This window comes from Ranitomeya variabilis, chromosome 1 (assembly GCF_051348905.1).
Source record: "Ranitomeya variabilis isolate aRanVar5 chromosome 1, aRanVar5.hap1, whole genome shotgun sequence".
In the NCBI taxonomy this organism is placed as follows: Eukaryota; Metazoa; Chordata; class Amphibia; order Anura; family Dendrobatidae; genus Ranitomeya; species Ranitomeya variabilis.
In genome coordinates this window covers 141,037,249-141,973,320 of record NC_135232.1, presented here as the reverse complement: position 1 = coordinate 141,973,320, position 936,072 = coordinate 141,037,249, and the positions used below count along the sequence as shown (strand labels likewise).

At 44.4% G+C, this 936,072-nt stretch overlaps 5 protein-coding genes and 1 long non-coding RNA gene across 13 annotated transcripts; 3 read left to right on the top strand and 3 right to left on the bottom strand.

The window, feature by feature from the left end:
- Positions 1-22,777: 22,777 nt before the first annotated feature.
- Positions 22,778-52,600, bottom strand: RFESD (Rieske Fe-S domain containing). 3 transcript variants are annotated; one of them, XM_077280772.1, is made up of 5 exons: positions 52,423-52,600; positions 50,830-51,019; positions 50,710-50,744; positions 40,131-40,181; positions 22,778-23,405 (listed from the first exon to the last, which is right to left on the bottom strand). In XM_077280772.1, the coding sequence occupies exons 2-5, from the start codon at positions 51,005-51,007 to the stop codon at positions 23,136-23,138; spliced, it is 534 nt and encodes a 177-aa protein (XP_077136887.1). In that variant the 5' UTR covers positions 51,008-51,019; positions 52,423-52,600; the 3' UTR covers positions 22,778-23,135. The 3 variants fall into 3 exon arrangements, with proteins under 3 accessions (XP_077136887.1, XP_077136888.1, XP_077136889.1); XM_077280774.1 differs by lacking the exon at positions 22,778-23,405 and adding an exon at positions 38,996-39,019; XM_077280773.1 differs by lacking the exon at positions 40,131-40,181.
- Positions 52,601-86,357: 33,757 nt separating this feature from the next.
- On the top strand, positions 86,358-90,511 carry GPR150 (G protein-coupled receptor 150). The gene has a single exon (XM_077280771.1). It carries the CDS (start codon positions 86,399-86,401, stop codon positions 87,656-87,658), a length of 1,260 nt encoding a protein of 419 aa, XP_077136886.1. The 5' UTR covers positions 86,358-86,398; the 3' UTR covers positions 87,659-90,511.
- Positions 90,512-257,724: 167,213 nt separating this feature from the next.
- On the bottom strand, positions 257,725-451,912 carry ARSK (arylsulfatase family member K). Its single transcript, XM_077289375.1, has 8 exons — positions 451,663-451,912; positions 437,509-437,638; positions 431,097-431,256; positions 401,834-402,116; positions 382,787-382,958; positions 335,797-336,021; positions 332,234-332,461; positions 257,725-261,669 (listed from the first exon to the last, which is right to left on the bottom strand). Exons 1-8 carry the CDS (start codon positions 451,798-451,800, stop codon positions 261,401-261,403), a joined length of 1,605 nt encoding a protein of 534 aa, XP_077145490.1. The 5' UTR covers positions 451,801-451,912; the 3' UTR covers positions 257,725-261,400.
- LOC143807623 (uncharacterized) lies at positions 363,798-448,985 on the top strand. The gene is made up of 4 exons (XR_013221773.1): positions 363,798-363,901; positions 366,345-366,434; positions 416,841-416,955; positions 448,275-448,985. It is a non-coding gene; the product is annotated as an uncharacterized LOC143807623 (long non-coding RNA).
- A 7,381-nt stretch (positions 451,913-459,293) lies between the features above and the next one.
- Positions 459,294-627,957, top strand: SKIC3 (SKI3 subunit of superkiller complex). Of its 4 annotated transcripts, none has more exons than XM_077289343.1 (41): positions 459,294-459,403; positions 472,147-472,247; positions 474,099-474,242; positions 477,604-477,695; positions 489,650-489,725; positions 491,693-491,833; positions 492,967-493,065; positions 494,539-494,647; positions 508,493-508,633; positions 514,817-514,918; positions 515,000-515,139; positions 516,632-516,718; positions 518,315-518,418; positions 519,795-519,921; positions 522,718-522,897; positions 525,189-525,313; positions 527,525-527,778; positions 529,091-529,193; positions 529,677-529,853; positions 530,153-530,297; positions 534,444-534,522; positions 537,196-537,254; positions 538,048-538,104; positions 541,983-542,051; positions 545,190-545,264; positions 547,092-547,233; positions 547,401-547,494; positions 549,468-549,545; positions 550,623-550,747; positions 561,165-561,288; positions 572,456-572,677; positions 576,770-576,842; positions 578,337-578,390; positions 578,473-578,584; positions 582,464-582,592; positions 588,653-588,771; positions 591,101-591,259; positions 610,752-610,904; positions 611,589-611,716; positions 625,508-625,631; positions 627,755-627,957. In XM_077289343.1, the coding sequence occupies exons 2-41, from the start codon at positions 472,158-472,160 to the stop codon at positions 627,830-627,832; spliced, it is 4,689 nt and encodes a 1,562-aa protein (XP_077145458.1). In that variant the 5' UTR covers positions 459,294-459,403; positions 472,147-472,157; the 3' UTR covers positions 627,833-627,957. The 4 variants fall into 4 exon arrangements, with proteins under 4 accessions (XP_077145458.1, XP_077145448.1, XP_077145467.1 ...); XM_077289333.1 differs by having other exon boundaries at positions 459,295-459,375; positions 627,755-627,949; XM_077289352.1 differs by having other exon boundaries at positions 459,319-459,366; positions 627,755-627,949.
- Positions 627,958-631,816: 3,859 nt separating this feature from the next.
- FAM81B (family with sequence similarity 81 member B) lies at positions 631,817-791,159 on the bottom strand. Of its 3 annotated transcripts, none has more exons than XM_077289303.1 (9): positions 791,020-791,159; positions 784,804-784,869; positions 778,439-778,676; positions 776,255-776,373; positions 742,311-742,440; positions 646,564-646,670; positions 644,945-645,080; positions 640,536-640,731; positions 631,817-633,145 (listed from the first exon to the last, which is right to left on the bottom strand). In XM_077289303.1, exons 2-9 carry the CDS (start codon positions 784,845-784,847, stop codon positions 633,012-633,014), a joined length of 1,104 nt encoding a protein of 367 aa, XP_077145418.1. In that variant the 5' UTR covers positions 784,848-784,869; positions 791,020-791,159; the 3' UTR covers positions 631,817-633,011. The 3 variants fall into 3 exon arrangements, with proteins under 3 accessions (XP_077145418.1, XP_077145428.1, XP_077145436.1); XM_077289313.1 differs by lacking the exon at positions 791,020-791,159 and adding an exon at positions 790,790-790,852; XM_077289321.1 differs by lacking the exon at positions 791,020-791,159 and adding an exon at positions 785,475-785,539 and having other exon boundaries at positions 632,872-633,145.
- Positions 791,160-936,072: the final 144,913 nt, after the last annotated feature.

Sequence of the window (936,072 nt, the reverse complement as noted above, 5' to 3'; positions counted from 1 at the left end):
AAAGTTCTTTTTCTTCTCTTGCAGGTCGGATCGGGAGCTTATCTACAGCACTATAGAATGCTGTATATCAGCCCTGAAAGGCAGTGGCCGTAACTTGTATCGGCCAAACCTAGTGACAGGTGCACTTTAAACTTCAGTTTTGTAACTTTTTGTCTAGTGACATTAAACCAGCATATGATTTTTGGATGTGCTTTCCATGTCTTTTTCTACAGTTCAGTATACACCGTGTGCATCTCTGTAATGAGGAGGGGTGTTGTCTAATGACATCAAAACCCTATATAAGGTGTGCTTAGTTATTAGGCAACTTCCTTTCCTTTGGCAAAATGGGTCAGAAGAGAGGTTTGACGGGCTCTGGAAAGTCCAAAATTGTGAGATGTCTTGCAGAGGGATGCAGCAGTCTTGAAATTGCCAAACTTTTGAAGCATGATCACCGAACAATCAAACGTTTCATGGCAAATAGCCAACAGGGTCGCAAAAAGCGTGTTGGGCAAAAAAGGCGAAAAATAACTGCCCATGAATTGAGAAAAATCAAGCATGAAGCTGCCAAGATGCCATTTGCCACCAGTTTTGCCATATTTCAGAGCTGCAACATTACTGGAGTAACAAAAAGCACAAGGTGTGCGATACTCAGGGACATGGCCGAGGTAAGGAAGGCTGAAAAACTACCACCTTTGAACAAGAAACATAAGAAAACGTCAAGACTGGGCCAAGAAATATCTTAAGACTGACTTTTCAAAGGTTTTATGGACTGATGAAATGAGAGTGACTCTTGATGGGCCAGATGGATGGGCCAGAAGCTGGATCAGTAAAGGGCAGAGAGCTCCACTCCGACTCAGACACCAGAAAGGTGGAGGTGGGGTACTGGTATGGGCTGATATCATCAAAGATGATCTTGTGGGACCTTTTCGGGTTGAGGATGGAGTGAAGCTCAACTCCCAGACCTACTGCCAGTTTATGGAAGACAACTTCTTCAAACAATGGTACAGGAAGAAGTCGGTATCGTTCAAGAAAAACATGATTTTCATGCAGGACAATGCTCCATCACATTCCTCCAACTACTCCACAGCGTGGCTGGCCAGAAAAGGTCTCAAAGAAGAAAAAATAATGACATGGCCCCCTTGTTCACCTGATCTGAACCCTATAGAGAACCTGTGGTCCCTCCTACAGGGAGGGAAAACAGTACACCTCTCGGAACAGTGTCTGGGAGGCTGTGGTGGCTGCTGCACGCAATGTTGATCGTGAAAAGATCAAGCCACTGACAGAATCTATGGATGTAAGGCTGTTGAGTGTCATCATAAAGAAAGGTGGCTATATTGCTCACTAATTTTTTTTTGGGGGGGTTGTTTTTGCATTTCAGAAATGTTTATTTCTAAATTTTGTGCAGTGATATTGATTTACCTGGTGAAAATAAACAAGTGAGATGGGAATATATTTGTTTTTTATTAAGTTGCTTAATAATTCTGCACAGTAATAGTTACCTGCACAAACAGATGTCCTCCTAAGATAGCAAAATCTAAAAAAAAAAACACTCCAACTTCCAAAAATATCAAGCTTTGATATTTTTTGGGTTGATTGAGAACATAGTTGTTGATCAATAATAAAAATAATCCTCTAAAATACAACTTGCCTAATAATTCTGCACATGGTGTACATTTATTCACCATACACACTTTATTATACACACTTTTTATTATTATTATTATTGTTATTATTATTATTATTATTATTATTATTATTTAAGGAAATCTAAAGTAAAATCTAGAACAAACCAAGAAAAATGAAGTTTTTAAAGTTTAGCGCATAAAGAACAATATATGCATCTCCACAGGCTATTTTCTAATACAATGGCTGTGACCTGACAGAAGAACAAATAATAACATAGTTATCAATCATAACAAGAAATGAACAAAAATTTCTGCCAACAGCCGCAGCAGCAGGCACATTACAGAAGTGGGCAGAACACCACAGCTAGGAGCCAATACACATATTTTACTGTAGACCAAGCTTTACCCTTAACAATCCCTTTTAAAGCATATTTAAATACTTTGTCTGACTACATGTTCCTTGTAAATTATTTTTTACCAAGGTATTGAAGTATGTAGGTAAGTCCTTAGTGTTCTGTAAAGCTTTTCCTTCCCAACAGTTATCAAGCCACAATAGTCTACTATTTATAGATAGTAAATCTAATGGCAAAAAATTACCAATACTAATGCAAAAAATGTGACTTTTGTAGGGGTTCAGTGGGGGTCAGTCTTGCAGCATGGGTGCTATGAGTCACCAGGTCGCCCGCCCTGCTGGTGCATTGTTTCTGCAGCAGTGGTTAGCGCACAGCACCACTCCTTTAAGGCAATTGAAGCTAGGACCCGCTGAGAAGTTCACTGTGACGTGGCACTGGACTTCATGCTGTTTGATCAGAATGTTAAACTAAGAACGTCATGTTCAGTTATATGTATTTTTGCCTGGCGGCATTAGATTAGTGTATGATTTTTGGAGGTGGGGTCCATTCTCTTTTTTAGCACTTTGTAGTGGTTCACACTGTGTTCCCACTGGTTCATACCTGTTAGCCATTATCCCCGCTATAGTTGAGAATCGACAGTAAAACACAGGCGACTCCTGCACATCTACGATGCGCCACTATAACTGGGATGTACAATTAGTGTAGTTTGCATTAAAGGATTCTTTGATGAAAACAAGTTATCACTGATCCACAGGTTAGGTAGGTGATAACTTATTGATCGGTGGAATCCAACAATTGGAAACCACACCGATAGGAAGAATGGAGAACTTTTATCCTCATTTATCCCCATTTTAAAATGGGCGGCAGGTGGGATGTGCGACCGCAGGGCCATTCATCCTCTTTGGTGGTTCCAGAAAATGCCCAGTGAAGGAATGTATGGATCAGTCATTGAGTCATACATGCAGGGGCGGACACTGACAACTTGGGGACCCTGTGCAAGAAATGTGTCTGGGCCCCCCTCCTTTTATGGAGACAAAGCTACAATATATATATGTATATATATTGCCGTCCCTTATTACACATTGCCCTCTCATTATGTGCAGCACCACCCCTTATATATCGGATTATATAGCCCCCCTCTATTTTCAGAGAATATGAATGATAACACCAAAACTTTTTCTCCACTCATGGTTAGTGGTTGTGTGAAGCCATTTATTGTTGAACTAATTTGTTTTCTCTTTTTAAATCATAATGGCAACCCAAAACATCCAAATGACCCTGATCAAAAGTTCATATACCCTTGTGCTTTTTGCCTGATAACATGCGCAGAAGTTAACACAAATGGGTTTGAATGGCAACTGAAGGTAACATCCTCACCTCTGACCTGTTTGCTTGTATCAGTGTGCCTGCATAAAAGCTGAGTGAGTTTCTGGGATCCAGACAGACTCTTGCATCTTTAATTCAGCCACTGACATTTCTGGATTGTGATTCATGGGGAAAGCAAAAGAATTGTCAACGAATCTACCGGAAAAGGTAGTTGAACTGTATAAAACAGGAAAGGAATACAAAAAGATATCCAAGGAATTGATAATGCCACTCAGCAGCGTTCAAACTGTGATTAACAAATGGAAAATCAGGGGCTCTGTAAAAACAAAACCACGGTCAGGTAGATCAGCAAAAATTTTGTCCACAACTGCCAGGAAAATAGTTTGGGATGCAAAGAAAAACAACATCAGCTGAAATACTGGACTCTCTGAAAACTAGTGGTGTGGCTGTTTCAAGATGCACAAAAAGGAAGCACTTGAAGAAAAATGGGCAACATGGTCGAGTCGGCAGAAAAAAGCCATTACTGCGCAAATGCCACAAGGTATCTCACCTACAATATGCAAAACAGCACAGAGACAAGCCTCAAAACTTCTGGAGCAAGGTCATTTAGAGTGATGAGAGCAAAATTGAACTTTTTGTCCATAAGCGTTACATTTGGAGAGAGGTTAACACGACCTATGATGAAAGGAAGATCATTCCTACTGGAAAGCACAGAGGTAGATCGCTGATTAGAGTTGAGCGACTTTTACTTTTTTCGGATCAAGTCGGGTTTCGCGATTCATATATTGGATATTGGATAATATATATTGGATTTTCACCCAATGGGTGAAATCGGCCGATTATTGCAAAAAGTCGGGGGCCGACTGAAACACGAAACCCAATGCAAGTCAATGGGGAATCAAAGTCGGCAGTGAGTGGAGGACAGGAAAACACCTACAGTGCCCATTTTAATGCCAAAAACATCAATTCTTATTACTGAAGCTTGTTAATCTTAATTTACTTTATAATAATAGTTAGGCATTGAAAACTGGGGGTCATTTGGCTAAAGTTGTTGGGGGGTAGGGCTGGCTCAAGATTTTCGTGGGCCCAGGAAACGCGGAATACGTCACGGCGGTGGAGCAGGGAGAGGTAAGTATTTCAACTTTGCAAGTGCTGTGATCCTGAGCAAGCAGGGGGGGCCCACTCGTTGGCATTGGCACTGGCACAGGGCCCCTCATAGTACGGCGGTGTGTTTGACGGCGGGTGGTGCCTCCCACCGGCAGAGACACTTTTGCGTACTATGAGGGGCCCTGTGCCAGTGACGCCGCCAACGAGTATGCCCCTCCACCTGATGATGGAACCTGCACTTTCATCTGCACCTTCCTCTTTGTCCCCGTGGGAGGTGGTATAGTATGCGGGAAGGGGAACCTGACTTTCAGCAGGGTCAGATTCTGGCTGTGTAGAGTGCAAGGGGAATGTAGTGGTCTGGGTCAGTGTACCAGCAGACTCATCTAGCAGTGGCTGGGCAATGGGCAGGATAAGGAGGAAACACAGTTAGTAGGCCCAAATATTAAAGTAGGCTAAATGCAGTTCAAAATTGGTAACAGGACTAAACAGGCGGCATTGCTCTGTTCAGCGGAGGACAACTGTAAGGAGTGGCAGACACAGTTAGTAGGCCCAAATAATTAAGTAGGCTAAATGCAGTTCAAAATTGGTAACAGGACTAAACTGGCGGCATTGCTTTGTTCAGCGGAGGACAACTGTAAGGAGTGGCAGAGACAGTTAGTAGGCCAAAATAATAAAGTGGGCTAAATGCAGTTGAAAATTGGTAACAGGACTAAACAGGCGGCATAGCTTTCTTCAGCGGAGGACAACTGTAAGGAGTGGCAGACACAGTTAGTAGGCCCAAATAATAAAGTGGGCTAAATGTCTGCCAAAAAATTGTTCATAAACAGGTGGCATAGCTAGGTACACTACCTACTCAGACAGTCTGCTACTCAGACAGTCTGCTACTCAGACTGCCTGCTACTCAGCAGAGGAGCCCACCGGCTCCTTTGCTGAGTAGCAGACACTGGTAGTAGGCGCAAAGTATTAACTGGTCTAAATGGAGGCTAGGGCCCCTGTATATTTTAACTATCATCTATCATTTCAACAAATTTGTATTGGCAGTGCCATTGAAGGATTTAACAGCCCAGACGACACAGTGGTGGAGCAGGGAGAAGTAAGTATTGCAAGTGGTAGAGCACTGTTCGAGCTGGGGGGGAACACTCTCTCATGGGCGGCGGTACTGCCACAGGGCCCCTCATATTACGACGGTGTGTCTGACGTTGGTTGTGCACCACCACTGCCAGAGACACTTCATTGTACTATGAGGGACCCTGTGCCAGTGCCATCGCCCAAGAGTGGGCACACCCATCAGTCCAGGCAAACGCCACTCGCACGGATGCTTGCGCCAGGTGGTGACCACGGCCCTGTGGGGGGAGTCAGCCCATTTAGGGAGCTATAAAAATGGCCTATGGTGGACATTCAGCAGCTGCAAATGGAGGAATTGGAGCAGTCAGTAAGAGGAGGCCAAAAGCAAGACATTTTTCAGGCAAGCTACGTGTCAGCAGGGGAAGGTAGGGCCAAATAATTTGAAATCCATGATAGGTTCATTTTAATGAAGGTTAGATCATCAACATTTTGGGTAGCCAGACGTGTCCTTTTTTCGGTCAGTATTGAACCAGCAGCACTGAAGACTCTTTCTGATAGCACACTAGCAGCAGGGCAAGCGAACTCCTGTAATGCATATTCTGCCAATTCAGGCCAGGTGTCTATTTTAGATGCCCAGTAATCAAAGGGGAATGACCTGTGAGGGAGAACATCGATAAGGGAGGAAAAGTAGTTCGTAACCATACTGGAGAAATGCTGTCTCCTGTCACTTTGAATCGATGCAGCAGTACCTGTCGTGTCAGCAGTCATTGTGAAATCACTCCACAACCTGGTCATAAAACCCCTCTGTCCAACGCCACTTCGGATTTGTGCACCTCTAACACCTCTGCCATGTTGCCCCCTACGGCTCTTGTGAGAACCATCACCTCCGCTGTGTGCTGGAAATGCCTGAACCAAACGGTCTACACCTTTCTCACACACCCTGCCCCAGCAGCAAGCATGGCGGAGGAGTTGGTTTTCTCCTGTCAGATGACTGCTCCTTCACCCCAATCCCACTGCCACCCTCTGTTACCCTCCCTTCCTTTGAGGTGCACTCTGTGCGCATCTACTCCCCCTCCAACCTCCAACTGGCTGTCATTTACCGCCCCCCAGGGCCAGCCACCATCTTCTTTGACCACTTCACCACCTGGCTACTTCATTTCCTTTCTGCAGACATCCCCACTATCATCATGGGCGATTTCAACATCCCCATTGACACCTCCCTCTCAGCTGCCACTAAACTTCTATCTCTCTCTTCCTCCTTCGGCCTCACTCAATGGTCTTCTGCAGCCACTCACAAAGATGGTCACACACTGGACCTCATCTTCACCCGCCTCTGCTCCCTATCTAACCTCTCTAACTCACCTCTTCCACTCTCTGACCACAACCTTCTCACATTCTCATCTCTCTCCACTCCATGTCTAGAGTCCCCACCCCACAAACTTTCACACCCTCGCAGAAATATTAAACATCTTGACCTACATTCATTCTCTGAATCCCTCCTCCCTCTCACAGACATAAGTTCCATACACAATGCGGATGACGCTGCCGCTCTATATAACACCACAATAGCTGTAGCTTTGGAATCTGCTGCCCCACTTACACATACCAAAGCTCGCAAAATCAACAGACAGCCCTGGCACACCAGCCTGACCAAAGAACTGAGGCGAGCTTCCAGGGCTGCTGAGCGCAGATGGAAAAGATCCCACTCCAACGACCACTTCATCGCATTCAAACAGTCCCTCACTACTTTCAAGGCCACACTCGCCACAGCTAAACAAACCTACTTCTCATCTCTCATATCCTCCCTGTCTCACAACCCTAAACAGTTATTCAACACCTTCAATTCTCTCCTCCGTCCCCCAGCACCTCCCCCCTCCCCACTTATCTCTGCTGAAGACTTTGCCTCATTCTTCAAGCAGAAGATTGATAACATCAGAGACAGTTTTGGTCAACAACCCCCAGAGCCCTTCCTCCCAACTTCCCTACCCTCCCCCTCCAAAACCAACTTCCCCACCATTACAGAAGATCAACTCTCCACTCTGCTCTCAAGATCGCATCTCACCACCTGTGCACTTGACCCGCTCCCATCCCACCTCATCCCAAACCTCACCACAATCTTCATCCCAACCCTAACCCATCTCTTCAACCTATCACTAACAACTGGTGTTTTCCCCTCAAGCTTTAAACATGCCTCCATCACACCTATCCTCAAAAAGCCCTCTCTTGACCCATCCTCTGTATCTAGCTATCGCCCTATATCACTTCTCCCCTATGCCTCAAAACTACTGGAACAACACGTCTACCTTGAACTGTCCTCCCATCTCTCTTCTTGCTCCCTCTTTGACCGCTTACAATCTGGCTTCCGGTCACACCACTCCACTGAAACTGCCCTAACTAAGGTCACCAATGACCTCTTAACCGCCAAGAGCAAGCGACACTACTCTGTTCTCCTCCTCCTCGACCTGTCGGCTGCTTTTGACACAGTGGACCATTCCCTATTATTACAGACCCTCTCATCCCTTGGCATCACAGACTTGGCCCTATCCTGGATCTCATCATACCTAACAGACCGGACATTCAGCGTCTCCCACTCACACACCACCTCCTCACCTCGCCCCCTATCTGTCGGAGTCCCACAAGGTTCAGTCCTTGGGCCCCTGCTCTTCTCCATTTACACCTTTGGCCTGGGACAGCTCATAGAATCTCATGGCTTTCAGTATCACCTTTATGCTGATGACACACAGATCTACATCTCTGGACCAGATATCACCTCCCTACTAACCAGAATCCCTCAATGTCTGTCCACTATTTCATCCTTCTTCTCCGCTAGATTTCTGAAACTTAACATGGACAAAACAGAATTCATCATCTTTCCCCCATCTCACGTGACCCCCCCAACGAACCTATCCATTACAGTACACGGCTGCCCACTCTCCCCAGTCCCACAAGCTCGCTGCCTCGGTGTTATCCTTGACGCTGATCTCTCCTTCAAACCACATATCCAAGCCCTTTCCACTTCCTGCCGACTTCAACTCAAAAATATTGCATGAATCCGTTCATTCCTCAACCAAGAATCTGCAAAAACCCTAGTCCATGCCCTCATCATCTCTCGCCTTGACTACTGCAACCTCCTGCTCTGTGGCCTCCCCTCAAACACTCTCGCACCCCTCCAATCTATTCTAAACTCTGCTGCCCGACTAATCCACCTGTCCCCCCGCTATTCTCCGGCCTCTCCCCTCTGTCAATCCCTTCACTGGCTCCCCATTGCCCAGAGACTCCAGTACAAAACCCTAACCATGACGTACAAAGCCATCCACAACCTGTCTCCTCCTTACATCTGTGACCTCATCTCCCGGTACTTTCCTACACGCAACCTCCGATCCTCACAAGATCTCCTTCTCTACTCCCCTCTTATCTCCTCTTCCCACAATCGTATACAAGATTTCTCTCGCGTATCGCCCCTACTCTGGAACTCTCTACCGCAACATATCAGACTCTCACCTACCATCGAAACCTTCAAAAAGAACCTGAAGACCCACCTCTTCCGACAAGCCTACAACCTGCAGTAACCACCGATCGACCAAACCGCTGCATGACCAGCTCTATCCTCACCTACTGTATCCTCACCCATCCCTTGTAGATTGTGAGCCTTCACGGGCAGGGTCCTCTCTCCTACTGTACCAGTTATGACTTGTATTGTTCAAGATTATTGTACTTGTTTTTATTATGTATACCCCTCCTCACTTGTAAAGCGCCATGGAATAAATGGCGCTATAACAATAACTAATAATAATAATAATAATAATAATACAAGAGTTGCTTGTTTGGTAGCCAATATTTGCTCAAGGTTCTCATGTGGCATGATATTTTGTAATTTTCCTTTATATCGTGGATCCAGGAGGCAGGCCAACCAGTAATCGTCATCGGTCATCATTTTGATAATGCGGGGGTACCTTTTTAGGATACGCAAGGCATACTCAGCCATGTGGGCCAATGTTCCAGGTGTCAATTCACTGCTTGTGCTGGGTTGAGGAGCACTTTCTTGCAAATCACCATCACTTGTGTCCCGCAAAAACCCTGTACCTGACCTTGCAACGCCACCAGTTTCTATTGCCCCCTGAGAAGCATCCTCCTCCTATAAATATTCATCCCCATACTCCTCCTCCTCCTCTTCGTCCGCCACCTCGTCCAGGAGAGTTCCCTGAGGTGACAATGGCTGACTGTCATCAAGGCTTCCCTCCTCCTCAGCTGCAGACGCCTGCTCCTTAATGTGCATCAAACTTTGCATCAGCAGAAGCATAAGTGGGATGCTCATGCTTATGATGGCATCGTCTGCACTTACCAGCCGTGTGCATTCCTCAAAACACTGAAGGACTTGACAGAGGCCTTGTAGCTTCGACCACTGCACACCAGACAACTCCATGTCTGCCATCCAAGTGCCTGCCCGTGTATGTGTATCCTCCCACAAATTAATTACAGCACGCCTCTTTTCGCACAGCCTCTGAACCATGTGCAGTGTGGAGTTCCACCTTGTTGCAACGTCGATTATTAGGCAGTGCTGGGGAAGATTCAGCGATCGCTGATGTTTCTGCATACAGCTGGAGTGTACGGGCGACCGGCGGATGTGCGAGCAAAGTCTTCGCACCTTCAGGAGCAGGGCTGGTAACTCCGGATAATTTTTGAGGAAGCACTGCACCACCAGGTTCAAGGTGTGAGCCAGGCAAGGTATGTGTTTCAGTTCTGAAAGGGCTATGGCAGCCATAAAATTCCTTCCGTTATCACTGACTACCTTGCCTGCCTCAAGATGTACACTGCCCAGCCATGACTGCGTTTGTTGCTGCAAGTACTCGGCCAGTACTTCCGCGGTGTGTCTGTTGTCGCACAAACACTTCATTTGTAACACAGCCTGCTGACGCTTACCACTAGCTGTTCAATAATGGGACACCTCGTGTGCAACACTGGCAGCTGCAGATGGAGTGGTCGTGCTACTGCGCTCTGTGGACGAGCTTTTGCTTCTGTAGGAGGAGGAGGGGTGGCAAACGCCTACAGCCAACTGTTTCCTAGACCGTGGGCTAGGCAGAACTGTCCCACTATGGCTGTCCCCTGTGGACCCTGCATCCACCACATTAACCCAGTGCGCCGTGATGGACATGTAACATCCCTGGCCATGCCTACTGGTCCATGCATCTGTTGTGAGGTGCACCTTTCCACTGACTGATTGCCTCAGTGCATGGACAATGCGGTCTTTGACATGCTGGTGGAGGGCTGGGATGGCTTTTCTCGCAAAGAAGTGCCGACTGGGTAGGTCATAGCATGGTACTGCGTAGGCCATCAGGTCTTTGAAAGCTTCGATTTCAACCAACCGGTAGGGCATCATCTGTAACGAGATTAGTCCAGCAATGTGGGCGTTCAAACCCTGTGTATGCAGATGAGAGGATGAGTACTTTCTTTTCCTAATGAGAGTCTCTTGTAGGGTGAGCTGGACTGGAGAGCTGCATATGGTGGAACTTGCGGTGGTGGTGGTGGTGGTGGTCAGGGCCGTATTTGCCACTAGGCACTTGAGGGCACGTGCCTAGGGCGGGGACAGGCGGGGGGGCGGCACCTGAGCAAGTGTATTTTTTTTTTTTTCGTTTTTTTTTTTTTTTTTTGAATACTAGTTCTGTGGGTCCCTTCCTGAAGACAGGGGGCGGCAGAGCGGCAGCCAGAACACGTGGTGCTGGTGCCGACTCTCCCTACTCCCCCTCACAGTGACCTCACTGACCCCATGCTCACAGCCTCACTGGTGGTGCCGGCCGGAATGTGACTGCTGAGGTGGAGCGGCGGCGCCCTGTGTGCCGACCCTGTGTCCTGTCCTGGACTCGCACATTGCTGGCCAGGAGCTGGAGGACTCGCAGACAGTAGAGCAGTACATGCACAGTAAGTAGTGTACTGTCTCTGTGACTGTCTGTAACGATCTCCCTCCTTGCTCCTGCCCGCGCGCTGCCTGCTGCACGGCTGTCTGTGACTCACCTCACGGTGCTCACTTCTTCCCTCACATTCCTCCTCAGCCTCATTTCTTCCTGTAGTGCCTGAGGCTGGAGGAGCCGTGCAAACACAGCAGCCCTGAATGTATGATATCTGTTTGATCTTTCCTCCCGGCAGACGGACCCAGAGAGTGAGTGGTGGGGGTGGGGTATAATACACCCTCACTCACTATCTGGGTCCTGGGAGCAATCATTGCCACTGCTGGTGTGCAGAGCTGTGTGTGTGTGTGTGTAGCTCTGTGTGTGTGTAGCTCTGTGTGTGCGGAGCTCTGTGTGTGCGGAGCTCTGTGTGTGCGGAGCTGTCTGTGTGTGCGGAGCTGTCTGTGTGTGCGGAGCTCTGTGTGCGCGGAGCTGTATGTGTGTGTCTGTGTGTGCGGAGCTCTGTGTGCGCGGAGCTGTATGTATGTGTCTGTGTGTGCGGAGCTCTGTGTGCGCGGAGCTGTATGTGTGTGTCTCTGTGTGCGGAGCTCTGTGTGCGCGGAGCTGTATGTATGTGTCTGTGTGCGCGGAGCTGTATGTGTGTGTCTGTGTGTGCGGAGCTCTGTGTGCGCGGAGCTGTATGTGTGTGTCTGTGTGTGCGGAGCTGTATGTGTGTGTCTGTGTGTGCGGAGCTCTGTGTGCGCGGAGCTGTATGTGTGTGTCTGTGTGTGCGGAGCTGTATGTGTGTGTCTGTGTGTGCGGAGCTCTGTGTGCGCGGAGCTGTATGTGTGTGTCTGTGTGTGCGGAGCTCTGTGTGTGCGGAGCTGTATGTGTGTGTCTGTGTGTGCGGAGCTCTGTGTGTGCGGAGCTGTATGTGTGTGTCTGTGTGCGGAGCTCTGTGTGCGGAGCTGTATGTATGTGTGTCTGTGCGGTGCTGTATGTGTGTGTGTGCGGAGCTCTGTGTGTGCGGAGCTGTATGTGTGTGTCTGTGTGTGCGGAGCTCTGTGTGTGCGGAGCTGTATGTATGTGTCTGTGTGTGCGGAGCTCTGTGTGCGCGGAGCTGTATGTGTGTGTCTGTGTGTGCGGAGCTCTGTGTGCGCGGAGCTGTATGTATGTGTCTGTGTGTGCGGAGCTCTGTGTGCGCGGAGCTGTATGTGTGTGTCTGTGTGTGCGGAGCTCTGTGTGCGCGGAGCTGTATGTATGTGTCTGTGTGCGCGGAGCTGTATGTGTGTGTCTGTGTGTGCGGAGCTCTGTGTGCGCGGAGCTGTATGTGTGTGTCTGTGTGTGCGGAGCTGTATGTGTGTGTCTGTGTGTGCGGAGCTCTGTGTGCGCGGAGCTGTATGTGTGTGTCTGTGTGCGGAGCTCTGTGTGTGCGGAGCTGTATGTGTGTGTCTGTGTGTGCGGAGCTGTATGTGTGTGTCTGTGTGTGCGGAGCTCTGTGTGTGCGGAGCTGTATGTGTGTGTCTGTGTGCGGAGCTGTATGTATGTGTGTCTGTGCGGTGCTGTATGTGTGTGTGTGCGGAGCTCTGTGTGTGCGGAGCTGTATGTGTGTGTCTGTGTGTGCGGAGCTCTGTGTGTGCGGAGCTGTCTGTGTGTGCGGAGCTCTGTGTGTGCGGAGCTGTATGTATGTGTCTGTGTGTGCGGAGCTCTGTGTGCGCGGAGCTGTATGTGTGTGTCTGTGTGTGCGGAGCTCTGTGTGCGCGGAGCTGTATGTATGTGTCTGTGTGTGCGGAGCTCTGTGTGTGTGTCTGTGTGTGCGGAGCTCTGTGTGCGCGGAGCTGTATGTGTGTGTCTGTGTGTGCAGAGCTCTGTGTGCGCGGAGCTGTATGTGTGTGTCTGTGTGTGCGGAGCTCTGTGTGTGCGGAGCTGTATGTGTGTGTCTGTGTGTGCGGAGCTCTGTGTGCGCGGAGCTGTATGTGTGTGTCTGTGTGTGCGGAGCTCTGTGTGTGCGGAGCTGTATGTGTGTGTCTGTGTGTGCGGAGCTGTATGTGTGTGTCTGTGTGTGCGGAGCTCTGTGTGCGGAGCTGTATGTATGTGTGTCTGTGCGGTGCTGTATGTGTGTGTGTGTGCGGAGCTCTGTGTGTGCGGAGCTGTATGTGTGTGTCTGTGTGTGCGGAGCTCTGTGTGTGCGGAACTCTGTGTGTGCGGAGCTGTATGTATGTGTCTGTGCGGAGCTGTATGTATGTGTGTGTGTGTGCGGAGCTCTGTGTGCGCGGAGCTGTCTGTGTATGCGGAGCTCTGTGTGTGCGGAGCTGTATGTATGTGTCTGTGTGCGGAGCTGTATGTATGTCTGTGTATGCGGAGCTCTGTGTGCGCGGAGCTGTCTGTGTATGCGGAGCTCTGTGTGTGCAGAGCTGTCTGTGTGTGCGGAGCTCTGTGTGTGTGGAGCTCTGTGTGTGCGGAGCTGTATGTATGTGTGTCTGCGGTGCTGTATGTGTGTGCGGAGCTGTATGTATGTGTGTCTGCGCTGCTGTATGTGTGTGCGGAGCTGTATGTGTGTGTGCGGAGCTGTATGTGTGTGTGCGGAGCTGTGTGTGTGTGCGGAGCTGTATGTATGTGTGTGTCTGTGCGGTGCTGTATGTGTGTGTGGTGCTGTATGTGTGTGTGTGCGGGCAGCAGAGCTTTATGTGTGTGTTGGCTGGCAGCGGAGCTGGCTGTGTGTCTGTGCGGTGCTGTATGTATGTGGGGCTGTATGTGTGTGTGTGCAAGCAGCGAAGCTGTATGTGTGTGTGGGGCTGTGTGTGTGGAGCTGTATGTGTGTGTCTGTGCGGTGCTGTGTGTGTCTGTGTGGTGCTGTATGTGTGTGGGGCTGTATGTGTGTGTGCAAGGAGCGGAGCTGTATGTGTGTGTGCGCAGAGCTGTATGTGTGTGTGGGGCTGTGTGTGTGTGCGGAGCTGTATGTATGTGTGTGTCTGTGTGGAGCTGTACGTATGTGCGGAGCTGTCAGTGCCAGTGTGTCGCCCCATCCCGGACCAACTTTTTACTATTGATGCTGCCTATGCAGCGTCAATAATAAAAAGATATAATGTTAAAAATAAGTAAAAAATTTAAAAATTGTGCTATTCTCACCTTCCGCCGTCCACCGATGCGCACGATGCTGCCGCCAGCTTCCGTTCCCAGTGATGCATTGCAAAATTACCCAGATGACTAAGTCATCTGGGTAATTTCGCAATGCATCACTGGGAACAGAAGCTGGCGGCAGCATCACGCGCATCGGGACAGCTTCGGTGGACGCCGGAGGGTGAGTATATAACTTTTTTATTTTAATTATTTTTTTAACAGGGATATGGTGCCTATACTGCTATATATTACGTGGGCTGTTATATTCTACGTGGGCTGTTATATGCTACGTGGGCTGTGTTATACACTGCGTGGGCTGTGTTATACACTGCGTGGGCTGTGTTATACACTGCGTGGGCTGTGTTATACACTGCGTGGGCTGTGTTATACACTGCGTGGGCTGTGTTATACACTGCGTGGGCTGTGTTATACACTGCGTGGGCTGTGCTATACACTGCGTGGGCTGTGCTATACACTGCGTGGGCTGTGCTATACACTACGTGGCTCTTATATACTATGTGGCTGTGTTATATACTATATAATACAGCACTGAGGGGGTATAGAGCTGGAGTAACAGATCTACTCCCTCATTTGCATATGTATGCAAACTGATTTCAGATGAATGGACTGAACATGTAAAAATATTGCTGGAATTGTCTTTGAAAGAGCTACATGGGCATATACATAGATTTGGACCCCTTACTGATTCCCTATGGGACTTGCGAACATGTGCAGCACTTGCGGTTTTACACTTACGATGAGACAAAAAAACACTGCTAGCAGCGTTTTTTTCCGTTGCTGCAAGTACCGCATTTATCGGATCGCGGCAAAACTGCAAGTGCGGCACATGTCCGCAAGTCCCACAGGGAATGAATGAGACCGAACGCAGTGTTGCCGTAAGTGATGCGTTACGTGGCAGATGCAGAAAAACTGCCGGATCGGCCACGAATGGTAAAAATCGCTGATGTGAAAGTAGCCCAAGTCACTGCCGACAGTGTCTGCATTAGTCATACTGACCAGTGGGGGAGGCAGCACGAAAAGTGCCTAGGGCAGCAGAAACTCTAAATACGGCCCTGGTGGTGGTGGACATGGCGGATTGAGAGAGGGTTGGTGATGGTATTCTTGATGTTGGCCTACATACAGTGTTTCCTACCAATAATCTTGCGATTCCCTGACTGCTTTGGCCTTGCGATGATACCTCCACATTTGCTGCTGGTGGTGTCCTAACCGGTGGGCTTACAGTGAGGGAAGCAATGTAGCATTGCTGACTACCTTCATTCTGAGCAGGTGCACCAACGGTACGTGACGTTTGGTAGTTAGTCCAGGCTTGCAAGTGCATGCTGGTTAAATGTCTACGCATGCACATTGTATTTCAATTTTGAAGATTCTTCCCTCTGCTAAAGGTCTTTGAGCATTTCTTACAGATAACTTTGCACTGATCATTCGGATCTTGGTTAAAAAATTGCCACACTGCACTCTTCCTACTATCGAATACCTTTTCAGGCATTGCACGCTGTGCTATTTTGCTTTTCCCACTACCACCAGATGCTCCACCACCACCACCACCATAAGTACCAGCTGGCAACGACCGCCCACGGCCTCTTCCACCAGACTTCCTCATTTTTGGGAAAATCTAACCAAAATAACAACCGTTATATGGTACTGTAAAACAAGGTAGAAGGTGTATATAAACTTGTTGAGAATTTAAATCTCCCTTTTTTTGGGAGACTGCACCAAAACTCAGGCCCAGCGTATAACACAACACAATGTAAGTGGCAGAACGTGGCTGGCTGATATACAACAAACTAACAGACCTGACGTATATCCACTTTGTGACAATTTGAATCTCCCTTTTTTGGGGGGGGGAGACTGCACCAAAACTCAGGGACAGTGTATAACACAACACAATGTAAGTGGCAGAACGTGGCTGGCTGATATACAACAAACTTACAGACCTGACGTATATCCACTTTGTGACAATTTGAATCTTCCTTTTTTGGGGGGGAGACTGCACCAAAACTGAGGCCCAGTGTATAACACAACACAATGTAAGTGGCAGAACGTGGCTGGCTGATATACGACAAACTAACAGACCTGATGTATATCCACTTTGTGACAATTTGAATCTCCCTTTTTTGGGGGGAGACTGCACCAAAACTCAGGGCCAGTGTATAACACAACACAATGTAAGTGGCAGAACGTGGCTGGCTGATATACGATAAACTAACAGACCTGACGTATATCCACTTTGTGACAATTTGAATCTCCCTTTTTTTGGGGGGAGACTGCACCAAAACTCAGGCAGCCCAGTGTATAACACAACACAATGTAAGTGGCAGAAAGTGGCTGGAAGATATATGACAAAATACAAGGACTGTAGTACAATTTCAATCTCCCTACAACGATCTCAGGACAAGTATGGCAGCAATACAAAAGACTGCTGCACACAAAAGTGTGGACAAATAAACAAGATAACTGTGCAGAAAGGAGCAACAGGATTTTTGCTTTTAAAAAAGCAGTTGGTTTGCACAGCAGCGTGCAAACAGCAATGCAGCTATCAGGGAGCCTTATAAGGCAGCCTAATAAGCTACAGAGCTGATGCACAAAAATATACCCTCCACTGTCCCTGCAAAAAAAAGGTGGTGTTGGACAGTGGAAATCTCTACAGCCCAAGCGGTTTGGGGGTTAATCTTCCCTCCCTAACTATGTCCCTTCTTCTGATGAAGCTGCAGCAACCTCTCCCTATGCTTCGATCGGCAGAAGTGAGATGGCGGTCGGCGTGCACGCGCCTTTATAGCCCCTGTGACGCCGCAGAAAGCAAGCCAATCACTGTCATGCCCTTCTCTAAGATGGTGGGGACCGAGACCTATGTCATCACGCTGCCCACACTCTGCATCCTCCTTTATTGGCTGAGAAATGGCGCTGAACGCGTCATATGAAACGCGACTTTGGCGCGAAGATCGCCGACCGCATGGCCGATCCCACACTAGGATCAGGTCTTGTTTCATGAAACCCGACTTTGCCGAAAGTCGGCGATTTTTGAATTTGTCCGATCCGTTTAGCTCAACCCTATTGCTGATGTTTTGGGGATGTGTGAGCTACAAAGGCACAGGAAACATGGTCAAAGTTGAAGGAAAGATGAATGCAGCACATTATCAGCCACTCCTGGAAACAAATTTGCAATCATCAGCCCAGAAGCTGCGCATGGGACGTACTTGGACATTCCAACATGACAATGATCCAAAACACAAGGCCAAGTCGACCAGTCATTGTCTACAGTAGAACAAAGTGAAGGTTCTGGAGTGGTTATCTCAGTCTCCTGACCTCAATATCATTAAGCCACTCTGGGGAAATCTCAAGCGCGCAGTTCATGCTAGACAACCCAGGAATTTACAGGAACTGGAGGCTTTTTGCCAAGAAGAGTGGGCAGCTTTACCATCTGAGAAAATAAAGAACCTCATCCACAACTACCACAAAAGACTTCAAGCTGTCATTGATGTTAGAGGGGGCAATACACGGTATTAAAAAAAAAGGGCTATGTGCACTTTTTATCAGGGTCATTTGGCTTTCTTCTGGCGACTCAACGTGCCTCCTTAGGGTATGTGTCCACGTTCAGGATTGCATCAGGATTTGGTCAGGATTTTTCATCAGTATTTGTAAGCCAAAACCAAGAGTGGGTGATAAATGCAAAAGTGGTGCATATGTTTCTATTATACATTTCCTCTAATTGTTCCAGTCCTGGTTTTGGCTTACAAATACTGATGAAAAATCCTGACCAAATTCTGATGCAATCCTGAACGTGGACACATACCCTTATTGTGCATCTTGAAACAACCACACCGCTAGTTTTCAGAGAGTCCAGTATTTCAGCTGATGTTATTTGTGGATTAAAGAGAAAACACTGTAGTTTGACAATAAATGGCTTCACCCAACCATTAACCATGAATAGAGAAAAAGTTTTGGTGTTTTCATTCATATTCAATGAAAAAAGGCTAAGAAAGCAAATTCTGCCGGGGTATGTACTTTTGAGCACAATTGTACATTGATTGGCCCCTACAGTAATTATATCCACACTTTCCACCATGAACCAATAATGTATGTTCCTCATCCTGACCCCCACATAGTAATTATGTCACCCCTTTATTTAATAAGGTCCCAGATCCTGAGCCCCTATATTACTCCCATCCTGGTCCTCTATGTCCACTTTAATTTTGTCCACATCCTGAGCCCTATGTGCACTTCCCTGCCCAATCACAGGGGGGGGGGGGGAGTCTTCTTACCTTCACTCACTCCCCAGCGTCCTCTTGCGGCATGATTCATGGCCTTTTGAACAGTATCCTGACACCCAAGAAAACGAGGCAGCAAGTACAAGTCAAGTACCATCAGTAACAGCTGACCATTAGGGTGAGGATTTGGCCCAGAGACAGGCAATATCAGAAGGTATATTATCAGAATCAGAAGAACTACAGGATTTAGACAGTGACACATCTTATGTTACTAGAGCTGGCAGAATTATCCGAAAGCCGGCGCACCTCAAGGATTATATCTAACTGACTTATTATTTTGGATATCTAACTTGGTCATGTTATCCATTGTTTTATTATTTTTCATTGTTCTTAGATATCTAACTTGGTCATATTATCCATTGTTTTATTATTTTTCATTGTTCTTAGATATCTAACTTGGTCATGTTATCCATTGTTTTATTATCTTTCATTGTTCTTAGATATCTAACTTGGTCATGTTATCCATTGTTTTATTATTTTTCATTGTTCTTAGATATCTAACTTGGTCATGTTATCCATTGTTTTATTATTTTTCATTGTTCTTCCAGTTAAAAAAGAAAAAGGATGCAGCAATCTAATATATAAAGCTGAATGTGTGTGTGTGTGTATGTATGTATGTATGTATGTATGTCCGGGATTGGCATCTGAACCGTAGCAGCTACAGCCACAAAATTTTGCACAGTCACACGTCTGGACCCCGAGAGCGTCATAGGCTATGTTGTGAGGTGAAATTTTAACCCCGCGCTTTCCAATTCACCAAACAATTTTGCCCCTATCTACATAATGGGGAAAAAGTGAAAGGAAAAGTGTTGGAGGCGTCGCAGCTACAGGCACAAAATTTTGCACAGTCACACGTCTGGACCCTGAGAGCGTCAAAGCTATATTGTGAGGTGAAATTTTAACCCCGCGCTTTCCAAGTCACCAAACAATTTTGCCCCTATCTACATAATGGGGAAAAAATGAAAGGAAAAGTGTTGGAGGCAAATTAACAGCTGCCAGATGTGAACAAGGGGGACTTAAAGAATGACAGCGATGGCACCAAAGAGTATATACTGTACAGTTGCTAAGGTGGGGCCCCAACATGGGATAATCACACCACCACGGGGATATGAACACACACACAAAATGCGCCACACACTACCACGTGCTCGAACACATATACCACCCTCAGTGCACATTTCACCACACATACACCAACCTCGCCACATAAAAGTAGAAACACAAAAGTCGCCGCTCAAAACTCGCCACGCGCAAAACTCTCCACATGCAAAACTCGCCACACGTGCAAAACTCGCCACACGCAAAACTTGCACACGCAGAAAAATTGCCACACGCAGAAAAATTGCCACATGCACAAAAGTTGCAACACATGCAAAAGTTGCCTCACACAAAACTTGCACATACTCAAAAGGCACCACACATAAAACTCGCCACGCGCAAAACTCGCCATGCGCAAAACTTGCTGCACACAACTTGCTACACTAACCTGTCACATGCAACTCGACACACAAAAAGTTGCTACACGCATGTCGCCACACAAAACTCATCTCACAAAAGTCCCTACATGCATGTCGCCACACGCAACTCAACACACACAACTTGACACACGAAACTCGCCCTAAAACACACACAAGTCTGGTATCCTTCAAAAATAAAAATCTGATTAATAAGCAGACAAACTACAAGAGCAACAAATGTACCATATAGGAATCCGGCAGCTGTCAGTCACATGACCAGTCTATTATGTGTATGTGTGAGCTAATATATACTGCCAGGGGGTGGGCTTACTGTTGGCTGGGGATTTATCAGGCTGCCATTTTAGCTTACAAATACTGAGGTAAAAATACTGACCAAATAACGTGTGAACGAGGGCTAATACAGGAGGAGATGGCATACAGCTATATACTATATACAGGAGATGACACACAGGTATATACTATTTACAGGGGAGATGACACACAGGTATATACTATATACAGGAGGAGATGACACACAGATATATACTATATACAGGAGAGATGACACACAGGTATATACTATATAGAGGAGGAGATGACATACAGGTACATACTACATACAGGAGGAGATGACATACAGGTATATACTATATACAGGAGGAGATGACACACAGGTATATACTATATACAGGAGCAGATTACCTACAGGTATATAGTATATACAGGAGGAGATGACACAGGTATATGCTATGTATAGGAGGAGATGACATACAGGTATATACTATATACAGGAGATGACACACAGATATATACTATATATAGGTGAGATGACACACAGGTATATACTATATACAGGAGATTACATACAGGTATATCTAATATATAAAGCTGAATGTGTGTATGTATGTATGTGTGTATGTCCGGGATTGGCATCTGTACCGTCGCAGCTACAGCCACAAAATTTTGCACAGTCACACGTCTGGACCCCGAGAGCGTCATAGGCTATGTTGTGAGGTGAAATTTTAACCCCGCGCGTTCCAATTCACCAAACAATTTTGCTCCTATCTACATAATGGGGAAAAAGTGAAGGGAAAAGTGTTGGAGGAAAATTGACAGCTGCCAGATGTGAACAATGAGGACTTAAAGAATGAGAGCGATGGCGACAAAGAGTATATACCGTACAGTTGCTAAGGTGGGGCCCCGACATGGGATACTCACCACACACGGGGATATGAACACAAACACAAAATGCGCCACACACTACCACGTGCTTGAACACATATACCACCCTCAGCACACATTTCACCACACACACACACCAACCTCGCCACATAAAAGTCGAAACACAAAAGTCACCACTCAAAACTCGCTACATGCAAAACTCGCCATATGCAAAACTAGGCTCACGCAAAACTCGCCACACGTGCAAAACTCACCTCATGGAAAACTCACCTCATGCAAAACTTGCACACACAGAAAAATTGCCACATGTACAAAAGTTGCACCACATGCAAAAGTTGCCTCACACAAAACTTGCACATACTCAAAATGCACCACACATAAAACTCGCCACGCGCAAAACTCGCCATGCACAAATCTTGCTGCACACAACTTGCTACACTAACCTGTCACATGCAACTCAACACACAAAATGTTGCTACACGCATGTCGCCACACAAAACTCATCTCACAAAAGTCGCTACATGCATGTCGCCACACGCAACTCAACACACACAACTTGACACATAAAACTCGCCGTAAAACACACACAAGTCTGGTATTGTCCTTCAAAAATAAAAATCTGATTAATAAGCAAACTACAAGAGCAACAAATGTACCATATAGGAAATACGGCAGCTGTCAGTCACATGACCTGTCTATTATGTGTATGTGTGAGCTAATATATACTGCCAGGGGGGAGGGCTTCCTGTTGGCTGGGGATTTATCAGGCTGCCAATAGCAACCAATCACAGCTCAGCTTCTATTTTGCTACAGTTAATTAACCTGAGCTCTGATTGGTTAATATAGGCAACAAAGACATTCTCAGTATAACAAAGCTAATATATGTTGTGAAATGCTTCTATTTGCTTAGTTTTTGCCTTTTAATAATTACATTTCTATCTATTTGTTTTGTGGTTTTTGTGTGCAGAATAAATTTTTGTTAACACATTCTATTTTGCTAACAGCAGTCATTAACCCGGGCGAAGCCGGGTAGTACAGCTAGTATGTTATATATAATTTGGCCTCTAGGGGTCTTACTATGTTTATGTGTGTACTATAGTGTTGTTGGAACTTGTTGGTCAGTGGTGGAGAAGGCTTATGTAATGGAGGATTACACCGCATGTAATAAACAGCCTGTTAATACCAACAGAGTGTGATCCCTGACAGGAAACAACTAACAGAACAATCAGCATATCCTCTTTAGACTAGACAGCCTGGCGCGATAGCAGCCATTGATGCCGACAGGCAGCTCACAGGGTTCCTGTCCAGTGGCCATGGAATACTGATGTGAGCAGTGGACTAGGGTCTGGCAAATTTATGCGCTCATCTCTAAAATGTAACAAGTCACTGTGAGATCCATGGCTGTATAGTACAACTTTATTCCAAAAAAAGCCCAAAAACACCCACTACTTTTTTTTAATAAAAATTAATGACTTTACATTATGCATTGCAAGTGTCCTTTTATACAGGTAGATGAACAGCCCATAAGGCAATCAGCACTCGGTAACTTTCATTTTATTGTAACAATGAAAGTGAAGAGTTTGAGCTTACAGCGGATAATTCCTTGGATTTATTCCACTGAAATCATCTGTGGATGTGAATCTTCTCTGATTTATGGCTGCCTTCTGTACCAATTCTTTTGAATGAATGATTGCTGATATTACAGACTCATAATTCAGTATAATAGATGACACTGTTAGTTGCTAGTATACATTTAAACAGGATTAGGACACTGTTCGTCATTGAACTTTTCTTTTGCAAAGAAATCAGAGTCAAATTCTTCATTTATATCTGAGAGTGCTACATAAATGTCCCCATTTTTCACAGTCACTTTGTGAGTCCTTTGTTTCTTTCCTTTAGAGAACCACTTTTTTGATTGTTTTGGGTCTTGAGGGTTAACTCCTTGGTAGAGGCCTTCACCAGTTTCCAGAACGATTTTATATTTGTGCCAAGGACAAACAACACATGCTTGACCATTAATATCCTGCACAGAAAAGAACATTTGTTAATATAAGCACTAATTCAACTGACATTCCCCTGCATAGTTGAAAAGAACCTGTCAGGGCTGATAATGCTATTACCTTTCAGATTTATCTTATGCAGGGTTTGATATGATATATCTCCAGGGTAATAGCATTTTGAATATGATAAAAATACTCTTTTTCAGAATTAAGAATAAAACATGGACAATGCTAAACTAAGGACGGTTTCACATTTGCGGTTGTGTCCGCAGCATTTCTGACGCATTCAGCCGAATGTGTCTTGATTTCATATCTTTTACATTGTGGACGCAGGTACATGCGTTTGCATGCGTTCGTCTGCGTTCGCTTACGCGTGCGTATTTTCGCGGTGTGCGGCTGGGCACGGCTAACACACCATGTTGCAATTTTTGAGGCTGCAAATTTCCACCGCCATATGCATGCGGACGCTTGCGGAAGGAGTGCGCCAAAACAATGCATTACAGTCTATGGGAACGCATAGGAACACAAGGACATGCGTTTGCGTACGCATGTGTTTTCTGAGTAAACAAGAAATCCCATGAGACACGCCCATTTGGCGTGGCTTGTGTCAGGGAAATTCTCCTGGAAAATCTTTTCCTATCGAACGCATGCGCGTAAAAACCGCAAATGCATGCAAAAACGCACACAAATGCATTCAAAGGCAGTGTTTTTTCTGTTTTGTGTAAGCTGATGCAGATAAAACACGCTGTGTTATCATGCATTTGCATGCATTTTTGCATGCGGTTGCGGTTGCAGACAAGACGCTGCGGACTCAATAGGAAATGTGAAACTAGCCTAAGTGGTAATAAGATGCAAGGTGGAGAGCTGAAAAAACATTATAAAGTGGCACCACTGGAAGGCAGGCAAGGATGCAACAATAAGTTCCAATATAGATACATGAATAACAGTCCAAAGAATCACTAATAAAATTAGGATGAAATATTGGTATGTCCACAAAAATGTGAAGACTACATTGGCCAGCAAACACATATTACTCAAATGAAGGTGCAAGTGTATATAATGCTAATCAGAACGCTGGAGCCTCAATACACAGGACTGTACAATGATACATTATTATTTAAGGAATACAAACATACCTTACCTAACCTTGCGATGGTGCCACTTCCCCAACGCACGTTTCGGCAGCGTGACTTCGTCAGGGGGGACAATGTATCATTGTGCAGTCCTGTGTATTGAGGCTCCAGCGTTGAGCCCATAACACTGTAAGGAGGACTATATGGGCCCATAATGATGTACTTGGACTATATGGGACCCATAATAATAGATGTAGAACTATATGGGGCACATAATACTGTATGGAGGACTATATGAGACCCAAAATGATGTATGTAGGACTATATGGGGCCCATAATGATGTATGTAGGACTATATGGAGCCCACAATAATGCATGTAGGACTATATAGGGCCCACAATAATGCATGTAGGACTATATGGGCCCATGATACTGTATAGAGGACTATAAGGGACACATAATAATGTATAGAGGACTATATGGGCCCATAATACTTTATGGAGGACTATTTGGTACCCATAATAGTGTATGGAGGACTGTATGGAGCCCCCAAGACTGTATGGAAGACTATGTGGGGCCCATAATAATGTATGTACGATTATATGGGACCCATAATAATGTGTGTAGGACTATAATAATGTATAGTCGACCTCATAAGGCCCCAAAACTATATGGGTCACTATATGGGCCATAATAACCTATGTGGGACTATATGGGACCCATAATAATGTAGTATGTAGGACTACATGGAGCCCATAATACTGTATGGAGGACTATATGGGGCCCATAATAATGTATGCAAAACTAAATGGGACCTATAATAATGTATGTAGAATTTTATGGAGCCAATAATGTATGTAGGACTATATGAGGCCCTTAATAATGTATGGTGGACTATGTTGGGCCCTTAATAAAGTAGGTAAGATTATATGGGGCCAATAATAATGTATGTAGGACTATATGGGGCTCATAATAATGTATAGTCGACTTTATAAGGCCCAAAAACTATATGGGTCACTATATGGGGCCATAATAATGTATGTTAGACTCTTTGGGACCCATAATAATGTAGGTAGGACTATATGGAGCCCATAATACTGTATGGAGGACTATATGGGGCCCATAATAATGTATGCAAAACTAAATGGGACCTATAGTAATGTATGTAGAATTTTATGGAGCCAATATGGTGTGTAGGACCATTATAATGTATGGAGGACTACACTGCCGATTTTGCAAGTTTTCCCACCTACAAAGAATGGAAACGTCTTTAATTTTTTTTTTATCATAGGTACAGTTCAACTTTGAGAGACAGAATCTAATAATAAGAGCCAGAAAATCACATGATTTTTAAATAATTAAATTGGATTTTCTTGCATGAAATAAGTATTTGATCACCTACCAACCAGAAAGAATTCTGCCTCTCACAGACCTGTTAGTTTTTCTTTAAGAAGCCCTCCTACTCTGCACTCAATACCTGTATTAATTGCATCTGTTTGAACGTGTTACCTGTATAAAAGACACCTGTCCACACACTTAATTAATAACATGTCAATATTTCCACCATGGTCAAGATCAAAGAGCTGCCTAAGGACACCTGCACTTGCCGTGTTTGGAGGAAGAAGAAGCATGACTACAACCCCAAGAACAACGTCCCAACTGTAAAGCATAGTGGGGGAAACATCATACTTTGGGGTACTTTTCTGCAAAGGGGACAGGACGACTGCACCGTTTTGAAGGGAGGATTGATGGGGTCATGTATCGCGAGATTATGGCCAACAACCTCTTCTGGAGCTACGCTACTGTAACTGTATCGGCGTGCGCCGATACAGTTACATTCTGTGGCAGAGCAGGGAGAATCGATCTCCCTGCTCTGCCGCCTGGCCGCTATGGGGCCCCTGAGCAGGCCGGGGGGCTCTGTACCAGCAGTGGGCCCCCCACCCATCATCGCAGGGTCAGCTGTTTTGGCTGGATGCCGATACAGCTGACCGCATTGATGAGAGAGGGAGCTTATGCTCCCTCTCCCATCATCCCCCTGTCAGCATCTGACGTCACTGACGCCGACACTGACGGCGGGCATGATGACGTCAGTACTCGGTGCCTGCAGTCGGAGATTAGCCGGAGCTGGGAGCAGCGCACAAACCAGGAGGAAGAGAGGTGAGTATGTAGTTTATGGGGCTACATTACACTCTAGATAGGAGGTCTCAAGCTGCATTCCTCAAGGGCAGCAAACAGGTCATATTTTCAGGATTTTTCAGGATTTTGTACTGCAAAAGTGGTAATTTAATCACCTACACACAAAATGATTACAGCACCTTGTGCAATGCTAAGGAAATCTTGAAAACATTCATGGTTTGAGGCCCTTGAGGAATGCAGTTTGAGACCCCTGCTATAGAGGGTGGCTATGGGGGTACATTATACTACAGAGGGTGGCTATGGGGGTGCATTATACTACAGGGGGTGGCTATGGGGGTGCATTATACTACAGAGGGTGGCTATGAGGGTGCATTATACTACAGAGGGTGGCTATGGGGGTGCATTATACTATAGAGGATAGCTATGGGGGTGCATTATACTACAGAGGGTGCCTACGGGGGTGCATTACACTACAGAGGCTGCCTATGGGTGTGCATTACGCTACAGAAGATGGCTATGGGGCTGCATTACACTACAGAGGCTGCCTATGGGGTGCATTACACTACGGAGGGTGCCTATGAGGGTGCATTACATTATAGAGGATGCTTATGGGGGTGCAATACACTATAGAGGCTGCCTGTGGGGGAGCATTACATTATAGAGGATGCCTATGGGGGTGTATTACATTATAGAGGCTGCCTATGGGGAAGCATTACACTACAGAGGCTGCCTATAGGGGTGCATTATACTGTAGAATCTGCCTGTTGGGAGTGCATTATACAATATAGAGTCTGCCTATGTGGAGTGTATTATACTATATGGAGACCTATGTGGAGTGCATTATACTATATGGAGGCCTATGGGGAGTGCATTATATTTTATGGAGCCCTATGAAGAGTGCATTATACTTTATATAATGTAGAGTCTGCAACAACTAATCTCACATATACATATATGTGGGAATAAGAAGAGATTCCAAAATTTTAATAAAAGCAGTTTTTATTGGTAAATCATTAAAAACACATACAAATTTGAATAAGTAAAAAAGCAAAAATACCGTAGGGGACACCTCAAACACCAAAACACCTATGTGCTAATACAGAGGTAGGATGTGTCTACAGCCACAACGGGTGATAAATAAGTAGTCAAAAGCTACCGCCACCATTTGATCAATATCTAAAGTGCCTAGCTAAATACAATAGCAACATATGGCGGGTATAAAATACGGTAGGTGGCGACAAGAACCTGGATATAATAACAAATACAAATATATCACTAAATTTATGACTAACAATCAAAATGCATCATAGAGCACAGAGGCTCATGGACTATGTAATATACCTTGTAAAATCTCCATATATGCTAACACGTCTCCATATACCATAATATGACCACCTTATCCCATAGCAAGCGGTATGACACAACCATGTGGTAAAAACTCGTTACCTTGTGCAGATGCTGGTGCTCGTGGTGTCCCCTCACCCCGATGCACATATCGCCTCCTGCTTCTTCCGGAAGGGGTGTACATTAAACTATATGGAGACAGTGGACCTATGGGGAGTGAATTATACAATATGGAGACCTATGGGGAGTACATTATGCTATGTGGAGACCCATGAGAAGTACAGTATATTTTACTATATTCCCATGAGAAGTGTATTTTACTATATTGAGGATTATCTGGTGTATTATCCTATATGGAAGCTTTCTAGGGGGCCATCATACAGTGTGGAGATTACAGTGAGGAGGCCATCATACAGCGTTGGAGACATTAAACAGTTTGGGGGCCACTATGGTGTCAGTATATATACAGTGAGGGGGCATTGTACTGTGTATAAGAGAGCATCAGATTGTGTATAGAGGATCTGTACAGGGAGGAGACTCAGGACATTATTAAATGTAAAGTGGGCACTTATTGTTATAGGGGAATTCAGGTTACTGTGACTGTCAAAGGGGCACACAGGGCAATATTACTTTTTAGGGGACAAATGTGGGCACTGTTTTCTAGAGCACTTGCACCCATTATTACTATATTATAGAGGGTTGCTTTAGAATTTAGAGGGCACAGAGAACCACACAGCAGGTGCAGTAATAGGGACACATACAACAGCAGAATTAGGGTACCAGAAGGATGAGGAGTTTGTGCAGGTTGGGAATAGATGGTGACATGCTAAAAATGTGAGATGTGAAATGTGTCTTTGTTGTAATCTCTGTAGCCGAGTCGTGGCTGGAGGAGTTGTCATGTCGGCCTGGGCCAGATGGAAAAGGTGTGAAAAGTGAATGATTCCATCTGAAAGAACGTCAGCTGTAAGTCACCATCTATAACTGTGCTGTGATCTCTTATATGTTCTGTAGGACTGGCGTCTACCACTGACCATATAGCCGTAACATCCATGATGGTCTTCACATAGGTTATTTTCAGCAACAGCACAATCATCTGCTGAGGTTCTCCTCCACTATTAGGGTGCGCCACCCAGTTATGGTCAAGGTTACCTGCTTATGGGCCCACTCAGAAGTGTGAAAGCCCCCCCCCCCCCCCCCCCCCCCCCCCGGAACCAAAACCCTAGCCATGCCTCTGTCAAAACCAAAAAGATCTGGAGAAGATCTGTATGGAGGAGTGGGCCATAATCCCTTCTGCTGTGTGTGTAAACTTGCTCAAGAACTGCAGGAAAAGTCTGACCTCTAATTGCAAACAAAGGGATATTTACCAAATATTAAGTTCTGTTTTTCTACTGTACAAATACTTATTTCACATTTATTAAAAGAAAAATAGTCTGACAGCACTGCTAATGGGCAAGATTACCATCAGCTAGGTTAATGCCCTATGAATTTAGGCCGCACCTGTGGACTCTGGGTGCTTATCCAGAAAACAGTACTTAGTTTGTGCAGTGAAGAAATTGCAGATAGCACTCACCAGTCCTTAAAACTTCTTCCTTTATTCAAATACTTAAAACGTCATGGCTAGAGGAACAGGTTACTGGGATGTGCGAGCCAGTGCTGACGACGGCCGTTTCGCACTGCACGGCGCATCAACAGGTCAGTATGTCAGAGGATATGATGATGAGAGAAATATCTTTGTTCAAATAGACTCCTCCCCTCATATCCTCCTCCCAACCAAAAGACAAAATGCATAATAAATATTAACAGTAAAAAACATTGCAACATTATGTGTACTTAAATCTCTGTACAATAAGGGAAACAATCTTTATATATTATGTTATTACACTTAACAATATCCACTTTACTGCAATAATGACAAGAGAGTATCGCTCCGCTAGGCTTTACCTCTAAAGGAAGGAAGGACTCTATATAATCCTCAGATCACATGATAGTCCCCAATTCACCTATTTGTTATGTACTAACCCCTTTTTATTACAGGAATATAGACATCTATTCTATCATTTAGCCAATCTTTAGTCGCACCTGTGCGTATAATCCATTTAGCCTCTCGTTGCAGCAGTAATTTATGCAAATTACCGCCTCTAGGTGGCAGCACCACTCTTTCTAAACCTGCGAACATCAGGACATCAGGATCTCCCCCATGTTTCTCCTTAACATGGTTAATCAGTCGTTGGACACCCTTTCCTGTCGTGATAGACTTGTAGTGCTCTCTAAATCGTATGTATAAGGAGCATATTGTCTTTCCTATGTAAAAAGACCCGCATGTGCACAAGACTACATACACCACGAAATCTGTTTTGCACAATATAAATTGCATTACTGTATGTTTAATTGCCCCCATGCAGATCTCACGGTCAGTCATATGAAATCTGCAACAAGGGCAATGCCCACATTTATGGTTGCCCTTGGGAATACCTCTGGTTAGCCAATTTTTATTTGGTTCACCTAAACGGTTATGAACCAAAACATCTCTAAGTCTCGTGCTACGCTTGTATGAAATAAGGGGCCCTCTTGCTACAATCTCTGCTAAATCTTTGTCCCTCTCCAGGATGTGCCAGTTTCTTCTTATTGAGGAGCATGTTTTTTGGTCCAAGGGGCCGTACTGAAAACAGAATGCCAGTCTTTTTTCGTACTTCTTTCCCGCTACATTACAATCTATTAAATAGATCTTTAGCCTGCTGTTCCCATCCTTCCTGTGTATTGTTCATTCGTTTTACCCTTAAAACTGACTATATGATAGTGATTGTTTAGTATACCCCGGATGGTAGCTATTGTAGTGCATCATGGAATTGGTGGCCGTGGGTTTACAGTAGACGGAAGTGCAGATGGACCCCTCCCTTACCTCAACCAATACGTCAAGGAACTCCATACGTGTCCCCCCATAATTTGATGTGAACGACATATTCATATCATTAACCTGATTCAAGTATGATACAAACTCCTGAAATAATTGTTCCGTACCATCCCATATTATGAACACGTCATCGACGTATCGAAAGTATGTCTTAATGTACCTCAAATAGGGGTTTTGAATAGCATACACATATTTCTCCTCAAAATAACTGAGGAATAAATTTGCGAAGGTACATCCTGCCAGAGTCCCCATCGCGGTCCCAATAGATGTAGAAAATCTTTACACAAAAATACCACAGCAGCTGGGTGTGAAAGTCATAAGAGAAATTCTCAATAATACTGACAGAAGCCAGGCATTTATTGATTTTGCTTGCAAGAGTATGTATTACATCCTCACGCACAATGCATTCATGTTCATGGACACATGGTATCTACAAAAAGTTGGGACAGCGATGGGGACTCCGCCAGCATGTACCTTCGCAAATTTATTCCTCAGTTATTTTGAGGAGAAATATGTGTATGCTATTCAAAACCCTTATTTGAGGGGGTGAGATCTGCATGGGGGCAATTAAACATACAGTAATGCAATTTATATCGTGCAAAACAGATTTCATGGTATATGTAGTCTCGTGCATATGCGGGTCTTTTTACATAGGCCTCTTATAAGTACAATTTAGAGAGCACTACAAGTCTATCACGACAGGAAAGGGTGTCCAACGACTGATTAACCACATTAAGGAGAAACATGGGGGAGATCCTGATGTCCTGATGTTCGCAGGTTTAGAAAGAGTGGTGCTGCCACCTAGAGGCGGTAATTTGCATAAATTACTGCTGCAACGAGAGGCTAAATGGATTATACGCACAGGTGCGACTAAAGATTGGACTAAATGATAGAGTAGGCGTCTATATTCCTGTAATAAAAAGGGCTTAGTACATAACAAATAGGTGAAATGGGGACTATCATGTGATCTGAGGATTATATAGAGTCCTTCCTTCCTTTAGAGGTAAAGCCTAGCGGAGCGATACTCTCTTGTCATTATTGCAGTAAAGTGGATATTGTTAAGTGTAATAACATAATATATAAAGATTGCTTCCCTTATTGTACAGAGATTTAAGTACACATAATGTTGCAATGTTTTTACTGTTAATATTTTTTATGCATTTTGTCTTTTGGTTGGGAGGAGGATATGAGGGGAGGAGTCTTGAACAAAGATATTTCTCTCACCATCATATCCTCTGACATACTGACCCGTTGAAGCGCCGTGCAGCGCGAAACGGCCGTCGTCAGCACTGGCTCGCACATCCCAGTAACCTGTTCCTCTAGCCATGACATTTTAAGTATTTGAATAAAGGAAGAAGTTTTAAGGATCGGTGAGTGCTATGTGCAATTTCTTTTTTCTTCACTGCACAAATACATATTTCATACAATAAAATGCAAATTATTATGTAAGCACCATACAATGTGATTTTCTAGATTTTTCTAAAAGATTCTTTCTCCCACAGTTGAAGTGTACCTACAATAAAAATTACAGACCTCTCTATTCTTTGTAGGTGTAAAAACCTGAAAAAATCAGCAGTGTATTGAATACTTATTTTCCCCACTGTACGGGGTCCATAATACTGTTTAGAGGACTATGTGGAGCCCATTATACTGCATGCAGGACTATGTGGGGCCCATTATACTGCATGGAGAACTATGTGGGCTCCATAATGCTGTGTGGAGGACTATTTGGGGCCCATAATACTGTATGGAGGACTGTCTGGGGCACATTATATGATATGGAGCAATATGTGGGGCCCATTTTACTGTATGGAGGAAAATGTGGTGTCATAATACTGTATGGAGGAATATGTGGATATTTTTACTGTATGGAGGACTATGTGGGGTCCATAATACTGTATGTAGGACTATATGCGCCCACTATACTGTATGAAGACCATGTGGGGCCCATTATACTGTTTGAAGGACTATCAAATACGGGATCTCAGATACAGATACCATCATCAATAGTAGTCCTGCGGAGACCACCCACAACTACTTGGGATAATACCCTGTGAAGCTTCCAACTAACATATAAACCAAAGAACTGAAGCATATTAATCACAAAGAATGTATAAGAAAAAAGGGATATACTTTATTTACAATTGAATTACAATATAAAATGCGGTCATTTATATTTCAAACCTAAGTATCAAGTATGCTAAACGTGTGATATCATTTTGGCCCCCCGAGGAAGCCGAAAGCGAAACGCGCGTAGCGGCGCATGTGTGCACCAATGGATACAGATGTGGGTAAGAGCATATAATTGGAACACTTGTTCCCTTTACATAAGGTTGTTACTATGTGGTCATTGACTGTTTTTGAAGTGAGGGATAGTTGTATCCCTATACCTATGTAATAGTAGGGGAGCTTAACCGCCTTGATATCTATTCATGCACTGGCACTTTATAATCTTGTAATAGGTGGTTATATCAACCCCCGTTGTGGTACTTCTGTGCCTATACCCTATTCCTATGGTGCAGCTCACGTTTCTATGGGTGCAACCGTACTGTATTCTCAAATAGCTCTGTTCATGATACTTAGGTTTGAAATCTAATTGACCGCATTTTATATTGTAATTCTATTGTAAATAAAGTATACCCCTTTTTCTTATACATTCTTTGTGATTAATATGCTTCAGTTCTTTGCTTTCTATGTTTGAAGGACTATGTGGGGCACATTATACCATTTGGAGGGCTATGTGGGGGCATCCTACTTTATGGAGAGCTATGTAGGGGCTACTATACTATTTGGAGGGCTATATGGGGTCATTATACTATTTGGAGAGGTATGTGGACACAATTATACTATTTGGAGAGCTATGTGGGGCCATTATACCGTTTTTAGGGCTATGTTAGGGCCATTATACTATTTTGATGGCTATTTGGTGGCTATTATACTATTTGGAGGGCTATGTGAGGGCCATTATACAGTGTAGTGTATGGAGGCACATTATACTACATGGAGGGCTGTGTTGTATTCACAGTTGGGGCATCATATTGTGTTTCGGTCACCATACTTTGCAGAGGAGGGGAGTAGAATAGGGTAATCATACCGTGTGTGTGGAGGGTAGTGTGGAAGAATTCACTGTGGGGGTATCATATTGTGTTTTGGTGGGGATACTATTGTTGACATCATACTTTATGGGGGCAATGAAAGGACAATCTAGGGGCTTCAATATGAGAAAAATTACTTTGTAACAGTTGAATAGTCGTGAGATGTTTTTTCTGTGACCCCACCCAATATAAAAATGTTTTTTAAGGGAGCGCCCAATTAGAACTTCTGGTATAGTACCCCATGATTTCTAGGTATAGTCCTGTGTAATACCATATATTGACTTTACACATCTGGGTTCAATTTAGTGTAATTTACAATGGAATGATAGTAATGTCGAAGAGCAGTAAATGTTATAGTAGCATACAAAAGAAAGAAAAAAGTTACCAAATGGGCTAAAAGCACCATTAGTGCACTAATGTATTCCCAACAGGCTTGTTAATGTTCTCGATATTCATTCAAAGGAGAAAAAACACCTCAAACAGAGTAATTGGGTCAAAAAAGAAATGTTACTTAAAGTACCACTCCAGTGTTTTTTTTTATTGCAGCGCTGGAGTAGTGGCACTAATGTAAGATCCCTGCCCTTAGTAATATACTTACCGGTCACAAGCTCTCAATGTAAGTCTATGAGAACCTTCTACTGTCCTTGTTCTGGCTCTTATAGAGTAATATTGAATACTGCCCTCTGACTTGACCAACAAACATTGGAGGTCACAAACTACAGAAGACTACCAAAGCGGCGTCTTTAATAGTGGTCAGCGAGTATACTCATTGCTCGGGTGGTCTCCGAGTATTTATGACTGCTCGGATATTTAGTTTTCCTTGCCGCAGCTGCATGATTTGCGGCTACTAGCTTGATTACATGTGGGGATTTTCTAACAACCAGGCAACCCCCACATGCACTCAGGCTGGCTAGCAGCTGTAAATCATGCAGCTGAGGCAAGGAAAACTAAATCTCCAAACAGTAAGGCCGGCGTCACACTCGGCGTAAGACAATACGGTCCGTATTTTACGGCCGTAACACGGCCGTAATACGGAGAAATGTTCCCAAAATAGTGATCCGTAGGCAGGGTGTGTCAGCGTATTTTGCGCATGGCATCCTCCGTATGTAATCCGTATGGCATCCGTACTGCGATATTTTTTCGCAGGCTTGCAAAACCGACATCTAATGGATTTATGTGCTCAAATGTTCAGGAAAACATATATACAGTATATATATATATATATATATATATATATATATATATATATATATATATATATATATATACACTCACTGGCCACTTTATTAGGTACACCTGTCCAACTTCTTGTTAACACTTAATTTCTAATCAGCCAATCACATGGCGGCAACTCAGTGCATTTAGGCATGTAGACATGGTCAAGACAATCTCCTGCAGTTCAAACCGAGCATCAGTATGGGGAAAAAAGGTGATTTGAGTGCCTTTGAACGTGGCATGGTTGTTGGTGCCAGAAGGGCTGGTCTGAGTATTTCAGAAACTGCTGATCTACTGGGATTTTCACACACAACCATCTCTAGGGTTTACAGAGAATGGTCCGAAAAAGAAAAAAAATCCAGTGAGCGGCAGTTCTGTGGGCGGAAATGCCTTGTTGATGCCAGGGGTCAGAGGAGAATGGGCAAACTGGTTCGAGCTGATAGAAAGGCAACAGTGACTCAAATCGCCACCCGTTACAACCAAGGTAGGCCTAAGAGCATCTCTGAACGCACAGTGCGTCGAACTTTGAGGCAAATGGGCTACAGCAGCAGAAGACCACACCGGGTACCACTCCTTTCAGCTAAGAACAGGAAACTGAGGCTACAATTTGTACAAGCTCATCGAAATTGGACAGTAGAAGATTGGAAAAACGTTGCTTGGTCTGATGAGTCTCGATTTCTGCTGCGACATTCGGATGGTAGGGTCAGAATTTGGCGTAAACAACATGAAAGCATGGATCCATCCTGCCTTGTATGGAGCATCTTTGGGATGTGCAGCCGACAAATCTGCGGCAACTGTGTGATGCCATCATGTCAATATGGACCAAAATCTCTGAGGAATGCTTCCAGCACCTTGTTGAATCTATGCCACGAAGAATTGAGGCAGTTCTGAAGGCAAAAGGGGGTCCAACCCGTTACTAGCATGGTGTACCTAATAAAGTGGCCGGTGAGTGTATATATATGTCATTGAGACACATATATATATATAGTCTGTATTTATATTTACTACAGCGCGATATCTGTGAAAAGCCGGTAATTCAATTGCCGGCTTTTCATTTCTCCTTCCCAAACCCGACAGGATATGAGACATGGTTTACATACAGTAAACCATCTCATATCCCCCTGTTTTTTGCATATTCCACACTACTAATGTTAGTAGTGTATATGTGCAAAATTTTGGCGCTGTAGCTATTAAATTTAAGGGTTAAATCGCGGAAAAAATTGGCTTGGGCTCCCGCGCAATTTTCTCCGCCAGAGCGGTAAAGCCAGTGACTGACGGCAGATATTAATAGCCAGGAGAGGGTCCATTTTAACTATTTTAACCCCTTCAGATGGATTACCTCGTGGGACGTGACGGGTCAGCAGAAGGTATGTATATTGTGTGTTTATTGTTTTGCCAAGTGAGGGTCTGCAAATGGATTGAGAGAGCAATAAAATATTAAAACAACCACTGTGTTTATTTCATTAAAATACTTTTAAATCATGTGTGTGTGTGTTTTTTAACCCTTTCAAACAATTGGATTAATAATGGATAGGTGTCATAATTGACACCTCGCCATTATTAATCTGGCTTAATGTCACCTTACAATAGCAAGGTGGCATTAACCCATCATTACCCCATATCCCACCGCTACACGGGAATGGGAAGAGAGTGACCAAGTGCCAGAATAGGCGCATCTTCCAGATGTGCCTTTTCTGGGGTGGCTGGGGGCAGATGTTTTTAGCCACGGGGGGGCCAATAACCATGGACCCTCTCCTGGCTATTAATATCTGCCGTCAGTCACTGGCTTTACCACTCTGGCGGAGAAAATTGCGCGGGAGCCCACGCCAATTTTTTCCGCCATTTAACCCTTTATTTTAGCAGCTACAGCGCTGAAATTTTGCACATACACACTACTAACATTAGTAGTGTGGAATATGCAAAAAAAAGGGGATATGAGATGGTTTACTGTATGTAAACCATGTCTCATATCCTGTCGGGTTTAGGCAGGAGAAATGAAAAGCCGGCAATTGAATTACCGACTTTTCACTAACACCGCTGCGTATTTCTCGCAAGTCACACTGCTGGTCCGTGTAGAATCTGTATTTTTCTCGCCCCCATAGACTTTCATTGGCGATTTTTTTGCGCAATACGCTGACAAACGCAGCATGCTGCGATTTTGTACGGCCGTAGAACGCCGTATATTACGGATCCGTAATATACGGCTGATAGGACGAGACCCATTGAGAAGCATTGTGCCGTATGTTATGCGAGTTTTACGCACGTAGTTTCTGCGCTCTTACGTCCGTAAAACTCGCATGTGTGACGGCGGCCTTACAAATACTCGGAGACCACCCGAGCGTGCTCAGGAAAACCCGAGGTAATGAGTATACTCGCTCATGACTAGTCTTTAACAGAAGAAGACAGCGACTTGTAGGTATATTACTAGGGACAGGTAACTTACCTTAGTGATACAACTCCAGTGACTAAATAAAAAGAAAAAATGCTGGAGTGGTTCATTAACCACAGTATCTTGCTCTACGTATGATTCCAGCCCTATTCTATTAGTATTTTATAATGTGTTTAGATTTCATACACTAGTATACAAGTCCATTAGAATTTGATCATCTAAAAGTCTGGATCATCAGTTCCTATAATTGCTTAAAGCATTTAAAAAAATAATGAAAGGTTCCTACCAGGACCCCACAACATGTTTCACCACACAGTGCAGCATCATCAGGGGTATTGGGGCTGTGACCAGTCAAACATGTTGGGGGCACAGTTTAAAATCTTTAATTGTTTTTAACATCTAAACCTTTTATTTAGCCCAAATATTGAAATTGATGAACCAGACATCAAATCCCTATGGAGTTGTGTAATAACCTGTGAAATATAAACATGTTATAAAATACTAATAGAATAGGGCTGAAATCATTCATAGAGTGTGACACTGTTTTTAATTCAAATTTCTTTTTTTGAGACAATTTCACCTTTTGAGAGCTGTTTTTTCCTCCTTTTAATGCAATTCAGTAAGAGATGAGCAAATATATTTTAATGAATTGAAATATATTTGAATATTTAAAAAAATCCACATTCGCAAAAATGCTGATTTTTGTGTAATTCACTTCCGTGCAGATTCAGCAAAATCGTGGCCACTATGAGCTTATTTTCTGAACCATAAGGGGTCATCAATAGTCAGTAAATACTTATGCTCACCTTACTGCTCATCTCTCCTGCCCCTTCACTCCTCACCATCTCCCGTCTGGTCTTTGTTGCATCTTCTGAACGAGCTCTGAATTGTAAAGGATGGTACTGTGCATGCACATGTAAAGTCACGGCGCACATAGTGATATTATGATGTCGTGACTAGAGATAGGCGGATTACTTTGCGCAAAACGTATCCACATTTTTGCCAGTTTCACTTTAGTTTTACTGAATGGTGGCAAGGATCGTCTAATTCATGACGAGCTGCGGAATTCCTTACGTCTGTAATCTTACTCTAGTCACTAACTGGAGTAGGATTTGTGGTTAGGCACACTTAACTTGTCAGGCGCTCCTGAATCATTAAGAGGCTTGTGCCTCTTAATGATTCAGGAGCTTCTGACTTCAACACACCCCTTCATCAAGACCGACATGAACATCGCTAGTTTTGATGAATCGGGGCCTAAATTTATGGAGAAAAATTTATCTGCAAATTGAATTTCCGGGGAACTTCTATGTAAATAAGTGAATTTGATTTTTGCCTGTACTGCTTATCTCTAATATCAATAAAAAAATGTAATTTTAGCAAGCCTATTAGGAATAAGTTAGGCTGGGGCTTTTAGCTCTTTTGCTCACTTTATTTTCTATAGTATTTGCCGCTGTTCTCAGGCATTGTTTTTCTCCTAGGAGACATAATTAAGATTATTAGTAGCTTTTAAAAATTAAATGTGCATAAACAATTACATTTTTATAGAGGTTCTCGGAACTGGAGTAGTGATATAGCCTTTACTTGACAGTCACCCACCCTGGCCCAAAGCTTCGCTAGCAACAGTAGATGAATGAACAAGCACAAGAACTTAAAGGAGGTACCGTACTTTCAAGTAACTTTACAGAATAAGCGGTCATATGTCTACATGAGAAATAACACGATTTCTGGTCACTATATGACTTATCACCTTCAATTGTAAAAAGTTTTCTCCTCTGCAGTGTCTATGATTTTCAATTGAGCGCCTGTGTGTATACTGGCTAAAATCATGTCCCCCATATGCTAAACAAACAGAAAGGGGATTCCTGCTATTCTTCCACTTTGTGGCCCACAGACAGAAGCAGCAGAGGCATCGAGGAAATTATACAACAATACTAAGCAGAATTGCTGTGAATCCAGCACTGAAACAGGCTATTTAGAAACTGTACAATATCTCTCGCTCTGCTCCTTGATCATCCTCCTCCCTTCTCCATAGAGTATAACAAGAAATTGAACCTGAAATATTATTATGCGGCCAGTCTGTCCTGTCTTGAGCAAGACGGATTTGAGCTTATTTTTCAGTGTAAATACTGGGAGGGAGAAATGTCTCATAAGTGGGGAAAGAAACTGATTTCTCTGCTATGTTACAAAGTTTCTTATATTTGCTGGTATTATTAACATTATGAAGTTAGAGCACTAAGATCTAATGTGTCAGCTTTTAAACAACTGTAGTCAGCAATGAAGCAAATTTCACACACATTTACTAAGCAGAAAATCTCATGTCTAAGATTCAGATGATACATGCATACTTGGCAGGGACAGTCAGTCTATGTCTGCTAGTAGAGATAACACCCAGAAGCAAATGTTCCCCTCTGTATAAAGAGATAAGACAATACTGTGAAAAACCATAACGTGTCTACACAGAACATATATTTCCAGTGTGATATTCCACTTTAGGACTTCTCGCTAATACTGGGAACATACACTACTGCAATGAATGTATAGATCTAAGAAATATTCAAGTTACATATTGGGACACAAAACATTACCGAAAGCGCAAAGTGTCCACAGCAGAAAAGCTTCTTGATGTGACACATTTTCTAGAAATAACAACAAAACCCATATGGACATAAATATGGGAAAAAGAAGAGATTCACTGATAACATTAAAATATTAAATTTTATTAAAGGTAAATGATAAAAACACACAATGTAGAAAAGCACATAATATAAAGCAGTAATACCGTAGGGGACGTTGGGCAAAAATAAGAGGCAGAAAAATATGTTATGGATATATAAGGAGAGTTTTAGGAAGGATACTGTTGGATTAAAAAACAAAAATACACAGTAGTGTGGTAACTCCCTTCCTTACAAATTAATCTCAATGTCCAAATTACCACCCTGGAGGCAGACCAGGTAAAAATAATAACAACAAAGGTAATATCCACCATATGCTGACTTGTTAATGGGTAAATGTGGCAATAGCCGCTAAACTAATCCTGTTAGTCAGACATAAGATAGGGTAAAAAGCAATAGTCATTACCTGAGTGGTGCTGCCATGTAATGGATGCCCAGGCCTCCCCTCACATGGCAATACTATGTCGGGTCGGTTTTTACCATCCCCAGTCTTGTGATCACCGTTATTTACCAAACAACAGCGATGGCAAAAAAAGTCAGATTTCCCATTCATTTCTCTCTCCTCTGATATGATCTAGCATACCAGAGGAAAGAGAAATGGCGTCCCCCGAGCCCCCCCCTCAGTACTTCCTGTGTCCCTGGACTCTCTGGTTCTGTCCCCCGGCCCTCTGGGTCTCCTTCTTGGAAGAAAATGGTGGGCGCATGCGTAGTGCGCCCGCCGAGATCTGCCGGTTGACACCCAGCAACAATAGGAGATTTTTCCTATTGGTTCATTTTGATAGATCCTATCACAGTGATTAAAATAAAAAAAGTAAATCAAATTCCCCTTTATCACCCCCTCAGTTAGGTAGAAATAATACAATTAAAAAAGTGTTTTTCCATTCTTTGAAGTTAGGGTTGAGGTTGGGGTCAGGGTTAGAGCTAGGGTTTGTGTTGAGGCTAGGGTTAGGGTTGGGGCTAGGGCTAGGGTTGTGGTTAGAGCTATGTTTAGGGTTGGGCTAGGGTTAGGGTGGGGCCTAGGAATAAGGTTGAGGCTAAGGTTAGGGTTGTGTTGAGGTTACAGTTGGGGTTAAGGTTGTGGTATTGGGGTTACGGTTGTGGTGTTGGGGTTAAGGGTCAAGGTTGTGTTGGGGTTAGGGTTGTGTTGGGGTTAGGGTTGTGTTGGGGTTACGGTTGTGTTGGGGATACGGTTGTGTTGGGGGTTACGGTTGGGGTGTTGGGGTTAGGGTGGTGTTAGGGTTGTGGTTAGGGTTGGGATTAGGGTCAGGGGTAGGGCTGTTTTAGGTTAAAAGTTGACCGTCGATTTCTCAATTTTCCAACAAAATTTGCAAAACCTTTTATAGGAACCACATCACATTTGAAGTGACTTTGAGGGGTCTATATGACAGAAAATGCCCCAAAATGACACCATTCGAACATCTGCACCACCCAATGGGCTCAAAACGACATTCAAGAAGTTTATTAACTCTTTGGATGCTTCACAGGAATTAATGGAATGCGGAAGGAAAAAATGAACATTTAATGTTTATTCACAAAAATTTTACTTTAGATCCATTTTTTTTATTTTCGCAAGGGTAACAGGAAAAAATGGATGCCAAAATGTTTTGGGCAATTTCTCCTGAGCATGCTGATATCCCATATGTGGAGGAAAACCACTGTTCAGATGCACAGCAGTGTTTGGAAGGGAAGGTGCGCCATTTGACTTTTTGATTGTAATATTTGTTGAAATAATATAATTGGTGGATGCCTTGCTGCGTTTCAAGAGCCCCTGGTGTGCCTAAACAGTAGAAACCGCCCACAAGTGACCCCATTTTGGAAACTAGACCCCTCAGGGAACTTATCTTAATGTGTGGTGAGCACCTTGAATGTGCTTCACAGAAGTTTATAACGTTGAGCCATGAAAAGAAAAAAAAAATCACATTTTTTGCACAAAAATGTTTTTAGCCCCAAATTTTTTATTTTCGCAAGGGTAACAAGAGAAACTACAATTTGTTGTACAATTTCTTCTGAGTATGCAGATACCCAATATCTGGGTAAGCTAATGTTTGAGCACACAGCAGGGCTCAGAAATCGATTGTCATATATAGGGGGTTAAAGTGCTGGGTGTCAGCTGTCAGAATTGCTGAATACCCGGCGGTGATCAAGCACGCACAGCCCCTGTATGTGCAAAATCGCCTGTATGTATCTATAAAGTCCAAGTTCAGTAAGTGCCTTTCGACCTAAACGTATGGATATGTCCAAGGTCGTGAAGGGGTTAAAGGGAAAATGTCACCTCCTATTAACTCCTTCATGCCACGGCCAATTTCTGTTTTTGTTTTTTTTTCTCCCCTTCTTCTAAGAACCATATCTTTTTTGTGGGGCAAGTTGTACTTCTGAATGACATCATTAATTTTATCATGTGATGCACTAGAAAGTGGGGAAAAAAATTCCAAGTGCATTGAAATTGACCCGACATATGATGTAACTGTGTATCACATGTTGGGAGGGGTTGACCAGAAGTGAAGTCGGTGCCCTTAGTAAGGCAAAGCAAAGATAACCTACGCAGGCCTGCGCTACAACTATGCAAGCACAAGATTCGCAGGGACATGAGGATGACATAGGGTGCATCATCCACAGCAAGGCAGGTGGACGGTGATTCTGCTGATAAGAGAAGGTATAGATCCCAGACCATTGATGCCTATCAGATCAGACTGTGCTGATTAGCATATGGCGCAGGAGACTTACGCTGCCGTCACACTAGCAGTATTTGGTCAGTATTTTACATCAGTATTTGTAAGCCAAAACCAGGAGTGGAACAAATAGAGGAAAAGTATAATAGAAACATATGCACCACTTCTGCATTTATCACCCACTCCTGGTTTTGGCTTACAAATATTGATGTAAAATACTGACCAAATACTGCTAGTGTGACGCCGGCCTAATAAAGAGTATTTTTTATTATATGCAGGGGGCAGTTGGGGCACTTATGTACAGATTTATGGGCTATGGTCATGGACCAGATTAAAGTGGTGGCTTTAATTTATGTTGGAAAATTTGGTGAAAGATTTCCTTTAATTCTCGGAACTGTAAAATTAGCCTGAGACATTCATTAAAGAAAAAGAGATTCAGATATCAATTTAGGAAAGTGTTCTTTACAGTTAGGCCGGCGTCACACTAGCGAGTTTTACGGACGTATGAGAGGTGCAGAAAATACAGATTGCATATGGTACAATGATTCTCTATGTCCCAGCTCCTATCTGCCATATTTTACTGATCCATATTATACGGTCTTGTACGGCCGTAGAAAATCGCAGCATGCTGCGTTTGTCACTGTATTGCGCAAAAAAAATTGCCTATAAAAGTCTATGGGGGTGAGAAAAATACGGATTACACACGGACCATGCGTGTGTCTTGCGAGAAATACGCACCGGAGTTATAGAGAAAAACCGGCAATTCAGTGCGGTGTACAGTAAAATCACACTGACAGAATAGAATAGAATAGGTAGAATAAATGTCTACACATAGAATAGATATATATACATATATATATACATATGTCAGTGAGACACACATATATATATATATATATATATATATATATATATATATATATATACAGTGCCTACAAGTAGTATTCAACCCCCTGCAGATTTAGCAGGTTTAATAAGATGCAAATAAGTTAGAGCCTTCAAACTTCAAACAAGAGCAGGATTTATTAACAGATGCATAAATCTTACAAACCAAAAAGTTTTGTTGCTCAGTTAAATTTTTATAAATTTTAAACATAAAAGTGTGGGTCAATTATTATTCAACCCCTAGGTTTAATATTTTGTGGAATAACCTTTGTTTGCAATTACAGCTAATAATCGTCTTTTCTAAGAACTAATCAGGCCGGCACAGGTCTCTGGAGTTATCTTGGCCCACTCCTCCATGCAGATCTTCTCCAAGTTATCTAGGTTCTTTGGGTGTCTCATGTGGACTTTAATCGAGCTCCTTCCACAAGTTTTCAATTGGGTTAAGGTCAGGAGACTGACTAGGCCACTGCAACACCTTGATTTTTTGCCTCTTGAACCAGGCCTTGGTTTTCTTGGCTGTGTGCTTTGGGTCGTTGTCTTGTTGGAAGATGAAATGACGACCCATCTTAAGATCCTTGATGGAGGAGCGGAGGTTCTTGGCCAAAATCTCCAGGTAGGCTGTGCTATCCATCTTCCCATGGATGCAGACCAGATGGCCAGGCCCCTTGGCTGAGAAACAGCCCCACAGCATGATGCTGCCACCACCATGCTTGACTGTAGGGATGGTATTCTTGGGGTCGTATGCAGTGCCATCCAGTCTCCAAACGTCACGTGTGTGGTTGGCACCAAAGATCTCGATCTTGGTCTCATCAGACCAGAGAACCTTGAACCAGTCAGTCTCAGAGTCCTCCAAGTGATCATGAGCAAACTGTAGACGAGCCTTGACATGACGCTTTGAAAGTAAAGGTACCTTACGGGCTCGTCTGGAACGGAGACCATTGCGGTGGAGTACGTTACTTATGGTATTGACTGAAACCAATGTCCCCACTGCCATGAGATCTTCCCGGAGCTCCTTCCTTGTTGTCCTTGGGTTAGCCTTGACTCTTCGGACAAGCCTGGCCTCGGCACGGGAGGAAACTTTCAAAGGCTGTCCAGGCCGTGGAAGGCTCAGTAGTTCCATAAGCCTTCCACTTCCGGATGATGCTCCCAACAGTGGAGACAGGTAGGCCCAACTCCTTGGAAAGGGTTTTGTACCCCTTGCCAGCCTTGTGACCCTCCACGATCTTGTCTCTGATGGCCTTGGAATGCTCCTTTGTCTTTCCCATGTTGACCATGTTTGAGTGCTGTTCACAAGTTTGGGGAGGGTCTTAAGGCCCCGTCTCACTTAGCGATTTACCAACGATCACGACCAGCGATATGACCTGGCCGTGATCGTTGGTAAGTCGCTGTGTGGTCGCTGGGGAGCTGTCACACAGACCGCTCTCCCCAGCGACCAACGATCAGGGGAACGAGTTCGGCATCGTTGAAACTGTCTTCAACGATGCCGAAGTCCCCCTGCAGCACCCGGGTAACCAGGGTAAACATCGGGTTACTAAGCGCAGAGCCGCGCTTAGTAACCCGATGTTTACCCTGGTTACCAAAAAAAACAAACACTACATACTCGCCTTTCGGTGTCCAGGTCCCTTGCCGTCTGCTTCCTGCTCTGACTGACTGAGCCGCCGTACAGTGAGAGCAGAGCGCAGCGGTGACGTCACTGCTGTGCTCTCACTTCTCACTGTACGGCCGGGAGTCAGTGAGAGCAGGAAGCAGACGGCAAGGGACCTGGACACCGAAAGGCGAGTATGTACTGTTTGTTTTTTTTTACATTTACGCTGGTAACCAGGGTAAACATCGGGTTACTAAGCGCGGCCCTGCGCTTAGTAACCCGATGTTTACCCTGGTTACCAGTGAAGACATCGCTGGATCGGTGTCACACACACCGATTCAGCAATGTCAGCGGGGCCTCAACGACCAAAAAAAGGTCCAGGCCATTCCGACACGACCAGCGATCTCGCAGCAGGGGCCTGATCGCTGGTACGTGTCACACATAGCGAGATCGCTATGGAGGTCGCTGTTGCGTCACAAAACTTGTGACTCAGCAGCGATCTCGCTAGCGATCTCGCTATGTGAGACGGGGCCTTTACATAGTCAGAAAAGGCTGGAAAAAGTGATAATTAATCCAAACATGTGAAGCTCATTGTTCTTTGTGCCTGAACTACTTCTTAATACTTTAGGGGAACCAAACAGAATTCTGGTGGGTTGAGGGGTTGAATAATAAATGACCCTCTGAAAAAACTTTTCCCAATTAAAAAAAAAAAATAAACAAAGAAATAACATTCTTTTTTGCTGCAGTGCATTTCACACTTCCAGGCTGATCTACAGTCCAAATGTCACAATGCCAAGTTAATTCCAAATGTGTAAACCTGCTAAATCTGCAGGGGGTTGAATACTACTTGTAGGCACTGTATATATATATATATATTTCATACAGTGCTAGATATCATAAAAGCCGGTAATTCAATTGCCGGCTTTTGCTATCTCCTTCCCAAACCCGACATGTTATGAGACATGGTTTACATACAGTAAACCATCTCATATCCCTTTTTTTTTTGCATATTCCACACTACTAATGTTAGTAGTGTGTATGTGCAAAATTTGGGCGCTCTAGCTATTAAATTAAAGGGTTAAATCGCGGGAAAAATTGGCGTGGGCTCCCGTGCAATTTTCTCCGCCAGAGTGGTAAAGCCAGTGACTGAGGGCAGATATTAATAGCCTAGAGAGGGTCCATGGTTATTGGCCCCCCCTGGCTAAAAACATCTGCCCCCAGCCACCCCAGAAAAGGCACATCTGGAAGATGCGCCTATTCTGGCACTTGGCCACTCTCTTCCCACTCCCGTGTAGCGGTAGGATATGGGGTAATGAAGGGTTAATGTCACCTTGCTATTGTAAGGTGACATTAAGCCAGATTAATAATGGAGAGGCGTCAATTATGACACCTATCCATTATTAATCCAATAGTACGAAATGGTTAATAAAACACACACACATTATTACAAAGTACTTTAATGAAATAAAGACACAGGGTGTTTTAATATTTTATTAGACTCTTAATCCACCTGAAGACCCTTGTTCTGTAAAAAAGGAAAAATAAGAAAAACAACAATATCCCTTACCTTCCGGTGTTCAGGTCACGTCCCACGATGTAAATCCATCTGAAGGGGTTAAATCATTTTACACCCAGGAGCTCTGCTAATGCAGTGCTCATGGCTGTAAAACCCCAGGGAATGAATGGAGTGCAGGGGAATGTCCTGTAGTTACCTTGAGTCGCGGTGATGCGCCCTCTGCTGGGACATCGTGGGACATGACCTGAACAACGGAAGGTATGGGATATTGTTGTTTTTTTATTTTTCCTTTTTTACAGAACGAGGGTCTTCAGGTGGATTAAGAGTCTAATAAAATATTAAAACACCCTGTGTCTTTATTTCATTAAGGTACTTTGTAATAATGTGTATGTGTTTTATTAACCATTTCATACTATTGGATTAATTATGGATAGGTGTCATAATTGATGCCTCTCCATTATTAATCTGGCTTAATGTCACCTTACAATAGCAAGGTGACATTAACCCTTCATTACCCCATATCCCACCGCTACATGGGAGTGGGAAGAGAGTGGCCAAGTGCCAGAATAGGCGCATCTTCCAGATGTGCCTTTTCTGGGGTGGCTGGGGGCAGATGTTTTTAGCCAGGGGGGGGGGCAATAACCATGGACCCTCTCTAGGCTATTAATATCTGCCCTCAGTCACTGGCTTTACCACTCTGGCGGAGAAAATTGCACGGGAGCCCACGCCAATTTTTTCCGCGATTTAACCCTTTAATTTAATAGCTAGAGCACCCAAATTTTGCACATACACACTACTAACATTAGTAGTGTGGAATATGCAAAAAAAAAAGGGATATTAGATGGTTTACTGTATGTAAACCGTGTCTCATATCCTGTGGGGTTTGGAAGGAGATAGCAAAAGCCGGCAATTGAATTAGCGGCTTTTATGCTATCTAGCGCTGAATTAAATATAAATATATATATACTAGCTATTGAACCCGTTCTACGCCCGGGTGGCGAGCATTTATATTGGTATATGGCCTCCATCCTGGTATGTGCTGCTCTCATCTTGCTCTCCCATCCTGTCATGTGCTGCTCCATCCTGCGCCCCCATCCTGTCATGTGCTGCTCCATCCTGCATCCCCATCCTGTCATGTGCTGCTCCATCCTGCATCCCCATCCTGTCATGTGCTGCTCCATCCTGCATCCCCATCCTGTCATGTGCTGCTCCATCCTGCATCCCCATCCTGTCATGTGCTGCTCCATCCTGCATCCCCATCCTGGCATGTGCTGCTCCATCCTGCATCCCCATCCTGTCATGTGCTCCCATCCTGCGCCCCCATCCTGTCATATGCTGCTCCATCCTACACCCCCATCCTGTCATGTGTGTGCCCCCATCCTGTCATGTGCTGCTCCCATCCTGCGCCCCATCCTGTCATGTGCTCCCATCCTGCACCCCCATCCTGTCATGTGCTGCTCCCATCGTGCGCAATCATTCTGTCATGTGCTGCTCGCATCCTGTGCCCCCATTCTGTCATGTGCTGCTCCCATCCTGTGCCCCCATTCTGTTGTAATGTGCTGCACCCATTCTGCCTGTTCCTATTTCCATTCTGCCATATGTTGCTCCCATCTTTCTCTCTCCGGCTCTACTGCCCGAGTGCGGCTGTGGTGAGTGCGGGCGGCTGTGGTGAGTGCGGGCGGCTGTGGTGAGTGCGGGTGGCTGTGCGTGGCGGTGGTGAGTGCGGGCGGCTGTGCGTGGCGGTGGTGCGTGCCGGCGGCTGTGCGTGGCGGTGGTGAGTGCGGGCGGCTGTGCGTGGCGGTGGTGAGTGCGGGCGGCTGTGCGTGGCGGTGGTGAGTGCGGGCGGCTGTGCTCAGTGCGGGCGGCTGTGCTCAGTGCAGGCGGCTGTGCTCAGTGCGGGCGGCTGTGCTCAGTGCGGGCGGCTGTGCGTGGCGGTGGTGAGTGCGGGCGGCTGTGCGCGGCGATGGTGAGTGCGGGCGGCTGTGCGCGGCGGTGGTGAGTGCGGGCGGCTGTGCGCGGCGGTGGTGAGTGCGGGCGGCTGTGCGCGGCGGTGGTGAGTGCGGGCGGCTGTGCGCGGCGGTGGTGACTGCGGGCGGCTGTGCGCGGCGGTGGTGAGTGCGGGCGGCTGTGCGTGGCGGTGGTGAGTGCGGGCGGCTGTGCTCAGTGCGGGCGGCTGTGCTCAGTGCGGGCGGCTGTGCTCAGTGCAGGCGGCTGTGCGTGGCGGTGGTGAGTGCGGGCGGCTGTGCTCAGTGCGGGCGGCTGTGCTCAGTTCGGGCGGCTGTGCTCAGTGCAGGCGGCTGTGCGTGGCGGTGGTGAGTGTGGGCGGCTGTGCGTGGCGGTGGTGAGTGCGGGCGGCTGTGCGCGGCGGTGGTGAGTGCGGGCGGCTGTGCGTGGCGGTGGTGAGTGCGGGCGGCTGTGCGTGGCGGTGGTGAGTGCGGGCGGCTGTGCGCGGCGGTGGTGACTGCGGGCGGCTGTGCGTGGCGGTGGTGAGTGCGGGCGGCTGTGCGTGGCGGTGGTGAGTGCGGGCGGCTGTGCGTGGCGGTGGTGAGTGCGGGCGGCTGTGCGTGGCGGTGGTGAGTGCGGGCGGCTGTGCGTGGCGGTGGTGAGTGCGGGCGGCTGTGCGTGGCGGTGGTGAGTGCGGGCGGCTGTGCGCGGCGGTGGTGAGTGCGGGTGGCTGTGCGTGGCTGTGGTGACTGGGGGTGGCTGTGCGTGGCTGTGGTGACTGCGGGCGGCTGTGCGTGGCGGTGGTGACTGCGGGCGGCTGTGCTGGGGGCCTGAGCAGGCGGGGACACCGGCACGCTGTGGGGGTCAGGTGCCGGAGTCGCCGCTAGCTCAGGCCCCCGGCACTTGCTATATTTACCTGTCCCCCATTCCACCGCTCTGTCTTCCGGGTCCTCTGGCTGTGACTGTTCAGTCAGAGGGCGGCGCGCATTAAGCGCGTCATCGCGCCCTCTGAACTGAACGTCACAGGCGTCCGCGCTTTCCGGCGCCATTTTCTTGAAGACACACAGCGTGTCTTCAAGAAAATGGCGCCGGAAAGCGCGGACTGCGCAGGCGCCGATTCCGGGAGCAGGGGGACATTCACGGCCCAGAATCGCGTCGGTGGAACGGGACAGGTAAGTATTGCATACTCACCCTCCTGGCTCGTCCCTGCTTCTCTGTTGGAGATCGCGGTGTGCGTTCAGCGCTTACGCATACCGCAATCTCCTGGGAGCGTCACTCTGTGGGGTCCAGACTGCGCTGGCGCTTGCGCTTGCGCAGTCTATAAAGGCTTCGGACAGAGTGACGCTCCCAGCGTTATATTATAGATATATATGTGTGTCTCAATGACATATATATATATATATATAGAGAGAGAGAGAGAGATACTGTATATATGTTTTAACGAACATTTGAGCACATAAATCCATTAGATGTCGGTTTTGCAATGCCTGCGAGAAAATATCACAGTACGGATGCCATACGGATTACATACGGAGGATGCCATGCGCAAAATACGCTGCCACACCCTGCCTACGGATGACATACGGATCACTATTTTGGGAACATTTCTGCGTATTACGGCTGTAAAAAACGGACCGTATTTTCATACGCTGAGTGTGACGCCGGCCTTAAAGTGTAAAATTCCCTATGATGTAGCATTGGCAGATACTATGCCAACATTTATAAGAGCACTGCATGATAATCTCATGACAGTGAGAGTTATAGTTAAGCAATAAATGAAATATAAGACTTGATCTAGGAAACGTGATGGACGTTTCATTTTTCAGCCTTAGTGACTACTATATTCTTTTTTGCACCTTAGCAATCTATAGTTATGTTTGTAAATGAACTAACCTCAATTTCTCCCAGATGAAGAGGTCCACCAGCATCTATAACAGAGACACATTCATGCGAGGTTAGCCGGGCTTTACTTTATCAGTCTGAATGTTGCTGTAGTTTCTAGGATTCACTTACGATAGCAGCGAAGGTCCAGGGCGTGGAAATACCCCAGATGATGAAATATCACTATTTCTCTATCTTTCACTGTGGTTCTGATCCGCCTGGATGCTTTAAAGTCTTCCACCTTCCCCACAAGGACCGCAGATTCATCCAATTCTACTGGCTCTGCGTCAATAGTTTGCTTTTGGCCCATGTTCTTTATTCACTAGTGAATGGCAAAAAAAAAATCAGTAAATTACACCTGTTTTTAAGTAACAGCTGGAATACTTATCAAAGACTGTTCCTAATTTAATGAGTACCTTTCATCACCTCTTTGGGGTTGCGCTTTTAATGGAAAACTGACAGTGAGCAGTTGCAGATAAGGTGATTTTGATAAATAAAATTAATTTGTAAAAATGGCCAAAAGAGCCACTAAAGCCACCGCTTACCCAACATTATAGCTGTCACTGATCGAAAACTGTTTTTTTTATCAATGTTTTAGTTAAAAGATCTCACGTTAACAAGCGAGATCTCAATATTTGCAAATGAGTGGGGAATGGAGCAAGCAGAACGCCTGAGCCTTCTTCATAGAGGCCTTAGCAATCTATGACAAAAATGTAATGGGTTAAATAGAAAAGGGCAGCGACAGACAGGTGAAAAGCACTTTTTAAACATTTCATTAATAGTATGTTCACAAAAGAAATTTCTTTATTTTTTTTATCAGGTGCATGTATTTCAGACTTTCAGATGAATCAGTCATCGAAATTTCTAGAATAAATCTGCTGCATGAGATAATATTCTTATCAGAGCCTGAAAGCTAAGAACACAAAATAAGCAGCAGTGCAGTGTCAATCCGGGCCATCAGTTCATCTGAAGTAACTGCTGGTTGTTTGAGGGCAGCTTTGCCAAGCTCTGGAACTGTATACTGACACTTTCGTCTTGCTCAATGGGTGCCAAAACCAAATTGGATATGACTTAAGTCCAGTTTATCACAGGGCCATTTAATGCAGGCTTTTTAGCCACAGCCAGGAATGGGAAAAATTGCAACTAAACTAACAGATATAGGCGGCACTTGGACTATTTTAGTAACTGGCTCTTGGGCACAGTGGTCAGTCTGGTGGATCAACATCTGTAAATGACTGTTGAACTTTTTGACCATTAAAATGTCCTTACATAAGCTTTTGCAATTCACTGCAAAATTATCCAAATGGTGTGAATTGAGGAGGCATAGTTACTTTGTAAATGAATGATGAGCACCTACAACGTGCCTGGCATACTCTAGCCATATCTGCAATACTTAATTTCCCCATTTCTTGGCTTTACTAAACTTTATATTGACAGAAAATGTACTTTATTCTATTCTTACCTATATGATTTCTTCTTTATATGATTATGGATTAATACAAAATTAAGATAAAACTCAATAACAAACAACAAGCACAGGTAGAAGAACACATGAAGATTTGCTTCCAATCTCTAAATTTCTACTTATGCTTTTTAATTAGTAAGTTAAATTAAACCTGCATGCTAGCACTACGTCACCCTCCACGTATGCCTTATTATACAGCTGATGCACCCCCTATATATTTCCATAAATATGATTTTCAATGTAACATTTACACCACTCACCAAAATCCTGATCAATGTCCCGTACTCCTGTGTGAATGGTAGTGACAAAAGTAAGTGACTCACGTCATTCAGTCTTGCTGGTAAAGGTTCCGCCCTTCTGATAACAAGGGCAAAGCATTGAAACCTGCTTTCAGAGGGTTTTTTTTTTTTTTGCTTATTGGACAGTTATAAAATGTTACAAAATTACAAGTTGTATCTAAAATAAGGATACAATATGGATTACTTTTAGCAACTCTAAAATAAATGAACTCAATAAGGCATTCATGGGAGAAATTAAAAAAAAATGTAAGAGGCATAGCATAACATGAAACTTCTGAAATAACATAATGTATAGCGCAGAACACAATTAAATCTAGCATGAATTGAATTGAATGAATGTTGCATAAAAGAACGTATTTTTCCACGTGTGCCGAATCAACCAGTGCAGTATATATCCATATACAGTACAGTCTATTTATTACATGAAAGTCATTTTGTTGTTTTATTATTGTTTTTATATTTTTTTTATTTATTATGTTACCAAATTATATATTTACTAAATGGTGGCCCGATTCTAACGCATCGGGTATTCTAGAATATGTATGACAGAACTGTTCAGTAAATGTAAACGTAGCATATAACAGCCCACATAGCATATAGCACAGCCAATGTGGCATATAGCACAGCCACGGAGCATATAACACAGCCCACGTGGTATATAACACAGCCATATAGCATATAGCACAGCCACAGAGCATATAACAGCCCACGTAGTATATAGCATAGCCACGTAGTATATAACACAGCCACATAGTATGTAGCACAGCCATGTAGCATATAACACAGCCCACATAGCATATAGCACAGCCATGTAGTATATAACACAGCCACGTAGCATATAACACAATCACATAGCATATAGCACAGCCACATAGCATATAACAGCCCACGTAGTATATAGCACAGCCACGTAGTATATAACACAGCCACATAGTATATAGCACAGCCAAGTAGCATATAGCACAGCCACGTATCATATATCACAGCCACGTAGTATATAGCACAGCCCACGAAGTATATAGCACAGCCTCATAGCATATAGCACAGCCACATAGCATACAACAGCCCATGTAGTATATAGCACAGCCACATAGGATATAACACAGCCCATGTAGCATATAGCACAGTCACGTAGCATATAGCACAGCCACGTAGTATCTAACACAGCCCACATAGCATATAACACAGCCCACGTAGTATATAGTACAGTCCACATAGTATATAGCACAATCCATGTAATTTATAGTACAGTCGACGTAGTATATAGTACAGTCCACGTAGTATATAACACAGCCACGTAGTATATAGCACAGTACACGTAGTATATAGCACAATCCATGTAGTATATAGCACAGTCCACATAGTATATAGCACAGTCACATAGTATATAGCACAGCCACGTAGTATATAGCACAGCCATGTAGTACATACCGCAGGCACAGCCCACGTAGTGTATAGCACAGCCACGTAGTATATAGCAGCCACGTAGTATATAACACAGCCCACATAGTATATAGCACAGTCCACATAGTGTATAGCACAGTCCACGTAGTATATAGCACAATCCACGTAGTATATAGTACAGTCCACGTAGTATATAGTACAGTCCATGTAGTATATAACACACCCCACATAGTATATAGCACAGTCCACATAGTATATAGCACAGCCCATGCCCACATAGTATATAGCACAGTCCACATAGTATATAGCACAGCCACATAGTACATAGCACAGGCACAGCCCACGTAGTGTATAGCACAGCCACGTAGTATATAGCACAGTGCATGTAGTATATAGCACAGCCACATAGTATATAGCACAGCCACGTAGTATATATCACAGACACAGCCCACGTAGTGTATAGCACAGCCACGTAGTATATAGCAGCCACGTAGTATATAGCACAGCCACAGAGTATATAACACAGCCCGCTTAGTATATAGCACAGTGCGCGTAGTATATAACACAGCCCACATAGTATATAGCACAATCCACATAGTATATAGTACAGTCCATATAGTATATCACACAGTCCACGTAGTATATAGCACAGTTCACGTAGTATATAGCACAGCCCATGTAGTATATAGCACAGTCCACATAGTATATAGCACAGCCATGTAGTACATAGCACAGGCACAGCCCACATAGTGTATAGCACAGCCACGTAGTATATAGCAGCCACATAGTATATAGCACAGCCACGGAGTATATAACACAGCTCACGTAGTATATAGAACAGCCCACGTAGTATATAGCAGTGTGGGCACCCTATCCCTATCAAAAAAATAATTAAAATAAAAAATAGTTATATACTCACATTCCGGCGGCCCCCGATCCAGCCCAGGAGTTAGCGATGCTCTAGCCAGGTCCGTTCCCAGTGATGCTTTGCAGCAATAACCCGTGATGACGTGATCCTACGTCATCTGGGGTCATTTTGCAAAGCATTACTGGGAACGGAGCTGCCGAGAGCATCGCAAGGATGGGGAAGGCTTCGGGGGCCGCCGGAAGGTGAGAATAGCATGATTTTTTATTCTTTTTAATTATTTTTAACATTATATCTTTTTACTATTGATGCTGCATAGGCAGCATTAATAGGAAAGCCTGTCGCTGATTGGTCGCAGCCGGCCGGGCGACCAATCAGCGACGCGGGATTTCCGTTACAGACAAACAGATGGAAATGGACCTTAGACAATTATATATATATAGATTTATTACATGCTCTGCAGCTTTATATCAGTGTATTATTAATCACTTAATTAAATGGGTATTCCCATATTCAAGATTCTATCGCAATATGTAGTAGATGTAATAATATTAGCAAATGCTTCCAATTAGAAGCATAGTGTATCAAAAAAATTCCCAATAATTAACCACAAGGCACTCCAACAATACATACTCACAGAAAAGACCTACAATAAAGTAGTCAAAATGAAGCGAACCAAATTATAAAAATAACCATATTTATTGAAAGCACATTTTGTATATAAAAAAGACAGACAAAAAACATAATCCAAGATATTCAACAGAAGGGACTCCGGACAGTGTGCCCAATTCAATACTAAAGATGGTAAATATATAGCTCCGACCAAAATATCATATGCTGTAATACTCCCTAAGCCATGATATGTGCATATGAGACATTCTCAGGGATAAATTTAGTACCCAGACTTGATGAACAGGGACCTAGAGCTTGAAAGGGAAGGGTAAAACCGCAGGCACAGAGCACAATACAGCGCTATACCCAAATTGGTAAATAACACTTGACACGTACAAGGAATTGTTCCTGTCCACACAAAGGGCCCGGATCACCATGGACCAATGTGCTGAAAACCAACAGTGTCAGTAAAATGGCATAAATTCAAGGTTCCATTACCTGTCAACAGCGCTGTAATAAAGTGCCGATGTCTGAGGGAATACCCAGGACTGCCACGGAGACCCTCCTCACCCCAACGCACGTTTCGCCCTGGCTTCTTCCGGGGGCGTCCCCGTCACACGCCCCCGGAAGAAGCCAGGGCGAAACGTGACAGGTAATGGAACCTTGAATTTATGCTATTTTACTGACACTGTTGGTTTTCAGCACATTGGTCCATGGTGATCCGGGCCCTTTGTGTGGACAGGAACAATTCCTTGTACGTGTCAAGTGTCATTTACCAATTGGGGTATAGCGTTGTATTGTGCTCTGTGCCTGCGGTTTTACCCTTCCCTTTCAAGCTCTAGGTCCCTGTTCATCAAGTCTGGGTACTAAATTTATCCCTGAGAATGTCTCATATGCACATATCATGGCTTAGGGAGTATTACAGCATATGATATTTTGGTCGGAGCTATATATTTACCATCTTTAGTATTGAATTGGGCACACTGTCAGGAGTCCCTTCTGTTGAATATCTTGGATTATGTTTTTTGTCTGTCTTTTTTATATACAAAATGTGCTTTCAATAAATATGGTTATTTTTATAATTTGGTTCGCTTCATTTTGACAATTAGAAGCATAGTATAGTTCTTCCAATTCTCTATGTTTACCCCATTTGCAAGGCATTGCATAAGCTTAGGCAACCATGGTTACGACCACTCATATAGTGACAGTCAGATAGCTGTTAGTGGTCACAACCATGGATACCTAAACTACTGCAATGTCCTGCACATGGGGTAAGCAACATAGCAAATCAGAAGAAGTATACTATATTTCTAATTGGAGCTATTTGATAATATTATTATTTTTACACCTACTACATTTTGAGATAGGATTTTGGAGATGGGAATACCCCTCTAAGTACTGCGCACATTGGTTCTATGATATTCTATGACATTGGTTCTATGTTATTTCGCAGTATCAGAATTCAAAAGTTTAAATATCTTCATGCAAGTGTCTTTAACCGCTACCGGACTGTCCATAGACTTTAACAGTCTGGGTGGTCCCACTCCTACTCTGCATTGATGCTCTAAAATGTCACTGTATAGGAGTGAAGAAGTGGGTATCTGGCTGTCAGAGATGGCCGAAGTCCCCAAAGAGAAGGCACAGATGCTGAAGAAGAGCGGTGTGTGGACTAAGGCTATGTGCACACGTTGCAGATTGGGGTGCAGAATTTTCCGCACAAAATCCGCATCTCCTGGCAGAAACCGCAGGTGCAGATTTGCCGCGGATTTTGTGCGGAATTGATGCGGATTTTGTGCTGATTTTCTGCGGTTTTTACCCCTGCGGATTTCTATTTTGGAAGGGGTCAGAAACGCTGCAGTTCCGCACAAAAGAAGTAGCATGCTACTTCTTTTGTTCCGCAGCGGTTTTCATGCATATTTTTCCGTACCATTAGCACAGCTTTTTTTTTCCAATTGATTTACATTGTACTGTAAATCACTGTGCGGAACTGCAGCGTTTCTGCACGGAAAAATCCGCTGCGGATCCGCACAAATTCCGCATCATGTGCACACAGCCTTATAGGATTTTTGGCCTTTGTTTTCATTTACAAAACATGCAAAGTCTGTCAGTGCACTATGTTATTAAATGGACTGTTGATTACTACTAGTTATCATCCGTTTCTATGGTGAGGTCACTTTCACATTACTAAGGCAGTGTTCTGCGTTAAAGAGCTTAAAGGGGATTGTTATACACATTTTTCAGGGCAATTGGATGCTATGCAGTATTGCAATTTATGGTAAATCAATTTGCTGCAAATCACATTTATGTGAAAAATTCGACAAACTTGGTGAATTTGAATTTCAAAAGATTTGATCATCCTTAGTATCCATTATTTGTGCAAAGACAGAGTATGAATAAGACATATATCCATCACAACTGTCCCTTCTACAGCTTTGTATAAAGGCTCAAGCACATGGCCGTATTTTCGGTCCAAGTGTGATCCGACAAAACATTGGATCGAACTCGAAGCAATGCTAGCCTATGGGCCCATGCACATGTCAGATATTGGTCCAAGAAAAAAATTGCTACATGATCGAGTTTGATTTTCAGATTGCACTTGAACTTGCAAGTCGATGAGTATGTGGAAACCATTGGACAGCACTCAGATGACATCTGAGTGCAGTCTGATTTTCACCGCCTTTCAGACTGGAGGAGATGGAGACATTTTCTCCTCACTGGAAAGACTCAGATCACACTATAATCACACTCTGATCAAGTTCTATTCAGACTTTGATCAGCATAATCGGCTCGATTCTTTCAGATGAGAGAATATATGATCATCTGCACTTGCCCTTGGGATGATTAGGCTGCATTTACACAGCACGATAATCACAATGTACCGTATGTTCTTGGAAACTCATTTCCAAATTATTGTGCTCTGCAAACAGGCTACAGACCACCTGATGAACAAGCAAAGGTTCGTCAGGTGAAATGACTGTTAAGCTAAAAGGGGTTCTCCACTATTTAGGACAACCTCCTCTTGATCTAAATGTTTGACCCCGATAAAATACAAAAGCTTATACTCACCTCCTGTTCCAGCGGCGTTTCAGTGGTGTCGGCACTCCCTGTCCTAGGCCTCCCGTGCAGTTGTTTGACATGTTAACCCGGCGCCCAATCAGCTCTGGTGCCACTGTTGAATTGAGCATGAAGAGGAGGTTCAGGCTGCAGCTGATCTCTGACTTCCTCTTCATCTTCAATTCTACAGAAGGTGATTGGGCGCCGGGCTCACTTGTCGCAACAACAGCAGGAGAGCCCCGGGGATAGCAAGTGCCATCATCGCAGGAACGACATAGGCGCGGGAGGTGAATATAAGTTTTTTTATTTTATTGGGGCCAACTGTTGGGTATGACAAGGGGAAAAAATAAAGAGTAGCGGCCACCACCAAATATAAATGGGATCACCTAATGAACTGATTTTTATTTAACATATAACAAGCCAAAAAGAAGATTAAAATTTTTTTAAAAGCCCATGGCTATAAGACCAAACCAAACAACCCATAATGGTGTTGTATTAATCCCCTGTTAACCAAAAATATATTAAAATACAGAGGTAAAGTATTAAATTACCATTCAAGAAGCCACCCTATTATGTATAGAATTAATACTATCCGTAAAACCATACAAGATTAAGTAGAGTGCACCCAACGGCAGAAAATGCTAAATGCAGAAAATGTGTTCCCAGCACAATACACATAAATGGTGTGATAAAGTGAAAAAAGATGATTCATAAAAATTATATATAGGAATCTCTATAGATTGATAATTCAAATAGAGCTGCAAGCAAAAAAAATCTGCATAGCAAAAAATACTTAGCAGTCCATGATATTAGTAGACCCCTGTGTACGAAAGGCTAGCTAGACAAGGGAAATGGACTCCACACGTATCATAAATGTGTCTTCCTCAGGGGCAAGTATCCCTGAGGGGTCTTCTATCATGAGCGGGATTGTGGGTAGGGTCTTCGGCTTTGCCATGGCCCCTCTGCATTCTATCTTTTTCCTTATTAAATCTGTATACCAGCATCATTATGGCTATGGCTTTAGGTTAATATGTATAACCCTGATGATAGACGTTACCAGGACTTTGATGTTCTGCGCATGTATCAGCTCCTCTGCCGTTCTGTAGACCGCGGGTTTAAAGTGACATGCTGCCTATAGAACAGGGAGAGCAGTAGTGTAGGGAAATCATATCTCCCGTATCTCCCACAATGCTTAGCAGTATCGGTAGCTTGATACAGTTAAGGGTAGCATAGCTCCAAGTGGGCCCCCTGAGCGTGGGGCCCAGGGCAACCGCACCCTCTGCCCCTTGCCCGGTAGCTACACTATTGATAGCCTCCATATATTATTACTGATCCTTGAAAATGTGCTGTGATAAATGTTTACGGCTCCATTATGTGGTGGTTCCTTTCCAGGTCAAGACATGCCTTTGGGTGAATTACAGTAGGGCATTCTTTTGCTTCTAAACTAACGTCTCAATTAGTAATTTAGTAGTATCTTTACACTATTACCTATAATCTATGGTATCAATATCTATGCAAGATAACACGATTGCAGCAGTTATTCATGGAACCTCTACAGGATATCACAGCTCTGATTTTCAGCAGTATTTTCAGTGGTAACACTTCCCCCCCCCCATGGCTTACAGAACAAGCATATAGTTCTAGATATCTTCCCTACTGCAAGCAACTATTTGCTATAATTTTGGAAATCACCATTTCTGATCACCATTCATTACCTAAAATATGAGTAATTTAAAACAATTCTGGCATAAAGGAAATTACGCTGAATAAGAAATCTTTTTTTTTTTTACAGCAATAATCAAAAGACTAAAAATTATTTCATTTTTCCATTTAATAGAAATGCACTTTATCAAATTACTGATTTAGAATAATTTATTAAGTTTTGAGAAAAGGAGAAAACTTTTCACCTGTGTTAGTGCATTGAGACCATTTTTTTCCCTTTTTTATCTGTTCCTGACAGGGCAATTTTCTGTCTCTGCATTTTTACTTTTTCCTCTTCTTTTTCTTCCAAGAGCCATAACTTTTTTAATTTTTCCATTAACATAGCCATATGAGGGCTTGTTTTTTGCGGGATGAGTTGTACTTTTGAATGACACCATTCATTTTATCATGTGATGAACTGGAAAGTGAGGAAAAATTGTGCTTGTGTCGCCATTTTCTGAGATCCATAATGTTTTACATTTTTAAACAAAGGGGCTACGCGAGGGCTATGGTTTTGCTCCCTGGCCTCACGTTTGTATCGATATCATTTTGGGATAGGTTTTTATTGCCTCTTATTTCACATTTCAATGCAAGGTTGCATAAGCCGAAAAACTATAATTCTGGTGTTTAGATTTTGTTTCTCATTACACCGTTTATCGATTTAGTTAACTTATTTTATATTTTGATAGATTGAACTTTTACAGATGTAATGATACCACATGGGTATGCTTTTATTTTATTTTTTATTTCTTTATTTTAAAACTTTTTACCTTATTATTAAAAACATGTTTTTTACTATTCACTGTATTTGTTAGTCCTCTTGGGGGACCTGAACCTGTGATCATTTAATTGCTTGTACTGTACACAGCGCTGTGTGAACACTGGGCTAGAAGCTGACGTTCACAGGAGAACCATCATGATAAGAACAGCGAAATTCAGCAGACCCCCTCCAGTCATGGCGACCCATCGACGTCCTGGTGATGGAATAGCGCACTGTAAATGCTGCTGTTAGAGATTGACAACAGCATTTAAGAGGTTAACAGTCACGGCTGTTAGAGGCAGATGATGGCTGAGTATCATAGCTATCATCTGCCGTGAAAGATGCAGGCTCGGGAGAGGTCAGGGGGCCGGCATGTGATGTATCTATAAGTCATATGTCTATAAGGGGCTAAGGACCATTTATACTGGAAGATTATCAGGAGCAAGCATTTGTAGGATTGCCCGTTTCAAAATATTATTGCAGACTTAACAGGCTGCCGATCACCTGATGAATGAGCAAGACACGTTTCTCGGGTGAAATGATCGTTTCTGCTACACAAAAGCAGGGCTGATTTTAAATAAAAATTAAAGTGGGGCCCCAAATTCTGCACTCATATTAACAGTATATCCACTAACCCATAGCTTATGTAATAAGACACGTGGATGATACCTGGCGATCATACATACCACCAGGGATGTGTAAGTGTGAGTAAAAAAATAAAAGTAAGCGCTAAGCGCCAAACACTAACATCAGTGTGAAAATAAGATCTGCCAGATGACATGAGCTGATGGCATCACATCTACACATAATAATAGAGAAGAAATTATGCCACTCACCAAGCTGCATTAAAAACCTCTGCTATTTCCAATATAAGGGCATATCATGGGAAAGTTACATGGGGTACAATTGGGTACTTTTTATTTGTTTTTTTAATGCAGCTTGGTGAGTGGCTTAATTTCTTCTCTATTATTATTATGTGTAGATGTGATATCATCAGCTCATGTCACCTCCCGATGCAACAATGAGTAATGGTGGTTAAGCACTTTAAGTTTAAGTCAAGTTTTTCACTTAAAGGGGTTATACGATGAATCCACATGATAGATGATAACCTATTGATCGTGGGGGTCCGACCACTTGGCCCTGCACCTATCCCAGAATAGGGCACTGTTATTCTTGATAGAATGAAACAGTAGTGTGCATATGCAACTTGGGCTCCATTCATCTCCTATGGGACTGCAGACCTCTGTGCTCGGCTTTTTCTGGCAGCCTCACAGAGATTGAAAGGATCGGCAATCAAGCTTTCACCATTCAAACTATTGGTTGCGGGTTCCAGAAGTCGGACACTCACCGATCAGTAAATTATCACCTATCCTGAGCAGGTATTCCTGATTTTGTTATTTTTATCACTTTACGTTTGGGATTTTTCTTTAATTATTTTTTTTAATTTTTTTTTTTACATTTATTACATTAGGGGTTACTGCCTATTGTGTTTTTTGTGTGTGTGACTGGTGTTGGTGCAGTATAAACGTTATCAGTCCTTTGGTGCTGGCTAAAGGCAGACTTCTCCTGGTTGGCAAAACAGCAGCTGTATTGTGTCCTGACAGGCGCTGCTGTGTAACTTGAGGACTATGTCTCCAGGAGTAGAGATGAGCGAACCTTTCAAGGTTTAGTTTGGATCGGCAAACTTCCCAATGTTTGCAAACAGTATTGAACTCCATTGAATTCAATGAGAGGCAAAACTAAACGCACAGACAACACCTTCAGGGGGGTCCAAAAGCTGCCAAAACAGCTCAAATTATTGACAGACACCAGGAAAAGTGGCATCAGTTTGACCCAGAGTTCAAATAGTATAATTGCAAAACACGGATGCATCGGGCAGGGTTTGGACCAGCATTTCTACCTTACACATTGATTAGTAACAGGTGGATGAGTGACAGGTGTAGACCTGGTGTTCTGAGACCCCTGACAAATTCAGGCAACACACATGAAAGAGACCCAACTTGGAGTTCAAATATTTCCAAAAAATTAGAGTCAGATACCAGGAAAAGTGTCATCAATTGGCCCACACTAGAAATGTTATAATGACGCAGCAGTCAGGCATGGGCCATACATGAGACAGGGTCTGGGCCAGCATTTACAGCTTTGAATTTAAGTTCAAATTAAAAGGTGGGTGAGAGACTTGTGTAAGCCTGCTGTGCTGGGAGCTCTGATACCTCATGCAATAGCTCAAACTACTTTTCTGCTCAGCCACGCTTAGGTGGCACAAATATCATCTTCGTAGACTACTATTGTTAGAAACATTTAAGGATAGTATCACAGGTAGTTGACTGAAAGTAAGTGCAGGCCAGGCGGTTTGGGAGTCCTACTGCTACAGGCAAGACATATGAAGGAGACCCAACTTGGAGTCCAAACATATCCAAAAATTAGGGGCAGACACCAGGAAAAGTGGCAGCAATTTCTGCACAGTAGAAATACTATAATTGGGCTCTGATAAACCTTCCACTACAGGAAACTCACCAGATAGAGACCCACCTTGGAGTCTCCACATTTCAAAAATTTGATAGTAACATCAGCAGCAGTAGCAACAGCAGCCACAGCACACTTAAAACTACACGATCTCCTTGTATGCCCAGTCTGCGGCTGGGTTGTAATAGTCATTGGCAATCCATGACTTGTTAATTTTGATGAAAGTTAGGCAGTCTATACTTTCAGCAGACAGCCTCATTCACTTATCGGTCAGGACACCACTAGAAGCGCAGAAGGCACATTCTGAGAGAACGCTGGCTGCAGGGCATGAGAAAATCTCCAAGGTGTGACAGGCGACGCTTCCATTTTTGAAGACCAAAATGCAAAAGGGTCCAACTTCCCCCCAATGGCATTGATATTGAGCTCGAGATGCTCCTACACCATCCTCTCCATTAGTTCACTATGTGTGGGTCTTGGTCTAAAAAATGTGCAAAACGACTCACAGAAATTGCTTCTGCCACTTACACTGCTGCTGATGCCAATGTTTTTCCGTTCCTTGACTCGACGTTCCCAGGGTTAGATAAAACTGTGATGCACACTGTGTGCCTCGCAGCTGTCTTGGGAAAAACCACTCCTAAGATTGTCTACAAGTGTGTTTTGATACTCCAGCATGCAGAGGTGTATCTAGGGTTTCTGGCACCCGGGGCAAGAATTCATTTTGGCGCCCCCCCCAGGACTTATGTAATTTGCACACTTAGTCATGTACCCACGAGCTCCTCTCCCTAATGCTCTCAATATTTAGTGAAAAACTGAGAGAAGCAGAAGAGAAGCTCGGTGTCACAGGACTATAAGTATGAAAGTCGCATGTGAGTGAAGTGTCCATGTGATGACTACTGGAACCTGCAGAGCTGAATCCTGACATTGCAGCCTTCTTAATTCTCACAACTAATGCACTGCACACTTTTAGGATTCTCCCTTGCCAGTGGACGGTCATGTCAGCACAAGCATGCGATTTGTATACTTCTGACCACATTCCGACTAGATGTGCCTGGCCTCGCTCAGTTCATTTTCATTGAGTGAGGCCACACATGTCTAGTCAGCATGTGACCATATGTATGTAAATCGCCGGCACAAGAGAATCCTGACAGCGTGCAGGGCGCACTGTGAGAATTCAGAAGTCTGCAGTCACAAAGAATGACTGCAGACTCATTACAAACCTGGACATCCCCTATAATGCTCCTAACATAAATAAAAACATGAGAATTAGTATCACACATAACATTTACATCCAGGTACCTTATAGATGACGTAGTCTCTGGAGTTGTTCTGCTTCTTTTCTTCATCTTGTCCAGACCCCATGATGAGTTTTCTCATCCACAGCTCGTCTCTGCAGACTTCCATCTTCTTCGCTCTTTTGCAGAAAATTTCCACATGACGCCCTTAAAGATATAAGTGTCATTATAATGCTACTGAATAAAAAAATGCCCCTCATTATATTGTCTGCACAAAATATGACCCCCACACTGTCCCTCTTATGGTACATGCTCTTCACACTGACCTCTCCTTTCAATACCGGCCCCCTCTTCACACTGTCCTCTCATACTGTGTCCCGTTATAGGGACCAGTATTTATACTGTACAGTTTTTCATCACAGTCAACCTCCTTGGTATACTGTTCCCTCCTGGCAGTGCCCTTACAATGTCCCTTCATGCTACGCCCCACTACTCAGTTTCTATTCTGTGCCCACTCACTTTTCCCCTCCCTCCTCATACTGTCTCCTCTCACATCCCCCTGTTCACCATACTGTCTCCTCATATATTTACCCCCTCACTTTCTATACTGCCTGCTCACCTGACTCCCCATATTGTGTCTGCACACATCCCATCACCCTCACTCCCCGTACTCTGCCCACATATATATTTCACATTGCTGTACATACTGTGTCCGCATACATTCCCCCGTGCGCTCCCCATACTGTCTGCACACATCCCCCCATACTGCTTCCTCATATATGCCCCCCATTCCCGGATACTGTTTCCTCATACATGCCCCACATTCCCCAGTACTGTTTCCTCATACATGCCCTCATTCTCCCATATTGTTTCCTCATACATGCCCCCCATCCCGCATACTGTTTCCTCATACATGCCCCCATTCCCCTATACTATTTCCTCATACATGCCCCTAATTTCCCAGTACTTTTTCCTCATACATGCCCCCATTCCCCTGTACGGTTTAATCATATATGCCCCCATCTCCCCCTTTGCTTTTCATTTTGTGTCCTCAAATCTCCTCCACACATTAAATCCCCCATCCCCACTTCAAATCTCCCCACACACAATAAATAACCCCATCTCCACTCCAAATCTCCCCACACACATTAAATCCCCCATCCCCACTACAAATCTCACCCCACACATAATAAATCCCCCCATCCCCACTCAAATTCTACCCACACATAATAAATCCCCCTATCCTCACTCAAAGTGTCCCCACACATTATAAGTCCCCCTGTAAGAGACAGCACTGTACATAAGAACAGAGGAAGCTATATAATAAGGGATGGCACCGTATATAACTAGAGAGAATGGTCCGTAATAGGGGATGATGTAATACATAATAAAAGAGGAAACTATGTAACTAAGGATGGTGTTATACAGAATTAGTGAATACACTTTATACTAAGGGACTGTGCTATATATTAGTGAGTACACTATATACTAAGGGACTGTGTTATACATAATAAGTACGTACACTCTATACTAAGGGATTGTGTTAGACATAGTAAACAATAATATTGTCTTCCTCCCCCTATTCCTAAGTCAGTTATAAGTCCTCCTTCCTCCCATCCCAATCCCCAACACCCCTCATTGTCCTCCTCCCCCGAATCCCATTATTGTCCTCTACCCAACCCCATCATTGCCCTCTTCACCACCTCCATCATTGCCTTCTCCACCACCACTATCATTGTTTTCTCCCGCACCTCATATAATTGCCCATTCCACAACCTCCATCATTCCCTCCTTCCCCAACACTCTCATCATTGCCCATTCCACCACCTCCATCATTTCCTCCTCCCTCACTACCCCATTATTGCCCTTTCTACCACCACCATCATTGTCCTTTCCACTATGTCAGGACGATGGTCTATGTCTCAGATTAATCTAGCAGAGGACACCGCTGGACCTTGGCCAGGTAAGGAGAAACATTTTTTCTTTTTTTTACTAAGAGGGCACATTATACTACTATGGGGGTGCACTATACTGCTACATATGACTACTGGGTGCATTATACTACTATGGGGTGCATTATACTACTATATATAACTATGGGGTGCATTATGCTACTATATACTGTATGACTATGGGGTACATTATACTACTATATATGACTATGGGATGGCATTATACTAATATAAATCACTGTATTACATGTACACTAAAAAAAATTTAGATTTGAGAGTACTCAATGGTTGATACCTTGTAATGGCAAACTGAAAAGTTGGTAATAAACTGTAAGCTTTCGAGACTAATCAGACATAGACTAATACAAAATCTGAAGATTATTCTTCAGTGACAGGTGTAGGCCAAACAGTTGTTAGCCATTAAAAGGTATCAAGCACTGAGGACTGTCAAATCTAAATATTTTTCTATCTACTGGGTAACAGTGTGCAAAGATATATATCTTTTGTGTATTACATGTACACTGGCTCTATATACAGAGCTCCTGTGTATAATGTCACTGGTGATCCCTTAATACCTGTACACTGTACACTATGTATAGAGCTTCTAAGTATAATGTCCCTGGTGATCCCTGTATTACCTGTACACTGACACTATATACAGAGCTCCAGTGTATAATGTCACTGGTAATACCTGTATTACCTGTACACTATACACTATATACAGAGCTCCTGTGTATAATATCATTGGTGAACATTGTATTACTTGTACGCTATATGCTACATACAGACCTCCTGTGTATAATGTCACCAGTGATCACTGTATTACATGTACACTGACACTATTTACAAAGCTCCTGTGTATAATAGCATTTATGGTAAAATTAGTATTGTGGTTTTTTTTTTTAATAATGATCAGTATTGTAGTGTACGGTCACTATGTGGTGGTAATATGTGGTCTGGTCATGGTGTGGTGGTATTTGTGCCTTGTATGTGGTATTATTGGTCACTATGTGGAAGTAATATATGGTCTAGCCTTGATGTGTTGGTATTTGTTCCTTGTGTGTGGTATTATTCGGTCACTGTTTGGTGGTAATATGTGGTCCAGCCATGGAGTGGCCGTATTTGTCCCTTGTATGTGGTATTATTGTAATGTATGTGACATATTCCCTTAAAGAAAGGATAAAAATATATCTAAAAAGAGTATAGGATATGTTAAGAAAGGTTTAATAGGTTAGAGTAGAGTAGGTTAAATCATAAAGTTCTCAAAACAATGCACACAAAAAATAGGTATAATATTTGACATTAAGTGTAAAAAAATATATAATGAGCGAATTCAAATTGTTATATGTGTGCCACGGATATGTAGTGGGGTATATTGGTATTAATAATTCATAAACAGAGAGCAAACCAACTTTGAACCCATATAAATTAAAACCACTATTTTATTGATAAATGATAATCAAATATAAAATTGGTGCAGGTGGGAACAAAAACACGGTGAAGAGGGAGGCTTACAACTGAGGACCAGCTGGACATACTGTAGATTACTCATATGATAGCAACAGCATAGTGTATGCAAATAAATAAATATTGCTGCAAAAAATAATTTACAGAAAAAAAATATATTAAATATCAAATCAGTACAATTATGGCAGAATTAACAGACATGTATACAATATAAACCCCTTAAAAGCAAGTAAAAGGTGATGACAAGGATGCCTTAAATCTAGATAAAAGGTAGCTGTATACTACAAGGTGACAGTGCATATGTGGCAGTACTACTGGAAATATAGATGATCACATAGTGTGCACATACGATCTCAAAATAAAGGTGATAAAATTATCAAAATACAGCCAATAAGCTGAAGTCATGGATTATCTGTAAAATGGGTGATAAGTGACAAGCAGTCCGGATGATGCGTCCACCCCGACGGTCATTTCGGCAATTGCCTGCGTCCCTCTTCCCTGTGTTTTTGTTCCCACCTGCACCAATTTTATATTTGATTATCAATAAAATAGTGGTTTTATTGGTTCAAAGTCGGTTTGCGCTCTGTTTATAGAGTAGAGTAGGGCCCGGCTGAAAGATCCTACCTTGTCATGTGTCGGCTTAAAAAAAATCTTTTGGCCAAGACAAAAACTGCAGCTATGTATGTGATCTGGTGTTAGATGGCAACTGTTAATGTGTGATTGGTGAGAACATGGGGCAGATGTGGAGTTTTTCTGTGAGTGGGTGGTGGGACTGTGGAATGTTCGAGGGTTGGAGGGGGAGCTGGAGTGGAGCCTGGGCAGAGTCTCAAAGGGGACGGAAAAAAAAAAAAATTTATATTCGTTTATTGATTCCAGAATAAATCAAACATTACACAAAGTTGCATTCGTTATTATCAATTATAACATGAAACACAAATAATTACAGTGCATCATCATATCCAAAGTTTTACAGAAATAGCAAACTGTGCATGTTAAATCATTAGTATCTTATAAATCATAAATACGTAGTGTATGTAGTGTACTGTCCATGCGGGCGATTCTATATAGGTAAAACCATACGCTGCCTCTATGTGTGGTTTCACGAACACTTTAAGTTAAGTATCAGTTGCTACAGGTAAAGGAGTACCCAGATTGATCAGCCATATTTGCGATATGGAGGAGACACTAACGTCATGAGATTTGCAGGGATAGAGAAAGTGACCTTGCCTATTCAGGGAGGTGACCTGCATAATATGTTGTTAAAAAAGGAGGCAAGATGGATCATGCAGACAAGTGCCATGGGCCCGCAAGGTTTCAATGATCGGGTTGACATGTCCATTTTTTTATGAGACAGTCGGTATATTTTTGGTAGGTTTGCCTAAGTGTAGTTATATTCCGGGCTCGTCAAGTCTAGTTCTGTCACACATAATGATAATGGATGCACTCTGTAATGGGTAGATACTGAATGGAGAGTTGATCCGGCTTTTTCGCTATTAGATACATGTAATAGGTGGGGATTTTAAATAATAAGCTCCGCCCGTTTGCTTTAAGATCTGCCAGTTAAAGGACGACTCAAGTTGGGAAATGGTCAACAATACAAGCTGAGTTATCATGGTATAGTGTTTGTTCGATATAGCGATTTGTGTATATTGTTGTTTTTAACTTGATTTTATGTATTTTGGCTGTGGGTTGGGCGTTCCGTGGGACGGGAGGAGTTGGTGAGGGGAGGTGTTTCGCCTCCGGACATCTACTTCCCCCAGCACGGGGAGCGCTCACTCACTGACCCGTAGAAGCGCTAGACAGGCGCGAAACGGCCGTCGTCAGGCTTGCCGCACTCTGTGCATCTGTACCCCCGGCCATGAAGATTTTATTGTGAGGAAATAAAAGATACCTGTCTCGGAGGATCGGTGAGTGCTGCCTCTTTCTTTCTTCATTGTGGATTTATCTTATAAATCACCTATTGTATAACATTAACTACTTTAACTACCAATAGTGAGTCGCCAAAAGGAAATTATACATAAGTCCCGCCCTGTAAGTGATGCCCCCCGAAACCTTATACCCAGCTTCTTGCATAAGTGTCCAGTTAGTGTAGACTACAGAGTATGATAAGAGGAGTTCCATCTACCCCAAATCTTCTCAAATTTACCAGGACATCCTCTATTTTGGTACAGTGTTCTTTCATACGGGATAATCGAGTTCACTAAATCAATCCAAGCTCTGAGAGACAGGTGAGAACCACCCATCCACCTTAACGCTAACACCTTCCGTGCCATAAAGAGCGTCTCTCGTAGAAAGATCCCAGTGTAATGATCCCAGGTTTCGGCATCCCATACCCCGAACAAGCAGGTCAGTGGCTCAAGTGGGACAGGGATCGACAATAAAGATGTTCGTAATGTTGTCACCTCCTTCCAATAATGAAGAACTACAGGGCACCTCCAAATCATATGAATAAAATCTGCATCACGTGTATGACACCGCAAGCAATCTGATGAGTGGAGGCGACCCATTTTAAAGAGTCTTGTCAGGGTCAGATAAGATTGATCTATAATATATAACTAGGTCATCCTATTATTAACTGAAGGGGAGACTTTAGTTGGAGATTCCAGAGTATGTTCCCATTCCTCTCCCAATACATCAGGAAGAAGTCCCTCCCACTTCCCTTTGATGGAGTCTATGGTAGACCCAAGTCCTAAGGACAGCAAATATGTATATAAAGATGAAATGAGTCCTTGAGGACCCTGTAAGTTGAGGATGCCTATCAAAGGAAAAGATGAGATCGCTCGACCTGTACCCATATTCCGCATATGCGATTGGAAAGCTGACCTTAGCTGCAGATAACGGAAGAATTGAGATCTCTGGATATTGTAAATATTCTGTAGTTGTTCGAAGGATATAAAAACCCCTTGATCATGTACGTCGCCCACCGAGAGAACACCACACGAAATCCATAAATCGGTAGATGGGTGGTTCAGCAGCCTCGGGAAATAACTATTGTTCCACAATGGCATTTCAGCTGCTATATCTACAAATCTAATGACTCTTTTAATTTGCCTCCATGTTAATCTTGCCAGCCGGAGTAAAGGCAGCAGACGAGGAGCACTAACTTTCTCCATCTCCAAAAACCCCAGTGGACAATCAATCTGGGCAGAGTAGAGCAGATGACTCTCAGAATTAGATAGGGAATTATTGGGCATCCATTTGTTTATCGCCTTAGCCTACCCGGCAAGATAGTACAAATAAAAGTCTGGCAAGGCCGCCACGTCCCCCTGTTTCGGTCTCTGCAAAGCAGACAACTTAAGTTTAGGCCTGTTCTTCCCCCATATAAAGGATATGATTAGGGAGTTTAAATTCGCAAAGAAAGACTAAGGTATTGGCATAGCACTGTGTTGAGAGCAGTAGCTAAGTTTGGGAAGCAATATCATTTTTATTAGGTTAATATGGCCAGCAACAGAGAGAGGGAGTTTGTTCTAGGTTGCAAATTTAGATTTGACCAAATCCAATAATGGATAGATATTAAGTTGTAGGTCAAGTCGACTATGTTGAGACATATGGATACCTAAATATTTGAAATTAGTGACGATAGGTAATCGGGGTATGAGAAAGAGGCAACAGAGTAGATTTATCCCAATTTATATAGAGACCGGAGAATTTACTAAATTTATCTATGGTCGCTATTACTTGTGGTAACGTTTCCTCTACTTTATCCATAAATATTATCATATCGTCAGCATAAAGACCGATGGTATCCACAAGACCCGCAATATTTATTCCCTTAATATCTGTGGAGGACCTTATGCGTATTGCCAAGGCCTCTATCGCAAGGGCAAAAAGAGCCGGGGACAGAGGACATCCTTGACGAGTACCCCTATGTAAGGCCAAAGGTTCAGAGATGGAGTTATTCACAATTATACGCGCCCTGGGATTCCTATATAGTGTACCTATACCTCTCAAAAACTTGTCCCCAAAACCGTATTTCCGTAAACATGTGGAAAGGAAGGGCCATTCAAGAGAATCAAAAGCCTTGGCCGTGTCTAGCGATGCTAGTGCCCAACTATTATCTGACTCTAGAGAACTATATTGAATCACTGACTGGACCCACCTGATGTTGATAGAAGTACTTTTTCCAGGCATGAAACCAGTTTGGTCTGGCGGTATAAGGTCTAGTATGATCGTGTTCAGTCTAGTAGCCAAAATTTTGATGAAAATTTTATAATCTACGTTTACCAGTGATATGGGACGATACGATCCACATTCCAAGGAGTCCTTCCCCTCTTTCTTAAGCATAATAATATTTGCATCGTAAAATGTTTCAGGCACGGATTCTCCCTCCCATATTCCCCGGAGCACCTTCAACAAAAGTGGTGCCAGTTTGTCACAATATTTTCTATATAGCTCAATGGGAAACCCGTCAGGTCCAGTAGCCATATCTGCTATAGCATGTCCTACATCCTCCAAAGTGAACTCAGCATCCATAAAGGCCTGTTGGGTTGGGCTTAGTAAGGGGAACTGTTGTGAACTCTATTTTTGGGCTCCCTCTAGTGGTCACAAGCGGTACTGTGTAGTGTTGTCTTTCTGCAGGTTGGCAGCATCAGCTGGTTCGTTATCCTTGGTTGGTTTCCTATTTAGCTCACCTGGATACTCAGTTCCTTGCCTGCTCTCAATGTATTCAGTGCTCTTCAGATTCCTTGTGACTACCTTGCTCCCAGTCTCTCCAAGACAAGCTAAGTTTTTGTTTGTTTATTTTTTGATTATCAGCATTCATCATGTTTCTTGTCCAGCTTGCTAAAATGTGATTTCCTTGCTTGCTGGTTGCTCTAGGGGACTGAGTTTCTCCCCCCACACCGTTAGTTGGTGCGGGGGTTCTTGAAATCTCAGTGTGGATATTTTGTAAGGGTTTTTTACTGATCGCACAGACCCCTTTTCTATTTTCTGCTATCTAGTATTAGTGGGCCTCATTTGCTGAATCTGCTTTCACCCCTGTGTATGTGCCTTCCTTTTACCTCACCGTTATTATTTGTTGGGGGCTTCTATATCTTTGGGGATTATTTCTCTGGAGGCAAGTGAGGTCTTTCTTTCTCTCTAGGGGTAGTTAGTTCCTCAGGCTGGCTCGAGACGTCTAGGATTTTAGTCACGTTCACCGGCTACCTCTAGTGTGTTGGATAGGTTCAGATTTGCGGTCAGTCCAGTTTACCACCTCCCTAAAGCTTGTCCTATGTTTTGTTACTTAGCTGGAGTATTTTGTGATCCTCAACCACTAAGGATCATAACAGTAGAGCAGGCCAAAAAGTGTTTAATGCATCACAGAAGTGGGATAAAAAGAATACCTGAGTACATTTTTTTTTTTTCCTCCCGCTTTTCATTTGCTGCAGTCTGTTTAGCTTCTTTCATCCCCTTGAACTCTGGGTGGTTTTGAGCTCAGCTGCAGACATGAATGTTCAGACTCTGACTTCTAGTGTGGATCATCTTACTGCACGGGTGCAAAGTATTCAGGATTTTGTTATTCATAGCCCTATGTCAGAACCAAAGATACCCATTCCTGAGTTGTTTTCTGGAGATAGATCTAGGTTTCTAAATTTTAAGAATAATTGTATTGTAAGTTATTTCTATCTCTGAGACCTCATTCCTCTGGTGATTCCACTCAGCAAGTTAAAATTGTTATCTCCTTGTTGCGTGGCGACCCTCAAGATTGGGCTTTCTCTCTGGCGCCAGGAGATCCTGCATTGCTTAATGTAGATGCATTTTTTCTGGCTCTTGGACTGCTTTATGAGGAGCCTAATCTTGAGAATCAGGCAGAAAAAGTGTTGCTGGCTATCTCTCAAGGTCAGGATGAAGCAGAGGTGTATTGTCAAAAATTTCGGAAATGGTCGGTGCTTACTCAATGGAATGAGTGTGCCCTGGCTGCAAATTTCAGAGAAGGTCTTTCTGAGGCCGTTAAGAATGTTATGGTGGGGTTTCCCACCCCTACAAGTCTGAGTGATTCTATGGCTTTAGCCATTCAGGTTGATCGGCGTTTGCGGGAGCGCAAATCTGCTCATCCATTGGCGGTATTTTCTGAACAGAGACCTGAGTCTATGCAATGTGACCGAACTCTGACCAGAATTGAGCGACAAAGTCATAGACGTCAAAATGGGTTGTGCTTTTACTGTAGTGATTCTACTCGTGTTATCTCAGCATGCTCTAAACGCTTAAAAAAAATCGCTAAACCTGTCACCATTGGTACTATGCAGCCTAAATTTATTTTGTCTGTTACTTTGATTTGTTCTTTGTCGTCCTACCCGGTTATGGCTTTTGTGGATTCAGGTGCTGCCCTGAATCTGATGGATTTGTCGTTTGCCAGGCGCTGTGGTTTTGTCCTGGAGCCTTTGGAATTTCCTATTCCTCTGAGGGGAATTGATGCTACGCCATTGGCTGAGAATAAGCCTCAGTATTGGACGCAAATGACCATGTGCATGACTCCCATACATCAGGAGGTGATTCGCTTTCTTGTTCTGCATAATTTGCATGATGTTGTCGTTTTGGGTCTGCCATGGCTGCAGGCTCATAATCCAGTTTTAGATTGGAAAGCTATGTCTGTGTCAAGTTGGGGTTGTCAGGGAATTCATGGCGATGCTCCGTTGGTGTCTATTGCTTCTTCCACTCCTTCTGAGGTCCCTGAGTTTTTGCCTGACTACCAGGATGTATTTGATGAGCCCAGGTCCAGTGCCCTGCCCCCTCATAGGGATTGTGACTGTGCTATAAATTTAATTCCTGGTAGTAAATTCCCTAAGGGACGACTTTTTAATCTGTCTATACCAGAGCATGCCGCGATGCGGAGTTATATAAAGGAGTCTTTGGAGAAGGGACATATTCGCCCATCCTCTTCCCCTCTTGGTGCAGGATTTTTTTTTGTGGCCAAGAAGGACGGTTCTTTGAGACCTTGTATAGATTATCGTCTTCTGAATAAAATCACAGTCAAATTTCAGTATCCTTTACCACTATTGTCTGATTTGTTTGCTCGGATTAAGGGTGCCAGTTGGTTCACCAAGATAGATCTCCGTGGTGCGTATAACCTTGTGCGCATTAAGCAGGGAGATGAATGGAAAACAGCATTTAATACGCCTGAAGGCCATTTTGAGTACTTGGTGATGCCTTTTGGACTCTCTAATGCTCCTTCTGTGTTTCAGTCCTTCATGCATGACATCTTCCGAGAATATCTGGATAAATTTATGATTGTTTATCTGGATGACATTTTGGTCTTTTCTGATGATTGGGGAGTCCCATGTGAAGCAGGTCAGGATGGTGTTTCAGGTCCTGCGTGCTAATGCTTTATTTGTGAAGGGCTCAAAATGCCTCTTCGGAGTACAGAAGGTCTCCTTTTTGGGTTTTATTTTTTCTCCTTCTACTGTGGAGATGGACCCAGTCAAGGTCCAGGCTATTCATGACTGGACTCAGCCCACGTCTGTTAAGAGTCTTCAGAAGTTCTTGGGTTTTGCTAATTTTTACCGTCGTTTCATCGCTAATTTTTCTAGCGTGGTTAAACCTTTGACGGATTTGACCAAGAAGGGTTCTGATGTGACTAATTGGTCTCCTGCGGCCGTGGAGGCCTTTCGGGAGCTGAAGCACCGGTTTTCTTCAGCTCCAGTCTTATGTCAGCCAGATGTCTCTCTCCCCTTCCAGGTCGAGGTTGATGCTTCTGAGATTGGAGCAGGGGCTGTTTTGTCGCAGAGAAGCTCTGATGGCTCTGTGATGAAGCCATGTGCTTTCTTTTCAAGAAAGTTTTCACCTGCCGAGCGGAATTATGATGTTGGTAATCGGGAGTTGTTGGCTATGAAGTGGGCATTTGAGGAGTGGCGACATTGGTTCGAAGGAGCTAAACATCGTGTGGTGGTCTTGACTGATCACAAAAATCTGATTTACCTTGAATCTGCCAAGCGCCTGAATCCTAGACAGGCTCGTTGGTCGTTGTTTTTCTCCCGTTTCAACTTCGTGGTCTCATACCTGCCTGGTTCGAAGAACATGAAAGCTGATGCACTTTCTAAGAGTTTTGTGCCTGACTCTCCGGGAGTTTCTGAGCCGGCTGGTATTCTCAGAGAGGGAGTGATTTTGTCTGCCATTTCCCCAGATTTGCGACGAGTGCTGCAGAAATTTCAGGCGGATAGACCTGACCGTTGTCCACCAGAGAGACTGTTTGTCCCGGATAGATGGACCAGCAGAGTTATTTCCGAGGTTCATTCTTCGGTGTTGGTGGGTCATCCTGGGATTTTTGGTACCAGAGATTTGGTGGCTAGGTCCTTCTGGTGGCCTTCCTTGTCGCGGGATGTGCGTTCCTTTGTGCAGTCTTGTGGGATTTGTGCTCGGGCTAAGCCTTGCTGTTCTCGTGCCAGCGGTTTGCTTTTGCCTTTGCCTATTCCGAAAAGGCCTTGGACGCACATTTCCATGGATTTTATTTCGGATCTTCCAGTATCTCAGAAAATGTCTGTCATCTGGGTGGTGTGTGATCGTTTTTCCAAGATGGTCCATTTGGTGCCCTTGCCTAAGTTGCCTTCTTCCTCCGATTTGGTTCCTCTATTTTTTCAGAATGTGGTTCGCTTGCACGGCATTCTTGAAAATATTGTGTCTGATAGAGGATCCCAGTTTGTGTCCAGGTTTTGGCGGACTTTTTGTGCTAAGATGGGCATTGATTTGTCTTTTTCGTCGGCCTTCCATCCTCAGACTAATGGCCAAACCGAGCGAACTAATCAGACGTTGGAAACTTATTTGAGATGTTTTGTTTCTGCTGATCAGGATGATTGGGTGACTTTTTTGCCTTTGGCCGAGTTTGCCCTTAATAATCGGGCTAGTTCTGCTACTTTGGTTTCACCTTTTTTCTGCAATTCTGGTTTCCATCCTCGTTTTTCCTCGGGTCAGGTTGAGTCTTCTGACTGTCCTGGGGTGGATTCTGTGGTGGATAGGTTGCAGCAGATTTGGAACCATGTGGTGGACAATTTGAGGTTGTCACAGGAGAAGGCTCAGCGCTTTGCCAACCGCCGCCGTGGTGTGGGTCCCCGACTTCGTGTTGGGGATTTGGTGTGGCTGTCTTCTCGGTATGTTCCTATGAAGGTCTCCTCTCCTAAATTCAAGCCTCGCTTCATCGGTCCTTATAAGATCTTGGAAATCCTTAACCCGGTGTCTTTTCGTTTGGATCTCCCAGCATCGTTTGCCATTCATAATGTGTTCCATAGGTCTTTGTTGCAGAGGTATGTGGTACCTGTGGTTCCTTCTGTTGAGCCTCCTGCTCCGGTGCTGGTCGAGGGCGAATTGGAGTACGTGGTGGAGAAGATTTTGGATTCTCGTATCTCTAGACGGCGGCTTCAGTATTTGGTTAAGTGGAAGGGCTATGGTCAGGAGGATAATTCCTGGGTTGTCGCTTCTGATGTTCATGCGGCCGATTTGGTTCGTGCCTTCCACGCGGCTCATCCTGATCGCCCTGGGGGTCTTGATGAGGGTTCGGTGACCCCTCCTCAAGGGGGGGGTACTGTTGTGAACTCTATTTTGGGCTCCCTCTAGTGGTCACAAGCGGTACTGTGTAGTGTTGTCTTTCTGCAGGTTGGCAGCATCAGCTGGTTCGTTATCCTTGGTTGGTTTCCTATTTAGCTCACCTGGATACTCAGTTCCTTGCCTGCTCTCAATGTATTCAGTGCTCTTCAGATTCCTTGTGACTACCTTGCTCCCAGTCTTTCCAAGACAAGCTAAGTTTTTGTTTGTTTATTTTTTGATTATCAGCATTCATCATGTTTCTTGTCCAGCTTGCTAAAATGTGATTTCCTCGCTTGCTGGTTGCTCTAGGGGACTGAGTTTCTCCCCCCACACCGTTAGTTGGTGCGGGGGTTCTTGAAATCTCAGTGTGGATATTTTGTAAGGGTTTTTTACTGACCGCACAGACCCCTTTTCTATTTTCTGCTATCTAGTATTAGTGGGCCTCATTTGCTGAATCTGCTTTCACCCCTGTGTATGTGCCTTCCTCTTACCTCACCGTTATTATTTGTTGAGGGCTTCTATATCTTTGGGGATTATTTCTCTGGAGGCAAGTGAGGTCTTTCTTTCTCTCTAGGGGTAGTTAGTTCCTCAGGCTGGCTCGAGACGTCTAGGATTTTAGTCACGTTCACCGGCTACCTCTAGTGTGTTGGATAGGTTCAGATTTGCGGTCAGTCCAGTTTACCACCTCCCTAAAGCTTGTCCTATGTTTTGTTACTTAGCTGGAGTATTTTGTGATCCTCAACCACTAAGGATCATAACAGGGAACGCTACATCCGATAAATAGTCTATACATTCAGAAACATCAAGACCACTACTAGACCGATACAATGATTTATAGTAATCATAAAAACACTGAAGTATTTCATTAGTAGAAGATACCAATGAACCATCAAGTGCCCGAATCTGTAGTATTGTATTAGAAGCGTTATGTTGGCGCACTAAAAATGCTAGAAATGTACTGGCCTGATTCCCCAATTCAAAGTAGGATTGACGGGTAAAGAATAATTTGCGTTTCGATTTAGTGTCTATATGTTGAGCATACAACCTCTGGGAGGTAAGCCATTCAACCCTATTACCACTGGTTTGATTAGTTACATAAGCGGCCTCCGAATCCTTCAGCCGCCGCTTCATCTCATCATCCTCTCTCGCCGTTATCCTTTTGATATAAGAAATTGTGGAGGACAAACACCCCCTTAGGTATGCTTTTAGAGTATCCCAAAACAGACTAAGATTTGGAGGATCCGGATGGGTTGAGATAAAGCAGTTCAGCTGATCAATCGATCTATCACTAGAATCTATTAGTTTCAACCAGAAAGGGTTTAATTTCCAGGGCATATCATTATTTGATTGACCGTATTTAAGTTTAAGAATAACTGGACTGTGGTCCGATATCCCCCTATTGCCATGCTCAACACTATCCACCCACAATGCCAGGTCACTAGATCCGAATATATAGTCTATAAGAGATAGAGATCGCCTGACTTATGAGTGGCAGGTATACCCCTTTGTCTCAGGGTGACGCATTCTCCACAGGTCCAGCCATCCGCTACCACCCATAAACAGTGCCAGTTGGGGGGGGGGGGACTGAGGAAGGAGCCCCCCAGATATCATGTCGTCCAGGGGCCCGAAAATTTTGCCAGTATGGGGCCTCAAAATTCCTGGTGGCAGCCCTGTGTCTATTCATCCACTGCCCGCAGTAATGGTGCATGCATTCACAGCACAAGTGGGGTCCCAAGAGGGGTCCCTCTGTGGATAGGGGGCTGGGCCAGTACAGTATAAGGAGATGGACATACTGCCCATGTTCTCGCTTGAAGAAACAACTGTTATTGTAATGTGAACTGTTAAGTGCATTAATGATGTTGATATTGTGAATTGAGTTAATGTTTGGGACTACCCCAGAGTGGTACCTGTGAGGACCTTATTTGAAGCCATAGGCAGTAAGGGACTACAACACCACAGTTCTAGAGGAAGGCTTTGATTTCCACCTGGATAAGGAGACTCCTAACTTGCCTCCAAGCCAGCCGGACCCTGCCTGTCCTGTGATCTGGTGCTCTGGACTGTGGATGCTGAAGTCTTCAGTAAACAAGGTAAAGAGACTGCAAACCTCATCCTCGTTCTTCACTGCACCTCTCACCATCTTCCATCTACACACCGGGAGCCCTGGGGATACACTTCACCCGTGGGAAGGTATACCATCTAGCTGCCATAACATCACCCCAGAGGACCCCTTAAAGCAGCATCGGTCCCCACTGACCAAATACCACAGGTGGCGTCACGAACATAAACTTTAATTCCCTTTAAAGACCTCTCCCTTTAACGTTGATGCCCAGGGAGGGCCACGGACTGGGTTGCAGTCACCATGACATCCCCCTTTGTGACCGAACTCGGTACCGAGTACCCTACTGCCCTGTGGGTGCGTCACATAAGGTAACGCATGCGGTAAAGAAAATACAATGTTTACATACTTTTTCGTGCGTTTTGCATGCGTTTGCGTTTCCTGTGCGCATGGTGGAAAATTTAACGGGAGAAAAATCTCGATAAACAGACACCAACAATGGGACAACAGTGGGCGTGTATTATGGGATATCTCTATATAGACCCTTGGACTGCTGAAATCTTAAGATTTTGCTACTGTATCCTGTGTCATGATGGATCTTTGCAAGGAGAGCTTTTATTTCAACCTGGATTTAAGTATAAAGCTGTTTCTTGCCTATGCGTTTGCTTGGGAGCAACAAAGAAATCGAGAAAAACAGAGACGGACACGGCGTTGGCGTTTTTGGAGACACCCCATTATTGAACTCCGGGAGAGCCATGGAGCCTACCACACCCTATATGGCGAGCTTAATGCTAACCAAGACAAATTCCCTGAATATACCAGGATATCTCAAGAGACTTTTCAGGATTTACTTGGTTGTGTCCAAGGAGCCATCCGGAGACAGGACACCCATCTCCGTAGAGTGATTCCTGAAGAGGAACATCTCCTGGTCACACTAAGGTACGTAATAATTCTAAACAAATGCCAGTCATAATTATTATTGTTCTGCCATGTATTATTTGTATTTTCCTTTATGTGTTTAGCAAAACTCCACCATAAATAGAATTGTTCGTAATTTTTTTTTTCTTTCAGATTCCTGGCTACCAAAGAGAGCTTATCATCGCTCCATATTCAGTACCGGCTTGGAATTTCCACCTTGTCTGGAATAGTTGCAGACACTTGCCGTGCTTTGTGGAATGTTTTCTGGGATGAATTTATCCCCCTACCCACCGCGGACATGTGGATGGAAATTGCCCCAAAATTCTGGAGAGTGTGTAATTTCCCCAACTGTTTGGGAGCAGTGGATGGAAAGCACATACGGATTATCAAACCTGCCAGATCTGGATCGGAGTACTTTAACTACAAGAAATATTTTTCTGTAGTGCTCATGGCAATAGCAGATGCGGACTGTCGCTTTATCGTCATGGACATTGGAGCTTTTGGCCGTGGCAATGACTCCCAGACTTTCAAGAACTCGGATATGGGCCAACTTTGTATGGCAAAAATTTTAATTTTCCCCTGCCACGACCTCTCCCCAACACTTAAGGCCCACCGATGCCATTTGTTATGGCTGGGGATGAGGCCTTTCAGATGTGTGAAAACCTACTGAAGCCATATTCCAGTCAGGACTTGAACTACACTAAAAGGATTTATAACTATAGACTGACCAGGGCCTGAAGAACAGATGAGTGTATCTTTGGGATTCTTGTCTCAAAATGGCTCATTCTTGGGACAGCCATTAATCTTAAAATGGAGACAATCGATGAGGTTGTCAAAGCCTGTGTGGTTCTCCACAATTACACAATGGCTAAGGAGCGACCCAACATTGAACTGGATGAACCAGTTGCAAACCCATTGCCAGATTACCAACATCACCCTCTGCGGTCAACTGTTGAAGTTGCCCACATGTGGAACCAATTGTCTGTCTATTTTGTTTCTGACATCGGACGTGTGGCGTGGCAAGATAATATTGTGTAAAATGTGCTGTTGGGTTTGGGTCTGTACCAGTTATGTTTTAAATGTTACTAATATTTGTTGTTAATAAACAACGTGTTTTGATACCTGTACCGAGTCTCCTATCTCTTTCCACTAAAAACCACTTATGTTGTTAGTGGTAAGGTAGTTGACGTCATTACATCCTGAATCTCTTCTGCAGTATCTATTGGACGCAGACTGAAGAGACGATGGAGGTATAATACAAAGTAGATCTATACTCACCAGTTCATGTGTGAGAAATAATGACTTCATGATGCACAAAACCCAGTCTCATGAATTCACTATTTCTGACACCTTTCCAGGTGAGTATAGATATGCCTTGTATGTCCTCCATTGTCTCTTCAGTTTGTGTGAAATAGATTACGTACACTGAAAGAAAATGGAGGTTATACAACTTTGAACCCCCAAGTGTTTCACTACAGTTTATAGCGCAGAGCCGTGAAAATAAAAAATCCTTTTTTTCCACAAAAATTATTTTTTAGCCCCCAGTTTTGTATTTTCCCAAGGGTAACAGGAGAAATTGGACCCCAAAAGTTGTTGTCCAATGTGTCCTGAGTACGCTGATACCCCATATGCGCACGGTAGAGCTCTGAAGGGAAGGAGCACTGTTTTAATTTTTCAACGCAGAATTGGCTGGAATTGAGATTGGACGCCATGTCGCGTTTGGAGAGCCCCTGATGTGCCTAAACAGTGGAAACCCCCCAATTATAACTGAAACCCTAATCCAAACACACCCCTAACCCTAATCCCAACAGTAACCTTAACCACACCCCTATCCCTGACACACCGCTAACCCTAATCCCAACCCCATTCCCAACCGTAAATCTAATCCAAACCCTAACACTAACTTTAGCCCCAACCCTATCCCTAACTTTAGCCCCAACCCTAACTGTGTTTCATCAAGGAACAAATAGGACACAGGGAACTATTTGTCAACCGCAGGGATATGGAATCACATCTCCTAAGAGGACACCCTGACCGTGACTCATACCCTGGTGACAAAGTGACATACCCCGCACCATGGAGAAAGGGGATATTATGCCCTACTTGTTAAAAGGTGCCAAACCCCACATGCCTATAACTATGTAGCCACTGCGAGTGGACAGCAAACCCGGGCTACACAGACCTCTATTGGACATTTTTCTAAGGAGTCACCTGCTGACCCCCATGTTAACGAACTTCCCCAGTCAGGAAGCTGTACATGCCAGGACCTGCCCTGGAAGAAACAGAATTAAAGAGACGTTCACCTGCGTGAAACTGATGCTGTGAATATGTAGTTTATGTTTTTCTTTGCAGTTCGTATGGACAATTGATACTTGAGGACTGTTCCATAAATAGTTTGGCACCTGTTCCGGTGCCCTTAAGCTTTGATGTTGCCATACGCTGGTAACGTGAGCAGGACTGCATGGCGCAGCGGAGACCAGGACTGGTCAATGCGTCTTGCTATCCTTAAAGTTTGCACTTTAACCTGTGTGTACTTGTAATAAAAAGTTATGTTAATGTTATTTATGCAACAGTCAATAACCGTACCTCCCATAAACGGATGCTTATGTTTTCACCTGTTCAACCTGTTGACATGCATGTCTCAAAATTGTCTTAACCTGTAATGCCTGTTTCTCTTTTCCCAGTCCGGGAGTACTGGAGTTAACGGGGGGAGTGTAACACCCCAGGTAACTGGTTGTTACAGTGATGTTGCTTTCCGTTCGGGGAGGGTAATATCATGCTTAGAGGCAATGGAGTTCTCTTCACCAGGTAAGGCACCCGCATGCAACACATTCCGAATCCAGGCCAGGAGGGGGAGCTCAAGACGCGGATTCAGGGGAGCTTCCCTCGAATATGGACATATGTCCTGGTCTGGAGGAGTTAGCCAGTCTGATAGAGACACTGAAGGAGAAGGAAGTCTGAGAGAGCAGTGAGGCCTAGCAGCCACAAGGGAGCTGCAGCCTCTGGAAGGAGAAAGACCCGAAGGGTTGTATGTGATGGAGCTTCAGAGGGAAGGAGCAGAGGGGAGGAACAGGGCTCAGAGGGGAACTGTGACCGGGCACCCTCAGAGTCGAAGCGCAGTACTGGGTACCGGAAGCCTGAGGCCTTAATGGAACTGTAGGACACTTGGCAGAACCGGAGGGCTGAGAACTTTATAGTATTGGCCCACACCACACCTGAAATGCAGCAGCACCTGAGGAGCCCGGGGCATGATAGAGTCCCTATAAAAAGGCTCAAGCTGCCCGTCATGCAGGTACCTGTCTCAGGACAGGGGGAATAGAGGACTCTGCAGAAAGCTTTAGGCAGCAGGGACTTCATATACAGCAAGCTCTAGTTGGAAAGGCTCACAGACCTCGACTGGAAAAAGGGAATCTTCCATTGCCTCCGAACCGGCCGGGCCATACCATCACCCTTGCCTGGTACCCTGGACTGTGGCCTACTAAATACAGTAAATCAGGTAAAGACTTACAACTTGTGTTCTTTACTCATTTTACCGGCCTACACCATTATCTCCATACACTTCAGGACCTCTGGGGACCCTGCTTTAGCTGTGGGAAGCGTTACCATAATTGACCAAACACCACAGGTGGCGTCACAACAGACTTATTTACAATTTCCCTTTAAAGACTGTTCCCCATTTATTGAATGCCCAGGGCCACGGACCGGGTCGCAGCTGACATGTCATCCCCTTTAAGAGAGTCAGGACCCGGTGCCGAGTACCCCACGGCCCTGGTAGGGTGCTCCAAAGCGTCTCAGGAATCCCCCTAACCCGGTGGAGTTGGAAGCCTTCCTTCTAGCGCTGTGTTGTAGTCCCTTGCTGCCTTAGGCCTCACACAAGGTCCTCATGTTCTCTCTGTCCCCCTTTAGGTAGGACACTAACCCGTACGACAGGTAACTCGTCCATGCAGTCTTTCTAAAGACAGCGGGGCCAGCAGATGAGAGCACCCATTAACCTTGTATCTCTACACATTTTAATGCCTTTAATGCTGGTAGGGAATTTAGATTGAGAGACCTGATGGAGAAGATGTCTGTAAAGCACTGTGGAAATGAATAGTGCTGTGTAAGTGAAAAAAATAAATAAAACGCTAATATATGCTAATATATACTTGTAATAACTACGAATGACCAGAGGATGGCCCCTATATTCTTACTGTTTGATCTCAACCTCACACTGTACCATTTTATACTGTTTTATTGATGTATCGTAAATAAATCGGAATTATATTTTTTATTAATTGTGAATAGTGTTGAGCATTCCGATACTGCAAGTATCGGGTATCGGCCGATATTTGCTGTATCGGAATTTCCGATACCGAGATCCGATACTTTTGTGGTATCGGGTATCGGGTATCACAACAACATTAATGTAATAATGTGTAAAAGAGAGAATTAAAATAAAAAATATTGCTATACTCACCTCTCCGACGCAGCCTGGACCTCAGCGAGGGAACCGGCAGCGTTGTTTGTTTAAATTTCGCGCTTTTACTTGGTTACGTGAAGTCCCGGCTTGTGATTGGTCAGGGCGGCCATGTTGCCGGGACGCGGACCAATCACAGCAAGCCGTGACGAAATTACGTCACGGCTTGCTGTGATTGGTCCACGTCCCGGCAACATGGCCGCCATTAACCAATCACAAGCCGTGACGTCACGGGAGGCTGGACATGCGCGTATTTTAAAAAGCGCGCGTGTCCAGCCTCCAGTGACGTCCCGGCTTATGATTGGTCACGGCGCCATGTTGCCGGGACGCGGACCAATCACAGCAAGCCGTGACGAAATTACGTCACGGCTTGCTGTGATTGGTCCGCGTCCCGGCAACATGGCCGCCATTAACCAATCACAAGCCGTGACGTCACGGGAGGCTGGACATGCGCGTATTTTAAAAAGCGCGCGTGTCCAGCCTCCCGTGATGTCACGGCTTGTGATTGGTTAATGGCGGCCATGTTGCCGGGACGCGGACCAATCACAGCAAGCCGTGACGTAATTTTGTCACGGCTTGCTGTGATTGGTCCGCGTCCCGGCAACATGGCCGCCCTGACCAATCACAAGCCGGGACTTCACGTAACCAAGTAAAAGCGCGAATTTTAAACAAACAACGCTGCCGGTTCCCTCGCTGAGGTCCAGGCTGCGTCGGACAGGTGAGTATAGCAATATTTTTTATTTTAATTCTTTATTTTACACATTTATATGGATCCCAGGGTCTGAAGGAGAGTTTCCTCTCCTTCAGACCCTGGGAACCATCAGGAATACCGTCCGATACTTGAGTCCCATTGACTTGTATTGGTATCGGGTATCGGTATCGGATTGGATCCGATACTTTGCCGGTATCGGCCGATACTTTCCGATACCGATACTTTCAAGTATCGGACGGTATCGCTCAACACTAATTGTGAATAATTAATAGCTGTCTCTTGTTTAAATAATTGAATCAGTCAAGCCCTTGTGTCCTCCATAGATTTGAGTCCCACATTATGTGATTTTTTTTATCTTTTACTATAATCTAATATATTTCATGGAAACCTAAATGGCTTAAGCTAAAATACAATAAGTAGCCTATAAAGATCATTAACATATAACCCTCTAGCTATCAGACACATACAGATGTATTCCTTCTGTGCTAATTATTATAATTAAGAACTGTGCATCACGAGATGAACAGCAAGCAACAGGTTGCTTCAGTGTATAAACGAAAAGGAAATTTCTACTAGATGAAAAGCTCTGCACGGCGGATGCTCGCCCCCACCACATTTAATGAGCAGTGTAGTACAGGGGCATGGCCGAAGACCACTCATACATGAGCGTCATATGACAGGCACACATGAAAACTCTAATTGTACACTGTGTTCCTTGAGTCTGCTCCTGGAAATTTCAGCACCAGGGTGACTCAGAACAGCTCCTGCAGGCACTTACTATAAGACTATGGATGAATTATTCCTCTATGGGAGCTTTTCCCAAAACAAAAACGAGTCTCTGGTTGGCAGTAATGCGCTCTCAACTCATTCACTTCTGAACAGCTCTTCATCGGACCAGAACAAAGTCATGGAAGCCCCTCGTTATAACAGGCAGCTGCGGATCATCACTATGACCATCATCTTTACACTGGCACTGTTGGGGAACTGTGCAGTGTTGTACAAGATCTACCGTGGCAAAGACAAAAAGAGGAAAATTAACTTTTTAATCACCCACTTGGCATTAGCTGACTTGTATGTGTCAGTTATGACTCTCTTCTCTCAGATTGTGTGGGAGCTGCTGGAGGACGAGTGGCTAGCTGGTGATGTCTCTTGCCGGATTTTCAAAGTATTTCAAGTTTCTGGACTCATTGCATCCTCAAATATAATCGCCATAGTTGCCCTGGAAAGGCATCATGTCATTATGAACCCTTTAAGCAGCCCTTTGCCTACCAGGTTCATCGTACCTTTGGGCTGGTTCTTAGCACTTCTTCTCTCCGTGCCACAAGCATTTGTCTTCAGAGCAGTCTGTACAGAAGAGGGTAGCAGGTGTCACAACATTTTTGGGCAGCTACCTAGGTGGCATTTCCAGGTCTATATTATATACAGCTCAGTTACAGTTTTTTTCTTTCCCTTCTGTATCTTGGCTGTAGCATACATTCGCATACTCTGGATCCTCTGGAAGGGAAAGCTGTCCAAAATTCCTAAAAACCTTAATGGAGGTCTGGAGCTTCAGTTCACGAAGAAACCCTTAAAACTGATTGCTACCAATAGTTGCATTCCAAAAGCTAAGATTAAGACATTGAAAATGACACTGGTAATTATTATCTTATTCATTGTGTGTGGGCTTCCCTACTTTATTGTAGAGATGAAAGTGGCATTTGGCACCATCACTGGTTTGGATGAAGAAGTGATGGCAGTGCTGGGTATTTTTATTGTGACTAATAGCGCCGTTAACCCTTATGTATATCTCTTCTTTAAAACCAACAATGTTTTTCTCCGTAAACTAGAGCAGAAGGTGTGTTTTTCCTGTTGCCTCCAAGAGCACAAAGAGATCACCTTCCAGAGGGAACTCTTCCCATCCTTCAAATCTTCACAAAAAAAAGAGGTATCCAGCACCACCACCTCCGAAGTACAGACATCTTCTGTCCTACGCCGATCAGTCTCTTTCTTGCATTCTGTTGCTCCTTTAAACAAAGAGCTTAGTGCTCCATCTGAGACTTGTATGTGATGAGGGTTGATTTTAGGAGTGGACAAAACTATTCACAAATGCGCAGATCCCATACAGACATAAAGAGGTTAAAGTCAGTGCAGTGTCCTATTATTGTCTTAGAATATAGTCTATAATTTTTGTGTCAAAGATTGAACAGTACAGAACTTTAAACCTAACCTTAAGTAAATGTTGAATTACTGTATTATTTCACTGTTGGTTCCTCCACCAGGTGTTAAGAATCCAACACATGGAAACCCCTTTCATTTAGATACAAATGTCCTTGTTTCTGTGTCCATGATTATGACATACAATACAAATTATATTCTGGTACCGTTTTACTGATGTAAATACTTTTATGACCAAAAAAGACAAAAGTTTTCTAGGAGTGAAACCTTTATTGGCGAAACAGAGAAATATATTTGGAAGCTATCAGGCAGGTTTACATATGAATTACTGAGACAAGAACAGAACATTTAGGAGAGGTTATAATAGGACATTTGTGCTTTGGAAAGATGAGATGATGTCTCCTAAATATAAGCAAGTAAATAAAATTAAGGTTTTCCTTACAAATGGAGAGGTGGGGGTAGTGATGGCTTGGTGATCTGAAGTCAGTCTGGTTGGGTGTGAAAAGTGTCAATGTATTGAGTTATAGATCTAGGTGTTAGATTGAGTCCTTTTGTCAAAGTCCTGGACATCCTTAATTCCCAGATTTCTCATGTGCCCCCCCCCCCCCTCTCGCTCTCTCGCTCTCATTCTTAAAATGGCATACTATAAGGAATGAGCTGGACATGCATTTGGCAAAACATTTATGATAGATTTAAAAGTTTTAATATTGAAAGGCCATTTTAAGAATGACAAAGCGAGAGAAAAATCTGGGAATTTAAGCTTAATTAATTTTATTACTTTGGTTTATCTTTACAAGGCATTGGAGGCATCGCCCCGTCCACCCCATGCACAAATGTCCTGTTGTAACATCTTTTAAATGTGCTCTTGTGTAGGTAATTCACTTGGAAACTTGCTTGATGAAGGACCCTGTTTAGCAAATAAAGGCATCACTATTAGAATTATTTTGGCTTTTTTGGGTATAAAAGTATTCACATCAATTTGTTTGTCCATGAAATTATTAAATGCATTATAAAATTATTAAAAAATTATTAAATACATTACTCTCGGTAGTACAGTGAGATATAGTAGTACAAGGATACTTTCCAATATAGAACACCTATTAATCCTTAACCTCTTTCAGCATTCAAGTAATAAGAATAACGGCAATTCATGCCATGGCTGCAACTAGAGTCACAAGTTTATCTTCATTAGCGCCTTTTCCTTGCAGAGAATTGAGCAGCCACACCGTCCTCCTACAAGCTATAAATGCTGGATGATTGCCCAGTTTACTTGATCTTAAGAAAGGGAAATCCAGTTGGGATTTAGGCTAGCCCACAATAAATGAGCAACACAACATACCAGCCCCACAGTCTGTGGCTAATTAAAGGGAACCTGGCAAGTTTCTCATACCCCCAAATCACAATCATTTGTATCTTTCTGTATAAGTTCCCTTTCTAACAGTCCCATTATTACATTTGACACATAAATAAACTTTTGTAAAAAGTCTTTTTACAGTCTGTCTATCATATGCAAATGAACCATTTGACTAGCCACAGGGGCGTAATAACATGCCGAGAGGGACGACTAGTCTAGAGAAATTAACGCCCCATCAACTAGTCAAAAGGTTCATTTGCATACTGTATAATAAATAGACTTTAGAAATACTTTTTCTAATGATCTGTTTGTGTCACACGTACTAAGGGTCTATTAGGCAGGAAAGTTATACAGGAAGATACAAATGCTGGTGATTGTGAGGCATGGGGGACCTGTCAGGTTTCTTTTAAAAATTTGCGTGAAAGATAGGTCAGACAGTGTAGGACCACAAGAGCCAGAAGTAGAAGAGAAGGAGTCCAGCACAGCAATGTTTCTTGGAAAAATTGCCTGTGTCTTTTATTCCATAGGAACAGAGACATACACAAAATACTTGGCTGACATGTTCATGCCTCAAATTGACAGCTCTTAGCTCTCATTCACAGCCATAACTAAGAACTGTTGTAACTTGACTGTGTCAGATGAATTTTCTGTGCATGTCCCTACCTGTGGAACAAAAGACATTTAGGGTATGTTATTCACAAGTGGCATTTTTGCTGTGTATTTGGTGTGTTAAATATGCATTTTTTACACTACCAGAATGATTAATTTGATTTTTGAAATCTTTTGCACACTGTCTTTTTCCCTCTGTGCAAGTTTTGAGCCTGCTTGCTTTTTTTTTCCCAAGACACAGCTTGTCATTTCTATCAGTGTTTTGCAGTGCTTTTCACCCATTCAAATGAATGGGTAAAAAATGCTGCAAAACATGAACGTAAAAACATGACAAAAATGCGTGTATTGTACCTGCCACGACGCTACAAAACTGAGTGTTTGCACATACCCTAATGGTTTTGCTATAATGATCTATTGTGACTTTTGTTCATGTTTCGAGATGAAAGGTCATTTGCAATCATGTCAGAATTCCTGCATTGTCTGACAACTTTTTCCATGAAAAGAAGAGGATGGCATGACAGACACAGTAATCTATCATTTTACCTGGAGAGACGCCAGTGAGCCATGTATAAAACTAATAACCATGTCATAAAGAGCTTGCATATTCAACAAGGTATTATACCGTTTGTAACATATACGTAAAACCTGTTAATGCTTATTGTTCTATCAATATTTGTGCATGATAAACAGTGGTGCTTGAAAGTTTGTTACCCCTTCAGAATTTTACATATTTCTACATAAATTTGACCTAAAACTACATCAGATTTTCATGCAAGTGCTAAATGTAAATTGAGAGCATCAAGTAAAACAAATAAGTACAAAATATTAGACTTTGTCACTTTTTTATTTAGGAAAATGATCCAATATCACATGTCTGCAATTGGCAAAAGTATGGGAACCTTTACTTTCAGTATTTGGTGTGACATCCCTGTGTAATAACTATAACTAACTTTGCAAAAATTGTTGATCAGTCGTACATTGACTTAGAGGAATTTTTTACCATTTCTCCCTACAAAACAGCTTCAACTCTGTTATATTGGTGGGTTTTCTCCTATGAACTGCTAGATTCAAGTCCTTCCACAACATTTCTATAGGAGTAAGGTGTGGACTTTGATTTGGCCTTAAAACTACTTTATTTATTTTTTAGCCACTCTTTTGTGGAACGACTTTTGTGCTTTGGGTTGTTGTTAGTGATGGGCGTGCACTAAAATGCTTGGGTGCTTGTTGCTCAGGTTGAACAAATTGGAATACTCGGGTGCTCAACCCGAGCAACGAGCCCAATGTAAGTCTATGGGAAACGCGAGCATTTTTCTGGCGGGAAACAGCATGGGGAAGACCCTTGGAAGCATTTCTGACTCTCAGGTAACTGCTGTGAACAACGTTGTCTGAGTCTTACGCCACTTTTACCGACTCACAATAAAACATACAAAAACGAAACCAAAATGGATTTTCTGGGAAGTATGCTAAGGAACATCCTTTCCAGGGTAATGACTTGTATATAAGGCAAAATAAATAACCAAAAAATAAAAATGCTCCTCTACACTTTGGGCTACGTTCACATGTAGTGTTTTTGATGCGTTTTTGAACTTTAGCATTGCTTTCAACCAAGACACATGCATTCACTGGGAAATGTCATTTTAACATTTTACAACCTTATCAGGCCATGTGGTGTGTGACACATCATCAGACACACCATGTAATTTATGAAGGAGGGACTCTGAAAGTCACAAAGCCTATTTTTATAGGGCCATCAGGCAGCTTTACTATTCTTAAAGGACCAGCAGTCGGCCCTCACTATTCTTAGATAGCCATCAGCTGGGTATGCTCTTTTGTTCCCATTATTAAACAGTGGGTCTCCTATACTGTTATTGCGTATACAGTGAGTGGCAGGGCTGCCCAAAATTTAGACGCACCCCAATACCCCTTTGAAGAGACATACAGGAGGGCCACCTGAAAACAATGTTCCCCTTATTAGGAAGTGGGTCTCCCATACTGTTTGCCTATGCTGTGAATGCAAGAGCTGCCAAAAATTTGGACCTACTCCAATTCCCCTTGCAAGAGACATAGAGGAGGGCCTCATAAAAAAAATGTTCCCATTATTAGGAAGTGGGTCTCCCATTGTGTTTGCTTATGCAGTGAAGCAACGGCTGCCAAAAATCTGGAGGCACTCCAATGCCCCTTGGAAGAGACGTAGAGGTCAGATGGCCTCCTGAAAACAATGTTCCCATTATTAGGAAGCGGGTCTGCCATAGTGTTTTCCTATAAAGTGAATGCAAGCGCTGCCAAAAATTTGGACCTACTCCAATGCCCCTTAGAAGAGACGTAGAGGAGGGCCTCATGAACAAAAATGTTCCCATTATTAGGAAGTGGGTCTCCCATAGTGTTTGCCTATGCAGTGAAGCAATGGCTGCCAAAAATTTGGAGGAACTCCAATGCCCCTTGAAAGAGACTTAGAGGTCATAGGGCCTCCTCAAAACAATGCTCCCATTATTAGGCCGGAGTCACACTCAATGTATAAAAAAAAATCGGTACGATTTTATCAGCCGAGAAGCGCACCAATGTTCTCCGTGTGGTGATCCGTGTGTAATCCATGTGTAATCCGTTCAGAGTTCAGCGCAGGTCAGGCTGTGAGGCAGCGCAGCATCAGTGATGGCACCACTAATCACTGAAGCCGCTGCTCGCAGCCGTGCTGAACTGGGATGAATTCTGGAGCTGGGGGAAATAAAATGGCATTTTCCCACGCTCCAGAGGTCAGCGCAGGTCAGGCTGTGAGGGAGTGCAGCATCAGTGACGTCACCGCTAGTCACTGATGCTGCATCGGCAGCATCTCATTAATTCACCAGTGGTTTACAGCTGGGCGGTCGCATCTTAGCGCTGTCCTGGTTGTAAACTGTATATTCCCCAGATATGGATTACGGCGTGGTACACAACAATGGAAAGGTATGGTATATTGTTGTTTTTTTTATTATTTTTATTACAGGAGGACATGGGCGTCGTAGGAATTAGGAGTATAATAAAGATGGTAAACTGTGTAGTGTTTTATTTCATTAAAAGACTTTATTCTAGCTGTGCCTTTATTTAACCTGTAACAATAGGATTAGTAATGGATAGGTGTCTTATTGACACCTCTCCATTACTAAGCTGTGGACTTGATGTCACCAGACAAAACAAAGGTGACATCAACCCCACAACTATTACCCCACTTGCCACCGCTACAGGGCAAGTGGGAAGAGAGAGGCTAAGTGCTGGAATTGGGGCATCTTAGAGATGCGCCATTTCTGGTGTGACTGAGAGCTGGTGTTTGTAGCCAGTAGGCCAATATCCGTGGCCCCTTCCTAGGCTATGAATATCAGTCCACAGCTGTCTGCATAGCCTTTTACTGGCTATTAATTATAGGGGGACCCTACGTCATTATTTTGGGGGGTTCCCCCTATTTTAATAGCCAATAAAGACTAAATATATAGCTGTGAGCTGATATTAATAGCCTGGGAAGCTCCATGGGTATTACTCCCTTCCCAGGCTATAAACATCTGCCCCAGTCGCTGGCTTTCCCCCTCTGGTTTGGAAAATTGCATCGAAGACCACGCCATTTTTTCCCCAAAAAGAATAATTTATTGATTAAATACATGTCCCCTAATTTGCACACACACTACTAATTGTATTGGTCACTGACATCTATATATCTACCTATTCTGCATCTATTACTGTATGTAAACCATGTCTTCTATCCTGTCGGCTCCTGCAGAGATTTTAGAGAAACTGACAAATGAATTATTGGCTAATCTTCTATCTATCTCTCTATGAAATATAAATACATATATATGTGTGTGTGTGTCACTGACGTGCATATATACAGTATATGTATTCTATGTGTATATATCTATTTTATCTTTTCTATTATAACCTGTCAGTGTGATTTTACAGTAGCCGCATATGAATGGCCGCTTTTCAAAGGACACCAGTGCGTAAATATCTGACAGCACTCGCATGGTGCGAGTGCTGTGCAATTTTTTTTCTCGCATCCATTGCCTTGCATTGGTGAGTCTTAGCCAATATACGCAGCAAATCGCAGCATGCTACGATTTCACTCGCACGTATAATACGGCCAAGAAAAAAAATAGTTATTGGAGCTGCCCCATAGATTAACAGCGGTCCGAGTGCTATGCGATTTTTTCTCGCATAATACTCGTCCGTATTCCTCGCTAGTGTGACTCCGGCCTTAGGAAGTGGATCTCCCATAGTGTTTTCGTATGCAGTGAATGCAAGGGCTGCAAAAAATTTGGAGACACTCCAATGCCCCTTTGAAGAGATGTAGAGGAGTGCCTCATGAAAAAATGTTCCCATTATTAGGAAGTGGGTCTCCTATAGTGTTTGCCTATGCAGTGAATGCAAGGGCTGCCAAAAATTTGGAGTCACTCCAATGCCCCTTGGAAGAGACATGGAGGAGAGCCTCGTAAAAATATGCTCCCATTAGAAAGGAGCAGGTCTCCAATACTTGTAATGCCCATGCTCTAAGTGTATGGGCTGACAAACATTTACCCCTGGAGGGTATACATGAACATACTGTATAATAAATTTTTTTATGGTCACCCAGGGGATATGGTAGTGGAGGATGAGGATGAGGAGAAGGAGGAGGACAACTGCAAATAGCCAAAATCAGGAAGCGTATACCCATGTGTGGGTCTGAAGAAGTGCATGGGAATAGACCTCCCCAAAAAAAGTCACTGGATTTGAGTTTATGTTACGCTGATATATTCAGTGATGTCGAGAAGTCTGGCCCAATCCAGCCCTTGTTCATTATAAGAGTAAGCCTTTCAGCATTTTCAGTTGACAGGCAGATTCGCTTATCAGTTGTAATTCCACCAGCGGCACTAACAACCCGCTCTGACAAAACGCTAGCGGCAGGGCAGGCCAGGACCTCCAAGGCATAGAGAGCCAGTTCATGCCACATGTCCAGCTTGGATACCCAATAATTATAAGGCACAGAGGAATCATAGAGGATGTTGGTTCGGTCAGCAAAGTACTCCCTCAGCAACTTCCCAAACTTTGCACTCCATGTGAGAGTACCCTGCGCTTCAGGGCCTGTGCAGTGGGAGGGTCTGAGAAAAGTCTCCCAGAACTTTGACAGTGTTCCCCTGCCTCTGCTGGATTGCTCTTGTGTCTCTTTCGCCTGTACTCCTTGGTTGTTCAACAAACTGTGACCTCTGCTGCCCGCGTTTTCAGATGGGAATTTTTATAATAATTCTGCAACAAGGGCCTTCTGGTACTACCCCATTTTAATAGACATATCCACCTCATGAATAAGAGATAGAAAGTTCTCTTTTCTCTCTAGCATGGGTCTAGAAGTGTCACCAACCAGTAATTTTGAGAACACGAGGGTCACGGGAAAGGCAGCGTAACATAGATTCAGACATGCATGCCAGACTGCTAACAGGCAAGACTTCCATGTCCTCACCAAGAGGATGACTGACCATGCTCTCCTCCTCGTCCTCAGGCCATCCATGGTATGACAGTTGTGCAGGTAGTACCGTCTATAGCGCATGAAACTAGCTCCTGTTTTTCCTCCTCTTCCTCATTGTCACCGAATCCATGTTGGGATGAGATGAGGCTGGGCTGTGTGTAATCATCCTGTATGGTTCCTTGATCCATCTCATCATGCTCAGCCTGCAATGCATCTTCTTTGTGAGCAGAGAGTGATTCAGAACACAGAGAAGCAGGATGGTGATGCTAATAATGGCATCATCGCCGCTCACCATCTTGGTGGAGTCCTCAAAGTTTTGGATGATGGTAGATATGTCTGGCATCCATGTCCACTCCTGAGGTCTTATGTGTGTTGTTATGGCCTTGTTGATGCTGGTAGTCAACAATGGCCCTCTTCTGCTCATAAATCCTTCCCAACTTCTGCAGTGTAGAGTTCCATCACATGGGGACATCACACACCAGTTGGTGAGCCGGAAGCTGCAAATGCTGCCGAAGCATGGCAAGGGCTGCAGAAGCTGTGGCTGACTTTCTAAAATGGGCAGACAGGTGGCGTACTTTGACTAGCAGTTCCAGGTAGGTTTTGAGAAACCACTGAACCACGAGATTAAGCACATGGGCCAGGCATGGTACGTGTGTGAGCTCGCCTCGCCTCAGAGCCGCCACCAGGTTCATGCCATTGTCACACATGATAATGCCTGACTGTAGGTTCAGCGGTGTCAGCAACAGATCTGCCTGCTCTTTCAGAGCTGTCCACAACTCTTCATCATTGTGCAGTTTGTTACCTAAGCATATTAGCTTCAGCACAGCCTGTTGCCGCTTGTCTGAGACAGTGCTGCAGTGCTTCCAGCTTGTGACTGATGTGGTTATTTTGGAGACGGAGGCTGAAGAGGAGTAGGAGGAGGAGGAGCTTCAGGAGCTGTAGACTGTGGGGGCAACCATGATTGACCTAGGGCCCACAATCCTCGGCGTCAGGAGGATGTGTTCCATCCCAAAGTCCAACTGGGTCCCGGCTTCCACAATGTTAACCCATGGTGTCGTCAGCAAGATGTACCATCCCTGCACACAAGCACTTGTCCACGTGTCCATGGTTGGTGGACTTTCCCAGTAACTGCATTGTTGAGGGTACGGCTAATGTTGTGGGACACGTGCTTGTGTAATGCGGGGATGGCACACAGGGAGAAATAGTGGAGGCTGGGGACCGAGTACCGAGGAAAGGCTGTCACCATCAGATTGCGGAAAGCTTCCATCTCCACAAGCCTAAAAGGCAACATTTCACGCAAGCTGTCGTGAAATGTGGGAATTTGGTAGTGTGGCCTGTGGGGTGTTGGCTGCGTATTTGCGCTTGCATTCCAAGGACTGGGGTATGGACAACTGAACGCTGCGCTGGGACATGGACGAGGATGTGCTTGCTGATGGTGCTATTTGAGTGTGTGCAATGACAGGTGCAGAGCAAGAGGCATGTTCACATGCACCATGGACAGGGGATTGGCTTTCACACACAACAGCGGAAGAAGCAGTGGTGTCACCTTCAAACACTGTTACTGGACCCTGGGGTTCGGCTCACAAAGTCGGGTGCATTGCTGCCATGTGCCTGATCATGGTAGTGGTGGTCAGGCTGGTAGTTTTGCTACCCCTGCTGATACTGGCCTGGCAGGTTGTGCAAATGACCTTTTTAAGGTTATTGGCAAATTCTTTAAAAAACAACCAGACTTAGGAAGACCTAACAGTTGGACTGGCAACTTCCATTGTGTACTGCTGTCCTTGCTCTGCATGTCCCGTTTCTGGCAGGTTGGGTCAGTTACTATAACATCCACCACCTTGTCTTCCTCTTCTGCACCCTGGTCCTCCTCCTGACTTTCTGGCAATTGTGTTCCTGACTTTCTGGCAATTCTGTCTCATCATCATCCACCTCTTATGACACTTTCCCATAATCACCTTTGTGTGATTTCTGTTGCTCAAATATTTGGGCATTGCTACATGTGACCTCCTCTTGCCCCGCTTCAAGTGGAGGCGAGAGGTCTGAATCTATAAATTGAAAAGTAAACAGCTCTTCGGAGTGTCCAAGTGTGGGATCAGTTATCTCCGGGCACTCGTCATGGTGGAAGGAAGGATGATCAGGGTGAGAAATATGCGGTCCAGACTCACGGCTACTGACATTTGACCGTGTGGAAGACAGGGTGGTGGTGGCAAAGTGACTGGAAGCATTATCCGCTATCCAACCAACAACCTTTTGACGCTGTTCTGGGTTGTGCTGCGGTCCCCTAGTAATTGGAACATGAAGGTCGGATGAGAAGATGTGGGGGTTTGTTGTGGCACAATTTCAACTTTCCCATGGCCTCGGGTTTGTCCTCTGCATGCGCCATCACCATCGCGTCCAGTTCCCCATCCCTTGCCACACACCTTGCCCATTTTAAATGGAGGTCAATATTTTCCACGTTCACTACAAATGGCTGAATTTGGAGCGAACGTATATGTGATCTGTGTGAAGGACAAACCACAGTTTTAAATAGCTGGCCTGTAGGAACTATTTTTACCAGCAAACTGGTGTCAATAACTTCACTAATACACTGCAACAAAATTTAAATGGAGGCCAGAAATGGAAGAATTTTTAGCGCAATTATTTGTGATCCATGTGACGGACAAACCACAGTTTCAAATAGATGGATTTTTAGCGCTGTAATATGGAAAGGATTTGACTGTATTCTGCAGTGCAAACAAGGAAATGGAGCAGAAAAACGGTGTTCTCTGGATTGCTTTTAGTCAAATAATCAGGATTAAGATCCAAAAAAAAAATTCCTGGCTCCTGATACCTGTGGCTATGTCTATAACTATATGTCAAAGCAGCAGCAGCAGACAGAACTGGAATGGACCCTCTTGCTATATGCACTGCAGTCTGCCACATACACTGCCTGCCTGCCTAGCCTAGCATGTTCATTTTCTCTCTAAAGAGCGCCAAACCAATGGTGTCGGTCAAAAGTACAATTTGTCCCTCAAAAGGGGAGCAAAAAATGAAGATGCAAAAATTGAAATACCTCTGGTTGTGAAGGGGTTAATAATATGAGTTCTCCCTCATAAGTACAGAAACAGCACCAAAACCCTCATCCAGGTACCTTACAGATAAAGTTGTCTCTGATTGGAGTTGTTTTCTTTCTTTTCTTCATCTTGTGCAGATGCCATGATGACTTTCACAGCCACAGCGGTGTCATTATAATGCTCCTGAACAATAATATCTGCCCTACACTGTGCCCCTGAATAAATAATTGCTTCTCATTGTGCTCTATGCACAAAATGTGAGCTACAAAATGTCCCTGTTATGCCCTGCACATTGCCCTCTCCTTTACATGCTGGCCCCATCTTCACACTGTCCTCTCACATTGTGTACCCTGCCTAGTCTCTATACTGTGTTCCCTCATTACATTCTGCCCTCCTTAGCACCCAGTCTCTATTCTGTGCCCCTCCCATACTGTCTCCTCACACTATTTCACACAATAATATTCTGACACATCCCCCATTCCCCATACTGTTTCCGCACTTGTCCCACCTTGCTCCCCATACTGTCTCCGCACCCATTCCCCCTCACACCTTATACTGTGTCGGCATACATTCACCCCTCGCTACCAATACTGTGTCTTCAAAGTTACCTCCTTGCTCCCCATAGTTTCATCTAATTTAACTCCCCATACTGTGTCTGTACTCATTGGCCCTCGCTCCATGTACTGTGTTCGCACCCATCTCGCCCCTTGGATCCCCATACTGTGTCCTCAAATTTCCTCCCTATTTGCTCCACTTACTGTGTCCACATACAATCTCCCCTCACTCCCCACACTGTGTTTGTACCATCCCCCATCTTTCTCCATACTGTGCCCACATACATTCCCCCAACCTCTCTCCCCATACTGTGTACTCAAATTTCTTCAACATTCCCCTAATGAAAATAAATCTTTGATGTCTGTTATGATCCCTAGTGGCGGAGGATCACAAATAGATCAGCAAGTGATTAAACTAAGGACGAGCTCTAGGGAGATGGTAACTGGACTGATCGCAAATCTGAACCTATCCAAAACAACTAGAGGTAGCCGGTGAACGTGCCTAAAAAATTCTTAGACGTCTCGAGCCAGCCTGAGGAACTAGCTACCCCTAAAGAGAAAGAAAGACCTCGCTTGCCTCCAGAGAAATAATCCCCAAAGATATAGAAGCCCCCAACAAATATTAACGGTGAAGTAAGAAGAAGGCACATACATAGGGATGAAATCAGATTCAGCAAAAGAGGCCCACTAGTACTAGAAAGCAGAAAATAGAGCAGGGGTCTATGCGATCAATAAAAAACCCTTACAAAATATCCATCCTGAGATTTCAAGAACCCACACACCAACTAACGGTGTGTGGGGAGAAACTCAGCCAACTAGAGCAACCAGCAAGCGAGGGAATTACATTTTAGCAAGCTGGAACAGAAAACATGATAAACACTGCTGATCAAAAAATGAGCAAACAAAACTTAGCTTATCCTGGATGGACTGGGAGCAAGGTAGTCAGAAGGAATCTGAGTAGCACTGATTACATCAACAGCCGGCAACAAGTGGAAGTAAAACAGAGCTATATAGGAACCTCCCAGAGGATAACAAACCAGCTGATAGCCAGAGACCAGCAGGATAACAGGCAAAGCCACCAGGGGGAGCCCAAAGCAAAAGTCACACCATACCACCAGTGACCACAAGAGGGAGCCTGAACACAGAGTTCACAACAGTACCCCCCCCTTGAGGAGGGGTCACCGAACCCTCATGAAAACCACCAGGGCGATCAGGATGAGCCACATGGAAGGCACGAACCAAATCGGCTGCATGAACATCAGAGGCGACAACCCAAGAATTATCCTCCTGACCATAGCCCTTCCATTTAACCAAATACTGGAGCCTCCGTCTAGAAATACGAGAATCCAAGATCTTCTCCACCACGTATTCCAATTCTCCCTCAACCAGCACCGGGGCAGGAGGCTCAACCGGAGGAACCACAGGCACCACATACCTCCGCAACAACGAGCGATGGAACACATTATGAATAGCAAATGATGCTGGGAGGTCCAGACGAAATGACACAGGGCCAAGGACTTCCAGAATCTTATAAGGACCGATAAACCGAGGCTTGAACTTAGGAGAGGAGACCTTCATAGGACGAAGCGAGAAGACAACCACACCAAGTCCCCAACGCAAAGTCGGGGACCCACACAGCGACGGCGGTTGGCAAAGAGCTGAGCCTTCTCTTGAGACAGCTTCAAATTGTCCACCACATGATTCCAAATCTGATACAACCTATCAATCACAACATCCACTCCAGGACAGTCAGAAGGCTCCACCTGACCCGAGGAAAAACGAGGATGAAACCCCGAATTACAAAAGAAAGGAGAAACCAAAGTAGCAGAACTAACCCGATTATTAAGGGCAAACTCGGCCAACGGCAAAAAAGTAACCCAGTCGTCCTGATCAGCAGAAACAAAACATCTTAAATAAGTCTCCAAGGTCTGATTAGTTCGCTCGGTTTGGCCATTCGTCTGAGGATGGAAGGCCGACGAAAAAGACAAATCAATGCCCAATTTAGCACAAAAGGTCCGCCAAAATCTAGACACAAACTGGGATCCTCTGTCAGAAACAATGTTCTCAGGAATCCCGTGCAAACGAACCACATCTTGAAAAAACAGTGGAACCAACTCAGAGGAGGAAGGCAACTTAGGCAAGGGCACCAAATGGACCATCTTAGAAAAAGATCACACACCACCCAGATGACAGACATTCTCTGAGAGACAGGGAGATCTGAAATAAAATCCATGGAAATGTGCGTCCAAGGCCTCTTCGGGACAGGCAAAGGTAACAGCAAACCACTGGCTCGAGAACAGCAAGGCTTAGCCCGAGCACAAATTCCACAAGACTGCACAAAGGAACGCACATCCCGCGACAATGAAGGCCACCAAAAAGACCTGGCCACCAAGTCTCTGGTACCAAATATTCCAGGATGGCCCGCCAACACCGAAGAATGAACCTCGGAGATGACTCTGTTGGTCCATCTATCCGGGACAAACAGTCTCTCCGGTGGACAGCGATCAGGTCTATCCGCCTGAAACTCTTACAGCACACGTCGCAAATCTGGGGAGATGGCAGACAAAATCACCCCTTCTCTAAGAATACCAGCCGGATCTGAATCTCCAGGAGAGTCAGGCACAAAACTCCTAGAAAGAGCATCAGCCTTCACATTCTTCGAACCAGGCAGGTACGAAACCACGAAATCAAAACGAGAGAAAAACAACGACCAACGCTCCGAGCCTGTCTGGGATTCAGCCGCTTGGCCGACTCGAGATAAATCAAATTCTTGTGATCAGTCAAGACCACCACACGATGCTTAGCTCCCTCGAGCCAATGTCGCCACTCCTCAAATGCCCACTTCATAGCCAACAACTCCCGATTACCGACATCATAATTCCGCTCGGCAGGCGAAAACTTTCTTGAAAAGAAAGCACATGGCTTCATCACAGAGTCATCGGAGCTTCTCTGCGACAAAACAGCTCCCGCTCCAATCTCGGAAGCATCAACCTCCACCTGGAAGGGAAGTGAGACATCTGGCTGACATAAGACCGGAGCCGAAGAAAACCGGCGCTTCAGCTCCCGAAAGGCCTCCACAGCCGCAGAGGACCAATTAGTCACATCAGAACCTTTCTTGGTCAAATCCGTCAAAGGCTTAACAACACCAGAAAAATTAGCTATGAAGCGACGGTAAAAATTAGCAAAACCCAAGAACTTCTGAAGACTCTTAACCGATGTAGGCTGCGTCCAGTCATGAATAGCCTGAACCTTGACTGGGTCCATCTCAATAGTAGAAGGAGAAAAAATGAAACCCAAAAAAGAAATCTTCTGGACTCCGAAAAGACATTTTGAGCCCTTCACAAATAAAGCATTGTCACGCAGGACCTGAAAGACCATCCTGACCTGCTTAACATGAGACTCCCAATCATCCGAAAAAAACAAAATATCATCCAGATACACAATCATAAACTTATCCAGATATTCACGGAAGATGTCGTGCATAAAGGACTGAAAGACTGAAGGAGCATTAGAAAGTCCAAAAGGCATCACCAGGTACTCAAAATGGCCTTCAGGCGTATTAAATGCAGTTTTCCATTCATCACCCTGTTTTATACGCACAAGGTTACACGCACCATGAAGATCTATCTTGGTGAACCAACTAGACCCCCTAATGCGAGCAAACAAATCAGTTAACAATGGCAAAGGATACTGAAATTTGACCGTGATTTTATTCAAAAGGCAATAATCAATACAAGGTCTCAGGGAACCATCCTTCTTAGCCACAAAAAAGAATCCCGCACCAAGAGGGGAAGAGGACGGGCGAATATGTCCCTTCTCCAAAGACTCCTTTATATAACTCCGCATGGCAGCATGCTCCGGCACAGATAAATTGAAAAGTCGTCCCTTAGGAAACTTACTACCAGGAATCAAATTTATAGCACAATCACAGTCCCTATGAGGAGGTAGAGAATTGAGTTTGGGCTCCTCAAATACATCCTGGTAGTCTGACAAAAACGTAGGGACTTCAGAAGGAGTGGACGAAGCAATTGACACCACAGGAGCGTCACCATGAATTCTCTGACAACCTCAACTTGACACAGACATAGCTTTCCAATCCAGGACTGGATTATGAGTCTGCAACCATGGTAGACCCAACACGACAACATCATGCAAATTATGCAATACAAGAAAGCGAATCACCTCCTGATGAACAGGAGTCATGCACATGGTCACTTGTGTCCAGTACTGAGGTCTATTCGTAGCCAATGGAGTAGAGTCAATTCCCCTTAGTGGAATAGGGAATTTTAAAGGCTCCAAATCAAAACCACAGCGCCTGGCAAATGACCAATCCATCAGACTCAGGGCAGCACCTGAATCTACAAAGGCATTAACCGGGTAAGATGACAGGGAACAAATCAGGGTAACAGACAAAATGAACTTAGGCTGTAAAGTACCAATGGTGACAGATTTATCAACTTTTTTTTGCGCTTAGAGCATGCTGAGATAACATGAGCTGAGTCACCACAGTAAAAGCACAACCCATTTTGCCGTCTATAATTTTGCCGTTCACTTCTGGTCAGAATTCTGTCACATTGCATAGATTCAGGTGTCTGTTCAGAAGACACCGCCAAATGGTGCACAGGATTGCGCTCCCGCAACCGCTGATCAATCTGAATGGCCAGAGTCATTGACTCATTCAGACCTGCAGGCGTAGGGAACCCCACCATGACATTCTTAATGGCTTCAGAAAGACCTTCTCTGAAATTTGCAGCCAGGGCACACTCATTCCACTGAGTAAGCACCGACCATTTCCGAAATTTCTGGCAGTACACCTCTGCTTCATCTTGCCCCTGCGAGAGGGCCAATAATGCTTTTTCAGCCTGGTTCTCAAGATTAGGTTCCTCATAGAGCAATCCAAGGGCCAGAAAAAAACGCATCCACACTGAGCAATGCAGGATCCCCTGGCGCCAATGCGAAGGCCCAATCTTGAGGGTCACCACGCAAAAAGGAAATAATAATCCTAACTTGCTGAACGGCATCACCAGAGGAACGAGGTTTCAAAGAAAGAAACAACTTACAATTGTTCTTAAAATTTAGGAACCTAGATCTATCTCCAGAAAACAACTCCGGAATAGGTATCCTAGGGTCAGACATAGGACTGTGAACAACAAAATCCTGAATACTCTGAACTCTAGCAGCAAGATGATCCAGACTGGAAGCCAAGCTCTGGACATCCATGTCAGCAGCTGAACTCAGAGCCACACCAAGATTAAGAGGAGGAGAGAAGCTAGCACAGCAGCTAGACACACAGCAACAACAAGGAAAAAAAAAAAAATTTCTCAAGGCTTCTTTTCTCCTGCTTCTGCCATGCAATTAACACTTTGCGGGCCGGCTGTACTGTTATGATCCCTAGTGGCGGAGGATCACAAATAGATCAGCAAGTGATTAAACTAAGGACGAGCTCTAGGGAGATGGTAACTGGACTGATCGCAAATCTGAACCTATCCAAAACAACTAGAGGTAGCCGGTGAACGTGCCTAAAAAATTCTTAGACGTCTCGAGCCAGCCTGAGGAACTAGCTACCCCTAAAGAGAAAGAAAGACCTCGCTTGCCTCCAGAGAAATAATCCCCAAAGATATAGAAGCCCCCAACAAATATTAACGGTGAAGTAAGAAGAAGGCACATACATAGGGATGAAATCAGATTCAGCAAAAGAGGCCCACTAGTACTAGAAAGCAGAAAATAGAGCAGGGGTCTATGCGATCAATAAAAAACCCTTACAAAATATCCATCCTGAGATTTCAAGAACCCACACACCAACTAACGGTGTGTGGGGAGAAACTCAGCCAACTAGAGCAACCAGCAAGCGAGGGAATTACATTTTAGCAAGCTGGAACAGAAAACATGATAAACACTGCTGATCAAAAAATGAGCAAACAAAACTTAGCTTATCCTGGATGGACTGGGAGCAAGGTAGTCAGAAGGAATCTGAGTAGCACTGATTACATCGACAGCCGGCAACAAGTGGAAGTAAAACAGAGCTATATAGGAACCTCCCAGAGGATAACGAACCAGCTGATAGCCAGAGACCAGCAGGATAACAGGCAAAGCCACCAGGGGGAGCCCAAAGCAAAAGTCACACCATACCACCAGTGACCACAAGAGGGAGCCTGAACACAGAGTTCACAACAGATGTCTTCAGCTCCGTTGGAGCACTTATTACAAAAAAACTTCTCCTGCCTATGCGGCACTGAAGAATAATGTCAGCATTCTGATCACATGACCTCATCACTCTGCTGTAAAGGCACAGATGATTGGCCTCGGGGAGACCAAAACATCCAACACCACGGAGACACCATCACGTGTTTCTCAACGCAGTGATCCAGAACACTGCCCCCATCCCTTATGGGAAATATGCAAACGCATGTAGGATAGCTGCGGAGACACCATCACGTGTTTCTCAATGCAAGCAGTGAATAACCAGACCTTTCCCCGGGAAGGAACAACCACGGGAAGGGCAGCATCCAATAAAGGAAAACATCCAATACAGGAAAACCACCTATGCCAAGCATGGTATCCATCCACAGACAGCTGTTTCGGGGTGTTTGCCCCTCATCAGTGTGGAGTAGGAATCTGGCTATTAGGAGCAGTGCCTAGTAAAAGGCTGTAAAGGCACAGATGATTGGCCTTGGGGAGACCAAAACATCCAACACCGCGGAGACACCATCAGGTGTTTCTCAACGCAGTGATCCAGAACACTGCCCCCATCCCTTATGGGAAATATGCAAACGCATGTAGGATAGCTGCGGAGACACCATCACGTGTTTCTCAATGCAAGCAGTGAATAGCCAGACCTTTCCCCGGGAAGGAACAACCACGGGAAGGGCAGCATCCAATAAAGGAAAACATCCAATACAGGAAAACCACCTATGCCAAGCATGGTATCCATCCACAGACAGCTGTTTCGGGGTGTTTGCCCCTCATCAGTGTGGAGTAGGAATCTGGCTATTAGGAGCAGTGCCTAGTAAAAGGCTGTAAAGGCACAGATGATTGGCCTCGGGGAGACCAAAACATCCAACACCGCGGAGACACCATCACGTGTTTCTCAACGCAGTGATCCAGAACACTGCCCCCATCCCTTATGGGAAATAAAACACCCCGAAACAGCTGTCTGTGGATGGATACCATGCTTGGCATAGGTGGTTTTCCAATATTGGATGTTTTCCTTTATTGGATGCTGCCCTTCCCGTGGTTGTTCCTTCCTGGGGAAAGGTCTGGTTATTCACTGCTTGCGTTGAGAAACAAGTGATGGTGTCTCCGCAGCTATCCTACATGCGTTTGCATATTTCCCATAAGGGATGGGGGCAGTGTTCTGGATCACTGCGTTGAGAAACTCGTGATGGTGTCTCCGCGGTGTTGGATGTTTTGGTCTCCCCGAGGCCAATCATCTGTGCCTTTACAGCCTTTTACTAGGCACTGCTCCTAATAGCCAGATTCCTACTCCACACTGATGAGGGGCAAACACCCCGAAACAGCTGTCTGTGGATGGATACCATGCTTGGCATAGGTGGTTTTCCTGTATTGGATGTTTTCCTTTATTGGAAGCTGCCCTTCCCGTGGTTGTTCCTTCCCGGGGAAAGGTCTGGCTATTCACTGCTTGCGCTGAGAAACACGTGATGGTGTCTCCGCAGCTATCCTACATGCGTTTGCATATTTCCCATAAGGGATGGGGGCAGTGTTCTGGATCACTGCGTTGAGAAACACGTGATGGTGTCTCCGTGGTGTTGGATGTTTTGGTCTCCCCGAGGCCAATCATCTGTGCCTTTACAGCCTTTTACTAGGCACTGCTCCTAATAGCCAGATTCCTACTCCACACTGATGAGGGGCAAACACCCCGAAACAGCTGTCTGTGGATGGATACCATGCTTGGCATAGGTGGTTTTCCTGTATTGGATGTTTTCCTTTATTGGATGCTGCCCTTCCCGTGGTTGTTCCTTCCCGGGGAAAGGTTTGGCTATTCACTGCTTGCGTTGAGAAACACGTGATGGTGTCTCCGCAGCTATCCTACATGCGTTTGCATATTTCCATAAGGGATGGGGGCAGTGTTCTGGATCACTGCGTTGAGAAACACGTGATGGTGTCTGTTATGATCCTTAGTGGTTGAGGATCACAAATTACTCCAGCTAAGTAACAAACATAGGACAAGCTCTAGGGAGGTGGCAAACTGGACTGACCGCAAATCTGAACCTATCCAAACACACTAGAAGTAGCCGGTGAACGTGCCTAAAAATCCTAGACGTCTCGAGCCAGCCTGAGGAACTAACTACCCCTAGAGAGAAAGAAAGACCTCTCTTGCCTCCAGAGAAATAATCCCCAAAGATATAGAAGCCCCCAACAAATAATAACGGTGAGGTAAGAGGAAGGCACATACACAGGGGTGAAAGCAGATTCAGCAAATGAGGCCCACTAATACTAGATAGCAGAAAATAGAAAAGGGAATCTATGCGGTCAGTAAAAAACCCTTACAAAATATCCACTCTGAGATTTCAAGAACCCCCACACCAACTAACGGTGTGGAGGGAGAAACTCAGTCTCCTAGAGCAACCAGCAAGCGAGGAAATCACATTTTAGCGAGCTGGACTAAAAACATAATGAACGCTGATAATCAAAAAATGGTCAAACAAAAACTTAGCTTGTCTTGGAGAGACTGGGAGCAAGGTAGACACAAGGAATCTGAAGAGCACTGAATACATGATAGCAGGCAAGGAACTGAGTATCCAGGTGGGCTAAATAGGAAACCAACCAAGGATAACGAACCAGCTGATGCTGCAACCTGCAGAAAGACAACACTACACAGTACCGCTTGTGACCACTAGAGGGAGCCCAAAAATAGAGTTCACAACAGTACCCCCCCCTTGAGGAGGGGTCACCGAACCCTCATCAAGACCCCCAGGGCGATCAGGATGAGCCGCGTGGAAGGCACGAACCAAATCGGCCGCATGAACATCAGAGACGACAACCCAGGAATTATCCTCCTGACCATAGCCCTTCCACTTAACCAAATACTGAAGCCTCCGTCTAGAGATACGAGAATCCAAAATCTTCTCCACCACGTACTCCAATTCGCCCTCGACCAGCACCGGAGCAGGAGGCTCAACAGAAGGAACCACAGGTACCACATACCTCCGCAACAAAGACCTATGGAACACATTATGAATGGCAAACGATGCTGGGAGATCCAAATGAAAAGACACCGGGTTAAGGATTTCCAAGATCTTATAAAGACCGATGAAGCGAGGCTTGAATTTAGGAGAGGAGACCTTCATAGGAACATACCGAGAAGACAGCCACACCAAATCCCCAACACGAAGTCGGGGACCCACACCGCGGCGGCGGTTGGCAAAGCACTGAGCCTTCTCCTGTGACAACCTCAAATTGTCCACCACATGGTTCCAAATCTGCTGCAACCTATCCACCACAGAATCCACCCCAGGACAGTCAGAAGGCTCAACTTGACCCGAGGAAAAACGAGGATGGAAAACAAAATTGCAGAAAAAAGGCGAAACCAAAGTAGCAGAACTAGCCCGATTATTAAGGGCAAACTCGGCCAAAGGCAAAAAAGTCACCCAATCATCCTGATCAGCAGAAACAAAACATCTCAAATAAGTTTCCAACGTCTGATTAGTTCGCTCGGTTTGGCCATTAGTCTGAGGATGGAAGGCCGACGAAAAAGACAAATCAATGCCAATCTTAGCACAAAAAGTCCGCCCAAAACCTGGACACAAACTGGGATCCTCTATCAGACACAATATTTTCAGGAATGCCGTGCAAGCGAACCACTTTCTGAAAAAATAGAGGAACCAAATCGGAGGAAGAAGGCAACTTAGGCAAGGGCACCAAATGGACCATCTTGGAAAAACGATCACACACCACCCAGATGACAGACATTTTCTGAGATACTGGAAGATCCGAAATAAAATCCATGGAAATGTGCGTCCAAGGCCTTTTCGGAACAGGCAAAGGCAAAAGCAAACCGCTGGCACGAGAACAGCAAGGCTTAGCCCGAGCACAAATCCCACAAGACTGCACAAAGGAACGCACATCCCGCGACAAGGAAGGCCACCAGAAGGACCTAGCCACCAAATCTCTGGTACCAAAAATCCCAGGATGACTCGCCAAAACCGAAGAATGAACCTCGGAAATAACTCTGCTGGTCCATCTATCCGGGACAAACAGTCTCTCTGGTGGACAATGGTCAGGTCTATCCGCCTGAAATTTCTAAAGCACTCGTCGCAAATCTGGGGAAATGGCAGACAAAATAACTCCCTCTCTGAGAATACCAGCCGGCTCAGAAACTCCCGGAGAGTCAAGCACAAAACTCCTAGAAAGTGCATCAGCTTTCACGTTCTTCGAACCAGGCAGGTATGAGACCACGAAGTTGAAACGGGAGAAAAACAACGACCAACGAGCCTGTCTAGGACTCAGGCGCTTGGCAGATTCAAGGTAAATCAGATTTTTGTGATCCGTCAAGACCACCACACGATGTTTCGCTCCTTCGAGCCAATGTCGCCACTCCTCAAATGCCCACTTCATAGCCAACAACTCCCGATTACCAACATCATAATTCCGCTCGGCAGGCGAAAACTTTCTTGAAAAGAAAGCACATGGCTTCATCACAGAGCCATCAGAGCTTCTCTGCGACAAAACAGCCCCTGCTCCAATCTCAGAAGCATCAACCTCGACCTGGAAGGGGAGAGAGACATCTGGCTGACATAAGACTGGAGCTGAAGAAAACCGGTGCTTCAGCTCCCGAAAGGCCTCCACGGCCGCAGGAGACCAATTAGTCACATCAGAACCCTTCTTGGTCAAATCCGTCAAAGGTTTAACCACGCTAGAAAAATTAGCGATGAAACGATGGTAAAAATTAGCAAAACCCAAGAACTTCTGAAGACTCTTAACAGACGTGGGCTGAGTCCAGTCATGAATAGCCTGGACCTTGACTGGGTCCATCCATCTCCACAGTAGAAGGAGAAAAAATAAAACCCAAAAAGGAGACCTTCTGTACTCCGAAGAGGCATTTTGAGCCCTTCACAAATAAAGCATTAGCACGCAGGACCTGAAACACCATCCTGACCTGCTTCACATGGGACTCCCAATCATCAGAAAAGACCAAAATGTCATCCAGATAAACAATCATAAATTTATCCAGATATTCTCGGAAGATGTCATGCATGAAGGACTGAAACACAGAAGGAGCATTAGAGAGTCCAAAAGGCATCACTAAGTACTCAAAATGGCCTTCGGGCGTATTAAATGCTGTTTTCCATTCATCTCCCTGCTTAATGCGCACAAGGTTATATGCACCACGGAGATCTATCTTGGTGAACCAACTGGCACCCTTAATCCAAGCAAACAAATCAGACAATAGTGGCAAAGGATACTGAAATTTGACTGTAATTTTATTCAGAAGACGATAATCTATACAAGGTCTCAAAGAACCGTCCTTCTTGGCCACAAAAAAAAATCCTGCACCAAGAGGGGAAGAGGATGGGCGAATATGTCCCTTCTCCAAAGACTCCTTTATTTAACTCCGCATCGTGGCATGCTCTGGTATAGACAAATTAAAAAGTCGTCCCTTAGGGAATTTACTACCAGGAATTAAATTTATAGCACAGTCACAATCCCTATGAGGGGGCAGGGCACTGGACCTGGGCTCATCAAATACATCCTGGTAGTTAGACAAAAACTCAGGGACCTCAGAAGGAGTGGAAGAAGCAATAGACACCAACGGAGCATCGCCATGAATTCCCTGACAACCCCAACTTGACACAGACATAGCTTTCCAATCTAAAACTGGATTATGAGCTTGCAGCCATGGCAGACCCAAAACGACAACATCATGCAAATTATGCAGAACAAGAAAGCGAATCACCTCCTGATGTACGGGAGTCATGCACATGGTCATTTGCGTCCAATACTGAGGCTTATTCTCAGCCAATGGCGTAGCATCAATTCCCCTCAGAGGAATAGGAAATTCCAAAGGCTCCAGGACAAAACCACAGCGCCTGGCAAACGACAAATCCATCAGATTCAGGGCAGCACCCGAATCCACAAAAGCCATAACCGGGTAGGATGACAAAGAACAAATCAAAGTAACAGACAAAATAAATTTAGGCTGTATAGTACCAATGGTGACAGGTTTAGCGATTTTTTTTAAGCGTTTAGAGCATGCTGAGATAACATGAGTAGAATCACCACAGTAAAAGCACAACCCATTTTGACGTCTATAACTTTGTCGCTCAATTCTGGTCAGAGTTCGGTCACATTGCATAGACTCAGGTCTCTGTCCAGAAAATACCGCCAAAGGATGAGCAGATTTGCGCTCCCGCAAACGCCGATCAACCTGAATGGCTAAAGCCATAGAATCACTCAGACTTGTAGGGGTGGGAAACCCCACCATAACATTCTTAACGGCCTCAGAAAGACCTTCTCTGAAATTTGCAGCCAGGGCACACTCATTCCATTGAGTAAGCACCGACCATTTCCGAAATTTTTGACAATACACCTCTGCTTCATCCTGACCTTGAGAGATAGCCAGCAACGTTTTTTCTGCCTGATTCTCAAGATTAGGCTCCTCATAAAGCAGTCCAAGAGCCAGAAAAAATGCATCTACATTAAGCAATGCAGGATCTCCTGGCGCCAGAGAGAAAGCCCAATCTTGAGGGTCGCCACGCAACAAGGAGATAACAATTTTAACTTGCTGAGCGGAATCACCAGAGGAACGAGGTCTCAGAGATAGAAATAACTTACAATTATTCTTAAAATTTAGAAACCTAGATCTATCTCCAGAAAACAACTCAGGAATGGGTATCTTAGGTTCTGACATAGGGCTATGAATAACAAAATCCTGAATACTTTGCACCCGTGCAGTAAGATGATCCACACTAGAAGTCAGAGTCTGAACATTCATGTCTGCAGCTGAGCTCAAAACCACCCAGAGTTCAAGGGGATGAAAGAAGCTAAACAGACTGCAGCAAAGGAAAAGCGGGAGGAAAAAAAAAAAAAATGTACTCAGGTCTTCTTTTTATCCCACTTCTGCGATGCATTAAACACTTTATGGCTTGCTATACTGTTATGATCCTTAGTGGTTGAGGATCACAAATTACTCCAGCTAAGTAACAAACATAGGACAAGCTCTAGGGAGGTGGCAAACTGGACTGACCGCAATTCTGAACCTATCCAAACACACTAGAAGTAGCCGGTGAACGTGCCTAAAAATCCTAGACGTCTCGAGCCAGCCTGAGGAACTAACTACCCCTAGAGAGAAAGAAAGACCTCTCTTGCCTCCAGAGAAATAATCCCCAAAGATATAGAAGCCCCCAACAAATAATAACGGTGAGGTAAGAGGAAGGCACATACACAGGGGTGAAAGCAGATTCAGCAAATGAGGCCCACTAATACTAGATAGCAGAAAATAGAAAAGGGAATCTATGCGGTCAGTAAAAAACCCTTACAAAATATCCACTCTGAGATTTCAAGAACCCCCACACCAACTAACGGTGTGGGGGGAGAAACTCAGTCTCCTAGAGCAACCAGCAAGCGAGGAAATCACATTTTAGCGAGCTGGACTAAAAACATAATGAACGCTGATAATCAAAAAATGGTCAAACAAAAACTTAGCTTGTCTTGGAGAGACTGGGAGCAAGGTAGACAAGAGGAATCTGAAGAGCACTGAATACATTGATAGCAGGCAAGGAACTGAGTATCCAGGTGGGCTAAATAGGAAACCAACCAAGGATAACGAACCAGCTGATGCTGCAACCTGCAGAAAGACAACACTACACAGTACCGCTTGTGACCACTAGAGGGAGCCCAAAAATAGAGTTCACAACAGGTGTCTCCGCGGTGTTGGATGTTTTGGTCTCCCCGAGGCCAATCATCTGTGCCTTTACAACCTTTTACTAGGCCAGTGATGGGCAACCTTTTGAGCTCGGTGTGTCAAAATTCGCCAAAAAACCGAGCATAACTTGGGTGGTGTGTCACCTTGATAAAAAAACATAATTTTGCGACATGTATAGTTTAAATAACAAATATGTATAATTAGAATTAACTTACCTGCTTAGTGACTTCTTTGTTCATCTGTCAGTTGGTTTCTTTTGTTGGTCTTGCTATTATTTAACTTGTGTGGGGTGCCGTGAACTAAGATAAGTGAGGGGGAGGGGGAATTCTTACAGTGATGGCGAACCTGTGGCACTCCAGCTGTTGCAAAACTACAATTCCCATCATGTCTTCACAGCCAAAGCCTTTGCTTTGAATGGCCAGCCATCATGGGAATTGTAGTTTTGCAACAGCTGGACTGCCACAGGTTCGCCATCACTGATGCCTCCCTCTCACTTATCTCAGTAATGGCCAATGACACCCCACAGTTCACTGGATGATGGTTGCTGTAGTAGTCACAGGGCCTCCAGACAGCAATCACAGGGCCTGAGTCCAGACAGCAATCACAGGGCCTGAGTCCAGACAGCAATCACAGGGCCTGAGTCCAGACAGCTATCACAGGGCCTGAGTCCAGACAGCTATCACAGGGCCTGAGTCCAGACAGCAATCACAGGGCCTGAGTCCAGACAGCTATCACAGGGCCTGAGTCCAGACAGCTATCACAGGGCCTGAGTCCAGACAGCAATCACAGGGCCTGAGTCCAGACAGCTATCACAGGGCCTGAGTCCAGACAGCTATCACAGGGCCTGAGTCCAGACAGCTATCACAGGGCCTGAGTCCAGACAGCTATCACAGGGCCTGAGTCCAGACAGCTATCACAGGGCCTGAGTCCAGACAGCTATCACAGGGCCTCCAGACAGCTATCACAGGGCCTCCAGACAGCTATCTCCTCAGGCCTCAGAAGTGCAGCCTGGGACTTCTGGTCGGTGCAGCCTGGGACTTCTGGTCGGCGCAGCAGGGAGCAGCTCAATGTCGCCCAAACAACACAGATCCGACGCAGAGGCCTGGGACTTCCGGGAGCTGCGCCTGGCCTACCGGAAGTCCCAGGCCTAGACGCTCTGCACCGGAGCTCTGTTGTTTGGACCCACAGACCTCCTGCATGGCATCCGATCCGATAAAAAATCGGATCGGATGCCATTGTTTAGCATTCCGATACCGCAAGTATCGGGTATCGGCCGATATTTGCTGTATCGGAATTCCGATACCGAGATCCGATACTTTTGTGGTATCGGGTATCGGTATCGAAACAACATTAATGTGTGTAAAATAAAGAATTAAAATAAAAAATATTGCTATACTCACCTCTCCGACGCAGCCTGGACGTCCGCGAGGGAACCGGCAGCGTTGTTTGCTTAAAAATCGCGGTTTTCCTTCCTTACTTGAAGTCCCGGCTTGTGATTGGTTGCGTGCCGCCCATGTGACCGAGACGCGACCAATCACAGCAAGCCGTGACGTAATTTTAGGTCCTTCAGGATTTTAAAATTACGTTCCGGCGTTGTGATTGGTTGCGTGCGGTCACATGGGCGACGCAACCAATCACAACGCCGGAACGTAATTTTAAAATCCTGAAGGACCTAAAATTACGTCACGGCTTGCTGTGATTGGTCGCGTCTCGGTCACATGGGCGGCACGCAACCAATCACAAGCTGGGACTTCAAGTAAGGAAGGAAAACCGCGATTTTTAAGCAAACAACGCTGCCGGTTCCCTCGCGGACGTCCAGGCTGCGTCGGAGAGGTGAGTATAGCAATATTTTTTATTTTAATTCTTTATTTTACATATTAATATGGTTCCCAGGGCCTGAAGGAGAGTTTCCTCTCCTTCAGACCCTGGGAAAGAAGCAATTTCTATGGGGCCGCGGCCGGCGGCCGGCGTGTCACTGAAAATGACTACGCGTGTCAGCACTGACACGCGTGTCATAGGTTCGCCATCACTGTACTAGGCACTGCTCCTAATAGCCAGATTCCTACTCCACACTGATGAGGGGCAAACACCCCGAAACAGCTGTCTGTGGATGGATACCATGCTTGGCATAGGTGGTTTTCCTGTATTGGATGTTTTCCTTTATTGGATGCTGCCCTTCCCGTGGTTGTTCCTTCCTGGGGAAAGGTCTGGCTATTCACTGCTTGCGTTGAGAAACACGTGATGGTGTCTCTGCAGCTATCCTACATGCTCATCACTCTGCTGACGTCACCCTGACCTAGAAGTGATGGTGGTCAGGGCTTCAATTGTACTTGTGCCTGAAAGACCCTGGAAGCTGGCATGCTGCACCTTCTCTGAACTGGTTGTCAGCTTGCAGCAAATTGCAGCTGCCGAGCTGACCACTCGGACCGCCCTGGGCAAATCCCCTCAGATACTCCCCTGTATAGAAGACCTAATCCTCAGTGGTGACAAAAAAAGGAGCTGTGATGCAGAATCTAAGCCCATGTTATTAATAAGTCTGAGTTATTGATAGGACCCTGAAGAGTCTGGTCTAAAAGTGAAAAGGCAACATCCTAAGGGTAGTGACTTTAAAAAAAAAAAAGACACATGAAAAGTGTCGGGAACAAAGAGTGTGTGACACTGCGTGACAGTATAATTGTTTTCTGGGTGAAAGTAAAAGAGATCTGAACCAGAGAATTGTTTTTTTTAAAGGGAATCTGCCAGTATTATTATTATTATTATTATTATTATTTATTTATATAGCACCATTCATTCCATGGTGCTGATTATCAACCCTCCAGACAGGGCCGGCCCGAACGTATAGGCGAACTAGGCGGCTACCTAGGGCGCCGACCCTAAGGGGGCGCCAGAGAAAAAATAGAAAAAATTATAAAAAATCTTTTCAAAAGGTGTATGGAGCGGAGCTGAATGTGTATGAGGTGTATGGTGCAGAGCCGTGTGTATATGAGGTGTACGGAGTGGAATCGTGTGTACGAGGTGTACGGAGCGGAGCCGCGTGTGTACGAGGTGTATGGAGCGGAGCGCATGTGTACGGAGCGCAGCCACGTGTGTAGGAGTAGCTATGTGTGTCCATTATACGGTACGAAGTATCATGTGCGGCCAATATACAGTATGGAGCATCATGTGTGGTCATTATACAGTATGGAGCATCATGTGTGGCCATTATACAGTACAGTATGGAGCATCATGTGTGGCCATTATACAGTATGGAGCATCATGTGTGGCCATTATACAGTATGGAGCACTGTGTGGCCATATTTTTTTGTTTATAATTATTCTTTATGAAACAGTGTGATCAGTAGTGCTAAATGGGTGTGGTTGGGACGTGGATATGGGTGTGGCTAGTTATGAATGGGTGTGGTCAGAGGCGTTGCCGCCTAGGGCACCGTAATCTCTCGGGCCAGCCCTGCCTCCAGAGCATCTATACGGGCATGAAAATCATAGGAAGTAGAATTCATGATACTTGTTATCTATGATCAAATGTTTTATTATAGAGGAATTCACATTTTTTAAATATCTAAATGAGCTGTTGTCATCAATGTGCCAGACGCAAATCTCACTGAGAATCTGCCTTCATTATTATCCAGCTTATAATAAACAAAAGGGGTTATTACCAGTGGGAGACATGTAATGATTGACAGCCCTCTCGTACATGTCTCACACTGGTAATGCCCTCTTTAACTTAAAATAAGTCCTGGAGGCAGAATCTCATGGAGATCAGTGTTTGGCCCATAGACCTCAACAGCTCATTTACATATTTAAAAAATGTGGATTTCCCTGGAATAAGACATTGGATCTCAGATATCACTATCTCATTTATTCAGCTTCCTATCACATGCATGCACAAATATACGGCCTAACACAGGGGTGGGGCATCTTTTATCTGCCAAGGGCCATTTGGACATATATACCATCCTTCGGGCCATACAAATTGCGAGCTAACTCTGCCCACAAGTACGTCCTGATGCTGGCATTGGTGTCAGAACTTAATCTTCCATTGCATGCACCTCAGCATTCTGTAATGAACATTGCGTGTGTGTGCTCACAGAGCAACAACAAATTAATGGGCCGGTGGCCATCAAAATACAGCTGCCAGCCCAAGCACTGCTGTCCCTGGGAGTCCACAAAAGAGCCAGATAAAAGGTCATCGAAGACCATAAACGGCCCACAGGCCTGAGGTTTCCTGCCCCCGGCCTGGGAGGATTGATCCTACTGACAGCTTCCCTGTAATAGTCGTGTTTGAGCTTGTAATATTTAAGAATGACTTTTCATTTGAGTGTTAAAACTCCTATTCATAACTGAACTGACAGATCCATCATGGAGACAAATAAAAAATTTAAATCATGACAGCATTGTGATACTAACATAGTCATAAGCCATAAGCCATATCAAGTGACAAGAATGGAAAGAAATTAACCGAATGAGTCAGGGAAATAATAAGCTCTGATCACACTGACAGTTCTACACTACAATAGTCATCAGAGCTGTTTTTGCCATCAAAAACAAATAGAATCAGACAGACCTATTCTACGTAAGTGAGATCTGTAAGGATTCATTTGATTACGGATCTATGAAAGTTGTCATGGCTCCATAGAGAGTAGAAGCCAAGTTTTTAGTGAGGACTGTGCCGATGATTTTCTACAATAAACTGAAATCAGTGTTATATATTGTATGTGTTTTGAGAAACTATATTTTATAATGTTATTTGTTCTATAACTGGATATATTCCGTACATCGTATTTATTGCTAAATAATGCAGCCATCACATATAAACTTCATCAATGCAGACTGTTCTGTCAGACAATCTCTTCATGTATCACCTGGAGACTACTAGAGTTTGTAAAAGGTGGATTTAGATTTAGAAGAGTGAGTCTATTAGTATGCACAGGGATAAAATGTGTCCATTCTCAATAAAATTTACAGAATGCAATCATACCTAAGATTAAAATGAACATGAAGCATTAGAGAGTCTGGAAAGGATGATGACAAATAGCGATCTTCTGAGACTACTTAGGCTTCTTCATAAAGTTTTGAGGAAATGTGTCATCAGGAAATGACCTATTGTCTAAATCAGATTTCTATTTAAAAAATTACATATACCGTATTTTCCGGCGTATAAGACGACTGGGGGTATAAGACGACCCCCAACTTTTCCAGTTAAAATATAAAATCTTCTTAAAAATTCAGAGTCTTCTTATACGCCATGTGTCATCTTACAGGACGGGTGCGGACCAATCTGCACATGGTGGGGGGGAGTGGGCCCGATGATGAAGAGAGGGGGTGTCTCACAGGGAAGGTGTAAGTGGAGTATCCCCCTATTACCTCATTGTGGCAGCGGTGCTCTCTGCGGGTCTTTGTGTGGGGGGCGGCTCCCCACATTGGTCCGTGACTCCCCACATTGGTCCGCACTCGCCCTATAAGACGACATCGAGCGTATAAGACGACCCCCGACTTTTTAGAAGATTTTCAGGGGTTAAAAGGTCATCTTATACGACGGAAAATATAGTATATTATTTTTTCCCTTTATCACCATCTTTATAAAAAAAATATTCAGAAATCTTTACATTTTTTCACAGTCCTTTAAGCCTAGTATTAGACTTATATGTTCTGTTTTCAGCGTCTTACTGCAGTTTCTTTATTGTCACAGACATGATTACAATGAAAGGTGATTCCTCTACACACATGATCCACTAGTCACAATAAGGGATGTCACAGCTCACCTTCTCCCTCTTCCTAAACAATGACCTTTACCCAAATCAGAGCATGAGCAGTAAGTAAACATGTCTACTGTAGCTTATGTCAATGTGGCTTGCTGTATGGAAGAGGAAGTATGAGTCTAAGTCCACGTTCACACATTCAGTATTTTTTGAGTTTTTTACATCAGTATTTGTAAGAAAGTGGTGACGTGTTTCTATTATTCTTTTCCTTTGATTGTTCCATACTTGATTTTGGCTTACAAATAATGATGTAAAATACTGACCAAATGCTGAACGTCTAACGTGGCACATGACGGTAGCTGTGGGCGAGGTACTCGTCTTCTGCACCCTGGCACGTTACATGAAAGTGGGGGTCCTGGCTGGGTGTGTGGACTTGTGTCATAGTGGCGGTATGCCTGTGCAGGCCGCATGTAACCGATGACGCTGATTTGCCAGGACCCGATGTTAACTAGTTCAAGAAATTAAACCACCGTTTGAAATTAAACTTCTTTTTACTGAAAAATAACTTCACATGAACCATATACAGCAGATAATAGACATTTATCTTCAAGGATGTCTCTTTAACCACAAGCGACATGAACACACACATCTCCTTCTTCTCTGAAAACCTTCCCTTACTTCCTCAGTCCTTGCACAGTCCAGCAAACTACCTTCAGAGCTTCAGTTTTCCTCTGTAGGGACCGCACAGGTCAACATGTAACGCTACGGCCATTCACAACTACTCTCAGTTTCCAGTCCACAAGAGTCATAGACTCCATCCTATAGCAACGCTTCCTGGGATGTGTCCCAACATGACGACACTTGACTTTATTTACTGTAGATGCTTAGTAGCTACAATGATATACATATTCTCTTCCTTTTGCTTCCCTTTATTTTTGCCTTCCGTCACCTCTCTGATGAAGACTCCATACCATCCTGCTAGGCATCCTGCCCCAGGCCCCAATATTTTCTCTCTCTCACGATTCCGGACTGCAAATGCTTTTCTTACTATCTGCGCAGTAGTTCATCTCCTGACACAGGGACACCCATTGCATGGCACCGCTCACACCAGACCTGGGGTCTTTGCACACTCTGGGCTCTTTCTGACTACTAGGCAGTCCTTTCTGATCCTACTGCATATCACTTCCCTGTCAGGGCTAAACTCTGGACTTAACTCTATTTTACCTTAATCTCTGGTGCTGGGCAGACTATAACAATATATCACACAGTACACACTACATGTTACACTGTACAATATTACATGAAGACTTCTCAAGGGGCATGGGCAACATGCCCACCCCCTACAAACATGTGAATGTGCCTTTAGATTAAGCCTGATGACCAATGTGCAAATTTCAATATTACTAATTTTTTTTATTCACACTCTTGAGAAATCTAACCTTTTACACATCAGGACCTAATAAAAAAATTCAGTCCTTAGAATGTCTTCAAAATAAGTAAATAAGAATGTGGACTGAAAGCGCAGGAAGATAGAAGCACTCTGCTGAAGTTCTGATGATATGGAGGCTGAAATGACTCTATAAAGCTACACTAGAAAACCTGGACTCATTTCTGTGACTGAAACCTTCAAGACCATTCGTGGGCACTTTTGAACCAATTGGATGTAAGAGTGTGAACTGTAATGGCATCAGGAATGCACTAGGGCCCTGCGGTGTTTGCCTGATTGAGCTGAGAGCAGGTGCAGCCTGGGAATCTGAGTATGCTGGTGGGTGGGGTCTAGTGTCTGCTGTCACTGTGTGACACAGGAAGGGAATGATGGAGGAAGGTCTTGAGACTAAACTTTAAGAGGACTGTGCTCTGCCAGCGTTTGGTGAGGGGTTGCTAATCCCTGGCTCTGAGAGCCTGTTTCTCTCCTGAGGGGACAAGTGCAGACAGCATCGGACTGGAGCACCTTGGGCCCACCAGAGAAAATCATTCTTGGGGCCCACTATGTACTGTAGCTACATAGAAATATATACAAGACCACCAATTGTGCGGTAAAAAGTGCTAATATCAGGGTATAATATATGGTAGTTCACGTCTTAATTATGTAGCAAGGGTTGGGGTAGCCCCCTCACAGAATATAATTTAGCCCCCTCATAAAATAGAATGCAGTCCCCTCTCATAGAATATAATGCAGCACCCCACAAAATATAATGCAGTCCCCACCATAGAATATAATGTAGCACGCTCATAGGGTATAATGCAGCCCCCTCATATAATGCAGCCACCACAGAATATAATGTAGTCAACTGAGAGAATGCAGCCCCACCACAGAATATAATGCAGCCCCCCATAGAGTATACTGTAACCCCCTCACATAGTATGATGCAGCCCCCCATAATATAATGCAGTCCTGAGAATAATGCAGTCCCCCCACAGAATATAATGTAGCCCCCTTATAAAGTATAATGCAGCCCCTTTTCACCCCCATCATTGTCCTCATCACCACCTCCATCATTGCCTTCTCCCCCACCACCCCTATCATTCTCCCCCACCACCTCCATCACTGCCTCCTCCCCCACCATCATTGTCCAATTCATCACCTCCATCATCACCTCCATCATTGCCTCCCCCACCACCATCATTGCCCATCACCTCCATCATTGCCTCCCCCCACCACCATCATTGCCCATTTCACCATCTCCATCACTGCCTCCCACCGCCACCATTGCCTCTCCCCCACCACCATCATTGCCCATCACCTCCATCATTGCCTTCCCCACCACCATTGCCCATCACCTCCATCATTGCCTCCCCACCATCAATGCCTATCACCTCCATCATTGCCTCCCATACCATCATTACCTATCACCTCCATCATTGCCTCCCCGCCATCATTGCCTCCCCTCACCCTCATTGCCCATCACCTCCATCATTCCCTCCCTCATCATGATTGCCCATTGCCTCCATCATTGTCTCCCCACCACCATTGCCCATCACCTCCATCATTGCCTCTGTCCCACCACCATCATTGCCCATCACCTCCATCATTGCCTCCCACCACCACCATTGCCCATCACTCCATCATTGCCTCCCCACCATCAATGCCTATCACCTCCATCATTGCCTCCCATACCATCATTACCTATCACCTCCATCATTGCCTCCCCCACCATCATTGCCTCCCCTCACCCTCATTGCCCATCACCTCCATCATTCCCTCCCTCATCATGATTGCCCATTGCCTCCATCATTGTCTCCCCCACCATCATTGCCCATCACTTCCATCATTGCCTCCCCTCACCTCCATCATTGCCCTTCACCTCCATCGTTGTCTTCCCTCCCACCATCATTGCCCATCACCTCCATCATTGTCTCCCACCACCATCATTTCCCATCACCTCCATCATTGTCTCCCCCCACCAATATCATTGTCCTTCACCACACACACAGCTCACCGCAGCAGCTCATCACACACACACGCACACACACGCATGCACACACACACACAGGCACACACACACACAGCTCACCACAGCAGCAGCTCATCACACACACACAGCTCACTGCAGCAGCAGCTCATCACACACACACACACAGACACATTTACACACTCAGTCTCACACACACACAGGCACACACACACACAGCTCACCGCAGCAGCAGCTCATCACACACACACACTCACACACACAGACACACACACACTCTCAAACACACTCTCACACACACACACGCAGGCACGCAGCACAGCTCACCTCCCCGCAGCAGCAGCTCATTCCAGCAGCCTCTTCCTCGCTGGATTCCTGGAAGCTTTCTGACTGAGACAGCAGCACGCTGATGATGTCATCCAGCTGGGCTGTCTCAGACAGGAAGCAGGACGCCGGGAGGGGAGCTGCTCTGTGTGAGTCTGTGTGCCTGCGTGTGTATGTGTGCGGTGCGGTGCTGTGTGTGTGTGTGGGTGTGCGGTACTTTGTGAGTGTGTGTGTGGTGCGGTTTTACATGCGGGCAGTGTTAGTTGCACCCTGCGGCTAACGCTGCCCGCTATTACAGAGAAATGGTATTCATGCCTCTTTACGCCCATAGGGGCGTGGGGAAGCGTGAATATTCATTTGGCTTTAGCAGCGGGGACAGGATCCTGTCTCCAGCTGCTGCTACTGGCACAGGGCGGGCCCACTTGACTCAGGGGCCCTATAGCCACTGGCAAGGGGCCCCTGGAGCAGTGAGGGCCCTAGGCAGCTGCTGGCCAGTATGCCAGCAGGTGTCAGTGCCTGGGCCCACTGGAGAATCCTCCGGTTCTCCGGTGGGCCAGTCCCAGCCTGAGTGCAGAGCATATGAAGAGATGTGTGACTCTGGGGCTCTGTGAAGTCCATGCTGGGTTAGGCTAGAGACCTCATGTGGAACGGACCATGTGGCCAGTATCTGGGAAGTGAGAACAGACATCTTTCCTGTGCAGATTCAGACAGTCTGCTCCTGCGCGAAATTGTGAGTGACTGCTGGAGAAGAGATGGTATCCTGTACCATCCATATTGAGAGGGATTCTGACAAGCCCCATTGAATTGCTATCCCGGACTGTACCCTGAGGCTTCAGAACTGTATATCCCCGGCGTGTGGGCTCGGCATCGGCCAACAATGCGCAGAGCCTTGTTTTGCTGTAGTTGTTTTGGCGCCAAAGATTTTTTTGGGGACTGGCTGCAGCCAATGCAAATCATATGCCTGAGTGGGGACCCACCTCAGGTTAGGCTACGTTCACATTAGCGTTGTGCGACGCAGTGTCGGGCGCCGCTGCGGCGACGCTGTGTCGGGCGCCGCTGCGGCGACGCTTGCGTCATGAGCCCCTATATTTAACATGGGGGCGCATGGACATGCCTTGCACTTGCGTTTTGTGACGCATGCGTCACTGCGGCGCACGCGTCAGGGCGCAGAGGACGCAGCAAGTTGCATTTTTTGTGCGTCCAAAATCAAGCAAAAGAAGGACGTATGCGTCACAAAACAATGTGTTTTGCATGCGTTTTGCATGCGTTGTGCGTTGTGTCGCCGATGCGTCACCGACGCAACACACAACGCAAATGTGAACGTAGCCTTAAAGGGCCACTGTCACCCCCTCCAGCCATTATAAACTAAAAGAGCCACCTTGTGCAGCAGTAATGCTGCAGTCTAACAAGGTGGCTCTTTTAGTTTTTGATTCAGTTATTCCCTCAATAAAGCGTTTTAAAATTTGTACAAAATAACCTGTCTTTAGACCTGGAGGCGGTCTGAAGCTTCCTCGGTGAATCTCCCAACGGCCGTCACTCTTCTCTTCTGGGGATGTGGTCGCCGCCCCCTGAGCGCTGTTTCTTCTTAAATCCGGCGCTTGCGCTGTGCGTGCCTGCCTGGGGCAGGCGCAGTCTTCATTGTCCGTCATAGGTCAGATGCAGGGTGCCTGACTGCTCCTGTGCGGGCAGTGCGGCCACCCTGTTGCTGAATCCCCGCCCCGCACTGTGTTATTCATTATGCACAGTGCGGGGCTGGGGTTCCTGGGCATGCGCACTGCGCTGTTCAGACTCTCCCCCAGCTCCCCCGCCTTCCAGCGTTGTTATTTGCGGCTGCTTCATTCCAAACGCTGGCAAGGAAACCTGTATATTACGGCAACGCTGGAAGGCGGGGGACCGGGGGAGCGTCTGAACAGCGCAGTGCGCATGCCCAGGGTGTTGTTATTTCTGCCTCCGTCTCGGTTTGTGACTCACTGGATCTTCTTCGGACCTCTGGTCATTACATGAACACCTGTTGGATTTAAAATGCCTTTCATCAAAAAGAAGGAAAACAAGCCCGTTTCCCTCACAGCATTGCCACATAAACCCTCCTCTCATGTAAACACCATTTCCCACACAAGCCAGCGGCACCTTCAAGGAGTGATCCGGACCTTCAAACATCTCCTGAGATCCTTCAACCTTCAAGCAACAATGGGACTCTCACCAGTGGCAAGAAGAAAGGAGCAATCTTAATGGAAAAAAGATCCAGCACTGACTTTGGTGACACGGAGCGCCATGCTGGTATTAAAACAGGTAGCTCCGAGGTCACTCAAAAGCAGGGCTACTTACGAACACCAGTAGTGTCCCTGCTCTCTGGAAATCTTGCTTTAACTGACACGAGCAGCACTCCACAACTGCGCTATACCATAGCTGTGGCGCCAGCTTATTCCTTAAGTAATACAGAGTACTGTGCTAGCAATAGAGTAAGCAGGACCAATGTTACCCAGAAGCAGGAATACTCCCCAGCCCTGGAGGAGTCTCTGCACTTGGGGAAACCCCCTCAGCTCAGCACAACAGCATGTCGCAAGCACAGTATATAGTCTGGGCTTCAGTAATTGAAACTACCACACACCCTCATAGTGATAATAAAGTGACCTCATCTGCCAGGACACAAATAGTGGATCTGGACATAACATTTCTTCACTGTCAAGAAATAAAAGGGTAAGAGCTTGCCAGTGGGAAAAATGATAAGAAAAATCCCTCTGACACGCCTTCAGTTAAAACAGATAAGGATTCAGAGGGCATTCCATTCAATCACAGACAACATAAAATTGGACTATTCATGGATAGAGATGGGTGAACCCAAACAGTAAAGTATGGAGTCTGTACCGAACACCTACTGTTCAAACACAGACACCGAACACGGACTTCACCAGGAAGTCTGTGTTACTGTTCGAGTGCATCCACCCAATCACTGGGTGTTTGTCGCGCGGTCATGCACAAGACAGCACGACAAACACTGCTTCTGATTGGCGGTAAAATCATTACCTCCAGTCACACAGCCGCAGTTCTCACGCAGTCAGATGACAGCGTGAGCCTGCAGCTGTGAGCAGAGGTAGGTTTACCTCAGGTCACTAGCATTGGATGAAGGGACTACTTCTCCCATCAGCCTACGCCTGCTGCTGCTGCTAATAACAGTGAGAGCAGGCGGTGGCTGATGGGAGTATTCATCAGCCAGCTCCTGCTATCTAAATAAATAATTTTGTAAAAAAACCAGCGTGGGTTCCCCTTTATTTTTGATAACCAGCCAGGTAAAACTGATAGCTGGGGGCTGCAACCCTCAGCTGTCAGTCTTAGGCTACGTTCACATTTGCGTTGTTGTGTGCTGCATCGGTGACGCAACGCACAACGCACGCAAAACGCAGCGTTTTGTGACGCATGTGCGGCGCGCCCCCACACCGCCGCAGGGCCGAGGGGTACCCGGAGCCGGGCCTCTAGGTCTCAGTCCTGGGGTTGTCACGGTGGCTAGACCCGGTCCGTGGCCCTGTCCGTCAGTGGGGGACGTCCGGTGAAATAAGTGGTGCTAATGGTGGTGTAGCGGTGCAGTTGTGGGGTGCAGGTCGCGGTAAATAACGAGGACACCAGGTTGCAGTCTCTTTACCTCTTTACTGGAGATCTCTGAGTCCTCAGTCCAGAATACGGTTCACCAGGCTGCGCAAGTCCGGCCGGTCCAATGGCACCTCCAGAGTCCTCCTCTCAGGTGGAAATCTGTGCCTTCCTTCTAGCGCTATGTGTTGTAGTCCTTCCCTGCTGTGCTCACGGAAAGTGACCCCACAACGGTTGTGTCTGTTTCTTAAGTTCCCTCACAACTCGATTTGATGTTCCTCTGTAATCCACCCCTCCCTGTATTCAGGTTGGAATGGCACCCGTTTGTCAGGTAGGCCTGGAGTTCTTCCGGGACCCTAGAGACGCCCCTCTCCCGCAATTGCCCCCCAAGACTTCATAGGTGATATGTGGTAGACAGCCCGCCTGAGACCGACTGTCCTGCCGCTGTTTGGAGTATGGCTTGAAGCTGTATTCTAATCCACTCCCTCGGCGTTCCGGCCACCGGTATTGCGCCTCAGCAGGGTGCTGCCTCTTTCAACAAAACCCCTGCTGGTATTCTCCTTCTGCTTGATCTCGTTTCTCACTCAGCACAATCTGCCTCGCTTCTAGTCCTTTCTTGGGCACCGCCGCTAAGCTGAGCAGGCACGGTCCCGTTACGTTCTCTCAATGCCAAGCCTCTGCCAGGGTCCCACCCCTGGCAGAGACCCTACAGTCTCTCCCTTCACAACACCCTCTGCCACAAGGTGTTGCTCCGTTCAATCCCGTCAGCGTTCTCTCTAACTTCCTGCCTGACCCCCAGTTTACCCACTATGGTGGGGAGTGGCCTAATGAATAGCACCCTTAGCTCCCCCCGGAGGCCCTGCTGTGAAACATATTGGTGTCTGTGATACCTGATTGGAGGAACTCCTTCAGTGCCATCGAACGTACCATGGCTCCCCTTAGTGGCGGAGCCACAGTACTGCAACGACCAGGACTCTGGGGCGCTGCACTCCCCCCTGGTTAAACACAGTACTCCGGGACTGGGAAGAAAAACAACAATACAGATTAGTAAACAGACATACAATTTTGTTGAGTGCAAAACAATAAGTATACTTGAACAGGCTTCCCTTTATGGGAGGTGAGGACACTTTTAACGTTACAAACATAGTCAACTTTATAAATTACAGGCTATACATAACTCCTGTTACCCAACCGGGTATTCTACTTAGTGCAAATTCTGGAACAATAAATTAACATTGCCTTTAAGAGACATACACTCTTAGTTTACCAAAGGCCTTCCTATAATCACATTACAGGGTAGGGTAACTTCACATTCTCCTACTTTGAACCTGCAGGACCGCCTGTCCCTATGGCACCAGACCTACTGCCTCTCCTTTCTTTTACAGGACCGCCCCGTTCAGCCAGGGCCTACTGCCTTTCGCTACTATACATAGTATAGACATAACATTCCTTTCGTTTAAAGAACTCTGAGCCAGCTCTACTCGGCTCCTTTAAGGACTCACTCTCTAACCCCTACGGGTTCGCTTTCTGTCCTTAGTAACAAAGTAACTTTCTATGGGGACGCAGGGTTTACCTTCTATCCTCACCTTCATCATTACTTCTTTACTTTCAACTATGCAGATCTCTACTTCTACCCCTGCGGGCTCTCTGCATCTTTTCCTTTCACAAAACATTATTTTCAGATTTCACAATTCAAACAATTTAAACACATATAACTTTTCATGTAAAACAGTTACATTTCTTTTCAAAGCATCATCATGGCATTACTGTTCTGCAACAGTATCTTTCTCAAGTTCAATTCTTCACATCCCCTTTAAGAGGGGACCAAGTCTTTCTGAGGTAGCTCGTCTTCTCAGCCTACCAGTCCATGCAAAGGTTCCAGCATTGATATCTTCGCAAAGTGTCTTTTAGCTAAAACCAGTAGGAAAGGTATCTTCGCAAAGTGTCTTTTAACTAAAACCAGTAGGAGGCACCCTTAAGAAGGTGCAACTATTTACAAGGAAGTTCGAATCATGCACAGTCCATGATTTCTGCAGTTCTTTAAACTTGTGCAAAATTTTTAGGAAAACTCAGAACAAACACAGGGATCCCGGGTCAACAAAGGGATCCATTAACCCTGGACGGGTTTTAGCAGCAAACAATCAGGAATAGTTAAAACAATAAAATAGCAACTATTTACATTTTCTGACAGCAATGTCTTACTGAGGTTCTGCGGAAGGTGATCTCTTTTCTGGCCTCACCAGACCAACAGATCGGCCCGGTGAGCCAGGACGCCGTTCTGGTCCCAGTAAGGATAAGATTCCCCTCCGGGGGGTCCTCCTTGTTGGCAGGTGCACACGTCCCTCTGGAGTGCGGCGAGGCTGGGCTCCTTGCGGTTCCGCGGGGCCGGGTTCTGCTGCCTTTCCTCCGGGACTATCCCCTTCTGGTGTCCCCGCCGCAGCCTGGAGGGCGATGCATCGCTGGACCCCTCGAGCGAACCAGCCCGTCTCACTGGCATCCCTCTTCCACCTCGTATAGGTGACGGCATCTCCTGGCTCCAGGTCACGATCAAACCCCCCGCGGCAAGGTTCCACCTCTTCTCGGTCTACCCGAACTTGTACTGGCTCTCCAATTTCTTGGATCACTCCTCTCCCATATCGGGGATTAAAGGCCACCACCACACCCCAGTGCGAGGTCGGAATCTCCGGCGCGCCAATCGAATCAATCTGCTCCGCCGGCTGGGGTCGGCTCCGCCAGGCGGCCATCAGACGCCGGAAGTGTTCGGCGTCCGGAATTATTTTCAGGTCCGGAGTCGGTAGCGTACCTTCAGACGCGGCCAGGTGGGACGGAGCGGGGGATACTGGGGACAAGCGGATCTCCGTTGGTTGACCCATCCGAGCAAGCACACGGGCATCCTCTTTCAGCCGGCGTGCTAACTGTCGGGCCTCGGCTGCAGCCGCGCACTCCGCGGACATCGGTACAGGGGGTCGTCCCATCTGTGGTCCTGCGAGGGTCAGACCCCGCAGTGTTGGTATCTCTGGGGCTACCCCAGGCTGCGCAGCCTCAGGCCGGGCCGGGTCAGCTCCGCATGGTGCTCCGGGTGTCGCCATCTTTTTCTCCTCTCCCGCGTCTTCTTCCCGCGGTCTCTTCCGTGGGCGGCCCCGTCCCCATGGTCTCCACCCTCCGACCAAGATCAGGAGGCGTACCTCAGCTGTTGACGGGCACGTCCTCAGGACACAGAAATACTTAGACTGGGCGGCCATTGTTGTTCGCGCTCTCCAGCTTGTCTACGCCCACTCCACGCCCCTCTTCTCTTCCTGCGCTCTCCTCAGCGCTGCAATGGCGGCGGATTTTGGCGGCAACTGGCGCAGCACAGTCTTTTCAATAAAGTACAGTTCAAGCACAGTAAATCACAGTCTCTAGGCACACATGACCTGATTCTTCAGGCTTAAGTAGATCCTGTTCGTGATGCCAAGTCTGCGGCGCGCCCCCACACCGCCGCAGGGCCGAGGGGTACCCGGAGCCGGGCCTCTAGGTCTCAGTCCTGGGGTTGTCACGGTGGCTAGACCCGGTCCGTGGCCCTGTCCGTCAGTGGGGGACGTCCGGTGAAATAAGTGGTGCTAATGGTGGTGTAGCGGTGCAGTTGTGGGGTGCAGGTCGCGGTAAATAACGAGGACACCAGGTTGCAGTCTCTTTACCTCTTTACTGGAGATCTCTGAGTCCTCAGTCCAGAATACGGTTCACCAGGCTGCGCAAGTCCGGCCGGTCCAATGGCACCTCCAGAGTCCTCCTCTCAGGTGGAAATCTGTGCCTTCCTTCTAGCGCTATGTGTTGTAGTCCTTCCCTGCTGTGCTCACGGAAAGTGACCCCACAACGGTTGTGTCTGTTTCTTAAGTTCCCTCACAACTCGATTTGATGTTCCTCTGTAATCCACCCCTCCCTGTATTCAGGTTGGAATGGCACCCGTTTGTCAGGTAGGCCTGGAGTTCTTCCGGGACCCTAGAGACGCCCCTCTCCCGCAATTGCCCCCCAAGACTTCATAGGTGATATGTGGTAGACAGCCCGCCTGAGACCGACTGTCCTGCCGCTGTTTGGAGTATGGCTTGAAGCTGTATTCTAATCCACTCCCTCGGCGTTCCGGCCACCGGTATTGCGCCTCAGCAGGGTGCTGCCTCTTTCAACAAAACCCCTGCTGGTATTCTCCTTCTGCTTGATCTCGTTTCTCACTCAGCACAATCTGCCTCGCTTCTAGTCCTTTCTTGGGCACCGCCGCTAAGCTGAGCAGGCACGGTCCCGTTACGTTCTCTCAATGCCAAGCCTCTGCCAGGGTCCCACCCCTGGCAGAGACCCTACAGTCTCTCCCTTCACAACACCCTCTGCCACAAGGTGTTGCTCCGTTCAATCCCGTCAGCGTTCTCTCTAACTTCCTGCCTGACCCCCAGTTTACCCACTATGGTGGGGAGTGGCCTAATGAATAGCACCCTTAGCTCCCCCCGGAGGCCCTGCTGTGAAACATATTGGTGTCTGTGATACCTGATTGGAGGAACTCCTTCAGTGCCATCGAACGTACCATGGCTCCCCTTAGTGGCGGAGCCACAGTACTGCAACGACCAGGACTCTGGGGCGCTGCACATGCGTTCATTTTTTTAGTGCAAAAAAATGCAACATGCTGCGTCCTCTGCACCCTGACGCTTGCGCCAAAAAAACGCATGCGTCACAAAACGCAACACAACGCATGTTCATGCGCCCCCCATGTTAAATATAGGGGCGCATGACGCATGCGTCGCCGCAGCTGCGCCCGACACAACGCAAATGTGAACGTAGCCTTAGCAAGGCTCGTCATTAAGAATAGAGGGATCCCCACGCTGTTTTTTTAAATTATTTCAATAAATAATTTTAAAAAAGTCTTTGGGTCTCCTCCATTTTTTACAACCAGCCTTACTAAAGCAGACAACTGGGGCTGGTATTCTCAGGCTGGTAAAAAGCCATGGATATTGCCCTCCCAGCCTAAATATAGCAGTCCGCAGCTGCCCAGAAAAGATGTATCTATTAGATGCGCCAACTCTTTCGCTTTGCTCGGCTCTTCCCACTTGCTCTGTAGTGGTGGCAAGTGGGGTTCATATTTGTGGAGCAAATGTCACCTTTGTATTGTCCAGTGACATCAAGCCAATGGATTAGTAATGAGAGGCGTCTATAAGACACCTATCCATTACTAATCCTATAGTTGTATTGTAAGTAAAGACAAGGCCAGTATAAAGTCCTTTATTTGGAATAAAAACAAAGCGCACTTCTCCTTTTTTTTATTTAAAAATAACAAACACAGTTATACTCACCTAATGCCCATTACATTGAATCCCTCGTCTCCTGCAATAAAACAAAAATAAAAAACAACAATATCCCTCACCTGTCCGATGTTCTGTCTCATGCTGTAATCCATGTCTGGGGATAAATAGTTTACAACCTGGACGGTGCCAACATGCGACCGTTCAGGATGAGAATCACTGATCAATGAGCGTCTGAGAACGCAGTATCAGTGAGCAGCGGTGACCTCATCGGGAGAATTTCACTGCAGTGAATTTGAACTGTGGTGAACTCGCCTCTGCACCGTGAGACTTTTTCTCACTGTGCTAGTGGTGATCTCACAGGAGGGAGGTCACTGGAGTTCACTGCCCGGCTGAGAATGCAGCCTCAGTGACCTGGGGTAACCTCGAAGAGGTTCCCTCTACTCACTGATGCTGTCCTCGCAGCAGTTCATTCTCCCAGTGGAAACCAAAGGAATAGAGCGCACTACCAATACAGGTTATAATAAAATATCCCACCGGGGTGCAACCAAGCAGCCAAGCATGAGAAATACACAAGGAAAAGACGCTGCTCCAAAGGATGCACACCACAGAAAATAAAACAAAGATATATATATGTATAATATAAACAAGGGATTTTTATTGACACACAGCAACTTCAATACATATAAAACATAATTAAAAACAATGCAAAGTACAATTGGCACATAGATAGATAACATGTGCAAAATACAGAGTGCAAGTCTGCAAAAACCAGCATGTAAATAGCAGGAGTAACCCTCTGGCTCATGGAGCTGATAATGAATGACCAGACAAGTGCACCACCTTTATGAACAGCCAAAAGAAACTATCCTCCAACCTGGGAAAACTGCTGAAGTGTGGACGCCCAACGTGCGGGGCAAGACCACCCAAATTCAGTGATACCTATGATAACTTATGCAGTCCCAGTAAATCCCATATCTCTAATAAGATGGGTGGGCTGAACATACCCAAGGTGGAGAAGGCAGGCACGCCAGCTCCAGACGCAGACGAAGTATGTGCCAAAACGAGAGACCGCCCAACGCGTGTCGCCCTTCTCAAGAGGGCTTCGTCAGGGGAAGGCCCCTGACGAAGCCCTCTTGAGAAGGGCGACACGCGTTGGGCGGTCTCTCGTTTTGGCACATACTTCGTCTGCGTCTGGAGCTGGCGTGCCTGCCTTCTCCACCTTGGGTATGTTCAGCCCACCCATCTTATTAGAGATATGGGATTTACTGGGACTGCATAAGTTATCATAGGTATCACTGAATTTGGGTGGTCTTGCCCCGCACGTTGGGCGTCCACACTTCAGCAGTTTTCCCAGGTTGGAGGATAGTTTCTTTTGGCTGTTCATAAAGGTGGTGCACTTGTCTGGTCATTCATTATCAGCTCCATGAGCCAGAGGGTTACTCCTGCTATTTACATGCTGGTTTTTGCAGACTTGCACTCTGTATTTTGCACATGTTATCTATCTATGTGCCAATTGTACTTTGCATTGTTTTTAATTATGTTTTATATGTATTGAAGTTGCTGTGTGTCAATAAAAATCCCTTGTTTATATTATACATATATATATCTTTGTTTTATTTTCTGTGGTGTGCATCCTTTGGAGCAGCGTCTTTTCCTTGTGTATTTCTCATTCTCCCAGTGGTTCTCAGCCTGGACGGTTTCTTCATGGCACTGTCCAGGTTGAAAACTAGTAATCCCCAGACATGGATTGCAGCATGGGACAGAAGAATGGACAGGGATACCCAAGGTCTTGCAATGCCTGCACATGAGGAAAAAGACATAGTGAACCAGAAAAATTATACTGCATTTCTAATTGGAGGTGTTTGATAACATTATTATTATTACACTTTCTACATATTGGGATAGGATCTTGAAGATGGGAATACTCCTTTAACCTCGCGAGTCTCCCAATTGATGGTAGGATTGTGTTTCACCAACTAGGGAATACCCTATACCACAACTTTAGCTGGTAAGGAAGGAAACATCATGAATTAACTAGATTTTGTGTGTAACACTACCACTGTAATGCACACATACTTAACTTTAGAAGTAACATGACTTTAGGTAAGAGGAAAATTATCAATTGTTGATACTTTTATAGGATGACCCAAGGGTTGAAACTGTATACCCACACTTGATAGCCAAATCACTGTTAATGAGATCTAAGGCAGAACCTGAGTCAACAAATGCAGAGGTAAGTATAACTCCAGATTTGAGAACCAAAGACATTTGTTAAAAAAACACCCAGTAGTATGCATGAGAAATAACTACAAACTTTTAGAACCAGTGTCCTTAAAAATTAATGATTTCTTATTTTTCTCTTTACCTTTATGAAATTCATCTTTGTATCTGAAACACTGAATCATTGTTATCAGTAACTCCTTCAAGATTGTTGGAAGACCATCCCCGGTGACTACCTCTTGAAGCTCATCAAGAGAATGCCAAGAGTGTGCAAAGCAGTCATCAAAGCAAAAGGTGGCTACTTTGAAGAACCTAGAATATAAGACATAACAAAAAAGTGTGAAACAATTGAAATTAAGTATATAATTCCACATATGTTAATTCATAATTTTGATGCCTTCAGTGTGAATATACAATTTTCAAAATACAGAAAAATCTTTAAAGGAGAAGATGTGTCCAAACTTTTGGTCTGTACTGTACATAACTTGGGTAAAAGAAGGTTAAATACTTTGGGTACAACCCAAAAAGTACATAACTTGGGTAAAAGAAGGTTAAAGGTTAAATACTTTGGTTCAACACAAACAGGTACACAACTTGGTTACAATAAGGTAAAATACTAAGGGTTACAAGGTCCAAGACAAATTTTTCAAACTCTCTCATCCTGCCAGTCTATTCTTCCTTCAGGTGAAATAAAGTATTCTGCAAATTGGTCCCTCGTTCGGGAAACTGACACAGAACTTCTATACATAATGTTGTGATAATCAGCCAAGGTGGTTTCTTCTGAGTGGCCTTCAATGGAAATATGTTCCTTGCATATCACATAATTGTGCAGGACAACACACGCTTTCACCACCTCATCAACAGTGTCAGTCTTCAAGTCTTCAAGTTTATAGCTGTCAATAGAACTCGCCATTTGGCGGTCAAAATCCCAAAAGCGCACTCCACCATTCTCCGTTCTCGTGTAAGGTGGTAGTTAAAAATTCTTTTAGTTTGCGTTAATCCACTACTTGAGTAGGGTTTCAGCAGGTGTTCCGACAGCTGGAAAGCTTCATCCCCAACACAAACAAAAGGCATTGGTGGCCCAGAGGTTTGAGGCAGTGGTCTTCGGGGGGGGGGGGGGAATTGGAAGGTGTTTGCATACAGATGACGCCCCATTGCAGACAATTTGAAAACTTCTGAATTATTGGAGCGCCCATACGCTCCCCAATATCCACCTCTATAAATATGTATTCCGCATTGGCGATGGCCATCAAGTATTTTTCATAGTTGAAATATACAGTACAGATCCAGAACCAGATGGTTTCACGATGCGGATATGTTTCCCGTCCACTGCACCCAAGCAATTGGGAAACTGACACACTTACTGGAATTTCTCGGCTACTTCCAACCAACTTTCCATTGAGGGATGTGGCATAAATTCCCCGTGCAAAGAGTCCCACAATGCACGGCAGGTGTGCTTGACAATTCCGGAGATGGCGGAAATCCCTAGTCTGAACTGGAAATGGAGTGACGAAAGGGATTCTCCAGTTGCAAAAAATCTCTGAATAAAAGCAAGGCAAAAATTAGTACAAAATACCTTCAATAATCAGCTTTAACAGTAGGAGATACAATAAAAATTATTCCTAAAAAAGATCACTAAAAACTATTGTAAAAAAAAAAAATTACAACATTAAAGTGTGCTTTACAGGATGAGATACAATAAAAATGACTTACCGAAGAGTGACCATCAGATGCTCCGCCGGTGAAATGGAGAATCGGCAATACGTATCACTCTTTCGAATGAGATGTCCAATTCGGTCCACCAATAGATCGAAGTTCTCCGCTTTCATCCGCACATAGCTGAAAAACTTCTCTGGGTCTCCTCGTAGCTCCATGTATAAAGTTGAAAAGACTCCCCGCGTCATTCTCTGTGCAGTGATGGGGTGGATCCACAAACGCCTTCGGCGCAGAATTCGCTGTCTCTCTCGCTCCTTTCCCCAGAACAACAGTTTTCAAGCAATTCGCCTCCACAGTGAAATCCACATTGATCTTCAGAATATTCACAATAACTTCATCCATCTTACTCAAAACACTTGCTCCTCTACAATCTGTCACAGATAAGCTGTAGGAACACTGTATATATAGTTTTCAGGGGGCCAATCACATTTTGGAGCCTCCCATGGGCGTTTTTAAAAAATGGATCCGTCAAAAACCGGATAAAAAAAACGGAAGAAATGGATGCAAACCGGATGGAACGGATCCGGTTTACCGTTCCATCCGGTTTTCACAAATTACGCCGGATCCAGCTCTGCGGCGCAATGCTGGAATCGGCATAGCGCAAAAAACCTGATGTGTGAAAGTAGCTTAAGCAGCCTGGTTTACAAAGATATCGTGAGCTACCACTAGCAGGTACATCATGTATAATGAGTATGGAAACAACTACAATTACATGAAACAGAAGTGAAAAGCAAATTGAACACATTAAAAAGCATACTAAAGAAGGGGGAGTCTAGCAAAACTTACACATTTTATAAACAATGCTACATAGTCCCTACAATAAAAAAGAATGTGATTATGAAACAGTAAAATTCAACTCATCATTCAATCCATTGGGGAAAGACATGTTATTGAGGTGGAAAATCCACCTTGCTTCTCTATGTAGGATCAACTCATCCCAACTGCCTCCTCTTGGTGGTTTCCCCACCTTGTCAATGCCCATTAATTCTTACATATGCACTGTTGCCCCATGTACAGTACAGACCAAAAGTTTGGACACACCTTCTCATTTAAAGATTTTTCTGTATTTTCATGACTATGAAAATTGTAAATTCACGCTGAAGGCATCAAAACTATGAACTAACACGTGAAATTATATACTTAACAAAAAAGTGTGAAACAACTGAAAATATGTCTTATATTCTAGGTTCTTCAAAGTAGCCACCTTTTGCTTTGATGACTGCTTTGCACACTCTTGTCATTCTCTTGATGAGCTTCAAGAGGTAGTCACCGGAAATGGTCTTCCAACAATCTTGAAGGAGTTCCCAGAGATGCTTAGCACTTGTTGGCCTTTTTGCCTTCACGCTGCGGTCCAGCTCATCCCAAATCATCTCGATTGGGTTCAGGTCTGGTGACTGTGGAGGCCAGGTCATCTGGCGTAGCACCCCATCACTCTCCTTCTTGGTGAAATAGCCCGAACACAGCCTGGAGGTATGTTTGGGGTCATTGTCCTGTCGAAAAATAAATGATGGTCCAACTAAACACAAACCGGATGGAATAGCATGCCGCTGCAAGATGCTGTGGTAGCCATGCTGGTTCAGTATGCCTTTAATTTTGAATAAATCCCCAAAAGTGTCACCGGCAAAGCACCCCCACACCATCAAACCTCCTCCTCCATGCTTCACGGTGGGAACCAGGCATGTAGAGTCCATCGGTTCACCTTTTCTGCGTCGCACAAAGACACTGTGGTTGGAACCAAAGATCTCAAATTTGGACTCATCAGACCAAAGCACAGATTTCCACTTGTCTAATGTCTATTCCTTGTGTTCTTTAGCCCAAACAAGTCTCTTCTGCTTGTTGCCTGTCCTTAGCAGTGGTTTCCTAGCAGCTATTTTACCATGAAGGCCTGCTGCACAAAGTCTCCTCTTAACAGTTGTTGTAGAGATGTGTCTGCAGCAAGAACTCTATGTGGCATTGTCCTGGTCTCTAATCTGAACAGCTGTTAACCTGCGATTTCTGAGGCTGGTGACTTGGATAAACTTATCCTCAGAAGCAGAGGTGACTCTTGGTCTTTCTTTCCTGGAGCGGTCCTCATGTGAACCAGTTTCTTTGTAGTGCTTGATGGTTTTTGCAACTGCACTTGGGGAAACTTTCAAAGTTTTCCCAATTTTTCGGACTGACTGACCTTCATTTCTTAAAGTAATGATGGCCACTCGTTTTTCTTTACCAAGCTGCTTTTTTCGTGCCATAATAAAAATTCTAACAGTCTATTCAGTAGGACTATCAGCTGTGTATCCACCAGACTTCTGCACAACACAACTGATGGTCCCAACCCCATTTATAAGGCAAGAAATCCCACTTATTAAACCTGACAGGGCACACCTGTGAAGTGAAAACCATTTCCGGTGACTACCTCTTGAAGCTCATCAAGAGAATGCCAAGAGTGTGCAAAGCAGTCATCAAAGCAAAAGGTGGCTACTGTGAAGAACCTAGAATATAAGACATATTTTCAGTTGTTTCACACTTTTTTGTTAAGTATATAATTCCACATGTGTTAATTCATAGTTTTGATGCCTTCAGTGTGAATTTACAATTTTCATAGTCATGAAAATACAGAACAATCTTGAAATGAGAAGGTGTGTCCAAACCTTTGGTCTGTACTGTACCTGTTTAGGTTGTACCCAAAGTATTTAGCCTTCTTTTACCCAAGTTATGCACCTGTTTGGGTTGTACCCAAAGTATTTAACCTACCGTATTTTCCGGCGTATAAGACGACTGGGCGTATAAGACGACCCCCCAACTTTACCAGTTAAAATATAAAATCTTCTTAAAAGTCGGGGGTCTTCTTATACACCCTATGTCGTCTTATAGGGCCGGTGAATATGTGCCTTTTGGGGGGGGGGGGAGTGATCCTGATGCCGAGGGGGCGTCTCACAGGAAAGTGAGTATCCCCCATTACCTTATCGTAGCGGTGCAGCGTGGGGGTCTCAGTGCTGGGAGTGGCGGCGGCGGCTGCTGTGCTCTGGTGCGGCGGCTGCTGTGTTCTGGTGCGGCGGCTCCTCTTCTGTGTGGGGCCTCTGTGCTGTGAGGTGGCGGTGGCGGCGGCATATCTTTATCCAGTTGGGGCTCCTCCGGCATCTCCTTAGCCCTGGAGGCCCCGCCGCAACTCCATCGGTGCAATGCAGCGGCCATTTTCCCGGAGGCAGCTCAATAGGTGCGATGCGGTGGCCTCCGGGAAAATGGCCGCTGCTCAGATTCAGATCTCGTCCCGAAATCTCGGGACACGAGATCTGAATCTGAGCAGCGGCCATTTTCCCGGAGGCCACCACATTGCACCGATGGAGTTGCGGCGGGGCCTCCAGGGCTAAGGAGATGCCGGAGGAGCCCCAACTGGATAAAGATACGCCGCTGCCGCCGCCGCCGCCACCTCACAGCACAGAGGCCCCACACAGAAGAGGAGCCGCCGCACCAGAACACAGCAGCCGCCGCCGCTCCCAGCACTGACACCCCCACGCTGCACCGCTAGGATAAGGTAATGGGGATTACTCACTTTCCTGTGAGACGCCCCCTCGTCATCAGGATCACTCCCCCTCCCCACCCACCATATACACCGGCGTACACGACGATTCCCGGCGTATAAGACGACCCCCGACTTTTAAGAAGATTTTCGGGGGTTAAAAAGTCGTCTTATACGCCGGAAAATACGGTATATCCACATTATTAAACCTTTTTTTACCCAACGTATTTAACCTTATACCTTCTAAATAAAATACAAGTTGTGTAAAAAAAACAGTTTTATTAAACTAAATTTTTTAACAAATATAACTTTATAAGTTAAAAAAGTTCGGGGTGGAGATACTGCTGGAGGGGCTGTCAGATTGGGACACTTCGACAGTGGGAGTGTGGAGAGAGGAATGTGGTGGTGGTGGTGGTGGTGAAGGATCAGTAGGTAGCGGTGAAGGGGTGGAGACAGAAAGGGAATGGGTGGACATGAAACTGGGAGTTGTATTTGGAATTTGGAAGGTTGGAGGGGTGTAGTTGATGGATTTTGAGGCAGAAGAGGTGATGGGTGGAGAAGAGGGTTGGGATAGTGACATGATGGGTGAAGGAGACTGGTGGTAGTGGGCAGGGAGAGTAGGCACGGAAGATGTTAGTGGGAACTGGCATGGGGCAGGATGCTGGTACGGGTCAGGATGCTGGGACAGGGCATGGGCAGGATGCTGGTACGGGTCAGGATGCTGGGATGGGGCACGGGCAGGATGCTGGTATGGGGCAGGGGCAGGATGCTGGTACGGGGCAGGATGCTGGTAGTGGCTGGAGGGAGGGACAATGGCTGAAGGGGCAGGTTCAGGAAGGGGGGCAGATGTGGTGGCTTGGGAGGTAACAAGCGCTAGAGTAGACTGGCACAATTGCTTTACTTGCATCTGCTGATCAGGAGATAGCTTATCCATGCGCTCGAGTACCGACTGGAAAAAAGTGTGGTTCGGTGATTGACTTGCATCTGAATGCATCCGTAGCAGAAGTGTATGCAACTCGAGAATGCTTTTATTTACCAAATTGAAACCTGCGGCCATTTGCTCCGACAAAAGTCTCAGACAGTTCTGGAAGGATACATTCAGGTGCAAGAACTTGGGCGCATAGCTCTGTACTTGACCCCTCTGGCACTGCCGCCCCGAAGCCACAGGTGTAGTAGAGGTGGAAGCATCAGAGGGGTGGGGTAAAGGAAAAGCTATATCCTCACCAGCAGATTCATGCAATGCAGCCGGCCAGGATGCTCTAGCGCTGGTGGATGGTACCGAGGGATCAGATGTGAGGGAAAGCTGGGAAGGGGCAGAGGGGCCGGGACTGTCGAAGTGTCCCGCGGTGGCGGACTCCTGAGGGATCGCCCCAGAAGGGTTCAACTCTGCTGCAGGCTCCCAAGTGCTGCCGATGGTGCTGTGGAACAAAGAGAAAAAAATATATAATTAATATATTGATATTGCATGGCTCTGGCTGAAACCGCAAAAGAGGGTTAAACATGTAAACATTGGTAAATGTGGTGGGTAATATTTACCTTCGGCTCACCATCGTTAACCTGAGGAACGACAGGGCTTGTACATATTTATATCTGCTCCTGCATCCTCCAGATCCACTTGGGGCCCGCATCTCTTTGTTGAACTCCTTCTTGAAGCGATCCCTGATTGACCGCCACCACATGACAATCCTCTCACCTGAAAAAAAGTGAAAGCACAAATTGGTTAGTATAGAACACTTTAAATCCAGCAACATAACTAAACTGTGTATACTTACGTGCTTGAGTCTGGGCCCGAACATCGAGGTCCTCCCAGTTGTCTACAAGCTGTTGGCAGACTTGCTCCCAGAGTTGAAGGGTCACAATTACATCTGCGTGGTGGCGGTCACCCATATTCCATAGCGGCTCCCTCTCTCGGATCAGATCGGTGAGGAGATCGATATTTAGCCCGATCTCCTCACCGTCCGACTCAGAAGCACGCTATGAAGCCTGTTAAAAAAGAAGAAAAAAAATTACATTCAAAACAATATTAAGTTCAATTTTTTTAAAAAAACGGAGATGCTTACACGATGACGGCAGCCTGCACTATCACTCCGACGACCCTGGGAGCCGCTCTGAGGACCTCTGGATCGAGCACCAGAATCAGAAGACTATAGGAATTTTTTTTTTTTAATTTTGTGCTTGTATGTTGCCTTTTTATGTGTTGCATGCAGTGTGATGTCTATAATGATCATTTTGTATGTGTTGTATGTTGTGTGATGTCTGTAATGATCAGTTTGTATGTGTTGTGTGCAGTGTTCTTTCAGTAATGAACTTTGGTTTTTATGTGCTGGGTATAGTGTGAGATTGTGTTTCTGTGATGCATGCAAGAAACTTACCAATTGCAATCCCACTCCAGGTCTCTCTCCACCCCTTTGTTCTTCTTCTGGAAGCACCTCTTCTGCTGCAGCTTCCTGTTATACAAAAATGATAGATTGATAAATGCATTAATTAAGAAAATATCTACCGTATTTTCCGGCGTATAAGACGACTGGGCGTATAAGACGACCCCCCAACTTTTCCAGTTAAAATATAAAATCTTCTTAAAAGTCGGGGGTCTTCTTATACGCCGTATGTCGTCTTATAGGGCCGGTGACTAATGTGCCTTTTGGGTGGGAGTGGTCCCGATGACGACGAGGGGGCATCTCACAGGAAAGTGTGAGTGGACTATCCCCCATTACCTCATCGTAGCGCTGAAGCATGGGGTCTCTGCTGGGAGCGGTGGCTCCTCTTTGTGCCGCGTGGGTGCTGTGGGGCGGCGGCTCCTCTTCTGCAGTGTGGGGCCTCTGTGCTGTGGGGCGGCGGCGGCGTATTTTCATGCGGTCAGTCAGGGCTCCTCCGGCATCTTCTTAAAGCCCGGAGGCCCTGCCGGCAGCTCCATTGCTACGATGCGGTGGCCTCCGGGAAAATGGCCGCTAGGGGCGGCGCATGCTCAGATTCAGATCTCGTCCCGAGATCTCGGGAGACGAGATCTGAATCTGAGCAGCGGCCATTTTCCCGGAGGCCACCGCATCTTAGCAATGGAGCTGCCAGCGGGGCCTCCGGGCTTTAAGGAGATGCCGGAGGAGCCCCGACTGACTGCATGAAAATACGCCGCCGCCGCCCCACAGCACAGAGGCCCCACACTGCAGAAGAGGAGCCGCCGCCCCACAGCACCCACGCGGCACAAAGAGGAGCAGCAGCCGCCGCTCCCAGCACAGAGACCCCACGCTGCAGCGCTACGATGAGGTAATGGGGGATACTCCACGCACTTTTTGGTTATGCACCAGTTCAGACTAGATGGCTGTTCAGTCAGTTTTTCTATATTTACTATGTATTGCTTTTTCTGACTTGAACGCCCCGCCCTTCACCATGCTGTGATTTTAACTACATCCAAACACAGTTGGTTCTAACCTCCTCTATAAATACAGGCTTTACCATGTTATTAGCCATAGGTAAGTGTTCACACTAGGCAGACAGGTTAGTTACCCATTCGATCTGAGATTACCTTGACGTTTGGTGAATGGGCTCACAATATTTGGCCAAATTTTGTGCTAAAAATCTCATGTGTTTTTTCATAAATTTCACAAGCCATTATGCTGTTCACATTTCATGTATTGCACATTTCCTTGCTTTAGCACAATAAACTTGAGTGCAGCCATTATCTATTTGCTATGTAAGACTTTTTGGTTATGCACCAGTTCAGACTAGATGGCTGTTCAGTCAGTTTTTCTATATTTACTATGTATTGCTTTTTCTGACTTGAACGCCCCGCCCTTCACCATGCTGTGATTTTAACTACATCCAAACACAGTTGGTTCTAACCTCCTCTATAAATACAGGCTTTACCATGTTATTAGCCATAGGTAAGTGTTCACACTAGGCAGACAGGTTAGTTACCCATTCGATCTGAGATTACCTTGACGTTTGGTGAATGGGCTCACAATATTTGGCCAAATTTTGTGCTAAAAATCTCATGTGTTTTTTCATAAATTTCACAAGCCATTATGCTGTTCACATTTCATGTATTGCACATTTCCTTGCTTTAGCACAATAAACTTGAGTGCAGCCATTATCTATTTGCTATGTAAGACTTTTTGGTTATGCACCAGTTCAGACTAGATGGCTGTTCAGTCAGTTTTTCTATATTTACTATGTATTGCTTTTTCTGACTTGAACGCCCCGCCCTTCACCATGCTGTGATTTTAACTACATCCAAACACAGTTGGTTCTAACCTCCTCTATAAATACAGGCTTTACCATGTTATTAGCCATAGGTAAGTGTTCACACTAGGCAGACAGGTTAGTTACCCATTCGATCTGAGATTACCTTGACGTTTGGTGAATGGGCTCACAATATTTGGCCAAATTTTGTGCTAAAAATCTCATGTGTTTTTTCATAAATTTCACAAGCCATTATGCTGTTCACATTTCATGTATTGCACATTTCCTTGCTTTAGCACAATAAACTTGAGTGCAGCCATTATCTATTTGCTATGTAAGACTTTTTGGTTATGCACCAGTTCAGACTAGATGGCTGTTCAGTCAGTTTTTCTATATTTACTATGTATTGCTTTTTCTGACTTGAACGCCCCGCCCTTCACCATGCTGTGATTTTAACTACATCCAAACACAGTTGGTTCTAACCTCCTCTATAAATACAGGCTTTACCATGTTATTAGCCATAGGTAAGTGTTCACACTAGGCAGACAGGTTAGTTACCCATTCGATCTGAGATTACCTTGACGTTTGGTGAATGGGCTCACAATATTTGGCCAAATTTTGTGCTAAAAATCTCATGTGTTTTTTCATAAATTTCACAAGCCATTATGCTGTTCACATTTCATGTATTGCACATTTCCTTGCTTTAGCACAATAAACTTGAGTGCAGCCATTATCTATTTGCTATGTAAGACTTTTTGGTTATGCACCAGTTCAGACTAGATGGCTGTTCAGTCAGTTTTTCTATATTTACTATGTATTGCTTTTTCTGACTTGAACGCCCCGCCCTTCACCATGCTGTGATTTTAACTACATCCAAACACAGTTGGTTCTAACCTCCTCTATAAATACAGGCTTTACCATGTTATTAGCCATAGGTAAGTGTTCACACTAGGCAGACAGGTTAGTTACCCATTCGATCTGAGATTACCTTGACGTTTGGTGAATGGGCTCACAATATTATCTTAGCAATGGAGCTGCCAGCGGGGCCTCCGGGCTTTAAGGAGATGCCGGAGGAGCCCCGACTGACTGCATGAAAATACGCCGCCGCCGCCCCACAGCACAGAGGCCCCACACTGCAGAAGAGGAGCCGCCGCCCCACAGCACCCACGCGGCACAAAGAGGAGCAGCAGCCGCCGCTCCCAGCACAGAGACCCCACGCTGCAGCGCTACGATGAGGTAATGGGGGATACTCCACGCACTTTCCTGTGAGACGCCCCCTCGTCGTCATCAGGACCACTCCCCCCCCCACCCACCATATACACCCGGCGTACAAGACGATACCCGGCGTATAAGACGACCCCCGACTTTTACGAAGATTTTCAGGGGTTAAAAAGTCGTCTTATACGCCGGAAAATACGGTATATAAATAGATAGATATGGGATAGATAGATAGATATGGAACAGATAGATAGATATGGGACTGATAGATAGATATGGGACTGATAGGGTAAAAAAAAGTCAATAAAAACAAAACATACATTTACCTCAGTGCGCTGCTGACGCGAGGGAGGGCTCTCAGAAGAAGACATGGCTGAGGCTCTCTTGCTGGCAGGCAGGCTCTCCTTGCTGGCAGGCAGGCTCTTTGCTGGCAGGCAGGCTCTTTGCTGGCAGGCAAGCTCTCCTTGCTGTTAGGCAGGCAGGCTCTCCTTGGTGGCAGACAGGCTCTTTGCTGGCAGGCAGGCTCTCCTTGCTGGCAGGCAGGGTTTTTGCTAGCAGGCAGGCAGGCTCTCCTTGCGGTCAGCCAGGCTCTTTGCTGGCAGGCAGGCACTCCTTGCTGTCAGGCAGGCTCTTTGCTGGCAGGCAGGCTCTCCTTGCTGGCAGGCAGGTTCTCCCTGGTGGCAGGCAGGCTCTCCATGGTGGCAGGCAGGCTCTCTTGATGGCTGGTATGAGTGAGGGCCTCACTGGCATTGTTTATATATGTGTCCTGGGGGCAGGCCAATTGGTTCTGAGCATGCTCAGATTAAAAAACCGCATCAGGTCACCGGATCCGGCTTTTTCTGGATCCGGCGCATTCCGGCGTCCATAGACTTGCATTGTAGAAAAAAGCCGGAAGCACCGGATCTGGCCTTTCCGGCTTTTTCGCCGCAGGCAAAAAACATTACTGTAGACGTTTTTTCCAGACACCGGAATGGAAATTTTCGCCGGATCTGGAAAAAAACGGAAGGAACGGTGGGCAATGCAGCGCAATCCGACGCTAATACAAGTCAATGGGGAAAAACCGGTTCCGTTTTTTTCTTTGTTGCCGGTTCCGGTTTTTCTAAAAAGAGCCGGAATGGGCTGGAATGAAAAAACCTGATGTGTGAAAGTAGCCTTAGACAGTCTCTTTATTTCTACTGTTGTTGTTATTATTATTATTTATTGTTATAGCGCCATTTATTCCATGGCGCTTTACATGTGAGGAGGGGTATACATAATAAAAACAAGTACAATAATCTTAAACAATACAAGTCATAACTGGTACAGGAGGAGATAGGACCCTGCCCGCGAAGGCTCACAATCTACAAGGGATGGGTGAGAATACAGTAGGCGAGGATAGAGCTGGTCACGCAGCGGTTTGGTCGATCGGTGGTTACTGCAGGTTGTAGGCTTGTCAGAAGAGGTGGGTCTTCAGGCTTTTTTTGAAGGTTTCGATGGTAGGCGAGAGTCTGATGTGTTGTGGTAGAGGGTTCCAGAGTAGGGGTGATACGCGAGAGAAATCTTGTATACGATTGTGGGAAGAGGAGATAAGAGGGGAGTAGAGAAGGAGATCTTGTGAGGATCAGAGGTTGCGTGTAGGTAAGTACCGGGAGACGAGGTCACAGATGTATGGAGGAGACAGGTTGTGGATGGCTTCCCTCTATGTCTAAGTGTGGAGGGCTGAATAATGAAAAGGAGCCACATCCTAGTCCTTGTAAGTGCAGCGCCCCAGAGTCCTGGTCGTTGCATTACTGATGCTCCGCCACTAAGGGGAGTAATGGTACGTCTGAATGGCACTGAAGGAGTTCACCTGACCTGGTATCACAGACACCAATACACTTCATAGTCTGGCCTCCAGGGGGAGCTAAGGGCGCTATGTATTAGGCCACTCCTCACAATTTGGTAAAACTGGGGGTTGGATAGAAAGTTAGTTAGAAGCTGACTGGGTTGGAACCAGGCAACATCCTGTGGCAGAGGGTGTTGCGGGGGGAAGATTCAGGGGGGGCCCTGTCAGGGGTGGGATCCTGACAGAGGCCTAGCGAACAGGAAAGAACGTTAAGGAACCGCGCCTGCACTACATCGCGGCGGTATCTCAAGAAAGAACAAGAAGCGAGGTTTATTGTGGAGAGTGAGAAACGAGATCAAAGCAAAAAAGGAGATAACACCAGTAGGAGTCGTGCTGTAAGATCGAGGCAACATCCTACTGAGGCGCGTAGCCGGTGGCTGGAACGCCGAGGAAGTATTAAGTTCCAAGCATTACTTCAAACCAATGGCAGGACAGTTAATTATAGGTTGGCTGTCTCACCTAAATCACCTAAGCAGACATAGGGGGCAACTGTGGGAGAGGGGTGTCACTAGGGTCCCGGAAGAACTCCAGGCCTACCCGTCATACGGGTGCGTCCTATCCATATCATCTGGGGGACGGAGAAGAACATCAGAATAGACATAAGTTGTGGGAAAGAACATCAGAAACAGACACAACAGTTGTGAGGACTATCCCGTGGTGCTCAGCAGGGAAGGACTACAACACACAGGCGCTAGAAGGTAGGCACAGATTTCCACCTGCAAAGGGAACTCTGGAGGTGCCTTCAGACCGGCCGGTCTCACACAGCCCTGTTAACCGTACTCTGGATTGAGGACCCTGAAGCCTTCAGTAAAGAGGTAAAGAGACTGCAACCCTGTGTCCTCATTATTCATCGCGACCTGCACCACGCACCACCATCATCACATCTTCCATTGGACGCCCCTTAGCAGGGTCACGGACCGGGCCACAGTGACAACCCCAGAACTGAGACCGAGAGGCCCGGTACTGAGTACCCCACGGCCCTGCGTCTGGGGGTGCTCCATAAGCTGTATCTATCATGATGCAGCTGCTTACATGCCACCAAAACTGGAAGTGATGAAGATATTGCATTCGAGGTGAACCAGAAGTGACACTATCATGTTTTAACACCAGAAGTTAAACAAATTATTGAGATCTGTATCTTTACACATCAGACACCAAGTAGTAAGTATACTCTCACGTTTAATTTATCACTGCTAGAGCTCATTGATTGGTGGGAGCTTAAGTTAACAGCTGTTATATAGCCTAAACATGAATGGCTTGGGGAATGCCATTTTTGACTATATGTTCTATAGTCAACATCTCGGCATCTAAGCTCTAGTTTCCCTACAAATGAAAATGTGCATTAGACTCCCTTGAGGAATCAAAGTGGAAGAAATGCATTGAAAGGCACAGACGGAGAGTTTAAGGTAACTTATTTGAAGGAATAACTGTAGACTGACCTTGTTAGGACAGGAGTCATTATGGAACCTAAGGCCTGCTCAGCTCTCATAATTATTAATAGGGCATACTCCTAGTAGCCGCATGAATGTGATTAGAAGGAATGGAAGTGCCAATGCGAACACTGAGACCTCAGAGTCCAGATCCATGATCAATTTCTTTTTCATACATCCTTTACATGGATTGTTACAAATATTACATATGGGTAGGAATGTTACTCTAGGAATTATCTGAAGATATATTCCATTTCCCATTTCTGCTCTGACCTGTTGTGTTCTGACCATTGTCTGTGCCACCTTACAATTTAATTATTAACTCATACATCTTATGCTTACAATACTACATTGATGTTGAGTACTGTTTTACATTGGTGTCTTATTCAAGTTGATGTGAACCCAACAATAGGACTAAATGATTCTTTTTGACCTGATCACCTGTTCTTGGCTGTGTGAGGTGGCCAGTGTGGTAGTCATGGCGAGGGACTGTTCTGTTTCCACACCCTGGCTCCCCGCAAAGAAAACATAATGTCCCGTCTGATGTGTGATGTGGAAGTATTGCACAAAACTCACGTTTGCGTTTCCAAATCCTGCTGATCCCATAGTCCCATCTCTGGACGATATCACACACCCAGGAACCGCCTCTGTATTCTGTTTTAACAGTGTAACTTTACTTAATAGCAAATAATCCATGGCAGTTTCAGTACATAAGTATTTTCAGCCTGAGATTTCCCTCTCAATGCTGGCTCCTCTAGCCACTGAGATGCTCTTCCTGGCTCTGCAGTCCCATACTCAGCCTGAGCTTTCCTTCTCAATGCTGGCTCCTCTAACCACTGAGATGCTCTTCCTGGCTCTGCAGTCCCATACTCAGCCTGAGCTTTCCTTCTCAATGCTGGCTCCTCTAACCACTGAGATGCTCTTCCTGGCTCTGCAGTCCCATACTCAGCCTGAGCTTTCCTTCTCAATGCTGGTTCCTCTAGCCTCTGAGATGCTCATCCTGGCTCTAGGGTCCCCATATTCATGCTCCCATTTTCCCGTACTGGTTCCTACTCTGGCTCCCACTCACTGGGAGATAAAAAAGTTCCTCTGTCCTGATTCAACTTAGCTATTCCTATACTGGCACTCTAGTTTTCCTGACTCTATTGTGCCCCACTATACTAAACCGAATCCTATCTTAATTTATAGCTACCCTCTTATCCTATCCATCTTTCCCTAACCACTATGCATAAATTACATTTAATCACTATATAATAACATTAAGCAAATACAGTAATGTTCATAAAAGTTTATGCAGCAGCACACAGCACATAGTATAACAGTGACTATCAGCACACATTTTATACCCACACTGTTTAGAGCGGAAGAGGCATATGACAGCCTCTGTCACACACTTGTATACCTACCTCCTAAAATATGGTTGTCCCCGACCATATTATACTGGTAAGACACAAATTTACACTTAAAACATATGGCAACTACTTTTAATACACATAAAATCAATACTTTCTTTGTTAGCCTGGCCCTTTAGCCAACAATACATATTTGCTCGCAGACATATGGATACAGTCGATTATAACCCGGCATGACCCTCGGGTTGTCTGTTTAGTGGTATGGATCCATTTGACCCTTGTCTCTCTGCCACAGAGATCATGAAACAGCGTGTCTAAGTACCTTTGCCAGCACAAGTTTGCATGACTCTGGTCCCTTTTCCCAGGGACACCGATACAGAGTGTCCAAGTTTCTTTTTCCTTAAACATGGGTCTGACTGACCCCCGACCTCTTTCTCCTGGGACCCGAACACACATTGTGCTCACTTACAACATTCTAGGCCCATTGGTCAGTCCTTTCCTGTCCTGGGTGTCCAAATACAGGAAGTCAATGTAAACAAACACAATGGCCCAGTGGCAAACTCACTACAACAGTCCAGGAGCATTCAAAGTCATGTGGTCCTGACCCGGCTCGCTCCTCGAGTTATCCTGTTCAAGTTTTTCCCCTCCCGTCCGTCCTTTTTGCAGAGTATGGCCCTTTAATAACAAGTGTGTTGTTATTAAACTCCTAGGGAGAAAATTCAAGTTAAAAGCAAAGGCAGTTTGTGGGTAATAGAGCACAGTCCATACAGCAGCTGCACACAGTATGTTTTTATCACAAAGGGTGGTCGACCCCATTAGGGTCTCAGTCCTGTAATCCAGCAGCGAATGCGCAAAAGAACTTGGGGGGACAATATAACTCATTTTAATAAAACTGCAACCACTCTGGCCAACACCGGCTGTTGCCGGTTACTCAGGGGTTACTGCCCTTAGGGATGCAGAACAAACCCAATTTTTTCCCGTGCAACCAGCACAACATCTAAAATTTAAAGGGACCACCTTCACTTGACAGTGTCCTTGCGACCCGAGTAGTGGGCTGCATTCTGGCCCTGCACAATAATGAAAGTATAGCCTGAAGATCCGCTGGAGGAGGGCTCTCCACTGCTTCTCCTACTCCTCCCTACAGCATACAGTTGGCCCAGCAACCCTGGAGCCACCTGTTCCTGTGGCCCTGCTGCAGCCACCGATTCATTTGGATGCGTCGCCACTCTCGGGGTTGTGAGGTCCTCAGGTATTGGGGTAGTCACTTGAGCTGCAGACATAGCCCACCGCTGGAGATCATAATGACAACGAGGGCACATGGTCCCCTGGGCCTCTCATTATAAAGGCCACCCTTTCTAATGAGATTTCTTTTATGGAGCCAGTGTCGCAAGATGCCGGTCTGTGGAGACGTCACATCTGGCCCAGGACGACAGAAGTGCCGCAAACATGCCGCTGCCACCACTGAAACAACTGGCATAAAAATGACCCTCAATCCTTCCCCCCTCAAACAACCCACCCCCTGAAGAAGCTTACGCGAAACGTGCTTCGGATCTCTGTGTTGCACCCACAGGTCATGTATTGCCTAATCTATTAAGCCTCCCTCTTTGTTTGTTCTATCTGTTCCTCAACACTGTGCAGTACCCACTGGCTTTTATATTAACCTGCTATATGAGCACTTGGCACTTTAGAAACTCTGATTAAGCTGGTGTGTACTGGTTATCTGCACCTTGGCAGTATTCGTTATATGTTCTCAGGCTGGGTTATTTAACTTTAAACGTGGCACCATCTGTATACTTAGTATATTTGGTGTATACTATTATCTGCACTCTTTAGTATTTATTATTTATTGTTCTCAGGCTGGGGTATTTAACCCTAATATAGCACCATCTGCATATTTAGTTCAAATTTGGAATTTAGCCTTAGTGCTTATATATTTGTATTATTAGCCCTAGCGCTTTACAATTTTCTTACTGATGTTATTGAACCTATGTTAAACACTAGGCACTTTAATAGGTTATGTATTTATGATTGATAGTACCCTATATTTGCACTTGGCAATTTTACTTTTTTAACCATGGTAATTAACCTACCTCATGCACTTTGACATTATGCACTATTTAGCTAATTGGAGCATTTTTTGTTCTACTAGATGAATAACTGTGATTATTTAGGTTGGCTTAAGAATTAGTCCAGGGTCCTCTTTGGGTTTGATCACTTTGATAAATGGCTATTAGCTAATATACTTCCCTAGGAATACCCTGAGTGTACATTACTGATCTTTTTTTAGAATTGAGAATCCTCAGTGGTTGATACCTTTTAATGGCTAACTGAAAAGATGGTAACAAATTGCAAGCTTTTGAGACTACACAGGTCTCTTCATCAGGCAAGACCTGTGTAGTCTCGAAAGCTTGCAATTTGTTACCATCTTTTCAGTTAGCCATTAAAAGGTATCAACCACTGAGGACTCTCAATTCTAAACATTTTTCTATCTACTGGCTAACACGGTACCAAGATGTATATCTTTCCTGTATCATTACTGATCTTGTGATACATAATTTCATTTATATATGAACTATTTGATTAGAGTGCTATACTCTGTGTGTACATCTTTTCTCTACTTGTATCACCTTCATTTTAAGTGCATTGAATTTTTGATGTTTAATAAAATATGTTGAGATTTTTCTGAATATTTGGTTTGTCAAAAAGTCTGAATATTGCTATCTTCTGATGAAAATATAGAACAGATGACATTTTCCAACTAATGCTTTCTTGAGCTTCCAGAAGCTTGTACAATTAGGCCACACTATTTGAGACCAATTAAAATAAAACCAGCTTTGTGATTGTTTCCTCATATTACAACATATCCCATATAGCCTCCTATATTAACCCAGTGTACATTAATAGAGCAAAGCATTGTATCATACAGAGTATAGAGCAAGAACAGATCTATCAAGCTTTCATCTCAAAGAAACAAATAATTACAAAAATTGTTCCTGGAATACTAAAATGCACTCCAAGGGATGTTTTTCTGATTGTAACTGTACCGGCTTTTTTCAATATGTTCATCCTTGACCTCTAAATGAAAAGAGTGAGCTACACTACAGAGAACACCAAATAATAATGTCACTGACAAATCAAATCACTAATTATTCTTCATTTAAGTACAGGAAAGCTTCACTTTTTGGCAACACTTACAATGAGGAGCGTAAAAATAAATTGACATAATTATATCACATCAATGCCTTCCTTTGTTGCCCGACCTTTATTTCTGTACCATACTGATAGAAGGCATGTATTAGCTCCTTTTAGGTACTGCTTAGTTCAAATGTGTAGAGAATGAAATGCCTTAAAATGAATCTTCAGTAGGATCAATTCTCCTAAGGCGTCTATATGGGCACTTAGGTCATAGGAAGCTGAGAAAATTGATATCTACATTCCAATATCTTATTCCAGAGAAATCCATGTTTTTCTTGACCTGCATCAAAATCTGCCTTCAGAGATTATTTTTAATAAAAACAGATGTCATCAATATGTGACATGAAACTAACACATAACAGTAGAACTGAACTTTGCTTACAAACACATTTATTGCAGCTCTCACCGCTCTGCTGTATTGCAGCACTAGCAGCTTTTGAGATGGAAGCTGAAGCTGAGAGGAACCTGGAGATGTGTCAGTTACACACAGCTCTGCAGTGAGATCAGTAAAGCAGCAAGTGGCCATTACACTTCACACTGGTAACCATTATACATCACACTGGTAAACATTTACCATTCTAGATTACACTGGTAACACCCCCTTTAATTAAAATTGAGCTATCAGGGAGAGAGATTCTCAGGAAGATCTCTGTCCAGCCTATGGGTCTTAACACCTCATTTGTACAGTATATATATTATATAATTGTCTAAGGGTCACTTCCGTCTTTCTGTCTGTCTGTCTGTCTTTCTGTCTGTCTGTAACGGAAATCCCAAGTCGCTGATTGGTCGCGGCAAAACGGCCATGACCAATCAGCGATGAGCACAGCATAGGGGGTTTATCCAGGGTTCCAGGCAGCTGGTCACTCTCACCATGGGTAAGGTACTTTGCTAAATATGCACCTTGTATGCACCTTAATTGTTGTAGTTTCCTTTCCGTGTGGGTGACACTTGTCCTGTATGGAAACTGTTGCTATTTACTATGGGAATATGGTGGTTTATACTATATTATCATGTTAATCAAAGCCAGCTACATATGGGCTTACACCATACTTCTTCGTATTAGTATTGGTGCTGTTTACTAATACCATGGTGACATTATGAATATTTTCTTCCGTGCCTGGGATTAGGGTGTTTTTACTAGGGTCTCCTTCCTTCTTGATATACATTTGTATTAATTGTAAATTATTTGTGCAATAAAATATTTTTGTTACTATTATATTATTTTGTATGGAACTCCATTTTTTCGTTGTTTTCTAAATTATTGGGAGTATACTTTACTGTCCTAATACCTACATGAGTAAGATTAGATATTCATTTGAATTTAAATATCTTTCATGTGGGACTCATGTTATCTCTGTGAGTTTTCTTGTAAGACTTAGAGGAGGGCCTCATGAAAAAAAGTTCCCATTATTAGGAAGTGAGTCTCCCATAGTGTTTTCCTATGCAGTGAAGCAACGGCTGCCAAAAATTTGGAGGAACTCCAATGCCCCTTGGAAGAGACATAGAGGTCAGGGCCCAGGGGCCTCCTGAAAACAATGTTCCCATTATAAAGAAGTGGGTCTCTCATAGTATTTTCCTACGCAGTGAATGCAAGGGCTGTCAAAAATATGGAGGCACTCCAATGCCCCTTTGAAAAGATACAGAGGAGGGCCTCATGAAAAAATGTTCCCATTATTAGGAAGTGAGTCTCCCATAGTGTTTTCCTATGCAGGGAAGCAAAGGCTGCCAAAAATTTGGAGGAACTCCAATGCCCCTTGGAAGAGACATAGAGGTCAGAGGGCCTTCTGAAAACAATGTTCCCATTATAAGGAAGTGGGTCTCATAGTATTTTCCTACACAGTGAATGCAAGGGCTGTCAAAAATTTTGAGGCATTCCAATGCCCCTTGGAAGAGACATGGAGGAGGGCTTCATAAAAAATGTTCCCATTAGAAAGGAGAAGGTCTCCTATACTTGTAATGCCCATGCACTAAGTGTATGGGCTGACAAACATTTACCCCTGGGTGGTATACATGAACATACTGTATAACGATTATTTTTTATGGGCATCATAAACACCCTTTAAAAAAAATTATGTGGGTGTTGCATCACAGACCACAGTCACCGTGGTGATATGGTGGTGGAGGATAAGGAGAAGGAGGAGGACAACAGCAAATAGCCAAAATCAGGAAGTGAATGTGTGGGTGTGAAGAGGTGCATGGGAATAGACCTCCCCAAAAAAAAGACACTGGATTTGAGTTTGTTACGCTGCTATCATTCGGTGGTGTTGAGAAGTCTGGCCCAATCCAGCCCTTGTTCATTTTTATAAGAGTCAGCCTATCAGCATTTTCAGTTGACAGGCGGACGCGCTTATCAGTTATAATTTCACCAGCGGCAATAAAAACCCACGCTGACAAAATGCTAGGGGCAGGGCAGGCCAGGAACTCCAAGGCATAGAGAGCCAGTTCATGCCACGTGTCCAGCTTGGATACCCAATAATTATAAGGCACAGAGCAATCATGGAGGACGTTGGTACAGTGAGCAAGGTACTCCCTCAGCATCTTCCCAAACTTTGCACTCCATGTGAGAGTACCCTGCACCTCAGGGCCTGTGCGATGGGAGGGACTGAGAAGAGAAGACTCTCCCAGAATTTTGACAGTGTTCCCCTGCCTCTGCTGGATTTGAGTTGTGTCTCTCTTGCCTGTACTCCTTGGTTGTCCAATGAACTGTGACCTCTGCCGCCAGCATTTTCAGATGGGAATTTTTTAAATAAGTCCGCAACAAGGGCCTTCTGGTACTACACCATTTCAGTAGACCTGTCCACCTTGGGAATAAGAGATAGAAAGTTCTCTGTGTAGCATGGGTCTAGAAGTGTCACCAACCAGTAATGACTTCCACCCAAAATTTTGAGAACACGAAGGTCACGGGAAAGGCAGCGTAACAAACTCACCCATGCATGCCAGACTTCCATGTCCTCCTCAAGAGGATGACTGACCATTCTCTCCTCCCTGTCCTCAGGCCATACACACTGAACAGACGGTATCACAGTTGTGGAGGTAGTACCGTCTATAGCGAATGGAACTTACCTCCTGTTCTTCCTCCTTCTCTTCCTCCTCTTCCTCATTGTCAACCAATCCACGTTGGGATGTGATGAGGCTGGGCTGTGTGTAATCATCCTGTATGGTTCCTTGCTCCATCTCATCATGCTCAGCCTGCAATGCATCCTCTTTGATTGTGAGCAGAGAGCGTTTCAGAACACAGAGAAGCGGGATGGTGATGCTAATTATGGCATCATCGCCGCTCACCATCTTGGTGGAGTCCTCAATGTTTTGGAGGATGGTACATATGTCTGACATCCATGTCCACTCCTGAAGTCTTATGTGTGGAGTCTGAAATGAATACTGATGGCCTTGTTGATGCTGGTAGTCAACAACTGCCCTTTTGTGCTCACAAATACTTCCCAACATCTCCAGTGTAGAGTTCCAACGCGTGCGGACATCACACACCAGTCGGTGAGCCAGAAGCTGCAAATGCTGCTGAAGCACGGCAAATGCAGCGGAAGCAGACTTTCTAAAATGGACATGCAGCGCCCCAGAGTCCTGGTCGTTGCAGTACTGTGGCTCCGCCACTATGGGGAGCCATGGTGCGTCCGATGGCACTGAAGGGGTTCATCTGATCAGGTATCACAGACACCAATACATTTCACAGCTGGGCCTCCGGGGGGAGCTAAGGGTTCTATTCATTAGGCCACTCCCCACCATAGTGGGTAAACTGGGGGTCAGGCAGGAAGTTAGATCAGAAAGCTGACTGGATTGGACGAAGCAACACCTGGTGGCAGAGGGTGTTGTGGAGGAAGAGACAGTAGGGTCTCTGTCAGGGGTGGGATCATGACAGAGGCTTGGCAACTTGAAAGAACGTAACGGGTCCGCGCCAGCTCCGGAAAGCGGCGGGACCCAAGAAAGGACTAGAAGCGAGATAGATTGTGCTGAGTGAGAAACGAGATCAAGCGATAGGAGAAAACCAGTAGGGGTCATGCTGTAAGACCGGAGCAACACCCTACTGAGGCGCATTACCGGTGGCCGGAACGCCGAGGGAGTATTATAACAATCAGCTTCAAGCAGTACTCTAAACAGCGGCAGGGCAGTCAGTTTAAGGCGGGCTGTCTAACACATATCACCTATGAAGTCTTGGGGGGCAACCTGTGGAGAGGGGCGACTCTAGGGTCCCGGAAGAGCTCCGAGCCTACCCGTCAAACGGGTGCCGTTCCAACCAGAATATCAGGGAGGGACGGAGGATTAGAAGAACATCATTTAATCGAGTTGTGAGGGAACTTAAGAAACAGACATGACAGTTGTGGGGACTTTCCGTAAGCACAGCAGGGAAGGACCGCAACACATAGCGCTAGAAGGAAGGCACCGATTTCCACCTGTGAAGAGAACTCTGGAGGTGCCATTGGACCGGCCGGACTTGCGCAGCCTGGTGAACCGTATTCTGGACTGAGGACCCAGAGATCTTCAGTAAAGAGGTAAAGAGACTGCAAACTGGTGTCCTCGTTATTTACTGCACCGCACCACTATTACCATCATCCGTCATCCACTCCTATCATTTACTGTGCGCCCCACGGCAGGGTCACGGAACCGGGGCCTAGCCGCCGTGACAACCCCAGAGCAGAGACTCGTAGGCCCGGTACCGGGTACCCCTCGGCCCTGCGGCGGTGGGGGCGCTACAAACTTGGCGTCACGAACAGGATCTACTTAAGCCTGAAGAATCAGGTCATGTGTGCCTTGGAACTGTGATTTGTTGTACTTGGACTGTACTTTATTACAAAGACTGTGCTGCGCCATTTACCGCCAAAATCCGCCGCCATTATAGCGCTGAGGAGAGCGCGGGAGAAGAAGAGGGGCGTGGAGTGGGCGTAGACAAGCTCAAGAGCGCGAAGGGTAATGGCCGCCCAGTCTAAATATTGCTGCATTCTAAGGGCGGGCCCGTCGACAGGAGAGATCCGCCTCTTAATCTTTTATGGTGGGCGAAGACCGAAGAAACGAAACTATGACTCAGATGAGGTGGAACTGGAGACCAGGACAGGCCTACATAAAAGGATGGCTCCGCATCGACCCCCGTCACCAGCGGATTATTCTGACATGCCTCCGCTGGAGGATTTGGATCCTTGGGAGCTGCCGCTGGAGCATCCCGGGCCTGGACGGTCCCCGACTCATACGCCTTCCCCAGGAGGGGCTACCGCAAGTGGAGGTACCCAGTGCCGTGATCCCCGGGATGGCCACCTCACTTCTGCACACGACCCGGTCACTGCTGCGACCGGTGGCGCCCCGATGTCCCCGCCATCTAGCACCAATGCACCGGGGGGGCATGACCTCGGGCCCTTCCCCTGGGGGGAATATCGGAACCATCTAATCGCAGAGTTCCAATGTGAAGTGGAGCGGGAGGCGCGAGGTGAGCTGCTGGAGGGCTCCTTGCCGAAGTGGGGCGTGGTGGTTGTATACCTGCCCCAGACGGGAAAGGGCTTCGTGCAGGAGATCGGGACCGCCCTAAGAGTCCGCATCACCCGGGAGGAAGTGGAGCCCTGCCTGAGTGGAGACGGCGCCAAGTCCTTCCTGAAGCCGGGGGATGTAGTCACCTACCGTCGGCACCTAAAGGGGAGCGGATGGTGGGCTCGGGACATGCAGCGCTGCACCGCCGTTCTGGCGGTATCCCGCACCGAGGGGGAGGAGCTTGCCGCTGAAGCCGCCGCTGCCGCTGCTGCTGCTGCCAGCCGCATCCATCGGCCCACGCAGACCATCATTGCGGCGCACGACCTGGTCGTGCAGAAGACCCGAACCCACGAGGTATCCCTGGCCGCAGGGGTAAGCTTGGAGTCCAGTGAATCCGGCCAGCAGAAAGCCACCTGCCAGGTAAAGCCTCGGTGGGGGCTGCCTCCTGAGTAAGATTTTAAGACGCTGCTTGGAATGTAAATAGTTAACTGTTTCTCTCCTGTTTTGCTACTGAACCCGTCCAGGGTTAACTCTTAAGGGGATCCTTCTATGGACCTGGGATCCCTATTGTTTTGTTTTCTTGTTTGTCTTCCAAGTTTTTGCACAACGTTTACAGAACTGCTGAAATCATGAACAGTGCATGATCCGAACTTCTTGTACATAGTTTGCACCTTCTTAAAGGCGCTCCCTACTGGTTTTACTTAAAGAAGGACTCTTTGCGAAGATACCGCACTGGAACCTTTGCTGAGTATGGACTGGTAGCTTGAGAAGATATGCTACCTCACAGAGACTTGGTCCCCTCTTAAAGGGGATGTTCATTTGCCGCATTTCAATAGTAATATTGCTTAAGACAAGTAGCAATAATGTGGATGAGAGAAAAGTGATGATAATGTTTGTACGAGGAAGTTATATGTGTTTAATTAGTTAAATGTGAAGAAATACTGATGATGTGCTCTGAGAAGTAAAAGGTGAAAGAAAGAAGAAGGATGCAGTGGACCCGTAGGGATAGACGTGGTGTCCAGCATGCATGAAAGGAAGAAAGATAATGAGAAGGCTTAATGTTCGATAGAAAATGTTTTGATAATGCTGATAGATAGTTAGGTAGAAGGTAAACCCTGAGTCCTCCTAGGAGTCATGTAAAGATGACTTAGTGCTCTTAAACTGAAAGTAATGTTATGTTCTATACTGTGTATAGTAGTTGAAAAGGCAGTAGGCCCTGGCTGAACGGGGCGGTCCTGTAACGGAAAGGAGAGGCAGTAGGTCTGGTGCCGATAGGACAGGCGGTCCTGCAGATTTAAAGAAGGAGAATGAGAAAGTTAAAGTGCCTTATAATGTGATTATAGGAAGGTCTTTAGTGGATTTAGAGTGTGAATCCTTAAAGGCAATGTTAAATTATTGTTCAACAATTTTGCACTTAGTAGAATACCCGGTTGGGTAACAGGAGTTATTTATAGCCTGTAATTTATAATGTTAACCGTGTTTGTAACGTTCAAGTGTTCTTACCTCCCATAAAGGGAAGCCTGTTCAAGTATACTTATTGTTATTACACTCAACGAAACTGTATGTCTTTTTGCTAACTTGTATTGTTGTTTTCTTCCCAGTCCCGGAGTACTGTGTTTAACCAGGGGGGAGTGCAGCGCCCCAGAGTCCTGGTCGTTGCAGTACTGTGGCTCCGCCACTATGGGGAGCCATGGTGCGTCCGATGGCACTGAAGGGGTTCATCTGATCAGGTATCACAGACACCAATACATTTCACAGCTGGGCCTCCGGGGGGAGCTAAGGGTTCTATTCATTAGGCCACTCCCCACCATAGTGGGTAAACTGGGGGTCAGGCAGGAAGTTAGATCAGAAAGCTGACTGGATTGGACGAAGCAACACCTGGTGGCAGAGGGTGTTGTGGAGGAAGAGACAGTAGGGTCTCTGTCAGGGGTGGGATCCTGACAGAGGCTTGGCAACTTGAAAGAACGTAACGGGTCCGCGCCAGCTCCGGGAAGCGGCGGGACCCAAGAAAAGACTAGAAGCGAGATAGATTGTGCTGAGTGAGAAACGAGATCAAGCGATAGGAGAAAACCAGTAGGGGTCATGCTGTAAGACCGGAGCAACACCCTACTGAGGCGCATTACCGGTGGCCGGAACGCCGAGGGAGTATTATAACAATCAGCTTCAAGCAATACTCTAAACAGCGGCAGGGCAGTCAGTTTAAGGCGGGCTGTCTAACACATATCACCTATGAAGTCTTGGGGGGCAACCTGTGGAGAGGGGCGACTCTAGGGTCCCGGAAGAGCTCCGAGCCTACCCGTCAAACGGGTGCCGTTCCAACCAGAATATCAGGGAGGGACGGAGGATTAGAAGAACATCATTTAATCGAGTTGTGAGGGAACTTAAGAAACAGACACGACGGTTGTGGGGACTTTCCGTAAGCACAGCAGGGAAGGACCGCAACACATAGCGCTAGAAGGAAGGCACCGATTTCCACCTGTGAAGAGAACTCTGGAGGTGCCATTGGACTGGCCGGACTTGCGCAGCCTGGTGAACCGTATTCTGGACTGAGGACCCAGAGATCTTCAGTAAAGAGGTAAAGAGACTGCAAACTGGTGTCCTCGTTATTTACTGCACCGCACCACTATTACCATCATCCGTCATCCACACCTATCATTTACTGTGCACCCCATGGCAGGGTCACGGAACCGGGGCCTAGCCGCCGTGACAACCCCAGAGCAGAGACTCGTAGGCCCGGTACTGGGTACCCCTCGGCCCTGCGGCGGTGGGGGCGCTACAGACACACAAGTGGCGCACTTTGACAAGCAGATTCAGCAGCTCCGGGTAGGTTTTGAGAAACCGCTGAACCACAAGGTTAAGTACATGGGCCAGGCATGGTACATTTGTGAGCTCGCCTTGCCTCAGAGCCACCATCAGGTTCCAGCCATTGTCACACACAACCATGCCTAGCTGTAGGTTCAGCGGTGTCAGCCACAGACCTGCCTGCTCTTTCAGAGCTGTCCACAACTCTTCAGCATTGTGTGGTTTGTCACCTAAGCAAATGGTTGCTTCCCTGAGGCAGTGCTGCAGGGCTTCCAGCTTCTGACTGATGTGGTCATTTTCGAGATGGAGGCTGATGAGGAGGAGGAGAATGAGGTGCAAGAGCTGTAGACTATTGGGGCAACCCTGATTGACCTAGGGCCCATAATCCTCGGCATCGGGAGAACGTGTTCCATCCCAAGGTCTGACTGGGTCCCAGCTTCCACTATGTTAACCCAGTGTGCCATCAGCGAGATGTACCTTCCCTGCCCACAAGCACTTGTACACGTGTCTGTGGTTAGGTGGACTTTCCCAGTAACTGCATTGTTGAGGGCACTGCTAATGTTGTGGGACACGTGCTTGTGTAACGCCGGAATGGCATACCCGGAGAAATAGTGGTGGCTTGGGACTGAGCACCGAGGGACGGCCACCGCCATCAGATTGTGGAAAGCTTCCGTCTCCACGAGCCTAAAAGGTAACATTTCGACCACAAGCAGTCACGAAAAGTGGGAATTTAGTAGTGTGGCCTGTGGGACGTTGACTGCATATTTGCGCTTGCGTTCTAAGGACTGGAGTATGGACAACTGAACGCTGCATTGGGACAAGGACGTGGACGTGCTTGCTGATGGTGCTAGTTGAGTGTGTGCAACGACAGGTGCAGAGCAGGAGGCATCTTTGCATGCACTATGGACAGGGGATTGGCTTGCACGCACAATAGCAGAAGTAGCAATGGTGTCACCCGCAGACACTGTTTCTGGACTCTGGGGTTTGGCCCACAAAGTCGGGTGCTTTGCTGCCATGTGCCTTATCATGCTGGTGGTGTTCAGGATGGTAGTTTTGCTACTCCTGCTAATGCTGACCTGGCAGGTGGTGCAAATGCCTTTTTAGGGTTATCGGCAGAGTCTTTAAAAAACAACCAGACTCGGGAAGACCTAACAGTTGTACTGGCAACTTCCGTCATGTTGGTGTTACGGGGAACGGTTGCTCACCTTCTCTCTGCGGCCACCACACTGCTTCTTCCTGCCTGCTGTGGTGTTGCACCTCCCTTCCTGTGTGCTGCTGTCCTTGTTCTACTTGTCCTCCTGCCAGGTTGGGTCAGTTACTATATCATCCACCACCTCGTCTTCCACTTCTGCACCCTGGTCCTCCTTCTGATTTTCTGACAATTGTGTTGCATCATCGTCCATCTATTTTGACACTTTCCAACCATTGCCTTCGTGTGACCATGGCTGCTCAAATATTTGGGCATCGCTACATGCGATCTCCTCTTACCCCACTTCAAGTGGACCGGGTGAGAGGCCCGAATCTATAACTGGAAAAATGAACAGCTCTTCGGAGTGTCCAAGTGTGGGATTAGTTGTCTCCGGGCACTCATCATGGTGGGAGGAAAGAGGATCAGGGTGAGGAATATGCGGTCCAGGCTCACGGCTACTGAGACTTGACCGTGTGGAAGACAGGGTGGTGGTGGTGGCAAAGTGACAGAAAGCATTAGCCGCTATCCAACCAACAACCTTTTGACACTGCTCTGGGTTCAATAGTGGTGTGCTGCGGTCCCCTAGTAATTGGGACAGGAAGGTCTGGTGAGAAGATGTGGGTGTTTGCCTCTGCATGCACCATCACCATCATGTTTAGTTCCCCGTCCCTTGCCACGTGCCTTGCCCATTTTAAATGGAAGACAATATTTTCCACGTTCACTACAAATGGCTGAATTTGGAGTGAACTTATATGTGATACGTGTGATGGTCAAACCAGTGTTTTAAATAGCTGGCCTGTAGGTAACTATTTTTACCAGCAAACTGGTGTCAATAACTTCGCTAATACACTGCAACAAAATTTAAATGGAGGCCAGAAATGGCAGAATATTGAGGGCAATTATATGTGATCCATGTGACGGACAAACCACAGTTTTAAATAGATGGATTTTTAGCGCTGTAATATGGAAAGGATCTGGCTTTATTCTGCGGTGCCAACAAGCAAATCGAGCAGAAAAACAGTGTTCTCTGGATAGCCATTTAAGTAAATAATCAGGATTAAGATCCCAAAAAAATTATTCCTGGCCCCTGATATCTGGAGCTATGTCTAGAAATATCTGTCAAAGCAGCAGACACAACTGGAATGGACCCTCTTGCTATATGCACTGCAGTCTGCCACATACACTGCCTGCCTAGCACTGATACCTATGCAGCTGGATCAGTCCTCAGAAGGACCGTTAGTTGAAATGGATATGTGTCTAATATATTGTGATATCCCTACACTAACTAAGACACAAGCAAATCTCTCCCTAGCTCAGCAGCAACTCTCCCTACACTGCCTGATTCAGGAGTAGACTATGACGAGTATGGAGTTGTCAGGTCTGATGTAGACCTGATGACGCTGTTGGCCAGTCAATCACTGTAATACCACAACCAACATAGCTGCGGCATTACAGTGTGCAGCAGACAATCCCTGTATGTTCATTGGCTCTTAAAGAGCGCCAAACATGCAGGGCGGGGACCCGAGCTTCCGCCGAGCAACCCCGGAAGTACTCGGCGAGCTCTGAGCATCTCAAGCAGTGAGATGCTCGGGCGAGTACCAAATAATGGTGAGCATGTGTGCCGCCCCCGAGGTCTAGTCGCCACAGAGGTACTGCACCTCATCCAGAGGTGTGGGACTCCGCTCTCGGGTAAGGAGGGGGCACTAACCGGGACTCCACTCCAGCATCCAACACCACATCACTCCAGTCAGGGCATCTGGGTGTACCCTAAGGGAGGATGGCCTCATCCCAGTCTGGAGAGGGTTACTAGGTAGAAGGTGTGGGTGGAGAGAGTAGAGATGTCATGTAAGTGCAGCGCCCCAGAGTCCTGGTCGTTGCAGTACTGTGGCTCCGCCACTATGGGGAGCTATGGTGCGTCTGATGGCACTGAAGGAGTTCATCTGATCAGGTATCACAGACACCAATACATTTCATAGCCGGGCCTCCGGGGGGAGCTAAGGGTGCTATTCATTAGGCCACTCCCCACCATAGTGGGTAAACTGGGGGTCAGGCAGGAAGTTAGATCAGAAAGCTGACTGGGTTGGAACCAGGCAACACCTTGTGGCAGAGGGTGTTGTGGGGGAAGATACAGTAGGGTCTCTGTCAGGGGTGGGATCCTGACAGAGGCTTGGCAACTTGAACGAACGTAACGGGGCCGTGCCTGCTCCGGGTAGCGGCGGTGCCCAAGGAAGGACTAGAAGAGAGATAGATTGTGCTGAGTGAGAAACGAGATCACGCAAAGGAGAAATACCAGTAGGAGTCGTGCTGTAAGACCGAAGCAATATCCTATTGAGGCGCACTACCGGTGGCCGGAACGCCGAGGGAGTATCATAACATTCAGCTTCAAGCAATACTCCAAACAGCGGCAGGACAGTCAGTCTAAGGCGGGCTGTCTAACTTATATCACCTATGCAGTCTTGGGGGGCAACTTGTGGAGAGGGGCGACTCTAGGGTCCCGGAAGAGCTCCGAGCCTACCCGTCAAACGGGTGCCGTCCCAACCAGAACATCAGGGAGGGACGGGGGATTAGCAGAACATCATCTAATCGAGTTGTGAGGGAACTTAAGAAACAGACACAACAGTTGTGGGGGACTTTCCGTAAGCACAGCAGGGAAGGACCACAACACATAGCGCTAGTAGGAAGGCACCGATTTCCACCTGTGAAGAGAACTCTGGAGGTGCCATTGGACCGGCCGGACTTGCGCAGCCTGGTGAACCGTGTTCCGGACTGAGGACTCAGAGATCTTCAGTAAAGAGGTAAAGAGACTGCAACCTGGTGTCCTCGTTATTTACTGCACTGCACCACTACAGCGTCACCACCATCATCCATATCTATTATTCACTGTACGCCCCACGGCAGGGTCACGGACCGGGGCCTAGCCGCCGTGACAACCCCAGAGCAGAGACTCAGAGGCCCGGTACCGGGTACCCCTCGGCCCTGCGGCGGTGGGGGCGCTACATAAACAGTAGGAGGAGTCAGAAAAGATCTAGAAAGAAATTCAGTCTGAGTGAGGAAAGAGATGGAGTGAGACATGCAGAAGGGAGCTCCCTGTCAGAAGGAGCTAGAGAAAGAAGAAAGAGAGAAGCTCCTGCAGAAAGAAGAGAGAGAAGGGGTCCTAGGGGCACAGGTAGAAAGCAATCCACCTGTGGGGCCAGCATCCTCGCTGACCATTGCCAGGTGGAGGGACCAGGTCGCAGTGGGGGAACCGGTCCCTCAAGACTAGTGGAGGACTACAAGACTCAGCTAACAAGCCAGAGGGTGCAGCATCAGCATGTGCTGCAGGCACATTCGCTGAAAAGGCAGCCATATAGGATCCAGGGGACCAACAGAGAGTGTCGCCCGACAAGATCTGAAGCTGCTGGATTGGGACACTGTGTGTGAAGGCGCAGGACAGGAGGGTGGGAGCCAGCGCAGCCAGACGGCCAGGAAAGGAACATAGAAAGGGGGTTCTGGAAGGTGCACCCAATTTACTTGAGAGCTGGCTGGACCACAGACCTGGAGAACACAGCACCCCGGCTGGGGACTACATCTAAGAACTGTGAGTAAAGCATTGAAAACTTCACCCAGCTGTGTCCTCTGAATTGTTCCTGCATTACTTGCCCTGCACTTCAACTACTACAACCACCAACATCTCCTTTAACACCATCACTGCCCTGGGGTGTAGCTCTGCATGTGAAGAGCTTTATCAACACTGCTGCATCACCATCTGCCCTAGAGGATCTGAACTGCATCATCGGCTAACATCTCCTATTTGACGAATACCACAGGTGGCATCACGAACAATTCCCCTTTCCCCTATAAACTTTATTTCCCATTTTAATTGCCCTTTTATTGGATGCCCAGGGCCACGGACTGGGTCACTGCTGCCATGACACAACTCCTTTAAGAACTGCCGACCCGGTACCGAGTATCCCCACGGCCCTGGCGGGCGCTCCACATGCTCGCTCATCACTAGACATTACAGAAGCTTGCTATCGAAAAAGAAACAGCAGCTGCCATAGCGGAAGCAGAAGCCTTAGAAGCTGCCGAATATTCTGACGAGGAACACAGCAGACGCAGCAGTGTGCTAGGCCTACAGCAAATTACTCACGATCCATTGCAATGTACTGCAGAGTACGTCCATCAACATTCCAAATCAACCCAATGACCCAAGTCAACAAGTCAAGCCAACCAGATTATTCGGACCTCCAAAATGCAAACTACAGTGGGTACGGAAAGTATTCAGACCCCTTTAAATTTATTTCACTCTTTGTTTCTTTGCAGCCATTTGGTAAATTCAAAAGAGTTAATCTTTTTCACATTAATGTACACTCTGCACCCCATCTTGACTGGAAAAAATCAGAATTGTAGAAATTTTTGCAAATTTATTAAAAAAGAAAAACTGAAATATCACATGGTCATAGGTATTCAGACCCTTTGCTCAGTATTGAGTAGGAGCACCCTTTTGAGCAAGTACAGCCATGAGTCTTCTTGGGAATGATGGTACAATTTTTCCCACCTGGATTTGGGAATCCTCTGCCATTCTTCCTTGCAGATCCTCTCCAGTTCCGTCAGGTTGATGGGGAACGTTGGTGGACACTCATTTTCAGGTCTCTCCAGAGATACTCAATTGGGTTTAGGTCAGGGCTTTGGATGGGTTAATCAAGAATGGTCACAGAGTTGTTCTGAAGCCACTTCTTTTTTATTTTAGCTGTGTGCTTAGGGTCATTGTCTTGTTGGAAGGTGAACCTTCAGCCGAGTCTGAGGTCCAGAGCACTCTGGAAGAGGTTTTCATCCAGGATATCTCTATACTTGGCCGCTTTCATGTTTCCTTCAATGGCAACCAGTCGTCCTGTCCCTGTAGCTGAAAAACACCCCCATAGCATGATGCTGCCACCACCACGTTTCACTGTTGGGATTGCATTGGGCAGGTGATGAGCAGTGCCTGGTTTTCTCCACACACACCGCTTAGAATTATCACCAAAAAGGTCTATCTTCATCTCATCAGACCAGAAAATGTAATTTCTCATAGTCTGGGAGTCCTATATGTGTTTTTTTAGGAAACTCTATGCGGGCTTTCATAAGTAATAACAGAAAATCCGAAAACATAATAAGCAAAGCCCGGGAAACGGCACTAAGTGTGAGTAAAATGATAACCCGGTTGCTCAAATCATCGCTCCAAAACAGCATATCAAAAAGGAGGAACAGGAGCCCAGAGTACAAATATATGAAAATCTTTATTTATACAAGAAGTTAAAAAATCAGGACAAAGACTATAATAGCGAGTGTACCACAACAATACATGAAGGGGAAAGAAAGGGACAACCCTTGCCCTCCAACCCCAGCGCTATAAGGAATGATCGAACCAATAAGTAATAAATGAAAAATAAATACTAATATAGCGCAAAAGGGTTTATGCAATGGGGAGCAAAATAATCAATGCAAAAAGCTGCTAACTAGATATATAGTCCACGGTCTACAGCAAGTGCCCTATACCATTGTATACGAGGACCTGGAACGCAGCAGCGGTAACAATAAGAAACATGCTTACCCATGCAATAAGGGGGGACAGAGGAGAAGGGGTCCCGCCGATGGTAGAGCCCCGACGCACGTTTCGCAGCGCTCACACACTGCTTCCTCAAGGGGCTTTCATAAGTCTAGCACTGAGGAGAGATTTCCGTCTGGCCACTCTGCAATAAAGGCCTGACTGGTTGAGGGCTGCAATGATAGTCGATTTTGCGGAACTTTCTTCCATCTCCCTACTACATCTCTGGAGCTCAGCCGCCATGATCTTGGGGTTCTTCTTTACCTCTCTCACCAAGGCTCTTCTCCCATGATTGCTCAGTTTGGCTGGATGGCCAGGTCTTGGAAGACCTCTGTTGGTCCCAAAGTTCTCCCATTTAAGGATTATGGAGGCCACTGTGCTCTTAGGAACCTTGAGTACTGCAGAAATTCTGTTGAAACCTTGGCCAGATCTATGCCTTGCCACAATTCTGTCTCTGAGCTCCTTGGCCAGTTCCTTTGACCTCATGATTCTCATTTGGTCTGACATGCACTGTGAGCTGTGAGATCTTATATAGACAGGTGTGTGCCTTTCCAAATCAAGTCCTATCAGTTTAATTAAACACAGCTGGACTCCAATGAAGGAGTAGAACCATCTCAAGGAGGATTACAAGCAAATGGACAGCGTGTGACTTAAATATGAGTGTCTCAGCAAAGGGTCTGAATACTTATGACCATGTAATATTTCAGTTTTTCTTTTTTAATAAATATGCAAAAAAATTTACATTGCTGTTTTTTTCAGTCAAGATGGGGTGCCGAGTGTACATTAATGAGAAAAAATGAACTATTTTGAATTTACCAAATTGCTGCAATGAAACAAAGAGTGAAAAAGTGAAAGGGTCTGAATGCTTTCCGTACCCTTTGTATCAATCTCCCTGCTGCAAGCAAGTAAATACACATTGAGACTGACTTCAATAATCTTTCTCCAGAACAGAAAATCTTAAAGAGACTCCCTTCGCTTCAGAAAGGTATCAGCGCCAATCAAACCACAATGGACTTTGCCAAGTTCCTTGGTTGACGTGAGTTCATCACTAAGGGACTTGTAAAGTTCTGCAATCGCACTGTAAACTACAGAGCTTGGTAAGCCTCCTTCAAAAATGCCATAAGAGACATAGGTCTACCATGTAGTGAAGAAGTGGATCTCCTGGTAAAATGGCTAGGAAGCGAGTCTGCCGAACATGAAAAAGCGAATCAGAGACATTAATGCAGACCTGGGCAAGATGCGGCCCACGGGCCGCATCCGGCCCGATTGATGATTTTAAACGGCCCGCCAGCTAGCTGCCACTTCTGACAGCCGCCCCCGGCACCGCTCGGCCAGTCGCCAGATGCTTCTGAGGAGGATCGCTGGCGGCTGGAGTGAAGGCCCCGAGCTCATCCACATGCTGTCGGAACTGTATGCGCTTGCAGCGCATACAGTTCCTCCAGAGTCCAGGGTCAGGATGTGATTGACACAGCATCAGGAGCCATTGGCTCCCGGCAGGGCCGGTTTTAGGCAAAGTGGGTCCCTAGGCAAAATTTTAAATGGGGCCCCAAATGCTAAGATATTGCACATCATACAGAAGCATTTTGGTTGAATTTACAGGCGCTGATCTTAGGCCGCTAAACGAGTGTGATCGACAATACTGAAGTCGTTGGACGCTTGTTTCACGGCCTCTTTCCACCATATGAGAAAGAATGAAGGGGACAGAACAATCACTAATAGATCACTAACAGATCACCATACAGTATCATGTTATCAGCAGCACATTTACAGTTTACACCGGCGATGTGCTGCTGAGAACAATGATTTTTATTCCGGCATAAACAATCCAATCACCCAATGAATATGCAGCATTTTGCTTGTTTAGTATAATACACCCCATAGTCCTCCATATATTATAATGTGCACCATAGTCCTCCATATTGTAAAATGCACACCCCATAGTCCTTCATATAATATAATGTGCCCCATAGACCTCCATATAGTATAATACACTCCTCATAGTCCTCCATATAGTATTATACACTTCCCATAGTCCTCCATATAGTATAATACACTCCTCATAGTCCTCCATATATTAAAATATATACTCCTCAGTCCTCCATATAGCATAATACACTCCTCACAGTGCTCCATATAGTATAATGCACCGCCATAGTCATCCATGTAGTACAATTCACTTCCCATAGTATAATGCACCCCATAGTTCTTCATATAGTATAATGTATTCCCCAGTCTTCGATACAGTATAATTCAGCCCACATATAGTATAATGCAGCCACCCCAGAGTATAATGTAACCCCCCAGAGTATAATGTAACCTCCCCATAGAATATAATGCAGCCCCCCATATAGTATAATGTAGCCCCCTCATAGAGTATGATGCCATCACCCCTCATAGAATATAAATATAATACAGCCTCCCCCATAGAATATAATATACCCCCATAGTATATAGCACAGCCCACATAGTAGTATATAACACAGCCCACATAGTAGTATATAGCACAGCCACTTAGTATATAGCACAGCCCATACAGTAGCATATAGAACAGCCCACACAGTAGTATAAAGCACTGCCCACACAGTAGTATACAGCACAGCCCACAGTAGTATACAGCACTTCCCACAGTAGTATACAGCACAGCCCACACAGTAGTATACAGCACTGCCCACAGCAGTATACAGCACAGCCCACAGTAGTATACAGCACAGCCCACAGTAGTATACAGCACTGCCCACAGTAGTATACAGCACAGCCCACAGTAGTATACAGCACTGCCCACAGTAGTATACAGCACTGCCCACAGTAGTATACAGCACAGCCCACAGTAGTATACAGCGCTGCCCACAGTAGTATACAGCACAGCCCACACAGTAGTATACAGCACTGCCCACAGTAGTATACAGCACAGCCCACAGTAGTATACAGCACAGCCCACAGTAGTATACAGCACAGCCCACAGTAGTATACAGCACTGCCCACAGTAGTATACAGCACTGCCCACAGTAGTATACAGCACAGCCCACAGTAGTATACAGCACTGCCCACAGTAGTATACAGCACAGCCCACAGTAGTATACAGCAAAGCCCACAGTAGTATACAGAACAGCCCACAGTAGTATACAGCACTGCCCACAGTAGTATACAGCACAGCCCACAGTAGTATACAGATTTAGATCTCGGCTTCAGGAAAATGGCCGCCGCGATCTCCATCTGCGCACGCGCGGCCTCCCGCAGCCATTTTCCTGAAGCCCCGTGAAGCAGAGCACTCCATCTGCGCACGCGCCGCCTCGGGAAGATGGCCGCCGCCACCGATATTCAACCCGGCTCTGCTGCTCACATTGCATTCCGGGCCGCTGCGTCACCTCACCGGTGGAAAGGGACCCTGCGCACGCCATACCGCACCTCTGCCGCCGCACCTCTGACGTCGCCACACCACTGCTGCAACCCCCCCATTGACACCAGGCCATGGCATCGCCCACCTAAGCAGGAAGGGACCCTGCTCAGGTGCACGCCACACCGCATCACCCCACCTCTGCCGACACCATGCCTCCTGTGACCCTGCTCTGCCACCGCCAGCCCTCAGGTAAGATACTGTAAATTCGGACAATAAGACGTACCCCCATCTAATAAAAAATCTTTTTTTCTGCAATTTTCACCCCAAATTTGGGGTGCGCCTTATGGTCCGGTGTGTCTTATAGTCCGAAAAATACGGTAATTATATTAGTCCGGCCCTCTAAAACCATCCCAATTTCTCATGCAGCCCCATGGCAAAATTAATTGCCCACCCCCGCATTAATGTAAATTATCCAGATGTCGGCCTCAAAAGAATTTGGAATAGACTTTATGAATGCTATGGTTCTGTAGAGGTTATAGAAAGTGCCTTGTTTAAAAGAATAGAAGGCTTACCTAGAATAACGAACAAGGACTATTCAAAGCTCAGAGAGTTTACTGACTTGTTAATGGAGTTGTGTGTAGCAAAAGCAGAAGGAGATCTTGAGGGGTTGATATAACCTTGACACTGCTAGAGGTGTGAACCCCATAGTTCAAAAACTCCCTTACAACCTGCAAGACAAGTGGGTTACACATGGTTCTAGATATAAACAGGCTTACTGTCACGCTGTGATACTGAGGGTTAAACAGAGAACACAAACTCCTCTAGATGGCAGCAGAGAAGAGAGTGAATGGATATCCTGCTTTCAAGCAAAGTAGTAACACTGTGAGCAACCACTAGGTGGCAGCAGAATACTCAGAGAACCAAGTCATTACCAGAGAATAATGCAGTACAGAGTGAAATCCAAAACCCAGAGTCAGGAAAGCGCAACCGGTCAGTGCTGGTCAGTAGCAGCGATATCAGATGGGAGAGACAGATCAAGTCAGGGACGAGCCAAAGTTAAATATTAGGGAATCCAAACACACAGGGAGATAAGGAGCAGGGGCAGGAAGCCAAAAGGTTAACAGACACGGGTAAGGTCAGGTGTAAGCAGCATGGCCAAATTAGGAACTTACCAGAGCCAGCTACACATGCCGAAGGCAAGCAATATAACTGGCACTGCATACAGGTAACAGCACAGCTAAATAGCAGACCAGAAGCAGGAAAGAGGTAGGAAAAATTAACCTCTGACATGACAAGACCGGGAAAGTCTTCAAGGGGGGCCACCGGACCCCCAGATTTCCCAGGAAACCGTGTATGAAAAGCATGAACCAACCGATCAGCATGGACTGATCGCGCCGGGACCCAAGATCGATCCTCTGGACCGTAACCCCTCCAACATACCAAGTACTGAAGCGAGCTGCGAACCATCTGAAAGTCAACAATACGTTCAACTTCATATTCAGTTTGACCTTCCACATACACAAGAGGAGGTGGAGACTCAGTAGAGGAAGGTACAAACGATTTAAGAAGGGACCTATGAAATATATTGGAGATCCGAAGTGATGGAGGCAAGCGTAAGCGAAAGGCAACTGGGTTGACAACCTCAATGATCTCATACAGACCAATGAACTCGTGACCCAGCTTAATGGAGGGAAGTTTTAGACATATGTTCTTGGTAGACAACCGTACAATGTGCTCAATAAACAATTTAGATAGTGTCTTAGCATTAGGTAGTCCTGCTAAGGGAACAAAATGCGCTTGTTTGCTAAATCTGTCAACCACTACCCAGACCACTGTCTTGCCATTGGATAGAAGGAGATCAGTGACAAAATCCATGGACAAATGAGTCCAGGGTCTATCTGGAATTGGTAATGGCACCAACTTCCCGGCCGGCTATGGGAGACTTTAGCCCGGGCACATGTATCACAAGTAGTGTTGAGCGATACCTTCCGATATTTGAAAGTATCGGTATCGGATGGTATCGGCCGATATCCGAAAAATATCGGATATCGCCGATACCCGATACCAATACAAGTCAATGGGACACAAGTATCGGAAGGTATCCTGGATGGCTCCCAGGGTCTGAAGGAGAGGAAACTCTCCTTCAGGCCCTGGGATCCATATTCATGTGTAAAATAAAGAATAAAAATAAAAAATAGGGATATACTCACCCTCTGACGCGCCCTGGTAGTAACCGCTGTAACCGGCAGCCTCCGTTCCTAAGAATGAGCGAGTGAAAGACCTGCGATGACGTCGCGGCTTGTGATTGGTCGCGTAACCGCTCATGTGACCGCTCACGCGACCAATCACAAGCCGCGACGTCATCGCAGGTCCTTCACTCGCTCATTCTTAGGAACGGAGGCTGCCGGTTGCACGTCTGAGGTCCAGGCTCCGTCGGAGGGGTGAGTATATCCATATTTTTTATTTTTATTCTTTATTTTTTACATGAATATGGATCCCAGGGCCTGAAGGACAGTCTCCTTTCCTCCAGACCCTGGGAACCATACACTGGGAACTTCCAATTTCCGATATCACAAAAATATCGGAACTCGGTATCGGAATTCCGATACCGCAAATATCGGCCGATACCCGATACTTGCGGTATCGGAATGCTCAACACTAATCACAAGCAGACACAAACACGCCAATTTCAGAAGACGTGGAGGACCACCAAAACAGTCTTGCAATAGCTCTCCGGGTGGCCAAGACTCCAGGGTGCCCACCAAGAGCAGTCATGGAACTCCCGAAGAACCCTCAACTGATACTGAACAGGACAAAGAGCTTTTTATCAGGCAATGACGGTGGAGCAAGGGACTGAGCCTCACGACTTTCAAGCTTCAATTCGGAGGACACCCCAGCAATGACCTGAAGATGGAGAAAGGAGGTTTGGGAGGTGATATCGGATCCAAGCTGCGAGATAAGGCATCGGCCTTGACATTCTTGGAACCGGGACGAAAAGTTATAAAAAAATGAAAACGTGGAAAAAAAAAGCGACCACTTAGCCTGTCTAGGAGTTAATCGTTTGGCAGACTCGATGTAAGACAGGTTCTTGTGGTCCATAATCACTGTGATCCGATAGCAGCCCCCTCCAAAAAGTGCTTCCATTCTTCAAAAGCCAATTTTAGGGCCAACAACTCCCGAATACCAACATTGTAATTTCTCTAAACAGGAGCAAAATTTTTTGAGAAAAATGCACATGGTCTTAAATTAGTCCTAGTCATGGGTTCCTGAGACAGCACCACCCCCACTCCCATCTCTGATGCGTCAACCTCTACAATGAATAATTCTGACAGATCGGGCTGAACCAACACAGGAGCAGACATAAAACATTTCTTTCATGCTGTAAACGCTTCAACTGCCACAGATGATCAGACTTTAAGATCAGCCCCCTTTATGAGTGAGATCGGTGAGTGGCTTGACCACCTGAGAAAATCCCTTGATAAATTTACGATGATAATTGGCAAAACCCAGAAACCGCTGAAGACTAGGGTTGAGCGAAACGGGTCGGCAATTTTCAGAAGTCGCCGACTTTTGGCAAAGTCGGGTTTCATGAAACCCGACCCGACCCCTGTGTGGGGTCGGCCATGAAGTCGGCGATCTTCTGAATCTGGAATCGGAATTCCGATACCGATTCCCGATATGTTTAAGATATTGGGAATTGGTATCGGAATTCAGATTTAAGTGTAAAATAAAGAATTAAAATAAAAAATATCGCTATACTTACCCTCTGACGGGCCCTGGTACTAACCGGGAACCTTCCTTCCTTAGAATCAGCCTTCCAGGACCTTGCGGTGACGTCGCGGTGACGTCGCGGCTTGTGATTGGTCACGCGGCCGCCCATGTGACCGCTCGCCTATTAGGTATATACCTATTAGGTATATACTCACCCTCGGACACGCCCTGCTTCTTTCCAGTATCCTCAGTTGCTAACTTCCGGTTCCTGCTAGCATGCGCTTCTGTTTCTGAAGTCTCTGTCAGTGCTTCGCTTATACTGTCTCCACAAACTATCTGCTACCCGTTACCTGGCTTTCCTTGACGATCTCCAATCTGCTTACTCCAGTTCCGTCTTATCCATCCATTCAATGACCGGAACCTCAACATCAGTACCGCTGGAACGAGCTTTTATCCATACCCCCGAAACCCACCGGTTAGCTCTACATCACCCGCTAACGCTGCTTGTCCATCTGTCCCACTGGGTCAGCTACCACGAGTCCGGGGTCTAACTGGAGATAGCACCCGTGTAAACCAGGTATCCCATTCTGACCCTGTTCGAGGGGTCTTTCCATGGGTGTCTGGGGCTCACATAGTCACACCCCCTTTGGAGCCCCCTGGACCATGATCAAGAGGGTCAACATTTAATTACAATAAAAACAAATGTGAACTTTACCATCTGTGCTTCCGTTTCCATTCGTTACAATATCCTGCTTTCAAGCTGAATAGCAGTAATACAGCAAGCAACCACTAGGTGGCAGCAGAATTGTCAGAGAGCCAAGTCGTTACCAGACAATAACGCAGTACAGAGTGAAATCCAAAACACAGAGTCAGTGCCGGTCAGTAGCAGCGGTATCAGAAGGGAGACACAGATCAAGTCAGGGACAAGCCAAAGTCAAATACCAGGGAATCCAAACACACAGGGAGATAAGGAGCAGGGGCGGGTAGGAAGAAGGTTAACAGACATGGGTAAGGTCAGGTGTAAGCAGCAGGACAAATCAGGAACTCACCAGAGCCAGCTACACACGTCGAAGGCAAGTAATATAACTGGCACTTCATACAGGTAACAGCACAGCTAAATAGCAGACCGGAAACAGTAATGAGGCAGGGAAAATTAACCCCTGACATGACCAGACCGGGAAAGGAGAGACAAGACAAAACTCAGCCTGGATCATGACATTTACAATGTACCATTTCCTCCATTCAATGTGTTGTAGATTTTTTTCTCAGAACAAGCAAAAGTTAGAAGTGATCCTAGCTTTGATGTCACGTTGTCATGTGCCAATAGCTCTGTTAGTAAACCTTGTAGAACCACTGTAGGGGTCCACAAAACTAACGTTTCCTCCACAGGTTCAGTTCACAAAGAGTTTAGCTCCCATCAAGGAGAAGACAAATCTTAGCACCCAAGCAGACAGTGTCCCTTACACAACAGGCCACATTCCTTACTTAAGCGCAGAGCTTTCAGAGAAAAGTAATTGAAAGAACGTAAGGCCTTCCTTAAAGAGAACCACATTTGCTACAAATGCTGCTCTTCAACATCCCACTTCGCCAGGGACTATGAGGATAGTGCAAAGTGTGCCAAATGTGACAGCACTGAACATAACTCAGCTCTACACCTTGGACCACCATCGGAGACTCTGCCCCAAGTCCAAGAGCATAGTGAAGAGCTGAAGGACTCACATACTGACGCTACAGCAATTACTTCTAAGTGTACAGAAGTTTGTGGAAACCTCATAGGAGGCAAGTCCTGCTCTAAAATTTCACTAGTGAGAGTCTACCCAGCAGACGAAAAGGACAAATCCATCAAAGTATATGCAATTTTAGATGATCAGAGTAACAGGCTATTAGCCAAGTCTGCCTTCTTTGATAGCTTTAACGTTAGGGGATCCTGTGCCCCCTACTCTTTAAAAATTTGTGCCGGTATTGTAGAGCCAGCTGGTAGGAGAGCAACAAGCTACGTAGTCGAGTCTATAGATGGCCAAATGTGTCTGCCCTTACCAACCATATTGAAATGTAATCAGATTCCTGACAACAGGTCAAAGATACCTATGCCTGAAGTGGCATCCCATCATTCTCATCTGAAGCCTATAGAACGCCTGATTCCCAGCCTTGACCTAGAGGCTCAAATAGTCTTGCTCCTTGTGAGAGATATTCTTCAAGTCCACAAGGTTAGACGACAGATCAATGGTTCATACAATGCTCCATATGCCCAGAGACTCGACCTTCGGTGGGTCATTGTAGGAGAGGTCTGTTTAGAAGGTGCACACAAACTGACAACGGTTAACAACATTCTTACCAGTGCACTCAATAATGGATGCCCATCTCTCCTTCAACCATGTGAAAGTCACTACTTCATAAAGGAATTGCCACATAGCACTTTAGCACCAAGTATATAAACAAGTCGTACCTACAATGATTGCATTAAGAATTATGACCAAGTTCACATTGGGTGTACAGTCTTCCACAAGACAAAAGAAGATCATTGTACAGCAATGTCATTTGAAGATAGACTGTTCCTAGAGATGATGGAGCAAGGAATGGTGCAAGACAAAATGAAGAGCTGGATTGCATCTTTACCCTTCAAACCGCAAAGACAACGCTTGTCTAACAACAGAGAACAAGTTTACAAACTATTTGTCTCCCTCGGCCATAGCTTCCGTAATAAACCAGAGATGAAAGATCATTTCTTTACCTACACTTCAAGACTCTGAAGAGCACTGGCACCAGCAGAGGTAAGGCCGATGGCTGGGGGCTTATGTTGATAGCTTGGGAAGGGGGTAATACCCATGGAGCTTCCCAGGCTATTGATATCAGCTCACAACTGTATACTTAGCATTAACTGGCTATTAAAATGGAGGACCCCCCAAAAAAGACGTAGGGTCCCCCTATAATTAATAACCAGCAAAGTCTATTCAGACAGCTGTGGGCTGATATTAATAGCCTAGGAAGGGGCCATGGATACTGCCCCCCAGGCTGAAAACATCAGTCCTCAGCCGCGCCAGAAAAGGTACATCCCTAAGATGCGCCAATTCTGGCACTTAGCCTCGCTCTTCCCACTTGCCCTGTAGCGATGGCAAGGGGGTGATAGTTTTGGTGGGTTGATGTCACCTTTGTATTGTCAGACCCAAGGTTAGTAATGTAGAGGCATCAATAAGATGCCCCCATTACTAACCCCATAGTCACAATGTAAGAAAACACAGACACCAAGAAAAAATTCCTTTAATTGAAAGAATGACACAAACTCCTTTAATATTCTTAATTAAATGATAATTACAACCTCGCCCATTCCCCAAATGCTCTCATCATCTTCAAAAGACTTTAAAAAAACAACAATTTTCCTCACCTTTCCGCAGAGATGCTTTTAATCCATTTGTCCCACGACGTGTCCAGCACTGCTACATCCAGATGGCAAGCTGCATGGTGCGACCATGCAGCCTGTTATCCAGCAGAGAAATTGAGCACCATGTGCTCAGTGTCTCTGTGTGAACTGCTATTCCCTGTCTGAGGGCACTGCGAGCGTGAGAAAGTTCTCCTGCTTGTGGTGCCGTCTGACAGGTCCTGCGAGTTCATAGCCAATGAAGTCGCTTCACCTATGTGACGTCGGCGCAAGTGCCGTGGGAAATTTTTCCACATTACCAGTGCTGATGTCAGAAAAGTGAAGTGAGTTAATTGGCCATGAACTCACAGGACCTGTCAAACGGCACCGTGAGCAGAAGAACTTTCTCACGCTCGTGGTGCCTCTGTGGGAGCCCATATGTACAATAAGCTCCACACATACTGCACTAATTGTATTTGTCACAAACATCTATATATCTACCTATTCTATTTGTATTTACTGTATGTAATAATAAAAATGAGTGGATAAGGAATCTGATTTCTCTGTTAAAGATATATTACAAAGTTTTTTTAAATCACCTGTACTATTGATTTGTGTAGAGTTTGTTTAAAGTACAATTCCATTTTAAGCAACTGAGATTATGTTGCTACATACATGGGCTCACAACTGAAGTGGGTGACAGATGGTTTATATGCAAATGAGAATACTGTGGTATGAGATCCAATTTGATATCATTGAATATGATTACAACATAAACTCCTACGGGAGAAAAAGATGGTTTTCAAAACAACCTGGAAAAACATTCTCAATCATGTTGTGTCATGTAAAAGTTTGGACACCCCTCGTTAAAATTATTGTCATTGTCAACAATTACGCAAGATGAAGATAAAATGATCTAAAAAGGGCTAAAGTTAAAGATGACACATTTCCTTTGTATTCTAGGGGGGGAAATTTTTTTATTTTTTACATTTTAAAAAATACAAAAAGGAAGATGGGCCTATGCAAACGTTTGGGCACCCTTGTAGATCTGTGTGCTCAGATAAGTTTGACCAAGTTTTTAAACCTTAATTAAATAATAATAATCTTTATTTATATAGCGCCAACTTATTCAACAGCGCTTTACAGTTTAACAGTTCATACACAAGTCATAAGTAACAACGTTAAAAATAATACAATAATTAAAGAAAACTCAGATGACCCTGCTCGTGAGAGCTTACAGTCTACAATGATGAGGGGGGAGACACAAAGTACAGATGCGTATTGACAATGATGGTAATTAATTCATTACCAATTAATTAATAAGCCTGTTAGGGTTATAGCTAGTTCACTGTCATCATTAAGAAAGGCTTTCCAGCTTTATAAAAAAAAAATTTCCTTTAAACTTGGACCAAAAAATTGCACCCATGGGCAGGGGCGGACTGGGCCGGGTTGCAAAGATGCAAATGCCCCCCGGGCCGCTCCCCCTGCAGCTGATCAGGGCCGGCCGCCTGGTGGTGGCTGTAAAGCTGCACATCAAATTGTGCGCGGGCGTGTGCGCTGCACTGTGACGCGGCCGCTGCACTGTGACGCGGCCGCTGCACTGTGAAGCGGCCGGCAGCAGTCACAGTCGGCGCACACGTCCGCGCCGGGTCCGGGAGCTTTGTGCGCGGCTGTCAGCTTGACGGCTGCACAGCTCCTGCTCCCTCCATGATATCTCTCTATGCTTCCGGGTCAGGTGTCGGGCGTGCGCGATGACGTCATCGCGCACGTGCCGACATGTCCCGGCCAGGACGCTAGCAGAGAGGCGCTGCAAGGGAGCGAGTGGTGATGTAAGTATTAAAAAAACCTTTTTTTTTTTTTTTTTTTTTTTAAATTAAATGGTGGGTAACTGCAAATGAAGAAGTGGGGAGGGGTGAAAGGAGGCTTCACATGATGGAATTTTTTCGGGGTTAAAGGAGGCTGCACATGACGGAATTTGGGGGGGTTAAAGGAGGTTGCACATGATGGAATTTGGGGGGATAAAGGAGGCTGCACATGACGGAATTTGGGTGGTTAAAGGAGGCTGCACATGATGGAATTTGGGGGGATTAAAGGAGGCAGCACATGATGGAATTTGGGGGGGTTAAGGAGGCTGCACATGATGGAATTTGGGGGGTTAAAGGAGGCTGTACATGACGGAATTTGGGGGGTTAAAGGAGGCTGCACATGATGGAATTTGGGGGGATAAAGAAGGCTGCACATGATGGAATTTGGGGGTGTTAAAGCAGGCTGCACATGATGGAGTTTGGGGGGATTAAAGGAGGCAGCACATGATGGAACTTGGGGGGGTTAAAGGAGGCTGCACATGATGGAATTTGGGGGGTTAAAGGAGGCTGCACATGATGGAATTTGGAGGGGTTAAAGGAGGCTGCACATGATGGAATTTGGGAGGTTAAAGGAGGCTGCACATGACGGAATTTTGGGGGGTTAAAGGAGGCTGCACATGATGGAATTTTGGGGGGTTAAAGGAGGCTTCACATGATGGAATTTGGGGGGGTTAAAGGAGGCTGCACATGACGGAATTTGGGGAGTTAAAGGAGGCTGCACATGATGGAATTTGGGGGGATAAAGGAGGCTGCACATGATGGAATTTGGGGGGGTTAAAGGAGGCTGCACATGATGGAATTTGGGGGGGTTAAAGGAGGCTGCACATGATGGAATTTGGGGGTTAAAGGAGGCTGCACATGATGGAATTTGGGGGTAAAGGAGGCTGCACATGATGGAATTTGGGGGGTTAAAGGAGGCTGCACATGATGGAATTTGGGGGGTTAAAGGAGGCTGCACATGACGGAATTTGGGGGGTTAAAGGAGGCTGCACATGATGGAATTTTGGGGGTTAAAGGAGGATGCACATGGTGGAATTTGGGGGGGGAATAAAGGAGGCTGCACATGATGGAATTTGGGGGGTTAAAGGAGGCTGCACATGATGGAATTTGGGGTGTTATAGGAGGCTGCACATGACGGAATTTTGGGGGGTTAAAGGAGGCTTCACATGATGGAATTTGGAGGGGTTAAAGGAGGCTGCACATGATGGAATTTGGGGGGTTAAAGGAGGCTGCACATGACGGAATTTTGGGGGGTTAAAGGAGGCTTCACATGATGGAATTTGGGGGGGGTTAAAAGGGGCTGCACATGATGGAATTTGGGGGGTTAAAGGAGGCTGCACATGACGGAATTTGGGGAGTTAAAGGAGGCTGCACATGATGGAATTTGGGGGGTAAAGGAGGCTGCACATGATGGAATTTGGGGGGGTAAAGGAGGCTGCACATAATGGAATTAGGGGGTTAAAGGAGGCTGCACATGATGGAATTAGGGGGTTAAAGGAGGCTGCACATGATGGAATTTGGGGGTTAAGGAGGACTGCACATGATGAAGGAGGAGTTGGGCTGCACATGATGAAGTGGGGGAGTTGGGCCGAACTGTTGTGAACTATACTTTTTGGCTCCCTCTTGTGGTCACTAGTGATTTGGCACTTGGATTGTCTTTTACCAGGTTTGTGCTCACCTGCTTCGTTAGGCCTGGGGTGTTGCTATTTAAACTTCCTGGATTCTCAGTCCAGTGCCTGGCTTCGTTGTAATCAGTTCACTTCTGTTTGCTCCTGTCTTCAGGTCCTGGTTCTTTGCAAGATAAGCTAAGTCCTGCTTTCGTACTCTTGATCATTTGCATTGTTCATATTTTTTGTCCAGCTTGTACAATATGTGATTCCTGTTATTGCTGGAAGCTCTAGGGGGGCTGATATTCTCCCCCCACACCGTCAGTCGGTTTGGGGTTTCTTGGATATTCAGCGTGGATATTTTGCAGGGTTTTTTGCTGACCATATAAGTCTTCTTACTATATTCTGCTATTAGTCAGTGGGCCTCTCTTTGCTAAATCTAGTTCATTCTTACGTTTGTCTTTTCTTCTTACCTCACCGTTATTATTTGTTGGGGGCTTGTATTACTTTGGGGTCTTTTCTCTGGAGGCAAGAGAGGTCTTATTTTCCCTGATAGGGGTAGTTAGTTCTCCGGCTGGCGCGAGACGTCTAGAATCAACGTAGGCACGTTCCCCGGCTGCTGTTAGTGTTTGCGCTAGGATCAGGTATATGGTCAGCCTAGTTACCACTTCCCTATGAGCTGGTATTTATGTTTTGCAGACTTTGCTGTAATCTTTGAGGTCCCCTGCCATTGGGATCATAACAGTAAGCCAGGCCAATAAATAGTTAATGCATTGCTGAAGTGGGATTAAAAGAAAAGAAGTTCTGAGTTTTTTTTTTTTTTTCTTCCTCCCCTTTATCTCTGAGTGGCTTGAAGCTTTGCTGCAGACATGAATGTTCAGACCTTGATTACTAGTGTGGATCAGCTTGCTGCACGCGTGCAGGGCATTCAGGATTTTGTTGTTAGCAGTCCTATGTCAGAGCCTAAGATACCTATTCCTGAGCTGTTCTCTGGAGATCGATTTAAATTTAGGAATTTTAGGAATAATTGTAAATTGTTTCTATCTTTGAAACCTCGTTCGTCTGGAGATTCAGCTCAGCAAGTTAAAATTATTATCTCCTTCTTGCGTGGCGACCCTCAGGATTGGGCTTTCTCGTTAGCGCCAGGAGATCCTGCATTGGCGGATGTTGATGCGTTTTTTCTGGCGCTCGGATTGCTTTATGAGGAGCCTAATCTTGAAATTCAGGCAGAAAAAGCTCTACTGGCCATCTCTCAGGGCCAGGATGAAGCTGAGGTGTACTGCCAAAAATTTCGGAAATGGTCCGTGCTTACTCAATGGAATGAATGTGCTCTGGCCGCAAATTTCAGAAATGGCCTTTCTGAAGCCATTAAGAATGTGATGGTGGGTTTTACAATTCCTACAAGTCTGAATGATTCTATGGCGCTGGCTATTCAGATTGATCGGCGTTTGCGGGAGCGCAAATCCGCTAAACCTCTGGCGGTGTTGTCTGAACAGACACCTGTCTCAATGCAATGCGATAGAATCCTGACTAGAACCGAACGACAAATCATAGATGTCAGAATGGGCTGTGTTTTTACTGTGGTGATTCTACACATGTTATATCAGCATGCTCTAAACGCCTAACCAAGGTTGTCAGCCCTGCCACCATTGGTAATTTGCAGCCTAAATTTATTTTGTCTGTGACTTTAATTTGTTCATTGTCTTCCTACCCTATTATGGCATTTGTGGATTCAGGTGCTGCCCTGAGTCTTATGGACTTGTCGTTTGCCAAGCGCTGCGGTTTTGTCCTGGAGCCTTTAAAGGTTCCGATTCCTCTCAGAGGAATTGATGCTACGCCACTGGCGGAAAATAAACCGCAGTATTGGACACAAGTGACCATGTGCATGACTCCTGAACATCGGGAGGTGATTCGTTTTCTTGTTCTGCATAAAATGAATGATTTGGTCATTTTAGGTCTGCCATGGTTACAGACCCATAATCCTGTTTTGGATTGGAAGGCTATGTCTGTCTCAAGTTGGGGTTGTCAGGGAATTCATTGCGATTCTTCGCCGGTGTCTATTGCTACTTCTACTCCTTCAGAAGTTTCTGAGTATTTGTGTGACTATCAGGATGTATTCAGTGAGTCCAGGTCCAGTGCTCTTCCTCCTCATAGGGACTGTGACTGCGCTATAGATTTGATTCCTGGCAGTAAATTTCCTAAGGGACGATTATTTAATTTGTCTGTACCCGAGCATGCCGCGATGCGTTCTTATGTCAAGGAGTCTTTGGAGAAGGGGCATATTCGTCCATCCTCTTCCCCTCTCGGTGCGGGATTCTTTTTTGTGGCCAAGAAAGACGGGTCTTTGAGACCTTGTATAGACTATCGGCTTCTGAATAAAATCACTGTTAAGTTTCAGTATCCGTTGCCGCTATTGTCAGACTTGTTTGCTCGGATTAAGGGCGCCAAGTGGTTCACCAAGATAGATCTTCGTGGTGCGTACAACCTTGTGCGCATTAGGCAGGGAGATGAATGGAAAACTGCATTCAATACGCCCGAAGGTCATTTTGAATACTTGGTGATGCCCTTTGGGCTCTCTAATGCCCCTTCAGTGTTTCAGTCCTTTATGCATGATATCTTCCGGAAGTATCTGGATAAATTTTTGATTGTGTATCTTGATGATATTCTAGTTTTCTCGGATGATTGGGATTCTCATGTAAAGCAGGTCAGGATGGTGTTTCAGGTTTTGCGTGATAACGCTTTGTTTGTGAAGGGCTCAAAGTGTCTCTTTGGAGTGCAGAAGGTTTCCTTTTTGGGTTTTATTTTCTCCCCTTCTGCCGTGGAGATGGACCCAGTCAAGGTCCGAGCTATTCATGATTGGACTCAGCCCACGTCTGTTAAGAGTCTTCAGAAGTTCTTGGGGTTCGCTAATTTCTACCGTCGCTTTATCGCTAATTTTTCTAGCGTTGTTAAACCTTTGACGGATATGACCAAGAAAGGTTCTGATGTGGCTAATTGGGCTCCTGCAGCCGTGGAGGCCTTCCAGGAGCTGAAGCGCCGGTTTACTTCGGCGCCTGTTTTGTGCCAGCCTGATGTCTCACTTCCCTTTCAGGTTGAAGTGGATGCTTCTGAGATCGGTGCTGGGGCTGTTTTGTCGCAGAGAGGCTCTGGTTGTTCTGTGATGAGACCATGTGCCTTTTTCTCTAGGAAGTTTTCGCCTGCTGAGCGGAACTATGATGTTGGTAATCGGGAGTTGTTGGCCATGAAGTGGGCATTTGAGGAGTGGCGTCATTGGCTCGAGGGTGCTAAGCATCGTGTGGTGGTCTTGACTGATCACAAAAATCTGATGTATCTCGAATATGCTAAGCACCTGAATCCTAGACAGGCTCGTTGGTCATTGTTTTTCTCTCGTTTTGACTTTGTGGTCTCATACCTGCCTGGTTCGAAGAATGTTAAGGCTGATGCTCTCTCTAGGAGCTTTGTGCCTGACTCTCCTGGAGTCTCGGAGCCAGCTGGTATTCTTAAAGAGGGAGTGATCGTGTCGGCCATATCTCCGGATTTGCGACGTGTGTTGCAGAGATTTAAGGCTGGTAGACCTGACTCGTGTCCACCCGACAGACTGTTTGTTCCTGATAAATGGACCAGCAGAGTCATTTCCGAGGTTCATTCCTCGGTGTTGGCAGGGCATCCGGGAATTTTTGGTACCCGAGATTTGGTGGCTAGGTCCTTTTGGTGGCCTTCCTTGTCACGGGATGTGCGGTCATTTGTGCAGTCCTGTGGGACTTGTGCTCGGGCTAAGCCTTGTTGTTCTCGTGCTAGCGGGTTGCTTTTGCCCTTGCCCATCCCGAAGAGGCCTTGGACGCACATTTCCATGGATTTCATTTCTGATCTTCCGGTGTCTCGGGGAATGTCGGTCATCTGGGTGGTGTGTGATCGTTTTTCCAAGATGGTCCATTTGGTACCCTTGCCTAAGTTGCCTTCCTCTTCCGATCTGGTTCCTTTGTTTTTTCAGAATGTGGTTCGTTTGCACGGCATTCCGGAGAATATTGTGTCCGACAGAGGATCCCAGTTTGTGTCCAGATTCTGGCGATCTTTTTGTGCTAAGATGGGCATTGATTTGTCGTTTTCATCTGCCTTCCGTCCTCAGACTAATGGTCAAACGGAGCGAACTAATCAGACACTGGAGGCTTATTTGAGATGTTTTATTTCTGCGGACCAGGATGATTGGGTGACCTTCTTGCCATTGGCGGAGTTTGCCCTTAATAATCGGGCTAGTTCCGCTACTTTGGTTTCGCCATTCTTCTGCAACTCTGGTTTTCATCCTCGTTTCTCCTCGGGTCATGTTGAGTCTTCTGACTGTCCTGGGGTGGATTCCGTGGTGGATAGGTTGCAGCGGATTTGGAATCATGTGGTGGACAACTTGAAGTTGTCACAGGAGAAGGCTCAGCGTTTTGCCAACCGCCGCCGCGGTGTGGGCCCCCGACTTCGTGTTGGGGATTTGGTTTGGTTGTCTTCTCGGTATGTCCCTCTGAAGGTTTCCTCTCCTAAGTTTAAGCCTCGCTTTATTGGTCCTTATAAAATTTTGGAAGTTCTTAACCCGGTTTCTTTTCGTTTGGATCTTCCGGTGTCGTTTGCCATTCACAACGTGTTCCATAGGTCTTTGTTACGGCGGTACGTTGTGCCTGTGGTTCCTGCTGTTGAGCCTCCTGCTCCGGTGTTGGTTGAGGGTGAGTTGGAGTACGTGGTGGAGAAGACGGAGGCTCCAGTATTTGGTCAAATGGAAGGGCTATGGTCAGGAGGATAATTCCTGGGTGGCCGCCTCTGATGTTCATGCGGCCGATTTGGTTCGTGCCTTCCACGCTGCTCATCCTGGTCGCCCTGGTGGTCTTGGTGAGGGTTCGGTGACCCCTCCTTAAAGGGGGGGTACTGTTGTGAACTATACTTTTTGGCTCCCTCTTGTGGTCACTAGTGATTTGGCACTTGGATTGTCTTTTACCAGGTTTGTGCTCACCTGCTTCGTTAGGCCTGGGGTGTTGCTATTTAAACTTCCTGGATTCTCAGTCCAGTGCCTGGCTTCGTTGTAATCAGTTCACTTCTGTTTGCTCCTGTCTTCAGGTCCTGGTTCTTTGCAAGATAAGCTAAGTCCTGCTTTCGTACTCTTGATCATTTGCATTGTTCATATTTTTTGTCCAGCTTGTACAATATGTGATTCCTGTTATTGCTGGAAGCTCTAGGGGGGCTGATATTCTCCCCCCACACCGTCAGTCGGTTTGGGGGTTCTTGGATATTCAGCGTGGATATTTTGCAGGGTTTTTTGCTGACCATATAAGTCTTCTTACTATATTCTGCTATTAGTCAGTGGGCCTCTCTTTGCTAAATCTAGTTCATTCTTACGTTTGTCTTTTCTTCTTACCTCACCGTTATTATTTGTTGGGGGCTTGTATTACTTTGGGGTCTTTTCTCTGGAGGCAAGAGAGGTCTTATTTTCCCTGATAGGGGTAGTTAGTTCTCCGGCTGGCGCGAGACGTCTAGAATCAACGTAGGCACGTTCCCCGGCTGCTGTTAGTGTTTGCGCTAGGATCAGGTATATGGTCAGCCTAGTTACCACTTCCCTATGAGCTGGTATTTATGTTTTGCAGACTTTGCTGTAATCTTTGAGGTCCCCTGCCATTGGGATCATAACACTGAACATGATGAAGTGGGGGTAAGGAGGACTGCACATGAAGTGGGAGGTAAGGGGGACTGCACATGATGGGGGACTCGTAAGCTTGCAATCTATGAGGTTGCATAATAACCAATTATATATTGATTGTGGGTGGACCTCTGTATTCAGATGTGTAGTGTAGAAGAAAGGGAAAAAGTGGGGAATGTGCTCTGAAAGCGGTGCTCTAGATAACTGTGTTTTTTTATGCAGAGGCGAGTCCTGGCTGGAAGAAGCGATGGCGGTCTGTGCTGCATGAATGAGAAAAGCAAAGATGAAGGACTTCAGCTAGAGACGTCACTGGTGAGTCAGTGTATTACCTGTGCACTGACACTATACACTGTATACTATATACAGAGCTCCTGTATATAATGTCACTGGCAGTGGTGATCACTGTATTACCTGTACACTGGCACTTTTTACAGAGCTCCTGTGTATAATGTCACTGGTGATCCCTGTATTACCTGTACACTGACACTATATACAGAGCTCCTGTGTATAATGTCACCAGTGATCACTGTGTTACATGTACACTGACAGTAAATACAGAGTTCATGTAAATAGCACTTAGTATTGTGGTTTTTTTTTTAATTAATGCATTTACAATTGTATTTATATATTTATATCCTTCAAAGGCCCATACATGTCGTTGCACAGTAGGGGCATTACTACTTTCTGTGGGATTTTGGTGTGTGGGAGTAATCCTAGCAATGACACAATTGATTAAATATTGGGGTCAGTGGTCCACACTGCAGGTGCACACAGAGTGGGGAGTTTTTGTAGGTAGGGAATAGATGGGGACGGCGCTAGAAATGTGAGAAGTCAAATGTGCCTTTATATAGTCCATGAGCCAAGAACCAAATTTGACGATATCGGTACCAAGCGGAGTGACTAATTCTCTTTGGTATTTTTAGGTAGATGCATGTCTGTAGTTTATTTTTTGATATGATAGCCCTTACATATACGTAGCTTATTAACCCCTTCAGCCCTAGGCCTATTTGTACCCAAGTGCCTAAGCCAATCTGACCTGTGCCACTTCATGGGCTAATAACTTTGGAACGCTTTCACCTATCCAAGCCATTCTGAGATTGTTTTCTCGTGACATATTGTACTTCACGTCAGTGCTAAATGGGAGTCAATATATTTTACCTTTCTATATAAAAAAATGCTAAATATTCGGAAATTTTGGAAAAATCGGCAATTTTTTAACTTTGAAATTCTCTGCTTTTTACAAAAATACTGATACCCCCCATAATAGTTATTAATTTACACTCCCCACATGTTTACTTCATATTGGCATCATTTTGAAAATGAAACCTTATTGTTTTACGACGTAATAGGGCTTATAGTTTTATGCGCAATTTTTCACATTTACAGCAAAACCCACTTTTCAAAGGACCAAGTCACTTCTGAAGTCACTTTAAGGGGCTTACATAACAGAAACCACCCATAAATTACCCCATTTTGCAAACTACACCCCTCAAGCTGTTCAAAACTCATTTTTAAAAACTGTTAACCCTTTAGGTGTTCCACAGGAATTTTAGCAGAATGAAGGCGAAATTTCAAAATTTCATTTTTTTTCCAGATATTACTGGACTGGGTTCAACATAAAAATCCGCAGCGACATTGTAGTGGCCCAGGACACTGTAAGCTACCTGCCCACTATCAATGCTCCTGCAACAGCCATGTCCACTGTGAATGAAGTCTTGGAGCAAACACATGCCATCATGCAGACCCTGAAGCTTAACAGAATTGTGTGTGTGTTTGATCAAGCACTCTATGCCAAAGCTGCCGAGGTTATCTGGAAACAGGAGAAGTTCAAGAACATTATAATTAGAATGGGTGTCTTCCACACAATCTGTAATCTCCTCTCTATCATAGGGAACAGATTTCAGGATGCAGGCCTTAGAGATCTGTGTGTTGAATCCGGTGTAATCGCTGAAGGATCAGTGTCTGGAGTGATGGACGGCCGGAGATACAACAGAGCAGTGAGACTACACAAGCTGGTCTATGAAGCACTTATGAGGCTTGCATGGAAAAACTTCCTTCCATGGCTAGAAGAAAACCATGCAAGGGACCTTCACCATCTGGATGAAACACTGAAGAACATCACAAACTTTCGCATCAGTGTGTCGCAGGGATCCTTCGAAAAGCTCTTGGATAATGAATCTTGCACACTTACCCTGAAGCTCTTTCAAGTTTATCTTGAGACCCTCAGAAATGAACAACTCTCAGCATTCTGGATGTCATACTTGGACATGGTCGAGACCATGCTGGCCCTGGTTCGAGCTTCAAGAGAAGGCAACTGGATGCTTCACCTAGGAGCAATCCGACAGATGATACCATGGTGTTTTGCCTATGACAAGGTCAACTATGCCCGATACCTAACCTATTACTATGCCACAATGTCTCGGCTGCCCATAGAACACCCAGAGGTCCATGAATACTTCATGCAAGGTGGCTTTTCGGTCCAGATCGGTAGCAAGAATCCTTTTGGACGAATTCCTGTGGACCAGACCATTGAAGAGACAATCAACAAAGACACCCAGACACCAGGGGGCACAAAAGGCTTCAGCCTCAAAGTTGGAGCTGTTTCCAGGTTCTACCTGACATCAGAGTACCGCAGTATGTACTTGAGGCAGCTGAGGGCCCTGGTAGGCCAACAATATACTGACTTCAGCCATTCAGACCTACAGGTGTCTAGGATTAGAAGAGATGAAGCCGATGTCCAATCTTTCGTTCAACTGCTGGAGACAGGTTGGGTGAACCCCTTCAACAAAGAGCATAATGGTGAACTTATCAGTTTGTCAACAGCGACTGTAGCACCACCAGATGTAGCCAAAGACCTTCAAGGGGCATACAGTATAGGAGAGGATGCATATCAAACATTCAAGGATGAGCGTTTGGGTACCGATAAGCCAACTACATTGTTTCATGACAAGATGACGAAGAACAAACTTAAAACGTTCTCTAACATCCAAATGAAGACACGCAGACAAGGTCTTGGCAAGGAGGTAATTTTGAAGGCTGACAGAAACCTATTTGGCCAGATGATACTTGTAGCTGAGAACAGAAAGCTACAAATGAGTGATGTCTTGACTCATCCCCTGGGTCCATTGCCATGGGCACTTGCCAATGGTGATGGGTCTATCCGCAAGACCAACAAGGCTGCCCTCGCAAGGGAGTTGGAGAGGAATGCTCGTCCTGCAGAAGTGATCCCCGAGCCCTCTGCAACCATCATTGATGGGATGAGCCTGGTTCAGAAACTGAAGGGAAACAATGCAACATTTGGCCAGCTAGCAGGCACAGCAATGAGTCGCGCTATCCATGAGGGTGCTAAGAGCAAGCGCATTGATATTGTCTTTGACGTCTACAAGGAGACATCCATCAAAGATACAGAAAGAGTCAACAGATATGAAGGCACAGGGATCCATTTCAAGAACATTCAACATGGGCACAACATCCAGCAGTGGAAAAAGCTTCTAAGTAGTTCCTCCAACAAGGCAAGTCTCATAAAGTTTCTGGTAGAAGAATGGAAGGCGAAACACCACAGGGAGAAGCTTGAGGAGAAGGAGCTGTATGTCACATGTGAGCAGCTCTGCTTTAAGATCACCAAAGAACAGTGGGAAGAGGCTGCTGACCTTAAGTCAAATCAAGAAGAAGCAGACACACGCCTCCTTCTCCATGCTCTTCATGCAGCAGAATCTGGTTACAAGTCGGTCATCATCACTTCGGAGGATACTGATGTCATGGTCCTGTGTCTGGGCATGTGCCACAAAATCCCATCCCACCTGTTCCAGAAATGCGGTACACAGAACCGGACAAGATTCCTGGATATCACCACTCTGAGCCGAACATTGGGAGGCAGCGTATGTGATTCATTGATTGGTATGCATGCATTTACAGGCTGTGACACCGTCAGTGCATTCGCTGGCCGTGGGAAGATGACGACACTCAAGCAGTTGAAGATGAACAAGACATACCAGGATGCCTTTCAGGAAGTTGGTCGTTCATGGGAAGTGTCTACCGAACTTTTTGAGAAGTTACAGGAAATCACCTGCCACATGTACCTGCCAACTACCCAAACAACTGAGGTAAACAGGCTCCGTTATCAGCTGTTCTGTGCCAGACGTGGAGTGGTAGAGTCAAGTCAACTCCCTCCTTGCCAGGACTGCCTTTTCATGCATGCACTGCGTGCAAACTACCAGGCTGCGATCTGGAGAAGTCTGCAGAGCCAGCCATGGGTTGCAAACCCAACAGACTGCGGTTGGATGATAGATAACGACGGAAAGCTTGTTGTCAAGTGGATGCAAGGGGCACCAGCACCAGAAGCTATTATACAGCTACTGTCCTGCAAGTGTGTGCGGTCATGTGAACTTCCTCAGTGTACTTGCCTCAGCAATGGCCTGAAGTGCACAGACATGTGCAGATTACAGACATGCCAGAACAAGGGTACTGAAGACGAGCCAGTAGAACAACAGTCAGATTCAGAGTCCGATGTTGAAGATATTATGGAGTAACATATATATATATATATATATATATATATATATATATATATATATATATATATATATATATGCACATGACATGTTCAGTGTGTATTTACATAACTTGGATTAAATTTTGTTACAAATACTACATCTAGTCACTCCGGGTGGTACCGATATCGTCATATTTGGTTCTTGGCTCATGCTAAAATTCCTGTGGAACACCTAAAGGGTTAACAGTTTTTAAAAATGAGTTTTGAACAGCTTGAGGGGTGTAGTTTGCAAAATGGGGTAATTTATGGGTGGTTTCTGTTATGTAAGCCCCTTAAAGTGACTTCAGAAGTGACTTGGTCCTTTGAAAAGTGGGTTTTGCTGTAAATGTGAAAAATTGCGCATAAAACTATAAGCCCTATTACGTCGTAAAACAATAAGGTTTCATTTTCAAAATGATGCCAATATGAAGTAAACATGTGGGGAGTGTAAATTAATAACTATTATGGGGGGTATCAGTATTTTTGTAAAAAGCAGAGAATTTCAAAGTTAAAAAATTGCCGATTTTTCCAAAATTTCCGAATATTTAGCATTTTTTTATATAGAAAGGTAAAATATATTGACTCCCATTTAGCACTGACGTGAAGTACAATATGTCACGAGAAAACAATCTCAGAATGGCTTGGATAGGTGAAAGCGTTCCAAAGTTATTAGCCCATGAAGTGGCACAGGTCAGATTGGCTTAGGCACTTGGGTACAAATAGGCCTAGGGCTGAAGGGGTTAATAAGCTACGTATATGTAAGGGCTATCATATCAAAAAATAAACTACAGACATGCATCTACCTAAAAATACCAAAGAAAATTAGTCACTCCGGGTGGTACCGATATCTGGCCCGGCTCATGGACTAATAGTAATCTGTGCAGACGAGTCCTGGCTGGAGAAGTTGTCATGTCGGTCTGGGCCAGATAGAAAAGTGAACGATCTGAATCAGAAAGAACGTCGTGTGTAAGTTACTGTATATAACTGTACTATAATCACTTGTTCTGCGGAACTGGTATCTACCAATATACGGTTACTGTTAGGTTGTAATATTGCTCTTTTTAGGTAACTTTTTTTTTTAATTTAGTAGCAGCTAAATGTGATTCAGTCATAGTAAAGGGTGTATGGTAGTATCATTGGTCTTTGTATAGAATGTAGTTTCATATAGAGGTAATGGTGATATTATAATATTATGTATTCGCTGTGTAGTGGTGATAGTAGTAGGCACTGTGTAGCCGTATTGTATGTATGTTTGTAAGTAAGCTCCGTTATGGCACCATATCTAAGCAGTAAACTTGGTTCTAGAACTGTATCAATGTAGTAATCTAGATTATGGTACCGTATGTATGCCATAATCTCGGTTCTGGTCCAGTTTCTATGTAGCAGGCTTGGTTCCATGTAGTAGACTTATTAAACTCGGTTCTGCTCCCTTATTTCTGTAGTAAGCTCGGTTCTGCTCCCATATCTCTGTAGTAAGCTCCGTTCTGCTCCCATATCTCTGCAGTAAGCTCGGTTCTGCTCCATTATCTCTGTAGTAAGCTCAGTTCTGCTCCCATATCTCTGCAGTAAGCTCCACTCTGCTCCCATATCTCTGTAGTAAGCTCGGTTCTGCTCCCATATCTCTGTAGTAAGCTCTGTTTTGCTCCCATATCTCTGTAGTAAGCTCTGTTTTGCTCCCATATCTCTGCAGTAAGCTCTGCTCTGCTCCCATATCTCTGTAGAAAGCTCCGTTCTGCTCCCATATCTCTGTAGTAAGCTGGGTTCTGCTCCCATACTGCTGTAGTAAGCTCCGTTCTGCTCCCATATTTCTGTAGTAAGCTCTGTTTTGCACCCATATCTCTGTAGTAAGCTCGGTTCTGCTCCTATATCTCCAGAATAAGCTCGGTTCTGCTCCCATATCTCTGGAGTAAGCTCGTTTCTGCTCCCACATCTCAGTAGTAAGCTCGGTTCTGCTCCCATATCTCTGGAGTAAGCTCGGTTCTGCTCCCATATCTCTGGAGCAAGCTTGGTTCTGCTACCATATCTATGCAGCAAGCTCCGTTCTGTTCCCATATCTATGAACCAGTCTGTTTTTAAAGCCTGTTATCTCTGCTACTTTTATGCAGTGAATGGAGGAAAAATTGGTGTGCACTAGGGTTAAGGTAGGGCGAGGTGCTGGTGTAGAGGACTGGAGTGTCCCAAACACTAAGACTAAACTTAATACACCGCACACTCTAAAGGTATCATATGCAAAAGGTGAATTTATTGAAGTGCTTTTAGATATACTATTCAACAGTGCAAAGTTGCGACCAGAAGTCAAACTGACAACGTTTCGACTCTTCCCGAGTCTTTGTCAAGAGGTCGCTTAGCAAGGTGAATAGTGGTGTAGTACGAAAGATATCCTTGTAGCATATAGAAAATCTTGCATAATATTTAATTTATAATAGACGGATAGCCCTGCTTAGTGGTACTGTAGATACAATCTGTCAAAGCCGGTAAGGGTACTTTATGCTATAGTAGTGGCCCAGAATAAATTGCGATAGTCCTATTGTGCCACAGGATGAAATCTTGCGTTGCTGTTAATGTGGGGCTATTGTAAGATTTCTCTGACAATGCAAGTAAATAGGTAGCATTAGCTACGATGAGGCTACAGATGGAAGACCTCTTATAGTGCACCTAGTAAGAGACTCCACCTGAGAGTACTCTGGCCGTGACAAGGACAGGATTGTCCAGTAAACAGGGGGGCTGGAGGTAAGGGGCCTCTGGTGGCGCTCGTGGCATCAGCGGCGCTCCTGCGCCTTGCACCTGCCCACACAGCAAGGCGCAGGAGCGCCGCTGATGCCACGAGCGCCACCAGAGGCCCCTTACCTCCAGCCCCCCTGTTTACTGGACAATCCTGTCCTTGCCACGGCCAGAGTACTCTCAGGTGGAGTCTCTTACTAGGTGCACTATAAGAGGTCTTCCATCTGTAGCCTCATCGTAGCTAATGCTACCTATTTACTTGCATTGTCAGAGAAATCTTACAATAGCCCCACATTAACAGCAACGCAAGATTTCATCCTGTGGCACAATAGGACTATCGCAATTTATTCTGGGCCACTACTATACCATAAAGTACCCTTACCGGCTTTGACAGATTGTATCTACAGTACCACTAAGCAGGGCTATCCGTCTATTATAAATTAAATATTATGCAAGATTTTCTATATGCTACAAGGATATCTTTCGTACTACACCACTATTCACCTTGCTAAGCGACCTCTTGACAAAGACTCGGGAAGAGTCGAAACGTTGTCAGTTTGACTTCTGGTCGCAACTTTGCACTGTTGAATAGTATATCTAAAAGCACTTCAATAAATTCACCTTTTGCATATGATACCTTTAGAGTGTGCGGTGTATTAAGTTTAGACTTTTATGCAGTGGCCAGAGATTATTAGGGAAAAGTAGGGCCACCGCAACTGAAGGGCCACTGCCTTGTGATTGCCCCCCAGGCTGAAAAATGCCAGCCAGCCCCTGCCCATGGGTTCTTCTAAGCAGCTGTCTAGCACTCTGAAAATGAAAATTATGGAGGTCCTGAAAGCAGGAAAAAGCTATAAGAAGATAGCAAAGCATTTTCAAGTTGCCCTTTCCTCAGTTCAAAATGTAATTAAGAAATGGCAGTTAACAGTAAGGGTATGTGCACACGTCAGGATTTCTTGCAGAAATTTCCTGAAGAAAACTGGAAATTTTCTGCAAGAAATCTGCATTTTTTTTTTTGCGTTTTTTTCTCGTTTTTTTTCGCGTTTTTTTTTTAGCATTTTGCAAGCGAAATTAGCTTGCAGAATGCTAAAGTTTTCCAAGCGATCTGTAGCATCGCTTGGAAAACTGACTGACAGGTTGGTCACACTTGTCAAACATACTGTTTGACAAGTGTGACCAACTTTTTACTATAGATGCTGCTTATGCAGCATCAATAGTAAAAGGATATCATGTTAAAAATAATAAAAAAAATTAAAAAATGGTTATACTCACCCTCTGCAGACAGCCGATCTCCTCAGCGGCGTCCGTTCCTATAGATGGTGTGGTGCAGGACCTTCGATGACGTCGCGGTCATGTGACCGCGACGTCATCGCGGTCATGTGACCGCGACGTCATCGCAGGTCCTTCACCACACCATCTATAGGAACGGAAGTGGCAGCATGCACTGCTGAGAGGCGGGAAGACTCCGGGGGCCATCGAAGGTGAGTATATGACTATTTTTTATTTTAATTCTTTTTTTTTACCAATTATACGGTGCCCAGTCCGTGGAGGAGAGTCTCCTCTCCTCCACCCTGGGTACCAACCGCACATGATCTGCTTACTTCCCGCATGGTGGGCACAGCCACATGCGGAAAGTAAGCAGATCAATGCATTCCTAGGTGTGCGGAATCCCCGCAATTCTGCAAATTTAATGAACATGTTGCTTTTTTTTCCGCAATGCGATTTTTTCGCGGAAAAAAATGCAACATTTGCACAAGAAATGCGGAATACACTTAAAATAATGGGAGGCATATGTAAGCGGGTTTTTTTTGCATTTTTATCACGTTTTTACAGCGAAAAAACGCGAAAAAAACGCGAAAAATACTGAACGTGTGCACATTGCCTAACAGTGGAGGTCAAGATAAGGTCTGGCGGATCAAGCAAAATTTCAGTGAGAGCTGTTCGTTGGATTGCTAGAGAGGCAAATAAGAACCCCCGCTTGACTGTAAAAGACCTTTAGGGTACTGTCACACATTGGCACTTTGATCGCTACGACGGTACGATCCGTGACGTTCCAGCGATATCCATACGATATCGCTGTGTCTGACACGCAGCAGCGATCAGGGACCCTGCTGAGAATCGTACGTCGTAGCAGATCGTTTGGAACTTTCTTTCGTCGCTGGATCTCCCGCTGTCATCGCTGGATCGTTGTGTGTGACAGCGATCCAGCGATGCGTTCGCTTGTAACCAGGGTAAACATCGGGTTACTAAGCGCAGGGCCGCGCTTAGTAACCCGATGTTTACCGTGGTTACCAGCGTAAAAGTAAAAAAAACCAAACAGTACATACTCACATTCCGGTGTCTGTCCCCCGGCGTTCTGCTTCTCTGCACTGTGAGCGCCGGCTGGCCGGAAAGCGAGCACAGCGGTGACGTCACCGCTGTGCTTTCCGGCTGGCAGACACAGTGCAGAGAAGCACCGCGCCGGGGGACAGACACCGGAATGTGAGTATGTACGGTTTGTTTTTTTTTACTTTTACATTGGTAACCACGGTAAACATTGGGTTACTAAGCGCGGCCCTGCGCTTAGTAACCCGATGTTTACCCTGTTTACCCGGGGACTTCGGCATCGTTGGTCGCTGGAGAGCTGTCTGTGTGACAGCTCCCCAGCGACCACACAATCACTTACCAACGATCACGGCCAGGTCGTATCGCTGGTCGTGATCGTTGGTAAATCGTTTAGTGTGACAGTACCCTTAGAAAGATTTTTCACACTTTAGAGGTACATTGTTCTACTGTTCAGAGATACAGTGCCTTGCGAAAGTGTTTGGCTCCCTGGAACCTTTAAACCATTTCCCACATATCATGCTTCAAACATAAAGATACCAAATGTAAAGTTTTGGTGAAGAATCAACAGCAAGTGGACCACAATTGTGAAGTTGAATGAAATCTATTGGATATTTTAAATTTTTGAGGAAATTCAAAAACTGAAAAGTGGGGCGTGCAATATTATTCGACCCCTTTACCTTCAGTGCAGCAAACTCACTCCAGAAGTTCATCGTGGATCTCTGAATGATCCAATCTTGTCCTAAATGCCTAATGATAATAAATATAATCCACCTGTGTGTAATCAAGTCTTTGTATAAATGCACCTGCTCTGTGATAGTCTCAGGGTTCTGTTGGAAGCACAGAGAGCATCATGAAGTCCAAGGAACACAACAGGCAGGTCCATGATACTGTTGTGGAGAAGTTTAAAGCTGGATTTGGATACAAAATGATTTCCAAAACTTTAAACATCCCAAGGAGCACTGTGCAAGCGATCATATTGAAATGGAAGGCGTATCATACCACTGCAAGTCAACCAAGACCCGGCCGTCCCTCTAAACTTTCATCTCAAACAAGGAGAAGACTGATCAGAGATGCAGCCATGAAGCCCATGATTACTCTGGATGAACTTCAGAGATCTACAGCTGAGGTGGGACAGTTCTGTCCATAGGACAACAATCAGTCATACACTACACAAATCTGGCCTTTATGGAAGAGTGGCAAGAAGAAAGCCATTTCTCAAAGATATCCATAAAAAGTGTAATTTAAAGTTTGCAACAAGCCACCTGGGAGACACACCAAACATGTGGAAGAAGGTGCTCTGGTCAGATGAAACCAAAATCGAACTTTTTGGCAACAAGGTCAAATGATATGTTTGGCGTAAAGGCAGCACAGCTCATTACCCTGAACACACCATCCCCACTGTCAAACATGGTGGTGGCAGTATCATGGTTTGGGCCTGATTTTCTTCAGCAGGGACAGGGAAGATGGTTAAAATTGATGGGAAGATGGATGGAGCCAAATACAGGACCATTCTTGAAGAAAACCTGTTGGAGTCTGTAAAAGACCTGAGACTGGGACGGAGATTTGTCTTCCAACAAGACAATGATCCCAAACATAAAGCAAAATCTACAATGGAATGGTTCAAAAATAAACGTATCCAAGTGTTAGAATGGTCAAGTCAAAGTCCAGACCTCAATCCAATCGAGAATCTGTAGAAAGAGCTGAAAACTGCTGTTCACAAACAATTTCCATCGAACCTCACTGAGCTCAAGCTGTTTGCAAGGAAGAATGGGCAAGACTTTCAGTCTCTCGATGTACAAAACTGATAGAGACATACCCCAAGCGATTTGCAGCTGTAATCGCAGCAAAAGGTGGCGCAACAAAGTATTAAGTTAAAGGGGCCGAACAATATTGCACGCCCCACTTTTCAGTTTTTGAATTTCCACAAAAATTTTAAATAACCAATAAATTTCGTTCAACTTCACAATTGTGCTCCACTTGTTGATTCTTCACCAAAAATTTCTATTTGATATCTTTATGTTTGAAGCATGATATGTGGGAAAAGGTTGAAAAGTTCCAGGGAGCCGAATACTTTCGCAAGGCACTGTACCTGCACAAATATGGCCTTCATGGAAGAGACAACAGAAGAAAACCTCTACTGCGTCGACTCGTCACTGTAAAATTCAGTCAGAAGTATACAAAAAGAACATCTAAACAAGCCTGAGGCATTTTGTAAATAAGTCCTGTAGACTTATGAGGTTAAAATAGAACTCTTTGGCCACAATGATCAAAGCTATGTGTGGAGATGGTTATGTGGGTGACTCAATCATGCTTTGGGATTGCGCTGCATTGCATGTGCCAGTGGTACGGGAAACATTTCACGGGTAGAAGGAATACTGGTTTCAATAAAATTTCAACAAATTCTTGATGCAAACATAACACCAGCTGTAAAAAAAAAAGCTGCAGTTGAAAAGAGGTTGGCTTCTACAAATGGATAATGATCCTAAACACGTTTCAAAATTCAGAGTAGACTACCTCAATGAAGCGCCGGCATCCCTGCATGCTTCCCTCCTTCCCTGGCAGAAACGCTGACTCACTCACCACCATGGCTCCTGTCCTGCACTTCCTCCTCCTGCTGCTGCCTGGGGTCTGCACACGGTTCGCAGATTCCCAGGCACTGTGCTTAGAGCACACTCCCTCCATCTTAAAGGGACAGCATGCTCCATCCTAAAGTGTCCCCAGCCAATAGCTGGGAACACTGATTATTTAAGGAACCTCCACTTGATGGGAGGAGCCTGAGCAATGTGTTCACTCTGCCTTGTTGCATGCTTGCTAGTTCTCAGGTCCATACCTGCCCCTGCCTGTTCCTGTCCCGTACCTGTCTCCTGTACTTGCCGTGTGTTACTTTATTCCAGCCATGTATGCCAGCACCTGCCTGTATGTATAACAGCTGTGCCGCCAGCCAGGGCCGGATTTAAGAGGTGGGTGGCCCGGGGCCCATTTTGGAGGGAGGCCCATTTTGGAGGGAGGCCCATTTTGGAGGGAGGCCCATTTTTCAAGGTGCTGCAATATGTAATGCAAAAACACAAAATGAAACAAACGCAAGTTTATTTACAAAAATCATTTACGCAGAGTAATTTAAGTAAAATCATTCATTTTTTACAATCCGGGCACTTTCCTTGATTTGTGTGCTGCAAAATCACTAATGATGTCACCAATTCACGCAGTATATGTGACCTTGTCAACCCTTGAAGTCCAGAAAGGGTGTTAAAGATTAAAATATGTACATATGTATGTATATTGTAGAAATTTGGGCTGTCTATATCAAAGACTGCTGCTGGGCTCTATATGTCAGAGACTTCTGCTGGGCTGTATATGTATGAGAGGCTTCTGCTGGGCTCTATATGTCAGAGGCTTCTGCTGGGCTGAATATGTATGAGAGGCTTCTGCTGGGCTGTATATATATGGGGGGCTTCTGCTGGGCTGTATATGTATGAGAGGCTTCTGCTGTGCTCTTTATGTCAGAGGCTTCTGCTGGGCTGTATATATATGAGGGGCTTCTGCTGGGTTGTATATATATGAGGGGCTTCTGCTGGGCCGTATATATATGAGGGGCTTCTTCTGGGCTTTATATGTATGAGAGGCTTCTGCTGGGCTCTATATGTCAGAGGCTTCTGATGGTCTGTATATATATGAGGGGCTTCTGCTAAGCTGTATATGTATGAGAGGCTTCTGCTGGGCTCTATATGTATGAGAGGCTTCTGCTGGGCTGTATATGTATGAGAGGCTTCTGCTGGGCTGTATATATATATAGGGCTTCTGCTGGGCTGTATATGTATGAGAGGCTTCTGCTGGGCTGAATATGTATGAGAGGCTTCTGCTGGGCTGTATATATATGAGGGGCTTCTGCTGGGCTGTATATGTATGAGAGGCTTCTGCTGGGCTGAATATGTATTAGAGGCTTCTGCTGGGCTGTATATATGAGGGGCTTCTGCTGGGCTGTATATGTATGAGAGGCTTTTGCTGGGCTCTATATGTCAGAGGCTTCTGCTGGGCTGTATATGTATGAGAGGCTTCTGCTGGGCTGTATATATATGAGGGGCTTCTGCTGGGCTGTATATGTAAGAGAGGCTTCTGCTGAGCTGTATACGTATGAGGCTTCAGCTGGGCAGTATATATGAGGGGCTTCTGCTGGGTTGTATATGTATGAGAGGCTTCTGCTGGGCTGTATATATATATAGGGCTTCTGCTGGGCTGTATATGTATGAGAGGCTTCTGCTGGGCTGAATATGTATGAGAGGCTTCTGCTGGGCTGTATATATATGAGGGGCTTCTGCTGGGCTGTATATGTATGAGAGGCTTCTGCTGGGCTGAATATGTATTAGAGGCTTCTGCTGGGCTGTATATATGAGGGGCTTCTGCTGGGCTGTATATGTATGAGAGGCTTCTGCTGGGCTCTATATGTCAGAGGCTTCTGCTGGGCTGTATATGTATGAGAGGCTTCTGCTGGGCTGTATATATATGAGGGGCTTCTGCTGGGCTGTATATGTAAGAGAGGCTTCTGCTGAGCTGTATACGTATGAGAGGCTTCGGCTGGGCAGTATATATGAGGGGCTTCTGCTGGGCTGTATATGTATGAGAGGCTTCTGCTGGGCTGTATATGTATGAGAGGCTTCTGATGGGCTGTATGATGGGCTGTATATATGTGAGGGGCTTCTGCTGGGCTGTATATGTATGAGAGGCTTCTGCTGGGCTGTATATGTATGAGAGGCTTCTGCTGGGCTGTATATATATGAGGGGCTACTGCTGGGCTCTATATGTCAGAGGCTTCTGCTGGGCTCTATATGTCAGAGGCTTCTGCTGGGCTGTATATGTATATGAGGGGTTGCTGCCGGGCTGCATATATCAGAGGCTGTTTACGTTTACCTGTATATATCAGAGACTGTTGCTGTGCTGGCTGTATATGTATGAGAGGCTTCTGCTGGGCTATATATGTATGAGAGGCTTCTGCTGGGCTGTATATATATGAGGGGCTTCTGCTGAGCTGTATGTATATACATATATATATATATATATATATATATATATATATGAGGGGCTACTGCTGGGTTGTATATATTAGAAGCTGCTGTTGGGCTGCATATATATGAGGGGCTGCTGCCGGGTTGTATATATCAGAGGCTGTTGCTGTGCTGGCTGTATATAGATAGAGGCTGAGGGGCTGTATAAAGTGTATACACAGCACTATACTGTAAACAGGTCCACACTATATACATACCTCCCAACTATCCCGGATCCAGCGGGACAGTCCCGATTTTGACAGTCAGCCCCGCGATCCCGGGCAGGACATTAGTTGTCCCGCACTGGTTGGGAGGTGTGTAATATCACCCGGTCAGCTCCCTGAGTCCCTGCACCCGCAGAGCAGCACTCCACATACTGGCTGCTCTGTGCGCACAGGACCTGTGATGAAGTCACAGGATGGGAGGAGTCAGAGGGTCACATGATCGGGAGGACCTCCGTGTACAGGACTCTGCTGGTTGTCATGGCGCTGGACGAGGGTAAGCGTATGTGTGAGGTCAGGAGGTGTTTACAGTCTGGATGTAGCATAGCCGTGTGTGTACGAGGTGTATGGATCGGAGCAGTGTGTGAAAGGTGTATGGAGCAGAGTTGTGTATGTAAGAGGTGTATGGAGCCGTGTGTACGAGGTGTACGGAGCACAGCCACGTGTGTACGAGGTGTACGGAGCGGAGCAGCGTGTGAAAGGTGTATGGAGCAGAGTTGTGTGTTGTGAATTCCGTCTGGGCTCCCTCTGGTGGCCTTTAGCGATACTGCGGGTCTGGAGCTGGGCTCAGCTGCCTCATTTCCTGCTATGCTGGTTCCTATTTAACTCCACCTGGACCTTTACTTGTTGCCTGCTGTCGTTGTATTCAGTACTGGTTCTGACCTCTCCTGGATCTCCCTGGTGACCTGTCTCTTTCTGAGAAGCTAAGTCTTACTAGTTCTTTTTGCTCATTGTTTCCTTTAATATGTTTCTCAGTATATGATGTGTTCAGTCCAGCTTGCTAATATGTGATTTTTCGCTTGCTGGTAGCTCTGGGGTGCAGAGTGCGCCCCTCACATCGTGAGTCGGTGTGGGGGTTCTTGTACTTTCTGCGTGGATAGTTTTTGATAGTTTTTGTACCGACCGCACAGATCCCTTGCTTTCTTCTGTCTATTTAGTGTTAGCGGGCCTCATTTGCTTAAACCTGTTTTTCATTCCTACGTTTGTATTTTCCCCTTATCTCACCGTTATTATTTGTGGGGGGCTGTCTAAACTTTGGGGTTGTTTCTCTGAGGCAAGTGAGGCTTTGCTTTCTCTCTAGGGGTAGCCAGTTTCTTAGGCTGTGAAGAGGCGTCTAGGTTTTTAGGTAACGCTCCACGGCTGCCTTTAGTGTGTGTGGATAGGATCAGGATTGCGGTCGGTATAGTTCCCACATTCCCGGTGCTTGTCCTACAATTCAGGTTTATCTATCAGGTCAGTTTTGTGATCCTACCACCGGATCATAACAGTACAGCAGGCCGGTAAAGTGTTATTGCATCGCAAAAGAGGGATAAGAGAAATCCTGAGTTCATTTTTTTTTTTTCCTCTGCAGTGTGTCTAGCCTCTCTCCTCCCCTTAATCTCTGGGTGGTTCAGAATTCAGCTGCAGCTATGGACCTTCAGAGTCTGTCTTCTAGTGTGGATCATCTCACTGCTAGGGTACAAGGCATTCAGGATTATGTAGTTCACAGTCCTATGTCAGAGCCTAAGATACCTATTCCTGAGCTGTTCTCCGGAGACAGATTTAGGTTTTTGAACTTTAAAAATAATTGCAAATTATTCCTTTCTCTGAGACCTCGTTCCTCTGGTGATCCGGTTCAGCAAGTTAAAATTATTATTTCTTTGTTGCGTGGTGACCCTCAAGATTGGGCATTCTCTCTGGCGCCAGGAGATCCTGCATTGCAAAATGTGGATGCGTTTTTTCTGGTGCTTGGAGTGCTTTATGAGGAACCTAATCTGGTAGACCAAGCAGAAAAGGTTTTGCTGGCTCTCTCCCAGGGTTTGGATGAAGCAGAGGTTTACTGTCAGAAGTTTAGGAAATGGTCTGTGCTCACTCAATGGAATGAGTGTGCCCTGGCAGCGATTTTCAGAAAGGGTCTTTCTGAAGCCATTAAGGATGTTATGGTGGGGTTCCCCACGCCTGCGGGTCTGAATGAGTCAATGTCTTTGGCCATTCAGATTGATCGGCGTTTGCGGGAGCGCAAACCAGTGCACCATCTGGCGGTATTTTCTGAGCAGAAGCCTGAGTCTATGCAATGTGACAGGATTCTGACCAGAATTGAACGGCAAAATCACAGACGTCAGAATGGGTTGTGCTTTTACTGTGGTGATTCTGCTCATGTTATCTCAGATTGTTCTAAGCGCACAAAAAACTTCGCTAAATCTGTCACCATTGGTACTGTACAGCCTAAATTCATTTTGTCTGTTACTTTGATTTGCTCTCTGTCATCCTACTCAGTTATGGCTTTTGTGGATTCAGGTGCTGCCCTGAATTTGATGGATTTGTCTTTTGCCAGGCGCTGTGGTTTTATCTTGGAGCCTTTACAATTCCCTATTCCACTAAAGGGAATTGATGCCACGCCATTGGCCAAGAATAAACCTCAGTACTGGGCTCAAGTGACCATGTGCAAGACTCCTGCACATCAGGAGGTGATTTGCTTTCTTGTGTTACATAATTTGCATGATGTTGTCGTGTTAGGTCTGCCATGGCTGCAGGCTCATAATCCAGTCCTGGATTGGAAAGCAATGTCTGTGTCAAGTTGGGGTTGCCAGGGAATTCATGGCGATGCTCCTTTGGTGTCAATTGCTTCTTCTACTCCTTCTGAAGTCCCTGAATTTTTGTCGGACTACCAGGATGTATTTGATGAGCCCAAGTCCAGTGCCCTACCCCCTCTGTTGTGAATTTGCTTTTTGCTCCCTCTAGTGGTTACTAGTTTTTTTGACTCTGGTTTTTCTGTCATTCCTTTTATCCGCACCTGGGTCGTTAGTTAGGGGTGTTGCTATATAAGCTCCCTGGACCTTCAGTTCAATGCCTGGCAACGTAGTTATCAGAGCTAGTCTGCTGTGCTCTTGTCTACTGATCCTGGTTCCAGTTATATCAGCTAAGTCTGCCTTTTGCTTTTTGCTATTTGTTTTGGTTTTGTATTTTTGTCCAGCTTGTTCCTAATCTATATCCTGACCTTCGCTGGAAGCTCTAGGGGGGCTGGTGTTCTCCCCCCGGACCGTTAGACGGTTCGGGGGTTCTTGAATTTCCAGTGTGGATTTTGATAGGGTTTTTGTTGACCATATAAGTTACCTTTCTTTATTCTGCTATCAGTAAGCGGGCCTCTCTGTGCTAAACCTGGTTCATTTCTGTGTTTGTCATTTCCTCTTACCTCACCGTCATTATTTGTGGGGGGCTTCTATCCAGCTTTGGGGTCCCCTTCTCTGGAGGCAAGAAAGGTCTTTGTTTTCCTCTACTAGGGGTAGCTAGATTCTCCGGCTGGCGCGTGTCATCTAGAATCAACGTAGGAATGATCCCCGGCTACTTCTAGTGTTGGCGTTAGGAGTAGATATATGGTCAACCCAGTTACCACTGCCCTATGAGCTGGATTTTTGTATTCTGCAGACTTCCACGTTCCTCTGAGACCCTCGCCATTGGGGTCATAACAGTTTGCCAGGCCAGTATTAAATGTTTAATGCATTGCAGAAGAGGGATTATAAGAAAGAAGATTCTGAGTTGTTTTTTTTTTCTTCTTCCCCTTTACCTCAGAGTGGCTATGCTTGCTGCAGACATGAATGTCCAGACCTTGATTACAAGTGTGGACCAGCTGGCTACTCGTGTGCAGGGCATACAAGACTATGTTATCAGAAATCCTAGGTCAGAACCTAAAATACCGATTCCTGAACTGTTTTCCGGAGACAGGTTTAAGTTTAGGAATTTCGTGAATAATTGTAAATTGTTTTTGTCCCTGAGACCCTGTTCATCTGGAGATTCTGCTCAGCAAGTAAAAATTGTTATTTCGTTCTTACGGGGCGACCCTCAGGATTGGGCTTTTTCGCTGGCGCCAGGAGATCCGGCATTGGCTGATCTTGATGCGTTTTTTCTGGCGCTCGGTTTACTTTATGAGGAACCCAATCTTGAGATTCAGGCAGAAAAGGCCTTGCTGGCTATGTCTCAGGGGCAGGACGAGGCTGAAGTGTATTGCCAAAAATTTCGGAAATGGTCCGTGCTGACACATTGGAACGAGTGTGCACTGGCCGCTAATTTTAGAAATGGCCTTTCTGAAGCCATTAAGAATGTTATGGTGGGTTTTCCCATTCCCACAGGTCTGAATGATACTATGGCACTGGCTATTCAAATTGACCGGCGGTTGCGGGAGCGCAAAACCGCAAATTCCCTCATGGTGTTGTCTGAACAGACACCTAATTCGGTGCAATGTGATAGAAAAACCGCAAATTCCCTCATGGTGTTGTCTGAACAGACACCTGATTTAATGCAATGTGATAGAATCCTGACTAGAAATGAGCGGAAAATTCATAGACGCCAGAATGGCTTGTGCTACTACTGTGGTGATTCTACACATGTTATCTCAGCATGCTCTAAACGTATAGCTAAGGTTGTTAGTCCTGTCACCGTTGGTAATTTGCAACCTAAATTTATTCTGTCTGTAACTTTGATTTGCTCACTGTCATCTTATCCTGTCATGGCGTTTGTAGATTCAGGTGCTGCCCTGAGTCTCATGGATCTCTCATTTGCTAAGCGCTGTGGTTTTACTCTTGAACCATTAGAAAATCCTATTCCTCTTAGGGGTATTGATGCTACACCATTGGCAGCAAATAAACCGCAGTATTGGACACAGGTTACCATGTGCATGACTCCTGAACACCGCGAGGTGATACGTTTCCTGGTTTTACATAAAATGCATGATTTGGTTGTTTTAGGGCTGCCATGGTTACAGACCCATAATCCAGTCCTGGACTGGAAGGCTATGTCAGTCTCAAGTTGGGGCTGTCGTGGTATTCATGGGGATTCCCTGCCTGTGTCTATTGCTTCTTCTACGCCTTCGGAAGTTCCGGAGTATTTGTCTGATTATCAGGATGTCTTCAGTGAGTCTGAGTCCAGTGCACTGCCTCCTCATAGGGACTGTGACTGTGCTATAGATTTGATCCCGGGCAGTAAGTTTCCTAAGGGAAGACTGTTTAATCTGTCGGTACCTGAACATACCGCTATGCGTTCATATATCAAGGAGTCTCTGGAGAAGGGACATATTCGTCCGTCTTCTTCCCCTCTTGGTGCGGGATTCTTTTTTGTGGCAAAAAAGGACGGATCTTTGAGACCTTGTATTGATTATCGGCTTTTGAATAAGATCACTGTCAAATTTCAGTATCCTTTGCCGCTGTTGTCTGACTTGTTTGCCCGGATTAAGGGTGCCAAGTGGTTCACCAAGATAGACCTTCGTGGTGCGTACAACCTTGTGCGCATTAAGCAAGGTGATGAATGGAAAACCGCATTCAATACGCCCGAAGGTCATTTTGAGTACTTAGTGATGCCTTTTGGGCTCTCCAATGCGCCTTCAGTTTTTCAGTCCTTTATGCATGACATTTTCCGGAAGTATCTGGATAAATTTTTGATTGTTTATCTGGATGATATTTTGGTTTTTTCTGATAATTGGGATTCGCATGTGGAGCAGGTCAGGTTGGTCTTTAAAATTTTGCGTGAAAATTCTTTGTTTGTCAAGGGCTCAAAGTGTCTCTTTGGTGTACAGAAGGTTCCCTTTTTGGGGTTCATTTTTTCCCCTTCTGCTGTGGAGATGGACCCAGTCAAGGTCCGAGCTATTCTTGATTGGACTCAGCCCTCGTCAGTTAAGAGTCTTCAGAAGTTCTTGGGCTTCGCTAACTTCTACCGTCGTTTTATCGCTAATTTTTCTAGCATTGTGAAACCTTTGACGGATATGACCAAGAAGGGCTCCGATGTAGCTAACTGGGCTCCTGCTGCCGTGGAGGCTTTCCAGGAGTTGAAACGCCGGTTTACTTCGGCGCCTGTTTTGTGCCAGCCTGACGTCTCACTTCCCTTTCAGGTTGAGGTGGATGCTTCGGAAATTGGGGCAGGGGCCGTTTTGTCGCAGAGAGGCCCTGGTTGCTCTGTTATGAAACCTTGTGCCTTTTTCTCTAGGAAGTTTTCGCCTGCCGAGCGAAATTATGATGTGGGCAATCGGGAGTTGTTGGCCATGAAATGGGCATTTGAGGAGTGGCGTCATTGGCTCGAGGGTGCTAAGCATCGTGTGGTGGTCTTGACTGATCACAAAAATCTGATGTATCTCGAGTCTGCTAAACGCCTTAATCCGAGACAGGCCCGCTGGTCATTGTTTTTCTCCCGCTTTGATTTTGTTGTCTCGTATTTACCAGGTTCAAAGAATGTGAAGGCCGATGCTCTTTCCAGGAGCTTTGTGCCTGATGCTCCTGGAGTCACTGATCCTGTTGGTATTCTTAAAGATGGAGTTATCTTGTCAGCTATTTCTCCGGATCTGCGACGTGTGTTGCAGAGATTTCAGGCTGATAGGCCTGAGTCTTGTCCACCAGACAGACTGTTTGTCCCGGATAAGTGGACCAGCAGAGTCATTTCCGAGGTTCATTCCTCGGTGTTGGCAGGTCACCCGGGAATTTTTGGCACCAGAGATCTGGTGGCCAGGTCCTTTTGGTGGCCTTCCTTGTCAAGGGATGTGCGGTCATTTGTGCAGTCCTGTGGGACTTGTGCTCGAGCTAAGCCTTGCTGTTCTCGTGCCAGCGGTTTGCTCTTGCCCTTGCCTGTCCCGAAGAGACCTTGGACACATATCTCCATGGATTTCATTTCTGATCTTCCGCTATCTCAGGGCATGTCCGTTATCTGGGTGATATGTGATCGCTTCTCCAAGATGGTCCATTTGGTTCCTTTGCCTAAGCTGCCTTCCTCTTCCGATCTGGTTCCTGTGTTTTTCCAGAACGTGGTTCGTTTGCACGGCATCCCTGAGAATATTGTGTCAGACAGAGGATCCCAGTTCGTTTCCAGGTTCTGGCGATCCTTTTGTAGTAGGATGGGCATTGATTTGTCGTTTTCGTCTGCTTTCCATCCTCAGACTAATGGACAGACGGAGCGAACCAATCAGACTTTGGAGGCTTATTTGAGGTGTTTTGTCTCTGCTGATCAGGACGATTGGGTGACATTCTTGCCATTGGCTGAGTTTGCCCTTAATAATCGGGCTAGTTCCGCCACCTTGGTTTCGCCTTTTTTCTGCAACTCTGGTTTCCATCCTCGCTTTTCTTCGGGTCATGTGGAGCCTTCTGACTGTCCTGGGGTGGATTCTGTGGTGGATAGGTTGCAGCAGATCTGGAATCATGTGGTGGACAACTTGAAGTTGTCACAGGAGAAGGCTCAGCGCTTTGCCAACCGCCGTCGCGGTGTGGGTCCCCGACTACGCGTTGGGGATTTGGTATGGCTTTCTTCCCGCTTTGTTCCTATGAAGGTCTCCTCTCCCAAATTTAAACCTCGTTTTATTGGGCCTTACAAGATATTGGAAATTCTTAATCCTGTATCTTTTCGTCTGGATCTTCCTGTGTCGTTTGCTATTCACAATGTATTTCATAGGTCCTTGTTGCGGCGGTACATTGTGCCTGTAGTTCCTTCTGCTGAGCCTCCTGCTCCGGTGTTGGTTGAGGGCGAGTTGGAGTACGTGGTGGAGAAGATCTTGGATTCTCGCCTCTCCAGGCGGAGGCTTCAGTACCTGGTCAAGTGGAAGGGCTATGGTCAGGAGGATAATTCCTGGGTGGTCGCCTCTGATGTTCATGCGGCCGATTTAGTTCGTGCCTTTCATGCCGCTCATCCTGATCGCCCTGGTGGTCGTGGTGAGGGTTCGGTGACCCCTCACTAAGGGGGGGGTACTGTTGTGAATTTGCTTTTTGCTCCCTCTAGTGGTTACTAGTTTTTTTGACTCTGGTTTTTCTGTCATTCCTTTTATCCGCACCTGGGTCGTTAGTTAGGGGTGTTGCTATATAAGCTCCCTGGACCTTCAGTTCAATGCCTGGCAACGTAGTTATCAGAGCTAGTCTGCTGTGCTCTTGTCTACTGATCCTGGTTCCAGTTATATCAGCTAAGTCTGCCTTTTGCTTTTTGCTATTTGTTTTGGTTTTGTATTTTTGTCCAGCTTGTTCCTAATCTATATCCTGACCTTCGCTGGAAGCTCTAGGGGGGCTGGTGTTCTCCCCCCGGACCGTTAGACGGTTCGGGGGTTCTTGAATTTCCAGTGTGGATTTTGATAGGGTTTTTGTTGACCATATAAGTTACCTTTCTTTATTCTGCTATCAGTAAGCGGGCCTCTCTGTGCTAAACCTGGTTCATTTCTGTGTTTGTCATTTCCTCTTACCTCACCGTCATTATTTGTGGGGGGCTTCTATCCAGCTTTGGGGTCCCCTTCTCTGGAGGCAAGAAAGGTCTTTGTTTTCCTCTACTAGGGGTAGCTAGATTCTCCGGCTGGCGCGTGTCATCTAGAATCAACGTAGGAATGATCCCCGGCTACTTCTAGTGTTGGCGTTAGGAGTAGATATATGGTCAACCCAGTTACCACTGCCCTATGAGCTGGATTTTTGTATTCTGCAGACTTCCACGTTCCTCTGAGACCCTCGCCATTGGGGTCATAACACCCCTCATAGGGATTGTGATTGCGCCATAAATTTGATTCCTGGTAGTAAGTTCCCTAAGGGACGACTTTTTAATTTGTCTGTACCAGAACATGCCGCTTCGCGGAGTTATATCAAGGAGTCTTTGGAGAAGGGGCATATTCGCCCATCCTCGTCCCCTTTGGGTGCGGGGTTCTTTTTTGTGGCCAAGAAGGATGGTTCTCTGAGACCCTGTATAGATTATCGCCTTCTAAATAACATCACGGTCAAATTTCAGTATCCTTTGCCACTGTTGTCCGATTTGTTTGCTCGGATTAGGGGGGCCAGTTGGTTCACCAAGATAGATCTTCGTGGAGCATATAATCTTGTGCGTATAAAGCAGGGCGATGAATGGAAAACAGCATTTAATACACCCGAAGGACATTTTGAGTACTTGGTGATGCCTTTTGGGCTTTCTAATGCCCCTTCTGTGTTCCAGTCCTTCATGCACGACATCTTCCGAGAGTATCTGGATAGGTTTATGATTGTGTACCTGGATGATATTTTGGTCTTTTCTGATGATTGGGAATCTCATGTGAAGCAGGTCAGGATCGTATTTCAGGTCCTGCGAGCCAATGCCTTGTTTGTGAAGGGCTCTAAATGTCTCTTCGGAGTCCAGAAGGTTTCCTTTTTGGGCTTTATTTTTTCTCCTTCTACCATTGAGATGGATCCAGTCAAGGTCCAGGCTATTTATGACTGGACTCAACCTACATCGGTAAAGAGTCTTCAGAAGTTCTTGGGTTTTGCTAATTTTTACCGTCGCTTCATCACAAATTTTTCCAGTGTGGTTAAGCCTTTGACGGATTTGACCAAGAAGGGTTCTGATGTGACTAATTGGTCTCCTGCGGCCGTGGAGGCCTTTCAGGAGCTCAAACGTCGGTTCTCTTCGGCTCCTGTCTTGCGTCAGCCGGATGTCTCTCTGCCCTTCCAGGTCGAGGTTGATGCTTCTGAGATTGGAGCAGGGGCTGTCTTGTCACAGAGAAGCTCTGATGGCTCTGTGATGAGGCCATGCGCTTTCTTTTCAAGAAAGTTTTCGCCTGCCGAGCGGAATTATGATGTTGGTAATCGGGAGTTATTGGCAATGAAGTGGGCATTTGAGGAGTGGCGACATTGGCTTGAGGGAGCCAAACATCGTGTGGTGGTCCGTGACGGATCACAAGAATTTGACTTATCTCGAGTCTGCTAAGCGGTTAAATCCTAGACAGGCTCGATGGTCACTGTTTTTCTCCCGTTTCGATTTCGTGGTTTCATACCTTCCGGGTTCGAAGAACGTGAAGGCTGATGCTCTTTCTAGGAGCTTTGTGCCTGACTCTCCGGGAGTTTCTGAACCGGCTGGTGTCCTCAAAGAAGGGGTGATTTTGTCTGCCATCTCCCCTGATTTACGACGGGTACTGCAGGAATTTCAGGCCAATAGACCTGATCGTTGTCCACCGGAGAGATTGTTTGTCCCGGATAGATGGACCAGTAGAGTCATTTCCAAGGTTCATTCTTCGGTGTTGGCGGGTCACCCTGGGATTTTTGGTACCAGGGATTTAGTGGCTAGGTCCTTTTGGTGGCCTTCCTTGTCGCGGGATGTGCGTTCCTTTGTGCCTTGTGAGTCCTTTGTGCTCGGGCCAAGCCTTGCTGTTCTCGTGCCAGTGGATTGCTTTTGCCTTTGCCTGTCCCGAAGAGGCCCTGGACGCATATTTCCATGGATTTTATTTCAGATCTTCCAGTCTCTCAGAAGATGTCTGTAATCTGGGTGGTTTGTGATCGTTTTTCTAAAATGGTCCATTTGGTGCCCTTGCCTAAGCTGCCTTCCTCCTCCGATTTGGTTCCACTGTTTTTTCAGAATGTGGTTCGTTTGCATGGTATTCCTGAGAATATTGTGTCTGACAGAGGATCCCAGTTTGTGTCCAGATTTTGGCGGTCCTTTTGTGCTAAGATGGGCATTGAATTATCTTTTTCATCGGCCTTCCATCCTCAGACGAATGGCCAAACCGAACGAACCAATCAGACCTTGGAGACTTATCTGAGATGTTTTGTTTCTGCTGATCAGGATGATTGGGTGACTTTTTTGCCATTGGCTGAGTTCGCCCTCAATAATCGGGCTAGTTCTGCTACTTTGGTTTCACCTTTTTTTTGCAATTCTGGTTTTCATCCTCGTTTTTCCTCAGGTCAGGTTGAGCCTTCTGACTGTCCTGGGGTGGATTCTGTGGTGGATAGATTGCAGCAGATTTGGAACCACGTGGTGGACAATTTGACGTTGTCACAAGAGAAGGCTCAGCGCTTTGCTAACCGCCGGCGCTGTGTGGGTCCCCGACTTTGTGTGGGGGATTTGGTATGGTTGTCTTCTCGTTATGTTCCGATGAAGGTTTCCTCTCCTAAGTTCAAGCCTCGTTTCATCGGTCCTTATAAGATTTTGGAAATCCTCAACCCTGTGTCATTTCGTTTGGACCTCCCAGCATCATTTGCCATTCACAATGTGTTCCATAGGTCATTGTTGCGGAGATATGTGGTGCCTGTGGTTCCTTCTGTTGATCCTCCTTCTCCGGTCTTGGTCGAGGGAGAATTGGAGTATGTGGTGGAGAAGATCTTGGATTCTCGTGTTTCGAGACGAAAGCTTCAGTACTTGGTTAAGTGGAAGGGCTATGGTCAGGAGGATAATTCCTGGGTTGTCGCCTCTGATGTCCATGCGGCCGATTTGGTTCGTGCCTTTCATTCGGCTCGTCCTGATCGGCCTGGGGGCTCTGGTGAGGGTTCGGTGACCCCTCCTCAAGGGGGGGGGGTACTGTTGTGAATTCCATCTGGGCTCCCTCTGGTGGCCTTTAGCGATACTGCGGGTCTGAAGCTGGGCTCAGCTGCCTCATTTCCTGCTATGCTGGTTCCTATTTAACTCCACCTGGACCTTTACTTGTTGCCTGCTGTCGTTGTATTCAGTACTGGTTCTGACCTCTCCTGGATCTCCCTGGTGTGATTTTTCGCTTGCTGGTAGCTCTGGGGTGCAGAGTGCGCCCCTCACATCGTGAGTCGGTGTGGGGGTTCTTGTACTTTCTGCGTGGATAGTTTTTGATAGTTTTTGTACCGACCGCACAGATCCCTTGCTTTCTTCTGTCTATTTAGTGTTAGCGGGCCTCATTTGCTTAAACCTGTTCTTCATTCCTACGTTTGTATTTTCCCCTTAACTCACCGTTATTATTTGTGGGGGGCTGTCTAATAGTTCCCACATTCCTGGTGCTTGTCCTACAATTCAGGTTTATCTATCAGGTCAGTTTTGTGATCCTACCACCGGATCATAACAGTTGTGTGTGTAAGACATGTACGGAGCGGAGCCATGTGTGTAAGGGGTGTGCGGATTGGAGCAGAGTGTGAAAGGTGTATGGAGCAGAGTCATGTGTGTACGAGGTGTACGGAACGGAGCCACGTGTGTACGAGGTGTACAGAGCAGAGCCACGTGTGTACGAGGTGTGCGCAGCAGAGCCATGTGTGTACAAGGTATACGGAGCGGAGCAGCATGTGCAATGTGTATGGAGCGGAGCCGTGTGTGTACGAGGTGTGCAGAGTGGTTCCGTGTGTGTACGAGATGTATGGAGAGGAGCCGTGTGTGTATGAGGTGTATGGAGCGGAGCCGTGTGTGTATGAGGTGTATGGAGTGGAGCCGTGTGTATGAGGTGTACAGAGCAGAGCCACATGTGTACGAGGTGTACAGAGCAGAGCCACTTGTGTACGAGGTGTGCGGAGCAGAGCTATGTGTGTACAAGGTATACGGAGCGGAGCAGTGTGTGCAATGTGTATGGAGCGGAGCCGTGTGTGTACGAGGTGTACGGAGTGGAGCCGTGTGTGTATGAGGTGTACGGAGCGGGGCCATGTGTGTGCGAGGTGTACGGAGCAGAGCCGCATGTGCAAGGTGTATGGAGCGCAGTCATGTGTGTACGAGGTGTATGGAGCAGAGCCGTGTGTGTACAAGGTGTACGGAGTGGAGCCGTGCGGTGTGTGTACAAGGTGTACGGAGTGGAGCCGTGTGTGTACGAGGTGTATGGGGAGGAGCCGTGTGTATATGAGGTGTACGGAGCGGAGCCGTGTGTGTACGAGGTGTACGGAGCAGACGCTGGCTGTGTCGGATCGGAGCAGATATTGCTCCTCGCTCTGACACTGACTGGCACAGGAGACATGGAGAGGTCTTTATCAGTGGCGTATCACAGCTGCAGTGACGTGAGCAATCAGCAGTGCAGCTGGATGATACCATTCAGCGCCGTGGGAGTGGAAGCTGCCGGCTGCTGCAAGGGTGCGCGGTGAAAGGTATGTGTGTGTAGTGATGGAGAAGGCAATGATGGTGGTGGGGTGACCATGTGTGGCCATTATACTGTACCCAGCATTGGGTGGGGCCATTATACTGTATGGAGCATCGTGTGGGGCCATTATACTGTACCCAGCATTATGTGTGGCCATTATACTGTACCCAGCATCGTGTGGGGCCATTATACTGTACAAAGCATCATGTGGGGCCATTATACTGTATGGACCATCACGTGGGGCAATTATACTGTACGCAGCATCATGTGGGGCCATTATACAGTATGGAGCATCATGTGGCCATTATACAGTATGGAGCATCATGTGTGGCCATTATACAGTATGGAGCACTGTGTGGCCATTATACAGTATGGAGCACTGTGTGGCCGATATACAGTATGGAGCATCATGTGGAGCCATTATACAGTATGCAGCATCATGTGGGCCCATTACACTGTGTGGAGCATCACGTGGGGCCAGTACACTATACGCAGCATCATTTGGGGCCATTATACAGTATGGAGCATCATGTGTGGCCATTATACAGTATGGAGCATCATGTGTGGCCATTATACAGTATGGAGTGTCATGTGTGGCCATTATACAGTATGGAGCATCACGTGGTGCCAGTACACTGTACGCAGCATTATTTGGGGCCATTATACAGTATGGAGCATCATGTGGGGCCATTATACAGTATGGAGCATCATGTGTGGCCATTATACAGTATGGAGCTCTGGGTGGCCATATTTTTTTGTTTATAATTAATGTTTACGAAACATTGTGATCAGAAGTGCTAAATGGGTGTGGTTGGGGCGTGACTAGTTGTGAAATGGGTGTGTTCAGAGGTATGGCCTAAAATTTGCCGTGGCGCGCGAAATTTGGGAGGTTTGCATACAGTATACACAGACACAATATAATGCAGGATATAGTGTGGACTTGTATATACAGTATGGTACTGTGTAGGACAGGAGCTGCAAGAAAGATACACAGACAGGCACACACACACAGACAGAGATCATACTCACCCACCGCAACACTGTGAAGACTGAACCACTTCACCTCTGGATCTTCAGTGACTGAAGATCCAGAGTGAAGTCCTGCCGCGCTCCATGGTGGAGAATCCTCTTCTCATGCCGACATTGTGGCTCCGCCTCCTTCCTCGAAGGTAGCTGAGCAAACTCTCATCTGATCTAATCCGAGGGAGCGATCATATAGCTGAATGGGTAGCTCTTAGAAGCTTCTGTTGGGATCCGAGAAGGCTGCCACATGCCACAAGCTAAGCATTAGGTACAGGGAGGGTACTAAGGAAGTCTGGCTAGGCTAGCCAGGTCAGTGGATGCTGACGCAGGTCAGGTGCCAGGACTCTGCTGCTCTGCGCCAGCCACTGAGATGTATGACTGTAGCCAGGTCCCTACACTTTCAATAGTTTCTCTTTTGTTAAATGTTCCTTAGCATTAGAAATGGTTCACAGCAAAGAGACGTGTATTTTACATGTTTTGAGATATTTATCCCTATATTGGTGGGAGGCCCCTGCTTGGTGGGTGGCCCAGGACCCGGGCCCCTTGGGCCCACCCCTAAATCCGGGCCTGCCACCAGCACTAGCCTGCACTTACCAGTGCCTTCCTGCAGACCAGCTGTATCTGCCTGCACCTTACTGTGCCTGCCTGTATTCCAGCCATACCATCCTGAACTGACCACTGCCTGCCTCTATACCAGCCGTACCTGCCATTGCATGCCAGTATAGGCAGGATCATAGAGCATGATGGAGACAGATGGGGCACGATGGAGACAGATGAGGCAGGATGGAGACAGATGGTGCATGATCATGGGGAAGGATGGAGACACATGGTGCAAGATCATGGGAAGGATCTAGACAGATGGGTGTTGTGAAATTGGATTTTGGGCTCCCCCGGTGGCCACTGGTGGAATTGAACTGGTGTGCATCATCCCCTCTGTTCACCTGTTTCCATCAGGATGTGGGAGTCGCTATTTAACCTTGCTCCTCTGTCACTTCCATGCCGGTCAACATTGTAATCAGAAGCCTTTCTGTGCATGTTCCTGCTGCTAGACAACTCCCAGCTAAGTTGGACTTTAGTCCTTGTTTGTTTTTGCATTTTGTTCCAGTTCACAGCTGTAGTTTCGTTTCTGTGTCTGGAAAGCTCTTGTGATCTGAAATTGCCACTCTGATGTTATGAGTTAATACTAGAGTCTTAAAGCAATTTCAGGATGGTATTTTGATAGGGTTTTCAGCTGACCATGAAAGTGCCCTTTCTGTCTTCCTGCTATCTAGTAAGCGGACCTCAATTTTGCTAAACCTATATTCATACTACGTTTGTCATTTCATCTAAAATCACCGCCAATATATGTGGGGGCCTCTGTCTGCCTATCGGGGAAATTTCTCTAGAGGTGAGCCAGGACTATATTTTCCTCTGCCAGGATTAGTTAGTCCTCCGGCCGGCGCTGGGCGTCTAGGGATAAAAACGTAGGCAACGCTACCCGGCTACTGTTAGTTGTGCGGCAGGTTTAGTTCATGGTCAGTTTAGTTTCCATCCTTCCAAGAGCTAGTACTTATATTTGCTGGGCTATGTTCTCTTGCCATTGAGAACCATAACAGTTTGACCGGCCTAAAAGGGTTAAATTAATTGACAGAGAAAGGAGAGAAAAGAGAAGTCTGCTGAAGATTTTTTTTTTTTTCCCTTCCCTTCAGTTCTGAGTGTGCTTGTAATTGAATCTCTTGCAAGTCTGCCTATATTGCAGCCTTTCTCTCTCTCTCTCTCCTTCTAATCCTGGAATGGCTCTGTGTTCACCTGTTTAAAATGGATATTCAGAGTTTAGCTGCAGGTTTGAATAATCTCACCACGAAAGTTCAAAATTTACAAGATTTTGTTGTTCATGTTCCTATATCTGAACCTAGAATTCCTTTGCCTGAATTTTTCTCGGGGAATAGATCTTGCTTTCAAAATTTCAAAAATAATTGCAAGTTGTTTTTGTCCCTGAAATCTCGCTCTGCTGGAGATCCTGCTCAGCAGGTCAGGATTGTGATTTCCTTGCTCCGGGGCGACCCTCAGGATTGGGCTTTTGCATTGGCTCCAGGGGATCCTGCGTTGCTCAATGTGGATGCGTTTTTTCTGGCCTTGGGGTTGCTTTATGAGGAACCTCAGTTAGAGCTTCAGGCGGAAAAGGCCTTGTTGTCCCTATCTCAGGGGCAAGACGAAGCTGAAATATACTGCCAGAAATTCCGTAAATGGGCTGTGCTTACTCAGTGGAATGAGTGCGCCCTGGCGGCGAATTTCAGAGAGGGTCTCTCTGATGCCATTAAGGATGTTATGGTGGGGTTCCCTGTGCCTGCGGGTCTGAATGAGTCCATGACAATGGCTATCCAGATCGATAGGCGTCTGCGGGAGCGCAAACCTGTGCACCATTTGGCGGTGTCTACTGAGAAGACGCCAGAGAATATGCAATGTGATAGAATTCTGTCCAGAAGTGAACGGCAGAATTTAAGACGAAAAAATGGGTTGTGCTTCTATTGCGGTGATTCAACTCATGTTATATCAGCATGCTCTAAGCGTACTAAGAAGCTTGATAAGTCTGTTTCAATTGGCACTTTGCAGTCTAAGTTTATTCTATCTGTGACCCTGATTTGTTCTTTATCATCTATTACCGCGGATGCCTATGTCGACTCTGGCGCCGCTTTGAGTCTTATGGATTGGTCCTTTGCCAAACGCTGTGGGTATGATTTGGAGCCTCTTGAAACTCCTATACCCCTGAAGGGGATTGACTCCACCCCATTGGCTAGTAATAAACCACAATACTGGACACAAGTAACTATGCGGATTAATCCGGATCATCAGGAGATTATTCGCTTTCTTGTGCTGTATAACCTACATGATGTGTTGGTGCTTGGATTGCCATGGCTGCAATCTCATAACCCAGTCCTTGACTGGAAAGCTATGTCTGTGTTAAGCTGGGGATGTAAGGGGACGCATGGGGACGTACCTGTGGTTTCCATTTCATCATCTATTCCCTCTGAGATTCCTGAATTCTTGACTGAATATCGTGACGTTTTTGAAGATCCTAAGCTTGGTTCATTACCTCCGCACCGGGAGTGCGATTGTGCCATAGATTTGATTCCGGGTAGTAAATACCCTAAGGGTCGTTTATTTAATCTGTCTGTGCCTGAACATGCTGCTATGCGAGAATATATAAAGGAGTCCTTGGAAAAGGGACATATTCGTCCTTCGTCATCTCCCTTAGGAGCCGGTTTTTTCTTTGTGGCTAAGAAAGATGGCTCTTTGAGACCGTGTATTGATTATCGGCTTTTGAATAAAATCACGGTTAAATATCAATATCCGTTGCCACTGCTGACTGATTTGTTTGCTTGCATAAAGGGGGCCAAGTGGTTCTCTAAGATAGATCTCCGTGGGGCGTATAATTTGGTGCGAATTAAGCAGGGGGATGAGTGGAAGACCGCATTTAATACGCCCGAGGGCCACTTTGAGTATTTGGTGATGCCTTTTGGTCTTTCAAATGCCCCTTCAGTCTTTCAGTCCTTTATGCATGACATTTTCCGTGATTATTTGGATAAATTTATGATTGTGTATCTGGATGATATTTTGATTTTTTCGGATGACTGGGACTCTCATGTCCAGCAGGTCAGGAGGGTTTTTCAGGTTTTGCGGTCTAATTCCTTGTGTGTGAAGGGTTCTAAGTGCGTTTTTGGGGTTCAAAAGATTTCCTTTTTGGGATATATTTTTTCCCCCTCTTCCATCGAGATGGATCCTGTCAAGGTTCAGGCTATTTGTGATTGGACGCAACCCTCTTCTCTTAAGAGTCTTCAGAAATTTTTGGGCTTTGCTAACTTTTATCGTCGATTTATTGCTGGTTTTTCTGATGTTGTTAAACCATTGACTGATTTGACTAAGAAGGGTGCTGATGTTGCTGATTGGTCCCCTGCTGCTGTGGAGGCCTTTCGGGAGCTTAAGCGCCGCTTTTCTTCCGCCCCTGTGTTGCGTCAGCCTGATGTTGCTCTTCCTTTTCAGGTTGAGGTCGACGCTTCTGAAATCGGAGCTGGGGCAGTTTTGTCGCAGAGAAGTTCCGATTGTTCCGTGATGAGACCTTGTGCCTTTTTCTCGCGTAAATTTTCGCCCGCCGAGCGGAATTATGATGTTGGGAATCGGGAGCTTTTGGCCATGAAGTGGGCTTTTGAGGAGTGGCGTCATTGGCTTGAGGGGGCTAGACATCAGGTGGTGGTATTGACTGACCATAAAAATCTAATTTATCTTGAGTCCGCCAGACGCCTGAATCCTAGACAGGCGCGCTGGTCGTTGTTTTTCTCTCGGTTTAATTTTGTGGTGTCCTACCTGCCGGGTTCTAAGAATGTTAAGGCGGATGCCCTTTCTAGGAGTTTTGAGCCTGACTCCCCTGGTAACTCTGAACCTACAGGTATCCTTAAGGATGGAGTGATATTGTCTGCCGTTTCTCCAGACCTGCGGCGGGCCTTGCAGGAGTTTCAGGCGGATAGACCTGATCGTTGCCCACCTGGTAGACTGTTTGTTCCTGATGATTGGACCAGTAAAGTCATTTCTGAGGTTCATTCTTCTGCGTTGACAGGTCATCCTGGAATCTTTGGTACCAGGGATTTGGTGGCAAGGTCCTTCTGGTGGCCTTCCCTGTCTCGAGATGTGCGAGGCTTTGTGCAGTCTTTGTTGTTGCCCTTGCCTATCCCGAAGAGGCCCTGGACGCACATCTCGATGGATTTTATTTCGGATCTTCCTGTTTCTCAGAAGATGTCTGTCATCTGGGTGGTGTGTGACCGTTTCTCTAAGATGGTCCATTTGGTTCCCCTGCCTAAGTTGCCTTCTTCTTCCAAGTTGGTTCCTCTGTTTTTTCAAAATGTGGTCCGTTTGCATGGTATTCCGGAGAATATCGTTTCTGACAGAGGAACCCAATTCGTGTCTAGATTTTGGCGAGCATTCTGTGCTAGGATGGGCATAGATTTGTCTTTCTCGTCTGCTTTCCATCCTCAGACAAATGGCCAGACCGAGCGGACGAATCAGACCTTGGAGACATATTTGAGGTGTTTTGTGTCTGCAGATCAGGATGATTGGGTTGCTTTTTTGCCTTTAGCGGAGTTTGCCCTCAATAATCGGGCCAGCTCTGCCACCTTGGTGTCTCCTTTTTTCTGTAATTCGGGGTTTCATCCTCGATTTTCTTCTGGTCAGGTGGAATCTTCTGATTGTCCTGGAGTGGATGCTGTGGTGGAGAGGTTGCATCAGATTTGGGGGCAGGTAGTGGACAATTTGAAGTTGTCCCAGGAGAAGACTCAGCTTTTTGCCAACCGCCGGCGTCGGGTTGGTCCTCGGCTTTGTGTTGGGGACTTGGTGTGGTTGTCTTCTCGTTTTGTCCCTATGAGGGTTTCTTCTCCTAAGTTTAAGCCTCGGTTCATCGGCCCGTACAAGATATTGGAGATTCTTAACCCTGTGTCCTTCCGTTTGGACCTCCCTGCATGCATCTTTTTCTATTCATAATGTTTTTCATCGGTCATTGTTGCGCAGGTATGAGGTACCGGTTGTGCCTTCCGTTGAGCCTCCTGCTCCGGTGTTGGTTGAGGGCGAGTTGGAGTACGTTGTGGAAAAAATCTTGGACTCCCGTGTTTCCAGACGGAAACTCCAGTATCTGGTCAAATGGAAGGGATACGGTCAGGAGGATAATTCTTGGGTGACTGCCTCTGATGTTCATGCCTCCGATCTGGTCCGTGCCTTTCATAGGGCTCATCCTGATCGCCCTGGTGGTTCTGGTGAGGGTTCGGTGCCCCCTCCTTGAGGGGGGGGGTACTGTTGTGAAATTGGATTTTGGGCTCCCCCGGTGGCCACTGGTGGAATTGAACTGGTGTGCATCATCCCCTCTGTTCACCTGTTTCCATCAGGATGTGGGAGTCGCTATTTAACCTTGCTCCTCTGTCACTTCCATGCCGGTCAACATTGTAATCAGAAGCCTTTCTGTGCATGTTCCTGCTGCTAGACAACTCCCAGCTAAGTTGGACTTTAGTCCTTGTTTGTTTTTGCATTTTGTTCCAGTTCACAGCTGTAGTTTCGTTTCTGTGTCTGGAAAGCTCTTGTGATCTGAAATTGCCACTCTGATGTTATGAGTTAATACTAGAGTCTTAAAGCAATTTCAGGATGGTATTTTGATAGGGTTTTCAGCTGACCATGAAAGTGCCCTTTCTGTCTTCCTGCTATCTAGTAAGCGGACCTCAATTTTGCTAAACCTATATTCATACTACGTTTGTCATTTCATCTAAAATCACCGCCAATATATGTGGGGGCCTCTGTCTGCCTATCGGGGAAATTTCTCTAGAGGTGAGCCAGGACTATATTTTCCTCTGCCAGGATTAGTTAGTCCTCCGGCCGGCGCTGGGCGTCTAGGGATAAAAACGTAGGCAACGCTACCCGGCTACTGTTAGTTGTGCGGCAGGTTTAGTTCATAGTCAGTTTAGTTTCCATCCTTCCAAGAGCTAGTACTTATATTTGCTGGGCTATGTTCTCTTGCCATTGAGAACCATAACAGATGGGGCAGGATGGAGACAGATGGGGTAGGATCATTGGGCAGGATGGAGACAGATTGGGCAGGATGGAGACAGATAGAGCAGGATGGAGACACATTGTGCAGGATCTTGGGACAGGATGGAGACAGATGGGGCAGGATCATTGGACAGGATGGAGACAGAAGGGGCAGGATCATGGGGCAGGATGGAGACAGATGGGGCAGGATGGAGACAGATAGAGCAGGATGGAGACACATTGTGCAGGATCATGGGACAGGATGGAGACAGATGGGGCAGGATCATTGGGCAGGATTGTGACAGATGGGGTAGGAATATGGGGCGTGATGGAGACATATGGTGCAGGATCATGGGGCAGGATGGAAATACATGGTGCAGGATCATGGGACAGGATGGAGACAGATGGGGCAGGATCATTGGGCAGGATGGAGGCAGATGGGGCAGGATCATGAGGCAGGATGGAGACAGGTGGGGCAGGATGGAGACAGATAGAGCAGGATGGAGACACATTGTGCAAGATCATGGGACAGGATATAGACAGATGGGGCAGTATTGTGACAGATGGGGCAGGAACATGGGGCACGATGGAGACACATGGTGCAGGATCATGGGGCACAATGGAGATACATGGTGCAGGATCATGGGGCATGGATGGAGATACATGGTGCAGGATCATGGAGCACCATGGAGGCAGATGGGGCAGGATGGAGACACATGGTACAGGATCATGGGGCAGGATGGAGATACATGGTGCAGGATCATGTGACAGGATGAAGACACATAGTTCAGGATCATGGGGCAGATGGGGCAGGATGGAGACACATGGTGCAGGATCATGGAACAAGATGGAGACAGACGGGGCAGGATGGAGAATGATGGGGCAGGAACATGGAGCAGAATTGAGACAGATGGTGCAGGATCATAGGGCAGGATGGAAACACATGGTGCAGGATCATGAGACAGGATGGAGACAGATCGGGCAGGATGGAGATAGATGGGGCAGGAACATGGGGCAGGTTGGAAACAGATGAGGCACGATAGAAACAGATGGGTCACAATGGAGACACATGGTGCAGGATTACGGGGCAGGATGGAGACACATGGTGCAGGATGGAGACACATGGTGGAGAATCATGGGGCAGGATGGAGACACTTGGTGCAGGATCATGGGGAGGATGGAGACACATGGGTCAGGATCATGGGACACATGGGGCAGGATCATAGGACACATGGGGCAGGGTCATGGGACAGATGGGGCAGGATCATGGGACAGATGGGGCAGGATCATGGGACAGATGGGGCAGGATCATGGGACAGATGAGGCAGGATCATGGGACATATGGGGCAGGATCATAGGACACATGGGGCAGGATCATGGGACAGATGGGGCAGGATCATGGGACAGATGGGGCAGGATCATGGGACAGATGAGGCAGGATCATGGGACAGATAGGGCAGGATCATGGGACAGATGGGGCAGGACCATTGGACAGATGGGACAGGATGGGGAGATCATATGGAGCAGGATGGGACATCACATGGGGGCAGAATGGAGACACATGAGGGCCGGATGGGAAAAATATGGGGCCAGAATGGGAGAACATATGGCTGGAACCAGGAACAGGACACAATGGGACCAGGATGGGGAATATTATTACTGTAGGGGTTAATTAAGGAATAACATTATTGCAGTAATGTATTTTATTTTTGAGGATACTGTTTTCAATGGGGGGAGGAGTCCTGTTACTCTGCAGAGCGACACTATGTCACCAAGGAAGCCCATGCGAAACGTGCGTCAGGGCTGCAAGAGACTGCACATGTTACAGGCATAGTCATGAGTAAGCTGGCTGGAACGAATGTCTATACTTTTGCTTATATGATTCAGTCTGCTTTTTCATTGCATTTGTTACATGCTATCCATATTGCAGTTAGTTGGTACCCCCTGCAGCTAGCATGTGCTATACTTGAGCTTTTGGACTGAATTGAATTTCTTTTTTATGGTTATTAGGCTGCCGTCACACTAGCAGTATTTGGTCAGTATTTTACATCGGTATTTGTAAGCCAAAACCAGGAGTGGGTGATAAATGCAGAAGTGGTGCATATGTTTCTATTATACTTTTCCTCTGATTGTTCCACTCCTGATTTTGGCTTACAAATACTGATGTAAAATACTGACCAAATACTGCTAGTGTGATGGCAGCCTTATAGTGTATTTATATAACTATTGAAAGTATCTTTACACATTTTCTATAACCTTGATATCTGCTTTGATCCTGTCTTCCCTAATCCTGTATACATTTTGATGCATGCTGATCCTTCACACCTGAGCCTGTAATTGTCTGATTGGCTTTTTGTCTATACTTTTTTTTTGTTACATTTTTTTATGCTTTTTGTACTTAACAAAAATTACCTGCTTTTATATTGTGGACTAGATTCTAACCATGCAGAGTGCCCAAACTTTTGCATTGGCCAATTTCCCTTTAAGTAATTCTTAAAATGTAAAAAAAATGACAATACAGGTCCTTCTCAAAAAATTAGCATATATTGTTAAATTTCATTATTTACCATAATGTAATGATTACAATTAAACTTTCATATATTATAGATTCATTATCCACCAACTGAAATTTGTCAGGTCTTTTATTGTTTTAATACTGATGATTTTGGCATACAACTCCTGATAACCCAAAAAACCTGTCTCAATAAATTAGCATATCAAGAAAAGGTTCTCTAAATGACCTATTACCCTAATCTTCTGAATCAACTAATTAACTCTAAACACATGCAAAAGATACCTGAGGCTTTTAAAAACTCCCTGCCTGGTTCATTACTCAAAACCCCCATCATGGGTAAGACTAGCGACCTGACAGATGTCAAGAAGGCCATCATTGACACCCTCAAGCAAGAGGGTAAGACCCAGAAAGAAATTTCTCAACAAATAGGCTGTTCCCAGAGTGCTGTATCAAGGCACCTCAATGGTAAGTCTGTTGGAAGGAAACAATGTGGCAGAAAACGCTGTACAACGAGAAGAGGTGACCGGACCCTGAGGAAGATTGTGGAGAAGGACCGATTCCAGACCTTGGGGAACCTGAGGAAGCAGTGGACTGAGTCTGGTGTGTACAGGAAATGGGCTACAGGTGCCGCATTCCCCAGGTAAAGCCACTTTTGAACCATAAACAGCGGCAGAAGCGCCTGACCTGGGCTACAGAGAAGCAGCACTGGACTGTTGCTAAGTGGTCCCAAGTACTTTTTTCTGATGAAAGCAAATTTTGCATGTCATTCGAAAGGTGCCAGAGTCTGGAGGAAGACTGGGGAGAAGGAAATGCCAAAATGCCTGAAGTCCAGTGTCAAGTACCCACAGTCAGTGATGGTGTGGGGTGCCATGTCAGCTGCTGGTGTTGGTCCACTGTGTTTCATCAAGGGCAGGGTCAATGCAGCTAGCTATCAGGAGATTTTGGAGCACTTCATGCTTCCATCGGCTGAAATGCTTTATGGAGATGAAGATTTCATTTTTCAGCACGACCTGGCACCTGCTCACAGTGCCAAAACCACTGGTAAATGGTTTACTGACCATGGTATTACTGTGCTCAATTGGCCTGCCAACTCTCCTGACCTGAACCCCATAGAGAATCTGTGGGATATTGTGAAGAGAAAGTTGAGAGACGGAAGACCCAACACTCTGGATGAGCTTAAGGCCGCTATTGAAGCATCCTGGGCCTCCATAACATCTCAGCAGTGTCACAGGCTGATTGCCTCCATGCCACGCCGCATTGAAGCAGTCATTTCTGCCAAAGGATTCCCAACCAAGTATTGAGTGCATAACTGAACATTATTATTTGATGGTTTTTTTGTTTGTTATTAAAAAACACTTTTATTTGATTGGACGGGTGAAATATGCTAATTTATTGAGACAGTTTTTTTGGGTTATCAGGAGTTGTATGCCAAAATCATCAGTATTAAAACAATAAAAGACCTGACAAATTGCAGTTGGTGGATAATGAATCTATATATATGAAAGTTTAATTGTAATCATTACATTATGGTAAATAATGAAATTTAACACTATATGCTAATTTTTTGAGAAGGACCTGTATATTGTTTGTGCCTTAAATGCAATGGAAATGTGTCATATTTAGCTTTATCATCACATCTTCAACTTGCTTAACTGTTCACAATAACAATAACTTTGACCAGGGTGTCCAAACTTTTACATGCCGCTAGAGACATGTTAAAGGGAACCTGTCACCACGTTTTTGGAAGATGGGATAAAAATAGCGTTAAATAGGGGCAGAGGTGGGCGTTACATTAGTGTGTGTGTTATGCGTTTATTACCCACCTAAGTTGCCGAAATAACTTTGCAAAGTCTCCGTTTTCGCCTGTCAATCAGGCTGGTCAGGTCACATGGGCGTGGTGTCTTCACCCAGATTTGGCGTAGTTTTCCGTTGGTGGCGTAGTGGTGTGCGCATGCCCAAAGTCCGGAATCCTCTTCCAGGGGATTTAAAATAGCGCGGTGTTCGTTATTGCATTGGTGATCGGTGGGCGCGGCCATCTTCCTTTGGCCGCGCGTGCGCAGAAGCGGCGCTCTGCTGGCCGCGGCTTCAGGAAAATGGCCGCCGCGATATCCATCTGCGCACGCGCGGCATCCCGCGGCCATTTTCCTGAAGCCGCGGCCAGCAGAGCGCCGCTTCTGCGCACGCGCGGCCAAAGGAAGATGGCCGCGCCCACCGATCACCAATGCAATAACGAACACCGCGCTATTTTAAATCCCCTGGAAGAGGATTCCGGACTTTGGGCATGCGCACACCACTACGCCACCAACGGAAAACTACGCCAAATCTGGGTGAAGACACCACGCCCATGTGACCTGACCAGCCTGATTGACAGGCGAAAACGGAGACTTTGCAAAGTTATTTCGGCAACTTAGGTGGGTAATAAACACATAACACACACACTAATGTAACGCCCACCTCTGCCCCTATTTAACGCTATTTTTATCCCATCTTCCAAAAACGTGGTGACAGGTTCCCTTTAAGATTTGAAAATGAAATAATAGATGAAAAAAAGACTATTATTATATTGTTATGGCCTAAGGCCATAGGAAGACCTATGGCCTTAAGGAAGTTTATTATAATAACAATAACAGATAAGTGAATATTATTATGTGCAGTACAGATACGGCGCACCGATTGTGCGGCCTCAGGGTACGAGCACACGTTGCGGATTTGCCTGTGGATCCGCAGCAGTTTTCCATCCTGTTTACAGCACCATGTAAACCTATGGAAAACAAAATCCGCAGTGCACATGCTGCAGAAAATACAGCGCGGAAATGCTGTGGTTTATTTTCTGCAGCATGTCAACTCTGTGCGGATTCTGCAGCGTTTTTCACCTGCTCTTCAATAGGAATCCGCAGGTGTTAAAACGCAGATGAAATCCGCACAAAAAACGCTGGAAATCCGCAGGTAATACACAGGTAAAACGCAGCGCGTTTTACCTGCGGATTTTTCAAAATCTGCGTGGAAAAATCTGCACACGAATCTGCAACGTGGGCACATAGCCTCATATTGAGCGCCGCGGCGATCGGTTATAGGTGTCAGCTCTGTGTGCCTCCATCCCTGTCTGTCAGATGCTGATCTGACACGAAACAGTGATGTCCCAGAATGGAAAAAAAAAAGTTTAAAAAAATATATATACAGTATATATTAAAAAGCGTAAAAATATTTTTTTTAAAAATCCCCGAATAAAGAAAAATAAGAAAGAAGTACGGTATTTTTCCAATAAATATATTTGCGTAAAAAAAAATAAAGTACACATATTTGGTATCGCCGTGTCCGTAACGATCCGCTCTATAAAAATATCCCACTAGTTAACCCCTTCAGTGAACACCATAAAAAAAAAAAAAAAAATGAGGCAAAAAACAGAGCTTTATCATCATATTGCCGAACAAAAATTGCAATAAAAGGCGCTCAAAAAGACGAAAGTAAATAAAAAGGCTACCGCTGAAAATGTCATCGTCTCGCAAAAAACAAGCTGTCATATAGTTCCATCAGCCAAAAAATAATTTTATAGCTCTCAGAATAAAGCAATGAAAAAATAATATCTTTTTTTCTATAAAATAGATTTTATTACGCAAAAAAGCGACAAAACATAAAAAAATATATAAATTGGGTATTGCTGTAACCGTACTGACCTGAAGAATAAAGCTGCCTTACCAATTTTACCACACACGGAACAGTATAAAAAAAAACTCAAAAAGCAAATCCTGAATTGCTGGTTTTTAATTCATTCTATCTCCCAAAAATTGGAATAAATAGCGATCAAAAAAGGTCATGTGCCCGAAAATGGTGCCAATATAAACGTCAGCTTGTCCTATAAAAAACAAGCCATAACATGACTGTCCGTTGAAATATGGAAAAATTTCATAATTCCTATAGTAGATTGAGCCACGGGCTCCTGTCTCTTGACCCAAAGTCTGACATTGACACGATGTTGTGGTCAGACCATGCCCGTGTTTTGAACTCCCTCCGGCTGCCGAGCCTTTCTCTGAGAGAATGGACCTGGTCCTTAAACCCTGGTCTCCTTGGAGATCTAACGTGTCAGGCGGCCGTGCGAACAGCAATCTCGGATTTTCTAGATTTTCACAAGCATGACCCCACGGCCATCCCATACCAATGGGAGGCTTTGAAAGGAGTTATACGGGGAGTATTTATACAACAGGGGGCCCGACTGAAGAGAGAGAGACTAACATTTTGGGTTTGTTGACTCGTATCCAAACTCTGGAGTTGGATCATAGACGGACCAGAGATGCTGGGGTGCTGGCTGATCTCCTCCGGGCACGCTGTGAGTTTAGTGCCTTGTTGGACACGACGTTAGCACGACAGAGGGACCGCTTTCATAAATTTCTGTACAAGTACTCTGATAAACCCGGGAGAGCTCTAGCGAGGTTTTTACACCCCCGTGACCCCACCACTTATATCCATACCGTGAGGTCTGCTACGGGTGAACTGGTCCATTTTCCTGAGGAGATTGTGGACTCATTCAGAGCATATTACGACTCTCTCTACAATTTAAGCGGCCCGTTGTCTGATATGTCCCCTTCCGAGTTTCAAGCACGGGTGGACGACTACATCCAGGACACTGAGCTCCCGCCTATGTCGGTGGAGGAGTCTGAGGCCCTGGAGAGTCCTCTCTCGGAACAGGAGGTTTTAGACACGATAAAATCTTTGGCTAATGGTAAAAGCCCTGGTCCTGATGGATTCTCCACCGCCTTCTATAAGTTATATGCAAATTCCCTGGTCCCCTTCATGACCAAACTGTTTAACTCCATCTCGGCCAGCTGCCCCTTTGCCCCCCAAAAGTTGATGGCCACAATCACCGTGATTCCTAAACCGGGAAAAGATCCCCTATTTGGTGCAAGCTATAGGCCCATATCCCTCATTAATGTGGATGTGAAGGTGTTCGCGAAAGTGTTAGCTGGTAGACTGAACCCTATTCTACCTGGGTCCATCCATAATGATCAGGTGGGCTTTGTACCGCACAGGGAGGCCAGGGATAACACGGTGAAGACGTTGCTTCTGACCTCGTACATGCGCACAGGAGGGGTACCAGCATGTTTATTATCTATTTACGCTGAGAAGGCGTTTGATCGCCTAGGCTGGACCTTCCTGTGCGCCTCTCTGAAGCAACTGGGAGTGGTACCTAACACGTTGGAGAGGATTTTTGCTCTGTATCATAGGCCTACGGCCCGTCTTAGAGTGAACGGCACCCTTTCCCCGCCCATTGACATAAGAAATGGGAGCCGTCAGGGTTGCCCCCTTTCCCCTTTACTTTATATCCTTGCGATGGAGCATCTGGCAGTGGCATTACGGAAGACACCTGATATTGAGGGTCTGCGGATTGGCCAACATGAGTTTAAGATATCCCTGTATGCGGATGATTTATTGCTGTACATTACCAACCCGACCGTGGCTTTTCCTGTACTCCTCCGAGAGTTCCGTAGGTTCGGGGAGGTTTCAAACTTTAAAGTCAACTACTCCAAGACGGAGGCACTCAGTATCTCCCTGCCTGATGATCTAGTCTCTCAGCTCCAGGCATCCTTCTCTTTTAAGTGGAAGACCGACGCCTTAAAATATTTAGGAGTCTTAAAGGGACACTGTCACCTGAATTTGTAGGGAACAATCTTTAGCCATAGGGGCGGGGTTTTCGGGTGTTTGATTCACCCTTTCCTTACCCGCTGGCTGCATGCTGGCTGCAATATGGGATTGAAGTTCATTCTCTGTCCTCCGTAGTACATGCCTGCACAAGGCAATCTTGTCTTACGCAGGCATGTACTATGGAGGACAGAGAATGAACTTCAATCCAATATTGCAGCCAGCATGCAGCCAGCGGGTAAGGAAAGGGTGAATCAAACACCCGAAAACCCCGCCACTATGGCTAAAGATTGTTCCCTCAAACTCAGGTGACAGTGTCCCTTTAATACCTGCTGACATTAGCGCAACATATGCTCTGAACTACGTCCCGCTCCTGCAGAAAACTATCTCGGACCTTAAACGGTATGGCAGACCTCAGCTATCTTGGTTTGGACGGGTGGGAGTGGTCAAAATGGATATTTTACCCCGGTTCCTCTATCTCTTTCAGACTGCTCCAGTGCAGGTTCCGGATTGCTTTTTCAGGCGCCTGCAGTCGGCCATCAATAGCTTTATTTGGGGAACTAAGAAGCCGCGGACTCGATTTTCAGTGTTAGTGAGACCCAAGACTAAAGGGGAGTAGGCCTTCCTGATTTTAAACGTTATTATCAGGCAGTCTTGCTCTCTAGGATTGTCGACTGGACGTTCGGTGATGCTCATAAACAGTGGGTGCTCCTGGAGAAACTTTTATCGCCCTCTTCTTTGTACTGGCTGCCTTGGCTGGGGGGGACCGGACGCCCACCTGTGTCGAGTTTTGCTCCACTCACAGATTGTTTTGAGGTTTTGGGATAGATCCTATGTGAAATTACGCCTGACCTCCCGATTGAGCAGACTGAGACCCCTTTTTGACAATCCGGCCTTTCCCCCAGCAATGAATAGATCTACGTATCTGTGTTGGTCACGACTTGACGGGGTGGGACTGGGTCAGGTGAAGGATAAGCTTGCGGGGCTCTCCGGCGTGCGGGGGTTACGAGGTTCTGGTCTTACGACACCGCTGTCCTGGCTAGAGTTTCTGCAATTGCGGAGCTTTCTTTCCAGTGTGCCGATGGGGGCGCTGACGCCATTTGAGTCCCTGATGCTCCCTACCGAGGGTCCCTCCCACGTGGTTTCGGTGCTCTATGGCCTGGTCTTGAATTCATTTCCCTTTACTACGCTTGGATTTATGGAGGCTTGGGAGAGGGACCCGGGGATCACCTTTTCTGAGGCGGATAGTCTGAAAATCTTCACTCTTGCACATAAGATGACGATGTCCAGTCAGGCACAGGAGAGGAATTATAAATTACTGACACTCTGGTATAGGTGTCCCACCCTTCTCCACAGGATTAACCCGGAGATCTCGGATGCCTGCTGGAGATGTGGCTCCGCCACGGGCTCTATGCTTCATGTTTGGTGGTCCTGTGGTCCCCTGCAACCCTTCTGGAACTCAGTCTTCGATGCCTTTCACTTGATGACTGGGGTCCGCCACGAACCCTCCCCCCAAATGGCCCTACTGTCCCTGATACCCAGTTCGATAGCTTCCGTTAAAAAGGGGATCCTAAGATTTTGCCTAATAGCTGCCAGGGCAGTTATTCCCCGACATTAGAAGTCCACTGAGGTCCCCTCCACGGAGGAATGGATAGCTGAAATGGATAGATTACATCGTCTGCAGTCACTGGTGGCGGGTGATGGTGATCCTGCATATGACCAGGGACGCACCTGGTTCCTCTGGCAATCCTTCAAGGAGAGCACGGGGTTCCTGACTTGGCTGCGTACATACTTATAATTCTCAATACGTGGGCGTGTACATTGCAGGGTCTTCCTTAACCCCCCCTCCCCTCTCCCTCCTTACTCCCATTTCCCCCCCTCTTTCTTCTTTTTCTCTTTCTTTCCTTTTCTCCTATCTCTACAATTGCTTTTCTTACAGGTTCTGTATTCTGTATATAAGGTCCATGTCCCGAGGTGATTCTCAAGATGAGAAGCATGTACCCTTTATGTGCCAGAGTCCTTGTTCAACTACACTTGTGCTATGTTCTCAGAGGCGTAATGTATAGCTCTGGACATTGTAATGATTCTTTTTATTGTTTTTCCTGTTCAAAATTTCAAACATAAAAACCCGATATAAATCTGGTATCTGTCATGATCTCTGCAGGCAGAGATCATAGCAAGCCTATAGAGGGACAAGCTCTCGGAAGATGGAACTATACTGACCATGAACTAAGCCTGCCGCGCAACTAGAAATAGCCAGGTAGCATTTCCTATTTATCGCTAGATGCCCAGCTCTGGCCTAAGACCTAAATAGCTAGCAGAGGGAAATATAAGACCTGGCTCACCTCTAGAGAAATATTCCAAAGAAGACAGTAGCCCCCCACATATAATGACGGTGAGTTCAGATGAAACAACAAACGCAGCAGGAAAATAGTCTTAGCAAATTTGAGGTCCGCTTACTAGATAGCAGAAGACAGATAGTATACTTTCATGGTCAGCAGAAAAACACTAACAAAACACCATCCAGAGATTACCTTAAACTCTGGCATTAACTCATAACGCCAGAGTAGCAATCCCTGATCAACGAGAGCTTTCCAGACACAGTAACAAAACTTCAGCTGTGAACTGGAACAAATAGGCAAAACAAAACATGGACAAAAGTCCAACTTATCTAGTAGTTGTCTAGAAGCAGGAACAAGCACTGAGAGGCATCAGATAACATTGTTGACCGGCAAGAAACCACCAGAGAAATGAGCTTAAATAGCGACACCCACTACTGATGGAACCAGGTGAAACAGGAAAGAGGATGACAAGTCCAATTCCACAAGCGGCCACCGGGGGAGCCCAGAATCAAAATTCACAACAGTACCCCCCCCTCAAGGAGGGGGCACCGAACCCTCACCAGATCCACCAGGGCGACCAGGATGAGCCCTATGGAAGGCACGAACAAGATCAGAAGCATGAACATCAGATGCATTGACCCAAGAATTATCCTCCTGGCCGTAACCCTTCCAGTTGACCAGATACTGGAGTCTCCGTCTGGAAACACGAGAGTCCAAAATTTTCTCCACAACGTACTCCAACTCACCCTCAACCAACACCGGAGCAGGAGGCTCAACTGAAGGTACAACAGGTACCTCATACCTGCGCAATAACGACCGATGAAAAACGTTATGAATGGAAAAGGACGCAGGGAGGTCCAAACGGAAAGAAACAGGATTAAGAATCTCCAATATTCTATAAGGGCCGATGAACCGAGGTTTAAACTTAGGAGAAGAGACCCTCATAGGGACAAAACGAGAAGACAACCACACCAAATCTCCAACACAAAGCCGAGAACCAACACGACGATGACGGTTGGCAAAACGCTGAGTCTTCTCCTGGGACAACTTCAAATTGTCCATAACCTGCCCCCAGATGTGATGCAATCTCTCCACCACCGCATCCACTCCAGGACAATCCGAGGATTCCACCTGACCGGAGGAAAATCGAGGGTGAAACCCCGAATTACAGAAAAACGGGGACACCAAAGTGGAAGAGCTGGCCCGATTATTGAGGGCGAACTCTGCCAATGGCAAAAAAGCAACCCAATCATCCTGGTCAGCAGAGACAAAACACCTCAGATATGTCTCAAGGGTCTGATTAGTCCGCTCGGTCTGGCCATTAGTCTGAGGGTGAAAAGCAGATGAAAAAGACAAATCGATGCCCATCCTAGCACAGAATGCCCGCCAAAATCTAGACACAAATTGAGTACCTCTGTCAGAAACAATATTCTCAGGAATACCGTGCAATCGGACAACATTCTGAAAAAACAGAGGAACCAACTCAGAAGAAGAAGGCAACTTGGGCAGAGGAACCAAATGGACCATTTTAGAGAAACGGTCACAGACCACCCAGATGACAGACATCTTCTGGGAAACAGGCAGATCTGAAATAAAATCCATCGAGATGTGTGTCCAAGGCCTCTTAGGAATAGGCAAGGGCAACAGCAGTCCGCTAGCCCGAGAACTACAAGACTTGGCCCGAGCACAAACGTCACATGACTGCACAAAGACTCGCACATCTCGTGACAGGGAAGGCCACCAGAAGGATCTTGCCACCAAATCCCTGGTACCAAAAATTCCGGGATGACCTGCCAATGCAGAAGAATGTACCTCAGAGATGACTCTGCTGGTCCAATCATCCGGAACAAACAGTCTATCAGGCGGACAACGATCCGGTCTATCCGCCTGAAACTCTTGCAAGGACCGCCGCAGATCAGGAGAAACGGCCGACAAAATTACTCCCTCCCTAAGGATACCTGTGGGTTCAGAATTACCAGGAGAGTCCGGGTCAAAACTCCTAGAAAGGGCATCTGCCTTAACATTCTTAGAACCCGGTAGGTATGACACCACAAAATTAAAGCGAGAAAAAAATAAAGACCAGCGCGCCTGTCTAGGATTCAGGCGTCTGGCAGTCTCAAGATAAATCAAATTTTTGTGGTCAGTCAATACCACCACCTGATGCCTAGCCCCCTCGAGCCAATGGCGCCACTCCTCAAACGCCCACTTCATGGCCAAAAGCTCCCGATTCCCAACATCATAATTCCGCTCTGCGGGCGAAAATTTGCGAGAAAAGAAGGCACAAGGCCTAATGACGGAGCAGTCGGAACCTTTCTGCGACAACACTGCCCCAGCTCCGATCTCCGAAGCGTCAACCTCAACCTGAAAAGGCAGATTCACATCAGGCTGACGCAACACAGGGGCAGAGGCAAAACGGCGCTTAAGCTCCTGAAAGGCCTCTACAGCATGAGGGGACCAATTAGCAACATCAGCGCCTTGTCTGGTCAAATCAGTCAGTGGTTTAACGACATCCGAAAAACCAGCAATAAATCGGCGGTAAAAGTTGGCAAAGCCCAAAAATCTCTGAAGACCCTTAAGAGAGGAGGGCTGAGTCCAGTCACAAATAGCTTGCACCTTGACGGGATCCATCTCAATGGAAGAGGGAGAAAAAATATACCCCAAAAAGGAAATTTTCTGGACCCCAAAAACGCACTTAGACCCCTTCACACATAAAGAATTAGACCGCAGAACCTGAAAAACTCTCCTGACCTGCTGGACATGAGAGTCCCAGTCATCAGAAAAAATCAGAATATCATCCAGATATATTATCATAAATTTATCCAGAAAATCGCGGAAAATATCATGCATAAAAGACTGGAAAACTGAAGGGGCATTAGAAAGACCAAAAGGCATGACCAAATACTCAAAGTGGCCCTCGGGCGTATTAAATGCGGTCTTCCACTCATCCCCCTGCCTGATCCGCACCAAATTATACGCCCCACGAAGATCAATTTTAGAGAACCACTTAGCACCCTCTATACGAGCAAACAAATCAGTAAGCAATGGCAATGGGTATTGATACTTAACAGTGATCTTATTCAGAAGCCGATAATCAATACATGGTCTCAAAGAGCCGTCTTTTTTTGAGACAAAGAAAAACCCAGCTCCCAAGGGAGAAGAAGATGGACGAATATGTCCCTTTTCCAAAGACTCCTTTATATATTCCCGCATAGCAGCATGTTCCGGCACAGACAGATTAAACAAACGACCCTTTGGATATTTACAACCCGGTATCAAATCTATGGCACAATCGCACTCACGGTGCGGAGGTAACGACCCAAGCTTGGGTTCGTCAAAGACGTCTTGATAATCAGAGAGGAACTCAGGGACTTCAGAGGGAATGGACGACGAAATAGAAACCAAAGGTAAGTCCCCATGAATACCCTTACATCCCCAGCTCAACACAGACATTGCTCTCCAGTCCAAGACTGGGTTGTGAGACTGCAACCATGGCAATCCCAGTACCAAATCGTCATGTAAATTATACAGCACCAGGAAACGAATAATCTCCTGGTGATCCGGATTGATACGCATGGTTACTTGTGTCCAGTATTGTGGTTTATTATTAGCCAATGGGGTGGAGTCAATCCCCTTCAGAGGAATAAGAGTCTCCAAAGGCTCTAAATCAAAACCACAACGATTGGCAAAGGACCAATCCATAAGACTCAGAGCGGCGCCAGAGTCAACATAGGCGTCCGTGGCAATGGATGACAAAGAGCAAATCAGGGTTACAGACAAAATAAACTTAGACTGAATGGTGCCAATGGAAACAGACTTATCAAGCTTCTTTGTACGCCTAGAGCATGCTGATATAACATGAGTAGAATCCCCACAATAGAAACACAATCCATTCTTCCGTCTAAAATTCTGTCGCTCGCTCCTGGACAGAATTCTATCACACTGCATACTTTCTGGCGTCTTTTCCATAGACACCGCCAGATGGTGCACCGGTTTGCGCTCCCGCAGACGCCTATCAATCTGAATAGCCATTGTCATGGACTCATTCAGACCTGCAGGCACAGGGAACCCCACCATAACATCCTTAACGGCATCAGAGAGACCTTCTCTGAAAGTTGCCGCCAAGGCGCACTCATTCCACTGAGTAAGCACAGACCATTTACGGAATTTTTGGCAGAAAACTTCAGCTTCGTCTTGCCCCTGAGATAGTGCCATCAAAGTTTTTTCTGCCTGAAGTTCCAAATGAGGTTCCTCATAAAGCAAGCCCAAGGCCAGAAAAAACGCATCCACATCGCGTAACGCAGGATCCCCTGCTGGCAATGAGAAGGCCCAATCTTGAGGGTCACCCCTGAGCAAGGAAATCACAATCCCAACCTGCTGAGCAGGGTCTCCAGCTGAACGAGACTTCAGGGACAAATAAAGCTTACAATTATTTCGGAAATTCTGGAAGCTAGCTCTATTCCCTGTGAAGAACTCCGGCAAAGGAATTCTCGGCTCAGATACCGGAGCATGTACCACAAAATCTTGTAAATTTTGTACTTTCGTGATGAGATTATTCAAACCCGCAGTTACACTCTGGAGATCCATGATTGTCAGGTGCACACAGAGCCATACAGAGATTAGGAGGAGAGAGAGAAAAAAGACTGCAGCAAGGCAGACTGGAGGAAAAAAAAAAAAAAAAATTCCAGCAGACTTCTTATAACTCTCCTTTCTCAACCTGGGTCTTTAACACTTTATGGGCCGGTCAAACTGTCATGATCTCTGCAGGCAGAGATCATAGCAAGCCTATAGAGGGACAAGCTCTCGGAAGATGGAACTATACTGACCATGAACTAAGCCTGCCGCGCAACTAGAAATAGCCAGGTAGCATTTCCTATTTATCGCTAGATGCCCAGCTCTGGCCTAAGACCTAAATAGCTAGCAGAGGGAAATATAAGACCTGGCTCACCTCTAGAGAAATATTCCAAAGAAGACAGTAGCCCCCCACATATAATGACGGTGAGTTCAGATGAAACAACAAACGCAGCAGGAAAATAGTCTTAGCAAATTTGAGGTCCGCTTACTAGATAGCAGAAGACAGATAGTATACTTTCATGGTCAGCAGAAAAACACTAACAAAACACCATCCAGAGATTACCTTAAACTCTGGCATTAACTCATAACGCCAGAGTAGCAATCCCTGATCAACGAGAGCTTTCCAGACACAGTAACAAAACTTCAGCTGTGAACTGGAACAAATAGGCAAAACAAAACATGGACAAAAGTCCAACTTATCTAGTAGTTGTCTAGAAGCAGGAACAAGCACTGAGAGGCATCAGATAACATTGTTGACCGGCAAGAAACCACCAGAGAAATGAGCTTAAATAGCGACACCCACTACTGATGGAACCAGGTGAAACAGGAAAGAGGATGACAAGTCCAATTCCACAAGCGGCCACCGGGGGAGCCCAGAATCAAAATTCACAACAGGTATCGCTGTAATTGCACTGACCCAAAGAATAAAATCGCCTAATCACTTACACCACATGAAGAATGGCGTAAAAAAATAAAACCAATTCTTCACATGCTGTTGATTTTTTCATTCTGCCTCCCAAAGATCGCAGTAAGGCTTGGAGCACATTTATCCTGCGCATTGTGCTGAGCGCTTACTCCAAAGTTTCTGTGTAAATCTCTGAAATACATGATTCAGATGGAACCTCTATTCCCTATAATGAAGCAGAGGGAGGCACTGTAGACGCTATAGGACCTGTATTCCAGCGGTGTCCATCTTTTTAGGATTGCATAAAAATGCCATGGGCAACAGTTTTGCGCACTTATGAAAAGGACAATGCTGAACAGAGGCCAGACAGAGTCCAGAGTAACTCTGCTGCCTCATTATAGTGAATGAATCCATTGGGGGTTTCATCTGTCACGTCACTCGGAGACTAAGGGCTCATACTCACATGCGAGAAACTTGGATGAGTCTCGCAAGTCAATACCCGGCACTGCACCTGGCACTCAGATGCGGAGCATGATGCTGCATGTATTGCTATGCGGCCGCACGCTCCGATCTGAGTGCCGGGTATTGACGTGCGAGACTCATCCGAGTTTCTCGCAGGTAAGTATGAGCCCTTAGAAGGAAACCCCGATGTAAATGCTCAGCATAGAGCACCAGATAAATGTGATCCTAAATGTTATGTAAAATGTTCCCAATAAAAGTTTCAACTCAATCCACAAAAAGCAAGTCCCCACTTAGGTCCGTCATCTGTTAACGGAAATATATGGGGCTTCCATGTTAAAGGTAGCACGGAGGCTCCAGAAAAGCGAAATGGCTCCTCGCTCACCAAAAGAAATTCAGCAAATTCTCCGCTCCCAAATCCAAATGCCCCCCTCCCTTCCGAGTCTCAGTGTGCCTAAACCACATTTAGCGCCCACATTTGTGTAGTGATGAGAGCCCGCTTAATTTACAGGTGCATGTCTCCAGAAGCATGAGCTGGGCATAATTTACTGGTGACTGCAACGGCAGTTTGCAATTTTCACTCAGCAACATCCACTGCTGCTTGTTTCTGGAATATGCCCATGGAGTCAAAATCGTCACTATACCTGTAGATAAATTCCCAAACGGGTATCCAAAGTGGGGTCACTTGAGGGGGCATTCTGCGTTTCTAGCACTTAGGGGCTCTGTATATGGTGTCCGCAAACTATTCTAAGAAAATCAGAGCTCCAGGAGAGAAATAGCAGTCCGTCCCTCCCAAGTCTCTCCATATTGCCAAGTAGTACTGTACAGCCACATAGAGGGTATTTCTACATTCAGCAGAAATTGTGGGACAAATTTTGGTGCCATTTTTACCGTTTTCCCAGTATGAAAATGTTAAATTTGGGGCTAAAACAATTTTAGTGGTAAAAATGTAAATTATTCTTTCTTCACTGCCCAATGGTATAAAATTCTGTGACACACCTGTGGTGTCAATATAATCACTGCACCCCTAGATGAATTCATTGAGAGGTTTAGTTTGTAAAATGGGGTCACTTTTGGGGGGTTCTGCTGTTCTGGCTCCTCAGTGGCCATGCCAATGTGACATGACACCCTCAAAACAGTGCATCGATATGTGCACTGTAATATGACACTTCTCTCCTGAGCTTTGCACTGTGCCTCAAAAGTAGTTTTTGACCACACATATCAGTGAACTCAGGAGTAATTGCAAAACAATTTTTGGAGTTCATTTTCTCCTGTTACCCTTATGAAAATACAACATTTGAAGCTAAAAGATATTTTTTTATTTTCACGGCTTGATGTTATAAACTTCTGTGAAGTACCGACAAATTATATGGAGCAATTTCTCCTTTAGCCCTTATGAAAATGCAAAATTTTGAGCTGAAAAAGATTTATCTGGGAAAAATTTGATTTTTTTCATTTTCACAGCTCTACGTTATAAACTTCTGTGAAGCACCTGTGAGTTTAAGGTGTTCAATACACATCTAGATAAGTTCCCTTAGGGGTCTAGTTTACAAAATGGTGTCACTTGTTGGGGGTTTCCACTGTTTAGGCACATCAGGGACTCTCCAAACATGACATGGCATCCGCTATGTATTCCATTAAATTTTACATTCAAGGTATATGCATAGGTATTCGTGTGTTACTTCCTGATGAAGTCACTTAGACTTCGAAACGCGTTGAATAAACCACCTCTCTTTATGTGAAATACGTCTGGACATACGATTATTCACCAGCGCAGATTATATCCACATTAACCCCTTCATTTATCGCCTTTTGAATGTACCTACAGCATGGTCACTTGCTGACCCGCGGACCTGCCGCAGCAGATAACTTTATATGCTTTATCAAAAGCTCCATCTGGTGAGTAGAATCTGATTATATCAATTCATTTTGCGTTGGATAAGACCCTATTTGCGCTGATCTCTCCAGCAGTATTCCTTGGACATTCAAAAGATAAAAAGGCGCTCCTTCCCTTCCAAGCCCTGCCATGCACCCAAACAGTTGTTTCCTACACATATTGGTTATCTGCGTATCTGCAAAACTTGGAGCTAAAAAAGATTTATCTGGGAAAAATGTGATTCTTTTTATTTTCACGGCTCTACGCTATAAACTTCTGTAAAGCACCTGTGGGTTCAAGGTGCTCAATACACATCTACAAAAAGTTCCCTAAGGTTTCTCATTTCCAAAATGGTGTCACTTCTTGAGGGTTTCCACTGTTTAGGCACATCACAGGCTTTCCAAACATGACATGGCGTCCGCTAATTATGCCAGCAAATTTTACATTCAAAAAGTGAAATGGCACTCCTTCCCTTCCGAGCCCTGCCGTGTGCCCAAACAGTAGATTTCCCCCACATATGGGGTATCAGCATGCTCAGGAGAAATTGCACAACAAAACGTATTGTCCATTTTCTCCTGTTACTTTTGCGAAAGTAAAAAAAAAGTAGAAAAGAAAAAGCAACGAAGATCAGCTCACCTCGTCTCAGTCCCAGCGCACGGATCATGCAGTGCTGCAAGTAGTATGAAGGAAAAGCAGAAGTCCAGCGTGGGTGATGTCCATAAAAAATACCTTTTATTCCATTTTCGTTAAAAGCACATAAATCCAAAGTCCATCTTCATATCCATAGACACAAAAACGGGTGATTCATACCAGTGACAGTCACAGGCTTAAAGTGCATTAAAATCAAACGCGTTTCAATGGTCGTGCCGCCTTACTCATTGTGATCACAATGTGCATCATGACATGATTATTTGAAGTTTGGGTGTAATAGCCTTTTGGTGCATAGGGGTAGAACTGTGGGTAGGATGGCGTCCATGCCCTGGGCAACGCTTGCACAAATTAATCTCCTAGTGGCCTTGAGTAAAATAGCACCAGTGATGGTGCATGCACATGGAGCGGCCCCCAAACGCAGGGCAGCAGGGTACTCGGTACTGGGTCTCTCTCTCGGTTCTGGGGATGTCACGGTGGCCTGACCCGGTCCGTGGCCCTGCTAAGGGGCGCCCAATTAAAGATGTAGGTGACGGTGTAGGTCGCAGTAAATAACGAGGACACAGGGTTGCAGTCTCTTTACCTCTTTACTGAAGGCTTCGGCATCCGCAATCCAGAGCACTGCTAACAGGGCTGGCTGAGACCGGCCGGTCCGAAGGCACATCCAGAGTTCCCTTTGCAGGTGGAAATCAGTAGCCTACCTACTAGCACCTGGGTGTTGTAGTACTTCCCTGCTGAGCACCACGGGATAGTCCTCACAACTGTCGTGTATGTTTCTGTTCTTTCTCTCTGTCCCCCAGATGATATGGATAGGACGCACCCGTATGACGGGGGTAGGCCTGGAGTTATTTTATAGGGACCCTAGAGACGCCCCTCTCCCACAATTGCCTCAGTTGTCTTCATTAGGTGATTAAGGTGAGGCAGCCAACCTAAAGTCAACTGCCCTGCCATTGGTTTGAAGTAATGCGTAGAGCCTAATACTTCCTCGGCGTTCCGGCCACTGGCTACGCGCCTCAGAAGAAGGTTCTATCGCCTTTGTGCTGTGATCTCGTTTCTCACTTCTCCACAATATACTTCGCTTCGTGTCCTTTCTTAAGATGCCGCCGCAATGAAGTGCAGGTGTGGCTCCGTAACGATCTGTTCTTTTGCTAGGCCACTGTCAGGATCCCACCCCTGACAGGGACCCCCCTGAATCTTCCCAAGTAACGCTCTTCTCTCACTAGATGTTACCTGGGCAAAACCCAGTCAGCTTCTCTCTAACTTCCTATCCAACCCCCAGTTTTACCAGAGTGTGAGGAGTGGCCTAATACATAGAACCCTTTGCCCCCCTGGTGGCCGGAGTGTGAAGTGTAATGTGTGACTGTGATACCTGGTCAGGTGAACTCCTTTAGTGCAATCAGACGTAACATCACTCCCCTTAGTGGCAGAGCAACATTACTGCAACGACCAGGACTCTGGGGTGCTGCACACAGATTTAGATCTTGGCTCAATCACTTGCTGAGATTTCAATCTGCGCATATGCTGCCACCAGTAAACAAAAAAAGTAGGCAGGCACAACCTCTCGGGATCACCTAAAGCATGCTACAAAAATACAAGACAATAAACAAAAAAAGAAAAGAAAGGGTAGCATGCAAGCAAAAGGGATCACCAGGACAATAACTTTACCAAAAAATATCAATTTTTATTAGACCACATTGTTGAAACACTACACACCACAGTTAAAAACACTTAAAATTTGCAAAGACATAGCAAAAAGTTGATATAGACTGGACCAATAATATGATCAAAACCACAGTGCCACCCACCAAGCTACCTAAGGAACCATACAAAAAATCCCCACGTGGCTACAAAATAGCCAAACCATAGAGCTACAGATGCCTCTGTGCCCGGTGCCACCTGCTTTATTTATCTGTTTGATTTACCATCTTCTATTGCCCTGATCTACCAATGGGGATGCTACCTTGGAAGCCTGCTATATTTTGTCAGGTAGTATAGGACGCTCTATGGTTTGGCTATTTTGTAGCCACGTGGGGATTTTTTGTATGGTTCCTTAGGTAGCTTGGTGGGTGGCACTGTGGTTTTGATCATATTATTGGTCCAGTCTATATCAACTTTTTGCTATGTCTTTGCAAATTTTAAGTGTTTTTAACTGTGGTGTGTAGTGTTTCAACAATGTGGTCTAATAAAAATTGATATTTTTTGGTAAAGTTATTGTCCTGGTGATCCCTTTTGCTTGCATGCTACCCTTTCTTTTCTTTTTTTGTTTATTATGCTGCCACCAGTGCCATGGTACTATAAAAGTTGGGAGATTAATCAGGAGGACAGCGCCAGCATGAACTTTAAAAAAGGAGGTAGATATAGACACCAGAGGCAGAGGAGTGGCCAGGGCAGAGCTGTAGACCCTACGCATAGTCCCGTCCTTAGGGTATGTGCACACGTTCAGGATTTCTTGCAGAAATGTCCTGAAGAAAACCGGAAATTTTCTGCAAGAAATCCGCTTTTTTTTTTTGCGTTTTTTTTCCGTTTTTTAGCATTCTGCAAGCGTAATTAGCTTGCAGAATGCTAAAGTTTTCCAAGCGATCTGTAGCATCGCTTGGAAAACTGACTGACAAGTTGGTCACACTTGTCAAACATACTGTTTGACAAGTGTGACCAACTTTTTACTATAGATGCAGCTTATGCAGCATCTATAGTAAAAGATAGAATGTTTTAAAATAATAAAAAAAATAAAAAAATGCTTATACTCACCCAGACATCTCATCAGCGGCGTCCGTTCGTCTTCCTATAGCTGGTCTGTGCGCACAGGACCTTCCGTGACGTCACGGTCACGTGAGCGGTCACATGACCGCTCACGACCAATCACAGGACAGTGACGTCATCGGCAGGTCTTTCGCCGCACACCAGCTACAGGAACCGAACGGCAGCGTGCAGTGGAGGCGGGAAGACATCGAGGGTGAGTATAGGACTGTTTTTTATTTTAATTCTTATTTTTTTGACCACTTATATGGTGCCCAGTGCATGGAGGAGAGTCTCCTCTCCTCCACCCTGGGTACCAACCGCACATAATCTGCTTACTTCCCGCATCGTGGGCACAGCCCCGTGCGGAAAGTAAGCAGATCAATGGACCCCTAGGTGTGCGGAATCCCCTGCAATTCCGCATTTTAATGAACATGTTGCTTTTTTTTCCGCGATGCGATTTTTTCGCGGAAAAAAAGGCTACATTTGCACAAAAAATGCGGAATACACTTAAAATAATAGGAGGCATATGTAAGCCTTTTTTTCGCGTTTTTATCACGTTTTTATAGCGAAAAAACGCGAAAAAAACGCGAAAAATACTGAACGTGTGCACATGGCCTTATGCACAGAAAGGTTATTACACTATTACATTATCAGGATGCAGATTTTTTCACTAAAAGTATCTACTGAATCTGTATAACCGCACCATTATGGCCATGCCTTTACTTTAACATGCAAAATCATGATGATACGTTCTCTTTACTTTGCCATGTCATTTACATAAGTGGAAAATCTGACCCTCAAAAATGAAAAAAGTGATGAAAAAACAAAAGGCCCAGAAGAGTTTGTAATATATCTTATGAAGTATACACTGTGTGCAGAATTATTAGGCAAGTTGTATTTTAAAGGATTATTTTTAATATTGATCAACTACTATGTTCTCAATCAACCCAAAAGACTCATAAATATCAAAGCTTAATATATTTGGAAGTTGGAGTGGTTTTTTTTAGATTTGGCTATCTTGGGAGGATATCTGTTTGTGCAGGTAACTATTATTGTGCAGAATTATTAGGCAACTTAATAAAAACCAAATATATTCCCATCTCACTTGTTTATTTTCACCAGGTAAACCAATATCACTGCACAAAATTTAGAAATAAGCATTGTCCTGCATGAAAATCTTGTTTTTCTTGAACGATACCGACTTCTTCCTGTATCACTGCTTGAAGAAGTTGTCTTCTTGAAACTGGCAGTAGGTCTGGGAGTTGAGCTTCACTCCATCCTCAACCCGAAAAGGTCCCACAAGTTCATCTTTGATGATACCAGCCCATACCAGTACCCCACCTTCACCTTCCTGGCGTCTGAGTCGGAGTGGAGCTCTCTGCCCTTTATTGATCCAACCTCTGGCCCATCAAGAGTCACCTTCATTTCATCAGTCCATAAAACCTTTGAAAAGTCAGTCTTAAGATATTTCTTGGCCCAGTCTTGACATTTTATCTTATGTTTCTTGTTCAAAGGTGGTCGTTTTTCAGCCTTCCTTACCTTAGCCATATCCCTGAGTATCGCACACCTTGTGCTTTTTGTTACTCCAGTAAAGTTGTAGCTCTGAAATATGGCAAAACTGGTGGCACATGGCATCTTGGCAGCTTCACGCTTGATTTTCCTCAATTCATGGGCAGTTATTTTGCGCCTTTTTTGCCCAACACGCTTCTTGCGACCCTGTTGGCTATTTGCCATGAAACGCTTGATTGTTCGGTGATCACGCTTCAAAAGTTTGGCAATTTCAAGACTGCTGCATCCCTCTGCAAGATATCTCACAATTTTGGAATTTTCAGAGCCCGTCAAATCTCTCTTCTGACCCATTTTGCCAAAGGAAAGGAAGTTGCCTAATAATTAAGCACACCTTATATAGGGTTTTGATGTCATTAGACAACACCCCTCCTCATTACAGAGATGCACATCACCTGATTTACTTAATTGGTAGTTGGCTCTCAAGCCTGAACAGCTTGGAGTAGGACAACATGTATAAAAAGTATCATGGGATCAAAATACAACTTGCCTAATAATTCTGCACACAGTGTATATGATTCTTTCTCCACATATTAGCCACTTCTCCCCCACCCTTGCCCCCCGCCACCTATACTCATTATTTACTCTGAAAAACATCTCAAATCTACCTTGCTCAAGATAAGATGGACTGCCAAGTTACTGCAGGATCAATTTACAGCTGCCTTTTGATGAGGAGAGGAGTGAGAAAGGAAGGGAGAGGGGATCACAGTTTTCTAGTAAGTGTTTATCTCAGTATTTAGTGTAAGGCCATGTGCACACGTTAAGTATTTTTCGCGTTTTTTTCGCTATAAAAACGTGATAAAAACGCGAAAAAAACGCTAACATATGCCTCCTATTATTTTAAGTGTATTCCGCATTTTTTGTGCAAATGTAGCCTTTTTTCCGCGAAAAAATCGCATCGCGGAAAAAAAAGCAACATGTTCATTAAAATGCGGAATTGCAGGGGATTCCGCACACCTAGGGGTCCATTGATCTGCTTACTTCCCGCACGGGGCTGTGCACACCATGCGGGAAGTAAGCAGATTATGTGCGGTTGGTACCCAGGGTGGAGGAGAGGAGACTCTCCTCCACGGACTGGGCACCATATAAGTGGTCAAAAAATAAGAATTAAAATAAAAAATAGTCCTATACTCACCCTCGATGTCTTCCCGCCTCCACTGCACGCTGTCGCTTCGGTTCCTGTAGCTGATGTGCGGTGAAGGACCCTGCCGATGACGTCACTGTCCTGTGATTGGTCGTGAGCGGTCATGTGACCGCTCACGTGACCGTGACGTCACGGAAGGTCCTGTGCGCACAGACCAGCTATAGAAAGAGGAACGGACGCCGCTGAGGAGATGTCTGGGTGAGTATAAGCATTTTTTTATTTTTTTTATTATTTTTAAACATTCTATCTTTTACTATAGATGCTGCACAGGCTGCATCTATAGTAAAAAGTTGGTCACACTTGTCAAACGTTATGTTTGACAAGTGTGACCAACCTGTCAGTCAGTTTTCCAAGCGATGCTACAGATCGCTTGGAAAACTTTAGCATTCTGCAAGCTAATTACGCTTGCAGAATGCTAAAAAAACTCAAAAAAAACGGAAAAAAAAACGCAAAAAAAAAAATGCGGATTTCTTGCAGAAAATTTCCGGTTTTCTTCAGGAAATTTCTGCAAGAAATCCGCAACGTGTGCACATACCCTAATGCCTATGCTGCTGCTTTTGCAAATATCCCTCTTGTTAGTATTTGCTGTGTATGGGTGACATCGTAGCAGCTAATCACTACCTACTAGCTCAGAGACAAGTAAAAACTCAGAGATAAAGGCTGCACAGGGGAAATCTAATGAGAAACTCAGGTTACAGGTCATATAAAAACCAGTAGTGTTAGTCTTCATGTGTACTTATGACAGTACAGGTCCTTCTCAAAAAATTAGCATATAGTGTTAAATTTCATTATTTACCATAATGTAATGATTACAATTAAACTTTCATATATTATAGATTCATTATCCACCAACTGAAATTTGTCAGGTCTTTTTATTGTTTTAATACTGATGATTTTGGCATACAACTCCTGATAACCCAAAAAACCTGTCTCAATAAATTAGCATATTTCACCCGTCCAATCAAATAAAAGTGTTTTTTAATAACAAACAAAAAAAACATCAAATAATAATGTTCAGTTATGGACTCAATACTTGGTCGGGAATCCTTTGGCAGAAATGACTGCTTCAATGCGGCGTGGCATGGAGGCAATCAGCCTGTGACACTGCTGAGATGTTATGGAGGCCCAGGATGCTTCAGGATGCGGCCTTAAGCTCATCCAGAGTGTTGGGTCTTGCGTCTCTCAACTTTCTCTTCACAATATCCCACAGATTCTCTATGGGGTTCAGGTCAGGAGAGTTGGCAGGCCAATTGAGCACAGTAATACCATGGTCAGTAAACCATTTACCAGTGGTTTTGGCACTGTGAGCAGGTGCCAGGTCGTGCTGAAAAATGAAATCTTCATCTCCATAAAGCATTTCAGCCGATGGAAGCATGAAGTGCTCCAAAATCTCCTGATAGCTAGCTGCATTGACGCTGCCCTTGATGAAACACAATGGACCCACACCATCACTGACTGTGGGTACTTGACACTGGACTTCAGGCATTTTGGCATTTCCTTCTCCCCAGTCTTCCTCCAGACTCTGGCACCTTGATTTCCGAATGACATGCAAAATTTGCTTTCATCAGAAAAAAGTACTTGGGACCACTTAGCAACAGTCCAGTGCTGCTTCTCTGTAGCCCAGGTCAGGCGCTTCTGCCGCTGTTTATGGTTCAAAAGTGGCTTTACCTGGGGAATGCGGCACCTGTAGCCCATTTCCTGCACACGCCTGTGCACGGTGGCTCTGGATGTTTCCACACCAGACTCAGTCCACTGCTTCCTCAGGTTCCCCAAGGTCTGGAATCGGTCCTTCTCCACAATCTTCCTCAGGGTCCGGTCACCTCTTCTCGTTGTACAGCGTTTTCTGCCACATTGTTTCCTTCCAACAGACTTACCATTGAGGTGCCTTGATACAGCACTCTGGGAACAGCCTATTTGTTGAGAAATTTCTTTCTGGGTCTTACCCTCTTGCTTGAGGGTGTCAATGATGGCCTTCTTGACATCTGTCAGGTCGCTAGTCTTACCCATGATGGGGGTTTTGAGTAATGAACCAGGCAGGGAGTTTTTAAAAGCCTCAGGTATCTTTTGCATGTGTTTAGAGTTAATTAGTTGATTCAGAAGATTAGGGTAATAGGTCATTTAGAGAACCTTTTCTTGATATGCTAATTTATTGAGACAGGTTTTTTGGGTTATCAGGAGTTGTATGCCAAAATCATCAGTATTAAAACAATAAAAGACCTGACAAATTTCAGTTGGTGGATAATGAATCTATAATATATGAAAGTTTAATTGTAATCATTACATTATGGTAAATAATGAAATTTAACACTATATGCTAATTTTTTGAGAAGGACCTGTATATTCTGACACTACAGGTTTTCTTTAAACAGTAAAATAGATCAAATGTGGAAACACCTGATTTTTTTTAATTTACTAATTAGGCCCAATAAATGTAGAACTGAAGGTCTACAAAAGTACATCCAATAATGTAAGATGTCGTATCACAATCCATAGTGAATATTATTAGTGATGATTATTATAGTGAGTATTCTGAAGAAGTGCACTTATCAAATTGTATTTATTATCGTGACAGAGAAAAACACATTCATCTAGATGTAACCAATAATCCATATTCCATCTCTCCACAGGACTGCACTCATATTGACACGTAGTAATAGATTAGTTCACAGTTTCTAATAATCATCTGTTTCTTGCTATAAAGAAAACACCAGTCTCATTAGTTTAGGATTAGGAACTGTTTATAATTATAATAATGTATGAAGATTGTTTTGTGACATCAGATCACAGATCCACGTCAAGTTGCAGACATTTTGAAAAACAAATAGAAATTATGCAAAATTTTATAAAATTGTGTACCTGGCATGATACATATGGCACATCTTGCTAAGTGTGTTAGATATTTTCTCTTCTTTAATTTCATCTCTTATCTTTTTTTTATTTTGCACCACTTCATTTGTGCTACAAAATATTGTTAATTTAATATTGTAATTTTAAGACTCCTGTGAGCCTCAACTCTACAGCATATAGATATGCCTCACACTGCAGGTATAGTCGTAATTAGTGATGAGCGAATATACTCGTTACTTGGGTTTTCCCGAGCACGCTCGGGTGGTCTCCGAGTATTTGTTAGTGTTCGGAGATTTCGTTTTCCTTGCCGCCAGCTAGATGATTTGCGGCTACTAGACAGCTTGATTACATGTGGGGATTCCCTAGCAACCAGGCAACCCCCTCATGTATTCAGCCTGGCTAACAGCTGGAAATCAAGCAGCTGAATCAACAAAAACAAATCTCCGAACACTAATAAATACTCGGAGATCACCCGAGCGTGCTCGGAAAAACCCGAGTAACGAGTATATTCGCTCATCACTAGTCGTAATGCTTTTGAGGCACGTTCCAATTTTATTCTACAGCATTTTGCCTATTATAGTAAATCTCACTTACTATTTGCACAAGTACATTTTGGAGACAACTCAGGGAACCGTGCAAGTGGTGGATATTACTAATGTTTTATATTGTACTATGTCTTTTCTAGCAAATAATCATCTCAACTTTTTATCCATGATGACTGATAAAGTAGAACAAAACAATTAGTCAAGCTTACTTTACTGGTAAGATAATTAGGCTACATGTTTTATTTATTTGTTTTATTTGCTTGTATAGTGCCATTAATTCCACAGCGCTCTACAGATATTATCATCCCTGTCCCTATTGGGGCTCACAATCTAGATTCCCTATCGTTATGTATTTGGAGTCTGAAAGAAAAGCGGAGAACCCAGAGGAAACCCATGCAAACAAGGGGAGAAGATACAAACTCCTTGTAGATTTTGTCCTTGGTTGGATTTTTAACCCAAGATCCCAGAACAGTACCTTATTAAAGAGAACCTGGCATGTAAAAAAAAAACTATTTCAGAATCAAAACAAATAGCTTTAACCCCTTCACTACTGATGACATAAATACAGTAAAAAGTTAAAAAAAAGTATTTAAAAATATTTTTTTTAAAAAGCAAAAGTTCAAATCACCCTCCCTTTAGCCCCATTGTTTCATTTTAATCATAAAAAATACACATATTTGGGATATGCTATACTTGGCAAATGTCCCATAGATTGAAATATAAAATAAATTATTCCAATTGGTAAACAGCATAGCAAAAAAAAAAAAAAAATGCAAGAATTTAACTTTTTTGGTTGCTGCCACATTGCAATAACAGGCAATCAAAACATCACATCTATCCCAAAATTGTATCAGTAAAAAGGTCAGCTCAGAGCGCAAAAAATAAGCCCTCACACAGCCCTAGATCTCGAAAAATGAGAAAGTTACAGGTCTTTTAAAATGGCATTGAAGGCAAATTTTTTTTTTTACAAAGATTTTTTTTCACCACATAACCCCTTAACGACCACCGATACGCCTCTAAACGGCGGCAGTTAAGGGTACTTATTCCTCAGCACCGCTTTTTAACAGCGCTGAGAAATAAGGTTATAGCGCCCCCCCCAGCGTTGGAAATTCTCATGATTCAGGTCGGTTTTTACCGACCCCAGTGTTGCGATCACAGTTATTCACGGAATAACAGCGGCCGCAAAAAAAAAGTTTGATTTCCCATTTAATTTCTCTCCTCTGATATGATCTAGCATATCAGAGGAGAGAGAAATGGGATCCCTTTGCCCTCCCGATACCTCTGGTGTCCCTGGACCCTCCTGCATCCCCCAGTCCTGTACCCCGGCCGTTGGCGTCTTCTTCAGGGAAAAAAATGATGGGCACATGCGCAGTGCAACAATGGGAAATTTTTCCTATTGGTTCATTTTCATCAAAGTGATCAGATTTTAAAAAAAATAGTAAATCAAACCCCTCTTAATCACCCAGTTAGGTAAAAATAATAAAATAAAATGTATTTATTTCCATTTTTCCATTAGGGATGGGGTTGGGGCTAGGGTTAGGGCTAGGGTTGGGGTTAGGTTTCTGTTGGGGTTAGGTTAGGGTTGTGGTTAGGGTTATGGTTAGGATTACGGTTAGGGGTGTGTTAGGGTTAAGGTTGTGGTTAGGGTTATGGTTAGGGGTGTGTTGGGGTTAGGGTTGGAGTTAGAATTAGGGGGGTTCCACTGTTTAGGTACATCAGGGAGTCTCCAAATGCGATATGGCACCCACTATTTATTCCAGCCAATTTTGCGTTCAAAAAGTCAAATGGTGCTCCCTCCCTGAGCCCTGCCATGCGCCCAAACAGTTGCTTATCCCCACATATGGGGTATTGGCATAATCAGGAGAAATTGTACAACAAACCTTATGGTCCATTTTCTCCTTATACCCTTGTGAAAATAAAAAAAATTTGGTTCATTTTTTTTCCTTCAACATTGCTTTATTTCTCATAAAGCACCTGAAGTTTTAGTAAACTTGAATATGGTTTTGCGCACCTTGAGAGGTGCAGTTTTTAGAATGGTGTCACTTTTGGGTGATTTCTGTTATATTGACCCCCATACTCACTTCAAATGTGAGGTGATCCCTAAAAACTGGTTTTGTAAATTATGTTTCCAAAATTGTGCTGATGTAAGTTGACATGTGGGAAATGTTATTTATTAACTATTTTGTGTGACATCACTCTTTGATTTAAGGGTACAAAAATTAAAAGTTTGAAAATTGCAAAATTTTCTACATTTTTGCTACAGGAAAGATATATATATCTTTGCACTGTGATAGCCAGTAGATAGAAAAATATTTAGAATTGAGAGTCCTCAGTGGTTGATACCTTTTAATGACCTACGCCGGGGTCACACTAGCATTGAATACGGACATGTGCTATTGCGAGAAAACATCGCATAGCACTCGGACCATGGGGTAGCTCCCATCATGTTTTTTTCTCGGGCGTATTCTGCGTGCGAGAGAAATCGCAGCATGCTGCGACTGTACGCGTATATATGCAAGTCTATGGGTGTGAGAAAAAAATCAGACACCCCACGGACCATCCGTGTGACTTGCCAGAAATAGGCACACATTTTCCTCATTTCAGCCCATTGAGCCATTAAATTCAATGAGGAAAAGCAGGGAGAAATGTAAAGCCATACGGATGTCATACGGATACATAGGTGCGAGAAAATCGCATCATGGCATTGCAAACGAATTACACACGGATGACCATATGGAGAACACTTGTGCGACTCTCGGCAGGGAGACTTGGACCGATTTTCCAAATAGTGTGACCCCGACTTAACTGAAAAGATGGTAACAAACTGCAAACTTTCGAGACTACTCAGGTCTCTTCATCAGGCATAGACTAAGGCCGGGGACACACTGGTGCGAGATACGGCCGAGTCTCGCTGGTTAAAAGCAAGCTGTGGCACCTGCACTCCGGAGCGGAGCGTGCAGCTGCATAGCAATACATGGAGCTGCACGCTCCGCTCCGGAGTGCCGCTGCCACTGCTTGCTTTTAACCAGCGAGACTCGGCCGTATCTCGCACCAGTGTGTCTCCGGCCTAATACAAAATCTGAAGAATCACATACAGCTCTGGCAAAAATTAAGAGACCACCACATCAAAACCCTGTCATGGGCAGCCCAATCTCCAGACCTGAACCCCATTGAAAACCTGTTTTAGTCACAAGCCACCAAACAAAGAAGAACATTTTTTGAGCCAGAAGCAGTGTGAAAGACTGGTGGAAAGCATGCCAAGACGCATGAAAGCTGTGATTAAAAATAATGGTTATTCCACAAAATATTGATTTCTGAACTCTTCCTGAGTTAAAACATTAGTACTCATGATTATGAACTTGTTTTCTTTCCATTATTTGAGGTCTGAAAGCACTATTTTTATTTTTTTTTTTATTTTGACCATTTCTCCTTTCCAGAAAAAAACAATTTATTGCTTTGAAAATCGGAGACATGTTGTCAGATGTTTGCAGACTAAAAGAACTATTTACATTTTACTCAAAAATATACCTATAAAGAGAAAAATCAGACAAACTGAACATTTTGCAGTGGTCTCTTAATTTTTGCCAGAGCTGTATTTATACACAACTGTTGTGAATTCCGTTCTCGGGCTCCCTCCTGTGGTCATGAGTGGTACTGTGTGAGTTTGTTCTTGGGCTCCCTCTGGTGGCCTTTAGCGATATGGCTGGGCTCAGCTGTTTCATCTCCTGCTAGGCTGGGCCTATTTAACTCACCTGGACCTTCACTTGTCGCCTGCTGTCGGTGTATTCAGTCCTGATCCTGTGCTCTCCTGAATATTCCTTGTGACCATTCTCCTGCTATGAGAAGCTAAGTTTGCTTGTTCAGTTTCTCATTGTTTCCTTGAAAACGTTTCTCATTATATGATGAGTTCAGCCCAGCTTGCTTTCATGTGATTTTTTGCTTGCTGGTTAGTTCTGGGGTGCAGAGTGCGCCCCTCACATCGTGAGTCGGTGTGGGGGTTCTTGTATTCTCTGCGTGGTTTACTTTTGATAGTTTTTGTACTGACCGCACAGACACCTATCTTTATCTGCCTATCTAGTATTAGCGGGCCTCATTTGCTAAACCTGTTTCATCTCTACGTTTGTGTTTTCCCCTTAACTCACCGTTATTATTTGTGGGGGGCTATCTAAAACTTTGGGGATATTTCTCTGAGGCAAGTGAGGTCTTTGCTTTCTCTCTAGGGGTAGTCAGTTTCTCAGGCTGTGACGAGGCGTCTAGGTTTTCAGGTAACGCTCCACAGCTGCCTTTAGTGTGTTTGGATAGGATCAGGATTGCGGTCAGTATAGCTTCCACATCCCCAGAACTTGTCCTATATATTCAGGGTATATGTGTCAGGTCAGTTTGAGATCCTACCACCAGGATCATAACAGTACAGCAGGCCAACAAAGTGTTAATGCAGCAGAAGAGGGAGAAGAGAAATCCTGAAGTCATTTTTTTTTTTTTTTTCCTCTGCACTGTGTTTGGCTTCTCTCCTCCCCTTAATCTCTGGGTGGTTCTGAATTCAGTTGCAGATATGGACATTCAGAGTCTGTCTTCTAGTGTGGATCATCTCACTGCAAGGGTACAGGGCATTCAGGATTATGTAGTCTACAGTCCTATGTCAGAGCCTAAAATACCAATTCCTGAGCTGTTTTCCGGAGATAGATCTAGGTTTTTGAACTTTAAGAATAATTGTAAGTTATTCCTTTCTCTGAGACCTCGCTCCTCTGGTGATTCTGTTCAGCAAGTTAAAATTGTTATTTCTTTGTTGCGTGGTGACCCCCAAGATTGGGCATTCTCTCTGGCGCCAGGAGATCCTGCATTGCTAAATGTGGATGCGTTTTTTCTGGCGCTTGGAGTGCTTTATGAGGAACCTAATCTGGTAGACCAAGCAGAGAAGGTTTTGCTGGCTCTCTCTCAGGGTCAAGATGAAGCAGAGGTTTACTGTCATAAGTTTAGGAAGTGGTCTGTGCTCACTCAATGGAATGAGTGCGCCCTGGCGGCGATTTTCAGAAAGGGTCTTTCGGAAGCCCTAAAAGATGTTATGGTGGGGTTCCCCATGCCTGCGGGTCTGAATGAGTCAATGTCTTTGGCCATTCAGATTGATCGGCATTTGCGGGAGCGCAAACCTGTGCACCATCTGGCAGTAATTTCTGAGCAGAAACCTGAGCCTATGCAATGCGACAGGATTCTGACCAGAGTTGAACGGCAAGACTACAGACGTCAGAATGGGTTGTGCTTTTACTGTGGTGATTCTGCTCATGTTATCTCAGCATGCTCTAAGCGCACAAAAAGGTTTACCAAATCTGTCACCATTGGTACTGTACAACCTAAATTCATTCTGTCTGTTACTTTGATTTGCTCTTTGTCATCCTACTCAGTTATGGCTTTTGTGGATTCAGGTGCCGCCCTGAATCTGATGGATTTGTCATTTGCCAGGCGCTGTGGTTTTATCTTGGAGCCTTTACAATTCCCCATTCCACTAAAGGGAATTGATGCTACGCCACTGGCCAAGAATAAACCTCAGTATTGGACTCAAGTAACCATGTCTATGACTCCTGCACATCAGGAGGTGATTCGCTTTCTTGTGCTACATAATTTGCATGATGTTGTCGTGTTGGGTCTGCCATGGCTGCAGGCTCATAATCCAGTCCTGGATTGGAAAGCAATGTCTGTGTCAAGTTGAGGTTGCCAGGGAATTCATGGCGATGCCCCTTTGGTGTCAATTGCTTCTTCTACTCCTTCTGAAGTCCCTGAATTTTTGTCAGACTACCAGGATGTATTTGATGAGCCCAAATCCAGTGCCCTACCTCCTCATAAGGATTGTGATTGTGCTATAAATTTGATTCCTGGTAGTAAGTTCCCTAAGGGGCGACTTTTTAATTTATCTGTACCAGAACATGCCGCTATGCGGAGTTATATAAAGGAGTCCTTGGAGAAGGGGCATATTCGCCCGTCCTCGTCCCCTTTGGGTGCGGGGTTCTTTTTTGTGGCCAAGAAGGATGGTTCTCTGAGACCCTGTATAGATTATCGCCTTCTAAATAACATCACGGTCAAATTTCAGTACCCCTTGCCACTGTTGTCTGATCTGTTTGCTCGGATTAGGGGGGCCAGTTGGTTCACCAAGATAGATCTTCGAGGAGTGTATAATCTTGTGCGCATAAAACAGGGCGATGAATGGAAAACAGCATTTAATACGCCCGAAGGCCATTTTGGGTACTTGGTGATGCCTTTTGGGCTTTCTAATGCTCCCTCTGTGTTTCAGTCCTTCATGCATGACATCTTCCGAGAGTATCTGGATAGATTTATGATTGTGTACCTGGATGATATTTTGGTCTTTTCTGATGACTGGGAGTCTCATGTGAAGCAGGTCAGGATGGTATTTCAGGTCTTGCGTGCCAATGCCTTGTTTGTGAAGGGCTCTAAATGTCTCTTCGGAGTCCAGAAAATTTCTTTTTTGGGCTTTATTTTTTCTCCGTCTACTATTGAGATGGATCCAGTCAAGGTCCAGGCTATTCATGACTGGACTCAACCTACATCTGTGAAGAGTCTTCAGAAGTTCTTGGGTTTTGCTAATTTTTACCGTCGCTTCATCACTAATTTTTCTAGCGTGGTTAAGCCTTTGACGGGTTTGACCAAGAAGGGTTCTGATGTGACGAATTGGTCTCCTGCGGCCGTGGAGGCCTTTCAGGAGCTTAAGCGTCAGTTTTCTTCGGCTCCTGTCTTGCGCCAGACCGATGTCTCTCTTCCCTTTCAGGTTGAGGTTGATGCTTCTGAGATTGGAGCAGGGGCTGTCTTGTCGCAGAGAAGCTCTGATGGCTCTGTGAAGAGACCATGTGCTTTCTTTTCAAGAAAGTTTTTGCCTGCCGAGCGGAATTATGATGTTGGTAATCGTGAGTTGTTGGCAATGAAGTGGGCATTTGAGGAGTGGCGACATTGGCTTGAGGGAGCCAAGCATCGTGTGGTGGTCTTGACGGATCACAAGAATTTGACTTATCTCGAGTCTGCCAAACGGTTGAATCCGAGACAGGCTCGATGGTCGTTGCTTTTCTCTCGTTTCAAATTCGTGGTTTCATATCTTCCGGGTTCGAAAAACGTGAAGGCTGATGCCCTTTCTAGGAGTTTTGTACCTGACTCCCCGGAAGTTTCTGAACCGACTGGTGTTCTCAAAGAGGGGGTGATTTTGTCTGCCATCTCTCCTGATCTGCGACGGGTGTTGCAGGAGTTTCAGGCCAATAGACCTGACCGTTGTCCACCGGAGAGACTGTTTGTCCCAGACAGATGGACCAGTAGAGTTATTTCCGAGGTTCACTCTTCGGTGTTGGCAGGTCATCCTGGGATTTTTGGTACCAGGGATTTGGTGGCGAGATCCTTTTGGTGGCCTTCCTTGTCGCGGGATGTGCGTTCCTTTGTGCAGTCCTGTGGGATTTGTGCTCGGGCCAAGCCTTCGTGTTCTCGTGCCAGTGGATTGCTTTTGCCTTTGCCTGTCCCGAAGAGGCCTTGGACGCATATTTCCATGGATTTTATTTTGGATCTTCCTGTCTCTCAGAAGATGTCTGTCATCTGGGTGGTTTGTGATCGTTTTTCCAAAATGGTCCATTTGGTACCCTTGCCTAAGTTGCCTTCCTCCTCCGATTTGGTGCCACTGTTTTTTCAGAATGTGGTTCATTTACATGGTATTCCGGAGAACATTGTGTCCGACAGAGGATCCCAGTTTGTGTCCAGATTTTGGCGATCCTTTTGTGCTAAGATGGGCATTGAATTGTCTTTTTCGTCAGCCTTCCATCCTCAGACGAATGGTCAAACCGAACGAACTAATCAGACCTTGGAAACTTATTTGAGATGTTTTGTTTCTGCTGACCAGGATGATTGGGTGACCTTTTTGCCATTGGCTGAGTTCGCCCTCAATAATCGGGCTAGTTCTGCTACTTTGGTTTCACCTTTCTTTTGCAATTCTGGTTTTCATCCTCGTTTCTCCTCGGGTCAGGTTGAGTCTTCTGACTGTCCTGGGGTGGATTCTGTGGTGGATAGGTTGCAGCAGATTTGGAACCATGTGGTGGACAATTTGACTTTGTCCCAAGAGAAGGGTCAGCGCTTTGCTAACCGCCGTCGCTGTGTGGGTCCCCGACTTCGTGTGGGGGATTTGGTATGGTTGTCTTCTCGTTATGTCCCGATGAAGGTTTCCTCCCCTAAGTTCAAGCCTCGTTTCATCGGTCCTTATAAGATTTTGGAAATCCTCAACCCTGTGTCTTTTCGTTTGGACCTCCCAACATCGTTTGCCATTCATAATGTGTTCCATAGGTCATTGTTGCGGAGATATGTGGTGCCTGTGATCCCTTCTGTTGATCCTCCTGCTCCGGTCTTGGTCGAGGGGGAGTTGGAATATGTGGTGGAGAAGATCTTGGATTCTCGTATTTCGAGACGGAGACTTCAGTACTTAGTGAAATGGAAGAGTTATGGTCAGGAGGATAATTCCTGGGATGTCGCCTCCGATGTCCATGCGGCCGATTTGGTTCGTGCCTTTCATTTGGCTCGTCCTGGGAGCTCTGGTGAGGGTTCGGTGACCCCTCCTCAAGGGGGGGTACTGTTGTGAATTCCGTTCTCAGGCTCCCTCCTGTGGTCATGAGTGGTACTGTGTGAGTTTGTTCTTGGGCTCCCTCTGGTGGCCTTTAGCGATATGGCTGGGCTCAGCTGTTTCATCTCCTGCTAGGCTGGGCCTATTTAACTCACCTGGACCTTCACTTGTCGCCTGCTGTCGGTGTATTCAGTCCTGATCCTGTGCTCTCCTGAATATTCCTTGTGGCCATTCTCCTGCTATGAGAAGCTAAGTTTGCTTGTTCAGTTTCTCATTGTTTCCTTGAAAACGTTTCTCATTATATGATGAGTTCAGCCCAGCTTGCTTTCATGTGATTTTTTGCTTGCTGGTTAGTTCTGGGGTGCAGAGTGCGCCCCTCACATCGTGAGTCGGTGTGGGGGTTCTTGTATTCTCTGCGTGGTTTACTTTTGATAGTTTTTGTACTGACCGCACAGACACCTATCTTTATCTGCCTATCTAGTATTAGCGGGCCTCATTTGCTAAACCTGTTTCATCTCTACGTTTGTGTTTTCCCCTTAACTCACCGTTATTATTTGTGGGGGGCTATCTAAAACTTTGGGGATATTTCTCTGAGGCAAGTGAGGTCTTTGCTTTCTCTCTAGGGGTAGTCAGTTTCTCAGGCTGTGACGAGGCGTCTAGGTTTTCAGGTAACGCTCCACAGCTGCCTTTAGTGTGTTTGGATAGGATCAGGATTGCGGTCAGTATAGCTTCCACATCCCCAGAACTTGTCCTATATATTCAGGGTATATGTGCCAGGTCAGTTTGAGATCCTACCACCAGGATCATAACACACAACACAGAACAGGAATAATGCAAGTGACATGAAGCAGAACTATCATTTAGGGAGAGGGATAAACAGTTGTGGCCATAAATATGGGAACAGTTTATAGATAAGGAGTGTTACAGTTTTATTGTCCTTTGATTGAGGTCTGGTTCTGTGTTGTGATGCATCCCACGAGGTCTGAGGAGTAAATTCCTTAATTGACTTAAAAAGACATAAATCCATGCCACACATTCATTCCTGCACTGAGTTTGTCAAAGATTGTCATGAGTTGAGTTTATACTCCCAGACTCTTCTGTCTCTCTGAGATTTGAAGTTACCCCCTTAAGGACCAGGGATATTTCCATTTTTGTGTTTCCATTTTTTGCTCCCCTTCATCCCACAGCCATAACTTTTTATTTTTCCATCAATATGCCCATGTGAGGGCTTTTTATTTGCAGAATGAGTTGTATTTTTGAATGGCACCATTGATTTTACCATATCATTTACTGGAAAACTAATTCCAAATGAAGTGAAATTGTAAAAAAAAAGTGCAATTCCACAATTGTTTTTGTATTTTTTTTACCATGTTCACTAAATGCTAAAACTGACCTGCCATTATGATTCTCCAGGTCATTACAAGTTCACAGACATCAAACATGTCTAGTTTCTTTTTTATTTAAGTGGTGAAAAAATTTCCAAAGTTTGCAAAAACTTCCTTTTTTCAGGAATTGGGGTCGGGAGAGGGTTTATTTTTTGCACGCCGATTTGACATTTTTATTGATACCATTTTGGTGTTCATACGATCTTTTGATCGCCTGTTATTGCATTTTATTGCAATGTTGCAATGATGACCAAAAAAATGTAATTCTGGCGTTTCAATTCTTTTTTTCCCTACGCTTCTTACCGATTGGATTAATTATTTTTATATATTGATCGGGCAATTCTGAACGTATCAATACCAAATATGTGTATATTTGATTTTTTTTATTGTTTTATTTTGAATGGGGCGAAAGGGGGGTGATTTGAACTTTTAGAGTTTTTAAATTTTTTTAATATTTTTAAAAACTTTTTTTTCTACTTGCTTTAATAGTCCCCATGGGAGACTAGAAGCTGTGAAAATCCGATCACTTGTGCCACATAGAGCAGGGCTGAGGCCCTGCTATATGTAGCAGAAGTGCTCACTTGCTATGAACGCCGTCCACTGGGCGCGCTTATAGCTATCCTGCTATGACAACCACAGGGGTCTCCTGATGACCCCAGGTTGTCATGTCAACCCAACGGCGACCTGCATTCATGTCACCCGGGCGCCAATGGGAGGAGGTAATGACATTCTTCCTGCTCATGCATGTTAAATGCCACTGTCAGAGTTTGACAGTGGCATTTAACATGTTAACAGCCGCGGGTAGATCACGATTCCACCCACGGCTGTTAGGGGCACAGATCAGCTGTCATGTGCTGGAAATGGTGTGGGCTCATCACCGGCGCCAGCACCAAACAGGGGGAGGTGTCCAATGATGGACACTGCCCATCATTGGACGTTAAGGGGTTAATACCAGTAATTTCATGTCCGTGGTGCTATGATCAGGGATACAAAAATATTTGGCCACAGGTGGATCCATTCTTTTTTTCTCTTATTGTGTGGTGATGAAAATTCATACTTGTTCTAAGCTTTTGCTCTGTCTCCCCTACATACAGACGCCCAGTTGGACATTTAGTACACATAATTAGGTACAACACATTAGATGTGATGCAGATGAAGTACCTGGTATCTTGTAGTCCTGATGTGAGTTGGAGAACTTTATCTTGTCCTTGGCCATTATAAATGGACAGGTTTTACATTTTTTCTGGTTGCAAGGAAAGGTTCCTGTAGATGTTGGAGAGGAATGGGAGCTTCTGACAATGATGCTTCTTAGATATGGGGGCTGCCTAAAACACAGTAGTGGGGGGGTCTGGAAAAATGGATTGTAATCGGGCATCTATTTATAGTAAAGGTTGTAATTTCCGTGCAGCTCCCCTTAGCACCTCCAGATTTGGATTGTAGGTAACTACTAGAGGTACCTGGTTATTTTCTTCTTTAGCTTTGTAATGTAGGAGATGATTCCTTGATATTCTGGTGGCTCTTGTAATTTGATTTTGAATTGTTCTTGTATGGTAGCCCTGATTCAAAAAGGTCTTTCTGAGGCGACCAAGGTGTTTGTCTCTATCCATGTGGTTGGAACATGGATCCGTCACCTGACAATGCAAAGGTGAAATCAACTCAACAAATATGAACCCCACTTGACACCACTACAGGACAAGTGGAAAGAGCTGGGCAAAGCACCAGAATTGTCACATCTAATAGATGTGCCCCTTTTCTGTGCAGCTGTGGGTTACTATTTTTAGGCTGCAGGGGGTCAACATCTATAATTAAAAAATACGGCGTGGAGACCCCTCTATTCTTGATAACCAGCCTTGCTGAAGCTGACAGCTGAGGGTAGCTGTTAGTTTTGCCTGGCTGGTTATAGAAAATACAGGGGAACCCACAACGGTTTTTTTATTTTGCATTTATTTATAGCGCAGGTGGCAGGTGAGGAATACTCCCATCAGCCACTCCTGCTGTCACTGTTATTAAGCGGCAGCAGGCATAGGGTGATGGGAGTGATAGTCCCATCAGCCACCACCTGCTGTCATTGTTATCACTTGAATACAACTCTCATCATTCTTCCCTTCTTGTGCTGATTGCCGCAAGTATTATAAACATGGAGACTCAAGTATCTCTCAAGTATCGTTTTTTTCCAGTACCGGAAATATCAGGATGTGTGAAACCTGCCTTATTATTACAACACAAGAATGTTTGTTTAACGCTCATTTCTCTTTGTGCGAAATAATTTGTGAGATTCTTAATCAGTTTTGGGAATTGCATTGTTTCAATTTTTTAGCCACCTGTCTATTGCCAGTTCATAGTCCTTAGGTCTCAAGCTCCAATCCAAATGCCAACGCAGGTTAGAAATTACATTTGTGTAATTCCTTTCCACACTTTCCTTCCAGCTGGCAAATGATTGCTTATTGTATTGGTGCACCGCAGCAGAGACTTCCTTATAGTCCAAAATCGAGCGAAGTTTCTTCTCCATAGAACAGACAATCTGTGTATACTGTGCTGCAACGTTGTTCAACTCATCTGGGTCCTTTACGAGATCTGAAAATGCATTGGAATAAGGGAGGTTAATAAAAATAATTACTTTCAACAATCTTTGCATAAATCAATAGAATAGGTGAATATAAAAAGCTTTGCAATATATATATTATCGGAAAATTCTGCTTCTTTCACCACTTATAATTTTTCCTTTCCCTTGCTTCCTGAGCTCATCATTCACTCTGAAATAAACAGCCCTACTCACTGATGTTCAACAAGAAACAAACAGCAGCCAGAACAGCGAGTTGTCAGGTCACAGCTACTATTATATTCTATGTAGAAGGGACTGGGAGGAGGAGTGGGTAGCACAGTGTGAAAACAGGCAGAGGGAAACATGAAAAGAGGAGGTGAGCTTTCTAATAAGTCATTTACCTCACCCCATAGCTGGATTCACATTTACACTGCTAAATACTGGAGTATAATTTCCTCCATTCTCATGCTGCTTCTCTCTGTGTGCTAAAACTGTAATGAAAAGCATAAATCCATTTTTATTTGTATGGGAGAGATCTTAGCAGCAAGTCTCTTCCCAACAGTTAAAAAAACAAATAGCAAATTAAAAGATAAAGCCTGCAGAGAGAAACCTAATGAAAATGCAGGATACAAGTCATAAAATGGACAAAGATATTATTTTTCACGTTCATGCGCAGGAGAATGTATTTTGAAAAGATACTTAAAAGTACATTTACCAAAGCTTTGATAAAATAGATGTGACTTTTCCAAGAACTGGGTACAGCTTAATATACTTACCAAAATTTTACGCACCAAAATTTTACCACAATTAACTCCTTGAGGCGATGTGTCCTGCTGTGACGGTCTTAGAGGGACCTCAAACTGTCCCTGGAATCAGGATCCTTACTAGCCCTGTCCTGGAGGTACTCTAGTAGGTAGAGAGGCCCGTGTCTCCGACCTCACTATGCTCGTTAATCCCTGGTCTGTCCCCTCCCCCACCCCATAGAGACTGGGACAGAAATGTAATGTGAACAAGAAACATAACACAAAACAGGGATAACAGAAACCCTCTACAAAAGTACCAACCAACAATAGGGAGGAAGATAGTGACAGGGAGGAGTAAACTAAATGTGAAACAAGGACCAGGAGATAAACACACACATACAACAGAACACCTCCTCTCCAAAACACTTAGCATAAGCAAACAGCACAGGAGGATGAATTTCCAATAGCAATAACAAACTCCTATACAGCACAACTTCTACAAAAAGCTAGGAAGCAGAGCTTTCACTGTCAGGATGGAGCAGGTCTGGCTAGATTTTATAGCAAGAGTTAACAACCAGATCAAAAGCAGCTGAAATGGAGCTGCATGTCTCTGACCAGCATAGAAAGAGTCGCTAACATCATCAGCACCAAAGAAAACCAAATTCTTTTAATATAGGATCCAAATACACAGGCTAAATGGAAGATCTGCGATTCACAATACGTAACGATCTTCTACCTTCAGCTCTCCTAGGTTGGCGTGACACTCAGCCGCTTTCCATTTTTTTGTTTTTGTTTTTATTTTCCCCTTCTTCCAAGAGCCATAAGTTTTTTTATTTTATCGTCCACATAACCATATGAGGTCTTGCTTTTTATTTATTTATTTTATCAGGTGATGCACTTCAAAGCAACAGTCTAAGTATGAACCAAATTTATAACCAAGGATGAGCCTGCATGATAAATATGACACGTGTTAAAGGGTTTTTTACGATTTTGGTAAACTTGTTTCCCACCTGCAGTTTTTTTTTTTAAATCTCTGCTACAGTTTACAGTGTCTGTTGTTGTCTGCAGTACTGACATCACATCGATAGCACTGCAACTGCTGAGATCAGCTTCTGTGCTTCTGTGCCCGAGTTGATGGCACGAGCAGCTCAAAGCAATTAGGCTATTTGAATGACTCCAGCCAGAGACCAGAGGATTTTTGAATCCAAAAAACCTTTTAGAATGCCAGGTCTAAGTTTCCACTGTCTAAAAATTAGACAGTTTTAGGAAACCTTTCAAAGTATTTTTCAAATAAAACCTTACATTAATTGCCATACATAAAATATCATTTATGTTATCACTTGCTACAAATGCCATTGACTATTTATAAACTAAATATGGGTTGGATTCTGGAGCATTTAAATTATATTTTAAGTTCAGCTTGTAAGTACAGTACAGACCAAAAGTTTGGACACACCTTCTCATTTAAAGATTTATCTGTATTTTCATGACTATGAAAATTGTACATTCACACTGAAGGCATCAAAACTATGAATTAACACATGTGGAATTATATACTTAACAAAAAAGTGTGAAACAACTGAAAATATGTCTTATATTCTAGGTTCTTCAAAGTAGCCACCTTTTGCTTTGATGACTGCTTTGCATACTCTTGGCATTCTCTTGATGAGCTTTAAGTGGTAGTCACCGGGACTGGTCTTCCAACAATCTTGAAGGAGTTCCCAGAGATGCTTAGCACTTGTTGGCCCTTTTACCTTCACTCTGTGGTCCAGCTAACCCCAAACCATCTTGATTGGGTTCAGGTCTGGTGACTGTGGAGGCCAGGTCATCGGGCATAGCACCCCATCACTCTCCTTCTTGGTCAAATAGCCTTACACAGCCTGGAGGTGTGTTTGGGGTCATTGTCCTGTTGAAAAATAAATGATGGTCCAACTAAACACAAACCGGATGGAATAGCATGCCGCTGCAAGATGCTGTGGCAGCCATGCTGGTTCAGTACGCCTTCAATTTTGAATAAATCCCCAACAGTATCACCAGCAAAGCACCCCCACACCATCACACCTCCTCCTCCTTGCTTCACGGTGGGAACCAGGCATGTAGAGTCCATCCGTTCACCTTTTCTGCGTCGCAGAAAGACATGGTGGTTGGAACCAAAGATCTCAAATTTGGACTCATCAGACCAAAGCACAGATTTCCACTGGTCTAATGTCCATTCCTTGTGTTCTTTAGCCCAAACAAGTCTCTCTGCTTGTTGCCTGTCCTTAGCAGTGGTTTCCTAGCAGCTATTTTACCATGAAGGCCTGCCACACAAAGTCTCCTCTTAACAGTTGTTGTAGAGTTGTGTCTGCTGCTAGAACTCTGTGTGGCATTGACCTAGTCTCTAATCTGAGCTGCTGTTAACCTGCGATTTCTGAGGCTGGTGACTCGGATAAACTTATCCTCAGAAGCAGGTGTGACTCTTGGTCTTCCTTTCCTGGGGCGGTCCTCATGTGAGCCAGTTTCTTTGTAGCACTTGATAGTTTTTGCCACTGCACTTGGGGACACTTTCAAAGTTTTCCCAATTTTTCGAACTGACTGACCTTCATTTCTTAAAGTAATGATGGCCACTCGTTTTCCTTTACTTAGCTGCTTTTTTCTTGCCAAAAAACAAATTCTAACAGTCTATTCAGTAGGACTATCAGCTGTGTATCCACCAGACTTCTGCACAACACAACTGATGGTCCGAACCCCATTTATAAGGCAAGAAATTAAACCTGACAGGACACACCTATGAATTGAAAACCATTCCCGGTGACTACCTCTTGAAGCTCATCAAGAGAATGCCAAGAGTGTGCAAAGCAGTCATCAAAGCAAAAGGTGGCTACTTTGAAGCTGCTGGTGCCTCTGGAGTCCCTCGAACCTCAAGGAGTAGGATCCTTCAAAGACTTGCTTTGGTTCATAAACCTACTATTCGGCCACCCCTAAACAGTGTTCACAAGCAGAAATTGTTGCAGTGGACCCAGACATACATGAAGACTAATTTTCAAACAGTCTTGTTTACTGATGAGCGCCAAGCAACCCTGGATGGTCCAGATGGATGGAGTAGTGGATGGTTGGTGGATGGCCACCATGTCCCAACAAGGCTGCGACATCAGCAAGGAGGTGTCATGTTTTGGGCCAGAATCATGGGGAAACAGCTGGTAGGGCCCTTTAAGGTTCCTGAAGGTGTGAAAATGACCTCTGCAAAGTATATAGCGTTTCTGACTGAGAACTTTCTTCCATGGTATAAAAAGCAGAAACGTGCCTTCAGGAGCAAAATCATCCTCATGCATGACAATGCACCATCTCATGCTGCACAGAATACCTCTCAGTCATTGGCTGCTATGGGCATAACAGAAGATAAACTCATGGTGTGGCTACCATCTTCCCCTGACCTCAACCCTATAGAGAACCTTTGGAGTATCATCAAGCAAAAGATCTATGAGGGTGGGAGGCAGTTCACATCAAAACAGCAGCTCTGGGAGGCTATTCTGACTTCATGCAAAGAAATACAAGCAGAAACTCTACAAAAAGTCACAAGTTCAATGGATGCAAGAATTGTGAAGGTGATATCAAAGAACGGTTCCTATGTTAACATGTAACTTGGCCTGTTAGGATGTTTTGGAGTTAAATATCTTTTTTGTTCAGTGAATGTGACCTCCTAATGCTGCAAATTCAACAAATGAGCATTTTCAGTTCTTTAAAACATATCAAATGTTTAGAAATTCTACTATGCCTAATAATTTGGAACAGTGCATTTTGAGTTTTTATTAATTTTGGAGATTATACTGTTATCATTGGGAGGTTTCTTCAATAAAATTTTATGCATACTCTAACGGGTGATGACTTTTATTAGACTGACTGTCATTTGCACCGACCATTTAGGAAAATCCAAGAAAAATGTAATTTGCATAATAATTTGGAACATGGTGTATATATAAAAGTTCAAATCACCTTTCACCACATTCAAAATAAACCAATAAAACAAATTCAAACATACACATATTTGGTATCACCGCGTTCATAATCGCGCGATCTATCAAGATAAAAAAAGGATTAACCTGATCGCTAAACAGCATAGCGAGAACAAAATTAAACACTCCAGAATTACATTTTTTGGGTCGGCACGACATTGCATTAAAATGCAATAATGGGCAAACAAAAGATCGTACCTGTACCAAATTGGTTTAATTACAAATGTCAGCTCGAAGCGCAAAAAATAGGCTCTCACCCAACTCGAGATCACGAAAAATGGACATGCTATGGGTATCGGAAAATGGCACAATTTTTTTTCTTTAACAAAGTTTTTAATTTTTTTTCACCACTTAGATAAAAAAAGAACCTAGACATTTTTAGTGTCTATGGACTCGTAATGGCCTGGAGAATCAGAATGGCAGGTCAGTTTTAGCATTTAGTGAACATAGTAAAACAGCAAAACAAATAACAACTGTTGGATTGCACTTTTTTTTTGCAATTTTACCGCACTTGGAATTTTTTCCCCATTTTCCAGTATATGGTATGTGAAAACCATGTGTTGTTGTAGTATTGTTCAAAAGTACAACTCGTCCAGCAAAAAACAAGCCCTCACCTGGCCATATTGACAGAAAAATAAAAAAGTTATAGCTCTGGGAAGAAGGGGAGTAAAAAAACAAAAATGCAAGAACGAAAATACCTCCAGTCATGAAGTGGTTAAACAGGTTTTCCATGATTTATTTTTGATTAGCCATAGGAATATAAAAAACAAACCAATAATGGCAATCCAGAAGTGCAATGCAACCTTTCCGACAACAAGACAGGAAAAGTGTATATATACAGAATAAGGCAATGTTCACAAGTTCAGTATTTTACATCAGTATTTGTAAGCCAAAACCAGGAGTGGGTGATAAATGCAGAAGTGGTGACGTGTTTCTATTATACTTTTCCTCTGATTGTTCACTCCTTGTTTTGGCTTACAAATACTGATGTAAAATACTGACCAGATACTGCTAGTGTGAATGTGGCCTTAATACAAATACTGAGAATTACACCCAGTATACAGGACAGGAGAAGTGGTACTGTGCAGAGTAGCTTTTCATGTCACTGCTCCTCCCAGTTAAACAACTGGAAGAGGGGTCAGTATTCGCATCTTTGGCACATGCGACTTATGTTGCCTGTGCCAATAGATGTCAGTGCCTTGGCCCATCCTCCGATCCTCCAGTGTGCCAGTCCAACCTTGCCAGGAGCCCATATATTCTAGGCTCCACCACTCACACAGACTAACACACAGATAGATACAAAGAAAGACAGAGACACATATATACATACACAGACAATAGAGGACTTTCCACTAGTGATGAGCGAGTATACTCGTTGCTCCGGTGATCTCCGAGTATTTGTGACTGCTCGGAGATTTAGTTTTTCTTCCCGCAGCTGCATGATTTGCAGCTACTAGACAACTTGATTACATGTGGGAATTCCCTAGCAACCAGGCAACCCCCACATGTACTCAGGCTTGCTAGTAGCTGTAAATCATGCAGCTGCTACAACCAAAACTAAATCTCCGAGCAGTCACAAATACTCGGAGACCACCTGAGCAACGAGTATATTCCCTCATCACTACTTTCCACCAGTCCATCTTCTTTTTAGATCTTCAAACTTCCACAGAGTCCAGGACCCGTGGTAAAGCCATAGTCACTAGTGATGTGTTGTTTGCAAACGATCTGACACAAAGAGATGGCTCCGTGCTGTGAACAATGTGAGCTGAATCACTTTCACTGGGCGTAAAAGCCAGGACTTCAGCAGGCGTAACTCCTCCCACCTGAGCAAAACTCCACCCACTCATCAATTTAATTGTTCCAATGAAGTGGGTGGAGTTTCTGTGGTTGGCGGGCGGAGTTTCGGACTCCTGAACATGTATTCAATAGGGATCCATTTAGGATCCAAATAGAGCTGGCTCTTTTTGGTGAGCGGAGCCATGAGAGCTGGATAACCAAAAAGAACCGGACTGCCCATCACTAATGGTCACATGACTGGTCATATGATCGTGATGTCACTAAAGGTCCTGAAGCAGTCTCCACATTGCAAGTGATAAAGCTGCTATAAGTGTAGTCATTGCTGTAGACGCTGGGAGCCCCCTAGGGAGTGGGTGCCCTGGACAATTGTCCAACCTGCTCCCTCCAATGCTGGCCCAGAGGACACTGTACTTTATATGATGCTACTTGTTATATGACTAATAAATTTACTTAATGAGGGTGGAGATTCCAGGTGAAGGGTGTTCCCACGATAGCAGAGATAATCAAATTTAATCAATTACCAAAAAAGCAACATTTTAGTGGAAAAAATGGTAATCTTCCACTTACTCAGCCTAATGTTACACAATTCTGCGAATGGCCTGAAGGTTGAAGATGCTCACTTAACCACTAGATGAATTTCACTTGAGGTGTAATTTCTAATATGGGGTCAGTTGTGAGGATTTCTGCCGTTTTGGCATGTCACGGCTTGTCAAATGTGACAAGGCATCCGCAATCTATTCCATCCAAAATTGCGCTTCAGATTTCAATTGGATCTCCTTCCTTTGCCCTGCCGTGTGGCCATACAGTAGTTTTCCACCACATGAGATACCTCTGTACTCAGGATAAATTGCACAACAAATTGTTTGATCCATTTTCTCCTTTTACTCTTGTAAAAATGAATAATTTGAGGCAAAACCAACATTTTTGTGGGAAAAATGGGATATTTTATTTTCACAGCCCAAGGTTATAACATTCTGTGAAGCACCTGTGGGTTCAAGATGCTCACCTAACCTCCAGATAAGTTTTTTGAGGGGTGTAGTTTCCATAATGGGGTCACTTGTGGGGGAAGTTTCAACTGTTTAGGCACATCCGGTGTTCTGCAAACACTACTTGGTATCCGCTATGTATTCCAGCTAATTTTGCACTCTAAAACGTTGAAAGGTGCACTTTCCTTTCCAAGCCCTGCCGTGTACCCAAACAGTAGTTTTCCACCACATATGAGATTTTCGCGCACCCAGGAGAAACTGCACAACAAATTGTATGGTCCATTCTCTCCTGTTACCCTTTTGAAAATGCTACATTTTGAGCTAAATCAATATTCTGGTGGGAAAAAGTTACATTTTCATTTTTTCCTTACACATTGCTTAAATTCTGGCGAGGCCCCTAAAGGGTTAATAAACTTCTGGAATGTGGTTTTGAGCACTGTGGTAGTTCAACTCACTTGGCAGTGCACAGAGGTAGAAAAAAACAGGAACACTGTCTCTTTAAGTCTTCAATTGGTTTATTATAAGGCAGCATAAACCAATTAGAAGTGAAAAGTAAACAAAGCCCTTTTGGCAAAAACAGGAAAACAACTAAGAAAACAAAATGATGTATCAGAGTCCATGCGTTGTGGGTAACATCCCACTCTGGAGCAACAGAGGTTCAGTCTTTCCTCCACAAGCCACAAAACTACTGGAGGATCCTCTCTCCAGTCTTCCTGAAGCCAAGTTCTCCTCTAAAGCCAAGCCATTTAAGCCCCAGACCATGTGACTCTTCCCCCATGTGACTGTGGCATCACACAAGTCCTGTCAGCTCTGTAGGTGGAGATAAGGTGGACATTCTCCCACCCGCTCTATGAATGTTCACATAAAACCAGACCATTATGTGACTTTACTTAAACCTCACAGCACGTAGAGTGCTATAGGAAATTACTTTAGGTATTACATCACTGATGCCATTAAGCGTAGTCACACATATCTCCCCTCCAGTACTCTACCAGTGACTTTGTCACAGCACTCTGAGGGGTGTAGTTTTAAAATAGTGTCACTTTTGGGTCTTGTCTGTCACATAGTGCCCTCAAAGTCACTTCAAAAGGGATGTGGTCCCTAAAAATTTGTTTTGTATATTTTTTGCTGGAAAAATGGGAAATTGCGGATAAACTTTTAACCCTTTTAACCTCCTAGCAAAAAAAAAAGTGTTTAAAAATGATGATGAATACAAGTGGTAAATGTTATTTATTATCTATTTATGTGGTGTAACTATTTGGTTTACGGGCATAAGAATTTAAAGTTTGAAAATTGCAAAATATTCTAATTTTCATAAATAAATGCAAAAAATATTGAACACAATTTACCACTAATATGAAGTACATACAAACTGTCATTAACCCCTTTACCCCCAAGGGTGGTTTGCACGTTAATGACCGGGCCAATTTTTACAATTCTGACCACTGTCCCTTTATGAGGTTATAACATGGGAATGCTTGCATGGATTCAGGTGATTCTGACAATGTTTTCTTGAGACATATTGTACTTCATGTTAGTGGTAAAATTTCGTGGATATTACTTGAGTTTATTTGTGAAAAAAATTGAAATTTGGCGAAAATTTAGAAAATTTTGCAATTTTCCAACTTTGAATTTTCATGCCCTTAAATCACAGAGATATGTCACACAAAATACTTAATAAGTAACATTTCCCACATGTCTACTTTATATCAGCACAATTTTGGAAACAAATTTTTTTTTGTTAGGGAGTTATAAGGGTTAAAAGTTGACCAGCAATTTCTCATTTTTACAACACTATTTTTGTAGAGACCACATCACATTTGAAGTCACTTTGAGGGGTCTATATGATAGAAAATACCCAAGTGTGACACCATTCTAAAAACTGCACCCCACAAGGTGCTAAAAACCACATTTATGAAGTTTATTAACCCTTCAGGTGTTTCACTGGAATTTTATGAAATGTTTTTAAAAAAATGAACATTTACTGTATATACTCGAGTATAAGCCGAGATTTTCAGCCCCCAAAAATGGGCTGAAAGTGCCCCTCTCGGCTTATACTCAAGTCATGGAAGGCGGGGGGGTGGCGGGTGAGGGGGAGCGACACCTGTCAAATACTCACCTGCTCCCGGCGCTCCTGACGCGGTCCCCGCATGTCCCACGGTCTTCGGGAGCCGGCAGCTTCTTCCCCTGTTCAGCGTTGACCGGTACCGCTCACTAAAGTTATGAATATGGACTCCACTCCCATAGGGGTGGAGCCGCATATTCATTACTGTAATGAGCGGTGCCCTCACCTGGCCATATTGACAGAAAAATAAAAAAGTTATAGCTCTGGGAAGAAGGGGAGTAAAAAAACAAAAATGCAAGAACGAAAATACCTCCAGTCATGAAGTGGTTAAACAGGTTTTCCATGATTTATTTTTGATTAGCCATAGGAATATAAAAAACAAACCAATAATGGCAATCCAGAAGTGCAATGCAACCTTTCCGACAACAAGACAGGAAAAGTGTATATATACAGAATAAGGCAATGTTCACAAGTTCAGTATTTTACATCAGTATTTGTAAGCCAAAACCAGGAGTGGGTGATAAATGCAGAAGTGGTGACGTGTTTCTATTATTCTTTTCCTCTGATTGTTCACTCCTTGTTTTGGCTTACAAATACTGATGTAAAATACTGACCAGATACTGCTAGTGTGAATGTGGCCTTAATACAAATACTGAGAATTACACCCAGTATACAGGACAGGAGAAGTGGTACTGTGCAGAGAAGCTTTTCATGTCACTGCTCCTCCCAGTTAAACAACTGGAAGAGGGGTCAGTATTCGCATCTTTGGCACATGCGACTTATGTTGCCTGTGCCAATAGATGTCAGTGCCTTGGCCCATCCTCCGATCCTCCAGTGTGCCAGTCCAACCTTGCCAGGAGCCCATATATTCTAGGCTCCACCACTCACACAGACTAACACACAGATAGATACAAAGAAAGACAGAGACACATATATACATACACAGACAATAGAGGACTTTCCACTAGTGATGAGCGAGTATACTCGTTGCTCCGGTGAGTTTGAAAATTGCAAAATATTCTAATTTTCATAAATAAATGCAAAAAATATTGAACACAATTTACCACTAATATGAAGTACATACAAACTGTCATTAACCCCTTTACCCCCAAGGGTGGTTTGCACGTTAATGACCGGGCCAATTTTTACAATTCTGACCACTGTCCCTTTATGAGGTTATAACATGGGAATGCTTGCATGGATTCAGGTGATTCTGACAATGTTTTCTTGAGACATATTGTACTTCATGTTAGTGGTAAAATTTCATGGATATTACTTGAGTTTATTTGTGAAAAAAATTGAAATTTGGCGAAAATTTAGAAAATTTTGCAATTTTCCAACTTTGAATTTTCATGCCCTTAAATCACAGAGACATGTCACACAAAATACTTAATAAGTAACATTTCCCACATGTCTACTTTATATCAGCACAATTTTGGAAACAAATTTTTTTTTTGTTAGGGAGTTATAAGGGTTAAAAGTTGACCAGCAATTTCTCATTTTTACAACACTATTTTTGTAGAGACCACATCACATTTGAAGTCACTTTGAGGGGTCTATATGATAGAAAATACCCAAGTGTGACACCATTTTAAAAACTGCACCCCACAAGGTGCTAAAAACCACATTTATGAAGTTTATTAACCCTTCAGGTGTTTCACTGGAATTTTATGAAATGTTTTTAAAAAAAATGAACATTTACTGTATATACTCGAGTATAAGCCGAGATTTTCAGCCCCCAAAAATGGGCTGAAAGTGCCCCTCTCGGCTTATACTCAAGTCATGGAAGGCGGGGGGGTGGCGGGTGAGGGGGAGCGACACCTGTCAAATACTCACCTGCTCCCGGCGCTCCTGACGCGGTCCCCGCATGTCCCACGGTCTTCGGGAGCCGGCAGCTTCTTCCCCTGTTCAGCGTTGACCGGTACCGCTCACTAAAGTTATGAATATGGACTCCACTCCCATAGGGGTGGAGCCGCATATTCATTACTGTAATGAGCGGTGCCACGTGACCGTTCACTACAGGAAAAAGCTGCCGGCTCCCGGAGATGTGGGACATGCAGGAACCGCGTCAGAAGCACCGGGAGCAGGTGAGTATGTCATATTCACCTTTCCGCGTTCCACCGCCGCCTCATCTTCCGCATCCTCTGCAGTGACTGTTCAGGTCAGAGGGCGCCATGACATATTAGTGTGTGTGCGCCGCCCTCTGCCTGAAAAGTCAGTGCGGAAAGACAGGACGCTGAGGAGCAGCGGGCAGCGACAAGAGGTATGTCATTTTTTTTTTTAGTGCAGCAGCAGCATTACATGTGGCACAATGCTATATGGAGCATCTATGGGGCCATAAAGAACTGCATGGAGCATTATATGGGGCATCTATGGGGCCATAACTGCATGGAGCATTATATGGGGCATCTATGGGGCAATAATTGCATGGAGCATTATATGGGGCATTATGGGGCCATAAAGAACTGCATGGAGCATTATATGGGGCATCTATAGGGCCATAAAGAACTGCATGGAGCATTATATGGGGCATCTATGGGGCCATAATGAACTGCATGGAGCATTATATGGAGCATTATATGGGGCCATAAAGAACTGCATGGAGCATTATATGGAGCATCTATGGGGCCATAAAGAACTGCATGGAGCATTATATGGAGCATCTATGGAGCCATAAATAACTGCATGGAGCATTATATGGGGCATTTATGGGGCCATAAAGAACTGCATGGAGCATTATATGGGGCATCTATGGGGCCATAAAGAACTGAATGGAGCATTATATGGGGCATCTTATGGGGTCATAAAGAACTGCATGGAGCATTATATGGGGCATATTTGTATATGGAGCATCTTATGGGGCCATAATGAACTGTATGGAGCATTATATGGGGCCTATTTTGTATGGAGCATCTTATGGGGCCATAATGAACTGTATGGAGCATTATATGGGGCTCCTGATTCAATATGGATATTCAAAAACACAACCTACTGATGTCTCAATTAATTTTACTTTTATTGGTATCTATTTTTATTTTTGACATTTACCGGTAGCTGCTGCATTTTCCACCCTAGGCTTATACTCGAGTCAATAAGTTTTAACAGTTTTTTGTTGCAAAATTAGGGGGGTCGGCTTATGCTCGGGTCAGCTTATACTCGAGTATATACGGTAACTTTTTTTCACAAAAAATGTATTTAAGGTACAATTTGTTTCATTTTACCAAGGGTAACAGGAGAAATTGAACCCCAAAAGTTGTTGTACAATTTGTCCTGAGTACATCGATACCCCATATGTGGGGGTAAACCACTGTTTGGGCGCATGGCAGAGCTCAGAAGGGAAGGAGCGCCGTTTGACTTTTCAATGCAAAATTGGCTGGAATTGAGATAGGATGCCATGTCTTGTTTGGAGACCCTGATGTGCCTAAACAGTGGAAACCCCCAAAAGTGACACCATTTTGGAAAGTAGACCCCCTAAGGAACTTATCTAGATGTGTGGTGAGCACTTTCAACCCCCAAGTGTTTCACTGAAGTTTATGATGTAGAGCTGTAAAAATAGAAAATCTTATTTTTTTCACAAAAATGATTTTTTTGTCCCCAATTTTTCATTTTCCCAAGGGTAGCAGGAGAAATTGGACCCCAAATGTTGTTGTGCAATTTGTCCTGAGTACGCTAATACCCTATATATGGGGGTAAACCACTGTTTGGGCGCATGGCAGAGATCAGAAGGGAAGGAGTGCCATTTGACTTTTCAATGCAAAATTGGATGGAATTGAGATAGGACGCCATGTCTCTTTGGAGAGCCCCTGATGTGCCTAAACAGTGGAAATGCCCAAAAGTTACCCCCTAAGGAACGTATTTAGATGTGTGGTGAGCACTTTGACCCCCAAGTGCTTCACAGAAGTTTATAATGTAGAGCCGTGAAGATTAAAAAATCATTTTTTTTCCACAAAAATGATCTTTTAGCCCCTAATTTTGTATTTTCCCAAGGGTATCTGGAGAAATAGGACCCCAAAAGTTGTTGTGCAATTTGTCCTGAGAACACTGATACCCCATATGTGGGGGTAAACCACTGTTTGAACGCACGGCAGAGCTCAGAAGGGAAGGAGCACTGTTTTACTTATTCAATGCAGAATTGTATGGATTGAGATCGGACATCATGTTGCATTTGCAGAGCCCCTGGTGTACCTAAACAGTGGAAACCTCCCAATTTTAACTCCAACCCTAACCCCAACACACCCCTAACCCGAACACACCCCTAACCCTAATCCCAACCCCAACACACCCCTAACCCTAATCCCAACCATACCCCTAACCCTGACACACCCCTAACCCAGCCGTAAACGTAATCCAAACCCTAACCCCAACTCTAGCCCCAACCCTAACTTAGCCGCAACTCTAACTTTAGCCCCAACCATAACCCTAAGTTTAGCCCCAACCCTAACTTTAGCCCCAAACCTAACCCTAATGGGAAAATGGAAATAAATACATTTTTTTATTTTGTTATTTTTCCCTAACTAAGGCGGTGATAAAGGGGGGTTTGATTTTATAGCGGGTTTTTATGTTCGGCAGTTGTCACACACTGAAAGACGCTTTTTATTGCAAAAAATATTTTTGTCAGGACTCTGAAAATTTTTTATTACCTTTTGTGCATTACTGCCCTTTTCCAAGATGGCGTCTTTGGTCTCATGTGCACTGTGTCTTCCTGCTATAAAACTCCACCCTAGCCTTCAGTCTGTGCTAGAGTATTCTGCCTTGCATCCAGCTCCTGACCTCTGGTGACTCCCTGGCTATATACCTGCTCCTGTGAACCTGTAGGGTTATCCTGCTACTCTGCTCTGAGTTCCTGCTGCATACACCAGTTCCAGTAATCCTCCTTCATCTGCTGCTCGTGTTTGCTTCCATCTGCATTTGCTGGACATGTAAGCTGTTTCTGCTCTGCAAGAACCTGAGACTATTACCCAGACCTCCCTGGTTGAGCTAAGATATTATTTGAACTGCCTTATAAGCATATCTATCTGTGTTGTGGACTAAGCAAGGACTTAATCGTGTCAAGTATCCTCAAGAAAAATTGTGCTTCATAGACTTTCTGCATGATTGCATTTTCCTCTGAAGTTTCCTATAGACTGCTAAGCTGCGTTTATTATTTGCACCAAGTGTTGTGGACTTGAGTTTCTCTCTGCACCTGTTTGAATCTCCGTGTGATAATATAGACTTTACCACTTATAAAACTGTAGTTGTCTTGTTCCACGCAAAGGGTCTCCTGAGTTATCCCCTATAATTATTACAGGATACTCTAGCCTAAAAAAGAAAAAAAAAAAAGAGACTGCTGGAACAATGACTGCAGAAAGCAGACTAGAGCAGGTGTTTTCCATAATTAGATCACTGCAGAAAGATGTGGAAGGTCTGCAAAAGAAGTTTGGAAGCTTTGAACTCAATCAACAAGTGTTTGGACAGACTTTGCATGACTTAAGCACTCGCATGGCAGCCCAGGAAAACAAACTTGCTGGCATAGAGTCCCAGTATGGACGGGCTTTTCAGGACATAAGCACGCAAATAGCTGCACAAGTGACTTTTCCCTCTGGGTAACCGCCACCAGCTAGCCCACCTAAGTTGCCTCCATTCAGATTTAATGGTGATCGCGACAAATTTTGTGGCTTTGTGAATCAATGCATGCTATATTTTGATGTGCATGCTGACTGTTTTCCTATTGATAGATCCAAAGTATTGTGTGTAATAATGCTGCTGACCGCACGAGAGCTTGCCTGGGCGAATCCGATGACTGAGTCTCGTGACCCACAGTTAAATAACTTGGATGATTTCTTGGCCGCTATGGCATTAATGTTTGATGATCCTAATCGCCGTGCAACCGCTGAATCTGCTTTATTATCTTTACGCCAGGCAAAACGTTCTGTTATTGAGTATGCTACTGAATTCAGGAGAATAGCGGTAGATACCAATTTGGACAGTTATGCACAATTGCCTATTTTTAAAAGGGGTCTGTCTAGTATTGTAAAAGATGAACTAGCTCGCTCTGAGTCATCACAAGAGCTAAAGACATTTATACAGCATTGTGTGCGCATTGACATTCGCCTTACTGAGCGTAGGCAGGAGAAGTTTGCTGCATATAACCGTATTTCTAACTTTTCCCTTCCTTCCAAAGAGCCTGCAGGTAAAACATCTCGGGAGGTGGAGGAGGTGCCCATGCAAATTGATTCCGCTCAGAGGCGCGAGATCAATGAGTGCCGGGAGCATCACCTTCGTGAAAGTCTGTTTCTACTGCGGCCAGTCTGACCACTTCTTGATCAATTGTCCTAGATTGCCTAACAAGGTGCTAGCAGCAGTAGGGGAGTATGACAACTGTGATGATGAATCTGACATCTCTGAATGTAGCCTGCCTTTAAATGCTGTATTCCATTCACTTTCTATGACCACCCCCCAAGGAGCTTAAGGAAAAGAACTCTCACTGTTCTCTCCCTATTAAGATCCTGTGTTCAGGACAGTGGATTTCCAGTGCAGCTATGATTGACTCTGGTGCAGGTGGCAATTTCATGGATATAGCATTTGCCAAGGAACATGGTATTGAAATCAGCAAAGAGCCTCTCCAATTACCATGGAAACAGTGGATGGGTCACCTTTAATCTCTGGGCCTGTGGATCAGGAGACCGTACCCCTTGAAATTTTGTTGGAGCCTAATCATCAGAAGCAACTTTCTTTCTTGCTAATTTCTTCTCCTCATTTTCCTGTGATTTTAGGCATTCCTTGGTTGCATTCTCAGAACCCAATTATCAACTGGGAGACCAAGGAGATTATCTTTCCAACAAGGAGTAACTCAGCGTTAACAGAAGCTGTACCTGAGTCCACAGCTACGGAACCACATGTACAGGTATTTTCTTTACCTCCAGCATATAAAGAGTTCTCTGACATCTGTGACAAGAAGAATGCAGATCAGCTTCCTCCACACAGGCATTATGACTGTCCCATTGAGTTGCTTCCTGGGGCAGCTATTCCTTTTGGTAAGGTATACCCTTTGGCAGCACCTGAGCTTCAAGCCTTAAAGGAGTATATTGATGAAAATCTGGCCAAAGGCTTCATACGTCCTTCTTCCTCACCAGCAGGGGCACCTATCTTTTTTGTAAAGAAGAAGGATGGGACCCTGAGACCCTGTGTTGACTATCGGGAACTCAATAAGGTAACCGTACGAAACCGTTACCCTTTGCCTCTGATTCCTGAATTACTGGAAAGAGTCCGCCATGCTAAGATGTTCTCTAAACTGGATCTTCGTGGGGCTTATAATTTGGTGCGTATTCATCCAGGGGATGAGTGAAAGACAGCATTCAGATGCCGGTATGGACACTTTGAATCTCTTGTGATGCCCTTCGGGCTTTGTAACGCCCCTGCAACATTTCAACACCTTGCTAATGACATTTTCAGAGATTTGTTGGACCAGTTTGTAGTGATCTATTTGGACGATATACTAATCTTTTCTGACTCTCTACAGGAATATGAAGAACATGTCAAGACGGTTTTAAGATGTCTGAAAGAGAACCATCTGTATATTAAGCCGGATAAATGCGAGTTCCATTGTTCTGAGATACAGTTCTTAGGTTATATCATCTCTCCCCAGGGGCTGAACATGGAATCTGGTAAGATTCAGGCTATCCTTGACTGGCCGGTACCCAAGAACGTTAAGGAGGTCCAACGTTTTATTGGTTTTGCAAATTTCTACAGACGCTTCATTCGAAATTTTTCTGATATGGTCCGTCCCATTACTTCCTTGACAAAGAAGGAAAAGCCCTTTAAGTGGTCATCACAGGCTCAAGAAGCTTTTGATCGGCTTAAGATCTGTTTCACATCAGCACCGCTGTTGATACACCCAGATCCAACACTTTCTTTCATTGTGGAGGTGGACGCTTCTGATAATGCTTTGGGCGCTATTCTCTCCCAAAGAACTGGAGAGAAGGGTCTGCTACATCCTTGTGCTTTCTTTTCCCATAGACTAACCTCAGCAGAGAAGAATTATGACGTGGGAGACAAGGAAGTGCTGGCTGTGATTGCGGCTTTCAAAGAATGGAGGCATCATCTGCAAGGAGCTGCACAACAGATCGTAGTGCTAACTGACCGTTGCAATTTAGAGTTCCTTAGATCCACTAGATGACTTTCTCCTCGTCAGGCTCGTTGGAACTTATTTTTAAATCAATTTAACTTTGTTATCTCGTACCGTCCAGGTTCTCGTAATGGGAAGGCTGATGCTTTATCCTGAATCCATGCTGCAGATTCCGTACCTGGAGCCCCGTCCAAGACCATTCTATCTGATGCCAATTTCATCGGAGTTATCCACGATCAGGACTTGTGGAAGGAGTGCAGGGAGGCCTATGACGGTGATTTATTTCTGGCCAACCCACCTCTTGTCTCTTGTCTTTAAGGGTGGCAAGTGGTTCAGAGATCGACGTATGTACGTCCCTGAGGTCGTTCGTCTGCAGATCCTCAAGTTGGTACATGACTCCAAGTTGGCTGGTCACAGGGGGTACAGAAGACACAAGAGTTCCTGAGCCGATTCTTCTGGTGGCCAACTTGCCTTAAGGATACCAAGGACGATGTTCTCTCTTGCGAGGTATGTGCTCATCACAAGACTCCTCATGTGGCACCTACGGGTCTTCTACAACCATTACCTGTTCCGTCCCACCCTTGGGGGTCTATATCAATGGACACTCTTGTGGAGCTGCCTACATCGGGGGGCATGAATACAATCATGGTGGTAGTTGATCGCCTGACTAAAGCTGCTCATTTTGTTCCATGCACCGGCCTCCCCTCAGCTAAAGGTACAGTGAACTTGGTTATACAGAATGTCTTTTGGTTGCATGGGGTTCCGGATGAGATCATCTCTGACCGTGGAGTGCAGTTCACTTCAAGATTCTGGAAGGGGTTTTGCTCTGCACTCAATATTAATGTCTGTCTCTCTTCCGCTTACCATCCCCAGACAAATGGTCAGACTGAGCGTACCAACCAGACGCTGGAACAATATCTAAGATGCTATGTCAGCCATCTCTAGGATGATTGGTTGGAGTTGCTGCCGTTAGCCGAATTTTCATATAACAATTCTCAGAGCGCCTCCACTAAATTTACACCTTTCTTTGCCAATCTGGGTTATCATCCGTATATCTTACCTAGGTCTCCAATTAATTCTCCGGTTCCAGCAGTGGAGGAAAGGCTGACTGCAATGAGGCAAAATCTGGAGGTTCTGAAGGAATCCCTGACCACACCTCAAGAACGTTATAAGAGATCGGCTGATAGATTTCGTAAACCTGCACCCATGTTCAAGGTAGGAGATTCCGTTTGGTTAGCAACTAATAATCTGAAGTTAAACGTTCCTTCACAAAAACTTGGACAGAAATTCATTGGCCCCTTCAAGATCAACGGTATTGTGAGCTCTGTGGCCTGCCGGCTGAAGCTGCCTAGGACTATGAAGGTACACCCAGTTTTCCATGTATCTTTACTAAAGCCTGTATCTCCTAATACCTTCCAGGGACGTGTTGTGCCACCTCCGCAGCCTGTGGTGATTGATGGGCAAGAACAATTTGTGGTGGAGGAAATTGTTGATTCCAGGATTCGCAGGAATCGGCTCCAATATCTGATAAGATGGCAGGGATATCCCCCTGAGGAAGACTCTTGGGAACCTGTGGAAAACATCAATGCCCAACAGAAGATTTATCGTTTTCATCAGAGATTCCCTGAGAAACCAGGTCCAGGATCGTCCTGAGGCCGCTTCTAAGGAGGGAGTAATGTCAGGACTCTGAACATTTTTTATTACCTTTTGTGCATTACTGCCCTTTTCCAAGATGGCGTCTTTGGTCTCATGTGCACTGTGTCTTCCTGCTATAAAACTCCACCCCAGCCTTCAGTCTGTGCTAGAGTATTCTGCCTTGCATCCAGCTCCTGACCTCTGGTGACTCCCTGGCTATATACCTGCTCCTGTGAACCTGTGGGGTTATCCTGCTACTCTGCTCTGAGTTCCTGCTGCATACACCAGTTCCAGTAATCCTCCTTCATCTGCTGCTCGTGTTTGCTTCCATCTGCATTTGCTGGACATGTAAGCTGTTTCTTCTCTGCAAGAACCTGAGACTATTACCCAGACCTCCCTGGCTAAGATATTATTTGAACTGCCTTATAACCATATCTATCTGTGTTGTGGACTAAGCAAGGACTTATTCGTGTCAAGTATCCTCAAGAATAATTGTGCTTCATAGACTTTCTGCATGATTGCATTTTCCTCTGAAGTTTCCTATAGACGGCTGAGCTGCATTTGATATTTGCACCAAGTGTTGTGGACTTGAGTTTCTCTCTGCACCTGTTTGAATCTCCGTGTGATAATATAGACTTTACCACTTATAAAACTGTAGTTGTCTTGTTCCACGCAAAAAGTCTCCTGAGTTATCCCCTATAATTATTACAATTTTTTGCGTTACCACATTCTGAGAGCTATAATTTTTCCATATTTTGGTCCTCAGAGTCATGTGAGGTCTTGTTTTATGTGGGACGAGTTGACATTTTTATTGGTACCATTTTCGGGCACATGACATTTTTTGATCGCTTTTTATCCCGATTTTTGTTAGGCAGAATTAACAAAACCCAGCAATTCGTGAATTTCTTTTGGAGGGTGTTTATACCGTTCCGCGTTTGGTAAAATTGATAAAGCAGTTTTATTCTTCGGGTCAGTGCGATTACAGCGATACCTCATTTATATCATTTTTTTATTTTTTGCCGCTTTTATACAATAAAAACTATTTTATAGAAAAAATAATTATTTTTGCATCGCTTTATTCTGAGGGCTATAACTTTTTTATTTTTCTGCTGATGATGCTGTGTGACAGCTCATTTTTTGCGGGACAAGATGACGTTTTCGGCGGTACCAAGTTTTTTTATATTCGTCTTTTTGATCGCGTGTTATTTTACTCTTTGTTTGGCGGTATGATGATAAAGAATTGTTTTTTGCCTCATTTTTTATTCCTTCTTTTTTATGGTGTTCACTGAAGGGGTTAACTAGTGAGACAGTTTTATAGGTTGGGTCGTTATGGACGAGTCGATACTAAAGATGTGTACTTTTATTGTGTTTTTTTTTATTTACATAAAGAAATGTATTTATTGGAACAATATTTTTTTAATTTATTTAATTATTATTATTTTATTATTTTTACACATGTAAATATTTTTTTTTTAACTTTTTTACTTTGTCCCAGGGTGGGACATCATGCTATAGTGCCAGATCGCTGATGTGACACTTTGCACAGCACTGTGTCAGATCAGCGATCTGACAGGCAGTACTGCAGGCTTGTCGGCGCAAGCAGGCGCTTGCAAGCCGCCTCCCTGCAGGACCCAGAAGGCCCTCTGCGGCCATCTTGGAACCGGGGCCTGCAGGGAGGAGGCCAAAGGAGACGCTCGGAACAATGCAATCACATCGCATTGCTCCGAAGGTCTCAGGGAAGAACGCAGGAGCCCCCTCCCTGCGCGATACTTCCCTATGCCGCCGCAACGCTGTGATCATGTTTGATAGCAGTGTTCTGGGGGTTAGTGTGCCGGGAGCAGTCCGTGACTGCTCCTGGCACATAGTGCCGGATATCAGCTGTGATAATCCGCTGACATCCAGCCGCGCTTCCCCCGTGAGCACAGCTGATTGCTGATGACGTACTATCCCGTCAGTGGTCATAGGGGCCCAGACCAACTCAAAGGGATAGTACGTCTAATGTCAGAAAGGGGTTAAAAAACAATCTCAGCATCACTGGGATCTGTTGAAGCATTCCAGTTATTGCCTCATAAAGTGACAGTGGTCAGAATTGTTGAAGGGGTTTAACCACATGTTCAGAAAAAGGAAATGTACCTTGCCATTAAGAGGGGCAAATGTCCTTGTCTTGAACTGGTAAACCAGAAGCACAATGTAAAAAATCCATGATAATATATGACATTTTCTTTGGAAAAGATATTTCAGATTTTCTGTTTTTCTATAAGCACATCATAAAATATCTATTCGCAGCCACATTCTATATTATTCATATTATAGTTACTATGAAAACGCATTTTACCTAACATTTCATGGCAAGTACAGACACGAGTTTCATTAAAACTAAATCAATGCATTAAAATTTATACCAACATCTGAGACACCAACTAGGTAATGTCATGCATTACATGGAATATACCATATTCATTACCGATAATGCACAGTTAACAAAATGAAAAAAAAAAAAAAACCCTGAACAAAATTCATCCCATTTATCCATTAATCTCACCATTGTTTGTACTGATCCTAGTTGTTATCTACAATTGCAATAGTCAAATGACACACAGCAAAATGCATAATATTTGAAATTGGAAATGTCTATAACTGGATGTAGTAAAATGTACAGTGGGTATGGAAAGTATTCAGACCCCTTTAAATTTTTCACTCTTTGTTTCATTGCAGCCATTTGGTAAATTCAAAAAAGTTCATTTTTTCTCATTAATGTACACTCTGCACCCCATCTTTGACGGAAAAAAAACAGAAATGTAGTAATTTTTGCAAATTTATTAAAAAGAAAATCTGAAATATCACACTGTCATAAGTATTCAGACCCTTTGCTCAGTATTAAGTAGAAGCACCCTTTTGAGCTAGTACAGCCATGAGTCTTCTTGGGAATGATGCAACAAGTTTTTCACACCTGGATTTGGGGATCCTCTGACATTCTTCCTTGCAGATCCTCTCCAGTTCCGTCAGGTTGGATGGTGAACATTAGTGGACAGCCATTTTCAGGTCTCTCTAGAGATGCTCAATTGGTTTTAGGTCAGGGCCCTGGCTGGGCCAGTCAAGAAAGGTCACAGAGTTGTTCTGAAGCCACTCCTTTGTTATTTTAGCTGTGTGCTTAGGGACATTGTCTTGTTGGAAGGTGAACCTTCAGCCAAGCCTGAGATCCAGAGCACTCTGGAAGAGGTTTTCATCCAGGATATCTATGTACTTGGCCGCATTCATGCTTCCTTCAATGACAATCAGTCGTCCTGTCCATGCAGCTGAAAAACACCCCATAACATGATGCTGCTACCACCCTGTTTTACTGTTGGGGTTGTATTGGGCAGGTGATGAGCAGTGCCTGGTTTTCTCCACATATACCTCTTAGAATTATCACCAAAAAGTTCTATCTTCGTCTCATCAGACCAGAGAATCTTATTTCTCATAGTCTGGGAGTCCTTCATATGTTTTTTAGCAAACTCTATGCAGGCTTTCATATGTCTTGCGCTGAGGAGAGGCTTCCGTCGGTCCACTCTGACATAAAGGCCCGACTGATGGAGGGCTGCAGTGATAGTTGACTTTGTGGATCTTTATCCTGTCTTCCTACTGCATCTCTGGAGCTCAGCCACAGTGATCTTGGGGTTCTTCTTTACCTCTCACCAAGGCTCTTCTCCCACGATTGCTCAGTTTGGCTGGACAGCCAGGTCTAGGAAGACTTCTGGTGGTTCCAAACGTCTTCCTTTTAAGGATTATGGAGCCACTGTGCTCTTAGGAACCTTTGACCTCATGTTTCGCATTTGGTCTGACATGCACTGTGAGCTGTGAGGTCTTATATAGACAGGTTTGTGCCTTTCCAAATCAAGTCCTATCAGTTTAAACACAGCTGGACTCCAAAGAAGCAGTAGAACCATCTCAAGGAGGATCACAAGGAAATGGACAGCATGTGACTTAAATATAAGTGTTTGAGCAAAGTGTCTGAATACTTACGACCATGTGATATTTCAGTTTTTCCTTTTTTTTTTTTTATTTTGCAAAAATTTCTACATTTCTGTTTTTTTCCAGTCAAGATGAGGTGCAGAGTGTACATTAATGAGAAAAAAAATGAACTTTTTTGAATTTACCAAATGGCTGCAATGAAACAAAGAGTGAAAAATGTTAAGGGATATGAATACTTTCTGTACCCACTGTATAATAAGGTAATGGAGCTCCATTTTTAAAACACAATGCCCCACCTGACTTGTTAATAATCTTCCCTTAGGTGTAAATTACTGGATACAGATTTAAATGGCTCCAATAGAACTCAATAATAAATGTATATGATCACCAATACAGATTTTGAAGACATTTACTTCTACTTTTGACAAGCAATTTACTTACCCATATGCCATGAGTAGTATTTTTAGACTCAACCAGTTAATGTGTAATAAATATTTTGTATGCTTGGTAATTAACTCATTGTGATGAATGATAGGTTAGTGGTTGATGTACCTGTAGACATCTGAATATCGTATGATTCCAGTGGGTTGGTAAACGAGTTCTCTGGCCTTAGGCTGCAAGTCTGCCGTCACTCTATGTGATGTCAGACTTATGATTCCTCACATTGCGTGAGACAATTTATCAGTACTAGCACCCCATTTGACCCCAGATATGCAATTTGCCTACTTCTGGCCACATTCCGACTAGATGTCTCTGGCCTCACTTAATACACTTACATTAAGCGTGGCTGCGCACATCTAGTCAGCACGTGACTGCATGTACGCACTTTGCATACATGCAGTCACACACCCAGCACCAGAGAATCCTCACAGTGTGCAGTGTACGCAATGTGAGTGTTACGATTGTGTAACAACTCACATGGGAAAAAAGGTACCCGACTAAAAACTGCAACTGACCCTGACGGTTCCTGTACAGACTAGAGATCCAAGAAAAAGAGGGACTGTCAGCAACCATTCCAACCAAACTATGGACAAAGTACACCTTCAGCATATTAAATCTTTTTTTCTGTGCGCATTATTACATAGGCTGGGTGGCCACCTATGGGTATTTGATTCAGGTTGGATTCACGAAATTCATCTATCCCTCCCTCTTTTGCTCCTTAATGCAGTTCCAGGCCCGGACGGTGCACATGCGCTCTTTTTCACATGCGTTCCAGCATGTGTTCCATGTAGCGCTTTCCCGAAAGTGGCGCTTCACAGAAGGGGAGTGGCAAGGACTTCATGCGCTGACCAAGTCAGGGGGACAGCCTGATGCCTCATGTGTTCCAGCATGTGCTCCAACATCTTCCTAAAGGTAGAACCGTAAAAAAGAATTTGGCACTCCAATATTCGAAGCTGAAATAATATATTTATTACACATAGAAAAAACAGGAGGGATCCACTAAAACAGTTGACATTTCCATCTAAAATGGCCTTCCTCAGAACTGAAATATAACAGATAAACAAATATATTTACACAAACATATGAATCATTATATATCAGTCCATAATACAAGAAAAAGGGGGAATTGTAATTCAGATTTGATCCACCATCTGGTAAAGTTGTCTTTTTGCTTTACTCAATTGTTGCTATCTTTGGGTCTTTCCTCCATTTCAATTGTACTTACCTCTGTGATAATTACTTTATGACCTAGAGTCGCACTCATGGTCTATCTCCTTGCTACTTCATTATGATGTATTGAGTATCTATTTTTCATGTCCTTTTATTTTATTACTTAGACTTCTTATATATCCTATATGAGATCCATCTTTTTTTTCCCCTTTTTCTTGTATTATGGACTGATGTATAATAATTTATACGTTTGTGTAATTATATTTGTTTATCTGTTATATTTTAGTTCTGAGGAAGGCCATTTTAAGCCAAAACATCAACTAGTTTAGTGGTTCCCCTGTTTTTTCTATATGCAATAAATATATTATTTCAGCATCGAATATTGGAGTGCCAAATTCTTTTTTACTTGTCTATGGGGTGGAACCCTATTTGAGCACCGTATAAGAGTGCCACACAGCCTTTTAATAAAGGTATAATTGTACACAGGGGGATGGGTGAAAGGTATATGACCCCACTGTATCTGAGGGACTGATTGGATAAGTGACTTTTACCTCTACTGTCTAAACCCTTTCTAATGGCACTAGGGGATATATAAGTTTCCAACCCCTTTCCAGACATGCCCACAGAAGCAGCTGATTGCGAAACGTGCGTCACGGTGAGGGGGGATGTCTGGTCCGCCCTGTATGATATACCTCCATATGCTAGCCAAGGTAATACCTCCACTTACTTAGTTGTTTGCAATCTAACTATTTATATGAAAAATACTGTATCAATGTGATGCTGCTTATGATGAATCCTTTGTGCCTTATATTTGCTTTGGTATATTATCTTACGTGAGGTCATTAGATGTGGCTTATATATGCAGTATAAATCATTAGTTTAATTATTAATACTAAAATACATGAGATATACACTTTGTATCTATACCTCAGGACTGATCAGCAACCCCCCCTCCACTACTGGGCACGCTGTTACTAATTATACATAGTGTTTTCTTAGTTCTTTTACATTGGTTTTATTTAATATCTAATAAAGATTGTCTTTTAAAATAATTGTTCTCTTCGCTCGGCTCTGATGTCGTGCTAGTCCGAAATTGAGTAAATTCCTGAGCAAAGATAACCCTAACCACAAATTAGAAGGTGGCAGCTCATCAAGCGCTTCACGCTTCTCCTAAAGATCCGGAGGGTAGTGCAGAGTGTAAATTACCTACAAAGGGAAGGTGTGCTGAAAAAAGGAAAGATCTCAGAGTGAGTAAAGTCAACCACAATATACAAAATAAAGTATAAAGTACTGTTAGGTCATATGCTGCCTACTTCCTAAAAAATAAACAGAAGATAGATGCAAAGTAAAGAACAGAAACTGCAAGGAGATAAACACTAGCTGGAATTTCAGTGACTGGCTTTAAGCTATAGCAGAAAGGCTGAACATCCAAAATAAACCATCATGAGCAGGGAATGCCAGCAGGGGAAAGAATATAAAGTTGCACCCAAGGGTGTTATGGCAGACAAATGAAAACACCTGTTTTATGTTAAACAGACTGCAGCCAGAATAACAGAATCTAAACACCCGGAGAAAAGATGAGTCTGCTGTGGCTCGGCAGACAGAGAAGTCTACCACACAACAACACAACAAACACAACGGTGCACGTCCTACGCTCCATACGGTCAGCTCACCGCAAATCCCTGGTGTTTGGCTCCTTTCCTCGACCAACCACCTGGGTCATGTGGTTTAGGTCCTGTACGCAGCCTGGTGAGATCACCGTCGTTCTGCGTTCACTTCCCTTGCAGCGGTGTGCAGTCCCCTGCGGCAGTCTGCACCAAGGGTCGTGACACTAAGCCCCACAGTGTGCTTAAACAACATTTAGCATCCACATGTTTAGCAGGGGTATAATTCCCAAAATGGGGTCACGAGGGAGGTATTATGCTCTCCTAGCACTTAGGAGCTCTGTATATGGAGTTTGCTAACTATTCTAGAAAAATCTGTGTTCCAAGAGGCAAATAGCGCACCATCCCTCCCGAGTCTCACCGTGTGGCTAAGCATTACAGCAGAAATTGTGTGTCAAATTTTGATGTCATTTTTCCTCATTTACTCTTTTGAAAATGTAAAATCTGGGGCTAAAGCTGAATTTTTGTGGTAAAAAAGTAATTATTTCTTCTTCATTGCCCAATGGCATAAAATTCTGTGACACACCTGTGGTGTTAATATGCTCACTGCACCCTTAGATAAATTCATTGAGACATGTAGTTTGTGAAATCGGATCACTCATCACTCATCACTCAGTGGGTTATGGCATCCACAAAGTATAACAGTTAAATCTGCATTATAATATGGTGCTTTTTCCCTTCTGAGTTTTGCACTGTGCATCAAAAGTAGTTCCTGATTACATGTAGGGTATTGGTGCAATCAGGAGAAATTGCACAACATACTTAGAGGTCCATTGGGGATTTTTTTAGAGGCTAAAATGTAATTATTCTTTCTTCACCGCCCAATGGTATAAATTTCTGTGAGGTACATGTGGTGTCAACATGCACACGGTACTCCTAGATGAATTCATTAAGAGGTTTAGTTTCTAAAATTTTGTCACTTATTGGGGGTTTCTGCGGTTCTGGAACCTTAGGAGCTCTGCAATGTGACATGGCACCATCAAACCATTTCAAGAAAATCTGAACTCCAATGTAGCGCTTCTTCCCTTCTACATTGTACACTGTGCCTCAAAAGTAGTCTTCAACCACATATTTCGGTGTATCGAAATAAAAATGAGGGCTAAAAACATTTTAGTGAGAAAAATGTGAATTTTTATTTTCAATGCATTATAAACTTATGTGAAGCACCTGGGGGGGGGTTCAAGGTGCCCACCTCGCATCAAGATGCATTTTTTGAGGGGTCTAGTTTTCAATATGGGGTCATTTGTGGGGGGGGGTTTCCAATGTTTAGGCACATGAGTGGCTTTCCAAACATGACATAGCATTCGCTCTAGATGCCACCAATTTTTTTGTTAAAAAATTCAAACAGTACTCTTCCCCTTCCGAGCCCTGCCATGCGTCAAAGCAGTATTTTCCCCCCACATATGGGGTATCGGTGTACTCAGGAGAATTTGAACAACAAATTTTGAGGTCCATTTTGTACTGTTTTGTTAAAATAAAAAAAATTTGGGGCTAAAAGAAAATTTATGGGTGAAAAATGTGATTTTTTTATTTTCAAGGGTCTACATTATAAACTTCTGTGAAGCACCTAGGGGTTCAAAGTGCTCACCACACATCTGGACCACATCTGGACACATTGAATGAGGGGTCTAGTTTCCAAAATGGTGTCACTTATAGGAGGTTTCCACTGTTTAGATACATCAGGGGCTCTCCAAATGTGACATGGCGTCTGCTCTTGATTCCATCCATTTTTGTCTTCAAAACCTCAAACAGTGATCCTTCCTTTCCGAGCCCTGCCATGCACCCAAACAGTAGTTTTCTTCACATATGGCATACTAACATACTCAAGAGAAATTACAAAACATACTTTAAGGTCCATTGTCTTCTGTTACCTTTGTGAAAATAAAAATTAGGACCAAAATAAAATTTTTGTGAAAAAAAAGCAAAATGTTCATTTTTTCCTTCCACATTGCATTCATTCCTGTGAAGGACCGGAAGGGTTAATACACTTCTTGAAAGTGGTTTTGAGGACTTTGAGGGGTAGTTTTTATAAAGGTGTCACTTTTGGGTATTTTGTCATATAGGACTCCCAAAGTCACTAAAAATGTGACGTGGTCCCTAAAAAATGGCTATGTAAAATTTGTTGGAAAAATAAAAAATTGCTGATCAATTTATACCCCTTTTAACTTCCTAACAAAAAAAAGTGTTTAAAAAATTATGCAGATGTAAAGAAGTCATGTGGTAAATGCTATTTATTAACTATTTTGACTTAACTCTGAGGTTTAATGGCATAAGAATAACAAAATAGAAAATTGTGAAAGTTTTAAATTTTCACCAAATTTACCATATTTTGGCAAATAAATGCAAATATCTACCAAATTTTACCACTATCATGAAGTAAAATATGTCACCAAAAACAATCTCAGAATCATTGGGATCCATTGAAGTGTTTCAGAGTTATTACCTCTTATTATTAACTTGACATTTGTCAGAATTGAAAAAATTAGCCTGGTCATTAACGTACCAAGTGGCTTGGTCCTTAAGGGGTTACATTTTTCAAGTGGATAGGTTAATAGAGCCCCAAATTTTCCCTGTCTGCTAAATTTTCATAAGTATTTGGTTTTTTTTTATAGGAGTGAGAAACTGAGTCTGTCTCATTTTTCAAACCTTTTGAGGAACAGTGTCCTGACAAAAAGGGCTGTAACTAGGGTGTAGCGGCCAAAGTTACACACAGGCCTTGGTGCTTCGGCAGCGGGCAAATTGTCCCTTTTACGTACATGAGAAGTGCAATACTATTAAAGACTTGGGGACCTTTTAAAAGATTTTGCATCGGAGCCTATAAGCTTCAATTTAATGCAATGCAAGTACTATGGCAACAGGATGCTACAAGTTCATACTGTTTGAGGTAACGAAAAAAATTGCATTTTAAATGGATGAAATGATGGGGTAAGAATCTAGCCTAAAGCATAAGAAAACAACTTAGTTTCAGTTCCCCCCTCAGCCCGCATTACACAATTAGGCCTCTTTCACACTTCAGTTGTTTGGCGTCAGTCTAAAACCGTCATTTTCCTCAAAAAACGGATCCGTTTTTTTTTTCGACGGATCCGTTTTTTTCCCCATAGACTTGCATTAGCGACGGATTGTGACGGATGGTCGTCCGTTCCATCCGTCATGCGACGGATCCGTCAAAATTTAGCGGACGTCATCTAGACATTGACGGTCATTGCAACGTTTTTTGTCTCCGTTGAAATGACGGATCGCGACGGATCCGTCGCGTCCATCATTCAATAGAATGGCCACCTATGGGCGACGGATCCGTCGCGACCGTTATTTCGGCGGATCCGTCGCCCCAATCCGTTTTTTCAATTTTTTTCAATTGCGCATGCTCCAAAAAGTATATACAACCCCCGAGTAACGGATCCGTCAAAAAAACGGATCCGTTACATCCGTTTTTTCAACAATTGTGACGGATCCGTCGATCCGTCACTTTGTCGGAAGTGACTGACGCCAAACGACTGAAGTGTGAAAGAAGCCTTACATGGGATATTATTGGTCTTGAACAGCTGCATCAAAATTTTCATTTATGAATTGACAATTAGCGCAGAGAACAGGCATTGAACATATTACAGATATATAACTTGCAGTGTTCAGCATGACAAAACGGGTGTGAATATTTAATGCATTATATATGGTTAGGTAATGTTGCATGGGCCTCTGATGTAATGAAAGCATAATTTTGCTAATTAGGAAATACAGCTATTGCTCACCAGAAAAAAACCTTTAAAAAAGTAGATAATTACTACTGAAACAGTGAGCTTCTTTTATTAAAATATTGTTCACTAGTGATGAGCGAATATACTCGTTACTCGAGATTTCCCGAGCACGCTTGGGTGACCTCCGAGTATTTTTTAGTGCTAGAGATTTCGCTTTCATCGCCTCAGCTGAATGATTTACAGCTATTAGCCAGGCTGAGTACATGTGGCGGTTGCCTGGTTGCTAGGGAATCCCCACCTGTAATCAAGCTGGCTAGTAGCCGTAAATCATCCAGCTGCGGCGAAAAAAACTAAATCTCCGAGCACTAAAAAATACTCGGAGGACACCCGAGCGTGCTCAGGAAATCTCGAGTAACAAGTATATTCTCTCATCATTATTGTTCACTTAACTTTTTCAACAACTTTAGAAAAATGAAACTCATTTTCTCCTCTACTTTCAATGGCCAAGATAATTAAAATGACAGGTTTTAAACCACCAGCTGCAACATAACAGGGCATATCACATGAAATACAAATGTGGACATGTGCACACTTTCATTTGTTATTCCTATCAATGGAGGATTAATATCTAAAGGAGGCATTTCCAAAATTGAGTTTGCATAAAAATGTTCAATATTAAACCAACTAAATGAAAGGCTGTAATATGTACTAAGATTAATTTGCAATTTAGAAATTAAGTTGATTTTAGAGTCCGGTACTGATTTGCTGACCATTCTGGGATTGCTATTGGGACTCATTCAGAACCAATCTAACTCTACTTCTTATGTGTTTAGAACCATTCAAAACCAAGACCTTGAGGGATGTAACTACCTGGCTAGCAGGCTAATATGGGTGTGAAGGGATCTCTGCTTCAGACAATCCATACTTAGTCAATGCAAAGAAACAAATAATCTGCACCACAATACTGTCTAATCCAATGATGGAATCATAACCGCTAGAGGCTCACATGCCCAGGCGTCAGGGTGCTCAATCCCAAGGAAAATACATCGCCACAGTCCATGTGCAAAGAGTTAAATGGATGGCACTCACCGTATAATAAAAATCCAAGATTTATTGAAACATTAAAATCTTCAGCAGGGGAGTAATGTGTGGGATACAAGGACGATGGCCGTTTCACGCGGCTGCGCTTCTACGGGTCCCTTGTAATCCATACTTAGAAGGGTTCCTTGATCAAAAGCTGATCACAAAGTGTACCTCTGCTAATAAGCTGTTATCCATGGAGAGTGGAGAGACACAGCCGTAATTTACTCATAGGACCACCACAAGAAAACTTAAAGGGAACCTGTCATTAGATTCATGCCGTCTGATCCAGTAAAACATAAATGGCTGCAATGGATCAGACAGTATCTGCTTCATGCTGCTCTTGGCTCTAATGAAAGGTTCCCTTTAAAGATGTAAGCACTAACTGATGAAGTTGAAATTTGTAAACTCCCATACTAACATAAATTCACATAATGACCTACCCCATTTCTTAAATCAGAACCCCAGGCCCATGGTTCTCATGGATCCAGTGTGTGGACAGCGCACACCACATCAGGCATTTTCAAAGTGCTCACAATGGATTCTGGGACTTCGAGGGTAACTAAACTCCTATTACACACACACTATTTATATATATATACAGTGGGGCAAAAAAGTATTTAGTCAGTCAGCAATAGTGCAAGTTCCACCACTTAAAAAGATGAGAGGCGTCTGTAATTTACATCATAGGTAGACCTCAACTATGGGAGACAAACTGAGAAAAAAAAATCCAGAAAATCACATTGTCTGTTTTTTTAACATTTTATTTGCATATTATGGTGGAAAATAAGTATTTGGTCAGAAACAAAATTTCATCTCAATACTTTGTAATATATCCTTTGCTGGCAATGACAGAGGTCAAACGTTTTCTGTAAGTCTTCACAAGGTTGCCACACACTGTTGTTGGTATGTTGGCCCATTCCTCCATGCAGATCTCCTCTAGAGCAGTGATGTTTTTGGCTTTTCGCTTGGCAACACGGACTTTCAACTCCCTCCAAAGGTTTTCTATAGGGTTGAGATCTGGAGACTGGCTAGGCCACTCCAGGACTTTGAAATGCTTCTTACGAAGCCACTCCTTCGTTGCCCTGGTGGTGTGCATTGGATCATTGTCATGTTGAAAGACCCAGCCACGTTTCATCTTCAATGCCCTTGCTGATGGAAGGAGGTTTGCACTCAAAATCTCACGATACATGGCCCCATTCATTCTTTCATGTACCCGGATCAGTCGTCCTGGCCCCTTTGCAGAGAAACAGCCCCAAAGCATGATGTTTCCACCACCATGCTTTACAGTAGGTATGGTGTTTGATGGATGCAACTCAGTATTCTTTTTCCTCCAAACACGACAAGTTGTGTTTCTACCAAACAGTTCCAGTTTGGTTTTATCAGACCATAGGACATTCTCACAAAACTCCTCTGGATCATCCAAATGCTCTCTAGCAAACTTCAGACGGGCCCGGACATGTACTGGCTTAAGCAGTGGGACACGTCTGGCACTGCAGGATCTGAGTCCATGGTGGCGTAGTGTGTTACTTATGGTAGGCCTGTTACATTGGTCCCAGCTCTCTGCAGTTCATTCACTAGGTCCCCCCGCGTGGTTCTGGGATTTTTGCTCACCGTTCTTGTGATCATTCTGACCCCACGGGGTGGGATTTTGCGTGGAGCCCCAGATCGAGGGAGATTATCAGTGGTCTTGAATGTCTTCCATTTTCTAATTATTGCTCCCACTGTTGATTTCTTCACTCAAAGCTGGTTGGCTATTGCTGATTCAGTCTTCCCAGCCTGGTGCAGGGCTACAATTTTGTTTCTGGTGTCCTTTGACAGCTCTTTGGTCTTCACCATAGTGGAGTTTGGAGTCAGACTGTTTGAGGGTGTGCACAGGTGTCTTTTTATACTGATAACAAGTTTAAACAGGTGCCATTACTACAGGTAATGAGGGGAGGAAAGAGGGGACTCTTAAAGAAGAAGTTACAGGTCTGTGAGAGCCAGAAATCTTGATGGTTTGTTTCTGACCAAATACTTATTTTCCACCATAATATGCAAATAAAATGTTAAAAAAACAGACAATGTGATTTTCTGGATTTTTTTTTCTCAGTTTGTCTCCCATAGTTGAGGTCTACCTATGATGTAAATTACAGACGCCTCTCATCTTTTTAAGTGGTGGAACTTGCACTATTGCTGACTGACTAAATACTTTTTTTGCCCCACTGTATATATATATATATATATATATATATATATATATATATATATATATATATATATATATATACACACACAGTATATACTGCTCATAAAATAAAGGGAACATTAAAATCCCGCATCCTAGATATCACTGAAATATTCCAGTTGTAAATCTTTATTCATTACATAGTGGAATGTGTTAAGAATAAGAAAACCTAAAAATGATCAACGTAAATCACAACTAACATCCCATGGAGGTCTGGAGATGGAATGATGCTCAAAATCAAAATGGAAAATCAAATTACAGGGTGATCCAACTTCAGTGGAAATGCCTCAAGACAAGGAAATGATGCTCAGTAGTGTGTGTGGCCTCCACTTGCCTGTATGACCTCCCTACAATGCCTGGGCATGCTCCTGATGAGGCGGCGGATGGTCTCCTGAGAGATCTCCTCCCAGACCTGGACTAAAGCATCCGCCAACTCCTGGACAGTCTGTGGTGCAACGTGACGTTGGTGGATGGTGCGAGACATGATGTCCCAAATGTGTTCAATCGGATTCAGGTCTGGGGAACTGGCGGGCCAGTCCTTAGCTTCAATGCCTTCATCTTGCAGGAACTGCTGACACACTCCAGCCACATGAGGTCTGGCATTGTCCTGCAATAGGAGGAACCCATGGCCAACCGCACCAGCATGTGGTCTCACAAGGGGTCTGAGGATCTCATCTCGGTACCTAATGGCAGTCAGGCTACCTTTGGCGAGCACATGGAGGGCTGTGCGGCCTTCCAAAGAAATGCCACCCCAGACGTTTACTGACCTACTGCCAAACCGGTCATGCTGAAGAATATTGCAGGCAGCAGATCACTCTCCATGGCATCTCCATACTCTGTCATGTCTGTCACATGTGCTCAGTGTGAACCTGCTTTCATCTGTGAAGAGCACAGGGTGCCAGTGGCGAATTTACCAATCCTGGTGTTCTGTAGCAAATGCCAAGCGTCCTGCATGGTGTTGGACTGTGAGTACAACCCCCATCTGTGGGGGTCGGGCACTCAGACCATCCTCATGGAGTCGGTTTCTAACAGTTTGTGCAGACACATGCACATTTGTGGCCTGCTGGATGTAATTTTGCAGGGCTCTGGCAGTTCTCCTCCTGTTCCTCCTTGCACAAAGGCTGAGGTAGCGGTTCTGCTGCTGGGTTGTTGCCCTCCTACGGCCCCCTCCACGTTTCCTGGTGTACTGGCCTGTCTCCTGGTAGCGCCTCCAGCCTCTGGACACTACGCTGACAGACACAGCAAACCTTCTTGCCACAGCTCGCATTGATGTGCCATCCTGGATGAGTTGCACTACCTGAGCCACTTGTGTGGGTTGTAGAGTCCGTCTCATGCTGCCACGAGTGTGAAAGCACAACCAACATTCAAACGTGACCAAAACATCAGCAAGAAAGCATTGGTACTGAGATGTGGTCTGTGGTCCCCACCTGCAGAACCACTCCTTTATTGAGTGTGTCTTGATATTTGCCAATAATTTCCATCTGTTGTCTATTCCATTTTCACAACAGCATGTGAAATTGATTGTCAAACAGTGTTGCTTCCTAAGTGGACAGTTTGATTTCACAGAAGTTTGATTTACTTGGAGTTATATTCTGTTGTTTAAGTGTTCCCTTTATTTTTTTGAGCAGTGTGTATATATGCATATACATTATATATATAATGCTCAATTCATATATACTGTATATGAAGATGAGTGAGGGTCCGGATGCCGATAACCTTACCAAATGCTCAGTAAACCATCCAAGAAGTGCACAGCTTAAGTGACAGGAGCTCGCAGCTCCTGTCTGCATGCGCACACACAGCAGATTCAGATGTGAGCTTTTGTTTTCTGTTCCCTGAGTTGCCCACCTGTTGTGAATTTGGATTCTGGGCTCCCCCGGTGGCTACTGGTGGAATTGAACTGGTGTTTTCATCTTCTCTGTTCACCTGTTCCCATCAAGTTGTGGGAGTCGCTATATATACCTTGCTGCTCTGTTAGTTGCTTGCCGGTCAACAATGTTATCAGAAGCCTCTCTGTGCTTGTTCCTGCTCCTAGACAACTACTAGATAAGTTGGACTCTTGTCCATGTTTGTTTTTGCATTTTGGTTCCAGTTCACAGCTGTAGTTTCGTTACTGTGTCTGGAAAGCTCTTGTGAACAGGAATTGCCACTCTGGTGTTATGAGTTAATGCCAGAGTTTTAAAGTAATTTCTGGATGGTGTTTTGATAGGGTTTTCAGCTGACCATGAAAGTGTCCTTTCTGTCTTCTGCTATGTAGTAAGTGGACCTCAAATTTGCTAAACCTATTTTCATACTACGTTTGTTATTTCATCTTAATTCACCGCCAATACATGTGGGGGGCCTCTGTCTCCTTTCGGGGTATTTCTCTAGAGGTGAGCTAGGACTGATATTTTCCTCTGCTAGTATTATTTAGTCCTCCGGCTGGTGCTGGGCATCTAGAATCAACGTAGGCATGCTACCCGGCCACTGCTAGTTGTGCGTTAGGTTTAGTTCATGGTCAGCTCAGTTCCCATCTTCCAAGAGCTAGTTCCTATATATGCTTATGCTATGTTCTCTTGCCATTGAGATCATGACAGTTTGACCGGCCCACTAAAGGGTTAAAATCCTTGGCTGAGAAAGGAGAGAAATAAGTAGTCTGCTGAAATTTTTTTTTTTTTTCTCTCCTTCTAATCTTTGAATGGCTCTGTGTCCACCTGTTTGTAATGGATCTTCAGAGTGTAACTGCAGGTTTGAATAATCTCGCCACGAAGGTACAATATTTGCAAGATTTTGTTTGTCATGCACCTGTATCTGAGCCGAGAATTCCTTTGCCGGAATTTTTCTCGGGGAATAGATCTGGGTTTCAGAATTTTCGAAATAATTGCAAATTATTTTTGTCCCTGAAATCTCGCTCTGCCGGAGACCCTGCACAGCAGGTCAGGATTGTGATTTCCTTGCTCCGGGGCGACCCTCAAGACTGGGCTTTTTCATTGACACCAGGGGATCCTGCGTTGCTCAATGTGGATGCGTTTTTTCTGGCCTTGGGGTTGCTTTATGACGAACCTCATTTGGAGCTTCAGGCAGAAAAAACTTTGATTTCTCTATCGCAGGGGCAAGATGAAGCGGAAATTTACTGCCAAAGATTCCGTAAATGGTCTGTGCTTACTCAGTGGAATGAGTGCGCCCTGGCGGCGACTTTCAGAGAGGGTCTCTCTGATGCCATTAAGGATGTTATGGTGGGGTTCCCTGTGCCTGCGGGTCTGAATGAGTCCATGACAATGGCTATTCAGATCGATAGGCGTTTGCGGGAGCGCAAACCAGTGCACCATCTGGCGGTGTCCACTGAGAAGTCGCCAGAGAGTATGCAGTGTGATAGAACTCTGTCCCGAAGCGAGCGGCAGAATTTTAGACGGAAAAATGGGTTGTGTTTCTATTGTGGTGATTCTACTCATGTTATATCAGCATGCTCTAAGCGCACTAAAAAGCTTGATAAATCTGTTTCCATTTGCACCTTACCATCTAAGTTTATTCTATCTGTGACCCTGATTTGCTCTTTGTCATCTATTACCACGGACGCCTATGTCGACTCTGGCGCCGCTTTGAGTCTTATGGATTGGTCCTTTGCCAAACGCTGTGGGTATGATTTAGAGCCTTTGGAGACTCTTATTCCTCTGAAGGGGATTGACTCCACCCCATTGGCTAATAATAAACCACAATACTGGACACAAGTAACTATGCGTATTAATCCGGATCACCAGGAGATTATTCGCTTTCTGGTGCTGTATAATCTACATGATGATTTGGTGCTAGGATTGCCTTGGCTGCAATCTCACAACCCAGTCCTCGACTGGAGAGCTATGTCTGTGTTGAGCTGGGGATGTAAGGGGGCTCATGGGGATGTACCTGTGGTTTCCATTTCATCATCTATTCCCTCTGAAATTCCTGAGTTCCTGTCTGACTATCGTGACGTCTTTGAAGAATCCAAGCTTGGTTCATTACCTCCGCACCGAGAGTGCGATTGTGCCATAGATTTAATCCCGGGTAGTAAATACCCAAAGGGTCGTTTATTTAATCTGTCTGTGCCTGAACATGCTGCTATGCGAGAATATATCAAGGAGTCCTTGGAAAAGGGACATATTCGTCCATCGTCATCTCCCTTAGGAGCCGGTTTTTTCTTTGTGTCAAAAAAAGACGGCTCTTTGAGACCATGTATCGATTATCGGCTTTTGAATAAAATCACTGTAAAATATCAATACCCATTGCCGTTGCTGACTGATTTGTTTGCTCGCATAAAGGGGGCCAAGTGGTTCTCTAAGATTGACCTTCGTGGGGCGTATTATTTGGTGCGAATCAGGCAGGGGGATGAGTGGAAAACCGCATTTAATACGCCCGAGGGCCACTTTGAGTATTTAGTGATGCCTTTTGGTCTTTCAAATGCTCCGTCAGTTTTCCAGTCCTTTATGCATGATATTTTTCGCGATTATTTGGATAAATTTATGATTGTGTATCTGGATGATATTCTGATTTTTTCGGATGACTGGGACTCTCATGTCCAGCAAGTCAGGAGGGTTTTCCAGGTTTTGCGGTCTAATTCTTTGTGTGTGAAGGGTTCTAAGTGTGTTTTTGGGGTACAGAGGATTTCCTTTTTGGGATATATTTTTTCTCCCTCTTCCATTGAAATGGATCCTGTCAAGGTTCAAGCTATTTGTGATTGGACGCAGCCCTCTTCTCTTAAGAGTCTTCAGAAATTTTTGGGCTTTGCTAACTTTTATCGTCGATTTATTGCTGGTTTTTCGGATATTGCTAAGCCATTGACCGATTTGACTAAGAAGGGTGCTGATGTTGCTGATTGGTCCCCTGACGCTGTGGAGGCCTTTCGGGAGCTTAAGCGCCGTTTTTCTTCTGCCCCTGTGTTGCGTCAGCCTGATGTTGCTCTACCTTTTCAGGTTGAGGTCGACGCTTCTGAGATCGGAGCTGGGGCAGTGTTGTCGCAGAAAAGTTCTGACTGCTCCGTGATGAGGCCTTGTGCCTTCTTTTCCCGTAAATTTTCGCCCGCTGAGCGGAATTATGATGTTGGGAATAGGGAGCTTTTGGCCATGAAGTGGGCTTTTGAGGAGTGGCGCCATTGGCTTGAGGGGGCCAGACATCAGGTGGTGGTATTGACTGACCACAAAAACTTGATTTATCTTGAGACCGCCAGGCGCCTGAATCCTAGACAGGCGCGCTGGTCATTATTTTTCTCTCGGTTTAATTTTGTGGTGTCATACCTACCGGGTTCTAAGAATGTTAAGGCGGATGCCCTTTCTAGGAGTTTTGAGCCTGACTCGCCTGGTAACTCTGAGCCCACAGGTATCCTTAAGGATGGAGTGGTATTGTCAGCCGTTTCTCCAGACCTGCGGCGGGCCTTGCAGGAGTTTCAAGCAGATAGACCGGATCGTTGCCCACCTGATAAACTGTTTGTTCCTGATGATTGGACCAGTAGAGTCATCTCTGAGGTTCATTCTTCTGCGTTGGCAGGTCATCCTGGCATTTTTGGTACCAGGGATTTGGTGGCAAGGTCCTTCTGGTGGCCTTCCCTGTCACGAGATGTGCGAGGCTTTGTGCAGTCTTGTGACGTTTGTGCTCGGGCCAAGCCTTGTTGCTCTCGGGCTAGTGGATTATTGTTGCCCTTGCCTATTCCTAAGAGGCCTTGGACGCACATCTCGATGGATTTTATTTCAGATCTGCCTGTTTCTCAGAAGATGTCTGTCATCTGGGTGGTGTGTGACCGTTTCTCTAAGATGGTCCATTTGGTTCCTCTGCCCAAGTTGCCTTCTTCTTCCGAGTTGGTTCCTCTGTTTTTTCAAAATGTTGTTCGTTTGCATGGTATTCCTGAGAATATCATTTCTGACAGAGGGACCCAATTCGTGTCTAGATTTTGGCGGGCATTCTGTGCTAGGATGGGCATAGATTTATCTTTTTCGTCCGCTTTCCATCCTCAGACGAATGGCCAGACCGAGCGGACTAATCAGACCCTGGAGACATATCTGAGGTGTTTTGTGTCTGCTGACCAGGATGATTGGGTTGCTTTTTTGCCATTGGCAGAGTTCGCTCTCAATAATCGGGCCAGCTCTGCCACTTTGGTGTCCCCGTTTTTCTGTAATTCGGGGTTTCATCCTCGATTTTCCTCTGGTCAGGTGGAATCTTCGGATTGTCCTGGAGTGGATGCTGTGGTGGAGAGATTGCATCGGATCTGGGGGCAGGTGGTGGACAATTTGAGGTTGTCCCAGGAGAAGACTCAGCTTTTTGCCAACCGCCACCGTCGTGTTGGTCCTCGGCTTTGTGTTGGGGATTTGGTGTGGTTGTCTTCTCGTTTTGTCCCTATGAGGGTCTCTTCTCCTAAGTTTAAGCCTCGGTTCATCGGCCCGTATAAGATTTTGGAGATTCTTAACCCTGTTTCCTTCCGTTTGGACCTCCCTGCATCCTTTTCTATTCATAACGTTTTTCATCGGTCATTATTGCGCAGGTATGAGGTACCGGTTGTGCCTTCCGTTGAGCCTCCTGCTCCGGTGTTGGTTGAGGGTGAGTTGGAGTACGTTGTGGAGAAAATCTTAGACTCTCGTGTTTCCAGACGGAGACTCCAGTATCTGGTCAAGTGGAAGGGATACGGCCAGGAGGATAATTCTTGGGTGAATGCATCTGATGTTCATGCCTCTGATCTGGTTCGTGCCTTTCATAGGGCCCATCCTGATCGCCCTGGTGGTTCTGGTGAGGGTTCGGTGCCCCCTCCTTGAGGGGGGGGTACTGTTGTGAATTTGGATTCTGGGCTCCCCCGGTGGCTACTGGTGGAATTGAACTGGTGTTTTCATCTTCTCTGTTCACCTGTTCCCATCAAGTTGTGGGAGTCGCTATATATACCTTGCTGCTCTGTTAGTTGCTTGCCGGTCAACAATGTTATCAGAAGCCTCTCTGTGCTTGTTCCTGCTCCTAGACAACTACTAGATAAGTTGGACTCTTGTCCATGTTTGTTTTTGCATTTTGGTTCCAGTTCACAGCTGTAGTTTCGTTACTGTGTCTGGAAAGCTCTTGTGAACAGGAATTGCCACTCTGGTGTTATGAGTTAATGCCAGAGTTTTAAAGTAATTTCTGGATGGTGTTTTGATAGGGTTTTCAGCTGACCATGAAAGTGTCCTTTCTGTCTTCTGCTATGTAGTAAGTGGACCTCAAATTTGCTAAACCTATTTTCATACTACGTTTGTTATTTCATCTTAATTCACCGCCAATACATGTGGGGGGCCTCTGTCTCCTTTCGGGGTATTTCTCTAGAGGTGAGCTAGGACTGATATTTTCCTCTGCTAGTATTATTTAGTCCTCCGGCTGGTGCTGGGCATCTAGAATCAACGTAGGCATGCTACCCGGCCACTGCTAGTTGTGCGTTAGGTTTAGTTCATGGTCAGCTCAGTTCCCATCTTCCAAGAGCTAGTTCCTATATATGCTTATGCTATGTTCTCTTGCCATTGAGATCATGACACCCACCTATCAAAGTGAGGGGGAGGAATTAAAGTGATCAGTAAAGTAATCAGGACTTTGACCCCCACTGATTGGCTGGCAAAAAAATGGCACACAAATATAAAAAAAACTTATAACAGTTTAGTTAGTGTTTAAATATTAATTGACTTCTTTTAGTAATGGTTAGAGTTCAACTCAATGAACACCCACAAATTAGCCCAATTAAGCAGACATTGAAGCCGCGGGATGCCGCGCGTGCGCAGATGGAGATCGCGGCGGCCATTTTCCTGAAGCCGAGTTTGCATCTTGGCTTCAGGAAAATGGCCGCCGCGATCTCCATCTGCGCACGCGCGGCATCCCGCGGCCATATTCCTGAAGCCCCGGGAAGCCGAGCACTACCATCTGCGCACGCGCGGCCTCAGGAAGATGGCCGCGCCCGATAAACCGCAGAATAGCGCAGATCACGCTCTTTTCCTTCAACTGCGCAGTGGATTCGCCTGTTGGGCATGCGCACACCACTACGCCACGAACGGAAGATGAGCAGGATCTGGGTGAGAAACAGCGATGTCTCCACGCCCATATGACCAGACCAGCGTGAGTGACAGCAGAAAACGGCGACTTTACAAAGGTATTTCGGCAGCATAGGTGGGGAATAAAGGCACAAAAAATACACTAATGTAAAGCACAGCTCTGCCCCTATTTAACGCTATTTTTATCTCATCTTGAAAAAACGGGGTGACAGGTTCCCTTTAAAGGAAATTTTCCACAAGTTTTTGGCTCCCTCATTTGCGAGCAGCATAATCTAGGGTTAGACACCCTAATTACAGTGATATATCACTTTTACTGGGCTGCATGCCACAGTTTTTATAAAATCCTGGTTTAATCTGCTGCAGATCTATCAGTTCTCTTGAATGCTGAGCTATGTATAACCCCGCCCACACCACTTTCTGCCTATGCACAGTATATATAGAAAACTGCCAATCAGTGGTTGGGGCGGGGTTATTCAGAGCTGATAAATATGGAGGACTACATGGCAGCAGGTTTACTAGTCCCCTAGTGATAATCTCCTGCTGGTAAAATAGTGTTTTTCTAAACAATAAAGCAAGCAGCCCAGTAACTGACACATCGCTGGAATCGGGGTCTCTGGCTCTACATTATGCTGGCAAAAATCTGGTGACCGATTCCTTTTAAATGGTGCTAAACTGCAGTACAAACTTCTTAGGACAACAATGAAGAGGCACCTTTATTGTGCTGATCAGATCACAAATAAGATTTTTTTTTTTAACCCCTTTCCAACACGTGTCGTAATTGTATGCCCATGCCGGACTCCCCCTGTCCCCCTTCAGCAATGGAGCATGCACCTTTCCGGGCCCATGGCAGCTGATTTTTACAGTGGGCATGTGCCCGCAATAGCCGTGGGTGGAATCGCAATCCAACTGCAGATGTTAACTAGTTAAATGCCGGTATCAATCCCTGATTAGCGGCATTTAACTTGCACTTACAGGAAGCGCAACGCTAATCCTGCCCATCGGTAACCACGTCACATGATTGCGGGTCACCAAAGGGTCAGCATGACAACCAAACATCTGCATGTGACCTCTATGGTTGTCATTGCCAGATTGCAATGGGTGCTGCCCCGTGGTTGCTGCTCATAGCAAGTGAACATTTCTGCTACACACAGGCAATCTGATCATCGCCTATGTGTAGCAGAGGTGATCGAAGTATTGCAGCTTCTAGCCTCCCATGGAGACTATTGAAGCATGCAAAAAGTAAAAAAAAAATGTTTTTAAAAATATTAAAAGAATAAAAATATATAAAATTTCAAATCAACTTTTTTTTGGCCCATTCAAAAGAAAACAATAAAAAAAATCAAATTTACACATATTTGGTATCCTGCGTTCAGAATCGCCCAATCTATCAATATAAAAAAGAATTAACCTGATCGCTAAAAGGGCGTAATGAAAAAAATATAAAAAAACGCCAGAATTGCGTTTTTTTTGTTGCCACTACATCGCAATAAAATGCAATAATGGGCGATTAAAAGATCGTATCTGCACCAAAATGGTATAAAAAACATCAGCTGGCTGTGTAAAAAAATATGCCCTCACCCAACCCGAGATCACAAAAAATGGAAATGCTACAGATCTCAGAAAATGGCGTAATTTTTTTAAACAAATTTTGGAAATAAATTTTCACCACTTAAATAAAAAAGGACCTAGAACATGTTTGATGCCTGTGAACTTGTAATAACTTGGAGAATCATAATGGACGGTCAGTTTTAACATTTAGTGAACATGGTAAATAAAAAAACAACATCATCTGTGGAATTGCACTTTTTTGTAATTTCACCGCACTTTGAATTTTTTTCCCACTTTCCAGTACACGATATGTTAAAACCAATGGTGTCATTCAAAAGTAAAACTCGTCCTGCAAAAAACAAGCCATCACATGGCCAAATTGACAAAAAATAGTTATGGCTCTTGGAAGAAGGGGAGCAAAAAACAGAAATTCAAAAGCTGAAATACCCCTGGTCGTTAAGGGGTTAATTATAATTGTGACTTACACAACTAATTCATTCTCAAACCCCACTGTACCACTAACAAAAAAAGAAAGGTAAACTGCACAGGTACAGAAATTAATGGTAAATATTATAATATATTATAAAGTGAAATTATAGAGTGCCTTAACAAATAGTGTGAAAATCAAAGATATAGTGCAAAAGGTACTGTAATGCATTTGAAGAAAGGAGTAAGAAAGAGTGATCTACTGGCACGGCGCACCATAAAATAAATGAACTGAATAAACTAAATATATATATATATATATATATATATATATATATATATATATATATATATATATTATATATATATACACAGTGGGGCAAAAAAGTATTTAGTCAGTCAGCAATAGTGCAAGTTCCACCACTTAAAAAGATGAGAGGCGTCTGTAATTTACATCATAGGTAGACCTCAACTATGGGAGACAAACTGAGAAAAAAAAATCCAGAAAATCACATTGTCTGTTTTTTTAACATTTTATTTGCATATTATGGTGGAAAATAAGTATTTGGTCAGAAACAAAATTTCATCTCAATACTTTGTAATATATCCTTTGTTGGCAATGACAGAGGTCAAACGTTTTCTGTAAGTCTTCACAAGGTTGCCACACACTGTTGTTGGTATGTTGGCCCATTCCTCCATGCAGATCTCCTCTAGAGCAGTGATGTTTTTGGCTTTTCGCTTGGCAACACGGACTTTCAACTCCCTCCAAAGGTTTTCTATAGGGTTGAGATCTGGAGACTGGCTAGGCCACTCCAGGACTTTGAAATGCTTCTTACGAAGCCACTCCTTCGTTGCCCTGGTGGTGTGCATTGGATCATTGTCATGTTGAAAGACCCAGCCACGTTTCATCTTCAATGCCCTTGCTGATGGAAGGAGGTTTGCACTCAAAATCTCACGATACATGGCCCCATTCATTCTTTCATGTACCCGGATCAGTCGTCCTGGCCCCTTTGCAGAGAAACAGCCCCAAAGCATGATGTTTCCACCACCATGCTTTACAGTAGGTATGGTGTTTGATGGATGCAACTCAGTATTCTTTTTCCTCCAAACACGACAAGTTGTGTTTCTACCAAACAGTTCCAGTTTGGTTTTATCAGACCATAGGACATTCTCACAAAACTCCTCTGGATCATCCAAATGCTCTCTAGCAAACTTCAGACGGGCCCGGACATGTACTGACTTAAGCAGTGGGACACGTCTGGCACTGCAGGGTCTGAGTCCATGGTGGCGTAGTGTGTTACTTATGGTAGGCCTGTTACATTGGTCCCAGCTCTCTGCAGTTCATTCACTAGGTCCCCCCGCGTGGTTCTGGGATTTTTGCTCACCGTTCTTGTGATCATTCTGACCCCACGGGGTGGGATTTTGCGTGGAGCCCCAGATCGAGGGAGATTATCAGTGGTTTTGAATGTCTTCCATTTTCTAATTATTGCTCCCACTGTTGATTTCTTCACTCAAAGCTGGTTGGCTATTGCTGATTCAGTCTTCCCAGCCTGGTGCAGGGCTACAATTTTGTTTCTGGTGTCCTTTGACAGCTCTTTGGTCTTCACCATAGTGGAGTTTGGAGTCAGACTGTTTGAGGGTGTGCACAGGTGTCTTTTTATACTGATAACAAGTTTAAACAGGTGCCATTACTACAGGTAATGAGGGGAGGAAAGAGGAGACTCTTAAAGAAGAAGTTACAGGTCTGTGAGAGCCAGAAATCTTGATGGTTTGTTTCTGACCAAATACTTATTTTCCACCATAATATGCAAATAAAATGTTAAAAAAACAGACAATGTGATTTTCTGGATTTTTTTTTCTCAGTTTGTCTCCCATAGTTGAGGTCTACCTATGATGTTAATTACGGACGCCTCTCATCTTTTTAAGTGGTGGAACTTGCACTATTGCTGAATGACTAAATACTTTTTTGCCCCACTGTATATATATATATATATATATATATATATATATATATATATATATATATATATATACACACACACAGTGTATGTATATATATATATATATATATATATATATATATATATATATATATATATATATATATATATATATATGTAAATAGACATGACAGGATCATTGGTATGCACTTACCCTCATGAATCCACGTATTCCCTGCAATCACAAACATCAACAACATGCAATTACAGTGCAGTTACAACAATTATGCATCAAGATTTGCTGTGGTGAAACAGTAATTATATGACATTGGGGGTTTCTAAAAATGTTTTCATTGGGAACAAGTAATAAACCTGTTTACTTCCTTCCACTATTTATGTAATTAGTAGTGGGCTAATAAAATGCATACTAATTCATATAATGATTGAAATAATCATTGATAAACATGCATCTCACATAATTACAGGCAGTGTAAATACTCAATGAATGGAATCATCTGCTCCTTTGCATAACCCTCCTTTACATTAAAAAAATAAATATGTCACACTCAGACATTCATGTTTATGACTCTGTAGGGGATGGGAAATGTTTTTGTTATTCCCTCTTCTCCCCAACCCCTTTAAGAATGCAAATATTGTATATTATTAATGTGTTCGTACATGGTGGAACTGCTACACATCAAGTGTATTACCACCGTGTACAAGAGCATTGCTATACTGTCCATATATTGCTCTGTATATTTATGTAATGCCATTGTTTGCTATGCACATATAGTTTTTAGGGAAAGTTTGTCCCTGGGCCCAGTATAGTGATAGGGGCGTAGTGCCCATAGTTGGCCATTAGAGGGGGGTACTGTAGGCTATAGCTAGAGTAGGAGGGGGCACAGTGGAATAAGAATAGTTAAGCTTCCTGGTTTTAGTCAGTCGGGCCCTGGGCGCCCATGCAGCTCAATGGGCTGCTTGGCCAGGAGTCACTGTGCCCCGAAACGTTAAGAAAAGGGCCCAGCATAGAACAGCTACACTAAGGATCCCTCTAGGAGGAAAGGAGCACGGCAGTGCTGCGGACGCAGCTAAAGGAATCTGTCCCCACAGAGAGAAAAATAAAGAAGTTTGTTCAGGCGGGCAGCACAAGCATGATGTGGCAGATCTTTGCCTGGGCGGCAGTTCTTAGAACCGGGGCGAAGCGGTGTAAAACTCACACATGTGAGGCAAGAATTCCGCATGGAACAGAATCTGCAGGACCGGAAGATTCGGTCCGACCCAGGGCTGAGCATAGAAAAGGTAAGGACAGAGCAGGGACAGAAAAGAAGGTACTGACTGTGATACCCGAAGTGCCTGTGTTTGAGCAAGCTGTGCTGAGTAAACAAGCTATTGAAGTTAAGCCGGAGTGTGTGAGGAATACATCCCCGTACCGGGCAAGTCCGGATGGCGCAGTCAGCACCGAGGTAATATAGCAGAGAGATGTGAACTTTTGTGGGGAAGGGACCAGGGAGAGATCCAAGGAATGCTATCGGCCATGACTACCTCCCTGGCTCCACCTTCCTTCAAGTTCACGGAAAATAAAAAAACTATTTTCATGGACTGACAAAACAGACAAGATGGAGCCATTTTTTTTCAATTCTTCACATTCAAGCTTTACATTCAAGAAAATTGGATCATACTCTGATCAAACTTTGATCAGAGTGTGAATAGAGTGTGATTAGCATAATCGGACCATTTTTTTCAAAAGACAGAAAAACTGTCATGTGACCATAGCCTTATGCTAAGGGCTCGCTCACACGAGAGATGATTCTCTCTTTGAGAGAATCAGATTTATTATCATAATCACACTCTGCTCAAAGTTTGATCTGAATTTGATCAAAGTGTCATTCTACTGTGATCCAATTCTCTAGGATGAAAAAATTCTATCAGAGGTGCGGAGAAGACGGAGAACTTAATTTCTCCATTTTCTCCATTGTCTGTGTCTGCGAAACTTGGACTGCACTTGGATGACATATGAGTGCAGTCCCATGTTTTAATCGCAAACATAGACTTGAATGAGTGCATCTGATCTGATTTGCGGAGCCACTTCCAGCATGCTGCGATTTTTTCCACAGACCAACTTGGTCTGTAGGTAAAAACGCAGATTTGCACTGCCCCATAGTATAATAATGGTCCGACTGCTATGTGATAAAACATTGGATATCACTTTTCCGAGTTGTACGCTTGTGTGAGTGAGCCCTAACATGTTTGCTGGGATGTGTTTTATATTTTGTTTTTATATTTTTACCTTGCAAACAAATTCAAGTCATGTGCAAACAGCCAACAATCTCATTCATAAACTATATTGTGTGTAGGGTATTACTAGAGGCAGAAATGTACAAAGGTATTGGACAGTGCTTCCATATATCACAGCTGTATAACTGTATTTATTATTGATATTAAATATTAGATTACTTATATTAAATATGCACTGTAAAGCACATTTTGGATAAAAAATTCACTCAAATTCTGGGTGTTGTATGGTACTATTCCAGCTCTATGGCACTAGTTCCTAATGATTTGAATGTGGATGTGATGATGATAAAAGTAGGCAGTTGATATCATAATGGAGCATTTCACATTTAACCATTTTTGTAGCTCGTAAAGCTTAAGTATTACCGTATTCTATACTCCTACATAACGGTGTTCTCTTTCTTTCTTTCTGACTCATTCACAGAAAAAGAGAATACAATTTTGAAATGGTATTCAGGATCCTTAGAGTGCAACGAATCTTGTAACAGCCCAATTTTAAGAAATGAATAGGAAATTAAATTACTGTTATTTCTCTGTCATTAAAGCTGAATACTCAATTTTAGAGGCATTTGTTTTTGCACCAGCAATTACATTGGAAACTTGGAGCACTGCATTTTTTAAATTCATTAAATCAGGGCACAGATTGATGTAAAATGGAACATTTGTAATAATTTTACCATTAAGCTTTAACAAAAAATTATGCAGTAGAAAGTTAAACACAGAGACCCTGTGCCTGTACATAGCTTGAATATATTCTCTTTATTTCTAAATGAAATAACTAGAAAAACACAACTAATGGGAATTAAATGAATAGGACTGATACACAATACCTGTTGGCCGTGCATGTGTCCCGGCAGGTATCAGTAGATGTGACGTCTAGTGATGAGTGAGCATGCTTGGCATTGCTTGTTACTCATTTGAGCATTAGGGGGTTCGGGCACACTCGTTACTCGGCCGAGTATCGGGGGCTCTCGAGTGCAATGCTCGAGTCTCTGTCCCACATGTTTTGTGGCTGTAAAGTTATGTGCCCACGATCCGGAGTTGCTGCGCGTTTAATGCTGCGCTCTTGTGCAGCGTCAAACCCGCAGCAGCCAACTGTGACAGCATAGTGGAAGGGATTTCAAGAAATCCCATGTTCACTATGCCTCCACAGATGCCAGCAGATCACCCACGGACACTGACATGCGGCGCATCTCTCCAGACTGCAGCATTTCAATTTCTCTTGCAAGAGAAATTTCACCAATAGACTGTATAGAACGCGGTGAATCCACATGGTTCAGTGAAAACATGCGGATTCACCTGCCTTCAATAGAAGGCAGCGCTTTGGACGCAGTGAACATATGCCAAGTCCAAAGCACTGCTAGTTCCAGATTGTGGGCATCTGGCTTAGACAGCCAATCAACATGCGGGAATTGCCTGCCATATACAGAAATGTAGTAGCCATGTTGGCTACTGGCACTATTGTAATTGGCCATCCAGAACACATCATCGGGTCTATTAAAGACCCAGGGACCCGATTCTCAGCCCACTGACATCTAAAATCAGAGGATAAAATTAATATACACTGATTCCCCCGCCCATCTCTTGGTGGCAAGATGAGTTTTCTTAAAAACAAATAAACACACACAAATTCCTTTATTTAAAAAAAACAAACATTCCCCCGACTATTCCCCTAATGTACCTGTTTATTAGAAAGTAAAGGTCCTTTGCAGATCTGACATAGTCCACGACACCACTATCACTGCACCAACATCGGCAGCATGTGAGGCATAAGAACTCTGATAATCTGCAGCTGGGAACCTCAGTAACCCTAAAGTCTAATTTAAAGGCTGTCTTAAGGTTTCTGGACCTCACAGCTCCCAGGAGACCCAGTGGCTGTGAACTCTGGAAACCTTAACCCCTTTATCCCCAGGGGTGGTTTGCACCTTAATGACCGGGCCAATTTATACAATTCTGACCACTGTCCCTTTATGAGGTTATAACTCTGGAACGCTTCAACGGATCCTGATGATTCTGACAAAGTTTTCTCGTGACATATTGTACTTCATCATAGTGGTAAAATTTCTTTGATATTACCTGCGTTTATTTGTGAAAAAAATGTAAATTTGGCGAAAATTTAGAAAATTTTGCAATTTTCCAACTTTGAATTTTTATGCCCTTAAATCACAGAAATATGTCACACAAAATACTTAACAAGTAACATTTCCCACAATGTCTACTTTACATCAGCACAATTTTGGAACCAAAAAAAATGTTTTTTTTGTTATGGAGTTATAAGGGTTAAAAGTTGACCAGCAATTTCTCGTTTTTACAACACCATTTTTTTTAGGGACCACATCACATTTGAAGTCATTTTGAGGGGTCTATATGATAGAAAATAACCAACTGTGACACCATTCTAAACACTGCACCCCTCAAGGTGCTCAAAACCACATTCAAGAAGTTTATTAACCCTTCAGTTGTTTCACAGGAATTTTTGGAATGTTTAAAAAAAAAAAAAAACTATTTTATATAAAAAATAATTATTTTTGCATTGCTTTGTTCTGAGGACTACAACTTTTTTATTTTTTCGCTGATGATGCTGTATGGCAGCTCATTTTTTGCGGGACAAGATGACGTTTTCAGCAGTACCATGGCTATTTATATCCGTATTTTTAATCGCGTGTTATTCCACTTTTTGTTTGGCGGCATGATAATAAAGCGTTGTTTTTTGCCTCGTTTTTTTTTTTTTTTTTTTATGCTGTTCACTGAAGGGTGGGGTCGTTATGGATGCGGCAATACTAAATATGTGTATTTTATTGTTTTTTTTCTTATTTAGATAAAGAAATGTTTTTATGGGAACAATATTTTTTTTTTCCTTATTTAGGAATTTATTTTTTATTTTTTTTTACACATCTGAATATTTTTTTTTTACTTTATAACATTGCCCCAGGGGCGGGCATCATGTCATAAGGTCCGTGACCGCTCCTGGCACATAGTGCCGGATGTCAGCTGTGATAGTCAGATGACACCCGGCCGCGCTCCCCCCTTGAGCACGGCCGATCGCATATGACGTACTATCCCGTTGGTGGTCATACAGGCCCACCCCACCTCGACGGGATAGTACGACATATGTCAGAAAGGGGTTAAGGGAGTCAGAGTTCACAGCCACTAGGTCTCCTGGCAGCTGTGAGGCCCATAAACCTTAAGGGAGACTTTAAGGTTACTGGAGTTCCTAGATGCAGGTTACCAGAGTTCATAGCCACCAGGTCCAAGGTGTCCCAGCAGCTGAGAACTCTATTAACCTTAAAGTCTCCAGGCTGTGTCCATACATTGCGTTTCCCTGCATTTTGCTGCATTTATATTGCATTTTTTACCTGCCTTTTTGTATAGCAATGAATGCTGTTTAACCCCTTTACCCCCAAGGGTGGTTTGCACGTTAATGACCAGGCCAATTTTTACAATTCTGACCACTGTCCCTTTATGAGGTTATAACTTTGGAACGCTTCAACGGATCTTGGTGATTCTGACATTGTTTTCTCGTGACATATTGTACTTCATGATAGTGGTAAAATTTATTTGATATTACCTGCGTTTATTAGTGAAAAAAATGGAAATTTGGCAAAAATTTAAAAAATGTTCGCAATTTTTCAACTTTGAATTTTTATGCCCTTAAATCACAGAGATATGTCATGCAAAATACTTAATAAGTAACATTTCCCACATGTCTACTTTACATCAGCACAATTTTGGAACCAAAATTTTTTTTGTTAGGGAGTTATAAGGGTTAAAAGTTGACCAGAAATTTCTCATTTTTACAACACCATTTTTTTTTAGGGACCACATCTCATTTGAAGTCATTTTGAGGGGTCTATATGATAGAAAATACCCAAGTGTGACACCATTCTAAAAACTGCACCCCTCAAGGTGCTCAAAACCACATTCAAGAAGTTTATTAACCCTTCAGGTGTTTCACAGGAATTTTTGGAATGTTTAAATAAAAATAAACATTTAACTTTATTTTACACAAAATTTATTTCAGCTCCAATTTGTTTTATTTTACCAAGGGTAACAGGAGAAAATGGACCCCAAAAGTTGTTGTACAATTTGTCCTGAGTACGCTGATACCCCATATGTGGGGGTAAACCACTGTTTGGGTGCATGGCAGAGCTCGGAAGCAAAGGAGCGCCATTTGTCTTTTCAATGCAAAATTGACTGGAATTGAGATGGGACGCCATGTTGCGTTTGGAGAGCCCCTGATGTGCGTAAACATTGAAACCCCCCACAAGTGACACCATTTTGGAAATTAGAACCCGTAAGGAACTTATCTAGATGTGTGGTGAGCACTTTGACCCAACAAGTGCTTCACAGAAGTTTATAATGCAGAGCCGTAAAAATAAAGAATCATATTTTTTTCACAAAAATGATCTTTTTGCCCCCAATTTTTTATTTTCCCAAGGGTAAGAGAAGAAATTAGACCACAAAAGTTGTTGTGCAATTTGTCCTGAATACGACGATACCCCATATGTGGGGGTAAACCACTGTTTGGGCGCATAGCAGAGCTCGGAAGGGAAGGAGCTCCATTTTACTTTTCAATGCAAAATTGACTGGAATTGAGATGGGACACCATGTCGCGTTTGGAGAGCCCCTGATGTGCCTAAACATTAAAACCCCCCACAAGTGACACCGTTTTGGAAAGTAAACCCCCTAAGGAACTTATCTAGATGTGTTTTGAGAGCTTTGAACCCCAAAGTGTTTCACTACAGTTTATAACGCAGAGCCGTGAAAATAATTTTTTTTTTTTCGCAAAAATGATTTTTTAGCCCCCAGTTTTGTATTTTCATAAGGGTAACAGGATAAATTGGACCCCAATAGTTGTTGTCCAATTTGTCCTGAGTACGCTGATACTCCATATGTTGGGGGAACCACTGTTTGGGCGCATGGCAGAGCTCGGAAGGGAAGGAGCGCCATTTGGAATGCAGACTTAGATGGACTGGTCTGCAGGCGTCACGTTGCATTTGCAGAGCCCCTGATGTACCCAAACAGTAGAAACCGCCCACAAGTGACCCCATATTGGAAACTAGACCTCCCAAGGAACTTTTTCTAGATGTGTTGTGAGAACTTTGAACCCCCAAGTGTTTCACTACAGTTTACAACGCAGAGCCGTGAAAATAAAAAATCTTTTTTTTTCCCACAAAAATGATTTTAAGCCCTCAAATTTTTATTTTTCCAAGGATAACAAGAGAACTTGGACCCCAAAAGTTTTTGTCCAATTTGTCTCAAGTACGGTGATACCCCATATGTTGGGGTAAACCCCTGTTTGGGCGCACGGGAGAGCTCGGAAGGGAAGGAGCACTGTTTTACTTTTTCAACGCAGAATTGGCTGGAATTGAGATCGGACGCCATGTCGCATTTGGAGAGCCCCTGATGTGCCTGAACAGTGGAAACTCCCCAATTCTACCTGAAACCCTATTCCAAACACACCCCTAACCCTAATCCCAACGGTAACCCTGACCACACCCCTAACCCTGACACACCCCTAACCCTAATCCCAACAGTAACTCTAACCACACTCCTAACCATGACACACCCCTAACTCTAATCCCAACCCTAATCCCAACCGTAAATGTAATCCAAAACCTAACTTTAGCCCCAACCCTAACCCTAACTTTAGCCCCAACCCCAACCCTAACTTTAGCCCTAACCCTAACTTTAGCTCCAACCCTAGCCCCAACCCTAACCCTAGCCCTAACCCTAACCCTAGCCCTAACCCTAATGGGAAAATGGAAATAAATACATTTTTTTAATTTTATTATTTTTCCCTAACTAAGGGGGTGATGAAGGGGGGTTTGATTTACTTTTATAGCGTTTTTTATAGCGGGTTTTTATGATTGGCAGCTGTCACACACTAAAAGACGCTTTTTATAGCAAAAAAAGTTTTTGCATCTCCACATTTTGGTCCACAGAGTCATGTGAGGTCTTGTTTTTTGCGGGACGAGTTGACGTTTTTATTGGTAACATTTTCGGACATGTGACAGTTTTTGATCGCTTTTTATTCCGATTTTTGTGAGGCAGAACGACCAAAAACCAGCTATTCATGAATTTCTTTTGGGGGAGGCGTTTATACCGTTCCACGTTTGGTAATTGATAAAGCAGTTTTATTCTTCGGGTCAGTACGATTACAGCGATATCTCATTTATATCATTTTTTTATGTTTTGGCGCTTTTATACGACAAAAGCTATTTTATAGAAAAAATAATTATTTTGGCATCGCTTTATTCTGAGGACTATGACTTTTTAATTTTTTTTGCTTATGATGCTGTATGGCAGCTCGTTTTTTGCGGGACAAGATGACGTTTTCAGCGGTACCATGGATATTTATATCTGTCTTTTTGATCGCGTGTTATTCCACTTTGTGTTCGGCGGTATGATAATAAAGCGTTGTTTTTTGCCTCGTTTTTTTTTTTCTTACGGTGTTCACTGAAGGGGTTAACTAGTGGGACAGTTTTATAGGTCGGGTCATTACGGACGCGGCGATACTATCACAGATCGCTGATCTGACAGTTTGCACAGCACTCTGTGAGATCAGCGATCTGACTTACAGTGCTGCAGGCTTACCAGCGCCTGCTCTGGACCTGGAAGTAGTCCCTGCAGGACCCGGATGCAGCCCCGCGGCCATTTTGGATCCGGGGCCTGCAGACATAGGATGTAAGAGACGCTCGGAGCAACGCGATCACATCGGGAGGGGGTCTCAGGGAAGCCCGGAGGGAGCCCCCTCCCTGCGTGATGCTTCCCTGTACCGCCGGAACACTGCGATCATGTTTGATCGCAGTGTGCCGGGGGTTAATGTGCCGGGGGCGGTCCATGACCGCTCCTGGCACATAGTGCCGGATGTCAGCTGCGATAGCTGACACCCGGCCGTGATCGGCCGCGCTCCCCCCGTGAGCGCGGCCGAACGCGCTGGACGTACTATCCTGTCGGTGGTCATACGGGCCCACCCCACCTCGACGGGATAGTACGTCCGATGTCAGAAAGGGGTTAAAGCTAGTTCAAATTTTTTTTTAAAAAGGCTTAGTTAAAGCGATAGATAAATAGAGGGATGGATAGATAGATATATTGTGAAAAAAATGGAACAGCCCAATATGAACTGGCGGGTGCTCAAGAAAGGCTCAGTGTGAGCCGAATTGTCATCATGCTATGTGGGTTTTAACAAAGTCCACCTTTTTTTTCACCTTGAAATCTATGGAGTGCTGCCTTCCTTTTTTTACATTTATCTAGATAGACAGATAGATAGATAGATAGATAGATAGATAGATAGATAGATAGATAGATAGATAGATAGACAGCCGGCAGATATTCGGCAGCTTAACAGGAATAAATAAATAAAAATGATGTGGGGTGACCCCTAATTTTAATAACCAGCCAAGGCACAGCAGACAGCTATGGGCTGATATTATCAGGCTGGGTAGGACCATGGGTATTTGCCACTTCCCAGCCTAAAAATACCAGCCCTCAGCCGTCCCATAACTGGCATATCACATTAGATGTGCCAACTCTGTCACCCAGTCTCAGCTCTTCCCGAATGCCCTAGTGGGGTATCAATTGGAGTAACACGATTAGAAGTTTATATCAGCATCTGGCGCTGACACCAAGCCCTGGGGTTAGTAAGCAGCAACTTACAAGATGTGCATTGGGGTTTGTTTCTATCCCCGGTGATCTTTACCTCCTATCATCTGTAAAGGTGCAATGTTTTTTATAGCAATATAACACTGTACAGGCATACTGGATAATGGGTGTTATATATCCATTGTGACAATCACTTGGTATTTTACTATACACTCTAATGACAAGCATTGTGCAATTTTGAGTATCCCATCCTCTTTATAGTAGGATGTGGATCTGTATACTTGCGATTTTTTGCTCCATATTTATTATCTTTCACCAGGGTTCCAGGTTCTCTGTCATCCTATTTGTCTTCTTTCATGTTTTCTATGTCATTTTACTGTTCATAATTAATAAAGTATGTTCACATCTTTGCTTTAAATGCTCCTTTGTCTCTGATTGCATTAAATGAGTAACGACTAGACTAGGGAAAATATCATCCCATCGACTAGTCAAAGGACTAATTTGCATAAGAAAAACAGAGCTTATAAATACATTTTTAACATATGTTTAGGTGATTAACAGCATAAAGGGCTGGTGGGTTGGAGGGCATGGGAGATCTGACAGTTTTTTTTTAGAGGTGTGTTCTCAATTACAAAAAAAAGTTCCCTATCCACGGGATAGTGGAAAACTTTATGATCCCTGGGTGTCCAACTGCCGTCCCTACTAATCCTGAGAAGTGGGGCTTAATGGAACAGTGGTTGGTCATGTATTCCACTTCTCCATTTATTCTGAAAGGGAACCTGTCACCAATTTTTTTCTCCACAAATTATGTGAATGGGGATCCTGCAACCGCTTTATGTCCTGAGATGTGCCCCTACCCAACTAAGAAAAAAAGTGTTTTATACTTGTCCAACGTTGCATGTAAATTGCACAATCCGGTCTGATGGCTGTCTCCAGATTGCAATTAGCATGCTCGATTCCTTAAAACACCACCTGCTCTAACTGCATGTAAGTGGATGTCTCTACATCATCCAATAGAGAGAAGGCTAGGAGACCAAAAGCGCAATAGGGTCTTATCTGATGGTACGGAGAAAAAAGATGTGAGACCACTCCCCTGATAAGGTTGCAGACTAGCAACATAAGAAAGGCATATGCAACAGTTGCTGCAGGACACCGGTCAGAAATACCACAGGAAAAACGATGTGCAAAAGGTGGTGTCAGTCAGTTGCGCTGCTGATAAAAGCTCGATGGCTGAGATAAAATCAAAGAAATGTAATAGTACAGATTTTACAAGTCAACGTTTTTCAAGGTTCTGCACGACCTCTTCATCAGGGCAAAAAACTATGGTGGCTGTCAGAAATGTTCCTCTTATATGCAGTGATTCTTTGAAAAAAAACGCCAAACCGATCACATGACTGAGTAGAGTTCAAGCAGTTAATCCGGATCTATGTGAATATTTGGCATATGTAACACATGTTATATATTTATACACTTTATAAAAACTACCATCACATAAATTGAAATATTGGTAAAAATAATAAAAAATGGGACATAGGGCAAAACCTGTCCATATATAAAAATAAGAAAAAATATCTAAGGAGAACAATACCAGAGGGGGATTGAACTAGATCAGAATGATTGATTTCATTATTAGAAAAACCAGGGAGTAGAGCTGTGTGCCACTACACCAATATCTAATTGTAGAAATCCTAAAAAAGGAAAATGAATCTGCTTGTCAAAATAGGATCATGATTAAATCCATGAAAAGGAAAGACTGTATTGACATAAATGCAGAGGAAATGCTAATTCCCAACCATTTAGTATGTTTCTGACATCTGATACTATAGGAAAAAACTAAGGGGTGGAGAAAAAGGAAAAAGAAAAGTTGGGGAGTGCAAAAGATCCTCCAGGCAGGTCTATTATTTTGGAGACTGGCTCTTTAAGGAGTAACCTTGCAGAATACATTGACAGTATTATGCATCCCCATGTTACTAATCTTCCTAGCTACCTGAGAGACTCCTCCTTCTTATATCCTGCCCACTCTGGATGTAGCTGCAGCGCCCCAGAGTCCTGGTCGTTGCAGTACTGTGGATCCGCCACTATGGGGAGCCATGGTGCGTTCGATGGCACTGAAGGAGTTCATCTGACCAGGTATCACAGACACCAATATGTTTCACAGCAGGGCCTCCGGGGGGAGCTAAGGGTTCTATTCATTAGGCCACTCCCCACCATAGTGGGTAAACTGGGGGTCAGGCAGGAAGTTAGAAGAAAAAGCTGACTGGATTGAACGAAGCAACACCTTGTGGCAGAGGGTGTTGTGGAGGAAGAGACAGTAGGGTCTCTGTCAGGGGTGGGATCCTGACAGAGGCTTGGCATTAGAAAGAACGTAACGGGACCGTGCCTGCTCAGCATAGCGGCGGTGCCCAAGAAAGGACTAGAAGTGAGATAGATTGTGCTGAGTGAGAAACGAGATCAAGCAAAAAGGAGAATACCAGTAGGGGTCATGCTGTAGGACCGGAGCAACATCCTACTGAGGCGCATTACCGGTGGCCGGAACGCCGAGGGAGTGGAATAGCATACAGCTTCAAGCCATACTCCAAACAGCGGCAGGGCAGTCAGTTTAAGGCGGGCTGTCTACCACATATCACCTATGAAGTCTTGGGGGGCAATTGCGGGAGAGGGGCGTCTCTAGGGTCCCGGAAGAACTCCAGGCCTACCTGACAAACGGGTGCCGTTCCAACCTGAATAACAGGGAGGGATGGAATACGAGAAGAACATCAGTGAATCGAGTTGTGAGGGAACTTAAGAAACAGACACAACAGTTGTGGGGTACTTTCCGTGAGCACAGCAGGGAAGGACTACAACACATAGCGCTAAGAAGGAGGGCACTGATTTCCACCTGTGAGGAGAACTCTGGAAGTGCCATCGGACCGACCGGACTTGCGCAGCCTGGTGAACCGTATTCTGGACTGCGGACTGAGAGATCTCCAGTAAAGAGGTAAAGAGACTGCAACCTGGTGTCCTCGTTATTTACCGCGACCTGCACCCCACAACTGCACCGCTACACCACCGTTACTGCACCATCATCATCACTTATTCTACCGGACGTCCCCCACTGACAGACAGGGCCACGGACCGGGTCTAGCCACCGTGACAACCCCAGGACTGAGACCCAGAGGCCCGGCTCCGGGTACCCCTAGGCCCTGCGGCGGTGTGGGGGCGCTCCAACTTGGCGTCACGAACAGGATCTACTTAAGCCTGAAGAATCAGGTCATGTGTGCCTTGGAACTGTGATTTGTTGTGCTTGAACTGTACTTTATTGCAAAGACTGTGTGTTGTGCCATTTGCCGCCAAAATCCGCCGCCATTGTAGCGCTGAGGAGAGCGCAGGAAGGGAAGAGAGGCGTGAAGTGGGCGTAGGCAAGCTGGAGAGCGCGAACAGCAATGGCCGCCCAGTCTAAGTATTTCTGTGTCCTGAGGACGTGCCCGTCAACAGCCGAGGTCCGCCTCCTGATCTTGGTTGGAGGGTGGAGATCATGGGGACGGGGACGCCCACGAAAGAGACCGCGAAAAGAGGACATTGGAGGACAAATAAAGATGGCGACACCAGAAGTACCACGCGGAGCTGACCCGGCCCGGCCTGAGGCTGCACAACCCAGGACAGCCTCAGAAACGCCAACGCTGCAGGGTCTGACCCTCGCAGGGCCACCGATGGGTCGGGCCCCTTTGCCGCTGTCTGCGGAATGTGCGGCTGCAGCCGAGGCTCGACAGCTAGCCCGCCGGCTGAGGGCCGATGCCCGCGTACTTTCACGGCTAGGCCAGCCCACGGAGATCCATCTGGCCCCAGTGTCCCCTGTCGCTACCCACCCGACCGTGGCTGGAGGTACGTCCCAGACGCTGGACTTAAAGATTCTACCCGATGCTGAACATCTGCGGCGGTTGATGGCCGCATGGAGGAGCCGACCCCAGCCTGCGGAACAGATTGATTTGATTAGCGCTCCGGAAATCCTGCCCTCACACTGGGGTGTAGTAGTGGCCTTTAACCCTCAGTGTGGAAGAGGAGTGATCCAAGAGATCGGGGAACCGGTGCAAGTCCGCGTGGACCGGGAGGAGGTAGAACCTTGCCACGGGAGGTTCGATCGCGACCTAGAACCAGGCGATGCGGTGACGTATACCCGATGGAGGAGGGCTACGGGGGAAGCTGGCTGGATGGCACGAGGCATGCAGCGGTGCACTGCCTTCCAGGCTGCTGCTGAAGCACCGGAAAGAGGTGACCCCAAGGGGAAGACAGCGGAGCCCGGCCCCGCGGAACCGCAAGAAGCCCAACCTCACCGTGCCCCGGAGGGACGTGTACACCTGCCGACAAGAAGGATCTCCCGGCGAGGGATTTTATCACTGTTGGGACCGGAACAGCGTCCTGGCTCACCAGTGCGATCTGTTGGCCTGGTGAGACCGGACAGGAGACCACCTCCCGCTTCACAACAGTAAAGTATCACTGCTCTTTTATGAAAATGTAAATAGTTTTCCCGTTAACTGTTTGTGAACTGTTTGCTGCTAAACCCGCTCAGGGTTAACTCTTTATGGATCCCTTAGTTGACCCGGGATCCCTATTGTTTGCTTTTCCTACCAGTTTTGCACAAGTTTTACAAACTGAGAAATCATGAACAGTGCATGATCCAAACTTTCTTGTAAATAGTTTGCACCTTCTTAAAGGCGCTTTCTACTGGTTTTACTTAAAGACTCTTTGCGAAGATACCGTTCTGGAACCTTTGCTGAGCAAAGACTGGTAGGCTGAGAAGACGAGCTACCTCAGAAAGACTTGATCCCCTCTTAAAGGGGATGTTTGACCTGAACTTGAAAAGTGATACTGTTTTAGAACAGTAATATGATGATGCTCTGGAAGAAATGTAACTGTTTTTGCATAAAGAAAAGTTATGTGTGTTTAATCTGTTTGAAATGTGAAACCTAGATAATGTTCTTTAAAAAGAAAGATGCAGAGAGCCCGTAGGGGAGGAATTAGAGTCCTGCATAGTTGAAAGAAAGGAAGTAATAACGAAGGTGAGGATAGAAGGTAAACCCTGAGTCCCCATAGAAAGTTAATAATGTGTTACTAAGGACAGAAAGTGAACCCGTAGGGGTTAGTGAGTGAGTCCTTATAGGAGCCAAGTAGAGCCGGCTCAGTGTTCTCAAACTGAAAGAAAAGTTATGTTCTATACTGTGTATAGTAGTTGAAAAGGCAGTAGGCCCTGGCTGAACGGGGCGGTCCTGTAATAGAAAGGAGAGGCAGTAGGTCTGGTGCCGTTAGGACAGGCGGTCCTGCAGATTCCAAAGAAGGCGAATGCAAAGTTAAAATACCATGTGATTATAGGAAGGTCTTTAGCGGATTAAGAGTGTATATCCTTAAAGGCAAAGTTAAATTATTGGTCAATAATGTTTGCATCTAGTAGAATACCCGGTTGGGTAATGAGAGCTAATTGTAGCCTGTTGCTATGATATTTAATTATGTTTGTAACGTTAAAGTGTCCTCACCTCCCATAAAGGGAAGCCTGTTCAAGTATACTTATTGTTTTGCACTCAACGAAAATTGTATGTCTTTTTGCTAACCTGTATTGTTGTTTTCTTCCCAGTCCCGGAGTACTGTGTTTAACCAGGGGGGAGTGCAGCGCCCCAGAGTCCTGGTCGTTGCAGTACTGTGGATCCGCCACTATGGGGAGCCATGGTGCGTTCGATGGCACTGAAGGAGTTCATCTGACCAGGTATCACAGACACCAATATGTTTCACAGCAGGGCCTCCGGGGGGAGCTAAGGGTTCTATTCATTAGGCCACTCCCCACCATAGTGGGTAAACTGGGGGTCAGGCAGGAAGTTAGAAGAGAAAGCTGACTGGATTGAACGAAGCAACACCTTGTGGCAGAGGGTGTTGTGGAGGAAGAGACAGTAGGGTCTCTGTCAGGGGTGGGATCCTGACAGAGGCTTGGCATTAGAAAGAACGTAACGGGACCGTGCCTGCTCAGCATAGCGGCGGTGCCCAAGAAAGGACTAGAAGCGAGATAGATTGTGCTGAGTGAGAAACGAGATCAAGCAAAAAGGAGAATACCAGTAGGGGTCATGCTGTAGGACCGGAGCAACATCCTACTGAGGCGCATTACCGGTGGCCGGAACGCCGAGGGAGTGGAATAGCATACAGCTTCAAGCCATACTCCAAACAGCGGCAGGGCAGTCAGTTTAAGGCGGGCTGTCTACCACATATCACCTATGAAGTCTTGGGGGGCAATTGCGGGAGAGGGGCGTCTCTAGGGTCCCGGAAGAACTCCAGGCCTACCTGACAAACGGGTGCCGTTCCAACCTGAATAACAGGGAGGGATGGAATACGAGAAGAACATCAGTGAATCGAGTTGTGAGGGAACTTAAGAAACAGACACAACAGTTGTGGGGTACTTTCCGTGAGCACAGCAGGGAAGGACTACAACACATAGCGCTAAGAAGGAGGGCACTGATTTCCACCTGTGAGGAGAACTCTGGAAGTGCCATCGGACCGACCGGACTTGCGCAGCCTGGTGAACCGTATTCTGGACTGCGGACTGAGAGATCTCCAGTAAAGAGGTAAAGAGACTGCAACCTGGTGTCCTCGTTATTTACCGCGACCTGCACCCCACAACTGCACCGCTACACCACCGTTACTGCACCATCATCATCACTTATTCTACCGGACGTCCCCCACTGACAGACAGGGCCACGGACCGGGTCTAGCCACCGTGACAACCCCAGGACTGAGACCCAGAGGCCCGGCTCCGGGTACCCCTAGGCCCTGCGGCGGTGTGGGGGCGCTCCATAGCATCCTTATATTCTAATATTTCCCATGACATTGGGCTTTTGTGTTTCAAAAAATTTCTAACTGCTGATCAAAAAACACCACAACAAAAAGAATTTGTTCTAGAAGGTCTATCTTTTATGTTAAATAATAATTTTGCTATGTTCTTGAATAAATTTTACCACCAAACCTAAGGGACTGCATTGGGATCTAACATTGCGCCCACTTACGCGAACCTTTTTATGGGTATTTTTGAGTTTTTATACATTACCAAAGACCCCTACACGAAGAGTATAATTTTATACAAAAGATACATAGATGACCTCTTCTTGATATGGGATAATTTCCAATGCAATATTGAAACCTTTGTAAATGATTTAAATTCCAATAATTGGGGTCTATCTTTTTCCCCCAAAATTGACAAGCAAAATATTGAATTTTTAGATTTATCTGTTTTTATTTGTGAAAAACACATTTGTACAAAAAACTTTTTTAAAAAGGTTGATGCAAATAGCTGTATTCATTATAAAAGTGGACATTATTCCAAATGGTTAAAGAATATTCCTCAAAAACAGTTCAGAAGAATAAGGAAAAATTGCACCTTGGAATCCTATATCAATCAGATATTATTAAGCAGAAATTTATAGAAAATAAATATCCAAACAAACTCATTAAACGTGCTTTCAATAACTAAAAAAAAAACTTACGGTACCTTAATTACGATTCTCTCTTCAAAAAAATCAGAAATTAAGAAAAATACAAAATTTGAATTCAACTTCATCACCACTTTTAATAGCCAACATGAAAACATCAGAAAAATTCTTCAGGATCATTGGAATATTCTGCTCAATTATCCCATTCTTGGTAAATCATTACCTTGAACCTTGAAACGCGTTGACTTGTAAAACCTGTACTATTAAATTCCTTTGATTTTGTCTTGGCCATCAAGCTTTTATCAGCAGCGCCACTGAATGACACCACTTTTTGCACATTGTTTTTTCTGTTCTACATCATCCACACAGAGAACGATGTCTTGCGCCTGCACAGTGGAATAACTGCCTGTTCAATAAAGCACAGTGGGGTGCGCCTTTGCATGTCTCCAATTCCACTGCACAGGCACTAGGCTTCTGGCACCACGTGGCCGACGTTGAGACATCATCCACCTACATGCAGATAGAAGAGGCATTTAAAGGAACCGAAGCGATGTATGAAGGGACCAGGATGGCGCTGATCTCAATCTGGACAAGAACGCGCAATTTACATGCAGGACAAGTATAAAACACTTTTTCTGAGGTATGCAGGGGCATGTCTGAGGATATAAAGAAGCTACAGGAACCCTATTCACATGATCTTAAAAGTGATAGGCATAGTTTATAAACTAAAAAACTGGTGATTGGTTCTTTTAATGAAAGATTGCCAAGTGCAGGGCTCAGCTGATGTTCGGCACTTCAATTACAATGGAGATGCAGTGCGCATATGTGACCCACACCTCATTTGGTGGGGATCAAGGATAGGAAATAACTTTTAAACTTCAGAACACCCATTTAAATTACACTGTAGCAGGATTGAGAGCTAATGGAAGAAAAAGTGATAGTACTAAATGGAAGAAAATTGGCCTATATTAATCTTTTATTGTTACTGACATCAGTTGTAGCCAGTTCAGATTAGTGGGGTTCACACTGGCCGAGACCTATTCTGGCATAGGTATGACAATATGCTTGAAGCAATTTTAAGCTCAGCTGCTTTTTTTAAAGACATCCGGTCATCTGATTCATGCTACTGAAACCACGGGCAGCATGAATCAGACACGGTCTCCATTATTGCCGCAGTCTATGTTTTACTCTGGAATGCTGCGGCGTTACAGAGAAAACATTTTGTAAAAATTGCCAGGGACTTTGCGTTTCAGATGACTAGGCCGAGGCAGCTCACTGCGGTTGTCCCAATCCTGTTCCTCTAGACTGACAGTACTCTTCCTATGCCCTCACATAGGGAGAAATTGGTCAGGCAAGGAAGAAGTTGCTAGGGACCGGCCTCTTGGGCTAGTCCTAGGCGAAGCTTAGTCTCCGGCCAGCTCTACAGAGTATGTTTTCTCTGTAACGCCGCAGCATTTCAGAGTAAAACATAGACTGCTGGAATAATGCAGACAGTGTCTGATTTAGTCTGCCTGTGGTTTGAGTAGCAGCAAGCAGATGACAAGTTCCCTTTAATAAAAGCAGCAGAGTTATACATTGCATTCTATTATATTGTCATACTTATGCCAGAATAGGTCTCTGTCAGTGTGACTCCACTTGTCTTAAGCCACAACTGACATCACTAACCATAAAAGATGAATGTGGGCCAATTTTATCCATATAATGCAATCACTTTTCTCTTCTTCCGCTAGTTCTCAATCTTGACATATTCTGATTTAATTCTTTTTACTTTGTAGTTGCAAAATCAAGCCTCATACATAGAGTAAATCTCTGCCTTTGTGTATTCTTTGTGTGCCGCTGTAAGGTGCCCATGTTGTAGAATACAGCCTCTTCATATAGCATAATGCATTGGTGCTTCATGTTTTCAGTCTCTTAAAGAGAATATGTCAGCAGGTTTTTGCTATTTAATCTGAGGACAGAATAAGGTAGCGGTTAAAACACAGACTTCAACAATGTGTCACATGTCTGCTGTGTGGCATTGTTAACTTAAGGTACCGTCACACTAAACGATATCGCTAGCGATCCGTGACGTTGCAGCGTCCTCGCTAGCGATATCGTTTAGTTTGACACGCAGCAGTGATCAGGATCCTGCTGTGATGTCGCTGGTCGCTGAATAAAGTCCAGAACTTTATTTGGTCGTCCGATCGCCGTGTATCGTTGTGTTTGACACCAAAAGCAACGATACCAGCGATGTTTTACACTGGTAACCAGGGTAAACATCGGGTTACCAAGCGCAGGGCCGCGCTTAGTAACCCGATGTTTACCCTGGTTACCAGCGTAAAAGTAAAAAAAACAAACAGTACATACTCACCCAGCGTCATACCTCCCCCAGCGTCTGCTTCCTGACACTGACTGAGCGCCGGCCCTAAAGTGAAAGTGAAAGCCGCTGTGCTGTTAGGGCCGGAGCTCAGTCAGTGTCAGGAAGCAGAAGCTGGGGGACGCTGGGTGAGTATGTACTGTTTGTTTTTTTTACTTTTACGCTGGTAACCAGGGTAAACATCGGGTTACTAAGCGCGGCCCTGCGCTTAGCAACCCGATGTTTACCCTGGTTACCCGGGGACCTCGGCATCGTTGGTCGCTGGAGAGCGGTCTGTATGACAGCTCTCCAGCGATCAAACAGCGACGCTGCAGCGATCGGCATCGTTGTCGCTATCGCTGCAGCGTCGCTTAATGTGACGGTACCTTTAGACTGCAGGTTTTATTACCTTCTGATTATCATTGCTTGGACTACAGAAGCGCATGAACCTTGGCTCGACTCCGCCCCCTTCTGTACTAAGCAGCTCACAGTCTATAGACATTATACATACAGAGCCTGGTGTGGGCAGGGTTTCTCAGCTCTGCTGCATTGCTAAATCTAAAATCTTTGATTGTGTCACAATCGCTACACCCAGTAAACTAAGTGATACATCGATGGATTTTTGATCTCTTTGCCTACAACAGGTTACTCACAGATGAGGTTGCATAACCCTGCTGAAATATTCCCTTTAAAGGGCTAGTTCCGCTCTACTCACTTCCATGTTGAAAGAAGAGCGTTTATAAAGTCATAAATGATAATTAAAGGGGTTGTCCACAATTTTTCACCATTAACCTTCTGCCCCCTAAACTTGAAAACTGAAGTTTTCTCTAAATACATTTCTGTACTTATCCTGCTCCATTCCCATTGTATAGGTCAGTGGTCCCCAGCCTTTCTGACCTTGAGAGCCACATTCAGCTCTGCAAGAGGGTCGCAAGCCACATCCAGCTACTGCCCCCCTCACAGTTGTGGCAACCAAAGCCCCCATTAAGGGTGTAATGATAACAAAAGCTTTTCCACACAAATCACCCCGAAGCAGTATACCAAGATTCAGGGGTTCCCACCACACCACACCACATTCAGCATTCTCCTATCAGGCACTGCCAACACAGTCACATCCAGCTTCATGCACATCCTCTGACCAGTAGTATCATCTTGTCTCCAGCGTACCATACTTAAATTATCTCTAAACCCCCCAAGATCAGTAGATGTGCACAGGGCTGCCACTAGAAATTTTGGGGCCCCATACTGGCAAAATTTTCGGGGCCCCCTTGAGACTCTGCCCAGGCTCCACCCCAGCCCCGCTTCCACGCTTCACCCCTCGAACTGTCCACCTCTCTCTCTTGGAAAATCTCCACTTCTCACCTATCACACACTGACAGTTCCCATCACCAGATCACACATATAGCCGGCAGCTTTTGTTTTGGCCAAAAGATTTTTTAAGCCACCAAAATGTGTCCAGAATTCTGCCCCTGTGTCCAGCGTTCTGCCCCTGTGTCCAGCATTCTGCCCCTGTGTCCAGCATTCTGCCCCTATGTCCAGCGTTCTGCCCCTGTGTCCAGCTTTCTGCCCGTGTCCAGCATTCTGCCCTGGGCCCCCCGGATAGCCGCTCTCAATAAAAAAAAAAAAAACAAGTTCTTCTCACCTGACTGCGCTCCTGCGACGGGCGAAGCTCTCTCCACACAGCTGAAGCGCGCACTCGCCAGGGACTGACAATGACGTCAGACGCCGGCGACATGCACGCTGCGGCTGACGTCAGCTGCCAGCCTCAGATTGGCTGGCGGCTGTTAACTATTGATGTGCGGGCGCGGGCCTTCACGTCAATAGCGTTAAACAGCTGCGGCGCCGCTAAGGGCCCGGTTTAGCCTGCGGATGCCGGTAGGGGCCCGGTGAGCAGATGAGACGGGGCCCGATGCGGGCCCCCTCTGCCCACCGGGCCCCATACGCCAGTCACGGCCGTAATGCCCTGATGGTGGCCCTGGATGTGCACCCAAATCTGCTCTTCTCTGCAGGGCCACTCACAAAGTTCACCATTTTGAGTTGTGCTCTTCATACCTGTTTACTAAATCTGGAGCTACTGCACCAAGCTGGCAGACAGTCGCGAGCCACAGTTCATGGGACCGCGAGTCACCTGTGGCTCCTGAGCTACAGGTTGGGGACCCCTGGTGTAGGTAGAGGTCCCACCTGCTTATTTTTCCCAGCCGTATTGTGATGTAGCCTCGGGTCCTGGTTGAAATGGTACAGTTAGGTAACTGAAGAAAGACAATATCTCAAGGGTTACAGGTGTGGACTTCCACTGCCCCGTGAAAACAGCTTCTCAAATTACTTAATTATGACATTCTATCTGAATCTAGGAAGAAGAACCCATAGCATGGAACACCACAGAAAGACAAGGCAAAACTGACAAGCAGGATCACATGACTTCTACCTTTGCAAAAGGAACAAGATAACTAATAAATGCAATTAGAAAATGTTACAAGGGCAGAAAACGACAACTGGTAAAATGCAGTGGCTAGTGGACAACCCCTTTAAAGGGCATCAGTTGTAAGGGTGGTGGACAATGGCTAACGTATTTCTACTCCTGAAGATATCAATTGCGCTTTGCATTTTAATGTGAATAATGTCTTGCGTCTTTTGTAAATATTGTGTCATGCAAATTGTATTGTATTGTGATGTTTGCCTGTGTAATGTAATGTTTTATAGGGAAGTTCTGCACAGCAACAAACTGGAGGGTCAGAAAAAGTTAAAAATTGGGACTAGCCCATAGTGGGAAGGGCTTGTGTTAGGGAAAGTGATTGATTCCTGCTAGGAAGACAGAAAGAGTCTGGAGTGAAAAATGAGGGAACAAAAAAGTCCAAAGTGAGCAGTGCTGCATTCTGCATTGGAAGGTGACCTTGAATGAAAGGAGACTGAAGCGAAGGGATAGCAAGATCCTGAGGATAAGTGACAGAAAGACAGAGTGGCCTTCCAGGAGAGGACGCCTAGCCACAAGATTTTGGGCTTGTAACTCCAAAAGGTAAATGGCCTAAACAAGACTGATAGACTGGGAATAGTGAAGGGTTCCAAGACGGAGTTCCAAGAACTTCCAAGTGGAAGAAACAGGACGCGGAACCGCTGAACAAGTAAAGGAGACTTGTTTACCAGAACTATAGCATTAAAGATGGGTTAAGGTGAAGTAGGGAGAAACAGTGGATATAGAAAGCCCTGGAGAATACTACAGAGGAAGGATGCTGTATGGAAGATGCTTCATCCCTTAAAAGAAATGTCCATAAGACTTTGTACTTGCCATCCCTTGTATATAATCATTCTCAAGTTGCTGTTCAGTAAAGAGTTTATTTTTGAATGGTGGTCTACCTTATTGAGCTGTGAAACATCTGATCCTGGCAAACCTGCAACAATGGTTACATGCGGCCTGCATGGGTGTAACGCCCTCACTGAACAAGTCTGAACATCCAGCCAGGATTCCGACTTTCCTGTAACGTGCCAGTGTGATCCAGACAAGTGCCTCGCCCGCGTATACCGCCCCGTGCCACATTACACGGTCACCAGGGTTTTTGCCACCTAGTCAGAGAGCAGTATAACATATAAACAGAGACCCTGATTCCAGTGATGTCTCACTTACTGGGCTGCTTGCTGCAGTTTTGATAAAATTACACTTTTATTAGAAGGAAATAATCTCTAGATGACTCGTAAACCTGGTGCCATGTAGTCCTTCTTATTCATATTCATGAGCTCTATATAACCCTAACTACTGATTGGCAGCTATCTGCTTATGCACAGTGTACCCAGAAACAGCGATGTGGTGGGACTATACAGAGCTCAGCATTTAGAGAACTGCTAGATCAGCAGAAGACAAAACTGTAATTTTATCCAAACTGCAATAAGTAGCCCAGTTAGTGAAAAATCAGTTGAATGTAGGTCTCTGCCCCTACATTATGCTTTTCTCAAATAGTACAGCAAACACCTCATGACATATTTCCTAAGACTGACAATTGTAAAACATATACTGTTAGGCTAAGTTCACACGTTGCAGAATTGCCGCGGAAATTTCCGCGGCAATTCTGCGCCTCCTGCCGCGGGTATATCGCATGCAGAATTAGCATGCATATACCCGCAGAAAACTAGCGTTTTGCAAGCATAATTAGCTTGCAGAATGCTAGAGTTTTCCAAGCGATCTGTAGCATCGCTTGGAAAACTGACTGACAGGTTGGTCACACTTGTCAAACATAGTGTTTGACAAGTGTGACCAACTTTTTACTATAGATGCAGCCTATGCAGCATCTATAGTAAAAGATCGAATGTTTAAAAATAATAAAAAAAATAAAAAACATGGTTATACTCACCTGCAGACCTCAGCGGCGTCCGTTCCTATAGCTGGAGTGCAGTGAAGGGCCTGCGATGACGTCACTGTCTTATGATTGGTCGCGTGAGTCACATGAGCGGTCACGCGACCAATCACAAGACAGTGATGTCATCACAGGTCCTGAACCACATCATCTATAGGAACGGAAGAGAGATCATGCACCGGAGAGGCGGGAACACTTCGGGGGCCATCAGAGGGTGAGTATAGGACTATTTTTTATTTTAATTCTTTATTTTTTACCAATTATATGGTGCCCAGTCCGTGGAGGAGAGTCTCCTCTCCTCCACTCTGGGTACCAACCGCACATAATCTGCTTGCTTCCCGCATGGTGTGCACAGCCCCGTTCAGGAAGTAAGCAGATCAATGCACTCCTATGGGTGCAGAATCGCCGCGATTCCGCAATTTTAATGAACATGCTGCGTTTTTTTCTGGAATGCGATTCCGCTCAGGAAAAAAATGCAGCATGTGCACAAAAAATGCGGAATGCATTCTATTACATAGGATGCTTAATGTAAGCGTTTTTTTCGAGGTTTTATAGCGTTTTTATAGCGAAAAACCGCGAAAAAAACGCGAAAAATATGCTACATGTGCACACAGCCTAATGGTCAAAAAAACCTTAATGCAAAAAGTGATTAAAACAAACAGTAGTAGATCTTTAATCAGAATACACTAAACTACTGGACAGCACAAAAAAATATGGTACCTGTTGGTTAATGGAAATGAAGAAAGGATTCAGCAGACTTAGTTATTAGTCCATAGTATGTAAGAGAAAAGCTTTACTTTAAGCCCCTCGCCTCCTCCCACCTCTCTCTAATGACTGGGGCTGTGTACACAGCAGTTGTAAATCATTGGTGAGGGGGCGGATGGAAGGAAGCACACTTTTGAATACATCTGACTCATAACTACACTGTAGGAATTAAGGTTTTGAAGAAAACTGTTCTACTGTAGTAGGAACAAAGTCTGACAAATCAATCTTCTCTCCTTTGTTTTTCGAGTTTCTAGGTAATGAATGGTATATGAAACCAACGAGACTAGCTGCAGTCACAAACTAATGCATTTCAAATAATAAAACATTACAAAGAATATACTGAAAAATGATCTTACCAAACAGCTGTGGAGGAATAGAATCGCCGTCTGAGTATGCAATGTACTTCCAGACATTTTCACGCAGCATATAGGTTGAAGCATTTGCATCAGAACCATGAAATTGACTCAGAGCCCAGTTTGGTCGTAACTCAGATCTTGAAAATATATCAGTGTTTGATCCTGCATATGATAATGGCAACAGAGATAAGCCGCTTAAATTTTGAGGTGAAGAAATTCCAGCAATCTCTAAATAAGAAAGAAAGAAAAATGTATGCATAAATATTACAATGAAAAACAGTTAAAGGGGTGGTCCAGTACCTAGAATGTATGTTCGAAATATCTATCTTTACACCCTAACCACTTTTGTAATTATCGTTATTACTGTACACAACACCCTACACTTTTCCCTATCTTTCTAATCCCTAAATGTGTTTTTTTTTTCTAATACACTATGTTCCAAATTATTATGCAACTGACATTATCGGATTTTCCTAAATGGTCGGTGCAAATGACAGTCAGTCTAATAAAAGTAATCACCCGTTAGAATATACATCGAATTTTATTGAAGAAACCTCCCAATGATAACAGTATAATCTCCAAAATGAATAAAAACTTAAAATGCACTGTTCCAAATTATTAGGCACAGCAGAATTTCTAAACATTTGATATGTTTTAAAGAACTGAAAATGCTCATTTGTGGAATTAGCAGCATTAAGAGGTCACATTAACTGAATAAAAAATCTATTTAACTCCAAAACATCCTAACAGGCCAAGTTACATGTTAACATAGGACCCCTTCATTGATGTCACCTTCACAATTCTTGCATCCATTGAACTTGTGAGTTTTTGGAGAGTTTCTGCTTGTATTTCTTCCCTCCCTGAGCTGCTGGTTTGATGTGAACTGCCTCCCACACTCCTTGATCTTTTGCTTGATGATACTCCAAAGGTTCTCTATAGGGTTGAGGTCAGGGGAAGATGGTGGCCACACCATGAGTTTATCTCCTTTTATGCCCATAGCAGCCAATGAGGTATTCTTTGCAGCATGAGATGGTGCATTGTCATGCATGAAGATGATTTTGCTCCTGAAGGCACATTTCTGCTTTTTATACCATGGAGGAAAGTTGTCAGTCAGAAACTCTATACAGTATACTTTGCAGAGGTCATTTTCACACCTTCAGGAACCTTAAAGGACCCTACCAGCTGTTTCTCCATGATTCCTGCCCAAAACATGACTCCTCCACCTCCTTGCTGACGTTGCAGCCTTGTTGGGACATGGTGCCATCCACCAACCATCCACTACTTCATCCATCTGGACCATCCAGGGTTGCTCAACGCTTATCAGTAAACAAGACTGTTTGGAAATTAGTATTCATGTATGTGTGGGCCCAATGCAACTATTTCTGCTTGTGAACACTGTTTAAGGGTGGCCAAATAGTAGGTTTATGCACCACAGCAAGCCTTTGAAGGAGCCTACACCTTGAGGTTCGAGGGACTCCAGAGGCACCAGCAGCTTCAAATATCTGTTTGCTGCTTTGTAATGGCTATTTAGCAGCTGCTCTCTTAATCCGATGAACTTGCCTGGCAGAAATCTTCCTCATTATGCCTTTATCAGCATAAACACATCTGTGCTCAGATACAGCCACAAATCTCTTAACACTATGATGATCACGCTTACGTTTTCGGGAAATTTCTAATGTTTTCATCCCTTCACCAAGGCATTGCACTATTTGATGCTTTTCGGCAGCAGAGAGATCCTTTTTCTTTCCCATGTTACTTGAAAACTGTGACCTGCTTAATAATGTGGAACATCATTTTTAAGTAGTTTTCCTTTAATTAGAATCATCTGGAAAACCAATTATCACATGTGTTTAAGATTGATTTCAGTGATACATTGAGCCCTGAAACACAATACCATCCACAAGTTTATTTGAAAAACAAAACAATTAAATCTTTATCACACTTAAATCCAATTTGCATAATAATTTGGAACACAGTGTATATTTCTTGTGTTGTGTCATTTGAGGAGTCTCAAAAAAAACGTCACAGTAGGCCGGGGCTGCAGTCACTTCTCTGCAGCATCTATCACCCCTCCCGGAACAGGATACTATTAGCGGCAGGGCAAGCGTCACCACCGGGCGCACCTGGGCATGTGCCGGGGCTCTGAGCAGGCGGGGGGCCCATTTGTCATCCGGGACACCAGTGCAATATGGGGGCCCGGTGCCTGTGCCTCTTGCTACGGGCCCCAGTACTTGCGATACTCACCTCTCCCTATTCCACCGCTGCAGCGTCTCTCACGTCTTCTGACCATGATGTTCAGGTCAGAGGGCGCGATGATGTCACATGTGAGCACTCTCTTCCTGAGCAGTCACAGTGCAGAAGACTCCGACGCTGAGGAGTCCGGAGCAGAGCAGCAACCAGCGAGGAAAGGTGAGTATTTTTTACTATTTTTGGACCATCTTATGTGGCCAGTTATATATGGAGTAGTAAATGAGGCCAATTCATATGGAGCATCTTATGGGGCCAATTACATATGGAGCATCTTATGCTGCCAATTACATATTAGCATCTTATGGGGCTAAAAGCATATGGAGCATCTTATGCTGCCAATTACATATTAGCATCTTATGGGGCCAAAAGCATATGGAGCATGTTATGGGGCAATTACATATGGAGCATCTTATGGGGTCAACTATATATGGAGCATATCATGGGGCCAACTACATATGGAGCATCTTATCAGACCAATTACATATGGAGCATTATACGGGGCCAATTACATATGGCGCATCTTATGGGGCCAATTACATATGGAGCATCTTAAGGGGTCCAATTACGTATGAAGCAGTATATGGGGACCATTATATATGGAGCATCTTATGGGGCCAATTACATATGGAGAATCTTATGGGGCCAATTACATATGGAGCATCTTATGGGGTCAATTACATATGGAACATCTTATGGGGCCAATTACATATGGAGCATATCATCGGGCCAATTACTGTACATATGGAGCATCTTATCAGACCAATTACATCTGGCAAATGTCAATCGCCCTGCATGGTGTTGGGCTGTAAGTGCAACACCCACTTGTGGACATCAGGCTCTCATACCACCTTCGTGGAGTCTATTTCTGACAGTTTGCGTAGACACATTGATGTTAGTGGCCTGCTGGAGGTCATTTTGTAGGTCTCCGACACTGTTCTTCCTTGCACAAAGGAAGTGGTAGCGGCCCTGCTGCTGGGTTGTTGCCCTCCTACGGCCCTTTCCACGTCTCCTGGAGTACTGGCCTCTTCCCTGGTATTTGTTCCATGCTGTGGACACAGTGCTGGCAGACTAAGCTAAACTTTTTGCCACAGCTCTCATTGATGTGCCAACCTGGATGAGCCATACTACCTGAACAACTTCTGTGGGTTGTAGACACCACCTCATGTTACACCTCAGCACGTCTGCTTCTACCATCTGCCCACAAAGATCAATTTCTTCATACAATACATTAAAATGAGCAGTGCAGATTTCCAGTATATGGGAAAATTAGCAGCATTTAGAGGTGATATTTGATTATTTCTTACTTTACCTACCAAGCATGGTGGGGTACAGGTCCACAAGAGATACAATATTTGATATTCTCTTTCCAGATTGGATGTTGGGTCCCATAATTAGAAGAGGTACATGGGAGCTTCCTTCATACATGCTCATCTTATAAAACTGCCTATGTTCCATTGCAAGTTCCCCATGGTCTGATGTAAACAACACATATGTTGTATTTAGAAATCCAGTATCCGTCAGTGCTGAAATGATTTCACCTAACGAAGAAAAAAAAAGGTGTGAAAACCATTAACTGAAAATACATAATTATTATATGTATATGTGTAGGACTGGTGGTGCTGACGGTTTCGTCCCCGACACTCTAAAGGGTTCTAAGTATTTCATTTTCATGCATGGTGTAAAATGATAACACTCACTGGAGCTGCATTTAGCTTAGACAGGGTTAACTGTAATGGCCGGCCCAGTATGGGAGGGGGAACTGAGAGTTAGTGTCAAGGACAGGAAGTGACAGACAGTAAGTGCTGGGCAGTGATAAGTGACAGGCTCAGGACATGGGCTTCTAGGGACACAGAACTTGTGGCCACAGAACTTCAGTGCATTGGATTGCTAAAGAACCCCTCCGCACGAGTTTCCCCTTTGCCGGTCTGGGAAGCTCGAGATAGACATTGGGACCTGGGGGCACACTCCTTCTGCAAAGCTGCAGGAGAAACTGGACTGAAACTCGAAGAGGCGGAGTAAGATGTAATCCAGATATACTCCTGGAAAAGGAGGAGATCCCCTAGAGCTAGAGAAGACAGTAAAAGGGATGTTCTACCTATACCGAGAACCAGGTCTGAAGTTGTGACGGTACCTGTGGGAAAGATGACAACCTGTTGGGCCTTATCCTCTATACGTGTCTGTAAATACTGCCAGTCACCAAGTAAAAGTTTGGTTGTTTATATGAACCTTGTGTCTCCTGGATTGATTGCTGCCCTGGTTCCAGAGGAGGGATTCCTGAAGTCAGAAGAAGCCATTTATGCCATATAAGCTATACATTATCTATAAAATGTATGCATCCTGTGGAATGAACTGGTTAATGCTCATCATGGAAATTAAGTGTTTTTTTACTTATTGAGGTCATTTTGACACTGATCAAAATAAATAAACTATTAAATGTCCCTGAGAAAAATAACTACAGAGATTGTGACATACAAAAGACTTCTCAGTAACTTAAGTACAAAGAGGATCGGGAGGGGGAGGGGGGATGGAAGTGTCAGCAGAATCTCTCCTTCAGTGTGTAAGAGGAGAGGGTGGGCTCATCTTGCCATCATTCTAAGGGTACCGTCTCACAGTGGCACTTTTGTCGCTACGACGGTACGATCCGTGACGTTCCAGCGATATCCATACGATATCGCTGTGTCTGACACGCAGCAGCGATCAGGGACCCTGCTGAGAATTGTACGTCGTAGCAGATCGTTTGGAACTTTATTTCGTCGCTGGATCTCCCGCTGTCATCGCTGGATCGGTGTGTGTGACACCGATCCAGCTATGCGTTCGCTTGTAACCAGGGTAAACATCGGGTTACTAAGCGCAGGGCCGCGCTTAGTAACCCGATGTTTACCCTGGTTACCATCGTAAATGTAAAAAAACAAAAAACGTACATACTCACATTCCGATGTCCGTCAGGTCCCTTGCCGTCTGCTTCCCGCACTGACTGACTGCCGGCCGGAAAGTAAAAGCACAGCGGTGACGTCACCACTGTGCTCTGCTTTCACTTTACGGCCGGCACTCAGTCAGTGCGGGAAGCAGACTGCAAGGGACCTGACGGACACCGGAATGTGAGTATGTACGGTTTGTTTTTTTTTCATTTACGATGGTAACCAGGGTAAACATCGGGTTACTAAGCGCGGCCCTGCGCTTAGTAACCCGATGTTTACCCTGGTTACCCAGAGACTTCGGCATCGTTGGTCGCTGGAGAGCTGTCTGTGTGACAGCTCTCCAGCGACCACACAACGACTTGCCAACGATCACGGCCAGGTCGTATCGCTGGTCGTGATCGTTGGTAAATCGTTTTGTGTAACGGTACCCTAAGCCTCTCTCTTAGCCTGTGTGTGAGACTCCTGCTGTGAGAGAGGAAGGGACAGCAGTGGAAGGGGGATATCTGATAAAATACACAGTACACATCTCATGCATGCACCTCCCCTCTCCCTCAAGGCAGCCTTATGTCCTAATAGTGCATTTGGGCATTAGTTGCTGTGGTTGGACTACCACTTTAAGTGAAATTAGAAAACTTAAATATGATATTTCCTAAAAATCAAAACAAGACACAACCAATGTTAGTCACAAAAATTATCGGCTTTATCATTGCTAAGTTTGATAGAAATACATTTAATGTATGTAATATAATAATCTGTTTAGTGTTGTAATTAATTAGCTGAAAAACACCTGTCATCAGGTTAAAAATGACTGTTTTTTGCTTACTTTGAATGCCTCCTTCTTCCCTGAATCTTCCGTGTTAGGGTTTTTTTTAATTTAATGCTAATTTTACATTCTTTACAAGGGGATGTTGTTCACAGGGTAGTAATGCAGAGCAACCTAAAGACACACCCCAGAGGATCCTGTGAGACACACCCCTTTGTAAACGCTCTGGTTTGCACTAAAGAGAAATTCCCATATCTCTGGTACCGTATGGCAGATTAGAAAATAAAAAAAATTGAGTACTCAAAAAATCAGGGAGAATAAAATAAGGGCAAAAACTGGACATTTTTAACTTGGTGACAAGCTCCACTTTAAGTTTATTATACACTAGGTGGTGGCCCGATTATAACGCATCGGGTATTCTAGAATATGTATGCGTAGTGTATAGCACAGCCCACATAGTACATTGCGCAGCCCACGCAGTACATTGCGCAGCCCGCGCAGTACATTGCGCAGCCCGCGCAGTACATTGCGCAGCCCGCGCAGTACATTGCGCAGCCCACGCAGTACATTGCGCAGCCCGCGCAGTACATTGCGCAGCCCACGTAGTACATTGCGCAGCCCACGTTGTACATTGCGCAGCCCACGTTGTACATTGCGCAGCCCACGTTGTACATTGCGCAGCCCACGTAGTATATTGCGCAGCCCACGTTGTATATTGCGCAGCCCACGTTGTATATTGAGCAGCCCAAGTAGTATATTGCGCAGCCCACGTTGTATATTGCGCAGCCCACGTTGTATATTGCGCAGCCCACGTTGTACATTGCGCAGCCCACATTGTACATTGCGCAGCCCACGTTGTACATTGCGCAGCCCACGTTGTACATTGCGCAGCCCACGTTGTATATTGCGCAGCCCACGTTGTATATTGAGCAGCCCAAGTAGTATATTGCGCAGTCCACGTAGTATATTGCGCAGCCCACGCTGTATATTGCGCAGCCCACGTAGTATATTGCGCAGCCCTCGTTGTACATTGCGCAGCCCACGTTGCATATTGCGCAGCCCACGTTGTATATTGCGCAGCCCACGTTGTATATTGAGCAGCCCAAGTAGTATATTGCTTAGTCCACGTAGTACATTGCGCAGCCCACGCTGTATATTGCGCAGCCCACGTAGTATATTGCGCAGCCCACGTAGTATATTGCGCAGCCCACGTTGTACATTGTGCAGCCCACGTCGTACATTGCGCAGCCCACGTTGTATATTGCGCAGCCCACATTGTATATTGCGCAGCCCACATAGTATATTGCGCAGCCCACGTTGTATATTGCGCAGGCCACGTTGTATATTGCGCAGCCCATGTTGTATATTGCGCAGCCCACGTATATAGCAATGTGGGCATGATATCCCTGTTAAAAAAAAAAGAATTAAAATAAAAAATAGTTATATACTCACCTTCCGTTGGCGCCTGGATCCAGGAAGCGGTTACCGACGCTTGGGATCCACCGAAGCTCCGCCGAGCCGCTCGCGCAGGCCGCCATCTTCCGTTCCCAGGATGCATTGCAAAATTACCCAGAAGACTTAGCGGTCTCACGAGACCGCTAAGTCATCTGGGTAATTTCGCAATGCATCGCCGGGAACGGAAGATGGCGGCCGGCGCGAGCGGCTCGGTGGACTACGAAGGGTGAGTATAGCAGGTTTTTTGTTTTTTTATTATTTTTAACATTAAATTTTTTGTACTATTGATGTCGCATAGGCAGCATCAATAGTAAAAAATTGGGGACACACAGGGTTAATAGCAGCAGTTACGGAATGCATTACCCGCGGCATAACGCGGTCCGTTGTGAGCAGTGACCGGAGGGGAGTATGCGGGCGCCGGGCACTAAGTACGGGGAGTAAGGAGCGGCCATTTTCTTCCGTACTGTGCGCGTCGCTGATTGGTCGTGGCAATGGTCGTGGGTGTTTTGCCACGACCAATCAGCGACTTGGATTCCATGACAGAGGCCGCGACCAATGAATATCCGTGACAGACAGACAGAAGGACAGAAAGACGGAAGTACCCCTTAGACAATTATATAGTAGATTTTAAAGAGTTATCATTGATTGAAGACATGTTGACCAGGGATGTTAAACGATCGCCTATCTGCTACATGGAAGCTAATCAGCAGTCACTAAATGGCCAGCTTAAAGAAGATAACAACTCTGTGCAGCCAGAACAATTGCTAATGCAATTGCTCTGTGCGCATAGACTGTCATTGTTCTCAGCAGTACACCACTTCCACTCGTCCGACAATGATTTTTAGGGCTCATACACGACTGTATCATCAATCGAGTCTAATCTGACAAACCTTCGGATCGCAGTTGGACCAATGTTATTCTAAGGGGCTGTGCATATGTTCGAGTTTGTTTTCCTTAGACTGAGACAGTCCAAGGAAAAATATCACATTATGCCTGAGTTTGATCCGATATACAGATCACACTTGATCATGCAAGTCAATGAGTCCGTGGAAAACATCAGAGTGCACTCGCATGACATCTGCGTGCAATCCAATTTCCACTGACTGACAGAATGGAGAAGATGGAGAATTTTTTTACCCATCTTCTCCTTATCAAAGAAAATCGGATCACACTATGATCTATTTAGACTGCCTGATGCCTGGAACAGCTACCACTAGGAGCACTTATTCCCCAATTATCAGCCAATCTAAAACCAGCATTAAACTATGTACTATCAATCAAAATGTAGCTGATTATTTCAAGTGTTGATTTAATTTGCAATAGCGTGCTAAATTTCTAGGTCACGTATCCATGTGCATTTTTAATTAATGGTTGCCATTACAGAAGAGCAAACGTGCTTGGTGATACTCGCATATCACTCGAGTACCTGGGTGCTCGGCACTCGTCAAGCACTAGCTGGTGCTCGCATTGAAAGCTCGAATCCTCTCCCCGCATGTTTAGCGCCTGTTACACAGCCAATCACGGGGATTGCCTGCCAGTCATTGTAATGTCGTAGCAATCTTGGTGGTGTCATTACTGTGACTGGCATTACCCCATCAGAGGTTATAAAAGAACCGGCGCCGCCACGCTCGACTCACTGACACCATTGCGCAGCTCAGGGACAGTTCTGATTGGAGGGAGAAAGTGCACAGTGTTAGGAATCATACTAAAAGTCCTTCTCAGGGCTAATCTCGGGCTTTGCTGTTTCTATGCTATACATTCTGCATTTAGCCTAGGGACAGCGGCTGGAGCAGGAAGAGTGGTGAATACAGCCGCTGTTTGTTGCTAAATATAGAGCTGCTGCAGGTGACCACTTTGTTTTGTGAAAAAAATTACTGTATTGTCATCCATACAGTTTAACCTGCTTTGTGTGAAATTATGGTGGTTTGAAATTTTTAAAAACCACTTGGCCTGCTACAGGTGACCACATTTTTTTATTCCAAAAACTGACTATTATGATCCATACAGTTTAATCTGCTTTGTCTGAAATTACATTAGTTTGAAATAAAAAAAATGCTTGGCCTGCTGTAGTTGACCAAATATTTTTTTAAATAAAAAAATATAGTTTCAATTAATCAAGGAAACTTGGTTTCCAGAGACATAGCAATTAGAAAATGCGTAAGGCGTGTGTTAAGGGACAGGGACGTGGAAATGTTGATAATGGTGCACGCAGACGATGAGGATGTGGGGCAGATGCGACTGTGCCTGTAGCTGGAGCAGAAGCAATATGCTCATCCACGACACATAGTTTTCTATCCCACTTTACAGGGAGCCAATGGACACCACTTCTGAAGCCACAACAGTGCGAACAGGTCGGATAGCAGATAATGCTTCCAGCATGCTTGGTAACACCACCCAGTCTTCCACATGGTCCAGTCTTACCAGCCAAGAGCCTAGATTACATAATCCTCACCCTGACCCACCATTCTCCACGATGTTGAGTCCCAGGAGACCACACTAGTACATTTCAAGTAGCTACCGGTATTTGATTAGTCATTTCCTGATTGTAGCCTCTCACCCTGCATGTTCCAAGAGGGAGAGGAGGACATACTGTTTAGTGACGATCACATTTTCGAGCAGCCATGGTCACAAGAAGATGACGGTTACATAGTTATTAAGGTTGAAGGAAGACTTTAAGTCCATCTAGTTCAACCCATAGCCTAACCTAACATGCCCTAACATGTTGATCCAGAGGAAGGCAAAAAAAACCTATGTGGCAAAGAGTAAGCTCCACATTGGGAAAAAAAAATTCCTTCCCAACTCCACATACGGCAATCAGACTACTTCCCTGGATCAACTCCCTATCAAGGAATCTAGTGTATATACTCTGCAACATTATACTTTTCCAGAAAGGTATCCAGTCCCCTCTTAAATTTAAGTAACGAATCACTCATTACAACATCATACGGCAGAGTTCCATAGTATCACTGCTCTTAGGGTATGTGTCCACGTTCAGGAAACGCTGAGTTTTTGACGCAGCGTTGAGCAGCATGCATAAAAAACGCAGCGACCAGATGTTACAGCATAGTGAAGGGGATATCATGAAATCCTGTCTCCACTATGCAGTAAAAGACGCATGCGGCACACCCGAGAAAACTCACATGCGGCGCGTCTTTTAAGAACGCAGCATGTCCTTACATTGCAGAAAAAACTCAAGGACAACACAGGTGACCTGCCAGTGACCTCAGGTGCAGATTTGGTCAGGATTTTACCTGCATAAAATCCTGACCAAATCCTGAAGCAATCCTGAACGTGGACACATACCCTAAGGGTATGTTTCCACTGTCAGGATGGCCGGCGGTATCGCCGCGGCGGTGAAGCCGCTCGGCGCTAAGCCCCGCCCCCTTTCTGGGACGCGATCATGCCGGATGTGTTAACTCTTCACATCCGGGATGATCGCTCTCTCCCATAGCGCCCTGTGATATACCTTGCGGGGACGCTGCGTCCCCGCAAGGTATTCGGACATGCTGCGATCTGAAAAGACGCGCAGCATGTCCGGAGTCGCAGGGCCGCCGCATGCGTGTTTCCACGCATAGTGGAGATGGGATTTCATAAAATCCCCTCCACTATGCTGGAACATCTGGACACTGCTTGTTTGACGCTGCAGCTCTGCGCAGCGTCAAACAAGCAGCGTTTCCTGACCGTGGAAACATACCCTTACAGTAAAGAATCCGCGTCTGTTATTATGCTTAAACCTTCTTTCCTCCAGACGTAGAGGATGCCCCCTTGTCCCTGTCTCAGGTCTATGATTAAAAAGATCATCAGAAAGGTCTTTGTACTGTCCCCTCATATATTTATACATTAAAATAAGATCACCCCTTAGTCTTCGTTTTTCCAAACTAAATAGCCCCAAGTGTAATAACCTATCTTGGTATTGCAGACCCCCCAGTCCTCTAATAACCTTGGTCGCTCTTCTCTGCACTCGCTCCAGTTCAGCTATGTCTTTCTTATACACCGGAGACCAGAACTGTGCACAGTATTCTAAGTGTGGTCGAACTAGTGACTTGTATAGAGGTAAAATTATGTTCTCCTCATGAGCATCTATGCCTCTTTTAATGCATCCCATTATTTTATTTGCCTTTGTAGCAGCTGACTAACACTGGCCACTGAATATGAGTTTGTCATCCACCCATACACCCAGGTCTTTTTCATTGACGGTTTTGCCCAGAATTTTAGAATTAAGCACATAGTTATACATTTTAATACTTCAACCCAAGTGCATGACCTTACATTTATCCCCATTAAAGATTATTTGCCATTTATCAGCCCAAGCTTCTAGTTTACATAAATCATCCTGCAATATAAAATTGTCCTCCCCTGTATTTATTACCCTGCAGAGTTTAGTGTCATCTGCAAATATTGAAATTCTACTCTGAATGCCCCCTACAAGGTCATTAATAAATATGTTAAAAAGAAGAGGGCCTAATACTGACCCCTGTGGTACCCCACTGCTAACCGCGACCCAGTCCGAGTGTGCTCCATTAATAACCACCCTTTGTTTCCTATCCCTGAGCCAGCTCTCAACCCACTTACACATATTTTCCCCTATCCCCATTATTCTCATTTTATGTATCAACCTTTTGTGTGGCACCGTATCAAAAGCTTTTGAAAAGTCCATATACACTACATCTACTGGGTTCCCTTGGACCAGTCCGGAACTTACCTTTTCATAGAAGCTGATCAAATTAGTCTGACATGAACGGTCCCTAGTAAACCCATGCTGATACTGGGTCATGAGCTTATTCTTCTTCAGATACTCCAGCATAGCATCCCTTAGAATGCCCTCCAGGATTTTACCCACAGTAGAGGTTAAGCTTACTGGCCTATAATTTCCGAGTTCAGTTTTTGTCCCCTTTTTGAATATTGGCACCACATTTGCTATACGCCAGTCCTGTGGTACAGACCCTGTTATTATGGACTCTTTAAAGATTAAAAATAATGGTCTATCAATGACTGTACTTAATTTCTGCAGTACTCGGGGGTGTATCTCATCCGGGCCCGGAGATTTGTCAATTTTAGTGATTTTTAGACGCCGCCGTACTTCCTGCTGGGTTAAGCAGGTGACACTTAATGGGGAATTTTTGTTATCACTAAACATATTGTCTGCCATGGAATTTTCTTTTGTAAATACTGATGAAAAAAAGTCATTTAGCATATTGTCTTTTTCCTCATCCTCATCCACCATTTCACTCAGACTATTTTTAAGAGGGCCAACACTATCATTTTTCAGTTTCTTACTATTTATGTAGTTAAAGAATATTTTGGGATTATTTTTACTCTCTCTGGCAATGAGTCTCTCTGTCTCAATTTTTGCTGCCTTGATTTGCTTTTTACAGGATTTATTTAATTTTTTGTATTTATTTAACCCCTTTACCCCCAAGGGTGGTTTGCACGTTAATGACCGGGCCAATTTTTACAATTCTGACCACTGTCCCTTTATGAGGTTATAACTTTGGAACGCTTCAACGGATCTTGGCGATTCAGACATTGTTTTCTCGTGACATATTGTACTTCATGATAGTGGTAAAATTTGTTCGATATAACTTGCGTTTATTTGTGAAAACAACGAATATTTGGCGAAAATTTTGAAAATTTCGCAATTTTCCAACTTTGAATTTTTATGCCCTTAAATCACAGACATATGTCACGCAAAATACTTAATAAGTAACATTTCCCACATGTCTAATTTACATCAGCACAATTTTGGAACCAAAATTTTTTTTTTGTGACGGAGTTATAAGGGTTAAAAGTTGACCAGCAATTTATCATTTTTACAACACCATTTTTTTTTAGGGACCACATCTCATTTGAAGTCATTTTGAGGGGTCTATATGATAGAAAATACCCAAGTGTGACACCATTCTAAAAACTGCACCCCTCAAGGTACTCAAAACCACTTTCAAAAAGTTTATTAACCCTTCAGGTGTTTCACAGGAATTTTTGGAATGTTTAAATAAAAATAAACATTTAACTTTTTTTCACACAAAATTTATTTCAGCTCCAATTTGTTTTATTTTACCAAGGGTAACAGGAGAAAATAGACCCCAAAATTTGTTGTACAATTTGTCCTGAGTACGCTGATACCCCATATGTGGGGGTAAACCACTGTTTGGGCGCATGGCAGAGCTCGGAAGGAAAGGAGCGCCATTTGACTTTTCAATGCAAAATTGACTGGAATTGAGATGGGAAGCCATGTTGCATTTGGAGAGCCCCTGATGTGCCTAAACATTGAAACCCCCCACAAGTGACACCATTTTGGAAAGTAGACCCCCTAAGGATCTTATCTAGATGTGTGGTGAGCACTTTGACCCAACAAGTGCTTCACAGAAGTTTATAATGCAGAGCCGTAAAAATAAAAAATCATATTTTTTCACAAAAATGATATTTTCGCCCCCAATTTTTTATTTTCCCAAGGGTAAGAGAAGAAATTGGACCCGAAAAATTGTTGTGCAATTTGTCCTGAGTACGCTGATACCCCATATGTGGGTGTAAACCATTGTTTGGGCGCAGGGCAGAGCTCGGAAGGGAAGGAGCGCCATTTGACTTTTCAATGCAAAATTGACTGGAATTGAGATGGGACGCCATGTTGCGTTTGGAGAGCCCCTGATGTGCCTAAACATTGAAACCCTGTACAAGTGACACCATTTTGGAAAGTAGACCCCTTAAGGAACTTATCTAGATGTGTGTTGAGCACTTTGACCCAACAAGTGCTTCACAGAAGTTTATAATGCAGAGCCGTAAAAATAAAAAATCATATTTTTTCACAAAAATGATCTTTTCGCCCCCATTTTTTTATTTCCCCAAGGGCAAGAGAAGAAATTAGATGACAAAAGTTGTTGTGCAATTTGTCCTGAGTACGACGATACCCCATATGTGGGGGTAAACCACTGTTTGGGCGCATAGCAGAGCTCGGAAGGGAAGGAGCGCTATTTTACTTTTCAATGCAAAATTGACTGGAATTAAGATGGGATGCCATGTTGCGTTTGGAGAGCCCCTGATGTGCCTAAACATTAAAACCCCCCACAAGTGACACCATTTTGGAAAGTAGACCCCCTAAGGAACTTATCTAGATGTGTTTTGAGAGCTTTGAACCCCCAAGTGTTTCACTACAGTTTATAACGCAGAGCCGTGAAAATAAAAATTCTTTTTTTTTTTCACAAAAATGATTTTTAGCCCCCAGTTTTGTATTTTCACAAGGGTATCAGGATAAATTGGACCCCAAAAGTTGTTGTCCAATTTGTCCTGAGTACCCTGATACCCCATATGTGGGGGGGAACCACTGTTTGGGCGCATGACAGAGCTCGGAAGGGAAGGAGCGCCATTTGGAATGCAGACTTAAATGGATTGGTCTGCAGGCGTCACGTTGCATTTGCAGAGCCCCTGATGTACCCAAACAGTACAAACCCCCCACAAGTGACCCCATATCGGAAACTAGACCCCCCAAGGAACTTATCTAGATGTGTTGTGAGAACTTTGAACCCCCAAGTGTTTCACTACAGTTTACAACGCAGAGCCGTGAAAATAAAAAATCTTTTTTTCCCACAAAACTTATTTTTTGGCCCCCAGTTTTGTATTTTCCCAAGGGTAGCAGGAGAACTTGGACCCCAAAAGATGATGTCCAATTTGTCCTGAGTACGCTGATACCCCATATGTTGGGGTAAACCCCTGTTTGGGCATACGGGAGAGCTCTGAAGGGAAGGAGCACTGTTTTCCTTTTTCAACGCAGAATTGGCTGGAATTCAGATCGGATGCCATGTCCCGTTTGGAGAGCCCCTGATGTGCCTAAACAGTGGAAACCCCCCAATTATAACTGAAACCCTAATCCAAACACACCCCTAACCCTAATCCCAACAGTAACCCTAACCACTCCTCTAACCCAGACACACCCAACCCTATTCCCAACCGTAAATGTAATCCAAACCCTAACCCTATCTTTAGCCCCAACCCTAACTGTAGCCCCAACCCTAGCCCCAACCCTAACCCTAGCAATAACCCTAGCCCTATCACTAGCCCTAACACTAGCCGTAACACTAGCCCCAACCCTAGCCCTAACCCCAACCCTAGCCCCAACCCTAGCCCCAACCCTAACCCTAACCCTAACCCTTGCCCTAACCCTAGCCCTAACTCTAGTCCTAACTCTAGCCCTAACCCTAACCCTAATGGGAAAATGGAAATAAATACATTTTTTAATTTTTTAATTTTTCCCTAACTAAGGGGGTGATGAAGGGGGGTTTGATTTACTTTTATAGCGGGTTTTTTAGCGGATTTTTATGATTGGCAGCCGTCACACACTGAAAGACGCTTTTCATTGCAAAAAATATTTTTTGCGTTACCACATTTTGAGAGCTGTAATTTTTCCATATTTGAGCCCACAGAGTCATGTGAGATCTTGTTTTTTGTGGGACGAGTTGACGTTTTTATTGGTAACATTTTCGGACACGTGACATTTTTTGATCGCTTTTTATTCCAATTTTTGTGAGGCAGAGTGATCAAAAAACAGCTATTCATGAATTTCTTTTGGGGGAGGCGTTTATACCGTTCCGCGTTTGGTAAAATTGATAAAGCAGTTTTATTCGTCGGGTCAGTACGATTACAGCGATATCTCATGTATATCATTTTTTTTATGTTTTGGCGCTTTTATACAATAACTATTTTATAGAAAAAATAATTATTTTGGTATCGCTTTATTCTCAGGACTATAACTTTTTTATTTTTTTGCTCATGATGCTGTATGGCGGCTCATTTTTTGCGGGACAAGATGACGTTTTCAGCGGTACCATGGTTATTTATATCAGTCTTTTTGATCGTGTGTTATTCCACTTTTTGTTCGGCGGTATGATAATAAAGCGTTGTTTTTTGCCTCGTTTTTTTTTTTTTTCTTACGGTGTTTACTGAAGGGGTTAACTAGTGGGGCAGTTTTATAGGTTGGGTCGTTACGGACGCGGCGCTACTAAATATGTGTACTTTTATTTTTATTTTTTTATTTTATTTAGCAAAAGAAATGTATTTATGGGAATAATATATATATTTTTTTCTTTATTTAGGATATTTTTTTTATTTATTTTTTTACACATGTGGGGAATTTTTTTTTTACTTTTTTACTTTGTCCCAGGGGGGGACATCACAGATCGATGATCTGGCAGTGTGCACAGCACTCTGCCAAATCTGCGATCTGCTGTGCAGGGCTGCAGGCTTACCAAGTGTCTGCTCTGAGCAGGCACTCGGTAAGCCACCTCCCTCCCTGCAGGACCCGGATGCCGCGGCCATCTTGGATCCGGGACCTGCGGCGACGAGGGAGGTAGGAGACCCTCGGAGCAACGCGATCACATCGCGTTGCTCCGGGGGTCTCAGGGAAGCCCGCAGGGAGCCCCCTCCCTGCGCGATGCTTCCCTATACCGCCGGTACACCGCGATCATGTTTGATCGCGGTGTGCCGGGGGTTAATGTGCCGGGGGCGGTCCGTGACCGCTCCTGGCACATAGTGCCAGATGTCAGCTGCGATATGCAGCTGACACCTGGCCGCGATCGGCCGCGCTCCCCCCGTGAGCGCGGCTGATCGCGTATGACGTACTATCCCGTCGGTGGTCATACGGGCCCACCCCACCTCGACGGGATAGTACGTCATATGTCAGGAAGGGGTTAATACCTCATCACTACCTACTTCCTTTAATTCTCTAAATGCTTTCTTTTTGTCACTTATTGCGCCCCTTACAGCTCTATTTAGCCATATTGGTTTCCTCCTATTTCTAGCATGTTTATTCATATACGGTATATACTGTGCACAGGTCCTATCCAGGATGCTAATAAACGTCTCCCATTTTCTTTGTGTATTTTTATGTCTCAGGATATCGTCCCAGATAATTGCACCAAGACCATCTCTCATCCGGTGGGGAAAGGCAAATTTTGTCTAAGGAGGTAGATGATAATGAGACACAGTTTCTGATAAGTCAGGTTGTTGTTAAGTCACCAAGTCAGGAGGACCAGGGTGCAGCAGCAGAAGATGAGGTGGCGGATGACGGAGTCACTGACCCAACCTGGGAAGCTGGCATGCAGAGCGAGGCCAGCAGTACTGAGGGAAAGGGATTGGCAGCACTAAAACAGGCACGGAGAGGCATTGGGGTGACCAGAGGGATAAGGCGGGCAACTGTTCCACAAAGCACCAACACCCATACATTTCTCTGTCAAAGAGTTAAGTGTTCGCCTGACTGGGACTTTTTCAAAGAGAGTTCTGTGACAAAAAAAATGGTCATTTGCATCCATCCTGTGCCATGCCAAGATCAGCATAGACCTGACCGCTAAGAGCCTAACCACCACCAGCATGATCAGACACATGTCATCTAAGCACCCAACTCGGTGGGCCGAACACCTAGGTTCACAAGTGTTGCCAGTGGATGACACCACTGCCTCTTTCCCTGTGCTACGTGCTTGCCAATCCCCTGTCCATGACAGTGGCGCAGATATCTCCTGCCCTGCACTTGTCCTTGAATATTCTGAGGCACCATTATCATGCACTTCCAAATTCTTGTCCCAGCAGAGTTCAGCTGTCCCTACCCCAGGCTTTGGAACAAAAAAAAAGTTTGCAGACACCCACCAAAACATTCAAAGACCCAAACACATTTCCAGGCTGCTTGACGTGGAAATGTAGACATTTAAGCTTGTAAACACGGAGGATTTCTATCGACTCATGGTAGCAGCCGTCCCTTGGTACTCGGTCCCCAGCCACCACTATTTCTCCTGGTGTGACATCCCCATCTTGTACCAGCACGTGTCCAAGAACATGACCCATGCCCTTACCAATGCATTTACTGGGATTGTCCACTTAACAACCAATAAATTGACAAGCGCTTGTAGCCAGGGACACTACATTTCCCTGGCAGCACACTGGGTGAACAATGTGAAGCCTCGAGGCCAAGTCTTATCCTAGCATGGCAAATTTGCTACTAACACCAAGGATTGGTGGCCCTACTTCTATCAGGGTTTCCTCCATCTCCTACACCAGTTCCTGCACCTCCATCTCCGATTTGGTATCTCAGAGCACGTTATTCACATCAGCCGGAAGCTTGGAGCTCTGCAGAACTGCCTCGGCGAAACAGCAACAGGCTCTGCTGAAGCTAATTTGCCTGGGAAACAAACCACATACTGTGGCAGAGATATTAAAAGGAATAACAGACCAAACAGATCTGTGTCTCTCACCGCTGAACCTACAACTAGGCATGGTCACGTGAGATAATCGACAAAACCTAGTGGTGGCTGTGAAGCTTGGCAAGCTCACACACGTATCATGAGTGGCCTAAGTGCTCAACTTGGTTTAGCGGTTTCTGAAAACCTAGCCAGAGCTTCTGGTCAAGGTACTCTGTGTCAGCGCACAAGTCAGTTACAGCTGACGCCGCTCTAGCAGTGCTGCAGCAACACTTGTAAGTGCCAGCTCACCGACTTTTGTGTGATGTGACCATGCGCTGAAACTCCACACTGCATATGTGGCAAGGCTCTGTGAGCAGCAAAAGCCAATTGTTGAATACCAGCTCCAACACGCCCGTCGGTATTCTGGTCAGCCACCGCACATAACAAATAAAGAGTGGGCATGCATGTCTGAAATTTATGAGATACTCCAAGACTTTGATGACTCCGCAAAGATGGTGAGTGGCGATTAATGCCATAATTAGTGCAACAATCCAGTTTCTGTGCCAACTTAAACAGTCGCTGTTCACAATTAAAAATTAAGCTTTGTATGTGGACCAAGTGGAGATGGAGGAAGACATGAGACAGGGAGATACTACCAAGCCCAGCCTCATCTCATCTGGATAGGGTAACAATGAAAAGGTGGAAGCTCAGGAAGAGGAAGAAGAACAGGAGCTGGTTGCTAGAGCAACAGAGGCTAGTACCGACACAAACTTTGTCCCCTCTTTCCTACTTGGCTGGACTGATGAGGGGAATCAGGAGGAATAAAGGGAGGAGGAGGAGATGGACAGTGGTCATCATAGTGGAGACAGGGATGTGCTGGCTGTAGTGACCTTGGCACATATGGCCGACATTATGTACAGCTTCCTTCCCCATGACCCTTGCGTTATAGTCATCTTGGCAAAAAAAAACAGTATTGGTTGACAAAATCAGCGTACTCCCTAATTCCTCTGCGACATTCAACTATTGAGTTTCAAAGGTGGACACCTGGCATGAGCTGTCCCTCTATGCCTTGGAAGTGTTGTGCTGCCCTGATGCTAGCCTCTTGTCTGAGAGGGTTTTAAGTGCTGTTGGGGGAGTCATAACAGACAGGCACTTTTGCCTGTCAACAGAAAATGCTCACAGACTCATTCTGATAAAAATGAACAGCCCTGACTTTTCCACATCACCACATGACAGCAGAACATAAAGTGGTTTTAATCTTCAATATTTGAATAGGGCCCTCCAGTTTATGCCTTCAAAAATGTTTGGATGACCCTCCTTATAATTTTTTTCTGGCTTTGCACTGTGTGCAGAGCCTTTATGAGTGTAGAAGTACGACAGCTACTTTTTAAATGTTTGAATGAGGCACTACAGTTGATGCCTTCAAGGGTATATGGATGACCCTGATTGTTATTTTAGGCAGGCTTTGCACTTAGTGCCTAGCCTTCATGAGTAGTGATGAGTGAGTATGCTCGCTAACGGGTTTTCTCGAGCACGCTCGGGTGGTCTCCGAGTATTTGTCAGTGCTCAGAGATTTTGTTTTTCTCAACGCAGCTGTATGATTTACGGCTGCTAGCCAGCCTGAGTACATGTGGGGGTTGCCTGGTTGCTAGGGAATCCTCACATGTACTCAGGCAGGCTGGCAACTGCAAATCATTCAGCTGCTTCAGCAAAAACTAAATCTCAGAGCACTCACAAATACTCGGAGACCACCCGAGCAACGAGCATACTCGCTCATCACTATTCATGGGCATAGGAGTACCAATACATGACAATTTGAACAGAATGTGTATGAGGCCCTCCCTTATGTCTAATACAGACTATATCTGAGGCCTTCTTCCATCTAATGTTTGGCAGTTTTCTCTTCATTCATAAATTACACTAAAATTTCCAATTTTTTAATTGAAAAAAAATTGTTTTACTTAATCCCTTTACCACCTTAGACATAATGTTACATCTAAGATGGCCTCCCTGTTTGCTGCTGGCTGCAGTAATGATCCCGCAACTTTTCCGGCACATGTCATCAGCTAACATGCGCCCCTAACAGCTGCGAGTGGAATCGCGATCCACCCACGACTGTTAACAAGTTGAATGCCGCTGTCAATCTCTGACAGCGGCATTTAATATGATCGCGCCTGAAGCGCGTCACTAATCCCGCCCATCGGCGCCAGTCTCACATGACCGTGGGTCGCCAATGGGTTGGCATGACAACCTGTATCTGCAGCAGACCCCTGAGGTTCTTATTGCTGGATTACTAGGAGTGCCGCCCAGCAGTAGGTGCTCATAGCAAGAGACCATTTCTTCTACACAGAGCAGGGCTGGAGCCCTGCTCTGTGTAGCATGAGCTATTGGATGATCGCAGCTTCTAGTTTCCCGTGGAGAGTATTGAAACAACTAAAAGGTAAAGAAATTTAAAAAAAAATAAAAATAAAAATATATATAAATGTTTAAATCACCCCCATTCACCCCATTCAAAATAAAACAACAAAAAAAATACACAATTGGTATTCAAAATCACCCGATCTATCAATATACAAAAATAATTAATCCGATCTGTAAATGGCGGAACGGGAAAAAACTTAAAAACGCTAGACTTACATTTTTTTTTTCGCCGCAACATTGCATTATAATGCAATAACGGGCAATCAAAAGATCGTATCTACACCAAAATAGTATCAATAAAAACATCAGCTCGGCACGGAAAAAAAAAGCTCTGACCCAGCCCAAGATCATGAAAAATGGAGACGTTACGGGTCCCGGAAAATTGAGACTTATTTTTTTTTTTTTTTTTTAAACTTTGGATTTTTTTCACCACTTACATAAAAATGAACCTGTACATGTTTGGTATCTATCAACTCATAATGACCTGGAGAATCATAATGGCAGGTCAATTTTAGCATTCAGTGAACATGGTAAAAAAGCTTTTTTTTGCAATTTCACAGCACTTTGAATTTTTTTTTCCCGTTTTGCAGTACACTATATGGCAAAATCAATGGTGTAGTTCAAGAGTACAACTCATGCCACAAAAAACAAGCCCTTTAATGAAGGAAAAATAAAAACATAATGGCTTTGGAAAGAAGGGGAGCAAAAAAGGAAACTCAAAAATGGAAAAACCCAAGGGGTGAAATTATTATTTTTTAAATCCTTTTAAAATTTAAATTAATTACTTAACTTAATAAATTAACTTAATAAATTAAGTCATCATACAGGAAAGAATGTTTCCTAACTTTTTTTCCCTGCAAACTCCAATTTCTCATTCTCACATTCTTGCATTTTCAATGTTTTATTATCGTCGCTAAAGTGGAATAAAAGTGTGACACCATTATTCTCAGAAGTCATCTGGGAGTCAGAGATGCTCCTAGGGGTCCTTCCCAAGCTGTTCTCAGTACATTCTGCACTTTTCCATCCATTTGAACATTTTCACAGCTCCCCAGACCTCCTTGTAGGGTTTAGCAGAAAAAATGCTTGAATTTCCCATTGATTCCCATTATACTTGTTACTCAAAACGAGCTTCCGAGCATTAGGAATTGCTTGGTTCGAGTAAGAAGCATCCAAGCATTTTGGTGCTCACTTATCACCAGTTGCCATGGATTTAAAAACATAATCCTGTAATTGACTGAAAAACAAGTGAACGTTGTAAATATAGTGGAGGTCACATTTGTTGGTTTCACTGTTGGAACACATAAACCAAAGCCTTTTTAATATATGATTGTGAGTAAATGTTAAGTCTGCAGTAATTAACAAGGATGCGACAATTGCACCTAAGCTTCCATTAAAAGTAGACAAGCTGACCAATTGATTATTATCGGCCTTGCACACCCACTCATTACAAGGTATAAAATGTTTTCCAAGCAATTGTACAAAGCGCTGGGATGCTTTCTTGCTTTTTGGCATTCATTCATTTTCAAATGGCAGCATAGTGGCTCAGTGGTTAGCACTGTTGCTTTGCAGCACTGGGGTCCTGGGTTCAAAACTTAACATCTGCAAGGAGTTTGTATGTTCTCCCCATGTTTGCGTGGGTTTCCTCCGTGTACTCTGGCTTCCTCCCAGACCCCAAAGACATACTGACAGGGAATTTAGATTGTAAGCCCCAGTGCCAGTAATGTCTGGAAGGATACTGTGTGGAAAATTTTTCGTACTGTAAAGGAAACATCTGTAAGACATACTACCTGCAATCCCTTGTATGTAACCCTTAGGCTGGAGTCACACTGGCGTATGGCATGCGATGCGATATGCTAATGACCCTCGGCTCCTGCGCCGCATGTGAGCAGGAGCCGAGTGCCGTGCGTCTGTGCTCCGAGCCTCTCGCACAGAGCGGAGGAGGCGGAGAAACTAATTTCTCCATCTCCTCCGTTGCCGGGGTCAGCGTATAACTCACATCACTCGGATGATATCAGAGTGATGTGCGTTGTCTCACTTGCACCCATAGGCTTATATGGGTGCTAGTGAGACGAGACTCAGCCGAGTGTCGGTGACAATCGCAGCATGCTGCCATTTCACTCACACGTTGAAAACGGCCAAGGAAAAAAATGGTGATGTGAGCTGCCCCATAGAAGAATACTGGTCCGAGTGCTATGCGATTTTTCATCGCATAGCACTCGTCCGTATTATACGGTAGTGTGACTCCGGCCTTACCAAGTTGCTGTTCAGTAAATAGTTTATTTATGAATGGTGATCTCTCTCATTGGACTGTGAACCATCTGGTCCTGGCAAACCAGCAACATTGGTGACATGCACAAGTCTGCACACCCAGCCAGGACATCCACTTTTATATAACGTGCCGGGGCGCCTCAGATGAGTGGCAGCTACCACCCTGGTCCGCGTTACACACTCCTAGAGACTGACAGTACAGACCTCTGGAGCATGGGAGAAGCATATGGCACTGAAGATAACTATTTACAGTGATCTAGACAGTCTGAAGAGTGGTGAAAACAAGCCAAGCTGCTAGCATAGACCCTGCTAGCATCAACCGCTTCTTGTCTGGATAATCGGTCACTCTTCGACTGCAGCGTGACAAGTAACCTAGGCAAGATGTTGTACACTATAAAATTCTAAATTTCTCTGTTTTTGAGAACAGTGAGTATTTTAAGAAAGGGGTAAATTGCAAATCAGCTTGATTTTACAAATACTTTGCAATTTTACACATTTAAAAACTTGAACCATTCCCATTTACTGGTGTGTTAGAAACAATAGTTTCCCCTACTTGTCCTTTGACAGAACTGCACAGTTATGTTTGTACCGTTATTGAGATTGCTGCTCTCGGTATGTGATGACCTTGTATGCCATATTTTCTTTTTTTTGTTATGTACTCCCTAGCAGGGCGGTCTATAGCCTAAAGGGTGCCCTGTGCAAAATTGCCCTTTCAATGCCCCCATCCTATTGATATGTTACCCAGTTTTCAAGGGACACAAACATAAAGGGCCCACTCAGCCCTTCACACATTATGATAGCCCCCACACTGCATTGTCACCCACACAGCCCTCCAGTCCACACACTATAATGGTCTCTACAGCCCTCTACATAATATGATCACTCCCACACAGTATAATGAATCCGATGCAGTATGAGGCCCCCACAGCATAATGGCCCCCAACAACCCTTTCACAAAGCACAAACACCCCTAGACAGTATAAAGGCCCCCACAGCATAGTGGCCCACAAACAACTCTACGCACAGTATGATCACCCCCACACAGACCTCCACACAGTATAATGGCCCCCGCTACTCCAGTCTCTGCAGTGTGTGTTCTGAAGCTCCACACAGCAGCCACAATGTACTGACGTAATCTCGGCCGCTACGCTGAGACGTCAGCGCACAGATGCACAGAGAGAATCATAAAACAAGCACCTGATGGCTCCGTGTTCCACCTTTGTTTTCAACTGTATCTCAATCGGCACTGGTTCACTCTCCACTGACTCATGGGTCCCATAGTGGCCGCTTGGTCTCTCACTTTTAGAAGTATGTCTCTGTATTTTGATACCCTCTGGCTAAATTGACCATATATGTTTTGATACCAGAGCTTTCCAGTGCAGCTGTGTGCTGTACATATGGCATTACAGAAGTCCCTAAGTAAACTAAGCATAGAAATAAGATCTGGTTGTGCAAACATCAATTACATTATTGATTTTAGAGGTATGTCTAGGCTAATAAAATGTGGGACTTCACTTCAGGCAATTGCTTCTATGCTTCATTGTACAGGGTGGGCCATTTATATGGATACACCTAGGTGGGCCACTTATAAAGTTGCATCCAAAAGTTCCCCCTCCCATATACGAATGCGCCACAAACAGGAAGTTGATATCACCAACCATTCCCATTTTATTTAGGTGTATCCATTTACATGGCCCACCCAGGTTTACCCTGTACAAAGATTACACACAGTAGCAGATCGGAGCTGTTATCATGATACTATTCTCTGATTTCAGGAAATATATTGACAGCTATGGATGCACATATCATACTCTATCCTTGTTTGTAATAAATTAAGTGGTTAATGATTATTAATGATACATATTAATACAATAATATTGTAGTACTTTGGATTATCAGCAGTATCTTATTAAAGGGAACTTGTCATGTAAAAAAAATACTATCAACCTGCAGATATGGGATAATCAGCGAGTTAATACGATTCTAAAACTACATGGAGCCTGCACTGAGCGCCTCGCTGCAGGGAGGAAATTAACTTTATTCCTCTCGGCAGCCTCAAGTCTTCAGTCATAGAGGTGCGGCTTCAGTCAGCATTCAGTACTTAGTGACAGCTGTAACCACGCCCCGACCCTGACTGACAGCTGGCTCAGCTTTAAAGCCGACTGTCAGCCAGTGCCATGGTTGTAGGGTTGAGCGAAACGGGTCGGCCATTTTCAGAAGTCGCCGACTTTTGGCAAAGTCGGGTTTTCATGAAACCCGACCCGACCCCTGTGTGGGGTCGGCCATGAGGTCGGCGATCTTCTGAATCTGGGATCGGAATTCCGATACCGAGTTCCGATATGTTTGCGATATCGGGAATCGGTATCGGAATCCATATTTAAGTGTAAAATAAAGAATCAAAATAAAAAATATTGATATACTCACCCTCTGACGCGCCCTGCTACTAACCGGCAGCCTTCCTTCCTAAGAATCAGCGCGTGAATGGCCTGCGGTGACGTCACGGCTTGTGATTGGTCGCGTGGCGGTCACATGGGCCGTCGCGACCAATCACAAAGCCGTGACGTCATCTTAAGGTCCTTCACGCGCTGATTCTTAGGAAGGAAGGCTGCCGGAAAGAAGCCGAGGGTGAGTATATACCTAATAGGAATATACTCACCCTCGGACGCGCCCTGCTTCTTTCCGGCAGCCTTCCTTCCTAAGAATCAGCGCGTGAAGGACCTTAAGATGACGTCACGGCTTTGTGATTGGTCGCGACGGCCCATGTGACCGCCATGCGACCAATCACAAGCCGCGGACGTCATTCTCAGGTCCTAAATTCCTAGAATTTAGAATTCTAGGAATTTAGGACCTGAGAATGACGTCCGCGGCTTGTGATTGGTCGCGTGGCGGTCACATGGGCCGTCGCGACCAATCACAAAGCCGTGACGTCACGGAAGGCCCTGGACGCGCTCATTTTAACCAAAGCAGGCCGCCGGTTCCCTCGGTAAGTTGCAGGGGCCGCCGGACAGGTGAGTATATCAATATTTTTTATTTTAATTCTTTATTTTACACTTAAATATGGATCCCAGGGCCTGAAGGAGAGTTTCCTCTCCTTCAGACCCTGGGAACCATAGTATCCCATTGCAGTGCATTGGGTTTCGGGTTTCGGCCGACCCCGACTTTTTTATAGGATCGGTCGATTTCACTCGACCCGACTTTTGAGAAAGTCGGGTTTCGTGAAACCCGACCCGATCCTATAAAAGTTAAGGTCGCTCAACCCTACATGGTTGCAGTTACCGCCACTGCTCACTATGCACTGAGCCGTGTCGGCCCACACCTATGAGTGAAAGCCTGAGGCTTGCGGGAGCAATAAAGCTCATATCATCCTGGCAGCAGGGCTCTCAGTGCGGCAGCTGCACGGCTTTAGAACACTATTAACCTGTAGATTAACCCAATATCTCCAGGTTAATAGTGTTTTTTTAGATGACAGTTTCCCCTTTAAGCCCTGCTTAATGGGAGTAGGAAGATGATAGACATGGGGGAATTCATTAGGCCAATGACTGCCATGACTTTCTATCAATACCATACAATAGCATTGTGAGTGGGCTGAACAGTTGACAAACAAAGCACAAATGTCTCCTGGGCCTGTCAGTGCCATCTAAGAGTCTAAACTCCTACTGGTGAAAACCCCCAACTGTTGGGAAAGTTTCTATTATGCCATATGAGACACTACATGTACACTGTGTTCCAAATTATTATGCAAATAATATTTCCTCATATTTACTCTAAATTACCTATCTGAATTGCAGTCATTGTTATTTTCCAGTCATCTACTATTCTAGTATAATTGCAATGTTTTGGAACAAACTGCCTATGAAAACAGAATCTTTAAAAAAAAAAATAAACACTCAAAATGCATGTTCCAAATTATTATGCACAGCAGAGTTTTCAACCTTTTTTTTTTATTTTGAACAAAAAAATGGTCAATTGTGAAGTTCTAAGCATTATCAGCTTATTACAAAATGAATTCAAACAGTTTTCAAGTGAAAACTTTATTCTAGGTGATGTTACATTTGCACATAGGACCCCTTGTTCGAAAGAAGCTTCTGAACTCTCTCGTCCATTGAATTTGTCAGTTTTTGGATGGTTTCTGCTTCAATTGTTCTGCATGTGGACAGAATACCCTCCCAGAGCTGTTGCTTAGATGTGAACTGCCTCCCGCCATCATAGACACTCCTTTTGATGATGCTCCAGAGGTTCTCAATGGGGTTGAGGTCCGGGGAAGATGGTGTCCACACCATAAGTTTGTCCTCTTTTATGCCCATAGCAGCCAGAGATGCAGATGTGTTTTTTGCAGCATGAGACGGTGCATTATTATGCATGAAAATGATCTTGCTGCGGAAAGCACGGTTCTTCCTCTTGAACCATGGCAGGAAGTGTTGTTTTAGAAACTCCACATAGATTATGAAGTTCATCTTTACCCCTTCAGGGATCATAAAGGGGCCGACAATCTCTCTCCCCATGATTCCAGCCCAAAACATTACTCCACCTCCTCCTTGTTGGCACCTTAGCCGTGTTTTCATGGGGTGTCCATCAACCAGCCATCCTCCACTCCATCCATCTGGACCATCGAGCGTTGCACGGCACTCATCGGTGAACAAAACAGTTTGGAAGTCAGTCTTCATGTATCGTTTGGCCCACTGGAGCAGTTTCTGCTTGTGTGCAGTGGATAGAGGTGGTCGACAGGATGGTTTACGCACAGCTGCAAACCTCTGAAGGACCCTGCATCTTGTTGTTCTGGGGACGTTGGAGGCACCAGCAGCTTCAAAAACTTGTCTGCTGCTATGACAAGGCATTTTTGCAGCTGCTCTTTAAACCTTGCGCAATTGCCTGTTGGAAAGAGTCCTCAATTTTTCCTTATCAGCACGCACACGTGTGTGCTGGGAATCAGCTACATACTTCTTGATTGTGCGATGATGACGATGAAGTGTCTTGGCAATGTTGATTGTAGTCATGCCTTGACCTAAATACTCCACAATTTGTTGCTTCTCAGCAGCCGACACATCCTTTTTCTTTCCCATTTTGGCAAAAAATGTAGGCTGCTTAATAATGTGGAACAGCCTTCTTAAGTAGTCTTGCCTTTATTTGGACACACCTGCCAAACTAATTTGCACAGGTATCTGCAATTGCTTTCAGTGATATAAAGAGCCCTGACACACATCACCATCAATGAGTTTAAATAACAAACAAAAAAATTCTAACCTTCACTCCTAAACTCTTTGTGCATAATAATTTGGAACACAGTGTATATGGGGATGTAGGCTGGGCAGGCCCCACACTGATTCAAGACCTAAACATCTCACTCGTGACCCCAAAACTGGAAGGATCTCAGACTCTTGACCTGCTATCCAGGGATAAAATGCATGAGACGTTTCTTGACCCAAGGACATATCTCCTTTGCAAATTATAGTCATTATGCCATGACTCACATAGCAGTAACATCATTTTGGTACTCAGCTGGTATTTCCAAAGCAACAGTGTCAGCAGAAAGTAATGGGAAGCCTTTAGAACAGTGTGGTCCATTTAGTGTGAAAAAAAAATTGTAACGGGTGACAATGTTTCTAATCTTTTATAAACTAGTAGGAATGTACAGTACAGTTAATCTCCCTCATGTCTGATACAGGTTGCTTTACCCTACAGATGCCTTGGTCAATTGTGACCATAGCATCTAAGTGGTTGACAGAGGGAAAGGACTTGTCAGGGGTAGCTCTGATGGCAATTGTTAAACCACTGCAGCAGTTCCATATTTATTACGAGGCCCATGAGGCAGTTTCTGGCATCAGCTCCATGAGACATGCCACCCCACAACCATGAAGGGGTGCTATAACAGGTATGTAACAGAATATTTAGAAATATTATATTTTATATAATCATAATTGTAAGGGTGCGATAAAACTGAGAAATTACATTTTTAATTGTGGGACAACCCCATTGATAGTATAAAAGAGTTGTAACAATGGTGGTGTCACGGGGTTACCGCAATGGAGAAGAGCCAGAAGACCGCAACGTCTGGTGGCTCCTACTCCACCACTGAGAAGAAGCACTTCTCCAGTGTATTAAACGTGTTTCTTTCAGCAGAACAGGGGTTAATCGGCCATGTTGGAAATTTCTGCATTCAACTGTGCTCGGTTAGCCACTCCCTTCCCCCTAAAATCTAGGCTTGATTACCAAATCCTTGTCTGAGTTAGCAATTGCTGCAAGACATAGGAGTGGGAGAAGTTGGTGTTGAGAAGGTGTGCTGGACGAATTTATTAGCGACTGTTGCCCGGTTTGTAAGCTTGGAAATTGCTTATCCTTTCCTGCTTTGCTTTCTTCCCCCTCCCTACACACCCTTGTGAATACCTCTGTTATATGTGAGTGTATATTTTTTGCGTGTGGAGTTTACCCTTGTCTGTGTTACCCTGTCTGTCGGGTTGGTTTACTGCAGTGCACAGTAGCGGCCTCTCTTCCCTGGGTGGGGGAAGGGGAACAGATGAAGGGCTAATCTAGGTGATAGGGCAAGGGCGGAGGCCCTGGTGTCTTCTTCATCTGAAGTCGATTCGTGACAGGTGGCATACAGATAATATGTCACAGGCAAGGAGATCTGTCATGATTCCCTACTGCAGTGTACACTAAATTTATCAAAAGCCTGGTTCATGAATATGGCATAAAGATGAAGAGAAACACCACCACAAAGAAAAAAAATAAAAAGAACATCAGTTACATTACATATGGCGCTGACTTAGAGGGCTTGACACAAGATCTAAGGTGGAGAGTTTTTGCTTTTATTTTATTCTTGCTGTTCCCCAAAGTATTCCTTTAAAAAAAAAAAAAAATCTTTACCAAAAGGGTGTTGCTCAGTGGATAATTATGTAGGGCAGCTTAAAGACCATTCAAAATTAGTAATAAATGTAAAGGTCAAGATCTTTGGCAGATTTAAATGAATCTGTCACCAGGTTTTTTATATTTAATCTGAGAGCAGCATACTATAGGGCACAACACAAGGGTCTGATTACAGGGATGTGTCACTAGGTTGTGTGCTGCAATTTCAATATAATTCAGTATTTTATCAGAAGGAGATTATCACTGCAGGACTACATCTCACATAGAGGCCAGTCAGGCTAATCTGTGTAACCCCACCCCAGCCACTGATTAACAACTTGCTGACAATGCACAGTGTATACAGGAAGCTGCCAGTCAGGGGTATTGGTGGGGTTATAGACAGTCCAAAAAATTTTAGATCTGCTACATCTACATCAGACAAAGCGGGTATTATAAAAAAAACTCCACCAGGCAGCCCAGTAAGTGATACATCCTTGGAAACAGTCTCTCTTAGGGTATGTTTCCATGGTCCGGAATCCCAGAGCTTTGGACGCAGCGGATACCCTGCTCCGCCCAAATGCTGCCCCCTTTTGTACGCGCGGTGATTCCACCTGTGTTCATTGAACACAGGTGGAATCACCGCATCCTATACATAGACTGTGTTATTTATCTTGCGGAGACTGAGCGTCTCCGCAAGATTAATAAACATGCTGCGGTCTGGAAAGACGCACCACATGTGCGTATACACAGGTCTGCCACCTGCGTGTTTGTACGCGTAGTGGAGATGGGATTTCATAAAATCCCCTCCACTATGCTGTAACTTCCAGACGCTGTGGATTGGACACTGCGGCTGTACGCAGCGTCCAATGTGCAGAAAATACTGAAGAAATACACTCCGTGGAAACATACCCTAACACTACACCATGCTGCTCTCAGATAACATAGCAAAAACCTGCTATAAAATGTAAAAAAAAATAACTCAGGGGAATAGCGGGAGTAAAATAAGAGCAAAAACTGGCTCTTTTAAACTGGAGACTGGTCCTGTTTATAAACACTCCTATCTTGGGCAATTAGAAAAGTAATGGCAAAACTTAAAAACGCTCTCCACATAAGAGTTTTATAGTCAAAACCCATATTTGTCAATGTATTTACAAAAAAGTACATTAATACATCTCCCTTAGGACGCAGTCAGACCCGGGTGTGAGACCTGCATAGATATAGTCCAGACCTCCCAACTGTCCCGGATCCAACGGGACAGTCCCGATTTTGAGACTCTGTCCCGCTCGGGATCTTACTTTTCCCGCACTGCACTGAGGTTGTACCAGCCTTAGGAGAAACTACAGAAGCAGCGAGCGCATGGACACGTGGGTCACATGACTGCGATAAGTCAGAACTTGTCTAGTCGTGAACCTGAACCCCGCCCCCTCTAGTGATGTCACTCACCTATTTCAGCCGCATCTTCATTCTCCTCACATGGTGCCCGGTCTGCCCGTCCTATGGCATCTGTCTCTGCTACCGGGGGTGCTGTGTAGTTACTGGAGCCACTCCTAACACGCTCCCTCCTGAAATGAAGATGCTTACAACCTGGAGTGAGGTATATGTGGGGGTGTCCGGGGTCACGTGGTGTAAATATCAGTGTTGTTTTACCACAGATTACTAGCACAGCATGCAGTGTCAGTAATCTGTGGTAGAACTACTACTCCCAGCATGTAGTGTCAATAATCTGTGGTAAAACTACTACTCCCAGCATGCAGTGTCAGTAATCTGTGATAAATCTACTACTCCCAGCATGCAGTGTCAGTAATCTGTGGTAAAACTACTACTCCCAGCATGCAGTGTCAGTAATCTGTGATAAATCTACTACTCCCAGCATGCAGTGTCAGTAATCTGTGGTAAAACTACTACTCCCAGCATGCAGGGTCTGTAATCTGAAGTAAAACTACTACTCCCAACATGCAGCGTCAGTAATCTGTGATAAAACTACTACTCCCAGCATGCAGTTTCAGTAATCTGTGGTAAAACTACTATTCCCAGCATGCAGTGTCAGTAATCTGTGATAAATCTACTACTCCCAGCATGCAGTGTCAGTAATCTGTGGTAAAACTACTACTCCCAGCATGCAGGGTCTGTAATCTGAAGTAAAACTACTACTCCCAACATGCAGCGTCAGTAATCTGTGATAAAACTACTACTCCCAGCATGCAGTATCAGTAATTAGTGGTAAAACTACTACTCCCAGCATGCAGTGTCTGTAATCTGAAGTAAAACTACTATTCCCAGCATGCAGTGTCAGTAATCTGTGATAAATCTACTACTCCCAGCATGCAGTGTCAGTAATCTGTGGTAAAACTACTACTCCCAGCATGCAGTGTCAGTAATCTATGGTAAAACTACTACTCCCAGCATGCAGTGTCTGTAATCTGAAGTAAAACTACTACTCCCAGCATGCAGTATCAGTAATCTGTGGTAAAACTACTACTCCCAGCATGCAGTGTCAGTAATCTGTGGTAAAACTACTACTCCCAGCATGCAGTATCAGTAATCTGTAATAAATCTACAACTCCTAGCATGCAGTGTCAGTAATCTGTGGTAAAATTACTTCTTCCAGCATGCAGTGTCAGTAATCCCTGGTAAAACTACTACTCCCAGCATGCAGTGTCATTAATTTGTGGTAAAACTACTACTCCCAGCATGCTGTGCTTGTAATCCATGATAAAACTACTACTCCCAGCATGGTAGAACTACTACTCAGGGAGTAGTAGTTTTATCATCTATCACTGATGGGGAATGGGGGGCATGTACAAGAAAACACTAGGGGGGAATGGGGGCCTATACGGGAACACAGTACGGGGAATGGGGGGCATGTACGAGAAAACAGTATGGGGGAATGGGGGGGGCATGTACAAGAAAACAGTATGGGGGAATTGGGGGCATGTACGAGAAAACAGTATGGGGGAATGGGGGGCATGTACGAGAAAACAGCATGGGGGAATGGGGGGCATGTACGAGAAAACAGTACGGGGGAATGGGGGCATGTACAAAAAAACAGTATGGGGGAATGGGGGCATGTATGAGGAAACAGTATGGGGGGATGGGTGCAGAAAAAGTGGTGATTGGGGAGGGGTGCAGACAGTATGGGGAGCGAACGGGGAATGTATGCGGACACGGTGTGAGTAGTGATGTGAAAAATGTATGTGGACAGAGTATGGGGAGTGAGGGTGATGGGATGTGTGCAGACACAGTATGGGGAATCAGAGGTATGTGTGAGCAGGCAGTTTAAAAAGTGAGGGGGTAAATATATGAGGAGACAGTATGGTGAACAGGGGGGATGTGAGAGAAGACAGTATGAGGAGGGAGGGGAATAGTGTGAGGAGACAGTATGGGGGAGAAAAGTGAGTGGGCACAGAATAGAAACTGAGTAGTGGGGGCGTAGTATGTACTGTATATGGGTAAGCCAGGATGCACATATATGGGGGGCCAGGATGCACATATATGGGGGAGCCAGGATGGATTTATGGGGGGGATGCCAGGGCAATGGACTAGGATGGATATATGGGGGTCCAGGAGAGATATATGGGGGGCACGACAAGGGATATATGGGGGCCAGTATGGATAGCTGGTGGGCAGGATGGATAGCTGGGGGCCAGCTGCACAAGGGACATAGGGGGCCAGGTTGGGGCATAATATAAAATAAAGGGAGCCAGGCTGGGCGAGATTATTAAATAAAGGGGGCCAGGATGATGGACTTAATTACTGTTTGGGGGCCAGAATGAGAAAAATGCTATATTAGTTTATGGTGACAAGCAGGGAGCATAATTTCCTTAGGGTCCAATTAGGGACATTATTACTACTGCAATATAATTTACTTTTTAGGAAACTCTTTTCCATGGAGGGAACAAAAGGGGGTCCTTTTACTGTGCAAGGCGGCACTACGTCACTTTTTTTCTTCATCTGACATAGTGTAGAATTCAGGGAGAAAGTGGGTAAAGTGCTCTGGAAGCAATCAGCTATTGATGACTGTGTGTTATTTTTTGCAGAGGTGAGTTCTGGTTGAAACAAGTGATGGCGGTCTGTGCTAGCTGAAGAAAAAAAGGGAAGAAGAAGGACTTCAACAAGAGACGTCATCGGTGAGTCAGTGTATTACATGTACATGCACACTATACACTATATATTGTGTACAGAGTTCCTGTGTATAATGTCACTGGTGATCACTGTATTACCTGTACACTGACACTATATACAGAGCTCCTATATATAATGTCAGTGGTGATCACTGTATTACGTGTACACTGACACTATATACAGAGCTAATGTGTATAAGGTCACTGGTGATCACTGTATTACCTGTACACTGACAGTATATACAGAGCTACTGTGTATAAAGTCACTGGTGATCACTGTATTACCTGTATACTGACAGTATATACTGAGCTGTTGTGTATAATGTCACTGGTGGTAATAACAGTGTTGTTAGTTTTGTGGTTTGTATTCATGATCAGTATTGTAGTATTCAGTCACTATGTGGTGGTAATTTGTGGTCTGTTCACTGTATGGCGGTATTTATCCCCTGTATGTCGTATTATTCAGTCACTATGTGGTGGAATATGTAGTCTAGTTATGGTGTGGTGGTATTTCTCCTTGTATGTGGTATTATTTGGTGCCTATATGCTGGTATTATTCGGTCACTATGTGGTCTGGTCATGGTGTGGTGGTATTTCTTCCCTGTAGAAGATTCTTTATTTCCATTAGAGATTAGATACTTGGATCACAGCGTCAGAGATGCACTTACAGGGGTTCTCCTGTGAAAAAAGTAATCACCTCTCCAGAGGATTAGTGATAACGTATTGATTGGTGGTGGTGGGGGTCTGACTGCTGGGACCCAGTCAGCAGAATGTGGAACTTTTATCCCCATTACACTGGAGCGGTATGTCCGACTTGACCACTGATCCATTCATTTACTCTGTGGCTGCGAGCGCTGCTCTTGTTTTTTTCTAGCAGCCCCAAAGAGAATGAATGGAGCTGCGGTCAGACATCTGAACTGCTGCTGCATTTTAAAATGGGGATAAGTTTCCTGTCATGGATAAAACTTCCCCATTCTTCTGATCAGTGCAGTTTCTAATGGTCGGACCTAAGCGATCACCTATCCTGTGGAGCCCATGGAACGGTGATAACTTGTTTTAACCACAGAACCTTTAATGCAAAACACCGTAATTGTACATCCAGTTATGGGGACACACAGTAGATGTGCAGGAGCCCCCTGTGTTTTACAGTCGATGCTCCACTATAATGGGGATAACAACTGACAGATATTTGCATATAGCTGTAGGGTGGGCCCCTAGAGTCCATTCCCCTGGTGGGCCCCAGACACCCCAGTTTGACCCTGCCTGTTAGCCAAGTATATGGATACATCAAACAATATCCACTTTACTTATCCGTACTGGTGACTATTTAGCTACACCATATATACCAGGACCCTCTTTTCCTCCTCTCTCCAGGTATCAATGCACTAGCACTTCATGTACCTGTTTTGTAATAGAAATCCTTTCAAACACTCTACCTCATGGTGTTGATGTCTAGATTTTCTCTATATGTTGCTAAATACAGAATGTAAGTCCGCAAGGGCAGGGTCCGCTCCCCTCTGTACCAGTCCGTCACTCTAAACCAGTTTACTATAAGCGATATCTATAACCCTGTATGTAACCCCTTTCTCAAGTACAGCACCATGGAATTAATGGTGCTATATAAATAAATAATAATAATAATAATAATAATAATAAATAATAAGTGATCTTCTCACATTTATTTATATTTAGTTCTTTACAACTATAATAAAATATTCTAACATAAAGGTATTTTGCGATACCTTGGATTGAATTTGTTATATATAATTTTGGTATTATTTTCGATTTGGTATAGAATGTTATTTATATATATCTGGGTACACACTTTTGACTAGTGCCCTCATACTGGTTGTTTCTCCCCTATAAGTAGTTTTATCTTGATCTAATAAAGCTTGTCATTTTTGTTTATCATTACTTGCCCTTTTTTCTGTCTTTTTTGAATTGTGTACAGATCTCCTATGTATGTCACTGGGGAGTCACTGTATTACCTATACACTATAAACAGAGCTCCTGTGTATAATGTCACTGATTATCACTGTATTACCTGTACACAATATATATATAGTATGTACACAATATATATAGTATATACACAGCTCCTGTGTATAATGTCACCAGTGATCACTGTGGTACCTGTACACTGACACTATATACAGAGCTCCTGTGTATAATATCACTGATGATCACTGTATTACCTGTTCACTATATATATATATATATATATATATATATATATATATATATATATATAGTATATACACAGCTCCTGTGTATAATGTCACCGTACACTGTACTTTAATACTATATAAAGAGCTCTAAAAATAGATTTGGCACTCCCAACTTAGATGCAGGAAATATGAAAATATTTTATTAACGTATGTACTTTATGAAAACTTTGAAATTTCGGCCAAAACTAGGCCTTCATCAGAAGTTTTCTTCAGCTCTTGAAGATGATACAATCAGGTCAGGTACAACTGAGCAATAAAGTCTTTGTGGGATCAGCCAAGGCGCTGGGGTCATGCACAACACTGCAGGAGATAAAGCACTTTATCTGACCTGTTTGTATCGTCTTCAAGAGCTGAAGAAAATTTCTGATGAAGGCCTAGTTTTGTCCAAAACGGCAACATTTTCATACAGTGGATGTACCTACGTTAATTAAATATTTTCATATTTTCTGAATCTAAATTGGGAGTGCCGATTCTATTTTTAGACTATTTTGGAGTAGTTTCCTATTCGGGCACCCTTTAATAGTGGAGTGCCATGCAGCCTTTTTTGATATATACAGAGCTCCTCCTATGTATAATGTCACCGGTGATCACTGTATTACCTGTACACTGACACTATATACAGAGCTCCTGTGTATAATGTCACTGGTTATTCCTGTATTACCTGTACACTGACACTATATACAGAGCTCCTGTGTATAATGTCACTGGTGATCCATGTATTACCTGTAGACTATACGCTATATACAGAGGTCCTGTGTATAATGTTACTAGTGATCCCTGTATTACATGTACCCTGACACTATATGCAAAGCTCCTATGTATACTGTCACTGGTGATCCCTGTATTACCTGTACACTATATACAGAGCTCGTGTATAATTTCACTAGTTATCACTGTATTATCTGTACACTGACACTATATACAGAGCTCCTGCGTATAATGTCACTGGTGATCACTGTATTACCTGTACACTATATACAGAGTTTCTGTGTATAATGTCAATGGAGTGTTGTTCATATTGTTGTTTTTATTAATGATCAGTATTGTAATATTCGGTCGCTATGTCATAATATGTGGTCCGGTCATAGTGTAGTGGTTTTTATCCCCGTATGTGGTATTATTCGGTACCTATGAGGTCTGGTCATGGTGTAGCGGCATTTTTTCCTTGTATATGGTATAATTCGGTCACTATGTTGTGGTAGTATATGGTCTGGGCACGGTGTGGTGTTATTTCTCCCTTCTATGTGGAATTATTTTGTTGCTATATGCTGGTAACATGTACCTCAGTTATAGAGTGGCGGTATTTCCCAGTTGTACAGTATGTTGTATTCAGTCACTATGTGGTGGTAATATGTAGTCCAGTCACGGTGTGGCGGTATTTCTCCCTTGTATGTGGAATTATTTGGTCGCTATATGCTGGTAACATGTAGTTCAGTCATGGTGTGGTGGTATTTTTCCCTTGTATGTGGTATTATTGGTCTTGCTATAGTGGATTGTGTTGTGTATGGCGTCATTTGTTCTCACTGATGATATTAATTAGGAGAAGATTCTTTATTTCCATTAGTGATTAAATACTTGGAACAAGATGCACTTACAGGGGTTCTCCATTGAAAACAAGTAATCACCCCTCCACAAGATAAGTGATAACTTATTGATTGGAGGGGTCTGACTGCTGGGACCCACACTGATTTTCAGAATGTGGAGCTTTTATTCCCATTAGACTGGAGTGGCTTGACCACTGATTCATTCATTCCCTCAGTGCTGCACTTGTTTTTTTCTGGAATCCCCAAAGAGAATGAATAGAGATGTGGCCAGACATCTCACCTGCCGCTGCATTATAAAAAGGGGATAAAAGTGTCCTGTCAGGGATAACAGTTCTCTATTCTTCCGATCATTGCGGTTTCCAATGGTTGGACTCAAACGATCAATAAGTTATCAGCTATCCTCTGGAGCCCTTGGATCGTTATTTTTGAACCATAGAACCCTTTAGTTCAAACTACGGTAATTATACATCTCATATAATTGCAGGAGACGCCTGTGTTTTACAGTCGAAGCTCCACTATAACGGGGATAATGGCTAACATGTACTTGGTTATAGCTGTAGGGTGGGCCCTCAGGCTCAATTCCTCCTGTTGGACCCAAATACCCCAGTCCAACACTGAATAAAATGATGGGTCACTAGGCTCACCTCTTCTGCAAGGTAGTAAAGACATATAGAGTACGGTACATATTCACTACATATACAGTATACCCACCACTAATATTATTTTATATAGCCCAATTTAAAAGGTAATAATAAACAAAATAAAAATAAGAAATAAATGCACATAAACACACAACATACAGGAACACATACAAATACCCTCACCTGTATGTAGGTGTATACAGGTATACTCACTTATACACAGTCAATACATATACGGTACATGCACATATGAGCACATTTACTAAGGTGTAGGCATATATACATATACTACTACATAAATTGAGTGCCTAGTGGAATATACAGCCCTTATTAGCAGCCTATTTCTTTATTACAGAAGCAGTAGTGTCGCTTACTGGGGAAGTGGAACACTTGTTTGGTTCCATGAATGATGGATATAAAGGATTTTTTGCATATATACGGTACATATTTACAAAACAGCCTCAGAGGGTATAAAACTAGGAAAAGAAGTATACTTTGCATGGAATCAATCTCAGTGGTTTCTCTAAACTTAAATAAACCCTCATTACACTGATTTAACAACATTGTATCAATTTTCTCATAAGCCTTTTAAGTGCATCTCAAGAGGAAGATAAAAATTAAAGAATTGCCATCTGCAATGAATTTAGCACTGTAAGTAATGGAAGGACACTTTTGTTTCTACGCATTCATCCTATTAATTCTCATAACTAATAACTCAGTCCTGCCTTGAATTCTAATCATTCCATCTGACCCAAACTACACATATGTTAATATATTGGTATTGCTGTACAATATATTTTCAGTTCTCCATTATAGTGAGACATTAAATGCAGAATGTGCAGGTAGTATAACTGAAGTCTTTTTATTCTTTGTGGTGGGGTTCCTCGTGCTTCTGATCACCACTACACTTATCTGAAAATGGCCACCAGATTCTCAGGGTACCCCATACACACTAAGGCCACATTCACACATTCGGTATTTGGTCACTGACTCACTAGTTGAAATTAGTATTTTTAAGCCAAGACAAGGAATGGGTGAAAAATGTAGAAGTGGTGCACGTGTTTTTATCATACTTTTCCTGTGATTGTTCTACTCCTAATTTTGATTTACAAATATTGGAGGTATAATCCTGACCAAATAATGAATGTGTGAACGTGGCCTAAGGGAAATTTATTAGGCTACATGCAGCAGAATTCTGTGGATATATGCACCAAAATATTAGAATATATGGGTCTTATCAAAAAAGGAAACCTTTTCTAACCTGCGAAATTGTGCGGCAAAAAATTAGCCAGAATTGTGCTGTGCACTTCTTGCACAAAGTAAGCCAACTAAAAAGTGATGTAAACTTAGAACACACAATCACAAAACTCTCCAGATTTATTAAAGGGGCATTCCGTGAACAGTGATGTTCACATCCTCAAGTACCTATAATTCAGTGTGACGCTGGAGCTGCTCCTCACTGCTCCCCCTCCCTTCTGTGATGTTACGTCACAGATCAGGGGAGGCCTGTTTCCTTCTAGTAGTTGCCATCCTCCTGATAATTTCTGCTTCTATTCAGTCCTAGATAAGAGGGTGTGGTCTTTTCCCTAAACTAGGACTGTAGGGATGGAGATATTATCAGGGAGCTGGCAGCTACTAGCAGGGAGAAGGTCACACCTCCACCACGCCCCATCATCTCAGACTGTAGACAAGAAAACATTATCTCTAGTAGCCAGGAGCAGGCCATGCCCCCTGAATTGTGAAGTAACGTCCCAGAAGGGAAGGGGAGAACTAAGGAGCAGCTCAACTGAACTAAAGGCACTGTAAGTATGGGAAACCACACTATTTAGATTATCTTTATAGTTTATGAGGGCATGGCCATTAGAATATTTTTTTTTATCTCCCTGGAGTACCCCTTTAACCTTTTAGTGTCGCAGCCAATTTTCCAAGCTTTAACATTTATAACTATCAGGGGATGCAACTCCACTGCCTCCAATCATCAGAACAATTACGCACATGACTGACAAAGGATGGACGAGGCCATGGACGTTTTCCCTACTAGGCCAGATATCGGAGAACTCACAGTTCGGTGTATACACCTCCGATTCCAATGCATGGAATATATACATATACCCCAATACAATCACTGCCAACTCCACAATAACAATAGGAATTAGCTGCCACCAAAAATCGTTTATACAAGCTGATTGAACACCTGCTGAGTTGGCGTATTGCTTTAGAGGGGGGGTTTAAAGACCAAGAGGAACAGAGTTATTACATTTTATATATTTAATCCAGAAAAGTAGGCAGTGTTTATAAAAAAAATATACAAAGAGGTTACAAAATGGAAACAAAACAATATGGTATATACAGTAGGGAAAATAAGTATTTTGCAAGTTTTCCCACCTAAAAAGAATGGAGAGGTCTGTAATATTTATCGTAGGTATACTTCTAAAAGTCTAAAATGAAAAAAAAAAACAGAAAATCACATTGTATGATTTTTAAATAATTAAATTGCATTTTATTGCATGAAATAAGTATTTGATGACCTACCAACCAGCAAGAATTCTGGCTCTCACAGACCTTTTATTTTTTTCTTTAAGAAGCCCTCCTTTTGTGCACTTACCTGTTTGAACTCCTTACCTGTATAAAAGACACCTGCCCACTCACTCAATCAATCACACGCCACTCTCTCCACCATGGCTAAGACCAAAGAGATATCTAAGGACACCAGGGACAAAATTGTAGACCTGCACAAGGCTGGGATTGGCTACAGGACAATAGGCAAGCAGCTTGATGAGAAGGCAACAACTATTGGCACAATTATTAGAAAATGGAAGAAACACAAGACGGCTGTCAGTCCTCCTCAATCTGGGGCTCCATGCAAGATCTCGCCTCGTGGTGTAAGGATAATTCTGAGAAAGATCAGGACTCTACCCAGAACTGCATGGGAGGACCGGGTCAATGACCTGAAAACAGCTGGGACCACAGTTTCAAACATTACCTTTAGTAACACACTATGCTGTCATGGACCAAAATCCTGCAAATCACGCAAGGTCCCCCTGCTAACGCCAGCACATGTTCAGGCCTGTTTGAAGTTGGCCAATGACCATCTGCAGGTACCAGAGGAGGCACGGGGGAACGTCATGTGGTCAGATGAGACCAAAATAGAACTTTTTGGTATCAACTCCACTCACTGTATTTGGAGGAAGAAGAGTAAGTACAACCCCAAGAACACTGTCCCCTCTGTCTCTTTCAATTGTGCCCTTTGGAATTCTCGCTCTGTGTGTAATAAAATCTCCTTCATTCATGACTTCTTCCTTTCTAACTCTCTTAATCTCCTGGCTCTCACTGAAACCTGGATCCAGCAGTCAGACACCACCGCTGCTGCTGCTCTTTCATATGGTGGACTACACTTTTCTCATACCCCAAGATCAGACAACAGAGCAGGTGGAGGCGTTGGTCTGCTCCTTTCACCCAAATGTACCTTCCAAGTTATCTCCCAAGTACCCTCACTTGTATTCCCTTCCTTTGAGGTCCATGCTGTCAGACTCTACGTCCCCTTCTCCATGCGAGTGGTGGTGATTTATCGTCCTCCCGGCCCCTCTCATCAGTCCCTGGATCACTTTGCCACCTGTCTCCCACACTTTCTCTCCTGTGACACCACCACCCTTATCATGAGTGATTTCAACATCCCCATTGCTTCTCCCGTCTCCCCATCTGCTTCTCACCTTTTATCTCTATCCTCCTCTTTCGGCCTCTCGCAGCATACTACCTCTCCAACGCATGACGATGGAAACTCCCTTGACTTGGTCTTCTCCCGGCTTTGCTCAGTGGACAATTTCACAAACTCCCCTCTCCCGCTCTCTGACCACAACCTTCTTTCATTCTCTATCAAGAACTGCCATTCCGCTCAGGTCACCCCCACTTTCCACACTTATAGAAACATACAGGCCATTAACACCCAGAAACTTATGAAGAACTTGCAGTCCTCATTGGCCCCAATCTCCTCAATCTCATGTCCTGATTCTGCTCTGAAGCATTACAATGAAACCCTGCAAAGTGCCCTGGATGAAGCTGCACCTCCTATACATAGAACTCAGCACAGAAGGCGACAACCGTGGCACACGCTGCAAACACGTTTCCTGCAGCGGTGCTCCAGGTGCGCCGAACGTCTGTGGAGAAAATCTAATGTACCCGAAGATTTCATCCATTATAAGTTCATGCTAAAAACATACAACTCTGCCCTTCTCCTCTCCAAACAAACCTATTTCAACACCCTCATCACCTCACTGTCAAATAACCCTAAACATCTCTTTGACACTTTCCAGTCCCTACTCAACCCCAGAGAGCAGGCCCCAACCACGGATCTCCGCGCTGACGATCTGGCCAATTACTTCAAATAAAAAATTGACCACATTCGACAGGAAATCATCTCCCAATCTCTTCATACCATGCACTGTCCTCCCTCCCCACTGCATCTAGTTCACTCTCTGACTTTGAACCAGTTACAGAAGAAGTAATCAGGCTCCTGGCATCTTCTCGCCCAACCACTTGCACCAGTGACCCAATTCCGTCACATCTCCTCCAGTCCCTTTCCCTGGCTGTCACCTCTCACCTAACAAAAATATTCAACCTTTCTCTCACTTCTGGTATTTTTCCCTCCTCATTTAAGCATGCCATCATACATCCATTACTTAAAAAACCATCCCTCGACCAAAACTGTGCAGCTAATTATAGACCTGTCTCTAATCTTCCCTTCATCTCTAAACTCCTCGAACGCCTGGTCCACTCCCGTCTTACCCGCTATCTCTCAGATAACTCTCTTCTCGACCCTCTTCAATCTGGCTTCCGCTCTTTACTGAAACTGCACTCACTAAAGTCTCTAATGACCTACTAACAGCTAAATCTAATGGTCACTACTCCATGCTAATTCTCTTGGATCTCTCCGCAGCATTCGATACTGTGGATCATCAGCTCCTCCTCACTATGCTCCGCTCCATCGGCCTCAAGGACACTGTTCTCTCCTGGTTCTCCTCCTATCTCTCTGACCGATCCTTCACTGTATGTTTTGCTGGTTTCTCCTCTCACCTTCCCCTTAGGGTACTGTCACACAGTCACACTTTGATCGCTATGACGGTACGATTCGTGACGTTCTAGCGATATCGTTACGATATCGCAGTGTCTGACACGCAGCAGCGATCAGGGACCCTGCTGAGAATCGTACGTCGTAGCAGATCGTTTGGAACTTTCTTTCGTCGCTTGATCACCCGCTGACATCGCTGGATCGTTGTGTGTGACAGCGATCCAGCGATGTGTTCGCTTGTAACCAGGGTAAACATCGGGTAACTAAGTGCAGGGCCGCGCTTAGTAACCCGATGTTTACCCTGGTTACCAGCGTAAACGTAAAAAAAACAAACAGTACATACTCACATTCCGGTGTCTGTCCTCCGGCGTCTCAGCTTCTCTGCACTGTGAGCGCCTGCCGGCCGGAAAGCGAGCACAGCGGTGACGTCTGACGTCACCGCTGTGCTTTCCGGCTCTGCTGCTTACACAGTGGAGAGAAGCAGAACGCCGGGAGACAGACACCGGAATGTGAGTATGTATGGTTTGTTTTTTTTACGTTTACGCTGGTAACCAGGGTAAACATCGGGTTACTAAGCGCGGCCCTGCGCTTAGTAACCCGATGTTTACCCTGGTTACCCGGGGACTTCGGCATCGCTCCAGCGCCGTGATTGCAAAGTGTGACCGCAGTCTACGACGCTGGAGCGATACTCATACGACGCTGCGACGTCACAGATCGTGCCGTCGTAGCGTCCAAAGTGTGACTGTGTGACAGTACCCTTACTGTTGGGATTCCTCAAGGATCAGTCCTAGGCCCCCTCCTCTTCTCTTTGTATACTGCCCCTATTGGACAATCAGTAGATTTGGTTTCCAGTACCATCTCTATGCTAACAACACCCAATTATACACCTCTTCTCCTGTTACCACGCCGACCTTTTTAGAAAACACCAGTGATTGTCTTACCGCTGTCTCTAACATCATGTCCTCCCTCTATCTGAAACTGGACCTGTCAAAAACTGAACTCCTCGTGTTCTCTCCCTCTACTAACCTACCTTTGCCTGACATTGCCATCTCCGTGTGCGGTTCCACCATTACTCCAAAGCAACATGCCCACTGCCTTGGGGTCATCCTTGACTCCGAGCTTTCATTTACCCCCACATCCGATCACTGGCTCGCTCTTCTTATCTGCATCTTAAAAACATTTCTAGAATTCGCCCTTTTCTTACTTTCGAGTCTGCAAAAACTCTTACTGTTTCACTTATTCATTCTCGTCTGGACTATTGTAACTCTCTACTAATCGGCCTCCCTCTTACCAAACTCTCCCCGCTCCAATCTGTCCTGAATGCTGCAGCCAGGATCATATTCCTCACCAACCGTTACACCGATGCCTCTACCTTGTGCCAGTCATTACACTGGCTACCCATCCACTCCAGAATCCAGTACAAAACTACTACCCTCATCCACAAAGCACTCCATGGCTCAGCACCACCCTACATCTCCTCTCTGGTCTCAGTCTACCACCCTACCCGTGCCCTCCGCTCCGCTAATGACCTCAGGTTAGCATCCTCAATAATCAGAACCTCCCATTCCCGTCTCCAAGACTTTACACGTGCTGCGCCGATTCTTTGGAATGCACTACCTAGGTTAATACGATTAATCCCCAATCCCCACAGTTTTAAGCGTGCCCTAAAAATGCATTTGTTCAGACTGGCCTACCGCCTCAACGCATTAACCTAACTATCCCTGTGTGGCCTAATAAAAAAAAAAAAAAACAACAAACAAACAAAAAAAAAAAAAACAGGTTCCTCGCATCATGTTCTCATACACTTTATGCAGTCAATAGCCTCTGTGTCTGTACTGCTACATACTTAGGCTGTTAACTGGTTCATGCAGCTTTACATGAACACCCGAGCCTTACACTATGGCTGGTCCAAATAACTAAAGCAATTGTTACCAATCTCCTCTTGTGTCTCCCCTTTTCCTCATAGTTGGTAAGCTTGCGAGCAGGGCCCTCATTCCTCCTGGTATCTATTTTGAACTGTGATTTCTGTTATGCTGTAATGTCTATTGTCTGTACAAGTCCCCTCTATAAGTTGTAAAGCGCTGCGGAATATGTTGGCGCTATATAAATAAAAATTATTATTATTATTATTATTATTAACTATGAAGTATGGTGTGGGAAACATCATACTCTGGGGGTGCTTTCTGAAAAGGGGACAGGATGACTGCACTGTATTGAAGGGAGAAAGGATGGGGTCACATATTTGGAGATTTTGCCCAACAATCTCCTTCCCTCAGTAAAAGCATTGAAGATGGGTCATGGCTGGATCTTCCAGCATGACAATGACCCGAAACACACAACCAAGGCAACTAAAGAGTGGCTCCGTAAGAAGTATTTCAAGGTTCTAAAGCAGCATTGCCAGTTTCCAGACCTGAACCCAATAAACAATCTTTGGAGGGATATGAAACTCAATGTTAAGAAAAGAAAAGTACTAAACCAGTGTCACAGAAGTGGCTCAGAAACATAGCAGAGGGAAGCACTCCTTAGAACAACAGACAGAACCACAGAGCACTGTGTCTTCCAGGACTGACAAATGACAAAAACCCAAAGTTTGATTTTATTTAGATCATACCTCTCCAAAGTGAGCTCATGTGAGGGGGCTGGTCATGGGATGTGCTAGGTCTTTAGAAGATTATGAGATCCCAACTTTCACAATATCTTTGCTCCTGGGGGTCCCAAGAGAGAGATATCGCTGTAATGCTTCCTCTCAAGATTATACCTTTCTATAGAAATAAAACATAGTATGGATAGCACCATCAATCTGACGTATACTAAGTTGGAGGTATTAGCCTTACGGTGATGTGAGTGAATGCAGTATGTTCACCAGTTCCTCACAAAGCCGAATATATATCTCCCACAAATATTGTATCAATGCAAACCTCAATATTCAGAATTGGCCACTGGCTCCAGAGTGTTTGAAATAATTCATTTGAACAGAGGAAGCCCCTGGAACTGAAAGTGTACTTCCCCACCTGTTAGTATATGAATCCTAGACTGGGTGGATGGGTTTCAGCATATCCCCTGCTGTAATTATCTGTTCATGGCAGGAGGTCCTATTTCAATGGAGGTTGAAATGTCAGCTTTTTTCACTTCCCTAGTTATAATTAATCCCCTTATGTTCAATGAGGGTGATATATCCCCTCTCTGGAGAGGTTTTTATGGATTTGACAATTTTTCTCTAGGAGAATAATAAACCATTTACCTTTCTATTCTTTTATTGTCATATTCCAGGAGCTAAAAACGTTTTCATTTTGTTAGCAACATAGATGAATGATGGCTTGTTTTTTTTTTTTCAAAATGTGATGTGTGTTTTTTATGCCTTTTCCTCATTTAATGCGTTTTTGGTGCAGATTTGAAGAAGCATTTTTAATGCATCTTTTAAAAGATAGAAAGGCATTGACTTTGCACTTAAAAATGCAACTGCATTTTTTACATGCTTTTTTGAAGACTCCCCATAGAAGCCTACAGGGGAAAAATGCACCAAAGAATGCAAAGTTCAACAGTAGGCAGGAGTTTTCACTGTTGGAATGGTTTTGGTGCTTTTTTTTCCTTTAAAATTCCTGAAAAATAACTAACGTGAAAAATACAGGTAGAAAAAAACCTGCATTGGCTTTTTAATGCAGAATCAAATAACCAAAAATATGTCAAATAAAGAGGAAAATGCATTAAAAAAAGCAGTTCAATAAACAGTGAAGACCTATTGTGTAGTTTCGTGTGGACACCTGCAGAAAAAACTCAGCAATTAAGCTACATGTGAACACAGCCTTACAAACAAATTTGCCGTGGCGCTCTATGTTTGACATTTTTGCATTATGCAGACTTATTTTTTGTGTGACAAGCTGTAATTGTTATCGGTACTATTTTGTGCTACAAGCGAAGTTTTGATCGCTGTTTGAGAAGCAAATGAAAGAAAAACTGCAATTCTATAATTTGTATTTTATTAAACACTGCACCATTAGGCATAATTGTCATGTTACCCAGTTTATACCTTTTTATGTTATACTAATTTTGTATAAAAAAAACACAAACAAATCTTCAGCATTTTTTTTTTTGGTCTTCATATTCTAGAGCCCTAACTTTTTCATTTTCCTTTTTACACAGCCGTAGAAGAGCTTGTTTATGTGCATAACAAACTACGGTAGTTTTCATTTACCATTGTGGGATACATACAACTTTTTGATCACTTTTTATTTCAGATTTTTCTTAGGCAACATGAACAAAAACAGTAATAATGCTTTGCTCATATTTTTCACACAATTCTCTGTGCTGAATAAATAATAATATATTTATATAGAACCAGATATAAATATGGCGATACCAAATGTGCTGTGTTTAACAATACTTACTAGTCCCACAAGGGAACTTGAACATCTGATCCTTTAAACGCATTGATTATGCACACTACTATTTATGTAGTTCAGTGCAATATCTAGCCTGTCAATATTTGGCTAGAGAAACGGTCTCATCCGAGAAAATTGGTCCGTTTATGAGAATTACATGCTGATCTGAGTTTGATCAGATTTTCTTGGATGTGGAAATAAAAAAAAACTCTCCATCTTCTCAATTCTGTCAGTCCATGAAAATCGGATTGAATTTGCATGTCATCCAAACGTGGTCCGATTTTTTTCCATGGACCCATAGACATTAATGATCATGTGCTATCCGATATCGGCTGCAACTCGTGCTTGCTGCATAATATGGGGACGAGTACTATCAGTCAAAACAATGGATATAACTTATCCAATTTTTATGGTTGTCTGAATGAGCCCCTTGACTGACAGATAGCTTATTAGACCTTGACAGATGATAGACATGTTAGGTAGTGATGAGCAAGTGTACTCGTTGCTCGGGTTTTTCTGAGCACGCTCGGATGGTCTCCGAGTATTTGTAACTGCTCGGAGATTTAGTTAACTTCACCTCAGCTGCATGATTTACGGCTGCTAGCCAGCCTGAGTACATGTGGGGGTTGCCTGGATAATAGGGAATCCCCACATGTATTCAGCCTTTCTATCAGCTGTAAATCATGCAGCTGAGGCAACGAAAACTAAATCTCCGAGCAATAACAAATACTCGGAGACCACCCGAGCGTGCTCTGGAAAAACCCGAGCAACGAGTACTCTCGCTCATCACTAATGTTAGGCCTCCATATTGCAGCACAATGCAAGTGAATGTACATTGCATTGCGATCCACAAGGTATTGAAACCATGACAAGTAAGTTGCAAAAAGTCTGAACCCATTGAACATCTGCGAATTACATGCTGCAGTCAAGGTATCTTACGGGTCACAATGTGATTCCTTTCTTTTGCACTGAGCTGTAATGTAGCAAAGACTAATGTAGCAAAGACACACAACGATCTTTGGTCAAATCACTGTGTAGCCCCACAATAAAGGGGTTGTCCATAGTGATGAGCGAACGTGCTCAGATAACATGTATCTTCAGGGTGCTCAAATAATATGTTCGAGATAGACAGCCACAACACATGTGAGGATTGCCTGTTTGTTAGGCAAACACTGCAGGTGTTGCGGCCCTGTAACAGTTGCAAAAGTATTATTCGAGCATGTACAAGGTAATTGGACAACACCCGAGCATGCTTAGATAACACGTTATCCGAGCATGTTTGTTCATCACTAGTTGTCCGACCTTGGGCTACAAGTCTGCAGTCACTCTATGAAGACTGTAGACTTGTGAATTCTCACATCGTATGCCTTGCGCATTGTGAAGATTCTCTGATGCTGAGAATGGGCATTCATGTGACCACAAAACACTCTAAAAAAGACCTCCCTACTATTTACACCAACTTTTATAGATCAATATTAAAAAGGAGGGGCTTACAGTCAGTATTCCTAACTACTAATTTTGTGACCTATCACTGCATGACATAAGTACGCCCTTTTTAATATTGATCTATTAAATTTAGTGTAAACAGTAGGAGGGTCTATTTTTAGAGTTTTTGCTATATTTGGGATTCGAGTTGATATCCGATTTTTGTGGTTTCGGTCAAGTGATTTTCATATTTATGGCCACATTCCGACAAGACTTTTTGGCCTCACTCAATACACTTGCAATGAGTGAGGCCATGCTTGTCTAGTCTGCAAATGACATACTTGCGGCCACGAGCCGCCGCTCCCGGCACCAGCGAATGTTCACAGTGAGCAGTGAGGAGATGAGAGGGTTCACAGCACTGCAGTCACATAAAGTGACTGCAGACTTGCAGCCTAGGACCAGATAAGCCCTTTAAAGGATATATCCGGGACTTGTAGAAAAAAAGGTGCCTAAGCACTAACAGGCAGGTGGTTGCTACCTACCTGACTGTTGTGCCCAGCACTGATCTCCACCGGCACGGAGCGGTCACTCCACACTCCTGCCGGGGATTCAACTGCTATCTGTCAACAGAGAAGCACTTCAGCACTCGTCTTCCGAGCTGTTCTGCTGACAAGGTGAGACTACTGGCATCTTGCTTATTGATAACCGGCTCCCCCCAGTTAGGCAGCAGGGATCAATCAGTATGATGTCACAGTCCTGCTCTGTCCACAAAGCAGAGAAAAAAAAGTCGCTCTGTTGACGTCACGTCAGCAGAAGTCGCTGAATCACCGGCAAGAGGGGTCACTGACCGCTCCATGCCAGCGGAGAGCAGTGCCAGGCACATAAGGCAGGTCGGTCGCAACCACCTGCCTGTTAGTGCTTAGGCACTTTTTTTTTTTTTGCAAAGTCTTTTAATGAAGAACCACAAGGTTGCATTAGTTTTCCAATATAGCTTAGTAGTATGAGGCAAACATGCGTTGAGGAGAGCAGTAGTTGAAGTGATAACTAATGTTAGTGCATAAATAGGCATCACTTACCCATTATAGCATCCGTCTCTGCACACATTGCATAATAGTAAGCCCTTATATTACGGATCTCTTGGCTTGTGAAGCTGCCAGTGCAGTTTTTCGTATAAGATGAATAGTAATCCACTGGATGCATGGCTTTTAATGGCAACCATTTAGGAATAGAAACATCCTTATAGGAAACCTATAAATGTTAGGCAAACAGATGATAATTAGTATATAATTTGCTTTTTAATACTTTCACAGACAAAATGTTATTAACATTAAACGAAGTTGTTAAAAAAGAAAGAAATGTAACATTTATATTTACTATTTAGGGTTATAACCCATTGTTTCTTTCTATCGCAGTTTATTTCCAGATTTTACAATTTTCACCTGCTCTATTGAGAAATCTATAATTATTATTATGTACTAGATGGTGGACCGATTCTAACGCATCGGGTATTCTAGAAGGGGGATTTAAATCCCACGCCAATATCGCTGATTGGTCACGCTCGGCCGTCCGTGACCAATTAGCCAAGCGTGGTTCAAATCCCGCGCCAATTTGCGACCGGACTGCACCTGTCGCTGATTGGTCGCAGCTGGCAGGGAGCGATCAATCAGTGAATCAGTGAACCGGTGTTTAAATCCCGCTCCGATATCGCTGATTGGTCGCGGCCGCCCGGGCACGACCAATCAGCAAAGCGTGGTTCAAATCCTTTGCCAATTCGCGGCCGGACTGCGCCTGTCGCTGATTCGTCGCGGCTGGCCAGGCGCGACCAATCAGCGAAGCAGTGTTTAAATCCCGCACCAATATCGCTGATTGGTCGCGGCCGGCTGAGCACAACCAGTCACCAAAGCAGTGCTTAAATCCCGCACCAATATCGCTGACTGGTCGCGGCCGGCTGGGCGCGACCAATCACCGAAGTGGTGTTTAAATCCCACGCCAATATCGTCGACAGGCGCAGTCCGGCCGTGAATTGGCAATGGATTTGAAGCACGCTTCGCTGATTGGTCGCACAGGGCGGGCGCGACCAATCAGCGATATTGGCGCAGGATTTGAACCACGCTTCAGCGATGTGGGATTCCGTTACAGACAAACAGACAGAATTAGACGATTATACAGTAGACTAGATGGTGGCCCGACTCTAACGCATCCAGTATTCTAAAATATGTATGTAGTTTATTCATGAAGATTTAAGAATAATGCAATGAATACACAGGATTTTCTGGGTAAAATATATACATTATCAGTGAAGCGGTGATTAAATCCGGCGCCAATATTGCTGATTGGTCACGGCCGGCCGATCAGTGAAGCGTGATTCAAATCCCGCGCCAATTCGCGGCCGGACTGCGCCTGTTGCTGATTGGTCACGGGCAGCTGGCAAGACCAATCAGCGACGCAGGATTTCTGTTACAGACAAACAGACAGAATTAGACGATTATATAGTAGATACCCGATGCGCTAGAATCGGGCCACCATCTAGTATTCATATAAACATTGGTGCTTACATTTATGTTTTAACCCATTGGACACACTGTCATTGTTTTTCTCCTGTCTTTATTTTAAGAGTCAAAACTTTATTAGTCATCTATCGCTGTATGACAGCTTGTTTTCTACAGGATGACTTATAGTTTTCAAAGACACCATTTATTTTACCATATGATAAACTTAAAAACGGGGAAAATTTTTATTAACTCCTTTACACACTGTCCTCCATGTTGTTCTCTCCCTCACAGACTGTCCTCCACGTTATTCTCTCCCTCACACACTGTCCTCCGTTATTCTCTCCATCATAGACCGTCCTCCATGTTATTCTCTCCTTCACAGACTGTCCTCCATGTTTTTATGTCCCTCACAGACTATCCTCCATGTTATTTTCTCCCTCACAGACTGTCCTCCATGTTATTCTCTCCCTCACAGACTGTCCTCCATGTTATTCTCGCCCTCACAGACTGTCCTCCATGTTATTCTCTCCCTCACACACTGTCCTCCATGTTATTCTTTCCCTCACAGACTGTCCTCCATGTTATTCTCTCCCTCACAGACTGTCCTTTATGTTATTCTCACCCTCACAGACTGTCCTCCATGTTATTCTCTCCCTCACACACTGTCCTCCATGTTATTCTCTCCCTCAAAGACTGTCCTCCATGTTATTTTCTCCCTCACACACTGTCCTCCATGTTATTCTCTCCCTCACAGACTGTCCTCCATGTTATTCTTTCCCGCACAGACTGTCCTCCATGTTATTCTCTCAAACACACACTGTCCTCCATGTTATTTTCTCCCTCACAGACTGTCTTCCATGTTATTCTCTCCCTCACAGACTGTCCTCCATGTTATTCTCTCCCTCACACACTGTCCTCCATGTTATTCTCTCCCGCACAGACTGTCCTTCATGTTATTCGCATTCTAGTATATGTATGTAGTTCATTTATGAACGCTGATTGGTCGAGGCCGGCTGGGCACGACCAATCAGCGACGCGGGATTTCAGTTATAGACAAACAGACCCTTAGAAATTATATATATAGATTATTATAATCTAAACACAAAAAAATCTAATTTATGAGTGATCCACTGCAGACCTTGTTAATAATGTATGACCCTGAATTAAGAAATATAAAGACTCGCTCAGACATCTGGGCAAAATCGGTCCAAGCACGGACCCCTAATACATGGACTGGAAGCGGCTCTCCTGACCCAATTGTGACACCCTCATAGAAATATATTGGATCGGGAGAGCCACGGACAGTTGGTACATTAGCAGTCCAAGATCGGACCAAGATCCAAGGATGTCTGAATGAGCCCCAAGGGAGAAAATAGGGTTCACCTCCACTAGATAGTCTGCATGTCAATCTGTGTAGCAAGGTGCCACACCGTGCCTGAAAATACAATGTGAATCAAAGCAAAAAAAGACCAGACACAAATAAGCGTGCACACCTATTTCAATACTCAGATCAAGATAACAATAATAAAATATATAGCTTTATTTGGACGATAAGACACACAAATCCTCAAACAATAAAAACTATTAAAAACAAATATACATCATGGCAGTCAACCCGAACCCCTCAATATTATACGGTGACAACCTGTCAGTTTTCATAACCGTGTGCTGAATCAACAGTACAAAACTGGTAATTAATAATAAGCTATGACAGAATCACAAAACAATAAATTACAATAGTTGTGAGAGGTAAGGTTTCTCCTTGTTGAGAGTGACATACCAGCTCTGGCTTGTCAAGGTAAGGAGGCTTATTCGCCATGCAATGCTCCTCTGGGAAATTAAATATGCAAATTGCCTCTTCAGAAAAAAAAGAGGACTTGAACTCTATAGTGCCACCTATTGGAAGTAGCAATCCTACAAGTCACAATCAACCCTTTTAGGAGTCTTGCAATATGACTTAGGATAAGAACCAAATCAGTATCTCAATTCGCAAACATGGGGTTTTGGGCTGTAGGCCCGTGAGAATAATTCATGACTAATGATTCATAGCAACTGTGACCAAACATCAAATCTGACTTATTCATGTCCAGAATGTGACCCAGCCATCCCCTACAATCAGGGCCGGCGTTAGCGGCAGGCAGACCAGGCAGCTGCCTAGGGCTCCTGCTCCCCCAGGGGCACCCAGCCAGTCGCCTGCCGCCAGCTCTAACTACCCCCACCAGCGCCAACTGCCCCCCCACTGCTGCATTGAACTATACCGGTGTCATAGACGCTCGTACAGTTCGAAGCAATGATGGAGGAAAGAGCGTCAGCTGATGCTCCCTCTCCCATCATTCCTTTCTGCCTCTGACAGTTCGGGTGTGCAATGACGTCACACCTGCTGTGTGTCGGGCAGACTACAGCTGCTGAGACTTGAGCCGAGCCTGGAGCACCGGGAGATACGCCGCGCACGAGGAGAGGATTGTGTGTGGGGTTTTTTTGTAATATGTCAATGAGTGATTACAGGACTGTGGGGCCATTCTTGGGAGGGGTCGGCTACATTATATTCTATGGGAGAGGGCTGTATTATATTCTATGGAGGAGGACTGTATTAGATTCTATGGGGAGGGCTGTATTATATTCTATGGGGGAGGGCATATTATATTCTATGAGGGTGGCTGTGTTATATTCTATGGGGGGTTGTATTAGATTTAGATTGTATGGCGGAGGGCTGTATTATATTCTATGGGGGCTGTATTAGATTCTATAGGGGAGGGCTGTATTATATTATTTGGGGAGCTGCATTAAGTTCTATGAGGGAGGGCTGTATTATATTCTATGGGGGCTGTATTAGATTCTATGAGGAGGGCTGTACTATATTCTATGGGGGAGGGCTGTATTATATTCTATGGGGAGGGCTGTATTATATTCTATGGGGGTCTGTATTATATTCTATGGGGGCCTACATTATATTCTATGGGGGGCTGTATTATACTCTCTGGGGGGGCTACATTATATTTTATGGGGAGGCTGTATTATATTCTCTGGGGAGGATGGCTGTATTATATTCTATGGGGTGTATTATACTAAACAAGCAAAATTCTACATACAGTGGGGCAAAAAAGTATTTAGTCAGTCAGCAATAGTGCAAGTTCCACCACTTAAAAAGATGAGAGGCGTCTGTAATTTACATCATAGTTAGACCTCAACTATGGGAGACAAACTGAGAAAAAAAAATCCAGAAAATCACATTGTCTGTTTTTTTTATCATTTTATTTGCATATTATGGTGGAAAATAAGTATTTGGTCAGAAACAAAATTTCATCTCAATACTTTGTAATATATCCTTTGTTGGCAATGACAGAGGTCAAACGTTTTCTGTAAGTCTTCACAAGGTTGCCACACACTGTTGTTGGTATGTTGGCCCATTCCTCCATGCAGATCTTCTCTAGAGCAGTGAGTTGTTAGGTCCCCTGGTCATGTGTGGCCAGGTCCTGACCCTGAACCCCTGGTCCATGTGTGGTCAGTGCCCAAACCTATCCTAGTACTCAGAGTTGTCTGGACTTATACCAGTCTCCGAATCCAGCCATGTCAGTGATTCCGTGTCAGTATCTGTCCTGCCCAAGAAGTAGTCTGAACAGAGCCCAAGTCCAGTCAATGTCTGCATACCTCAGCAGCTGCAGTACTGGGGACTGCCTAGGAATGGCACCTGCCGACTACCTTCACCTCAAGACTGACTCCACCATCAGGACCTCCAGTGAATACCAGGTAGCCGCTTAGCTATGCCCCTCCTAGGTAAGCTTGGTCCCGTGGCACAGTGGATCCCTAAACTACATGTGCCACCTGATCCCCATGGCCTTTCATACTCAAAGCTATATCAAGAGTTGTTTTGCCAGAGTGAGCAACAAAAAAAACATTTGTTCCACCTACAAGGCTGGATGTCCGATTGGAAGCCCTGACTTTTACAGCAGCAGCTGAAGTTGCAGTGTCTACTTAACCTACAACTTATGCTCCTAGAAAAGAGCCCATCTTGTCTGATCTCCCACAGTCAGTACGATGGGGATCCGAAGCAGTGCAGTAGGTTCCTAGAGCAGTGCATGCAGCATTTTTAATTTTTCAGTCAGCAGTTTCACTCTAATTGGGTCAAGGTGGGATTCTCTATGTCCTACCTAGCAGGAGATGCCCTACCGTGGCTGAACCCCTTATGAGACACAGGGGAACCTAGGGCCTGTAGGCGTTCCTGGTGGTCTTCCGAAAGGTGTTCTGTGAGCAGGGTCTCGAATATTCTTCAAAATCTTCCCTTCCTAGCTTCTAAGAGCAGACCAGAGAGGTGATTGAGAAAGCAGTCAAATCTGGACCTGTCCTTCCAGAGACCACCTGTTCCCCAGCCTCATGAGGCAGCTGCGTAATTCAAGGAGGTCAACAGTGTTTGGCAGGCTGAGCATCAGCCAGAACTGTCGTGTGAGAGGATTGCGGTATTGCTGCAGTTGTGTGGATTATCCCGGCTGTCTTTGTCCTGAGAAGTCAGTAAAACTGCAAAGTCTTGAGCCAATGGGAGAGGCTGCCGTTGGCGAGAGTTTTCTCTCTCCACCTATGACTCCGATTGTATCTGTGGCAAGTGGAGACCTCTAGGGACCATTGTCAGATTCCCTCCCAAAAGCTCCAGTATCTGATGAGGGTGTTGTCTGACGAAGGACAAGTCTTGCTCAAAAACAGTCGAGTCGTTTCTGAACAACTATAGCTCCATAGCATAGCAAACGGAGAAGATCATCTTCCATGTGCTGTCTTTTTTAAATCAGCTATTTGTATTGTGCAAAATAGACATCAGTATCCATACACATAAACAGGTTACATTTGTGTTTTTGATTTAAAAGAAACCTCCCTTTCCCCCCCTCCCCCCTCCCCTCTGAAGACCCAACTCCGCCCAAACATTACTCCTGGAAAGAATAGAAAAGAAAAGATATAACACATACATATTATAATATATGCAACTTTTTACCACAGTCTCTTAATTGTTCCCGTCCAGCCATGGCTGCCACAGCTTTTGAAAGAAGCTCATTCTGTTCCTTTTATTATATATACTTTTTTCGAGCTGGACAATACGATTAGCCTGTGCAATAAACTCCCGTCTAGTAGGAGGTTCCTCCCTAATCCAATACCTTGCAATAACCTTTCTCGCAATGAACAGTAATCTAGCTATAGCCATTTTGGCAATTTCGTCGGTCAGGATTTCCTCCTTCCATGTGCTGTCTGGTTTATTTCAACCACTTCTCTTAGATTGTCTGGAGCTGAGAACTCAAGTGCCCATTCTAGTCTGAAGGTTCCGAGAGGAGCTTAGTTGGAGATTGTCAAGTCACAAGCGTTGTCTGGTCCCTACACATCCAGTTCAGCCATCAGTGTAACCATTTTCTCCACCAGGTCTGCTAGTTGCAGACTCGCTGTGTGCTGGCGGTGCCAAAGAAAGGAAAGAGGAGACGGTGTCCCCACAAAGTCTCAAAGCTTGGTCCAATGATCTGTTCTCAGGAATTTCCCCACCTCGTGGACGTATATTCTGGGAGACCAGGCTGAAGATGGACCCAGAGAAGGTATCTTGGGAGGTGTCTAAAAATATTGATTCATAAATGAGTTAGATTGGAACTAATGAGTTGTTAGGTGCCCTGTTCCATGTGTGGCCAGGTCCTGATCTAGAACCTCTGGTCCATGAGTGGCCAGGCCCAAACCAGAACCCCTGGTCCATGCATGGCCAGTGCCTGAATCTTCTCCCCTGGCCCATGTGTGGCAAGTATATGAATCTTGAAATTGCATCCGGTAGTATCCCAACTCTGAAGCTGCCCTTGTGGAACATGACCCTGTTCCCGAGATTCGTGTGTCTGAACATGTATCTATCCTACTACTCCTAGTTGTTCGGACTGTTATACCAGTCTCCGAATCCAGCTCTGTCAGTATCTGTCCTGCCCAAGAAGCAGTCTGAATGGAGTCCGAGTCCAGTCAGTGTCTGCATACCTGACCCCTGGGGTCAGCAGCTGCAATAACGGTGACTGCATAGGAATGATACATGACAGCTACCAGCAGCTCAAGCCTGACCCCACCATCAGGAGCTCCAGTGAACACCAGATAGCCGCTTAGTTACGTCCCTCCTACGTGAGCTTGGCCTCGTGGCACTGTGGGTCCATGAACCACATCTGCTACCTGCGTGACAAAAGCTATAGGTTTCCAAATACTCTGGCCATTTACAGTAGTGCTTGAAAGTTTGTGAACCCTTCAGAATGTTCCATATTTCTGCATACATTTGACCAAAAACTACATCAGATTTTCTAAAAGGAGATAAAGAAAACCAAACTAAACAAATGAGTTAAAATATTAGAATTGTAATATTTTTAAATGAAGCAAAACCAAAATACAAGGGCAAGCACACCAGTTAGTATAAGGGTATGTTTCCACGTTCCATAAAGGCAGCGCTTTGGATGCAGCAGATGCCTGCTCCGTCCAAAGCACTGCTGGCCTTTGTATGTGTGGTGATTCCGCATGTGTTCATTGAACAATTGCCAGGACACAACAACAAAACGCCATGACTTTATTTATGATGTGTTTTAGACACTTTCTATGCTTTGTTAAGGTTTAAGTTTGCTTGGAAGGGATTTGGCTTTGTGGAAAGAGACAAGATTGCCCCCAAATAAATATGCAAAAATGTTTGCTCAACACATTGAACACATATACATAGGACGATGCTATTTATCTTGAGGAGACTGAGCGTCTCCACAAGATAAATAGACATGCTGCGGTCTAAAAAGACGTGCCGCATGTGCGTATACACAGGTCTGCCACCTGCGTCTTTGAACGCATAGTGGAGATGGGATTTCATAAAATCGCATCCACAATGCAGTAACATCTGTACGCAGCGTCCAATCCGCAGCAAATACTGAATGTGGAAACATACCCTTAGTGTAATAAGTAGGCGCACATGTACTTTGTGACCATTAACAGACAAATATAACGTAGAATAAAAACATAATGAATAGGCACACTGCAGTAAGTAGATAAATACTAAGGCTAGGTTCACATTGCGTTAGGGCAATCCGTTTAGCGCTAGCGGATTGCGCTAACACAATGTATTTTTATGGATCGCGTTTGGGGGTCGCGTTAACGTCCCCGCTCTCGCAGATCCCCGATCTGTGAGAGCGGGGAACGGACCTCGGGCGCGCCGCGGACGCTGCAAGCAGCGTCCGAGGCGCGTCACACAAGAACGGCACATCACTAGCGCGAGCCGAAAAAGGCACGCGCTAGTGATGCGCTGCTGGCGAAATTAACATTGCTGTCAATGGGTGCGCTAACGGACCCGTTGCACAGCGTTAATTGCGACATTTTCGCCGTGCAACGCTGTCCGTTAGCGATCACCCATTAACGCAATGTGAACCCAGCCTAACACATGCAAAAACAGTATAAAAAAGTCTTCCCAACGCGCCATGGTATACCCAATCAAGATGGTCACTAGATACAGGTGCTTCTCACAAAATTAGAATATCATCAAAAAGTTAATTTATTTCAGTTATTCAATACAAAAAGTGAAACTCATATAGTATATAGAGTCATTACATACAGAATGATCAATTTCTAGTGTTTATTTTTGTTAATGTTGATGATTATGGCTTACAGCCAATGAAAACCCAAAAGTCATTATCTCAGTAAAGGAAGATTCAGAGGCTGAAGTGGTCAAATGGGACAATATTTTCATGCCACATGCCCAGTTATACAGCAGGGGAACAGTAAGGGAAGATTCTAAAACACTAGAGAAGAGGACAATATAGATTTTTTTCTATGATGCAGTTGAAATGTGCTTTACATGTACTGTACATATTGTAGGGGTTGTACTCGCTCAGGTGCGGCGGGTGACACTCAGGAGACACGTTCCATTAAAAGTTCCCAGGGTTTATTGCTCCTTAAACCACATAGCAACATGAACAACAGGTAAACAGTCTTACATCAGACAGATGAATCCTCAATGTCCATAGTAGAGCTCCGCTCTCTCTCAGACCTGTAGGCACACAGGCTGTGCTCTCCAGCCTGAATATGGTCTCTGTGTGCTGCTCAGGACGTCTGTCCCCACTTGGAACCGTCCAACACACAGGCCACTCTGCAGTGTCCAGGCAGGACACATGGAAGTCTGTCCACACTTGCAGACTCCCAAACACTCACCCTCATGTGCTAAACACACCTCCTTTACATAGGTGTAACCACACCCAGGTACCTGTCACATGGCCAGTCAGGTGAGCGTGACATCAACACAGGTCCTTAAACACAAAACCATCTTAGGTGTTCAGACACGCCTCTTTGGGTGGGTTTGTAGGTGACTGGACCCACCCATCTCTCCAATCACCTAGAAGCCTTCCCAATGTAAACAAATCCCTCAGCAGTAGAGCTGCTTGAGCAAAACATACCCAGGCTTCCATCACAGGGCCACCTGTTATGATCCCAAGTGGCGGAGGATCACAAATAGATCAGCAAGTGATTAAACTAAGGACGAGCTCTAGGGAGATGGTAACTGGACTGATCGCAAATCTGAACCTATCCAAAACAACTAGAGGTAGCCGGTGAACGTGCCTAAAAAAATTCTTAGACGTCTCGAGCCAGCCTGAGGAACTAGCTACCCCTAAAGAGAAAGAAAGACCTCGCTTGCCTCCAGAGAAATAATCCCCAAAGATATAGAAGCCCCCAACAAATATTAACGGTGAAGTAAGAAGAAGGCACATACATAGGGATGAAATCAGATTCAGCAAAAGAGGCCCACTAGTACTAGAAAGCAGAAAATAGAGCAGGGGTCTATGCGATCAATAAAAAACCCTTACAAAATATCCATCCTGAGATTTCAAGAACCCACACACCAACTAACGGTGTGTGGGGAGAAACTCAGCCCACTAGAGCAACCAGCAAGCGAGGGAATTACATTTTAGCAAGCTGGAACAGAAAACATGATAAACACTGCTGATCAAAAAATGAGCAAACAAAACTTAGCTTATCCTGGATGGACTGGGAGCAAGGTAGTCAGAAGGAATCTGAGTAGCACTGATTACATCGACAGCCGGCCACAAGTGGAAGTAAAACAGAGCTATATAGGAACCTCCCAGAGGATAACGAACCAGCTGATAGCCAGAGACCAGCAGGATAACAAACAAAGCCACCAGGGGGAGCCCAAAGCAAAAGTCACACCATACCACCAGTGACCACAAGAGGGAGCCCGAAAACAGAGTTCACAACAGTACCCCCCCCTTAAGGAGGGGTCACCGAACCCTCATGAAAACCCCCAGGGCGATCAGGATGAGCCACATGGAAGGCACGAACCAAATCGGCCGCATGAACATCAGAGGCGACAACCCAAGAATTATCCTCCTGACCATAGCCCTTCCACTTGACCAAATACTGGAGCCTCCGTCTAGAAACACGAGAATCCAAGATCTTCTCCACCACGTATTCCAATTCTCCCTCAACCAGCACCGGGGCAGGAGGCTCAACCGGAGGAACCACAGGTACCACATACCTCCGCAACAACGAGCGATGGAACACATTATGAATAGCAAATGATGCCGGGAGGTCCAGACGGAATGACACAGGGCCAAGGACTTCCAGAACCTTATAAGGACCGATAAACCGAGGCTTGAACTTAGGAGAGGAGACCTTCATAGGAACGAAGCGAGAAGACAACCACACCAAGTCCCCAACGCGAAGTCGGGGACCCACACAGCGACGGCGGTTGGCAAAGAGCTGAGCCTTCTCTTGTGACAACTTCAAATTGTCCACCACATGATTCCAAATCTGATGCAACCTATCCACCACAACATCCACTCCAGGACAGTCAGAAGGCTCCACCTGACCCGAGGAAAAACGAGGATGAAACCCCGAATTACAAAAAAAAAGAGAAACCAAAGTAGCAGAACTAGCCCGATTATTAAGGGCTAACTCGGCCAACGGTAAAAAAGTAACCCAGTCGTCCTGGTCAGCAGAAACAAAACATCTTAAATAAGTCTCCAAGGTCTGATTAGTTCGCACGGTTTGGCCATTCGTCTGAGGATGGAAGGCCGATGAAAAAGACAATTCAATGCCCAACTTTGCACAAAAGGTCTGCCAAAATCTAGACACAAACTGGGATCCTCTGTCAGAAACAATGTTCTCAGGAATCCCGTGCAAACGAACCACATTTTGAAAAAACAGTGGAACCAACTCGGAGGAGGAAGGCAACTTAGGCAAGGGCACCAAATGGACCATCTTAGAAAAATGATCACACACCACCCAGATGACAGACATTCTCTGAGAGACAGGGAGATCTGAAATAAAATCCATGGAAATGTGCGTCCAAGGCCTCTTCGGGACAGGCAAAGGTAACAGCAAACCACTGGCACGAGAACAGCAAGGCTTCGCCCGAGCACAAATTCCACAAGACTGCACAAAGGAACGCACATCCCGTGACAAGGAAGGCCACCAAAAAGACCTGGCCACCAAGTCTCTGGTACCAAATATTCCAGGATGGCCCGCCAACACCGAAGAATGAACCTCGGAGATGACTCTGTTGGTCCATCTATCCGGGACAAACAGTCTCTCCGGTGGACAGCGGTCAGGTCTATCCGCCTGAAACTCTTGCAGCACACGTCGCAAATCTGGGGAGATGGCAGACAAAATCACCCCTTCTCTAAGGATACCAGCCGGCTCTGAATCTCCAGGAGAGTCAGGCACAAAACTCCTAGAAAGAGCATCAGCTTTCACATTCTTCGAACCCGGCAGGTACGAGACCATGAAATCAAAACGAGAGAAATACAACGACCAACGAGCCTGTCTGGGATTCAGCCGCTTGGCCGACTCGAGATAAATCAAATTCTTGTGGTCAGTCAAGACCACCACACGATGTTTAGCTCCCTCGAGCCAATGTCGCCACTCCTCAAATGCCCACTTCATAGCCAACAGCTCCCGATTACCGACATCATAATTCCGCTCGGCAGGCGAAAACTTTCTTGAAAAGAAAGCACATGGCTTCATCACAGAGCCATCGGGACTTCTCTGCGACAAAACAGCCCCCGCTCCAATCTCGGAAGCATCAACCTCCACCTGGAAGGGAAGTGAGACATCTGGCTGACATAAGACCGGAGCCAAAGAAAACCGACGCTTCAGCTCCCGAAAGGCCTCCACAGCCGCAGAAGACCAATTAGTCACATCAGAACCCTTCTTGGTCAAATCCGTCAAAGGCTTAACAACGCCAGAAAAATTAGCTATGAAGCGACGGTAAAAATTAGCAAAACCCAAGAACTTCTGAAGACTCTTAACAGATGTAGGCTGCGTCCAGTCATGAATAGCCGGAACCTTGACTGGGTCCATCTCAATAGTAGAAGGAGAAAAAATGAAACCCAAAAAAGAAATCTTCTGGACTCCAAAAAGACATTTTGAGCCCTTCACAAATAAAGCATTGTCACGTAGGACCTGAAAGACCATCCTGACCTGCTTAACATGAGACTCCCAATCATCCGAAAAAAAACAGAATATCATCCAGATACACAATCATAAACTTATCCAGATATTCACGGAAGATGTCATGCATAAAGGACTGAAAGACTGAAGGAGCATTAGAAAGTCCAAAAGGCATCACCAAGTACTCAAAATGGCCTTCAGGCATATTAAATGCAGTTTTCCATTCATCACCCTGTTTTATACGCACAAGGTTATACGCACCACGAAGATCTATCTTGGTGAACCAACTAGACCCCCTAATGCGAGCAAACAAATCAGTTAACAATGGCAAAGGATACTGAAATTTGACCGTGATTTTATTCAAAAGGCGATAATCAATACAGGGTCTCAGGGAACCATCCTTTTTAGCCACAAAAAAGAATCCTGCACCAAGAGGGGATGAGGACGGGCGAATATGTCCCTTCTCTAAAGACTCCTTTATATAACTCCGCATGGCAGCATGCTCCGGCACAGATAAATTGAAAAGTCGTCCCTTAGGAAACTTACTACCAGGAATCAAATTTATAGCACAATCACAGTCCCTATGAGGAGGTAGAGAATTGAGTTTGGGCTCCTCAAATACATCCTGGTAGTCTGACAAAAACGTAGGGACTTCAGAAGGAGTGGACGAAGCAATTGACACCACAGGAGCGTAACCATGAATTCCCTGACAACCCCAACTTGACACCGACATAGCTTTCCAATCCAGAACTGGATCATGAGTCTGCAACCATGGTAGACCCAACACGACGACATCATGCAAATTATGCAGTACAAGAAAGCGAATCACCTCCCGATGAACAGGAGTCATGCACATGGTCACTTGTGTCCAGTACTGAGGTCTATTCGTAGCCAATGGTGTAGAATCAATTCCCCTTAGTGGAATAGGGAATTTTAAAGGCTCCAAATCAAAACCACAGCGCCTGGCAAATGACCAATCCATCAGACTCAGGGCGGCACCTGAATCTACAAAAGCATTAACCGGGTAAGATGACAGGGAACAAATCAGGGTAACAGACAAAATGAACTTAGGCTGTAAAGTACCATTGGTGACAGATTTATCAACCTTTTTTTTGCGCTTAGAGCATGCTGAGATAACATGAGCTGAGTCACCACAGTAAAAGCACAACCCATTTTGCCGTCTATAATTTTGCCGTTCACTTCTGGTCAGAATTCTGTCACATTGCATAGATTCAGGTGTCTGTTCAGAAGACACCGCCAAATGGTGCACAGGTTTGCGCTCCCGCAAACGCCGATCAATCTGAATGGCTAGAGTCATTGACTCATTCAGACCTGCAGGCGTAGGGAACCCCACCATGACATTCTTAATGGCTTCAGAAAGACCTTCTCTGAAATTTGCAGCCAGGGCACACTCATTCCACTGAGTAAGCACCGACCATTTCCGAAATTTCTGGCAGTACACCTCTGCTTCATCTTGCCCCTGCGAGAGGGCCAATAACGTTTTTTCAGCCTGGTTCTCAAGATTAGGTTCCTCATAGAGCAATCCAAGGGCTAGAAAAAACGCATCTACACTAAGCAATGCAGGATCCCCTGGCGCCAATGCGAAGGCCCAATCTTGGGGGTCACCACGCAAAAAGGAAATGATAATCTTAACTTGCTGAACGGCATCACCAGAGGAACGAGGTTTCAAAGAAAGAAACAACTTACAATTGTTCCTAAAATTCAGGAACCTAGATCTATCTCCAGAAAACAACTCCGGAATAGGTATTCTAGGCTCTGACATAGGACTGTGAACAACAAAATCCTGAATACTTTGAACCCTAGCAGCAAGATGATCCAGACTGGAAGCCAAGCTCTGGACATCCATGTCAGCAGCTGAACTCAGAGCCACACCAAGATTAAGAGGAGGAGAGAAGCAGCCACAGCAGCTAGACACACGGCAACAAAAAAAAAAAAAAAATTTCTCAAGGCTTCTTTTCTCCTGCTTCTGCCATGCAATTAACACTTTTAGGCCGGCTGTACTGTTATGATCCCAAGTGGCGGAGGATCACAAATAGATCAGCAAGTGATTAAACTAAGGACGAGCTCTAGGGAGATGGTAACTGGACTGATCGCAAATCTGAACCTATCCAAAACAACTAGAGGTAGCCGGTGAACATGCCTAAAAAAATTCTTAGACGTCTCGAGCCAGCCTGAGGAACTAGCTACCCCTAAAGAGAAAGAAAGACCTCGCTTGCCTCCAGAGAAATAATCCCCAAAGATATAGAAGCCCCCAACAAATATTAACGGTGAAGTAAGAAGAAGGCACATACATAGGGATGAAATCAGATTCAGCAAAAGAGGCCCACTAGTACTAGAAAGCAGAAAATAGAGCAGGGGTCTATGCGATCAATAAAAAACCCTTACAAAATATCCATCCTGAGATTTCAAGAACCCACACACCAACTAACGGTGTGTGGGGAGAAACTCAGCCCACTAGAGCAACCAGCAAGCGAGGGAATTACATTTTAGCAAGCTGGAACAGAAAACATGATAAACACTGCTGATCAAAAAATGAGCAAACAAAACTTAGCTTATCCTGGATGGACTGGGAGCAAGGTAGTCAGAAGGAATCTGAGTAGCACTGATTACATCGACAGCCGGCAACAAGTGGAAGTAAAACAGAGCTATATAGGAACCTCCCAGAGGATAACGAACCAGCTGATAGCCAGAGACCAGCAGGATAACAAACAAAGCCACCAGGGGGAGCCCAAAGCAAAAGTCACACCATACCACCAGTGACCACAAGAGGGAGCCCGAAAACAGAGTTCACAACAGCCACCCACCTCTGCGATACATACCGCCCATTAATCACATGACCAGTCGCTATGCCACATATTCCCCCTCTCTGCCTAAAGCCGTGGGGCTTGGCACTTTCTATTACCCGACCAGAGATCCTTCTCAGTCATCCCTGACAGTCAAACCGTCTGTCAAAGTCAGGGCCCTATTACTGAACCCTTTCGTCGGCATTCGTCAACCATTTCCATCACACCCTTTGATAAAGATGACCCCTTGTCATTTCCTCTGTTACAGGATCTCCCGCTTAGGTCACTGAGCCCTGAACTAACTGAGGAGTCACTATTTCTACTTCTTCCATCTGGCCACCTTTGGTTCCCTCTCTGTTGTTGATCTCTCCTATTGTCTTTCTTCGAAGAGCAGCTCTTCCCTTTATCTCTATATCCTCTGTTAGCTTCAGCTTGAGGACTTCCAGTCTTTAGAGAACCTCTTCGTCTCTCTATACCACGAGTTGAAGGTGGTGGCAATCTGTTTGCCAGTTCCTGCAGCTCTATATTGATCTGCTCCCTCTCACGTCTTAGCTGCTCTATCTCATGGTCCTGCTCTCTTTTGGTCAGCACATGTCGCACCATCATCTCTTTAATTCGATTTTCAGATGGGGTCTCTTGCCCACCCACACTCTGCCTCTTCAGAGTTCCACCTGTTTCTGCATCCACCTCAATGGTGTCTCCTGGGCTCTCTGTCTGTTTACTTCTAGGTACCTCTTGACTCTTGATAACTTCATCATGCTGAGCCACTTTACCCTTTCCGGGAATTGCATTTGTGGGTCTACTACAGGTCTGTTCTAACCCCAGCCCATCACCAACTACCTCAGCGCTAGGGTTTGTCAGAGATAAAGTAACCCCCTCATCAGGGACGATAACGTGATCTGCACGTGACCCCGTCTTTCCACGGCCCCACGACGAGATGAAGATGTGTCATTTTTACTTGGCTCTCCCTTACTGCACTCTTTTCCCCTTGCGTTTGAGTCAAAGTCTGAATAGGAGTCACCCCCTCTCACCCTGTCTTCCTGGAACAACAAGTCCCCACTTAAACAGGTGTCAGACCCACACTTTCTTTCGGTCACCCATAACTCTGGACTACTTACATTAGGTGGCGTTACTTCCTTTTTACACATTCCATTAACAGGAATACCCACAGCCTGCTGCTGTAGTGGGGCTTCAATATGACCATTCTGTCTCTCCTCTGAACAACCCCACACTGCGTCAACTTCCCATATGTCTTCAAAGATCACAAAGTCCCGGCCCCTCTCAAAGGGGTAGAACAAGTCTGGTGTTATACCGCCATCTTGGCACTTTACATTTTTGGACATATCAATGATCACTCTGTCCACAGTATAGTCCACAGTAACCCCATGGATGCAGCGAACCTTGACCTTTTTCTCGGTTAGACAGAGAACAAGAGGAGTTCCCGTCAGAGTCACCTGACTCTTTGAGTCCAGCAGTCCAGATACTCCTTCACGGTGTAACATAACAGTACACACCTGCGGGCTGTCAAATGGGAAGTCTATGCCGCACTCGGAATACACAAAACAAACACTGCTGTTCCCCAGACATGTCTAATGAGGTAACTAGTGCCGCCCCTTTTGAAAGCCCCACCCCTTTTTGGGTCACTATCCCCTTTTTGGACTCCTCCCCTTTTAGGGCCACCACCCCTTTGTGGGCTATTTTCTCCTTTAGGGCCACCACCCCCTTTAGGGACTCCACCCCCTTTTGGGCAACTACCCCCTTTTGGGACGCCGCCCCTTTTTTGGGATGCCCGGCCCCTTTTTGGCCAACCATAATTATTTGGGTCACCGCTGTTTTTGGGACTTCACCCCCTTTAGGGACACCACCCCACTCTTGGGTACACCCCGTGGACTTCCCCACAGTACTCTCAAGCACCAACAGTTCCACAGTATATATCTCTTTAGGTCGGCACTGGCCCTTTAAGAGTCTGCACGACCTAAATCAGCAATGTCTTTTTTTTTCTTTTTCTTTTTGCTACAACTGCACCTACACTTCACAAGGCTCTGCACCGCAGACTTCATGGACCCGCCGATCCACAGCAAACTTCGTAACCCCGCCGAGTTACCGCCAGACGCCTTCAGTCTTCGTGGCCCCGCCAAGCCACAGCAAGTTGATCAGAGAAGGAAAAAAGAAATACATGGACTCGCCGGTCCACAGCAAGCACCTGCACACGTGCTTTATGGAAAAAAAAAACACTCTCACTGACCCCGGTCAGCACAGCACAGACTTCTGTCTGTTACACACCCGGCTTTACAGCCCAAACACAGTTTCTCACTGATCCCGGTCAGTATCACATGGACTCCTGTCCGTTACCTGTTGGTGCCGGCCACACAGGTTCCTGGAACCCTCTTCTCCTCGAAGGTGTCCCACAAAAAACAGTTCTCACTGACCCCGGTCAGAATAACACAGACTCCTGTCTGTTACCTGCCGGCCACACAGGTTCCCGGATCCCTCTTCTCCTCAGAGGTATCCCATAAACAACAGTTCTTATAGACCCTGGTCAGTATTTACTCACGGTTGACAAGACCGTCCACTCTTCTGGCTCAGACCAGCCAGCGCTGCAACATGTGCTCCTTGGATCGTTGCCCGCATTCGAAACACCAATTGTAGGGGTTGTACTTGCTCAGGTGCGGCGGGTGACACTCAGGAGACACGTTCCATTAAAAGTTCCCAGGGTTTATTGCTCCATAAAACACATAGCAACATGAACAACAGGTAAACAGTCTTACATCATTTGTAAAGCGCTGCGGAATATGTTGGCGCTATATAAATAAAATTATTATTATTATTATTACATCAGACAGATGAATCCTCAATGTCCATAGTAGAGCTCCGCTCTCTCTCAGACCTGTAGGCACACAGGCTGTGCTATGTTCAGCACACAGGCTCTCCAGCCTGAATATGGTCTCTGTGTGCTGTTCAGGACGTCTGTCCCCACTTGGAACTGTCCAACACACAGGCCACTCTGCAGTGTCCAGGCAGGATACATGGAAGTCTGTCCACACTTGCAGACTCCCAAACACTCACCCTCATGTGCTAAACACACCTCCTTTACATAGGTGTAACCACACCCAGGTACCTGTCATATGGCCAGTCAGGTGAGCGTGACATCAACACAGGTCCTTAAACACAAAACCATCTTAGGTGTTCAGACACGCCTCTTTGGGTGGGTTTGTAGGTGACTGGACCCACCCATCTCTCCAATCACCTGGAAGCCTTCCCAATGGAAACAAATCCCTCAGCAGTAGATCTGCTTGAGCAAAACATACCTAGGCTTCCATCACAGGGCCACCCACCTCTGCGATACATACCGCCCATTAATCACATGCCACAATATCCATTGAATGATGAAAAAACTTACTTTTTGAAGCCAGTAGGGGGAAGTTAAAAAAGTTGATGAGCCAAAATTCTCTCCCATGTTTACAGTAGGATATGGATGAGGCAAGTTTAAGCCCAAGTACAGAAAGAATGGTTGTGAAGAGTTTGCTGCCTGTCTTTTTAACCAACTGGTGGCTAGATCTGCATTTTTCCAGTCTTCTTCCATTATGCGAGTTTGAGTCTTATTGGCAATAAGAGAAGCCATGGGTCTACCTTCTTGTCTGAGGAGAAATGGCACATCCCTGGTCCAGGCTTCCACACGATTACTGAAAGTAGAGAGAATTGGTATTATACACTGCCTCCGTTGTAAAATGTGATTCCTATATCTGTTATGAATAGTTGTGATCTCTGAATAGTAGTTAAACCACAGGACCAATCACTAAATTACACTGCTATTATACTACTCTATTATCAAATCTACATTTTGTAAAAAAAAAAAAAGTAATTTTAATTAAAAGCAAATAGGACACTAACGGTCACTGTGCCAAAAGTCTTACTTTAGAGGATATTGTTCTATTTAGCTTTGATACCTAGGTACTAAGCTACAAAAATGTTATTAGACCTGATGAACTGTACAAAAAAATAAGGGTGAATATACTATAAAAATCTGAAAAGGTGCCTTTACAGCAAGATGCAACAAAACGCCAGGACTTTATTTATGATGTGTTTTAGACACTTTCTATGCTTTGTTGGGGTTTAAGTTTGCTTGGAAGGGATTTGACTTTGCAGAAAGAAACAACATTGCCCCCAAATAAATATGCCAAAATATTTGTTCAATTTTTTTTACACAAAAGAAGCCCACTAATAGATGGTGCTAAGTTAGGCTAGAGAGACTAATGAGGCATGAGATTTATCAAGCATGAACCCCTATGATTTATCTGGTTCACGTTAAGACTGACTAGTCTAAGGCCCTGAATTATCAACTTAGTTTGTCTCTGTTTTCTGGTGATCTTTGTGTCAAATTCATGAAAATGGTGCCAAAAAATATGTATTTTTTTTATTTATTTTTTTTAATTTCTAATTTTTTTTTTTAATTAGACAGATTGGCCCCTATGAATCTATGACAAATGTTCCACATGAAGCCTCAAGTCACCAAAGAATAAAATACCAACCAAGTATAGTATCGTGTTATAACACTTCCTGTGCTCCAAAATGGCCTAATGATTTCATCATAAAACCTAAAGGTCAAAATTTATCTATCCTTCCAATTAATGCAATCATCTGTATGACCCCTTGAGATAATGACCGTCTTCTTGTTTGTATGGAGTCCATCATTTGTGCAGTGGTCTAACAAGTACCGTAATCTATATCATTTGATTGCCTTGAATAAAATCCACAGGACTTTGAAAAAGGTTGAAAGCTTTGTGTTCAGATATCATTTGAGTTACTTTTTATAATAACTATGCTTTTAGCTATGCTTTTAAGCTGTAATTTTCGAAAGGAACATAAAGTTTGTGCATTTGAACTGACTGATGCATCTTGCATTGTGCATCTTGTCTCGACAAGGATGACTGTACCTACATTACAGAAAAATAAACCTGTCCTGTGTGTCAGGTCAGAAATGCCAACTTGATTTTTTATTTATTTTCTGGACTAGGGAAATTCAGACCGACAACATTTCTTTCAGACACATTGGAAAACTATAATAAATTAAGATTTTAGCATTGATATAACAGAGCTCCAGTGGTGCAATCGGCTAGTATGTGGTACTTATAGAGCAGTACAGTACAAAGCATTGCCAAGGTTGTGAGTTTAAGCCTCGCCTAAAGCATAATATTTTATGGGCAGAATGGTAGCTCAGAGGTCATCACTGTAGCCTTGTTTGGGTGCTGGGTTCAAATACTGCTAAGAACAGAATCATCACGCCCCTGAAGAAGCAAGACGAAACACGTGTAGAGTTGATGGACACTGGACCTGGTGCGTACATGTTACCTGTGCATTTTTCCACTAAAAAGGTTATTTCTAAGATCATTAGCATAGCCTGTATGCAAACTTTCATCTAGCAGCAACAATATTATGTCTTACGTGTCACATGCATGATAAGCAGGCCTATTTTCTGTGTCCCTCTTTTATCACGCATCTTTGCTTTTTACATTTTCTTTATATATTGTGGTAGATCAGCTCAATCGGTTGCACACGGAGGTAGACAGCGGAACACAGTCTCTTTAAGACTCTCACTGGTTTATTAGCAGTGCTTCGTAAGCCAGTGCAGAGTTCTCAAAATAAAACAAGGCCTTCCTGGCTTAAGGAAAAACAAAGCAAAACATACAGCACAGTCTGTGTGGTTGCGGGGATCCGCACTGTTATGACCCCAATGGCAGAGGGTCTCAAAAGTACATACCAAGTCTGCAAACACAAAAAACCAGCTCATAGGGCAGTGGTAACTGGGCTGACCATATATCTAATCCTAGCACCACAAATAGCAGCAGCCGGGGAACGTGCCTACGTTGGTTCTAGACGTCTCGCGCTAGCCGGAGAACTAACTAACCCTAGAAGGGAAAAGATAGACCTTTCTTGCCTCCAGAGAAAAGACCCCAAAAGTTGGATACAAGCCCCCAACAAATAATAACGGTGAGGTAAGGAGAAAAGACAAACGTAAGAATGAACTAGATATTTAGCAAAGAGAGGCCCACTGACTAATAGCAGAATATAGTAAGATGACTTATACGGTCAGCAAAAACCCTATCAAAATTTCCACGCTGGAAATTCAAGAACCCCCGAACCGTCTAACGGCCCGGGGGGAGAACACCAGCCCCCTAGAGCTTCCAGCAAAATCAGGAATCACATTTAGTACAAGCTGGACAAAAAATAAGAGCAAAGCAAATAGCCAAAAAACAAGAAAGCAGGACTTAGCTTAATTTTGCAAGATCCAGGACCAGCAGACAGGAGCAAACAGAAAGGAACTGATTACAACGATGCCAGGCACTGGACTGAGAATCCAGGAAGTTTATATAGCAACACCCCTGGACTAACGACCCAGGTGGGTGCCAAACTGAGGAAAGACAATCCCAGAGTCATATCACTAGTGACCACAAGAGGGAGCCAAAAAGGTCTAATTCACAACACCGCACACTCAGGAAAAACCAACATATACAGGTTCAGCTTCCTTGTTAGGACATCTAGCACTGGATTTCCACTCTTTAGGCCTACCGAACACTGAATGCCTCTAGAGGCTAACTATTTAAACCCCAGACCACACCCTGGGGTGGAGATAAGGTGGACAACCTCCTACCCGCTCGATGGTTGTCCACAAAAACCCAGCCCTTAAAATGGCCAATTAACCCCTCTCAACACATCGTGTGCTGGAGCAAACTTCTGGGTTTCAATTCACTAAAGCCAATAGCCTCAGAGAAACGTATCCTCCCTCTAGCACCTTGCCAGTGACTTTGTCACAATATATATAGAAAATTATACATTTTAATGGATTCTAAATGTTCATTCCTTTTTCCTTAAATTATACACTCCCTGACAGAAGTTATGTCGCTTATCCATGTTATGTAAATAAAAGCTTATAACCGGACATTAAATTCATCCATTGGTTGTATAAATTATTCTTTTGAAAGCTGAAACCCTACGAAATGTTGTTTAGGTTAAGAAAATAAAATGGCATCAATGCAGAAATATTGATCAGTTAATGGACACAGAATGGTCAGATTTTGGCAAGACAAAAGTTTTGTTGCCCACAGAAAATAATGTGATATTCAAACAAATAATTGACTTAAAATACAAATATATGTTGCATAACATTGGTGAATGAAGTTGTGGTGCTACTAGAGTCATATTTAATATTTTGTGTGACTTCCATGAGCTTGAAGGACTGCATCCATGCGGTTCAACAATGATTCATACAATTTATTAATGAAGTCATCGGGAATAGCAAAGAATGCAGTCTTACATGCCTCCCAGAGTTCATCTAGATTCTTTGGTTTTGTCTTCCAAGCTTCCTCTTTCATCCTACCCCAAACATGCTCAATGATGTTCATGTCTGGTGACTGGGCTGGCCAGTCCTTGAGCACCTTGATCTTTTTTGCCTGGAGGAACCTTGTTGTAGAGATTAATGTATGAGATGGAGCACCATCCTGCTGCAGAATTTGACCCCTTTTATGATTTGGAATATAAGATGTAGCTAATACTTCTTGATATTTTAGGCTATTGATATTGCCTTCCACCTTGCAAATGTTTTGCACACCCCCATACTGAATATAACCCCAGACCACAATCTTACCACCACCAAATTTAACTGTTTTCTGGGTGTATTTTGGATCCATATGGGCTCCAGTAGGTTTCCTGCAGTATTTGCAGCAGCTGTGGTGTAATTCTACTGAGGATTCATCAGAGAAATCCACCTTCTGCCACTTTTCCAGCATCCGTCTGTTTAGCAGGCTGTGGGACTTTGCAAATGCCACACGTTTTTTTTTTGCCTTTTGTTTAGTGCTGGCTTCTGGGCACTGATTCGAGTGCCATGGAGGCCATTTTGAGACAGAATCCTACAAACTGTTCTAGTTGACACAGGGACTTGAGGTGACCAGGTCTGTTGGAGCTCTGCTGCAGTGGAAGAGGGGATTGCTTTGGATTTTCTAACCAACAAACATTCCTCCTGAGCAGTTGTCTTGCGGGGTCTGGGCTTGTCAAACACATCTCCAGTCTCTTCAAATATTGTTTTTCTCTTTTTTAATTCTTTGTACTTGACGCAGAGACACATTAAAGGTGCCAGCCACCTCTGCAGTGGATCTGGTCTTCAGCCTCTTGATAATCCAGTCTTTGGTCACAGGGTGGATTTTTGGCATGTTGTCAGAGCTCAAGTTGCAGTTCAAGTGAAGGTCTGGGGTGCTGGCTTTCTTTTCGTACATACACACTAATTGACCGATCATTTACTGAGCACAGGTGAGGATGTAAACTAGCATTGGGTACATTATATGACCAGACGACAAAACTTTTGTCTTGCCAAAATCTGACCATTCTATGTCCATTAACTGATCAATATTTCTGCATTGATGCCAATTTACTTTCTTAACCTAAACCACATTTTTTAGGGTTTCAGCTTTCAAAATAATAATTTATACAACCAATGGATTAATTTAACGTCAGGTTATAAGCTTTTATTTACATAACATGGATAAGCGACATAACTTCTGTCAGGGAGTGTAGATATGTGTACGCGGTCTTGGGCAATTGGGTTTATTCAAGGATAACATCTGCAAGAAGTTTGTATGTACTCTCCATATTAGTTTTTTTCCTAGATTAACACTATAATATTTAATTAACAGCCTTCAGCTTGATCTTGAGTCTTTTTGACCCATGGCGACTTGATGGATGAACGCTCTGTACGAAGATCGATCTAGTGCAAAACCTAGGTAGGTCCACCAGGGTCTTCCCACTGTTATCTTGATTGTATCAAGCCAACGGGTTGATGGTCTGCCTTTTTGCCTTGTTACTTCTTTTCTTCAGAACATGATGTCCTTCTCCAGTGATTACTCTTTTCGCATGATGTGTCAAAAGTAAACAAGTTGTAGCTTGGTGATCCTTGCTTTGAGTGACATATATGGCTTTATTTGTTCGAAAATTGATTTGATTGACCTTCTTGCCATCCATGGTCTTGATGACATTCTTCTCCAGCCCGACATTTCAAGGAGTTGATTTTTCTACAGTCTTGTTTCTTTATCGTCCATGTATCGCATTTATATGTTACTACAGGTAAGACCAGACTATGTACGAGCCGTGTCTTCGTCACCAGTTAAATGCTCCTCGATTGGAAGACCTTGTCCAGTGACTTCATTGTTGATAGACCATAGCTATCCTATTGACTTCCGGTGTCATAGCTACATCTTGAGTGATCATTTATCTGGGTAGGCTGAAGTCCTTTACAACTTCCCATTCATCGTCATCCATCTCAAATGTGTCCTGGTCATTCTTGGCAGTAGTCAATATCTTTGTGTTCTTTGTATTAAGTAGCAGTCCCATGTTCAAGCCTACCATCTTGACACTCCTTAATAAGTTCTTCATTCCATCTACACTTGTTGTCAAAGTTGTTTTGTCTGCGTGCATAAGATTGTTGATGATTCGTCCGGCAATTTTAATTCCTTCTTTTTAAGGAAGTCCAACCTTATTGAATATAGCTTCTGCATACAAATTGCAGAGAAACTGTGAAAGGACGCATCCTTATCGGACACCTCATAGTTAGCAAGGCCAAAAAAAGACATTTGTCCATCCAGTTCAGCTTATATTCCATCAGAATAAATCCCCAGATCTACATCCTTCTAAAGAACCTAATAACTGTAAGATACAATAGAAAGACATCCAGGCCTCTCTTGAACCCCTCAACTGAGTTTGCCATCACCACCTCCTCAGGAAAGGAATTCCAGATTCTCACTGCCGTAACAGTAAAGAATCCTCTTTTATGTTGGTGGAAAAACCTTTTCTCTTCCAGACGCAGAGAATGCCCCCTTGTGACAGTCACCTTCCTTGGTATAAACAGATCCTCGGAGAGATATTTGTATTGTCCCCTTATATACTTATACATGGTTGTTAGATCGCCTGTTATGATCCTAGTGGCAAGGATCGCAGGTCGGACTAGCTAAGTAACTGAACAGAAGACTAGCTCTGGGGAGGTGGTAACTAGATTGACCGCAACCTGATCCTATCCGCAAACAACTATAGGTAGCCGTGGAACGTTACCTGAAAATCCTAGACGTCTCTTCACGGCCTGAGAAACTGACTATTCCTGGAGGGAAAGAAAGTCCTCTCTTGCCTCAGTGGAATGACCCCAAAGATATAGATATAACAAATATTAACGGTGAGTTAAGGGGAAAGCACAAACACAGAGATGAAATTAGATTTAGCAAATGAGGCCCGCTAATACTAGATAGCAGAAAATAGGAAGGGAACTGTGCGGTCAATAAAAAAACCCTATTCAAAATATCCACGCAGAGATTGCTCGAGCCCCCGCACCAACTAACGGTGCGGGGGAAGCAACTCCGTACCCCAGAGCTTACCAGCAACAAGAAATCACATATTAGCAAGCTGGACTAGACTCATCATACACAGAAATCATATTGCAGGCAGATGAGCAAAAAATATTCAAACAGAACTTAGCTTATCCTGAAGAGGCAGAAAACGAGATAATCAGGAGTAATCAGAATAGCACTGAATACATTGACAGCCGGCAACAAGTGGAAGTGAAGCAGGGCTAAATAGGAGCCTCCCTGGTGAATAACGAGGCAGCTGATCCAGCCAGACCCGCAGGATAATAAACCAAACCACCAGGGGGAGCCAAAAAACCAAAGTCACACAATACCATCTGTGACCACAAGAGGGAGCCTGAAAACGGAGTTCACAACAATCGCCCCTCTGTTGTCTTTTTTCTAGACTAAATAATTCTAATTTTGCTAATCTCTCTGGGTATTGTAGTTTCCCCATCCCCTTTATTAATTTTGTTGCCATCCTTTGTACTCGCTTTAGTTCCATTATATCCTTCCTGAGCACCGGTGCCCAAAACTGTACACAGTACTCCATGTGCGGTCTAACCAGGGGTTTCTACAGAGGCAGTATAATGCTCTCATCACGTGTATCCAGACCTCTTTTAATGCACCCCATGATCCTGTTTGCCCTGGCAGCCGCTGCCTGGCACTGGCTGCTCCAGCTAAGTTTATCATTAACTAGGATCCCCAAGTCCTTCTCCATGTCAGATTTAACCAGTGGTTTCCCATTCAGTGTGTAATGGTAATATTAATTCCTTCTTCCCATGTGTATAACATATTAACATAGTAACATAGTTATTAACCCCGTTACCCCCAAGGGTGGTTTGCACGTTAATGACCGGGCCACTTTTTACAATTCTGACCACTGTCCCTTTATGAGGTTATAACTCTGGAACGCTTCAACGGATCCCGGTGGTTCAGACAATGTTTTCTCGTGACATATTGTACTTCATGATAGTGGTAAAATTTCTTTCATATTAACTGCGTTTATTTGTGAAAAAACGGAAATTTGGCGAAAATTTCGCAATTTTCCAACTTTGAATTTTTATGCAATTAAATCACAGAGATATGTCACACAAAATACTTAATAAGTAACATTTCCCACATGTCTACTTTACATCAGCACAATTTTGGAACAAAAATTTTTTTTTGTTAGGGAGTTATAAGGGTTAAAAGTTGACCAGCAATTTCTCATTTTTGCAAAACCATTTTTTTATTTAGGGACCACATCTCATTTGAAGTCATTTTGAGGGGTCTATATGATAGAAAATAACCATGAGTGACACCATTCTAAAAACTGCACCCCTCCAGGTGCTCAAAATCACATTCAAGAAGTTTATTAACCCTTCAGATTTTTCACAGGAATTTTTGAAATGTTTACATAAAAACGAACATTTAACTTTTTTTCACAAAAAAATTACTTCAGCTCCAATTTGTTATATTTTACCAAGGGTAACAGGAGAAAATGGACCCCAAAAGTTGTTGTACAATTTGTCCTGAGTAAGCTGATACCCTATATGTGGGGGTAAACCACTGTTTGGGCGCATGGCAGAGCTCGGAATCGAAGGAGCGCCATTTGACTTTTCAATGCAAAATTGACTGGAATTGAGATGGGACGCCATGTTGCGTTTGGAGAGCCGCTGATGTGCCTAAACATTGAAAACCCCCACAAGTGACACCATTTTGGAAAGTAGACCCCCTAAGGAACTTATTTAGATGTGTGGTGAGCACTTTGACCCATAAAGTGATTCACAGAAGTTTATAATGCAGAGCCATAAAAATAAAAAATCATATTTTTTCACAAAAATGATCTTTTTTACCCCATTTTATTTTCCCAAGGGTAAGAGAAGAAATTGGACCCCAAAAGTTGTTGAACAAATTGTCCTGAGTACGCCGATACCCCCTTATGTGGGGGTAAACCACTGTTTGGGCGCATGGCAGAGCTCGGAAGAGAAGGAGCGCCATTTGACTTTTCAATGCAAAATTGACAGGAATTGAGATGGGATGCCATGTTGCGTTTGGAGAGCCACTGATGTGCCTAAACATTGAAACCCCCCACAAGTGACACCATTTTGGAAAGTAGACCCCCTAAGGAAATCATTTAGATGTGTTGTGAGAGCTTTAAACCCCCAAGTGTTTCACTACAGTTTATAACGCAGAGCAGAGAAAAAAAAAAAATTCCCACAAAAATTATTTTTTAGCCCCCAGTTTTGTATTTTCCCAAGGGTAACAGAAGAAATTGGACCCCAAAAGTTGTTGTCCAATTTGCCCTGAGTACGCTGATACCCCATATGTGGGGGGAACCACCGTTTGGGCGCATGGGAGAGCTCGGAAGGGAAGGAGCGCCATTTGGAATGCAGACTTAGATGGAATGGTCTGCAGGCGTCACATTGCGTTTGCAGAGCCCCTAATGTACCTAAACAGTAGAAACCTCCCACAAGTGACCCCATATTGGAAACTAGACCCCCCAAGGAACTTATCTAGATGTGTTGTGAGAACTTTGAACCCCCAAGTGTTTCACTACAGTTTATAACGCAGAGCCGTGAAAATAAAAAAATTTTGTTTCCCACAAAAATTATTTTTTAGCCCCTAGTTTTGTATTTTCCCAAGGGTAACAGGAGAAATTGGACCCCAAAAGTTGTTGTCCAATGTGTCCTTAGTATGCTGATACCCCATATGTTGGGGTAAACCGCAGTTTGGGCACACGGGAGAGATCGGAAGGGAAGGAGCACTGTTTTACTTTTTCAACGCAGAATTGGCTGGAATTGAGATCGGACGCCATGTCTCTGATGTGCCTAAACAGTGGAAACCCCCCAATTATAACTGAAACCCTAATCCAAACACACCCCTAACCCTAATCTCAACGGTAACCCTAACCACACCCTTAACCCTAATCCCAACCCTATTCTCAACAAGTAAATGTAATCCAAACCCTAACCCTAACTTTAGCCCCAACCTTAACTTTAGCCCCAACCCTAACTGTAGCCCCAACCCTAACCCTAATGGAAAATGGAAATAAATACATTTTTTTTTAATTTTTTTATTTTTCCCTAACTAAGGGGGTGATGAAGGGGGGTTTGATTTACTATTTATAGAGGGTTTTTTAGCGGATTTTTATGATTGGCAGCCGTCACACACTAAAAGACGCTTTTTACTGCAAAAAATTGTTTTTGCGTTACCACATTTTGAGAGCTATAATTTTTCCATATTTTGGTCCACAGAGTCATGTGAGGTCTTGTTTTTTGCGGGACGAGTTGACGTTTTTATTGGTAACATTTTCGAGCACGTGAAACTTTTGATCGCTTTTTATTCCGATTTTTGTGAGGCAGAATGACCAAAAACCAGCTATTAATGAATTTCTTTTGGAGGGGGCGTTTATACCGTTCCGTGTTTGGTAAAATGGATAAAGCAGTTTTATTCTTCGGGTCAGTACGATTACAGCGATACCTCATTTATATCATTTTTTTATGTTTTGGCGCTTTTATAAGAAAAACTATTTTATAGAAAAAAGAATTATTTTTGCATCCCTTTATTCTGAGGACTATAACTTTTTTATTTTTTTGCTGATGATGCTGTATGGCAGCTCGTTTTTTGCGGGACAAGATGATGTTTTCATCGGTACCATGGTTATTTATATCCGTCTTTTTGATCGCGTGTTATTCCACTTTTTGTTCGGCGGTATGATAATAAAGCGTTGTTTTTTGTCTTGGTTTTTTTTTTTCTTATGGTGTTCACTTAAGGGGTTAACTAGTGGGACAGTTTTATAGGTCTGGTCGTTACGGACGTGGCGATACTAAATATGTGTACTTTTCTTTTTACTTAGATAAAGGAATGTATTTATTGGAACAATTTTTTTTGTCATTATTATTTATTTATGAATTTTTATTTATTTATTTATTTATTTATTTATTTTTACACATGTAAAATTTTTTTTTTTACTTTGCCCCAGGGGGGAACATCACAGTAAAGTGACAGATCGCTGATCTGACACTTTGCTGAGCACTGTGTCAGATCAGCGATCTGACATGCACAGCAGGGAGGCTTAGGCTGGTAAGCCACCTCCCTGCAGGACCCGGATGCAGCTCCATGGCCATTTTGGATCCGGGCCTACAGGGAAGAGGAGGTAAGAGACCCTCGGAGCAACGCGATCACATCGCGTTGCTCCAAGGGTCTCAGGGAAGCATGCAGGGATCCCCCTCCCTGCGCGATGCTTCCCTATACCGCTGGAACACTGCAATCATGTTTGATCGCAGTGTGCCGGGGTTAATGTGCCGGGGGCGGTCCGTGACCGCTCCTGGCACATAGTGCCGGATGTCAGCTGCAATAGTCAGCTGACACTCGGCCGCGCTCACCCCGTGAGCGCGGCTGATCGCTCCGGACGTACTATTCCATCCTTGGGAAGAAGGGCCTACCCCACATAGACGGAATAGTACATCCAATGGTAGAAAGGGGTTAAGGTTGAAGGAAGTCCATCTAATTCAATCCATAGCCTAACCTAACATGCCCTAACATGTTGATCCAGAGGAAGGCAAAAAAAAAACAATGTGGCAAAGAGTAAGCTCCACAGTGGGGAAAAAAATTAAACAGTTATTCTCATTGAGATAATCCAGAATAACATCCCTCAGAAACCCTTCAGATATTTTACCAACTCTCCTTTGAACCATGTTCCATTCGGACTGTTGCTTCATGGCCAATGGAAAGGTTCCTAATGAGGCTGATCAGATGGTTCCGCGCACCCAAAAGTTAATTTATTTCAGTTCTTCAATACAAAAAGTGAAACTCATATTATATAGAGTCATTATAGAGAGATCTATTTCAAGTGTTTATTTCTGTTACTGTTGATGATTATGGCTTACACCCAATGAAAACCCAAAAGTCATTATCTCAGTAAATTAGAGTAATTAACAAAAACAAACCCTGCAAAGGCTTCCTAAGGCCATGTTCACACGTTGCGGTTTTTACCGCGGATCCACAGCGTTTTGACTCTGCGGATCTGCAGAAGTTTTCAATGCGGTCTACAGTACCATGTAAACCTATGGAAAACCAAACGCAGCGTTGTTTTTTCCGCAGCATGTCAATTCTTTGTGCGGAACTGCAGCGCTTCTGCACCCATTGACTTGCATTGAGTCGGGCACTTCCGCAGCAAAACCACAGATGTAAAAAAGATCTGCGGTTTAGCTGAGGAAACACTGCAGCTCGGGATGGGTGAAGAGTGTGGGTGGAGTGTGGGCGGTGACTGTGTGCGTGTGTGTGTGCGGGGTCTGCGAGCTCTCCGTGCCGGGTCTGCGGGCCGTCCGGGTGGTCTGTGGCCCATCCGGGTGGTCTGCGGCCCATCCGGGTGGTCTGCGGCCCGTCCGGGGGGTCTGCGGCCTGTCCGGGTGTGTGTGGCACTGTGTGTGTGTACACATGTGTGTTTGTGCATGTGTGTGCGCAGGCATCGTCCAATGGGACTACAAGTCCCATCTGGCTATGCCTGCTACAGTGACAGTGATTGACACATTAGCCAATGATGGGACAGTAGTAGTCCCATCATCCGGCTAATGTGTTGAATGTATAAAAAAACACATACAACATACATACAACATATTACATACATGCATACTACATACATACATGCATACTACATACATACAACATACATACTACATACATACATACAACATACACACTACATACATACAACATACTACATACATACTACATACATACAACATATTACATACATGCATACTACATACATACATGCATACTACATACATACTACCAACATACTACATACATACAACATACTACATGCATACTACATACATACAACATACTACATACATACTACATGCAACATACATACAACATGCAACATACATACAACATACTACATACACACAACATACTACATACATGCAACATACATACTACATACATGCAACATACATACAACATACATACATACAACATGCAACATACTACATACATGCAACACACACACAACAAACTACATACATGCAACATACATACAACATGCAACATACTACATATATACAACATACTACATACACACAACATACTACATACATGCAACATACTACATACATGCAACATACATGCAACATACATACAACATGCAGCATACTACATACATACAACATACTACATACTACATACATACAACATACTACATACATACTACATACATACACCATGCAACATACAGTACATACAACATGCAACATACTACATACATGCAACATATATACAACATGCAACATACTACATACATGCAACATACATACAACAAACTACATACATGCAACATACTACATATATACAACATACTACATACATGCAACATACATACAACATATTAGATACATGCAACATACATACAACATGCAACATACTACATACATACAACATACTACATACATACTACATGCATACAACATACTACATGCATACAACATACTACATACTACATACATACAACATACTACATACATACAACATACATACAACATACTACATACATACAGCATACAACATGCAACATACTACATACATACAACATACTACATACATACAACATGCTACATACATGCAACATACAAACTACATACTACATATATGCAACATGCATACAATATACTACATACATGCAAAATACATACAACATGCAACATACTACATACATACAACATACTACATACATAAAACATACAACAAACTACATACATGCAACATACATACAACATGCAACATACTACATATATACAACATACTAGAAAAAGGAGTACCAAAGGAGCATAGAGGTAGTGAAAAAATTAGCAATTTTATTAATTTAACAAGCATAAAGTGCATAGTAAGTTAATACATAGTATGGTGAAAAAGGATGGTTAAAAGGAAGGTGAGTATCCACCGGTGCAAACTGCCACTAGTTATATCATGCATTGAATCAGAGAAGGAAAGCAACCATCAGTATACAATAAAGATCAGCCCGTGGGTAAAAGAATATCCCACAGCCTCAGATAATAGTACAACCATGAGTGGTTTAAAATGAGGGATATCTTAAATAAACACTGGCCGGTCTTGTTGACTGAGCCATCACTAGCCTCCGCTCTGGGTGATTTCCCGTCAATGACTGCCAGAAGATCCCCAAATCTGGGTAACCTTCTAGTTCGCAGTCACTATGTTCCACCAATCGTTAACCCATTTAGTTCTAGGGGCCCACTTTTGAGCTCCTTCAAATGTGGTAATTGCCTCGCATGTACCAACATGTTGCGGACCTCGTCATTTAAGTCATCTGATGGGTCTAGGGAATATGACATTAGACAACATATTACATGTAGTACATCTAACGTCATATATTACGCCACATGCGGATGCTCTCTGATATATGTGGGACTCACATCTAGAGAACTCCAGGTGCGCGTCCGTGAACACGTCAGGGACATCCTCGTGGCGCGTAAGGTGACTGATGCCTCTGACCTGAAGACACTTCCCCGACATTTTAAACAGTTTCATAATTGTGAGGCTGGGACTCTTCAGGTCAGGGGCATAGAAAGTATCCATCTGGGAGGCAGGGGTGGCAACTATAAAAGGGTTTTGGCGCAACGTGAGGCTGCCTGGATTGTGCACCTTGATACTATGACTCCCAATGGACTCAACGAGTCCCTCAGCTTCTCCTCCTTTTTATGAATTCAGGAATTATGATATACTTTGTCTTGAGACCTTGTAAATGTCTTTTCTATATAAGGATAAACTTTGATGATTTTTGGCTCCTGGTGTACCTTTCTTGTGCTCACCCAATTATGGCTCCTGGTGTGTGAGTCCTTTGTTTGGATTCTTCCTTGTTGTTTTTAAATTGTTTTGTATATATTAATATAATTTTTCTTATGTTATTTTTAGTTTTATATTCTTCTCTTACATCTTGCTCTGACCTTCAGGACATCGTACAAGAGCGGACTATTTTTAATATTGGAAAAATGGTAATTACTTACCGGTAATTTGATTTTCCAGATCCATGACGGCACCTAACGTGAGAGATGGTCCCAGCCCCCCAGGAACAGGAAACCTGCATAGGAGATAAAAGATGGGGGGGCCACCTCCTCAGTTTGTTGACAGAGTATGTAAGGTAACCACTTTGTTAGTTCATGCTTAATGTAATATTACATTTATCTCCATGGCTGCTACACGGTGTAGTTATATTTCCCCATCAACTTTTTATCATCTGTATATATTTTTATCTTATATTATATATACATTTTATATATATATATATATATATATATATATATATATACATTTTTACATATATATATATATATATATATATATATATATATATATATGTATATATATATGTTTAATTATTTTTTTTTTTGTGCAACACACAACCATCACCAAGATAGGGCGGGAATTAATACGGTGCCGTCATGGATCTGGAAAATCAAATTACCGGTAAATAATTATCATTTTTTCCCTTCCCCATGACGGCACCTAACGTGAGAGGAGAAAATAGAAGAAGACTCCTAGGGTGGGATAACAGCCGATAAGACTTTCCTCCCAAAGGCAAGACTTGAAAGCCCCAAGTTCAACCTATAGTGGCGAAAGAAGGTAGAGGGTGAAGACCATACTGCCGCATTACAAATTTGTTCTATCAACGCGTTTGCCCTCTCCGCCCAGGATGTGGTGATAGCTCTTGTGGAGTGTGCTGTCACCCCTAGTGGAGGGCATTGCCCTGCAGATGAGTAAGAGAGTGCAATAGCCATGCAGAGCCAGCGTGCAATAGTAGATTTTGTGGCTTTTTTACCCGTTTGCTCCCTGAAAGGAAACAAAAAGGGCTGAAGACTGACGCCATAATTATGTCACCTCCAGATATTGGATTAGACAACGTTTGACATCAAGGCAATGAAAGGTTTGTTCTCCCTGGGATTTTGGATTGGAGCAAAATGAGGGTAAAACTATCTCCTGGTCCCTAAGGAATTTTGAATTCACCTTTGGTAAGAAGGCCGGATCAGTTTTGATTATTACCCTATCCTCCAGGATTGTAGTGTATGGAGGATCAATAGAGAGAGCCTGGATCTCGCTAATGCAACGGGCCGAAGTCAGGGCAACCAGGAGAACCGTTTTTAGGGTTAGAGATTTTTCTGATATGGAGTTAAGAGGCTCAAAAGGAGGAGAGGTTAAGGTCTGGAGCACTAAATTTAGATCCCAGGGAGCAACTTTTGGCCGAGGTTTAAATGGTCTGGCTGTGAAGGAGGCTCGGATGAACCTGTAAACCCAGGGGTGATCAGCCAATTTTTGATCAAATAAAGCGCCAAGTGCTGAGACTTGCACCTTTAGGGTGCTGGTAGACGACCCCCGTTCCAGACCTTTTTGGAGGAACTCTAAGACTTCCCTAATTGGGACTTTTTGGGTGGTGGTTGATAGGCGACGCCCTGAGAACTCTAGAAATTTTTCCCAGATTTTTTGGTATTTATTGGATGTAGTTTCTTTCCTGCTGGATAGCAGAGTAGAAATTAACGGAGCTGAGAAACCCTTAGCTAGTAGGAGTCCCCTCTCAAGTTCCAGGCAGTGAGATGTAGACTGTGTACTTGAGGATGGAACACTGGACCCTGGTGTAGTAGATTCGGCACATCTGGAAGGACCCATGGGTCCGATATGGACAAACGCCTGAGCCAGGTGAACCAGGAAGGGTGCGATCAGTATTATTCGTGACGCATCCTCCCGAATTATTTTCAACACTGTTGGTATTAGCGGAATAGGGGGAAATGCGTAGGCCAGTTGGAACTTCTATTGGTGTAACAGCGCATCCACTCCTTCTGGGTTCTCTCGTGGATTCAGGGAATAGAACCTTTCTACCTTCCGGTTTTGTTTTGTGGCAAAGAGGTCTATCTGTGGGATACCCCAGAGAGCACAGATTTCCCCCAAAATTTCCTGATTTAGAGACCATTCGTTCTGATGTAGTACATGCCTGCTCAAGAAGTCTGCGACAAGGTTGTTTGTTCGTTTCAGATGTGTACTTGTCAATGATAGGAGGTGATTTTCTGCCCACTAAAACAGTCTTTTGGTTTCTTCTAACAGAGATATTGACCTTGTTCCTCCTTGACGGTATATGTAGGAGACTGCCGTGCTGTTGTCGGACAAAACCACTAGGTGTTTCCCTTTGATAATCTCTCCTGTCTGCAGAACTGCCAGCCTTACTGCTGTTAGCTCCTTTAGGTTGGAGGATGCTAACTCCATCTGAGGATCCCATCTGCCTTGCAGAATCTGATCTTCCAAATGTGCTCCCCAGCAGAGAGGGCTCGCATCCGTGGTTAGCACCACTGGATTTTGAACTGACCATGGCACCCCGTTTTTTAAATTTCCTATTTTTAGCCACCAATCTAAAGAGTCCTGCACTTGTGGCCATAGAACGATCTTCGGTTTAAATTGTGGGGACTTTTTGTTTGTTCGGTAAGTATTTGCCATTGTAGTTCCCCTGAATGCAATTGTGCCCACCGAACTGCTGGGATTGTGGCTGTCAACATCCCCAGAAGGGACATGGCTTCTCTTAACGAGATGGGCCGGCCTGGTTGTGTTCGATTTATCTTTTGTTTTATGGCGTTGATTTTCCTGTCCGGAAGGATACAAATTTGCTCGGTTGAGTCCAGTTGAATTCCCCGGAATTCGTGCTTCTGGACTGGAAGCATTTTTGATTTTTTTAAATTGATCAACCACCCTAATTTGGACAATAGGTCCCGTACTTTTGAGACTGCCATTACGCATTCTTCCTGGCTGTCCGCTACAATGAGAAAGTCGTCTAGATAGTGTATTAGTAAGATATTTTCCTTTCTTACTAACGATGCCATCTGTGAAATTATCTTTGTAAAGATTCTGGGAGCCACTGACACTCCGAAAGGGAGACATTGGTACTGTAGATGAGTAGGGATTTTATTTATTTCTACTATTAGTCTTAAGAATTGTTGATGCTCTACACAAATGGGAACATGATAATAGGCATCTGTGAGGTCTATTACTGCCATGTAACAGCCTGGATATAGCAGTTTTATTGTAGTTTTTAACGTCTCTATTTTGAATTTTTCTCCTTTGATATATTGATTTAGGGATTTTAGATTGAAAATTGTTCTTAGTGAACCATCAGGCTTTGGCGTGAGGAATAGGGTACTGTAAAACCCTTTCCCAATTTCTTGTGTTGGTACTTTTACGAGAACTCGTTTTTCCCTGAGGAGATGGACTTCCCTTTCCAATGTTGCCTGATTTCTTTTTGCGACATGGGTGATTTTTACTCGATGAGGAGGGAGGTGAAGTTTAGACGCAGGCCTTCAGTCAAAAGAGATATTACCCACTGTGATGTTTGTAGTTTTTCCCATTGGTGGGCAAAATAGCCTCCCCCCCACCCGGATATCGGCGTCATTGCTGTTTGGGGTCTGACTTCTGAGGAGGCTTATTAAAGAGCTATCCTCTTTTTCTTCTCTCACCCCAGGGCTTCCCACGTGTAGATTTATCCCCTGGCCGACCACGGCCTGTTTTTCCTGAACCCCGAAAGGAACGCCGGTTATCATTCCACCGCCATCTTGAGAAGGGGGGAGGTGGGAAGTGTTTTTTTCTTATCTGCAGCCTTCTCTAGAATCTCATCTAGTGCCTTTCCAAATAGATATTGGCCCTCACAAGGGACTGCACACAATTTGACTTTAGACTGAAAGTCCGCTGACCAATTTTTAAGCCACAATGCCCTTCTACCAGAGTTGGAGAGGGCACATGCACGGGCAGAAAATCGCACTGAGTCAATGGCGGCATCTGCCAGGAAGCCTGCCGCATTTTGAAGTGAGGGTATTACCTCTAAGAGTCTCTCCCTTGGACATTTGTCCCTTATTTGCTCACTGAATTCCTCTAACCACTTTATCATGGCCCGAGCTGTACAAGTGGCGGCCACTCCTGGCTTAAATGCCCAAGTCGATGCTTCCCATGCCAATTTTAAGAAGGCGTCCGCCTTTTTATCAAGAGGGTCTTTAAGAGCCCCCATGTCTTCAAAGGGAAGCGCTATGCCCTTGGAAGTGCTTGCAATTGCCGAGTCCAATTTAGGAGCTTTTTCCCACTTATCACAGATTTCTTCCTCAAATGGATATTTGCGCTTAAGGGCCTGAGGAACTGACATTTTTTTATTTGTTTTTTTCCACTCTTTTTTAATTAAAGGGCCACTGTCACCCCCCCCCCCCCCCAGCCGTTATAAACTAAAAGAGCCACCTTGTGCAGCAGTAATGCTGCAGTCTAACAAGGTGGCTCTTTTAGTTTTTGATTCATTTATTACCTCAAAAAAGCGTTTTAAAAATTGGCCACACATACCAGATATTGTACCAGGAGGCGGTCCGAAGCGTCCTGTATGAAGCTCCCAACTGCCGTCACTCTTCTCTTCAGGGGCGATGGTACCCGCCCCCTGAGCGCTGTTATCTTCTGAAATCCGGCGCCTGCGCTGTGCGTGCCTGCCTGGGGCCTGCGCAGTGTTCATTGTCAGTGCGGCCACACTGTTGCTGAATCCCCTGCCCCGCACTGTTATTCATTATGCACAGTGCGGGGCTGGGGTTCCTGGGAAGGCGGGGGAGCGTCGGAGCTGGGGAGCGTCTAAACAGCGCAGTGCGCATGCCCAGGAACCCCAGCCCCGCACTGTGCATAATGAATAACAGTGCGGGGCGGGGGATTCAGCAACAGTGTGGCCGCACTGACAATGAACACTGCGCAGGCCCCAGGCAGGCACGCACAGCGCAGGCGCCGGATTTCAGAAGATAACAGCGCTCAGGGGGCGGGTACCATCGTCCCTGAAGAGAAGAGTGACGGCAGTTGGGAGCTTCATACAGGACGCTTCGGACCGCCTCCTGTTACAATATCTGGTATGTGTGGCCAATTTTTAAAACGCTTTTTTGAGGTAATAAATGAATCAAAAACTAAAAGAGCCACCTTGTTAGACTGCAGCATTACTGCTGCACAAGGTGGCTCTTTTAGTTTATAACGGCTGGGGGGGGGGGGTGACAGTGGCCCTTTAAGTTTAACACATTTTCGTGAAAGGGAAAAACTCTGTGTTTTTTCACCTCTAAGTTGCTAAACATAGAATCTTGGGTTGTTCTATGTTCTTTTGGTGTTTCAACCCCCAATGTTGCTCTAACTAGCTTAAGTAGTTTCCCAACATCCTCAGATAGTACATACGGCCGACCATACTCTTCATCTGAAGAGTCTAAATCGGAGTCATCATCAGGTGGCAATTCCCCTGGTTCGTCTTCTGATTCCACGTCAGAGGTTTGGGCAGGTTTAGGAGGTGGATTTTCGGAGCTATGTAACCCATGCTGTTTCATTTGCTCCTTTACTGTGATTTTTACTTCATCCCTAACGATAGCTTTTATATTTTGGAGTAACGATGAAGACTCCTCGGCCACAGTTTGTTGTATACATAAGCGACAGATCCGTTTGTCATAAGTTTTAGGGAGAGCTTTATCACAGAGAGCGCAGACTTTGTTTTTTTGCTTGGCCGTAACCTTCCTCCCCTGCACAATATAATACAGAGATACTGTGTTACTGACATGTCATTTGCCTTACAAAGGCACTCACCCACCGAACCTTTAGTACCACGGGGGTCTGTGGAACGTCCACTGGCACCGGCGATTCCGCAGTCGGGTCCGCCATGTTGGAGAGGCTATTGGCACTGCTGCTCATGCCTTGTCTCTTAATATAGTATAGAGGAGATAGCGGTGTGAGCGTCCCTGAACTTCCTCCCTCCAGGGAGTGTCAGCACAGCGCTCTCCTCGGCGTGTGACGCTACTTCCGGTTGAACCCGGAAGTACCCCCATTCACCCCGGCACGCCTCTGCCCCGACCCAGCCTCCGGCCAGGAGTGGACACCGGGGAGCCCCCAGCGGGAAGGATGCCACCAACGCAGCGCCTGGTGAGAAATGTGGCCGTACACGCCGCCAGCTGCTCCTGCCGCGGGCCTCGGTCTCCAGACCGGCACCACCAGAGAGCGATCCCTCTGGGACGACGCGCAGATTCCCCACAGGAACAGGAAACCAAACTGAGGAGAGAGGTGCCGCCCCCATCTTTTATCTCTTATGTAGGTTTCCTGTTCCTGGGGGGCTGGGACCATCTCTCATGTTAGGTGCTGTCATGGGGAAGGGAAAATTCTACATATATTGCACATTCTTCAATCAACTTTGTATGCAGCACACCATATATGGACTGTTTGTATCGTGTGGTATACTCTATGGATGTGTACCCTACATTGGTGTAATTATATGCAGTGGTCTGAGCGGTCACCAAACATTTTTGCTATCCAGCAATTAACATATATTGCCTATGTGAATGGCTCAGACTCTATGCGCCCCTAATATACTTATTGTTTATCTGTTATGTTTTCATCCATCCTGTTGACAGTACTCCATATGTAACCTGTAAATATGAGTCTGAGTCTATCTCCGGTGCAGCTGTAGGGCGCATGCGCTGCGTGTGGTCCTTTCTGCTCCCCGTCGGGGGAGCGGCATCACTCTAGTCTCACGCATGCGCTGTGGGCTTCCCTACCCATAGCGGCTGTGCGACGCTTGACGCCGTCTCTGACGCGGGGCTCGGCACTCCATGCGCGCATGCGCCATTAATGCGGCTATTATTGGTGGGGACGCATCATGTGATACGTCACATGGTTTATAGTCCGCTCTATTTGAAGGCCCCTGTCTTGTTCTGAGTCACTCCCCTTGAAAAAGCTGACACTCGTGGTAGGCGAAACGCGCGTCGGGGATTCTTCCTGGTTGGATCCGACCTGGTGCACACTGCCCTATTACATTTAATTGGTAAGTGCGGCTTCTTACTATTATCTGAAGCTGTGGGATATTCTTTTACCCATGGGCTGATCTTTATTGTATACTGATGGTTGCTTTCCTCCTCTGATTCAATGCATGATATAACTAGTGGCAGTTTGCACCGGTGGATACTCACCTTCCTTTTAACCATCCTTTTTCACCATACTATGTATTAACTTACTATGCACTTTATGCTTGTTAAATTAATAAAATAGCTAATTTTTTCACTACCTCTACGCTCCTTTGGTACTCCTTTTTCTAGTAGTTGGTTTGCTGCATTGGTTTGCTGCATGGAGTTGGTTTGCTGCTTTGGGCTGTGGGTTTTATGGCACTATTTAATGCTCTAAATTCCCCTTGGTCTTACTATATTGCCTGGTTTTGTTTTCATATATACAACATACTACATACATGCAACATACATACAACATATTAGATACATGCAACATACATACAACATGCAACATACTACATACATACAACATACTATATACATACTACATACATACAACATACTACATACATACAACACACTACATACATACAGCATACAACATGCAACATACATACAACATGCAACATACATACAACATGCAACATACCACATACATACTACATACAACATACTACATACATGCAACATGCATACAACATGCAACATACATACAACATGCAACATGCTACATACAACATACTACATACATACAACATACTACATACATGCAACATACAAACTACATACTACATACATGCAACATACATACAACATGCAACATACTACATACATGCAACATATTACATACATGCAACATATTACATACATGCAACATGCTACATACATGCAACATACTACATACATGCAACATATTACATACAACATACATACAACATACTACATACATACATACATCTAGACATACAGTACATTAAACATAGAGTGCATCACCATCACTTGTCACTTTGATCCCCAAAGCCAATGTCACCTGTAAAAAATATTAAAATAATAAACAAACAATATATTCCCTGATCCGCAGAAATCCAATTAAAACGAGTGTCCCACAACGATCTCCCGTGGAGAGCAGCAGCATCAGCTGATGCGACCGCTCTCCAGGGGCTCCAGGAATACAATGACGGAAGATAACCTTCCGCACTGTATTCCTCCGCCACTGTAAAAAAATAGTCCCTAGTCTCACTTGTGGCACTGCTATGTGAGAAAGTTCCCACGCAGCAATGCCATAAAGTGAGACCAATCAACTCAGGTAACCTCAGTAATGCACTGCAGGAGCAATTGTCTCCTGTCAGTGTGTCACTGAAGGTCTATAGAGCAGTGACATCACCCGATGTCACTGTTCTATAGGGGAGATCGCCGTGGGACACTAATTATTAATTGGACTACGGTGGACAGGTAGTATATGGTTGGTTTATTATTTTAATTTTTTTGCAGGCGATCAAGTATAGTAAGTATGGTTAAATTAAGAATATTAAAATACTTTTTTCTGGCTGTGTCTTTATTTTGTTTTTAACTCTTTCACTACTATAGGATTAATAATGGATAGGCGTCTTATTGATGCCTCTCCATTATTAACCAGGCTTAATGTCACCTTACAATAGCAAGGTGAGATTAACCCCTTATAATCCCATATCCCACCGCTACTCAGGAGTGGGAAGAGAGGGGCTAAGTGCGGGAATTGCTGCATCTCACAGATGCGCCATTTCTGGGGCGGCTGGGGGCTGGTATTTGTAGCCGGGGGGCCAATATCCATGGCCCCTCTCTAGGCTATGAATATCAGCCCGCAGCTGTCTACGTAGCCTTTCTGGCTATAAAATATAGGGGGACCCCACATCATTTTTTGGGGGGTCCCCCTATTTTAATAGCCAGTAAAGGCTATGCAGACAGCTGCGGGCTGATATTCATAGCCTGGGAGGGGCCATGGGTATTACCCCCTTCCCAGGCTACAAATATTGGCCCCCGGCCATTGGCTTTCCCCCTCTGGCGCAGAAAATTGTGCGGGAGCCCACGCCATTTTTTTCCGTTTTTTAATTTTTTTATTAAATGTTCAATAAGAAACATAGGCCTTGCTATTATATATCTATGGATATATCTATAGATATATCCATAGATAAATCTATATATCTATACATAGATAACTATGGATATATGTATAGATATATCTATAGATATAACTATGGATATATCTATAGATATAACTATGGCTATATCGATCTATAGATATATTTATAGATAGATAGATATATCTGTAGATACATAGATATATCTATCCATATATCTTTCTGGCTACTTTCACACATCAGGTTTTTGCCATCAGGCACAATCCGGCGAGTTTTGAAAAAACGGATCCGTGGTTTTTTTTCCGCCGGATCCGTTTCTTTCTCGTAGTTATATTAGCGCCGGATTGCGCCTGATGGCCACACGTTTCATCCGTTTTTTGCCGGATCCATCAGAACAGCGGTTTCCAGCGGACGGAGAAAACATACAGAACGTCTGTCCGGCGAAAAAACGCCCAGCGACGGATCCGGCGAAAAACGTATGAAACTGAGATGTGAAATGATGAACCCGGCCTCCGAATCCAGTTTTTCATGCATTTTTCCATTGAAATCATGTACATTTTTCATTCTCTCTCTCTCAAAAAAAGGGATCAGTTGCATCAGTTTTTCACTATTTGCAACGGAAGCGTTTTATCAAAAATTCGCCGGATCCTGCCTGATGGATAGATGTAGACAGATATATGAATAGTTAAGCTACTTTCAAACATCAGTTTGTTTCCGTCAGGCAGGATCGGGCGAATTTTTGAAAAAACGGATCCGTTGCAAATAGTGAAAAATTTATGCAACTGATCCGTTTGTTTTTTTAGAGAGAGAGCGACAGAGAATGGAAAATGTGCATGATTTCAAAGGAAAAAATGCATGAAAAACCAGATTTGGAGGCCGGATTCATCACTTCAATCTCAGTTTCATACGTTTTTCGCCGGATCCGTCGCTGTGAGTTTTTTGCCGGACAGAAAAAACTTTCCTCTGTACGTTTTCTCCGTCCGCCGGAAACAGTTTCTTTTGACGGATCCGGCAAAAAACGGATGAAACGTGTGGCCATCAGGCGCTAATACAACTCTAAGAGAAAAAAAACGGATACGGCAAAAAAAAACAAAAACGGATCTTTTTTTTTTCAAAACTTGCCAGATTATGCCTGACGGCAAAAATCTGATGTGTGAAAGTAGCCTAACTATCCATATATCTATCTACATCTATCTATCTATCTATCTCATTCCATCCATCTATCTATCTATCTGTTTGTCTGTCTGTCTGTGTGTGTAATGGAGTGTGGGTTGGACAAATGTAAAAGAGGAGGTTGGACAAAACATGACATCACAAATCTTTTTTTTTTGTTCAAGAATACATCTTTATTTAGCTTTCAAAAATGCATACAAAACCGCATCAAAACCGAGCAAAAAAACGCATCAAAACCATGCAAAAAAAACGCATCAAAAATGCATCTGCGTTTTCTGTCAAGAGCTGCGGATTTAGTGCAGGAAAATCCGCAGGCAAATCTGCAATGTGTGCGCATACCTTAAGTGTTTAAAAAGGACCCTTAGGGTATATGCAGGATTGCATCAGGATTTGGTCAGGATTTTTCATCAGTATTTGTAAGCCAAAACCAGGAGTGGAACAATTAGAGGAAAAGTATAATAGAAACATATGCTCCACTTTTGCATTTATCACCCACTCCTGGTTTTGGCTTACAAATACTGATGAAAAATCCTGACCAAATCCTGATGCAATCCTGAACGTGGACACATACCCTTAGTCTGTTTCAGTAGGCTCCACAATCATGGTGAAGACTACTGACTTGACAGATGTCCAGAAGGCAGTCATTGACACACTCCACAAGGAGGGTAAGCCACAAAAGGTAATTGTTAAAGAAGCTGGCTGTTCACAGAGTGCTGTATCCAAGCATATTAATGAAAAGTTGAGTGGAAAGAAAACGTGTGGTAGAAAAAGGTGCACAAGCAACCGGGATAACCACAGCCTTGAAAGGATTGTTAAGAAAATGCCATTCAAAAATTTGGGGGAGATTCACAAGCAGTGGACTGCTGCTGGAGTCATTGCTTCAAGAGCCACCACACACAGACGTATCCAGGACATGAGCTACAAGTGTCCATTCCTTGTGTCAAGCCACTCATGACCAAGAGACAAGGCCAGAAGCATCTTACCTGGGCCAAGGAGAAAAAGAACTGGACTGTTGCATAGTGGTCCAACGTGCTGTTTTCATATGAAAGTAAATTTTGAATTTCATTTGGAAATCAAGGTTCCAGAGTCTGGAGGAAGAGTGGAGAGGCCACAGTACAAGCTGCTTGAGGTCTAGTGTGAAGTTTCCACTATCAGTGATGGTTTGGGGAGCCATGTTATCTGCTGGTGTAAGTCCCCTGTGTTTTATCAAAACCAAAGTCAGCGCAGCCGTCTACCAGGAAATATTTGAGCAATTCATGCATCCCTCTGCCAACAAGCTTTTTGGAGATGGAAATATAATTCTCCAGCAGGACTTGGCACCTGTTCACACTGCCAAAAGTACCAATACCTGGTTTAAAAACAACAGTATCCACTCAGCAAATACCCATCAAAAACAACTACTACTATTGGCACTAGACATTGAAAAGGCGTTTGACTCACTATCATGGCCTTATCTATTCTCTGTCCTCACAAGATTTGGTTTTCCATCTCAATTTATTTCATGTATTTGCCTTCTTTACAATAACCCGATGGCATACCTAAAACTCCCAACAATGCACCCAGCTCCGGTTAAATTACAACGAAGTACAAGACAGGGCTCCCCACTGTCCCCGGCCCTTTTTGCACTAGCTATAGAAACCCTTGCAGAAGCCATTAGAAAAAATCCGAATATAACAGGTCCCTCAGATCTAGATGACCAATATAAAGTCAGTCTGTTCGCAGATGATCTTCTTTTAACCGTTACCAACCCCCACACCACTCTTGCTAATTTATTTTCTTTGCTTCGTGATTTTGAAACTATTTCTGGTCTCAAGATAAATGTAGATATGGAGAACCTTTAACGAGGTCTCCACCAGAGATGATTGATGACTACCTTTAGATAATGTGTCACAGCAATATCTTCAGTCTTCTATAGATAATTCAAAACCCAGGTCCCTCTCCCAGTTTATCATGTAATTCAACTTTTTCTCATCATGAGGATTAATAATTGAATACAGGTCCTTCTCAAAAAATTAGCATATAGTGTTAAATTTCATTATTTTCCATAATGTAATGATTACAATTAAACTTTCATATATTATAGATTCATTATCCACCAACTGAAATTTGTCAGGTCTTTTATTGTTTTAATACTGATGATTTTGGCATACAACTCCTGATAACACAAAAAACCTGTCTCAATAAATTAGCATATCAAGAAAAGGTTCTCTAAATGACCTATTACCCTAATCTTCTGAATCAACTAATTAACTCTAAACACATGCAAAAGATACCTGAGGCTTTTAAAAACTCCCTGCCTGGTTCATTACTCAAAACCCCCATCATGGGTAAGACTAGCGACCTGACAGATGTCAAGAAGGCCATCATTGACACCCTCAAGCAAGAGGGTAAGACCCAGAAAGAAATTTCTCAACAAATAGGCTGTTCCCAGAGTGCTGTATCAAGGCACCTCAATGGTAAGTCTGTTGGAAGGCAAAAATGTGGCAGAAAACGCTGTACAACGAGAAGAGGTGACCGGACCCTGAGGAAGATTGTGGAGAAGGACCGATTCCAGACCTTGGGGAACCTGAGGAAGCAGTGGACTGAGTCTGGTGTGGAAAGGCGTGTGCAGGAAATGGGCTACAGGTGCCGCATTCCCCAGGTAAAGCCACTTTTGAACCATAAACAGCGGCAGAAGCGCCTGACCTGGGCTACAGAGAAGCAGCACTGGACTGTTGCTAAGTGGTCCCAAGTACTTTTTTCTGATGAAAGCAAATTTTGCATGTCATTCGGAAATCAAGGTGCCAGAGTCTGGAGGAAGACTGGGGAGAAGGAAATGCCAAAATGCCTGAAGTCCAGTGTCAAGTACCCACAGTCAGTGATGGTGTGGGGTGCCATGTCAGCTGCTGGTGTTGGTCCACTGTGTTTCATCAAGGGCAGGGTCAATGCAGCTAGCTATCAGGAGATTTTGGAGCACTTCATGCTTCCATCGGCTGAAATGCTTTATGGAGATGAAGATTTCATTTTTCAGCACGACCTGGCACCTGCTCACAGTGCCAAAACCACTGGTAAATGGTTTACTGACCATGGTATTACTGTGCTCAATTGGCCAGCCAACTCTCCTGACCTGAACCCCATAGAGAATCTGTGGGATATTGTGAAGAGAAAGTTGAGAGACGCAAGACCCAACACTCTGGATGAGCTTAAGGCCGCTATTGAAGCATCCTGGGCCTCCATAACATCTCAGCAGTGTCACAGGCTGATTGCCTCCATGCCACGCCGCATTGAAGCAGTCATTTCTGCCAAAGGATTCCCGACAAAGTATTGAATGCATAACTGAACATTATTATTTGATGGTTTTTTTGTTTGTTATTAAAAAACACTTTTATTTGATTGGACGGGTGAAATATGCTAATTTATTGAGACAGGTTTTTTGGGTTATCAGGAGTTGTAGGCCAAAATCATCAGTATTAAAACAATAAAAGACCTGACAAATTTCAGTTGGTGGATAATGAATCTATAATATATGAAAGTTTAATTGTAATCATTACATTATGGAAAATAATGAAATTTAACACTATATGCTAATTTTTTGAGAAGGACCTGTATATCAAAAAAATTGTACCTCTTCCCATAGGATCATTGATATGTTTTTGTTCAAAATTGGAGCTGGAAAGAGGGTTTTTATTTGGTATAAGTCTTTTAGCAAAATGGAATATTTGGTTCATTCGTAAGAATTCTCTTACCGGAGGTTCATATTTCTGAATAAACTCCTGTCTATCCAATAATATATTAAATGGTGAACACAAATGTTTTAGTGTAAAAAATCCCTTTAAGACCCACACCTCTTCTCATGGTGGATCTTAAAGGGATCACTCTGTTTATAATGACTCTATATAATATATGAGTTTCACTTTTTGTACTGAAGAACTGAAATAAATTAACTTTTTGATGATATTCTAATTTTGTGAGAAGCACCAGTATACGGGTGTGCGGAACCATCTGATGAACCTCATTAGGAACCATTACATTGACCAAGAAGCAACAGTCCAAATGTAACATGGTTCAAATTAGAGCGAGGTGTCCGACAAGAATGTGTCCTTTCACCATTTCTCTGCAATTTGTATGCAGAAGCTTATTTGCGGGAAAATAGTGTTAGTTGATGTGGCAGGTTCCCTTTAAGCTTTAAATAATTTAGCTATAATTGGCTAGCTCACCTCAGTGAATGAGATCCACTTCTGTAGTCTTGTTTACCAAACTTCTGAGTAGCATATCCTTTTTGTTTTACAATGTCCATCCATGTTGGGTAATCTGGATCTAGACACTTGTAGTTATTCCAGGATTCTATCAAGTGGGGGAATAGACCACTCCACATAGCTAGAATGAAGCAGAGGTAATAATTGATATACTTATCAGCAGCAATTAGATTATTGGTAAGATTATATTTTGAGACTCACAGAAACAAACTAGAACAACAAAAGTAGAAAAATTGGTTGAAAACGTATGCCCGGCAGCAGCTTTACATGACTATTCCTAATGCACTCTAAATTGTCTCACAGTTTCTTCGCAAGCACCGTGGTTGGAAGACAGATGATTCCTGATGCCTGCATCAATGACACTGTTATCCATAAATCCACTTGTTAGTGTAATATTGGTACTTTAGGTAAAGACTGCACATTATTTGAGGTGTAGTACAGTCAGGAAATGTATTAATTGGTGGGACTACATTTACAGTATGTAGGTATTCTAAATAATACTTTATTTTTTACTTATAGAGCATCCACCAACATGAATTGTCATCATTCAATCTATAGTGGTGCATGTTATATCATAGATATTGGAAGAAATAGATAATATCTTTGTGCCATCTAAGGTCTGATTCACATATTTGTGTTTTGCAGTCTGAGTATTGAACGCGATGCACAGACCACCTCTAGTTCTCCTGACCAAAACTCAATAGAATCATAGGGATATAGTAGGCTGTCTGGTTTGGGCCAGAGACCTGTGGACAGTCCATGCACTGTGGTCCCGTGCTCAAACCACAAAACATGTAAATCTGGCCTATGTCAGTAGACCAAAACTGTCAAACTAGGAGTCCTCAGCACTAAATCCTATAGCCTACATTCCTGCTATTAAAGGCAAACTTAAGAAAGCAAATGGAAAGTAGATTTTGAAAAGACATAGATTTTTTGGGCAATAAAATTACAGTTCATATGTAGAATGTCATGTCGTTTACTATTTAGATACAGCAATGGTTAATTCTTCTGTTTTCCATTAGGTTCATGACATCATGTGAATAAAAAAAAACTAGTTGAATCCTTCTAAGCTCTATGTATGTAAACTCTGAAAGTTGCAAACATAGAACTAGAATACTTTTGTCATTTTTGGGCATAAAAGTATTTCCATTGATTTATTTAGCCAAAACGGTACCACAATATAATTTTTTTCTTGTACATCATAAGATCTACTGTGTGTAGAAACAGGAATTCTTTTTACCCTGCACGAGTCATCCCCCTCTTATCCTGATCCAGCAGTTCCGCTGCTCTCCTGTCCCAGGGATTTTGCAGTAATGTTGAATTTAAGTTCTAATTCTGATTAATGCAGGGAAAAGAGACCAGGCATATAATAATAATCCGCATGCGGATGATTGCGCAATATTTGATGCCTCAAAAAATGCAACATGTTGCGTTCGCCGGAAACCGCCGCATACTGCGAAACGACACCTGTGTACGAATCCGCATGCGAACGCAAGCAAAAACATGTCCATGCGTACACAATGTTAAAAATATGTACGCATGACGCATGCGGATCTATGCGGATCATACGCTGCGCACAGAAACGCTAATGTGGACCGGGCCTAACCTGGAAAAATAATCCCATCGTTATAGGGGTGTGGCTTCATTAGAGATTACATTTTAAATGTTTTTCATTGTTTTTCAGTGCCTTTCCTGCTTTAATAAAATTTCAGACACATTTTCCATTAGTGCACGATGTTTTTTTATGCAACTCTTCTTTACTCTTCCCCCATAGCAACCACTGATACTTGTGGTATATATATATATACTGTATATATATATATATATATATATATATATATATATATATATATATATATATATATATATATATACTAGATTGTGGCCCGATTCTAACGCATCGGGTATTCTAGAATAGTCCCCGTAGTATATGGACAATGATGATTCCAGAATTCGCGGCAGACTGTGCCCGTCGCTGATTGGTCGAGGCAACCTTTATGACATCATCGTCGCCATGGCAACCATTATGACATCTACGTCGATACTGTGCCCGTCGCTGATTGGTCGATTGCTCGACCAATCAGAGATGTGGGATTTCCAGGACAGACAGACAGACAGAAAAACCCTTAGACAATTATATATATAGATATATATACAGTTATATGAAAAAGTTTGGGCACCCCTATTAATCTTAAGCTTAATGTTTTCTAAAAAATTTTTTTTTTTGCAACAGCTATTTCAGTTTCATATATCTAATAACTGTTGGATACAGTAATGTTTCTGCCTTGAAATGAGGTTTATTGTACTAACAGAAAATGTGCAATCTGCATTCAAACAAAATTTGACAGGTGCATAAGTATGGGCACCCTTATCATTTTCTTGTTTTAAATACTCCTACCTACTTTTTACTGACTTACTAAAGCACTTTTTTTGGTTTTGTAACCTCATTGAGCTTTGAACTTCATAGCCAGGTGTATGCAATCATGAGAAAAGCTACTTAAAGTGGCCACTTGCAAGTTGTTCTCCTGTTTGAATCTCCTCTGAAGAGTGGCATCATGGGCTCCTCAAAACAACTGTCAAATGATCTGAAAACAAAGATTATGCAACATAGTTGTTCAGGGGAAGGATACAAAAAGCTGTCTAAGAGGTTTAACCTGTCAATTTCCACTGTGACGAACATAGTAAGGGAATGGAAGAACACAGGTACAGTTCTTGTTAAGGCCAGAAGTGGCAGGCCAAGAAAAACATCAGAAAGGCAGAGAAGAAGAATGGTGAGATCAGTCAAGGACAATCCTCAGACCACCTCCAGAGAGCTGCAGCATCAACTTGCTGCAGATGGTGTCACTGTGCATCGGTCAACTATACAACGCACTTTGCACAAGGAGAAGCTATATGGGAGAGTGATGCGAAAGAAGCCATTTCTGCAAGCACGCCACAAACAGAGTTGGCTGAGGTATGCAAAAGCACATTTGGAGAAGCCAATTTCTTTTTGGAAGAAGGTCCTGTGGACTGATGAAACCAAGATTGAGTTGTTTGGTCATACAAAAAGGCATTACGCATGGCGGCAAAAAAACACAGCATTCCAAGAAAAACACTTGCTACCCACAGTACAATTTGGTGGAGGTTCCATCATGCTTTGGGGCTGTGTGGCCAATGCCGGCACCGGGAATCTTGTTAAAGTTGAGGGACGCATGGATTCCTCTCAGTATCAGCAGATTCTTGACAATAATGTTAATGAATCAGTGACAAAGTTGAAGTTATGCAGGGGATGGATCTTTCAGCAAGACAATGATTCAAAACACCGCTCCAAATCTACTCAGGCATTCATGAAGAGGAACAATTACACTGTTCTGGAATGGCCATCCCAGTCCCCAGACCTGAATATCATTGAACATCTGTGGGATCATTTGAAGAGGGCTGTCCATGCTCGGCGACCATCTAACTTAACTGAACTGGAATTGTTTTGTAAAGAGGAATGGTCAAAAATACCTTCATCCAGGATCCAGGAACTCATTAAAAGCTACAGGAAGCGACTAGAGGCTGTTATTTTTGCAAAAGGAGGATCTACTAAATATTAATGTCACTTTTCTGGTGAGGTGCCCATAGTTATGCACCTGTCAAATTTTGTTTGAATGCAGATTGCACATTTTCTGTTAGTACAATAAACCTCATTTCAAGGCAGAAACATTACTGTGTCCAACAGTTATTAGATATATGAAACTGAAATAGATGTTGCAAAAAAAACAATTTTTAGAAAACATTAAGCTTAAGATTAATAGGGGTGCCCAAACTTTTTCACATAACTGTATGTATATATATATATATATATATATATATATATATATATATATATATATATATATATCATCTCTTCAACTCCTCAACACTAAAATTGCCCTTCAAATTATGAAAGAATGGAAACATTTAAAAACGACTCAGTGTATTCAATGTCGAGTATGAGCACCACTTGCATAAATCCCCGCACTTACACGCCTTTGCTACTATCAGTGAGGTTATTAATGGTTGTCTGAGGAATGTTCTGTCACGCTGAATGCACTTGGACACACAAATCATCAAGATCCGCTGCTGGCAGGACCTTTGGCAATTGCCGACCAATGACATAACAAATGTGTTTGATGGGAGACAAGTCCAGAGATGCTGCAAGACACGGTAGCATATTTAGGCCACACAGGTTGCTCACGGTAGCACAAGCAATATAAGATCTAATGTTGTTGTGTTGAAAAAAGGCTCCTGAGACACTGGAGAAATGTTGGTACTTCTAATTCCATGACCAAATCAATATAATTCCAAGATATTGTATCTAGAATATAAACTTAAGGGATCAGGCTGCCATACGTTATCTTATCCCACACCATAAACCCGGAAAAATGACCAGTCTGATGTTTCCTCATAAAGGCCTCTTCATGGAGTTGCCCACATAATCACCAGACCAATGTCCTGCAGTTATTGTTTCCAAGACAAAAATGGGACTCATCACTGAAGAGGATAGACCTCCATTCCAGCCTCCATTGCTTCAATACAGCCTCTGGTATCCATCTGGAGACCATATGGGCAGTTCATTCACAGTCGAACATCAGACTAGTCCTACTCTCAGCATTATGGTGTAGGGTGGCATAATATATGGTAGCTAGACCCCTCTAGTCTTCCATCCAGGTACTCTAACAGTTTGCATTGCAGTGATTTAGTCGTGGAGCCTGTGGCATGACTTTCTCAAAAGTGTCCCAAGAGCTGTTTTTCAATATGACAATGTCACATGTTGCTATTGTGAGGAAGCTACATGGCTTAAATGCTAAAGATGCTACCGCAATCTGCCGCGTCTCCAGACTTGTCTCCCATTCTGGACGTCTGAGACGTAATTGCTCAGCAAGTGCCAGGGCGTGCAAGTACAGATTTCTGCACATGGTGTTCAAACTAAATACTGAATAAATCATGACGTGTTAAAGACTATTTAAAAGTTGACATGTTGTTATCAAAGAAATAAAAAAAATATATATATATATATTTAAAATAACAAGATAGAAATATTCATCACTGGTGAAATACTGGATGAAAGATATGTGTCACTGAGGATGTTAGCATCAGTTAAATGGACCCAGAAGTATGCTCCAGCAAGTTATATGCTGAGAGGGGTTATTCAGCCATAATATTGCTGTTTTTTTTGGTGAACAGCTGAAGAGTGGGTGGGTGTCTGTTCTCCATATCTCCACCCCAGGGTATGGTCCAGAAGGTAAATGTGGAGCCTTTAGACTCAGTGTTCTGTTTGTCTGGAGATGAGCCACACAGACTGTACTGTATAATATTTTGTTTTTCCCATTATGCCAGAAGGACTGTGTATGTTTTACGTAATGTTGGACTGGTTTATGCAGGACGTTTTTTCATAAACCAATGGAAAACTTAAAAGGAACTTGTCAGCAATTTTGGCTGATATAAGATACGGCCACTGCCTTTCAGGGCTTAGCTATAGCATTCTAAAATAATGTAGATAAGCCCCTGGTCCGACCTAAAAGATAAGAAAAACAAGTTTTATTGTACTCACCCAGGGGGGCAGTCCGGTGTGGTCCGGTCCGATGGGTGTCGCAGGTCCGGCGCCTCCCATCTTCTTGCGATGCTGCCCTCCTGTTGCTTCGTCGCTCCCCGGCATTGCGCTCCTGCGCAGGCGTACTTATCTGACCTGTTGAGGGCAGACCAAAGTACTGCCGTGCGCAGGCACTGGGAAAGGTCAGAGAGGCTCAGCGCGTGCACACTGCAGTACTTTACTCTGCCCTCAACAGGGCAGATAAGTACGCCTGCACAGGAGCCTGTGAAGCAGGCAGGAGGGCGGCGTCGCAAGAAGATGGCAGGCACCGGACCCGGAACTGCGACACACATCGGAATGGACCGCACCTGACCCCGGGTGAGAATAGTAAAACGTATTTTTCTTATCTATTAGGTCGGACCGGGGGCTTATCTACAGCATTATAGAATTATGTATATAAGCCCTGAAAGGCAGTGGCCGCATCTTATATCGGCCCAAACTGCCGACAGGTTCCCTTTAAATGGAACATGTTCCTGTGACTGCCTGAGTAGCTGAGTGAGAAGATATACCACAGTTGATATTATCTCTCAGCGTTTAAATATGTCCTCAAATCTCATCTTACAGAATCTGATACTGAAAGACAAACTAATATTCATAAAAAGTTTGGCTAAGTATTAGATTAATAGAGATTTAAATAAAATATTATTTTTTGTTGTATGTTTTGCACAGGAAGCAGAAAATACATAAAGCAGAAAAATTAATTACCACATGGAGTCAGTGAAATGGTTTGTACATGATAAAATGAACCACTCTGCTATGGTATGTTTTGTGGCATACCTGCACGTGAGGGACAGCAAATTGGAGAATTTGTATAAGCATTCAGAAACATGGCCCCATGCCGCTTCAGAAAATCTAAGTTAGGAAGATCCACCAGGTGATTTTCGGGAGCAATTGTTAGTCGTCCATCCTGCACAGGAAAATATTGTCACATAGAGATTTTAATAAGCCATCCTGATGTGATGAACATTAGACGCAGCTCCACCAGAAATGTTCAGTACTGGTATATTTAGGTGCTTTTTAGTGATGAGTGAGCACTAAAATGCTCGAGTGCTCATTGCTCGGGTCGAGCAGATTGGAATACTCGGCCAGAACAACGAGCCCAATGTAAGTCTATGGGAGACCCGAGTATTTTTACCGCAATCCCCCTCGGGAGTCCTTTTAAGGTCTAAAAACGTCTGAAAATGATGGAAACACTGCTCAAAAGACACAGGGACATCATGGGGATCGCCCCTGGAAGCATTCCTGACTCCTAGTTCACAGCTGTAAACATTTTTTTCCGAGATTCATGCCATTTTTCCCGGTGCAACAAAAAACACACTAAAACGAAACCAAAACAGATTTTGCTGGGAAATATGTGAAGGTACATCCTATGCAGGTTAATGACTTGCCTGTAAGGCCAAATAATTGACCCCAGACCGAAAATTAGCTCCCCTACTTAGCCTTAGTTCAGACGCAGCGTTTTTGAAGCGTTTTTCAACTTTAACATTGCTTTCAACCACTACAAATGCATTCACTGGGAAATGTCATTGTAACATTTAACAACCCTAGCCGGCCATGTGGTGTGTGACACATAAGCAGACCCATCTTGTTTCATTTATGAAGGAGGGACTCTTAAAGTCACAGAGCCTATTTTTACAGGTGCATCAGGTGGCACTAATCTTCTTAAAGGGCCATTATTAAACAGTGGTCTCCTAAGCTGTTGTAGCCTATGCTGTGAGTGGATGGGCTGCCAAGAATTACGATGCACCACAATAGCCCTGTCATAAAATGTCCAGGGGGAAATCCTGAAAAAGTGTTGCATTGAATTCAAGGCCTGCCCTGCTACCAATTTGTATGCACCCCAATAAGCCTTGGAACCCACATACTGGATGGGCCCTTGAAAATCCATTTCACAATGTGCATTTTGCACTCGGTAGTCTTTTGTTTTACACATTGGCAGCAAGGCCAGCCCTGCTGCATAGCCAGTCATATGCACCCCATTACGCCTTGGAACCCACATACTGGATGGGCCCATGAAAATCCACTTCACAATATTCATTTTGTACTCCCGTACTCCTTTGTTTTAAGGCCCCGTCTCACATAGCGAGATCGCTAGCGAGATCGCTGCTGAGTCACAAGTTTTGTGACGCAACATCGACCTCCATAGCGATCTCGCTATGTGTGACACGTACCAGCGATCAGGCCCCTGCTGCGAGATCGCTGGTCGTGTCGGAATGGCCTGGACCTTTTTTTGGTCGTTGAGGCCCCGCTGACATTGCTGAATCGGTGTGTGTGACACCGATCCAGCGATGTCTTCACTGGTAACCAGGGTAAACATCGGGTTACTAAGCGCAGGGCCGCGCTTAGTAACCCGATGTTTACCCTGGTTACCAGCGTAAATGTAAAAAAAAACAAACACTACATACTCGCCTTCTGATGTCCGTCAGGTCCCTTGCCGTCTGCTTCCCGCTCTGACTGACTCCCGGCCGTACAGTGAGAAGTGAGAGCACAGCAGTGACGTCACCGCTGCGCTCTCAGTGTACGGCGGCTCAGTCAGAGCAGGAAGCAGACGGCAAGGGACCTGGACACCGAAAGGCGAGTATGTAGTGTTTGTTTTTTTTGGTAACCAGGGTAAACATCGGGTTACTAAGCGCGGCCCTGCGCTTAGTAACCCGATGTTTACCCTGGTTACCGGGTGCTGCAGGGGGACTTCGGCATCGTTGATGACAGTTTCAACGATGCCGAAGTCGTTCCCCTGATCGTTGGTCGCTGGGGAGAGCGGTCTGTGTGACAGCTCCCCAGCGACCACACAGCGACTTACCAACGATCACGGCCAGGTCGTATCGCTGGTCGTGATCGTTGGTAAATCGCTTAGTGAGACGGGGCCTTTACACATTGGCAGCAAGGCCAGCTCTGCTGCATAGTCAGTCATATGCACCCCATTACGCCTTGGAACCCACATAGTGCATGGGCCATGAAAATCCACTTCACAATATGAATTTTGAACTTCCGTACTCCTTTGTTTCACACATTGGCAGTAAGGCCAGCCCTTCCCGCTCCGCTGCACGTCCTGCCCTGCTGCTATTTCAGCCCGCTGACCACCAATGACGGTTCATACCACCGCCAATCTCCCTGCATCTGGACCCACAGGTACTTTGCTCTCTTGCCACCATCTCTCTGCATGCAACGTTACCAGCACTTTGACTCCGTGCTTCTTGTCCATAGTGCCTTTAGGGACCCCGCTCCCTGTATGTGCCGTACAGGACCCCTGCGCTCTCCAGCTGTCTGTGATACCTTTTGGTATGTGTATGTTACATTCTCTGCTGGTCTTGGTCATAGCATTATTTCTTTGCCTCACACTATTTTAACTCTCTATAGGAGTCTCCATGTCCGTCTATTGAACAGCGTCCTCTCCTTTCTCCTATTGCTATCCACTCTAAAGGTCAGTTATGCTCTACACCTCCTGCATATCAATTCCATACTGTATTTGATTAATTTGATTAATTTTAATTTTTTACGTGGCAAGCCGTCCCTGTTATTGCCTTCCTGCACGCTGTTATGCCATCCTTCATTTATTACATACTCTATATGGGCACCATCTGTATATATGTAAATTACTGGCTGTATCTTTTGTTCTTTTTTTGTACTTTATTTGTTGTACGTATACATCACAACTTTGGATGCTCATCTGGCGCTTATGCACCATTCTGCTTTATTATGATTGTTTTATTATGTTTGAATTTTTGCACATTGCCATGTTTTGCTTTGTTCTAATATAATGTATTTTTATGTTTCTTGCAGTGAGGTTTGATAAAGACCCAAGGGGTCGAAACGTTACCTCAATACTTTATTGATCACTGTGGTGTTACTCAATAAATATTTCACGCTTTTGACACAATCTGAATACATTTTCTGAGTGCGGTTGTTTGCCCGAATTTATGAGTCTACTGGATCCAATCCAGGTTCAGCCTGCACCAGCTTCACGCTTACAGAGTGCACGCCTTTCCTCTTAGAACCAGCCCTGCTGCATAGTCAGTCATGTGCACCCCATTATGCCTTGGAACCCACATACTGGATGGGCCTATGAAAATCCACTTCACATTATGCATTTTGTACTGCCGTACTCCTTTGTTTTACACATTGGCGGCAAGGCGAGCCCTGCCGCATAGTCATATGCACCCCATTACGCCTTGGAACCCACATACTGGATGGGCCCATGAAAATCCACTTCACATTATGCATTTTGTACTCCGTACTCCTTTGTTTTAAACATTGGCAGCAAAGCCAGCCCTGCTGCATAGTCAGTCATATGCACCCCATTAGGCCTTGGAACCCACATACTGGATGGGCCCATGAAAATCCACTCGTATTTTTTAATGGTATGATGGTTCCCTCTTTGCAGAATTATTTACAGGAGAATTTGGCAAATTTATTTGCCATGTTTTTAACACTAAGGTTCAGATACAGCTTTAAATAAGGCTAATACTTGCAATACAAAACAACTTTATTGCAAACTACAAAATTCAAGGAATAGTATGATTGAATAGTGTGAATGCGTACACTTTTGTATATGTTAACATACAAAGCTTAATAAGTACATATAAGGATTAAATACATATAGTGATTACGTATATATGAAGATTAACTACATACAGTATACTTACATCATCCACAAGAGGCTTTTAACCCTTTCATGACCTTGGGATTTTCCATTTTTCCGTGTTCGTTTTTCGATCCCCTCCTTCCCAGGGCCATAACTTTTTTATTTTTCCGTCAATTTGGCCATGTGAGGGCTTATTTTTGCGGGGCGAGTTGTACTTTTTAACGACATCACTGGTTTTACCATGTCGTGTACTAGAAAACGGGAAGAAAAAGTCCAAGTGCGGTGAAATTGCAAAAAAAGTGCGGTCCCACACTTGTTTTTTGTTTGGCTTTTTTGCTAGGTTCACTAAATGCTAAAACTGACCTGTCATTATGATTCTCCAGGTCAGTACAAGTTCACAGACACCTAACATGACTAGGTTATTTCTTATCTAAGTGGTGAAAAAAAATTCCAAACTTTGCTAAAAAAAAAAAAAAAATTGCGCCATTTTCTGATACTCGTAGCGTCTTCATTTTTCATGATCTGGGGTCGGTTGAGGGCTTATTTTTTGCGTGCCGAGCTGGCATTTTTAATGATACCATTGTGGTTCAGATACATTCTTTTGATCGCCCGTTATTGCATTTTAATGCAGTGTCGCGGCGACCAAAAAACAGTAATTCTGGCGTACGTCTCAAGGACCTCTATGGTTACAATGCAGAAGCATCGCTGACCCCCGATAATGTGACGGAGGTCAGCGATGCGCTCATTTCCGGCCGCCTGGCCGGAAGCGCCGGTTAAATGCCGCTGTCTGCATTTGACAGCGGCATTTAACTAGTTAATAGCAGCGGGTGAATCGCGATTTCACACGCCGCTATTGCGGGCAAATGTTAGCTGTTCAAAACAGCTGACATGTCCCGGCTTTGATGCGGGCTCACCGCCGGAGCCCTGCATCAAAGCGCAGTATCTGACCTCGGACGTACTATCCCGTCCGAGGTCAGAAAGAGGTTAAACATCATCCGTCTGGAATATCAGAGAAGCAAGACCAAGACAGAGAACCCCTGGGAGATTACCTACACTGCATGGGCGTCCCCAATTATGCAGGTATCAGCACAATGTACATGTACAGGTACCCCAGTTTTGGCATCTGTCTTGGTCAAGTTTCTCTGGTCTTATATAGTGATTTACACTTTGCAGTAACTCTAGTTTCACCCAGACCTTCAAGTGGCCAGCTTTCAAGGTTGAATGAAACTGAGATATCATGGAGTCATCAGACGAGTGGCCATAAACCCCTAGAAAATAAAAGCCACAAGGATTTAGATCAAACCACCACAGACAGAGTTTAAGTAAACCGTAATGTTTTACAATGACAAACAGCAAACATATAGAGGCTTAGAACTGTTTGTGAAGTGAATAAACAAACATTTCTCAAGATTGTGTCACTATGAGCATTGTCTGTCACATCTGTAAATGTTTTACAATAAATGCAGCTATGTGAATGTCTGAATGCATTCGGTAAACAGTATTTTATTCTGGATTCCAAATCGCCATTTGTATATTCGCCATTTGGACATTTTAGGCAGCTAAAGGTATCGCTCTCAAGGAGAGAAACTAATATAGTCGACAAAGAAATATTTGTAATGAACTACTGAGCCAAACTAACAGCATTGCTTTATCTAATTTATATGAAGTGTATTGTGTCCAATGTGAGCAACCAGGCAACACAAAAAGGAGCTTTTCAAGTGAGCTCTTTAAGGCACACAAATGTTATGAAGTGTTTGCCAACAAGGATGTGGTTTCACCAATGTGGGGAACCTTTTTTTAAAAATATACTATTGCCATCACAGCCCCCCTTGCTCAAAATTCTGTGGCCTATAAAAATACAGAACACGTTCACCCAGGTCATTTCGTCAGATATAAGGAAGATACATTGCAGGAAACAGAGTTAAGAAGTAGGCCCAATGTATGGGTGTGGGTCTCTGAGACTTGTAATGGAGGGCATGAGCTGACAAACAATTCCCCAATGTGAGATCCTTTTTTAAATAAATAAAATAGTGCCATCACAGCCCCCTTGCCCAAAATTCACCGTACAGGGCACGTTCACCCTGGTGATCAAGTGGCAGTTAAAGGACACATTGCAGGAGACAAGAGTTAAGAAGTAGGCCCAATGTAATGTAATGCCCAATTCCCCAATGTGGGGTCCTTTTTTTACTAAATAAAATAGTGCCATCACAGCCCCCTTGCCCAAAATTCACCGTACAGGGCACGTTCACCCTGGTGATCTAGTGGCAGTTAAAGGACACATTGCAGAAGACAGAGTTAAGAAGTAGGCCCAATGTAATGGAATGCCCAATTCTCCTATGTGGGGTCCTTTTTTTACTAAATAAAATAGTGCCATCACAGCTCCCTGCCCAAAATTCACCGTACAGAGCACGTTCACCTTGGTGATCTAGTGGCAGGTAAAGAAGAGACAATGCAGGAGACAGAGTTAAGAAATAGGCCCAATGTAATATAATGCTCAATTCCCCAATGTAGGGTCCTGTTTTTACTAAATAAAATAGTGCCATCACAGCCCCCTTGCCCCAAATTCACCGTACAGAGCACGTTTCACCTAGGTGATCTAGTGGCAGGTAAAGGACACATTGCAGGAGACAGATTTAAGAAGTAGGCCCAATGTAATGGAATGCTCAATTCCCCAATGTGGGGTCCCTTTTTCACTAAATAAAATATTGCCATCACACCCCCCTTGCCCAAAATTCACCATACAGAGCACGTTCACCCTGGTGATCTAGTGGCAAGTAAAGAAGAGACCTTCCAGGAGACAGAGTTAAGAAGTAGGCCCAATGTAATGTAATGCTCAATTCCACAATGTGGGGTCCTCTTTTTACTAAATAAAATTAGTGCCATCACAGCTTCCTTGCCCAAACTGCACCGGCCTATAACAGTACAGAGCACTTTCACCCTGGTCATCTAGTGGTTCTGGATGAGGAGGATGAGGATAACAACAAACAGACCAAATCTGGAAGCGTATACCCATGTGTGGTTGTGAAGAGGTGTATGAGAATACACCTCCCCAACAGAGAGAATGTATTTGAGGTTATGATTCGCTGTTTTCACTTGGTGGTGTACAGAAGTCTTTCCAAATCCAGCCCTTGTTCAGTTTTATAAGAGTCAGCCTGTCAGCATTTTCAGTTGACAGGCGGATGCTCTTATCTGTTATAATTCCACCAGCGGCACTAAAAACCTGCTCTGACAGAACGCTAGCAACAAGGCAGGCTAGGACCTCCAAGGCATAGAGAGCCAGTTCATGACACGTGTCCAGCTTGGATACCCAATAATTAAAAGGCACAGAGGAATCAAGGAGGACGTTTGTACGATCTGCAAGGTACTCCCTCACCATCTTCCCAAACATTGCACTTCTTGTGACAGCACCCCTTGCCTCTGTGCCGTCACGATGGGAGGGTCTGAGAAAACTGTCCCATAACTTTGCCATTGTTCCCCTGCCTGAACTAGATTGTACTTCTGTCTCTCTCGCTTGGACTCCTTGGTTGTACAACAAACTGACGTCTGCTGACAGCGCTCTCACATGGGAATTTTCTAAGTAATTCTGCTACAAGTGCCCTCTGGTACTGCAACATTATAGTACAGCTCTGGCAGAAGAGATTGAAAGTTCTCCTTGTAGCGTGGGTCTTGAAGTGTCACCAACCAGTAATGAATGTCTCCCAAAATTTTTATGAGAGGGTCACGTGAAACGCAGCGCAACATAAAGTCAGCCATGCGTGCCAGACTGCTAACAGGCAAGACTTCCATGTCCTCACCAACAGGATGACTGACCATGATGTCCTCCTCCTCCTCCCTGTCCTCAGGCCATCCCCGCTGAACAGACGGTATGACAGCTGTGTTTGTAGTACCGTCTAAAGCGCATTAAAGTAGCTCCTGTTCTTCCTCCTCCTCCTCATTGCCTATCCACGTTGGGAAGACATGAGGCTGGGCTGAGTGTAATCCCCTCTATGTCCTCGTGCTCTGCCTGCAATGCATCCTCTTTAATGGTGAGCAGACAGGTTTTCAGAACGCTGAGAAGCGGGATGGTGACGCTAATTATGGCATCATCGCCGCTCACCATCTTGGTGCAGTCCTCAAAGTTTTGGAGGATGGTACATATGTCGGACATCCATGTCCTCTCCTGAGGTCTAATGTGTGGAGTCTGAACTGAATATCGACGGCCTTGTTGATGCTGGTAGTCATTAACTGCCCTCTTTTCCAACATATGCAGCGTAGAATTCCAGCGCGTGGGGACATCACACACCAGCCGGTGAGCTGGAAGATGCAAACGCTGCTGAAGCACGGCAAGGGCGGCTGAAGCTGTAGCTGACTTTCTAAAATGGGTTGACAGACGGCGCACTTGTTTGTTTATGCCGGAACAGAAATCCTTGTTCTCAGCAGCACATCGCCGTTTTAAACTGTAGATGTGCTGCTGATAACATGATACTGTTTGGGGACAGATTGGTCTAATTGTGATTGTTCTGTTCCCATCGTTCTTTCTCACTTGGTGTAAAGAGGCCGGGAAACAAAAGTCAAACGACTTCAATATTGTCGATCACACTTGTTTAGAGGCCTGAACTCAGCGCATGTAAATACAACAGAAATGCTTTTGTGTGATGTGCAATATGTTAGCATTTGGGGCCCCATTTTAAACTTTTTCCTAGGGCCCCACTTTGCCTAAAACTGGCCCTGATTGGCAGCATTGTTTCAAGCTGGCTTGAAAACTGCAAAAATAGTAACATTTTTGAGCAGCTCTACAATTCTCACATGGATGATGTGCATGTACATGTTCTATTTGTGTTCTTCACAGATAGAACACATATCAATTGTACGTCTTTGGGGCTGTTAACATGTCAATATTTTTTTGCAAATCAAATTATCCCCCCAAAAAATCATGGACAGCTAACACTGCCTGCTATCAGGGCCGGCAGACCAGGGCCCCTGCGGCTGCTATGGGGCCTATAACCGTAAGTCAGGGTGTCCCGGCGCCAACACTGCCCCCCAGTGCATGCCGATACAGTTGAAAGCAATAATGGAGAAGAGAGCTTCAGATGACGCTCCCTTTCCCATCATTCCCCTCTGCCTCTGACACAGCATGTGCGCGATGATGTCACATCATTCTGTACCCGCTGGGTGTCAGGCAGACGGCAGTGCGGCTGCTGATACTGGAGCAGAGCCGGAATCAGCGTTGGAACGAGGAAGCGAGGTGAGTATTGTGTTTGTATATGTATATATATATATATATATATTTATTATAATATATATATATATACACAGTCATATGAAAAAGTTTGGGCACCCCTATTAATCTTAAGCTTAATGTTTTATAAAAATGTTTTTTTTTGCAGCAGCTATTTCAGTTTCATATATCTAATAACTGTTGGACACAGCAATGTTTCTGCCTTGTAATGAGGTTTATTGTACTAACAGAAAATGTGCAATCTGCTTTCAAACAAAATTTGACAGGTGCATAAGTATGGGCACCCTTATCATTTTCTTGGTTTAAATACTCCTACCTACTTTTTACTGACTTACTAAAGCACTTTTTTTGGTTTTGGAACCTCATTGAGCTTTGAACTTCATAGCTAGGTGTATGCAATCATGAGAAAAGCTACTTAAAGTGGCCACTTGCAAGTTGTTCTCCTGTTTGAATCTCCTCTGAAGAGTGGCATCATGGGCTCCTCAAAACAACTGTCAAATGATCTGAAAACAAAGATTATTCAACATAGTTGTTCAGGGGAAGGATACAAAAAGCTGTCTCAGAGATTTAACCTGTCAATTTCCACTGTGAGGAACATAGTAAGGAAATGGAAGAACACAGGTACAGTTCTTGTTAAGGCCAGAAGTGGCAGGCCAAGAAAAACATCAGAAAGGCAGAGAAGAAGAATGGTGAGATCAGTCAAGGACAATCCTCAGGCCACCTCCAGAGATCTGCAGCGTCAACTTGCTGCAGATGGTGTCACTGTGCATTTGAAATTTGAAAAAATTTGAAAGTCAGGCTTCGGATCTTAGGGATAGATTTAGTCAAAGAGGGTATAGTCAGAGATGTATTAGAAATGGGTATAATAGGGCAAGGTCGGTGTCTCGGGATTCGCTGTTATACCACAAAAATAACAAGGCTAAGCAGGAGGATAGGATACGCTTTATCTCGGTATTTAACCACGAGTGGGATAACATGCGGGCTATACTAGCAAAACACTGGTCGGTCTTAGGTGCTGAGCCCTCCCTTGGACGGTTTCTGACAGATAGACCACTTATGACTCCTCGTAGATCTAAAAATCTTAAGGATCTATTGATAACAAGTCATTATGTTGCACCAACCGTGAACTTCTTTGGCTGTTCTAAACCAAAGCAAGGTTGCTTTAAGTGCGGCCACTGCATGGCTTGCGCCAATGTCCTTCAAACTACTAAATTCAGCTCAGTGGAAGACAAAGAATTCTCAATCAGGGAATATATTTCCTGTAGCACCAGTAACGTGATCTATTACGCTACATGTAGCTGTCCTTTAATTTATATAGATCTAACGTCACGGGAGCTGAGAATACGTGTAAGAGAACACGTTAGGGATATTGTTGCAGCAAGGACAGTGGAGGATGTGTCGACCCTGAAGACCATCCCGAAGCATTTCAGGATGGTCCATAATTGTAACCCCAAAGATTTTTTGGTTAGGTGTATAGATGTGGTACACGTTGGCATTAGAGGAGGCAACGTTAAAAAACTTCTGGCACAACGCGAGTTAAAATGGATCGTGACCCTGGGAACAATGAAACCAGCCGGGTTAAATGATGCTCTGAGTTTTAGTCCCTTTTTGTAGCTATGTTCTTTTTTGTCGCAAATACTTCTATTGGCAAATTAATCCCCTTTTCTTGCACTTGTTTTTAATCGCATTGGTGTGTGTTTGTTGGATTCTAACAGTTTATGTATTTGTTATGTATTATAATAGGTTCCTTAAGGATAAAGAGCGTCATTCTGGTTTCCTGCTATCGCCACTCTCACAACAAACATTGAAGAATTAATCACAGCACCTTCTTTATAATTATGATCTGTCTTGGTTAATGTATTTAATATTGTATTTTGAATAATGTATACCTATATACATTCATTGCTCTACAGAATCTGAAGTGTTGTGAGTAGGTAATTCTCTTTTGTATAGGTACTCGTATCTGTACCCAGTAGATATATAGTGGCTTTAGGGGAGGTATTTTCCTTCTGCTGTAGTGCGTGTGCACCGATCGCTCGTCGCTGCTTCCCCCCTCTCTGTCCGGTGCGGTTTGGCGGCATGCGGGACCGGGATGCTCATTCCCATTCGTGTATGCTGCTGAATGGGTCCGGGCAGGGGTGGGTTAACCGGGACGGTGGCTGGCGCATGCACCATACATATACAGCGGTGACGTGAGGAAGTCACCTGACGCTCACGTGACTAGTTTCCATGGGGATTTAAGGTCCTGTAGTCTTCCCACACCACACTTCCCCTTGAGAAAGCGGGTGCTGACAGCGGCGAAACACGCGTCGGGGTGCGTGCCTTGCCACCTTCATACTCAGGTGAGACATGCTTCTCTTAGGTAGTTCCGCTCAGACCTATTCAGCTGAGTGGTAGTATGTTAACACAGGTTACTTTGCTATATTTATACAACACTCACACTCCAATAGAGTACTCAATGGTGTTACCTGACGCCTTACAATTGGGAGGTTGTGTTTTCATATACAGTGGGGCAAAAAAGTATTTAGTCAGTCAGCAATAGTGCAAGTTCCACCACTTAAAAAGATGAGAGGCGTCTGTAATTTACATCATAGGTAGACCTCAACTATGGGAGACAAACTGAGAAAAAAAAATCCAGAAAATCACATTGTCTGTTTTTTTATCATTTTATTTGCATTTTATGGTGGAAAATAAGTATTTGGTCAGAAACAAAATTTCATCTCAATACTTTGTAATAAATCCTTTGTTGGCAATGACAGAGGTCAAACGTTTTCTGTAAGTCTTCACAAGGTTGCCACACACTGTTGTTGGTATGTTGGCCCATTCCTCCATGCAGATCTCCTCTAGAGCAGTGATGTTTTTGGCTTTTCGCTTGGCAACACGGACTTTCAACTCCCTCCAAAGGTTTTCTATAGGGTTGAGATCTGGAGACTGGCTAGGCCACTCCAGGACCTTGAAATGCTTCTTACGAAGCCACTCCTTCGTTGCCCTGGCGGTGTGCTTTGGATCATTGTCATGTTGAAAGACCCAGCCACGTTTCAACTTCAATGCCCTTGCTGATGGAAGGAGGTTTGCACTCAAAATCTCACGATACATGGCCCCATTCATTCTTTCATGTACCCGGATCAGTCGTCCTGGCCCCTTTGCAGAGAAACAGCCCCAAAGCATGATGTTTCCACCACCATGCTTTACAGTAGGTATGGTGTTTGATGGATGCAACTCAGTATTCTTTTTCCTCCAAACACGACAAGTTGTGTTTCTACCAAACAGTTCCAGTTTGGTTTCATCAGACCATAGGACATTCTCCCAAAACTCCTCTGGATCATCCAAATGCTCTCTAGCAAACTTCAGACGGGCCCGGACATGTACTGGCTTAAGCAGTGGGACACGTCTGGCACTGCAGGATCTGAGTCCATGGTGGCGTAGTGTGTTACTTATGGTAGGCCTTGTTACATTGGTCCCAGCTCTCTGCAGTTCATTCATTAGGTCCCCCCGCGTGGTTCTGGGATTTTTGCTCACCGTTCTTGTGATCATTCTGACCCCACGGGGTGGAATTTTGCGTGGAGCCCCAGATCGAGGGAGATTATCAGTGGTCTTGTATGTCTTCCATTTTCTAATTATTGCTCCCACTGTTGATTTCTTCACTCCAAGCTGGTTGGCTATTGCAGATTCAGTCTTCCCAGCCTGGTGCAGGGCTACAATTTTGTTTCTGGTGTCCTTTGACAGCTCTTTGGTCTTCACCATAGTGGAGTTTGGAGTCAGACTGTTTGAGGGTGTGCACAGGTGTCTTTTTATACTGATAACAAGTTTAAACAGGTGCCATTACTACAGGTAATGAGTGGAGGAAAGAGGAGACTCTTAAAGAAGAAGTTACAGGTCTGTGAGAGCCAGAAATCTTGATTGTTTGTTTCTGACCAAATACTTATTTTCCACCATAAAATGCAAATAAAATGATAAAAAAACAGACAATGTGATTTTCTGGATTTTTTTTTCTCAGTTTGTCTCCCATAGTTGAGGTCTACCTATGATGTAAATTACAGACGCCTCTCATCTTTTTAAGTGGTGGAACTTGCACTATTGCTGAATGACTAAATACTTTTTTGCCCCACTGTATCTTGAGGAGTATTTGTTTCTCACTGTATGGACTGATATAAAGCATGGATGCTATAACTCATGAGGGCCAGGCATATCTGGTGTCTTTGCATTCAAGCACTTTCAACACGTTGTTTGTGTGTTTTTAATGTTTTTGTATTTGTTAATTAATAAACTTGTTAAGCATTTTACATACAAAAAGGTTCTGCTATTTTTTCTCCGTTTTTTTGACAGGGCCCTATGTGTGGGTTGCGATGATGCCGGATGTGTGCAATGAACACATCCGGCATCATCGCGTCACAGAAGGGGGCGGGGCTTAGGGCGGAGCAGGTTTGCCGCTCCGTCCAAACCGCCGGCCATCCTGAATGTGGACACGTACCCTTAAAGGGATGTTTTTGGACTAACTTATTGACACCTGGCACCCCCAGTGATCAGCTGTTATCTGTGCTGACGGCTGACAGATGTAAATCGCATATGGAGCGGAGCACATTGTTTAGCAGCCGTTCCTGAGTACTGCAGATCAGCCTCTATTTGACTGCATAGGAAATAAGGTGCAGCACCCAGGAGCAATAGGAAAGCTCGATTGACTGTAATATGAGGCTCATCAGGTTACTTTCATAGTGTTCATCATTTTGCTGTAAAAAAAATCTTTAATATTTTTTCTAGTTTTTTTTCAGACATCTGCTATGGATCCTCTAATCCAGATGTGAACCTATCATTATACTGCTAGTTTTTGCAGATATGCTTCTAGTTTTTTTTTTGTTTTTTTTTAAACTGTTTCAAAGACTGCGTTTTCCATCTAGACCAGGCTTAAAGTTTCACCACTTTATATAACTTGGAAATCAACCTGAAAAGTTCTTCAGATGTTTACACTACAAGTTGCATAATTTAGTTCACTATTTTGTTAGGAACAAGATGTATCATGTAGGAGCAGAAACTGAACAGTGAGGCATTTCTTCTTGACAAGTGGCAATACATCACAGCTAAAAGAGTCACCAGATAAGAAGAAAAAAGTATGTGAATATTAACAGGTACTTACAAAGGCGTCACTCATCACTACGACCACATTGTATCTGACGCTGCTGTCACGGATTGGAGGTATCGGATTCATATCAACAGCTGGCAGGAAAAACAGAAAGGAAAGGAATTCTGTACATTTCCAAAACGGAGAAGACATTTCCACTGACAAATACTGTCCAGTAGAGAGAAAAGTAATGGCTCCTCTGGAAGTCGAAGAGGAAAACAGTTCTAGAGTTTGTTTTTGCTTCAACACATACGTAACTAGAAGGGAAGTGTTTTAAAAGTTCCCACTTCCTGCCATGTGAGCTGCACAGTCAGACCTCTCACCCGTCTCCTTACAATTCTATCAAGGTTATGGCCAGCTGTTCTTGCGCTAGCTTTCATTTTCATTGGTAAAATGCTGACGGACATATCGCTGCATCTAAAAGACACATAGAAAATCACACCCAAATAGCCCACAATAGTGTAGTGTGCATGCCTAAGCAGCGGTTTCCAATGTTTTTTTTTGTTTTCCTTTCTATATGAGCTTCAGCATTTGCAATTAGTTTAGACGCGGTATGTGCTGCATAGACATAACCATTCTTGAGCAACCCTGAATACATGTTTATGTCACACAATTATAAAAGTTATTAATGGTAAAGGCTATTAGTAGAATATATATTAGGGCAGGGCAGCTTTGGTGGTATATTTGTGCCACTAACGTGACATTTTTGGCAAAGCAGTGGATGTGTGTAGCAGACAAAAGGCCATTTCTATACCTTTTATGCTATGTTCACACTGGTTGTTTTTACTGTGTTTTTTACGCTAATTTTCAGCTGCTTTTTACAGTACCAGCAAAGCCTATGAGATTTCTCAAACACACACATTTGCTTTTTGCCATCATTATTTTCTGCTTTGCACGTTTTTTTGGACATAGAGCATGTCACTTCATTCAGCATTTTTTCAGCAGTTTTTAGTGCTTTTCACTCAATTACTTGAATTGGTGGTGTTAGGGCTGGCGGAACGCCCCAATTCTAAGGATGGTATAAGGTGCGTTCGCAGCCCGGGGTTCACCGTGCAGAGATGGAACCTGCTGCTGAGTAATGACGGACTATATGGGGGTATAATGTGGATACACACAAGGGTTAGCTTCACCCGGTAAGAAGGAAGCGAACACTGTTGCGTCACAGGCCGCGGTACCGCACAAAGAGCGCAAGCAAAGAGTCACAGAACTCTGTCCCAAGACTCAGGGAAAGAGTTCCTCTAGACCAATTGCGCTCGACACCACTACTGGGGTGTCAGAGATTAATAGAACTAATAATTTACTGCACAAGAGTGTGTGCAGTGCCACTCTGGCGTACTCCACTAAACACCCAGACTTGGGCCAGGAAAGAGCCCTATTAGCGCATGGCGCCGCACTGGCGGTCACTGCTATCAGACGCTGTATTGTGTGCTAGCTGTGCGGGATAGCACTGTCAGGCGCTAGGTAGCTTCCACCATTCGCGGACAGTCAACAACACTAGGGATGGGAATGATTCGGAGCTTTCATCCATCGACAGGCTTACATCCACACACAACACACGTTAAAAAGTTTATATTAGCACATGGCCGTGCGGCCATGCGAACCTTTTACAGCGGAAGCTCTCTGGGACCTTCCTAGTGGTCCAATAGGAGCTGCTACAGGACCTGAGTATGTGACCCCCGACCTCCAATGAGAGGTCGTCCCTTGGGCATGCTCAGAAGAAAAGCAGGCCGCCTGCTCGCCGCTAATCAGTACTGGTTACAATGGCTGAGCCTGGAAGGACAGCAGTAACCAGCCGCACAGTATCAGCTTGAGCCAGACACTGGGACCGACGTTTCTGTTGAGCAGGCTCCACTGCGGCTGAAGAATGGGAGACTGCAGCGGAGATGGTTCAAGATTCCCCCTGTGCAGCGGCGGGAACTCGACACCTAACATTACCTCCCTCCTTGGGCATCGCTACGCTCGAAGGCAGCAATGAGCTGTGGAGCCCGAATGTCCTCTGGGCCATGACCCTTCCAATCCACCAAATAGAATTTTTTGCCACGTACCACCTTACACCTCATGATGGTGTTCACCTCGTAATCGTCCGTGGACGAGCCCGATGTCCCGGCAGATGACTCGGAAAACCGGGACATGTGGACGGTCTTTAAGAGGGACACATGAAAGGTGTCGATGATGCCTAGGAGTAGAGGAAGGGCCAGACGGTAGACCACAGAAATTAACCTTTTCCAGGACCTTGAAGGGGCCTAGGTAGCGAGGTGCAAACTTAGTGGACTCAACTCGCAGCCTGATGTTATGGGTGGAGAGCCACACTAAATCCCCAGGAGCAAAGGTCGGAGCAGGGTGCCGATGTGCATTATAGAAGACCCTCATTCTCTCCTTGGAGGTCCGGATAGCATCCTGTGTGCGGTCCCAAATGTCACGTGCCTCCACAGCCCAGTCTGCCACCCTGCAGTCGGCGGAAGACACGGGCATAGGTACGGGAACCCATGGATGCTGGCCGTAATTAAGGAGGAATGGGGTCTGCCCAGTGGAGTCGGCTATGGCGTTGTTCATTGCAAACTCCGCCCACAGTAGAAAGGATGCCCAGTCATCCTGCCTGGCCGAGACAAAATGTTGCAGATATGTGACCAGGGTCTGGTTGGCCCTCTCTACCAATCCATTCCTCTCAGGATGGCATGCTGAAGAGAGATTCAGCTCGATGCTGAGAAGATGACAAAGCTTCTCCAGAACCGAGACGCAAACTGGGGACCCCGGTCACTGACAATTTTGTCTGGCATACCGTGTGGGCAGAAAACGTGCTTAATAAACAACGCCGCCAAGGCCCGTGCAGAAGGTAGCCGTGGAAGAGGCACCAAGTGCACCATTTTGGAAAAATGGTCGTAACTACCCAAATAATGGTGCAGCTACGGGACTTGGGTAAGCCCACCACAAAGTCCATCCCGACCATTTCCCAGGGCCTGTCCACCACTGGCAGGGGATGAAGTAGCCCAGCAGGCTGTTGTCGGGGAGACTTATTCTTGGCGCAGGAGGCACACGCCCGAATATAGTCTCCGACATTATGGGCCATATGCGGCCACCAGTATGTCCTCGCCAGAAGCTCCTCTTGGTCCCAAAATGTCCAACCATCCTGGACGAGTGAGCCCAAGAGAGAACCTCCGGTCGCAAATTAGATGGCATGGGGGCACAGACTCTAGCGAAACTGGGGCCACGGTCCTCAGGCTCTCCGAAGGGACAATTAGCCGAGGCTCCTCCTCCTCAACTGATGACACTACGGAGCGGGAGAGAGCGTTGGCACGGATGTTCTTCTCCCCGGAAAGATAATAGAGGGTGAAGTGGAAGCAGGAGAAGAACAAGAACTATCTAGCCTGGCGAGAGTTTAGCCGCTGGGCAGTCTGTAAATAAACCAAATTTTTGTGGTCGGTATACACTTGGAAGGGAAAACGAGCCCCCTCCAAGAGGTGTCTCCACTCTGAGAAGGCCAACTTCATAGCTAGCAACTCCCTGTCCCCGATGGAATAATTCCTCTCCGCTGGTGTGAAAGTCTTGGAGAAAAAGCAAGGATGCTTCCGAACTTGAGTATACTTTTGGAAGAGGACTGCTCCAGCACCGACGGATGAGGCATCCACCTCCATAATAAATGGTTTATCTACATCGGGGCGATGTAAGATGGGAGCGTTAGCAAAATGAGACTTAATAGAGAGGAAGGCCTTGGAGACCTCCTCGACCACAATTTGGGATTTGCTCCCTTCTTGGTGAGGCCTACCAAGGGAGCTACCAAAGTTGAGAAGTGGGGAATGAACTGGCGACAAGAGTTAATGAACCCCATAAAGCGCTGCACCGCCTTGAGAGAATGGGGTTCCTGCCAGTCCATCACAGCCTGTAGCTTGGCAGGATCCATAGCCAATCCCCGGGTGGAGATGATATAGCCAAGGAAAGGGAAGGACTCCTGCTCAAACACACACTTCTCCAACTTGGCATAGAGGGAGTTTGCCCGTAGGAGGTCGAAGACTTTGCAAACATCTCTCCGGTGGGAATCTAAATCTGGAGAGTAGATGAGAATATCATCCAGATAGACTACAACCGAGGTGGTGAGCATATCCCGGAAGATATCGTTCACAAAGTCTTGGAAAACGGTTGGAGCATTACAGAGCCCGAAGGGCATCACCAGGTATTCATAGTGCCCGTTCCTGGTGTTAAATGCCATCTTCCATTCATCTCCCTCACGGATGCGAATCAAATTGTAAGCACCCCGCAGATCAAGCTTAGTAAAAACCCTCACTCCCTGCAACCTATCGAATAACTCAGATATCAGGGGCAGAGGGTACTTGTTCTTAACGGTAATGGCATTAAGACCCCTGTAATTTATGCATGGACGTAATTCTCCGTTCTTTTTCTGCGCAAAGAACCCAGCCCCCGCAGGCAACACTGACTTCCTAATGAATCCTCTTACCAGATTCTCCTGAATGTATTGGGTCATCACCTCCATCTCCGGGAGAGATAGGGGATAGACTCGACCCTGGGGAGGCTCTGCACCAAGCAAGAGGTCAATAGAACAGTCATAGGGGTGGTGGGGCGGAAGGGTCTCCGCAGCCCTCTTGGAGAACACGTCCGCATGGGGTCAATAGGGCTTGGGGAGAGAGAAAAGATATGCCGGTACTTCAGTAGTAGCAACCTGAACGCACTCCCTCAGACATCTACCCTCACAAGATTCACTCCATCCCAGAATTCTCCCTGAGGACCACTCAATATGAGGAGAGTGGTAGCGTAGCTATGGTATCCCTAACAGGACCTCATCAATTCCCCCAGAAATGACTAGCAGGGAGATAATCTCCTGATGGGATGGAGATCTGGATAAGGTAAATGGGATGGTCTGGTGTGTTATCTGTGAGGGCAGTGTCGACCCATTTACCACTCGTACGATCACAGGTTTGGCGAGCATCACCAGGGGTATTGCGTGCTATTGGGTGAAAGCAGATGACATAAAATTCCCCTCCGCTCCATAATCCAGGCAAAGCTCTATTGTAAGAGTGGATGGGCCTATGGTAATTGCCCCATTGAAGGACACTTTGGAGGAAAACGTCGCTGTGTCTAGTGTACCTCCTCCTACAACCCCTAGACGCTGACGTTTTCCCTACCGCTGGGAACATCTGGAGTCAAGATGTCCAGACATGACAGACCTTGTGCGCATGAGCGGTCCGGGACTTAGATCCCGCTCGTGACACCTCCATGGCCTCATGTGGCTCGGACGCCTAGACTGGAAATTCCAGAGGTTTGGCGAAGGTGGGAGCCAGCCGAAACCTCTGCCTACACTGGGCTTGCTCCAACCTTCGCTCATTAAAACGGAGGTCGATGCTAGTTGATACAGCTATTAGCTCCTCCAGTGTGGCGGGAATCTCCCCAGTGGCCAAAGCGTCCTTCACATGATCAGCCAGCCCCCTCCAAAATACAGGGAGGAGGGCTTTATCTGGCCAATCCAGCACAGACGCTAAAGTCCGGAAGTGGACGGAAAGATGACTGACCAAGGATGAGCCCTGTGTCAGTGACAGCAATTGGAGCACCGTATCATGGGTGACTTGAGGTCCCAAAAAGACCTGTTTCAGAGTGCTCAGGAACCGCGGAGCACTCTGCACCACACGATCGTCATGCTCCAACAGCGGCGTAGCCCACTCCAATGCCCTGCCCGACAAGAGAAATAATGAATCCCACTTTAGCCCGCTATGAGGGGAAACATGCAGCCAGGAGCTCAAGGTGTATCGCACACTGGTTCACGAATTCCCTGCATGACTTGCTATCGCCAGAGTACTTATCTGGGAGCGGGAGGCGGGATAAAGTCGGAACGGGGTGGCAGTGGACAAACTAGATGGTAACATCTCCGAGACACAGGAGGTGTAGACTACCTTCCCCTGACGAAGACGCTCTAGCAGCGTCGATACGCGTGAGGCCTCCATCCCCCCTCTTGGACCTCCTGTGTCTCGGCTTTACTCCTTGCACACCCCAGCTGGATCTAAGGGCACATGTTCTTTTGTGCCTGCTATTTCTATACCCCTCCTGAGGACATACCCACTAACTTTTACTAATGGTGCACCGGCTCCTCAGTGGCTAGGACTTTGCCTTGTATTTGGTAATGTATAGTGTGGGGTGTTAGTATTAAGGAAGGCTGCAGACAGGTATACCACTTATTTGTATGGTCTAGATACTGATTTTATGCCTGCTGCTTGATTAGGGAGTGCCGGTCACATTTCGGATCTGGGATATTGGGGACTTGTTCAGCTAGCAGCACAGGGTACTAAGTATGTGTACTATTATTGCATTATTTTGTTGCCGGATGTGATGTCCTCTATATTGTTTGCACATATTTTGTGTAGGTATATGGATACCTGTTATTGTGTCCTGGGGGATGTGGGTTGGTCCGTTTAGTTTTTAAATGTTTTTAAATGTTTGACTCCTCTTTTGCCTTGATGTATAGTGACATGTTATAATAAAATTTATTACAAATGGTTGATCCCATTGTGTGCATATCTTCTTCTTTTTGTTTTTTCCTGTCCTACTGCGGCCCGCTCCCTGTCCTACTGCGCCCCGCTCCCTGTCCTACTGCGCCCCGCTCCCTGTCCTACTGCGGCCCGCTCCCTGTCCTACTGCGCCCCGCTCCCTGTCCTACTGCGCCCCGCTCCCTGTCCTACTGCGCCCCGCTCCCTGTCCTACTGCGGCCCGCTCCCTGTCCTACTGCGCCCCGCTCCCTGTCCTACTGCGCCCCGCTCCCTGTCCTACTGCGGCCCGCTCCCTGTCCTACTGCGCCCCGCTCCCTGTCCTACTGCGGCCCGCTCCCTGTCCTACTGCGGCCCGCTCCCTGTCCTACTGCGGCCCGCTCCCTGTCCTACTGCGGCCCGCTCCCTGTCCTACTGCGGCCTGCTCCGTCCTACTGCGCCCTGCACTGTCCTACACCCCCTTCCCTGTCCTACTGCGGCCCGCTCCCTGTCCTACTGCGGCCCGCTCCCTGTCCTACTGCGGCCCGCTCCCTGTCCTACTGCGGCCCGCTCCCTGTCCTACTGCGGCCCGCTCCCTGTCCTACTGCGCCCCGCTCCCTGTCCTACTGAGCCCCGCTCCCTGTCCTACTGCGCCCCGCTCCCTGTCCTACTGCGGCCCGCTCCCTGTCCTACTGCGGCCCGCTCCCTGTCCTACTGCGGCCCGCTCCCTGTCCTACTGCGGCCCGCTCCCTGTCCTACTGCGGCCCGCTCCCTGTCCTACTGCGCCCCCCTCCCTGTCCTACTGCGGCCCGCTCCCTGTCCTACTGCGGCCCGCTCCCTGTCCTACTGCGCCCCGCACTGTCCTACACCCCCTTCCCTGTCCTACTGCGCCCCGCTCCCTGTCCTACTGCGCCCCGCACTGTCCTACACCCCCTTCCCTGTCCTACTGCGGCCCGCATTGTCCTACACCCCCCTCCCTGTCCTACTGCGGCCCGCTCCCTGTCCTACTGCGGCCCGCTCTCTGTCCTGTGCCACCTCATGTTCCCCTAGCCACATCATACATAGAACCTCAGTCCCTGCAATATTTTCCTCCTCCCATGTACGTGACTGATCACATGATTACATTTTCCAAAGGTCCTCCAGCCGTGTAGTCGCCGTGTGTCTCTTCCGGTGAATGTGATTGGTCACACTGTCATACGTCATCACAGGTCCTTTATCCACTCTGGATGTGACACACGGCGGGGCAGCCTGTGATGTGAGTGCGGTATGTACGTGGCGGAGTACGCGCCGGTGTAGGTGTCGGCAGTGAGTACGAGCTGAGCGCGACCTGTGGTGTAACGTGTCACCTCTGCTGGCATGAATAGCTTGTGGCCGGCGGTGCGGCGACCGGTTCTCTGCTTGAGAGCCTTCTGTCAGATCTCCATAGAAATGTATTTCCATGTAAACTCCGCCCACAATGTTGGCCTCAGACCCTGTAGTAACAGCCAAAGCCCCACATATGTGTCCCAACCACAGTGCCCCCATATACAGTGCTAGCCCAGACTACCCCCATATACCAGTGTCAGCCAGAGAGCACCCCCATACACAGTGCTAGCCCAGACTACCCCCATATACCAGTGTCAGCCAGAGAGCACACCCATATACAGTGCTAGCCCAGACTACCCCCATATACCAGTGTCAGCCAGAGAGCACCCCCATACACAGTGCTAGCCCAGACTACCCCCATATACCAGTGTCAGCCAGAGAGCACACCCATATACAGTGCTAGCCCAGACTACCCCCATATACCAGTGTCAGCCAGAGAGCACCCCCATACACAGTGCTAGCCCAGACTACCCCCATATACCAGTGTCAGCCAGAGAGCACCCCCATACACAGTGCTAGCCCAGACTACCCCCATATACCAGTGTCAGCCAGAGAGCACACCCATATACAGTGCTAGCCCAGACTACCCCCATATACCAGTGTCAGCCAGAGAGCACCCCCATACACAGTGCTAGCCCAGACTACCCCCATATACCAGTGTCAGCCAGAGAGCACACCCATATACAGTGCTAGCCCAGACTACCCCCATATACCAGTGTCAGCCAGAGAGCACCCCCATACACAGTGCTAGCCCAGACTACCCCCATATACCAGTGTCAGCCAGAGAGCACCGCCATACACAGTGCTAGCCCAGACTACCCCCATATACTAGTGTCAGCCAGAGAGCACCCCCATGCACAGTGCTAGCCCAGACTACCCCCATATACCAGTGTCAGCCAGAGAGCACACCCATATACAGTGCTAGCCCAGACTACCCCCATATATCAGTGCCAGCCAGAGAACACACCCATAAAAAATGCTAGCCCACACTACCCCCATATATCAGGGCCAGCTACAGAGTACCCCCATATATCAGTGCCAGCCAGAGAGCACACCCATATACACTGCTAGCCCATACTACCCCCATATATCAGTGTCAGTCAGAGAGTACCCCCATATACACTGCTAGCCCAGAGTACCCCCATATATCAGTGCCAGCCAGAGAACACACCCTTATACACTGCTAGCCACAGAATACCCCAATATATCAGTGTCAGCCAGAGAGTACCCCCATATATCAGTGTCAGCCAGAGAGCACCCCCATACACAGTGCTAGCCCAGACTACCCCTGTATACCAGTGTCAGCCAGAGAGCACACCCATACACAGTGCTAGCCCAGACTACCCCCATATACCAGTGTCAGCCAGAGCACCCCCATACACAGTGCTAGCCCAGACTACCCCCATACACCAGTGTCAGCCAGAGTACCCCCATACACAGTGCTAGCCCAGACTACCCCCATATACACCTGTGTCAGCCAGAGAGCACCCCCATACACAGTGCTAGCCCAGACTACCCCCATATACCAGTGTCAGCCAGAGCACCCCCATACACAGTGCTAGCCCAGACTACCCCCATATACCAGTGTCAGCCAGAGCACCCCCATACACAGTGCTAGCCCAGACTACCCCCATACACCAGTGTCAGCCAGAGCACCCCCATACATAGTGCTAGCCCAGACTACCCCCATATACACCTGTGTCAGCCAGAGAGCACCCCCATACACAGTGCTAGCCCAGACTACCCCCATATACCAGTGTCAGCCAGAGCACCCCCATACACAGTGCTAGCCCAGACTACCCCCATACACCAGTGTCAGCCAGAGCACCCCCATACATAGTGCTAGCCCAGACTACCCCCATATACACCTGTGTCAGCCAGAGAGCACACCCATACACAGTGCTAGCCCAGACTACCCCCATATATCAGTGTCAGCCAGAGAGCACCCCCATACACAGTGCTAGCCCAGACTACCCCCATATATCAGTGTCAGCCAGAGCACCCCCATACACAGTGCTAGCCCAGACTACCCCCATATACACCTGTGTCAGCCAGAGAGCACCCCCATGCACAGTGCTAGCCCAGACTACCCCCATATACCAGTGTCAGCCAGAGAGCACACCATATACACTGCTAGCCCAGACTACCCCCATATATCCGTGCCAGCCAGAGAACACACCCATAAAAAATGCTAGCCCACACTACCCCCATATATCAGGGCCAGCTACAGAGTACCGCCATATATCAGTGTCAGCCAGAGAGTACACCCATATACAGTTTTAGCCCACACTACCCTCATATATCAGTGCCAGCCAGAGAGCATACCCATATACAGTGCTAGCCACAGAGTACCCTATATACCAGTGTCAGCCAGAGAACACACCCATACACAGTGCTAGCCCAGACTACCCCCATATACCAGTGTCAGCCAGAGAGCACACCATATACACTGCTAGCCCAGACTGCCCCCATATATCAGTGTCAGCCAGAGAGTACCCCCATACACAGTGCTAGCCCAGAGTACCCCCATATATCAGTGCCATCCACAGAACACACCCATATACACTGCTAGCCCAGAGTACCCCCATATATCAGTGCCAGCCACAGAGCACACCCATACAGTATACACTGCTAGCCCAGAATACCCCATATATCAGTGCCAGCCAGAGAACACACCCTTATACACTGCCAGCCACAGAATACCCCAATATATCAGTGTCAGCCAGAGAGTACACCCATATAGAGTGCTAGCCCAGAGTACCCCCATGTATCAGTGCCAGCCAGAGAGCATACCCATATACAGTGCTAGCCCACACTACCCCCATATATCAGGACCAGCCACAGAGCACCACCATATATCAGTGTCAGCCAGAGAACACACCCATATACAGTGCTAGCCCAGACTACCCTCATGTATCAGTGCCAGTCAGAGAGTACAAACATATACAGTGCTAGCACAGAGTACCCCCATATGCCAGTGTCAGCCAGAGAGCGCACCCTTATACAGTGCTAGCACAGAGTACCCCCATATACCAATGTCAGCCAGAGAGTACACCCATATACAGGTGCTTCTCACAAAATGTAGAATGTCATCAAAAAGTTAATTTATTTCATTTCTTCAATACAAAAAGTGAAACTCATATATTATGTAGAGTCATTACAAACAGAGTGATCTATTTGAAGTGTTTATTTCTGTTACTGTTGATGATTATGGCTTACAGCCAATGAAAACCCCAAAGTCATTATTTCAGTAAATTAGAATACTTTATAAAAGCAGCTTGAAATGTATGTTCATCAAATGCACTCAATACTTGGTCGGGGCTCCTTTTGCATCAATTACTGCATCAAAGCGGAGTGGCATGAAAACAATCACTCTTTGTCACTGCTGAGGTGTTATGGAAGCCCAGGTTGCTTTGATAGCTTGTCTGCATTGTTGGGTCTGGTGTTTCTCATCTTCCTCTTGACAATACCCCATATATTCTCTATGAGGTTAAGGTCAGGCGAGTTTGCTGGCCAATCAAGCACAGTGATACTGTTGTTTATAAACCAGGAATTGGTACTTTTGGCAGTGTGGACAGGTGCCAAGTCCTGCTGGAGAATGAAATTTCCATCTCCATAAAGCTTGTCGGCAGAGGGAAGCATGAAGTGCTCTAAAATTTCCTGGTTGACGGCTGCACTGACTTTGGTCTTGATAAAACACAGTGGACCTACACCAGCAGATGACATCGCTCACCAAACCATCACTGATTGTGGAAACTTCACACTAGACCTCAAGCAGCTTGGATTGTGTGCCTCTCTACTCTTCCTCCAGACTCTGGACCTAGATTTCCAAATTAAATGCAAAATTTACTTTCATCTGAAAACAACACATTGGACCACTGAGCAACAGTCCAGTTCTTTTTCTCCTTGGTCCAGGTAAGAAACTTCGGGTATTGTCTATTGGTCATGAGTGGCTTAACACAAGGAATGCAACACTTGTAGCCCATGTCCTGGATACGTCTGGGTGTGGTGGCTCTTGAAGCAATGACTCCAGCAGCAGTCTACTGCTTGTGAATCTCCCCCAAATTTTTGAATGGCCTTTTCTTAACAATCCTTTCAAGGCTTCTGTTATCCAGGTTGATTGTGCACCTTATTCTACCACACTTTTTCCTTCCACTCAACTTTCCATTAATATGCTTGGATACAGCACTCTGTGAACAGCCAGCTTCTTTAGCAATGACATTTTGTGGCTGCCTTCTAGACATCTGTCAAGTCAGCAGTCTTCCCCATGATTGTGGAGCCTACTAAAACAGACTAAGGGACCTTTTTAAATGCTTAGGAAGCCTTTGCGGGTGTTTTTTTTTGTTAATTCTTATTTATTGAAATATTATTATATTATTGAAATAATGACTTTTGGGTTTTCATTGGTTGTAAGCCATAATCATCAACAGTAACAGAAATAAACACTTGAAATAGATCACTCTGTTTGTAATGACTGTATATAATATATGAGTTTCTCTTTTTGTATGGATGAACTGAAATAAATTAAATTTTTGATGATATTCTAATTTTGTCACCTGTCACTGCCTCACATAATGGATAAGATCATTATCACCAATCCAACGCTGCGGTTCCCACGATTTCAGGTGACAGCGTGAGCCCCCACAGCTGTGACCGGAGGTAAAAAGTTTACCTCCGGTCACAGTCATCGGCAGTTGGGAAGACTACTCCTATAAGCCAGTGCCTGCTGTCACTAATAACAGCGAGAGCAGGCACCACTGAAGTGTGTGTTCATCAGTCTGTGCTATAAATAACATTTTTTTTTTTTAAATGGAGTAAGTTTCCCTGTATTTTTGATAACCAGACAGGCAACACTGAAAGCTGCGGGCTGCAACCCTCAGCTGTCAGCTTTAGCAAGGCTGGTTATCAAGAATAGAGGGGTCCCTGTCATGTTCCCAATGGCAGGGAATTAAACACATAACACGGGCAAAAACAGGACGAGCTCTAGGGTGATGGAACCTGAGCTGACCGCGATCCTGAACCTCAACACTCAACTAACAGCAGCCGGGGAACGTTCCTGGGGGGACTCTAGACGTCTCGCGCCAGCCGGAGATCTAGCTACCCCTATCAGAAGAATCACAGACCTATCTTGCCTCCAGAGAAATATTCCCACAGAAATAGCAGCCCCCCACATATAATGACGGTGAAATGAGAGGAAGGCACAAACGTAGTTATGAAAACAGATTCAGCAAAATGAGGCCCGCTTAATCTAGATAGCAGAGGATACAAAAGGTGAACTGCGCGGTCAGCTTAAAACCCTTCAAAATACCATCCTGAAATTACTTGAACTCATGTGCCAACTCATGGTACATGAGTGGTAATTTCAGCCCACTAGAGCAACCAGCAGCAGAGAATTACATATCTGCAAGCTGGACTAAAAACATGAAAGCAAACATGAAACAGGGAAATCCAGACTTAGCTTGTCTTGAAGGCCTAGGAGCAGGTAGCAAAGGTAACAGAGACACACTGATACATTGCTAGCCGGCAAGGGAATGACAGGAAAGCCAGGTTAAATAGGAAACACCCAGCCTCTGATGGACAGGTGGAAACCAGAGACCGCAACCCACCAAAGTCACCCAGTACCAGTTGTAACCACCAGAGGGAGCCCAAAAACAGAATCCACAACAGGTCCCGCACCGTTTTTTAAAATTATTTAAATAAATAATGTAAAAAAAATGGCGTTACAACCAGCCAAGCTAAAGCAGATAGCTGGGGGTTGCTATTAGGCTGGTCTATAAGACACCCATCCATTACTAATCCTATAGTTCTATGGTAAATAAACACAGCAAGTATAAAGTCTTTTAATTGAAATAAAAAAAATACCATTTCTCCTACGTATCATTGGGGGACACAGGACGAATGGGTGTTATGCTGCTGCCACCAGGAGGACACTAAGTTAAACACACACAAAAGATTAACTCCTCCCCTGCAGTATACACCCACAGGCTGGACAATCCAGAGCCAGTTCTTACTTAGTGTCTCAGGAGGCACTTGGGTCCTCAGGACCCCACCAATTTTTGTTTTTAACGGAAGGGAGCGACAGGCAAATTTTCAGCTCTGATCTCTCCCGCACCAACAACGGGCAAGTACATGGAGCGTTCCTCCTGTATCCTTTCCCGCGACGATGGATGCCAGCCCTGGCTCACTTTCCAGTGTGGCGACGGTTCCTTAGCGTTCCGATCTCCCTCCCTCCCTGTCAGGCGACCACGGGGACTAATCATCCACCTAAGTTTCCTGGAGCCAGGGCACAGCCGGACAGAATGCCATGGCGTCCGTGCAGCCGCCCACTGCATCACCACTGAACATAGCGGATGTTGCACGGCGGCAGAAGCTCTCCACCCTCTCCCTACTAAGGTGAAGGTGGATGGAGCATCGGCCCCATCGCACAAGGTAAGTGCGGGGGCCGACCAGCTGACAGGGGACCGCCCGTTCAGGGATCCCTTATCCTCTTTCTAATGCGGCGCTGCAGCCGCGGGGCAGCTTTATAATGGAGGCATGGCGGGCAATCCGGCGCTCTGTTAGGGCGGAAATCAGACTCCCTCCCTCATACAGTGGGATGGCGGTGGCTATGGCAGCGTTCCGACGCGCATAGCAGGGAATCCACCGCCCGCCCACGACACGCCCCCCTCCCTCTCTCTCTCTCTCTCTGGGCGCTTCTCGTTCCCGAGAAGCGCCCTTCTCACATCTCGGCGGCCATCTTGGACCAGGAAGTGCGCTGGCGGCTCTGCAGCACCACAGCGCACAGGACTTCAGGATCTCCCTGCCAAGCACCGCAGAACTTGGTGAGACGCACTCAGTAGGATTGTCTCTTCCCCTGCCAGTACGCTCACTTTATGGCAAAGATGTCACAGTCTAAGCAAAAACGGACTGGAAAGACCCACTCTGTTATTTTTGCTGTGTGCACCTCCTGCAAGGTATCTCTGCCCCGAGGTCACACTACCCCGCTGTGCTCCGCCTGCGAAATGTCTGCGGCACAGGATACTCCGGCCTCTGACCCGGAATGTAGTGAGCCTAGTACCCCCGCATGGGCGTCCTCCCTTGCTCGATCTGTGGCATCCTTGGAAAGGACGATACAGTCCCTCCGTGACCCGTCCCTTACCCAGGGCGCTTCCACGGATGATGTAACGCGGCCTAAAAACCCCTCTCGGCCTAGAGGTCGTACCGTTTCCAGAAGCCCTCTCTCATCTAGAAAGAAGTCCAGGGTAATATCTCCGGTCCGTGATCAGCCCTCCGGCTCAGAGAGCGAAGTCTCTCGTCACTCATCCCCAGCTCATAGCAGGGAATCCTTTCTGGACGACGCATCCAGCGTGTCCTGTTCCCCAGAGTATCGTCACGACCAAGAGACCCTAGATTCTCTCATAGACTCGGTAAGTCAGACGCTACAGTTAGAGGAGGAAACCCCGTCCAAGGCGGTTCATCCCGTGTCATTCGGGCGAACCACAAAGGCTCATAGATTTTTTCCTACGCATCCTCAATTCAAGGACATTGTCGATCTCCACAGAGTCCGTCCGGATAAACGCTTCTCAGGTCAGAAGGCTATGCAATTGAAGTATCCGTTTGCTCAGGACCTTGCTAAGGAGTGGTCTCAGTCACCCTCCGTGGACCCGCCAGTGTCGCGGCTAGCCACCAAGGCGGTTCTATCCTCCTCCGAGGGCGCGTCCATCAAGCATCCCACTGATAGACAAATTGACCAGATGGCTCGCTCGGCTTTTGAAGCTTCCTCGGCTTCTCTCTTCCCTTCTTTTGCCGCCACATGGGTTGCAAAAACCATGACCCATTGGGCCGAGTCTTTAGCCTCTACAGCACTACACGCCGACTTACCCCCCGAGGTTTCACACCTGGCCACTCAGATTGCCAGAGCGGGGGACTTTGTAGTTTCCGCATCCTTAGACGCGGCCAACTGTGCCTCACAGGCAGCGGCCAATGCTGTCACGATCCGCAGATCCCTTTGGCTCAGGGACTGGAAAGCGGACTCAGGATCCAAAAAATCTCTCACGTCCCTTCCATACCAGGGCGAACGCCTTTTTGGGGACAAACTAGATAAAATAATCGCAGACTCCACAGGGGGAAAGAGCAAATTCCTTCCCCAGCAACGGACCTTTCGCCCCTTTCGCAACCAACAGGGCCGAGGCCGATATTTCCGTTTCGGCTCCAATTGGTCCAATCCTCCCTCCGCGCCACCCGGCGCCGGGAGAGGTCAGCGCAAGGACAGAACCTCCCAGCCATCTTACAAACCTTCTCCCTCTTGGAGAGGCAGACCCAGACAACAGGGGTCCAGGGGGCCCAGACCTAACAGGTCTCCACCTCAATGACTCTTGGCAGACGCCAAAGGACACCGACAGAGTTGGCGGCCGCCTACTCTTCTTTCGGGACGCGTGGCTCTCGGTAGTTCCCGACCGATGGGTCCGCGAACTGGTATCCTTCGGTTACAAGATAGAGTTTGTCTCTCTTCCCCCATCTCGTTTCTTCCAGTCCCCTCCTCCCAGAGCAAGGGTCCGTCAGTATTTTCAGGCCATAAGATCGCTATGGGAAGACGGGGTCATCATCCCGGTACCTCAGAACGAGAGGTACCAAGGTTTCTATTCCAATCTTTTCATTGTACCAAAGAAGGACGGCTCAGTACGTCCAATATTGGACCTCAAGCTCCTCAACAAGTACGTCCGTGTACGTCAATTCCGTATGGAGTCCCTCCGCTCGGTAATTGCCTCTCTGGAAGAGGGCGAGTTCCTTGCATCTCTAGATGTTCAAGACGCTTACTTGCACATTCCCATCCTACCGTCTCATCAGCGCTTCCTCCGCTTCGCGGTCCAGGGGCACCATTTTCAGTTTGTCGCCCTACCTTTCGGGCTGGCCACCGCTCCTCGGGTGTTCACCAAGGTCATGGCAGCTGCCGTGGCCATTCTACATGCTCGAGGCACAGTGGTGTTGCCCTACTTGGACGACATCCTCATAAAAGGCCCCTCTTTCCGGTCCTGTTCAGAAGCGGTAGACGTCACTATAAATACCTTTTTGCGCCTGGGCTGGAAAATCAATTTCAAAAAATCTTCCCCAGTCCAGGCCCAAACCATATCCTACCTGGGAATGATCTTAGACTCCTCTCAGGGTCTAGTACTTTTGCCTCCGGAAAAGGTATCCACTCTTCAGAGAGAAGTCCGGAAGCTTACTCAACCTCGCTCTCACTCCCTACGCTTCTCCATGAGGGTACTCGGCAGGATGGTGGCGGCAATGGAGGCAGTGCCCTTTGCGGTTTTTCACCTCCGTCCCTTACAACACGCCATTCTGGCAGTATGGGACAGGAATCCCGCCTCGCTCGACCGCCGTCTCCTTCTCTCTCGCCCAATCAGACAGTCCCTCAGGTGGTGGACCAAGAGGTCCTCCCTGACTCGGGGGAAGTCTTTCCTTCCGGTGCACTGGCTGGTTGTCACAACGGACGCCAGTCTCTTCGGCTGGGGTGCAGTGTTCCAGCGCCACTCGACTCAGGGTCGCTGATCTCCGCAGGAGTCCCAGCTGCCCATCAATATCCTAGAGATTCGGGCAATCAGACTGGCTCTCCATCATTTTCAGCCGTTCCTCTCCGGCCGTGCGGTCAGAGTCCAGTCCGACAACGCCACTGCGGTAGCCTACATCAACCGCCAAGGGGGCACTCGCAGCAAGGCGGCCATGGTCGAGGTGACGCTAATTCTCCGCTGGGCCGAGACTCATCATTCCATACTCTCAGCAGTTTTTATCCCAGGCGTGGAAAACTGGGAAGCGGACTTTCTCAGTCGCCACAGCCTCGATCCCGGAGAGTGGTCTCTCCATCCCGCAATCTTTCACCAGATATGCTCTCGATGGGGGACCCCGGACGTGGACCTAATGGCATCTCGCCTCAATTGCCAGGTTCCCGTCTTCATGGCCAGGTCTCACGACCCCTCAGCCTTCGGAGCCGACGCTCTCGTCCTCTCATGGCAGGGTTTCAGACTCCCATACATCTTTCCCCCAATTCCTCTTCTGACAAAGGTGATCAGGAAGATCAAGGCAGAACGGATCCCAGTACTTCTCATCGCTCCGGACTGGCCGCGCAGGACATGGTATGCCGAGATGGTTCAACTGGTCTCAGACGTACCTTGGAGGCTGCCGAGTCGCGCAGACCTCCTGTCTCAAGGGCCCATTTACCACCCGAACTCAGAGGCCCTGTGTTTAACGGTGTGGCCGTTGAGTCCTGGGTACTGAGGCAGAAGGGGTTGCCCCAGACGGTGATATCTACCATGCTCCGCGCACGCAAGCCTTCTTCTATGCGCATCTACCACCGCGCCTGGAAGGCATACTTCGCCTGGTGCAGGAAGCGGGGACGTTTCCCCCTCCGTTTTTCTATCCCTCACATTTTGGAATTCCTCCAATCAGGCGTAGACTTGGGTCTTGCTCTCAGCTCTCTTAAGGGCCAAATTTCTGCTCTCTCGGTTCTTTTTCAGAGAAAGATTGCAAACAGATTGCAGGTCAGGACCTTCATCCAGGGTGTTTCTCATATGGCTCCGCCTTACAAGATGCCCTTGGAACCATGGGACCTGAACCTAGTTCTCTGTGCTCTTCAAGAGCCCCCCTTTGAGCCCTTGCATGAAGTGTCTTTGCTGTTCTTGTCTTGGAAGATTGCCTTCCTCGTGGCTGTCACGTCTATTAGACGTGTCTCTGAGCTGGCAGCTCTGTCGTGCCGACCTCCTTTCCTCGTGTTCCACCAGGACAAGGTGGTTCTGCGGACATGTCCGACTTTTCTTCCGAAGGTCGTTTCCTCCTTCCATCTTAATGAGGAGATTGTCCTTCCCTCACTGTGCCCTGCTCCTTCCCACCGCACGGAAAGGACGCTCCACACTCTGGACTTAGTGAGGGGTCTCAGACGTTACGTCTCCAGGACTGCGTCTCTCCGTAGGTCAGACGCCTTGTTCGTTCTTCCGAAGGGGCCACGGAAGGGACTACCCGCTTCCAAGGCCTCCATTGCCAAGTGGATTCGTTCCGCCATCCAAGAGTCCTACCGTGTCAAGGGTCACGCCGCACCTCCGGGGATCAAGGCTCATTCTACCCGGTCAGTCGGCGCGTCCTGGGCCATCCGGCACCAGGCATCGGCAGCACAGGTCTGCAAGGCTGCTACATGGTCCAGTCTACATACGTTCACGAAGCACTACCAGGTGCACTTTCAGGCTTCGGCAGACGCTTCCGTCGGTAGGCGAATCCTACAAGCGGCTGTGTCTCATCTGTAGTTTGTAGGCTCGCTCAGCATTTATAACTTCTGGTGACCCACCCAGGGACTGCTTTGGGACGTCCCATTCGTCCTGTGTCCCCCAATGATACGTAGGAGAAAAGGAGATTTTTGTGTACTCACCGTAAAATCTTTTTCTCCGAGTCATCATTGGGGGACACAGCACTCTCCCTGTTAGCCTAGTTGGCTCAATTGTTCTTTTCAGTCTGTGTTTTGACTATGACATGTTTTCTGTTTGTTAACTGGCTTACTCCTACTGCTTTGTTACCGAACTGGCTCTGGATTGTCCAGCCTGTGGGTGTATACTGCAGGGGAGGAGTTAATCTTTTGTGTGTGTTTAACTTAGTGTCCTCCTGGTGGCAGCAGCATAACACCCATTCGTCCTGTGTCCCCCAATGATGACTCGGAGAAAAAGATTTTACGGTGAGTACACAAAAATCTCCTTTTTACTTTTTATTTAAAATAACAAACACATTTATACTCCCCTAACATCCATTCTATTGAAGCCATAGTCTCGTTTAAAAAAAAAGACACTAATAAACAACAATACTTGCCTCACGCCCATTCCATTGAAGCCATCGTGTCCTGTAAAAAACAACCATATCCTCACCTGTCCCATGTTTTATCCTATGCCGTAATCCATTTATGTGATAAATAGTTCTCAATGTGTACGGTGCCAATGTGCGTTCGTCCAGGCTGAAAACCACTGGAGAATAAGCTGCTGTGAGCGCAGCGTCAGTGACTAGCAGTGAGAATTTCTCACGGTAAACTCACTGATCTCAGTGGTGCAACTTTTTCTCACTGTGCTAGTGGTGAACTCACTGAGGTCACTCCAGTACAGTAGTTTACATTATTTAAGGTTTTTAAATTATTTATTTAAATAATTTAAAAAAACAGTGTGGGAACTAGTGATGAGCGAGTATAGTCGTTACTCGAGATTTCCCGAGCACGCTCGGGTGTCCTCTGTGTATTTGTAAGTGCTCGGAGATTTAGTTTTCCTTGCAGCAGCTGAATGATTTACATCTGTTAGCCAGCTTGATTACATGTGGGGATTCTCTAGCAACCAGGCTGGTCTCATTGACTTATAATGTGATTGCATGGAGATTTCCATCATTTTAATGGCAAGAATAGTACAATGATAGTTTAAATTTGCTGGTGGGAAGCCAGACCTATAAAGGTGCATTCAGTTCAGGAAAACTAGGGTCTCGAGCTGGTGACCCGCTGTATGACGTTCATAGGTCACTTGGACAGGTATTGTCTTCATGAAGCTGCTAGACCCACACTGTTCGTCATTTTGTCTGTTAGATTTTGTCCTTCTAGAATAACATCCTATTTTTAGTGTAGACCATGGCAGGTATGAATTTTAGATGACTATAACACCAGTCTTGTTCCTCTGTATAGCCTTATTTACCATGTCCAGTAAAGAAGTGAAGGCTGCACTGAAGAGTGCCAGAGAGTCCATCAGGAGTAAGGACTACAAGGAGGCACTGAAGCACTGTAAGGTAAGAGGCCATGCATGCTCCCTACGTGTAGTGTTTTCTTGCTGGACAGCACATTTACTCATAAGACCTTACAAAAAGGAATGAGCCAACAAGGCTGTGTTCTCACAGTGTGAATATGCTGCAATTTACACTACCGTTCCAAAGTTTAGGGTCAGTTAGAAATTTCCTTATTTTTTAAAGAAAAACACTTTGTTTTCCAATGAAGCTAACATTATATGATTCAGAAATACACTCTATACATTGTTAATGTGGTAAATGACTATTCTAGCTGCAAACGTCTGGTTTGTAATGCAATATATTCATAGGTGTATAGATGCCCATTTCCAACAACCATCACTCCAGTGTTCTTATGGTACTTTGTGTTTGGTAACTGTGTAAGAAGGCTAATGGATGGTTAGAATACCCTTGAAAACCCTTGGGCAAGTATGTTAGCACAGATGAAAACAGTTTGGCTGATTAGAGAACCTATAAACCTGACCTCCCTTTGAGCTAGTTGAGAATCAGTAGCATTACATTTGTTGGTTCCATTAAACTCTCAAAATGGCCAGAAAAAAAGAACTTTCATGTGAAACTTGACAGTCTATTCGTATTCTTAGAAATGAAGGCTATTCCATACGAGAAATTGCCAAGAAACTGAAGATTTCTTACAACGTTGTGTACTACTCCCTTCAGAGGAGAGCACAAACAGGCTCTAACCAGAGTAGAAAGACAAGTGGGAGGCCCCGCTGCACAACTGAGCAACACGACAAGTACATTAGCGTCTGTAGTTTGAGAAATTGTCACCTCACAGGTCCTCAACTGGCAGCTTCATTAAATAGTACACGCAAAACGCCAGTGTCAACATCTAAAGTGAAGACGTGACTCCAGGATGCTGACCTTCAGGGCAGAGTGGCAAAGAAAAAGCCATATCTGAGACTGGCTAATAAAAGGAAAAGATTAATATGGGCAAAAGAACACAGACATTGAACAGAGGAAGATTAAAACAAAGTGTTATAAACTGACGAATCCAAGTTTGAGGTGTTTGGATCACACAGGAGAACATTTGTGAGACGCAGAACAACTGAAAAGATGCTGGAAGAGTGTCTGACGCCACAGGTCAGCATGGTGGAGGTAATGTGATGGTCTGGGGTTGCTTTGGTGCTGGTAAAGTAGGAGATTTGTACAAGGTAAAAGGGATTTTGAATAAGGAAGGCTATCACTCCATTTTGCAACGCCATGCCATACCCTGTGGATAGCGCTTGATTGGAGCCAATTTCATCCTACAGCAGGACAATGACCCAAAGTACACCTCCATATTATGCAAAAACTATTTAGGGAAGAAGCAGGCAGCTGCTATTCTATGTGTAATGGAGTGGCCAGCGCAGTCACCAGATCTCAACTCCATTGAGCTGTTGTGGGAGCAGCTTGACCATATGGTACGCAAAAAGTGCCCATCAAGCCAAACCAACTTGTGGGAAGGGCTTCTGGAAGCAAGGGGTGAAATTTCTCCAGATTACCTCAGCAAATTAACTGCTAGAATGCCGAAGGTCTGCAATGCTGTAATTGCTGCAAACAGAGCATTCTTTGACGAAAGCAAAGTTTGAAGGAGAAAACTATTATTTCAAATAAAAATCTTTTTTTTTAACCTTGTCAATGTCTGGACTAGATTTTCAATTCATTTGGCAACTCATTTGATTAATAAAAGTATGAGTTTTCATGGAAAGCACAAAATTGTCTGGGTGACCCTAAACTTTTGAACGGTAGTGTATGTTGTGGGTTTTTTGTTTGCAAAAAAACTGTAACATGCAGGGAGTTGGAACTAGCCACAGATGACAGTAATTTGCATTTTTTGTTGCTTTATTCCATTTATAGGCTGCTTTGAAGCTAGAGAAAAATAACTACAATGCCTGGGTTTTCATTGGATTGGCAGCGTCTGAGCTGGAGCAACCAGACCAGGCCCAGGCTGCCTACAAGAAGGCTGCAGAGATTGAACCAGAACAGTTGTTGGCCTGGCAGGTAGAGTATGGGATTGTTGTGGAGAACATCAATAAAGAAAAAAAAAATCATTCACTGACAGGACAGGAGAGCCAAACAGGTTGATGTTATTTGCCATGGACAAGTTTGTCTACGAGCTTAAAGAGGTTGTCCTCCTTTGATAACATTTGTCTTCTTATTTATATGTACCAAAAAAGAAAAAGAAAAAGAAAAACAATCCGCACTACCAGCTAGTTGTATCAGAGGACCGGAATTAACCGCTGCATGTGTGTCTGTACCGCCAGAGCTGAAGGACGGGGTGCACCTCTTGGAAAACCACAGTCCATGTGAAATCAAAACTAGTTAAGAAGAGATGGCACTCACCGTCAGAAGTCTTTACAGTCCTTTATTGTGGCATAAAACAGTAGTAGCAGGTCTTACAGGTAAACGCAGGTGTCATGAGACGACGGCCCGTTTCGCGCAGGTGCGCTTCTACAGGTAGACCTGTAGAAGCGCACCTGCGCGAAACGGGCCGTCGTCTCATGACACCTGCGTTTACCTGTAAGACCTGCTACTACTGTTTTATGCCACAATAAAGGACTGTAAAGACTTCTGACGGTGAGTGCCCTCTCTTCTTAACTAGTTTTTATTTATATGTACGGTATGTAATTATCATTTTTGAAATTGGGTTTCCTTAAAAATGTTGCATTTTTGCCTTCTGTAGCCTCTGTGTTGCACTGTATATTGCTGGCTGTAGTATGAGGTTATCAGGGAATATTTCATTTTTTCTCAGAACTGACAGGTAAGTAGTTGATAACTGTCTGTCTATTCTGCCTAGCGGCAATTTCTGCCCACTCAGAGACACTTCTGCCAGCAATTCTGCAGCTTCTGGTGATGTCATGTCGACAGAGCAGCTGCTTCACTACTGCTCTGCTCTGATCATAAAGTGCGATGTTATGCTGATTGACAGCTGGTTCACTGCTCCCTAACTGCGGGCCGTCAATCAGCATGAAGTCAGCAGTCATAAGGTCAAATGAAGCAACTGAATCAAAAGCAGGAGTGTCTCTGAACGTCAAAAATTGCTGCTGGGCACAGCAGGCATTCTTTCACTATATGGATATTGACTGGGGATCGTCTTCTTTTTTACATTCCTGCATCCAGATATATTCCATAAATAAGACCATAAGGCTGATGCTGCCCCAATTGTTTGTTCGCTATGACGGCCTGACAGGGAGTTTGTAACTCTTTCATCTGTCTTATTCTGGGATCCTTTCTGCTGACTTGTGGCCACAGACCACATCAAAGTTGGAGTTACAAGGAAGCAAACAACCAACCAGTGCAGCATTGTTAGTGAAACCCATTTACAGAAATGAAGTATAGATGCAGTTGAGTTATAAATGTCTGCAAATATGTGCAACCCCTTCAATTTCTTCATTTATTATCAGACCCCTTTATGTCAGTTTTCAATATGCTCCTAGTTTCTGAGATTTATGAATCCCCCACTGTAGCGGCATAGCCCGCTGTAGTATCCCTTATTTCCAAACTCTCATACTCCATCTATGTGGTTCACTCCCCCTTCCTTTTCAGTATGCCCTATCCTTACTCTTATACTATACGGCCTGCCCTCCCTAAAACGTGAATGCCCCCTCCACCTCCACATTGTGATCTGCAGATTGCTGCTCTTCAGCCTCTTCATGCTGCTTTGTGTAGCACCAAGAGAAGGAGGATGAGAGCGGAGAGAAACCAAACAGCCAAGAGGAGTGTGCTATGGGCTCTGTGTCCAGACATGCAGAATAGCAGCTGTGTGAAGGAGTTACAGACTCTGCAACAGCAAAATGGAAATATTTAACGACTGTTTAGAAGGTTGGTTAATTTTCCATTCATGAAGCAATTGAACAAGTTCAGAATTCAGTGTTAGGGTAAGTTCCCCAACGGGCGTTTTTGCTGCGTTTTTTTGCTGCTTTTTTTATGCTAATTTTCAGCTGCTTTTTACAATACCAGCAAAGCCTATGAGATTTCAGAAATCTCATGCACACACATTGTTTTTTTGTGTGATCAGTATTTTGCGGTTTGCTGCGTTTTTTTGGACATAGAGCATGTCACTTCTTTCAGCGTTTTTGCTGCGTTTTTTCACCCAGTGACTTGAATGGGTGTTGAAAAAAAAACTCAGCAAAAACGCAGGTATCATTATTTGCTGCGTTTTTGCTGCTGAAAATCCAAGGACATTAGCATGGACAAAGAGAAAAAAAAATGCACCAAATACGCAACAAAAACACACCTCAACCTGCGTTTTTGACGCAGCTCCTTTCCTGCCAAGAAGATAAGGTTTTGCTGCAGCAAAAACGCCCTGTGTGAACTTACCCTAAAAGTGGCCATAGGTATCACTATAGTCTGTTTCATACAACATATTCCCAAATTTAAACCATTCAACTTTCTAGTTTCTGTGTGACCCTGTTTTAGGATTCCATTTCTACTTCAAGAATAATCGGTAGCTTGTACATGTCCCCTCCAAATTGTGAAGTGCTGCAAAATATGCTGACGCCATAGAAATAAAAAAAATTAGGTTAAAATTTTGAGGCCGAGGATCTGATGGACATTTCCATCGTAATGAATCACTCAGTCATCTCTTCTCCGGATGTGGAGTGTAATTGTTGGCTCGCAGCAGTATTAACTAAGCAAAACTAATGTTGCTGGGAATGATTTCATCTGTCCAATAGTGTTTGCCTTAATACTTTCTCACATCTACTTGCTGGGTTCGGAGTGTGCTGACAGCATGGCCCTATAGCACAGGCTGATCAATGGGGATTAGCTGCTTTTCATTTTTCACTCAGGCATCATATCCTAATGAACCTCCCAGGCAGTGTTCTGAGATTAGCACACAGATTTAGCATGTTTGTTTTACTACTGATCCTTTGTTATTTTTATTTTTTTCCCATTTTTTGTAATCCAAGTTCCACCTTCTCACACAAATGACATGTACTCCCATACTATCATTATAGGTTATGCAGCGCATTAAAATCAAAGCGTGAACAAAGTGCAAGTTCTCCCTAGTGGATTGTTCTGACCTTCCTAGGTGCACATAGCACAGGCGGAAAGCCTCGGAGATAGAGAATGTAATAACAGATAATGTGCTGGAACCATTAAGCTCCATAATCACAGTCATTTATTTATTGATTATTGCAGCTATTACGTTGTTTTATCTCTATCCTCCGACAGAAGTGTTATTCTGCTAATTGTGTAATTACTTTTAGGAAGCGAACACAATATTACTATGGTAAGATTTCCGCAGAAAACATTGGTATGGTGGAACCCATAAACGTGTGATTGAACTACCAGCTATATATTCACAGTAACTACTACAGATTTTTTTTTTTTTTTTACAATTTTGTTGGCTTTTCCGTAGGGGTTGGTAAACCTATATGAGAAGGTCAACCAAAAAGATTTTAAAGACGATCTGCCGAATGTATATCTGAAAATGTTGGAACTTTACAAAAGGTAACTATTGATAAGCCTTCATTTCATTATGCTTCTTGTTTTATCACGGTCTCTAAGATATTGATGTGATATTGTTGATGTTGATGTGGTCCGGCTGTACGACTTTAGGGACCCTCACAGATGCTCAGAACAAAGGGTCTTCAGCCTTTTGGAACACCGCTTCAACATAGACACTGTATAGGCGGGGGGGGGGAACAAAAAAGACGATCTCAAAGTCCATAGTATAGTGAGCGCAAATTAACTTTATTAAATAGTTTTAACAGGCATGAATAAGCGTGGGTAAAGGATATGTGGACGAACACACAACTATGTACAGTACAGACCAAAAGTTTGGACACACCTTCTCATTTAAAGATTTTTCTATATTTTCATGACTATGAAAATTGCAAATGCACACTGGAGGCATCAAAAGTATGAATTAACACATGTGGAATTATATACTTAACAAAGAAGTGTGAAACAACTAAAAATATGTCTTATATTCTAGGTTCTTCAAAGTAGCCACCTTTTGCTTTGATGACTGCTTTGCACACTCTTAGCATTCTCTTGATGAGCTTCAAGAGGTAGTCACCGGGAATGGTTTTCACTTCACAGGTGTGCCCTGTCAGGTTTAATAAGTGGGATTTCGTGGGATTTCTTGCTTTATAAATGGGGTTGGGACCATCAGTTGTGTTGTGCAGAAGTCTGGTGGATACACAGCTGATAGTCCTACTGAATAGACTGTTAGAATTTGTATTATGGCAAGAAAAAAGCAGCTAAGTAAAGAAAAACGAGTTGCCATCATTACTTTAAGAAATGAAGGTCAGTCAGTCCGAAAAATTGGGAAAACTTTGAAAGTGTCCCCAAGTGCAGTGGCAAAAACCATCAAGTTCTACAAAGAAACTGGCTCACATGAGGACCGCCCCAGGAAAGGAAGACCAGGAGTCACCTCTGCTTCTGAGGATAAGTTTATCCGAGTCACCAGCCTCAGAAATCGCAGGTTAACAGCAGCTCAGATTAGAGACCAGGTCAATGCCACACAGAGTTCTAGCAGCAGACACATCTCTACAACAACTGTTAAGAGGAGACTTTGTGCAGCAGGCCTTCATGGTAAAATAGCTGCTAGGAAACCACTGCTAAGGACAGGCAACAAGCAGAAGAGACTTGTTTGGGCTAAAGAACACAAGGAATGGACATTAGACCAGTGGAAATCTGTGCTTTGGTCTGATGAGTCCAAATTTGAGATCTTTGGTTCCAACCACCGTGTCTTTGTGTGACGCAGAAAAGGTGAACGGATGGACTCTATATGCCTGGTTCCCACCGTGAAGCATGGAGGAGGAGGTGTGATGGTGTGGGGGTGCTTTGCTGGTGACACTGTTGGGGATTTATTCAAAATTGAAGGTGTACTGAACCAGCATGGCTACCACAGCATCTTGCAGCGGCATGCTATTCCATCTGGTTTGCGTTTAGTTGGACCATCATTTATTTTTCAACAGGACAATGATCCCAAACACACCTCCAGGCTGTGTAAGGGCTATTTGACCAAGAAGGAGAGTGATGGGGTGCTACGCTAGATCTGAACCCAATCGAGATGGTTTGGGGTGACCTTGACCGCAGAGTGAAGGCAAAAGGGCCAACAAGTGCTAAGCATCTCTGGGAACTCCTTCAGGATTGTTGAAGACGATTTCCGGTGACTACCTCTTGAAGCTCATCAAGAGAATGCCAAGAGTGTGCAAAGCAGTCATCAATGCAAAATGTGGCTACTTTGAAGAACCTAGAATATAAGACATATTTTCAGCTGTTTCACACTTTTTTGTTAAGTATATAATTCATAGTTTTGATGCCTTCAGTGAATTTACAATTTTCATAGTCATGAAAATAAAGAAAAATCTTTAAATGAGAAGGTGTGTCCAAACTTCTGGTCTGTACTGTATATAAGGAGCGCATCGGACAATATGAGCTGATGGTATCCCATATGCTAACCTAACATATACCATCCTTTGTAGATGCAGGTATAATCCTAAAAAAGGGGTACATGGGAGGCAACCTGCAATGTGGTGTCAGGGTGGGTGAGCTACTGGTGAGGAAAATTTCATATACCTATATGTGTATACAAATCAGTATCTCATTGCCTGAAGAGGTTCACCAGCAGGGGCTCATATGATCCCCGCTCCCACCCCAATGCGCATTTCGGAAAAGCACCTTCGTCAGAGAGCATATCATGTATCATAAACATAGGGTTTAAAAAGTATGTGTCCCGGAACTGTGGTAAACCGCGGGTCAGAAGTTGCGATACGTTGCTGTGTTACCACGACGCCCGCTGGCATCCGCATCACAGAGCAGGTGACGTCAGAAACACATGGGGCCCCACGTGATCCAGCATCGGATGCCCAGCGAGTATAGAGGGCAGCGGAGACAGGGCAACGCATGTGCACTATTTCAGAAAATAATTAACCTGTACTGAGTAATGGCAGCTCTAGGGAATAAGATGGCTGAGAGATGTAACGCACGCGCACTAACCACAGCAATAGGTACAGGGTGGGCCATTTATATGGATACACCTAAATAAAATGGGAATGGTTGGTTATATCAACTTCCTGTTTGTGGCACATTAGTATATGGGAGGGGGAAAACTTTTCAAGATGGGTGGTGACCATGGTGGCCATTTTGATGTCGAACATTTTGGATCCAACTTTATTTTTTTCAATGGGAAGAGGGTCATGTGACGCATCAAACTTATTGAGAATTTCACAAGAAAAACGATGGTGTGCTTGGTTTTAACTTAACTTTATTCTTTCATGAGTTATTTACAAGTTTATGACCACTTATAAAATGTGTTCAAAGTGCTGCCCATTGTGTTGGATTGTCAATGCAACCCTCTTTATCCAACTCTTGACACACTGATAGCAACACCGCAGACGAAATGCTAGCACAGGCTTCCAGTATCCTTTGTTTCAGATGCTGCACATCTCGTATCTTCACAGCTTAGACAATTGCCTTCAGATGACCCCAAAGATAAAAGTCTAATGGAAACCTCAATGCCACTGGATACCTGCTATGCTATGCTGTCTATGCTGTGAAGATACGAGATGTGCAGCATCTGAAACAACGGATACTGGAAGCCTGTGCTAGCACTTCTTCTGCAGTGTTGCTATCAGTGTGTTAAGAGTGGGAGAAGAGGGTTGCATTGACAATCCAACACAATAGGGGTGGAGCGCATATTCATTACTTTAATGAGCGGTACCAGTGACCGCTGAACACAGGAACAAGCTGCCAGCGTCAGAGAACATCGCATTGGAGAAGCAGGGACCGCGCCGGGAGGGCGAGTATAACGGGGAAGGGTGAGCCATGCGATATTCACCTGTCCCCGTTACACCGCCGCGCACCGCTGTGACGTTCAAGTCAGAGGGCGCGATGACGTGGTTAGTGCGCGCCGCCCTCTGCCTGAACAGTCACTGCAGAGATACGGAAGACAGAGCGGCGCACGGCGGTGGAATGGGGACAGGTGAATATCACAAGTGCCGGTGTCCCCGCCTGCTCCGGACAAGAGGGTGAGTATATCATTTTTTATTTTTAAGCGCAGCACATGGGGCAAATGTTTCTATGGAGCATCTTATGGGGCCATAATCAACCTTTATGCAGGATTGTATGGGGCAAATGTTTCTATGGAGCATCTTATGGGGCAATAATCAACCTTCGTGCAGCATTATTTTGGGGCATATTTTTGTATGAAGCATCATAAACATGGGGCCCATCATAAACATTATGGAGCATTATATGGGGCATATTTTATTATGGATCATCTCATGGGGCCATCATGTACTTTATGGAGCATTATATGGGGCGTATTTTGTATGGAGCATCTTATGGGGCCCATCATGAACTGTATGGAGCATTATATGGGGCTCCTGATTCAATATGGATATTCAAAAACACTTAACCTACTGATGTCTAAATTAATTTTACTTTTATTGGTATCTATTTTTATTTTTGAAATTTACCAGTAGCTGCTGCAATTCCCACCCTAGGCTTATACTCAAGTCATTAATTTTTCCCAATTTTTTTGTGGCAAAATTAAGGGTATATACGGTATAAGTTTATAAAGGTTGTCAAATATATGCCATTTAAAGCAAAAGATATATGAGAGGGATAAAAGTATAAAATCTGAATATGGCTAACAATAGAGCTGTTTTTAAAGTATCTTCATGGAAAAACCATATACGGTATATAGTCTCGTAGGCCACACCGCTAGCACACACTGAGGGACGCATGGTGGTCACTCGGAACAATGAAATGGATCCTAAAATATTGAATGATAATGATTAATAACAAATATAAAAACAATTAATTTAAAAACACAGATGTATGCCAGAGCACATGCACCCAATATAGCAGGGTGGTGATCACAGAAAATGGGCGAAACTAAGATTTTCGTTAAGTCCCTGTGGATGGAGCGTTTGTAGGGTCCAAATCCACCTAGACTACAACTTGGCAAGTTGTTGGGATAGCTTGCCACCTCGAATTCTGTTATCTAATCCGTCTTTACCTCAGACCCGTAGTAATTTACTGTTACATTGATGGAATACTTTGAAGTGGCGTGGCAACATCTTCCATATGGATGTGTCCGTGTGGTCACTTGCGGCCTGAATGCCAAGCACGTGTTCCCTTACACAAACTTTTAATTGGCGCGACGTAAGGCCGATCTAGATTAAGCTACACAATCAGGTGGCATAATAAATTACATAGCGAGACGTGCATGTAATTAATTTTTTGATCAACTGACCACATGGACACATCCACATTGAAGACATTACCATGTTCCTTCAAACTATTCCATCAATGTAATAGTAAATTACTACCCGTCAGAGGTATAACTTCCTAGCAAAACAAATTATGTTTAAAAAATGGTGCAGATGTAAAGTAGACATGTGGGAAATGGTATATATTAATAATTTTTGGTGACATAACTCTGATTTAAGGGCATAAAAATAAAAAATTTGAAAGTTGCTAAATTTTCGCCAAATTTCCATTTTTTCAGAAAGAAAGCACAAGTTATATCGAACAAATTTTACCACTATCATGAAGTATAATTTGTCTTGAAAAAGCAGTCTTAGAATCAGTGGGATATGTTGAAGCTTTCCATAGTTATTACCTCATAGAGTGACAAATGAGGCTCGGTCATTAACATATAAAGTGGCTCAGTCCTTAAAGTGAACCTGTCAGCAGGATTGTGCTGATACCTTGAATATTATATCTATAGCTTGGGGAAATAAACCCTTTTATGATACTCACTAGCGGGGTGGTGTGGTACGAGGGCTGTGGCTCTTCTTGGTGCGGCGTCTCCCTTCTTCATGTGATGCCTTCCTGTGGATGACACGTCCCTACATCATCCACACAGTCTCCCCGGCATCGCGCTCCTGCGCAGGCATACTTCTCTGCCCTGCTGAGGGCATAGAAAAGTACTGCAGTGCGCAGGCGCCAGGAAATGTCAAAGAGCCCCGGCGCATGCGCACTGCAGTACTAGTCAGGGCAGAAAATTGTGCCAGTCAGGAGAGCGATTCTGGGGAGACTCTGTGGAAGATGTAGGGACACGTCATCCATACAAAGCAAGAAGGTGGACGGCATCACAAGAAGAAGGGAGGTGCCGGACCAAGAAGATCGACAATCCCCTGACTGGGCCCCCTCACAGGTGAGTGTAATAAATGCTCTTTTTCTTATCTTTCAGGTCGGGTTGGGGCAGATACACAGCATGCACCTGAAAGGAGGTGGTCTTCTCTTATATCGTCAAACCTGGTTCGCTTTAAAGGGTTAGAGAGAACCTGTCATCACAATTATGCATATTAAAGTAAAGGCTAGGCCAGGCAATAATTACTCTGTTATACATATACTGGTTGTTCTTTATTTGAAGTTTGGGTGTAATAAGCTTTTGGTGCATAGGGAAGGGAGTGGGGGTAGGGTCTTCAGCTGTGCCCCAGCCCCTCCACCCACGCTGGTGTTTGAATCTGCCTCCTTTTTTAAAGTTGGCGCTGTCCTCATGCTTGTGCCACCTCTTCATTTTACTGAAGATTGCCTGGAGGTCAATCTGCACATGCACCACTACCCAAGCTTCAATTGCAAGTGAAAAAACGACCAGGATGCAGATTTCTTCCCACAAGGTTTCTATTGAATCTGTATAACTGCGCCATTATGGCTTTGCCTTTACTTTAACATGCAAATCATGATGACCGGTTCTATTTAAGTATTAAAAACAGCAAAAAACCCAGCAGCTTTCTGTGACTTAATACAGTACGTATTGGTCATGATATAACAGCTCCTGTAAAAAAGCTCAGCTCCGTCATTTGCCTTAATGATGGTGATTCAGTTCTGGCGCTTATACATTAACCTTTAGGGGAGGAAGCAGTTGTGAGCACATTGTGGCCGCTATTAGCATGGTGGAACAAGTTATTTCAGTCTGTCCTCTTTCTGTGTAATGATTTAAAAGCTCTCGCCCCAATTTCTGTGCCATCTTGCTTAATATGATGTGGTGATTAGTTGACTGTTTTTCTACTTTCCTTAAGTAGAGGGCATTTATTATAAAAGGAAATATCCTGAAAGTGCATCGAAAGTGATGTAGGATGATGTGATAATAGGGCCTTGTCAGACAATATTTGGATGAAACGGTCATTTACATTGCAGTAAGCTCTAGAATAACGGAAACGTATTTGAGTTTAATGCATACTTGTCCTTTTACACGGTAGAAAAGCATAGTCTTAGTGACGTCAACCCTCGCAACAAATTAAAGCTACTTCTGGAGCACATATCCATCAGGTGTGTCCAAGAATTGGCGATTCTCATGTTTTGTAACTTGTCGTTCACTCTTCTTGAGAGGTTGGTTTCTCTTCATCAGCGTTCTGCCAGAACAATAGGTGCTGTACCTTCCCAACATGAAATGCTCCTGTCAATGTCCAGTGGCTTGCCTTCTTCAAACTGAAAGCCTGTCTCTTTGAAACACATGTATGCAGTTCAACAGACAGAAGAGTAGGAGCAGATAGATGAAACCATCCCCACTTTATGTAAACTGTCTCAGTGTCTTACAATTGAGAACCTGCAATAGCCATTAAGTTAGACATTAAGAAGATGCCCAGTGGCTGGCACTCTGGATTGATTTTTTTTATGGGGGTGGTGGAGGATGATTAAGACACTATAATTTCTTAATTAATATTTTACAGATTGTCTTTATAGTATATTAACCATTAGTTGAACTGAGTTTGCCTGAAAGTACAGTGACCGTTAAGTGACATTGGACTTAATGTTTTATCATCCAGTATCAATATTGCATCTAAATATTCACTGACAGCCAGGATCCATAATAATCAGAACCTTTGTTGAGGCAACATTTTTGGAAACAAATGACAAAATATTTTTTAAACCTAATTTGTTTTGCACTAATCTCTTATTACCAGAATCATCATCCTCCAATCTGTAGTGATGGAAATGCACATCTGAATAAAACATCACAAGAATTGCTTCTCTATGTGACGAACGCTACATTACTTCCTTCTAACATTGATATACCAGGGCATATTCATCATTTTTTATAGATGTGTGCACATACACTCACCGGCCACTTTATTAGGTACACCTGTCCAACTTCTTGTTAACACTTAATTTCTAATCAGCCAATCACATGGCGGCAACTCAGTGCATTTAGGCATGTAGACATGGTCAAGACAATCTCCTGCAGTTCAAACCGAGCATCAGTATGGGGAAGAAAGGTGATTTGAGTGCCTTTGAACGTGGCATGGTTGTTGGTGCCAGAAGGGCTGGTCTGAGTATTTCAGAAACTGCTGATCTACTGGGATTTTCACGCACAACCATCTCTAGGGTTTACAGAGAATGGTCCGAAAAAGAAAAAAAATCCAGTGAGCGGCAGTTCTGTGGGCGGAAATGCCTTGTTGATGCCAGAGGTCAGAGGAGAATGGGCAGACTGGTTCGAGCTGATAGAAAGGCAACAGTGACTCAAATCGCCACCCGTTACAACCAAGGTAGGCCTAAGAGCATCTCTGAACGCACAGTGCGTCGAACTTTGAGGCAGATGGGCTACAGCAGCAGAAGACCACACCGGGTACCACTCCTTTCAGCTAAGAACAGGAAACTGAGGCTACAATTTGTACAAGCTCATCGAAATTGGACAGTAGAAGATTGGAAAAACGTTGCTTGGTCTGATGAGTCTTGATTTCTGCTGCGACATTCGGATGGTAGGGTCAGAATTTGGCGTAAACAACATGAAAGCATGGATCCATCCTGCCTTGTATGGAGCATCTTTGGGATGTGCAGCCGACAAATCTGCGGCAACTGTGTGATGCCATCATGTCAATATGGACCAAAATCTCTGAGGAATGCTTCCAGCACCTTGTTGAATCTATGCCACGAAGAATTGAGGCAGTTCTGAAGGCAAAAGGGGGTCCAACCCGTTACTAGCATGGTGTACCTAATAAAGTGGCCGGTGAGTGTATATACAGTGGGGGAAATAAGTATTTGATCCCTTGCTGATTTTGTAAGTTTGCCCACTGACAAAGACATGAACAGTGTATAATTTTAAGAGTAGGTTAATTTTAGCATTGAGAGATAGAATATCAAAAATAAAATCCAGAAAATCACATTGTATAAATTACCAGTATGTAAATTTATTTGCATTTTGCAGTGAGAAATAAGTATTTGATCCCTCTGGCAAACAAGACTTAATACTTGGTGGCAAAACCCTTGTTGGCAAGCACAGCAGTCAGACGTTTTTTGCAGTTGATGATGAGGTTTGGTCACATGTCAGGAGGAATTTTGGTCCACTCTAGAGATGAGCGAATATACTCGTTACTCGAGATTTCCCGAGCACACTCGGGTGGTCATCCGAGTATTTTTTAGTGCTCGGAGATTTAGTTTTCATCGCCTCAGCTGAATGATTTACAGCTATTAGCCAGGCTAAGTAGATGTGGGGGTTGCCTGGTTGCTAGGGAATCCCCACATGTAATCAAGCAGGCTAGTAGCTGTAAATCGTCCAGCTGCGGCAAAGAAAACTAAATCTCCAAGCACTAAAAAATACTCGGAGGACACCCGAGCGTGCTCGGGAAATCTCGAGTAACGAGTATATTCGCTCATCACTAGTCCATTCTTCTTTGCAGATCATCTCTAAATCATTAAGATTTTGAGGCTGTCGCTTTGCAACTGGGAGCTTCAACTCCCTCCATAAGTTTTCTATGTGATTAAGGTCTGGAGACTGGCTAGGCCACTCCGCGACCTTAATGTGCTTCTTTTTGAGCCACTCCTTTGTTTCATTGGCTGTATGTTTTGGGTCATTGTCTTGCTGGAAGACCCAGCCACGACCCATTTTTAATGTCCTGGCGGAGGGAAGGAGGTTGTCACTCAGGATTTTACGGTACATGGCTCCATCCATTCTCCCATAGATGTGGTGAAGTAGTCCTGTGCCCTTAGCAGAGAAACAACCTGAAAACATAATGTTTCCACCACCATGCTTGACAGTGGGAACGGTGTTCTTTGGGTCATAGGCAGCATTTCTCTTCCTCCAAGCACGGCGAGTTGAGTTAATGCCAAAGACCTCAATTTTTGTCTCATCTGACCACGGCACCTTCTCCAAATCACTCACAGAATCATCCAGGTGTTCACTGCCAAACTTCAGACGGGCCTGCACATGTGCCTTCTTGAGCAGGGGGACCTTGCGGGCACTGCAGGATTTGAAACCTTTATGGCGTAATGTATTACCAATGGTTTTCTTGGTGATTGTGGTCCCAGCTGCCTTGAGATCATTAACAAGTTCCCCCCTATAGTTTTAGGCTGATCTCTCACCTTCCTCATGATCAAGGATACCCTACGAGGTGAGATTTTGCATGGTGCCCCAGAACAATGTCAATTGACAGTCATTTTGTATTTCTTCCATTTTCTTACTATTGCACCAACAGTTGTCTCCTTCTCACCCAGCTTCTAACATATGGTTTTGTAGCCCATTCCAGCTTTGTGCAGGTCTATGATTTTGTCCCGGACATTCTTATAAAGCTCTTTGGTCTTGCCCATGTTGTAGAGGGTAGAGCCGTGATGGCGAACCCATGACATGCGTGTCAGCACTGACACGCGTAGCCATTTTTTATGACACGCGGCCGCATGCCAAATAGGACGTTTCATCCTCGGCTCCTGCACGGCCATGTGCAGTAGCCAAGGATAGAGATGGGCGAACCCGAACATACTGAACACCTACTGTTCGGGCATGGACACCGAACACGGAAAAACTCTGCCAGTGCTAGCGGGGATGTTACCGAGGTCATGGCAGTTCAGCCCGGTCAGAAGCGGTGTTTGCCACGCTGTCATGCACATGACAGCATGGCAAACACTTCATGTTCGGGTCCACATTCAAGTGAATGGGGTCCGGGTTCAGGTCCGGGAACTGTTCTGGTACTCGAACCTGAATTTTTTAACTGTTTGACCGGACCTGGGGTCCGCCCATCTCTAGCTGAGGATGAAAGATTTGCTGTAGTGTAGTGTAGATACTCTGTGCCGGAGGTCTGTAGGCCAAAGCAACAGAACTCTGACACAGAGCGTCTAGTTCTGGGCCGTTAGGGGATCTTTGACCTCAATTCCGGCTGGCGGAGCAGAGAGTGGTGGAATGCCGTGGGGGGACGCATCTCTGGGGGCCCTGTGATCGCCATTACCAGCAACCACATAACCACAGCAACCATCATCTAATCTACTGTTCTGGGGTGTCATGGATTTCTAATTAGCCGTCATTACTGAGATAAGTGATGAGGAGGCTGGGAGAGGCAAGGGCCTGTGCTGTGGGTACCATTTCCTGCTACTAGAAATAGCTGCAGCCATCTTAATTTGCATAAGTAACGCCATCTTTCAGCAAAGTGCAGACTCCATTTCACCACTTTTACTGGTGTGCATCCTTATTAACCCCTATTTTTGCTTATTAACCCTGTCCTTTCCTAAAAGACAGTTACATGTGCCATCTTGTGGTCAGTTAGGCTAGTTAACCCCTAATTTCCTGCAGGGCTAACAGGCTATCTATAATTCTATCTTCTGTCACTGCCCCCCTAGTGGAGAACCCAAAAAAATATTTAAAAAAAAGGTTAAGTAAAGGAAGTTTAACACAAGTTAAATAATATCAAGACCAACAAACGAAACGACTGATGGATGAACACAAGTCACTTGTAGCAGCAGGTAAGCTAAATAATTAGTTTTTGGTTTATTAAATACAGTTATATATTTACAATTATAAATTTTTATTATTTAAACTATAAATATCTCAAAATTATGTTTTTTTTTTCTTGATGTGACACGCCACCCGAGTTATGCTTGGTTATTTGGTGAATTAACACACCAAGCTCAAAAGGTTGCCCATCACTGGGTTAAAGTCTGACTGATTAATTGAGTCTGTGGACAGGAGTCTTTAAGGTGACTATGTAAGACAGCTGTCATTAATGCAGGTAATGAGTTGATTAGGAGCGTCTATCTGGTCTGTAGGAACCAGAACTCTTAATGGTTGGTAGGGGATCAAATACTTATTTCTCACTGCTAAATGCTAATAAACGTATATAATTTTTAAAATTTGATTTTCTGGATTTTATTTTTGATATTCTATCTCTCAATGTTAAAACTGGCCTACCCTTAAAATTATGTTCAGGTCTTTGTCAGTGGGCAAACTTACAAAATCAGCAAGGGATCAAATAATTACTTCCCCCACTGTACACATGGCATATCAATATTAGAAGGAAGCAATGCCGCCCTTGTAACATTCGTCACATAGGTAAGTAATTTGTATCATGTATTGAGATGTGCAATTCCATTACTATAGATTGTAGGATGACCAGTCTTATATAGATATGTATATACGGCTGAAAATGAAAATAATCAAGATGATTACAAGGTTAATTGGTTATTTGGCCAATTGATATTCTATAAACCATTGTAATCCTTACTTCATTTTCCAGTTCTGACAAGCAAAAGTGGAGTGAAGTTTGTAAAAAGTTAGTGGAGCTATATCAGCAGGAGAAGAAATGTGTGCAGGTGAGCTTATATTTTACATTCAACATTACAATTATTTGGAATATACGGTAGTTGACAGCTCTGAGGTCTCCTAACGTTGTATGTAACCTCTTTTAGCCGCTTTAATGCAAACAAAGCCTCGGTAATGTCAGTGTGGTGACCTCTACATATCTGTATATAGATAAACACATGATAACCAGTGGTAACCAAAAACCTGTTAGATATCACTCAGCACTGTCAGACTTTTTATGCTTTTTTAAAATTATAGCAAAGCATTTTAAAAATGATAAATTTTCCGGAGATGACTTATGTGCTGGTGTTTCCACACAGGTGGTGTACAGTGGCATGTAAAAGTTTGGGCACAACTGGTCAAAATTATAGTTATTGTGAAGAGTTAAGCAAGGTGAAGATGAAATGAACCCTAAAAGGCCTAAAGTTAAAGATGACACATTTCCTTTCATATATTAGGCAGGAAAATATATTTATTATTGTCTTTTAAATTTTAAAAATTACAAAAAGGATAATGGGCTGATGCAAACGTTTAGGCTTCCTGCATGGTAAGTACCTTGTAGCACCCCCTTTTTAAAATATCACATCTTATAAATGCTTTTTGTAGCCAGCCAAGAGTCTTTCAATTGTCTAAGGAATTTTCATCCTTGCTTCCTTGAAAAATTCTTTCAGTTCGGTGAGATTCCTGGGTCGTCTTACTTGCGCTGATATTTTGAGGTCTTGCCACGGATATTCAATGATGTTCAGATCAGGGGACTGTGAGGGACATTGTAAAACATTCAGATTGTGCCTTTTGAGGCAGTCTATTGTGGATTTTGATGTTTCACCTTCAGCTTTTTTTAACAGATGGTGTTATGTTTGCATCAAGAATTTGTTGAAATTTAATTGAATCCATTCTTCCTTCTACCAGTGAATTTTCCCCAAGCCATTTGCTTCAACACAACCCCAAAGCATGATTGATCCACACCCATGCTTAATGGTTGGCGAAATGTTCTTTTCCTGAAATTCTGTGCCCCTTTTTTCTCCACATGTACCTTTGATCATTGTGGCCAAAGAGTTCTATTTTAATCTCATCTTTCCACAGGACTTGTTTCCAAAAAGCATAATTCTTGTTTTGATGTTCTTTTGCATACTTCTGACACTGAATTTTGTGGTGAGGATGCAGGATCGGTTTTCTTCTATTGAATCTTCCATGAAGGCCATATTTGTGCAGGTGTCTCGGAACAGTAGAACAATGTACCACAACTCCAGAGTCTGCTAAATGTTTCTTTTGCAGTCAAGCGGGGGTTCTGATTTTACCTCTCTAGCGATCCTACGAGCAGACTCTCACTGAAATTTTTCTTGGTCTCCCAGGCCTTTTCTTGACCTCCACTGTTCCTGTTAACTGCCATTTCTTAATTACATTTCAAACTGAGGAAAGAGCAACTTGAAAACACCTTTCTATCTTCTTACAGCCTTCTCCTGCTTTATGGGCCTCCACCATTTTTATTTTCAGAGTGCTAGGCAGCTCCATAGAAGAACCCATGGCTGCTATTTTTTGGCACAAGGTTAGAGAAGGCTGGGTTTTTATAACCCTGGGAAATTTGTATCCCTTGGCCTTCCCTAACAATGATAGTGAGCAAGCCATAACACCAACAGGCTAATTTAGGTCTAAAATTTTGGGCAAAGTTTTCTGAGCACACAAATCTACAAGGGTGCCCAAACATTTGCACCGGCTCATTTTCCTTTTTGTGATTTTTAAAATGTAAAAGATGAGTATATAAACTTTATACATATACCGTATATACTCGTGTATAAGTCGACCTGAGTATAAGCCAAGGCACCTAAAAAATGTGCTGAAAAACTCGGCTTATACATGAGTATATACGGTATGTATATATATTTAGACTATGAAAAGCTGGTATCTCTCAGTGAAGCATCTAACAGATGGAAAATATTCCCATTGTCCCTTTTAACCCATCGATGTTTCCATATATCAGGCAGCACATACATGGCAACAGTTGATCAAGATGAAGGAAGATGAAGACATCAAAAAAGATGAACTTTACCAACTATGGAAAAAGATGACTGAGCTGCTCGGAGAGGAGACTGAAGTCCAGGACAGTGAGACCCAGCAGCTGGTAAATTATATTGCTGATGCTTTACTTTTTTTGCTAGATTATACAGATTCTGTATACACATATATGCACTTCACTTTTACAATAAACCATTAGGCCCCTTCAGGGACTATAGCCAGGAGCTTCCCCTGCACCTGCAGTTGCTCCTCTGTGGATCCCACCATTTAGAAACGTTCCTCTTTCTCAGTGGTACGTTCATTGCTTGTCAAAGCTAAAAGGTCCACAATCTGATATAATGTGTCTTTACACTACACTTTGCATTTTGTTTTTATTTTTTTCTATTCCTAGGGACTTTCTGACTTCTTGCACGTCTGGTAGATAAGAGAGCTTAATAAATGTTAAAGGGAACCTGTCAGCAGGATTGTGCACAGTAACCTACAGGCACTGCCAGGTCGGCGCCGTTATACTGATTAAATGATACCTTGGTTTATGAAATCCGTCTTGTGGTTGTTGTTTAATCTTTATTTTTAGTTTTCAGCTAAAGACATGCTCGTGCTTCGGGGGGCCTGTTCACTTCAAGTATTAAGTTTACATTTTTACGTGGTTCTAAGATGATCGCAACTTATCATCTATCCATAGGATGGGAGATTTGTAGCTGAACTCCCGGGGTCCCATCGTTTCCCACCCTTCCCCCACTCTCCTTCAGTGAACTCGAGTAGTTAAATTAAACGGGTTGTCCAATGAAAACGAATTATCACCTATCCAGAGAATAGCTAATAACTTGGTGATCGGGGGTGGTCCGACTACTAGGACCCGCAATGATCACCATAATTGGGAAATCTTTATCTGTGACTGAGAACTTTCATTGCCATTACAATTAGGAGCAGACCGCATGCCTGACCGCCACTCCTTTCATTCTCTGTGGGGCTGAGATTCACGCTCACTTGCCCCATGGGGAATGAATGGAGCAGCGGTTCAGGAAGCGCACTGCTAATCTATTCTGATGGGAATAAGTGCTTCATTCTGCTGATTGGTGGGGTCCCATACTAGAGAATATTCACTTTACTGAGCGGACAGTGTTCTTGTTGTGCATAGGTTACTATAATTACTATTTATCCTGTCCGGCTGGAACATTAACATGTGAATCTACTTTTCTATCGACTTTATAATATGTAACCGCTCTGCTTCCATTACAGCTATTACATGCGTTTGATAAGGCCCTCTCCTGTCTGGAGGAGATACCTGCAGAAGAACACAAGGAGCTCTGTCAGCGGTACATTCTTTGCTTGTCCAAGGTAAACAGCCCACAATCTGATATATTGTGCCTTTTATAGCAGCATTGTCTTTATAGGTCCAATATTCATACAGCAAAGCCTGTTCACTAACCAGGGCACACACACTGCACCAACAAGTTACACTTAGCAAGAATTTCTATATCATGCCATTGGAGAAAATGCCCCACAGTAGAAAACCTGAACTAATAAATCCGTACCCAACCTGTAGTCACTGCAGGAATCAGTAGCTGAGGACCGGAGGCCCCAACCTATTATTTAGCTAATAGTGCATAGTCCGTGTCAAGTACAGATGTTTCCTTCCATAACTTTCCTCTTGGATTAATACATCATAAGATATGGGGTTTGAAATGTGAAAATAAAAATACGGAATTTCATGTTATTCTGTCACAATAAGACGTGTCTATGCCCCCTCTGCTGGTTGTGATGTGAATTGCAGGCTGTCCAGGGTTTTGCATGTATATCATGATCCAAGAAGTATCGTTTCTCCTTGTGGAGAGTGACATGATAAGCATGTCGAGGTGAGGAGACTTAAAGCCGCAGTGCTCCTCTGGGAAATATGCAAATTGTCTCTTCAGAGAGGAAGAGGACTAGAACTCTAGTGCCACCTATTGGAAGTAGCAATCCTAACAGTCAATGTCGACCCTTTAACGAGTCTTGTCACATGACGTAGGATAATAGCCAAACCAGAATGCAGAGTGCAAATTGAGATTTGGTTTGGCTCTTATCCTAAGTCATGTGACAAGGCTCGTCAAAGGGTCGACATTGACTGTTAGGATTGCTGCTTCCAATAGGTGGCACTAGAGTTCTAGTCCTCTTCCTCTCTGAAGAGACAATTTGCATGTATAGCATGATATTGTTTTGAAGTCCTTATTAACTGTAAGAAAAAGGCAATGGCGGACACATCTGCGTTCTTCTGTACAAGGGTTGTAATTTCACATTTGTTCATGTCCCCAGTGAGGCTACAATCTAATTTACCATTCACTCGTAAACTACGGCCAATTCCATGGCAATTCGGCTTTGGAATTTTCACACTAATGGATTATTGGGGAAGGAAAATCTTTAGAATATTCGGGTAGCAGAGATTTCAAATCTGTAATCTGCAGTAAATGTGCAAAAATATAGCTACGCCATGGAAATCCTCAGGAAAATCCGCACAATTGTTTTCTGTTATATATGAATATATCCTAAATGGCAGGGGCGGACATACCAGTAATACACCCTGTTCAACAGCACAGGAGCCCAAAAGATAAAGGGCAGCACCTCCAAAATAAGTGAGATTGGGCATTTTGATGAATTATTGGGATACAAAGGGCCCATGTACCGTTCTTGCACAGCGACCCTCCTCTGTCTGTATCCGCTAGTGCTAAAAGATTGGTGCACAAAATGTTTTGTTCCCTTCCAGGTTTGTCATGAGGTGGTATATTTAGTGTACTGCAATGTGCAAAATCGCTAACATGCCTTGTATATCTTTAGCTGCCAGATGAAGAGTCGAAATTGAAGGAGATCTGTGACAGCACGGCCACCACATACCCATCTTTCAGTTTTCCCCTAGAAGTACTTAGCATGCATTACATCAGGTCTGGTGAGTATTCTGGTCTTAAGGCTTGAAGTCTGACCTTTCTGATTGCTGCAGCCATTCACTGACTGTATCAGAGTGATTGGCTGCAGTGGTCACATGATCCTATGTCACTAGTGTAATATCAATGAGTATTTTAACTCATTCTGAGCCTCCTAAAAATATTTTGTAAGTTGACCACCTCTTTAAAGAAGCTCTCCCATCAAAACTTGTATCCTCCTAATTTTGTCTTTCTGCCCAGGTAATTCTGCTCTGCTCTATGTAGAAACAGGAAGTCTCTTGTCCCTGCAAAAATCATTCCCCTCTTCAACTCCTAATCCAGCTGCTCCCACCTCTACCTGTCAGGGACTTTTGCAGTGACTCATGACCCAGGGAAAATTGACTTCCTTTTTCTACATAGATCATTGAAGGGTTCAGCGAATCAGTTTTTAATCACGTGATGTCATAGACCTAATGGAAAAGAGAATAATTACCTGGGGATTTATAATTAAATTAATAAAGGGGATGGGAGAACTACAATACCCAGATAGATTAGCGAAATTAGGATTATTTAGTCTAGAAAAAAGACGACTGAGGGGCGATCTAATAACCATGTATAAGTATATAAGGGGACAATACAAATATCTCGCTGAGGATCTGTTTATACCAAGGAAGGTGACGGGCACAAGGGGGCATTCTTTGCGTCTGGAGGAGAGAAGGTTTTTCCACCAACATAGAAGAGGATTCTTTACTGTTAGGGCAGTGAGAATCTGGAATTGCTTGCCTGAGGAGGTGGTGATGGCGAACTCAGTCGAGGGGTTCAAGAGAGGCCTGGATGTCTTCCTGGAGCAGAACAATATTGTATCATACAATTATTAGGTTCTGTAGAAGGATGTAGATCTGGGGATTTATTATGATGGAATATAGGCTGAACTGGATGGACAAATGTCTTTTTTCGGCCTTACTAACTATGTTACTATGTTACTATGGGTTGAAGGGCAAAATGAGCAATTGTAAGTACACAGTGCTGTATAATATAATGATTGCAATATATTAAGAGGATAGAAATTTTGTTAGTATGTAAACAGTGTTCTGCTACCTCGAATTACAACTATAGGTGGGATCTGCTCACATGTGTCTGATCCCCTCCACATTTCAGTATTTACAGCAGAAGGGAAGATAAAGTTTAGGATAAGGGTACTGTCACACATTGGCACTTTTGTCGCTATGACGGTACGATCCGTGACGTTCCAGCGATATCCATACGATATCGCTGTGTCTGACACGCAGCAGCGATCAGGGACCCCGCTGAGAATCGTACGTCGTAGCAGATCGTTTGGAACTTTATTTCGTCGCTGGATCTCCCGCTGTCATCGCTGGATCGTTGTGTGTGACAGCGATCCAACGATGCATTCGCTTGTAACCAGGGTAAACATCAGGTTACTAAGCGCAGGGCCGCGCTTAGTAACCCGATGTTTACCCTGGTTACCATCGTAAATGTAAAAAAAACCAAACCGTACATACTCACATTCCAGTGTCCGTCAGGTCCCTAGCCGTCTGCTTCCCGCACTGACTGACTGCCGGCCGGCAAGTAAAAGCACAGCACAGCGGTGACGTCACCACTTCTGTATTTATCACCCACTCCTGGTTTTGGCTCACAAATACTGATGTAAAATACTGACCAAATACTGCTAGTGTGACGGCAGCCTAATAACGTTGAAAACAAATTCAGAAGTTTGTGAAAAAAAATTGTTTCCACTTTCAGAGACCTGTAACATTTTCTATTTTTCTGTTGATGGAGCAGTGTGGGATATTTTGATAGCTTTTTTATTACATTATTTTTAAGGAGATAAGGTGATTAAAAACATAGTTCCTGTATTTTGATTATTTTTATGGCGTTTCTCATAGGTGTTAAAGGTGTTCTCTGGTCTAAAATGACAAGTCTGCAGTCACTCTGTGTGAATCTTGTCAGCGCACGCACTGTACGCTATGAAGATTCGCCGGTGGCCACGTCGGGAATGATTGTCACGTAACCACAAGTATGCAATATGATGAACGGTTTCCGCTTGCTCAGTACAAATGTATTGTGCGATGTCGGAAACTGGTTAGTAGGGTTCTGTCCAGGAGATTGCAAATCACATACTTGCGGTCACGTGATCGTAGTTTCCGGCACCGGCGAATCCTCACAGTGCGTAGTGAATATACTCCAAGAATTCACAAGTCTGCAGTCTCATGGTCTCATACTTTTTTAGACCGGACAGCCCCTTTAATTAATTCCTCACCAACATATGACGCACTGGTATGTGATATGCTGATGTCCTAACTGTGAAGTAGGCTCAGGAACTGAGTTCACATCCATGCCTGCAGATAATGGCTGTAATATTCAGGGGGCGCACTGTTTTAGCACACCTGCAACATGGTCATGGGGCACAGATGGGTTGCCGTGACTGCCTGGGGTTTGTTGAAGACCCCCCTTTCCTGTCATTATGGTACTCCTGCGAAAAGCAGCTTGCAGTTAAAATTAATGGAGTCACTAAAAAGTATAACTTGTCCTGCAAAGACCAACATTCATATGGCTTTTTATGGAAAAATAAAAAAAAGTTATGGCTTAGGAAAGAAGAGCGGAAAAACCAAAGTGCAGAAACGAAAATTCAGCATTTCGGGAAGAGCATTCATTTTATATCTTGATACACTGGACTTCTGCTGCAATATCAGATATATTAACATTTTTTTTAATTGGAGGGGGGTAGTAAAGGGGTGGAATTTCAATTTTTTATTACATTTTAGGTTAAGCAGTGACCAGTACCTGCTTTGCGGATGGGTCTTTTCCTGCTTTTAGGTCCTTCTAGGCTGTTAGTTGTTTCTCTTTCTGTGAAAGCTAGATTCTTGGGACTTGGGAAAGCTTTCCCAGGATCAGATGGGTTAAATCCCTGCATGTGTTGCGGCTGTTGAGCAGTCGTGAGACATGCAGCAGCAGGGACTCAAACATATTTTTCGAGCATGCCGAAGACAATCTATTAGCACCCGAGTATGCTCCGATAACACCTTATCTGAACACATTTGTTCATCACCAATAAGAAGGAAATTATACACCCGGACCTCCTGTCAGCAGTTTGCCCTGTGCCTCACGTTCCAGGAATTTCTGTCCCTTCACCTCCCGAGAAACTTATAGACACACCTGATTCAGAACATGAAGATCAGGATTCTGATGGAGTCTTTCACACTAGTCTCATTCACAGATTTTTCCACAGCTCGAATTAAATGAATTAGTCATTTACTTTTTTCCTTCCTACACATTCTGCAAAACTTTTAGGCTGTAGACTAAAGGAAATGAACCTGCTAGCTCCTGGTACTTGTTTTTTATGGTACAGAAGCAGAGAAAAGGAATCCTTCCATACTTTTCTCAAGACGGTGCTCTAGTGTATTGCAGTGATGTTCCTGGGCTGATGGAAAAATTTTACACTGAGAACAAAGTGAGCGAGTGAAGACTGTATTGATTCATTCAAAAAAAGGTTTGAAACCTGTGCTACTGCACAATGGCAGCAAGTATGTTTCAGTGCCTGTAGGGCATTCTGTGCACTTGAAGGAAAGCTATGACAATTTAGACTTTATTCTCAAGAAACATAACAGCGAGGATCAAGGGTGGTCAATATGTGGTGATCTGAAAGATCTCTCTTTGTTCCTTGGGCAGCAAGCAAGATGTACAAAGTACCCCTATTTTTTGTATGACTCGGACAGCCGGAAAGGATCCATCACTGGAGCCAAAAAAAGTTGGCCATCAAGAACATCTTTGCAACCTGGACTCAATAAAGTTGTGGAAAGTTCAGTTGATCCCACTAAAATTCTCTTGCCACCACCCCACATTAAGTTTGAACTAACAAAGCAGTTTTTCAAAGCTCTTCCAAAAGAAGGAGAGACTTTAAAGTACCTGTGTACCAAGCTTCAGGGACTGCCTGAAGCAAAACTGAAGGAAGGCATTTTTGTGGGTTCAGAAACTCATGAAGGATGACGTATTCAAAACAAAAATGAAAGCGAATGATAAAAGGGCTTGGGATTCTTTGAAAGAAGTTGTGAAGGAATTTCTAGTTAACAGCAAAGATCCAAAATTTAAGTCCATCGTGGAGAACATGCTGAAATATTTCAAAGCCTTGGGTTGTCTGATGAATTTGAAGTTACATTCTTTACATTTTCATTTGGACTAATTTCCAGAAAAACTTGGTGCCGTTAACGAAGAGCAAGGAGAAAACTTTCATCAGGATATCAAGGAGATGGAATGACGATACCAATGTAGATGAAACGTGAACATGCTAGGGGACTACTGCTGGATGCTCTACATACAATCCGCAGGCCTTCTATTAGAGAAAAGGTACCAACAGAAGCTTTGATGAGAAACTGTGCAAGAATTAATTTTCCATAAAGTTGCAGACTGAATGTTCAATATATTTTCATATATAATATTGTGTTGCATCTTTGGCTAGAATAAAGATTTTTTTTCATCTTGCTCGTATGTAATTTCACGAGCATTTTGTGCAAAATCCATATGTGATGGTTAAAAATAAGTGTTTTTTTTTTTTAAATCCGGGCATAAGAATCAGTCATTGGATTTGAAACATTTTTCATAAATCCAAATTTTGCATACCTGTGTTATTGGCGAAAGCGTTGCTTCGATGACTTCAGCCAGTGACCGGATCTCACTGCTGGGTGAATTAGCTTTGATGCTATGACCTGCTGACACCCCACATCGGTAATTACTGTGATAAGAGCACTGTATCTGGCAATGCTCCTATCTGATCACAGTAAGTAGTGGTGATAGAGGGAAATTTTAGCTTAAAGGTACCGTCACATTAAGCGACGCTGCAGCGATATCGACAACGATGACGATTGCTGCAGCGTGGCTGTGTGGTCGCTGGAGAGCTGTCACACAGACCAACGATGCCGAAGTCCCCGGGTAACCAGGGTAAACATCGGGTTACTAAGCCCAGGGCCGCGCTTAGTAACCCGATGTTTATCCCTGGTTACCAGTGTAAATGTAAAAAAAAACAAACACTACATACTTACATTGCCGTGTCTGTCGCGTCCCCTGCCTTCAGCTTCCCTGCACTGTGTAAGCGCCGGCAGTAGAAGGGCACAGCGGTGACATCACCGCTGTGCTTTGCTTTACGGCCGGCACTAACACATTCAGTGCAGGAAGCTCTGAGCAGCAGCGCGGACGCCAGGGGACGTGACAGACATCAGAGGGTGAGTATGTAGTGTTTTTTTTTACTTTTACAATGGTAACCAGGGTAAATATCGGGTTACTAAGCACGGCCCTGGTTAACATTGTAAAACATTGCTGGCATCGTTGCTTTTGCTGTCAAACACGACGATACACGCCGATCTGACGACCAAATAAAGATCTGGACTTTCAGCAACGACCAGCGATATCACAGCAGGATCCTGATCGCTGCTGCGTGTCAAACACAACGATATCGCTATCCAGGACGCTGCAACGTCACGGATCGCTATCGTTATCGTTGGAAAGTCGTTTAGTGTGAAGTTACCTTAACACTGGGCTACACTACAATGGTTCCTCCCACAGCTGTTCAATAGACATGCCAGGAAATGTGTACAGTTCATAGCTGATGCAGCCACAGTATAACAGACAGGGTCGGACTCTGACCGAAGTCTCCTGTGTCTGCTGTATTTGGTTTGTGTCAGTGTCTTTGTCTGACAGAGGGCGGAGATGGTTTATTACCATTTCTGCCTTCCGAATTGCTGTATGCACAGTGCTGAGTCCAGAAAAATATGATGTGCACACTGTAAAGTTCAGGAAGGGAGGTGCCGGCTGAGCATCCAAAGTCAAGTATACAAGATACAAACAGCCGCACTCAAGTCTTTGCGTTTACTTAGAAGTTTAGTTGCTTTATTCACGTGTACAGACACCACCAAATAATTTTCAAAGAAAAAAAGGGATGATTGCGGACAACAGGGTTAACGTTTCGACCAGGCACGGTCGCTGCTGAGTGACAGCTATATATACAGAATTGGAAGCCTAACTAGCAATCCTTCCTGCTCCAGTCCTAGTGATCATGTGAACACTGGGTGCTAGAGAGACCCCAAGCTGCTGAGTCTTTACAGGCACGAATTAGTTCAGCAGTGGCCTCCAGAGGCTGAATTTTCCTTGTAACTGGAGCTAATATGCCAGTTCCAGTCACAGAGGAAATCTGCAATCATATAAATGTATTTATCGGCTGAAATATCCAGAAAAGTCTGTGAAATAAATGAAAAATGCATAAATCTATACAATGCAATAAAAAATAAATTAGTAAAACAAAGTGTAAAAAGAACACAAAGACTGTTCAAGCTGCTGTTTATAGACAATCATCCAAACCCCCACATCCTCAAAACACATTATATATATACATATATATATATATATATATATATATATATATATATATATACATACACAAATTTTTAAAAGGGGAACACCATTTTAAATATATTTTAGTGGTCTTTTGTGGTCGAAAATTAAAAAATGTGAACATCAGAAACATATTTACTTTTTTTCTTTTCATTTTCCCCATGTTGTTGACAACAAGATAAGTAAATAGAAAAAGGACTCGAAAATCAGGCCAGACGTATCATGAAAAATAGAGGCACAGATTATGTGAATAACTGAACAGGAAAATAATTTAGTTAACTCAAAAATGCATAGATTTGCCTGTTCATGAACAAGGGAACCACTGCTACAGCTGGTACATCTTTTTGTCATTTTTACGGTACACAACATGTTATTTCTGGATAATTAGGAGATCCATTTGTCTAATTCTGTGCATCCCCTTGTGCATATTTACAGATTCCCAAATTTATGAAGAATACAAATAGTGTACTGTATTTACCAATGCAGACGTATCAAGAGTGAAGACAGCTCCTCTTTATGTTATTTAGGTATTAGATTTTGGAGGGTTTTAAAATCTACATCACAGTATTTGTCAGCTTTTTAGGCGCTCTGTTGAAGGGTTTCTCCCATCTCACACCATTATAGTATATCTACTGCTGGGAATGACATAAGTCCCCAGGACAGCGGGCCATCACAAGCAAGTCGTCAGAATTGGGGAGGAGGGTTAGTGAGATCAGCTCTCCCCTTTCATTTGTATGGGAGTTCTGAAATTTTTAAAGGATTAAAATTAATTTGAAGAATTAAGATTTTGGTGCGGATGACCCAAAGGTGTGCAGGAAAAACAGAATAAGAAATACTGAGTTATTCTCTGCTGCGGATCGTGTTGCATCTCAGCCTCCTGTAGTGGTTTTTGGTATCTTCTGACCTCTTCTGCTAATCTGAGGCTGTAGCAAGCAGTCACATGAGCTGCAATATCATCACAGGAGAGGCTCTGACACTGAAATGGAAACCCTGCTAGGGTCTAAAAGATCGGCTGCGAATGTCAGTATTTAGGCGCTGCTGAAATCCACAGAGAAATCTGCAGCAAAAGTTTCCCATGTGGTTGTACCCTTGAATGGATTTTCCAAGATTACAAAAATATGGCTATGTTTTTCCAAAACCAGCTCCACCTTTGTGTACAGGTTGTTTCTAGAATTGCAGCTTAGCTCCTTAGAAGTGAATGGTGTGGAACTACACAACCCGTAGTCCGCGGTGGCACCGAACGCAGCCATGTTTTTCTGTTCCTGGACAATTCCTTTCATGTTAGATCTGGTTGCAGAGCGGGATCTTCCTTGTAGCATTCTTACATGAGTACAGCCACATCATTCAGCAGGACGTATGTTTTCTGATATGGAAATAGCACATATGCAGTTCTTGTGGTTTTATACTATAATATCCATAGAACGCAGGTGCATTATATTTTCCACTTCCCAAGAATGACATGTACAAGGCGTACTGCTGTAGAGCCAGTAGTAATTACAGTGAATTCAGAGGCAGGTAATTATACCTCCACTCCACTGCTGATTGCCCACTATTTATATTTCATTATAGGGACTCAAAGATCCAGATACACAGCCATTCACAAAAGTGCCTTGTGCTTCCTGGAGCAGGATTCAGACAATCAGCCCAACTCCTTTTATTACGAGATCTAAAATCACAATAAGCAGCATTTTTATTAGTGAAAAGAATGAAGAGCATGGGAGCAAATGTCTCTAACCAGTAACACAAAGCATATTCTCTTCATCAGATTATCGTTCTTCTACTCAAAACAATTAGTACAATAAGTACTGAGTATAATGGATTTCTAGTCTGTACCATTGGGAGACACACAAGATGAGGTTGGGTATAGATTCCACCATGACTGGGACGCTGGGCAAAACAGAGTTAACTGACTCACTAAACCATTTTAGCTTACGGTCCATGCAAGGCAGACTTCCCTAGATTTGAACATCTTGCCTGCTCTTATTATTTTTTTATTTCCTTAGTATATGCTTATAAGTTGTTTTTTTTTTTTGCAGGAGTTAAAAAAAAACAAAACATAATTTTTCAAGCAGAAACTGCTTCAAGAAACTTTCCTTTTTTGGAGAGTTTTTTCTTTTCTGGAAGTATTTTTTGTGATCCTGTTTTGGAAGAATTTTCTTTTCCTGATGAGTTTTTTTTTGTAGCCTTCTGATTGGAAAGTGCCTAGATTGGAGATGTTGCCTTCAGGATCTACTTCAGAGAACTGGCATGCACTCTCCCAAGAGTTTTTGAAAACCTCTTCAGGAAAAAAAAAAGCTCTAAAAACTCCTCATATGAACAGTTAGGGAACATTTCTACGATCCGGAATCCCAGCGCTTTGGACGTAGCGGATACCCCACTCCACCCATAGAGCTGCTGGCTTTTGTACGCTCGGTGATTCAGCATGTGTTCATTGAACCATGTAGTCATACTAAGTGGGCTGTGTTATATGCTACCTGGCTGAACTATATACTAAGTGGGCTGTGTTATATGCTATGTGGCTCTGCTATATACTACGTGACTGTGCTATATACTACGTGGGCTGTGGTATATGCTATGTGGCTGTGTTATATACTACGTGGCTGTGTTATATACTACGTGGCTGTGCTATATACAACCCTCGTAGTATATAGCACAGCCACGTAGTATAACACAGTCCACATAGTATATAGCACAGCCCGCGTAGTATATAACACAGCCATGTAGTATATAACACAGCCGCTATGGGGCCCCTGTGAGGCATGGGGCCCGCCTGCCGCCAGCAGCCATATAACAGCCACGTAGTATATAGCACAGCCCACATAGCATATAGCACAGCCACGTAGTATATACCACAGCCATGTAGTATATAACACAGCCGCTATGGGGCACCTGTTCGGCACGGGGGCCCGCCTGCTGCCAGCGGCCATATAACATAGCCACGTAGTGTATAACACAGCCACATAGTATATAACACAGCCCACATAGTATATAACACAGCCACGTAGTATATAGCACAGCCCACGTAGTATATAGCACAGCCCACGTAGTATATAGCACAGCCACGTAGTATATAGCACTGCCATGTAGTATATAACAGCCATGTAGCATATATGCCACGTGGCCATGTTGTATAACACAGCCCACGTAGTATATAGCACAGCCACGTAGTATATAGCACAGCCACGTATATACTACCACAGCCCACGTAGCTTATAGCACAGCCCACGTAGCATATAGCACAGCCATGTAGTGTATAGCACAGCCCGCATCTCCCCCCCCCCCTCACCGAGAATGGCCCCACAGTCCAGTACTCACTGTTATAGTAAAAAAAACACGCTCCTCACCTCTCCTCGTGCCCGCGCTGCTCCCTGCTCCTGTCTCAGCGGCTGCACTGCCTGGCACACAGTGAGTGCGCAATGACGTCATGATGGGAGAGTGAGACGCCGGTATAGTTCAATGTGGCAGGGAGTCAGCACTGGCGGCAGGCAGGCCCCCCTGCCTCACAGGGGCCCCATAGCGGCTGCATGATGTGCCGCTAGCTGAGGGCCCCTGGGGGAGCGGGGGCCCTAGGCAGCTGCCTGCCCCTAACGCCGGCCCTGCCTGCAGGGGCCCCCCAGAGCCTCAGTGTACCGTACCGTGAATGGGCCCCCTGTCTCGCCAGGGCCCCGGCACTTGCCCGGGTGCTCTGGGTGTTGACGCCGGCCCTGACTTAAACGACAGAATATAACTCCAAGTAAATCAAACTTCTGTGAAATCGAACTGTCTACTTAGGAAGCAACACGGTTTGACAATCAATTTCACTTGCTGTTGTACAAATGGAATAGACAACAGATGGAAATTATTAGCAATTATCAAGACACACTCAATAAAGGAGTGGTTCTGCAGGTGGGGACCACAGACCACATCTCAGTACCAATGCTTTCTGGCTGATGTTTTGGTCACTTTTGAATGTTCGTTGTGCTTTCACACTCGTGGTAGCATGAGACGGACTCTACAACCCACACAAGTGACTCAGGTAGTGCAGCTCATCCAGGATGGCACATCAATGCCAGCTATGGCAAGAAGGTTTGCTGTGTCTGTCAGCGTAGTGTCCAGAGGCGCTACCAGGAGACAGGCCAGTACAGACGTGGAGGGGGCCGTAGGAGGGCAACAACCCTGCAGCAGGACCGCTACCTCACCCTTTGTTCAAGGAGGAACAGGAGGAGCACTGCCAGAGCCCTGCAAAATGACCTCCAGCAGGCCACAAATGTGCATGTGTCTGCACAAATGGTTAGAAATCGACGCCATGAGGATGGTCTGAGTGCCCGATGTCCACAGATGGGGGTTGTGCTCACAGCCCAACACCGTGCAGGATGATTGGCATTTGCCACAGAACACCAGGATTCGCCACTGGCGCCCTGTGCTCTTCACAGATGAAAACAGGTTCACACTGAGCACTTGTGATAGAGGCTGGAGACGCTGTGGAGAGCGATCTGCTGCCTAAAAACATCCTTCAGCATGATCGGTTTGGCAGTGGGTCAGTAATGGTGTGGGGTGGCATTTCTTTGGAGGGCCGCACAGCCCTCCATGTGCTCGCCAGAGGTAGTGTGACGGCCATTTTAAGACCATATGCTTGTGCTGATGGCCCTGGGTTCCTCCTAATGCAGGACAATGCCTGACCTTGTGGCAGGAGTGTGTCAGCAGTTATTGCAAGATGAAGGCATTGAAGCTATGGACTGGCCCGCCCGTTCCCCAGACCTGAATCCGATTGAACACGTCTGGGACATCATGTCTCGCACCATCCACCAACAGCACATTGCACCACAGACTGTCCAGGAGTTGGCAGATGCTTTAGTCCAGGTCTGGGAGGAGATCCCACAGGAAACCATCCGCCGCCTCATCAGGAGCATGCCCAGGCGTTGTAGGGAGGTCATACAGACACGTGGAGGCCACACACACTACTGAGCATCATTTCCTTGTCTTGAGGCATTTCCACTGAAGTTGGATCAGTCTGTAACTTCATTTTCCACTTTGGATTTGAGCATTATTCCAACTCCAGACCTCCGTGGGATATTAGTTGCTATTTTCGTTGATAATTTTTAGGTTTTATTTTTCTCAACACATTCCACTATGTAATGATAAAGATTTAGGCTATGTGCACACGTTGCTGTTTTTTCACGTTTTTTTCGCTATAAAAACGCATAAAAAAACTCATACATTATGCATCCCATCATTTAGGATGCATTCCGCAATTTTTGGGCATATGATGCGTTTTTTTCCGCAAAAAAAACGCATCGCATCATGTTCATTAATTTTGCAGATTTTTCGTGTTTTTCCCGCTATTTAATGCATTGGGAAGCTTCAGAAAAAACGCGCAAAAAACGCGTCAAAAACGCAAAAAAACGCATGCGGATTTCTTGCAGAGGTGCCCATACTTATGCACCTGTCAAATTTTGTTTGAATGCAGATTGCACATTTTCTGCTAGTACAATAAACCTCATTTCAAGGCAGAAACATTACTGCGTCCAACAGTTATTAGATATATGAAACTGAAATAGCTGTTGCAAAAAAAGCAATTTTTATAAAACAGTAAGCTTAAGATTAATAGGGGTGCCCAAACTTTTTCATATAAGTGTGTGTGTATATATATATATATATATATATATATATATATATATATATATATATACACTCATGGAGCAGTAGATACAGAGAACATTTTATTTAAGTGATATCAGTAATTTTATCTAATGGTATATTGTCTCCTGCTGTCCATGATATGAAACATGTGCCATCCTACAGTAGTTATAATCCCTTAAAAGCACTCAATTAAGAATGCATCGTCCCGTTTTTACTGCTCCATTACCTTGTTGTTTTTAATAAGGAATCACAATAATCTAAGAGGTTTACTTATGTCATCTATAGCTTGTTAACCTGTCACATTTCCGGTTAGCCAGCCTAAATATAAAACTGTTCTGAGAATTCTCATTAACCTCTACTTTTTATTCTGTAAGTCTGGGGGCTGGGGTGGGGGTTTGCACAGACAATGGAAACCACAGCCATAGTTTTTTTTTTTTTTTTTTTATAGATATGGTTGATATCTTGTTGTTTATGAGCCATTAGTGCCAGTGACTTTATTCTGCTAGCTTTTTCAAGTACAGTAATGCTTTTTTTTTATTTTATAAATTTACACATTGTCTGCATTCAAAAATAAATGCTGTTTTATTTTAGGAAAAAAAAACAAAAGAACCTCTCCACGTCCGATTCCAATAGTTCAGTGTTGCCTCCTCTTGGCAGTGTTGCTTGTGCCGTGCCCCCTTACCCTGTCTGTTTTATTATTTTAATGCACCCTGTCTGTTTTATTATTTTAATGATTAAAGAATAAAGAAGGGGTTTTTTTTATAACGAGTACTGGAATACGTTTTTTTTTTTTTCAACTTGAATAGGTTTTCATTTTAGTTATTTTATTTCCTTAACAACAGAAGTGGCATGGCCACTTATTTTTTACAAAGTGACTTTTAATTTTCATTGCTTCAATTAGTTGTATTTTGGGAAGTAGAGCAAAAAAGAACCAATTTTGAAAATAGTTTTTTACTTTTTATGCATGGTGTTCACAGTGCTGCAATACCAATGATGCATTTTGTTTTGGGTACATGTTGTAGCTATGGAAAGCATGGACAGAACACGCACATGTAGATCAGGCCTAAAACAGTGTTTAGGTGAATTTAGATCACTTTAAGGGTGTGCTGCAGTTTTCAGGTTTAAAACGCTTCTGGTAATTCTCCTTTTCACTGACGTTTTGTAAACCTGAAGTGTCTTTTTGGGATGTTTCTCGAGCACTTTTTCAATGTTTTTTTTTACCTCTGGCATTTTTCTTAAACCTTATTGGTGTTTTTTCTTTTACTGGATGTTTTATTTTTTAACTCCATTCAACAAAAAGGAAACCACTTGCAATTTATCAAGTAAAAATACTATCTCTATAAACGACTTTCTGTTCATATATTCAGGCTTTTGAGAGTCTAAAATCACTTCAGGTTTCCAAAGATGCCAAGTAGCTAAAAGAAGTGAGCTGACCTTTCTTCAGGGGTCTTCTACTCTGAAGATGCTCTATATTTTATCATAGAAGTCAATGGGAAAGCTGAAAAGAGATCTAAGCATCTTTTTGAGTGTTTTGTCAGTAGCTGTAAATCATTCAGCTGCCGCGATGAAAACTAAATCTCCGAACAGTCATAAATACTCGGAGGTCACCCGAGCGTGCTCAGGAAAACCCGAGCAACGAGTACACTCGCTCATCACTAGTCACCACCCATCTTGAAAAGTTTTCCCCCTCCCATATACTAATGTGCCACAAACAGGAAGTTGATATCACCAACCATTCCCATTTTATTTAGGTGTATCCATATACATGGCCCACCCTGTACATTGACCTCAATAAATGAAATGGCATTATTAATAACTAACGATGATTTATTTCTGTTGCTGTATTGCAGGGGATGTCAGTGAAGAAGCAGTCGCGTGTTACAATAAGCTAGTTGAAATGGAGCCATGCAATGGTCCTGGTCTCATTGGAATAGGAGTTAAAGCTCTACATGATAAAAAGTATGACATGGCAGCTGAAATCCTTTCCCGAGGTAGTGTAGCATTTCTATTTTAAGTGTGTCACATAATGTACAGTGAATTTTATAACTTGTATCTACTAAAAAAGCTACAACACATCCTGAAAATAAGCAAAATCCATATGGTTATGATGATGGAAAAATAGGAAAGTTTTGACTCGGAATGCAGCAACCCTAACCTTTCTTTTGGGCTATAAAAAAATGTTTTTATTGTGCAAAAATGTAAAAAAAATATACAAAGGTTCTTTTGGGCTATTTGTGTTAAACTGTAGCATAAAAATTACCTCTTATTTATATCCCATGGTATGCAGTGGATAAAAAGAAAACACAGACAATTGCAATTTTTTTTAAATTCCCATTCATAGAATAGGAAAATTTTCAAATTACTTGTACCATAGAATGATACCACTAAATTATATAACTGCAAAAAACAGACCTTACACAACTATTGTAAAAAAAAAAAAAAGAAATGAAAAAATAAAAAAAAATGGCTTCTGGATTGCGATAATGTAAGACCTTGAAGGGGTTGTCCATTGATAACTTGCTGACAACTGGTATCTGCACTGATAAGCCAGATCAGAGAATTTTTATCTTCGACGGGGTACTTTGAACCACATTACAAAATAGCGTAAGAGGTCAGATACCCGACTACCTCCTCTCCATTTATTCTCTATGGGCCAGCTGAAAGAGCCAAGTGCAGCGCTCAGCAGCCCCATAGGAAATGAATGGAGTGGTGGTATCTACTGTTGCTCACTTCTATTGGGGATAAAAGTTCTCCCTTTTGCAGATCAGTGTGGGTCAGACCTACACTATCCTGTGGATAGGAGATCAATTGTTTTCACTGAAAAACCCCTTTATGTTCCAAAATAGGGCAGTATTACTAAAAAAGTAATTTGGAAATTTGTTTTAGATCTTGTAGTCCGACAGTAATAGATATAGTGGGTGAAATAAGTATTGAAAACGTAGGTAACAAAATATCAAATTCACACAGGCAATGAAATCAAACCATGTCCATAAATTAAGTTATGTGTAATAATGAGAAATGAGACAGGGAAAAAGTATTGAAAGTGTGAAGAAAGAGAGGTGCAAAAGGCCATGGAAAGTCTAAGCTAATCCAGCTAAACTCTTTCAGTAGTTAGAAAACAATCCTGCCACTTAGTGAAAAATAATATCAGCTGGTTCAACTGATGGCCTATAAAATAGTGTCTCATTGCCAAGGTGCCACACAAGAAACATCTCTTCTTGGGTAAAACCATTGAGCTGTCTCAAGACTTTTGCAACCTTATTGTTGCAAAATATACTGATGGCACTGGTTACAGAAGAATTACTACTGAAGGTTCCAGTGAGCACTGTTGTGACCATACTCCGAAAGTGGAAAGATCAACATCTCGCCATAAACTGGTCAGGACCAGGGGCTCCCCACAAGATTTCAGACACATGAGTGAAAATAATTATCTAGTGAACATAAACTCCCAATAAAACTAAATTTTAATTAAATATTTAAAAGAATCACCTACCCAGTGTAGACAAAAACAGGTAAATACCATGTATAAATGACCACCAAATTTGCCTACAACTCCCTGCAATAGACCTAACTGATAGCCTACCTACCTGTGGAGGTTGGCACCCTAAAGAGCGATTTGGCGCCCCCACTCACCGTGGTCTATCCCTATCTTCCCTATCACAGCCCTTGCAACACTCTACTGGCATCAGTTGATGTGGAAGCGCTCTACAGCAATATCCCACATAGCTGTGGTATGGAGGCCATTACCCATTATTTGAAAACAAGATCAGTTGAGTGCTATGGGCACAATTTGTTCATTGAGAAACTCTTGCTCTTCACCCTTACCCACAATTATTTCATCTTTAATGGGCGGTACTTCCACCAGCTCAGGGGGACTGCGATGGGGAGCCCTTGTGCCCCCCACTTATGCAAATATCTTCCTGGGCTGGTGGGAGGAGACCCATATTTTTGGCGAGGTGGAAGGATGGTGGACCCCCTTTATCAGCCTCTGGGTCAGATATATTGACGACATTTTGGTCTTTTGGTCTGGCCCAGAGGAAGATTTCTGCCGTTTTGTGGAGGATGTAAATAAAAACAACATCGGACTCAGTTTCACCTCAGAGCACCATAACCGAAGCATTAATTTCCTTGATCTTACAATCTCTAAGGAGATGGATGGTAGGATTAATACGTGCACGTATCGAAAACCTACCTCGACTAATAGCCTTTTGAGATGGACTAGTCACCACCCTGTCCCTCTCAAAAAGGGAATACCTAAGGGACAGTTCCTCCGTATCAGGAGGAACTGTTCTGATTTTGGGACTTTTAGGAGACAGTCCAAAGATCTTTATCAGAGGTTTAGGTCGAGGGGGTATCCGTGCAGTATTTTGGATAGACCTATGAGGGAGGCTGTTGTGAATTCTGCTCTTGGGCTCCCTCCGGTGGTTAAGTGGTAGTGCTGCTGTCTCTGAATCGCAGCATTTATCAGGTGTGTTCACTTCTTGCAAATTCTGACTGGGCTATTTAGTCTTGCTTCACCCTTTAGTCAGTGCCAGTTGTCCATTGTTCCTGGAGGATTCACATCTCTGCCTGGTCTCTCCTGCTTTGCAGTTCATTTCAACAAAGATAAGTTCTGGCCTTGATTTTTGCTGTCCACATGCTGTGGCCTTCTTGTTCAAGTTCTTTTCCATGTTTTTGTCTTGTCCAGCTTGGTCTGTATAAGGATTTGTTTAACCAAGCTGGTATCTCTGGAGATGCAGATATACCCTCCATATCTTTAGTTAGCTGTGGAGATTTTGTATTTTCTGTGGTGGATATTTTCTAGTGTTTTAATACTGACCGCATAGTACTCTGTCCTATCCTTTCTATTTAGCTAGAAGTGGCCTCCTTTGCTAAATTCTGATTTCAGTCTGTGTATGTTTTTTCCCTCTCCTCTCACAGTCAATATTTGTGGGGGGCTGTCTATCCTTTGGGGATTTTCTCTGAGGCAAGATAGTTTTCCCTTTTCTATCTCTAGCGGTAATTAGTCCTCCGGCTGTGTCGAGATGTCTAGGGAGCGCTAGGTACATTCCACGGCTACTTCTAGTTGCGGTGTTAAGTTCAGGGTCTGCGGTCAGTACAGGTACCACCTTCTCCAGAGTACGTCTCATGCTGCTCTTAGGCCACCAGATCATAACAGGAGGTCTATGAGGCTGATAGACAACTGCTTTTGGGGACAAATGTAATACGGAAGACTGTGGATGAACAATTGGTTAGGTTAATTGGGACCTTTGATGCTCAGTCCGATAGGGTTTATCAGGTCATCAAAAAGCATTGGGGGATCCTTACAGCTGACCCTGGTCTGAGCAGGTTCGTGTCATCCAAACCCAGTATAACATACAGGAGGGGTCGTTCTATTGGGGACCGGTTGGTGCATAGTTTGTATCAGAGACCGACTCAGCCAGGGACCTGGCTTGATAGAAAACCCCTGGGTTTCTTCCGTTGTGGGAACTGTTCAAGATGTGCTGTGATGATGCAGAGTAAAACCTTTTGCAGTGCGGTAAATGGAAAAACCTTCTCAATCAGGGACTTTGGTAATTGTAGATCAACAGGTTTGGTACGTAAGGCCACATGTACCTGCCCTATGGACTACGTTGGAAAAACAAAGAGGGAATTGAGAACAAGGGTTGGGGAACATGTGGGTGACATAAAAAACCAAAGAGACAGCCCTGTTGCCCGACATATGAATGAGGTCCATGGTGGCCGTATTAGTGACATCACATTTATGATGATTGAGATGGTCAGACCTAATACTAGAGGAGGGGATTTTGATAAAAAAAATCCTGAGACGTGAGGCAGAGTGGATGTTTAGACTACAATCGCTCTCTCCGAAAGGATTGAATGCCTGCTTTATTTGAGGATTAATTATTATTATTTTTCATTTTATTTTCTATTCTGGGTACGATTAGTGGAATTTTGTCCTTGTAGGAATGGCCCTGTTGGTTTATGGGATGACTATATGAAGCACCATGGCAACATATGTCTTTATATGGTCCACATTGCGGGCTAATGTATTGTTATATGGCTAGTTTTAGCTTTTTTTTATCTGTATTGCTTATACTATCTAATTACTAACCTGCGTCTCTTTAATTTGTACTTCCTTTATATTTAATATGGTGGTGCATCTTAATGTCATTGATTATATCTATTTGAGAAATATCCTATATTGATATGTATAATAAAGGAATGTTTTTGAGCGCTCTGGCCACTGTAATTATGTCCATATATCTTATATCATATTAGGACTTCTAACTGGACATTTGATCTAATTTATGTGCGCCCCACGATGTGGTGCGCACTCTTTAGTGCCAGCACAGAGATTACTTAATGGGAAAGTGATGTATGCGTTTCATATATTAAAGTGCATGCTCCCCCTGGTAGCCCCACGGTGTGGTGCGCACTCTTTAGAGCCGGCACTGAGATTACGTAATGGGGAAGTGATGTGTGCGTTCCACACACTGAAGCGCATGCTCTCCCCCTGGTGGCCGGAAGCTACGTCATGCTTAGCTCCCTGGGACGCACGCCGACGAGCAAGCATGGTTTTGGAACGCAGGCAGGTTAGAACCCGGTAAATATACCTATTGATGGGCGGAGTCTGTGATAGTAACAGCAACTAGGGTGGTTATTTAAGTCCACCGATTATGATCGCTGGGACGGGTCTTTTTTCTATCCTTTTCATCCTGACCCGGCCAGGATCTATGGCATCGGTTTACCTCCTGATGAACCGCAGAGTGCGGGGAAACGCGTCGGGGTGTATCCGGATCAGATAAGTTTACTCCCAGCTTTATTCAGCATTTACCTCTTTTCACTGTGATATCCTTCATTGCGGCGTTTTTTCTTCAGCGGACCGTGTTGGGATGCCCCCAGATATAGTGGTATCAAAACCGAGAAGGGCATTCATATGATATGGGCTGCTATTGTGGAAAATGATATGGGCCGCTATTGTGGAAATTTATATTGCATCATATATACCAGTTTTGTGGAGAGTGCATGTATCTCTGTTGTTGGGAGTATTATCAAAGTCTTGATTACGGATATTTATTGCTGCTAGATTTTTTATATATATTTTTTTGCTATACAATATCCCTGCTGCATTAGGTCCACCGAGTGTGTTTATCTGAAAGACTCTCTTCATCCCTATTCTTTTTACATATTGTTTTCCAACCTTATTGCAAGGGCTGTGATAGGGAAGATAGGGATAGACCACGGTGAGTGGGGGCGCCAAATCGCTCTTTAGGGTGCCAACCTCCACAGGTAGGTAGGCTATCAGTTAGGCCTATTGCAGGGAGTTGTAGGCAAATTTGGTGGTCATTTATACATGGTATTTACCTGTTTTTGTCTACACTGGGTAGGTGATTCTTTTAAATATTTAATTAAAATGTAGTTTTATTGGGAGTTTATGTTCACTAGATTTAATTTAATTCCCTTATATATTAATTTCTGTTTATGAAAATAATTATCACAAGAGTTGTCGGAGAGCCAAGGACCACTTATGGATAGCTGCAATAAGACCCGAATTAGCAGGTACAATTGTTTCAAATAAAACTATAAGTAATGCACTCAACCTCTATGGCCTGTACTGTATGCACACTCCAAGAAAGACTCCATTGCGGAGCAAAAAGCATGTTTACTTAGAATTGGCCAAAATCCCACCTGAGCAATGCATGCGACTAGTTTCTCCATACAGCAGGCTTCTTGAAGCTGTCTTCACCAACAAATGCTTCTATGCAATCTATGGATTGATTTCTTTGCCTTTGGTGACATGTTCAATACTTATTTCACCCTCTCTATCTGGTAAATAGTGGTGCCAGTCAAAAACAGGAAAAACCCAGAAAAACAATCCTTTGCTGCAGTCCTTAGCTGTACCGTGTGCCCTGCTCTCCGACTACACAGATCATATAGTGTTTTAGGTGTAAGTAAAGGCAGTCTCGCTGTGCATTCCTACATAACAAAACCAGGCCTTGTGTTCATGGAAAAATGATGGCTCTTGAAAGGCCGAAGTAAAAAAAATGAAAATAAAAAAACTGGCCCCAGTGGAAAGCCGTGTAGAGAAACAATTGCATGACATGAGCTCGCACATTAAATATGTAAGCGTGTACTGAGCATGTGATAGTCATATATATATACTATGATGATCGTGTCTTGTGCTTCTCCAGGAGTCCATGGGGTGAGCTCCTGTCCCAGTGCATGGTACTTTCTTGCACAAGCTCAGCTGAAGATACACAAACATGAAAAGGCTGCTTTATCCTGTGAACAAGGTGGGGAGCATTTATTAGTGTCTACATCACACATATTCTTTCTTTATATTAATCACTAATTTAATCTAATCCTTCTTTCAGCCATTAAAGTTCTGTCCCAGGATAATTTATCTCATGTGGACACTCAACAGAAGGATCGTGCTCTTGGGTTGAAGGCACAGGCGTTGCTGCAATGCACAGATGCAGATCACTCTGACGAGATACTGAAAATCCTGGAGCAGGTATAAAAAAAAGTTCTATGTGTCTCATGCAACAGTGTCCTCTGATGCTGACATTGAATGGAAATGTTCTTGTTCACAAGCTGGCATGTCCATCCCTATGTGAAGTGCATGTGAGCAGGACATGTTCTGGATATAAACCAGAATGTTCTATTCAGAGTCAATGACGATAAAGAGAGTAACATGAGCGTACCGATTGACTGCAGCGGTTACATAGTTGTAGAATCAATGTCACCGCTGCAGCTCAGTCATCGAAGAGCAGCGGGGCAGCAGAGAGGCTTCGGAGTGGCAAGGGATGGAATAGGTAAGTACTATTTATTTTTATTTGTGGGGTGTTTTATATATTTTATTACGCATAAGTTTTTTTTTTAATGAAACTGGATAAGCACTTCACAAGATTTGCCACTTTTATATAAGAAAAGATTAAAGTCTTCAAGGATGGGATATGACATTAATCCTGTTTGCGATCCATTTACTCCAGATTGTATGAATGTCTCTTTGGGCTTGATAGTTTTCATCAATCATAGTTAGACAAGTGCATGAAAAATCGTCCACTTTTTACCCTGAAAACTTAGACGATTTTCATCTGTAATGTCGCTATGTGCCATCCTTGTGTTCGTTTTTTTTACATTGGGTGGCACTCATTTTTCTACCTCAGCATTTTAAAAAGTACCGTATATAGCAAACAGTGTGCACCAAAGCATGTACCCAACTAATAATCACATATGAGCATGAGGGTGCTACATCATGAATGGAATCAACAGTGCAAACAAAGGAGCCCCGACCAAGTACTGACTGCATTTACTGAACATACATTTCAGTAGGCCAACATTTCGGATTTTAAAATCATTTTTCAAGCTGGTGTTATAAAGTATTCTAATTTACTGAGATATGACTTTTGGGTTTTCATTGGCTGTAAGCCATAATCATCAATATTAACAGAAATAAACACTTCAAATAGATCGCTCTGTTTGTAATGACTCTACGTAATACATGAGTTTCACTTTTTGCATTGAAGAACTGAAATAAATTAACTTTTTGATAATATTCTAATTGTGTGAGAAGCCCTTGTATACATTAATATCAGTCAGCACAGAGAGCGTGTGACCGGAAATCTGTAATTAGATTAAATGGTCAAACCACTTGTATCAGATTTGGTCTATGTACGTTATTGTGACAACAAATGCAAGTTAATCAAATGCTGGTCCTTCACTTGCCTTGTAGGAGAATGGAAACTGGGAGTCCTCAATCCCCAAATTCTTTCATATTTATGCATGGCATTTTTTTGGTGGGGAGGTGGTAAATGCCAGATTGTCCACTACTTATATCTGTTGGATAGGTCATCAATATAAGATCAACTCTGGGTCCAACACCCAGTGCTGCCATTGATTAGCTAATGATTGATGATCAATATAAAAGCAGTGGACAAGCCCTATAAATACTGTAGGAGGTTCAGTTTATGTTTCTGGGTAATAACTGAGTAATCTTTTTATAGATTTCCAATATAGATGATGATCTGATTCTTACTTCCATGAAAGGCCAGGTATATTTAAAGAAGGGATCTTTAGAAGAAGCATCAAAGGTACAGTATGTTTACATACAAACTGATTCTGTATGTGCACTGAAAATATTTAAAGAGAAACGAAACTTTTACTGCTAATAACGTCAGAGGTGGAAACTCCTACTGGAATAACTGGTGGTAAAGACGCATGCTCCTCACATCAGTTTTAATAGTGATTACTCCTGTACAGTCCACTCTATGGCTGCAGGAATATTTACTGTATTTTTCGTACTATAAGATGTACCAGACTATATAAGATGCACATAGGCTTTAGAGGAGGAAAATAGAAAAAAAATTGAAGCAATGTGGTCATGATTCACTGTTATGGGGGGGGGAGGGGGGTGGCAGAGCTGCTGCTGACATGGCTAAGGGAGTAATATCCCCATCCTGGTATATATATGTCCCCATCCTGGTATATGTGCCCCTTATCTTGATATATATGTCCCCATCTAGGTATATGTGGCCCCATATCTCCATCCTGGTATGCATGCCCCCCCATCCTGGTGTAGATTGCCCCCCTCATCCTGGTATACATCCCCCCATCCTGGTATAGATGCCCCACCATCCTGGTATAGATAGCCCCCCATCCCTGGTATACATTGCCCCCCTCATCCTGGTATACATGGCCCCCCCATCCTGGTATACCTGCCCCCCCCCCCCCCCCATCCTGGTATACATGGCCAGCATCCCCATTTTGGTCTACATGGCCTCCATCCAGAGATGCCCAATTGGGTTTAGGTCAAGGCTCTGGCTGGACCAGTCAAGAATGGTCACAGAGTTGTTCTGAAGCCACTCCTTTGTTATTTTACCTGTGTGATTAGGGTCCTTGTCTTGTTGGAAAGTGAAGTTCTTAGGAATCAACCAATGAATGCTCATAAGATACATCTGATTTACACAAATCCAGAGAAAATTATTCATTCCTAAAGCGTTTATTTTGCTTATAAAGACCCATATTTTTTAGCTCTGAAAGCAGACACGGTGTGAACATACCCTAAAGTTGTTTTCTGGGGCTTTAAATTTGGGATCTAGGTAAACAGGGAAGGGAAGCCACGTTTGAATGGAAATATACATGGTTCTGATGTGCACTTTCTCCTTTATTCTGGGATGGAGACCCACCAATAATACATTAATGTCCTGCTCTGTTCTTATTCACATTGAGGTCGGCTGATGCAAGGTGAGGTTTTAATACTGGAGATAGGATAGGACCAGCCTGACTTAGGTACACCTTGTCGCGGTGGGATGTCTTTTACGCTTTTTGATCAAAATAGTGTTCACGGAGTACCCCATGTTATTTACATGTACTGTTACTATTACTTACTATAGAGTATATGCTCATTTTGATATTTTCCCGGCTTTTGTCTGTGAAATGTCCATGGTGAGGTCATGCTCTTACACATGGCATGTATAGCAGCTTATGCTCTGGCTCATTTCTTTGGTTTTGCGGCCTTGGTGACGGCCAGATGTAACCAGTGCATGACAGCACAGCTCCGATCAATGTGTAGTCGATATTCCCAGTGCTGTAGATCAGTTTAATCTTTTTTTGTTCCTGAAACTATTTTTATTTAGCCCCTCACATATATTGATTCTGTGTTTTAAGCATTTTCCCTATTTTATCAGGTCTGTAGAAAACTTCAAAAGACCCATCATGAATTTGCAGAAACATATTTTTTGGAGGGCCAGCTCCATTATACTCAAAAGAACTACACCGAGGCTGATAAAAGGTAACCTGGTGTACTATGGTCGTGGCAAGAGAGCAGAGGCACTAAAGTTCTTGTCGTGAATCCGTCACAATGCATCGTTTTGGGGGAAAAAAAAACGCATCCTGCAAATTTGCCCGCAGGATACATTTTTTTCCCATAGACTTTTATTGCCGACGGATCGCGACATATGCCCACACGTTGTGTCCGTCGTGCACTGGTTGCGTCGGGTTTCGGCAGACCGTCGTCACAGAAAAACGTTCAAGGGATCGTTTTTCTGTACGTTGCATCCAGTGTTTCAGACTGCGCATGCCCAGCAGGAGATATCGCTCTCACAATCTTTCCTCACCCTGCAGTCTGACGGAAATGTGAAAGCACACACTTCCGTCGGTACGTCGCACCGACGCTTCGTGATGGCCCCGTACCGACGGAAATGTGAAAGAAGCCTTAGACCCCCCTTTCAGATGCCTCTCACCCAGCCAAATCAGTGCTTTGCACTGATTAGGAGCAAAAACCTTGAAACACATCTGCAAATAGAGTTTTTTGGTAGGATATAAATCCAGACTCTTCAGGCAAGGGTCTTTAACCCATTCCTGACCTTGCAATTCTCTGTTCTTGCTATTTTGTTTTTTTCCTCTAACAGTCTCCCATCCGCGGCTTTTAAAGCCACATACTAGCTGATTAAATCAGTCATCATGTGTGAGCCCATATCAAAGGCCCTTGCCTTTGACACAACCTTGGAGGAAAAAGCTCATGAAGGGTTTAAAGGCAATCTGTCAGCAGGATTTTGCACTCCAAACTATTTACATGTGCATGTATCTCTTTCAAAGGCAAGTCCTTCAATACCTTTACATGACCTTTACATGACCATGACGGACTTAGAAATCAACATTTGAATTGATATGCAAATGAGGCTGAAGAGCTATTTGTAGATCTGAAGCCTCTGTCACTCCAGCTCTATTCCCTGCCCATCGCCGCCTCCTCCTGCTTGACTGGTGGCATTATTGCCTGAAGTCACACAGCATGGAGGCCATCAGTCAATAAGGGGGAGGCAGCTCTGAGCGGGGAATAGAGCTGGAGTGACAGAGTCTTCAGATCTACAAATAGCTCTTCAGCCTCATTTGTATATCAAATCAAATGCTGATTTCTCAGTAACAGAGGAAGGGACCAGACATGGAAAGGTATTGCTGGACTTGACTTTGAAATTCTGGTGACACATTTACTTTAAAAGATTAATAATGACTTTTAGGACTGCTAAACGAATGGATTACTGAAAAACTGTATAATCGTTAGGACAGACTTTACTAGTTACAATTCCAAGAGGCTGTTCCACTGTGATTTCACTTTAGTGATATGTCCCAAACAGAGTGATGGATGCTTCTGACATTTTTCCATTTCAGTTTTCACCATGCCATTGAGAAGAATCCAGAGGATGCAAACTACTATTTCTGCCTTGGTTTAACTTATTGGTTTATGAGTGAAGAAACCAAACGAGATAAAACTAAGGCCGTGACACAGTTTTTAAAGGTATTAAGTTATATTCATGTCTTTCATTATAGGATTACTGGTTTATGTGTAGCGTCCCGATGCCTGGCGCTCTGGGCACATTCTTCTGGTGTCCTTACACTGTCAGATGTATTAGTGTTCTCTGGCAAGGGTACAGACCGCTTCCTTGCCCCCTAAATGACAGCTACTTTAATGGCTTGTCTGGTCTTTTACCTCCTTAGATGACATGATCGCCTTAGGCCGCCATGGTAGTTGGAAGAGGCTTGGCCTCCCCTTGTGAGCCCATAAATACCTCGTGAAGCGATAGTGGGGTGCAGATGAGTTACCATGACACACACAGGCTGAAAAAGCCTGTCATGGGGACGCCAAAGGGAGCATGGAATGACGCGCGCCCTTCCGGAGTGTCTTAAATCCCACTGTCAGAGATTAACGGCGGCATTTAACAGTTTGACAGCCACTGGCGGAGCACCATTCCACCCACAGCTGTGAAGGGCACATTATAGCTGATTATATCAAAGTCAAGGACACAACATAGGACCTAAATACGCGTCATATATCGTGAAGGGGATAATGTCCGTATGAATGTATTCCATGTGTGCTTAGGAACAAATCCTGCCTCGGTAAGGCATAAAACCCACATACAAGTGAGCTTTCTACTGACCCTTAAAATATAAGACATAAAAGTCCTGGAGTTTTCGTTTTACTTTCTTGGCTCTTCATTATTTGTCCTCCTGCCTTCAGGTCACAGGACTATTTTATAGTCCACATTAAAAGACCAGACAGCTGGGCTTCACTAAATTGCTGAGGGTCTGACTGCAAGGCCCCCACTGATCCTGGGAACAGGGCTCTGCAGATTCTTTTCTAAATGAAGTGAAAAAAGCTTGCACCCCTCCGAGCCATTCATTCTCTATGTGACTGTTGGGAAAAATTGTCCTATCAACATGGAATGGAGGTATGCTTAACATTAGCGCCATTCAGACAGGGCTCTGAGAACAAGATCGGTGGGGACCCAGCGGTTATATTCCAGCAATCAGGAGTTATCCCCTATCTTATTGGGACAACCCCCATATTAATCTTACAGTGCTGACATCATTGATCATGGCGACTTGCATGTGGAGTGAACCTTTCTTTTGTGCTTTGGAAAGTCGACTGACATGAGAGGAGTTGATGTCTAGGAAGAGAAGGTGCATAACGTGAATACTCCCACCAATATTTTATAGTCCACATTAGGAAAAAAAAAAAAATCTGTTGCGGATATTGTCCCAGATTGAATTAGCTATAGTGTGAAATAATCACCACTATTATTGTACCCTCAGGGTTAACAATGTAAACTAGCTTGGAGGATACCCCTATAATAAAACTTAGCTTTTAATAACACGCATAAAATCTATACAACTCAACTGACAAAAAACAAAAAAGTGCTCATGTGAGCCAGTGCTCAAAAGATAAAAATTGGTTGGATCTCACCAATGATAGCAGAGCGGTATGCCTCTCCAATAATAGCAGACGTATGGTCACCATAGAATACCTCCCAGTATCCTTGACTGGATTGTTACCGTGAACACAGACGGCTTTATGGGTACCTAGCCACTGCGGGTCCCTGCATCCAAAAGGACTTTATTGCACCTCTGTTGGACTATTGGCCAGATCCTACTGGCATGTCTCCGCTACTGGATATGAAACGCGTTGGGAGAATCTGCTACTGTCCATGTTTTGGTGGAGTCCATAGTTAGGGATCACTTGGTGCCTGTCCTTGTTAGGACAGGAGTTCGAACGGGTATAACAGGGTAGAAAGATATCACCCCACACCCAGCCCCTATCCTATACGTGGACTTCGGACCTCCAGTCAAGGATATTGGGAGGTATTCTATGGTTTTTGTCAGTTGAGTTGTATAGATTTTATGCGTGTTATTAAAAGTTAAGTTTTATTATAGGGGTATCCTCCAAGCTAGTTTACATTGTCCCAGATTGGCAACAAGTTCTTCTATTTTTTTTCTACGGAATGAACAATTTACATTGTGAAGGGTAAAATCCACAGAAAGAATTCTGCACCACAAGTCAGCTTACAAGTTAATTTTTGTAGTTTATGAATGAGATTTAGTCAAGGGAATCTGTCAGCAGGTTTTTGCTATGTAATCTGAGAACAACATAAGGTAGGGGAAGATACACTGATTTCAGTAATTTGTCACTTATTAGGCTGTGTGCTGTTGTTTCAGTGCAACCAAGTGTTTTATCAACAGGAGATTATCCCTGCCCGGACAACAGCCTGTGTGTTGTAAAGTACTTACGGCCACCATCTTCAGCTGTTTTCGGTGCCACTCCAGTCGTCTTCTGCACCACATGACCGGAGTTGTGGCTGACCAGATTGCTCCAGTGTATGTTGGTGTATGTTGGGCGGTACAGAAGTCACTTCACAATGTTAGTCTATGAGACTACAGTAAGAAAGAGAGTGACCGTTAGCAGTGACTTCCGGCCAGTCAGAGGGACCGGAGCGGCACCTGAACCAATAGAAATGGCAGCCAGTATGTATTTTACTACACACCTGCAAAATGCATTACTGGCACCACTCCAGTGGCGAAATAAAAAATTGAATGATACCTTACAACAAGTCAGACTCAGACCCAGTTGGGTCTAAGAGGCCTGTTTAATGAGGATGTGGTTTGATCTGATGACAGATCTGCTTTTAATCACTTTTCTATAAAAAGTGTATATATAAATGTATGTAATTCCCATCCTATTGCAATCCAATCCTTTAAATCCTTGCACAATTTTCAGGGTTTTTTTTATATTCCTTATTCTTTTTGTTCTCATGTGCAGGCTGCCAAACTGGACCCTTACATGCCAAAAGTGTTCTGTTATTTGGGTCATTACTATCGAGAAGTAGCCGGTGACAAGACCAGGGCTCGTGGTTGCTATAAGAAAGCGTTTGACCTGGATGACAATGATGGAGAATCAGGAGCAGAAGCGGTGGATCTAAGTATGGAGCTGAATGACATGGTAATCTAGCACCTTTTGAGTATGATGACGAGGGTTTCTTGCACTGCTAGACCTTTTACATATAGCATTGTTAGAAAAAACTGCACAGAAAAAAATTATAAAAAGAAAAGTGAAAATAAATAAAAAAATTAAGGTTATCCGATTCTTTTCCCACGTATTAGAACAGGAGTGAGGAACCTTTTTCCAGCCAAGGGCCATTTGGATGTTTATACCATCAACTTTAAAGGGATTCTGTCACCCCATTTTTTGCCTCTAAGCTGCAGCCACCGCCATCAGGGGCTTTTCTACAGTATTCTGTAATGCTGTAGATAAGCCCCCGATGTAACCTGAAAGATAAGAAAAACAAGTTAGATTATACTCACCCAGGGGCGGTCCCGGGGCGGTCCGATGGGAGTCGTGGTCCAGCTCCAGCTCCTCCCATCTTCATGCGATGACGTCCTCTTCCTTGTTTCCTGTCGCGGCTCCTGCGCAGGCGTACTTTATATGTCCTGTTGAGGGCAGAGCAAAGTACTGCAGTGCGCAGGCGCCGGGAAAAGTCAGAGAGGCCCGGTGCCTGCGCACTGCAGTACTTTACGTTGCCCTCGACGGGACATATAAAGTACTCCTGCGCAGGAGCCGCCTAAGGAAGCAAAGAAGAGGACGTCATCATATGAAGATGGGAGGCGCCGGACCGCGACGCCCATCGGACCGGACCACACCAGGACCTCCCCTGGGTGCGTATAATCCAACTTTGTTTTTTTTATCTTTCAAGTTACATCAGGGGCTTATCTACAGCATTACAGAATACTGTAGAAAAGCCCCTGATGGCGGTGGCCGCAGCTTATAGGCGAAAAATGGGGTGACAGATTCCCTTTAAAATGATCCTTCTGTATTCTGTCAAACATTTAATTAGCTCACTCCTAGTATCATGGCTGGAGCTGCTTCTTTTTGGTGAGGCTTGTCATGTTAGGTGGTATGGATGCTGTTGCTACTCATAATTGCTTTTCCAGATTTGTGTCGGCCTGGATCACAGGAGACTCTTTGCAATAAGTTTTGTAAAGAAATCGCAGCAGTAGGTTGTACCTAACACACATGAATATTACACTGCAGGTCTCTTGACAGTGGGAAATTCATCAGTGCTCACGTTACATTTATAGAACTTACGCAGTGAGAGATCTATAGTATACATCAAATAGGAGACACCAAGACTTCTGTATATACATCACATGGGAGTCACCAAGATTGCTGTATACACATCACATAAAAGACAGACAGAGCTTTATACATCACATGGGAGACACTAAGACTGCTGTACATGCATCACATAGGAGACACTGAGACTGGTGTACATATGCCACATAGGAAACATTGAAATTGCTGTATATAGAACATTTAAGAACATTGAGACTGCGGCGTATACATCACATAGGAGACACAGAGACTGTTGTAAATACATCAGAGGAGACATGGGAAATGCAGTATATACATCACAAGAGACATAGAGCTGCTGCATATACGTCCCAGGAGACATGGGTCTGCGGTATAGAAATCAAAGAAAAAGACATGGGGCTGCGGGATAGGCCTAAACAGAAGACATGGGGCTGAGGCATAAACATCACAGGAGACATGGGGCTGCAGTATATACATCACAGGAGACATGGGGCTGCAGTATATATATCACAGGAGACATGGGGCTGCGGTATATACATCATAGGAGACATGGAGCTGCAATATATACAGTACATCACAGAAGACATGGGGCAGCTGCATAGATATCACAGGAGACTTAGCTGTGATATATACTGTACATCACAGGAGACATGGGACTGCGTCACATTCATCACAGGAGACATGGGGCTGCAGTATAGATATGACAGGAGACATGGGGCTGCGGTATATACATCACAAGAGGCACTAGAGCTCCCGCTGCTGTCTTTTTTTGTGAGACGGGAGCACATAGCGCTCTTAAGTTCGCCCACAAAGTACGTCCTGACGCTGGCACCGGTCAGTGCGACAACATAATCTTTCATTACACGCGCTGCAGCATTCAGTAGTGAACACTGTGTGCTGACAGAGCAAGGAGAGATTAAAGAGCCTGCAGCTGTCAAAATGCTGTCACCGGCCCGAACATTGCAGTTCCAAGTGATTCTGCCCAAGTGTCTGAGAAAAGGTTATTGGGCATAAACAGGCCCCAGGGCCTGAGTTCCCCACCGCTGTACTAGAATGTTCTCCCCAAAGAGTTCTAATACATAGTAACCAGACCTTAAAACATTGCTTACATCTTCATAATCATGAAGTGATATCTTTTCTAGGATACGGCATTAGCCATTTTGTCAAGTGTAACGGAAAGAGCAAGCGCAGGAACAGCAAAGTGGGCTTGGCTACGGAGAGGCCTGTTCTACCTAAGAGTCGGTCAGCACTCCAGAGCTGTGTCTGAGTAAGTGAGCCGGGCCTGCCATCTCACAACCGAGCCTACCATGTCACAGCCGAGCCTTCCATTTCACATCCGGGCCTGCCATCTCACAGCCGGGCCTGCCATCTCACAGCCGGGCCTGCCATCTCACAGCCGGGCCTGCCATCTCACAACCGAGCCTACCATGTCACAGCCGAGCCTTCCATTTCACATCCGGGCCTGCCATCTCACAGCCAGGCCTGCCATCTCACAGCCGGGCCTGCCATGTCACAGCCGGGCCTGCCATGTCACAGCCGGGCCTGCCATGTCACAGCTGGGCCTGCCATCCCACAGCCGGGGCTGCCATGTCACAGCCGGGCCTGCCATGTCACAGCCGGGCCTGCCATGTCACAGCCGGGCCTGCCATGTCACAGCCGGGGCTGCCATGTCACAGCCGGGCCTGCCATGTCACAGCCGGGCCTGCCATGTCACAGCCGGGCCTGTCATGTCACAGCCGGGCCTGTCATGTCACAGCCGGGCCTGTCATGTCACAGCCGGGCCTGCCATGTCACAGCAGGGCCTGCCATGTCACAGCAGGGCCTGCCATGTCACAGCCGGGCCTGCCATGTCACAGCCGGGCCTGCCATGTCACAGCCGGGCCTTCCATGTCACAGCCGGGCCTGCCATCTCACAGCCGGGCCTGCCATCTCACAGCCGGGCCTGCCATCTCACAGCCGGGCCTGCCATCTCACAGCCAGGCCTTCCATGTCACAGCCGGGCCTGAAATCTCACAAGCGGGCCTACCATCTCGCAGCCCGGCCTGCCATGTCACAGCCGGGCCTGCGATCTCACAGCAGGGCCTGCCATCTCACAGCCGGGCCTTCCATGTCACAGCCGGGCCTTCCATGTCACAGCCAGGCCTTCCATGTCACAGCCGGGCCTGAAATCTCACAACCGGGCCTACCATCTCACAGCCGGGCCTGCCATGTCACAGCCGGGCCTGCCATCTCACAGCCGGGCCTGCCATCTCACAGCCGGGCCTGCCATCTCACAGTTTATTTCTCTGAATAGCGGCTGTAAATGTGGTGATATTATTTAAAGAAATGCGTTATTATAGAAATAACACTTTGTCAGTCTTCTGCCAGTCATGAGATTAGTGGCCATTGCCAAATCTGTTTGTTGGCGATTTATTTTTGCAATCAATCTTTGATAAAATTAATATCTCTATATTGACATCTTTGGCGCCCTAAGATGTGCTACTATGACTTAGGGAGGGTACGGGTGTGTAGACCAGGCTCCATACATGGTAGTTACTGACTGTATGATACAGCCGGCACCTTCCTCTAACTGCAGCAATCAGTGCTGTTTAACCTCTTAAACGTTGCTATCAATCAATGATAGTTGCATTTAAGTTGTGCAATCCCAGTGGGGTGTTTTTACAGACATACAATGCCCTCTTTCTCCCGAGATGGGATTGCTGGACTGGCACCGATCGGCTGATCAGGGAACACAGAATCCCTGACAAGGAACTTTTGTCTCTGTTACCAGCTGGCACTGCAGGACAGGTGCTGACTGCTGCACCATTCATTCTCTTCGGGGCTGCTGGAAGAAGCTAAGTTCTTGTCTGCCCCATAGGGAAGGAATGGAGTGATGGTCGGGTGTGCTCTTTCTGCTCATGGGTGCAGGTCACAGCAGAGGGACACCCACTAATCAGTAACTTATCATTTACTTTGTGAATAGGAGATTACTTGTGTTAAAGGAGTTTTCTGCATAACTAATAAAAACAATATAAACTAAAGCCTACCATTATAGACCAGTCACTCTATTCAGTTAACACCTGAACTTTATTGGTGAAACCCCCATTGTTATGAATTCTGTTGAATTTGTGGCGGTCATATTTTCCCCAAATCTGATGGCCTTGATGCAGCAAGACGACAGGGGCTATTGATTGCATCCACAGTTTCCTTTCACTCCCTGACCTCAGCTTGCTCGATCTCCACAAGTGGTTTCCAGGCTCGTTGTCACATGAGTCTGTAATGGGGTTACTTACGAAGTCCTGTCGTGTAGGATGGAGCACTAATGGCCGTGCCCTTTGTTTCCTGCACTTGGTATGGGTTCCTCATAAAGCCTGCGTTCTCTGGTCCGTATACGGGGCATTTACAATGTGGCATTACATTTTTATTGAAATATTTTGAAATGTATTTGTTTGTCTAAAATCCCTTTTCTCATTTATTGTTTATTTTGGTAATGATTTAGCTTGCACGCTGCTTTGAGAGCCGACCCCAAGGACCCCAACTGCTGGGAGTGTTTAGGAGAAGCGTATCTGAGTAGAGGGGGCTATTCTACCGCTCTGAAATCCTTCATGAAAGCCAGCGAACTGAATCCAGATTCAATGTACAGTGCATACAAAATCGCATCCATCAAGCAGATCCTGGGAACGTATACAGAAGCGGTGACCGAGTACCAGCATATCGTACAGAAGTCCGGAGAATATGTGCCAGCGCTGAAAGGTAGCGTCCTCTCATTTCCAAACAGTGAGGAGCCAATGTATGGAAACATTGCATAGGCGTCCATGAATCCTGACTATAATGCACTAATCACACTGAGCGTTGTGCTGTCACTGTAACCAGTGGTGGTTGATGGGAATTGCTCTTTAGATCTCATTAATTAATAACTTAGAGGAGTTGTTTTGATTTTTTTTCTATCTAGCCCTATTTTTTTCTAAAAATTCAAAGGATATGGCATCACATATTAAAAAAAAAAAGTAAAATAAAAGATTCCCCTCCTTACTTCACCCATTGAGCTGACAGTCACTGCATTTATATATGGGTGGCCCACGTATAGACCTGAGCATTGCTCTGCCCTCTCGTAGTGGCAGCAGCACTTAGCTCTGGTTTTGCCACCATTATCCTTCTTCGGTAAGGCAAAGTCTCCTGCCCTTAAAGCGAGAAGGAGGAATTTCTCCCTCTATGAACCTTCTGCAGGAATTCCTTTAATTTCCACAATGGATAATACAGAATATCTAATCATCTGGAGCCATTGGGCATTGCTACTGCTGAATTATCCCCTTCCCATCCATGACAAACATGTAATATATGGACATTTCATTTCATCTAAAGATATATGTATATATTTATGATGATGATCTCTTAGTTACTGACCGATTTTCCTGATCAGAGGCAAGAACGTGGCTATGATTGGTTACTCTTGGGTAGTGCAGATAGAGAATTGGTCTTCAGCTGTGGTGTATTCCGACAGAGTTTACATCTGGCCTCTACTTGGGCTGGTAGCTGCTCAGTGATGGGGATGCCAGGTGTCGGACCCCCACCTATCTGATATTGATGACCTATCCTAAGTTATCATACACCCCTTTGAGGCCAATTCCACACATCTGTTGAACATGTGCTGTGCTGGCATTGCTATCCCCACTCTGGCCTCCAGGGCGTCAGACCTGAGCTACCTCTTTCATTGCCATATGTGAGGCCATTAGCTCAAGTCAGGAGAACCAGCAGTCAGGTCGGGTATTGCAAGCACTGTCCATGATTAATGGCTGTGTGAAACTGACCTAAGCATATGAACAAAATGTGATAATATATATCTAACACTGGTGCCTTGGATTTACATCGATTGCTTCAGGTTTCACACAATGTATTTTTGTTGATCCATGAACCATCAAATTAAGAGAATAGATACTAACATGATGGCACACCATGATTTTATGACTATTTCCTAATATTAAGGTCATTTCTCTTCATCTCCCACATCTAGCAGCAGATAGCGGTTTAGTAGCAGTCATGATGTGTAGCTTCATATGTCTTGCAGGGCTCGGTGAATGTCACCTAATGCTTGCTAAAGGGGCACTTGCTGATTTCCTAGATGGCAAAGCTGTAGATCTAATCGGAAAGGGTCTTGAGTATTTGTCAAGGTCAGTGCTAAACACTAATGTCTATGTTTTATGTAATGTGCATAATAATGATTGCATCTGTCATCTCTACTATTTACCTATAAACATATTAAACCATATGTAATCCGTGGCTTATAGGTGATTGCTGCTTATTTTTTAGAAATGAGCTAACAGATTTTTAGGACCCTGGTCCAGTGGACAGGTCAGTATTCGATGGGGCCTGTACGTGAGCCCTGTAAGCCGTCTCCTACCCGCCAGCGTCCTCAGCTTCTCTTTTGATTGGCCAGCTTGTGGCGACGTTATTATTTAGTGTGATACACACTTGACGTCGCACCAGGCCGGCTAATTAGAGCCGCCGATATCTGCAGGAAGGAAGGCCGCTCACTGGGCTCCTGTCCAGCAGTCACAGAATACTCACCAGCCAGCTGGACCAGGATCCTGCAAATGTATATACCATACTCATTTTCCATAAAAATAACCTTATGTTTCTTTTATAATTTCTAGAGCAGTTCAGCAGCGTCCTGACCTTTTATGCCTGTGGAAACTACTTGGAGATTCTTGCTCCTGCTTGCATCTGGTCTCCCCAGCCAAAGTCAGAGTTCATGTCATGGGTGCCATTGTAGGACAGAATACAGATCAGAAGCTACTGAATAAATCCGAGATCTTAGGACTTGGGGGAAGGTAGGAACTAAGTACTTAATTGTTAACACACAATCTGTATGTAAATAAATTAAAAGCTGTTATACTATATTGCTACTCATATAGCAAATCATATGCCGGAAGGACAGGTTTAGTGCATAGAAGTCTATGGATACATCTGGTGTGTACTCTAGAAATGGTCTGCACCTATCCTTATCAGGGGTTTCATTGTTTCTACAAATATACTTTTCAATCATTTTCAATATAATTTCAGCAAGTTTGTAAATACATGGAGGATTGAGATACTGAGTTGGCACAACCCTGTACCTTACTCTCTGCAGGTGTTATGGTCGGGCACTGAAGCTTCAGCCGTCTGCAAACATATGGTCTGATCTTGGCATCAATTATTTCTACCAGGCACAGCACTCCATGATTTCTGATCACGTAGGAAGTAACCAGAGTGAGTTATTGGAAAAGTCAGTGCAGGTAATGTGTGATGCTTAGGGTAATCTGAAATCTGTATAGCCTAAGTACAGACACATTGTGTAGATGATGTTATCATCAGTTCCATGAATTTTGTCAATTTTCAATGAGGATTCTGTGCTGAAAATCCACAACAAAATATACCACAATTAGTGATGAGCGAGTGTGCTGTTACTCGAGGTTTCCGAGCATGCTCGAGTGTTCTCCGAGCATCTTGGGCGTGCTTGTAGATTATGTTTGTGTCGCCGCAGCTGCATGAGTTGTGGCTGCTAGACAGCCTGAATACATGTGGGGATTCCCTAACGGGCAATCCCTGCATGTATTCAGGCTGTCTAGCAGCTGCAAATCATGCAGCTGCGGGACTCAAACATAATCTACAAGCACGCCCAAGATGCTCGGAGAACACTCGAGCATGCTCGGAAACCTCAAGTAACGAGCTCATCACTAACCACAATACATGAGAGTAGACTTTGGAAAACCCCTTTTACATGCACTGGAAAGTGTTGGTTTAGACAAAAGATCATATGATGGATTAAAAAAATCTACAATCTGCTCTATTCTGCCACAGGTCACTTTTTTCATTTGCATTTTATCCATTGTTTCATATCACATAATTGAATTTTAGTTCTTTGTTTCTCTGTAGCAACACAGATTTATAATGCAGAGCTGAAAGCACAGTTCTACCAACAGTTACAGTTAACAGTTAGGCTGATTACCTGCCCTAAAGCATTACAGGACGTTTTTCCTACATTACTGTACGGTGCCGGTTGTGCAGATCAGAAGCAGACTACCAGCGCAGGCATGTGGAACCATTACAGGGGTTATCCAGTTAGGCATCGGGGAGCTGACGGTCAATCTGCGTGACATCGCCAGTCACACCCTGTCAACAGAGCAGAGCAGAAGATAAGCCTCTACTCTGTCGACGTGATGTCAGCAGAGGCCGGAAGAGCTCAGCGCTGGGCAGAATAGGAGCGAACCGCCTGATAGTTCATGTTGAAGAGGTTGTCCCTCACAAGATCAGGGATGCAGAGCCGATGTTGATTGTTACTTACACTACACGATTATTATAAAGTGCAGCTTGAATTGTCCATCAGTCCTGCAGCAGTCCTGGGTAGTGATATGGAAAATTGGAAAAAGTAGCACCAATTTAGGAAAAAACACAAACACATGTATTACTGTGCTAAAGTGTTATTAGTTTATTTTTATCAGTGAACAAAAGAGAAATCAAAATCAAATCAATATTTTGTGTGACTATCCATTGCTTTCAAAATAACATCAGCTATTTGATATACACTTGCATAAAGCCAGGGATTTAGTAGGATTTTTGTCAGGTGTATGACTAACCAGCTATACCAAACAAGTGATCATCATTTTCATATGTAGGTTGAAATAAAGTCATTAACAGAAAGAGCTGTGTAGGAGGCTTAAAATTGTGTGAGGAACAGCCAAACCTCTATAAAGTGAGGTTTTGTATGACCGTTTTATGTCACATGCCACACACCATGGCAAGTCTGAGCACAGCAACAAGACACAAGGTAGTTATACTGCATCAGCAAGGTGTCTCCAAGGCAAAGGTTTCAAAGAAGACTGGGATTTCAAGATGTGCTGTTCAAACTCTTTTGAATAAGCACCAAGAAATGGGCAACGTTGAGAACTATAGATGCAATGAACGATACGATGAAAGACACGATATTAGGAATGAGGTAATAGCTTCAGATAACTCCTTATCCGAATAGCTATAGCACTTACTGAATAGCTGCATCGGGAACCCGGATACCTGGAGCGCTCCCGATAATCAGCTGTTCCGAGACGCAGCTGCATATGTCGCCGCTGTGTGACAGTTGCAACACATTAATGGAGAGCCTGTTTGTTGGGCTCTCCATACATCTGTTGTGACTGCCACACAGCCGCGACATATGCAGCTGCGGTGTTGAACAGCTGATTATTGAGAGCGCTCCAGGTATCCAGGTTATTCGGTAAGTGCTATAGCTATTCGGATAAGGAGTTATCCGAAGCTATTCTCTCATCCCTACACGTTATGCTTATTTCCCTTTGAAATAGAAAGATGTCCAGGAGTGGCATCAACTCAGAACTGACAGCAATCGGTGGGACCCAGCTAGACTCTGGTCAGAATTTTTCTACATTTGGGAATTGTGGACAAAAACCATATCTTCAACATGGAAACAAGGCCAAGTGACCAAACTATGCACAAAAACATAGGAAATGGGTGCAGAAAAATGGCAGCTAATACACTGGACTGATGAGTGGAAATATAATATATTTGGCTATAAATAAAAATTAGTTTGCTCACAATGGGCTGGAGAGCGGTACAATACTCATTGTCCACGGGCAGCAGTGAAGCATGGTGGAAGTTTCTTGCAAGTTTGGGGCTGCATTTCAGTAAAGTAAGTTGGGGATTTGATCAGGATTAATGGTGTCCTTAATGCTAGGAACTATTTTTAGATCTTTAAAATTCAAATCTCTCTTAGTCCCAAAGTGTGTTTGTTGGGCTATGTGGGAGACATTGGAAATTCATCCCCACTACAGCTGGCTATAGCTAACCTACTCTGATATTTTCATCAGTGCAAAATCTGTGCCCCTGTGTGGAGCTTCATGGCATGGCTTAACATGGCTGAGCTACTGCAAGCCACCCTTATATCATCAGGCAAAATGCCACGTAGAGTGGTACAAAGCACCACTGGAGTGATGAATCACGCTTCTCTGGCATCTTATGGACAAGTCTACATTTAGGCAATGTCAGGAAAACCTTACCTGCCTGACTGTACTGTGCCGACTGGAAAGTTTGGTGGAGGCAGGATAATGCTTTGAAGTTGATTTTTAGGGGTTGGCTTAGGCCCCTCAATGCAAGTGAAAGGAAATCTTACTGGTTCGGCATACCAACACATTTTGGACAAGCTTGAAGCTTCCAATGTTGTGGGAACAGTTTGGGGAACTACTTTTCTCTCTCATCATTGGGGGACACAGGAAACCATGGGTGTATGCTGCTGCCACTAGGAGGTTGACACTATGCAAAAAAAGGTTAGCTCCCGGATGACTATGTCCTGTACACAAAGCAAGGTCCATAAAGGCATGGTTGGGATAGTCTGGTGTGGAGGAAACTGACTAGCCACGCAGAGCCCTGATCTCAGCCTCATCTAACACTTCTGAGATGAACTGGAGCAGAGACTGCGAGCCCGGCCTCTCCTGAACATCAATGTCTGACCTCCCAAATGCTCTTCTGGACGAATGGGCACAAATTCCCACAGATGCAATCTCCAAAATCTTGTAGTAAGCATTCCTAGAAGAGCCTAAGCTGTTACAGCTGCAATTGGGGCACCTTCATTTTAATGCCTGTGTATGTAGGACAAGATGTTATAAAAGTTTCTGTTGGTAGAATGGACCCAATATTTTTGTCCATATAGCGTATATATACAGTTTATATATGTAGACATTCTTGTACAACATGCTCGCCATTATACAGAACGTAACTTGGCATGACATTTTTAGAATCTTTTTACATAACATTAAATTTATGTGATGCTCATGGTTTATAGCATACCTTCAACCGGTCGGGTGCACCTGAACCACATGTTTATTAGGTGACTGGTCATTTATAACTGGTTAACTGTGAAAAAGGGATTTATAAGTGTAACAGCGCAAAAGCTACTAGTGAGATACGCCTCATCAGTATTTTATGCCAGGGCTGTATGACATTTCTGCTTTGTTATTTTGCCTTGCTGGCTTTTTTGGTCTGTTAATGGTTTCTGCACCGTGATTTTCCCACTAGGGCAGCTATGTATTCTGCGTCACACCACACACATATTGTGATGAAAGTTGTTTGCCAGTTTATGCTTTTATATTTGCCATCTTTCGATGGGTTAACAACAGCCGACACACAGCTTGGTGACATATTGAACATAAAAGTTCTGTCTTTTACTATTTCATTACAATAAAACAACTGCTGTTTTAGGATAAATGACATTTGAGCTAGAATGATTGACGTCTTCCCAATTTTATGTGACAAGTTTGCTGAAACCCTATTTAAGCATTTAGTCGTCTTCTGTGACTTTCTACAATGTTGAGTTTTCCAACCCTTCCAATACAAGTCATTTGTCTAACTACGTATATTTTCTATCTCCTGGCATTCAGTGCATTAAGAAGGCGATCATGATGGACAGCAGTAATCACCAGTACTGGAACGCACTCGGTGTTATTTCTTGCTCCAATGGTGAGATTCCTTCCTTCCATCCATCCATCTCAGTAATTACAAGCTTCTGACATCATAGCGACTGTCTTGCATCAGATACTGTGTTTGTCGACCAAATGAATCCAAGAGAGGCTTCTGCGACCTAGAGGTGCTTGGCGTTCTGCAGATATGTAACCCTACCCATAGACATCAGAAAAGCATATTAAAGTCCCGAGATTACTATGAAAAGTCTATGTTAACCTCCTAAACTCTAAAATCAATACTCAATCAATTTTTCATTTAGGCCTTGCTGATTCTCCAATGTGCTGGAGATGTAAGGCCATGTTCACACATAGCGGGGTTTACCGCGGACCCGCAGCGTTTCTGCAGCTGCGGGTCCGCTGCAGTTTCCATTGCGTTTACATTTACATGTAAACCCTATGGAAACCGCAAACCGCTGTGCACATGCTGCGGGAAAAACCGCGCCGAAACGCAGCGGTTTACAACCCGCAGCATGTCACTTCTTTGTGCAGAATCGCAGCGATTCTGCACACATAGGAATGCATTGATCCGCTAACTTCCCGCATGGGGCTGTGCCCACGATGCGGGAAGTAAGCGGATAATATGCAGATGGTACCCGGGGTGGAGGAGAGGAGACTCTCCTCCAGGCCCTGGGAATCATATTTGTGGTAAAAAAAAAAGAATTAAAATAAAAAATAATGATATACTCACCTCTCAGCGCTGCACGCGGCCGTCCGGTCTCAGTTGCTGTGCGAGCAGGACCTGCGGTGACGTCGCGGTCACATGACCGTGACGTCACGAAGGTCCTTCTCGCACAGCATCTTTGGAACCGGACCGCCGCGTGCAGCGCCGAGGAGATCGGGAGGTCAAAGGGTGAGTATATAGCCAATTTTTATTTTTTTTAGCATTACTATTGATGCTGCATATTGCTGCATATGCAGCATCAATAGTATAGGAGTAAACCCGCAGCAGAAACCGCAAAACAAACCGCGATAAATCTGCAGGGATAACCGCAGCGGTTTTGCCCTGCAGATTTATCAAATCCGCTGCGGGAGAACCCGCAGGGACCCGAATCTACGTGTGCACATGGCATAAGTCTTCTAGAGGTACACTAACCCACATTTTTTGGTCTTGTCAGAAACTTCAGTTCTTCTAGCATCAAATCAATCAATCTATGAGAGCCATGGGAGTTTTGAAATCAGACCTCACTGCCCCAGAAGTCCTTTTGTCTCTTCCCACACCAAATTTTAAACCTAAGGGTACCGTCACACAGTCACACTTTGATCGCTACGACCGTACGATCCGTGACGTTCCAGCGATATCCATACGATATCGCAGTGTCTGACACGCAGCAGCGATCAGGGATCCTGCTGAGAATCGTACGTCGTAGCAGATCGTATGGAACTTTCTTTCGTCGCTTGATCACCCGCTGACATCGCTGGATCGTTGTGTGTGACAGCGATCCAGCGATGTGTTCGCTTGTAACCAGGGTAAACATCGGGTAACTAAGCGCAGGGCCGCGCTTAGTAACCCGATGTTTACCGTGGTTACCAGCGTAAAAGTAAAAAAAACAAACAGTACATACTTACATTCCGGTGCCTGTCCTCCGGCGTCTCAGCTTCTCTGCACTGTGAGCGCCGGCCAGCCAGAAAGCGAGCACAGCGGTGACGTCTGACGTCACCGCTGTGCTTTCTGGCTCTGCTGCTTACACAGTGCAGAGAAGCAGAACGCCGGAGGACAGACACCGGAATGTAAGTATGTACTGTTTGGTTTTTTTCACGTTTACGCTGGTAACCAGGGTAAACATCGGGTTACTAAGCGCAGCCCTGCGCTTAGTAACCCGATGTTTACCCTGGTTACCCGGGGACTTCGGCATCGCTCCAGCGCCGTGATTGCAACGTGTGACCACAGTCTACGACGCTGGAGCGATAATCATACGATCGCTGCGACGTCACGGATCGTGCCGTCGTAGCGATCAAAATGGCATAGTGTGACAGTACCCTAAGAAACATGATCTCTCACCTCTACTGCTGGGAGCAGCAAAACATCTGATTACCTTGAAATGGAAGCAAACAACCCCACCATCCCTGGAGAATTGGATTGAGAAGGTTAGGGATATTTTTCGACTGGAAGATTTGACAAGCTGGGAAACGCTCTCTCACGACCATTTCCTAAAGATCTGGTCCCCTTGGTCCAACTGGATTGGAAAAAATTAGATCAGTGTTTTGGATAGCCTTAGAAATGTTCCTCATCTATGCTAGTGTGACAGAGTCTCCCTCCCCTATTTCAGCTTCAGTAAACAAACTTATTATTTCTATTTTGATGTCAAAATTTTTCTAATTTGAAATTCAACTGTAAATTGGTACGCATATGCTGGTCTTATGCCAACGTTGGACTACAAGTGACACCTGTTCGGTCGTTCCATTCCGTTTGGTTCTCTCGTTACATGGGTTATCTATAACCACATTACCTCATTTGTACTACAAACATTTGCTCCTTATAAGACATGTTGTGATGAGTGTTATATGTTTCTTTTGTTAAAATTATAAATACAGAATAAAAAAAATAGAAAAGCACATTAAACTACAGCTGAAGTGCATTTGATTGAACACTTGACAGTTATATTAAGGTTTGGGGATCCACTTTTTCTTTTTTTAACCAATTGTATTAAATTAGGTTGCTTTGAATTTTCAGATATCAACAAGGCTCTTGCTCAGCACGCTTTCATCAAATCAATCCAGTGTCAGCAAAATGTGAGTCATTGCTTTTCAATTTTAACATGAAGTTATGTGACATGTATTTGTATGTGTCTACTTCCCTTCTTTGCAATGTTCCGGTCACACGACTAATCAGCATAGTCTGCTCTCAGTTTCTTCTTTATGCTAGTTAGTTGCTTTCTTTTCTTTCCCAATATACATCTCATAGACTTACAATGCTAAAGCAACTCCTTGCCTTAAAAAAAAAAACATAAAAAGCAGGCACCACCCATGTAGTAGGGAAAAATAGGAGCTAAAAATTTCTAAAGAAAGCGAGTGTATCAACACACACAAAAATAAAGAGGTAAGGTGTGCATGACCTGCTATATAGTGTGGGTCATGGACTCTGAATAACGCTTGATATAATTTATTAGTTGAATCAGTACAAACACGGTAATCCTTGTGGCAAAAAAAATGCTTTACAAATATTTTGAAAATTGCAGAAAACTAAATACAAGTGTGTAAAGTACCAAGTGCCAAGAAAATCTGCAGTAAATGAAGGTCCAAGAGAATAAAACAAAGTTTACCAATATATAATAATAAATGAATACCGTATATAAATAGTTATAAATAATACGAAAGTGAAAGCTAAAAAGGAAAATAAGGGGGTTTGTGTAACCCTGCCCATACAGAAGGCGCTGCATGAGCTGATTGCAGTCACGTAATCTAGAAGAGGATTGAAATGTCCTTTGAAATGGGAGAAGACATACATATTGATAAGGGATTAGTGATTAAATATTTTTATTTTTCTGGGAGTTCCTCTTTAAGTATTTGTTTTAATCTTTTGCAGAATGCCATTGCTTGGACTAATCTTGGTGCTTTATATTTGCTGAATGAAAACATTGAGGTAAGTTATACTATACATACATATTCAAACAAAAGAATACAGCAGCGCTAAGATGTATGCAAGTATTGAATATATGAAACATGGCTGGCATTACTGCAGTATAGGATATACTTATAAAAATAAAGGTACTTTGCACATAAATTGGCCGATTTATGAGAGCCCACCAACCATGACAAGTCAACCTTTCTTTGACGGGACCCTAGCTTAATATTTATGAAACACGCCTATCCAGGGCTAAAATCCTACCAATTTAAAAGGTAGGTAGGATCTGGCATTGATTAAAAGCAGCCTAATATGCAAACAAAAGAATAAAGCAGCATTCTGTAAACGCTAAATGTATGCAAACATTGAATACATGAAATTTGGATTGAATTACTGCTACATGGAATATACTTATAAAAATGAAGGAACTTAGCGCATAAATTGGCCAATTCATGTGAGCTCATCAACTACGGCAAGGTGACCTTTCTTTGATGGGACCCTTGGGTTTTGTGAAACCAGCCTAAGGCCTCGTTCAGATGGCCAATTTTTTCACGAATGAGAAAATCGGACCTATTATTCTGATCAGAGTTTCATCAGATTGTGGTATGAGTGTCATCCGATTTTCTCGTAAGTGGAGACATTAAAAAAAACAATGGCTCCACCTTCTCCATTCTGAGAGTTCGTGAATATTGTACTGCATTCAGATGTCAGTGGTGCATGGACTTCTCGGTCTGAGTAAAAAATGAGACATGTGAATGGTCCCATAGACTATCATGGGTATGAATGCTCTCTGTAAAAAACACGGGTAGCACTCGTACACAAAAATCGTACGTGTCAGTGAGGCTTTAGGCTGATGGGAGGAGGGCTTTGTCAGAAAAGGAGGGAGTCATAACCACAGTAGTGTTCTACTAAAGACTGGTGTATATATATTATCTCTACCATCTTATATGCTAAATGGAGGCATCTAGACTGAAAAAAGTTATCAGCCTGAAATAAATGCCCCTGCAAAGCTTAGATTACTATCCCACATACGCACTGAGATAATTCAGTTGCTGTGGAATATAAAAGCATTTACACAGGATATCTAATAAATGTCTGATTATCGAGCTTCCCACCTCTAGGACCCCCATCTATCAGGAGAACAGGGGTTATATGTTTCCATAAGGCTCATATACTACTGAGGACATGGTCAGGGCCCTTACATATGAGACATTTATGGTCAAAAACAACACAGGGCCTGCTGTTTAATAGGCATTTCAGAAATTAATGTATACTGATAACCTGCAGGACTGCATTGCTCTTTTATCTGTATATTTTAATTTAAAGAGGGCCTTACAATGATTTTTTTTTATTTGAGCTGAGTCCGTCCTCTAATCGCTACTGTTCGACTGATTCTGGAACAGTTTTTCTTTTTCGTCTGTGCCTCTCCGTTACAAAATTATGCCTGTGGTAATCATACAAATTTTTCCTTCAAGCAACTGGGTGTATACCACAGAACTCTTCTATGAGCAACGCCGTGATTTGATTGGCCAGAGTCAGAGGGAAAAAACGAAATCTCTAACAAAGAAGTTCTGTGCAACACACCCTGCTGGTTGAAGGAAAAAGTTGTATCGTCACTACCAGGGGGCATAACTTTGGAGGGGAGGGCCATGGAAGAAAAATAAAAACTGTTCCACAATTAGTGGAGCAATACCAATTGGAGGAAGGACTCAGATTAAAGAGGTCATCTTTAAAGGAAACTTGTGAACCCCCCCCCCCCCCCCCCCCAGGGCATTTTTAAGTAAAAGGCTGCATTCTGTGAAGGTGGCTCTTATGTTTCTGATCCCTAGTAACACTGAAATATTGACTTTTATAAATTGCGCCCCATACCTGTATTGAGTCCCAGACGTATGGTGTCTCCCCCCTGTTTCATGCGCCTCCCAGCCATCCATCATCCCCCTCTTGAGTCTGTGCGCCGCCTCCTGTGTTTCTGTTAAGGTACCTTCACACGAAACGACTTTGTAACGATATCGCTAGCGATCCGTGACGTTGCAGCGTCCTGGCTAGCGATATCGTTTAGTTTGACACGCAGCAGCGATCAGGATCCTGCTGTGATATCGCTGGTTGCTGAATAAAGTTCAGAACTTTATTTGGTCATCCGATCGCCGTGTATCGTTGTGTTTGACAGCAAAAGCAACGATACCAGCGATATTTTACACTGGTAACCAGGGTAAACATCGGGTTACTAAGCGCAGGGCCGCGCTTAGTAACCCGATGTTTACCCTGGTTACCAGTGTAAAATGTAAAAAAAACAAACAGTACATACTTACATTCGCGTCCCCCGCCGTCTGCTTCCCACACTGACTGAGTGCCGCAAAGTGAAAGTGAAAGCACAGCACAGCGGTGACGTTACCGCTGTGCCCTGCTACTGCCGGCGTTCAGTCAGTCAGTCAGTCAGTCAGTGCAGGAAGCGGACCCCGGGGGACGCGAATGTAAGTATGTACTGTTTGTTTTTTTTACATTTTACGCTGGTAACCAGGGTAAACATCGGGTTACTAAGCGCGGCGCTGCGCTTAGCAACCCGATGTTTACCCTGGTTACCCGGGGACCTCGGCATCGTTGGTCGCTGGAGAGCGGTCTGTGTGACAGCTCTCCAGCGATCAAACAGCGACGCTGCAGCGATCGGCATCGTTGTCGCTATCGCTGCAGTGTCGTTTCGTGTGAAGGTACCTTTACATGCCCGGTGCCTGCCCCCATCTCCCTCCTCCACTTTCTCTTTCCTCCTTCGGCAGCGTCTGATGAGCTGAGCTCCCCACACGCAGGTCACTGGCAGGTCAGCTCATCAGAAGAAGTTGGCCCTGGGGGGTTACAAGTTCCCTTTAATGTAGATTCAGCTTTTACAGAAAGCGGAAGAATTATACTGAGTTGTGTAAAAAAAACATTCTTGTGATGTTATTTGTCTAGTAATTATCTATCAGAAAAACCTTAAAAACCTTTCGCTAACCCACAGCACTAACTTTTATTTAGTGTAATTTGTATGCAGTTCTCTTTTCCTCATGCTATTACTATGTGAAAGGGGAATGCTGACTTGTAATGGCACAATATAGGTCCATACACTCAGACCTCACCCGAGTGTGACATCTGCATAGGAATACATGAAGCTGTCAATGCTCAGGTCTGGAGAGCTGCCGGATAGTCCGCGCACTGCGTTTTGATTTTGCTCTGATTTACACTGCCATCTGACTGCTCCTTACGTGGGTTTTGTCAATGTGGCTTTGAAGTTAAGAAGTTACCTCTCATCTATACTGATGATGGTGCTACAGGGGTTGTTCGAAATAAATATTTTTTTTATCCATAGTGTTGCATCTTTTGAAAATATAAAACTCTGCAATACTTTATAGAGCCGCCTGTCTGCCGCTGCTGCAGTCTATATTGACAGACTGTAATAGGAGCGTCATGGCTATAATATACGTGAACACTGAAGACACAGCCCAGCAGCTCATGCCCTGTATCATCATAAGAGCCACTGAGACCTATGATTGGCTGCAGCGGTCTTGTATAGTATCGTTGCAACATCCCTGATGCATCCCCTCGGCAAAGACTAGAGCAGACCTGGCACTGTAGTGCGGCAAGAGGACTATGGCCTGAGTTAATTTTCAACAGTTACAACCCTATGGACAACCCAGACAACCTCTTTAATAGCTAAAAGAAGCTGTCACAAATGCTATAAAACCAAGCGACATGGAGATCTTGTGCTGTCTCGAAATCAGCAGAATGGTGCTGCAGTTTCCAGTTTACCTGGGTATTTTGGGCACTGCCTGCCACCTAGTGATATGTTCACACTGGTGCAATGTTGTCTTCAGTTCACTTTTCTTTAGGTTTCTGTAAAACATGCAGTATGTCCTTCTATTTCACAGCTGAGCCATCAAGCTTTCAAAGTAGCCCAGTCCCTGGACCCGTCTTACGTGAGATGCTGGATTGGTCAGGTGAGCTCAGATTAACGTGATATCTCCTGACTTCAGATCAAATCACCAGGTGAAGGAGGCTCCTCACACAGCGGTGTATGAAGATAGGCAGCAGTTTTTAGCCAAAGCCAAAAGTGGTTTTAAAAGCAATGAGAAATATAAAAGATTGATTTTACGTCTCCTTTCTGCTCGATCTACTACTATCTTATACTAAAAGAAAATTGCATCAAGGGCGTTTTTACTAAATACACTTGGACATATTTAGGTTGCTAAATATCCCAACTTGATCCAAAAACTGTCTTTTGTGTCTTGCACTATATTTATGATGTGTTTTAGACGCCTTTTGCACTTTGTTCGACAACGAGTGTGGTTTACTGGAAAGGGGCATGGCCTAACAAGACACCATGCCCCAAAATGTCTGGTGCAAACTAAGCCAACTAATAGGTGGTAGAAACTTAGACTAACTACAGTCTTAAATTTAGGCGACAAGTTTGCTAAATGGCGTGAACTACTCTTATACATTTGGCTAATTTTAAGACTCATTCATCAAGACTGGTGTTTTGTCTGCCAGTCTTGATGAACACAGCGCAGGAATTAGATTCACCAAATTCATTAAGGGGTGTGTGTGCCTCTTAATGAATTTTGCACATTTTTAACTGACTTGCACCACCACCAGAAATGAACTTCATTCAAGGACTGGCTTACATTACTGTAGTAATTGTGTTAGGGTGTTTGAAACGGGCTCAGCAGCTGAGCCTGCTTCACACAGAGCATACACAGGCTGTATTACATAGCTGGCATCTGCTGTGTACACCAGTGGCCAGCACTACCGCCGACCCATGCCGATAATAAGAGCCGGGTTCCAGCTGAAAGTCCCTGTGCCTGTCATGTTATTTCTCCTGCGATGTCTTTCTCTTTTTCACAGGTAAAAATAATGAAATGTAAGGGACAAAAACAAACATATTTGGTATCGCTGTGCATGTACAAGTCTGATTTATCAAAATGTAAACTAGTTTTGATCCGTTCACTAAATGTGAAACTCTAAAATTGCATTTTTTTTAGTTTCTGTACCTCCCACAAAAATGCAATACAATTCGATCAAAATATAGTAGAAAACCCCAAATGGTATAAATTAAATTAAAAAAAAATTCCTCACACAGCTACGTTGATGGGAAAATAAAAAAGTTCTGCGTCTCAGAAAATTGCAACACAAACCATTTTTTTTGCACAGTTCATTTTTTTTAAAGTCATGAAATAGTAAAATAACTGTACATGTTTGGTATCTGTGTAATTGGACTGACCTGGAGAGTCATATCAGGTCATTTTTACTGCTCAGTTGACATCTTAAAAATAAAACCCCCAAAACACTGGCGATATTGCAGGGTTTAGCTTACCATTTAACTGCACTTCTAAAGTAAAGGAAAATAGCAAAAAATTTTGATTTTGGAGGTAAAATTAATGTTGTCATTGAAAACAACAACTTGTCCCACGATAAACAAGCCTTCATCTGTCTATTTCGGCAAAGGAATAAAAATGTTACGGCAATTTGAAAACCGAGAGGAAATAATTACAATTCAAAAACAAAAATTGTCTGTGTCCTTAAGGGGTTAATAATGTACCCCATTCTGTGTAAAATCACCCTATATAGTGCAGTGCATTGGCTGATGCAGCATGAATATGGTAGACGGTATTAAATGACGTGCCCCTGAGCTGATTGGCACTGGGGGCCCATTTGTGATTTTGGCTAGTTTCTGGTGTTTTTTGCCCTTGTTTCATTTGCACCTTATTCTTTTTTTAATTGATGCCATTTTAAAAGTCTTATTCAATGTGTTAGTCTGCTTTTTTAATACTCGTCAATCTGGGCAGAGATTGGGGGTTTTTAGATATTTTTGGCTGATTCATCAATTGAGACTCTTTATAAAGTTGCCAAATTTTGGCGCAAATGTAGATCCAGACACTGCTAAAGTAATTTTTATGTACGGCTGAAGTTTTTGTTTCATTTTAATGGAATATGTGACTTTTTGCATTAGAAAGTTGCAAGCAAGGTTAAAGACCAAAATAAAAAGTGTTTGGGATTTTACGCAAAATTCATGAACTCATGTGCGCCATTTTGAAGAATTGGGCACAAAATATGTTAATGAATTCCACAATACAAAAAAAGGGAGATGTGATTAACCCCTTCACGATATATGACGTACTGTTACATCATATGTCATATCCCTGCCTTTGATGCAGGCTCGCTCGTCGAGCCCACATCTTTTCTGACAAATGATAGCTGTGGCTGGAGCGAAGTTCTGTAATGACTGTTAACCTCCTAAATGCCACTGTCAATCTCTGTCATCGTTGTTTAACATGCACTGGCAAAGGGTCGCATCTTTCCATGCTCCCATTGGCGCATCGTGGCATGATCATGGGGCGCCGATAGATTACTATGATGTCAAGGAATCTGCTGCTTGTCATGATGATTTTTGCTGATGCTCCGCTATGTATAGCCAAGAGGTCAGATGATTGCAGCTTCAATCTACTAAGGTGACTATTAAATACAGTGAAAAACGTGTGAAAAAAATACAAAAATAAAAAAAAAATATGACAAATAAAAATGAAATAAAAATACAAAATATACATATTTGGTATCGCTGTGTTCGTAAAAGTCTGATCTATCAAAATAGATATAATATATATAAAAAAAATTAATACAATCGGTAAATATGGTGGGATGGCTTTAATGCTTTTTTGAGTAAATTAGTGTTAACTAAGTACTCTGAACAATTTACTCATTTACTTGTTGTAGGGTCTATGTTCATTTTGTTTGTTTTTGTCTCTTCCTCGGGTTTTGTCTGTAATATGGCCGCAGTGTGAATGTGTTCTTTCACTCTGCACATATACCAGCTTATAGTCTTGCTCAGGTTTTTGGTGTTGCTTACTTACAAACTGAAGAGTATCAAGCTGCAGTCACCATTCCTTCATGGCTTGGTGTCTGCACAGCTTGTGGTGGTAAAATTACAATCTGGAAGTTTCCTTCTTATTTTAGTCACTGTATCGTAATTTCATGCAGATAAAAGTCCCAAAATAACCCGAAATGTCCATGAATTTATTGAACATGAGTTTGCGTGTGCGATTCACATTCTCTGACTGTACAATTATCGGTCTTCCCCTTAGGCACTGATTGCAGAAACTGTTGGAAGCTATGAAACGATGGATCTTTTCAGGCATACAACAGAGCTTAGTATGAATGTAAGTTCAATGGTTTCTCCCTCCAAGATTTTAAAGTCTTATTCCCAAAATATTAAGTTATCCCTAATCTATAGGGGACTATGCCGCACTCATCTTTTTCCAGTAATCCCATAGATGATGAATGGAAGTTTCCTCCATCATGGTCTAGAGGCCTGATCTCAGGATTACCGGTGGGTCCTTGGTGTCAGAGCATCAGCAATCAGTAAATTATCTGCGATCCCATGTATCCAATGTAAGGTGTATTATGTAAGGTTCTCATCCCCACACTCCCTTTTAAGGATAAAGCCCCCTTACTCATTGGATTACTGTCAGCTGACACCTCCCTTATTGATATTTTCAACCAACAATCTAATGTGTATGGGATTCCCAGATGTTTATTGTCAGGGGTAAATAGCGACACGCATGTCCAATTTCGGACTGTCAGTCGTAGTGTCTCCAGGAGGTAGGCCACCAGACATGTCTGGCAAAAGCTCTCTCATAGAGAATACAGGTACCACAAGAGCTGGAGAGCAAGAAGAGCGCAGTAGGGTTTTAACCAATAGCAATAACTGTATTGGTGCGGGGAGCTCGCTCACCTGATAGGGCTGTGTATCCACAACAATTTCAAGGCATAAATAATCCAGCTACTGCAACACCATGGGTCGCAAAACCAGGAAGGTACTGCTGTGGAAAAATTACCGTAAGTGTTTTATCTGCACTGCTTGTGGAATTCCACGGAAAGGATCCAGGATCCATAGGATAGAAGAAATGTGGTTTATTATCTATGCTTTTCTACGTCATCCAACTTCTTCCTCAGGATACAACCACAGTGAAGATACATTGACATACAGCTTTATAGGATTCGTTGGCATTTGAATAAGAGCGCCAAAAGGGCACATGATGTGTGAAAGTTCATCCTTAGTCCTTTGCATACGGAATTCAGTAAAATTATATATAAAAAAAGCAAAATAAAGATAACAGAACTAAAATTTTAAAAGCAACAATTATGGAGTTTGTTACATATAAATTATCATTATCACAAAATGTGACCACAGACTTGTGAATCCACAATGCACGCGATGTGAAGATTCTCCGGGGCTTTCAGCAAGACTGGTCATGTGACTGCAAGCATGCTATATGCATACTTCTGCCCACATTCCCATTAGACGTGCACAGCCTCACTCAGTACAAGTGAATTGAGCGAGGCTGCACATGTCTAGTCGGAATGTGGCCAGTAGTATGCATATCACATACTTGAAATCACATGACCACTCTGTCTGACCGTCCGCACCGTAGAATCTTTACTGTGCACGCTGCGCGGATTCACAGAGTGACTGCAGACTTTTGTGATAACCCGGGACCACCCCTTTAACTATGGTTCAATGGGGCTCTTCACAGAGAAGCCAGAGAGGTTTATTACCACCTCGGTATTACCGATCACCATAAATATATGGCGCTCAGCGATACCAGGTGCCCTGTGTGAACCAGAACTGCAAATTCTTCTCAGACCTTCTGTAGATCAGTTCTATTATATAAGAACCAAGACTATGGGTTCTGCTGTGATGTCCGATATGTCATCACCAGTTACAGACAAAAGTGAGTATACATTCCCAATTTCCTTTACCAAGGTCAGAGCAGTGGAGTAAAACCTGCTAGCCTCATGATGGCCACTGCAGGATGACTAGTTGTTCAGTGTGGTTGTATATTTCGTTTAATGCATTATGGTTATAACATATTGGATACAAAAGTTTGGGTATCTCCAAGTCTAGCTAGCTGTGTCCCGGGACTTATGAAAAGGTATACTGATTCTGAAAACCATTATTTATTGTTTTATTTGGCTCTTTTTAGACCGAGGGAGCAAAGGGATATGCTCACTGGGTCTGTATGACCCTCCTGGATAAAAGCAATAGGAACACAGAGCTGTACCGCTATAACATTGTCCAGATGAATGCCATCACTACGGCTCATCTAGCACTGAGCAAATACACAGGTAACGTATCCCTGAAATCTCACTCCGGTTCATGTTACTGTATTTCAGGGGTATTGTCTGGTAACATTACAGGAGGTAAAATATGTAGAAATGATTTGAATAAAAAAAAAAGTCGACATTTGTAACAGAAGCGTTTCCTTACGTAATACATTGTGTTCTGTCCTTAGAACGAATACAAAGTGATTCAACCGCATTTGGGATGCTGGGATATTTAAATGAACATCTAAAATTAAAGAGACAAGCAAAGGAGGCTTACGAGAGGTAATGTTGGCAATTACAGTACCTTTTTGTGTAGTGCATAAGTTGCGTTTTTTAGAAACACATTAATAAACTGCCCCTTCAACTGATACACAGCTAAAAACGAATCTATTGCAGTGGCCAAAGGTTTTTAGAATAGGAATTGTTTTTTGTGGAGCTTATAGTTGATGTTCGAGGCATGCTGTGATCATGTATGAGAGCAGGGCAGCCTGCATGTCCTTTTTTCCGTGGTGCCCATAACAGTTATGGCTCCAGCCATGATTTCTTCATGTAGGACTTTGCTGCTCCTGGTAATATAAACTCTAGTTTATGTATTGGCTGTATAGGAGGTAATGAGACTCATACTTATTATTCACTGCTGAACCTTTTCACTTTCGCATTTCTACATTAAAACTGGTTCTAGTTGGTGGTCTGCTGTCAAGATCTGATGGTCTTGGCGTTGAGGTCCACTGGTAGTTGAGACCACCTTCACTTAAGATCTGTGACTCTCCAAATGATTTAGTAGGTTTTGAATGTTTGAAAGTCTGAACAGTTCTGCCTATTTTATACGAATAAACAACAAGTAAGAAAATGTGTGAAGATGAACATGAGGCCCAATTATATTTCCTTTAGTGTATGTGGCACTTTATGTTCGGCTTGGATCACAGCAGGATTGCTGACATGCCAGCAATTCTTGGACAGTTTTTAAAAAATAAAAGCACCTTTTTTTTTTCCTCTATCCGTAGAAAAAAATTGATGCATCTGTGATTTTTTTTTTTTTTTTTTAAGCTGGAGGAACTTGTACAAATTGTCAGAATTATGGGCTGCAGATGGATGCCACTTAAAATTTTGAAGAGGTTGTCCACTACTCACACAACCCCTTCTCAATCCTCATATTTCCCCTTTGTAAAATAATAACATTAATACTCCGCTCTGGTGCTGTTTCAGCAGTGTCGGCACTGGTTCTCCCGGGGATCGCGTAACATTTTTATGTCATGCGATCCCTGCGGCCAATCAGCACTGTCTTCACGCTCCTCGACATCAGCCAAGTCACATACATTCAGGGGAAGTGAGAGCTGTTACTCTTTTATTTCCTCGAAATGTATGTGATTCGTCTGTAGGCGAGCACTGATTGGCTGCAGAGATCGTGTGACATATCATTGTTACGCGATCCCTGGGAGAGCCAGTACTGACACCACTGACCATTAGAACAGCACCGGAGGTGAGTATTAAGTGTTATTATTTTATAAACATGAAACATGAGGATTGAGAAGGGGTTGTTTGTGTAGTGGACAGTCCTGTTAATTATTTATTATGGCTTTCCAATGCATCAGTAAAAAATATTGGCTGTCTGTGATTTTTTTCATAAGCTGTCTTGAAAAATCAAGTTGGCACGATTATCTTCTCCATTAGGAGCTATCTGATATCTTTTTTTATGGGCAAAATAACTTGGTAAGACTATTTTTCTTGTAAAAAATTGATGAACGCTTTGTCAGAACTAGTGATGAGCGAATATACTCGTTACTCGAGCACGCTCGGGGGTCCTCCCGAGTATTTTTTAGTGCTCGGAGATTTAGTTTTTCTTGCCGCAGCTGAATGATTTACATCTGTTAGCCAGCATAAGTACATGTGGGGATTCCCTAGCAACCAGGCAACCCCCACATGTACTTATGCTGGCTAACAGATGTAAATCATTCAGCTGCGGCAAGAAAAACTAAATTTCCGAGCACTAAAAAATACTCGGAGGACCCCCGAGCATGCTCGAGAAATCTCGAGTAACGAGTATATTCACTCATCTCTAGTCAGAACCTCATGGACCCATTATAAGTCAGTGGGGTCAGTAAGGCAAAAATGGCAACTACAGAGATCATGTGAACAGAGCCTTAGAAAATTACTACTATATATTTCTAGTGTTATCTGCGTGGGATGCAATTGCTTCTGTACTTTCAAGAGGTTTAAGTGTGATAGGTTCATATTTCTCCATTTTATCTTCATAGAGCCATGTCCATTCTTCGAGATACAGAAGACAAAGACCATTATAATTCTGCACTTCGACATTACGGACGGTCACTTTGGTAAATTGTTTTTGTGATCCTTCTCTCAAAAGTACAATAATAGAGCAGCTCAGCCAAATCCTAATAATGTGGTATGGTGATTAGTAAAATAAGGGCTACAGGGTGTATTACAGATTTAGAGGACAGACGTATACTGGCCACCAACAGTCTTATAGAAATTTTGTAGAGAATCTGATCTCTTCTGTTTTCAACTGGCATATGACATGTAATGGTATGTATATGATAACTTATCAGCTATCTTTAGCACCCCAACCGATCGCCTGAATGAGGCACTTTCAACCCCATAGAAATGGAGCAGCATAGTGCTTGTTTGACCACCGCTCCATTTATTCGCTACCCAACTACGAGAGATACCAGAGCGTAGCACTCTGACAGAGCCATAGAGAATAAATAGAGTGGTGTCGGACATGCACCCTGATGATCCATACTTATGGGGATTAAAGTGCCCCTTTCCCACGATCGGTGGGTGACCTATGGAAAGGTGATAACTTATCAGATACACATACTATGACGATCAGTGGGGTTCCTAGCAGTTGGACCTCTTGACCTCATTATTTATCCTGTGAGTAGATGACAACTTCTTCCTACCAGAATGGCCTTATAGAAGTTTCTCAAGAGATTTGATTTCAAGATGAGAATGTGAACTCAACTTTCTATGCAATCTGTGTCCTTTATTTTATTTTTATGTTTTTAAGCGCAGAAAATATTATCAGAAGTTATATGTTACATTTTGTGGCTTACGGTACTTTTGCCATATAGATTGGAAAATCTTCCGGTATATATGTCATACCTATTCTTAGCCTCATGATTTCTCAGAGTTCCCTCTTTTTAATTTTTTACTTAAATTAGGCATATACAGAGCCACACTAAGTAGAGGAAATAATTGAATAAATGTATAATAATAAATCGGATACTTTCTATATAAGAAGTTTGGTACAAAAGAAAAGTTAAGCAGTATTAATAATCCTCAGTCAACAGATGAGGTGAAACCATGGAGTAAAAAGTGTTTTTAATTTTGACATTAGTATTTGAAGCAAACTTGAATGATGAGATGAAAGTGACTCTTCTGTTCTTCAGTGCTGTAGGTCAGTATGATGAAGCCATCAAAGCCTACAGTTCTACACCTCTGACAGAGCTTGATGACCTCACTGGATTGGCTCTTGCTTACTTCAAGAAAGGACTTCTACAAGAAAGTATGAAAGGTAAATGTATATCCGATATTTGTGTGATATGCAATAAAGCCCTTTAAAGAAGATCTTTCACCAAATTTTTCATGCTGAACTGGACACCGGATATAATAGTGGCTGCAGAGAAGATTAAACACTTTAAACAAAATGTTGCCATTCTGTTGCAGCGATATTAGCAATCAAAGTATTTGGCACCTATTGAGTTAACTTTTTTATTAAATCCAAGTTGGTGTAATCACACAGATTTTAATGGTGGCGTGTACTTTTTCTCCTTGTATGATGCTGACCAATCATAAGCACAGACCAATACTCAAAGGGAAGAAGAACACCCCCCCAATATAGTTTAGGTTTCTCAGTGTGTGAGATTTAATGATACTGCCCTGATACCCTGATGTAACCTCCTGCAGGAGTCAGTGTGGGGGAGGGGCAGTGCAGCTGACTTTAGCTGTGTCACATTGCAAACCCTTCTATCAGCTCTACTAATTACTGAGTGTGTCAATAATAATTACAGTTATGTCTGCTGTGCTCAAGCAACTTGTCTGCAGTGAAATCAGGGATGCATTACAACTCACACATGTCTCACCTGCCTGTTTTGAATTATTTTTGGGTGAGATGTAATGACACCCTGCTCTGTTATCACTGCAGAGTGATTACAAGTTTAGCACAGCAGACACAAGTGTGATACTGACACTTTGAGCTCTCATTCCCTGATAGTCAGTGTGGGGTAGGAGCAGTACAGCAGAGCTGACAGTACTAGGAGAGGAGAGCTGATAGAAGGGTTTGTAATGTGACACAGTTAAACCCTCCCCCACAGGGACCTTATATGAAAGTTGTTAGGTCATCTGTTCTTTCTAATCATACAGGAGATTAGACCCATTGATCAGGGCTGAATCATTACATCTCGCACACTGAGAAATTTGCTCTATGCTGTTGTGGGGCGTGTTCTTACCTTCCAGTGTTGCTGCCTATTTATGATTGGCAAGCATCATACAGGGAGAACAAGTACACGCCCCTAGTGAGAACTGTCTGAAACACCAACTTGGACTTACACTGATATCTCCGCAACGGAGATGCGAAATCAAAAGCAAAAACAATTTTTCTCCTTCGCCTCATTGGGGGACACAGCCCGTGGGTGTATGCTGCTGCCACTAGGAGGCTTTTATATATAAGATTATAAAATAATTGTAAATGATCTGTGACTGTAGAATATTACCAACAAAGAGATATAACCGATCTCTGAGCCTTCCGATGTATCTAAGTAAAAACTGAATATATGAATTATGTACATCATTATAGACTTTAGCAGTAATGCAGTTCAAACATTTTTTTTCTAGTCGTAACGTAATATTTTTCAAACTGGTTACCCTCTTATAGTTAAGTGGGTGCGTGTCACTTTCCCATTAATTAATCATGATCTACGTGGGTGCAGTTACCTGTGTGTTTTTTTTTAATTCATCTACATATATTCATTGTAAAATATCTTTAACAATGACTAAGAACCATTTAATACCAGTGGTTCAAACAATGTGAGATCAATATAGCTTTTTTTCAACTCTGATATTTTTAGCATATTTTTGCACTGGTTTTTAATTTAATGAAATAAAAGATATAAGTTCTTAACTTTTGAAGATGGGTGCTGTAATTTATTTTTTTCGTTTCTACATAAACCTTTTGAGCGAGATGGCTTCCTTGGATGAATGGTTTCTGGATGCTTTGTTGTTGACATGACACAAGGCTCATGGTAGCTCTCACCTTTTCTTCTCTGGATAATCATTCTTCCAAATACCCCAGTATAGTCTGAAGGGGCTTCAACAGGGAAAATAACTTTACCCCAGTCCTCTACCATACAATCCCTTTACTTACTGCAGAATGTCAGTCTGTCGTTAATGTTTTCTTGGAAGAGAAGTGACGTCTTTGCTGCCCTTCTTGACACCAGGCCAACCTCCAAAAGCCTTTGACTCATTATGCATGCAGATGCACTGACACCTGCCTGCCTTCATTCCTGAGCAAGCTCTGCACTGATGTTGGTCCCATAGTAGACTTCTCGTAATGAAATGGTCCAGGTAGTTGCTGGGTTCAGGCGCTTGCTGAACTTTCTTGGAAGCCTTGAAACTTTCTTCATGACTATTGAACCTTTCTCTTAGAAGTTCTTGATGGTATGATAAGTCGCTGATATAGGGCCAATCTTATAAGTGGCAATGTCCTTGCCTGTGAAGCTTGTTTGATGCAAATCAGCAATAATTGCACATATTTCCTTGGAGAAAACAATGGTTAACAGGAGAATACAACGATTTTGAGCAATGGCCCCTTTTTAAAGCAACCAGACTGATCTCATAATTAATCAACATGACAGAGTGATATCAGTTGCCGTGTCCTCTTTCATTTTTTTCTCCTGTGCTAACCAGAAGACTACTATAATGATGTAAGTAGCTGATTTAGTGGAAATGTTTTTTTGTGTTTTTAGTTAATTTTCATGGCTAGGAATGACTTTCAAATTTTACAATTCATCTGATTACTCTTCATGACAAACTAGAATTAATTTGAATTGTTTCTGCCATGTGAGAACTCCTATGAAGCCCAGACATTAGCTGGGCTTCATAGGAGGTCATCAGTTTCACACTACACTGCTGTAATGTATTGAATAGACGCTCTAGCAATTGCAGAATAAAAATCACTACAGAACTAATTAAATATGTAAAATAGACTAAAACTTATTTTTACAAATATTAAAAAAAAACAAAAGCCACAATAATATGTTTAAATCACCCAGTTTTCTGACAAACATGAAACGTAAAAGGTAAAAATTACATATTTGGTATTGTGGCGTGCCTAATCGCCAGATCTAATGAAGTATCAAAATTTTTATCCCACAAGGAATACCTAAACATAAAAATGAAAAAAATTTGATTGGTGTTTTTTCTTTATCACTTCATTTGGGGACACAGGTAACCATGGGTGTATGCTGCTGTCGCTAGGAGGCTGACACTATGCAAAAAAGGAAACTAGCTCCTCCGTAGTAGTATACACCCACCGACAGGCACGAAGTACCTCAGTTTGTGCTTAGTGTCTGTAGGAGGCGGACCTGGATCGTCAGATCCGCTGCTAACCTTTGTTCCCTTACAGGTTTTATTGTTTTTAGTAACATTCTCTTTTTGTCTTTCAGATACAGCATTTCAGGGAAACAGGGTGTTATTCTCACTCTGCCTTCCCAGGAGAGGCGGCTGAGCGAGCAGTGTGGTGTCGCACACATTGCAACTCTCAGACTGCCGGCAGGACATTACCCCCTGTCACCCTTACAGGTGCTCCAGGGCCTAACTGGTGGCGGTCCTAGCTAAAAATGTCCCCCTCGCCCCTCTCCTCGAAGAGGACTGAGAGGAAGACGGTGGTCACCGGCAGTGACCTTCCCCCTGCGCTATAGGGGTTGATGCCGTCTTCTGGATGAAGGATTCCTGATCCAGCGACCCTCCCTATCATGGGCCCCTGGACGATCCTCATATCATGTGGAGCCAGATTTCAAGGAAGGTAATGGATCATCGTCTCTTAACTGCAGCGCCCCAGGGGGTTTGTTCCCTTATAGACTCTTCCCGCTCCCCCAGCAGTATTCTAACATTACCAGGTGTCCCTGCACGCCTCCGGTTGTCTTCCTTCCCGACATCTAACTTTCACTTTCGCTGCCCCGGCTGGTAGCAGGGGGGGCATAGTGTGTCCCTGTCTGCAAGGTGTGGGAAGATTCGAAACCGTATGAAGATTCGTGCAGTCACCATCATCTTCCAAAGGGCACAACAGGCATCCACACTGGATCTGGAGGACACTGCAGCCTGAGCAGGACAGCGCCGTCTCTGTTATCAGGTAGGACCAGCCCAGGCTGGTTAATTTCTCTCTTCATAAGGGCTTAGCTCTCTCTAGCCTTAGCCCTAGTCTATCACTTATGCCCAATCTCAGGGAGGCCCATTCCTGTCCCTATAATCCGCGACTCCTGTGCGATCTGTAAAACAGTAGTGGCATTCAGAGAAACCCTCCAACGCCCGGGACGAGAGCACTCCCCTCCCTCCGGAGTGGGCTGTTGCCATGTCGCAGTCGGTCTCAGATCTGACTAAAGTCCCACAGTCCCTGGTCCTGGTCCTGGAGCGACATCTACATTCGTCTTCTGCCACCAGTGCTCCGAAGACCTCTCACGGTGATTCGCACGCACCTGACCCTGACCTTCACAAGGACAAATCGGGTATAAAGTAAAGGAACCTGCTGGCCACTCTACCTTCTCCTGGAGGCACTCCTCTGTCATGAATCCCCAATGGCTAGGGATAGCACAGGACAAGCAAAGTACAAATAGATAACGGACGAGCTCTAGGGTGATGGAACCTGGGCTGACCGCTGCCCTACGCCTGACAAACGCAACTAGAGATAGCCAGGGAGCGTGCCTACGTTGGTTCTAGACGCCACGCACCAGCCTAAGAGCTAACTAGTACTGCAGAGAAAATAAAGACCTCACTTGCCTCCAGAGGAATGAACCCCAAAAGATATAGTTGCCCCCTCACATGTATTGACGGTGAAATGAGAGGAAGGCACACACATAGAGATGATATATATAGTTTTAGCAAATAGAGGCCCGCTGTAAACTAAAAAGCAGAACGATACAAAAGGGGTCTGAGCGGTCAGCAAAAAACCCTAATCAAAAAAACCATCCTGAGATTACAAGAACCCATGTGCCAACTCATGGCACATGGGGAGAACCTCAGTCCACTAGAGCTACCAGCTAGCATAGAGACATAATAAGCAAGCTGGACAAAAAAAAACCAAACAACTGAAAATCAGCACTTAGCTTATCCTGAAAGATCTGGGAGCAGGTAGGCAGGAACCAAACAGAGCACATCTGAATACATTGATAGCCGGCAAGGGAATGACAGAAAGGCCAGGTAAAATAGGAAACACCCAGCCTCTGATGGACAGGTGGAAACCAAAGGCCGCAACCCACCAAAGTCACCCAGTACCAGCAGTAACCACCAGAGGGAGCCCACAAACAGAATCCACAACACTCCTCATCCCATGCCCCTCCTCGGAGGCGGATTTCGGGTCAGATATGGATTCCCAGTCTCAGTCTGAGTTCAGTTCCGGTCAGACCTGGAAGATGCAAGATATGCTCAATAGCCTCATCTTGGCAGATTACCAAAATTCTGAACCTAAGGGAGGACGAGGCACCTGCTCAGGAGCACTCCGTTGCTTTCAAATGGGTAAAATGTCCTTCCTTGAGTTTTCCCTAATCACAGAGAAGTTGTCATGATTATGTCTAAACACTGGGAACACCCTGAAAAGCGCTTCCTGGGTAGGAAGACGCTACACAATAAATGGGCAGAATCTCTAATGTGGATCCGCTGGCTTCTCTTCTCCGACGAGACAGCCTTATCTTTACTGATCAGTGCATCGCTTACAGATTCTTCAGACGGACAGATTGAATCCTGGGCTAAGTCAGCCAGATCTGGCAGATCAGATCGCCATGCCGGCATATCTCTTGTGATCGCTCCTTTTTGATACTGCTGGTTCATCCGCCACGGCTACCAGCAACATCATTGCTATACGCTGCACTCACTGGCTTTGCTTTCCAAGGCTGTAGACCTTTGGATCCGTACTGGGTCAAATATTTTCGGATGCCACCGGCGGGAAAAGCACCTTGCTTTCCCGGTCCAAGTTTAAATGTACTTTTAATAGGAAAAGTTTGCTTCATTCTTGAGAGAGATAGCCGCCTCGGCTGCCAGCAACATCGTTGCTATATGCCGCATTCTCTGGCCTCACTGGCTTTGCCTTCCAAAGTTCTAGTCCTTTTGGATCCAGGCTGGATCAAATAATTTCGGATGCCACCGATGGGAAAAGCACCTTGTTTTCCCAGTCCATGTCTAAATGTCCTTTTAATAGGAAAGGTTGCTTTAATCTCGAGAGAGATAGCGACTTTCGGCTACAAAATCGACCTTTCTTCTTCTCCAGGAAGAAGTTTCCTTCTGTTTTCGCCCGCCAAGACATACATCGCAGGCTCCAGGAGTTCTTTAGGCTGTCCTATACTTACTATGCACAGGAGTGATCGTACCCGTTCCCAGGAACGTACGATTTTCAGGGTTCTACTCTATTCCGTTAGACGGACTGCTCCCTCCCTTTTTGGACCTCGAGTGGTTTACCTGAGATGTTCGGTTCTGTCTTTTCAGCTATGATCTGAGATCCAGGAGGGTCTTTATCAAGTCTCGGCCCTTCCTTTCGACCTAGCCTCTGCTCCCAGACTATTCACGTCATGGCAGCGGTCAGGGATATCCTTCTCTCCAAGGTTTTTTTTCATAATTCCCTACTTGAACGATCTTCTGTTCAAGGAGCCGTCCCGCCGAGACTGCAACCAGAGTCTTCAGTTTACTCTAGATATCCTGGTCCATCTCAGCTAGATTATAAACAGAGAGAAGTTCTCCCTCGCCTTTGCTGGGTATACTAGTTATAAGGTTCGACACGACCCAAGCCCGTGTCTTCTTTCCAAAGGAGAAGGTTTTCATTACTGTGCCAAGGGTTCCGTACTCTAAAGCAACCAGCTTCTCTCTGATACGGTCCTGCATATGAGTTCTAGGGGAAAGGGATTGTCGTCACGGAAGCCGTTCCTTTTGCCCAGTTCCATGCCCGTCCTCTTCAGTTGGCCCTCTGGTTGTCTTCCCGGATGATCCCGTGCTTCTACCTCTTAAGGTGAGGCAGTCCCTCACCTGGTCACGCTGTCGGCATCAGTCCTATGAGGGAAGTCCTTCCTTCCTCTCTGGTGGCAGGTCTTCGCCACCGACGCCAGTCTCCTCATTTGGGGAGCCATTTTCTCTTCGTCACACAGCGCAGGGCCACTGGAATGTCAATCTCCTGGAGATCAGGGCAATTTTCTTTGCTCTTTACCACTACCATTCTCCCTTTCCAAGCCAGCCGGTCTCCACACAGTCGGACAACGCCACGGCCGAGGCTTACATAAATTGTCAAGGCGGAACTCGCAGCAAACAGGGTAAGTTAGAGGTAACAAGAATTCGGCAATGGGCAGAAAGTCACGTTTCTGCCATATCAGCCGTGCACTTTCTGACAGTAGAAAATCTGACAACCGATTTTCTGAGCCTCCAGGGGTCCCGCTTGGGCGGGTGCTTGCTCAGCTCCCTGTCTTCATCCAAATAAGCTGAAATGGGGTTCTCTGGATGTCGACCTCAGGGCATCTCGGATAAATCATGAGGTTCCTTGGTTCGTTGTTGTGAATTCCGTTCTCGGGCTCTCTCCTGTGGTCGTGAATGGTACTTTGTTGAGTTCTGTTCGTGGGCTCCCTCTGGTGGCTTTGAGTGATACTGCTGGTTTTTAGCTGGGCTCCAGCTGCCTCGTTTTCTGCAGTGCTGGTTGCCTATTTAACTCCACCTAGATCTTTACTTGTTGCCAGCTGTCATTGTATTCAGTATTGGTTCAGTTTTCTTTGGGATTTCACGTGTGACCTGTCTCCTCCTGGAGAAGCTAATTTTAAGCTAGTTCATTTTTGCTCATTGCTTTTGGAAAATGTTTCTCAGTATATGATAAGTTCAGTCCAGCTTGCTTATATGCTATTTTCTTGCTAGCTGGAAGCTCTGGGGAGCAGAGTTGCTCCCTCACATCGTGAGTCGGTGTGAGGGTCTTTTGTTCTCTCTGCGTGGATATTTTGTAGTATTTTATACTGACCGCACAGTTCCCTTGCTATCGTCATACTATTTAATACTAGTGGGCCTCTTTTGCTAAAACCTGTTTTCATTCCTGTGTTTGTATTTTCCTCTTAACTCACCGTCATTATTTGTGGGGGGCTGACTTTACTTTGGGGAAATTTCTCTGAGGCAAGTGAGGCTTTTGTTTCTCTCTAGGAGTAGTTAGCTCTCAGGCTGTGAAGAGGCGTCTAGGGAGAGTTGGGTACGCTCCACGGCTGCCTATAGTGTGTGATAGGATCAGGTTTGCGGTCAGTAAAGTTCCCACGTCCCCAGAGCTTGTCCTAAAGAAAACTGAACCAATACTGAATACAATGACAGCTGGCAACAAGTAAAGATCTAGGTGGAGTTAAATAGGCAACCAGCACTGCAGAAAACGAGGCAGCTGGAGCCCAGCTAAAAACCAGCAGTATCACTCAAAGCCACCAGAGGGAGCCCACGAACAGAACTCAACAAAGTACCATTCACGACCACAGGAGAGAGCCCGAGAACGGAATTCACAACAGTTCGTAGCCAGGTCCCAGGTCCAGCTACCCACCTATTTAGACTCACTAGTAATATCGTGGTCACAATTCCAACTACGTTACACTTTTCCGTCTCTCCCCTTGTCTCGAGAGTCATGAAAAGGATAAAGGAAGAAGGGGTCCCTATATTCCTGATAGCTTCGGACCGGCCAAGAAGGGCCCAATGAACATGTTCATGGACGTCCCCTGGAAGCTTCCAGGCCATCCAGATCCTCTCTCTCTCTCTCTCTCTCTCTCTCTAGGTTCCCTCTTCCTCCAGAGTTCATAGTCTCTGAGTATAACAGCATGGCAGTTGAGGTCATAGTCCTAGGGAGGCTGTTTTTTTCCCATCTGATCATTTAGGCCATGATTGGGGCCAAGAAACCAGCATCCTGGTGTATCTACTACAAATACTGAAAAGCCGCCTTCTAGTGGAGTATGGACTGGGGTTGGTCCCCATGTCCTTTTCTTTTCCTTTCATTCTCGGTTTTCTTCAAGGTGTGGCCCACCTGGCATCTCCTTATTGTCTTCCAATAGATCCATGGGTTTTTTATCCTCGTCTTTTACGCACTGCAGCGCGCCACTGTTGAGTTCATTCAAGACATCACATTTTTCTCTTGTCTGAGGCAGTTGTCTTCTTAGTCAAATTACGTCTATCAGGAGAGTTTCCGAGTTAGCGGCATTGTCCTGCCGTTCCCCGCCCCTGATTCTATATTATGACAAGGTGGTTCTCAGGCTTGTTCCTCTCTTTCTACCCGAGGTGGCCTTTTCATTTCTCATTAATGAAGACTTTGTCCTTCTTTCTGTGTCTCTCCGGTCCATCCCCTGGAGACGTCCCTCTACAAGCTGGATCCCGTCACGGCTCTCCGAGTACTTTTCAAGGGCTGCTCCCTTTCGCCAATCTGATGCCCTGTTCATCATCTCTGAAAGTTACCTTAATGGGCTCCTAGCTTCTAATTTCACTATTGACGTGAGGTATTCTGCGTTCAGGACAAACAGCCTCTTCCGGCGGTGCAGGCTCTTCCGGGGGTGAGGCTCACTCCGCTCTGCGGTGGGGGCCTCCTAGGTTTTTCGTTACCAGGTTTTTGCTTCCAGTTTGTAAGACCGCAACCTGGTCATCTTTACCCTCTTTTGCGAGTTTTTTGCGGGGTTCATACCCGTGCCTCGTCTGATGCAGGCCTGGGAAGGAAGGTGCTGCCGGCGGAGGTTTTCCACCGACCGACCTGAGCTCATTTATTCCTTGGATCTTCCTGTTTCCCACCCTAGGGACTGCTTTGGGACATTTCATGGTTACCTGTGTCCCCCAATGAAGCGATAGAGGGATTTTTGGTACTCACCGTAAAATCTCTTTCTTGGAGCCTTCATTGGGGGACACAGCACCCTACCTAACTGTTTGTACCATTATTTGGTCTATGTGCCTTCTTTGTTGGATTGGTACATATGTTGAGCTTTCGGTTGCTTCTCCTACTGCTTTAACACTAACTGAGGTACTTCGTGCCTGTCGGTGGGTGTATACTACGGAGGAGGAGCTAGTTTCCTTTTTTTGCATAGTGTCAGCCTCCTAGCGACAGCAGCATACACCCATGGTTACCTGTGTCCCCCCCAATGAAGGCTCCAAGAAAGAGATTTTATGGTGAGTACCAAAAATCCCTCTCTTTCTCCACTTCCCTTATTGTATGTACTACAAAATGTTATCAATAAAAACTGTAGCTCGATGGATGGAAAAATTAAAAAGCTACGGCTCTCTGTAAATGGTGACATATACCAAATTTTTATTTTTGCAAATAAAAAAAACCTTATAAGTTTGGTATCGCCACATTCATACTGACTTAAAGAAATCTTGTTACCAGGTAATTTTTACTGCATAATAATCACCGTAAAAAACAAAGACAATGGCAATTTTTTTTCTTCTTACCTTTTGGTTAATCTGTTGTTGCTTTGAAAGCAATGTTATTATGGCATCTTGTGTTATTTGTATAGATGAAGGCAGCATGTAATTGGCTTTTAGAAAGATGCCATGAGCCTTTTCATTACAGGTTTATAAATCAGAGGAACTGAACGGCACTACATTTTCCTGTTTTATTCCCAATTTCCGTACAGCTGCTTGATGTGATCTTTAAACATCTTTTTTATGCCATTGTGCCATCATTAGATCCCTTAATATGATTGCCTATTAGTTATATGTCTAACCGTGGTGGTTTTCTTATGTATTATTAGTGTACAAGACAGCCTTGTCTGCTGCCAAGACCGAGCAGGAAAAAGCGCACATCCTCACTGCCATGGCAGTAATAGAGTACAGACAGGGGGACATGGATTCCTGCAAAACACTCCTGTTTAAATGGTAAGAGGTCACCGACCGAAAGATGTTCGTTTCTGTTAACAGATCATTATAGATTTCTGCCGCTGCAGACCGGGTCTTATACATGTCGATTATTATATATATATGTGTCCATCACTGCAGACAGGGTCTTATATATGTCGATTATTATATATATGTGTGTCAATCACTGCAGACAGGGTCTTATACATGTCGATTATTATATATGTGTCCATCCCTGCAGACCAGGTCTTATACATGCCCATTATTATATATGTGTCCATCATTGCAGACCGGGTCTTATATATGCCCATTATATATATTTCTATCACAGCAGACTGGGTTTTATACATGCCGATTATTATATATTTTTCTACCACTCTGCACATAATCTTATACATGACAGTTATTACAGATTTTCAATTTTCTGGTCTCTTTTCCAGTTGTACTTTGTCTAATCCTTTGTGTCAGTCCTCATAGGTTTTTGACTATATTCAAAGTCCCGTAATTGTCCAGCAGAACAAAAGTATTTTCTGTTAATAACTATATTTTGTATACCATATATACTCGAGAATAAGCTGAGAATTTCAGCCCATTTTTTTAGGCTGAAATTGCCCCTCTCGGCTTATACTCGAATCATACCCAGGGGTCGGCAGGGGAGGGGGAGCAGCAGCTGTGTAATCATACTCATCTGCTCCTGGTGCGGTCCCTGCACGTCCCTGGTTCTCCGGGCGCTGACAGCTTCTTCCTGTAGTGAGCAGTCACATGGTACCGCTCATTACGGTAATGAATATGGACCCCACTCCACTCCCATAGCGGTGGAGTCGCATATTCATTACTGTAATGAGTTGTACCATGTGACTGCTCACTACAGGAAGAAACTGCCGGCGCCGGGGAACCAGGGAACACGCCAGGAGCAGGTGACTATAATGCAGTGCGCGATATTCACCTGCTCCCCGTTCCACCGCCGCCGGCCGCTGCTCCATCTTCCGCGTCCTCTGCAGTGACGCTCAGGTCAGAGGGCGCGATGACGCAATTAGTGTTCGCGCCGCCCTCTGCCTAAACAGTCAGTGTAGAGGACGGGGAAGCGGCGGCTGGCGGCGGTGGAACGGGGAGCAGGTGAATATAGCAAGTGTCGGGGGCCTGAGCGACGAGAGGTGAGTATGTCATTTTTTATTTTTTTTTATCACAGCAACAGCATATGGGGCAAATGTCTACTTGGAGCATCTTATGGGACATAATCAATGTTTGTGCAGCTTTATATGGGGCAAATATCTTTATGGAGCATCTTATGGGGCCATAATCCGCATTTGTGCAGCATTATATGGGGCATATTTTAATATGGAGCATCTTATGGAGCCCATCAAACTTTATGGAGCATTATATGGGGCTCCTGATTCAATATGGATATTCAAAATCATCTAACCTACTGATGTCTCAATTAATTTTACTTTTATTGGTATCTATTTGTATTTTTGACATTTACCGGTAGCTGCTGCATTTTCCACCCTAGGCTTATACTCAAGTCATTAAGTTTTCCCAGTTTTTTGTGCAAAATTAGGGGTCTCAGATTATACTCGGGTCGGCTTATACTCGAGTATATACGGTAAGTACCTGACTGTTCTGATTTCATCTTCGCTGTCCTGTTACTGGCAGCCCTAATTCCATGTTGGTCTCCACATGGTGTGGGAACTTCCTTCCCCTTTAGGTGTCAGCATGTGTCCTTTGATGTGTTTAATATGGGCTGTCTGACTCCATTCAATATAAAAGCCAGCTAGTTTCTTTTTCTCTGCGTCAGCCTAAACAGAGAAGGAGGCTGGTTTAGTTATTGGAATAAGTTAGCCAGCCCCTCAGCTACCATGTTGACACACAGAAGATGGAAGTTCGATTTCTGTGCTCAAGCCACCATGGGGGTAGAGCTGCATGGACCAGAATTATATTATTAAGTGTTATTACTGAATTTCTCTCTCAATGCAAAGTATGCGATGACCACTGAAACTGGCACGCAAAGTGGAATCCTAACAGTTTGTATATTTCACTTTTTTTATGATTCGACATGTTGCAATGCTTGCCAAAAATGTACTCTAACCTGGAAAACCCCTTTAACATCTACTAGAATGAACAAATCCCTCTACAGACGATTCTTATGCAACTCTATTGTTTATTGAGATGCAGATCGTTCATTCTCTATTTCGCGCAGATCATTCTCATTATTACCCGCATATGTAGGGGCCACTGTCATCTGGTTTACAGATATTTGCATTTTCTGTTATGTCAGCTCTTTAGCATAGGAGAAAGAAATCCGCTTTTACTCTGTCGCCTCATTGGGGGACACAGGACCATGGGTGTTATGCTGCTGTCCACTAGGAGGCGACACTATGCATAATCTGAAAAAGATTAACTGTGGCTCCTCCTCTGCAGTATACACCCCTGGACGGCATCAGCCTTCTCCAGTTTTTGCTTAGTGTCGCATAGGAGGCACACCTAAGATTTTTTTCTTACTCCATTTTTTCCGACGGATTACAGATGAAGAAAAGAGGGTCTCCTGCGAGACTCCCGGCATGGATCCTTCCTCGGCCCCCTATTATGGGGTGCCCGGTTGAAGTAGAGATGGCTATTCCCCATGCCGCTCCTTCCCCAGTCCCTCGGGTGCTGGTTCGAAGTCGAGACCCCCCCCCCCCTCCTTCCCCAATTCCTTTTGGTTTCTGGGTTGAGGTCGAGGCGAGGATGAAGGCCCCTGAAGGTGACAACAGCACCCTCCCTAATCCCCCTCTGGGGGAATTAGGTTGAGACGCCTCAGGTAGGGCCTGTACAGGCAGCACTCTGCAGCTCCCAGCAATGGGCCAGCACACTGCGCCTGCATCCAGGGACCCCAGCTCAGCTGCGGGCTCCTGTTGGGGCCGGGGGGAGTGCAGGCAGGCATGGCACAGACAGAAACAGGGCTCCCTGCGCCCCTGTCTCTGCGGCAGCACCAGCTCTATACTGTCTCAGGGGGACCCCTCACCGGGCCCCCCTTCCGCTTACAGCCCCACCGCTATCCTGCTTTTAAATCGGGGGGGGGGATCCGGTTCAGATCCGACCCCCTCCAGGACTTTCGCGCCAGCCTGGAGCCCTTCTGGGCATCAGGCATCTAATATAGGCCCCGGCTTCAGCCTAGCTGAAGCCACCGCCTCCTCTCCACCCCCCCGGCCCGCCCCCCTGGATGACAAATATGACACTCTACAGTGTCATAGAGGGGGCGGATCGAGACAGAAAGGGCGCGTTTTTACACAGCTTTGCCGCCTTTTTCTCAGCTCTCCGCCCCCTTCTCCCCCTGCCTCTTCACCTCGGCGGCCATTTCTACTGCAGCAAGGATTAACCCTGCATCTCCCAGGCCAGCCAGTCTCCGGGGGGCACAGGACTGTGGATCTTCGGCGCTGGACCTAGGGGCAAACTGGTGGGGTAAGATCACAGCTGGGTTGTTTTACTCGGCCATGAATTCATATTCCCTATAAGGCTCCCCTATAGGTTCTCTGCATAGCTACCCCTGTAACGTCCTCTGCATAGCAGCCCTTCTGCAATCTGTGCACTATGCCGGGCTCAAGGTCCAAGAGAACCAGGCAGGACTGCTATTATGCATTCTGCACAGCCTGCAGGATCGCTCTCCCCAGTGGCAGTATCTACCCACACTGCCAGGACTGCACTCAGACTACTGTGTCAGAGCCCCAAGAGGCCCCTGCCAATGCTTCAGTGTCTAATGCCACGCCGGAATGGGTTACTCAGATGTCGCAATCTATGACGCAGTCTATAGATAACCTAACCTCCACATTGCTTCAGGCTCTGCAGAGTCATGCCTCGGCTATGACCGTTACCCAGCATAGGGAGAGCTTGGCTCAGGGACAGGACGACCCTGGCACATCCACGTCTAAGTCAGGATGCAAGCGGACCCACAGTCCATCTACGTTATCCCATAGCACTCGGTCATCCCTGTTGTGAATTCTGTTCTCGAGCTCCCTCCTGTGGTTATGAATGGTACTTCAGCGAGTTCTGTTCATGGACTCCCTCTGGTGGCTGTGAGTGGAGCTGCTGGTTCTGAGATTCATTCTCCAGCTGATGTCGTTGAGGCCTTGGCTGGCTGCTCTATTTAACTCCACTCAGATCGTTACTTGATGCCAGCTGTCAATGTCCTAGTACTGGTTCAGTTCTCTTGGATCTTTCAGATGACCTGTCTACTTCAGCAAAAGCTAAGTTTCTGCTAGCTTATTTGTTATCATTGTTTTTTTGTCCAGCTTGCTGTCATGATTTTGTTCTGTTAGCTGGAAGCTCTGGGATGCAGAGTGGCACCACCGCGCCGTGAGTCGGTGCGGTGGTTTCTTTTGCACACTCTGCGTGGTTTTTTGTTAGTGTTTTATGCTGACCGCAAAGATACCTTTTCTATCCTCAGTCTGTTTAGTTAAGCCTGGCCTCCTATGCTGAAACCTGTTTCATTTCTGTGTTTGTGACTTCCATCTTAACTCACAGTCAATATATGTGGGGGCTGCCTATTTCTTTGGGGGATTTCTCTGAGGCAAGGTAGGCTGTATTTTCTATCTTTAGGGGTAGTTAGCTCTTAGGCTGTGAAGAGGCGTCTAGGCAGAGTCAGGAACGCTCCACGGCTATTTCTAGTTGTTGTGATAGGATTAGGGCTTGCGGTCAGCAGAGCTCCCACTTCCAAGAGCTCGTCCTGTATTACTAGTTTGCTCATCTGGTCATTTCTAGTGCTCCTAACCACCAGTTCAATCATAACACATCCCCTTCTAGGGAGAGACACCGTATTTCCTGGTCAGCTAGACCGTCCCCTTCCAAGGACAGACAACGCAGATCTCCACAATCCCCGACCAGAGAAGGCCTCCTCCCCAGCTCACCCACCAGGGGACGCCTCAGTTGTACACAGGATTCGGAAGGCATCTGTGACTCCGACTCAGACAAGGAAACAGAGGGGTCCCTGATCCCAATCCCCCCTAGCAATACTGCGCTGGTTGAGGACTTAATCTCTTCCATCCATCGGGTGCTGGACATTTCTAATCCGCCACCAGAGGCCCCAGAACACAAGATTTCCTTTGAAGGTCCTCTGAAGCCGCCTAAGGTTTTCTCTAACCATCCAGAGTTTAAGGTGATCCTTAAAAAGCAGTTCTCACAGCCTGAGAAAAAATTCGCTAATCGCAAATATCTGGAGGCGAGGTACCCCTTCCCGCAGAAGGATACCAAGGAGTGGACAGACCCACCTGAAGTGGACCCCCCAGTCTCTAGACTAGCAGCACAGACCCTCCTTTCACTGCCAGATAGCTCAACCCTCAGGGACGCAGCAGGCCGGCAGGTAGAACGCATGGCTCGTTCAATTTTCGAGGCCGCAGGGCATCCCTGGCTGCCGTGTTCACTTCAGTTTGGGCTGCCAAGGCCATTCTGGCATGGGCCAAAAATTTACAAGCTCTCCAAGCATCCGCTCCTGAGCTGTCGGACCAAGCGGTTCAAATAGCAGTCGTAGCAGATTACATGCTACATGCAGCTCTGGATTCAGCAAGGGGTGTAGCGGGGATAGCATCAAACGCCATCACAATTCGGCGTATCCTCTGGCTGCGAGAATCGAAAGCCGACGCAGCCTCAAAGAAGTCCCTCACGCACCTCCCCTACCTCAGTGGGCGACTTTTCGGTGAACAGTTGGACACAATGATATTCAACGCCACCGGGGGTAAGAGTACCTCTCTTCCCCAACTGAAACCTAATCGCACTTACAAGAAGCGTAACCAAACTCGATTCCAATCCTTTCGGAATTCTTCGAGCTGGTCCGTCTCGCGTCCAGCACAAAATCGTAACCGTTCCCCACGCAGAGACAACTCACGATCAATGCAAAGGTCGGACAAGACCTGGCAGTCAAAAGCAGCCCAGTCTAAACCTAGAGGAGGAAAATCTCAGACTTTCTCCTCATCATGACTCACGGACCCCGGAAGACACCACACCCGTAGGCGGCCGACTTTTGCTCTTTCATCAAGTCTGGCTGCCTATTACAGAAGACAGGTGGGTCAGGGAACTAGTGTCTTCCGGATACAAGATAGAGTTCACCTCCAACCCACCGGACCGATTCTTCCTCTCTGTCCCCACAAAACCACCAGCCAAGGCTCGTGCCTTCCGGCAAGCGGTCTCCTCGCTTTTTCAAGCAGAAGTCATAGTACCGGTCTCGATGGCCGAGCGCTTCCGAGGGTTCTACTCCAATCTATTCGTAGTCCCCAAGAAAGGAGGCAGCGTGCGGCCCATACTGGACCTAAAACAACTCAACAAATACGTACGGGTCCATCACTTCCGCATGGAGTCCCTTCGGTCCATCATTGCGTCCATGGAGAAGGGAGAATATCTCGCCTCCATAGACATACAAGACGCATACCTGCATATACCGATTGCACCTGCTCATCAGAGATTTCTCAGGTTCGCAAACGAGTAGGACCACTACCAGTTCGTGGCTCTCCCGTTTGGACTCGCCACGGCTCCCAGAGTGTTTACCAAAGTCATGGCAGCCACCATGGACGTCCTACACTCCAGAGGCATAGTAGTCGTTCCATACTCGGACGATCTACTCATCAAGGCTCCCACCTTCAAGGACTGCGAGCTCAGCATCTCAATCACAATTGACACTCTGAGTCGCATGGGTTGGTTAGTCAACTTACAAAAGTCATCACCAACCCGGAGTCAGTCTCTGACCTTCCTGGGAATGCTATTCAACACCTCCAGGGCTCCTTCCCAAGGACTAGGCACTGGCTCTCCGTCTAGGAGTTCGCACCCTCCTCCGCAAACCCCCTCGATCTCTCCGGTTTGCCATGAGAGTCCTCGGCAGGATGGGGGCAGCAATAGAAGCCGTCCCATTTGCCCAGTTTCGTCTCAGGCCTCTCAAGCTAGCCATTCTCAAGTCCTGGGACAAGAACTCTTTCTCTCTCGACAGGGAGTTCCGGCTAATGTCGTCAACCAAGAGGTCCCTGCTTTGGTGGCTCAAGCCAACCTCGCTAGCAAAGGGGAAATTCTTTCTCACAGGTCATTGGAAAGTTCTGACCACCGATGCGAGCCTGACGGGTTGGGGTGCAGTGCACCTACACCACAGGGCACAGGGCAAGTGGTCCCCAGTGGAAGCGACCATGCCCATCAACATCCTGGAAATTCGTGCCATCCTCCTGGCATTGAGGGCCACGGCTGTGGCATATGTGAATCACCAAGGGGGACCCGCAGTACCCAGGCGATGCGAGAAATGTCACATATCCTCCACTGGGCGGAGGACACAGGATCGGTTCTCTCGGCGGTCCACATTCCAGGTGTGGACAACTGGGAAGCAGACTTCCTCAGCCGACAAGAAATAGACTTGGGAGAGTGGTCTCTCCATCCCAAAATTTTTCGCCAGATCGTCCATCGCAGGGGGACCCCGGATGTGGACCTAATGGCATCCCACTTCAATGCCAAGGTCTCCAACTTCATGGCCAGAACACACGATCCGCGGTCGCTCGGAGCAGACGCCCTGGTTCAGGACTGGGCCCAGTTCCAGCTTCTGTACATTTTTCCACCTCTCCCCCTGATATCCAGAGTGGTGAGGAAGATCAAACAAGAGGGATTTCCTTCCATCCTAATTGCACTGGACTGGCCCAGATGTACATGGTACGCCGACATCGTACAACTTACAGCAGACGCCCCCTGGCGTCTTCCCGACCGCCACGATCTTCTATCACAAGGCCCGTTCTACCACCAGAACTCAGGGGCTCTCAATTTGACGGCGTGGCCCTTGAGACCTGGGTTCTAACCCAGGCAGGGCTCTCGCCGGACATCATTGGAACCATGACCAGGGCACGGAAGCCAGCCTCTGCCAAGATTTATTACCGTACCTGGAAAGTTTTCTTTACCTTGTGCGAATCTCGTGGCCAGACCCCACTCCCTTACTCCCTACCCAAAGTACTTGGTTTTCTCCAATCGGGTCTGGAGGCCAGGCTGTCATTAGGCTCGCTTAAGAGCCAGTTGTCAGCCCTTTCAGTGTTTTTTCAAAGGCACATTGCTACCAAGCCGCAAGTAAGGACTTTTCTTCAGGGGGTTTCCCGATTGGTTCCCCCTACAGACAACCACTAGAAACGTGGGACCTCAACCTGGTCCTGACAGCATTGCAGGAACCACCCTTCGAACCCCTTAAGGAGGTCCCGCTCCGCCTTCTCTCCCAGAAGGTGGTTTTCCTGGTGGCAATCACTTCGATACGCAGGGTGTCTGAACTGACAGCACTCTCCTGCAGACTGCCCTTCATGGCCTTTCACCAGGACAAGGTAGTTCTTCGTACGGTCCCATCCTTCCTTCCGAAGGTTGTGTCCAACTTCCACCTCAATGAGGAAATTTCACTACCATCCCTTTGTCCGGTCCCGGTTCATAGAGTGGAGAAGGCTCTGCATACGCTTGACCTCGTCAGGGCATTGCGTATATACGTGTCTAGGACTGCGTCCTTCCGGAGGTCTGATTCTCTTTTCCTCCTTCCGGAAGGCAGCCACAAGGGTCTGCCAGCTTCCAAAGCTACCCTTGCCAGGTGGATGAAATCCACCATACAAGAGGCCTACTGCCTTAAGAATTCTCCTCTTCCAGCCAGTATTGCGGCACACTCTACACGGGCTGTAGGGGCCTCCTGGGCCATTCGGCACCAGGCTTCGGCACAAGTGTGTAAGGCGGCCACTTGGACTAGCCTACACACGTTTACTAAACACTACAGGGTTCATACCTAGTCCTCAGCGGACGCGAGCCTGGGTAGATGTGTTCTGCAGGCGGCAGTGCCCTAAGTATAGGGGCCTGTCTGCACAATATTCGTCCATTGCTTCCCACCCAGAGACTGCTTTAGGACGTCCCATGGTCCTGTGTCCCCCAATGAGGCGACAGAGTAAAGGAGATTTTTGTGTACTCACCGTAAAATCTCTTTCTCTTAGTCTCTAATTGGGGGACACAGCTCCCACCCTGTTGCCCTTTCCGGGCCGTTGTAACTGTTGAGTTCTCATATTGTTTTCTTGAGCTCGTACTTACTGTAGTTGCCTTCTTACAGGCATAATTATGTTATTCATGTTACATTCCTCCTACTGCTTTTGCACAAAACTGGAGAAGGCTGATGCTGTCCAGGGGTGTATACTGCAGAGGAGGAGCCACAGTTAATCTTTTTCAGATTATGCATAGTGTCGCCTCCTAGTGGACAGCAGCATAACACCCATGGTCCTGTGTCCCCCAATTAGAGGCTAAGAGAGATTTTACGGTGAGTACACAAAAATCTCCTTGTTGTTCTTAGACCGAAGGCTGGGGAATCACAGAATGGAGGCAGGCAGAGGGGCCAGGGAAATCGCACACCAAAGGCAGACGGAGGGACTAGGGAATCATATACCGGAGGCAGGCAGAAGGTCCAGGGAATCACAGACCAGAGGCAGGCAGAGGTGCTGGAGAATCATACATCGGAAGGTCCAGGGAATCATAGACCAGAGGCAGACTGAGGGGCCGGGGAATCATAGACCAGAGGCAGACTGAGGGGGCGGGGAATCATAGACCGGAGGCAGAGGGAGGTGCTGGGGAATCACAGACCAGAGGCAGGCGGAGAGGCCAGGGAAATCACACACCAGAGGCAGACGGAGGGGCTAGGGAATCATATACCGGAGGCAGGCAGAAGGTCCAGGGAATCACAGACCAGAGGCAGGCAGAGGGGCCAGGGAAATCACACACCAAAGGCAGACGGAGGGGCTAGGGAATCATATACCGGAGGCAGGCAGAAGGACCAGGGAATCACAGACCAGAGGCAGGCAGAGGTGCTGGAGAATCATACATCGGAAGGTCCAGGGAATCCTAGACCAGAGGCAGACTGAGGGGCCGGGAAATCATAGACCAAAGGCAGACTGAGGGGCTGGGGAATCATAGACCAGAGGCAGAGGGAGGGGCCGGGAAATCACAGACCGGAGGCAGGCAGAGGGGCTGGGGAATCATAGAATGGAGGCAGGCCGAGGGGCTGGGGAACCATAGAATGGAGGCAGGCGGAGGGGCTGGGGAATCATAGAATGGAGGCAGGCGGAGGGGCCGGGGAATCATAGAATGGAGGCGCCGGGGAATCACAGATCGGAGGCGCTGGGGAATCACAGACCAGAGGCGCCAGGGAATCACAGACCGGAGGCAGGTGGAGGGGCCGGAGTATCACAGACTTGAGGCGCCGGGGAATCACAGACCGGAGGCAGGCAGAGGGGCCGGGGAATCACAGACCAGAGGCGCCGGGGAATCACAGACCGGAGGCAGGCGGAGGGGCTGGGGAATCACAGACCGGAGGCAGGCAGAGGGGCCGGTGAATCACAGAGCGGAGGAAGGCAGAGGGACCGCGTAATCACAGAGCGGAGGCAGGTGGAGGGGCCGGGGAATCACAGACCGGAGGCAGGTGGAGGGGGCGGGGAATCACAGACTGGAGGCGCCGGGGAATCACAGACCAGAGGCAGGCGAAGGGGCCGGGGAATCACAGACCGGAGGCGCTGGAGAATCACAGACCTGAGGCAGGTGGAGGATCACAGACCGGAGGCGCCGAGGAATCACAGACCAGAGGCAGGCGGAGGGGCCGGGGAATCACAGACCGGAGGCAGGCCGAGGAATCAGAGCAGAGGAAGGTGGAGGGACCGCGGAATCACAGAGCGGAGGCAGGTGGAGGGGCCGGGGAATCACAGACCGGAGGCGCTGGGGAATCACAGACCGGAGGCAGGTGGAGGCGCCGGGGAATCACAGACTGGAGGCAGGTGGAGGGGCCGGGGAATCACAGACTGGAGGCAGGCAGAGGGGCCGGGGAATCACAGACCGGAGGTGCCGGGGAATCACAGACCGGAGGCAGGCGGAGGGGCCAGGGAATCACAGACCGGAGGCAGGCAGAGGGGCTGAGGAATCACAGAGCGGAGGAAGGCAGAGGGACCGCGGAATCACAGAGCTGAGGCAGGCGGAGGGGCTGGGGAATCACAGACCGGATTTCTTCACCAAAGGCAACAGAGTAATCAGTATTACAGCGCCATTACAGCCATGTCTTTACTTTACATTATAAAATCGTGCTGATGGGTTCTCTTTGATACATATCTTATGATAATTGATTTTTTTTTTTTATTTCTGTCCTGTTTACCAGAGTGTCCTGTAATGTTTTATCACTTGCTGCTTGTTTTTTTGTTTTTTACAGCTCTGTATTAAAGGAACCCAGCATTGAAAGTCTGCACGCCCTGTGTGCTTTGGGCCTAGCTAAGTGTGACGTTACTCTAGCAACAGCCGCTCTTAACGAGCTACTCAAGCATGTAAAAATGAATGATAATGTCTATGAGAGGTGCCTTATTATATCGGCTATATATGCTTTACAAGGGAGGAATGCTGCAGTACAGAGACAGGCCTGCAAAGCTATACACAGGTTAGTATGTGATGAAGATACTACATCATAGCTTTTAATGGCTATAGGGCAGCTTTAATGAAAAGCGCAGAATTATCAGTAATACTAAACAATTTTGGCTCCACTCTTTATACTTTTCATTTGTAGCCATTTATACAGCACTGTATCTATAGGCAGCCAGTAATAATTGAAGATCTCCATTCTTTGGTTTAGATATGGCCGCGTCACCCACATGCTGATAGTCTGAATATGCCCACTCTGACCACATAAGGCCGGCCACTGGGAGGAACTCGGGGCCCACTGCACCAGCACAAGGTCTGGCTCTGTGGATTTCATCCCGGGACCTACCAGCAGTCATGTAGCCTCCCCAGAATATTACTGATCCGCCACCAAATCCATCATGTGTCTGTCACTCACTGTGATCTGTCTCTCATCGATGAGGAGACCGGGGTACTAATGGTCGACCTGCAAGTTCTGGGTTTCTTTTTTGAATGCTAATCAAAAGACCAATTGTCTGTGACCACCACATGCAAAACCATTCACTTTTTGGGGTTATCTTGCTGTTCCTCTCCAGTGACCTGTTATCACTTTTATTTACTTGAAGCATGTGAACTTGATTCACAATCACTTACGCTTCCTATCTGGATCGACGATCGATCTCTCTGGGTTTAGACCAGTTTCACACTTCCGAGTTTCATGATCTGTGTATGGACCAGGATTTCCTGGAACTACGGATCTCCTGACGCAATCTCAAGTCTCATAAAAATATATGAGGGTGTTGAGTGCTGGTGAGGAGACCCACAGCCAGTCCAGGAATTGCAGCAGAAAATGGGACACAGCACCCCAGCACAAAGGTGCTCAAGTAGGGTCCTACCCCTTATATCTTGGTAAGAAGAACTTTGCACTCTTTTAGAAGAAAATACTTTATAACTGTAATTATACTTACCTCTACAATCATGTTGTAAAAAGGAAAACCAAAAATCAGAATTGACGCAATTGCTTTTTCTTTCCTACCATTTCACCACATTTGCAATTTTTTCCTGCTTTCCAGTATATTATGTGCTAATGTGAATGGTGCCATTCAAAACTACAACACATCACACAAAAACAAGCCCTCATTTTACTATGCAGATGTAAAAATAAAAAAGTTAGGAAGATGGAGAGGAAAACACAAAACCGCTAATATGAAAAAATGTCTGCAACCTTAAGAGGCTTTTAAGTACCATGCCCCAATTTGTGGACAGTCTTCCCAGGAATAAATGCAACCCAATCACATAATAAATAAATTCATTGCCTGTTCTGTAGAACATTGTATATTCATTACAGCATGGAGGAAAACTAGAACAGTATAACTGTATGATATATTTGAGCAGAAGGTCGGCACTCCGTTTTCCTCGGTTTAACACTTTATTGGAAATCCATGTGTACAAAAGACATAGTTTGGTCAATGCATTTTACGCGTTTCGGAATATCATTCCTGAATCATAGACATCTATGACTAAAGTGATATTTCGAAATGCATAAGGTGTATTGAAGATCAAACTATGTCTTTTGTGCACATGGATTTCCAATAAAGTGATGAACCAAAGAAAACGGAGTGCCGACCTTCTGCTGATTTACTTCTTTGCCTGCTCAGGCTGTCGTGCTCCCTAGATGCAAGTGATGCTGGCCTGATGAGCTGTCATTTTCTGTGTTTTTTTTTAATAATACATTGTATTAAAGATTTAGACAGGTGTAGAAAAAAATGCTGCTAAGTAAGAATGTTTTAAAAAATAAAATAAAGTGATGGTATTGCATTATGGATAAGTATTTGCCTGGATTTCTCAGCATTGAGGACCCCATTAGTCCTGATCAAATCCCCATCTCCATTGCTGAGATACAGCCCCAGATTTGCAATAAACTTCCACCATGGTTCACAGTTTCCTGCAGACATTCATTATTGTACTGCTCTCCAGCCAACAAACTGCCTTCTGTTACCCTCAAACATTTCACATTGGGATTCATCAGTCCAGAGCACCTGCACCAAATGAGTTTGCACATCAGTTCCTATATTTACTTGCATAGTTAAGGGGGTTGTCCTGTCCAAACCGATAAGTCTGCATTGATTCTGTGTGACTGCAAACTTATGAATCCCCCCAGTGCACGCACTGTGTGCTGCGATGATTCGCCAGTTTCAGACTTGGGACAGGAGGGTATGTATGAGTTATACATACTCTCGGGCAGTGGATATGGCCTTGCTCTTCATATCCTTGTATGCAGCGAGGCTGCTCCCTCTAGTCAGCCACGAATTAGACAGGGTGAGGAATCGCTCCATGCAAGTCCATGGAGCAAGGTCACGCCCACTGCCCGGGAGTACGTATAACTCATACATACTTTTTCTGGTCCCAGGTCTGAACCTGGCGATTCCCCACAACTCACGTTCGTTAGTGCCCTTTGTTGAGGGGGGGGGGGTGGAATTAATAAGTCTGTAGTCACACAGAGTAAGTGCAGACTTATTGATTTGGTCTGGACAACTCCTTGCTTTGCTTGGCTTTGTTTTCATGTCGAAGGTATACTTTTTTGGCTTCAATTCTTCCTTGAGCACCATTTATGCCCAGACGTCTCAGATCAGTAGATGGGTATAACTGAATCCCACTGGTTGCTGCCATTTCTGAGCTGATGACACTGCTGGACATTTTCTGATTTTAAAGGGAAGTAATCATGATGCCTTGTTTATCTTTTGCATTAAATTTTGTTCGCAAACCACTGCATCTATGGTTTTTAAGGAGTTTTCTCACTACTTTAGCATTGATGACCTATCTTTAGGATAGATCATCAATATATGGTTGGTCGGCACCCGGCACTCCCACCGATGAGCTGCTACTGATATCGGCGGCCACCGGCCAGTAATACTCCCTTGCGGAGCAGGCTGTCTTCTGATAGTGGCCGAGACAGGGTATTGCATATCCACCTCCTGTTCAAATCATCAGGATGCAGATGTGTAGTTCCCAGCGGCGGGCATGATCAGAAGACGGCCAGCTCCACAAGAGAGTATTTGGGGCCGACACCAATGACTGCTGATCGGCGGGGATTAGTAATGAGCGAGTGTACTCGTTGCTCAGGTTTTCCCGAGCACGCTTGGGTGACCTCCGAGTATTTATGACTGCTGAGATTTAGTTTTCATGCGGCAGCTGAATGATTTACAGCTACTAGCCAGCTTGATTACATGTGGGGATTCCCTAGCAACCAGGCAACCCCCACATGTACTCAGCCTGGCTAGTAGCTGTAAATCATTCAGCTGCCGCGATGAAAACTAAATCTCCGAGCAGTCATAAATACTCGGAGGTCACCTGAGCAACAAGTACCCTTGCTCATCACTAGCGGGAATGCCAGGTTTCGGGCCCAGACCAATCAGACTTGATGACGTATCCTAAGGTTAGGTCATCAATACTAAAGTAGTTAACAACCTCTTTAACGTTAACCACTTCTTGGTGCTTTATAAAAATAGCTTGAACAGCACATCTTTAGTCTGATTTGAAATCTTTGCTTGGGAGACTCCTTGTGTCTTGCCGTGGTGTATGTAAGACCTGTGACATGAAACGTCTTCCACAATCTCACCTTCGTAGCAGAGTCTGGTTGTTCTTCAGGTGTTTCCATATCAGTTAATGAGTCATTATCATTATCATTAATAATGACTGTGCTTCAACCTTCATATTAAAATGATGATCAGTATCACCTGTTTGGTATAATTGGTTACACCTACACATGACTATGATCCTACAAAATCCCTGACTTTGTGAACGTGTACCTAGATGAACTAATGCTGTTTTGGAGACAAAGGGCGGTCACACCAAATATTCATGTAACTTAGATATCTCTTTTGTTTATGCACTTTACATTTTGTTAATTGATAAAAAATAACCTGTTAACACCTCCATTTTTGTAAGCATCCTTACTTTGCAGCGTTTTTCCACACCTGCACAAAGTTTGCACTGTTCTGTATAGTATACCATTATGGTATGTTATTTTTCTTTTATTGCTAATTGTGGAATTCACTATTGCCTGGCTGGAAAATGAAATAGTTGTGTCTTTGTCTCCTACCTGCCATGTAATCTTCATGTTTCTTATTATTAGCCATCCAGGGAATCCTGAGTTGTGGTGTCTTTTATCGAGGATCGTGCCCTTGTATGCTCCCAGGAATGCTAGGGTAAGATTTTATCCGTTTTTCCAACCCGGCTTCAGTTTTGTAGGCTTTACACGCCACTGTCACTAGACTAAGGTTACTTGTATCCTCAAGGAAATAGCAATTATAGTACATTATTTAGCTCATCCTTCTAAAATTGTTCTTGGAAACATTTTTTTAACTGGAAATTAAACCATTATCATGGATGTAAGACCACCGGATATTAACCATTCTGCTTGTCAATTGTGTGTCGTCTTGCACAGTATGACAGTGTCCATTCAGTTTCTCTTTGAAACCTGTTCAATCCCGATGTGCAGTAATATTTATTTTTATTCAGCATTAATCCAAATTCTAGTTATTCTTATATATAAAGGCTATTGACAGTCTTAAAAAAAATCTTGCAAATGTAACTTTGAAAAAAGAGTGAAGTTTTCCCAGTGGTAATTATACTTCTACTTAGTCTTATTGTCTAACTGATGAGTTATGCTTTATGTAAGATGGCCCCTAAAGCATGCCCCCCAATCATACTGTATAACCCTGCCCTCATAAGGCCAATAACAAGAAAGTGGCAAGGCTGCATAGAGACGTTTTGCTGCGCCACTGACTGATTTTAATCATTGAGTGGCGGAAACAACCCACAAGATTGCATGTAAATCAGTGTATCCCCTTGGACTGCAGCTGTAACTTGCTAAAGCCTGTAAAGCCATGTTGCATTTAATGAGTTAAGTTTTGCCTCCTCTTTTTTTAATAAGTCCAAGTTCAGATATCACAGATATTGCTGCTGATTAACTATGAAATCTGTGCGCATTCCTTATTCAGTGGATTTGAATAGTGTTTATGTAATGCCATTTACATACCCTGGAAAACATATTGGGCCGCATAAAAAAAATAATTTATAAAAATTATAACCATTCACATTTTCCCCCACAGATTATGGATAAAGAAACAAACACATATTGACCCCATTGTAGATCTATGACACATCCATGTCAGAAATCCAAGTGTTAACCCCCGATCTCTGACCTTAAAACTTCTTGTAAATTACAGTGTGTTTACCTTACAGTGTGCCTCCATCTGGGGTGGTGCTACTAATGGAAGTTCCTTGACACTAGCTTTATACTTTCCAGCCGCCGGTAGCAGTTTGTGACCAAACACTGAAATGTGCCGGAAGTCACTTTTCAATGCAAATTTATGACCGCCTTGTACTGGCTTTCATAGACTTTCATTGAGAGCTTGTGACCGTTGCCTCTGACTTCCGACCAGTCAGAAACTGCGGTCATAAGATGGCAGCGCATGACCGGAGCAGTCACGGAAACAGCTGAAGACATTGGGTTGTGAGGATATTTCTACGGACAGGGATCTTACGTTAGTAAGAGACCTCCAGCGATTTAAATAAAGATGAAAAACACTGGAATGGTGCTTTAACCCGTGAACGTATTCGATGATTGTGATACTTAATTTTTCCAAGACACTGTCCAAGATTCCTGATGACATCCATATTTATTGTACTCTTTATAGGGTGGAGCTGCTGCCGGCATTGTTGCACATTCACTGAATCTGAGCCAAGCAAAGGTAAAACACCTGTAGGGTTTCATTAGGAAATGTTTCACAAATCTTGGACAGCAGCAACTTACCCCAGTGTTTTTCTCCTTAGACTTCACTATTGTACATGGCAGTGAATGAATTAGCTGCTGGTTGTCTGACAACTGACAACAGGAAGCAGAATGCTCTGAAGACAGCGCAAAGGGCTGCACATTTCTTTCCAGGTATTCCGATAGATATATTTACTCATCTCGTTAAAGGTTTTTCCAATTTAGTAAAGTGATGATATACTACTATGATAAGCCATTATGTACTGATCAGTGGAGATAAAATCTGTAGGATCCCCATCCATCCATGTTCATCTAAGTGTTCCCTGCTTAGCAGCTCTCCCAACCACCCGCGTATTCCAGATGTGGTAACACTAGCGCTATGTAACGTGGTAATATTACGTCTCTGTACCAGGGTTCATACGTCGTTTTATACATGACAATGACATATCCTGCTTTGTTCTGCTATTTAGTCTAGAATCTACAAGTACACCCATATCCTTCTGTACAAGTGACTCTCATAGTTGGAATCCCCCTAGAACTCTGCTTATTATTAGTGGCCTGGTGCATAACTTCACATGTCTCCACATACCTCATCTGTCCAGCGGATGCCCAAACTCTTTTTTCCATTATTAAGTATGAAGATCTTCCATAGACTACACTGTACTACGCAGTGTTTCCATTTTTTGAGATCGCACTAAACTTATTAATCCCATCTATATAATTTATAAATAATAGTGGATCCAGCACTGAACCTTGTGCTACACCACTTCTAACCAGAGACCGTTCAGACCTCTAATCAGTCTTCTTCAGCGGCCTCATCAGACAGACCACAATGATGATTGGGCTTCCCCATCTGAAGGGCACAAATTAAAAATAACTCTCATTTTTCTTTTTTGTGTGACCTGAAGCCACAATTAGTGCGAAACGTGTCATTTACTGTATGTTGCTAAACTAAATTGTTTCTCCAACCATAGAAAGGCTTGTGCCAAATCTGATCACTTCTATAAAAATGGCCTTTACAGCCACACCTCACCAACAGCTAGGAGGCTCCTCTCTGGATGAGCAACACTGGTTTAAACTATTAACATGTAAACCTATTTATCCCATATGGTGAATACAAAAAATAATGTTATCATTTCTGTTTTTCAGTGCATCGCCCCCCAAAAAATCATATGTTCACCAAAATGGTACCATTAAAAAAAAATGTCCTCACACAACCTCATCAACCAAAAAAATAGAGTTTCTGGCTCTCAGAATATATTGATGCAAACCATAAGTTTTTCTTTTTTTAGTTGTAGTAGTAATGATTTTCTATACATTATATAGTTGATGAGAAGTGTGTGGGGAAGGAGTTAATTATATGGAAGCATTTGTTTCCTTATTACTGTCATTTCCAGAATAGTTGAGGCCACATACAGAGCTTGAGGAAATCCGTTTTGATGTGCAGCGCCCCCTAGAGTTCTGTGCTGGACAGCGCATTAGTTACAGTGCTTGTCACTTGTGAAATATAAATGTAATTATGATGTGTTCTTCCATTTGTACTTGTTTTATTACTTCTTCACTAAAGCAGCTTTTATGTATTCTCCCTTCCCTAAATAAAATTGATTGTAATATCACTGCATCAGTTAACTAGAGTCATTGTAAAAGAAAAGCTATGATAGTAGATATGAACACATTTAGGGAGTTTATATTTTTTTCACACTTCCGCCATCACTTTTGTCACCAATTTGTTCGCTCCAAGCCTAGAAGAATTGGTGCTGTTTTTAACCTGTCACCAGAAAAACCTCTATTAACCGGCAGATATGTGGTTAATCTCAAGGTTAATAGCATTACTAACCTGCTTGGTGTCGGTCCTGTGTATACAGAGCGGCGGCTGTAACCTGACTCTGCATTGGGGCTGGCTGTCAGTCAGTGCCGAGGGTTATTGACCATGCACCGCCCCAATGACTGAAACCCAAAATCTTCCTGGGGTAATAAAGTTAATTTTCTTCCGGCAGTGTTCGGTTAAGTGCAGGTGCCGGGTAGTTTAATAACACTATTAGCCTGCAGATTAACCCCATATCTGCAGTTTGAGAGCATTATTATATGACAGGTTCTCTTGAAAAATCTTGTTTCATTTTTGCATCAATTAATTTGACTAAAACTGAAGGTTTTGTAATAAAATTTATAATATTAACATTACTGAAGTTTTGGGAATTTCCCTAGAATTCATGATAGAATCTTCAACGTAAAATTGACCAGCGTGCTCTAAAAAATAATTAATTGGTATTTATTACATTCTTGAAAAATAAAGGATTTACATTTGCGCTAGGGTATGTCCTCTAAGACTGCCAGTTAAACTGATTTAGCAATGAATGAACTTGCTGGCTGCTCACCCAGCGGAGAGGAGAAGAAACCCGTGTTAGATTAAAATCCACCCTTACTAATTAATATTCTTTCTATTGCTTATCTACCACCATGAGCTGAACTAGTAACTCACTAGTTCAAAAATACTTGGCAGGTGAAATCTAGATGAAATATCAATGAAATATAAATGAGAAAAGAAAATGAAGTAAATGAATCAGTGGGACCACACTCGTTCTGGTAAAAAAGAGTACCTGTTGTCCCGTGATTTCTTTAAGAACGCTGGTGTCTTTGATGCCCACTTGTAGTCCTTTCGCAATATGGAATCGATGGATTATATGTGGAGACCAAGTATCCTGGGGCGCTGTCCCGGCTGGTGACAAGCATCCCTCAGGAACATCAACCCGTGTGAAGCGGGAGCCGAGTACCGCTAAGAATGCCAGTAGGTGCACTGTGAGCGTGACCTTGCGTGACGTCACGCGTGATGGTTCACGTGGCTGGCTACAGAGAGCGCGGTGGACCAATCTTCCTACGCGTTTCGGAATTCACAGATTCCTTCGTCCTTTACTTACATTTATTACATTCTATTTGCTCTAATAGTCATGAGATGCATTACATATATATGTGCTGCATGTTTTTCAGGTATTTTCTTTTTAGTTCTTACCAAGGGTTGTGCGCTACTAATTTTTTATTTTTTTAAATTACCGTATATCTTAATGGATCTGATGATCCCGAGTCATGTGCCGTGCATCATGCATGTATTTTTCCCTGGTCAGGTCATAATAAGCGATATCACACACATAGGCAGGATAAGTCCATCTTTCGTACAGGACACTATTTAAAGAGGTTGACCAATCATAAGCAGGCAGCATCATGCAGGGGAGAAAAGAACACGCCCTTGTTTCTTGACTGATCTCTGCAGCAGAAAGCTGAATTATGAATCATTACAAACCCTTGCATCTCACAGCTGTCAGTGTGTGGGGAGGATGAAAGCTGGTAGCTCTGTGAGATGAGATCTGGAAGTGTTTGCAATGATACATAACTCAGCTCTGCTGTATTTCTATACAGTAGCTGCAGGGATCAGTCAGGAAAGGAGGTTGTGTTCTTTTCTCTCCTGCATGATGCTGCCTGCTTATGATTGGTCAACCTCATGCAGGGGAAGAAGTACACGCCCCCAGAGACTAATCTCTGATAATACCCAGTTGAGCTATAACATACATTTTAACTTGGACTTTACAAGCTAATTTCTCTGCAACTGAGTGGAGAAATTAACAAATAAAAACTACATTTTATTCAACTTTGCAGGCACTGTTCCAGGAGGTCGCAAGTGGAACATGCTCAAACTGATGAATGTTCCTCTTTAAACCATGCATGCACTTTAGACTGTCCATGTATGTGACTTGTCTTATGATATCACGTATATTTGCGGAAGTCTTGAGCAGGGAAAAAAAGAACATATGCCTGATGTATGACTCGTGATCAGGCACACCCCTTGAAGAGCAGACCAAGCCTCTTATGACCTGTATTGGGAATGTTTATCTGAGAGGATATGATTAATAAAGTGTATTAAAACTGTGCATTGGGATATGGACCAATATAAAAAAATTACAACTTAGTCTTGGACAACTCATTTAACGTTTCATTTTCTTTTATATTTTAAAATTTAAGTAATTGCTACTTTAAAATGATTTTGATGTATTTAATGTTCAGATAATCCTGCAGTATGGGCTGGGTTAATGGCTGCCTTTCAAATGGAAAATGCTGCTTCCTACGTTACTAGGAAATCAGCCAAAGGCACTGAGTGTGACGTAATATTTGCAGCATCCGTGAAATCTAAAAGTAAGTACCCACTCCTACAGGTGAATAACTCTGGCCAGTTGTTGGGAACTCTGGACATATGGGGAATCAGACTAGATTGTGGACTTAACATCTAGCAGCTTCCATGGCTAGTTTTCAAGGTTAGAAAATACACAGCACAGGACTGACTTCTGCTGTAGTTATAATAACACTGACATTGTATTGTTTGTATCTATGGTATATAAGGAAAAAATTCCTCAATGGCTTTATGCTATCTAAAATATGTTTCTTCTTAGCTCAGTTATATTTATATCTGAACCTTTCATCATAGGCATCTGTGTCATGTGATTTCCAGTCTGACCACCAGTCCAATACAGTTTTTTCTGTGTAAACAAGAAAATGAGTCTCTAACACCCAGTGAACTACAGCCCTCTCCCCATCTACCTCTGCCCTCCTATTTCCAAATTTCTGCCTTCTATGAGACAGCAGTGATGTACAAGTCCATAAAGTGAATACTGTGTGCAGAATGTCCAGTATATTGCTATGTGATGCAGCTGCAGACTGCCTCTCCTGCATCCTGCTTGTAAGTGCTTTCAGGGGGAAACCTATCACAAGCAGGAGACGAGAGAGCGAGGCCTCAGATGTATCAGTGTGAATTAGGGGGCAGCAGTTCTCTGCTACTGATCTATCACTCAAAGTCTATGAGTAAAGCATGTGTGATGGGACCACAATGTGGAAATCCACAGGTATCATGGGAAATGTAATTTGCATTACGGGAACAATATTAGGGGGAATAAAGAGCAAGGATGATGGACAACCCGTGGGCAGCACGGTGGCGCAGTGGTTAGCACAGCAGCCTTGCAGCGCTGGAGTCCTGGGTTCAAACCCCACCAAGGACAACATCTGCAAAGAGTTTGTATGTTCTCTCCGTGTTTGCGTGGGTTTCCTCCGGGTAACTCCGGTTTCCTCCCACAGTCCAAAGACATACTGATAGGGAATTTAGATTGTGAGCCCCAAATGGGGACAGCGATGATAATGTGTGCAAACTGTAAAGCGCTGCGGAATATGTTAGCGCTATATAAAAATAAAGATTATTATTATTATTATTATTATTATTATTATTATTAAAACCCAGAAATAAAATACAAAATAACACAGCTAAAACAGGACTTACTGATCAACCAACCACTATTCCAACCCCCACAATATTGAGAACTCAACGCTACTTCTCCATTTATTTTCTAAGGGACTGCTGGAGATACTAGAGTACAGCACTCAGCTTTTTCTGGCAGTCCCATAGAGAATGAATGGAGCACTGACATGCTTTGCTCACTCCACACAAAGGAAGTTCCGACTATCAAAGTATAAAATTATTAAACCCACAAGCAAAACGTCGATTCATTAAGGTGTTTATGCCAGAATTGGAGCATAAAACTTTTTAATAAGTCACAATATTTTATGGAAGTTGCACAAAACTATTTCTACTTCAGCAAAATACACCAGTATGGATGAGAGCTACGGCCACCCACCAAATTACTGAACAGTTAGTTTAGTGGAGTAACATACTTTGGAAATGTGCTCCAGTCTCAAATACATTTCAGGCAGAGTTGCATGCCCCCAAAATACCAGATTGGTGGGGAGTTTTTGCCACAATTTCCCCAAAAAGTGCAATAAAACTCAATAAAAATGTTATATGTGCCACAAAATATTAATTATGAAAACCACAGTTTGCTATAATAATAATAATTTTTATTTATATAGCGCCAACATATTCCGCAGCACTTTACAATTAAGCGGGGGCATGTACAGACAATAAATTCAGTACAAGTTAAGACAATTTAAACAGTGACATTAGGAGTGAGGTCCTTGCTCGCAAGCTTACAATCTACAAGGAAATGGGGGGACACAATAGGTGAAAAGTGCTTGTTATTTACAGTCTCTAATATAACCCCATCAATGGAAAAAATGGGAAGTTTTGGGTTTTTTATAATGGTGACACATTACACTATTTTTCTTAAAGGGAACCTGTCACCCCCCAGTCGTTTCAAACTAAAAGAGCCACCTTGTGCAGCAGTAATGCTGCATTCTGACGAGGTGGCTCTTTTAGTTCTGGGTGCTGTAACTAGAGAAATAATCAGTTTTTTAATTTGTCAGAAATACCCTTCTTCAGTCCTGGAGGCAGGCGTTTCCCCCCTGCTTCAGACGCCACACAGCCGTCACTCAAATCTTCTTGGCGCCGGGCGCCGCCTCCTCACCGCTGTTTTGAAAATAGCCGGTGCCTGCGCTCTTTTCTCCTGCCCGGTGCAGGCGCAGTGAGCGCTGGCCATCTGTCCTCTGTGCGTACGTACGCCCTGCCTGTGAATCCCAGCCCCGCAGTGTCTTATGATTCATTCATACTACGGGGCTGGGATTCTTGGGCATGCGCATTACGTGTCTAAGCCTCTCACCCTCTCCCACCGCCTGCTACACACACACACCAGCTGTGAGGATTTGGAAAGGTTCCAGGCGATTGCATTGAGGAGGGATCACCTGAGGATGCACACGCTGTAGCGGGCAGTGGGAGAGGGTGAGAGGCTTAGACACGCAGTGCGCATGCCCAGGAATCCCAGCCCCGTAGTATGAATAAATCATAAGTCACTGCGGGGCTGGGATTCACAGGCAGGGCGTACGTACGGCCAGCGCTCACTGCGCCTGCCTAAGGCAGGAGAAAAGAGCGCAGGCACCGGCTATTTTGAAAACAGTGGTGAGGAGGTGGCGCCCGGCGCCAAGAAGATCTGAGTGACGGCTGTGTGGCGTCTGAAGCAGGGGGGAAACGCCAGCCTCCTTGACTGAAGACCAGGTATTTCTGACAAATTACAAAACTGATTATTTCTCTAGTTACAGCACCCAGAACTAAAAGAGCCACCTTGTCAGAATGCAGCATTACTGCTGCACAAGGTGGCTCTTTTAGTTTGAAACGACTGGGGGGGGGGCGGTGACAGGTTCCCTTTAACAAACCTTTGTCATCACGTTCATTGCATGGACCCAAGGGGTCATCTTCCCAGGTCATTTTTACCTCATAATGAACACCGTGGAAATTAAACCCCAAAAAATGGTCATTTTTTAGGTCTGTATATTGTAAAATGAACGCTGTCATTCAAAATTAAATCTCATCCCTCAAGAAAACAAGCCCTCATGGCCATATAGACAGAAAAATTAAATAGAAGGGATGGAAAAAAGGAATTGAGGGGTTAAAGATAATTTTACAGATATTTTTGCCATTGTAGGTATCACAATGTTTAATAAACTAGTAGTTTTGGATCCGTCATCTGTCTCTTGTGTCCCTCCTGTGGAAAATCTGACCCTCCGACATAGGAATTTTATAACACAGATGTAAATGAAATGTGAACATTGTCAATGCAGATAATCCTGAAAGTCTGTACCAGAAAAATAGAGCGCTGACAGCTATAAGGGTGTATTAACCCCCTAGTGACTGGCTGTGCACGGAGCTGGATGCAGCACAGATCCTACTCATGTTATATAGCTAGCACCCTGCGCGACATAAATGGAGGGTGCCAATCGATTGCCATGACACTTAGAGACTTTCTGAAGACTCCCGTGACTGCCATGTTAGAACTCTTACAGCCTAACCTGTAACTGAGCTACAGAGGAGATCCCAACTATATAATAAACGGCATCCAGTGTGTGGTAATAGTTTCCTTTATGATTATATTTCAGTCTTTTACTTTAACTTAAGAATATGTTCATAGAATCAATATTCAAATTCAGGGAATCACTATTCATCATAATCAAGCTTGAGGAAGGGGACGTGCACCCGAAATGCCGCCACAGGTGGAGACCTCGGATCGTCAGACAGCGTCTCTGCCTCCTCATGCCTGCTGATGGCTGGGGCAGTTGGACTGTTCGCATCGAAGGTTGTGTCCTTTCACCTCTATGGTGATTATGATGAATATCAATTCGCTGAATTTGTCTATTGACTCGATAAACATATTATGAAGTTAATGTAAAACATTAAAATCTAATCATAAAGGAGGCTATTATAACAGACTGGATGTGGTTTATGCCATTCATTACATAGTTTGGATTTTTACCAATGGAGAGGAACGACAGGTTCAAGTTCCTTCCGGGGACAAATTAAAGATGGAAAAAAAACATTCAAAAATATTTTTTTTAGAAATCCTAAAGTTTAACCCCTTAGTGACGGAGCCAAATTTTTTAAATCTGACCAGTGTCACTTTATGTGGTAATAACTCTGGAACGCTTCAACAAATCCCAGTGATTTTGAGATTGTTATTTCGTGACACATTATACTTTATGATAATGGTAAATTTAGGTCAATATGTTTTGTGTTTATTTATAAAAAATATCAGAAATTTGAGAAAAATGTAAAAAAATTAGCAATTTTCCAAATTTGAATGATTATCCCTTTAGTCCAGATGGTCATACCACAGCAAACCATTAATAAATAACATTTCCCACATGTCGGCTTTACATCAGCACCAGTTATAAAATATTCTTTTATTTTGTTAGCATTTTAGGAGGATTAAAAATGTAGCAGTAATTTTTCATTTTTTCAAGGAAATTTACAAAATTTATTTTTTACAGACTTATCCACGTTTGAAGTGACTTACGGGGTCCCATATATTGGGAAACCCCCAAAAGTGATACCATTTTAGAAACAGCACCCCCTGACATATCGAAAACTGCTGTCAGGTAGTTTATTAACCCTTCAGGTGCTTTCAGGAATTAATGCAAAGTGACATGACAGAAATGAAAATGTGCATTTTTACCACCTAAATGTCCCCAACTTCTGAACAGATTACTAGAGCCGTGAGACTCTAAGGACACTATTTGGTCATGAATTGCCATGGCAAACATCAGGACCACAAAATCATGATCTGAGGACACCAATTGGGATTAGGAGGAAGCCCCCACCCTCTGTTAACCATTTATAATGAAGTAGTCACTATTGACAGCAGCATCTAAGGGGTTAAACAGATTTGGACGGTGCCGACACTGATCGTGGCTGATGCAGCAAGTTATAGTCAGATATAGTGTACAGCCGACAGCTGCGGGATTGTCACCTGTATGGGGAGGCTATTCTCTTATATCTCAGGTCAGTTAAAAGACGTATTGGCTGTCATTAAGGGGTTAAATCACCATCCTTTTACTCCAAAAGTAAATAGTGACATGAAAAAAAAAAATTACATTTGGTATTGCAAGGTTGCATAATTTCCCAAACCAATAAAATATTTCTCCCATTAGATGCATGGTCAAATAAAAAAAAAAATCGAAAAACCAGAATTTTCATTTTCCGGTCGCTTCAATTCACCCCCCAAAATGCAATAAAAATGTATAAAATCATACTGTGTGCTCCAAAATGGTATTGATAAAACTATAGTTCTGCATGCAAAAAAAGCTAGCCCTGACTCCGCTCTATTAGCGGAAAAATAAAAAAGTTATGACTCTCAGAAAATGGCGGCACAAAACAATTTTTTTTTTGCACAGTTCTGAATTTGAATTTTAAAAAATCAAAACACTAGTTAGGTATCGCTGTGATCATACTGACCTGGAGAATCATGTTGCCAGGTCAACGATGTGAAAACAAAACCCTAAAATCAGTTACGGAATTTAGTTTTTTTTTGTTCGTTTTCTATTTCACGCCACTTGGACTTTTTTTTCCAAGACATTATATAGCAAGAATACAACTAATCTCGCCAAAAACAAGCTCTCATACAATACAGCTGTGAAAGTGGAAAAGTCAAAGAAAGTAAAAACGAAAGCTTAAAAATAAAAAAATGACCGATCCTCATGGCTTATTCATAACAGAATGTGGGATCTAAGTGTATGTGGGGTTAAAAATCTCAGGTCAGCAGAGAAGGAGCCTTGATGTCAGTACTCATGGGTGGTCCCAGAAGCGAGGAGGCATTGATAAAGGGATTGTATCTGCTGAATTAGAAAGAGTGAGCAAACTCCGTTCGAAAGTTTTTAACGCTAATATTTCATTACTGTCTCTTCATAATCAGGAGTTTGTGAAAGAAGTGAATTTTGTGCATCATCATTTATTTCCACACATTATATGTGTATTTTCCAAATGTACAGGTGAAGGTAAACTCCCTACTAGCTATGCCCAAGCCCTGGAGAGCTGGTCAACGTGTCAAGCCATCTCCTCACTGAAGGATCAGGATAAGCTGTCTGAGGCCGAGGCGCTCTGCACCAAGGTATAATTACATAGTTGTGTGTCAGCGGGGTCTTTTCTGGATCCGATATCAGACTGTTCTGATCTATGTAAGGGCCTCCTAGTATCGGGGCAGGCCTGCTCTCCTATTAGCCAAAATGGCAAAAAGTATTGTGTCATTTTTGCTACTAGAATCAATCAGGGAATACACCAGACACAGAGAGCACGACTGCAGTGACCTGAGTTCTGTGATTGACAGATGGCTTCTATGCATCTGTTTACAGAGTGGTCGATCAATGTCAGGAGGGCAGGGACAAGCGGAGGAGCTCTCCCCATGAGAAACTAAGGGACTGATTCATCAAACAGTTTGCACCAGAAACCTCACATAAAAAAATGTATATGTTGCAAAAATTTGCAAATGTCCTAGTTGCTCAAAAATGTTGTGATTTTTGCATTTTACTTTATACAAATTGGGCAGTACTTAGCAGAGAAAGGGTGCGACGAATTCATAATAATTTCCTCCACAGAAGTGTCATAAATTACTACTCAAATATACTCCAGTCCATGACTGTGGTATATTTCTGACCTTGGTACATAACAGCTGAAGGATGCAGTGAAAGAGGGTCACGTCTCTTAATGAGGTTGGCACATCTTACTCCACCGCAGCCTTCATCAAAACTACGACACCGGCGTAAAGTCTAAGGCCCCGACTCATCATTATCCTTGCGCCCTTTTTCTAGAATAAAAATGACTCTTACAGTAACTCTTAGGTTTGCACTTTATTTATTCACTATTTAGTTTGCATCTTTTTTGAACAGTTAGCCTTACCTGGTTTTGTCTTTTTTTGTGGTTTTCCATATTCAACTGTTTTGTCTTAATTTGTAATTTGTAAACTTTCAAGATGTCGCAAAATGTTGAAAATTGTTCTCAGGCACCCGACTGGATTACAGAATGTGTCTAATTTTATTTTTGCACAGATGAAGGCTAAAGTGTAACATTTTAAAAGATTATGTGAATTTTTACAAAAAAACGTAAAAGACAAAATAAAAAAACACCTGATTTTGTCCAAAATTCATCAACGGACATTTATGACTTTGAAGAATTTACTGTAAAAAAGAGGCAACAACGACCACTAGTCAAGAAAGAAAAGTCACTTAAAGGGATACATAGGCCCCAATATATAACAATATACAATTTTTGTGTTTTATTTGAAAGGGATCCTGTTGCATATTTTATAGTTTGTTTCAATCCAAAAGTGAGGCACAATTTTACTAGTGACCTATCACAATACACAGGCTCCAAAGGATACTATGCAACTTTCCACTCACTCGCAATTAGTTTTTTCTGGCGAAGGTCTAATGTTGATGGCCAAAGCGTTACAAATCTTTATTGTCTACTGCACAGTAAAATGTGTCTTCCTTCATAAAGGAGTGCCATGTTACTTACCTACTAATACAGGGTGGGGGGTCAAAATGACGCGAATGCATGAGATTTTGCAAGGTGCCAATGGTGACTTCGCTCCTGCAAATCATCTTAATCATGCACAGAAGGGCATGCTTTCAAGATGGGAGGCAGGACTAGCCCAGGGAAATCAATGTCTCACTGAACTAGTCCCGAGTCATTTACATAATGCAAGGACAGAATCAAACTTAATTTTAAAAGTATAGAGAGATTGCAAAGAAAGAGGGCTGTGAGAATGCAGACGTCGCATGGCATAGAGACATAGTAGCTGTTTAGGTGAGCCATGATGGCTGACAGGTTCCCCTCAAAATAAAACCTCAAATGAGAAGGTTGACTGGAAAAAAAGCCATCATAGAACCTTGAAAAGGGATCAAATGGAAAGAAAAAAAAAAGCTATTGCTGACCTGGTAAATTTGTTGTTTTTTATGTTCGCATGCTGGTCTTTCTTGACTCCTGCAGTGGTGACATACTGCGCATGCTTCTGTGATTGCTGCAGCCAATGACCAGCCCCAGCCATCGTATGCGCATGCCAGCATTGCTGCTGAAATCAGTGATTGACTGCACCAGTCACATGTGCATAGATGGTAAGTCACAACAGCAATATATAAACCGGTAAAAGGATCCCCTTATTGTCGGAGGAGGTTGTAAATCACTCTACAAAAGCAAGGAGAGATAATTATAATAGTGTAATAATAAAATCACATTTATTAACAGTGTTAAAATAAGAGAGCCATGCCTGGAGTGGGAGGGCCATGTCAGTTTGTGACCAGACATAAATAAGGTGCATAAAGGCACATATAACAAGTAGTGCCACTGCTCATCACTACCCGTGATGAATAAATATATATATATACTTTTCATGATTTTAAAATGAAAATGTTTGTTTACTTATGGAATTCTGAATTTTTCAGGGATTGCAAACCTGCCCCGACCAAGCCTCCTTATTTCTGCTATTAAGACAAGTTCAGTTCAAGCAGCTGCTGCAGTCCCAGACTTCGGTACCTGAAGCTGTTCTGGAGGAGCTGAAGAAGACTGTGATGTCTAACCCAAATTCACTGACAGCCTGGCATGTAAGTCTCATGAAATTCAGCTTTGTGCCCAGCAGATGGCTGCCACGATACGTTTTTTGTTCTGTGTAGTGTTTAGTTATGCCTTTAGGTGTTCCATGTCTTATGCGGTGCTCAGCATAAATGAGAGCACCGCTTTTGAAAAGTAAGATTTTAATCAATATCTTTCTCAACACAAGAGCAATTTCCAAAACGTTGACAAGGCTGAGTTTCATAGAACATTTTTTAACCCATAACATGAAAGCAAGGTTAATAGTATAACATTCATTACAAAATCTTCAGTTTTACTCAAATTAGTTGATGCAAAAATGAGTACACCCCACATGAAAAACTACATCTAGTATTTTGTTGGACCTCCATGATTTTTTAGGACAGAATGAACAAGTTGATGATATATTGCAGCATCTGTCTATTTCCATTCTTCAAGAACAAACTCTTCTAGAATCCGCATGGTGAATGGCAAGTGATTCTCAACTTGTCTCTCCAGAATTCCGCCTAGGTGTTCGATTGGGTTCAGATCAGGAAACACTTGGTTACTGAATCACTTTCACCCTGTTTTTCAATAATGCAACAGTGGCCTTACATGTGCACTGTGAAAAATATATCTGGCACTCCGTGAGTGGACTAAAATCTTCAAATTTATTTCAGGAACATAAATATAGGCAGGACAGCTCAGTCCGCAATACCAACGCGTTGCAACCAATAGATTAAGACCTTCTGGTCAAAATGCGATGGTTTTGTTGACTGAGCTGTCCTGTCTATATTATTGTTCCTGAAATAAATTTGAAGATTTCAGTCCACTTACGGAGTGCCAGATATCTTTTCACCGATAACGTTGTACAAACTCATGTACCCGTGCACCTGTTGGAAGATTATATTGTAAGACTGATGAGCTAGAATCCCCATTCTCTGCATGGCCTTACATTTTTGTTTTGAATCATTGTCATTTTGGAAAAGTGCATGTCTATCAATGCACAGAGTGATGCTACCATCTTTTCTTTCCATATAGCTCCCTGACACCAGCAGCACTCGTGCCACCCCACATAAGGGCACTGCCACCATCATGTCTCACTGTAGGCACCATGAATTTTTTTTTATACGCCTGACCTTTGCACCACCATACAGTTTTGAAGCCATCATTTTCATAAATGCTTATCTTGTTGTCATCACACCAGAGTATAGAGTCCCAGTAGCCTTCATATTTTTTAACTAATATTTCCTTTGGGGAACCACACCCATTCAGGCCATTCCTCTGCAGGGAACACCATGTTATGTAACGGGAAACACTCAGCCCAGTTTTCCTTTTTATTTCTTTAGCGAACTACAGTAAACCATGCATGTTGATTTTCTTCAACCCTTCTCATCAGAAGACTCTGCTGTTTAGGTGTTAAATTCTGTGGTCATCTCTGTGAGATGGCTGCAGTTCAGTCTTTGTTAAATGTTTGTATCACTTTTACTACAGTATTCTGACTGATAAGTAAATCTTTGCTTATCTTTGTGCAGTCTTTACATTTCTTGTGTAAAGAAATTATTTTCTTTCGCATGTCTTGTGACATTTCTCTTCCATGTTGTGCCATTGCTGACAGCATGAAATGGGAAGCTGCTTTCTTTAAGTAATGCCCTTTTATAGTCACCTGTCCTGCTTGACACCTGTCTAATGAATAATTAGAGTTATCTGTTATTGAATTTTTGTTTAATTAAACTTTAGGTTTGCTCTTTAATAATAATAATAATAATAATAATAATAATAGTAATGATAATAATAATAATTTTATATAGCGCCAACATATTCCTCAGGGCTTTGCAATTAAGCGGGGATATGTACAAACAATAAAGACATCGCACATAGTTCAACAGTTATAGAAGGAGTGAGGGTCCTGCTCGCAAGCTTACAATCTATGAGAAAATACGAGGGACACAGTAGGTAGAAAGTGCTTGTTGTGTATGGTCCAGCTATCATTATAGTAAATAGGGCATTTGAAATAATCCTGCGTTGGCTGGTTATCAGCCGTTATCTTTGTAGGTACAGTTACCAAGTGCTATTGGGTGCCTGTAGGGAATGGGAGAGTTAGATTAGTGAATTGGAGTGATAGGACTGACAAAAGTGATGCGTTTTTTAAACACACTTAAAAATGTGGGGTTAGTTATTTGTCGGATTGTTTCGGGATAGTGCATTCCAGAAAACTAGTGCAGCACAAGAAAAATCTTGGAGATAGAATTGGTACATTTGAATTATGGAGCGGGTAGCGCGATATACTTTCATTAGGGTGTTCTCATTTTTGCAGCATGGCCTTGAATTGAAATGAAATTTTTTGGGTGTGCAAAGTAGCAAATATTATTTACAATTAATGGCCAGCATTTGCATGAGTATCTTGTAGTATGGCATTCAATAGAAAATGTTGATTCTGAAAGGGAGCTAATGGTTTTCTGAGAAATATGATTGGATGCATTCATTTATGCTGAGCACTGTATAATGTTCTTGTTACCTTGTTTTGAGAGATTTTGGTGCCAGTATCACATTAAAATAATTATTAGGATATTTGGAAACTATCATTATGAAATAATAAGTTTTACTAATCAAGTAGGCATGTGATTTTTTGTGTGTCTAACAAAATTGGCATAAGTCTGTAAAATAATATGGCAGGGCTTGCTCACTTTCTGCTATGTGGCTTCAGTCTCCTGGCAGCAGGAAGGTTCTTACCATTTATTGAACAACCCTCCACATGAGCTTCAGGAATTCCATCTTCCTGGATAATGGGGAACAAATGAAAAAAATATTGGAGCCTCAGATATTAGGTTTGATGTTAGGTATTTTCTGTCCTCTGAATCAGAATATGTCATGCATTTTTTGTAGCAGCGCTACTTTTTGAGACCATGTACAGTTGCCTACACATGAATTTGAGTTTTTTCCTCAACAGGGTTATTAATTATAGAATCGAAGATGGTATGTAAGGTATGTGACAAATATTTGAATACTTAGTGTAAAGCTCGCACCCTGACTTGGTGGAGCGAGCGTGGGATTGTGGCCCCACTGTTTCACAAACCAGACAACCCTGGAAGGGGCGTGACTAAGCAGCTTCCTTGGTGATCACTAGAGCCTCTGATGGTGAGGTCAGGCTTGTGCGGCAGGCAGCTGCCAGGTACCACTCTAGGGCTGTAGCAGCTGATCCACTGAGGGACAAAACACTAGTGACAGGTGCGAGCAAGTACGGACGAGCACGACTGGTACTCAAGCATGCACAGTTGGCACTCTGGCAGGCGGGCACGGCTGGCACTCAGGCAAGCAGGCACAGCTGGCACTCTGGCAGGCAGGCGGGCACGGCTGGCACTCAGGCAAGCAGGCACAGCTGGCACTCTGGCAGGTAGGCGGGCACGGCAGGCACTCTGGCAGCCAGGCGGGCACGTCTAGCACTCTGGCAGGCGGGCAGAGCAAAACCGCAGGAGGCGGAGCAGAGAAGAACCACTGGGTGCGTAGCAGAGTAGAACCGCAAAGTGCGCAACAGAGCAGAACCGCAAGGTGCGCAGCAGAGCAGAACCGCAAGGTGCACAGCAAATAGCAGAGCCGCAGGATGTGGAGCAAAGAGCAGAATCACAGGTTGCGGAGCAAAGAGCAGAGCCGCAGGTTGCAGAGCAAAGAGCAGAGCCGCAGGTTGCAGAGCAAAGAGCAGAGCCGCAGGTTGCAGAGCAAAGAGCAGAGCCGCAGGTTGCAGAGAAAAGAGCAGGGCCGCAGGATGCGGAGCAAAGAGCAGAAGGAGTGAACAGAAAGAAACACACAGCGGGATAGGAAAGGCTACAGACAGGGTTATGGGTACAGGTATAGGACCAAGAAATCAGACCAGGGTATGCAGCCCCCTGGCAAAGCAGAAACGAGACACACATGATACAGGTACAGGCCAGGGTACGAAGCCTCCTTAGAGGCAGAAATGAGAGATACAGCAAGACAGGACCTGGCAACTCAGCAGCAAGACACTATCTGAGAAAGTGTGTTGCTCAGGCATCCCCCTAGGGGTAGGGATGCCTTTAGTACCTGATACCGCTTCGCAGTTGGCAGGGGACACCTTATGAAGGTGCACACAGTCTCTATAAGAAACAGAAAGTGCCGGTGCCACCGCACCAAGCATACAGCCAGGAAGTATGCAGCAAGCAAGGACATGAGGCCCAGAGCATGGAGCCGGCCGAGGACAGAACTCACAGCATGGCCCGGAATGGTGAGTAACATGGGAGATGGGAAGCCATGCAGTGATGCCGGCAGGAATGTTACACTTAGGAATGCAATGCACATTTTAGTAAGTATTCGTCAAATACATAACTGACCATCTGTGATTGACTACCGTCTCTGATGAAATACCAGTGCCATCATTCAATATGTTAGAAGAGCTTACTGAAAATGAATCCTGTTCACCTATGAACAGTAAGTAAGAAACTCGGCAGTCAGGTTGAAGTGAAATGAAGCAAATTCTTTTTAACCACAGTCCAAATAGTTAATGTTTCGGTCCTGAAATTGGACCTTCATCAGAACTGATTGCCATGGGTATATTCTTTTGTATTGCCAAATTCAGCGCTGTTAGCAAAGTGACATGCTTCACTGAGGAATTCTATTAAAAAGAATTTGTTTCATTTCATTGCAATTTGAGCACCAAGTTCCTTATTTGCTTGTGAACTGGTTGGAACCCTAATTGAATACCTCGTCTCCAAACCAGGGAATGCCGTATATTTCTACAACACACCTATAAACAGTAGTGATGATGACAGTGATTTTGAAAGAAACTCATCAGGGCTACAAGTTTTTAATTAGCCGTAGCTCAATGACCACGTTAGAGAGCTAAATCTCCCCAAGAAATCAGCAGAATTGTTGGTGTCTACACTCATAGAGGAATTTATTACATCCGGAAACAAAACACATACTATCGCAACATACAGTTATATGAAAAAGTTTGGGCACCCCTATTAATCTTAAGCTTAATATTTTATAAAAATAGTTTTTTTTGCAACAGCTATTTCAGTTTCATATATCTAATAACTGTTGGACACAGTAATGTTTCTGCCTTGAAATGAAGTTTATTGTACTAACAGACAATGTGCAATCTGCATTCAAACAAAATTTGACAGGTGCATAAGTATGGGCACCCTTATCATTTTCTTGTTTTAAATACTCCTACCTACTTTTTACTGACTTACTAAAGCACTTTTTTTGGTTTTGTAACCTCATTGAGCTTTGAACTTCATAGCCAGGTGTATGCAATCATGAGAAAAGCTACTTAAAGTGGCCACTTGCAAGTTGTTCTCCTGTTTGAATCTCCTCTGAAGAGTGGCATCATGGGCTCCTCAAAACAACTGTCAAATGATCTGAAAACAAAGATTATTCAACATAGTTGTTCAGGGGAAGGATACAAAAAGCTGTCTCAGAGATTTAACCTGTCAATTTCCACTGTGAGGAACATAGTAAGGAAATGGAAGAACACAGGTACAGTTCTTGTTAAGGCCAGAAGTGGCAGGCCAAGAAAAACATCAGAAAGGCAGAGAAGAAGAATGGTGAGATCAGTCAAGGACAATCCTCAGACCACCTCCAGAGAGCTGCAGCATCAACTTGCTGCAGATGGTGTCACTGTGCATCGGTCAACTATCGGTCAAGATGACTCATGACTGATCTAAACTTCAAAGATTCATTGAACGATGCTGAGGCAGATGCATTGTCTTCTTCCGCTAGGTTTGTAGAGAATTATCACACAGTCTGCGGAGATAAGTCCTAGTGTTCGATGGGTCGTAGGCATACAGTATATATAGGATATAGCACATCTCATTAACTAGAGCTGATGGAAGAAAAATAAAGGCAGATTTAGAGTCAGCGACACAAACTGACCTTAAAACAGGTTAAATATCTCCGGCTCCAATTTCTTGTTCCCCAGTATCAGTTTCTTCAATAAAATCACAATTGTCACCATTTACCTCATATCCCAGATCTCACCGAGTTTTCGTCTTTGGCTTTATAGGTAAAGTCCTCTATAACATCAGAGCAAAGTCAGCGGGACCAGTGACCATATAATATATGTTCGGGCCTTCCAACTCTCCCTCAGTATATGCTTGCGGCAAGCGATAAATTGCCACGTGCAGTGACGTCACTATCAGTGCTGTGATGAGTGTGGCCACCTGAAAAGGGGTTGTGCACTACTGGAGGTCCTTCTTATAGCAAAAGTCTACCAAAATAAAATGTTTTAAATGCATATTTCCCTCCCGGACCAGCGCACCTCATCTGGTTTAGGCGCATAGATGGTTACTTGAACACAATTCACGTGATCAGCAGCTGCTGATTGATGGCACCCTTGTCTATTCCATCATGATCAACTTCGGAGGCAAAGTGCTGGTCTGACCAAGGTGAGGATTAATGATGAGTGAATGTGCTTGGATAAGGTGTTATCTGAGCCTGCTCGTGTGCTGAGTGTAAATATTTGAGTCCCTGCGGCTGCATGTCTGGCGGCTGTTTAACCGCCACAGCACATTGTCGAACAGCCGTGTGACATGCAGCCGTGGGGATTCAAACATATTTTTCAAACATGTCAAAGACTCTCAGCACTCAAGCATGCTCGGATAGCACCTTATGCAAGCACGTTTGCTCATCACTAGTGAGGATGCATTTTGTTTTGTTGTGCAGACTGCTGCTAAGTTGGGAAGGTGTTGTTGAGTAGAGGATAACCCCACTAAAGAGCACATCACACAGATCAGCTGCCACATCTTGATTTCTTTCATTTCTACTGTGAAGCTTATATGACAAGTGAACGTAAGAAATATAATCATGGCCGACTTTATGTCCAATAGAGGGTGCAGATGAATCTTAATAGGTTTTAGGTACTTGATCTGATTACTTGCGCTTTAGCATGTAATTGATCAGATAAGACGTCTATCCACTTTTCGTAGGCTACATCTTGTCATCTATTTATCTTTGGGTTTCAAAATTACAATCACCGTTAATTTGTAAAGGAAAATTGTGTTTAGCCTCTGCTAGAAAAACTTTGCTCTCAGTGATTCATTTTGCTGCCTACATGGTTTTGCACAGCTGTTGTATGAAGGAAAACTTTATTTCTTAGCAATCCTATCAGCAACATCATAAATCACTACTATTGTGTTATAGCTAAATAATAGCCGTGACTCAGAAATCTCAGGTCGTGAAAGAAATAGCCGCTTACTCAGAGATGTGTATTTGAGATTTACAAATTAGATATAGTTTAGAAGTAGATATTAAAGGGTATTTATCTATCTATATAGAGCAGTGATGGCGAACCTTTTAGAGACCGAGTGCCCAAACTGCAATCCAAAACCCACTTATTTATCGCAAAGTGCCAACATGGCAAGTTAACCTGAATACTGAGGTTTTAGATTAGAAAAACAACTTGGACTTTATACAGTCTGTAGCAAAGAGCTTGTAAGCGCTGCACTCCAAGCCTAAGATACTAGCCACCGATTGCAGTGGAGGTCTGTTCTTGAGAATGGAGAGGATTTAAAATCAAATGTAAAATTACAAATTTGTTTGTTTTTACAACCTCTTTGCAATTAAAGCCCTTTATTATGATGAAAATAACCCTTTACGCCAGGTATATAAAACTTAAATACCCAGAGTGCCAAAGTTAAAAGCTTGCACAAAGTCACTGGCCAACCTTGATATTTGTTAAAAAAACGTCTACAATTGAGGAAGTTTTTCCTTATCAAATAAAACTATAAACTTTTGGTATTATAGTGGAATAATTAAGTATAATATGTTATGTGAGAGCAGTTAAAAGCATATAACCCAAAGGCATAATTTAAATATATAACAGATACTGTATAATGGCCCCACATAGTGCGCCAAACTGTATAATGTGCCCACATAGTGCTCCATACTATATAAAGGCCCCATATATGCTCCGTACTTGTTTAATGGGGCCACATGGTGCTCCATACAGTATAATAGCCCCACATGATGCTCCAAACTGTATAGTGGCCCCACATGATGCTCCATACTGTATAATGGTCCCACATGATGCCCCATACTGTATAATGGCCCCACATAGTGCTCCACACTGTATAATGTGCCCACATAGTGCTCCATACTATATAAAGGCCCCACATGGTGCTCCATACTTTAATGGCCTCACATGGTGCTCCAAACTGTATAGTGGCCCCACATGATGCTCCATACAGTATAATGGCCCCACATGATGCCCCATACTGTATAATGGCCCTACATAGTGCTCCATACTGTATAATGGCACCACACAGGGCTCCACACATTATAATGTGCCCACATAGTGCTCCATGCTGTATAGTGGCCCCACATGATGCTCCACACTGTATTATGGCCCCACATTGTGCTCCATATTGTATAATGGCCCAATATAGTGCTCCATTCTGTATAATGGTCCCAAATAGTGCTCAATACTGTATAATGGTGCCACATAGTTCTCCACACTGTATAATGGCCCCGCATGATGCTCCATCCATACTGTATAATGGCCCCACATAGTGCTTCATACTGTATAATGGCCCAACATTGTGCTTCATACTGTATAATAGCCCCATATGATGCTTCATACTGTATAACGACCCCATATGATGCTCCATATTGTATAATGGCCACACATGATGCTCCATACTGTATAATGACCCCACATGATGCTCCATACTGTATAATGGCCCCACATGATGCTCCATACTGTATAATGGCCCTATATGATGCTTCATACAGTATAATGACCCTACATGATGCTCCATACTGTATAATGGCCTCACATTAAAAAAATACTACTCACCTTTGCTTGTTCCAACTCTGATCTGGTCTCTTCATATATCACAATCCTACCTGTGGGCACATGCGCCATCTCCTCAGCAATAGCGCCGTCACTCTCTTGAGCCCATTCGCCATCCCCCTATTTAGCATGTGCGCAGACTAATGGGATGGCGTACGGCGTGATGTGACGGTGTTCAGCATGATGGGACGGTGCACTTGTAGAGGAGAGTGGCCGCAGCTCTAGTGATGATGGAGATGGCGAGCGAGTTGAGGAGAGTAATGGCGGCATTGTTTTGAGGAGATGGCACTCTTGCCCAACAGGAGGGCTCTGTGCCCCCCACTGGCACGCGTGCCATAGGTTCGCCACTACTGATATAGAGAAACCATCATTTTAATTTATATCTGTCAAAAGTACATATAAAAATAAGAAACTTTTTAATATATCTTATCAGAGGAAGTTGCATCTTTCTCCTCCTGGACTGATTTTTTTCACTCTCAATTCATAGTTAATATCTCAATCTGTCTTCAGTGAATGCAGATATCCCTATTACAGAGATAGGAGATGACAGTTGGCTTTAAAATTCTATGGAGAGGGAGGAGCTAGAGGCCGACACTGACATTCTGCTGCAAGTTCTCCTGAAATTACACTTGCAATTCTCCATAGAACTTTATGAGCACCAATTGTCATCTCCTAACTCAGCAATGGGAAAACCTGCAATCACTGAGTACAGATTTTACTCTTGAATTGACAATTTTGAGAGTGATCAGTCATAGAGATGAAAGAAACAAGGTATATTACAAAATTACAAATTTTTACTTGTACTATTGATTTGTCGGGGTCGTAAAACGACAATTACCCTTCCTTCACCAGTCATTCCCAATTAATATGTGTGCAGGGCATCTGGTACCGGATAAGAATAAATCAGACAGGTAGCTGGTTCAAACTTAGTTAATGCCCCGTGCATCCACACATGTCTGCAGCGGTCACACCAACTGGCTTTATTCTAAAATACACAATACTATATTGAGTGTTAGGGGAAGGCGTGCATTAGGCGGGGTTTAAGCTAGCATCCAGTCTTCCTGATTTGTTCTGACGTCTTCTGGTGAATCCTCCCTTTCTTCACATTCCTGAGTTTCGATTCTGAAGAAATGAATCATCCCTCCAGACACAAACCAGAAACGAAACTGAACCCTGGCGGCCATCTTTAAATACAATTACATTTGCATTAACTAGCAGATAGGAAAAACTTATTGTTTTACAGTGTAAGATATATAAAAGTACAAAGGTATATAAGAAATATATTTTCACCTTGACAATCCCCCCTAAACACTAAGTTTTTCCCTTAAAGAAAGATCCTTCGAGACTCTCCATGTGATGGGAAAAGGGGAGGTGGATTTCTTCATCCAGACACCTCAGAAACTCTCCCCTAGCGAGAGGCCTCCAGGCAGCTGAACCCTTCACTAACCTCACATGGAGTTCTCCCACTGTCCCTAAACTAAATCTCTTAGCATCATCTGAGAATGGGAGGTTTTGTCTACTCTCTTGAGAGGAATATACTTCGGGATCTCCCCTGGATCAGTACCATCGTACTCTGGTGGGTCTACTTCTTGATTGAGGAAGGTGCCAGTCGGAGTTGCTTTGGCAATAACCTTTTTGTACAAGGGAATAACACAACAGAGGATTATCGATTCAATTATAAGGAGGGCAATTAGTAGTAAACAAACTTATTGAAGGAATCCCTTGATCCCACCTAACCAACTGGAGAAGAAAGATGTGTCTGCTCCAGCATACATGACACGTCGTCTTATTGTCCTAATTTGTTCAACTTCTTTAGAAACCTTCAGGTCTTTCGGATCTACATTTCGCCATTCAGGTCTGGCTGTCTATATTTCGTATCGTAAGTCTTTGGTCATACCGTCAATGAATGTATTTACCAATACTCTAACATCAAGTGGGTTTATGGGACTGTTTTCCATGTCTTCCCATTTCAGCTGTAACCGTCCAAAGTATAGCTCTACACTCTCTCCTTTGTCACATCTGTAGAAAATCTTAATTTGCGTCCTAGCACGTCACCTGTTTTCGTGCTCACTAACTACCTAGGCCTGCCTAGGTGCACTTATACGTCCATCATATGGTCATTATTTGTCTGTAGAATGAGAAAGGTTGGTTTTCAGGGTCAGCCAATTGCTTTTGCATAGCTAGCTAGTCAGAGGGCCTCCAGGGATAATACTCCTGTATCTGTCTTACCCTACCTGATGTGGTTGGTTCTCTGGTGGTGGGGGCGACATGACATGCTGGTCTACAGCTCCTTCCCAAAAGGATTACTGTCAGCCTACTCCTAAAAGTTAATGTCCCCACTATCCGCCAACCACAATCCTGTGTCAGCTTCTTATATCACTGCATGTGATCTTGTCTGGACAGGATTCAGTGTAATTCTCTTAGGTCGGGTTGCAGCACGGGTCATACAAGTGTTAGGGCCCAAGTCCTCAACTATATCCTGAAAGGCATCACAGCTATAATTAACAAATCTTTGTTCACTGTAATATATATATTTGATCCATTCAACATTTTTATTAATCTGCACCTGTGGGATTATAGAAGCAAAGCCGGCATAAATCTGGTTCTAGGCTTTAAACTGGTCAGGTACCCCCCTTGGCACCCCAATAGCATCAATATATACTAGTGGATCTTCTTCATAACTCATATGGAGCTGATCGAGACTTCTCCTCTTTCTGGTAGGTTCATCAGGTATCTTTGGTGTACATATATTGTGTATGTTTAATTAGCAAATCAGTATCTAGAGAACTGTTCTCTTTGCAGAAACTTGTCTTGAAGATCCCTACTGGTGTACCTGTGGTGTCGTGGGAATTATAGCAGGTATCATTGTCAGCTAATACGGTTACTTCTCCTGGGACCTTTAGTCTGGGTTCCTTATGAATCAGTGGGACGTAATCTGGGCAATCAGTGGACTTCAAACCTTTCAACAGATTCATGACACAGGCAGTGTGTCATCAGGAAAAAGCAATGCATGTGTGTATAGGTGTGTATTCGCAGCAGCACAAGCAATACATCCTACAGAGATATTCTGGACTCTTACATTGTATCTCACCCATTCTAACCACAGGTTTTTCCTTGGGGCTGTTTGTGTTTCTATGGAGAAAACCTCTTGCCAACTGAGACCTGGAATGGGTATCACTTCATTGACTACATTTTGCAAACGCTCACCTGGGCCTATTTTAGGTATACTGGTAACAGGGGCCTTGGTTGGTCTAGAGCTAATATCCTGGAGCTGTATATGGCCTAAATACGCATGGGGTCCAGCACTAAATACATAATTATAATTCCTTCCCAATACGAATGTCTGCAGATCAGCAGATTGGGCGTTCTCCAGATTCAGGAGGAGGGGGTGACAACTTTTACCCCATTTACAGCCCCTAAGTGGTTGCAGAAGGGCTGTTAGATGCATTCTCTCACGAAGACTCCTACCCGTCCCATCCTTGGGAACATGGCTTCACTACATTTATATCCCCAATCATCTCCCGTATTCCAAGCAGCATCTGTCCAATAATAACAGTTATTGTTGTCATTTCTGGTAACACACATATAAAACTGGATGATCTCCTCTACCACCCGTTCAGTCTCAAGGCACTTGACTACATCACAGAAATCAAATCGCCAGATATTTGCCGGGGCTGTCCGGTTTCCCCAGAGAATAGTGGGACTAGAATTCTTATTTACAACAGGGGCCGAAGAGGTAGGGGCGAGGATGGCCCTCAGTTCTAGGATCAAAAACAACAACAACATTTCCCTTCAGTCACTTCTGTGACTAAACACTGGTTCGGTCTCTTTACAATATGAGGCGTAGATCCGGGTGCTCTTTCCTTCAAATTTTACTGCAGTGGGGGTGACCGGGATCACCGTGTGAGGTCCTTCAAATCTTGGCTGGAGACAATCTCTGCGCACAAACTTTTTCACATACACCAGGTCTCCTGGCACAAAGGGATGGTGTCCAGGAACCTTGTCTGGGTCTGGAAGAGAACTGAAGACAGTTAAATGCACTTTGGCAAGGTGTCCATGTAAGGCCTGCACATAGCTAGTCAAGTCCTGGTACTTGAGCTGCAACTGTTGTGGAAAGAAACATTCAAGATTGGGGCTCCTGCCAAACAGAATCTCATACGGTAACAGTCCTGTCTTCCTGTTTGGGGTATATTTTACTGAAAACAAAGCTAGAGGAAGGCATTCTGTCCATGGTTTACCAGTCTGTCATTGCCTTCTGGATTTTAAGCTTAAGAGTTCCATTTAGTCTCTCCACTTTTCCACTGCTCTGTGGATGGAGTATGCAATGCTTGACTTACCCCCAGTGCTGCCATTACCTCTGACATGATCTCTCCAGTAAAATGGGAACCCTGATCGCTTTCAATGACTTCAGGAACTCCATACCTGCATATGATCTCAGCCATCAGTTTCTTCACCGTTGTCTTAGCCGTAGCTTTGGCAACTGGGTAGGCTTCTGGCCAACCTGAAAATAAATCAATGCAGACCAACACATACTCATACGTCCCTACCCTGGGTAACTGAATTTAATCAATCTGCAGTCTCTGGAATTGGTTAAAGGGGCCGGGGAGTGTGTTTGGATGGGGTTTTCACTGTCCTACCCTGATTATGTGTGGCACATATCATGCAGCTCTGTACCTGCCTTTCTGCGCAGGTGGAAAACCCGGGGGCAATCCATTGTTTCTGTAGGGTGTCACACATGGCCGTCTTCGAGTGGTGCACATTCCCGTGCAGAACCTGTGCCATCATTGGGTACAGTACCTGTGGTAGGCAGACCTTTTCACCCCTCCCCCATAGTCCAGTGACGGTATCAGAGCAAGCCCCTATCTTTTGCCACCTATCTTTCTCCTCCTTACTTGCCTGTTCTTGTAACCGGGCTAAGATGTCTTTCAACACAAGTGGAGATGGTGGGGTGTCTAGGTGATGTACTTGAGAGGCCACAGGAGTGCTTGCTGCTTTCTTCGCAGCCTGGTCTGCCAGTGCGTTACCCTCTGTCCGTCCATCAGTGCCTTTGCTATGTGCCTTTACCTTTATAATGCCTGCTTGCTTGGGTGGGAAACTGTAGTGCATTCATAAGTTGCTGGACTGCCTCAGCATGTTTAAAGGGGTGGCCATTTGCTGTCAGGAAGGCCCTGGCTCTCCAGATAGGCCCATAACCGTGTGCAATGCCAAAAGCATACCTGGAATCAGTGTAGATGTTTACAGTCTTACCTTCTGCTAGTTTGCACGCTTCTATGAGCGCCTTGAGCTCTGCTTCTTGTGCAGACATATGAGCTGGCATTGACTCTGCCTTGATTATCTCATGTTCTGAGACCACAGCATATCTGGTACAGTAGCATCCTCGGTCATCTTGGTGGCGGGATCCATCTACAAAAAGCTCAAAATCAGCATTAGAATAGGCACACTAGAGACCAGCCGTTTCCTGAGACATCAATTCTAGACAATCATGGGGTTTGGAAACCTAATCTTGTTCCTCTGGATCCATTCTAGAAAGAAAAAGAAAAAGAGTGTCCTTTTTTCATGTCACCTATATGTCACCTACTCCTCCCCCCTTTGGATCCAGGGGAACTAGGTGAAGAGTAACGGGGTTCAGGACAGTGCACCTTTTCAAAGTCTCATTAGTAGGCATGAGAATAGCACACCGAAGTCGCAGCTGTCTAGCCATGGACATGTGGCTAGGTTGTACTTGGTTAAAGATACTATGTACATCGTGTGGGGTGTGGACCATCAGTGGGTAATCCAAAACAATCTCTGAAGACTTGTGTAGCAACAGCTGGACAGACAACACGGGCCGAACACAGAAGGGACTTCCTCTTGCCACCGTATCCAGGCGGCCGCTGTAATAAGCAACAGGTCTCTGTTTGTCTCCATGAAGCTGAGTCAGCACACCTGTAGCATGTCCTGCATAGGTGATCTCTGTCTGCAAGGCAGTCTGCAATACTGTACGGCAATGCTCGGGTGTCTTGTAATCAGTATCTAGGGCCTGCAGTGTGTAGCACTATATCACAGGGCAAATTCCCTCCCTGGGTAGTCATAGCATCTCCTGGATGCAAGGGGCCATGAGCGGCAAGGTAGGCCTGACACTCTTGGGCTATAACTGGCCCCCCTTTTTTTGCTATCTGTTGGGCCAAACCACCTCTATATGACAGGGAAACAAAACTTCAGATTCCTAGAAAGTCTAGCTGAAAATTGACATAAGGCAGCTGGGAGGGAGTTAGATTCCTATACAGGGTTAAAAGGCGTATTGGAGTGTGAAGCTGGACTCACATGTACAAAGGGAGGGGGCAGAAGCTGGAATCTGTTACATGGAGATAAGAAACACTGATCTCGCAGCTGCAGCGATGGGGGCCAGTGAGCGAGCAAGAATCACTACGGCTAGTGATTTAACCCCTGCCTTTCTTGCTGGGCTAAATTCTTTTGAAAAAACTCTTTACTATTTTCAATATATCATCCGGAGTGGAAATCTCAATATCGGGTCTACTACAAAAAAGTATGAATGGGCTTTTTGTTACAGTGAGAATCCCAGATCTTCAAACACTACCATAAGACGCCCATAGAACTTCTCGGCAATCCAGGATATATTGGTGCCTTTTACCAATCTTTCAATTACTTACAAGTTTTCATCTAAGACTAGGCAGGTCTATTTCACTTTCAATTTCATACAGTACTTATTGCTGTAAACATAAATATCTCAGTGTGTATTGTACCAAGGACAGAGAAAACTTAGAATGCAATACATGGCCCCCCCCTCCCCCGTAGCCCACAGCGCCGAGGGGAAAAATTGCAAGCAGGGCGCGCAGGGGCACACACAGCCCCTCCCATCTAGTAACACGGAGATAAGAACTTCCACTGCATTCTTCAGCGCTGAAGGGAGAGCAAGAGCCCAACTCCATACCCCCCTTCTCCAGCACGTAGCGCAGATAAGGAGAAAGAAGAAGAAGAACTGACAAAGAAATCTCGCAGCGGTCTGCTCAGCCCCTCCCCTACAGTACACAGCACTGATACAAAGCTCCGTATCTTCTACAGTCACAAATTACAGCAGTTTTCAGACCTAATTTCTACAAAACTTTTCTATAATCCTCCGTGGTCTGGGCGGAGCCCCAAGGACGGTCCGTACGCACACACAAGGCAGGTCTCCGCCCAGGTTGGATTCTGCACAACACAAACAGGACACACCTACGCTTTTGGAGATCTCTTTCCGCCGCCATTACAGGGCGGTGGCTGGGACTACATTTTCATCATCAGTGGCACGGCGGCCATTTTACAATCTGTAAGATCACAGTTCACAGGCATTTTATAACCAAACACGGGCTCTACATTATCTGATCCTCCCCTCCATCAACCTATTTTCATCCTTTGTTCTTTAAGCCTCGCGCAACTCGCAGATAAGCTTCTTGACTGTCTCTTGCCCTCCCGTGACCATTGTCTTGACTTCCACGACATCCTCATCTAACTTGTGGGGCACAGACTTCTACTTTAAGATACGCAGCTTGGCTCCCAGGATACTATGGTTTTCTGCAGTAAAACCACTGGCAGCGATCTTCAACACTGAGTTCCACAGTACGGAGCCTCACGTTCGACGTACTAGGAAAAGAGCCTCGCGCTCAATATTTCCGTCCCTAACCTGAACAACAGTGATTACAGACTATCCTGCCACGATATCCCAAACAGTCGGGAGGCAGCCTCCTAATGAGACCCCTCCACAAAAATATAGGTGGTCCCCTCACGGAACGTCTTAAGTTACCTATTAGCACAGGTGGTCCCCTCACGGAACGCCTTATTTACCTGCCTGGACAGGTGGTCCCCTCACGGAACGCCTTATTTACCTGCCTGGACAGGTGGTCCCCTCACGGAACGCCTTATTTACCTGTCAGCACAATATCACAGAGGCTGCGTCTCCTATCCCTTTCTCTAAGCTGCCCCACAATCTACAACTAGCTCAATCTTTCACTCCACTTCACTACTGGACAATAGTCACGGGTAGGGTGGTTGAACGGAGTACAATGACCGGTGGAGGAGGTGTGGTGTACAGAGATCGCACAGGATGCGACGTCTCTCAGTTGCTGGTTCAGAGCGTGGCACAGGATCACGTTTGATCTCACCACTCGATCATTCACCTCCCGGACCCAAGGAGACTACAGACAAACCAATAACGGCTGAGACACTAGCAAGTGTGACATATACAGTGTACATGATCGCCACTTACCGCGTACGGAGGGTGATCAGTCCTCGAGGTCAGCCACTACGGGTATCATCCACAGACATCCAGGCATGGGTCCAGGGGGCCTCGGATCGCTGGCCACGCCCCCCGTTGGTCGCGCCAAAATTGTCGGGGTCGTAAAACGACAATTACCCTTCCTTCACCAGTCATTCCCAATTAATATGTGTGCAAGGGCATCTGGTACCGGATAAGAATAAATCAGACAGGTAGCTGGTTCAAACTTAGTTAATGCCCCTTGCATCCACACATGTCTGCAGCGGTCACACCAACTGGCTTTATTCTAAAATACACAATACTATATTGAGTGTTAGGGGAAGGCGTGCATTAGGCGGGGTTTAAGCTAGCATCCAGTCTTCCTGATTTGTTCTGACGTCTTCTGGTGAATCCTCCCTTTCTTCACATTCCTGAGTTTCGATTCTGAAGAAATGAATCATCCCTCCAGACACAAACCAGAAACGAAACTGAACCCTGGCGGCCATCTTTAAATACAATTACATTTGCATTAACTAGCAGATAGGAAAAACTTATTGTTTTACAGTGTAAGATATATAAAAGTACAAAGGTATATAAGAAATATATTTTCACCTTGACAGATTTACGAGAAAAATTAAAATGACAATCACTCTTTAAATGTCTTTTCACTTGTCATTGAGATGCACCCAAATATATTATTGGTGAAGTTGCACAATCTGAGCCCCAATACAGCAAAAGGACTATTAATGTCTATAGAAAAACCTCATAGGAATTTCAGGGTAAAACTCCATTTACTTACAGATCTCTCACCAATCAGACCAATCTTACAGATTATAAGATTGATTTATTAATGCTAATCCGCTGCTTCAATTACCGCCAATTGGCAACATATTTATTGGGTGTTTAGTAGCCTGTTTTGAGAGGCCATCACACTTCAGATGCGCACAGAACATTCTGTATTAGATATCGCTAAGTGATAGGCTGCCATTATTCTCGGCAGCGCAGCTCCTGTGTACCAAAGGTGATTGCTAAGATTGATGGTCTTTTGTGAACACCCAACGGATGAGTGTATTCCTCGTTCTTCAGGCGATCATCTGCCTGTTTACACTGCATGACTAGCAGGAAACCAGTATTCCTAGGAGATAGTGATGAGCGAATATACTAGTTACTCGAGATTTCCCAAGCACGCTCGGGGGTCCTCCGAGTATTTTTTAGTGCTCGGAAATTTAGTTTTTCTTGCCGCAGCTGAATGATTTACATCTGTTAGCCAGCATAAGTACATGTGGGGGTTGCCTGGTTGCTAGGGAATCCCCACATGTACTTATGCTTGCTAACAGATGTAAATCATTCAGCTGCGGCAAGAAAAACTAAATCTCCGAGCACTAAAAAATACTCGGAGGACACCCGAGCATGCTCGAGAAATCTCGAGTAACGAGTATATTCGCTCATCACTTCTAGGAAATATCGTTCACAATAATCATGTTGTATGCACCTTAACCCATATCCCCCAACAGATGTTCTCATCTTCCTCATCTCTTGTAAGTCTCCTAAAATAAAACCGTCCTATTCTCTGTAATGGAGTTGTCTGTCAGATATCTGTCTACAACCTACAGTCTCAGTGTTTGGCTTACAGATAAAACAGGCAAGATCAATTTTCTGGCAGATTGGACAGATTTCAATCAGATGAAATGGCCATTTACACACAACAGTTTTGGTCTAATTGCTCACAAATTTGTCGTCTTTATAAATGCATTTTTAAGGCTCGTACACATTAGCCTATTATCTGCCAAACCTGCCTGTATAGACTGGTTTGACTGACTGCCCGATGTGTATGGGGGTGTCGGGGGAAATGCCGAAGGGGCTTGTCCAACTTCAGACAGCCAATCGCATTGTTGGACCAGAGATAAGACGCTGACCGACGTGTCAGGCAGTGGCTTTCTGAAAGAGAATACAGGAGCGCTCGGTTGAGCAAGCACTCCTGTGTATGGGAGAGTCAGCTAGTCAGCTGAGTAGGCTGTTGGCCAAGCAATCACCCGACAACCATCTAATACGTCTGGCCATCTTTAAGCCTAATGCATGCAGCTGCCTTATGCATGAGTCCTCTGCTATACCTCTGTGGGCCTCTGATTTCATACTCAGACATATCAAGCTTGTATTTTCCGTATGAATCTGGAAGAAAATCCTTTAATGCTCCATGAGATGCTACATGAATGGGTTCTGGTTTTCCATCGAAGAATAGTTATGTATATTTGAGAGCGTCCAGAGGCTGCTTAGAATCACACCTAGACCTCATACAAGGGAGGACGTATAGCGTCTGTGCTGTGCTCTGTGCCTCAGAACACAATTTATATTGATGACATTTTGTTAGGACATGCCAATGCGGTTAGACTGATAGTTGGTGGTATGCTGGAATTTGCCTTTATACTGATTTGTTATAGTTTTACTATTAACATTGTATCGATTCATGCATTATTTTGCTGTTTTTCAGTGGTTAGCTGATGTTTACCAGGCTCAGGGAATGATGGTGGATGCAGAGATGTGCTACAGGAAGGGGTTACAGCTGGCATCCCAACAAGGAAATTGGAGTGGGAAACTCTCAAGTCTACTAAGATTATCCCTTCTTGCACTTAAAGTCTGTGTGGTACGTATGTTATACACAATATTTCATGTATTTAGTCTGTCCTTGTTCTGATTTGAACCCATGATCCCAGTGCTGCAAGGTGCTATCTCCTGAGCCATCATATTACCTATATATTATCCTGCCCTCTTATAAAAAAAAATCACCTTAATATCTCATCATAAGTCAGTGATGTAGGCGCTCTGTATACTCACTTATGCTTCCCCCATGGCCACGAGCTGTGGTAAGTGCCAACAATGAACTGGAGCAGCTCTGCATGGTCGTACACAGCCATTACACAGTACATAGCACAGGCACATTTATAAGATTATCTCAGCACAGGAATTTTTTTTTTTACATCTAATTGTGGAAGTTATTACGATTCCATGGTTTATTGATTAAAATGTACTTTGATCTTGGGACTTCTTTAACACACACAGAACAGTACTGCATTGTAGACTATGACCATAAGCCACTCTGTTTAATAGACTACTAATCTGATTAGAAATGGGAGAATCGATTTGCTGAAGTTTGGTACTCTTTAACCGCTGGATGGAAGGCCTGTGAATCTCCTTGCCTCCCAGCTTTCCTCGTTCTTCTATTGATTTGCTGGGTTGGTGGGATGTCATCATTGGAACATGCCAGAAGAACTGTGAATGCCGAGTGGTAAGATTTCAATAAATTGTTTTGAATGTTTGCTCCATTTAGGCTCAGGTTCCTGATACTCGCTGGCCAGCACTCCTGCAAGAGGCCACAAGTGAAGTTTTGAAGATGACCTCCTGCCCATTGGCCATTCTTCTTCAAGGAATCCTACAGTTCAGCACAAAAGGGTCACGGTGAGATACAGTAATCTCTTTTTATTCTAATATATATGTCATAGACTTCATAGCTGTATATTCTAAGGCATTCTTATATCTAAGACAATTCAGGTCCATTACGATCTGCACCATAATTCTAATTTCAGTTTATTATGTATTTCCTACTTCGTTTATAGCACCAACTTGTTCTGCAGCGCTGTACAGAGATTGTGACTATTCACATCAGTCCATGTCCCCAATGGGGCACACAACCTAAAGTCCCTTTATCAAGCAAACACATACACTAGAAATGACTTAATAGTATCTTTTAAGTATGGTTCTAGAGTTTGGGAGGAAACTATGGAACTTGGAGAAAAGTCTCACAAACTCAGAGAGAAAATACAAACTCTATTCTAGGAACAAGGTTATCTGACCTACTATGGCTATTGAAAATCCAACTTTTAAGGTAAAAAAATACAGATATTGGGTATTCAGAAGAAAACAGAAATTACCTTAAAATGTGATTAACAGGTTATTTAGTGTAAAACAAAATAATTTAAAAAAAAACAGTGCCTAAAATTGTGTTTTTGTTTGTTTTTTTTACTATATCCATGTCACAGAAAACGAGTATACATGTATACATGTACCGTATACCATATTTTTCAGACTATAAGATGCACTCCTGTTTTAAACAGCAAAAATAGCAAAATCGAGTGTCCTACTAATTAACAATTTTCTGTTGATGTGAAGAATTGGAGGGATAAATAGCACTAATTTTAATACATATACATAGCACTGCTGCATCCCCACAGTACCTGCATATATGCGCTCTGCATCAACATGCACACAGCACTGCTACATCAACATGCACGCAGTTCTGCTTTATCAATACACATGCATGTCTGCTACATCAGCTCGCACGTATATGTGCCACATCAACACGCACGCATATCTGCTACATCAGCACGCACGTATATCTGCTGCATCAGCACATACGCATGTCAGCTACATCAACATACGTGCACCACTGCTACATCAGCAGGCACGCATCTCGGCTACATCAACACATGCAGTTCGGCTTTATCAACACACATGCATCTGCTACATCACTACGTACGCATGTCTGCTATATCAGCATGCACGTATATCTGCTACATCAACACGCATGCGTGTCTGCTACATCAACACACGCATCACTGCTACATCAGCACGCATGCATCTCGGCTACATCAACACGTACGCAATTTGGCTTTATCAACACGCACACATCTCTGCTACATCAACACATATGCAGTTCGGCTTCATCAACATGCGCACATCTCTGCTACATCAACACGCACGCAGTTCGGCTACATCAATATGTACTCATCTCTGCTACATCAAGACGCACACATCCCTGCTACATCAACATGCACGAATCTCTGCTACATCAACACGCACGCATCTCTGCTACATCAACACGCACGCATCTCTGCTACATCAACACGCACGCATCTCTGCTACATCAACACGCACGCATCTCTGCTACATCAACACGCACGCATCCCTGCTACAGCAGCACGCACACATCTCTACCACATCAGCACGCATGTTTGCTACATCAACACGCACGCATCTCTGCTACATCAACACGCACACATCTCTACCACATCAGCACGCATGTTTGCTACATCAACACGCACGCATCTCTACTACATCAACACGCACGCATCTCTGCTACATCAACACGCACACATCTCTGCTACATCAACACGCACACATCTCTGCTACATCAACACGCACGCATCCCTGCTACAGCAGCACGCACACATCTCTACCACATCAGCACGCATGTTTGCTACATCAACACGCACGCATCTCTGCTACATCAACACGCACGCATCTCTGCTACATCAACACGCACGCATCTCTGCTACATCAACACGCACGCATCTCTGCTACATCAACACGCACGCATCTCTGCTACATCAACACGCACACATCTCTGCTACATCAACACGCACACATCTCTGCTACATCAACACGCACGCATCCCTGCTACAGCAGCACGCACACATCTCTGCTACATCAACAGGCACACATCTCTGCTACATCAACACGCACACATCTCTGCTACATCAACACGCACGCATCCCTGCTACAGCAGCACGCACACATCTCTGCTACATCAACACGCACGCATCTCTGCTACATCAACACGCACGCATCTCTGCTACATCAACACGCACACATCTCTGCTACATCAACACGCACACATCTCTGCTACATCAACACGCACGCATCCCTGCTACAGCAGCACGCACACATCTCTGCTACATCAACAGGCACACATCTCTGCTACATCAAAACGCACACATCTCTGCTACATCAACACGCACGCATCCCTGCTACAGCAGCACGCACACATCTCTGCTACATCAAAACGCACACATCTCTGCTACATCAACACGCACGCATCCCTGCTACAGCAGCACGCACGCATCTCTGCTACATCAACACGCACGCATCTCTGCTACATCAACACGCACGCATCTCTGCTACATCAACACGCACACATCTCTGCTACATCAACACGTACGCATCCCTGCTACATCAACACTCTGATGCAGATCCTGCCTGCTGCACTCAGGTACAAACTCTGTCTGCTGCATTCTAAATCAAACTCTGCCAGCTGCTCCCTCCAGTCTGTCCTCTGGGTCCAGCTGCTCCCTCCAGTCTGTCCTCTGGGTCCAGCTGCTCCCTCCAGTCTGTCCTGGAGTCGCACTTGGCGTTCATTGGGAGCCAAGTCTAACCTCACCATCAGAGGCTCTAGTGAACATTCAGGTGATCACTTAGTCACGCTCCTCCAGGCTCTCCACGGTCCGTGACACAGTGGTCCCACAAACCACCTCTGTGACATTGGGTCAGCATTCCTCTGCGATGAAAGGAAGCTGCCTGTAAGACACCCTTTTTTTAACCAAGATTTTTTGTTACTAAAAAGTGTGCATTACCAGTTGAAAAAATGAGGCATAAGTACACCCAACAGTGGAAAGGAACAATACTATTTATCTCACATCAAGATGGCCTCAGATTGCCATATCACTAAAAGAGGCGCTGAAGTGAGGCAAAAAAATGGCATCTCAGGAAGGGGGTAAGACTTTGTTCCTGCTGATTTTTTCCTCCGATTTGATAATGCTGCTTTACATAAATATTAGTAGACATCCTGCCACCTTTTGTCGCTGCGATTGTAGGCTGAAATAATATTCTAGATAGTGAAATGTCATATCCACTAGTTGGCCCTCCTTTGAGCCCACTGCGTAGCCCACGCTGGGGTCGCCTATGTCTCTTGAAGTTGGCGTCAGTATGCGATGCGCTTGGAAATTAATCTTGGCGCTGGGTCTGTGTAACTGACAGTAAATCCATGGCTCTTGGCACAACATTTCTATATTGTCTATGATCCCATTACTTTGTATTACAGAGAACCTGTCGCCACCTTTATGTTCCCCTCTCTCATGGCATCGCAAGGTGGTGACAGACACACTGATTTCTGTGCTCTGGCAATTATGTATCTCTGTCCTGTTGGATGTGGAGGAAGTCAAATGTACCAGATACAGGTCTTCTAAGGAGGACGTGTCTCATATCAGTCTACTGATCTGTAAAGGGAAAAAAGAGCAGTGTGGTTTAGTCAAGTAGTTACTTTGATAATCCCTGTCAGAATGGCTGTGTAATGAAAGTTTCCAACACCTTGCCTGATTGGCAGCTTCTAAGTGACTTTTCTCCCTGCTGCTGCTGAGATCTCTCAAAGCTCAGCACAAGCTGCAGCTATCTGGCTGGGTGGCTGGAGAGTGTATACGCTTTCACTAATGATTATTTCACTCATGATTATTTCACTCTACAGTATATCTGGGCTCATCTTATTTTCAGGATTATTCAGCCATTATGACATGGCTTTTCAAAGTAAGTACACCAGCCTAATCAGGTCTAAGAAATACATTTTGCATTGTGAAATCTGCTGACAGATCCACTTTAAAGTAATCCCATTCACCCAAGGAGAGCCACACTTGACTAAGTGTTTATGCCCTTTCCTTTAAGCGAGGGTCTCAGCACTTGGACCCAATCAAATCGTTTTACATGTTTTACTATGACATGTAAATTTTTTTGGAAGGTGCGTATGTTTCCACACCCTCTCTAGTGCTTGTATGTGGGTATGATTATATGGCACTGCTTTAACACGAGCTTTAGATCCCTGTCATGGACTGTACGTTATTGTCCTCCCCAATTTCTCTTGCCTAGTTAGTAGCATTTCTCTTAGAGTCCAGTTATATTATCCTTTGTGGCTTTTTCTGCTATGTAAAGTCTATCGGTATCCCTGCAGCCACAGATTTCCTATTTTGTGCTACTGTATGGCACTGATAAACCATGTAAATGATATAAACTGGTATAAAGTAAATAATAAATGAGATAATGATAAAATGATTTGAGCTGTAAGAGGTGGTCGCCTTCCTATTATTCTTATAGGCAGTTTAATGGCTCTGTTTCCATATTGATGATCCGTGCTTAGAAAATTTGTAAGCAGTGATTTATTGTAACCGGCTAATGTGCAGATATTCTTATTAATCCTGAACTAATGCATATTGCCTGTGACTAAATTAGTCTCTCAACAAAATCATAGTTCCACAACTTACTGTTTCCTTTATTAAATTTCTCCCGCATTTCCAGCGAATTGTGGTCTTTGGTAGGAGATGTTGAGTGGTGGGACTGAGGTGTAGGCTCGATTGGGACACTCGGCAACCTTTAGAACGAGGGTCCCTTAGTTTCTTATAGGATGTAATAGTGACTGCAGAGTGGAATAAAACATTTTTGTTTTTTATTTAGTCTCTTGCAGAGATATTAGCAATCAAAGTATTTGACACCTAATAAGTTAACATCCACTTGAACTTAAAAAAGTTATCAGACAGTTTTCACTGGTGGCATGTACTTCTTCTCCCTGTATGATGCTGACCAATCATAAGCATCACTTAAAGGAAAGACGAATAGGCACCCACAATAGCTTAGAGCAAGTTTCTCAGATTGAGAGATATAATGATACAGCCCTGATCTCCTGGTGTAAGCTCCTGCATGAGTCAGTATCAGGGAAGGGGCAGTGCAGCTGAGTTCAGCTGTGTCACATCACACAGCTTGTATCAGTTCACATTATTACTTAGTGTGTCAGTAATCACACTTATGTGTGCTGTGCTCATGTAATTTGTACTCCCTGTTCAGTAAGATCAAGCCTGTCATTACATCTCACAGCCTGCCTGTTCTTTACTCTTCCTGTGTAAGATGTAATGGCAGCCTGCTGTTTTCTCACTGAAGAGTGATTACAAAATGCCCAGAGCACAACACACATATAGTCATGGCCGAAAGTGTTGGCACCTTTGAACTTGTTCTAGAAAATGGAAGTATTTCACCCTGAAAATTATTGGAATTACACATGTTTTGTTATATACACGTTTATTTCCTTTGTGTGTATTGGAACAACACAAAAGAAAACAGAGGGGGAAAACAGGCAAATTGGACATCATTTCACACAAACCCCATGAACCAGACACAGTTGTTGCAGCTGGAATTTTTGAACACTCTTCTTTTGTAAACTGCTCTAGGTCTTTTCAATTTTTCTTTGGCGTCAACGTCCTAGGGAGATTAACTACCGTGCCATGGGTTGTAAACTTCATTATGTTGCGCACAAGGAATATCAAGATCTCTGGAGATGGACTTGTAAGCTTGAGATTGTTGATATTGTTCAACAATTTTGATTTTCAAGTCCTCAGACAGTTGTCTTGTGTGGCACACACAGACACATAATGCAAAGATTGAGTCAACTTCTTTCCTTTTTATCTGGTTTCAGGTGTGATTTTCATTTTGTCCATAAGGTTATTTGACACAGGTTTTGTGTGAAATTATGTCTAATTTGCCTTTTTTTTCTCTTTTTTTTGTGTTATTCCAATACACACAAAATAAATAAAAATGTATAACAAAACGTGTAATTGCAAAAATTTTCTTGGAGAAATACTTCATTTTCTGAAACAATTTCAACGGTGCCAACACTTTCAGCTATGACTGTAAGTGTGACTACTGACACATTTTTGGACGTGCAGCTTGGAGAAGGGCAGTGCAGCAAACGTGACAATATATGAGAGGAGGATAGCTGATAGGGGTTTGTAATGTGATACAGCTAAACTCAGCTGTGCTGTCCCTCCCCCATAAGGACATTACCTGCAATGCGTTAGTCATCAGTGTTTTTGAATCGTGCAGAAGGTTAAACCAGGAGATCAGGGATGTCTGTCATTAATCTCCTACATCAAGGCATCTTCTCTAAGCTATTGTGGGGAGTGTTCTTCTTTCCTTTGAGTGTTGCTGCCTGCTTGTGATTGGTCAGCATTAGTGATGAGCGATTGTGCTCGGATATGGGGTTATCCGAGCATGTTTGGGTGCTAACATAGTATCTTGGGCGTTCTTGAAAAATATATTCGAGACCCCACGGCTGGATGCATGGAGTGCCTGTTTGATAGGCCAGCCGACAGGCATGCAGCCGTGGGGACTCAAACATATTTTTCGAGCATGCCCAAGATAAATCGATTAGCTTTCTGTTACTTGTAGAACAGCTACACAAAGCTTATATTGAAGTCATATTAATGCAGTTTCTTTCTAGCAGTTTACCTGAAATATCGGAAACCTGAACTTGTATAGGAAGATGGTGACAAACACCATTCCAAGCTTAAGTCTTGGTTTTAATTTCCCTAAGGAAATAAAGCATCTAGGGTTGTTACTCTATTACCACCAATATTTTTCATGGGCTGCCCATGTTTATCAGCTGGAAATCCATTAACATTTGATTTTACTTTACAACGTGCAGGTAAAAAAACCCCATAAAGATAAACTAAAATGTCAGATAACCGACTCGTATAAATGCATCAGTTCTCTAATCCTAAGGGAAAGATGCCTGCACTCCAACTCAGCTCATGGATAGGTTTAGATGATTACTTGGGCATAGTATAATGACTAGTTCATGCATCATGGCATACAGGATTTATTATGCGCTCATCTTGTGCCCTTACAAAGCCCACAGCCTGACCGTGCACACGTGGTTAATATGCTTCACTAGAAACAAGGATTTCACTGCTGGGGCTAAATCTGTGTCTTCTACCTATTCTGTCTCCTGTGGAGGCTCCTCACATAGAATATGTACACACATGATGTTTCTATAGAGAAAATGATATGTGGTTTTATTACAGGTATTTAAAGATAAAAAAAAAAAAAAAGATGTATGATCTAGTAGCCATCACAATGTCTGAACACTGGCAAAGATTGTAACAGAATCATGGTCTGGAATCACTAAAAAATGTCAAAAGGGTCAGATGCCGGACTCCCAACAACCCCAGCGATCAGCTGATTGAAGGGTCTGGAGTGCACCTCTCTGTACAATGTGTAGGGGCAGTGACTGGTACTGCAAGCTCTGCTGATCACTTGTATGGGAGAGACATACAGGACCATTTATGAGCCCTGCATACCTTACCAAGCTATGGCACTTATGGTGCGCTGCGGCCCTTGGCATTAGCTGACCAGTGGGGTGCGAGAATCTTCGCACAACCTCTCCGGTGCCCTTTTATCTCCATCTTCTTGCCACTTCCTATGAAGTCCTGCCTGTACCACCTGACTTCTGATTGCCACATCTACAGGGGTTGGACAAAATAATGGAAACACCTGGAAACATCAACAAAGGTTAGTTTAATATGGTGTAGGTTCAACTTTTGCGGTGATTACAGCCTCAATTCTCCGAGGTATGGATTCATACAAGGTGTGAATGGTTTCCAAAGAAATTTTAGCTTATTCTGCAGTTAAAACCCCCTCCAGTTCTTTGAGTGACGATGGCGGCGGAAATCGACGTCTAACTTGAATCTCTAAAATCGACCATAAATGCTCAATAATGTTGAGGTCTGGGGATTGTGGGGGCCAGATGAGATGCTCAACTTCATTAGAATGTTCCTCGCGCCATGCTTTACCGATTCTAGCTGTATGAATTGGTGCATTATCATCCTGAAAGATGGCGTTCCCCTCTGGGAACAGTTCTTGAACCATTGGATGCACTTTGTCGCCCAAAATGCCTAAATAATCTCGGCTGTTAATTCTTGCATGAAGGGATACCATTGGCCTGGCAGACCTCCACGAAATAGCACCCCAGATCATCACAGAACCTCCACCATGTTTTACGGTTGGGAGAAGGCAGTCTGGATAGAATGCTTCTTTCGGCTGTCTCCAAACGTACACTCGGCTGGAGGTCAGAAATAGGGTAAACGATGATTCGTCTGAGAATATCACATGTTTGCACTGCTCGAGGGCCAATTCTGGAGGTTTCTACACCACTCTAAACGCTTGGAAACATTTGTCATTGAGAGAAGCGGTTTTCTAATTGCAGCTCTTCCGTGGAATCCAGATTTGTGCAGCTCCCGACGAACAGTTTTCATGGAAACTGGGTTCTGTAGGTGTTCATTGAGCTCAGCAGTGATTTTCAGAGCTGTGGTCTTGCGATCCTCTCTCACAATTCGCTTTAGAGTCCGACGGTCTCTCAGTCAACTTTGACTTTCGGCCGGACCTGTGCTTTGCTGCGGACATTTTTCCTTCTCTTTCAAATGCAGTCATTACTTTGGAGACAGTACCTCTTGACACGCCAAGCATTCGGGCACTTTCTATTACACTAGCGCTAGACTAGATTTGAAAATCTGAGAGGTCATCCATTGGTATCAGGTTCTCATCAATGTTCTTACAATTATGCAAAACAAACAGTTAATTTACATACACATATCATATAACACAAATAATCAACTACAAAACATTACCATATGTCACGGTTTGCATGTTTATAACATGTTCGAAGATTAAGATGCCAAAACGTTAGGTGTTTCCATTATTTTGTCCAACCCCTGTATGTGGATCTGCACACAAGGTATCATGTATGGGCTTGTTGCTACTGTAAAGACTGAGCGAGCACAGTTCGACCACAGAAAATATACCAGAAACTGGGGTACAGGAAGAGCAGTACAACAATTCTGCTTGTGCTCGATGGCCAAAATTGTAGAGAAAAGCCTAGATAAGGTTCCTAAATAATGAAAAAGGTGTGTGGGTGTTTAAAGGAAAACCAGTTAGGTGGTATAACCTCAGAGACAGGAATTAGCAAACCCCTTTCATTCCCAGAACATGTTTGTAGTTACAAAAATAATGCAGGATTTTCATGTTGTTCTATAGTAGCTGAGTCATTGACTTGGGATTTTCAGGACTATATTTTGCTTCTGATTGAATTTACTTAAATTATTAACCAGTCAATATTAGTCTATGGGTTGCCATGTTTTTTGTCTTGAGTTGTTAAAAATAAAAACCAACACTATTTCGTAGTCATACACATTGGATCTCCCAAAGGGGTGGTCTACCAGCTTTCCCTAAATCACTTGTTTGCTTTTAACAAACCATTTAAGCACCATGTTTGGTTGTCATCGGGCTTTCCCAGATATCACCTCGCCGTACCTTGTGGTCTAGTCGGCATGTCCAAGCTATGACAAGTGCTGACCACCAGTTTTTGAGCAGATAATTCAGGTAACAATCAATATGGCTGCACTTCTTGTCGAATGTCTGCCTCAACAAAACAGAGAAATGGAAAATCTGACTGTAAGAATTAAACCTTTTTGGCTAGAACTCTAATTTGTGAATTGCTAACACATGACAAGCTTCACATTTTGGATGGAAATATTGTTTAAGAATCTCTTTTTACTTAGGATTTTTTATATTTTAAGCAAAATACAACCTCAGACATGTATATGATCCCGGGTCCTTGCACATGGTGTTTTATCTATGAATCTTTCTGTGGCGCTCTACAATGAATGAATGTTTAGGGATGAGATTTTGTTGAGAACAGTTAGGATTTGGCGTGATCTCCTCGAGTGTTTAGTACTCAACCCAGAGCCGGCCATCTGTGATCTCATCCTGGCAGAGATATGGATGTACTGCAGCAAGTCAGATTTTTCTCTCACAATTTTCTCTTGCCTACAAAAAAATATATATTTGTATATTTCCCTTAATATGTCTTTCTCATCCTAATTTACGAAAGAATATCCTGTATATGAAGACATTTTGAGGAAGAGAACACAGAGGACTGGAGGGTCTAAAATTCTGTTTATTTCTTTGAAAGCCTTGATTTCTAATTTACGCTTGCGTCGCTTGTACATAAGACATGAAGAAATCTGGATCTGCGTTAAGACATATCACCATCTTGCATAGAGTTAATTTTGGTGTGCATTATATAAATTTTATGCAGATTTCTAAACATGTGCTAGGAATATATCTTAAGCCTTATATTCTATAGCCTGCATCTGTGTCTTATCAGCAGCAGTCGTTGCTGAGCTCCGATGGCTGCTTTTAACCATTTAAATGTTGGTGTCAGTCAGAGGCATTTAAAGAAATTTAGCACAAGGTAATCTGAGAGCCACATAATGTAGGGGCAGAGACACTGATTTCAGTGATGAGTCACTTACTGGGCTGTTTGCTGTAGTTTTAATAAAATCACTGCTTTGTCAGCAGAAGTTTATCACTAGAGAACTAGTAACAAGGTGCAACAAGGTGGTCCAACCACACACCCCCACCACTGATTGGCAGCTTTCTACTTATGAACCCTGCACACAGAAAGCTTCCAATCAGTGGTGTGGGCGGGGTTATACAGGACTCAGCATTCAGAGAGCTGCTAGATCTGCAGCAAAGAAAACATTTCTTAAAGGGAATCTGTCACCCCATTTTTGGCCTATAAGCTAAGGCCACCGGCATCAGGGGCTTATCTACAGCATTCTGTAATGCTGTAAATAAGCTCCCGATGTAACCTGAAAGGTAAGAAAAACAAATTAAATTATACTCACCCTGGTGCGGTCCGGTGCAGTCTGGTCCGATTGCAAAGTACTGCAGTGCGCAGGCGTCGGGAAAGGTCAGAGAGGTCCGGCGCCTGCGCACTGCAGTATTTTGCTCTGCCCTCAACAGGGCAGACAGAGTACGCCTGTGCTGAGCCGTGACAGGAAGCAAAGAAGTGGATGTCATCGTATGAAGAAGGGAGGCCCCGGACCGCGACGCCAATCGGACCAGACTGCACCGGACCGCCCCTGGGTGAGTATAATCTAACTTGTTTTTCTTATCTTTCAGGTTACATCGGGGGCTTATCTACAGCTTTACTGAATGCTGTAGATAAGCCCCTGATGGCGGTGGCCGCATCTTATAGGCCAAAAATGGGGTGACAGATTCCCTTTAATTAAAACTGTTATACCCAGAAAAGTGAGACATCGCTGAAATTAGGGTCTCTACCTCTACACGTTGCTGCTTCCAGATGGTGTAGATGGAACCTGTCACCAGGGCTCATGCACATAGGCCATCTGCCACTTGTGACAAAACTGTGGGGCACCTATAGTTTACCATGGCATCCAAAGGGGCCCATTGAAGACCCCCTTCACTGCCATCTTGATACACCTGTAAGGAACCCATTGTCATGAAAAAAAAATATTTTTTTTAAATACATTCAAATCACGCCACTTCTCTGCCATTAAAAATAAAGACCTTAAAAAAATAACAAAAATAAGCATATTTTCTATTGACACAGCCATAAAAGTGCAGTCTATTAAAATATAAAATTAATTAACCTCAGTGGTAAAATCCATGAAGAGAAAAAAAAATTAAAGATTTGTGATTTATACTGCACCTCCCGAATAAAATGCAATAAAAATCAATCAAAATGTGTTATGTACAATAGATTTGGATCAATAAAAAGAATCGGCTCACCAAGCAAAAAAAACAAGCTCTCACAGCTCAATCAAAGGAAAAATGTTAACTTTCAGGGAACGTAGAAAATGCTGATTTTTTGTTTACATTTTTTTTCCAACTCTTAAATTAAAAAAAACTTTGCAAATGTGGTATCTACATAATCATAGTGGCCTGGAGAATCATGTTTTTAGGTCCTCTTTAGCACAAATAGAATGCCTTAATAACAAAACCCCAAAAGCCAGAAATAATAAAAAAAAAAAATTCAACATTTTGTCCCATTTGGAATTTTTTTTCCTGTTTTCCAGTACATTATTAAATTAATGGTGTCATTGAAAATTACAACTCGTCCTACTCTTGGAAGACAGGAGATAAAAACGAAAATGCAAAAAATAAAATTGTCTGCATAGACAAGGGGTTATTTATTATATTATATGTAGCTTAAATAAGGCAAATTTCAGCTGCCTTGTGCTATTGCATCAATATCTGTACCAATGTGCCTTACAATCAAAATCTCCAGCAGTGCACACAGACAGGTAGCCATTAGTGATGAGCGAGTGTACTCATTGCTCGGGTTTTCCTGAGCACGCTCAGGTGATCTCTGAGTATTTGTAACTTCTTGGAGATTAAGGCTATGTTCACACTTTGCGTTTTTTGCTGCGGATCCGCAGCAGATTTGCCGCTGCGGATCCGCAGCAGTTTTCCATGCAGGGTACAGTACAATGTTACCCTATGGAAAACAAAAAACGCTGTTCCCACTTTGCGGAAAATCCCTTTAAAAAACGCGCGGAATTGCTGCGGAAAAAAAGAAGGAGCATGTCACTTCTTTCTGCGGATTCCGCAGCGGTTTTCAACATGCACCAATAGGAAAGTGCTGTTGAAAACCCGCAGAGGAATCCGCAGAAGAAACCGCAGGAAAATCCACAGGGAAAACCGCAGCGGTTTTTCAATGCGGTTTTTCCAAATCCGCTGCGGAAAAATCCGCAGCAAAATCTGCAAAGTGTGAACATGCCCTTAGTTTTCATTTCCTCATCTGCATGATTTACAGCTGATAGACAGCTCGAATACATGTGAGGATTCCCTAGCAACCAGGCAACCCCCACATGTATTCAGCCTGGCTAGCAGCTGTAAATCCTGCAGCTGTGTCAACAAAACTAAATCTCCGAGCAGTCACAAATACTCGGAGACCACCCGAGCAACGAGTATACTCGCTCATCACTAGTAGCCATACTTGTTAGACCAAAACTTGCCGGATGAGACAAGCATCTAAGGTGTATGACTGTGTCCTTACATTCCCCCAGATATCAGAGGCTTGTTAGTTTTCAGCTTGCCTAATATTTTTTGTTTTCATGGAAGATGAGCTGCCACAAGAGATATTTGGCAGCAGCTTTATAACAGCTGATTACTGTTATATTGGTGTAAATTAGGAATTAAGATCCCCTCTGATTGCCACTGATTGTCCCATGCCCACTGTTCCACCCCAACTGCAAGACCGCTGCCCGGAGGAGGGGTTGAATGGAGCGGTGGCTGCACTTGGGTCCTGCCACTTCGGCCTACAATAGTCAAGTGCAGCCTTGTTCTTGTGGCTGGGGTGGAACAGGCGATACAAGACTTGTATTCTGGTTATTGGTGGGTTTCCAGTGGGTCAGATCCACACCACTGTAGCAGTTATCACCTATTTACTACATATAAAAAAGAACAAACATGGAGGAGGTACTTAGGGGACAGTTGAAAGGAAAAAGTTTTATTCATCCAACTAGATGGGTGAATAAAACTCCACTTTTTTTTCTTTATCTTGGATTCCTTAAAAGCATTTTTGGTCTTTTGTATACACTGAGGACTTTCTTGGCTACTGTCACCACTAACTGAAGACTGCTCTCCTTTCCCTTGTTTGCTGTTTAGTGGGTAGGGGATATTTTGTGTAAATTGGAATACCCCTTTAAAGGATGGAGTTTTTTTATTTAGTTTCGTTATATGTGATTCTTTATTTCTGTTGCATGATAAATACCAATGTTTTTTATCCTGCAGGAAAACCAGGCAGCTTTTGGAGAAAGTGGTTTACCGTGCAGTCTGCAGTGAGTCTGTCTCCTCCGTTGCCCGCTGGTATCTCTTAAGACATTTACATGCCAAAAATGATGATCAGTTGATAGAAGTAAGTCTGTATTCTGGGTTTAGTGATTGATTGCTCCAGTCATGTCTATTTCTAAAAACATTAATTACTAGTGTCACTCTAACATGTCATGATCAAGTTACCATCGACAAGCTCATACAGGCGTCTGACAACCACTTATTGTGCGGCACAGATGACTTAATCGCTGCTAACTCATGTCACCTCCTATGAATGATCGTTACCCAAAGATAATTTCCTAGGTATTAACCTATACATGAGATGTTCTATTTATTGGTGGAATAAGGCAGCCTAAAACCACAAGGGGCTGACGAATCACCCTTTTCTGGGTGCTCATGCATAGGCCTAGTGGGTAACCTCTTAAATCATGGCACAGTGACATTGGTGAACATATCACATGCAAATGACAGTCCAGCGCCAATTATTTACATCTTAAGAAAGTTATTGTGCCACGATGCTTAACTGCTTTGTGTAAAGTACTGCTTTGTCAGTGTGTACTGATGCCAGTATGCGCTGCCCCTAAATAGATTCCGCACAACCACCCACATACCGTCCATGAAGTCACAACAAATTACAGGTTATCAGGAACGCACTGATTGCAGCTCAATAATTCAGCTCCTTTTTGTAATGAGTTCTCGGCTTTCCAACAGAATTCTTTATTTCCCCATAGTTGTTATAGAACATAGCTCTATAAGGACAATGTTATAATAAAGTGATAATAGAAGCACAAGTATCGGTTAAGACAAGCTCATTCCTTCCGGGCCACTTTATACACCTTGGACTGGTTCACTGTCACCACTTTTTTTGTTCTAAAGCGGAGTTACAATATTTTTTAATCAGATACTGAGGGTTTCCTACAAATTGTGTTCAGTCCAGGCTGTCCCCTGTGAGCTAAACAGAACTTGCTATTTCCTTCACTGATACATTGTAGCAAACTATTACAAGAAGAGAGAGATTGGTGCTCCTGCTGTCACATATCGCTCTCTAACAGACTGTTCTGACTGAACACCATTTGGTCGCTTTTAGTTATAAAGAAGAATGTTCCCGACCACTCACCGCTAATGAGAACATGGGGAGAAACTAGAATGCAAAGTTTAGTAGAAAGTAGTAGAACTTATGTCACTTTTAACCCTGAACCTGGTAACAAACAGTGAGGCTTTCTTGTTATTTTTTTCTCTCTATGTTGTTAAAGTAACTTGCTTTACTATACGTACCGCCATTGCCTTGTTGTAGTTAAAACTGATAAAATCTTCTATACTCACCAACCCTTGCTGCAGCACTGGCTCTCCGCTGCAGTGGTAATGTCATGACTGCTCCATATATCACTGCCGCAGCCACCATTGAGCTAAGCAGTTGGTGCCATCTGCATGGGTATTACCTCTGAGCCCAGTGATTGGCTGCAGCATTCATGTGCGCTGTGGTTGTGACATCACTGCAGCTTGTAAACCATCACCAGGAGCAGCAGCAAGTCGGCACTGGAACAAGGGTTTGTCACTACAGCTTATTTTATTATTTTTAATAGACTTGAGCAAATAGACATGTAGGACCCACCTACCAACATCTTGGGAGGAGCACATACAACGTTGTAAATGCCGGCAGTTGGAGGAGGATCCCAGAGCTCTGGTCCAGCGGACAGGGTCCTGCTAATCTTTTTGCTCAACTCAAATTTTTCTGTACAGCAAACCAATGGGATTAAATAATTTATAGTTAAGAACCCCCTTAAGTATAAGATATGCAGGGAGATAGCAGGAGTAATATCTGAGATACTGTACCAGCAGGACAGCAACTTAAGGAAGGCCCAACCCTAGGTGAATGGAAACGTTGGCTATTTAAAACTACAGTATTTGGTTTGAAAAGATCTGCTGTATTCTGCAAAAAAATAGGGTGATTAATGTGGCATATTACTATGAGTCTGAGTTATTAAAAAAACAAAGAAACAGTTGTATATATAAGATAGGATTGTGTGTAATTTCTTTCTGTTCTGCTCATGGCCGGGGCAGGTGTGGTATATACTGTATATTGTATGGCATTTATATTTCTGGTTTTTATGATTACGTGATTGATAAAAATTGCTTTTTTTTGTATGTGATGTTTCATAAAATACCTTCCATCATATTCAATTGCACATTGTTTTGGTTTTTGATAAGGTACTTTTAGAAAATGCCAAAATCCATGGAGATGAGAGAATTCTTGACCTCTACAAGCAACTATCCAAATGTTCCTAGACCTATGAAGAGATTACAGATTCCTGGACTCCATCTACTAGAATGTAACCGGGTTATTTCTGAAATACCAATTCATTGCCTAATAAATCTTACGGCATCCAGTGCCCAAATGATATTCTGCGCTTGATTTTGACTTAGACTTGGGTTATTTTTGGTCGGGTACTTTGTGTATACAGATATGCTGATCTTTCTACATATATTTGGACCTAAATACACATGATGTTGCCTTCTTCACATGCTGTCAAAACTGTGCAAGTAAGCGATACTATGCAAATCGTATAGCTTAGAAGACGTCATGTGATATACCTCAATTTCCAATGGTACATGCTCTGTATGTGTACAAGCAGCTGATATCGGTATGAGGAAAATGTCTCTACAAGCACATTGGATACATACTTGAACGCAATGGAAAAATCCATACTCACCCTCTTCCAAAGATACCCAATTATTTTATGACCGGAGTTTTTCTTCAGAGTCTGTCTGCACAGGTACCATAGATTCAGGTATCATAGATCAGTCTATGCCTGATGAAGAGACCGGAGTAGTCTCGAAAGCTTGCAATTTGTTACCATCTTTTCAGTTAGCCATTAAAAGGTATCATCCACTGAGGACTCTAAATTCTAAATATTTTTCAGGTACCAAAGAGCAGCTTCTAGTCAGTGTTGCATTATTTCTAATATACCCAACATTCCTTCATTTTTTTAAATAAATCATACTTAACCCCCCCTTAACACTCCATGGCAGGTACCAGCCACGGAGTGAGAAAAGGTGTATGGAGCAGGCTCGGGAGCTGAGCCTGCTCCCCACAAAAGGCAGATGTTGGCTGTGTTACAGAGCTGGTATCTGTCGATGCTGTCAATCATGGCATTTAAACACCGCAATCGAGCTTGGACATCCATTTGGGTGCCTTCGGCTCACCTGCGACGCTATTGCTGAATGCTGATGGGTGGTCATATGAGACGTTGGTCTGCAGAAAGTGCCCATCGCTGCCATGTTTGTTTCCTGTCGTAGGGGATAGTACAGTATAAAGTACAAGCTGTAAAACGACTTCTGAGTTCAACATCCTCGTGAGGACTGAAAAAAAAGTTCAATGGAAAGTTGACCAAACTACTACTTTATTTTTACATATTCTTGTTATAACCTCACACCCTCACCTTCCCCACAACACACCAGTGAGAGCTAAAACCATCATGACCCCTTTTCCAGGGGGATCAATAGTCTTTATTTTTAGATACATATAATCCAATTAAAGTAAACGGGTCACAGGGTATCGAAACATTTACATCTCAGGAATATTTGGTTTAGGTTAATTTTAGTATATAGAACTTAAAGGTGATAGCAATCACATCACTATACCAAAGGACTAATAGCTGAAATATCACATCTATCATCAAGGCTGGAGGTTAATTCTGGAACATCCAACCATGGTCCCCAAACGTGTTCAAAAATTCTTCTTTGCAGTTCTCTTGCTATATACTCCTTTTTCCAACCAAATAATGTTCTTCATTTTAGTTCTCAATTCCCCCAAAGTTGGTGGTGGGGCATCTAACCAATGAGGCGCAGTAAGTTTGCGCCCCTGATATAAAATAAGTGACATTCCAATAGCTATCAGGGATTCAAAGTGAACTAAATGCCCCAGAATCCCTAATAAACATATCTTGTTGTCCACCTAGAGTCACTCTTCAAATACCCTTTCTATTAGATACAGAGTTCCAAAATGGGCTTATATGATTACACTCCCAGAACACATGCATCACATGTGCATCCTCCATTCCCCACCTGATGTATTCTGCTTTCGAGAGAACCCCAATTTTATGAAGGAAACTCCATGTTCTATAAACCCTACGAATTAGATAAATCTGTGATAGTCTCGGCGATTCACACGGGGGCAACCTGGGAATGAGCGTCAACAACTCCCCCTCCATTGTTCTTCAGAAATTGGGCCCATCTGCTTCACTCTTAGATTTAACTGATGTATAGTAGAAATTAAACCACGTGAGTGTTTCGCAGAGTCTATTGTATCTAGGATAAATTAATTCTGTATGTCCATCCTTGTCATACTTGACGGGTGCAATATGCGTGCCTTAGTTTTATGTGTTAGTAGAAGAGATAATGACGCAGCTTGATCTCAGGCTGGAGTTTGTAAAACTTTTAAAACACCCCATTTTCGTGCAGATGATCTCTCACTTGCACTCCCTCTCTCCTCCCAACCTCGAAAGTGAACTAATTTGCATAGCTCCAACAACTGGCGATTACGCCAAATTATAGAAAATGTAGTGCAACCAGAAATTCTCAATAGCGTTGTCACGTTGTATGACAGATTCCCTTTAAAGAGAACCTGTCAACACGTTTCTTCATGTCAAAGTGAAGGCACGGCTATAATGGTGCAATTATCCAGATTAAATAGATACTAGTGATGAGCGAGTGTGCTTGTTACACGAGATTTCTGAGCATGCTCAGAAATCTCGAGTAACGAGCACACTCGCTCATCACTAATAGATACCTTTAGTGAAGAAAACCACATCTCGGCTCTTCTTTAATCAACATTTGAAGTTTGGATGTAATAAACTTACAGTGCATAGAGGCGGGACTGTGAGTAAGGTCTTCAGCTCCTACCCTGGCCCCTCTGCCTGCCTCTGGTGTCTGTATCTCCTGTTTTAAAGTTTGCCCTGGCACCGTGTGCAGTTGCGCAGATTGATCTCTCAGCGGTCTTAAGTAAACTGGTGGCGGGGTATGTGCAGATCTAGATCTCTGCTAAATAACGAGCTGAGACCTCAATCTGTGCATGGACCGCCACCAGTGCCATTTTACTGAGGACTGCTGGTAGATCAATATGTGCAAGCGCCGCCCGTTGCGAGGATGGCATCGGCATGAATTTTAAACAGGAGGTAAATACAGTCACCAGAGGCAGGCGGAGGGACCAGAGCAGGTCCCGAAGACTCTACCCACAGTGCCGCCTCTATACACCGTAAGCTTATTACACCCAAACTTCAAATGTTGATTAAAGAGCAACCAGGATGTGGATTTTGTCACTAAATGTATCTGTGCCTTTACTTTAACAGGCAAAATCGAGATGACAGGTTCTATTTAAGGGGTTAATGGAGATCAAACAAATAAAAGCAAAATTTCACGTACACGTTTTAATCTGCGGTGCAATTCATCATGGCATGACTGGCTGAGAACCACAGAGCTCGAGACGACTTTTGATGCTTAATATACAGTATTTCGGTACAATAGAGAGAGGCTGTATTCAAGGGATGAGAGTGGTGGATATTCTCGCTCGTGCTTTTCACCAGAAAAAAGTTACTTCTTACACTTCATATCAGGTACATGATCAAAATGTCAAATTAGCCCTTCAAGACACAAGGAAACATCAACGTATGAGGAATACGTCATTATTAGTGATGAGCGAATATACTCGTTACTCGAGTTTTCCGAGCATGCTCGGGTGGTCTCCGAGTATCTTGAGCGTGCTCGTATATTTGAGTCCCCGCAGCTGCATGATTTACACCTGCTAGACAGCCTGACTACATGTGGGGATTCCCTAACAAACAGGCAATCCCTGCATGTGTTCAGGTTGTCTAACAGCTGCAAATCATGCAGCTGTGGGGACTCAAACATAAAACACGAGCATGCCCAAGATACTCGGAGACCACCCGAGCATGCTCGGAAAACTCGAGTAACGAGTATATTCGCTTATCACTAGTCTATATCTCTTTCTTTAACCATTGGCATAATTGCATTTTTGTATATTATACAAAGGAAATGAATGAGCTTGCATTTCTTCACAAAGCCGCCTTCCGCTCACGATTATGAGTCACATTGTCCTATTTACTACACCCAGTACAGGCAGAGCACGCACTTTTCAGCTACTGTCACCTCTTTAGTAATAACATGGCGCCTTGCAAGTCTCTTAATTTGTATTACTTTAAATCACACCACGTATTGCAAAATTAAGGCTGGTGACTCAAATCCTGTACTGGAAAAAACAGCTTTATTTTTATACCAACAAAGATAATTAGTGCAGTATTCACATTTATTTATAAAAAAAAATATAAAGTGCAGGAAAGAGAAGAAATTCAATATAAGATGTACGGCTATAAGAAAAGATCAAAAGATTAATGGGTAAAACATTGTACATAGTGCAGTTGTGTGGTGTCTAGAATGCCATAGTCCTTTCTTTTACCCCTATACTCGTCCTTCATATAGTTATTATGTGCAGGAGTGACCTTCACTTTCTGTTGAAATGTGACAAAGCCAATAGGCCAGAATCAAGTCCATCAGGAGGAAGAAAGAGAAATATTGTCTGTGTGAGTCAGATGAGGCTTCAGTCACAGATTTAAAGGGATTGTCTTATGAAAAAACACCTTTCAATGTGCCCTATTATGCTGTAAGTGCTTCTTAAAGGGGAAGGAGAGAGGTGATGATCAAGATTCCTTCTGTTAGCTAGAATTCACAAATGTTTTATAAAAGCTACTTATTTATCCATATTTCTCATATTATCTGAATGGCCACCCAATTGAATGGCCACCATGTAATTCTACCAGAAGTGGCGGGGGAAATGCTTAGCTGGGTACGGCTTCCCATAGGAAAATCAGCTGTTCACCCATTGACAATGAGAAACCCTTTAAGAATATACATCATACTGTGCCATCTACAGATCAGTAAAAACATGTCCAGAGTTTAAAAAAAAAAACTAAAAAAAAGATCTATTATGGCTGAAGTGCCCCATTCTTTGTGCTTTATTGTTTTTTTTAATAGACATCATAAAAAAGTATATGGCTGCAAATGTCACCCTTGAGATTGCAGGTAGGGTAATGATTTGATTAAAAAAAATGTGGTAAAAAGCCACTATGGAGAATAGACGTGAAGCTGTTATGGACGTCAGCTTCTTTTGACACATTATTTCATGATCATTATGATGCTTACACGCATTGTTTTATATTTTACAGATTTCAGTGCATCTTCATTACATTCCAATATTTCACAAAAATGAGTATGTAACTCTGCCAAAAAATTCTGCAATTTTTTTTTTTAAAGGGAGAAATACTAAGTAAAGAAGAAAGTTTACATAAAAAACAGCTCACAAATCAAATAGTAAGTGCACCAGGGTGAGGCACCGATCATATGGCAGGCACCTGTAATCAGCCCGGCAGGAGTTAATATCGGTAAGAAGATATCACACATCTTTCAGCTCCACTATTTTCCGTCTTATTTGCTTGATGTCTTTTTGGAACTTTTTACTTTCCAGTTTCACTTTTGTCTCTTGGATTTGCTGAAGAGAATTTAGAGATTCCTGTATTGCCTGAAATCCTGAAAATGAAACAAAAATTGGTGCAAGGAACAGAAAAAGTTAAAAAAAACACACAATCGGAATTCTCATACTTTAATGGGATTGTCTGGTGGATTATAAAGAGCACCTTTCACTGGATTTTAAAAATGAAATGGAGTCCTTCCTTTAATTGCCGCTGCTCCACTAATACTGGAAACGTTTTTCTTCTGTGCCCCTCTGTTCCAAACTTATGCCCTTTCCATAATAATGGAGCACATTTTCTATTTATGTAACTAGGCGTATGCGACGTAAGTTCCCTATGGGTGCAGCATCAGGGGGGAAAAAAGTAAACTACTGCAGAGAAGTTCTTTGGTATACAACCCAGTATGTTGAAGAGAATATTAGTATTTTTATTTCCAGGGAGTGTAACGTTGAAACAGAGGGGCACAAAAGAAAACTTATCCAAAATCAGTGGAGACCATGAGACAGGTACTTAACTTAATTTTTTTTTTTAATTACCTGAAAGGACCTCTTTAACAAATGTGTTGGGGACATGATTTTGTGGCACTTACTAACAGGAGTGTACATAGAAATCATGGGGCCCCATGGCAGTAGTTCATTTTGGGCCCCCTCCCCCCAAAAAAAGAAAAATTAATATTTGGCAGGGTCACAGGAGAGCATATCTCACAGCTTTGCAGCCCTTACAAAGTCATTTTTCTTCTATATAGTCCTCCATACAGTATTAGAGGTACCATATACCGTATATAATCGAGTATAAACTGAGTTTTTCAGCACATTTTTTTTGTGTCAAAAATGCCCCTCCTTTTTCTGAAAAGGAGAAATGGCCAAAATAAAAAAAATTAAGAAACTGTGCTTTCAGACCTCAAAAAAATGCAAAGAAAACAAGTTCATAGTCATTTAGAAACAGCAATACTAATGTTTTAACTCAGGGAGAGTTCAGAAATCAATATTTTGTGGAATAACCATGATTTTTAATCACAGCTTTCGTGCATCTTGGCATGCTTTCCACCAGTCTTTCATACTGCTTCTGGCTCAAAAAGTTAAGCAGTTCTTCTTTGTTTGATGGCTTGTGACTATCCATCATCCTCTTGATTACATTCCAGTGGTTTTCAATGGGGTTCATGTCTGGAGATTGGGGTGCCCATGACAGTGTTTTGATGTGGTGGTCTCTTAATTTTTGCCAGAGCTGTAGTATAATGGGCCCCACATACAGTTGTGCTCAAAAGTTTACATTTTTGCTTTCTTGGCCTTTTTTCAGAGAATATGAATGATAACACCAAAACTTTTTCTCCACTCATGGTTAGTGGTTAGGTGAAGCCATTTATTGTCAAACTACTGTGTTTTCTCTTTTTAAATCATGACAACCCAAAACATCCAAATGACCCTGATCATAAGTTCACATACCTTGGTGATTTTGGCCTGATAACAGGAACAGAAGTTGACACAAATGCAAATGGGTTTGAATGGCTACCTGTTTGCTTGTAATCAGTGTGTCTGCATAAAAACTGAGTAAATTTCTGGGATCCAGACAAACTCTTTCATCTTTCATCCAGCCACTGGTGTTTCTGGATTGTGAGTCATAGGGGTCATAGGGAAAGCAAAAGAATTGTCAACGGATCTACGGGAAAAGGTAGTTGAACTGTATAAAACAGGAAATGGATACAAAAAGACTTCCAAAGAAATGATAATGCTAGTCAACAGTGTTCAAACTGTGATTAACAAATTGAAAATCAGGGTCTTTGTAAAAACAAAACCTCGGTCAGGTAGACCAACAAGAAAGTCGTCCACAGCTGCCAGGAAAATTGTTCAGGATGCAAAGAAAAACCCACAAATAACATCAGCTAAAATACAGGACTCTCTGAAAACTAGCGGTGTGGCTGTTTGAAGATGCACAATAAAGAGGCACTTGAAGAAAAATGGGCTGCATGGTCAAGTCGCCAGAAGAAAGCCATTACTGCGCAAATGCCACAAAGTATCTCGCCTACAATATGCAAAACAGCACAGAGACAAGCCTCAAAACTTCTGGAGCAAGGTAATTTGGCGTGATGAGTAGAGTTGAGAAAATTTGTTCGTGTTCCCTCTTATTCGGCAAGCTATAGCGCTTACCGAATAAGCTGCAGAGGGAACCCGGCTTCCTGGATCGCGTTGGCTAATCAGCTGTTCGGCACCGCAGCTGCATGTGTCTCGGCTGTGTGACAGTCACACCACATGCATGGAGAGACCAACAAACAGGCTCTCCATGCATTTGCTGTGACTGCGACACAGCCGAACAAATTCGCTCAACTCTAGTGATGAAACCAAAATTGAACTTTTTGGCCACAACCATAGAGGTTACATTTGGAAAGAGGTCAACAAGGCCTATGAAAAGAACACCATTCCTACTGTAAAACACGGAGGTGGATCACTGATTTTTTGGGGATGTGTGAGCTACAAAGGGACAGGAAACTTGGTCAAAGTTGAAGGAAAGATGAATGTAGCACATTATCAGCAAATACTGGAGGCAAATTTGCACTTATCAGCCCAGGAGCTGCGCATGGGATGTACTTGGACGTTCCAACATGACAACAATCCAAAACACAAGGATAAGTTGACCTGTCATTAGCTATAGTAGAGCAAAGTGAAGGTTCTGGAGTGGCCATCTCAGTCTCCTGACCTCAATATCATTGAGCCACTCTGGGAGATCTCAAGCACGCAGTTCATGCTAGACAGCTCAGGAATTTACAGGAACTGGAGGCTTTTTGCCAAGAAGAGTGGGCAGCTTTACCATCTGAGAAAATAAAGAACCTCATCCACAGCTACCGTGTTTCCCCGATAGTAAGACACCCCCGATAGTAAGACGTAGTGGGGGTTTTAGCGGGGTCAGCTAATGTAAGATGCACCCCGAAAGTAAGACATAGTAAACTGTACATTGGAATAATATAAGCCATAGTACCGGTACCTTTTGCTGCATTACTGTATTTTTCTGCTGCCCGGAATCAGAGCTGGGAAACCACATGGTCCCGATGATTAAGTGCAGTGAATATTTATTAGCTGCTCCCCGCCCACCGATCAGCTGAGCGGTGAGCCGGGAGCAGCAAATGAATGCTGCACTTAAGCAGGGACACACATGGCTTCCCCAGCTGATCCCTGCAACTGCTGGGGAGATTTGTGTGTCTGGGGGAGGAGGAGGCAGCAGCAGGGGCCCGGAGATCGCTGCATACCTGCCTGCCATGCTTGGACGACGAGTGTTGTGCACACACAGGACCTGTGATGATGTAAGAAGTGGGCGGGCTGGAGTGTCACATGGCAGCTCAGAGCCCTCCCTCTTCTTGACATCATCACAGGTCCTTCAGGCTCTCCACTAGAATCTGCAGCTTCCTCATAACCTGTGCTGTGGAAAGGCAACAAGAGGGAGGTCCAGGGGCCGCCGGAGAGGTGAGTATATCCATATTTTTTATTTTAATTCTTTATTTTTTACATGAATATGGATCCCAGGGCCTGAAGGAGAGTTTCCTCTCCTTCAGACCCTGGGAACCATCCTGGATACCTTCCGATACTTGTGTCCCATTGACTTGCATTGGTATCGGGTATCGGTATCGGCGATATCCGATACTTTTTGGATATCGGCCGATACCATCCGATACCGATACCTTTGAGTATCGGAAGGTATCGCTCAACACTACTTACGGCGCAATCGCAATATACGGCGCAATTTTCCAATATAAGACATACCCTGAAAGTAAGACATAGTGGGACTTTTGAGTGGTAAAAGAATGTAGGACGCTGTCTTACTATCGGGGAAACACGGTACCACAAAATACTCAAAGCTGTCATTGATGTTAGAGGGGGCAATAAAAGGTATTAAGAAATGGGGTATGTGAACTTTTGATTGGGTCATTTGGATGTTTTGGGTTGTCATTATGATTTAAAAAGAGAAAACTTAGTAGTTTGACAACAAATGGCTTCACCCAACCACTAACCATGAGTGGAGAAAAAGTTTTGGTGTTATTATTCATATCATCACAGGTCCTTCAGGCTCTCCACTAGAATCTGCAGCTTCCTCATAACCTGTGCTGTGGAAAGGCAACAAGAGGGAGGTCCAGGGGCCGCCGGAGAGGTGAGTATATCCATATTTTGTATTTTAATTCTTTATTTTTTACATGAATATGGATCCCAGGGCCTGAAGGAGAGTTTCCTCTCCTTCAGACCCTGGGAACCATCCTGGATACCTTCCGATACTTGTGTCCCATTGACTTGCATTGGTATCGGTATCGGCGATATCCGATACTTTTTGGATATCGGCCGATACCATCCGATACCGATACCTTTGAGTATCGGAAGGTATCGCTCAACACTACTTACGGCGCAATCGCAATATACGGCGCAATTTTCCAATATAAGACATACCCCGAAAGTAAGACATAGTGGGACTTTTGAGTGGTAAAAGAATGTAGGACGCTGTCTTACTATCGGGGAAACACGGTACCACAAAATACTCAAAGCTGTCATTGATGTTAGAGGGGGCAATAAAAGGTATTAAGAAATGGGGTATGTGAACTTTTGATTGGGTCATTTGGATGTTTTGGGTTGTCATTATGATTTAAAAAGAGAAAACTTAGTAGTTTGACAATAAATGGCTTCACCCAACCACTAACCATGAGTGGAGAAAAAGTTTTGGTGTTATTATTCATATTCTCTGAAAAAAGGCCAAGAAAGCAAAAGTTCTGCTGGGGTATGTAAACTTTTGAGCACAACTGTAGTGCTCCATACAGTATAATGGACCCCATATAGTACTCCATAAAGTATAATGGGCACCACATAGTCCTCAATTCAGTATTATGGGCCCCACATAGTGCTCCATACAACATAATGGGCCTCATATATTGCTCTATTCAGTATATTGGACCCCACATAGTGCTCCATACAGTATAATAGGCCCCTCATAGTGCTCCATACAGTATAGTGGACCCTTTATATTGCTCCATGTAGTATAATGGGCCCCACATAGTGCTCCATTCAGTATAATGGACCCTATGTATTGCTTATTTCAGTATAATGGGCCCAACATACTGCTACACAGTATAATGGTATATATTGCTGCATACAGTATATTGAGCATCGTATATTGCTCCATACTGTATAATGGACCCCATACAGTGCTCCATACAATATAATAGACCCTATATAGTGCTCCATACAGTATGATAGGCCCCATATAATGTTCCATACAGTATAATTGGCCCCATACAGTGCTCCATACAATATAATAGGCCCTATATAGTCCTCCATACAGTATTATAGGCACCACATAGTCCTCCCTACAGTATTATGGGCAACACATAGTCCTCCATACAGTATTATGGGCAAAGCATAGTCCTCCATACAGTATAATTGACCCTATAGTTTGCTCCATACAGTATAATGGACCCTATATATTGCTCCATTCAGTATAATGGGCCCCATACAGTGCTCCATACAGTATAATGGGCCACATATGGTGCTCCATTGTTATGGACGTGGTGGTTAGGAGCACCTGGAATGACCTGATGGTTAAACTAGATGACAGGACAAGCTCTGGGAAGTGTGATCTCTGCTGACCGCAAACACTAATCCTATCACACACACTAGAAATAGCCGTGGAGCGTACCTAACTCTCCCTAGACGCCTAGAAGCCTAAGAGCTAACTACCCCTAAAGATAGGAAATAAAGCCTTACCTTGCCTCAGAGAAATTCCCCAAAGGAAAAGGCAGCCCCCCACAAATATTGACTGTGAGTTAAGAGGAAAGTCACAAACACAGGAATGAAACAGGTTTCAGCAAAGGAGGCCAGACTTACTAAATAGACTGAGGATAGGAAAGGAATCTATGCGGTCAGCACAAAAATCTACAAAAAGCCACGCAGAGTGTGCAAAAAGACCCCCGCACCAACTCACGGTGCGGAGGTGCCACTCTGCCCCCCAGAGCTTCCAGCTAGCAAGGCAGTATCATGTTAGCAAGCTGGACAAGAACTTAGCAAGTACTAAGAAATATATTCAGTACACAATGAACAACAAATGAACTAGCAGGGACTTAGCTTCTGCTGGAGTAGACAGGTCATCAGAAAGATCCGAGAGAGATCTGAACCAGTTCTGATACATTGACAGCTGGCATGAAGTAACGATCTGAGTGGAGTTAAATAGAGAAGCCAGCCTAGCCGCAAACGAGGGCAGCTGAGGAAGTAATCTCAAGGACCAGCAGTTCCACTCACAGCCACCAGAGGGAGTCCACGGACAGAACTCGCCGAAGTACCATTCATGACCACAGGAGGGAGTTCGAGAACGGAATTCACAACACTCCATACAGCATCTTTTGACTATCTGCACTGTTCGACACAGAGGGTGTGCAGTAGTGGTTATATCGGGGGCAAAAGCAGAAAGCAAGCGAGTGTTGAAAATATAAGCCTAGGTAAGAAAATGGGATAAAGAAAGTAGCCCAACAGGTGCAATGGATCAGAGCAACCAGGCATTAGCTGAAATAAATTACTGGCAGCCAGAGGCTGTCTGCTGGGGTTTACATAGAAAGGAGCTGGTGGCTCCTAGTAGAGAGATAATCACATACCAGCTCACTGCAGGAAAACACAGGTGGACAGGAAGGAGACACCTAGCCTCAGCAATCTTAAAGCTAAACTTCAACACACTGCTGACGTCCATCAATTACCGCAGTATTGTTGTGGCACCGTCTAGCGAACAGTGCAAAACTGTGTTCAGACATGGATGTGACAGATGGATTCAGGTGACACTAATGTGAATTAGGGTCCTGGACTAGTAATAGGTCAGATGTTGATTCACCGTGTCCGATTTCAGACTGCTAATTGCTGTATTCTCCCGACAACGAGCCTCTGGCATACATCTAATGTGTATGGCTGGCTTTAGTCACTTGCTAGGCTGGGAGCTGTGTACATTGGACAACTGCAGGATTAACGTTGCTTAATGGTTTCCTTTTTGTAGCCATAAACTCTTAATTTCTATATAAACAGGCTTTACTATATGCAGTAAAATGGCAGAGTGCATAGTAGGATAATCGATTAAATAATTACTGGTATACAGTATATTCTTGATATTTCCCTTTTATGTGAAAATCTTTTATATGTGTCCCTCTAATTGGCTGGATTTACATTAATATCTTAGGCATAAGATCATTTTCTTCACTTTTTACCAAATCGTGTAATCATAGCGCTCCTGCCTCAGTTTCTCGGTGGCACTTCAGCTCTACTTACAGCACTTATTAGAGAGAACACATCTCACCACCTCCCACACACTCATTGAAATGCATGTTAGATATTCACATAAACTTGAGTGGATTTTTCTTAATTAAAAGCTAATGAGTGTGCAATGTTGTGGTAGGTCTTGAGTGAGCTGCAAGCTGTTATACCAGGGGAATGACAATGACTTGCCTGCTCTGTATTCACTTTTCATGTTCTCAATCTCATCCCACATTTGGCTTTCCAGTTTTGTGATTCTGGTGGCCATCTTTTCCTCTGCGTTCCTCAGCTTGCTGAACTTTGCTTCTAGTCTTTGTGCTTTGTCGGTGTTGTCTACTTTCACAGTCAAGTGATGTACATTGTCCTGGAGTTTCTTTTCTGTAGTGTCCTAAGAAAAGCACAACTCCATTATACATTGCTGTCTTTCTTAATGATATCAGCTATAAAACAGAGACATGGCTGTATGGGGTGCGATGGGTATCGGCGATTGGCACCAGACTTCGCTCTGGAGTCCAGGCGTTTTAATTCCTGCCTCTGCTGAATCAGATCTATGTTAAAACAAATGCCGTGACCTCATTTTCTTGATATTCCTTCATTTATTATTTTCAGCATTTTGGCACCTCTGACCGATACATTAAATCAGCAGCGACCATAACCAATGGCAGTGATAATGTCCTGTAAATGACAATAATGCACTTACTGAAATATTAATTTTTCTAGCACATTATAAATTATGCAATTTTAATTCACTAAAATACATCAGTGTTCAAAACTGCGTTTAAGATATTTATCAGGATGGTTCAATGACCAGAACTAGCAGTACAGCAATGGAAACTCTTGATCAGGGGCTGGTAAACTGAAACGACCAGCCTTGCGTGGATGGTAGTCCATGATTTATTTAATGTTTTTTTTTTTTTATTATGTTGGAAGGGTTAATCTCAATGATGAAAATGATCACCTATAAAACGAGAAGGGATAACTGTTGGTCCACCATAAATCTCTTCCTCAGAATTAATGGGGGTCCCAAAGAGCAAAAAAGACCACTTTCACCGTCCATACTAGGTACAATGTAGAACACCTCCTGTAAGCTGCCAGTAAGAGATCCAGAGTCAGACTTGCTATTTCGGCACACCTCATCATAGATGCTCGATCAGACTTAGATCTGGGGATTTTACATCTCAGTCAACACCATAAACTCTTTAGAATGTTTCCCAATTAGGAACCACTATGCAGTACTGCTGCCATGAAGTGGTTTATTTGGTCTGCAGCTATGTTTAGGTGGGTGGTATGTGACAAAGCAACGTTCTCATAAATGCCAAGAGCATTGCCCAAAGCACTGGCTATGCCAGTCTTTCCCATAGTATTCAACATCATGACATCTTTTCAATTGTTAAGTGACGTAGACTTCATTCAACAGATGTCGCCTGTTTTTCCTGCTCCATAGTCCAGTATTGATTTGCACACGCTTATTGTAAATGCTTTTGGTAGTTGACAGAGGTCTTCATACATCTCCCAGTTGTCTGCAACTATGTCGCAATCTTACCAACAACGCGTGATGCATCTTGAGTGCCATTCATAGAGCTTAATGGAAGTTAGTGTGGAGGCCAAAGTTCATAAGAGACAACATTGTGGATGCAATATTTTATAGGAGAGGAAAGTGTGGGTCCACGTAACATAAAGAAGCTCTCCTCCCATCAAAGTTTTTAACCTATTAATAATAATAATAATAATAATAATAATTTTATTTATATAGCGCCAACATATTCCGCAGCGCTTTACAATTCTAGAAGGGATTTGTACAGACAATAGACATTACATCATAACAATAATCACAGTTCAAAACAGATACCAGGAGGAATGAGGGCCCTGCTCGCAAGCTTACAAACTATGAGGAAAAAGGGGAGACACGAGGTGGATGGTAACAATTCCTTTCTTTGTTCGGACCAGCCATAGTGTAAGGATCGGGTGTTCATGTAAGGCCTCTTTCACACATCCAGAGAATTCCGCTACCGGAGTTATCTGTGTACGTGTGCCCGTGTGCTCACGTGGCACATCAGTGTGGCACACGTGCGGCATCCGTGTGCCGCCTGAGGACCACACGGACCGTGCAGGAGAGACAGCGCTACACTAAGCGCTGTCCCCCCTGTGTGGTGCTGAAGGCGGCATTCATCTCTTCTCCCCCGCAGGAGAGAAGAGATGAAAGATCAAGTTTTTGTTATTTTTTGTGAAAAATAAAGTTTGCATGTGACCCCCGCCTCCCGCCCCCAGTGCGCCGCCCGGCCCCTTGCAGAAGAAATACTCACCCAGCTCCCGCGATGTCTCCACTCTCCTCTCAGCGCCGGCAGCCTGTCCTGTGTGAGTGGTCACGTGGGACAGCTCATTACAGTGAGGAATATAATATGCGCATATTCCTCACTGTAATGAGCGGTCCCACGTGACCGCTCACACAGGACAAGGGGCCAGCGCTGAGAGGAGAGTGGAGACATCGCGGGAGCTGGGTGAGTATTTCTTCTGCAAGGGGCCGGGCGGCACACTGGGGGTGGGAGGCGGGGGTCACATGCAAACTTTATTTTTCACAAAAAAAACCAAAAACTTGATCTTTCATCTCTTCTCTCCTGCGGGGGAGAAGAGATGAATGCCGCCTTCAGCACCACAGCGGGGGGGACAGCGCCTACTGTAGCGCTGTCTCTCCTGCGGGCGGTACGTGCACACGGAGGAGAGTGCACACTGTTCTCCGTGTGCACGTGTGCAGGACGTATTGCTGTACGTGCTGCCGGAAAAAAACGGACATGTCTACGTGTTTTGCACACGGACATACGGTCCGTGTGAAAACACGCACATGTGCAGAAACACATAGATTCTAATGTGTCTACGTGTGTCTTCGGTACGTGAGAAAACTGTCACTACACGTACCGGAGACACTGACGTGTGAAAGAGGCCTAAAGCTGCATGAACCAGTTAACAGCCTAAATATGTAACAGTACAGACACAGAGGGCTATTAACTGCATAAAGTGTATGAGAACATGATGCGAGGAACCTGATTATGGTTTAAGTTTTTTTAATGGGCCACCCAGGGATAGTTAGGTTAATGCGTTGAGGAGGTAGGCCAGTCTGAACAAATGCGTTTTTAGGGCACGCTTAAAACTGTGGGGATTAAGGATTAATCATATTAACCTGGGTAGTGCATTCCAAAGAATTGGCGCAGCATGTGAAAAGTCTTTGAGATGGGAGTGGGAGGTTCTTGTTGTTGAGGATGCTAACCTCAGGTCATTAGCAGAATGGAGAGCATGTGTAGGGTGGTAGGCTGAGACCAGAGAGGAGATGTAGGGTGGTGCTGAGCCATGGAGTGCTCTTTGTGGATGAGGGTAATAGTTTTGTACTCGATCCTGGAGTGGATGGGTAGCCAGTGTAATGACTGGTACAAGGTAGAGGCATCGATGTAACGGTTGGTGAGGAATGTAATCCTGGCTGCAGCATTCAGGACAGATTGGAGAGGGGAGAGTTTGGTAAGAGGGAGACCGAATAGTAGAGTTACAATAGTCCAGACGAGAATGAATAAGTGAAACAGTAAGAGTTTTTGCAGAGTCGAAAGTAAGAAAAGGGCGAATTCTAGAAATGTTTTTGAGATGCAGATAAGAAGAGCGAGCCAGTGATCGGATGTGGGGGGTGAATGAAAGCTCGGAATCTAGTATGACCCCAAGGCAGCGGGCATGTTGCTTGGGAGTAATGGTGGAACCACACTCAGAAATGGCAATGTCAGGCAAAGGTAGGTTAGTAGAGGGAGAGAACACGAGGAGTTCAGTTTTTAACAGGTTCAATTTCAGATAGAGGGAGGACATGATGTTAGAGACAGTGGTAAGACAATCACTGGTATATTGCAATCATCATATTATATAGCACTGTGTACTTACAATTGATCATTTTGCCTTTCTCTTTTCTCTACTTTATGTAGAAACAGGAAGTCTCTTGTCCCTTCATTTATTATTTCCCTCTTCAACTCCTGACCCAGCTGCTCTGCTCTGCTGACACGTCATGTTGGGTATCAAATTACACTTTATTGTGTCGATATATCACAATGCTGTTTTAAAGCCCCCATACATATTAGATATTTTGACTAACAGTTCATAGAGTCATTAGAATAGTTATCTATCAGACACTATCTATAATACTGTAGTTATGTGATATGTGTGGCCAGCCTTAGCTATGTTAAAGGGAACTGAACATGTTGCACATGCATGTGAGTCCAGTGGGCGGTCCTACTCGGTGATTGACAGCTATCCCTACATGCATACTCATACAGGGAAGACAGTCAATCACAGAGTAGGACCGCCCACTGGACTCATCCATATAGACACCAAGGATTTCAATTAATAAAATGTTGTACTGAAACTGTTACCACAAAAATGTCTATGAATCTGATCAGCTCCTCTGCTCTATCCAGCCTGCAGATCAGATACCATATAAAACATGATGAGCTCCCTTTAAGTTAAAGTTTGCTATAAATGTGATCAATTTAAAATCATTTGTATGCATAACTATATAAAGGGCAACTATAAGCTGTAAAGAAAAAAAATGGAGGGATACGTGGTATACAACTCACCATTCTTTCTCTCAGAACATTAATGAGTTGTTGTATGTGCTGGGTCTGCTCATCAGCTGTTCTTTCTAGCTGGGATTCAGCCCACTTGCGTTGGTTTTGCATTTGCCCTTGAATCTCTTCTAGGAAACCACCAAGCCTGTGAACAAACATTGCTTATAATAAGTTATTATTAAAAACTCTTAGAAGTTTGAGGGAGAGAAATTCACTGCAGTGGCTAAAATATAGTATCAAGTAAAGGGGTTCACAATTTTGGATAGCACCTATTTAATTAGCATAGTCAATAGGCTGATCACTAAGGTCCCGCTTCATCAAAGCTTTTGTGAGTTTTGGCATTTTCATGCAAGTTTTGTCCAGCTTCGTCAAAATGGGTGGCGCTGGGGCAGGACGGGGGGTGCAGCGGGGGTATGACGCCAAAGGTCATCTAAATCCTGACGAGATGTGCCGCACTTTACATCAGAAATCTTACTCCTGCTTTTGACTGCAGTAAGATTTGTGGTGAGGTGCACACCACTTATCAGACACTTGTCCTGACTAACAAAGAGGCCTGTGCTTATTCATGTGTGACTGCACCCCAGGTCAAGACTGGCGGTTTTCACATTTATGCATCATGACCTAAGTGTGCCCCTGCTTGAACCCCTCAGCAAGCAGCTGTATTCTGTGGGAAAACCTGGCAAGCAGTGTTTGATTTTGCTGCAGCGCCACCACAGACGAAATGAGGCATTACACAATCCTTATTAAAAGCAATGGCCTCTATGAGTAAAGCAGGAGAAGACTTGGCCTCCAGAGATGGGGCCGCTCGTTGTAACCACTTTGCTTTAGTCAAGATATAATGATACTGAACCAGGGATGCAATTGAGTCAGAATTACCTAATATGGTATATGAGAATTGTTTTTCTAATCTAGACAACCGTCCTTAAAGGGATTGTCTGGTTAAACAATGGATAGGAAAGGTGACTTGTTGATCGCTGGGCGTCTAACTGCTGAGACCCCCATCGATTGGCAGAATGGGGAGCAGCAGTGCAAATGTTCAGCTGCAACTCCATCCATTCCCTATGGGGCCCTATGCCGAGCACTGTGTTCGACTTTTTCCAGCAGTCCCATAGAGAATGAATAGAGCTGTGGTAGGGCCTCCCGACCTTATAATCTGCCGACTGATGTACAGTAGGTTCCAACAGTGGACATAGCAATGATAGATGGATGATAACTTGTTTTATCTGGACAACCTTTTTAAGACCCTGGCAAATTTTAGTTTTGTAGTGGAAGAAAAGTTGCACAGTTTGGTGAAATCCTCCTTTTGCAAAAATGTGCAAGTATTTCCAATGGTATCCTGTTCTCTATTTTTTTCTAAATAGTCTGAAAAGAAAACCTATTTTTATTCAACGCAGTGAGGACTCCTGAATGGTCTTAATTTGCAATGACTGATTTTTCTCGATCTTGCAGCATGTATCAGCTGTCAGGTTCGCTTTAATAGCAATAAGTGATCAAGATGCTCTAAAAACTGGAATGTTCTGCTTTTGTATTCTGTATTGATTGAGTATGTAAATGTTGTGCCAGGCTGATCATTACACTAAAGCATTTACTTCTACACAGGGCTGCGTTAATGTAATTAAAACACATACTTGAAATCCAGGAGCTGGATCTCATGGCGTTGTTCCCCCTGGGCACTCTTCACTTTGTTGCTCTGTTCAGAAATAGTAGTTTCCATTCTTCTTATTAGCTGCATCACCTAATAATAACAATTCAGCAGACAGCAGTCTATCAGTGCATTAAATATGGACCATTTACTTGTATCACTCAGAAGAAGAAAAAAAAACTTCCGGCAGCTTCAGCGAGCAGGTGCTTGAACATGTCAGATACTCTAAGGGCTGTGCCACACGTCCAGATAATTCCGGTACCGGAATAAATCTTTACCAGAGTTATCCGTGTCCGTGTGCCTGGGAACTCACGTAGGCCATACGTGCGGCACACGTGTGCTGCCCGTATGGCGAGTGGGTACCACACGGAGCGTGTGGTACCCACGCGTGTGGTACCCTGCATCGTGCTGAAGCCGCGATTCATATGTTCCCTGCAGCAGCGTTTGCTGCAGAGAAAATATGAATAATAGTGTTTAAAATAAAGATCTATGTGTCCGCCGCCCTCCCACCCCCTGTGCGCCCCCCCGCTGTTCAGAAAATACTCACCCGCATCCCTCGTTGGCTGTCGCTCCTTCCTGGTCTGGCCCCATCTTCTCCTGTATGCGGTCACGTGGGGCCGATCATTTACAGTCATGAATATGTGGCTCCACCTCCCATAGGGGCGGAGCCGACTATTCATGATTGTAAATGAGCGGCCCCACGTGACCGCATACAGTAGGAGGCGCGGGGCAGAGAGGAAGGAGTGACAGCCAACGTGGGAGCGGGTGAGTATTTTCAGAACAGCGGGGGGGCGCACAGGGGGTGGGAGGGCGGCGGACACATAGATCTTTATTTTAAACACTATTATTCATATTTTCTCTGCAGCAAACGCTGCTGCAGGGAACATATGAATCGCGGCTTCAGCACCAGTGGGGGGGACAGCGCTTACTGTAGCGCTGTCTCCTGCACGCACACGGACCCCAGACGGAGAACGTCCGTGTGCGGTCCGTGTTTTACACAGACCCATTGACTTTAATGGGTCCGTGTAATACGTGCGCTCCCACGAACACTGACATGTCTCCGTGTTTGGCACACGGAGACACGGTCCGCAAAAAATCAATGACATCTGAACAGATGCATTGATTTTTATGGGTCTACGTGTGTCAGTGTCTCCGGTACGTGAGGAAACTGTCACCTCACGTACCGGAGCCACTGACGTGTGAAACCGGCCTAAGGGTATGTGTCCACGTTCAGGATTGCATCAGGATTTGGTCAGGATTTTACGTCAGTATTTGTAAGCCAAAACCAGGAGTGGGTGATAAATGCAGAATTGGTGCATATGTTTCTATTATACTTTTCCTCTAATTGTTCCAGTCCTGGTTTTGGCTTACAAATACTGATGAAAAATCCTGACCAAATCCTGATGCAATCCTGAACGTGGACACATACCCTAAGACAGGAGTGCGCAACCTACAGCCCGGGAACCACATGCGGCCCGCGATACCCCTGAACAATCTGTTCACAGACATGATAGTGTGGTCACGTGTATATTTCATGACATGGAGAAGACGTGTGGTGCATAGAACCATAGTGATAGGTATTTACAAATGGGGTCTTGTGTGGCCATTTCTGGGACAGCCATATTTTATCAGAATGGGCGAGTCCTGACTCCGGTAGCACAGAAACATATAGACGAGGTGGAGACGTGGCCATACAGACCGCTCCTTTATCCATTGTAGTGTGTCGGAGAAGGGAAACTGGTCTGGCATGTACTACAGAAGAGATAGCTAAAAGCATGCTCGCCTTCTTTCTGAGCTCCAGCTTTCTGTTAGGTGGATGCCCTAAAAATGGAGCCAGCACCTGCTAAATATTTAAAGTGAACCTGTCAGCAGGTTTGTGCACAGTAACCTACAGACACTGTCAGGTCGGCGCCGTTATACTGATTCCAATGATACCTTGATGAAATCCATCTTGTGGTTGTTGTGTAGTATTTATTTTCAGTTTTGAGTTATGCTTGTGGTCCGGGCAGCCTGTTGGGGTCTTCATGTGGTGCTCTGATTAGATATTCATCTGTATGGCTTCTGACAGGTCACTGATCCCTCACTGACCTGCCCCCTATTTTACACACTGCATAGACTATGGTTTGAAAAACAAAATTCACATTCATCAGGCAGGTGCCGACGCCTGCACTGTAGCATGATCTGACAATATGGCACTAGGATCAAAAAAGTCCTCAATTAGTCAATTTTTGTCATATATTTTCTGTGTTAGAACACGCGCATCATTGCCTAAGGGCATGTTCACATGTCCTTTATTATTTTTTATTGACTGGTTGTCTAAAAAAAAAGCTGAGTTCTATTTGTGAATTAAAATTGACTATTCAGCTGTCAACTGGATTGTAAAAAAAAATAAAAATATATAGCACATGGATCCTGTAGTAAAAGAAGCATGGAAAACTTTCTTAAGAGCATGCAAGAAAAACAAATACCACTCAGATAATAAAAATGGACATATGGAGCGATAGCAGAGGAAAAGTGATCCAATTTTTCTGATACGCGCAAAAAAAAAAAAAGCCCTGATATCTATCAGAATGAATTGTTTATATTGCATTTAATTTTTCATTTGACTCCACCTGTGGTAAATGTGACCATATTGTTCAATAGAAATGTTGTACAAAGTCATTTCTATAAATTGATGCTGCCCAATCATTAACTTACATATAAAGAAAACATGTATTTCTCTGGAATAAAACATCTTATTGCAGATATGAAGGTATCATTTTATTCAGCTTCCTATGACCTACATACCCTTATAGATAACTTAGGAGGAATGATCCTACTGACAGATTCCATTTAAGCAGTTATAATAAAAAAAAAGTTCTAAAAATATTAAAAAGTCTATTTAATCTTTGCAATGGCTCCATGACAAATTGAGTGTCCATATGGCATCCTTTTAGTTGCACACCCAGTGAAATATTTAGGTGAGTCTCATATAAAAAATGCAAATTGTCTCTTCAGAGAGGAAGATGACTTGAACTCTAGGGCCACTATTTGGAAGTAGCTATCCTGAAGATTAATATCAACCTTTTAACGATCCTTGTCACATGACTTAGATTACAAGCCAAACCAGAATCTCAGTTTGCAGTGTTTCAGAGTATTGCACCTTGTCAGTGTAAAGTATGAGATCTGATTCGGACACAAGCCCCAACGGGGACAAGGAACAGGTTCCTGAATGCAATGTGAAAGAACCCATAGATCAGAGGCCTCTCCTAAAGCCAAATTAGATCTTATGCTTTGCACTGGGGAGCAGCGACACCCCGAAACAGTGTGTCATGTGGCAAGGAGAGTTAAAGGGTCGATATTGACTTTTAGGATTGCTACTTTCAATAAGTGGGCCTAGAAACGTAAGCCCCAACAGGGCCAAGGAACAAGTGGCTGAGCGCTATATGAAAGCACCCTAAGCATAATCAGATGAGACTTAGTGCCTGCTCTGACCACACTGAGTAATGTTGGTGTGTGTGTGTGGTCCGTGTGCACTTTTTTGCATACAGACAGCGCTTAGACCATAAATACCTTCAGGTAAACTTAGCAGAACTCAAATGTTGATGTCTCACTAAATATAGGCTTTAAAGGGAACCTGTCATGTTCTCTAATGCTATTAACCTGCAGATATAGGGTTATCATTAGTGATGAGCGAATATACTTGGTACTCGAGATTTCCTGAGCACACTCGGGTGACCTCCGAGGATTTTTTAGTGCTCAGAGATTTAGTTTTCATCACCTCAGCTGAATGATTTACATCTGTTAGCCAGCTTGATTACATGTGGGGATTCCCTAGCAAGCAGGCAACCCCCACATGTACTTATGCTGGTTAACAGATGTAAATCATTCAGCTGAGGCGATGAAAACTAAATCTCTGAGCACTAAAAAATCCTCGGAGGTCACCCGAGCGTGCTCGGGAAATCTCGAGTAACGAGTATATTCGCTCATCACTAGTTATCATATTACCATATATTAGCTTTACAATGCTGTCCGAGCCACCTAACTCCAAGCGTGGCTCCCGGGAGAAGAGGAATTTTATTGCATTGTGACACTGTTACCCTGCAGTGTAACCGTATATCTTCTGCAGGGAAATAGCGTTTACATGACGTCTTCCCTTTCAGAGAACTTTTGCTTCTGATGCATCGGCAACTCAAACTTTTTATTTTTCTTGTTACAGGTAATTCCCTAATTGGCTTTTGCTTGACTCATGTAGTGAATCACTGCTCCAATGTGAAGCACATTCATCTGAATTGGTAAAGATTTATTTTTATCATTCCTCGTCTCCCAAATGTTTGATTGTTACAGTATTTTAGGAAATGTAATTATGGCTTTAATGGCCTTTAAGGAATGACACATTGCTGTTGCACTGCCAGCTGACATCTACACTGTGTAGGAGATAAGAGGTAGGGTTTAGATGGTTTATTATGTGCAGCCTACAGACAGGGATTTATAAAACAGGCACAGAAAAGGAAGGCATGTGTAACGAAGAGATATCTTGTGATTGGTTGCCATATATATTTTGGGGTTCATATTTTTATATATTTTTACTAAATTAAATATATACGGTGTGTATATGTGTGTGTATATCTAATATATAAAGCTGAATGTGTGTGTGTATGTATGTGTGTATGTCCAGGATTGGCATCTGCACCGTCGCAGCTACAGCCACAAAATTTTGCACAGTCACACGTCTGGACCCCGAGAGCGTCATAGGCTATGTTGTGAGGCGAAATTTTAACCCCGCGCGTTCCAATTCACCAAACAATTTTGCCCCTATCTACATAATGGGGAAAAAGTGAAAGGAAAAGTATTGGAGGCAAATTGACAGCTGCCAGATGTGAACAAGGGGGACTTAAAGAATGAAAGCGATGGCGCCAAAGAGTATATACCGTACAGTTGCTAAGGTGGGGCCCCGACATGGGATACTCACCACACACGGGGATATGAACACACACACAAAATGCACCACACACTACCACATGCTTGAACACATATCACCCTCAGCACACATTTCACCACACATACGCCAACCTCGCCACATAAAAGTCGAAACACAAAAGTTGCCGCTCAATACTCGCCACGTGCAAAACTCGCCACATGCAAAACTAGGCTCACGCAAAACTCGCCACACTTGCAAAACTCACCTCATGGAAAACTCGCCACACGCAAAACTTGCACACGTGGAAAAATTGCCACATGCACAAAAGTTGCAACACATGCAAAAGTTGCCTCACACAAAACTTGCACATACTCAAAAGGCACCACACATAAAACTCACCATGCGCAAAACTTGCTGCACACAACTTGCTACACTAACCTGTCACATGCAACTCGACACACAAAAAGTTGCTACACGCATGTCGCCACACAAAACTCATCTCACAAAAGTCGCTACATGCATGTCGCCACACGCAACTCAACACACACAACTTGACACATGAAACTCGCCCTAAAACACACACAAGTCTGGTATTATCCTTCAAAAATAAAAATCTGATTATTAAGCAGACAAACTACAAGAGCAACAACTGTACCATATAGGAAATACGGCAGCTGTCAGTCACATGACCTGTCTATTATGTGTATGTGTGAGCTAATATATACTGCCAGGGGGAGGGCTTCCTGTTGGCTGGGGATTTATCAGGCTGCCAATTTAGCTTACAAATACTGAGGTAAAAATACTGAGCAAATAACGTGTGAACGAGGTCTAATAGAGGAGGAGATGACATACAGATATATACTATATACAGGAGGAGATGACACACAGGTATATACTATATACAGGAGATGACATACAGGTATATACTATATATACTATATACAGGAGGAGATGACACACACACATATATACTATATACAGGGGAGATGACACACAGGTATATACTATATACAGGAGGAGATGACACACAGGTATATACTATTTACAGGAGAGATGACACACAGGTATATACTATATACAGGGGAGATGACACACAGGTATATACTATATGCAGGAGGAGATGACACACATATATACTATATACAGGGGAGATGACACACAGGTATATACAGGAGAGATGACACACAGGTATATACTATATATAGGAGAAGATGACATACAGATATATACTATATACAGGAGGAGATGACACACAGGTATATACTATATACAGGGGAGATGACACACACATATATACTATATACAGGGGAGATGACACACAGGTATATACTATATACAGGAGGAGATGACATACAGGTATATACTATATACAGGAGGAGATGACACACACATACACTCACTGGCCACTTTATTAGGTACACCTGTCCAACTTCTTGTTAACACTTAATTTCTAATCAGCCAATCACATGGCGGCAACTCAGTGCATTTAGGCATGTAGACATGGTCAAGACAATCTCCTGCAGTTCAAACCGAGCATCAGTATGGGGAAGAAAGGTGATTTGAGTGCCTTTGAACATGGCATGGTTGTTGGTGCCAGAAGGGCTGGTCTGAGTATTTCAGAAACTGCTGATCTACTGGGATTTTCACGCACAACCATCTCTAGGGTTTACAGAGAATGGTCCGAAAAAGAAAAAAAATCCAGTGAGCGGCAGTTCTGTGGGCGGAAATGCCTTGTTGATGCCAGAGGTCAGAGGAGAATGGGCAGACTGGTTCGAGCTGATAGAAAGGCAACAGTGACTCAAATCGCCACCCGTTACAACCAAGGTAGGCCTAAGAGCATCTCTGAACGCACAGTGCGTCGAACTTTGAGGCAGATGGGCTACAGCAGCAGAAGACCACACCGGGTACCACTCCTTTCAGCTAAGAACAGGAAACTGAGGCTACAATTTGTACAAGCTCATCGAAATTGGACAGTAGAAGATTGGTAAAACGTTGCTTGGTCTGATGAGTCTCGATTTCTGCTGCGACATTCGGATGGTAGGGTCAGAATTTGGCGTAAACAACATGAAAGCATGGATCCATCCTGCCTTGTATGGAGCATCTTTGGGATGTGCAGCCGACAAATCTGCGGCAACTGTGTGATGCCATCATGTCAATATGGACCAAAATCTCTGAGGAATGCTTCCAGCACCTTGTTGAATCTATGCCACGAAGAATTGAGGCAGTTCTGAAGGCAAAAGGGGGTCCAACCCGTTACTAGCATGGTGTACCTAATAAAGTGGCCGGTGAGTGTATATACTATATACAGGAGGAGATGACATACAGGTACATACTATATACAGGAGATGACACACACATATATACTATATACAGGAGGAGATGACACACTGGTATATACTATATACAGGGGAGATGACATACAGGTACATACTATATACAGGGGAGATGACACACAGGTATATACTATATACAGGGGAGATGACACACAGGTATATACTATATACAGGGGAGATGACACACAGGTATATGCTATATACAGTAGGAGATGACACACAGGTATATACTATATACAGGAGGAGATGACATACAGGTACATGCTATATACAGGAGGAGATGACATACAGGTACATACTATATACAAGGGAGATGACACACAGATATATACTATATACAGGAGGAGATGACACACACATATATACTATATACAGGAGGAGATGACACACTGGTATATACTATATACAGGGGAGATGACATACAGGTACATACTATATACAGGGGAGATTACACACAGGTATATACTATATACAGGGGAGATGACACACAGGTATATACTATATACAGGAGGAGATGACACACAGGTATATACTATATACAGGAGGAGATGACATACAGGTACATACTATATACAGGAGGAGATGACATACAGGTACATACTATACACAAGGGAGATGACACAGATATATACTATATACAGGAGGAGATGACACACAGGTATATACTGTATACAGGGAAGATGACACACGTATATACTATATACAGGAGGAGATGACACACAGATATATACTATATACAGGAGCAGATGACACACAGGTATATACTACATACAGGAGGAGATGACACACAGGTATATACTATATACAGGAGGAGATGACATACAGGTACATACTATATACAGGAGGAGATGACACACAGGTATATACTATATACAGGAGCAGATGACACACAGGTACAGTTAGGTCCATATATATTTGGACAGAGACAACGTTTTTCTAATTTTGGTTATAGACATTACCACAATGAATTTTAAACAAAACAATTCAGATGCAGTTGAAGTTCAGACTTTCAGTTTTCATTTGAGGGTATCCACATTAAAATTGGATGAAAGGTTTAGGAGTTTCAGATCCTTAACATGTGCCACCCTGTTTTTAAAAGAGACCAAAAGTAATTGGACAGATTAAATAATTTTAAATAAAATGTTCATTTCTAGTACTTGGTTGAAAACCCTTTGTTGGCAATGACTGCCTGAAGTCTTGAACTCATGGACATCACCAGATGCTGTGTTTCCTCCTTTTTGATGCTCTGCCAGGCCTTCACTGCGGTGGTTTTTCAGTTGCTGTTTGTTTGTGGGCCTTTCTGTCTGAAGTTTAGTCTTTAACAAGTGAAATGCATGCTCAATTGGGTTGAGATCAGGTGACTGACTTGGCCATTCAAGAATATTCCACTTCTTTGCTTTAATAAACTCCTGGGTTGCTTTGGCTTTATGTTTTGGGTCATTGTCCTTCTGTAGTATGAAACGACGACCAATCAGTTTGGCTGCATTTGGCTGGATCTGAGCACACAGTATGTCTCTGAATACCTCAGAATTCATTCGGCTGCTTCTGTCCTGTGTCACATCATCAATAAACACTAGTGACCCAGTGCCACTGGCAGCCATGCATGCCCAAGCCATCACACTGCCTCCGCCGTGTTTTACAGATGATGTGGTATGCTTTGGATCATGAGCTGTACCACGCCTTCGCCATACTTTTCTCTTTCCATCATTCTGGTAGAGGTTGATCTTGGTTTCATCTGTCCAAAGAATGTTCTTCCAGAACTGTGCTGGCTTTTTTAGATGTTTTTTAGCAAAGTCCAGTCTAGCCTTTTTATTCTTGATGCTTATGAGTGGCTTGCACCGTGCAGTGAACCCTCTGTATTTACTTTCATGCAGTCTTCTCTTTATGGTAGATTTGGATATTGATACGCCGACCTCCTGGAGAGTGTTGTTCACTTGGTTGGCTGTTGTGAAGGGGTTTCTCTTCACCATGGAGATTATTCTGCAACCATCCACCACTGTTGTCTTCCTTGGGCGCCCAGGTCTTTTTGCATTAATGAGTTCACCAGTGCTTTCTTTCTCTCTCGGGATGTACCAAACTGTAGATTTTGCCTCTACTAATATTGTAGCAATTTCTCGGATGGGCTTTTTCTGTTTTCGCAGCTCAAGGATGGCTTGTTTCACCTGCATGGAGAGCTCCTTTGACCGCATGTTTACTTCACAACAAAACCTTCCAAATGCAAGCACCACACCTCAAATCAACTCCAGGCCTTTTATCTGCTTAAAGGGAACCTGTCACCTGAATTTGGCGGGACCAGTTTTGGGTCATATGGGCGGGGTTTTTGGGTGTTTGATTCACCCTTTCCTTACCCGCTGGCTGCATGCTGGCTGCATGCTGGCTGCAATATTGGATTGAAGTTCATTCTCTGTCCTCCATAGTACACGCCTGCGTAAGGCAAGATTGCCTTGTGCAGGCATGTACTCCGGAGGACAGAGAATGAACTTCAATCCAATATTGCAGCCAGCATGCAGCCAGCGGGTAAGGAAAGGGTGAATCAAACACCCGAAAACCCCGCCCATATGACCCAAAACTGGTCCCGCCAAATTCAGGTGACAGGTTCCCTTTAATTGAGAATGACATAACAAAGGGATTACCCACACCTGTCCATGAAATAGCCTTGGAGTCAATTGTCCAATTACTTTTGGTCCCTTCAAAAACAGGGTGGCACATATTAAGGAGCTGAAACTCCTAAACCCTTCATCCAATTTTAATGTGGATACCCTCAAATGAAAGCTGAAAGTCTGAACTTCAACTGCATCTGAATTGTTTTGTTTAAAATTCATTGTGATAATGTCTATAACCAAAATTAGAAAAATGTTGTCTCTGTCCAAATATATATGGACCTAACTGTATATACTATATACAGGAGGAGATGACTTACAGGTATATACTATATACAGGAGGAGATGACACACGTATATACTATATACAGGAGGAGATGACATATAGGTATATACTATATAAAAGAGGAGATGACACATAGGTATATAGAGGAGGAGATGACATACAGCAGGTATATACTATATACAGGGGAGATGACATACAGGTATATACTATATACAGGAGATGACATACAGGTATATACTATATATAAGAGGAGATGACATACAGGTATATAGTATATACAGAAGACATGACATACAGCTATATACTATATACAGGAGGAGATGACACATAGGTATATACAATATACAGGAGGAGATGACATACAGCAAGTATATACTATTTACAGGGGAGATGACATACAGGTATATACTATATACAGGAGATGACATACAGATGTATACTATATATAAGGGAGATGACAAATATGTATATACTGAGGGTAAAATGAGAGGTGTGAGGTGAAAATGAGGGATGTGAGGTGAACATGAAAAGGTGTGAGTGCAAAATGAGAGGAGTGAGGGAAAATAGTGGAGTGATCGGAAAATGACAGATGTGAGGTCGAAATGACAAGTGTTAGGGGGGAATGAGAGGAGTGAGGGGGGAATGAGAGGAGTGAGGGGGAAAATAAGAGGAGTTAGGGGGAAAATGAGAGGTGTAAGGGACAAAATGAGAGGCTTGATGGGAAAATAAGAGAAGTGAGGTGCTATAACTAACCACGGATATTTACTATGCCCAGGCAACGCCGGGCTCTTCAGCTAGTACAGGTATATATATATTACAATATTTACACATTCGCTGTTCACAATTAATAAATTAATAGGCAAGTGACCATTATCATATAATTTTTATGAATATTTTTCAACTCCAAGCTGTATAAACATGAATGCTTATTTTATGAAGCAGATCAGGTGACGGGTATCTGTATAATGAGTTAGGGTGCGGCCATGGGATATATTACCCTTTATAAAAATGTGTAAAGTTATTAGGAAGCTTTTTTCCCCTCAGGCAAAATGAGCCATGAAAAGGTTCAGCTGACTCTGAATACTCAAAAATTGTCACATGTCTTACAAAGGAAGGCAGCACTCATGAAATCTCTGAGGGTATGTGCACACGTTCAGGTTTTTTCGGGGTTTTTTTGGCGTTTTTTCGCTATAAAAACTCATTAAAAACGCATACATTATGCATCCTATCATTTAGAATGCATTCTGCAATTTTTGTGCACATGACGGTTTTTTCCGCAAAAAAAACGCATCGCGGTAAAAAAAGCAGCATGTTCATTAATTTTGTGGATTTTCCGCGTTTTTCCCGCTATTCTATGCATTGGGAAAAAATGCACAAAAAACGCGTCAAAAACGCGTCAGAAACGCATGAAAAAAACGCGAAAAAAACGCATGTGGATTTCTGGCAGAAATGTCCGTTTTTTGTCAGGAAAATTTCTGCAAGAAATCCTGACTTGTGCACATACCCTGATAAAGATGTTGGGGGGTAATCATTGAACAATCAAAAGTTTTGTTGCAAATAGTCAACAGGGTTGCAAAAGAAAATGTGTATGTGTTGAGAAAAAAAAAGATGCAAATAAACTGCTAAAGATTTGAGAAGAATCAAATGTGAGGCGAATAGGAGCCCATTATCCTCCAGTGCTGTCATGTTCTAGAACTGCAACCTCCCTGGAGGCCCAGAAGTACAAGGTGTTCAGTGCTTAGAGCCATACCCAAAGGAAGGAAGCTGAAACCCGACCACCACTGCACAAGATGCAGAAGTGGAAATGTTAAAACTGGGACAAAAAATATCTGAAGACAGATTTTTCAAAGGTTTTATGGAATGATGAGATGAGAGTGATCCTTGATGGATCAGATAGATGGGTCGGTGGCTGCATCAGTAACAGATTTCAACTCAGATGCCATAAAAGTGGAGGTGGGGCACTGCCGTGGGCTGGTATTATTAAATTAATTATTGCTATCAAATATTATTAAAGATGGGAAAGTTGGACCTTTTTGGGTTGAAGATGAGCTCAAAGTCAATTCCCAAACCTACTGACAGTTTTTAGAAGATGCTTTCTTCAAGCAGTGTGAGGGTATGTGCATACGTTGCAGATTTGCCTGCAGATTTTTCTGCAATAAATCCGCAGCTCTTGGCAGAAAACGCAGGTGCGTTTTTGATGCGGATTGCGCCTGATGGCCACACATTTCATCTGTTTTTTGCCGGATCTGGCAAAAAAACCTGTTTCCGGCAGACGGAGAAAACGTACAGAGGAAAGTTTTTTCTGTCCTGCGAAAAAATGCACAGCGATGGATCAGGCGAAAAAAGTATGAAACTGAGATGTGAAATGATGAATCCGGCCTCCGAATCCGTTTTTTCATGCATTTTTTCCATTGAAATCATGCACATTTTCCATTCTCTCTCTCGCACTCTCTCTAAAAAAAAACGGATCAGTTGCATCAGGTTTTCACTATTTGCAACGAATCCGTTTTTTCAAAAATTCGCCCGATCCTGCCTGATGGAAACAAACTGATGTGTGAAAGTAGCCTAGTTATCCATTTATCCATATATCTATCTACATCTATCCATCAGGCAGGATCCGGCGATTTTTTGAAAAAACGGATCCGTTGCAAATAGTGAAAACCTGATGCAACTGATCTGTTTTTTTGAGAGAGAGAGAACGGAAAATGTGCATGATTTCAATGGAAAAATGCATGGAAAACCAGATTCGGAAGCCGGATTCATCATTTCACATCTCAGTTTCATACATTTTTCACCGGATCCGTCGCTGTGCATTTTTTCGCAGGACAGAAAAAACTTTCCTCTGTACGTTTTCTCCGTCTGCTGGAAACAGCTTTTCTGACGGATTCGGCAAAAAACGGATGAAGCGTGTGGCCCTCAGGCGCTAATACAACTCGCTAATACAAAAAACGGATCCAGCAAAAAAAAAACACGGATCCGTTTTTTTCAAAACTCGCCGGATTGTGCCTGACGGCAAAAACCTGATGTGTGAAAGTAGCCAGATAGATATATGGATAGATATATCTATGTACCTACAGATATATCTATCTATAAATATATCTATAGATCGATATAGCCATAGTCATCCATCTATAGATATATCTATACATATATCCATAGATATCCGTGTATAGATAGATTTATCTATGGGTATATCCATAGATATATCCATAGATATATAATAGCGAGGCCTATGTTTCTTAATGAATGTTTAATTTAAAAAAAACAGAAAAAAAGGCGTGGGCTCCCGCGTAATTTTCTGCGCCAGAGGGGGAAAGCTGACGGCCGTGGGCCAATATTTGTAGCCTGGGAAGGGGGTAATACCCATGGCCCCTTCCCAGGCTATGAATATCAGCCCGCAGCTGTCTGCGTAGCCATTACTGGCTATTAAAATAGGGGGACCCCCCAAAAAATGACGTGGGGCCCCCCTATATTTTATAGCCAGAAAGGCTACACAGACAGCTGCGGGCTGATATTCATAGCCTAGAGGTGTCATGGATATTGCCCCCCGGCTACAAATACCAGCCCGCAGCCGCCCCAGAAATGGCGCATCTGTGAGATGCGCCAATTCCAGCACTTAGCCCCTCTCTTCCCACTCCCGTGTAGCGGTGGGATATGGGGTAATAAGGGGTTAATGTCACCTTGCTATTGTAAGGTGACATTAAGCCGGTTTAATAATGGAGAGGCATCAATAAGACGCCTATCCATTATTAATCCTATAGTAGTGAGTTAAAAAAATAAAGACACAGCCAGAAAAAAGTATTTTAATATTCTTAATTTAACCATACTTACCATACTCGATCACCTGCAAAAAAATTAAAAATAATAAACCAACCGTATACTACCTGTCCGCCATAGTCCAATTAATAAAGAATATCCCACAACGATCTCCCCTATAGAACAGTGACATCGGGTGATGTCATTGTTCTATAGGGCCTTCAGTGACACACTGACAGGAGACAATGGCTCCTGCAGTGCATCACTGAGGTTACCTGAGTTCATTGGTCTCACTTTATGACATTGCTGCACGGGAACTTTCTCACACAGCAGTGCCACAAGTGAGACTAGGGACTATATTTTACAGTGGCGGAGGAATACAGTGCGGAAGGATACCTTCCGTCATTGTATTCCTGGAGCCCCTGGAGAGCGGTCGCATCAGCTGATGCTGCTGCTCTTCACAGGAGATCGTCGTGGGAAACTCGTTTTAATTGGATTTCTGCAGACCAGGGAGTATAGTGTTTGTTTATTATTTTAATATTTTTACAGGTGACACTGGCTTTGAGGATCAAAGTGACAAGTGATGGTGAGTATGTACTCTATGTTATATGTACTGTATGTCTGTCTGTATGTATTGTATGTAATGTATGAATGTACTGTTTGTATGTATTGTATGTTATATGTTGTATGTTATATGTTGCATGTTCTGTTGTATGTTGTATGTTATATGTTATATGTTGTATGTTATATGTTATATGTTGTATGCTCTGTTGTATGTTGTATGTTATATGTTATATGTTGTATGTTCTGTTGTATGTATGTTATATGTTGTATGTTCTGTTATGTTATATGTTGTATGTTATATGTTGTATGTTCTGTTGTATGTTTTATGTTATATGTTGTATGTTATATGTTCTGTTGTATGTTATATGTTGTATGCTCTGTTGTATGCTGTATGTTATATGTTGTATGTTATGTTATATGTTTTATGTTATATGTTTGTGTTTTGTTTTTGTTTTTTAAATTCAACACATTAGCTGGATGATGGGACTACTACTGTCTCATCATTGGCTAATGTGTCAATCACTGTCATTGCAGCAGGCATAGCCTAATGGGACTTGTAGTCCCATCGGACGATGCCTGCACACACACTCACACAAAGACCCCCGGCAGCCCGCACAGACCCCCGGCAGCCCGCACAGACCCGCGACAGTGCCGCACAGACCCCGCCCGCACACACAGTCTCCGCCCACACTCTTCCCCCTTCCCGATCTGCAGCGTTTTCATCCGCAGCTATTACTGCAGATCTTTTTTACATCTGCGGTTTTGCTGCGGAAGTGCCCGACTCAATACAAGTCAATGGGTGCAGAAACGCTGCCGATCCGCACAAAGAATTGACATGCTGCGGAAAAAACAACACTGCGTTTCCACGTGTTTTTTTTCCGCAGCATGTGCACTGCGGATTTGGTTTTCCATAGGTTCATATGGTACTGTAAACTCATGGAAAACTGCTGCAGATCTATAGCGTCAAAAACGCAGCGGATCCGCAGTAAAAACCGCAATGTGTGAACAAGACCTTACAGGAAAAAGTCTGCATCTTTCAAGGATGCATCTTTCTCCACTGCTTGGCTACCAGTAAAGGCCTTTAGAATAAAGAATAATGACATGATCCCTTCCTCACTTTACATGAACCTGAACTTGATCCCGAATCCCATTCAAGTGAATGGGGGACCCAAACATCCGGTGGTTCCCACGCTGTCATCTGTGTGACACCATGGGAAACACCGGCTCTGACCAGCAGTAACCTTACTAAGGTCACCGCCAGTCACAGCCATGAAGACAGTGTGTGAACCAGCGGCTGTGTCTGTGTCAAGGTGACAAGGTCACTGCTGGTCAAGGGTCGGCTGATGACTACTACTCTCATCAGCTTTGTTTGCTCTCTCTGATAGCATATGATAGTATATATTATTAGCGCAGTGCATTTGTAGCTTACTGTACATTTATTTAGCTAATAAATGGAAAAAATGGCTTGGAGTCCCCCTTTTTTTAATAACCAATTGAGGTAAAGCAGACAGCTGGAGGTTGGTGTTATTATTCCGGGAAAGGGCCATTATCCATGAAGCTTAAAAGGCTATTAATATCAGCTTTCAGCTGTCTACATAGCCTTTACTGGATATTAAAAAGGGGCGACCACCCCCCAAAGAATGACGTGGAGTCCCTACTATTTTTAATAGCCTGCAAAGGCTAAGCAGACAGCTACGGGCTGCCATTAATAGGTGAGGAATGGGCCATGGATATTGGTCCCCTCCCAGACTAATAGCACCAGCCCTTAGTCATCCCAGAAATGACACATCCATTAGATGCACCAATTCTGGCACTTAGCCTCAGCTCTTCTTGCTTCCCCTGGTGCTTTGGCAAGTGCGGTATTGGTTGTGGGGTTGATCTCAGCTGTGTTGTTTCTGCAGACATTAAGTCCAGGGTTAGTAATGGAGAGGTGGCTACCAGACACCCCCTATGACTAACCCTGTAATCAAAAGAAATAAACACAGAGAAAAGTCCTTTAATTGTAAAAAGAACTCCCCGACAATTACCCTCTTTTACCCATTTATTACCTTTAAAAAATGAAATACAGTTATATGAAAAAGTTTGGGCACCCCTATTAATCTTAAGCTTAATGTTTTATAAAAATTGTTTTTTTTGCAACAGCTATTTCAGTTTCATATATCTAATAACTGTTGGACACAGTAATGTTTCTGCCTTGAAATTAGGTTTATTGTACTAACAGAAAATGTGCAATCTGCATTCAAACAAAATTTGACAGGTGCATAAGTATGGGCGCCTCACCAGAAAAGTGACATTAATATTTAGTAGATCCTCCTTTTGCAAAAAATAACAGCCTCTAGTCGCTTCCTGTAGCTTTTAATGAGTTTCTGGATCCTGGATGAAGGTATTTTTGACCATTCCTCTTTACAAAACAATTCCAGTTCAGTTAAGTTTGATGGTCGCCAAGCATGGACAGCACTCTTCAAATGATCCCACAGATGTTCAATGATATTCAGGTCTGGGGACTAAGATGGCCATTCCAGAACAGTGTAATTGTTCCTCTGCATGAATGCCTGAGTAGATTTGGAGCGGTGTTTTGGATCATTGTCTTGCTGAAAGATCCATCCCCTGCGTAACTTCAACTTTGTCACTGATTCATGAATATTATTGTCAAGAATCTGCTGATACTGAGGGGAATCCATGGGTCCCTCAACTTTAACAAGATTCCCGGTGCCGGCATTGGCCACACAGTCCCAAAGCATGATGGAACCTCCACCAAATTTTACTGTGGGTAGCAAGTGTTTTTTTTTTTTGGAATGCTGTGTTTTTTGGCCGCCATGCATAACGCCTTTTTGTATGACCAAACAACTCAATCTTGGTTTCATCAGTCCACAGGACCTTCTTCCAAAAAGAAATTGGCTTCTCCAAATGTGCTTTTGCATTCCTCAGCCGACTCTGTTTGTGGCGTGCTTGCAGAAACGGCTTCTTTCGCATCACTCTCCCATACAGCTTCTCCTTGTGCAAAGTGCGTTGTATATTTGACCGATGCACAGTGACACCATCTGCAGCAAGTTGATGCTGCAGCTCTCTGGACGTGGTCTGAGGAATGTCCTTGACTGATCTCACCATTCTTCTTCTCTGCCTTTCTGATGTTTTTCTTGGCCTGCCACTTCTGGCCTTAACAAGAACTGTACCTGTGTTCTTCCATTTCCATACTATGTTCCTCACAGTGGAAATTGACATGTTAAATCTCTGAGACAGCTTTTTGTATCCTTCCCCTGAACAACTATTTTGAATAATCTTTGTTTTCAGATCATTTGACAGTTGTTTTGAGGAGCCCATGATGCCACTCTTCAGAGGAGATTCAAACAGGAGAACAACTTGCAAGTGGCCACTTTAAGTAGCTTTTCTCATGATTGCATACACCTAGCTATGAAGTTCAAAGCTCAATGAGGTTACAAAACCAAAAAAAGTGCTTTAGTAAGTCAGTAAAAAGTAGGTAGGAGTATTTAAAACAAGAAAATGATAAGGGTGCCCATACTTATGCACCTGTCAAATTTTGTTTGAATGCAGATTGCACATTTTCTGTTAGTACAATAAACCTCATTTCAAGGCAGAAACATTACTGTGTCCAACAGTTATTAGATATATGAAACTGAAATAGCTGTTGCAAAAAAACAATTTTTATAAAACTTTAAGCTTAAGATTAATAGGGGTGCCCAAACTTTTTCATATAACTGTAATTCAAAGGGATCTGCAAGAAATCCATCCCACGTCCCACGACGATCCCCAACTCTACTACACCCAGATGTAGTGCTGAGCGGTAACATCTGTAATGTGACCACTCAGCACGACAATCGAAACACACTGACAGTAGCGTATGAATCCAGCTGCTGTAAACAGAGCTGATGCAAGTGAGATTATTGCAGTTCATAGCCAATGAACTGAGTTAACTTTACTGACGTCACCACTCACAGTATGAGAAATGTCTCACGCTGTGAGTGGTGACATCCATAAGGTTACCGCAGTTCATCGGCTATGGACTGCAATAACTTAGCTGACATCAACCCCAAAATATTACCCTACTTGCCAGTGCATCAGGGCAAGCGGGAAGAGTCGAGCAAAGCACCAGAGTTGGTGCATCTAATGGATGCTCCTTTCCTGGGGTGGCTGCAGGCTGTTATTTTTATTCTGGGAATACCATCCCCAGCTAGCTGCTTTACCTTGGCTGGTTATCAAAAAATAGAGGAGGGGACCCCAAGCTGTTTTTTTTAATTATTTAAAACCCGCAGCTGTCTATTTTACCTGCGTATGTTATCAAAATTAGCGGGGAACCATTTTCTTTCTCTTTTTTTTTGGCATTGCTGTGATGGAGATGGAAGTGCCCACACCAGAAAAGCTTGTTGATTGGCTGTGGTGCTTTTGTTCGCGCTGCTGAACCTGAAGAGTAACATGGAAACTTCAGGGAGAATTCCTTTTTCGGGGTCAGTGCACAGACATTGGTACGATACGCACTCTGAACTTTACCAATTGGTTTTGGCCATCCCTAATTGCATTCCCCTCTTAAAAAGGAGATTTACGATTGGTACTGCCCAAAAGGTTGATTGTCAACAGATTAATGACCTGACAGACTCCATTAACTGTTATTGAAAAGTAGAGCTGCTATATTGGTTTTATAAATATATAATATATATATATATATATATATATATATATATATACACTCACCGGCCACTTTATTAGGTACACCTGTCCAACTTCTTGTTAACACTTAATTTCTAATCAGCCAATCACATGGCGGCAACTCAGTGCATTTAGGCATGTAGACATGGTCAAGACAATCTCCTGCAGTTCAAACCGAGCATCAGTATGGGGAAGAAAGGTGATTTGAGTGCCTTTGAACGTGGCATGGTTGTTGGTGCCAGAAGGGCTGGTCTGAGTATTTCAGAAACTGCTGATCTACTGGGATTTTCACGCACAACCATCTCTAGGGTTTACAGAGAATGGTCCGAAAAAGAAAAAAAATCCAGTGAGCGGCAGTTCTGTGGGCGGAAATGCCTTGTTGATGCCAGAGGTCAGAGGAGAATGGGCAGACTGGTTCGAGCTGATAGAAAGGCAACAGTGACTCAAATCGCCACCCGTTACAACCAAGGTAGGCCTAAGAGCATCTCTGAACGCACAGTGCGTCGAACTTTGAGGCAGATGGGCTACAGCAGCAGAAGACCACACCGGGTACCACTCCTTTCAGCTAAGAACAGGAAACTGAGGCTACAATTTGTACAAGCTCATCGAAATTGGACAGTAGAAGATTGGAAAAACGTTGCTTGGTCTGATGAGTCTCGATTTCTGCTGCGACATTCGGATGGTAGGGTCAGAATTTGGCGTAAACAACATGAAAGCATGGATCCATCCTGCCTTGTATGGAGCATCTTTGGGATGTGCAGCCGACAAATCTGCGGCAACTGTGTGATGCCATCATGTCAATATGGACCAAAATCTCTGAGGAGTGCTTCCAGCACCTTGTTGAATCTATGCCACGAAGAATTGAGGCAGTTCTGAAGGCAAAAGGGGGTCCAACCCGTTACTAGCATGGTGTACCTAATAAAGTGGCCGGTGAGTGTATATATATACAGTGGGGCAAAAAAGTATTTAGTCAGTCAGCAATAGTGCAAGTTCCACCACTTAAAAAGATGAGAGGCGTCTGTAATTTACATCATAGGTAGACCTCAACTATGGGAGACAAACTGAGAAAAAAAAATCCAGAAAATCACATTGTCTGTTTTTTTATCATTTTATTTGCATATTATGGTGGAAAATAAGTATTTGGTCAGAAACAAACAATCAAGATTTCTGGCTCTCACAGACCTGTAACTTCTTCTTTAAGAGTCTCCTCTTTCCTCCACTCATTACCTGTAGTAATGGCACCTGTTTAAACTTGTTATCAGTATAAAAAGACATCTGTGCACACCCTCAAACAGTCTGACTCCAAACTCCACTATGGTGAAGACCAAAGAGCTGTCAAAGGACACCAGAAACAAAATTGTAGCCCTGCACCAGGCTGGGAAGACTGAATCTGCAATAGCCAACCAGCTTGGAGTGAAGAAATCAACAGTGGGAGCAATAATTAGAAAATGGAAGACATTCAAGACTACTGATAATCTCCCTCGATCTGGGGCTCCACGCAAAATCCCACCCCCTTGGGGTCAGAATGATCACAAGAACGGTGAGCAAAAATCCCAGAACCACGCGGGGGGACCTAGTGAATGAACTGCAGAGAGCTGGGACCAATGTAACAAGGCCTACCATAAGTAACACACTACGCCACCATGGACTCAGATCCTGCAGTGCCAGACGTGTCCCACTGCTTAAGCCAGTACATGTCCGGGCCCGTCTGAAGTTTGCTAGAGAGCATTTGGATGATCCAGAGGAGTTTTGGGAGAATGTCCTATGGTCTGATGAAACCAAACTGGAACTGTTTGGTAGAAACACAACTTGTCGTGTTTGGAGGAAAAAGAATACTGAGTTGCATCCATCCAACACCATACCTACTGTAAAGCATGGTGGTGGAAACATCATGCTTTGGGGCTGTTTCTCTGCAAAGGGGCCAGGACGACTGATCCGGGTACATGAAAGAATGAATGGGGCCATTGTTGTGAAATTGGATTTTGGGCTCCCCCGGTGGCCACTGGTGGAATTGAACTGGTGTGCATCATCCTCTCTGTTCACCTGTTTCCATCAGGATGTGGGAGTCGCTATTTAGCCTTGCTCCTCTGTCACTTCCATGCCGGTCAACATTGTAATCAGAAGCCTTTCTGTGCATGTTCCTGCTGCTAGACAACTCCCAGCTAAGTTGGACTTAGTCCTTGTTTGTTTTTGCATTTTGTTCCAGTTCACAGCTGTAGTTTCGTTTCTGTGTCTGGAAAGCTCTTGTGATCTGAAATTGCCACTCTGATGTTATGAGTTAATACTAGAGTCTTAAAGTAATTTCAGGATGGTATTTTGATAGGGTTTTCAGCTGACCATGAAAGTGCCCTTTCTGTCTTCCTGCTATCTAGTAAGCGGACCTCAATTTTGCTAAACCTATTTTCATACTACGTTTGTCATTTCATCTAAAATCACCGCCAATATTTGTGGGGGCCTCTGTCTGTCTTTCGGGGAAATTTCTCTAGAGGTGAGCCAGGACTATATTTTCCTCTGTCAGGATTAGTTAGTCCTCCGGCCGGCGCTGGGCGTCTAGGGATAAAACGCAGGCTACGCTACCCGGCTACTGTTAGTTGTGCGGCAGGTTTAGTTCATGGTCAGTTTAGTTTCCATCCTTCCAAGAGCTAGTTCGTATGTTTGCTGGGCTATGTTCTCTTGCCATTGAGAACCATAACAGTTTGACCGGCCTAAAGGGTTAAATTAATTGACAGAGAAAGGAGAGAAAAGAGAAGTCTGCTGAAGATTTTTTTTTTTTTTTTTTTCTCAGTTCTGAGTGTGCTTGTAATTGAATCTCTTGCAAGTCTGCCTATATTGCAGCCTTTCTCTCTCTCTCTCCTTCTAATCCTGGAATGGCTCTGTGTTCACCTGTTTAAAATGGATATTCAGAGTTTAGCTGCAGGTTTGAATAATCTCACCACGAAAGTTCAAAACTTACAAGATTTTGTTGTTCATGTTCCTATATCTGAACCTAGAATTCCTTTGCCTGAATTTTTCTCGGGGAATAGATCTTGCTTTCAAAATTTCAAAAATAATTGCAAGTTGTTTTTGTCCCTGAAATCTCGCTCTGCTGGAGATCCTGCTCAGCAGGTCAGGATTGTGATTTCTTTGCTCCGGGGCGACCCTCAGGATTGGGCTTTTGCATTGGCTCCAGGGGATCCTGCGTTGCTCAATGTGGATGCGTTTTTTCTGGCCTTGGGGTTGCTTTATGAGGAACCTCAGTTAGAACTTCAGGCGGAAAAGGCCTTGATGTCCCTATCTCAGGGGCAAGACGAAGCTGAAATATACTGCCAGAAATTCCGCAAATGGGCTGTGCTTACTCAGTGGAATGAGTGCGCCCTGGCGGCGAATTTCAGAGAGGGTCTCTCTGATGCCATTAAGGATGTTATGGTGGGGTTCCCTGTGCCTGCGGGTCTGAATGAGTCCATGACAATGGCTATCCAGATCGATAGGCGTCTGCGGGAGCGCAAACCTGTGCACCATTTGGCGGTGTCTACTGAGAAGACGCCAGAGAATATGCAATGTGATAGAATTCTGTCCAGAAGTGAACGGCAGAATTTTAGACGAAAAAATGGGTTGTGCTTCTATTGCGGTGATTCAACTCATGTTATATCAGCATGCTCTAAGCGTACTAAGAAGCTTGATAAGTCTGTTTCAATTGGCACTTTACAGTCTAAGTTTATTCTATCTGTGACCCTGATTTGTTCTTTATCATCTATTACCGCGGATGCCTATGTCGACTCTGGCGCCGCTTTGAGTCTTATGGATTGGTCCTTTGCCAAACGCTGTGGGTATGATTTGGAGCCTCTTGAAACTCCTATACCCCTGAAGGGGATTGACTCCACCCCATTGGCTAGCAATAAACCACAATACTGGACACAAGTAACTATGCGGATTAATCCGGATCACCAGGAGATTATTCGCTTTCTTGTGCTGTATAACCTACATGATGTGTTGGTGCTTGGATTGCCATGGCTGCAATCTCATAACCCAGTCCTTGACTGGAAAGCTATGTCTGTGTTAAGCTGGGGATGTAAGGGGACGCATGGGGACGTACCTGTGGTTTCCATTTCATCATCTATTCCCTCTGAGATTCCTGAATTCTTGACTGAATATCGTGACGTTTTTGAAGAACCTAAGCTTGGTTCATTACCTCCGCACCGGGAGTGCGATTGTGCCATAGATTTGATTCCGGGTAGTAAATACCCTAAGGGTCGTTTATTTAATCTGTCTGTGCCTGAACATGCTGCTATGCGAGAATATATAAAGGAGTCCCTGGAAAAGGGACATATTCGTCCTTCGTCATCTCCCTTAGGAGCCGGTTTTTTCTTTGTGGCTAAGAAAGATGGCTCTTTGAGGCCGTGCATTGATTATCGGCTTTTGAATAAAATCACGGTTAAATATCAATATCCGTTGCCACTGCTGACTGATTTGTTTGCTCGCATAAAGGGGGCCAAGTGGTTCTCTAAGATAGATCTTCGTGGGGCGTATAATTTGGTGCGAATTAAGCAGGGGGATGAGTGGAAAACCGCATTTAATACGCCCGAGGGCCACTTTGAGTATTTGGTGATGCCTTTTGGTCTTTCAAATGCCCCTTCAGTCTTTCAGTCCTTTATGCATGACATTTTCCGTGATTATTTGGATAAATTTATGATTGTGTATCTGGATGATATTTTGATTTTTTCGGATGACTGGGACTCTCATGTCCAGCAGGTCAGCAGGGTTTTTCAGGTTTTGCGGTCTAATTCCTTGTGTGTGAAGGGTTCTAAGTGCGTTTTTGGGGTTCAAAAGATTTCCTTTTTGGGATATATTTTTTCCCCCTCTTCCATCGAGATGGATCCTGTCAAGGTTCAGGCTATTTGTGATTGGACGCAACCCTCTTCTCTTAAGAGTCTTCAGAAATTTTTGGGCTTTGCTAACTTTTATTGTCGATTTATTTCTGGTTTTTCTGATGTTGTTAAACCATTGACTGATTTGACTAAGAAGGGTGCTGATGTTGCTGATTGGTCCCCTGCTGCTGTGGAGGCCTTTCGGGAGCTTAAGCGCCGCTTTTCTTCCGCCCCTGTGTTGCGTCAGCCTGATGTTGCTCTTCCTTTTCAGGTTGAGGTCGACGCTTCTGAAATCGGAGCTGGGGCGGTTTTGTCGCAGAGAAGTTCCGATTGCTCCGTGATGAGACCTTGTGCTTTTTTCTCGCGTAAATTTTCGCCCGCCGAGCGGAATTATGATGTTGGGAATCGGGAGCTTTTGGCCATGAAGTGGGCTTTTGAGGAGTGGCGTCATTGGCTTGAGGGGGCTAGACATCAGGTGGTGGTATTGACTGACCACAAAAATCTAATTTATCTTGAGTCCGCCAGACGCCTGAATCCTAGACAGGCGCGCTGGTCGTTGTTTTTCTCTCGGTTTAATTTTGTGGTGTCCTACCTGCCGGGTTCTAAGAATGTTAAGGCGGATGCCCTTTCTAGGAGTTTTGAGCCTGACTCCCCTGGTAATTCTGAACCTACAGGTATCCTTAAGGATGGAGTGATATTGTCTGCCGTTTCTCCAGACCTGCGGCGGGCCTTGCAGGAGTTTCAGGCGGATAGACCTGATCGTTGCCCACCTGGTAGACTGTTTGTTCCTGATGATTGGACCAGTAAAGTCATTTCTGAGGTTCATTCTTCTGCGTTGGCAGGTCATCCTGGAATCTTTGGTACCAGGGATTTGGTGGCAAGGTCCTTCTGGTGGCCTTCCCTGTCTCGAGATGTGCGAGGCTTCGTGCAGTCTTGTGACGTTTGTGCTCGGGCCAAGCCTTGTTGTTCTCGGGCTAGTGGATTGTTGTTGCCCTTGCCTATCCCGAAGAGGCCCTGGACGCACATCTCGATGGATTTTATTTCGGATCTTCCTGTTTCTCAGAAGATGTCTGTCATCTGGGTGGTGTGTGATCGTTTCTCTAAGATGGTCCATTTGGTTCCCCTGCCTAAGTTGCCTTCTTCTTCCGAGTTGGTTCCTCTGTTTTTTCAAAATGTGGTCCGTTTGCATGGTATTCCGGAGAATATCGTTTCTGACAGAGGTACCCAATTCGTGTCTAGATTTTGGCGAGCATTCTGTGCTAGGATGGGCATAGATTTGTCTTTCTCGTCTGCTTTCCATCCTCAGACTAATGGCCAGACCGAGCGGACGAATCAGACCTTGGAGACATATTTGAGGTGTTTTGTGTCTGCGGATCAGGATGATTGGGTTGCTTTTTTGCCTTTAGCGGAGTTTGCCCTCAATAATCGGGCCAGTTCTGCCACCTTGGTGTCTCCCTTTTTCTGTAATTCGGGGTTTCATCCTCGATTTTCTTCTGGTCAGGTGGAATCTTCGGATTGTCCTGGAGTGGATGCTGTGGTGGAGAGGTTGCATCAGATTTGGGGGCAGGTAGTGGACAATTTGAAGTTGTCCCAGGAGAAGACTCAGCTTTTTGCCAACCGCCGGCGTCGGGTTGGTCCTCGGCTTTGTGTTGGGGACTTGGTGTGGTTGTCTTCTCGTTTTGTCCCTATGAGGGTTTCTTCTCCCAAGTTTAAGCCTCGGTTCATCGGCCCGTACAAGATATTGGAGATTCTTAACCCTGTGTCCTTCCGTTTGGACCTCCCTGCATCTTTTTCTATTCATAATGTTTTTCATCGGTCATTATTGCGCAGGTATGAGGTACCGGTTGTGCCTTCCGTTGAGCCTCCTGCTCCGGTGTTGGTTGAGGGCGAGTTGGAGTACGTTGTGGAAAAAATCTTGGACTCCCGTGTTTCCAGACGGAAACTCCAGTATCTGGTCAAATGGAAGGGATACGGTCAGGAGGATAATTCTTGGGTGACTGCCTCTGATGTTCATGCCTCCGATTTGGTCCGTGCCTTTCATAGGGCTCATCCTGATCGCCCTGGTGGTTCTGGTGAGGGTTCGGTGCCCCCTCCTTGAGGGGGGGGTACTGTTGTGAAATTGGATTTTGGGCTCCCCCGGTGGCCACTGGTGGAATTGAACTGGTGTGCATCATCCTCTCTGTTCACCTGTTTCCATCAGGATGTGGGAGTCGCTATTTAGCCTTGCTCCTCTGTCACTTCCATGCCGGTCAACATTGTAATCAGAAGCCTTTCTGTGCATGTTCCTGCTGCTAGACAACTCCCAGCTAAGTTGGACTTAGTCCTTGTTTGTTTTTGCATTTTGTTCCAGTTCACAGCTGTAGTTTCGTTTCTGTGTCTGGAAAGCTCTTGTGATCTGAAATTGCCACTCTGATGTTATGAGTTAATACTAGAGTCTTAAAGTAATTTCAGGATGGTATTTTGATAGGGTTTTCAGCTGACCATGAAAGTGCCCTTTCTGTCTTCCTGCTATCTAGTAAGCGGACCTCAATTTTGCTAAACCTATTTTCATACTACGTTTGTCATTTCATCTAAAATCACCGCCAATATTTGTGGGGGCCTCTGTCTGCCTTTCGGGGAAATTTCTCTAGAGGTGAGCCAGGACTATATTTTCCTCTGTCAGGATTAGTTAGTCCTCCGGCCGGCGCTGGGCGTCTAGGGATAAAACGCAGGCTACGCTACCCGGCTACTGTTAGTTGTGCGGCAGGTTTAGTTCATGGTCAGTTTAGTTTCCATCCTTCCAAGAGCTAGTTCGTATGTTTGCTGGGCTATGTTCTCTTGCCATTGAGAACCATAACAGGCCATGTATCGTGAGATTTTGAGTGCAAACCTCCTTCCATCAGCAAGGGCATTGAAGATGAAACGTGGCTGGGTCTTTCAACATGACAATGATCCAAAGCACACCGCCAGGGCAACGAAGGAGTGGCTTCGTAAGAAGCATTTCAAGGTCCTGGAGTGGCCTAGCCAGTCTCCAGATCTCAACCCTATAGAAAACCTTTGGAGGGAGTTGAAAGTCCGTGTTGCCAAGCGAAAAGCCAAAAACATCACTGCTCTAGAGGAGATCTGCATGGAGGAATGGGCCAACATACCAACAACAGTGTGTGGCAACCTTGTGAAGACTTACAGAAAACGTTTGACCTCTGTCATTGCCAACAAAGGATATATTACAAAGTATTGAGATGAAATTTTGTTTCTGACCAAATACTTATTTTCCACCATAATATGCAAATAAAATGATAAAAAAAACAGACAATGTGATTTTCTGGATTTTTTTTTCTCAGTTTGTCTCCTATAGTTGAGGTCTACCTATGATGTAAATTACAGACGCCTCTCATCTTTTTAAGTGTTGGAACTTGCACTATTGCTGATTGACTAAATACTTTTTTGCCCCACTGTATATATATATATATATATATATATATATATATATATATACTAGCTGTACTACCCGGCTTCGCCCGGGTTAATGACTGCTGTTAGCAAAATAGAATGTGTTAACAAAAATTTATTCTGCACACAAAAACCACAAAACAAATAGATAGAAATGTAATTATTAAAAGGCAAAAACTAAGCTAATAGAAGAATTTCACAACATATATTAGCTTTGTTATACTGAGAATGTCTTTGTTGCCTATATTAACCAATCAGAGCTCAGGTTAATTAACTGTAGCAAAATAGAAGCTGAGCTGTGATTGGTTGCTATTGGCAGCCTGATAAATCCCCAGCCAACAGGAAGCCCTCCCCCCTGGCAGTATATATTAGCTCACACATACACATAATAGACAGGCCATGTGACTGACAGCTGCCGTATTTCCTATATGGTACATTTGTTGCTCTTGTAGTTTGTCTGCTTATTAATCAGATTTTTATTTTTGAAGGACAATACCAGACTTGTGTGTGTTTTAGGGTGAGTTTCATGTGTCAAGTTGTGTGTGTTGAGTTGCGTGTGGCGACATGCATGTAGCGACTTTTGTGAGATGAGTTTTGTGTGGTGACATGCGTGTAGCAACATTTTGTGTGTCGAGTTGCATGTGACAGGTTAGTGTAGCAAGTTGTGTGCAGCAAGATTTGTGCATGGCGAGTTTTGCGCGTGGCGAGTTTTATGTGTGGTGCGTTTTGAGTATGTGCAAGTTTTATGTGAGGCAACTTTTGCATGTGGTGCAACTTTTGTACATGTGGCAATTTTTCTGTGTGTGCAAGTTTTGCATGAGGTGAGTTTTCCATGAGGTGAGTTTTGCACGTGTGGCGAGTTTTGCGTGAGCCTAGTTTTGCATATGGCGAGTTTTGCATGTAGCGAGTTTTGCGCGTTGCGAGTTTTGAGTGGTGACTTTTGTGTTTCGACTTTTATGTGGCGAGGTTGGTGTGTGTGTGGTGAAATGTGTGCTGAGGGTGGTATATGTGTTCAAGCACGTGGTAGTGTGTGGCGCATTTTGTGTTTGTGTTCACATCCCAGTGTGTGGTGAGTATCCCATGTCGGGGCCCCACCTTAGCAACTGTACGGTATATACTCTTTGGCACCATCGCTCTCATTCTTTAAGTCCTCATTGTTCACATCTGGCAGCTGTCAATTTTCCTCCAACACTTTTCCCTTCACTTTTTCCCCATTATGTAGATAGGGGCAAAATTGTTTGGTGAATTGGAATGCGCGGGGTTAAAATTTCACCTCACAACATAGCCTATGACGCTCTCGGGGTCCAGACGTGTGACTGTGCAAAATTTTGTGGCTGTAGCTGCGACGGTGCAGATGCCAATCCCGGACATACACACATACATACATACACACATTCAGCTTTATATATTAGATATACCTGTATGTATTCTCCTGTATATAGTATATACCTGTGTGTCATCTCACCTATATATAGTATATATCTGTGTGTCATCTCCTTCTGTATATAGTATATACCTGTATGTCATCTCCTCCTATACATAGCATATACCTGTATGTCATCTCCTCCTGTATATACTATATACCTGTAGGTAATCTGCTCCTGTATATAGTATATACCTGTGTGTCATCTCCTCCTGTATATAGTATATACCTGTATGTCATCTCCTCCTGTATGTAGTATGTACCTGTATGTCATCTCCTCCTCTATATAGTATATACCTGTGTGTCATCTCTCCTGTATATAGTATATATCTGTGTGTCATCTCCTCCTGTATATAGCATATACCTGTGTGTCATCTCCCCTGTAAATAGTATATACCTGTGTGTCATCTCCTCCTGTATATAGTATATAACTGTATGTCATCTCCTCCTGTATTAGCCCTCGTTCACACGTTATTTGGTCAGTATTTTTACCTCAGTATTTGTAAGCTAAAATGGCAGCCTGATAAATCCCCAGCCAACAGTAAGCCCTCCCCCTGGCAGTATATATTAGCTCACACATACACATAATAGACTGGTCATGTGACTGACAGCTGCCGGATTCCTATATGGTACATTTGTTGCTCTTGTAGTTTGTCTGCTTATTAATCAGATTTTTATTTTTGAAGGATAATACCAGACTTGTGTGTGTTTTAGGGCGAGTTTCGTGTGTCAAGTTGTGTGTGTTGAGTTGCGTGTGGCGACATGCATGTAGGGACTTTTGTGAGATGAGTTTTGTGTGGCGACATGTGTGTAGCAACTTTTTGTGTGTCGAGTTGCATGTGACAGGTTAGTGTAGCAAGTTGTGTGCAGCAAGTTTTGCGCATGGCGAGTTTTGCGCGTGGCGAGTTTTATGTGTGGTGCCTTTTGAGTATGTGCAAGTTTTGTGTGAGGCAACTTTTGCATGTGTTGCAACTTTTGTGTATGTGGCAATTTTTCTGCGTGTGGCAATTTTTCTGCGTGTGCAAGTTTTGCGTGTGGCGAGTTTTCCATGAGGTGAGTTTTGCACGTGTGGCGAATTTTGCATGTGGAGATTTTTGCGCGTGGCGAGTTTTGAGCGGCGACTTTTGTGTTTCTACTTTTATGTGGTGAGGTTGGTGTATGTGTGGTGAAATGTGCGCTGAGGGTGGTATATGTGTTCGAGCACGTGGTAGTGTGTGGCGCATTTTGTGTGTGTGTTCATATCCCCGTGGTGGTGTGGTGATTATCCCATGTCGGGGCCCCACCTTAGCAACTGTACAGTATATACTCTTTGGCGCCATCACTCTCATTCTTTAAGTCCCCCTTGTTCACATCTGGCAGCTGTTAATTTGCCTCCAACACTTTTCCTTTCATATTTTCCCCATTATGTAGATAGGGGCAAAAATGTTTGGTGAATTGGAAAGCGCGGGGTTAAAATTTCACCTCACAACATAGCCTATGACGCTCTCGGGGTCCAGACGTGTGACTGTGCAAATTTTTGTGCCTGTAGCTGCGACGCCTCCAACACTTTTCCTTTCACTTTTTCCCCATTATGTAGATAGGGGCAAAATTGTTTGGTGAATTGGAAAGCGCGGGGTTAAAATTTCACCTCACAACATAGCCTATGACGCTCTCGGGGTCCAGACGTGTGACTGTGCAAAATTTTGTGGCTGTAGCTGCGACGGTTCAGATGCCAATCCCGGACATACATACATACATACATACATACACACACACACACATTCAGCTTTATATATTAGATATATATATATATATATATATATATATATATATATATATATATATACACAGTACAGACCAAACGTTTGGACACACCTTCTCATTTAAAGATTTTTCTGTATTTTCATGACTATGAAAATTGAACTTTCACACTGAAGGCATCAAAACTATGATTTAACACATGTGGAATTATATACTTAACAAAAAAGTGTAAAACAACTGAAATTGTCTTATGTTCTAGGTTCTTCAAAGTAGCCACCTTTTGCTTTGATGACTGCTTTGCACACTCTTGGCATTCTCTTGATGAGCTTCAAGAGGTAGTCACCAGGAATGGTCTTCCAACAATCTTGAAGGACGTCCCAGACATGCTTAGCACTTGTTGGCCCTTTTGCCTTCACTCTGTGGTCCAGCTCACCCCAAACCATCTCGATTGGGTTCAGGTCTGGTGACTGTGGAGGCCAGGTCATCTGGCGTAGCGCCCCATCACTCTCCTTCTTGGTCAAATAGCCCTTACACAGCCTGGAGGTGTGTTTGGGGTCATTGTCCTGTTGAAAAATAAATGATGGTCCAACTAAACGCAAACCGGATGGAATAGCATGCCGCTGCAAGATGCTGTGGTAGCCATGCTGGTTCAGTATGCCTTCAATTTTGAATAAATCCCCAAGAGTGTTACCAGCAAAGCACCCCCACACCATCACACCTCCTCCTCCATGCTTCACGGTGGGAACCAGGCATGTAGAGTCCATCCATTCACCTTTTCTGCGTCGCACAAAGACACGGTGGTTAAAACCAAAGATCACAAATTTGGACTCATCAGACCAAAGCACAGATTTCCACTGGTCTAATGTCCATTCCTTGTGTTCATTAGCCCAAACCAGTCTCTTCTGCTTGTTGCCTGTCCTTAGCAGTGGTTTTCTAGCAGCTATTTTACCATGAAGGCCTGCTGCACAAACTCTCCTCCTAACAGTTGTTGTAGAGATGTGTCTGCTGCTAGAACTCTGTGTGGCATTGACCTGGTCTCTAATCTGAGCTGCTGTTAACCTGCGATTTCTGAGGTTGGTGACTCAGATAAACTTATCCTCAGAAGCAGAGATGACTCTTGGTCTTCCTTTCCTGGGGCGGTCCTCATGTGAGCTAGTTTCTTTGTAGCGCTTGATGGTTTTTGCCACTGCACTTGGGGACACTTTCAAACTTTTCCCAATTTATCGGACTGACTGACCTTCATTTCTTAAAGTAATGATGGCCACTCGTTTTTCTTTACTCAGCTGCTTTTTTCATGACATAATACAAATTCTAACAGTCTATTCAGTAGGACTATCAGCTGTGTATCCACCAGACTTCTGCACAACACAACTGATGCTCACAACACCATTTAAAAGGCAAGAAATCCCACTTATTAAACCTGACAGGGCACACCTGTGAAGTGAAAACCATTCCCGGTGACTACCTCTTGAAGCTCATCAAGAGAATGCCAAGAGTGTGCAAAGCAGTCATGAAAGCAAATGGTGGCTACTTTGAAGAACTTAGAATATAAGACATAATTTCAGTTGTTTCACACTTTTTTGTTAAGTATATAATTCCACATGTGTTAATTCATAGTTTTGATACCTTCGTTGTGAATGCACAATTTTCATAGTCATGAAAATACAGAAAAATCTTTAAATGAGAAGGTGTGTCCAAACTTTCGGTCTGTACTGTATATATATATATATATATATATATATATATATATATATATATATATATATATATTATCAAAAATTTATTTTTGTTCATTTTGAGCTACTTCGTTATTATTCTCACGTTTAACAGGTTAAAATAAACATTTTAGATGGAATACTTTACATTTTTCATGTAGCTGTATAATAATTTTGTACACATAGATTTTCTCCTAAGCAAGACTAAACTTCACTTTTACTTTTTTAAATATTCAGGTTTCAACTTTTTTAAACATTTGGATTGATTGACAGCACTATTATTATTAAATAATAAAATTAATCATCACAAATACAAATTCCCTTATAGTTGTGAACACAGGGCCCAATACATCAAAGCGTTCACAGCAGAATTCTTGCATAAAATCTTTGGAAATTTAGGTGCAACCAGAGTTGTGTCATCAGAACTGTGTCCAGATGCATCACAGCAGAACAAATGTGCATTCGCTGTGGCGTTCAGGTCATAGTGATGCTCCATAGAGCGCCACTGTGTTATGGAGCAGGGGTTTACCTAGTGCTTATTGCATAGAGTAGGCAGGGATGAGCAGAGCAGCACAACTGTTTTAGCCGCCCCCAACCATTTTGAAGTTCCTGGTTGCATCTGTGAGCCCTATAGCTATGCTACCGTCCATAAAGTGAATTACACTGTCCCAGGGAAATGTATTCAAAGGCTCATAATTAAATAAGCATGTAACAGAGAGAGAAAACCGGCACCAAAATCACCTGTTGCTATCATAAATGCCTGTTGTAAGGAGGCTAATGGCCATGTAGTCAAAAGTGCGCCAAAACTCTTCAAAGGTATGGAAACTGCACTGAGGCGTGTGACACCCGGACAGTAGGTGGTGAGAACTCCAGGGAACCCGAGGCTGGGGAGATGGAGTCTGGGAACGAGGACATTGAATCTTCAGAGATCCTAGCAGAGACACTAGAGGCGGTCAAAGGCAATGGAGGGAAGACTCAAGAGAAAGCTGAACCTGCTGATGAAGGTACATTTAGAACTCTGAAACAACAGAGAATGGGTGGGCAAGCTGCCCTATCTGAAAATATAATTAAAGAAGTTATGGTGCGACACGTGTTAGCCAAAAGAGAACAGGATCACGAAATAGAGATGCTTAAAGAGACAGTAAGAGACCATGTTGAGCGAGAAAAGGTCCTGAAACAAGCGGCTGAGTACAGAGCGGAGGAGCTGGAGAAGGAAGTCTCTGAGCTGAGAGATCACCTGTCAACGTGTCAATCCGTGAACAAGGCCATATTGGAAAATATGGAGGTGCTCAGAAAAGCATTAATAGGACTTCTACAGGAAAAGGAGATGGTGGTCGCAGACTTACAACAGCAGTGCCAGAGTAGAAAAGAGGCGGAGCTGCAAATGCCCATCTTGGCGAGGGGTCTGGAACAGTGTGAAGCTCAGGGAAAGCTTGCACTAAAAGCTGAACAAGACGATCCCCTGGTCGTGGCAGATGACTTGATGGAAATGTCCAAGGCAAAACAGGAGCCGTCCATTCATGAAGAAGATGAGACTTCGCTCTTCTAGTGCCTGGTAGAGGTACCCGAGGACGTGCTTGAAGCGTGCGCCAGTGAGGCTGTGCATGAGGCATTTAGGAAGGCGGTGGAGGTGTGTAGTGTGAACTGGGTGCCAGAGACTCCACAGTTGGTTATACTGTTGACTAGGGAATTCACGGTGAAGCGGGTGGCTATCCTGAGTGACATGCACCTATGCTGTCTTCACATGAAACGGAGGATCTTGTGGGGGAATGAAGAAGCCGCTTGACGTCTGGAGCATGCAAGGAAAGCTCAAAGTTGACTGGGGTATGTGGAAGACATCGTTCAAGTCCCCAAAAATCTGGTGAGGAAAGTCATTGGGAGACTTGGACAAGTGATGCAATAAATTGTCAATAAGTCCGGTGTGGAGAGTGTGAGCATCCCGGCTGACGCTGAAGCCCAGGAAGCTGGTGAAGATTGGATGGTTTCATTCTTCATTGTCGGGTCAATGGAGAGCCTTAAAAATATTCAAATACTCCTTGAATATCGGCCGGCGTACCTACGAGAGGTAGAGCAGCTGAGACAGGACAGACTGCAGATTAAGGTACAGCTAAAGGAAATGGAAAGAAGGTGGTGACCACTTCCAACTGGGGTATAGAGAGATGAAGGGGTTCTCTAAAGACTAGTAGTACGCAATCTGTAGCTAAAAGGGTTAGAAGTAGTGACTCCTCTGTTAACTCAATGCTGAATAGCATAGGCAGGAGACCCTGTAGCATACATAGTTACAAAGGGTCAGACTCAGACCAGACAGTAGGCTCGACTGTAAGGGAGTCTCGGAGCCGAACAAACCAGTGGAGGTGGTCAGGGAGAGAATGGTCTGGAAAAGGGGCAACTCTACCAGAGGACATGATGGAGTCAGATGATGCATTGTTTCAAAAAGGTTCACTGACAGGGCCCGATTTTGACAGACGAATGTACTATCAAAGGCGACCGAGAAGGGTCTCTGGTCGTCTAATGGAAGGTGCCAAGCCCCACGACTTTAGGCAAAGGGGAGTTATGTAGGGAGGCTAATCGCCGTGTAGTCAATGGGAGGTATGTGTCACAGAGATGGCTGCTCCCTGCGATGCAACCTGGAGTATTTTGCTTTAGTGCACGTGAGCACTAAGATGTCGTTTAGTGCACCTGGGTCCGGGTTGCAAGTAGCTATGAGAGATGGGCGAGTCTGGTTACCCCACATACCTCACCTGTAGGTGTGGTTACAGCCTATATAATGGAGGCCGTTGTTTGGCAAATGGTCTGTGTGTTGGGAGGGATAAGGCCTCCTGTGTTTTGGCCTCAGATCAAGCCTGAGAACTGGATACTAACCCAGCCTGTGTGCCCACAGGCCTGAGGGAGCAGAGCCCTGCTAAGGACATTTTGTGTTGTTTTGCCAGCTTTAAAGGTCGTGTACCTTTTGTTGTTGCTTTGGGATTTGTGGAGCAACTAAACCAGCATGGACTTTTTGAAGAAATACGCCTACTGTCTTTCTCCTGCCTCACCTGAGAGAGTAAGAAACCCTTACACTTACAAAGATAGGGTACTCACCGGAAAAATACAGAACATTAAAGTTCAGGAGAAGAAAAAAGGTGGCACTCACCATTTTTGTAGAAAGCCTTTACTTCATGTCTTTTAAAAGCATGGAGATGGGGAGAAGGATGGAGGAAAGAATGAACAGTCCCATTGAAGTGCAGGAGGCGCGTCAACGGCCATCATTTCTTCTCCCAGTATCCATGCTTTTAAAAGACATGAAATAAAGTTTTTTTTTGCAAGAATGGTGAGTGCCACTTTTTTTCTTCACCTGAATCATAATTAAATTAGGTATATAAATCAGTAAGCTCAAAGATAGAAAACAATTGGTAAAAGCAGACTTTTATCAGTACCCCAGAGGTACTGGTACGCACATGTTTATATAAAGAAATTAGTGTCCCGCTCACAATAACATATAATAAAACTTGTGATCAGCAAATGGTAACAGACAATCAAACATCAATACACCAATTAAAAAAACAACACCAGCAGACTAATTACAAAGGATGTCACCTTAGAGAAAATCAACAAAACCAGGCAGAGTGCAACAAATCTCTGACATGATGACAGCTCTACCACATCATTATCATCATGCTAATTGTGAGTTAAATATCACAGTCTGAAGGTAATACAGTTATATGAAAAAGTTTGGGCACCCCTATTAATCTTAAGCTTAATGTTTTATAAAAATTGTTTTTTTGCAACAGCTATTTCAGTTTCATATATCTAATAACTGTTGGACACAGTAATGTTTCTGCCTTGAAATGAGGTTTATTGTACTAACAGAAAATGTGCAATCTGCATTCAAACAAAATTTGACAGGTGCATAAGTATGGGCGCCTCACCAGAAAAGTGACATTAATATTTAGTAGATCCTCCTTTTGCAAAAAATAACAGCCTCTAGTCGCTTCCTGTAGCTTTTAATGAGTTTCTGGATCCTGGATGAAGGTATTTTTGACCATTCCTCTTTACAAAACAATTCCAGTTCAGTTAAGTTTGATGGTCGCCAAGCATGGACAGCACTCTTCAAATGATCCCACAGATGTTCAATGATATTCAGGTCTGGGGACTAAGATGGCCATTCCAGAACAGTGTAATTGTTCCTCTGCATGAATGCCTGAGTAGATTTGGAGCGGTGTTTTGGATCATTGTCTTGCTGAAAGATCCATCCCCTGCGTAACTTCAACTTTGTCACTGATTCATGAATATTATTGTCAAGAATCTGCTGATACTGAGGGGAATCCATGCGTCCCTCAACTTTAACAAGATTCCCGGTGCCGGCATTGGCCACACAGTCCCAAAGCATGATGGAACCTCCACCAAATTTTACTGTGGGTAGCAAGTGGTTTTTTTTTGGAATGCTGTGTTTTTTGGCCGCCATGCATAACGCCTTTTTGTATGACCAAACAACTCAATCTTGGTTTCATCAGTCCACAGGACCTTCTTCCAAAAAGAAATTGGCTTCTCCAAATGTGCTTTTGCATTCCTCAGCCGACTCTGTTTGTGGCGTGCTTGCAGAAACGGCTTCTTTCGCATCACTCTCCCATACAGCTTCTCCTTGTGCAAAGTGCGTTGTATATTTGACCGATGCACAGTGACACCATCTGCAGCAAGTTGATGCTGCAGCTCTCTGGACGTGGTCTGAGGATTGTCCTTGACTGATCTCACCATTCTTCTTCTCTGCCTTTCTGATGTTTTTCTTGGCCTGCCACTTCTGGCCTTAACAAGAACTGTACCTGTGTTCTTCCATTTCCATACTATGTTCCTCACAGTGGAAATTGACATGTTAAATCTCTGAGACAGCTTTTTGTATCCTTCCCCTGAACAACTATTTTGAATAATCTTTGTTTTCAGATCATTTGACAGTTGTTTTGAGGAGCCCATGATGCCACTCTTCAGAGGAGATTCAAACAGGAGAACAACTTGCAAGTGGCCACTTTAAGTAGCTTTTCTCATGATTGCATACACCTAGCTATGAAGTTCAAAGCTCAATGAGGTTACAAAACCAAAAAAAGTGCTTTAGTAAGTCAGTAAAAAGTAGGTAGGAGTATTTAAAACAAGAAAATGATAAGGGTGCCCATACTTATGCACCTGTCAAATTTTGTTTGAATGCAGATTGCACATTTTCTGTTAGTACAATAAACCTCATTTCAAGGCAGAAACATTACTGTGTCCAACAGTTATTAGATATATGAAACTGAAATAGCTGTTGCAAAAAAAACAATTTTTATAAAACTTTAAGCTTAAAATTAATAGGGGTGCCCAAACTTTTTCATATAACTGTAGCTTGAAGGCTAAATCCAGGAAGTTCGTGAAGCATTTGCTTGTTCTTCAGTGTCCTAACTTAAAGCCTAATGTAAAATCTCCAAGATAACCCCCACCTATCATGCGTCTTTGATAGCATTAGTCTTCTCATATGGGCTAAAGGGACCGTAAGAGCTCTCTCCTCACTAGGCTCCAGGATGCAACTACAACCCCTGCATCCATTATAGGTAAGCTCCTGGTGATCCTCATATGTTACTCTTTTCTTTTATGTATCTTCCTTATTCCTTCATATTTTAATTTAGTTGCCAGAGATTGCTTGAAATTGGAGAAAATACTAACTGATCAAGTTTGCTGAGGAATGTGCACACATGTGTTTGATAAGATGTGCACTCTGCTCTCTGTCCCCCTACATCATCGGGCATCTTAGTGGTGTTCGCGCATGCACAGGAGCCTTGGGACGCGTCCCCATGGCTCCCGTGGATGCGCAAACTGGCAGTGATGCCTCTTATAACATTTAGGGGGTGTTAGAGGTGCAGTGTGCACACACCGCCCCTCTCACCATCACTGACTGGCTCTGGGTTGTGTGATTAGCGCCAAGGCACTCAAACTCCCTCTGATGAAGCAAGATAATTAAACATTGCGAAATGCACTTTGGTGACTTTTCTAAGCTGGACCCATACCCCTACACTTGTTATTAATTTGGGTATGAATATGTGACATATTGACATGCATGTTGATTCTTTTCTATTGGCAGGTGAAGCATTTACGGTCATTATGACCATGATGTCCTTTATTGGTTACACGTATATGCCAAAGAAGAATTAACATTTGCAATACTTTTTGATCAATAGATTTGTGTCAAAACACATTGCCTGTACTGACACTTGGTCTATATATACCGTACATATATATATATATATATACTAGATGTTTCCAGCCAGCTAACGCTCGGCACGCTCATTGCTATCTAATTAACACTGCTGGTGATTAAACTAAAGTAAATAATGACAACATTCAATAGCGCTTACGCAGGTGGTAAATTAACTTAAAATGAAGTTAATAACAATAGTGTGGTGATGTGTTGGGGGCGGGATTATGTGTGGTAATGTGGTGGGGGGCGGGATTATGTGTGGTAAAGTATTGGGGGGCGGGATTATGTGTGGTGATGTGGTGGGGGGTGGGATTATGTGTGGTTATGTGGTGGGGGGGCGGGATTATGTGTGGTGATGTGGTGGGGGCGGGATTATGTGTGGTTATGTGGTGGGGGGGCGGGATTATGTGTGGTAATGTGGTGGGGGCAGGATTATCTGTGGTAACGTGGTGGGGGGCGGGATTATGTGTGGTAAAGTATTGGGGGGCGGGATTATGTGTGGGGATGTGGTGGGGGGGCGTTATGTGTGGTAATGTGGTGGGGGCAGGATTATGTGTGGTGATGTGGTGGGGGCGGGATTATGTGTGGTTATGTGGTGGGGGGGCGGGATTATGTGTGGTAACGTGGTGGGGGCAGGATTATCTGTGGTAACGTGGTGGGGGGCGGGATTATGTGTGGTAACGTGGTGGGGTGGCGGGATTATGTGTGGTGATGTGGTGGGGGGGCGGGATTATGTGTGGTTATGTGGTGGGGGGCGGGATTATGTGTGGTTATGTGGTGGGGGTGCGGGATTATGTGTGGTAATGTGGTGGGGGTGGGATTATGTGTGGTAATGTGGTGGGGGGTGGGATTATGTGTGACAAGAAGACATCTACAGAATAACCTACTTCTAATGTAGCCAATAGTTAAGTTACATCTAGCTTTATTAGTGAGCCTATAATAGAAAGACAAACAGCACAACTCTATATTTCCCTAACTATCTTTTCACCCTTTAGGCATCTTTCTCACTCCCCTGCCACTGTTGGGCACAATAGGGCAGATAGGGAGAGCCACCGACGAGTGGGGGTGCCAAAGCGCAGGTCATAGGGTGCCAACCTCCGCTGGTAGGCAGGGTGAGATAGGCCATATATAGGGACAGGCACCTCCCCTGGATGCTTCCATATTTTAGTTCATTGGTGTTGGTGTTAATCCACATATTTTTGTGTATATTGGTTTTAGATATAATTAATAAAATTGATCTCAATGGGGAATCAAAGTCGGCAGTGAGTGGAGGACAGGAAAACACCTACAGTGCCCATTTTAATGTCAAAAACATCAATTCGTGTCACTTAAGCTTGTGAATCTTAATTTACCTTATAATAATAGTTAGGCATTGAAAATTGGGGGTCATTTGGCTAAAGTTATGGGGGGGTAGGGCTGGCTCAAGTTTTTCGTGGGCCCAGGAAACGCGGACTACGTCATGGCAGTGGAGAAGGGAGAGGTCAGTATTTCAACTTTGCAAGTGCTCCTGAGCAAGCAGGGGGGGTCCACTCGTTCGCATTGGCACTGGCACAGGGCCCCTCAAAGTGCGGCGTTGTGTTTGACGGCGGGGGCATCTCCCACTGGCAGAGACACTTTTGCGTACTATGAGGGGCCCTGTGACAGTGATGTCGCCAATGAGTATGCCCTCCCCACCTGATGAAGGAACCTGCACTTTCATCTGCGCCTTCCTCTTTGTCCCCGTGTAAGGTGGTATAGTATGCGGGAAGGGGAACCTGACTTTCAGCAGGGTCAGATTCTGGCTGTGTAGAGTGCAAGGGGAATGTAGTGGTCTGGGTCAATGTACCAGCAGACTCATGTAGCACTGGCTGGGCAATGGGCAGGATGAGGAGGAAACACAGATATAGGCCCAAATAATAAAGTGGGCTAAATGCAGTTCAAAATTGGTAACAGGACTAACCAGGCGGCATTGCTTTGTTCAGTGGAGGACAACTGTAATGAGAGGCAGACACAGTTGGTAGGCCCAAATAATAAAGTGGGCCAAATAAAGTTCAAAATTGGTAACAGGAGTAAACAGGCGGCACTGCTTTGTTCAGTGGAGGAGAACACCACAGAGCGGCAGACACCGTTAGTAGGGCCCAACCAAACTAGTCGGCCAAATGCAGTTTAATATCTGATATAGGCTGAAAGCCTGAAAATTGAAGCTCAGCTTTGTTCAGTGGAGGAGAAAATCAAGCAGCGGCAGACACCGTTAGTAGGGCCCAACCAAACTAGTAGGCCAAGTGCAGTTTCATATTAAAAATATAGGCTGAAAGCCTGAAGATTGAAGCTCAGCTTTTTTCCGTGGAGGACAACACCAAGCAGCGGCAGACACCGATAGTAGGTACAACCAAACAAGAAGGCCAAATGCAGTTTAATATCTGATATAGGCCGAAAGCCTGAATATTGAAGCTCAGCTTTTTTCCTTGGAGGACAACACCAAGGAGCGGCAGACACCGTTAGTAGGGCCCAACCAAACTAGTAGGCCAAATGCAGTTTCATATTAAAAATATAGGCCGAAAGCCTGAAGATTGAAGCTCAGCTTTTTTCCTTGGACGACAACACCAAGGAGCGGCAGACACCGTTAGTAGGCCCCAACTAAGCTAGTAGGCCAAATGCAGTTTAATATCTGATATAGGCTGAAAGCCTGAAGATTGAAGCTCAGCTTTTTTCCTTGGAGGACAACACCAAGGAGCGGCAGACACCGTTAGTAGGGCCCAACCAAACTAGTAGGCCAAATGCAGTTTCATATTAAATATATAAGCCGAAAGCCTGAAGATTGAAGCTCAGCTTTGTTCAGTGGAGGAGAACACCAAGGAGTGGCAGACCCCGTTAGTAGGGCCCAACCAAACTAGTAGGCCAAATGCAGTTTAATATCTGATATAGGCCAAAAGCCTGAAGATTGAAGCTCAGCTTTTTTCCTTGGAGGACAACACCAAGGAGCGGCAGACACCGTTAGTAGGCCCCAACTAAACTAGTAGGCCAAATGCAGTTTAATATCTGATATAGGCTGAAAGCCTGAAGATTGAAGCTCAGCTTTGTTCAGTGGAGGAGAACACCAAGGAGCGGCTGACACCATTAGTGGGGCCCAACCAAACTAGTAGGCCAAATGCAGTTTCATATTAAAAATATAAGCCGAAAGCCTGAAGATTGAAGCTCAGCTTTGTTCAGTGGAGGAGAACACCAAGGAGTGGCAGACCCCGTTAGTAGGGCCCAACCAAACTAGTAGGCCAAATGCAGTTTAATATCTGATATAGGCCAAAAGCCTGAAGATTGAAGCTCAGCTTTTTTCCTTGGAGGACAACACCAAGGAGCGGCAGACACCGTTAGTAGGCCCCAACTAAACTAGTAGGCCAAATGCAGTTTAATATCTGATATAGGCTGAAAGCCTGAAGATTGAAGCTCAGCTTTGTTCAGTGGAGGAGAACACCAAGGAGCGGCTGACCCCGTTAGTAGGGCCCAACCAAACTAGTAGGCCAAATGCAGTTTAATATCTGATATAGACCAAAAGCCTGAAGATTGAAGCTCAGCTTTTTTCCTTGGAGGACAACACCAAGGAGCGGCAGACACCGTTAGTAGGGCCCAACCAAACTAGTAGGCTAAATGCAGTTTCATATTAAAAATAGAAGCCGAAAGCCTGAAGATTGAAGCTCAGCTTTGTTCAGTGGAGGAGAACACCAAGGAGCGGCAGACACCGTTAGTAGGGCCCAACCAAACTAGTAGGCCAAATGCAGTTTAAAATTTGTAAATATAGACCGAAAGCCTGAAGATTGAAGCTCAGCTTTGTTCAGTGGAGGACAACACCAAGGAGCGGCAGACACCGTTAGTAGGGTCCAACCAAACTAGTAGGCCAAATACAGTTTCATATTAAAAATATAGGCCGAAAGCCTGAAGATTGAAGCTCAGCTTTTTTCCGTGGAGGACAACACCAAGCAGCGGCAGACACCGTTAGTAGGGCCCAACCAAACTAGTAGGCCAAATGCAGTTTAAAATTTGTAAATATAGGCCGAAAGCCTGAAGATTGAAGCTCAGCTTTGTTCAGTGGAGGAGAACACCAAGGAGCGGCTGACACCATTAGTGGGGCCCAACCAAACTAGTAGGCCAAATGCAGTTTAAAATTTGTAAATATAGGCCGAAAGCCTGAAGATTGAAGCTCAGCTTTGTTCAGTGGAGGACAACACCAAGGAGCGGCAGACACCGTTAGTAGGGCCCAACCAAACTAGTAGGCCAAATGCAGTTTCATATTAAAAATATAAGCCGAAAGCCTGAAGATTGAAGCTCAGCTTTGTTCAGTGGAGGAGAACACCAAGGAGCGGCAGACCCCGTTAGTAGGGCCCAACCAAACTAGTAGGCCAAATGCAGTTTAATATCTGATATAGGCCAAAAGCCTGAAGATTGAAGCTCAGCTTTTTTCCTTGGAGGACGACACCAAGGAGCGGCAGACACCGTTAGTAGGGCCCAACCAAACTAGTAGGCCAAATACAGTTTCATATTAAAAATATAAGCCGAAAGCCTGAAGATTGAAGCTCAGCTTTGTTCAGTGGAGGAGAACACCAAGGAGCGGCAGACACCGTTAGTAGGGCCCACCCAAACTAGTAGGCCAAATACAGTTTCATATTAAAAATATAGGCCGAAAGCCTGAAGATTGAAGCTCAGCTTTTTTCCGTGGAGGACAACACCAAGCAGCGGCAGACACCGTTAGTAGGGCCCAACCAAACTAGTAGGCCAAATGCAGTTTAAAATTTGTAAATATAGGCCGAAAGCCTGAAGATTGAAGCTCAGCTTTGTTCAGTGGAGGAGAACACCAAGGAGCGGCTGACACCATTAGTGGGGCCCAACCAAACTAGTAGGCCAAATGCAGTTTAAAATTTGTAAATATAGGCCGAAAGCCTGAAGATTGAAGCTCAGCTTTTTTCCTTGGAGGACAACACCAAGGAGCGGCAGACACCGTTAGTAGGGCCCAACCAAACTAGTAGGCTAAATGCAGTTTCATATTAAAAATAGAAGCCGAAAGCCTGAAGATTGAAGCTCAGCTTTGTTCAGTGGAGGAGAACACCAAGGAGCGGCAGACACCGTTAGTAGGGCCCAACCAAACTAGTAGGCCAAATGCAGTTTAAAATTTGTAAATATAGACCGAAAGCCTGAAGATTGAAGCTCAGCTTTGTTCAGTGGAGGACAACACCAAGGAGCGGCAGACACCGTTAGTAGGGTCCAACCAAACTAGTAGGCCAAATACAGTTTCATATTAAAAATATAGGCCGAAAGCCTGAAGATTGAAGCTCAGCTTTTTTCCGTGGAGGACAACACCAAGCAGCGGCAGACACCGTTAGTAGGGCCCAACCAAACTAGTAGGCCAAATGCAGTTTAAAATTTGTAAATATAGGCCGAAAGCCTGAAGATTGAAGCTCAGCTTTGTTCAGTGGAGGAGAACACCAAGGAGCGGCTGACACCATTAGTGGGGCCCAACCAAACTAGTAGGCCAAATGCAGTTTAAAATTTGTAAATATAGGCCGAAAGCCTGAAGATTGAAGCTCAGCTTTGTTCAGTGGAGGACAACACCAAGGAGCGGCAGACACCGTTAGTAGGGCCCAACCAAACTAGTAGGCCAAATGCAGTTTCATATTAAAAATATAAGCCGAAAGCCTGAAGATTGAAGCTCAGTTTTGTTCAGTGGAGGAGAACACCAAGGAGCGGCAGACCCCGTTAGTAGGGCCCAACCAAACTAGTAGGCCAAATGCAGTTTAATATCTGATATAGGCCAAAAGCCTGAAGATTGAAGCTCAGCTTTTTTCCTTGGAGGACAACACCAAGGAGCGGCAGACACCGTTAGTAGGGCCCAACCAAACTAGTAGGCCAAATACAGTTTCATATTAAAAATATAAGCCGAAAGCCTGAAGATTGAAGCTCAGCTTTGTTCAGTGGAGGAGAACACCAAGGAGCGGCAGACACCGTTAGTAGGGCCCACCCAAACTAGTAGGCCAAATGCAGTTTAAAATTTGTAAATATAGACCGAAAGCCTGAAGATTGAAGCTCAGCTTTGTTCAGTGGAGGACAACACCAAGGAGCGGCAGACACCGTTAGTAGGGTCCAACCAAACTAGTAGGCCAAATACAGTTTCATATTAAAAATATAGGCCGAAAGCCTGAAGATTGAAGCTCAGCTTTTTTCCGTGGAGGACAACACCAAACAGCGGCAGACACCGTTAGTAGGGCCCAACCAAACTAGTAGGCCAAATGCAGATTAAAATTTGTAAATATAGGCCGAAAGCCTGAAGATTGAAGCTCAGCTTTGCTCAGTGGAGGAGAACACCAAGGAGCGGCTGACACCATTAGTAGGGTCCAACCAAACTAGTAGGCCAAATACAGTTTCATATTAAAAATATAGGCCGAAAGCCTGAAGATTGAAGCTCAGCTTTTTTTCCGTGGAGGACAACACCAAGCAGTGGCAGACACCGTTAGTAGGGCCCAACCAAACTAGTAGGCCAAATGCAGTTTAAAATTTGTAAATATAGGCCGAAAGCCTGAAGATTGAAGCTCAGCTTTGTTCAGTGGAAGAGAACACCAAGGAGCGGCAGACACCGTTAGTAGGGCCCAACCAAACTAGTAGGCCAAATGCAGTTTAAAATTTGTAAATATAGACCGAAAGCCTGAAGATTGAAGCTCAGCTTTGTTCAGTGGAGGACAACACCAAGGAGCGGCAGACACCGTTAGTAGGGTCCAACCAAACTGGTAGGCCAAATACAGTTTCATATTAAAAATATAGGCCGAAAGCCTGAAGATTGAAGCTCAGCTTTTTTCCGTGGAGGACAACACCAAGCAGCGGCAGACACCGTTAGTAGGGCCCAACCAAACTAGTAGGCCAAATGCAGATTAAAATTTGTAAATATAGGCCGAAAGCCTGAAGATTGAAGCTCAGCTTTGCTCAGTGGAGGAGAACACCAAGGAGCGGCTGACACCATTAGTGGGGCCCAACCAAACTAGTAGGCCAAATGCAGTTTAATATCTGATATAGGCTAAAAGCCTGAAGATTGAAGCTCAGCTTTTTTCCTTGGAGGACAACACCAAGGAGCGGCAGACACCGTTAGTAGGGCCCAACCAAACTAGTAGGCCAAATGCAGTTTCATATTAAAAATAGAAGCCGAAAGCCTGAAGATTGAAGCTCAGCTTTGTTCAGTGGAGGAGAACACCAAGGAGCGGCAGACACCGTTAGTAGGGCACAACCAAACTAGTAGGCCAAATGCAGTTTAAAATTTGTAAATATAGGCCGAAAGCCTGAAGATTGAAGCTCAGCTTTGTTCAGTGGAGGACAACACCAAGGAGCGGCAGACACCGTTAGTAGGGTCCAACCAAACTAGTAGGCCAAATACAGTTTCATATTAAAAATATAGGCCGAAAGCCTGAAGATTGAAGCTCAGCTTTTTTTCCGTGGAGGACAACACCAAGCAGTGGCAGACACCGTTAGTAGGGCCCAACCAAACTAGTAGGCCAAATACAGTTTCATATTAAAAATATAGGCCGAAAGCCTGAAGATTGAAGCTCAGCTTTTTTCCGTGGAGGACAACACCAAGCAGCGGCAGACACCGTTAGTAGGGTCCAACCAAACTAGTAGGCCAAATACAGTTTCATATTAAAAATATAGGCCGAAAGCCTGAAGATTGAAGCTCAGCTTTTTTCCGTGGAGGACAACACCAAGGAGCGGCAGACACCGTTAGTAGGCCGCAACCAAACTAGTAGGCCAAATGCAGTTTAATATCTGATATAGGCCGAAAGCCTGAAGATTGAAGCTCAGCTTTTTTCCTTGGAGGACAACACCAAGGAGCGGCAGACACCGTTAGTAGGGCACAACCAAACTAGTAGGCCAAATGCAGTTTAAAATTTGTAAATATAGGCAGAAAGCCTGAAGATTGAAGCTCAGCTTTGTTCAGTGGAGGACAACACCAAGGAGCGGCAGACACCGTTAGTAGGGTCCAACCAAACTAGTAGGCCAAATACAGTTTCATATTAAAAATATAGGCCGAAAGCCTGAAGATTGAAGCTCAGCTTTTTTTCCGTGGAGGACAACACCAAGCAGTGGCAGACACCGTTAGTAGGGCCCAACCAAACTAGTAGGCCAAATACAGTTTCATATTAAAAATATAGGCCGAAAGCCTGAAGATTGAAGCTCAGCTTTTTTCCGTGGAGGACAACACCAAGCAGCGGCAGACACCGTTAGTAGGGTCCAACCAAACTAGTAGGCCAAATACAGTTTCATATTAAAAATATAGGCCGAAAGCCTGAAGATTGAAGCTCAGTTTTTTTCCGTGGAGGACAACACCAAGGAGCGGCAGACACCGTTAGTAGGCCGCAACCAAACTAGTAGGCCAAATGCAGTTTAATATCTGATATAGGCCGAAAGCCTGAAGATTGAAGCTCAGCTTTTTTCCTTGGAGGACAACACCAAGGAGCGGCAGACACCGTTAGTAGGGCACAACCAAACTAGTAGGCCAAATGCAGTTTAAAATTTGTAAATATAGGCAGAAAGCCTGAAGATTGAAGCTCAGCTTTGTTCAGTGGAGGACAACACCAAGGAGCGGCAGACACCGTTAGTAGGGTCCAACCAAACTAGTAGGCCAAATACAGTTTCATATTAAAAATATAGGCCGAAAGCCTGAAGATTGAAGCTCAGCTTTTTTTCCGTGGAGGACAACACCAAGCAGTGGCAGACACCGTTAGTAGGGCCCAACCAAACTAGTAGGCCAAATGCAGTTTAAAATTTGTAAATATAGGCCGAAAGCCTGAAGATTGAAGCTCAGATTTTTTCCTTGGAGGACAACACCAAGGAGCGGCAGACACCGTTAGTAGGCCGCAACCAAACTAGTAGGCCAAATGCAGTTTAATATCTGATATAGGCCGAAAGCCTGAAGATTGAAGCTCAGCTTTTTTCCTTGGAGGACAACACCAAGGAGCGGCAGACACCGTTAGTAGGCTCAACCAATCTAGTAGCCCCAATGCAGTTTTCAAATTCCTATAGGCTGAAAACCTGACAATTGAAGCTCAGCTTTTTTCAGAGGAGGACAGCTGTATTGAGTGGCGCAGACAGACACAGGTAGTAGGCCTTAACCAAAACAGTTGGCTCAATGCAGTTTAAAAAAGGTTACAGGGGTACACAGGCAGCATTGGTGTGGTCAGCGGAGGACAATTGGAAGGAGTGGCGCAGACTTACTAGGCCTAAAATAAAAAAGTAGGCTCTATGCAGTTTTAAATAGGTTACAGGGGTACACAGGCAGCATTGGTTTGGTCAGCAGAGGACGATTGCAAGGAGGGACCGCAGACAGACTTACTAGGCCTAAAATAAAAAAGTTGGCTCTATGCAGTTTAAAATAGGTTACAGGGGTACACAGGCAGCATTGGTGTGGTCAGCGGAGGACAATTGGAAGGAGTGGCGCAGACTTATTAGGCCTAAAATAAAAAAGTTGGCTCTATGCAGTTTAAAATAGGTTACAGGGGTACACAGGCAGCATTGGTGTGGTCAGCGGAGGACGATTGCAAGGAGGGACCGCAGACAGACTTACTAGGCCTAAAATAAAAAAGTTGGCTCTATGCAGTTTAAAATAGGTTACAGGGGTACACAGGCAGCATTGGTGTGGTCAGCGGAGGACAATTGGAAGGAGTGGCGCAGACTTACTAGGCCTAAAATAAAAAAGTAGACTATGCAGTTTTAACTAGGTCACAGGGGTACACAGGCAGCATTGGTTTGGTCAGCGGAGGACGATTGCAAGGAGGGACCGCAGACAGACTTACTAGGCCTAAAATAAAAAAGTTGGCTCTATGCAGTTTAAAATAGGTTACAGGGGTACACAGGCAGCATTGGTTTGGTCAGCGGAGGACGATTGCAAGGAGGGACCGCAGACAGACTTACTAGGCCTAAAAGAAAAAAGTTGGCTCTATGCAGTTTAAAATAGGTTACAGGGGTACTCAGGCAGCATTGGTGTGTTCAGCGGAGGACGATTGCAACGAGGGGCATACACAGTTAGTAGGGCCAAAAAAGTAACAGGCAAAATGCAGTTAAAAATAGGTTACAGGAGTACGCAGGCGGCCTAGCTTTGTTCAGTGGAGGACAACTGTAAGGAGTGTCTGACACAGTTAGTAGGCCAAAATAATAAAGTGAGGTTAATGTCTGGCAAAAAAAAAATTTCACAAATAAACAGGTGGCATACCTAGGTACAGGGGTGGGCTCGTCTGCTGACTTGCAGACAGTGGTAGTTGGCGCAAAGTATTAACTGGTGTAAATGTAGGACAGGGCCCCTGAATATTTTTACTAGCATCAATCATGTCAACAAATTGGTATTGGCAGTGCCATTGAAGGATTTAACAGCACAGACTAAACAGTGGTGGAGCAGTGAGAGGTAATTTTGCAAGTGGTAGAGCACTGTTTGAGCTGGGGGGGAACACTCTCTCGTGGGCGGCGGTACTGGCCCAGGGCCCCTCATGTTACGATGGTGTGTCTGACGTTGGGTATGCACCACTACCGCCAGAGACACTTCATTGTACTATGAGGGACCCTGTGCCAGTGCCGTCGCCCAAAAGTGGGCACACCCACCTGTTCAGCCAAACGGCACTCGCACGGGTGCTTGCGCCAAGTGGTGACCACGGCCCCGTGGGGGGAGTCAGCCCATTTAGGGAGGTGTAAAAATGGCCTATGGTGGACATACAGCAGCTGCAAATGGAGAAATTGGAGCAGTCAGTAAGACGAGTCCAAAAGCAAGACCTTTTTACAGGAAAGCTAGGTGTCAGCAGCGAAAGGTGGGGCAAAATAATTAGAAATCCATGATTGGTTCATTTTAATGAAGGTTAGATCATCAACATTTTGGGTAGCCAGACGAGTTCTTTTTTCGGTCAGTATTGAACCAGCAGCACTGAATACTCTTTCTGATAGCACACTAGCAGCTGGGCAAGCAAGCTCATGTAATGCATATTCTGCCAATTCAGGTTAGGTGTCTATTTTGGATGCCCAGTAATCAAATGGGAATGACGTGTGAGGGAGAACATCGATAAGGGAGGAAAAATAGTTAGTAACCATACTGGACAAATGTTGTCTCCTGTCACTTTGAATTGATGCTGCAGTACCTGTCGTGTCTGCGGTCATTGCGAAATCACTCCACAACCTGGTCATAAAACCCCTCTGTTTAACGCCACTTCTGATTTCTGCACCTCTAACACCTCTGCCATGTTGCCCCTTGCATCTCGTGTGAGAACCATCACCGCCGCTGTGTGCTGGGAATGCCTGAACCAAACGGTCTACAAGAGTTGCTTGTTTGGTAGCCAATATTTGCTCAAGGTTTTCATATGGCATGATATTTTGCAATTTCCCTTTATAGCGTGGATCCAGGAGGCAGGCCAACCAGTAATCGTCATCGGTCATCATTTTGATAATGCGGGGGTCCCTTTTTAGGATACGCAAGGCATAATCCGCCATGTGGGCCAATGTTCCAGGTGTCAATTCACTGCTTGTGCTGGGTTGAGGAGCACTTTCTGGCAAATCAACATCACTTGTCTCCCTCGAAAACCCTGTACCTGACCTTGCAACGTCACCAGTTTCTATTGCCCCCTGAGAAGCTTCCTCCTCCCATAGATATTCATCCCCATCATCCTCCTCGCCCTCCTCCTCTTCGTTCGCCACCTCATCCAGGAGACTTCCCTGAGCAGACAATGGCTGACTGTCATCAAGGCTTCCCTCGTCCTCGGCTGCAGACGCCTGCTCCTTTATGTGCGTCAAACTTTGCATCAGCAGACGCATTAGGGGGATGCTCATGCTTATGATGGCGTCGTCTGCACTAACCAGGCGTGTGCATTCCTCAAAACACTGAAGGACTTGGCACAGGTCTTGTAGCTTCGACCATTGCACACCTGACAACTCCATGTCTGCCATCCAACTGCCTGCCCGTGTATGTGTATCCTCCCACAAATACATAACAGCACGCCTCTGTTCGCACAGCCTCTGAAGCATGTGCAGTGTGGAGTTCCACCTTGTTGCAACGTCGATTATTAGGCGGTGCTGGGGAAGCTGCAAAGATCGCTGATGGTTCTGCATACGGCTGGAGTGTACGAGCGAACGGTGGATGTGCGAGCAAAGTCTTCGCACCTTCAGGAGCAGGGCGGATAACCCCGGATAACTTTTCAGGAAGCACTGCACCACCAGGTTCCGGGTATGAGCCAGGCAAGGAATGTGTTTCAGTTGTGAAAGGGCTATGGCAGCCATAAAATTCCTTCCGTTATCACTGACTACCTTGCCTGCCTCAAGATATACACTGCCCAGCCATGACTGAGTTTCTTGCTGCAAGAACTCGGACAGAACTTCCGCGGTGTGTCTGTTGTCGCCCAAACACTTAATTTCCAAAACAGCCTGCTGACGCTTACCACTAGCTGTTCCATAATGGGACACCTCGTGTGTAACACTGGCAGCTGCGGATGGAGTGGTCGTGCGACTGCGGTCTGTGGACGAGCTCTCGCTTCTGCTGGAGGACGAGGAGGAGGAGGAGGGGTGGCGAACGCCTACAGCCAACTGTTTCCTAGACCGTGGGCTAGGCAGAACTGTCCCAATATGGCTGTCCCCTGTGGACCCTGCATCCACCACATTAACCCAGTGTGCCGTGATGGACACGTAACGTCCCTGGCCATGCCTACTGGTCCATGCATCTGTTGTGAGGTGCACCTTTCTACTGACAGATTGCCTGAGTGCATGGACAATGCGGTCTTTGACATGCTGGTGGAGGGCTGGGATGGCTTTTCTCGCAAAGAAGTGTCGACTGGGTAGGTCATAGCGTGGTACTGCGTAGGCCATCAGGGCTTTGAAAGCTTCACTTTCAACCAACCGGTAGGGCATCATCTCTAACGAGATTAGTCTAGCAATGTGGGCGTTCAAACCCTGTGTACGCGGATGAGAGGACGAGTACTTCCTTTTCCTAACGAGTGTCTCTTGTAGGGTGAGCTGGACTGGAGAGCTGCATATGGTGGAACTAGCGGGGGTGGTGGCGGACATGGCAGACTGAGAGAGAGTTGGTGATGGTATTCTTGCTGTTGGCCTACATACAGTGTTTCCTACCAAGAACCTGGTGATTCCCTGACTGCTTTGGCCTTGCGACGATACCTCCACATTTGCTGCAGGTGGTGTCGTAAATGGTGGGCTTACAGTGAGGGAAGGAATGTGTAGCGTTGCTGACTAGCTTCATTGTGAGCGGGAGCAACAACGTTATGGGACGTTTGGTAGTTAGTCCAGGCTTGCAAGTGCATGGTGGTTAAATGTCTACACATGCAAGTTGTATTTAAATTTTTGACATTCTGACCTCTGCTAAAGGTCCTTGAGCATTTCTTACTGATCACTTTGCACTGATCATTCGGATCTTGGTTAAAAAATTGCCAGACTGCACTCTTCCTACTATCGAATACCTTTTCAGGCATTGCACACAGTGCTACTTCAACCGGATGGCCACGCTGTCCTACAACTGTTTCGGTTTTGACACACGTTTTTGGCCAGATACGGGCCTGCCAGATGAAAGTGGAGCGGCCCCCAAACGCAGGGCAGTGGGGTACTCGGTACCGGGTCCCTCGGTCTTGGTTCTAGGGGTGTTACGGTGGCCCGACCCGGTCCGTGGCCCTGCTAAGGGGCGCCCAAATAAAGGTGTAGGTGAGAGTTTGTCAAGTGTTCGTGACGCCACCTGTGGTATTCGGTCAGGGTGACCGACGCTGCTAGGGGTCCGCTGGGGTGATGGAATGGCAGCTAGATGGTGTAACTTCCCACAGGTGAAGTGTGTCCCCAGGGCTTCCCTTGATGAGTAGATGGTAATGGTGTAGGTCGCAGTAAATGACGAGGTCACAGGATTGCAGCTTCTTTAGCTTTTTTTTACTGAAGGCTTCGGCATCCACAATCCAGAGCACTGCTAACAAGGCTGGATGAGACCGGTCGGTCCGAAGGCACATCCAGAGTTCCCTTTGCAGGTGGAAATCAGTAGCCTTCCTATTAGCGCCTGTGTGTTGTAGTACTTACCTGCTGAGCACCACGGGATAGTCCTCACAACTGTCATGTATGTTTCTGTTCTCTCTCTCCGTCCCCCAGATGGTTTGGATAGGACGCACCCGTATGACGGGGTAGGCCTGGAGTTATTTTATAGGGACCCTAGAGATGCCCCTCTCCCACAATTGCCTCCGTTGTCTTCATTAGGTGTAAAGGTGAGACAGCCAACCTAGAGTTAACTGCCCTGCCGTAGTTCAAAGTAATGCGTAGAGCCTATTACTTCCTCGGCGTTCCGGCCGCCGGCTACGCGCCTCAGAAGGATGTTGCCGATCTTGGGGCACGACTCCTCCTGGTTCTATCTCCTTTGTGCTGTGATCTCGTTTCTCACTTCTCCACAATATACTTCGCTTTGTGCCCTTTCTTAGGATGCCGCCGCAATGAGGTGCAGGCACGGCTCCATAACGATCTATCTCGTGCTAGGCCACTGCCAGGATCCCACCCCTGACAGGGACCTCCCTGAGCCTTCCCAAGCAACTCTCTCTCTCACTAGATGTTACCTGGGCAAAACCCAGTCAGCTTCTCCCTAACTTCCTATCCGACTCCCAGTTTTACCGGAGTGTGAGGAGTGGCCTAATACATAGAACCTTTTGTTCCCCCTGGTGGCCGGAGTGTGAAGTGTAGTGTGTGACTGTGATACCTGGTCAGGTGAACTCCTTTAGTGCCATCAGACGTACCATCACTCCCCCTTGTGGAAGAGCGACAATACTGCAATGACCAGGACTCTGGGGTGCTGCAAAAGCTGTTGCGATGTTGATGCCTGCTGCGGCTCCTCCTCCGCTTCAGAGCTACTGTCAGCAGCACCCTGTTCCCCCAATGGCTGCCAATCGGGGTCAACAACTGGATCATCTTTCACCTCCTATTCTATATCCTGTGCACCTTCCTCTGTGTCACCGTGTAAGCCGGTGCTATAGCGTTCGGGACGGGGCACCATAGTCTCATCAGGGTCAGATTGTGGCTCAGTACACTGCGAGGGCAATGTTGTGATCTGAGTCAATGGAACAGCATAATAATCTAGCTGTGGCTGTGCATCTGTGCACTCCATGTCCGATTCATCTTGTCATGGGCATGGCCTGTTAACAATTTCCCTTTCTAACCCAGGCACGGTATGTGTAAAGAGCTCCATGGAGTAACCTGTTGTGTCGCCTGACGCATCCTTCACTGTTGTTCTGGTGAAGGACACAAGGAAGCGACTTGTTCCTGACCGGGAGCATCCACTGGCGACGCGCTGCTTTTAAATTTTGCACTTTCCGAAGAGGAGGCGAAAGAGCTAGAGGCAGAGTCAGCAAGGAAAGCCAAAACTTTTTCCTGCTGCTCCAGCTTTAAAAGCAGTTTTCCTACTCCCAGAAAAGGGAGCGTTCGAGGCCTTGTGTAGCCAGACGATGACGTTGGCTCAACAAATTGAGACTTAGGTGCTATTTTGCTTTTCCCACGACCACCTGATGCTCCACCACCACTACCATCATTACCAGCTGGCAATGACCGCCCACGGCCACGACCTCTTCCACCAGACTTCCTCTTTCTTGGAAAAATGTAACCAAACTAACAACCGTTATATGGTACTGTAAAACCAGGTAGAAGGTGTACGTAAACTTGTTGTGAATTTAAATCTCCCTTTATAGGTGTGGGAGACTGTTTGAAAAAGCTGGCCCACTGTATTACACTACACAGTTTCAGTGTCAGAAAGTGGCTGACAGATATGCCACAAACAGGACTGACGCAGATGCCCTTAGTGGCAATAGAAATTTCCCTTAATAGGTGTGGGAGACTGCTGGAAAAATCAGGCCCACTGTATTAAACTACACAGTTTCAGTGTCAGAAAGTGGCTGACAGATATGCCACAAACAGGACTGACGCAGATGCCCTTAGTGGCAATAGAAATTTCCCTTTATAGGTGTGGGAGACTGCTGGGAAAATCAGGCCCACTGTATTACACTACACAGTTTCAGTGTCAGAAAGTGGCTGACAGATATGCCACAAACAGGACTGACGCAGATGCCCTTAGTGGCAATAGAAATTTCCCTTTATAGGTGTGGGAGACTGCTGGGAAAATCAGGCCCACTGTATTACACTACACAGTTTCAGTGTCAGAAAGTGGCTGACAGATATGCCACAAACAGGACTGACGCAGATGCACTTAGTGGCAATAGAAATTTCCCTTTATAGGTGTGGGTGGGAGACTGCTGGGAAAATCAGGCCCACTGTATTATACTACACAGTTTCAGTGTCAGAAAGTGGCTGACAGATATGCCACAAACAGGACTGACGCAGATGCCCTTAGTGGCAATAGAAATTTCCCTTTATAGGTGTGGGTGGGAGACTGCTGGGAAAATCAGGCCCACTGTATTACACTACACAGTTTCAGTGTCAGAAAGTGGCTGACAGATATGCCACAAACAGGACTGACGCAGATGCACTTAGTGGCAATAGAAATTTCCCTTTTATAGGTGTGGGAGACTGCTGGGAAAATCAGGCCCACTGTATTACACTACACAGTTTCAGTGTCAGAAAGTGGCTGACAGATATGCCACAAACAGGACTGACGCAGATGCACTTGGTGGCAATAGAAATTTCCCTTTATAGGTGTGGGAGACTGCTGGGAAAATCAGGCCCACTGTATTACACTACACAGTTTCAGTGTCAGAAAGTGGCTGACAGATATGCCACAAACAGGACTGATGCAGATGCCCTTAGTGGCAATAGAAATTTCCCTTTATAGGTGTGGGAGACTGCTGGGAAAATCAGGCCCACTGTATTACACTACACAGTTTAAGTGTCAGAAAGTGGCTGACAGATATGCCACAAACAGGACTGACGCAGATGCCCTTAGTGGCAATAGAAATTTCCCTTTATAGGTGTGGGTGGGAGACTGCTGGGAAAATCAGGCCCACTGTATTACACTACACAGTTTCAGTGTCAGAAAGTGGCTGACAGATATGCCACAAACAGGACTGACGCAGATGCCCTTAGTGGCAATAGAAATTTCCCTTTATAGGTGTGGGTGGGAGACTGCTGGGAAAATCAGGCCCACTGTATTACACTACACAGTTTCAGTGTCAGAAAGTGGCTGACAGATATGCCACAAACAGGACTGACACAGATGCACTTAGTGGCAATAGAAATTTCCCTTTATAGGTGTGGGTGGGAGACTGCTGGGAAAATCAGGCCCACTGTATTACACTACACAGTTTCAGTGTCAGAAAGTGGCTGACAGATATGCCACAAACAGGACTGACGCAGATGCACTTAGTGGCAATAGAAATTTCCCTTTTATAGGTGTGGGAGACTGCTGGGAAAATCAGGCCCACTGTATTACACTACACAGTTTCAGTGTCAGAAAGTGGCTGACAGATATGCCACAAACAGGACTGACGCAGATGCACTTGGTGGCAATAGAAATTTCCCTTTATAGGTGTGGGAGACTGCTGGGAAAATCAGGCCCACTGTATTACACTACACAGTTTCAGTGTCAGAAAGTGGCTGACAGATATGCCACAAACAGGACTGATGCAGATGCCCTTAGTGGCAATAGAAATTTCCCTTTATAGGTGTGGGAGACTGCTGGGAAAATCAGGCCCACTGTATTACACTACACAGTTTAAGTGTCAGAAAGTGGCTGACAGATATGCCACAAACAGGACTGACGCAGATGCCCTTAGTGGCAATAGAAATTTCCCTTTATAGGTGTGGGTGGGAGACTGCTGGGAAAATCAGGCCCACTGTATTACACTACACAGTTTCAGTGTCAGAAAGTGGCTGACAGATATGCCACAAACAGGACTGAGACAGATGCCCTTAGTGGCAATTGAAATTTCCCTTTATAGGTGTGGGAGACTGCTGGGAAAATCAGGCCCACTGTATTACACTACACAGTTTAAGTGTCAGAAAGTGGCTGACAGATATGCCACAAACAGGACTGACGCAGATGCACTTAGTGGCAATAGAAATTTCCCTTTATAGGTGTGGGAGACTGCTGGGAAAATCAGGCCCACTGTATTACACTACACAGTTTCAGTGTCAGAAAGTGGCTGACAGATATGCCACAAACAGGACTGACGCAGATGCCCTTAGTGACAATAGAAATTTCCCTTTATAGGTGTGGGAGACTGCTGGGAAAATCAGGCCCACTGTATTACACTACACAGTTTCAGTGTCAGAAAGTGGCTGACAGATATGCCACAAACAGGACTGACGCAGATGCTTTTAGTGGCAATAGAAATTCCCCTTTATAGGTGTGGGAGACTGCTGGGAAAATCAGGCCCACTGTATTACACTACACAGTTTAAGTGTCAGAAAGTGGCTGACAGATATGCCACAAACAGGACTGACGCAGATGCACTTAGTGGCAATAGAAATTTCCCTTCATAGGTGTGGGAGACTGCTGGGAAAATCAGGCCCACTGTATTACACTACACAGCTTCAGTGGCAGACAGTGGCTAGCAGATATTTATATATATAAAAAAAGGGACTGTTCTACAATAACAATCTCCCTACAATGATCTCAGGACAAGTATGGCAGCCAGCAGTAAAAAGGACTGCTGCACACAAAAGTGTGAACAAACAAAGAAACAAAAGAACTGTGCAGAAAGAACCAGCAGGATTTTTGCTTTGAAAAAAGCAGTTGGTTTGCACAGCGGCGTACAAACAGCAATGCAGCTATCAGGGAGCCTTATAAGCTACAGAGCTGATGCACAGAAATCTAGCCTCCACTGTCCCTGCAAAGAAAAGGTGGTGTTGGACAGTGGAAATCGCTACAGCACAAGCGGTTTGGGGGTTTATATTTCCTCCCTAACAATATCCCTGCTTCTGACGAAGGTGCAGCAACCTCTCCCTATGCTACGATCGGCAGAAGTAAGATGGCGGTCGGCGTGCACGCCCCTTTATAGCCCCTGTGATGCCGCTGAAAGCAAGCCAATCACTGTAATGCCCTTCTCTAAGATGGTGGGGACCGAGACCTATGTCATCACGCTGCCCACACTCTGCGTCCACCTTCATTGGCTGAGAAATGGCACTGAACGTGTCATATGAAACGCGACTTTGGCGCGAAGATCGCCGACCGCATGGCCGATCCCACACTGGGATCGGCTCAGGTTTCACGAAACCCGACTTTGCCGAAAGTCGACGATTTATGAAATTGACCGATCCGTTTTGCTCAACCCTACTCGTGGGGTTTTTGTCTTCTGGATCAGCATGTTAGACTACAGGTTGAACTCGATAGACTATGTCTACCTGCTGTACAATCTTATCAACTATGACACCAGGTACGGACTGGGGCTGAAATTCAGCCCTGGCATTTGAAATCACACAGGCCCATTGTGTCCCCGTCCCCAAGCACCAGATGGGATATATTACTAATATTACCCTGGATGGAGGAAAGGAAGATTTGCTACAAGACCAATATTTCTAATGATACCCGTGGCCTGCTGGGGTGAGTGACGCAGTCGGCAACTTTGTCCTCCGTCACAACTCTTAACAGTATGGATGTCTTGAGATCACTGATTCTGTTAACAATGTAGCAGTCAAGGTGGCCCACGACCAGACAGGCCCTTCTGGCATTTGCCAGAATTGCCAGATGGCCAGTCTGGCCCTGTATGAAACTATGAATGGCACCATGAAAAGAGGTGACTGCCTGCTGCTTGACCATCAGCATTTAAAGAGAACCCTTCACCAGTTTGAGCATATTAAACTGGCCACAACATGTAATAGTGGGTGCATAGCTGAATAAAATATGTTTTATTTTTTAATTCTTCTTTGTTTAAGTTATAAATTATAGATAGCAAAATTTTGTATATCAAAACTAGAGTCAGATCCCAAAATATCATGGAAAAACAGCAAAAATTAGGGAACTTAAAACTTAACATTTCATGTAACTATTAAAATCCATGACACAATATTTAAAATCAGACACCCAGCAAATACAGCGTACACGACCAAATGAAGGGGCTAATTGTGGGTCAAGAGACCGCCAGTAACACTAGCAATAATAGTACAGTTTAGACATGCACAATTAGATAGATAGATCAGTACCACTGATGATCCTGTGAATTATGCCTAAATAATTAGTGGGTCCATAAAAAAAACCCCAGAACAATCTCACCAATCGGTTCAAAGATGCTAACTTGAAAATTGTACAATCCTAAATGTCAATGGATAGGAATCCTTGAAAACATTTCATGTTATTCAATAAGCCATTTCTAGACAGGACCGCCTTCCAACGCGTTTCTTCCTGAATGGAATCATCAGGAAATATGGCAGTCAAGAAATGGAGTGCCCAGCCATCTATAGCACTCTCTAAGAGCCTTGCATAAAGTTCTAAGTTATAAATTATGTTAGACCAACTGGATAATATTAGATATCCTTCTCTGGGGTCATGTGGTTTATCTCCTGCATGACAATGACCAATCATAAGCAGGAGGCGTCATACAGGAAAAAAGAACATGCTCAACTACCAGCCAAGCAGTCTGCTTCCTGCTCTGAGTGCCGGCCGGAAAGTGAGAGCAGAGCGCAGCACCGCTCTCACTGCTCTCACTGTACGGCTGCACTCAGAGCAGGAAGCAGACGGCAAGGGACCTGAAGGACACCGACGGGTGAGTATGTACGGTTTGTTTTTTTACGTTTACGCTGGTAACCAGGGTAAACATCGGGTTTCTAAGCGCGGCCCTGCGCTTAGTTACCCGATGCTTACCCTGGTTACCCGGGGACTTCGGCATCGCTTCAGCGCCGTGATTGCAACGTGTGACCGCAGTCTACGACGCTGGAGCGATGATTATACGACGCTGCGACGTCACGAATCGTGCCGTCGCAGCGATGAAAATTTCAATGTGTGACGGTACCCTCATTCTCATTGAGATTTACATTGCCCGATTATAGCCATCAGTCCATTACAGAAAAAATGGAGCAGCGGTGCGTATACTCAGCCTCCGCTCCATTTAGAGTGCCCAATATTAAGAAAAATATTTAGGATTGAGAGTCCTCAGTGGTTGATACAACCACAACCACTGAAGACTCTCAATTCTAAATATTTTTCTATCTACTGGCTATCACGATACCAAGATATATATCTTTCCTGTATCAATATTAAGAAAAGATGCATTTAACCAATGAGCCATGGTATTTGAATACACAAACATAATAGTTAAGTTATCATTATAAATAAGATGGACAGTGTATCTGTTTGGCCGGCGTCACACTCGGCGTAAGACAATACGGTCCGTATTTTACGGCCGTAATACGGCCGAAATACGGTGAAATGTTCCCAAAATAGTGATCCGTAGTCAGGGTGTGTCAGCGTATTTTGCGCATGGCATCCTCCGTATGTAATCCGTATGGCATCCGTACTGCGAGATTTTCGCGCAGGCTTGCAAAACCGACATCTAATGGATTTATGTGCTCAAATGTTCGGGAAAACATATATACAGTATATATATATATATATATGTCATTGAGACACATATATATATATTCTGTATTTAGATTTCATTCAGCGCGATATGTGTTAAAAGCCGGTAATTCAATTGCCGGCTTTTCATTTCTCCTGCACAAACCCGACAGGATATGAGACATGGTTTACATACAGTAAACCATCTCATATCCCCATTTTTTTTGCATATTCCACATTACTAATGTTAGTAGTGTGTATGTGCAAAATTTCAGCGCTGTAGCTGCTGAAATAAAGGGTTAAATGGCGGAAAAAATTGGCGTGGGCTCCCGCGCAATTTTCTCCGCCAGAATGGTAAAGCCAGAGACTGAGGGCAGATATTAATAGCCAGGAGAGGGTCCATGGTTATTGGCCCCCCCCGTGGCTAAAAACATCTGCCCCCAGCCACCCCAGAAAAGGCACATCTGGAAGATGCGCCAATTCTGGCACTTGGCCACTCTCTTCCCACTCCCTGTAGCGGTGGGATATGGGGTAATGAAGGGTTAATGCCACCTTGCTATTGGAAGGTGACATTAAGCCAGATTAATAATGGAGAGGCGTCAATTATGACACCTATCCATTATTAATCCAATTGTAGGAAAGGGTTAAAAAACACACACACACATGATTTAAAAGTATTTTAATGAAAAAAACACAGCGGTTGTTGTAATAATTTATTGTACTCTCAGTCCATCAGGAACACCCTCGCTTGGAAAAATAATAAACGCACAAGATACATACCTTCTGCTGTCAGATCAGGTCCCACGAAGTAATCCATCTGAAGGGGTTAACTAATATTACAGGCAGAGCTGCGATAATCCACTCGCTCTGCCTGTAATCCCCGGGTGCTGAAAGGAAAGCAGTGATCTATACTTACATTCAGTTGCGGTGATGCGCCCCTGCTGGATGTTCTCATGAACTGCAGCCTGGGAACTTTTTCCCACGCTACAGGTCATATGAGGACATCCACCAGGGGGCGCATCACCGCGACTGAAGGTAACTATAGGTCATTGACCTACATTTCCTTCAGTCGCGGTGATGCGCCCCCTGGTGGATGTCCTCATATGACCTGTAGCGTGGGAAAAAGTTCCCAGGCTGCAGTTCATGAGAACATCCAGCAGGGGCGCATCACCGCAACTGAATGTAAGTATAGATCACTGCTTTCCTTTCAGCACCCGGGGATTACAGGCAGAGCGAGTGGATTATCGCAGCTCTGCCTGTAATATTAGTTAACCCCTTCAGATGGATTACTTCGTGGGACCTGATCTGACAGCAGAAGGTATGTATCTTGTGCGTTTATTATTTTTCCAAGCGAGGGTGTTCCTGATGGACTGAGAGTACAATAAATTATTACAACAACCGCTGTGTTTTTTTCATTAAAATACTTTTAAATCATGTGTGTGTGTGTTTTTTAACCCTTTCCTACAATTGGATTAATAATGGATAGGTGTCATAATTGACGCCTCTCCATTATTAATCTGGCTTAATGTCACCTTCCAATAGCAAGGTGGCATTAACCCTTCATTACCCCATATCCCACCGCTACAGGGAGTGGGAAGAGAGTGGCCAAGTGCCAGAATTGGCGCATCTTCCAGATGTGCCTTTTCTGGGGTGGCGGGGGGCAGATGTTTGTAGCCACGGGGGGGCCAATAACCATGGACCCTCTCCTGGCTATTAATATCTGCCCTCAGTCACTGGCTTTACCGCTCTGGCGGAGAAAATTGCGCGGGAGCCCACGCCAATTTTTTCCGCCATTTAACCCTTTATTTCAGCAGCTACAGCGCTGAAATTTTGCACATACACACTACTAACATTAGTAATGTGGAATATGCAAAAAAAATGGGGATATGAGATGGTTTACTGTATGTAAACCATGTCTCATATCCTGTCGGGTTTGTGCAGGAGAAATTAAAAGCCGGCAATTGAATTACCGACTTTTCACTAACACCGCTGCGTATTTCTCGCAAGTCACACTGCTGGTCAGTGTGGAATCCGTATTTTTCACGCCCCCATAGACTTTCATTGGCGATTTTTTTGCGCAGTACGCTGACAAACGCAGCATGCTGCGATTTTGTACGGCCGTAGAAAGCCGTATAATACTGAACCGTAATATACGGCTAATAGGAGCAGCCCCATTGAGAATAATTGTGCCGTATGTTATGCGAGTTTTACGGACGTAGTTTCTGCGCTCTTACGTCCGTAAAACTCGCCAGTGTGACGCCGGCCTTAATGTCTCCTTGCAGATTCATTGATCCAAGACACTTTGGAACCATTATTTCCTATAAACTCTTGCTTGACCCAGTTAACTCCGTTTCAAAGCCCTACTGCCAAGTATTCAGAAATTGATTGCTTTACTTATTTGACTCATTGGATGCCTATATTAGATGGATTAAAGGGTTGATGTCTGCTTCCTGATTTCTCACTCTTGCTGCCATCCTGTCTAGTAAAAGTCTTCATCTTGCAGATCTACTTTGTTTGACATATCCTAGCTGACAGCTTGATGGGATTTGACATATTTCCCTTCTGTTAGCTATTTAGCCTTGGCAGCAATTATGCTTTTTAGGTGCCTGAAAATGGGCAGATGTCCATCTTGGAGAATATCTTCATTTATTTCCCAGGCTGCCTCTGTGATATATGCATCCTAACAGAAATGCATCACATCATTATAGGTAATAGCCAGATTTTAAAAAACCAAACACTTTATTAATAGGACATATTTATTGTAAATCCAATATATAAGATGGTGCTACATCTGCAGTATACATATGCCAACTGTTAATATTGCACTATGGATTATTCTTCTTTCATGCATTTGTTCTTATGCATTAGCTGTTTATTTGCATTTGTTATACAGTATAGACTGTAAAGGAAAATAAAAGCATACTTGCTAATGCTACTGAAATGTCCAGGAGGCTCCCAAAAAATCTCAGAGAAATCTCTTGGACTCCAGACAGTGTTTCCTTAAAGGATAACTATAATTTCAAAAGATTTTTTAAGATTTTATAGAGACTGCAAAGTGCTGCCGATTAGTGTAGGTCCAGGTCCTGAGACCCCTATCCATAGCTCAAAACACTGCTGTGAAAGTCGCAGCTCCTGAATAGGTTTGCACACAGATCAGTGTATGGGCTCAATAGTAAGTTTGTGTCACTGTTCCTCTGCTCAGAGTGTCTGAGACTCAGTGATGGACAACTCTGTCATATTATCCTTCCCAGGGGCGTGCTGAGCTGTCAGTGCTTTGATTGACAGCTCGGTGGACTTATCTGAAACTGGTAGGTGCAGAGATTTCCACAAGTGCTCCCTGTTCTTGCTGATTGCCCTGCTATTTAGGTGAGCTGTCTGGTCAAGATCACTGCCAGCCAGAGTGAGTTCTAAGCTTTTAAACCTATAAAGAGGGCATTACAGATAAATGCTCAGCCATCAAAATATCTAATAAACCAAAAAGAAGATGGACTCCAAAAGCTAAAAAATTACAATTTTATTAAAGAACCATAAAAACAATACATACAAATAAAGTATATCAATAAAGACAAGATTTGTAATAGATAGAGAAGAAGCGACACTAGTGCCGCATACACATATATCCTGCTAGAGTATGTGAGACACAATTATCACATTTGTATACAACTATCCTGGCAACAGTAGCGTGACAGTTCACATAAGGGGAGCAGGTACAGGGGGACAATAGGTGTGCACATAAGTCACACAGGACAATAGAGTGCCTCTTGCATATAATGAAGGTAAATTCTAGTACCAATGTGTGAGTATAATAAGAAGAATTCCAAGCATAATGTACTTACAAATGAAGAAAAATATGCACACGTAGAGTCACCCTGCAGTAGTATGCGGAAGAGAGGAGCCCCGACGCGCGTTTCGCATATATTGCTTCCTCGGGGGGCGCTAGTGTTACGGTGGAAGAAAAACTCTTTATATACATATGAAACAAATGCTCGGTGCGGTGATGTCGGCGCTAATCCCGCCAAGCGCCAGCCGGAAGCGGCCGAATCGGCGTCCGACGTCACTCCCAGGCGCCCCCCACTGACGCGCCAGCGGGAGGAGCCACAGAAGCGACGCCGAGAGGACGCGTCTCCATGGCAACCAACAAACGCCGGTCGGAAGCAGCGCACGCCGCAGAGAGCAGGAGACAAGAAAAGGGGAGGCGGCCCTGTAAGAAGGCCATAGCACGGGAGACCCGTGCTAAAGAATACACGAACCTGACTGGGAAAAGAAATAGTAAGAAAAGAAAGTAATTAAACGGGGTGCCAATTGAATGTACAATATGAGGCATACAGATGAATACTCAAATGAAATACCCCATAAAGCAAGGAGCATGTATCCCATCAGTAATAGTGAGACACCTACAATATAGATAATGTGGGTGATGGATATAAAGCGCATATATCCATACAAGAAAATACACTGAGAATTAATAAATATATATATATACTTAGAGCATCAACACTTCAAAAATTAACAATGCACATAATAAAAATAACAATAATAATAAAATATATAATAAAAAGTGTGAAATACACATATGTAGATACATATATATATACCTATATACATACAAAAATAATAAATGACAAGATCAAAAAAGTAGACTAAGTGAACTGGATAAATATCCAGGGTGGGGCAAATAACTAAAAGAAACAGTGAACTACACCATAAGGATGGAGCATTTATCCTATCAAAATTAGTGAAAACAAATATAACATTAAGTACAGGTAATAATATAAATTACATAAATCCATATACAGTAACCACATCGTAAATATGTACATATTTTGACAACTAGAGCATAGAAAGTGACAGTGCATCTGATAAATAAAAAAGAGTACAGATATAAAATGCCCATTAGGGCCAGTAAATATAAAATAGTAAAGTGCAAGGAATTCCGCATTACCCAGCACATTACGTGCTCTACGGATTATGTGGTGTATTACGCCACATGTCCGTGTGGGCTTATATACGTAGGCTTAACATCACGCCAGCTACGTATTAGAATCTTGGAACACATCCGCGACATTAAGGCAGCATCAAATCCACTAGCAGATGAATTTTTGAAGCCCATACCAAGGCACTTTAACCCCTTCCCGACCCATGACGCCACGTAGGCGTCATGAAAACCCGTGCCAATCCGACCCATGACGCCTATGTGGCGTCATGGAATGATCGCGTCCCTGCAGATCGGGTGAAGGGGTTAACTCCTATTTTACCCGATCTGCAGGGAGAGGGGGAGTGGTGCTTCAGCCCAGGGGGGGTGGCTTCACCCCCCCGTGGCTACGATCGCTCTGATTGGCTGTTGAAAGTGAAACTGCCAATCAGAGCGATTTGTAATATTTCACCTAAAAAACAGGTGAAATATTACAATCCAGCCATGGCCGATGCTGCAATATCATCGGCCATGGCTGGAAAACCTGAAGTGACCACCCCCCACCCCACCGATCGCGCCCCCACCGCTCCGTTATGGGGTCCGGTCCCCTCCGTCCTGTGCTCCGCTGCCCCGTGCTCCTGCCCGCTCCCCCGTCCTGCTGTCCGCTCCCCCCGTCCTCCGATCACCCCCCCTGTGCTCAGATCCACCCCCCCACCACCCCTTCATACTTACCGATCCTCCCGGTGTCCGGCCGTCTCCTCGCTGGGCGCCGCCATCTTCCAAAATGGCGGGCGCATGCTCAGTACGCCCGCCGGCCGGCAGATTGTTTACAGGTACATTTTGATCACTGTGGTAGGTTCTACCACAGCGATCAAAATAAAAAAAATAATAAATAAACCCCCCCCTTTATCACCCCCATAGATAGGGACAATAATAAAATAAAGAAAATATATATTTTTTTTTTTCCCACTGTGGTTAGAGTTAGAACTAGGGTTAGGGTTAGAACTAGGGTTAGGGTTACGGGTAGGGTTAGGGTTATGGCATGTGCGGATTTGGCAGCGGATCCGCAGCGGATCGGCCGCGGATCCGCAGCGGATCGGCCGCGGATCCGCAGCGGATCGGCCGCGGATCCGCAGCGGATCGGCCGCGGATCCGCAGCGGATCGGCCGCGGATCCGCAGCGGATTGGCCGCTGCGAATTCGTAGCAGTTTTCCATCAGGTTTACAGTACCGTGTACACCTATGGAAAACCAAATCCGCTGTGCCCATGGTGCGGAAAATTCCGTGCAGAAACGCTGCGTTGTATTTTCCACAGCATGTCAATTCTTTGTGCGGATTCCGCAGCGTTTTACACCTGTTCCTCAATAGGAATCCGCAGGTGAAATCCGCACAAAAAAACACTGGAAATCTGCTGTAATCCGCAGGTAAAACGCAGTGCCTTTTACTTGCAGATTTTTCAAAAGTCGTGCGGAAAAATGTCACACGAATCCGCTACGTGGGCACATACCCTTAGGGTTAGGGTTGGAATTAGGGCTAGGGTTGGAATTAGGGTTACGGGTGTGTTGGGGTTAGGGTTGTGGTGAGGGGTGTGTTGGGGTTAGGGTTGGGATTAGGGTTATGGCTACAGTTGGGATTAGGATTAGGGGTGTGTTGGGGTTAGTGTTGAAGTTAGAAATGAGGGGTTTCCACTGTTAGGGCACATCAGGGGTCTCCAAACGCAACATGGCGCCACCATTGATTCCAGCCAATCTTGCATTCAAAAAGTCAAATGGTGCTCCCTCCCTTCCAAGCCCCGACGTGTGCCCAAACAGTGGTTTACCCCCACATTTGGGGTACCAGCGTACTCAGGACAAACTGGGCAACAACTGTTGGGGTCCAATTTCTCCTGTTACCCTTGCAAAAATAAAAAATTACTTGCTAAGACATAATTTTTGAGGAAAGAAGAATTATTTTTTATTTTCACGGCTCTGCGTTGTAAACTTCTGTGAAGCACTTGGAGGTTGAACGTGCTCATCACACATCTAGATAAGTTCCTTGGGGGGTCTAGTTTCCAAAATGGGGTCACTTGTGGGGTGTTTCTACTGTTTAGGCACATCAGGGGCTCTGCAAATGCAACGTGACGCCCGCAGACCATTCCATCAAAGTCTGCATTTCAAATGTCACTACTTCCCTTCCGAGCCCTGACGTGTGCCCAAACAGTGGTTTACCCCCACATATGGGGTATCACTGTACTCACAACAAACTGGGCAACAAACATTGGGGCCCAATTTCTCCTGTTACCCTTGTGAAAATAAAAAATTGCTTGCTAAAACATCTTTTTTGAGGAAAGAAAAATGATTTTTTATTTTCACGGCTCTGCGTTGTAAACTTCTGTGAAGCACTTGGGGGTTGAATGTGCTCATCACACATCTAGATAAGTTCCTTGGGGGGTCTAGTTTCCAAAATGGGGTCACTTGTGGGGTGTTTCTACTGTTTAGGTACATCAGGGGCTCTGCAAATGCAACGTGACGCCCGCAGACCATTCCATCAAAGTCTGCATTTCAAATGTCACTACTTCCCTTCCGAGCCCTGACGTGTGCCCAAACAGTGGTTTACCCCCACATATGGGGTATCACTGTACTCACAACAAACTGGGCAACAAACATTGGGGCCCAATTTCTCCTGTTACCCTTGTGAAAATAAAAAATTGCTTGCTAAAACATCTTTTTTGAGGAAAGAAAAATGATTTTTTATTTTCACGGCTCTGCGTTGTAAACTTCTGTGAAGCACTTGGGGGTTGAATGTGCTCATCACACATCTAGATAAGTTCCTTGGGGGGTCTAGTTTCCAAAATGGGGTCACTTGTGGGGTGTTTCTACTGTTTAGGCACATCAGGGGCTCTGCAAATGCAACGTGACGCCCGCAGAGCATTCCATCAGAGTCTGCATTCCAAAACGTCACTACTTCCCTTCCGAGCCCCGGCATGTGCCCAAACAGTGGTTTACCCCCACATATGGGGTATCACCGTACTCAGGAGAAACTGGACAACAACTTTTGGGGTCCAATTTCTCCTGTTACCCTTGCAAAAGTAAAAAATTCTGGGCTAAAAAAATATTTTTGAGGAAAGGAAACACATTTATTATTTTCACGGCTCTGCGTTATAAACTTCTGCGAAGCACTTGGGGGTTCAAAGTGCTCACCACACATCTAGATTAGTTCCTTGGGAGGTCTAGTTTCCAAAATGGGGTCACTTGTTAGGGAGCTCCAATGTTTAGGCACACAGGGGCTCTCCAAACGTGACATGGTGTCCGCTAATGATTGGAGCTAATTTTCCATTCAAAAAGCCAAATGGCGTGCCTTCCCTTCCGAGCCCTGCCGTGTGCCCAAACAGTGGTTTACCCCCACATATGGGGTATCATCGTACTCAGGACAAACTGGACAACAACATTTGGGGTCCAATTTCTCCCATTACCCTTGGAAAATTAAAAAATCCTGGGCTAAAACTCATTTTTGAGGAAAGAAAATTTTTTTTTTTATTTTCACGGCTCTGCGTTATAAACTTCTGTGAAGCACCTGGGGGTTATAAGTGCTCACTATGCATCTAGATAAGTTCCTTGGGGGGTCTAGTTTCCAAAATGGGGTCACGTGTAGGGGAGCTCCAATGTTTAGGCACACAGGGGCTCTCCAAACGCGACATGGTGTTCGCTAACGATTGGAGCTAATTTTCCATTCAAAAAGTCAAATGGCACGCCTCCCCTTCCGAGCCTTGCCGTGCACCCAAACAGTGGTTTACCCCCACATATGAGGTATCAACATACTCAGCAGAAATTGCCCAACAAATTTTAGGATCCATTTTATCCTGTTGCCCATGTGAAAATGAAAAAATTGAGGCTAAAAGAAATTTTGTGTGAAAAAAAAGTACTTTTTAATTTTTACGGATCAATTTGTGAAGCACCTGAGAGTTTAAAGTGCTCACTATGCTTCTAGATAAGTTCCTTGGGGGGTCTACTTTCCAAAATGGGGTCACTTGTGGGAGCGCTCCAATGTTTAGGCACACGGGGGCTCTCCAAACGTGACATGGTCTCTGCTAGCGATGGAGATCATTTTTCATTCAAAAAGTCAAATGGCGCTCCTTCCCTTCCGAGCCTTACCATGTGCCCAAACAGTGGTTTACCCCCACATGTGAGGTATAAGTGTACTCAGGAGAAATTGTCCAACAAATTTTAGGATCCATTTTATCCTGTTGCCCATGTGAAAATGAAAAAATTGAGGCTAAAATAATTTTTTTGTGAAAAAAAAGTACTGTTTAATTTTTACGGATCAATTTGTGAAGCACCTGGGGGTTTAAAGTGCTCACTATGCTTCTAGATAAGTTCCTTGGGGGGTCTAGTTTCCAAAATGGGGTCACTTGTGGGGGAGCTCCAATGTTTAGGCACACGGGGGCTCTCCAAACGCGACATGGTGTCCGCTAAAGATTGGAGCCAATTTTTCATTCAAAAAGTCAAATGGCGCTCCTTTCCTTCCAAGCCCTGCCGTATGCCCAAACAGTGGTTTACACCCACATATGAGGTATCAGCGTACTCAGGACAAATTGGACAACATCGTTCGTGGTCCAGTTTTTCCTTTTACCCTTGGGAAAATAAAAAAATTGTTGCTAAAAGATCATTTTTGTGACTAAAAAGTTAAATGTTCATTTTTTCCTTCCATGTTGCTTCTGCTGCTGTGAAACACCTGAAGGGTTAATAAACTTCTTGAATGTGGTTTTGAGCACCTTGAGGGGTGCAGTTTTTAGAATGGTGTCACTTTGGGGTATTTTCAGCCATATAGAACCCTCAAACTGACTTCAAATGTGAGGTGGTCCCTAAAAAAAATGGTTTTGTAAATTTTGTTGTAAAAATGAGAAATCACTGGTCAAATTTTAACCCTTATAACTTCCTAGCAAAAAAAAAATTTGTTTCCAAAATTGTGCTGATGTAAAGTAGACATGTGGGAAATGTTATTTATTAACTATTTTGTGTCACATAACTCTCTGGTTTAACAGAATAAAAATTCAAAATGTGAAAATTGCGAAATTTTCAAAATTTTCGCCAAATTTCCGTTTTTTTCACAAATAAACTCAGAAATTATCGACCTAAATTTACCACTAACATGAAGCCCAATATGTCACGAAAAAACAATCTCAGAATCGCTAGGATCCGTTGAAGCGTTCCTGAGTTATTACCTCATAAAGGGACACTGGTCAGAATTGCAAAAAACGGCAAGGTCATTAAGGCCAAAATAGGCTGGGTCATGAAGGGGTTAAAGAAAAACACGAATGCAATAGTCAGCTGCTTCGAGTGCGTGGCATTGATCGAGTCATCATGGATGGACGAGGTGGCGATTTAAAGAAACGTCTTGCCCAGCTGGAAGCCCAATGGATAGTGCGCATTGATTGCATTCATCCTAAGGGTCTCAATGAGGTCCTTAGTTTTGTCCCATTTTTATAGTTTTTTGTAGTTCCTTTTGAGTTTTTTGTAGTTCCTTTTGGTTTCTATTTAAAACGGTTTTAGTCTAGTGTTTTTAATCTTTGTTTTATTTCTTGATTTTTTTATATCTCTTTTGCTTATTCAACAGATTACATTCCAATATGTCTTTTCTTATGTGTTCCTTGGAGGCGTCTATGGACTTTCCATACTGGAGTGGCCTTTGAATGTTCCTGACTGGGAAATTCTGCTTTGATAGCGTCATTATCATTTCCCTTTTTGTGTCCCTATTTATTGTGTTGGTATTTTTCATTCTTTATTCTCTATTTCTTTTTTTATTTCATTTTTTGTATGTATGTATGTATACATGGGTATCCACACATAGACACTCATATGTACCTTATTGTTATATTCACTCACTTTTTTGGATTAATCTATTGTGTTCGCATATATATATTTGTATATGTGCATATATATGTATTCATGTGTATTCACACATGGGCACTCATACGCACTTTATTATGATATATTTTTCTTGCCCCCATGGGCATTTTATATCTGTACTCTTATATATACACGGGTACCTACACGTATACACTCATATGGATTTTATCTATAATATAACGCTGGGAGCGTCACTCTGTCCGAAGCCTCTATAGACTGCGCAAGCGCACGCGCCGGCGCAGTCTAGGCCCCACAGAGCGACGCTCCCAGGAGATCGCGGTATGCGTAAACACTGAACGCTCACCGCGATCTCCAACGGAGAAGCAGGGACCGCCAGGAGGGTAAGTATGATATATTTACCTGTCCCGTTCCTCCGTTGCGCGCTGCCCCTCCGTCCTCCGGTCCACATCCTCTGCCTGTGACGTTCACAGTTCAGAGGGCGTGATGACGCGCTTAATGCGCGCCGCCCTCTGACTGAACAGTCACAGGCAGAGGACCCGGAAGACAGACCGGCGCGCAGCGCTGGATCAGGGCCAGGTAACTATAGCAAGTGCCGGGGGCCTGAGCTAGCGGCGACTCCGGCACCTGACCCCCACAGCGCACCGGTGTCCCCGCCTGCTCAGGCCCCCAGCACCGCCGCGCACAGCATGAGCCACCGCACCCAGCACGACCTGAGCCACCGCAGCCAGCACCGCCTGAGCCACCGCAGCCAGCACCGCCTGAGCCACCGCAGCCAGCACCGCCTGAGCCACCGCACCCAGCACGGCCTGAGCCACCGCACCCAGCACGGCCTGAGCCACCGCACCCAGCACGGCCTGAGCCACCGCACCCAGCACGGCCTGAGCCACCGCACCCAGCACGGCCTGAGCCACCGCACCCAGCACGGCCTGAGCCACCGCACCCAGCACGGCCTGAGCCACCGCACCCAGCACAGCCTGAGCCACCGCACCCAGCACGACCTGAGCCACCGCAGCCAGCACCGCCTGAGCCACCGCACCCAGCACGGCCTGAGCCACCGCACCCAGCACGGCCTGAGCCACCGCACCCAGCACGGCCTGAGCCACCGCACCCAGCACGGCCTGAGCCACCGCACCCAGCACGGCCTGAGCCACCGCACCCAGCACGGCCTGAGCCACCGCACCCAGCACGGCCTGAGCCACCGCACCCAGCACGGCCTGAGCCACCGCACCCAGCACGGCCTGAGCCACCGCACCCAGCACGGCCTGAGCCACCGCACCCAGCACGGCCTGAGCCACCGCACCCAGCAGGGCCTGAGCCACCGCACCCAGCACGGCCTGAGCCACCGCACCCAGCACGGCCTGAGCCACCGCACCCAGCACGGCCTGAGCCACCGCACCCAGCACGGCCTGAGCCACCGCACCCAGCACGGCCTGAGCCACCGCACCCAGCACGGCCTGAGCCACCGCACCCAGCACGGCCTGAGCCACCGCACCCAGCACGGCCTGAGCCACCGCACCCAGCACGGCCTGAGCCACCGCACCCAGCACGGCCTGAGCCACCGCAGCCAGCACGGCCTGAGCCACCGCAGCCAGCACCGCCTGAGCCACCGCAGCCAGCACCGCCTGAGCCACCGCAGCCAGCACCGCCTGAGCCACCGCAGCCAGCACCGCCTGAGCCACCGCACCCAGCACCGCCTGAGCCAGCACGGCCTGAGCCACCGCACCCAGCAGGGCCTGAGCCACCGCACCCAGCAGGGCCTGAGCCACCGCACCCAGCACGGCCTGAGCCACCGCACCCAGCACGGCCTGAGCCACCGCACCCAGCACGGCCTGAGCCACCGCACCCAGCACGGCCTGAGCCACCGCACCCAGCACGGCCTGAGCCACCGCACCCAGCACGGCCTGAGCCACCGCACCCAGCACGGCCTGAGCCACCGCACCCAGCACGGCCTGAGCCACCGCACCCAGCACGGCCTGAGCCACCGCACCCAGCACGGCCTGAGCCACCGCACCCAGCACCGCCTGAGCCACCGCAGCCAGCACCGCCTGAGCCACCGCAGCCAGCACCGCCTGAGCCACCGCAGCCAGCACCGCCTGAGCCACCGCAGCCAGCACCGCCTGAGCCACCGCAGCCAGCACCGCCTGAGCCACCGCACCCAGCACCGCCTGAGCCAGCACGGCCTGAGCCACCGCACCCAGCAGGGCCTGAGCCACCGCACCCAGCAGGGCCTGAGCCACCGCACCCAGCAGGGCCTGAGCCACCGCACCCAGCAGGGCCTGAGCCACCGCACCCAGCACGGCCTGAGCCACCGCACCCAGCACGGCCTGAGCCACCGCACCCAGCACGGCCTGAGCCACCGCACCCAGCACGGCCTGAGCCACCGCACCCAGCACGGCCTGAGCCACCGCACCCAGCACGGCCTGAGCCACCGCACCCAGCACGGCCTGAGCCACCGCACCCAGCACGGCCTGAGCCACCGCACCCAGCACGGCCTGAGCCACCGCACCCAGCACGGCCTGAGCCACCGCACCCAGCACGGCCTGAGCCACCGCACCCAGCACGGCCTGAGCCACCGCACCCAGCACAGCCGCCCACAGCCACGCACAGCCGCCGCACCCAGCACAGCCTGAGCCACCGCACAGCCTGAGCCACCGCACTCAGCACAGCCACGCACAGCCGCCGCACCCAGCACAGCCACGCACAGCCGCCGCACCCAGCACAGCCACGCACAGCCGCCGCACCCAGCACAGCCACGCACAGCCGCCGCACCCAGCACAGCCACGCACAGCCGCCTGCACTCAGCACCGCCACGCACAGCTGCCCGCGCTCAGCTCCGCCACGCAAAGCCACCCACGCACAGCACAGCCACATACAGCCGCCCGCACTCAGCACAGCCGCCTGCACTTAGCACAGCCGCCCGCACTGATGGGGGCGCAGGATGGAGCAGCACATGATAGGGTGGAGCAGCACATGTAAGGATGGGGGCGCAGGATGGAGCAGCACAGCCACCGCACCCAGCACAGCCGCCCGCACCCAGCACAGCCTGAGCCACCGCACCCAGCACAGCCACGCACAGCTGCCGCACCCAGCACAGCCACCGCACCCAGCACAGCCACGCCCACCCAGCACGGCCACGCACAGCCGCCTGCACTCAGCACAGCCACGCACAGCCGCCTGCACTCAGCACCGCCACGCACAGCCGCCCGCACTCAGCACCGCCACGCACAGCCGCCCGCACTCAGCACCGCCACGCACAGCCGCCCGCACTCAGCACCGCCACGCACAGCCGCCCGCACTCAGCACCGCCACGCACAGCTGCCCACGCACAGCATAGCCACGCACAGCCGCCGCACCCAGCATAGCCACGCACAGCCGCCGCACCCAGCATAGCCACGCACAGCCGCCGCACCCAGCACTGCCACAAACAGCCGCCGCACCCAGCACAGCCACGCACAGCCGCCCACACCCAGCACAGCCACGCACAGCCGGCCACACCCAGCACAGCCGCCCGCACCCAGCACAGCCTGAGCCGCCGCACCCAGCACAGCCGCCGCACCCAGCACAGCCGCCGCACCCAGCACAGCCACCGCACCCAGCACAGCCACGCCCACCCAGCACAGCCACGCACAGCCGCCCGCACCCAGCACAGCCGCCCGCACTCAGCACCGCCACGCACAGCCGCCCGCACTCAGCACCGCCACGCACAGCCGCCCATGCACAGCACAGCCACATACAGCCGCCGCACCCAGCATAGCCACGCACAGCCGCCCGCACCCAGCACCGCCACGCACAGCCGCCGCACCCAGCACAGCCACGCACAGCCGCCCGCACCCAGCACAGCTGCCCGCACCCAGCACAGCCGCCTGCACTCAGCACAGCCACGCACAGCCGCCCACAGCCACGCACAGCCGCCTGCACTCAGCACCGCCACTCACAGCTGCCCGCACTCAGCACCGCCACGCACAGCCGCCCACGCATAGCACAGCCACATACAGCCGCCCGCACTTAGCACAGCCGCCCGCACTGATGGGGTGCAGGATGGAGCAGCACATGATAGGGTGGAGCAGCACATGACAGGATGGGGGCGCAGGATGGAGCAGCACAGCCACCGCACCCAGCACAGCCACCGCACCCAGCACAGCCACCGCACCCAGCACAGCCACCGCACCCAGCACAGCCACGCACAGCCGCCCGCACCCAGCACAGCCACGCACAGCCGCCCGCACTCAGTACCGCCACGCACAGCCGCCCGCACCCAGCACAGCCACCTGCACCCAGCACAGCCACGCCCAGCCGCCCGCACCCAGCACAGCCACGCCCAGCCGCCCACGCACAGCACAGCCACATACAGCCGCCCGCACTCAGCACAGCCGCCCGCACTGATGGGGGCGCAGGATGGGAGCACATGACAGGATGGGGATGCAGGATGGAGTAGCACATACCAGGATGGAGACCATATACCAATATAAATGCTCGCCACCCGGGCGTAGAACGGGTTCAATAGCTAGTTATTATATATTACATTTTTTATTTTTCTTTGTATTAATTCATCGTGTTGGTACATATATATTTATTATATGTGCATATATATATACTCACGTTTACCTACACATGAGCTCCCATATGCACTTTACTATTTTATATTTACTGGCCCTAATGGGCATTTTATATCTGTACTCTTTTTTATTTATCAGATGCACTGTCACTTTCTATGCTCTAGTTGTCAAAATATGTATATATTTACGATGTGGTTACTGTATATGGATTTATGTAATTTATATTATTACCTGTACTTAATGTTATATTTGTTTTCACTAATTTTGATAGGATAAATGCTCCATCCTTATGGTGTAGTTCACTGTTTCTTTTAGTTATTTGCCCCACCCTGGATATTTATCCAGTTCACTTAGTCTACTTTTTTGATCTTGTCATTTATTATTTTTGTATGTATATAGGTATATATATATGTATCTACATATGTGTATTTCACACTTTTTATTATATATTTTATTATTATTGTTATTTTTATTATGTGCATTGTTAATTTTTGAAGTGTTGATGCTCTAAGTATATATATATATTTATTAATTCTCAGTGTATTTTCTTGTATGGATATATGCGCTTTATATCCATCACCCACATTATCTATATTGTAGGTGTCTCACTATTACTGATGGGATACATGCTCCTTGCTTTATGGGGTATTTCATTTGAGTATTCATCTGTATGCCTCATATTGTACATTCAATTGGCACCCCGTTTAATTACTTTCTTTTCTTACTATTTCTTTTCCCAGTCAGGTTCGTGTATTCTTTAGCACGGGTCTCCCGTGCTATGGCCTTCTTACAGGGCCGCCTCCCCTTTTCTTGTCTCCTGCTCTCTGCGGCGTGCGCTGCTTCCGACCGGCGTTTGTTGGTTGCCATGGAGACGCGTCCTCTCGGCGTCGCTTCTGTGGCTCCTCCCGCTGGCGCGTCAGTGGGGGGCGCCTGGGAGTGACGTCGGACGCCGATTCGGCCGCTTCCGGCTGGCGCTTGGCGGGATTAGCGCCGACATCACCGCACCGAGCATTTGTTTCATATGTATATAAAGAGTTTTTCTTCCACCGTAACACTAGCGCCCCCCGAGGAAGCAATATATGCGAAACGCGCGTCGGGGCTCCTCTCTTCCGCATACTACTGCAGGGTGACTCTACGTGTGCATATTTTTCTTCATTTGTAAGTACATTATGCTTGGAATTCTTCTTATTATACTCACACATTGGTACTAGAATTTACCTTCATTATATGCAAGAGGCACTCTATTGTCCTGTGTGACTTATGTGCACACCTATTGTCCCCCTGTACCTGCTCCCCTTATGTGAACTGTCACGCTACTGTTGCCAGGATAGTTGTATACAAATGTGATAATTGTGTCTCACATACTCTAGCAGGATATATGTGTATGCGGCACTAGTGTCGCTTCTTCTCTATCTATTACAAATCTTGTCTTTATTGATATACTTTATTTGTATGTATTGTTTTTATGGTTCTTTAATAAAATTGTAATTTTGTAGCTTTTGGAGTCCATCTTCTTTTTGGTTTATGAGTTCTAAGCTTGTGCTCTCTGGTGTGTGTTCACCTTATCTCTGTGCTGTAAGTTCTGATTGTCCGCTGCTGACCTTTGGACCGTGTTCTGACTACCCGTTTGTTATTTTCCCTTTGCATCTGATATTCTGCTGCTGACCTTTGAACTGTGTTCAGACTACCCGTTTGTTATTGCCCCTTTACATCTGATATTCTGCTGCTGACCTTTGGACCGTGTTCTGACTACTCATTTGCTGACTGCCCATTTGCTTATCCTCTGTTTCTCTGGTATTCTGACCCTGGCATGTGACCTGACTTACAACTTCATATTTTGCCATGGTTTACTACATGCTCTTTTCGTATTGACCCTGGAACATCTGACTTCGCTGACTCATGGCTTGGCCTTGGGTTGTGACTAGCGTCACATTTTGACTGGCCGCAAAAGTACTTTTTTTTTTCTCCACCAATGGATTCCATTCATTCACTCTGTGATCAGGTGGCGAATCTGACCCAGATGGTTCAGGATCTGGCAAGGGAACACCAAAAATTAGAATCTTCACAGTCTCAGCTGCAGGGTCATTTTTCTAGAACTACGGATGCTTCCCACAGCTCTCCACCATCGACTGTAGCAATGATTCCTGTACCTTCTGACGTGCAGTTGGTCTTTCCTGAACCTGTAGTGGCACTTCCTGACAATTTTTTTTGGGGGTAGAAGGATCAGTTTAGGGTGCTTAGAGAGAGCTGCAATCTATTTTTTACCTTATGACCCCGGTCTTCAAGGGATGAGTCCCAGTGGGTGGGAATAATTATGTCCCTATTATGAGTGAGTCCTCAGACTTGGGCATTCTCTTTGTTCCCACTAGCCTCAGAATGGTCTTCCGTTGAAGACTTTTTTGACACCTTAGGGATGATCTATAACAAACCCAACAGAACCCAGGTCGCAGAAGCTAAGATCATGAACCTGACACAGGGGGGCCGCACTGTAGAGGACTATACAATGGGGAAAAAAGTATTAAGTCAGCCACCAATTGTGCAAGTTCTCCCACTTAAAAAGATGAGAGGCCTGTAATTGACATCATAGGTAGACCTCAACTATGAGAGTCAAAATGAGAAAACAAATCCAGAAAATCACCTTGCCTGATTTGGCAAGATTTATTTTGCAAATTATGATGGAAAATAAGTATTTGGTCACCTAAAAATATGCAAGATTTCTGGCTCTCACAGACCTGTAACTTCAACTTCATGAGGCTCCTCTGTCCTCCACTCATTACCTTAGTAATGGCACCTGTTTGAACTTGTTATCAGTATAAAAGACACCTGTCCACAACCTCAAACAGTCACACTCCAAACTCCACTATGGTGAAGACCAAAGAGCTGTCGAATGACACCAGAAACAAAATTGTAGCCCTGCACCAGGCTGGGAAGACTGAATCTGCAATAGGCAAGCAGCTTGGTGTGATGAAATCAACTGTGGGAGCAATAATAAGAAAATGAAAGACATACAAGACCGCTGATAATCTTCCTCGATCTGGGGATCCACGCAAGATCTCACCCTGTGGGATCAAAATGATCACAAGAATGGTGATCAAAAATCCCAGAACCACACGAGGGGGCCTAGTGAATGACCTGCATAGAGCTGGGACCACCGTAACAAAGGCTACCATCAGTAACACACTACGCCGCCAGGGACTCAGATCCTGCAGTGCCAGACGTGTCCCCCTGCTTAAGCCAGTACATGTCCGAGCTTGTCTGAAGTTTGCTAGAGAGCATTTGGATTATCCAGAAGAGTATTTGGAGAATGGAGAATGTCATATGGTCTGATGAAACCAAAGTAGAACTGTTTGTTAGAAACAAAACTGTTCGTGTTTGGAGGAGACAGAATGCTGAGTTGCATCCAAAAAACACCATACCTACTGTGAAGCATGGGGGTGGCAACATCATGCTTTGGGGCTGTTTCTCTGCAAAGGGACCAGGGCGACTGATCCGTGTACATGAAAGAATGAATGGGGCCATGCATCGTGAGATTTTGAGTGCAAACCTCCTTCCATTATGAAGGGCATTGAAGATGAAACATGGATGGGTCTTTCAGCAAGATAATGATCCCTAGCACACCGCCAGGGCAACGAAGGAGTGGCTTCGTAAGAAGCATATGAAGGTCCTGTAATGGCCTAGTCAGTTTCCACATCTCAACCCCATAGAAAATCTTTGGAAAGCGTTGAAAGTCCGTGTTGGCCAGCAATAGGCCCAAAACATCACTGCTTTAGAGGAGATCTGCATGGAGGAATGGGCCAACATACCACCAACAGTGTGTGCCAACCTTGTGAAGACTTACAGAAAACGTTTGACCTCTGTCATTGCACAATTGGTGGCTGACTAAATACTTTTTTCCCAACTGTAGCACTGAGTTCCAGGAATGGTCCTCTGAGGTTTTCTGGAATGATTCAGCTCTCAGGTATCAGTTTCACCGTGGCCTTTCAGATGCTTTAAAGGATGCTCTGGCTTTGCATACTCAACCCTGTTCCCTGGGGTAGGCCAGGCCACAGGCCATTCAAATGGATCATCGAATTTGTGAGAGACAAGGTGAACAACAGGAAGTTTCAGTCGTCCTGCCCAAGTCTGTTCAATTCCCGAGACAGAACTAATGGAGGTTTGAGCAGTCCACTCTCGGAAGCATGATCTTGGACTTTGCCTTTATTGTGGTCGTGCTGGACATTTTGTTAAAGACTGCTCGATACACTCTCAAGCCAGCAATCTGTCGGGAAACGTCTAAGTCACGTTGATATTCGAGGAGGTCACCCAGACTTTCAGGTACCCTTTTACTCCTCAGATAAAGTATTGCTGAACATGGAAATTTGTTTTCAGAACCTGTGGTTATCTGCTCTTGCTTTCATAGACTCAGGGCCGGTTTTAGACAAAGTGGGGCCCTAGGCAAAAGTTTAAAATGAGGCCCCCAATGCTCACATACATATTGCACCATGACGCTCACACATTTTGGTTGCATTTACATGCATTGAGTTCAGACCGTTTGATGCGTGCGATTGACAACATTGAAGTCGTTTGGCTCTTGTTTCTCGGCCTCTTTACACCGTCTGAGGATGAATGATGGGGACAGAACACTAGTAGATCAATCTGTCCCCATATAGTATAATGTTATAAGCAGCAGGGCTGTGTATACACACAGATACACACACACTCTAGTCTGTTCAACCAATATTTTAAAATTTGCATGGAACACACACACTATCGCTGTATGTTTATATAGAATAATGCAAAAAATTATATATATATATATATATATATATATATATATATATATATATATACACACATGACACATGCTTATACACACATACATGTACACGGCACACACTTATATACATACACACACACACACACACACATATATATGGCATGCACTTATACACAGACACATACATAGCACACACATTTTATATATATATATATATATATATATATATATATACACACACACACAAACACACACATGGCACGCACTTATATACACACATACGTACATGGCACGCACTTAAACACCTATATGGCACGCATTTATACACACACATACATACACACTTATATATACACACACACACACACGGCAAGCAAAGACACACTTATAAACACACATACACGGCCCACACATGCAGCACAACAAATGCTCATTTGATACATGTGATTCACATAAGCACACACTACACATGACACACGCTATACACACCACACACACACACCTTTATGCTGGAGGGAATGAGATGATGCACACTATCAGATGCAGCTCCTCCTGCTCCCAGCAGACACCTTCCTGCCCTCTCCTCTGCTGGGACTGCCGACAAGAGCAGGGGGCGCTGACAGCAGGACAGGAGCCATCATCACCAGGAGCAGCACACACAGTGGGACGGTGCTCTTTACTTATCTGCCTGCTCAGGTTGTTACTGGTGCTGGGTCTCTCTCCCCTCAGAGGCTCTGTGCAGCAGGACAGGGCACTGGCCAATGAGCACTTCTATCACTCTGATGGGGGAGGTTCAGCGGCCGCTGCTCCTGTGCTTCACTGCAGGCTCCTATTTTACTGCTACAAACATTCCCAGAGTACATGGCCTGTGGTGACATCACGGTCACATGGCAGGTCACCTGATCGTGATGTCACTACAGGTCCTTAACCAGTCTCTACTCGGAAGCTTCACTGATAATGCTATTATCAGTGAAGCTTCTGCTGTAGATGCTGGGGGCCCCCAAGGGACTGGGGCCCCAGGCAGCTGCCTAGTCTGCCTGGCCCTAACGCCGGCCCTGCATAGACTGTGGGTCTGCCACCAATTTCATAGATTCTGGAATGGTTCTTAAATTCTTTGTGTCAGCTCATGGGTTTAAAATGGATCCTGGGAAGGTGCAGGCTATAATTGACTGGGTTCAACCTCATGATCTGAAACCATTGCAACAATTTTTAGGGTATGCTAATTACTACAGAAAGTTTATTAAGGGTTTTTCTTAGATCGTGAAACCCCTTACTGACCTCACACGAAAGGGGACAGATCTTAAGGTTTAGTCGTTGGATGCTATTGGTTCCTTTGATAATTTAAAGGAGTGCTTCATGTCAGCTTCAGTATTGATTCAACATAATCTTCAGAAACCATTCATCATAGAAGTGAATGCCTCAGAGGTTGGGATAGGGGCTGTTTTGTCTCAGGGTTCCAAAACTCTGACAAACTTGCATCTATGTGCCATTTCTCCAGGAAATTTTCATCTGCTGAAATAAATTATGATGTGGGGAATCGCGAGCTGCTCGCGGACAAGTTAGCTTTTGAAGAATGGAGACATTTTTTGGAAGGAGCTATTCATCCTGGTACTGTGGTGACAGATCATAAAAATGTAGGCAATATTGAATCTGCTAAAAGTTTGGTCTAAGAATGATAAGGCTGACGCTTTGTCACACAGCCTTGATTCCGTTTCTCCTCCAGAACCTCCATCCTCCATTCATCCTCTAGGAATTGTGCTTTGTATGGTATCCTCAGAATTGGAAGCTGAAATTTGTGAGGTACAGTTGTTGGCAACATTCGCCACTCCTGAACTTAAATTATTTGTGCCTGTATATCTGAGATTACATCTGTTGCAGGAATTTCATGACTCCGTCTTAAGTGGTCTCCCATGAGTCACTGCTACACAGAAAGCTGTTGCTAGACTCTTTTGGTGGCCATCCATACTTAACAATATTAAGGAATTTGTATCCGCTTGTGAGATTTGCGCACGCGCTAAAGTCTATCATAACCAGCAGCAGGGTAATTGGCTCCAATGTCTATTCCAGAAAGACCATGGACTCATTTGTCCATGGACTTCGTTGCAGATTTGCCTATATCTGGTGGAAAAACGGTTATTTGGGTGATGGTTGGCCGATTCCGTAAACAAGCTTGTTTTGTTCCGTTTTCTGGGTTACCTAATATTATTTATCAATCATGTGGTGAGATAGCATGGCATACCTTTAAACATTGTATCCGATAGGGGAGTGCAATTTGTCTCTAAATTCTGGAGGGCATTTTGTAGGAAGTTCGGGATTGATTTGTCATTTTTCTCTGCTTATCACCCTGAAACAAATGGTCAGTCAGAGAGGACCAATCAATCACTAGAACAAATTTTAAGATGTTTTGTGGTGGCTCAGTAGGTCTTCATTTTTGCCTCTTGCTGAGTTCGCCTTTAACAGTCTTGTCAATCAGTCCACTGGGACCTCTCCTTTCTTTTGCAATTATGGTTTTCATCCTCATTTTGGTGAATTCTCTAGGATGAGTTCTGGATGCCCTGGAGTGGAGGTGACCATTCAGAAACTCGGGGATGTTTGGAGGGAGGTTCAGATGAATATTGGGGTGGCTCAGTTTCATCCAAAACGTAAGGCCGATAGGAAACTTTCGTCGGGTTCCACATTCAAAGTTGGGGATAAAGTTTGGCTTTCGTCCAAGAATATTAGGTTAAAAGTAACTTTTTTTTAGCATATACACCGCTTTGTGTGCGAGTCATGCAGGAATTGTGCACTGCAAAACAGTATTCTGAGTGATCATGGAAGTTTCTGGACCAATCCATCCACTGATAAGCAGCACTCTGCAGTCTCCATAATATACTGCATTAAAAATAGTGTGAAATTATATTTATGCTTTTTAATGTTTTCTGTATGAAACCCCAGGTGCCCCATCATCAAACAGAGTCTGAGGGTCAAACACACATTCAGGGGGTATGGCTTGAAAAATAGGGCTCTGTAACTGACATCTTTCGGCTTCTTACTACACCCACCACATTTATGCCTCCTTGACAAGGATCCCCAAAAGTTTTGAAATATGATTGAAAGGGAGCAGAAGTAACGTATGTTATGAAGCATACAAGTACTGTAACATAGATCAGAATCAAACATATCTGCCTTTTTATTCTAATGATAAACAACATGTCTATGTATTTCCTCTCCCCACAGTTATTTGCTACTCTGGAACAATCCAGCTTTTCCAAGCTCTGATACTATTTTGTGTTTGCTGCTCACCCCTGGTATGTTGCTACCCTCTCCCCACTTTTATTTATGACCCATTTGTATATTCTGACTTCAATATCGTACATCTGGCTCAACTTGGTTAGCTGATCAAGAAGATGAGTCTAGGCCTCCTTCCCATATATCATGAGCAGTTTGTCTGCATGACGTAGTCTGCCCAGTGCATCACATAAGTGTATCATACAAGTGTGATGCCCAGAACTGAACCAGAAGGAAACTGAAGGTAACTGGATACATAGTCACAGTAAACAATGTTTATTTTCACTTTCACCCCTATAGTCCTCCAGTTTCTACACCCCCCCAATCCCTACACCTAATAAGAAACTATTCCTCAGAACTATTCCTCAACATACAATCCTCTGTCTCCAAACACTGACAATCACTTAATTCCCTCTCCTGCTCCCACCTACTAACACTTTCTCTGCTTCTCCTCACTGCCAGCGATATCTCTCCAAATCCTGGCCCTTTTCACCACATCCCCACAGTCATTTCTACATCTCATCCAGGCTCGATCACAAATTTCCGCAACCTTCTAACCTTATACCCATTCACCCAGCCCCCGTTTCCCCAGTCCCTCTAAAAGGAGCTCTATGGAATGCTTGCTCTGTCTGCAACAAACTTTCATACATCCATGATCTTTGCATCACTAACAAAATTTCCCACACCCCTCATCCCAGCAGCAAGCATGGAGGAGGATTTGGTTTTCTTCTGTCAGATAACTGCTTTTTCACCCAAATCCCACTGCCACCCTCCGTTAATCTCACTTCTTTCAAGGTGCACTGTGTGTGCATCTACTCCAACCTCCAACTGGCTGTTATTTACTGCCCCCACCACCTTCTTCAACCTCTTCACTACCTGGATACTTAATTTCCTTTCCGCTGACATCCCCACTGTCATCAGTACTACATCTGGGCAATTAAAATGAAAAAAGCATATACAGAATAGGAGGAATAGGGTTAAGCAACAGCACATGGGGAAAAGACTTGGGTATACTAATAGATCATAAACTAAACATGAGTCAACAGTGTGATGCAGCAGCAAAAAAAGGCAAATGCAATTCTGGGATGTATTAACAGAAGCATACAGTCTAGATCACACAAAGTCATTATTGCCCTCTACTCCTCTTTGGTCAGACCTCATCTGGAATGCTGTGTCCAATTTTGGGCACCACATTTTAAAAAAGACATCAACAAACTGGAGCAAGTTCAGAGAAGAGCGACCAGAATGGTGACCGGTCTGCAAGCCATGTCCTATGAGGAACGGTTACAGGATCTGGGAATATTTAACTTGCAAAAAAGAACACTGAGAGGAGACTTAATAGCTGTCTACAAATATCTCAAGGGCTGTCACATTGTAGGAGGATCATCTTTATTCTCATTTGCACAAGGAAAGACTAGCAGCAATGGGATGAAACTGAATGCGAGGAGACACAGATTAGATATTAGAAAAAACTTTTTGACAGTTAGGGTGATCAATGAGTGGAACAGGCTACCATGAGAGGTGGTGAGCTCTCCTTCAATGGAAGAGGCTGGACAGACATCTGTCTGGGATTATTTAGTGAATCCTGCTTTGAGCACGGGGTTGGACCAGATGACCCAGGAGGTCCCTTCTGACTCTACGATTCTATGATTCTTTTCTATGATCATGGTTGACTTCAACATCCCCATAACACATCCCACTCAGCTGTCTCTAAACTTATATCTCTCATTTGCTCATTCAGCCTTGTTCAATGGTCACAAGGATGGCCACACACTGCCTCTCCCTCTTTCTGACCACAACCTACTTACATTCTCTTCCCTCTTGTCTCCAGGTACCCAATCCCCACTCCACAAACTTGCCCACCAATGCAAAAATCTGAAACACTTTGACCTACACTCACTCTCTGAATCCCTTCTCCCTCTTACAGACTTAAGTTAATTACACAACATAGATGCTGCGGTCGCTTTATATAGCAACACTGCAGCTCTCAAATCTATAGCTCCCATCACACATACCAAAGCTTGCACACTCAACAGGCAACATTGGCAAACCAGCCTGACTAAAGAACTAAGGCGAGCATCCAGGGTTGCTGAGCGGAGAAGAAAAAGATCCCACTTCAATGAGCACTTCATCAGATTCATACAAGCCCTCATTACTTTCAAGTCCACGCTCACTGCAGAAAAACAAACATGCTTTTCAGCTTTTATATCCTCCCTGTCTCACAACCCTTAACAGCTATTCAACACTTTCAATTTTCCCCTTCGTCCCTCAGCACCTCCTGCCTCTCCTCTCATCTCAGCTGAAGTCTTTGTCACATTCTTCAAAAAGATCGATAACATCAGAGAAAGCTTTAGTCTACAGCCCTCACAGCCCCTCCTCATATCTACTCAGGCCTCCTTCTACAAAACCAGCTTCTCCACCGTTACAGAAGATCAAATTTCCTCTTTACTCTCCAAATCGCACCCTCCCCACCTGTAAACTTGACCCGATCCCATCCCACCTCATCCCAAACCTCACCACAGTCTTCATACCAATCCTGACCCACCTATTCAACCTATCACTAACAACTGGTGTCTTACTCTCATGCTTCAAATATGCCTCAATCACACCCATCCTCAAAAAGCCCTCCCTTGACCCATCCTCTCTGTTTAGCTATCGCCCCATATCACTTCTCCCCTATGCCTCAAAATTACAGGAACAAAACGTCCATTTTGAACTGTCCTCCCACCTCTTCTCCCGGTCCCCCTTTGACAGCTTATAATCTGGCTTCCGATCGCACCATTCCACTGAAACTGCACCAACAACCTGCTAACTGCCAAATCCAAGCGAAACCACGCCTGTACTAGTTGGTGACGCGTTTTGCACAAGATTTTTGTATTTGTTCTTGTTATGGATATTCCTTTTCACATGTAAAGAGCCGTGGAATAAATGTTGCTGTAATAATAAAGCATAATAATAATAAAAAACACATGCATGTGAAAAAGCACTTGTTGCATCTATGAAAAACGTTTGTAGAAGATGTATGACAAAAATGCATGTCTGATTGAGGCCTTTGCTTGGTTAACACAATGCCTTTCGTCAACAATTCTTGAGTATATTTTTGTGCAGACCATACTGTTAAACTTGATTACAACTCTCTCAAAGTTTTGCACTTGAAGGAACTCGATGAAGGAAAAGTTTCAAAATTTATAGTCTTTACTGATCTAAGTTGTGCAATTCGTTGAATAAGAACATAATGACGTGTTGACGATCAATGGAACCTAAAATCAGCAACCAGTTGAGGCCTGGATTCTAAATCATCCTGAAATTCTAAGTAAAAAAAATAAATCACACATGGATCCAATTTGCAGGAATTTTATCACTGCAACGTATAGTGTGATAAACTCAGTAGTGTGTATGCATCCCCAATGCCTGTATTTTGTCTGACTTTGGTAGTGATCCTACTATTTCTCCTCACACAAAAGAGCAGATAACAGTGATGCTGCAGGGTTGATGCCCTTCTACAGCCCTGTCTGTCTTGACTCATTATAGCCAACTACCGGTTATCTCCTCCATGATTTCGAGATCTGTCTTCTGCTGGTTTGATGCCCTTCTACAGCCATATCTGGCTCGACTCGTTATAGCCCAGTACCTGTTATCTCGTCCATGATTTGGAGACTTGTCCTGCTGCTGGCTTGATGCCCTTCTACATCCCTATCTGGCTCGACTCATTATAGCCCACTACCTGTTACCTCCTCCATGATTTGGAGACTTGTCCTGCTGCTGGTTTGATGCCCTTCTACAGCCCTATCTGGCTTGACTAGTTATAGCTCACTACCTGTTATCTCGTCCATGATTTTAAGATCTGTACTGTTAAGATCTGCAGTGGCACACAAGAAGGTATCAAGGAGCTGGACTACCTTTGCAGCCTGGATGAGCTGCAGGTACAGTCCTATGCTACTAGTAGTGAAAATGACATTTAAAAAAATGCAAAACTGGAGAGGAATCAGTCAGGAAGGAGATAATGAGAGAGTAAACGTCTGTGATTACCACCTGGAAAACCCTTTCATTTTTATGAGTTATCTTGCTGTTATGTATCCAATGCACCCACAGTATGGTGACCCTACAGTGCCCTCAAAAAGAATAAATGTACCCCTCACATAGGCCTCCAAACAATGTAATGACCCACACATAGGCCTCCAAACGTATTGTCCCCCACATGGCCCTCCAAGCAGTAGAATAGTCCCCACATAGCCCACCAAATATTATAATAACCCTCCAAACAGTATAATCACACTCACTGTGCTGAGATGTCAGAGCTTAGACGCAGAGAAGCATTTTTGTGAGTTATCTTGCTATTATGTATCCAGTATGATGACCCTACAGTACAATCCAGAATAAAGCCCCCCCCCAGATAGCCCTCAAAACTGTTTAATAGCCCCCACATAGCCCTGCAAATTGTACAATGGCCCCCCCACATAACCCTCCAAGCAGTTTAATTGCCTCCACATAGCCCTCGAAACAGTATAATGGTCCTTCAAACAGTATAATTGTCCCCACATAGCCCTTCAAATAATATACTGCCCCCCACATAGCCCTCCAAATATTATAATGGCCTCCATATGGTCCTCCAAATAGTATGCAAAGTCGTGCTCACTGTGCTGAGATGTCAGAGCTCAGACACAGAGGAAGGAGTTGACGGCTTCCTGTTATATCATTGCTTTTACATTGCTTTCAACTGCATCTGCTATGGGACCCCCACATCTCACAAGCCCCATAGGGGTCACGTGATTTACTGCTATTAGCGGTACACTATTGTATACTTATATATATAGCCTTTATGTTTCTGTGGGTGTGATTCTCCAAAACTTTGCTACCTTCTATAAAATGAAATATTGAATTTTAGTATTTGAATGGATCCAGCACAGTTACTGTAGATGTGTGATACATACAGAACACAGGCAGATCACCTTAAGATTGAGTCACCTCCATCTACTATCTACTATGTAATATAAGGTATTGCACATAAACTGGTAATAGTAAAATAAAAATAGGAGCTTTAAGATGTTCCTTGTGTAGAAAGATGATGCCAAGTTCAGCCCCCACACTGTCTGTGGGAAGTGTCACTCTGTGCAGCATATGCCTTGAGTGTCTGGAAATGTAAAAACTAATTACACGCTAACAATGAATATGAAGCTTTGAAAACCCTTAATTTTTGTAGCATATTCTCTAATAGGTAAATTAACTTATTAAATTATTGACAGATCATTGATAATAATGATTTAAAACTAATGTATGAACAAAAGTAGCAGATCCATAGAGAATGGTCTGTGTTATTGAACTGATTGCCGTATTTTTCAGACTATATGACACACCTGACCATAAGACACACCTAGGTTTTAGAGGAGGAAATTAGGAAAAAAAACTGAAGCAAAAAATGTGGTCAATTCTGTACTTAATATCTCCTATCCTGGTAAATATGGTCCCCTCATCCCCATCCTGATACACATGGCCCCTCATCCCTATTCTGCTATACATGGCTCCCTCGTCCCCATCCTGGTATGCATGGCTCCCTCATCCTTATCCTGGTATGCATGTGCCCCTGATCCCTATCTTGATATGCATGGCCCTCATCCTCATGTTGGTATGCATGCCTCCTCATCCCTAGCCTGGTATGCATGGCCCACTCATCCCTATCCTGGTAGGAATGCTCACCCTCATCCCTATCCTGGTATGCAGGGTCCCCATCTCATCCAAGTATGCATGGTCCGATCCCTATCCTGGTATGCAGGGCCCCATCCTTCACCTGGTATGATTGGCCCCAATCCGATTCCTGGTATGCATGGCCCCATCCTTATCCTGGTATTATTGGCCCCATCCTAGTCCTGGTATGCATGGCCCCATCCTTATCCTGGTATGATTGGCCCCATCCCAGTCCTGGTATGCATGGTCCCATCCCAATCCTGGTATGATTGGCCGCATCCCAGTCCTGGTATGCATGGTCCCATCCCAATCCTGGTATAATTGGCCGCATCCCAGTCCTGGTATGCATGGCCCCATCCTTATCCTAGTATGATTGGCCCCAGCCCAGTCCTGGTATGGATGGTCCCATCCTTATCCTGGTATGAATGGCGTCATCCCAGTCCTGGTATGCATGGTCCCATCCTTATCCTAGTATGATTGGCCCCATCCCAGTCCTGGTATGGATGGTCCCATCCTTATCCTGGTATGATTGGTGGCATCCCATTCCTGGTATGCATGGTCCCATCCTTATCCTAGTATGATTGGCCCCATCCCAGTCCTGGTATGGATGGTCCCATCCTTATCCTGGTATGAATAGCGTCATCCCAGTCCTGGTATGCATGGTCCCATCCTTATCCTAGTATGATTGGCCCCATCCCAGTCCTGGTATGGATGGTCCCATCCTTATCCTGGTATGATTGGCGGCATCCCAGTCCTGGTATGCATGGTTCCATCCTTATCCTGGTATGATTGGTCCCATCCCAGTCCTGGTATGCATGTCCCCATCCTTATCCTGGTATGATTGGTCCCATCCCAGTCCTGGTATGCATGTCCCCATCCTTATCCTGGTATGATTGGTCCCATCCCAGTCCTGGTATGCATGGCCCCATCCTTATTCTGGTATGATTGGCCCCATCCCAGTCCTGGTATGCAGGGCCCCATCCTTATTCTGGAAGGATTGGCCACATCCCAGTCCTGGTATGCATTGCCCCATCCTTATCCTGGTATGATTGGCCCCATCCCAGTTCTGGTATGCATGGTCCCATCCTTATCCTTGTATGTTTGGCCCCATCCCATTCCTGGTATGCATGGTCCCATCCTTATGCTGGTATGATTGGCCCCATCCCAGTCCTGGTATGGCAGGGACATCATGCATCGCTCACAAGCAGAGTACAGCTGCCAGAATACCCACTGGGACAGTTCATCGCTGAGAGCAGTGAGTATTCATTGCTCTTCAGTAGTGCGCAGTATCAGCCACGGGCGTACTGCTGCTGCCAGCGGTCACGCGATTCTAAATATTCATTTCTCTTAAGCATTGACACACGTGACCTCCGGTAATAGCTGGAAGCTGGTGGCTGACACTGCTTGCTACTGAAGAGCAATGAATACTCACCGCTCTCTGCGATGAACAGTCCCGGTGAGTATTCTAATTTCAAAAAACTGACTGTCACTTCCAAACATAGAATGAGTGTGAACAGGTGCTGATTCTAGAGTCACCAACTCATATACAGTCAAATAAAGCAGCACACTGCGGCGAGTTGGTGACTCTAGGTTCAGCACCTGTTCACACTTATTCTATGTTTGGAAGTGACGCTCAGTTTTTTTAAATTTGTGTTCATTAGCCTTCTGACTGAGCACTCCTCCACCTCTTAGCCACAGGTGTTTTAATCGCAGCAGGTCCATTACCCCTCCACAGAGAGAGAGAAATTTAGTCTAAGAAGAGGTTTCACAGGTACCCATTCAGATGAAGACGTTTATTCTCAGCGAGGAAAGGAAAGTTTAGGACCTGGTATACGAGATACGAGAGATGCCCTAATGTGGCTACCAGGTACACATGAATTGGCCAATTTATGAGCTAAATGCTCTCATTTTTTCATATTTCTAGTGCAGTAATGCAGTTCAATTTTCATGTTTCATGTTTGTATGTTTTAGCGCCGGTGAGTATTCTGGCAGCTGTGCTCTGCTTTTGAGCAGCGCATGATGTCCCTGCCATGTGTTGCTTACAGCATAAAGCAGTTGCTGGCACCGGAGCAGGACGTTGCAAGGGAGCGCCGGGTAGGTAAGTGTAATGTTTTGTGTTTTTTTAATCTTTTCTGATAGGGCCATGCATACCAGGACCGAGATGGGGCCAAACATATCAGAATAAGGATAGGACCAATAATACCAGGAACGGGATGGGGCCAATCATACCAGAATAAGGATGGAACCAATCATACCAGGAATGGGATGGGACCAATCATACCAGGATGCCAGAAATAAATGAATATTCATTGCCCTCCATGCCCATGGACGTAGAATGCAAATGTGAATATTCATTTCTCTTTAGCAGCGGGCAGCCGCTGGCTCCTGCCTCTGTGACCTGCTGCTCCGCCGAAACTGCTCCTCCACCTCCCCACCACAGCCAGTCGTTACATCCGGACTATAAGATGCACCCCCCATTTTCCTTCACATTTTGGGAGGAAAAAAATGCATCTTATAGTCCAAAAAGCACGGTATGTTTCTGACAAAGTGAACTATGACATGGACACCTTACATAAGAGGGACCCAAAACACCTATCAAAATGAGATCCACTGTGTTGCTGGGTTTTGCCACGCAGGACAGCAACAACCTAGTCGTGTCAGTTTTTTCAAGGGAAGTCCTACACACGTATTCATCTCCTGGTAGCAAAGGGAGTGGGGACAATGGGATCTGGGCCTTCAGCTTCTATGTTCCCCGTAATAGCAGCATAGCCTGCCTTTACTGTATGTTCTGTTCTTCATCAGTCTGTAATCATCTTGCGTAAAGGTTTATATACACTACTCATTTGGAAATGCATGTGTAGAATATAACATTTAGGAATAATGTAGAAATGCTATAAGTTACATAATACAGGAAATCCTGAAGATTTCTATGATTATTTTTATACATCTCTGTAACTGCAAACTGTAAATGGAGGTCATGTATGACTGATTTGGTCATATGATCAAGGTAGATGGTAATGTCTATGTACATTTTAGTTACCCGATGATCAAACACCTTATTAAAGCGAATACATTTGGTCAGTAATATGGACATAATTGTCTATGTCTCACTTATGCGTGATAATTAAAGTGGACCTGTTGTCAGGTCAAAAGTGACTGGTTTTGCTCTTATCTTGTTACTTGATCCCCTTTGTATTCCGCTTTATGTTATTTTTAAATCCACCATATGGTCCCAGAGATTTGGGCCCTTTTATTCAGTGACAATATTTAGGGGCAGTGCTCGCAAGGTAATAATGCAGAATAGCCTAAAAGCACCCCCCCCCCCCCCCTTGGTAAACACCGTAACATATTGCACTAAATAAAAAAGCCCTAAATAATGAAGCCATATGGAGAGATAAAAATGGAAAACTTAAGGGAGCAGCAGGAATAAAATAGTAGTAAAAACTGGCCCCTCGTCACCCTGTGACAGATCCTCATTAATTAGTGTATTGAAAGCAGTAAATTCTGACTATAGAAATAACATTAAGTTTCGCTCAGATGCTTCCAACACATCAACCTCACAAACTCACAAACTGACAGTTCACTTGATGCCTAATATTTCCCATCCCTTGGCAGGCGCCAATATAATGTGATAATCAATGTAATCTGTCAGTGTGTTTTTTTTTGTTTTTACATTTTTGTTTTTTTTTATCACATTCTTCCAAAAGGATTTGCTTATTTCAGAAAGAGATGTAGTTATGAACGACACAATTCATCTTTCTATAACATGTAATGGAAAACAGGAAAACACTTGTACGGTGAAATGTCAAATAATTCCCAATTCCATTTTTGAGTATTTTTTAGTCTTTTGAGTATTGTATTAACAGTATTCATTGTGCAGTAAAAATAATCTGGCAGCATGATTCTCCAGGTCAGTATGTTTACAGCAATGCCAAATTGTATGTTTTTTTTCTTTTTTCCTTTTTAATTTTATTGAAGTGGTGAAAAAATTTTTTTTTTCTGTTATGTGTTTTTTTTTGTTTTTTTTTAGTATGACAATGTGACATTTTTATTAGTATCACTTTCGACTAAATATAATGCTTTGATCGCTTTTTTTGCAAGGGGATCATCAACCAAAAATTGGAATTCTGGGATTTTGTTTTCCTTTATGGCATTTACTGTACAGATTAAAATATTTTATATTTTGAGAGATTTCACCTCTATTCTACTCTGATTCCTGATTCACATTTTTATGTATTTTTCAATACCTTTAAAACCTTTTCCTTTTAGTCTTCATACATTGCCTGATCGCTTGTTCTATATATTCCAATACCACAGTATTGCAGTATATAGGAAAAAATCATGGTCTCCAATAAAGTCCAACTTGTGGTGGGTTTTACAGGAATACCAACATGGCAGCAATATGGGCCTTCCCTGACTGCCACGGCAATCTATTTGCACTTTGTGATCATGCCATGATGGGCACTTGAACAGACACCAGAACAGGATCATGCACCTTAAAAGGAATCAACCAAGGTATCATTTTATGCAGGATAACGGCGCCGACCTGACACTGTCTGGACATTACTATGCACAATCCTGCTGACAGGTTCCCTTTAAATGCCGGAATCAGAGACTGACAATGGCAATAAATAGGTTACATAGCAGCAATCAGAGCAAGCTCCAGTCACTACTGTTAGCGACAGATGTTACCTGTAAAACATGTCCATTCCATACGCCTATGCTGGACGTGTACATCACAATTAAGGAGGGGGTTAAACTTATCTGTGATTAATGTATATACACAATAATATAGCCTACATGCATTTTTCAGCATTCTCTCTTGTGTTGACTGAATTAAGATGAGATAAAACACACCCACTCACAATGTGATTAGTAATACCGCTATTTACTCAAAAGAAAAACCGACATGACAATTCCTTTTGTTTACTAAGCACTTAAATGCACAAAGTAAAAAAATTACACAAAGAACATACTAATGAAAAAGCCGAAGGTAGGCACAACATAGCTACTGGACAAATAGTTCTACCAACAGCCAAACCCTGGCTTTCTCACTAATAAGCTGCTTGCCTTGGCCCAAATGGCTTTCTACTGAGCAAAGAACCAAATCTTGTAGAGCTTTTTAATTATTATGGATCTCAGGGATGAAATTTATTTTAGAGAAAACTTACAGATCTCACCCATAGCATAGTTATACACTGAAATTTTTACTTGGTTGTTATCAACATCCCCAATTCTCATCTGCAGTTTTACCACAGAAAAATTATGGAACCACAGAAAAGACTGCAGGTAACATTATAAGAAAATAAAATGGTATATCATTCATTTATTTTGATGAATGTCATAGAGAACGAGCAAGATGGTGTGATTAGCATTGCTGCATGGAGCACCAGAGGTCTAGTTTTGAGTCTAACCATAGACATCATCTACTCAGAACATAGGCATAACAGCAAAAAGCCCGAAAAGAGAATATATTGTAGCCCAAAAATAATTGTAATCATTAAAAAATGACATATGATTAAATAAATACCAGATACATTAAAAGCAAGGTGTTGCTATAAAGTACGGGGACATATGAAATGTGTAAACCAACAAGTCTAGTGCAAGCCATAATGTAATATTATAGAAGACATTGAATTCCGAATAGTATGTGAGGATAGAGCCCTCCCCCATGAATTAGATGAATTAGATAGGTTGTCCAGCCAACAAAACTAACAGTATAGCATGGCACTTACATGTGTAAATGGTTAAATGTAGCGTCCCCAACGTACGTTTCGTCCTACTTCTTCAGATTACAAAATACTCTCTTTTCGCGAGTTTTGTTGTTATGCCTATGTTCTGAATAGTTATCTGCAGTTGTGTCCAGGATTCGTGACCAAGTCCTTTGTCTGCCCTTATTCACACAGGTCACTTCATGTGAAGATTTTAATATAAAACAGTGTAGGACCATCCCGAATAGGATCACCTTGCCATTGTGGGATGCCGTTTATGCTATTTTTATCAAAAACAGTGTTACTAAGAACCCTATGTTATTTAAATGCACTTTTGCATTTTACTTATTTAGTTATAGCAGGGTTTACGCTCATTTTGTTTCTTGTAGGTTTTGGATATTCCAAAAACACAGATAGGAAATTGGGCTTCCAGTGAAATTGGGGTTTGTGAATATGTAGAAATATGGAGATTCAATTATGACATAAGGTCCTGTGTACATCTCACTATTGCCCTCTGTTTGATGTATACGCTGGAAAAAGAACCTCCTGCTGTATATTTCTGATGGAGGGCTGCCATATATCTCACAGCACAAACATAGACATAGGATGTGGCTACCATTGGGCTCTTTTGGTCTCTGTTGGGCCAATGAAATCCTATAAATACACTTAACTGTCGGGTACTAGTGACGAGCGCACATGCTCGGTTAAAGTGTTATCCGAGTTGCTTGAATAATATGTTTGAGTCGACGTGGCTGCAGATTCGCTGCTGTCGTTTCTTGTTTGATAGTCAATCTCCACATGTGTTGAAGCTGTCAAATCATGCAGCCACAGGGACTCAAACATATTATTTGAGCATGCCCAAGATACTCGGATAACACCCGAGCATGAACATGATCAAACACGTTATCCAAGCACATTTGCTCATCACTATTACTGAGTAGTTTTCCAGGCTTACATGCTAATTGTAGATCATAAAAGTCATCTGAATAAGAGTTTTGTGATCATTTCTGTACAGCACTCTGTACAGATAACTAACAAAAAAACAAAGTAAATGAATCGGTGTCAATGATTTGATGTAAGACATAATGCTGATGATACTCTGATTTCTAACCTTTAGGTCAAGTTCCTTCATATGAGCCTCCAATGCTGCAGTGACGTTGTGAATCTCCTTCTCTTGTGCATGCAGTTCCTGCTTAGTTGTCATGATGTCACCTGATAATTTTGTTATACTGGCATCACATCTGAAATGAAAGAAAAAGGAAATGTTTTTTAGTTCTTGTTGTTCATGTCATACACCAAAATCTGTCCTGTATGGCTGCGTGCCCACGATCAGGAATAGCAGTGTTTTGAACGCAGCACACTTTCACTGCATCCAAAACTCTGTGTTTACATTTCAATCATAGTGGATGGGATTTCTATGAATCCTATACCCACTGTGCTTTTATTTAACGCTGCATAAATTCACCCGTGGTGTGGGTTTATGAGCCACGGCATCTCCATTTCTGTTGATTTTCAACAATAGAATGTCATTACATGATTTACCGCATGTACCTAAACACAAGTGCGGTAATAAGAAAACAGCAAATATACATTGTGTTCTAAACCCTACTATTCATGATCGTGGGCTCAAAGTCGTATCAGGTTCTGATTTTTAGATCTCTATTATTTACTCCTAATGGGGTCAGCCAAAAAAGTCATTTGTACCAAACTGGTGATTTGACATTTACTGATTTTAAGAGGCGCCAGAGTATATAAAAGCCTTATAAATGACCATTAAAGCTGACCCATGACATACTTTGTTCTGAAAATGTAATAATGTCCTTAAAAACAATGCATTTGCTCCCCCCATATGTCATTACTATAATTGGCGACTCATTTTTGTTATTCTGAATCTGCTGTACCTTTGGTATCCTGGTTCAGAAATTCCAAGACAGGGAACTTTTTGCTCTATCCAGATTTTATTTTTAGGATGTTTGTGATTTTTGTGTGAAGAAACTTACACAGTCATTATCATCATTTTACAGTAAATGCAGCTGATGTCTTCATATCAGAATTATAGGCTGTAGACGTGTATTTATATGTACAGGTGCTTCTCATAAAATTAGAATATCATCGAAAAGTTAATTTATTTCAGTTCTTCTATACAAAAAGTGAAACTCATATATTATATAGAGTGATTACAAACAGAGTGATCTATTTAAAGTGTTTCTTTCTGTTAATGTTGATGATTATGGCTTACAGCCAATGAAAACCCAAAAGTCATTATCTCAGTAAATTAGAATAATTTACAAAAAACATTTGGAAATCAAGGTCCCAGAGTCTGGATGAAGAATTGAGAGGCACACAATCCAAGCTGTTTGAGGTCTAGTGTGAGGTTTCCACAATCAGTGATGGTTTTGGGAGCCATCTACCTGGACATTTTAGAGCACTTCATGCTTCCCTCTGCCGACAAGCTTTTTGGAGTTGTAAATTTCACTCTCCAGCAGGACATGGCACCTCTCCACACTGACAAAAGTACCTGCAGCGCCCCAGAGTCCTGGTCATTGCAGTAATGTCGCTCTTCCACCAGGGGGAGTGATATTACGTCTGATGGTACGAAAGGAGTTCACCTTGCCAGGTATCACAGTCACACACTACACTTCATACTCCAGTCCACCAGGGGAGCAAAGGTTCTATCTACTAGGCCACTCCTCACACACGGGTAAAACTGGTGGGTTGGATAGGAAGTCAGAGAGAAGCTGCCTGGGTTTAACCCAGAGAGGACCTGTCAGGCTGACAGGGGGAGAAGGAGGAACATCTGAGCTGCAGACAGAGGGTCCCTGTCAGGGGTGGGATCCTGACAGAGGCCAAGCACGAGATAGAGCGTTACGGAGCTGCGCCTGCACCCATTGCGGCAGCATCCTAAGAAAGGACACGAAGCGAATTGTATTGTGGAGAGTGAGAAACGAGGTCACAGCACAAGGAGATAATACCGGGAGGTGTTCTGCCCCAAGATCAGCAGCCTCGTTCTGAGGCGCGTAGCCGGTGGCCGGAACACCGAGGGAGTAATAGGCTGTCATGATTCCCCAATGGCATGGGAACATCAGAAACACAAAATAACAGACTAGCCCTCGGGTGATGGAAACTCAAGCTGACCGTGACCTAAATCTACCACACAACTAACAGTAGCCAGGAAGCATTCCTACGGCTGCCTAGATGCCATGCGCCAGCCGGAGAACTAACTACACCTGGAAGAGGAAGGAACAGACCTGGCTTACCTCTAGTGAAATTCCCCAAAGATGATAGTAGCCCCCACATATATTAACGGTGAGTTCAGAGGAAAAGACATACACAGTATGAAGGTAGATTTAGCAAAGCGAGGTCCACTTACTAGATAGAGGAAGGATACAAAAGAGGACTTCACGGTCAGCTGAAAAACCCTTTCAAAAACCCATCCTGAAATTACTTTAAGACTCCTGTGTCAACTCATGACACAGGAGTGGCAATTTCAGTCCACAAGAGCTTCCAGTAACAGGAAATGACAAACTGTAAACTGGACAAAAAATACAAAACAAAAAGGACAAGAGTCCACTTAGCTGATCAGCAGACTGGTAGCAGGAACATGCAACTGAAAGACTCAGGTTACAATGATGACCGGCAAGGAAGTGACTGGAGAGCAAGGCTAAATAGGGAACTCCCAAAACTGATGGAAGCAGGTGAGCTGAGGCAGAAAAGAACACACAAGTCTCCAGTACCACCAGCCACCACTAGGGGAGCCCAAAAAGCGGATCACAACAATAGGCTCTACGCATTACTTCAGAGACCGGCAGGACAGTCAATTCCAAGTTGGTTGCCCGACCTTAATACCTATGAAGACACGGAGGCAATTTGTAGGAGAGGGGCATCTCTAGGGTCCCTATAAAATAGCATCAGGCCTACCCCGTCCTACGGGTTGTCCTATCCATACCATCTGGGGGACAGAGAGAGAGAGAACATCAGAAACATCCACGAAAGTTGTGAGGACTATCCCGTGGTGCTCAGCAGGGAGGTACTACAACACACAGGCACTAGTAGGAAGGCTACTGATTTCCACCTGCACAAGGGAGCTCTGGATGTGCCTTCGGACCGGCCGGACTCTGCCAGCCCTGTGATCTGTGCTCTGGACTGTGGACGCTGAAGTCTTCAGTAAAAGGTAAAGAGACTGCAACCTTGTGTCCTCGTTATTCATTGCGCCTTACAACGTCCACCATCACCACCTACACATCTGGGAAGCCCTGGGGACATACTTCACCTGTGGGAAGGTATACCATCCAGCTGCCACAACATCACCCCAGCGGACCCCTAAGCAGCGTCGGTCACCCTGACCGAATACCACAGGTGGCGTCACGAACACCAAACAAACTTGACCTTTAATTGGACGCCCCTCAGAAGGGCCACGGACCGGGTCGGGCCACCGTGACATCCCCAGAATTGAGAGGGACCCGGTACCGAGTACCCCATTGCCCTACACGTGGGGGCGCTCCAAATCTTGGCGTCACGAACAGGATCTACTTAAGCCTGAAGAATCAGGTCATGTGTGCCTAGGAACTGTGTCAGAACTGTATTGGAACTGTGATTTGCTTAGGGACTGTGTATTGCCATTTGCCGCCAAAATTCCCGCTAAAACCACCGCCATTACCGCGCCACGAGGAGCGCAGGAGAAGAAGGGCGTGCCATTAGAGGAGACTACCAAAGTGGCGCCAGAAGTGACGACCGCCCCCTCCGACTACTGCTGCGAGATGACGACGTGCCCAGAAGCGAAGAAGGAGCTCCTCCCCCGAAAATGGAGGAGCAACGTGCATTTGTGGCCGCCGACCTCGAGGCAGAGAGGCCGACCAGCGAGTACCTGAATGACGACAGAGTGACCCAGGACTGTCTCAGCCGACCGGAGGTGGACTCGAACTTGCCACAGCTGGAGGATCCGGGCTCCTTGGATCCGCCGGTGGAGGAGCCGGGTTCCCCACTCCGGGACGCGGAGCCGACAGCAGCGAGGAAATGGAAGTGGGAACTATGCCGGAAGACCGCATTGGAAGAACCGTGGCCCGAGCTGCCGCCGACTCCAGTGTCCTCATCAGCGGAGAGGATCGTCATCGGTGGAACCACATCAGAAGCAGGTACAGAAAACGCCCCTGCCCCACCGACCGATCGGGCTCCAGTGACCGTCCCCCGCCTAGACTGTGACCGACCCCCGGCTGCTGCACCAGCCCCAGCGAGTCGCCGCGCCACTAATGGAGCGCCACCCCTATACCTAGCGACCGAGGGCACTCCAGTGGATGTGAGCCAGGAGGGAGTGATATTTCGCTGGGACGACTCGAGGAGTGGGGTCTGCGGGTCCTACATTGCCGTCCTCACGTGGGAGGAATATAAACAATGCCTAGTGTTGCAATGGAAGGAGAAAAATAGACAGAAAGCCCAGTGTGATGCATCGGCAGCTGAAGCCCAGCAAGACGACAGACTCCCAGTGAGATACGGGATAATGGTGACTTTTCATCTCCAGAGAGGGAGAGGGTTCATTCAGGAACCCAGGGTGGTACTGAAAGTTCGGGTCGACAGAAGTGAAGTGGAGTCCCACCTTGGAAGGGGGCATCCGGGCCGCAGCTTGTACCCCAGAGACTCGGTGACTTACATCCGTCACTGGGGAGATAATGGATGGTACGCTCGAAACGTAAAGAGGTGCGCGCCACTAACAGCGCCACCTAGTGCCAAGAAGACGACCCCAGCCGCTACAACAGCTGAACCACCGACAGCCCCTCAGACCAACACCACCACTACTGTGTGCGTGACTACCACCGTTGGACTCACTACTGTGACCAATTCTACCGCTAACACTTGTACTCAGGCTACCCAAACTTTAATAGCAGCTAATGACTTGACGATACATTAACAGCAAACCCATGACTTCTACTTGGGACCAGATGAAGATCCAGATACTCACCTTCCCAAGCCAGGAAGTGTGCGATACCGGCTGGTGCCTTGGCAAATACTGCTGCCCACAGAACTCGAATAAACCTCAGAGAAATGAAAATGTACATAGTTTTGTTTAAAACTGTTCCTGTTTTCTGCTGCTAAAACCCGTCTAGGTTTATTCTTCTTAAAGGGATCCCTTAGTTTACCCGGGATCCCTATTGTTTCAAGTTAAGTTTTTCTACTTTTTCTAAAAGACTGCCGAATCATGGACGGTGAATGGTTCACAAACTGATTGTACATAGTTTGCACCTTCGTAAGGGTGCTCTCTACTGGTTTTACAAAGAAGAGCTTTTTGAAGAGACTGTTCCTGATTACAGTGTGAAAGTTCTTGCTTTAAAGTTATTACCTGACTTGTTAATTGTTTGCACTACCTCAGAAGAGACTTGAGATTTCCTCTTAAAGGGAATGTTTAGAAGTAATAATGTTGCTTTAAGTAGTTAGATAGCAATAATGTTTTATATAGTGATAATATGTAGCTAAAAGGTTAGATAGTGATAATGTTGAGAGTAAAATGTTTAATGATGTACTTTAAATAAAATTGAGGACAAGAGAAAGTTGAAAGCTGAATTTCAATAAAGTGAACCCGTAGGGGTTAGTGAGTCCTCTAGAGAGCCTTAGGAAGTGAGTTAAAAGACTTTGCACTTAGAGAAAAATAAAGAATAAAAATGTTAAATTATTGTTATAGCACTTAGTAGATAGAATACCTGTATGGGTAATTGGTTCCACAGATAGATAATAATTGTTTTCAATTTGCTTTTGCACAATGTAAATATGTTTTTGTTTGTAACGTTCAAGTGTCCTCACCTCCCATAAAGGGAAGCATTGTTATCTTTACTTGTTTACAGCATTCCAAAAATGTGTATGTCTTTTGCTAACATGTATTGTTGTTCTTCTTTTCCCAGTCCCGGAGTACTGGATTTAACCTTGGGGAGTGCAGCGCCCCAGAGTCCTGGTCGTTGCAGTAATGTCGCTCTTCCACCAGGGGGAGTGATATTACGTCTGATGGTACGAAAGGAGTTCACCTTGCCAGGTATCACAGTCACACACTACACTTCACACTCCAGTCCACCAGGGGAGCAAAGGTTCTATCTACTAGACCACTCCTCACACACGGGTAAAACTGGTGGGTTGGATAGGAAGTCAAAGAGAATCTGCCTGGGTTTAACCCAGAGAGGACCTGTCAGGCAGACAGGGGGAGAAGGAGGAACATCTGAGCTGCAGACAGAGGGTCCGTGTCAGGGGTGGGATCCTGACAGAGGCCAAGCACGAGATAGAGCGTAACGGAGCTGCGCCTGCACCCATTGCGGCAGCATCCTAAGAAAGGACACGAAGCGAATTGTATTGTGGAGAGTGAGAAACGAGGTCACAGCACAAGGAGATAATACCGGGAGGAGTTCTGCCCCAAGATCGGCAGCCTCCTTCTGAGGCGCGTAGCCGGTGGCCGGAACACCGAGGGAGTAATAGGCTCTATGCATTACTTCAGAGACCGGCAGGACAGTCAATTCCAAGTTGGTTGCCCGACCTTAATACCTATGAAGACATGGAGGCAATTTGTGGGAGAGGGGCGTCTCTAGGGTCCCTATAAAATAGCTCCAGGCCTACCCCGTCATACGGGTTGTCCTATCCATACCATCTGGGGGACAGAGAGAGAGAGAACATCAGGAACATCCACGAAAGTTGTGAGGACTATCCCGTGGTGCTCAGCAGGGAGGTACTACAACACACAGGCGCTAGTAGGAAGGCTACTGATTTCCACCTGCACAAGGGAGCTCTGGATGTGCCTTTGGACCGGCTGGACTCTGCCAGCCCTGTGATCTGTGCTCTGGACTGTGGACGCTGAAGTCTTCAGTAAAAGGTAAAGAGACTGCAATCTTGTGTCCTCGTTATTCATTGCGCCTTACAACGTCCACCATCACCACCTACACATCTGGGAAGCCCTGGGGACATACTTCACCTGTGGGAAGGTATACCATCCAGCTGCCACAACATCACCCCAGCGTACTCCTAAGCAGCGTCGGTCACCCTGACCGAATACCACAGGTGGCGTCACGAACAGACAAACTCGACCTTTAATTGGATGCCCCTCAGAAGGGCCACGGACCGGGTCGGGTCACTGTGACATCCCCAGAACCGAGAGAGATAGATCCGGTACCGAGTACCCCATTGCCCTACACGTGGGGGCGCTCCATACCAATACCTGGTTTAACCCCTTCACACCCGGAGCTTTTTCTGTTTTTTCGTTTTTCGCTCCCCTCCTTCCCAGAGCCATAACTTTTTTATTTTTCCATCAATATGGCCATGGGAGGGCTTATTTTTTGCGGGATGAGATGTACTTTTGAACAATACCATTGGTTTTACCATGCCGTGTAACAGAAAATGGGAAAAAAATTCCAAGTGTGATGAAATTGCACAAAAAGTGCAATCCCACACTTGTTTTTTGCTTGGCTTTTTTGCTAGGTTCGCCAAATGCTAAAACTAACCTGCCATTATGATTTTACAGGTCATTACGAGTTCATAGACACCTAACATGTCTAGGTTATTTTTTATCTAAGTGGTGAAAAAAAATTCCAAAGTTTGCTAAAGAAAAAAAAAAAAATTGTGTGATTTTCCGATACCTGTAGCGTCTCCAATTTTCATGATCTGGGATCAGGTGAGGGCTTATTTTTTGCGTGCCAAGCTGGCATTTTTAATGATACCATTTTGGTGTAGAAACGTTCTTTTGATCGCCCGTTATTGCATTTTAATGCAATGTCGCGGCGACCAAAAAAAAGTAATTTTGGCGTTTTGATTTTTTTTCTCACCACGCCATTTAGCGGTCAGGTTAATCCTTTGTTTTTATTGATATATCGGGCGATTCTGAACCCGGCGATACCAAATATGTGTATGTTTGATTTTTTTTAATTGTTTTATTTTGATTGGGGTGAAAGGGGGGTGATTTGAACTTTTATATATTTTTTATAGAGTCGCCTCTTCACTGTACACGTTGACACTGGCGTTTTGCGTGTACTATTTAATGAAGCTGCCAGTTGAGGACCTGTGAGGCGTCAATTTCTCAAACTACAGACTCTAATGCACTTGTCTTGTTGCTCAGTTGTGCAGCATGGCCTCCCACTTCTCTTTCTACTCTGGTTAGAGCCAGTTTGTGCTCTCTGTTATGACCCCAATGGCAGAGGGTCTCAGAAATAATTACTAAGTCTGCAAACACAAAAAAACAGCTCATAGGGCAGTGGTAACTGAGCTGACCATATATCTAATCCTAGCACCACAAATAGCAGCAGCCGGGGAACGTGCCTACGTTGGTTCTAGACGTCTCGCGCCAGCCGGAGAACTAACTAACCCTAGAAGGGAAAAGAAAGACCTTTCTTGCCTCCAGAGAAAAGACCCCAAAAGTTGGATACAAGCCCCCAACAAATAATAACGGTGAGGTAAGAGGAAAAGACAAACGTAAGAATGAGCTAGGTATTTAGCAAAGAGAGGCCCACTAGCTAATAGCAGAATATAGTAAGATGACTTATATGGTCAGCTGTTGTGAATTCTGTTTGTGGGCTCCCCCGGTGGTGTTTTATGGTATTGCCACTTATTTGCCTTCTTCTATCCTTGATCACCTGTTGACACCCATTAGGGGAGTTTCCTATTTAAGCCTGCTTGGCTGCTGGTCTGATGCCGGCCAACAATGTATCAGTAGCATTCTGTTGCATTCTCCTGCCTCAAGTTCCAGTTCAGCTAAGTTGAATTTTGTTCCTAGTTAATGCTATTTTTTGTCCAGCTATCTGCAATGTGACTCTCTGTAGCTGGAAGCTCTCGTGGACTGAAATTGCCACTCCAGTGGCATGAGTTGTCACTGGAGTTTTAAAGTAATTTCAGGATGGTGTTTTTGAGTAGTGTTTTGAAGTTGACCGTGAAGTGACTCTTTCCTGTACTTCTGCTATCTAGTAAGCGGACCTCACTGTGCTAAATCTGCTGTTCATCCTACGTATGTCTTTTCCTCTTGACTCACCGTCAATATTTGTGGGGGCCTGCTATCTCCTTTTGGGGTTCATCTCTGGAGGTAAGGCAGGCCTGTATATTCCTCTGATAGGGGTAGTTAGATCTCCGGCTGGCGCGTGGTGTCTAGGGCATCGTAGGAAACACTCCCCGGCTACTTCCAGTGTTGTGTCAGGTTCAGGTCACGGTCACTTTAGTTTCCATCACCCGAGGATGATAGGAAAGGATATGAAAAGGTTTTTTTTTTTTCCTTCTGTGTTTGGAAAGTGCACCTTAGTGCTTATTTGTACTTCTTGCTTAAACTGCAGTCTTCAGCCTTTTTTTTTTTTTTTTCTTCCTCTCCTCTTAATCTCTGAATGGCTTTGGTTACACCTGTTTGAATCATGGATCCACAGAGTTTGGTTGCAGGTCTGAATAACCTGGCTTCAAAGGTCCAGAACTTACAAGATTTTGTTATTCGTGCTCCAATGTCTGAACCTAAGATCCCTATGCCTGAATTTTTTACCGGAGACAGATCCCGTTTTTTGAATTTCAGAGAGAATTGTAAATTGTTTTTGTCTCTGAAATCTCACTCTGCTGGTGATCCTGCGCAACAGGTTAAAATTGTTATTTCTCTATTGCGGGGTGACCCACAAAGTTGGGCATTTGCATTGTCGCCAGGGGATCCTGCGTTATTAAATGTAGATGCGTTTTTTCTGGCTTTGGGGTTGCTTTATGAAGAACCTAATTTAGAGATTTTGGCTGAGAAAGCCTTGATAGCTCTTTCCCAAGGGCAAGATGAAGCTGAGATATACTGCCAGAAATTTCGTAAATGGTCGGTGCTTACTAAATGGAATGAGTGCGCTCTAGCAGCTAATTTCAGAGAAGGTCTCTCTGATGCCGTGAAGGATGTCATGGTGGGGTTCCCTGTGCCTACAGGTCTGAATGATGCCATGAAATTGGCTATCCAGATTGATCGGCGTTTACGGGAGCGCAAATCTGTGCACCATATGGCGGTATCTTCTGAGCAAAAATCTGTGCACCATATGGCGGTATCTTTTGAGCAAAAACCTGTGCACCATATGGCGGTATCTTCTGAGCAAAGACCTGTGCATCATTTGGCGGTGACCTCTGAAAAGGCACCAGAGCATATGCAATGCGATAGTGTATTGTCTAGAGGCGAACGACAGAATTACAGGCGCAAAAATGGGTTGTGCTTCTATTGTGGAGATCCAGCTCATGTTATATCAGCATGCTCTAAACGCATAAAGAAGGTTGATAAAAAGGTTGATAAATCTTTTTCTATGGGTACCTTGCAGTCTAAATTTCTTTTGTCCGTGACATTGATTTGTACTTTATCATCTGTTACTGTGGATGCTTATGTGGATTCTGGCGCCGCTCTGAGTCTCATGGATTGGTCCTTTGCCAAGCGTTGTGGGTTTGATTTAGAGCCTCTGGAGGTTTCTATTCCCTTAAAGGGTATTGATTCTACACCTTTGGCTAGCAATAAACCACAATATTGGACACAAGTGACTATGCATCTTTCCCCAGACCATCAGGAGATTATTCGTTTCCTTGTGTTATATAATCTACATGACGTATTGGTACTTGGATTACCATGGTTACAAATTCATAATCCAGTCTTGGACTGGAGATCAATGTCTGTGCTGAGTTGGGGATGTCGGGGGATTCATGGGGATGCACCTTTGGTTCCCATTTCTTCATCTACTCCCTCTGAGATCCCAGCATTTCTGTCAGATTTTTATGATGTCTTTCAGGAGCCTAAAACTGATTCTCTCCCCCCTCACAGAGAGTGTGACTGCGCTATTGAGTTGATTCCCGGTAGTAAATTTCCTAAGGGTCGCTTGTTTAATTTGTCTGTACCTGAACATACTGCTATGCGGGAGTATATCAGAGAATCTTTGGAAAAGGGTCATATTCGCCCCTCTTTGTCTCCATTGGGGGCAGGGTTTTTTTTTGTGGGTAAAAAGGATGGTTCATTGAGACCTTGTATCGACTATCGACTTCTGAATAAGATTACTGTTAAATACCAGTACCCGTTACCTTTACTGACTGATCTTTTTGCTCGCATAAAGGGGGCGAAGTGGTTCACTAAGATCGATCTACGTGGTGCGTATAATTTGGTGCGGATTAAGCAGGGGGATGAGTGGAAGACCGCATTTAATACGCCTGAAGGCCATTTTGAGTATTTGGTAATGCCTTTCGGTCTCGCGAATGCCCCTTCCGTTTTTCAGTCCTTTATGCACGATATTTTCCGTGAATATCTGGATAAATTTATGATTGTGTATTTGGATGATATTTTGATTTTTTCGGAGGACTGGGAATCTCATGTTCAACAGGTCAGGAGAGTTTTTCAGGTTTTACGAGCTAATTCTCTATTTGTGAAGGGCTCAAAGTGTATTTTTGGGGTTCAGAGAATTTCCTTTCTGGGATATATTTTTTCCCCTTCATCTATGGAGATGGACCCTGTTAAGGTTCAGGCTATTTGTGATTGGATACAACCTACTTCTCTAAAGAGTCTTCAGAAATTCTTGGGATTTGCTAATTTCTATCGCCGATTCATAGCGGGTTTTTCTGCCATTGCTAAACCTTTGACTGATTTGACCAAGAAGGGTGCTGATGTTGCTAATTGGTCCTCTGCGGCTGTGGAGGCCTTTCGGGAGCTTAAGCGACGCTTTTCTTCTGCTCCTGTGTTGCGCCAGCCTGATGTTTCGCTCCCGTTCCAGGTTGAGGTAGATGCTTCCGAGATCGGAGCAGGTGCAGTTTTGTCGCAGAAAGGTCCTGACTGCTCAGTGATGAGACCATGTGCGTTTTTCTCTCGAAAGTTTTCGCCCGCTGAGCGAAATTATGATGTTGGAAATCGGGAGCTCTTGGCCATGAAGTGGGCATTTGAGGAGTGGCGTCATTGGCTTGAGGGTGCTAGACACCAGGTGGTGGTCTTGACTGACCACAAAAATCTAATTTATCTTGAGTCAGCCAGGCGTCTGAATCCTAGACAGGCGCGCTGGTCGTTGTTTTTCTCTCGATTTAACTTTGTGGTCTCATATCTGCCTGGGTCTAAGAATGTGAGGGCGGATGCCCTCTCTAGGAGTTTTGAGCCTGACTCGCCTGGTGATTCCGAACCTACTGGCATCCTGAAGGATGGGGTGATATTGTCAGCTGTCTCCCCAGACCTGCGGCGCTCTTTGCAGGAGTTTCAGGTGGATAGGCCTGATCGCTGTCCGCCTGGTAGACTGTTTGTCCCTGATGACTGGACCAGTAGAGTTATTTCGGAGGTTCACTCTTCCGCGTTGGCAGGTCATCCTGGAATTTTTGGCACCAGGGATCTGGTGTCTAGGTCCTTCTGGTGGCCTTCCTTGTCTCGAGATGTACGTATTTTTGTGCAGTCTTGTGATGTTTGTGCTCGGGCTAAGCCCTGCTGTTCCCGGGCCAGCGGGTTGTTGTTGCCCTTGCCTATTCCTAAGAGGCCTTGGACGCACATCTCTATGGACTTTATTTCTGACCTTCCTGTTTCTCGTAGGATGTCCGTCATCTGGGTGGTGTGTGACCGTTTTTCCAAGATGGTTCACTTGGTACCTTTGCCCAAATTGCCCTCCTCCTCTGAGCTGGTCCCTCTATTTTTTCAGAATGTTGTGCGTTTGCATGGTATTCCTGAGAATATAGTGTCTGACAGGGGTACTCAGTTTGTGTCTAGATTTTGGCGGGCGTTCTGTGCCAGGATGGGCATCGACTTGTCGTTTTCGTCTGCATTCCATCCTCAGACTAATGGCCAGACTGAGCGTACTAATCAGACCTTGGAGACTTACTTGAGGTGTTTTGTGTCCGCTGATCAGGACGATTGGCTTGATTTTTTGCCATTGGCAGAGTTTGCCCTTAACAATCGGGCCAGTTCTGCCACTTTGGTTTCTCCATTTTTTTGTAATTCAGGGTTTCACCCTCGCTTTTCGTCCGGTCAATTGGAGTCATCGGATTGTCCTGGAGTAGATGCTGTGGTTGATAGAATGCATCAGATTTGGGGACAGGTTGTGGACAATCTGAAGTTGTCCCAGGAGAAGACTCAACAGTTCACTAATCGTCATCGGCGTGTCGGTCCTCGTCTTTGTGTTGGGGACCTGGTTTGGTTGTCTTCTCGATTTGTTCCTATGAAGGTCTCGTCTCCTAAGTTTAAGCCTCGGTTTATCGGCCCTTATAGGATTCTGGAGGTTCTCAATCCTGTGTCCTTTCGTTTGGACCTCCCAGCATCTTTTACTATTCATAATGTTTTTCATCGGTCATTATTGCGGAGGTATGAGGTGCCGGTTGTTCCGTCTGCTGATCCTCCTGCTCCTGTGCTGGTTGAGGGTGAGTTGGAGTATGTGGTGGAAAAGATCTTGGACTCCCGTGTTTCCAGACGGAAACTTCAGTATCTGGTTAAGTGGAAAGGCTATGGCCAGGAGGATAATTCTTGGGTGACAGCATCTGATGTTCATGCTCCTGATTTGGTTCGTGCATTCCATAGTGCTCATCCAGATTGCCCTGGTGGTTCTGGTGAGGGTTCGGTGCCCCCTCCTTAAGGGGGGGGTACTGTTGTGAATTCTGTTTGTGGGCTCCCCCGGTGGTGTTTTATGGTATTGCCACTTATTTGCCTTCTTCTATCCTTGATCACCTGTTGACACCCATTAGGGGAGTTTCCTATTTAAGCCTGCTTGGCTGCTGGTCTGATGCCGGCCAACAATGTATCAGTAGCATTCTGTTGCATTCTCCTGCCTCAAGTTCCAGTTCAGCTAAGTTGAATTTTGTTCCTAGTTAATGCTATTTTTTGTCCAGCTATCTGCAATGTGACTCTCTGTAGCTGGAAGCTCTCGTGGACTGAAATTGCCACTCCAGTGGCATGAGTTGTCACTGGAGTTTTAAAGTAATTTCAGGATGGTGTTTTTGAGTAGTGTTTTGAAGTTGACCGTGAAGTGACTCTTTCCTGTACTTCTGCTATCTAGTAAGCGGACCTCACTGTGCTAAATCTGCTGTTCATCCTACGTATGTCTTTTCCTCTTGACTCACCGTCAATATTTGTGGGGGCCTGCTATCTCCTTTTGGGGTTCATCTCTGGAGGTAAGGCAGGCCTGTATATTCCTCTGATAGGGGTAGTTAGATCTCCGGCTGGCGCGTGGTGTCTAGGGCATCGTAGGAAACACTCCCCGGCTACTTCCAGTGTTGTGTCAGGTTCAGGTCACGGTCACTTTAGTTTCCATCACCCGAGAGCTAGTCCGTTTGTTATTTTTGATTTCCCTGCCATTGGGAAAATCATAACAGTCAGCAAAAACCCTATCAAAATATCCACGCTGGATATTCAAGAACCCCCGAACCGTCTAACGGCCCGGGGGGAGAACACCAGCCCCCTAGAGCTTCCAGCAAGGTCAGGAATCACATTTAGTACAAGCTGGACAAAAATGAGAGCAAGCAAATAACCAAAAAACAAAGAAGCAGGACTTAGCTTAATTTTGCACGAACCAAGACCAGCAGACAGGAGCAAACAGAAAGGATCTGATTACAACGATGCCAGGCACTGGACTAAGGATCCAGGAAGCTTATATAGCAACACCCCTGGACTAACGACCCAGGTGGGTGCCAAACTGAGGAAAGACAATCCCAGAGTCATATCACTAGTAACCACAAGAGGGAGCCAAAAAGTCTAATTCACAACAGCTCTCCTCTGAAGTGAGTAGTACACACTGTTGTAGGAAATCTTTAGTTTCTTGGCAATTTCTCACATGAATAGCCTTCGTTTCTAAGAACGAAAAAAGACTGTAGATTTTCACATGAAAGTTCTATTTTACTGGCCATTTTGAGAGTTTAATGGAACCAACAAATGTAATTCTCCAGATTCTCAACTAGCTCAAAGGAAGGTCAGGTTTATAGGTTCTCTAATCAGCCAAACTGTTTTCAGCTGTACTAACATACTTGCACAAGGGTTTTCAAGGGTATTCTAACCATCCATTAGCCTTCTTACACAGTTAGCAAACACAAAGTACCATAAGAACACGAGAGTGAAAGTGGTTGTTGGAAATGGGCCTCTATGCACCTATGAAGATATTGCATTACAAACCAGACGTTTGCAGCTAGAATAGTCATTTACCACGTTAACAATGTATAGAGTGTATTTCTTAATCATTTAATGTTAGCTTCATTGGAAAAAACTGTGCTTTTCTTTCAAAAAGAAGGAAATTTCTAACTGACCCTAAACTTTTGAACGGTAGTGAATATATATCTGACAATTCCAAAATGAGACCATACCTTTAATAAAGGGAAAAGCCACATTAGAAATGAATTTACAATACATCTTCACAGTTTATGGAATCAGTACTAAATATCTCCATATCAATGGTTAATGCAAAGATTGTGCTATGTCATGCCATACATTGTAAAGCCACTTTAAATCTTGTATTTTTAAGATTTGACAGTAATTATTCAGGTATAGTTTATGTATAAAACTACTTTAATTCCTGGCCGTATTTGATAAGTAATATCCAGCCTGACAATAATTAATACAGTATTCTCATATAAGTAAAATGCGGTGTCAGCAGTTCCTGTGTCTGGCTCCTGATTCAATATTACTTAATAAAAAAAACAGCATTTCACTTTTTATTAGCACTTCATCCTATCAGATTTTCATTTTAACTTGCACGAATAGTTATATGGGTACAGGGGTTAGCCAGGAAGTTAAATGTGATAAAATAATTATTGCATAGGACAATATATGTAGACCTAAGTTTATTTGCTACTTCAGGCCTGGTATGAACTTGAATTGATCTTGATGTAAAATGTAATTAGTATAGCGGAATAAGCAACATCGTCCCAAATTCTCTCGTATACTTTATGGCAAAGAGAATAAACAATGGCTTGTGAAAGTATTCACCCCCCCCCCCCCCCCCCCTTGGCTTTTACCTATTTTTTTTATTACAAGCTGTGTTTAAATACTTTTGTAACCCGATTTGTGTGTGATGCATCAGAGCTAAATCGTCTAAGTTGGTGAAGTGCAGTGAGAAAAATATAGGCATAAATGAAATTTATGGCATCAAATAACTAAAAATTGTCATGTGTATATGTATTCACCCCTTTTGCGATGAAGACCCTAAAAATTTATGTAGCAAGCAATTACCTTCATACGTCATATTCTTAGGGAAAGGAAGTCTACCTGTGTGCAATTGAAGTGACACATGGTCTATCAATATATACACACCTTGTAGCGGTTATCCAGGGTGGCCACCCAGTAATCAGCACTGTTAACAAACTGGGCAACTTAGTGGTCGTTGCGCAGGCACCATAGTGTGTATGCACTCACGTGTGCCAGGCTGCCCAGAGGCCATGGCAAGCTGTCCTTGATGGGAGGTGTATTTGTCTGTGTCCTCTGTATCTCCCCAACCATGCTCCAGTGATGCCCGTGAGCGGATTTGAGCACCACCTTGCTGTGAACACAGTTCCTCCTCATCCTCATCCAAAAATGTCCCCTGCCTAAACAGTTGTGTACCTGACCGCTGTTGGTACAGGAACCCACCCTCCAAGTCATGTTTGGATGACTGTAGAAAAGCCGCGGAGACACCATAATGTGTTTCTCAACGCAAGCAATGAATAGCCAGGTCTTTCACCGGGAAGGAACAACCATGGGAAGGGCAGCATCCAATAAAGGAAAACCACCTATGCCAAAACATGGTATCCATCCACAGACAGCTGTTTCGGGGTATTTGCCCCTCATCAGTGTGGAGTAGGAAACTGGCTATTAGGAGCAGTGCCTAGTGAAAAGACTATAAACATGAGGATGAATGACGTCGGGGAGATCAAAACATGCAACACCGCGGAGACACCATCACGTGTTTCTCAACGCAGTGATCCAGAACACTGCCCCCATCCCTAAAGGAAAATATGCAAATGCATGTAGAAAAGCCGCGGAGACACCATCACGTGTTTCTCAACGCAAGCAATGAATAGCCAGGTCTTTCACCGGGAAGGAACAACCACGGGAAGGGAAGCATCCAATAATGGAAAACCACCTATGCCAAAACATGGTATCCATCCACAGTTTGGATGACTGGCCTGATAATGGTGTGAATGGTCCCTGTTCCTCCTCGTCCTCCTGTGCCACCACCTCATCCATCATCACCTGAAGTACTTTTTCAAAGAGTCATAGAAGTGGTGTAGTAACGCACAGTGTCTCCAGCAAATGGAAGGTGGAGTCCCACCTTGTTGGTACATCATATATGAGGCACTGAGTGGAAGGCAGAAGTGACACTGCAGCACAGGCAGGCGGGCAGCATCATGGTGAGAGCGCCAAAAGGTCGCGCGGCCCACTTTCTGAAGCAGCTCTGACATCTGAAGGTAATTTTTCAGGAAGCTCTGTGCCACTAAATTCAGCACATGTGCCAGGCAAACAATGTGCATAAAACTGACTAGGCCCAGATATGCTACGAGATGAGATTTTGCCTGTTATTGCACACCACCAGGCCAGGCTTGAGGTTCAGTGGCACCAACCACTCATTAGTCTGTTGTTTGATCCCAATCCACAACTCCTGCATTGTGCAGTGTGGAATTTTCCCTCCAAACAAATGAGGTTCAGAACAGCCTGCTGTCATTTCCTCCTGGCTGTGCTGAAGTTGGTGGTGCAGTTGTTACGCTAACCGGATGATGAGGTGGTGGAGTAAGCAGAGTATGAGGAGGAGGCAACATGCACAGAGAAACATCCAAAAAAGATCCATCAATTCTTGGTGGTGCTAGGACATTTACCCAGTGGGCAATTAGGGAGATAAAACGTCCCTCTCCTTACTTACTGGTCTACGTATCAATGGTTATGTGGACCTTGACACCGATGGCATTGCGCAGTTGTAGCGCCCCCACTGCCGCGGGGCCGAGGGGTACCCGGTACCGGGCCTCCGAGTCTCTGCTCTGGGGTTGTCACGGCGGCTAGGCCCCGGTCCGTGACCCCGCCGTGGGGCGCACAGTGAAATAGGTACAACAGATGATGAGGATGAGGCCGTAGTGGTGGTGGTGGTGCGGTGGTGCAGTGCAGTAAATAACGAGGACACCAGGTTGCAGTCTCTTTACCTCTTTACTGAAGATCTCTGGGTCCTCAGTCCGGAATACGGTTCACCAGGCTGCGCAAGTCCGGCCGGTCCAATGGTACCTCCAGAGTTCTCTTCACAGGTGGAAATCGGTGCCTTCCTACTAGTGCTATGTGTTGTGGTCCTTCCCTGCTGTGCTTACGGAAAGTCCCCCACAACTGTTGTGTCTGTTTCTTAAGTTCCCTCACAACTCGATTAGATGATGTTCTGCTAATCCTCCGTCCCTCCCTGATGTTCTGGTTGGGACGGCACCCGTTTGACGGGTAGGCTCGGAGCTCTTCCGGGACCCTAGAGTCGCCCCTCTCCACAAGTTGCCCCCCAAGACTGCATAGGTGATTTAAGTTAGACAGCCTGCCTAAGACTGACTGTCCTGCCGCTGTTTGGAGTATTGCTTGAAGCTGAATGTTATAATACTCCCTCGGCGTTCCGGCCACCGGTAGTGCGCCTCAGTAGGATGTTGCTTCGGTCTTACAGCATGACTCCTACTGGTATTTCTCCTTTGCGTGATCTCGTTTCTCACTCAGCACAATCTATCTCGCTTCTAATCCTTTCTTGGGTACCGCCGCTACCCGGAGCAGGCACGGTCCCGTTACGTTCGTTCAAGTTGCCAAGCCTCTGTCAGGATCCCACCCCTGACAGAGACCCTACTGTATCTTCCCCCACAACACCCTCTGCCACAAGGTGTTGCCTGGTTCCAACCCAGTCAGCTTTCTGATCTAACTTCCTGCCTGACCCCCAGTTTACCCACTATGGTGGGGAGTGGCCTAATGAATAGCACCCTTAGCTCCCCCCGGAGGCCCGGCTGTGAAATGTATTGGTGTCTGTGATACCTGATCCGATGAACTCCTTCAGTGCCATCAGACGCACCATAGCTCCCCATAGTGGCGGAGCCACAGTACTGCAACGACCAGGACTCTGGGGCGCTGCACTCCCCCCTGGTTAAACACAGTACTCCGGGACTGGGAAGAAAACAACAATACAAGTTAGCAAAAAGACATACAGTTTTGTTGAGTGCAATAACAATAAGTATACTTGAACAGGCTTCCCTTTATGGGAGGTAAGGACACTTGAACGTTACAAACATGGTTAAATATCATAGCAACATGCTATAAATAACTCTTCTTACCCAACCGGGTATTCTACTAAGTGCAAAATTGTTGAACAATAATTTAACATTGCCTTTAAGGAGATACACTCTGAATCCACTAAAGACCTTCCTATAATCACATTATAAGGTAATTTAACTTTTTCATTCTCCTTCTTTAGATCTGCAGGACCGCCTGTCCTAACGGCACCAGACCTTCTGCCTCTCCTTTCGGTTACAGGACCGCCCCGTTCAGCCAGGGCCTACTGCCTTTTCAACTACTATACACAGTATAGAACATAACATTACTTTCAGTTTAAGAGCACTGAGCCATCTCTACATGACTCCTATGAGGACTCAGGGTTTACCTTCTATCCTAACTATCTATCAACATTATCAAAAACATTTTCTATTGAACATTAAGGGTATGTGCACACGTTGCGGATTTCTTGCAGAAATTTCCTGAAGAAAACCGGAAATTTTCTGCAAGAAATCCGCATTTTTTTTTTTGCGTTTTTTTTGCGTTTTTTTCGCGTTTTTTTAGCATTCTGCAAGCGTAATTAGCTTGCAGAATGCTAAAGTTTTCCAAGCGATCTGTAGCATCGCTTGGAAAACTGACTGACAGGTTGGTCACACTTGTCAAACATACTGTTTGACAAGTGTGACCAACTTTTTACTATAGATGCAGCTTATGCAGCATCTATAGTAAAAGATAGAATGTTTAAAAATAATAAAAAAAATAAAAAAATGCTTATACTCACCCAGACATCTCCTCACCGGCGTCCGTTCCTCTTCCTATAGCTGGTGTGTGCGCACAGGACCTTCCGTGACGTCACGGTCACGTGAGCGGTCACATGACCGCTCACGACCAATCACAGGACAGTGACGTCATCGGCAAGGTCCTTCGCCGCACATCAGCTACAGGAACCGAAGCGACAGCGTGCAGTGGAGGCGGGAAGACATCGAGGGTGAGTATAGGACTATTTTTTATTTTAATTCTTATTTTTTGACCAATTATATGGTGCCCAGTCCGTGGAGGAGAGTCTCCTCTCCTCCACCCTGGGTACCAACCGCACATAATCTGCTTACTTCCCGCATCGTGGGCACAGCCCCGTGCGGGAAGTAAGCAGATCAATGGACCCCTAGGTGTGCGGAATCCCCTGCAATTCCGCATTTTAATGAACATGTTGCTTTTTTTTCCGCGATGCGTTTTTTGCGCGGAAAAAAGGCTACATTTGCACAAAAAATGCGGAATACACTTAAAATAATGGGAGGCATATGTAAGCGTTTTTTTCGTGTTTTTATCACGTTTTTATAGCGAAAAAACGCGAAAAAAACGCGAAAAATACTTAACGTGTGCACATGGCCTAAGCCTTCTCATTATCTTTCTCTCTATCATGCATGCTGGACACCACGTCTATCCCTACGGGCCCACTGCATCCTCCTTCTATCTCTCACTTTTTCTTCTTAGAGAACATCATCAGTATTTCTTCACAATTTTAACTAGTCAAATACATATAACTTTCTCATGTAAACATTATCATCACGTTCTTTGGTCAAGACATTATTGCTTCCAGTCTTAAAGCAATATCACGGTTTAAGCGCAACAAATGAACATCCCCTTTAAGAGGGGACCAAGTCTCTATGAGGTAGCACGCCTTCTCAAGCTACCAGTCCATACTCAGCAAAGGTTCCAGTGTGGTATCTTCACAAAGAGTCCTTCTTTAAGTAAAACCAGTAGGGAGCGCCTTTAATAAGGTGCAAACTATGTACAAGAAGTTCGGATCATGCACTGTTCATGATTTCAGCAGTTCTTTTCAACTAGAAACTTGTGCAAAAACTTTGGAAAACAAACAAAAAACAAAACAATAGGGATCCCGGGTCAACAAAAAGGATCCCCTTAAGAGTTAACCCTGAACGGGTTTAGCAGCAAAAATCAGGAAACGAACAAACAGTCAAGAACTATTTACATATTAATAAAGCAATTATGCTTACTCGTCTTTCGGGGAGGGTAGTTTCCTCCCGGGCCTCACCAGACCAACGGGTCGTCCGGCCGGTTCAAGGATCGGGTCCCGCCCCAACAACGACAGGATCCCTCGCCGGGATGTTCTTTTCACTGAGGCTCCGGCACGCCCCCAAGGTACATGGCGAGTCCGGGTTCCCCGCTGTTCTTCAGGGCCAGGTTCTGCGGTTTTTTCAGTAGGAGATTTATCCTCTGATGTTCTGGCAGCGGCTTGGAGTGTGACGCACCGCTGGACGCCCCGCGCCATCCAGCCAGCCTCTCCCATAGCCCTCCTCCATCGGGTGTACGTTACCGCATCACCTGGCTCCAGGTCGTGAGGGAATCTTCCTCCGCAGGGCTCCACCTCCTCCCGGTCCACGTGGACTTGCAGCGGCTCCCCAATCTCCTGTATAACCCCGCGTCCATGTCGGGGGTTGAAGGAGACCACTACACCCCAGTGGGACAAGGGGGCCTCCGCAACGGTGGTTAGGTCAACCTGGGTTACCGGTTGTGGTCGGGCTCGCCATGCAGCCATCAAGCGCCGCAGGTGTTCGGCCTCGGGCATGAGCTTCAGGCCTTGTGTCTGCAGCGCACTGTCAGCCGCGACCGGGTTGGGAGGAGCAAGGGACACTGGAGACAAGCAGACCTCCGTGGGCTGGCCCAGCCAAGCGATCACGCGGGCATCGGCCTCCAGGCGGGCAGCGATCCGCCGGGCTTCGGCCGCAGCCATACACTCTTCCGACGGCGGCCGGGGAGGTCGGCCCATCGTTGGCTCTGTAAGGGTCAGCTCCCGCAGTGACGGCGTACCCTGGGCCACCTCGGGCTGTCCAGCCTCTCTCCGAGTTCGATCATTCCCATGCGGTGCTTCCGGCGTCGCCATCTTTATCTCCTCTCTAATGTCTTCTTCCCGCGGTCTCTTTCGTGGGCGGCCCCGTCTCCATGGTCTCCACCCTCCAAACAGGATCAGGAGGCGGACCTCGGCTGTTGACGGACACGTCCGCAGGACACAGAAATATTTAGACTGGGCGGCCATCGTTGTTCGCGCTCTCCAGCTTGCCTACGCCTACTCCACGCCCCTCCTCTTCTCCTGCGCTCTCCTCAGCGCTGCAATGGCGGCGGATTTTTGGCGGTAAATGGCGCAGCACACAGTCTCTCAATAAAGTACAGTAAATCACAGTTCCTAGGCACACATGACCTGATTCTTCAGGCTTAAGTAGATCCTGTTCGTGACGCCAAGTTTGTAGCGCCCCCACTGCCGCGGGGCCGAGGGGTATCCGGTACCGGGCCTCCGAGTCTCTGCTCTGGGGTTGTCACGGCGGCTAGGCCCCGGTCCGTGACCCCGCCGTGGGGCGCACAGTGAAATAGGTACAACAGATGATGAGGATGAGGCCGTAGTGGTGGTGGTGGTGCGGTGGTGCAGTGCAGTAAATAACGAGGACACCAGGTTGCAGTCTCTTTACCTCTTTACTGAAGATCTCTGGGTCCTCAGTCTGGAATACGGTTCACCAGGCTGCGCAAGTCCGGCCGGTCCAATGGTACCTCCAGAGTTCTCTTCACAGGTGGAAATCGGTGCCTTCCTACTAGCGTTATGTGTTGTGGTCCTTCCCTGCTGTGCTTACGGAAAGTCCCCCACAACTGTTGTGTCTGTTTCTTAAGTTCCCTCACAACTCGATTAGATGATGTTCTGCTAATCCTCCGTCCCTCCCTGATGTTCTGGTTGGGACGGCACCCGTTTAACGGGTAGGCTCGGAGCTCTTCCGGGACCCTAGAGTCGCCCCTCTCCACAAGTTGCCCCCCAAGACTGCATAGGTGATTTAAGTTAGACAGCCCGCCTAAGACTGACTGTCCTGCCGCTGTTTGGAGTATTGCTTGAAGCTGAATGTTATAATACTCCCTTGGCGTTCCGGCCACCGGTAGTGCGCCTCAGTAGGATGTTGCTTCGGTCTTACAGCACGACTCCTACTGGTATTTCTCCTTTGCGTGATCTCGTTTCTCACTCAGCACAATCTATCTCGCTTCTAATCCTTTCTTGGGTACCGCCGCTACCCGGAGCAGGCACGGTCCCGTTACGTTTGTTCAAGTTGCCAAGCCTCTGTCAGGATCCCACCCCTGACAGAGACCCTACTGTATCTTCCCCCACAACACCCTCTGCCACAAGGTGTTGCCTGGTTCCAACCCAGTCAGCTTTCTGATCTAACTTCCTGCCTGACCCCCAGTTTACCCACTATGGTGGGGAGTGGCCTAATGAATAGCACCCTTAGCTCCCCCCGGAGGCCCGGCTGTGAAATGTATTGGTGTCTGTGATACCTGATCCGATGAACTCCTTCAGTGCCATCAGACGCACCATAGCTCCCCATAGTGGCGGAGCCACAGTACTGCAACGACCAGGACTCTGGGGCGCTGCACAGTGCACACCTGATTTTGTCCTGAACATGTTCATGCAGGACAGGGATATCCCTCCTGGAAAAGTAGTGACAGATGGGAACCACATACTATGGTTCCTGTGATTCCAATGGATTGATACCTCTTTATAAAAAAAACACTTGTGAGCGGACGGAAGAGGCTGAGACCACAGAAGAAGAGGGAACAGAAAGAGGTTCAGATTTTTCCTGTTTTTTTCTGATGTGTACACCACTGCAGCTCATGCTTTGCATTCAGATGCCTCATCATGCAGGTAGTGCCCAGGTTAAGAACATTGATGCCTTGCTTCAGTCTCTGATGGCACAGCATGCAAACCACCAGTGTCTTGTCAGGGAGCGTTTTTGAACTGGCATTGATGAGCTTAGTTTGTCAGCGCAGTGGCAGCCAACATACTGGCTAGAACTTTCAAGCAGAACTTGAAAACTCATCTCTTCAGAGCAGCCTGCAATGATCTCGCTGCCACCTAACCACTAGCAGAGCTGCCGCCTCGCCAACAGTGTAGCTGCTGTAACTCACGAACCTACTGTCTCCTTCCCCATTATCTTGTAGAATGTAAGCCTGCAAGGGTAGGGCACTCGCCCCTCTGTACCAGTCTGCCCCTATTAGTTTGTTCATTGTAATTTCTATTTGTATTTGTCACGGTTTCCACCCCTCAGTGTGTCTGGGATATACTTACTGACAGCTCAGCCATGCAATCTGGTACAGGGGCATGATAGGACAAATCTATCCTATATGACTAATAGGACAAATCAATCTTTGGAACAAATTTTAAGGTGCTTTGTGGTAACCTAGCAGCTGGACTGGTCTTCATTTTTACCTCTCACTGAGTTTGCTTTTAAAAGAGTAAATAGGGCTACTGGATCGTCACAGTTTTTCTGTAATTATGATTTTCATCCCCCATTTTGGTGAATTTTCTAGGTTTAAAAGAATATTGGGACTGCTCAGATTTGCAAAAAACGGAAGGCCGATAGAAGACGTTCGGTGGGTCCTATTTTTAAGATTGGGGATAAGTGTTGTGAATTTGGATTCTGGGCTCCCCCGGTGGCTACTGGTGGAATTTAACTGGTGTCTTCATCTTCTCTGTTCACCTGTTCCCATCAAGATGTGGGAGTCGCTATATAACCTTGCTGCTCTGTTAGTTGCTTGCCGGTCAACAATGTTATCAGAAGCCTCTCTGTGCTTGTTCCTGCTCCTAGACAACTACTAGATAAGTTGGACTCTTGTCCATGTTTGTTTTTGCATTTTGTTCCAGTTCACAGCTGTAGTTTCGTTACTGTGTCTGGAAAGCTCTTGTGAACAGGAATTGCCACTCTGGTGTTATGAGTTAATGCCAGAGTTTTAAAGTAATTTCTGGATGGTGTTTTTGATAGGGTTTTCAGCTGACCATGAAAGTGTCCTTTCTGTCTTCTGCTATGTAGTAAGTGGACCTCAAATTTGCTAAACCTATTTTCATACTACGTTTGTTATTTCATCTCAACTCACCGCCAATACATGTGGGGGGCCTCTGTCTCCTTTCGGGGTATTTCTCTAGAGGTGAGCTAGGACTAATATTTTCCTCTGCTAGCTTTATTTAGTCCTCCGGCTGGTGCTGGGCATCTAGAATCAACGTAGGCATGCTACCCGGCCACTGCTAGTTGTGCGTTAGGTTTAGTTCATGGTCAGCTCAGTTCCCATCTTCCAAGAGCTAGTTCCTATATATGCTTATGCTATGTTCTCTTGCCATTGAGATCATGACAGTTTGACCGGCCCGCAAAGTGTTAATTGTTTGGGCTGAAGCAGGAGAAAAAGAAGTGTTGAAGGGAAATTTTTTTTTTTTTCTCTCCCCTCAGAGTTTTGCTGCCTAGCCCTTAATTGCTGTCTAGCTGCTTCTTACCTCCTCTTAACCCTTGAATGGCTCTGTGTCCACCTGTTTGTAATGGATCTTCAGAGTGTAACTGCAGGTTTGAATAATCTCGCCACGAAGGTACAAAATTTGCAAGATTTTGTTTGTCATGCACCTGTATCTGAGCCGAGAATTCCTTTGCCGGAATTTTTCTCGGGGAATAGATCCGGGTTTCAGAATTTTCGAAATAATTGCAAATTATTTTTGTCTCTGAAATCTCGCTCTGCCGGAGACCCTGCACAGCAGGTCAGGATTGTGATTTCCTTGCTCCGGGGCGACCCTCAAGACTGGGCTTTTTCATTGACACCAGGGGATCCTGCGTTGCTCAATGTGGATGCGTTTTTTCTGGCCTTGGGGTTGCTTTATGACGAACCTCATTTGGAGCTTCAGGCAGAAAAAACTTTGATGTCCCTATCTCAGGGGCAAGATGAAGCGGAAATTTACTGCCAAAGATTCCGTAAATGGTCTGTGCTTACTCAGTGGAATGAGTGCGCCCTGGCGGCGACTTTCAGAGAGGGTCTCTCTGATGCCATTAAGGATGTTATGGTGGGGTTCCCTGTGCCTGCGGGTCTGAATGAGTCCATGACAATGGCTATTCAGATCGATAGGCGTTTGCGGGAGCGCAAACCAGTGCACCATCTGGCGGTGTCCACTGAGAAGTCGCCAGAGAGTATGCAGTGTGATAGAATTCTGTCCCGAAGCGAGCGGCAGAATTTTAGACGGAAAAATGGGTTGTGTTTCTATTGTGGTGATTCTACTCATGTTATATCAGCATGCTCTAAGCGCACTAAAAAGCTTGGTAAATCTGTTTCCATTTGCACCTTACCGTCTAAATTTATTCTATCTGTGACCCTGATTTGCTCTTTGTCATCTATTACCACGGACGCCTATGTCGACTCTGGCGCCGCTTTGAGTCTTATGGATTGGTCCTTTGCCAAACGCTGTGGGTATGATTTAGAGCCTTTGGAGACTCCTATTCCTCTGAAGGGGATTGACTCCACCCCATTGGCTAATAATAAACCACAATACTGGACACAAGTAACTATGCGTATTAATCCGGATCACCAGGAGATTATTCGCTTTCTGTTGCTGTATAATCTACATGATGATTTGGTGCTAGGATTGCCTTGGCTGCAATCTCACAACCCAGTCCTCGACTGGAGAGCTATGTCTGTGTTGAGCTGGGGATGTAAGGGGGCTCATGGGGATGTACCTGTGGTTTCCATTTCATCATCCATTCCCTCTGAAATTCCTGAGTTCCTGTCTGACTATCGTGACGTCTTTGAAGAATCCAAGCTTGGTTCGTTACCTCCGCACCGAGAGTGCGATTGTGCCATAGATTTAATCCCGGGTAGTAAATACCCAAAGGGTCGTTTATTTAATCTGTCTGTGCCTGAACATGCTGCTATGCGAGAATATATAAAGGAGTCCTTGGAAAAGGGACATATTCGTCCATCGTCATCTCCCTTAGGAGCCGGTTTTTTCTTTGTGTCAAAAAAAGACGGCTCTTTGAGACCATGTATTGATTATCGGCTTTTGAATAAAATCACTGTTAAATATCAATACCCATTGCCGTTGCTGACTGATTTGTTTGCTCGCATAAAGGGGGCCAAGTGGTTCTCTAAGATTGACCTTCGTGGGGCGTATAATTTGGTGCGAATCAGGCAGGGGGATGAGTGGAAAACCGCATTTAATACGCCCGAGGGCCACTTTGAGTATTTAGTGATGCCTTTTGGTCTTTCTAATGCTCCGTCAGTTTTCCAGTCCTTTATGCATGATATTTTTCGCGATTATTTGGATAAATTTATGATTGTGTATCTGGATGATATTCTGATTTTTTCGGATGACTGGGACTCTCATGTCCAGCAAGTCAGGAGGGTTTTTCAGGTTTTGCGGTCTAATTCTTTGTGTGTGAAGGGTTCTAAGTGTGTTTTTGGGGTACAGAGGATTTCCTTTTTGGGATATATTTTTTCCCCCTCTTCCATTGAAATGGATCCTGTCAAGGTTCAAGCTATTTGTGATTGGACGCAGCCCTCTTCTCTTAAGAGTCTTCAGAAATTTTTGGGCTTTGCTAACTTTTATCGTCGATTTATTGCTGGTTTTTCGGATATTGCTAAGCCATTGACCGATTTGACTAAGAAGGGTGCTGATGTTGCTGATTGGTCCCCTGATGCTGTGGAGGCCTTTCGGGAGCTTAAGCGCCGTTTTTCCTCTGCCCCTGTGTTGCGTCAGCCTGATGTTGCTCTACCTTTTCAGGTTGAGGTCGACGCTTCTGAGATCGGAGCTGGGGCAGTGTTGTCGCAGAGAAGTTCTGACTGCTCCGTGATGAGGCCTTGTGCCTTCTTTTCCCGTAAATTTTCGCCCGCTGAGCGGAATTATGATGTTGGGAATCGGGAGCTTTTGGCCATGAAGTGGGCTTTTGAGGAGTGGCGCCATTGGCTTGAGGGGGCCAGACATCAGGTGGTGGTATTGACTGACCACAAAAATTTGATTTATCTTGAGACCGCCAGGCGCCTGAATCCTAGACAGGCGCGCTGGTCATTATTTTTCTCTCGGTTTAATTTTGTGGTGTCATACCTACCGGGTTCTAAGAATGTTAAGGCGGATGCCCTTTCTAGGAGTTTTGAGCCTGACTCGCCTGGTAACTCTGAGCCCACAGGTATCCTTAAGGATGGAGTGGTATTGTCAGCCGTTTCTCCAGACCTGCGGCGGGCCTTGCAGGAGTTTCAGGCGGAGAGACCTGATCGTTGCCCACCTGATAAACTGTTTGTTCCTGATGATTGGACCAGTAGAGTCATCTCTGAGGTTCATTCTTCTGCGTTGGCAGGTCATCCTGGCATTTTTGGTACCAGGGATTTGGTGGCAAGGTCCTTCTGGTGGCCTTCCCTGTCACGAGATGTGCGAGGCTTTGTGCAGTCTTGTGACGTTTGTGCTCGGGCCAAGCCTTGTTGTTCTCGGGCTAGTGGATTATTGTTGCCCTTGCCTATTCCTAAGAGGCCTTGGACGCACATCTCGATGGATTTTATTTCAGATCTGCCTGTTTCTCAGAAGATGTCTGTCATCTGGGTGGTGTGTGACCGTTTTTCTAAGATGGTCCATTTGGTTCCTCTGCCCAAGTTACCTTCTTCTTCCGAGTTGGTTCCTCTGTTTTTTCAGAATGTTGTTCGTTTGCATGGTATTCCTGAGAATATCGTTTCTGACAGAGGGACCCAATTCGTGTCTAGATTTTGGCGGGCATTCTGTGCTAGGATGGGCATAGATTTATCTTTTTCGTCCGCTTTCCATCCTCAGACGAATGGCCAGACCGAGCGGATTAATCAGACCCTGGAGACATATCTGAGGTGTTTTGTGTCTGCTGACCAGGATGATTGGGTTGCTTTTTTGCCATTGGCGGAGTTCGCTCTCAATAATCGGGCCAGCTCTGCCACTTTGGTGTCCCCGTTTTTCTGTAATTCGGGGTTTCATCCTCGATTTTCCTCTGGTCAGGTGGAATCTTCGGATTGTCCTGGAGTGGATGCTGTGGTGGAGAGATTGCATCAGATCTGGGGGCAGGTGGTGGACAATTTGAGGTTGTCCCAGGAGAAGACTCAGCTTTTTGCCAACCGCCACCGTCGTGTTGGTCCTCGGCTTTCTGTTGGGGATTTGGTGTGGTTGTCTTCTCGTTTTGTCCCTATGAGGGTCTCTTCTCCTAAGTTTAAGCCTCGGTTTATCGGCCCGTATAAGATATTGGAGATTCTTAACCCTGTTTCCTTCCGTTTGGACCTCCCTGCATCCTTTTCTATTCATAACGTTTTTCATCGGTCATTATTGCGCAGGTATGAGGTACCGGTTGTGCCTTCCGTTGAGCCTCCTGCTCCGGTGTTGGTTGAGGGTGAGTTGGAGTACGTTGTGGAGAAAATCTTGGACTCTCGTGTTTCCAGACGGAGACTCCAGTATCTGGTCAAGTGGAAGGGATACGGCCAGGAGGATAATTCTTGGGTGAATGCATCTGATGTTCATGCCTCCGATCTGGTTCGTGCCTTTCATAGGGCCCATCCTGATCGCCCTGGTGGTTCTGGTGAGGGTTCGGTGCCCCCTCCTTGAGGGGGGGGTACTGTTGTGAATTTGGATTCTGGGCTCCCCCGGTGGCTACTGGTGGAATTTAACTGGTGTCTTCATCTTCTCTGTTCACCTGTTCCCATCAAGATGTGGGAGTCGCTATATAACCTTGCTGCTCTGTTAGTTGCTTGCCGGTCAACAATGTTATCAGAAGCCTCTCTGTGCTTTTTCCTGCTCCTAGACAACTACTAGATAAGTTGGACTCTTGTCCATGTTTGTTTTTGCATTTTGTTCCAGTTCACAGCTGTAGTTTCGTTACTGTGTCTGGAAAGCTCTTGTGAACAGGAATTGCCACTCTGGTGTTATGAGTTAATGCCAGAGTTTTAAAGTAATTTCTGGATGGTGTTTTTGATAGGGTTTTCAGCTGACCATGAAAGTGTCCTTTCTGTCTTCTGCTATGTAGTAAGTGGACCTCAAATTTGCTAAACCTATTTTCATACTACGTTTGTTATTTCATCTCAACTCACCGCCAATACATGTGGGGGGCCTCTGTCTCCTTTCGGGGTATTTCTCTAGAGGTGAGCTAGGACTAATATTTTCCTCTGCTAGCTTTATTTAGTCCTCCGGCTGGTGCTGGGCATCTAGAATCAACGTAGGCATGCTACCCGGCCACTGCTAGTTGTGCGTTAGGTTTAGTTCATGGTCAGCTCAGTTCCCATCTTCCAAGAGCTAGTTCCTATATATGCTTATGCTATGTTCTCTTGCCATTGAGATCATGACAGATAAGGTTTGGTTGTCATCTAGAAACATTAAACTTAAAGTGCCATCGGTGAAGTTTTGGTTCATATGAGATCCTAGAGGTGGTTAATCTGGTGACATTCAGATTAAAGCTTCATCCTTTTGCATCCCTAACATGTTACATAAATCTCTATTAAAGGAGTTTGTCCCTTCGGCATTATCTCCCTCATCCCCTTCTCCTCCGGTTTTGGTCGACGGTGGCTTGGAGTATAAGGTTCAGAGGGTTGTGGATTTTCATAGGGTCCATAATTGCCTCCAATACCTCATCCACTGGTGGGGATACAGACCAGAGGAGAGATCCTGGGTCCCAGCTTGAGATGTGAAGGTCGAGCGGATAGTCAGGACCTTTCATCTAAAATTTGCTGGGAAGACTGGGAGTCCAGTGCTCCCCCATAGAAGAGGAGGTACTGCCACGGTTCCACCCCTCAGTGTGTCTGGGATGCAGTCACTGACATCTCAGGTGTCAAATCTGGTACAGGGATGTGCTGAAGCTGTCAGTATGTTGCCAGCTCAGTCGTCCAGTCTGCTGTCAGTGTGTTAATAGATAACTCAGCCGTTCAATCTGAGACTGGGAGATGCTGGCTGTCTTCAGGTGTTTATTGTCCCAGGTGATTGCCAGGCTACTTAACTGGGTTGTTACTCCCAAACCTCTGTCAGACGTACATTTAACTATTGTGTGCTTTGTTCTCTCTGTGCCTTGCTTTCTGTTGATCTTTTGCTGCCTAACGTTGGACCTCGTTCTGACCATCTATCTGTTTAACGCCTTCTGCTCTGATCCTATATGTCCTGATATTCTGACCTCGGGACGTTACCTGACTACGCCTTTGACTATTCCTTCTCTTTATGATGTATACTCCTGGTTTCTGACCTTGGACTCCTTCATTATCCCATCTCAAGGCTTGTCCATGAGAGGTGACTCAGCATCACAGTATTTGTGTCTAACCTCTCCTCATGTACAGCACCATGGAATCAATGGTGCTCTAAAAATGAAAAATAATAATCCTCGCATAATCTTTCACCCAGTCCTTACCTCTGTCCTACTTATCGGTCTACACACACTAGAAAGACACAGAACTTGGCACCTGTGTTTCATCATCATTATCCCTTTATCCAGCGGTACTTGAGCCTACGAAATTACACAGAACATCCTGTCGTCTGTGTGAACCAGAGGAAGGTGATTCATTTGGGCATGGAGCAGGCACAGATTGACCATGTTCTCTCTCTCCCTGCAGCAGCTGCATCACCACCACTAGCAGCAACATGGCCACTATCCCCATGCTATCCCCATAATTTGACAATAAAAAAGTGCAGAGTATTACATGTCCTGTATACAGAGAGAGAGTGGCCAGCAAATGATTACACTGCCAGTATGCAGAGTGCCCCCACAGAGCGTGTTTTCAGAGTACCCCCCCCAAAAAATAAATAAAAAAATCCCCACAAAAACAGTGTTGGCTACCTCCTCCTCCGCCTCTTCCACATCTCCTCAACTTCCTCCTCCACTTTGACCTCCACCCCTGGTTCAAGATCATTATTTTTTTATCTTTTATTCTTGCTATTTTAAGTAATTTCCCTATCCACATTTTTTTTTTGCAGGGGAATTGTCCTACTATTACCCCCATTTTGCTTCCTTTTGCAGCCCCTAAGCCCTTGCTATGACCATTTTACAGCCATTTTAAAGCACCGAAGTTCTGGTCCCCATTGACTTCTATTGCATTCGGGTTTGGGGTCAAGTTCTGATGCTCGAATTGAACATTAAACTATACTTCGGTCGAATCCGAACATCCATGGGTTCGCTCATCCCTAGTCATATGTCATGTTCCTGCCTTTGATGCTGTACTGACCTGTAGAATCACATCATCTGGTCAGTTTTACCATATAGTGAACATGGTAAATACAAAAAACAATTGTGGAATTGCACTTTTTATTGCAATTTCAACGCACTTGTAATTTTTTTCCCAGTTTTTTAGTACACTATGTGGTAAAATGAATGAGGTCATTCAAAAGTACGACCTGTCCAGCAAAAAAACAAGCTATCATACAACTATGTTGATAGAAAACTAAAAAACGTTATGGCTCTTGGAAGAAGTGGAGGAAAAAAAAGCTAAACAGAAAATCACCCTGATGGTGAAGGGGATTAATGAACATGTCAGCAGTGGTCACCTGACAAAAATTAGATGGAAGAGGGACTCAGATACACCCTGTATTAGACATAAAGGAGGGCACCATACACATCCTGTTCAAGTTGTCATGTAGTGGCACTCGATTCGAGCCTTAAATTTGAGCACCAGCAAATGCTCGAGAGTGCTGAGCACATCCGAACAGCCAGAAACACAAGTGTTATGTGAGTATCACCAAGCACATTCACTCATCACTAATAACAACCTGTGGATTAAAGCAAACAGATAACAGTATATTTACGATGAATAGAATAAAACATGATGATTCTTTTTTCTTAATTATATAAAAAAAATTTTTACAAAATTGTAACACTTATATATGTGTTTGTAAAAGCTGAAAATTACAGCTTGTCTCATAAAAAACAAGTCCTTGTTGTTAGGTCCTCTGCTGCTGCCCCTTGGCCTTTCATCTCTCACCCTGCTCTGCCTACTGTGCCTCCGGCATCCCTGCATGCTGCAAGTTTGAGACTTCGCCATACCTCTCCCTCTGCTGCTCTTCTTGCTCTACCTCTTGGTTCTCGGAGCTCACGTATGCCCCTTGGCCATCTTAGGACGCGGCTGCTCTCTCTTTAAGGGATTTAAAGAGCCATCATGTTCTAACCTGGAAGTACTTTTCAACCAATTGCTGTGAGGTACAGGGTATTTCAGGCAGCCTCCTCCATGGGGAGGTGCCTGAATATTGTGTTAGTTTGCTTTGCTGATACTCAGGTCTCCCGTGAACTCCCCTGTACTTTAGTTTAAGTACTCACCTAATTTCTGCCTTGTCTTTGTTTCTCCTTAGCACTGCCTGATGCCGAAGCCTCTACGGTGGCTCCCGGATCCTGCTCCGAGTGCCCAGCTTAATTCCAGTAACCCAAGGACCTAACTCTCGCTTGCGTAAACACCTGGTTACCCTGCGCCCAGTGACACGTCATGTTTCTGCGAGCTGCTACCCTCCGTGGCTTCCTGGTCCTTGCTCCTACGAGCCGCCCTCTCTGTATCGGCATTCGTGGTATTTGGGATCCCTGGGCTTGCCCCTAACGATCCCTGTATAGGGGTCGGATCACTAGGTTCAGCTCACCCAGGGGAGGTTCAATGTCACGGCCCTGAGGGTCCACTCTAGGGCTCTCTCCTCCCAAATGCGTTACACTTATATAGTGGAAATACATAAATAAAAGGTATGACTGTTACAATTATGTATGAATAAGCAAAAAAAATTGTTTATCGATACGAACAAGTTGAAGTTGAAATGATCTCTAAAAGGCCTAAAGTTAAAGATAACACATTTCCTTTATAGTTTAGGCTAACAGCAATTTTTTTTTTTTACCAGGGGTGCCCAAACTTTTACATGCCACTGTACATATTATGTTGAACTGAATGGCTAGAAAGTGATATTCGTGTCCAAAAAAAAAATCTTTGTGGATTATTTTAACAGAGTATTGATATAATGTGCATAAAAGTCATCTTTCTCATCACTAGCACACCACAATTCTGATTTTAAAAATATATTTTCTTCTTCAAAAAAGTGGCCTGTTCTAGAACATTTTTGAAAGCTGCTAAATTTCATTACATCATAGGCACTGAACTATGTAGATATGGAAATTATAGACACTGACCTTGCCACACGTCCTCGCAGATCCCCAATCCCAGCTAGATGCTTTCTGTCCAGGCTCTGTACAGCAAAGCTTGTTCCTGAACTGACTGTATCTCTTGTTCTTATCTCATTTTCCAAAATCTACAACAATGAGAAAAAATATTCATTGTTATTATTATCTAGTGGGTGCAGCAAAACATCTAGTGAAAGGTCCTATTCAATTATTGGCAACCCTCCCTGCATGACCGCATACAGAACAATCAATCAATTAGCAGAACCGCCCATAAGCATGTACTTGTAAGGATAGAAAAAACAGGGATTTAAATGAATAAAATAAAAATTTTACTGGATACCTGACCTCAAAATCCATCAGCATAGCTCCTCTTGCTGCACACCATGCTGCCCATAGATAGAGCTGAATATATAAACATAACAGATTCCCTTTAAGGGTTCGTTCTCATCTGCATATTAATCAGACGAGTGCAATCTCACAAAAAAAATCGGATTGCACTCTGACTAATGTCATGCAATGATTCTATGCAAGTCAATGGGTGCGAGAAAAAATTGCGAGATTCACGGCCCATGCGTGTGCCATCCGATTGTTCCAAAGGAAACCAGACAGAGACAGGTTCTAATAAGTTGTCAGTCAAACAGTAACATTTTAGATAATAAACTGCACATCGTAAATAATAAAATATAATATACAGCTCTGGCAAAAATTAAGAGACCACTGCAAAATGTTCAATTTGTCTGATTTTTCTCTTTATAGGTATATTTTTGAGTAAAATGTAAATTGTTCTTTTAATCTATAAACTTCTGACACGTCTCCGAATTTCCAAGCAATACATTTTGTATTTTTTTTCTGAAAAGGAGAAATGGTCAAAATAAAAAAACAAAACAAAACAGTGTTTTCCGACCTCAACTAATGCAAAGAAAACAAATTCATAATCATTTAGAAACAACAATGCTAATGTTTTAACTCAGGAAGAGTTCAGAAATCAATATTTTTTTTGAATAACCATGATTTTTAATCACAGCATTCATGCGTCTTGGCATGCTTTCCACCAGTCTTTCACACTGCTTCTGGCTCAAAAAATTAAGCAATTCTTCTTTGTTTGATGGCTTGTGATTATCCATCAGCCTCTTGATTACATTCCAGAGGTTGCTCAAATTTCCTGAACTGATAAGTATTGTAAGAAATAAAAATAGGGGTTTTAAGTGAGCAACTTTAAAAATATGAAACAGAAATCCCAGTTTTAAAAACAAGTACTATAAAACTATATTATTATCCAACCCACATACTGAAAGCTTCTTAAAAAAACAAACAAACGGAAAACGATGTCCAAATTGCTGTTTTGTTAATCTTACCTAAAATAATAAATAACAAAGTGATTTAAAAAATCTACGTATCCCAAAAAGATACCAATAAAAACTATAGGTCATTACACTAAAAACAAGCCTTAATGCAGTTTTGTATAAAAATAAAATAAAAGTTGGGGCTCTCACAATATGATGAACAAAAAAGGGATTTTCTTGATCAAAATTAGAAAAATATTAAAAAGTCAAACATGTGACTCTCAGAATATGGTAAAAAAGAAGTGAAGAACAGCATCCAATCCAGGTGAAGTATCAAAAATTCTTTATTGTGCCAAATGCAACGTTTCAACCATAAAGGTCTTTTTTCAAGCATGCTAACCATGACAATGGTGATTTAAGAACAATTTTTCTTTTCAGAGAATATATTTATTGTACAAAATAAAGTCATAGAGATTTGATAATGCCATAATCGTGCCGACCCATAAAATATAGTTAACACTTTATTTGTCTTGCAACAGTGGCGAATAATTTAAAATGCAAAAATCAGTAGTAGGATTTCATTTTTTGTTTAAATTTCTTTCCATAAAGTATTAAGAAAAGATTAATAAGAAGCTATTTGTACCCCCAAATGATGTCACTAACAAAAGCAACTCATCCTGAAAAAAAAAACAAACGTCCATACTATCATGTTGCGAAAAACTGAAAAAAATTATGACTCCTGGAATGTAGCAACAAAAAAATTGAAAAAGAAAATGGTTTGTCATGACGGCAAAATTGTCTGTGTTGCAAAAGCTTAAGGTAAGCCTCATTGTACAAAGCAAAAGTAGGGCTCGCTTTAATTTTGCATATTAGGAATTCCAGAATTATTTATGCTCATTCTATTTTGCACCTCAATATCTCTGCTCAGCTGCTTGATTATTTGTATGACAGTCTGCATGTGATTTTCAAGCAAGCGTTGGGCCATCACATCCCAGTGTTGGCCACGGTTTCCTCGCAGCATGGATACATCTTCTTTTATCTTGAAGGCTTGATCTAGGAGAATAGTAGTGGACTTTTCTTGATTAAATAATCTATCTTCTAATACCTCTACCCGATGTCCTGAAATTGTTGGCAAGAATGATTGGCCCCTAAAAAATAAGGAATATTAAAAGTTAAACATGTATAGTATAATGAGAATATGAATATCAAATTTGAATCAAACGGTCAGTTAAAGTGAAGCTGCCCTCAGAACATGGCCTATTAAGTCAAGGTATTTCATAATATGCCTGTAAGTCACATTAGGTTATGTTCATACGAGGCAGACTTGTAGCAGCTTTTGTCACTTTTTTACATATCAATGGATTTTTTATGCCATGGAAAGTGACCTCTTGAGGTGCATTTTTTAAATATGCAATATGCCAGTTCCTCTTGAGTTAAATATGTGTTTTAATTGCAGATTTTCCCCAAAAACTTGAATGAGATGAGGAAGATTCACAGAATACATGGGGAAAAAAGTGCGTCTTGTAGTCCGAAAAATACGGTACTACTGTATATCACTCCATTGGTGGGAGCAAAGTGTTCCTAAATTATTGCTGTCCATTAGGAAACTGGAATAGGTTTATAAAGTCCTATTTAGTAGTGGGGAAGCACACAGTTTATCAAATGTCACAGAACGTTTTTCAGGTTGTACAGTGTGACCTTGATAGTGATATAATAAATGGATTACCATCCACGAGTAAGAAGAAATGCAGCAGCACTCATCGATCCTTGAATTTGTGTGGTTCCTTTATTCAATCATTATAAAAGCCTTTGCACGGCTCGGGCGTGTGCAATACAAAGATGTGTGCAGGTACCGACGATTATGTTAAATAGTGTGCTTAAGTTTTGCAAGCATAAAATAGCATTCTAAACATAAAATAGGAAAAAGGGTCGAAGAACAGAATGTTTTCCAACCGCACTGAAACAACTGTCTAACAAAGAAATGTCCAGCTAAAATCCACAGTGCTTGCAAGAAAAGATTTAGTGCGAATAAATGATAAATATACAAATATACTTTCTGCTATTCTCTTTTGTTTGAGCATGAAGGTCAGTTGCTTCCAGGTAATGATATGCAATTTTACATTTCTTAAGATTCAGCAAATTGGTTACGTTTTAATATGTGATCTCCACACAAGCTGAAATGGTGTACATATACTAACTGCCAAATATTAAGCAAGTCATATAGTATTTAACACTTGTGTCTGTGTATATTTACACCTTCATCAGCTGATGCCTGCCTAATCATAGACACCTTTAGTGAACTCTGTGCAGACTTGCTGCACAATGCAAAGTCTTTTACTTCACTCTGGCATTTCTTGGTGCCAAAACCCGGGAGGCATACATTTTTTATTTTTTTATTTTTTTTATAGATGGATCTAGGTACCCCTAAGAAAGATTATACAGGACTGTATATGCTGTTATCAAGGTAAAAATTCATGAATCACTCCCTCCTGAATGATTAGCTCAAGAACTGGAGCTGATGGTTCTCATTGATGTGTGTAAGCTGCCCAAAGGTAAGATTGCTAATGTGTACATCGATCTTAGATATTACTTTGATATTACCCATGATTACGGGTTAGCTAGAATACTAGAGACTTTGTTGGTTGTTTGGGAAACCAATCAAGAATGCTAACCCTGTGTTCAAATCCTTCTCACTGGTTGGACCCAGGTTTCAAGAAAACAGTAGCAAGGTTTGTGAGGCTTGAGTCATTTGTGCTTGATATAAGCGAAGTAAAAAGGTGAATATGCCTTCTCAGCATACATTCTGGCTAGACTACCCATTTCAGAGACTGCAAGGGTGGATAATTATGAATATGTACTGGCATGAATTAATCTCTTGTGTCTGTTAAACATGAAGGAAATAATACATGGGTGCACGCCAGTCACTGCAAGAAAGTTCCCAATCTAGAGGCGATAACAGACCACTGTGATTCATTACATCGTCAATTGCTACTGTACCTCCGAAATTTGTTTAGCTGAAGATAGAAACCTGAGTGGTTTCTCCTAAAACCGGACTTTTATTGCCTGACACTGATTCACTCCAGTCTACCTTGGCAGATGACTGAACAAGCTTACCAAGCACCAAGTTTACTGAGTGAGAAAAACAGCCTGGCCATCCTTTACTAGATTTTCTGTTCTACAACTGAAATAACAAATGTACAGGCCCCCATACCTTTATCGACAAAGTCAGCCAACGGTCAACATGGAAGCCTCCCAACTACATGAGGGACTAGTCAAACATTTACTCTGAACTACATTGGGACCTAACCAACCATCTAAATGGGGGGCCTCCCAACTACATAGAGGCCTCCAAACGCTCGCTAGACAGATGATGTTGGGGGAAATAAGTTGAGCAGTTTGAATTCAATCACCTCACCCTTTTGTTCTCTGAAGAACAGAAAGGCCAGAAATCAGTCAAGTTGATCATTCATGTGTATAGCATATTCAGGAGCAAAAGCTGTTGAATGAACGAGTTGTCGGCTGACAGCTATTGAAGGTGTATGGGAGGATTTAATTGCATCCCTGTGTGTAAATACTGTAAGGTAGGAGGACTAGAGCTCCTGTCAAAGCTGCTATACCCCAGCTGCTCTGTAATTACCATCCAGATTAAACAAATCTCTGTGTGTAACAATTATTACAATAGCCATTTATTTGCCTTCACTTTACAAAAGGTGGAACATCCATTGGAAATCTATAACATAATGATGATGTAGATTTGAAAGACCATAGCATGCCCCAATTTTGCAGTGGAAACCTCTACTCCATGCAAATATGTTTTTGAACCCAATATATTGTACTCTACATTGCTGTAGAAATTTTTGCTACCGAAAATCACATTTTGCCATGGAAAAGGTTTTATTTCACATCCATCTGCAAACTAGAAAATTGCTCTATCTCTGTTATATAATGTTGTTGCTTTTTCAGTGTCGCTGGGAACACATTTTATTTTTATCCATAAATACTTTTAAATTAAAAAAATAGAGGTATACTCACCTGTTGGGGCAGGTCGTCATCAGAGACACACCATTGGATGCACTCGTAATGTGACCATTCCGGCAATAATAGGATTTGGTGGTCCTGTGACTTTAAATAGAAATTCTGAGCCTCCAGACTGGCCTGCACTGGATCTATGGGGCTGCTTTATCTTTATGCCTCTGTTTTTATAGTAAAAAGTCATATTTCCAACCACCCTTTAAAGATGAATTGTGCAATTGTGCAACATATGGAATAACACAGGTTCTCGTGTCCTGATCTATATCTAACAATTGGCTTTTAGATTCCTGTTTCTGCTTTGCTGCAGAAAGAATACACATTTTATCTATCACGTTAAGTTAAATAAATGTGTTGTTCATCAGGGCCGCTCAAGCTGTGATTGAGCTAATGAGAATGCAAATTAATTGCGCTGAGTCTTTAGACTAGCTGAGCTAGAGAAGGTGATAGAAAAATGCAATTATCGCAATAAGCGAAAATAGGATTATTGCACTCACAGTTGAGAGCAACACCTGTGCATACATAGAAGTTTTTTACTAGAAAATTTTAATATTAATTCATGGAAGCAAATCTTTCATTTATGTACTGATAGTGACACTATGCCTCTTACAGTATCTAAGATCAATATATTTATACAATGAGGATTCAGCGGTGGACATATCATTGGTACAACCAGCGGAGCCGCGCAGGGGCCCAACAAGTAAGGGGGTGGCACCTCCAAAGCAGCAAGAAGCCTGGTGGTGCGTTATGAGTGAGTATTGGAGTGCAAAGGGCCCAAATATTGCCTTTGCCCTTTTCAGTTTGTACCTGCTACTGTGAGGAATAACATTATTTTTGTCTGTTATATGACTTGTATACTGCATTTTTATCAGTTTTTCCATCTGCAGACACTATTTCTAATTGTCAGTTGTCTTTAAGCTGGTGGGTGAAGACTTGCTGCTATAATGTCTCCCGGACAAACCCCGTTGAAGTGCTACCCCGTACCGTATCCTGAGGCTACAGAACTATAATTCCCCGGTGTGTGGGCTCGGCATTGGCCGACAAGATGCGGAGCTTTGTTTTTCTATAGCTGTTTTGGTGCTGAAGATCTTGAGACTGGCTGCAACCGATGCAAGTTATTTGCCTGAGTAGAGGCTTCCCTCAGGTTAACTGTACCATAATAATAGATGCCCGGGTATCCTTAGATTAAGTGTTTTAGAGCTCCTGTTATATCTATAGATTATTGTATTGTGGGTTTTGATTTATTTATACTCAATGTGCCATCCCAGGGGGTCCCATAATACCACCTCAGCCAATTTACACCAGTTTTTTTCGTACCCGATTTGATCTTTTGTACAGGTAAATTTATTCTATATCTCAGTGTAACACACTCAAAAAGGGAACCTTGGGATTGGCACATTGATTTCAGCTCCGGCTGAGTGAATGTATTCAAAAAGGGGATTTCAGTCTGTTTCTTTCAAATACTAAATCTCACCCCTACTGTTATTTTAGTAAAGACAATATTGAGATTTCTGCCTCAATCTCGGTTTGTGACCCACTGGATCTTATTCTGACTTCTGGTCATTACATCATTGTCATGCTGAAAGACCCAGTCTCCATCAATCTTCAATGCTCCTATTGAGGGAAGGAGGTTGTTGGCCAAAATCTCACGATATATGACTTCATCCATCCTCCCTTCAATAAAGTGCAGTCATACTGACCTCTTTACAGAAAAGCACCCGCAAAGTTTTATGTTCCCCTCCACCATGCTTTGTGGTTGGGATGGTCTTTTTTGGGTTGAACTCATCCTTTTACTTTCTCCAAACAGGGCAAGTGTAGTTGATACCAAAAGGTTCTATTTTGGTCTCATCTGACCACATGACCTTCTCTCATGCCTCCTCTGGAGCATCTAGACGGTCATTGGCGAACTTCAAACGGGCCTGGACATGTGCTGGCATGAGCAGGGCAACCTTGTATGCCTTGCAGGATTTTAATCCATGATGGCGTAGTGTGTTTCTAATGGTAATGTTTGAGACTGTGGTTCCAGCTCTCTTCAGAGCATTGACCAGGTCCTCCCATGTAGTTCTTGGCTGATTCCTGATCTTTCTTAGAATCATCCTTACCCCACGAGGCGAGATCCAGCATGGAGCCCCAGACAGAGGCAGATTGACAGTCATCTTGTGTTTCTTTCCATTTTCTAATAATTGTGCCAACAGTTGCCTTCTCACCAAGCTGCTTGCCTATTGTCCTGTAGCCCATCACAGCCTTGTGCAGTTATACAATTTTGTCTCTGCATTCCTTAGACAGCACTTTGGTCCTGGCCATGGTGGAGAGGTTGGCGTGTGATTGATTGTGTGGACAGGTGTCTTTTATACAGGTAATGAGTTGAAACAGGTGCAAATAATACAGATAATGAGTGCAGAGTAGGAAGGTTTCTTAAAGAAAAATTAACAGGTCTGGGAGAGCCAGAATTCTTGCTGGTTGATAGGGGATCAAATACTTATTTCATGCAATAAAATGCAGTTTTAAAATGCAATTTTCTGGCTTTTTTTAGATTATGTTTCTCACTGTTGAAGTGTACTTACAATAAAAATTACCGACCTCTCCGTTCTTTGTAGGTGGGAAAACTTGAAAATTTGGCAGTATATCAAGTACTTATTTTCACCACTATAGGTGGTTGTGAAAGGGAGGGGGCAACCCCACATCAAGGCCACGGGTTGCCGATGGTTTTTATGGTAACTGGATGTCAAAGAATGACATCTGATAAGTATGGTGGCTTGGGAGCCCCTTCCATAAGCCAAGTCCTAATGGGCCTCCTTTCAGTGTAAAACTGACAGGTCAAATACGCTGTAATGCATGAATATTGCAGCACATTAGACCAACAATCTGCATATTTATTGTTCAAGTCCCAGAGCAGATCTAGATTTCTCTTTTGTCCGTTAACTTTGCATTTTGTCTATTGATAAAAATAAACTGATGGCACTTCTATTTTTTAAAGCATTCTTACTTTACAGCATTTTTTCCACATCTGCCTAAAACTTTTGCACAGTACTATATAATGAAGACCTAGATAATGTAACTATATTATGCATACCACAAACTTGTCACTGTGAAGCCCAAAGTCACATTCAACTTCTCCAACATATTAATATTATTATATAGTTATTATTACTAAGTATAATAATTGTTCAAAGGTAAAATTCGTAATCTCTTTGCCATAGCGCCATAATGAATATTTCCTTGGAAAATGTCTAGAAGCACTCTTACCTGTCAGGATAGGGGACAAGCTGCACAGTGTTTTCTCTTGACATTTTACTTCTGCTGTACTGTTCTCTAAAGAAAACAAATATAGAAATTACAATTCCTCTTTACACCAAAATCTGTGATTACAATGAGAAAAGAACTGCACAATCAGCATTGTCCCTCTCCATTCCTCATAACACCCAGAAAAAGCTCTAATGTGCTCTCCAGAAATAATTACACATTAAGTATTAATTATCAGCTCCCAGGAGGAGGATATAGCACATCTCCAGTATGCATGCGAGCACAAGATAGTGCTCAGGGAATGCAGGTTAATGCTCGGAGCAACCAGATCTATCTATCTATCTATCTATCTAATCTATCTATCTATCTATCTATCTATCTATCTATCTATCTATCTATCTATCTATTATGTATCTATCTATTTCAGAGGCATAGCTAGGGTTTTGGTTCACGGGGGGCGAAGCTTCTGAGTGGGCCCCAAACCAGGTAACCTTGATTACAACTGAGTGACGCACACTAATAGTGGAGGAGATCCTCAGGAGGTGACTGCGGTGTTGGTGAAAATAATCTCTATACAAAGACCAATATTGATATTACCTCCATATGGTCAGTGGTAGATACCAGTCCTGCGGAACATATAAGAGATCACAGCACAGTTACAGATGGTGACTTACAGCTGACGTTCTTTCTTATGGAGTTGTTAACTTTTCCGGTCTTTTCCATCTGGCCCAGACCGACACAACTTTTTCTACACAGGACTCGTCTGCAGAGATTACAACAAAGACACATTTCACTTCTCATATTTTCAGCCATCAGCATCTATTCCCAACCTGCACAAACTCCTCATCCTACTGGTACCCCAATGCTGAGCCGCTGCTGCCGTATGTGTCCCTATTACTGCACCTGCTGTGCGGTTCTCTGTGCCCTCTAAATTCTAAAGCAACCCTCTATAATATAGTAATGATGGGTGCAAGTGTTCTAGAAAACAGTGCCCACATTTTGCCCCCTAGAACTAGAAAGTAATAATGCCCTGTGTGCCCCTTTGACAGTCACAGTAACCTGAGTTACCCTATAACAATAAGTGCCCACTTTACATTTAATAATGTCCCGAGTCTCCACCCTGTACAGCTCCCCTATACACAGTAAGAAGCTCTCTTATACATAACATGATGCCTCCTCACTGTAATTTACCCCCACACAGTATACTTGCCCTTTAGTAGCCCCCAAACTGCTTGATGGCCCCAACACTGTGTGATGGCCCCCTAGATAGTTTCTATGTAGTATAAAGTGCCAGAATATATATAGTATAATGCTCTCCCCATAGGCCGGTATATTATAATGCAGTCCCATAGGCCTGTATAGTATAATGCATGCCCCATAGGCCTGTATAGTATAATGCACTCCCTATAGCCCTGTATACTATAACTCACTCTCCATAAGCCTGTATAGTATAATGCACTCCCTACAGGCCTGTATAGTATAATGCATTCCCCATAGGCAGCCTGTGTAGTATAATGCACCCCCGTAGGCAGCCAGTATAGTATAATGCTCTCCCCATAGGCCTGTATAGTATAATGCACCCCCTATAGGCCTGCATAGTATAAGGCACCCCCATAGACCTATATAGTATAATGCACTTCCCATAGGCCTGTATAGTATAATGCACTCCCAATAGGACTGTAAAGTATAATGCATTCACCATAGGCCTGTATAGTATAATGCATTCCCCATAGGCCTGTATAGTATAATGCACTCCCTATCGGCCTGTATAGTATAATGCACTTCCCATAGGCAGCCTGTATAGTATAATACACCCCCATAGTCAGCCTGTATAGTATAATGCACCCCCATAGGTAGCCTGTATAGTATAATGCACCCCCATAGGCAGCCTGTATAGTATAATGCACCCCCATAGGCAGCCAGTATAGTATAATGCACCCCCATAGGCAGCCAGTATAGTATAATGCACCCCCATTAGGCAGCCAGTATAGTATAATGCACCCCGATAAAAAAAAATAAATCCAATACTCACCTCTATTCCTCCTTGTTGTTCCCGCGTTGCTCGGAGCGCCTGCACATCTTCGTACAGCGTGCGCCGAGTACTGACGTCATCGCGACCTTGTCAGTGTCAGCGTCAGTGACGTCAGACGCTGACAGGGGAATGATGGGCGAGGGAGCGTAATCCTTAATCTATCTATATATTATCTATCATCTAACATCTATCTAAACAAAACAATATAGCAGCACTCTGTAAGCGCTAAGATGAAGGCAAGCATTGAATATATGAAATTTGGACTGAATTACTGCTGCATGTAATCTACTATATAATTGTCTAAGGGTCACTTCCATCTGTCTGTCTGTCCTTCTGTCTGTCATGGATATTCATTGGTCGCAGCCTCTGTCTGTCATGTAATCCAAGTCGCTGACTGGTCGTGGCAAAACAGCCACGACCAATCAGCGACGGGCACAGTCCGGCGGAAAAATGGCTGCTCCTTCCTCCCCACAGTCAGTGCCCGCTCCGTACTCCCCTCCAGTCTGCCCTCACACAGGGTTAATGGCAGCGGTAACGGACAGCATTATGCCGCGGTGTAATGCACTCCGTTACTGCTGCTATTAACCCTGTGTGACCAACTTTTTACTATTCATGCTGCCTATGCAGCATGAATAGTAAAACGATCCAATGTTAAAAATAATAATAAAAAAAAAAAAATCGTTATATACTCACCGTCCGTCGGCCCCCGGATTGACCACAGGCCTTTCCCGCTCACGACGCTCCGGTAACCGGTCCATGCTGCGATCTCGCGAGATGATGACGTAGCGGTCTCGCGAGACCGCTACATCATCATCTCGCGAGACCGCAATGCACTCTTGAGACCGGAGCGCACGAGCAGCGTCGGTAACCGCTTCTCTTGGATCCGGAGGCTCCAGAAGGTGAGTATATAACTTTTTTTTTTTTTTAACAGGGATATGATGCCCACATTGCTATATACTACGTGGGCTGGGCAATATACTGTGTGGGCTGTGCAATATACTACGTGGCTGGGCAATATACTACGTGACTGGGCAATATACTACGTGGCTGAGCAATATACTACATACTACGTTGCTGGGCAATATACTACGTGGCTCTGTGCTGTATACTACGTGGCTGGGCAATATACTACGTGGCTGGGCAATATACTACGTCACTGGGCAATATACTACGTGGCTCTGTGCTGTATACTATGTGGCTGGGCAATATACTACGTGGCTGGACAATATACTACGTGACTGGGCAATATCCTACGTGGCTGGGCAATATACTACATGACTGGGCAATATACTACGTAACTGGCGAATATACTACGTGGCTGGGCAATATACTACGTGGCTGGGCAATATACTACATGGCTGTGCTATATACTATGTGGACATGCATATTCTAGAATACCCGATGCGTTAGAATCGGGCCACCATCTAGTATACTTATAAATATGAAGGTGCTTAGTGCTTAAATTGGCCAATTCAAGAACGCCCCCATTCTTTGATGGGCCCTAACCTAATATTTATCAGACATGCCTCTACCGGGCTAAAAGCCTACAAATATAAAGGGCAGGAAGGATCCAGCATTAATTAAAAACAGCCTTAGGGTTCATGCAGACAAGCATATAAATCAAACATGTACTGTCTGATTTTTAATGGAATAGCACAAGGACAACACACTGACACATGTCATTAAATAAAGCTGTTCACATGAACTATTTTTTACTCAGTCCTACCATCTATGAGGAAAAAAAAAGCACCATGCACTACTTTCTTCCGAGTCTCGAATGAGAGTCACCCATTCAAGTCTATGGGAGCATAATAAAGCATCAGATCCTACACGAACTTCCGAGTGACATCCGATATTTACGGATACATTCCTGATATAAACCTAGGAAACTGAATTTGATCATGTACATTTTTTAGCATAAATATTTGAATACAGATCATACACTGACATCACATGGGTGTCACACTGACGTAAAAAAAGAACACATGGATGGCACACCGATGAAAATTAGAAAAAATTGTCCAAGTTTTCTAGAAGAAACTCTGACGATTTCTTAAGGTACCGTCACACTCAGTGACACTGCGGCGATATAGACAACGAGCCGACCTGTTTAGGTCGCTGTAGAGACATCAAACACAGCAACTCCAGAACGATGCAGGAGCGATCCTGTGACGTAACGGCGACTCGCTTATCGTTCTCACAGGTTGTTAGCTCCATGTCAAACAACCGGAGTGTACCGACTGGCTAGAAGGAGACGCTGTGACGCCCCCTATGCTCGTTGCTGGCGTCGTTGCTTTTGATGTCAAACATGACGATACACGCCGACCTGGCGACGAAATAAAGTTCTGGACTTCTAGCTCCGACCAGCGATGGCACAGCGGGATCCAGATCGCTGCTGCGTGTCAAACACAACGAGATCGCTATCCAGGACGCTGGAACGTCACGGATTGTTGTCGTTCTCTTTGCAAAGTTGCTGAGTGTGACGGTACCTTAGTCTATTGTCTTCTGGAGCCCTCTGGCTGAAATAGAGGCAGTCAGTATGTGTTTATCTATCTATCTATCTATCTATCTATCTATCTATCTATCTATCTATCTATCTATCTATTTATCTGTTATTGTGTTGGGACAGACTATAGTAGAATGTAAATGGCAAGATTTATGTGTGGTTTCAGGATTCGAATCTCACCAAGGGCAGTATTTGCATAGTTGTATATTCTTCACGTGTTTGTATGAATTTCTTCCCATCCTCCAAAATTTCACTGATAGGATAATCAGGTTCCTATGAAATTGGCTGTAGTGTGTATTTTTTAGATAAGGAATTTAGTTTGTGCACCCCAATGGGGATAGAAGCTGATGTGAATTATGTAAATTTGTGTACTGCAGCCAAGATTATGTTACCACTATATAAAAAACAAGAAAAAGATAAACCTGAAAATAATGCATTTAAGATTACATAAATATAGACTAACAATGAAAAGATCATAGAGGCAGACATACATTGGCCTGCCAACAAATAAAGATTTTAAGCTCTCTGCTTAGAAATACAAACATTTTTATATTTATTTTCTGGTTTCGATTAGTCCAAATTGATCTAAAAAATTCAATTCAGACTGAACCATTTCTATATTAATTGAAAGTGCCTAGAAATGTCATTATTCAGCTCCTATGTCTTTTTAGTCCCCCAACGTATAACAGTCAGACGGAAAGAACATGTTAAAAGATTATGCTCTGTCCTAAGCCTGCCGCTCCCCAGTCCTACCGCTCCCCAGTCCTACCGCTCACTAGTCCTACCGCTCACTAGTCCTGCTGCCGCAGGTCCCTGGCCAGTCTGCTGGTCTTTGCTTTGGATATTCAGGCCACATGAGACCCAGCTCAGACCGGAGGCCAGAAGAATCCCAAGCAAAGAACAGAGAGCCAGGTGGGGAGCTGGCACAGCAGGACTCGTGACGGGCAGGCCTAGGGCAGGTAATATTTTGTAACAACTTTCTGGCCTTAAAAGATGCCAGCAAAATGGTGGACAGCTGGATTTGTATGAACTGTATTATGAAAAACCTGAATTCTGGCAAGCCTAAAATTTTCCTGACATTAGTGGCAAATTCAATTTGCTCATCTATAATTTTCACACAATTTGGAGCAGAGTGTTTCATTAAAACCTTAGCCTTTTCATCTAAGTCACACCCCTTAACAAGAAGTATCCTAAAAACCTGATGCGACATTACATGCCGGTCCCAAACAAACTGGTGAATCTGCCCTGTTATCTAGCAAAAGCGGTGCATGAAGAATCCGGGTCTTCTGACTGGCATGCCATCATCTCAGTAAGAAGCAAAGAAAATGGAGTAATTCAACAGAAAACAAGAAAATGGGAGTCCAAGGCCTAGACCTAGCACCAATTTAGTATTTTAGTTTTGTAGTTAATAAATGAATAATATAAAGTCATTAGGACAAGCAGCAATTTACCTCAGCTCCTGCGCTCAGCTCAGATTGTGGTGACCCTGCCTTATCTCACAATGTGCATCAAGGTTTCCTGGAGACAACAAAGTAACCAAACTTGTTCTATGGAGGAAACTTTCTCTAATCTCTTACACAAGTAAACAGCAACCAGCAATCCACAGCACAGATATGGAGGCCGGAGAAATAGCACCACGTCCTCACATATAAGTCTAATATGGAGATCACATACACATTACCTTTATTTGTGTGCAGGTGACAGTCCTGACATGACCCAGCAGGACCAGGCTTCCCTCACCCCAGCATCAGCTTTCATAGCCCTCTCAGTAGTCTGCTGTCAGCTTGTGTTTACTGCAGTTACCAGGCTACAGGAATGGCAGCCACACAATAGAGCAGTCTATAGGACCGCAGTAAGTGTGGAGTGTCTGCACTTATATACTGACACCACTGGGACCTTACTGAATATTTTATTTATGCTAAAGCTTAATGTAAAACTTTAATTAGGTTCCTTAGATTTCAAGGTGATGTAGTAAAGAATATTTTGTCATATAAAAGGAACGTGTAACTTGATTTGTGTTTCCCAGACTACGGAAAGCATGAATCAGATCCCGCACAATTGCAGCCAGGTATATTTTTCTCTACACTATCAGGATCGCATTAGTATCTGAGACCTGGGCAGGTAAATACTGCTGCCCTTTTTTGCCGTGTTAATTATTGAATTTTGGGGTGAAATTGAATTTCTCTTTCTGTGGCTTTGTTGTTCATTTTAGAGTTGTAACTCGCAAGAATGAGGACCATTGTCGTGGGTTGCAAGTTTGTGTATTTTGGAAAAAATATCGACCAATAGCTCGTGAATTATTTATTTTTTTTTGCACGTTATATTTTTATTTAGGGTGCAGCCAAGGACATCAATTTTGGCCTTGTAAACTAGGGTGTCTGTCGCCATGGGGTGCACTTAGATAGTACTGGGCAGTCTTCCTTATCTAATGGTATGTGCTTCACTAATAGGCTGTAAGCCAGACACTGTGCACTACCTGTGTGTGACCAGCGCTCTATACAAGCCTCTTTTGTGCACAATTTCAATATTAAACAATCACCCCCTCCATGAATTGGTAGGTTGTGAATGGTTGTCTCATCAGTATTTTGCACCTGTGTTGCCTCCATCTTTATTAAGTGTGTTTGCTGCACCCTGATAGTGCACACGTTTCTGAGGCATGGGCAAGTAAATACTGTTGCCCATTTTTGCTGTGTTAGTTCTTTAATTTTGGGGGACAATTGAATTCCTCTTTCTATGGCTTTGCTTTTAATATTTTTTTTTTAACTAACGGGGAAATATCATTAGATAAGAAGTGATTCCTACTAGGATAATAAAACAATCAGTCATTTTATTGAATAGCAACATATCAAAACAATTAAAAAGACAGGGCAAAAAAGCCTCCAATGAATAGGGGAGAAACACAGCTGAAATGTTGTACAGGTAAAAAGATAAAGGGATAGGAGAGTAATAGGTAGGGCTAATCCTATATCCTGTTTATACCAAGGAAGGTGATGGTCACAACGGTGCATTCTCTGCGTCTGGGGAAGAGGTTTTTCCACCAACATGGAGGAGGATTCTTTACTGTTAGGGCAGTCAGAATCTGGAATTCTTTGCCTGAGGAGGTGGTGATGGCGAACTCAGTTGAGGGGTTCAAGAGAGGCCTGGATGTCTTCCTGGAGCGTAACAATATAGTATCTTACAGTTATTAGGTTCTTTAGAAGGACATAGATCTGGGGATTTATTCTGACAGAATATAGGCTGAACTGGATGGATAAATGTCTTTTTTCGGCCTTGCTAACTATGTTACTATGTTACTATAGAGGTAGGAAAAAAGTCAAGAAAGATGCGTGAAAACTGTACTAGCAGCAAAGGCCAAAGAGTTCGAAAAAATGCTTCACAGTGAAAATACAGGGAAAGAAATTCCACCAGTTTGCTAGGACGCTGATATACCGAGAGCAACATTATATATTACATGCAAAATCCCTACAATCATGTAGCCAGGCTCTGATTCATGCTGCCCGTGGTTTGGGTAGCATGATTCAAATGACTGGTTCCCTTTAAAAGGTGTCTGCTTGCTCATAAGATCAACCCAATTAAGCCGTCTATATGGGCATGCCGGTCATAGGAAGCTGAATAAAATGATACCTTGATATCTGTGATCAGATGTCTTATTCCCTAAGGAATCCACATTTTTCTTAATATGTAAAATAGCTGTTAAGATCTATGGGCCGGACATAGATCTCCCCAAGAATCTGCCTCCAGAGTTTATTTTAAATAAAAGGGGGAGTTACCAATGTGAGACATTTAGATCAGGAGAGCAGACTGTCAGTCCTTACATCTCTCATAGTGGTAACGCCCACTTTCATATAATTCCTTTAAAATAATCTCTGGAGGCAGAGAGGATTCTCAGGGAGATCAGTGTTCGGCCCATAGATCTTAACAGCTCATTTACATATTAAGAAAAGTGCCACAGGATGGGAACCCTGGGAACCACCTCCTCCTACCTGCCAGTTTGTAGGGCTTCAGGCCAGCAGCTATTAACCACTGACTTGCCTAATGGACCAGAGTCCTGCATTTCAATTATCTCATCTCTAGTACATATCGCCCAGATCACATTGAGTGAGTTTATCTGGCAGCGATGAATGGTCCTCTGTGTGTACTACAAACCTTAGGATGCAGTGTGACTGCTCTTTAGTCACCTGCATTAGACAGGGACTGGAATAAATTACGTTTGCTAAGGTGATCTGGGTCTATGGTGATGGAGAAAAGCACGTTTAGTAATTGGTTGGTAGTAAGAACAAAGTAGAAGAAGCAGTAAAGCCATCTCTGCACCAAGACTCAATTGTAAGCCCTCTTTCTCTTGCAGACTGCTATCTTTAATGGGATTGATAGCCCTCTTGATGTTCCCTACCTGCTGGATGATGAAATATTTCCTTTTTAACATATAGGTACACCATAACTAAAATGAGAAAAACTGTAGATGTTTTTATTATTTTAATTTTAGCAAAAATTCACAATAAAATCAAATGTAAAACTGGTTTCAATTTTGTTTAGCACTGATGATATTGTATACACTGAAGTTTTGGATGTTTGGGATAGATGGGTGGTTTTATTTGGGTTTGTAGTTTGGGTTGGTTTTCAGTTGATTCTTTAGTTGTACTATGGCTAATACAGTAACTGGCATAGATGCCTCCATGTTCTGTCTAAGGTAGCACCAATCCTCCTTGACTAAAGGGAACCTGTTGTAGGGATTTTAAACCTCAAACTCATGACATGTGTCTAAATGTGCTTTAATGCTGAGTAAATAATGTACCTTTCATGTAGAAATCTGTTTGCTGATTTATAGAAATTAATAGTTGAAATTGTATATTAATGATTTCTAAGTGCAGTGAGGTGAGTCCTGCACTTACAGCTCTACTGCCCTTTCTCCCCTCTACTCCACCGGCAGGTTGCCTCCTGTCCCTGACTGCCGACTCATTCATTTTTCTGTGACCTGTCAATCATAGAAAGGAAGCAATAAGTGGGGAATAGGGAGAGAGGCAGGAGAGCTGTATCTGCAGTGCCCACCCCACTGCGCTTACAAATCATTAGCATACAATTTCAGCAATGGATTTATACATGAAAAGTAAAGGTTTAATTAGCATTAAAGCAAATTAAATACATGCCATGAGTTTGGGGTATAAAATCCTTAAACCAGGTTCTCTTTAACAAATTTGTCTAAATTGACATGTACTAAAAAATAAAGTTCAACCTATGCAAGATTTCTGGTGCAACCTTATCAGTAAATGTGGGCCATTATCTTTAGTTCTTTCTCTGAGTCATTACAAGGAGAAAGAAATCTTTCACTTGCAATGATTCTTTTTCCATTCATGAACATGTGGACTTTGCTCTTTGTACACATTGTCCCACTTATTTCCATCACAAAGATCCCTGGTGACATATAAAGCCCAAATTTACAAACATGCAAATCACAGTTTAAGTGGTCCCAGACTCTAATCAGGCATGCTATCCCATAATCTCTTGTGCTCTTAACTCGGTGAATATTATTGTTCTCATAAGGCTCCTGATGCCTTTTTTTTTTAAACTGTACCTGGAAACTGAAACAACTATTGCACAGATGAATAGGTTAATCTCACTGGTTAATATTCTTCTGTGAGGAAGTTAGGATAAACCTTTACCCTTGTCTTTGGTTTTGAACAAATTCCTGAATACAAAATGTTGAATTCCATTCTATTTTTAAAACTTTGATATATTTCTGCTAATAAAAAGAAAATTCTCAAAGGTTGTCATTCACATCACTGATTTTAAAGAAGCACTCCCGTCAAAATTTGTATCCTCTCAATATATTACAGTCATCATTATATAGCACTGTGTACTAATACCAAGCTAATTCTTCTCTTTTCCATTACAGTAGGTCTATAACAACGTGTGATTAAAAACTGACTAACTGAATAATAAATAATAATAATAATCTTTTTCAGCTCTGTGCAGAAACAGGAAGTCAAATTTCCCTGTATAACTCATAGGTCCCTGCAAAAGTCCCTGATAGGGGGGAGGAGTGGAGTGATAAATGTAGGGACAAGAGACTTCCTGTTTCTACGTAAAACAGAGAAAAGAGAAGAATTAGCTAGGTAGAAAGGCAAAATGAGCAATTGTAAGTACACAGAACTATATAATATGATGAAACATATTAAGAGAATAAAAAGTTTGATTGGAGGAGGAGTGCTTCTTTAATATTAGTCCTTATACAATGATATAGAGATTAGAGGGTCCTATAGCAAAAACTGAAATAAAGACTTCTCATGGTGGTTAACCCAGGGGCCCCATAGCAGCCATGTGGCCTGCCACTGTGGCAGGTACTTTCATGACCTCATTTACTTTTCTTTCTTCTCCTTGCAGCAAAGTTAAAGGGGTTTATTGGAACATTGCAGTAATTCAGCATTAGCTTTAATATGATGAAATATATGATTTCTAATATCCTCACTTTTTGTGCCCTACTACAGTGTGGAGTGTATATTATTTGACCTTTCCTGGATGGGATTTTATTACTTTCCCTGATATGTTGACCACTATTCTTCCACTTCTTGTTCAGTTGTCTCCGAAGTTCAGGACTGATGGCAAATTGATTGACTGGCACTGAAAGGACTTAAAATCAAAGAGTCAGCATAAGGGAGTAAATCATGCACTGGCAGAGAAGCAACGCAATACAAGAGATTAAATGTAGTGCAAGCATCCACAATCTGTAGAAGCAAAAATGGCCTGAAACAGTGAAGAGTGATAAGCTAAAAGAGCGAAATAAAGCATGAGAAGGTAATTGTGGGGCGTGTACCAGTCCGAAAATATGATATTTAAAACATCAATATCAGGAAACCACTTTAAAAGGGATCAAATAAGAGAAGATAAAGAAAAAAAGAAGGAATAGGAAGATAGAGAACAGAGTGGTATACTCTCATAGCTCTATTGATTGCTTTTGTAAAAGATTTTATTTTGCAGTTTCAATTAACGAAAGCAAAAGCATAGAAACAACTACTGAGTAGGCGTCATCATAAAATTGTGCAGCAAGAATTAGGATGATTGGTTTACGAATAGAATGCCTTACAATATGAAGTTTTGCAGTAATGAGTTACATCTTTTAGTGATGCATTCACACATACCCACACACTTGCAAAACTCATATGGAATCATGGAATATTAGAGTTGGAAGGGACCTCCAGGATCATCATGTCCAACCCCCTATGCAGAATTCACTAAACCATCTCAGACAGATGTCTATCCAGCCTTTGTTTGAAGACGTCCATTGAAGGAGAACTCAATGTAACACAGGTACTATGATGCAGAGACACAGACCAAAGGGTAACAGGGGAATACAATTACTTATTTAATAGGTACAGGGATACCCTACTCACAGAGAGTAAAGGAAATATCAAGGTGAAAGCTGGGGGGTACAAAGGGGAAAATAACTCAAGATGGCTTATCAAGTCGGTCTCTCTTCTGGTGGCAGTGGGCGGTCACAGGTCTGACCCCCTGAGCCACTAGTCTATTATGCTGCGGCTCAGCAGGGAGTAACTCACTGCGGTCCTCCACTCGGCGTACGTCCCTCTGCACGCCCGACGAGTTCTGAGTGTCCTTGCTGTACCCGGCCATAATCGCTGCATCTCTCTACCCACGGCCCAGCGCTGGTCCTCACTAACTCCTCTCTTTGGCGGGAAGCCCCCTTTCTTTTCCAGCGCAAACACTCTTATACTCTCCTGGATCACCACGCCCCTTCTACACAGGTCAGGGGTCTGCTCCGTCCTCAATCTCCTTCCCCCTGCAACAGTAGGCTCAGCCCCAGCTTCGGACCCTGTTCCTTGTCCGCACCCACAGCCCAGTCTTCTCCTCTACATCCCCGTTCTCCTTTAACTCGCCATTACACTGGCGAGAGCGCTTCCACCAAGCGTTCACGTTTCTTAACCTCTTGGATGATTTGTTGCCAGATGAATTGATCTTGCCCATAACAAGTGGGGGGCACTCCATCCATTGTTCACACTGATCAGCGTAACCTGGTTGATTGATCGGAGGTGGGAGCTACATTGGTTCAATGGGCCCACCATCCCCATGGCTTCCAACATTGGTAACTTGGTGGCCACCTCTCGGGGAGTGCCAGGCAGCTAAGTGTGGGGTCTGGGGGTGAGGCTGCACCCCTTCTTCTCTGTCGAAGTCTAGAACTGTCGAAGTGGGTGCCTTGGTAGCTTCCGGTGATTCTTCTCCATCCCCAGGTCTTTTGGACAGGCAGCGCCACAACATGCTATGGTGAACCACCCTGGTGGGTGCTCCCTCCGTCTGTTCAGGCTGAATTTCATACACCGGCCCATCAGAACCGACTTGTCGTGTCATTCGATGCGGTGTATTTTCCCATCAACTTTCCAGCTTTCCCTGGGGCCGTCTCAACACCTGACATTCAGACGCCTCTCCGATCTGTCCTCTGTGGTCACTCTCCAATGGGCGGACCTCTTCTTTCCACTCTGTCCTAAGGGGGTGGGTATTCCTCTCCAAGGACCGACTCCTCCAGGCACCGCATTATCTCCAGTGCCATTACTGTTTGAGGAGTAGGTGAATCTTCGTCGTTTGCTGCCTCGTGTGGAGCAACTCCTTTACAAGTGTCCTATTTTTCCCCGGGGCCTTGTCCGCACCCACAGCCCACTCTTCTCCTCTACACCCCCGTTCTCCTTTAACTTGCCATTCCACAGGCACGAGCTCTTCCACCAAGTGTTCACATTTCTTAACTTCTTGGATGATTCATTGCCAGATAAATTGATCTTGCCCATAAAAAATGAGGGGCACTCCAGCCGTTGTTCGCTCTGATCGGCGTAACCCGGGTTGATTGATGGGAGGTGGGGAGCAACTTTGGTTCAATGGGCCCGCCATACCCGTGGCTTCCAACATTTATAACTCGGTGCCCATCTCTCTGGGAGTAGCAGGCAGCAAAGTGTGGGGGTCTGGGGGCGAGGCTGGCACCCCTTCTTATCCGTCGAAGTCTAGAACCATCGTAGTGGGTGCCTCAGTAGCTTCCGGCAATTCTTCTCCATCTCCAGGTCCTTTGGACAGGCAGGGCCGCAACATGCTACAATGAACCACCCGGGTGGGTGCTCCCTCCGTTTGTTCAGGCTGAATTTCATACACCGGCCCATCAGAACTGACTTGTCGTGTCACTCGATGCGGTGTTTGTTCCAATCGACTTTCCATCTTTCTCTGGGGCCATCCCAACACCTGTCCTTCAGACGCCTCTCTGACCTGTCCTTTGTGGTCACTCTGCAACAGGCGGACCTCCTCTTTCCACTCTGTCCTATGGGGGTAGGCATTCCACTCCAAGGACCGACTCCTCCAGGCACAGCATTCTCTCCAGTGGACATGACTGTTGGAGGAATAGTCAAACCTTCATCGTTGGCTGCCTCATGTTGGGCACCTCCTTGATATGTGTCCTATTTTTCTACAAGTCCAACACTCAATTCTGAGCCTGTCTGGTGGGCACCTCAGTCTGCATCGCTGCCCTTCGGGAGAGGCATATCCCCTCTGATTAGGATTAGATTGTGGGGTTGCTGCTTGGGTTTTCCTTATGCTCCACATCTCTCCTCTAATTCCTCTCAATTCCTGCCATAAGTCACCCTGGGCTATGAGATTCGATTCCAGGGTAGCAACAAGGTTTTTTTATGCTCCATAGTTCTGCTCTATTTTCTCTCATTTCCTACTATAATTCCCTGGGGCCGTCTCAACACCTGACATTCAGACGCCTCTCCGATCTGTCCTCTGTGGTCACTCTCCAATGGGCGGACCTCTTCTTTCCACTCTGTCCTAAGGGGGTGGGTATTCCTCTCCAAGGACCGACTCCTCCAGGCACCGCATTATCTCCAGTGCCATTACTGTTTGAGGAGTAGGTGAATCTTCGTCGTTTGCTGCCTCGTGTGGAGCAACTCCTTTACAAGTGTCCTATTTTTCCCCGGGGCCTTGTCCGCACCCACAGCCCACTCTTCTCCTCTACACCCCCGTTCTCCTTTAACTTGCCATTCCACAGGCACGAGCTCTTCCACCAAGTGTTCACATTTCTTAACTTCTTGGATGATTCATTGCCAGATAAATTGATCTTGCCCATAAAAAATGAGGGGCACTCCAGCCGTTGTTCGCTCTGATCGGCGTAACCCGGGTTGATTGATGGGAGGTGGGGAGCAACTTTGGTTCAATGGGCCCGCCATACCCGTGGCTTCCAACATTTATAACTCGGTGCCCATCTCTCTGGGAGTAGCAGGCAGCAAAGTGTGGGGGTCTGGGGGCGAGGCTGGCACCCCTTCTTATCCGTCGAAGTCTAGAACCATCGTAGTGGGTGCCTCAGTAGCTTCCGGCAATTCTTCTCCATCTCCAGGTCCTTTGGACAGGCAGGGCCGCAACATGCTACAATGAACCACCCGGGTGGGTGCTCCCTCCGTTTGTTCAGGCTGAATTTCATACACCGGCCCATCAGAACTGACTTGTCGTGTCACTCGATGCGGTGTTTGTTCCAATCGACTTTCCATCTTTCTCTGGGGCCATCCCAACACCTGTCCTTCAGACGCCTCTCTGACCTGTCCTTTGTGGTCACTCTGCAACAGGCGGACCTCCTCTTTCCACTCTGTCCTATGGGGGTAGGCATTCCACTCCAAGGACCGACTCCTCCAGGCACAGCATTCTCTCCAGTGGACATGACTGTTGGAGGAATAGTCAAACCTTCATCGTTGGCTGCCTCATGTTGGGCACCTCCTTGATATGTGTCCTATTTTTCTACAAGTCCAACACTCAATTCTGAGCCTGTCTGGTGGGCACCTCAGTCTGCATCGCTGCCCTTCGGGAGAGGCATATCCCCTCTGATTAGGATTAGATTGTGGGGTTGCTGCTTGGGTTTTCCTTATGCTCCACATCTCTCCTCTAATTCCTCTCAATTCCTGCCATAAGTCACCCTGGGCTATGAGATTCGATTCCAGGGTAGCAACAAGGTTTTTTTTATGCTCCATAGTTCTGCTCTATTTTCTCTCATTTCCTACTATAATTCACGTGCCCAGTCTGTAGGGCTCGTGGAAACTATGCCTTCGGGACTTTCTTCTCTCCTCCTTTGTCTTTCAGGCTCCAAGCTGTGTCCCCGAGCCACGGAGCTCACTAGCTTAACGGCTGCAGTGGCAGGGACCGACCTTGGCTCGCACAGCCTCGGTCATAGTGTCCTGTGTTTCCACACCTGTAGCAAATTGTATCCCATTCTGCACTGGGTTGTCTCGCTCCTTGGTGGGGTTCGACAGAAGGGCGGGACCTAAAATCACTCTTATCTCTCAACGTTTCTCGGGCCAGAGCGGAGGGCTCTTCTGAGGCTGAACCATTCATCCCGCATTTCCTGTATTTCCCTCTGGATCTCTCGGGCTCACTCCGGCTTGGCTGCGGGTGGGTCCTCATTGCTCTGGACCATCCCTGCTAGGGCCGCTACCCTCTGCTCCTGTTCTCGCACGCGCGTCTCTGCCCCTACTTTTAGGAAGGTCATACGTGGGCTATTACACAGGCGTTTTTGCAAAGCCTGCTTGAGTCACGTGTCCCTGACGCCTGACACTAACTGATTTCTTAATATCATATCAGGGGGCCCCATTCCCATGGTCCCCACATCATCCCGCTTAGTGATATGTGCGTTCACCTCCTACAACGCATTTATATACTGCGTCACAGTCTCTCCCTCCTGCTGAATGCAGTGAAACAGTTGCATTCACACCTCCCCAACATCAGTGGGGTCACCATGCATTTTCTCTAGGATCTGCACCACCTTGTCATTGTCCAGTGTATTCCTCTCATGTGGGGTTGGAACATAGCTGAGTACTGGGCCTCACCATCCAGGGACAGTAATGCCATCTCAGATTGCATTGCAAGGGTCAAGGGGTGCATCCGCAACATGCTCTTAATCCTCTCAGTCAGTCCCACAACATCATATTACTCCCTATGAATTTTGGTAGTTTGCTGAGCATGGCCCCTAGTGGCTAACTAGACCTTGGGGCACTCATGATGGATTGATCTGCAGCATCTGTGTCCAAACACTGCATCCTGCCAACTACACCAAATGTAACACAAGTACTAGGATGTAGTTGTAAAGGGGTGACAGAAACTGTCATGCGCATCTCCCCCTTGTGTCCATATGTGTACGGTTAAGTTGAAGTAATGTGAACGATGCTTACATGTAATTTAATAATAGTATTGTACAGTATATATGTGATATTGCATAAGGCTTTATATCTAGTGTTTGCTATTGTTACAAGAATAGGGGAAGATGTTGGGGACAAGGTAAGAGGATGGGTGTAGAATAGGATAGTATTGGATATAGTTTATTGGGGCATAATAGAGGTAGGGAATTAGAGTGCCAGTATAAGCATAGTTATAATAAGGGTTTTTCCAGGTTGGGAGGAGCAAGAGATGGGTGTAGTGCAGAACAGTGAGTTATAGTGTAAAGGTACCGTCACACTAAGCGACGCTGCAGCGATACAGACAACGATGCCGATCGCTGCAGCGTCGCTGTTTGGTCGCTGGAGAGCTGTCACACAGACCACTCTCCAGCGACCAACGATGCCGAGGTCCCTGGGTAACCAGGGTAAACATCGGGTTGCTAAGCGCAGGGCCGCGCTTAGTAACCCGATGTTTACCCTGGTTACCAGTGTAAAATGTAAAAAAAAAAAACACTACATACTTACATTCGCATCCCCCAGCGTCCGCTTCCTGCACTGACTGAGCGCCGGCCCTAACAGCAGAGCGGTGATGTCACCGCTGTGCGGCGCTCAGTCAAGTGTAGGAAGCGGACGGCGGGGGACGCGAAGGTGAGTATGTACTGTTTGTTTTTTTACGTTTTACACTGGTAACCAGGGTAAACATCGGGTTACTAAGCGCGGCCCTGCGCTTAGTAACCCGATATTTACCCTGGTTACCATTGTAAAACATCGCTGGTATCGTTGCTTTTGCTGTCAAACACAACGATACACGGCGATCTGACGACCAAATAAAGTTCTGAACTTTAATCAACGACCAGCGATATCACAGCAGGATCCTGATCGCTGCTGCGTGTCAAACACAACGATATCGCTATCCAGGACGCTGCAACGTCACGGATCGCTAGCGATATCGTTTAGTGTGACATTACCTTAAGACTTCCTGGTTTTGGGTGCAGAGCGAATGAGATAGCAACAGGAGATGGAAGACGGATTAGTGCTGGGGCTGAAGACTGCGGAGGCAGTGCGGGACCCCAGGATAGGTAGTGTGCGAGAAATCACCATACAGTGTAGTAATCATTCTGAGAGGAGCCAGGCCCTACGGCCGGGACTAGGCAGAACTGAGTGCACCTTTTACCTTTTCCAAGAGAAACGAGACGGGGGAATGATAGAAGATGGTGGACCTAGGGGCACGAGAGCTGCAGGAGGGAAAGGAGTGTCTTCGGGATGAGAGTTGCTAGAGAATGCAGGGAGAGCTAAGGAAATGCAAATGAACGTGAACTGTGCTGCATCTGTATTAAAATCCGTCTTCAGGTAAAGTTGAACTGTTAAGCATGACTACCAAGTCTGGAACTGTTTGTGTGAATCCAGAAGCTGGAACTAGGAATACAGAACCAAAAGGAACCCCGGAGCCAAATGTGAGTGTTCTATTTTACAGTTATCACACACAGCTGACGGAACATTATGTTTTCTTTGTGGGGTGCCAGGGTGTAGGAACACAGCAGCTCGTCGCCATGACTGCCACCCTGACTACCTCACACAGTGACACAGAGACATAGAGCAAAGGGTAACGGGAATTCAATTACTTATTTAATAGCTACAGGGATACCCTCCTCGCAGGGAGTAACAGGGAATAAGCTGGGTGAAAGCTGAGGGTTACAAAGGGGAAAATAACTCAAGATAGCAGTTTATAAATGTCAATTGCACTTAATGTAACTAAGTTGTCATTCTTTCTTCCTGGTTTGAATGGCTGTCTGTCGGCTGAGGCAAGTGCTGAGTTCTTGCGGCTTCCCTGAGTAACAAGTAGGTTTCTCTGCTGGTGGCAGGTCTGAGAGTCCTTGCTGTACCCAGCCGTAATCACTGCCATGCGGCCTCTCTCTACCCACAGCCCAGCGCCGTTCCTCATTAACTCCTCTCTCTAGCAGGCAGCCCCCTCTCTTTTCCCGCGCAAACCCTCTTATACTCTCCTGGCTCACCCCGCCCCCTCTACACAGGTCAAGGGTCTGCTCCGTCCTCAGTCTCCTTCCCCCCTGCAACAGTAGGCCCGGCCTCAGAAGTTTCAGACGTGGTGCCTTGTCCGCACCTACAGCCCGGTGTTCTCCACTTCATCACCACCTCTCGTGGCAGTCTGTTCCACTCATTGATCACCCTCACTGTCAAAAGTTTTTTTCGATTATCTAATCTGTATCTTCTCCCTTTTAGTTTCATTCCATTGCTTCTTGTGGTTCCATGTGCAAATGAGAATAAGGATGATCCTTCTACACTGTGACATGCCTTCAGATATTTGTAGAAAGCCATTAAGTCTCCTCTTAGTCTTCTTTTTGCAAGGTAAATATTCCCAGATCCTTTAACTGTTTCTTGTAGGACATACTTTGCAGTCCACTCACCGTCCTGATAGCTCTTCTCTGAACTTGCTCCAGTCTTTCAATGTCTTTTGTTAAATGTGGTGCCCAGAACTGGACACAGTGTTTCAGATATGGTCTGACCGAGGAGGAGCAGAGGGGGATAATTGCTTCACGTGATTTAGACTCTATGCTTCCCTTAATACATCTTAAAACTGTGTTTGCCTTTTTTTGGCTCTATCACACTCTTAACTCATGTGCAGTCTGTGACCTATTACTATACCCAAGTATTTTTCACACATGCTGTTGCATAGTTCTATTCCTCCCATCCTGTAGAGGTAATTTTCATTTTTCTAGACAAGATGTAGAATCTTGCATTTCTCCCTGTTAAATACTATTCTATTATGATATTAAATTAGCTCTTTTCTCTAAATCTTGTGCTATAGGGACGAGTTTCCATTACCTTGGTTACCATTAGTATTACCCCATTCCTACTAACTATATGTTTTGAGCGCAAATTCCTTCTAATACTATATTTTGATTTTTAATTGACATTTTTGTGGCTGTTGTTTTGTATTTGCTGCTGAAACTCTTATGCACTTTAGCGCCACTGATTATTTATTTATTTTATTGTTTAACAAACTATTCTATTAGTCACTGCTAATTGTTCACGCTTATTGAGATCCTTTTGAATCCTTTCTCTGTCTTTTCTAGTGTTAGCCATCCCTACTAGCTGGTGGTGAAAAAACGCATGTAAACGCGTGCAAACGCTGCGTTTTTTAGACGCATGCGTTTTTGCATGCAGTAAAAAAACGCGGCGTTTTGCCGCGTTTACATGCGATTTTTCCTGCGTTTGCGTTTTTGAAACGCATGCTGAGAAGTGTGTGACAGCTGCCAATCATCAAAATTAGGGTTGAGCGAAACAGATCGGCCAATTTCAAAAGTCGCCGACTTTTGGCAAAGTCGGGTTTCGTATATATATATATATCATTGAGACACATATATATATATATATATATATATATATATTTACTTCAGCGCGATATAGCAGAAAAGCCGATTGCCGGCTTTTCATTTCTCCTGCCTAAACCCGACATGATATGAGACATGGTTTACATACAGTAAACCATGTCATATCCCCCTTTTTTTTGCATATTCCACACTACTAATGTTAGTAGTGTGTATGTGCAAAATTTCGGCACTGTAGCTATTAAATTTAAGGGTTAAATCGCGGAAAAAATTGGCGTGGGCTCCCGCGCAATTTTCTCCGCCAGAGTGGTAAAGCCAGTGACTGAGGGCAGATATTAATAGCCTGGAGAGGGTCCACGGTTATTGGCCCCCCCCCGGCTAAAAACATCTGCCACCAGCCACCCCAGAAAAAGGCACATCTGGAAGATGCGCCTATTCTGGCACTTGGCCACTCTCTTCCCACTCCCGTGTAGCGGTGGGATATGGGGTAATGAAGGGTTAATGTCACCTTGCTATTGTGAGGTGACATTAAGCCAGATTAATAATGGAGAGGCATCAATTATGACACCTATCCATTATTAATCCAATTGTATGAAATGGTTAAAAAAACACACACACAATATTGCAAAGTATTTTAATGAAATAAACACACAGGTTGTTGTAATATTTTATTGCTCTCTCAATCCACCTGAAGACCATCGTTCTGTAACAAATTAAAAATAATAAACCAACAATATACATACCTTCAGTAGATCTGTAACGTCCCACAATGTAAATCCATCTGAAGGGGTTAAAATATTTTACAGGCAGGAGCTCTGCTATAATGCAGCTGTGCTCCTGCCTGTAAACCCCGGGGAATGAAGGTAATGTAGGTCAATGACCTATAGTTACCTTCAGTCGCGGTGATGCGCCCTCTGCTGGATGTCCTCATATGACGTCGAGCGTGGGAAAAAGTTCACTGGCTTTACCACTCTGGCGGAGAAAATTGCGCGGGAGCGCATGCCAATTTTTTCCGCGATTTAACCCTTAAAATTAATAGCTACAGCGTCGAAATTTTGCACATACACACTACTAACATTAGTAGTGTGGAATATGCAAAAAAAAGGGGGATATGACATGGTTTACTGTATGTACCGGCTTTAGGGTTAGGGGTAGGGTTAGGGGTAGGGTTAGGGTTTGGATCCCTTTATCACCTTGATGGTGGGGGGTGGCTTATCAGTGTGTATTCTTGTTTTTTTCTATAAAAACACATGCGTTTTTAACGCAAACAAACGCATGTGCTTAAAAACGCATGTGTTTACATAGACAGCAATACGTTTTTTTGCGGCAAAAAAACGCCTCTAGAAATTACTACATGTTGCATTTCCGCAACAAAACGCAAGCATGGAAAAAACACATGCGTTGTCAAACACGGCAAAACGCATGCAAAAAAAACGCATGCAAAAAAAACGCATGCGTTTTTAATGTTAAGTATAGGAAAAAAACGCATGCTTTTTTTGCGGTAAAACGCAGCGGCAAAAAAAGCAAATGTGAAACCAGCCTTACATCAGCACAATTTTGGAAACATAATTTTTAGGAAGTTATAAGGGTTAAAAGTTGACCAGCGATTTCTCATTTTTACAACAAATTTGCAAAACCATTTTTTTTTTAGAGACCACCTCACACTTAACCCCTTAAGCCCCGAGGGTGGTTTGCACGTTAATGACCGGGCCAATTTTTACAATTCTGACCACTGTCCCTTTATGAGGTTATAACTCTGGAACGCTTCAACGGATCTTGGCGATTCTGACACTGTTTTCTCGTGACATATTGTACTTCATGTTAGTGGTAAAATTTCTTCGATATAACTTGCGTTTATTTGTGAAAAAAACGAATATTTGGCGAAAATTTTGAAAATTTTGCAATTTTCCAACTTTGAATTTTTATGCCCTTAAATCACAGACATATGTCACACAAAATACTTAATAAATAACATTTCCCACATGTCTACTTTACATCAGCACAATTTTGGAACCAAAATTTTTTTTTGTGACGGAGTTATAAGGGTTAAAAGTTGACCAGCAATTTCTCATTTTTACAACACCATTTTTTTTTAGGGACCACATCTCATTTGAAGTCATTTTGACGGGTCTATATGATAGAAAATACCCAAGTGTGACACCATTCTAAAAACTGCACCCCTCAAGGTACTCAAAACCACTTTCAAGAAGTTTATTAACCCTTCAGGTGTTTCACAGGAATTTTTGGAATGTTTAAATAAAAATGAACATTTAACTTTTTTTCACACAAAATTTATTTCAGCTCCAATTTGTTTTATTTTACCAAGGGTAACAGGAGAAAATAGACCCCAAAAGTTGTTGTACAATTTGTCCTGAGTACGCTGATACCCCATATGTGGGGGTAAACCACAGTTTGGGCGCATGGCAGAGCTTGGAAGCAAAGGAGCGCCATTTGACTTTTCAATGCAAAATTGACTGGAATTGAGATGGGACGCCATGTTGCATTTGGAGAGCCCCTGATGTGCCTAAACATTGAAACCCCCCACAAGTGACACCATTTTGGAAAGTAGACCCCCTAAGGAACTTATCTAGATGTGTGGTGAGCACTTTGACCCAACAAGTGCTTTACAGAAGTTTATAATGCAGAGCCGTAAAAATAAAAAATCATATTTTTTCACAAAAATTATCTTTTCACCCCCAATTTTTTATTTTCCCAAGGGTGAGAGAAGAAATTGGACCCCAAAAATTGTTGTGCAATTTGTCCTGAGTACGCTGATACCCCATATGTGGGTGTAAAGCATTGTTTGGGCGCAGGGCAGAGCTCGGAAGGGAAGGAGCGCCATTTGACTTTTCAATGCAAAATTGACTGGAATTGAGATGGGACGCCATGTTGCATTTAGAGAGCCCTTGATGTGCCTAAACATTGAAACCCCTAACAAGTGACACAATTTTGGAAAGTAGACCCCCTAAGGAACTTATCTAGATGTGTGGTGAGCACTTTGACCCAACAAGTGCTTTACAGAAGTTTATAATGCAGAGCCGTAAAAATAAAAAATCATATTTTTTCACAAAAATGATCTTTTCACCCCCAATTTTTTATTTTCCCAAGGGTAAGAGAAGAAATTGGACCCCAAAAATTGTTGTGCAATTTGTCCTGAGTACACTGATACCCCATATGTGGGTGTAAACCATTGTTTGGGCGCAGGGCAGAGCTCAGAAGGGAAGGAGCGCCATTTGACTTTTCAATGCAAAATTGACTGGAATTGAGATGGGACGCCATGTTGCGTTTGGAGAGCCCCTAATGTGCCTAAACATTGAAACCCCCCACGAGTGACACCATTTTGGAAAGTAGACCCCTTAAGGAACTTATCTAGATGTGTGTTGAGCACTTTGACCCAACAAGTGCTTCACAGAAGTTTATAATGCAGAGCCGTAAAAATAAAAAATCATATTTTTTCACAAAAATGATCTTTTCACCCCCATTTTTTTATTTCCCCAAGGGTAAGAGAAGAAATTAGACCACAAAAGTTGTTGTGCAATTTGTCCTGAGTACGACCATACCCCATATGTGGGTGTAAACCATTGTTTGGGCGCATAGCAGAGCTCAGAAGGGAAGAAGCGCTATTTTACTTTTCAATGCAAAATTGACTGGAATTAAGATGGGATGCCATGTTGCGTTTGGAGAGCCCCTGATGTGCCTAAACATTAAACCCCCCCACAAGTGACACCATTTTGGAAAGTAGACCCCCTAAGGAACTTATCTAGATGTGTTTTGAGAGCTTTGAACCCCCAAGTGTTTCACTACAGTTTATAACGCAGAGCCGTGAAAATAAAAATTATTTTTTTTTTTCACAAAAATGATTTTTTAGCCCCCAGTTTTGTATTTTCACAAGGGTATCAGGATAAATTGGACCCCAAAAGTTTTTGTCCAATTTGTCTGGAGTACGCTGATACCCCATTTGTGGGGAGGGACCACTGTTTGGGCGCATGACAGAGCTTGGAAGGGAAGGAGCGCCATTTGGAATGCAGACTTAAATGGATTGGTCTGCAGGCGTCACGTTGCATTTGCAGAGCCCCTGATGTACCCAAACAGTACAAACCCCCCACAAGTGACCCCATATTGGAAACTAGACCTCCCAAGGAACTTATCTAGATGTGTTGTGAGAACTTTGAACCCCCAAGTGTTTCACTACAGTTTACAATGCAGAGCCGTGAAAATAAAACATATTTTTTTTCCCACAAAAATGATTTTTAGCCCCCCAAATTTTTATTTTCCCAAGGATAACAAGAGAACTTGGACCCCAGAAGTTGTTGTTCAATTTGTCCCTAGTACGCTGATACCCCATATGTTGGGGTAAACCCCTTTTTGGACGCACGGGAGAGCTCGGAAGGGAAGGAGCACTGTTTTACTTTTTCAACGCAGAATTGGCTGGAATTGAGATTGGACGCCATGTCGCGTTTGGAGAGCCCCTGATGTGCCTGAACAGTGGAAACTCCCCAATTCTACCTGAAACCCTACCCCTAACCGTTTACTGAACATTTTCTGACAGTCATAAGTGCCACGTATATAAGTGCCACGTATATAAGTGCCACGTATATAAGTGCCACGTATATAAGTGCCACGTATATAAGTGCCACGTATTTAAGTGCCACGTATTTAAGTGCCACGTATTTAAGTGCCACGATATTTCAGTGCCACGATATTTCAGTGCCACGTATTTCAGTGCCATGTATTTCAGTGCCACGTATTTCAGTGCCACGTATTTCAGGCACTGAAAAATACGTGGCACATAAATACTTCAGTGCCACGATATTTCAGTGCCACGATATTTCAGTGCCACGTATTTCAGTGCCACGTATTTCAGGCACTGAAAAATACGTGGCACGTAAATACGTGGCACTTAAATACGTGGCACTTAAATACGTGGCACTTAAATACGTGGCACTTAAATACGTGGCACTTAAATACGTGGCACTTAAATACGTGGCACTTATATACGTGGCCACTGAAATATCGTGGCACTTATATATGTATATACGTATATAAACGTATATTTCAGTGCCACGTATTTCAGTGCCACGTATTTCAGGTTAGGGGTAGGGTTAGGGGTAGGGTTAGGGTTTTTTGTTTTTTTCTTGTTTTCTTGTGTTTTTCTATAAAAACGCATGCGTTTTACCGCGTTTACATGCATTTTTTCACACATGCGGTTTTTTAAAAAAACGCATGCAGATAAAAACGCAAGTGTGAAACCAGACTAAAAGACGCTTTTTATAGCAAAAAAGTTTTTGCGTCTCCACATTTTGAGACCTATAATTTTTCCACATTTTGGTCCACAGAGTCATGTGAGGTCTTGTTTTTTGCGGGACGAGTTGACGTTTTTATTGGTAACATTTTCGGACACGTGACCATTTTTTATCACTTTTTATTCCGATTTTTGTGAGGCAGAATAACCAAAAACCTGCTATTCATGAATTTCTTTTGGGAGAGGCGTTTATACCGTTCTGCGCTTGGTAAAATTGATAAAGCAGTTTTATTCTTCGGGTCAGTACGATTACAGCGATACCTCATTTATATCATTTTTTTATGTTTTGACGCTTTTATACGATAAAAACTATTTTATAGAAAAAATAATTATTTTGGCATCGCTTTATTCTGAGGACTATAACTTTTTTATTTTTTTGCTGATGATGCTGTATGGCGGCTCGTTTTTTGCGGGACAAGATGACGTTTTCAGCGGTAACATGGTTATTTATATCTGTTTTTTTGATCGCGTGTTATTCCACTTTTTGTTCGGCGGTATGGTAATAAAGCGTTGTTTTTTGCCTCGTTTTTTTTTTTTTTTTCTTACGGTGTTTACTGAAGGGGTTAACTAGTGGGCCAGTTTTATCGGTTGGGTCGTTACGGACGCGGCGATACTAAATATGTGTACTTTTATTGTTTTTGTTTGGTTTTTTTAGATAAAGAAATGTATTTATGGGAATAATATTTTTTTTATTATTATTATTTATTTAGGAATTATTATTTTTTTTTTTTACACATGTGGAAATTTTTTTTTTTACTTTTTTACTTTGTCCCAGGGGGGGACATCACAGACCGCAGATCTGATAGTGTGCACAGCACTCTATCAGATCTGCGATCATACTTTCATCGGAGCAGGCTGCAGCTTTCATCTGCAGCCTGCTCCGACCCGGAAGTGCTCCCTGCAGGACCCGGATACAGCCCCTCGGCCATTTTGGATCCGGGGCCTGCAGGGAGAAGACGTTCGGTACGAGGTGAGTACATCACCTTGTACCGATCGTCTCAGGGAAGCACGCAGGGAGCCCCCTCCCTGCGCGATGCTTCCCTGTACCGCCGGTACACCGCGATCATGTTTGATCGCGGTGTGCCGGGGGTTAATGTGCCGGGGGCGGTCCGTGACCGCTCCTGGCACATAGTGCCGGATGTCAGCTGCGATATGCAGCCGACACCCGGCCGCGATCGGCCGCGCTCCCCCCGTGAGCGCGGCCGATCGCGTATGACGTACTATACCGTCACCGGGAATTAAGGCCCACCCCACCTCGACGGTATAGTACGTCATATGGGATTAAGGGGTTAAAGTGACTTTGAGGGGCCTATATGACAGAAAGCACCCCAAATGACACCATTCTAAAATCTGCAGCCCTCAAGGTACTCAAAACCACATTCAAGAAGTTTATTAACCCTTCAGGTGCTTCACAGGAATTTTTGGAATGTGGAAGGAAAAAATAAACATTTACTTTTCTTTCACAAAAAATGTCCTTTAGACCTGTGTTTTTTTTACTTTTGCAAGAGTAACAGGAGAAAATGGACCATACATTTTATTGTACAATTTCTCCTGAGCATGCGGATCCCCCATATGTTGAGAAAATCTACTGTTTGGGCACATGGTAAGGCTCGGAAGGGACTTTTGAATGTAAAATTTGATGGAATAATTGGCGTACGTCATGTCGCATTTGAAGAGCCCCTGATGTGCCTAAACAGTGAAAACCCCCCACAAGTGACACCATTATTCAAACTAGACCCCTTATGGAACTTATCTAGATGGTTACTGAGCATCTTGAACCCCAGGTGCTTCACAGAAGTTTATAGCATAGAAACGTGGAAATAAAAAAATTTAATTTTTACCAAATAAATCTTTTTTAGCTCCATTTTTGCATTTCCATAAGGGTAACAGGAGAAATTGCTCCATACATTTTGTTGTGCAATTTCTCTTGAGCATGCCGATACCCCATATGTGGGGAAAATCTACTGTTTGGGCGCACGGCAGGGCTTGTAAGGGAAGGAGGACATTGGACTTTTTTAATGCAAATTTGATGGAATAATTAGCGGACGCCATGTCCTGTTTGAAGAGCCCCTGATGTACCTAAACAGTGGGACCTCCCCACAAGTGACACCATTTTGGAAACGACCCCTTTGGGACCTTAGATAGATGTGTATTTAGCACCTTGAACCCCCAGGTGCTTCTCAGAAGTTTATAACGTTAAGCCGTGAAAATAAAAAATCTAAATATTCCCACAAAAATCTTTTTTAGCTACAAATTTTGTATTTTCACAAGAGCAAAAGGAGAAAATGGACCCCAAAATTTGTTGTGCAATTTCTCCTGAGTTCACCAATACCCCATATGTAATTGAAAACTACTTTTGAGGCACAATGCAAAGCTCAGAAGGGAAGTAGCGCCATATTACAGTGCAGATGTACCTCCATAATGGACCTCATTTTGGAAATTATAACCCTTTGGGAATTTATCTACAGATATAGTGACAATTTTGACTCCATGGGTGTTTTCCAGAAACAGGTAGCAGTGGTGTCACGCTGCTGCTATGCAGGTAGAAGCAGCTCCACTAGATGGCAATAGAGTGGAGGGTGGACTGCACACAGCAGGAGCAGACCTTCAGCGCAGCAACGAGGCCACCACCAGGTGGCAGCGGAATAGTAAAACAAGCCAGTACAAAAGGAATAACCAAGCACAGAGTCAGAAACAAGCCAAATGGGTCAATACTGGTCAGGAGCAGATATGCCAAAGACAAGAAACGAAACAGCAGGTCAGAGTCCAAGCCGAAGTCAGGTATCAGAGAATCCAAACATGAAAGGGGAACACACAGTTGGGACGGGAAGAAGGGAATAAGCAAACACGGGTACAGTCAGCAAGCAGCAGGACAAATCGGGGTACGTAGAGTCAGCTACACACGCCGTAGGCAGAAACTATACCTGACACCGCCTGCAGGACACAGCGGAGCTAAATAGCAAACCTGAACCCAGAATGAGGCAGAGCAAAGTTAAACCTCGCTATGATCAGCCCGGGAAAAGGCAGATAGTACTCAAAACCCAGACTGGATCATGACAAGTGGATGTTGCTGAGTGAAAATTGCAAACTGCTATTGTAGTGACCAGTACTCTGTAGTGACCAGTACGCTGTAGTGATCAGTACATTATGCCCAGCTCATGCTTCTGGAGACATGCACCTGTAAATTAGGTGGGCTCTCATCACTACAGAAATTCCAAACATGCGGGCTCTAAATGTTGTTTAGGCTCACTGGGGCTCAGAAGGGAGGGTCGCATTTGTATTTTGGAGCAGAGAATTTGCCATTTCGCTTTTCCAGTGCCTTTGTGCTACCAGTAATGTGGAAGCCCCCTATATTTCCATTAACAAATGACAGATCTGAGTGGGGACATGCTTTTTTATGTGGATTGAGTGGTAGCTTTTATTGGGAACATTTTACATAACATTTGGGATCACAGTTATCCGGCACTCTATTCTGACCACTTACTTTGGGTTTTCCATCTAAATCTCTGAGTGACATGATTCAGATGAAACCCCCCATGGATCCATTTATTATAGTTAGGCAGCAGAGCTACTCTGGACTCCATCTGGCTTCTGTTCCGTGACTACCTTCTTTTCAGAAGTACACAAAACTGTGGCCGACGGCATTTTTATGCAATCCTAAAAAGGCGGATACCGCTGGATCACAGGTCCTATGGCGCCCATAGTACCTCCATCTGCCTCATTATAGGGAATCTTCCGCCACAGGTTCTGTCTGAATCACATTTCAGAAATGTACACATAAACCCCGGTGTAAGCGCTCAGTGCAGATCCAGGATAAATGTGTGCCGAACCTTACTGCGATCTTTGGGAGGCAGAATGAAAAAATCAACAGTACGTGAAGAATTGGTTTTATTTATTTTTTATGCCGTTCCTCATGAGGTATAAGTGATTAGGTTTCTTTATTCTTCGGGTCAGTGCGATTACAGCGATACCAGATTTATATTGGGTTTTTATGTTTGGTTGCTGACACACACTAAAAGATGCTTTTTATTGTGAAAACTAGTTTTTGCATCACCATATTTTGAGAGCTATAATTTTTTCATATTTTGACTGACAGAGTCATGTGAAGGTTTGTTTTTTGAGCTGACGTTTTTATTGGTACCATTTTCGGGCACATGACATTTCTTGATCGCTTTCTATTCCAATTTTTGGGAGACAGAATGAACAAAAAACAGCAATTCGGGAATTGCTTCTTTTTTTATACCATTCTTCATGTAGTAAAATTAATAAGTCAGCTTTATTCTATGGGTCAGTACGATTACAGCGATACCTCATTTATATCATTTTTTTATGTTTTGGCGCTTTTACACAGTAAAAATTATTTTATAGAAAAAATAATTATTTTTGCATTACTTTATTCTGAGTGCTATAACTTTTATTTTTCGGCTGATGCAGCTGTATGGCATCTTGTTTTTTGCGGGACAAGATGACGTATTCAGCGGTACCATTTTTATTTACATCGGTCTTTTTGATCGCGTTTTATTGCATTTTTTGCTCGGCGGAATAATGATAAAGCATTGTCTTTTACCTCGCTTTTTATTTATTTTTATACTTTGTTCACTGAAGGGCATAACTAGTGGGACAGTTTTATAGAGCAGGTTGTTATGGAAGCGGCGATACCAAATATGTGTACTTTTATTGTTTGTTTTTTTATTTACATAAATAGATGTATATATTGGTAAAATGTGTATTTTTTTTCTTTATTTGGGGATTTAGAAAATATATATTTTTACATATTATAATATTTTTTTTAACTTTATTACATTGTCCCAGTATGGGACATCACTATATAGTGTCAGATCACTGATCAGACACTGCACAGCAGAGTGTCAGATCAGGATCTGACAGGCAGGGAAGGAGGCATGCCGGCACCTGCTCTCAGGAGGTGCTGACAAGCCACCTCCCTGCAGGACCCGGAAGGATCCCACTGCCATCTTGATGTCAGGGGTCTCCATGGAGACTATCAGAACAATGCAATCGCATCGTGTTGTTCTGAGCGAAGCATGCAGGGAGCCCCCTCCCTGTGCTATGCTTCTCTATGCTGACAGCAGCATCAGAGATCGTGGGCAGAGCTGCGGGGTGTCAGCTGTCACATACAGCTGACACCTGCACGCAATCACCACGGCGCTCACTGAAGCCGTGGTGATCGCGGTGCCGTACTACTACTGCTGTGGGAACAAATGCACCTCCCGCAGAGCAGAACTAGTACGGCCCATGTCCTGAAGGGGTTAATATTCACCTTACTTACCATATTTCTTATTCTACAGTTGAGTATTTGCGCCTCAGACTTTCTCGCCAGGGTGACACACTCTGCATAGATCTCTTCCGTAAGACCACAGCAACCAATAACCTATTGGACTATCAAAGCTTTCATCCTTGTCATCTTAAACAACAACATCTTATACTAACTGGGCAATTTTCAAAATTACGACAAAATTGCTCTCTACCACAGGATTTCCGGACTCAAGCTAATGAACTCACAGCCCGTTTTCATACCAGGGGATGTCCCAGGTCTGTAATTTCACATGCCTATCAAAAAATAGGGGTTACAACACGTGACGCTCTATTTCAGCCTTTCCCTCGAGCAGTTGATTATCGACTGAGATTGATTGCAATATTCCACAACCAGTGGGACCATGTCAAAAGATTGTTTAATGTGCACTGGAAGATTCTCAAAACGGACGCGCGTATCTACAATCTACTTCTGGAACATCTGGCACTTACTGCCATGGGTTCTTAACCTTCATGACTTGCTCATGGGGAGTCATTTTGTTAGACCTACTAATAGAGCCCATTCTGGATATCGACTTCAAGGTTCTTATCCCTGGTATTGTAATATTTGTGGCTTTGTCAAACGTAATACCTCTTTTTCTAATCCTGTTGATCAATCCGTACATGTAAAACACACAACATTATTTACGCCCTTGTGTGCCCCTGCCCCAAAGTTTAGGTTGGACAAACATCCCAGGAAATATGTAGACGCATACAACAGCACATTTCTAATATCAATTTGGCGAAAGAAGTCCTCACCAAAGGCAAAACTCTATCCTCAGTTGCCTCACATTTTCTCCAGGTCCATTCTGGTGAAATCCATGGATTACGGGTCGTGGGCCTTCAAAAAATCCTGTGTGACATTCGCAGGAGTGATCGCCAGGGTGAACTACTCAGGTTGAAATCCAGATGGATATACAAACTTGATTCTGTCACTCCGTTGGGCATGAAGGAGGAATTACTTTTTGCAGGCTTCCTCATGACATAATTTTTCATGCCCTTTCCCCCTTCCCTCCTTTTTTTCCATTGCAGTAACTGACCTTGCTGCGAAAATGACATGGCCCTAGTGGACGCCGCATTCCCTCACCCAACAGTTTCATTTGTCCTAGTTCACATGTTGCTCCCGTGGTCTCTATCTCAGTTGTTTGACTGGGGGAGTATTGTGGCCAATGGCTGCCGCACTCCCTTGCTCAGCAATCATATTCATCCCAGCTCATATTTTGTCATCTTTACTTTTTTCTATTGATGTTCTTTATCTCATCATTATATTTATTTATTTTTTTCATCTCCGTATATTTACATAATGCAGTGATGGATATTCTGAGCACCGCTTGGCTTTTTGTAGTGTGTAGTTTATACTTTTCGTTTAAGGACAATGATTTTGATCACTTCAATATGCCTTAATCTAATAAATATAGAGCCTGAGCTCACATAATTTTTGAACTTGTATCTTGCTTCATACAGCAGTTGCTATTCTGAAGCTTGAGTCATGATCTATGTTGTACTCATTATAACCTTTTCACCTTTTCTATATCGCTATTAGCTATATTTACATTTTTGTATATGGACTTTATTTGTATTTTGATCATATACAATAATGGATGTCTTTTGTCTAAATCCTCTCGTTCAATACTTACCTCTTTTATTATTTTTCTTATCTCGCATGAGCATAATTCTAATTCTTTTTCATTTTTGCTCAGAACAGCATTATTGTATACATTCCGTATTGACTTCATATATTCATAATTCTCCTGCATGTAATTACATACAATGTTTACTGATCTTTATTCTTTTATTCATTTGTATGGCTTTCATTCTCATCTTATGCAATGTCTATTGATTCTCATTTTTCCATTTCTTAGCTGGGGTTATATATCATACCCATGTTTTATGGATCACCTTTACTGTGTCTGTACGCTTTACTCTCTTCGCACCTCTTCTCTGAACCTCAGCTGTGACGGTGCCCATTTACAGTCGCACACGGACTGGTTATATCCGGTAGGTGAAATGCAAATCACCAACTTCCGGTCCCTGTGGAATGCATATTATTATTGCACGTATGCACAACTACCCTGACTGACTCGGCATGCGCTCAGTGAACGCCCAGGTGTTGGTGATCACTGGGAGATCAGTAAGTGCACTTACTAGTATTTAAACCTGACATGACTGATATGACTTTGACTTCCCCTGACAAAGCTACATGTGGTAACGACACGTGTTGGGTCAGGCAGGCACAACCGATACCTTATATTGGTATTGCTTAATATATATTCCTATTATCTTGGCCATTTTCTATTTTTGCTAGAATGCATACAAGTCTCCCATCCACCATGAAGTCATATTCATTATGACCTATCTTTCTCTATTGTTTTTTCAAAATCTATATTCTTCTCAATTGAAATCCTTGCGCATTGGATTTTATAATGCATAAATTAGTAGAGTATCATTAGTTTATCATATTAAAAGACATTTTTTTTCATATTTGTATCAGCTTATAATTTACATTTTTATTACACTTTTATGTTTTTTATGTTTTGTTCATTCTTATATGAGAATCTTTGCTCATATTATTATTTTTTGCATGATTTGTTCACCATCATGAGAATCTTTGCTCATATTATTATTTTTTGCATGATTTGTTCACCATCATTTATCAGCTATAATTGATTCTGTGGCTTAGTTATAGCCCCTGTCAAACTTTATTCACAGGATATTATTCCTCATTGTACCTGCCTATGATTTGCACATGTATGCATGTTTTTAATGTTTTTAAATTATTTGCTGTCACTTATGTTCTCAATAAAGCCTTTTTATTTATCATACTTGGTGTGTGCACTTCTGTATTGTGCTACTTTTTTTTTCTCCTTCCAATCATATGGTTTGGGGCAATTAGTTGCACCCCATTTCCCTCTCATTATTGTCTGCGATGCCCACTCTACTGCCTTGTCATCACATGTGTCACACTGTGACTAGTGATGAGCGAATATACTCGGTACTCGAGATTTCCCGAGCATGCTCGGGGGTCCTCCAAGTATTTGTAAGTGCTCGGAGGTTTAGTTTTCAGCGCCGCAGCTGAATGATTTACATCTGTTAGCCAGCATAAGTACATGTGGGGGTTGCCTGGTTGCTAGGGAATCCCCACATGTACTTATGCTGGCTAACAGATGTAAATCATTCTGCTGCAGCACTGAAAACTAAATCTCCGAGTACTTACAAATACTCGGAGGACACCCGAGCGTGCTCGGGAAATCTCGAGTACCAAGTATATTCGCTCATCACTAACTATGACGTCATAACTAGAGATGAGAGAACCCGAACTGTAAAGATAGGAGTTCATGTCGGACACCTAGAGACTGGTGCTGAACTTCGAACCCAGACTTCTAACACCCTGGTGCCAAGGGCCCTATCAGCCTGGTGCAGTGTGTCCTATCAGCCTGGTGAAGAGTGCCCTAACAGCCTGATGCAGTGTGCCCTAACAGCCTGGTGCAGAGTGCACTAACAGCCTGGTGCAGAGTGCGCCAACAGCCTGGTGCAGAAAGCCCTAACAGCATCGTGCAGAGTGTGTTAACAACCTGGTGCAGAGTGCCCTAACAGCCTGGTGCAGAGTGCGCTAACAGCCTGGTACTGAGTGCGTTAACAGCCTGGTGCTGTCACGGGTGTGTCAGAGACTGCAGACAGTCGCACTGCATCTTGTTGCAGAAGGTCTCAGCGTTTGGCCTTGCAGACTAGTGGCCACCTCCCCCGGCCTTAATGGTTTCACCAGGATCTGGGTGTTTATAACTCCCAACTTTCTGTTGAAAGTTGCGGGTGTTATTTCCTATTTGCACTTCTCTGTTGAAGCTTGGAGCTGTAGCAGTCTGCTAGCATCCTCTTGGATTTTGGAGGGCATTGGCATTTCTCTCTGCGTCTACTCAAGATAAGTGCCTCCTGGTTTCATTTATCCTTACTGTCTTTAGTGTTAGTGGGATTGACTAGCAAGCATCCTGTCCTTCCCGGGGCAGGGCTTATCACCAGGGCCACACAGGGACTAGGTATCCTCTTAACGATAGGTGCGGAACCTATATAGGGACAGTAGGACAGACAGGTGACATTAGATCAGTCTAAGGGTCTCCACTTCCCCCTTCCCTAGTGTTTGGTTCCCCTTCCCTTATCTCTTTGTGTTGCACTTATTCTGTCCTACATTGTGCGTGACAGGTACAGAGTGCGCTAACAGCCTGGTGAAGAGTGCCCTCTCTGCCTGATGCACAGTGCCCTAACAGCCTAGAGCACAGTGTCATAAGAGCCTAGAGCACGGTACCCTAACAAACTGGAGCTCATTGCCCTAACAGCCTTGTGCAGCATGCCATAACAGTCTAACAGTAATTTATCTCTAGAAAACAAAAAAACAAAACACGAAAGCAGTGTTGGCTAACACCCTCTTCCACCTACACCTCCACATCAACCTCCACCTCCTCATCCACTTGGACCTCAGCCACCTGGTTCAAAATTATGCTTTTGTTTTTTTTATTTTATGTTATTTTAAGTCATTTTCCTATCCACATTTGTTTTAATTGCAATTGTCCTGCTCTTACCTCTATTTTATTTCCTTTTTCAGCCCCAAGCCCTTACTATGCCCATTTTACAGCCATTTTACATCAGAAAAGTTTTGGTCTCAATTGGCTTCTATGGGGCTCGGCGGTCAAGATCTGGTATCCAGTCCAATCTTTGGACTACAGTCTGACCGAACCCAATGAATTCGAGCATCCATGGATCCGCTTATCCCTAGTTATGACATATTATCACCTAGCAAGTGCAAGTAGTACCCAGGATTAGCAGAGCAAGGATGCTAAACACAGAAGTGAAGACTTTGCTGGTCGGGCTGCCTCAAAGAATTGGACCTCGGACCAGGGTGTCTCAAATCTTTTTGCTTAATGTTTTAACTCAACCTTTTCAACAGCACTAATTCCACTCATACCAGTCATTAAAAATGTTTTGAACTATTTCTAAATGTTATTTATAGAAACCTATGTCTAGGCTGTGTGCACACGTTCAGGATTTTTTGCATTTTTTCAGCGGTTTTCCGCTATAAAAACGCGATAAAACCACTAAAAAACTGCTTACATTAGGCATCCTATTATTTGAATGCAATCCGCAATTTTTGTATACATGTTGCATTTTTTTCCGCTGCGGAATCGCATTCCAGAAAAAAATGCAGCATGTTCATTCTTTGTGCGGAATCGTGGGGATTCGGCACACATAGAGCTATGGGCTATGCCCACCATGCGGGAAGTAAGCGGATCATGTGCAGTTGGTACCCAGGGTGGAGGAGACTCTCCTCCAGGCCCTGGGAGCCATATATCTGTAAAAAAAAAAAAAAAGAATTAAAATAAAAAATCATGATATTCTCACCTTCTGGCATCCCCCGCAGCCTTCCCGGTCCTCGCAGTGCTCCCGTTCCCAGTAATGCCTCGCGGCAATGACCTGTGATAACGTAACGGTCTCGTGTGATGCTACGTCATCTGGGGTCATTGCTGCAAGGCATTACTGGGAACGGGAGCCGCCGGAAGGTGAGAATATCACTATTGTTTATCTTTTTTATTATTTTTAACATTAGATCTTTTACTATTGATGCTGCATAGGCAGCATCAATAGTAAAAAGTTGGTTATACTTGTCAAACACTATGTTTGACAAGTGTGACCAACCTGTCAGTCAGTTTTCCAAGCGATGCTACAGATCACTTGGAAAGCGCTAGCATTCTGCAAGCTAATTATGCTTACAAAACGCTAGTGTTTAGTGGGAAAACGCATGCCAATTCCGCATGCGTTTTACCCACGGCAGGGAGTTGCATAATTGAAGCAGAAATTTCCGCTGCAATTCCGGACGTGTGCACATAGCCTAAAAACTACTATTAAAAGTTATTTTCTGTTCTGTTGAGTTACGTTTACCTAACTTGGCACCCATTAATTGCAAGGATATACTAGTTACCCTAATTTTACACCAAGTGTACTGTTGGGGCTTCATCAGATTACCTAATATATGAAAAAAAACTTCCACAATGGATTTTGCATCTGTGTATAAACATCATAGCCAAACTACAGCAGGTTCTTACTACACATTGTGGGTACTATTACTCATCAGTGTGAGGTCTCCAAGGCACCAATATTAAGTTTAACCTTATTCTGACATTGGGCATAATAGTACGCCGATGTCGGATGGCCCCTGTTTGATGCAGGCAAAAGTACATGTACATCTGACATGTGCCCGCAACAGCCGCGGGTGGAATCGTGATCCACCTGCGGCTGTTAACTAGTTTAATGCCACTGTCAGGCCGGCCTCACACTAGCGAGTTTTACGGACGTAAGAGCGCAGAAATTACGTCCGTAAAACTCGCAAAATAAACGGCACAATTATTCTCAATGGGGCTGCTCCTATTAGCCGTATATTACGGTTCAGTATTATACGGCTTTCTACGGCCGTACAAAATCGCAGCATGCTGCGTTTGTCAGCGTATTGCGCAAAAAAAATCGCTAATGAAAGTCTATGGGGGCGAGAAAAATACGGATTCCACACGGACCTGCAGTGTGACTTGCGAGAAATACGCAGCGCTGTTAGTGAAAAGTCGGTAATTCAATTGCCGGCTTTTCATTTCTCCTGCACAAACCCGACAGGATATGAGACATGGTTTACATACAGTAAACCATCTCATATCCCCTTTTTTTTTGCATATTCCACACTACTAATGTTAGTAGTGTGTATGTGCAAAATTTCAGCGCTGTAGCTGCTGAAATAAAGGGTTAAATGGCGGAAAAAATTGGCGTGGGCTCCCGCGCAATTTTCTCTGCCAGAATGGTAAAGCCAGTGACTGAGGGCAGATATTAATAGCCAGGAGAGGGTCCATGGTTATTGGCCCCCCCGTGGCTAAAAACATCTGCCCCCAGCCACCCCAGAAAAGGCACATCTGGAAGATGCGCCTATTCTGGCACTTGGCCACTCTCTTCCCACTCCCTGTAGAGGTGGGATATGGGGTAATGGAGGGTTAATGCCACCTTGCTATTGGAAGGTGACATTAAGCCAGATTAATAATGGAGAGGTGTCAATTATGACACCTATCCATTATTAATCCAATTGTTGGAAAGGGTTAAAAAACACACACACACATGATTTAAAAGTAGTTTAATGAAATAAACACAGCGGTTGTTGTAATAATTTATTGTTCTCTCAATCCATCAGGAACACCCTCGCTTGGAAAAATAATAAACGCACAAGATACATACCTTCTGGTGAACCGTCTCGTCCCACGAAGTAATCCATCTGAAGGGGTTAACTAATATTACAGGCACGAGCTGCGATAAACCACTCGCTCGTGCCTGTAATCCCCGGGTGCTGAAAGGAAAGCTGGATCTGTACTTACATTGAGTCGCGGTGAGGCGCCCTCTGGTGGATGTTCTCATGAACTGCAGCCTGGGAACTTTTTCCCACGCTCCAGGTCATATGAGGACATCCACCAGGGGGCGCATCACCGCGACTGAAGGAAATGTAGGTCAATGACCTACATTTCATTCATTCGCCGGGGAATTACAAGCACGAGCACCGCTGCATTTAGCAGGGCTCCTGCCTGTAATATTAGTTAACCCCTTCAGATGGATTACTTCGTGGGACGAGACGGTTCACCAGAAGGTATGTACCTTGTGCGTTTATTATTTTTCCAAGCGAGGGTGTTCCTGATGGATTGAGAGAACAATAAATTATTACAACAACCGCTGTGTTTATTTCATTAAACTACTTTTAAATAATGTGTGTGTGTTTTTTTTAACCCTTTCCAACAATTGGATTAATAATGGATAGGTGTCATAATTGATGCCTCTCCATTATTAATCTGGCTTAATGTCACCTTCCAATAGCAAGGTGGCATTAACCCTTCATTACCCCATATCCCACCGCTACAGGGAGTGGGAAGAGAATGGCCAAGTGCCAGAATAGGCGCATCTTCCAGATGTGCCTTTTCTGGGGTAGCTGGGGGCAGATGTTTGTAGCCAGGGGGGGCCAATAACCATGGACCCTCTCCTGGCTATTAATATCTGCCGTCAGTCACTGGCTTTACCACTCTGGCGGAGAAAATTGCGCGGGAGCCCACGCCAATTTTTTCCGCAATTTAACCCTTTATTTCAGCAGCTACAGCGCTGAAATTTTGCACATACACACTACTAACATTAGTAGTGTGGAATATGCAAAAAAAAAGGGGATATGAGATGGTTTACTGTATGTAAACCATGTCTCATATCCTGTCGGGTTTGTGCAGGAGAAATGAAAAGCCGGCAATTGAATTACCGGCTGTTCACAGATATCGCGCTGAATGAAATCTAAATACAGAATATATACATATGTGTCTCAATGACATATATATATATATATATATATATACTGTATATATGTTTTCCCGAACATTTGAGCACATAAATCCATTAGATGTCGGTTTTGCAAGCCTGCGCGAAAATCTCGCAGTACGGATGCCATACGGATTACATACGGAGGATGCCATGCGCAAAATACGCTGACACACCCTGACTACGGATCAATATTTTGGGAACATTTCTCCGTATTACGGCCGTAGTACGGACGTATAATACGTGGCGTATTGTCTTACGCCAAGTGTGAGGCCGGCCTCAATCTCTGACAGCGGCATTTAACTCGCACTTACCGAAAGCATGTCAATAAACCCGCCCATCGGTGACCCCGTCACATGATCGCGGGTCACCGATGGATTGGCTTGACAGCCAGGGGTCTCCAGCAGACCTCTATGGTTGTCATTGCCAGATTGCTATGAGTGCCGTCCAGTGGTTGGCGCTCATAGCAAGTGAGCATTTCTGCTACACACAGGCGATCTGATCATCGCCTGTGTGTAGTAGAGGCGATCAGACAACTGCAGCTTCTAGTCTCCCATGGTGACTATTGAAGCATGCAAAAAGTTAAAAAAAGGTTTTTAAAAATATTAAAAAAAATAAAAGTTGAAATCACCCCCCTTTCGCCCCATTCAAAATAAAACAATTTAAATAAATCAATTATACACATGTTTGGTATCGCCACTTTCAGAATCGCCCGATCTATCAATGTAAAAAAAGAATTAACCTGATTTCTAAATGGTGTAGTGAGAAAAAAAAAGTCAAAACGTCAGAATTACTTTTTTTGGTCACCGCAACATTGCATTAAAATGCAATAACGGGAGATCAAAAGATCATATTGGCACCAAAATGGTATCAGTAAAAATGTCAGCTCAGCACGCTAAAAATAAGCCTTTACCCAACTCCAGAGCATGAAAAATGGAGACACTATGGGTTTCAGAAAATGTCCCTTTTTTTTTTTTTTTTTTTTTTTTTTAAACTTTGGAATTCTTTTTCATCACTTTGATAAAAAATAACCTAGACATGTTTGGTGTCTATGAACCTGTAATGTCCTGGAGAATCATATTGGCAGGTCAGTTTTAGAATTTAGTGAACATGGTAAAAATAACAGCACTGTGGGATTGCACTTTTTTTGCAATTTCACAGCACTTGGAATTTTTTTCCGCTTTCCAGTACACTATATTTAAAAACCAATGGTGTCGATCAAAAGCGCAACTCATCCCGCAAAAAAAAAGCCCTCACATTTTGACAGAAAAATAAAAAAGTTATGGCTCTGGGAAGAAGGGGAACAAAAAACGAAAATTTAAAAACAAAAATACCTCTGGTCGTTAAGGGGCTAAGCAGCCCAGCTTTATGACTCCTATGAAAAGTAATGTGATGTAAAAAAATGGTGAGAGTTTTTTTTTTTCATTTTTTTTTATTGCTTTAATTTTAGAAGGGATTTATTTTTTTAACTACTTCACCCCCGGCACTTTTCTGTTTTGTTTTTTTTTCTTTCGTTTTTTCCTCCCCTTATACCAAGAGCTATAACTTTTTGATTTTTCCATCAATAAAGCTTTAAAAGGGCTTGCTTTTTTATGGGACGAGTTGTACTTTTGAATGACACCTTTCATTTTAATGTACTGGAAAGCAATGAGAAATTGCAAAAAAAAGTTAAATTCTACAATTTTCTTTTTCCATTTACCATGTTCACTATATGGTAAAACTGACCAGGCAATCTGATTATCTAGGTTCGTACAAATATGCAGATACCAAATATGTATAGTTTTTTTTTTAATTAAGTGATGCCAAAAATTCAGAAATTTGTAAGAAAAAAAAAGTTTGCTTTTGTCGCCATTTTCCAAGTCCTTTAATGTTTTTATTTTTCAGGCTATGGAGCTGGGTGAGGACATTTTTTTTTCCACTACACAATTTACCAATCTATATTTTGATAGATCGGACTTTTATGAACACAACTTTAAATTGCTTTATTGTTAATGGGACAAAAGAGGGGTGATTTCAACTTTTTTATTCTTTATTTTTTTCATGTTTTTTTAAAAAAAAAAAATTAATTTACGGTACATATCATTACATCACCAATGCTATGTATAGGTAAAATCATGATCTCCTATAAACACCAGCTAAACACTGGCTTCAGAGGAGGAATGTTATTACAGTCACAAGGGTCTTCAGCAGACCCTCTGCTGTCATGACAACCCATCGGCACCCCACAATCACATCACGGGCACGCCAATGGGAGCATGGAATGACTCACCCCCTACCGGCGCATTTTAAATGCTGCTGTCAGCAATTGATTCAACAGGTTTGATTCAACAGGATTCAACAGGTTAACAGCAGCAGGCAGACCTCTGCTGCACCTGCAGCTGTAAAAGCCACCTTATGGCTGATTATAGCTTTTTTGCCCTTTACGTCCCACTGCCCCTTCCAAGATACCTGTCAACTGGACCATAATTCACTAAAAGAAGCTCTCCTCCTCCCATCAAGGTTTTTATATAGTGTTGTAATACTGTTGTAGGAACTCGAGGATTCTGATAGCGTGGGGCAATCAGGTTTTCTTTAGTGCAAAATAGTGTATTTGTACAACAGCAATAACACCCAAAACAATATACTGATAACCCACAGTGTCCTGGAATGAAATAAGTCCTTGAAACATATACAGCAAATCGGCAGAGTTCTTAAGGCAGAGTCCTCAGCAAGGTGATCAAAAGGTGAGTGTGACAGGTGACGTGATGCAGATCCAAACACTGTCAGTGCAGAAAGAGTCAAATCCAGGTATGAAGTAAACACAGGGAAGTCCAGAACAAGTCCACAAGTTCATCCCAGGTGTGGCATGAACACGGGTAAGTCCAGAAACTAGTTCACAAGTTGATCCCAGATGTGGCATAAACACGGGTAAGTTCAGAAACAGGTTCACATTTAAGTATTATACTGGTGTTGTTTCCAACAGCTCCCACAGGGGGGAGTAAATTAAGGATTAAGTAGCAACACACAGTCCAGAAACAAAGTCCATAAACATAGTTCAAAAACACAGTTCTTACCAGGAGGAATGAAAAAAGGGTTAAGTTCCAAGTCAGCAGACTAATGATAACATAGAGAGTAGCCACAGAAGAAAAAAACCCCATTGCATATTTAATATGCCAAAAGTGGGGATACTAAGTAGTATCAACCCACATTCACAATATTTTATTGACTCCGTAATGTAACTATATAAATAGGAGAAAAACTGGAGTAACCAATAAATAAGTAAGAAAGTACAAAATGTATTTCAAAAAATCAAAGAAAAACACATATAATAAAATTGTCAATCAGGACAAGGACATGGAAGTACATATAGTAGTGAGGTGCACATGGGAGTTCAGAGGTAATACATCTATCTGATTTACATTTGAATGCTTGTCCATGTGCTAGGTAAGTAGAGCCAAAAATAAGGCACAATAAATAAAGCCCAAGTATTGTATAACAATGCGGGGATCCACAGAAGCAGCGGGAGCTCTATATAGAGCTCCCGCTGCTTCTGTGGATCCCCGCATTGTTATACAATACTTGGGCTTTATTTATTGTGCCTTATTTTTGGCTCTACTTACCTAGCACATGGACAAGCATTCAAATGTAAATCAGATAGATGTATTACCTCTGAACTCCCATGTGCACCTCACTACTATATGTACTTCCGTGTCCTTGTCCTGATTGACAATTTTATTATATGTGTTTTTCTTTGATTTTTTGAAATAAATTTTGTACTTTCTTACTTATTTATTGGTTACTCCAGTTTTTCTCCTATTTATATATGATAACATAGAGAGTGTAGCTTACATATGCAGGGAATGTCCAGAGCCAGAGGTTGAGACACACTCAAAACCAGCAGCTGAGCTGAAGGAGAACAGAATCAGAATACTCCAGCAAAAAGGCTGACACCTGACCCGGGTTTTAAACAAATGAACAGGAAGTAGGGCAGACAAAAACAGCAAACTCCATCTTAACAAAGGGCAAAATCATTCACAAGGTGACTTGGAAAACCTGGAATACTGATATTACTCCCCCCTAGAAACGGCCTCAGGACGATCCTGGACCAGGCTTGTCTGGGTATCTACGATGAAATTGAGCAACCTTCAGGGGAGCATTGATGTTACTTACTGGTTCCCAAGAATCGTTTTCAGGAGAGTAACCCTGCCATCTAACTAGATACTGAAGCCGGTTCCTATGAAGTCTTGAATCGATAATGTCCTGTACCACAAATTGTTCTTCGCCATCAACCAACACTGGTGGAGGAGGAGGAATGATACGTCCCTGAAATGTGTTAAGAGAGACCGGTTTTAATAAAGAAACATGAAATACTGGGTGTACCTTTAGAGTTCATGGCAGCTTCAGCCGACAAGCAACAGAGCTCACAATCCCGGTGATCTTGAATGGACCGATGAACTTCTGTCCCAGTTTCTGCGAAGGAACACCCAATCTTAGATTCTTGGTGGACAACCAAACCGAGTCTCCTACCTTATACATGGGTGCCGGTTTCCGGAATCTATCGGCCGACTTCTTGTAACGCTCCTGTGCTGCGGTCAGGGAGTTTTTCAAAACCTCAAGATTATGTTGCAACACCGCCACTCTGTCTTGAACTGCCGGTACCGAAGTAACAACCGGAGACCTAGGCAAAATATTTGGATGATATCCCAGATTGGCAAAAAAAGGCGTTACCTTCGTGGAGCTGCTCTGTGAGTTGTTATACGAAAATTCCGCTAATGGAAGTAGCTTCAGCCAATCATCCTGCAGATGACTGACGTAACAGCGTAGATATTGCTCCAAGGTTTGATTGGTCCGTTCAGTCTGCCTGTTGGTCTGAGGGTGGTATGCAGAAGACAAGCAAACATTAATGTGGAGCGCAGAACAAAATCCTTTCCAAAACCTAGAGGTAAATTGTATTCCCCGGTCAGAGATGATCTCATCTGGTACACCATGCAGCCGGAAAACGTTCTGGATAACCAGATCCACTGTCTCTGTAGCTGAGGGAAGACCGGTGCAAGGAATAAAATGAGCAGCTTTTGATAAACAGTCCACTACCACCAAAATAGTATTTCTTTCTACCGCCAGAGGTGGGTAACTCCACAATAAAGTCCATCGAAATAGACCCCCAAGGGCAAGATGGTACGGGTAGTGGCTTAAGAAGGCCAGTAGGTGAAACACGAGGAACTTTGTACCGGGCACAAACCTCACAAGAGCGGACATAGTCATTCACATCCTTCAAGCAAGTAGGCCACCAGAAAAAACGACTTAAAAATTCCTGCATCTTCTGTACCCCCCGATGACCAGCCAATACGGAGTCATGGACCAATTTGAGAATTTGAAGTCTCACAGCCTCAGGGACATAAATACATCGATCTCTAAGCCATACACCATTCTGAAAGACAAGATTCACATTGTCAGGTGGGGCAGCAAAAAATACATCACCATCATAGGCCAGCTTGATCTCCTCCCACAAGTCCCGGTCCTGAAGCACTCCTATGAAATTGGCATCAGACAAGATGGTCTTAGCCGGGGTTCCAGGCACGGAGTCGATCGTGTGGATTCGGGATAGTGCATCGGCTTTCCCATTACGTGAACCTGGGTGGTACGAAATGATAAAATCAAACCAGTTCAAGAACAAACTCCACCTAGCTTGTCGAGGAGAAAGACATCTGGCGTAAGGAAAGCAAAGATTTTTCAGCGGAGGCACGGCGGTTGGGATCATCAAACATTTGCGCCATAGCTGCCAGAAAATCATCCAAATTATTTAGACGGACATCGCGACTTTCAACCATAGGATTTGCCCAAGCCAGTGCCCGTGATGTCAACAACATAATAATACATAGTACCTTAGATCTATCAGACTGATAGTAGGAGGCATGTACATAAAAAAATAATATGCATTGATTAACAAACCCGCGGAATTGACTTCGGTCACCATTAAACCGGAAAGGAGGCAATTTAGGCATACTGGTGGGTGGTGTATGCTGAACAGGTGGTGTATGCTGAACAGGTGGTTTAACCTGAGCTTCTACCAAGGTACGTAAATCTTGGAGAGCCTGACCAAACACCTGCGCATTGTGGTTAGCCCGGGAGTCCATGTCTCTAATCTTATTTTGTACAGCCGCCATCTCCTGCTGCTAGGAACTAATCATAGCAAACATCTTGTCTACCTGTGTTTCTGTCATTGCCCCAGCAGAATCCTTTTTAGGCTGGAGTATCCTGTAATACTGTTGCAGGAACTCGAGGATTCTGATAACGTGGGGCAATGAACAGACAGACGGGTTTCTTTAGCGCATAATAGTGTATTTGTACAACAGCAATAACAGCCAAAACAATATACTGATAACCCACAGTGTCCTGGAATGAAACAAGTCCTTGAAACATATACAGCAAATCGGCAGAGTTCTTAAGGCAGAGTCCTCAGCAAGGTGATCAAAAGGTGAGAGTGTGACAGGTGACGTGATGCAGATCCAAACACTGTCGGTGCAGAAAGAGTCAAATCCAGGTATGAAGTAAACACAGGGAAGTCCAGAACAAGTCCACAAGTTCATCCCAGGTGTGGCATGAACACGGGTAAGTCCAGAAACTAGTTCACAAGTTGATCCTAGATGTGGCATAAACACGGGTAAGTTCAGAAACAGGTTCACATTTAAGTATTATACTGGTGTTGTTTCCAACAGCTCCCACCGGGGGGAGTAAATGAAGGATTAAGTAGCAACACACAGTCCAGAAACAAAGTCCATAAACATAGTTCAAAAACACAGTTCTTACCAGAGGGAATGAACCAAGGGTTAAGTTCCAAGTCAGCAGACTAATGATAACATAGAGAGTGTAGCTTACAGGGGCGTAACTACCACGGTCGCAACAGTCGCCACTGCGACCGGGCCCGGGGGAGTCAGGGGCCCCGGCACGTCAGATGCACGCCGACAACAGCAAAAAGTTAAAAACTTGCCGTGCAGGTGATTCCTCCCGCACGGCAACAGACAGACCTGCCCTCCACGTGACCTGCCGGGCGCACAGATCAGCAGCCGACGCCTACACATACACGTGTGCCTAACCCCGCCCTGCGCGTGACGTCAGTGGATGGCACGCGAGGCTCGGAATGGCGGCCGTGCTGGAGCTGCTGCTGCTGAAGGAGCGGGTGATGGTGGACGCGGTGCTGCTCTGGGTGACGCACCCGTCAGCTGTTATCTGTGGCCGCGGCCGCTGTGTGCCCGTGCTCTGTGGCGGGAGTTTTACCTCAGGAGTTAGCGCCAGCTGTGGCTGTAGACAAGTCCATGGAGCCTGCCCGCTCCTGTATCTGCAGTACAGCTGCTGGCTCTGTGTATGTGCGCACTGCGCCCCTCGTGCCAAATACAGACACCCCCCTATGTCAAATCCCACGTCACATCCTATGGGTCACCTGAGGTCTATAGTGCTACATCTCCTTGGTGACTGTCACCATAGCAGCAAGCACACTGTCTGGGGTAACTATAGTGGGAGCATGGGTTACAGTCCCTGCAGGGCTCTGGGGATAGGGGGACCCCAAACCTGCCAGGCACACCCCCTGAAAGGAAGAGCTGAAGATCCTGTGGTGACATCATCACTATCATAGGTCTTTCACCATTTATCAGCTCTGCCTCCTGATCACATGACGATGACGTCACCACAGGTCCTTCAGCTTTCAGCAGCTCAGTCCTGGTTGTGTGCAGCTCGTGTTCTCTGGTATCAACCAGCAGCAGATTTCCGGTTCCTGCTGTTCTGGTGAGATGTGGAGATGGATGGGGCAGAATGTGGAGATGGATGGGGCAGAATGCGGAGATGGATGGGGCAGAATGCGGAGCCGGATGGGGCAGAATGCGGAGTCGGATGGGGCAGAATGCGGAGTCGGATGGGGCAGGAGCATGGGCAGGATGTAGATTTGGGTGGAAAATATTTTGGCGGGGGGGGGGGGGGGCCCAATTTGAAAGTTCGCACTGGGGCCCACAACTTTGTAGTTACGCCACTGGTAGCTTACATATGATGGGAATGTCCAGAGCCAGAGGTAGAGACACACTCAGAACCAGCAGCTGAGCTGAAGGAGAACAGAATCAGAATACTCCTGCAAAGAGGCTGACACCTGACCCGGGTTTTAAACAAATGAACAGGAAGTAGGGCAGACAAAAACAGCAAACTCCATCTTAACAAAGGGCAAAATCATTCACAAGGTGACTTGGAAAACCTGGAATACTGACAAGTGTAGTCCTCATATTATATAGTACTGTGTACTTACAATTGCTCATTTTGCCTTTCTACCCAATTCATTCTTGTATTTTCCATTAGGTCTATGACACCACATGATTAAAAACAGTCTATCTGGATCATTTTAAGCCAAGCCTACACTCCAGACTGCAGTAGGGAAAAAACGTGAGTATATCAGAAACTGTTTTTTTTCATCTTATCAAAACTAATGCTGAATTACTGCAATATTCCAGTAAACCCCTTTAACTTTGCTGCAAGGAGGAGAGAGGACAGCAAATGAGTTCATAAAAGTACCTACCATAGTGGCAGGCTTTATTTCAGTTTTTGATATAGGACCCTCTAATCTCTATATGTGCCCTTCTATGAGAACTTATATATAGAAATGTGCATTTACAATGGCTCATTTTACCCATCTACCCAGTTAATTCTTCTCTTTTCTGTTAGGTATATGACATCAACTGATTAAAACCAGACTAGCTGAATCATTCTAAGGCAAGCATGCACAACATAGGGCCCGCTCCCTTCCTCCTGTATTCAAATGTATTCGTGTGTTTCAGGTACGTATACATTTGAACACTAAAGCTCCGAGACTGGGGCAGAGAACTGGGGCAGCTGAAATCATCACAGTGCTGCTGGGGCCACACATGTTGAGGAAACATCAGGCACTGGTAAGACTGGTAAGGAGCAGAGGATTAAATATCATGTTATTTTAGATGAGGGGCTGAGGGAGGGAAGGTCTGTTTTACTACATGGGCATATAATGTGACAATTTGGGACATTTTGGGGCAATTAGGGGGGATTGCGAAAGGGGGCATAGTATGGCGATGGACAGTGGGGGATATTATGTGGGGGGATATTATATAGAGGTGCACTTTAGGGGATATTGAAGAGGGATATTTTGGAGAGGCACAGTGTGAGGGAACATTATAGAGAAGAGCAGTGTGAGGGGATATTATACATATGGGCAGAGTGGGGGATATATTGCAAAAGGGCAGTGTGTGGGGTTATTTTATAGAGGAATAGTGTGGGGGAGCATATATTGAAGGTTGTTTTGGCACTGAAATCGTGTACTGATGGTGGTTCTGACTGCATTCATGTACTGATGGTAATTCTGGTTCTGCATTCATGTACTGATGGTGGTTCTGCATTCATGTGATGATGGTAATTCTGGTGCTGCATTCATGTACTGATGGTGGTTCTGGTTATGCATTCATATATCGATGGTAATTCTGGTGCTGCATTCATGTTCTGATGGCGGTTCTGGTGCTACATTCATGTATTGATGGTAATTCTGGTGCTGCATTCATGTACTGACAATGGTTCTGATGCTCCATTCATGTACTGATGGTGGTTTTGGCCCTACATTCATGTACTGATGGTAATTCTGGTGCTGCAATCATGTACTGATGGTGGTTCTGGTGCTGAATTCATGTACTCATGGTGTTTCTGCCACTGCATTCATGTACTGAAGGTGGTTCTGATGCTCCATTCATGTACTGATAGTGGTTCTGGCCCTGCATTCATGCACTGAAGGTAATTCTGGTGCTGCATTAATGTACTGATGGTGATTCTGGTGCTGAATTCATATACTGCCTATGGTTCTGGTGCTGAATTAATATACTGATTTTGTTTCTGGCACTGCATTCATGTACTGATGGTGTTTTTGGCACTGCATTCATGTATTGATGGTGGTTCTGGTGCTGCACTCATGTGCTGACATTGGTTCTAATATTGTACATATGTAGCAATCCATATCGTATTTCATGGCTATGTTAAAACTTAAAAAGTGTCAAGACTCACAAGTGCTGCAAAAAGGTCAGTTTAAGTTAGCGTGTATTCACAATGATTTTTTTAGAGCAGAAACTCTCCAAATCCTTCTCAAATACTCAATATTTGGTTCCAGTGATCTATTAATGCACATGGTGGTTTTGGTGATGTATTCATGTAACTACCCCTTTAAAAAAATAGCAGCCCTTGGGATTGGATCCATATGGCATTGTGGCCCTCGGAACTAAAAATGTGCACCCCTGTTTTAAGCTCTATGCAGAAACATGGAGTGCTTATTTAATATTGAGGAACTTGGCACTCAAGGAATGCGAATCAAGAAGTTTTATTTACAGGTGCAATCACAGTAAACGTATTGTGTTTTGGTCAAATCATTGTCCTTCATCAGATGCACAGATTAAGAATTAGAAGAAGTGTAAACTCTAGACAAGGGAAGCACCTCATAAATTGCGGCACACCGCTGCCAGGGAGGCCAGAAGTTGGATGATGCCATAACTTTTCTTTATTGGAGTAACAATTTCAGTGTTAAGAAGTATGTATTGAATGTAATAAAACTAACTTCTACGTGCCTCTGCATGAGACTGGAAGCATAAGGATACAATATAGGCTTCTCTATGGATGGTTATTATGGCTAACTACAACCTGGAGGTTATAAACACCCATAATATGCTTGTGTGCATCAGCTCTAAGACTACAGGACATAGAAATTCAGATTCCAGCAATAATAAAGGTTATCATATAAAGCAGTCTCTATAAAGACAGTGGAACTGCACACATTGGATGTGAAAAACATGAAATTATAACTGACCTCGGATACCTAATTTCTTAGGTCCTGCTTGAAAAGAAGAATTCCAATGAATTAGGCGGCTGCTATAAATGTCATTCCATGATAGCTATCACTGGTTTAGTAAAAGTGATAATATGTATTAAAAGTAGATTTAGTTCACAGTGAAACGTCATTCTTTTGTACTTTTTACATGCTGACAATTTTGCTCTGTATTTCTCACTCCATCTCAGTGATGAAATCACACACATAGGTGCTTAAGAGCTCATCCTCCTGTTCCGCTCTCAAATCAAATGATGACAGTCTGGAGCAAATGAACTGGAAAATAAAACAGCAAAGAAAATCCCAGATGTGCTATCAGACCATGAGAAGCAAGTCATGTGGATAATCCTTCACTTCATGTTTGTGTGTTGCTGAATAAGACGATGTACACAAGAAAGGTTACAAGATAGGCAAGATAAGAAAACATAGCTCAGCATATAATGTTATAGAACTATTACCTGTCCTGGCTCTAGTGCCCATCTGGGTATCTACCCTCTGCCTTGTATGGCGTCCTCTTTTCTTGTGCCACTTGGTTTCTTAAAGTAACCTGGAGTACACCTCAGATGTCTTCTGTCTAGTCTTCCTTCAGTCTGCTCTGGCAGTTGCTCCCTGCCTGAGTATTCTGGTAGTTATCACATGCTACTACCAGATGCCTAGTGCCGACATCCTGCCTAGATGCACTGCAAACCTAAGTCTATGGGTCCTCTGCTCTGCTACTTTGAAGGGGTTGTCTACTACTAGGACTACCCCTTCTTAATCTAAATGTTCATCCCCAATAAAATAATAAAGCTTATACTTTTGTGCCGGTGTTGTTCACACGGTGTTGGCACTCGCTCTCCTTGGGGCTATGATGCGGTGTTGTTTTTCCAAACAATTTTATTAACATTTTCAATCAAAACAAGACATAGAGAGGGCAAGGTTAACATAAATGCAATGGCATGAAACATTCATGAAGCATAAAAGTGAAAATAGAATAAAATAACAAAACAATAAATACAGTAAATTCTTATGGAAATATTTCCAGCCAGCGATACCATTTTTTCAGAAAGGAAGGAAAGCAGCCATTTAGTAACGCCAATTTTTGTTCATATTTATGCAAAGCCAGTTTGTCAATAATTTCTTGTGAACAGGGTATTTTAGAAGATTTCCCAATAAAAAGCAATAGCATTCTTAGAAACTAAAAGCCGAGTCAATTGATCTGCATTCAACGAAAGCAGGGCCAACTGAGGAGACAGAAAAAAATCAGAACGTTTTAATATAATAGAAATAAGAGAAGAGATTTCATCCCAAAAAGGTCTAATATGTGGACAAAACTATAACAAATAGGAAAGGCTACCATAATTTCCACAATCCCTCCAGCAGAAAGGGGAATTGGAAGGATTAATAAATGTTAAGCGAGACAGTGAATAATACCACCTAGAGATAAGCTTAAAATAAGACTCATGAAGAGCCATGGACATGGTGGCAGAATAAAGCTACTTTCACACTATCGTCGGTACGGGGCCGTCGCCATGCGTCGGCCCGACATACCGACGCATGCTGTGAAATAAAAGCACAACGGGGGCAGCGGATGCAGTTTTTCAACGCATCCGCTGCCCCATTGTAATGTCCGGGGAGGAGGAGGCGGAGTTCCGGTCGCGCATGCGCGGTCGGAAATGGCGGACACGACGCACAAAAAAAGTTACATGTAACTTTTTTTGTGCCGACGGTCCGCCAAAACACATTGCATCCGTGGCCATACGTCGCAATGCGTCACTAATGTAAGTCTATGGGGAAAAAACGCATACTGCAGACAGCTTTGCAGGATGCGTTTTTTCTCCTAAACGACGCATTGTGACGTATTACAAACGACGCTAGTGTGAAAGTAGCCTAAGTCAAGGACATGGCCAGTTCTCAATCATCTAGAGCTACAGAAAGATTCAAAGTAGATTCCCATTTGCTCATGTATGGGGATTTTATAATTTTGAAATCGTTATTAAACCACTGGTATATATATTGAGTAGACCAAAATATGCTATGACCAGAGTTACATAAAATATTAATCGCCGGCTCCAATAAAGGAGGGCGACCAGTCACCAGTGGCCTCAAAAAATCCTTTAATATAGTAAACTGCATAAAAGCCGATGAGGGAACACCAAACCTATCTTTAAGGTGGGTAAATGAAACAAACTTGTTACCATCAAAGATGTCATGTAGTTTAGAGATTCCCCAGTCAGCCCAACTTGAATGCAGATCAAACGAGAAAACAGTAGCCAAAAAAGAGAGGGGAAGGCTCAGCATAAGTTCCATCCTAGTGAAACCACTTATAATTTTGAGAAATTTCCCCATGCCACAAGAACAGCTACAAATATCGGATGATCAGACCGAACCGAAGACTTAGAGGTGAATAAATTGATAATAATATTACAAGGTAAAGAATTTCTATTAAAATATAATTCCAATTTCACCCATGAACGTGTATGATCCGCAGACCATCAATATAGACTCTGTTTAATTAAATTAGAGAAATAATAGGAAGAAACATTAGGTAGACCCATACCCCCACGCAATTTATGTTTATACAGTTGATTAGAGGCTATACGAGCTCCCTTGTTGCCCCAAACAAACAGATTGAGATGTGCCTGCAAACTGATCATATAGGAAGTAGAAACAAGTAAAGGAAGGGACCTGAAGATATAGAGGATCTTGGGAAGAATTATTGATTTTATAATAAGGCACCTTCCCCACCACGATAATACTTTATCATCATAAAATCTAAGCTCTTTAGAAATGGAGGCAATAACAGAATCCAAATTGCTGGGAATCAAGGAGCTATGGTTTCTAGAAAATTTCAGACCCAAATAAACAATATCCGTCTCCACCCAACCCCAGGGCGAAATATCCTTTATACTCCGGATTTGAGAATCAGTGAGGTTAAATTGAAAAATTTTCGACTTGGACTCGTTTATTTTAAAATGCGAAAAAAATGAAAACTACCAATCAGCGACTGGGATTACATGACAGACAGAGGCCGCGACCAATGAATATCCGTGACAGACAGACAGACAGAAGGACGGAAGTGACCCTTAGACAATTATATAGTAGATATGAAACTGAAATAGCTGTTGCAAAAAAAACAATTTTTCTAAAACATTAAGCTTAAGATTAATAGGGGTGCCCAAACTTTTCATATAACTGTATAGTGACTGATTTTTGATTGTTTGACCGCAGAGTCATAAAATGAAAAATTTGTGGCCCTCAATTCATTCCTAAGATGGGATAAATCAGTCAAAGTTTTGGAACAAGGGGTTGGGCTATTGGCCAATGCCAGCTCCAACTCCTTCTCTTTAATCAAGGCTTGTAAACATTTAATCTTTTGGCGATTAAAATTTTTAATACGGGAGGAAATATGAATGAGAGTGCCACGTAGAACCGCCTTGTGCGCGTTCCACTGGAGGAATGGCTTGGAAGGGTCATTCTCAGAAAAATAAAGGTTAAGAGATCTAGAAATTTGCTCATGGTATGTAGGATTTTGAAAAATAGAAGCATTACACTTCCACAACGGTTGATTATTGATAGAGTGACCTTCAATCAATTTGGCAATGACAGGGGCATGATCCAAAATGGATTTATTACCAATGGATATAGAGGAAAATCTAGGGAGGGAGAACACATCTGATAATATCAGATCAATGCGAGACGCTGACAAATGGGAATCAGAAAAATATGTGCATTCCCTTGAAGTGGAGTTTAAACATCTAAAGATGTCATAAAGTTCGTGAGTAAAAAGCCAATTATTTAAGGAGGGAAAGTTAAGCCTATTTGAGGATGAGTATAGGAAAAATCAGCCGCACTCAATTGGTTGAAAGTTCAGCAAACTGTGTAGTTTCTTTATTAACATATACAATAAACATCACCAGGTGCTTTTTTAGGAGGTAAATGGGTGGCGGACTATTCAATTCGGGTAACGTTTCGACCCCAGCGGGTCTTTATCAAAACCTCACTGTAAAACAGATACAAACATATAAGTGAACTGTACATATATACATGTAATCTATTAAAAAGAACCGAAAAAAAGGGAAAACAAGAAAAATAATAACAACAACAATAACATCAGGTCCAAAATTAATAATGGTACTAATTGACAGCTGTAACAACAGTATTTCTGCCCCATACAATTACAAGAACATACTGTGAATACCCTATCATAGGGGTGGGGAGTCCCCCAATTCTTTGCAGGTAGGAGCAAGGCTATTACGGAGAAACAGTCATATAGAGCACATATACAGGTCTAGAACAGGAAACCAGGTGCAGCGATCAGGTCGCTGATGCAATGTACTGACCTTGTGCCAAAGAGGTAGAGGAGAGGAGAAAGAGCCGAGTTCCCATAGGGCTAAAGGGAAGTAGAGAGAAAAAACAACAGGGAATAAGCAAATAGCCAGTAAAGCAAGTAAGCCACTATAAGCAAGAGGAGAACGACTTAATAATTACCAGCTCTGGTGGAGTTGTGTGGAAGCGCGTCCGCCTGGTGGGTGATGTAGGAGCAAATGTGTAAGGCTGCAAGTATTTATACACAAGACCCATACGGTGATATCCGGGTCTGCGCAGTGGCTCAGACTGGGAAAGAGGCTAGGAACGCTGTGTATTCAGACCGAGTCTGCGCTGTGGCCGGACACAATTGGCCACAATTATTTGAGGATGAGGCATCAAGTATATTATCAGGGACCAAGTTAAAGTCTTCTAAAAGTAAAAGAATGCCTTTTTTAAGTGGTTCAATTTTTTTCAGCAACTTATCTAAAAATTTAATTTGACCCTTATTAGGAGCATAAATATTTACAATTGTTTTAATTTGGGAATTTATCTTGCAAACAAGGACATGAAAATGACCATTCACATCAATCAATTCCTCCAATAGTTGAAACGACAAGGAGTCTCTGATCAGGGTCATAATGCTTGCCCCTTTAGAGGGACCTGAGGCTTCAAAAACATGTGGGTAATGTTTTAGGGCAAATGCAGGATGATTATGTATCTTAAATTTAGTCTCTTGCAGGCACACCACATCCGCAACAGATTTATTAATTTACCTCTGAAAGGAAAAACGTCTATTTGGGCTATTAAGACCCCTCACATAATAGGTAACCAAAGTAATCACCATGAGAGAAAAAAGCAAGAAAAAATTGGCGTTAGTAGGCAATGACCGGCTGGAAAGTAACAAGAAAAAGAAATCACTACCAAGACTAAATAGAGAAAGAAAAGTACAAACTTTAAACTTTACAGTACTAGAGCATTAGAGGGAAACCAAGAAAATGGCTCTCCTTCTTGTACCGGGGGGAAAAGTCCGTGCAGCGCAAGGCCAAGGAGACCCTCATTAGTACCAATAACAAATATTTAAGATTGAACAAATGAATAATAGAAGCACAATATCATACAATATTAGAAATCCCAGGTACACAAATCAAAAAATGACAAATTGAAATCAAGTGACATGCCTGGACCTGTGGAAGTAGATGCAGAAATGAAAGAAATAACATCGTGGGATTTCAAAAATAGAAGACCCTCCTCAGGTGTAAGAAAAACTGCATTTTCCCCCCTATAATTAAAGATGAGCCTCAGAGGAAAACCCCACTTGTAAGGAAGGCCTTTCTCTTTCAGAATGGAAGTGAGTGATCTAAAGTGCCTCCGACCCTCAATAGTCGCTTTGGACAGGTCAGCAAACAACTTAAGATGATGATAGGGTTCCGGGAATCCTCCTTTAATTTTGACCAGGCTTTGTATTTTCTCTTTAATATGATAAAAGTGAATTTTCATGATAACATCTGTAGGGAGGTCTTTAGGGACAGAAGGAGGCTTAGGAAGACGATAGATACGATATATAATGAGAATCATCCTCCTAAAAATCCCCTTAACAAACTCAGGGAGCTTAATGGGCGAGATATCTTCAGATATACCTCTAATTTTAATGTTGTTACGATGGGATCTGTCCTCTAGATCTGCCAACTTAAGCTTCAACTGACGAATCTCTGACTTAGAGTCAGACTGTTCCTTTAGGGACAGTGCATGTGTCTTTTCCAATTCTCCCAGTCTGACTTCATGGTTATCCAACCGAGAAGTGAAAAACTCGAGAGTCTCCTGAAATATTTTCATTTGGTTGTCCATGTCAAGACGCAATCTGGTGCTAAATTTATCAATCAAAGTGTCCATACACACCTCAAGCGACGTTGCATCATGAAAGGTACAAGAAGACAGGGAAGACACAGATGGTTTCTCAGCCCTTGGCTTGGACTTTTTTGGACTAGGATTGGGAGAGTAATTTGTAGAGTCCTCTTCTGAAAAATTGGTAATGGAGGACCGTGTTCCCCCCAACTCGAGGGACCCTTCCTGTTTGAAGAGGAAGAGAGGTCCATGGTCTCAGTAGGATTGAGTGAAGAGGGAAGTTCCACACCGAGTGAAGAGGGAAGTTCCACACCGAGCTCTGCTAAGCAAGCTTTAGGCATGGATGCGGAATGAGAAAGGGCTTTGACAGAGGACTGTGAGAGCTCTCTCTCAGTAGGAGAACAAGACTTAACTGGACTCAGCAAATTAACCGAGTCCCTTGAAGTACCACAATTAGCCCATGGGTCCTTATTTTGTTTTTGAGCTCTAGAAGAACCAGATGATTTAGCCATAGGCAATTTAGAGGTGAAATGACTCATGGTGTCCAGCGGTATTATAAAAAAGTGATTGAAGGTCAACAAGGTCCCACCACAATGTGATATTGTATAGGTTATGACATAGAAAGTTGTTATATATTTTACCAACCTCTTACTTTAAAATGTTATCTCCCAACAAGATACATGTAAAAGTGACCTAATATGTAAATAGGTAGATATATAAATATAACAAAGTAAAAAAGGGGAGAAGCCAGGGCTGCTTGTGGTCAGAACGCAAAACATAAAGTGCACATGCACATATTGATTTCTAACTGAGTTTAAAAAATGAGACATTTAGCAAACAATTGATCAATTCTTTGAGCCACCACGCCACTTCACGGCATTCTCATAATGGGGCAGTCCTACTCTACGTTTTTTATATTCGCTGTGCCATTACGGCCTCTAAAAAACAAGACCACATTAAATGCAAGCTGTACCTGAAGCATTTCTGAATCACTCCCATGGCACCAGAGAGGACAGCACAGATAAAGGTTGACCAGGTCAGGACATAGACATTTCAGGTCCAACCTCCACACTGCCTAACCAGCACCACAGATGAAGGGTGAGACAGGCCTGGACACAGGTGCACAATCAAACAAAGCCTAGGGCAGGGCAGGGCTGCTGTATGTGTGTACAACAGCCTAGGTGAATCACGAAAACCCCCCAGAAAGAATGGCGTACATAACCCAGCGCGCACGGCAACAGTGGTGGTCAACCACAAACCACTAACAAAGTAAAAAAGGGAGAAGCCAGCGACCAATCAGCGACTTGGGATTTCCGTGACAGACAGACAGACAGACAAACAGACGGAAGTGCCCCTTAGATGATTGTATATATAGATTATATTAATCAGAACCAACTCCCACTTTATTAAAAGTAACTGCTAAAAGGAAATGGACCAAAAAGACCTTTTCAGGCAATAAAAATACCCACCCCTTCCCCACCCTCAATGAAACCAAGCAAGCAATAAGTCAATATTATGCAAGGACAGAGCAGCTGTAAGCTTCTGCAGCCTCCAGAAGATGGCTGCAGTCAGCGGTGACATCACCGCCAGAGGAGAAGCCGGGGAACGGATGGAAACAGCGGTCCCTGACAGGATCTTCCCGGGCGATGTTCCCAATAAAAACAGAAGCAAAATAGATCCCAGACCCCCAGGTTCACAAGGGGCAACCCAAAGGAAGTTTTCTGAAGTGGTTCTGAAGCAATTTGAGCACTTACAAGAATATCGCAGGCAGCGATGACGTCACTGAAGCGGAGGAAGATGGCGCCTGGAGCGGTCCGTGGTAGAAGCTCTATATACCCATATATACAGTATGATGGCCCTAGCCCCCACACATACAGTATGATGGCCCCAGCCCCATACAGTATGATGGCCCCAGCCCCCTTATATACAGTATGATGGCCGCAGCCCCATATATACAGTATAATGGCACCACAGCCCGCTTATACTCACCTCTTCCTGATTCCCCACATTGCAGCCTCCGTCTTCTCTTCTGGCCTGTAGAGCAGCACAAGACAATGACGTCATCGCACCCCCTGCAGGAGCACACTGAGGTCTCACAAGCCGCAGTCTGCAGCTTATGAGATGGACTGATACTCATGGCTGTGTCTGCACAGCTGCTGGGGTAGTGGCCCGGGGGGCATTTGCCTCCCTGCCACCCAGCCCAGCCCAGCCTGTCTCTGATATTAGGGCAACCTTTGCCTCTGCATATGTGCCTAAGAGGTAATGGGCCCACTTCCACCTGCAAAGGAATTATGCATTATGATGATCTGTTATTGAAAAGGGCCCATATAATGTTCTTGCCCAGAGGCCCTCTTCTATCTGTGTTTGCTTGTTTGCTCCTGATGAGCATATTTCAAAGGTCCATATACGTACTCTATTTTGCCTCTATAACTAGGCCGCGTGTGTCGGGTTCTTGAGACACAGTTTCTATGGATGTCTGTATTGACCAGTACTCACACAATGAGATTTCATCAGATAGTTTAACTGCACACAATTGTATAGCAGTATGACAGCAATAATAAAATAATAATACGATGCTCTATGTGTCACAACACAGCTATCAGGTGACCCTGGACGGGGCTCCTTCCCTGTCCCTAACACTAGGAGGCGCAGTAGCTCGCCCTGCTCCCCGGGATACTTCAGTTGGCGAAGATGCCGGGGCCTCCTTATCTCCTGAGATAGCCCTCCATCTGTCCTCTTCCCCCACCCAGGGAAGAGAGGGCGCTACTGTGCACCATGGTATCGGGTATCGGTATCGAAACATTAATGTGTAAAATAAAGAATTAAAATAAAAAATATTGCTATACTCACCTCTCCGACGCAGCCTGGACCTCACCGAGGGAACCGGCAGCGTTCTTTGCTTAAAATGCTCGCGTTTCCTGCCTCCCGTGACGTCACGGCTTGTGATTGGTCGCGTGCCGCCCATGTGGCCGCGACGCGACCAATCACAGCAAGCCGTGACGTAATTTTCAGGTCCTGAATGCCTAATTCTAGGCATTCGGGATTTTAAAATTACGCTACAGCCTTGTGATTGGTCGCGTCGCGGTCACATGGGCGACGCGACCAATCACAAGCCGTGACGTCACGGGAGGCAGGAAACGCGCGCATTTTAAAATTACGTCACGGCTTGTGATTGGTTGCGTGCTGCCCATGTGACCGCGACGCGACCAATCACAGCAAGCCGTGACATAATTTTCAGGTCCTGAATGCAGAATTAGGCATTCAGGACCTCCCTCCATTAGCCATGCAGCAAATGTTTGCTCTGACAAGGATTTGTAACAGAGCCCAGATTATAAAGGGGAATGGAGTGGCTAACCAAGCTCAGCTGTGAGCACAAGGATTTCCAACATGGCCGATTAACCCCTGTTCTGCCAGAAGAAATAAACACATTCAAAATGAAGGATAAGTGTTTCTTCTCAGCGCCAGAGTAGGAGCAATCAGACACTGCGGTCTTCTGGCACCACACTGTCGCGGTAACCCCGTGACAGTATGATTCCTAAGTCGTGGGACATGACAGACCTGCCATTAGTAAGTGAAATACACATGTGTACCTCCTTAGGCTGGATTTTCACTGAGTGTTTTTATCATAATTTTAACATTTTTTTGCGCACCCTATAAGTGCAGCATGTAAAATTAATTCTTTGTCATATCAATTATACAGAAAAGTGTTAAATTAAAGTGCCCAGTGAAAATCCAGCCTAAATCATTGACCTGTTACCAATAGCACAATCATATTTCTGGGGTGGCACATGTATACATGTAGCGCCCCCACTGCCGCAGGGCCGAGGGGTACCCGGTACCGGGCCTCTGAGTCTCTGCTCTGAGGTTGTCACGGCGGCTAGGCCCCGGTCCGTGACCCTGCCGTGGGGCGCACAGGGGATTACTAGGAGTGGATGATGTAGATGGGGAAGCTGTAGTAAATAACGAGGACACCAGGTTGCAGTCTCTTTACCTCTTTACTGAAGATCTCTGAGTCCACAGTCCAGAATACGGTTCACCAGGCTGCGCAAGTCCGGCCGGTCTGATGGCACCTCCAGAGTTCTCTTCACAGGTGGAAATCGGTGCCTTCCTTCTAGCGCTATGTGTTGCGGTCCCTCCCTGCTGTGCTTACGGAAAGTCCCCACAACCGTTGTGTCTGTTTCTTAAGTTCCCTCACAACTCGATTAAATGATGTTCTTCTAATCCTCTGTCCCTCCCTGTTGTTCTGGTTGGGACGGCACCCGTTTGACGGGTAGGCTCGGAGCTCTTCCGGGACCCTAGAGTCGCCCCTCTCCACAAGTTGCCCCCCAAGACTGCATAGGTGATTTGAGTTAGACAGCCCGCCTTAGACTGACTGTCCTGCCGCTGTTTAGAGTATTGCTTAAAGCTGAATGTTATGATACTCCCTCGGCGTTCCGGCCACCGGTAGTGCGCCTCAGTAGGGTGTTGCTCCGGTCTTACAGCACGACCCCTACTGGTATTTCTCCTTTTGCTTGATCTCGTTTCTCACTCAGCACAATCTATCTCGCTTCTAGTCCTTGCTTGGGCACCGCCGCTACCCGGAGCAGGCGCGGTCCCATTACGTTCGTTCAAGTTGCCAAGCCTCTGTCAGGATCCCACCCCTGACAGAGACCCTACTGTATCTTCCCCCACAACACCCTCTGTCACAAGGTGTTGCCTGGTTCCAACCCAGTCAGCTTTCTGATCTAACTTCCTGCCTGACCCCCAGTTTACCCACTATGGCGGGGAGTGGCCTAATGAATAGAACCCTTAGCTCCCCCCGGAGGCCCAGCTGTGAAATGTATTGGTGTCTGTGATACCTGGTCAGATGAACTCCTTCAGTGCCATCAGATGCACCATAGCTCCCCATAGTGGCGGAGCCACAGTACTGCAACGACCAGGACTCTGGGGCGCTGCACTCCCCCCTGGTTAAACACAGTACTCTGGGACTGGGAAGAAAACAACAATACAAGTTAGCAAAAAGACATACAGTTTTGTTGAGTGCAATAACAATAAGTATACTTGAACAGGCTTCCCTTTATGGGAGGTAAGGACACTTGAACATTACAAACATGGTTAACATTATAAATTACAGGCTATAAATAACTCCTGTTACCCAACCGGGTATTCTACTTAAGTGCAAAATTGTTGGACAATAATTTAACATCGCCTTTAAGGACATACACTCTTTATCCACTAAAGACCTTCCTATAATCACATTATAAGGTAGTTTAACTTTCTCATTCTCCTTCTTTAAATCTGCAGGACCGCCTGTCCTATCGGCACCAGACCTACTGCCTCTCCTTTCGGTTACAGGACCGCCCCGTTCAGCCAGGGCCTACTGCCTTTTCACTACTATACACAGTATAGAACATAACATTACTTCCAGTTTAAGAGCACTGAGCCATCTCTACATGACTCCTATGAGGACTCAGGGTTTACCTTCTATCCTAACTATCTATTATCATTATCAAAACATTTTCTTTTGAACATTAATCCTTCTCATTATCTTTCTTTCTATCATGCATGCTGGACACTACGTCTATCCCTACGGGCCCACTGCATCCTTCTTCTATCTTTCACCTTTTTCTTCTCAGAGAACATCATCACTATTTCTTCACAATTAACTAGTTAAATACATATAACTTTCTCATGTAAACATTATCATCACTTTCTTTGGTCAAGACATTATTGCTTCCAATCTTAAAGCAATACCACGGTTTAAGCGCAACAAATGAACATCCCCTTTAAGAGGGGACCAAGTCTTTATGAGGTAGCACGCCTTCTCAAGCTACCAGTCCATACTCAGCAAAGGTTCCAGTGTGGTATCTTCACAAAGAGTCCTTCTTTAAGTAAAACCAGTAGGGAGCGCCTTTAATAAGGTGCAAACTATGTACAAGAAGTTCGGATCATGCACTGTTCATGATTTCAGCAGTTCTTTTTCACTAGTAACTTGTGCAAAACTTTTGAAAGATCAAACAAAAACAAAGCAATAGGGATCCCCAAGTCCGCAGAAGGATCCCCTTAAGGGTTAACCCTGGACGGGTTCAGTAGCAAAAATCAGAAAACAACGAACCAACAGTTAAAAACTATGTACATCTTTAAAGCACTATGCTTACTCGTCTTTCGGTAACCCCCACCGAGGCTTCACCTGGCAGGTGGCCCTCTGCGACCCAGGCAGGTCGGCCTCCAAGTTCACTCCCGCGGCCAGGTGCACCCCGTGGGTTCGGGTCTTCTGCACAACCAGGTCGTGCGCTGCAATGAGGGTCTGTGTGGGCCGATGGATAATGCTGGCAGCAGCAGCGGCTGCAGCAGCAGCTTCAGCGGCGAGCTCCTCCCCCTCGGTGCGGGATACCGCCAGAACGGCGGTGCAGCGCTGCATATCCCGGACCCACCAGCCGCTCCCCTTTAGGTGCCGGCGGTAGATAACCACATCCCCCGGCTTCAGGGAGGACTTGGCGCCGTCTCCACACAGGCAGGGCTCCACTTCCTCTCGGGTAATGCGGACTCTCAGGGCTGTCCCGATCTCCTGCACGAAGCCCTTTCCCGTCTGGGGCAGGTACACAACCACAACGCCCCACTTCGGCAGGGAGCCCTCTAGCAGTTCACCTCGCGCCTCCCGCTCCACTTCTCGCTGGAATTCTGCGATCAGGTGGTTCCGATATTCCCCCCAGGGGAAGGGCCCGAGGTCATGCCCCCCCGGTGCGTTGGTGCCAGACGGCGGGGACATCGGGGCGCCACTGGTCGCAGCAGGGGCCGGGTCGTGTGCAGAGGTGAGGTGGCCTCCCCGGGAGTCGCGGTATTGGGTACCTTCACCCACGGTAGCTCCTCCAGCGCCGCTCTCCTCTCCTGTGGAAGGCGTACGAGCCGGAGACCATTCAGGCACGGGGTGCCCCCTCGGCAGCTCCCACGGGTCCAATTCTTCCAGCGGGGGCATATCAGAGTAATCCACTGGTGACGGGGGTCGATGCGGGGCCATTCTTTTCTGCAGGCCTGTCCTGGTCTCCAGTTCCACCTCATCTGAGCCATAGTTTCGTTTCTTCGGTTTCCACCCAGCATAGAAAATCAGGAGGCGGGTCTCGACTGCTGACGGACACGTCCCCAGGACACAGCAATATTTAGACTGGGCGGCCATTGTTGTTCGCGCTCTCTAGCTTGCCCACGCCCACTCCACGCCCCTCTTCTTCTCCTGCGCTCTCCTCAGCGCTATAATGGCGGCGGATTTTGGCGGTAAATGGCGCAGCACAGTCTTTGTAATAAAGTACAGTCCAAGCACGTCAAATCACAGTTCCAAGGCACACATGACCTGATTCTTCAGGCTTAAGTAGATCCTGTTCGTGACGCCAAGTTGTAGCGCCCCCACTGCCGCAGGGCCGAGGGGTACCCGGTACCGGGCCTCTGAGTCTCTGCTCTGGGGTTGTCACGGCGGCTAGGCCCCGGTCCGTGACCCTGCCGTGGGGCGCACAGGGGATTACTAGGAGTGGATGATGTAGATGGGGAAGCTGTAGTAAATAACGAGGACACCAGGTTGCAGTCTCTTTACCTCTTTACTGAAGATCTCTGAGTCCACAGTCCAGAATACGGTTCACCAGGCTGCGCAAGTCCGGCCGGTCTGATGGCACCTCCAGAGTTCTCTTCACAGGTGGAAATCGGTGCCTTCCTTCTAGCGCTATGTGTTGCGGTCCCTCCCTGCTGTGCTTACGGAAAGTCCCCACAACCGTTGTGTCTGTTTCTTAAGTTCCCTCACAACTCGATTAAATGATGTTCTTCTAATCCTCCGTCCCTCCCTGTTGTTCTGGTTGGGACGGCACCCGTTTGACGGGTAGGCTCGGAGCTCTTCCGGGACCCTAGAGTCGCCCCTCTCCACAAGTTGCCCCCCAAGACTGCATAGGTGATTTGAGTTAGACAGCCCGCCTTAGACTGACTGTCCTGCCGCTGTTTAGAGTATTGCTTAAAGCTGAATGTTATGATACTCCCTCGGCGTTCCGGCCACCGGTAGTGCGCCTCAGTAGGGTGTTGCTCCGGTCTTACAGCACGACCCCTACTGGTATTTCTCCTTTTGCTTGATCTCGTTTCTCACTCAGCACAATCTATCTCGCTTCTAGTCCTTCCTTGGGCACCGCCGCTACCCGGAGCAGGCGCGGTCCCGTTACGTTCGTTCAAGTTGCCAAGCCTCTGTCAGGATCCCACCCCTGACAGAGACCCTACTGTATCTTCCCCCACAACACCCTCTGTCACAAGGTGTTGCCTGGTTCCAACCCAGTCAGCTTTCTGATCTAACTTCCTGCCTGACCCCCAGTTTACCCACTATGGCGGGGAGTGGCCTAATGAATAGAACCCTTAGCTCCCCCCGGAGGCCCAGCTGTGAAATGTATTGGTGTCTGTGATACCTGGTCAGATGAACTCCTTCAGTGCCATCAGACGCACCGTAGCTCCCCATAGTGGCGGAGCCACAGTACTGCAACGACCAGGACTCTGGGGCGCTGCATACACATAATCCAAGCTAGCAAGCAAAGGGGTCATATTTAGTGCTTTTACCTCTGGTCTCATACTTGTGTGATTTGGGTGTTATATGTGTTCTCTTCCTCAGGGAATTGAACAATATGGCATAGCTACTGATTTACACCAGGCATTACTATGCACAATTTGTTAGCAGATTCCCCCCATCGATTGGACTTCTCTGGACAGTGTCACGTTCCATATGTCAATGAGAACAATCAGGATATAATGTTCCCCCCATCCCAGTATCTCCAATGTAATCACGGGCAGGGCTTTGTGATGGTAGATAAGGGCAGTTGGCAGTATTAATCACCATATGGCAGCATAATCCATTGTTAAATGAAACACAGTACCCTTACAACTCGAGAGAAGCAGTGATTTATACTGATTCCCGCTACCTTTTCTTTCATTTTGTTAGAGTAGTAAATCGCAGTGGCATTTGCAATCTGATCAAGGAATAATTAAAGATTTCAGCCACGGTTGATAGATTAATAAGGGTTGTCACTGTTTTCTATTTTAACCTGTGCAAAATCTCCTTTTGGGTAGTGCACACGTCTTCGTATGTTGCACATAATGCTTTAAAGTGGTTATTCTCTACCTTGGACAGCCCCATTTTAAATTAAAGCCCCACTCCAACATTGTTGTTTGTATTACTGCTGGAGTGGTGCCACTAAAGGGGTTAAATCAGACAATAAATTATATAAATACTTGTCCTAGACTCTCACCTATCCTTATACTGCCGCAGCTCCCTGGTCCTCTGTGCTGGTGTTTGATTCCTCCGATGATCCCTTCTGGCAGGGATTGGCCTCAAGCGGTCTAAAGGTTAATGACGTACATCACATGGGGTACATCCCTACCCCAATCCATTAGGCAAAGTAATCTATTTACTATTCAGGCTCACCAGGGCTAATAATGATACAATCCTTCACCACAGTCATTAACCACTTTAACATCCTAGGACACCAAGAGTAAAGATTTTAATCTCTTCATTTCTCTTGATTACAAGGGATGCTGACATTTACCTATCTACTGCCAATGACACTCGTAGGAAAACATTTACCCATTCACCCCCCTAGACCATCAGGGCTGCTTAGATTTATCTAGATGCTCCGTGCAATATTTATCTATGGTTTTATAATGCCCATAGCTAAGACAGTAGGAAACTATTTACCTGGATGATATCTTGTGTCTGAGGGTACCGTCTCACAGTGGCACTTTGATCGCTACGACATCACGATCCGTGACGTTCCAGTGATATCCATACGATCTCGCTGTGTCTGACATGCAGCAGCGATCAGGGACCCTGCTGAGAAACGTACGTCGTAGCAGATCGTTTGAAACTTTCTTTCGTCGCTGGATCTCCCGCTGTCATCGCTGGATCGGTGTGTGTGACACCGATCCAGCGATGTGTTCGCTTGTAACCAGGGTAAACATCGGGTTACTAAGCGCAGGGCCGCGCTTAGTAACCCGATGTTTACCCTGGTTACCATTGTAAATGTAAAAAAACCCAAACACTACATACTCACCTTCTGATGTCTGTCACGTCGCCGTCTGCTTCCCGCACTGACTGTGAGCGCCGGCCGTAAAGTAAAAGCAGAGCACAGCAGTGACGTCACCGCTGTGCTGTGCTTTACGGCCGGCACTGACTGTTGCGGGAAGCCGCTGGCGGTGGACGTGACAGACATCAGAAGGTGAGTATGTTTTTTTTTTTTTTCTTACATTTACAATGGTAACCAGGGTAAACATTGGGTTACTAAGTGCAGTCCTGAGCTTAGTAACCCGATGTTTACCCTGGTTACCCGGGGACTTCGGCATCGTTGGTCGCTGGAGAGCTGTCTGTGTGACAGCTCTCCAACGACCACACAACGACTTACCAACGATCACGGCCAGGTCGTATCGCTGGTCGTGATCGTTGGTAAATCGTTTAGTGTAACAGTACCCTGACTCCTGTAAGGCTATTACAATTCATTGATTATTATACATAAATATGTAGTTGATGTTTTCAACTGAAAATAGTGCTCAAAACCTAAAAAAGTCTCAGTGGGAACACTGGTTACAGGTTATACAAATTTCAGCAGAATTCAATCTCTTTTCTGTATTGGAACCAGGTGCGTGTCTGACTAGGTGCTGTAGGAGAACACTTCACATTTATGCAAATTGAGTAAAACGATTATATGCAAAACACACGTATTCATTCTTCCAGATCACTGTGTCTTATTTACAAGTCTAATCTTCAGCTTAAGTGCGGAAAGACTGCAGAGACTGGAAAATCTATGAACTCTGTAAGGAGTGGTTGAAAGCAATGATACTAAATATTAATATATTAAGGTATTGGGATAGTGGATTTTCTCTGAACTGCTGAATTTCTGGTCAAGGATCCAGGAAACAGGAGATAATTCAAAGAGTTTTTTTGTCAACTTGCTTCAAAGTTATCACACTACTTCAGGACAACCATATGACCCTGGTATATGTGATTGTCCTGAAGAAGAAGTCTGATCACTTTGAAACGCATTGATGATAAACCACTTTGAATTATCTCCTGTTTGGATCCTTGATTGAAAATTCTACAGCGCAGAGTAAATCCATTATCTCAATACCTTGACACGTTTTGAATCCTCGTGGACACTGCAGTAGCTGATGCAAGGTGAATATAGTGGTTGTGTCACAACCCCTTCAGGTAAGCACATACAATACAAGTACTGTTCTGCTTAACCTGGATAATACTCTATTTGCTCTTTAATATTTTTCCTAATTAATACACACTGAACCACTATACAAATTTTTTTACATTGGAAGGCACAACTTTTGATCTGGTTAATAAGCTCAAATTGAATTGTTTCTTCTTTCATATGAGGGAACTTAGCCCCTGAAAAACTCGTACTGAATATTTTGCTAATTTTGTTTTATGAAGACAGAGATTCTAACCCAGAAGGGCTGAAAAGTCCCAATGGCACAGCCTAAATGGAAATCCAAAACATCTAAAACAACAAAAAAAAGGTATCTATCCAACATGACAGACACAAAGATAAATAGTGGGTGAGCCACAAGGTAAGCCCCCAAAGATAGGAGGTACTAATTAATGTCCAATCACAAAAAACACCAAAATTGGCAAAATATATATAGATATTCATATGTATACCATATAAATAGTAAAAAAGAACAATAGTTATTTAAAGCATTAACCCCTTAAGCCCCAAGGGTGGTTTGCATGTTAATGACTAAGCCAATTTTTACAATTCTGACCACTGTCCCTTTATGAGGTTATAACTCTGGAACGCTTCAACGGATTCTGATAATTCTGACATTGTTTTCTCGTGACATATTGTACTTCATGATACTGGTAAAATTTATTTGATATTACCTGTGTTTATTTATGAAAAAAATGGAAATTTGGCAAAAATTTTGAAAATTCTGCAATTTTCCAACTTTTAGTTTTTATGCCCTTAAACCACAGAGATATGTAAAACAAAATACTTAATAAGTAACATTTCCCACATGTTTACTTTACATCAGCACAATTTTGGAACCAAAATTTTTTTTTTGTTAGGGAGTTATAAGGGTTAAAAGTTGACCAGCAATTTCTCATTTTTACAACACCATTTTTTTTAGGGACCACATCACATTTGAAGTCATTTTGAGCGGTCTATATGATAGAAAATAACCAAGTGTGACACCATTCTAAAAACTGCACCCCTCAAGGTGCTCAAAACCACATTCAAGAAGTTTATTAACCGTTCAGGTGTTTCACAGGAATTTTTGGAATGTTTAAAAAAATGAACATTTAGCTTTTTTTCACAAAAAATTTAATTCAGCTCCAATTTGTTCTATTTTACCAAGGGTGACAGGAGAAAATGGACCCCAAAAGTTGTTGTACAATTTGTCCTGAGTATGCTGATACCCCATATGTGGGGGTAAACCACTGTTTGGGCGCATGGCAGAGCTCAGAAGGGAAGGAGTGCCGTTTGACTTTTCAATGCAAAATTGACTGGAATTGAGATGTGACACCATGTCACGCTTGGAGAGCCCCTGATGTGCCTAAACATTGAAACCCCCCACAAGTGACACCATTTTGGAAAGTAGACCCCCTAAAGAACTTATCTAGATGTGTTTGTGTTGTAAGATCTTTGAACCCCCAAGTGTTTCACTACAGTTTATAACGCAGAGACGTAAAAATAAAAATTCATTTTTTTTCACCAAAAATAAGTTGTCCAATTTGTCCTGAGTATGCTGATACCCCATATGTGGGGGGCAACCACCGTTTGGGCGCATGGCAAAGCTCAGAAGGGAAGGACCACCGTTTGGAATGCAGACTTAGATGGAATGGTCTGCAAGCGTCACATTGCGTCTGCAGAGCCTCTAATGTACCTAAACAGTAGAAACTCCCCACAAGTGACCCCATATTGGAAACTAGACCCCCCAAGGAACTTATCTAGATGTGTGGTGAGAACTTTGAACCCCTAAGTGTTTTACTGCAGTTTATAACGCAGAGCCGTGAAAATAAAAAATAATTTTGTTTCCGCAAAAATTATTTTTTAGCCCGTTTTGTGTTTTCCCAAGGATAAAAGGAGAAATTGGACCCCAAAGGTTGTTGTCCAATTTGTTCTGACTACGCTGATACCCCATATGTGGGGGGCACCACCGTTTGAGCGCATGGCAGAGCTCGGAAGGGAAGGAGCGCCGTTTAGAATGCAGACTTAGATGGAATGGTCTGCAGGCGTCACATTGAGTCTGCAGAGCCCCTAATGTACCTAAATATTGAAACCCCCCACAAGTGACACCATTTTGGAAAGTAGACCCCCCAAGGAACTTATCTAGATGTGTGGTGAGAACTTTGAACCCCTAACTGTTTCACTACAGTTTATAACGCAGAGCCGTAAAAATAAAAAATCATTTTTTTTCCACAAAAATTATTTTTCAGCCCCCAGTTTTGTATTTTCCCAAGGGTAACAGGAGAAATTGGACCCCAAAAGTTGTTGTCCAATTTGTCCTGAGTACGCTGATACCCCATATGTGAAGGGGAACCACCGTTTGGGCGCATGGCAGAGCTCGGAAGGGAAGGAGCGCCGTTTGGAATGCAGACTTAGATGGAATGGTCTGCAGGTGTCACATTGCATTTGCAGAGCCCCTAATGTACCTAAACAGTAGAAACCCCCCACAAGTGACCCCATATTGGAAGCTAGACCCCCAAGGAACTTATCTAGATGTGCTGTGAGAACTTTGAACCCCCAAGTGTTTCACTACAGTTTATAACGCAGAGCCTTGAAAATAAAATCATTTTTTTCCCACAAAAATGATTTTTTAGCCCCCCAAATTTTTGTTTTCCCAAGGATAACAAGAGAAATTGGACCCCAAAAGTTGTTGTCCAATTTGTCCTGAGTACGCTGATACCCCATATATTGGGGTAAACCCCTGTTTAGGCGCACGGGAGTGCTCGGAAGGGAAGGAGCACTGTTTTACTTTTTCAACACAGAATTGGCTGGAATTGAGATCGGACGCCATGTCGCATTTGGAGAGCCCTTGATGTGCCTAAACAGTGGAAACCCCATAATTCTAACTGAAACCCTAACCCAAACACACCCCTAACCCTAATCCCAACTCTAACCATAACCCTAACCACACCCCAAACCTGAACATGCCCCTAACCCTAATCCCAGTCACAACCCTAACCCCAACCACACCCCTAACCCCAACACACCCCTAACCCTAATCCCAACCCTAACCACACCCCTAACTCCAAGACACCACTAACCCTAATCCCAACCGTAACCCTAACCACACCCCTAACCCTGATACACCCCATAACCCTAATCCCAACAGTAAATGTAATCCAAACCCTAACCGTAACTTTAGCCCCAATCCTAACCCTAACTTTAGCCCCAGCCCTAACTGTAGCCCTAACCCCAACCCTAACCCTAGCCCCAACTCTAACCTTAGCCCCAACCCTAACCCTAACCCTAGCCCCAACCCTAACCCTAGCCCCTAACTCTAACCCTAGCCCCAACCCTAGCCCTAGCCTCAACTCTAACTCTAACTCTAGCCCCAACCCTAACCCTAGCCCTAACCCTAGCCCCAACGCTAACCCTAGCCCCAACCATAACCCCAACCCTAACCCTAGCCCTAATCCTAGCCCCAACCCTAACCCTTACCCTAATGGGAAAATGGAAATAAATACATTTTTTAAATTTTATTATTTTTCCCTAACTAAGGGGGTGATGAAGGGGGGTTTGATTTACTTTTATAGCGGGTTTTTTAGCGGATTTTTATGATTGGCAGCTGTCACACACTAAAAGACGCATTTTATTGCAAAACATATTTTTTGCGTCTCCACATTTTGAGAGCTATAATTTTTCCATATTTTGGTTCACAGAGTCATGTGAAGTCTTGTTTTTTGCAGGACGAGTTGACATTTTTATTGGTACCATGTTTGGGCGCGTGACATTTTTTGATCGCTTTTTATTCCGATTTTTGTGAGGCAGAATGACCAAAAACCGGCTATTCATGAATTTCTTTTTTTGGGGGGGGGGCGTTTATACCGTTCCACGTTTGGTAAAATTGATAAAGCAGTTTTATTCTTCGGGTCAGAATGATTACAGCGATACCACATTTATATTTTTTTATGTTTTGGCGCTTTTATACGATAAAAACTATTTTATAGAAAAAACTATTATTTTTGCATCCCTTTATTCTGAGGACTATAACATTTTATTTTTTTGCTGATAATGCTGTATGGTGGCTTGTTTTTTGGGGGACAAGATGACATTTTCAGCGGTACCATGGTTATTTATATCTGTATTTTTGATTGCGTGTTATTCCACTTTTTGTTCGGCTGTATGATAATAAAGAGTTGTTCTTTGCCTCATTTTTTTTTTTTTTACGGTGTTCACTGAAGGGGTTAACTAGTGGGGCAGTTTTATAGGTCGGGTCGTTACAGATGCGGCAATACTAAATATGTGTACTTTTATTGTTTGCTTTTTTTTTAGATAAAGAAATGTATTTATGGGAACAATATTTTTTTTTTCTTTATTTAGGAATTTTTTTTATTTTTTTTACATATGTGAATATTTTTTTTTTTTACTTTACGACATTGCCCCGGGGGGACATCACAGTAAAGTGACAGATCGCCGATCCGACACTTTGCAGTGCACTGTGTCAGATCAGCGATCTGATGTTCACTGCTGGAGGTTTGCAGGCACCTGCTCTGAGCAGGCACTTGCAAGCCACCTCCCTGCAGGACCTGGAAGCAGCCCCGCAGCCATATTGGATCCGGGACCTGCAGGGAGGAGGAGGTAGGAGATCGTGTTGCTCCGAGGGCCTCAGGGAAGCACACAGGGAGCCCCTCCCTGTGCGATGCTTCTGTGTACCGCCGAAACACTGCGATCATCTTTGATTGCAGTGTGCCGGGGGTTAATGTGCCGGGGTCTGTCTGTGACTGCTCCTGGCACATGGTGCCGGATGTCAGCTGCTATAGTCAGCTGACACCCGGCCGCGATCGGCCGCACTCCCCCCGTGAGTGCGGCCGATCGCATGTGACGTACTATCTCGTCACTGGTAATTATGTCCCAGGTCACCTCGACGGGATAGTATGTCATATGGGATAAAGGGGTTAAACTAATAAAAACAGTTGCATTAGATATGTAAATGTGGGATCTTCTGTGGACTCTAAGGCTAGTTTCACACTAGCGTTAACTGCAATACGTCGCAAATGCGTCGTTTTGCCGAAAATACGCATCCAGCAAAAGTTCTTGCTGGATACGTTTTTTCGTCATAGACTAACATTAGCGACGCATTTGCGACGCATTTGCGACGCATTGCCAAACGTCGCGTCCGTTTTGCGACGCTTGGGCGTGTGGTAGCGGACCGTCGGGAGAAAAAAACATTTTTTGCTCCCGACGGTCCACTTTTTCTGACCGCGCATGCGCGGCCGGAACTCCGCCCCCACCTCCCCGCACTTCCCCGCACCTCACAATGGGGCAGCGGATGTGTGGGAAAAATGCATCCGCTGCCCCCGTTGTGCGGCGGAGACCACCCTAGCGTCGGGAACGTCGGCCCGACGCACAGCGACGGGTTGTTCCCGACGCTAGTGTGAAACTAGCCTTAGCGTGGCCAAGAGCTTGGTGCACCATTCTGTCCCTCAATTACCATCCTCCACCCTTATAGTGATTGACAGCATTGCCTGAAATGAATCCTCTGACCTGCATATACTGACATTATAAGGGCCGAGTTCTCATCCCTCTCTAATGTGTAGGAGCTGCTCTCTGCACAGAATTACAAAGTAGTAGGTAGCCAATGCTGACATGATAGGGAGATGAGAATACACACAATGTTGGTGTTTACATGCTCTCATCTCCCTCTCCTGTGTGTAGTGGCCACATGCTGTTGTGTGATTTTGTGTGCAGCAATTGACCACTGCACATAGGAGAGGGAGATTAAGGCAATGTTAACACATTCAGTACTTGGTCAGTATTTTATATCAGTATTTGTAAGCCAAAACCAGGAGTGGGTGATAAATACAGAAGTGGTGCTCTTGTTTCTTTTATACTTTTCCACTGATAGTTCCACTCCAGATTTTGGCTTACAAAAACTGATGTAAAATACTGACCCAATACTGAACGTGTGGACATGGTACACGCACTGACACTGCAGGGGCCTAGCGTGTGCGCACATAGTGTCAGTGTTATCATCTATGTTTCATGTCAGGATTCGCCGCTCACTGCTTTGTGATTCTGTATGCAGCGAGCGGCCGCTACATGCAGGATAAGGATGAGCTCTCAGCCTCTGCAGTGTCAGTATGTGCACGGCTGTGAACTTTGATCAGGCAGCCCTCCAAAGTGAGAGCTGTCAATCACCGTAAGTGGAGAGGTGGGAAATGTTAATTCAGGGGACACAGCGGAGCCCAGAGCCTCTGGCTATGTCAAGGGTGCATGAAAGCCCTCTCATTTAAATTTCTAATAAAATTGTTTTAATTTAAAATAATATTAATAAAATCTACTGCACAAGTATTATTTCTAAAAAGGCTAAGCCCCCTATATGAATGTTTAAATAGTTCAGCTTGAGTTTTTTGAGTGTTTTTTTTATCATTAATTAAAGGTACGATGTGATTAAAAAAAACAACCTAATCTAACAACCTAATATTTAATTTCCTTCTTTGCACAGGAACACAAAATTGAGCTTTGCACCATACTTAGTCTAGTTCAGAAGACCACAATCTTTTTCTGTTCCGATTGCCAAAATTGTGATTGTACAACTCCCAAAGACCGCATAAAAGCTTCTATTCTAATGTAGAAGGCTGACGGACTGTTCTTCTGGTCAGATACTGCTCCATAAGCAGTCATTTTATTTAATGATTTCAACTTAAGGTTCACTCACACTGCTCTTTCTAATACCATTTCCTTTCTAGATTTGTTTTTAGCGGGTGATTCTATTAACAATACTGGAATTTCTACTATTATTTGCAAGCTGAATTCTGGTAATACTATTTTGGAAGCTAGTAGTTGTCACCCCAGACATACTATTAATTCAATACCATATAGAGAATTGGCCAGGGCCAAACATATCCAATTCTGAAGTTTTCAATGAACAATGTTCTATAATAAAAAAAATAATCCTTAATGATAGTGGTTACTGTTCCGTGGTTCTTGTTGTGTCTCATGCCTCAACGAGTTTCCCCATTGATCATTAGGAGGATCAGTTTTGAAAATGTACCTGTTTTTTTTCCCCACCAATTATACTTCTAAATTTAATGACATCAAAATGATTATCTTAAAATATCTACAAATTTTAAATCAGGACACTTGAAAAATTCTTACAACAAGGAATAAAACATGTTTCCAAAAAAAGACAGGTCACTGGCATATATTCTATCTCCCAGTTGCTTTAATCATGATCAAACAAATAAAACCTGGCTTGCGCAAAAAGGGTTTTTCAAGTGTGTGGGTAATGTAACATGTGCCACTATATTGACAGAATAAACTCCTTCGTCGACAATAGTGGCACTGTATTTTAAATGAATTCCTTTGTCAGTTGTGATACTACACATACTGTTTATATTATTTTTTGTACACTGTGCAGTTATACATATATTGGTTGCACCATAAGAAAATTAAAATCCATAATAGCAGAACATATATTAGATACTGTTACACATAAATCTGTCAATTCCTCAGGTGAACCAAAAATTTCCTTGAAAAACACAATGGCAATTTAAATAGCTTTCTTTTCTTTAGATTGGAAAAAGTTAGCAAACCAAAGTGGGGTGGAGACTCAATAGAGAAGCCTTTTAGATACTAAAATTGAACACTCGGTTTCCCAATGGTATGAGCTGCCGCACGGATCTAATGCATACTTACTAACTGTGGAGGGTCTGTTTGAATAAATATTTACAGTTCCTTACTCTATTATTTTGTACAATTTATATTGTTTTTGTTTATAATTTATATTTATGATGTCATCGTAAGGGAGTGGCTTTTGAAGTTAAATTAAAAGGGATTTTTGCATATACCACGTGTTTCGGTTAAGACCGTGACATGGTAAAAAAGTGTAAGCATGATCCTTGCCAGCCCTTGTATTATGCACTTTTTAATGAGGATAAACTAAAGATTGTAAGTCAAGGATACCAAGAGTTCTTTTCCTTCATATTACCATTTTATATCTATCAAGAGAGGACTCTAATAATAACTATAATAAAGAGAGGATGCTATGAATAACATAAATAACAAGAAAATACACTATATAAAGAACGGTGCTATTCATAACAAGAGATGATACTATGTAATAATGAGATGGCACTACACATAACAAGAGAGAACATCATGTACTAAGGAACTGTGATATATGTAACAAGAAAGTATAATATATACTAAGGGACAGTGCTATACATAACGAGAGTACACTATACTGTATACTAAGGGACAGTGCTCTATGTAACTAGAGAGGATGCTATGCAATAAGGGACAGCGCTATATCATAACAAGAGAGTACAATATATACTAAGGGACAGTGGGATTTTCTAACTAGAGAGGATGCTACTCAGTGCTATATCATAACAAGAGTACATTATATACTAAGGGACAGTGCTATATGTAAATAGAGAGGATGCTACTCAATAAGGGACAGAGCTATATCATAACAAGAGTACATTATATACTAAGGGACAAGGCTATATGTAATTAGAAAGGATGCTACGTAATATTGGACAGCGCTATATCATAACAAGAGAGTACATTATATACTAAGGGACAGTACTAAATCTAACTAGAGTTGATGCTACGCAATAAGGGACAGCGCTATACATAACAAAAGAGTGCACTATATACTAAACGAACATGATATAAACAATAAGGCTAGATTCACACATTTGTGGGAAGTGTCAGTCTGCTGCCCGATTTTTTATCAGACAGCACATAGACAGATTCAGTATGACAGATACTCAAAATTAGATCAGAATAGGACATGTTCCGAGTATTACAGATCTCATTTTCAGATCTGAGATTTTCACAAATGTGTGTGTAGATGTATTTAACTCTATGCATCTGTGTGGCCTTCTGATGAAAAAAAATATCGTTTCATATGCATATTTCACATAAATGTGTTAATGAAGGCTAAGGGAGGTTGTTTTACAGAAAAAGTGTATTACTGCAAGTCACACAGTATAGATAAAGAATAAATAATTACAGCCAGTGACTAAAGGTACCTTCACACTAAACGATATCGCTAGCGATCTGTGACGTTGCAGCGTCCTGGCTAGCGATATCGTTGAGTTTGACAGGCAGCAGCGATCAGGATCCTGCTGTGATATCGCTGGTCGTTGGTTAAAGTTCAGAACTTTATTTGGTCGTCAGATCGCCGTGTATCGTTGTGTTTGACAGCAAAAGCAACGATACCAGCGATGTTTTACAGTGGTAACCAGGGTAAATATCGGGTTACTAAGCGCAGGGCCACGCTTAGTAACCCGATGTTTACCCTGGTTACCAGTGTAAAATGTAAAAAAACAAACAGTACATACTCACCTTCGCGTCCCCCGGTGTCCGCTTCCTGCACTGACTGAGCGGGAAGTGCGGGAAGCGGACGCCGGGGGACGCGAAGGTGAGTATGTACTGTTTGTTTTTTTACATTTTACACTGGTAACCAGGGTAAACATCGGGTTACTAAGCGTGGCCCTGCGCTTAGTGTGACGCCCGGGAGACCGAGGTACCCAGCACCAGATCAATGAGGTCCGTCTCTTGAGGGGGATGTCACTAGTGGCTTGACCCGGTGCTGTGGCCTCAGGCGATGCACAGTGTAAGGGATATCATGAAGGAACAGACACTTACTTGGTCAGCAGCAGGTCCTCTCAGCTATGATGACCCCGATCCTGGGTCGATGGTTATTGTCCAAATGAAAGACTGAGGCGCTGAAACGTTTAACCAATTTACTTCAACAAAAAGGGATTTGCCACCAATACTGTCACCGGAGTCTGTATAAGAACCCTGAATTACTTTGACCCTGTCAGGATTTCCACCTCTTATTATGCGCAGTTTCTGTATGGCCCTGCTGCTGTTTGTGAACTGGCTGCCGACCCAATCTGTCTCTTCTGTGCTCTGGTTCGACGGACAACCCGAGTCCTTTTTGTCGGTTTGCCCCCTCTGGGAGTACCGCTGAACTCTGTGTCTGTTGTTGCATCTTACCCTGGTGAAGCTGATATTGTGAAGGAAGAAATTAAGAAAGAATCTCCATTTTGTGCTTTTCGACTCCATTTTGTTGTTTTGATATAAATTTTGTTAGTAGGCTGAAGGTTATAGCTGTTATGAGATTTTGATGAGACCTTGATTGTTGCAACCTCGGTAGAATATGAGACTGAGGGTGTATTGTTCTACAAAACTTTGACGCACAGATTGTTTCTGCATTCTTATAGGCTAAGAACTGTGAGCATGTTCTTATGCTGATTGGTTGAAGTTCTGCATTCTTATAGGCTAAGAACCGTGAGCGTGTTCTTATGCTGATTGGTTGAAGTGTAATTTCTATGACTATAATAAAGTCATGCAGAATAAACGGGGGCCAGAGATCAGCTCGATCCCCCATACAGAGACACACGTCTCCGTCTGGTCATTTTCAGTTGCCGGCAACACCTTATATATTAATTTGGAAATCACTGGGTTAACCGTGAAGGATCACTTTAAATCCTCCCTCAACAGTTGGTGCCGAAACCCGGGATCCAAGCAGGAACGCTTCTGCCGCCCGGAGGACAACAAGACAAAGGACCCTCGGACCGGACGCAGGCACTGGAAAATTGGGACTGATCATCCCCCACAACAACCACGGTAAGTTGGCAGTTATACTGTCCAGACTGACCGTTTGGTGTGGTTTTCCTGTGTTTGTTGCTGCAAAGAGGATCTGAGGTTTGTCCCCGGAGTGGGATGATTCTTGGGTGGAATCATATAGAGGTGTAGTTCCGTTGGAAGCCCAGTGCTTGAACCGTACCTCATAAGGGACGGACACCCCGGATTAACCAGTGATGTAATTCTCTTTACAGTCAAAATACTCTGAATTCCTGATCACTGTTAGAATCAGGAGCGGTGAGGTGATCGAAGATTGGGTAGGATGCGTAACTCAGGAATACATAGATATATATGTGTATTTCCAGGGGTGTCCGGAGGGTTAAGTCTAAGACGCCCTCCTCCTTTCACTGAGTACCGCGATTTTGGGTTGTCCCAGCGGGGGACAGGTAAAAACCCCAGTGGAATAGGCTAAGCGGCCGCTCTGGTAACTATACACGACTAAGTAGGGGTATTTCGCTTTAAAGGAGAATCAGTCCGTGGAAGAAGAAGACTTTGAATTGTGCGATGAAGATTTTGTAGAAATTAATTAAGTCTAAGAACTGCTGTATTTTTTGTGTCTGTGTTTGTTTTTGGAATATCCGATGGGAGGGGTTGAACAGCTGCGTTATGGCTTTCTTCTGTGCTGAGGAATGTTGTGATTCTTCCTATCTCTGTGTTCTGGTAGGGAGGGGCAGCAGCATGTGGCTGCACTCTTGAGTCTCTATTTTCTCAGTGTAGTACACGCTGATAGATCTGTGTTTTGTTTAAAGCGATAATATTGTTTTGAAGTACAAAGAAATATAATCTGGAAAATTGAAAGTGAAATCTAGTGTCTAGTTTTAGAAGGAAATTTGTAAGTGATTGAAAGATTGGTAAAAGTAAGTTGAGCGGTTGATATATAGCAAATTGAGGATCAACAGAGAAAATGAATTCTGATTGTTTTTTGCTATGTTGAAAAATGAAAGCTGTCTACTCCTATGATAAAGTCTGGATGTTTTGTGGTGCAGGAAGGTATTGAGAAAGCGTTTGAGAATAATGTGTCAGAAAGACAAACAATTAAAAATGATGATCTGGAACAGGGGGTCTCCCTGCTTGATGATAAGGTCCCTCCCCAGGAAATCAAGCCTCTTCTCCCGACCGTAAGCTCTGTGCCCCTCAATCCCAAGGCACCAATATATATACTGGGTTGCCAAAACTTAGTGCGCCTCCACCCTATGATCCGGCTGCGTGGATCTGTGATGTATGCGGAGTTACTAATTCTCAGTGTAGAGAGGTCTGTTACAATTGTGAAGCAAGAAGACCCGGAGTTGTAGCCCCCACCTTTCCCTTGCTAAACGCTGACAGTAATTCCCCCGCTCCAAATACAGCCCCCCTTTCACAGCTGCAAGGACGCTCATTATCAGCGGTTCATGTAACAGATTCTAGTTTCTGCCCTCCTCCCATGGTACACAAGTCCAGTCTCATACTAAAATATCCCTTTTAACCCTGTCTGGGAATCTCTCTCCCCAGCCCCACCACGCAAATTCTCAGATCAAGAGCTTGTTTTAATTAGAGTAGATGACAGACCCAATAAATATACTCTTATAAAACCTATCCCTGTGGGACCTTTCCCTGAAGTTACTGCTCAGTTCGTAATCTCTTCTATATGTTCGGTAAATTTACTGGGGGCAGATTTATTATCACAGTTCCGCTCCAGAATACAATTCCAAGATGATGGTCAGATGGTCCTTGCGTTATATAACTCCTATGCAAATGAATATAAAGAGATGTGTATCCTACTTGCCCTTCCTACAGTTATGATGGTCCTGATAGACCCAGATTCTCCCCCAATAATGCCTGTAGAACCAGTAAAAGTGTTTCTCAAACCTGGTGCCCCTTTTTCTAAAGTCCATCAATACCCTTTGAAATATGATCAGGAGCAGTGTCTCAAGGGGCAAATACAAATGTTATTCGATAATGGTGCCCTGATACCCTGTGTTTCCCCATGTAACACACCCTTGTTTCCCGTTAAGAAAAAGACCCCACCCGGCCAACCCCCTGCGTACCGGCTGGTACAAGATCTACAGGCATTTAATGCAGTTACTGTTCCAGAAACTCCGGCGGTGCCTAAGCCACATACTTTTTTGTCCCAGATATCTCAGGATGCCACTTGGTTCATAGTTATCGATCTTGCCAATGTCTTCTTCAGCATTCCATTACACCCAGATTGCCAGTTCTGTTTGCATTCATTTATCAGGGATGACAATTGACGTGGACAGTTATGCCAAAGGGGGGCCAGTCATAGCCCAAGAGTGTCAGGCCTACCTTGCCACTTATGGCCCCTTGCAACCAGGAGAGGCTATGGCCACCCCACACGATGTATATAGTATCCTTAACCAAGTACAACCTAGCCACATGTCCATGGCTGGACAGCTGCGACTTCAGTGTGCTATTTTAAAAAGGTGCGCTGTCCTGAACCCCGCTACTCTTCCCCTAGTTCCCCTGGATCCAAAGGGGGGAGGAGTAGGTGACATGAGCAAGGACACTTTTTCTTTCTAGAATGGATCCAGAGGAACAAGATTAGGTTTCCAAACCATATGATTGTCTAGAATTGATGTCTCAGGAAACGGCTGGTCTCTAGTGTGCCTATTCTAATGCTGATTTTGAGCTTTTTGTAGATGGATCCCGTCACCAAGATGACCAAGGACGCTTCTGTACCAGATATGCTGTGGTCTCAGAACATGAGGTAATCAAGGCAGAGTCAATGCCAGCTGTAAATATCTACACTGATTCCAGGTATGCTTTTGGCATTACACACTATTATGGGCCTATCTGGAGAGCCAGGGCTTTCCTGACAGCAAAATGGCCACCCCTTTAAACGTGCTGAGGCAGTCCAGCAACTTATGAATGCACTACAGCTTCCCACCCAAGCAGGCATCATAAAGGTAAAGGCACATACCAAAGGCACTGATGGACGGACAAAAAGGGTAACGCATTGGCAGACCAGGCTGCCAAGAAAGCAGCAAGCACTCCTGTAGCCTCTAAAGTACATCACCTAGACACCCCACCATCTCCATTTGTGTTGAAAGACATCTTAGCCCGGTTACAAGAACAGGCAAGTAAGGAGGAGAAAAATAGGTGGCAAAAGATAGGGGCTTGCTCTGATACCGTCACTGGACTATGGGGGAGGGGTGAAAAGGTCTGCCTACCACAGGTACTGTACCCAATGATGGCACAGGTTCTGCACGGGAATGTGCACCACTCGAAGACGGCCATGTGTGACACCCTACAGAGACAATGGATTGCCCCCGGGGTTTTCCACCTGCGCAGAAAGGCAGGTACAGAGCTGCATGATATGTGTCACACATAATCAGAGTAGGACAGTGAAAACTCCATCCAAACACACTCCCCGGCCCCTTTACCAATTCCAGAGACTGCAGATTGATTATATTCAGTTACCCAGGGTAGGGACGTATGAGTATGTGTTGGTCTGCATTGATTTATTTTCAGGTTGGCCAGAAGCCTACCCAGTTGCCAAAGCTACGGCTAAGACAACGGTGAAGAAACTGATGGCTGAGATCATAAGCAGGTATGGAGTTCCTGAAGTCATTGAAAGCGATCGGGGTTCCCATTTTACTGGAGAGATCATGTCAGAGGTAATGGCAGCACTGGGGGTAAGTCAAGTATTGCATACTCCATCCACAGAGCAGTGGAAGAGTGGAGAGACTAAATGGAACTCTTAAGCTTAAAATCCAGAAGGCAATGGCAGAGACTGGTAAACCATGGACAGAATGCCTCCCTCTAGCTTTGTTTTCAGTAAGATATACCCTAAACAGGAAGACAGGACTGTCACCGTATGAGATTCTGTTTGGCAGGGGCCCTAATCTTGAATGTTTCTTTCCACAACAGTTGCAGATCAAGTACCAGGACTTGACTAGCTATGTGCAGGCCTTACATGGACACCTTGCCAAAGTGCATTTAACTGTCTTCAGTTCTTTTCCAGACCCAGACAAGGTTCCTGGACACCATCCCTTTGTGCCAGGAGACCTGGTGTATGTGAAAAAGTTTGTGCGCAGAGATTGTCTCCAGCCGAGATTTGAAGGACCTCACATGGTGATCCTGGTTACCCCCACTGCAGTAAAACTCGAAGGAAAGAGCACCTGGATCCATGCCTCACACTGTAAAAGAGACTGTTGTTTTTGATCCTGGAACTGAGGGCTATCCTCGCCCCTACCTCTTTGGTCCCTATTGTAAAAATAAGAATTCTGGTCCCATTATTCTCTGGGTAAACCTGACAGCCCCGGCAAATATCTGGCGATTTGATTTCTGTAATGTAGTCAAGTGCCCCGAGACTGAACGGGTGGTAGAGGGGATCATCCAGTTTTATATGTGTGTTACCAGAAATGACAACAATAACCGTTATTATTGGTCAGATGCTGCCTGGAATACGGGAGATGATTGGGGATATAAATCTAGTGAAGCCATGTTCCCAAGGATGGGACGGGTAGGAGTTTTCGTGAGAAAATGCATCTAACAGCCCTTCTGCAACCACTTAGGGGCTGTAAATGGGGTAAAAGTTGTCACCCCCTCCTCCTAAATCTCGAAAGTCCCCAATCTGCTGACCTACAGACATTTGTACTGGGAAGGCATTATAATTATGTATTTAGTAGTGGATACCATGGGAATTTAGGCCATATACAGCTCCAGGATATTAGTTTCAGACCAACCAAAGCCCCTGTTACCAGTACACCTAAAACAGGCCCAGGTGAGCGTTTGCAAAATGTAGTTAATGAAGTGATCCCCATTCCAGGTCTCAGTTGGCAAGAGGTTTTCTCCATAGAAACACAAACAGCCCCAAGGAAAAATCTATGGTTAGAATGGGTGAGATACAATGTAAGAGTCCAGAATATCTCTGTAGGATGTATTGCTTGTGCTGCTGCGAATACGCATCTGTACACACATGCATTGCTTTTTCCTGATGACAACACCACCGCCTGTGTCATGAATTTGTTGAAAGGTTTGAAGTCCACTGATTGCCCAGATTATGTCCCACTAATTCATGAGGAACCTAAACTAAAGGTTCCAGGAGAAGTAACCGTATTAGCTGACAATTACACCTGCTATAATTCCCACGACACCACAGGTACACTGGTAGGGATCTTCGAGACAGGTTTCTACAAAGGGAGCAGTTCTCTAGATACTGATTTGCTAACCAAACATACAGAATATATGTACGACATTTATTGGTTATGTGGAGATGGTAAGCTCCGTCCCAGGTTGCCTAATGCCTGGATAGGTCAATGCACCCTTGTTAAACTAGCCATGCAGTTCAAGATTTTATTTTTGGGATCCAAAGATACCTGATGAACCTACCAGAAAGAGGAGAAGTCTCGATCAGCTCCACATGAGTTATGAAGAAGATCCACTAGTATATATTGATGCTATTGGGGTGCCAAGGGGGGTGCCTGACCAGTTTAAAGCCCAGAACCAGATTTATGCTGGCTTTGCTTCTATAATCCCACAGGTGCAGATTAATAAAAATGTTGAATGGATCAAATATATATATGTATATATTACAGTGAACAAAGATTTGTTAATTATAGCTGTGATGCCTTTTAGGGTATAGTTGAGGATTTGGGCCCTAACACTTGTATGACTCGTGCTGCAACCCGACCTAAGAGAATTACACTGAATCCTGTCCAGACAAGATCACATGCAGTGACATAAGAAGCTGACACAGGATTGTGGTTGGTGGATACTGGAGACATTAACTTTTGGGAGTAGGCTGACAGTAATCCTTTTGGGAAGGAGCTGTAGACCAGCATGTCATGTCGCCCCCACCACCAGAGAACCAACCACATCAGGTAGGGTAAGACAGATACAGGAGTATTATCCCTGGAGGCCCTCTGACTAGCTATGCAAAAACAATTGGCTGACCCTGAGAACCAACCTTTCTCATTTTACAAATAAATAATGATAATATGATGGACGTATAAGTGCACCTAGGCAGGCCTAGGTAGTTAGTGAAAGCAACTCCGACTGGCACCTTCCTCAATCAAGAAGTAGACCCACCAGAGTACGATGGTACTGATCCAGGGGAGATCCCTAAGTATGTCCCCCTCAAAAGAGTAGACAGAACCCCTCATTCTCAGATGATGCTAAGAGATTTAGTTTAGGGACAGTGGGAGAACTCCATGTGAAGTTAGTGAAGGGTTCAGCTGCCTGGAGGCCTCTCGTTAGGGGAGAGTTTCTGAGGTGTCTGGATGAAGAAATCCACCTCCCCTTTTCCCATCACATGGACAGTCTTGAAGGATCTTTCTTTAGGGAAAAAAAACTTAGTGTTTAGGGGGGATTGTCAAGGTGAAAATATATATCTTTATACCTTTTTTGTACTGCTATACTCATACTGTGAAACAATAACTTTTTCCTATGTTTGCAGATATAACTGTATTTAAAATGGCTGCCAGTATTCACCTTTATCCTTGTCATGTATGTAATACTAAAACTTGTTTTTTGGTGTATTTGTGTGTATTAGGAAATTCTGCACTAGGATAACTAGTGATGAAACCAAAAGCGTTGCCACCTCTGCTCTTCTCTACACCGATTTCACAAAGTTATCTGATGAAGATGTTGAAGCCAAGCGCATGGCTATCTTCAAAGGATCCCCACTACTGTTATCAATAATTGTTATTCGTAAATTCTAGTATACAGGGGGGACGGGTACGCCGCAACAGCCATGGCTGGTAACATGGCACCAGCCATGTGAAGACCAGTACCCCTCGAGCTTATAGCTTGGGATAGTACCTCTGATGCTGGACATTAATTAACAAAATTTATCTAGGGGGGAATGTGAAGGAAGAAATTAAGAAAGAATCTCCATTTTGTGCTTTTCGACTCCATTTTGTTGTTTTGATATAAATTTTGTTAGTAGGCTGAAGGTTATAGCTGTTATGAGATTTTGATGAGACCTTGATTGTTGCAACCTCGGTAGAATATGAGACTGAGGGTGTATTGTTCTACAAAACTTTGACGCACAGATTGTTTCTGCATTCTTATAGGCTAAGAACTGTGAGCATGTTCTTATGCTGATTGGTTGAAGTTCTGCATTCTTATAGGCTAAGAACCGTGAGCGTGTTCTTATGCTGATTGGTTGAAGTGTAATTTCTATGACTATAATAAAGTCATGCAGAATAAACGGGGGCCAGAGATCAGCTCGATCCCCCATACAGAGACACACGTCTCCGTCTGGTCATTTTCAGTTGCCGGCAACACCTTATATATTAATTTGGAAATCACTGGGTTAACCGTGAAGGATCACTTTAAATCCTCCCTCAACAATATCACCTCACTTCCTTCCGGTTGCTGTATTATATATAATGAATATAGCCACGGATCCGGTATCCGTCTCTGCGCCTATTCTGGGTAGAGGTCATTACTACCCGGTTCTCACAATGTCCTTTTTCTCTATTCCTCTTTTCCTACTATCGGTATTACGGGCCTATAATCCGTCATAGGGCTGTTAGGAGTTCAGTTATACGACCTCTCACTTTCAGCTCCTCAACCCAACTGCCAATCTTTTTCTCATACCAGAATAGATCAAGGGGAGTCTCTGGAGCTCCCCCTTCTGGCCGGAGATGGTAGTGCAGTCTTGCTATTTTAATATTTGTATTTTGTGTCAATAACTATTTTTGTGGCAAATACCCCTAGGGGCGCCACATTCCCCCTTAGTTAAGAACAGTACTCCGGGACTGTGGGACGATAACATTTTGAAATAACAATTGATATATACAGAGTCTTAAAAATGAAAAGTTACAAAAACCACTCAAAGAAGCAAAAAAAATGGAATTCTGTAAAAAGTCACTTCAAATAGCGTCCATTAATACAGTTCTATCCTTGAAGGTACTAGGAAGCAAAGTTCACAAAGCAGTCTTTCCGGAGCTTTGATTTAGTGTTTCCGGGTTGATAAAAAGTTCAAGAATATGCAAGAAGTTCATACAGGTAAGTCTCTGTAGGTACTGGGCTTAAACGTTACAGAACGATAACAATGACTATTGTCTTATAGTTGGTAATCCGCATACCTGGCCGGTAATTGACCCTGGGTACTACGCTGGGATCTACGTAATAGCGGTGTCTCTTTATGTGGTGTACTACTGTCTACTGCGGATATAGTATCTGACCTCTCTGCTAAAGATAATTCCACCACTATGGGGTTGGCAAGTCCACCGTGAATGGGATCACTCTGATCAGGAATCAGTTCTTCCTGACCTGGAACCTCTTGTAGTACGGGGTCAGCCTCTTCCTGTCTTGGGACTTCTAATATTGGGTTCGGTGTTGGATAAAAGGCCACCATGGGAACCACTACTGAACCATGGTATGATAGTAGGGTTTTGGGAAAGTCTCCTATACAGGTGTGATACATTTCCTCCTCTTTTTCCTTTACTGGTTGAACCTGTATAGGTTGAATAACTTCTGATTCTGGCTGGACAACTTCTGGCTCTTTCAACGTTTCCGGACATAATTTAAGATTGTCTCTTGACACTAGTACAGATGTTAAACCTCCGTTTTTGTTAATGAGACACATTTTAGGATTATCCATTCGTGTTGGTAAAACTGTGTAGGGTACGGCTACCCATTGATTATCCAGTTTATTGGTTCGACGATTCCTCTTGAGTACTTGGTCACCCGGTCTTAATGGAGTTGCTAGAGCATTCTGGTTGAAAGTTCGCTCTTGTCTTTCTCTGGTTTGCTTGAGGCTTCCTTCCACACTCTCTTGCACTTGGCGATACTGCTTTTGCCGTACGACATCCCAATTGGAGTCTTGAACTTCTGCGTCTGGTTTCAGAATTCCCATTTCTAGATCGATTGGTAATTGGCCGGGTCTTGCACGCATAAGATAAGCTGGGGTGCAGTTGGTAGAGCTCACCGGGACATGATTATACAGATCCACCAAGTCAGGCAATTTCTCTGGCCATTGATTCCTTTCCGTTTCAGGTAAAGTCTTTAGTAGGTCTATCACAATATGGTTCATCTTCTCACATAAGCCGTTTGTTTGCGGATGATAGGCCGTCGTCCGGATCTTTTTGCAACCATACATATTACAGAATTCTCTGAAGATCTCTGATTCAAAGGCTGTACCCTGGTCAGTGAGAACCTGTTCCGGATATCCATGGGGTCTACAAAAGTACGTTTGGAACGCTTTGGCTGCTGTTTTTGCAGTCAGATCTTTTACAGGTACTACTACCAAGAAGCGCGAATAATGGTCCACGATGGTCAAGGCATAGACGTAACCAGACCGGCTCGGTGTCAACTTCACGTGGTCCATGGCTACCAGTTCAAGTGGTTGTTTGGTGATTATGGGCTGCAGTGGTGCTCTTTGGCTCTTTTGATCGTTCCTTCTGAGGTTGCACGGGCCACAGTTTCTACACCACTGTTCGATTGATTTTCTCATCCCGACCCAATAAAATCTTTCTCTCAGAAGTACTTCTAGCTTTTTCCAACCAAAGTGACCAGCACCATTGTGGTAAGCCTCGAGGACCATCCTCACATCTTGTTTAGGCACGATAATCTGCCAAACCAATTCATGTGTTTTCGGATTGGTGTATCTTCTACAGAGTTTCCCTTGATACAGGAACATTTTGCCTCTCTCTTTCCAGAGTTGATGCGTCTCTTCTGGGGCATCCTCATCGGGATATGCACTTTGCTCAGTCAATAGTTCCTTCACTATCTTCACAGCCGGATTGCTATCTTGGGTGTCAGCCCATCTATGGTGTGCTAACGGATTAAAATTCACTTCTTGTTGTTTCTGATAGGTATTTGACTGACTATGTTTTGCCTTGGGCTGATGAAAGGCTGGTAGTTCGATTTCTTCAAGCTCCCCAATTTCTTCTTCTACATCTCTCAAGTGTGGCATCCGGGATAGGGCATCGGCATTTCCATTCTTGCGACCTGCTCGATACTTGATCACGAAGTTGTAATTAGATAACCGGGCTATCCATCGCTGTTCTAACGCACCTAATTTAGCCGTGTCTAGGTGGGTCAATGGATTGTTGTCAGTATAGACAATAAATTCTGCAGCGGTCAAATAGTGTTTGAAACGTTCAGTCACAGCCCAAACCACTGCCAGTAGCTCCAATTTGAAGGAACTATAATTTTCAAAATTTCTTTCAGTAGGCCGGAGTTTTCTACTTGCAAAGGCGATGACTTTCTCCCGACCTTCTTGCTTTTGTGACAGCACCGCTCCCAATCCCACATTACTGGCATCGGTGTAGAGGATGAAAGGTTGATGGTAATCCGGGTACGCCAGAACTTCTTCTCCGGTTAGTGCCTTCTTTAGTTGTTCAAAGGAGTCTTCTCTTTCGTTGTTCCACTGAAAAGGAGGGTTTCGGTTTGAAGGTTTCTTCGTCTGCCCTATCAAAGTGTCTTGCAAGGGCGCTGCCAATTTGGTAAATCCTTTTATAAATCTACGATAGTAACCCACTAATCCCAAGAATTGCCTCACTTCTTTTGCGTTGGTAGGTCTTGGCCAATCCCTTATGGCAGTTATTTTCTCGGGATCCGGTACTACTCCCTCCGAACTCACGATGTGCCCTAAGTATTGTACCTTGGGCTTGAGAAGGTGACATTTGGATGGTTTGATTTTCATACCATACTTGGATAAGGCTTCGAACACCTCTGCCAGGTCTCTTAAGTGCTGTTCGTAAGTCTTTGAGTAGACGATCACATCATCTAGGTACAGGAGGACGGTCTCGAAGTTCTTGTGTCCGAGGCAACATTCCATCAGTCGCTGGAAAGTACCGGATGCGTTGCAGAGTCTGAACGGCATGCGATTAAATTCGCTTAGACCCATTGGTGTGGTGAATGCCATTTTTTCTTTATCTCTCTCAGCCACAGGGACTTGCCAATACCCGCTTGTTAAGTCTAAGGTGGAAAAATAATTAGCAGATTTCAAAGCAGTCAAGGAATCTTCTATCCTAGGCAAGGGATAGGCGTCTTTATGGGTGATGTTATTAATCCGCCGGTAGTCTACGCACATTCTCATGGTTCAGTCCTATTTTTTGACAATCACCAGAGGGGCCGCCCAAGGGCTACAACTATTACCCCGGCCTGTTTCATCTCTCTCAGCATGTCCTTCGCGCATTGATAGTGAGCGGGCGGTATGGGTCTATATCTATCTTTTATCGGGGGATGGTCACCGGTGGGGATTGTACGTTCCACCCCTTCTATCCATCCGAAGTCCAATGGGTGTTTACTGAAGACCTGTTCATATTCCGTCACTAATCTATATACCCCTTGTCTTTGATGGGTAGGTGTTGAATCTACACCCACGTCTAGCTGTTGGCACCAATCCTCCGATTCTCCATCTGAGCCGTTATTTTCCACCTGACAGGTCGATTCTAAGGGCTCAATGGTTGTGATGGCATTGTTGTCAACAGTATATAACTTTGCCACTGTAGCGTACCTTGGCAAAGTGACCTCTTCCTCTCCACAGTTCAAAAGTCGTACCGGCACCCGTCCCCGGTGTACCTCGACCACCCCTCGTGCCGTGAGTATAGTGGGTCTGCTGTCGGTGTACGCTGGTTCTATTAAGGCTTGATAGTCTCGTCCTTTAGTACCAATGGCCGCTCTACACCATACCAGCATTTCTGTTTTTGGTGTGATTACAATAGACGTTGGATCACTCACCCTCACACTGCCGATTTCTCCACCTGCAACTTCTATCTGTTGCCTTAACATTAATACTTTTATTTCCCTCTGGAGAACTCTCTGCTGGCAGGATCGGGTGGTTTCAGCAATTTGTTGTAAGACAGAAATAACTTCGGAAAAGCAGTTCTCTAACACATTCATTCCTATCAATACAGTTGGTTCACAGTTCTGTCGGTCAACATCAACGACAATTATACCCTGTTTCTTCAATTCTGCTTTACCAATCTTTATGGTAATCTCCCTGAATCCTAGTTTCGGTACCAACTTACCATTAAGGCCCCGTCTCACATAGCGAGATCGCTAGCGAGATCGCTGCTGAGTCACAAGTTTTGTGACGCAACAGCGACCTCCATAGCGATCTCGCTATGTGTGACACGTACCAGCGATCAGGCCCCTGCTGTGAGATCGCTGGTCGTGTCGGAATGGCCTGGACCTTTTTTTGGTCGTTGAGGCCCCGCTGACATCGCTGAATCGGTGTGTGTGACACCGATCCAGCGATGTCTTCACTGGTAACCAGGGTAAACATCGGGTTACTAAGCGCAGGGCCGCGCTTAGTAACCCGATGTTTACCCTGGTTACCAGCGTAAATGTAAAAAAAAAAAAAACAGTACATACTCGCCTTCTGATGTCCGTCAGGTCCCTTGCCGTCTGCTTCCTGCTCTCACTGACTGCCGGCCGTACAGTGAGAAGTGAGAGCACAGCAGTGACGTCACCGCTGCGCTCTGCTCTCAGTGTACGGCCGGATCTCAGTCAGAGCAGGAAGCAGACGGCAAGGGACCTGGACACCGAAAGGCGAGTATGTACTGTTTGTTTTTTTTGGTAACCAGGGTAAACATCGGGTTACTAAGCGCGGCCCTGCGCTTAGTAACCCGATGTTTACCCTGGTTACCCGGGTGCTGCAGGGGGACTTCGGCATCGTTGAAGACAGTTTCAACGATGCCGAAGTCGTTCCCCTGATCGTTGGTCGCTGGAGAGAGCTGTCTGTGTGACAGCTCCCCAGCGACCACACAGCGACTTACCAACGATCACGGCCAGGTCGTATCGCTGCTCGTGATCGTTGGTAAATCGCTTAGTGAGACGGGGCCTTTACTGGCCCATATATCTAGTTCAACATCAGAGGGTCCTTTATCAATATCTACCTCAGCCCAGCACCTCTTATAAAGGATATATGGTATAGATGAAATCTGGGAACCTGTATCCGGCAAAGCGTTGAGGGGAATTCCGTCCAGCACGATAGGGATGATGGGTCGTCCTCCGATGTACCTGTCGTGCCAGGGTGTTGGGCCTTGAAAATTCATTCCTGCGAAGCGGCCCGCATTCCCAGGGGATTCCCGTTTAAATCACAATTTCGTGCAAAGTGGCCTGGCTGCTGGCAACGGTGGCAAATGGGCTGTCCATCCGGTTGGTAGCGGTCACGGGGTCGTCCTCTCCATGCCGGGTATCTCCGGGACCTCATCCATGGAACATCCTCTCTACGGTTTGCCAACTCCATCTTGGGTTCTCTCATCTCCTGCATGGTTTTAGCCATTGAAGCAACAACATCAGTTAAAGAGTCAAGCTTTTGCTGAAGAGCCTCATTAGTAATGGGCCCCAGGGACTTAGCACTGGCACCGGACGTAGCTGATGTCACTGGCATTCCCCGTTGCTGAAGTGCATCTGCCATGGGCTGTGTGAGATCCTGATCCCGAGGTGCCTCTGCCAGCTGGAGACGTATAGCGCTCTCCTTTAATTGGGCAAATGTCAATTCAGGGTCCTTAAAAACAAGCATGCTCACATGCCCCCGGTGAGAAGGGGTGTAGAGTCCCTCAATAAATTGATCTCTTAGCAGTTTATCGGCTCCTGTGTTAAAAATGGGTTCAGCCAGTGTAAGTGATTTAAGGGCTTCCTGCAGGTTTAAGGCAAAATCTCTCACGCCCTCATTAGCTTTTTGTTTGCAATTAAAGAATCGTACTTTAGCTTTGCTGCTGGCAGTGGTTTCAAATGTAGCTTTTAATCCAGCAAATATGCGTTCAACAGTACCTTTTAGATCAGTTGCCCATGCCGTGACTTCTCGCTTAGCATGGCCACTTAACTGCATCATTAGGAGACTAACACGCTGAGCTTCACCCACGGGGAACATATTAAAATGAGCCAGCATCTTTTCCCTGAAACCGTCAAGGGTATTAGGTTCACCTTCATACATTGAAAGCCACGGGCCACCCGGGGTAAATGGCATTAACACCGGCATGATGGGCGCCACTCCTTGTACTGCTGCGCTGCCAGGCTCTCTATCGACACTCTGTCTTTCAGCTGCATTAGCGTCGCCGGGTGCTGCGGTGTCTCCGTGCTGCGACATACTGTACCCCCTTAGTTAATCCAGACCCCTCCGGTCCCAGCTTCCGTCTAGATAATGTAGATTCGTTCCTCTGTGCAGCAGGATGACAATGACACGCCCCCTGCTGCCTCTAACTGCCGCACGCTCTGTGATGGTGGATTTTGAAGTTTTTCAGTTAAACTGGGGCTTGGGTAATGACGTAGCTCGATTAACAGTTTTGTGCCTGACGGTTATGAGATGATTACATCAGGGGATGGCAGCCATTTTTACCCCATTATAACCAATGGAGAAAAGTTACTTTCAATAGTTTTCAATGGGGAACGGGATTTTCTTTAACAAAGTCAATTTCCAAGACTTTTCATCCAAATTTTCACAGTTTCAGACTCCAATTACGGCACACAATACCCAGTGTACGGGCTGGCCCTATCCTGTTCGTGACGCCAGTTGTGACGCCCGGGAGACCGAGGTACCCAGCACCAGATCAATGAGGTCCGTCTCTTGAGGGGGATGTCACTAGTGGCTTGACCCGGTGCTGTGGCCTCAGTCGATGCACAGTGTAAGGGATATCATGAAGGAACAGACACTTACTTGGTCAGCAGCAGGTCCTCTCAGCTATGATGACCCCAATCCTGGGTCGATGGTTATTGTCCAAATGAAAGACTGAGGCGCTGAAACGTTTAACCAATTTACTTCAACAAAAAGGGATTTGCCACCAATACTGTCACCGGAGTCTGTATAAGAACCCTGAATTACTTTGACCCTGTCAGGATTTCCACCTCTTATTATGCGCAGTTTCTGTATGGCCCTGCTGCTGTTTGTGAACTGGCTGCCGACCCAATCTGTCTCTTCTGTGCTCTGGTTCGACGGACAACCCGAGTCCTTTTTGTCGGTTTGCCCCCTCTGGGAGTACCGCTGAACTCTGTGTCTGTTGTTGCGTCTTACCCCGGTGAAGCTGATATCACCTCACTTCCTTCCGGTTGCTGTATTATATATAATGAATATAGCCACGGATCCGGTATCCGTCTCTGCGCCTATTCTGGGTAGAGGTCATTACTACCCGGTTCTCACAATGTCCTTTTTCTCTATTCCTCTTTTCCTACTATCGGTATTACGGGCCTATAATCCGTCATAGGGCTGTTAGGAGTTCAGTTATACGACCTCTCACTTTCAGCTCCTCAACCCAACTGCCAATCTTTTTCTCAGACCAGAATAGATCAAGGGGAGTCTCTGGAGCTCCCCCTTCTGGCCGGAGATGGTAGTGCAGTCTTGCTATTTTAATATTTGTATTTTGTGTCAATAACTATTTTTGTGGCAAATACCCCTAGGGGCGCCACATTAGCAACCCGATGTTTACCCTGGTTACCCGGGGACCTCGGCATCGTTGGTCGCTGGAGAGCTGTCTGTGTGACAGCTCTCCAGCGACCAAACAGCGACGCTGCAGCGATCGTCATCGTTGTCTGTATCGCTGCAGCGTCGCTTAGTGTGAAGGTACCTTTACTGGAGATGTCTCATCTGATTGGAGTTATTCTCTTTTAGTTCTTTTCATCTGGTCAGACCTTCAGGTCAACATCTTCTAGCCACGACTCTTCTTGCCTAACTGCTCACCACAGTCCTAAAGGTCACATTTACAAATGCCCCCTGAATAAAAAATTCTGTACACTGCATTTCTGAATATGAATCACACCATTATTTTACAATAAGCATTAAAAAATAGATTGATAAGCCAGCACTGTGCTTCCCATTAGCTATAATTTCTGAGCCCAATAAGCATCAATTAATCAGTCACTGTGATTCTCCAACCAAAATTAATTCTAAGTCACTGGCCTGTGTCCTCTCTTCCTCAAATTCATTAGAAGTCCCTGTTTTATGTCCTCTCTTCCCTAAATTCATTATAAGTTGCTATCCTGGGTATAGCATCCACTAATTGCTAATTAGTTTTATGTCACTGATCGCATCCTCCCCCAACCCCCAATACATAATAAGTTCCTAATAGCGCCTCACCCACCTCCAATTCATTATAAGCCTCTGTAGAGCATTATCTCTCAAACTTCAATTCATCTATAAATTTTTGACAGTGTCCCCTCACCCCAATTCATTATAAGTTCCTGATAGCATCCACCCATCCACCCCCACGCTCCAATTAAATCTCTTAAATATAAGTCTCTGATAGCATCCCCCAATTCATTGTAAGTCCCTGTTAAGCGTTATCAGCCAGTTCCCAATTCATTATAAATCCCTGATAGCATCCCCCACACCACAATTCATTAGTCCTTCTATAGCATCTTCCCCACCACTCCACCACTCAAATCATTATACGTCTTTCCATAATATCCTATACCACCGCCAATTCATTATAAAGTGTCCTATCACCCTTTTTACACCCATCCTAGTCTTGCCACGGTATTAAAAAAAAAAAACGCTCACCTCATCAGACGATTCCCCTGCAGCATCCCTTCCTTCCTCTTTTTGGACGCGCATTTTCTAAATGACACAGACTGCATGCTGACTTCATCACACACCGGGCAGAGATAGCACAGGGCAGGAAGCAAAGGATAGTTTACAGCGGTTCCCCTACTATTTTCTACTGTAGAAATTAACATACAGTTACGTCCATATATATTTGGACAGAGACAACATTTTCTAATTTTGGTTATAGACATTACCACAATGAATTTTAAACAAAACAATTCAGATGCAGTTGAAGTTCAGACTTTCAGCTTTCATTTGAGGGTATCCTGTTGTGTATCCGCTTTTTGGGCTCCCCTGGTGGTTGCTGGTGGTACTGGTGACTTGTTTGCACTTTGCTTCTTCTGTTCACCTGCTTCCATCAGTGTTTGGGAGTTTCCTATTTAGCCTTGCTCTCCAGTCATTTCCTTGCCGGTCATCATTGTAACCAGAGCCTTCGGTTGCATGTTCCTGCTACTAGTCTGCTGATCAGCTAAGTGGACTTTGTCCTTTTGTTTTGTACCTTTTGTCCAGTTTGCAGTTTTTGTAATTCTCTGTAGCTGGAAGCTCTTGCGGGCTGAAATTGCCACTCCTGTGTCATGAGTTGACACAGGAGTCTTAAAGTAATTTCAGGATGGTTTTTGAAAGGGTTTTCAGTTGACCGTGAAGTCCTCTTTTGTATCCTTCTGCTATCTAGTAAGTGGACCTCTCTTTGCTAAATCTACTTTCATACTGTGTATGTCTTTTCCTCTTAATTCACCGTTATTACATGTGGGGGGCTGCTATCATCTTTTGGGGTATTTCCCTAGAGGTAAGCCAGGTCTGTTTCTTCCTCTACCAGGCGTAGTTAGTCCTCCGGCTGGCGCGTGGCATATAGGAAGCCATAGGTATGCTCCCTGGCTACTGTTAGTTGTGTGGTAGATTTAGCTCACGGTCAACTCGAGTTTCCATCACCCGAGAGCTCGTTCGTTACTTATATGTTTCTTACGTTCCCTTGCCATTGGGAACCATGACAGTATCCACATTAAAATTGGATGAAGAGTTTAGGAGTTTCAGCTCCTTAACATGTGCCACCCTGTTTTTAAAGGGACCAAAAGTAATTGGACAGATTAAATAATTTTAAATAAAATGTTCATTTCTAGTACTTGGTTGAAAACCCTTTGTTGGCAATGACTGCCTGAAGTCTTGAGCTCATAGACATCACCAGACGCTGTGTTTCCTCCTTTTTGATGCTCTGCCAGGCCTTCACTGCTGTGGTTTTCAGTTGCTGTTTGTCTGTGGGCCTTTCTGTCTGAAGTTTAGTCTTTAACAAGTGAAATGCATGCTCAATTGGGTTGAGATCAGGTGACTGACTTGGCCATTCAAGAATATTCCACTTCTTTGCTTTAATAAACTCCTGGGTTGCTTTGGCTTTATGTTTTGGGTCATTGTCCATCTGTAGTATGAAACGACGACCAATCAGTTTGGCTGCATTTGGCTGGATCTGAGCACACAGTATGGCTCTGAATACCTCAGAATTCATTCGGCTGCTTCTGTCCTGTGTCACATCATCAATAAACACTAGTGACCCAGTGCCACTGGCAGCCATGCATGCCCAAGCCATCACACTGCCTCCGCCGTGTTTTACAGATGATGTGGTATGCTTTGGTTCATGAGCAGTACCACGCCTTCGCCATACTTTTCTCTTTCCATTATTCTGGTAGAAGTTGATCTTGGTTTCATCTGTCCAAATAATGTGCTTCCAGAACTGTGCTGGCTTTTTTAGATGTTTTTTTAGCAAAGTCCAGTCTAGCCTTTTTATTCTTGATGCCTATGAGTGGCTTGCATCGTGCAGTGAACCCTCTGTATTTACTTTCATGCAGTCTTCTCTTTATGGTAGATTTGGATATTGATACGCCTACCTCCTGGAGAGTGTTGTTCACTTGGTTGGCTGTTGTGAAGGGGTTTCTCTTCACCATGGAGATTATTCTGCGATCATCCACCACTGTTGTCTTCCGTGGGCGTCCAGGTCTTTTTGCATTGATGAGTTCACCAGTGCTTTCTTTCTTTCTCAGGATGTACCAAACTGTAGATTTTGCCACTCCTAATATTGTAGCAATTTCTCAGACGGGTTTTTTCTGTTTTCGCAGCTTAAGGATGGCTTGTTTCACCTGCATGGAGAGCTCCTTTGACCGCATGTTTACTTCACAGCAAAACCTTCCAAATGCAAGCACAACACCTCAAGTCAACTGCAGGCCTTTAATCTGCTTAATTGAGAATGACATAATGAAGGGATTGCCCACACCTGTCCATGAAATAGCCTTGGAGTCAATTGCCCATTTACTTTTGGATAATTACTTTAAAAACAGGGTGGCACATGTTAACCCCTTCATGCCTTAGCCTATTTTGACCTTAATGACCTGGCCGTTTTTTGCAATTCTGACCAGTGTCCCTTTATGAGGTAATAACTCAGGAACGCTTCAACGGATCCTAGCGGTTCTGAGATTGTTTTTTCGTGACATATTGGGCTTCATTTTAGTGGTAAATTTAGGTCGATAATTTTTGCGTTTATTTGTGAAAAAAATGGAAATTTGGCTAAAATTTTGAAAATTTCGCAATTTTCAAATTTTGAATTTTTATTCTGTTAAACGAGAGAGTTATGTGCCTAAACAATGGAGATCCCCCACAAGTGACCCCATTTTAGAAACTAGATCCCCCCAAGGAACTTATCTAGATGCATAATGAGCACTTTGAACCCCCAGGTGCTTTACAAATTGATCCGTAAAAATGAAAAAGGGCCGGAGCACGCTCAGATTCAGATCTTGTTGCCGAGATCTCGCCCCGAGATCTCGGGAGACGAGATCTCGTTGACGAGATTTGAATCTAAGCGTGCGCGGGCCCGGCGGCCATTTTCCCGGCGCCCATGTTCTCGGAGGCCACCGCAACTTGCCATTCACGGATGAGCGGGGGGCCTCCAGGCTTTGACGAAATGCCGTCGGAGCCCCCACTGAGCCCAGAGAGCCGCTGCCACAGCCCCGCAGCACAGCCCCTACCCGCAGCACAGCCACAGCCACACCAGCATGGGAAGGGAGGCTGCATCGGGACCGCCGCCGCATGATTTGTAAGTATGTTGCGACTACAAGACGCACGCCCATTTTCCCCTTACATTTTTTGGGAAAAAAGTGCGTCTTGTAGTCCGAAAAATACGGTACTTTAACGGGTGATGACTTTTATTAGACTGACTGTCATTTGCACCGACCATTTAGGAAAATCAGAGAAAAATGTCATTTGCATAATAATTTGGAACACAGTGTATATATGTACTTAACTGTATGTCCTGATGTAAGTGTATAAGCAAAGGTTAGGACCAGCTTGATTTTGGATATACCGTATATACTCGAGTACAAGCCAAGATTTTCAGCCCACTTTTTTGGGCTGAAAGTCCCCCTCTCGGCTTATACTCGAGTCATACCCAGGGGTCGACAGGGGAGGGGGAGCGGGGGCTGTCCCTGCAGGTCCCTGCTTCCCGGCGCTGCAGTTTGTTCCTGTAGTGAGCGGTCACATGGTACCACTCATTACAGTAATGAATATGCAGCTCCACCTCCCATAGGGGTGGAGCCGCATATTCATTACTGTAATGAGCGGTAACGGTGACCGCTCACTACAGGAAGAAAATGCGGCACTGGGGAACAGACGTGCAGCGACGGCGCCAGGAGCAGGTGAGTATGACGGGGGCAGTGTGCGATATTCACCTGCTCCTCGTTCCACCGTTGGCACCGCTGTCTTCCGCAGTGACGCTCAGGTCAGAGGGCGTGGTGACGCGATTAGTGCGCGCCGCCCTCTTCCTGAACATCGGTGCAGAGGATGGGAAGACACAGCGACGGTCAGGGGTGTAACGGGGAGCCGGTGACTATAGCAAGTGCTGGGGGCTGGAGAGGTGAGTATGTGATTTTTTATTTTTTTAATCGCAGCAACAGCATATGGGGCATTTTATGTGGCCATGTGCAGCATGATATGGGGCAAATATCTGTATGGAGCATCTTATGGGGCCATAATCCACATTTGTGTAGCATTATATGGGGAAAATGTCTGTATGGAGCATCTTATGGGGTCATAATCAACATTTGTGCAGCATTATATGGGGCATATTTTAATATGGAGCATCTTATGGAGCCCATCATAAACTGTATGGAGCATTATATGGGGCTCCTGATTCAATATGGATATTCAAAAACACTTAAACTACTGATGTCTCAATTAATTTTACTTTTATTGGTATCTATTTTTATTTTTAAAATTTACCAGTAGCTGCTGCATTTTCCACCCTAGGCTTATACTCGAGTCATTAACCCCTTAGTGACAGAGCCAATTTGGTACTTAATGACCGAGCCAATTTTTACAATTCTGACCACTGTCACTTTATGAGGTTATAACTCTGGAACGCTTTATCGGATCCCGCTGATTCTGAAAAAGTTTTTTCGTGACATATTGTACTTCAAGTTAGTGGTAACATTTCTTCAATATTACTTGCGATTATTTATGAAAAAAACGGAAATATGGCGAAAATTTTTTAAATTTTGCAATTTTCAAACTTTGTATTTTTATGCCCTTAAATAAGAGAGATATGTCACAAAAAATAGTTAATAAATAACATTTCCCACATGTCCACTTTACATCAGCACAATTTTGGAAACAAAATTTTTTTTTGTTAGGGAGTTATAAGGGTTAAAAGTTGACCAGCAATTTCTCATTTTTACAACACCATGTTTTTTTTAGGGACCACATCACCTTTGAAGTCATTTTGAGGGGTCTATATGATAGAAAATAACCAAGTGTGACACCATTCTAAAAACTGCACCCCTCAAGCTGCTCAAAACCACATTCAAGAAGTTTATTAACCCTTTACGTACTTCACAGGAACTGAAACAATGTGGAAGAAAAAAACGAACATTTAACTTTTTTTTGCAAACATTTTACTTCAGAACCATTTTTTTTAATGTTCACAAGTGTAAAAACAGAAATTTAACCACAAATTTTGTTGTGCAATAACGTAGAGCCGTGAAAATAAAAAATCGCATTTGTTTTCACAAAAATGATTTTTTCGCCCACAAATTCTTATTTTCACAAGGGTAACAGGAGAAATTAGACAACAAAAGTTGTTGTGCAATTTCTCCTGAGTACGTCGATACCCCACATGTGGGGGTAAACCACTGTTTGGGCGCACCGCAGAGCTTGGAAGAGAAGGAGTGTCGTTTTACTTTTTCAATGTAGAATTGGCTGGAATTGAGATTGGACGCCATGTCACGTTTGGAGAGCCACTGATGTGCCTAAACAGTGGAAACCCCCCACAAATGACACCATTTTGGAAACTAGACCCCTTAAGGAACTTATCTAGATGTGTGGTGAGCACTTTAAACCCCCAGGTGCTTCACAGAAGTTTATAACGTAGAGCCGTGAAAATACAAAAATCGCATTTTTTCTACAAAAATGATCTTTTTGCCTCCAAATTTTTATTTTACCAAGGGTAACAGGAGAAAATGGACCCCAGAAGTTGTTGTACAATTTGTCCTGAGTACACCCCATATGTGGGGGTAAACCACTGTTTGGGCACATGGCTGAGCTCGGAAGCAAAGGAGCGCCATTTGACTTTTCAATGCAAAATTGACTGGAATTGAGATTGGACGCCATGTCGCGTTTGGAGAGCCCCTGATGTGCCTAAACAGTAGAAACCCCCCAAAAGTGACCCCATTTTGGAAACTAGACCCCCCATGGAACTTATCTAGATGTGTAGTGAGAACTTTGAATGCCCAAGTGCATCACAGAAGTTTATAATGCAGAGTCGTGAAAATAAAAAATATTTTTTTTTTTACAAAAAAGATTTTTTAGCCCCCAAGTTATTATTTTCCCAAGGGTAACAAGAGAAATTGGACCCCAAAAGTTGTTGTCCAATTTGTCCTGAGTATGCTGGTACCCCATATGTGGGGGTAAACCACTGTTTGGGCGCATGGCTGAGCTCGCAAGGGAAGGAGCGCCGTTTTGGAATGCAGACTTTGATAGAATTGTCTGCTGGCGTTATGTTGCGTTTGCAGACCCCTAATGTACCTAAACAGTAGAAACCCCCAACGAGTGACCCCATTTTGGAAAATAGACCCCCCAAGGAACTTATCTAGATATGTGGTGAGAACTTTGAATGCCCAAGTGCTTCACAGAAGTTTATAATGCAGAGTAGTGAAAATAGAAAATATTTTTTTGTTTTTCCACAAAAAAGATTTTTTAGCCCCCAAGTTTTTATTTTCACAAGGGTAACAAGAGAAATTGGACACCAATATGTGTTCTCCAATTTGTCCTGAGTATGCTGGTACCCCATATGTGGGGGTAAACCACTGTTTGGGCACACGGCAGAGCTCGGAAGAGAAGGAGCGCCATTTTGGAATTCAGACTTTGATAGAATTGTCTGTGGGTGTTATGTTGCGTTTGCAGAGCCCCTGATGTACCTAAACAGTAGAAACCCCCCACAAGTGACCAAATTTTGGAAACTAGACCCCCTAAGGAACTTATCTAGATATGTGGTGAGAACTTTGAATGCTCAAGTGCTTCACAGAAGTTTATAATGCAGAGTAGTGAAAATAAAAAAATATTTTTTTTCCCACAAAAAAGATTTTTAGCCCCCAAGTTTTTATTTTCACAAGGGTAACAGGAGAAATTGGACCCCAAAAGTTGTTGTCCAATTTATCCCGAGTACGCTGATGCCCCATATGTGGGGGTAAACCACTATTTGGGTGCACGGCAGAGCTCAGAAGGGAGGGAGCACCATTTGACTTTTTAAGCGCAAAATTGTCTGTCGTGTTTGGAGACCCCCTGATGTACCTAAACAGTGGAAACCCCCCAATTCTAACTCCAACCCTAACTCCAACACACCCCTAACCCTAATCTCAACCCGATCCATAATCCTAATCACAACCCTAACGATAATCACAACCCTAACCCCAAAACAGCCCTAATCTCAACTCTAACCATAACCCTAATCAAAACCCTAAATCCAACACACCCCTAACCCTAATCTCAACCCTAACCTCAAACCTAACCCTAATCCCAATACACCCCTAACCCTAATCCCAACCCTAACCTTAACCCTAATCCCAACCCTAACCCTAATCCCAAACGTAACCCTAATCCCAACCGTAACCCTAATACCAACCCTAATCCAAACCCTAACCCTAATCCCAACTCTATCCCTAACTTTAGCCCCAACCCTAACCCTAACCCTAATTTTAGCCCCAACCCTAGCCCTAACCCTAACTTTAGCCCCAATCCTAACCCTAAATTTAACCCTAACCCTAGCCCTAACTTTAGCCCCAACCCTAACCCTAAGACTACTTTCACACTTGCAAAAAGTAGTTTAACCAACAGCACTCAGACATCCATGGTGCACGCTCCACAGTCCATGAATCCAACTGGACCAATACTCACAGAACCATTGAAGAAAGGAGCAGCATCCATGTCCAGGTGAAAAAATTTTCCAAAATCTTTATTCTGCCATTACAAACATGCAACGTTTCGGCTGGTAACCAGCCTTTATCAAGCATAAAATAGACCATCAGTGGCCATCTTAAATAGTGTGGAACCCACATTTGGGCCAATCACTATCAAGGGCGGCCTTTAATATATATATATCAAAATAACACATAATATGTACATATAATAAAAATACATGTCATTATGGCAGTTCAGCATACCATAAACCAGTGTATCATATAAGAACAGAACAAACCACATAAAAATAATAGAAATACAGCCATAGAGAGACATCCCACAAAAGGGTATCAGCCAATCACTTCCTCGCTATATGGTTGTCAAGGTGATCAACCCTCAGCATACATAGAGGCTCTCCAATCATGTTTATCGCTAATAAGCGCGCCAAACTAACCTCACATAATCCATTTTCGGAGTCCAAGAGCTGCAGGACGCCGGCGCACGCGCACAGGGACCCCTCCACGTCACCGGTCATGTGACCGCAGCGTGAGTGAACCCCTGCGCACGCGCACAGCAGCAGACAGCCGGGCACTCCCTCCCGAAACACATGATCACCAGCGCAGGCACGTGTGAGGCAGGGAGGCGCTGGAGCAGAGCGCATCCAGTCACACCCCCCGCCAATCACTCGGCCGCGCCGGACCCGTGTAGCGGGGAAGGAAAGGACCAGCCACATCCATGGCTATCGCACCACAGAATGGACGATGTTGTATACATAAAGGCATAACACCAGACATGAGGAGATCTGGCAAGATAAGGAGAAAAAAGGAATACGGCATAACAGACATCATGGTCAGACAATGGATATAATCCAAATATGCAGATTCCTTGTATCCTCCTGATGTCCCTGGATGTCAAATCCCGTAGTAAACTAAAAAAAGAACAAAAAAAGAACATCACTTACACAATTAATAAAATTCATAATATGTACAAAACAGAAGAGGAGCTCCAAATCTGGAAGAGGGAAGGGGGTTAGGGATTCAGGGCAAGCACACTTGAAGGTTATATTCAATATTCAACCCCTTGGGTTGCAAAGTCTCCAATGTGGAGATCCACCTTAGTTCTTTTTGTTTCAATATTTTTACCCTATCTCCCCCCCTCCTCAACACAGGGACCCCATCGATAACCCTGAACCTTAATTGATTGATAGAGTGCCTACAATCATGAAAATGTTTAGGAATTGGCAAATCGAGCATTTGCGTCCTGATGGTGCTCTTATGTTTGCTCACACGTGACCTTATCTCCATTGTGGTCTCACCAACATACATGAGACCACATGGACATGTTATTAAATAGATCACAAATTTAGAAGAACACGTGTACCGTTCTTTAATCAAAAACCTCTTTCCAGTGTGGGGATGACTAAAACTATCCCCTTTCAACATATTACTGCAACATGAACAATTTAAACAGGGAAAGTTGCCCATCCGTGGTGGACATAACGTCCTTTGGAGGGCAACCTTGCCTGTCCCGACATCAGAATTAACCAATCGGTCCTTCAGATTGCGGCCCCTTCTATATGAAAGAATGGGACGCAGACTGAAGTCCTGCACAAGAGGCAAACCTTTATTCAGTATTCCCCAGTGTTTATTAAGGATATTGGCAATCCCATTACTAGCTGGGCAATACGTGGAGACGAATGGTACACGTTTTTGTTTCACTTTGGCTCTATGTACTGTCAAGTCACCATCCGATAACTCACTTATCTTCTCTTTTTGGCGAATCACCTTCCTACTAGGATAGCCCCTGCAGATAAACTTTTCACACATCTCCTCCAACCTCAAATCCCGTGTGTCACTATCAGAGACTATCCTACGTACACGAACCAATTGGCTCCACGGCAACGAATCCATCATCCTCCTGGGGTGATAACTGTCATAATATAGAAGACTATTCTTGTCAGTAATTTTCGTAAATAAATCAGTACACAAAATGTCGCCTTGTTTGTACACCATCGTATCTAAGAACTGTAAACGATCCACCGAATGTGTCATGGTGAATCTCAGTTCTGGATGCACACCATTGAGTTCCACCAAGAACAACGAGAGCTCATCTTGAGATCCCTCCCACACACAGAAGATGTCGTCGATGTAGCGCCACCAGGCCCGGACATGACCCCAGAAGCTGGAACTGTACACGAATTGGTCCTCGAGCACCGCCATGTAGATGTTAGCATAAGTGGGGGCCACGTTGGACCCCATGGCGGTGCCCCGTAGCTGCTGGTAGTACACATCCCCAAAAAGGAAGAAATTCCTCGTGAGGATGAACTCCAGCAGCGTGAGGACCAACCGTGCACATTCAGGGGCCACCTCCGAGCCCGATAGCGCCACACCGACAGCATCCAGACCCCTTTCGTGTTCAATAGATGTATACAAAGATACAACGTCAAAGGACACTAGGATAGTAGAGGCACTGACTCGAACATTGCTGATTTTTTCTAAGAAGTCACCTGTATCCCTAATATAGGAACGAGCGGAGGTAGCGAAACATCGAAGAACCTTATCCAGGAAGATCGCCACCTTATTGCACATAGACCCTCTCCCCGATACAATCGGACGTCCGGGGGGACAAAACAAATCTTTGTGAATCTTAGGGAGGGTATACAAAACTGGGGTAATAGGGGCATCTACAAACAAAAATTCCGAAAGCTTCTGATCAATAAGTCCACTAGTCAAGGAATCCTCGATCAGAAGTTTAAGTTCCCTTTGGAACCGAGTAGTGGGGTCACAATGTAACTTCAAATATACCGCAGTATCGGCCAACTGTCCCATGATTTCTGCTCTATACTTGACTGTATCCATAACTACAACCGCACCGCCTTTGTCGGCCGGCTTGATTGTAATTTCAGTCTTATTTGATAAACTAGCAAGAGCACGTCTTTCCATATTGGATAGATTATTATATCCAGAATTCCGGAAGCTGGATTTCAACCGTTTAACATCCCTCTCCACTAATTCAACATATGATTCAACGAAATGATTTTTAATCGGGGGTAGAAAGGAGCTCCGATTAAACAAACCCGCCCCTTTAAGGGTAAAACCACACACATCAACCCCTGTCGTCCCATCAGAATCATATTCAGACCCCGAAAAATAAGTGGTCAAACGTAATCTCCTGAAAAAAGCAAATAAATCACATTCAATCTGAAACCAGTCCGGTAGATTTTTAGGACAAAACGAGAGCCCCTTAGATAACACATCATACTCAGTCTCCGAAAGTTGTACAGATGATATATTTACCACCAGTTCTCTATGCTTCAGTGTATTTTCCGCCGCTCGTCCATGTTCCGTGTTCTCATCGGGGATCTGTGAAACTTCCTCCGTTCTTGCTCTGTAGCGTTGCCTCCTGTGTTTCCTCCCGCCTCTGTGCTTCCTCCTTTTGCTGGTACTTTGTCCGCCTTCTTGGCACCTAAAAAAACGGAAGAAGAGGAAGAGGCTCCAATAATGGAGTCGTCGGTAGAGTCAGATTCTGCTGTAGTGAAACCAAATTTATGTGGGTCTTTCGCTCGTGGTCTCCTTCTATTTCTTTGTTGGAAGGCTCTAGGTCTCCTATTATTCAACACAGCTTGTGTACCAGATTGCCATGAAAAAACACGGCCCGACTTATAGTCTTCCACATCCCGAAACCACTTAACTCTCTTAGTCTTTTCATTTTCCTCACGAAACTTAACCAAGTTCGCCTCTAGTCGAGATTTATACGCCTCCAAGTCTTGTGCAGTCATTAGATCAATCAGTTGTAACTCTAAATCTGCCACACCAGATTTTACAAGCTCCATTTCTTTCTGAAGAAATTCAATATTCAGGAGCATTATGTCAAAGGCAAACTTATTTGTGATAGACTCAAATTTGTTACAAAACTGCACATTCTTGGCAAGCAAAGTCGGGCGTAGATGTGGCCGTAGGCCCCGTGGTATTCTACGGGCTTTATAATACTCAATCAGAGTTGTCATATGCAGTTCAAGAGAAATCAGTCTCCTTTTTTCACTCTCATGTTTCTTGCGGAGCATATCTGCAGTAGGTCTACTCAAAAAGGCATTATCAACAGAGGTACCGGATAAGATCCGTAGAGCGTCCTCCTCTGTATACGAAAAAGTTGCGGCAGTCTCCAGTTCACCCACCTCTGGAACAATAGAAGGCTCCATAGCCTATCTCCGATGCACGCTGGTTCAGATTCAATCGGCATACAAAAAGTAGTTTAACCAACAGCACTCAGACATCCATGGTGCACGCTCCACAGTCCATGAATCCAACTGGAGCAATACTCACAGAACCATTGAAGAAAGGAGCAGCATCCATGTCCAGGTGAAAAAATTTTCCAAAATCTTTATTCTGCCATTACAAACATGCAACGTTTCGGCTGGTAACCAGCCTTTATCAAGCATAAAATAGACCATCAGTGGCCATCTTAAATAGTGTGGAACCCACATTTGGGCCAATCACTATCAAGGGCGGCCTTTAATATATATATATCAAAATAACACATAATATGTACATATAATAAAAATACATGTCATTATGGCAGTTCAGCATACCATAAACCAGTGTATCATATAAGAACAGAACAAACCACATAAAAATAATAGAAATACAGCCATAGAGAGACATCCCACAAAAGGGTATCAGCCAATCACTTCCTCGCACCTTGACAACCATATAGCGAGGAAGTGATTGGCTGATACCCTTTTGTGGGATGTCTCTCTATGGCTGTATTTCTATTATTTTTATGTGGTTTGTTCTGTTCTTATATGATACACTGGTTTATGGTATGCTGAACTGCCATAATGACATGTATTTTTATTATATGTACATATTATGTGTTATTTTGATATATATATATTAAAGGCCGCCCTTGATAGTGATTGGCCCAAATGTGGGTTCCACACTATTTAAGATGGCCACTGATGGTCTATTTTATGCTTGATAAAGGCTGGTTACCAGCCGAAACGTTGCATGTTTGTAATGGCAGAATAAAGATTTTGGAAAATTTTTTCACCTGGACATGGATGCTGCTCCTTTCTTCAATGGTTCTGTGAGTATTGGTCCAGTTGGATTCATGGACTGTGGAGCGTGCACCATGGATGTCTGAGTGCTGTTGGTTAAACTACTTTTTGTATGCCGATTGAATCTGAACCAGCGTGCATCGGAGATAGGCTATGGAGCCTTCTATTGTTCCAGAGGTGGGTGAACTGGAGACTGCCGCAACTTTTTCGTATACAGAGGAGGACGCTCTACGGATCTTATCCGGTACCTCTGTTGATAATGCCTTTTTGAGTAGACCTACTGCGGATATGCTCCGCAAGAAACATGAGAGTGAAAAAAGGAGACTGATTTCTCTTGAACTGCATATGACAACTCTGATTGAGTATTATAAAGCCCGTAGAATACCACGGGGCCTACGGCCACATCTACGCCCGACTTTGCTTGCCGAGAATGTGCAGTTTTGTAACAAATTTGAGTCTATCACAAATAAGTTTGCCTTTGACATAATGCTCCTGAATATTGAATTTCTTCAGAAAGAAATGGAGCTTGTAAAATCTGGTGTGGCAGATTTAGAGTTACAACTGATTGATCTAATGACTGCACAAGACTTGGAGGCGTATAAATCTCGACTAGAGGCGAACTTGGTTAAGTTTCGTGAGGAAAATGAAAAGACTAAGAGAGTTAAGTGGTTTCGGGATGTGGAAGACTATAAGTCGGGCCGTGTTTTTTCATGGCAATCTGGTACACAAGCTGTGTTGAATAATAGGAGACCTAGAGCCTTCCAACAAAGAAATAGAAGGAGACCACGAGCGAAAGACCCACATAAATTTGGTTTCACTACAGCAGAATCTGACTCTACCGACGACTCCATTATTGGAGCCTCTTCCTCTTCTTCCGTTTTTTTAGGTGCCAAGAAGGCGGACAAAGTACCAGCAAAAGGAGGAAGCACAGAGGTGGGAGGAAACACAGGAGGCAACGCTACAGAGCAAGAACGGAGGAAGTTTCACAGATCCCCGATGAGAACACGGAACATGGACGAGCGGCGGAAAATACACTGAAGCATAGAGAACTGGTGGTAAATATATCATCTGTACAACTTTCGGAGACTGAGTATGATGTGTTATCTAAGGGGCTCTCGTTTTGTCCTAAAAATCTACCGGACTGGTTTCAGATTGAATGTGATTTATTTGCTTTTTTCAGGAGATTACGTTTGACCACTTATTTTTCGGGGTCTGAATATGATTCTGATGGGACGACAGGGGTTGATGTGGGTGGTTTTACCCTTAAAGGGGCGGGTTTGTTTAATCGGAGCTCCTTTCTACCCCCGATTAAAAATCATTTCGTTGAATCATATGTTGAATTAGTGGAGAGGGATGTTAAACGGTTGAAATCCAGCTTCCGGAATTCTGGATATAATAATCTATCCAATATGGAAAGACGTGCTCTTGCTAGTTTATCAAATAAGACTGAAATTACAATCAAGCCGGCCGACAAAGGCGGTGCGGTTGTAGTTATGGATACAGTCAAGTATAGAGCAGAAATCATGGGACAGTTGGCCGATACTGCGGTATATTTGAAGTTACATTGTGACCCCACTACTCGGTTCCAAAGGGAACTTAAGCTTCTGATCGAGGATTCCTTGACTAGTGGACTTATTGATCAGAAGCTTTCGGAATTTTTGTTTGTAGATGCCCCTTGTCATGTTCTCAATGGCAAGAGAACATAGCATCAGCATATATAGGAACTAGCTCTTGGAAGATGGAAACTGAGCTGACCATGAACTAAACCTAACGCACAACTAGCAGTGGCCGGGTAGCATGCCTACGTTGATTCTAGATGCCCAGCACCAGCCGGAGGACTAAATAATGCTAGCAGAGGAAAATATTAGTCCTAGCTCACCTCTAGAGAAATACCCCGAAAGGAGACAGAGGCCCCCCACATGTATTGGCGGTGAATTAAGATGAAATTACAAACGTAGTATGAAAATAGGTTTAGCAAATTTGAGGTCCACTTACTACATAGCAGAAGACAGAAAGGACACTTTCATGGTCAGCTGAAAACCCTATCAAAACACCATCCAGGAATTACTTTAAAACTCTGGCATTAACTCATAACACCAGAGTGGCAATTCCTGTTCACAAGAGCTTTCCAGACACAGTAACGAAACTTCAGCTGTGAACTGGAACAAAAATGCAAAAACAAACATGGACAAGAGTCCAACTTATCTAGTAGTTGTCTAGGAGCAGGAACAAGCACAGAGAGGCTTCTGATAACATTGTTGACCGGCAAGCAACTAACAGAGCAGCAAGGTTATATAGCGACTCCCACATCTTGATGGGAACAGGTGAACAGAGAAGATGACAACACCAGTTCAATTCCACCAGTAGCCACCGGGGGAGCCCAGAATCCAAATTCACAACAGTACCCCCCCCTCAAGGAGGGGGCACCGAACCCTCACCAGAACCACCAGGGCGATCAGGACGGGCCCTATGAAAGGCACGAACCAGATCAGAGGCATGAACATCAGATGCATTCACCCAAGAATTATCCTCCTGGCCGTATCCCTTCCACTTGACCAGATACTGGAGTCTCCGTCTGGAAACACGAGAGTCTAAGATTTTCTCCACAACGTACTCCAACTCACCCTCAACCAACACCGGAGCAGGAGGCTCAACGGAAGGCACAACCGGTACCTCATACCTGCGCAATAATGACCGATGAAAAACGTTATGAATAGAAAAGGATGCAGGGAGGTCCAAACGGAAGGAAACAGGGTTAAGAATCTCCAATATCTTATACGGGCCGATGAACCGAGGCTTAAACTTAGGAGAAGAGACCCTCATAGGGACAAAACGAGAAGACAACCACACCAAATCCCCAACACAAAGCCGAGGACCGACACGACGGTGGCGGTTGGCAAAAAGCCGAGTCTTCTCCTGGGACAACCTCAAATTGTCCACCACCTGTCCCCAGATCCGATGCAATCTCTCCACCACAGCATCCACTCCAGGACAATCCGAAGTTTCCACCTGACCAGAGGAAAATCGAGGATGAAACCCCGAATTACAGAAAAACGGGGACACCAAAGTGGCAGAGCTGGCCCGATTATTAAGAGCGAACTCCGCCAATGGCAAAAAAGCAACCCAATCATCCTGGTCAGCAGACACAAAACACCTCAGATATGTCTCCAGGGTCTGATTAGTCCGCTCGGTCTGGCCATTCGTCTGAGGATGGAAAGCGGACGAAAAAGACAAATCTATGCCCATCCTAGCACAGAATGCCCGCCAAAATCTAGACACGAATTGGGTCCCTCTGTCAGAAATGATATTCTCAGGAATACCATGCAAACGAACAACATTTTGAAAAAACAGAGGAACCAACTCGGAAGAAGAAGGCAACTTGGGCAGAGGAACCAAATGGACCATCTTAGAGAAACGGTCACACACCACCCAGATGACAGACATCTTCTGAGAAACAGGCAGATCTGAAATAAAATCCATCGAGATGTGCGTCCAAGGCCTCTTAGGAATAGGCAAGGGCAACAATAATCCACTAGCCCGAGAGCAACAAGGCTTGGCCCGAGCACAAACGTCACAAGACTGCACAAAGCCTCGCACATCTCGTGACAGGGAAGGCCACCAGAAGGACCTTGCCACCAAATCCCTGGTTCCAAAAATGCCAGGATGACCTGCCAACGCAGAAGAATGAACCTCAGAGATGACTCTACTGGTCCAATCATCAGGAACAAACAGTTTATCAGGTGGGCAACGATCCGGTCTATCCGCCTGAAACTCCTGCAAGGCCCGCCGCAGGTCTGGAGAAACGGCTGACAATACCACTCCATCCTTAAGGATACCTGTGGGCTCAGAGTTACCAGGCGAGTCAGGCTCAAAACTCCTAGAAAGGGCATCCGCCTTAACATTCTTAGAACCCGGTAGGTATGACACCACAAAATTAAACCGAGAGAAAAATAATGACCAGCGCGCCTGTCTAGGATTCAGGCGCCTGGCGGTCTCAAGATAAATCAAGTTTTTGTGGTCAGTCAATACCACCACCTGATGTCTGGCCCCCTCAAGCCAATGGCGCCACTCCTCAAAAGCCCACTTCATGGCCAAAAGCTCCCGATTCCCAACATCATAATTCCGCTCAGCGGGCGAAAATTTACGGGAAAAGAAGGCACAAGGCCTCATCACGGAGCAGTCAGAACTTTTCTGCGACAACACTGCCCCAGCTCCGATCTCAGAAGCGTCAACCTCAACCTGAAAAGGTAGAGCAACATCAGGCTGACGCAACACAGGGGCAGAGGAAAAACGGCGCTTAAGCTCCCGAAAGGCCTCCACAGCGTCAGGGGACCAATCAGCAACATCAGCACCCTTCTTAGTCAAATCGGTCAATGGTTTAGCAATATCCGAAAAACCAGCAATAAATCGACGATAAAAGTTAGCAAAGCCCAAAAATTTCTGAAGACTCTTAAGAGAAGAGGGCTGCGTCCAATCACAAATAGCTTGAACCTTGACAGGATCCATTTCAATGGAAGAGGGAGAAAAAATATATCCCAAAAAGGAAATCCTCTGTACCCCAAAAACACACTTAGAACCCTTCACACACAAAGAATTAGACCGCAAAACCTGGAAAACCCTCCTGACTTGCTGGACATGAGAGTCCCAGTCATCCGAAAAAATCAGAATATCATCCAGATACACAATCATAAATTTATCCAAATAATCGCGAAAAATATCATGCATAAAGGACTGGAAAACTGACGGAGCATTAGAAAGACCAAAAGGCATCACTAAATACTCAAAGTGGCCCTCGGGCGTATTAAATGCGGTTTTCCACTCATCCCCCTGCCTGATACGCACCAAATTATACGCCCCACGAAGGTCAATCTTAGAGAACCACTTGGCCCCCTTTATGCGAGCAAACAAATCAGTCAGCAACGGCAATGGGTATTGATATTTTACAGTGATTTTATTCAAAAGCCGATAATCGATACATGGTCTCAAAGAGCCGTCTTTTTTTGACACAAAGAAAAAACCGGCTCCTAAGGGAGATGACGATGGACGAATATGTCCCTTTTCCAAGGACTCCTTTATATATTCTCGCATAGCAGCATGTTCAGGCACAGACAGATTAAATAAACGACCCTTTGGGTATTTACTACCCGGGATTAAATCTATGGCACAATCGCACTCTCGGTGCGGAGGTAATGAACCAAGCTTGGATTCTTCAAAGACGTCACGATAATCAGACAGGAACTCAGGAATTTCAGAGGGAATAGATGATGAAATGGAAACCACAGGTACATCCCCATGAGCCCCCTTACATCCCCAGCTCAACACAGACATAGCTTTCCAGTCGAGGACTGGGTTGTGAGATTGCAGCCAAGGCAATCCTAGCACCAAATCATCATGTAGATTATGCAGCACCAGAAAGCGAATAATCTCCTGGTGATCCGGATTAATACGCATAGTTACTTGGGTCCAGTATTGTGGTTTATTATTAGCCAATGGGGTGGAGTCAATCCCCTTCAGAGGAATAAGAGTCTCCAAAGGCTCTAAATCATACCCACAGCGTTTAGCAAAGGACCAATCCATAAGACTCAAAGCGGCGCCAGAGTCGACATAGGCGTCCGTAGTAATAGATGACAAAGAGCAAATCAGGGTCACAGATAGAATAAACTTAGACGGTAAGGTGCAAATGGAAACAGATTTATCAAGCTTTTTAGTGCGCTTAGAGCATGCTGATATAACATGAGTAGAATCACCACAATAGAAACACAACCCATTTTTCCGTCTAAAATTCTGCCGCTCGCTTCGGGACAGAATTCTATCACACTGCATACTCTCTGGCGACTTCTCAGTGGACACCGCCAGATGGTGCACTGGTTTGCGCTCCCGCAAACGCCTATCGATCTGAATAGCCATTGTCATGGACTCATTCAGACCCGCAGGCACAGGGAACCCCACCATAACATCCTTAATGGCATCAGAGAGACCCTCTCTGAAAGTCGCCGCCAGGGCGCACTCATTCCACTGAGTAAGCACAGACCATTTACGGAATCTTTGACAGTAAATTTCCGCTTCATCTTGCCCCTGAGATAGGGACATCAAAGTTTTTTCTGCCTGAAGCTCCAAATGAGGTTCGTCATAAAGCAACCCCAAGGCCAGAAAAAACGCATCCACATTGAGCAACGCAGGATCCCCTGGTGTCAATGAAAAAGCCCAGTCTTGAGGGTCGCCCCGGAGCAAGGAAATCACAATCCTGACCTGCTGTGCAGGGTCTCCGGCAGAGCGAAATTTCAGGGACAAAAATAATTTGCAATTATTTCGAAAATTCTGAAACCCAGATCTATTCCCCGAGAAAAATTCCGGCAAAGGAATTCTCGGCTCAGATACAGGTGCATGACAAACAAAGTCTTGCAAATTTTGTACCTTCGTGGCGAGATTATTCAAACCTGCAGTCACACTCTGAAGATCCATTACAAACAGGTGGACACAGAGCCATTCAAAGATTAGAAGGAGAAAAAAAAAAAAAAAAAAAAAATTCTCAGCAGACTTCTTATTTCTCTCCTTTCTCAGCCAAGGATTTTAACCCTTTAGTGGGCCGGTCAAACTGTCATGTTCTCAATGGCAAGAGAACATAGCATCAGCATATATAGGAACTAGCTCTTGGAAGATGGAAACTGAGCTGACCATGAACTAAACCTAACGCACAACTAGCAGTGGCCGGGTAGCATGCCTACGTTGATTCTAGATGCCCAGCACCAGCCGGAGGACTAAATAATGCTAGCAGAGGAAAATATTAGTCCTAGCTCACCTCTAGAGAAATACCCCGAAAGGAGACAGAGGCCCCCCACATGTATTGGCGGTGAATTAAGATGAAATTACAAACGTAGTATGAAAATAGGTTTAGCAAATTTGAGGTCCACTTACTACATAGCAGAAGACAGAAAGGACACTTTCATGGTCAGCTGAAAACCCTATCAAAACACCATCCAGGAATTACTTTAAAACTCTGGCATTAACTCATAACACCAGAGTGGCAATTCCTGTTCACAAGAGCTTTCCAGACACAGTAACGAAACTTCAGCTGTGAACTGGAACAAAAATGCAAAAACAAACATGGACAAGAGTCCAACTTATCTAGTAGTTGTCTAGGAGCAGGAACAAGCACAGAGAGGCTTCTGATAACATTGTTGACCGGCAAGCAACTAACAGAGCAGCAAGGTTATATAGCGACTCCCACATCTTGATGGGAACAGGTGAACAGAGAAGATGACAACACCAGTTCAATTCCACCAGTAGCCACCGGGGGAGCCCAGAATCCAAATTCACAACAGCCCCTATTACCCCAGTTTTGTATACCCTCCCTAAGATTCACAAAGATTTGTTTTGTCCCCCCGGACGTCCGATTGTATCGGGGAGAGGGTCTATGTGCAATAAGGTGGCGATCTTCCTGGATAAGGTTCTTCGATGTTTCGCTACCTCCGCTCGTTCCTATATTAGGGATACAGGTGACTTCTTAGAAAAAATCAGCAATGTTCGAGTCAGTGCCTCTACTATCCTAGTGTCCTTTGACGTTGTATCTTTGTATACATCTATTGAACACGAAAGGGGTCTGGATGCTGTCGGTGTGGCGCTATCGGGCTCGGAGGTGGCCCCTGAATGTGCACGGTTGGTCCTCACGCTGCTGGAGTTCATCCTCACGAGGAATTTCTTCCTTTTTGGGGATGTGTACTACCAGCAGCTACGGGGCACCGCCATGGGGTCCAACGTGGCCCCCACTTATGCTAACATCTACATGGCGGTGCTCGAGGACCAATTCGTGTACAGTTCCAGCTTCTGGGGTCATGTCCGGGCCTGGTGGCGCTACATCGACGACATCTTCTGTGTGTGGGAGGGATCTCAAGATGAGCTCTCGTTGTTCTTGGTGGAACTCAATGGTGTGCATCCAGAACTGAGATTCACCATGACACATTCGGTGGATCGTTTACAGTTCTTAGATACGATGGTGTACAAACAAGGCGACATTTTGTGTACTGATTTATTTACGAAAATTACTGACAAGAATAGTCTTCTATATTATGACAGTTATCACCCCAGGAGGATGATGGATTCGTTGCCGTGGAGCCAATTGGTTCGTGTACGTAGGATAGTCTCTGATAGTGACACACGGGATTTGAGGTTGGAGGAGATGTGTGAAAAGTTTATCTGCAGGGGCTATCCTAGTAGGAAGGTGATTCGCCAAAAAGAGAAGATAAGTGAGTTATCGGATGGTGACTTGACAGTACATAGAGCCAAAGTGAAACAAAAACGTGTACCATTCGTCTCCACGTATTGCCCAGCTAGTAATGGGATTGCCAATATCCTTAATAAACACTGGGGAATACTGAATAAAGGTTTGCCTCTTGTGCAGGACTTCAGTCTGCGTCCCATTCTTTCATATAGAAGGGGCCGCAATCTGAAGGACCGATTGGTTAATTCTGATGTCGGGACAGGCAAGGTTGCCCTCCAAAGGACGTTATGTCCACCACGGATGGGCAACTTTCCCTGTTTAAATTGTTCATGTTGCAGTAATATGTTGAAAGGGGATAGTTTTAGTCATCCCCACACTGGAAAGAGGTTTTTGATTAAAGAACGGTACACGTGTTCTTCTAAATTTGTGATCTATTTAATAACATGTCCATGTGGTCTCATGTATGTTGGTGAGACCACAATGGAGATAAGGTCACGTGTGAGCAAACATAAGAGCACCATCAGGACGCAAATGCTCGATTTGCCAATTCCTAAACATTTTCATGATTGTAGGCACTCTATCAATCAATTAAGGTTCAGGGTTATCGATGGGGTCCCTGTGTTGAGGAGGGGGGGAGATAGGGTAAAAATATTGAAACAAAAAGAACTAAGGTGGATCTCCACATTGGAGACTTTGCAACCCAAGGGGTTGAATATTGAATATAACCTTCAAGTGTGCTTGCCCTGAATCCCTAACCCCCTTCCCTCTTCCAGATTTGGAGCTCCTCTTCTGTTTTGTACATATTATGAATTTTATTAATTGTGTAAGTGATGTTCTTTTTTTGTTCTTTTTTTAGTTTACTACGGGATTTGACATCCAGGGACATCAGGAGGATACAAGGAATCTGCATATTTGGATTATATCCATTGTCTGACCATGATGTCTGTTATGCCGTATTCCTTTTTTCTCCTTATCTTGCCAGATCTCCTCATGTCTGGTGTTATGCCTTTATGTATACAACATCGTCCATTCTGTGGTGCGATAGCCATGGATGTGGCTGGTCCTTTCCTTCCCCGCTACACGGGTCCGGCGCGGCCGAGTGATTGGCGGGGGGTGTGACTGGATGCGCTCTGCTCCAGCGCCTCCCTGCCTCACACGTGCCTGCGCTGGTGATCATGTGTTTCGGGAGGGAGTGCCCGGCTGTCTGCTGCTGTGCGCGTGCGCAGGGGTTCACTCACGCTGCGGTCACATGACCGGTGACGTGGAGGGGTCCCTGTGCGCGTGCGCCGGCGTCCTGCAGCTCTTGGACTCCGAGAATGGATTATGTGAGGTTAGTTTGGCGCGCTTATTAGCGATAAACATGATTGGAGAGCCTCTATGTATGCTGAGGGTTGATCACCTTGACAACCATATAGCGAGGAAGTGATTGGCTGATACCCTTTTGTGGGATGTCTCTCTATGGCTGTATTTCTATTATTTTTATGTGGTTTGTTCTGTTCTTATATGATACACTGGTTTATGGTATGCTGAACTGCCATAATGACATGTATTTTTATTATATGTACATATTATGTGTTATTTTGATATATATATATTAAAGGCCGCCCTTGATAGTGATTGGCCCAAATGTGGGTTCCACACTATTTAAGATGGCCACTGATGGTCTATTTTATGCTTGATAAAGGCTGGTTACCAGCCGAAACGTTGCATGTTTGTAATGGCAGAATAAAGATTTTGGAACATTTTTTCACCTGGACATGGATGCTGCTCCTTTCTTCAATGGTACTTTCACACTTGCGTCGTGTGGCATCCGTCACAATCCGTCGTTTTGGACAAAAAACGGATCCTGCAAATGTGCCCACAGGATGCCTTTTTTGCCCATAGACTTGTATTACTGACGGATGGCCACACGTCGCGTCCATCGTGCACTGGATCCGTTGTGTTTTGGCGGACCGTCGTCACAAAAAAAGTTCAATGTAACCTTTTTTTTGTACGTCGCGTCCGCCATTTCCGCGCATGCGTGGCCGTAACTCTGCCCCCTCCTCCCCAAGACATAGACTGGGCAGTGGATGCGTTGAAAAACTTCATCCACTGCCCACGTTGTGCACAATTTTCACAACGTGCGTCGGTACGTCGGGCTGACGCATTGCGACCGCCCCGTACCGACGCAAGTGTGAAAGAAGCCTAAGGCTACTTTCACACTAGCGTCGTACTCGGCCCATCCCAGTGTGTCGGGCTGACGTACCGACGCTAGCGTTGTAAGCGCCGCACAACGGTTGCAGAGGATGCTGTTTTTTCAACGCATCCGCTGCCCCATTGTGAGGTGCGGGGAGGCGGGGGCAGAGTTCCGGCCGCGCATGCGCGGTCGGAAATGGCGGACACTTCGCACAAAAAAAGTTACATGTAGCGTTTTTTTGTGCCGACGGTCCGCCAAAGCACGACGCATCCGTCACACGACGGATGCGACGTGTGGCAATCCGTCGCAATGTGTCGCTAATGCAAGTCAATGGAGAAAAAAACGCATCCTGCAAGCACTTTTGCAGGATGCGTTTTTTCTCCAACGACGCATTGCGACGGAAGCCAAAAAAACGCTAGTGTGAAAATAGCCTAACCCTAGCCCTAACCCTAAATTTAGCCCCAACCCTAGCCCTAACCCTAGCCCTAACCCTAACACTAACCCTAACCCTAGCCCTAACCCTAGCCCTAACCCTAGCCCTAACCCTAGCCCTAACCCTAACCCTAGCCCTAACCCTAACCCTAATTTTATCCCAAACTCGTCTCTCCTGCCGGCCGGCAGATGGCAGCAGATGGCGGGCGCACTGCGCATGCGCCCGCCATTTTCTTTGCAGAGGAAGAAGCCGGCCGGCAAGAGGAGATGCAGGAGGACCCGGGGACACCGGGTGAGTATGATAGGGTCCCCGAATTCCCCTATTTCTCTGTCCTCTGATGTGCGATCACATCAGAGGACAGAGAATTACAGATCGCTTTTTTTTTTTTTTTTTGCGGTCGCCGGTAAACAGTTAATTAAAGGCGATCGCAAAACAGGGGTCGGTAAAAACCGACCCTGATCATGTTCTTTGGGGTCTCGGCTACCCCCTGCAGCCGAGACCCCAAAGATCTTCCGGGTGCCGGGCGGCGGGCGCACTGCGCATGCGCCCGCCATTTTTTCCCGGAAAAAAGATGACGGCGCCCATCGGGAGCCACGAGGAGCACCGGGGGAGATAGGTGAGTATTTGGGGGCTATTGGGGGCCATCGGGGACACTATCGGAGGACAGAGAAATTAAATGGCAAATCGCGTTTTTGTTTTTTTTGTTGCGACCGCCGGTAAACGGTTAATTACCGGCGATCGCAACTCGGGGGTCGGTAAAAACCCCCCGAATCATGTTCTCTGGGGTCTCGGCTACCCTCGGCAACCGAGACCCCAGAGAATATCCGACTCTGGGGGGCGCTATTCACTTTTTCCACAGCGCCGTTAATTAACGGCGCTGTGGTTTAAGTACCCTTAGCGGCCGCCGTTAAAAGGCGTATCGGCGGTCGTTAAGGGGTTACGTTTTCCCAGTTTTTTGAGGCAAAATTAGGGGTGTCGGCTTATACTCGGGTCGGCTTGTACTCGAGTATATACGATACCTTGATGCTGGTGGGATGGCTTTTTAACCTTTTTATTCATTCCCAGGGGTTTTACAACCACGAGCACAACTGCTTTAGCAGAGCTCCTGGGTGTAAAATGATTTAACCCCTTCAGATGGATTTACATCGTGGGACTGACAGAACAACGGAAGGTATGGGATATTGTTGATTTTTTATTTTTCCTTTTTTACAGAATTATTATTATTTTATTATTATTTATTGTTTATTGTAAGGGCAGCACGGTGGCGCAGTGGTTAGCACAGCAGCCTTGCAGTGCTGGAGTCCTGGGTTCTAATTCCACCTTGGACAACATCTGCAAAGAGTTTGTATGTTCTCTCCGTGTTTGCGTGGGTTTTCTCCGGGCACTCCGGTTTCCTCCCACATTCCAAAGACATACTGATAGGGAATTTAGATTGTGAGCCCCATCGGGGACAGCGATGATAATGTGTGCAAACTGTAAAGCGCTGCGTAATATGTTAGCGCTATATAAAAATAAAGATTATTATTATTATTATTATTATTATTGTTATAGCGCCATTTATTCCATGGCGCTTTACATGTGAGGAGGGGTATACATAATAAAAACAAGTACAATAATCTTAAACAATACAAGTCATAACTGGTACAGGAGGAGAGAGGACCCTGCCCGCGAAGGCTCACAATCTACAAGGGATGGGTGAGAATACAGTAGGTGAGGATAGAGCTGGTCATGCAGCGGTTTGGTTGATCGGTGGTTACTGCAGGTTGTAGGCTTGTCGGAAGAATGAATGAGGGTCTTCAGGTGGATTAAGAGAATAATAAAATATTACAACACCCTGTGTCTTTATTTCAATAAAATACTTTTAAATAATGTGTGTGTGTTTTATTAACCATTTCGTACTATTGGATTAATAATGGATAGGTGTCATAATTGACGCCTCTCCATTATTAATCTGGCTTAATGTAATCTTACAATAGCAAGGTGACATTAACCCTTCATTACCCCATATCCCACCGCTACACGGGAGTGGGAAGAGAGTGGCCAAGTGCCAGAATAGGCGCATCTTCCAGATGTGCCTTTTCTGGGGTGGCTGGGGGCAGATGTTTGTAGCCAGGGGGGGCCAATAGCCATGGACCCTCTCTAGGCTATTAATATCTGCCCTCAGTCACTGGCTTTACCACTCTGGCAGAGAAAATTGCGCGGGAGCCCACGCCAATTTTTTCCGCAATTTAACCCTTTAATTTAATAGCTAGAGCCCCCAAATTTGACACACAGACACTTCTTACATTAGTGAAGAGGAATATGTAATAAAAGAAGGGATATGAGATGGCTTACTGTATGTAAACCATGTCTCATATCCTGTCGGGTTTGTGAAGGAGAGAGCAAAAGCCGGCAATTGAATTAGCGGCTTTTATGCTATCTAGCGCTACATTAAATATAAATATACATATATAGGTGTCTCACTGACATATATATGTATATATACACATTCTATGTGTATATATCTATTCTATTCTAACTTGTCAGTGTGATTTTACTGTACACAGCACTGATTTGCCGGCTTTTCAAAGGACACCGGTGCGTAAAAATTGGACAGCAATACGGATGTCATACGGATGTCATATGGATGTTGCGATAAAAAATCGCATGACACTCGCATGACACACGCATGACTTTCCTCCGTTTTTTCGGTCCATTAATCGGACTGTTTTGTCTCTCGCAAGTGGAAATGAGCCCGTAGGCAGGGTGTGGCAGCGTATTTTGCGCATGGCATCCTCCGTATGTAATCCGTATGGCATCCGAACTGCGATATTTTCTCGCAGGCTTGCAAAACCGACAACCCATGGATTTATGTGCCCAAATGTTTGTTAAAACATATATATATATATATATATATATATATATATATATATATATATATATATATATATATATATATATACACACACTCACCGGCCACTTTATTAGGTACACCTGTCCAACTTCTTGTTAACACTTAATTTCTAATCAGCCAATCACATGGCGGCAACTCAGTGCATTTAGGCATGTAGACATGGTCAAGACAATCTCCTGCAGTTCAAACCGAGCATCAGTATGGGGAAGAAAGGTGATTTGAGCGCCTTTGAACGTGGCATGGTTGTTGGTGCCAGAAGGGCTGGTCTGAGTATTTCAGAAACTGCTGATCTACTGGGATTTTCACGCACAACCATCTCTAGGGTTTACAGAGAATGGTCCGAAAAAGAAAAAAAATCCAGTGAGCGGCAGTTCTGTGGGCGGAAATGCCTTGTTGATGCCAGAGGTCAGAGGAGAATGGGCAGACTGGTTCGAGCTGATAGAAAGGCAACAGTGACTCAAATCGCCACCCGTTACAACCAAGGTAGGCCTAAGAGCATCTCTGAACGCACAGTGCGTCGAACTTTGAGGCAGATGGGCTACAGCAGCAGAAGACCACACCGGGTACCACTCCTTTCAGCTAAGAACAGGAAACTGAGGCTACAATTTGTACAAGCTCATCGAAATTGGACAGTAGAAGATTGGAAAAACGTTGCTTGGTCTGATGAGTCTCGATTTCTGCTGCGACATTCGGATGGTAGGGTCAGAATTTGGCGTAAACAACATGAAAGCATGGATCCATCCTGCCTTGTATGCAGCATCTTTGGGATGTGCAGCCGACAAATCTGCGGCAACTGTGTGATGCCATCATGTCAATATGGACCAAAATCTCTGAGGAATGCTTCCAGCACCTTGTTGAATCTATGCCACGAAGAATTGAGGCAGTTCGGAAGGCAAAAGGGGGTCCAACCCGTTACTAGCATGGTGTATCTAATAAAGTGGCCGGTGAGTGTATATATATATATATATATATATATATACTGTATATGTCATTGAGACACACAAATATATATATATATATATATATATATATATATATATATCTAATATATAAAGCTGAATGTGTGTGTGTGTGTATGTATGTATGTATGTATGTATGTCCGGGATTGGCATCTGAACCGTAGCAGCTACAGCCACAAAATTTTGCACAGTCACACGTCTGGACCCCGAGAGCGTCATAGGCTATGTTGTGAGGTGAAATTTTAACCCCGCGCTTTCCAATTCACCAAACAATTTTGCCCCTATCTACATAATGGGGAAAAAGTGAAAGGAAAAGTGTTGGAGGCGTCGCAGCTACAGGCACAAAATTTTGCACAGTCACACGTCTGGACCCTGAGAGCGTCAAAGCTATATTGTGAGGTGAAATTTTAACCCCGCGCTTTCCAAGTCACCAAACAATTTTGCCCCTATCTACATAATGGGGAAAAAATGAAAGGAAAAGTGTTGGAGGCAAATTAACAGCTGCCAGATGTGAACAAGGGGGACTTAAAGAATGACAGCGATGGCACCAAAGAGTATATACTGTACAGTTGCTAAGGTGGGGCCCCAACATGGGATAATCACACGACCACGGGGATATGAACACACACACAAAATGCGCCACACACTACCACGTGCTCGAACACATATACCACCCTCAGTGCACATTTCACCACACATACACCAACCTCGCCACATAAAAGTAGAAACACAAAAGTCGCCGCTCAAAACTCGCCACGCGCAAAACTCTCCACATGCAAAACTCGCCACACGTGCAAAACTCGCCACACGCAAAACTTGCACACGCAGAAAAATTGCCACACGCAGAAAAATTGCCACATGCACAAAAGTTGCAACACATGCAAAAGTTGCCTCACACAAAACTTGCACATACTCAAAAGGCACCACACATAAAACTCGCCACGCGCAAAACTCGCCATGCGCAAAACTTGCTGCACACAACTTGCTACACTAACCTGTCACATGCAACTCGACACACAAAAAGTTGCTACACGCATGTCGCCACACAAAACTCATCTCACAAAAGTCCCTACATGCATGTCGCCACACGCAACTCAACACACACAACTTGACACACGAAACTCGCCCTAAAACACACACAAGTCTGGTATCCTTCAAAAATAAAAATCTGATTAATAAGCAGACAAACTACAAGAGCAACAAATGTACCATATAGGAATCCGGCAGCTGTCAGTCACATGACCAGTCTATTATGTGTATGTGTGAGCTAATATATACTGCCAGGGGGTGGGCTTACTGTTGGCTGGGGATTTATCAGGCTGCCATTTTAGCTTACAAATACTGAGGTAAAAATACTGACCAAATAACGTGTGAACGAGGGCTAATACAGGAGGAGATGGCATACAGCTATATACTATATACAGGAGATGACACACAGGTATATACTATTTACAGGGGAGATGACACACAGGTATATACTATATACAGGAGGAGATGACACACAGATATATACTATATACAGGAGAGATGACACACAGGTATATACTATATAGAGGAGGAGATGACATACAGGTACATACTACATACAGGAGGAGATGACATACAGGTATATACTATATACAGGAGGAGATGACACACAGGTATATACTATATACAGGAGCAGATTACCTACAGGTATATAGTATATACAGGAGGAGATGACACAGGTATATGCTATGTATAGGAGGAGATGACATACAGGTATATACTATATACAGGAGATGACACACAGATATATACTATATATAGGTGAGATGACACACAGGTATATACTATATACAGGAGATTACATACAGGTATATCTAATATATAAAGCTGAATGTGTGTATGTATGTATGTGTGTATGTCCGGGATTGGCATCTGTACCGTCGCAGCTACAGCCACAAAATTTTGCACAGTCACACGTCTGGACCCCGAGAGCGTCATAGGCTATGTTGTGAGGTGAAATTTTAACCCCGCGCGTTCCAATTCACCAAACAATTTTGCTCCTATCTACATAATGGGGAAAAAGTGAAGGGAAAAGTGTTGGAGGAAAATTGACAGCTGCCAGATGTGAACAATGAGGACTTAAAGAATGAGAGCGATGGCGACAAAGAGTATATACCGTACAGTTGCTAAGGTGGGGCCCCGACATGGGATACTCACCACACACGGGGATATGAACACAAACACAAAATGCGCCACACACTACCACGTGCTTGAACACATATACCACCCTCAGCACACATTTCACCACACACACACACCAACCTCGCCACATAAAAGTCGAAACACAAAAGTCACCACTCAAAACTCGCTACATGCAAAACTCGCCATATGCAAAACTAGGCTCACGCAAAACTCGCCACACGTGCAAAACTCACCTCATGGAAAACTCACCTCATGCAAAACTTGCACACACAGAAAAATTGCCACATGTACAAAAGTTGCACCACATGCAAAAGTTGCCTCACACAAAACTTGCACATACTCAAAATGCACCACACATAAAACTCGCCACGCGCAAAACTCGCCATGCACAAATCTTGCTGCACACAACTTGCTACACTAACCTGTCACATGCAACTCAACACACAAAATGTTGCTACACGCATGTCGCCACACAAAACTCATCTCACAAAAGTCGCTACATGCATGTCGCCACACGCAACTCAACACACACAACTTGACACATAAAACTCGCCCTAAAACACACACAAGTCTGGTATTGTCCTTCAAAAATAAAAATCTGATTAATAAGCAAACTACAAGAGCAACAAATGTACCATATAGGAAATACGGCAGCTGTCAGTCACATGACCTGTCTATTATGTGTATGTGTGAGCTAATATATACTGCCAGGGGGGAGGGCTTCCTGTTGGCTGGGGATTTATCAGGCTGCCAATAGCAACCAATCACAGCTCAGCTTCTATTTTGCTACAGTTAATTAACCTGAGCTCTGATTGGTTAATATAGGCAACAAAGACATTCTCAGTATAACAAAGCTAATATATGTTGTGAAATGCTTCTATTTGCTTAGTTTTTGCCTTTTAATAATTACATTTCTATCTATTTGTTTTGTGGTTTTTGTGTGCAGAATAAATTTTTGTTAACACATTCTATTTTGCTAACAGCAGTCATTAACCCGGGCGAAGCCGGGTAGTACAGCTAGTATATTATATATACTGTATTTATGTTTAATTCAGCGCGAGATATGTGAAAAGCCGGTAATTCAATTGCCGGCTTTTTCTTTCTCCTTCACAAACCCGACATGATATGAGACATGGTTTACATACAGTAAACCATCTCATATCCCTTTTTTTTTGCATATTCCACACTACTAATGTTAGTAGTGTGTATGTGCAAAATTTGGGCACTGTAGCTTGTAAAATAAAGGGTTAAATCGCGGAAAAAATTGGCGTGGGCTCCCGCGCAATTTTCTCTGCCAGAGTGGTAAAGCCAGTGACTGAGGGCAGATATTAATAGCCTAGAGAGGGTCCATGGTTATTGGCCCCCCTGGCTAAAAACATCTGCCCCCAGCCACCCCAGAAAAGGCACATCTGGAAGATGCGCCTATTCTGGCACTTGGCCACTCTCTTCCCATTCCCGTGTAGTGGTGGGATATGGGGTAATGAAGGGTTAATGTCACCTTGCTATTGTAAGGTGACATTAAGCCAGATTAATAATGGAGAGGCGTCAATTATGACACCTATCCATTATTAATCCAGTAGTACGAAATGGTTAATAAAACACACACACATTATTTAAAAGTATTTTAATGAAATAAAGACACAGGGTGTTGTAATATTTTATTATACTGGTAATCCACCTGAAGACCTTCGTCCTGTAAAAAAGGTAACATAAAAAATCAACAATATCCCATACCTTCCGTCGCTCTGTCAGTCCCACGATGTAAATCCATCTGAAGGGGTTAAATCATTTTACAGCCAGGAGCTGTGCTAATGCAGTGCTAGTGGCTGTAAAACCCCGGGGAATTAATGGAGTGCAGGGGAATGTCCTGTAGTTACCTTGAGTCGCGGTGATGCGCCCTCTGCTGGATGTCCTCATATGAACTCGAGCCTGGGAAAAATTCCCACGCTCGAGTTCATATGAGGACAACCAGCAGGGCGCGCATCACCGCGACTCAAGGTATCTACAGGACATTCCCCTGCATTACATTCATTCACAACATTTTACAGACAGGAACGACTGCATTAGCACAGCTCCTGGCTGTAAAATGATTTAACCCCTTCAGATGGATTTACATCGTGGGACATACAGAAAATACTTTTAAATAATGTGTGTGTGTTTTATTAACCACTTTGTACTATTGGATTAATAATGGATAGGTGTCATAATTGACGCCTCTCCATTATTAATCTGGCTTATTGTCACCTTACAATAGCAAGGTGACATGAACCCTTCATTACCCCATATCCCACCGCTATACGGGAATGGGAAGAGAGAGGCCAAGTGCCAGAATAGATGCATCTTCCAGATGTGCCTTTTCTGGGGTGGCTGGGGGCAGATGTTTTTAGCCAGGGGGGGGGCCAATAACCATGGACCCTCTCTAGGCTATTAATATCTGCCCTCAGTCACTGGCTTTACCACTCTGGCGGAGAAAATTGCGCGGGAGCCCACGCCAATTTTTTCCGCGATTTAACCCTTTATTTTACAAGCTACAGCGCCCAAATTTTGCACATACACACTACTAACATTAGTAGTGTGGAATATGCAAAAAAAAAAAAAAGGGATATGAGATGGTTTACTGCATGTAAACCATGTCTCATATCATGTCGGGTTTGTGAAGGAGAAATGAAAAGCCGGCAATCGAATTACCGGCTTTTCCATAGAACATCGCTGCGCATTTCTCGCAAGTCACACTGCTGGTCCGTGTGTAATCCGTATTTTTCTCGCCCCCATAGACTTTCATTGGCGATTTTTTTGCGCAATACGGTGACAAACGCAGCATGCTGCAAATTTCTACGGCCGTACAAGACCGTATAATACGGATCAGTAAAATACGGCAGATAGGAGCTGGGACATAGAGAATCATTGTACCGTATGCAATCCGTATTTTCTGCACCTCTCATACATCCGTAAAACTCGCTAGTGTGACGCCGGCCTTATACAACGTTTAGGAAAACAGGAGTGATAAAAAAGCATATCCACTATCTCTATGTGTGCCATGACTGCAAACATTGAAAAGATGTTTAGGCTGCCGTCACACTAGCAGTATGTGGTCAGTATTTTACATCCGTATTTGTAAGCCAAAGCCAGGAGTGGTACAAATAGAGGAAAAGTATAATAGAAACATATGCACCACTTCTGCATTTATCACCCACTCCTGGTTTTGGCTTACAAATACTGATGTAAAATACTGACCAAATACTGATAGTGTGACGGCAGCCTTAGAAATATCTTTGTAAAGATATATGCATGCTACTGGGATGTTTTAGTCCATTTGACAGTTCACAAGTAGTTAACTTGTGCTCTAATTTCAGTTATATGGTTCTCTGCATTTTAACTGTGCACATTATTAAGTATAAGCCATTATTTCCCTGGAATCATAGATGCTTTAAAAGTTGGCAGCAGATGGAATATAAAGCTGCCAAAAACCTCACAGCATCAGTTGTAATAAGGATGTGCAGTGAATACTCAGTAAACCGAGTCATCCTAGATAATCAAGGCATATTCTCCAGCATCTTTACACTTGTCAACACAATAAATACTCAGCAAATTTTTTAGGGGTAAAAGTTTTTTTTATTTCTTTTTTGCAACAAATTCAATGCTAGGCTTTTTGTTTCATTTTTTGGGTTTCCTCAACAATGTGCGCACAGTTTTGATTATCCAGATGTTTTTACTAATTCATCATTTCAGATGTTTCAAAGTGTTTAAAAAAAATTTGCGCAATTGCACCCGAGTAAAATCTGTCTAAGGGTACATTTCCACTGGCGAGGAAAACGGACGAGTGCAATCCGATAAAAAATCGGATTGCACTCGGACCAATGTTATTCAATAGGTGTCTTTTCATTTGCGATTTTTTTCTCGGCCGAAATCGGACTGAGAAAAAAATCGCAGCTTGCTGCGATTTGCTGCGAGTCTCGGACGAGACTCGCCAATGCAAGTCAATGGGTGCGAGAAAAAAATCGCACAGCACTCGCACCATGCGAGTTCTGTCCGATTTTTACGCACCGGTGTCCTTTGAAAAGCCCTTTCAGACAAATGGACAGACAAATGGATTAATAATGGATAGGTGTCATAATTGACGCCTCTCCATTATTAATCTGGCTTAATATCACCTTACAATAGCAAGGTGACATTAACCCTTCATTACCCCATATCCCACCGCTACAGGGAGTGGGAAGAGAGTGGCCAAGTGCCAGAATAGGCGCATCTTCCAGATGTGCCTTTTCTGGGGTGGCTGGGGGCAGATGTTTTTAGCCACGGGGGGGCCAATAACCATGGACCCTCTCCTGGCTATTAATATCTGCCGTCAGTCACTGGCTTTACCACTCTGGCGGAGAAAATTGCGCGGGAGCCCACGCCAATTTTTTCCGCCATTTAACCCTTTATTTTAGCAGCTACAGCGCTGAAATTTTGCACATACACACTACTAACATTAGTAGTGTGGAATGTGCAAAAAAAAAGGGGATATGAGATGGTTTACTGTATGAAAACCATGTCTCATATCCTGTCGGGTTTGGGAAGGAGAAGGAAAAAGCCGGCAATTGAATTAGAGGCTTTAATGCTCTCTAGCGCTGCATTAAATATAAATATACATATATAGGTGTCTCACTGACATGTATATATGTATATATACACATTCTATGTGCATATATCTACTCTATTCTAACCTGTCAGTGTGATTTTACTGTACACGGCGCTGAATTGCCGGCTTTTCAAAGGACACTGGTGCGTAAAAATCGGACAGCAATACGGATGTCATACTGATGTCATACGGATGATGCGATTACAAATCGCATTGCACTCGCATTGCACTTGCATGACAATCGCATACGTTACATCCGTTTTTTCGGTCCAGATTACGGACCGATTTGTCTCTCGGCAGTGGAAATGTACCCTAATTTTGTAAAATGCAACATGGAAAAAGGTTTCCACGTCAGATTTGCCTGCACATAGGACCAACAGAGCGGGGCATTTGAATCATGTTCCCCATCCAATCCGGGCCCATATTATTCGAGTACAAAGGCTGACTATTCGTCTTGTGCAATAAATCAATTAGAAGTTGTTGTGAAATATCTTTATTAGTCCTATGGAGTGTGGCTTAAAGCATCTAGATAAGCCGATGGATTGGTTTGTTAAATTGGACTAATAAAACAGGTGTGCAAAATCAGACATGCACCATAAATTGTCTGAATATTTTTTTTTTTTAGATTTTTATTTTGCTTTTGTTTTTTTATTTACCATGCTAAGGTTTTGGTAAAACTGACCTGGCAACATGATTCTCCACGTCAGTACTAGTACGCTTTTACCAAACATGTATAGGTTTTTTATTTCAGTGGTGAAAACTTTGGAGGAAATTTGTAAAAAAAAAATATATAAATAATTTCTTGAGTCACCATGTAGGGGTAGATATTATGTTGTGATCGCCTCTTATTGCATTTCATTGACTTTTTGCGGTGGCCAAAAAAGGTAATACTTGGGTTTTGATTTTTTTCTAGTTATGTTGTTTACTTACAAAATTATTTTAGGTTATATTTTGTTAGATTAGCGAAACCACCGATACCAAATAGGTGTATTTTTATAAATTTTTAATAGGGCAAAAGGGGGCGTGATTTCAACTTATATTTTTTTCATATTTAAAAAAAAATCACTTTTTATTTTACTTCTTAGTACCCTCAAGGGATTTTAATCTGCGAGCATTTGATCACTTGTACTATACATAGCAGTACATCAGCACTGCTATTCATAGCAAAAATCACTGTCTCCTATGAATGTCAGCTAAAGGGCTCATTCCCACCTGCGATCCATTTGGATGAGTGCAATCCAAAAAAAAAATCGGATTGCACTCGCCCCAATGTTTCTGTATGGTGCAGCAAACATCTGCATTTTCCCATGCAGATTTGGCATGCGAAAACAATCGCAGCATGCTGTGATTGCACCTGAGAATCGGATCACACGCACCCATATATGCTGACACCGGCAGCAGTGGAGATGGAGAATTTACTTTTTCCGTCTCCTCCGCAGCTGTGCTCTGATCCTGTCATGCAAGAGCATCGAAATACAGTGCAATGACCGATGGTCATTAGCAAATCGCAACCGATGTTCTTGCATGAAAGAATCATTGGGTGACATACTCTAATGGGACCCTGGCCAAATTCTGACTTTCACTGGACAAGCACAAAGGTCATCAGCATACCCCCAGCTGTCATGGCAGCCCATCGGTGCCCCGCGATCACGTTACAGGCGCACCTGTCTAATCTGTTCCTGACCAATTACCAAGAGGCCTCCAGTATTTAGGACAGCTCCACCCTGTTCACTGGGCCTGTGCAATGTGTTTACTCAGTTAGTGGTTTGCCTCTGAGCTGCCAGGCCTTACTCTGTGTTTCTCCTTCTCTGGAGGCTCTACTCCTTAGCTTTGCCTTGTTCTTCTTGGTCTGCCCTCCAGTAGGCTGTATATCCTGGTCTCAGTGTCTGTGTCCTTGCTTTGCCTTGTTTTGGTCTGTCCGCCCTCCAGGAGGCAGAATATCATGGTCCCTGTGTCTTTGTTCTTGTACCTTGTCTTAACTTTGTCCTATCTCTGTCTCCTTGTCTGTGGTTTCTTTCCCTGCAGTGCCTCTCTGCTCTGCTCTCGGTTCCGCACTCTGCGTCCTCGCTTTGCTCTTGTCTCTGCACTCTGTGCCTTTGCTTTGCTCTTGGCTCTGCACTCTGTGCCTTCACTCTGCTCTTGGCTCTGCACTTTGTGGTTCTACCCTTGTCTCTCTGCGGCGTTGCCTCTGCTCCGCACTCCTGCGGTTCTGCTCCGTTCTACTCTTCTCCGCTCCTGCTGCTGAAATCTCTTGCTGCAGCTCCCTTCCGCATTCCTTGCGGTTCCGCTCTGCCTAGCTTCTGTTTCTGCTCTTTCTCTTGCTGCTCTACTGCTCCTATCTGCAGCCTTGCGGTTCTCTTCCTGTGTGAACAGGTCCCTACCTGTTCCTTCATTCTCCTTTCCTTCTGGCATATTTCCGTACCTGCACCTCCAGTGTGAACAGGTCCCTAACTGTTCCTTCATACTACATATCTGTACCTACACCTCCAGTGTGAACAGGTCCCTACCTGTTCCTTCATACTTCATATCAGTACCGGCACCTCCTGTGTGAACAGGTCCCTACCTGTTCCTTCATACACTACACCAACCTGCCCTGTGTCTCTGCCGTGCCTGCCAGCCCTGTGTCTCTGCCGTGCCTGCCAGCCCTGTGTCTCTGCCATGCCTGCCAGCCTTGTGTCTCTGACGTGCCTGCCAGCCTTGTCTCTGCTGTGCCTGCCAGCCTTGTGTCTCTGCCATGCCTGCCAGCCTTGTGTCTCCACCAGCCCTGTCTCAGCCGTGACAGCCTACTCGTTTGAGTTTCATCTGTGCTCATCTGCTAGTCCTGCCTGATGCCGCACCTGTCCTAGTGTTCCTGTTCTCCAAGTGGGATCAGCAGCCACAGCCAGACACCACCCTGGAGTAGCACCTGGCAGCTGCCTGCCACACAAACCTCACCATCAGAGGCTCCAGTGAAGACCAAGGCAGCTGTCATAGTCACGCCCCTTCCAGGGTAGTCTGGTTTGTGGCACAGTGGGGCCACAAACCCCCCGAGCTCACGCCCACCAGTTAGGGCGTGAGCGTAACAAAGATAATACAATAATTAAAGCAAAAATAAAGACAACCCTGCTCGTAAGAGCTTACAATCTACAATGACGTGGGAGTGACACAAAGTACAGGTGTGTATTTCCAATGATGGTCCAGCCATCTTGAGTTAATGGGGGATAGCTAAAGGCTGCATGAGGTAGTCGCCAGCCAATATTTGTGGTGCTATTGGGTGCGGTGGAGTTTGATGGAGAATTATGTTCAGACAAATAGTGAATGGACTATATAGAAAGGACTTCGATTAGGGAACGTGATAGGCCATCCTAAACACGTGTTTTTAGGGAGCGCCTAAAACTGTGTAAGTTGTGGTTAGTCCTAATTTCTTGTGGTAGAGCATTCCAGAGCAACTCAGAAGTCTTGGAGCTGGAAGTGGGAGGCACGGATTAGTGCAGATGTTAGTTGACCAGCTTGATCGCAGGGAGACCAGGCGATGAAGATAACTGGATTCAGCACTCGGCGCCTGGGAACAGCGCTAATTGAAATGATTTTTCCAGGCGTCACACGGGATAGCACTGGTACTGTTTTTTCCAGTAACGGAAATATCAGGACACGTGAAAGGCCTTAATGACATTAGCTTTATGTTTGGAGTCATTGTCCTGCTGTTGAATACATTTGGAGCCTCCCTGATAGTATTGCATGATGGATGAGTATCTACATGTATTTATCAGCATTGAGGGCACCATTATTCCAGACTAAATCCCCAACTCCATTTGCTGAAATGGAGCACCAAACTTGCAAAGAACCCCTAACATGCTTCACTGTTTCCTGCAGACACTTACTGTATTATTGTATTGTATTATACAACCCTTCAACACACAATCCCCTTCTGTTAAAGCCACATATTTCACATATTGACTCATCAGTCCAGTGTCTGCTGCCATTTTTCCGCATCCCAGTTTGGTTTTGTGCATAGTTGAGTCACTTGGTCTTGTTTCCATATTGAAGGTATGATTTTTGGCCACAATTCTTCCATGAAGACCACTTGTGTTCAGACTTATCAGAACAGTAGATGGGTGTAGCTGGTTCCCACTGGTTGCTGCCAATTCTGGACTTATTGGCTCTGCTGAACATCTTCCAATTTCAAGCTGATGCGTCTTTCATCTGCTGCACTTAAGTTTCATAGGCCGATCACTACACCTACACTCTTCAACGCTGCTCTATTTCTAGGTGTCCTCAATGTTGAGAAATACATATAATTATCCATTATGCAATATCAATAGTGAGGCATCTGATTGGCTACAAATTTATTCTGCAAAACATCCCTAAACATACAGATAATGCCATTAAGTCTGGAGTCACACTACGCTAGTGTGACCCCGGCCTAAGAACTATCTTCGGCATAAAGAAGATCATGGAGTCCTGGTAGTGATAATATAGTCCTCACAGAGCCCTGAATTCAACATCACTGAGTCTATCTGGGATTACACGAAGAGAAAGGAGGACTTGCGTAAGACTACATCCACAGATCTCAGGTTAGTTCTCCAAGATGTTTGGAACAACCTCCCTACTGTGTGCAAGTGTACCTAAAAGAGTTGATAAAAGGTAAAAGGGAGGTCACACAAAATATTGTTTTGATGTAGATTGCTGTTTTGTTAACTTGCTTTGCATTTTAGTAACTGATAAAAATAAACTATTAACACTTCTATTTTTTAAAGCATTCTTGCTTTGCATCATTTTTTTTTACACCTGCCTAGACATTTTGCACAGCACTGTATCTGGTTTGCTTTTATAAATAATTTATCTCCACAAGCACATTAGTCTCCTCTAATTGACTTGCCTATAGGTCCTCATGTTTGGGCATTATATTTCCCAACAATTGTGTTTAAACTTTGATCTCAAATGTCAGTGAATATTTTATCATTATTACAAATTATTTAAAAAGTGAGATATGATAGTTTAAAAGGAGCAACAAGACACTTTATTATAGCTGATATATGGACCTTGCACTTTTCATACTTTACAGTATTTTTATAAAAACATGCTTCAAGGGAATCTGTCAGTAGGATCAACCCCACTAAGCCATCTATATTGGCATGTCAATCTGCCTCCAGAGCTTATAAATGAACAGGACATGTAGATCAGGAGGTAGACTGTCAGCCATTACAGGTCTCACACTGGTATTGCCCGCCCTTTCATTTATAATAATCTCTGGAGGCAGATTTTCATGTAGATCGGTGTCCGTCCCATAGATCTTAACAGCTCATTTACATATTAAGAACTTTCTACATCTTTTTATGACCTACATGTCCATATAGACGGATTAGGAGGGTTGATGCTACGAACAACATAGCCTACAAACATAAAAAAAAATACAGAATCCTATACTGTTTGTGCAGGTGCAGGATGCTAGCAGGAATGTAGGATGCAGTGACACACAGGAGGCAGAGCAAGTGTTAACAGGTTTTTATACTGTATATAGAAGCAGTAATAGTACAAACAGGGGGTAAAGGATATAGATTGGAGGATGGGGAAAGTAAAATGCAAAAGAATGTAACAGGTTAATGGAGCGCCCCCAGACACAGGGCCGCGGGGTACTCGGTACCGGGCCTCCCTGTCTCGGTCCTGGGGTTGTCACGGTGGCTAGACCCGGTCCGTGACCCTGCTAAGGGGCGTCCAATGAAAGATGTGATGATGGTGCGTGGTGCAGGTCGCAATGAATAACGAGGACACAGGGTTGCAGTCTCTTTACCTCTTTACTGAAGGCTTCAGGATCCTCAATCCAGAGTACTGCTAACAGGGCTGGCTGAGACCGGCCGGTCTGAAGGCACATCCAGAGTTTCCTTTGCAGGTGGAAATCAGTGCCTACCTTCTAGTGCCTGTGCGTTGTAGTACCTCCCTGCTGAGCACCACGGGATAGTCCTCACAACTGTTGTGTCTGTTTCTGATGTTCTTCTCTCACAACTCGTATCTATTCTGATGTTCTTTCTCCGTCCCCGAGATGATATGGATAGGACGCACCCGTATGACGGGTAGGCCTGGAGTTCTTCCGGGACCCTAGCGTCGCCCCTCTCCCACAATTGCCCCCTATGTCTGCTTAGGTGATTTAGGTGAGACAGCCAACCTAAAATTAATTGTCCTGCCGCTGTTTGAAGTATTGCTTGGAGCCAAATACTTCCTCGGCGTTCCGGCCACCGGCTACGCGCCTCAGTAGGATGTTGCCTCGATCTTACGGCACGACTCCTACTGGCTTTATCTCCTTTTTGCTGCGATCTCATTTCTCACTTCTCCACAATAAACTTCTCTTCGCTTCCTTTCTTAGGATGCCGCCGCAACGGGTGCAGGTGCGGCTCTGTAACGTTCTGTTCGCTAGGCCACTGTCAGGATCCCACCCCTGACAGAGACCCCCCTGAATCTTCCCCAGCAACACCCTCTGCCACAGGATGTTGCCTGGATCCAACCCAGTCAGCTTCTGACTAACTTCCTATCCAGCCCCCAGTTTTACCAGATTGTGTGGAGTGGCCTAATACATAGAACCCTTTGCTCCCCCTGGTGGCCAGAGTGTGAAATGTAGTGTGTGACTGTGATACCTGGTCAGGTGAACTCCTTAAGTGCCATCAGACGTACCATCACTCCCCTTAGTGGCGGAGCGTCAGTACTGCAACGACCAAGACTCTGGGGCGCTGCACTAACTTATCAGTCTCTGTGTGCTGGAGGAAGGTGGCTGGAAGATCCCTCGGTGGCGCGAGATGTCTCCGATCCGGTCCCGCAGATGAGCGATGCACTTTCTCCTTGCGATGACGAATCCTCTGGGTTCTTCGGCACGTGATGTCCTGATCCGTGCACATGGTGGGGTAGAGGTGATGGTTGGTGGCACAGAAGCAGATAGTTCAGTAGGCAAGGCCGCAGTAGAAGCACACAGTCCAGCGGATACAGCCACAGGCATGGGCAGCTCCTTAGCAGGCACCGCGAGGATGGGACTAATCGGTGCCTCTGTGGTGGTGAGCGGAGCCAAGGTATGCACTACTTCTTGGTCACTACCCGATGCGGATGTCTCGCTAGGCTCAGGGTAGTCTGTCTCAGCAGTCTTACTAGCCGGATGTGCAGTCACAGCTAGCTGGCGTGGGTGCGTCGAGAGGGAGTCAACCGTCTCACTGCTCACCGGCTCGTTACCCACCAAGTGTCGCGTCTTCCCGCTCAGACTGCTATTTATGTCAGACCCGCCCACATCAGTCATGTGCCCTGGACTGCTCCGTTCAGGAATCTCTTCCCCCTGAAATAATAGTGATAGCCCCGACAGTTCCGGCCCAGACCCGCAAGGGGGACCATTATCTAGGTTCTCCTCCCTTCACAGGGACCCTGTAGAATCCATCTTGCTTATCAAATCATTGCTTAATTTGCACGTTTAAAAAGAACACAGATTTTGTGGAAGAGCAAAGTGTAAATGGATGATTAGTTTTGTAATTATTTTGTAATATTTCTCCAGCGCATTAGTTGAAAAAGTGATGCTCTGCAGCCTTCTTGTCAAACCAGCACCTTCATTTTGACTCATATGCATTTAAATTACGATGGATCCAAATATGTTACATTTACTAATACTCTGCTTGCCTAAATATCTGATTATCATCTAATCTACAATCATCATCTAAGAGTCATGTAGACTGGAAAGTGCTTTGTATGAGGCTGGCCTCATGCTGTGCTTTTTGGTGTAGCCGGATGTTCCTCTAAAGGTTATAAAGAATTATGAAACATATTAGAACAGTATGTGTTTTATAGCATTTTCAGATCCTGGTGTATTTTTCTTCTGAGTATGGCCTTTTTCCCCATAGATGACTCTATGACGTATGGATATAGAAAATATCACTAAATAGAAAAAACATAGCTAAAAGGCATTAGTTGCAATTAAATAATACAGTTATTCAAAATGCATTTTTTTTCAAGCACAAAAGGATGCAAGACATATTTTGTGTGGAGGAGCACTTAGGCTATGTGCGCACGTTGCAGATTTGCTTGTGTATAATTCTGCGCAGATTCTGTCTCTCTTGGCAGAAAACACAGTTGAAATTCTACGTGGATTTGATGTGTTTTTATGCGGATTTGTAAGCTAAATAAAGATATATTATTTAAAAAAAATGCGATGTAATTTTCTTGTTCAACCTCTTCAGCCAGATACCCTCATTAATATTGAATAAAGACACACACCAGACTATGTAGGAGCATTAAAATAATTAACCTACATATGCTGTAACAAAACAGAAACTGTTATTAGGCTATGTCCCCACGGTAAGTAATCGGCAGCACTTTGGACTCAGCACGTCTGCTGTGTCCAAAGCGCTGCTGGCTTTTGAACGCAGGTGTTCATTGAAGTGTGCGGAATCACCGCGCCCTATACAATGAACTGGTGATATTTACCTTGGGGGGACTGAGCGTCTCCGCAAGATAAATAGACATGCTGCGGTCTGGAGAGACGCGCCGCATGTCCGTCTCTGCAGGGAAGCCGCTGCAAGCATAGACGACATGGGATTTCTTGAATTCCCGTCCACTATGCTGTAACATCTGGCCGATGTGGTTTGGACGCTGTGGATGTATGCAGCGTCCAACCCACAGCATTTACTGACTGTGGGAACATACCCTCAGAAATCTGCGTGAAATGCAATGTTTATTTTTCAAAACATTTTTTTTTAAATTGCGTGAACTCCTGCGTAATTTTAATAACCAGCAGATGGAAAGCCAACGGCTGATGTTAATATTCTGGGAAGGAGCCAATGGCCATTAAGTTCCCAGGCTATTAATATCAGCTCACAGCTGTTTGCTTAGCCTTTACTGGCTAGTTTACAGGGGAACACCAGAAAAAAATTGACATTGGGTCCCCCTATAACATCGAACCAGCAAAGACTAGGCAGACAGCTGTTGGCTGATATTAATAGCCTGGGAAGGGACAATGTATATTGGCCCCTCCCAGGCTAAAAACATTAGCTCTCAGCCGCCCCAAAAATGGCGTATCTCATAGATGCGCCAATTCTGGCACTTAGCCTCGCTCTTCCCACTTGCCCTGTAGTGGTGGCAAGTGTGGTAATATTTGTGAGGTTGATATCACCTTTGTATTGTCCGGTGACATCAAACTCACGGCTTAGTAATAGTTATATGGTAAATAAACACACAGTCAGAATAATGTCCTTTAATTGAAATAATCATAGACTCCTTTATTGAATCTTAATTTACCATACTTACTGCATCGCCTAATCCCCGAATCCCTCGATCTCCTAAAACAAAAATAAAATAATAAACCAACATATACTTACCTTTCCGCCGTAGTCCATTTACCGAGTGTCCCACAACGATCTCGCATGTAGAACAGTCACATCAGGAGATGTGACCGCTCTACCCGGTCTCCGGTGATACACTGACAGGAGGTAATCGCTCCTGCAGTGCAGCACTGAGAGTTCACCGAAGTTCCTGCTCTCACTAATGGCACCGCTGTGTGAGAATTTTCTCACGCAGTGTTGCCGCAAGTGAGAACCGGAGCTCATCAGCTGATGAACTCCGGTGAACTCTCACGACGGCGCAGTGATACACTACGGGAGGATCACCTACTGACAGTGTATCACCGGAGGCCGGGTAGAGCAGTCACATCTCCCGATGTGACTGTTCTACACATGAGATCGTCGTGGGACACTCGGTATTAAATGGACTATGGCGGAAAGGTAAGCATATGTTGGTTTATTATTTTATTTTTGCTGCAGAAGACGCAGGCATCGGGGATTAGGTGTTTGGTGAGTATGAATGTTTTATTTTGTTTTACAATTCAACAGTCGCCAGATGATGGGACAACTGTCCCACCATCGGCTCATGCTGTCAATGTTATATGTGACAGCAGACAGCCATATGGTAGTAGTCCCATCAGACAATGCCTGGCTACTCACACAGACACCCGCAGACAGACACACACAGACACCCAGATACAGACACCCGTACACATGCACAGACACCCGCGCACACACACACAGACTCGCACATATTCTTCGCACACACATATTCTTCACCCACACTCTTTCCTTCTTCCTTTCTGCAGCGTTTTTGGCACGCAAATCCGCAGACCTTTTTACACCTGCAGTTTGGCTGCAGATTTGACTGACTCAATTTAAATTGATGGGTGCAGAAACGCTGTAGATCCACAAAAAGAATTGACATGCTGCGGAAAATAAAACGCTGCAAATCAGTGCAGAATTTTCCGCAGCATGTGCACACCAATTCTGGATTCCCATTGATTAAAAGGGAATCTGTCACCCCCAAAATCGTATATGAGGCCACCAGCATCAGGGGCTTATCTACAGCATTCTGTAATGCTGTAGATAAGCCCCCGCTGTAACCTGAAAGGTAAGAAAAACAGGTTATATAATACTCACCCAGGGGCGGTCCCGCTGCGGTCTGGTCTGATGGGCATCGCGGTCCGGTTCCAGCGCCTCCCATCTTCATACAATGACGTCTTCTTGTCTTCCTGCCACAGCTTCGGCGCAGGCGTACTTTGCCCAGTGCCTGCGCACTGCAGTATTTTGCTCTGCCCCCAACACAAATTGCGCCTGCGCCGCGACAGGAAGCAAAGAAGAGGACGTCATCGTATGAAGATGGGAGGCGCCAGACCCGGACCGCGACGCCCATCGGACCCGAAACGAACCGGGACCGCCCCTGGGTTAATATAATATAACCTGTTTTTCTTACCTTTCAGGTTACATCAGGGGCTTATCTACAGCATTACAGAATGCTGTAGATAAGCCCCTGATGCTGGTGGCCTTAGCTCATATACGATTTTTGGGGTGACAGATTCCCTTTAACATTGCTTGAGCACTCCTTCGCGGATTTGGTGCAATTCAGCGTGGAAATAACGCTGTGGATCCGCAACAAATCCGCAACGTGTGCACATAGCCTTAGGGTATTCAGATGCAGAATATCTGCTGTAAAAATTACTGGAACTGACATTGTCCTATTGACATGTATGGAGTTGCAGACATCAATTTGATTTGACAGTAAAACTATTCCATTCAGATGTCTGTATCACATTTTTAGTTGCCGCGCATGTGAACATGCTATTAGGGTAATGTTTCATGCATTTTGAAGTGTGATTATTGAATTATAAATGGAGGGGGAAATATAAGAAAGATTTCACTCCTTTTTACTAACTGAAAATCTATTTTTTTGGCTTCAATTACAAAAAAAAACTTCATCAAACAACATGTTAAAAAATGTCCCTCTGGGCTCCTCCACACATACAGCTTTTTAAAGTTTTTGTTAAATGTACCATGCAATTCCAGTGTTTTTCACTTTTTTGCTAACGTTTTTATGTTGTTTTTGTTTTGTTACATTTTGTGACCTTACCTTAAGTATGCTCAGTGCTAGTAAATTGGTAGTTAAAAAGGTTGTATGGGCTTATATTAATGACCTACATTATAGGTCATGCACAGACAATAAATACAACAAGCTACAATCTATAAGATGGGAGGGACACAATAGGAAAAAAGTTCGTCATGTACGTTCCAACCATTATTATAATAAATAGGGGTTTCCAAATAAGCTTCATGATCCGGTCATCAGCCAGTATCTAAGTGCAGTTACCAAGTGCTCTGGGGGTGCATGGAGTATGTGGTGCACATGAATAGGAGACCAGATTCTGAGACAAATTTAGAATGAGGGAAAAGTAGGATTGGTGAAGTGATAGGCAAGGGACTAGGTATTAATCAAATTGTTGGGGGTAGTGTATTCCAGTAAAATGGAGAAGAATGAGAGAAGTCTTGGAGACATAAGTGGGAAGTTCAGATTATGGAGGATGTTAGAATTAGATCAAACAAAGAACAAAGAGCATAGGTAGAATGATAGAGGGATGAGATGTATGGTGATGAAGAACTGTGATCAGCTTTGTGGGCGAGAGAGATAAGTTTGTATTGTATTCTGTAGCAGATGGATAACCAGTCTCAAGGCAGAGAACATTATGAGATCATTACAATGCGTCCTCTGTACCGAGATGTGCAGAGGATCTGAAGACACCATGAAGATACTGGAGCAGCGAGGGAATGGTCAGATGTATTTATTTTTTAAATATGAGGCCATTATACTGTATGGAGCACTATGTGGGGCCACTATTATACTGTATAGAGGACTATGTGGGACCCATTATACTGTATAGAGGACTATGTGGGGCCCATTATACTGTATAGAGAGCTGTGTAGGGATTACAGTTGCATAATGATACTGTGACAGTGTTACCATTCTTTGTCGGGGGGATTGAAAGAGGGAGGTACATCATATCGTGCGTGTGGAAGAGTTCACTGTTGGGATGTCTTACTGTGTTAGGAGGTCACTTTTATTGGTATACTTTATTATAATCTGTATTATTCAAGGTTTTTATCCTTTGTTATTACATATATAAATTAGGCCATGGGCCGTTTGCTTTTTACTGCTCTTACATTACATATTATTCCAATATTTTATTCTAAGATCTATTCATTAAAATGTACTTTGTTTGTAGGACAACCCCTTTAAGTTTGTTTCCATGTGAAAAAGTTCATTGTTATATTTGATGATAAGGAAAAACTTGCTGAATTCTAGATATTTTTTTTATAAATATAGAGGTTGGCCTTTGTCCAAGCTTTTAATCTTGGCCCCTGTGTATTTGAGTTTCACATCTCTGGTCTATAAGTAACAATAGATATGTGATGTGAGGGCTACATTGGTATAAAGTGTTTGGTGCGCTTATATGGAATGAACGCTTGCATTCTAACCCGACTTTGTAAATTTTTTTACCAAGAAAATGTGATGCCTTAGGTCCTTCTATAGGCTAACATTGGTCTGTGAGCTGTCCATTCTTCACATGGACTGCCTACACATGGATCGAAAATATTTTCTCTTGTGAATATATCCTAAGGCCACAGTCACACATTCAGTATTTGCTCAGTATTTTACCTCAGTATTTGTAAGCCAAAACCAGTAGTGAAGCAATCAGAGGAAAAGTATAATAGAAACATGTCATCACTAGAGATGAGCGAATTTGACAAGGTCAGGACTTATTCGGCAAGTTATAGCGCTTATCGAATAAGCTGAAGAGGGAACCAGACTTCCTGGATTGTGCTGGCTGATCAGCTGTTTGGCTCCACAACTGCATGTGTCGCGGCTGTGTCACAGTCAGGACACATGCATGGAGAGAATGTGTGTTGTGCTCTATATGCATGTGCTGTGACCATACCTCCCAACTTTTGAGGAAGGGAAAGAGGGACAAAGTTAGCGGTGCACGCAGCGCGCTGCAGCAAATTTTAGGCCACGCCTCTGACCACACCCATTTCACAACTAGTCATGCCCCAACCACACCCATTTAGCACTGCTGATCACAATGTTTCATAAACAATAATTATAAACAAAAAAAAGTATGGCCACACAGTGCTCCATACTGTATAATGGCCACACATGATGCTCCATACTGTATAATGGCCACACATGATGCTCCATACTGTATAATGGCCAAACATGATGCTCCATACTGTATAATGGCCACACATTGATGCTCCATACTGTATAATGGCCACACATAGTGCTCCATACTGTATAATGGCCCCAAATGATGCTGCGTACAGTGTACTGGCCCCACGTGATGCTCCATACAGTATAATGGGCCCACATGATGCTGCATACTGTATAATGGCCACACATGATGCTCCATACTGTATAATGGCCACACATGATGCTCCATACTGTATAATAGCCACACATGATGCTCCATACTTTATAATGGCCACACATGATGCTGCGTGCAGTATAATGGCCACACATGATGCTCCATACTGTATAATGGCCACACATGATGCTGCGTACTGTATAATGGCTCCACATGATGCTCCATACTGTATAATGGCCACACATGATGCTCCATACTGTATAATGGCCACATTATGCTCCATACTATATAATCGCCCCACATGATGCTGCGAACAGTATACTGGCCCCATGTGATGGTCCATACAGTATAATGGCCCCACATGATGCTGGGTACAGTATAATGGCCCCACATGATGCTGGGTACAGTATAATGGCCACACATGGTTACCCCACCCCATCATTGCCTTCTCCATCACTACACACACACCTTTCACCGCGGTCCCTCACAGCAGCTGGCAGCTTCCACTCCCGCGGCGCTGAATGATGTCATCCAGCTGTGCCACTGACTGCTCACGTCGCTGCAGCTGTGATACGCCACTGATAAAGACCTCTCCGTTTCTCCTGTGCCAGTCAGTGTCAGAGCGAGGAGCAATATCTGCTCTGATCCGATATAGCTAGCGTCCGCTCCATACCTCTTACACACACGACTCCGCTCCATACACCTTTCACACGCTGCTCTGATCCATACACCTCGTACACACACGGCTCTGCTACATCCACACTGTAAACACTTCCTGACCTCACACATACGCTTACCCTCGTCCAGCGCCATGACAACCAGCAGACAGTGTCAGGCTTAGCTTAATGTCAGGCTTTACAAGGCTGCAGCACCCAATGAGGCTCAATTGCATGTGAATTATTGGTGAGGCTGCCAGTGGGGAAAAATAACAAGCCACATTAATAAGCCCTCTCCCAGGGAGCTGCAGCTGCTCCTCCTCCTCCTACAGCATTCACTGGACTATGACATCGACTACTGATGATAGTCCCTCTGCAATCACAGCACTGAGCAGCCGAGGCCAGTTACAGAGGAGGAAGCCTGTGACGAGACTCCATCCCACCCTGCTCAGCCCCACTCATTCCACACAGGATTACCCAGGCATTAGCTCCACTGCTGCTTACACTGGCACCCGTTCAGCAGGTAAGCTGTTACTAACTACAGTTACGTACCTCAAATGCCCCCTCTCTCTCCCTCTGAGCTGTACTGCACTGCATACGGAAGGGGAATGGGCGTGGCCTAACACAAGGGGGCGTGTCGGCTGCTTCTCCTGCTGTCTGCGAGAAGCAGAGCGTCCCGTGCGGGAGTGCGGGGCAAAGGCTCAAAACCGGGACAGTCCCGCAGAATGAGGGACAGTTGGGAGCTATGGCTGTGACTGTCACACAACAGCCATGACACATGCAACTGTGGAGCCGAACATCTGTTCAGCCGAAGCGATCCAGGAAGCCGGGTTCCCTCTGCAGCTTATTCGGTAAGTGCTATAACTTGCCGAATAAGCCCTGACCTTATCAAATTCGCTCATCTCTAGTCACCACTTCTGTATTTATCACCTACTCCTGATTTTGGCTAACAAATTCTGAGGTAAAATACTGACCAAATACTGAAAGTAACCTAATAGTGAGAAATGAGGCTCACGACGCTCAACTGGATTTCTGCAAGAAGTCAGAGATGATGCTGTGGATTACTGTATAGATGCAGGCATCATGTCTGACTTTTCTGCGAGTGTGCAGTCACAAGCTGCTTCTTAAGATAACAGCAGGAGAAGAGTCAGTGTTGGAGCATTGCAGGCCTTCTCTTGTGTGACGAGCAGATGGAAAGCCTGAATGACATTCCTGCGCTGTTCCGGGAAGATCCAACAACCAAACTGTAATCTATTGTGCATGTGTGACTACTACAGATCCTCACAAGGTGGCCACAGAATTCTGAACACCACGGGGTGCTATTAATAGGAAATTGAAACAAGTGCCCTGATTCATCATTGCCTTTGTGCCCATTTTTTGTTTAGTTTTGTGCCTTCTTTTTTGTTCCCACCCAACTCATTATTCTATTTGTGCCTTTTTTTTATTTGGGTGGAGATTAGTGATTCCAGATGTTTTCTCCTGATTCTTCAATTGTGACTTTTTAAAAAGTCATAAAAATTTGGCACAATTTCACTACAGTCACCCTTATGTAATTTGAAGTATGCCAGCAATTTGGCGCTTTTTTGTGATTTTTGGCACAAAATTGCAGTGCAAGACAGGGAAAAAAGCCTGTTTTTGACTTTGCAACAAAGTCATTAATCATTTTGATGAATTTGTCAACAAAAATGACAACTAGTATAACAAGACAAAAAAGTTAATTTAAAAAACCCTGCAAATGATAAACAGGAACCAATATATCTGTATCATCACCACATGAAGCCTAAAGGAAGACAACTACCACAAAAACAATACAGTATTAACAAAGTATTACCACAGCGCCATCTACTGTCTGCTCAACACACCTCCTAGCCTAAGCCTGTAGCTGTTGTATACTGCAAAATGGAACATGTGGCAATTATAGTGGAATGAACACATAGGCCTTGACTTATCAAGACCAACATTTTTCACACCGGTGCCTCCAAAAAGTGGTTGAACCTCTGTGCACCACGCCAGAAATAATTCCGTAATCAGGGACTGTAGTAAGATTTGAGGTGTAAGGAACGACAGTGCTTGTCATGAATTTGACGAACAAGAGTTGCCACGCATATGTCCTGCTACAGCTACACCCACTTTGTTGGAGAGGGGAAATAAAAAACAAATGTCACAACATTTTAGCACAGCCTCACATTGCAACAAAATTTTGAGACTTTTCAACTTTTCAAAGCTTTATAATTCTGGCAGAAAAGCTTGGATAAATCAGGCCCATATTCACTGTAATTCACATTGGTCACTAATAGGTCTGCTTTCCTTTATAGTAGTTGATAGCACTATTGGCAGGTGATGTCCTATTTAGTATAGAACACAGCAACACAGAGAGGACTGGTCATACAGCAGCAGCACAGAGGGGGCTGACCAAACTCAGCAGCACAGAGGGGGCTGACCAAACTCAGCAGCACAGAGAGGGCTGACCAATCATAACAGCACCGAGGGGCTGACCAAACTCAGCAGCACAGAGGGGGCTGACCAATCATAGCAGCACAGAGGGGGCTGACCAAACTCAGCAGCACAGAGGGGGCTGACCAATCATAGCAGCACAGAGGGGCTGACCAAACTCAGGAGCACAGAGGGGGCTGACCAATCATAGCAGCACAGAGGGGGGCTGACTAATCATAGGAGCACAGAGGGGCCGACCAATCATAGCAGCACAGAAGGGCCGACCAATCATAGCAGCAGAGGGGCTGACCAAACTCAGCAGCACAGAGGGGGGCTGACCAATCATAGCGGCACAGAGGGCCCGACCAAACTCAGCAGCACAGAGGGACTGACCAAACACATCAGCACAGAGGGGGCTGAGCAATCACATCAGTACAGAGGGGGATGTCCATGCTGCAGGAGCACAAAGTTTTGGGTTGTCATTATGATTTAAAAAGAGAAAACACAGTAGTTTGACAATAAATGGCTTCACCCAACCACTAACCATGAGTGTAGAAAAAGTTTTCGTGTTAACATTCACATATTCTCTGAAAAAGGCCAAGAAAGCAAAAATTCTGCCGGGGAATGTAAACTTTTAAGCACAACTGAATCAGCAGTACAGAAGGGGCTGACCACATACTAGCAGTACAGAGGAGGCTGACCATATACCAGCAGTACAGAGGAGGCTGACCACATACCAGCAGTACAGAGGAGGCTGACCATATACCAGCAATACAGAGAAGGCTGACCATATACCAGCAGTACAGAGGGGGCTGACCATATACCAGCAGTACAGAGGAGGCTGACCACATACCAGCAGTACAGAGGAGGCTGACCATATACCAGCAATACAGAGAAGGCTGACCATATACCAGCAGTACAGAGGGGGCTGACCATATACCAGCAGTACAGAGGAGGCTGACCATATATATATACCAGCTGACCATATACCAGTAGTACAGAGGGGGCTGACCATATACCAAGAGCACAGGGGGCTGACCATACACAGCAGCAGAACAGAGGGGGCTGACCATACACAGCAGCAGCACATAGAGGGGGCTGACTATACACAGCAGCAGAACAGAGGGGGCTGACCATACACAGCAGCAGCACATAGAGGGGGCTGACCATGCACAGCAGCAGAACAGAGGGGGCTGACCATACACAGCAGCAGAACAGAGGGGGCTGACCATACACAGCAGCAGAACAGAGGGGGCTGACCATACACAGCAGCAGCACATAGAGGGGGCTGACCATACACAGTGACAGCAGCACATAGAGGAGGCTGACCATACACAGTGACAGCAGCACATAGAGGGGGCTGACCGTACACAGCAGCAGCACTTAGAGGGGGCTGACCGTACATAGCAGCAGTACATAGAGGGGGCTGACCATACACAGTGACAGCAGCACATAGAGGGGGCTGACCGTACACAGCAGCAGCACATAGAGGGGGCTGACAGTACATAGCAGCAGCACATAGAGGGGGCTGACAATACACAGTGACAGCAGCACATAGAGGGGGCTGACCATGCACACCAGCAGAACAGAGGGGGCTGACCATACACAGCAGCAGAACAGAGGGGGCTGACCATAGACAGCAGCAGCACATAGAGGGGGCTGACCATACACAGTGACAGCAGCACATAGAGGGGGCTGACCGTACACAGCAGCAGCACATAGAGGGGGCTGACCATACACAGTGACAGCAGCACATAGAGGGGGCTGACCATACACAGTGACAGCAGCACATAGAGGGGGCTGACCATACACAGTGACAGCAGCACATAGAGGGGGCTGACCGTACACAGCAGCAGCACTTAGAGGGGGCTGACCGTACATAGCAGCAGTACATAGAGGGGGCTGACCATACACAGTGACAGCAGCACATAGAGGGGGCTGACCATACACAGCAGCAGCACATAGAGGGGGCTGACCGTACATAGCAGCAACACATAGAGGGGGCTGACCATACACAGTGACAGCAGCACATAGAGGGGGCTGACCATGCACACCAGCAGAACAGAGGGGGCTGACCATACACAGCAGCAGAACAGAGGGGGCTGACCATACACAGCAGCAGCACATAGAGGGGGCTGACCATACACAGTGACAGCAGCACATAGAGGGGGCTGACCGTACACAGCAGCAGCACATAGAGGGGGCTGACCGTACATAGCAGCAGCACATAGAGGGGGCTGACCATACACAGCAGCAGAACAGAGGGGGCTGACCATACACAGCAGCAGAACAGAGGGGGCTGACCATACACAGCAGCAGCACATAGAGGGGGCTGACTATACACAGCAGCAGAACAGAGGGGGCTGACCATACACAGCAGCAGCACATAGAGGGGGCTGACCATGCACAGCAGCAGAACAGAGGGGGCTGACCATACACAGCAGCAGAACAGAGGGGGCTGACCATACACAGCAGCAGCACATAGAGGGGGCTGACCATACACAGTGACAGCAGCACATAGAGGGGGCTGACCATACACAGTGACAGCAGCACATAGAGGGGGCTGACCGTACACAGCAGCAGCACTTAGAGGGGGCTGACCGTACATAGCAGCAGTACATAGAGGGGGCTGACCATACACAGTGACAGCAGCACATAGAGGGGGCTGACCGTACACAGCAGCAGCACATAAAGGGGGCTGACCGTACATAGCAGCAGCACATAGAGGGGGCTGACAATACACAGTGACAGCAGCACATAGAGGGGGCTGACCATGCACACCAGCAGAACAGAGGGGGCTGACCATACACAGCAGCAGAACAGAGGGGGCTGACCATACACAGCAGCAGCACATAGAGGGGGCTGACCATACACAGTGACAGCAGCACATAGAGGGGGCTGACCGTACACAGCAGCAGCACATAGAGGGGGCTGACCATACACAGTGACAGCAGCACATAGAGGGGGCTGACCATACACAGTGACAGCAGCACATAGAGGGGGCTGACCATACACAGTGATAGCAGCACATAGAGGGGGCTGACTGTACACAGCAGCAGCACTTAGAGGGGGCTGACCGTACATAGCAGCAGTACATAGAGGGGGCTGACCATACACAGTGACAGCAGCACATAGAGGGGGCTGACCATACACAGCAGCAGCACATAGAGGGGGCTGACCGTACATAGCAGCAACACATAGAGGGGGCTGACCATACACAGTGACAGCAGCACATAGAGGGGGCTGACCATGCACACCAGCAGAACAGAGGGGGCTGACCATACACAGCAGCAGAACAGAGGGGGCTGACCATACACAGCAGCAGCACATAGAGGGGGCTGACCATACACAGTGACAGCAGCACATAGAGGGGGCTGACCGTACACAGCAGCACCACATAGAGGGGGCTGACCGTACATAGCAGCAGCACATAGAGGGGGCTGACCATACACAGTGACAGCAGCACATAGAGGGGGCTGACCATACACAGCAGCAGAACAGAGGGGGCTGACCATACACAGCAGCAGAACAGAGGGGGCTGACCATACACAGCAGCAGAACAGAGGGGGCTGACCATACACAGCAGCAGCACATAGAGGGGGCTGACTATACACAGCAGCAGAACAGAGTGGGCTGACCATACACAGTGACAGCAGCACATAGAGGGGGCTGACCATACACAGCAGCAGCATATAGAGGGGGAGGGGGCTGACCATACACAGCAGCAACACATAGAGGGGGCTGACCATACACAGCAGCAGAACAGAGGGGGCTGACCATACACAGCAGCAGCACATAGAGGGGGCTGACCATACACAGCAGCAGAACAGAGGGGGCTGACCATACAGTGACAGTAGCACATAGAGGGGGCTGACCATACACAGTGACAGCAGCACATAGAGGGGGCTGACCATACACAGCAGAAGCATATAGAGGGGGAGGGGGCTGACCATACACAGCAGCAGCACATAGAGGGGGCTGACCATACACAGCAGCAGCACATAGAGGGGGCTGACCATACACAGTGACAGCAGCACATAGAGGGGGCTGACCATACACAGTGACAGCAGCACTTAGAGGGGGCTGACCATACACAGCAGCAGCACTTAGAGGGGGCTGACCGTACACAGCAGCAGCACATAGAGGGGGCTGACCGTGCACAGCAGCAGCACATAGAGGGGGCTGACCGTGCACAGCAGCAGAACAAAGGAGGCTGACCATACACAGCAGCAGAACAGAGGGGGCTGCCCATACACAGCAGCAGCACATAGAGGGGGCTGACTATACACAGTGACTGCAGCACATAGAGGGGGCTGACCGTACACAGCAGCAGCACATAGAGGGGGCTGACCGTACATAGCAGCAGCACATAGAGAGGGCTGACCATACACAGTGACAGCAGCACAGAGGGAGCAGACCATACACACCAGCAGAACAGAGGGGGCTGACCATACACAGCAGCAGAACAGAGGGGGCTGACCATACACAGCAGCAGAACAGAGGGGGCTGACCATACACAGCAGCAGCACATAGAGGGGGCTGACCATACACAGCAGCAGCACATAGAGGGGGCTGACCATACACAGTGACAGCAGCACATAGAGGGGGCTGACCATACACAGTGACAGCAGCACATAGAGGGGGCTGACCATACACAGGAGCAGCACATAGAGGGGGCTGACCATACACAGTGACAGCAGCACTTAGAGGGGGCTGACCATACACAGTGACAGCAGCACATAGAGGGGGCTGACCATACACAGCAGCAGCACTTAGAGGGGGCTGACCGTACACAGCAGCAGCACATAGAGGGGGCTGACCGTACACAGCAGCAGCACTTAGAGGGGGCTGACCCTACACAGCAGCAGCACTTAGAGGGGGCTGACCCTACACAGCAGCAGCACATAGAGGGGGCTGACCGTACACAGCAGCAGCACTTAGAGGGGGCTGACCGTACACAGCAGCAGCACATAGAGGGGGCTGACCGTGCACAGCAGCAGCACTTAGAGGGGGCTGACCAAACACAGTGACAGCAGCACATAGAGGGGGCTGACCGTACACAGCAGCAGCACATAGAGGGGGCTGACCGTACATAGCAGCAGCACATAGAGGTGGCTGACCATACACAGTGACAGCAGCACATAGAGGGGGCTGACCATACACACCAGCAGAACAGAGGGGGCTGACCATACACAGCAGCAGAACAGAGGGGGCTGACTATACACAGCAGCAGAACAGAGGGGGCTGACCATACACAGCAGCAGCACATAGAGGGGGCTGACCATACACAGCAGCAGCACATAGAGGGGGCTGACCATACACATTGACAGCAGCACATAGAGGGGGCTGACCATACACAGTGACAGCAGCACATAGAGGGGGATGACCATACACAGGAGCAGCACATAGAGGGGGCTGACCATACATAGTGACAGCAGCACTTAGAGGGGGCTGACCATACACAGTGACAGCAGAACAGAGGTGGCTGACCGTACACAGCAGCAGCACATAGAGGGGGCTGACCGTACACAGCAGCAGCACTTAGAGGGGGCTGACCCTACACAGCAGCAGCACATAGAGGGGGCTGACCGTACACAGCAGCAGCACTTAGAGGGGGCGCACCGTACACAGCAGCAGCACATAGAGGGGGCTGACCGTGCAAAGCAGCAGCACTTAGAGGGGGCTGACCATACACAGTGACAGCAGCACATAGAGGGGGCTGACCGTACACAGCAGAACTTAGAGGGGGCTGACCATACACAGCAGCAGCACTTAGAGGGGGCTGACCATACACAGTGACAACAGCACTTAGAGGGGGCTGACCATACACAGTGACAACAGCACTTAGAGGGGGCTGACCGTACACAGCAGCAGCACATAGAGGGGGCTGACCGTACACAGCAGCAGCACAGAGGGGGCTGACCGTACACAGCAGCAGCACTTAGAGGGGGCTGACCCTACACAGCAGCAGCACATAGAGGGGGCTGACCATACACAGCAGCAGCACATAGAGGGGGCTGACCGTGCAAAGCAGCAGCACTTAGAGGGGGCTGACCATACACAGTGACAGCAGCACATAGAGGGGGCTGACCGTACACAGCAGAACTTAGAGGGGGCTGACCATACACAGCAGCAGCACTTAGAGGGGGCTGACCATACACAGCAGCAGCACATAGAGGGGGCTGACCGTACACAGTGACAGCGGCACATAGAGGGGGCTGACCATACACAGCAGCAGCACATAGAGGGGGCTGACCATA

What these genes read in the sequence shown, in the direction of transcription:
- RFESD (XM_077280772.1), bottom strand. Translation starts at nt 51,007, where the DNA reads ATGGGCCAAAAGCAAACTATTGACGCAGAGCCAGTAGAATTGGATGAA. An exon ending in CCTGGACCTTCGCTGCTATC is followed by an intron (nt 50,745 to 50,829) that starts GTAAGTGAATCC and finishes TCTCTGTTATAG; the next exon opens with ATGCTGGTGGACCTCTTCAT. An exon ending in TTCATCTGGGAGAAATTGAG is followed by an intron (nt 40,182 to 50,709) that starts GTTAGTTCATTT and finishes TGTTATTTCTAG; the next exon opens with AAAATGTGTCACATCAAGAA.
- GPR150 (XM_077280771.1), top strand. Translation starts at nt 86,399, where the DNA reads ATGGATGAATTATTCCTCTATGGGAGCTTTTCCCAAAACAAAAACGAG.
- ARSK (XM_077289375.1), bottom strand. Translation starts at nt 451,800, where the DNA reads ATGTCTTCTCCGTTTTGGAAATGTACAGAATTCCTTTCCTTTCTGTTT. An exon ending in CCCCCTACTGGCTTCAAAAA is followed by an intron (nt 382,959 to 401,833) that starts GTAAGTTTTTTC and finishes TAACATTTATAG; the next exon opens with GTTTCCTATAAGGATGTTTC. An exon ending in CCTGTACCCCACCATGCTTG is followed by an intron (nt 332,462 to 335,796) that starts GTAGGTAAAGTA and finishes TTTCTTATTTAG; the next exon opens with AGATTGCTGGAATTTCTTCA.
- SKIC3 (XM_077289343.1), top strand. Translation starts at nt 472,158, where the DNA reads ATGTCCAGTAAAGAAGTGAAGGCTGCACTGAAGAGTGCCAGAGAGTCC. An exon ending in GTATGGAGCTGAATGACATG is followed by an intron (nt 522,898 to 525,188) that starts GTAATCTAGCAC and finishes TATCTTTTCTAG; the next exon opens with GATACGGCATTAGCCATTTT. An exon ending in ATGCTCCCAGGAATGCTAGG is followed by an intron (nt 576,843 to 578,336) that starts GTAAGATTTTAT and finishes TACTCTTTATAG; the next exon opens with GGTGGAGCTGCTGCCGGCAT.
- FAM81B (XM_077289303.1), bottom strand. Translation starts at nt 784,847, where the DNA reads ATGTCAAGAGAAAACACTGTGCAGCTTGTCCCCTATCCTGACAG. An exon ending in AGCTGAGCAGAGATATTGAG is followed by an intron (nt 776,374 to 778,438) that starts GTGCAAAATAGA and finishes TCATTGTTGTAG; the next exon opens with ATTTTGGAAAATGAGATAAG. An exon ending in TGAAGGAACTTGACCTAAAG is followed by an intron (nt 646,671 to 742,310) that starts GTTAGAAATCAG and finishes TGTTATTATTAG; the next exon opens with GTGATGCAGCTAATAAGAAG.